At 48.6% G+C, this 956,467-nt stretch overlaps 9 protein-coding genes, 2 long non-coding RNA genes and 1 other non-coding gene across 34 annotated transcripts; 7 read left to right on the forward strand and 5 right to left on the reverse strand.

Annotated features, from left to right (window-relative positions):
* Positions 1-79,700: 79,700 nt before the first annotated feature.
* On the forward strand, positions 79,701-146,090 carry NTF3 (neurotrophin 3). Of its 3 annotated transcripts, none has more exons than XM_036864733.1 (2): positions 79,701-79,923; positions 143,939-146,090. In XM_036864733.1, exons 1-2 carry the CDS (start codon positions 79,906-79,908, stop codon positions 144,716-144,718), a joined length of 798 nt encoding a protein of 265 aa, XP_036720628.1. In that variant the 5' UTR covers positions 79,701-79,905; the 3' UTR covers positions 144,719-146,090. The 3 variants fall into 3 exon arrangements, with proteins under 3 accessions (XP_036720628.1, XP_036720629.1, XP_036720627.1); XM_036864734.1 differs by lacking the exon at positions 79,701-79,923 and adding an exon at positions 84,307-84,361 and having other exon boundaries at positions 143,939-145,034; XM_036864732.1 differs by lacking the exon at positions 79,701-79,923 and adding an exon at positions 108,710-108,758 and having other exon boundaries at positions 143,939-145,034.
* Positions 146,091-198,687: 52,597 nt separating this feature from the next.
* On the reverse strand, positions 198,688-543,036 carry ANO2 (anoctamin 2). 3 transcript variants are annotated; one of them, XM_036865658.1, is made up of 25 exons: positions 542,610-543,026; positions 524,863-525,059; positions 523,334-523,660; positions 468,902-469,000; positions 449,517-449,668; positions 446,178-446,232; positions 443,800-443,851; positions 433,703-433,758; positions 432,539-432,580; positions 426,431-426,495; positions 383,193-383,327; positions 376,719-376,879; positions 371,765-371,847; positions 365,625-365,729; positions 288,195-288,269; positions 278,961-279,156; positions 259,954-260,065; positions 257,313-257,370; positions 256,693-256,793; positions 235,138-235,283; positions 213,756-213,908; positions 213,324-213,376; positions 211,177-211,358; positions 201,668-201,773; positions 198,689-199,807 (listed from the first exon to the last, which is right to left on the reverse strand). In XM_036865658.1, exons 1-25 carry the CDS (start codon positions 542,629-542,631, stop codon positions 199,535-199,537), a joined length of 3,006 nt encoding a protein of 1,001 aa, XP_036721553.1. In that variant the 5' UTR covers positions 542,632-543,026; the 3' UTR covers positions 198,689-199,534. The 3 variants fall into 3 exon arrangements, with proteins under 3 accessions (XP_036721555.1, XP_036721553.1, XP_036721554.1); XM_036865659.1 differs by lacking the exon at positions 542,610-543,026 and adding an exon at positions 537,664-537,722 and having other exon boundaries at positions 199,535-199,807; XM_036865660.1 differs by lacking the exon at positions 468,902-469,000 and having other exon boundaries at positions 198,688-199,807; positions 542,610-543,036.
* Positions 446,700-446,772, forward strand: TRNAG-GCC. Its single transcript has one exon. It is a non-coding gene; the product is annotated as a tRNA-Gly (tRNA).
* A 3,104-nt stretch (positions 543,037-546,140) lies between the features above and the next one.
* Positions 546,141-702,222, reverse strand: VWF (von Willebrand factor). Of its 4 annotated transcripts, none has more exons than XM_036865019.1 (53): positions 702,147-702,222; positions 682,685-682,836; positions 681,463-681,583; positions 679,829-679,993; positions 671,692-671,794; positions 671,202-671,410; positions 663,610-663,731; positions 645,056-645,272; positions 643,587-643,709; positions 642,754-642,865; positions 641,851-641,897; positions 633,484-633,620; positions 632,926-633,064; positions 631,850-631,950; positions 627,059-627,254; positions 626,151-626,366; positions 622,257-622,497; positions 616,694-616,788; positions 614,425-614,585; positions 607,232-607,335; positions 606,078-606,216; positions 603,414-603,548; positions 600,369-600,515; positions 598,045-598,185; positions 597,790-597,903; positions 595,802-595,958; positions 595,045-595,203; positions 594,250-594,385; positions 591,523-592,901; positions 589,994-590,110; positions 589,773-589,913; positions 589,337-589,480; positions 586,420-586,584; positions 585,321-585,364; positions 584,836-585,013; positions 582,967-583,187; positions 581,633-581,825; positions 581,101-581,442; positions 579,130-579,329; positions 573,395-573,497; positions 572,957-573,031; positions 570,129-570,233; positions 568,760-568,965; positions 567,746-567,895; positions 562,322-562,432; positions 559,945-560,125; positions 558,968-559,008; positions 558,349-558,465; positions 554,368-554,466; positions 553,557-553,685; positions 552,990-553,029; positions 546,956-547,053; positions 546,141-546,447 (listed from the first exon to the last, which is right to left on the reverse strand). In XM_036865019.1, the coding sequence occupies exons 3-53, from the start codon at positions 681,515-681,517 to the stop codon at positions 546,259-546,261; spliced, it is 8,439 nt and encodes a 2,812-aa protein (XP_036720914.1). In that variant the 5' UTR covers positions 681,518-681,583; positions 682,685-682,836; positions 702,147-702,222; the 3' UTR covers positions 546,141-546,258. The 4 variants fall into 4 exon arrangements, with proteins under 4 accessions (XP_036720914.1, XP_036720913.1, XP_036720915.1 ...); XM_036865018.1 differs by lacking the exon at positions 702,147-702,222 and adding an exon at positions 691,682-691,756; XM_036865020.1 differs by lacking the exon at positions 702,147-702,222 and having other exon boundaries at positions 681,463-681,517; positions 682,685-683,171.
* Positions 702,223-708,055: 5,833 nt separating this feature from the next.
* Positions 708,056-746,150, reverse strand: LOC118902383. The gene is made up of 3 exons (XR_005021556.1): positions 746,039-746,150; positions 725,233-725,406; positions 708,056-708,097 (listed from the first exon to the last, which is right to left on the reverse strand). It is a non-coding gene; the product is annotated as an uncharacterized LOC118902383 (long non-coding RNA).
* A 160-nt stretch (positions 746,151-746,310) lies between these two features.
* CD9 (CD9 molecule) lies at positions 746,311-781,886 on the forward strand. The gene is made up of 8 exons (XM_036866076.1): positions 746,311-746,510; positions 770,394-770,496; positions 777,067-777,164; positions 777,746-777,820; positions 779,231-779,329; positions 779,452-779,541; positions 780,159-780,242; positions 781,378-781,886. Exons 1-8 carry the CDS (start codon positions 746,445-746,447, stop codon positions 781,441-781,443), a joined length of 681 nt encoding a protein of 226 aa, XP_036721971.1. The 5' UTR covers positions 746,311-746,444; the 3' UTR covers positions 781,444-781,886.
* Positions 781,887-820,047: 38,161 nt separating this feature from the next.
* Positions 820,048-830,050, forward strand: LOC118901994 (basic salivary proline-rich protein 2-like). The gene is made up of 5 exons (XM_036865844.1): positions 820,048-820,052; positions 820,483-820,886; positions 821,784-821,840; positions 828,672-828,788; positions 829,476-830,050. Exons 1-5 carry the CDS (start codon positions 820,048-820,050, stop codon positions 829,649-829,651), a joined length of 759 nt encoding a protein of 252 aa, XP_036721739.1. The 3' UTR covers positions 829,652-830,050.
* A 12,171-nt stretch (positions 830,051-842,221) lies between these two features.
* Positions 842,222-858,368, forward strand: PLEKHG6 (pleckstrin homology and RhoGEF domain containing G6). 10 transcript variants are annotated; one of them, XM_036865419.1, is made up of 18 exons: positions 842,222-842,368; positions 842,640-842,853; positions 843,536-843,741; positions 843,827-843,947; positions 844,961-845,116; positions 845,667-845,827; positions 846,211-846,306; positions 846,597-846,647; positions 846,876-847,025; positions 847,906-848,016; positions 848,140-848,289; positions 848,472-848,609; positions 848,852-848,971; positions 849,597-849,729; positions 849,847-849,962; positions 856,471-856,616; positions 857,299-857,994; positions 858,188-858,368. In XM_036865419.1, the coding sequence occupies exons 3-18, from the start codon at positions 843,604-843,606 to the stop codon at positions 858,195-858,197; spliced, it is 2,493 nt and encodes an 830-aa protein (XP_036721314.1). In that variant the 5' UTR covers positions 842,222-842,368; positions 842,640-842,853; positions 843,536-843,603; the 3' UTR covers positions 858,198-858,368. The 10 variants fall into 10 exon arrangements, with proteins under 10 accessions (XP_036721314.1, XP_036721316.1, XP_036721319.1 ...); XM_036865417.1 differs by having other exon boundaries at positions 842,224-842,368; positions 857,290-857,994; XM_036865421.1 differs by lacking the exon at positions 848,852-848,971 and having other exon boundaries at positions 842,223-842,368; positions 857,290-857,994.
* Positions 858,369-858,575: 207 nt separating this feature from the next.
* TNFRSF1A (TNF receptor superfamily member 1A) lies at positions 858,576-870,627 on the reverse strand. Of its 3 annotated transcripts, XM_036865428.1 has the most exons (10): positions 870,323-870,627; positions 863,253-863,406; positions 862,904-863,032; positions 862,529-862,678; positions 862,303-862,381; positions 860,637-860,707; positions 860,400-860,513; positions 860,041-860,069; positions 859,606-859,837; positions 858,576-859,475 (listed from the first exon to the last, which is right to left on the reverse strand). In XM_036865428.1, the coding sequence occupies exons 1-10, from the start codon at positions 870,359-870,361 to the stop codon at positions 859,168-859,170; spliced, it is 1,305 nt and encodes a 434-aa protein (XP_036721323.1). In that variant the 5' UTR covers positions 870,362-870,627; the 3' UTR covers positions 858,576-859,167. The 3 variants fall into 3 exon arrangements, with proteins under 3 accessions (XP_036721323.1, XP_036721325.1, XP_036721324.1); XM_036865430.1 differs by lacking the exon at positions 863,253-863,406 and having other exon boundaries at positions 870,323-870,626; XM_036865429.1 differs by lacking the exon at positions 863,253-863,406 and having other exon boundaries at positions 862,904-863,184; positions 870,323-870,626.
* A 139-nt stretch (positions 870,628-870,766) lies between these two features.
* On the forward strand, positions 870,767-875,142 carry LOC118902268. The gene is made up of 3 exons (XR_005021537.1): positions 870,767-871,050; positions 871,149-871,477; positions 872,264-875,142. It is a non-coding gene; the product is annotated as an uncharacterized LOC118902268 (long non-coding RNA).
* On the reverse strand, positions 875,125-899,966 carry SCNN1A (sodium channel epithelial 1 subunit alpha). Of its 5 annotated transcripts, XM_036866408.1 has the most exons (14): positions 899,719-899,966; positions 899,178-899,436; positions 896,761-897,121; positions 888,551-888,818; positions 887,566-887,756; positions 881,513-881,616; positions 880,958-881,121; positions 880,422-880,520; positions 880,084-880,201; positions 877,509-877,587; positions 877,314-877,371; positions 877,104-877,159; positions 876,867-876,942; positions 875,125-876,437 (listed from the first exon to the last, which is right to left on the reverse strand). In XM_036866408.1, exons 3-14 carry the CDS (start codon positions 897,114-897,116, stop codon positions 876,057-876,059), a joined length of 1,950 nt encoding a protein of 649 aa, XP_036722303.1. In that variant the 5' UTR covers positions 897,117-897,121; positions 899,178-899,436; positions 899,719-899,966; the 3' UTR covers positions 875,125-876,056. The 5 variants fall into 5 exon arrangements, with proteins under 5 accessions (XP_036722303.1, XP_036722302.1, XP_036722301.1 ...); XM_036866407.1 differs by having other exon boundaries at positions 899,178-899,966; XM_036866406.1 differs by lacking the exons at positions 899,178-899,436; positions 899,719-899,966 and adding an exon at positions 897,239-897,715.
* Positions 899,967-907,760: 7,794 nt separating this feature from the next.
* Positions 907,761-914,025, forward strand: LTBR (lymphotoxin beta receptor). Its single transcript, XM_036867059.1, has 10 exons — positions 907,761-908,079; positions 908,218-908,314; positions 908,567-908,692; positions 908,776-908,928; positions 909,275-909,371; positions 909,506-909,597; positions 911,526-911,633; positions 911,945-911,970; positions 912,566-912,794; positions 913,128-914,025. Exons 1-10 carry the CDS (start codon positions 907,984-907,986, stop codon positions 913,367-913,369), a joined length of 1,266 nt encoding a protein of 421 aa, XP_036722954.1. The 5' UTR covers positions 907,761-907,983; the 3' UTR covers positions 913,370-914,025.
* Positions 914,026-956,467: the final 42,442 nt, after the last annotated feature.

The following is a 956,467-nucleotide window of genomic DNA, read 5'->3' on the forward strand; positions in this document are numbered from 1 at the left end:
GGCCTAATCGGTTCTAACCAGTTACGTCGTATCTGCAAAGGCTATGTTACTCTTTTAAAGATTGTGCCCTGCACCATTCCCTCCTGTTTCAATTCCATTCCAAGTTCTAACTTGAAGAATTCCAAGGCTAAAATGTGTTCTAAAATATGGGCCAGTGGTTCTCAACTTCAGATCAGTTGCAATGTGAATCAACTGGAGAGTTTGTTAAAAACCTAGATTTTTGGACTCTGATACATCGATCTATGGTGGAGCTTTAGAATTTGCCTTCCTACAAGTTCTTGGATGATACTGATGCTGCTGGTTTAGGCACCATACTTTGAGAACCTCTGTCCAGACCAGCTGAACTCCCAGCATATTAATGGTCATGCCTGGGAAACTGTTACCTACAGGACTGACTTAAGGACTAGGTAGCAAGAGATGACTTCGGGAGCTGCACCAGAGTTAGATGTGTTCTATGTGAGAGTCGGGGATTGGGAAGAGGAGTAGTCAGGGGTCTGAAAATGCACCTTGAAAGATGTCATCAGAATTTAAGAAAATGCCACAGATAATAGGAGCAGTTGAGACTGTGTATAACCCGGTCCTGGCCTTACAGATCCATTGTGCTCAAGAAAACCTAGTCAGAGAGAGTGCATTAGCCAGAAGAAACCCAGTCCTACTGCTGAGAAAACACCTTTCAGCACATGCCCTGTTGAAAGTAGATCAGTATAACATATACACACTACTATATATAAGATAGATAACCAACAAGGACCTACTGTAGAGCACAGGGAACTCTACTCAATATTCTGTGATAACCTATATGAGAAAAGAATCTAAAAAAATATATATATATATGTATGTGTATAACGGAATCACTTTGCTGTACACCTGAAACTAACTGGGCCACAAAAAGTGTTAATAACTTGATTAAGGATCATAGGGATCTTACATTCTTGAGTTGGGATTCGCCAACAGAATTACATTAGAACAAAAACGCAGAAGCCTTCAGAGGACTCATGCTTTGAGACCCCTCTGTTTCCTGGTTAAATAGTACTTCAATACTGTTAAGTTCAGGTTACCACACTCTAGGAGGAAAAACAAGTGAAAACTCAAAATAGGGGAAGAAGTTCTGGTTTGTTGAGAAAGATCTTAAGGTCATTTAAAAAGTATCTACTGGGCAACCATGATTTGCCAGGTGCTGGGGACACACTGATGAACAAGACAGGCAATGACCCTGATGCCCTGATGGGGCTTACAGTTTAAGGAAGGAGACATAATTTAAACAAGTAAGCCCACAAACCTTTAATTACAGTTGTTGTAAGTGTCATGGTAGAGAACAAGGAATCATAGTAAAGTGCAATACTACCTACAGTGTTCAAAGCTAACCTGATTCTGGGATATAGAAATATAAGTCAAGGCTTTGACCATTATCATGCATAATCCATCACATGAAACCTTGCCCCAGTGCAGAATCCTGTGAGAGGCAGCATAGTGTGACTGAGTGTGACAGGGCTTGTGTTCCCTTTAAAAAATGACATGTAAAAGCTTTAGGGCAATTCTTCCTTTACCTCCTGCCCTAGACAGATCTTTGCCAGAGCCCGGACTCCTTGATCATTCAAGGAGAGTTTGAAGTAAGATATGGAAGGGCCTTGGAGAGGTTGAAAGGATTGGAGAAAGGGTTAAGGAAACTTAAGATGGCTCAAGAATTGGAGCGTTAACTGACTTGCTGTCTCAAAGCGCATGCCCTTCATTAAAGGCTGATGGCTCTTCTCTCCATGAACACCCAAATATGACTGGAGCAGCCCAGGGATCTCAGGGATTAAAACATCAACCCACACCCACTTCTTAAGTCCAGTTCTGTTTCTTGGGGAGCTTAATTCAACTGGAAGGAAATACTGAATCTTGAAGAATTAGGTTAAGATTCTGGCACAATCTTTATGCTTTGAATATGGAGGGATCCACTTATTTGAAAACATGCCATAAGACTGAGCTCGTAGGTGGGAAGGACTCACCTCCCTGACTGCCCGGCTCCAGGCCAGGCCACTGGCATCATTCCAGGCAGGGAGAGGACATCGCCCTGCCACCTAATGCATTGGGACCATTTTCAAGCGAGCAGTGGTTCTAGGAAGGTCCCTACCCCAAACAAGCTATTCAGAATGTCATGCAGAGAACAACAGGGTTATTCCCTTGGTTAGGGATTTGCCTGAAGTTAAAGTGTAGGTGTCACCAGAGGGGTGGAGGTTATTACTGTCTATTAATACAATAGCAGGGAGTACTTTCTTAGATCCTTTCCAATCAGAGCCAGTAAGGAGCAAAAGAGAAAGGCCACATATCTGGGAAAATGGAACGTGGGAGAGAAAAGGAAGAAAAGGCCTTGGTAGGCTGCATGGAGGAGCAGGATTCCCGAATGAAGGAGAGGGTAGCCGTGTGCTGTTTTGAAGCATCTGTTGATTTCCACGATGTCAAGACACCCGCCCCCCGCCCCCACACCATGGCTAATTTCAAGCTGCCAGTGTGATGTCAACTAGCTCACAAAATTCCTGGAAATGAACAATTGGCAGGCGCTTGCTGCTGGGTGAGCGTGGGCCTCCTGGGGGTCCCCACGAGTGGACGGAGAGGCATTGAATGGGGAGATGGGAAGACCCCAAATGTAGACCCGGCCCACGGCGTTGGTCTGAAGCGCTCCCAGACTGTGTTGAGGTTCTCCTCTGCTGAGGGCAGGAGGTGTCGTGGGACCTGGGTGGCCCAGGCAAACATGGGTGGGACTGAAACCGCCAGCAAGTGAAAAAACCGATGGGCCTCTAATTAGACCGAATCTCCCAGACTGCCTTTCGTAACCATCACGTAAAGAGACAATCCCAGCAACAGCAGCGTTAGAGAAATTATCAAATGATTGCTGCTAATATCCCGGAAACATGCTTCTCAGTCTGGGGACACCCGTTCGAAGACAATGTCCTAGAATCACAGAGGGAAAGTGACAATGAAAAGAGGGGAGGGTGAGGCCAGCTGTTCCCCTTTGTGAGGGAGGCAGGGACAGGCAGGGTTATTAAAAGCTCCGTGACATACTTTGGCTTTGGCGGTGAGGTTATGTCTCAGCCCGCGGATCCCTCCCTTCAGAGCGGATCAGGAAGATATCAGGGCCAGGCTGGTGGAGTTATTCATGTCCACGGGCCCTAATCCTGCTACATGTGTTCACTCTTTGATAAGGGTCTGCCTTATGTCTCCAAACTTGAATTCTCCATTCCAGGCGGGGCAGAAAGAATGATTCCTCAGAATCTCGGCAGAACTGGGAAGCTTCCCGACATCCCTTCCCATAGATTTCTCCAGGCAACCTGAAGCAGCCTCTTCCTGTCGCCCAGAGCTCCACACTCTGGAGTGAAGTCATTCGCTACGTCTCACCTGTTTGCCCTTCCACTCAATGCTTCTATTTTATTTCTTGTAGCCTCGTAATATTTTCTTTGTATGATGAGTGAAATCCCTGTGAACGATTGTACATCAAGAAGTTAATGACTGCTTTTGATGTCAGGAAGCATCCTCTTTCCCAGAGGTATTTGTAGCTTTACAAACCTATCACTCCAAAGAAGGATTCTACTAGGGCAGAACTTCTGCCTCTGTGGTAGGTAAATGACATGACGGTTTGGGCCAGGCTTGTGGTTTCTCACAGATCATACCCAATGGGTGAACGTATCAACCCCTACATTAGTCCTGCCCTGATCCACCTAACAAGGAATGGCATCCGATCATTTACCAGGAGGTCCAAGTAGGTGTATCAAGCATAGGCTATGCTCAGCTCTTTTAATGGGGATAAAGCGAGGTCCCTAAAATGACCCCAGCTCTTCCATTTTGTCCAAAGACCAAGAAGAGACCGAGAGAAAGAGAGATGCAGGAAATTTAAGGGTGTGTGACTGCTAAATCCTTTCCTGTGAGAACAGTCCGGCAGGGAGAATGGGAAGCAGGGTTTGCCCAGGACCTGAGCATCCCTTAAGGCTCAGACTTGACTCATCTGTGTCAGAGATGCTCCAACCTGGTTTGGGACTGAGACACACCCATGATACTGCAGTGTTCTCAGGACACACCTACCCCTTTTGACCAACACACACAGCCGGCCACACTCTCAGACCCATCACCTCCCCTCTGCTCTACCCAATCCTGAGCAGGACTGAGTGGCGGAGGACGCTCCAGAATGCACCGAGTGATAATAACTATAATAGCTGTCACTTATCAAGTCCTTACTTTGCCCAGCTGCTGTGCACAAGGCTTCATGTATATGTGACCTCATCTCATCCTTGCAACCACCTATTCAGTGCTGCATTGTTATTATTCTCATTTTAAAGATGAGGAAACTGAGGCTCAGGCTAAATAAGTTGCCCAATGGCACACAGCTAACAAATGGCTGTGAGGGTGGAACCCAATACACTAGGAATCCAAAGAAGCTTAGCTTTCCCTTAAACTCCACTCCCTGGGAGCTAGTTCTTCTTCTCCATCTCAGCTGAGCTGGACCACAACCAGTGTGCCCAGGTGTGGGGTCTACATGGCCACAGGCATGTGCAACCAGATTCACAGTAGGGCCAAAGAGGTCTCAAATCCAGAAGAGAAATGAAGACCAGCAGATATTTTCGGTCGGCTTTAATCCTAGGATTCCGGATGTTTTCCTTTCTAGAGGTAAATGCATTTGATTTCTGGCTGTCTTCTCACCGAAAAATTTGATTTGCAAAGGATAGGAGAAGACCATCAGGATAGATGTGATGGGGCAATCTCAATACTTCCTACATGGCTCCAAAGGGGAGGTCCTTTTGGATGCTAATATTCTGTAAACAGTTGCCCTTTCCATCCCAGACTTGGCATCTTCATGAAGCTATGTCAACAGACAGTGGGAGAAATGGGGGCCCTTCCTTCCAATTTTAATGTAAATCTTTACTTGCTTCCTGACTTTTTGTTGAGTGCACCTAACTTATACTCAAGGTCTGGATGCCAGAACTGGGATTAGTTACTACCAAGAGCAGAGCTGAGATGGTTGTCGCCACCATAATAAGAGAAATACAGTCCAGAGGGGCTATGTCTCCAGCTCCTCTTTCACACACCTACCACCTGACTTCACTCAGCAAAGCCTTGTGATGAAGAATTAAGAATTAAAGAGGCAGCAGCTCCCAGAGGGCTAGAGCCAGAAATGATACCCAGATTCTACCTGATCCATTTATTTATTCTAAGAACTTAAAATTCATCTTGTTGCATTGAGTTTCGGGTGAATGCCAAAACATACTGGGCATAATCCTCATCCTCAGGGGGTTACTATCCTGTTGCAAAGATAAAAATGTTAAATAAAATGATACAGACATTGGTAAGACCAGGTTATTAAAACATACAAGAGTGGTGAGAGTATGGCAGGAGTTCAGAGCGTTCTAGTGTTAGGAGGGATTTCGTGGAAGAGAAGAGCAGAGCAGGACCAAAGAAGAGGGAGATGGGAAAGGCGGTCTTTAACCAAGCTCGCTTCCTCAGGCCAAGTGTGCTAATTCCATTGTTTTTGGCTTACACTGCAGCGTCTCCTAATGCACTTTCTCCCTCCTTCCCATCTTCCCTCTCTTCTGTCTCTTCTTATCTTCCTATCATGTGAGTTATTCAAATCTTTTTCATACTTCCATACTTCAGCTCAAGTCCAAACTTGTTCTTGAAGCCTTTCCCAGCAATTCCAGACGGTGCTGAATTTTCCTTTACTTATTTCTTGTAATGGGTAAATCTGTACCATGCCTTGGGAAAATTAATTATCTGCTGCCTTATATTGTTTGCTTCTTATGGGCAGGGCTGTGTATGGCATTTCTTGTGTACCCAGCACTTTGCTAGATACATTACAGGTGCTCAGGAATGGTGGTTGACTGACTCACCATCCAGGGTCATTGGTTTCTAGTCTCATTTGAAGTTCCACAGGGGGAGAAGCTGCAGACTGTTCAGATACTTGATGACCCAGGGAGTGATTTTCATGTCCTTCCAGAATTCCTTCTGTTTTAGTTAAAGCAACTGCTCCATATGTGTTTCATAAAACCGTTCATGTCCTTGTAAATACCACTAGCTCTCATATCTCTTTGCTTAACAAATTTGGATTCTCTTGCCGATTCTTTATGGCCCTGGGGCAGCTTAAAACCTCATCGTTTCTTCAGTGACTGTTGTATAGTTTCAAATAATTAATTGAACCCACGTTGGCCTCAGTTTCCATTTTGTTCAGATCATTAGCATCATTTTGGCTCTGGACAGGGCAGAAGCCTGGGCTTGGGTGAGTAGAGTGTCTCTCTGTGTGCATACTTCTAGCGGCTCTGGGGTTACATCTGCAGGCACTGATTTCTCGACAGAGAACCTTGAAGGGCAGAGCTGGCATCTCTGTGCTTCCCTGATCTCTCCATTGTCATCACTGTGTCATCAAACCATTGACCAAATACTCATCTGTAGTGCAGGAAATGGGCTGAAACCACTGGACCTGATGGGGGAAACATCAGATCTGACACTTTAGTCCCAAAATAAAGGGCACGAGCAAAAGGACTGAAGACGACTCTGCTAAAGAATCGCATGTGAAAAAGAGCTTGTGGGTTTCACAGATTGTAATATGTGAGTTACCTGTGACTATGGTTGCCACAAAAACAGATGCAAATGTATATTAATATTAATACATTTATACTAATATAATAAGAAGGTACTATCCAGAAGGAAGGTGAAGCCCCTCTCTACTCTGCGGACTTTTCAGTACTAGTGTTAGTATTTAGAGAAGCTGGCAGTGTGAAATGTGTTCAGAGCATAACCAGGGTGGCAGAGAATTTGAAACCACGCCACACGAGGAGCTTTTGATGAAGTGGAGTGAGCTAGTCTGGAGAAGGGAAGCTGTAGGTAATGCTAGGTGTTGGTCTTCAAGCTTCTGTCATGTGGAAGGTATAGTGTGGGTGCCCAAGGGTTTCAGTGAAGACTTGCAAACTTACAGACTTCAGCTTAATACATTGTAGACTTTTTAGGACTAGTCAACTTGTATGGAGACTGGCCAGCCACTTGTCAAAACTACAAGGGGGTGGACGGGAATGAGGATAGGATCCAGGAGGGGGTAGGATTTGAAATAGGCAGTGCTAGATGATTTCTAACAACTCCTGTGATGATGGCATTCAAGCAGGAGGGAAATTATTATTCCCATTTTTATAGCTGAGGAAACCAAGTCCCAGAGCGATTAAGTGGCTGGTCCAAGGTCATGCAGATTGTCAAGATACTGGCCTCTTGATGTCAAGTAGAGTGCTCTGTACACCACGCTTCTAGCTGCTATTGTCAACCTTCCCCATGATAAATACCCTCCTCGTTGGATTCTAGAATAGTCTCTGAATCCCTAAAGCACTCAGCAGAATAGAATCAGGGTGACTCCCATTGGGGAGTCAGAGATCTGGCTACCTTTCCCTACAGCATCCCATCCCTGGAAGAAAGAATCAAAGACAACCAACCTCACCTCCAACCCTTAGCTAGGAGAATATCCAACATGAACCCATGTCTCTGGCTCACTCCTCCTGACTGTGGGAGAAGAACTCAGTGTAAACTTCCTGTCAGGGGTGCAGACAAAAGGGGGGAGGTGAAAAGAGAAAACTCAATAGAGGCCCTAAGATAGGGCTGGCTAGGTTGCCCCTGTCAGAAAGGCGGCAGAAGCCCACATTAGCAATGGCTCCTGGAGCAGCCTCAGTTTGAGAAAATCACATATTTTTAACAAGCAACATTAAAAAATACATAAATTTTATTGGGAATATGTTAATTCACTCACCAAAAAAATAAAATATTTGTTTTATGATATATTCATTGCCTGGTTCCTTTCAATAGTCTGCCTTCTTCCTCTTGTGCTTTCTTTCTGCCTGTGATGGCTTTTTAAAAAAATAACAGCTTTATTGAGACATAACTCACACACCACAAAATTCACCTGAAAGTGTACCATTCAGTGACTTTTAGTACACCCACAGTCATGCAGTCATCACCACTACTCATTCCAGAATATCTTTATCACCTCAAAAAGAAACCCCTTGTCCATGAGCAGTTTTCCCCATTCCTCCCAGCCCTAGGCAACTGCTAACCTACTTTCTGTCTCTGGATTTGCCTATTCTGGACATTTCATATAAAGAGAATTATTTATACAAGACATGGTCTTTTGTGACAGGCTTTCTTCTCTTAGATGAATGCTTTCAAGATTCATCTATGTTGTAGCATATGTTAGTACTGCATTCCTTTTTATGACCAAATAGTATTCCATTGTATGGATATATGAGACTATGTTTTGTTTATCCATTCATCAATTGATGGACATTTGAGTTGTGTCCACTTTTTGGTTATAATGCATGCCAAATAGCATGCACCATTTAAAATACTTTCAGCCATGTGTGAAAGTAAACATCCTCACCATGCTTGTTATTTTCTATCTTTTTGACTATAGCCATCCTAGTGGACGTGAAGTGGTATATCTTTGTGGTTTTGATTTCCATTTCCCTACTGGCTAAGGATGTTGAGCATCTTCTCATGTGCTATTGGTCATTTGTACGTCTTCATTGGAGAGATGTTTAATCAAATCCTTTGTCCATTTCTTAACTGGGTTGTCTTTTTATTCCCTTCAGTGTTTTTGAAATCAAACTTCATTGACAAAACCCTTTACAGGAATGGGTCCACTGTGACAACATTAGTCTCAGATCCAAGCATGTCTGGCTCGTGAAGAGGATGATTGTTGGGTACACTGTAGCCTTCCCTGGAGATGGCAGAATAGACTGTAGGTGACATCTTTTTTTTTTCTTGTTTTTTTTTTTGGCTGTGTTGGGTCTTCATGGCTGCACACGGGCTTTCTCTAGTTGTGGCGAGCGGGGACTACTCTTCGTTGCGGTGCGCGGTCATCTCACTGCCGTGGCTTCTCTTGTTGCGGAGCACGGGCTCTAGGCACGCGGGCTCAGTAGTTGTGGCTCGCGGGCTCTAGAGCGCAGGCTCAGTAGTTGTGGCACATGGGCTTAGTTGCTCCGTGGCATGTGGGATCTTCCCAGACCAGGGCTCAAACCTGTGTCCCCTGCATTGGCAGGTGGATTCTTAACCACACCACTGTGTGCTCCCGGTCCAGACACAGAGGAGCTGTGTGGCCTTCCCCTTCTGTTTCCTGATCTTTTCAAGAAATAAGTAGAATTGAATGATTTCAAAGATCCCCTCCAGCAGTGCCATTCTAGGATGACTTTATGAAATTTTTATTTCCTTTTCCCCTCACTGCTGGGAACAGAGGAAGGAAAGCATAAATGCCCATGGGAAAGATTAACGTTAAGCCAAAGGAAGAACTTTCCAACCTCTGGGGTCACACATGACAGAGGCAGGGCTTGGAGGAGAGCTGTAGGATTTATTTCTCTGATATTTGAAAGAATAGAATCTACTCACCTAAGGTGGGATGCATTTGAAGATGCTGGAGGCTGAGAGTACTGTGTGCAAAGATGGCATTCAGCTGTCAATCAAACTCTTTCCTCTCTGGTTCAGCTCTGGACGTGGCCTTTCTGCCTTCAGTTATCTCCTCCCTTTCCCTTCAAACCAACCTGTATGAACTGCTTAGTGCCTTCCTTCCATCATGTCATTTTTCAAAAATCTGACTATATTTTCACAACAATTTGTCCCTTACAGTATTGTGTCTGATTCCTCTTCCTGACTTCCATTTCTCCATAATGTGCTTCTGCCACTTATAAAAATACTTTTCACTAGAACCTAGTCTATCCTATAAATACAGCTGGAGTCCAGGTCCTAGACCATTCCCATTGTCATGGTTTTGTTTATTTTTCTTCATATTCTGAATGTACTTAATCTCTCCAAGCTCCATGGAATTACTGCCTTGTCCCTGAAATGTTCTCTGACCCATCTAGCCCTCCCTGAACTCTCTGACCCTCTTTCCCACATACACCTCATCATGGTTGATCCTTGGAGATTTTTCTCTCATGTCTAAAGCTGTATTGAAACCTAGGGTTAGGTACTAGGAAGCCCTCAATAAAGACTTGATGGATTTGAATACACTTGGACCTTCTCTTTTCTGTGATGAGCCTGGAATGGGTCGTCAGAGCAGTCTCCCATAAGGCTGGCTTCTCTGTATATATCTGCCTACATAATGCCTGGGTTGTTAATGATACTTTTGGGTGTCTGCACCAAGAATGGCTCATTTACTGGTCTTCTGATTGCTTGACAGGAAGATCCTGGCAGAATGGATCTTTCTTGTATGCTGGGTCAGATATTTCTTACGAGTAGATTTATCCTAGGAAAACAACCTGAGTATGGCTTTGTTCAGATGGTCAGAGTGGTCTGAAAGCTACCCTGGGCCATTAAAATTAGCTGCAACTGCCTGTCTCAAAAAGAAGATTCTGATCCAAAGTACAGGTCTATCTTATGCCATAGAGGTATTAAATCTTCCATTACTCAAGAGGGAGTGTCAACAGTGGAGAATGAAAGATTATCGAGCTGAGCATCATGGGTTCTGGCTAGCTCTGCCACTGGTCCGTGAACGTGTTAGGGTGAGCTGGGAAGAACCACAGTGCTCTCAGAGCCTCAGTTTCTGTACATATAAATAAGAGGTTTGCATGAGGTGGTCACTAATGTCCCACAAGCTCTGACGTAAAATGGATCTGTGAAGTTGTTAGAATGCTGCTCTCCGTTCTTCAACAAGAGATGTAGGGAAGAGAGCAGTATCACGCTAGAGAAGTGAAGATAAAGTTAGCCTCAGGTCTCACCCATCTATCTATCCATGCTTCCACCCAACAAATATTTATTGAATACCTACTATGTGCCAAGCTCTGTTCTAGGCACTAAGGATTCAACGAACAACAACCAAGTCTTTATCATGGAGCTTACATTTTAGTGATGAGAGACAGACATGAACAAATAAACCAGTATATACATAAGATGTCCTCTAAAAACAGACCACTGCGAAGGGCCACACAGGCTATGCACGGCACACTCCCAGGTGGCGCCTTCACCTAGATTATAACCATTCTGGGTGACGATGGGTGCTATGAAGAAAGGAAAGTGGGTTGGCAGATAGAGAGTGATGGAAGGTGTTATTGAAGATAGAGCTTTGAAAGAAGGACTCTCTACTGAGATTTTATTTAAACAGAGTCTTGAATGAAGTAAGAGAGCAAACCACACACATAATGTAGAGGAAGGGTCCCACAAGGGCCGTGAGAACAACGTTGTCTGAAGGTCCTGGGGTGGTAGTGGGCATAGCCTGTCTGAGGCTCTAAGATGTTGTGATCCTATAACTGTCTCCCAGACAGCGATGGGACCAACAGTCCATTAGCAAAAGAAGGAATCAGACCTTGTAACAACAGGTGCCAATGCCACTCCCCCTGGCCACCCTCTCACAGGGCTGCCCAGCTCTTGTTTTTTTTTCATTTTTTCATTCCTTTAACAAATATTTAGTAAGCACTAACATAGTGCCAGGCACTGAGAAGGTTTCCTTGCTAACTTTTCTCTCTCCTAGGGTTAAATACCAATTCCATTCTTTTCTTAAGGTCAGAGTATGGAGAGTGTGCTAGAAAAATACAACAAAAAGCAGAGTGGAGCAGGGCCCATCATACTTGCCTTAAGAAGATCATTTGTCATTTGTCCCCAGCTTTCAACTTGGAGAACATCTTGGGAGGAGATGCTGCATCAGTTTCTAGCTTTGATTTCACCACAGATAACTTTTGCTAGAACCTGGCTTTCCATTTTATAAAAGGTGACTTTCACTGTCTACTTCACAGAGTCCAAGAATGAGGATGCTGAAGCAGTTTAAAATGAAGAATAAAGGGACTTCCCTGGCCGTCCAGTGATTAAGACTCCGTGTTTCCACTGCAGGGGGCACGGGTTCGATCCCTGGTCGGAGAACTAGGATCCCGCATGCCACACAGTACGGCCAAAAAAAAAAAAAAAAAAAGAGGAATAAGGTTCAACCAGCAATAAATTAATCAATGCATGGATTCTGAGGGAGGACAGGGTCATCTCCTTAGGTAGGAAGACAAACACAGAGATATTGTCAGTGAATTAAAACATGGTGAATGCTGGAGGACCGGGGCTGCGAAAACATGCAGAATGAAGTGAGAGGAAGGAAATCACTGTGATCTGAGTTGATTAGAAAAATATTCATAAAACCTGGGCTTGAGGATGGGCAGGATTTTTTCAAATAGCGTCGAGAAGATGAAAGGATGGGGATAAGACGTGCAGATGAGAAAGCCCATGGCAAGTTCAGGGCACTAGAGAAGGAAATAAAGAGTCGCAAAGCAAGAGAGGATCCGGGAAGAGCACTGGGGCCAGAAATTCCAATTTTAGACGTTCAGTTTGTTTTCATTATGCCCTGGAAAATTCTAGACACCATAGCTGAGGTTTCCTTTAGGCAAAGCTGGGCTACCACCTTCTCCTTCATTGTCAACCCCATTAGGCTCCACTCAAGGGCTCTTCTGCCAGCATCTCCTATGGTAACAATAGCAACAGTAATTCATTGTCTTCGTATACTTCGTATAACTTCGTACACTTCGTATAACTTGTCTCTGCAAGTTACAAAATGCAGTATTTGAAATTTCACAAAGGCAGGGGCCTTATCTGTCTCCCTTTATCTCCTTGAACCTGACACAGAGCTCACCACCTGGGACACACCCAGTAAACTCTTAGTCAATTGATGAAAAAATAGGAGAAGCAACTACATCATCTAATTTGAGCCTCCTAATAACCCTCTGGGGCAGGGAAGCCAAATGTTCTTATCCTGATTTCACAGATGAGAGAAGTGAAGCCCAGAGTAGGTATATGGTTTGCCCTTAAATACTGTGTTACAGACTTTGTATTAAAAATTGCACTGGGCTTCCCTGGTGGCGCAGTGGTTGAGAGTCTGCCTGCCAATGCAGGGGACACGGGTTCGAGCCTTGGTCTGGGAAGATCCCACATGCCGCGGAGCAACTAGGCCCGTGAGCCACAATTGCTGAGCCTGCGCGTCTGGAGCCTGTGCTCCGCAACAAGAGAGGCCGTGATAGTGAGAGGCCCTCGCACTGCGATGAAGAGTGGCCCCCGCTCGCTGCAACTAGAGAAAGCCCTCGCACAGAAACGAAGACCCAACACAGCCAAAAATAAATAAATTAATTAAATAAAATTAAAAAAAAAAAATTGCACTGAGCTGGGAGCCAGAGGACCAGGAACTAGTGAACTAGGAGCCTAGCTTTGTCATTTACCTTCTCTGGACCTTAGTTTTTCTGGCCTGTTAAATAGGCTTGGAACTAAATTTCATTGATTCCAAGATACACAGACTCACACATTTATTTAATCACATTTTAATGTCTCTGAAGTTGGAATATATCTTGTCATTAATTATGTGCCCTATTTTAATTCGCAGCATTTTTCTTGCTTGGTTTCTAGGAAATATGGTAACCTCTGACCTGTCTGTCTGCTGAAATGTGAATGTAAAAGGGTGTTGTAAACTGGGAAGCTCTGTACAAAGAAGCAATGGCCGCTGGCCTCCCTGTATCCCTGGTCCCATGCTTCCGAACCACTCTGGAGAAGCCAGCCCCCAAGTGGGTTCTACCTGGAGTCCCTGAGCAGGCTCTGCAAGAGAGGGGATTAAGTGGCATTAATGCAACAAACAAATGCTGGCATCTCTGAGACGCCTGGTACAAACCTTCACTATTGATTAAAGGAATTAGTGGTCTGAGAATCTATGAATAGACAAAAGGAAAGGAAATGCAATCCTTTACCACAAGCCCAAACACAGACCAGACATTCATTGATTTCTTTGTTCTCTGTTTGTGCATACCTGTGGTTCCATAGGGCTGAATTCCCAGAAGGACCCCCTTTGACACAGGGACCCTGCTCTAACAGAAGACCTCCTCCCCAACAGAATCTCCTCCCCCTGCCACTCCACACCTTCCTTTGTCTGCAGCAGCCCCTGGCCGGGTGGGCAATGCACAAGGGACCATTCGTTAGAGGGCTGGTGATGTCTGCTGTGAGTCTGCAGCAGGCACGTGGCATTGAGAGCCACTGAACTGCTTCAGTTGTTTGCATTCGGCCTCCGTCACCCACACTTGTGAAAAACAAAGAAAATTAAAAATGCTGGCATTTAAGGAGGGGCTGGGGGAGGATGAAATGAGCAGCAGAGCTGAGACCAGGGTGAGCTAAGTGAGATGCTTTGGGAGCAAAATTCAAGGGGGAATACACTCTCACTGTCAAGCTTGTGAGTAGCCCAATAAAGGCATATTTTTTTGTTTGTTTGTAACATTTTTTTTCTCTTCTCTGATTTAAAAGACAACTGTGAAAACACTAATTATTAATCTGAGTTGATGGACACCCACTGTATAGAGATGTCATGGTGACATCAACACATAAGGAGAGGATAGAACTATAAAGAAGCTAAGTCTTTGTATACTATTAAAATTAGGTTGGTATTAATATATTCCAGATTTTTATAAACTAGGATGTTAATTAAAATCCACAGAGCAACCACTAATAACTCAAAAATATATACTAAGAGAAACAACAAGAGAATTAAATGGAACATTAGATAATATCTGTTTAACAAAAGAGAAGGCAGAAATGGAGGAATAAAGAAATAAAACACATAAGACATATATAATACAATAGCAAAATGACAAATATAAACCCTACCTTAGCAGTAGTTACATTGAATGTCAATGGATTAAACATTACAATCAAAAGAAAGAAACTGGTAAATGGACTTTTTTTTTTTTTTAATGTATTCCGGGGCCAGCAGCACCCAGAAACCTGTCAGAAATGCACGTTCTCCGGCCTTACCCCAGACCTCTGGAGCTCTGGGGGTGGGCCCTGACAATCTGTTTTTTTATTTTATTTTATTTTATTTTATTTTATTTATTTATTTATGGCTGAGTTGGGTCTTCGTTTCTGTGCAAGGGCTTTCTCTAGTTGTGGCAAGCGGGGGCCACTCTTCATCGCGGTGCGCGGGCCTCTCACTATCGCGGCCTCTCTTGTTGCGGAGCACAGGCTCCAGACGCGCAGGCTCAGTAGTTGTGGCTCACGGGCTTAGTTGCTCCGCGGCATGTGGGATCTTCCCAGACCAGGGCTCGAACCCGTGTCCCCTGCATTAGCAGGCAGATTCTCAACCACTGCGCCACCTGGGAAGCCCCTGGACTTTTTTAATGATCTAACTGTATGCCGTCTACAAGGGACATTCTTTAGATTCAAAGACACAAATAGGTTGAAACTTGAAAGTATAGAAAAAGAAATACCATACAATAAGTAAGCAAAAGAGGACTGGAATGGCTTTATTTATATCACAAAAGTAGATTTTAAGAAAAAAATTCTTACTAGAGACAAAGAAAAATATTTTATAATGATGAGAGGGTCAATTAATGAGAAAGAAATGATAATTATAAACACATGTACACCTAACAACAGAGCCTCAAAATACATGAAGTAAAATGTGTCAGAATTCAAGGGAGAAATAGACAACTCAACAATAATAGTAGGGAGTTCAATAAACCACTTTCAATAATGGATAGAAAAGCTAGAAGAAGAAAAACAAGAAAATATAACACTTGAACAATACTATAAATAAATTAGATCTATGAAACTTCTATAAAACACTCCACCTAACAACAGCATAATACACATTTCTTCTCAAGTGCATATAGAATATTCTCCAGAATAAACCATACATTAGACCATAAAACAAACCTCAAGAAATTTAAAAGGATAAGAATCTTTCAAAGTACATTCTCCAATCACATGAAATAAAATTAGAAATCAAAAAAAGAAGAAAATTTCAGAAAGTTACAAATATGTGGAAATTAAACAACACATTCCTAAATAACCAATGATCTGTATGGACTGAACTGTGTCCCTTCAAAATTTATATGTTGAAGAACTAATCCCTAACTAATCCTTAATTTCCTAATTGGATATAGGGTCCTTAAGGAGACTATTACAGTTAAATGAGGTCATAAAGGTGGGAAAATAATTTGATAAGACTGGTATCCTTATAAGAAGAGGAAGAAACCCCAGAGATCCCTCTCTCTTCATACAAGTACAGAGAAAAGAACATGTCTTCTGGCCAGGAAGAGAGAGCTCATTAATCATTTAAAGACAAATTAACATCGACGTATGTCATATTTATAGATTAAAAGACAAAAACCACAGGATCATCTCAAAAGATACATAAAAAGCATTTGATGAAATCCATCACTCTTTTATGATAAAACACTCAACAAATTAGGAATAGAAGGGAACTTCCCCAACCTGATAAAGAGCATCTATGAAAATCCCACAGCTAACATCATGCTTAATAGTAAAAGATGAAATATTCTCCCTGAGATCAAGAAGAAGACAAGGATTCTCATTCTCACCACTTCCATTCAACAATATACTGTATGTTCTAGTCAGAGAAGTTAGACAAGCAAAATAAATAAAAGGCATTCAGATTGGAAGAAGTAAAACTAGCTGTATCTGTACATCATATGATCATCTTGTATGTAGAAAAATCCTGAAAAAGCCAGAAGAAACTGAAAACTATTAAATCAGTTCAGCAAGGTTTCAGGATACAAGATCAATATACAAAAACCAATTGGATTTTTATTCATTATCAGTGAACAATTTCTTTTTTTCATCAAAAAATGAAATTAAAGAAACAACTTCATTTATAATAGCATCAAAAAACTAAATAGCAAGGAATTAATATATTAAAAAACATGTGCAAGACTTGTTGACTGAAAAATATAAAACATTGTTGAAAGAAATTAAAGAAAACTGAAATAAATAAGAAGACCTCCTATGTTCATGGATCAGAAAACTAAATATTGCTAAGATGGCACTATTTCTCCAAGGTGAGCTACAGATTCAACACAATCCCAATCAAAATACCACTGCCTTTTTTCAGAAATTAACAAGCAGATCCTAAAATTCCTATGAAATTCAAGGCACCTTGAATAGCCAAAACAGTCTTAAAACCGAACAAAGTTGAAAGACTCACACTGCTCAATTTCAATACTTACTTCAAAGCAACAGTACTAGTACTAGCATAAGGATAGACATATAGATCAATGGAATAGAATTGAAATTCCCAAAATAAATCTATGTATCTATGGTCAACTGATACTCTTTTTTTTTTCTGGCTGTGCCGAGTGGCATGTGGGATCTTAGTTCCCTGACCAGGGATCGAACGCATGACCCCTGCAGTGGAAGCGTGGAGTCCTAACCACTAGACAGTCAGGGAATTCCTGTATGATCAACTGATATTCAACGAAAGTGCAAGGATGATTCAACTGGGAAATAATAGTCTGTTCAACAATTGGTGCTGGGATATCTAGCACATACAAAATAATGTATTTGGATTCCTTCCTTGCACCATATACAAAAATTAAGTTGATCATAGATATAAAGGTAAGAGCTAAAACATTAAAACTCCAGGAAGAAAACAATGGAATATATCTTTATGACCTTGAATTAGTCCTTGAAAGACTTCTTAGATGTGACACCAAAAGAACAAACAACAAAAGGAAAAATAGATAAATTGGTCTTTTTCAAAATGAAAAATTTTGTCCTTTAAAGGACACTAACAAAAATGAAAAGAAAACCCACAGATGCAGAGAAAATATTTGTAAGCCATACATATGATATGGGACTTTTATCCTGGAGATGGATCGATAGATAGATGATCGAGAGATAGATAGATAGATAGATAGATAGATAGATAGATAGATAGATAGATAGATCAATCTTGCAAATCAACAATAAAAGGACATATAAGGACATAAAAGGACAAATAACCCATTTTTTAAATGGGTAAAGGATTTGAATAGATATTTCTCCAAAAAAGAAATAAACTGGCCAAAAAAGTCCATTTGATCAACATCTTTAACCATTACAAAAATGCAAATCACAACCACAATGAGAGAGCATTTCACACCCTCTAGAATGGCTATAATAAAAAAGATATACAATAACAAGTGTTGGTGAGGATGTAAAACTGGAAACCTCATACATTTCGGGGAGGATGGGAATATGGTGCAGCCAGCTTTGAAAATTGTTTGTCAATTCCTCAAAAATAAACACAAATTTACCATATGATCAAAAAATTCCACTCCTGGAGAAATGAAAATGTATGCCCACATGAAAACTTGTATACAAATGTCCATAGCAGTATTATTCATAATCACCAAAAAGTGGAAATGGAGACAACCAAATGTCCATCAATGGAAGAATGGGTAAACAAAATGTGATATATCCATACAGTGGAATATTTTTCAACAATGAACAGGAATGCAGTACTGATACATGATACATAGAGGAACTTTGAAAGCATTATGCTGAGTGAAAGAACCAGACACAAAATACCACATATTGTATGATTACATTTGTATGAAGTGTCTAGGCAGCTTCTTAGAGACAGAAAGTGGATCGTTGGTCACCAGGGTCTGGGAGGAGAGGAGAGTGAGGAATAAGTGATAAAGCGTGAATATGAAACTAAATACAAACAATCGTCTTATAAATTCTTATTTTAAGATTTTCCAGATAGAGCAACTAAGATTAAATTTCCTTTGGGTGATTTTATTTTCTGACAATCCCGTTCCCAAATGTGTATAGCATAGATCATAAGAGTATAGACTTTTAGAGTTGGAAGAAGAATCCTACACATTAAGGTTCCAAAATAATTATTTCTCTAAAAAACTCTCCTTTTTGGAAAAAAAAAAATCTGAGGTAGAGTAGTTCCAAGGGACAAAAAAAATCTCAGGATGAGGTCTGGATGAACAAGGCTGAAGCAGAGTGGAGATTTAAGTCATGAGAGCTCTGAAGATCCAGGCATTTTTAAGATCAGGAGGCAGCATAGCATAGGTTTGGTTTTGTTTTTCATATAATACATTTAAGGGCACAAACTAAAAGCCAGACTTCCAGGGTGAGAATCCTTGATAGGCCACTTAGTAGGTGTGTGATTTTGGGTTTATACTTCTTTTTCCTCTTTTGTAAAATGAGAATAATCATGGCACCAACCTCCCAAGTTTGCTTCAAAGACTAACTGAGTGAATATTTGTCAAGTCTTATTACAGTGCTTGGCATTTGATAAGCCCTAGATTACATTTTTACAAAAATATTGGGTAGGTGATTCTGTATCTTCTGAAGAAAGTTTAATGTGAAGATTTTATGCATGATTTTAACTCACTCATTTTTGTTGTTGGTTTTTGCACACCAAAATCTCAGAGAAGCAAGTCTGCCTCAGAACAGAAAAAAGAATGCAGGGACTTAGCTCCCAAGCCAGCATCAAAACCCAGAACCCAACGATCAAACAAACAAAAAAAACTAACGACCTCCATCACCCCTCTTCTCCCCACCCTGGGTGCCCAGCCACCCTTACCCCCAGAGGGTCACCATTTCTCAGAACACCTAGCACCTTTAGAAGTCACTGGAGGACCAAAGAAGCGTGATGTGCCTGCAAAGCAGGATTCTGGTGGCCCCAGATCAGAAGCTCTGGGGTCCTGCTGGGGGCAGGGCAGCCCAAAGATGTAGGTTGTTCTGGCAGAGACGAGGGAGACTGTGTCCCAGAACCCTCTCTCTCTGGGACCCTCACCTATAGCTCATCCCTGCTCTGCAGTCAAACATGTGGATTCCATCAGAGGAAACCCTCCTGTCTAATCACTAGGCAACAAAGCCATGTTATCTCAACCCATCACTGTTGAAGGGAAACCATGTTTGGTTCCTGAATATGCTGCCCAGAACCATCTCAAGGGCTTCTGTGGTTACATGTCAGCAAGTGATAGAGCTGGGATTTCAACTCAGATCCCTTTGACTCAATGAGATGACTTTCAAGCAGCCGAAAAAATATGTAACAAGGAAGCATATGAAATAGATAACTAAGGATCCTTCCTGGGATGTGTTCAAGAGCTGGGAAGAGGCTTGAAAGAAAGGACAAACCCTGCTTTCAGGAGAACCTCGGAGTTTGAGGCTTGTTTCGACAGTCTAAGTGGCCAAATCATCACCCCATTCTAAGCACTTTTCTTAGGTAACCCAGTGGGGGAGGGGGCACAATTTCCAAGATTATCAAAATGATTTCAGTGAAAGAGACAGAAAAGTAACTGGCTAACCGTGAGAAGTTTTACTGATAATCAAGAAAATCAGGAAGACCCAGAACCTGGATGGCTCTTCCCACCTAAGAGGTGCTCCCTGCCCCTTCTCCTCCCTGCCCATCTGCACACAAAGGCACCTGCAAGAGATTACCTAGAGGGCCAGGCTTCGAGCCCACGGAGATCCAGTCAGAATTGTTGCAATGACTTGCAAACCTGTTCCCTAAAGCAGGATAATTTTCATGAGGCAGAATAAATCCTTCCCGTGACAAAGAGTAATTTTTATGGTCTTTCTGCAGCCATCTAACTAATTGCAAGTCTTACATTTTACAATTTTCCCTCCCCCATCCATACAAGAGTAGGAGTTAGCATGATCTTGGGCTCTCCTCCCTCAGAACCTATTCAAAATTGTTAGAAGGGGAAAATACATATCTCTGGAGGCTACAGAGACATTTCTCCTGCTGTTTCCTCAGTCCTTTGTGGTTAAATCAGCCAGGGGTGGTTGAGCGGATGTGCATTCTCTGAAATGATTGGGCTCTACTGGAGGGACAGTTAGCCCTCCCGACCCCCATTCCTGCCATTGCCCTTTTAAAAATTTATTTCAGCAAACTTTTATAAGTGGGCTAGGTTTGAAAGATACAGGAATTCACAGACATGGGAGTGGAAGGGGAAGACAGACCCATAAACAAAATAAATGCCTATTAGTGAGATGAGGAAAACTCAGCTAGACCATGGGGCTCAATGGGGACTTAAAGGAGAACATCCTTACTCTCCCAGTGGGCAAGGGGGGTGATTTTGAGTTGAGTCATGAAACTGAGTTGAAATTCTCCAGGGAGAAAATCCAGTGGAGCAGCATATGCAATGGTTTACAACAGCTTTGCGAGTTTAGGGGACCGCAAATACTACAAATGATATAGCTAGCTGTCAGGGAGTTGGTGTGGGTAAGACCTTGCAGGCCATCCAGGGAAGTTGGGACTTTCACCTGAAGTCAATGGGGGAACTTCAAAGGTTTTTGTTTTTTTAACAATGGAGCAACTTTGTATTTTGGAAGATAACTGCCTGCAATGTGGAGCAGGGGCAAACCAGAGGAAGGTTGTTCCGTGAATAGAGGCTGAAAGGAGAGAGAAGAGGAACAAATCTCAGAGAAATGCAAGTGTGAGAGTCAACAGAACTTAGCAGTTAATTCATTTGGGTGGTGAAGGAGAGAGGAGGACATGGCTTGAGTCCCCGGATGGATGGTGGGACCATTCATCAAGATAAGGAGATTTGAAGAGGGAGATAGTAAAAACAGTTTTAGATGTATGAAGTCAGAAGTGTTGATAAGACAACCTACTTAATAAAAAATAAATTAACTAAAGGAGCTCTCATTCATTCATTGCTGGTGGGAATGTAGGATGGTAGAACAACTTGGAAGACACTTTGGCAGTTTCTTACACAATTTATACTCTTAACGTGTGTTTCAGCATCACGTTCTTCAGTGTTTACCAGAATGAGGTGACACCTTAGGCCCACACAAAAAACCTATACATGAACGTTTGTAATAGCTTTATTCGTAATTGCCAAAACTTGGAAACAACCATGATGTCCTTCTGCAGTAAATGGGTAAACAAACTGAGCTACATCCAGACAATGGAATATTATTCAGCGATAAAAAGAAATGAGCTGTCAAGCCATGAAAAGACATGGAGGAACCTTAAATGCAGGTATTGCTAAATGAAGGAAGCCAGGATGAAAAGGCTACTTACGGTATGATTCCAACTATATGACATTCTGGAGAAGGCACAACTATAGAGACAGGAAAAAGATGAGCAGTTGACCAAGCAGGACCCTGTGGGGCTTCTGGGCACAAAAGCCTTTCTGTGTCCCCCATTTCTTGATTACAGGAAATAAGCTTCATTCAGCCCTCATGACCTTTCCTGAGTTCCTAAGGGCAGATTCAAACAGTTGTTAATTAGGGAAGGAAGGGGAAGTGAGACAAGGGAGGAATAGTCAAGAGAAACAATAGTGCAGCCTTGGGGCAGGGTCCTGGTTCCCCCTCAAGGGATACACACAACACTATCTTTGAGCTGTTTTGCAGATACTGAAACCCCACCAGGTGGGAGAAGTTAACTGCATGCTACCCACAAGCACGTAGACCCCAGACCGGTTGGAACCAGAAGGTTGATGATGCTGTCTCCCACTTACCTCACCGCCAACCAATCAGAAGAATGTCCACGAGCTGATCACACCCTCTTTGAACCATTACTATAAAACTCCTCATTACCCCCTCCAGATCGAGACACACGGTTTTGAGGGCATTAGCCCGCTGTGGCACCCTTGGCCTGACAAAGCAATAAAGTTATTCTTGTCTACTTCACCCAAAACTCTGTCTCCAAGATTTAATTCTGTGTCAGGGTACAGAGGCCAGATTCAGCATCATGGTTTCCAGAGGAAAAAGAGGAGGAGGGAGGATGAATGGGTGGGCAAAGGGGATTCTTAGGGCAGTGATACTATCCTGTATGACACTATAACGAGGGATGTACACCGTTATACATTTGTCAAAATCAGTAGAATATATGGTGAATTCTAATGGAAACTATTGACTTTAGTTAATAACAATATGACAACAATGGCTCATCACCATAACAACTGCACCCCAGTAGTGCAAGATATTAATAACAAGGGAACCTGCAGGGGTGTGGGGGGATGTGAGAACTCTGTACTTTCTGCTCAATTTTTCTATAAACCCAAAATTGCTAAAAATAAGTAAATAAAATCTATGTATTAAAAAAAGCCTCAAAAGGAAGTTTTTTTAAAAATTTCTGGCCACTTTTACATATGCTTTTTTCTACTTTTGTCTGAGTGATGAAGGCAAAGGGCATATATGGTGAGGATTTCACCTTCTCATCAGTTGTAGTTGTCAGCATGTAAGAAGCCTTTCTTCAGAAGATTAATACATGATTTTTTTTTATATAAATTTATTTATTTATTTATTTTTATTTTTGGCTGGGTTGGATCTTCATTGCTGCGCGCGGGCTTTCTCTAGCTGCAGCAAGCGGGAGCTATTCTTTGTTGCAGTGTGTGGGCTTCTCATTGCGGTGGCTTCTCTTGTTGCGGAGCATGAGCTCTAGGTGCGTGGACTTCAGTAGTTGTGGCACGTGGGCTCAGTAGTTGTGGCTCACGGGCTCTAGAGCTCAGGCTCAGTAGTTGTGGTGCACGGGCTTAGTTGCTCCGCGGCATGTGGGATCTTCCCGGACCAGGGATTGAACCCATGTAGCCTGCATTGGCAGGCGGATTCTTCACCACTGCGCCACCAGGGAAGTCCAATACATGATTTCTGACCCTATAAAGTTATGTTATACTGAAAGAGAGAAGAGTCATTACAGAGAGAAGTGTAGAATATGACAGTTGGAAGGGACTTTATACCAACGATCTATCTTAAAAATAGAGAAATTGAGTCCCAGAGAGAAAAATGACTTGCTTAGTGTCACCTAACTCATTTATCCAACACTTATTAAATCCTTTAATGGGTAAGTTTGTGTTTGGGGTTGGAAATAAATGGATGAGAGGCAGTGACTAATGTCAGGGTGCTTATGGTCCAGTGGAGCAAGAGATCAGTAATCAGAAAGTTACAAAGCAATGCAATAATTATGATGACGGAGGTATGCATGGGATGCAAGGTTGGCAGATCCAGGGTCTGGCGTGGTCTCAACCATCAGGGTCCAAACTGTGAGTGGATTTGACAACAATATCTCTTCCCAAGGTAGGGTCAGAGCTGGATCCAGGCCACTCAATTTTCCCTTTACTTCTCCTCTTATGCAGGAAGAGATTGCTAGGCATAATCCTGGGTGGTTGGTTGGGAAACCAAGCTGGACCATTTGAGGTTGTGAAGATAAATGGGAAGGACTCCCTGAGGTGGGTTTTCTACTTGTCAAAGTGATGCTGAGGGGATATCTCCATACAGCAAATAAAAACATTTCTTACCACCTGTTCCATGCAGGTAATCCTGATACGTGTAGTTGTGTAGCTGGTGGTTTTTCTCAAGTGTTTCCACAGCTCTCTTCTTTCTGGATTCCTTCTACAGTTCACCATGGAGACAAGACTCCTCTCCCCTAGGAGACTGTCCTTCATAAGCCTCCACATACACCTCTGTCCCATCTCAGGAGAGAAAGCCATGTTACCTATTCTTCCCCTGGGTTTAAAAAAATCTTGAAAATGAGTTATTCGCTATCAAGTGGCAGGCAACAGTTAGAAATTTGAAACCCAAAAAAAGTCCTTCTTTTCTTGAAAAATCTCTTCTGTATGTTTGGAAACCAAGCTCTCACATTAATTGAATGTACAGAACACACACAAAGCAAAACAATTTTCAAGACCTTCCTTTTCCAGTTCTGGGTTTTAAAGTTTTAGTTTCCAAAATGTTTCTGACAAGACTTCGACTGTTTTTCAGAGATTTTTTGTGTTGCCTGCTCAAGCTGGCCAACAAACCCAATTATCTGATTCATGTAACATCCTTTTCCATTTCAAATGTTTTCCATGTCACCATGTCACAGAAAAGTACACAGTTATCTAGGAGGGTGAATGGCATGTGGCTAAGATTTGAAATTAAGGTAGAATCATGGGTTTAATAGGCAGATTCTTGGACAGAAAGTCAGAATAGCTAGATCTTTCACCCAGCTCTGCTACTGGGCTATGATTTTATGACTGTGAAAGATATAAAATATCTGATTTTCAAGATTCTTTTAAACTTTTGCCACTCTGGACCTTCTCTGTCAGTCTGCCTGAATAGTGGGGAGCAAAAATCTTTGTCCTATTGTCTGGAATAAAAGAGATCAAAGGAGCTGGAGCATTCAAGAAGAAAAAAATGTTCCACCAAAGTCCCACATGCCAATAATCCAAAAAATTTCTAGGAGGTGTGGATACACTTCTTCCTTGGGCTCTCTCCACAGCCAGGCGTGCAGGTAAATGAATGAGTCAATATTACATGGGTGGAAATTAAGATTTGTCTTCATAAGAATAAAATATTTTGGAAATATATACTCAGGAAAAACTAAGGACCAATTAAACACAGAAATGCATGGTCATGATTATGAGCGCTTCGTAATCATCTTCCAGCCCTCTCAAATATTCTCATCTCCAGCCATTCCCCACCACAAATCCCATCTCCAGCCACGCCAAATTACCTGACATTGCAGGAACATGAGTCTTTGTTCATGTGCTTCCCTTCACTTGGCATGTCCAGCCCCATCCGCTCCACCTGGCACCTTCCCCATCATCCTACTGGATTCCATTTAAAATCATATCTGTGTAGCCTTTGTGATTACAGCCATGGATTGACAGCCTCCTCTTCCTGGGCTTCCAGAATCCTCATTCTCTACCCATGCCTCCATCACAGTGCAAATCTGTTGTCATGATCTGTTAACATATCTGTGGTCCGCATTGGATCGTGAGATCCTCGAGGGCAAGGACGGAGTCATCCATCTCTTTATCCCAGTGCCTCACATGGTGCCTGGCACTTCATAGCATCCTAAATATTGGAATGGGGCGGTGTTGTGATTCAGTCAACTTGTACTGACAACTTGAGCTGGCTTTCGAGACCTGATTGTTAAATTTTCAGGAATTTTGTCAGCCAACATTAAAAATGACAGTCTATAAACTTACAATTAAATGTATTCAAAGGAAAAGTTATAAATATTCAAAGTTCATCACTGCCTAATCATGTTACATTTTTCTATCTTTATGCACTTGAGGTTATTTATGCCTATTGTGCGTGTATGACACAAATTCTGGGTAACATTGTGCTGTTGCATGCCTCCAACCCCACACTCAGCAGTGTCACATTGGGCTTGACATTGGTCATGGCAGCACTATTTACACCATAGGAATTGGCAAATGCTACTAATCAGACCTTGGTTTATTGTTTTGCTGACTGTCTAGACTTAACAAAGTGAGGAGAAAATGTTATGCAAATTAAATTAGGAGTGTGTGTAATTGTTACCTTGTGAATCACACACACACACACACAAACCCTGAGTATTTGAAAATTATTTTCCAACTCAACAATGAAGCCTCTCAAGTCATTGAGCAAGTGAGATTGTGACATGCCTTTGTTGTTTCACTTTCATTTTTTCATTAAAATGTCAACCAGCATTCACGTCAGAACAACATGTTTGTCAATTGCAATCATAGGTTGGCTACAGATACAAGACTTTGGCGAACATCAGTGAAAGTGTTTTGTGAACATCAGCTATGTAGAATTTATAATAAAGAGTATTATGTATTTTAGTATTACTTGTAAATTGTGCACTACCCATTCTTTATATCAGTAAAATTTATAATAAACTCATGTGTGTATATGAATGTACTTAGTTCCCCCTCTGGAGAGCTTGTTCTTAAATGTCTACCAGCATATCACTGGATTCAGAGAAGGGAGGCTTCAGAAAGGACTGAAGTAGTCAAGAAGAGCACATTTATGGAGGAAGTGGGGCTTCGGGGGTGGGAGGAAGGAAGCAGCACAATATTCGCATCTACAGTCAAATGCTCTGCCCCTGAGCTACACTCCCGACAATATTCCAGTCTGGAAGAACAGCAGGAGCAAAAGCACAGAGGTAGGGAAGGCTGGGTCTGTGCAGGAAGCAGTAAGGAGCCTGCTAGAAGGAGAGGGCCATGGGGAGATCATGCGGGAAGGGCTGGGAAGGGCTGAGTCCTGGGAGCCAATGCAAGTGAGGCAGAGAAGCCGCCTTTGATTTAGCAGGCAACAGAGAGCCCCCTCCGACTCCTTACAAGGGGAGTGATGAGAAGTGAGCAGGGATTTAGGAGGACGGATGGGGCCATGGTGCTCAGGATAGATTAGAAGATGGACAGCCTGGCCCCGTCCCTCTGGAAAGCAGAACAGAGACTGCAAAGGAATTCAGGACCAAAGGGATGAGGTAATGCTGCCCTCAGCCTCCTTCTCCACCCATTTTCTCACCGCCTCCTTTCTCTCTGCCAAGCTCAGCCACGACCCCTCCCCCAAGCTTCCCCTCCAGCTGCCCGTTTTCTCTGGGGTCTATGATTAATTCTCTCTTAAAAGTATCTGGTGATAGATCCAAGGGGACATTTCATAAATTCTGCCTCATTATGTGAAGCCTAGTTTAAAAACTTCCTTTTGTCTGGATCAATTATGAAATAATAAAATCTGACCTGAACCTAAGCCTTCATCTTTTCTTTCTCTGAGAAAAGGATTCAACGATGATCAAAAAATACAAAGAAGGAGAGAATTTGATCCTGTAGTCATGGGAGCCCAAGAAGTAAGTAGCTAAATCAGCATTATGGAATGTTCTTCAAGATCAATTGTATAGATTTCTTCTCTATTCACTCTCTGTATTGGTGTGTCTGGTCCTCACACACATACACACGATGACACATGCACACACACTCCCACTATTTAGCAATATGTCAGTTGGCTGTCTAGAGCGTTGCCATTCCTATAAGCTTGGGCTACTTAGAACAAGAATGCTCAAAAAGGGTGATAAAACAAAAAAATCAAATATCTGCCATTTACAATCTTCTCAAGGATGCTGGTTGGTTTTAAGACCATGGTGTGGCATCTAAAGCATGATCTTGTTCAGGAATTATATTTGCTCTACTTGTTTAGATGGCCCAATACTACCCATCATGCCCTCTGAGGTGAGAACAATGTCTGGCTAGGAATTTCATGGTGCCATATTGGGCCAAGCTTTGATTTTATGGTCTTTGGGTCTTGAGGTTGGAGTGGTGGCACTGGTGTCAGTGAGGTATCCATGGCTCCTTTGACTTGATGGTGTCTTATCTCAGCTTTGACCTGCCTGTTGTCCAAGGACATGGTTGGGCAGGTACAGAAAAAATGCTCCCACTACTGAAAAAGAAAAAAATACCCAAAGTGAGTAGTATTCTCATATCTTTTTCCTTTAGAAATATGACCTATTGCAAAAAATTAGGTGTCCCAGTATTTTATTTTCTTTCCACATTTTCTTGTCTAGAAGTCATCAGCATAGGCCCTTAAACACATTCTTGCTGGTGCCCACACGTACAGACAATATTTCTATCCTTCCTTCAAAATACCATTCCTGCAAAGATGTCTACCCAAATTCCTCAGACACTTACAGCTGCTGTTTTCATGCCCCATTCCTCCTAGTTCCCTGTTGACAGCCCAATGGGCCTGACTCCCTAATATTTCTCCCTACCTAGGACAAAAATAAGAAGTCATAAATGCCAGACATTTCTAGGGGCTAAGTCAGCTCCTTCTCATGGGTGATTTTTATGCTGGGCCCTGGCTGGCATCTGATACTCAGTTGCATGGTAGATCTAAGGCCTACTGGTGCCCACACCTAGGGAATGAAAATCTGGCAATCCATGGCAATCAGTAAGCCCTTGTTTTTTGCACTGAGCTAAGCACATGGAGAGATTCAAAGAGTATAAGGTGTGTTTCCTGCTTTCAAAGGGAAGGGAACTAACGTGCAGAAGCATTCAAGAATAATCCAGTGCTAAATTGGGTGGCCCTGGCTGGAGGAGATAGTGCAGTATTGTCAACAAGTGTTAGATTCAAGGGCTCTTTCTGCCAACTTCCTTCCCCTCAACACACAGACCCCTCAGACCCTCTCTCTTTCACAACTCCAATCCAGTTCACTCCTTAGCCCATACTAGATTTTCCTGAACTGGGAATTCATTAAGATTCAACATAAGTGTGGGAACAAAGGAACTAGGGTTGTATTTAACAAGTAACAGAATACAAGCTATTCTGGGTTCCATTTTCGCAGCTCCATCCATTAGGGTTGTGCCTCTACTCTGACCAGATGAATAAACTGAGGACCCAGGGCCCTGACTGCCAACAGGACCTAACACTGAAGCACAGGATTTTGACTGGGTTGTCTTACTTTGGGTTGAGTGGTTGGCTTGTTTTAATTTACTTTCAGAAAGTCCTATGCCTCTTTCAATTTGCGACACAAATAACTTTTGAAGACACCCAATTCTCAGTAGTTCTTCAATTTCAAAGATTCTCATCAATAAGTCTTCAAAGTCCAAGGACGATATGAGGTTAGAAAGCTAATTTATTTCTTCCCCCGCTTCTGAATTCATCCTTTTTTTTTTTTTCCAGAAAAAAGAGCCTTACAGCCTCTCTCAGTGCTTTCCTAGTCTGTCATTGGTTGGGAAGTCATTGCTTGTGGTTCATCTGTATTTCACTTCTAAGAAATTAAGCTCATTTTCTTTTTTCAAATATATTTTTTTAATTTTATTGAAGTATAGTTGATTTACAATGTTGTGTTAATTTCTGCTGTACAGCAAAGTGACTCGGTTATAGCGATACATATATATTTATTCTTTTTCATACGCTTTTCCATTATGGTTTATTACAGGATATTGAATACAGTTTCCTGTGCTATCTATACAGTAGGATCTTGTTGTTTTCATTTTCTTTTAAGTTCTTTTTTTTTTCTTTTTTTTTTGGTCGAGCCGTGCGTCATGTGGGATCTTAGTTCCCCGACCAGGGATCAAACCCACACCCCCTGCAGTGGAAGCGTGGAGTCCTAACCACTGGACCACCAGGGAGGTCCCTTAAGATATTTTTAAGAAGAGATTTGTTCATTCATTTACATTCATTCAACAAATATGTACTGATGGCCAACGCTAGGTGAGCCCTGTTCCACACATGTCTGCGGGTACCCTACTGTCTATAACCCAACAAAATAGATTAAGTCCCTCCAGGTGCCCAGTCCCTGGAGACAAAATGAAGAGGTTCAGTCCCCAGTTTTCCCTACATGAGGACCATGGTCACAACTTGGAGGATGATGACACAGTCCCTTAGTCGCGTGTGCACATGTGTGTGTACCAGCATCCCATGAGCTGTGACTATTAAGTAGTAAACGAGCACAACTGTAAGAAAATAACGTTAACAGATTTCATTTAGTGAGTCCTGACTTTTTTTTCCAGACAATACGCCAGGCACCCTACAAACATGGATCCTAACAACAGAACCACGTGGAGGTACTATTATCCTCCCCACCTCACAGACAAGGAAATCAACGCTTAAAGAGCCCACAGGGACAGATGTGCATCCTCGTAGACCCACTGTGCTCTTGCATTCTGTTCTGCTGCCTTCGTGCTTTTAGCCTGTGTTTTTCTGAAGTGACTGTGGCAGGCCTGCTGCATGGATTTTGAAAGATGTGCTTTTTCATATCTAATATTTAATGAGGCCATGCATGCTCCTCACATTGGCCTTTGATCTTCACACCACGCAGAGGCCACTGACAGGGCCGGAGGGTCCCCATGCTCCTGCCGTCCTGCAAACATTCTTCATTGGTTGAGAGCCTTCAGGGCCAACGTAAGCCTTCAGACGCCTCAGGAAACTCCAAGCACTGGCCCCACCCATGGCCAGGCCTGGGTTAAGCATTAGGGATAGCTCATTACCTGGAAAATCTCACTGTCTACCACAAAATATGGTGGAAAGAAACATAGGCAGAAAAACCAGTGGGTTTCTTACGTTCAGGAGGCATCATCCTAGCTCTACCAGGAATGGTAAGATCCTGTCCCTCTGTCTTAGATCACAGTTCTGCCTATGGCCTTGTGTGACCTTCATAATAAGGTCTGTAGAAAAAAATGAAAGGAAATGTGGTAAACCAAGACAACTCCTTAATAATGCCATCTAGTTCTCAGGCAGACACTTAGAGAGAACAATAAATCAGAAGCCCACACTGGTGTGAAGGCAAAGATGGCATCCTGTCCCCAAATTGTTATCAACGCCACATTTATAAATATATCATTTATATTTATAAAACAAGCAGTTTTATAAATAGCACTGGACAGTGCGCATGGTAACCCACGGCCCCAGAATGATCACCCGTCACACTCTGCACTGCTTCACTGAGGGCTGTCCATGCCCTGTGGTCCAGCACCCATCCTACCCAATGAGTCACCATTTGGAGCACACATCACGTGCCAAGCATCTTGCATACAGCATCCCTAATCCACACCACAGTTCTGCAGGACTCGGGAGGGAAGAGGGAGAAAATCAGTTCTGACTGTCCAGAGCTTCACAGTTTACTGGAATGTTATCACACCTTCAGTCACAAATGATGGTAAACCCAAACTGGCCTAAGATTATAAATTGATTGGCTCACACTACTAAAACCCTGGGGGAGTTGGCTTCAGATTCAGTTGGCTCCAGGAGCTCAAACAGTATCTTTCTCTATCTTTAGGCTCTGATTTCTTCTGTGTAGCCTCCATTCTCAGACAAATTGCCCCCTCATTGTGGAGGCAAGAAGGTTGGCTGCTGGTAGTACAGGCCTACACCTACACAGTTCTAAGTCCAGAAGAAAGATAAAGCCTTTATTCCCAGCGATTCCATCAAAAGTCCTAAAACTATGTCTCTGAATCTGTTTCTGTTTTGTAAATAATTTCATTTGTATCATATTTTAGATTCCACATATAAGTGATATGATATTTGTCCTTCTCTGTCTGACTTACTTCACTTAGTATGACAATCTTTAGGTCCATCTGTTTTGCTGCAAATGGCATTATTTCATTCTTTTTTTTTTTTCGTGTTCCAAAATAAATGGTCTTTATTAAAGGTTTTGGATTTGGGGGGGGATGGTTCTTAAAAAAAAATTTCTGTTTTTTTTTTTTTTTTAAATGTCTGAAACATTTATATTAACATATTTCCATACATTCATTCTTTTTTTTTAAGGCTGAGTAATATTCCATTGTGTATATATACCACATCTTCTTTATCCATTCATCTGTCAATGGACACTTCTGTTGCTTCCATGTCTCGGCTATTGTAAATAGCGCCTTTTTGAGCTTTGGGGTGCATGTATCTTTTCAAAGGTACACCTGAAACTAACACAACATTGTAAATCAACTATACTTCAATTTCTTTTTTTGTTTGTTTTGTTTTTGTTATTTTCTTTTAACTATACTTCAATTTAAAAAAGTTCTAGAACTGAGTCTCTTTAGATCTGATCCAATCACGCGCCCATCATTGAACAAAGCCCAGTGGCCAGGAGGGTTTAATGCTCTAATATCCAGGGTTGAACCACAGTCCACAAGCAGGTAGGGTCAGCTCTACTCATGGTATAGAATGTGAGAGTGGCTAAGGGGTTTTACCTAAAGAAAATGGAGGTGTTAAAAGAAGGAGGGGAAACAGATGTTGGAAAAGCAAAAATAATACAGGTCCACCAGGCAATTCCCTAGTGGTCCAGTGGTTAGGACTCCGTGCTTTCACTGCTGAGGGTGCAGGTTCAATCCCTGGTCAGGGAACTAAGATCCCCGCAAGCCATGCAGCCTGGCCAAATTAAAAAAAAATACAGGTCCACTACACTGAAGTCTAGGATGCACACAGCACACTCATGGATACATACTTCCTCATGCACTTAAAGCAGTAACATATAATGAAGTGAACATTAACGTGATACAAACCAGTGACCCAAGACTTCAGAGAAAGTGTGAAAAGGACCATCATTCAGATGGAAAGGGTCATACCACCTCGTTTCCATATGCTCACCATGACCACTGTCATTATCACCATTAATAGAACAAGTCAAGCCTCTTTTGCCACAAGAGCATTGCAATGGGCACCATGCTGATAGAATGAACTAGGAAAAGTTTCTTCCTTTTAACAGCTCACCTTATAAAATAGTCAGAGCGTGAAAGATCTGTATAAACAAATCGAGAGCAGATTTAAAGACATGGAGCTGTCGACTGAAAAAAATTGCACAACCTAAAACCTGAGAATTATGTTTTATTCAGCGGACTTCAAGCCCAGGAGACAGCCTCTCAGGTAGCTCTGATAGGAGTTTTTGCAACAAAGACCAGGGAGCTGGAACATCGAAAGATTACTGTTAGTTAAAGAAAACCAGATATCTCACGTAAATGAATATAGCACTTTTCTGTGTATGGGAAGATGCAAGAGCCTGGGCTCCTTGAAATCCTTCCTTTGATATGCACATTACCTCTCTATGACCAGTATCCTGTTCGTTCCCACTGTGAGTCTTCTCAGGGTGCACCGTCGGGGGTGGAGGGCTGCAGGGGCTGATGGCTTGATGGTGGGCATCCTGTTTCCATCCTGAGTTCCGTCAGGGCTCACCGTCGGGGCAGCTGTAATGTGATGGCTTGGTGGCTGCAACATCCTTTGTTGACTGACATGGCGGCAACATTTCTCATTCACTGAGCTCATATAAGAATGGACATTCATAGAATAGTGGAACATTGGTTCATTCTCTCTAGGCACTCACGTCGCACCGACTAAGTGCCAGGTGGCACTCCATACCCTGGGGACACAGTCCCTCCCCCTAGGGAGACAGAGGTCAACTTTTCCAAAACTGCATCTTACAAAGGAGGAAACTGAAGGCCAGAGAGGATAAGTAACATAACCAAGGTCATGAAACTAATTAGGGGCAGAGTTGGAACCAGAATGACTATCACCCGATCATGTACACTCTGGGGCTGTGAATAGAACGTGAACTTAGGGTTCAGTAGATCTGGGTTGCAATCTTGGCCCTGTTGGCAGCTGTCTCTAAGAAGCCCACCCACCTCCACCTTCTCCGGATCCCGTGCTTTGTGGCCACCTGCAGGAGTGAACCAGGTGAGCTGTGCTGCCTCTGTGGACATCTGCTTTGCGAACTCGGGAATATTTCACAGAGATGTTTCCCCTGACAGGTTTATGGCTGATCTTGGCTCAGTGCCTTGAAAACACTCATCATGTGATGAAACAAGAATGCCATTCTGCCTACTATCAATAAACCACGTGGACATTCTCACCTCCACCTCAACGCCACCCTACCCACGCTCTTCACCTCCCCACCAGCCCACTCTCTCCCCACATCCCAACGATGCCCAAATCATCTCATTAGGAAGTGACACCCAGCAGGATTCATTGCTCCAGATCAGAAGCATGGCCAGAGCTTGTCTTTCAGACACTTAGGTTTTGTGTTAAAAGCTGTAATTTGAAAATGGCAAGATACATCTAAAGGGAAACCAAGGAGCATGTTTGAGTTCAGGCTAGAAAACCCACAAGGTGACCATCAGAGGATCATAACAGACCCTAGAACAACAAGATCTTATTTCTTGCCTGAAAAGGCATATAGTAGACTTGAAAGAGACCTGTTCTCTGGATTCCAACCCAGGGGATTCAACCCGGGGCTTTCCCTACATGGTGGAAGAGTGGGTTTCCCTGAAGAAACTGCATGTGGGCCTGAGTTTCTGGGATGCAGGGTGAGATGGCTGCCCCCTGGGCTGAATCCTCACCACAACCCTGAGAGATACTGGGCGGAAAATAAAGGTTCAATGAAGGCGTCCAGGAGTATATCAGAGTGCTTTCCTAGCCACCCCATAAATATCATGTCCACCCCTTCCCACCATCTTGCCCATTCCCCTTGTCCAGGACACAGCCCCTTCCAGAGGTGGAGAGAAATATGATCCCTGAAGAAGCAGGAAAAGGTATTAAAAGGATAAAACACAGAATGGGAGAAGGGAGTCAAAAGAAACAAATCTCCAGTTTAACTTAACATAAGCTCTGGGGATATATGTACAGCGTGGCACCTGTATTAATAACACTGTGTTACGTATTTGTACATTGCTAAGAGAGTAGATCTTAAAAGTCCCCAACACAAGAAAAAAAAAATGTTTTTGGAACTACATATGGTGACAGATGTTAACTAGACCTATTGCGGTGATCATTTTGTAATATTTGCAAATATCAAATATCATTATGTTGTATATCTGAATCTAATACAATGTTGCATGTCAATCATACCTCAATAAAAAATGAAACAAAAATTTTAAAAATTAAAAAATTATAAGCATGGAGAGCTCTCAGAAAATCATCATACATAAATATTGCTGTTAAACCACATGCCATTAAATGTGATAATCACTAGTGCTTTCTATCTTCTTATTATTGGGTAGTCATAATAAGAAAGAATACTATTGTATACCTATACCTATCTATCTACATGTCTGCGTTAGAGTTATTAAGTAAAATAATCAAATGTATTCCCACTTTCCCCTTTCTATTAGTAGAGATAACTCTATGATCATAAAAGCAATAAAATTATATTTTTTCCAAAAAAGAGGATATATAGCACAGGGAACTATATTCAATATCTTGTAATAGCCTATAATGGAAAAGAATCTTAAAAAGTATATATATATATATATGTAAAACTGGATCACTTCATTATACACCTGAAACATTGTAAATAAACTATACTTCAATTTAAAAAAAAAAAAGAGGATAAAGCACATCCATATGCAGGAAGGGAAAAAATACAACAACATCTTGGGGGGAGCAATGAAATGTTGTGAGGGTGACAGAGGCTGAAAGAATGGTAAAGCCAGGGACTCTGAGATTATTAAATTACCAATGCTGTTCTGAACTAAGACTCTTAAACCACACTCTCTCTTATCCAAGCAAATGAACATCCCACCCTAAAAAAAGCTGACGTAACAGCAGAGTGGTATGAAAAAGACTCTACTTTGGGAATTGAAGGAGGAGGTCTGGACTCCCAGTTCCCCCCAGTTGCTTCCTCTGGGACGTTGGGCAACTTATTTCACTTCTCAGTGTGTTGATCTGTCACTTGCGGATAATAATACAACTCCCCATGATGAATGTTTGAAGCAAATAAAATGATAGATTGGAGAGGATTCTTTATTCACTGTAAAACACCATCCAAGTTGCAGTCACTGTTATTTCCTGTCCATTTCCCATCTATTTGATCCCTTTGATATAACTGCGTGGTTATGGTCTATCTCCCATTTAGATTCCATGTCCTTTGAGGGAGGGACTTGCATTTACCTTTGTCTAACAGGTGCTCACTGAGAGTTTCTGAATGAGTGTGTATAGAAGGAATGATGGGCAGTCACGGATTCCTGCCCTCTGCCTGCCATTGCCAGGACCTGGGAGCACAGGCCTGAGTCTGTGTCAGCTCAGATCTGGCTGACCAATCGGATGGGGTCATGCCGGGCTAGAGTCCAGCAGAAGGTCTTTGCTCTGACTGCCCATCTGTTCCGCCACTGAAGCCAGCACTAAACTTAGCCCAAGTGACTCGTGAACACAGAGCCGTCCCAAGCCCCACAAGTCATCTCAAAAAGCCTCGTGGCTGCAGCCAGTAGCTCTCTCCATCCCCTCATTTCTTCACCAAGCTCACTGGGCCGGTCTCCAGGGATGCACGGCTGGGAGACAGCACTCACAGGGGCAACCGCCCTATGGGGATGCTCTTCTCTCCCAATTCACGGTGCCCCAAGCAGAGGTTATTTCACAACTCATTGAGCAAATGTTCAGCGGCTCCCTCGGAGAACCGTTCCCTAGGTGTGTGGCATCCTTAGGGAGATGGCAGTGCTGTTTCAGCCACAGTGAGATGGGGGGGGGGGGTAGGGGGCAGGGGAGGCATCATCTGGAGTACGATGGAAACTGCTTAGCAAGTATTGTCCATTTGTCCATTCAGTGTTTCAGTCCTGCGTTCAGTACATCTTCTCAGTGCTCCTCAGTGTCTGCAGGGTTTCAGGGTAAAATCTCAGATAAATGGAGGCCATGACTGCTTAAGTGGGCAACCAGAGACGTCCGGTCACATGCATTCTGGTTTGATTCATTGTGCAGTGAATCGGAGCTTCACCACCTCGTACGTTTGCATGAAGCGCACAGAAAGGGCTGCGGGGAGTGGTCTGCCCTGGGTGGGGGCAGTAAGGGGACGTACCCGTGGGCACAGGATTTAAACACAATCATAAAATGGATAAAAAGTTGATCTGCTTTTTATTATTGCCATGAGCTAAACAATCTAAAAAGGTCAGCGATGCAGACTGCTATATTTAGAATGGATAACCAACAAGGACCTACTGTACAGTACAGGGAACTCTGCCGATATTATGTAACAACCTAAATGGGAAAAGAATTTGAAAAGGAATAGATACATGTATATGCATAAGTGAGTCACTTCGCTGTACACCTGAAACTAACACAGCATTGTTAATCAACTATACCCCAAGGTAAAATTAAACGTTTAAATTAAAAACAAAAAGGTCAGTGATAAAACAATCCTTCCTGCTGGGGTGGGTGGCTTCCTCCACTTCCCACCTCACCTCCATACGCCCCTGAACCACACTCTTCATGAATTCATTCTTTCATTAGTGCATTCAGCCAGTCAGTAATCAACACAACTCACATTTTTGTAGCATCTCTCAGGAGAAAAACATTGTGCTTGATGCGGGGGGACACAGAAATGGCTAGGACACAGCCCCGGTTCTCTGAGTGGGCTCATGGGATGGGGGAGAAAATCAAGGCTACCAACAGCTACAACAGAAAACGTCCACTTCCCTGGACTTGTCAACCTTGGAGGGGAGAGTCACTCTTCAATTCAGTATTAAACTACCATATTTCATCAATTCTGAGCGACACATTTATTCACATTTAGATGTCTGAAATCAGAATCCATCGTACAAGTGATGTCTCACAACTGTAACCGGCAGCATTTTCCTTTCTTAGTGGTGCACAGAGCTGCGGTCATCTTACAATCATTCGGGATTTTAGAGTCTGTGTAGGATGGTAACATAGCAAAGTCCCAGGCTGTGTGTCTACGGGAAGCCAGGCTTTGTCAGGTTCTCTTCCTGAGGGTCTCTGGAACACCCCAGGAATCACACGACCAGCATCTCTGTCCTGCTTGTCACCTCTGTCTGGGTTCTCTCTGCCCATTCCATTTATCGGGGCTCAGTATCGCTTCTCAGGCTATTTCCCCTTCCTCTCACTGCTTTGCCCTTAATTCCCCAAGTGAGAACTAACTCTGGGCTGTAACAAACGTATCTGGAGGGCAGAGCAGAAACGGATAGCTTGATGTAGGTAGCAGTGACCACACCCGCTCAAGCACGTCCACCTTCCCCTTCAAGTCCTGGGCTGTGACTTTCCACCCGGTGACACCTTCTCTAGCCTCACTCCCCAGCCCGGGACCCAAACCCCCAGAGAAGCAACACTTTCACAATATGATCATGTCTGCTTCTCTGGAAAATCCATGCTAAACAGTTCAGCTCAATGACACCACTTTTCCATTCCAGAATAGGATCTGACCTATAACCAAAGATGTGTTAAGGAGTTTTTCTTAATAGAATCACGGTCTTCTAGGACTTTCCTGGACCTCTGCTCCAGGAGTTCTGCCATGGCCCAGAGAGTAGGGGTTCCTGAAACTTACTTGTGCCATAGACCCCCTTGGCAGTCTGATGAATCTATGAACTCAGAAAAAATTTTTTAAGTGCATGCAATATGTGGGATTTAAAAGGACACCAGTTTTATTGAGAATCAGTTGTCAAAATAATTTTTAAAAACCAAATGTGTGATACAATAATAGATGAGCTTTTTTTTTTTTTTAATAACACATTAAATAACACGATCTACAGCCAGGTCTAAAAATTACTGCAATTTTGAAGTAGTGAAGAATATAAAGCATCTTTCCAGATATCTGCAAAATCTGTAATATACATAAAAATATCTTATGGATGGCAATGTCACAGTTACTGCTAATTCTACCTTGGCTTTTTGCCTATTTCATAATTGAAGGAAGTGCTAAATTTCAGTTAGCGTTTAGTGAAAGCAAGGAATGTCATTTTTACCAACTCAAGCTCACTGATCCCCTGAATTATACGAGAAGATTATGAACTTCTACCCTAGAGCAGCAGGCACTAAATACTGGCAGCTTGAGGATTCCATTTTTCAGTGGAAACTGCTACACGTATTCATGCAATGGTGGAGGTAAGCATGAGACGCCTGGTGTGATGGGGAGCCTCTCTTTGCCCCCCCAGATCCACTTTCTGCCCTTCTCTGTAGCATCACCCAGACTCGCTTGCCACCCAGCTTCCTACTGGTACCCGGGATTGAGGGTCCTTGTCTGGAGACTGGAGCACAGGAGAGAGGTTGGAGTGTTCCTTCCCCAATAGCTGAGTCTCTCCAGGGTTGGCTGGATTCACTGGGCTCTGGTTCCAGAATCAACCAATGGATTTGGAGTCAGAAGACTCAGGGGAGTCCAGCTCTGAAACTCAGTAGCTCTGTGAACCGGGTAGGTCACCCTGAAACCAAATCTCAGTTTCCTCTTAAGTTAAATGGATCCAGCAACCTCTGTCCTATCTACTTGCAGAGCTGCGGGGAGGGTCAGCTCAGACAGTATAAATTCAACACAAACGCAAATGTTATTATAAAGAAGTTTGGTGAATACGGATGGCAAAGGCAGGGGAGGGTGCTGGGCCTTGTGCCATAGAGGAGCCAAGAGGCCCAGAGGGGTAGGGCTGTCCCCCCTCATCTCCTTATCTCTTGAAGCTACACGTGCAATTGAGAAACTCAGTTCAGTGACAAACTACAGTCCATCCTTCATGCTGATGGCGGTAGCCTGCTTCTGCCCAATGCTCTGATTGGCTATTGGAGAACCAGAGCAGGAGATAGAAGACCCCACTACCCCCGAGACCCCATCCTGCAGCTGTCCAGAAGGAGGAGTTACGCTGAACTCTTTGGGGGACCAAGGAAAGAACCCACCAATCAGTCAGCCTTACCTTTGACTTGGAATTCTGAGCAGTGGAGGGAGGGAACAGAGTGATGGGAACAGAGAGACAATGTCTTTTGCTTCAGACCCAAGGGTCAGGAGCCAGGTACCAAGCAGAAAGCCTGGCCTCCTGAGATAACTTCTTCTGCGTTTCCCTGCATCCCACACTTCCTCAATGCCATCCATTCTACAGTTCAGATGAATCTTCCCTAAAAACCCTTCCAACGCACCATCGAATGGCTTTAAGTGCCCCCCTCTTGATCATCTGTAAGAGGAGGCTTCTAATCCAACCCCATTCCTTTTACAGAAGAGGAAACTGAGGTCCAGAGAAGGGACATGATTGGTCCAAGGTCATGTGGCTGGTTAGGACAAAGGAAATCCAGACCCTTTAGCCTAAGATACAAGATCCTGGAACTATTTCTGCCTTTCCACCCACCGCTCACTCCATATTCCGGTAGACTAGACTCTTTACTGTCCCATGCACAACACCACGTTGTCATCCTGCAGGTCTTCTATTTTTCATTCCCTTCTAGGTTGGTTAACTGGATTAAAGTACAACACCCTGGGTAGACATTTCTACAATGAGAATAGAAGAAGCATTGGAGATTCCCACTCCTGGGAATGGTCTGCCCAGCCCCTCAATGTCATGGGACTGTCTCGCCATGTTTTGTGTATGAACAGTGTCTTGGAGGAGTTCAGGATGACCTTAGGGAAGAAAATGTCAAAATAGGGGGGAAAATGCATCTGACCAAAGACCATAGGAAGTCACTTGGTAACAGCCAACAGCAGGTATAGGAACAAATATTTCCTTTCTGAGTCAAAGAAAACTTTTATGTGGTAGCTGGCTTTAGAAACAATGATGTGCAGAAACTAACACACCATTGTAAACAATTATACTCCAATAAAGATGTTAAAAAAAATGATGTGTTTCAGCCTGATGGGGTTGGGTTTTTAGACTTTTTTTAATGATCTCCAGATGTTACACACACACACACACACACACACACACACACACACACACTTGACCAAAACAATAGTTATGGTTCAGGGTTAACCCTTGGGTATGAGTCTGCAAATCTACAGCAAGCACGCAACGGAGGACGTTCAAGACATTGCTATCTGTGCATTCATTGGCTGCAGCAGGATGATCACCAATTGAGGTTTACAGGGCTTATTGACTGGAAATAGAAGAGAGGAAGATTTTCTGTCATACAGAGATGAATTCATGCCTACCCTTGAAAAACTCCAAATCCAGAACAGAAGCCAATTAAAAGAGTGAAATCTTGGATCCCATCTCTCCAGGAAAAATTGGCCTTTATGCCCCATGGAAGCTTGCATCCATGTCACCACTGCAACTCTCAATGGTGTGTATTTCTTGGACCCATCTCCCCTCTTTACAGAGCACAAGTGCACTCCTGAAGAGCAGACACTGGTCTGCTTGGCTTTGATCCCATGCTCCATGCCATGCTTGATGTAGTAGGAACTTTGAAAACATTGCTTAAATAAATGAATAAATGAAAATAAACTTCAGTAACTTTTCTGGCTTATTATTTGGTAAGAAGATTATCTGGAACTGTGGTCTTTCCTACCTCAATTTTCTAACCATCTTTGACATCATTTGCTTATTTATTTGTCTCTGTGTAAGGGAAATATGAACTGAGAAAAACTGTAATCAGTCTACTTCTATCTGTTCACAGCTCTTATTGAAGCTATAAGGGGAAGTAAGAGCCCATGGTTACATCATCTTACTGCTATGAGATTATTGGTGAGTTTTAGTTTTACAATGTGCATCTTCTCTTCCTCAATTTAGTAATAGATAATTGTGTGTTTTCTATTGGGAACCATATCACATACCTGTATACCTGACCAGTTATTCAAGTAGGTTCATTTTGGTCAAAACTAACTAAAAATTCAGATAAACACAATGGTCACAACCAGATTTTTGCTTAGTCCTTTGAAATAAGAAGCAATATTCAGAAGAATGTCATTGGGTTATAATAAGGCCTTTTTAACTCATCAAAGAAACTTTTAACCATTTTAGTGTAATTTTAAGTATTATTATTTGCTCTCATGGTCCCTTAACTAAGCCACCTGTTAAATGATATGATATAGGTAGAGGGACTCAACACTGTGCCTGACACATGACAATTGCTCAAACAATGATTATTGAAGCAAACAATTTGGGATAAATGGCAGCATTTAAACCTGTTGATTAATGGTTCTCAAATTAAGGATTATCAGAATCACCTGATGGGTTATTAAGACACCAATTTCTTGTTTATTATTGTTAACACCACCCTCAGAGTTTCTGATTCAATAGGTCAAAGACGGAGCCCGAGATCCTGCATTTCTAACAAGTTCACAGGTGATGCTAAAGCTACTGGTTTGGTGACCACACTTTTAAATCCACTGCTATTGACTCCTCTGGACTATGAAACACCTTTGGCTTCTATGGTAGACACTCCTGCTGATTGCTTATCCAGTATTCATTTCCTCTTTTACTTACAAATAGACTCTGAGTTTATTCCAGGCAGCAACGTAAATAATACCTCTCCCAGCCTCACTGCTGCTAACTGCAGCCAATAATACGGAAGCAGACGTTGTCTGACAGGACTTATAGGAGAATATCCAAAAGTAGTACAAAAAGATGACACAAGCATTTTTGCCCTTTCCTCCTTTCATTTATTGTAATGTGGACATAACGGTTGGAGCTCCAGCAGCCATCTTGGACCACGAGGCAAACTTTAACAGGGGAGCCATATACAAAAGTTTATGCAACAGAAGCACGGAATGAGCCAGAGTCCTTGATGACAGCATGGAGCAGTCATGCCAGCCTATTAATTGTTTATCTCAGATTTCTTCTCTGTGAAAGAAAAACAGATCTCTAAAATTTTAAACCACTCTTATTTTGGTTTTCCATTTTATACAGCAAACCTAATCATATCATATCTGATTCAGCTTCCAATGTACTATAGCTCTCTTTTTGTCCTCCTTCTTCTCAAATTACTCCTTTTGGAACCTCCTCCTCCTCCTTCTTATCTTCTCCAATTTCTTTTCTCTTTAACTTTTCTCTTTTTCTTTTTTTTTCTTTTTTTGCCTTTTGAACCATAGCTTATCTAAAGATCTGACCTCACCTCTCCTTTCTTTTCTACTCCATTCTTCTCCTCTTCTTTCTCTGGACTTGTTTTTGACAATCTCAGCCAGCTTGATTGCTCTGATTATAATCTCTATTCTGAAGACTCCCGATTTTGAAACTACAACCTTGCAATTGCAGAAAAAGAGCTGCTATACATCTCTACCTCAGTAGCCCAGTGGACTGACACATTCGGTGTTTCCAAAACTGAATATCTGATCTTCCCTCCAAAATCAGCTAGTTTTCTTTTGTTTCGCATTTTTCATAATAGATTCCTCTGATTTCTCCTTCACCATCTGGAAACCTTGAAGTCATCTTGAACTTCACTTCCTCCCTCGGCTTGACAAATGATCAGTGATAAATCCTATCAATCCGGTATCTGCAATTTATCATCCAGCCAAACTCTCTTCTCCATTCCAACTCTTATTGATGTCATTCAGGTCTTCATCATTATTTCTGGGCCACTGAAAAAGTGTAATAAATGTTCTTCTTTATAACTGTTCCACTCACCTGTGTCTGTGAGTATGGGTGAAGGACCACACTTATCATATTCTACTCCTCTGCAGCCATCATAATCCACCAAATATGGTCCACCATCTGATACCAACATATCTTCCCAAAGACAATTTCCACTACTTCCCATCCTATACTTTACCTAAACTTCAACCTATATAATTTACCATCCTCAATATTTAACCTAGAATTCCTTGTCACTATTTATCAGGTTCATTTGCCAGTAATTCCTACTACTGTCCATGCTCTCATGCCTGAATCCTCTTTAAGCCCAACCAAAATGTCATCTTGAGACCTCACAAAGCCTTCCATGAACTCTTAAGCTGAACGTTCTCTCCTCAAAATCCTATATTATTCTATTTGTACATTTTGGGGCAATGATTTTCCTCTTGGTATAGTAGTAATCAGGATACATGCTGTATCTTGTTAACTAGTCCTGCCTTATTCATCTTGCTTGTCCTTCACGTGCCAGCATGCCAGGTGCTCAGTAAGTATGTTTACTTGTTGAGTGCATGAGTGAATATACGTGTTAAATGTTTGACTACTACTTATAGTCTATCATTTCATTGCCATGGACACTGCCTCCTCCACGTCCACCTCTCAGGCTTCACGACTTTGGATAAAACCAACAAAGAAAGTAAGGAAAAGAAGGCAAGGGAAGTAAGGTGAGCCAATATGTTCACTTCTTGAAAAATAAATACAACAGCAAGAAAGAGGTTAAGTTTTGATTGAGGTTTGATGGATAAGAAGAGGATTACGAATATTTTTTTGCTGCAGGAAAGACATTTTTGCTCCTTTAAGACTATGCAGACTCCCTCTGAATGCAGTCCGGGGCTCGCGTCCCACTGCATGTCAGACGCTAGGGGCGCCCTATTTGCAGCCCATGTCACACACTTCACTCTGATCCACTGCAACCCAACTGTCCTTCAGGGAGGCACGCGCCTGCTGACATGATCAATGCCTTTCAAAGACTTCCAGATGCTTTTTGGAGAGCAAAACCCCTCTCAGTTTCACTACAACACGGAGGGGAGAAGTTAAGAGCGATGAATCACATGCTGGGATGTATGAACTGTACGTGGTACACGGAGTGGGACGTCACGTTCTCCCCCTTGGCTGTGTGGACCACTGTGTCCCTTGCTTGGCACCCACCGCCGTCCCCCAGAGACCATACAGGCGGGTGCCCTCTCTTCTCCCAGGGGCACAGAGATAGTCAGATATGGGGAGGAGCACATGCTTGGTGTCCTGGACCCAGATTGCTATTTTACCATGAAGCTATTTATAGACCTTTTTGTTCTCAGTTTTCTTATCTCAATAGAACCTGCATAGTAGACCCTTGTTTACTGTCCCACAGAGAGTGATGCTAATTAAGGAGCATTTTATTTACCTTTTTTCCAGCTGGTTCACAGTCTGAGGGCAAGTACTTCTTGCCGCCCAATAAGCCATGAAGAGGGTGTGGCTTACACCTGTTAGATGACCAGAGGGTTGGAGTGGAGGTGGAGACTTCCTTCTCTTTCTTCTCTTGCCTTCCTCCAATCCAACAGACTCTGGGACCCAGTGAAGCAGCTTCCTACTGAAAGGATCTGGTCACACTCATGCAGCCTTAGGGGAAAGGGTGGGACATGGGATTCAGGCATTAACCCCTGGCCACACTCCCTGGTCCCTTCCCACCTCACAAAGAGGGGAGGCACCCCTCCTGCAGAGGTGACCCTTCCTGACCCCTCCTGCACAGGCACCCCTTCCTGCAGCTCTTTTCCTTCAAGACCTTTTCCTTTGCTATCTCTTCCCCCTCCCCTTGCCCAGGATGTGTCATCCTCCTGATAGAGTAATGAAATCCCCATCTCTACAGCCTCCTAATGCCTGAAATACCCTCTTAATCCCAGTGACTTTTTTTTAATATTATCTCTATTACTTTGGTAAAAAGAAGGCACACGCTCTGGTTTCCAAAGGGTAGGAAGCGGTGGGGTGGGGAGGAAGTTCCAGACGATGCTTAAGGGCAGAGGAAGAGAAATGAGGGCAAAAGGCTTTTCTCTGGCTGGTGACCATTTCTCCTCATAAAGGATCTGAGACTAGCACGTTATCCCATGCTGAGGATTAATGTCATTCTCAAGACTCTTGTCTGGTCTTTATGAGAAATTTGTATTAATTTTACGTGGCTTGCAAGATAGTAATCCTCACCTTACTATGCTAAAGGAGTACGTGCCCCTTCCCTGCCCTGTGCTTTATTACACGATTTCATCACATTCACTGACAAGGAAGAGTGTCTTGCCCAGATCACTTCTCTTGAACATCCCAGCTCCTTCTGCTATTGTGGTGGTAGCGGGGCCGTCTTCATCCATCCACATATAAACACAGCTCTGGGCTTTAGGTAGATGATGGATTGTACACCTGTGAAGTAGCCACCTGCATTATTAATGAGCTCCCAGATGACACGGAAGGGGCCCTCCTCTGGACCACGCTCCGAAAGCACAGATGGAATGGGTTCCTCCACCATCCAATGGGGAGCAGCCCCCAAGTCTCAGGAGATGAAGGAGAGGCTGGAGGTTCTGCCTGGGCCATTTCAAGTTTCAATGAGCATGTATTTTCCTACAGTCACTGTTTCAGACCAGACTGTATTCATACCCAGGATAGTTCACAGAAAGCTATTAAACTGATCATCATTCAGACATTTTCCAAGCATCTATTAAGGGCCTACCATGTGCCAGAACATTTAAAGTGCTTTCATGATCAGTGCAGGCAATGAGGGGCATTCATGATGAGATGGGTGGTATGGACTGAAGTGTTTAGGGAAGTCTTCCTAACACAGTGGGAATCAACATTCCATTTAGAAGAGGGGTAAACTTCATTTTCCCCAAGTCATCAAGAGCCTCAGCACCAAAGGTCCAGGTATATTTATCTTTTGTTGGTTCTCGGTCCTGAAACACCTCGTTGGATGTTTTCCTGGTTGTAGACTATGGAGGAGAGGTCGCTGGGCTGGCATGATGACACTGCTGGACTGCAGTCTGTCCTAGTTGTGGGCCTGGCTCTGCCACTGGCCAGCACGTGACTGTCGGGCAGTTGCTTACACTCTTCCAACACATGTCAAGAGTCAAACCCAAGGACCTATTGATTCCATCCCAAGATTTTATCCGAAGGCATGTTTTCTCAGTCTTATCACTGTTGACACTTTGGACTGGATAGTATTTGCTGTGGAAAGATGTCCTGTAAGTAGGATGCTTAACGGCATCCCCAGCCTCTGCCCACTAGATGACAGTAGCAACCTTGACAACAACTTGTAATAATCACAGTCTTCAGACACCGCCAAATGTCTCACCCCCGGTTGAGAACCACTGTCATAGGACATCAAATGAAAAATAGCTGCTTGAGGAGGGAGGCCTGAGGCAGCATGACCTATAATAGTAAAAAAAATTTCAAACCATTTGCATCAACAGTAAGAGAAGTTAAGAAATTGTGGTACTTTCATTTGATGGCATATTATGTAGTCATTAGAGACAAATACATGAAATTATATACATACACAGTCATATAAAATCACATTGAATATAAAAGCAGAACATTAAATTATAAATACATAATGCAGTTGAGTAAAAATTCTCTGAGTTATAAAATCTGAGGATTAGAAAGAACCTTGAAAGTCACACAGTCAAATGACCTGCTTTTCTGATTCTCAGATTCCTTTGGAGATATCCTTACCAAGCAGGCATAATCCCCTGCTTGATCCCTCTGTATTAGTTTCCTATAGCTGCTGCAAGAAATCACCACAATCTTGGAAACTGAAAACAACAGAAATGCATATGCTCACAGTTTGGAGCCAGAAGTCTGAAATCAAGGTGTCGGCAGGCAGGTTCTCTCTCCCTCTGAAGGCTCTAGAGAGAACCCATCCTCGGCAATTCCAGCTTCTGGTGGCTCCTGGCATTCCTTGGCTTGCGGCTGCATCACTCCAGTCTCTGCTTTCTCCCCCATGTCTGTGTCCCATATCTCCCACTCCTTTCTCTTATCAGGACACCAGTCATTGGATTTAGGGCCTCCCTAAAGCCAGGATGATCTCAGCTTGAGATCTTTAACTTAATTACATCTGCAAAGACCCTATATGCAAATAAGGCACATTCACAGGTACTGAGGCTTAGGATGTGGATATATCTTTTGGTGGTGATGGCGGGGTGCATTTGAAACCACAGTACCTTCTACTGACAAGTACTCCCTTCCTCCTGAAGAGGGTCTTCCATTCTTTTTTTTTTTTTTTAATAAATGTATTTATTTTATTTATTTATTTTTGGCTGCATTGGGTCTTCATCGCTGCGCGCGGGCTTTCTCTACTTGCGGTGAGCTGGGGCTACTCTTCATTGCGGCAGGCAGGCTTTTCATTGCAGTGGCTTCTCTTGTTGCACAGCACGGGCTCTAGGAGCATGGGCTGCAGTAGTTGTGGCACGTGGGCTCAGTAGTTGTGGCTCGCGGGTTCTAGAGCGTAGGCTCAGTAGTTGTGGTGCACGGGCTTAGTTGCTCTGCGGCATGTGGGATCTTCCCGGACCAGGGCTCGAACCCATGTCCCCTGCATTGGCAGGCGGATTCTTAACCTCTGTGCCACCAGGGAAGTCCGGGTCTTCCATTCTTGGACAGCTTTGAAGGAGAACATCCTTCCTTGTGTTGTATAAACATCCTCACGTATGCACAGTCATTAGACACGCTGGAGAAATGTAAACAGCTGGAGGAGGTGGATGCTGGGACTGAAGGATTCATTTCTCTTTAGCCACACATTTTTCTAATTAAAAAATAAAAACCTGCTTTATCTTTCCTCATAGAATCCAGTCTTGTAGCATGCGTGAAATAGCTTTGTACAAACGAACTACCAAATGAACACAAGGACGCTCACCAATGACGTCCCCCTCATTCTTCAGATGCTCACCTGTTCAGTGTGCTCTACCTGATAAGCCCGTACTGGGAGCGCTAGCGAAGGAGGGTCATCGAAATGTACTTTTTGGAAGAAGGTAATATTTGCTATTGTAAAACCTCATGAAATCCTGTTTGCTATTTTAAAAAAGTCATCATGAAAAAAAAAACCCAGAACTTGGGTGAATTTACTTTTTATTATTATCTTCATTGTTGGAATGACATGGCTGGGAACATCCTACATTTCTTGGTGCTTAAGGTTTCAAAGAGCATCCTTCCAGGGGGATGCGATGGTCAAAGGCCGCCCATGCTTGAGAGCAAATCAGTCAAGGGTCACACCGTTTCCCATCACACAAGAACCAACCACTTTTTTCTCTCCTTTCACTCTTCTCTCCCTTCCTTTTATTTACCTTTCTCTGCCTTTCTCTGGTTGACCCTTACTCCCCCACCAATTTCTCTTTCATCCTCTCCCTCTTCCTCCTCCCCCCCTCCCCCTCCTCTTCCCTTCTCAGCTCCACTTTCCCTCCCCCCCACCCTTTCCGCACAAACACGTGTCAGACATCTGCGTCCTAGCACAGAGAGGCAGCTCCTCCAAGCTGTGAGGGGCTGGCTGGACACCTCACTTGGATACTGCAGAGCCTCTGAGATCTTTCCCGAACCCCTCTCCTGACACGTGAAACACACTTATGCTAAAGCAGGCCTCCTTGTCCACTCACCCAGGCGCACTCAGTGACCACTGCCCACGGTTTTCAGGACACCTCCCACCGTGTGGTCACATGGAAGGCAGCACTGGGGCCCGGGACTCAGGGCCTGCTTAGGCCAATCACAAATGTAAGACATCACTACCCGCAGGGATGGGCGGTGAGCCCTGAAGGTGGCCAGCAAGGAGGGGCTCCAGCCACCAACAGCCATTGCACCAGCCAGCCAGGAACACTTGAACCCTTAGCTCTCTGAAAGCCAGGAACCAAAGTTTTCTTTTGGCCAAGGTTATTAAAACTTTTCGTTTACTTACAGACATGTGACCATGGCCATCTGCTAAGGGTCTTTTAGCTAAGGGTTTCTGAGCACAGGGTACTGGGTCAAACTGCAGTGACAGCAACTGGTCTTGATAATCAGGAGAGGAGATGCCACTACTATTTCAGTTAGTCTGGAACCAGAAACTGTTTCAGTTGGTAAAGAAATAGGCCCCTCACTCACTCACTCATCCCCCAGCCGGCCAAAAGTCTAGTTCCAGAGGGTGGAACCACGGGGTAAGTTTTCAGGGTTCAGGTCTTGTTCCCTCATCCCTATAAAGGACAAGAACCACCCTTTCCTTCTCGACCCCTTGCCAGACTGTTGTGAAAAGCAAATAAGATGGTGGATGGTAAAGCACTAGGAGATGCCGTAGCCACACAGCTATTGACTGGGGTGAAAGGGGAGGAGATGTATCTCAGAGCTTCTGGGCTCTGCTCTCCTTCCTCAAGCTCCCTGGAGTAGGTTGAGTAGTGACCTCCAAAGATCTGTCCACCCAGAAACTGTGAATGTGACCTTATTTGGAAAAAGGGTCTCTACAGATGCAAAAGGTTGAAGATCTGAGGGCAAGGTCTTCCTGGGTTAGGATGGGCCCTAATTCCAATGACAAATGTCCTTATAAGAGATGAGAAGGGGTGGAGACACAGAGGTATGGCCATGTGAAGACGGAGGCAGAGATCCCTGTGATGCTGCCATGAGCCATGGAATTCCTGGAGCCACTGGAAGCTGGAAGGCGCAAGGAAGGATTCTCCCCTAGGACCTTCAGAGAGAACCTTGATTTCAGACTTCTAGCTTCCAGAACCAGAAGAGAATCCATTTCTGCTCTTTTAAGCCACTGAATCTGTGGTCATGCATATGGCGGCCCTAGGAAACTAATACGCTCACTAACAAAACCTGGCAATGTTGGTGGAGAATTTCAGTCTCACTAAAACCCGCCAACATGCCTACATGTTGTCATGGCACAGATGTGGGTTTCAGATAGACCTGGATTTGAATCTCAGCTTTCCTGCTTTGCAGCTGAATGTCTCGGGCAGGTATATAACCTCTCAGGTCACAAGGTCCTCAGCTGCAGAAATCAGAGGGTAAGACCTCCCTTCCTGGGGTGTTAGGAAGACCAAATGAAATGAGGTCCAGAGGGCTAGTTTTCTGCACCCTCCCCTTCAACCACCTCTCTTCTTCTCCCTGCTCAGAAAGTGCTGGTGGTTCTTTCTGGTGATCTGTAAAATTAAGCCCAAACTCCATCGTGTATGATAAAGATCCTTCACATTTTGCCTGCTACTCACCCACCTGCCACTCAAACCTCTTTTTTTTCTATCAAATTCTCCCTAAAAACCTCCACTCTTGGTAATAACTTTTCCCTGAAGCAGTCTTCTGCCTAGCTCCCCAAATCTTTATGCATGCTCTCTGCCCATGCCTCCCCCATGCCAGCTCCACCCACCCTCCCTCAAACATCTTTCCTGCATCTCTTCCTGTTTTTCTGGTGCAGGGCACTGAACCCTCCAAATTCAGCCATAGAGCACTAAGCTTGGGGTGATAGGCAAGACAATAATGATCTGCTTCTGGGGTCCTCAACCCCATTCACTCCTCCTCATCCTCCTCTCATATCCCCTAACTTGCTTTTTCCAGGTATTAATTTGCTCTTAACAACTCCCCTCCACCCACCACACCACCACACAGCTCATTCACACCATGGCGTAAAACAATGATCACAGCTTAAATTATTGCTTCCCACAAGGGACTCAAAATCCTCAGCCTAAGTAATTAATTTCATGTGTCATCAAACGTGGAGATGCCAGGTCCAAGGGGGAGACCGGAAGGGCTTTCTTAAGTGACACCAGCGCCTCTGCCCTGGGCTGGACCTGCTGTTGGGATGTGTGTGCTACAGGGACTCCCCCCCACCCCACCTCCATCTCTGTTGCCTGGTGTATCTGCCTTATTCTGAGATCCAACACCATCGGGGGTTTTCTCTCCCTGACTCCTTTTCTCTGTCCCCACCCAGCCTTTTCCTTCCTCTTTCTTCCTGCAACCTCAAGTTCTAATTGCTCCCTGAGGGGGACCATCCATCTTGTTCTCTAGGTATTCAATTAGAGCAGACCTCAGCCGCCCGTCTAGCCCCGTCCCTCCCTCCCTCCCTTCCTCCCGCCCTGCCCACCCCCAGTGTCACCCTGCAGGAAGCAATATATAATACTCTCCATCCACTACTGGCTACCTGCCATCCCAGCCTCAGTCCCCATTAACTCCGCCAAAGCAAATGAATAAATAAATCTCTGAGGGGGGAAAGGGAGAGGCGGAAGAGCTGGTTCAGAGTTAATGAAGGTCATTCTCAGGCAGGCCTCCCACTCCCACTTCTATGCAAGGAGCCCAGGACTGGGGACAGAGCTTCCTCCTCAGGCAAGAAGCCATGTGTGTCTGTCCGTGGTGTGTGTCCCGGCTCAGTTCCAGGAGCATGGGGTATCGTCAGAGCTTTGCTGCCCCTGATCACCTTACTTTGATCTTCACACACCACGAGGTCTTGGGGCAGAAAGCCACAGTGCCTCTTGTCCAGCTCAGATAAAGAGTAGAATGACCTGTGTGTATGTGACACGGTGAAGTCGGCCACTGCAGGTGGGCAGATGGACAGTATTATCATTGTTCGAGGGATGGGAACCATCTCACCCAGGACTGGAGATGATGGGGAAGGCATACCTACATGTTCCTACTCTGATTTTTATTCATTGACACTCATATTTCTCAGAAAGGGAGACACATACCTCGGAAAGTGCCTGGCTTTATGCCAGGAGGTAAATGAAACCAAGGTATAAATGAGATACTTTTTCCTGGATGGTCAATTTCACTTGATTATAAGTAATTGGAGACATAATTTAATATTAATAATATTAATCTCATTACAATAGACATTATATACACATACATGTATATTACACATAAATACAGGTATATATTATGGAATAGAAAAAATTTTCACATTAGCTTTTATGAGAAAACAAAAGACAGAGTAATTTCAAGCCTGTTTTCCCTATCGTATTTGTCCCCTGGGGAACCCTATCACTCTCCCCGGACTTAGGGTCATTCCTTGATGAGTATAATTTGAGCAGCTCTGCCCACAGTATCCCTGAATTCATCTGGTGAACAGACTTTCACCCCCAAAGAGCCCCTCACTGAGAAATTCTCAATGTGCATGTGTAACCTGCATGTAGAACGGTCACCCAGAGCCCCAGAGTGGGTCTGACCTAATTTTCTTGCCCCTTGGCCACTATACTTGTTTCAAAATCTTTGCCCACTCTGCTGATCACCTTAGTTCATCACCTTCAACTAGTCCTTCTCTTCGTCTCTCCCATGTCAGTTGCAGGTACCACCATCCACCAAGTCTCTCAACCAGAAACCTGGGAGAGTCATTTCTTTCTTAACTTGGCTCAGGACCCCATCCCCTCCACCATCTCCAATCCAATCCATCACTCAACCCCAAATGGATCACAAATCCACACCCTCCACCCCCACTCCCCACTCCCTCGTCCAAGCCACCATCATTTCTCACCTGAATCATTGCAATAGCTTCTCAACCTTCCTTCCTTTTTCTCTCTTGATTCTCCCCCTCTCCATTTTCCAGACATCCACAACAGGGGTCTTAGTAAAATACAAATAGTTCATTTCACTCCTGCCATTGTCCCCATGGAGCAAGATAAAGATCCAACCTCCTTAACACAGTCTCCAAGGCTCTCCCTGGTCTGACCTGGGGCTTCCAGAGCACCCTTATCTCCCATGGGATTTCCCCACCTGCCAAGCTCCAGCTAAGCTGGTCCCCTGCCCATGCCTTGAACATGCCAAGTTCCTGCTTGCTTCAAGTCTTTGCCAGGCTGGTCCCTCTCCCTGGAGACTTCAGCCCCCACTCTTGTCATGCCTCCTGTTCACATTTCTTCACATTTCATAGCACAGCTGAGATGATGCTTCTTCTGAGAAGTCTTCCCAGGTCACTCAGTCTGAAGTAAGTGCTTCCTCCCATTGTTTTCTCTTATGGCATTTTCTTTATAGTATATATTTACTACCAGTTTTAGTTGTGGAATTAGAGGTTGTCGTTACAGAGTTAATGACCATCTCCTTCTCTAGTTGATAAGTTCCTTAAAAATCAGAGACTATGTCCAATTCTCTCAGCATTGAATAAGCAAATGATTAACCTCAAACCTGCTCCCTAGAAGGTGTCCAATCTTTTTTTCCTTCATGAATGAATGACTGAATAATCTATCCGTGAATGCCGCCTTGGATTGCTTGTACATTAAGTATAATTAACAGAACAGTGGGGAGTGGATATATTCCTTGTTTGACTGAGTGTTTTAGGTTGCCTGGGCCATCCTGTCAAATAGGAGTTCCCAGTTTGGAATTCAAATGGTAGGGAAGAAGAAAATATAGCATAAAAATTAAGATCACGAACTTTAAGTGTCAGCTAGATTTGAGTGCCAGTCTTGGCTCTTCCTTACTAGCTATGTAATCCCAGCCTGTTTCCTTATGCAGAATGCAGGAATAATAATAGCACATATGTTGTAGGGTTATTATGAGCATTAAATAGGACAATAGGCATCAACTTCTTAGCCCAGACTTTGGCCTTCAGTATGTAGTCAATAAAGGTGCACTATTCCGATTTCTCTTCTTCTTTGTAAGGCTCAGAGAGGAACCTGGTTTTTTAGCCCCTGTGCCCAAGACTGCTAACTGTCCCTGGCATTTATTTTCCCTTCTTTCTTTTAATAATAGAACCACTCCTCAACTCACAAACAAAATTAACTACACGCACACCCACTCATTTACAAACTATATTTCTCAGGATTTCACAGATCGAGGGAGCCTTATGACTTAAATTCTTGCCAGTAAGAAAAAGTGACAGGTTGCGAATTTCATGTCACTTGCTTAAAGGCGATTGCCTGCTTCTCACACCCTAGGGAATAGATCCACAGCATGAAGGGAATCTAGGTCCCTGTACAACCTCTAAGAGCAAGGCTTCCTGTCTGTCTGAGCTGCTCACCTCAGACTGTTAGGAAAGAGAGAACAAACTTCTATCTCATTTAAGAGACTGTATTTTCAGGTTGCCTTGTGATAGCAAATGTCCTAACTTATATGGCTTGTTATTGGGAGTCTTAGGAAGAGAACTAAGAACATCAGTGTTGAGACTCACAATTCTCTCAACCTAATTCTCACCCTCAAGTTGTGGTGACCAGGAATATGATGTGGAAGGCAGGGGATGTTCCTGTTGAGGTCGGCCTAAAGAATATCCATCCACTTTAATATCCTCTCATGGATCCATCACCAGGTACCGGAGTCCTCACTCCATCATAGCCACGGCAAGAGCTTGGCCAAGTCGTCCAATTTCTGAGCCTCTGTCTGCACATCTTTAAGAATGTGTGGTATATTCTTAGATAACAAGAGATTTATGAGCATCATATGAGAACAGTAAACGGAGATGTACCAAGTGTGAGGCATGATGTGATGCTTCTCACCCAGTCCTTGGCCCCAGTCCTCAGAGAACCTGGTGGAGCCCCATGTTTATAAACCAGTCTCAGCTGAGCTGGGTGGTCCTTCAGGATAGAGGAAAGGCAATGCTTATCTGTCACTGTAGGGGATAAGCCATGCTTTGTACACTTACTGTTATGCCAACTTTCTCAATGAGGATGTCGTCCTGGAGCGCATCGTATGGTGAGCATGTAAAGCAGCTCCTGGAACACATCTTCTAGGTTAAGAGCCAAGGTCTGAGATGTTCCTGGGGAGGACAAGCGAATAGAAGGAACAGAGGGGCAGGGGAAGCTTAGCTCCTGCACCAGGAATCACAGAAGCTGGGATTCAGTCCCAGCCCCGACACGGGGTCACTCTGTGACCCTTCCTTAGGCACATAATCCGTTCTGGAAAGGGACTGGGTTGGATCTGATTATCCAGCCTTTCTTTCTGAAAAGTCCTTTCTCAAAATCTGTGATTCTAGGCACTGTGGACAAAAGGACAAGGACACCAGGGAGTGAGGGTGAAGAGAGAGGAACTCCAACAGGTAAGAATCAATTGGTTCCTTTGCTCATTTATTCTTTCTTTCAGCAAGATGTCACCGAACCCCTGCTCCAGGAGGGGGCACTATGAAGACCAGAAAGACGGAACTGCCTGCTTTCCTAAGTCTTGAGCGGGGAGGAACGCTATCTGTCTGGCACCCAGTGAAGCCAACTATTGTGCACCGTGTAGTTAATTTAGGGCGGTGCTGGCAGCAGCCAGAGGGCTGAGAGCTGCATTCGCTGACTCATTCATTCACTTCTCCCTGCTTTTCAATGTGACCTTTAAGCAATGGTAGCTGAAATAAGGGTCATGAGGAGAATCACCAAAGTTTGAAAATAAACGATGAAGACAAACCTCACCCTATGGAATTCCAAAGACCACAGAATTGTTGTGCCAGAACCAAATCAGGCAGCAACACAAACTAGAAATGGGAGTTGTTGCCTGAGATCTGTCACCAGCTGCAGTATCCGTGTCACTCTGAGCAAAGAACCTTCCCTCTCTGAAACTTAGTTTCCCCTTCTTTAAAGACTGGGGTTGAACTGGATTGTCACCAGTGACTCTCCTCGGTCCGATGTTGCCCTAGTCTGTCCCTGACTTTATTCCATAAGGCAGTATTTATTCCCTTCTCATGACACAGCACATTGAAGACCCCCCCAGAGCCCAATGCAACACCTCTGTTCCCCCTGCCTGGCTGATTAAATTAGTGAGGCCAGGCAGCCCTCACTGGAGGGAAACTGATGGATACTTGGGGGAGATTTCCAATGTGAGTGCATCATCACCCTTGGCTGGATTCTGTAGCCCTCCAGAATGTTCTCTGAGTTGTGATTAAGCATGAAGTAAAGAAGTCCAGCTATGTAGAGAACAGGCCTGAAGCTTCCCTTGACAGAAAATGCTTCTCAACTAAGGGCTCTTTTACCATTTGATGCAAGGAAGTGCACTGACTTTTTTACTCATTTTTTTCCAACTCCATCATCATGTTTGAATTACATAAAGCTACAGAAGCAAATCTGAGCAATGTCTCAAGGTTCGGTGAACACCGGTCAGTAGTTCAGAGTGTACATGCTAGAGGCTGCATAGGAACCCTTGGCAATGGCCTTTGAGAACCCAAAGAGGCAGGCATGATGTAAAGAAGGAGAGGTCAGTGTGGCTTAAGTCAATTCTCAGGACTGAAACTTGGAAGATACAGGAACTGATAGTTACTGAAAACCTATTATGTTCTTTGATAAGCACTTCATAGGTATTTTCTCTTTTTTTTACAAAACACACATATGCACACACCAACTCTTTGAAGTAGGTGTAATTATCTCCATTTCAGAGACGGTGGGAAACGGGCCTTAGAGAGGTGAGGTAGTGTACTCAGACTAGAACACTGAAATCCAAGTCTTACTAATTCGGAAGCTTGAGTTGTTCACAAAACCAGCGGTTTCCAAATTGCCTGAGTTGGGGAGAGGCCCTTTAAAATATTGCCCTTTTTCTTTGCACTTCTATAGGATGCTAGGTTTTTAAAAATCAGTCCTACCACGAATGCTTGAGACCCATGAATTTGGAGGAACTGCAGGACCCTTGTATTAGCTGTGCAAAAAAAAAAAAAACCCAATAAAACAAACAAAAAAAACCCCAGGGCTTCCTGAGCCCAGGTAAGAAAGGGGCAAGAAGTACAGAAGCGGAGTATAATACCTACATGACATAGGGCATGCTTTGACCCAGGAGACTTCAAATTGGAGCCTAAATTTGATTCTTTCTTCTCTAGCCCTTTATGTCTGAGAATAACAGATTTGGACTTTTCTATACTTCCAAGAAGATGTCAGAAGCTCCCTGAGAATCTCAAAACCAAGCTGCTTTGTGAATAAATATATGCTGAACGAATGAATGACCATAAACCATTCATTCTAGGCTTACTAATTAATGTCGCCTCGTCCATCAGCTGCGTTGTCCAATAGAGGACCCGCTGTCTTCAGCTCTGGATGGCTTACATGGGTTTGAGGTTGTTAGTCTCCACGCCGCGAAAGACAAGCAGAGACACAGTGTTGCTTTCTTGCAGAGTTGTACACTGAGATGCTGGGAATCAGAATCTAAATGAGTTATCGACGGGATACAAATTGGCCAGATTGATCCATATGTAAATTATAGCATTGCATAGAGCTCTAAGAGAACAGGTTTTCCAAGGTAGATAAGATGTCCCCTCACTATACTAAAGACTTAAATCTAATAAGGTTTCTTGCCAAACCCTTATCAGAGTAGAAACTCTGCAGCAAGCTGTCTATAGCCCAACGTGCCAAGCAGAGTCAGCTTAAAATACAAGAAACACCTGTGGTGTCATCTAAGGAATCCCCTTCCCCTTAAAATAATCTCCTCCCCATTGGCCTTCTGGCAAGACTTGGCATGCCACCATTCATTTCTTTGGGCTAATACATTTCTTTTTCTGGAATCGGTGCCATTGACATGACAAGAGCTGAGATTGGGCAGTTCTGGTAGGATCGATAAAGAATTAGCAGCCCAGAGCATGAGACCCTGTTTACTTATTTATTTATTTATTTGTTTGTTTGTTTATTTGCAGCACCGTGCGGCATGCGGGATCTTAGTTCCCCCACCAGAGATCGAACCTGTGCCCCCTGCAGTGGAAGCATGGAGTCTTAACCACTGGACCGCCGGAGAAGTCCTGAGACCCTGTTTAAAGGCAAGCTTGGGAGAAGACACCCTGCCAGGCAGGTGCAAGCTTGACAACAGCTATCAAGAAAAGGGAGTAGAATAGAGAATTATTTGTGTGTGTGTGTACGTGTGTGTGTGTGTTTGAGTGTGTGTGTGTATGCTCGTGCATGCAGAGAAGGGGGCTAAGAGAAATTCCCCAGCCAGGCTGCCCAGCAGAGCTTGTAGGAGGGCCAGTGACTGCTGCCATCTTCCCTCTAATCCATTCCACCTCCATATTCTCTCTTCTCCCCACTGTAGGTAGAATTTCTTGAAAACATACTGGCTAACTTTCAGACTCACTGGGCAAGCTGGTGAACTAGTCTCCTGCAAACAGACAGCCACAGATGATGGCTGGGTCCAGAACAGAGCTGAAAGTCACAAGGCCTTGCTTCCATTCTGGCTCTGCCAGTATGAGGTGAATGGCCTCAGCATCTCCGTGGCTCTAACATTCAGGTTTTAAATGATTCTCTAAGTTCTCTGTTGACCCCTGTGTCTTGGAGTTACGCATTCAACACTGATTCTCTAAGTTCTCTGTTGACCCCTGTGTCTTGGAGTTACACGTTCAACCAGGTCAGTGTTTTTCAGCTGCAGGCAACAGCCAATCAACAAATACAATCTCTGTGTGTGTGTGTGTGTGTGTGTGTGTGTGTGTGTGTGTGTGTTTAGGCATAAGGTGGAGGTAGGGAAAACAAGGTCATAGCATTCATTCCTCCATACAGACATTTATAGAGCATCTACGGGCATTAGACACTAAGCCAGGCAGTCATACCTTGAAGCAAAAGTTTTGTGAACTTGGTAAAATATATATATACTAACAAATATAAATTGGAGGTACTCACAAGACTATGCAAGTATATGTGTTATGAGGACATGGATAAAGGAACTTTACCATAGATCGGTTGAAACGGGAACATTAATCCCAGAAAACAGTCTGGAAATGTCATCATTTGAGGAGGAAGAGAGGGAAAAGGTCAGGCTGGGTATAACTTGGCTCCAACATCAATTTTTCCTCAAGTAGAAAAGAAGTTGGCTCCGTACAAAGTCCTCACTCTTCCCCTATAAATGGGCTGAGATCTTTCGCCAAAGCTCAATTATGCATCGGACATTCTCTTACTATATTTATATGGGAAAGAAAGAAAAGCAATTCACAGCCTCCCCGCTTCTTTCTCTTGCTGCTCTCCATTTGTCTTTGTTGCTGGCATGTTATTTCACTAAACAGGAATGTCCTATTTTTAAGAGGTGGAAGGCAGTACGTGGGGTGGAGGTTATACTAATACATGCTGATGTGGAAAAAAAAGAAGACCTTCTCTTGTTTCCTTATGATAAAAGAAAACCAAGCCAAGAATCTGGAAACTCACTGTCATCCCAAAGGGATAGGAAGGTCTTCAGGAGGGAAGAGATGTCTTCAGAGGGTCCCTGAGCATGTGCCCGGCTGGTGATATGCAATGGACAGTAGTGCCTTGAACCCCTATCGTTGTTATTACTGCCCTAGACTCCTGGGAGCATCCCAGATCTCTCTGCAAGGGGATATGACCTTTCCCCCAGACTGTGGTGCTTACATCCCAGCCCTGTACGGTGATGCCAATCCCAGATTCTTTCTGCCATTTGATATACCTTTATTGATTATCTGCTATGTTCCAAGAAGCTCTAAGCACTAAGAATTTAAAGAATTCAAAGATGAATAAGAACATTTTGCTTGTTACAAGTGTATTAGTTTGCTAGGGCTCACATAACAAAATACCACAGACTGGGGGGTTTAAACAACAGAAATTTATTTTCTCACAGTTCTGGAGGTTAGAAGTACTAGATCAAGGTGTCCGCAGGGCTGGTTTCTCCTGAGGTCTCTCTCCTTGTCTTGCAGACGGCCACCTTCTTGCTGTGTCCTCACATGGCCTTTCCTCTGTGTGTGTGCAACTCTGGTATCTGTGTGTGGGTCCAAATTTCCTCCTCTTATAAGGACACCAGTTGGATTGGATTAGGGTCCACCCTAGCAGCCTCTTTTTAACTAAATCACCCCTTTAAATGTCCTATCTTTAAATATAGTCACATTCTGAAGTATTGGGACTTGAGACTTCAACATATGAATCTGAGAGAGACACAATTCAGCTCATAATAGCAAAGCAGCTCCCTGTACTCATAGTAAAACAGATATCATAAGCCAATTCACATGAAAAAATAAAACTTCAATTTTTGTAAAGGATCAACAGATTGAATGCATCTTCTGGCCAGAATAGGACCTTCATACAAGTTTGCTGAAATGAGCTCCTCTGAGTATCTGGGGAAATCCTCACAACTGCAGGCTCTGTTTCTTATTTCAGGAGAGATCTAATATGTAACGTAATTCCAGGCAGAAGGAACAGAGGATGCAAATGCACGATCATGGCAAGGTCCTAGTGAAACAGTTGGGTGTGCACACAGTGTCTTACGGGGAAGGGTTAGGAGATAGAACAGAAAAGGTAGGTTGAGCCCAGAGGGTAGAGAGAGGGTGGGGCACATGTGCTATGCATCCTGATTTCATCCTGTAGGCTCAACAGCAGGATTGGTGCTTGGAGAAGGGAGGCTATTCTGACTTGATGATCTTTGTTGTTTTAAGCATGTTCCTGAAACAGCAGTGGGGACAAAGGACCAGCGTGGGGAGAGGTGCAGACGGAGAGCCCACTTAGGAAGTGACCGCAGCGATTCAGGCCATTTTAGGAAATTAGGAAGGCACTGGGGTGGGAGCCCAGGTTGCCCTCATTGCAAAGATATGGGATCCGTTCAACACTTTCTTAATCTCTCAGAACAGACAAATGCCAGTGAGGTTAGATTTGGGAGAAGGTCACTGGCTTACAGGCACAATGCCATTGATTTCCCTTGTACTTGAGCCAAAGCCATGCTGAGGGCAGAAGGGAATGAGATCAGAGGTCCCCAAAAGTTATGGGGAGTCTCCATGGACATGTCAGCTATTGGATAATTAAATTCCTTATTGGAAAAGTGAGATCTAGTTCCTCTCTCCCATCATAGTATTCTTGCAAGAGACGCCTGCACTTTCTGCTGGATGCCTGGCGTGTCCAGCTGCAAATGTCAAGGCCTAGCCCTGTAAGGTGCTGGAGACCTTCCACCTGAGAAGTGACTCAGGTGGGTCCACCTGCTGGACCAGAGGAGGCCTCTTCACTGCTGGGATCAAAACCTTGCCTTCTGCGAGAGGAAGAGTGGAACATTTTCCGGTTTTAAGAGGGCCATGTGACTGGATGTTTTTTCTTATATCTTTTCATTCCTTCACTCAGCATTTGTCAAGCACCTTGTGTATGCTGGGCTAATGACAGACACTGGTGGTACAGAGATGACTATGACCCGGTCCAGAGAAGTCTTGTGCTATCTGATAGGGACCAGGCAGATCCAAGTGGATGACTTGAAACATCATATAACATACACCTTACCTTAACTATGAGCTAAGGGGACCACAGTGGAAGAGCCACAACCAAGTGATTACTCTCCTCAGGCAGAGCACCCCATGTTGTACGTGGTGTGATGATTTACCAGGACGCTGGAGTCAAATGTATGGTTCACTGGCTTATAGGGGTACCAGGAATTCCTACATTCATTAATTAACTCTTTGGATGAAGGCCTATTTAAATCCAAGAATGTTTTTATTTTAATCATATCCTACTATTTCAGCTCAATCACTTAGAATAACCATTCACCCAAATGATATGGAAAGACATATAACTGACAGACCATTAGTCACGCAGACATTTATCAGCCATCTCTTACCTAAAATGTACTGGATTTGGGTACCGCAGGAGGATGGAAAGGCACGTAAAGGGGCGAGAGGGAAGCAAGTGAGGGAGTTAGCCTCCGGTGACTGCCAGGCATTATACTGGAAATTTGGCGTATAGTACGTTATTTATTTTTGAAACAAAGATATTATTATCTCTATGGTATGGGTCAAGATACAGGTGACATGAGTTGCTCAAGTTCACAAAGACAGCAAGGGGCATTGTCATTGTCATTCCAAAGCCCGTGTCCAGTTGACCACTCCCTGGGACTCTGACAACTGTGCACAAGGTACGTTTCATAAGGAAAGGAAGGGGAGAGAGAAAAGCCCTGACGTGAAATGAAGCAGTAGTCCTGGTATCCGAGTGGGAGGGGACACTCATGGCAAAGCCCACCACGGCTTGATGCTTCCAGCGGGGCAGGAGCAGAGCACATTCTCCGCTGCCTCAAAGCACACAGGGAAATATGACCCTACACTGCTGCACCTGTGGTCCTCCTGGGTCAGCATTACGGGCTGCTGCAGACACGTGTGTTTTGCACATCTATGTGCTACTATTTTTCAGGGGCATGGGCATGTTAGGATTGTCAAAAGAAACATCCCTTTGAAAGAACTGTTGACTTTATATCCTTCTGTCATCATGAATATTCTCAGTTAATGGATACTAGACAGGCAGTCACTATTCTGTGTAGGGTATGATGATATTTTTGTTTCTTGGCATGAAACCAGGGTCCTCATTTTAGAATTGGTTATGTGTCAAAGAACTAGAGAAATTGTACGGTTCCCTCTGATGAACATCTATCAGGGTTAGAGCTCATACAAGCTGCCAGACACTATGATAAGAACTCTGTACATCATCTCACTTGAGCTTCACAGCAGCTCTGTAGGTGGGTAATATTATCATCCCAGTTTAACATATGAGAATATCAAAGCTCAGAAACGTCAAGTGACTTGCCCAAGGTCGCCCAGCTGTTAAGTTCTTGAGCTGAGATTTGGCCCTATTCCTGGACTTGACTGGCAGATTCCAGCCCTTAACCACTGGTCTCTCTCCCTTATTTCATAAGCTGTGATTCTGCCTTCCTTCTCGAAGTTGTCTCAGACTCCAGACTAGGACTGCCTGCCAGAATCCAGCTTCATCTCATGGGTGTGAAACAGACCCTTGAGCACATTCTCTGAGTGATAAAGCACTTTGCCTCTAAAAGCTCTTTTGAGCTGCTGCTAGAATGTTTTTAAAAGGAACTATTCAATAAAAGGGGAAATTTCAGTGGAGTTTATTTGGCATGCTAATGGGCTGGTGCTCTGGACATAATCATGTACAAGATAAACTATCCAGTGGAGAGAAAAGGAAATTCCTTGCACTCAGAGCCAGAAGGCACCAAGATGAAACACTGCACTGGGACTCACAGGGATTCTTATACTATCCTTTGTGAGGGACTTTGGACCCTGAGCACGTCTGCCAACCAATTCGATCTCCTCTCTACCTCCAGTATGTCTGACCTGTTTCCCTGGGATTAGCTCCCTTGAAATGGAGTTAAAGTTCATTTGATGCAGCCCATGGGTGCATCACCATCTTGGTTCTGTCTGTGTTCTACTGACCTTCCCACTCTGGTCCGCAGGAACTACTCAAGGTCATGCCCAATCGCTGAACTCTTATCCTGGCAGAATTGCCTCTGCATCGAAATGCAGGACTTGAAATTTTTGTCCTCTTCCTTCATTTTTAATTGGATATTGCTAGTTTTCACATAGCATTACAGGTCTCCAGATTCTTTTGACTATTGTTTCTGCCATTGAAAATATCAACAGATGTTTCCAAGACTGGAGTAATACGCAAATTTGGAAAGCTTGAACGTTTATCTTCTTCCAAGTCGCTGATGGAAAATATGGAATACAGACACAGTCCTCTGTTTACGTCTCTTGGGACTTGACTGCAGTTTGACCTCAACCCACGGAGACAGCCTAATTCCTTGATGACCAGCCCAGCTTCTGTAGCACATTTTCAGTGAATCCTTCCTAGATCCTAGAGACTGTCACCTTCCAGCCTAAGCACTCAAAGCCATCGATTTAATAATCTCTAGAATGTTCAGTTTCATCTATAGTGTCCTGAGTCATCCTTCTCACCTATTCTGAAAATAAACACACTTGCCCACTTCCAGTATCTAGTCCCTTTTTCCATGAATCTCAAATGTTATAAACAATCGTCTGAGATCATAAATGCTAATTCACTTCATATGTTAATATGTAGTTTAGTGAAGCCAGAAGATTTGAATTTAAAGTGACCGAGTGTCCTCTTTGTGTCTTTGCCTCTTCCCCCACAGAGGCTGCAAATAGATTTGGAATCTATTTATTTCTCCCATATATACACACATGAAAACCTCTCCCGCTATCTGTTTATCAAGGAGAACAGAAAACTCTCGTTATTCACGCAAGACCCAGGATGAGGAATGGGAAAAATGTTCCATGAGGTCAGCTGGCCACACCGTCTGATCATGACATGTTTGAAACCCATCCATCACCTCAGAGCCTGAAACTGATTGGCAAATTAAAAAGGGTCATAAAATTTTAGAACTGGGAGGGAATCTGGGGATTCTCTAACACAGCCCCTCATCTTGCAGATAAAAAGTGAAACTCACAGTGGGGGGTAGGGAGTGGCCTAATGAGTACTACATGGTGTGTTCATGATGGAGACAAGCTTAAAACCTGTCTTCTGACTCCTAATCTCATGCTCTTTCCATTTCCAGGATCACTTTTCTAAATTCTAAGTGGCTTTTCAGAGGAAACAGTTATCAACGGCGCAACTTGTTTTGGCAAAACAGTAAGGGAACTTTAAGCAAGTTTATGAAAGGGCATTGTAAGTAAGGAACCGGAAGTAGAAGCAAACACGACTCTTGTAGAAATTCCTTAGAATGGTCCTTGTACCCTACTCCTCATCATCCTCTCCACCCACCCAGCATCTCCCTTTTATGAAACTGAGGCAGGGAAAAAGTTCAGGCATTTTCCTAAACCTGCAGAACTGCTAAGGGATTTGAATCCAAACAGAGTGGTTCCAGAATTTGTGTTCTTAGCCATTGGACAAAACTATCTCTCCTGCTCACTTATGGCTTCTAGGGGTACACCAACCACACTGCCCCCCTAAATGGGTAACTGCTTCTTTCCAGCAGACTGTACCTTCCTTACCTGACCCAGCTGATCTGATACACTAAGTGCCAATGAGCCCAAATGAGCACAAATTGCCCCTTTCAATTTATACTTTTGGACAGGGGCCTTCTGGAGATGATGTCTTTCCATGAACTTACTTCGACAAACCCTTTTGGAGTATGGACCCCATGAGGGATCTATTAAAGATTTTCTCAGGAGAGTTTAATCTTGCCCTTCCCCTCATCAGCCTGGTGTGTGATGAATAATAACACCCTGTGCCCGAGACACACAAAACCTCGAGATCACTTCTTCCCTCTTAATCCCTTACTGAAGCATCGGATGCTGAGGAAACGTGGAACCCATAACTTTGTGGTACCTACATCCTAAGCACTGTGCCAAGGGCCTCACATATGTTATCCTGCTTAATAGTCATTACAGATGAGGAAACATTGGCTCAGAGAAGCAATTACATGTTAATCATCTTGCCAAAGTTCTCCAGCTAGAAAGTGGCTAAGAAAGTTGGGATTCAAAACAAGTTGGGTTCTAAAGCTCTTGCTTTCTTTTTCCTTTTCTTTCTTCTTTTCTTTTTTTCCCCTTCCTTCCTTCCTCCCTCCCTTCCTTCCTTCCTTCCTCTCTTTCTTCCCTTCTTCCTCTCTTCTTTTATTTCTCTCTTGAATTATCCTAAGCTCTCTCACATATATTAGCCCATTTTAGGATGGAGGTCATCCAGGATGGATGGCTGAAGGGATATCACAGAAGGAGGACGGAGGTATATGTCAAATTCACCAAGCGTTATTGAAATTTGAGTAGAATGAAGGCTAGACTAGCAACTGGAGATGTTATATAATTTAAAACTTCCCCTGTTTCTTAATACATTTGCTCTCAAAATTAGAGGAATCAAACAAGACGATCTCTAAAGTGTAATGTGGCCATGCAGGCAGCAGAAGAGTGAGGGGTTGGAAATACCTAGAGTCAGGACAGACTGTCTTTTGTCCTCAACCTAATCAGACACCAAAAAGATAACAAAAAGAAAGATGAGAAATGCAGAACATAAGTTGCCACAAGTTCAATATTTCCCAAAAGTCTGTCTTTTGCAAACCACATAATGATTTTCCCATATACGCATATCACTAAAACTATTATAAACTTAATTTTTCTTTAAATTGATTAATTTGTTTTATTTAATTAAATGGATGTTTTCTTTTTTACAAAATAATATTGAACTATAATATTCATGCAGAGAAGTGCCCCGATGATAAATACATGACAATAAACTTTTGAAAAGTAAACACTGATGTAATTATCATCCAAACCAAGAAATGATCACTAATACTCCAGAAGCTCTCATTCTGCCTCTTTCTAAGCACTACATTTTTTTGTCCTCAGAGGTAATCACTATCTTAACTTCAAAAACCACAAATTAGTCTGGCTTCTTTTAGAAACTTATTGAAGATGAAATTAGATATTATGCAATCTTTCGTATCTTTTTTTTGTTGTTGTTCATTTGTTTGTTCAAAATTTTGGTAGCCAGATTTTTCTGTTTTTGCATGCAGCATTAATTCATCAGTTTCACTTGTTATAGAGTATTTCATTGTATAAATACACTACAGTTGATTTATTTCTACATTTGAGGGGCATTTAGGTTGTTTCTAAAATATTGCTACTGCATTTTTGCACATGTTTTTGGGGCCAAAGTGCAACATGCTTCTGTTGAGCATATACTTTAAAGTGCAATTGCTGGGCCAAAGATAATTATATGTTCAACTTCAATAAATACTTACATAATAGTTTTCTAAAATGATTGTACCTATTTATGTTGCATAGATTTACTAGAATTATTCTTGGATACAAATATTTTTATTCTATTGGAAAGGTATTTTTTAGATTTCATTTTCTAATCATTTACTGCTAATAAATAGATTTTTTGTGTGTGACGACCTTATAACTACTGATCTTACTAAATTCACTTTTGAATTTAAATAGATTATCAGGATTTTCTTTTGAAATTTATACATACACAATAATGTTATCCATGAATAATGACAAGTTTATTTCTTCCTTTTCAACCCTTATTTTTATTTATTTGTTTATTTATTTGTTTATCATCCTGAGTATGACTTCCAACTAAGCAGATAGCCTTGTCTTGTTAATGTTCTCAAGGCAAAATCTTTCAATTTTTCACCATTAAATATGTTGTTTGCTGTAGGTTTGTAGGTAGGGGTGTGTGTGCGTGTGTGTGTGTAGATGCCTTTTATCAGATTCAAGAGATTTCCTTCTATTCCTAGTTTGCTACATTTGCTGGTTTCATCATGAATGAGATTTGAATTTTATCAAACAATTTTTCTGCATCTATTAAGATGATCATCTTTTTTCTTTTTTGTTCTCTTCACGTGGTAAATTGCATTGATTGGTTGTCAATATTAAGGCAATTTTGCATTCCTGGAATAAACAAAAATTGGAAATGATTTTATACTTTTAAAATATCCTGGATTTTACTTTCTAGTATTTCAAAGTTTTTGCATCTATATTGGTAAGAGAGACTGACTTATACTTTTTTTTCTTCTTGTAGTGTCCTTTTCAGGTTTTAGCCTCATGAAACAATTTAGGAAGTATTCCTTCATTTTAGTCACTGATAGATTGTGTGTAAAAATGATGTTATTTCTTTGTTAAATACTTACAAGTGTTCATTAGTGAAGCCATCTAAGCCAAGAGAGTTCTTTCAAGAAGGTTTTAAATTTCAGATTCAAATTCTTTAAGAGATATAGGAATAGTCACATTTTCTATTTATTCTTATATCATTTTGGGGAATGAGTGCTTTTTCTAGGAATTTGTAAACTTTATAGAAATTTCCAAATGCATCAATATAATTTTGTTCACAATGTTCTTTCCTTAAATATTTTTATTTAAATTCTTAGAATCTGTGATTCTTTTCATTCTTGATATCAGTATTTTGTGCCTTCTATAATTTTATTGATTAGCTGTACTAGGATTAATTATAATCTAATATTAATTAGATTAGTCATTTATAAAGACATTTGAAAGGAACAACTTTAAAATTTATTCCATCAATAGTAATTTTATTTTCTCTTTCATTCATTTCAGGTCTTATGAGTATTGTTTTCTTCTATGTTACTTGCATATAATTAGCTCTTCATTTTCTAACTTCTTGAGATGATATTTAGTTAAATGATTTCTACCTTTAATTCTTTTCTAATATATACATTCAATGCTACATATATTTTCCTTTAATCATGGCTTTAGCTGTATCTTACAAGTTTGGTCATATCATATTTCATTGTCATTCAGTTCAAAATATTTTATAGACCTTGCAATTATTTAATTTATGAGTTATATAAAAGTATGTTCCTTAATATCCAAATATTTAGGTGTTTTCTCACTGTTACTGATTTCTTAGCTTTACTGGGCTGTAGTTAGGGAAAATATTCTGTATGATTTTAAACCTCACAAACTTTTTGAGACTTACTTTACGAATCGGCATGTTGTTAATTCTGTTAATTACTACATGTCCACCTGGGAAAAATTTCTGGGTGCAGAGTTTTAAATATTTGTTGTCAGTAAGTTCAAGTTTGTTTACCATGTTGCACAAATCTTTTATAACCTTAATAATTTTTTTTGTCTATTTGATCTACCACTTACAGAGAAAGATGTATTAAAATCTCTCACTATGATTGTGGATATGTCTATTTCTCCCTTGTGTGTGTGCATGTGTGTGTGTGCTATATTATATATGTATAATATATACATGTTACTAGGTGCATGGAAGTTTAGATTTTAGTGTACGGAAACTTAATATTTTTAAATGTCCCTCTTTATTTCCAGTAATGAGTCTTGCCTTATTCTCTATTTTACCTGATATTAATAGAGTTACACTACTTTCATTTTGAAAATATTTTCATGGTATATGTTTTATAATCATCTTGCTTTTAAAGTTTCTTGGTATAATCGCCATGTAATGTTTTTTTTTAATCCACTTTGTTTTCTTTAATTGAGGTAGTTAGATTACTTTATTTCAATATATTCATTCATAAATATATAAATAGACATATTTGGGTCTAATTCCCTACTACCTTACTATTAGTTCTCTCTCACCTGTGCCATGTTCCTTTCTTTTCTCTTTTCTGGCCTTTTTTGGAATTAATATTTTTCCCAAACCCCACATTAGCATCTTCATTTGCTATATTCATTTTGTGGTTATCATGGAAACTACAACAGGTCACTCTGACTTATTAAAGTTTAATATACATTAGTACTTATATGGCTTTCCAAAGAACACAAGAACCTTGGAACTTTTATCTAGTTACAATGTCCTGCCTTTTGTGCTGTTTCTGCCATAACTTTAATTCTACAAGATATTTTGTGGTTCCATAGTGTTAGTATTCATTCACATTTGCCACACATTTAACTTTTCCTATATTTCCACACTTTCATATGCAGTCTTTTTCCTCATTCAGGAATAAGTCTCTTTAATATTTCCTTTAGTGCAGCTCTTCCAGTAATGAATTATCTCAAATTTTCATTATATGAAAATAATTTCACGTATTTTTCAAGGATACTTTTACTAGCTAAGGAATTCAAGATTGACAGTTCTTTTCTTCTGTACTTTGATATTCTCTTGTCTTCTGAGTCCCACAGTTTCTGTTAAAAAGTCATTGATAAGTCTCATTACAATCGAAGGTAATGTGTCTTTTCTCCCTCTGGTACTTTTACTTTTTTCTGTTTGTCTTCAATTTCCACAGATTTATTGCGGTGTGCCAGGTGTGGTTTCCTTTCTATTTATCTTGTTCAGGTATGCTGAACTTCTTGAATATGTGGGTTGGTGTCTTTCATCAATTTTCAAAAATTCTGGACCCTTAAATCTTCAGATATTGCTACTGCACCATTTTCTATTTCCTCTCTTTATGGGACACTAATCATATGTGTATTAGATCTTTTCTCTGTGTATCGTATGTTCTTACATCCTCCACAACATTGTTTCAAGGTAGTCTTATGCCTGAATTTGTCCAGTGACTTATAGCTATGGAGGCAGTTGATTCTAATTCTGGAAATTCTGTGTGTCAGAACTATAACTTTGTCTTGACTTAAAATTTGCACCCCTGCAAATTCCATTCATCCATCCTAGTTCTATCCTTTGGGGTCTTCCACAATAGCCACATTTTTAAAATTTACATCATGACCTTCTAGATATTGGGGTCTTTGCAACTCCTGTTTATTGGATGGCCCTAAGCTCCTGAGGTCCGTAATGCCAATAACAGATATTGGTGTCAGCTCTTTTACAAAGAAGCAATTAGGATGTAAATAGGAGAGCAAAGAACTTGACCCTACGTTTTACTGATAGCTTTACTGCAAGAAAAAAATAAAATTAAAAATTCTACCAAAGAAACATTCCCTTAGCAAAGATAGATACTTTTGCTGTCGTTAATACAAAGGAAAGAAGATTTTTTCAAAAGATTCATTCAGGTGAGAATCTTAAAAGGTTATTTATAATGTTATTGAAAAATAGAGTTCATCTAATTAATCCTCTCTTCAGAAAGGGCTGACTTTATGTCATCAAAAATAGGAAAGTGTCCATTCCACTTCTGAAGCTGTCTTTTAACCTCTATGTGATTAAAACTCTTTTCCATTTCCTATTGTAACCTTGCCTGCTGTATGTTAAGTTAATTTTCTCTTGTCTTGCCAGTAGTGCACAATGGGAACAAAATAAAGACAATGAAATTTTAGAATAAGTGGAAGTAAATAATGAAATAGAGGGAAGAAGTAAAGGTAAGGAATTAGAGGGAAAAGGGGCATTTCCAGAAGGAAAGCAGGAGTTGTGTCTATTTCCTGGGGGTTGTATAGACAGAGCAGATGAAGAACAGCATTCTAGGAGTCATGAGTTTGGGTTCCACACTCTCACTGACAAGTCTCGTTTTTTGCGTGCTCTCTGGCTGGTCCCTTCATTATCCTGAGTCTTGATAATGTTCTCTGTAAAATGAGCAATTGCACTAGGGGAATCCCAGGCACCTCGCAACTCTGAAAGAACTTAAGTCATTCATGCATTGATGCTACATTGCAGCCAGTCTGTTTTCCAGTTTGAGATACAGAGTGTGGACCAGTGATTCATACTGTAAATCTCCTGCCAGTTATGAGTCCATTCCCATCTTAACCATGGATTCCCTGCTAACCCTGGGAAAAATACATGGTTTGAGGTTTATTAATATCCATGTATAGAAGGAAGACTACTTCCAACTTCGTCATATATCTCTTTTGTTAACTTTATTTTTTAAATGTCCATAAAGTCAGTGGGGGGAGATCGATACAGGTGGAAAGATAATCACTGTCATCATTTGCAAAGTTATTCTTTCTCTTTGAGCCACAGGAACTAATTTCTAACTTTTGGACTCATCGTTGAAAACTTTTGGCAAAGGACCTTTGAAGCAGTGGGAGAAGGACCAATGGAATTCTCTTATCCTTGTTTGGAGGCAGAGAGGCTGGGCATGGTGGAGCAGTAAAATATAAATCTGATGCCTCATGATTACTTGGTTGGCAGCAGCTCCAGACTTTAAAGCTCATTCACAGGCAGGTTTTGACTGCTGGCTTGCCTGCTGTGTCTGAGCTCTAAGTGGCATTCAAGTCTGGGTCTAAACTAAAGGAGGAGACGTTTGCATGAGTGTACTTGTGACTGGATGGGATTCAAAGGAAACATATGTAACAATACATCAGTTGTCCATAATGTTCTAATCCAGCATTCTATGGTTTTGGAGTGGAAATTTACAGACTTAGTACTTATTAGAGACTCAAGGCTCAACTCTTTTCCTGTATGTCTTGATGCTGTCAGCACTAATAGTTTGGATTAGAGGCCTTTTAATCTTTGGAGCAAAGCCAATGGCCTGCCCCCTTGGAAGAATTTCATAGTAACCCAGCACTGCATGGGTTTGTCCTGCTTACTTGGGGGATTTCTCTTACCCAAGGCTGGCATGTTGTTATCTAAGCTGTGTCCTGGCAAAGAGACCTGCTGAGGAGCTGGGAGGGTGCTGAAATCAGTCTTTCTTCCAGGTACCAAGTCACTGATCTGGAATGAGTTCCCTCCATCTACAGAGGCTCATGAGGGGCCAGGCCATGGATGGACTTGACCCTGCTGTATCCTATCATCCATCTCTTTCCTTCTCTCACTGCCCTAGGATGACCTGGAGCCCAGGAGAATTAACCCTACAGATATTGCCACCCTGATACTGCTGGTCTAGGCCCTGGACCAGAGGCAGGAGACCTAACTCACATCTGAGCTCCTCTGGGTGATCCTAGGGAAGTTGCTCGTCTTCTTCTAGGCCTGCTTCCTCATCTGTAAACACACCACCCTCTCATGGTCGGATGGTGTAGAGGTGACAAGCGGTTAGGGTTCAAACTTCTGTTTTGCAACTCTTTCACTACCTAGGTATCCTTGGGCAAGTTATTCTTTACACCTGAATATTTTAAATCAATAAAATGGAGACAATAATCGTACCTACTTATATATTATTTAATCCTTAGAAAAAACCCTACAGGTTGGCACGATTATTATCTCCCCTTAACAGATTTTTTTTAAAATGAGGACTACGAAGGGATAAGCAACTTGCCTAAGATCACACAGGAGCTCAGACATGAACCAGGTTTTCTGTCTCCTTGTCCAGTTCTAGGACACGTGATATACATATATCTATAACATATGAATATATGCTGGTACAGGTACACGCATGTATATGTACATATATATATACACATATATGTGTGTATATGTATATATACACACACATACACACCCACGGTGCTTAAAAAAGTACCTGGTATATAATGCTAATATTATTAACAGTACCTGGTACCCATTAAGCACTCAATAAATGATACCTATTGTTAATAATAATAATAATAATAGTAAGATGATGATGACGATGACAATCTGTAAAGAAGGTTCCCACCTGCTACAGTTCTCCCTGCGCTGGGAGTTTATGGTTCTATGGGACCCCAGCTTGGGTATTCTTTGTGGCTGGAGCGTTGCTTGCATTCTGAATGGGGGCCTGAGGACACCCTGCTCTCAGGGTGGGAACAGGGGCAGACCTTACCGTGAATGGACTGGTAAATATAGCAAAGCATCGGATGCGTGCCTGCAGGGATGTGTCTGTATATATTTGTGTGTGTGGAGGAGAGAAGTGGTTTGTAAGCTTATTTTAACTTGAACTCGGCTTTCCTTGGCCCCCAAGAACTGCTAACATCCCTTCTGAGTGTTTCATGGGAAGTCTGGGCACAAGGTCTTTAAAAGAAAGGGCTCAGTGATTAGTTCCCCATCCTTGGTTTTGTAGACTGCTGGAGAGAAGAATGTTTTCAAGGAGACGTGGACAACAGGATGAACCTTCCTTGCCCCCCACCCCATCCTGCACATTTTGAGCCTGTCCTTTCGGTGGTGAATGAGGATTGGTCTTGGGGGCGGCAGAATGGATGAGGTGACATTTGCTGGGTCACCCAGCCCGGAATTCTGAGGAGAGATGTACAGGAAGAGAGTACTCATAGGACATTTTATTGTATGTCGCTGTCATACTCATGGCTGGACCGGACGGGGCTCCTAATTAGGAGTAAGGAGACCTGGGTTCCTGCCCTACTTAAGCCTTAAATGCTTGGGAAAGCTGTACCTTTGGATTGTTATAGATTTGCCTCCTAGACTTTCCCCGCCCCTGACTACCCAGGAAGCATAGTAAATGAAGGGTGTGGCCAGAAGACTTGTCTATTTCCTAATTCCATCCCAGTCCCCAACCAGAGGTAAATCCCCAAATGACTTCAACACCCAGTGGAAGGGATTGTGTGATGGAAAGGGCTCTGGTTTTCTAGTCGCCCTTCTAGACAAGAACCTGTATTTTGTGCCCTTTTGCCAGCAAGCCACGGAAAGTGCAAAAGGCAAGCTTCACTCTACGCCGTAGTAATGGGTAGGAACACTCCAGCCACAGGAATCAGCAACTGGCCAAGCTTTGCACAGAGAAGTCACCTGGTTGTGGCTTGGAACCAGCTGGAGTCTCACTGTCACTCGAATTACTGAAGGTGGAGGAGAGCAGATAATATAAAACTTCCAACTGTGCCCCAGTCAGTGTGTTTTTTATATTTTCTTATTTATATTCCCCGTTATACGAGAAAGTGAGGCCAAGTCCCTTGTATACATGGTAAAACCAAGGAGCTGAAAAGTTCAGTGAATTCCCTGCGCTCACAAAGTCAGTGACAGTGTTGCTTTCTCTCTGCTGTTCCTGGATTCCCTGGATTGTATGTCTTTCAGGATGAACCAACATTCTTTCAGCATAAATGGAAACCTAAGCTCCTCCTACAACCTTCCATGTCCTCCCAAGCATTCACGGGTTCTTTAGTATCTAGACCCTTCCCCAGATGAAGCAGCAGTGAAAAGACCACCAGACTGGAGGTTTGGAAATCGGACATGGACCCTGTCCATTCAACCCGTGGACCCCAGCCTTCCCCTGAGGCTCACAGCCCTGCTCCAAGGGGCTCAGAGTCTATACTGTCACATATGCATCTCCATCTCTTGAAACATCCAAATTGACCCTGTTTTTCACTTCCAGCATTTGGTGATGTCTAAATACCCCTTGGAGGGCTCAGGAAACAGCTGGCTGGTGAGTGGGCATAGCTCAGCAGATGAATAGTTACTCTCAGCATCTGTAACTCTGCACCTGGACCAGGAGATGCTGGCTCACGTGATGAGGGGGATAGTCTAGCAAGTATTTTATTGTCTGAAGATGGAATTAATGGCAGTGCCATAGCTATGTCAAACCCAGCTAATAAAACCTTATGAGTTCTTACCCATGAAATATTTTGTTTATGTCACATGGGTGTAATCGAAGGTTTTTTTTTTCTCTTTCTTCATTTCCCTGCCCCCACCGCCTTCCCTGCCCCCTTTGTCTCCTGAGGCCTATGCCCTCTGGAAGTGCATTAGTTACCTAGGAAACCTTCATGTCATTTTTTTTTATGCGTGGAGTTTGGTGCAACGTAAAGCTAATTTATAGGGTGGTGAGGACTTCATGTCATGACTGGTGAAATAGGAGACTGTATTATGATTTCTATATCCACCTGTGTGGTAGGAATCCATACCTTCCCTCTATTATTCTGGGTAATTTTTTGAAGCATAATTATGAATCTTCATGCTATCTCACAAAATGAGTTGATCAATTATTGTTCAGTGTAACTCATTATATTGTTCAGTGTAAGCTCTAGAACATAATTAGCAAGAACAACAAACCGAGAACATACGAGGCAAGCTGTTTAGAATTAAAGGACACTGGAATTTCCTTTAAAATGGGGAGGTGGTTCTGTTTTAGAGGCAGAGAATGAATAAAATGAGATTTTGAAATCCTTCAGCTATGTCTTCCATGCTCATTGAGGTCCATATTAAGAAGCTCTTAGAATTCTAAATACGTCCACTACTTCATTCTGCTGATTTCTTTCTGTCTTTGTCCAAAGGGGAGAATATATACCCATGGAGTTACATTAATGAAATGTTTAAAGACAGCTTACAAAAAACAGCACAGTCTTTCTAAAGGCTGATCCGCCCCCAGTGGGGTGGCAGGGTTTCAGTGCAAGCACCGTTAGATTGGGAGTTGGGGCTTACGTGGTACCAGGCACTGTGCTGGGTGTTTTAAATACACAAGTTCATTTGATCCTCATAACACTCCTATGAGGCTGGCACTGAGAAGCTCAGCACCTGCCCAAAGACACACAGCTGTCAAGTGAAGAAGGCCGCATGAAACCTGGGTTTGGATGAGTCCAAAATCCCCTCTTTCAATGAGTCGTAGCTCCTGATCTGTTACCAGGCTTTTTCTATTTCCCTGGGGAAAGTCACGGTCAGGCTGGAGCCTCAGTTTCCTCAACTATTCAATGCGAGGTGAAGACACAGAGGCTCAGAGAACGTGACCTCCGGGATCCCTGCTCTGCCAGACACCAGTGCTGATAACAGCAAAGCCGCACTTTCTCGAGATAGAAATTTTAGGGAAGACCTGGGCACACAGCTTCTGTGGACAGCGGCACCTACTTTGCATAAAAGAGTAATGCCTCACGCAGGACTCTTCAGGACCTTTGGGCAGGGTCGCTAATGGGCCTGATGTTCACGAGGGTGTGATGTTAATAACGCTGTGGTTAGGACCTGTGCAGTAATGGGTGGGCAGCGGGGAATCTTTTGAGTGCCAGGAGCCAAGGGAGTGCACGGTCTTCCCTGACCCTTAAATTCCCAGTCCCTGTGCAAACACCTTTTGCATTCACTTAATTGTTTCACAAACAGAGACTTTCAGGCTCCCCTGGCAAAGCAGCAGTCTGAGTGAGTCGGGGTGGGGGTGGGGGGGACAGGGTAGGGCCCAAGAAAGGAGTCATGGGCATCCTGCCAAATTCTCCGAAGTGCCCTCCAGCCACAGAAGATGCAACCTGCGAATATTTGAGGGTCATATGTGGTGTGGAGGAGCAATCTCCAAGGCAGGAGGAAAAACAAACAAACAAAACAAAACAAAAAACAATGAGAGAAGACAAATGTTCAAGGCTAGCTAGCTGATCATGGGGAAAATCACCGCACTTGTCTTTGCCACGAATGGTCACAGAGGAAAGGGTCCTTGGAGGCCATTCGGCCCAATTCTCTTATTTCCTGGGTCAACATGTCACAGTGAATTAACCACAGGCAGCTAGAGCACAGGACCACACGCTGGGCATCCCACCCCGCCAACACACAGTCTACTTAAGTCAAACATCGAGGCCATAAGTGCTGCTTTTTACAAGGGAAAGGCACGCTTCAGGCCAACGTTTTCATCCTATTTCGATTCAGTGTTTCAACCACAAAGTGGTGCTGTTGCAGAAGAGAAGGGTGGGCAGGAGGCGAGCTCTAGAAATTTGCTTTAGGAGAGAGTTTTACAACGGACCTCCAAACACCAGATCCAGTCCCCGCTCTCACAAACCACTTTCAGGAGGAGGGCCTGACACCCAGATGCAGCCAGGAGAAAAAGAAAGTTCAGCAACCTAAAAATACAGCCGACAGATGGACGGCCAAGGCCCAGGCTGCGACCACCACGGGCTCAACTTGGAGAAAGGGATCCCAAAACACCTAGTTCTGGATCGACTGCCCCGGACCCAGCAATGCCTTTGGGGCACGAACTCCCCAGCTTACTTCCTAGCTCTGTTCTTGCTTTAGCTGTCTGCAACACTCAGATCTGTCTCTATTTAGAAAAATGGATTTGCTTAGAAGTCACAATGCTCCGCAGTTCTAAAACGATTTCATATTATACACAATAATCTTTCCCTCTATCTTTTAAAAAAATACACCTTTCTACTCCTTTTTCTGGCCACCCTATTTCTCGATCACCTGGTCACTCTCTTGGAAGCCAGAGGGAGGACCTGGATATCAGTCTTTAGAGGGGGGAAGAGGACACTTAGCTCTGCACTAGAAAGGATAGCAGTAAGGAAAAGGCAGTTTGCCTGCTCCAGGAAGATTGTCTGAAAAGGGCCTTCCACAAAGGAAAGGGCCAGTGGCTCTCCATTTGGGAAAAAGTGAGCAAAGGGCATCTTTCGGCCTCTGCCTGTTCTCTCCTCTTCCTCTCTCCTCCCTCAGCCCCTCCCTCCCTTCCCTCCCCCCCCCCCCAAGGCACCAGGCATATTTGGCAAGATTAAAGTGTCACCTCTCATATTACAAGGCGTATTGATTGCACGCAAAGACAGACCCACCAGCTCAGGACAAAACCCCCTCGAGGTGGGAAAGGCACAAAGTTTTCCTGGGATCGCCTAGGTCCTGGCAAAACGAGATAGTCGGTCAGCGCCTGGCATCTGCAGAACAAATCGGTCTTAAACTCCACGCTGCCTCGTCTTCTTCTTTTTTTTTTCTTCTGACTTTTTTCACATTTAAGTTTGCCCCTCTCCCTTCCCCTCCTCCATCCATCCTGCTGGTGACCGAAGAGCGGCAGGCAGATCAGCCGGGACAGGTTTTTAACCCATTCCTCGCTGCAGCGGGAGCCAACCCCCTCTTTCCTTGCAATCTTTGGGTTACTGGAGGACCTGGAGCTCCAGAGAAGAGCCCCTAGAACCTGGCCAGCGGAGCTGAATCCGGGGCCTGAATCCCGCCTTTGACTGCGCGGCAGCGGGGGGTGGGGTGGGGGGATTGGGGCGCAAGTGCCGGCAGTGGGGGAGGGCAGGGGGGCGGGCCAGAGCAGAGCGAGAAAACCGGGACCCAGCAGAGCACGCCCAATCCAGACCTTCATGGTGCCGTGCTCCGGGTGGAGGGGACATCTCTGCAGCCTAATCTGGCCCGGAGGAGGACCTAAACATTTTGGCGCGAGGGCGGCACGGAAGGAGGACCCTACTCTCCCCAGGGACCCCGGGAGGTGCCGCCCCTTGGCCTCAGTAGGCGCTTCTGGCCCTTTTCCATGAGGCAATCTCCAGCAGCCAGGATAATGATGAGGCAGGTACAATCTACCTAGTACGCAGCCCCCCCGCCTCCCCATCCCTTCCCACCTCCCCTCGGACCGGCAGCCTCCTCTCTGCGTCGGCTTCGGCCTGATCTGGTAGGTGCGGCGCCCTTATGTCTTGGCGTTTGACTAAATTCTCAAACAAGTCAAAGGAATTTGGATTTTTTTGTACTTGGACGCCAGCTGAACTGCTTATTAGACGCCCGGAACGGCAGGGCCCCCGGGGAGAAGCGATACCTACTCACTCCCCTCCCCCAATGGCGCGCATGTCCAAAGGTCCTGGAAAGAGATGGGGTGAGGGGTGGCTGAGGTGGCAGGGAGGAAGAAGTGGGGGGGGAGGGGGATCGGAGATGAGATCCCCCCACGCCACGACCCGGGGAGCGGGTAGGAGGAGGACAGGGGGGCAAAACTCTGTCCCGAGGCTCTGGATTTCTCATTGACCCCTCAGTGACATCCCCCCCCCCCCACTTCTCTTGATGGCAAATGGCGAAAGCAAAACGCATTAACTAGGGTAAATTTAGAGAGACCGAGCTCACCGCAAGCGGGGTCTAATGGGCGGCTAAAGTTATCTCGAAATAAGAGATTTTGCACCCTGCACTCCCCCGTCCTTTCCTCGAATAATCTAAGGGTGGGGAAGTGGGCGTCACTCCTTTCGGAGCGCTTAGAGAGGTTGGTCTGTCGCTTGGCTTTCTGCTTCCCGCGCTGTCCCCGCGTGCAGACTGGTGGGTGCTGGGCAGGCGCTCGGCTGCAGGGCCCGACCCTCATTCGGAAGGAAGGGGCTTAGAAGAAGTTGAAGGCTTCGTGGAGCGGGAGGCTCCGATTCATCACCCTCTTCCTTCCACGCTCACGCTCGCACAAACACACAAGCGCGCGCCCCCCCCCCCCCCCCCCCCCCCCCCGCCCCGTCCCCCCCCCCCCGACCCCATACCTGTCTGGCTTGATCCGCCTGGACCGCCTGCAGCGCCTTGGGTGCTGGTCCCGGAGTGGCGGGCACGCCAGGGAACGGTGTCCCGGGGCGCGCTCCGGTGGTGGGGAGCGGAAAGGATGGACGGGTGCTCTTGGTAGGGGGTGGGGAGAGATCTGGAGCTTTAAGGGTCGAAGGTTCGGAGAAGTTCGCACATTCGACCCAAGCCTCCCGAGGCAAGGGGCAAGAAAGGCCCTTCTGCTTTGTAAAGAAAAACCTTAGATGAAAAGCAAAAAGAAGATCAAAAAGAGATTTTTCAAGAAAAAGAACAAATAAGACAGACTGAAGGCATGAATGTGTAAAGTGCAGTGTGAAAAGTTAAATATTTCGTTTTTTCTTGGATCTCTAAAACGGAGATGGAGGGGCAAACTGAAGCATACTACCAACTTGGAGGTTGGGGATATTTTTCTTTAAGAAAGGACAGGGGAAATAACCCGGTGCCCCCAGTGGCTCCCGACCCCAGCCGGAGGGGCGCTGGGGCGCAGGCTCGCGCGGCCGGCCGGGCGCGGGGGCGGCCGGCGCGGCGCCGAAGGGGTTAAGGCGCTGAGCGCGCAGCCATCTGGCCGGGTTGGCTGGTTATAACCGCGCAGATTATGTTCACGGGACTCAGAGTTGAAGGCTCTTCTCCCCATCGTAGCAGCTCCGCGCGAGGCCCCCGAGAGAGCCCGGCGCAACTACTTTCTTCCCTCTCCTTTCTCCTCTTTTTGTCCCCTGCTGGGGGCTGGCGGCGGCGGCGGGGTGGGAGAGACTTTGAATGACCGAGCTCGCGTCCACCTTTCTCTTCATGTCGACGTCCCTGGAAACGGTCACACGGATGCCATGGTCACTTCTGCCACGGTAAGGGGAGGCGGGCACGCTGGGCGGGCAGGTTCGGGGCCGGGGACCCGCGCGGGGCCCGGGCTCCGCACCCCGCCCTCACCCCATCGCGCCGCGCTCCCGCACTTTCCCCCGCTCGTGCCTTCCCGAAGTTTGCGCCCGGATCTGCCCAGGCCGAGGTGCGATCACAGCCCCCCGCCCGCCCCCGCGCACGGACACTCCTTCCCACCTCCTCCCTCCCGTGCCTCGACTGCTGGAGAAACCGCCCAATATCTGGGAAGTGATCGGGTTTAAGGGACCGGGATTGGAAATGGTGGGGGGCGCAGGCGAGGGGAAAGGGGGACGACGGAAGGGCAGGAAGGGGCTTCGGGAAAACCGCCGGCCGCTCACCAACGCACCCGTCTACTCCCGCAGGGAAGGCTCCTCGCGCATCGCGTAACAAAAGGGGGTGGCAGCCGTCTCCGGGGCGGCGGGGAGGCGAGGGTGCCGCCGTCGCTCCCCGCACGCGCCCCCCGCGCCCCGCTCGCCGCCTCGCCAAGCTCTCCGCTCTCCTCCCCCTCCCGGGCCGGGCGGGGGCTGGGGCGGGGGAGGGGACGCGGAGCTCCGGCCCCGGAGAGTCGCTTCCCAGTTTTGGGAGTTGAGACTCCGTGCGTGGCGTGGCTACCTGCTGGAGTCCCCCCTGCCTCCGCTCAGAGCTTTCTCGGAAGCAGCCCCGCACCCCGGGCTCGTCCTGGCCGGCGGCCACCCAACCCTGGGTCTCTACGCAGATGCTGGAGCCGTGCGCGCGGCCCGCGCGTCTGGGTCGCCGCCGGGAGCGGCGGGCACGGGGCCCGAGCGGTCCCTGGGGAGCTCCTCGCGGTTCCTCCGGGCCAGCTCTGGGAATCGGAGGTACCGGGAGGCTGGGAGGCCCGGGGCCCGGCGCAGCTAGGTCGGACTTCAGAGGACCCCCAAGCACCAAATTTCTCCGTGGCCCCTGAGCTAGAGCTCGGGGTGGTAGACTCACACTCCGAAGGACATTTGGAACGCTCGGGAGCTGAAGATTCGGGAAAGGCGGGCCTGGGGTGGGGGAGGGGACTCTGCTTGTGGCTTTCGGGCGCGAGTGGGTGCGCGGCGAGGAGACGCTGCTTCTCTGGGGGAGTTTGGCTGCTGCGTCCCCAGAGGCACAGCACTGAGACCCCCGAGCCGCACCGGGTGAGGGCTGCTGTCTAGTAAGGATCCCTCTCGCTGGATCCGAGGCCCGGGGCTTCCAGGTGGAGGAAACACCGAACTAGACAGCCTGCTCTCGACCTCTGGCGGCGGGCGGCACGTTCAGAGTCCAGTGCAGGCAGCTGCCTGGACGCAGCCCGAGCGCTGAGCTCGGAGCTGGAGAGCTGGCGACTGCGCGTCTTGGACTTGTTTATGTGCGCGAGGAGCAGGGGGCGGGAGCTGGGGGTGGGGAGGGCGGGCTGAAAGGGGGTGGGTGTCACCCCGGGGACTCCAGTCGGTTAAGCACTGTGCTGGGCAAGTGCTCTGTAATGAAGAGATGTCCTCTCCCGCTCTGCGGAACGGAGAGCCAGAGGCACATCTAAACCCTCTGCCCCAAATGTCAGGATGGAGAAAGTTGGAACGGGAAGGAACTTTGCAATCGGTTCTGTTTTCCCGGCACTGAGGAATTCTCCCAGGTCCTCAGCCTGCCCCCCTCCCGCCCCCGACAGAAAGAAGGTGGAGGGGTGGGATTCAGGGGATAAAATCCAACCGCCTCTGCCTTGGGCTCAAACGCTCAAGACCTGGGTTTGGCGTTGGGAGAGGAAGAGATGAAAAGAAACCTAGCTCTGAATGGTGCTGGGGGAGAGTAGGAAGTCTGCGGGGTTGCAGGAAGGAGCGTGTACGGTTCTGTGCTGGTGTGGACTGTTTTGTAGCTGGAAGTGGAGGCTGTGGCTCTGTGTGAACGGGTCTGCCGTCTGTGGAGGGCGATCAGGACCCCTGGGCGCTCTGTTTGGTCAGGGAAAGAGGTTTTTTGGAAAGTGTCTGCGTGAGGGTGTGTATGGGGGACGGCCAGAGTGCGGGAGCTCGCCCTGCTCTGTGTGCAGGTGGAGGTGTGTGTTTCTGAGGCTCTCCTGCACGGGCAGCAGGTGAGAGCATGTGGGAACAGAGGTGTAGCTAATGAGAAATCTGTGCCTGCGAAGGGTGTCGGAGCAGGAGGAGAGGTATGGTGTGTTGTAGCAGATGGCTCGTGCGTGCCTGCACAGACACACGGAGTGGGTGTGGCGGGGGAGGGCGCCCGCGTGGGGGACGTGTGTGGAAGGTTAGCCTAGGCGCCTGCGGATTACCGAAGGGATGGGGGGGGGGAGATTATCTGCAAAGAGCAGAGTGTGAACCTTATGAGTGAGTGCTGGGAAATTTGGCCAGGAGGGCATTGGGGTGTGTGGGGAACAGAAAAGTGTGGGCTCAGACACATTATGGAGAGATGGGGCATTTGCAGAGAAGGATGCTGGGGTGGTTTTTGCCTTCTCCCGCTCTCCACCTCCCCAGAGGGCAGGAAATTGGAGAAGGCTTAGGATGAGAGATGTACATTTAAGGGGAAAAGTCCTCTGTGTGTTGGTACCGGGTGGGGATGTGTGTGAGTGAGATCTGAGTGAGTGGAGAAATGTGTTTTGCATGCCGGGAAGGGATGTGCATAGTATTATATTGTATAATGGGTTTCTTATTTAAGAAATAAGAAATGGAATGCCCACTGGATGCTCAGCCAATTGCTGGGTACTGGGGCGTGGCATGGTGCCCTGGAACAATTTCTTCCCAGGGCTCAGCGGACTGCCACAGTTTTGCCAGGAGGAACGAGGAGAGCTCGGTGCTAGTCGAGGTTTTTTTCAAGCACTATAATTCAGTTTCTAGAGATGTTTATGGATCTCGGAGGCCACAGGGAAGCTGATTTGAAATGTACCTGTGCTTTTGTGAAAAGGGTGCAGAAAGATAGGGGTGATGGATAGTTTTGTGTGTTGGGGAGGGAGCTGAGGGCTGTTTCTGTTTCTTGTAGGGGGTGTGGGCTGGGAGTGGAGAGTGCAGCAAGCCAGGTCAGGATGCAGGTGCTGATACCCTGGAGGGCTGAGTTTCTGAGAGCATGGCAGGGACGAGGCTTCATACGTGGAGCTGGAGAAGGGGCGAGGCAGTGAGCAGGAAGATGCCAGGGAGATGCAGGTTGGGAGTGTTTGTTAATCTTTGATGACTTCTGGGCTGTGAGTGTAAAGCTAACGTGTGTGTGCGCGTGCGTATATGCGTGTATGCATGCGCACACGCCGTGGGTCTGGAGTGAAGTAACTGGGGAAAGGCTAGCTTGGAGGACAGGAGGGGCGTGTATGCTGGCTCTGGCGGAGGAAGTGGAATGTATGTTTTTGCAGGAATTCTTTGTGGCCGAGGAAGGATAAAAATCGTCTTGGATGCTCAGATGTGTATCAAAGTTTAAAAGGTACAGATAAAAGAAGGGTTGCAGGTTTATTAGGAAGCATTTGGGGAGGGAGGGGCATGTGATGTTGATTGGGTTCATACCAACAAGAGCTGGGGAGGTAACTGGGACAGAGCAGGGGGAGGGGTGTGCTTTGGCCGCACACACCTGCTGACCAGGAACCTCATTTATTAGGTCTATTCGTGGGAGGGCATATGTCTGGGGGGAATAAACCTCATCTGTTTGACCCACGACACTTTTGATTTCCTGAAATGATGGCTGTGTCATTTTGAGGTTCTGCCTTATTTGTAGGGGAAATTCATCTGTGTAAGAGTGTTGATACAGAATCTGACCCTTGGTCAGAGGATCTTGCGGCAGTATTTCGGAGGATGGCGTGGTGGAGATGGAAGGTTTCCCATTGGGAATGGCTTGTTTCTAGTCCAGTTCCGCCACTTTGGAGCAGGGTGACCTCGGGAAATTTTTCTAATCTCTCTGATCCTCCATTGTTTCTCTGTGTAAAATGGCGTTGTCTGCCATGACTCAATGAGGAGGAAAATTCACTCTGCTTCCCTCCCCTTCAAAGCTTGGTGTGTTTAGGGGTACTAAGCTTTACTCAGAGGTGACGCCGAGTTGAATACAGGCGCTAGCATGGATGTGAACCATTGTAAAAATGGGTCCTGGACCTCCTTCTCTACAGTGCAAGTTGGTAAAACAGTCTTAATGCTCGCTGAGTGTCTACTGCTCACCCATGGTGCAAACAGAACTTTCTATAACCGCCTCAGTTTACTCGCCCATAAAATGGAGGCAGCCAAGCCTAGATTACTGTTGATGGCAATCTGTTTTCATAACAGGTCTTTGAACTATTCAGAAGAAAGGTGGTCCACAAATCAATGTTATTAACTATCCGACGCGGACGTTTCCCTTTTCTGCAGGCCACAATGCCTAAAGAAATGTGATTTGAGGACAGAGAAAATAGTCATTGTTCTCGGCGTGTTAGAATAAAAGAAGAGCGAAGTCCAGCCAACCCGGGTTACTATGAAGGTCTGTTTTTCTCCCGGCTACGTGTCCTTGGCAGGCAAGAGCCTGCCCGTAAGAAGAGGGCATGGGCTTTGGATCTTTGCAGACACCCAACGCAGCGAGTCGGTGCAGCCACTTTCCCCAGAGACAAAAATGGAGACCAAAAAAAAAAGAGGGACCAGGAAACCCACTCAAGCCTCCGAGTCCTCCCAGAAGTCAGCACATGCTGTGAACTGCTGGCTCGGAATCAGGCTCCCATCCATCCTTGAGTTCAGTGGCCATAAATAGTCAGGCGCTAAGCTATTTCCATGAGGCACTAAACCAATTCTGCTGCTTTTCTTGGCGAGATGGGGCCAATTAAGTTGATTGGAAGAGGTCACTGTTGATGGCTCTCACATTCCCCAGGCGGGACAGGCCGGCAGAGTTTAATTACATAACATTTCCCATCTCCGCAGCTCCCCTCCCAGACAGATCAGATGTGCAGGCCTCCCCCCGCCGCCCCTCCATCCAGGACGGCGAATGCAGCAGGCGGTTCCCGCTCCAGGCTTCTCCAGACTGTTTCCTGAGCAGTTACAGCGCTCCCACCCCAACTGTGAGGAATGTAAATCCAGTGTTGGCGGGAATGAGAGCAGGGAGTCAGGCCAACACAGAAGATCCTTCAAACCCACCACCCTGCTTCCCAACCTCACCAGCTGCTGTTTTACTCTTTAATGAGGCAGGCAGTTTCTGGTGGTGGGGATGCTGAACTAATGACCGTTGCTAGGGTTTTCCATTTAGTTTTCTTTAAAATTGAGTTTGTTGGAGAAGGACCAGATCTACCGGAGACCAGCCTAAGACCCGTGTGCTGCTGCTGATAAGCTCCGTGGATGTACTTTGTGCGTGGATAGGTGTGTGCAGAGAGAGAGGAGAGCAGGGCTGTGTGTGTGCTGGGGGACACGAGAGCACAGGAGGGGCCCTGGGTGGGCAGGAGGCATTCCTAGAGCTTGTGTTATGGGTGGCAGGTATATGGGCACCTGGTTCAGATTGGACCATCACCGTATTGTGTCTTGCAGAAGAGCCAGCTTGTGGAAGAAATTGGGAGCAGCTTTTTTTCAGACCATTTGTATCTGGGGAATGGAGGATGTGTGAGTTTTAGGAAGTCTGAGGCCAGTGCAGATAGAACCTCATTCTTGCCTGAACAGATTTCTATTAAGATCAAGGCTGGACAAAGGAAGCCTTTCAGAGGACTCATTTTAGAACCTATGAAAGCACATGTAGAGGGACAGAGATCTTTAAAGTCTTTTCGTGTTGTTGATAGTTTTCCTTAAGTCAGCCTTTCCTTCTACCTAAAAATACCGAGGGGCTGAGTGTGCATGCACCTCTGGGTGGTGAGGATACGTTGGCTGTTTCATGTCCACATCTGTGCCATGGTCCTTCTCAAGCAGTCCTAACTGGGAACAACCAGAGGCTGTCTGTGGCTCTGGGCATCCTTACAGGACTAACCTCTGCCTGTCAGTGTGGTTTCGCTGGAGAAGGATTTTGATGTGAACTTTGGTGTGGTCTGTTGTGATTGCTCACTTTTCAGCAGCATCTCCAGGAAAGACTTTTGTTGAGCCCCCAGTCTTCTATGGATTTTGTTCAGTCAGAGATTTTTTGAAAGGGTTGAGGTTCTTGCTCATTCAAGACCAGAGTTGTAGGAGTAAATGGCAGCTTACTGATCTCAAAAGATCCCAGACCAAGGTCCTCTTAAACAGCCTGGGGCAGCAGGCTGCCTTAGAGGTGGGGGACCAAGCTTGCCACTGAGCTCCGTCACTAATAGGCTGCTGTTGTGTGACCCTGGATAGTCTCTCCAGGCCTTGACGTACCCATCTGTAAATGAAGAACTTGAACTAGAGGATCTCAAAGTTCCATTCCAACTGCACCATCTGAGGATTCTACAGTAGCCCCATCCTCCTACTCGCTCAGTGCTAATATGCTTTGCTTGGAGTGCATCTTGGCACACCCTCAATGAGCTCCTGTTTTTATCTTTGGGGAATGGCTGAGTCAAAGTCAGAAAGGCATGCGAAGAATTTGCCATAGAGTTTTGTTTTGGCCAAGAATGCTCTTGAAGTTGGCTTCGCCTGCACAGTGTGTACAGAGCTCTAAGGGGTGGGGTTTGGCTTTCTGGTAGACCCGATGCTAATCATCCAGCTTCCACATGAACGCTTATTAGTGTTTCTGACTAAGAGAAGTACCCACTTTGAAGATGATTGATGATGATGATAGTTAATATTTGAGTACTTACTGGGTGCCAGGCATTACTGTAAATATCACATGGTGTTATTTCAGTGCCCAAAATAATCTCTTTTGCAGGTGGGGAGACTGAGGTTATGTGAGGTTAAGGGGTATGTTTACGGGTACACAGCTAGATCTCGATGTGCTGACATTCTAGCCTGAAGCCTGTGACCATCCCAAGTCCATCACCTGCCAGTCAGGTTCTGTTTCTGCATTCTGTGAGGTCATCCAGATGGGAGATTGCTTGATAGCCCTCTGCAAAGTCTGTCATCCCACAGGGTAACTTGCTCCATGGGAAGGTTCATTTTCATGTGCAAGACAAATGCTGAGGCTTTCTGGCCACGTGCTGGAAAGCATGTGTCAGATCTGTCTTAGCTCCCATCGCCCTCCCCCTTTACTTCCCGTCCTGTTGACAAGGAAATCTGCCCTTCCAGAATGGGGGTGTTGATTTAAGTCACAATTGCCTCCTTGTAAACTCTATAAGATTGGGGCTGGACATCTGGTTTTGATCCACTTGCCCACGAGAGGTGGTGGGTCCCAGCGTTCTTGAGTCCTGTGATGAGGGTTGCACAGAATCAAAGTAAAAGAGAATGGAGGATGTGAGGGCTCTTCAGAATTTGGAAAATGGCTTTCCTTGAAAGGCTAGGGAACTCTCTCCATGTATACAGGGGCCATGTATTTCTTGCTGAGAGGTTGAAGGCAGGAGTTGCTGCCAAGGACTGGGGTCCCCAGGCTCTGTTTGATGCAGAGCAGAGCAGTTTTAGAGTCTTCCAGCCCTGGCACTTGCTTGCTGCATGCCCTTCTGGGCAATACCAGAAGTAGGGAAGCCAGAGGTGTTCTCGGGGTGCATGTTGCCACCATCTCTGAAGGGTGTGACTGAAGGCTCTTGTTGTTTCTCCCTCCACTGACTTTCCCATCACCACTACCACACATACATCTTCAAAGCAATGAATGAGAATGACTGGGTTCTATTGCTGAAAGGTATTTGCAATGTACTTATAAGTGGACAACGTTAACCTAATGCCTATGAAATTGTGGGTGCTCAAAAGATATGAGTTTGCTTTGTTTAAAACAACATTCCACGTGTAGGGTGATGCTTTCCTTCTTTGTAACAGGACACAGCCCTATTATTATCATTTTTTTTTTATGATAGAGCAGTCTTGCCCTGCCCCCCCTCTGTTTTTAGGTCTGAGCCCATGGCATTTAAAAATATCCTCCCCCTCTGGCTCCAAATCATCCCTCAGGGAATATAGTTCAAGATCTCAGTCTGGGATTATTTCCATTCTGTGTCTAGCAGATCTACTCCTGATGGATCATGGGGCACATCCATCCCCTGCTTCCACTGGGTCCAGGAGGGAAAGTGCAGCTCTGGAAATCACCTGTTTCCCAACACGTGCGTCCTGTAATTGGGAAGGAGCCCAGCTCTCCTGACACCCAGCTTTTGCTCCCCAAACTGCTCACCTCACCTCTCTTTGCAAAGGACTCAAACTAGCTGTGCGACCTTAAGCAAAGCATTCTCCCTCCACGGGCCTCTGTTTCCTCTTCCGGAAAAGGAGGGAATGGGATTCACTGGAAGGTCAAAAGGACCCTGCCAATCATGACAGGTCACATATTCCATGACTCTGCTGCTCCCTAAGCCCCTCTGTGGCCCATGCCTGGCATTTCTGGGTATCCCTGCTCCTCTGGAGGACTTATGTGCAGAGATGTGGAGGGGGTGGAGGAGGAAATGAAGTTATATGATGCCAGATAAGTTCTTGAACACATGGAGGAGTGCATGTTTATAAAGTGCTGAAGAAGTAAGCTTGCCAGATCAGTGGCAGATCTTGGATTGGGAGTTGAAAGCATAGGGAAAGGTTTATGTGGGATAAAATTCTCTTTGGGTAGCTGAACTTGGTGAGTGAAATCAGAAGGATACTGAGCTATGAGCAGAGATACCAGACTCCACCCCAAACTGTCCCAGAGCCTCACTGTGCAATTTGGGGAGTCTCTGCTCCATGGAGAGTGAAAGGCTCCTGGCTTAGATGATCCCCCAAATCTTTCCTGACTCATCAGTAATTATGGGAATCGAGGGCTAGTAGAAAAGCCTGGATGGATGGATTGATAAGGGGCTTGAATGTAGAGGGAAACGTCCTCTGATTGCAAGAGGGTAGGAGTAGCAGAAAAATACATCTGTTCTTGAATTTGAGATGGTCACGGAGGGCTTATTCTGTGTGTATATTGGGCTTAGAAAGCTCTCCCTTCTTCACCAGGGATATTGAAAGCATCCTTCACATCTTTGCTTCACCATTACCTTCTCCTGGAAGCCTCCCTGCATCCCCCAGGGATCCTGGGGCTCCCTCTCAGTCTCCCTGTGTTACACCACCCGGTATTCTGTCTTCTCGCTAGAAGGTGGGCTCTGCAGAGAAAGGGACCTTGTCTTGTCATCTCTGTGTCCCCAACACCTTGATATGTGTCGGGTGAGTGAAGGCATGACAGGTGGGTTATCAGGGAGTCCAGCGGTGAGAGGCTGGACTCAGAGAAGTGGTACTCCTTCCCAAGGGTCCAGAGCCATAGGTGTTCTCTGTGTCCCATTTCGGCCTGTCCCGAGGCTGATGTCGTGAAGCTCGCTGCCGGCCCACTAGGAAAGGCTGTTCTTGCTCTCTTTAGAGACCCCCCTTCTCCCCTGTGTCTTAGTCTGCCAAGTCCTTCTGCAAATGTGGGTTTTGGTCATGGGAAGATTGGGTGTCACTGCACATGAATTAGGGCCATCTATCTCTAGACACTCAGAAAACACATGCTTAAAGAGTGTTCATTAAGCATCCTGTTGGTGGCTGCCGAGTCTCAGGCCCTGTGCTCGATGCTGGAGAAGATGCAGAGATTAACGCTGAGCTCTGAGCTCCAGGGTCTAGGAGCTGGTGAGGGCAACGGGCCAGTTACATCACTGTGCTCTAGGGAGGGGCCGTGTGAGCATGGAAGTTCAAGCGCAGGGCTCCTGGATGGAATGTTGTGTGTTGGTGTGAATAATGATGGGGAATCCTCTGGACCAGAAGCAGGCTGGAGGGTCCATGAACTGCCTTCACTTTTTCTCGTCCCTGAGTCCCCAAGGCCTGACCAAGCTCAGAGCCCGTTGTGATGGGAGCCATTGGTTCTTCCCAGGGAGAGTTTGGGGAAGGGACGTGATGTACAGATGTTAGGTCTGGGTGGATGTGTAGGTGTGTGTGCTTTCCAGAAGTAGCCCCGCGCTCTTGGCTGTAGTCAACCCAGGCGGGGGAGGTGCGTCTGCCCGAGGCTTTTAAGCGCTGCTTCTCCGGGCTGCACTGTGTGTTGTCTCTGTGACCACTCCTGACACAGGGACAGACTGCCATCTACTGTCCACTCTTGTCCTCTATGAGTCCTTCCTGCTCAGTGAGCTCCTCAGCATTTTTTTCACGTCCTGTTTTTAATGGGTCCAGATACCAGCAGAAAGAGAATAGACATCAGGTCCTTGTTAAGTAACTTCGTTGGAATTTAGAAGGGGGCGTTTCAAAAACATAACACATCTGTTAGATGTTTTTCTTATCTGCTTAACAAAAGTGTTATTTGGAGGGGGCCTCGTGCCTCTCTTGACTCTTCTTAGTTACCATGCTGGGTACCTGGGTACCGTGTGGAGTGCCAGGACGAAGAAGGCTAAGTCGTGCCTTCAAGAGCCTTGCAGTCTAGTTGAAAGTCGGGACAGACCTGCAAAGAAATAGACCATAGGATGCGGCAAGATATGTTTGGTACGTGGCACGTGAGTGGCAGGGACCCCAGAGGCTTTGGGGGTTTGGGGGAAGGAGGAGTCCTTGTAGACAGAGTGATTGGGAAAGACAAGTGTGGGCAGCTTGACTGGGTCTGCTTTTAGCAACCCCAGGGTTTGGTGAGCGCCTCCTAAAATCGCTGTGTGTGGTATCGTGGAACAGGCTCTGAGCTGGGAGTTCGGGGACCTAGAAGGTCCCTGTGACCCAGGCGGGCTGGTTTCAATGTCCTAGGGCCCACCCATCCCTGACCTGGCATCGCATCCCACATTTGCATGCAGAGGGAGGTGGCTCCTCGTTTCCATCTTGTCAAGGACCAGTAGAGCCGGAGTCCCTCTTGCGTCCCCTGCAGGGAGGGCATCTCAAGGTGTGTCCCGTCCTGACAACCCCACACACAGTGGGAGGGAGAGAATGTCCCCAGAGCAACCTCAGGTGCTGTACAGCTATGAGGAGGTGAACGGCTTTCAGGACGTGTCTGCCTGCTGCTTCTCTCCGTATCTCCCCCTGGACCTTCCTTCCAAAATACATCTGCAGAGTGCTTGAGTCAAGGATAGTTTTTCCAAAAGAAACTGCATTAGTATCCTAGTGTAGATTATAGCTCAGGTCTAGGATTCCTTCATGTTAGAATTCATTCTACCATTGCTTTTGTGGAGCTTTTTTAAAAAGTATCTAAGACTTTTGATGACTGTGGATTAAAATGGGGGAAAAGTTGCTTTTCATAACTCACTCCCATTCTTTCTCTTTCTCAGCATTTAAATGATCATCAAGGAAACCTTCAGTGTATTTATTCCATGTACTTGTCTTCTGGTGCATGTGTATGTGTGTGTTTGTGTGTGTGTGAGAGAGAGAGAGAGAGAAAGAGAGAGAGAGGGAGGGGAAAAGAGAGAGAAAGGGAGGGAAAAAGAGAGAGAGAGAAAGAGAGAGAGCAAGAACAAGAGAGAAAGATACTGTAGACTGTGGTCTATTAGCGAGTCTAGGAAATCAAGTTGAATTGGAGTTGGGTTACTGGTAGAGAGACCTCAGATTGTCACTCTAAACCTCTGACATTTCGCTTTTACTCTTTGGCTCTTGTACGAATCAGGAATGTCTCTTCCCAGTCCCCCTTCAGTGTTTACATCTCCTTTTGGGGCTGCTGTATTAAGTTACCGTCTGTCTGCAGAAAGTCTCCTGAATTCTTGGGGGACCTCTCAACAGAGGCACAGTCAAGGATGGAGCCATTAGAGAAGGTCTGATTTTTTACTATGAGGGGGAACTAAACCCTTTTACTAAAAGGGTTAGGGGTTGTTTGTCATGTGTTTTCCTGTGGCACAGTAATGTCTGTGACTCTTGCCTAAAGAGAGAGAGCGAGCAGAGGCTGGGACAGAGATGGAAAGGGAAATTCTTCCAAGAGCAGCCAATGTGGAGGGAGAGACTCAGTTCCCAGCAGTTTCGTGGGAGGTTTTCTGATGACCTGTGACGTGATTTGTTATCGTGGGTGAAAGTAGGAGGAGATGGGGGGAGGAGAGTTCCAGGTGAAGGTGCAGATGGAAAGAGGGTCCCAGGTGAGGGAAACCGGGGGCTAAAAGAACCGAAAGCCACCCAGGTCGTGGTTCATGGGGAGCAGCATGGGGTGATGCGTCCAGGGAGATGGGAGGAAAGAGGGCCCACACTGAGCCCCCTCCCAACCCCAAGGGCAGCAGGGGCCAGTGGAGGTGGCACAGGGGAGGGTACATTCAGTCTTTTGTTTTAAAAAAAGATCACTCTGGTGCAATACGGGAGATGGCTTTTCCTAAATAGTTGTTCAAGGGGAAAAAGACTATTGGCTGGATTGATGGAAGAATGAATTAATGAGCGAATAAATGAGTGAAATGCAGGGGGGACTTGATCAAGCCGGACTTGATCACTGGTTACTCTGACCAGTGCTGGCTCTGGGGGAGATGAAGGACAGGACGGGCTGGGACGATAGGCGACAGGTCATGGATTCGCGTGGCTCTGGCTGTAGGGAAACAGGGACCAGCATAGTAACAATGCTGAGAGATCAGTTGGCCGTGGGAGGATCTCCCAACCTGTTTATATTTTCTATACATTTCCATCCAAACTTGATTTCATTCCGGATCAAAAATGAAAGTGGCTTTTGGAGTTGTACCCCAGAAAATTTGAAACTGTGATGGTGACTTTCTCCAGAGGGGGCTGCTTGCTCACAGACCTTTTCATAGGCTCCAAGTGGGATGTGGACAGATGGTGAGTTTTCTGGGGCATCTGGCGGGTCCCAGATTCTGGACATCAGATCCATCTATTGATGATTCCTATGGATTAATGTGTGTTTGTGTTTGTGTGTGTGTGTGTGTGTGTGTGTGTATTTCAAAGTCTCCTGAAAATTACCAAATTCCACAGAACCTCTTTTGTTTGTAGTGGATCCCTATAGAGAGTCACTTGCAAGGTCACGTAGGTTAGCACAGATAAGAAGAGTGTGTGTGACAGTGACCTAGACAGACACCTGGCATGCCCTCCAGCGACTTGGCCTGGTAGAATGCAGGAATCCCCCTTGGTGGAGGCAAGGGAACCAAAGAGAACGTTCTGTGTCATCTCGAAGGTCTCTGCTCAACAAAGACCTCACTGTGGAACCCCCCTCTGCACTGTCCCTGCCCCTCTGTGGCTTTGCCGTGGCATCCGTCCCATTCAGTGAGGTCCCCATAAACCCATCACAAGTTGAAAATATTGTTGGTCGAAAATGCATTGAATACACCTCATCTACCAAACATCACAGCTTAGCCCCGCCTACCTGAAATGTGCTCAGAACACTTCCATCAGCCTGCAGGTGAGCAAAATTATCTCACACAAAGCCTGTTTTATAATAAAGTGTTGAATATCTCATGTAATGTATTGAATACTGTACTGCAAGTGAAAAACAGAATGGCCATCTGGGCACAGAATGGCTGAAAGTGTATCGTGATTGCGGGGCGGCATCACGAGAGAGGATCTACGCATATAGCCAGGCCAGGGAAAAAGATCAAAATTCAAGATCCGCCAAGTACAGTTTCTACTGAACTCGTATCACTTTCACATTATCGTAAAGTCCAGAATGTCTAACTGTCGTAAGGCGGGGGCTGTCGGCCCTTGCTTTGACTGATGCTCAGCTCATTTGATCTGAATCTCCTGCTCCTACTCATCCGACATCTGCCTGGGAAAGTGGAGACCAGGAGGGCAGATCACAGTTGCTCAGCGGATTCCTAAGTGCAGCTCAACTCCATCTACTGAAGGCGGTGATGAGGGTGAGGGCAGGGAGCAGGGCAGAGAGAGAGGGACAGAGACCAGTATTCCTAGGGCCTGAATGCTGTGCAGGTGCCTTTTTATTTTTTATTTTTTTATTTTATTTTGGCCACACCGTGTGGCATGTGGGATCTTAGTTCCCCGACCAGGGATCGAACCCTCACCCCCTGCAGTGGAAGTGCGGAGTCCTAACCACTGGACTGCCAGGGAAGTCCCTGTGCAGGTACCTTTGTACAGGTCATCTCATCAATTCCCCCCAACTGCCCCCCAGAGACAGCTCCATCCCAGGCTGGAGGGCATGGCATCCGCAGTGCTTTCGGAGTTGTTTGTGGTCTATGCATGATCAGATCTCCTGCCCTGGTTCTCCCTGGGAATTTGCGTACCAGTGAGAGGCCCTACTCTTGGGGCAGTTAGGAAGCAGGGCTGCCATTGATGTCCAGCACCGATGGCTCAGTGGGAAAGTCAGCACCTTTCTTCCCTCTCGGGTCCGGGGAATCCACCCAAGCGCCAGGCTTAGGACGAACAGGACTCCCAAGAGGCCCACCCTGAGGACCAGCTTTAACCAATGGGCCTCCTTGGCAGAAGGCAGCTATTTTCTTGCTGTTTTCCTGTTAGGAAGCCAGGACTTGCAGGAGGGCAGAGGAGTGGAGTGTCAGAGAAGGAAGCTGAAAATCAAGGTCTGAAAAAACTAGTGAGGTCTGAAACAGTTGCCTTGCCAACCACATGTTCCCAAATCGTAAAGTGGACCATGTGGAATGATCGCAGTCCCTGGGTTTCTCGTTACGAGAAGTTATCCCTGTGGATGCTGGCAGTCGTGCTGGGGCTGGACGTCCAGTGCCCATGGCTAAGTGCGTGTGTCTCTAAGCCTTTGGATTTGGGATTCTCCGGACTGCTGAGTGGCCTGAGTGCAGTTGGAAGCTATGATGGAGCGAGCCGTGCCGACCGGATGTAGGGCCCGGGATGGTGGTTCCCCGGGGACGGGCAGGGGAGGCTGGATGGTGGTGTGGGCAGGTGGGGGGGGGTCTCGTTCTGCACGAGTCACTGCTGGGGGATTGCCCATCGGAGACAGAGACAAGCCCTGCAAAAAGCAGTGGAAGCAGAAACCCACAGGGCTCTCTGTTCATATCCTGCAGGTGGAACTGCAGTCATTCCTGGGAACAGGTAGGCCCCACCCCCCACCCCCCGACCCTGCATCACACAGCCGTCACCCTCGGCCATGGCTTTCTGCTTTTAACTCAAGGGACGGTAGTATTTCAAGGAGCGGGGCAAGAGATGAGCTGAAGCATTTATATCTGGGTTCTTTTTTAAAGTTTTTATTGAAATACAGTTGATTTACCGTGTTGTGTTAGTTTCAGGTGTACAGCAAAGTGATTCAGTTATACATATATAAATATGTGTATATATATATATATATATTCAATTTCAGATTCTTTTCCCTTATAGGTTATTACAAAATATTGAGTATAGTTCCCTGTGCTGTTCAGTAGGTCCTTGTTGTTTATCTATTTTATATATAATAGTGTGTATATTTTAATCCCAAACTCCTAATTTATCCCTCCTCCCCCTTCTCCTTTGGTAACCGTAAGTTTCTTTTCTGTGTTAGGGTTGAAACTGGTATATTCTGATGCTAATAGCACATTGTCCTTTTTGGTAGGCGGCTCTCCTCCAAGTCAGTCTGGGAAAATGTTCCTTAAAAGATGTGCTACAGCACTGAGAGTCAGGGAGAGAGCCTTCAGGGGGCACCGTGGGAAGAAATGTTACAGCTGTGGCTTGGAAGCATCAATGTATTCCTTTACCTGTTTCTGATGACGTCATCTGGGGTGTAAGCTCACGTGAGGGGCGGATGGGACCACATGTTGGGAGCGGACAGGCATGAGGCATTGAAGATGTGGTACAGGAAACTTGAGGTTATGTTGATGTGGGTTCCTCATCCCTTCTGCAAGGCCATCCCCCGAGTTTGCCTCCAGCTGCTTGCTCTCTCGTTATCCTCTGTCTGCACCATTATATCTGCATCTGCGAAACGGAACTTCCCTCCCAGCAGCATCGTGGACCTGGTTGCAGAGCTCATAGATGACCTCCCCTGCCTTATTGTTTACTATCTCATCATTATGCAAATACCCTTGAAACACCCCTATTCTTGTTGTGTGGATGCATCGCCTTACATCTTTGAGACTATGAAATATTCAAGGTCCTTTTCTCTTCACTCTTTTCACTGCCTCCTGGGGGTTGAGTTGTTCCAGTAGTAGAGTTTGCTGTTTCTTTCCATGGTGCTGGTTTTCCTCGGAGGGTGGTTGGTTATTCTTATTGCCGGGTTATCGTCTGTGGCAGATTCTTCTACATTCCTTGCACGTGGATTCAGTGCTTGGCTTCAGCGTCTTAAATTATCTGTGGCTTTTTGAACGTGTACCTTCTTTTAGGGATTCCTTACAGCTCCTAGCCAATGAAAGCCTCCCTTCCTGTTTTCCAGCCTAGGCAATGTATAACTAACTGCCTAGGCTGGAAAACAGGAAAGGAGTTTTACTGTGTTTTCTGTTGTATGTATGGACTTGATAGAGGAGGAGGAGGAGGAGGATTGAAGTGGGTACTCAGTCTGCCATCCTGAAATGGGAATCCCTTCAAAGTTCTTAAGAATCCAAGTGGAACATTTAAGCCTCGGTGGAGATAATGGTAATATAACTCAGACCACTTCGCACAGTGCCTGCCCCATAGCAAGGGCTTATTGTAGATAGAACTGTTCTGTTAGCTGCATATTATTGTAATTAAAATAGAGCCTCAGCCTGGTTTTAAATCCCATCTCCGCTTCATCTTAGCTGTGAGATCTTGACAGTATTGCTAAGATTCAGTCAGTTCCCTTAAGGGTAAAAAGATATTACATTGTTTGGAAAGACTAAATAGGTTACAGCATGTAGACTCAGAGAGTCTGGAACGTGGTCAAGGTTCAATACCTGTTAGCTGATACTATCATGATATTATTAATTAACCCAAAAGGGGAAATAACCAGATATTGTGCCATCTTAGGGAATCCAAGGGCAGGAACTGTAGCCACGCTTCATAAGAGACTAACCTAGGAGCCTGGAGGCACTTCTCTGTCTACAGGGCCACATGGCCCTGTTCTCTCTGCCTCTGGACCCTGCTTCCCCACTTCTCATTCTAGGCCTACCAACTGACTCTCCCAGGGCTCCCGTTTCAAATTCCTTAGGGTGAGATCTGATTGGCCCAACTGGAGTCAGAGGTTCATGCTAGTTCATTAGCTGGGGACCATTGAGTATGGTCATGTCACGCAGCACGTAACTTCAGAGTACTACCCTTTCAACAAGGCTGCAGCTCTTCTCAGAGCACAGGCCTGTGGCCTGAGCATTCACCCCCAAATTATCGAGCTTCTGTGAGTGTGTGTGTGGCGGGGTGGTAGAGAAGCAGTGATCAAAGGGCAGACTCATGAGTGACAAATAAGCAGGCCTCACGGAGCATCACCTTAGGAAGAAGAGGACAGGTTTACGTGTCCCCGCGAGACTCTGTGTCTTGCTGAGTTTAGGGCATGTTCGGGACCATCCCTGGTCTTTGTCTTTGGGTAACAATCCAGTGAGGGTCTTCACCAGAGTAGACGGGCATGAGATGAATTCTGTACGCAGTTTGGGGAAGCATGATGAGGTCTGGTTGGGGTACTCTCACCTTCCCCACATGCCCTGTGTAGCTCAGGGAGCCCGAAGCATGCCTGCCATGGAAAGGCCACCATCCCTGGCTCAGCTCCTTTTCCCAAGTGCAGATCTGAGGCTCTTCTCTAAGAAAGCACCCCCCAAGCTGTGCCTCTTACATTCAGAAAGTGAGATCCTCACGGTACACATGCAGGTCCTGGTTTGTGTGAGCTTTTTCCCTTTAATTCTCTGCCTTTTCCAAGCTGAACCCAAGTTTAAACAATGAAGGCCTTAGGAATATCTAAAATGGTGAAGATTCAGATCCTTAAATCCTAGGCAGATAGAGAACAAGTTTCTGATCCAAGAGGAGGGTTCTTACTGTGATGATTTTTAAAGATTTGTTCAGGATTTATTGGCTTGTTTGTTTGCATGTGGGGTCATGACACTGGGTATTATACTGTGCTTGGTGCTTTAGTGCACAATCCCATCCCCTTAGCCACTCGGCAAGATAGACGTAATTTCCCCCATTTCACAGATGAGGAAACTGAGGCTCAGAGAAGTTGAGCCGCTTGCCCAACAGAGCCTTGATCAGCAGCCAGAGCTCTCTGACTCCACAACTCACATGTTGCCCACAGACACCACCTTTCCTCATCTGCCCAGGTGCCATTTATCTTTCCTTTAAACCACACACCTTTCTGTCAGAAACACACAATCTCATTGGTGAAATTCTTCTCTTCTTGTCATCTTTCATCTAATTGTTAGACTCATTTTTGAGTTTAAGTTTTTAACCCCTTTTTCTGAAACACCCCTGGTTTTTAAAAATATTTTCTTTATTATCACACCAAGTAAAAGTTGGGAGTTCCAAAACAACACAAAAAACTGGTTTTCCTCTCACTCCTCTCTTTGTTTCCTACGTTATCTGGGATTTTTGTGGATGAGCAATTTTGTTGCCCATGGAAATAAAGAGTGAATGCATCCACACTACCTAACACATGTATGTTTGAATAAATAAGGTCCATGGGAGACTCTCCATCCCCCGTCAAGTACAGTCCGAGCTCCTGGGACATGATGCACTTGGCCCCATGACCCACTCTGCCTGCCTCACGTGATAGGCCTGAGTGTTCTGCCTCCATGGGAGTTTCTCACAGCCAGACTTCTGTTCCCATTACAGTAAGTCCCCTACATACGAACCTTCAAGTTGCGAACTTTCAAATATTCGAACATGCATTCCATCCATGTAAGGCGTGAGTGAAACTGCAGCTTGCCCTCCGTCTCCTATTGCTGATGATCCTTCAGCTCTACCATCTCCCACCTCCTCTCCCTCCTCCATCAGTAACTCTTCTTGCCTGTTCACTCAACGCCAGCCCCTGTATGCCAGCTCTTGTACTGTACTACTGTACTTTTCAAGGTACTGTACGGTAAGATTAAAAATGCTTTCTTTATTTTTTGTGTTTGTTTTTTATGTATCATTTGTGTGAAAAGTATTATAAACCTATTACAGTACAGTACTAAATAGCCGATTGTGTTAGTTGGGTACCTAGGCTAACCTTGTTGGACTTACGAACAAATTAGACTCATGAACAAACTCTCAGAATGGAAGTTATTCGTATGTAGGGAACTTACTGCATTCCCAAACCTCCTGACACTGTTTGTCTGGCTGACCATTACAAGTGCTCATGCAGAAAGCCGTCCCTGAGGCCAGAAACATATCTCTTGTATATCATTTACTACATTATAGATGCTCAGATGTCTGTCCATTTTTTGCAGGTAAGGGCCCTATTCTAACTGTATCCACCAGGAGCTAATACAGTGCGTAAGAAATGTTGGTTACACTGAACTGAACTCCAGCGGCATGAGGGGGTCCCAGAATTTGGCAAGACTTTTCCAGCACTGATGGATCTGTCTTGGTTGAGTGTATCTTTAAAAGCTGCCTTTTTTTTTTTCCATGGGAAATTTCAGCTGGGTAACTTGAAAAAGCAGCTGCTTCATTCCTGGCCAGAGCTATAAAGTATTGGCTCTGCTGGCACGTGATTCTTACATCAGTGTCCAAAAAGAGTGTTCTATCCAGAAATATTAGTTAGCTCCTGCTATGTGCTGGGACACTGTTGTTGGTGCAGGAGACTGAGCACGGAACGAGAAAGGTCAACCCTCTGCTATCAAGGAGCTTAGATTCCACTGGAAACAGTCTTCAATGCAGAAGCAAACAAGTGGATGGATGGATGGATAGATAGATAGATAGATAGATAGATAGATAGATAGATAGATAGGCAAATGAAATTTTCCTATGGGGATTAGTGCCAGGATGGTTAATAAAATCAAGTGATGTGATAGACAGTGGGAGAGGGTATTTTTTTTTTACACCTTTTTATTTTATATTGGAGCATAGCTGATCAACAATGTTGCATTCGTTTCAGGGTACAGCAAAATGACTCAGTCATACATGTACATGTATCTATTCTTTTTCAGATTCTTTTGGGAGAAGGTATTTTAGATCGTTATGTTCATGACACAGCAGAAGGCTTGTGTGGCTGGGACAGAGAGTGAGAGAGGCCGGCTAGAGCGTGTAAGGCCTTGTAGACCACTTATAGAATTCATTCCTGTGATGAGTTGAAAAGCATCACAAGTTATCTTCTTTGGTGTCAAGTGCAAACAAATCCCTGAGCCCCTCTGAGGGGCACAAAAAATAAACCACTGGTTTGTGAAGCCCCAGGATAATCCATCTGATTAAAGCCTTGCATCCCATTACTTAAAACATTCTTGCACGTGCATTGGCTGGCACGTGCACGTACAAATTCACACATCTATCTCTTCGTGCCCTTTTCTAGCCTCTGATGACTTCTTCCCTCTCCAGGAGGCTGGAGTCCAAGGCTTCTAAAGCATGACGTCTGGAAAGCTTTTCCTTCTGCCTAACCAAGATGTCATCTCTTTCCTTCTTCTCCTGGGGAATCATTGGCCATTGGATAGTGGTTAGGTCATGGATTAGAAGCACCCTTGATTTCTGGGGGTTCATCCCTAACGCCTGGGTGGGAGGCTGCATTGTGGTGTGTCATCTGGCTCCACCTGGCTTTTGGAGAACCCCACTTGAGTCTTTAATGATCTCATGACTCCCAAATGGCCCTGGGAATGTGTGGGCTTAGAGGAGCAACCAACCTCCTTTCGTCCTGGCCTCTGCAAGAACAGTTTGCTATGTAACATCCTTACGAGACACAGGAGCGGGTGAAACTCCCCGGATCTTGTGTCTTTCGTTAAACTCTATCCTGAAGTAGGAGAAACCAAAGAACAGATATTACCTTTATCAAAAGAAGGTCAGGGATTCCTCTGACTTCTTATGAGGTTGGGTACACCCGAAGGCGAGGAAAATTTTGCTCTTTGTTTTAGCCATTAGGAAACCCAATACCACAATGTTGTTGGTTTAAATTTCCATCATCACATGGGGTTGAATCCCCTTTGCTTCTGCAATTTCTGAATGGTTGCAATCATTTCTTATGATACTCTTGTGTCGTCACTCAGAGTAGAAGAGTAGATTTGACTCTTAATCTCAAAAGAATGGCGATCGTTAATATTTATTGAACTGGGAACCACGCTCAGTACTTTATACGTGATCTCAGGAAATCTCCCAACTACTTGAGGAAATAGCTGCTTTATTTCCATTCCATTTTGCAGACAAGGCAACTGAGGCTCGGACAGGTTTTTCTACATTGCTCCTAAGATCATCTGAGAAACTGTGTATTTCACTTGTTTTTCTAATGTATTTTCTTATTCTCCCTAGTATTAACAAATCCCATGGAGTGTAGGACTTTTTTGTATCCTTGCTGCACTGCTGTATCTCTAGCACCTGAGAGGCTCTGTGGGACATGACACTTGCTCTGTTAGTATCTGTGGAATGACCACATAAGTTGCCCAAGGTTAAATGGCTAGGAAGTGGTGGCCGAGCTTGGAATCACTCTTTTCTGATTCCGGAGTCTGTGTTCCTAACCACTACTTCACACTGCCTTCTTGTTTATTTATAAACAATTCCCCTTCTCCCACTCTACCCCTCTTTTCAGTGCTTTTCACCCTTCTTGCTGGAATTGAACAGCACAGTTTTCATTTACGAGATGCAGTAAGTGGCAGTCCCCCTCTGCCTGGTGTCCTCATCCCCCTCTGCCTCTAAACATGGTCCTTGCTTCATCCTCTCTTAAATCACCAGGCTTAGTTCACATATCTGGTCATTTTATCTAATCAGAAATGCAAACCATTCGCCTCCTTAATTCAAGAGTTTGGGCTTTTCCTAGGTTAAGATCAGGGCCAAAGAAGTACCACATTGCTGGTTGGGGTTACTCAAAGTCTGCTCTTTCCTGCGTCTGGTCAGTGGGAAACAGAAAAGATGACAACTGAAGCTTTGGGGGTCCTTTCAGAAGTAGTTATAACATACGACATTGTTGTGCAATTATGAAATAAATGGCTGTTCTAAAATATGTCCATTTTAGAGAATTAGGAAACTATTAGAATAGAGGAAGAGAGTTACCAGAAATCCCATCCACATTTTAGGGTATATCCCCTGAAGTTCTTTTCCTGTGTGTGTTTGAGTGTGTTTGAGTGTGTACATGTGTATGTGACTCTGTGTGTGTGTTTCTTTTTTTAAATAAGGGGGCTCATCATACTTGGTGAACAGTTTTTAACTGGAATTTTCCACTTAATGTTGCTTTGTATGTTTTCCTCCGTGTCTTTAAGTTCACCTGTATAAAATCATTTTCACTGCATAATATTCCATCATGTGCCACCCTTTAACCGTTTCATGACTGTGGCACGTTTGCCTTTTGGCCACTGTTTTTATACTACAGTTAGGCATCCTTTTACATAAATGTTTATGCACAGGTGTGGTTACTTTCTTAGAGGAGATTTCTAGAAGGTACGTTTCAGCGAAGTGCATGTGTCACGTGGTGCAGTGAGTGGGAAAGCGCTTGAGTGTGGGAACCAGGCCAGCTTGGCTTTGAATCCCAACTCCCTCACTTACTAGTGGGGTGACCTTGAGTAAGTCATCTATCATCCTCAGATTCCTGTGGAATGGGAATAAAAATCTAACTCATCAAATTGTACAGGATGAAATGATCATATCATGCAGAATGCTTTAAACAGTGCATGGCACGTGGGAAACCTTTAATAAAAGGCAGCTTTAAGGAAATAAATTTTAAGCTGGGTAAATCGACAACAGATTATTATGATTCCTATCTATATTCATATTGTTTTGCCGTCTAAAGTGTCGCAAGCTTGTCAGCACTCTGGCACGTGTGGACTTACTGGCCAGACGTTTCCTCCGGTCCCAGGACAGCTCTCTCCCTCCTTTCCTGTCCTTCTATCCTTCCCTCTCCCCTTCCCTGAGACACTGTTGTTTTACAGAGTGTGGCTTTTCTCAGGCTCCCCGATCTGCCCACGTGTGTTTGCTTTGCTCTCCCATCCCATTTGGGCTTTCCCTCCTTGTCAGTTTATTTATTCCATTTAGGAGGAATTGGAGCCCGGCCTCAGCTTTCCCATTGGCTTTACCTGTGTGCTGCATTGTCACACTGTTCTCTCCGTGACTTAGAAATCTCTTTGATCCTTGTTGAGCAGGTATTTGTTCTCCTAACAAATGTTTGGGGTGGTTGGAGGATTTTCTTCTCCTGTTGGCCTAGCCTCCTGCCCCTTCAAGCTGCCCTTGTTTGTTTGGGATCTTTACCCGGCTGACCACAGACCAGGGACATCTGTCCAGAAGGTCTCCCTTGCCCGGCAACACTGAGAGTGGCATGACAACTGAGACTTTCTGGGGAACCTACTTAGCAGGAGGAGGGGGGGCTGCTGGGGACCCTGCAGGGTCCAGTTTGAGTTCCTAGACACCGTCCGGGAGCACTTCCAATCCACAAGATACATGACTCATCTCATCCTCTGTGGCTTGTTAACAAAACTCAACCTTCCGTCACCTGCTGTGGACACAGAGAGAAGCTTCGGGTATGGCAGGCAGCCCAGGAAGACCACGAGGGTGGGGAAGCATGTGAGTTTCCTGGGGCTTCCATAACACCCTGGGTGGGTAAAAACACGGGGAATTTATTGTCTCACAGTTCAGGAGGCCAGAAGTCCAAGATCAAGGTGTTGGCAGGGCCATACTCCATCAGAAGGCTCTAGGAAAGAAGCTGTGTCATGCTTTTCTCCCAGCTTCTGGCAGCTTGAGGTTCTCCTTGGCTTGTAGACAAATCACTGGAACCCGCCACCTCACCCGCCTCCCTCCCTGAGTGTTTTCACATCGTCTTCTGAGTGCCTGTCTTGGCCCAGGTTTCCTCTTTTCATAAGGTCACCAGCCGTACTGGATTGGGACTCACCCTAATGACCTCATTTTAACTTGATTATCTCTGTAAAGACTCTATTTCCAAGTAAGGTCACATTCTGAGGTCCTTGGCAGGGCGGGGGTGGTTAGGACATCAACATGTCTTGTTTTGGGAGACACAGTGCAACCCAGGGCAGGAAGGCAAGACACTGGGGGTCTGTAACCCCTCCGTGCACCCACCCTGGGCAGTGCAGGCTGTGTGCAAATATGCAGTCAGCTCTTTTCAGGATTAAGATGAACGGGGCCAAGGCTTTGAGTGGGGTCTCTGTAGCAGCAGTGATGGCCAAGGAGGACGATGTCTTGCCTTCCTTGTCTCAACCCAGACGTTTGTATATCCCACGTGACCCCTGCCTCCGTCTCCCAACACACTGGGAATTTCTGGGGTCCCGGGATCCGGAGAGAAAGCAGCGCAGCCGGAGGCCAGCTGGTCAGGAGTGGAGGAAAGGGATGGCGTCTGGGAGGGCAGAGTGGAAGGGGTGGTGAGATCAGGAAGGGATGTGATGGAGCACCAGGGTGGTGGGGGAGGCTACAGGCGCTTCCTCCACAGCCGCGAGTCATGCCCCAGCTCTGCCCCTAGGCTGTGTGCCCGTGACCTGGGCATGTAGCTTCTCTGGACCTCAGCACCTCCACGGATGAGGCTGGGAGGCCGATGGCGGCTCTCTAGACCACTTTTCCCGCCAGAACAGAATTAGCTAGAGCCTGATGTGTGGAGCAGATGGGAGCTCCAGGGCCGGGCCCCTGCAGGGAGCGCAGCCCCCCTTCCTGTGGAAACATCTTCCGCGTGGGACTCCCGGCCCAGGGTCACCCGGCACACATCTGGCTCCTGCACCCCGCTCCACCCACCACCCACCCCCCCCGTCCGACTCCCGTCTCTTCCCACATGGAAGCCGGCTACTTCTTTTCATGATTCCCATTACTCTTGGGCTGCACACATCTGCCTTCCATCGTTGTCGGCCCTGGGAGGCTATTACAGACTTCTGGAACACGGCCCATGCCTACCTGGGCTGGATCCCGTGAGTGAGCCGGGAGCAGGGAGGAAGGTGCCTGCAGCTGGGGCAGGGGGCCGAAGGCCTGGGCCCTGACTCTACAAGTACTGTCCTAACAGATTAAATGAACCTTTGGGTCCTGATCGCCCGTGATCGCCTCAATACCGAACACACACACACCCTCCCCTGTATTCAGAGGAGCCCGAGCCCTGCTCATGCCCTCCGGTTTAGTCTGCCTGCACCCCGGGCAATGGAGGCCCAGGTCTGCATCCTGTTTAACTGGATGATGGGGAAGGGGAGTGTGGGTGTGGCTCGGAGAGGTGAAGTCTTGCCCAGAGCATGCAGCAGCTCAGCTGGGAACACGCTGCTGACTCAAAGATGCTGATGGGCAGGAGGTGGTCTCTGTCATCCTTCTACTGAAGTCCTTTCCGTGATTGACAGAGAGGGTGAAGGCTACCCCGGGAGGAGGTTCAGGCATAAAGGTCAATGGTAAGAATCACACGGTCCACAAAGTCTAAGCAAGCAGACCATCTGTGGCAAGCTGGGGGTCATAGTGGCCCACTGGATAAGGCTCAGTGCTGCAGGGTCCAGTGGAGAAAAAGAGGGTGGCACAGGGCAGGCAAGCTGTTTGCTTATCGATGACGTCGTCCTTCAAGTATCCTGGGAATTCTGCAGTCAGTGGGTAGTCTCAGGTGTTCAGGGAATGCTGTGTTTTTCTCAGCAGGGATACTGTGATCACTTGCAGAGGATGGTTCTCTCGGGGGTTCGGGATGCCCTGCAGGCATTAACTTCTAGTAGCCTCTTCCCCCATCAATCACCATGAAAACCAGGAAAGCCTCCCCCCATTTCCAAATGCCCTTTAGGAGGGGCAGTACCAGCCCTTTCTGAGAATCACATAGACCCACATTGATTAAACGAGTCGAGAAGGAACGAATGATATCCCCCTTTTGTGATTTTGCAGCAAACTCCAGCTTCCTCTGCCCCAGGTGGAGCCTCGCCAACATTATTGAATCTGTCTCCCTGCTGCTGGGGCCAACTGCACCCCACCGCCCCAGGCAGGGCTGTGCATGCTCTGCAGAGAGCTCGCTCTCTGGGCAGAGGTGGCCCTACTTCTGCCTCGGTCCAGCTGGGAACTCTGGGGACCCACCTCCACCTCCACCCCTCCCTCTTGGAACGGTGATTCAGGGTTGGAGCCCCAGCATTATTCTGCTAAGTGTCTGGCTATTGGAAGAGAGGTTTGTGTGAGATTCCCTCTCAGCAGCTCGGCACAGATGGATTGGTGAGGACCAGATTCGGTTTCTGATACTCACCAGGCTTTTTACCAGGCTTCCTGGAACAGACAGGGAAACAGAGTGAGTTCCTTTAGGTCAAGTGATTTGGACCCAAGTTCCCCAGAGTCCCCGAATGACCCTGTTAGTGGCCCAGTGTGCCGAGCACCCCGCAGCTGCTAGTCGGAGAGATGGGTGCTGCGAGAAGAGGGCACTGAGCTGCCGTCCAGCCCTGCCACCCACCCATGGGGCGCGGCACTGCCTCTGCCTGGGTTTGCTCACCTGCAGAATGGGGAAGATGGTCGTCTTGCTACTTTGGCTACACAGGCATGGAATGGGAGCAAAGAGGAAATATTTATGAAGCGTTTTGAACTCCAGAGAGAACAGGCAGTGCACACATCCATGGCATATTAGGATTTGACGCAGGCACGGTCAGAAGGTGGAAATGAACCTAATCCAGTCGTGAGTGTCATTGCCAGGAAGAGCCAGGGGTCTGCGCACCCGGTGCCCCTCTCGCCACCCTGGGAGGCCTCCCTGCCCGCTCCTGCCTTGACTCTCTGTCCTCTTCACGACCAAACTTCTCTCACAGAGGCGCCATCTCCGTGATGCTCAGACGCCCCGCGACCTCGGTCCCACCACCCACATGCCCCAGAGCCTCCTCGGCCCACGGCCTCGTCTCTAAAGCCGGAGAGGCTGGCCTCCTACTGCTGGGCCTCCGAGCACCTTTCCATGTGGTCATCTTCTTGAAATTCTCTCTTCCCTGGATCTCCCACACGGTCCTGCTTTCCACCCTGCCTCTGGCAGTCTCTTCCCACTTTTCTTAGCTGACTTTTTCTCCTCTGCCTTGGGCTCTGCTCTCTGCATGCTCTCCATAGGCATTGGTCTCTCTCAAGCATTCCAGTGGTCTCTCACATCTGCCTGGGGCTGACTCCCAAACATACAGGGGTTTTCTTGGAAGCTACAGACCCATATACCCTGCTGCCTGGTAGATACGCCACCCAGACGTCTTGCGGGTACCGAAAGCTCGGTGTGTCCCAAACTCCACATGGGGTCCCTCTGTGCTACAAACCGCTCTACCTCCAGGGAACGTTATCCGTTGTTTCCCAGCTTAGTCAGTGAAACCACCTGCTGCTGCGTTTGGTCGAGTCAGAGCCTGGGTACCCTCCTCAGCTCGTCTCACTGCTGATCCCCACGATCAGGTGGGCTCCACATCATCCGAATTCTAACCTCAGAGATGGCCCTTGAGTTCATCTAGGTCCCCTCATCTCCACTGCCACAACCCCGATCAAAACCGTCTTCATCTCTTGCCATTCCCCACACTTTGCAAAGCTAACTGGGTCATTTTTTCCTCTTGAAATCTTACCATGGCTCCCCTTGACATGACCTCCATCCTCTTTATACTTCCTTTTCTCCCTCTTCAGTCCTCTCCCCTCCTCCCTTCCCCTCTCTCCTTCAGCCTTACTGGGTTTTGTAGTGGTTTCTGAGGATACACCATGTGCCGTCTTGCCTCTGAGCCTCAGGACTTAGGTATTGGTTCCTACCGCCTGGAACAATCCCTCTGCCCACCATGCCTCTTGCCTACTCTTGTCACCCTTCCGGTGTCAGCTTCAGCACCACTTCCTCTGGGAGGGTGTCCCCAATCCCCTGTCTTTCACAAGGGCTCCCTGCCACATGCTCCCAAAGCACCCTCGACTTTTCCTAACACCCCATGTTTCCTATTCTAACAACTCTTGGTTCCACACCATTCTTCCTAGACTATAGACTCCTTGAGGGCAGGAACTCTTCATAACATCATTTCCATCCACATCCACATTGAACACAGGGCTTGGCTTCAAATAAACAGTCAGTACACAGTTGTCGAATGAAAGGGTGAACAAACAAAAGCGTTGCCCGGCAGAAACCTGGGATGGGATCAGAGATCAGGCCTGGGATTAAGAAACCAACTTCCTCAGGGTGGCATTAGGCATTCCCAGCACAGGTGACTAACCCCATTCACTTTGGCAACAGTCCCTCCATGCCACACAGCCAAGTAAAGTGTCGAATGAGGTTTAATCTCTGCCCACGAGGAGCTTATTCCTTTTTTTGAAAACCTCTGAAAACAAGCTCTGAAATGATTTTGGCGGTAGACGGACTGGTTCCTTCTTTCTCTGTGACCAGTGATGGAGGAAAAGGGAGTGTGCAGCACACACACACACACAGACACACACAGACAGCGTGCCCACACACGTGGACGTGCCCAAACCCTTCCTCTCCTTGATGAGACAGTACTCACTCTTCTGTCTGGGCTCTTGGCGTGCCAGGGAACATCCCATCAGCCCGAGAGCTGGGGAAGCAGCTGTGACCATGACAGTGAGGCTGTAGCTCAGGTTTGCTGGCTCCCTTTATGCCCCCCACTTCTCATTTGCTGAGCGCTGCTGTTACACTGTCCTTCCCCCCAAAGTTAGCACCTGATTTGGCTCCCCCCAAACTGGCTTTCTGTGCTTAGAATTCATCTTCGCTTCCTCTTCTGGATTCTCAGATGGGATGAAGTCAGAGGATGGAGACTGGCCACACCCTTCCTCCTTGACCCCCATAAAATTTCTTGGAGGCTCTCCAGAGGCAGCCAGTTCCTGCTGGTGAAGGAGCATCTGACAAGAGGCCTTGGGAAGCCCCCAGGCCCTGTTAAGGATGCGTCTGTCCTTCATTCTCAAAGACATTGCTGTTATCCCCCTGCTTGAGTGACACATGGGCACTGGCTCTTGCCTTTACACACTCCAGCAAGTGGCTATTTCCTGGACCTCTTAGAAGTGATTCCATCCTCTTTGGAGCTGTTTTCGTATTTCAGTTATCTTCAGGGAGGAGCATATGTCTGGGATCTTTGCCTGGCTGTGAAATTTCATTTCCATTTCTTTACACCTGCAGTTGCAGCATGAGAAGACAGAGCCCAGCTGATGTCCCAGACAAGGTGCTTTTTTTTTTTTTTTTTTTTAATCAAGGTTCTTTGGCTGTTGTTTCCCAGAAGGGGCTGTGGTCTGAGAGCTGATTTCATCAGCGGGGCTCTTGTGGGGCCACCTTTTTTCTCTTTGGGGTCTTGGCCTCTAATTCTTCTTCCTTCCCAGGCATGAGCTCTTGGTTTCCGTCTTTAAGGCTGATGTTGAAAAGATATTTGATTCGCTGTTCCAGATGCTCATTTCAAGTTGCAATTTGTCCTGAGGGGCCAGCTTATCCTCTGGCTTTTTCCCTCTTCCTAATCCCACCTGTCAATTCCCCTTTGGGACCCCCTGAAAACAGAACTGGTCTCCGTTTTGTTCTTTTGTCACCACAAGGCCAATGATCCAAGGGATTTCTCCATCTTTATGTGTTCCTTTCTACCTCCCGGTGGGCCAGTGCCTGACAGATAACAGATGCACATTTAGCGATCATTCCCTCCCACGATTCGGGCCACCTTCCCAGGGACGACAAAAGAGGGCAAGGTCGATTCCAGTGCCCCCGCCCCTGATTTAACCTCATTCCCTCTTTCTACAATAAACTGGATCAGAACCAACAGCCCTGTAGAAGTACATTTCTTTGCCTCAAAACCAGGCCCCAGAGAGCATTTGATTCCTTGGCAGAGAGGGGTAGGCTTAATTAATTTTTCTCTTTTTCCCTTTGAACCTCTTGGAATACACACACATACTCACATTCATGCACAATTGGGTGGGTGTAGAAGAATTTTAATGGCAGGTGGTGTTAGCAGTTCTTTTCCTCCTGATATGACCAGGGTTTTTCCATCTGGACTTTTTAGCAGGACCTAAGAATATTGACTTTCTAACCACTTGGATGTGGGTGGAGTGAGCAGAAGGGGAAGGGGGGTGGGGAAGTTTCAAGGGGGAAATATGCTTATATATAAATCACATGTGAAGGCCGTTTTGAAGTCATTATTGCTTCAGGATGTGTGAACCGTAATTATTTTTTAAGGTCTTGATTTGCCCAATGAGCTTTCCCAGGGTTGCTGCTCCAAGCATGACGTCTTTGCTGTCAGGGTGTCCGGCCTGGTCTGATAGGAGTTTAATCACTTTAAAGGGGGCCCAGGGTGGGATCTGGTTTCTCCCAGTTCTCGGCTGCGGTCAGTTCTGCCTGCAGCGTGATATCCACATGACTTTGACGATTAAGACAAAGGAGTTAAATTGAAGAAGAGGCGTTTTCCCCCTCTCTTTTCCTCCTGATTTTTTTTCAATGGTTGGCTGCACAAGACACTACATCCCTTCTAGGCTGTATGGGTGTTGGTTGTTAAACTTTCCCTCTGCCCTCATCAGCTCCCCGCTCAAAACAGGCCGTGCCGCTTTGCCTAAGCTCTGAAAGCCACTTCTCAGCTGCCCACATTCAGCCTTTTGACCCCCGAGGCTCGTCCTGCCTTCTCATCACCCCCCTCCCCTGTCGGCACACCCACTCTCCCAGCCTCCATTCCTCGTGTCCTGGCAGCTGCAGCCCTGCATCAGTAATGGTCATCCCAGGGAATAGTTGTCAAAGGTCATGTAAAACATCCCCCCCTCTGTGTTTTGAGAAAGTTTTCCATCCCCGAAGGGCCTTTCTGGATAATGAGGAAGGTCGAACTGGGGCAGCCTAAAGGAAGAAACCTGGAGAAGGGAAGTCTGTGTCCATAAGCCATGCTGATCCAAAACTTATTTTTTGGGCAAGTCACTTAAAGAGAAATGTGGAGAACTCAGAAGACCTGGGGGAAAAAAATTGAGAGAATGTTGAAAATGTTTGAGGCATATGTGCATGGGAACACTTTAAAGGCTGTGGTGGAGAATTAGATTTGTGGTAAAACTTTGTAACAGAGTAACCTGTTCTTTCACCGAAGTGTGCTTTAATGTGAGGGTGACAAATTCAGCACATGTACTACCATTCTACACTTTGTCCAGAGCAGACATCACTAATCAATCACAGCACTCCTTCCCACTGTCAGTTCTTTGCCCATAGCAGACATCACTAATCAATCATTACACTCATTCCCACTGAGCTTCGCAAGGCCTTTTAATCCTCAGCGCAGGTCTCCAGGGACCCATATATCAATCAGTTGGATTTGGAACTTAGACTGAAACCCATTTGGCACCTCTCATTTAATGGAAAGAACATTAGACTTAGAGTCAGAATACCTGAATTCTACTCTGCAACCTACTACTTGTTGGTAATTAATTATTAGTAATGATTATCTAATTTTAGTTTCTTCCTCTCTAGTAAGAAAACAATGGTTATCACAGAGGTCTGAGATAAGGGTTAATTAAGGTAACATGTAACTTACAAGATAATGTATGTGGTTGTGTCTAGGACAGAGCCTGGCACATTGTAACAGCTCAGCAAGAGATGACCAAATATGAGTTTGCAGTGGGACATGCCCCCTCTCCCATGTGGAGGACAATAGATAGTACTTCTCCCACCCTTGCTGCTACTTTGAATGACCTCGGTGAAGGCAGATGGGGAACAGCTGGGGCTCTGTCTGCCTCCTTTAACTTCACATCGTTAAGACTCTTATTAAATCTCTCTTTCGAGAACTAATGTAATGGTCCCTTGATACCCTGGGAGGACAGAGTTCACACCCGGTGTCAGGACCTGCCACGCTGCATGTGTAGCTGTGTGCCGACGCCAGGCCTGCTTTAGACCTTGGCTGTGCAGGGCATCCTCACTGTGACTAAGGAAAGCCCTGGGAGAGATCGTGGTTGAGATATTTGTACAACTTATCGTCCTAGTGTGGTGGCTGGTGGTGATGACGGAGAACCAGGGACCCATGGAGGTGGTAGGACAGGCTTTTTTGGAAGAGGTTTCACTGTACTTCAACAATTCCAAGGTCAGAAGACTGCAGAGCGGTGTGTAGGGCATCCCAGGACTGCCTTTTCCAACATGATGTCAGACTGGCACCGGATGCCGCCTTCAGACTGGGGAGGCGTTATTTTCAGAGCAGCAACCTCAGGGGACATTCTTTGAGCAAACGGAACCCTTAGGGTCATAAACTCACACATCCTGAAATGTCAGTGACTTCCAAATGCCTTTCTCATTATATATATTATACGTAGTGCATTTTACTTCCTGTCCTACTGATTTGCAATGAAAAAGGCGAGTGGAATAGATCTCTTCCATGTGGCTTCAGATTCTCTTTGGACTTTTCCTTGTTTATCTTTCCACTCAAATGTGAACAGTTCATACCAAGGATTAGTCAAGGCCATCAGGTCCTTTTTCTCTGGAATGAAAGGGGCAGGATCCAGATCCCTGCATCAAGGCAAGATTCCTTGTAATGAAACAAATAGATATTGATTACCTGCGTGTATGCCAGACAATATGGGAGGCATTGAAAAGTGTAAAACGTAGTCGCTGCCCTTATATAGCTTAAAAACTGTCATGAGGGATAAAGAAATACACAAAGGATATGGCAAAATAGAAGATCATCAGAATGTCCTGGGAGTTTGAAGGAGGCAGATCCCCAAAGGCTTCGTGGAGGAGGCGGCAATTGTAGCCCTTGAGATCAGTCTTGCAGCAGCTCTAGATGAATGGGCTGGGATGGGGCTGGGATGGGGCAGGGGTGGGGCAGTAGGACTGACAGGCAAGAGAAGGCACCAGCTTGAGGATGCGGCCATAAGAGCCCTGAAGGGTGCAGGTTGTAGTGAGGATGGGTTTACGTAAGGGGCGTGGCCTAAGAGGCAGGACTCTTTCTTTTGCTAAGGTCGGGTTTCAGAAGCAGAAGTCAGTACATATGCTTTCAGAAGCATACGTACTTATGGCTCTAGGACAAGTCCTGTGTGGGATCTTGGCAGGTCTGCGGATGCTTGGATAATTGCAGAGCTGGCTTAGTCCCTTTTCCATTATACCGCGCTCCCAGGGTACCAACTTGCTGTGAGGATTTGTCAAGCTACCGCCTTTCTCTGGGCTTCAGTTTCCACACCCGTAAAATCAGGAGATTGATTTAGCCGATTCTAGGTCTGACATCTATGATTTTGTGATGATAATGAAAAGGTGATGGGAGCATCTTTTCCTTCTTTCCTCCTCCCTTCCTTCCTTCCTTCTCTCCCTCCTTCCTTCCTTTCCTCCTTCCTTCCTTCCTTCTTTTCTCCCTTTCTTCCCTTCTTTCTTTGTCAATCATGCCTCTTTGAGATGGGAGTGGGAACAAAGTGACATCCGTTCCCACAAGAACGTCAGGGGTCCAGTTCTGGGCTTGGTCTGAGCTGGGCTTGGTTTTTTTCTGCCCTGACACAGGTAGTCAGCAGAGCTGCTTCTTCCCCATGGGAGGTCCCAGTGGGGTCTATGTGGCAGGCCCACCAACTTGGAATTTCTGCTCAGTTCAGCAGACACTTTCTGAGCAGTACCCACGCTAGGCGTTGTGTGGAGTTGCATCTCAAGGCAGACAGGTCAGCCTGGAGGGAGCAGTGGGTCCCAGACCTAATGCTTATCAGAGTCACCAAGGAGGAGTTTTCTTAAGCGTAGATTCTTGGGCCCATTCATTAATGATGTTGCCTCAGCAAGCCTGGGGTAGGGCCTGAGAATCTGTAATATTAACTGCTTCCAGGTGATTGTGATGCTGGGCCAGGTTTAGGGAGCTGCAGTCCAAGGAAGATGCTCAGCTGTCGCTACTCAGAATGACTGAGTAAGTTCTTAGTAGTAAGAACTTAGTAGTAAGAACTTAGTAGTAAGAACTACTTAGTAGTAAGAACTTAGTAGTAAGAACTACTTAGTAGTAAGAACTTAGTAGTAAGAACTTAGTAATAAGAACTTAGTAGTAAGAACTTAGTAGTAAGAACTACTTAGTAGTAAGAACTTAGTTGTAAGTTCTACCGTACTTACTTGTATTTATTTGAATTTATTGAGTATTTGTTGTTGTTTTCCCATGTACTTGATACGGACCTCTACATCCCGGAGGTGGGGGGTGTAGAAGGACACTCTAAGTTAGACTATTGTGAGACCTCCACTTCTGAACTCCTGTACAGCTGACGACCTCATTAGGAAGGCGAGTCATTCCCATGAAGTGATGTCATCATTCCCATCCTCACCGTTCTCTTTAGTATTCATTTAAAACTCATGAGATTTATCCGTTGAGATTGGAAAGAGCCCCCCCCCCTAAGGTGGACAGGTTAGGTGTTTTCTCTCTTTTTTTTTTTCAATATGGAGACCAAGGCTCTGAGAGGTGAATCGATATATCCAAACTCACAGAAGTAGCAAGTGTAAGACCCAGGATGCAAAGCTAAACTCCTCCCTCAGTTCATTGCCGCTCCCCACTCCCCACTGAGAACTATCCTCTCCCCCCAGAGCACTGGATCCTGGAGCTGGGAGAGGCCAGCGTGGGCTGGGATGGTTGGGGAAAGCTTCAGGGAGAGCTGAATTCAAGGTGGCGGAGGACTCTGGCTGGAGCCCGTCCCAGGAGCAGGGGGTGCTGACACAGCTTTGATCTGGGATGATCCTGGCTGCTGAGAGCGACAGCTCTTTACATCCGTCTTGCGAGGCAGTAACGCCATGACAACGTATGTTTATGTTATTTCATCTGCGCAGAATTCGTGTGAGGCAGAAAGAAGGCAGGGCTTATTACCCCGTACCAGTGGGAAAGTTTAGGTTGAAGACAGACATTTTTCTAAATGAATGGAAAGACTATTTATCAAACGCCTACCGCGTGCCAGGCAGTGTGCCCTCTGGGCGTATGGCATGCAATGCTTCCTTGATTCCCGTAACTGCTCTGTGGGATAGGCATTGTCAGTCTGATTTTACGGTTGGAAAAACTGAGGCTTACAGAAAGTGTGTGAATTACTCACAGTCAGACGGCAGGGAGATGGCAGAGCCAGGCTCTGGGTGAGGGTCTGTCTGACCTCCCAGACCACCCGCTTGCCCCAAAGTCCCCTCTGTACCACTCACCTAGTGGAACTGATCTGAGTCCTGGACCAGTGGCCCCACTAAACTTCTCCATCAAGGGAACCCTCGTGGTACGCCGGCCGTGTCGCTCAGGCCAGCGTCCCTACTTATCTATTAGGAACTGTGCACCAGGTGGGGCTGCTCAAGGAAGCGTTGTCACAGGAAACTTAGCTCCCTGTTGAGGTGACAGGAGTTGCTCGAGACCATCTGACTTGTAAGTGGCACGGCTGGGATTAAAAGGCAGGTCCCTGACTCAGCTGTTGGCCCACCATATGCAGCTCAGTCTGCCTAAAGGATGCTGAACATCCCAGGCTGTGTCCCAGCCGAGGTAGCCAGAAGCAGGGCCTGGCAGGGATCTGTGGGCATCATGGGGACCGTGCCCCAGTCTCCAGGCTGAGCTGCCTCTAGCCTACCCCAGGCAGGGGTTGATACTAGAGCTTTATACGTCTTGAAGTGAGTTCTTCTGAAAGGCCAGCCCAGCTCTGTCCTGGCCAGCGGTGAGATGCACGTGGTGAGGCCAGCTCTGGGTATTCTTTCCCGCTGCCCTCCCTGTGCTTCAAAACTCAGCCTGCAAGGATAATACCAGAAGAGTGTACTGCCAGCCCCAGGAGGGTCTTTTACAACAACTTCTGGTTCCCTCGTAATTCTTCTGACAAATGCTCCTTTTGATCCAGACTTTTTTAGCCATCAGTTCATTCCAGAAGTGACGTGTATGCACACATGCTTGAGGGAGATCCAGGAAAGGGGATAAGACGAGAAACAGGAACTCTAAATCTGCTCAGATGTGGTAGAAAAACCTATCCAGAGACTGCTGACTGCTGACCGGAATGTTATTTGCCTTTTTTTGTTTTCGGAGTAGTCTCTTGTTCAAACTTGAACATGGAATTCCTCCACTTCAAAATGAACAGGGGAGAAAGCCTGCAGGTTGGGATTTCCCAGGAGGGCTGGCAGCTGTCTGCCCTGGGACGGAACAGGGAACTTGAACTCTCTGTACTTGCTTGTTTTGTTCCTGGGAAGAATGGGGGAAGGGAGGGAGCAGCCGGAACGGACCACCCCTGCACTTTTCCTCTGTGCCCTTGAATGGGACGGGGGCCAGGCGTGGGGTGTTGTCCACCAGGCTCCCCTTTTGGAGCATTGGGAAGTGTTAGGAAGAGTTGGTCCTGGATTTGGGTTCTGTGATCTTCCTCAGATCATGTCACTTGTCCTTCCCTGGGATGGGAGTAAGAGCATTGTAGCCAAAGAGAAGAGCTTTGTTCTCCAAATGTCAGCATCCTAGTGCCTGGGAGGAAGAGGCCTTTCACATGCTGGTGGGTCCTCCTCCGTATTTAACGCCCCTATTCTTAGGCCGTATTCCCTTGAGTGTCTTCCATGGTTTCATCGATCTACTGAGGGTTACACAGTTGTCACAAGAGCAGCACAAAATTTGGGGAAAATACTAAAAAAAAACCGTAGAATCTTATAATTGGGGGCACAAACCCCAGTTCCGGCTCCACCATTAACTGGCTGTGTAGCCTTGGGCGGCTCATAATTCCTTGGCCTTGGTTTTCTCATCCGTGAAATGAAGGCTGAGGGCTTAGATGATTTCCAAGTTCCTCTGAATGCTAAAATCCTGCTCTGGAGGACTTTTTTTAAATGTCACCAGCATTTCAAAGCATGTATTTGGGGGGGTCCCCCAGGTGAGCATGGCCTTGTGTTGTATCTGAAGGGGTTTGGCATTCGGTCCGGCTGTGGTCACCTGCTGCTACGAGGGCCTTGGCTCATTCAGAAGGTGGAATTCTGAATTCTCCAAGGGATTGGCCAGATGCCAGACCCCTCCCTCTCTCAGCCCTCCTCCAAAAAAGATTCTTTTGATGTTCCTGCTAGACCTGCCCATTAATCTTGCTTCTTTCAAATCTCCATGTGATGAATGTCCATCCTTGAATTCTGACAGTTTGAAATGAGGTATGTCTCACTGTTCAATCACCAAATTGGAGTGAATTTATTTCCCAGCACGCGGCTGCAGAGGGCTAGACTGGCCGGTCCTTATTGGCTGCCTTTCCTCCCCTCCCCCTCCCTCCCTGCCCAGATTTCCTTTGTCCACCACCCTCTCTGCTGGCTCCATCATGCCGGGTACGCTGTACACCGTGAAAGTGGAGAGATGCGTCCTTTTCTTTCCACTTTCCCAAACTCTGCCATGAAGCCACTGCCCCCTCCTCCCACGCCTGCTCCCCACCCCCCAACCACGGTTTCCTCTGATGAGGTTTCCTCTCTGAGGGAATATTTTGGTCCTGTTCTCTGTTCCCAAACAAATTCCCCGGGTTCTTTAAATCTGGTTTCAATCAACATAATCACAGTCTGTTCGGTGATATCAACTCTGCCTTGATTTGTTCATGTAATTCACGCTCTGGCCTCCACCCCTTGGGCTGTTTTATATACACACACTCAAATGCATATATATATGTATATATTACATATAATGTATGGATATTGTGTATTGAAAGAGGGATACATTTTCCATCACGCCTGTAATTTCTTTTCATCCTTCTCCAAGTCGATATCTTAATGCACGTCACCTCAACTGGATTCATTGTGAGAACCCTAGGGGCTCTTTTTTATTTTTTAAGAACAGCTATGTAAATCTGGGTCACAAACGAGTTACAAACTGAGGGCAGACTTCTTTTATCTGCCAGTGTAAATCCCATCCACATAATGGAGTCGTGAAGAGTGAGGTGGGAGATTTGCTTGTCCCTTTGACACACGCTTCCCCGATACCACGGAGCATTTTCTCCTAAGTCTTCATTCATTTTTCTGTTATAAGTCCTTTCTTGTGTCTGGAGGAAAAGAGGTGAGGAAGCCCTGGGAAGGCGTGACGCACGGAGACCATAGGAAACAACACAGATAGGAGCTCAGAATTGGCAGCTCACTGGTAGAATCTCAATACCCCTCACATACTGAATTCTGCTAGCCTGCTAATTACACTGCCCTGTTTATTCCAGGAGGCAATGAAACAGGACACTAGTCTGGGTCATGGTGAAGCCCCCCTCCCCAAAACAAAACAAAACAAAACCTATTGGGTCATTAACCTCAGAAAGGAGGGTGGAGGACACCTAGAAAAGTGAAGTCTATTGAATCGCTGAATCGATGTTGTAAATCCATAACAGACAATAATGGCAAGCCATAGCTTTTCATCGCCAGAGCAGCCACTCAAGGGAGAAAAGTTTTTGTGAATACTGAAAATTTAACTTTACCCTCTTAGAGCCACAGTTCAGAGGATTCAGAGCAGAAGGACATCGGAGCCACTTTCCCAGACAACAGGCTGGGAGGGGAGGGTTTGGAGGGGAAGGGGCACGGCTTAGACGGGGCGGGGCTGGAGTCTGCAGAGTCCTGGGGGGGGGGGTTTCACCGTGGTGGAGTCAGGGATGCTTCCGGGTGCAGCGATCATCTCAGAGTGCACAGGACAAAGGGGAAGCTTGCACTTCTTCACTGGCTTAGGCATGAACATAGAATGGGATTCGACAATGAATCTAGAACTAACCCTGACCAACAAAGCAAAATGTAGAAACACTGGCCAAACTTACCCTGAAGGTCACAGAGCTTGCTGAATGTGTGTCTCTTTCACATTCCAAAATAATATAAAGATAATTTTTGAACCGTGCATTTAATTTCTTTTTCAATGTTGAGATAATTTTAGACCTGTGCCATCGATTATTTTTTTTAATTCTCCCTGTCTTTGATTTATTGAGACCCCCCGTATTTAAAAACCAGAATGAGGGCTTCCCTGGTGGTGCAGTGGTTGAGAGTCTGCCTGCCAATGCAGGGGACACGGGTTCGAGCCCTGGTCTGGGAAGACCCCACATGCCGCGGAGCAACTGGGCCCGTGAGCCACAATTACTGAGCCTGCGCGTCTGGAGCCTGTGCTCTGCAACAAGAGAGGCCGCGATAGTGAGAGGCCCGGGCACCGCGATGAAGAGTGGCCACCGCTCGCCGCAACTAGAGAAAGCCCTCGCACAGAAACGAAGACCCAACACGGCCATAAATAAATAAATAAATAAATAAATAAACCCAAAGTTTTAGGAAAAAAAAAAAACCAGAATGAGAGGAACCCCATTTCCCTTTGGTGTTGTTACTTGTTCACAAGTTCATTTTAAGGGGAGACTTGTGTCGTAGAGGTTTTCATGGGGAAGAATCATATGGCTGGGATTCTTCCTCTCCTCTGATACGGGGACAAGAGCTCTTTCTTATTTCTACTGTGAGCAGGAAGCTGGATTAACGGCCACAGGCTCCAAGAGTGAGCAGCTAGTACGTTCAAGTTTTGCAGCCGGAAAACACCCCCTCAGCCTGAAGTTTGATTGCTGAATCCTGTGTCACGGTCTGGATGCCCAGGTGGAAGTAGGTCATCCGTGTTCCTGGGGCATTCTGCTTGGAGCCTGAGTGGCCATTTGTGCAGTGGATAAGCCTCCATCACCACCCACCCTCCCTGAGCTGCAGGGCAGGGGCCGTGCCCTCCTCTCTACTCCCGTCCTGGAGAGCACGCCCTGCCTTCTCCAGGGTCCCTGGTGCGAAGGCTGGAGAAGGGGGAGCCGGGGGCCAGAGATTCCTCTCGACACCGTCCTTCCTTCCCCTGCCTCTGCCCGCCGCCACCGGGCCAGCCACGCCGTGAGACCAGAAGCCTCATCTTCCCCTCCCAGGCGAAGCCCCAGACATCCTGCGAGCACGCCACCCAGCCTGGAGGCCTCTCCCCCAGCAAGTCTGGCTGTAAGACGAGCATGTCGCCCAGATGACTTCTGATAAAGGCTGTTATTTTGAAGTGCAGAGTGCCCGTCTCTGGCTGCTGGTGTTCACAGGAGCTGGGCGTGTTGTCAACACCTGCTTGGAGCCGCTTCCGTCCCCACCCTTCCTTCTGGCAACAGGAGCTGCAGTTCATTTCCTCCATCCCCAGGCTCCTCTCCGCCCTGTGACTGTGTCCTGCAATCGGCAATTAAATAGTTATTCATCCACTGGTATAGTCTGTGTCGAGATCACCGACTTGAAGGCACTAAAACTTCCTCTGGTTTTTATAGACTGTTTCACGGGCTATTAATGTGGAGCAGACGGCCTTTGGAAACAGCAATTCACAAGGGTTCAGGACACCTGGATTCATCAACTGGGGAGGGACCTTGAATGGGTCACTTTCTCATTGGGCTTCCTCATCTCTCACCCAGAGGACCTATGTGAGTTTGGGAAACTCTCAGGAAATAGTGTATTGAAATTAGAAACTAATGCTGAAATACGGAAGCATGATCGTATGGGTATTCTTTTCCTACCAAGACCGTACCCAAAGAAAAGGGACTAAAATTTGCAGTAGGAAGATTTGGGATAGAGGGTGGGGGAAACCTCGGTGCACAGGGGTATGGACGGCTGATGGTAGCCGTGGCCCTTTCCAGAGGCCTTTCAGAAGACTCAGCTTCGGTATCGGCTGTTTATTACGTGTGTTTCCTTCTGTGGCCGGACTGCTCGGGAGCTCTTCTTGGAGATAAGGAAGAGCGTCTGGTGGAGGCTGGTGAAGGAGGGTAGGAAGTCTGCACGAAGAGGCATTGTAGAGAGGGGAATAGTGTCGCATGAGACTTGGATTTGCCCCCTGGGGATAGATCTCTGGATCTCTATAGAATTCCAGGGTGGATCTCCTGGTGGGAAAGTCTCTGCCTCCTAGTGGAAAGAAAAAAGTGAGCATTAGGCATCCTGCAGGGTATGTCTTGGTCGGAGGTAGGAGGGTCGGAGAGATGGGGAAACCCGCTCCCCAGTGCTGTGCATGAACCTGCAAGTCTGGTGCAAGAAAGCGTTATGTACAAGACAGAAAACCGAGCTGAGGGCCTGGACCTTTGTCTGCATATTGTCAATGTTCACCTGGTTTCCTTTTGATAAATGTGATCTCTGAGATCCTGTCCAGAAAGCATCACCTCGCAAGAGGTATGTGATTTAGCTAAGGGTCAGGTTGCCATCTATACGTAATCAGGCTCTAAAGAGGGAATAACTTGAAAGTATTTTTTAATACCATGTAATAGGTAAGAATCCCAGGACTGTGCTGATGGAAAGAGAGCTGGGGGTTGGTGTGGTCTGAAGGCAAAACACGATCAGGGGGCGTCCGTGGTGGCACAGTGGTTGAGAATCTGCCTGCCAATGCAGGGGACACGGGTTCGAGCCCTGGTCTGGGAAGATCCCACATGCCACGGAGCAACTAGGCCCGTGAGCCACAACTACTGAGCCTGCGCGTCTGGAGCCTGTGCTCCGCAACAAGAGAGGCCGCGACAGTGAGAGGCCCGCGCACCGCGATGAAGAGTGGCCCCCGCTCGCCGCAACTAGAGAAAGCCCTCACGCAGAAACGAAGACCCAACACAGCCAAAAATAAATAAATTAATTAATTTAAATAAAAAAGTCAACTGGTAAAAATGTATGAAAGATAGAGTACAAAATAAACAACCAGCGTGATTTGACAAAGTTTAAAAAAAAAAAGAAAACACGATTAGGCACAGAGTGTGTGTCAGTATTTAGGAAAAAGAATAACAGCCAGAGGATGTGGATGGAGGCCTAGCTCTGTCACTTAGTGGCTCTTTGCCATTGGACAAATCATTTCATCTTCCTAAGATTCAGTTTTCTTCAACGGAAAATAAAGAAAATATTGCTCCTTATATCTCATTGAGCTACTGTAATAATCAATTCGAAAATATACAGAACAGTGTATATGTTCGGAATTTTTATTGTGACATCTGGAGCCACCAATGCCAACGTCCTCACTTTTTCCCTTTAGTGGTTACTTATTCTCTGCCCCTCTTTCTGGTCAGTTCTTCTGTTACTATCATTTGAAGCTGCCTGGGGTGGGGGAGGGGAGGTGCCGCTCTCCCGTGATGCCTGGCGACTGGGCAGTTTTTCAAGGCCAGCGTGACCATCACGGCTGGCCTCTTTTCCCATTTGTACCTGTCTTTTCCCCGCTGGTCCCAGGGTTCCTGGGAGGCTGATGTTGAGGGAGAAAGCCACGGCAGTGGGAAGGGGCAGGATCAGAGACCAGGAGTTGGTCTCAGAAGTAGGCTTTTGCTTTCTGTTCTAGAGGATCAGTGACCTCAGATTTCTATGTTGATGCCTGTGTTAATTTACCCCCAGAGCTGTTATTCAGTGAACTTTAAAAAAAAACCTCTCCAGCCTAGTTTTTCTCTGGGTGGCGAGAGCACGCACCCTCTCTGAGGTCCACTTATCAGGTGTATGTATTCCTGGGAGGGTCCACCAGAGCTCCTGTTCTGCTTAGTTCAAAAGCGGTCTCCCCTCCCCTCAGAGCTCTTGCTAAAGACATGACCCTGAACCTTCTTTTTGTCACCGTGACGGAGTCAAGCCTGCTTCCTCTTCACCTTTTGCTTGGCCAGCTCTTCCCAGATCCTTATCTGTCTTTTGGGAGTAAGTCCTTTCTGATCCACACATGTCATCCTGTAGCCCACATTGTTCCAGGCACTGTGTTAGGGGCTGGAGCTGCAGAGCTGAATGAGATGGGCCCTGCCCTCTGGCACAATGCAAGCCAGTGGTCATGTAGAGCCCCACGGGGCCCCCTGACCTGGCCGGAGGGCCTCTCACTCAGAGCCTTGCCCCAGCCGGGACTTGGCCTCCGTGGCAGCAGCTTAGGAGCGTTTGGGCCCAGCCCTCGTCTCACCTTCATGAGATCTGTTGGGTGCTGGTTCCCATGTGCTATTATCTGCAGATTCTCCAGTCTCGTGCATTCTCTCCAAGCCCCAGGAATTCCCGATCTAATCCTGATCCTGGGCCAGATCTGTAGGTGGAGTGTGAGAGAGGAGACGCAGGTCCAGAGGGGCTTCGGACTTGTGTCCCTCCCCGTCTTGGTGCAGGAGTCCTTCTCTGTACCCCCGGGGGAGCTGCCTTCCTGCTCACCTCTCCTTCCTAAAGACAGACAGCAGTGCTGCTTCCGGGCAGTGGGCCGGGACTGCTGGAGATGAAACTTTGATTTTCCTCTTCGGCATCCGAATCCTTCCGTTGCAGTGGCTGGCACACAGGTTGTGTGAGAGATCACCCGTGTCATCATCAGCTCCCAGGACGCCCAGGAACTCCTTCTCCCTACCCTCACAGCGTCCTCAGCCGAGTGGTACCAGCCACTCTGTTGCTCTTGACTCAATAAGTGTCTTTAGAGGGTGCAATTAGTCCGTGCTAAGGGCCTTTGGAGACAAGTGAGCATGAAAGGGAGAACTAATAATAATTATATCAGGGCAAAATCATCAATGATCACGCTTCTTAAGAGGTCCATCCCTTTGGCCCATTGACTATGTTTCTCGGAACGTTTTACTGAACACCGACTGTGAACCTGGCACCATTATGGATACTCAGGACATCAGACTTCGAAGGAGAGCTTACAGTCCGGTGCGGGAGAAAGACAAGGAAAAGGAGGGTTATAAAAGAATGTGCTGAAAGGCAGTGTCTTTAGGGAGGTGGTGTAGGAGCAGGGTGGGAGGGACACATAGGAATCAACCAGGTAAGGGGGGGGGGGGGGGGGGGATACTGCCGGCAAAGGGGGTCCTCAGAGATCCTTGAAGAGGTGAGAGCACTTGGCGGGTTTGCAAAACTGCAGCCCTTCCTGGTGAGACCCGCACCCAAGACCAGACTGGGAAGGGCCTCATGCCAGGCTGAGGAATTTGGGCTTCACCTCGAAGGTTTTAGAAAAGAACAGAAATTTCTCCAGCTGGGGAGCGATGCAGTCAAGCTCCACTTTAGAAGGTCCTTCCGTTCCAGTTGTGGAGAGGAAATGAGAGGGAGTCTGGGAGAGGGTGAAAGTGGGGTCTCAGAAACCATCTAAGGGTCCCCGGGAGTAATCCCGGCAGGAGAGGTAGTATGGGCCGTAGGGAAAAGGGGCGTGCATTGTGAGAAGTAGGAGGCAGAATCAACTGGAATTTAATGGGACTTCCCTGGTGGTCCAGTGGTTAAGACACCATGCTTCCACTGCAGGGGGCACGGGTTCAATCCCTGGTCTGGGAACTAAGATCCCATTTAGAAACGGCTGGATGAAAACTGTGGGAGAGCCACAGAAGCTTAAGGAGACAGGTCAGGAGGCTAAAGAAGGAAGGGCCGCAAGGCATCTACCTGATTTTCAGATGAGGGACCCAGGGCTCTTCTGGGAGGGTTGCTTCCGGAGGGCCCGGTGCTGGTGGTGAGGATGGATGGAGGGAATTCTGCCCGTTTCGAGGGGGTGGAGGAAGTGGAAGTAAGCAGTGCAGGTGCTTTTATATGCAGTTGGACTGGGACCTGCTAGTTGTCCTTAGGGGAGAGCTATTTTCTTTTCCTTGTTTAGGGTTGGTAACCTGCGAACATTATGGGCACACCTCGTTTTATTGGGCTTCGCTTTATCGCACTTCTCAGACATTGCCTTTTTTACATTTGAAGGTTTGTGGCAACCCTGCCTTGAGCAAGTCCATCGGTGCCATTTTTCTATCCACATTTGTTCACTTCATGTCTCTGTGTCACATTTGGGTAATTCTGGCAGTATTTCAAACTTTCTCATTATTATTGGTGATGGTGATCTGTGATCAGTGATTTTTGATTTGACGATTGCAAAAAGATTACAACTCGCTGAAGACTCAGATGATGGTTAGCATTTTTTAGCAAGAAGGTATTTTCTTTTTTTTTTTTTTAATAAATTTATTTATTTATGGCTGTGTTGTGTCTTCGTTTCTGTGCGAGGGCTTTCTCTAGTTGCGGCAAGCGGGGGCCACTCTTCATCGCGGTGCGCGGGCCTCTCACTATCGCAGCCTCTCTTGTTGCGGAGCACAGGCTCCAGACACGCAGGCTCAGTAATTGTGGCTCACGGGCCCAGCTGCTCCGCGGCACATGGGATCTTCCCCGACCAGGGCTCGAACCCGTGTCCCTTGCATTGGCAGGCAGATTCTTAACCACTGCGCCACCAGGGAAGCCCCAAGAAGGTATTTTCTAATTAAAGCATGTACATTTTTTTTTAGACACAATGCTACTGCATATTTCATGGGCTACAGTATAGTGTAAACATAAATTTTATATGTACTGGAAAGGCAAAAGATTCATGTGACTTGCTTTATCATGGTATTTGCTTTATTGCAAGTGGTCTGGAACTGAACCTGCAGGGCAAGCAATGTCTGAGGTCTGCCTGTGTCTGCTGAGGAAAGGAAACCTGCAGAGAGGGGCAGGTTGAAGACAGGACTGGGATGGAGGCCCTGATGGAAGGAGGCTTCTGAGTGAATGGGAGGCGGTGGGACCAGCGTGTCGCTGTAGATGCTATTGGAGAGAGAATGTGACCAGGACACCCAGACACTCAGAGGAAATTATGGCTGGACTCAGTGTGAGTGTGGAGTCCTGGTTGATCCAGGGCAGGCCTGCCGTGTAACCATTACCCCAACCAAATGATTAATAGCACCCCCTTTCACTTTCAAAAGTTTACTGGTTAGGGTGATAAAGCATCTGGTCACTTCAGCTATGTGCATTCAAGGAGATGTGTGTACAGAGTGAGGAGTTCTTACCTGTGGGACCCTCTCTTTTTTTTTCTCTGAAGTAGGAGGCAAGCTTTCTGTGCTCTGAGACTTCAGGAGATAAATGTGGTTTTGAGAGAGCTGTTGTGAGGAACAGAAGAAAGACCTGACATAGGAAGAATAGCAAAAAATTGATCTACAGCAAGGGCTGAGCCAAACTTGAGAACATAAATTTGCTTGGCACCGAACAGTGTCCATGCCGCCCTTCCCCGTCTCCGCAGCCCGAGTATCAGCTGGAGAAATGGATGCTTGATTGACCTGAGGCTGGGCAGGTGCAGGGCAGATGTGACCAGGGTGGAGGGGTGGGGTAGAAGAAGGGCTGAAGCAAAGGACTGTGGAAATAACTCAGACCCACGGTCACCTCTGCACAGGAAGATGTTTATTGCAGCATTGTTTATGAGAATGGAGAATGGGAAATAATACATTTCCTACAAAGGGGGTGTAATCCAGTAAATTACGGCACTTTCCTGGGATGGAATATTAATTATGTAGCCATCAAAGCTTTGTTTATGTACAATTTTAATGTGATGGGAGAATGCTTAGATTATACGATTAAGTAAGTCAGTCGAAGAAGGATGTGTATTCAACAATCTCAACTTTGTAATGCCTAGAAAAACTTTGCACGTGTTTAGAAAAGGCTGGGTACTTGTGGGAGTTGATAGATTTCTTTTTGTATTTTTGTATTTTTAGAATGCTCTCCAATATGCTCTGATTACTTTTATAACATGGAAAAAGAATCTCTAGAGAAATTTATTTAAAATTCTTTAAACATAAAAAGGGTGTATGCAATCACGGGTTAATTTGGCCTCCGTATTCTCTTGATCTCTTAGATGGGAAACATCACCCAGATAGCATGGTGTTTGAGAAATGAGTTTTGGTGTCAGACACACCTGGGTTTGAATCCCAGCTCTAGTATGGCAGTGGTGTGATCTGAGGCGAGTTGTTTTCTCTGGGGCCCTATTTCTTTATTTACGAAGTAGAGAGAATAAAGCACTCCCACAGTCTCTTATTTACAATTCCAAAACCCACAAAGCTCTGAAAACCCAGAGTCCCTTCTTAAAGTTTCAGCAGATTTATTTGGCTGCAAAATATGACCTGAATTGACATAATCTTTATCTCTCTTAAGTGAGTATTTATAATTTTGCAATAGAAATATTACCTTGTTTAATCACGGGGGCTGCCCCAGACCCATGGAGAGTGTTAGGTAATGTACAGTAATACACAGGGTTTCAGATAAGTGACTGTCGACTGTGGGACCTGCCTCAGAGGGTTGTTGCAGAATTAAATCTTAGCGAAGTTCCAGGCAGGAGCAAATGCTATCATCATTATTGATATCATAATTATTCTTGAGCCTTTGCTACATACAGAATGCTTGATTTCTGCTTGCTTTCTCTTCCTTCTGTTCCTTTCCTTATTGGGACCTTGAGAAGAAGACAGACATGTCATTTTTTATGGGCACTTAGGTTGACATTGCTTAGGACACGGGAGTGGAAAAAATGGGAACTGCCAGCAGAAAATTCTCCCACCTCTTTCCTTCTTTCCAGTTTCTAGTTTCCTGAAGAATAAACCATAAGGAATAATGCATGTTAACAGGTCACCCAAATAGTTGAAGAGCTCATCAAAGGATTAAGTCTTATTCTCTTGGTGAAGAATTTAGTCTCAAAGCACATGCGTTCATTGTGGAATTGTGATATATTTACAGCATAGCTACTCTACATTTAAAGATGTACTTTGCTTTAAGCTAAAACTAGTCTGATATATATATTTTTTAATGGAAGAGTGGTTATTTACTGCTTTCCATAGGAATTCACAATAAGATTTTTTGTTGCAAACCCTCCTGGTATCTTTAAAACACAAATCAATTCACAGAAATGTGATTTGCACTCAACCTTTTCAGAGGCGTAAGTAGGGTATAAACTGAAGTTATTCCTTCCTGTTCTTGGATGAGTTTTGCTTCATAAATTCTGTCAGTGTGGCACTAGCCAACTGCGTTATTAACATCACCAAGGGGAATTAGAACATAAAATGTTATAGGATCAAAAGTTCCACATTCTGAATCAATGCCAGTATATTTCCAGACCCTTCAGTTTGACTACAGTCTGCAGCCATCCCCTCCTCTCCACCATGTGACTCACCCACTTCAGGGTGGAGGTCATTGACTGTTCCCACACGTCGCTATGGCCCCATCAACGTCCCCATGGTGGAGCGTTTTGCCTTTACATAGAATCACAGAGCCTCAGGTCTGGAAAGAACTGTTTTGCAATCCTCTCTATTAAATCCAGTGAATCTGGCCATTTCGACGGCATGCCTGGAAACTCACTAGAGCCTTCTTTCTAGTAAACCAAAATAGATCTCCCTGAAGTAGATGGTTCAAACTCTGCAAATTGGTCCAGAGGCAGAAGAGCTGGTCTGTTGGCTAGAAATGACTGCCTGTCCTAAGGTCTCCAACCCTTTTCCACTTCAGCTCATCAGGTCCTCGGTGGCCCTCCTACTGCGTGCCCAGCACAGTGTCAGGACACATTCCTGCACATTCTTGGGTTCCAACTTACCCTCTATGTTAATGCATTCATTAGCACCAAACTGCAGGGTTCCTTGCCAAAGCCCATCAAGCGTAATTGGAGCTTCTGAAGTGAGATCCCCCAGTAATATTAGTTCAGTTGTCTCATTAGTCTCATGCCCATCATCAAACACATTTTCCTTCACGATTGTTGTCATTTTCTTAAAACAGCTATTGTTGAGAAAGATTGTTTTTAACACAGGCTTTTGCTTAACCAGTTGTTTGATCTCCAGAATACAATAAATCTTCAGACGGAACAGAGCCAGGAATGGGGGAGGGGGGACTGGGGATGCTTAGAAAGAAGTAGGTTCAGAACTTGAGCCAAGGACCGGCCCCACCCATCTCCCTGCATAGGAAGAGGCTCCTGCAGCCAGAGGTGGCCCACCTTTGGAAATGTTCCACTTTGTATGAATTGGTGCATCAAAGAGGCAGTGGGCCTAGAGAAAAGTGCAGTCTGCATTTTGTAGCTGTAGGGACTCTCCCAAAATTCCCAGAGAGCTGGGGGATCTCTACTTCCTGGGCGGTCCCAGGCATATGGTCTGTCCTCTGGATTCTTCAGGGCTTTGAGAATAAAGAGGTTATCTTTTAGGAAGAGTGCTGGATCAGGAGTCAGGAAGAACGGTTCTGGTTCTGGCTGTGACAGCTTTGAGCCCACCACTCATCTACGCTATGCCCTAAATTTCTCAGCTTTAAAATTAGCAATACCCTCTCTTTATAATTTTCCTAACTTCATCTCCACCCAAAAAGCTAAAGACAGTAGGATGTAAGTATTAAGTTGCAGTCCTTGGCATATAGTAGGTGCTTAGTGTAGCATCCTTCCTTCCTTTAAGAGATCAGGGGGTTCTGCCATGTCCCCAGATGTTTTCTGCCCGCGACCTGTGTCTGTGAAAGCCTCGAGCCTCTTGATGGACGCTTTGCCCACTTCTTCTGGCTGTGTTTGTTAGATTAAAGGGTTGCCTCACTGCCTGTCTCAAGGTAGCCTCTGCTTGCTCTCTCGGGCACCCGTGGGGGCCTGGAGCCTTTAAGTACAATTGTGCTTTTGAGGAAGATGAGCTCCACACAGTTCTCAGGCTCCCTGGCGCTTATTTGAGGTCATCTTCAGCCTTTCCAACTCAGCCCCTCCAGAGGGGTGAAAACCCACCTTCTTCTGTCTTTTGGGAAATCCACCAGAACTAGTGTGAAGCCATGCATTGCATTTTTCAAGAGTCAAACTCAATCACCAAAAGATGCATCAGAGAGGGCAGGGGGTGTGGGGTAGAGGTCAGGGGAGGAGGTATGGAAGGTGTGCTCGCATCCCCCCCAAAAAAGCATTGGAAGTGGTGTTGGAAAAATCCTCAGCCTTTATTTACCACGGTGGGTAGCCACAGGAGGAGGGGGAGCTGGGTGGGAAAGGAAAACAATAGAGGGCTGGGTGCTTTGCTACAGAAGCACGCTCTCAGCAAGTAACATGGCAAGCTGGGTCAGCCCTGCTCAGTTGGCCCCAGAGCTTAAAGGAGGGTCTGGTGCAGCTGTCGGTGGTGGTGGGCAGGCTGGGGCCAAGGCAGGCACCCTCCAGGCACTCGGAGGCAAAGCTGCAGGAATCCCCAGGTTCAGCGGGCTCCAGCCTGATGGAAACCCTCGCTGCCTCTTGTTCTAGGGAGAGGCTTGTGGGGAGACCACAGAGGAGGTGACCAGGAAAGGGAGTGCTCACATCTCATGCAGAGAGTGACCGACATATGGAACATGTTATCCGGAAGGGTTACAGGCTGGAGGAGCTCCTAGACTTTTCCAGAGGTGGGATGGGGGAGGGGGCAGCCTTCAGAAACCCAAGGAGGTTTCTAAACAAAAGGAATTTGAGAAGGGTTGGAGGAATAATGAGAAATGCAAACTTGACCCAGAGTTTCTCTTTCTATCTCCCAGGCTTCTCCCCAGCCTGTCCTTACATGTTTCCAATTCCTGGGGACCCGAGAGGGCCACTGGGGCCATGTGCCTTCCTCCTTACATGGGCAGAGCTGGCGGGGGGTGGGAGCGGGGTCAGCAGGACCCCAGAGCCATCTCCCACGCACCCCACCCCACCCCCGTGTCCCTGGGGACCAGAGAGAGAGCAGGGAGCCCAGAGCCTTGTCTTTGCCCCTCTGTGGGTAGGCAGACTGCAGACACTGCGAAGATCTCAGGATGATTTACCTGGATTCCCTCACTTTGTAGAAGAGCAAACTGATGCCTGGGAGGTGGAAACAAGGCTTGTCCGAGGTCCCATGGGGACTGACTGGGAAAGCTGCAAGGCGCACCCCAGCCTTGTGTTCCTCCAACCCTAGGGATGTCTCCCCTCCTCAGCACCCCTCTCCCCGCCCACTGCACACACGCACACACAGATACACACAGATACACACAGACACACACACTAAGACGCAGGCACACACGCACACACAGATACACACAGATACACGCACAGACACACACACTAAGACGCAGACACACAGACACACACAGATACACACAGATACACGCACAGACACACACACTAAGACGCAGACACACACACACACACAGATACACACAGATACACGCACAGACACACACACTAAGACGCAGACACACAGACACACACAGATACACACAGATACACACACAGACACACACACTAAGATGCAGACACACACACACACACACACACTCAGACATACACACTCACATACAGACACACATGCACAGATAAACGTGGACACACGCACAGACGCACACTCAGACCCAGACATACAGACCCAGACATACACACAGACACACAGTCACACACAGACATACATACACACACAGACACAGATATATACTCATTCACACACAGACACACACGCACACACTCAGACATACACACTCACATACAGACACACACGCACAGATAAACGTGGGCACACGCACAGACGCACACTCAGACCCAGACATACAGACCCAGACATACACACAGACACACAGACACACACAGTCACACACAGATATACATGCACATATTGACACAGATATATATTCATTCACACACAGACATACATACACACACAGACACAGCTATATACACATTCACACACAGACATACACATTCACACACAGGCACACTCACAGATATTCACACACACACCATACACACAAATAAACACGTTATACACTCACACACACACACTCAGACACAGACGTACATGCACACATACACACATACTCACACAGACACACACACAGGCACACTCACAGATATCCTCACACACACACGCTCTGCTGGCCTGTTTCCCAGCAGCTCGCGTACAGGTTGGAATTCCTCCTCTTTCTGCTCTGCTCTGATGGCAGAGAGCTGTAGGCACTGCCCCGGCCACTCTGGGACAAGGTCCCAGTGGCCGCAGGAGTGTGGCCTATTCTGTGTCACCACCAGGAAGCCCTTTTTGACCCTGAGTGCTCATACCTTCGTGCTTGTGTTCGTGTCCCTGGCTGCTAGGAAGAAAATGTCACCTGGGGTGGGGTTAGCCAGCTGTGGGTGCTGGCGGGGTGGAGTGGTTCCTAACACGGATGGATCTAGATGCAGACACCCTCTGGGTGGCAGTCGTGGTGGTTTTGGGGGACAGTCTCTCCTCCCCCGTTTTTCCCTAGCCGGGGCAAAAGCCACCATGCAGGGGCCTTGGACTCAGCTGAAACCCTGTTCAAGAAAGCCTTGTCTCCCTTCCTCCCTCCGTCCTCTCTTTCTCTCTGTGTCTTCCTCCCTCCCTCCTTCTCCCCACCCCTCCACAATCACTTGCCCTGAGGTTCCCAGGAGCAGAGATGGCCCCCTGGCTCTGTGTCGCCCCTCTGCAGTCAGACCCTTGGCCGCAGGGCCTCAGGTGCCTGACGCCTCGCCTCTTCCGTGGGGACGGTCCTGTTCTTCGTGGCTCCAGTAATGATCCCCGAGGTCCATTTTAGACCATCCTCCAGGAATGTACTCAGACTCTTCTGAGCAAACTTAGTGAAATGGCATCACTGGCACTAAAAGGTGACACCTCTCATCCCCTGTACTTTTTCCAGCTCTGAGTGTTTGTCCATCCTTCACTGTGTAACAAACTCTCCCAAACTTGGTGGCATAAAAAAAAAAAAACACTGTTGTCTCATTTCTCATGATGTTGTGGCTCAGGGAATTGAGTCGAGCTGGGTTGGGAGATTCTTCTGTGTCAGGTGGCCTTGACAGAGGTCCTTGGTGGTTTTCAGTTGACTGATGGGCTGGCACGGGTCACCCAGGCCAGTTCACCCGCAAGACGAGCACCTTGGCAGCACTGGCTGGAAAACCACGGTGAGGGGGGTCTCCAACATGGTGGCCTTGAATGTCAGTGCCTCCCGTGGCAGCTCGGGGCCCCAAGAACAGGCAGAAGCCACACGGCCGCTCACAGCCTAGCCTTGGAAGTCACATAATGTTACATCCTCTATACTGTATTGATCAAAATGGACACAGGACACCCACCTACAAGAGAAGGGCACATGGACCCACCACTAGGTGGGAGGAGTGTCAGAAATCAGCATGTTTTAAACTAGCAACCTGCTTGTGCACAGTATTCGATCCCAGTGTATCTTCTGGCTACACTCTCTTCCAGAGCAATGAACTTATCCACTTTTGCCATCTGATATAAAAGAGAGCCTCTACTGGTGCTTAAGCCTCCTCTCTCAGGCTTCCGGGGTGTCCCCCTGGGCCACGTTCTGTGATTGTCCTGCACCCCTCCCTCCTCCAGCTTCTCCTCCTGAGACAGCGTGCAGCCACGCTCACAGTCATAACGCCAGTCGGCTGGAACACAGAGAAGCTCTTCAGAAACAGCAAGGTTTCCAAAGACAAGGGAGAGCATTGGTCTTGAGTACACTGAGGAACAGGGAAACCAAAGGGATGGAAAAGCCATCAGGTTGGAGGTGAAGTCATCCAGAGTGGTGGCAGGACCAGACATGGAAGAGAAAAGGAATGCCATTCCAAAGCTCTTGAGGAGTGCAGATGTCACTAGACAATGGTGCTGATGCCACAAAAATGTTTGTAAAAGGAAGGGAAGGGTTCTGCCTCATGGGCTACCTCTTGAGCTGAGTCAGGCTGCGAGGGCTCCAGCCCTCTCACAGTGTAGTGTTCCACATGCTGTGCTGGTCCTGATTCCGCTGCACCTCCCAGAGAAGCCCTTCTGCAACCTTGTGGGCAGGTTTCCCTCTGGGTGTCCTTATATTTATGGTTCTGTGTTGGTTCCAGATGGGCAGCACAGCTCTGGGCCTCTGGAGAGCTGGCTTCTGGTTCTGGCTTTTCCATTAATTGATTGTTGCATTTGGGGCAGGCCACTTTCCTGCTGTAACCTTCCCATTTTATGAGAATTCTAGTAGATTAGGATGCCAGTGCCTGGCTCTGTAGCTTCAAAAGGACACAGAAAAGTAGGAAGGACCAGAAAACGAGACCAGTATTGAGGATCATTTGTCTGGTGAAGAAATGGCTCAGGGTTAGCAGAGGGTCATAGAAGCACAGGATATTAAAGCTGGAAAGAAGCTGTGAAATACTGTTTAATTCAAGAGTTCTTCACCGAGGATCTATGGGTCTCTGGGTTAGGCTTTGGGGAGCTGGTGAACTGCCTCGAATTTTTTTGCAAACTTTTCCGCTATGTGCACATGCATTTTTTTAGGGAAAACTTTCTTTAGTTTTTATCACATTCTAAAAAGGGTCAAAAACGGCTGAGAACCACTTTAGTCCACCAGCATTATGTTATGTGATTCTTAACCAGGAGGGATAAGGCCTCCCCAGATGGTATTTGGAAAAGTGTGAGTGCCTTTTTTTGGTCGTCACCATGACTGGGGACATGATTGACATTTAGTAGGTTGGGGGCAGAGCTTCATGTGTGGGAGACAAAACTGAATAATGAAGAACTAACTCTCCTGCCCAAAATACCAGCATCAGCCCTAGGGAGAAAGCCCGTTAGGAATTGAGACCCCAGGATGAGCAGTGATTCTCCCGTAGCCACAAAGCTGATCAGTGGCAGAGATGCTTTTCATTCATAAATCAAAGTGGGAGACATGCCGAGAGTCCGCATTATTTTATTTCTCCTTGTCAATACGCTAAAAATCTATGAAAACCAAGTAATCAGAAATCTGTCTCGCCTTCAAAATTCCAGCAAATTTCAGAAAGAATCCCTGGGCTCTTGGTCTTCTTTACCATCCAATAAGGACAGAGGAAAGGAATGTGTGACATTTGGGGAAACTAAAGCACAGATAAGTGGGCCCGTCAGCCCCGTGTTGCATAGATATGCTTCTCAGCCACTGTGAATTGGCGATGCCCAGCCTTGGACGGTGAAATGTTCCCTTTGCACTTCAGAGCACCTGTCTTGGAGATCTCTTTCTCAGAACAAGGAAAGAAGCATTAATGTATCAATGCGGGGCTTGGTGCCGCACTCCCTGCGAGCAAGTGGCAGGTGCCTTCAACTCTCTGGAAAGAGTTGGGAGGTGGTCTGCGGTACTGGCTAAAAGTACAACCTGGGGGTCACACAGGGGTCTGCATCCTGGCTCCACCTCTCAACTGATGCGTGATCTTGGACAAAATGACTTAATCCCTCTGAGCCTCAGTTTTCTGAGCTGACAAGTGGGCATGATAATCGTATCCATGAAGATTAATTGAGATGATCATGTAAAGTCTGGAGAAGTCCTCAGCATATGGTGCGGCTCAGTAAATACTAGCTGCTATTACAAGCGGTTATGATGACTGTGTCTGTGATGAAGGACAGCTTTGGGTCCACAGTGTTGGTGCCAGAATTCAGAGGACAAACTCTGGCTTGGTTTCTAGTCTTGCCCAGCTGCCCAGAGTGAGAGTCGGTAGATGGTTTGGGATTGGATCATAGTGTTTATGAAGTGCCTTCCACACACTTGGGTTCGGGTGGAAGATGGATTTTCTTCCTGTGTGTCCATTCCAGCCTCCCTTTGCAAGGGGGCACAAAGAGGCTCAGGAAATCTCCCGTGCAGACGCCTCTCCTGCCTTGCTTTCCTGGTCTGGCAGGGGATTCAGGTGAAGGACGGTGGCTGGGTGAGCCGTGGAAGGAGGCTTTGGCCCTCCGAGTCCCCAGACAGCGTGGTTTCCTGGAGAGGGCGTCCAGACCAAAGGCAGCCGTGGACCATCTGCCAGTCCCTCATCCTCGTGGAAGGAGGCTGGCTGTGGGCTGGGGGAGGCGTGAACGGGAGACACAGGCCCCATCGCCGAGCCTGGAGGAGAAAGGCTGCCATCTGACCGCACTCACTGCGGCCAAGTCCTCGTGAGGCCAAACCAGGGTGGTTTGGGGTGACCCCGGCCTCACTGCCGCTGCCCTGGCGGGTGCAGTCACACATCTGGGCATTGCCAAGGCAGCTGTGGTCTTGGTTTGGAAGAGGCATCTGGAGAGTGAATGAGAGTCCTGATTTGGGATTTCCCTTCGCTCCCAGCTCTCAAGGTAAAGCCAGCTTCCTTATTCTGCCATTTTGAGACCCATCCTTGGCTGGGTAGACAAAGTAGGTAATTGATCATCCTCATCATTATTTATCATAATTATTAAAGATTGACGGTCAGCAGCCTTCTGTTACAATTAGCTTACAGCTGGGTAGCACTTTACAGGTAATACATATGCTTGACACATCAACCCAACTCAAACACGAGGAGTACCTCTAGGACAAGAAGTTTCATTTGCTTGGGGAGGTTATTCTCTGACGCTAAGAGTTGAACGCCAGCCGTACCCGCAACTGGCTGTGTAATGGAAGCAACCTTCCCTTGTGTGTTTCCACACTTGGAAAAATGGAGTTAACCCAGATGCAGAAAATGAAACCAAAATCAAGATGTCTCAGAATATTAAATGATACAGTAATTTGGAAATAACTCGACTGTAACCCATCCTCATTTTGGGAGGCTATAGTGTGTGTGTGTATGCACACATGCACACACAAGCCCACCACAAACCCATGCATGTGCATCTTCAAGCACAGTGGTGAATGGGCATTAGTGCCCAGAACAAAGAAAACGGAATTTCCTAGATAAACACAGTTACGGCCGGTAGCTGGATTGACTCAAATTTTCTCTGCAGATTGTTCCTTGCCCAGCCTCTGGCCATGAAATGAGAGTTGGTAGGATGTAAAGGATAAAGTAAACCTGGGTTTCCTGGGGCTTGTGTCGGCATACCAAGCTCCTTTCAGATCTCTCTGCCAAGATGGGGCCAAGCCAGAGGGTTCCCTGGCCTGGGGAATAACTGTACTACCTTCTTCTCGGAGCTGTGGTGCACATTGTTTTGACATGTGCCATACCTTCTGTCTCTCACTACCTTGGGGCCCGATGAGTGGATGCTTTGAACAATGTAAAATTCCTCTTCCAACAGCTGTGAAAAAGAAACTCCCAGCTTTTTACTGCCAGCTCAGGGTGTTTAGCTTGCTTTTGGGAGACCGGCTCCTTGTCCTTTCAGGGGTCTCTTGTCTTCATTTTCTGACCTCCAAGAGGAACCAGTTTCAGCAGTTCCTTTCTGAGGGAGGTGAGTCACCCTTCTGAGGTCTCTATTTCATTTCTTTTCACCCTAGAACACACCTTCCTTGTTGATAGGTTGTCTTGTTTCCACTGGGAAGCCAGCATCCCCCGAAAACCGAGGACCTTGTCCTATTTCTTGGGCCAAGCGTTGTCTGTGTCAGTCGGTTTCAGAACCCTGAGTTAAGTAAGTTTCACTAAGAGGAACTCTGCAGAATGAGGGGCTTTTAGAGAACAGGGAAGGAATCCGTCTCCCTGCCTCTGCTGTCACCTGTATGGACTCTATGTGATGCAGACCTGCCCAGGGATCAGGGATCTCAAATGAGGTCTCACCAAATACAGCGGAGAGGTGATCCTTTTTGGTTGGGGGGCGGGGTGGGATTTAGACCATGCTCACCAGCATCTTTGACGACAGTCGTTGACTAGTTCTCTGATCTCGGCTCGATTTCTTACCCTCTCTAAAGCTCAATGTATGTGTTCTTTTTCTCCCTAAGACGGGGAAGAGTGGCCACCCTCAGAGGTGCAATAAGAGTGAGCGAGGTGGGTTTGAGGGATGCACGCAGGGCCGTCGGGGGAGGAGCGCCATGAACCCCCACACAGTCCAGTTCTTGCGACTTCATTTCTAATCCGCACCTTCCAGCCACCCCAAGTCGCTCCTTCCCTCCATCCTTTCACAAGCGTTTCCCTCCCTTGTTGGTTTTGGGTCCACCTTTCCCCCAGTGAGTTAACCTACGTGTTTCCAGTCTAATCTCATCCTGCTTCTTCCAGGCCGCCTGCCCACACGGGGGCTGGGGAATAATTGGTTTGTCCTCATCAGTGTTTGTAGCGCCTTCCCTTCAAGCGTCATCCGTGCGTTCCAATTAACCTGCCACTTTTTCCTCTCTCCTGCTTCCGGATCATTATTAAAGAGATTAACCAAAGCCAGAGGAGTCCCCAGCGGAGGCTCCACCGGGACGTGTCTCTCCCGGCTCCCAGCCTTGTCAGGGGTCAGACCATCTTCATGTGGCCCCAACTGACTCATTTTGAGGTCTCAGGACCCGTGTTCAGAACAAAGCCAATTTGAATTAATTTTGCAATTAAGACAGGAGAACAAGCCTGGCCAGTCCTTTTATATGGCCTTAGTTTAATGTTTCCACCACATTCCTTTCCTTTTGGTCATTCTGCTTTAAATCTATCGCCTCCCCACCTCTCTCTCTTTCCACTCCCTGATCGAGATATTAGGGTTATCTGGCAGGATGTGGTCTTTGGACATCTTAGCATTCATCAGAGACCAGGTCATCGCTGCAGAAATTCTCCAGAGAATTAGGTCCTTATGGCTACAATTGGCCAGTGTCCTCAGTCACCCCCGCCAGAAAGTGCACTTGCCTCCGGCGGAGGTGGCTACCCTGGACATAATGAAATCTCTAGAATTTGCATATTCAACACTTGGCAAGTAAAAAAGAAGTGCTTCCACCTTTGTTCTCACACCTCCTCCCCTAGGAAAGCTAGAACAGAGCCTTTATGCCTTCTGTGCTATTCACCCCATTTTCCAGCGCTGGGGCCAAACCCAGGGTCTGAGGTGGCACATTCTGTGCTCTGTATGAAGCAACGCGTGGGACAGGCACCTGCAGGGGCCTGACCTTGGAGGGCATCAGGCCCAGGAAGGACGGGAGGAAACTGAATTGTGTTTCCTTTCATGGGGAATCTGAGAGGAGGAAACAGGAGTGGTGGCCTCAAGCCCCTGGAAACTGCCGAGAGCTGCCAAGGGGCTTCTCGGGGGGGTGCTCGGCCTGCCGGGTGGAGCTGTCCTGGCTCCAGGCTTGGAAGCTGAGTTTCCTCTGGACTGTGTGAGAGCCGGGACAGACAGACAGCACAGGGCATCTGCTCCAGAGGCAGACGGCCATCCCGTCTGGGCTCTGCTGCTTGTTAACTAGTTATTAAACCTCCCCATGCCTTGGTTTCCCCATCTGAAATGGGAAATGTAAGTATCTACCTCCGAGGGGTTGTTATCAAGATGAAAGGGCTTCCCTGGTGGCGCAGTGGTTGAGAATCTGCCTGCCAATGCAGGGGACACGGGTTCGAGCCCCGGTCTGGGAAGATCCCACGTGCCGCAGAGCAACTAGGCCCGTGAGCCACAATTACTGAGCCTGCGCGTCTGGAGCGTGTGCTCCGCAACAAGAGAGGCCGCGATAGTGAGAGGCCCGCGCACCGCGATGAAGAGTGGCCCCCGCTCACCGCAACTAGAGAAAGCCCTCGCACAGAAACGAAGACCCAACACAGCCATAAATAAATAAATAATTAATTTAAAAAAAAAAAAAAAAAAGATGAAAGATGCAATGTATGTCAGTTCCCGGCAAGAACATCTTTGTGCTTGGTGACCCCGCTCTGCCCAGGCTACAAAATTCACTCGGTACACGTGCAACAAGCAAGGGCTGGGGGTTCATGGCCAGGCGGTGGCTCGCACGTGCCAGGGAGCTAGTCCTAGAGAGGTGACTTGGAACTCAGCGGTGATGGCCCCCATCCCCCGCGTGTGGCAGGACAGACCCTGGTTGCTGTGGCCTCAGACCCTGTACCACCGTCCTCACCGGCTTCTCTCCCATTTCAGCTGCTCCTTCCAGACCCCAAACCCTCTGTGTGTATTGTACACTGAGCCAAAAAGGAGGAATCAGAAATTGCTCTCTTTTGAGTATTTTGAGGGATGGTGAAACCTTGTAGGAATGTTGCTCCAGGGACTGGGAAAACACCATATGTGGGAAAGCATTTCTAAGCGAGCAAAATAGCATCTGCAAGCTGGTCAGGATCTTGGAAAACTCTGAGCGGGGAAAACGGGCACTGGGGAGAGTGCAGGAAGGGGTCTAACGGAGGTCTTTAACAGGTCTTTTTCCAATTATAGCCGAGAGGAGCCTGGGGATCCTGGCCTGCTTCAGAGCCAGGCCTGTATTTTCTTTGGGAGAAGAAGGCAGAGTTGATTGGCTTCCAAACCAGGCTTGGCAGAAACCCAGACAGAATCCCAGGCCAGGAAGCTGTGTAGGTCTTGCTTGTAGTAGGTGCTCATTCAGTAAATGGACCTGGAGACTCGACAACAGTGCAGCCCTGTGCCGGACGTCAGAGGCGGGGGGATGAGAAAGATGTGGCCTAGTCATCCAGGGGGAGCCATTCAGACAGTGATAACTCAGTAGGATCATTGCTTAAACGGGGGTCTCTATAAACTGCAGTCACCACTAGCGAAGGAGCATAGAAGTCTCTCTAAATTGAAACATGCACTGATGCGCCTTCCTGGTACTGCCTTTCCTCTTCCACTCCCCACTCCAGGGAATTAGTCCTCTGCTACCCGGTGTGTGTGCATGGAGGGCAGGCGTGCAGTGTCTTCTGCTGCCGCAGATAACTGAGGTTCATGTTCATCTAACCTGTCCAGTGGATGACTACGTGCCAGGCACGGTGCTAAGTGCTTTCCTAATGATGTCACTTTTCACCCCTGACCATGACCTTGATTATGCACCGGCCATGCGATCTCTGTTACGCTTAATCACCAAGGGTCCCCTGTCCCTCTCTGTGTCATGTAGCAGTCCGACCTTACACAGCTCGCTTTACACTGCTCCGGGTCTCAGTGTCCCTAACGGTAAAAACGAGGTGGTTCTCTATGGCCCCTCCCAACTCCAACATCTGTGTTTGGGCGAATTTTATTAGCGACATTCTTGGGCTTGCTCTCTGCGAAAAACCTGAAAGCAGATTATCAAAGTGGAGTCCGCAGGAAGCCTGTTTTAACACAGCCTTGCAAATATCTAGAAACACTTACCAGCCTGCAGATGATTTACTCCCAGGACTTATTCCAAAGTATCATGACGAGTTTTTGGACTTGATGGTAAGCAACCATTCAGATCCAGAAATGGGTAGGACCCATGCTAAGGGGCATTTGGGAATTTTTATATAATTCATTTTGTTCATCTGTCCCACCCCACCACCAGCAGTGCTGGCCTGATGTCTCTGTGCTGAATTTGTGTGCTTGGGACCCAAGGGGATACTGGGGTTTGCCTTGGGTCTCCCACAGGTAGATGGGATGGTAGGAACAGTCCAGCCTCTACAATTCTCTGTAGAGAACTGAAAAACAATAATAAATCAACTACAAGTCAGTCTGCTTTGTACGATCTGATCACTATGCTTTGGCGATTCTTTGCAATATCAGTGATGAAGTCTTCCTCTCTGATGATCCTGACCTCTCCCCCAATCCCCCACCTCCCAGGGGAGCAAGGAAGGCGGTCTCAGGAGCCTTTCCCATTGTCCACAACCCCGGGCCCTCCCTGCCGGGTTGCACTAAAGTCACAGCTCCCGTCCATGGCCCTGCACGCTGCACCCTGCCTCGCAGCACCCTGTGGGCTTTGCACATCCCTTTTGACCAACGATAACTTTCCGCCCTTACTTTCAAACAATTTCACCAAGACGAACTGTCTTAGTTCCTGCAGCCGGGGCATCACACAGAGTGTGGCGCTCAGAGAGGGGACCTCAAACTCAAGGTGTAGCGCTCTGTGGTTACCATCTTGAAATTCGGAAGAATTGTATTTCTGACTGTGGGTTTTCTAAGTGAGGTCCCATGGGACCATGGAGCATGCACCTGGGGGCCCCGAGCATTGCCTCAAACGTGGTCACACCTCCTGCCGCCATCCTGCCTGTGAGAAATGCTTGCCTTAGGCCCTGCAGACTAGGTAGCCACTTCTGTGCGTGGAAGGCAGGCGTTCCGGCCACCCTCGGTCCATCTCTGACTCACTGCACCCACTTTGTATTCACTGTGGTGTGGACTCAGGGGAGAGGCAGACACAAACAGGGAGGAAGGGGCTCCTGGCCTTGGAGGAGAGCGTCTAGGGAGTAAACCACGTCATGCCATGAGGGCTGTGACACCTGCCACCATGCCACGTCATGCCATGAGGGCTGTGACACCTGCCACCAGGCCACGGAGAGGCAAAGGAGGCCGGGCTGCCGCTATCAGGGGAGCATCACAGAAAAGTTAGCTTCTGAACCAGGCACTGAAGAATGAGCAAAATTTCAGCAGGAGAGGAGGCTGTGAGAGTGTGCAAGGTGAAGGGTCACATGGGCCGTAAAGCTTATTCAAGCGGCTCGTGAACAGTGAGTAGGGCTGGGGGGTGGGGCGTGGGAGCCCGATCATGACGTGATGAAAAGGAATGCTGGGCCCAGAGTGCGGAGTCCCCCTCTCTGCCCTTGTGTGCCTCTCCTCTGCTTTAAACTGCAGTCTGGGTTTTCCTCATCTATAAAATGAAGGAGTTGGATTAAATACCCTTCTCTTTCTTACATCTTTTGGTTCCATAATACAGGCCACCTCCCATATAGCAGGCCAATCCATCAACGTTCTTCCTACCGACTCACCCTTGCAATGACCTTACTAATCTAGGCGTGACTCTTACTGGACCTGGGACCTCCCTCCCCTCACCACACTTGATTGATTTCCCTGTAAGCAGGTAGCCTGCTTATTCTTAGTTGATAGTGGCTGGGCTTTTGGGGGGTTTCATAAATTGTTTTTTGATAGCCTCTCCATCCCAAATTATTTTATTACAGCTGTATTCTATTTTGGAAGGGAGAAGGGGGTGTAATTCTAGTTGCATGTACACCACACTTTTTGTGTTCAAGCTTGATTTTGTTGGGCCTGCAAGATTGAAGGGGATGTCACTCTTATGCAGAGTTAGGGGGGAGATCAGTTATCCTGTGGGAACCATTTTCCCAGGATAATACAATTCCTGGAGGCAATCTCTAGAGGTGGGCAGCACAGCTAGAATCCTTCTCTCAGCCTTGACCTTGAAGGAGTCAGTTGTCCAGAGAGTAGTTCCCATGCAAGGAAGACGGTCCCCTTATCAGAGAGACAGGTTGGGCGCCAGGAGGAGGAAGTTGGAAGAAAGTGACAGCAACGCTGTTGGCCTTTGGGGACAAGAGCGCAGTTCTTCCAGCGAGATGGGGAAAGAGTATGCCTCTGAGTCCCGGGAGCAAGTTAGCTCGGGCAGGCTCAGACACGGGTACTTGGTAAGCAGGGCCGATTTTCTATGTCTTGTGCCACATTTGTTTATTTCCCTTCTCTTCTCCCCCTGGGTTTCTCGAAATACCAAAGGTGAACCAAGGGAAGGATTTTATTTTCCATGCTTAGAGCTTTAAAGAGGAAATGAGAAAGGCCTGGGGACAGTAAGGTGGCTTCGATGGTGATTACAGGATGAGCACCTCGAGGCAAGTGGTGTGAAGCACGGGGCACGGGAGGGGTCATTAGTGCAGCCAGCCCTCCCCACCGGAAAAAATCTCCTTCCCATGCCAACCCTCGGAAAATCAGGGCTGTGCTCTAGTGAGGGAGAGACCAGCAATGAAGGTATGTCAAGATCAGCCCTCTCATTCCACAAGGACTCAGCAGAAACCCCAAGTCGAGGTTCTACCATGGCAACAGAATGAGAGCGTTGATGGGTTCAGATGCCACTGAAACAAGGAGACAGCAGAATTAGAAACAGAACCATTAAAAGGAACATTTCATAGTGGAAACTTAAAAAGTCAAACATGAAACATTAACAGGGAATCTTGCACTTCAGGGCAAGTGTAGCCCATTAATTTGGGCTGTGTCTCCATCTTCCACAGGTGGTGCTTTGGGGGGGCTGCCGTCTTGTGAAGAGGGTCTCTGGGGATCAGGTGGGCACCTTGGCAAGCATGTCCATCGGAGAGGTCGGCAGAGCACCTGACACTCAGGCCCTCTCACAGCATAGGTCGCAGCCCACGTGGTCATTTACAAGGGCAGGAGAACAGCTCTGCCAGGCTGGCCAAGAACAAGCCATCTCTGATGCTACGGATGTAGAAGCAACTGGCCCAACCCAACCTTGGGCTTGGCCCAACCTTGGGGTATCTGTCCCTTTGAGAGCTCTCAGGGGCTGCAGTGAAGGGGGCAAGAGAACTATGATTCTTGAGACAATTGCAAAGCCACTGCCACTGATACTTTTTTAATGAAAAATGTACGTACGCATTTATAATTTTCAGGTTCCATTTCTTCGTATTTTGCCGAGGTGGAGCGGGATGTGATCTTTTCAGGCTCAAGGCACCTTTAAAGAAGTGGCAGGAGACGTCCCTGGCGGTCCAGTGGTTAAGACTCCACGCTTCCAGTGATTCCACTGCAGGGGGCATGGGTTCCATCTCTGGTTGGGGAACTAGGATTCCACAGGCTGCATGGCACAGCCAGGAAAAAATTTTTTTAATAAATAGAATAAAGAAGTGGCAGGACGTCATCCACACACAGCAGAAGGCTGCAGATGGTAGACGTCAGGTGCAAAGGTGACAGGTGCCATCTGTCCAGGAAGGAGATGGAGGTTGAAAGACTGGAGTCAAGCGCCTCTTTGTGACCCGGGTCTTCGGGAAAGACCTGACTCTTCTAGGCTGTAGTCCTTCCAGCGATGTTCTTGGTTTCCTTGTGAGAAAGACGATTTTGCCCTCTCTCTCTTACACACACAGACACACCTCTTTCCCTCTCACACAGCCACGATGCTGGAGGAAAGATTGTTGAGGTGAAGGCACTTGGACATCTAGGAGAGAAAGGAGGGCTGGTAAAAGGCAGTATTTCCCAGGGGAAGGGGAGAGAAATAGACAGCCTCTGTCTCTGGCCAGTACAGGGGCGTTTTGATGCTCCCCTAGGATGGTGGTACCCTGCTCTCTCTCTTGCCTCACAGGGATCCTCAGCCTCTGGTTCAGGATGGCACGGACCCAGCGGCCACCACCTTCTGTTAACACCTATGTTTCCTTTTCAGATCTTACAGGTGAACAAGGTGATGTCCATCTTGTTTTATGTGATATTTCTCGCTTATCTCCGTGGCATCCAAGGTAACAGCATGGATCAAAGGAGTTTGCCGGAAGACTCGCTCAATTCCCTGATTATTAAGCTGATCCAGGCAGACATTTTAAAAAACAAGCTCTCCAAGCACATGGTGGACGTTAAGGAAAACTACCAGAGCACCCTGCCCAAAGCAGAGGCCCCCCGGGAGCCCGCCAAGCCGGAATTCCAGCCCATGACCGCCATGGGCCCCGAACTGCTGCGGCATCAGAGACGCTACAACTCCCCCCGGGTCCTGCTGAGTGACAGCACCCCCATGGAGCCCCCTCCCCTGTACCTCATGGAGGATTACGTGGGCAACCCCGCGGCCACCAACAGAACGGCGCGGAGGAAGAGGTACGCGGAGCACAAGAGTCACCGAGGGGAGTACTCCGTGTGTGACAGCGAGAGCTTGTGGGTGACCGACAAGTCATCGGCCATTGACATTCGGGGACACCAGGTCACGGTGCTGGGGGAGATCAAAACCGGCAACTCTCCCGTCAAACAATATTTTTATGAGACGAGGTGTAAAGAGGCCAGGCCTGTCAAGAACGGTTGCAGAGGCATTGACGATAAACATTGGAACTCTCAATGCAAAACCTCCCAAACCTACGTCCGGGCACTGACGTCAGAAAACAACAAACTGGTCGGCTGGCGGTGGATACGGATAGACACATCCTGTGTGTGTGCCTTGTCGAGAAAAATCGGAAGAACATAAATTGGCATCTCTCCCCGTATATAAATTATTACTTTAAATTATACAATATGCATGTAGCATATAAATGTTTATATTGTTTTTATATATTATAAGTTGACCTTTATTTATTAAACTTCAGCAACCCTACAGTATATAAGCTTTTTTTCTCAATAAAATCCGTGTGCTTGCCTTCCCTCAGGCCTCTCCCATCTGTTAAACCTGATCCTTGTAACCCGGCTCTCGGGATCCACCGCCCTGTAAAATCTGTGTACACCAGTATTTTGCATTCAGTATTGTCAAGGCCATGACTGTCGTTTTAGTAAACTTGTTAAAATCGGCTGATGTCAGAGTTGTGTGTAGACACAGTTATATCCCCCCTTCCGGGGATGCCTCATCGTTGATTCATTAATTAAAAGAACTGTTACCACCTCCGTTGCAGCGATGTTTGGCAGTTCGGAGCTGCACCCTTAATTCTGGCCAACAAGCTGGCTGCCCACAACCTACTCGCCTTTCTCTGCTGTCAGTTTTGCCAATTAGAGTTATGATTTGCTCCAATGTTACAGTCCCGAAACAATAACAATGAAGCTGGCAATTTTCGTTTTGGAAGTTTCTTTTCAGCACATTTGTTGTTTGGGGGTTTGAGATTGTTAAGGGTTGAATTTTTTTTTTTTTTTTGGCTTCGGTTTTTGTTTGCTTTTTGGAAGTGGTTTTCTGAGGCACATAGGAAACGTTTTTTAACTATTTGTAACAGAAATAATTGTGTGGTTACCCAGAAGCAGAAACGGATCCTGAGTCATCTGCACACAGAAGAGAAATGTGCTCCTAAGAGATTCTCTTGGAGCCCCGCCTCCTTTTCCTCTGCTGGTCCCTCTTGGTGCTGCAGGGGGAACTGAAAAAGGCTGGTGCTTTGGAGTCAGACCTAGGTTCAAATTCCAGCTACCCGCTGTGACTGTGGGCAGGGTTTTGAAGGCTCCCTGAGCCCAGGTTTCCTGGAGTCAGAGATTCAGATGTGGGTAGGGGTCTTGCCTACCCCACAGGTTGCCATGATTCAGCTATATTACTGCAGTAGGCGTCCCAACAGAGGGTAGATATTCAAGAATGGAAGTTCCTTATCCCTTCCCTCCCTCTCCTTACTTAGGTATTGTGTTCCTCTGTATCATTTTTGGTTTTTGGTGTTATTTTTTTTTTTGTTCTCCCGCCACCCAGCTTTATTAAGATATAATTGACATATAACATTGCATAAGTTCAAGGTGTACAGCGTGATGATTTGACACACGTATATATTGCGAAATGTTTACCGCAATAAGGTTAGTTAGCACATCCCTCACCTCACACAAGTGCCATTGTTGTTATTGTGAGAACGTTTAGAAGCTGCCCTCATGGCAACTTTCAAGTGTACACTACAGTATTGTTGTCTATAGCCCCCATGCTGTACGTTAGCTCCCCCAAACCTATTCCTCTTAAAATTTGAAATTCGTACCCTTGACCAGCATCTCCTCTTCCCCCACCCCCAGCGCCTGGCAACCAGACTTCTACTCTTTTCTTCTGTGAGTTCAGCTTTTTTAGAGTCTACTGTACATGAGCTCTGTATCATTTTTGGTTGATTCATCCCCTTAGATGTAAAAACCCCAATTGGAGGGAAATTTCCAGGTGCCTACTGATCCCAGGAGGGGTCCACAACAGCCGAGGGGTCACTTGGTGATGGCCACACCTGTCCTGCCAAGGCAGACGCTAGTGATGCCCTCCAAGTGCTTTTCCCCCTGGGAAGCAGTTCACCCTCCAGGGTCTGGAGCCTAAGGACTCCCATCTCCCATCTGGTCGGAGACGCGAGGTACCCACCATACCACTATGGACCCTGCATTACTGCCCTGAAACCCTGTCTGTTCGCTTCTCTGGATTGCCCTGCCTGCATCCAAGGCCCGTGTGTGCCCTCAATAGCTGGAGCAGCCTGTGCCCCGAGATCTGGCCTCCCGTAAAGGACACACATGCCTAACAGCGTCTGTGTCCCTTATGGGACATGACCCTTTTGAAACAGGCTTTGGTGACAAGCATCGTCAGATCACGCTCGATTCTGGATGCCCAGAACACGAGGGCAGGAAATGAGGAATTTACCACGTACCCACCACGTGCTGGCCAATTTCAAATGCTGCCACCCACCGTAAGTTGTCACAAATCCTTTGAGGTAGCCATTGTCATCTTCGGTTTACAGGTGGCGAAACTGAGGGTTGAGGCTTTAACCTGCCCGCGGCCACTGAGCAGGTAAGTGGCAGAGGGAGGGTGCAAATCCCTGTCTGAGTGCTGACGCTGTCCTGTCTCCTCATCTCTAGTACCTTCCCATCCCCTTCCTGCAGCCTCGCGTTTCAGAATGAACCACACAGGCCTAGGGAGATGGAAAGCTTCGTTCTCTGTGTGGAAACCTTTGGAAGCTCCCGCTTCATGAGCCCATGTCAAGAACACAGTAAACCCACCAATAGGATACTGGGAGTCTTATGATTGACCCAAGCCCGGTTCTCAGGTTGGAGTTAAGGAGCCCTTATGTTCCTCTTCTGGAACTTCTACTCCAAATGGGTTTAAGGCCTCTCTGGAAGGTCTGGGGAGACAGGCTTGGGTGACGGAGACCCCGGAGTCCAGCCTGGGAAGGCATAGTTCCTAAACAGCAGGGCTGAGTCCTGGACCCCACCTGGAATGGAAGGAGTTTGCCTACATGTCGAGAGCGAGTCTGGAGCAGCTTGCTTCCGGGGTAAAAGTGCAGCTCAGGGGAGAGCTGAGCCCGGGGATGATGAAAACAGGCCTGAAAGGAGCTCCGGGCTTCATGCTGTGGGGCAGCTCCATTTCCGTCCGCGTGCTGGGGAGCACAGCTCCCTTTCAGCAGCTATACTGGCATAAGAGGGCACCCAAGGTCTGCCAAAGCCAATGTGTTGGACTCACGGGCCAGGGCAGAGCCTTCCGCAAGGTCCACAGGAGGCCTTTTGCATCTCATGCACACGTTTGCCATTGAGATGATTGGCAGTTCAACTCACCTCTGAGACAGGAGGGCCTTGGAGGGCAGGCGTCTGGCTCCTGGAGATGTACTTGCTCTCTGTCATCTTCCCTCGTTGCCTGGCTTCTTGCTGGAGCTTCGCTAAGCAGAGACGTGTGTTGCAGGATGAGGAGCCTGACTGGAGGGAAGGCAGGTTCTGGCCCGGCTTTGTTGCCAGTGGCGGCCTGACCTTGGCTAACTCACCTGTCCCAAAGTGGGCATTTCAGCCTCCCGAGCTCCTACCGCAGAAAGGAGCACTATCCAGGCTGCCATTCCTCTCTTCCTGGATGGATGCCACGGTCAGAAGCTCTGTTGGCCATTGGTGGGGGCTTCTCTCTGCCCTTTCATAAGGACGCCCCCCTCTACAGGCTGTGTGAACTTGACCAAGTTACTTAACCTCTCTGAGCCTTTGTTTCCTTGTCTATGAAATGAGGATAGTGCCTACTTCATAAGATCATTTTGCAATGTAATGAAAATATCCAGTTCCTGGCCCATCAGAAGCCCCTTTAGGGTTACCTCTGGTGGTTAGGTTTGGGGAAATTTTCAGGAGCCTTCACTCTGGAATTCCGGTAGGAATTTCCCAACTTCACAGCGGAGGATTGATCCTAATTAAAGAGTCTTAATCAGCTACCCCATGGGAGGCAGTCCCCAGTTCACCCACTTCCCTTCCACAGATCTCTTGAACCCTGCTCAGCAGACCTACCAGCAACACACATGATTTTCTGAAGAGTGTGTGGATGGGTGGCTACGGGGTTTGTTCCTTCTTGCAAATTTATGGGACAGCTTTGTTCTTGTATTATAGGTCTGTCTGTCTGTCTGTCTCCCGCGTCCAACAACGCTTTCTCCAGGTTGGTATTTAGGGTTTGGCATTTTTGAAGATCTTGGGTGTTTTTCCCTCCCCCATCCATGCATGAGCATGTCTGCGTGTGTATGTCTGCTTTTTAGTTCATTTAGTCAGCGTGGAAACCCTCCACCAGGGCTTGGAGAAACCATACGCATGTATGTTATCACCTCCGAACATGTGTGCAGGAATGAAATTCGTGTCGTCACCTCCCAGCTACCTGGAGATTTGTCTGACTTCACCAGGAAGACGCATCCCCCAGGCTTCGAACTCGGATGGCCCCGGCCGTGCAAGGCCATGCCGGCTGCCCCGTGAGGCCTGGCCTTGCTCTTTTTCCACAAACCCAGGAAGAGCCGCATCCCCCGAGGACTGATTCTCTGACCTGGAACCTTCTTCAGCCTAACCCTCGTCCTCCAGGTTCCCAGCCCCAGATCTAAGGAGACCTCCCAAACTCCTTGCACTCGCTTCTCAAGTTACAGCAGGCCGGAGGGCTGCTCACGCGGCACACGTGTTTCACCACAGGCTGAAAGGCAAGCGCCTCTGGGTTGACCGGGACCCCCGGGGCTTTTGTTTGGTTCCAGATGGAGGGTGGCCCGGCTCGGACGAGCAGAGCCACGGCGAGGATGCAAGCCCTCTGAAGGACCACGGGTTTGCTTCCTTCCACCCTGGACCTGTATTTGGTACGAAAGGCCGACAAGATGAGCACAGATGGGCTGAGGTGCGGGCCAGGGGTGGGGAAGGCCCACGAGGTGGAGAGGCAAAGGCCCGAACATATCGAGAGAATTTTCTAGAGGCGGGCTACCGCTGAGGAGTTTGGCTGAGTTGAATTGGTGCAGGGGTCAGTAATGACATTGCGTGTGCTGTGACAGAAACCTCTGTGGCAAGAAAACAGAAAAGTTTACTGGGAAATGGTGAAGCACAGCTTAATGAGTTAGATGGCTTTTCACATGGAGTTGTAGGGAGGCGGGTGGACGCCCATGAGCGTGCTTGCACGTAGTCGTGCATGTGTGTGTGTGTATGTGTGTAGCTGCTTTGATTTCCCAACCATTGATGTATTGCCTTTTTTTAAGGAAAGGTCATGCTTGAAAAGAATGTTCTAGAACATGAGTTTAACCTTTAGGAGACTGAGCTGGTAGCCAGCTGGGGAGCATATGGAACACGAACACTCTTGGGGCTGGAAAACAGGCTGGTCGGGGTTGAGGATTTACAAGCAGAAAAGGCATCAGGCGGATTCCAGCAGCCAAAACAGAAGGGGCTGAAGGTGTGGGCCTTCTGATTGGGTAGGAAAGTGCTGGAAACTGGTGCTGGGGTTAGGGGTGGAAAGGTAAGGTCAGACTGAAGAATAAATAATCATAGTAATGGTTATCATGTACTGGCTGCTTCTTCCCTGTAAGGCTCCGTGTACACCCCAGTAGTTTTAACTCTTTTGTGCCATTGAGGACACTGGTCAAGGAAAGTTAAGTAACTTACCCAAGGTGGTACAGCTGGTAAGGGGACGTGTCCAGATGGGAGCCCGGGAGGTCTGGGTGGTCGGGAAGCACATGCTCTGCACTCTTTGAGGAAGACAGCAATGGGGAGGGTGCTGAGTGCCTCGGGGGACCTTGACCTGAATTTCAGTGAGGTGGGGGAGTGAGGAGGGTGGCAGGCATGTGGCACAAGGAACAATTAAGGGGTCAGCACAGCAGGGACTCATAGCAATCGATCTACCCGGGGGAGGTGCCAGACTCACCAGCACGGAGGCTCCCTGCAGCAGGGACTTTCAGCAGGTGGGAAAGAGGAGCGGGTCTCCCACCCAAGCCCCCCAAACCATCCATCCCCCACCCAGTAACTTATCAACTGCTGTACTAGCTGGATTGGTGGTTGTCACTTTGCCCTGAAACATAAAGATCAGCATGGCTGTAATATCCTTTGGGGGCTTTTGCAAAAGGATAGGAGACAGGAATTTCAAATTTGGACGGAACTTCTCATCCTCCCTTACAATCAGAGATCCATCTTTTATCCATTCAGTACATTCTTTAATCCACTGAATGCCTATTAGGTGTCTGGCACCCAGCTCGACTGTATGGGCTCAGCACGAGAGATGCCATCCCTCCTGGAAGAACAGTGAGTAGAAAAGATGCGACCTTCAGGTATAGCCGCTGAGAGTACCCTTGATAACGTTCACGTCCTCTCCATAAGCACCTGCTCACAAGGAGTTGGTGCTATTTTATACCAGCTCTAATTATCTGATAGAAATCCACTCCCTATGGTGAAGCCAAATCTACAGATAAAACAGATGTAACTAGATTGTCAGCAAAAGGGTTCCAGGAACCCACAAAATGAGCAACTAAATGTTGCTGGGAACAGTCAGGGAAGGCTTCCCTGAGGAGGCAACTCTGAGCTGGCTCTTAGGGATGAGTAGGAGTTTGACAGGGAAGATCGAGGGGAAATATATTCCAGATGGAGGAACAGCCTTCAAAAGTGCAGGGTGGTGAAGGGGTCTAACACATGTAGAGAAAAGTAAAAGGTTTGGGGTAAGGAGAATTTTATGACTGTAGGAAGCTGGAGAGGGAAGCTGGGACCAAATAATTCAAGGCCACGTGTGAAAGGCTGTAAAGTTTAGATTTGATTGCTTGAGGACCCTCGACTTTAGCATCAGAATCACCTGAAGGGTCCATCACCTGAGCCTCTGACTGATTAGGTCTGGGTGGCGCCTGAGATTTTGCATTTCTAACAAGTCCCCAGGAGATGCTTTTGTGCACTTTGAGAATCACTAGTTTATTACATAATGAGGAATCAACAAGAGTTTTTTCCTTGATTTTTTAAGAAGATGATTTTGGTGGTAGAATAACTGACGGACGGGCTGGAGGCAGATTGATGGAGAGAGAGCTGGAAGATCAGCAATAAATTATACAAGGGAGGATCCAGACTAGGACAAGGCAGAGGGGGCAGGGGGAAACTTGGGATGAGAGGAGCACTTTTCAGATGGCATCAATTGGATTTGGTAACCAGTTGGATGTGGAAGATGAGAAGGGAAGACATAAGAAGGGTGCTCTGGAGGCATGATGATTCTAGATCAAAGTCAAGAAGACTGCAAGATGAGTGGGTTTGAAGACAGGAATGATAGGGAAGGAGTTTGAGGTACCCATGGGATATTAAGGTAGAGATATCCAATAGACAACTCACGGTCAAGACGGAAGCATGCTTGAAATTATCAAAGACCATCTCTTACGCATCTCGAAATAATCCAGCACAGGTGAGCCTCTCCATTTACAGATGGGTCGAGCCTAAGCTTAGTGGAAGCAAATCGGGTTGTGGAATCCGGACTCCTCTAGGGATCTGGGGTCAGACCTCCACTGGAGATGACACGGAAGATGGAAACAATATGCGTCGCCAGCATCACTCCATGGCGGTGTGGCTCAGTGGTCAGCTCTAGGATGCGGCTGTCGGAGACATGTCAGGTTACATCTTAAAGGAAAAATCAGATGTTGGGAAGCCAAACTCTGAAGATTCTTGGCCCAAAAGGACCCAGCGTGGTTCTATTTTCCAGGCTAGGACCTTTGCCCGTTGTTGGCTGGGCTCCTTGAAAGCTTATTGGTCAATCAGGAAAATAAAAGATCCTTCTCTCTTCGGAGAATCCTGGAAGGAGCCAAGCCCCATTCTGCTCCGGGGCTTCCAGACATGCCGTTCCCTCTGCCTGGGTGCTGGTCGTCTGTCCTCTGCTCCCTTTGTCTGACTGCCTCCTGCTCAGTTTACAAAGTCCTCAGTTTATAAATCCAGACCTCAGTTCATCCATCCCTTTTCCGTGGGGGGACCTTTCCTGACATCTCCTCTTGAGTTCATTAGAGTCTAGCCTTCCTCATCCATTTATGTTGTCCTGGCGCACAGCATTTATACCACATGACACAACTGAAATGACAGGTGTCTGGGTATTGGTGTAAGTCCTTGTTTGATATGTCACCCCATTTGGCTTTGATCTCCCTAGGGAGCTATCATGGTGGTTTTGTCAGAATCATATCCTGGATGCTGGGTGCTAAGCTCTCAGTAGGCAGTCAATATCTGTTATACAAACAGATGAATGAATCCCCTTAATAAACTGGAGCTACAACAGGAAGGGTTTGGGTCAGCCTAAGGGAGAGTGGATCAGGATGGAAGGCTGCATTGCTCTTTAGTTACGTAGATGGGTATGATGAGGTGGATGAGTATTTCTGGGAGACAAGAAGCTCAGCAATATAGAATCGTAATGTCCTTTTCAGTGCAAACATTCGAGGCACCATTATTACACTGATGAATTGTTGGGGGGAGGACTCGAATTGGAAGAAAACAGCTTTTACACACGAGCAAAGGGAAACAAAACACAAGGCCGGGAGTCAGGGCTGTGTTTACGCCTCTTAGTTACAGAACACCACGTACTGGTTGAGCATTTGTCCATCCATTCAAGCTCACGTTCATTCAACCAATGTCGATAGAGACCTACTAAGTGCCCACTCTCCACCTAGACGTGGATCAGTATAGTGACAAACCGGCAGGTGAGGCTCGCACCTTAACGGAGCTTCTTGTCTAGAGGGTGTAACAGAAAAAAATTAGAAAGAAATAAGCAAATCTGCATATAAAATAATTTCAGGGAACGCTAACCACTCAGAAGACATTGATGGAGAACAGGGAAAAGGATAGAGAAGGAACGTGGGGTAGACAGGCAGTGGGGGGGCAGGGCGATGGGGGAGGTGAGACACTATATATTTTCATGATTAAAACGCTTGCTGCTGTGAAATTCAAGATGTGAAATGTCAGTATGCCTAAGGGAAGTCAAACACATGTTCATATATACCCTGAGCAATGAACGGCCCTAATTAAAGCAAAGGATCTTTAACGAAAAAATCATAAGTCAAGCTTTGGCAATAGAAGCACAAACAGGGCCCGGTCCATGAACCATCCCTGCGTTTCTCAGGGTGAAGCTTTCTCTCGGGACCTCAGGCCCCCCTTCTCCCCTAAGAGGCCAGCATGTTGCAGTGCTGCTTCACCAGCCTCCCCACCCTCAGAGGGACTTTTCTCCCTGTCAGACCTGTTTCATTCCAGAGAAACAAGACTGGGTCCCTCCCTCCTGCTGCCCTGGTGCCCTGCAGATCTGAAAGGCCGGGGGAAGGGGGGCAGCATGGTCGGGGCCACTCCCCCTGAATTCCTGTGCCTCTGGCACCTACCAGGGTAGGTGGGGAGGTTTGCCCAACCCAAGGCTAGGTTTCTGGTTCTGGTACTCTAAGAGAACTTTCTTTTCATCTAAGACATGCTTCAAGAAAACTATCCCTGAGATCCCATCACAGTGATTTTTCTTGGGACTATAGTTGAGTCATTTGTACTCCACAACCCTCAGTTTTGCTTCCTGAAAAGTGGGTCTAAAAACATTCCTCATCAGTTACACAGTGTCGTGGGAGCAGACCCAGCCTACCTTACAGATGTGGAAGGGGGGCCAGCTTTGAGATAGTATGGAAGGAGAGGCAAGCGGAGTGGTCTCTGAGAAGCTCCAAAAAGGCCATTAGAACCGCTTCCCACCCCAACCTACTAAAGCCAACTAGATTCAGAGAGGTTAGGCAAGCCCGCCAACGACACACAGCTAATACGTAGGGCAGAATGGGGATGAGAAACAGATCTTCTGTCATCCAGTCCAGAGCATCCTCCTTTACTCCACCTTGCCTTCATAATCATGTGACCCGTCATCGTGTGGGCAAGTTTCCTGATTTCATTCAGTCTCCAGTTTCCTATAAAATGACGCTGATGATAGGAACTACCTGTCAGGGTGATAGTGAAAATGTCTGTAGCTGGAACAGGCAGCGTGGACCAGTGGAGAGCGGTCGGCTAGAGCAGGGTCGTGGGGGCATCCGCTGGGCCTTCTTTGAGAGTCTGAGAATAGAGAGTTCCTGCAGACCCCCAGGGAACGGAATGGGTAGTGGGAGATCCCTCGGGGGCTTGGGACCGCAGTTATTAGTAACTGGCACAGCAGTTGTTTGGTATTTTAATAACACCTTTGAGCCCAACACCTGCTCTGCCCACCTCACTGGGTGTCGTCAGGATGGAAGGCAAACACATACAAAAGGCACTTGGCGGCCCACGTGGCATCCCGGAAGCTCCCCTGACACTGGCTCCCCCGTCCCAACCCCCGGAGACATGGGACCCAGCCAGCTGTCCCCAACACACAGACGCACACGCCTGGCTGCTCATTACCACCCTCATTTGAGGGAAGAGTCTCTTTTTCTTGCCCAAATCCCTCACGCTGCAGTCTAAGTCAGTCTTCTAGCACTTTTGATTTTTAAGTGCAGACCAAATCTGGAAGCTTTCTAAAGCCCTTATAAAAATACCCTAGGCTCTGAAAGCACAGCCCAATGGGAGGGGTAAGGAGGTCGTGAAGTGGGGGAGTCCTGATGTCCCAGGGCTTCCTTTGCTGCATCCCCCCTTCCTCTGCCCGTGCTCCAGCAGACAGCGGCTCCACTGGGCTCTGACCTGCTCCAGCTGCTGGCGAGGCACTGCCCCAGCCTGGTGCTTTCCGTTTAGCAAGAGGCGAGACAGATGGAGAGCAGAAAAGCAGAGCCCAGCATGCCCGTCAGGAGCTGCGGGTATGAACCCTGGAGCCCTGGTCCCACTGCGCAGCCTCAGATGGACCATGTCCCTTCCCTTCTCCCCAGCACCAGCTCCATGTTGGACCCCCGCCTGGGGACAGAGATGCAGCGCAGCCCCCTGGAGAGATGGACACATACAGCCGTGATGCAATGTGATCAGGGTTCCAACAGCTTCCATGACAGCTTATCATTAGGGCACAGATAAAGGGCTCTTTTCCTCAAGCCAGCTAATAGGTTTGTGTTGTTGGGATATAAAGATTGAGGACATCAAGGGCCAAGCCATGGCAGCTTGGACCTAGTCCTACAGGAGAGGAGCACCTGTGTCCTATGGGAGTTAATCAGGAGAAGGGCCTTCCACAGATGTGCCTCGTCTGTCAGGAAGGACGCCAAGCTTCGTCTCTCCACCCCTTGGTGCCCTGCTCCCCTGGACCCCCTGCACTGGCTACCCCGTTGCGTCTGTGCAGGCCCAGGCCTGCCTGGGGCGGGAGCAGCCCTGCGGTGGTCCCACTGCAGATCCGAGGATGCTCTGTTGCGTCTTCTCTGGAGGAAGGACTTGCTTGGAGTCACAGTGAAGGGGAAGGCATGGGGTGAGGGCATCCTGGCAGGCTGAGAGCCAGGTTTGGAGAAGGTAGATGAGAGACTCGGGACACAGTGGGGCCACTCCATCCCTCATCTGGGCCTGACCCATCACTCCGCATCACTCTGCCCACGCCCTGGTCCCCTTGGCCGGGTGGGAGGGCCAGCTCTAGTCACTACCCTTCCTGGTTTCCTGCAGCTGGAAGTCCAGACGCTGGGTCTCAGTCCCGGGATAGTCGCGCTGTCCGCATTGCTCCCTCTCCTCCCCATCCTGTCATCCTTCCTCCTGAACTTTTTTTTTTTTTTTTTTAATTTTTAAATTTATTATTTATTTATTATTTTTATTTTTGGCTGTGTTGGGTCCTCGTTTCTGTGCGAGGGCTTTCTCCAGTTGCGGCGAGCGGGGGCCACTCTTCATCGCAGTGCGCGGGCCTCTCACTATCGCGGCCTCTCGTTGCGGAGCACAGGCTCCAGATGCGCAGGCTCAGTAGTTGTGGCTCACGGGCCTAGTTGCTCCGTGGCATGTGGGATCTTCCCAGACCAGGGCTCGAACCCGTGTCCCCTGCATTGGCAGGCAGATTCTCAACCACTGTGCCACCAGGGAAGCCCCCTCCTGAACTTTTGACATAACCCTGCTTCGTGTGCATCAGTGTGAGTGTCAGCACAGTGGAGTCAGCCCCCTTGGGGTGGGCTGTGCGACCTCGCTCAGCCTCTGGAACCCACAGGCCCTGTGCCGGGCTGGCAACCTCGGCTTCCCTTCTCACCCCAGGGCAGCCGGGCTGCGATTCCTCCGGAGGGCAGGGGGAAGAAGGCAGAGCTCAGCTCCCGTGGCCTTGGGACCATGAGGCTCCTGGCTGCCCCGTGGATTCCTCTGCATGGTGTGTCCTGGGCTGAGGGGCAGATGAGGCAGGGTCTCACCCCACCCTAAGGAGCCCTCAGCAGAGCTGGCTTTCCTCTCTGTGATCCAACCTTGAAAGGAGCTGTGTGGGATTTCTCCCAGACACGAATTTTCATCAGATGCCACTTTCGTCAGGTCCCACCCAGATGCTTCCAGGAGCCCCCGCTGTTCAGAGTCCCAAGCCCTCCGGCTGGGTACTTGGGGTCATTGACAGTGTCGCCCAGCCCCTTTTCTGGCCATGTCCCTCTCTCAGGAACACTGAGAACGGCCCCACTGATTGAATTCCTATTTCTCAGACCTGCTCACCTCCACGCCCTGGCGTGGCACTTCTGCTCCCCTGCCCTTCTGGATCCTTCCCTGACCACAGCCTTCACCCCACACAGGATCTCTCCCTGCTCTGACTCGAAAGTGATGCCAGAAAAGAAGAGGAGGCATGTGTGTGACGTCTGGACTCTTGGATTTGTGAAGATACTGAACCCTGGGGACAGTGAACGCAGGGGCTCAAACCAGGATGCTGTCCACACAGAGCTCGTTTCCTCCGACTCACCAGCAGGGAGAATTCTAGATTACACACGCAGCGCTCCCTGGCTCTTGCCCACGTCTCGGCCCATGCTGATTCTCCTTCCTAGGGTGCTACTTTTTTGCAAGGGAAAACCCTAACCAGACTTCCAGAGCTAACCTGGCTGTAACCAGAAGCTGCATAAATTTCCCGCCCCACGATTGGCTGCAGAATTTGCAGGGACCCATGCAAAAGGCAAATAATTAAGAATATCAAGATGGTGACAGCAAACATTGAACCCCAAGTGCACAGCCCTCCTGCATGCAGGGCCCGGTGTCACGGCCCAGGTCCCGCTCCTGTGAAGCCGACCCTGCTCCTGCTCTGGGCTCCAGAGCACCTGGCGCTTCCCCTCCCAGCACTCAGCACACCTGGGCGTTGGGGAAGCAGGGCGTGGCCATCCTTGCTGAGGTCACAGTGTGAGCAGTGTTCGGTACACAGTAGGTCCTCAACAATGTCTGTTGAATTGCAAAGACTTCTCGTATGCAAGACGTTATGAACTTCAGAAGAGGTGATTCTAAGAACAAAAGAGATACCCATGTGTCTGGATCCAGATTTTTCTGGTGCTTAAAACTTTATAGGGCTTCCCTGGTGGCGCAGTGGTTGAGAATCTGCCTGCCAATGCAGGGGACACGGGTTCGAGCCCTGGTCTGGGAAGATCCCACATGCCGCGGAGCAACTAGGCCCGTGAGCCACAACTACTGAGCCTGCGCGTCTGGAGCCTGTGCTCCGCAACAAGAGAGGCCGCGATAGTGAGAGGCCCGCGCACCGCGATGAAGAGTGGCCCCTGCTCGCCACAACCAGAGAAAGCCCTCGCACAGAAACGAAGACCCAACACAGCCATAAATAAATAAATAAATAAATAAATAAATAAATAAATAAAGCTTTATAAAAATATGTGGATTCCCCTGAATAAATAACACAAGATGGGATTACTGTTCTGGACTGAACTGTGCCCCCTCCTGTAATTCAAGTGTTGAAGTCCTAACCCCCTGTACTTCAGAATGAGACTGTATTTGGACATAGGGTCTTTAAAGAGGTGATTTAGTTAAAATGAGGTTATTAGGGTGGGCCCTAATCCAATCTGACTGGTACCCTTATAAGAAGAGGAAGTTAGGAGAGAGAGGGAGAGAGAGAGAGAGACAGGGAATGAACCACTTGAAGACACAGGGAAAAAGCAGCCATCTACAAGCCAAGGAGGAAGGCCTGCAATAGATGCTTCCCTCACGGCCCTTAGAAGAAACCAACCCAGCCGACACCTTGATCTTGGGCTTCTAGCCTCCAGGATTGTAAAACAATACATTCCCTAAATTAAGCCCCCAAGTCAAGCCCTTTGTTATGGCAGCCCTAGCAAATGAACACAGGTACTTAAAGAAGAAAAATAAATCACAGCAAATTATAAATGTTAAAATCTCACAGGTACAATTAAAAAATCAGAAAATATAGAAAACCGAATACTAAGAGTTTCATTAACTGCCTGGCAATACGTCTATAATACTTTATTTCCCCTATTTTTTGTCTGCATGTTCTTCATATCTGACAATAGTTTTATAATATTATTTTCTATAGAGAGAGAGAAAGAGAACTGAGCTTCTCCTGTAACGTGACTGATCAAAATTTGTTTTTTAATATTAATATTTCAGGAAAGTTCTTTTCAGGTTGTATCCTTGGTAATAACAGTACATTTTCAGAATTGTTACCAAATTTAGGAAAACCTCTCTTAAGGTTCTTCCACATAGCAGCTGAAAAATGTCAGGATGTCTCTATTTTTTTTTTTAACGTGGTGATTAATCTTAAATGCTCATTAACCAGTCTGCCATCATTGTTCCTACTGTAAGATTGTTATCTTTATCAGTGATAGCAGTTTATGTTGAATCAGCAAAAGAAGGAAAATCCTTTTTCCAATATGAACATATCATTAATTCCTTTCCTTTAATTGGATTATGTAACAATCTAAGGTCCTACTCATCACTTCTACAGGAAATGTATCATTTCTATTGGAAATTTATTTCTTCCTCTTAACGAATTAATACTTTAGTGTGATCTGAAATTTTTTGTTACTATTTGTTTCTTAATATCAGAATAATTTTAATCTTACTTTTACAAGGTTTTTGAAACCATGTAACACGTGAATAATTTGCTGAGGCCCCTCCCAGCCTTTGGAAGGGGCTGGAGCAAGTGAGGGGATTTAAAGCTTCTTAGCTTCCTGGTGGTAAATCAGCCCTGGCCAAGGTTGAAGGCTCCGTTAAAAGAAGAGCCCAGGGCAGGGGCAGGGAGGGTGAGAGGAATGTGGGTCACACCCGCTGCCCCTCTCAGAGCCAGTGGCGGCTTTCCTGTCCTCAAAGCCGGGAGCAGAGAGTCTCCCCGAGGCAGCTGTGTGCCTGGCGGAAGCGGTGGGTGCTCTAGTTGGGGTGCAGGACAAAAGCGGGTGCCCTGCTGGGTGGCTTCTTGTGCTTCTGGGCAAAGGTCCTCCTGTTCGCTGGATCCGCCTGTCATTTTCCTCCGCCAGCGTGCTCTGGGCTCGGACTTTCTGAGGCACCCATGCTGCCGTTCCCAGAGGCTTAAGAGCAGGCTGGGGGGCGTGTGGGCATCTGGTGAGCCTGGGAATTGGGGAGGGGGTGTCTGAGCAGGGAAGCTGGCCCAGCCCAGTCATAAATGCCATCCTCTTAAGGACCCGCAGGAGTATTTTATGGTTTCATTGAAAACTGAGACCCCAGGGCAGCTGGTCTGCCCAAGAATTCCAGGGGGCAGGGACGATGGGGCGGGGAGAGGGACCGCTCGTCAAGTAGCTGAGATCTTGTTACTGGGGTGGAGGGGAAATTAGATGCGGCCCCAGGTCCCAACCCTTTCTTGCCCCACACACCAGGGCGCTGGCTCCACTCACGGCCATCAGGACACCGGGGCCTTCTGTTTAATCCCCATCAGCCTAGCAAATGGTTTCGGAGCCAACTCTGACAGTCTGTTTTCATATAGGACAAAGTTAAAAAAAAAAAACCACCTCTTTGTTTGGAGAGCAAACCCTGCTCCGTGTTAGAGGTGACAGGTTAGGCCGAGATGCGGATGGAAACTTCCCCTCCTGGGTTTGTTAGGAGGCTCTTGCTGGCTGCTGTGTCCACCTGGAATCCCTCTCCTCGGATTTCCACAGGGCCATCTCCTTCTTGTCTTTCCGATTGCAACTTTCAAGGTCACCTCCCCCAGGGGGCTTCCCTGACCACCCAGTGTCACTGCCACCGTCCCGCTCTTCCCCCTTCCGATATCTTTCTGCCGGTGACAATGCAGGCACTTTGGGAACAGGGACTGTGTCTGCTCTTTTGGCTGCATTATTACCAGCACCTCGAAGACTATCCAGCGCACCGCAGGCATTCAATAAATACGTTTTATTATGCTGAACAAATGAATGGTGTTGAAGACCTGGGGTGTGCATTTTCTTTGATGAAGAGATGGAGAAAATGTAACATGGTGGAGTGGAATGGGGCCTTAAGGAAGGGACCCGAATCAGGAAAGAAAAATCATGCCATTTTTTTCCTTCAAGTATAACCTGCTGAAAAATAAGTACCTTGAGATCAGATGCCATTAGGGTTCCTGCCAGGCAGGCAGCTCGGAGACACTGGGATGGCCTCCCAGCATCCGTGACCTTAGTTTTCTCTCCCTTTGTAAATCACATCCATACCCTATGCAGTCCTGAAATCCGTGTCTCATTTCTAAAATGTTTTCCTACAACCTAGTAAGTGTGACTTCCTTCCTCACTTTGGAAGGGGGTGTCATTTCACATTTTAAAAGTCAAAAAGAAGAGACTTCCCATCCCTCCAGAGATCTCTAGATTCCCCTGCAGGGAACAGTAGCTGTGTGACCTTGATCAAGTCACTTCCCTTCTCTGGGCCTCAGTTTTCTGTAAAGCGAGGAGATGCTGCTGGCTGGTGTCCAGGGTCCATCCAGAGGGCTGTGAGTTTCTGATGCCCATGCCCAGGGAACATCCACAAAGGGAGGAGAAGCCCCAGGACACAGCATCCTCAGGAATTACAGGAAGCAGAGGGCCTTCTTCCTGGTGTCCAGGCCCCTGCTTGTTCCCTGGGACTAGTCCGTCCCCTGCTGCTACAACACACCATGAGGACCCTCTTTGACAAGTGAGGAAAAGCAGAGTTACCGCCCAAGGTAGATTGACTGCAAAAACAGCCCCAGTTCACCCAATCCTGTATCCAAGTCCTTTGCAGTGTACTGTAAATTCACACACCTATTTCAAGAGGTGGAGCCTAGCCTCCTACTCCTTAAATTTGGACTGGTTTGGTTGTGCCTTTGGTCAAAAGGATGCTCTCGAAGTATCACTGTGTGAATCTGGAGCCCGGGTTACAAAAGGCCTTGCACAATCCTTTCTCCTTCTTAGGTCCCTGTCACTGCCATGAAGGTAGCCCTAGGCTAGCCTGTTGGAGGATGGGACACATGGCACAGTGTGAGCGGGCCAGCCAAGGCCATTCTAGATCAGCCAACAGCCAGCCGAGCACCAGACACACGAGTGAACCAACAGCTCAGCCAAGATCAGTCAAGCCTGGATCAGACCAGCAGAACAGTGCATCGCCCCACAAACTTGTGAGGGATGCTAAGTGGTTGTTTCCGGGTTGCTTGTTATGCAGCAGTAGCTGACTGATGAAACTCCCTGCGTCTTCCCCCATGGCATCCCAGCCCTCCCTTATTTTGCACCCTGGAGCACCCTTGCCCATGACCTGCCCTTCCTAATTCTGCACTGCCTAATTATTTCTTAAAAATACAACCTCCCTCCTGGAAGTATGCATCAAGGCACACGTGCAAGTGCCTACATGATGTAATTTTATTTTTCAGGGTCTCTTAAAAACCAGCTAGCATTGGTCTCTTAAAAACCAGTATCTGACATTGTTGCCCAAAGAATCAGCCTTTTGTTGTTTATTTTTTAATTGAAGTATAGTTGATCTACAATGTTATGTTAATTTCTGCTGTACAGCAAAGTGACTCAGTTATACACATATATATATTCTTTTTCATATTTTTTTCCATTATGGTTTATTCCAGGATGTTGAATATAGTTCCTTGTGCTATACAGTAAGACCTTGTTTATCCATTCTTTATGTAATAGTTTGCATCTACTAACCCCAAACTCCCACTCCATCCCTCCCCAACCCCCCACCCCTTTGGCAACCAGAAATCTGTTCTCTATGCCTGTGTGTCTGTTTCTGTTTTGTAGATAGGTTCATTTGTGTCATATTTTAGATTCCACATGTAAGGGACATCATATGGTATTTGTCTTTCTCTGTCTGACTTACTTCACTTAGTGTGATAATCTCTAAGTCCATCCATGTTGCTGCAAATGGCATTATTTTGTTCTTTTCTGTGGCTGAGTAGTATTCCATTGTATACATGTGCCACATCTAAAGAATCAGTCTTTTGAATTGCAAAACAGATTACACACACCAGGTGGATGAACAGACATCCCATCTCAGTTTTAGCAGCAGGCATTAGTGGGCAAAGGGGAAATCGGAGGCAGGAATGATCTCTTTTATGCTTGGGAAGGGACCCTTCCAGGGGTGCAGATTTGCCAGGATGCTCTGGTAGAGGCCTCCATGAGGTCTCTGGAATTAAGCAGGCCAAGGCATGTCCAGCTGACCCTGTTTTCTTGTGCAATTACTCCATTTCCCTGGTCTGTTCAATCAACATTGGTCAGAAGTCTATTATAAACTATAAACTAGGTAGATCCCCTGCCCTCAAGAACTGACTAATTCATGATCCCAGAGGTACAGAAAACCCCTAGGAGCTTGTGCTCCTTCATCATTAGGTTCGGATTTAGTTATCCCTTCTAAAAGTTTGGAGATAGAGCCAAAATCAATGATCAACAATTAGAAATCTCAATGAGAAAGATATCTACATTACTTAGGAGTTTATAGTTTTCCACATGTTACTCAAATTGCACTTCTCTTTGCAAATACCGTTACTATTCAAAGGCAAACTTGATCTGCAGCCATGTCCCCAAACCGATCTCCCACATCTGTAAATGATTCCTCTGTTTACCTAATTGCTCAGGCCAAAAATACAGGCATATCATGTAAAAATAAAGTTATATATATTTATATATAAGCTCTATTATTCCTTTTTTATACTGTATCTATTATAAATGCTGTAACTCTACCCCCATGACATATACAGAATCCAACCAGTTCTCACTACCTCCATTACCTCCGTCCTCACACAAGCCATCCCATACCTCTCACCTGGATTTTTTGCAAAAATCTCATAACTGGTTTTCCTAATTCCATCCTTCTCCCCTACATACTTTTCTAACCGGTGGGCAGAAAGATCCTGATGAAACGTAAGTCCGATTATGTTAATCCTCAGCCCCAAACCCTCTAATGGCTTCCCAACCCACTTACAATAAAGTTTAGACTTCTCATCAGAGCCTCCCGGGCCCCAGATGACCTGGCCCTGACCACCTCTCTAACCACATCCCCCATCCCTTGGCCCCTTGGTACACTGCTCTGGTCACATGGGCAGTATTGCTTTTCCTTAATCTGCCAAACCTCCCTACCTCAGGGCCTTTGCACTTGCTGTTTGCTCTGCCTGTGACCCTCCTGACTCAGACCTTCTCACAGACCATTTTTCGTGATTTTTCAATCTACTCAAATCCTACCTATTCGAAAAGAACTTCCTTGATCACAAGAGCTAAAACCACCATCACCACCACCCCTTCTCTTCCACAGCATCCTTTGCTCTCTTACCACCTGCTTACCACCACCTTCTATTATATTAAGCATTTATTTCTTTGCTCATCTGTTGCTGAATATGAGCTGCCTGAGTGCAGAGGTCTCGGTTGTCCTGGGTGTCCCCAGATTGCTAGAACTTGGGACGGTACCTTATTCTTCCCAACTGTGAAATAGACATTTGTGGAACAAATGCCTATGTGTTCACAATAATTCCCCTAATAGTTCGAAGTGTTTCATTTTTAGATAACTAATAAGAACCTACTGTATAGCACGGGGAACTCTACTCAATACTCTGTAATGACCTATATGGGAATAGAATCTAAAAAAGAGTGGATACAAGTATATGTATAACTGATTCACTTTGCTGTACAGCAGAAACTAACACAACATTGTAAATCAACTATACTCCAATAAAAATTAATTTAAAAAAGAAAGAAAATGAAAAAAATGTTTCATTTTGTAAAATAATCATTAAGAGAATGGGCAAGTCTGTAGCAGAGCTCAAACATGAGTTGGAATTCAGAAGGCATGAATTCAGTCCCATTACTTCTGTATTAAAAAAACAAACAAGCACCTGTTTTTCCTTCTTCAAATCATGCCTTCCCCTGTCCCAACCAAAGAGGTACTATCGTTACTTCCATTTTACCAATGAGGAAACTGAGGTCTAGAAAAGTTAAGTCAGCCTTGGTCTTTGCCATCTCACCAAGAGGTCGACCTTGAGGAGGCAAATTCTGTCTGGGGATCGTGGCCAGAGAAAGTCGCTCTGGGGATCATGTCAGAGACAGAACCCTGCATTTATGCTATCAATTCCTGTAACACGAGAGGGTGGTACTCCTTCCCAGCCCCCTCCTCTGCCCAGCCTGTCCCCTCCCCTGGTGGGACAGCCTCTGTGCCCCCGGGTCGCTGGTTCCTAGGATCACGGCCAGCCCTCGGGAGCCCCAAGGCCGCACACTCAACGCCTTCTGGTCAGGCACAGACAGACAGCTGTTAATGCCTCCCTGGGCGTGCTTGATGTCACCACAACAAGGGTGTCTGTCCTTGGCACAGGCTGGGTGCAGACACCGAGGCCTCGGGGCTGACAGCTGCACGGGTCCTTCTCAATTAGAGGAGGACTTGGAAAAGAAAACAAAAACCCAGCATCGCAGTGTCTCCTGAAGTCTGCCTGCTCAAGGCCCAGGGACGCCCAGGTGGAGCTGGGTCCCCACTCTTGGGCTCTGGGGAGGACAGCCAGCAGGTGCCCACCCAGGGGCGTCCTGCCCCGGCTCAGGCTGCGCTTCCAGCTGGGAGAAGAAAGCACAGGGGCCTCAGCAGGCCAGCTGCCTCCTGAAGGGTCTTACTTTTTGCAAATCTTTGTTCTCGTCAGGGAAGCCCCACAGCACAGAGGAGCGGGCAGTCTTGGAGAAGTGGATTTGAACCTGGATTTTGCTACTTGCTGGCTGTGTGACCTTGGGCAAATTCTGTGGCCTTGTTGTATTAGTCAGGACTCCAGCAGGAAGCAGAGACAGTCAAATTGGGTGATTTGAGGCGAAGTGTATTAAGGGAATCTTTACAAAAGTGTGGGCACAGGTGGCAGTGCAGCCCTGGGGACCAGGGACAGGAGGGCCCCCTGACCCAGGGAAGGTGGCACTTCGATGCAAAATTTAAGGGGACGTCGGGCTTCCCTGGTGGCGCAGTGGTTAAGAATCCGCCTGCCAATGCAGGAGACACGGGTTCGAGCCCTGGTCCGGGAAGATCCCACATGCCGCGGAGCAACTAAGCCTGTGCGCTACAACTACTGAGCCTGCACTCTAGAGCCCATGCTCTGCAACAAAAGAAGCCACTGCAATGAGAAGCACCGCAACAAAGAGTAGCCCCCGCTCGCCGCAACTAGAGAAACCCTGTGCACATCAACGAAGACCCAACGTGGCCAAAAATAAATATATAAAATAAATAAATTTTTTAAAAAAATTTAAGGGGACGTCAAAAAATGCCACAATCAAGATTTTAAAAAAATACTTCAAAGCAATATTTTCAAATTAAAATTAACAAAAATCCATGGTGAACAAAATATCAAAATCTTAAATAAAAATAGGCTCCTGCAATGCCTATTTTTATTTAAGATTTTGGGGAAATCTTAAATAAAAGGGGAAAGGGTGTGTCCCTATATATACATGTTTCTGTGCAGTTTTAATGGTTAATTTTTTTCCAGAACATACAAGGAGTTTTTAAGATATTGAAAATTAAAAGTGTGTGTATAAAACTCACAGCATTATTTTAAGTTTAAATATTTTCTTTACATCAAAACCAGACTGTATTATAATTTTATTTTCCTGGTTTAAAATGGAAGCAAACTCATCAGTAATGTTTTTAGAAGCCACGTGTTGATTTATGTCAGTTTCAGTTGAGAGAATTGCCACATTTGACAATATCTCTTGACCAAGTGACTATCTTAAATAATTTTTTATTAACTTCAGCTCACCAAAACTTCTTTTGCAAGACAACACTACTGGTATTGTTTACAAAAAAATTCTGAAGGCTATGTCTAAATTTGGACAAGATTGCACTAAGCAAAATGTATGAATTAATTTTAGAAGACTCAAATCCAATACTGATTTTACATTGTAAATGATTGACATTGTGTGTTAGTTTTAACATTTCAGATGAAATCTCTACATCAATATATTTAAGAGCTAAGTCAGCGGCTTCTTTTTGTATATCAGATCTGTTCATGGAAAATAACTTTTTACAGTTAAAAATTCAAAATCCAAAGGTACTTTGTTTAATTTCTATATCTCCATTTCAAATATGAAATTAGGACGTCTAAAATCTTAATTTCTATTTGATATGTACTGGTCTCATCCTAATTAATACTCTTGTCTATGATTCATATGTTTCTAATTTCCTTTTTCTTTCATTTCCTTCTAAATTCAGAAAGTATACTCCTATCTCTTGATAAAGATTTACATAACTCAAACATATTTTCAAAGTTATTTCCCTCATTTGTTCTCACAATACTCAAGTGAAAATAAGATAAGCAAAGAAATAGATTTTGAAAGTACTAATGATAAATTTGCTTCCTTTAGAGCCAGAAATAAAATTATAATACCTTCAGCTGGAGTATAAATAAAATATTTAAATTTAAAATAATGTGAGTTTTTTTTATATATCCACTTCTCAATTTTTCAATATTTTTTTCAGCTAAAGTTCTAGAAAATGTAGCCAGTAAAAACAATATAAAAACAGGTATACAGGGGCACCCAGTTCTCCTGTTGCCTCGGACTCCAATATGGCTTTGCAGGTTACTGCCATGACCACTGCTTGGCCTGAAGGCTCGGGGCTGTTTACTGGAAGCTGCAGACAGAGAAGTGGAGAGGGCTGATTGACAGGGGCTGGGACTCCGCAGGGAGGGGCTGGGAGGGATCATCCTGACCTCACATCTCCTGCAGGAGTTCTGCATGGGCTGGACCCATCTGCATGGCAGTGGGCAAGGAAGCCCATTGGTGTCATCCATGTGGGTTCATGGGGCGCAGCCTTGCAGCCCAGAGCAGGGTGAAGAAGGGTGGAGAAAATATCTACAGGAACAAATGGAAAAGCTACGGAATGTCCTCTCGGTCTCAGTGGATTTACTCAAAAAAAGCAAAGTTTCTGTATGAGGAAAATAGGGCAATGTGTGTAAACTGAACAAGGTACAGTAGGCATTCCCCAAACTTGAGCCAATACTACAGCTGAAATGAAAGTAACCGCTGCTGGCAGCAGAGCAAGGGACTTACAGATCAGGGAGGGGGTGAGCAGGGTCCTGAGACCACATAGGACCAACGTGGCAGGTCTGACCCCAGGAGAGCCGGCTCTGCCTTCAGAGGAAAAGCGGTGGGAAGAAAGGACCTCTAGCCCCTTAAACCCAGCCTCAGTTTCCTTGTCTGCACAGAGTCTGATGGTGATTGGACACTGCCTATCTCGCAGGATTTTGAGGGCCGAGAGAGAGAGATAATGCATGTGAAAGTACTTTGTAAACTATGAAACTTGTTCATTTTTTACTTGGAGTGGGAGGGCTGGTGCTTGTTGCATCCTCCAAACAGAAAACTACATAAAAGCTATGGGGCCATATTGTCTTCTTTACTATGAAATCAGATGCAGAAAATATTTTCCTTACTTTAGGATGCCATGTGAATTGTCCTTGTTGGATGGAATATTACCGTCCAGAAGTAAGGAATTAAGGATTCGAATACCAACTTTCTCCTGTTTTGCCGAGATATTTTAAATCTGTGTCCCCCGTTGTCTCTTAATGTCCTTGCAGGCAAAGCAGGGGCTATGATACTCAATAAAGTGCTTTACACTTTGGAGAAGAGAAAAGGCACCTTGACGATTCAAGGTTTTATCAGCTTGAGTGACCTGTCCCAAGAGGGATGTGTATTCTATAGCAGAGTTCAGAAATATGGGAGAATGTAGACACCTCTAAAATGTTCTAAAAATTGGAATGGCACAGAGGACTATTTCCGATGACCAGTTCTCCTAGAGGCAAAATCAGTTGGGAAGATCCTGTAGTTGGATTCCCTGGGCAGAGCCCAGTACCGGGCCATCCGGGCAGAATCAGAGGAAAGTAGAAACTGCATTGCTGCTCCCAGTTTACAGATGAAACATACTTAGAGCTGCAACTTGACCTCAGGGCCCCAGCACTGGTGGCCACAGACACAACTGTGAGAAAGCACAGGGCAGGCTGGATGCAGGGCAACAGGGATGGGATCTTGGGACAGCCGGGGCCCCCTCTGGGGCTCTATCCCGTCCTGCTGTGCTTGGCTCTGACCCTGAGCCAGCCACCCTACCCCTCGGTTCCTCACCTGGCGATGAGGGCATTGGGCCAGACCAGCGGTTTCACCGTCTGGGTGTTCAGGAGAAAAACCTGGAAGCTTTGAAAAATCCAGTTTCCTGGGCTTTTGCCCCTAGAGGTTCTGAGTCCGTGGGCTTGGAGCACAACCCTGGAATCTGTATTTTTCCAGGCACCTGCAGTGATTTCTAGGAGAAGCCATGCTTAGGAGCCAGGAGTCTAAGTGGTCACCTGCATCCTCCCAGGCCGGCTCCAGCTCCCTCCTACCCTGTGGGGATAAGCTCTAGAGACTGTAGGTTTGGAGCAGAATTTCATAGAAGGGCAGAGAGGGAGAGAGTTTTTCCAGCTCAGGGATAGATGGCGTACGGACAGCTGTGGTAGTTGTAAAGACCTGGATTTTCTCTTTTAAGCCGGTTCTGAGTCCTGACTTGTTTTTACTGCTACCCCCATGGGAATGATTGCACTGTCTTGACTGTTTGCGTGCTTGAGATACCATAATTTCTCATCTAACCCTGTAAAAATCCAATCATAATGAATCGAAAAGTTGTCCTAATATCAACACCCGAAACACTGCATGCACCCTCTCCACCAGCTGAGAATTCCATGGTGGCCTGGAAAGAGCTTACAAGGCACCTGTGTGCAGCTGTAACGTCTTCCTCAGATTGCTGTCTTGTAGACAAGCAAGGGGTCCCCAGGGGCTGCATCTTTACACGAGGAGCGGCCGCCCGGCCGAGGGGAGACTGTAAGATCTGGGGTAGGAGGCGCCAATGGGAGATGGGGCAAAGGGATAAGCAGAGGCCCAGGGAGTGGACGTGGATGTTGGGGGCGTGGCGTGGAAGGCCACTGGCCCGAAGCCAGGATGGGACTGGAGCCTGCAGAGGCAGCAGGACGAGAAGCACGAGGCCCGAGGCACAGGGTAGTTGGGCTTCATCCCGGAGAGAGGGGGTTGGACAGGGTCCACAGCAGGCAGTACCAGGGGGGTCAGCAGTCCTGGGAGTTCTACTCAGAGCCTTGGGCAGCAGCTGGACCCAGGGACAAGGGCTGATATGCAGCAGGCTCTAGGTCTGGGGCAGGAGGGGAGGGGAGGCTGTAAGAGGAGGCAGCCTTAGCCAGTCCTACCTTATGAGCTGCGGTGCTAGGCTCCTTCACTCCTTACGATGCTCCAAAGCCACGTGATACCCACTTACAGGCGAGGAAATCGCGGCACAGAGAAGTTGTGGAACAGGGCTGCTGGCTGGCAGACCTGCTGTTTAAACCCCAGTCTGCGTGATCACCAAGCCTGTGCTCTTTGCCAAGAGAGGGCAGCTGGGCGGAAACCGGTCCACGGGGTGTGCCCCCAGACTGGCATCAGTGTGGGAGGCAAGGACCACACAGGTACTCCAGGGACCCCCCCAGCCTTCCAGACCCAGGGTGGTGCTGGTGACCGTGAGGCCTGGGAGGGTGGGGGAGGGCAGAGGTGGTCCCTGGCTCTCCATTCGCTGCCCAGCAGGCTCGGTGGGCAGGCCCGGAGGGGGTTGAAGGAGGTCAGGGCAGTGGTGAGGACGAGAGGACGACAGATTTGTCCGGCCCCTGCAGATCAGAAAGCCAAGGCCAAGACCTGGCCAGGACTCCACCGTTCACCCGTGTCGGCGGGGACTTGACAGTGACGACTGGTGCAGGTTGGAAAGAGCCCGGGTGTAAGGAGGCTGCTGGGAAAAAGCGGTCGTGAGATGCTGGTGAGAGGTGAGCAAGGCTTGAAAGGTGGAGAAGGACGTGTCTGGCAAAGAGGGTGAGGTAGGCATGTCAGGTTGGGGCAGGACCGCGTGTGGACCGGCTCAGAGGAGGAGGCGGGGGAGAGGCCAAGTGACTTTCAGATCCCAGGCTGCCACGTGGCAAGCTGGTGACCGCAGGCCAATCCATGACTTACCTGAGCCTCTATTCCTCACCTGTAAAAATGGCAGGAGTAACGCACACCTACTGGGTTTTGTTTGAGGAGTAAGTTGGAAGGAGTGTGCACTCCAGACACGGAGCTGGGATTAGATGATGGCGCCAAGGGTTCCGGGATCCAGGGTGGGAGGAGAAAAGAGGCCCAGGGATGCTGGCGGGAGTTGATGCACGGTCACCTCACGGCACAGGAGACCCTAAGCGACATCACAGGAGCAGAGAGGGAGTCCAGAGCGCGCAGCCAGCTTTAAAATCCCAGAGCACAGGCAGGGCTGACAGCGCTGCCCGGGGTGGCAGCTGCTCCCAGCTGAGGCCTTGGGGTACCACCTGCCTGGGCTCCTTGGACAGGCTCCAGAATGCCAGGCCGCCAGACGTGAGGTCATGCACTTACGACGGGGAGCCGTGCAGCTGGGGTGGCGGAGAGGGGCCGGCGGAGGGGGGGGGTTTCGGCCCCCTCTCAGTGCTCCTGGGGGCACCCAGGCTGCCTAGAGGGACTTGACTGAGGCCCCCAAGCAAAGCTGCCTTAGGAGCGGGGGTGAGGGGAAAGGGTCCTGCCCGTGTGCCCTCCCACCCCTGCCCTGTCTCCTTCTCACTTCCCTGGGCCGGGCGGCCGCCTTGAGCCAAGCTCCTGAGCTTGGTGGCAGGTGTCTTTGCGGGGCAGCTGACAGGTCTGACAGGAGCCAGGTGAGAGCACGGGCTGCTCAGGGCTTTCAGTCGCTGCCCAACACCTCGGGCCATTGAAACTCAGCCCTGCTGGGGAGGAGGAGGTGCCCTCACCCATAGACGCGGCCTCCGGGGCCACGGGGAGAGGCAGGGGGACCAGGGAAAGGCCACCCAGGGGACAGGCTTAAGGGGGGAGGTGAACGAAGAGCCCCAGAGGCCACGTGACCCAGGCCCTATGCTTCACAAATGGGGAAACTGAGGCCAGAGAGAGGAAGCAAACCTCTCAACCAACATGAGGAGTTAGTGGTTGTACAAGGCTGAAAATTCCCCTCCACACCCATAAAAGATGCCCACATCCTGGTATCTGGAACCTATGCATACTACCTTATACGGGGCCGGGGGGGCGGTCTTTGCAGATGTGATCAAATGAAGGATTTTGAGACAGGGAATTTCTTCTGGATTATCTGGAAGGGTCCTAAATGCAATCACATGTACCCTCATAAGAGGAAGGCAGAAGGAGACTTGTCGACACGCAGGGAAGGCCACGTGAAGATGAGCAGATGGGAAGATGCTGACCTTGAGGACGGGAGTGACGCAGCCGCAGATCACCAGACCCCGGAAGAGCCACGGACAGATCCTCCCCTGGAGCCTCCGGATTTTGGGCCCCGTGACACCGGCTTCAGACTTCCGGACCCCAGCACTGTGAGAGAATAAAAATTTCTGTTGTTTGAAGCTACCGAGGTTGTGGTGATTTGTTACAGAAGCCACAGGAAACTAATACAGCTGTTTACTAGGACCCGGCCCTGCCCCAGAGCTGGGCTTCCTACTGTCACTCATTGAACTGATAGGAGGGAGGGCTGATGGGGCCGAGAAGGCAGGCACCCCGATTTCCATCAAGAGCTCACCCGCCAGTCCTGCTATGTCCCAAAGGATAGAGAGGCACTAGTTGGGGGACATGAGATGGACCATCGAGGGAGAAGCCACAGGAGACGTGTTCATTCTGTCCTGTGTGTGCGAGGAGAGAGTCAGCGCGACCAGGAGGGAGTCAGGGCCCAGACCGGCTTCCTGCTGCTACCCAGCCTTTAGTGATGTCTAAACCTAGCCTGGGGTATTTACAGCTGAAGCTGCTTCCGTGTGGCCCTGAGCACTTGGGTGTCCGGGTCAGCATCTCCTGCAGCCCAAGGGGGAGTTCCTGTGGTTGATTAGGAGGAAGGCCATTTGGGGAAAGCCCTGTTGAAGCTGGTCACTTCCTCCCCCCTGGTGAGGTGGCCCGGAAAAAGTCCTGTTTCTGCCGGGCAGGACTGGCTGGAGGCCTGGGCCCAACTCCACTGGGATCCCACGCGTGAGAAAAAGGCAGCAGTCAGGTGGCCTCGGCTCATCTGGAAGAATCCTGAAGGTGGATGCAAGGAGATGAGACCTCCACCCTGCCTCAGCACCCACAGCTGTGTGTCTCTGGAGGCCTGGGCTTCCTGGAGGTTTAACAGTTAAAAGCGAAAGTGTCTTTATTCCCTTCACTTTGTTATAAAGCAGAAACTAACGCACCATTGTAAAGCAGTTATACGTCAATAAAGATGTTAAAAAAAAAAAAAAGCAAAAGTGTATGTGAAAGGGCTTTTGTAAGCGGTAAGGTCCCTTGCAGGGGTTGTTATTTCTACCCGCTTTGCTGTGTTGGTTTTCCTAATCAGGTCCTACTACATCCCTGTCAGGTGGGCTTGGTGTGACACCAAGGTAGGCCTGACTCAGAGCCAGTGCATCTGCTACAGAAAAAGAGCAGAACTAACATTATACCAAGGCCCACGTTACACCCTTCTGGGAAATTGTGCGGTGGGACAGCCTTGTCCCTCGAGAACCATCCTTCTAGCAGGGAATACTAAATGCATACATGGGAGATGACCCTATTAGAAAGAAACGCGAATGCTGAAAGCCCACACAACTGCAGCACAGGGGAAGGACACTGGGGTCTCCCTGGAAGTCTGACCCTGACACCATCAAGGCCCAAGGCACAGGGTGCCTTGGGTGCACAGGGGATGGGAGCAGGGTTGGGCTGTCTGGGAGAAGTGTCACCCAGGGCAAGGAGCAGGAAGGGGGTCTCCCTTCGTATTGGGGAGGCAAAGGGTAAAGGAGGTTCTGGGTCGGGATGCTGTGGTCCCCTGAGCCTGGCAGCAGTGGCAGGGCAGGCATTCTGGTAGGAGGCCCTGCTGAGCTCAGCACTGAGTGGGATGGAGTAAGGTGGGCCTTGGGAGGAGGACCCAGGCTCTCCTGAAGCATCACACTGGCTGGAACCGAGTTCCGTATCTGTACCGGCCTTTGAGCACCAGATGCCGGCCTCGGGGCATGAGACCTTGGAATTGGCCAAAACTCCATGTTCCAGGAAGTACACAGCAGAGGGAAGCCATGGTCTCACAGAGGCAAATCTGAGTTCTGGCCACAGTAACGAGGCAGAACCCATAAGACTGGCGCTTTGGGGGCCGGCAGCATCTGGAAACGAGGACTTGCCTGGGAGATGGGGGATGCAACGTAAATCATCCTCCTCGGACCGTGGCAAGCTATGCACATGCAAAACTCTCCTTGGCTTTGTTTTATTAATCTTTCTCCTTTTCATCCTTGAGCCCCAGTCCTCTGACTCACCCCTGCTGTGTTAGGTATAAATCCTTGAATAGGAACGTATACATTTTAAATACATTGTGTAAGTGTGTATGTATAATCTATATAAATGACAGTGTACTGTGGACTTTGTTTCTTCTTATTTTTTTTTTATAACTTAAAATTGTTTTTAAGATCTGCCTGGAATGCTGTATGTCCTTCCAAGTCTTGGTTCTGACTACCACGGCCTGGTGTTCCATGGTGCCCCACCCTTTTCACTGGTCCAGGCCCCTGGGGATGTAGACCTGGTCTCCATCCAACTCTGTTCACATCCTCCTGTGACCAGGGCTTGAGTCATTAGGTAAAAGCATACTTTGTGCTCACTATCCCCAGATTTCTGTCCAGAACCTCTGCCCCGGTCTACCCTCCTGCCAGCAGTGCATGAAGTGTCAAAGCTTTCTGTTCCCTGGTTCCCACCAGCATCCTTGACAATGTGATGAAAGCAAAGTTTTGGGTTTTGTGGTAGTTAAGATTGTGGGTTCAGATCTTCACTCCACCACTTACTAGCTATATGACCTTGGGTAAGACACTTCTCTGTGCCTGTTTTTGCATTTGAAATGGAGGTAATAATATAATTACCTCATGGGGTTATTATGAGGAGTAAATGAACTAATGAGGTGTGGTGCATATTTGTTTAGTAATTACTTCTACTACTATTACTACTAGTAATAGTATTACTTGCTGTTGTGGCTACTAGTACTACCACTTCTACTGAGGTTTAACATCTCTTTACATACTTGTTGGCCATTTGGGTTTTCCCTGTTGTGGATTGCTTATTCATATCTTTTTCCCATTATTCCACTGGACACCCATGTTTTTGTTGCTGATTTGTGTTTTTTGAACCTAGATACTAATCCCATGTTTATTTTCTTATAGTTTCAAATATCTTCTCCCAGTCTGTTACTGGTTTATTATCTTTGACAGTGATCCCTTTGATTAAACAAAAATTCTGACAAAGTCAAATTTGCCTTTTCTTATTTCCTTGTAGTTTGTGCTTTGGAAGTGTTATTTAATATATCCTTCCCCACCCCAAAACTACAAATATATTATCACAACATTGTAAAGCAAGTCTGCATCTATACGCCAATAAAATTAATTAAAAATTTAAAAAATAAAAGAATAAATATATTATCTATTTCTTTTATGGTGTTATAATTTTACTTTTCAAATATATATCATTAATCTTTCAAAAGTTCACATTTACTCTCGGTGAGATAGGCATACAATTTTATTTTTCTCCAATGTTATTGCTTTTTTAAAGATTTTGTGGTGATTCATACCTATATATTTAGGACAAGAATATACAATATGGATGTGATCAGGCTTTTTTAGAATTGAATTCTATTGTGTTGGTCTCTTTGCCTATCTCTGAACCAAAACTATATTTCTTTTATTATTACATTACTGTGGGTTTGTAGTATTTTCATATTTTCCTATTGAGTAAAATGACTCTCCTGAGTTATTTTTCTTACACAAAATTTAATTAGCTATTTGTGGGTCTATATTATTTGATACACATTTGGAATAAGCTTATGTTCCTCAAAAAATCCTTATGACATTTAAACTGGGATTGCAGTAAATTTATAGATTATTTTAGAGAGAATTGACATATTTACAAAGTTAGGTTGATCATTCATGAATAAAATACATTTCTTCATTTATTTCAATGCTTTCTTATTATTTGAGTTTTTAACTTATCTACATAAAGATCTTATGAATCTTTTCTTAAAGCTAATTCTAGTTTTTGCTGCAATTTTGATAAAGTCGTTTATTTTTACATACTTCTAATATGTAAAAATATATATAATATAAAATGTTTTTGCAGGAATAATGTAATGCTACTGATTTTTATAAATCAATCTTACATCTGTCAATGTTGGTGAATTCATGTTAGTTCTGATAGGTAGGCTGATAGTTCTACTGATTTCTCTATGTGGATAATTCTACCATCTGCCAATAATATAATTTATCTCTTCTTTTTCTATCACTATTTCTAATGTTTATTTTTCTTGTCTTATTGTATTGCCAGTATTCCAGTACTACATTAAAGAGAAGTGGTCATAAGGAGCATTTCTTATACTGAACCACAGCTTAAACAGAATAAGTCTTAAATTTCTTTCTTGGGAATAATGTTCACTGTGAGAATTTGGTATCTATTCTTAATCAAATAAAAAGACTTCTATTCCTGGTTTTGTGAGAATTATTACTATTTTTACTATTTTTCTAAAAAGGCATTGAGATTTATTTAATGCCCTTTCTGCGTTTATCTAGATAATCATATCATTTTATTCTCCTTTAGTTCTTTATTTCAGTGAATTACTTTGAAAGAATTTTTATATTGTTACTCCTTCTTGAAAATATTCACTTTGATCATGATGTATTATTTTAAATACACAGTTGGATCCAGTTAACAAACACTTCTTTTTCTTTGTTTGAATAGTCATATATATGTCCAGAAATGAATTGAGTCTCTTGAATGGTCATTTGCTGGCTTTGTAATCAAGGTTATAGCAGCCTCATAAAAAGTTGAACAGTTTTTTTTTTCTCTCTCTCTCTCTCTTTTCTGAAATAGTATGCATAACTGATTTTATATATAGCTTCAGAGCTTAATAGCACTCTCCTATAAAACTTTTTGAGTTTGGGGCTTTGTTGGCACATGTGTGAATTTGGTGGGGAACATTAGATATTTAAACATTTAAAAGAACAATCGATTCATTCAATTTTTCTGATTTTTTTCTTCTGTTGGTTTTGCTTTTTTCAGAATTTCATTCATTATACCTACGTTTTCAAATATTTTTCTGAAATCTTTCATGGTAGTTCTTTTATTGTTTTAAAATCTCAGTTGTGTCTAAAGTTATTTTTTCATTCGTTCTCTGTTTTAAAATTTGTATCTTGTCTCCTTTCTTTCTCTTTTCTTTTTTTTTTTTTTTGGCCGTGCCGTGTGCCTTGAGGAATCTTAGTTCCCCAACTAGGGATCGAACCCCGCCTGGCAGGAAAAGCACCAAGGGAATTGGCGTTGGACCGCCAGGGAATTCCCTTGTCTCCTTTCTTAAAATTTTGATGTCTTTTCAGAAACATAAGAAGTTTTTCACAAAACCAGCTTTTAGTTTGGTTAATTTTTCTACTTTTTTTAGTTCATTGTTTTGTTGATTTCTGCCCTCATTTTAATGTTCTATTTCCTTCTCAGTTCTTTGGGTTTACACAATTGCTCTTTTTCTAACTTCTTGAGTTGAAAGCTTAGTTCATTTGTTTTTGTTCTTTCTTGCTTTGTGATAAATGTATTTAAAGCTATAAATTTCTCTCAAAGAAATTGTGTCCCACATATTTTGACATATGGTACTTTCGTTTTGTTTGGTTTTAAGTACTTCATAATTTTCCCTGTGATTTCCTCTTTCACCAGAGTTATTGGTAGTGTGCTTTTTAGTTTCCAAGCATACAGGATTTTTAAAAACTATCCTTTTGTTATCGAGTCCTAATTTTACAGCATTCTAGTCAGACTGTAGTTTGTGCAATGTGGGTTCTTTGGAATTTATTGAGGCTTCCTTTGTCACTCAAGTTTAATATTGACTTTTGTGAATGTTCCAAGTGTTCTTGAAAAGATATGAATTCTGTATTTATTAGGTGTGAAATACATATGTATAAGCTCAGGTTTATTAATTGCATAGTTGTATAATTAAAATCTACCATATCTTTCTCTTTTTTAAATTTTTTTGTCAGTTTGATTGGTTAGTTACATGGAAGAATGTGTTAAAATTACCAACTACAGGGCTTCCCTGGTGGCACAGTGGTTGAGAATCTGCCTGCTCATGCAGGGGACACGGGTTCGAGCCCTGGTCTGGGAAGATCCCACATGCCGTGGAGCAACTAGGCCCGTAAGCCACAACTACTGAGCCTGCGCGTCTGGAGCCTGTGCTCCGCAACAAGAGAGGCCACGATAGTGAGAGGCCCGCGCACCGCGATGAAGAGTGGCCCCCACTTGCCGCAACTAGAGAAAGCCCTCGCACAGAGACGAAGACCCAACACAGCCAAAAATAAATATAATAAATAAATAAAAATAAATAATAATTAAAGGTGCAAAAAAAAAAATTACCAACTACAATAAATGACTTATCTATTCAATAGTTATGTCTCAGTTTCTTAACTTATATATTTCAATGCTTTATTATTAGGTGCATATATGTTAGTGATCATTGTATTATCTTTTTGTTTTCATTTTACTGATATAGAATATAATCTCTCTTTGTTCCTTTGGCTGAAGTTCACCTCAAAATCCATTTTGTCTGAAAAAAACTGACACCCTAGCTATGTTTTTGATATATATTTGCTTGAGATATATATTTCCATACCTTTATTTTCATATTTGGAGTATATACAAAGGATATTTCTAACACAAAGAAAATGGTGTCAAAAAAAATAAATACACTCATGAAGCCACTACTCAGCTCAAACAGTAGAACATTAGTCACCCTGATCCATTATGCTCCCTTAACCCCCAAAGGTAATCTAAAATGTTGTCTAATATTTCTTCACTTTTCCTTGTTTTCACATATCTATGTGTCCCTACACAGTAAATCATTCAATTCTTCATGCTTTCAAACTTGTATGAATGAAATAATAGTTTATGTACCTGACCGACAGAGCTGGCCCTGCTGCGACTTCTCACATGAGAAATAAATGCCTTCATTGCTTAAAATTTTTGAGTCAAGGTTGTAACGTGTAACCAAAACATCCTAATGGAATCAGGGTAGGAGGGGGTACTTCAAAATCACAGTCGTGTAGTGGAAGAGAACTAAGTGTCTAATGCAAGACTTTCCATGTAAGGAAACTGAGACCAGGGTCCATGCTAATTCCTGTCAGAGCAGTGGCTGGCATCCAGGTCTCCTGGTCTGGAATCACAGTCATTTTATCTGTGACTGACCAACCAGCATTTGTCACAGTGCCCTGGAGGAGACACCTGGGTTTTTTTTCCTGCCCCAAGTTCCTTCCTTATTGTGATTTGCTCCTCACCCCACTCCATGTGATTTTGATGGGCTGTCAATCTAGGGGGACCCTCAGAGGGGTAAACATACAACCCATGCTGACCAATAAGACTGCATTCTTACTCTGACCAGTTTGTTTGGGGATGAGCATGTGACCCACGTCTGGCCACTCAGAGTCCTTTGCAGGAATTGTTACGTGAGCTAGGAGGGAGAAGGTCAAACTCTTTCTCCCCAGCCCCCCAGAATTTGAGGAAAGACCTAAGGGTCTTCACATGACTAAGTCTTTCCTTTCATTTAGATCTGATATGAAATATCACCTTCTCTGACAGCTCAAGCCAAAGTAGCCCACCAAGCCCTGTATCTCATCAAACTGCTTTATTTTCTTCATGATTCTTACCATGATCTGATTCTTCTGCTTATTTGTTTATCGGTCTCTTTTTACATCATCTCACAACCCCCACCACCATGAAGAATTTAGTTAACTTCATGAAAGCAGGGGCCTTGTTTGTATTTTTCACTGCTGTATATCCAGCACCTAAAACTGTGTCTGGCACAAAATAGATGCTCGACACATGTTCACTGTGGTAGACAACAGTGTTCTCTAAAATATTGTTGCCCTTTGGGGCTGGCCCCTTTCTGACAGGTCCCTCCATGAAGCTCTGTCCTGTAGGAGGAGGATATGTCCCCCGACCACGGATACCAGGTTTGACCACGTGACTATTTTGACCATTGTGGTATTTGACCAACGCAAGCTCAGGTGATACATGCTGCTATTGAGCAGAAGCTTGAAGAAGACTTCCCTGGTTTCACTATTGCTTTGTTCCTCTTTCACAAGACCAAGAAAAAGACTGCTCTCTCAATCTGGTCCAGTAATAAAGTCTGGGTCCTTCTTACCCTACTGGAGGACATATAACATGGGTAAGAAACAAACCTTCGTAAATATAAGACGCTGAGATTTTGGATATTACTGCAACAAAATCTAGGGAAAGCTAACACACTAGTTAAGTTAATGAATAAGCCAAAAAATGACTTTTTCCTTGAACTAGTTTGAATTAGGTTTCTGTCATTTGCAACTTAAAAGGTTATCATTAATATACTCCTTTATGTTGTTCTCTTTTCATTCGTTACATTTCATCTTCCTCTCCAGAGTTTGAGGAGAGTCATCCTCTTATTCATCGTTGCATCCTCAGGGCCAAGGAAAGTATCTGCTCATTGCACGTCTGTATTTTTATTTCTTCGTCCTGCCTCTAGATTCAAGCCACTCAAGACAGAGAAGGGGAGGGAACTTCTCGGCCTTCAGTAGCTCCAAATTAGGGGTGTTCTTGGTCAATTCTGAACATCCCACTCTGTCATCTTTCTTTCCTATCTCCACTGACCTAACCTATCTCATTAAAATGAAGAAAGAGCAAAGGCGACTCCTCCGGTAGTTTCAGACCAAGGAGTCTTGCCATGTCACTGGAGAAGTAGGGGTGGAAACAGAGGACCGGGATGCTTACATCAGCAGTTTCCTGGGCTCTTCTGAAGCCCCCGCCTCTTTATATGGGGACCCGACAATTCACTAATTCTCAGCTAAGGGTACTGTGTTCTGTTTTTCTTAGTAGAATGAAGTTTTTGGACCTAAAAAGAAGTTTAAACCTTCTGTGAATAACAGATGGGGAAAGAGGAGACAGCTCAGGAAGATCATCAGTGCCAGTGGGGTCCTGGGTGGATGGATGATGGCAGGGAAATGGGGCTCAGGAATAAGGGGTCCATTGACCCAGCCAATCACCTGCAAGAGGAGATGGCTCCAGGTGACTTCATCGTGGTGAGGGGAAGACCAGGTAGCTCTTCTCCAGGCCTGCTGTCAGGGCAACCTGTTTTTGTGTCAGAAGGAAAGGATCAAAGTTCTGAAATTAGATTGAAGGTTGATTCTGAGTCAGGAACACAAACACATCTATGTGTGAATGTGGTACATGGACACCCGCACACACGACACAGCACAACATACATCTGTCTCTTTCAGATGGTTCAGAGAAGTGTTCTGAGCTATAGATCATTCTGGCAGTGTCCTGAAATCCATAGACACTTCTCAGAGTAAACCTTTTACAAAACAAAGAATATAGTGAAACACAAAGGATTACAAATGAAACCAAAGAGATTGAAACACAGTTACGAAGATATGATGAAAAAATATGATAAACAGGGTTTCCCTGGTGGTGCAGTGGTTGAGAATCCGCCTGCCAATGCAGGGGACACGGGTTCGAGCCCTGGTCTGGGAAGATCCCACATGCCGCAGAGCAACTAGGCCCGTGAGCCACAACTACTGAGCCTGTGCGTCTGGAGCCTGTGCTCCACAACAAGAGAGGCCACGACAGTGAGAGGCCCGCGCATCGCGATGAAGAGTGGCCCCCGCTCGCTGCAACTAGAGAAAGCCCTCGCACAGAAACGAAGACCCAACACAGCCAAAAATAAATAAATAAATAAATAAAAATATGATAAACAATGTCTTTAGTAATGCATTAAATAACAGTTCTAAAAGCTATCATTGTTTCAAAGTAATGATGAGTATGTTGATATTTTGTGACAGTTGCAACAACTAGAGTGTGACATGAAACTGTGAATTCTGTGGGTGACATAGTCACCGGTACCACTAACAGTACTGTGGATCGTTGCCTGGACTCAACATAGAGGGATGTGCTCCAATTCAGTCAGAGGTTAGCAAAAGAAAGAAGTATTTCTCCCATCCAAGTTCTTGGGTGAGTTCTATCCAAACATACCTTGGGAGTCATGGAATCTTGGATAAGAACCCTTTGTTTGGAGACAGTCCACCTGAATTCAAAGAAAAGATGTAGTGTTTGGGATCCCATCCCGCCCTATCAGTTCAGACCTAAACGACCCAGTTACTCAGTGTTTGACTCAAGGAGGCAAGCTGTTGCCTGCTGGATTGTTGTGCCAGGGAACCAGACTGGGCTTTGAATGTGCGTGATCTGGGTTCGTGCTTGTCACTTCTCCCAGATCATCACAGAAGGCTCTGTGTCCTCCAACTCAGCAGGCCTGGGAGCCATCCCAGCAGGGGCAACGATACCAACCCCTGCTCCCACCCCCGTCTCCAGCCCCTGCCTGACTCCACTTCCCCCACCTACCCTTGCATCCTTGAAGCTATATGTCCACCCGAGGACCACCACACCCCTGCAAGGATTGGAAAAGGAAGAGGAAAGGAACCAACTGTATACATCTAATACGTGTGTAACATTATAATATGGACTTAGCACACCCTGTCACCACAACCCTTTGACAGGGGTTATTACCCCATCTTGCAGATGTGGCCACAGAGGCCCTGAGAGTTTAAGCTGCATCACTTGAAGCCCAGATGGGTGGAGCCCGATTTCCCAACTTAATGCACAGATTCCCAAAACTGTAAGCACATCATCTCTTTGAAACTGCTCATGCCACCTGTGGGTAGCTCCAACTCTCAAGAAGTTCTTCCTTGTTCCGAGCTTTAGCCTACCTAGCAAGAGGGACAGTTGGTACTAATGATTAGTTTTATTTAATGACAGAGTGATCATTTATTCATTCTTCAACAATTTATTGAGTACCTCCTATGGAGCAGGCACTAGAGCTGCAGCAGAAAGACAAAGCTCCTTCCCTCCAGAAATCCACATTCCAGTGCAGAAGACAGAAAATAAAAAATAAGCAAGTAGATAGAGGGCAGATCAGGTTGTTGAGAAAACTCTGGAGAACGATACTGACCAGGGAGATGGAGGGGCTGGGACTTCTCTGAGAAGATGAAATTTGAGCAGAGGTCTGCAGGACTGAGGGGAGAGACACGTGGAGAAGAGCATCCCACACACAGATGTTTGGCACATGGCAGGAATGAGGCCAGCGGGGCAGGAGCAGAGCGAAGAGAAGAAAATGGGAGCAGCAAAGCTGATATTCAGCCAACGTGCACCTATATATAGGAGTCCTGATCATTCAAATATTGAAAACCTTCCAAACTGGTTGGTTAAATGGCCACTTTTCCAAACTCTTAAATACCACCCACCACGACCTTAGTTACAAAGCCTTCCCCCTTGGAATGCCCATATCCAGCCGCTATGGGGGTTGGCAGAGCAGGACACCTTCTGGTCCTTCTTCCAGCCCTGTGGTGGGCACCTGTTCAGGTTAGTCAGTGCCCACGTGGTATCTTTTGTGCTGTTTAACATTCTGAATATCACCCTGTGCAGCAGACAAAGTCAGAGAGGAAGCAGGTTCCAGATCGGGTGGTAAGGACTTTGTTCTTCACTTTGAACGAGAAGGGAGGTCCATTGGAAGTTCTGAGCAGAGGAAAGGCATGGACAGTTTCCAGGTTTAAATGCCTGATCCAGCTGCGAGGGGGAGAATGCACTAAAGCAGGGAGTCTGGGAGGCTGTTGTCATAATCCTGCAGAGGTGACAGCGGTTTAGAAGTGGCAGAGCTGGCAAGAAGCAAGCAGGTTCTGGCAAGTAGAGCTGACAGTATTTGCTGATGGTGCAAATGTGGATCATGAAAGAAAGAGAGGAGGTAAGGACGAGGCCAAAGTTTTTGATCTGAGCAACTGCGAAGATGGAATTTCCATCAGCAGAGATGAGAAAGGCTGTGGGTGGCCTTTCAGTCTTCGCCCGGCATTTGGATAAAAGACAGACTCTTTGGACTGAGAAAGGCACTCGAGGGTTGAGACAAGGAAAGGCTTTTCACCTAAGCAATTGTAGAGCAGGTTCACTATATACTGTGATGGGAATCCAGCAAGAGGAATTTGGTTTGGGAGATACTAAATTTGAGACAAAATTAGATATTCATATCACGCCCAGTGGGCAGTTAGAGATAAATGTTTGGAGTTTGTATTTAAAACCCTGACACTGGATGAGAAATAATGGAGTAAGGGGAGGGAGAGAAATGAAAAGATCCAAGGAATAAGCCTGGGGGGGTGTATGTAAACAATAAAACCAAACCGAAAAAAAAAAAAGTGGCGGAAAGGAGTTGAAGCAAGAGTCATCAGTGAAGAAGGGGGAAAATCAAGAGAAAGGGTTGCCCTGCACCCAGATAAAGAACATACATCAAGGAGGAGGAGGGGGAAACGACCGATGCTACTGGTTATCAACTAAGGTGAAGACTGAGGGCCATCATTGGATGGAGTGACCTTGACAAGTAGTGGGGATAAGGGCCAGATGCTGAGAGTTCAAGAGAGAAAGGAGAAAATTCTTCCCAGTGGAGATAATTAAGATTTACAAATCTTTGGAGGGATTTTGCTCTAAAGAGGAGCAGATAAATGGGACAATATTGGAGGGAGGACGTTTTATATTTTTATTGTAAGATAGGAGGTATTACACCTTGCCTTTGTGCTGATGGGAATGACCCAAGAGGGGAAAACCAGCAATGCAGGAGGGGCTGGCTGACCACTTGAGCAGAAGAGAGGGTGGGGTCTGGTATGAAAGGGTGTGACCAGCTGGGAGAGTGCTGGAGGCCCGGGGCTGGAGGATGTGGGGCAGGAGTGGGGTAGAGGTTGTCCTCCAATGGCTCCTACCTTCTCAGTGAAGGAGGGTGAGGATGAGGGAGTAGCCACTGAAGGTTTGAGGGGAGAAAAGAGAAAATAAAATAGTTACTCCGCAAAGTGGGAGAGTGAATGGACCAGGAGAAGACATCAGGCAAACAGCACAGCTACCCTGTCCAGGATGGGGTGGTCCAAGTCTTCACACATCTGGTTCCTTTGGAGATGTGGTGAGTTCTCACACAGAAGGAACGGAGGGTAAAGCACAGAACTTCTCACGTGGTGCCCAAAGCTCCTTGCAGACTAGGATGATGGAGCCCCCGGCTGCTCCGTGGGCCCAGAGCTCAATGTGCAGACCAGTGTCTTCTGCTCCACTGGTGACCCCCAGCCCTAAGACACCTCAGCCGCCCCCTGCCACAGTGACTGCAACCCTACTATCAAAGCTTTCTTTTATCTTAACATTGAAAAATTATAGTGCATACAATATACACACAGTAAGGTACATAAATCTGAAGCACATGAAACCACCCCCCAAGTCAGGGGCATAGAACATTCTGGGCCCCGAGAATACACCTTCATGCTCTCAGAAGCATCCTTCCTGCTCTTCCAATCACTGACCACCAAAAATAGCCAGTACTCTTGTTTTTCATAAAAATACTTTTTTTTTTGCCATCTTTGATCTTGTAAATGGAATTATACTGTAAATATCTAGAATGTCTGGCTTGTTTTGCTCAGTGTCACATCCAAGAGATTCATTCCTGTTGTTGCATGTATCAGAGTTTGTATTTTTCTTTGCTGTATAGTATTCCATTTGTGAATTTACCACAGTTTATTTATCCATGTACTGTTGATGGACACGAAGTTTGTTTCCAGTTCATTGTTATTATGAATCTTGCTGGTATGAGTGCTCTTTTAACTGTCTTTTGTTGCACAAATATATGCATATCCGTTGGGTATATTCTGAGGAGTGGACTCTTAGGAGTGACCCCTAGGGAATGTGTACTTTAGCTTTTGAACCAACAGCACACAATTTTCTAAAGTGGTTACACCATTTTATGTTGTGTTAAATTACACTGTTGAATTATACAGTAATTCCTTCTTTCGAGCCTTAATTATTTTTCAGAATTCACAAGGCCCTTTTATACACAACTTTTCTCATCTTGAGAAGAGAAATAATTTAAGCTTGGCACAGTTACCATCGTCAGCATGCTTACCTGGGACCAGGAATAGGATATTATGGGCTCCGGGGGGCAGTGGGGAGCAGCTGGACCAGGGATGGTCCAGAGGGATGCTTGGGATGGGGAAGGGAAAGGGTACCAGAGACACGCTGCCCCATTCCACCAAGGCTGGCCCCGCAGACCCTCCGCCTGTGGGGTAGGGAAGGTCCTCAAGCCTGAGCATACTCACGCTCTACTCACTCACTCACATCCCTTATTTCCCTTCTCCTTGTGGTCTACTTCCGGTTCATTAATTATGAATAATTAGTAATAATTAATCATCATCATTCATTCATTACGCCTTTTTTGGGAAATGGCGCAAAGCGTTTCGGAAAGCTGCACAGTGCAAGTAGTATCTTAAATTATGAAACTGTATTAAATGTATTCATGACCCGGTAGTAAATTTACACATAATCAAGGATCTTCTAATAGTCAACTGGCAGAAAATAAAAGATTAGAGACTCTCCTTCTGTAATCGACCAGACTCTCCCAATGAGCAGGTCTGTGGGAAACAGGAAGAGGAACACGTGATCTGTCTGGGTTATTCTGAGTGCTAAGGGGGAAGAGATGGGCAGGAGCATGTGTCCCACCCCCCCCACCGGGCACATGGGAGGGAGCAGGGAAGAGTCAGAACGCCCTGAGAGACAGATGCAGTCATTTCAACCTAAGCTCTGACTCTCCACATACTTGTCATGTAAGCCCATTTGTGTGTCCTCAGCCCTAGAACAGGGTCCCAGAAAATGCTGCTAAGGGATTATCTGATCTCCTTGCAGGGGATGCGTAATGAAAAGAGCTAAGAAAGTACTAGCTGCTCTAATAAATCAACCCTAAGACTTCAGTAGCTGGACACAACAGAAGCATATCTCTGAGTCTCGTAACAGACCAGCGAAGGCGCTCCTGGTGACAGCAGGACTCCAACTCAGGGATTCAGCCTCCTTCTACTTGTGGCTCTACATCCAAGTGGAGAAGGCACACCCTCCTTTTAAAACCTTGACCTGGAGTCACTCACATTAATCCACTAAGGAAAATTTGTTATTTAGCCACACCTGACTGCAAGTGGGGTGGTGGGGGGGGGAGCATGGCTTGGTCTACCACAGACATTTCTACACCAAGACTCACGGCTTCCCATTTGATTTATCCAGATTCACTTCATTATGCCAAATGTCCTCTCCAATTATTCTATTTTTCATATCAGGGCCCAGACCACATCTTACACATTTCTGAACCACCAGCAACTAGCACATGGTGGGAACTCTGTAAATGCCGGTTGATTGGTTGATTGATTCATAGCCCTTTCTCAGAGATTTCTAGAGTTTTACAAAGCACCAAGCCCTAATTCATATCTTATTCATTGTCTATCGACAGCTCCCTCTCTGCCTCCACAGTTACCGCCCGACCCGGCCCAGCTAGCTGGATGGGCAACTGGAAACTTCCCACCACTTTTCCATCTGTAGAAAATCCAGTCACCCTCCTTGGCTCAGTTCAAATGGCACCTCAACAGCTAACCTTTCCTTGCCCACCAAGATTTTTCCTGTTCACAAATTTAGCATTTGGCGTTGCTTCCTGATACTGTTGCCTTCTCAAATGCATCTGTCTAATTGACCATCTAAATTCCAGTACCTTCATGCCTCTGAACTCCCTTAACACTTTGTTCCAAACCACACACAGAGCAGATGCTCAGTGCAGACTTGTCAACTAATAGATTAGCAAGATGAGATTCTAACACTCATGAAAAAACATCCCCTGGACCAATGACCCCCTACATGCCTGCATCAGCAGGGAACTCAACAAAAGTGGAACTCTTCTGACACATTCAGGCAGCACAGACAACAAGATTAGAAGGTAATTTTACCTCCATCCCACTCCCTTTATCTCCCTCTTGTCATCACAAGTACAACCCAGGGAAGAACATCTGAGCAGAGAGAACATTGGGAAGAAGGGATTTATGATCCCCACGGCATGAGCTTGTGTGTGTGTGTGTGTGTGTATAAATGGGAGAGATCTGAGGAAAGAGCCCTCATGCTACACCCAATCTTAAGTGTCAGAGGAAACCAGTTGACCCCAGGATGGGTGGTCTCTGAGGTTGGGGAGAGGATCTTAGCTAGTCAGCAAGAGCCCTTTGCTGGATGCTGTAGCCACCTCGCTAAGAGCATGAGCCCACGTGCTGGAGAGGAGAAAACACTGGACGTGCTGGTCTAGGGGGCCAACTTCCCACCTACTAGAACGAAGTAAGTCTCTGCACCTCATCTATAAAATGCAGATGATGACTTTCTGCCACCATTGGATCCAGAGAAGTCTGGAGGGCAGCTTCCAGGATGCAGTGATCAGGCTTGCCAGCAAGGGGCTTTATACGAAGCATATTCCAAACTAATACCTGGGATTATTGTAATCTGCTCTCCCCAAGATTTCAGCATCCTGAATCCACAGATTGTGAATGTCAGAAGGCACCTGAAAAGTCAATCTGGAACCACCTCTTCATTTTCTAGATGAGACACATCTCATTTCTGAGCACGTGGGGTCATGGGCTGCGGTTGCAGAGGGCCGTGCTGCATCTCTGCCTGTGGAACTTGGGGCTGTCAGGAACGGCCACCAGGAACCAAGCTTACGTGAGGACCCTCAGGCCACCTGGAAGAAATGGCAAAGCTTGGGGAAAACATGCCAGCTTCCTGCGGGCCAGACTGAATCCCTCTGTGACCAGACTTGACTAATATAGAAAATCACGCCTGTGATGAGTGGCAGTGGCCCAGGGATAGGCTTGTCACCCAACCGGAGTTTTTCCCTGGTTTTCATGTACAAACGCCAGGAAAATGACTCCCGCTTCCTTCTGCAGTCACGAAATTGGGATGATGTCAACATAGAGCTATCCTCAGCCATACCCTCCCGACCTCACCCCATAGAAATGGAGGAGAGGGGAGAGGAAGGGAAGGAGAGAGGGAGGGTGGAAGACCTGGATGAGGGTCCATGGGTCACTCTCAGCTTCAAGCTAGACCTTCTCCTTCCTTATTCAAAGGCCCAGGAGGAGCATGTGGAAGGGCGGGGCAGACAGTACTAATCACCTGTGCAGAAATACTTTCCTCTTTTCCACGACCAGTGGAACCCTGACTCTGGTGGGAGGTGGGCAATGTGCCAGCAGAAGAAAACCCCATCTCCCAGGCTCCCCTTCCAATAGGGTGGCATGTGAGTAAGTCCCAGGCAGCGACGTGCACACTGCAGATACAGGGAGGCTATTTTGCTGGGTCTTTGTTACCTCCCCTCCCTCTTTTTTCCCTAGAACGAAGTGATGGCTGGAGCAGAGGCCATCTTGCAGCTCTGTGGCCTTGAGGAGAGAAGCAATGCCATCCTCTCCACCCGTCAGGAGGAGACTTGGGTCTGCTCCGTGGTCTCCCAGCCTCGCCCCTCCCCATTCAGTGAGGAGCACCCCCTTCTAGACCACCTTGCAGATGTTGGGACCCCAGAGTTTTCTGACCAAGTGGCCCAAGGCCATTCCCAGAGCTGGGTGTGTCCTTTCCTGGGTCTGTCCTCCCAACGGCAGACCACACCACATGGGTGTGCCCCCACCAAGTCCAGAGGCACCCCTGGAAGATGGTGAGGGAAGGCCACTCTAAGGAAGTAATATTTGAGCAGAGACTCAAAGAGAGGGAACTAATGATATGAGAACCTCAGGCAACGGAACCTCAAGCACAGAGGCCTCGGGTGAGAAAAGATTGAAGTTGTGGGGCTGCTCCCCACCCCCGGGAACCCACTCCTCAAAATTCCCACCAAAGCCACCCCAGGCCACTTGGGGCATCCTTCCCAGTGGCTGTGCAGTTCCACTCCCTAAAAGCAACTTTGAATTAGATAAATTCCGCATTTAATTCCTCCTTAACTAGTCCATTGCCTCCTCTTGCGTGTTCCGTACACCAATCAATGGTGACCTAGGCTGCAAAGATACTGGCCTGTGGCCGGCCACCTCTGGCCACGGGCAATATGGCATCGGAAGGCTGGTCTGCATGACTGCCCCAGTTGCCATTCTCTTTTTCCCGGAACATGGTTTCCTTTCATCTCCGACTGACTGATTCCAGGCCCCGGGCTCATTTGCCCATTTGGTCTTTGGCATACAGTCTTGGATGAGTTTGATATGGTTCCTGGCCTGGAGGCAGTGGGATGAGTGCGGTGACCTCCGGAGGGACCCGCAAGCCACAGGGATTATCAGTGTGTGTCTGAGTCATGTCACCACCATCGGGACCAGAGTTTGGTACACTTTTGCATCTTGGAGTCCTTTCTCAGCAGGAGGAAGAGAGGGGATGGACTTGAATTAAATGTAGGCAGGGAAAATAGTGAGCACTGTTTCCTCTCTCCTGGAAAAGACGTGTCGCATGGAGAAGATAGCAGGTGTTCATGAACATGGGCTTCTTGGTGCTTAAGCCCATCATAATGTTGTTGAGAAAACGTAAGCTACCTTAGTGGAGATGGGTCTTAGACCCCACACTCTGAGCCAACTGGAAAGGCCCCCAAAATGGCTCAGAGTATATTCACCAGAACATAGTAAAGGCAGAGGATCTCCAGGGCTTTGGGGATGTGGAAAAGGGTTGGCTGTGATTAATATATTCCCTCGGGATCAGATTAGAAATGATAATCACCTCTCCTTCAGGAAGAGACTAGGATTGGGGGAGGTGGGGAGAGGGAAGAGGGGGGTACCTAGGGAACTGGAGACATGCACATCTTTGCCTTTGCTACAGACTTGTCAGGAAATCTGGAAGGTCCAAAAGTTTTTGATGAGATTTCCACAGAGAAGCCAATGTGACAGACGCCAAAGCTTTTCCCATCTTGAATCTAGCTTATGCTCTGGAATCAAGGCAAGGGTAGGCAGCTACCCAGCTTGTTTCCTTTGGCGTGAACTCAGCCAATTGCTCTTGGGTTTGTTTACGTTGGCCGCCCGCTGTGGCTTAAGAGCCTTGAGACAAGAAAGGGCAACCTCCACTCAGAGGCTCTGAGCAAATCCAAGGATTCTAAGCTGCTGAAGGGGAATCTCTGGGTGGGTAGGATGGCAGGCAAGCAGGAACTGATGAGACTTCCAGGATTAGGCGTTCAGGAATTGGTGATTTTATGCAGACATATTTCAACGTTTTCCACGCGGTACAGCCTGCATGCCTACCGATTACAGGGTCCCCAGGTGCCCTGCTGTGACAAGCAAAACTCTTTTATTTACTTCCAGGATCACCGTGAAGACCAGGGGGCCTGCAGGAAGTACTGGGGTGGCCTGAAAGTACACTTGGGGAACTTAGGGGGAGCAGTGGTTATTTATAATCGAGTACAAAGTTATTTCAATATTACAGCACAGGGAACTACACTCAATATTTTGTAATAACCTATAAGGGAAAAGAATCTGAAAAAGAATATATATATATATGTATATATATGTATAACTGAATCACTTTGCTGTATATCTGAAATTAACAGAACATTGTAAATCAACTACACTTCAATTTTTTTTTTCCCAGGAACTGGGGGCAAAGAACAAGTATACATATATATATATTTTAAATAAAGCTGATTATATCACAGAAAAAAAAAGGTTTATACAACAGTTTTAGCCACACTGTAAAATATTTTGCCAATCTAAATGGTGTCAATGCCTCAAGTTTGTTACAAATACCAGCAAAAGTGAGCTTTGCTCCTTTATATGTTTTTAGTCTCTGTCTATCAGTTGTCTGTTTATATCTTTGGCCTTGATGTTTTTCTGGAAAATAGCAATGCTACTGTCAGTTATATTAGTTTCTGTTTTGTTAAAAAACAAACCAAAAAAAGTTATTTTAATACTTTCATCCCTGGCCTGGCCCTTGCTGGTGTGTCAGTGATATGTCAGCTCTGATTCTCTGCGCTAAAGCTGTGGAGAGTGAAGCAGTGGGGCCTGGAGAGGGGAGGGCCGTGGCTGGTCACTGTCGCTTTCTCATGAAAGCCTCCTTGCTGACCCACCTCCTCACTACCCCAGCGGGTACTCCAGCCCCATGTTTCTTCTTCCCTCCTTCCCTCCATCCCTGCCTTCCTTCCTCGCAGTGATCAACATTTACTGAGTGCAGACTGTGTGCAGGGACTAGGCTAGGATTTGGATCCTAAAGATTAGTAACGCGTGTCCCTTTCCCTTAAAGGAAGTCAAGCTCACGAGCGAGTGTGCGTACCTTTCCGTGGGGTGGGTGCTCGAACATTAAGCCTGCCAGTCTCAAGCAGAGCTGCAGGGGTTTGGTGATGGAAGAGTGGGGACCTGGGCGTGGGAGAGAGGACTGCATCCATGAAATACAGCAGGAAGAAAAGGCTGGCTAGTCAAGGTGTGTCGCCTTGAGTAGGAACCAGACGTCAAGGGTAAGATCATGGGTTTTCTGGTGGCAAACCAGAAACGAGCATCCAGATGTAGCAAAAGCCCAGGAAAGGAATGTGGGAATACAGAAGAGATGACAATGAATAAGTCTGGAGAAGTAGAGAATTTATATAACTTAATAACGGGGGGAAAGGCTGGGGGGAAGGTGGATGGCAGGCTGGCATAGAGGAAACAGTACAGCCTCTGGGACAGACCGAGGTTTCACCTTTGGCTCGTGAATGTATTTGCTAGGTGTCCTTGAGCAGCTTGGAGAATATCTTAAAGCACCAAGTTTTCATACATGAAATGGGCTCATTGTTACAGGTCATTGTAAGGATCACAAATAACGAAGATGATGTGTCTGGTCTGAAACAGGTCCCCACGAGCGGCCGTTACATGCCTACATGTCCATCCCTCACTCCCCACACCCCTTCCTAGCCCAGACTCACAATGTATATGTGGTTCCCCTTGCAGAACAAAAGAGGGAACTGGGAGGGAGCTGGTAGATCTCTAAGCCTGAGCCCAGGGGGCATGACCCCAGTGGACCAGGAGTCTCCCTCTCTGTCCTGAGAAGCATCACAGAAGGGCATGCCCAGGGACAAGGGGCCAGGTTGCTGGAAGCTTGTGGGAGGAGTCGTGGGCGTGAGAACTGAGAAGAGGGCACTGCGGAGTGGCAATGAAGGAGAAGGCGAGGAGAAGGGTCGGGCCGGGGCTGGGCAGCTGGGAGCCACGGCCAGCCTGCAGCAACACTCCTGTCCAAACAGTGGGGGTCACGTCCTCAAGGGGTCCAGTTAGATATTCAGGGAGACTATGCAGCCTCTGTTGTTTTAATACTTTAGTGACTTGATAATCCTTCTGTTGTGCATTGCCTGACACACTCTGCATAGAATTTCTGATCTCTCTCTCACTCTAGTTTAACCATCTTGAATATTATAATAGCAACTTCAAATCTCTTTTTTAAATTGTTTTATTGGAGTATAGTTGATTTACAATGTTGTGTTAGTTTCTGCTGTACAGCAAAGTGAATCGGTCATGCATATACATATATCCCCTCTCTTCTAGAATCCATTCCCATATAGGTCATTACAGAACACCGAACAGAGCTGAAAGACGGTGACATTTAAAGAAACAGAAATAGCTTCTGTTTTAAAAAAAAACTCTTTACCAGTGAGACATGCTTTTCTCTGACCCTTTGCTTTCCAAATGACATCCCACCAATAAGGGACAGAGAAATCCCACCAATAAGGGACAGAGAAATCCCACATAATGTCTTTTCAACATAAATTCTCAGCTGAGTTGGTGATTTCCAATACGCATCTGATTCATTTCCACTCTTACTGGAAACAGATATGAGACTGCAGACCTTCACGAATAGGTAGAAAGCACTTTTCAGAAAGCCTGTTCTTGGTTGCCAGCTCTCTAGACGTCCTCTGGCCTTTCCTAATTTAGTGATCCTGGAATATCATTGCCTGTACGCGGCATTCCTAACAGGCAGTGGTATGACCAGTGTCACCATCTTGGATTCTAGATGTGCTGTGATGCCATGAAGAAATCATCCAAAGATCAGCAGAAAAGCCAGTTTTCTTCTGAGGGGATTTCAGTCTTGATGGTGAAGCATTTGAATCCAGAAGTCTCCCCTGCTCCCACAATCAACTCTCTTCTCTTTGGTAGATTTTTAGAGGGAACCACTCAGGGAAACCACACAAACCATGAAAAATTAGTTGAGATTAATGCATTTTCTGAAAATCATGGTCTTGTGACTGAAACTTATAGTTGGGCATCACTTAACATGTTTCTAATGGAGTTGGTGCAATATTTTTAAAAAACCACTACACACTTATTCGACGTCAAAGCAAGACATTTGTTTTAAAAGCCAAGGCACGTTAACAGAAGTGGGGGGGAAAGACAATAATTCTTTAGTGAATCCTGGGCAGTGACATTGCCTCTGAGGTCTGCCTCAATTGCCTATTTATCTCCAACCCAGTCCTGAAATGGAGCTTAGAAACACGCTGAGGTCAAGGACGCTGACAGGTGGTGCCGGGTACCCTGCAGGGATGATCCCAGTAACATGCAAACACTGCACTTCCTGGCGTCTGTGCTTCCCCCTCTAGGAAGGGCCTCTCCTGGACTTTCAGTTCACTTCTGGCAATGAGAGTGTTTACTGATGAATCTTATACTGGGCTTGCACTTCTCTGAGCCATCGGTGATGAGTCTCGCATCTCAGAAATGGATCTGTTCATTACAATACCACCCCTGGACATTGGTCCTGTGCTCTGTGGCTTATCCAGGACAGCCCCGAGGAGGAGGCCGGGTCGCCATCATTTCCATGCTCCAGACAAGGAAAGCAACCCAGAGAAGCTTTGGGCTTGCCCCGCAGGACAGTGGGCACTGGAGCCCATGTCTGGCTCCCAAAAGGGGTGCATTTCCTATTAGAGTAGGTTTCCTCGGCATCACATGAAAGACTCTGTCCCCATGAGGCTGTACCCAAACAGACAGCTCAGGAATGTGCCTTTTCCTTTTCTCCAGTGAGAGGTGAAGGCACAGGCTCGGGGGCAAGGCAGGTGCCGCCTCCTCCTAGCTGAGCAGAGACAGAGCTTCTTGGAGCCCCATGTTCCTCTGTGTGTGTTGGCGCTGGCACCCCTTGCCCCACCGCTCTCGCCAGCTCTGCCCAGTGAGGTTAGAGGCGCTGGGCTCAGGGAAGGTTGACACAGAGCTTTTCTTCTGGGTAAATGAGGGATTGCCCAGAGCAGAGTAAGCATGGAAGCTTCTGCAGCTTGAGAGGCAAACGCTTAGATTCAGCTTGGTCTGGAGGGGAGTGGACTGATTCTTCTTGACACTCGGAGACCCCCAACTCATAACCCCAAATCAGTATCTATGAGAGTGGGTCAGTGTGATGGGAGAGACCACCAGGCCTCAGAAGGGAGGTCCCCACCTGGAAGGGGGGTCCTGGCTGGGGAAACTGGCTTGATACGAAGATCTGGGAGTTCCAAGGAGTGGCTGAATTTGGTACTTGTGTGGTGAGGCCGAGATCCCTGGGGGATAATCGTGGAGTCCAAGTGTGGGACACGCGACTTTGCTGGGGTCAGAAGTCAGGTCAGCGAGGGCGTCAATGTGCAGTGGCAGATGACCCCTCTAGCACACGTGTGACACTTGCCAAAGAGCACGGAATACCCCCCTGCTGTCTCCTCAGGGGGTCTCTGGAAGCCCCCTTGGGATGGGTAGACCCCGGAGAACTTGGGGGAACCCAAGGCAGGAGGCCTCAAGAAGGAGACACCAGTGGCTTCTTGGTCCAGCTTTATTAATCATCATGTGGGCGCTCCAGTCATTCACAGGAAAAGGAGGGCTTGCAATCCAAGCTGGTGGTAGGGCTCTTTAGTAAGACGGGGACTAAACACACTTCGCAGGAGGTTGTGCGGATTAAAGACTGTGAAGAGCGTTCAGTTCTTAGCAGAAGAACTAGCTCCTAGTAATTGCTCTGTGGGTGGTGATTGTCCTTATATCATTACTAGTACTGGCACTGTCACTGGCCTTACGCCGTGGGCCGCCGGGAGAGCACCCAGGGGCAGTGGGCCTCTGAGTGGGGGGTCACGATATCCAAGAAACAGAAGCCTGTACCCTGGTGCTGAAGTCCTTACAGCTGTGTGAACTCCAGGCTTCAGTTTCAGTGGCTATCAAAACAGGGCTAATGATGAGAGGCACATTGACATTAAAGCTAATGCAATTTTAGCTCCAAGGCCCCTTCCAAGGGTGCCCAGCACTAGAAGGATATACAGAGAATAGAGGTGGAACTGCTTTTAAAATGTCTGGAACATGTTTTCGATCTTAGAGCTTATCTATGAAAGGAACTTGATAGATGCTTTCCCAAATTTGACCGTAATCTTAAAATTCACATGAAATGACCAACAGTGAGTTGTAGAACTGAAAGAAAAATTTTAAGTTTCTATCCAAAATAGAAAGTAAATGTAGATCAAACTTGCTAGAGGAAAAGACTGGATTCCTTTCTCTTCTCCTTATTGGAAATATTGGTATGAAAAGGCAATTAAAGAGCCTGCAGCCAGTGGTGTGGAGGGAGCAGTATTATTATAAGGGTGAGCGAGTTGGCTAATTAATAAAAAATGAAGTTATTTGTTATGGCTTTTGTGGTGGTGTTTTTTTTTTTTAAGAATTTTTTTTTAAAGATTCTTTGATGTGGACCATTTTTTTAAAGTCTTTATTGAATTTGTTACAATATTGCTTCTGTTTTATATTTTGGTTTTTTGGCCACGAGGCATGTGGGATCTTAGATCCCGACCAGGGATCGAACCCGCACCCCCTGCATTGGAAGGCGAAGTCTTAGCCACTGGGCTCCCAGGGAAGTCCCTTTTGGGGTGTTTCTGGTGTTAGCCTAAAATGTATATTTTGTTGTGATTTCTCTCTTCATGCTAGATAAATATTCACCTTTGTACCTAATTTTATTTCATAATCTGGGGTACTTTTTTCTTAAAGAGGGTCCCTAAAATTGTATAAGCTTCTGACCCCAAAAAGCCAGGATCTGCCCATATTAATAACACCACCTGCTTTTGACATTACGATATGGAAAAGTACTCTACATATGTTGCCCAGCTATGTGGAGAGGAGCTTCCGAGGGGTTTCTGAAAAGAGATAGGGGCCACTGAGAAGACAGATAAAATGGAAAAACTCAGCCTCATGAAAAGACAGTGGGCAATAAATGGAAGCAAGAAGAAAAGAATCAAAAGAGGCAGGTGGGGCTTCCCTGGTGGCGCAGTGGTTGAGAATCTGCCTGCCAATGCAGGGGACATGGGTTCGAGCCCTGGTCTGGGAAGATCCCACGTGCCGCAGAGCAGCTGGGCCCGTGAGCCACAACTACTGAGCCTGCGCCTAGAGCCTGTGCTCCGCAACAAGAGAGGCCGCGGCAATGAGAGGCCCGTGAACCGCGATGAAGAGTGGCCCCCGCTCGCCACAACTGGAGAAAGCCCTTGCACAGAAACGAAGACCCAACACAGCCAGAAATAAATAAATAAATAAATAAATAAAAGAGGCAGGTGGAGTAAAGTCTGGGGTTGACAGCTGAGAAAACCAAGTTTGAAGTTGGTAAGGGAGACACCCAGCAAAGCTCCTGAGAGCGTAGCAGGAAGGTGGCCCGGGGAATAGGGTTGACGAGGCCTATTTCAGGGGCCTCACCTGTTTCCCAACAAGCAGCCTAGCTCAGACCAGGCAGATGTGGTTCCTGATAGAAGATGACACATACTCTCCGAGGAACTCGAGACAGGCCAGCCAGAGTCCACTGTGCTGGGGGAAAACGAGGAGCAGGTTATGATGTGGGATCCATGTCAAAAGTCTGCCTCTTTCCCTTACGGCCTGTGGCTTCATCCCCCTAACTGAGGAAGACATCCTGGCTGGGAAGCCTCGGGCCTCTGTTAGGAAGGGAGAGAAAGAAGCTTCATGAAACATGAAGGTTCCTGAACTCATATGCGGAGCTGTCTTTTGGAATTCCCATCTGGCTTTCGCCTTGCACTTCCTTTCTGCAGATAAAACTGCAGGAGCCCCGGGGAGGCCAGAAGGGTCGGTGGCATCCACTGTGTCTGGGTGAGAGTCCCGGGCAGAACGTCTTCTCGGCTGGTCCTGGAGGGAGGTGGCTTTGCGGGCACTGCCATCTGCTGCTGTGCAGGGGACAGGGCAGAGGAGGAAGGGGAGCAGGAGGGGAGCCAGATGTGCAACAGGGCTGCGTGTGTAAGAAACATCTGCTTTGTTTTCCAGAACGCGTGGCTCGGCCTTGAAGGGTGGGCTCTGCTCTCTGGCGCCCTCTGCTGTGGCTGAGCAGAGCGGATACCCCCGTGGGTCGGGGCAGGAGTGGAAATTTGGATGTCGCTTACCTGGGCTGAAGGGGGTTAGGAGATCCGAGACACGGTTGCCCAGGGCCTGGGGTTGTAAAAGCTGAGTAGAACGGATCCGTGGAAGGTAAGCTCAGTCATCCACACTGAGCCATACGCTTCATTTGTGCCGTGCCGTTGGGAGCTGCAGAACTGTACTTGTCAGGAGAGGAATGGACGAGGCCAACCTCATTCACTAGCAAGAAATGTTATCTCAGAAAACACACACTGCAGGAAAAGGTACAGCCTTCAGCGGCCCAGGAAATGCAAGAGAGTAAGGTTACAGGGGGCTGGGGGGAGCCTTCACCTCTCCTCCAGATTATCCGTGACGGATTCCTGTAAGAGTCTAGAAGCTGCTGGATTCATATACCGTAGATTATAAATGGATGGAGAGGTGGGGGGAGAGTAACGTATTATTCTGGGGAGAGCATACTCCTAAAGCATAAAGGATTTGGACAAGGAGGTAAAATGTTGAGAAAAGATGGTGGGCATGAACCTCAAAAACTAGAAAACCAACCTAAAACTTCAGCGTGTCCTTAAAGTAACCGACACCTCCTCTGGGGTGTGGCCCTCCCGGCAGCTTCCATTGTGACCAAGTTGTACGCTAGTCAGACTGACCTGCAGGGAACTGGGGCCAGGTCCCAAGGGAAGGGCCAGCGCACTGGTCCTGGTCAGCAGGTGGGTGGAGGTGTGTGAAAGGCGATGATAAATGACGTCTGGCCTTTGCTTCCAATTAGAAGATCTCCCCGCAGAGCTCGGGAGGCCGTTACCAATCAATGACGTTAGCTTTGCAAGAGGTGATCTCCGAACCATCCTGGGTTTGTCATGAATTCATGTATAAAATGGCAAGCCCCTCCTCCCATGCCCTCGCATTTCCTGCCTCCCTTATCCTATTTCATATTTCTTACGATCGTCTGAAATGCTGTGCATTCACCAGCTCACTGTCTGACATAACTGTCCCCAGAACCTAACTCCGCGAAGCGGGATTTTGTCTTTTGTCCTCCGCTGTATCTCTAGTCTGAGAACAATGCCTGGCACCCAGCAGGGGCTCCATAAATATCAGCAGGAAGCAAGGGAGAGAGAACCGAAGACAAGGAGATGCGTCTTTGTGAAGAATGTTTCAATTTATTATTTTAAACCTGAACCTGCATAAAATGATGGCTAGTTGCATTTAGCTCAAAGCGTCCCCACGACGTGAACTGGAGACAAGCCCAGGTCTGCACCTTTGCTCCTCACCATTGGGTCCACAGCAATCAGTCACGGAACTTAATTTGCATCCACTGAGGCTGTGACAGTGACGCAGAGGGTTTTCTCAGGGTGATGGTGGGAAGGGGGGTGGTGATCACTTATGATGGGGCTGAAACAGGGCCCGGACTGTGCTTCTCATGGCCTGTGGCCACCGAAATTCGGGGACGGTATCTGAGGGGGCACAGGGCAGGGCTCGAGGTGCCTGGGACTCTGGGCTGGAGAGACCCAGTTCTTTCACCAGTGGGTGCAAAAGCGGGTACCAATCCCCCAAAGGATACAGCTCAAAAGAGGACCTAAAAGAAACCCAAGCTTGAAGTTTCTGAAAAGCAGCATCATTCTCTTCCCTCCTGCGCCCATCCTCTGCCTCCTGTCGCTAATAATCTGTCCACACACACACACACACACACGCCCTTCTCAAGGGCCCCTGAGGCCGGATCCTGCGCAAGGACGGACACGACACCGTGCTGGTCCCGGCTGGTCACACGCTGGTGTGCTGGGACCCCGAGGACGCGCTGCTGCCCGGCTGGCTCCAGGCCGAGGGCACTAGGCTGGCTGCCGGGCTCCTCCCGCTGCGACGGCTGGGGCCCCGGCCCCTCCAGGCAGCCTCCTCCATCAGCCTGAGCTTCTCGTGCTCCTCTTTCAGGAAGGAGTCCACAAATAGGCTCTTCTCACTCTTGATCTGGTCACTGATGTCGGTGGGGATGTCAGGGATCATCCAATCCACAAGGACGCTCAGGAACATCACCAGGTTCTTTGAGGGCCAGAAGGGGGGTGGTGAGAGGACAGGCGGGGCGGGAGGGCTCCACCGCCCCGGGGCAGGCGGGGTGGGCAGGGGTGAGGGCACAGACCCCAGACCCGGGGAGGCAGGGGGCCTCTGGGTTCCTCTGGCTCCTCAGCCGACCAGCGGCTGATCTCAGCCAACGAGCATCACTGCCCCTTGGGGTCCCCGGGTGACAGTGGAGTAGGGACCGCGCCCATCTCCCAGAGCCCCCCTCCCGTGCACGGCCAGACAGTGTTAACTGGCTTCTTCCCCTCCGCCCCCTGCCCCCATGTGTCCTGTTCTTGCCTCCAGGATCCGGGCTCCAGAGCTTTCAAGAAAGCAGCCATAACGCCCAACGGCCCCTGCAGGGCTCTCCCTGAACCAACCGCCCCTCTCTTCTTCCCAACTGTCCCTCCGTCCCCATATCGGAGGTGGACCCTTGGTTTCTGCACTGACTTCCGACCTCAGCCAACCCCACGTTCTGGTCTCACCGCCTGCCTGGGCCCTGCCTCAAAGGGCCTGCATCGGTTCTGAGGTTTTGTGCACATCTGTAAGTGCCTTCCTTCCCCCCAGTAAGCCACCTCCCCTCCCTTCCTGGGAGCGTTTTCTATTTAAGTGGGTGAAGACGTGCTGCAGTGCCGGCACCGCCCGCTAAAGGGCGGCTCCCCGTATGCTCCTGCTCCCAGGCCTTCCACACGCTGCCCCTCACCCTCCAGCTGTAGTTTCCTCTGCCTGCCCATCTTATGCTCGCACGCCCCCTCTCCTTAGACCTGGAGGACAGTGACAGCCCAAGAGCTATCAGAGCCCTGCCATCTGTCTTCCACGCTCTGAACCCACCCCCAGCTCAACCTTGAACCCTGCGTGCTCCCAGGGCCCAGGGAAGACCTGGGAACCAAGGGCTGCTCCCAGAGGCTGCCGGGTGCCATAAGTGACCTGGAGCTGCTTGGTCAAGTCAGACGCTGGCCTTTTAAACCAAGCCCTCTCGGGGAGTGAAAGTGACATGTGACACGTGGTAAAGTAAGGAGGGCTTCTGCAGGCGGGGCAGCCAAGGGACAGGTGACGATCGGGCACACATATCGCCTCATCTCTCCAGAGGAAGAATGCCTGCTTCTCCAAGTGAAAGACTAGCCTCTGGGGTGGGGGGGGGGCTTCTTCACTTCCTGGGCTGGGGGCCGGGGGCAGGATACCTTAGAGCCCTCCAGGGACCTGCCTTCAGGGAATACAAAAGCCTGGGGGTAGGGGTGGCGATGGGAAAGGGATCTGGACTGGTGCCCCAGCCCTGCTCCAAGGCTAGCAGGACCCCAGTGGGAACGGTGGGCCTTGAGCCTGGAGAATCTCGGCGACGCAATTGTAGCTTCGGCTATTGTGGGAGATAGGAATCGTCAGCTCAGGTTTGCTATTCACCCGGGGCTGCCGGGGGGCTCTGGGGGCCTTTCCCACCAGGTGTCTCAGGGGCCGAAACAACACAATAAAGGAGGGGCGAGAGCTGGAAGAAAGGGTCAGAACTCAAGGCCTTTCTTGGGTGCGGAGACCAGGTGGGACAGTCTGTCTGCCTTCGAGGTGAGGCTCTGGTCTTCCATGCGGTTCCCCACTTTCTGGTCTTGGGTTTAACTGGGAATCAATCTCCACCCTGCACCTTACTCCACATTTGTCTTGTAACCTTACTCTACTTTATCCTCCTTCTGCAAATCCATCCATTAATGAAAGCCCTCACCCAGGGAAGGGTCTCAGGGCTGCCTGCCGCACGCGAAGGCCCCTGAGTCACAGAGAGCCCTGAAAACCCGGAGACGGGGCCATCTGTACCCCTGCAGCCCGGATCCTGACCCGCTGTGCCTTATCTGAACAACTCACCTGGAAGATTATGACAAAAGCCAGACGGGCAGACAGAACGGACCAGTACTGCTTGGAAAACTCATATGGGTTCGGGGCCCAGGGTGGCTCCCGGTAATCCTTAAACCTGTCCAAAGAAAAAGGCCATGTGACAACTGGGAAGAGATGGAGGGAAGGAGCTACTTCTCTGGTGCAACCTCAAAGGTCAAAGCAGCAGGCAAACCCCTGGCTCTCAGACTTGGGGGGGGTAGGAGGCAGAGGTGAGGAGTCCACGGCCCAGCCAACAACGTCCAAAAAAGGACCAAAGTCCGCAAAAGCCAACATCAGCCTAGAAGTGGCTTTCTTACTCTCTCCAACATCCCCAGAAGCTTCCTCTGGATTCTCCTTCCAGAGGAGCCCAGCAATCATGAGAGGAACCCAGGACTATGAAGCCATCCTGGCTCCACTAGCCTGTGGGCTCTGAGGGGCGGGAGACCCCCGGACACCAGGCACACTGCTCCGCAGCCCGGGGCTCAGTGAAGACACAGGTGCCGGCAGACGGTCAAGGGTGTCCTCCCCAGCTGAGTGAATTTTGGGAGGAGGGCAGCGGTAAGACTCACGGTTGGGTAGTATCCCCTTTCACTAACCATCTTTATCACCTGCCCATGTGGTTTAAGAAATAAAATGTCAGTGCCTGACGTGAGCTCAGACCATGGAGAGGTCTAGGGCTTGTCCGAGCTGTTGCCTTTTTCCCCCATCTTGGGATGACTCATGTTAAAAACAGCTTATTTTCTCAGACTCCCTTTTTTTTCTAAGCCTGGAAAAATAACAAGAGTTGGTACAGAAGAATTATGCCCCTTCACGGAACTGTTTTCTCCATGGAATTCAACAAATCTTCGATGCTCAGTAAAAGCAAAACAAGCCGGACTGAAGCAAGAGGTGGGGTGGCATCAGGCCACCAAGCGGGGTGCACGGCTGCTGAGGAAGGCAGGGAGGGAACTCTGTCTCAGGAGGGGCCCGGAAGGAAAACAAGCATAGACTGAACGTGCAGTGTGCGTCCATCCCGAAGCAAGGAGCTTTTCTGGAGGTTTCCTCATTTCACAACAAGATCCTCAGGAAGGCATGGATATCCCTGTATAACCCAGGAGGAAACTCAGGCTCAGAGAAGTTCTATGATTGGCCAGCAAGGGGTGGAGTCAAGGTGAGAATCCAAGTCTGCCGGAATCTGGGCTTTTCTCCTATTGTCGGAAAGCTCCTGACTACCAGCTGCTGTTCGGGGTAGGGGATTCCGCAGCGGGTTCTCTCTGAACCTTCCTCTGTGCTGAATGAACCCGCTGCTCTAAAGGATCCTCATAGAAGCACAGTGGCTTTCGATGGCCCAAGAAGAGATAAGGGGAGAAGAGAAAAAAACAGAGGAAGATGGAAAGAGATGCAGGGAAAAAGGCAGAAGAAGTCACAGTGGAAGAGTCAGCCGCAGAAAGAGGCAAGCGGAGAGGTGGGTACTAAGCGCTGGACTAGGGTTGGGCGAGAGGCCAGGAGCTGCCCCCTCCTCACCCGGCTCCTCTCTCCCAACAGCTGATCACAGCTGTTGCAGACCTGGTTTGACATCCGGATGCAATGCAAAGCTAACTGCAACCCAGCTAAACACCACGGGGTTCATCCTCGCCATCCTCGGCTGAGGACAGAAACACAGCCAGCTCCAGACCACGCCTGCTCATGGGAGAGAGGGAGGGTGTGGCCAAGGCAATAAGGACATTCGGGTGGGGAAAAAAACTCAGGCTCGCCCACCCTCCTGCTGTCCCCCCAAAACCCCATGGCAGAAGGGAATTTATCTTGCTTTTCTCAAGACCTCTGGAGGAGGGGTGATACACACCTCCCCTACTTTTCACCGCGAGGAAATCCCTCCCCAGGTCTAGCCCAATCCCTGCTGCTGCTGCAAAGTTCATTTCCCTTGTTTTCTAGCTCCATCGATGAGGGAACAGCTGCTCACTGACCTCAGTATGACAGCCATCGCTCACCCCTCTTTTTTATTTCCAGTCTGCAAAGAATCCATAAATAATCTAATTCTGGTCCCACTTCTGCTACTAACTCACTACAGCTTTTGGAAATGTCACTTTGCCCTCCCTGAGTGTCCAAAACATGTTCTGAATCTGGCAGGCACATCCATGTAATCAAGGATCTGGGGAAAGATTAACACACAGAAACGTCCAGAAAGCTCGACTTGCAATCCGTTTGTGCCAATGGACTAAGGGTGCTTTGTCAGTAACTACAGGGCAAGCTATGCCCAGAAAACAGCAACACGCAATTTAATGAATTATACATCTGTTCACGTTTCTCTTTTCAAAGCTCACTTTAAAAAAAAACTGACCTGGAGTAAGCAATGTATTTTACATTAGTGCACACGTACATATGTATCACAGAAATAAAAATCACACACACACACTCATGCTTGCTGTGTGCTATGCACTGATATTTTCCTGTTCTCTGCTATCCTCTCCTATCCTAGTCTTTCAAATGCTGGTCATGACCCACTAAAGTGATTTCCTAACTCACTGATGAATTCATAGTTTGAAAAACACTGATTCCAGTAAGCCTCTGCCACCAGGTAGATGATTGCTTATTTACATTCCAATATAAGCTCAGACTTCAGAATTTAAAAAAAAAATTCATCCTAAGAAGTCAAGTGTATCAAATGTTTCTGAGTAATCAGAAGACACTAATTAAACAAATAGATCATTAGTTTTAAGACTAGAAATGTCCAGAAAAGACAGGGTGGCTAGTGGACTTAACTGTGGCCAGCCTGGTGACAGCTGTCTGTCTATTTCGCTTCCAAGCCTAGAGCAGAGAACAGCATTGGCAAAAGCACAGGCTTTGGAGTCAGCAGGTGAAGGCCTGATCCCACCCCCACTATTTCAGTTCTCCGTCCTCTAGACAGTTACCTAAAGATCTGATGGCCGGGATCCTCGTCCATAAAATGTGGACTTTCCATCTCACAAAGCTGTAACGAAGACCACTCAGCACACTACCAGACATATCAGAGGACTCAATAAATGGGAGCTGTTCTTTCTCCTTTAACCGAAGGCGACTTAAGAAATACGCGTCTTCTGTTCAAAGACGATGGAGCGTACACATCCCTGCTCCCAGTTCCCCTGGCTTTCCAGGAGGATTTCTGAGCACTCAAGCTCGGATGCTCCGAATTTCCCATGATGCTGAGATGAATCAATAAGAGAAAGCCAATGCCCAACTGCAGGGGGCTTCTCTCAGGCTCTAGGTCCAGGTAAATGGCACAAAGCAGGCAAGCCTCAGGCTGATGGGAAGGAGAGCTTCTGCTCCATTCCCATCAGCTCAAATGCTTTCCAAAGCACACCCTTTCCCCTGGTGTTGAGAGCTCTGGCTCTCCTGGGTGGCCAAGCAGTGGGGGAACCCCACATCTGCTCACTTCCTGCATCTGCTGGCTGGGATTGAAGCTCGGGGATATAATTTTAGGAACGGTTCCCAGATCTCACCCTCATCCCTTCAGTCTTCCTTTATTTTCTTTGAGCCTTAACATTGAGTTTGAGAGTTCCCTGTAGTCTTGTAATAAGGAGAGTCCTCCAATAAAGAAACGACTAGAGTGTCTAAAAAGCATGTCTGCCCTGGAGTGGCTGGGCCACTTACTAACTGTAGGAACCCAAGCAAGTTATTCCACATCCCTGGACCTCAGTGTTCTAATTCACACGGAGCCAACAAAACGTGCATCACCGTGCCGAGTGTATACTAGGTGCCCACGCGAGAGCCCTCTCAGCCCACCATGAGCAAATGAGCGCACGCACATGTGTGTATGTGTGTGTGTGCACTGAATGTTAAAGGGAAACACAGTGAGCAGTAAAGAAGACAGCACACGTGAGTGTAATTTCTGGAGGCAGAAATGGACACAACGGTTTCTTCTGGGAGAGAATGACTGGGCTGGGGGCTGAGAAGAGGGGCTTTTCCTTTTATATGTATATGCACACATATATACACACACACATGCATATACACACATACATTATATAGAATTACTTTTATAATAAAAAGTTCATAATTTCAAAAGAGGGATGCGATTAATGGTAACATTCGGTTGACTCCAATATATCTTTATACTAAGCTTCCAGGAGCAAAGTTATAGTATTAAGTGAGGCAGACTCACATACGATAAGTAAAAGTGGTACAACAATCAACATTTTCTCAGCTTTAAAACTGCATTCATATTTTACCTAGATTGTTCTAACCCTATGAAATGATCACATTGAGTTGAATTTATACACTACCTAAAGAAACAAGGTTCCTATTAACTCAAAATATATTTCATTATTATAAAACGAGTCCGTGAAACATCTTAAAGGTTCTATAAATTCATTTTTATGTTAGTCCATGGAACAATGTCTGAGAAAGAGTCATATAAACGTGTCGCCGTGGCTACCGCTGGGAAGATGTCTAGGGCTGGGCAGGGCTGAGTGGAGGTGGGACAGAGTTGGAGAGGTTGCCTGTAATGTTCAGAACTTTTGCAGGAATAAAGTAATGTATTACATGTGCCATTCACTATTCTATTTTTACACTAAGTAGAAAGGAAGCTTTGGAGATTATTTATTCCAAGTCCCCACTTTTACAGATGGGGAAACTGAGGTGCACAGTGGGAAGAGAGACTCCTGGCTCAGACATCCCTTCCCATCCTACTTGCAGGGGTGACCAGTGACAGTGAAAATGGCCACAATTCGTCACAGTACAGAATCACTGCGGGCAGGAAGGGTGCCAACATAACAAACTGAGGGGTTGGTCACTGACATTCAGAAATGGCTTTTTTTTTTAAAATGATGTTTTAGTGACATTATAAATCAATTAGTAAATGCATTTCTCAACTCAAAACGGTGGTATGTAAAAAAAAAAAAATTTAATAGTCCCAGTGGAAAGTAATGTCATATTAGTGCTGAACACAACAGCACACGATATTTTCGTACCATCTGAGCCGCTTAAAAGTGTCTTCTGTAATTGACCTTGAACAAGGGAAAACAGCACAGGCCATTACGAACTAATCAGGCCTGGGTTGATCCAGTGGTTGATAAAGATCAGGAAAGGCACCACCACGGAAAGCTGGCTCTCCCTCCGGTCTCGGCCAGAAACAGATGAGAGGCAGACAAACCCTGGAAGGGAACTCCCAGGACCCTGGGATAGGGAAGAACTTGGGTCCTGCAGAAAAACCTGCAAGAGCCATCCAAGGATGCTGTTTCGGGATGCTCACCATCTCCCAACAGAGCCAGTGGGTTGCCCAAGCCCAGGTGGGCTCCTTGAGCTCTCAGACCCGGGTCCCTGGCCGGGCCCCGCCCTACTGACCTCTCTGCTCCACTCCGCTGAGCCAGGAGCCTGAGTCACCATCCAGCCTGTAGGATACAGTGGCCCCTTGACCCTGTCAAATGACCACTAATCATGCCTGCAGACTGACGTCACGGGGCTGTTTACAGAGCAGCCCGGCCGGGGGCAGTTAGATGGCTGAGGCAGACGTGGCTCCAAAAATGCTGGGAATGCATCTCAAATGGGCAGCCGGAGACTTGCCCTAAATTTTACTGCTATTTTTAAGATACCTCTATCCCTGGCGAGGCCGGACTGGAGCCGGAGACCTCAGTTTTATTTGACCACATTTATCTCCGGGGGTCACGGAGAGCTAAGAATAAGAAGGGTCATCGAGTTCCCAACACTATTTGCCAGAAAATCAGGACAAACTTTTCATTTCCCATCATGGGAGTGGTTCTAAACGTGGGCTTTGGGGCTAGTTCTAGCGTTGTCTGTGTTTCTCATAATCAATCTCTCTCTCTCTCTCTCTCTCCCCCCGGCCCCCTCCATCCCCCACCCCCTTCATTTCTATTTCTGACAGCTGCTGACAAATCCTGGCTTACAGAGACATCAGTAGTTTATGCCTCCATTTCATCAATCTCCGGAGACTATGGCGAGCCAGACAGGCCCACACGGCATGCGGTGAGTAGAACCTACCTGGGGTAGGTAGAGATTTTCATCAGCAATCCTCATCCACCTTGGATAGGTAGCCCCCAAAGTATACCCACTTGAGACAGCATATCTAGATGATCCGATGACCCCGTTCTCCAGACACCTGCTTACATTTCAGACTAGGGCAGCTCTTTATTTTCAATGTAACCCACTGGTCTCCACAGCGCAGTCAGAGATGATACCAGTGAGAAGTCCCTTCCATCCCCCCCTGCCCCGCTCCCAGTGGCTCCCAGCGCCCTAAAGTGAGTCCACACACCCCCCGTGACCGACGTGCTCTTCCTGGTCTGGCTTCTGTTTTTCTCCCCGCCTCATCTCTCTTAGCTCACCCCTCTCATTCCAGCCCTGACCACTGAGCACGATCTAGTCCCTCGACCTGGGACACCCTGTTCTCCCTGGACCTCTGTCACCACCTGACAGCTCCCTGCTGCCCATCACCGCTCCTCCCACCCAGGCCAGCTTGTTTCCTGGAAACAATGGAGAGAAGAGTTATCAGGGCTTTACAGCTGGCTGGAAAGTCCAGTGACTCTGACGGTAGATATAGCAATATAGCAAAGCTCGATGTGATCCATGTGTGCTAATAACACCTGGTCTCCTGGGCACCTGTTGTTTTGGCTGAGTTGCATCCGTTCATCTTGACTTCAGATCTCAGAGGAGGAGGGAACTACCTCCTAGTCTGAGATCACGTGCTTCAGATGGAGATCATTTTACCTCCTACCGCTAACCCCACAGCCCCAAAGACCATGGAAAGCATCACATTCTTCTGGCCACAGCGATCGGCTCTGGGTAGGAAGTGCGTACTAATCCCAGCCAACAAGCTGCAGCAAGACTTTTGTTGAGATTGTTGGGAAAGAAGTATAGGCTTTTTTTCCCACTGGACTCGGACACAGTATGATACTGGCCTGTAGCTGCTGGCACTCATACAGTGCTTGAAACTACAGTCATCACTGACTACAGTAGGGTTGGAGGATGGAGAAAGATTTGGTTTGGGCAGATTGAATCAAATCTACCCAACTAGAACTACCCTCGACTTTCAACAGAGAGGCAGTAAAGTCCCTTTGTGTTTAAGCCAGTGTAAGCCACTGATATATCTGGAAAGCACATTCATAGTGTCACTGGAAGATGTGATGGTCAAGGACAAGGTCAGAGTCCCTTGGTGCTCTGGATAGACTTGTGCTTCGAGACCAACTAAAGGAACAGCGTTAGCCTTGCTTCCCCACATGACAAGTCACACTCGTGCTGCTCCCCCCTGCACGTGGGCATTGAAGCTTGTGTTCCTGGAGAGACGTGAGTCTTGCTTGCTGTCTGATCTGTTGCTAGAAGCCTCTGTGATCTTGGAAAACTCTTCAACTTTCTAAGCTTTGGTTTCTTTTTATGTAGAATGAGAGTTTCAACAAGATGATTTCTGTACCTTCCAGTTACAAAAATGATTTTGTCCTTCTCACTTTTCAGTGCCCGTTCGTTTAATGTGAAGGTGTTGACTGACTTCACGTACCCTGCTGGAGCAAATCTAGATGCTACCGGAAAAGGCCACCAGCTGGTCCAGACCCCACTGTACAGCGGATCTGCAGACCAAAATCCAGCACCATGGACAGACAGTCTGGCATGCCAGCGGTGGCCCCTGGGCAATGCAGGGTGGCAGCAAATCTGCCTGCTCCTGGCTCGAGTCCAAGAGTGAGACTCTTTACAGTCCCAGATGCGAAAATGCTAGAAACATCTAGGCTGTATGAATCAGTATCTGTGAATAAATGGACTTATCTATTCTTAGATCCGGTCCCTGATTTTGAGCCTTTCTGGTTGGCTAGTGTTAAACCCTAAAGTTATTGCTCCTGGGACCAGAATACCCTTCTATCTAAATCACATATTGGGAAGGTTGTTTAACTCAGTCATCTGGGTTGGGAAGACCAATGCGTTTTCTCCCTTTTGTGGTTCAGACTGAGTCCAAACCTAAGCAGCCATCTTACAAACGTCTGACCGTGGGTACCAAGGCATCCCAGGTGGGAAAGCATGACAGACACGCCCAGGGTCATCACTGCTGCAAACACAACCAGGGCACTGCTACTGCTTCTTCAATGGAGCACTAACGGCTTTTACATCAGACACTACTGGGGATGGTCCAAGAAAGCCCTACTTGTGTCCTTTGATACCTTTTTCTAGGTTTGGGGTTTGCTGCAGTTATTGTTCTGTTTACATATATGGGGTGTGATCTTGGATCGAGTCCTTTATGGAGACTATCACTTAACCAAGGTACAAAAGGGTTAAAGAATTTATTCCCCTCTGCTCTTTTTCTCTTTCTTTGTCCTTCTCTGGTAAGTAGTGGATAGTTTTCTGTTTCTCAGCTTCAATGATCCCTGTGCTGACAAGTTACAATCATGACGCTAACTTGGTCCTCTCAGGAATTCCAGCTATTCCCTCTAGGTGTTAGATGGAAACTGCCCCTTAGATTTCCGACCATCATTTTAAATGCAACATGATTGGAATCAAATTCATCTAACTTATTACAAATTAGATTCTCTTGGCATCTTCCCCACCCCTGTCAATGGACCCACAATTTCCCAGTCCTCTGGCTTCAGCCCAAACTTTGGAGTTATCCTTGACTCACACTCTCTCTCGTGTCTCTGGTACCCAGCTTTGTACCGTATGACATTAAGTAGCTCATCTTCTCCCTCCCTCTGAATTACTTCCACCTCCCTGGTCCATGCCTACCACCGGTCATGTCTGAATGATGTAGCACCTCAGCTGCCCTCCTTGAGTTAGCCCAATTCTAGCACATCTTCCTCTCTGAGACCGGATTAGTTTTCCTAAGCCCACACTTTAGCCTATAATTCCCTGGCCCTAAAAAGTCCGTAACTTCCTATTGCATCACATTAAAATTCCTGTAAGATTTCAAGATTCCCCATTATCTACTTCATCTTACCTTCTCAAATTCAACAATGCTTTGGCTTACACTACCCTAGGAGTTGCTCTCTATATTGTATTTCCTATATTATTCCCTATTATTATCTCCCAAGCGCTCTCCTTGCCAACTCCAGCAACTAGCCCCTAAGTGTTTAACACCCCAGATTCGTCCCCACCCCCATGACCTGGCCCATGCTGACTCCATACCTAGGATACTCTCTCGTTTTGCCCTACAACTCCTCATGGCCCCTCCAAGAAGCCTACCCTTTCCATTCCAGCCTTCACTGTTCTCCTTCTCCTTCGAACACTCGTAAGGCTCATGGTCCATACTAGACATAATCACTGAATAACCTGCAGGGTCCTATCAGTTCTGTTTTCTTCCCAACCAGACCATAAACCAGACCTTCCCTTGATGGTAAGGACGAACCTATATACTTTTTTATCTGTTCCATGGTGTCTAGCAAAAGGCACTCAATAAATATTGGTCAATTCATTGCAATTGACTTGTAGGGATCTGGGGTTTGGGGGTAGGAGCCAGAAACAAAGGAGAATAATGATATAATTCTAAGTCACCCAGATAATTACTTGGACCTGCCGCTTCCAGCCCTGTGCTGCCCTCCTGCTCCCGATTACTTTACCTGCAGAACTGAACCTCCTGGTCAAACTGTGAGTTCTCGGGCTGTGTTCCCTCCTTCAGCTGGCTGACGTTGAAAAAGGAGAGGGTGTGGTTGACAAAGCCGTGCAGAGTCCCGTTGTGACTGTAGGAGTATTGATACACCAGGCGGGGGATGAAGTCAGAGGTGACCGCGATGACAAAAGCCTGGGGGTAGAACCACAAGCACCTGAGGAACTGGCAGGGTGGACACCATCCGGGTGACACAGGTCCATCTGCCTAAGAGACTGTCCCCTCCTGGGCTCTCCATCCAGAGGCGCTGCTCTGACGGATACCGAGTCCGTGTCCCTGAGCTCACAACACTGACTTACCTGGCTTTTCCATCTTTGATACATGTAAGGAAACCCACAAGTCAGTGGCTGTCAAGAGAGTGAATTACAACCACCGCAGCAAAGGATGCTAAGCCAGTTTGGACCATTTGGTGAGGGAGGGCATGAATCATCTCTGAGATATCTGAATTGATGCCGGCATCGGCCATGCCAAAGCAGAGTGGAAGATTTTCTGAGAAGATTACTGAGAGTGGTGAGAGGCCCACTAAAGTGTGACGGGCAAGGATACCAAATGGCCATATATTGAATACATCTGCCCCTGAGGGACACGAGAAAGCCAGGAACACCAAGGATATGGTTCCACGGTGAACCTCAGTTTGACCATCATCTCTCAGCGCTTTTTAGCCCATCATACAATGGAAGTCGCTCTTTCATCCATTTTGCTTAGAAAGCGTGAGACATGGAGAGGGAAGGAGTAGGTCCTGCTGGATGAAATGCACACACCCGACGTAGCGCCTGGCGTATCTAAGTTCTCTATAAATGTCTGTGAAGCAAACCAAATGACAAATGAACGACTGCCTGTTCGGATGAGGGGGGACTTTCTGCAAAGAAAATCTTAAATCTTTTTGGCAGGTGTTTATACTGTCCTTGGCACCAACAATTAAAGCCCTTTTAAAAAATGCGGTTTAGGTATTGTTTTCTAAATGTATATACGAGTGTGCATGGCCATAACCATGTTTGAGAGTGAGTAACGGACTTCTAGTAATCACAGCTGTAATTAACGGAGCACGGGCCATACGTCCTTTCATCATCCCATTTAATTTCCAGACTGATCCGATTTGGTGAGACTCTTATTCTCTCCCATTTCTTACAGACAAGAAGTCTTAGAACGGCCAGGGAAGTAAAACGTCCTGTCATTCTGTTGTAGATGAAAAGCGCTTGGTACTCAGGGGCTCTTTTCTAGAAGACACAACTCCAAAGTAGCTACTGATCAAACTGCACCTTATTTCTCAGCCTTGAGACGTGCACTTCCTACATCAAACATCCCACGTGTGATGGGCTGATCCCCTCTGCCTCTCTGCACACCTCGTGCCATCTCACGTGTTTTTAGTCGGTAGCCAGGTCACGGTCAGAATCAGTGTTTCTCTCCCAAGGGAAAGGGGGCTGTGGCTTTCTTGATGTGCGCTGAGCTGGCAGATATTGTCTCGGGAGATGCAAGAGGAGGCCCTGCCTGGCCACCATCCGTATGGAACGCAGACGCCAAAGGAGCTGCTGGCCTGGGCCCAGCAGGATTTCCTCTGAAATGTGGACACGTCTGGCAAGGCAGTTAAGGAGGTCAGAGCAGAGAGGACCCCTCTTCTTCCACGTCCTACCTTAACCAAGCAGCGCCAGGGATAATTAAGACTTTACACTGACAGCTCGGAGAAACGGTAATTAGGAACTGCAGCCTGGGCGATACTCCAGGTATCGTTCAGCTCCCGGGTAGAAAAAGAAAGGAAAGGGATGGCTAGATATGTGCAGTTCTCTCCTCGTGATTCTTGGCTCCGAGGAAAGATCTGATCTGGACTCTTCAGGCCAAGGTACGCACTCTGGTGGGTAACTGCCTTTCTTGCTCTCAGCGAAATGAACGACAGAGCTGCACACCTCTGGCAACAGCCTGATGACTTAGAAGGCGTGTACGCGATATTAACGGGGGGGCGGGGAGTGGGTGGGCGCTGTCTTAACCAGAGCTCCAAATGGAAGAAGCTGGGAGGTAACAGGACAGGTTTCCCGCCCTGAGGACCTCAGCTCCCCGGGAAAGCCCTTCCCACAGAGCGAGGGTGTCATGAAAGCAAGCACTTACGTTGATGATAACGGAGAACTTGCCGATGCCCGAGAGGATGTCAAACCAAATCCCTGTAAGACGGGGGAAAAAAAAGGGCGTCTGGCTCACTCCCGCCCTCAGCCCAGGGAAGACAAGGCTGCAGTCAGAGTGCCGCCTTGCAGGCAAGTTACCAGCGGAGCTCTGCCGGGCCCCCCAGGGATAGGCTTGTCTGGGAAGGCTTAGGTGCACCCCTGTCTGCAAAGCAGGGGGCCGGCGGGGGGAGGGGGGATACCGTGGCCTCCAGCACCTGAGGAGATGAGGGTGAGGGGCTCGAAGGGGTGGTAAGGGATGCTCCAGCCGTCCGGATGCCCGACATGGTGTGGGGGGGGGGGCGGCCAGGGAGACGGGGGAGGGTCGGAGGGAGGCGACGGGGACGGGCTGCATCGCCTCTGAGCGACGCAGGGGACAGACCGATGTCTTTGGTTCGCACGGCATCTGGCCGCCTCAGCTCCGCAACGAACTTCTTCGCATCAAGCCGCACTTCGATGACGTTGTTGAGGAGGGCGAACGCCGGCGCCAGGGGAAAGGAGGCCACAAAGAGGGTGACGAAACCAAACTGGATGACTAAGAGAGAGAAGGGCACAAGAGACAGAAAGATTTAGAGGTATGCTTCCCTTGCAGCTCTGGCCCCTGTCTCTTCTGACCGGGGTCTCTTGTCCACCTCGGGCTCAGGCTCCCTTTCCGTCCTGCCCCACAGGTGGGGCATTTCTTTCTCAGCACCCGCAGGCCCGGCAGTCAGTGCCGTCACTTAGGTGCAAAGCTCTGTTGAGTTGAGAAGATACGAGAAAAGGAAAAGTCTCCACCCCTTCCTTTCCATTACCTTTTATCTCCAGTCACTAATCCGGGTCATTGAACTCGGAGGTTAACAAACTTCTTCAGCAAAGGTCCGGAGAGCGAATATTTATTTTTAATTTGAACTTTAGTTAATTTACAATGTTGTGTTAGTTTCTGGTGTACAGCAAAGTGATTCAAACTGAATCATATATATATATATATGCATATATATATATCTTCTTATATAGATATGTATTTTTTTCAGATTCTTTTCCATTATAGGTTTTTTTTATGTTGTGTCCATTATAAGTTATTATAAGATATTGAATAGAGTTCCCTGTGCTATAGAGTAGGACTGCGTTGTCTATCTATGTTATATATAGTAGTTTGTATCTGCTGATCCCAAACTCCTAATTTATCCCTCCCCCCAACACTTTCCCCTTTGGTAACCGTAAGTTTGTTTTCTGTGTCTGTGAGTCTGTTTCTGTTTTATAAATAAGTTCATTTGTATTATTTGTTAGATTCCACACGTAAGTGACATCATATGATGTTTGTCTTTCTCTGTCTGACTCACTTCACTTAGTATGATCATCTCTAGGTCCATCCATGTTGCTGCCAGTGGCGATATTTCATCCTTTTTTATGGCTGAGCAGATAGTAACTATTTTTGTATGGTCCTGTCATAATGAGCTAACTCTGCCATTGCGCAGTGAGAGCAGCTGTAGACAAACGTAGACCAGCGGGCTTGGTTGGGTTCCAATAAAACTTTATTTACAAAAGCAGTAAATAAAGTGGGCTGGATTTGTTTGCCAAGCCCTGATGTAACTTCAAAACCATCTCCCAAAGTTGGCCTCTTCTTCCCCTATCTGCAGTCGCTGTCTTTATTTAGAAGGTGGATTCATTCATCACACATGTACCGAGAGCTCCCTGAATGTCAGGCACTGTGCAAAGTCTTTAAGGAGGCAAAGGTCTGGACCCACCTTCAAAGGTCTGGACCCACCTTCAAGAACCCGCCTTCAAGGAGCCTTCAAGAGAGAGGAATGTACAAAGATGTGCAAGGAGACTTCACATGTGCCAAGAGAGAAGGGAGGATGTACCAGACAAAGCGGAGGCCGCAAGGAGAGGGCTCAAGCCTGCTCCGCGTGGGGACTGAGGGGAGTCTCCAGAAGGACACCTAAGCTTAGACTTGAAGGATGGGCCTGTCACTGCAGGCAGAGCGCGTTACAGACTGCATCCAACCCCGGAAGCAGTGCGGGCAGAGGAGTGGACGCGGCCTGTGCCGATCAGACGGCGTAGGGAGTCCAGGCCCCCATCGTTTCTACCTGGACAATTGCATCCACCTCCTACCTGGTTTCCCTGTGACCGATCCGCCCACACTTCTACATCTGTTCAGCCCCAAGCGCCCAGTAATCCGATCCCATCACTTAACCTACTCACAAGCATTTCAGCTGGCTCCCCTCTGTTTACTGGATAGAATCCAGGTTCCTTATCTTGGGACACAGGGACTGGACCATCTGCACCCAAGCTACCTCTCTAGCCCCGCCTCCCAGAATCTCTCCACCACCATCATGCTTCTGCCTTCCCGGACTCTGAGCTTCTCACCCTCCGGATTTCTCCCCAGACATGTCAGCTCCTTCCCTTCGATGGCACACGAGGGAAGGAGCTAGCAAACTCCTATGCGCCCCCAAGAACAGTCAAATGCCATCTCCTTGGTGAAGCCTGTTATCCCCTCCACTCCTTCCCCACCCTCTGTTACAGCCGCCACTGTGCACCGCTGTGATCCATCTACCCACATGCCTTCATTTCCCGCTAGAAAGGCAGGGCCCCATCCCTTGTAGGGGCTCAGTATGGATTTGCTGATGCAAAGTCAGACCTGAGTCTCAGGAAAGTCTGTCTAATAGGACTTCCCTTCTTATTTAAGGCAAGTTATTTAACTTCTCCGCATCTTAGTCACTCCAGTTATAAACTGAGGATAATAACAGTACCCACCAAATAGGTTGACAAAACGGTAAATGATGTCGCATACACAGAGTGCTCAAAACGATGTCTGCCACTTAATAACTGTCCAATAATGTTACCTGTTATGTGTACTGTTACTCTTATTGGAGTGCAGATGGCTGCAATGTATCCTGCATATGGACCCCTTAGACACACGTTTAAGGTGCAAACCCCGAGGGAGAGTCAGGAGGCCTGACTTCGAGCCCTGGATGTGTTTCTCACCAGCCCTAGGTCCCTGGGCAATTCTCTCTGTTTCATTGGGCTTCAGCATCCTCATCTTTAAGTTGAAGACACCGGTTTAAATTCCCTTCAGGTCTGATTTGCTGTGATGCTGTAATTCTTATTCTCTTGGACAAATGTCAAGATTCTAGGATATCCAAGTAAAGAATGAAAGACCAGGATCCAAACTTAAATTAATGAAATGAAATGAAATGAAATGAAATAAAATAAAAAGTATTCACAGAGGGATAAGCCTAACCACAGCAGAAGGTTCAAGACACAGAGCACGTGTAGAACTTCACCCAGCACAACTGCTTTTGATTTGGCCCAAGGTTGAGGGCTAAGGCTCCTGCTGACCCAGCTCTATCACAGCCACGGTCCTGGACGCCCAGTGGATTCTCGGCAGGCCCTACGAGACCAGCAGCTGCCAGTTGGTGACAAAACGTACCAGAAGGCACAGATTTGGCAAGGCCGGGTCCTTGGAATGACCGCCTGGCTAGCTAGCTGGCCGAAGGGGAGAAGAAATCTTCCCAAACAAGCTCTGGGAGCCAGTTCAAAATGCAGGGTCTATCATGTCTCTTAAAGGAGGCTTTGCTGAGTCAGGGGTGGGGTGAGGGCAATCGGGGGTGGAGGTGGATGGAATTAACAAGGAAAGCAAAACAGATGTTAGACTAGTTTTGTGAAACCTGTAAAATGCATGTCTGTATTTAAGTATACAGATGAACATATCTTCATTTCTGGAGTTCTAAGTTGGTCTTCTTGATTCTAATGAGCTCAGGTCTACAGAGCAAATGTTCTTCTTATAAGTGACTTCCTCCGGCAGAACTGTTTAAACCCTCCAAAGCCCCCACGAGGACTTAGCAAGGCGACTGATGGGGCAGGGAAGGGGCAAGTTACCTCCGAGTGACTACAAATAGATACGGCATGCCCTCTCCACACTCATGCAAATGGCACTCAGAAATCCAATGTCCTTCCAGGAGCGTAGGAAAAAACAGGACTCTCCACTTCCTCAGCTTCCCTTCACATGAATTCCAAAGGCAGATCTGAACCCTCTCCTCTGAGGCTGCCCTGATGGTTTGCTTCTTCACCTTCACAAACTCTCCATCACAGGGTCCCTCTCTGTCCACACAATTTCCAGTGGTGACTCGACGCTAATAGTGCCCATAAGTGATCCCAACATCGTAACATGTCTCTTCTCTTTCCTCTTCCAGGCATGCCTGTGTGTTCAGCACCAGACAACCTCAAGAGCGTGGACTCAGCAAAGGCCAGTGATGGCCACAGTCCTGTGCCTCTTCTGATGTTACTACAGGGTATCCTGGGCCAAGGGAAACCACCCTCTGAAGATGTCCCATTGCTGCAGGTGTTGCCTGCTTGGACTGGGTACACTGCCTATTTCCAGGAGTCAACCCAAAGAGGCAGAAACAAAGAGGAAGCTTTGTTTCATCTTGGGGAGAAAAAACCCCACAAAACCATAAACCTCTGGCATACAAATGTCAACTCCAAGACTTGCTTTTTTTGGTCAGAGGTCTAAATGCTGTATCAGATGGGCGTCCTTCCGAGGTCACTTTAGAGGACACAATGATACCAGCCTTCACCAACACCAAGACTGGCTTCTAAAAATAGCCAGCCTCCAAGTGGTTAAGAGCAAGGCCGGAAATCCTCACTGGGCTGCATAATACAAGCCAGCTTGGCTCGACCAATAACAGATTAAACCTGGCCAAGCCAATTAGGGAGGAATTCATAAGTTGACTTTCAACTAAATCTTTACAAAGCCTGCTGTAAAGTGTCCCAGAAATACCAAGTTGAAAGCGTGAAGACTGGAAACCCTCATAGGCACAAACCCCACTGGGTTTTCTCTTCTCAATCCCCAGCCAGCCAGGCTCCTTTTAAAATACGCAACTATCAGCCCTGTGCTGCCTGATGCCAGAGGCAATTAAAATCCTGGCCTTGATTACCTGGGTTTAGGCTAAAATAACAAAGAGGAGTGGATTACACTCAACAAGATGGCATCCAGAAAGGACATTCCAGGACAATCTGCTTAAAGAAGAAAATAATATATCAGGTGGGATAGAGTGGACTGGCCAGGATTGGTGGAAAAGCTCTTGATGGAACACAATTTGTTATTCAGTTATTTAAATTCTTCAGTAAATATATCTACCTTCCTGTCACACACGCACACCCACACCCCGTCACACACGATAACGTCCAGATCCTTGGTGTGGCACTCAAGACCCTTTGTGATCTGACCCTAACTTATTTTTCAAGACGCTATGTGCTCCCCACCCACCCCCTGTGCTCAGGGCTGATACTGAGCTGGGGTGTTTGTAGATCAAGTCGGCCTGCTTTCCAACCACTTCAGAACCATTTGGACTTCCCCAAATTCACCAAGTTTCCCATACTCCTGAGCCTTTGTACGTACCGCGGCAATCTGTCAATTTCCTTCTCTTCTTGTCTGCTGGATGGATTACCATTTATGTTTCAGGTTCAACTCAAACTTAACCTTCTCCATGAAGGCTCTCCCCTACCCCGCTCCCCACCCCTACCCCAGGCAGAACTGGGAGCCACGGGCACCTCCCCTCCTCACTGGCATAATGCCTTGCATGTGTCCCTCTACTTGTTTATTTGACTTGCTCCCTGGACGGCAACCCCCTTGAAACCACGGACATTTTTGACTCTTTTCCGAGGTCCCACAATTTTGTGTGGCGCCCGAACCAGAGCAGATGTTTAGAGGTTATCTTGTTTCATAAACACAAACTCATTGTCACCAATGCTGTAAACACAAACACGAAAAGAGGCAGACGGCTAAAATGTGTGAATGGAAATCATTGTGCTTAGTGACGGGGAGCGAGAGGGGGCCAGTTAGGTTCTAACACATCCACATGGCACTTCTCAGCGCTGTCACGCCCACAGAAGGGTTCGAAGAAAGTTGGTTGTAAAACCAGTCAGTTAGGAAAGTCTAATTCTAATGAAAATAACTATAGCTTTTTTTTTTTGGAACTTTCTATAATTTAGTAAATTTAGAAATTTTATAATATAGTCTGCTTAAGGCAGCAGTCCCCAGCCTTTTCGGCACCAGGGACCGGTTTCTTGGAAGACAGTTTTTCCACGGATGGGGTGGGGGGATGGTTTCGGAATAATTCAAGTGCATTACCTTTACTGTGCACTTTATTTCTAGTATTATTACATTGTAACATATAATGAAATAATTATACAACTCACCATAATGCAGAATCAGTGGGAGCCCTAAGCTTGTTTTCACTTGCCACTCACTGATAGGGTTTTGATATGAGTCTGCAAGCAACTGATTTATTACGGTCTCTGTGCAGTCAAACCTCCCTGCTAATGATGATCTGCATTTGCAGCCACTCCCCAGCGCTAGCATCACCACTTCAGCTCCACCTCAGATCATCAGGCATTAGATTCTCACAAGGAGCGTGCCACCTAGATCCCTCGCATGCGCAGTTCACAGTAGGGTTCGCACTCCTATGAGAATCTAATGCTGCCGCTGATCTGACAGGAGGTGGAGCTCAGGCGGTAATGCGAGCGATGGGGAGCGGCTGCAAATACAGATGAAGCTTCCCTCACTTGCCCTCCGCCCACGTCCAGCTGTGCGGCCCGGTTCCTAACAGGCCACGGACTGATGCCGGTCCGTGGCCCAGGGGTTGGGGACCCCTGGCTTAAGGGGATTAAAAGCTGGGGGCTTAAGAACCCTCCCTGTCATGAACCGCTAATAAGCAACGCAAGGGAAGGACTCAGGAACAAGTTGGCGTGAGTTTCTCTTCACTCGGGAGGCGGTTACTGAAAAGATTCAGCTAGAAACAGCCCATTAATATAAACACGTAGGTAAAAACACCACGGGAAGGTCATCGCTGTTTATTTCATCAGCCTGTATCTCCAGCCTTTGCCCAGTGATCCCCTTCTCCTAAGGGCAAGGGAAGACACTGCACAGCAGTGAGTGTCTGGTGTAAAAAGAATTGCCCAAGTGTTGATGGACCACGTAAACAGGAAGAGATAACGAGAAGAAGGCCCGTGAGCTGGTTCCTTGGCATGGACCTCTATTGCCTAGGAAAATAGTAGCAGTCTTTACAGAAGTATAAGAAGGTTCTCAATGTCCATCATTCACCACTTATTCATTCATTCACTCATTCATCCAACAAGCATTTATTGAGCACATCCTAGACACTGAGCACCGTGCTCGTTGCTAGGAAACAAAGATGAATAATTACTGTGTCATCCTTCCAAGGGCTCATAGGTTGCAGTGGAGAAGATGGACATGTAAGCAAATCCTGGCTGTGTGTTGGAGTTAGACCTCTAAGGGCAGCATTAACAGACTGCAGTGAGTACCAGGGCAGGAGTAACTCACTCTCACCGGCGGGCCCGTGGAGGCTGCAGAGACTCACGACCGCTGGGCTTCACTTGAAGAACAAGTCAAAGAGGCATCTGAAGGTTTGCTGGATGTTTGGTCATTAACATCTTTCCTGCCAGTCACTCATCCAAATTCACAGACTACTTAGGAAATAAAGACAGTAAGTGGAATTCCCTTTCAATCTGCATAGGGTCACCTGGGGTTTATATAATGGATCAGATTCAATTCAGAAACCCTGGGAGTCATAACAGGAAAGACTAGCCTTGAAGCCACGGCTTGAGTATTAAGAGTTTACTGCCTACAAGTCATCACAGCACCAGGACAGATCAGCAAGGCACGTTTTCTCCATTTCTTTGTGATTAAGGGAGACTGGGTCCCCTCCTTTCCTCACTCCCACGTGAATTGTGAAATATTAACTCCTTCAGCTGAAGGAGGGAGGACCAATGACTTTCTGAGAGTCCCACTACTCAAGAACTCAGAGTCTAGTTGTAACAGCTGATTTTAGGTTGATAGTAGGATACAGACCAGTCCATAAGCAGCCCTCTTCGCTGCCTTGGGAACAGAGCTTAGGGTGGTGGGAGTCTTCAGACATGAACCCCGCTGATGGCTACAGAAAACGGCAGAACATGGTTCTCAGCCACACGGAGCTTAAAGGCCTGGAGACTACGGTCTTCTGGAAGAATGTGCCCATTGCTCCTCTTCTATCTCTTCTGAGAAAAACTCCACACCCTCAGAGGTCACGAAGCTTCAACCAACAATTCCTAAACACCTACCATGTGCAGGCAGAATGCTCTCTGGTTCATAAAGTAATCTTCAGTGTCAAGTATTATTATCTCCATTGTACAAGTGAGAAAACAGCCTCAGAGAGGTGAAGTAATCTTCTCAGGGCCACACACCCAGAAATCAATGAAGCTCGGAAACAAAGATAGCTTCTGACGCCAACCAAGTTCAAGGTCCTTTCACTGCACCAAAATGTACATATTCAACCCTAAGGCAACAGCACCCCTTCCCCCTGCCTAGTCACTCCCATGCATTTTAGGTTTCCTTTATTGGATCTTCTCTGATCTGCTCTCTTTCTGTCAGAGAATGAACTTTTATCGATACCAGCATCCCCACCAATCTGTACAGGTGTTTTCCCTCCCCAGAGTGTCTTCATTCTCGTACATGTGTCTTCTGCAGGGGGCACACTGCAGCTGAACCTGATGTTCTCTGTGCCATCGCTCCTGTCTGCCCTGCATTTGTGGCACCTCAAAAATCTTACATCAGTTTCTTAAAAGTAGAGAGAATTGAGTTTGTGAGCTCTACTGATTCGTTTCTGATTTTCAGAGAACCACCTGGTGAATTTCCAGCCAATGTTTATTGAGTGAACAAATGAATGGCCTGGCTTACTCATTCCTGTTTACTTTTTCCATCTGCAAAATGGGATGTGAGGGCCAGTTACCCACGCGTCCTTCCTCTCATCCATCCATCCATCCATCCATCCATCCATCCATCCATCCATCCTCCCATCTGGGCTGGGGTAATGCAGTCAGTGAGGTGGAAAAGCAATGAAAATAGTCAAGGCTGAAGAGAAGTTCCCAAGCAACAAATCCCTGAGAACCTTTGTTTGCCCTTACCTCTTCCCAAAGGGCTGGGGCAAAGTCAATGAAAGGAACACATAAGTAAGTTTACGGTGTTTTAGAAAGAAGGAAATAAAGAACAGAGAAAGGAAGGAGACACAAATATGCAAACTCTAAGGACCCACAACTGGGCTGTGGTTGAGCAACAAAGTTCACTCTGAGCTTCCTGGTTGACAGAGCAAGAAGAGAAATGGGAAAGAGAGGGTTCTCAGTATTTTAACCTAAAATACTGCCTTCATTCATTCACTCACTCACACAGGCATTTCTCGAGCACTGACTGGGCATCTCCTCTACATCAGGAGCCTTCCAGGCACGGTATCCAAGTACACTCTTGCCTTTTCTCTTAAGTCTTCATGGGGAAAGGGGCTCCTAGCACAGACAATGACAAGCAATGTGTGCTTCAAAAGAAAAGGAGAGACTTGACCTGCAACTCACCCTCCTCCCCAGAAATACCGGAACGAGACCCTAGATGCTGCCTGAATTACGTTTAAATGGCATTTGGAGAAGACGGCAGGTGCCTGATTATCCAGTGGGATGACTCAGTTTGTATAAACAGGATGGCTCAGGGAAAGGAATTTCCTGATTCTTTGAGCCATTGCCTTTGTAACACACACACCCGGAGTTGTGTGACAGAATACAGAGGCTTCAGCGCTGATGCTGTACAGATAATCTGGAAAATTTCTTCACTTACAGCTAAGGCAGCCTTGGGACTGGTTTTCCACATCAGTCTCTTTTGGAAACTTGGAAATTACCCAGTGTGGTCCCTACTGTCCATGACCAAAGAATATGAGAGCTGAAAGGAATCTTGGGTGTCACCTGTCATCATTCTCTCTGGAGCCTCAATCTCTTCTACTCTTTATTTAATAAGTGACCACGTTTACTTGACCATTTCCATGGTGGGCTACTCAGTGATGCCTGTAGCCAGCTCTTTCTGTTGTTCTTTATTCTCTGGCTCATTTGCAAGTCACTGAGACTTTGGGATATTTGTTATAAAGCATTATCATACTAGGAGTTGACTATTACATGGGGTATTTTGCCTGACCTACCCAGATAATTTTACAAGTCCATCCATTTGTATTGCTGAACGAGACCTGCCCTTAGTGGGCTAGCATCCCCTAATTAAAAGCACCTCAAAATAAGGAATCTTGGCCCCTGGGGGGAGGGGGAGGAGGAGGCAGACTGTCCCAGCTATATCAATACATCCAGGCTGTCTGGAGAGCTTTGAAAATGGTGATATCTGTAGTATCTAATTATCACTTTGTCTTCAAGGTCCTCACTACAGGATCACCTCTTTCATTCTTTATTCTTCTTCCTTCATCTTCAAACTTTTATTGAGCACCTACTGTATGCCAGGCCCTGTGGTCAGGTGTTGTGAATAAGACACAACAAGAAGCTCCCATCACAATTTAGTGAATAACAGGAAGCTAAGTTGTTGGCCTTCAATTGCATCACTTATTTATTTGATAAAATGGTGATAAAACTTAATCAAGAGAGTCTTTTGGAACTAGTCACCAAACTCCTCTTAGAGGAGTAAATTCTGGCCTACGTTTTTATGCCAAATTCCGCTCTGTAGAAGTCAAAGGCTGTGAGCGTCCGGAGGCCTTAGCTCACAGCTCTTAAAGCAACTAAAGAAATTCCTCTCGTCAGGCCTTGGGGAAAAGTCCACAGCTGGGCTGTGAGGGGTCTGTGGCGAAGGCGCTTGAAGCCCGCTCTGAGGCGGGGGCCGGTGATGATTAATGTCACGGCTGCTCCCGGGCCAGCATTCTTCCCTCCCCTCCGAGCCGGGGAAGGGGGATTACCCTTGAAGTCCTTAGTAAGCTCTTCAGGAAAAGGGTTTGATACTGGAGATTCCCTCGAAAGCTGACCGCTCCCCTCCCAGGTTTTGCAGTCTAATCCCTCCCTCTCCCTCTTGGGTTTCTCTTTGTCTGGAGCCAGCCCATTCCCCACCACCCAACCTGCCCAGACGGGGCTCCCCACCACCACCGCCCCCTCCTCGGGCCGACTCCCAGCCTCCCCTTCGCCTCGTGGCCCCTCCCCCCAGGCCTGCTGGGCCCCAGTTCCAGCTCAACTTAGAAAAATGTAAATATAATACATCTCTCCCTGCCGCCTCCCTCTTCTGATGACCTGCCTCACCATTACAACCAACAGGCCCCGAGTGGGCTCAGTGTACTTCCTGTCAGCATGGGTGGTCCTGGGGATCACAGGGAAGGAAGCTGACAGCTGAGAGCAGGGCCAGGGATCACCGTGTCAGGCACACCAGAGGGAGTGGGCAGCTTTGGTTTCACTGCTCTCATTTTTGTTCAAAGCCCAAGACAAGGGCCTTTCTGGGACTGGGGAGGTCTAGCCCATTGGGACAGAAAGAGGAAACCTCACTCTGCCCCATGCCTCCACTGAAGCCCAAGTTCCTATTGGTCCTGATGGGATTCTCCTGTGGAATGGTCTGGAAAAAGACTCTAGTCTCAGTTCCACTAATGGGTCTTCGGGGTGACCCGAAGCAACTTGTATCACACCCTGGGCCTCTTGGTTTTGAGATGCACTGTCGAGCTGGTACGTATGAACTAGGATGTCAGCACCAGAAGGGACCCTGGGGGTAATCTGGCCCAGGTAAGGGGCCCTGGGGGTCACCTAGTCCAGGAAAGGGACCCTGGAGGCGATCTGGCCCAGGTTAGGGACTCTGGGGGTGACCTGGCTTGAAAGTCTTAATTCTTATCAAGACACTCGATGAATGACGATTCTGCACCCCACTTGCTTCTGCTGGGGTAGTGAGGTTTTGTGCCTGCAGACACCTCCCTGCTCTCTCACTCAAAACTAATCTAGCAATGTGAGAAGGTGAGGGTGACACTGACCCTGTTTTACCTTATGCTTTTTGAAATATATTAGCAGTAGTAGCAGCACATTACTGGTGACACATTACACAACTGGTTAAGACCGCAAGCCAGTGGGTTGCACCTCTGCAAGGAAAAATTCATCATGTGGTCTAATTCCCTATGATGCTGAGGAGGAAATGAGGTCCAGAAAGATGTTGTGACGTGTCCAAAGTCACCCTGCTGGATACAGGCAGAGCCGGATTCACATCCAAGACCCCTGAAGCCCTGGGAAGGTGGGAAGGAGAGATACTGCTCCCTTTACCTTACAGGGATCATCTGAAGATCAAAGGGGCTTTGAAGACAGGGGTGCAGAGAAATAGGAAGTCATGGTACGATTGCCGTTGCCAAGCCTTAGGTACCCAGGGGGATGCAGAAACTACTGCCTCCAGCAAGGTTCTGACATCTGGACTTCTGTCTTCTCTCCCACCTTCTGTCTTCTTTCCCAGCGCACTACCTGTGAGCAGCATGGACGTGGACGGGCTCACGTTACTCCTTCTCCTGTTTCCCTGGCTTAGTCCCCGGAAAGGAGCTCATAATAGGCCTGGGGTGGGGGAGGGGAGAAGGCAGCCGCGAAGGGGAGGGGGAGAGGGGGCGTGGAAGGAGGAGGAGGCAGAGAAAGAGAAAGAAGGATAACCGCCACTCTTGATAATCCACTCACGGGATTATCAGCCTGTTTATATGAGAGTGGACGCCAGCACCACTACAAGTAAGATTGTTTCAGCCCGGATAGGGCAAAGCTAGATAAAGGGTACCCTCATTTATTCAGTCACCCCTTTGCAGACTTCTCCAGTGTTTTCAGGGCCCATGCAAGGCCCTGAAATTAGCTTCCAGTAGGGTATGGCTGTCTTGGGAGGCGGCTTGTCTGAAAACCTGGGAGGGAGGGGGGACTAAAATACTGTGGACGGGGGGAGGGGCAAGGGGAGGGAAGGGAAGGGACCCTTTGAGCAGGAGGTGACACAGAACCGGTTTTGTCCATGGGGGTGAGAAGACACAGGGAATGCCAGGGCAAGGGGCACAGACACGGTCAGGCAGAAACAGAGTGACGTGTGGGTTGTGGGTAAGGAGCGCTTGGTGGGTTCACTCTGGCGGCACTAAGAATGTGTAAAAGAATCTCAGGGTGAATAAATGGAAAAGCTGCCTCTCCAAGGCCTTGCTCAGGATGTGGGCACGCTAGAGGCTTCTGAACAATGGATGGTAAGACCAACACCACCGTAGGAAAAGAATCAGAAGGCTGTAGGGAGACGCTGGCGGCTGTGAGTGGTGGCACTGAGGGTGTGGCAGGGAAAGCACCAGGGGTAGGAGGCTATAAGAGGCTGAAGGGAACGGAAGGAGCAACTTCCAGAAACACTCCAGAGAAAGACCAGCCCTGCCAGAGGGGAGGCGTGCAGACAGCAGAGTGAACGAACAGTGATGTCCCGGCTTCTGAGCCAGGGGCCTGGAGGGTGGCGAGACCATAAATGTGGTAGAGAACCCGGAAGAGAGTCACGGAACCAAGTCTCTGAGCAGACGGGCTGAGAAGTGTGTTCCCCGAGATGCAGTCTCTTCCTGGCCTCATCTGAAGTCTCAAAACAAGCCTGAGGTGGCAGCTGGGAGACAAGAGTCTTGTTCCCAGTGCAGAGTCTGTCCTGCCCCTGTCGGCACTTTCTGGGGGACCCAAGGAAGCTTGGTGGGTGAGCAGTCACAGGCCGGGGGCAGAGGAGAACGGACAGCCCTCGGTCACGCACCTCTGCTAAGGCACAAGGCAGCCAGAGACCCCCAGCCTCTCAGACGCAAGCAGAGGGGGCTGCATTTTTTCTGTGACAAGGAGGCCCTTTCCTGTAACCACTGGCCCATCACTCTCTGCCTCTAGACCCTGAGGTCCTGGAGGGCCCGGACCCCTTTGTTGCCTCTGTGCCCCGAGTGCCTGCTCGGGGCCTGACACAGTATTGCCCCCGGCGTGGAGGGGAGGGGTGCTGCAGGGGCCAGGATGTGAAACTGGGCTGAGTTTCAGTGCAAGTCTGGGGGCAACACCGCCCTCTGCCCACTTCCACAGGGATCAGTGACTGCACCCCTGAAGGCCAAGGAGCAAATGAAAACCAGAAATGACTTTTCTTGGAGGGAAACTCCGATGATACACGTGTCTCGCTTGGGTCTTGGGAGATGAAAATTGCTGCATATAAAAAATAATAAAAAGGACTTCCCTGGCGGTCCAGTAGTTAAGACTCTGCGCTTCCACTGCAGGGGGCGCGGGTTCGACCCTGGTCGGGGAAGTAAGATCCCACATGCCGTGCAGCGTGGCCAAAAAAAAAAAAAATAATAATAATAATAATAATAAATATGACCACCATGAAATGGGAGGCTGGCCCAAATATCACGGGATAAAGAGCAAGGAGGCCTCAGTTTCTCTGCCATGGAAGGAAAGGGAGTGGGAGGGCCATTCCTTCAAGAAATAGTTTATTGAGCCCTTACTATGTTCCAGGAGCAGGGCTGAGTGCTGCAGGCAGACAGGAGTGAGACTCAGTGTCTGCCCCAGAGCGCTGCCATTTCCTCCTGGGCCAAAGAGGGTCCAGGAGAAGAGAGGAACTGAGGATGGGAGAACTGAGGATGGGAGAGCAAGAACCTGCAGCAGCAAATAGGCCAACACAGGCCGGGTTAGACCCCCCAGATGTGCACACCTGGGTGTCCTCAGATGCTGTGCCTAGGGGGTCTGAACTTCATCTGCAAGGACCTCAGTAACTAATGTTGAAGGATTCTACGTAGAAAAGATAATACGTTCTGGATTGCGTTTTAGAAAAGCTATTTTAAAAGCTGGGAAGGAAAAGGCAAAGAGGGAGTGGAAAAAGAAGCAGTTAGGATGTATCTGCAGTCATTCAAAGGAGGAACGGTGAGGACTTACATGGAAATCCAAAATTCTTAGTAGAGACTGTAGACCAAGAAAGCCACCCTGTCATATCAGTAAACAAAGGATGCTGGGGCCATCAGGCCATCAGCCACTGCAGTCCCCATACTGTGCACCCTGAGGGGATTCGGGATGGGAAAAAAACCAGGATACTGGCCCCAGAGAGCTGAGGTGCATATCAAAGGAACGATTTCAATGAGCCCAGACTCCTGCATCTTCCTGTACAGTACTGAGAAAAGTGCTAAATTCATTAACTTAAGATGTCTGCTTTTTCCTTAATTAACAGTAATCTTTTGATGCTCCAAATACCTGGTTTTTTTTTGTTTGTTTTCTTGTTTTTTTGCAAAAGTCTCCCAGGCTTAAAAGTCCTCCGCATGCCTGCCGAATAAAACATAATTCTCAACTCTTAGGCGGTGCGATTTTTTTTTCAGTCGACAAGGCAAAGCCAGTGAGGTAAGGAGCCATGGATAAAAAAGACTCTGGATCACCCTGAGCAGGGCTCTCCCCAGCTAGATGTGATGCCAAGTCAGAAAGGAGTCACGGAAAAGAAGTCAGGGTCTACACCAATTCATGGATGCGTCTCCTGAATGCTGAAGTTCAAATGTGCAACTTGGTGAGACAACTTGGATGCAGCTGCAAGGGTGTAGAGGCCCTGGTCTCTGGGGGGAACCTGTCCATGCGTTTCCATCAGCTAGGTCATTCTTACATGTCTTGGTGGGTATATCCAGAGAGCAGGGGAGACTGACAGCTCTTGCCCCTTCAAAATAACAATCTGACTTTTACTCCTTATAAATAAGGAAATGTGCAACCACCAGTGCACCTCTTTTTCTATTCAGAGTTTGACAGAACTGTAAGCTCAAGACTAAGAGAAATGAGATCCCCTGTCATGACAGGAAGAAATTCATCTCCTCACCCACATGAATGGCCTGAGGGCCTCAAAGCTTGGGCTGCATTTAAGAAACCAGAGGAGGCTCTAAGAGGGATAATTGAATTCCTGAGTCAGGAAGACTATAGTGATTATTTTTTGGATGACTAGAGGAACAAACATTTGTGGGTTTGAGATAAACAGATGACAAAAAGAGCCCATCTGAGATGCCAGACTTGACAAGCAGGGCCCTAAGGCCTTTGTGTTCTCTGGAAGGACAAGCATCTTGGAATGTTTATATCTCAGGCTTCTGAGTGTGATTCTTGGGACTGCCTTGGAATCTCGTACCCTCAGTCTTTAAACATTATTGTCTGATCCTACTGCCTGATGGGATGGGAGGAACCTCCAGGGCTCACTACATGCAGGGGCTTCAGACTGTTTTTAGTCAATTCCTAGATTAAAGAGAAAGAAACCAGACACTTGACACTAACAATGGCGGCTGATATTCACTGAGAGCGTATCCAGACCAAGTGTTTTAACTACTCCAGATTCATCTCCTAGTTTTCAGAAGCATCCTACAAGGTAGGTGCTATTTTCATCAAAAGATGCCACTTTTCAGATGAGGAAATCTGGCCTGGCTGACTTGAAGCCTCAAGCCATGTAGGACAGGAAGCCTGGCAGTTGACCCCAGAGCCCATCCCTAACCACACGTAGCCTACACTGCTAGAGGAAGTCATCGTTTGGTAAAGTTTATTCTGCAGCCTAGTGTTTGATCGTACATGGGATCAAATACTCCCTGAAAGGGTGAAGAGGATAATCCAGAGATACTAGGGATGAAAGACATCTAACTCAGAAACACTGTCCTGGGACTCGCCTGGCAGTCCAGTGGGTAAGACTCCGCGCTGCCAATGCAGGGGGCCCGGGTTCGATCCCTGGTCAGGGAACTAGATCCTGCATGCGTGCTGCAACTAAGAGTTTGCATGCCACAACTAAAGATCCCACATTCTGCAACTAAGACCCAGAGCAGCCTACATAAATAATTTTTTAAAAAAGAAACACTGTCCTTGTACTTATAGAAAATATAAAATAAAATAGTCATGTCTCTAAAATGATTGATAACTTAGCAAAATGGCCTAAAGGGTTCTGTGAGTTTCTGTGGAACCCAGCATGGAAAGCCCATGTGTGGTCCAGGCTTCCTCCCCCGAGACAAGGCTGAATCAATATCAACCTGAATTGCTGGAGAGACTGTCCTGGTCTCTAAACTTGTTCCTCCCTCTGGGTGCCTTATAAATGTTTCATGAGTGAAAGAATGAATGAACAAATGAATGTGTCCACCTGTGCTTCCTCATTCCCTCTCTATTCCCCTCCTGCACTAGCTGCCCATTTTCCTCAAGAGAAACAGAGTTCAAACATAGTCACAGCATTGACCAAGATTTTACACCTGCTCCCTATGACCTGATGCAAAATGCAAACTTGTCAGATCCCCCTTACAGTTCTCCAATAATCCCTGGTCTTTCTCTGTTCCCTCCCTACTCCAAAACCACCATTTGCTTTGTCAACAGCTACTCACGGCCATGAGACTCTTTGGACTTGCCCGTCTTCTGCCTTGGAATGCTCTCCCTTACTCAAATTATTAGTAAGTAGACGCTCAGAATCAGAAGGGACCTTGTGGATCAAGTCCAATCTCCTACCTGGAGTGGAAACCTCTTTAGAACATCCTTGACCCTCCATAAACCAAGCCCTGCTTTGAAAACGATCCTTCATTTTCCACTTAAAATTATTAAAAACTTACCTCTGTTAAGAAACTTTCCCTCATTAATAAATAAATGCATTCATTCCCTCACTCGTCTTTGTTTATCAGGCACGTTGAGTGCCTGTCACGTGCCAGGGAATGTGCTGGGCTCTAGGAGACATGAAAAGTCATGGTCCTCACTCACTGCTCTTTAGATGGGTCTGCAAAAGAACAGCTATATGAGTACTATTACCATAATTCTGTAAGATACACCATCAGTGTGTGCACCAAATGCAACACTGGGACAGAAAAGCAAACAGTTAATGCTTCCTCTCAGCAGGAATGGGGCTAGGAAGACTTCACAGAGGAAGCACCGTGAAAAGCTAAGTCTTAAAGGATGAGTCTGGGATATTCAGGTCAACAGGTAGAATGAGGTGGGCATGGGGGCTGGGAATCTCAAGCTGACTGCACACTGATCTTTCTTTCATTATCACTTGACTTCAGGGTAATAAATAATTTGTACCCATTGGAAGAGTATTTCGTACATGTTCTATGGCGAAGGGAATTGGTCTAGTCCTTTCAGAAAGCAATTTGGTAAAATAAATCAAGAACCATACAATGGCCATTCTTTAGATCTAGCCATCACATCTGGGGGAGTATATCTTGAGGAAGTAATTACAAATGTGGAAAAGATTACATGCACGAAAATAATATATACTGGATTTGTGAAAACAGGGGAAAAATTGGAAAATGAGCCTCCAAGGCACTTCCTTGGAAGAAAGGTAAATAAACTATGATCCATTTATTAGAGGGTTGATTTATTATGCAGCTGTTTGTTTTAAATATTATATGACAATTTGGAAATATTTATTCATATAAGGCTAACTGAAAAAGGAGAAACGTGTGCACATGATCACAACTTTATTTTTTAACTCACAAATATTTAAAATACTTAAAGGTTTAAAATATGTGTTACTCTTATAGGAAAACATAGGCAGAAAACTCTATGACATAAATCACAGCAAGATCCTTTTTGACCCACCTCCTAGAGAAATGGAAATAAAAACAAAAATAAACAAATGGGACCTAATGAAACTTAAGAACTTTTGCACAGCAAACGAAACCATAAACAAGAAGAAAAGACAACCCTCAGAATGGGAGAAAATATCTGCAAATGAAGCAACTGACAAAGGATTAATCTCCAAAATTTACAAGCAGCTCATGCAGCTCAATATCAGAAAAACAAACAACCCAATCCAAAAATGGGCAGAAGACCTAAACAGACATTTCTCCAAAGAAGATATACAGATTGCCAACAAGCACATGAAAGGATGCGCAACATCATTAATCACTAGAGAAATGCAAATAAAAACTACAATGAGATATCATCTCACACCAGTCAGAATGGTTATCATCAAAAAATCTACAAACAATACATTCTGGAGAGGGTGTGGAGAAAAGGGAACCCTCCTGCACTGTTGGTGGGAATGTAAATTGATACAGCCACTATGGAGAACAGTATGGAGGTTCCTTAAAAAACTAAAAATAGAACTACCATATGACCCACCAATCCCACTACTGGGCCTATACCCTGAGAAAACCATAATTCAAAAAGAGTCATGTACCACAATGTTCACCGCAGCTCTATTTACAATAGCCAGGACATGGAAGCAACCTAAGTCTCCATCGACAGATGAATGGATAAAGAAGATGTGGCACATATATACAATGGAATATTACTCAGCCATAAAAAGAAACGAAATTGAGTTATTTGTAGTGAGGTGGATGGACCTAGAGTCTGTCACACAGAGTGAAGTAAGTCAGAAAGAGAAAAACAAATACCGTATGCTAACACATATAAATGGAATCTTAAAAAAAAAAAAAAAAAAAGGTCATGAAGACCTAGGGGCAGGATGGAATAAAGATGCAGACCTACTAGAGAATGGACTTGAGGACACGGGGAGGGGGAAGGGTAAGCTGGGACAAAGTGAGAGAGTGGCATGGACATATATACACTACCAAATGTAAATAGATAGCTAGTGGAAGCAGCCGCATAGCACAGGGAGATCAGCTCGGTGCTCTGTGACCACCTAGAGGGGTGGGATAGGGAGGGTGGGAGGGAGGGAGATGCAAGAGGGAAGAGATATGGGGGTATATGTGTATGTATAGCTGATTCACTTTGTTATAAAGCAGAAATTAACACACCACTGTAAAGCAATTATACTTCAATAAAGATGTTAAAATAAATAAATAAATAGGAACATTTTTATTTAAAAAAATAAAATAAAATAAATGTGGTTATTTAAAAATAACAAAAGGGGCCTAAGATATGGCACCAAAATGCTACCAAAAGTTGGGCTTGAATGAGGAAAGTTTTGGGAGACATGTTTCCTTATGTTTTCAAACTTTTTGTTTTATGGTTGTTTTGTTCCCTTATAACCTGTAAGTAGTTTGCTTGTTTGTTTAATCTATGGAATGAATTTCACTCTCTACAATCTTGGGGTGAACTTCTTCCAAAAATCACCAAGTCTTCTAGTTCTTGTTTTTTCTGTCTTCTCATTACTTGGTAAGTGCCCGAGTCTGAACATGACATAGTGCGTGTCTGTTTGGTGACAGTAGCTGACAAAGTACAGCGTGTTTTCCTATACCCTGCCTTCCTGGGGCCTCAAGACCATTAGGAGAAACAACAACACTTGACACAGCTTTTGTTTGTGCTACACACTCTTCTACGCACTTCACAGACATTAATTCATTATATATTGATACAACAATCCCATGAAGTTAGGCTTAGGACTAGGGTTAGCGTTAGCCACTTACCCAAAGCTATCCAGCTAGTTGGTGATAGAGCCAGGATTTGAACCCAGGGAGTATGGCTCAAGGGTCTCTGCTCTTAATCACTCAAGACAGGGAGCTTTGAAATAGCCAGCTCTCTGTACAGACAGGCAGACAGGCATGTAACACCTACACAAATTACTGCGTGGTTGTGGGGAGGGACTGGAGATGGAGGGTGGGGTTTGAAAGACAGAGCTACGGGGGTTCTAGCGTAAGCCCCTTCCCGAATGGAAGCCTCAATCTGGCAGCGATCTCTTTCTGAGAGGATGGCAGACGCAGAATGACATCTGAAATCTGAGCGGTCATCTCTGCGTAAATATGGGGCTCAGTGTTGGAGAGGGATGAGAGGTAGTCCTTAGCAAGAGGCAAAAAGCATCAGAGAGCTATGTGTTTACACAAACTGTGTCTTGATATTTTCTTTGTCTATTGTTCCTGAGGCAGACATAATGATTGTTTCTTCTCTGGGGCGTTTATTCAGATGACAAAGCTCAGGCTTTGCCTGGAATTTTAGAGACCCCAGAGCTAGAACAGAACTCTGTCGGCCATCTCATCTAGACCTTGTCCATCCCTCTACCCTTAACACACACACACACACACACACACACACACACACACACACACACACACACTCTGTCTCTCTCTCTCTTATGAAGACAGAGGATAAATATCAATTAGAAATAACGAGTGAGGTACGTGGTACACAGAGGCATTAGTAGCCCCCGTTAAAAGGAATTAACCAAAGAAGGCAGGAGTCATTATGCAAACACAATGAGGGTCCCATGATATGAAGTCCTGAGTGATTCTTTCATTGGATCTGACTCATGTTTCTCCGTTCACTCTAGATTGAGTCAATGTTTAGATGATATGTCTGCCCTCTTGGTCCTATGTTTTTAATTCATTAGTTCCAAGTCTTGGAAACAGGCTTCTCAAATATTCACCCCAGTGAAACATCAGGATTATTAATAAGCAGCCAAGTGTTTGAAGGCAGCTGGTCCAAGCTGGGCCACTGCTCATGATGGAGAACACGTGGCTTCCAAACCATGTCTGAAATGACTGTGTTCTATTGGCCTGCGCTGCACGCGCTCCTACTCTTAGGCCTCATCCAAGAACAATCAGACTATAACTAGAAATCTTCCTCTCACCCCCTACCCAAAACATCCCCACCATTTTTAGAGGAAAGCTGACATTTTACCCAGCCCTGCCTGATCAGAGTGAGGGGCTCTCCTATATTCTCCTTGTTGAGATTTTATATATCCTTGTCCCAAGTGTCAGAGGACTACTTTACTCTTTCTGAATGGAAATTCCATTCTTAAATATCATCAGACTTCCCAATTTGCCTCTCATGGTAGAAACCACGGGAAGGAACCTGAGAGACGACACCTGTCATTTGACAGATGAGGACAGGTGGCCCAAAAAGAAGAAGGCACCTTTTGAGTATCAAGTTGGTGATGAGACGCTCCCGGTTCTCAGCCCAGGGCTCCTTCTACCCACACCCTCCTCAACTTCCACGTGGCACTGAAGGCGACACTGTGTCGCCATGAAGCCTGGGAAGGAGAAGAGGCTGCCTCAGTTGTTTTCCTAACCCTCTCCCTGAGCCCTTATCTGAACCCACCCCCAGTGGAAGGAAAGCCCATGGGATCTTACTCATTTCCATGTACTCTGGCGTCAGTCCAGTGTATGGTTCCAAGCTGTAGTCTAGATCCCACTGCTTTGGATGCTTTGAACAGGCAGAGTCAGCTGCTCCAGGCTCTGTCTCATCTTTCATCTTCCGAAATAGTTTCTTTAGCTTCCTGGAAAAGAAAGGGACCAGTCACCAAAAGCCTCTGGAGGAGAGGGTTAGTGCTGCAGACAGAAAGGAGAAAAACAACTAAGTTTTGATACTGGAGCCATCTCTCATCTAAGGACAGAGAGAGGAACACTAAGGAGACTACTTTTCTCTTAAAGACAATCCCAGGAGGTCCTTTGTCTGGATAATAAAAGGATCATCCCACAAAGGACCAAGTTTCTTCAAACCCAAAGAAACTTACATTCTTCCTGCTGTTTGATAAGCAACAGGAGTGTTGGCCCTTCCTGTCAAACATTGAGACAGTCCTATTTTCTAACAGGTGATCTGTCCACCCTCTTCATGGGGAAGGGAGGGTGTTGAGAAAGTAGTAGAAAGATGCCATCTTCTCATCTCAAACATTTTCATGTCTTAATAACATGAATAGTGTATGTCCATTAAAGCCAAGCTAAACGTTGTCCACCATTGCTATGGGGTGAATTGTATCCCCCAAAATTCAGATGTTGAAACTCAGAGCCCCATTGTGACCATATGTGAAGACAGGGCTTTTAGGAAGTACTTATGGTTAAATGGGGTTATAAAGGTGGGTCCTAACCCAAAGGATTGTTTGCCTTGTAAGAAAAGGAAGAGACAGAAATCTCTCTCCACCATGTGAGGTCACAGTCATATGAAAGCCAGGAAGAAGGCCCCCACTAGAAACCAAACCCTGCCAGTCCTTACCTTGGATTTTCCAGCCTCCAGAACTGTGAGAAAACACATTCTGTTTGTTTAAGCCCCCCCGTCTATGGTATTAGTTATGGCAGACTGAGTAGACTAAGTCAAACCACATTCAGGACATTTTTGGTCTAGAATGATAACAAGATAATAATAGCCCAGCCTCTTGGGATTGGTATGAGGATGAAGTGAAACAGTGTTTATACCATCCTTAGCACAATATCTGGACATAGTAAGCATTCAATAGATGCTAGCTATTATTATTTTAATATTAAATGCTAAGATTAATTAAATGCCTGAAGGTACGATCTTTTCGTACCTCCCACTGATACACAATACACAGAGAACGAAATGAGGATAAGGAGTGAGGTCCCAATTCTGCTGATTGGTCTAAGAGAAAGTTTCTAGGAGACCGTGGAAGGAGAACTAACAGCAGAACGGTCAGAAGCATAAACTTGAAATGTTTAAAGGGATTGTGCCTATAATTGAAGGTTATTATTACCATTTTACAGCTGAGAGGGCTGAGACTCAGAGTGGCTGGGGGTTGCCTGCAGTCTGAAGCCTGGTATAAGGACCCAGGTCTTCTGGCTCTGGCCCAGGTTTCTTTCCCTCCACAATTCATGGTCAAGGTCTCCATGAAAGAGACTTGGGATTGACACACGGAATTCATGAGAGCAAGAACCAAAAAGAGAAGGGGAACCAAGAGGATGGGAAGCAGAAGATCAACTTTACTTCCCATGTGAGTCTTCAGCCACCGCTCTGTTTAAACTTGCTGTGGCTATTGCTCATTCAGGGAAAATCTGATTGTCTTGGTCTTTAGCTTATAGTTCCTGATAATTATAAGTTGAAATCTCAGCTCTTCAGTCCCTAGTGTGTGACCCTGTGCAAGTCAAATAATCTCTTTAGCCTCAGTTTCCTCCTTAATAAATGAAGATGATGCTAAAAGATAGGTCCTAGAGTCAATTCAATGAGATAAGGTATATAAAGGCAATTTAATAGCAACCATGCTTGGAACAAGGTAACTGCTCAATAAATGTTAACTATCATTAATGTAAAAAAACAAAATAAAATAAAGGGATTGTAAAGTCCATGCTCCATCCGAACGCAGGAATCCTCCCCACACACACATCCTCACACAAGACCATCCAACCCCTGTGTAGCTATTTCCAGAGGAGCACTCACGAAATCATTAGGCATCTCATTCTATTGTTAGAAAGTGTTCGGGCAAGTAGTGGGAATCCCATGGTTCAAAATAATGTTTTGATTGGTGCCTTGTCTAATACCACTTGTCATCAAGAAACCTGTAGTATTGTGGTATGGGTAAAAGTCTGATCTTTGATGTCAGGGAATCGTTCTTTAAAACCTAGTTTTACAACTCAACAGCTATATTTTCTTGGGCAAGTTATGAAAACTCCAGAAGCTTTAGTTTTCTTATCTATAAGATGAGAAAATATTAAACTAGCCCATTGGGTCAGTTAAAGGAGATAATCTATGTAACATGCTTAATTTAGGGCTTGGTACATGTCAAGAGCTCCATAAATATATCTATCATTGTCCTTATCATTGTCATCCTCATCCTCATCATCACAGGAGGATCTAAAGAATGAGTTGAGATCCATATAAGCAACAGTAAAATAAAATATTTCATAATAAGGTAGCAAGCAATAATTCTGTGATCACAAGAAATTAAGAAAAGCCTAGATGGAACCTAAAGATTCTGAAGCCAAATAGTATGAAGTGGCTGAGACCCTGTTTGTGAGTCGGGACAGAAGGACAGGATGAAGAAAAAACATAAAGAAAAGAGAGACAAGAAAAGAAGGAAGGAAAAGAAGGGAGGGAGAGAGGGAAGGAGGAAGGGAAGGTCTAGAACCAGAACTCAAATTAACACTTTTCCGCCAAGTACCAGTAATCAGAAAACTCGGCCACATCTTTAGTAAAGAATAGTAAATGGTTTTAACTAAACATGGAAAATTGAACACATGCATATATCCCTGTCCACTTCTGAAATGCTACTAAAATGATAGTGAATGAATTTTAAAATGTATAAAACCACGAGGTTAAAGAAAATAGTCATGAATACAGTAGAGTATGAGAGATATTAATGACTATCTTGGAAGATGAACAGTGAATGAAGGAGTTAGCAAAGCTGTGATGGCTGAATACCAAGTACCTACAGTGGAAGACAGAAGGGAAAAGCAAGTCAACTCATGCTGAAAAATCTCAGAAAGGCTCAGGAATTGCAGGCACCAGGTATCACCAAAGGCAGGAGGTAGGGATTAGTCAATGCACTATTAAAGGAACAGTAGACCCTAATCTCTCTGTCCACCCATATTGCCCAAGTGACCACCACTTCCCAACAACAACAGGAGCAAAAAGTTTATTCAGAGAAGAAAATGAACCAGGGAAACTCTGGATGTGACATAAATCCAATAAAATGATAGGAAGTTAAAAATCAATAACCTCTTAGGGAAAAAAGAAAATAGAACTAAAGACAAATATATGGGCAAGAGGAAAGAAAAGAGAAGGAAATTAATCAATCTATGAACTTCAACATTTACGCAGAGAGAGAAGACAGAGAAAATGGTGGGGAAGAAACTACAAGAGAAATATAAGAAAATGTCCCAGAGGTGAAGGATATGCACTTTTTTTAAAAAAAATTTTTTGGCCACACCGCACGGCATGTGGGATCTTAGTTCCCCAACTAGGGATCGAACCCGCACCCCCTGCATTGGAAGTGCGTAGTCTTAACCACTGGACCGCCAGGGAAGTCCCAGGACATGCACTCTCTGATTGTAAGGACCTACTCACCAAAATGAAGAAAGAAAAGGACCTCCACCAAAACATATCACCTTGAGATTTCAGAACTCTAAGAAGAAGGAAAAGGATTCTAACAGCTTCCAGGTCCAGAAGGACAAAGATAGATTCTCTAAAAATTATAAGCAAAAGGATATTAGAATTCTCAACATCAGCCCTTTACAATAGAATACTCCAGGGAAATGTATTAACATTGAGAAGGCAAATGATTTTTAGCATAGAATTTTATACCGAGCCAAAGTATACAACGAGTGCAAAGGCAGAATAAAGACATTTTCAAACATGCAAGTTTTCAAAAAAGATATATTTCTATGCCTCCATTCTCATGAAGTTCCTGGAGGATGAATTTCACCAACCAAGGATATAAAGCAATAGAGAAAACAGTATGGAATCTGGCAAAGAATCCACCAGAAAAACAAGTGTTGGACCTAACAGGGATTGACAGCTGTATGGAAGGTTTAGTGAAAAAACACTTCTGGTCTGAACAGGATAATGGAGGGTTCCTAGAGGATGGTCTCCAGGAAAAAATACATGTGACCAATAAGACATCTGATGTGTTTAAAAAGAATGAAGTATTGCTACTGGCAGCAACATGGATGGACCTAGAGATTATCATACTAAGTGATATAAGTCAGAGAAAGACAAATATGATATCACTTATATGTGGAATCTAAAAAATAATACTAATGAATCTATACACAAAACAGAAACAGACTCACAGACATAGAAAACAAACTTACGATTACCAAAGGGAAAAGGGACGGGGGAGGGATAAATTAGGAGTTTGGGATTAACAGATACAAACTATTATACATAAAATAGATAAACAATAAGGATTTACTATATAACACAGGGAACTATATTCAATATCTTATAGTAACATATAGTGAAAAATAATCTGAAAAAGAATATATACATATATACGGCTGAATCACTTTGCTGTACACCTGAAACTAACACAATATTGTAAATAAACTGTATTTCAATTTTTAAAAATGATAAAGCAAAACCAAAATAAGAAATAAGAAATAAAAGACATCTGATGTGTTTAATGAGGTAATTAAGCTGGGAAAGTGGACACTTAAACAAGTGTCACCAATATGGTATAATGAGTATTATAAAGGGAGCGATTTAGGGAATCATGGGCAACCTAACCTGCAAGGTTTCCCTGGGGAAGAGCTGTGTAAACCAACCGAAGGATGAAAGATGATAGAAGCAGCGTGGGAAAGTGAGAGAGAGCTGTGAAAGGGGAAGGTGTGTGTTCTAGGCAGAGGGAATTATTTGTGCAACAGCCAAAGACAGTGCAAGAATGGTCACTGCAGGGACTAAAAGGAGTTCAAAATGTTCGGAGCATAGAGTAGGAGAGAAAGTGATGAAAGATGACTTGAGAGGTAGCACAAGTTCATGAAGATGGCCTTGTAAGCCATCTGGATGCAGGGGTTCAAGTGAGAGATCAGGGTAGCAGAGGCCAGGATGATTGCCAAGGACATGAAGGGAAGTAGACAGATAAAGACATGCTGAGGAGGTGGGGTTAAGAAGCTGGGGGGGAATTGCAGTTGGGAAGGGAAGATGAACCAAGGATGACCCCCCAAAGCCCTTGGCCGTTTGTGTGGATGGTGGCAGAGTTGGCTAAGCTGGGGGACACAAGAGGAGAAGGGGAGGAGAAGTTGTTGAGATGGAGGGTTCCACGAGACAATTAAGTAGGGATGTCTAGTAAACAGTTATATGTGGTCTAGAGCTCTGAAAACAGGTCTGGGTTGGAGCTAGAGACCCAAGAACCATCATGGAAAGAACAATGGAAACTCTAGCAACAAATACCTCCTGTGGGTGGAGTGGAGGGGAAGGAGTCTTCAGAGGGCAAGGAAAGAGCAGTCACAGGAAGAGATGCTCAACTGTGAGACCCTGTGGCAATGAAGGCCAGGGCAGAGGACAGCCTCAGGAAGGACACTGCAGTCGGGAATGCAATACGCTGTGGGTGGGTCCAAATATCCACAAATAATTCTTACGAACCTCTCCTTACCAGGAGTTTCCCTCCTGGAGATCTCAGTGCCCATTCAAAACATTAATAAAGGAAGTCCCTCGAGAGCAGGATTTAAGGGGAATCCTGCACATTGTATAACACACAGATGGGGCATTTGGAAAACTTCAGATTATGATTCCTACCGTATGATGCATTCGCTTGTCAAAATAACTCCTTTGATGTTACCCTCGTCTCCTTTTCATCTGCTCTTTCTCTGTCTCTTGTTAATGACAAGTCTGAGAAACTCCATCCAGAAGCCTCCGAGCCTTTCCCCTGCTTGTGCCCCACAGGTTCACCCTGAGATCACGGTGACTGTCGGTCACGCCTTGGCCTCCTGGCTGCAGGATCCAGGCCCCAGGAGTCCTCCACAGACCCTGGCTTCACAGACCTCGAGCCTCGTGAAAGAAGGCAGAAGCAAGCCTGCCATGGGCCGAAGAAGAGAAACACATCAACCTCAGAGCTGTGTATTCCTCTTCTTGACACGGGACAGGATTCAAATTTGTTCCTTAAACCTCTGATTCACAGCCATATTCCACTGTATTGAGGGGAACACACAGCTTCCCTTGCCTGTGATGGCTTTAAAGAGAGACTGTTTTATGTCTTGAAATACAATATTTATCACATTTATCAAAAAAAGAAGAAAGTTTATGAAATCTTTCTGGCTGTGTGCAGGGGTATATTGTGGCTATTTTGGGGTGTGATCTGGTGTTTCTAGCAAGAATAGGGACTGGGAAACATTTTGCCAGTGGAAGTATTAATTCATCAGCTCTGTCCATCTCAGACGTCGCTCAGGAAAGAATCTGGCACCTGAAAAAGAGCATTTACCCTTACACACACACACACACACACACAAAATTCATCTCTCTGAATGATTAAAGGCCATTTCCAATTTTGCTTCATGGAATACTGGAGCTGAGTTTGAGATAAAATTATAGCGAGGACTTGGGATGTGCTGTGGCGTGTTTGGGGGCACCATGGTGTTTGGATCCAAAGTCCATTTTGCACAAACACATATGGGAAAGGTGGTGTGTGTGTGTGTGTGTGTGGTGGGGGAGATGAGGAAAATCCCCATCAATGGACTCAGATAATAAATAGCACAAGATCAGATTCTGCCCTGCAAGCCAGCCATGTCTGAAGTTATCTCAGAAGGAGCTGCCAATCAGCATTATTCTGGGGCCTGTTGTGTTGAAAACCACCTGGCTCCCCTCTGGAAAGCATCTGTCACAACTGTGTCAGGCCCCAGGAGCCTGGGGTTGTGTGAGTGGGGAGAATTCAAGGCCAAACCACACAACTTCAGTTTTTTCTAGTATCATGTCCTCATTGCCCTTAAAGAGTTACTGCTCCCAGTTTTGCTGCTTCCTTTGAAAGCACTTCATTTTTCCATCTCCAGGGGCTCTGAAGCAGGCCTAGCAAAAGTGGGACATGCTTCTGTCTGGATGGTGCTGGCCTTCCATGGTGGCCCTGTCTGGGGCACCCGCCAGATTTAGGGGTGGCAAGGGAGAGGTCTGGAAGCTGAAGATGCTTATCCGGGTCCCAAAGGACAGGTGTACAGTATTCATGGACATGCCTGGTATCTGTGCCAGCCCCGTGGAGACCTGTGGGGTTAAAAGGCAAGAACATTGTGCTAAGCCAATGTCTCCCAAGCAAAGGACACGTTCCACTAGCAGCTCATGTGATGTTTTTGGAAGATCACTAGACTTGGCCTAACATCTCGTTAGAGCACCTGGAAGAATTATTCCCTTTGCTGCTCTCAGCTCGTCCCTCTGATCGCAGTCCAGGAGAAAACCCCAGTCTGCTGCTGGTATGCCTGTAACAACTCCCCGGGACTTGTGCGACTTCTTTTTCAATAAAGAGAATGCAGGTCTTAGGCTAACTTCATTGATTAATAATGGATCAGTTTTATTGTATTTCTTTCTACTATTTGCTATTCAGGGTAACTGATAGTGTTAGTTTTCCATTTTCAGAAATGTGATGGACTTAAAAAGTGAATTGGTTTAGAGGAAATTAATATGCAAATAGCTGTCTAGGTAGGTAATGGAAAACAATTTAAAAGTTGGCTGACAAATGACTAAAGATTGGGAAACAATCTAATGCAAGAAGCCTACTGGACTGGTCGACTCAAGAAGACACTAGAATTTGGAGTGGTGGTGCTTTTAGCAATACACACACATGCACGCACACGCACACGCGCACGCACATGCACACACAAAGAATCTAAGGAGAACGGTGCACCCTTAGGGAGTTAGATAAATTACAGCCTACAGCCGACTACCTGGCTTACCAGCAAAGTCAGTTCAATAGTCTTTAACATTTTTAAATTCTCTTTGGCAGAATCTCAGCAAATTGCTTTCAGAAGTAAATAACAAACATGAAAAATGATCAATCTATGTGTATAACCATATGTTTTTACCCCAAATATTCTTATTCAGTATGATTACCTACATAACTCCTCAGACTTGTTTCTGTTTTTAAAAATCAAGTCTGGTCTCGAAGATTAATATTTATCTCCCTGAGGGGAAAAATTGGATGCAGGCTCTGAAGGCACCGAAGAGCTACCATGAACCACAAGCCATGGGTCCCAGAACAGAAGAGAAAAACACTGTTCCTGAGAAGGTCTTTTCAGCTCACTCCCTGGACTGGAAACACTCAGAGAGCATCACTTGTAAGCATAAAAGCCAATGACACTCAGTAACACCTTGGCTACCTGTACTCCCAGGAATGGTTCTTCCTTTCTTAGATACCCATATTTTCTCTTTTCTAGAGACCTGAGCATATATGTAAGCTGTATTTTTACATAACCGTGTGTCTTTCTAGAATAACTTTCCCAAGGTCTCACAGGGACTATATTGCAATGCCTGGATTTAAACCCAGATCTGTTGAACAATCACTGCCTTACAGAGATGTGTTGCCTCCATGAAAGAGTTAAAGACCACTGGGTCTAGTTTTTATAATTTACACTATTCCTTCCTCACTGTCAGGCTCAACGATCATTTCTCTTTTGCCTATAAAAGACTCCCCTTTTTTCTTGGCTTATTTCATGTTTCTCTATCATACATAAGGATATTGCCAGGTGCATGAGCTCTGGATTGATGGATCTAATCTACTGAGAGTGGGCTCTGAGTGGGGCATGGAAGACCCAATAATCATAATCGTGGTGATTTCAGGTGAACAAACTCAATCACAACCTGTAGAATTACAGAGAACTTTGAAGATAAAATACCATAGGGCTTGGTGGAAGAACTTTTGCTCTACATTCCTGACTTCAACTATATGATTAGGTTGTATGTGTTCACTAACAGATTAGGAACTAAAATGAGGAAAAATATTTTGAAAGAAAAGTGACTTGTATTGGAATCGGCAGTGACCAGTTTCATTGAATAGAGGAGAGGTTGATAGAATGCTAGAGCTGAAATGACAATACCTTAGAGATTATTACATTATTATATACTAAATAGGTATTATATCCTGTTATATATTATGTATTATTATATGCTTTTCATCAAGACGTGAGGATAATGAGATGTAGGAAGTGACTTGCTCACAGCTTTATGAATTACATGCAAATGCCATCAATTAAAGTGCGGCAGAGTAAACACACATCAAGCATAAGGAAGGAAATTTAGCCTTCAAGGAAAACAGCCGTGTGTAGGTTTCATCTGTCATGGAGCTGATAAGAGTTGATGGGTGGGGAACATCCAACATACTGTCCAAATGACTGAGTTCTTGCCTCTCTTACACTCTAAAAAAGACTTCTGGGTCCAGAGTGGATGGGCCAAGTGGTAGAGGAGATGCCTGGGAATGAAAAAACGGCAAGCTGTCTCCAATTCCAACCAATGTACTGGAAAGACAGGTGTGTTCACCCAGATGTTTGGAGGGGATTGGAGACTTTCCTTTGTAGCAGTGGTGGAGGGGATGGGCTCACGGCTTCAAAGGGGCCAGATGTGGCTTTGGCACATCTTTTTTTTTTTGGTCTGTGTATTTTCTGGATGTTTGTCCATAACAAATGCGTTCTCTCTGAGATGGTAAGCTCCTACACCACAGTGACCATGTGTCTCACCAGCTTTGTTTGATGACTATCACGGAGTGACTTTCAATCAGAAAGCTGAGAACAGGGTGCTGTTTCAGAGGGTTGAGATGCCCAGACCATGTTCTCCTCCAACTCCTCCGAGAAAAATCACGTGCCCAAGTGCCTCCTGTGGTTGCCCCAGTGTGGGGACAGAAAAACAGCCTAACTGATGGCCGGTGATGGTGAGACCCATTCTGAGGACTGGGATGGCAAAGTGTTATGAGCGAATGCTCAGGATTCTCATTCCTTGAAGTAGGGCTCTCATGAAAACAGGTTTTCCTTCCAGATAAATTCGATTGTCTCCATCATAACTTGAGCTCTCTAATTGTGTTTCTGAGAAAGACCAAAGAATAGTTTTCTCTGGGGATCTGTCAGACAGTCACAGCCTGCCATGGGAGCAGTGACTGGTGTAGTTTTCCCTAGAGAAAGGAATGGATCATGTATATCTGCTAATGGTTCCAATCAGCCCAAGGAACCTAGGCTCAGCGACCCTTAAGCAGACTGAGAGAGATTTTGGGCTCTCGCCCTTGCCATGACCCTGGCATGCCCCAAGACTGGTCAGGGCACCACTACCTCATCTTCTCCTGAAGCAACACCTGAGTCACTAAGTGTTTTGATAAACCCGAGTCAGTCTGTTGTTTGTTTAGAAAATAAATCTGCATCCAAGGGAAACTGGGTTTTTTAAATTTATTTACTTTTGGCTGCATTGGATCTTCGTTGCTGCACACGGGTTTTCTCTAGTTGTGGCAAGCGGGGGCTACTCTTCATTGCAGTGCACAGACTTCTCACTGTGGTGGCTTCTCTTGTTGAGGAGCACGGCCTCTACGTGCGTGGGCTTCAGTAGTTGTGGTGTGCAGGCTCTACAGTGCAGGCTCAGTAGTTGTGGCACATGGGCTTAGTTGCTCCGCGGCATGTGGGATCTTCCCAGACCAGGGCTCGAACCTGTGCCCCCTGCATTGGCAGGCAGATTCTTAACCACTGAGCCACCAGGGAAGTCCGGGAAACTGTTTCTTTAAACAAAATAATGGCAGATCCACTTGTTACATGACAGCCTTCTTTCAAGGCATAGATGCAGCCCCCTGCTTTCAAAGCTTTCTTTGACTGCTCCAAAATGCCTGACCTTTACTTGTCTGAATTCTGACAGAGTTTGCACCAGAGAGAGAACACCCAGTCACATGCAGTCTATTTTGTCTCCCAAACTAAAAAAACTAATCTCTGAGGAGATAAGGACCATTTCATATATATTTTTCTGTATTTAGTTGCATACAAATCTTGTGTATAAGTTAAAGAAAAAGAAACAGAGAGCCTTGTGTTACGGACTGAATGTCTGTGTCCCCTCTAGAATCCATATGTCCTACCTACCAATGTGATGGTATTAGGAGGTGGGAACTTTGAGAGGTAATTATGTTTAGATGAGGCCATGAGGGTGGGGCTTCCACAATGGTATTGGTGCCCTTATAAGAAGAGGGCACCACCAATGTTCATAGGGCACCTAAATGTCCATCAACAGATGAATGGATAAAGAAGATATGGCACATATATACAATGGAATATTACTTAGTCATTAAAAAGAATGAAATAATGCCATTTGCAGCAACATGGATGGACCTAGAGATTATCACACTAAGTGAAATAAGTCAGGCAAAGAAAGATAAATATCATATGATATCATTTGTATGCATAATCTAAAAAAATGATACAAATGAACTAATTTACAAAACAGAAACAGACTCACAGACTTAGAAAACAAACTTATGGTTACCAAAGGGGAAAGGTGGAGGGGGGATAAATTAGGAGTTTGGGATTAACATATACACACTACTTTATATAAAACAGATAATCAACAAGGACCTGCTGTAGAGTACAGGGAACTCTACTCAATACTCTGTAATAACCTATGTGGGAAAAGAATCTGAAAAAGAATAGATACTATATATGTATATGTATAACTGAATCACTTTGCTGTATACCTGAGACTAACACAATATTGTAGATCAACTATAGTCCAGTATAAAATAAAAATAAAAAAAAAAAGGAGAGGGCACCAGAGCTCTCTCTCCACATATACACAGAGCCTGGGTCACATGAGCGTACAGGGAGATGGTGGTCTTCATCAGGACCAAACCGGCTGGCTCCATAATCTTCAACTTCATGGCCTCCAGAACTGTGAAAAATAAGCTACCCAGTTGATGCTATTGTGTTACAGCAACTCAAGCTGATGAAGACAGCTGGGAAGGCTCAGACTGCAGTTTTTGTGGGTATAGCTCTGTGGTATCCAATTCTCATTTTTTAATACCTGAGCCGTATGAGCCAAGAGATGAAGGCAGTGGTATTCCCTGCAAGCCCTCCTGCAGTCTGGACAGTGTTATTCCTGGTTATGTAGCTCAGGGCCTGGCTCTCTAGCCCTTATAGAATATTCTGTTGGTCACTTATTGTTCTCAAATTCCTTTGCTGCTTAAACTAGCCAGAGTGGACTCCAAGGTCTGCAATTAAGAACTCAGGCCAATGACATGGACAAATGCAGCTGGAAATAAAGGGATTAAACCAGTTTCTTTATTGCAGGATTTCTCAGAACCATTAAAATAATGTGCTTAGTAAATCTCCAAAAGGGAGATAGAGTGTGTGGCAGTATCTTCACCTAACCCTGTGGGGACTGTCTGACGACTGCATCCCAGGACGGATAATCTTGCAAGAAGTTTGCAAAGAACTCTGAGTCTGGTACAAACTGTCCATTCAGTCCTCCTAAACAGAACTGGCCCAGCCTATAAGAGTTACCCCTGATCCTCTCTGTCATTCCCTGGCTCTCTGATGCCAGGCTAGCTGAAAACACCCCCTGAAACAGATTTCTTTTTTTTACAACTAAAAAAGCAATAGAAACAAAAGACAGAGGGGGCCACATTTTCCTTTGACCTGAAGGTAGATTTTCACCTGTTTCATCCTCTTCTTTTGGGTCCAGTGCTCATGAGTCAGCATTTATTTTCATGACTATCTCAGTGCAAAACCTAATGAAAGGGAGGACCTTCAAGATGGCAGAGGAGTAAGACGTGGAGATCACCTTCCTCCTCACAAATACATCAAAAATACACCTACATGTGGAACAACTCCTACAGAACACCTACTGAACGCTGGCAGAAGACCTCAGACTTCCCAAAAGGCAAGAAACTCCCCATGTACCTGGGCAGGGCAAAAGAAAAAAGAAAAAACAGAGACAAAAGAATAGGGATGGGACCTGCACCAGTGGGAGGGAGCTGTAAAGGAGGAAAGATTTCCACACACTAGGAAGCCCCTTCGCGGGCGGAGACTGCGGGTGGCGGAGGGGGGGAGCTTCGGAGCCATGGAGGAGAGCGCAGCCACAGGGGTACGGAGGGCAAACCGGAGAGATGCCCGCACAGAGGCTCGGTGCCGACCAGCACTCACCAGCTGGAGAGGCTTGTCTGCTCACCCGCCCGGGTGGGCGGGGCTGGGAGCTGAGGCTCGGGCTTCGGAGGTCAGACCCCAGGGAGAGTACTGGGGTTGGCTGCGTGAACACAGCCTGAAGGGGGCTAGCGTGCCACAGCTAGCCAGGAGGGTGTCCGGGAAAAGTCTGGAGCTGACGAAGAGGCAAGAGACCATTGTTTCGGGCACGTGAGGAGAGGGGATTCAGAGCATCTCCTAAATGAGCTCCAGAGACCGGCGCGAGCCGAGGCTATCAGCACGGACACCAGAGACGGGCATGAGCCGCTAAGGCTGCAGGTGCAGCCACCAAGAAGCCTGTGTGCGAGCACAGGTCACTCTCCACACCGCCCCTCCTGGGAGCCGGTACAGCTCGCCACTGCCAGGCTCCTGTGATCCAGGGACAACTTCCCCAAGAGAACACACGGCGCACCTCAGGCTGGTGCAACGTCACGTTGGCCTCTGCTGCCGCAGGCTCGCCCCGCCTCCTCCGTACCCCTCCCTCCCCCCGGCCTGAGTGAGCCAGAGTCCCCTAATCAGCCGCTCCTTTAACCCCCTCCTGCCCGGGCAAAGAACAGATGCCAGAGGGCAACCAACATGCAGAGGCAGGTCCAAATCCAAAGCTGAACCCCAGGAGCTGTGTGAACGAAGAGAAAGGGAAATTTCTCCCAGCAGCCTCAGGAGCAGCGGATTAAATCTCCACAGTCAACTTGATGTACCATGCATCTGTGGAATACCTGAGTAGACAATGAATCATTCCAAAACTGAGGCGGTGGACTTCGGGAGCAACTGTAGACTGGGGTTTGCTGAATGCCGACTGACTAGTTCCTGATTATATGTATATCTTAGTTTAGTATTTAGAGCTTATTATCATTGGTAGATTTGTCTATTGATTTTGTTGCTCTCTTCCTTTTTATATATATATATATTTTTTCCCCTTTTTCGCTTTTTGTGAGTGTGCATGTGTATGCTTCTTTGTGTGATTTTGTCTGTATAGGTCTGCTTTTACCATTTGTCCTAGAGTTCTGTCTGTCCGTTTTTTTGTTTAGTATAGTTTTTAGCACTTGTTATCATTGGTGCATTTGTTTATTGGTTTGGTTGCTCTCTTTTTTTTAAAATTACTTTTATTTTTTAATTTTAATAATATTTTTTAAATTTTTTATTGTAATAACTATATTTTATTTTCTTTTCTTCTTCTTTTCTTTTGTTGTTTTTTTCTTTTCTCCCTTTTCTTCTGAGCTGTGTGGCTGACAGGGTCTTGGTGCTCTGGCTGGGTGTCAGGCCTGAGCCTCTGAGGTGAGAGAGCCAAGTTCAGGACATTGCTCCACCAGAGACCTCCCAGCCCCTTGTAATATCAATTGGCGAGAGCTCTCCCAGAGATCTCCATCTCAACGCTAAGACCTAGCTCCACTCAACGACCAGCAAGCTACAGTACTGGACACTCCATGCCAAACAACTAGCAAGACAGGAACACAGCCCCAACCACTAGCAGAGAGGTTGCCTAAAATCATAATAAGTTCATAGACACCCCAAAACACACCACTGGATGCGGTCCTGCCCACCAGAAAGACAAGATCCAGCTTCATCCACCAGAACACAGGCACCAGTCCCCTCCACCAGGAAGCCTACACAACTCACTGAACCAACCTTACTCACTGGGGGCAGACATCAAAAACAACAGGAACTAAAAACCTGCAGCCTGTGAAAAGGAGACCCCAAACACAGTAAGTTAAGCAAAATGAGAAGAGAGAAATACACAGCAGATGAAGGAGCAAGGCAAAAACCCACCAGACCAAACAAATGAAGAGGAAATAGGCAGTCTACCTGAAAAAGAATTCAGAGTAATGATAGTAAAGATGATCCAAAATCTTGGAAATAGAATGGAGAAAATACAAGAAACATTTAACAAGGACCTAGAAGAACTAAAGAGTAAACAAACAATGATGAATAGCACAATAAATGAAATTAAAAATTCTCTAGAAGGAATCAAGAGCAAAATAACTGAGGCAGACGAAAGGATAAGTGACTTGGAAGATAAAACAGGGGAAATAACTACCGCAGAGCAGAACAAAGATAAAAGAATGAAAAGAATTGAGGACAGTGTCCGAGACCTCTGGGATAATATTAAATGCACCAACATTCGAATTATAGGGGTCTCAGAAGAAGAAAAGAAAAAGAAAGGGACTGAGAAAATATTTGAAGAGATTATAGTTGAAAACTTCCCTAATATGGGAAAGGAAATAGTCAAGTCCAGGAAGCTCAGAGAGTCCCATACAGGATAAATCCAAGGAGAAACACGCCAAGACATATATTAATCAAACTATCAAAAATTAAATACAAAGAAAAAATATTAAAAGCAGCAAGGGAAAAACAACAAATAACATCCAAGGGAATCCCCATAAGGTTAACAGCTGATTTTTCAGCAGAAACTCTGCAATCCAGAAGGGTGTGGCAGGACATATTTAAAGTGATGAAAGGGAAAAACCTACAACAAAGATTACTCTACCCAGCAAGGATCTCATTCAGATTCCATGGAGAAATTAAAATCTTTACAGACAAGCAAAAGCTAAGAGAATTCAGCACCACCAAACCAGCTTTACAGCAAATGCTAAAGGAACTTCTCTAGGCAGGAAACACAAGAGAAGGAAAAGACCTACAATAACAAACCCAAAACAATTAAGAAAATGGTAATAGGAACATACATATCGATAATTGCCTTAAATGTAAATGGATTAAATGCTCCAACCAAAGGACACAGACTAGCTGAATGGGTACAAAAACAAGACCCGTACATATGCTGTCTACAAGAGACCCACTTCAGACCTAAGGACATGCACAGACTGAAAGTGAGGGGATGGAAAAAGATATTCCATGCAAATGGAAATCCAAACAAAGCTGGAGTAGCAATTCTCATATCAGACAGAATAGACTTTGAAATAAAGACTATTACAAGAGACAAAGAAGGACACTACATAATGATCAAGGGATCAATCCAAGAAGAAGATATAACAATTGTAAATATTTATGCACCCAACATGGTAGCACCTCAATACATAAGGCAAATGCTAACAGCCATAAAAGGGGAAATCGACAGTAACACAGTCATAGTAGGGGACTTCAACACCCCACTTTCACCAATGGACAGATCATCCAAAATGAAAATAAATAAGTAAATACAAGCTTTAAATGACACATTAAACAAGATGGACTTAATTGATATTTACAGGACATTCCATCTAAAAACATTCTTCTCAAGTGCTCATGGAACATTCTCCAGGATACATCATATCTTGGGTCACAAATCAAGCCTTGGTAAATTTAAGAAAATTGAAATCGTATCAAGTATCTTTTCCAACCTCAACGCTGTGAGACTAGATATCAATTACAGGAAAAAAACTGTAAAAAAATACAAACACTTGGAGGCTAAACAATATGATACTAAATAACCAAGAGATCACTGAAGAAATCAAAGAGGAAATCCAAAAATACCTAGAAACAAATGACAATGAAAACACGACGACCCAAAACCTATGGGATGCAGCAAAAGCAGTTCTAAGAGGGAAGTTTATAGCAATACAATCCTACCTCACGAAACAAGAAACATCTCAAATAAACAACCTAACCTTACACCTAAAGCAATTAGAGAAAGAAGAACAAAAAACCCCCAAAGTTAGCAGAAGGAAAGAAATCATAAAGATCAGATCAGAAATAAAGGAAAAAGAAATGAAGGAAACAATAGCAAAGATCAATAAAACTAAAAGCTGGTTCTTTGAGAAGATAAACAAAATGGATAAACCATTAGCCAGACTCATCAAGAAAAAAAAGGGAGAAGACTCAAATCAACAGAATTAGAAATGAAAAAGGAGAAGTAACACCTGACACTGCAGAAATACAAAGGATCATGAGAGAGTACTACAAGCAACTATACGCCAATAAAATGGACAACCTGGAAGAAATGGACAAATTCTTAGGAAAGCACAGCCTTCTGAGACTGAACCAGAAAAAAATAGAAAATATAAACAGACCAATCACAAGCACTGAAATTGAAACTGTGATTAAAAATCTTCCAACAAACAAAAGCCCAGGACCAGACGGATTCATAGGCGAATTCTATCAAACATTTAGAGAAGAGCTAACATCTATCCTTCTCAAACTCTTCCAAAATATAGCAGAGGGAGGAACACTCCCAAACTCATTCTACGAGGCCACCATCACCGTGATACCAAAACCAGACAAAGATGTCACAAAAAAAGAAAATTACAGGCCAATCTCTCTCATGAACACAGATGCAAAAATGCTCAACAAAATGCTAGCAGACAGAATCCAACAGCACATTAAAAGAATCATACACCATGTTCAAGTGAGGTTTATCTGAGGAATGCAAAGATTCTTCAATATACACAAATCAATCAATGTGATACACCATATTGACAAATTGAAGGATAAAATAGATGCAGAAAAAGCTTTTGACAAAATTCAACACCCATTTATGATAAAAACCCTCCAGAAAGTAGGCATAGAGGGAACTTACCTCAACATAATAAAGGCCATATATGACAAACCCACAGCCAACATCGTTCTCAATGGTGAAAAACTGAAACCATTTCCACTAAGATCAGGAACAAGACAAGGTGCCCACTCTCACCGCTGTTATTCAACATACTTTTGGAAGTTTTAGCCACAGCAATCAGAGAAGAAAAAGAAATAAAAGGAATCCAAATTGGAAAAGAAGAAGTAAAACTGTCACTGTTTGCAGATGACATGATACTATAACCAGAGAATCCTAAAGATGCTACCAGAAAACTACTAGAGGCTAATCAATGAATTTGGTAGACTAGCAGGATACAAAAATTAATGCACAGAAATCTCTTGTATTCCTATCACTATGATGAAAAATCTGAAAGAGAAATTAAGGAAACACTCCCATTTACCACTGCAACAAAAAGAATAAAATACCTAGGAATAAACCTACCTAAGGAGACAAAAGACCTGTATGCAGAAAACTATAAGGACACTGATGAAAGAAATTAAAGATGATACAAACAGATGGAGAGATATACCATGTTCTTGAATTGGAAGAATCAACATTGTGAAAATGACTGTAGTACCCAAAGCAATCTACAGATTCAATGCAATCCCTATCAAACTTCCAAAGAGGCATTTTTCACAGAACTAGAACAAAAAAATCTCACAATTTTGTATGGAAACACAAAAGACCCTGAATAGCCAAAGCAATATTGGGAAAGAAAAACAGAGCTGGAGGAATCAGGCTCCCTGATTCAGACTATACCAGAAAGCTACAGTAATCAAGATAGCATGGCACTGGCACAAAAACAAAATATAGATCAATGGGAACAGGATAGAAAGCCCAGAGATAAACCCACGCACATATGGCCACCTTATCTTGATAAAGGAGGCAAGAATATACAATGGAGAAAAGAAAGCCTCTTCAATAAATGGTGCTGGGAAAACTGGACAGCCTACATGTAAAGAATGAATGAAATTAGAATACTCCCTAACCACCATACACAAAAATAAACTCAAATGGATTAAAGACCTAAATGGAAGGCCAGACACTATAAAAACTCTTAGAGGAGAACACAGGCAGAACACTATGACATAAATCACAGCAAGATGCTTTTTGATCAACCTCCTAGAGAAGGAAATAAAAACAAAATAAACAAATGGGACCTAATGAAACTTAAAACCTTTTGCACAGCAAAGGAAACCATAAACAAGACGAAAAGACAACCCTCCGAATTGGAGAAAACTATTTGCAAATGAAGCAGCTGACAAAGAATTAATCTCCAAAATATACAAGCAAGCTCATGCAGCTCTATACACAGAAAAAAAACAACCCATCCAAAACGGGCAGAAGACCTAAATAGACATTTCTACAAAGAAAACATACAGATGGCCAACAAATACAGGAAAAGATGCTCAACATCACTAATCATTAGAGAAATGCAAATCAAAACTACAATGAGGTATCACCTCACACGGGTCAGAATGGCCATCATCAAAAAATCTACAAACAATAAATGCTGGAGAGGGTGTGGAGAAAAGGGAACCCTCTTGCACTGTTGGTGGGTATGTAAATTGATACAGCCACTATGGAGAACAGTATGGAGGTTCCTCAAAAAACTAAAAGTAGAACTACCATACGACCCAGCAACCCCACTACTGGGCATATACCCTGAGAAACCATAATTCAAAAGAGTCATGTACCCAACATGTTCATTGCAGCTCTATTCACAATAGTCAGGACATGGAAGCAACCTAAGTGTCCATCGACAGATGAATGGATAAAGAAGATGTGGCACATATATAGAATGGAATATTACTCAGCCATAAAAAGAAACGAAATTGAGTTATTTGTAGTGAGATGGATGGACCTAGAATCTGTCATATAGAGTGAAGTCAGAAAGAGAAAAACAAATACCATATGCTAACACATATATATGGAATCTAAAAAAAAATAGTTCTGAAGAATCTAGGGGTAGGACAGGAATAAAGATGCAGACGTAGAGAATGGACTTGAGGACATGGGGAGGGGGAAGGGTAAGCTGGGATGAAGTGAGAGAGTGGCATGGACATATACACACTACCAAATGTAAAATAGACGGCTAGTGGGAAGCAGCCGCATAGCACAGGGAGATCAGCTCGGTGCTTTGTGACCACCTAGAGGGGTGGGATTGGTAGGGCAGGAGCAAGATGCAAGAGGGAGGGGATATGGGGATATATGTATACGTATAGTTGATTCACTTTGTGATACAGCAGAAACTAACACTCCACTGTAAAGCAATTTATACTCCAATAAAGATGTTTAAAAAAAAAAAACAACCTAATGAAAGAAGTCCTTCTAAAAAAACCACGTGGGAGGGGAGGGGAGACAATCAACACGAAAATCCATTCTGTTTCACCAGCTATGCATCCTTCCCCTCCCAAGATCATATATTCCACAGTTCCTTAGAGATTTTTCTAAATGATTACATTGTGTTTCAATCTTTCCCATTCATCCTCCACGCCTCTTTTACTTGTTCACTGGGAGTGAAATGGAGCAGGACCCTATGTTCCCTGCCCCCATGTCCTCAGCCTGCTTTTGTCTGTGGAAAAACTTTAGCCAAAGAATAAGTTTAATCAGAGAAGTGAGAAAATGCAGAAACAAAGCGAAACAGTCAAAGGAGGACAAGTAATAACAATTTAGTCATTAAGCAAAGTCAAGGACCTTTAGTTCCTTCTTAAGGGCTACAGATAATATTCTGAGCCATATCCTGTGAGCTGTGTTATAGACACTGAAACCTCCACCAGATGGAAGGAGTTAAGTGCATGATGACCAGGCTGTAGGCATGACATAAGCTGCCACAATTCCGAGAACTGGCCTCAAGGAAATGGAGCAAACCAACCCTGGAACTGAAGATTAAGTGTACTAAAACAATCAAGATGACGCTGGTCAGACCACCAATGACCAATTTCAAGATGACTGCCAGAGCTGACTGTGCTGTTTCTGCATTAGCCCCCTCCCTCAACCTATAAAAGCTCTTGCCCACTGGTTGTAGGAGCGGGGTGTTTCGGCCTTTGGACAGGTGTCCGCCCTCCCCCCCAATCCCGGTTGCTGGTATCCAAAACAAATCAAACTCTCCTTTCCACCAACCTTGCCTCTTTATTGGCTTTCGAGCGGCGAGCAGCTGGACCCCACTTTCGGTTACAGGAGGACACAGCATTAAAAGTAGGATGGGGCTTCCCTGGTGGTGCAGTGGTTAAGAATCCACCTGCCGATGCAGGGGACACGGGTTCGAGCCCTGGTCCGGGAAGATCCCACATGCCGTGGAGCAACTGAGCCTGTGCACCACAACTACTGAGCCTGCGCTCTAGAGCCTACGAGCCACAACTACTGAGCCCACATGCCACAACTACTGAAGCCCGTGCGCCTAGAGCCCATGCTCCGCAACAAGAGAAGCCACCGTAATGAGAAGCCCGTGCACCGCAACGAAGAGTAGCCCCCGCTCGCCGCAACTAGAGAAAGCTCATGTGCAGCAACGAAGACCAAAAATAAAGTAAATAAATTTTTTTAAAAAGTATGATGCACTTTGAGGTCAGAGGTACCTGATTCCCAGCTCTGTCACTTTCTGTTACGGGCACTTAAGCAAGTGCTTAATCCTTCTGAGCCTCAAACATCCCGAACTGGATTGGCAGACAAGACTTGTGGGAGGTGCCCTACCTCAGGGGGAAGTTACTGGCGAGTGGACAGAGGAGTAGAGAGTCCATCTGCCTTAGAAGAGGAGAGACCACGAGATCCTGCTGGAAGTCTGGCACTGCCGGGCTCAGCCCTGGCGGCAAGGAGAGGGGTAAGCGGAGTTCATTACTCACGGGACTCCAATTTCGAAGATGTTGTTCTGGATCAGCTGCTTCCCCAACATGATGATGCTGAGCTGAATGCACAGCTCCATGAGGCAGCCCCCAGGGGCGCACTGCAGGGGGGAGAGGAAGGAAGGGGCGGTCAGACCCCGCGGAGCTCAGAGAGGCATGGGCGTGAGCTAAGCCAGCCTGCGGAGGCGGTAAGGATTGGGGCGGGGGGGCGGTAAGGATTGGGTGGGGCGGGGCGGGCGGGGCGGTAAGGATTGGGGTGGGGCGGGGCGGGGCGGGGCGGGGTGGGGCGGGGCGGGGCGGGGCGGTAAGGATTGGGGCGGGGCGGGGTAAGGATTGGGGTGGGGCGGGGGTGGGGTGGGCGGGGCGGGGCGGGGCGGGGGTAAGGATTGGGGCGGGGCGGGGTGGTAAGGATTGGGGGGGGGGGGGGTGGGGGGGGGGGGCGGTAAGGATTGGGGCGGGGCGGGGGGGTGGGGCGGGGCGGGGTGGGGTGGGGCGGGGCGGTAAGGATTGGGGCGGGGCGGTAAGGATTGGAGCGGGGCGGGGTGGGGCGGGGCCGGGCCAGAGGGGCACCTACAAACCACTAGCCTAGCCGGGCATGAAACACCAGTGGCTCTACTTGCCTCTTCCATGCGGTAACCGTCAAACACATAAACGTAGCTTCCAGGTCTGCCCACAAACCTGAAACGGAGAAGTGTGGGAAGAGTTAGGGGAAGAGAGAGGAAGTCAGGACTGCCTGAGGGCGTGTCTTCCGAGGGGACCAGCCACTGCCCAATGTTGTTCTTGAAAGGACTGGCCAGGGTGGGTGCTCATCACCCGGGAAGGAGTTCATACCTGTTATCAGCTAACAGTCACCCGTAACACACAGGGTTCACCTCTTGTTTTTTAGTTTTTATTGGACTATAGTTGATTTACAATGTTGCGTTAGTTTTTGCTGTACAACAAAGTGAATCAGTTATGCATATACGTATATCCACTCTTTTTTAGATTCTATTCCCATATAGGCCATTACAGAGTATTGAGTAGAGTTCCCTGTGCTATACAGTAGGTCCTTATTAGTTATCTATTTTATATATAGTATTGTGTATGTGTCAGTTCCAATCTTCAATGTATTCCTCCCTGCCCCTTACCCCCCGGTAACCATAAGTTTATTTTCTACATCTGTAACTCTATTTCTGTTCTGTAGATAAGTTCATTCGTAGCTCTTAACCTGGTCAAATTCCAAGGGTAGGCGATTGAGGCTGGGTCTGGAGTGGGGCTGGGGAACTCGTGTGTGTGTGTGTGTGTGTGTGTGTGTGTGTGATCATTTCAGAGCCTAAACACAACGAAGTCTGGATTGTCTCTAAGTGCACTGTCCTGCACCACCTTCCCTCAGCTCGTTTCAAGAATCGAGTTCTGACTGCAATTCCTCCACGAGCGCTTCTGATTTCCCAGGAAATGAAGGCCAAGATGGACTAAAGTTGCAAGTGGAGATTCCTGGGACCAGAAAAGAAAAATCCAGACTTCTTACTGAAAATACTTAGAGGAATGGAAGAAGCCTGCCTCATTCCTCTTCTAAGACCTAAGGGTCTATTTTATTGGGGGATAAGAAGATTGAGCAGATGGGGGAGGCAGAGAGGTACCAGCCAACCATGGAACCAGACAGGTCATCAGAAGAGTCCCACTTCCTTGAAATGTCATCCCCTCACCCATCTATTGAAATCCTACTCATCCATTTGAGGCTCAGCTTGACTTTCCTCCTTGGTGAGGTCTCCCTGTCTCTGTTCATAATTAAGTGTTCCTCTAACACTTTCTTTGCACCTTTTTTACGGTACTTACTGCAGATTACACTGTGCTGTTGCCAAGACTATCTCTCTCAATTCACCATAAGTTGATCTAAGGGTCAGAACCCTATTATTTGTTTCCTGGAATATCGTATGTATGCAAGTTTCTATTTATATTAAATCTAGACATAAATCACCAAAGAAGTATATAATCATTAACACGGAGAGCCTCTCTGCTACTATAATTTCATGAGCATGAAGGGCAGAGGTCCGGAGAAGGGGGTTGTGGTTTGGGTCACAAACACACTTATAGGAAACTATAAAATGTGGACGATGACAGCTCTGCTATCAGTGCCTGCTTGATGGGCTTTCAGTTCTAGGGAAGCTTTCCTGGCATAGTTGATGCCTACTGGGAAATCTTGGAGGGAACCAACTGATCTGACCACGAACAGTATTTATCAGAAGTGATTTTACACCCAGGACTGTTATATAATAAAGAATATGACTGGTCATTGACCCTGATCCCTGGGAGGAGCCTCTAAATCCTTGGAATTTCCTGATAGGAGTGTCTTTGTTATTCATGGTGGGCCCCTGGGACTAGACCTAAGTTTATGCTAATGAGATCACTCAGGATGGGGAGGGCAATGCCAGAAAGACCAACCACGTGATGAGAGAGTTGGGGCTTTGAGCCCAGTAAAAGCAGCCTGACCTCAGCTGGGGGAGAGGGACTGTGGATTGAGTTCAATCACAATGAGCAATGATTCATTCAATCATGCTTGTATAACAAGACCCCAGTAAAAACTGTGGACACCGAAGCTTGGACGAGCATCCCGGTTGGTGACGCACATTGACGTGCCAGGAAACTGACATGCTGAGGACACCTTGAAGACACGGAAGCTTCTTTTCAGGATGCTCCTAGACCTTACCCTATGTGCCTCTCCCGTTTTGTCGCTTTGTATTTGTATCTCTTTGTGATAATAACACCATAATTTTAAGAATAGCACATTCCAAGCTCTATAAGTTGTTCTAGTGAATTATCAAACCCAAGGGGTTAGTGGCTGTAGCCAGTTGGGCAGAACCATCAGTGGCCTGAGAGCCCCAGAGCTTGCAGTACTGTCTGAGGTAAGGGCAGTCTTGTGGGAGGCTGTGCTCCTAATCTGTGAAGTCCACACTAACTCTGAGTAGTTGCCATCAGACCTGTACTGCCAGATCTAAGAGCCACTGGCTAGACATGAAATTCCCTCCTGTCACAGCCTCAAAGTTGAGAGACACAAATTCCTCTAACACTAACCCTTAGGGCCCAGAGCCAAATCACTGCAGAGTTTCCCATGTTATCAGAATCTGAAGATGCTAATCCAAAATGATTTAGTGCAGCCAGGTGGCAAAGGGAGTGGGGAATGGGGCCGAGGGTGTAAATTGACAATGGAGACAGGCTGACTCCAGTGGAGGGCTCAGTCTTCATGACCAGTTGCCCTTCCATGTATGGTACCAAGATACTCACCTCCCCTTGAAAAAGGCCACATAGAAGATGGGTGAGTAGGCATTGACAAACTTTAGCAAGAAAGCCTTGAGTATCAGGCGCTCTTCAAATGTCTGCTCTGTTTTTGGAACCTCTGAAAGAGAAGAGCAAAGCTGATCAGACTGAGAGACAGATTTCTCACCTCTCCAGAGTTGTGACCCTGTGACATGAACCATTATCTGTCAGTTTACTCCTTCAGAGTAGAAACTAAGAGATCCATCTCTCTCGCACCTTAGAACTGACTTCATCTGGGAGGTCCCAAATGGTCTTCCAGGTAATATGGGGCTACAGAAGGCCAAGCGTACATACGATCATCACCTGTCTCTTTCCGCTGCCCTCCTCTTATCCACGCAAGCAATGATTTCACACTGGGTTCCTCAAAGAGGGGTCTGGGCAAGCGGAACACCCTCCCACCACCCTTGCTTCATCAAGAGGAATTCAGCTTTTACCTGCATACTTGCCACTTCTACAGAGATTTTACTTGAACAAACATCCCTGACAGAAAGGCTTGTTAACCAGTGAACAGAAGTCAAGAAGCAGTAAAAGCCTGTCTTGGGCACCAGGGTGTTGCTCCTCTTTCTCTCTTCCTTTGCCTTTAGCAGGAAAGCACTCCTCTGGACATCCTTGGGCTAGGCTGAGGCATCCTGGGTCCACTTACTCAAATGATGGCGGTTCATCAGATAAGTAAGTGAAACAAACACAGCCTGAGCCTAAGGTCTCAGCCTCAGGGGTGACAGCGCCAGTGTGCCCTATCAGGTCCAAGCAGGGGAGTCAGCCAGTGTTCCCGGGGGGATCCTGAGAAACACCGAGCAGAAACCTCATTGGTGCCTTCAGAAGACTTGAGACCCACGGGAGCTCCAGTGGACAGCTGGGCAGAGAGCTCAGTGGGATCTCCACAGACCGCGACAGAGAGCTTGGCAAAGATAAGAGGTTACCGGGCCACACTCTTCAGGGGCAGAAGGAAAGCACTAACCCTGCATCATGTGCCCTCTGACGAGAGCCCCAAAGTGTGCTGAGCCCAGGGCCAAACCACAAAGTGCACAGCAGCCAGGGAGTTCTGTGTCCAGATGAGGCCACGTGTGGACCCACCTGACCTGTCTGCCCACCTGACTTGCCAATAGCTTTCACAGGATTAGAAAAGTGGACATGGGCTTTTCTGGTGGTGCAGTGGTTGAGAATCTGCCTGCCAATGCAGGGGACACGGGTTCGAGCCCTGGTCTGGGAAGATCCCACGTGCCGCGGAGCAACTAGGCCCGTGAGCCACAACTACTGAGCCTGTGCATCTGGAGCCTGTGCTCCGCAACAAGAGAGGCCGCAACAGTGAGAGGCCCGCGCACCGCGATGAAGAGTGGCCCCCGCTCGCCGCAACTGGAGAAAGCCCTTGCACAGAAACGAAGACCCAACACAGCCAAAAATAAATAAATAAATAAAATTTAAAGAAGAAGAAAAAAAAAAAGCTCCCTCTTTCACAATGACATGATTTTAAAAAAAAAAGAAAAGTGGACATATGACCCTGTTCTCTCCCCTGGAATGCCCTTCCCATCTCCTCATGCACAAAGCCCTTGCATCGTTCGACATCCAGATCAAATGTCCCCACCACTTCCTTCCTGAAGCCTTCCCAGACGCCTTCAGCTGGCAGTAATCTCTCTCTGTTTTCTTCTACGGTACGTTACATTTCTCTGTATTAATTATCTACACGTCTGCCCTTTGAAAATCACTACAGTAGTAGCTTTCATTGACTGTGTCTTAGTTTGGGTTACCCTCTAAGTCAAGGATTTGGGAGTAAGTAGTCCATTTGGGAGGTGCTCCCAGGAAGCTTGGTAAGGGAGGGGGTGGTGAGACACAGAAGTGAGAGAAGACAATCTGGGTGTGTCCATGAACGGGTTAATGCCGCAGGCCACTGGGACTCAGTCCCACTGGGGATCTTCTAAGAGACTGTGTGAAGCAAGCCTCGGAATCATTGCGCTGAGGCCTGAGCAAGTAGGACTCCCTCACTGGTTGAAGGCCACTGCTGGGCTTGACTCCCTGGCACCTCTGGCGTATCCTGTGCACGGGCCGAGCACGCTCCCACAGCCAGGGAACACCTGCAGACAGGGAGCTGCAGTGACCTCAGCGGCAGCCAAGGGACGTGCATGCTGCTCGTGGCTGTCAGTTCCAAGCTGCTCTCCGTTTCATCTTACGTGCAGGAGGGATTACCTCTCACTTTTATGGATAAAGGGAACTGAGGCCCAGAGAGGTCAGAGCCTTGCTCAAGATCACACAGCCAGTAGGGGACAGAGTTACTTGTCTCCAAAGACAGTTTTTACTACATTACACCTTGAAATCAGGATCTTTGATTAATGTTTACACCACACTTCCTCTTTCACCTCCCCACCCTCCACTCCCAGCCTGACATCATGCACCTAAGAAATGTTTGTCACTATTCAGTGCACATTCACTGAGCACCGGCTGTGTCCCCTGCATCTTGCCAGGATGAATGAAGACGTCACCACTTCTTCCAGAAGCTTCATTGAGCCAGGTCTCTGTGAAAGGTTTTTGCAAACTGCCAAGTCTCTTCCAGAGTTCCCTTGTGAGCGGCAAGGTCTGACCTCCCCTCTCATCATGGCAGAGGGCATCCTAGGAAGAAGGACGCTGCATTTCCAGGATCTGCCTTCCCGCACAGCATAGTGAGCCCCTCGTTCATTGGTGATCCTACAACATAGTCTTGAGTATTGGCAGATGATACCCCGGAGCGTCAGCAGCGGTCTGAGCATAAGCAGAGGCTAAGGAGATTGCCCCAGGCAGACGTGAGCCCCTGGGCACCTGTGGCCCTGGGAGGGGACTTGAGAATGAGAAAGCTTAGTGACTGCCATCACTATTGTGATCCTGGCCTTGATTCTCCCCTAAGGCTGAAAGAAGGGAAAATGAAGAGTTACTCGTCCTGGTCCCCGTGAGAAATGTGGTGTCGGTCCTGGAGAGCCAGCAACACTGAAAACTTCTTCATTCTCCAATCTCCCCTCCATCCTAAAACCCACTTTAGTTCACTGATGTTGGCAAACAGTCCTAGAGGCCCTGGCAGGCCATGCTGAACCCACAGAGCTCCCATTCCCTCTCAGCTGTGTGTTGAGGGGAGGGATGATTTGTTTGTTTTGTTTTGCTAGAGATGGCTGTAGGAGCAGATTTTAGCATCAGACATATTTGAGTTCAAATGCTAGATGTAATTAGAGAAGTGAAGTTATATAAAAAGGATAATGATACCTCCTTCACAGGGTTGCCCCGAAGACACAATGGGAATGCTCATAGAGCACTCGGCCAGGTGCTTGGCACATAGTGGACCTCAATCAATGATGTTGTCCTAAACATCACAATATCACCATCACAATCATCACCACCACAATCATCATCATCGCCACCATCATCATCATCACCATCATGCAGGTCCAGCAGCCCTGCTTTCCACAGCACAGTTGGGAAGTCACAGGCTGGATGTTTGTGCACATGACTAGCCCCCTGAGGTTCCAGGCATCATTTCCATGCGATTACTGATCACTTTCTACCAATCGATGGAGAACATGGCTGGTAGGTGATCCTGCTGGCAAGAGGATTCTGCTGGCAGAGATCACCTGTAGGTGATCCTCTGTCCCCACCCCCACAGAACCACAGCCCAAGCTTTCTGAGGTCCTCCAGACAATTCTGGCAATAGCATTGCTGGCTAGGGAGTCTGGAGACATCGTCATTAATTCTACAGGAGATGAGGTTGGAAAAGTCTACCATGATATCCCTCAGCCAATAGATGGCTTTGTGGTTTTCTCCTTCCAGCCACACATGGACAGACACATGTGCAACCCCATGGATAAAAGTGCTGGGCAATCGCACTGCCTAGCCCAGTAAGCATTTGGATAATGCCTTGTACTCACCATTTATGGTTAACACTGCCACTTCTGCCAGCTCTTCTTTAGTTTACATATGTTAGCAAAGCCCCTTCGAACTTTAACCAAAAGGCCTTCCCCTCCCTGCTACAAAGAGGCCAGGGCCACCCTGTTGATTTATACTCGTCACGCCCTCCCCGAGCTCCAGATCCACATCCACTTCTTCAACCTGACTCTGTTCGCTCTGACTAGAGGAAACAATTCTGAGGCCCAGGTGGAAGTGCCTGCCGTCGATTTCTAAGGTCACTTTCGGTTTTAAGATCTCATAACTCTGAACCCCGAAGTGGCTGTTAACCTCACCACCTTCCCCACCCCCATCCCACCCGCCCCCACCATGTACGGTTTGGATGGCTTTTTCACAATGAGTGAGGTCAGAGAGATACATCTTCAGGGAGGACCACAGCTGGTGTCAGATGTAGAGTACTCTACTGTGCACGTTTATTGAGTTAATGAATGACATGACGTGACATGAAAAAAACATTATTTGGAAGAAGTAAATACTGAAGTATTTGTCATTTACTAAAAATTCCCTGTCACACTGCAAGGAGGGCAAAGCCTAAGGAGGGACCTGTCTGTTGAGCAGGATAACGGCATGAAGATATGACAGGAGCAGCCAGGGAGGGTTAAACTCCCTACTTAAGAGAAGAGATAGGGGTGCTGGAGGTAGATGCAGGACCCATAAAAGGCGAGAGCCGGGGCTCTGGGAGGGGGAAGGGCGGAGAGGGGGATGAGGGGAGCTGCTGCGTGACAGGTGGGGGGTGCCTGGTGGAAATTGCCATTAATTCCTGCTGTGTAATTTGCAGTGTGACCCTCTCATTTGCCTCTCCATAGACTCTCCAGTGAAGACGCATTACAACTGCGTTCCTTACCAGTGTCAAAGAATCCTGGATGGGTTCTTAGGGGAGGGATGTGTCAAAGGACTGAGTCCGACTTCAAGATGAGCACAGGGGCGTGAACAGAGGCTCCCCGCCATACCCTGTTGTAGCTGGGTTACAAAGGAGAGAGACTGGGGACAGAGAGGCAGAGAGAAAGGAGGAGGAGGAGGAGGAGGGGAAGGGGAAGAGGGAGGGAGGGAGGGAGGGCAGATGAAGAAAGTCACCGCTTATCAGTAAACAAAGCATGTAGCAGCCATCACTCATCAGCGTCCTGAACGGATTCAGGACGGAGAAAAGCAGGACACTGACCCTAGATAGTTAAGGTGCATATCAAAGAGATGATTTCAATGAGCCCAGACTCTTGCATCTTCTCCAACTTAGAAAAGCGCTAAGTGCATTAACTTGTCTGTTTTTCTTTAACTAACAGGAATCTTTCAATGGTCCAACTACCTGGTTTTTGTTGCAGAAACTCCTGTGTATCCTGGCTCCCCCGTCACCTCTTCCGAGCAGTCCCTCAGAGCTACCTGAGAGGCTGTCTCCCGGGCTTAAGTAATCAGAAAGTCCACTGAATAAAACATAATGCTCAACTTTTAGGTTGTGCATTTTTTCAGTGGAAGGAAGGAAGGAAGGAAGGAAGGAAGGAAGGCAGGCAGGCAGGACGGAAGGGAAGGAGGGTGGGAGGGATCACTTTCAATTGGAGTTTGAGCCTCTGCCCAACCAATTCAACAGTAACTTAATAACATCTTGTGTCTCAATTTTAAATATTTTGGGGGTAAGAAAATGAAAACTGAGGTCACCTGAAAAGTAATCAGGTCTGAGGATCTAAAAATTTGGAAAACTCACCTTGTAAATGTGGCTAGAAGGGGATTAAGGATGAGGTACAGAGAGGGACGTGTCTTTGATTTTCTTTTTTAATTGCCTTTGAACTCTTTGTACGCAGATCCCCCAATCCCTACAGGAATTCCCTCCAAGTTCTCTGGAAAGAGAATCCAGTCCCTTCAGAGCTCTTTGCTCTAACTGGAAATGAGTGACTCCCTTCCTCCATCCTGATGAATCATGGGTCTGTTTATTATTTCTTAGGTTTATTTCTAAAAACAGCCTGTGCCTATGCTTTTAAGGCCAAGAGCCACCATAAATAATGGGCATTTCCAATAAACAATCCAAATCCCCTTGATAGGCCACTAAATCAGTCGAGGGTCCCACAGCAGAGAAGCTCTGCGGCCATGCTGGGTGCTTTGCTGAGACTTCTGGGGAAGTTGGAGGGGGGTCCCAGGGAACATGGCCCCGGGGAGGGAGAGAACGGGGGCCCTGGAGCTCCATGCGAATTTGGGTCTCTTTTTTTTTTTTTTTTGATTGAAGTATAATTAGCTGATTTACAATGTTGTGCTCATCTTAGAATAGGTCTCTTCCAACAGCCAACATGAGGAGCCTCGCCCGCCTATAACAGTGAAGCGGAACAGGTTTTTCAGGGTCCTTTTGGGGTGGGATGATGTCTACAGCACAGGTAGGGCACTTCAGGACATGGCACCATCCCCTGATAGGACACAGAATCTGGAGTGGTCCCAAACTGAGCCCATGAGAAAATGGACCAGCCTTGTGTTTCATAAAACTCCAAATAGAGTGTCTTTAGATATCAGTTGCTACGGGATGGAGAGGAGAGTCAACATGGACAGAGTGTGAGAAGGGAGAATGCAACCCCTCTCCAGCATTCACAGGCTCCTGAAATCTCACCTCTCCCAGGAAGCCACCCCAGGTTGAGTGGAGGCCATCTGAGAGTTTCACCTGCTCACCACCAGCTGGAGCAGATTTCGGACAAAGGGCAGACTCTAGGACCAGGAGAGACCATCAGAGAATTCCTGTGTGGCGCCCTTACCCAACCCCCTTTCTTTTAAGTGTTAAACCTCTGATGCATTGTGTCATGAAAAAATATGAGTATGAATGACCCAGCTGTAAACTGCCTTGGAAAATAATTAGTATGAAAGCCCAAGTGAGTCTCAGGGGGCCAGCTCAGAATTCAAAGTCCCCAGAGCACCATCCCCGTCATATGGAAACAGCATGGCGAGCGAGAGGACGTCAGCTGCGGAATCGGAATTTTGGAAGAGCAGCTCATGCTAATGGGTGTCCCTGACAATCCAGCAGATATAGAATGATGGCGACAAGACAAAAAGGCGATGTCCAGGTGTGAATTTCAACCAGTTCCAGCCCTGGCACGGCTCTGGGAAGGACGGAGGCTGCGTCAGAAAGCAAAGGCGCCGCGGCGCTCCCGGCCTCTCCCCCAGGGCAGATCCAGCTTTTACAAACAGCACTGTTTCCTGACAGCCCAACCATCTGGGCTTCCCTCCGTTCGTGTGTGTGGGCAGGTGTGTGGGTTTGGGGGTGGAGGTGGTCCCAGCCTCCTGTGTGACGTTGTTGCCTTGTTTATGCCATGGGGAGGGAATCACCCTGCAGAAGCCAGCCAGCTGGATAACCAGGCAGCCAGTGCACTGCCCCAGGGCACTGAGCGCCCCTGAGCTGGAGATGATGGATGGGTCTTCCTGAGATACCCCTGGAGCCCTAGAGAGTTTCTAAGCACAGGGGCCCCACCCTTAGAGTCAGGAAGATGACGGCTTCCCCCAGACAAAGGGACGGGAGGCCTACTGTGCTCTAGCAGCCCAGCCCCAGGTGACAGTACATTAAGGAAAGGGGACACAAAAGGGAGCAAGCACCTGCAGAGAGAGAGGGAGACAGAGAGCAGTGCTCTGTTACAGGGCATCCCTGAGAACTCCACGGCGCTGTGCAACACTTGACACGGGGTCCCCATTCAACTGTTCCATCCGCGGTATGGGGATGCTCTCCTCACGGCAATGAGGGAGCAGGGAGAGAACAGGTCAGTGTGCCCGGGTCACAGCCGCAGACACAACACCAGTGGGGTCACCTCACAAACACACTCGCTGGTCTAGAAACCGAGCCCCGGGCTTCCCTGGTGGCGCATTGGTTGAGAATCTGCCTGCCAATGCAGGGGACACGGGTTCGAGTCCTAGTCTGGGAAGATCCCACATGCCGCGGAGCAGCTGGGCCCGTGAGCCACAACTACTGAGCCTGTGCGTCTGGAGCCTGTGCTCCGCAACAAGAGAGGCCGCGATAGTGAGAGGCCCACGCACCGCGATGAAGAGTGGCCCCCGCTTGCCACAACTAGAGAAAGCCCTCGCACAGAAACGAAGACCCAACACAGCCAAAAATAAATGATAAATAAATAATAAATAAATTAGAAACCGAGCCCCCGCGAGCAGAGGTGGAGTAATCCCATCTCAGTCCATCCCCTGGTGCCTTCCCAGGGGAAGACCACCCAAAGGGAATGTTTTTACCTTTTCCATCATTATCTTTTTTTATTCAACGAATGTCCACCAAGTGACCATCGTGTGCCAGGCACTGGGCGTTGGGAATACAGCCGTGCGCCGGATCAATGAGCCCCCTGCCATGTGGCGTGTACAGTCCAGAAGAGGGAGGGGGGCGTGTCGGAGGGCAGTGAGTACTGATGGAATCCACAGGGAGATGAGGAAAAGGTGACAGGAAGACTGTTTTAGTCGGAGTGGAGGTCTCTGAGGAGGCGACCTCTCAGCTGACACCCGAAGCAGGAGCTGCGGGCAGGGGTGGAACAGACAGTCCCAGGGACCGGAGCATTCAGAGTGACGAGAAAGTATGAGGAAGAAGAATGGAGAGGAAGGGGTTCTGTCGCCACTGGAAGGACCTGAGATTCACGCGACACACGGTGGGAAGTCACCTTACGGGCGAGGCAGAGTGATGCTGAGTGTCAGGACCCCAGGAAAGGAAGCGTGTGGGGGGGGCATGGAGTGGGGGACGGAAGCGGAAGCAGAGAGACAAACCAGGACTGTGTGGCTGTCCAGGCGGGACAGGACCAACGTCAGGAGGGAGCTCGTGAGAACTGACCAGAGCTGGGAAACGTCTGAAGGCGGGCTAGACAATACTTCCCAGACGGGAGCTTAGGGGTGAAAGAAAGAGCGATCCAGGAGGATGCTTGGGTCTGGTAAGAGCGTGTGAGTGCTGTTTCCTGAGATGGGAAGAATGGTGAAAGTGACAGGTTTGGAGGGAAAATGGAGAGTTCAAAGTTAGACCCACTGAGTCATTGGGCCTGTGTGCTTCTGTCCTCATGGCCCAAGGCGGGTGGGGCTTTGTGTGACTTGAGAACCATCCTCTGAAGCACCTGGCCAGCTCTGAGGCATCAGATCCTCAGGCAAGCCACAGCCTGCAGTGGGTGATTTCCCAGGTCCTCTCTGCTCTGGTCCTCTGTGTTCTACGGCACTATCGAGGAGCCTATGACAAGGGGAGAGCAGATCCTGGGCTGGGAGCAAGAAGACCTTTGTCCCACTTTCCTGCAAAGACGTACGTGATTTACCTTTCTGAACTTCACCATCCTAACTCCTAAAATGGCACCTTCCTGAAACATTTGTTGTGAAGTCCAAGCAAAAGTATGGAAAGCACGAAGCACCGTGTAAGGTCGCAAACACTTGCTGTTAGTAGGACGCTGTAGCAAGGCACTCTATTAGACTTTTCATTTGTACATTTGTTTCCACTTCTTTGGTGAGAGAAATGCCAGCAGGTTACCCGAGAATCTCTGACCTAGACCTCTTTGAAGGCTGGGGTGGGCTGGCCTCACTTGGGGTGATGAGGGGCCCCCTAGTCACTGAGGGTCACCTCCCTCAAAGAGAGGTGGGATGAGGTATCATCAGATCTACTGTGTTTTGAAAGTTTAAGAAGACAGGCTGTATGCAACTAGGGTGGATTTCCAGGGAGAAGGGAGTCTGGGTCTGTGTGATGAATGACATCTTGGAGATGCGGATGCAGGTATTATGTGCCCTGATAGCTGCAGACCCTCGATGGAGCTTCCTCTGAAGGAAAGGATGGTCCTTCCTTAAAGAGACCAGTGACCTGTCTGGGACCGGCGGTGTGGAGGGACCATTTCAGCAGTGGTCCAGCCTCTCCTGTCCGATGAGACAAGGTCAGCATCCGACAGCAATGTGGTGTAGCAATGACACACACAAGGAGTGAAGGACTGGTCATACTCCAGGTATTTCCCTGTTGAAGCATGGATGTTGGCCTGACCCTCCTCTATTAGTCAGCATTGCACCAGGAAACAGAGTTTACCTCAGATGCTTCAGAGGAAGGGATTTTAACGAAGGCACAGTTTTGCCAGAGGTGAGGGCAAATCACCTCACCTCTGGGAAGGGAAGGGAAGAAATGGCCCCAATTCCATCTCCTCTACCCCCTAAGCTCCTTCCATTGCTTCCCATTGGCTGAGCCCCGCCACCAGTCAGTGTGGGGATACCTGGTGATAGAATCTGCTGGGCCTCGGGGCACAGACCACGGTGGATGCGTGGGGAGAAGGGGCCTGGAGGGAAACCATGGCCAACAGAGCATGACCACCATGACTCCCTTGCTTCTCATGGATTCAGGCTCTGGGTTCTCAGAAAACTCAAAGAAAGGGAGAGGAATGTATGGGGCTTCTTGCTAAAAGGAGAGATGGGGGCTTCTTGCTAAAAGGAGAGATGAGTGCTTCCGTGATTAACTGGAAAAATGAGAGAGACATGTTCATAGTTACAGCTCAAGTTTGGAAGGAATTCTTGCCAGTTGTATTAAACTATTATAAAAGTAGCAGTGTTATTAATAATCGTCCCATATAACTGGAATGAATTGTTCCACAAACTCAGGCTATAACCTTGCTCGTGTCTTCTGCGTTACTAGCAGCAGCCTCCCACCATGTCCTCTGCTTCCCAGACAACATTTACAGTTACTTTAAGCCAACATCACGGAGGGGGGCCCTCAAACAATGGCAGAATCCACCCTGGCCACACCCTTCCCCTGGTCTCCCAGATGGGACGGGCAGGAGGCCACCCAGGCAGTCAGGAGCTGGTGGCAGACCAGGAAGACAACCCAGCAGACATGACTCTAAGCCAGATTTCAAACTGCCAGCACTGTGGTCTCCCCGCCCGGAAGGCATAGGTCTCAGACCAGCCCACACACATCCACACGCATCCACACGTATCCACACGTATCCACATGCATGCACATGCATCCAGACATATCCACACACATCCACATGCATGCACATGCATCCACACGCATCCACATGCATGCACACGCATCCACATGCATGCACATGCATCCACACGTATCCACATGCATGCACATGCATCCACACGTATCCACACGCATCCACATGCATGCACATGCATCCACACGCATCCACATGCATGCGCATGCATCCAGACGTATCCACATGCATGCACATGCATCCACACGTATCCACATGCATGCACATGCATCCACACGTATCCACATGCATGCACATGCATCCAGACGTATCCACACGCATCCACATGCATGCACATGCATCCACACGTATCCACATGCATGCACACGCATCCACATGGGTCCCTGCTCCCGAAGCACGCTCCTGTGCAGGCTTAGGCCACAGGGAAGCCCACTCCCCTTGCCCCAGTGCTCAGAGCCAAGAAGGCAGCCCTTCACCCTGCGCTCTGAAAACACACATCGTGCACATTTGATGGGAAATTAGATCCATCCCTGTATACCCAAAATGTTCCTCTTTAAAGAATCTGTGATGTCCCAGCGGCCTCTGGTTCTGAGTTTCCCCCTCCTTTTCGTTTCTTCCCTCTCTTCTCTCCTCAGTGGTCAGATGTAGCCTGTGCAGAGGATGGCTTAGGACTGGATGCACAATTCTGGACTCAGGACTTCCTGGTGGTACTTCAATTCTTCAAAAAAAGGGTTTTTTTTTTTAAATTTAATAAAGCACATGAGACCCCAAAGTCTGCGAACCTGCAGAGGTCTCCTCATGCCTGCGGGCCTGTGCGGGGGGCTGGCTCCCACTGTCTCCCCGCTTGTTCTCATGGGTGGGTGCGTCGCATTTTAAATCTTCTGGAGCCTCTGATGTGTTTTCTTCTGCTTTCCCAACACATTTAGAATTTCCCGAGGCCAAAGGACAGCTACGTATTACCAGGCAGTGGGGCGCTGTGGTCTCAGCAAGGACACCAAGGCCAGGGTCCTCACCACTCACAGCCAGAGGACCTTGGGCCTGTGGGAGGGTTGAGACCACCCTCACCCTTGGGGCTATTTTGAGGATTAAATATACTAACATACATAAAGTGCTTCGAACAGGACCTGGCACAGGCTGTGTGTACATACGTGTGTGTGCATGCATGTGTGCGTGCGCGTGTGTACACCACTATTAACTATGGGTCTTGGTCAAGTTTCTAAACCTCTTCAGACCCCTCATAAATAAAGTGAAAGAAACAACCAGTTCCGGGCGCTAATGTGAAAATTAGGTGAAACACTGTACATACAATGCCCGCCGGTGCCTGGTACACAACGGGTGTCAGTAAATCAGATCCTTTCCCCATCTCTCCTTTCGTCACTTCCCTGCCCCCGCTTTGGTAGCGACACTCAGGAGCAGCGTTATCAGCAATATTTAAACAACTCACAAACGCAGCCTTCTCCTAAGAACTGGAGGCTTTGATTTGGCACGATAATCGTGTCTCAGGTACACACAGTGAGCCCAACCCTGTAACTAGGAGAGACTCAGTGCAGAGTAAAGATGAATCATATAGCCCCACACACAAACCAGCACTTTGCAGAGTTTGAAAGGAGAGGAGGGGGAAGGAGAGGAGGGGGAGAAGGTGGGGTCAGAGAACGATGCTGACAAAGACAAGTTCATGGCAGCTGGATTATTCAGCTGAGAAGCCTGGTGTCAGCCCTGCCTTCCTCACTCTGCCTGGAGCTAGAGTGCACATGGGGCCCCTTCTAGGCCAAGCCGGACCCATGCCTATGTCAGTCATGACAAGACCCTACCGTTTCAGGAGCACTAGACATCATACTCCCCAAGCTTGGGCTCGGAAGCTCATTGCCTCACGGGCACAGTGTACCCTGTGCCCTGACCCAAGTAGGAAGCTGCAATGGTCTGAATGTTTGTGTTCCCCCAAATTCACATGTTGAAATCCCAACCCCCAAAGGTGATAGTATTGGGAGGTAGGGTCTTTAGGAGGTGCTTAGGTCATGAGGGTGGAGCCCTCATGAATGGGATTAGTGCCCTTATAAAAGAGACCCCCATAGAGCTCCCTCGCCCCTTCCACCACGTGAGGACACAGCAAGGAGATAGCCATCTGCAACCCAGAAGAGGGCTTTCACCAGGACCCGGCCATGCTGGCACCCTCATCCTGGACTTCCAGCCTCCAGAAGTCTGAGACATGAGTTTCTGTTGTTTGTCAGCTATCCAGTCCACAGTATTTTGTTATAGCAGCCTGAACAGACTGAGACAGACGCATACCTTGAGCTGGTCTGCCTGGTCACCCCTGTTGTCTTACCTCAGACCCTGGCCTCCCAAGTTGCCCGAGCCCCATCCTGTTTGCCTGGGTGACTGGTGTCCTAATGTCCTGCCCAGCTCTTGCTTGCTTCCTCTTCCAGGAACTGGATCCTTTCCCTATAACCCCCTGTGGCCCCTCCAGGAAAGAACAGATCACTAGGGACTAAGACAGTCCTTGTCCCACCCGTTCACTGAGATCCTCACAAACGTCAGCGACTGATAACTTGCTGAACCAGGCTACACACTTTGCACAGCGTGCCTTGGCCGACAAGGTCCCAAAGCATCTTTGTTTCCCCAGCCACCCCGACCCCAGCCCCAGACTTCAGCTCAGTCCCTGCGCCACCAGGACCGCGTCGCCTCCAGATGATAGCGTGTCTTGCACCCAAGCCCATGACTGTTGTTATCCTGGCCACCAGGTAGACAGTTACTGTCTTTATCTATCACTAATCACACTCAAGGCATTTAACAAATTCTGTCTTTTGTCACAAATATTTGTGGCAAGAACAGACCTCAGATAGGCCTGACACCCGGGCCTGTTGAGGGACCTCCTAGGGAATGGGTCTTCCGTCACCCAACTTTGCAGGAAACACTCAAGAACTCATTGGAGTTGTTTACACCAGCTGTTTGCACCTGGTGAGCAAAGCATGTGGTCACCGCCTCCTCATCCATCAGGAGATCTGGGGCAGGAAGCCAGACGGGTATTAAACCACCCAGCGTGAGAATGGCAAAGGAAGCCCCTAAGCTTGGCAGGACCCTCAGTCTATCAGGTGGCCTTATCCACAGCTTTATGTCCCCGTGGCGGCCTGGGGGCTCTGAAACCACACCTCTGCCTGCAGGTAGGCCTGTCACACCCTGCTGTGCAGGACCATCTCATTAGTGTGTGAACTCTGCCATTAAGGAAAATTCTAGGCTTTGGATCTCTCTGTTGCATCTTCCAATCACTGCCCCATCGTGGCAACTTTGCATTTCCCTGATTTCGTCTTAACAGTTCCTCAAATCCTTTGGTCAGCAGGCAGGGTTGAAACCATGAATACGTAAACGCTCACTTTAGCCTCTCCTGTGGCTGACAGGATGCCTCGCCTACGGGCATTCCTTGAAAAAGAATCTGAATGCATGAGTGAAGAGACAGATATATTTCACCGGTAACTGCACCAACAAGCGTGGGCTAAGATCTACCAGAGAGCAGGCTGGGGAGGAGAGAAAAGAAACATAAGGCGGAGTGGCTGTTCTCCAGGGCTTTGTAGCCTGGTTGGAGCAAGTGGCAGAGAACTTTCCTGCTCATGGAAGGTCCACGAGCTTCCACGCATTTCCAGCCTCTTCCTGATCAGGCTGCTTCTAGCTGGCACGCTACGGGCAGAGGTGATGAACGATGCCTCTGTGACAGCCTCGACGTGACCCTCCGGCGCTCTGTCCCTAACGCGGTGCCCACGCGGCCTCCACGGGTCCGGGTCCTCGGCAACTGCGTGAAGCAGAGACCCCGCCCTGTCACTCCAACCACGCAGCGAGAACCAATAAACACCTTCGTGGTACGGCACTGAGATTCTAAGATTAAGGCCTCGTCTGGCCTAAGAGTGGGAAATCCGGGAATGATATCAGTCGGTTATGTGACAAACCTCCAGGGAGTGAAGCAGATCCTTATCTGCTTGGGAAGCACCCCAAGCTTCTGGCCACCTTGCTGGTTTATAAGCCCTTGCTTTTGCCTTAGCTGTTCTGTGCCTTCGCCTCTGCCTCTGCTGTGCTGTAGCCTCTTTCTAGAGCCTTCCTTCTAGATCTCCTCCCGCCCCACTCAGGGTTCAGCCACAATGTTACCACCTGGACAGTCCTTTCCCCACCACCTCGTGCAAAGTACACAGCCCCAAGCCACCACCACATCGCCCTGTTTTGCTCTCTCGCCCTCTGTGAAATGTCCCCGTCTCCTGTGCATCCTTCCCCAACTGCAGTGTCAGAACAGCTGGAGCAGGGACCACGCCTTTCCTCTTTACCTGTGTTCCCAGAATGGGGCCTGGCACAAAGCAGGCGCTCAAACAACACCGGAGGGATGAACCAAGGAGTGAACGGTCTGCGCCCGTGGAGCCCAGAAGTGGGTGGAGGAAACCCCCTGAGGGCTGAGTGTCCAGAAAAAAATTCACAAGGGAGGCAACCTCGAGAGGTCCCTTAAGGGGAGGGTCACTGAGGGTTACTGCAGCCTGAGTGAGGCCCAGGGTGATGGGGGGTGACTGTAAGTTAAGTGGTCGGAGGGGATGGAAGCAGACACTGGGAAGAAGGTGGTTGAGAGCCTCTCAGATGCTAGTTTGGATCTGACTTAAGGGTGCAAGGAAGCTCTCTGTGGGGCCCGACTGGGAGGGATGCATCCCCAGGGCAGTCTTTGAGAAAGGCTGATTGGGTGGGGTTTCCAAGACTGAGGGCCCCAGGAAGAGGCTGAAGACAAGGGCATAGTCAGTCATTAGGCTCTGACAACAGTCTAGATGGGTGTGATGATCAGCAGACAGGAACGATGAAGGAAGCATCAATGAAACTTGGTCCAGCGAAGTTCCCTGTTCACCCGACACCACACAGGTGGTGGGGGAGGGAGGAGGAGCCGGGGCTGGAATTCACGGTTCTCCCCACTGGACTCCCCAGTTCCGTGGTCCTTCCACAATACACCACACCTTCTGAGCCCTCTGGAAACATCCAGTCTGAGATAGACAAGAGCAACAACCCAAGCAATGCCCACGTGGGGTCCAGGGTAGAGACCAATCCACCAATCCAGACAGTGAGAAACGCACATCAAAACTGCACAAAAGACACTGGCATTTTAGGGGCGGAATCTGAGTTTGAACCTTGGTCCAATGAGGATGGAATACTTCCCTTGCTGACCACACATAGTTTGTGAAGATGAAATGGAATAACCAAATTCGTTTTTAAGATAAAAATGCTTCATGAGTGAGTATCGCGACCACAAAGAACAAAATGCACTCGTTAGAATTTCACCTCCTTTCCGGCATGCAGACTTTCGTATGGACCACGGGACATCGGCTTAACCGCTTGGAGGAGTCTGAACTTTTGGGTGAGGAAGGGAGAGCTGTTAGAAACAGTGGATACAGCTTCATGGTGTGGAAAGGGTTTCATGGCCAAGACAAAGAGAAGCTGCCTAGCCTTGTACGTGGGAGGGACTCACTAAACACTTGTTAATGAGTTTTTGATTGTCGACACTCTATCTTGGATCTTTACCCCTGTCTGGAGCTGTGCAAGATAAGTGGATAATGTATCACAGACGGACAGCAAGAAGACGTTTCTGCATCATCACTGACTTCCGGTTCCTTTCTCCCTACTTCCTGCCCACACACTCAACAGGCTCCTTTACTCTAGACCCCCTGCCCCCCTCCACTCTGTGGCATCCTGCTGGAGTCATCTGGCAAACAGTTCCCCCCACCCCATCACGCTCTTCAAACCCCACAGCGTAGAGAACGAACTTGAGGGCATGGGGAGGGGGAGAGGAAGCTGGGACGAAGTGAGAGAGTGCCATGGACTTATATATACTATCAAATGTAAAATAGACAGCTAGTGGGAAGCAGCCGCATAGCACAGGGAGATCAGCTCGGTGCTCTGTGACCACCTAGAGGGGTGGGATAGGGAGGGTGGGAGGGAGATGCAAGAGGGAGGAGATATGGGGATATATGTATATGTATAGCTGATTCACTTTGTTATACAGCAGAAACTAACACACCATTGTAAAGCAATTATACTCCAATAAAGATGTTAAAAAAAAACAAACAAAAAACCCACAGCGGTGTCGGGTTGGGAGCTGTTCAGGGGATGGAGGGCATTTCTTTGCACTCCTGCCTTTTCCCCCATGCGAAGGGAGTGTGATTAGTTGTAATTCCCTGCTCTGTCTTCCCACCTCACTCCTTTCTCCTCCCGGGTGAGGGAAGGGGAAGAGCTTAGCCCATTGGTCGGTGTGGAAGGTAACACTGGCATCTGCTCTGTCCCTTAGGGGGAAGCAAACGGCCTGCAGGAGGGGCTCTTCTGAGTCCCGTGCCCCACCCCCTGCAATGTCCTAAGAACTGCAGGACTGCCCTGCCCGCTGCTGCCTGCCACGGGGAGGCCGGTCTGTCTGGATTCTGGATTAGGAAGCCTATCTGGCTCTCCTGCTAAGTTGCTTCCGCCAATGCAGCCTTTTTCAGCTTTAAAGGTGAAATCTCAGCTTTTGTCTCCATCTGCCTTTGCCTTACTTCTCAGCTGGTTCAGTAATCAGGCCAGGAAGATGGTACTCTTTACTGGATGCCCCTTTGAACTTCAGCAAATACTTTTCCACTGTCTGTGAAAATAAGCAGGGTCCTCAGCCTGACATTCAAGGTCCTCCACCAAAATATCTGGGCTCAGCCAACTCCCCGGGCCCAGTTCCCCCCCATGCTGTGCCCTGGTCATGCCAGGACCCTTGAGCACCGCCGCACGGGCTCTCCGGGCATCCTGGACAAGCTTCGTGTTCTCTTCCACCTGCTGAGCTCTGCTCCTTTGGCTCCCTGGCTTTTAGACCCCCCAGTTTTACCCATTGTACCAGCCCAGCCCACACTCCACTTCTCCCTGCGCCTTTCCTGACCCTGATGGGTCAGATCCCCCCCTTCAGTGACGGATTTCTCATTCTGTTTCCTCTGCCGGGAGCCCTCCTCCCCTCCTGCCCAGCCCCTCCTCCCCCCGTACATGCCTGACATCCACGTCCACTTATTTCCGAGCTCTCCCACTGGATGCCCTCACCCGGAGCCTCTCCTGAGCCCCCAGGAGTGTGGGATGCTCGTCCTAAGTGCTGTCATGGAACCCTGTATCCCAGCAAACACACTGAAGTGGAATTCTCTGCTCACTTTTCTTAAGAAACGTATGAAGGAACACAGATAACACTTCTATATAAACATGCACATGCCCAAAGACAGCGGAACGGCCAGATGGTAAATCGCCTACATCCACATAGAAACCAAAGTCAGTGCCCACCGTGAGTAGCAGCCACGCCAGGGAAGGCACTGAAAGAGTCACTGGCATTAGTGAAACCTTTCCTGATTCTCTGAGCCGCCAGGAAAGGCTCTTGAAGAGGGGTTACCCTGTCAAGTGTCCGCTTCCAACTGGTTAGTACTGTAAAGACATCCCATCATTAATTCAACTCCCCGGAGGTGAGTGAGAGGCTGAGACTGCTGGTCCCTGGATTCAGCAAGGGAAAGAGATGCCTCCAGGCCAGCCAGGATGAAGGCAGTGAGGAAAGGGTCTCGCCCTCCACCCCGACGTCTAAGAAGCACAAGTGCCAGAAAGCAGTGCTCAAGCAATGGCAGCCTGTGGCTCAAATGACACGTCTGAATATTGAGGCCACTGCATTTTTCTCACTGGCTGGAAGCTTGGGAAGCCTGATACACCTCTTTGAAGTCTGCTCAGGGCCTGGGGTATGCGTGGATTTGTTGGGACCTCTGACAATATGGGGATAGATAAGACGCTCTTGGACTCAAGTGTCAAGAGGCTTTCCCAACTTTATAAACACTGCTGGGGAAATGAGGAGAACTGAAACTCTGCCTTTTTTTAGCAGGAAGTGTTGAACACCTCTTGCTTCTAGGCTGAGCTAAAAAGAACAGACCCCATGATTAATCTTGGGGGATAACAAGGCCATCCACCTGGGCTATTGATCGAGAATGTTCCAGGAAGGATTCCTGCTGGGGCGGAGGCCCTACAAGGACACACCCTGCACCTCCTCATTTCTCCAAGTGCACTGGACTTGCTTTTTTTTATGTTGGGTCATTGGCACCAAAAACCCTGCACACACTGAACTGACCACCTCAAGGGGGCCCAGGGCAAACATGCAACGTGGTGATACGGTACCGATTTTGGTGAGCCACTTGGCCATGGCGCCGTAAATCTCATCCAGGATGAGGATGACCACGAGGTTGATGATGACCGCCGTGGCTGTCACGGTCACCCGGACGTTGGAGCGTGTGGCCTTGTTGAGAGACAGAGCAGCAGCGGTTGTGATGCGATAGACAATGACCCCAAAGACAATGGAGAACGTCAGGGCAATCTGTTCGGGAAAACAGGGAGAGTCACACGTCAGCGGACAGCAGTTACTGCCCACCCATCACTTGAGTCTGCTGCGTCGGGCACTATTAATCTGGAGTCCACCGGTGGGCAACGAGGCACTGCCAACCTCGGAACTCATGCAAATTCCCGGTACGGGGGCATTTTCCAGGGGAGAGTGTCTTTCATGTTTATCAGATTCCAAATGGCCTATAACACACACCCACAAACTAAGGTTACCCTTGGGGGTGGGGAATACAGAGGTAGGGGGAAAAAAGGGTTATTATGGGATTCTATGAAGTCACGTGCGTGAAACTTCTGAACATTGTAAAGCACCATAGAATTTAAAGAGTCTTTCATTCAATTACAAAAAACTGTAAAACCTGTTTAGAAGTCTTACAAATAAAAACTAATATCTAAAAAAGTCAAAAAAAAAAAAAAAAAAAAGAGAAACTACGACTGAAACGCTGGATATGGTAGTGTGTGCGACACAACGTGGTGTGATTTCTTTCATTAGGGAGCTTTCAATCCACTATGGGGATAAGTTCAACCAGAGTAAAGAGTAAATAATAAATAGTAAATAATGTAGTCGTGTCAAATGAAGAGTGTAGTGGTGAACAGGACTGAGAGTACAGAGGGGTTCGGGGAAGAGTTTGCGGAGCTAGTGGATTTCGGCTGGGCCTTCGATGAAAGGCAATAGGCAGCCCTTGAAAATGTTTGAGCTGGAAAGGGTTGGGGTCAGAGCTTGGTGGGGTGGGTGCAGGAAGGCTGCCCAAAGGAGAAAAAAGGGAAAGAAACCCCGAGCAAGACTTTTAGACTCTCAGTCCTCAGGGTGAATAAAGCACCGCTCTCAGATTTCTCTACCAGGCAATTTGCAGGGGAGCACTCAGATTTCTCACCAGCACAGCGATCTCTGGCACTATGCTTAGAAGGCAAGTTTACCAGCCCCTTGACCTCGAGGGCCAGCCCCATTTCCTTTTCCCAGAACCTAAGAATAATAAGGTGCTCTCCCAGAGACCAGCTCCCTTTCCCCTCCCACCACAGTGGAGGAAGGGCCATTTCCATGCACCGCAAGGATGTGAGGAGAAGACAGTGCCCGGGCAGAGGGCTGAGAGGGAAGAGCAAGGTGTGCGCCCTGCTCAGAGCAAAACGTTCTAACGCGTTTCTGTCCCGTGGAGTCTTCTTTCTTAGAATTCTTTCTGCAGGAAAGGAAAGATTCAGGTCACATTTCTTCTGGGGGTGGGGAAGGGGGGTGGGTGCTGGCTGTGGAGGACTAAACGGAAAACATGGGGAGAGAACGGGGCAGGTGAAAGGTCCCTCTGAAAAAACACACTGTCCTGGACGATGGGCGTCCCCTCCCTAGAAAAAAGGGAAGGGAAGTGTGGGAGGGGAGGGGAGGAGCGGGGAGGGGACTCTGGCTAGGCAGTGCTTTGCAGTGTGAATGACACTCCGGTGGGCTGTGATGGGGAATGGGTTGCAGATGTGTCCCTGTATGGAAGTCTTCGGACCTCTGGGGGTGCTGGTGGCAGCCTCAGCAGTGTGTCCCCATGTGCTTCACAAACATTAGTGCTTGCCTTGTGGCCACGGTGAGAAAAAGAAGCCCTCTGTAAGAAAGGCAGGATGACAGCAGCCTCCAGGTAGAGGGGGTGTGTGTGTGTGTGTGTGTGTGTGTGTGTGTGTGTGTGTGTGTGTGTGTGTGTGTGTGTGTGTGTGTGTGTGTGTCAGTCAGGGCGGAGGAGAGGTTAGATGGGAAAAACACTCCATGGGGAGGCCCCTCCTTTGATGGGGGTGCAGGTGGGTGCAGAACCCCAGCCTCCAGGACCGGGGAGGGATGACTACCATGGACGTGGGGAAACCTGGACATGACGTCACCGCCCTCCAACAATGTAGACATTGCATTTCCCTGTCCTCTGGGATTGTCACTGCCAGACAGTATGGGCCTGGAAAATGTGGTGTGAGATTCTTTTCCCCCAAAATCACTTTTGCAGTGAAGATCAGTGATGGAAGTATTGATGCGGGGCGTGCCAGGGCATCGAAGAGCGACTGTGTGTGTGTCTATTTGGGGTTGGGTGTGGGGGGATGACTGGGGAAAACAACGATGCCAGAAACATCCCTTGCCTTGGGGTTCAGGGGGTGGGGAGGAGATCAGCTTCTATCCTCCTTCTCTAAGAGGCCAAGCTGGGGTAAGAACACGCTTCCCTGCCACTCAGAGTGTGATTTGGACTTGCTGCCTCAGCTGGGAGCTAGAGAAACAGGCCGAATGGCAAGCACCAGTCTAGACCTACTGACTCAGAATATGCAATTTAACAAGATTCCTATTCCTCTAGAGGCACTGCTCCACTCACTCAGGGAAGCCCTTTCCCCATCCCCCCACCTCCTTGGCACCTCCATGCCCCTCCCCAGCTCTCGGATGCTGTGCTCTGCCATCCTAACTTCTCTGATCTTGATTTTCCATCCCACTATAGAAATCCACTTCTGAACCTCTCCTTTGGTGTTTCCCACAAGCACCTCAAGATTCACAGTTTTCAAGCCAGAAGAGCTTGGAGAGCACCGACCCAGACCCAGTCCCAGGACCATTTTGCAGATGTGGAAACAGGCGTGGAAAGTGAAGCAATTTGCTCAAGGTCACAAGGCATAGACTACAACCCTAGCCTCCTAGATCACTGTAGGAATTGAGTTTTAGCATTTAGGGATCATCCACGTCCAACCTTTTTTATATACAATTGTTAAAAGTTACTTTCCATTTACAGTTATTACAAAATATTGGCTATATTCCCTGGGTTGTACAATACATTCTTGTGGCTCTTGCTGTTTGAATCCCATAGCTTTACTTGGGGACACAGCCAAATAGCAGTGGAAGTCAGGCTACAGAGTCCAGAGCCCTAATTTCACACTAAGAGAGAGATGGGAAGGAGAGCTGGTCTGGTCCCTACCCTCCAGGACTTGCATTCTGAGTCGAAGCTGAGAAAACCATGGCACACAGACAGCAAGGATGAGCCTAGTAGCAGCTGGACAGAGTGATGGGCCTCCGTTCAGGAGCTTCTAGAATGTTCTGGGCAGAGAGCAGGGGGGTTAGTCAGAGAAAACGCCACAGAAGAAGCTGTGGGACCATTTCCTATGGGAAGGCTTGGAGGAAAGAATAAGCAGAAGCAAGTAAAATGCACAGGGCAGAGCAACCCCTGCTGAACCAGTGGGAGAGCGGCCCGGTTGAGGGCACAGCCCACAGTAGTAGCTCAATTTGAAAAAATACACACACCAACAACTCTGTCATTGACATACCAAGTTGTCTCTGGCACCTGCTTAATTAATTTATTTTCTCATGCAGTCATTCATGAAACATGTCTTGAGCCCCTACTGTGTGCCAGTTACTCTTCTGGGTATCAGGGATACAATAGCAAACAAAACAGACAGAAATTTCTGCCCTCGTGGCGTTGACCTTCTAGTGGGGAAAGACAGACAAACTCATAAGCAGGTAACAAAGATAGTATGTCAGGTGCGATCAATACTCTAGAAACAAATAAAGCAAAACGGGAGCATAGAGATAGGTTGCAACATAAAACAGGGCAGGGTCAGGAAAGGCATAGGTGAGAAGGTGACATTTCAGCAAGGACCTAAAGGAGGAAATCGGAGAGCTGGGGGTTCAGGCAGGGGGGGTGGCTGAAGCAGTGAGCGAAGGGGGAGAGTGGGAGTGGAAGATGGGTGTTGGAGGGGAGGAACTGTAATATAAGGATGTCGGCTTCTACACTTCACGAGATGGGAAGCCTTTAGAGAGTTTTGAGCAGAGGAGTAACGTGACTTATTTGAAAAAGATCAACAGGCTGATGATCTGTCGGGGGACAGCGTAACAGACAGGCAGACAAGTTAGGAGATCACGGTGATAATCCAGGTGATGGAGGAGGGTTTCTGATGGCTGGTTCCCGAGATACAAACAGAAGTCAATGATTGTCTTGGGCGTGGGAGTAAAGCTCAGGCACCCAGCTCTAGAGGCAGGACATTGCCTCTGGTGATCCCCTCCCACATAAAAAGGAAACAAAAAGAGGGTTAATTCAAAAAGGAAGGAAACTTTAGCTCAACACACTGGGTTGGAGAAGAAAGAGAAAATTCATCTTTGTCCATCCTGGCCTCTCCCACGGGTGAGGAAGATGGACACTGCGCTGGGCTTTTCTTTGCTCTCGTCACCCCATGAAAAATATCCCCAACTGAAGACAGATTGGCATCACTAAAACCCTCCTCATCGTCGTGGTCCTGGCGTCTTCTGCCAGGGTTTCATCACAGGGGGTGAAGGAGGAAATGATATCGGATACTCAAGTTCGTTGCCATAGATGCCTTTGACTAATTCCATAACAAAAAACACTCTTTTATAAACACCATCCTGACTCCTTTATCTCAGATTCCACACCTTGTTCTAGGGAAATGCCAAGCCCCTTTCTCGAGAAGACTGGGTTTTTTAAAAAATGGAAAAAAAAAATGGGAAAATGTTAGTGCAAAATAAGGATTTAAAAAAAATCAAATTGGTAGGGGACTACATCATTTATTGCCCAACCTGGAATACTTCTGAAAGTAGAAAGGAATGCTAGTCATGATGATCTCAGTCAACAAGCCTAGGCCAGGACTAGTCCAGAGCACCTGCCTGCACGAGGTGATCTTCCTACCACTCTACTCCCAGTTCCCAACACCTGCTGGCTATAGATAGCTGGGGGACCCCAGGCAGAGTGAGATGCCTCAATGAGTTCTTGATTCTGATACAGAATCTCCTGTTGGTATCAAGATTTGGAGTTCGGCGGGGTTCCGAAAGGGAAGATAAGAGATAATCATTTATTATTTCTGAACGACACAAAAAAATTTTCCCACCCTCGAGTCTAGCTTTAGAAGGTCTCCATGGAATTTTTTTAAAATATTGATTTATTTTTTTTGGTCACGTCATGCGGCATGGGGGATCTTAGTTCCCCTACAAGGACCGAACCCATGCCCCTTGTAGTGGAAGCACGGAGTCTTATACACTGGACTGCCAGGGAAGCCCCACCCACGGAATTTTTAAAAAATTAGAACATTGAGGAGATACCCCTCCATTGACCTGATTTTCAGTGTGTCTCAATAGTGATGTCTACTTGTTGTAGACAGTGATCATGATGATGTTACAAGGTCTTCTCTCAAGCAGTAGATAAGCTTCTATTTTCAATCCTCTCCCTCCCAGACCTATCAGTGGCATCTGACACAAGTGATGGCCCTCCCCTTACAATACCTTCTTGGCTTCGGGGACCCTCCCCTCTCCCCTGGCTCTTACTTTTCAACCTTCTCTTTTGGCTCTTCCTCGTACTCCCAAATTTTCACATTACAGCATCTTGGGACTCAGTCCTTGGACCTTTTCTCTCTCTCTCCTCACTCCCCTGGGGATCTCATACAATCTCATGGCTTTAAATACCATCTCTACCATCTGATTAGGGCTCCAGCCTGGGCATCTCCTCTGAACTCCAGATTTATATCCATCATGCAGGCAACTCCAGGATTCCTAGGGATAACTCTAGCCTTTGGAAGATAAAAACCTCAGAGTCATCCTTGACTTTTCTCTGTTTTACATCCCATGATGAAATTCTTTGGGGTCTACTTTTTCTGCACTTATATGCGTTGTCATTTGCGTAGATCTGACTCTTGATTTTCTGTTTTGTTCTATTGGTCTAATTCCCTATTTCCACCCCACCACCACATTGTCATACTTATTATTGTTTTATAATAAGTTTCTGTTTGGTGGAGCACCATATCCCTCCTGATTCTTCTTCAAGAGTGTCTTGACTCTTCCTAGCCTTTGCTCTTCCATATACATCATCAAGGAGACAAGGACCTTAGAACATTATTGTTCTATTTATTGCCCATCCAACTTACAGATTAGTGTTGTGTATATTTTAAATTCTACCTTATTTTTAATCCCATGAGCCGTCATCATTATTGTTTTCACAGTCGAGGTTCATACAGATTTTCCCACTTATTTATCACTTTGATTGTTCTTCATTTCTTTTTAAAACTATGGTTTTCCATATGGGGTCATATCTGAAACACGTAATTAGAATTCCTTTAGTAAAAGATTCAGTTGGTGGCAAACTCTCAGTTTTTGTCTATAAATATCTTTATTTTATCCTCATGATATTTCTAAATGATATTCTTCCTGGTTATAGAATTCTGGATTAGTAATTGTTTTCTTTTCAGCACATGAAGATAACATGTCATTTCTAATTGCTATGAGAAATCAATGGTCAATCTAACAGCTTTTTTATTGAAGGTCAATTGTCTTTTGTTTTCTGACTGCATTTGAGATTTTTCTTGTGTCTTATATAGTCTGTGATTTCACTATGATGAATCTAGATGTAGATTTATTTTATTTTTTCTGCTTGGGTTTCATAGGGACTCTTCAATCTGTGGGTTGGAATTCTGTAGCAGATTAGGAAACCATCAGTCATTGTATTTCATTCATTAACTTTTCTCTTTCCTCTTTGTCCAGTAGTGCAATGAAATGTATGTTAAATCTCATTCTATCAATATTTCCAAATCTCTTAATTTCTCTTCTCTATAGTTTATCTTTTGCCTCCCCATGCTGCATTATGGATAATTTCTTCTAACCTATACTTCAGTTCACAAATTATCTCTTCAGCTGTGTCTAGTTTGTTGTTTTATATATATGTATAATACATACAACATTCATATACATGTAGAATGTATTATATTCATATATATGTATTTCATATTCATGTATTTATTTATTTCTAGCAGATTTATTGGTTGGTTTTCAAATCTTCTAAGCCGTTTTTTTTCAATAGTTTCTTATTCTTTGCAGATTTTTCAAGCTTGATGTTTTAACTTGTAACTGGTATTTCCAGTATCTTTAGTCTTTGCTGTCCTCATTGTTCTTTCTCAAGGTGCTTTAGCTTCTTGTGTAATTGGTTGTATTCTCTTCGTTGCCCTTGAAAATTCTTTTGGGGGATTTCTTGAGGCCTAGCATGAATCTGCCTTCCTCCAGAGAGAACTTGTATTTGCTTCTGCTGGGCACCTGGGAGCACTGCTAGTTCCAGACCAAGTCCACAACCTGAGGTTCCCGATCCTCTCCTGTGATGAACCAAGCTGTAAATCCACCATGGGGACTGCCCATAGCCACTTCTTGGGGACAGGGCTTTTGTTTCCCTTTTTCTCCCTATTCTACTTAGAAAATAACAATTTTCTCTGAAGTCCCAGAGTTGGGGGCGGGGGGTGGCTAGTTATTCATCTTCATTCTGAGAGTGTAGTCCTTTGGTGTTCCAATTTAATTTGGTGAGGACTTCCTGCTAGAAGCTCTCTTTGAGCCAGTCATACCCCCTGATTTCCATCCTCCTTGCCCCATAAAAACCACCAAAGCCCAAGCCCTAGTTTGCCTAGATGGGAAAATGTCCTCAAGGTTAAAGCAGCATTAGTGCCCAGATATTTGTTTCCTTGGTCCCATTTTCCTTTAGAGTTCAGTCTAGTATTCCTGACTATCCTGTCAGGCCTTCAAGCTTTAAGAAGACTGAAAAATATATTTATCCACAATTTTTTGCTACTTTCAGCAAGATGGGATGCTACAAATATCCTAACCTACCACTGCTGGAGATGGAAGTCTATTTTACTTATCTGTTTTCTTATTTATGCACGTATTTGTTATCTGTCAACTCCTTAAGGGACAGATTATTTTATTTTAGTTTCTACTCTAGGCCCAATGCCTAAGAATAGTGTCAAGCACATAGTTGGCACCCATGAAATATTTTCTGAATGAATGAATAAACTCCTTGACAACATTATGCGTATTGTGGGAGGCTTGGAAGTGCTAAATTAAACTTTATACCATTCCAGCTTAACACACTGCAACTCACCACATATTCTTGAATAAATTCCACTCTTCTTAAGCAATGAGGAGATCGCAAGTGTAGACTTCTAAGCTCTGGCAAGGCACCCAGCACCTCTGTACTTCAGAAGTGTTGAAGCACATGGTGCCCATGCATCTTTCACTTTTTAAACTTCTGAGGTTAGGACACGGTTCCTGTCCTCAATAATCACAATGGCAATAATAATGGAAATAGTAACCTCAGGCCAGGGTCAGAGTTACCTCTGGCCAGTGGGTCTAGAAAATTATTATAATTTCAGTCCCAATTTCTGGAACAAGCAATCCCTCCCCAACCCCACAACTAACGTGTAGTCCTGCTTGGAAATGCTGTAAGGACAGAGGTTCCCATCTTGAATACTAGAAGGAGTCCCCCCCCACAGACAGGGGGCAGGTGTCTCTGTGCCCCGAGCTCAGTCCTCTGAGTTTCCCCTTCCTGAGGTCTCCTCGCTTCAGTTCCTGTTGTCTCACCCCTCGTGGCTCCCAGGAATGACTTACTACCACTTCACTGATCAAGTCAGATATGAATCACAGACCCATTCCTCACCTTCTCCGACACAGTGGAGACCATCTGGGTCTCTCCAAAGGGCTCTTCCAAACTCTCAGGGAGAAGACAGGGAAATAAAACACAGCAACTACAGGGAGGCTAAAGAATCAGGCTTACAGAGCCCGAGCCGGCTGTCTTCTGTGGCTTCCAGAAGCTGTTCTTTTCCACCAGCCACCAGGGAGAGCCTGCCTGCAGCTCCAACAGGCTGCCACCATTCTACAGCCGCCTTCCCTGCACAGGTTAAGACCTTCTTCCAAGGTCTCCATCTGCCGCGACGTGGGAGACACCTTCTCACAACCCACCCCTGGAAACTCCATCTGCAAACATCAGTGGTCAAGGCTGGGAAGACAGAGCCCCCCACTTCTATGGCCACTGAAGGCCACTGACCCTCCCAGGGCTGATGTTCTGTCTGAGGGAATCACCTTCCCCGCTTCGGGTAACCAAGAGCAGCAATGGCCTGGCTATCACGGGAGATGCTGTCCCTCTGGAAGGACTGTGGCTTCGTCTTCACTAGTCCCTCATTGTCCCCACAGCATAACAGACTAACACCCCCAGCGTTCACACAGCAGGATCCACATGCACACGTCACGAGCAGGTGTTTCCGCCAGGAAATTACCATGAACAAGATGGAGGCGAAGTTCATCAAGTAACCCGGGAGACGATCTTTCCAGGTCAGCTTATCTGCATCATCCTGGGGAGAAACAGGAGAACAGTGACTGTCAGACGCCACAAATAACAGATACAAAATGTCTCTCGATTTCCCATAAATGTGAATATTAGCAATCATTCATCACTCTATGTAGGTATTTTTCTAGTCCGTGATGCCTTACCCTCCACATCAACAACAGCCCTCCTAATTTTGTGATTTTTAGGTAGCCTGGAAAATCTGTGGTGAAAAGAGGACAATATTTGATTTCAGCCTCATACTGCGCTGAAGTTTTAGTTCAACCACTCATCAGCGGTGCGATCTTCGATGTGTCTCTTAACGTGTCTGACCTTCTATTTCTTCATCTGTAAAGTGGTCACAGTCGTGACCCCCATCCTGGCTTACGCACAGGATGGTTTTATATGTTTCCTTTTTATTTTAATGAGAAGCAGGTGAAAACAAGAGACAGGTGACAGATACAAACGACCACAGGGCAGCATCCTAAAACAGATCATCATTTAAATCAAACATCGACCATTGACCTTAGATCCTAAGTGTACAAATTACCCACAATTTTTGTTGTTCAACAACCTGTATGTGTTGTCGTCTGTTTCCTCCAAAACAACCATTCTCCCCTGGTCATAAATGCAGACAATTCAAGATGCAGGTTAAGCTGATGCCTTGCTGTCAGTCTGGCTGAGAACCAGACTGGATCCAGTCCACGGGCTGCTCTCCTTGGGACCACCATATCCCTGACCACATCTTCCTTCAGCACCCCCTAGGGACCCTCATCTAGTAGGGTGATGCCAACAAGGTATGAGTGGTAAAAACCTCTGCCGATTAATAGCCACATAATTTTAGCCCAGGCACCTGATTCATCTGAGCTGCAGTTCTTTAAAATTAGAATTGATACAGTGTCCTGCTGACACTGTATCAATTCAAGGTTGCCGTGGAGACCATCTGAAGCCATGCTGGGGAGGATGCCAGGAAAATGGCAAAGCCCTCCATGCTGGCAAGGTAGGGCCCCCTGCACTTCTGTAGCGTGTCTGAATCTAAGTCAGCAAGCGAGAGTTCCAGGGCCTGCTCGGTTTCTCTCTTCCCTCCTCGCCACGATTTCAGAACACACCTGATCTAGCTCTAGCAACGGTGCCATCTAGTCTTTGAAAGCCTGTGCTATGGGCGAAGGGCCTTCTTGGCCTCGAAGGCTTCTTCCTAAAGATCTTTGTGCGCCCACTGTGTGCAGACCGTAGGGCCAGGCACAGTGGGGAGACAGAGCACAGTGGACATGGTCACTGCCCCTGGGGGACTCCCAGTCTAATGAGATGGTGGCACCCACACACCAAAAAAGCTTGCCAGTTTGGGAATGCAGGTTATCCTGGGAGTGAGCCTGGGGGGGATTTGAGGAAAGGAATGTTGTGTCTTTCTCATGGCGTGTCTAGAGCTGAATACAGGGTTGAGCTGGCTTAAATGGGGGTGGAAATGAGCATTAAGGCTGCAGTCCTTCAGTAACGAGCGCTTTCATTTACTCGTGATGTCAACAAGGGATGCTCAGTTTCTCCTAGACCCTGATAGGACCAGGTCTCCAAACTCTGTGCCCAACAGACTTTCTATCACGCAATGAGAACAGGGTCACTGCAGGTCGTTACCATGCACAGACGGAACTATAAAAACCTATTTCTATTAGGACTGGAGCAAGTCTTCCCAATGAGGCCAAACGTCAAAAGGGACCAGCATGCCTTTCTCTTTTCTTCCAGTATTCATTCTTAGTTTCACTCACACTAGTGGTATTTTCCTTTAAGATTCTGATGAGGAAAACTGAAGATGGGCAGGTAGATGATAACCCCGTAGGGATTATGAAAAGAAGTACAGGGGTGTGTGGTGGAGCTCGTCCTGAGGCCTCTCTCACTACAATGAAGGTTTGGATGATTCTCTGACTCTTTTCCTGCTCTCTGGCCTGGGGATGAGAGGATCCGCCTTAAAGATCAGCAAACCAGGTGTGCTCAGAAATACCAGCGGTGGGGAGGGAAGGGGGAACTCCAGCTACCGGTTCTGTGTCACCAGTTCCTCCCCAGTGGGGCTCCCTGAGTGGAGAGCAGGGCAAGGAGAGGTAAAAAAACCTGTGCTTGGTCCGTGAAATGAGAGGAAAGGGCGAGAAAGCAGTCAGTAAGGATGAGACCAAGCTCAGAGTGGTCCTCAGGGATGAGACGGACAGTCCTGGAAGAGATGGGGGGAAGGGAAATACAAGCAGACAGCAGGAAACATGGCCCCAGATGAAACGGGCTCAGAAGTAAGTATAATCGTAGACGATGACTAAGCAACCCAAGGGAGGGGCCGGGCGGCTGAGATACTTTTGGCTAAGGTTCCTGCCAGGTGTCGTCCACCTTCTTCAGGCCAGGGACCAAGCAGGATGAGGTCCCAGCCTCTACCCCGCAGTGACAACTCTGTCCTGGAGAATGAGTTTTGGTTCTGTTCTACTCAACAAACGTGGTCTGAGTGCCTGGGATGGGCCAGGCTCTGGGCCGGATGCGGAGGACACAGAGGGGAGAAGTCTCTGTCCTGCCCAGAAGGAGCTCCATTGCCACCCACAAAACACGGAGAAGGATTTCAGAGCTAATCCTAGTAAGGAAGGTGGCGTTATTATTTTGCATAAAAATGAGGCATAACTAAAAAGCAACTGAATTCGACGTCCTCTCAAAGCAACTATCTTAAAGAACAATACTCACTTTGATATATATGTTCTGGTATTTGCTGAAAAATCACTCTCCACCCACGTTTACACCGATGAGCCCTTTTTTCTCGAAGTGATAGCTTCCAACATACACACAGTTCTCCTACATTCAGACACTTTCCAAACACAAGCACTGAGAGAACACAGAGATTACAGGCTGCCTTCCAAGCTCCCGAAGTTACTAGTAAAGATGACAGTGAGTCAAGTGGCCTTTATGTATAATAACTGGCTCTGGTAACAGAAGCTAATTAGAATCTCCAGTCACTGGCACATGAAAGACGTGCAGATTCATGGCAAAATACCATCCAGTTAACTACGCTCTGCGTGAAAGTCACATAACCAGCTTACGGGATGGTAGAAGAAAAGGAGAACTTGGAACCAGAACTTCTGAATTCAACTCTTGGTTCTAATACTTACTAGTCAAGTGACCTTGGGAAATTCCCAGAACCTCCATTTCCTCATCTGTAAAGTAATTATATTCCTTATCTGTAGAAGGTATAAATGGTGACATCTATTGCACCAAATTGCCATGCGTTTTATATTAATTAGCCAACCCTAATTGGGAGGGACCAAGCCAGTGCACCTGCAAACACAGGTAAGCGAGAACTCTCAGCCACTCCCTCTCCTTTTAACACAGAGATGATAACACTTGTCCCACCAACGTAGCAGAGGTCGTGTGTGGTCCCATGGCTGAACGCCTGGGAGAGAGCTTTGTCAACTCTAAGGCATCACACAAAAGTAAGGTCTAATCAGCTTCATGATTATATCAGAAGCGGGTGGCTAGGAAGCACTCAGCTAATTCACCATTGTTAAGCCATGAGCCTAGCTGTCGTCCATGCTCGTGTCCTTGTCCTTGGACTACGGCTCCCACTTCTGAGTCTCCAAACAGGAAGCAGCACGGCAACAACCACATAAAACCACACAAGTGTCCTTTTGACAAACTGAACAGCTGGAAATGCAATCACTGTAAACGCAGTAGATGAGACTACTATTCAAGCAAATCCCTTGGAGGGCAACCTTGAAAAGTGGCCAATCATCCCTGAGTTGGTATTTTTTTCAATTAAGGTATGAATTTACATATAGTAAAATTCACCTTTATTAGTGTGCAGTTCTGCGAGTTCTGACAAACACGTATGTATTGTCATGTAACCATGACCACAATCAAGAAACAGGACCATCACCCCCTCAATCCTGCCCACATGTCTCTTTGTGGTCCATCACCTCCCTCAATCTCCAGCTCCTGGCAAGACCTGTTCTCTGTCCCTTTAGTGTTGCCTTTTCCAAAATGTCATGGAAGTAAATTCACACAGTAGGGACCCTTCTGAGTCTGACTTAGTGCACTTAGTGCACTTTCCTCACTTAGTGCACTGCTTTTGGGATTCACCCCTGCTGCATTCTCAGAAATTTGTTCCTTCTTATGGCTGAGTACTATTTCACCGTATGGATGTGTCATGTTTCATTTAACCACCCCTGGCTGACAGATGTTTAGATTGCTTCCAGTTGTTGGCAATTATGAAGAAAGCTGTTGGAAGTATTTCTGTACTGGTTTTGGTGTGAGTATAGGTTTTAGGGAAACACCAAGTAGTGGAAATGCTGAATCATGGGTTGAGTGTATATTTGGTTTATAAGCAACCGCCAGACTGTTTTCCAAAATGGCCGTGCTATTTTTGCATTTTCACCAGGAACATATGAGAATTCCTTCCTCTACTTTCTTTGCTTTAAATAACTTTTCTATTTTAGAATAGTTTTAGATTTACAGAAAAGCTTCAAAGACGGTACAGAGTATGTGTGTGTGTGTGCATATATGTATGTGTGTGCATATATATATATACACACACACACACACACACTGCACCCAGTTTTCCTATTATGTTAGTATGAGTACATTTTTTCCAACCAATGAACCAATTTTGTACATTATTATGAATTAAAGTTCACACTTTATTTGGATTTTCTTAGTTTTCACTTAATATCCCCTTTCTGCTCCAGTCCCATCCAAGATTCCACATTATATTTAACCACCAAGTCTTCTTAGGCAACTCTAGACTATGACGGCTTCTCAGACTTTTCTTGTTGTTGATGACCTTGTCATTTTTGAGAAGTACTGGTCAAGGGTTTTGTAGAATGTTCCTCAGTATGGGCTTGTCTGAAGTTTTTCCCCTAATTAGACTGAAGTTATGGGTTTGGGAGAGGAAGACCACAGAGGTAAAGTATCATTTTCATCTCATCATATCAAAGGGACAGGCTATAATATGACCTGTCACTCATGATGTTAACCTAGATCGCTTGGTGGAGGTAAGTGTTCGTCAGGTTTCCCTGCTGTAAAGTTACTCTTTTCCCCCCTTGTCACACTTTACTCTTCAGAAGGAAGTCACTATGTACAGCCCACATTTAAGGGGTAGGGAGTTACAGTCTACCTCCTTGATGGGGTAGTATCTGCAGATTCCTCCAAGCTTTTAATCCAGATTTTTATAACATTTTAGATTTACTTAAAGCAGGGCTGTAGAAAAGAGATGCTCAGTTACACCAATGTGAAACCAATGCAGACTGCTCTGAACTCAGTAAAGGAGAATGAAGATGATAAATGCCTACTGCTCAGGAAGCATCATGCCTGGGACAGAACTGGATTTGGCCTTCAAAGGAAACCAGCTGTGGTCCTCTTTCTTTGGGGAACGCTACAAGGGGCAGGAAGCCAAACACCATCATTGTCACCTGCCTCACCCCCTCCAGCTAATAATCGGAGGGTTGTGAATAGATAGGCTCTGGTTTCCATTAGAACGTTCAGACATTGAGCCTCTGTTCCTGCAAATATTTGGGGGGCAGTGTCAAGGAGAGGGGAAAATGGTGCATTTGGAAATACAAGACCAGGGCTTCATCCCTGTCTCCACCTCTTTATTAGCTGAGAAACCTTGGGCATATTATCTAATTTCTCTGTGCCCTCATAGTCTCATCTTCAATCAGACAACTGGTAAACCTGCCCTACTGAGCACTCAATGAGTACACCACATGTGTGATACTACTGGGAAAATTGTAAGTTCTGTATAACTGTGACTTATTACTACTCCTGTTTCTATGCAGGAAGCATTCACTGAACATCAAAAGTGTACCCTGCATTGTTCTGGCACTAGGCACTGCAGATATGGAGAAGAATAGTTCACATTCTTTGCTCTTAAGGAATGCCCCAACCACTAAAAGAAACTGAGAAAGACAAACACAAATCATGAGATGATATGACACATGTCACGGGAACACAGAGGAGGGAGTTAACTACCTGCCTAGAGGGAGAAGGGAAGACTTCAAAGATGGAGAAACATTTTACTTGTGATTAAAGAATAAGAGTTTTCCAGAGTGGGGATTTCCCTGGTAGGGCAGTGGTTAAGAATCTGCCTGCCAATGCAGGGGACACAGGTTCAAGCCCTGGGCCGGGAAGATCCCACATGCCGCGGAGCAACTAAGCCCGTGCGCCACAACTACTGAGCCTGCGTTCTAGAGCCCGCAAGCCACAACTACTGAGCCCGCGCACCTAGAGCCTGTGCTCTGCAACAAGAGAAGCCACCGCGATGAGAAGCCCGCGCATCACAACGAAGAGTAGCCCCCGCTCGCCACAACTGGAGAAAGCCCGTGCGCAGCAATGAAGACCCAACGCAGCCAAAAAATAAATAAATAAAAGTTTTCCAGGATGAATAGAGAGATGAAGGTATTCCAGAGAAAGTGCCAGGTGCAAAAGCTCGGAGCTGTCATAATGTATCATTAACACATTAGTACTATCCAGTGGGTCAGGGTAACAAGGGGGCAGAGTGTAGACAGTAGCAGAGTTTAGGCAGGGGAGAAGGTTAACTCACTGACCTTCCTGTCTCACTTGGGGAGATGTCCCTCCTCTCCTGTGGACAGCCAGTCTCTCCACCTTTCCTTCGGATCTCATACTTTGCTCAAGGATTTCACTCCTTCTTACCTTAAACCAGTGTTCTCACCCTTTAGCGTGCATCTTGAGACATTAGAACAAATCTCCGGGCCCCACCCTCAGAGATTCTGATCCAGTAGATCTGGAGTGGGTCTGAGACTCTGCATTTCTAACAAGGTTCCAGGCAATGCTGGTGCTGGTGCTGGTGATACAGCTGATCAGGGGATCAGATTGTGGTAACCACACTCTTAAACCATCTCCTTCCCGCTGGGCATTGCCATTCAGCCTATAAGCACACAGAACAATAAGAGCTACCACTTTAAATTGCTTACGATGTGACTGACAATCAGCTAAGTGTCTGAGACATCTCTCATTTAATTCTTGCAACAGCCCCTGAAGTTATATTATCCCCATTCTATAGCCAGCGGACGTGAGCTCCGGAAGGTTAAGGAACTTGGTCACAAGCTAATAAGTTGCAGCTCTGGAGTCTAGCGTGTCTGAGTCCACGCTTGCATTCACCAGCCTCCTATGTGAGGCTGCCTCTTCAGGGCTCTGCCAGCTAAAACAATAAGTGGACCAAAGAGTAGCCACAACATAGGAAGGAAACTAGAAGAGTAGTGCCACCAAAGCCTGGGGAGGGAAGGTTCAAGAAGTGGACACATGTTTTCTTAACAGATCAAGAGAGTTAAGACCGTGACACATCCATTAGAATTTGCCATGAAGGTCATCTGTGACCTGTGAGAAGGTTTCAAAGGAATATCGGGGCAAAAACAACGATCGGAAAGTGGATGGAAGGGGAGGAGAGAGAGAGCTGCCATAGTCTACTTTCTTAAGAAGTTTTGGGAACAAAGGGTTGAGCTGAGTTCAGTACTAGCACAGCCCGTCGCCATACCCTCTTCCTGGCTACAATATTGGCTTTACTGTTCACCGTGTTGAGGATCACAGATCTTTATCTCCAGCTCAGAGCTCTCAGCAGAGCTCCCAACTCATCTGTCCAACTGCTTAGTGGACATCTTCAGTGGGATGTCCCAAGCTCAAAATGTCCCCAAAGAATGAATCAACTCACCCCTTAAACCTCCTTCTTCTCCTTTTATATTCCCTAACTCAGTGAACTGAACCTTTGAGCAGACAAAGCCAGAAACTGAGGCATTCACTCGGGCTACTCCCTCCCACACAGTCACCTCAACCAGCCTCAAGTCCTACAGAGTCTGTCCCCTTCAACAACCCGCCCCCCATCTGCCATGCCTCTCCTCTCTACCGCCAATGCCAATGCCATCGTTCCGGCCCTGCACATCTCCAGCCTCATCACCCTCTATAAATTTTTCTGTAACTGTTGATTTTCTTTCTTCCTCACGGACTGTCAGCTCCAGGAGAGCAGAGGACAGGTTTTATTCATCTCCATATACCTAGCATTTAAGCACGGTGGCAGGTACATAGTGTAAGCTCAATAAATGTGCAATGTGTCTCTTATCAGTTCATGAGCCTCAACTCTGAAAACAATCTTGGGGACAGTTAACCAGCCTCGCCTGGGTCCCTCTTTGTGCCAGGTGGCCAGCAGGGCATGGCCTGGACACTGTTAGAATTCCCGAGGCCAACGGTAGGTGGGAATCTGATAGTTCCTCATCCCTGTCTTCTGGGACACTTCGTCTGCCTTGATTTCCTAAGACAAGGGGTCCAACCATTACAGCAGATGGAGGTCTCCTATCGACCTGGAAGTAAGTGAAGCCAAACCCTGTTCTGCTCAAGGGGAAAAACCATGGAGAACTGGGGATGGGAAGGGTGGGCAGTGCCTGGATGGGGCTTCTGAGGGAAATCATAATGATGTGAGTAAACCAGGGCTGGTTAAATTGCATGACAGATGAGAGCAGGTACCACGGAAGAGTAGGACTGGGAGGCTGACATAAAATGGGGTCTGGGTGGAGAACTAAAGAAAAGTCTTGATCCGGGTTCAACTGTGTCTGAGTAAGGGTCAAATTGCAGTAGCGTGCTCCAGTGTCATTATCGAGAAGATAAGCTCTCAAGGTTGGTTAAGCACCACTCCCGAGTTTCTGTGCCGGATGCCTTCATGATGGGTCAACTTGGGCCTGGCTGGTTGGAGGAGACAAAATTACATGGAAGACGTGGAGGATGGCGGATTGAGAAGGGGTGAAACACTCGCAAGAACGAGATGATGAGAAGAACGGCAAGGTACTTTTCCACTGCAGGGTCCTTGGGACACTGTCAGAGACGGGAATCCAGGAAGACCCAGGGACTCCTGGGCTCTGGGAGCAGGTGAGGGGCCACAGCGTGGTCTGCTGTGTGGCTGCAGGTCTCAGGGTTAATGAGCTTTATGCATTTTCATTTCTCAGGCCCACGGAGAGCATCCCTTTGCGTGGGGGATCCCTCAGCCCAGTTTCAGATGGAGATTCATAATTGAGGCAGCCAATGTCATAAATTCAGCCACTCCCAGGATGGCATGTGTTAGAGGGCGGAGATGGGATTCAGGCCACTTTCACTAAATAAAAGCTATAAACTGGTAGGAGTTATGCTGTAAATTTCTGGAGCCCACCAGACATATGTTAAATAAAACAAAGAAGAAAAAGATAGTGAGGTTCAGGGCTGGGGCCAGCCATCTGTGAAATGGGACCATAAAATTGCATTTGTGAAAAAAGATTCTTTGCTCATTTATTGGCTTTCTCTCCTTCTCCTCATTCCCTTTTTCTTCCTCCTTGCTAGAGCTGGGCATCCAATCAACCTGGTTAGAAGAGCCAGTGGTGCCCCAGGAGCCTCTCAATGTCTAGACTGGAGGCAGCTGCCTGGGTTGGATTCCCAGCTTTTGAGCTTATTGACTCTGTGACCTCAGGTGTGGTGCCAACTTCTCTGCATCTCAATTTCCTCATCCCTAGAAAAGAGATCAAAAAGAGTACCCACCATACAAGATTGCTGCCGTGAAGATGAAATGAGGTGACACATGGCAATGTGCATAGAACTGTGCCTGGCACAGGCGCCTGGCAGCTACACACAAGTGTAGATAACCCAACACTTGTTCCCTAATGTCACCATCACCATCATTATTGTTTCATCCACCAGGGGCCCTGGCCCTAAGCAGGACACATTAAGTGAAGTTCCCTTGTCAAAGTGACGTGGAAATCCCAAGTTCAATTTGGGCAATGCTTCCTACGGCACAAATCCGGGGGCCACTCTTCCTGTTCTGACGCCACATAACTGTCCTATGTGACTTGGTCCCACTCTGCCCTCAGACACAGCTGTTCAGTGCTCCCTCTGCTGGGTGAGTCTTCAAGACCCCTCACAAACAGCACCTACTCTAGAAACAGAGATCCCACCAACTTCACCACCTTCTCTCTCTCTCTAGTTCTCTCTCCTAAAATAGCTCCTCCTCCAGGAAGTCTTCATGGACTGATCACAAAAGTGAGGCCAGCATTTGACCGCACATCCCTCCCCTTCACTGACCTTGGGCCCCCCTGCAGTCACCATGATATCAGTCCCCGGCACGGTGTTGGTCCTCACAGCCCAAGCACACACAGCCTCTTGGGCTGAGAACCTCCAGGTCCTACCCCTCAGCCCTGTGGGATTACCTGTAACTGACCCCCAGAGTCATCTAGAGATAGAGACGGACTTTTGGGAAGGGTCTCAATCTAGGAAGGCAATCCTGGCAAAGGGGTACAAGGCAGTCACGTGGCACGGCACCAAAGGCTACAGGCATGGATGAAGCCCAGGGCAGAGCGCAGTGTAATTTGTGGCTCAGATGGAAAACATTCTTTATCCCTCCCGCCGCTTGGTTATTTTAGCAGACACAGAAACACAGAGTCTGGTTCCCTCCCTCCCCTCCTGAGGTCCAGCCCGCTTACTCTGCTCCCCCTGCCCTCCCAGACAGCTTGCTGTTTCACTTCTTCTGTTTCCCAGCAGGCAGCCTTGGCCTTCCTAGCTTCCAGTACTAGGCTGAGCATCTCTCCCTCCCTTACCCCAATCCCAACTGCCCTATCGTGTGCCCAGCCTGGATTCGGACTGCAGACACCCCCTCGCCACTCACTCTCTGAAGGGGACCCCCTTGCATATTGTGGTCGTGGAAAAACGGGCCTCAGACAGGCCGCCCCTAACAACGTACGAGAGCCCAGGGCAGCCAAGTCAATGCCCCTCTCCAGACCTCCCTGCCTGCGAAAGGAGGAGGCTGGGCCAAAGCCATCATCACCCTCCGCGAGTACTATATGCCTGAAGCCTTAACCTATAACCTTATCTAGAACATCACACAAAGACCTAAGCCAAATGACCATGGACTCAGGGGTTGGAATACATCTAAACCCAATGCCGCGGCCTCCGAGGCTTGACATGACCTGGACTCTGGCCCCTCTCGAGCCTCATTTCCGACCATTCAATCCCTTCTTACTCCATTCCAGCCACACCGGCTTCCTTCTTGTTCCTGTTCATTGAACATGACAAGCTCAAGACCTTCATAAGATTTCTCCTCTTCCACTTCTTTACCCAGCTGGGTCCTCTGCTCTGTTCTCAAATTCTAGCATCGCCCCTCCAGTGAGGTCTTTCCCAAGGCCCCTGCCCATCCCCTGGCCCTTATTATTCTCTATCACCACTATCACTATCTGAAGTTATCTCATGTATTTATTTATCTTCTCTCCGCCTCCTTTAGGGAAACAGAAGCTCCATGAGGACAGAGAGCCTCTGTGTGTAGCTCCCCACTGGACCTCCAGCGCTGAGATCAGCCTGGCTCACGGAATGCATTTGCATGTGTGGCTCAGTGGGTGAGTATTGATTTGGAAACAGCAGCCTAGCTCATCTAGGTGCAGTGTTTAGTCTCTGGTGGGTCAAATCTAGTTTCACACAGGAAGAGCCCACAAAACAATTTTGTGCCCCTGCTTTGGGCTATGATGCACCAGTGCCAAAACCTAAGGAGAAAATGCAGGTAGTTCATGGTAGCCTTTCCACACTTTAAGAATAATAGTCAAGTACATGTCCTATTCACAATAGCCAAGACATGGAAACAACCTAAATGTCCATCAACAGATGAATGGATAAAGAAGATGTGGTACATATATACAATGGAATATTACTCAGCCATAAAAAAGAACAAAATAATGTCATTTGCAGCCATATGGATACAACTAGAGATTACCATACTAAGTAAAGTAAGTCAGAAAGAGAAAGATAAATACCACATGATATCACTTATATGTAGAATCTAAAATATGACACAAATGAACCTATCTATGAAGCAGAAACAGAATCAGGGACATAGAGAACAGAATGGTGGTTGCCAAGGGAGAGGGGTGGGGGGGGGGTGGAAAGGGATGGATTGGGAGTTTGGGATTAGCAGATGCAAACTAGTATATATAGGATGGATAAACAACAAGGTGCTACTGTATAGCACAAGGAACTATATCCAATCTCCTAGGATAAACCATAATGGAAAAGAATATTTTTTAAAAAGAATGCATATATATGTATACCTGAGTCACTTTGCTGTACAGCAGTAATTAACTGAGTCACTTTGCTGTACAGCAGTAATTAACACAACACTGTAATTCAACTAGACTTCCATAAAAAATAAACTTAAAAAGATAGTCAAGTACATGTACCACGGGCATGTGCCGATAAGGACAGCTTTTTGCATGGAAAACAATACAGGGAAGAGTATCAGTCTGAGTGGTACTCAGCTGTGTTCCGACCCACGCCCTGCCTCTAGGCAAGGAGGCCATTGCCATCTGGGCTCGCTATGAAGACCTGTGACAGAGACCCTTCAGTCACTTAGCTCCTTCCCGTGTGTTTTGTCCTTTTAGGTCACACACTACTTCTTAGTCTAACCGACAAGCCTCCAGCTTCAATTTGGGGCCTTCTCCTTACATTCTAGCCCACAGAATGGCAAACTGACCTGTAGAACATTTGTTTACAAACTTGAAGTTGTTCATGAAATCCCCCCTTTTTTCTTGCTCTCTTCAGGCTCAATACTTGTAATTCCAATTTCTTTCCTACTAAACAGATACGGAAGGAAATCTATGGCCCTGCATTCCCCTCTGCATCTATTCCCCCTGTACCACAATGATGCTCTAAGGGGGTAGCCACACCTTACTGTGCTGGGGGGCCTGGGGAAGAAGCAGGCCGTGAGCCCTGGAGGACAGAAAGAAGACAGCTGGTGGCCCAGCCCCCAGCAGAGGCTCAGACCACAAAGCAGACAGGCTGCCGCTGTGCAAGGGGGAGGTTTCGGAATGGGACGTCCCGGGCAATGTCACCGGTTCCCACACTGGCTGCTCACAGCATCACTTAGGGGACTTCTCAAAATCAAAACTTCTCTGATTCCTGGCCCGGCCCCAGATCTACTAAATCAGAATCTTGGGGGTGACAGAATCTGTTTTTGAAAATGCTCTATGGGTGATGCTACAGCTCAGCCCAATTAGGGAAATCCTGTTCTTCGAGACTCGCCCCCTCCCCTGCTGTGTTTGCTCCAGGGCCCGTATTCCTGTGGCTTGTCCCCCTGTGAACAGATTCTCCAAGAGGAGCTCACAGGGTAGAAACAAGCTTGGAGACAATCCCTCATGTGCCGCGTGGGCACAGAATTCGTCACATCATATGGGGGCATTGCCGGCCCCCATCCACGCCCCTCTCCCTCCCCCATCCGCAAGCTGGTTGTGGGGCTAGAGCTGCACTGATCACGCTCGAGTCCAGGGAAAACCTTCAGGTCTACTGTGCTGTCCCGGTAGCTCAAGGAGTCAGAAGGCAAGAAATGAGGGCAGGAGCGCCGCCTGGTCACCCAGCCAAGGCGCACTTCGATCATCAAACCAGTTGTCTGACCCGTCACACAAGCCTGGACAGCATCTCATTACCTCACTTGATCTATGCAGCTGCCTTGCATATCGTGCATTTACTGGGCTTTAAAATTCCCCACTATGCACAAAGCACCTTATAGGGTACCTGTTAAGAGATGCTCCCTGCCCTCCACTCAAAAGCAGACGTGGGAAAAAAATGACATCAGGAAATGTATTGGTAACTTCTATTTAAAGATTATTATGCCCTTGCAAGACTTCACCTGCAAATGAATAAATCACGAATCTCGCCAACATCCACGTGTTTTGGCCAGAAGAGCAAGGACGCTTTGTCCCTTGTTCTGTTACAACATCCATCAGTTCTGGCCTCCGCCATGGTCAGACCTGTCACTGTGATACCATGGGTAGGCGGTTAGATGATACACATCTGAAACAGGGTTTGTTTTTCACTAGGACTGCATAGGAAACACACTTTCAGCGACTTGCAGCAACAGTAAACTGGCAAGAAGACACTGTCATTAACTCTCCTCAGGGTGTCTGGTGATGCTGAACGCCGCCAGCAGGCACGTGTGGTTTTGGTTTGGCTTCAGATTTTGGTAACTAACAGAGAAGAGCAGTTCGTTGCTCTTCCTCTTCATTAAAAAGAAGGGCCGGGAAAAATGGAAAGGGACCCCAGCAAGGAAAACTGGGTAAGACGCGCAGAAGCGCTTCCTGGATCTTCCTCAAACCTGGGGTTCCCCGGTCAAGAGAGGAGGCCTCCACTCTCCTTCAGGAGAAGAGTCATCTCCAAAGCCAGCCCTGGCACTTCCTGGAGACACAGCCAGAGCCACCCCAACATACGCCGTTCACTAACCCGTTCTGAAATTAATAAGTGAAATAAGCCCTGAAAGGGGTCGTTCGTCCCACACACACTGGAGGCGAGGGGAGATCCTGCCCCAGCCACGCATGCCTTTTCTTTGGGTCCAGGGCTCTCCTTGGCCGGGAGTCAGCTCTGTCCTGCCAGGCTGAGGACACCCTGACCAGAGCCACAGGACAGTGACAGAGCCCGTCCTCGGCACGCTCAGCTTCAGCTGGGTTCACCAGCTCCAGGCACAGGGAGGAAAGTGCGGCCAAAGAGAGGAAGAAAAATCCAGAAAGGGGAGGATGTGGAGGAGGATGGATGCTCTGTGGTTGGACGTGCAGGTGGTCCCTGCTTGGTCTCCTCCTCGGTCACGATCGCCCCCCTGGGGCCCAGGACGAGGCTGTGCACAGAGAGGGCTACAGAGTGGGCTCAGGGCATGCGGGCCCCACCCCGCTGCGTGTGACTACCCACCCCGCCGCGTGGCGAGAAAGGGAAGGACAGCGGAACCCCCCCCACCCCGCCCTGATGCACCTCCCAGAACTCATCCTGTCCCCTCTCCACAGATTTTGTCATCATCCCCCTCTAGCTCTCTGTTCAGCACTGAGTTCTGAGGATTTATTTTTGACCCTCAAAAGGGGTTATGATATATTAATAGGCTGGTGAGGTCAAGCCTCTCAGATGTCACTGGTGCGGTGGCCCTACTTGCCCAGGCAACTGAGAAGGGGCCCTGACAAGCCCTGTTACAATAATTTTATAAACATCTACTGTGTTCCAGGGACTGTGCTACGGCCTTTGTGCTCCAGGACTGTCAGTGCTGTGACAGAGACAGATGGGTAGACAGTCACAGCGCAGCGGAGTAGTGGCTAGGACGTGGCCATGCCCAGGATGCTGTGGGAGCCTGGTGGAAAAGCTCCCAACTGCTGTGTCTTTGTAAAAGACTCCGGAAAATGCATGCGTGAGTGCTTATGTGTAAGTGTGTACGTGCATGTACACACACACACCATCATGCTTGGTGCTCTGGGTGTGCCCCAGAACAATGACTCTACCTAGCTGGGGCAGTGGTCCAAGACTGGTAGTTCTACCCATCTCCTCGTCCATCCATCTCCTCGTCCATCCATCCCCTCATCCATCCATCCCCTCATCCATCCACCCCCTCATCCATTCATCCCCTCATCCATCCACTCATCCATCCATCCATCCCCTCATCCATCCATCCCCTCATCCATCCACCCCCTCATCCATTCATCCCCTCATCCATCCACTCATCCATCCATCCATCCCCTCATCCATCCATCCCCTCATCCATCCACCCCCTCATCCATCCACCCCCTCATCCATTCATCCCCTCATCCATCCACTCATCCATCCATCCACCCCCTCATCCATTCATCCCCTCATCCATCCACTCATCCAACCATCCATCCATCCATCCATCCATCCTTTACTGTGTGCTTACTAAGTTACAGGTACTTTTCAGGATTCTTTATGTATCTGATCTCATTTATTCCTCCCAATAACTTCATGAGATAGGAATTATTAGTGCTATTTTATACCCAAAGAAACTAGGATCCAAGAAGGTTAGTTACTTGACGGGGGTTACACTAGTGCCCTAGTAAACAGCTGAGCTGGGATTTTAATCCAGATCTGAGTAATTCCAACCTAATGGGTTTTTTTTAGCTCTTCCGCATTCCCCATACTGTGTTCTTCAGAAAATTGTATTTTTCAGATATTTGCAGATGTTCCACACGGACAATCTTTCTTTTTTAGGACTGTAATTGCCAACACGTACCAGAGGCTCGGAGAAGTCCTATAGTACCTTTGTTTAATCCAGCATTCACAGATTCAACTGGTCATGGAACTTCTTTGGTAGCAAACTAGCCAGTTCCAGGGCAGTGTGAGAAAAGTTGCTTGACCCCCTTACCTGACCTAGGATCCTGACCCAGGACTCCTGCCCCCAGCAAGGTATTTTTTCCTTCTGCCAACAATGACCTGACCTTAAGCCAATCAACAACCCATCCCCTTGCATCTCTGTGATGCTCTCCTTCCACAGACCCTTCACCTCTGTTCTCTCCCCGCACATCTGTATGAGGGTAAAGGGCCCAGGAGACTTTGCAGAAGTGACAGGTTCGGTCTGCAAGTCAGCACTGCATGTACACTGCAACCTTCTCATCCCATCTCCCGGCTTGGAGACTTAAACGGTTACTGGCCCAGGGTGAGAACCCATCTTCCTGGTGATTCTCGCCTTATTCCCCACCGCAGACTCTCCTGCGGGGCTGTCCAGACAACAGCCTTGCTTTCTACACTCGGTCTCTCCATTCCCAGCTTCAGCTTCGGGAGAGTAGTTATCTGGACTTATCTCTCAAGTTTCTCTTTCCATCCTTCTCACAGTTCTCTCTCTCTGAAAAAAGAGACAAGACAGGCAGGACCAACGTAGGCATGAGCACCCCAGGCTCAGAAGGGATTCTACTTGCTGCCCCATAGAGACCGGGCCCTGCCTCTCCCCACCCAGAGCCAGGAACCAGGGCCCAAGGGTGACACAGTGGCGTGTCCGCCTGGGGGAACCCCCCTCCCCCATCCCGTGGCTGCCCCACGTTCCCACCCCCCGCCTCCCCCCGGGAGTCAGAGCACATCATCTCCTTGGGCTCCAGGCCCTGACCCACTGCAGTGCCTTCAAGTCACTGCCTGGGAATCTGCAGCCTCAGCTGCTCCAACCAGGCCCGCTGTTCTGCACCACAGGGGCCAGCACCTCCCTGTTGTCGGCTAGCGGACTGTCTTTTCCAATGAGCTCAAGTCATCCCGAATGTGTAACCCCAAGAGGGGCTGGAGTTAGCCTCCGGAAGGTGCACAGGGCACCCCTTTACCTAGTGAGCAACAGGCACAGCTGAACACAGGAGCGCACTCCCCCGGGTCTCACCAGTATCCATCCTTCTCCAGGCCCCAGGAAGAGGCAACCAGGGCTCCCTGGGACCCCACACAAGCCAGAACAGAATTGAAGGATGATGCATTACATGTTGATTGTTTCTGATACAGAACCAGAACAGTGAAGATTGAGGCTGAGACGGAGAAGGGAAATCTACCTCCCCGAAAACAGCAGGCAACCCAGAAGAAAGGTACTAGGATAACAAATGCCCGATGGAGACCAGGAGATCATCCTCTCTTCCTCTCTCCTCCTCTCCCTTTCCATCCTTATTTACCATGTAGTCAACAAATATGGATGGGAGAGAAGGAGGGAAGACAAAAGGGCAGGAAAGAAAGCCTCAAATTCTCCTGTCTGGGGGCGTCCCTGCTGGGCTCTTTTCTTGCTCCTTCTTGAGTCTGGGGAGAAAAATACCAGGCAGTTACCCCAGGGCTGCCTAGAGTTGCAGGCTCGCTGTCACCACTGGTTTGTGTTAAGGACACACTCTTGAAGTGAGGGTCTAGCCCCAGCTCTGCAACTGATTTGCTCTGTGACCATTCGTGAGCCAGAAGGAAAAAAAAATTAAGTTCCTCACCAAATTTCACCTTGAAAAGTAAAATGATTTTCAGAACTATGCTCATTAGTATATCATCTCCTTTTTACCCCCAAAGTTTCCGGTTCCCCCCAAAGCGGGCCACTGGTATGTTGTCTAATGAAAACTCTTTGGTGGTTGTGTGGTAAAGAATTAACCTCAACCAAAGAGAGGTCAGGCCTTCGCCCTCAGCTCCTGGGAGGTGCTCTCCAGGCTCTTAGAATGCCACACCTGATGGGAGTGTCTTTGTTTGCCTGGGGGATTTGGCCACCAGACAGTCCAACAATGTGATTTATGATGGGGTCTCTGGGCTGCATCGTATCAGTTCTACCCCCAGATGGGCCAGAGACTCAAGGACAGCCATGCAGATGGCATGTAATTAAGCCCCAGTAAAAACTCCAGACACCAGAGCTCAGGGGGGTTTCCCTGGCTGGCAATTCTTTGTATCGTCACACACTGCTGCTGGGAAAGTTACACCGTCCTGACGCCATGGGGAGGACAGTGGCGCTCTGTGCGTGGTACTTTCTTGAACTCCACCCATGAGCTTCTTCCTTGGCTGATGTCAACCTGTATCCCTCCCCTCTAATAAACCATAACTGCGAGTATAGTATTTTTCAACAAATACTTCCAGCGAGTTACCAAGTCCAAGGATAGTCTCGTGGACCCCCGAACTTGCAACTGCTGTCAGAAGTGAGAGCGGTCTCATGCAGATCAGGCCTCCTAACTTTACAATTGGCTAACTCTTCCCAGTTGGCCTTGACTTTCATGGCAGATAATATTAATAGATTAGTAGGTGGTGCCTCCACTGGTAGAGGTTTTCTGAAACTAGTGGTCTGTTAAACTGACTTCATGAAGACTCTTCATTCATGAAGAGATTGTACAGACATCCTTAAACCTAGTAATCAGCTTTTAGAATTGTGTAAATGCAAGCACAGATTGCCATGGTTCCAGGATTGCAAGTTTTGGGAGTACGGATAATCCGTATTAGAGGCAGCAACTAGGAGTTCGACAAACTTCTTCCACGCACCCTCGGCACTTAGTTTGTGCTGCTGATGTACACTCTTTGCTTTCTGTTCTTTTTGATTATCTGTGTGTCTTGGTGCATATGAGACGGGGAGCTCCCTGAGAGCAGTGATTGCATCTTACTTATCTTGTGCTTTCTGGAAGTCAAGGCACACAGTTAACGCACAAAACATTTGATGAATTGAACTGGGTTTGCTGATCTTTCCAAGACGGTAAGCAGTTGTGTCTGTGCGTAAGTGGTTATTATAGTCCCATAAACATGTTCTCTTCAAACTGTGAGGCTACATGAAATTTTACAAGCCTCCTACTCCTCCCTAAGAAGATATCCAAAAGGAAAAATCAACAGGGGCGGCAGAGCATAGAACCACAAACTCACGTGGGATTTCGGAGATCTGGGTTCCACTGACAGCCTCAAATTCCCTGGTGGTCACACGACCTTAGACAAGTCCCTTGACCTAAGGACTAGGTCTTCTCACCTGTGAGACACTGAGAAATACTGTGCCCTCTGGCCACCCACAGATGTCAGGGGGTAATGAGTATAAAGCTCATACTATTACAAATTCAGATTCCACAGACATTTTCTGAGCCTCTACCACCTGTCAGATACCCTAGAAGGTACCTGCACACCATTGTTTCGTCCCATGAAGTCCTCGCATTCTGGTATTGAAGGTAATAATGGGTGGGTGCAGAGGACACAAGACTGGCCAGGAGTTAGCTGATAATTATTGAAATTGGGTGAGGAAGGATGAAGGTGCATTCTATTATTGCCTCTATTTTTTGGGTGTGTTTGACGTGTTCTAATAAAACACATGTTTTAAACAATCCTCTTGGCGACAATGTGAAGCGGGTCTGACGAGTCACATGTTACCCGTGGGAAACAGAGGCTCAGAGCTGAGGAGACGTGTAGGTTCCACGGGATGCTGAAGGTGGATGTGGGTCTAGGAGCCAGGTTCCTACTTCCATGCAATTTCCCACCTCCCTGCCCACTGAGCTCTCCATCTCTGGGGAGACAACGGGCCTGCGTGGCTGGCACCTGCTCGCTCAGAACCACACTTGCCTCAGAAAGGGGCTCTTGGAAGGTCTAGGTTTGCTTCCAGGTGGATCATTGCAAAAAAGTCAAGAGAGGGCTTCCCTGGTGGCGCAGTGGTTGAGAATCCGCCTGCCAATGCAGGGGGCACAGGTTCGAGCCTCGGTCTGGTAAGATCCCACACGCCACGGAGCAACTAAGCCCGTGCGCCACAACTACTGAGCCTGTGCTCTAGAGCCCACAAGCCACAACTACTGAGCCCGCGTGCCACAGCTACTGAAGCCCGTGTGCCTAGAGCCTGTGCTCCACAACAAGAGAAGCCACCGCAATGAGAAGCCTGCGCACCATGACAAAGAGTAGCCCCCACTCGCCGCAACTAGAGAAAGCCCGCGCGCAGCAACGAAGACCCAATGCAGCCAAAAATAAATGAATAAATAAATTTATATTAAAAAAAAAGTCAAGAGATGAGAGAAACAGCTTTCCACCTTTCTTTCCTGCACCAAGGACCCCTTTCCACACTTCATTAGAGAAATTCAAGGAATGTGGGGACTCCTCAAAGTCACCACCATCATCCTGAGCATCTGCTGAGTCCCCAGGGCACTGGGCAGGCATTGCTGGAGATTCCACAGGTGTGTGACGCACAGGCCTGCCCCTCAGCAACTTCCTCAGATCTGCTCATGATATGTTTTAATTTATTAGCTAATCGTACAAAGAGACAAAAATATCACCACAGTAGTCTTCATCCTCAAAAGGATTTGCTCTAGAATGGAGAAAGAGGTTTGCCCATCGCTTCTGCAAAGGAAGAACAGTGTGTGTGCGTGTGTGTGTGTGTGTGTGTCTGTGTGTGTGTGTCAAGGCAGGGGGCAGATGGAGCTGAGCAAAAAGAAACACATTTCTCAAAGGCCACCCTCGGGACGTGCCCATCTGCCAGCTCTGGGGCTGTGCAGCTTGCATTTGTTTGGAAGTTCAACCCTGGGATGTATACAATTTTCCCCAAATAACCCCGTGAAGGGAAAAATAACAGAGTGTAAGTGACACCAATGGTATTCAAAAGCATGGAGACATAGTCAACTGTTTTCTTTACTCTGATCATAGTTTGCCAAAGCCCATGTGCTAGAAATCTCTCTGTTCAAGGAAAATCACCAATTGGGTTGTGTTTGCTCATCCCATGTTTTAACTTTTTCTCAAGCTCTTGCAGCCACACATTGGATGGCCCAAGCAGAACACACCAGCGAGCTTGGAAAACATTGCCCATCACCTCTCCAACCTCAGAAACTCCCACTGGTGCCTACCGTGTGATAAGCCATTTCACACATTACACCGGGGGTCTCATCCTGGCTGGGGGCTGGGAGGGACAGTCCCTAAAGGTTCCCTCCACTCTTCCACTCTAAGTTCTACCTTGCCTTCTAAGTCCATGAACTCTTCAAGCCATGCCTGGATTCACCATGTGCCAAGTTCTCCGTGGCCTCGCCAGGGTTGTCAAGAACCAAGGGAGAGCAAGAGCAAGAGCTAAACCCGTGACCAGGCCCACCCCCCTCTAATCCAAGGACATGTAAACATATATCAACTTTAAGACGCTGGCACAAAAGTCAAAGCTAAGCTCTATAACTATGGTCCTTTACAAGGCACAAGGTGCTGTCCGTGCCTTCTCGGGGGCGGGAGCTCTTCATGCCCCATGCACGGGGAAAGATCACGGAGGCCTGGTAGCATTCTGCACTCTGCCCTTCTGAACACTCTAGATTGAAAAGCAGAGGCCTTGCCAGTGTGGAGTCATGCATCTATAATCTAAGGTGCACCAAAGATTGCCAGCAGCCATCAGAGGCTAGGAGAGAAGCATGGGATGGTTTCTCCCTCCAGAAGGACCCAATTATGCCGACATCTTGATTTTGGACTCTGGCTTCCTGACCTGTGAAAGAATAAACTTCTGTTGTTCTACACCAAAAGAAAAAAGAAAGAAAGAAAAGGAAAGCAGAGGCCTTGGGTTAAAGAATTAATTCCTCTGAAACCATGCTTCCTTTCAGGTCAGGTTTGTGCCTAGTATGGAGGATCCCTGACGTCAGCTACCTGGTGTAAGGGAGTCCTCTTTTTTCTCAATTTTAATTTTTTTATTGAAGTATAGTTGACTTACAATGTTGTATCAATCTCTGCTGTACAGCAAAGTGACTCAGTTATACACATATATTCTTTTTTTTATATTCTTTTCCATTATGGTTTATCCCAGAAGACTGGACATAGTTCCCTGTGCTCTACAGTAGGACCTTGTAGTTTATCCATTCTAAATGTAACAGTGTGCATCTACCAACCCCAAACTCCCAGTCCACCCCTCCCCCACCCCCTTGGCAACCACAAGTCTGATCTCTATGTCTGTGATTCTGTTTCATAGATAGGTTCATTTGTGCCTTATTTTAGATTCTACATATAGGTGATATCATATGTTGTTTGTCTTTCTCCTCCTGACTTGCTTCACTTAGTATGATGATCTCTAGGTCTGTCCATGTTGCTGCAAATGGCATTATTTTGTTCCTTTTTTATGGCTGAGTAGTATTCCATTGTATATATGTACCACATCTTCTTTATCCATTCATTTGTCGATGGACATTTAGGCTGTTTCCATGTCTTGCTATTGTCAATTGTGCTGCTATGAACATAGGGGTGCATGTATCTTTTTTTTTTAACATCTTTATTGGAGTATAATTGCTTTAAAATGTTGTGTTAGTTTCTGCTGTATAACAAGGTGAATCAGCTATACATATACATATATCCCCATATCCCCTCCCTCTTGCGCCTCCCTCCCACCCTCCCTATCCCACCCCTCTAGGTGGTCGCAAAGCACTGAGCTGATCTCTCTGTGCTATGCAGCTGCTTCCCACTAGCTGTCTATTTTAAATTTGGTTATATATATATGTCAATGTTACTCTCTCACTTCGTCCCAGCTGACCCTTCCTCCTCCCCATGTCCTCAAGTCCATTCTCTACGTCTGTGTCTTTATTCCTGTCCTACCCCTAGGTTCATCAGAACCTTTTTTTTTTTTAGATTCCATATATATGTTAGCATACGGTATTTGTTTTTTTCTTTCTGACTTACTTTACTCTGTATGACAGACTTCTGTCCACCTCACTACAAATAACTCAATTTTGTTTCTTTTTATGGCTGAGTAATATTCCATTGTATATATGTGTCACATCTTCTTTATCCATTCATCTGTCGATGGACACTGAGGTTGTTTCCATGTCCTGGCTATTGTAAATAGAGCTGCAGTGAACATTTTGGTACATGACTCTTGTTGAATTATGGCTTTCTCAGGGTATATGCCAAGTAGGGGGATTGCTGGGTCATATGGTAGTTCTATTGTTACTTTTTTAAGGAACCTCCATACTGTTCTCCATAGTGGCTGTATCAATTTACATTCCCACCAACAGTGCAAGAGGGTTCCCTTTTCTCCACACCCTCTCCAGCATTTATTGTTTGTAAACTTTTTGATGATGGCCATTCTGACTGGTGTGAGATGATATCTCATTGTAGTTTTGATTTGCATTTCTCTAATGATCAGTGATGTTGAGCATCTTTTCATGTGTTTGTTGGCAATTTGTATATCTTCTTTGGAGGAATGTCTATTTAGGTCTTCTGCCCATTTTTGGATTGGGTTGTTTTTTTTGATATTGAGCTGCTTCTATATTTTGGAGATTAATTCTTTGTCAGTTGCTTCATTTGCAAATATTTTCTCCCATTCTGAGGGCTGTCTTTTCATCTTATGGTTTCCTTTGCTGTGCAAAAGCTTTGAACTTTCATTAGGTCCCATTTGTTTATTTTTGTTTTTATTTCCCTTTCTCTAGGAGGGGGGTCAAAAAGGATCTTGCTGTGATTTATGTTATAGAGTGTTCTGCCTATGTTTTCCTCTAAGAGTTTTATAGTGTCTGGCCTTCCATTTAGGTCTTTAATCCATTTTGAGTTTATTTTTGTGTATGGTGTTAGGGAGTGTTCTAATTTCATTCTTTTACATGTAACTGTCAGGTTTTCCCAGCATCACTTATTGTAGAGGCTGTCTTTTCTCCACTGTAAATTCTTGCCTCCTTTATCAAAGATAAGGTGACCATGTGTGCATGGGTTTATCTCTGGGCTTTCTATCCTGTTCCATTGATCTATATTTCTGGTTTTGTGTCAGTACCATACTGTCTTGATTACTGTAGCTTTGTAGTATAGTCTGAAGTCCGGAAGCCTGATTCCTCCAGCTCCGTTTTTCTTTCTCAAGATTGCTTTGGCTATTCAGTGCCTTTTGTGTTTCCATACAAATTGTGAGATTTTTTTTGTTCTAGTTCTGTGAAAAATGCCATTGGTAGTTTGATAGGGATTGCATTGAATCTGTAGATTGCTTTGGGTAGTAATGTCATTTTCACAAAGTTGATTCTTCCAATGCAAGAACATGGTATATCTCTCCATCTGTTTGTATCATCTTTTATTTCTTTCATCAGTGTCTTATAGTTTTCTGCATACAGATCTTTCGTCTCCTTAGGTAGGTTTATAACTAGGTATTTTATTCTTTTTGTTGCAACGGTAAATGGGAGTGTTTCCTTAATTTCTCTTTCAGATTTTTCATCATTAGTGTATAGGAATGCAAGAGATTTCTGTGCATTAATTTTGTATCCTGCTAGTCTACCAAATTCATTGATTAGCTCTAGTAGTTTTCTGGTAGCATCTTTAGGATTCTCTGTGTATAGTATCATGTCATCTGCAAACAGTGACAGTTTTACTTCTTCTTTTCCAATTTGGATTCCTTTTATTTCTTTTTCTTTTCTGATTGCTGTGGCTAAAACTTCCAAAACTATGTTGAATAATAGCGGTGAGAGTGGACATCTTGTCTTGTTCCTGATCTTAGTGGAAATGGTTTCAGTTTTTCACCATTGAGAACGATGTTGGCTGTGGGTTTATCATATATGGCCTTTATTATGTTGAGGTAAGTTCCCTCTATGCCTACTTTCTGGAGGGTTTTTATCATAAATGGGTGTTGAATTTTGTCAAAAGCTTTTTCTGCATCTATTGAGATGATCATATGGTTTTTATCCTTCAATTTGTCAATATGGTGTATCACATTGATTGATTTGCATATATTGAAGAATCCTTGCATTCCTCAGATAAACCTCACTTGAACATGGTTTCTGATCCTTTTAATGTGCTGTTGGATTCTGTCTGCTAGTATTTTGTTGAGCATTTTTGCATCTATGTTCATGAGAAATATTGCCCTGTAATTTTCTTTTTTTGTGACATCTTTGTCTGGTTTTGGTATCAGGGTTATGGTGGCCTCGTAGAATGAGTTTGGGAGTGTTCCTCCCTCTGCTATATTTTCGAAGAGTTTGAGAAGGATAGATGTTAGCTCTTCTCTAAATGTTTGACAGAATTCGCCTATGAATCCATCTGGTCCTGGGCTTTTGTTTGTTGGAAGATTTTTAATCACAGTTTCAATTTCAGTGCTTGTGATTGGTCTGTTTATATCTTCTATTTCTTTCTGGTTCAGTCTCAGAAGGTTATGCTTTTCTAAGAATTTGTCCATTTCTCCCAGGTTGTCCATTTTATTGGCGTATATTGCTTGTAGTAATCTCTCATGATCCTTTGTATTTCTGCAGTGTCAGGTGTTACTTCTCCTTTTTCATTTCTAATTCTGTTGATTTGAGTCGTCTGCCTTTTTTTCTTGATGAGTCTGGCTAATGGTTTATCAATTTTGTTTATCTTCTCAAAGAACCAGCTTTTAGTTTTATTGATCTTTGCTATTGTTTCCTTCATTTCTTTTTCCTTTATTTCTGATCTGATCTTTATGATTTCTTTCCTTCTGCTAACTTTAGGGGGTTTTTTGTTCTTTCTCTAATTGCTTTAGGTGTAAGGTAAGGTTGTTTATTTGAGATGTTTCTTCTTTCTTGAGGTAGGATTGTATTGCTATAAACTTCCCTCTTAGAACTGCTTTTGCTGCATCCCATAGGTTTTGGGTCGTCGTGTTTTCATTGTCATTTGTTTCTAGGTATTTTTGGATTTCCTCTTTGATTTCTTCAGTGATCTCTTGGTTATTTAGTATCATATTGTTTAGCCTCCACGTGTTTTATTTTTTACAGTTTTTTTTCCTGTAATTGATATCTAGTCTCATAGCGTTGAGGTTGGAAAAGATATTTGATATGATTTCAATTTCCTTAAATTTACCAGGCTTGATTTGTGACCCAAGATATGGTCTATCCTGGAGAATGTTCCATGAGCACTTGAGAAGAAAGTGTTTTTGGATGGAATGTCCTATAAATATCAATTAAGTCCATCTTGTTTAATGTGTCATTTAAACCTTGTGTTTCCTTATTTACTTTCATTTTGGATGATCTGTCCACTGGTGAAAGCGGGGTGTTAAAGCCCCCTACTATTATTGTGTTTCTGTCTATTTCCCCTTTTATGGCTGTTAGCATTTGCCTTATGTATTGAGGTGCTCCTATGTTGGATGCATAAATATTTACAATTGTTGTATCTTCTTCTTGGATTGATCCCTTGATCATTATGTAGTGTCCTTCTTTGTCTCTTGTAATCATCTTTATTTTAAAGTCTATTTTGTCTGATATGAGAATTGCTATACAGCTTTCTTTTGATTTCCATTTGCATGGAATATCTTTTTCCATCCCCTCACTTTCAGTATGTATCTGTCCCTAGGTCTGAAGTGGGTCTCTTGTAGACAGCATATATACGGGTTTTGTTTTTATATCCATTCAGCCAGTCTATGTCTTTTGGTTGGAGCATTTTATCCATTTACATTTAAGGTAAGTATCGATATGTATGTTCTTATTACCATTTTCTTAATTGTTTTGGGTTTATTATTGTAGGTCTTTTCCTTCTCTTGTGTTTCCTGCCTAGAGATGTTCCTTTAGCATTTGCTGTAAAGCTGGTTTGGTGGTGCTGAATTCTCTTAACGTTTGCTTATCTGTAAAGGTTTAATTTCTCCATCGCATCTGAATGAGATCCTTGCGGCATAATCTTCGTTGTACGTTTTTCCCTTTCATCACTTTAAATGTGTCCTGCCACTCCCTTCTGGCTTGCAGAATTTCTGCTGAAAAATCAGCTGTTAACCTTATGGGGATTCCCTTGGATGTTGTTTGTTGCTTTTCCCTTGTTGCATTTAATATTTTTTCTTTGTATTTAATTTTTGATTATTTGATTAATATGTGTCTCAGTGTGTTTCTCTTTGGGTTTATCCTGTATGGTACTCTGTGCTTCATGGACTTGATTGACTATTTCCTTTCCCATGTTAGGGAAGTTTTCAACTATAATCTCTTCAAATATTTTCTCACTCTTTCTTTTTCTCTTCTTCTTCTGAGACCCCTATAATTTGAATGTTGGTGCAGTTAATGTTGTCCCAGAGGTCTCTAAGAATGTCCTCAATTCTTTTCATTCTTTTCTCTTTATTCTGCTCCCTTGCAGTTATTTCCACCATTTCATCTTCCAGCTCACTTATCCGTTCTTCTGCCTCAGTTATTCTGCTATTGATTCCTTCTAGAGTATTTTTAATTTCAGTAATTGTGTTGTTCATCACTGTTTGTTTGCTCTTCAGTTCTTCTAGATCCTTGTTAAATGTCTCTTGTATTTTCTCCATTCTGTTTCCAAGATTTTGAATCATCTTTACTATCATTACTCTGAATTCTTTTTCAGGTAGGTTGCCTATTTCATCTTCATTTATTTGGTCTTGTAGGTTTTTACCTTGCTCCTTCATCTGTAACATATTTTTTGTCGTTTCTTTTTTTTTTTTTTTTTTTTTTTGTGATGGATGGTGCTGTTTTCCTGTCTTACTGGTTGTTTTGCCTGAGACATCCAGCACTGGAGTTTGCAGGCAGTTGGATAGAGCCGGGTCTTGGTGCTGAGATGAAGACCTCTGGGAGGCCTCACTCTGATTGATATTCCCTGGGGTCTGAGGGTCTCTGTTAGCCCAGCGGTTTGGACTCAGAGCTCCCACCACAGGAGCTTGGGCCTGACCTCCAGCCTGGGAACCAAGATCCTGCAAGCTTGGCTCCCGACACGTCCTGGAAACCCACTCTTGGCTGAACAAACACCGCTGCTGCTGGTTGGGCTCCTAGCCTCCGAAACCTATCTTTTTGAATTATAGTTTTGTCCAGGTATATGCCCAGGAATGGGATTGCTGGGTCATATGGTAATTCTATTTTTAGTATTTTGAGAAATCTCCATACTGTTTTCCATAGTGGCTGCACCAACTTACATTCCCACCAACAGTGTAGGAGGGTTCCCTTTTCAGGGAGTCAGCTTTTATATGTGTGTGTTACGGGGTTAGGGAGGGAACGGGGAAGTATGCGTGTGTGTGTGTGTGCACTTGCACGCACGGTTGCAGGGATAAGGAAGCAGAGAAAGCAGCAGAGAACCAGAACATCGAAAATCTCTGCCAAGTGACCTGACACTGAGGAATAACATCCGCCTCAGGCAGGAGTCTAGAAACGAACAAGTTAAAACATAGCGTGGGGGCAGTTAGAAAGAGAAATTACAATCAGAAAGTGCCAACATGAGTATCTTAGAAGAGGTCATGCCAAGATAACTCCCCTACAGTTTGGAAGTTCTACATATATCATCTTTGGATTTCAGAAAAGTTCCTATGAATTTAATTTTTAAATAGGTAATGTATCAAAATCCCAGTGCATCCATGTGAGGCAGCTTCCTCCCATCTACATCCCCATCTGCCTCTCCACTCCTCGGCTACAACCACTATTGTTCATTTCCCGACTAAGCTTACAGAATGTCTTATGAACAAAGAAGCAAGCACAAGTGTGTGTGCACGTGTATTCGTGTTTCCTCCCTTTCTTACACAACAGGAAGCGCACAGCACACTTTGTCCAGTCCCTTTGAGGAGGGCTGGGCTATCTTCATGGTCCAGCTGGAGAAACAGGGACTGGATGATCCCGTGCCATGGCAGGGACCTGGCGTAGAACCAGACAAAAAAATTGAGTTCTGTTGACTCTCTGGCCTGGGTCCCACCCACTGCATCGCTCTGTCTCTGGATCTGCTGTCTGCCCATACCAGGAAGCACTTCAGAAATCCCGGCAGGCTGCTCGGAAGCAGACTGTCCTCTTAAGTTGTTTGAAGTCTCTCCTGGCAACCTTGCACTCACCACTTATTTGCTCGGCAAAACATTTTCTCATACATCGTGCAAAGGTAAACCTTCAGGCCTCTGCTCTTCAAATGACTAAATGACCTAAGTATGTGAACGCCCCAGCTCAGGATTTGGTATATAGTAACCACTTCATAAAATAAATATTAGTTAAATGTGAATGACCACTAAATTCCAGTGAAATAGAACCTGGATTAGAGGATGAATCATAAAGAGGCAGGGAACTATCCTCCTTCCGAGCCAGGCCAGCACAAGCCTTTCCCACTCCAGGGGTCCCTTCCTACTCACCCGCCAGAGAAGCAGAAATCACAGTTTCCTCTGTATTCAATATTCATTTGCGGATCACATGATTCTCATGGTGACCTGCTGGCAATGATCAGGCCCATGGATGGAGCTGACTGGAAGAGTGGATCCAAGTGGGGGTCATGTGGCAGAGCCAGGCTTGGGGAAGGGATGGGGACCCTCTCCAAGGGCCACCATCAATGCCCCCTCCCAACTCTCCAGGGACAACCATGGCCCCAATGCACCCTCACCAACCAGAGCATCTCTGGTCTATGATCCAGCTGCTGTGGGAAATCACATTTCCTTAACACCAGCTTTAGTCAGATGCAAAAGAGGGGGACCCCCGGAGGAAAAAAAATACAGATGGAGATTCCAAAAGTGAAGGACTCCCTGGGAATTAGTTGTTGCTTTAGATGTAGGCCACTGCCACTGTCCACTCACCAGTGGAGATCCTTGTAAATCTGCCATAGCTAATGGGCAAAGGAAAGGAAAGGACAACTGCCCTGGGCTGGTAACTGTCTGAATTAATCTGCAAGGTACATATATGTCTTTTCCAGGCCCCAGAGAATCTCAGTTCACATCCCCAAAGAGTGACCTGGGCACTTATCCTCAGCTTTCCTCAGGGAACCAATCCAGTCATTCCCTCCACAAAACCATGTCAATCTCCCCACACACACACGACCCTGGAAAATCTCTCCCAGACACAGCAGTGACGGGACTGCACAGCTCTGGCAAGGGCACCGTCTTGAATACAGAAAAGAGCCACGAGCGGCCTGCAGCTCCCCCTTCTGCTGGGTGTGGTGGCTGCCTCCTCCTAGAAGGAACCCCCTCCCCTGTGAAAAGTGCAGAGCTCTGTTGGGACCCAGCTGTCAGCCGCATCCATCACATTCCAGCCGGGCCACCTTGAGTGCAGCAGTTCTGAGTGCTGGGTGTGAATCCCGGTTCTACCACTTGATTTGGGGTCACTATTTCAGCTCTCTAAGCCTTGGTTTCCTCATCTCTGCCTCCTGGGGGAATTAAAAAGAATAAGTGAAATTATCCTTGCAAAATGTTCAGCAGAGTATCTGGTAGGTTGCTAGTGCTGGATAAATGGTACTTACTTTACCATCATTATTATGGCTCTTAGGAACCCACAGCTTCTGTTCAGAAGAGAACACCACTGCCATCCCCACTGCTGATGGCATCAGGCTTGAACTCTGCTCACTGGCTTTTAATTCTCTCCCTCCAGGCTTCCTCCCATATTGTATTCCCATCCTTATTTCCTCCTGTTCCCCATCAGCCATCTTCCACTCTCAGATACTGGGAGAGTGTCTGCCCATTAGCTCTTGTTCTCTCATCATCACCATCATCATCATCATCACCATCACCAACATCACCATCATCATCACTATCATCATCACCATCACCATCATCACTATCATCATCACCATCAACACCATCATCACCATCATCATCACTATCACCATCATCATCATCACCATCATCACCATCATCATCATCAACACCACCATCATCACCATCAACACCATCATCATCATCACCATCACCATCATCATCATCATCGTCGTCACAATAACAGTAACAGTGACAGTCTGCTGGCGACAGGTACGACGTGTGCTGGGCACTGTGAAGGGTGTCATACCTGCCTTCTCACCCAGTCTTCACCATCCTCTTCTCACTCACTCATACCAACCCCGTGAGATGGGCATCACTGCTCCAGCTTTAAAGCTCAGGGACGGAAGGTAAAGTCGCCCAAGGTCACTCTGGACCTTCCGAGAGCATAAGCTCCATGACAGCAGGGGTGTCTGCTGTGTCTACTCTTGTATTCCCTAGACCACAACGGTTCATTGCCTTTAATAAATATTAGTTGAATAAGTGAATAAGTGAATAAGTGAATGGATGGATGGATGGATAAATGGATGGATGGATGGATGGGTGGAATTGAGAAGCTGGAATTTGAGCCTAGATCAGTGTGACTCCACTGTCAGACGTGACTCTTCTTGCTTCTACGTATACACAAACCCTACTCCTCCTTGTAAGACCAGCTTCTTCCAGAAGTTTTCTTCCAGCTGCAGCTCATTATTACCCATCTTTTTCTACTGTGCTTCCACACCATGCAAAGTCTCCAGCACACAATAGGGCACCTGATGAGACTCCTGAGGGCAGGGACCACGTCTTAGTGGCTGGGCTTCTTAGTCTCAGCCTCAGCTTAAATCAGGCACACTTCTGGTTGACCAGCTCCTTTTTAGGGGAACAGATGCCAGCATCACCTGCTCTAGGCCTCCATGTCCCCAAACCCTGGCCTTTCTTATAGGAAAGAGGGAGTGCACTGACCCTTCTCCTGGTGTTCTTCAAGGAGGAGCCACATTTGCCCTTGTCCACCTGACCCAATGCCTCTCCACTGGCCAGGTCAGTTCTCAGATATGCTCTCAGGCTGAGCTGCAGCAATAACTCTGTCCTGGGAGCCAGGAGTCCTGGTCCCAGTCTCAGATCTGCTATTATTGCTGTAAGAACTCCTCCATTCTGGGCCTCAGTTTCCTGTCTGTAAAATAAAGATTCTGTGACCTCTATGTTCTCCTCTGCCATGGCTGTCTACGCAGCTCATGTGTGCACCCCATCCTCAGGGCCACGGAGAACCTGATGCATCCACTGCCAGCTGAAGAGGCCTCCTAAGGTGGGAGGTCTGTCTCTGTCCCACCTCCCCCCTTCCTGGAGTTTGCACAGTGATTTCTCCCCAGACCTCTCTCGGACAGAGGGCTCCTGGACCTGGAGCTACATCACTTCTTCCAGGAGGCACTTCTGGGTATCATTCTGCTCCCCTTCCTCATCAGGGCCTCTCTCCTCGCCAGGGACCAGACACACTGCTCTTCCCTGTCATGGGGATGAGAGGGGCCAGTGGACAGCAGGCTTCTTAGCAAGAGCCACCAACGACCCCTCCTGAAGGGGAAGAAGCTCTCTGAGCACCTGGACCCCATGGTAAGGAAGGAACTTTGGAAGGGCATCAGCCACAGAAAGAAGCTCTCATGGATGTACAGGGAGAAATGGAAAGAATCCTCAGTCATGGCTCAGCCAAGAGACAAAGATTCTGGGCCATCGTCTGGTACAGCCAGGGGATGGACAACAAAAGGATGCCACTCGGTTTGGATTTAGGAACGTCACATCAAAAAGCAAGAAGTGTGGCTCCCTGTTCACAATAATTACTGGGTGAGAAAGGTCACAAAATACATCCCATCTGATTTACACAGCAGACACACAAATGCACAAAAAGACTGGAAGGCGATTCACCAAAAAGTTAACAGTGATCACGTGAGGGGTGATTCTCTTTTGCTTTAAAAAAAGAAACTGGGGGCTTCCCTGGTGGCGCAGTGGTTAGGAATCCGCCTGCCAATGCAGGGGACATGGGTTCAAACCCTGGTCTGGGAAGATCCCACATGCCGCGGAACGACTAAGCCCGTGAGCCACAACTACTGAGCCTGTGCTCTAGAGCCCATGAGCCACAACTACTGAGCCCGTGTGCCACAACTACTGAAGCCCACGCGCCTAGAGCCTGTGCTCCGCAACAAGAGAAGCCATTGCAATGAGAAGCACTCCGCAACAAGAGAAGCCACTGCAATGAGAAGCACTCCGCAACAAGAGAAGCCACTGCGATGAGAAGCCCGTGCACCACAATGAAGAGTAGCCCCCGCTTGATGCAACTAGAGAAAGCCCGCCTGCAGCAATGAAGACCCAATGCAGCCAAAAATAAATAAATAAATAAATTTAAAAAAAAAAAAGAAATTATCTGTAGTTTCAGATCCTCTGCAGTAAATAAGGATTGTTTCATAAAGAGGGAAAATATATAGGAAGTTATTTTTAAGTGTCCCTTGACCTAAGATTTGAAAAATAAAAATGCTAAAAATGAGGTTGGTCCCTGTTCTTTGTACGGCAAAGTTGACACCAAATTGAAAAGAAGGAAACATACGAGGTGCAGGCGCTGGAGAAGTAAAAGGACTTCTCAGGACTGAGGAGACCAAGGCACAGAAAAAGGAAGACACCAAGAGACAGGCGGGGAAAGTGGGTGGTGCTGGGAAGGTCCCTGGCACCCAGTGGAAAGGAGAACAGGGCACGGAGGGCAAATTCCTGCTCCTATAGAAGTCAGACCTACAGGAGACAATGGGAAATGGAACCAAAATGCCCCAGAAGGCAACAGGGTCAAGCCACTCACTGCTCAGAATATAAGCAAGGGGAGTATTATTCTACCCCTGAAGTCTGGAGATTCAAGACTTCTATTAATTATTATCTGTTACTCTGTTAGTATCCATGTGTACGTCGTGTCCCGCTCTGAGGAAGAAGACCGCTCACAGCATCCATCGTCCCTCTCCACATCCCTTTTTCCCCGCTTTGGCAACAGGTGACTTCGCAGAGAGGGGAAGGATAGATGTTCTGGTTCTGCACAGGCCCCTGGTCAGGTGCCCCAGGTACTTTGGGGAGCTTCTCTATGCTGTCCCTTCCTCTGAAGTGCAGAGGTCACGGGGGTGCCACCCAGCTGCATCCCTTGACACACCACCGTGCCATCAACATGACCCTCCCCGTGGTCCTCTGCTAGTGCCAGAAACAGGGGAAGGCTCGGCTACCCCCACCCAAAGGCAATGGCCACCAGTGAGGATTCACACCTTTCCAAAGGTCCTAGGAAAGAGAGAAGGAACGCCTGTCCCATCTTTTCTTCCATGGAAAATAGGGTCATCATGCCCGGAGCTCCCCTTTCCAGGGTGGCAGCAATATCCCTGGACAGTCTCTCCTCCCACCATCCACACCCTCTTGGACCATGGTGGAGGGTGTGAGCGGTGGAAATCAGACAGGCATTTCAGAAAGAACAGAAAGTTGTGAAAACAAATCAGCAGAGTTTGCATGAGATAAGCAGGAGCGCAGATCAGACAGAGGTGGGGGAGAGAACCCACCCCAGGGAAAGAGTGAGAAGATGGACACATTGCTTTCCTCCCCGAAACTAGCAAATCCCTGAGGCCCTGATGGGACCTGGATCCTTGCTGAGATGCCCCCCTTCCTAGTCTCAGTTCAGAGGTAGTGGCCCCTGGATCATGGAAGCTGGCAGAGTTTGACATGTGTTTCCTGGGGGTGGCCCGGAGAATGCTCTGATGCTGATTTAGAAAGACTCTCAGGTTGGAACGCTGGCTGCATAGTTTGATCCCTACCCTCTTCTCTCCACCAGATGTGACAGGATCATTTATGTTAGGAATTCTAAAGGGCTGGCCAACCAGAGCCCTGGACTGGTGCCTGGAAGTTGGCTCAAATCCTGCCCGTTCTTGAGCCAAAATCCTCAGGGCACCAACTGGGTGGTGAGGGTATCTCTGGCCTCTGGGTTAGGAAGCCAAATCACCAGCCCCCTCTCTGCCAAAGGAAAGACTGACACGTCTGGGACCACAGTCTCTGTGGAAGGAGACATAGCGAGGCAAACACTGGGGAGTGGGGTTAAAATTTTCCAAGGGATTTAATGGAACACATCATGGAGGTGGGCTGAACACCACCATCTATGTAGGGATCTTCCGTACTATATGGAATTAGATGGGCTTGTAATTGGTTGAGTAAAAACACCCAAGGAGTGCTGATTAATGAAATAGAGAAGGAAGGTCCTTGAGAGTGTGCTACGGTCCCTTTCCTTTTCCTGGTCAATATTTTTATCAATGATTTGGATAAAGACAGAGACAGCAAGCTTAAAATGTGAAAATATCACCAAGCTGGAAAGAGCAGATAATGCACTGGTTGGCAGGAGGCATACCCATGAAGCTCTCAGTCGCCTGGCAAGAGCAGCTGAAAATTAACACGTTGGGTTTGACTCCCACAAGTGTAAGGAACTACGTGTAGGTTCCGAAAAGCATGTGGGTGAGCACAGCCAAGCCAGTGACCGCTCACATGGCCAAGACTCGGGAGGTCTGTTGCATCTGGGCTCAGCATGAGCCAACAGTGTAACGTGACCTCTCAGACTTAGGTTATGTTGACAGATGTATAATATTTGAAACATATCAGGGTCCAACTGTACTCACTTTGGGAGTCTTTCTCAGGCACCCTCTTCTTAAAAGGGACACAGGCAAATACGAGACGGTGACCAGAACAGGAAAGGATCTGTAAACACTGTCATTCCTTAATGAATAACGTAAATGGAAATGCTATGCTGGGAATGGAAAACGCTCAAGTGAGGCAGGCCAGCTGCCTTCCAACTTCCGAGGGAATAGCTCGTGAGGACGGCTGTGCCTCCACTGCATGGACACAGAGAGCCAGGACCCACTGGTGGAAATCGTGGGATTCCCGATTGAAAGGGAGAAGTAGTTATCTTATTATAAAGCAGTAAATTCTCCCTTCCTAGAAGCATTCAAGCAGAGGCTACATGAGCACCTGTCGGAGATACGGTAGAAACACTGCTGGAACCCCCAAGTGGTCCCTTCAACTCCGGGCTCTGTCAGTTCGGGGCCCTGCAGTGATGACGTGGAGGATCCCAGGGGATGGTAAGCAGATGGGGGATACTGGTAACTAGCCCCCTACTGGAACTCTCCCCTGAGGACTAATGGCAGGTGACTCACAGGTGGTCTCAGGGTAAAGGAGGGACACAGGTTCATCTCCTATAAGTACCAGCACCTGGATGGCAGACATGCTCTGCAGGGAAAGTGGAAATGCTATTTTGCCCCAGGTTCAAGCTGAGACACACCCAGAATGGAGGAGGCATGCGTTACTTGTCCAAGACCCTGGTGCCATTGGCACCAGCCACAGAACCTGTGCAAAGGGCTTCACGCCAGGGCACTATCTTGTGCTCCACAGGGAAAGGTGATCCCCAAGCAGGGAAGAGACCTCAGATAAAGCCAGAACAACAGGCAGCACCCCTGTCAATAGACCTGGGATGCCAGGTAACTTCAAGGAAGTCACTTCCCCCATCTGCCCTCTTCTGTAAAGGGAGGGTGGAAGTGGGGGGCTGGTGATATATAAGGCTGGTCCCTTCCACCTCTCTCATTTGCTATACATTTTATGGGTTTGGTGACTTTGGTTCCAGTGACATCAAGGTCATGGCACAGGGGAGACTCAGTAGCGGAGAAGTCCTGACACCGTCTGCTTTCCCACTCACATCCCTGCGAATGATGCTAAAAGGGCAAGTTCCACCAAAGGTTAACGAACAAATTCCCTACTGCTCTTGGGGTCACTTCCACCCGGGCGGAAATTCACTCTCCTCCTCTAACCTTTTCCTTCCTTCTTCAGCCTCATAGCCTCTTCGTACTCCCTGAAGCCCGTTACTACTTAAAGGCCCCTATGGCTATTTTTTTGAGTCAACAGCCTATCTTTTCAGCTCTTACATCTCTTCCTTGACAGCCTTCTTTTCCCTCATTTCCCTGTGCAACGTACACTTCCTTTGACAGAACCCCAGGAAAGATGAGGGTCAGTCTTGGGAAGTTTCCTTCATGAATCCACAGGATAAGAATAGACTGTGCTGGAAAACATAGGGGTGGGAGGCATAATTAGAGAAAACTTTTGGAAGCAAAGACCCGTCGCTTTATTTAGGAAATTAAGTTTTAAACGGTATCCTTCTCTTAATGGAGTTTCCTTTTTTCCAAGGAAGTAGGGAGGAAACGGATACAAAGACATACGTTTAGATCAACTGTCCTTGAATTCTTTCTCCTAAGACCCATGCCTCTCTTTGTAGGCTTCCTATTCCACAGTTCTGAACTCTTAAATTTTCCAAGCTCCTAAACCAAAAAGTGGGCTGTGAATTCTGGTCTTTTGAGATTTTGAGAGATAACGGAATAAATCTACTAGAGAAATATTTATGCTCCTGATTGAGTTATGGGCTGTATTCCCTTCCTGCCCCACCCTCAGTGGAGCCAGGCAAAGGGGACGAACGTGGAAGGTTGGTGATAAGGATGAGATGCTGGTGGGTCTGGGGTGAAGAGAACCGAGCTCCCAGCAGCCGCAGACAGACACGGGCAGGAGGCAAGACACTAAGAGCCCCTGCGGCGCCTGCTGTTCAGTTCCAGTGTCCTGGGACTGTTGCGCCCCCGGCTCAGGTCACGTCCTGCAGGCCAGGAGAGACCGCTGGGCGCTGAAGGGCCCTGAGACTGTAAAGGCAGTGACGCAGGGGAGCAGGCAGCACAGAAGGGCCGGCCGTCTTGCCCCCCGTGGGTTAAGGGTTTACTGAATTCCGTGGTGTGTCTACTGCCGGGCCCGGTGTGGTGGGAAACGACACGATCAACTACAGTCCTCCACCTTCAAAGAGCAAACCATCTGCCTGGCCTCCTCTGTGAGCACCCAAGAAAGAGACTCCTCTCAGTGGAATGGGTGAAGCTTGATCTTATTTGGGGGCAGACGGAAGGACAAGGAAACACTGAGTTTTTCTTCGCCACACGGAGATGTCTAAACGCATCAGGAGACAGCAGAGGAACGGTGGCCCACAGGGCCCTGTGAACACCGGGGGCCCGGACGCCATCACCGGGGTCCCCTCGAGGTACCCTCTCTCGGCTGCGCTCTGGGACACGTCTACCCTGTGGATTCTAAAGCGAATCCCGCTACTGGATTGTAGGAGATGCTATCTCAGCTGTCTGACCTATTATCATCGTAAGTCTTCTCATGCCCTTCTCTCTACTGAACCCCACAGTTAAAGATGGAAAATACCGCTCAGGCAAGATCCTAAATTATCTTATTTGGGGAAAAAAAAAAATCAAGAAACAAAAGGAAAGATTCCAATGTCTCTCTCCCACGTTCAAAAGCAGAAGAACTGGCAGAGATCTGCAAGAGATTCCAAAATACCAAGGGAATGCCACTATACTCTCTCCCCTCGAGAGACCTGAATCTGGTTGAGGAGACAAGTGAGGACTTTAAAAACAAATCACAACAGATGCAAACAGGCAAATCAGACACTGGGGCAGGGGTTGAGGGTAGAGCCACAGAATCACCACTGTGCTGGTCACATAGAGGGGATTTTTCTGGACGACCTCAATTGTAACCACCAGTCTCATTGTTGGAGCCCATGTCCTGACTTTCCGTTCAGAAAACAGTCACCATAATTGTATGCCCCAGAGTCAAACAGATGACTGGGTAAGAGAACTTCAGAGGGAGGAGGGAGCAGGGAGAGCTCAGTGCCGGCAGGCAGGGGAAGGGCAGGGAGGGCTCCATGGCGGAGGCCAGGCCAGCGGATCACGCTCCGAGTGGGCACGCCGGCCAGTCTGGCTCTTCCGAGGCTCAGCCTCCCAGCTGTCTTGCCTCCATCCCTGGCTTCAGCTCTTTTGAACCCGTTCCACTCGGGTCCTCCTCCTGCCCCCACGTGGCACAATGTCCCAACATCTATAATTCACCGTGGCAGGTGCGAGGGTGGAGAGAGGAGAGTGTAAACATCCCTCCCCCCCTCCATCGCCCCATCACACTCAAAGCTCAGGCGGGCCTGGCCCTTGCCCAGGGCCGCCACGCCAGATGTCCCACCCACACGCCCGCCAGGCCCTGGTGCTCCTCGGCTCACGGCACCGGGGCCGTAGGCAGGCAGCCCCACCGGAAATGCCAGCTGCTCTCAAGTTTGGAGCATCTGGGTCACGGCCAACAGCGGCACCACCGTCCTTTTGAGGGAAGAGAGCACCAACTCACGCTTATATTCATAAGCTTGATATTCATCAAGCGCCTGCCACGGGCCAGACACACAATCTGATAACAAACCAGGAAAGGTCTCGGCCACTGAGGAGTTGACAATTCAGCAAGAACATGGCTGAGTCCCAAGAACTGGTGTACAGAGCCTGGGCGCCGTGCAGCGAGCTGCCCTCTCTGTTGGAAGGGGAGCCGGCCTCCCACCTGGGAAGATCACTCGTCCGTGGAGGGCACGTCTTCCAACAGCTCTCGTGGCCTTTGAGCCAACCTTCCACCTGGCTCGAAAAACCTCTCTTCTAGGAAACCTACCCCCACTAACCACAGTCCCTTCTAAACCTCTCTCGTCCCTCTGAGCGCGTGGGACAGGACACGTCACACCCGCCTGCAGATATTCTGGGTACCTCCTTCCCATGTGGTTAGAGGGGTTCCCATCCTAACCGAGACTCCCTTGAGAATAAGGCCCATGTTGTTTATTCATTTCTGCTTCCCTCTGGAGGTCCCGGAGAGGCTGGCACTGAACCCGTGGGTCAAAGCCCAGGCTTTGGAGTCGTGGGTCCTCGGGGCAAATTCTGGCTCCACTACTTCAGAGCCTAGGAGATTTGGCACATAACCTATCTTCCCATACAATGGGAAGATACCTTCCTCCCATACAATGTGTGTGATGCACCTACTCCAGGGATGACGTGAGGGGGATTAAATAAGATAATAGAGAGGAAAGGTCTAGTTCTGAGTCAGGCACATAGTAGGTCCTCAGGCGGTCAGGGTTCTTCTGATGCCAGATCGGTACACAGCGGAGACTCGGTGTGATCTGGACACCACCTATGCCCACCGTGGCGTGGTCCTGGGCAGTAGGCCCTCTCCTTGCAGGGGGGCAAATACAGGGCTGTCTCTGAACCTGGCCCCTTAGCAGAGGACTGGGAAAGAGCAGTAGGAAAGCTGGGGGCTTACAGGGCACCAAGGAGACCCTTGTGTGTCCCCAGGCATCTCTGTGAACGTGGAAAAGGATGGGAGGAGCCAGGTCTGGGGACGGCGCACCCCACCCAGCCAGATCAGGCTCTGTCACCACCGGCCCTCCCTCGCCATCCCACTTCCGCCAGCCAGGTCGGAGGAGAGAGCCCTCAGGGGCGAGCCGAGGGCTGCGCAGGACGACTGCTCAGCCTTCTCAGGCCAGCCTGGCTTCTAGAAATAGCTGCTCTGCCCACGGGGGAGCTGACTGTTTCCCCAGCCTTCAGCTGGAGCAGCACCCTGCCAAGTGGCGGAAGAGATCACACTATTGAGACTGGCTTCTTCCCATGTAGAAAAGGCACAGCTTGGGTACCAGAGAGACAGTCCAGCACCCAGACACGGTGGACTGACCTCTACGTAGCGTGCAAGTGGGCAGGATCAGGTCCCAGGGCAGCTCCCTTCCCACCCCCCAACCCGTGCAGAGCCCACCACCGCCTGCCCACTGCACCCCCAAGAAAGGAACAGCACACGTGTGTTCTCACGGGCCCCCAGCCTGCTCCATTGACCCTACGGAACTACTACGCACATCACCTGCGTAAAAAAGCTTCTTTATTAAAACACTAATCTCCTTATACCTCTAGCTAGGTACCACGGACAGGAATTTCCAAAGCTCTCCTTATGGATTTCAATCTAGAAAATTCCCACATTCCTTCCTTCCTTCCCAAGCATTTATTAAGCACTTACTGTATGCTGGATTAATGGAGAGACAAAGACAAACTAGATACCTGCCACCCCCTCGCCCCCAACAAGGAGCATATGGTCTGGAAGGGGAAACAAACTTATACCATTAAGCAGGAGCACAAACAGTCGATTGTTACAATAAAATAGCAGTATATTTAAGTTCTATGCAAGCACAAAGGAGGAGCAGTTCATTCTGTTTAAGGTCTGGGGGCACCTTAAGGGAGACTGGGAGCCTTTACAACTGGAGGACCACCCATCCCTTCCCAGGGCCCTCTGGGAAGCTAGCTTGTGGCACCAAAACCAGGCGGCAAGCAGGCCAGCCAAGGACGCCAGCTGTTCTGACTCCCAGGGGACTGGGTCACTGTCACCGGTGGGAACGCGGTCTTCCTGGGGGTTTATAACATCTACTCAAGAATATCCTTGAGTTCCTTCCTGTGCAGACCATGGAAATACAAATGATCCCACTCTGTTACCCTGACCTCATTTGCATCGACTAAGTCCCACCTAGTGTTTCTGAAAATCTGGGTGTTATGCAACGGCATTCTTGACAGCAAGGGCGAAAGATCCAAATTCGAGAAGAGGAGGCTCAAGGAGCGTGTTGGGAGGGCATGCAATCCACCCTGGGATGGACAGAGGGAGGGGTGATGGAGTCACCACTGTGGGCAGGAAGAGCGTGAAGGAAGAGAAGAGGGAGGCCACCTAAAAAGAGTCAAAAAACATTGTAACCAACTGAGCTCAGCACTTGGCAGGTCTTAGACTGAGAAGGGTTTGGAAACATTGTTGTAACCACCTGAGTCAGGCTGAGTTATAACGACTGGACGAGGTACCACCTCCACCTGTGAGAATTATGCACATTCATGTTACACGCTAATTATATGCCTTTTGCACCAGGCCCTCAGCTCAGAGGGTCTGTCCTGCTCACCACTGATCCTGTGCCTGGCGGAGAACAGATGCTAAATAAATATGAAAGAGTGACCTTCGGCTCTTTCGCCACATGGAACACGGAACAAAAGGAAGTGAGAGTTCGTGTAGCTCTACACTGGGAAGACCGCCCCCCCTCAAAGTGCGGATAAGCTTCCAACGAAGCATGTGCAGTTTCCTTGCTGAAGGAACTCCCTGGATGCAGTTGGCATCCATCAGCCTGGGCTGGGCTGGGCCGGTGGGGTCCTGCACGGAGGCTGGGGACACCGGTCCCCCTCGCGGGTGACGGATGCTGTGGCCCGTCGCCGAGTGAGAGCAGCATCAAGGTGTCCCCTGCACAAGGCCGTGCCGTCCAAGAACTCGGAGTGCTGCCCAAACACCCGACATCTGTGAATTTCCGCAGTGCCTTTCTCCAAGGAATTCCACGTGCTACAGACATGATCTCATTCATCCTCTCGTTCCCTCTGAGGCAGGGAGGGGATCGGCATGATGACCTCTGTTAAACACGTGGGGGAGCAGGCACAGAGAAGGAGAGGAACTTTCCCAAAGCTACACAGCAAATACCGGCCTGCTGAGAAGGATCCTAGGAGGTCCGGCCTGATGTCCCACAACTGCTCCCTTTCCTGCCTTTGCCTTGATTCCACTGAGAGTTAAAAGCTTTAAGAAAATGCACATACTATGAGGACTGCTGTATTACGGTCGTGGATGTCCAGGAAAATCTGACAAGACCACTACAAGATAGTATTCATCACCACACCAAGCTCGCTCTTTCCATGTTCCTACTTCAGTGATTAGGACCTTGTAGGGGAAGAGAAATGAAGAAGAACACGGAGGAACAACAACAGTGGTAGGAAAGATGTCAAAATTCGACCCCGGAATTGGGGCCTCTGCAATGGGCTGAGCCGTCAGTCCCCTCGGGGAGCAGGGAAGGCTCTGGAACATGCAATGCTCGGGAGTCAGCGAAGGGAAGGCAGCCTGGCCTGAAAGGGAGCCCAGGAGGCAACAGCCAGCCAAGTGTTCGAAGGGGCCTGGCAAGGACGGTCCCTCACGACGAGACCAGCCACCTCTCTCTGCTTAACTGGGCGCTCCCTTAATGAGCCCAAAGCCCTGGCTACCACCATCAACAAGGATTGCTTCCAGGCAATCCTTAAAGTCCCAACTCCAAACAAAAACTTGACTCCCGTCCTGGTTGAGGAAGGTGTAAAAGTAAAGTCTTAACTAATCCCATCTGCACCTACTCAAGTCCTTGGGAAACTGGATATAACGGGTTGAGACCCAAGAGGTGAAAATCTCAGCTGCTTTACCCAAACCTGGGGACAGAGGCGCCCCAATTTATCCAGATTTGCCTATTACTCTGCAAACAGGTCAAAGCATCATAGGGCCTGGGTGGCACCGGGTACATCCGCGGCTGGGGTTCTTCTATTCAGCCCTTCTGGTTCCTTCGCCTGTCACAAAACTGGGAGCGCCCTCCCCTCGTCATGCTTTTCAAGTGCCGGGGAGACCCCACATCTCCTGCCCGATGTATTTCAGATGATAAGCCACCAGCCTCCTCGTCCTGCTGTCCGACACACAAAAAGTGAAAGTCTCCAGGGACCGAGGCTCCAAATCGTGATGTAAAATGGAGATGCAGGGAGGAAAGAGGAAGGGGGCAGCAAAGGCCACAGGTGTATTGATGAGGAAGGTCACGTGACTAGTTTCAGAAGATTTGGGGAGGAAAGCAAACGGCAAGGTTATTTATTTTTTTTGGCCGTGCCGCGCAGCATGTGGGATCTTAGTTCCCTGACCAGGGATCAAACCCGTGCCCCCTGCATTGGAAGTGCGGAGTCTTAACCACTGGACCACCACGGAAGTCCACAATGGCAAGGTTATTAAAGGGCACATGGGCTGCAAGGAAGCCAAGGTGGGAATCTCAAGAAGAATGGCAGGAAGAAAAGGGGTGCTATTGGCATCCAGGGCAAGGCAGCTGGAGGGGCTCAATGTTTGAGGGAGAATGATGAGGAGAGCAGAATCTTTGGCCTGATTTTGGAGAGAGGATGGGAGATATTGAGGAGTTGACAGTTACAGATATGAAAGAGAAGGGGTCAATTCTGAGTAAAAAAGACAGGGAGGTGAGAATTGGCGTCATTTCACTCCCTTCTTGGTGGGCCCCGGAATCTGGTACTCTAAAGGACGTCCTGGCCTCCCGGCTCCTCACTCGGTGTGACCGCCAGAGCCAAGCTCCCCGGCTCGCCCACGGTGACTGAGGTTCTGCTCCTAAGCTCACTGGCTCTGGGTAACCCCCACGCCGGCCTCTTACATCCCCTCCAAACCCACCTGCTCCCCGCCAATGCCAGTGGAACACACAGCAGGTGAAGTTTGACCCCTGCAGGGTACCCACAGCCATGGGCAGGTTGAAGGCAAAACGCCATCCTGCCGTGGGCTTTGTCTTCCTTGTGGCCTAGCTTAGGATATGACCTTGTTGAGTCGTTACCCCAGTGTCTGGCACATAGTAAACGCTCAAGAAATTGTTGAACTTACGCCTATTTTGCATTCTTCTTCCCTTCTTTGAGTCCTCAACTGGGAAATGATGTTTCCCAAGCAAGGCAGCTAAAATGTTGCTTGCTGTAAGATGCTGACATAAGAGACTCCCCATGCGGGCAGTGTGTGAGTTCAGCTGTGACGAGTTTAAGTCTCAGGCCATTTACAGAAGCCAGCTCTCTGTGGACCCTGCACAACCAGACACAGCAGGGCAAAATCAAGTTTAAAATCACTCAAGCGGATTTTTGCTCTGAGAATCACTGGACCGGCTGGACCTCAGGATGAAGATGCTCCTTCACGGGCACCCTCAACAGCACTGCCTGATGGGGCGGATGGAGACGCTGAGGGCAAGCTGACAAGGGCCTCAAGCCTCTCTGGAACTGGACCCAAAGCCAGACCAAAACCCATGGCTTCGGAACTGCCCATTTCTGAACCTCACTGTCTTCCCACTCACACGGCCCTTGAAACGACCAACTCTTTTAAAAAGAAGCCAAATAAGAGTGAGTGCTTGAAATCAGGGAATCCACAGTTGCTACCGACTTTGGATCTCCAGGAGGAAAATGAGGCAGCCAAAGCTCTTGGCCAGATTCGTGTTAACACAATTTGGCCAGCTCTGTGGATTCCTGAAGGTCTGCATCCTCCACGGGGCGAAACTCTCCTTTGCTCTGTGCCTCTTCTAGCTGTAGCTGGGGCATCAGCCAAGTGACCCTGGGATGAGAGTTTCCAAAGAGAGGTTGCCGAGGTTTCCTCCTGTCCCAGGGAGACTTTGAGCATCCCAAAGATCACCTCGAGTCGTGGCACGGGTTGTGAGGACACACAGGCTGCGAGGGGAAAGGGCTGAACCCCGCGGCTCCTACGTTGGGAAGGAAGGTCCCCTGCCCTAGACTTCAACTGGCTCGAAGGTTCAGGCAGAATCACCACTTTTATTACATTGTCCTTGGAACAAGTTACCCAACCCTGGCCATAAAAATAAAGCTGGAAACCTAATGAAAATCAGAAATTTGACCTAAAATTATTAATTTTAGAAGTTGAGATTGCCGATCAGTCAGCAGGCATTTATTGAACACCTATTATGCCACGCGCCACTCCAGACATGGAGCACAGGGCAGTGCCAGGCCCGACAGACTCTCCATCTTCAGGGAGCTGACGTATAGAGGGAACAGGCAGCAAACAAGGAGGTAAGAAATCAGTAAACAAGGCCATTGCCAGTCCTGATGGATGCTGTGGGGAAAACCACATGGGCCAAGGCAGGAGGCCCACTACAGCCAGGGCTAGGAAAGATCTCTCTGGGAGGGTGATGAGCTGAGAGCAGAATGGGAAGGGCAGGCAGCCCAAGGGGACAGTGAGAAAGAACCTTCCAGAAGAAGGAACAGGACGTCAAAGCCCTGGGTTGGATATGAACTATTATATTTGAGGGATGGAAAAAAAAGAGTGAATGCAGCTCAAGAGTGATGAATAAGGTGAAAAGGGAGAGGGAGAGAAGGAGGTGGGGGCCAGGTCTTGCGGGTCTTACAGGCCTTGATAGGGAAGTCCCCGGTGGCTCTCACATGGGTGAGCAGAGCTCACCCAGGTAACACGCAGAGACCAGATGACAAGGGAACGAGACCCCAGACAGAGCAGGTGGGTGGGTCCCGCAGGTGATGCAGGCAACAAGTGATGGGGGGTTGGACCAGGTTTGCAGGGATGGGGAGGGTGATGGTGCTTACGTAAGGGATGTATTGCAGTGGCAGAGCCCAAGGTACTTACGCTATAGGGCACGAGGGAACAGAAAAGAGTCAAGGAGGACTCCTAGATTTTATCCTTTTTATTATATTTTTAATGTAAGGTACTCAAGGAACACACATGCTTAGTCTGGAGATGTGTAATCTAAGGCAGAACACTCATCTTCCTTAGCCATAAGTTGTTAGTTGGTTGACATCAGGTTGGTAATTACTGCTAATTCAAGGATATAGGTACAGACTCCTGAATTTATGGGGCCACTAGGGGTTCCCTTAAGCCCCTCCTCTGTGACATGGGCTCAAAGCTCCTAGGTTCAGGCCTGGGTTTAGGCCAAGATCAGGCTCAAATGACTGCATTAATCTAAGTCCAGGTCCTGGCAGCGGTTCACAGCACTGATGTGTAGGGCGCCATGTTCCTGCCCTGAGTCTTACCATGAACCGCCAGCATCCAGAGCTGGCCTGGTCCTGTAGGAAGATGGCAATGGCCTTGGTGGTCTGCAGGTGATGACAAGAGGCCATCATCCCCTGTGCCCCATCCCCAGACCAGAAGGTCCAGTCACCCTGGATCATCCTGTCTGCCAGCAACAGGGCTGCAGTCAATGACCGCTTCCCCCCGGAGCCGTTTTCCTCACCAGACCCTCTGGGACGCCAGTTTTCCTTGGTTCCCTTCCTATTTTACTCGCCACTTGTTGGTTTCTTTGGCTGGTCCTCCCCATCTCAGTCTCCAAACTTTAGACAAGCCCAGACTTCATTCTTGGGCATCTCTCTTCTCTAACTACACTCATCCACTGGGTGAGCTCAAAGAATCTCATGGCTGGAAAGTCACTGAAATGCTGATGGCCCCCCAGCCGGATGCTCCCGGCGCCTCTCTTCACCTCTGCATGGACAGGCGACAGCCGCCACCAGGCAACATGCTCACCGCTAAACACGTGATTTCCTCCTTGACCGATAGTCTTCCAACTGTTCGGGCCAAAATCTTGGCGTTATCCTTGATTTCTTTCTTTCTGTCACACCTCACACTCACGCTGTCAGCAAAGACTGAGAGATATGCCTTTGAAATACAGGCAGAAGATGAATACTTATCACCGTCTCCATGGCTACTCGCCTAGCTCAGGCCACCGCTTTGTCCCCTTGGACCGCGCAGCGGCCACTGGTTTCCCTGCTCTGCCCTCGACCCCCCAAAAGCTAGTTGCCACAAAGCAACCAGGGTGAACGTTCAAAAACGTTGGTCTGATCATGTCAGTCCTCACTCAGACTCTCAGGGAAACTCTTATCTCATTCAGAGTAAACCCACCTTCCTCAAAGGTCCGGAGGATCTGATCCCAGCTGCCTCCCCGCCTCCACCTCTGGCCACGTCCTCTCTCGGGAACTCTCTGCTCCGGCCACACTGGCCTCCTTGCTGTTCCCCAAGCACAGCAGGCTTGATCCACGTCAGGACCTTGGCGCTGGCTGCCCCTCTGCCTGGAACCCCACCGGCTGCCTCGTTCCACCACTTGCAATGTTCCTGCTCAATGATCGCTGTGCCCAAGAGGCCGCTGCTACCTGGTCCTCACTGTCTGCCCCTCACCCTGCTTTGTCCCTCCTCATGGTGCACGCTGCTCCCCAACACGTGATACACACATTTGCTTACTCACGTGTGGTCTGTCTCTCCCTACTTGACTGCAAACCCCTTGAGGGCAGGGATTCTGCCTCCTTTTTCCAAGGCTGCATCCCCAGAGCCTAGCTCTGTGCCTGGCGGAGAGCAGGGCCTCGATCACCACACTTTCCTGCTACTGATGTTGCCAAAACCAAGGCACTGTCCAAGCGTGCTTTCGTTTGGTGCTCTCGAGATACTCCAGGGTCGGTATTTTATTCCCTTCTTTATCGATGAGAAAGAGAGGATTATAAGTCACACAGTCCAATAAGACAAAGCCAGAGGGTGGCAGGTCTGGGACCTGCACCAGCTCCCTTTGATTCTAAAACCGTCTCCCCAGCGAAAGAATGTACCCCACAGCCCTACTGTCCCCCGAGGCTTCCAGAATCTCTGCTTCAATTCCTTAGTGGAAGGCTTTAGTCAAGAGGTAGAGGGATGGCCAGACAAACAGACAGAGACAATGATACAGGGACAGAGGAAGAAGGTCAGAGAGAGGGAGGAGGCTAGAAGGTCAAGATCCAGGGCCCATGGGGTCTCTCAGGAAAGGATGAGCTATCAGACCCACAAGCAGGTGGTGGACCAGGCTTCCCAAGGCAATGCCAGGACCGCCAACTCGCCAGCGTCCCCTTGCCCAGAGGTCACAGAGGGGCAAGTCTCAGGAAACGATTACTCCTTCGTATGCCATGAACTAGCGAAATCCCTTCCCCCTTCCAGCCTCAGTTTCCCTGTCTGTAAAGAGAAGGAAATGGCCTGACAGTGGCTCTAAAACGTAGCTACCGATGGGAGCCAACCCGGAGAGGTGTGAAGGGTGTGGCTTTTGGCACTTTGCCCCGGGAGGGATCTGGATCCTGGGCATCTGCAGTGGCGCCGGGGACAGGTATTCTGGAAGAGAGTCTAACGTAAGGCCTGTATGGGAGGCCGCATCCTGACCCCCGGGTCAGAGACTGTGGAATTCAATCCTGACTCCGCCCTGGCCGCGAGACCTTAAGACTTGCTCTGTCTGTGGCCCACTTTCCTCGCCCGAGGAATAGGGATAATACTAAACTCTACAAGGCCTGGTAGGAAGATTTAGTGCGTTGGTATCTGCATAGCACGGGGAACAGGGCCTGAGTGCTAGTTGGCTGCTATACACTTAAGTGCTACGTAAGTGTCTGAGGAACATACCCAGCAGCCAGACTGCTGCTATGGACACCCTCTAATGGGTTTCTCTGTCCCACTGCTCCCTGGAAGAAAAAGGGACCAGCCCTCATTATACTGCTGTCTTAGAGCAGAGAGAGCACACCAGGCACGGCTCCCAACTCACTGTTGAGTCAACCTCAACGGGAATTAGGCCCTTTTAACCACAGCTTCGATCAACATGTCAGATCAGGAGGGTTAGTGACCCTGACGTGGAACCACCAAATCGCCAAGTTGAAAAGAGTCTTAAGATCATCGGTCAGCATTCTTTTCAAGCACACATGGAACTTTCACCAAAAAAAAAAAAAAAAATTAAAAACACAATCCAGGTCATAAAGCAAATCTCAAAAGCACCTCCCCAAATCAATATCATACATGCCACATTCTCCAAACAAAATGCAAGTAAATTAGAAATGGCCAAGACACCAACTTCCCCACCTCTACATCAATGGAAATGTAAAACACACTCCTAAATAACTCATGGAATAAAGAATTCAAAATAGAATTTTAAAAATATGAGGGCAGGGCTTTGGGGTTGTTTTGTCCACTGATGAACCCACAGCACCTGGAACAGTGCCTGGCACAAAATATTTATTGAATTAAGGAAGGAATGAATAAATGGAAAGTTAAAGGATACGAAGTATACATGCTCTTGTTAGCAAAGAAATAAGACAGGGAATTAGTGAGTTAAACATCCAACAACAAAGAACAACAGTTAACCCAAAGAAAGAAGGAAGTAACAAATAATAGATGAGCAGGAAAAAATAAAACAGAAAACAAACAGTAGAATCACACTCCATTTAAAATAGAAAGGGTAAATAAAACCAAAATATTTTTTTAAGACTAATAAAATAGATAAACATCTGACATACTGATCAGATTTTTAAAAAGAAAGGTAACGCACACAATATTTGGAATCACAAAGGCAATATAATTGCAAATGCCACAAAGGTTAGTAACTTCAAAAGAAAATTCTACGAAGAATTTCATGCCAATAAATTTGAAAATACATACAAAATGGACATTTCCTAGGAAAATATAATTTAACAATGTGGAATCAAGAAGAAAATAAAAACCTGAATAGGACAAAACCAGTAAAAAATATCCGAAATTAAAAATCTACCCACAAAACCCCAGAAGTTGGCCCAGACACTGCTGAAGTGAGTTTTACCAGACTTTGGAGAAACAGATAATCCTGCCCTTCTATAATGTATTGCAGAGAATAAAAAAGAAGGAACACTCCAACCTCATGACATCCAACTTTTACAACCTTGGCACCAAAAGCAGACACACAGTCCAAGAAAGGAAAACTCTAGTCCAACCTCACTAATAGGTGCAAAAATCCTAAATAAAATACAAGCAAAACAAATATTGCAATATACTAAAATAAGTACATAATGAGTTAGTTTTTACCAGGAATGCATGTATAGTTTAACTTAAGAGCTCTGTTAATGAAGTTCAGTACATTTCAAAGGTTAAAGCACAAAAGCCACAGGATTATTTGAAATGATATAGAAAAAGCATTTGATAATTTAAATTACCTTAGCAAAATGGAAACAGATGGGAACTTCTTTTCATCTGCTAAATGGTATCAACAGAATACCACAGTGAATATCCTATTTATAGATAAACTATTAAAAGCATTCCATTGAAAATCAGGAATAAAATAAGGATACCCACTACTTAAACTTTTATTCAACACTGTACTAAACCCACTGACCATACAGTAGGATAAGAAAACAAATACAATGTAAGAATTGGAAAGGGAAAAAAACCCGAAATTGTCATTATTTGCAGAAGATGTGACTGTCTACACAGAAAATGTAAGGGGCACTCCATTTTGGGTAGCAGTACACTCACTGTGGGGAAGACCCCTTCCAAGAACAGAAAGCATACTAACGCTTGTTAAAATATATTAAACAATTTCTTTAAGCGTGCCTGAATGGGTGATGCAATAAGGAAAGAACCAATTCTAGGTAAATGTACCAATCTCCCCATTCTAACTAAATAGGCAACGAATAAGTCAAAAAGTGTTAGGACTACATGAGAAATTGACAAATTCAGTATTTGACTGTCATTAAATTCCAAATATTTTCTCATTTCTTTTTTGACCCACGAGTTTTTTTGGAAGAAATTTTTTCAGTTTCAAATATGTGGGGGTAATTTTGGTAATCTTTAAAAATGTATTTCTGAATTAACTGCATTGTGGTCAGGAAATATGATTTTTATAATATAAATTCTGTAAAACATGTTCTGGCCTGCTTCCTGGTTGGTATACGGTCAATTTTCATAAACGTTTCACTACAGGGGAGATTTCAACATAACACACTCTGTAATCGATAATGCGAGAAGACCAAACTCAGCAGATTACAGAGAATTTGAAAATCACAGTTAGCAAACTTGATCTAATAAATTGATTAAAAAAAAAAAAACTGTACCACTGCTACATGAATACATACCAGATTCAGGTTTTACAAGTAAACTCTATCAGACAATCAAAACAAGGACAATATTCATCATAGGATGCCATAATCATGGTAAAGAAAAGAAAACAAGCCACAGGCTGGGAGAAGATATTTGCAAAGTACACGACTAACAAGGCTAGTATGCATGATATATAAAGAATTCCTATAAATCAAGGGACAAAATATTCAATAGGAAAATGAGCAGCCTAAAAGAACAAATAATTCACATGACGAATAAACAAAGGAAAAGATGTCCATTCTCATTAGTAACCCAGAAAATGTAAAATAAAAACATAATGTAGAAAACCATGAAAATTGGTCCCATTTCGTACATGCTATACACAAAAATAAATTCCAGTTAGTTCAAAGATTCATGTGGAAAAGCAACATCTTAAAACTTTTAGGGAAAAAACATAGAATATCTTTATGACCTTGTGGGGTAGAGAAGGATTTCTTAAAACAGAAAGAGGCACACACATACGCAAAAAATACATTTGACTAAATTTAAATTTAAAACTATAATGAAACACCATTTCATAATTATCAACTGGCAAAAATTAAAATCTGCTATCAGCAAGATCTGGTAGGGATGTATAAATTAGCAGGAGTATAAATTAGTTCAGTCATTTTAGAGAACAATTTGACTTTATCCTGTAAAGATGTGTGTCCTCTAAGAGTAAGTAATTCCATTCCTACATAATTCTTATATGAATGCTCCCAAATGCATGTGTAAGAGGATTCATAACTGCACCGTTGGTAGCAAAAAATGAAGAATCAACCTCAATACCTTAAACAGGAAAACAGATAGGTGATGATGGGATGCTAATCTCAGGAATACGGTAACTCAGCTTAAGTGAACGCAGTAGAGCTACATATATGGAAGTGAATCTATCTAAAACCAATGCTGAGCAAAATAACAAGCAACAAAATAACATGCACAGTATGATACCATTCAGATAAAGTTTACAAACATGCAAAAAAATACTATAGAGTATTTGGGTGCAAGTATGCTTTTACTAAGCACAAAAATATCCATGAAAATGGTAAGTGCAGAGTTCAGAATATTAGTAACCTCTAGGAAGAGAAGGAGCAGGGGTGTAAAAAGAAGGACGACACACACATATGCTTCACTTGCATTTGTAATGACATTTTTTTAAAAAGATCTAAAGCAAATATGACAAAATGTCCTTTATCGCAAAACTGTGCCATGATGATACAGGTATTCATTCGTTTATTCTTTAGACTTCACTGTAACTTTAAAAGCAAATTATTAGTTTCCTCTAACCCCTCAAAGCAGACAGTCCTCATTTAATGTTTCTGGCAATAGCCTTCTATTTGATCACTTCCAGAAGTGGGGAGCTCACTACCATGGGAGACTACTTATTCAGAAAGCCCAGGATCTAACCTGACAAGGATGCATGCTATTTTTGGAATTTTTCAGTCTTAGATCCAAAAGAGCCAAAAGGTTGGAGAAAAAGAAAAAAAAAAAAAAAAGGAGGGATTCACGGCCTGTAATACATTTGCGGAATTGCAATTAAGTATTTCAAAGCATTAGCTACTTGCCGAAATACATAAATGTCTGAGACCCCTCGCGACTCCTGCATTACCAAGATTGCCATCGGCATCCATCACAATCTGTCTCCGCCCCCGGCCATGTGGCTTCTGCGACATCACGGACCAGTCACACCCAGCTCACAAAGTCACACTCACCACGTACCATGACAGCAGCTCTGTCTCTCCTTTTTATAATAGCATGGTTTTTAAATGGGCAGGCATAAAATAATGCTCTTTTTATAACAATCCTGTCATTGGAAGCTTCTGGTATTTACAAAGTTCTTGAAAAAAAACAGCCTTGTACTGAACTGTGTGATGCAGCCAATTCTGTCGGTGGGCAGATTTGACTGTTAAAAAAGTTCTTCTCCAAGGAATCTGAAATCTGTCTTCCCTGAAACTTTCACCGCTTGGACCTGATCCTGCCCTTGGAATCCCCCAAAGTTTCTCCAACAAGAGTAAGTACAGGAATAAGTGTGTGTGTGTGTGTGTGTGTGTGTGTGTGTGTGTGTGTGTGTGTGTGTTATCCATCCTATACATATTTCTTATACATATTTTCAATGGTACCCCATGTTTTCTGTGCTTTTAGAGGAAACCTTTCCACTTCTGAGTCTGCCAAGATTCAGATATGAGGGAACCACAGGCAAAGAAACCTTAGATTATAACAAGCATTATTTGAAAAATACAGACATGAAGGTGGTTATGTTTTTAAAACTTACCTACTTAAAGTAATTGAGATTGGAGTATCAATGGCCTGTCATTTCTGGGAACATCGTACCTTTGGTTAAGAAACGTAATTTCACTAACAGATTGTTCATCATTATGGCTTTTATATAGTTGGAATTCAACAAAGTTTCATTGAAAAAATTTACGACACTTTATTTTCTTAAAGGCTAGTGATTTACGAGGCCCACTTAGTAGGCACATACGGCATATTTTATTGGGAATGGAGATTATGAAGCGATATTTTCTTTTAGGGTGTGAACTCTGGGTGTGTGATATGTAGATGGTTATCTTACAAACAAGTGTAACTTTAATAGAGGGGAGAGCAAACGTTGGCTAATGTCCTCTGCTCATGGCAAGAGAGAAGAGAGGGGAAAAAAAGGATAGAAAAATAAAAAGGAGGGCAGAGAGAAAAGAGAGTAAACTCAACCCACCGTAAACAAACAGCAAAGATGCAAGGGTGCCAGAACTCCAACCCTCAGCTCCCCAGCCAAGAACCGCAGTGCGGGCTTCCCTCTTCACCCTCCAGGATCACACAAGGGGAGGGCCAGGCAGCGCCCTCGGCCAGATGTGATCATCTATCAGAGCTGGTCCTTGGAGGGGTGTGTAACTCAAGGTCACTTCTGCGAACCCCAATTCACGCACTAGTACATCTGCATAATCCATGCCTAAGACTGTATAAAAAACTAGGAATTCTTACAAATTCTGGCTCTATTGTTTCTGGCCACTCTGTGGCTTCCAAAATAGATATAAAAGGAATTCTCTAAAGCCTATCATAACTGTTGGTTTTTCCTCTTCAGTTCTGATGTTTTAGCTTCTCAAGTCCAGCCCTGAGCAGAAGTCTGCGTTTAATTTAAGACAGTCTCTGCTGTCCAGGCCCCAGCTGCCTTGGACAGCTCCAGCTCCCTTTTTTCTACCCATTTAAGACGGCAAACCCCATGTAGCTCCTTCCAAAGTCAAGTGCTGCCACATCCAGGAGGTTTGCAAAGCCCTTTGGCTTCAGGAGAAGAGTCTTTGACTTTGCCCAAGGGTTCAACCTGGTCCTAGATGCACATTGTGCCCCATGCTTTCTGAGACTGAGTCAGGATCATGGAAAGATGGGGTGCCCGGGGGTCAGGGATGCCATCCTGGCCCATCACAGGACCCTGGAAATAGTCTTGAACCTAACTTCCTGGTTCATAAAGCAATTTCATATGCATTACCTCATTTGCGCCTCACAAAAACTCTACCAATGGGACAAATATCATCACTTAGGTATCTGTTTAAAATCCTGCCCACCTCACTCAGAAGGAAATCTGAGTCCTTGCTGTGGCCGGGGAGGCCCTACATGATCCCATCTCTGGCCACTCCCCCACTCTCTCTTTTGCCCTTTCTGTTCCTGTCACACTGGCCTCTTGACCTCTCCTTAAACACATCAAGAAGATTCCTGCCCCAGGGCCTTTGCACTTACTGCTTTCTCTGCCTGTAGGCTCTTTCCCCAGATAGCCATGCTGTTTGCTATCTTACTTCATGATGGTATCTGCTCAGACATTACATTACCTGTCTACCTTCGTAAGAAATAATACCCTTCCCTCCACCTTCTTACTCTGTCCCCTTACTCTGCTTCATAGCACCCACTACCCTTGGATACATAATATATGTATTTGTTCATCTCTGTCATTGTCTGCCCTTCCACTTCCAGAATGGAAGCTCCTTGAGAACAGGCACTTTGCTTTGCTCAAGGCCGTGATCCCGTGGTCTAGAACAGTGCCCGGAACACAGTAAACAGTCAAAAAACTTTCATATTTGAGTTAATGGTGTTATTGCCTAAGTCACACGCGAGGAAAACAAGAGTCAGAGAGGTTCAATAAATTGCCTGAGGACTTGGAGCTGGGAAGCACAAAACGCTCGGTCACCTCTGAAAGTTGGAAGGCCAGAGCTGTGTTCCCAATGCCTGCTCTTGCCAGCCAGGGGACCTTGGGAAAGTGACTTGTCCTCTCTGGACCTTGAATTTTATTTAACAATCTATCTTTCCAAATTTACCTAGCTTTACGATTTACAAAATTCATCTGGGTCTGTATCTTGTTTGATCTTGACAGTCACACCACCCTGTGTGTTAGAGAGGGTGGGTGTCAATCCTAGTAGTTCAGAGAAGCCAAGTGCCTTCCCAAGGTGACCCAGTTAGGACATGGTGGAAGCAAGTCTCCTGGCCAGTTCGAGGCTCTGACGTCCTCTCCAGACCTATTGAGTTGTCAGATCTTTTTCTTCTCCCAGAAGATGCTCAATTAACTTTCTAGTGCATCAGTCTGATTATCAGAAATCCGTGAGTCTTCAGGGCTTATCTTTGAAACCTCTTCCAACTCTTCCAGCCTTCCCAGATTTCCACTGGTCTCTCCTCCCTCCGAACGATGGCGTATATGGAATTTACACTCTATTTGATTCTGGTAAACTGGCTTATGTTCATCACTTTCTAAATGATATATTCTAAATAATAAGATATTTATCGACAGACAGGACATCCTAATTTCGTCCTCTTGCATGTGTCCAATGCCATCTGAATGTCAAATTTATATCTCTGGTCCAGACTTCACCTCTGAGCTCTGGATCCAGCTGCCTGAATGACTTCTCCACCTGGATGTTTTAGAAATACCTTGATTCCCTATATCCAAAATTGAACTAGGATCTATCCCCCAACTGTTTCTCCTCCAGTGTCCCCCATCTTAGTGGGGGACCCCTAATCCCCACCTCCCAGCTGTTCAAACAAGACACCTGTGTATGGTTTTTATCCTTTTCCCCCCAAAAATCTGACTTACCCGACCTGTTAAGTATCTACACCTACTTCCTTGTCCTAGAAGATACTGTCAACACTGAATAAAATTACGATATAAAGAGTCGTTTCCTTATTGAAAGTTTGTCTTCCCCACAGACTATAAGCTTCATGAAGGCAGAGAGCACGTCTCTTACCCACTTTTGCACCCTCAGCTCCTAGCACTGTACCTGGCACATAGCAGGTGCTCAATAAGTAGCTACTGAATAAATGATTCCACAAAATGTCACTTGAGATCGTTTGCAAACCCCCTTTAGTTTGGCTTTTCCAAGAGTCTCCACTTGGGTATCAACTAACTGTATTGTCGCCCATGAAGGTTGCTGGTTGTTCCCCAAATCCATTCTCCTGTCTCACAATGTCAGAGCTCCTGGGTTTAGCTGGGTCCATGGATGTCCAGAATAAAAACCACACACCTCAGCCTCCCTTCCCATTCGGAGGGCCCCTTGCCTGAGTTCCAGCTCATGGGAGACGAATGGAATTCACACGCGCAACTTCTGGGTCGTGCCTTTAAGAGGGAGGAGGGTGCCCTTCCGGTCAGTGGTCCTCCTCCTCCTGAGTGTACTCTTTGTCAAAATATTTTACGTTTCAACTCTTTCTAAGTACTTAAACCTCCTCACTTTGACAACCAGAAAGAGATCAAGAACTGGACCAGACTCAGGTCCCGTTCAACCCAGGGTTTAGCAACGAACCAGAAGCCTCCAGGGAAGCTGTGAGGGGGCCTGAAACACCTCCCGGCATCCTTGCCCATGAGGCTCACCCCAGCTTTATTCACCTACGTGGCTCTGCATTCATACACAACCTGGCCAATCCCTTTGAGAATCTCTTTGCATTTGCTGCAAGCAACAACTTTTAGGGCAAATGAGTGAGTCCATTACCATCACCACTGTCCTCCTTCCCTGCCCGCTCTGTCCTATCAGTGTGATCTGACCACGAGGAATTCTGGGGGCACCCAGACCTCAATCGAGACGTGGGGATACAGCCCCAGTGCCTTTGGCCGGTACCCAGAACTCATGCCCCAGACCAACTGTTCTGTAAGGACGGGAGACATCTTGGGCCAGAGGGTATGTGGCTCATGGATGAAACTGCAGAGGAGAAGGGATGGGGTAGGCTGAGGGTTCAGGGGATCCAGAACAGTGGTGGGAATTGGGAGAAAACTGCAAAATGAGGGTGGGAATGGAGCTAGAGGGCAGGGCCTGGAACACCTCTTATGCTGAGTGTGCTGAGCTGTGAATCCGGGGTTGAGGATTCCATGGTAGAGGAAGAGTAACGGCCAGCAGATTGGTGCTGACGCAGTGAAAGAAGGAAGGTGTTGAGAAGGGGGCAGAAGTTGCAAGTGACATTCGTGTGATTATTAGTTTTCCTAGAGGTGGGAAGACCTCCTTGCAAGCCCGAGACAACAGGGACTTTGATTCCGGGCCTCCGGACCAGTGGGTAACGGGCGATTACGGTGGAGGGAGAGCCCAGGTCCTGTCGGCTGCAAGAGCTCCCCAGAGATGCTAATGGTGTCGTCCCTTCTGCAAAGAGAAGGCGGCCTGGTACTCAGGACTCTTCCCTGCCAGTGACAAAGGGCAGAGATGACCCATAACACCGAAGCCTTTCGTAGACAGTTTACCCAGCATTACGGATTGATCGATCCTCCCTTTTCCAAAAGGACAGTTTGATTTTATAGGTTCTTTCACATATACAGCCTCATTAATGTGGGTTGGGATAGGAGACCTCAGAGAGAGAAGACAGTGATGAAACAGGAGCTGGAAGTCTCTTGCCAAATTCTTTTCACATCCTCATGTAACCAAAGGCAAAACCTTCTGAACCACAGAAGCTTCAAGCTTCCGAAGGATATGAGATAGTCAAAAGATGGCTTTATCTATCCAGGCCTACGGAGAAGTTTACAGCACATAGTAGGGCCACTTTAATCATTTACAGACTGATTGGCAGGTGGGATTTTTGGACTCAAGGGGCAAATTCTAACCACAAACAGATAGAAAAAAAAACAGGAAGCTGGAAGTTATGTTCTTGTCAATTCTGTTTAAAGAAAAATAAAAACAAACAAAAAACTGAGGCCCAGAGTTTAAAAGCTGTAGATCTCATAAATGCAGGGCACTTTAATTTACTAAGTCCCTAAAACCAGCTCTTCCCACGAAAGCCAAGCTCTCATTTGAAAAACGGGGAATCCAGGCAAAGCCCAGACATGCTCAGAAATGTTCAACTGCTCCCTTTCAGCCATTTGGTAACTTAGAAAATGTGCACATAATCATCATACTCAAGACCATATACATTAGAATCTAGGTGAACGAGTTTGGGCTTCTCCCTGTGATTAGTAATATTCCAAGGCCTTCCTTTGGGTATTCCTTGAACTCAATTAGCCTAAAAATGTACCTCTAACCCAAACAAAACTTCGGAAACAGGTTCCTTGAGCTGGATGGGCTTCCCAGAGGTGATGTTGTCCAGGTTTCTGCCTATAAACCTGCCTGTATCAGCTCAAGCTAAAGAAAAGGACCAACCAACAGCCTGTAGGTTGCTATTTCTTACTCTAATGAGAGGGTCATGCTGAGGTGCAGCCAGCCTAGAAGCCAAAGACACAAGGTCAAACAGAAGAGAAATCTCTCTTTGAGATTTCACCTTGAGAGAGAGGAGTATCAATTAATGCTTATAAATATCTCTGGGAAACTCCCTTCTTAAAGAGAATGAAAAAAAAAAAGAAAAAAAGAAAAAAAAAGAGAATGTACCAGGTGTTACAGGGCTGTAGTAGATTGAATTGTGGCTCCCCAAACCATATATCCAAGTCCTGACCCCCAGAAACTGCGGATGTGACTTGACTTGGAAAAGGGTCTTTGCAGATGAAACTAAGTTGAGGATCCTGGGATGAGCTCATCCTAGATTTAGTGTGAGGGCCTAAATCTGATGACCAGTGTCCTTAGAGGGGACACACACAGGGAAGAAGGCCACGTGAAAACAGAGGCAGGGAGTGGAGTGATGTGGCCACAAGCCAAGGAATGCCTGGAGCCACCAGAACCTGGAAGAGGCGAGGAAGGATTCTCCCCCAGAGCCTTCAGAGGGAGTGTGGCCCTGCCAACACCTTAATTTGGACTTCTGGCCTCTTGAACCATGAGAGAATAAATGTCTGTTGTTTTAAGACCCCCAGGTTGCGGTAATTTGTTACAGCAGCCCTAGGATATGAATACAAGGGTCAACAGCTAAGTTCACCCGGGGGGCGGGTGAGAGATGGCTCCCGGTGGAGATGACTTTAATTCTGAGTTTTCTAGGACAAGAAGGAGTGAGCTGGATAAAAAGGGGGAAAGCGTATTCCAAGCAAAGAGACCTGCACGTACAAAGGCACCGGGGCATGACACAGCCAGACGCACCCAGAGAATTGTGAGTGGCTTGGCACCGCTTGGCATAGAAGGTCATGTGGGAAGGTGGGAGATGAAGTTGGAGACGTGGGTCATGTAGGGCCTTGTGGGTAAAGCCAAGAGGCTTGAAAATAATCCCAAACACTCTGCAGAGCATTAGAGGATTTTAAGCATGGGAGTGTCATAATCAGATTTGCATTCTGGACGGATCCCTCTGACACAGACGCAGAGAACGGGCTGGAAAGGAGGCTGATAAGAGGTGGGAGACCAGTTAGGGGGTCACTGACGTAGTCTAGGAAGATGGGATGAGAGGATGAAGAGGAAGGGACAAACACAAGAGATGTTCAGTGGGTGGCCCCTGACAGATGCGGGGCTCTCGGATGTGGGGGGGAGGGGAAGGGAGCAATTAAGGGTGACTCCAAGGCTTCTGGCTGAGATCGCTGAGTCTTTCAAAACTGGTGTCACTGACCAAGAGTAAAACACGTGCATTTATTCTTGTTTTACTCATTTTTTTTAACCCAAGGATATAGATATTAAATAAACTTTGGTATTTTAAGGTCTCTTGGGGTCTCAAAGCACTTTAAACATTTCCTTGCAGAAAGCAGACAGGCAAGGCACAGTTCCCATTTGGGGAAACTCTGGCAGGTGGTTAAGGGGATGTTCAATCCCCGGGCCCCGCGTGCCAACATTATAACCAGTGTGGTGACAATGCATGAATTGAACCGCCGAGGGGGTCAGCACAGAGAGGGAAGGTTTATGGAGCTTCCTGGAAGAAGTATGGAAGATGACCCACGGGGGCTCTGGGGGACTGGGATCCTGGCTTGTTTACGGAACTGTTGTTACCACGTTCCCTGTGGCGTGATTCACACTGGCAGCCCAACCACCTTCCAGATCTCAAGCTGCCAAACTCCTCTGCTGGATCTGAAACAAGGACGACTCAGGCTGAATCCTTCTTCCATCATCCAAGAAATAGGCTAAAAAAAGCCTGGGGGCTGGGGTCCCCCGGCAACCCTTCTTATCAGGACTCAGTGGGCCCAGAGACACTAATCTCATTTTCCTGGGGACCCACCTCAGGCCCTCCTTCTGTCTGCCAGCTCCCAGCTTCTGCCAGAGCCAGGAGACCGGGGGAAAGATGCTAAAGCCAGAAGAAACAAGATCCCATATCGGGATCTGGCCCAGAGGCTGCTGACTTTGAGGACCTCCCTGCTTCTCGTAGGCCCACCAAAGTTCTGGCCCATTCTCTTCACTCTCCCATGTAGCGGCTTATCTGCCACTCTACCGGATCACACCAGAGTGACCCTGGATGAGCAAAGGCTTAAAAAACAGAGTCATTTTAGCCAAATTCACACCAGTCCCCAGTCTCTGCTTACATGTCCAAGGCTCTGAGTCCAAAGGAAGGTCAAGAAGGAACCTCGGATAAGGGCTCGCTCCACTTCCTGCTGATCAAACATGGATTAGACAAGGATAGAGAAGTCAGGGAGGCTGGGTCCGGGACCTCCCGCCGGAGCTAAGGCCGTAGCAGGTTGGGCACCAGGCTCAAGAAACACCCGCCAACCCCTGAGGCTGACCGGCTTGGTGCTACTGCCAGCTTTGTTTTGTTACCTGGGCCTCCAGAGACCTAGAAATATCTCCCATACTCCATTTATGGAATAAAGGCTAAAAAACATGGAGATTATTTTATAATACGGGGTTAATAACATGGGGTTATTTTTTTTTTTTTCTTTTTGGCCACGCTGCACAGCTTGCAGGATCTTAGTTCCCTGACCGGGGATTAAACCTGGGCCCTCGGCAGTGGAAGCTGGGAGTCCTAACCACTGGACCGCCAGGGAGTTCCCGAGAATGGGGTTAAAATATGGTGCTTGCTGTCATCCATGAGTGGTACCTATAGTCCCTCCTCCTCCCCCTCCCTTCCCTTCCTCTTTTTCTGTTTTAATGAGATCTACTTATTTTAACTCTGAGTAAGAATTTACATTTTTTGAATTTCAAAGGCGCCCGGTTTAGGATCAGAGCATGAAGTAATAAGAAGCCACTATCCTGAACTACATATGATTGGAAAAGCAAAGATGGGGAAGACACCAAATGCACTCCACATCCAAAGAGCCCTCTTAGATCAGTTTAGGGGCTAATACTGCATTTCCGTGAGTCATCAAAAGGGCGTGAAGGTCCACCCTTGGTATTACAGGGAGATAAAGTGACTATCGGGGAGTTCCTAGTCAGATGAAAAATGGCACTAAAGTAAAGAACATCGTATTAAAGTATGTATCAAGTGCTCTTCTGTGGATTAATAATATTTTCCATAAGTCAACACTGTTTGTCTGTACATGCTGGAAAGCTGGAAGAAAAAAAAATCGTCATCTCAACAACAAGAAATCCTCTCCCTTTCTCGGAAGTCAGAGTGACCCTACTTGCCCTCTAAATTGCTTCCAGAAGTTTATCACAAGCAGTTTCATGCTTTTTTGGTTGATGATTTACCAACCAGGACACATTTCCTCTTGGAGCTAAAACCATAGCTCACGATTTGTCCCACTGATTTCCCTGCCAAAACTTGGCCTTAGTTCAACTGATGAAACGTCTTCATTGGAGAAGCCACTCACGACCCATCCATTGCCCCAGAATCATTTTTCCACATTAACGGTGGGGTCGGAAGATGCGAACAGTTCCAGGATTTGATACAAGTAACCCACCGATTCTCGGGATATGAGAAATGGCTCCCTGACCAGAACCGAACCCCAGAGCCTAAGAGAATGACCCACCTACGCGCCAGAACATCTGCTCTGCCCGCCACGCATGCAAGAAGAACAAAGGCCTCCCGCTCTCCCAGAGGGGTACCCGATCGATGGAAGAGTCCTAGGATATGAATTAAGTGGCCCGACCCAGCTTCACTTACAGTGAACGACTGAGCGGCAGCAAGACAGGCAATGACGATAAAGCTGCCTCTATGGTCACGTGCAAGGGCTGCGTCTACAGGGTTCCCTCACCGAGCCCAAAAACATGTGCAGTTAGGAACCCAGGAACTGAGTAAAGATCTTGAGCTTCCAGCAATGTCTCCTACTGATAGAACCCTCCTGAGATACCCGCAATCCTCCTCCGCCTGAAATAACAAGCACGAGTATGGTCATCATATGTTCAACCATAAGGTAAAGACTAAGAGAACTATGACCCATTCATACGATGTATTAATCCAAATAACCCAAGTTTCAGGAAAAAAACTGTGTGTTCATCCTATGTTAACTACAGGGTAAGGAAAGGTTAAGAAAACTATAATGCATCCATATGATGAAATATTATGCAATCATCGAAAGGATGCTTAAGAATGGTATTTAATAAGATTGGGACTTGTTCTCAGACTGACAAAAATCATAATATAAAATTAAATATACAGTTGATTTTTTTCAACCCTGCGACAATATACGTTAAAAAGAGGGTTACAATAGGTTTTCTGGGAGATGAAAAGTTGGATGAATTGTTTTTCTTCTTTATACTTCCCTTTTCAGAATTTCTACATTTAGCATATATTAGTTGTATATACTGAAAAAACAGAAGTTACTTCATTTGACCAAGCCATGGTTTGCGGGGGCTGGTGAGGAAGGCACTGAAGGAGGAGGTGGTGAGCTGGAAGGCAGCCAGGCATCCCCAGAGTTTCTGTGCTGACTGCTGACCCCCCATCCTGACACTCCAAGTACTGGGGGTGGAAGAGTCCAGAGCGGTCCCTGACTCCACCCAGGGCCCTGAAGTCCAAACTCTCTGGTTCCGAGCGAGATCTTTCATGACTCACTACAGGCCCCTGAGCTGGTCACTTCCCTTAAAATAATCCAGCTGGCAAAGAGCACACCGTGGTGTTGGGAGGACTCATTCATTCATGTTTATAGACAAGGTCTCTGAGATTCCTGCATGGGAGTTGCCCCACCCTAAGGAGTGAGAATATTTGGCTGAGTACATTTCCAGGGCAAACGTCCTGCTGCAAATTCTCTAAACTCAACGCAGATGCCCAAGCTCAGAATAGAAGTTATGGAAGTTGGCTGGCAGACCGTGCACCAGTATAATAAAAATGAATTGGATGTCAACTGCACGCCACCTCGTCTGGCCTTCCTGGGGGACCACGAGGCTGGGTCCAACGGTCCTAGAGTTGAGCAAACTCTGGGCCACTGATGAGCAGGACGGCTTGGCCCTGGGTGGGTATTAACCCTTCCAGGGCTCCGTAGCTCCACCACAGGGATGTAAATGGTCGAAACATGCCATGGAAATCCTCAGTACAGGCCCACCAGCCCTAGACCAAGCAGAAGTAAAATCCTGATGCAGAAAATCCTGGATGTGGTATTGCCGGGACAACGTGAGTATTTCTGAAGAAAAGCAACAGCAGCAGCTTCCAGACGAGGAATTGACTTTGGACAATCTGTGGATGAGGAATGGCTGGTGGGAAGAGCTGCCCCCTTGCAAAGGCCAGCACTTAGCTCAGGCTGTGCTGCAGCCAGCTTCCAACACGGGGAAAGGACGTGGCCGCCGTGAGGGCCAGTGGCGAGCTGCAGAGAGGCCCTGGGTATCCCTCAAGGCTCGGGATACCCTTCTACCTTGTCTCATCTCCTGCCAGTCAGAGGACAAGCCAGTGTTCATTTGTCAGAGGAAATGGAACGCCCGAGTAAGCCCAGAAGATATGGAATTGCATTTCAGAGGCTCTCCTCTGACCACACCTCAGGGATTTCGGCTGGAAGCCAAGATAACAGAAATGAGAAAAGGCCCAAAGGGAGTGGGTTTGGGGCTTCTCCCTTCAAAGAAGTTTGTTTTATAGAGATTACAGGTATGGAAGGCCCATTAAATCATGGATCACCTCCTTCCCTGTGTCACTCTGCTCCTAGGCCCCCAAATGTGAAGACAGTGTAAGACATGTAAGTAAGTTAGCAGTCTCTGCTCACCACTCCAATTAAAGGACCGACTTCTTTTTGCCTCTGGGTTGGCACCTCCACTGACCCCCATTCCAGTGTATATGTCACCTTGAACTCCAGATCTGGCCTGCTTGGGAGAGCGGGATGTCATTCTCATAGCAGGTAGTAGCCTATGAATATTAAATACACCTAGTGATCTGATCTTAGATGTTTAAAAAAATAGAAATAGGGGGGCTTCCCTGGTGGCGCAGTGGTTGAGAGTCTGCCTGCCAATGCAGGGGACGCGGGTTCGAGCCCTGGTCCGGGAGGATCCCACATGCCGCGGAGCAACTGGGCCCGTGAGCCACAGGGCCCGTGAGCCACAACCACTGAGCCTGCGCGTCTGGAGCCCGTGCTCCGCAACAAGAGAGGCCGCGATAGTGAGAGGCCCACGCACCGCGATGAAGAGTGGCCCCCGTTCGCCGCAACTAGAGAAAGCCCTCGCACAGAAACGAAGACCCAACACAGCCAAAAATAAATTAATTAATTAATTAATTTTAAAAAAAATCGAAATAGGGATCACTACGTTCTTGGGTGTGTTATGTATTAAGTCCAAGCTATCAAGTGAACCCAACTCCAGAGAGGTAACCAAAGAAGTGGGGATCGCCATCAGCTTTGCTGCGGACTTTGTGCATAATTAGTCCCGAAAATCTCATTTGGGCTGCCCCATCTGCAATAACGTGGACATGCCTCTTTCTAGGAGGTTGGGAGAGGGAATGAGGTAAGCACTGAAAGCATGGGGGATTCTCAGGGTGGGCAGAGGAGGAGAGAAAAGGTTAGCATCTATTCAGATGGCTCTTTCTAGTAATGCTGACATTTTGTCTTGTTGAACAGATAAAAGTCAACGTGTCCAAATGGCAATAACTTGGGAGAGGAAAAAAAAATGCAGCATGCTCCAGGTTCTGAAACATGTCCCTCAAAATGTAAGCAAACCTACCTCACTGACACAGAGCAAAAACCAAACCTTGGCAAGCCTAAGGGAGAATTAAACAGACAAAAGGGTGCATTCAAGATGTGGTGCTTCCCATGCAAATCAAAACCACAATGAGATACCACCTCACACCTGCTGGAACGGCCACCATCTAGAAGACAAGCAATAACAATTGTTGGCAAAGGTGCGGAGAAAAGGGAAGCCTTGTGCACTGTTGGTGGGAATGTAAATTGGTGCAGACACTGTAAAAAGCAATATAGAGGCTGCTCAAGAAATTTAAAATAGATCTACCATCTGATGCAGCAATTCCACTTCTGGGTATATACCCAAAGGAAATGAAAACAGGATCTCAAAGATATATATGCACCCCCATGTTCATTGAAGCATTATTCACAACAGCCAAGATATGAAAACCAAGTAAGTGCCCTTAAACAGATGAATGGATAAAGAATAGGTGAAATATACATAATATGTATATTATATACATCTCTATATAATGGAATATATATATAAATATATATAATGGAATATTATTCAGCCATGAAAAAGAAATACATCCTGCCATTTGCGACAACATGGATGGGCCTTGAGCTTATTATGCTAGGTGAGATAAGTCAGACGAAGTAAGGTAAGTGCTATATGGTATCACTTATATGTGAAATCTGAAAAAGCCAAATTCATAAAAACAAAGTGTAAAATGGTGGTTACCAGGGGATGGGGGGTAGAGGGATAGGACAGATACTGTTTAAGGGTACAAACTTGCAGCACATCGTTAATAAGCCCTAGAGATCTAATGCACAGTACAGTGAGTATACACAACAATAGTGTATCATAACCATCAAACTTGCTAAGAGACTGGAACTTGATGATTCCAGCCACTGAAAACAAAGGATAATTTTGTAACATGACAGAGGTGCTAATTATTGCTACAATGGCAATCATATTACGACATATGTGTATCAAATTAACATGCTGTACACCTGAAGTTTACACAGTGTTACATGTCAAATACATTACAGTATAACTAAAAAGATATGGTGCTTCCTCAATGACCCCCAGGATGGAGGCAAGGGATTGAAGGTCCTTCTGTGGCTGAATAGGAGAACAAAAGGCACAGGAACAGCCCTAGGAAACTTCAGAACAGGGGCAAACAAGGGTGTAGAGTGTGTCCCCCCCACTGATCACTGATCCCTTCCCAAAATGGAGTCCCTCCAAACTCCTTAGACATTCCCAGATTCTGCTTTGGGGGTGACAAACCCAACAGAGTCATGGAGCAGACAGAGGGGTGGAACTGGAAGAGGAAGGCATGGGGTTATGTCAGGGCTGTGACCAGTGCCAGTCTCTCCTGCTTCCTCTCAGATCTGCCCGTTCTTCCCTCTAACTCATAATGTAGGAGCGGTGGTCCCTGAAGACACCTGGCTTCCCAGACTCCCTGGCCAACTGGCTTCCGGCCAGATTCAGCCGATGGGAGGTACTCCATGGAGGGAGACTGGCAGGTGGATGGAAAGGAGGATCCAGAGTATTCCCCCTGTCTGTCCATCTGCTTCATGCCGCGGCTGCACCTCCTCCATCCTTCCGGTGCCCGCTGGCCTGCCCTTCCCTGGCTGGCATCTCCTACCACGCAGCTTCAACCAGGGCTCCATTCCCACCAGGTGGCCCTGGCCCTGGGCTCTGGGGACACCACCTCCTGCCCTGGCTTGCCAGCCCCAGCTGCTACTGACCTCTGTGTTGCTTCACCACCCCTGTTTAGCTTGTCGGCAATCCTGACACCTTTTGAATTAACTTTCCCTGTACGAAATGCCCTCTGCTGAAGTCCTGGGCCTCTGATTTTCTGGCTAGATCTTAACTGAAGCACTTTAGGACCTAGGATCCTGATACTGCCATACTGCCGGTGTCAGCCCCAGAGTTCCCTGAGCCTGACCACAGAGTGGAGAGTTCCACCTTCCAACTGCCAGCCTCTGGATCGCTTTGCCTGAAGACTTTTTTGGCGGCCGGAGCCTTTTCTGCTCACGTGCATGTTCAAAGCAGGCCAGAAGTGCAGGGGAATTCACACACACACACACACACACACACGGAGCCTCCCTCAGTGGTGACTGGTGGAACCAGCATGTACCCAGCTTCTCGCCTCTCAGGCAGCAGAACCGTGAAGTGCGTGTTCTCGGTCAGCTCCCAGAATTTCTCAGTGACGTGACGAGCCAGCTGCCCACAGCGGTAACATGACTGGCGACGCGCCCTTGGTCGGCAGCCTTCTCTCCTCTGCCACTGTCCCACTCCACTGCTGGGGCTTCCCCCTACCGAATGAATTTTGCAGGTGAATCACTGACTCAGGACCTGCGTCTGAAGCAGCCTAAAGAGAGGACCTTTTTTTCTTTTCTTCCCAGTTCCTTACTCTTCGTGAAAGTTAAGAGAGTAATGTCTGTAAGAACATTGCGTCCACTGGGCGATGGGGCAGGTGCTTGCTCACCGGCTGGAGCCCGGCTGCCAGGCCTCCGTGGTGTACGGAGACGGAGGCCCCGGCGACCTCGCTGCCTCAGGAGATCAGGGCTAAAAGGGCACAGTCTGGAAGCCTCTCCATCCACAAAAGAGCCATCCCACCTGTTTTCTTTAAAAGCCCCTTTCTGGACATCATGTCGAAGACTCACACAGAGTCAGAACACCTTTGACCCTGGAGGAATTTTTTAAACCAACACTTTGATTTTTCTGGCACATGCAGGGCAAGAGAGCAAAAGGACCCTGACAGGCTCGTGTGTGCTTCAGTGAATTCTAGGGACATGAAATAACGGCCTTGGCCCGGGCAGCAAAAGACAGATTTAATTTACGCGCTTCAGGCCGTATATGGAAAAATCATTTAGACGAAGAAAGAAAAGTCCAAACTGCGAGTCAATCGTGGCAAACATCACACATCCCAGTGGTATGTGCTGGCCTCTGTGAGCCACTTGGCTCTTCCAACACTCCCCATCCTTGCACATATTTGGGCCTTGTGTTTTCCATGAGGGTCTGGTCCGAAATACCATGGTGACTTTGCCCAGCCTTAGCTCGGAGGCAGACCCGCTGCTCCTCCCGGCCCCCCACCATCCCACTGCACTCTCATTTCCCAGGCTGCCTGTCTCCCTCCAGCTTCTCCACTGTAACCCAGGCCTTGGGACTCTCCTTATTTGTAACGTCTTAATATAGACGCAGGCCAGTAGAAATGTACACACTGAGCATAGGAGAAAGTCTTATTTTAGCCAGGACTTCTGCTGCTGAGAATGGGCTGTCACTTGAAGAGGGCCAGAGCCCCCGGGCCCCCGCCATCTGATGGCCTGGGCCACCTGCGAAGTCTCTCCTTGGGATGGATAATTCACAGGCTCCACAAAGGGAGATGTTTATGGGCACGTTCTACGTTCCTCTGGCATCCTTCTCTGTGAAGCCGGAGCCACCCGGAGATTGTAAGTCAAGCAAAGTCTTCTGGATAAGGAGTTGTCGGGTTTATTTTTAAATCTCATGGATTTTAAAGGATGTCCATAATCGGAACCGTCAGTCCCCTCCTAACACACATACACACACACACACGTATACACACACATGCAGAGAGAAAGAGAGAAATAGAGTTAGAGGGAGAAGATGCTGGGGCAGATCCCCTCCGAGGCCCACGAGAGGAGTGGGTGAGAGGCCCAGGAGCCAGTGTGGAAGGAGCTAGCCCGCCCGGCACTTCCTCTGCACACACTTTGCCACAGAGCGTTGCCCCCAAGTAAATTTCTGCGTCTTTGAAACTCTCTATGTATCTTTTTAAACTTCTCTGCCCTTGGCCGTCTCCTTCACTCTTAAGCCTCTATGGACAGAAAGCTTTTACCCAGCAGGAGTCCCCAAACTTTCTCAGTTCCCTGTACCCTTAACAGCTTGGTCATGTTTACACAATGCCCCTCGGTTGCAAAAAAAAAAAAAAAAAGACTTAAAAGTTCCATTTAGGGAGGAGTTAAGTCCAAATAACTTAAAAAGTATTTATGGCCAGATAGCCTAGTAGCCATTTAGGAAAAAATACACAGAAACTGAAAGAAACACTGACCTTGCATGTCATTCTTCACCCTAATTCCTCACTGAAAGGACGTGTCCACTTGCAGGACACTATCCGGCTCCCCCCTCCTGGGAATCCCTTTGGACCTGACATTCGCATCCTCTGTTTCACAAGAACTTTGTGCAGAAGCTGTGCTGCTGCCACAGGAAACTCGGCTTCTCTAAGAGACAGTGATGCTGGGGGGGCATGTCTTGCGTTTTAACGCTGACCCTGCTGGGGTAGCGGCTCCTGCAGTGTCTGACAGATGCCAGGTACTGCTGGACTGCCCTCAAAGCTGTTTAAAAACACCATGACTTTTGTGAGTTCCCTGTGGCACCCCGGGGTGCCCTGGGGGGGGGGACAAAGTTTGGGAAACAGTCTTCCTGACTTAAGAAACTTCCTTGACATAATGAGACCATTTGGTCATGGCTCTCTCCTGAATGTGAGTGTGTGTGTGCGTGTGTGTGTAAAGAAACCCATAACCAAAGCAAACACAGGTTCATACAAGAATAAAAGTGCGTATGGAAAGGTCTGGAAAGATACAAGCCAAGCTGCTAACTGTAGCTCTCTCTAGGGGGGCAGTTAACACTGGGAGAGACACAGTCCAGGGAGACTGTAATGTGGGGTTCCTCTTGAGAAGAATGATCTCATGTATAATTTAGATGGTGATACGTAAAAGCCCTGCAATGTTAACGCACCCACACACCAACTTAGCCTCCAACCCCACTTCCACCAGTGCTAAGTTCTGTGCAGAGAGGCTCCTTCTTAGGAAACTTCCATCCTTCCTCACTTCCTTCCACACTGATTCCCGGGGTGGCAGCCAGCGTCCCCGGGGGCTTTCCGGGGACTCTGCCTGCTCCACTCCCATCACGTTTGCTGCTGTGGCAGAGATGCCTCTGTCCCTTGGCCGGTCTGGAGCTGTTGCCCGGAGGCAACTGGCAAGGTCCACACATCCCCGCCTGCCTGGGGCCGGACCCCCCGGTGAGGGAGAGGGAGGCCGAACCCTGAAATTCCCAATTCAAGTCCTCGGTCCCTCCTAAGACGATGTTCCCATTCTGCAGTCAAACGGGTGACTCCCCAGCCCCCGGCCACGTCCGCTTCTCTGCTCCTTGGTTCACTGACCCATTTCCCTGGGTGAGGATGCCCCGGGGAGGGGTGGGGGGGAACCATGGGTGCAAAGGGGGGCCACTCCCTGAGAGACGGCAGAACGAGAGCCGGAGAGACAGACAGACAGAAATGGAGGAGCCAGAACTGGAAACAATGAATAAAAAATAACAATCAATCAATAAACAAATCAATAAAATTAAACTTAAATTAAATTAATAAAAAAGAAAGTACACAAAATTGCTGGGGGCGGCCGTCAATAGCAGTTCTACTTTGTAAGCTGCGCTCCACCCATGGAGCTACACTATACAGAGTGACCCGTTTCACTGTCCCTCTTACCAAACATGAGAAGTTCGGGGTCAGCAGCACAAATGGCAGGGTTTCAGAGCCGACCAGGCCTCGGTCAGTCCTTGCCCGCCCAGGGGCTGGTCTGCGAGCCATGGGCCCAGCTCCTCCGGCTGCCCTTTGGCCTCCTTCCCACCGGTTATTCCGTCAGCTCCCGAGGACTGTGGGTGAGGATGGAGACCCAGACCGGCCCCAAGGTGCAGAGCTCAGCCTTCACGCTGAGAGCCCACGGAACAGCAGAGACTAAACAGGAGGGGAGGCCGTGGGCACTGAGGCAAATCAACGTTTCCAGAAACGGGCCCAGGGTCCAGCTTTACCTCAGCTCCTTGCTATGTGGTGCTTCAACCAATTGAGTCCCTTTCTGTTCCCAGGGTTTCCCTTTGCCAACGAGGAACCTTCTTCATCCCTAAGAAGAGTCTGAGAGAGCTATGGAGAATCATTATTATTTTTTTTTTTTGACCCTCCAATGGTCATCAGGTTTCTAGTGCCTCCAAAACAGGGCCGGAGGGAACTCTGTTCCACAGGACATTCTGACAAACGGTCCTCGGTCCCCGAGACGGGAACCCTGAGCCCCGCGCCCCAGCTCTGACAGCCCCCAGCCTCCTCCCGCTGTTGCCCAGCCTCCCAGCAAAGGCCCTCAACGATGCGTAATTTATTCCACATGTCCATTTGGCATGTGTCGTAAATGTTTCAATACTTTAACTTTAGATGAGTTTTGTTTTGAAATAATTGTCCCCAGGGTGGTGCGCTGAGCAGTAAGTTAACACCGTCCATCCACGGGCCTCCTCTTGGCAACTGTTCCCCATAAAACGTTCATTAAATGCAGCACTGCAGGCAGCTCCAGGCCCACCCTGGATAAACGGCAAGGCCCGGGAGGTAAGCTCCTGGGACTAGTTCAGTGGGATTTTGTTTTAAAGTCCCTTTAGTGACAGGTTTTGTAGAAGACTCTCTCAGGACCTACCGGTGCCATTTCCCCAGCTTGTCACATGCTCCCTGCTCCTTGACACAAAAATACGGTTTCCCTCCTCACTGAAGCCTTCAGTTATCTGACCCCGCCTGTGTCACTCCGATGGCACCATCTCACACACACACACACACACACACACACACACACAGGCACCCTCCCACGTGCTCACACCAGAGCACACCCACCCCACTCACATGAACTTTCTCAACAGCCTGGGAAGGGTCAGAGTCCCTGACCATTCATGTATTCGTTCCTCATGTCAGTGGGCAGCATTCTTGTGCTTTCTGCCACATTTTTATCCTCCAACAGCCTCTCAACTCCCCAGTGGGAGGACCTGGCATAAGTGATGGATCAGTGGCTAGTAGGTTCCAAAGTGATGCTGACTTATGACTGGACCTCTGTGCCAGTCCTTTGCCATTGCCCCCTGGATCTACGCTCCGCTGTTCCTTTCCTCTGCCAGGTGCTGAACCCTAAAAATCATATTTCCCAGAATGATTTATCAACTGACTTGTGGTTAGATTTGGCCAACGGGGGGCACCGGCGTTCAACTCAAAGGCAGGAGGGGGAAATTCAGGGTGTTTCTCCTCCACCCCCTCTACCTGCTTCAGACGGCATCTCCAGAAAGAGCTGCACCTCCTGCAGGGCACTGGCATCCACCGGGTTCTGGTGATACCACCTCGCTCCTGGCCCTTCCAGCCCTAAGAGTGGGGGAGCCACCAAAGTTTACACAAAACCACTAAAGAAAATGTAGGGTCGCTGGTTGTCTCGTACCCTTCTTTCCAACAAATACAACGTTCCTTCCTGCCTTTAGAATAAGGAAGAGAACCAACCATGATTCTTCACAGGTGTCTGAGGATCTGTTGAGGGGCAAACACTCCAAAGGCAGAGGAGCATAGAGATCAAGAGCATTGCTCTTGAGTCAGACCGTCTGGCCAGACACAAGCACTGAGCAAGTTCCTTCTTTCTAGATAAATAAGCCTCAGTTTCCTCACACATAAAATTGGAAATAATACTGGTTTTGAGACTTAAATGAAATAAAACCCGTAAAGACCCACACAGAGTGAGCACTCCATAAATATTACTTCTAACCTCGCTGTTTTACTATCCTCACTGTGCCCACACCCTTGAAAATCGTAACAGTAGATATTAAAATGGCCAAATTACCACCACCTAAAATAAATAAGAGATTGCCTGTTCCCCAAAGTTATGGGCTAATGACCAACATGATTCTTTCACATCAGCAAAGAAAAGTACCGACTCTCAGAACTGCGGAGGCTACAATCCAATCCCCCCACGTGACAGCTGGGACGGGAGAGACCTGAGATGGGCTTGGCCACCTGGTGATATGACGTGAATTCTCCTTAGGGGAGCCTTACAGAGAAAGTTAAAGAGCAATAGGTCGCAGCTAGCTAACATCATACTTAGTGGTGAAAGGCTAAGATCAAGAACAAGACAAGGAAGTCAATTCTCATCATTTCTATTCAACATTGTACAAGAGATTCTAGTCAAGGCAATTAGGAAGAAAAGGGGGAAGGGGCGGAGGATGGAGAGAGAGAGAGAAAAATGCAACCAGGCTGGGAAACGAAGAAGTGAAACTGTCTCTCTTCAAGATGACATGATCTTATAAACAGAAAAAACCCTGAAGAATCCACTAAAGACTACCAAAATTAATAAATGAGTTCAGCAAAGTTGTGCAATATAAAATCAATACACAAATATCAACAATATTTCTATATACTAGCAATGAACAATCCAAAAGTGGAATTAAGAAAACAATTATATTTGCAATCACACGAAAAAGAATAAAACAATTATGAACAAATTTAACGAAAGATGTGCAAGACCTGTACTCTGAAACTATAAAACATTTTTGAAAGAAATTAAAGAAGATCTAAAGAAATGGAAAGATATAACATGTTCATAGATTAGAAGACTTACCATTGTTACGACGGTGCTACTACCTGAATTAATCTACAGATTCAGCTCAATCCCTATCAACAATTCCATCTTGCTTTTTTTGCAGAAATTGACAAGCTGGTCATAAAATGCATATGGAAATGTGAGACACCCAGAATTGTCAAAACAATTTTGGAAAAGAAGCACAAATTCAGTCACATTCCAATTTCAAAACTTACTACACAGGTGCAGTAATTAATCAAGACAATGTGGTATTGGCCAGACATATAGATTAATGGAATAGAATTGAGTGCCCAGAAATGAACTCTTACATTTATGGTGAATTGATTTTTGATGAGGCTGACAAGATAATTCAATGGAGAAAATAATCTTTTCAACAAATGGGGCTGGAAAAACTAAATATTCATGCAAAAGATGAATTTGGACACCTTACTTATATCATACACAAAAATTAACTCAAAATGGATCATAGACCTAAATGTAAGAGCTAACACTGTAAAATTCTTAGAAGCAAACCTGGCAGTATATCTCTGACAACGGATTAAGCAGTGGTTTCTTAGGTATGACACAAAAGCACAAATGACAACAGGAAAAATAGTTAAATCGAACTACATCAAAAAACTTTTGTGCAGCAAACTGTATCATCAATTAAATTTTAAAAATCCACAGAATGGGAGAAAATATTTGTAAATCATATTAAATCATATTATCTGATAAGAGACTGGTGTTCAGATTATGTAAGTAACTCTTCATACAATAATGAAAAGACAATTAACCCACCTTTAAAAATGAGCAAAGGATTTGAATAGACATTTTTCCAAAGAAGCCATAAAAACTGCCAATAAGTATGTGAAAGGATGTTCAACATCACTAGTCATTAGGGAAATGCTAATTCAAATCTCAATGAAATACCACTTCACACAACTAGAATGGATAAAATAAAAAAGACAGATAACAAGTGTTGGTGAGGATGTGGAGACATTAAGAGCCCTCATGCATTGCTGGTTGGCATGCAAAATGGTGAAGCCACTTTGAAAAATATTATAGCAGTCCTTCAAAATGTTAAACATAGAGTTTCCATATGACCCAGTAATTCTACTCTTATGTATATATCCAAAAGATGTGAAAACATACGTGCACACAAAACCTGGTACACAAATGTTCACAGCAGCATTGTTCATAATAGCCAAAAAGTGAAAGCCATCCAACTGTCCATCAACTGATGAATGTACAAATAAAATTGGGTATGTCCAAAATATGGAATATTATTTGGCAATAAAAAAGAACGAAGAACAGATATAGCTACGACATGGATGAATCATGAAAACATTTTGCTAAGTGAAAGAGGAGAAATACCACATTTTGCATGATTTCATTTACATGGAAGTCCAGAAGAGGCACACCTATTGAAACAGAAAGTATTAATAGATTACTTGCTTCCCAGGGTATAGAGTTTCTTTTTAAGGTGATAAAAATATTTTAAACTTAGATTGTGCGAATGACAGCACAAAACTGTGAATATACTAAAAACCATCGAATTGTATCATTTAAATGGGTGAATGTTATGGTCTGAGAATTAAATCACTTACAAAGAAGTTTTATAAAATGAACTTGATAGCTTTAAAAAAATTTTTTTGAGAAGCAATGGGCCTTGGGGATCACGTGGAGCTGAGTATGACTGCTAGCTCTCCCACAACCAGCTATGTGGTCTTTGGTAACTTCCTCTACCATCTGGGCCTCGATAAATGGTAGCTTTTATCATTCAAGAGGAAGGAATATAAGGAGAGATGGGACATGAAGCCTCAGGGTTACAAAGAAGGCAGAACCACAGCGAGCCTCTGGGATGAAAGAAGCCCATCCAAGACCATCATCTAGACTTTGATTCTTGGTCCTTGTCTGTTTCCCAGAAGAATGTGCCTCTCCTAAATATCCCACCCTAGAGCCCTGTTCTGCCACGGATGTCGACCTCAACTCTTCCCATAGGCAAGAGAAGCAGCCCTCCCATCAGACAGCAACATGTGCTCCTCCCTTCATCTCCCACCCTTGGCTAGATTTACAGCAAGAACAGAAGCATTTCCAATATTAAGAGGATGGAGGGAACACAAGAAGGACGCTGACAATCAAATTCCAGGCCATTTTTATCTTACACCGCTCATTTGGGAAGGTCATTTTCCCCCCAATGCCTATAAGGCATTAGATGCTTTGAGCTTTACATTCTCAACAGTGTAATGAAAATAGATGTTGAATGCTAACACATAAACATATGTATCATTCATAATGCATTCAGATGTTTTTCAATTATTCATGGTTCCTGAAAGTTATCTGACCTATCGTGCATATATATCCAAGCAGTGTTTATATCAGAACCACAGCCTCAGTGTACACAATTCCAGCTCCTCGGCATTCCCGTCTATGGAATTAAAATTAAATGAGGCAGCGGTCATTAAAAGTTACATGTGATTTCCATAAAATTATCCATTGTGTATGGCCCTGGGGTGGAGAAAGAAGGTTGCATAGGATTGCCAAACCTGACAGGACACAATATGTTTGCTTTCTGATGAGGGTGGTGGTGATGATTACTCTTTCCTAAGAATGAATTCATTTTTTTCCCCAAATAATTGGCGGTCTTGGACTTACTTTTTTCTAGGGAAATAATAACTTAGACAGCCACCCCCTTTCTCTTCTAAGTCCTGCTTTCTTAAAGGGAAAAAAAAAAAAGAAAGAAAGAAAGAAAGAAAGACAGCTAGTATTCTGGGCTTAAAAACACCACATTCTCCGTATTGGTGCTTGAATAAATTTGCATGTTAACATGAATGGTTCCAACTTAAAGAATGTAAAATTAAATGAAATTTTAATTCGAATCCAAGATGGAGAAAAGACACGTGTAAAAACAACAGATTGTCGATCTCGTTGAATTTTTTCAGGAACCAGATTAGGAAAGACATCAACACACACACACACACACTCTTGGTTTCAAAAAAGGGTGGCACTCAGAGGAGACCGGCGGTGCCAAAGAGGAGCCCCCCACCTCACAGGCACTGCGAGTATTTACAGATCGCAGCACAGATCCTGAAGCTCTGTTTCAATGTCTGAATGCCACCATGAAACTCAGAAATACGACTCACAATCACCTCCGTACTTTGGAGGCCCATCCAGAGACAATGAAATGTGAGGAAGAGTGTATGAGCAGCTCAGGCAAATACAGGCATGGATGTGCCTCTGCCAGCCCTAAGGGCCATTTCTCGATTTATCCCTGCATAGCGGTTAGATGCCCAGACTGTCAGAGACTCACCTGGGTTGGGATCCCAGATCCACCCACCATTCACTGTCTGGGTGACCTCCGGTCAACGACTTAAGCTGTGGACGTAACTTTCGTCATTAGTTTTCATTTACAGAAAAACTGCACCAGCCTCATAAATTTATTTCGAGAATAAGATGATACAATGCGCTGAGAACAGTGCCTGGCCCGCAGCAAGGACTGAATAAAGGTTAGCTGTCGTTGCGCTGGTTGGTCTGGCGGTGGTTGCTATTGCTATTCGATTGTAGGTGATGAGAGTCCAGAAACCCAGGCCTGAAACGGTTTCTTTCTTTTCCGACCTGCTCTCCCATTTCATCCAGACATCACCACCCGGGAAGGAGAGACAAATCAGGTCATGGCAGAAGACTGCTCCCCACAACCTCTGCCCACGGGACAACGAGAGATGCCATGCTCTCTTTCCATCCCGTCCCACCGCTGTCAGCCCTTCTCACAGCCCAGTCTCCATCCGCGAAGGCATTCCCAGTGAAATGACAATAGGATCTTAAGAAATAAAAAGGAAGGCAAGCACCAGGCGCCAGCGTCTTACCTCATCCGCAGTCCCACCGGTTCCCAATTTCTGGACCAGAGACTTGTCGCTCTCCCTCCGCATTTTCTCCCGGACTTTGGCTTCATACTCAGGCCGGGAGTGCTCCTAAAACCCAGAGTCACAGAGCGGTTAGTCAACAGGCGGAGGGCCACCTCGGCCCGCGGGGTGTGACCAGACACCACAAGGACAGTGAGCCAGATCGTGGGGTCAGATGCTGTGGGACAAGGGCTGCCACACTACGCACAACAACCACGAGGCGTCGAGACCGGGGACACAGTGTGGCGGGAGAGGGGGACACACAACACTTGTTACCACACTGAAGACCAAACCTGAGCACGTTCCTGGGGGCGGCGCCAGTGTTGAGAAAGGAGAGAGGAAGCGTTAAACTAGGAGCTGATACAAAGAGCTGCCCCGTGCTGCACACAGCAGTTGGACCAAAGGCCCGGGGCTGCCTCTGGTCATCCCACTATCTATCCTCAGGCCTCAACTTTAAGTTGCAATGAGCCAAATCCCAGCTGGAGAAACAGATGTGCCCCACAGCTGGGAGTTCGGGCAAGGACCAAACGTCTTCCCTGCGCCATTCTTCTGCAAGCTAAAAACGGCCGCCAGTAAACATCAAAGTTGAAGGTGCCCAGAGGGAATCTTAAAACTCCCTTGCCTGGACCTGTTTCCTATTCAGCCTTGGTGAGTAACTCATTGGCAAGTACACTGATGCTCAAGAGACAGCACAGGGACACTCAGCGATGTAAACCTGGATAGTGAGTCACCAGGCATGGGAAAGAGGGCCTGGCTCATCAGAAGGACCACGGTCCCATCAAGGCAGATGCTGCGGCAGGAAGATGCGTGACTCACTTCAAAGAGAACTTAACAGTGTACACCTGGCCACACTGGTGCGTCTTCCCTGCAGCTTCCAAGGACTAATATCTACCAGCGTGAGGACTTCACATTCCTGCATCATTTTCCGAGAACTCCCAGGCAGGGATTCCGGAGCCGGCTCCCAGCGGACACAGAGAACACACATTCCCTCATCACTGCTCACGCCTCGGAGATTCTGAAAGCCAACAAGCTAGGCTCCTGACCTGTCTCTGGCTTTCCCGAGACGTGCCATGATGCTGGAGGGGAGAACCTATGCACGTGACTAGTAAGAATAACCAGTACAACAGAGGAGGAGCCACTCCAGAGTTGTGAAGGCTGTCCACCATCACCCGGGCTCCACGATGCAGTCCCACCCTCGGAGATGGGACCTTCTCTGCCTGCTGAAAACACGGCTGGCGGCATCTCCCCCTCTCAAATATTCTAGAGTTTTATAGCTTACACAACACGTAGTTCTTGATTACGTAATCTTCTTTTATTATTTCCTAGTTGTTTTGCATGTGGGAATCTTTTGATCCTAAGATAAGAATCCACTACCTGGTCTCCATTATTTTGTTTCTCGCAGTAATTGGCACCACGGGGAGAACACAGAAATCTCTAAACGCTTGCGAAGTTCACTTCATTTTGTCTCTCCCCTTCATCCATCCTCCAACGCAGCATTTCCTAATGTGTGTGCCAGGAGGGTTTCAGCTAAAAAAGGATTCCAGGGTCTAACAGATTGGAAAATACCATACAACGTGTCACCTGAGAGTCACAGTGAGCCTAATAAAAGCTCTGAGAAGTTCTCCTGTAAAGACACCTGCTGAATCTTCTTCAACCCACCACGTCCCACAAAACTTCTTCCGCCTCCAACAATTAACCTCCTGCAGAAATACTTGGAGAAATGTGCTGTGACATTTTCCTCCATGGTCTCTGAAATTTGGTTGCTTTTCTTCTATATTATTCCTGTGGAAGATTTTAACTACAGAACTAAAGCCGTGTCTTTTTGTACCATCCTCTGGATTCTAAAGCCCTTCAAGCGAAAATTGCGTCTATCTTGTCATCCTCGGCAAAGGAGCTGAGGGGCCTTCCCTACTGACTGTAGGGTGCTCCCGACCTGCCCCTGACTTTCCAAAGACGTGACATCACGTAGAGGAGTGTCCTCACATCCCTCTGGTGGTGGCTGTGGCCCACTTCACCGCACTCTGGGCCCCAGTTCAGACCCTCCTCATCTGTTTAGAACAAGCTGAGAGCTCTTGGCACACGGACAGGAGTCCGAGGCTCTCAAAGCAGAGTGTCAGGCTGCTCTGCTTTCCAACTGAAGCAGGTCAGACAAGGATCTCGCTGCTCGCAGCCAAGAAGGTTGGGTGAGGTCACAGGATTCCTCAAAGGCAGGGACCTGGACAAATGAGCTCCTGGCCAGAGCAGAATCTGGACCCTGCGAGGGTTGCTCCAATATACCCAGCCTTAAACACGGCCTCCCTGGATGGGGTCTGATGCCGAATCATCACAAATACATAACCCCTCCCACCAAGACTCTGGGAAATATTTCGCAAAGCTACTTCCACCTGGATGCTCCCCTCAGGAGCTGGCCTGAAAGAAGGCCCCAGGCCAGCTCAGGACCAGCCTTCGCTGACCTCCAGAGGTAAACCCGGAGATCCAGTCAACAAACGTCTCCAGCAAAGAGTTATCAAGCATCTACTGCGTTCCGAGCTCTTGGGAGCTCTTTTTCAGGCTCTGAGGCTACGAACAAGGAGCTTATCTCCAAAGTGGAGGAAGGTGACGGTAAGCAAACAAACCCACAGATAAGAAACCAGCAGGTGGGGATAAGCACGACAGAAGGAATGTCAGGCCGGCTGCTTCAGGAGGGGGACTGAGGGAAGGCCAGCCGGAGGAGGGCAACGTTCTGGCTGGGATGGAAAAGCTAAGAAAGGTTAGGGCAGGTGGAGACTGGAGCCTTCCGGGCAGAGGGAAGAGCCAGGGCAAAGCCTGGAAGGAGCCCAGGAGAGAGCGCAGGCCCGCGAGGCGGGAAGGGCTGGGAGGAGGAACACACCACCATGTGCCAGGGAGAAGGCAAGGCATTTTGCGTCCTATGTGACAGGAAGCTGTTAAGGGCAGCTAAGCCTGACGTGGTAGACAGGGGCGGGAGAGGGAGGGATGGGAGGACGTCTGTGTCAAGACCACCCTCTCTGAGGGGTCCCAGGGACATGTGGGGCCTGAGTGCAGCAGGTAACCGGGCAAGAGAGGCCACGGAGCTGAAGGCCGTCCCATCTCAGAGCGAAGATTGCTGAGGTCTGGCAGGCCTCCTTCGACGGGCTTCAAAGGGGTCTCTCGGGCCATCCCAGCCGGTTCCACAGGGAGGCCCCTGGGCCAGGGGCTGCTGCCCCAGGAGGTGGGTTCTCCAGCCCCCTTCCCCTCCTCCCCGCTTTGAGCCCCGCCCCTGCTGCTTTCCTTGGCGTCCCGCGTGGTGCGCGCACCCCAGGCGGGAGGGACAGAGGGTGGGTGGCTCTGGTCCCCGTGTGAGTTAGCACCCTGCCCCCACTCCCGAGGGGCTGCTTCCTAGCGAAGACCACAGGCAAGAAGGCTGTCTGAGGGTTACAGGCAGCTGGCCGTGGCAGCATCCCTGAGACTTGGAGACAACATCTGGTTAAAACAGAAAAAAAAGTTCTCATCATGACCTTCAAGGACCCCTGCAACCTCCTCCCCGAAGCCCAGGTGGCGTCTGCCATCCTGTTGCTCCCCATTTGAATGTAGGCTGTATCTGTCCCCAACACTTCATTTAAGGCCTAGGGCAAGTCACAGATGCCTTCCAATCCTGCCCTCCGTGCCTTCCCGTGACCTAAGGAGATACAGACCAGCAATCGGGACCCTGCCTGGCCCAGCCACCAGCCTGCATTTGTTGCTCTGCCCCCGACTGCAGCCCAACCCCTGTTCCCTGCAGCCAGCTAGACCTTCCAGGTATCCCGCCGACTCTGAGCCACACCCTGAGCGTCCCTGGATCAAGGCTCCTGTCGGCTGTTTCCTCCTGTGGGCACCCATTCCTCCCTTTGCTGCCCATTAAAATTCAACCAGTCTTCAAAACCCTGATTAAAAAAAAAAAACAAAACGAAACATTTTTTAGACCGGAAGGAATTTCTCTCCAACTCACCGTTGTATTCTAATTATTCAGAGACCAGACAACCCCTTAGTTGAATGCAACCCTTTGGAGATGCTCAGAGACTACGCCTGAGGGAGTTCCACGTCCCAAACCAAAACCTGGTCCACAGGAGGCGCCTGATGTGCATGTTCAGATTTAACTCAATTTAAAGCGTGCTTAATATCCGAGTCCAAAATCTAAACACATGGAAGGAAAAACGCAGCTGCCCTCCCTCCTCTCAACCACACCTGGCCCTGGGCTTGCACACGGGGGGCACATCCTCGATGCTGCAGAACTGCCCCGCCCCCAGTAACCTCACACAGAGAGCCCGGCAGCTCTTTGCGCCGGGGGTGAACCCAGGCTTGGCCAGGCCTCTCTCTCAGCCTGCACAGTTGTTACTGAAATCACGCCCCTCCCAGGAAGTGACCATGGCTCACCGGGTTAAACAGGAAACAGGAAACCTGGCTGCAGAAACCAAAATGGCTTAGCATCCCACTCCTGCCAGGGACTGAGATTTCAAGGGCACTGAGTCATAACGGATGCCTTTCTCTGTGTGAGTGTGTTTACACTTCCTCTTTCACAGGCAGACCTGCTGGCCTCCTCAGCGCTACTCAGAAGACACACTTAGCTTGTTTCTGTCCCCACACAGGCTTGGATGCCAGGCTGCTTCTTCTTCTCTTCCCTGGAGACCTCCTAGGCCCTGCTGTAGGAGAGGAGGACCTGTACGCCCACCACCTCCCCACACCCAGCCACAGCTCTCTCCTCTCTCCTCTCTCTCTTTCTCCCCAGAATCAACTCGAACCAATAGGACAAAATCACCCACACGGTCCAACTTCGACAGCTCTTTCCATTGGAAGCGCTACTTTGGCCATCTTTCCCCAAGAAATGCAACTGCCTTTATTATTCTCCGTTGCTTATCTTCCCAACTAACGTGTATCGTCTCTGAAGTCAGAATTCATATGTACATTCTCTCATTTGCCACGGAATCCGTGATGCTGTGAGCCTCTGGGTATCCGCTTAACGCACAGGACTGGGATGGAGTGAATGTGTGAATTCAATCCATGGTCATGGAATGCCCACCTGCTCAAGGGCAAGCTGACGACTTGGAGCTTTAAGGAGAGGAGAGGATGTCACATCACAGACAAGGGAGCCACACAGCCTTGAGAACAGGACTAAACTGGGGATTTCACTAGCTTGGTCACAAAGCATCAGGGTCACAACGCCAGAGGTCCCGAGACCAAGGAGAGGCACATCAGTGAATGAGGGAGAATACAGAAGAGGTCTGCTCCCCGCGCAGCTGCCATATGCTCTCAGCCAGCCTATGCGCACGGTACTCAGGCAACTGGGGGCACCTCCTGGTCCTTCTGGACACTGTCCCCAGCATCTCATCGACATTGCCCACAGCATCGGGAGCCCCTATTCGATAGTCACGGTCGCTGTTCAGGCAACGGCAGCGTGTGGGAAAAGATAACTGAGCAGCTGGGCCCACACTGGCCATCGTCAACTCGCCGACATCAAAGGGAGCCCTAGTTCTCAAAGGAGCCCCGAGGGAAGGTCAATTTGTTTCATCCTTTAAAATCATCTGTCCATACAACTAGACTCTGGAAGAACCTACCCTTTCCCCTTAGCTCACGCTCCTGTTTCACACATGCTCTCCTGGCTGACAGGGCACTGGATCAGTGGTTCTTTCTTCCTCCATAAGCATCAGGGCAACTGAGACCCAGCACCCATGCCTCCCCCTGACCCTCAGCAGGCTCACAGAAGCATCCAGACACGTCCGTGCTCTGCGTCACATTCTCTGGCTTCACGCTCTCGAGCACCAACAAGACGGGAGGTGGAAGAATGTTGAGTTAAACCTCGAGGTCACCACGAGGCTTGCTTCTCATGCCATTTTTTCCCAGAGAGGGTCACAAGGACATCTGGCTACCCATCAAGTCCAAAGTCTTACAGCTCAAGAGAAGAGAAAGGATTTCAACTCTTGGCCTCAGTGCCTACCAACCCTGGCTTGGCCCGTGGAGCCAAGCTAGGAAAGGGGGCCACAGCGAGACTCGGCAGGTGACTGGTTGCCATGATGGCAAATGTAAGCGGTTATTTCACTCAAGACAATCTATTTCCAGGGGCAAAGCAAAGCAAAGACGCAAGGAGAACTCACTTCTTCCTCTTCTACGCCAGTCAGATCCCAGAAGTAGCCCAGTCGCATCTGTAATCTCTTCCAGTTTTCGAGAAACATGGTAGCTTAAAAAAGAAAGGAAAAAAATTCTATTGATTTTGAGCACCCTCAGGGTTCACCAAGGGAGGATAAACTTATAAATTTCAAATTTAGGGACTTTCTTTAAAGCATTGATTCCCTTCCCCAACCCCAGCTTCTAGCTGGGACAACTCAAAATACTCCACATCCAGGAGAACCCAAGAGATATATTTAAAGGGAGACACACACACACACACACACACACACACACCCTTTTCCTTATTTCTAGGTTATAAGAAAAGGGTAAACACTGATCTCAATAAATGAAGGAAGAACGGAAGGATAAAGGAAGTAAGAATGGAAGGGTTTGATGGTTTGTAGTCTTTTTTGACAAACCTCGTCTTCCCTATACGTTCCCTCTTCCTGCACCTTCCTGAGCACTCTCACTTTTTTCTCCATCTTTCTGTCCCCAGCACAACTTCCTTTCTCTGGGCCCAAATCACCTCATTCTGAGGTTATGTAACATCTCCGAGTAGTTCTACCTGAGTCCAGGGTCTCAGTGTCCCCGCCCCCCAGCCCACATGCGGCTGGAAGACTCATCTCCCCAAAGTGCCATTCATTCGTTCTTCCATTTGTTTGGCAAATACTCGTTGAATGCCTACCATCCCCACACATTGGTTAGCCTGCCTTCTCCAACCACAGCCCTTGAAGGGCAGCCCAACATGCTCCAGAAAGAACCAGCCCCCTCTGCTCTACAGCCATGGCTTCTTATGCCAGGATTGGACACCTGATCCAGAGCCCTATCATGGGCCAATCGGATTCTGTCTTTTGAAAACTGAAACTAAGAGACACAAAGAGAAGCAGAAATGGGACAAACCATGCAGCACGTGAAAGAAGGAGAGAGGTTTCTGATTGCTCCTCCTGCTCCAGTTGCCTAGGGGCCTGGCTATATTTAATTTCCTGCATCCAGGAGCTTGCTTCTTACTTTCTTATAATCTCTTATTATTTGAGCAAGCTTGAATGAATTCCCAACCAAAAAAAAACAAAAAACAAAAAAACTAGACCTAAGGTACCTGCAATATACAAAACAATGTTCTAGACATCGTGAGGAAGATTAGGTAAATCCGATGTGGATTTTGCTCTCAAGTTGTTTAGTCTATGAGAAGAGATTTTACATAACTACAGTACAAGGTGTAATGTGATCAGGGCCTTAAGAATGACGCAGATAAAAGGCTGTGGGCATGCAGAAGAGAGGGTGCCAGCTGCCAGAGCATCTGAGCTTTTTTTTTTTTTTTTAATTTATTTATTTATGGCTGTGTTGGGTCTTCGTTTCTGTGCGAGGGCTTTCTCCAGTTGTGGCAAGCGGGGGCCACTCTTCATCGCGGTGCGCGGGCCTCTCACTATCGCGGCCTCTCTTGTTGCGGAGCACAGGCTCCAGACGCGCAGCCTCAGTAGCTGTGGCTCACGGGCCCAGTTGCTCCGCGGCATGTGGGATCTTCCCAGACCAGGGCTCGAACCCGTGTCCCCTGCATTGGCAGGCGGATTCTCAACCACTGCGCCACCAGGGGAGCCCCCTGGGCTGAGTCTTGAAGGGCAATGGCATGTGGGCAGTGCAGAGGGGCAGGGAGAGGGAGGATCCCAACACAGACCCCCAAACTTGCAGTGGGTCCCTACTGTCTGGATTCTTCCCCCTGGATACAGGGACCTTGGGTATCTGGCCCCGCCCACCTGTCCACATCTACTCCCGCCGATTGTCAGCACACCCCTCACACCCGCGCTGATGAGGGCGCCGCCCCGCTGCCCTCTTCGTCCCCAGCCTGTGCAAGCTGTCCCCTCTCCCCCGCTACGCTCCAGTGCTGCCCTCCTCCATTCCTGACCAAGGCCCACACGATCAGCCTCCCAGGCGCCCGCTCCTCTGCACTCCTAACACCCTGAGACCTGGTGCCCTGGAAGAGGAGGGGGCGTGGCAGTCCCCGAGGCCACCCCTACCTGTCTACAGCACCCCTGGTAAGAGCCTGGGCGCCCTCCACTACCTGCCGCACTGGACTGTCGGCTGCCACTCAGGGCTGCAGCGTGCTAACAGGACCGCAAACTCTTCTTCGGCTCGTACCTGCCTCTGTTCACCTGGGAACAGCACCGGGCTGAGCAAAACAAACACCCACCTGCTGGCTGAACGTACGGTTCCTAAAAGCTATCATTTGTTTCACTTGGCGCTATGCTGGCTACTAGCTACATCGTGGTACACGGTTCTGTATCTTTTCTCCCTGGGATCTGAGACTTTGTCGGGTGGGTGCCCCACCTCCCGACCCTGGCCTTGGCCTGGGGATGGTCTCCGAACAAGGAGGGCGCCCCTCCTTTTCCTGCGCTGTCCTCAGTGCCGAGGAGGGCTCTGCACACAGACCGAGGTCTCCGTGAAGGAGAGAAGTCACACTGGGAACAGAGGACGGGGCAACAGAGTCACCGAGGGGGAGTCACGGGGACACGGAGGACCGTCGTGACGACGGAGAGCAGCTCACAGCTCCCAGTGGGAATCACGGCCAGGAACCACTCGGAGGGCTTTGCACACTCGCCCCACTGACGGTCACGAGAACACTGGGGTGCAGGTATTACTGCACCCGCTTGAGAGACGACGACCGGGAAGCTCCAAGGTTGAGCCCGTCCCAGGCTGCTCAGCACCTCGGCTACGAGGGCTGACGCCAGTGACACGGGGCCGGCCACGCTGGCTGGCCCAGGGCGGGACTGGGACCCACCGTTAGGACTGCCTGACCCTGAAGTCACTGCCCTTAACCTCGTCCCTTTACTTCTCCCTTCCCTACTTTTCAATAGGGCTTCACCCTCTTTCCAAAGTTCCCTGGAGTCTGAAGCCAGAAGTCCGGAGGAGCTGGGCCTGACTGCTCCACTGGTCCCGGGTCCTGCTGACCCGTCTCAGGGACCCCTGTTCCCGCCCCACCAGCAGCCCCATCGCTCTCTCTCCGTGGAGAATCACGCCTTCTTCCTGGCAGGCTTGGGCCCTGGCCCAGGCCCACCCAGCACAGTACCACTGATCATAATAATCATGTAATGAGAGGCATTACCATTATTTTTAATTGTAATTTGTAGGCAGCCATGCCTAGAGGCTGTTGGCTGCTGTAACCAAATACACAATCGCATAAAACACACAGCAAGGCTGTTAAAATAACAAAACCAAACCCTAAGCCAGGAAGCGCTGACACAATCCCACCGCATTTGCTTTCCCTGCACTGCTGCTATGTGAGAGGAAGAGAGGGGAGCTGGGGGGTGGTGAAACGGTCTCGGACCTCAGAAGGGGTGGAAGGTATCTATTCATCCATCGAGGAGAGAAAAGGGGCAGTTGCTGGGGTTTGAAAGGGGGAAGGTACAGCTGAAAACCAAGTTTCCCCACGACAAGGAATCACGCATCCCAGGAGAGGTCTTGAGGGATTGTGGACCAGAGTTAGTAAGCTTCAGCTGCTCAATCACAGTACTATCTGCCAGACAGATTCATGGGAATGAGGGGTGCAGCCTATCAAAGCATGAGTGTGTATTTTGCACTCCAATCAGTTCAAATGGATTTGGGGTGATTACAAGACGCCGCCTTTGGAGAAGCAGGCACAGAGCCTCCTGGCACCGCCTAGGCCACAAGCTGCAACTTCAGTTTGTTCTCCTGACCCTTCCTGTGAACAGTTCCAGAGCTACACGGCCACAAGTGCCATGTCCTCCGACTCCCTGCCCCTGTTTTGTGGGCTGACACTGCCCACACTCCTGGGCAGTGGTCATTCTCCCTGGGAGAACAGGGTCCCTGCTGGACACCTTCCTCGGTGGCCTGGTCTCACGGGAATCTTTCCAGCTCGGTTCCGTCTCCACCCACGCAGAGGTGCCCGCAGGGGACAGAGGCCACTGGGACGAGTTCTGGCAGCGGTGCTAGAACAGACCTCGCCTCTCTCCTGCTCACACTCCCGGGACGTGTGACTCACGGCCCCGTCCTGGTGTGTCCTCCAGGCCCCCTGGAATCAGGGATAAACCCGGCAGCTTCTGCAGCAGGACAGTGGCCCTGCCGGTCTGTCATCCGATGGGAGAGATGAGGGCCCGCACTGGATAGATGAGTGAAAGGCAGGCTGCTACTCCCAACGGGCTGCAACGTATCCCCTTGGTCCCTTCCTTAATGCCCGTGGGTGTGTCTTCTTAGAAATGTTCAGTGACCACGGGGTGGTTATTCCAGGTTATCCCAGTTTGTAAGAATAGAAGTGTGTGTGTGTACACGTGTGCATGCATGTGCTTATAGTCAGATAGCTGTGGCCCAGAGAAAGTTTATTACCCCAGGACTCTGGGGGGAAGGGAGGAGGAGGAAAATGAAGGAACTATTTGTTCCTTCCTTCACAGATCCCTTTGGTGGGAATATTGAAAACATCCCTCTGGCATTAAGTAAAATCTCTGCAGTCTACACTCGCCTTGTCCCGGGAATTGCACTGAGTGTGGAGGCAAGAGACCAGGTCTGGGCCCACCTTTACCCCCAGCTAACTCCGTGACTGTGGCAGTCACCCCACCACTCTGAGTGTGACACCAAATGACATCTAGGACTTTCCATGTCTTAGGAGATGTACCTGGAGGTGCCTCTGAGTGTGTTAGGGGTTTCCAAAGCACGCATGGGTTCAATCTCCGAATAAATCCTACATGAGATTAATACCAGATTCCCATTACTCTATCTCTTTAAAAAATATATATATAAAGCCACGGAGGATATTCTTAGTTCTATTCACATGTATGAGTAAAGGAGAAAAATCTATTGTCCCTAAAATGCTTCTTAAGATATAAGGACCAAATACTAAGGAAGTAAACCGAAGGATATGGGCTTTAGAGCTCGGTCACTGTACCCATTTAAAGGTACCCGCCTATAGAAGCAAGTCTCATGGTGACAACTTACCCCACAGAGCCATGAAGATGGAGAAGAAGACAGTGGCAGGGTTGTCAAACAGGTGGCTGGCCTGTGCCGTTCCACAGGCTGAGCTGAGGTTCCAGTAGTCACAGGACTTGTCACACAGGGGACACATGGTGAAGGCATTCTGTTGGTCACACATCTCTTTGCTGCAGAAGACAGAGACTGCTGGGTCAGGGGGGCTCCAGCAGGACCCTTCCCAAGCCCATCACCCCCAGAACAGCTCCCACTTCCGAATCCCTGGTTGAGCTTATCAACTCCAACAGCGAGGTGTGTTAGAGAGTTGGAATTGGATTCTTCCCTTCGGAAGTGTTATTTATTCTTATATCTTGTCTTAAAAAATGAATGGGCTACCTTTGGAGGTATGGAGCCCCCTGTCACTATAAGTGGCCCAACAGAAAGTTAGTGACCATCTATCAGAGATGCTGTTCATTGGACAATGCCACATAAAGTCCATTCAAGATGTGCTGAGTCTACGGGGCTGGTGGGGCGCATCAACAATTGTGAATAAATCACCCATCGGAGGTTAGATTCCATTGTCCTCATTCAAGCATGGGCTGTCTCATCAGTGAATAAGGCTGGTCACACAGAGGAACAAACACGAGTGTGCAGCTGAACCAACACAATTCCTTCCTCTGGAAGGAGAAGCCATGTGAAAAAGAATGGAGTCAGGTGGCTGGAAGCCCATTTCTAAGTGCATCAGCCATGTGACCGTTTGTAGAAAGGGGATTGGTAACCTCAACTTAATAAGAGTTATCACAGACCTAGAGAACAAATATATGGATACCAAGGGGGAAAGGGGGGGGGTGGGATGAATTGGGGGATTAGGATTGACATATATACACTATTGATACTATGTATAAAATAGACAACTAATGAGAACCTGTTGTATAGCACAGGGAACTCTACTCAGTGCTCTGTGGTGACCTAAATGGGAAGGAAATCCAAAAAAGAGGGGATATATGTATATATATAACTGATTCATTTTGCTGTACAGCAGAAACTAACACAACATTGTAAAGCAACTATACTCCAATAACAATTCTAAAAAATAAAAAAAAAATTTTTTTTAAAGCAAAAAGAAAAAAAAAAGAATTATCATAACCATGAAGTGGGATGAGGGAGGCCAGAAGAATAAGGTAAATTCTTCCAAAGTCTAGATTCCAAGATACTTGGAGAACGAAGAACTAGTCAAATAACCATCACCTATATTCTCACCTATTTTCAGTGTATTTCTATTACAGGACTCACGAATATATTTGAAATTCCATTCATTCGTTAGGTGATTAGCTGGACCCAATAAATTTAGGCTCATCAGAGTGCTTGCAAATAAGAACCGAAGTATTCTCGGCCCTAACTGGCTTCCCCAGTAACCCTCCACACTACATTCTGGTAGGAAAATGAATGAACTCATCACTCTGGTGTGTAATATTCCCCCTGGGGGATGGGTAAATGGCTAAGCTCATGGTTTTGGGGAAAAGGGTGGAGAACTGGCAATTTCATGAAAATGAAGCACTGGCTGTTCTCACAGAGCAGCTGGAGCCACAGTGATGGGGCCGCAGGGGATCCCAGGCTGAAACCACAGCTGGGTTTCCTCCGGAAACAGGCAGCAGAGGGCGCTACCGAGCACGGTACCGTCGGAGGCCGCTGCCGGAGGAGGGAGCTGGTACCTGGGCGCTGAAGCCCGGGATTAGATGAAACCCAGAAGTTGGCAGGACGCCTGCGTCTAGCTCCCCATCGCTAAGCAGTCGAAAGGTTTCACCGAGGGCTGTCACTGTCTGTCAAGTCCCAGCTTTCAGGCTTGTTTTTAATGAGCCACGGCAGGGAAGGCCTTCTGTGTGAGAGAATGGAAACTCTAGGTCTCCGAGGATAAATCCCAGTTCCTCCACTGACTTGCCGCTAAGCTCTCCATTGGCAAGTGTCAACAGCGGCGACTCGCTCACATCGACAATATTGGATAGTAATTTCTTAATAGTAAGTTCAGCCGTGCTAGCTTCACCTGGGCATGCGCTTGTTGGTAACCGGAGAGTAAGGTTTATTTTAAGTCTTCTGGGTCAGACACATGTTGGCTGCCTGGTGGAGGAGCTGCTGCTTTGGGAGAGGAGAGTACCTCTTAGAAAACAGACTCACGTGGAAAACAGTGGGCCTGCACAAAGTCTAGTAAAGAGCTTTGCTTCTAAGCCATTTCTGAGAAGACATGAGTTCTTCTCATATCTTTGCGGCAGAGGGTTTTTTTTTTTTTTACACATAGAAGAGGGGGCGGGAATCCTAGAACACCTAATCTCAGTCAAAACTAGTCACTGCTAAAAGGTCAGGAGTAAAACAGTATTAGCCACCAACTTGGCGCACTTTGAAACTTAAGGGCTGTGTACATTATTGGTTTTAAAATTAGAATGCAGTCAACTGCCAATCATTTGTACAAAATGGCAGCCAGGGTACATGGATACTCCTCACCTCTTTTAAGTTTGAAGTCAGAATGCTCTATGTGTATTGGGTTGGGGTTTTTTTTTCATCTTTTGGGGGTTTTGATGCAAGCAATTTGAACAGAATTCTGGGGAAATTCTGCCTTAGGATGACATTAAAAGGACTTTGTAGTCTCTGAAAGAGGCTGCCTCTAGACAAGCTGAAAGATGGGGGAAGCTCCCCTAGAATTGAAGTCAGGTCTGGGTCATTCACTAGCTGCATTAACCACAGATTCCTAGCTCGAAGTAGCAGTGGCTATAAATGCAATGGTGTATTTCTTCAATCTATCATTTTCTCTACGAAGCAGAAGAAGGTTGATTAATGGGCTGACCATCAGGTGAACCAAGAGCCCAGAGTGGGTGGTGTTCTCAATGAGTGACCCACTGCTCACAGGTCAGGTGACACAGGGTTGTACTAGCCACAAAGGGAGGCAAATATTCAGGAAGTTCAGACAGAACATCTGCTATTAAGGTCTCAGATCTAAACTAACCAATTTTTGAAAATATGGTTTAGATTAATCAGCTTTAAAAAAATGCTCCAGTCTTTCCTATGCGTGTAAGCAAACGGAGAACAAATGCAAACAACCCCTTGCTAAGTCAAGGAAGGTTCTATAGATGTATCGTGCACATATGGAATTATTATTTACAAGTGACGCTTGTGTCTCACATAACAAAGTTCTTGGCGATAAAAGCTACCATTTAAAGTTCCACATGATGTAAATTTTCTGGTTTTGATACTGTACTGTAGTTATATAAGACATAATCACTGGCGGAAACTGGATGAAGGGTACCCTGGGCCCTCTGCACTATCTTTACCACCTCCTGTGAATCTACATTGTTTTCAAAATAAAGCATTTTTTAAAGTGATACACAGATACTAAATTCCAGGCTTAATGCCAAAATGAGAAACCTTTAAAATAATCCCAGGAAGAGTGCAAGTTTTTAATCGTGCTTAGGAGTGGCTGATAGACACAGACCCCAGAAGAGTACGAATTCGTTTGGATTCAGTATTGGGACTTAGAGGCTATTCCTCTGTTGATGAGGATTGGTAGTTTGTGAGTTTTCGTCAGGTGTAGAGCTTGGACTTTTGACAGACACACAATTATGATTAAGGAGCAGTTCTCAAAAACTTCTTCATAGTATGCTTAAGTTTTTCTATTTACACCTTCCTGATTTGCCACACCCGACTCTGAAAAACTGGCAACCAAAATTTCAAATTTTGTAACAGCCAATTTCAAACTTTTTTGTTATAGAAAGTTAAAAAACAGTTTAAAAAAAATTTACCACAGATTCCAGTATGCGAGTATACACGTACCCACTCCCTACAAAAACACTTATATCACTAAATTAACAGTCATGAAACAATTCTGATACTTCCTTCTCGTGATGACTACTAATATTATATTTCATTCTACTCTGTCCTACCTTATTCTAGTTCATTTAAAAGGTAACGATTAAATTGATTCTATAATCCATTAATGGGCTGCTATCCACAGTACGTAAAACGTCACACACTCCAGGATGTCTGCAATGATAATGATCACATTTTACATGCATCTAAACCTGCACATATATGAGTGTCCATGCATGTGCACAGATAAATGACTTTGCAGCTTGTGTAGACCATGGTCATTTCCAGCCGCAGTGGTCACTGTCACATGCATTCCTGTGTGGAGAACCAGGGCACAAGTTCTAAGTCCTGATGTAAACCAGCACACAGATGCCCTACCCGCCGCGCTGAGTTGGTCCGAGGTGCGTGGTATGGAGTCCTCAGCTGGGATCAACCTGAGGCCCCGCTCCCCAGGGATCACAACTGGGCAGCTGAGCCATTTTTTTCTGAGACTGAACCAGGTGGGGCCAGTTGGAGCACCTGGGCTGCAGAGGAGGGTAAGAGCCCTCAGGAAGACTGCACCGTTTACTGGAAAAAGCAAAGACCTTGGAGCAGGTGGAACTCAAATCCCACCCTGACAATTATTCATTGCTGAAGTTGGACAAGTGACCTCCGGTAGCATCCATGTCTCCGTCTCTCTGAGGTGAGAATACCTACTGTTGACAACACTGATCTCTACAGGATCAAAGAAACAGCACACAGAAACCACCTAGCACCATGCCTGGTACAACTAAGACCAGGAACTTGCTAAGTATTCGTTCTTCCCTCGTGCTGCGGAAGGCAGAGCCCGGAAAACATAGCTCTTGTGACAAAGGTCCCAGAATGCCAGTCCCGAACCCTGAACGGATGACACCAGAGTTTTTATACACAAACATATCCAAACCCTTGTCTCTCATACCAAGGTATTGAGCTTTATTCTAACTACTGACACGGCCATCTCCAGTGTCCCTAATTTGCAAGAGCTTTTCTATAGAGTGACATAATGGAAGATCGCCTGGTTCCTGCCACTGGTGGATACGCTTTCCTCAAAGAGCACAGCTCTTGCCCGTTTCTTCAGGGTGGCCCCGACTTCCCCCATCCCTACCCCCAACTGTCGAGGACACCCGCAGGCTGCCCAGTGTCCCCATCCCCCGGGCTACTGAGGGAACATCCCTGCTGGCACAGTGTCATCCTGCCCCAAAGCCACGACTGGCTGACCCAGAGCCTCTACCTAAGCCAAAAGGAGTCAATAGGACTTTTTCACTTGGGACCAATCGAGTATAAAGCTCTAAGGTATGACACCCATGAGCTACAAGCAGTAGTGTTTACATCCAATGGAGAAACTCTGCAGTGAAACAAATAAATACTAGAAAGAATCAGAGACAGGCCGTAAACAGAAGGAGTCGCTATTTCCATAGTCCCTTGGGCTAGCCACGTGCCTGCCACTGGGTCCCCTGAGGGCCCCCCCGAAACCCTGAGGATAAATTCCCTTTTTTTGCGTACATTAGTTAGTACATTAGTACATTAGTACATATGCATTTCTATCACTTGCAACTGAAAGAGTATTAAAATACACAAATAAGGGAATTCCCTGGCAGTCCAGTGGTTAAGACTCCCCGCTTCCACTGCAGGTGGCCCGGGTTCAGTCCCTGATCGGGGAACTAAGATCCCGCATGGCTCGAGGCATGGCCAAAGAAAAAAAAAATGTAAAATGCATAAAGAATGCTTCAGTTTGCAAAGCCAGTTCTGGAGATGGCAAGAGATTTAAAATCTAAATATTGGCTAAGTGTCTCAAACTCTATTTCCACATACGTTGATTCATTCAACAATAATTTATTAATACTTTGCTGTGTGCCAGACGCTGTCTACTTGAGTCCTCACAACACCACCATGAAGTAGGTGTTATTATCACCATTTCACAGCCAAGGAAACCAAGAGTCAGGGAGTGAGGTACCCAGTCACATAGCTACTATGTAACACATTCAGTCCTAAAGGATGCTCTTTTTAAGTCCCTATTTTCTTTGTAGGATCTCTCTTCTCCATCAGGATCAGCCTTTGTTCCATGTCTTGGATCCCCAAGAGCCCCGCTACGGGGCCTGTCACCTCCTGCAGTCTCTGACATCCTGAGCCAGAGCTGAGGCTTCCTCAGCTCCAGAGCTGCCTGCTTCTGCAGACAGCCTCACAGCATTTTATCCCAGCAGCGTTTGACCACATAGATGCCATCTCTATCCAATACCACTCAACACTTCCTGCCTTGGGTCATCTGGGAAACCAAAGGGAAAAAGTCATGAAATTGAGGGGAAAAAAAAGCTTTTCTCAGGCATGATTTCTTTTTCATCAGTTATCAGACCCTGCCCAATCAGACCCTGGTCCTGGAGAAGAGCCTGACCAGGAAAGGAAGTGACCACACCCAGCGTGGCTCTGAGCTGTTCCCAGAATCTGTTGCTCCCAGACCTCTCAAGAGGGAAGTGACAAGTGACCTGCTGTGTGGTAAGGAAAGCGGGAAGGAGAAGGACAGAGGGTGAGGCTTTGGAAGGAGGCGTCTGAAATGTACAATGTACTTGCAACTGGGGTGAAACTCCAAACGACTGACACGTGGGAACTGAGCCTTTTCCGTTAAAACCAACTCACCTGGGAATATCTTCCTCGATCGTTGCACATCCATAAAGAAACACGACGACCCCGATGACGGATGACGGGATGAGGAAGGACGTATATAATCCCAGCCAGGCAAAGTACAGTCCAATTTTTTCTCCAAAATACTTTCTGGAAAAGGAAGAAAATAAAACATACTGAGACGATCATAGAGTTTCCTTCTTTCGGTTTGCTCTAAACCTGAGGATGGGTTGAAAAAAATGGAAAGGGACAAAAGTTACATGGGGAAGAGGGGACCTCAGCACAAGGAATCAACAACTGGTCTTTTCTGAAATGAATCACATTCCATTAGAATCACATATACGCACCTGTCCTGGCTGTTCGTGTAAAGTAGCTGCAAGAAGGAATCCAGCCCTAACAGTAAACTGAAAAAAATGCCATACATTGTGGCATCTTTACCAGACAAACATGAATAACATATCGGCATTTCATGAGTGCCATAGTACTCAACCCACAGAAAAACACACCTTTTTGAAACTAGCTTATTTAAACAAAACACACAAATTTGGGGGCATGTATACTGATATATACAAACCAACATAGATACACTCATAGAAAAATGACAGGGAGAAATTCGATAAAATATGAGTCATGGTTTCTTTGGCTGATGGGATTATGGGTGGTTTTTATTTCTTTATTTTTTTTTATCTTTCTGCATTTTTTTTTTAAAGACTGATTGATTGATTGATTGATTGATTGCTATGTTGGGTCTTCGTTTCTGTGCAAGGGCTTTCTCTAGTTGCAGCAAGCGGGGGCCACTCTTCATCGCGGTGCGCGGGCCTCTCACCATCGTGGCCTCTCTTGTTGCGGAGCACAGGCTCCAGACGCGCAGGCTCAGTAGTTGTGGCTCACGGGCCCAGTTGCTCCGCGGCATGTGGGATCTTCCCAGACCAGGGCTTGAACCCGTGTCCCCTGCATTGACAGGCAGATTCCCAACCACTGCGCCACCAGGGAAGCCCTTCTGCATTTTTTAACTCTCTATTTTGTTCATGAATTACTTTTATAATAAAACATGATTTCTTTTAAAAAGAAAAGGTACTAACCCATACCTTTTTGTTCCCCACTTCATAAAGTTAGTAAATGACCACATAAAGCCTCTAAAAAGGGGTTTTCCTTTTCCCTTAGATGAATATTGATTAGGGATGCCTGATGAGAAAAATACAACCCACAGAGGAGACGTATATTCTATTTCTCACGAGCCTCTGATACAAACCACAGGAGGGAAATGGGAACCCAGCCCACCCGTTGATGGAAGGACTAGAGAATAAGGGGAACAAATAAAATCTATGTATCCACCACCAGAACGCTGCTTCCATTTAGGATGAAGACACTGCCAGGAAATGTAGCTTCCACCCTGACAACAAAAATCTGTTAAATCAAAACTTTTCGTGAGCCCATCAGGGAGTGGACGTTGCAAGGTAACCAGGTGAGCTGAATTTTTTTAAAAATGACAAGCTCCTCCAAGGCAAGATGGGACACACGGCAGTTTCGTGTTTGGCAGAGCATGGGAAGGAAAGGCAGTCACCATAAAAGTGAGTGAGGAAGGGCTTCCCTGGTGGCGCAGTGGTTGAGAATCTGCCTGCCAATGCAGGGGACACGGGTTCGAGCCCTGGTCTGGGAAGATCCCACATGCCGCGGAGCGGCTAAGCCCGTGTGCCACAGCTACTGAGCCTGCGCGTCTGGAGCCTGTGCTCTGCAACAAGAGAGGCCGCGATAGTGAGAGGCCCGCACACTGCGATGAAGAGTGGCCCCCGCTTGCAGCAACTAGAGAAAGCCCTCGCACAGAAACGAAGACCCAACACAGCCAAAAATAAATAAATAAATTAAAAAAAAAAAAAAAGATGGTTTGTTCCTTAAAAAAAAAAAAAAAAAAAAAAGTGTTAGGATTAAGGCTGGATTCAGACGTGCAAAACGGTTCAAGGTGACTGGGTCTTTTCAGGTTTTTTAAAAGTCTCTGGCTTAAATATTCACTCAATTCAAGGTCCAAGCTCCCATGAGAACGGTCTCTTCCAGCACAATGAGTCTCCCCCACCAGCCCCTTTATAAGGCAGCATCTAGGCGAGGAGGACGTGTGTGCATCCTTACCACGGGGGCAGGGAGGCAGCTTCCGGGGAAGGCTGTCCCCCGGAAAGTCCTGGGCTCGACCTCGGAGCCCCGTGCTGGTCTCTGCTGCTCAGAGCTGAGCCGGGCTGGGTGGGCCCCCAGGTCAGCAGGGTCCTACGGGGGCATCCAGCAGACACCTACGGCTCGAGCTGCCTCTTCCTGGTCCCAGGCCCTGCGCCTCCTCAGGTCTGCCGGACCATGAGAACCTCTGGACCCTCCAGGCCCTATTTGCGGGCTGTGGGCTGTAGGGGGCGCTATTTCAGGCCCACGTACCTAGACGCCTCCCTCGGCTGTTCCCAGTCAGCTGCCCCGGGCAGCCCCAGGCTGCGCTGGCGTGAGGCTGGGCTCTGGGCTTCTCTATAGGACCTGTTTCCTAAGGCTACACCCTAAGATGAGGTGGAAACGCTGAGCGCTAGGATTCACCCCGAGTATCTAAGTGTCTCCATTCCTCTAGCCTCTACTCCCGCTCCTAATCCGGAGTGCTTGACCCCAACATAGGGAGGGGCCAGAATAATGACCTCTTGACTCCTCCCCTTCTGTGTGCTTGTTCTTCTCCCCTTATAACAACCTCCCCTCATTGGAAAAGCGTATTTTCCCTTCCTGGGTGATGGGACTTCCCCCGTGTCTTATCCCCTCCAGCCCCACTCCCACCCCATTCCTAGAGAGTACGTGCCTCCCCCTTACCTGCCCCGGGGCGGGGAGAGGGGGTGGCAGAAAGGCTGCTGGAAAAGAAACCCAAGAAGAGAATCTATATCAAAGGGATTCCACACTCTGGGGGGCAGATATATTTGCTAAAGAATGGTGTTGATCAGTTTCTTTCCCCAGGACCCACCATCCCAGGACCTGCAGCACATGGTCCTTCTGTGCAGTGAGTACAGACGTGCCCGTGAGAAAGGATCCCCACGCCGCAGTCACAGGATGGCAGGTTCCCCAGGACTCTCCCTCAACCTGCCTCCCAAAGTCTGCCTTCTCATCATCGGCCTGACAATCAGGGCCCGAACCCAGCCCTGTGTGTGGTTGGGAAGAACAGCGGATTGTCACCCCTCTGACAGAGCTGACAGCAGGAACCGGGCTGTGTCTGCGTCTGCGGGGCACAAGGCAGCAGACACAGCCGCTGGCTCCTCTGATCAACCATCGGAGGCCGGAGACTCTGAGTTCTTAGCCGTCCCAGGGAGGCCAAGAGAAGGCCCCCTTCTGGAAAGAAAAGTTTGCTAATATGGGGCAAATTCAGAAAGTACAGTGAAAAGGGGCTGGGCTCAGGCTGGCAGGGCTGTGAAAATCAGGCTTAGCTCGAGTCCTAACATTAGGAGACAACACAGACGCCAGCGAACGGGATGGGAGCTGCTCCGAAGTTCCAGAGGGAAAAAAGTACTCCTGGGAATCAGAGCACCCTAAGTCTTTAACACTCTCCTGTGAGACTTCTGTCAAGTGCCTCCCTCTCCCCTGCCAAGTCCCCTCGTTTAAAAGGCTTCCAAATAAAGAACAGGCTACGAAGCAAGAGGATCTGCGGGGCCAGGCTGATGGGATGCAGGACCAGGACCAGGAGCCAGAATCGGCAGGGCTGACATGGTCCATCCCAGGCCCTGCACGTAGCAGATGTGTTCAGAGGGGCGAACAGGACCAAAGACCCAAGAGGGCCAGGGGCCAGATGTGCGGGGCATCCGGTCCAGGGGCAACCAGAGAAGGGAGGTGCAAGTGGCGGGTGGAAAAGCCAGGCAGACGAGAAGTCAAAGCTGAGAAAGTAAGTTAAAAGCAAGAGAAACGAGGCAGGAAGAAATCAAGCTTCCAGAAACCAAAGCCTCGGCAGGATCGTCTTCAGAATCCAGGAGAAACACTGAAGGCATGTTCTGACCCGAGTCTTTCTACCGCTTCGTGTATTTCCTTCAGTGGGTGGCAGCCATGCCTCCCCATCCCAAAATAAAATGAAATAGCTTCGCCCCAGGGGCTCTGCCTAACGCTTTGCGTGCATTATCTCTAATGATCCTCACAAGAATCCTGTGAAAGGATACAGGGCTTGGCAAGCAAATGGAGTCCTTGGATGAATGAAAAGGTTCCTTCCTCCGGGAATGCACGGCCCTACATAGAGGTATGAGGCTTGGGGAGCAGAGCGTGGTCGGGATTTCAGGCTCCACAAGCCCCCTCAGCCAGGGACCCATGGGCAAGGCATGAAATTCACAAGCCTACATGGCAGTCCTAGAAACAGGCATTATAGCCCCATCTAATAAATGAGCAAATGCAAACGTAAAGATGGAATACCTTGGTGAAGCCATTAGGTTGCAGACAATCCAAAAACTCTCATCTGTTAAAGTCCAAAAGCCCCCGCTCTTAACTACCACACCACATCGCAAAGCAAAGAACATCTTATAAGATAAGAGTTAACAGCAATGGCTGTAGATTCCCAATGACCCTAAAACAGTTAAGAAAAGCTCATTTCCCAGTTATGAGATTTATCCCCAGTTCATGGGATGGAACCAGGGAAAAGCAAAGTATTTGTGTTTTTCCACGTTGCTGGTTTCCAATCTCACGATTCCACCAGCCTACTTGGCATTTCCCAATGGATGGCTAATAGGAGTCTCGAGGTCAACGATGCCAAGGTGGAACTCTGGGTTTCTCTGCCACCCCTGACACACTTAAATTGCCCTACCCCATCTTCCGAATTTAAGTCTGCAGAACCCCAATCCAGGTGCTCCGGACAAAGACACAGAAGTAATCGTTGTTGAATCTGTTTATCACAATCCACATCCAATCCTATAGACGCTACTTTCAAAAATGCACCAAATCCAACCACGCCTCCCCCTCTCCATCACTCACACCCTGGACCAACCGCTGTCATCCCTCACCCGGGTCACTTCCACCCGTGCCCCTGAAATCTCTTTGCTACACAGAAGCCAGAAGAATCCTTTCAGAAATCTGTCGGATTTGTGCATTCCTCTTCTTGAGATGGTTTTAGGACTTTATATCACATGTACAATGAAACCCAAAATTGTTTTCATGACCTACAAGGTCCTATTTGTTCTGGCACCAGACCTCTGACCGCCTTGAAACAAATCCTGCTTCGGTTTCTCCTGCTCTCCCCCTCTGTGGCTTGGTTCCAGCTCACGGATCCTTACCGTCGCTCAAACACACCCCAGCTGCTTGCACCTCAGGGCCTTTGCTGTGGCTGTGTCCTCTGCCTGGAACCCCGTCCTCACACTTTCACATTCATGTCCTCACTTCCTCAGTTTCTGCTCCAGCGTCGCCTCCTCAGAAAGGCCTCCTGGGTTCACCCCATCCCAAAGGGCGCCTAACCTCTCCTCTTGCTTCATTTTTATTCGTAACCCTTAACGTTAACATTTTTTCTAAATTTGTGTTTTTAATCTATCTCCACTGCTAGAATGTAAGCTTCATGAGGGCAGACCATTGTTCCCTTAGTCCCTAGAGTGTGCCTGGCACATAGCAGTAGCTTAATAAGCATTTGTTTAATGGATGCTAAGTCCTGACAATAAGCCTATTAGGTGGTTACTGGGCCTGTCCTTCTTCTTTGCGTAAGCTGAGCACAGCTCAGAGAAACTGAGAAACTTGTGTAAAGTCGCACAGCTAACGAGAGAAGAATCCAGACTCCAACTCAGCGCGGCCTGATTTCAAGCCTACACTTTACCCCTGATGTGTAACTCTTGGGTAACACAGTAGACGACAGTGCAGACTTGAGCCTCCCAGTTTACAAAGTATTATGATTTATTTTCTAGGATTTTAATAAAATACGGAAAGGGACCCTAAGGATCAACTAAAGTGGAATTCTCCTCTCACGGGTTTACAAAACCCTATGACCTCCAGAAGCTCATTCACATCAAAAAAAAAAGGCAGTGATGGCATCTGTTCCAATTGCCATTTGTAAAAAAGCAACACATAAAATAATTATTTAGACATTTTCTGTTTATTAACGAGCAGCGTGAGAGCTTCCAAGAACACATCACACGGTGATTAGAGGCACATGCTCACACCTAGTCCCCCAGCCGTTCATCACCTAGTGGTTTTAGCCATTTTACGTTGTTTTCATTTTCATTCTTAAATATTGTTTATTCTTCACCCACAACCAATCTTCAAATAAAGATGGAAACATAAGGAACACTGATGGTGAAATATAACGTGTTAATGCAGAGCCTAAAAATGGCAAGAAAGAATTCAGTACACATGCCTCTACGTGATATTCACACAGATTCATATATTTTATACAACTGATCAAAATTATTATATGATATATAAAGACATTCTCATTATCAAAATCAATGATAAAGGAGGGGGAGCTATTATATCCAATTATACCCAATTGGCTTTTCGTTTATTGAGAGATAGACTGTCAGAGGACATGGCCAAGATGACAGGGTAGGAAGACCCTGAGTTCACCTCCTCCCAGGAGCACACCAAAATTACAACAATTCACAGAGCAACTACTGATGAGAAAGACCAGAATCTAGCAGAAAAGATCATCAGCAACTAAAGATAAAAAGAAGGAACCACAATGACATAGGCAGGAGGGGCCGAGACCCCATATAGTCCAATCCACCACCCCCCCGCCCCAGGTAGGCAACCCACAAACAGGAGGAAAATGACAACTGCAGAGGCTCTCCACGAGGAGTGAGGGGTCCAAGCCCCACATCAGGCTCCCCAGCCTGGGGGTCCTGCCCTGGGAAGACAAGCCCCCAGAATGTTTGGCTTTGAAGGCCACCAAGGCTTACCTCCAGGAGAGCCAGAGGGCTGTGGGAAACACAGACTCCACTCTTAAAGGATGCACACAAAACCTCACGCACTCCAGGACCCAACGGCAGAAGCAGTAATTTGAAAGGAGCCTGGGCCAGACCCACCTGCTGATCTTGGAGAGCCTCCCAGAGAGGCAGCAGGTGACTGGAGCTCACCCTGGGAGCAGAGACACTGGCGGCAGCCAATCTTGGGAGCTCCTTCTATCACGAGAACACTAGAACTGGCGAGCGCCATTATGGAAGCCTCCCTCTAGCTTATTAGTGCCAGGACCTGGCCCTCCCCACCAACCTGCTGGCATCAGTACTGGGACGCCTCAGGCCAAGCGAAGCAACCAGCTGAACAGGGACACGGTCCCATCCACCAGCAGGCTGGCTGCCTTAAGACCTCCTGAGACTACACCTGCCCCAGGACCTAGCCCTACCCCACAAGGGTCCCAGGACCCAGCCCCACACACCAGTGCCATAGCACAAGCCCCAGGACACCCAGGGCTCTGCAGCCAGAGCCTCCAAGACCTGGTTCTGCCCACCAGTGAGCTGGCACTAGCCTTGGGACCCTCTGGGCTTCAGTCCTGCACACCAGCTAGCCCACACCAGCTCCAGCACTCCTGGGCTCTGCGGCCAGAGACCCCAGGACTTGGTACCACCCACCAGTGGGCCAGCACTAGCCCCAATCTGGCCTCACCCACCAGCCCCAGGACCACCGCAGTCCTAAAGCCCACCATATCGGGACCCAGCCCACTCACCAGCAGACTGGCACCTTGGGCCCCTCAAGCCAGCCACCCAGGGATCTGGCCAAACCCATCAGGGGACCAACACAAGTTCTGGGACACTCTGGACTCCACAGCCTGATGTGTCAGGAACCAGCCCTGCCCACAAGCCCTGCCCACCAATGGGCCAACATCAGCCCTGGGACCCCCATGGCCCTGTAGCTAGAGACCTCCGGACCTGGCTCTGACCACCAGAGGACCAGCTCTAGCTCTGGGACACCTTGATCCCTGGCCCCACCCACCAGCAGGCTGACATCAGCTCCAAGATACCCTGAACCCCTCAGCCAGCCAGCCCAGGATCCAGCCCCACTCACCAGCAGGCCAAAACCAGCTTTAAGACACCCCAGAACCTGAAGTTAGTTAGTTCTTCTGGGGTGTTAAGAGCCAGCCACAACCCACTGGCAGGTCAGCAGTAGATCCAGGACCTCCAACCCCACAACCGACCCACCCCGAACACATCCCCACCCACAAGCAGGCCAGCACTAGAGCCAGGACCCTCCCAGGCTCCGCTGCCAGCCACCTTGTGACTGAGCCCTGCCCGTCAGCAGCCAGCAGCTTCCATACAAGGCATGGCCTGGAAGCCAACTGGACTGGGGGGGTCACGCCTACCAGACCACCCACAGTAGTCAGCCCACCACAACAGAAGGACCCATACAGCCCACGTAAGGGGCACCCCTAGAGCATATATCTCTGGTGACCAGAGGGGAGGGCACTGCTGGGACGCACAGGACCTCCCCTACAAAAGGCCACTTCTCCAACTTACCAAATACATAGAAATAAAAACAGCAAATGAGGCAAAATGAGGCAACAGAGAAGTATACTCCAAATGAAAGAACAAGATAAAACACTAGATGAAGAACTAAGTGAAGAGGAGATAATCAATCTACCATATAAAAAGAACAAAGTAATGATTGTAAAGATGTTTAAAGAACTTGGGAGAAGACAGGATGAACAGAGTGAGAGAAGTTTAACAAAGAGTTAGACAATATACAGAAGAACCAAACAGACATAAAGAACACAATAAGTGAAATGAAAAATACATTAGAAGGAATCAACAGTAGACTAGAAGATACAGAGGAATGGGTCAGTGAACTGGAAAAAAGACTTATGAAAATCACTCTGGCTGAACAGAGAAAAGGAGATAAAGAAATGAGGACAGTTTAAGAGACCTCTGGGACAACATGAAGTGTTCTAACATTCATATTATAGGGGTTCCAGGAGGAGAAAAGAGAAAGGGGCAGAGAACATATTTAAGACACAATAGCTGAAAGCTCCCCTAATCTGGGAAAGGAAACAGACATCCAGGTCCAGGAAATATAGGGAGTCCCAAACAGGATCAACCCAAAGACCACAATAAGACATATTCTAATTAAAATGGCAAAAATCAAAGATAAAGAGAAAATATTAAAAGCAGCAAGGGAAAAGCTACAAGGAACTCCCATTAGGCTATCAGCTGATTTTTCAGCAGAAACTCTGTAGGCCAGAAGGGAGTGGCACAATATATTTAAAGTGATGAAGGGAAAAACCTAAAACCAAAACCACTTTGCTTAGCAGGCTTTCATTCAGATTTGATGGAGGTATCAAAAGTTTTACAGATAAGCAAAAGCTAAAAGAGTTCAGCACTGCCAAACTAGCTTTACAAGAAATGTTAAAGGGACTTCTCTAAGCAAAAAAGAAAAGGCCACAACTAGAAATACAAAAATTACAAAAGGAAAACTCTTATTGATAAAGGCAAATATACAATAAAAGTAGTAAATCAACCATGTATAAAGCTAGTAGAAAGTTTAAAAGACAAAGAAGCAAAATCATCTACATTCACAACAAGTAGTTATGGGATACACAAAACAAAGAGATGTAAAATATGATTGCAAAAACAGTAAATGTGGGGGATGGAGTAAAAATGCAGGGTTGTTAAAATGCCCTTGAACGTAAGAGATCAGCAACCTAAAATAATCGTATATATATGAGAGCAACAGAGATACAGAGAAAGACAGAGACAGGGAGACACACAGAGACACACACAGAGATTGTTATATATAAATTTCATGGTAACCACAAACCAAAAATCTATAATAGATACATACACATAAAAGAGAAAGGAATCCAAACATAACACTAAAGATAGTCATCAAATCCTAAGGAAAAAGAGAAAAAGAATAGGAACAAAAAAGAATTACAAAACAATGCAAAAACAATTAACAAAATGTCAATAAGTACGTACCTATCAATAATTACTATAAATGTAAAAGGACTAAATGCTCCAATCAAAACACAGAGAGTGGCTGAACAGATACAAAAACAATACACATATATATGCTGCCAACAAGAGACTCACTTCAAATCTAAAAACACACACAGACTAAAAGTGAGGGAATGAAAAAAGGTATTACATGCAAATGTAAATGAAAAGAAAGCCAGTGTAGCAATACAATCAGACAAAATACACTTTAAAACAAAGTCTATTTTAAATCAGACAAAATAGACTTTAAAACAAAGACTGAAATAAGAGACAAAGAAGGACATTACATAATGATCAAGGGATCAATCCAAGAAGAATATATAACAATTGTAAATATATATGCACCCAATGTAGTAGGACCTAATTGCATAAAGCAAATATTAACAGACATAAAGGGAGAAATTGACAGTAACACAATAATAGTAGGGGACTTTAACATCCCATTTACATCAGTGGACAGATCATCCAGACAGAAAATCAATAAGGAAACACTGGCATTAAATGACACATTAGACCATTAGAACATTCCATCCAAAAGCAACAAAATGCATATTCTCTCAAGTGCACATGGAACATTCTCCATACTGGATCACATGCTAGGTCACAAAAGTCTCAGGAAATTTTAAAATATTGAAATCATATCATGCACCTTTTCTGACTACAATGCTATGAGAGTAGAAATTAAGTACAGGGAAAAAAAACTGCAAAAAACACAAATACATGGAGGCTAAACAATATGCTACTAAACAACCAATGGGTCACTGAAGAAATCAAAGAAGAATTAAAAAGTACCTGGAGACAAATGAAAACAAAAACACAATGATCCAAAATCTATGGGACACAACAAAAGCAGTTTTAAGAGGGAGGGTTATAGTGATGCAAGCTTACCGCAGAAACAAGAAAAATCTTAAATAAACAACCTAATCTTCCACCAAAAGGGACTAGAAAAAGAAGAACAAACAAAATCCAAGGTTAGTGGAAGGAAATAAATCATAAAGATCAGAACAGAAATAAATGAGACTAAAAAAAAGATAGAAAAGATCAATGAAACTAAGAGCTGATTTTTGAAAAGATAAACAAAATTGATAAACCTTTAGCCATACTCATCAAGAAAAAAGAAAGAGGGCCCAAATCAATAAAATCAGAAATGAAAAAGAAGTTACAACCAACACCACAGAAATACAAAGGATCGTAAGAGATTACTATGAACAATTATACTCCAATAAAATAAACAATCTAGAAGAAACAAATTCCTAGAAATGTTCATTCTTCCAAGATTGAACAAGGAAGAAATAGAAAATAGGAACAGACCAAGTACCAGTACTGAGATCGAATCAGTAATAAAAAAACAAAATAAAAACAAAAAAACCTCCCAACAAACAAAAGTCCAGGACAAAATAGCTTCATAGGTGAATTCTACCAAACGTTTAGAGAAGAGTTAACACTTATCATTCTCAAATGATTCTAAAAAATTGCAGAGGAAGAAATGTTTCCAAAACTCATTCTACAAGGCCAGCATCACCCTGATATCAAAACCAGACAAAGATATCACACAAAAAAATAAAGTTACAGGCCAATATCACTGAAAAACATAGATATAAAAATCCTCAACAAAATATTAGCAATCAAATTTAACAATACATTAAAAAGATCATACACCATGATCAAGTGGGATTTATCCCAGGTGTGCAAGGATGGTTGAATATCCACAAATCAATCTATGTCATACACCACATTAACAAATTAAACAATAAAAATTAAGGATCATCTCAATAGATGCAAAAAAAGCTTTTGACAAAATTCAACACCGATTTATGATCAAAAACTCTCAACGAAGTGGGTATAGAAGGAGCATACCTCAACATAACAAAGGCCATATATGACAGGCCTACAGTTAACATCATACTCAATGGTGAAAGGCTGAAGCTATTTCCTCTAAGATCAGGAACAAGACAAGGAAGCCCACTCTTGCCACTTTTATTCAACATGGTATTGGAAGTCCTAGCCACAGCGATCAGACAAGAAAAAGGAAAAAAAAAAGGAATCCAAATTGGAAAGGAAGAAGTAAAACTGTCATTGTCTGCAGATGACATGATACTATACATAGAAATTCCTAAAGACGCCACCAAAAATTTACTAGAATTCACCCATGAATTTGGTAAATTTGCAGGATACAAAATTAATATACAGAAATCTGTTGCATTTCTATAGGTTAACAATGAATATCAGAAAGAGAAATAAAGAAAACAATCCTATTTACCACTGCATCAAAAAGAATAAAATCCTAGGAATAAATCTAACTAAGGAGGTTAAAGATCTGCACTTGGAAAACTATAAGAAACTGATGAAAGAAGTCGAAGACAACACAAACAGATGAAAAGATATACCACGTTCATAGACTGGAAGAATTAACACTGTAAAAATATTAATACTGTCCTATCCAAGGCAACCTACAGATTCAGTGCAATCCCTATCAAAATACCAATGTTATTTTCCACAGAACTAGAACAAATAATTTTAAAATTTGTATGGAAGTACAAAAGACCTCAAATAGCCAAAAGAATCTTTAGAAAGAGGAACAAAGCTGGAGATATCAGGCACCCTGATTTCATGCTATACTACAAAGCTACATTAATTCAAACAATATGGTACCAGCACAAAAACAGACCCATAGATCAATGGAACAGAATAGAGAGCCCAGAAATGAAGTCACACATGTATGGCAATTAACCTATGACAAAGGAGTCAAAAATATACAATGGGGAAAGATAGCCTCTTCAGTAAGTGGTGTTGGAAAAACTGGACAGGTATATACAAAAGAATCAAACTGGACTACTCTCTCACACCATGCACAAAAATAAATTCAAAATGGATAAAAGACTTTAATGTAAAACCCAAAACCTTAACATTTCTAAAAGAAAACATAGTAAGCTCTTTGACATTCGTCTTAGCAATATTTTTTGGATATGTCTCCTCAGGCAAAGAAAACAAAAGTAAAAATAAACAACTGTGACTACATCAAACAAAAAAGCTTTTGCACACTGAAAGAAACTATCAACAAAACAAAAGGCTACCTACTGAATAGAAGAGGATATTTGCAAACAATATATCCGATAAGGGGTTAATATCCAAAATATGCAAAGAGGGACTTCCCTGGTGGTCCAGTTGCTAGGACTCTGTGCTTCCACCACAGGGGGCACAGGTTTGATCCCTGGTCAGGGAACTAAGATCCCAGATGCCACGTGGCCAAAGAAAAAAAAAAGATGTTTGAAAAGTTGAAACAAAAAAAAATTTTTTTAATATAGAAAGAACTCATACAACTCAACATCAAAAAAAGCAAACAACCCAATTTAAAAATGGGCAGAGGATCCAAATAGGCATTTCTCCAAAGAAGACATACACATGGCCAACAGGACATGAAAAGATGCTCAACATCACTAATCATCAGGGAAATGCAAATCAAAACCACAATGAGATCTTACCTCACATCTGTCAGAATGGCTATTATCAAAAAGATAACAAACAACAAGTGTTGGTGAGGCTGTAGAAAAAAGGGAACCCTCGTGCACTGTTGGTGGGAATGTAAATTGCAGCTGCTATGGAAAACAGTATGGAGATTCCTCAAAAAATTAAAAATAGAACTACCACACAATCCAGCAATTCCACTCCTGGGTATTTATCTGAAGAAAACAAAAAGATATGTACCCCAATGTGCACTGCAGCATTACTCACAATAGCCAAGATATGGAAGCAACCCAAGTGCCCACCAACAGATGAATGGATAAAGAAGATGTAGTGTATACACACACACACACACACACACACACACACACACACACAATGGAATATTACTCAGCCATTAAAAAAGAATGAAACATTGCCATTTGTGACAACATGGATGGACCTAGAGAGTATTGTGCTAAGTGAAATAAGTCAGAGAAAGACAAATACTGTATGATTTCACTTATATGTGGAATCTAAAAAACAAAACAAATGAACAAACATAACAAAAAGAAACAGAGTCATAGATACAGAGAACAAACAGGTGGTTGCCAGAGGCAAGGGGGGTGGGGAGAGGAAAGAAACAGGTGAGGGAGATCAAGAGGGACAAACGTACAGCTGCAAAATAAATGAGTCACGGGTAAGAAATGTACAGTGTGGGGAATATAGTCAATAACTATATAATATCTTCATACAGTGACAGTAACTAGACTTACCATAGTGATCACTATGAAACGTACAGAAACACTGAATCACTATGTTGTGTAACAGGAACTAACATAGTCTTGTAGGTCAATTATATTTCAAAAACAAACTAACTCAGAAAAAGAGATCAGATTTGTGGTTACCAGAGGGAGTGTGGGGAGGGGAAATTGGATCGAGACAGTCAAAAGGTACAAACTTCCAGTTATAAGATAAATAAGTAATGGAGGAATGTAATGTACAACATGAAAATTTAATCTACACTATTGTATGCTATATATAACAACTGTTAAGAGAGTAAATCCTAAGAGTTCTCATCACAAGGAAATTTTTTTTCTATTTCTTTAATTTTGTATCTATATGAGATGATGGATGGTCACCAAACTTGGTCATCATTTCATGATGCATGTAAGTCAAATCATTATGCTGTACATCTTACACTTATACAGTGCTGGATGTCAATCATATATCAGTAAAAACTGGAAGAAATAAATAAAGATAAAGATTGTCCCCAACTATCAAGCATAGTCTACAGTCTTTGCAAAAGTAGCCTAAAACTTTATCTTTTTAGCTCATCATTTGGGAGTGAAGGATAAATATTAGACAATAAACCAGTTAAATTTTAAAGTGCAGACCTACCAAATTTCAGGTCATGAAAGTGGTGTTTTGTCTATTTCGAAGCTATAATATCACAATAAATTTCAGTCTGTTTTTATATACATCATTACCCAAACCAAAGATAACATACTCTGCTATTTTAAAATGTATTTGTTGGAACACGTTTTTTCCTTGCATATTTCAATGTGATAACATAAACAGTATGTGCCACCTTTGTTAAAAAAGAAAAGGGTAGGGCTTCCCTGGGGGCGCAGTGGTTGAGAATCTGCCTGCCAGTGCAGGGGACACGGGTTCGAGCCCTGGTCTGGGAAGATCCCACATGCCGCGGACCGACTGGGCCCGTGAGCCACGATTACTGAGCCTGCGCGTCTGGAGCCTGTGCTCCGCAACAAGAGAGGCCGCGATAGTGAGAGGCCTGCGCACCGCGATGAAGAGTGGCCCCCGCTTGCCACAACTAGAGAAAGCCCTCGCACAGAAACGAAGACCCAACACAGCCATAAATAAATTAATTAATTAATTAATTTAAAAAAAAAAAAAGAAAGAAAAGGGTAAACTTGTCTTCGTGTATAATGAATATTATGAAAGATCGTATGTAGTGAATTTTATAGTACAATACCCATTAATATTTATTTAAAATAAAACAGCCTCACTTAGAATGGTTTCTCCACCGTCCCGCACATAACACTGACTTGAAGACAATCCCTAAGGGGGCTCAGGAGCCTAGCACATGCTGCTGTGAAGGTGGTTTGTGGCGAGCTGCAGACCCCCCCTCTGCCACCTCACCGGGTCTGTGCCCCAAGAGGGTGACCAACCAGGCCCCCTGGCTCTCCGGCTTCCAGGTTGGCCAGTGGGAGGCACCCACAGGAAATCAAAGGGCGGGGGACTATGGACAGTGGGGCATTGATTTCCCCCAGCTGTCTGGCCGCAGAGCCCTGGGTTGGCAGTGGGTCCCCAGCTCCCGCCAGAGGCCTCACCTACACGGTAGCGTCAGCCGTGCTGTCTCTGGGCTCTGTAACCACAACCTCCTCTTGCCCCTTTGGGCCTGTTGCTGACCCCTGGGGTGCTTCCCCGCACCTTGTGGATTTCCCTTAGCCCTCAATGACCCACTTGAGTGTGTCACCTCTTTCCTAAAAAGTACAAGGTTCAAGAGTCAAATAAAGGGGGTGAGGGGAGTTAGGCGTTACTGACCTGTTACAATCCTTTCATTTTACAGATTAGGGAACTGAGGCCGAAGGGCATTACCAGACTTGTCACAAATCACTGCCAGTAACAGGGCAGAGCCACAATTAGAGACCACAACTTGACATGGGAATAACGGAGAACTTATATCGTTAGACTCTTAGAAGATCTGTGTGAGTTAATGTACAGGAAGTGTTTGCAACAGCGCTTGGCACATGGCAAATACCCAGAAATGTTAGCTAGCAGCACCATCACCACCACCACCATCATCCTGTGCTACTTCCCAATCCAGTTGAGAAAAGAAGGGGATATGGACTCAAAAAAATGCAATCCTTCTAGCATGAGGATGCTAAAATTCATCCTACTGGGTAGATGGAGAAACCAAAGCCCAAAAGGGTTCTGTCCGAGGCAGACCCACTGCCCCCTTCAGCGTGCATGAGAAAGAGGCACCGGGGCTCACGGCTTGGCAAGAGCGCTGGGTGGTTTCCAGCCCCTGTTCACCCCCTCGGCCAGGAGACCTGTTCAGTCAACAGCTGGCACAGCTGTCACAGAACGGCCCTACCTCAAGGCCCCCCAGCAAAGAGGTGTCACTGTTACATGAACATGACCTTCATCACACTGCGTGACTGCAGATATCCGTTGAGACAGCATTTGAAAAGTGCCATTAAAATTCGAAAGCAGAGGATGCCAGCACAAATTACTGTGGCCGCCGTACTCCACACTCTTCCAGGAAGCAAAGAGGCCGGAGACTGGGCTAAGAAGAGGCTGAAGAACTGTTCTGACTTTGCTCTTCCAGAATGTGTGCAGGTGGCAGAAAAAAATAAAACTTTTTTTCCCATGCAACTAAAAGAAGTGTTCTTCAATATTCCCAAGAGGAAAGAAAGATGAGCACGACGACATATGACAATCATGCTCAGGAACCAGTTACAGTTTATCTTGAGAGGCTGATGAAGAAACGCCTTGATACAAAGCCCGGCTTTTACTGAAAGCTCGTGGGAGATGTTGATGTGAATGTTCTGGAGAATACCTACGCCATGGTGGCAACTCCAGGAAAGCTGAAGCAGAGCCCAGCCCTCCCAATCTCTGTCTGCTCATCACCGACATGGGCCAGGCGCTTCCTAAGCTCCTGCAGCCCGTGTTCCCCCTCAGGGTTCATCCATGTGAAATCCCAAGTGCGCTCTGGTTGGTTCTCTTTCAAATTTAAGGTGCGTTTCTTGCCTTAAAAATAACCCTGTTCATTCTGTCGCTGGGCATTGCACCTCATCTTGGTGACTTCCCTTTTCCCAAATGAATTCCCGTCTCATTCATCGAGGAAGGGAAGGACAAGAACATTTACTGAGGACCCGCACTGCTTTTTACATACATAGATGGTTTAATTCCTACCCTATGGGTTGCGACTTGTTCCCCCAATTTGCAGATAAGGAAAACCTCAATGAAGTTAAACCCCATGCCCAAGGTCCAGTTAACTACGCATCTGATTTTCCAACCAAAGTCTGTCCATCTTGAGAGTTTCTGATCCTTTCCACTGTCCCAATGTTCTGCCAATTCCAAACCCTTTCTTTCCATTGGTAATTGTACCTCCCCCCTCCACCAAAAGAATATCATTAACGGATAAGGGAATAGTAATAGATGCATATCTCACAGAGAGAGAGAGAGAGAGAGAGAAATAAATCCTACAAAATAGGAAAAATCTCCATTGTTTCATCTTGACCCAGAGGATCACCATGTGCCCACAAGTCATGTTAAAAATGATGGGAGAATAAAAACGAAAAGCTTCCAACTTGTTTTTCCAACTATTAAGATACGTTATCCTGTGCCATAAATCTCTTCTTTAGGAGTTTGTCAGCATAGTATTCTCCCTCTAACCTCTCCCCGGTGGACCTCCTTTGCCCCTGAGAAGGTATATTCCCTTACTTCAGAAACCCTTCCCACCCAGTGCCCTGCCCAGCACCCCTGCAGCCTTTGGTGTGGAGAGCAACACATGATAGTAATGAACAGAGGAGCATGGGCCCAACATTCTGACATAAAAGCAGCTTTAAAAGGTGTCAAAACTCACACCGGCTGAACACCATCCTCACATATCCTGATTAGGGGTAAAGATGTTTAGGTATGCCCAGGCTACATGGGAGACCATCAGAAAAATCCTCCCCCAAGCCCACTCCATCCCTTCAACCCAATCATTCCTTCCTCAGACCCCACACCAGCAATGAGCACCATGGGCAGACATATGTCTTCATACCTCATCTGTTACATTCTAGAACTCAGTTCCTCTGCATTGTACTGCAACTTTATGATTACGATCAATACCAAAAGTCTGCACAGCACTTCATAGTTTATAAAGTACCTTCACACACCTTATCACAGGCAATCCACCCAACCACTCTTTGGAAAAGAGAGTGAAGGTCACAGATGTAAACAACTGCCCCAAAGCCAAATAACTATGACGGGGGATGCTGGGACGGATACCGTGTCCTCTGCCTCCGTTGCCTGAGCTTGATCAGCCCAACTGCTCTCCTGTTATTTACGGGGTTGTGTCTTGTCTCCCCAGCCTTACTGCATGCACCTCCAGCGCTTATTCATCTTTTCTTCTCCACCTGGGTACCGTACAAGGCCCTGCCCTTTCCCAGCACTTGATAAGTCCCTGCTGAACGCATGAATGATGAACATGTGACATGAGCACCTCTGTGTGTCAAGTAACGGCAAGTAGAAGAAAGCAAGCTGCAACATGGATGGACCTAGAGGCTGTCATACAGAGTGAAGTAAATCAGAAAGAGAAAGACAAATATCGTATAATATCGTTTATATGTGGAATCTAGAAAAATGGTACAGATGAACTTATCTGCAAAGCAGAAACAGAGTCCCAGATGTAGAAAACAAATTTATGGTTACCAAGGGGGTAAGGGAGGTGGGTTGAACTGGGAGACTGGGATTGACATATACACACTACTATGTATAAATTAGATAACTAATGAGAACCTACTATATAGCACAAGGAACCCTATTCAATGATCTGAGGTGACCTAAATGGGAAGGAAATCTAAAAAAGAGTAGATATATGTATACGTATAGCTGATTCATTTTGTTATACAGCAGAAACACAACATAGTAAAGCAACTATACTCCAATAAAAATTAATTAAAAAAAAAAAAAGAAAGAAAGAAAGCGTCAGGTGATTGACATGGAAGCCCTTTAGGAATCGAGGCACACAGGGGTAGCTCCAGGCTCTGTGACAGGCTCCTGATTCCCTGGAAGAAGCCACATGGGGGCAGACCTTGCCCCACCCCGACCCCTTAAGCATCTTTTAATTTAAGTACTAGAGGATGAGGAGCTCCTTTGAGCTTAGATGCAATCTTGGTCCCAGTGACTACTTCTCATTGCTATACAAATGCAGAACCCCAGCAGAACTTGAGGCCTGAGTCAAAGGTTACATGCTTTCCGATCCCTGGCATGGCTCCTGAGCTACCTGAGTGGAGAAAAATGCCTGGAGGACCACTCCAAAGTGGTCTAGGAGAGGACTCCGGAACACAACAGGTGCCAAAGAATTCAGCTTCCAGGGCTTAGGGAAAGACCATGACTCCCTCATCCAAACCTTCCTCCACGCTCTTTCAGAACCCCAGACATATGACAGCAAATGCATGAAGGACAAATAGCTCTTTAACATATATACAAAACGTATGGAGGTGAAAGAATGACAGTGAGCTTAAAAATAATCAGATGTGCAAAGTGACATGAGCTTGGAGAAAATAAAAAAGCCACTGGAGTTAGGGCGTTCACAGAGGCCAAGGAGCTGTAGCTCGAGGCACCAGCATGAACCAAGAATCCTCAGCGCTGCAGACGCTAAGAGGAATAGTCTCTAAACGAGGCAGTGAGGTCATGGGCAGCAATAATCAGCTACAGCCTCACACAGGCTCCAGAGAAGTGAAGACTCAATGATCTGTCCTCACCTCAACTGAGAACACAGAGAAGGAGACAAGGTCTTAGGAATGAAGACAGCAAGAAAGGGGAGAGGACAAGAGAGCAGAGTCCCCACGTGAACTTGATCCTCTCCAAACCTGGCAAGCGGTAGCATGAGCTGAGGAGATGAAGACACCAACGCGGGGCTTGTAAAAGTGGCCCCTAAGTCAGCCAGAGACTCTTTCCCAACAATGCTTTCTTTTTATTTCAGGGCAAATGTATCGCAAACATATGGATTTGATTGGATCTCCCCACCCCCATCTTTCTCTCCTCCTGCCAGAAAAACACATACAGATTTCAAAATGAAAAGGGGGAAAAAAAGAAAAACAAAATGCATAGCATGGCTTCAAGCAAGCTTGGAACACGCTAGGAAACTAGTTGGAGCTGGTCAACACATTCAAATGGCAGTGGCACCCGGCCCCGTCAGTAACACTGACGGCTGGGAACGTAACTGCAATCTGGTGGGAGCAGACACGCCGTTTGGCAGAGGGGACTGGGAGAAATGGCCCACAAATGTCCAACCCTCAGATGCGTAAGGTGCCACATCGTTTCCCTAGTTTCAAGATCAATGTGTAGGGCTCAGTTCACTTCTGTCCTCAAACTTTATCAAAGAGTAGATGTCCCACTGTTCTCCATCTCCACTGGCAATGAAACAGAATGGCTTCCATTAGAGCAGAGGGAAGGCCATTTAGACGTCAAAAGGAATGACGAGTTGCAACGCGCTCTTATAACCAAACATCTTAAGCACATGCCTACAAATCAATCTATTTACAAATACTCATTGGGTGCCTACTCTAATAAGAGTTGCATTATGTTTCAGACGCTAAGCTAGATGATTTTCAGATATTATTACCAGGCCTCCCACGAGCACTCCTAGATGGGTAGGATCAACCCCATTTCGCTGAGACACAGAGGAAGAGAAGGATGTTCCCAAGATCCTTCTATAAAGCTAGGAAGTGGTGACAAAAAGATCAAACTCAAGTTGATCCAATTCCAATTTTTTTTCTTTATCTTCTTGAATTTCAGCTAAGTGCTGAAGGGGATTCTTTGTACTTCCCCCAAAAAACTAGCACATCATTTTTGTTGAGTAAATGTTGAATGAATGAATGAACCAGTAGAAATTATGGATTCTACCACCAGTGTTCTTAAACCCTATTTCATCAATTTAAATGTTCACCTTTTTTATGTATTCCATGAAATAAATGTGCATCTTACAATCGGCAGACTCTTAGAATCAATGAGATATGATCACCTCGAAGCAAGACCAGTCCCAGATGAAAGTGTAATGAACAGTATGAGACAGTGAATGTTAAGTGTCAAACAAGGTAAGTGTCGTAGTCCAGACAGAGCAGTCCGAAAACAGTGGAATCAATTTTAGATTAAACGCTGAAAGGATTTTGATGAGGATGGGGAATGGGCATTTGAGGCATCTCTCTTCTAAGAGCATATAGGTTCCCTAAAGGTATGAAGCTCATCGGACTTTTTCTTTCTGCTCCCCAAGTTTGCAGTGCTGCATTATGCAAGAAAGAACACGGGTGTCTCCCCCTCTGGAAGTATCAAAAAGGAAAGAAAAGCCCAACTCATCTGACGTTTCCAGTGATTCCTTCCCAGAGGCAGAGATTTGAATTAGATGGTCTCTGGAGAACACTCCTAGATCCAGGATTCTATATCCAAGACGGGAAACCTGATGGGTTGCTCATCTGATTAATTACAGAAACTTACTGTGCATTGACAGGATCAGATCAAGAGCTCAGTCAACAAGGAGATTTTGTTTGCTTCCTTCTCTCTAATCTAGCTTCCTTCTCCAACTTCCACATTTTGGCTCACTGCCTCCCTTCCCAAATACACACACACACACACACACACACACACAATATGTCATTTAAAATTAAGTTAATCTCTCTTCTCTATTCTCAATTTAGATAATCCAAAAAGCCTACTTTTTTCGGAGCACACACCATGGGGACAGGGAATGATCACACACTAAGCAGAGCCTTTAATAAGAAGTTTGACCAATCCTTTTTCCTTCACAATGCTGCACAATAAGTACAATAATCCAAAAACAATTCCTGCATGCTAAAAGTAATGGGTGAAAATCTGACGAGGGACAGGATAGTCACAGCATCTCAAAGACTCTCCAGATAAATTTCTTAATAATTACAAAGGAAAACCAGTAACCTCACTGCCGAGGAACCTGGTAGACACGATCATAAGCCAGTGATCAAAGCCACCATCACTGTAAAAGGGACACAGCCCAGCCCTCCTGTTGCGACGTATCGAAAAGAACACACATCACTTATGTAGGATTCCTACTAAAAATGCACAATCTGGATCCAGTCATGAGGAAACATCAGACGAACCCAAATTGAGAGACCTCTGACAATACGATCTTTTATTCTTCGAAAGTGTCAATGCCATGAAGACAAAGAAGAGATTACAAATTAAAGGAGACTAACAAGATAGGCTAACTATACATTGTAGTATAGGACATTACTGGGACAACTGAAGTTTCAGGACGTATCACAGACTAGATAATGATATAACAGCAATGTTAAATTTCCTGGTTTTGAAAATTACACTGTGAGAAAAAAATTCTTCGTTTTTAGAAACCACACACTGATGTATTCAGGGATAAAGAGGCATGATGTCTGCCACATTCCCTTAAACGGTCTAATAATAATAATAATATATTCATATATAGAGAGAAAGAGGAAATGACAGAGCGAATGTGGCCAAATATGACCTGAGGAATCTGAGTAGGGAGTTCCTTGTATTATTTTGGAAATTTTTCTCTAAGTGTGAAATTGTTTCAAAATAAAAAGTAAGAAACAAATAAAACCAATTGCTCCCCATTTTACAGGAGTCATTTAGCCCATGCCCTGTCCTCTAAGTAGCAACGTCTCATTTCTTAGGCTTCAAAAGCCTTCAGAGGGTGTGGAGAAAAGGGAACCCTCTTGTACTGTTGGTGGGAATGTAAATTGATACAGCCTCTATGGAGAACAGTATGGAGGTTCCTTAAAAAACTAAAAATAGAATTACCACGTGACCCAGCAATCCCACTACTGGGCCTACATATACCCTGAGAAAACCATAATTCAAAAAGACACATGCACCCCAAGGTTCACTGAAGCACTATTTACAATAGCCAGGTCATGGAAGCAACCTAAATGTCCATCAACAGACAAATGGATAAAGATGTGGTACGTATATACAATGGACTATTACTCAGCCTTAAAAAGGAACAAAACTGGGTCATTTGTAAAGACGTGGATGGACCTAGAGACTGTCATACAGAGTGAAGTAAGTCAGAAAGAGAAAAACAAATATCGTATATTCACGCATATATGTGAAATCTAGAAAAATGGTATAAATGAACCGGTTTCCAAGGCAGAAGTAAAGACACAGATGTAGAGAACAAACATATGGACACCAAGGGGGGAATAGGGGCGTGGGATGAACTGGGAGATTGGGATAGACATATATACACTACCATGTATAAAACAGATAACTAATGAGAACCTACCGTAGAGCACAGGGAACTCCACTTGGCTGTCCAGTAGAAACTAACATAACGTTGTAAAACAACTCTATCCCAATTTAAAAATTAAATAAATTTTTAAAAAAGGCTTCAGAGAAGAAAACGGAGAAACGTCCATTAGTTCATCCCACCTCCCTACACATCCCATCCATCCTTTGACTTCAGTAGAGAAGACAAGTGAACAAAGGGATCGCTGGAAATAATTACCTGAGCATAAAGCAGTTAGTGTGACAACCACAGAGAGAAAGTTCATAGCCATTTACGTGGGGGCAGGATGATCCTTCGCTTGTAAACATAACCAGCGGGGAAACGCAGTCAAACCCACTCTCTGCCCTCAGGAATCGCAAGTCTTAAAGTTACAAGGCAGGGCAGGCAGCGGGGGCCATGCACATTTTGAAGGAGGCTCCGAAAACGGGAATAAAGATGTTCCTGGAAGCAGATTTTGCAAGGGGAAAAGGAAACCTTGATGACTTCAGGAAACATAGGAATAGGTCGCCAGGGGAGCCAGTGGGCGTCCTTTCCTCGACATCTTTAAAAGAAGGGGACATCGTCTAGGAAAATGTTACAATGTGTAGAATTTACTTTCAGACACCTCATCATATAAAGTGTGAGGGGATGTGTCTTATTGGACTGAAGCTAGGATGCAGGTGGCGGCCAAGACAGCCCAGGTGCCCAGCAGGTGCTCTGCTCAGAAAGCCCGCGCTCACAGGTGGCATTCCTGCTTCCCCTATCTCTATCCACCAGCACAGCTTGGTTAATTAGCATACAGAGAGTCAGAAATGAATTTTCATCGTTAAAAATAATGGCCTGTTGACTAGCATAACAAATGTTAGAAAAGGACTCTCGGGCGAAATTAGAGGTATTCAAATAATGTGGACTAAACAGACTATATTTCAGACATCCATCCATCCTTGCTTATAAATCTTCATGGAGGCCTGTCCCCCTGGTTCTGGAGATGATGCCTTAGGCCAAAGTCCTAAATGGCCCCAGGTCTAGCTGAGTCTCCAGATTTTGTTTCCCTGATATTAGTTATAAGGGTAACAAAATTCTGTCTCTAGAATTGAGGTTTCTGCCTGGAGTAAATGTTTCATGCGAGGAGATGATCAGAGAATATAAAAGAATGTTTTTTTATATTACTTATATAATATAAATGTTTTATATCAATAAATATAAATTAATAAAAAATGTAAATATTTTTTATATTACTTATATATAAATATATAAACAGTTGGGACATCCCGAACGGGTCGTATGAACTTTATCTTTTTTCCCACTTGTTAACGAATGTCACTTATTTCAAGATTTTTTCCAAGGCCCCCAGTGTCTATCAGAGAAGAATGGTGCATGACCGGCCTGACTTTGGTCAGCCTGCAGCAAGTGAAGGAGGTGTGGCCCTGCACGCGAGGAGGGGGCGGGGGCAGGGTGAGCTGCAGGGAGGCCTTTGTGTGAAGGGCTCTAACTTAATTCCACTCCCACCATGGCCTGAGCATATATACCATATGACCTCAAGTCTTAAAAACTGCTGGGGGTCTTCCCTGGTGGCGCAGTGGTTGAGAATCTGCCTGCCAATGCAGGGGACACGGGTTCGAGCTCTGGTCTGGGAAGATCCCACATGCCGCAGAGCAGCTGGGCCCGTGAGCCACAGTTGCTGAGCCTGCGTGTCTGGAGCCTGTGCTCCGCAACAAGAGAGGCCGCGATAGTGAGAGGCCCGCGCACCGCGATGAAGAGTGGCCCCCACTTGCCGCAACTAGAGAAAGCCCTCGCACAGAAACGAAGACCCAACACAGCCATAAATAAATAAATAAATAAATAAATAAATAAACCAACCAACCAACCAACCACTGGAGCTTGTCTTATGAACTAGCACGTGGTTTAGCTCAGTACATGGTCCATGCGCACTTGAAAATACTGTGTTTGCTGCAGTTTGGGTGCACTGCTCTATAAATATCCATAAAGAGAAGTGCCTTCATGACGTTTTCCAAGTCTGCATCCCTACTGATTGTCTACTTGTTCTCTTAATTACGAGAGTTTAAATCACCAAATATAATTGTGGATTTGTCCCTTTTCTTCTTTCTGTCTTGTCAATTTTCGTTCCACGTATTTTGAAGCTGTTATCAGGTACACACAATCCTAATAAAATTGCTGCATCTTCTTGAGTTGCCCTTTCATCAATATGAATATTATCCACATCTCTGATAATATTCCTTACCCTAAAGCCTGCTTTGTCTGGTATTAACACAGCCACTTCAGCTTTCTTTTGATTACTGTTAACATGGTATATCTCTTTTCATCCTTTTACTTTTAACCTACCTGTTCCCTTATAGTTAAAGTGTGTTTCCAGTAGGCAGCATATAGTTGGGTATTGCTTTTTTATCCAATCTAACAATTTCTACTTCTTACTTTTGATGTTGAGGCCATTTATACTAATGTAATTACCAATTTGGTTGGATTTAAGTCTACCATCTTGCTATTTTATTTTGTCCTTGTTCAGAGCAACTGTAGGACTAACCTCATTCTTTCAGGGATTACCTGCCTGCTGTCTAATAACTGAAAACAGTTTTTACATATCTACTTAACTAGCTTTCCACTTGACGGCAGAAAAGCTAGTCCTGTACCAGATACTCCACAATGGCCACATGTGGAAGTAGGGAATCTGTGTTTAGCAGGTTTCCCAGGTTTCCAGTGAGCTGCTAGAACTGGGAACCATCGCTTTAACTCAAGAGGCACAGGTTGAAAAGGGTAAGACACATCGTGGAAATGTGAGCTGCCGGACATAAGACAACAGGGGATGTTGGGAGCTGTGGGGAACGAGAGAACACAGGTTCCAACTGAAAATATTCACATTTAATGTTTTTTAAAAAAATCTTCTGGAACAAAAAAAAAATTTTTACGCATATATACATTCTTTTTTATACTCTTTTCCATGATGGTTTATCCCAAGATATTGAATATGGTTCCCTGTGCTATACAGTAGGACCTTATTGTTTATCCATTCTATAATATATATATTAATAGTTTGCATCTACTAACCCCAAGCTCCCAATCCATCCCTCCCGCACCCCCCTTTCCCACTGGCAACCACAAATACTACTCAGCCATAAAAAAGAACGAAATAATGCCATTTGCAGCAACATGGGTGGACCTAGAAACTGTCATACTAAGTGAAGTAAGTCAGACAGAGACAGACGGATACCGTATAATATCACTTAAGTGCGGAATCCAAGATATGGCACAGATGAACCTATCTACAAAACAGAAACAGACTCACAGACATAGTGGACCAAAAATTTTTAAATGTCTATTGGCTCAAACCTTCCCTGGGGCCACCTGTTTGCAACAGTCATGAATCCTCTCCAGTGTCAATGCACCTCTTTAAATGGGGCACCAGAATTGAGCACATCGTCCACGGTGGACTCAAGGGCGGTGACCCCATAATTACCAACAGCCCATACATACCCCATGAGTTCATTACTTCAGGGTCAGACAAGTTCATGTTTGGCAACACACTGAGAGCTCACGTTTAGCTATGGCCAACTTCCCACTGCCGCCTTCATCTCTCTCACACAATCACCCGCCAAATCAGACCCCCTCGGTCCTGTCCCGTATTTACAGGCTTTACGGCCACCACTGCAGAATTTCACCTGTTGGTTTGGACTCAAGGCTCCCTCTTGTCAAGAACACATTGAATTTTGATTCCGTTATCTTTTTTTTTTTGGCTGTGTGGCATGCAGGATCTTAGTTCCCTGACCAGGGGTTGAACCCGCACCCCCTGCAGTGGAAGCGTGGAGCCTTAACCACTGGACCACCAGGGAAGTCCCAGATTCTGTTGTCTTTCAAGGTAACTGTGTACCAATGGAAAATCTGACGTGTGCCTCCCATTCTCAAGGACCCGGAGCCTGTGATGAGACCCTGTGACACAGCCCCCTTGACAGATGCTAGCCAATCAGCACTGCCTTTCTTCTTCAGAATCTCCACCCCCAGGGGAACCGGGAACAGAAGGAGATGAAGCACAAGCAGGTAAACCCAGCTCTTAGAAAGCATCAGGGCAGAAGGCCAGGGTGACGGTGAACTTGCAATTCGTGTGTGGATTTTGCAGAAACGTCCCCAGGAACGCTCCTCCTGCTTATTCCCACAGGTAACAGGTGGTGCTGAAAATGGAGAAGACAGAGCCCCCCTAGGGCAGGGCTGCAGGGTCACTGCTCCGGCTCAGCTCTCACTCAGAGCTAACTGTCTGTGTGTCCTCGGGCTCCTGCCTTTCCTGAGCTTCAGTTTCCTCATCTGCGGTCTTGTCTCCCAGCTCTGTTCCTTCTCTCACCCTGACACCCTCACTCCACCGGAGACCCACTGACGCTACGCCCCATTTCCACGAGGCCTTGCTTCGCCCTAGCTGTGGCACTCTCCTGGGAAAAGTAGTTAGGGGAGCCTTCTCGATCCCTCAAATAACGTTCTTCGAGTCTGACCTCACCAGTTTCCCACTTCAAGTCCTTCCACATCACTTGAGCTTCAGAGGTTAAGGCCAATGATCGGACACCTGCCTGCCTTCCCTGCCTTCCCTGCCTTAGACCTCCCCCACACCAATCACAAATACTCTTCATTCCAGCCACGCTCAGCTCCTGGAAGCCCCTGAAGGATGGTGCCTTTTTCCCCACTTCCTGCCTCAATTCATGCTGGTCTCCCGGCCCGGGAGGCCCAGCCCCCTCTTCTACACCCATTTTACGTCGAGTCATTATTCAAACTTCAGCTCCGTCCTTGCATCTTCCAGGAGGTCTCCCCTGACTGATTAGGGAGCCCCTCTTTTGTCCCTCCCCGAGCCCCCTGCACACCTTCCGTCTGAGCGTTCATCATGCTTCTGGAGGCACCCGCTGACCTGTCTCTTCTCCAGGTTGACTATAAGCTTCTTGAGGGCCAGGGCTTTTCAGCACCACTGCCTGGACGGCTCCTGCCACAGCACAGGCGTTTGCTGAAGCACCGAGTCCTCTGAACGACCAGGGAACGGATGAACAAGCAGGTCACAGCACGTGGCTGCCTGCCCCCAGCCCCACGGGAGGGGCCGCCCTGCCGGCTGAGCTCGGGCTCCAACTCCTGGCCTCTGAGTCCCAACCAGGGTCCCAGCGTCAGACGTCCCAGGGCGCCGCCCCCGGCCACACCCTCAGCTCTCTCTCCACCCTCTTCCTGAGGCCTCTCCCCGAGCAGGACACGTTAAACGGAAGAAAGGCTAGAGCACCTGCTCTCCTCTGTCCCCACACGATCAAGGAGGAGCCGCACTCCCGGACCTGCTGCCTGAGACAGGTGCTCTGGAGCCTAGAATCCAAGAAGTCGGGGAGCCTGGAGAAGCACCTGTGAGAAAATCCGCCCAGGCCAGCCGGCACCTGGCCTCTCTCCTGCCCAGTGTGCTCGCTGCTTGAAGTCCTCAACCCACTAGCTGTTTACGTTCCCAACCGAGTCCAGGGGCGTCTGCGTTTTAGCTCAAGCCGTGGACAGACGGGGCTGCGCTCCGTTAGACCCGCAGGAGCATCTACAAGCTGCCTGGCTGAACTCGGCGGGGCAGGCCCCGGCACTCCCCACCCTGGGCCTGTGAACTCCCAGCCGGGGGTCCCTTGCCCCCAGATCTGGAAGACCTCACGAGGAGTGTGCAGAGCTGGAGGAGCTGGGTAAGGAAAGGAGATGGAAGGAAAAGGGATAAATAAAATGCCAGGGTTATCGGGGGAGAGAAGGAGAAAGTTCAAGGGGAGCACAGAGGTCGAGGGGGCTGCACATAGCCGTGAAGCCTGGAGATAAAAACCTCTGGGGGGTGTGGGGAGGGTGGAGGAGACAGCCTCGGGGGAGCCGGGGGTCAGGCTCCAAACAGAAGGTACACAGCGTTGGCTGGGCACACCCACTACCCCTCCACCCATAACAGGGAGAAAGAGAAGAAAAGGAGGGCAAGTGGGACCTCAGTCCTTGAGAATCACCTTCATAAAGTCTGTCTCCTTCCTCCACCACCACTCTTCCCGCCGAGAGCATCTTCACCCACGTAGAACCACGCCCACTCCCTCCTGCCCACGCCCGGGACTACGGGGATTAAAGGCCAACACCAAGGGAGCAGGTAACACACAGCAAAGCGAGGTCTGATCCTGGGGCCTGGGGCAGGCACGTTCCCAGCTCCTTCCCTCTGGGAAGCCCACTCTGCATCTCATCCACGCTCATGCTCACTGGTCCAGCCAGGCGGCTCACTGGAAATTATCGTCGCCTTTCACAAACAGCACCACGCTGCCTCTCAGCCCCACAGCACATCCATCACCCACTGCCGACCTGGAGAGGACACACACTTGGCTTATGTTCCTGGATGTGCAGATAAGAGTCCTGGTTACCACGGAGAGCAAAGCACTGAAGGCAGCATCCCATAGCAACAAGGCAGAGGGGCCCTTCCAGGCCTTTACACACACACACACACACACACACACACACACACACACACGCAGGCACCAACCCACTAGGACAGCTCAAAGCCATGTGGAACAGCAGGCCCCAGGCCGGGCCTCTGGGCCTTCCCGAGGGTCAGCTGGCCCTCACGCCAGGTCCCCTGACACACAGCTGCCATCCACCCTCCAGGCCAGCAGCCCTTGAGATGCCACGCAGACTTTTCCACCCATCCGGGCTTCTTAAGTGTCTCTGATAGACACCATGTGTCCCAACAGGAAAACACACACTCACCAACTCTACAAAATGCTCCAGATGTGACCAAAACCGGAAAGGCAAAAGAAACCAGAGATGGGTTGCGTGGAGGGGGGAGAGGTTAACGGAGAGAAGAGAGGAATCCAGGGATGTGGGTACGGGGGTGCCTGTAAGAGGGGGCGAGTCCAATGGACGGAGTCAGGACTGGGGTCCAGACTCCTGGGTTCCAACCCCAAATTCAACTTGCCCCCTGGGGAAACCTTGGGTCTTGCCCCGAGACCAGCTTCAGGCTTGAGACGGTATCCCGTACAGCCTAAAAAGTTAGCCCCGGAAGGGATGTTACAGATCACCTGGCCCAACCCCCCTGTTAGGCGAGGAAGGCAGCAGGTAATCCACCTGCCTGAAGCATCATCACCACCTCTAATGGCACACGTCCTTCCGCCTCCTAGCTCGCTACTGTCTCTATTAAATGTCAGCAGGTTACGTATTAAAGATTCCTTACTGGCAAGTGGCCTCAGACATGATACCTCTGTCCCTCCGCCTTGTTACTCCTGCTAGAGGATTTTGTTCTTTTTTTTTTTTTTTTTTTTTTAAATAAGAGAACGGTTTGCAAGGATCCCCAGATCTAAAATTCCTGAGTCTCCGATCTACGGTAACACCCTCTTTAAGGAACCAGATCTGTTTTATTCTAAAAGATCCTAGAAACCCTTTACCACCCCATCTGGGCACCTGACCACAGCCATCCACTACCCCCACCCTCTGCCTTGGGGCCCATTTGAGAAGCAGCCCATGTGTCCCACCAGCACGGTTTCCTCCCGCAAAGTGCAGCAAAGCGGTTACAGTAATGGACTCTGGAATGGTCCTGCCTGAGATCTGCAGCAAGTGACTTATCTTCTCTGTACTGCTGTGTCCTCACCTTGAAAACAGGGGACAGTGATTGTGCCAACTTCACAGGGTTGCCGTGAAGATGAGACCAGATCAGGTCCACACTGGGCGAGGGGACACCGGTACCCAGTGAGCGCGGGGCAAGTGCTGTGTCAGCCGTGGTCACCATCACACCCACAAAGACATCCCCGCTGGTGAATGGGGAGAGACGGTTCCCATGCACTGATTACCACCCAGTGAAACCTGCGGGTTAGTTGGGACGTGGAGGATGAGAAGACTGGACTCAGAGACCCACTCCCCAGAATGCCCACCAAGTCCTCTCGCAAGGACAGAGGGCGTCCGGGAGGAGAAGCTGTTCTTCTCCCCACACTCCCCACCCTCCCTCCATCCTGTTTGGCACAAAACATACAATCTCGGTCCTTTCTAGCGCCCACACAGAGGAGCCTCAGGTCCTTTCAAAGTAAAAGCAACCGGCCCACATCAGGGCCGTCCACACATCTACACCCACATAAGCCAAACCCTTCAAGGACAGGCTCTTTTCCTTAGGATAAAGCCCCAAATCTTCAAACGGCCCACGAATGAACGGAGCTCTGTCACCTTCAGCCACGTGGTACCAGGGAAAACACATCATTTCTGGAGTCAGACAGGCCTGGGTTTCAATCTCAGCTGGGCTGGCCTGTGGTTTCGGGAAGATCCTCCAGGGCCTGGTCCCTGCTTCGCCCCAGCCTGATCCCCATCAGTCCCCCCACTGCTGACCTAACACCAGGCACCCCAGGCCCGCTCTTTCTGTTGTGGGCAGCGTACCCTGTGGCAAACAGAACTGACTCTGGAGCCAGACTTCGGAGTTCAAACCTCACCACTTGCTCACACACCAGCTGTGTGACGGTGGGCGACTTAACATCCTCTTTGTGTCTGAACTGCTCCTCCGTAAACGGAGGGAAACAGTGTATCCCAAAGGGTCGCTGTGAGTTAGCAAGGGCACGGGGCTTAGACAGCGCCTGGCACACAGGAAGTACCACGGGCCGTGAGCTACTGTCATTATTCTGCTCACCTCTGCCTGGCTCACTCATGCACCAAATCTTCGTTTAAATGTCACTTCCTCGGCTGGCCTTCTCCAATGAGGTTAGATTGCCCATGACACCCCATACTCTCCTAGTGTAACCCATGTCATGCTCACAATTAACTATACATCATCGGCATAAATTAGGAGTTTGGAATTAACGTATACACACTACTATATATAAAATAAACAACAAGGACCTACTGTACAGCACAGGGAACTACACTCAATACCTTGTAATAATCTATAAGGGAAAAGATTCTGAAAGAGAACATATATATTGATATATTCAGTTTTATATATCACTTTGCTATACACCTGAAACTAACACATCATGGTAAATCAACTATAGTCCAATAAAAATTTTAAAACAATAAAAATAATAATAAAAAACTATACATAATCTGCCTTTCCTGCTAGCTCATAAGTTCCACGAGACCAGACAAGGGTGGACCACAGGTCCACATATTCCCGGAACGGTCCTGGTTTATACCTGTTCTCTCACTGGGGCAGGTTACATGGGCGTTCAGCAAACATTGACTCCTCTCCCCTTAAGAAAGAGTATACTTTCCAGAAACATGGATTTGTGCTCAGCCATATGACTGCTTTGGCCAGTGGAGCCCTAGCGGATGGGATGTGAACGATGCCTTAAGAGGCACTGTGTGTGTGTGTTTCCCTGCCTTTCCTTGTGCTCTTGTGACTCACCATGAGAGGACCATGCCCAGGTAGCTTCTGATCTATGGAGAGCGTGCAGACCTGTGGAGACCTGAACACAGTCTGAAGCCTGGAGCCAAGCCCAGCCGACCCTCGGCCTGAAGCAGACCTTTTCCACTCAACCTACAGACACTTGAGCAAGAAAAATAAACAGCCGTTGTTGTAAGCTGTAGATTTGGGGGTGGTTTGTTATGCAGTGTTATTGTGACAGAAGCTGACTAGTACACTCAGCATTAACTATTAATAATGCTCCCTTTCACTCTCAAGAGTGTCCTAGGTTAGATGGTAAATTATCTAATCACCCAAGGTGATTAGGTAAGCTATCTAATCAGTCCACATCTATCTTTTTCTTCACTTTAACTCTAGCACCTGAAACAATAAACACAAATAAAACAAACACAGCAAAGATGCCCAATAAATACACTGCATTAAACGGAACTGAATTATACATTCTCTTAAATCTCTCTCCCAACTGGACGGTGAGAGGTCTGAGTTTGGGGACGCTCCTCTGTCTTTCATGACGTCCCTGAGAGACGCTTCCAGCTGGCTGCTGGCTCATCAGAGAGCTTAACCTCACCCCCAGGGTTAAACCTTCAGAGAAGCGTTAGGATGCCCATGGTGGGGGGAGGGGGGCAGTGTGATTCCCCTAGGATTTGACAGGAAGGGGAAACAGACCAGGGGGTAAGCATGGACAATGAGCGGCTTGCCTGCCTGCCCAAAGGCTGAGGATTGGGCTGCATGTCAGCCTAAGGAAACACTGCCATTTTGTCAGAACCGATAACTGCTGGAAACGAAGCCATTGCCCTTACCCTCCTCCAGACTACAATTCCAAATAAAAAGTTCAAGGTCCCAGTCCTCCAATCTCATCTCTGTCTCTCCTGTGTTCAGTTAACACGGATTTTATGAGTGAAACCGACAGGGCTGAGGCAACAGCCCTGAGTCCTGAGCCCTCAAGGAGGGCTTCCTGAGGCCCTGGAATGGGCTGGGCGATGAGGGCTGAGGGTCACAACCTCTCCACATCGGAGTGAGCCACTCTGCCAGGGCAGACAGCCATCCCTGGCAGTTACCCAACTACCCACACCTTTGACTACCTTGAGAAAATCCCAAGAAGGTACTGGAGGACAGCAGTCTTCCAGGCAGCGATCTTGAAGCTTTTTGTTTTGTCTTTTTCTTGCTTATGTCTGTGACTTCCAAACCCACAAAATGCTGTGGTTTTCCGTTCCTGAAACAGAGGCACATGTCTGTGCGAAGTGCCTGGGCATGCCCAGCTAATTAAATGGAGAGATCCTGCGGTCGCTGTTGTAAGGTGTGTTGCAACGATGTTATTCAATGTGTCAAGACGTTTTCTGTTTATGTTGGTCACATACCCATGTGGCGTGGGTGGAGAACATCACTCAGGAGAATATCGTTAGCAGGAATGGGGAGCTCAGGGGTTCCAGAGACAGGCGGTGAAACAGTGGCTCAGGCGGATCAAAGAGTCGGGCGGTGTCCATGGTGACTCATCCCCCGGCCAGCCCCCTCCTCCCTTCTAGGGCAAGATCAGCCCCTCGGATCCACCTGAGGTCCTGCTTCCCACAGACAGATGGCACCTGCCATCACAGCCTAGAGGGTTTGTGGAGGAGATGCAAAGATTCCTCTCTTTCTCTCTCTCAGCAAGAGGATGTGCACCAGATCCAAAGGGCTGAAAGACTTGCCCAAAGTTTCCCAAGAGTGGGTGAGCGAGAAACTGGCTCCCGACGGCCCATTCTCACCTCACAGCTAGGAGCGCACGAGTCCTGAACCCCCGAAAGCTCCGTTTTGCCACCTAAATCCCGGAGAAACCACTTGACAGCATCTCCTTTGGCTCCCCATCATCACGGCCCCTTTGTCTAGGCTTTCCTCCCCCTGCACTGACCCAGACACCTCCTCCAACCACTTCCCGTAGCCCCAGGGCTCTCCTCTCAGCTGTCTGCAGCCTCAACCTGTCCTTGAGCCTTCCCTTCCCTCAGCATTTCCTGACCAAGAATACTTCACCCTGACTCTTGTAAATCTCCCAACCACATTTCCTTCTTCCTTCAAATCTCTACTTTCTGCTCAAAACTCGCCTGTCCTTTAAGTCTCATCTTTCCCTCATCAACCACACTAAAGCTAGTCACAAACCCCTTCAGAACCTTTGGCCCATCCCCTTGCCCAGCACCTTGCCCCCAGCCCGTCTATGCACAGCTCTGTGCCCAGGTTCCCTGTTGGGTACCACTTTACCTCTGCGGCTTCCTTCAGATCTACTGTGAGCACCTGGGGTCCCACTGTTACACTTCAAGCTTCCTGCTTTCCCCCCTCTTTTCGCTTTGACACCACACCCACGATAAAGCTTGGCATCCAGTAGACCCTTGATGTAGGGATCGACGCTTGTGTTAACAGACTCTGAGCTCTGGCCTGGATTTCTTGTGACCTCTCAAAACAAGCCAAGAGCAACAAAATGCAGCTCTTCACAGCAAAGGCACCTGCCTTATCACACTGACTCTGGTCCCATCTTGGAAACACCATTTCACTCTCACTGGGAAACACAAGGAAGACATTTCCATGACAAAGGTAGAGCCTCCACAAAACCCCACACCTGCCAGGAGGCAGACTCTGGGATAGGCTGTGGAAGAGGCTTACCTGGTGCACAATGCTACCTGCTCAGGGGTCAGGTTACTAAACCTGCAACGGAGACAGAGCAGCGAACTGAAGTCGGGAAGGAACCTACTCGGTTGACAAAAGCAAGAAGTGACAGCTGACAACCTGATAACATGGAAGAAGTCAGGGAAAAGAAAGACTATGAAAAGTAGAAATGAGAAACGAAAAGCATGGCATTCGGGGGGCCCCTAACAAACAGCTCCTGCGAGTGACACATCACTCCTGCTGAGACAGGGATGTTCACGAGGATGGCCTGTCACAGAGCAGGGGGTGACCTGGTCAGTGAGCCCCGCGCCCCCCTCCGCAGACCACACCAGCTGTCCCTCAGAGGTTGCTGATCAGAGGGATTAACGCGAGGCAGCTGGAAACCCAGCTTGCCCCACGTCTGGCTGGACGAAGCTCTGGGTCACCTTCAGCCATGTGGTACGAGGGCAAACACATAGTTTCTGGAGTCAGACAGGCCTGGGTTTAAATCCCAGATGGGCTGGCTTGTGGCTTCGGGACGCTCCTATCTCCCTGAGCTCAGTACCCCACCCCCTCACCCCTGTTAACATGGAGGTAAGAACATCCACTTGGCAGGGTCGCTAGGAGGCACAGAGCACACACACGCAACGTGAATACAATGCACTGATTTACAATTTAAAAAAAAACACAGTCTTGAAGTGAGAGAGTGGCATGGACATATATACACTACCAAATGTAAAACAGATAGCTAGTGGGAAGCAGCCGCATAGCACAGGGAGATCAGCTCAGTGCTTTGTGACCACCTAGAGGGGTGGGATAGGGAGGGTGGGAGGGAGACGCAAGAGGGAGGGGATATGGGGATATATGTATACGTACAGCTGATACACTTTGTTATACAGCAGAAACTAACACACCATTGTAAAGCAATTATACTCCAATAAAGATGTTAAAAAAAGTCTTATGATTATACAATATTTGTCAAGACAAACTAAACAACTATATAAAATTCTGCTAGTTTAGGGAACAGTATAACTTCCCGCAGGGAGCAGATAAATAACAACTCTACCTAACCAGACCTGTGTCCATCACCACGCTCTTTGCACAACTATACCGTAATCCTCGCAATAATACTGTGGGGCAGGTAGGACAGGTGTTATGATCCCCATTTCATAGATGAGGAAACGGAGGCTTGAGAGAGAACGGCTTGCCCCAGTATTACATCACTCGGAATCAAGGCTGGGGCCAAAACCGAGTTCTTCTCACCCTTACCCACTGCTCTCAGTCTAGAGGCCTGTCCCTGGGCAGGTGCCTCGGGGTTTGATAAACACGTGGACAGCCATTCTATCCATCTTCTAAGTTAACAAGTGCAGCCTCACTCCGTCTCCACTGCTTCCTAGAGTAGGAGCTCTTCTTTGTTTAAGTCTGTCTTCGTACGGCTGCCTCTCCACATCTTTGATCACGTTTCTTTTCCTTCCCTGAAACAGTTCTAGCCTGGCTGGTTTTTCTCTAGGCAGGATAACCTGACTTGGACACATGAGGTTTTGCCATGATTTGGTAAATCCCTAAGTCATGTGATCCTAAAATGTTTTCTGAGATTTTCAGGGGTCTGTGGGTGCTGCCATGCATCAACGGATGTTTCCAGAAACAGTCAGAGTCACCCCCAAAAATCTCTGCCCGAGGCACAGCTGATAGCCCTGAGCCCCCTCATCACAGATGACTGGTCTGGGGGTCAGCTTCCCCCCACCCCCATGATCTTTTCTATACCCTGTTTTTCTATAGCCTCACAGTTCCTCTTTGAAAATTTTCTCCATCAGTCTGTCCCTCCATTTCCCAGAAAAGCCGCGTGGTCATCTACATGCTTGGGGATTTGACTTTGAGCTTGAGCTCCTTGAGAATGGGGTCATGCTTCATTCATCTCTACCCCCCAGCACCAGTGTTTCACATGTGGTCAGTGCAAACAGGTGTCAGCTTAACTATACCAGGTGAGGTGTGCGTGCAGGAGGGCCCTGCTCTGACTTTGCCAGGCCAGTGGGTGCCAAAGAGGACCATCACGATGATGCAGCTGTTTGAAGAGCCCGCGTTACAGGAGGACACACAGCGAGGCCAGGCGTGTTATGCGTGCAGAACTGTTAGGGACACAAGAGCTATTTTCAACTAATTAAAGGCTGGCCTACACAATAGGATGCTCTTGTTCAGAACAGGACTGAAACAGAGGGAAATCAGCAGAGCTCTTGCTCTGGCTCCATGACCATTTCTAGTGGCTAAAAATGTCCAGCAGACAAACAAGCTGCCCCCGAGGCCAAGCGTCTCCCCCATTACAAGAAAAATCATGCAGAGGCTGGGCATTTGCTCGATCAATATGCAGGGAGAGGAAGTCTCCAATTCCCCATTCCATGGCCGGGCACTGAGGTCAGCCAGCCTCTAAGCTCCTCCCACCTCTGTGATGCCACGGTTTGGTCCCAGCGGTTCTGGATAACTGAGAGTTTACTGCACACAAGGTCCAAGGGGATAGGAAATTACAGCTTTGTCACATATTTTCAGGCTAATATCAGCTTCTCTCCCCCTCGGGAAATTGGACGTGACATAAGGGAGTCAAGGAGGCAGTGAGCTGGTAAACCAGACCCTCAGCCCGTCCCAGCTCTGGCCGTGCAACCCTGGGCGGCCATGGGGGTACGCGTGCAGCTTCCTGGTGCCATGGGAGCCACCAAGTACCATACGGCTGATACTCCAGGAAGGAAGATTCAGTTTGATCTGAACCAGGAGCCACCAGCTGTGGAAGGCAGGGAGGCCACCCTCAGGGGACCAGGACGGCCTTTGGGTGCAGCCTCGGACTAGAGCTGGGGGCACCGTATTCAATTCCTGGTCCACTGGCAGCCCCAGGCCGACTCCTCTCCTCTAGAGGGTGCAGACCTGGAGGGGAGTGGCACTCTGCAGGGAGCGGGGAGAGAAAGGAGAGTGGGACATCTCACATTTTATGAACAGCCTGACTTATTTCCCAGTCTGTAAAATGGGCCAGAATATAACAGCACGGAACATCATTATCCCTGTTTCTGCCTCGCCTCAACCAGCTACTGCCGATTTTTCTCTGTCTACTATGTTCCTACACCCTCAGAGGTAAAGGAAAAATCTTCTTCAGGCCCATGAGACATGACTTCTTTCCAGCCGGCATAATGTTTCCCTGCTAAATCCAAGGCTTCAAAGGTTGAGACCTGCAGATACCAAGGTGCTAGCCCCACACGTCACCTCTCCTTGGCTTCCTCTCTTGGGTCCAGCCTCATCTCCTCCCAACCCTGGATGCTCTGCTAACTTACAGGTCAGAGCCAGGGACACGGGCCAGGTTGGCACAGAGTCCATGCAGGTGAGCGAGATCTGCAAGTCAAGTTCTTGACTTGACCTCTCCCAACTGACAGTCAGGAGGGACCTGGCTTTGGGGCACTGTGATTTCTGGCCATCGATACCAGGCTCAACAACAAGTCCATATTCGGGGCAGCCCAGGCTGGTGACAAAGACACATTCAGGACCTTTAACCTCAGCCTTTCAGAAAGCAATGTTTCCAATTCCAGCACCACCTCTTCTAGGAAGTCTTCCCTTATTCTGCTAGTAGCAAGCACTCGCCATCTGTTGTCCCAACCTATCATGTTAGTGCTTCTATGACAGTCCTGAAAAGCCCTCAATCCATCCTGCCTCCCATGGGTCTGTCTCCCTACGTGACTGCTGGCTCCGTAAGGACACAAACTCCGCCCTACGTCTCGCTGTGTCTCCAGAGACTGGCTCACTGTGAGCATCAGTAAATGTTTATTGCACTGAGCTGAACGGCCTTCATAAATCCCACGGAAGGATCAAGGAGGAGGCAGCAGGGCTCAGGAAATAACTCACCACAGGTTGATCAACATTTTTTCCTCTCCGTTCCCTCCCCCAAACCAGCTGCAGCCGGTCCTTGCTGAGCCTGGCCTGCTGAGAAGCCTCCTAAGAAAGAACGTGGCTTCCTCCATCTCCCTCCTGGAGGGATGTGCATGCGTCACGTTTCAGGAGGCTAGAAGTGGGGCTCAGAGACACACAGGGATGGACCAAACCACGCAACCTTCTAGTGGCCTTTCTGGGGAATTCTGGCAAGAACAAGCACCTCTGCCCTTTATCAGGAGGAGGAAAAGCCAATTCCTGTGATGCCCAGGTCCCGGATGGGCTCTCCATCCAGGTGGGGCTGGAGAGGGCTGGAAGTCTAGGATGGTAGAGACGTGTAGCAAGAGGCACAGTGCCACTCTTGCTGTCCACAGATGATGCCCAAAGGCTCTTGAGATGGCACAGATACCACTGTCAGGTCATTGAGGAAGCAGGACATTTCTGAGAGGACTCCAGACCTGCCACAGGGATGGGTTTCACGCCCAGAGCCTAATCTTAGGAAGCCTCCCTCGTGAAATGGCATCCCTGAAAGGGGAGGGAACGAGGAAGAACCATTTACGCCTCTCTAAACCGCAACCCCGATTTGACACAGGGGATGTTGCCCGTGTACGACGCCCTTGGCCCGTTCCCCAAAGCCCACAGCTACACATCCCCTGAGCCCGGTGGACTTCTGGGCCCCTCTCCTCCACATGCTGTCATAGTTAGGCAGCGGCAGATGCTTTAAAATACAATTTTGTATCTCAACTTCAGCAAAGTATGGTTAGTAGCTAAATCTAACTCAGATGTTCAAAGCCTACGGTTTTATCTCATCCATATCAAAACCTCCCAGCTAAGAAAATCTGCCCGTGAGCAGATACTCATTTTAGTGAAAAGACAGGGCAGGGCGCTGACTAATATGGGATCACCCCTGTACAAATCCAAAAGGCCCAGCCTCCCGGGTTCCCCAGAAAATAAAGGCCATTTCCCTCCTGGGATGTCAGGGAGTTAACCCAGGGCAGTGCAGGCAGAAATCTACCCCTCCGCCTGCAGGGACACTCATGTGGCCCCAAGGGACTAGTAGGGCCATTTCCCTCCAGCTAAAACATCATTTCCCCCACTGGCTCCAACACAAACCTTGTTTCTTCCAGGGCACAAGTGCTTCGGGCTAGGAGTTCCCAGAAGATTCTTCTGTGAGGGGGGGGTCGCTACTGGATACCTCCCTGGGGGGCTTCCCAGGCAACTCACATTCACACACACACACACACACACACACACTCCACTCAGGCCTGCAGGCCCCGAGGTTTCTAGAACAAGGCTAGGACTCAGGGTGGAGCGCTCTGCTGGGCTGGGGGCCCCATCAGCAATCTCACAGTGCAGCCTGCTGGGCACGGATGCCCATGCAGCTGGGGGGGGAGGGGGCGCGGGGTGCAGGGAAGGGGCATCTTGCTCCCCCTCTGTCCACTTTACACACCTGGGAAAGGAGCCTCGAACCCTAAATCTCAAGCTTAGGCTTGAAGGGTTGCGGAAGGGGAAGGGTAGCTTTACATGCCAACGGATCTCCCACCCCGCTGGGCTCTCAGCTGCTCCGTGCTTTCAACTGTTCCAAACCACGGGCACCGGGAGAGGAACAGCGCCCGGTGCTGCCCATGAGGAGCTGGGGGCCCAAGGCGACGGGCGGGCAATACCTCTGCTGGGCCTTCGCAGGAGTTACCTTCAGCTCCGACAGGACGCCCCTGCCTCTGCGGATGCTTCAGCACTGACCACACGGGTGCAGTCCCTACGTGAGCACCAAGAGGGCGCCGTTCACAGGCATGAGCTGCGACGGAACCACAGGGTCAGGGCGGCCTCAGGCTGGGCCCTGTGGGCCACTAGGTCCCGAGAGGTGAAGGCAGGAAGGATGGAGAAGAAGGGGCAGCAGAGAGAAGTGGCGCTGAAGACACACCCACAGGAGCTGGTGTCAGAGCGGGGACTGGCCGATGGTGGAGAGGAAGGAGGTGACGTGGACACACGAGTTTAGGCGCAGCCGGCTGAGCGCGGGGAGCTCTCCCCACACCCTCCCCCCCAGCTTCCTCTCCAGCTGCCTGCTCCTGGCTGCCCTGCCTCTGCTACCCACCTATGCCCCCAACGCCTCTGTCCCTTCCCTCTCTCCCCACTACAGTCCCCTCGTCTCTCTCCAGCAGAGTAAGTTCCTTACCCCTCCGGGTAGGCCACAGTCCCCCACTACAGCCCCCATACTACCCGTGCCCCATCCCCTCCCCTCCAGCCAGTGTCTGAAAGATGCCCGAGGCTCCAGGCGCGTCCGAGCCCCACATCCAGGCCACTGGCATCGTGCAGCAGGTGTGGAAGCGCCCGAGCCCTCTGACCCAAGCGGCAGTGGACAGCCCCCAGCCCCACAGCACACCGCGCCCGTCTGGACAGCTTTGGGCTCTGTGTCCTCGGGGACCGCCAGACCCCAGAGCCACGATCTGCTCCGAAGGCACCTCTTCCCCCGCAGGTGAGGCTGAAACGGAGTGCACGCGGGAGCCGTCGCCCACTTAGCTGGCGGCCGGTCACCTGAAGTCTCCGGAGGAAAACATGGGGCTCTCCGGGAGGGAGAATTTTTATTTTCCGGCATCATATTTTTTCAAAAGGAGTGAGTAGTTGGAGAAAACAGGCGACAGCGTGGGTGGCCACCAGAGAGGCAGAGGGGACGATCAAAGCTCACCAGGCACGGAGGAAGCAGCCCTGGTGTGGCCCAGAGAACAGACTAGGTGGCCGCACCTCACAAAAGGCCGCCAGGGGACGGGAGGTGCAGGGTGAGGGGGCCTCGGTCACCGGCATTTGTGGCCCCGCTCCCCGACCCCAGCCCCTCGGCTAACGGTCTTCAGCTGGAGCAAACACCTGCTGTCCAACTGAGCTCCCAGTTCCCTGGGAGGGCCGTCCCATCTCTGCGTGGGAGGTGAGGCTGCCCAAACTGTGACTCCCAGGCTGCTGTCTTCTTCCAAGAAGAAGCTGGAACCCCTCCCTCTGGACTCGATCCTTCTGGCGGCCACCCCTCTCGCGGTCCCAGCCCAGGGCGAGCAGCCAGGAGCGCTCTCTGAGTCTGCTGGCTGATGAACTAGCTCACTAAAGTGACCCACGGGTGACTGAGTGGCAGCGAGTCCGCTACGTCAGGCACAGGGCCGAGGGTGCCCATAGTTTCCAAATAAGCGTGCTCTATCAAATTTGCCCCGTAGAGCCCTAGCTCAGGCTCCCAGTTTCGGAAAACCAGGATGCCGAAGACCAAGGAGGGGACGTGACTTGACCAGAGCAACAATCACCCCTAGTGGCCAAGCCTGGGCAAGACCCCAGTCTCCAGACCCCACTCAGCCCAGTGGTCCCCCACTGCACAGGGGTCCTTCCAACATGCCAGCTGGGAAAGAGGTGGGGTTTCAACAGCCCGCGGAGTTCCTAGAGCCCTCAACCCACTTGAGGCTAGTCAGACCTACTGCCTTCTAGAAAGCTCTTTCAAAAAGCTTTTCACCCATGTTCTGTAGAAACTGGGGAAATTCCCAAGGCAACAGGACATCATTTTAGGAGCAGCGCTGAAGGCAGAGGTTTAGGACGCAGTTCTCGTCTCCCTTCCAATTTTTTGGAGAAGCCATAAAAAGCCTGCATTTCCACGCAGACCAGCTGGCTTAGCCCTTATATGATGTGCCGGGTCTTCCCTTCTCTTGGTCAATATTGTGGCCACTTGGGAATGACCCAAGGATCTGCTTCACCCACGTTCTTCTCTAGGCAAATTTGAGGGACGATAATAAAAGAGAGAACTCTACTCACTCCTCTCCCCACAAGAGCAGGCAGGGAGAGACCACAGTGCTGAAGACCCCAAGATGCAAGTCACGGAACATCCGTCTACATTACCTGCTGCCCCACAGCTGGCACTGCCCTCCCCCACCCAGGAGCTGGCTCCCCACCTGTAGGACACAGAGCAGGGGCATCACAGCCTAGGACACCAAGCCCTCTGCTCGGCCAACACACTTCCAGGAGCCAAGGCAGCTGGCAGACACCTTTTGGGTCCTCCCAAGAGTCCCCTCCCACATCTTACCTGATGAGGTCAATAGGTTGAAACTTATAAAACACCCTATAGCGCGCCCATTCTTGATACAGCAGCTAAACAAAAAAAAACAGGGAACCAGATTAGAGGTGAAGCAGGCAACTATTCACCTTTTTTTATTCAGCTTAGCAAGTCAACATTTGACACACATCCCTCCCCACCAAACCCATCCTGGCAAGTCAAAATTGAATCCCCAAAGCCCAGCTTCCAGAATTCTCATGAGATATCCACAGGGAGACTCCAAAGGCAGGAGGCTGTAGAAGCTGACTTCTCCTCCCCAAATAATAAAGGTGATCTTCATCACACTCTGGGTGTGCTGCACCTACCAAGCAAAACCCCTCGCTCTTCACTCCCTCGCCTTGCTGAGTCCAGCCAGATGAGCCCTGGCGTTCATTTATTCACTCGTTTAATAAGTACTGACTGAATATCCACCTTGTGCCAGGCCCTGTCCAGACACTGGATAAAGCAGTAAACCAGACAAAGTCACTGCCATCATGGAGCTTACCCCTTGTGTGCAGAGACAAATATTAACTTATAAATGCCATGGAGAAACATAAAGCAAGGTAGGGAGTAAAATATGACGAGGGGGGTAGGGTGCTATTTTAGATAGGATGACAAGGGAACACCATTTACAATAGCCAAGACACGGAAACAACCTAAATATCCATCGGTGGAGGAATGGATAAAGAAGATGTGGTACATATATACAATGGAACATTACTCAGCCATAAAAAAGAACAAAATAATGCCATTTTGCAGGGACATGGATGGACCTAGACATTGTCACACTGAGTGAAGTAAGTCAGACAGAGAAAGACAAATATATGATATCACTTATATGTGGAATCTAAAAAAATGGTACAAATGAACTCATTTACAAAACAGAAATAGAGTCACAGATGCAGAAAGCAAACTTACGGTTACCAAGGGGGAAAGGGGGGAGGGATAAACTGGGAGGTTGGGATTGACATATACACACTACTATATATAAAATAGATAACTAATAAGAGCCCACTGTATAGCACAGGGAACTCTACTCAATACTCTGTAATGACCTATACAGGAAAAGAATCTAAAAAAGAGTGGATATGTGTATATGTATAACAGATTCACTTTGCTGTACACCTGAAACTAACACAACATTGTAACTCAACTATACTCCAATAAAATTTTTTTTAAAAAGGTAAAAAATAAAAAAACAAAATAAATTAATTTAAAAAATAAAGTAATTATTGATAGGTATGTAAAAAAAAAAAGGATGGCAAGGGAGGGCCTCTCTGAGGAGGTGACATTTGGGCTGAGACCTGAAGGAAGTGGGGGGGTTATGTTTCAGCTAGAAGAACACTCCTTCTGTGCCAAGGCCTAGAGGAAAGGGCATGTCCTAGGATGAAGAGGGAAGCCGGAAGGCTGGGGCTGAACAAGGGGAGAATTTTGGGACATAACCCCAGTTAGAAAGGACTGGGGTGGCCCTATCAGTCAGGGGCTTGTGGGCCATGCAAAGACCTTTGGACTTTGAAGGAAGCCATTAGGAGGTTGGCAGCAGCGGGGTCGGTAGTGGGGATATGATCTAGTACTGTTAAGAGTGTAGACGGCTCACTCTGGCTGCTGCAGGGGGAACAGAGTGAGAGCTGGTATAGGAGTAGGGGAGCTACTGTAATGGTCCAGGGGAGGGGTGACGGTGGCCTGTACCACAGAGGCAGTGGGACAAGCAGTGAGAAGGGGTTTATTCGGCTTGTATTTTAAAGGTAGAGTCAATAAGATTTACTGTTGGATTGGATGTGGGGTGAGAGAAAATGAGAACGAAGACTGAGCAATCAAGTAGATGGTGATTTTATTCACTGAAATGGGGAAGAACAGGCTAGGGAGGGGAACCAAGAGTTCCATTTGGGAGGTGTTTGTTGGAGATGCCATGTAGATGTCCACGTGGGGATACAGAGTGAGCAGCTGAATCTAAAAGTCTGGAGTTCAAAGGAGAGTCCAGAGTCAGAGAAGACATGATTTGTAAAATCATCAAGTTACGGATCCAACTGTCAAAGAGGGAGAGGTAGAGAAGAGGCGTGACGCCTGGGCCCTGGGTGCTCCGCCGTTCAGAGGTCAAGGGGATACTGAAGAACAGCAGAAGAGGCAGAGGAACAGTGGTGACATGGCACAGAACTAGAAGTGGGTGGTGTCCTGGAGGCCAAGGGACCATGGGATTCCAAGGGAAGAAGGTGAGCATCTGGGTCAAATACGGCTGATGGGTCAGGCTGGATGAGAACCAAGAAGTGACCCTGGACCCAGTGACCCATGGTTGATCTTGACAAGAGTGGTTCCAGACGGGCCAGATGGACACAGAAGAGGAGATCACCAAGGCAACCCCTGGAAGAGCTGGAGCTCCAGGGTGGCAAACCCGGGAGGTGATGCGACAATGCCTGCACACCACCCGTGTGGCTCTGCCGGGCCAGCTCGCACAGCCCTGCAGGGGAGGGAGGGTGCTGTAGACCCTTCCCCGTCTCTACAAATGTTTAATCACACAGTTCGAGACCAGGTGGATCGGGCTAAGCCCCAGGTTACAGGGTCCCGGGACAGACCAGCAGTCAGCAGGGATGAGGCTGTGTGCGCCAAGTGCAAGAGGACAACCAGAGTGACTTGCAACAGTCCCTTTAACCCTGCAGAGTCTAGAACCTTCTAATGAGCTCCTAGCAAATACACTCTCTCCCTCAGAGTTACGCCATGTCCTCTTCACCTACCGGCCAAGCCTGCAAACAGAGTCAGGAGGCTCTGCAGCTCCTTCTCATAGAGCCTTATTTCGGAGGCCTCGGACGTAATTCCAAGCATGTGGGTCTGACCCCAAACCTTTAGGGCAGGAAGCAACAAGGGGACCACACCACCTGATGGATCAGAGCATACAAGAGGCCAGGTCGGCTTCCTAGGGTCACATCTGACAGTGGGTCAGTTGGTTTAAGTATTTCATGAGACTATGAAGAACCCAACTGTTAAAACCATCTGCAATGCCAGAGAACGGCAAAATGCATGAGACTCGGGGCCCTCCCTGAGGCCACAAGCTCCTCAGAGAGCAGCTGGACCTGGGACAGACAGAAAGACGCCAGCTGTAGCCGGCTTAGAGGCATTGATGGGACACGGTGGACCAGGATGGGAGAGGACGGAATTCTATCCCCGGATCCTGCAATGACCTGTTGGATTTTTTGGCAGGTCACTTCCCCGTTAGTAAAATGGGAGTTGTGCAGGATGGGAAAACTAGTCCTCAAGTGAAACCAAGAAGAAAGGTACCTTTCCCGTCAGAAAGACAAGACTGACTTTTTAACTGCCCACTAGAGAAGATAATCATCTGCAAAAGCTGGAAAATTCAGGACCAAGGGTTTAGAAACCGCTAAAGTTTCTAAACTTTAAGATGAGTATCTTCCAGCCTGTGCTTTGGGTTCCCTGTAAGTGGGCAGGGAAGCCACGGGGAGCTGGTGGGACTCAGTCAGCCCTTGGAAGATGGTGACAGTCCCTCCCCTGGGATGCCTGAGAAAAGCAGGTAAGTCTGGCGGACGTGGAATGAGGTGGCTGCTGGCAGTGGGAGGGGCCCATCCACACCGTGGCAGCCCAGCTCTCTAGAAAGGCAAGAAACCCCTGCTCTCCAGAGGGAGGGAGCCTCTCGTGAATTACCCTCTGGGAGGGGGTTGAGTCTTCGAGACTGCAGGCTGCACTAGGCGAGCTGCAGGGAAGGAGATCGCTCTCCGCCTATGAGGCATATCCCCAGAACAGCCACAAATCGCAGGGAAGAAGGAGGCGAACCCCAGGTACGGGCAGGATGGGTGGATCACCCCTAAAGGCCCCCAGAGGGGTGATCTCCCATCAGTTCTCAACCCTTCTCCACCTCCTCCAGCACCAAATTCAAGGGTTCTCCCTTGCACCCCACCAAAATCCTTCCCGCAGCCCTCTGGAAGAACACTAGACTATTACAATGTAACACATACGAATAAACGTGCTGCACATATTCAGAGATTTCGGCTGGTTCTTCCAAGATACCTTTTAGGGCCCACCCATATGCCTCTGAAGCTCTAGGAAGGAAGCCAGCACGGCAGTGAGAGGTCCCCTTGCCATACATCAAAGACCGTGTCCACCTGGTGGTAGCACTGGCTAGAATTTGGACACCAGCGTTTTAGTCCTGACGGGACAGTCATATCATGGACATTGGAACCAGTCTCCTTGCCGTGCTGGGTATCCGTTTCCCAAGCCAAATGGACAGAAAAAAGCTTTCACTCTCACTCCTGGTTTCTCTTATCTCCCATCACAGCAAACTTTATTTCCCTAACCATGACCCTGGCAGAGGAAAATAAGGAGGCCAGGACTGACTGGCAAACCCGAGGAAAAGCCACAGGAAATGGGTTGCTTGTCTTCCCAAGACACTTGTCCACCTTCACCGAGCAACCACCGAGATGCAGCTCCGTCCTGGCTGGTCCCCCTCTGCCTGCCAGACTCTACCCAGCCCATCCCCTGGGGTGCGCACTGGGAGGGGGTAGTAGTGGCCTAAGCAAAACAATTCCTGGGAGGGAGACATTCTGTTAAAAGGCTTTATTGTTAACAATAATATAATATCACTCCAGGCAAAGGTACACGTATTTTGGATAGTCTACAATTTGCTTCTCTCTGCCTCTGTGCAGGTAAATGGGGTGGGGGGGGCTGGCTGATTTCTCCCAGGAGTACTGTGTGTTCCTGATCTCTCTGGAATGTTCCTGTAAAGTGTTCTACCTTGAGGGGCTGAGGGTTACCACCCAGCCAGCAGGAGGTCTCTTAGGTGGGCAGTAGGTGGTGATCACTCTTTAAAGGGGAGTAATGTGAAAAGAAAAAGTAGGAGGACAGAAAATGGCTGGGGCCAGGGAGGTGAGATGTGGGGAGAAAGGCTTCCTCCTTTTCCTTTAAATTTGATCCGGGACTTTTCAGGAAATTAAACACCACTGAGACTATTAGCATCAGATAGAAAACAGATGAGGTTAAAACATGGAAAAACTACAGCAGATTCCCTGGGCAGGCAGAGCAGGGGACATATGTAAGCAATCACAGCAGTATTTCTGGAAAAGACCTTTTTATGTTTTTAATACTTAACACTTCATAACAGGGACTAATAGGCTGGATAAAAAGAAGGCTGCTCAAAAGCAACTTGGGGGATGAATGACTTTCCAGACAGCAGAGCCGGGGCGGGGAGAGGGGGTACGCGGGCTTCTATTCCTCATCCCGCCCACCCTCCTCTGTTCACCAGAGTTGCTGAAGGCTGGGGAACCTGGGTGGGAGATGGCATGAGGGGGTGATGGCCAGACGGACAGCCCCCACTAGAGAGGCTGGGTGATGCTCAAAGCATCATGCCGTGGCGGGAAGGGTGGTACCCATGCTCCTAGAGTACCAGCAAACAGAAGAAACGGGATCTAGATGGAGGGCTGGGGACAAGAGCTGTCCAGGCAGGAGCTGTGACTGGCATAGGGGGGAATCCTCCAAAGGGACCCCTTTCCCTCCCTTAAATATAACCTATTTCTAGCTGCCCGGAATACGCAGCAGGTTTCCCATCTATCATTTGGGAATGGCTGTACCCCACCTGTCTGCCTCGACGGAGAGGATAAGAATCACTTAAGGGTGACCCTCCCCAAACAAGCCATAACGGCATGGATGCTGGTATCTTTTTAGCAGGAACACTAGATTTGAGGGTCAGAGGGGCACCAGCCCCTTCTCTGTTTATGGTAGCAGTGTTCTCATGGGCAAGGTGCACAATCGTTCTGTGCCTCAGTTTCCCCATCTATCAATGAAGGGATGTGGATGCTCAGTGTTTCTCAGCCGAAGCTCTCTTGTCATCAGGGGCAGGGATACTGCCTGTGTGTGTGACTGTGGGATGTATTTCAGGATGGCTGGCATCACCAGTCCACCAGGCACTAAATGCCAGTAGCACCCCCATACACAGTCACGTCAACGACCAGAAATGCCCTCATACTTCCAAATGCCTGGGGACAGGGAACTGTGGAAGAACGGCTGGAGATAGATAAGCAGTAAATAGAGCACCCAGGACACGTCTACGCAGCCCCCCACCCCTGCATGGTCCTCGAGCACAGCAGCAGGCTGGCTTACCTTTCTGTCATTCACATCATCCCCTGGACTATCACATTCACCCTGTAGGAGGAGAAGGCCAATGGAATGATCAAAAACAGAGAAAGGGTTTTCTTTTCAATTTTCTAACGTTATCCCTTTCTTTCATTCCCATTTAAGGAAGGTCAAGGGCATGACATGTAAGGAGACACCGGTCCGCTTCCTTGGTCACCAGCACCTGCTGTGTTTCCTGTGGGCAGCTTCTCACCCAGGGCGGCTCCCCTTACAGGCCTCAGAGACCCCCCTGCACCTCCTCACAGCAAATGCAACAGCAGAGCCCGACCTGGAAACGGACTAGCACATCAGGAAAACCCCCCTGCGCCCTGGCCATACCCGGCAGAACCTCAATTCCCGTGTGCCCACAGCAAGGTTGCTGGCGAGGAGAAAAGGTCACCTGGGAAACTCCTGTGGGCACTCAGGGGTCCCCACCCCAGGGGTCTCATTTGGTACCGCTGTGGGGTAGATGCTAAAGCGACCGATGGGGTGGACAGGGCAGCCTGGGGGCACCGAGTTCACGGGCCAGTTCAGTTCCTCACGAATCATCTTGAAGAATATCACTGCATTATGTTATAGGAAGTTTATAACATTACTCTCAGCCAAGAAAAGCTTTAATTACAGTCTCTCTGTTTTCTTAACCAAACAACAGTATAAGGGATTTTGAGAGACATCCTTAAAAAATGTCAAGATAGAAAAAAGATCTGACACTTAATACATCCTCGCATAGAATGAGGAATTTCACATCCACACAAAGCTATCACATATAAAATATCACTTTCAGTCATTTGAGGGCCTGACGGTCCAGCCTGCGTTATTATCCGGGTCTGGGACTTGCACTCCCCGCTATCCACCCACCTTCCCCATCTCCCTTTAACCCTCCACACGCCCTATCTGTCTTCTCACACTTTCCCCAAAATCAAGGCAGGGAGTGCGGGGAAGCCCAGACAAAAACCAGTTCGTTCTGCCATCGGGGAAATAACAGAAACAGTTTGAGACAACAGGCAAAAACCAACTGGGGATTATTTTCATTCACAAGTGGTCCGGAGCCAGCCCAGGTGGTTCGTCATTCCCTCCTGCCTCCCTGCCCGTATATCCACCACCATGTCGCCTGCAGTGTTCACCCTTTTGACTGATGGAGGTGGTACTCACGTCGTGCAGGGGGTAGGCAGCCTCGTAGATATTATTTGCTATCAGAGAATTAATACCTGCAGAAGAAGGAAGATGAAAACGGTAACTGTAGGGCAGGGGTTTCTCAACTTGACCTTGGTCTTCTGATAAATATTAATTCCCCCAGCCCCACCTCTCAGCTGAGAACCCCTACCCCTCCAGATCCTCCCAGTCGAGAAGTTCCTTTCGGGCTTGACTTCTTAGTATAAGAACAGTATTTTTTCATTTCCCAAATGCAAAGTTATGATTAAATAGCAGATACGCTCTCTCAAATGTCACGTCTGTCCTGTCCTCATACACTCAGATCCCTCTGGTCCCGGAACCCTCACCACCACCTCCTCCATGGCCACAGCTGTGCGCTGAGAATATCTGTGTTCAGTGACCGGCATAGGAATGACCACAGGGATTACTGTAATTATAATCAATAAACATGTCCGTCAGAGCATCCCACCGCCCTTCATCTCAACTCATTTCTGGCCCCTCCCTGTTCCTTCACAAGGCAGCGTGCATTATGGTCCACGACTGACCTGCCTGGACCCTTAGATCCCTAGGGCAGTGGTTCTCAAAGTGTGACCTGGGGAACCCCGGGTGTCCCCATGACCCTTTCAGGGGGCTCATAAGGTCAGACTATTTTTATAATAGTACTAAGACACTGTCTGCTTTTACACTCCTATTCTCTCACGAGCCTACAGCAGAGTTTTGTGACCTGTGATGACATCACCCCTGGACAGCTAATGGAATGTGGGCTTGTGTATCCTTGTGCTTTAAACTTTTCTCGATTTTAACTTCAAATATAATAAATATTGATCAATATAATCCACCTAGATGAAAGCCCTGTAGGCGCTCTCGATAATTTTTAAAAGTGTAAAGAGGTCCTGAGACCACAAAGTTGGAAAACCGCGTAACAGGGGATCCATTTTTTTTTAACCCCGACAGTATTGCACAGCACCGGGCACACACACAGCAGACCCTACTAAATAGATGTTATGTGAAGGAGCGGCTCCGTCCCTGTAACTCCAATACACTCACCACAGAGAAGCTCATGTTCAGCACGGAGCCACTATTATTCCCTCATTTCCTTCATGTTTGGATTCAGAGACTATAACGTGCCCTGTACGTTCTGTCACTCAGGACAGTCTGCCCTGGGTTGCTGGCTCCCAGATGGAAGGGATCATATCTCATCAGCTTCGAGGACCCTGCCATGCGGGGATGCGGGGATGCACATTCAGTGGGGGGCAGTGGGGCGGCAGGGGGCGGGGTCTCTGATACACAGTGATTTCCCTTGTCTCAAGCACGCTTTCTGCCCTGAACCATTCTTTCCGGAGACACTGTAGACCGTAGTGTGAAGAGGAGAAATTCGATTTTGGAGGGAAACACGCATGACGTCCAAATGCTAAGTAATCTGCATCTGCACACGACTCTGGAGAGACGGCCAGGCCGCGTGACAAAGCCAGACGACAGTGACTCGTCAAAATTCATGGTTTTCCACCTCCCGCACACAGTCGGGGCCCCACCGCGTGCTCGGAGCCTCAGAGGTTCTCAAACAATCCTCCTCCCTCCATCAGCCTCCTCTTCCTCAAATCATGCCCCTATTTGCCTGGGATGCCGAACGGCTGGCCAGGGGCCCACGTGGGAGCAGAGGCCCTCAGGAGGCTGCAGGGGCGCCTGGCAGAAGCGGCCACTCTTCCAGTGAGTTGAGAGCTGAGATTTCAGGGTTGCGGCATCACCCAAGGACCAGTCCTTTCCTGATTTTACGTCTCCTCCTCGGCATGCACAGAAAACATCAGAAATAACTGGGGCGGGGTGGGGGGGGGGGTTGATGGGGGATGGAGGGTGGGTATAGGGAGTACGGGTTGGGGAGAGGTGCCCCGGGGCTGAAGGAGCTGCAGATTTGTCTTCCTCCGAGGACTACAATTTCACTCTGAGCATCATTAATCAGTTCAAGAGCCATAACCACAGCAACGTGAAGCCACCCTACAATCATCAAGGAGAGGGATCCCAAGCCGGGAGGGGGCGGGGGGTGGTTCAAAGCTGTCAACATGGATACAGGCTGAAGCATCACAGGCGGGCAGGGCTCCAGCTAGACCCCACCCCACGCACTACCCAACCCAGTCCCTGCACCCATACCCACCCCCTGGTTGCCACGGCAGCAGCATATACCCTGAAGACAGTCGCCAAACCGCGTGGAGAAGTTCAGCAGGTGTGGAGCTCCCCTGCTAGTTCTCGGCTTTGCTTAGAGGGTAGCCCAGCATCTGAGAGCACTGGGCCGACATCCTGAACTCCTGGGTCCTGCCACCAGAGCTTCGAAACAGATCTCGAATCGTCGGAGGTCTAAAGCTATGCACCCTACGTCCCATCTGAAATAAAGTTCCTTGGCAGTGAATGCCAGTTTCACTTCTAGAATGTTGTTCACGCCTTGTTTGGTGCCCTCCAAAGGCCCGCAAGGTACCTGAGGCAGCGAGCACGCCCCTCTCACGGGAGTCTCCCATGGCTCCCGCCTCACTGCTGGGAACACGGGAGGGATAACGGTTGTTCCCCAAAAGAGTAAGCAGCCCTATGGCGAACGTGATCTCAGCATCTCTTCCCATGATTCACAGGCGTCCACCTACCCGCTACTCCAGTTTTCTTTGGCAACCCATGCTGATGAAGGAAACTTAAACTCTGGTTGACTAGTCTGCTTCCTAAAGAGAGGAACCAAGACGACTCAGGTCATCAAACCTGAATTGTCCTAAACCAGATAACCAGAGCTTCAAGATGCTGTCATTGACTGTGTCTCTGCCCCATGGCTGTGCACCTCCCCCTCTTCAGGTGGTATCTTAGGCGCCATTCCATCAGTGGCTGCTGGGCAGAGGGAGGGGATGGGACACGAAAGGAAGAGGAATGGGGAGGGGGAGAGGCAAGCTGAAAAGTAACTGTTCATCCACAACTTCACCCAAGAAAGGGAACTGCTTTGGCCTCTCAGCCACAGACTTCAGACACCAAGATTCTACCCCCAAACAAGCATGGAAATCAGTTTGAAAGAAGAAAATAATCAAACTCTAAGAAAGAAAAAAAAAAAAGAGTCCCTGCTTTGAAAATTGAAATTCTGAATTTTTCCTTTCTTTTCAGCAAAAAGGGCTAATTGGTTCCATCATGCACCCTCCATCTGGCCATAACGGCAACGCTTTCCTCTTCAGGATGACATCCAAAGTCCTTCCTCTCTGCTCTAGACCCAGGGAGAGAGAGAGAGAGAGACCCAATCTTTTGTCCTCCTACTCCCAGAAGGGGGGCCAGCCAGAAGGAGAAAGCACTGAGAACATTTTCCTTCCCCTCTCGCCCCAAAGAGAAGCAGTGCCTCGGCCCAAACAAAGCATGGCCCACCGAGGACTTCTTTACTGATCCCCAAAGTCCCTTCAGGTCACCGGGTACTTCATATCTGTTGCTTAGAACCACAATTCCCCGGGGAAAAGGCTCACATTTTTCTCTCTGCCCAGCAATGGCCACAGCTCTGCTGATTCAGCCAAGCCCAGCAACACTGGTCCTCTGCAAATACAGGGTCAGGGTCAAGGACCAGAGCAGGGTGGGCTCAGGCCCTGGGACTGGTACCTGAAAACACCCTCATAATATAAAACCTAAGGCTTCGCATTTAGCTTCCAAGACATCTCTGGTTTCCTGGACACAGAGCCTGACCCAAAGCACAGTTTCTGGTCCACCTCCCAAAGTGAGAATCTCCTAAAATCTGCAAGTGCTGCCGAGTGATACGGAACTGCAGCTGTGCCCCTCCAGGCCAAACACCAGGACAGGTACTTAGAGGCATGATGCTCACCCCCTGAAAACTCATTTGGTTTTGATTCCCCCCAGAACAGGGCCCAGTCTGCCCGGCGTTCTGCTTTCATCCCTGTATTCCAGCCGGACGTAAATCTAAACCAGAGCCCCCCAGACAGTGCATTGAACAGAGACTATATTTACCCATCACCAAATTGTCTTGACGTATGCTTAATTACTTAAATGCCTTTAATCCCAAGCCTTTTCTTCTAACAAAATATAAACCAGTTCAGCTGGATGAATGATAAATCAGATGTTTACATCACACAACGTGGTCTGGCTTCGGTCAAAATAATTAAGACATCGTCTCCTGAGTAGGGAGGGGAGATGCCCAAAGCATACGTTTGTTTAAATGCTCTGATGCCAAAATATCTATGAAAATGTAGCTCTATCAAGTTGTAATTTTCTGTCCATGAAAAGGCAACAACTTTCATATGAAGGAACAGGAAAGGTGTCAGTGAAGGAAGCTTGGGCTTCTTTCCACGATAAAGCACACTTGAAAGGCATTCCAGAATGGGGTGAACTGGCACAGTCCTGAACCCAACCACTGATCTGACATTATGTTGATTAGGAGGCACCATCGGGCTGGGCCAAGTTTGTGATGACTTACAGGCTACCACCACCCTGCGGATCCCAAACTCACAAGTACTTCCAGGCTCTGGACATGGTGTGTGTATCAGCCCACCATCCCTCACTTCCCAGGTAAATAAAAGAGAAAGGGTGAGTTGGCTCTTGGGGAGGTTACAGAAGAAACCCCCCCAAATTAAAAGTTAAGACAGTCACCAAATGCCGATCCTTTTTCGAGGGCAGCTCCCCTTTCTTTGCCGACTTCTGCTAATTTTTATCCTGCTGCCCCTCCTTTCACCAAAGAAGAAAGAAAGTAAAGAAAAGAAAAAAAGGCGACAGGAAGTCCAAGAGACCCTACTGCTGGCTAGGACATTGAAAGGGACCAAACGGTGAACGTCCATATAGCAAATGTTAGAAAAACCACAACAAAGATTAAGCCCTTCACAGAGAAGACTTGGTTTCGTTTGAGGACTTCGGAGAAGCAACAGTCAGATCCCCAGAAGGCCAGCACATGGACCACTCTTCCCACTCCCAGATGTAGGCAGGGCAAGAAGCCTGTGGCAGCCCATCCTGTACTCATATCGCTGTCTACCTTCAGAGTCCCTGAGAGTCACCTGGGGAGTGGGTTAAACATGCAGTTTGGGATCAGCAGATGCAAACTAGTCTATATAGGATGGATAAACAAGGTCCTACTGTAGAGCACAGGGAACCATGTACACAGATGGTAACAGCTCTCCCGCTAATTCCAGGTCACGATGCTACCCTGGCATCCCCAACTGCCAGGCCACACTTTTGTAAATGGTCTCTCTGTTGATATTCCTGCCCTGAATGGTGGTCATGTGAGTGTGTCATTTGCTCCTGTTGGGACCCTAACCTGATTCTCTGGAGTGGTTCCCTTCCTGTCTTTTGTATCATTTGCTTTCCTTGCATGCACCTCTCTCGCTAGACAGCCATGTGGCTTATTTGTTCTTCTCAAATGCCACTCAAATGTGAGCTCCGTAAAGGCAGGGATCTGTGTCGGAGTCTCTACTCTAGTTCCCAGTTCTAGAACATGAATGATACGTAGAATACGAATAAATATTTGTTGAATGAATGGATGTCACAGGGGGAAGACCTCAGCTTTCACCTTGGCTGGAAAAGCTTTCCCAATAACTTCATCCATTTATTAACTGATTAATTTACAAGAGCACTGAAGAAGAGCCAAGAAACTCGGGTTTCCATCAGCTCCAAATCTCTAACCTTGGGCTCGAAGTCAATCTCTCTGTTGGGAAAGTGGTTAATATCTAATATCTGTTGAACCTACTCTGCACGGGAGTTAAAGGATCAAAGGAGATAAAGAGTGTGAAAGTGCTTTGCAAAGCATACAATGACACACATGCAAGGGGTCCTTACTATCTTGGTTACAGGAAGACCTCATGTGTACAGAGATCTCTTATCTGGTTATCTCAGCTCTCACAACAGAGAACCCAGAAGAAAAAGTATCTCAATCTCAGGCAACCGATTCCCTAAGGTTATGTACCTAGCCACAGCAGAATCCTCCAGATCCTCCTGCAATGCCTTTTCGCTCTCTCTTTACCCCAGATTCTAATGAGTTTGTTTTTCTGTGTCCTAAATAGCAGGGCAAACCTTGAAATAGCGAAACTCAGGGAGGGAGGTCACCAGAGTCGAGAATTCAAAAACATCAGAGACTGTGGGGCAAACAGCCCTAATAATACTTAGGTAATCCTTGAGGAAACTTAAATAACCTTATATTCTCAAGGATAATCCTGAATCCTACAGAAAAGCTTACGTATGCCTTTATATAGAGACCATATGTTGATATATTCTATATAAGAAAGCAGGGAATTTTAGAGAGACTTTAGAAAAATTTCTATATAAAAAGATGTTGCTGAGGACATTAAGTGCTACACCGCTGACTGTATTCCCCTCTCACTTTGGTTCAAGGTCAAATTTGCAGCCCAACTGCAGAAGCTAGAGGGCCGTATGGTTTGCATATTTGTAGCCTATTTTTTCCTCCTAGTTTCAACATTCTATTTTAATTTGTGTTTTTCCTGTTTCTCATTTCTTTATTTATTATTTATATTATGCTGTTTTATTGTTTTTCTTGTAAGTCACCTCAGAAATTTTGTGGAACAAGACAGGACTATAAATAAATCAATACATACATCTTGTATGCAGCATAATGCTTTGCAAAAGTAGGCATTCAAAAAAATGTATTTTCTACAAAGAAGAAAGTGATAATACCAGACAAATGGGAGGGATTCTGAATTATTATTATCTTTAGTTTTATTTTTCCATCTTCTATTTCTAATCTTTATCATCTTTTCCATCTTTTAATTTCCACCGTAATTGAGGACAATGAGAAAGGGAATAAAGCTTTGTAGATTGGTCACAAAAGTAATGACCACATAAAAGGTAATTCCAAGGCTGAAGGATCAATGAAAATGCCTTGGAAAACAATTCTGCACACAATCCTGTTCTTCCTTTTTCTTTTATTTTTATGAGGCAACCCTCCTCCGGAGGAAATCTAAGCCAATTCTAAGCCCATGTGTGTTTCTCTATAAAACCAGAGAGAAGGGCAATAAAATCAAAATTTACCCATGGCTCAAAGGTCCGTTATTATCCTGAGGCCTCACAATGTTATCACATTCCTCATTCTTTCTGATCTTCTAAGTAAGATGGTAAGTTGGCCAAAAAGCTGAAAGGGTACTGTATTTTCCCAGGCGGAAGTCAAAGAACCTGAGAATCGGCCTTCAGCGTTCTCCTCTCCTGGGAAGCAGAGTTCAGTCCCTTGTTAGGAGCTAGTAAATCATCAGCAACTACTGTGGAACCAACAGCCCATAAAGACTCAGCCAAACGCCACGCTGAGTTCCCTGCATCCCAAAGGCAGAGGAAGTAGGATCGGAGGAGGGAACCCAGGTTCTAGACCCAGTTCTAACAGTGTCTCAGTATGTGGCTCTGGAAAAGCCACCCCTCCTGTCTGTGCCCGTGGTAACTGGAGATGATCATTCCTGACACACCTACCTTCCCGGCGAGTCATGAAGCTAACACTGGATAACTTATGATGATACTTAGATGCATCCATGGGAGCTGGCTGTTCTGAATCTGTGCTCCCTTTGCCCTCTGTACACTTCTAATATCATACCTACCCGATTATCTCATAATTATCTGTTTATGTGTCTGTCCATATGGCTAAACTAAGAGCCCCGCAAGAACAGAAAGTAGGTCAAATTCATCTTGCCATCTCTCAGTTTCTATAACATCATTTGACACATAGCAGGTGCTCAATAAATGTTTTCTGAATGTCAAAAAAGAAAGAAATTTTTGAAAACTACTCAACAACAAAATCCTTAAGATGTCTGACTTTGTGACATCGGGAAAAAAAAAAAAAAAATACAGATCCTCAAAGGAAAAAAAACTGCTGTCTTAAAGCAGAGGGTCTCTAATGACTTTTCAACAATCTGGAGGCTGTCCCTCAAAACAAACTTTAGTTTTTAAGGACTTCCCAGTTTACAAAACAAACTAACAGTTTCCCATTTAATCTTTACAAAAACTCTGCGAGACACGTACTTCTTACCTTAAAGGGAAAACTGGGTTGGAGAGAAGTTAAGTCATTTGTCCACAGATACACATCACAGGGAACTCACCAGCTACTGCTGTGACACAAGCCAGCTGAGCACGTTTAATTAATTCACTAAAGCAAATCGACTGAGTAGAACGTGCAGGGCAGCCAGCCAAGTGCACTGGGGGATAAAAGGTGATCCAGACACATCTCAAGGACTGTCTCGGGGGTCTAAGCCACGGACACAGATAATCACCAAGAAAGACATCAAACTTGATGGGAGTTCCAAGGAGAGGGCATAAAGGGAGAACCTGGGGGACAGAGGTATTCGGTCTGGGGGTGGGCCCGGGTGAGACGTGGGGAAGGACATGCCGGCAAAGGGAACAGCAGGAGCTAAACCAGAGAGGGCAGTGGTCACGTTAACAGGAAGAAAAGCCCGAGAGATGGACAGCGTGAGAGAGGAATGAGACGGAAATGGGCACAGCCAGACGCTGATTTCAAGGTTCTGGGAATATCTCAGTGGAGGTATCCAGCTGGCCGCTGGAAAGGCTGGTGTGCAATGGGGGACAGAAGTGGGAAATAGAAATTCATGGCTGCATGTCTTCTGCGCAGGACAAGAGTGAGGAGGCCAAGGGAACGTGGAGAAGACAACCTTGAAAATGGGGGAGGAGGAAGAGGAAGCAAAGTGTGGTCCAGGAAGGAGAAACAGGATCTTCCCTGGTATCCTCCCTGGATACCCACTATCAGAAGATGGAGGTTCAGTGAGAGGGTTTGGAAGGATATAGAAAGACAAAGACGGAGGAAAAGGCCATGAAACGCGGGCAGGACGGAGTCACCTGTGACACCCGAGGGAGCAGTTTTGGTCCATCCAAGGAGGGTGTGAGTGAATAAAAGGCAGATTACTGGAACCGAGGAGTGAACTGGACTAGAAGTGAGGGTAAATTCCAGAACTTTGATAGAGGCCATGAGAAAACACAAACTACACCCTCAGACCTCTTGACGCCTCTGGTGGTCCTCGGTTACAAGCGCTCAAAATGAGGGCTTCGGTCCATCCCATGGGACTGAGGGGCCAATGCCCCGCCTCACTCACTCAGAGTCTCGTCTCATCAGCACCGTGCTCCAGACAGACAACACCATGTAGAAGATTTGATTTTTTAACACTGGAGTGGTATTTAAAATTTTGTCGTGAGATGAGTACATCAGAGTCATATACAGTCGCCCCCTTGAGAGGTCCCGCACTGTTCTAATGATACTGTCACTACACAGCACCTGCTCTGATTCCCTCTTCACCCCCTTCCCTCAGTCCTGAGGCAGCAATATGGACCCCACATAAACTCTCCAACGTTAGCTATTATTACTGCCATCGTGGTTACTGTTCCTCAGCTTGACGGCCTACTTTATTCCCTAGACTTGCCTCTAAATGACTCTTTTCAACTAAAAGTTGCCTCAAAAGCCAAAGGTGTGTCACCCCAGGGTATGTTCTGAGTGATGAGTGACAGCAGCCCCTTTGGAAAGAGCGTTCCACCTGCAGGGGGATCGTGTGGACACCACGCGTGGACCTAAGCTCAGCGTGTCACCCCCGCCTGTGTCCCCTCCACCACCCGTCAGCATCCGGCCCACCTGCCTTATACTGCAAGCTCCCAAACACTGAGGGTCCTGCTTCAAACACAAACACCCCCAGGTTCAAAAACCAAACCACAAGGCAGACAGGTTTAGCCAGACAGGTTTAGTGGTGACAAGGACGCTGAACTCAGAAGAGGTACCGGCAGACTAATTCACCCTCTCTGGGAGTCAGTTTCTTTAGACATCAAGTGAGGGGCTTGGACTAAAAGGCCTCGAAGATGCCTTTCTTCTTAAAAACAAACGAATAAAAAGCTGTCATGATTTGGGTGGTTATTAAAACCTTTTGGAGACTGTGAAGAGAGAGGAGCTGAATTTTCGGGATCAAGTGAAAGGTGTCAGCAAGGATCCAGGGAAAGGAGAGGAAGGACAGAGACCTGGGGTGAAGGTCAGGGGGCAGCCCCAGCCCCATGAGGAATGGGGGCAGGCAGGGCGCCCCCTCCATGCGGGCGTCTGTTTGTCTTGTTCTCAGTCTCCCTGGCCCCCCAGCCCCTGTCAGCACGGCCCCCGGTGGGAGGGTCCTTACCCATCATGTTGTTGGCTCGAGACCAGGCGGTGCGCTTCAGGATCTCGCGTACCTAAAACAGATGACAGATCGGCCGTGAACGTCTGGGCCACATGGTGCGTCCCCAGCCCGAGGGCGGGGATGGGCAGGCATGTGCCCAGCTCACGGACATTCCAACAAAGCATCTAACCCCCTCAGGCACACACCCCCCGTTTGCCACCCCGCCCTGCAAAATAAAGAAAAGCCTATAAGTTGACTGCAGTTACAGGAGGGAAGGGGAGCCCAGACTCACATCCCTCTGGAGGGCCCAGGAGGAAGCCGGGAGGGAAGGCGAGGGGGGGGCGTGCCCTCCCCACCAGCCCCGACAGTGCCCTGCCGCTGAGGGGTCCTGAGCGAGCTCCCTGCAGGTCCTGAGGGCCCGTGGGCCCCCCTGCAATGGAACTGTCTCTCAGAGCTGCTTTGGGGACCCATGAAAGTGCTTTGGCAACTAGAAAAGGGCCACCTACATCTTGGTCCTTGGTGCTATCACTTCTCTGCTTTTCCCCCAAGTCCTTATCATGCCTCCCCAGTCAGAGCAGGTCCCACACATCCTCAAGACTCCACGCGTCATAGCGCATCCTGGGCACACGGCAGGCTGCTGCTCAGTGACCACTGCGCATCAACAGGTCAACAGCCCCGACTGTGGGGCCTGCAGGGACCCTGTCGCTCACTCAGGAGGGCGGGGTGCTGAGAGCGTCCCAGCCAAGGAAGCAGGGACCCAGGGCAGAGTAAACCTGCAGGCCAACTAGTGCCCTCCAAGGGGTCTCAAGCCTGCTCCCGGCTCCAGGAAGGAAGTCGGCGTTGGGACAGACAGCTGGGCTGCCCAGATGCCCAGAGGGAAGGGGGCACAGGGAGATGCAGGCGAGGTCCTCAGACCAAAGCCCAGGGCAGAGCAGACCCCAGGACAAAACTCAAGGCCCTTTTCTCCCCCCGTCACAGTGTGCGGTAGACTGGGAAAAGGGCAGGAGGGGAAGGAAGAAGCTTCCAGAACGAGAAAAGATGTGTTACTCCATCATCATTTACACTCCCACATTCCAGCCACAGACCTAGAGGGAGTGGTAAATAAATAACTTCCAGCAGAATGGGGCCCAAGAATGTTTAATTCACTTATAATATAGTGCAGTATTCAACTGCAGTGATAATTAGGAACAGCATTTATATGGCAGTCTATTATTTTACAAGCACTTCGCAATTATCGGGTAATTTCCACAATGCCCTATAATGTCCCCCCCAGTCGTGGGACCCAAGCTGTGGGGAGGCTTACAGCTTGTAACATCATCAACTAAAACAATGGGAAGTTTACACTTTTTTCTGTAGGAAGATAAAAGAAATCATATGCCCGTGTTAAATCTTGCTAGAACACTAGGCGAAGGGACCTGAGGTGTTTTCTTGCCCATCCTGCAAGCAAAGAGTCAGGGCCGTGTTTTCAGCATGACTTGGAAATGTTCTGCATCTTCTTCCAATCACCTGCCCCTTCTTACCCTTCTCATCACCCTGCTGGCTTGGAAGTCCTCTAGGTACCTAACTTTTATTCCTCATTCTGTTGAAACTTAAGTTCTTTCCTAGGGATCAATGGGAACATGCTGCCATGTTTCCACTGTGGCCTAAGTGACCAGCGTTCCTTGAGCCCCTTTTTCTCTCCCTTCTTCTGTCCATAAGCTGGATGCTCTCCAGGTGGGGAGGGGATAAATGGATCAGTGAACAGAGATGCCCTACAGCTCAGACTGGGGCCGCAGGGCCCAGGGGAATCAACCACCCTGCAAAATCCAAAACCTTGACTTCAAAAGGCAAAAAGACAGTAGAAGAATGGCTACAGTCACAAATGTTGGCTTCCTATTGAATGGGCTGGTAATTCTGTCCTTGGACAAACTGCCCAGCTCTAGCATTCCCTGTGACAGCAATGAGCAGGACTTCTTTGGGGATGAAGAAAGAAACTCAGCAGCCCAGCAATGAGCCCTCATTTGGACACAAACGATCTGCCTGAATTTTTTTTCAATTCATTGCATCTCAGAGCCTCAGTTTCCTCAACCATCAAGCAAGGGGGTCACCTGACTAGCTGAAAGTCCCCCCCCCAGCTCTGACATTCCCTGCTTCTGTGATTCCAAGAAGGGCCTGGGTGGAGGACCATAAAGAGGAGACCCGCCTCTCAAGCCAAGAGTGAGAAGAGTTGTTGGCTATTTCGATACTGGGATTGGGAAGCTCCTGGACGCTCCTTCCAGTTGCTAGGCAACTCCAAGCAAAGGATGATGGGAGGCAGCAGGGAGGGCGAGAGATGCCCTGCCAAAGGGGATTCAGGCTTCCTCTCCCCCTCCCGAGCCCACCACACCTGGTTAAGCACCTGGTTAACCGGTTTTACTTACAATGCGGCTACGGGTAGCATTATCAAAGAAGGTGTCCTTGTCCTGGATGTTGTACCTGGCGACACCAAGAAAGCAGGTCAATTCATTTCATTATCCTTGTTCTGGGACTACTGTCACCCCAGGCCCAGAGCAAACCTCTAGAAAGCAACATAGCAAGATGTGTAAGAGACACACACTCTCACAACATTTACACTCTTTCTGACCCAGTAATTCTGAAAACTTATCATAGAAATGTATCACTGGGAAAATAAATTCAGTGGAAAAAAAAGGTCCATAAATTAAAATGTTCATTACAAACTTACTTATAACAAAGACTATGGAGCTAAGACGCAATTCCAAAACCTAAAGGATGGATTATCATACAGCCGTTGAAAATTATAATTATGAAAACTTTAGAAATACTGTAGAAAAAGTTAGACTATGATAGAAAAACATTATACTATGATAAGTTTTAAAAATGGAAGTATATAAAAAGGGTTCCTGTGCGCGGACAAAGACAGTACAAACACAGCAACGGGGAACTCCCTGGCGGTCCAGTGGTTAGGACTCAGCACTGCCACTGCCGAGGGCCCAGGTTCAATCCCTGGTCAGGGAACTAAGATCCTGCAAGCCGCATGGCGCGGCTGGGGAAAAAAACAAAACAAAACACAATAACAGAAAAGAGTGCAGTTTCAGGATGTTGGGGTTATAACTGTTTTTCAAATTTTCATTTAATGTTGTCACTGTTGTCACATCAATTAGATACCAAACTCCCAATTATGCAAGACCTGTGTCTGTTGTAAACTTCAAATGTTGACCTTTCACTCAAAAAAACACCTGTGTGGAATAAAGACACAGACGCAGAGAATGGACTTGAGGACATGGGGAGGGGTAGGGGAAGCTGGGACGAAGTGAGAGAGTGGCATGAACATATATACACTACCAAATGTAAAATAGATAGCTAGTGGGAAGCAGCTACATGGCACAGGGAGATCAGCTCGGTGCTTTGTGACCACCTAGAGGGGTAGGATAGGGAGGGTGGGAGGGAGATGCAAGAGGGAGGAGATATGGGGATATATGTATATGTAGAGCTGATTCATTTTGTTATACAGCAGAAACTAACACACCATTGTAAAGCAATTATACTCCAATAAAGATGTTAAAAAAAAAATAACACCTGTGTGACTGTCCTTAGGGCATTGTGCTGGAGGGCACACAGACACCTGAACCATGCCCCCGGCCCCCTGGGAGCCCAGCCACTGGGGATTGGGGTAGGGGGTGTTTCCAAGCAATTGATGCAGAGGAGAACGTGACCACATGCAGACCATTGCTATGAAAACTCAGAGGATGGAGAGCATATTCTGGCTGGGGGTGAAGAAGTGGCCTGGAAGGAGCACAGAAGCTGAGTGAATGGAGCTGTGTGGGAGGTGGCAGGTCAGATGCCAGCGCCGGTGTGGAGAAAGGGCCCGAGGAAGGGGAGATGCGGAGGACGCACAGACTGCAAAAACAACAGCCGGCCAGGAGGTCAACACGTCAATCCCAGTGCAGCCACTTAAGCTTTCATGACCTTGGACAGATCCTGGACCTTGGTTTCCTCTCCATAACAGAGGGATAGTTATATCTGGACGGCCGCTTCACAATGGGAGTGCGACACTGTGATTTATAATAAATATATATTTTGGTCTTCATCCACTGTGCTCACAGCTTCCCAAGCCCTTGGAATTTTCTGAGCCATAAGAGCATCTTTTGTTATAGTATTTGGTCTCCTGTCCTCAATTCCTGAAATTGCTTCAGAGCCATAAAGGTGACAGGAGTGTCGTGATACTCATAACAAGCCCCTTTCAACCACCAGTGAGTTTATGTTAATGAGGTGACTTTTGGAAAGCCGCTAAAGATAGGGCTGGTTGCCAGGGAAACCACCAGGAGTAGAGGGTTGGACTTTCAGTCCTACCCGCTGACTTCCGGGAAGCACAGCGGGACTGGAGGTTGAATCAATCACCAACGGCCAATGATTTGATCAATCACGCCTATGGAATGAAACCTCCATAAAAATCCAAAAGGATGTACTTTGAAGAGCTTCTGGGTTGGTGAATCAAAACGCTTTCACGCTGAGCCCAAAACTCACGAGGACAGAAGCTCCTTTGTTTGGGACCTCGCCTTATGTATCTCTTCACCTGGCTGTTGATTTGTATCCTTTAACATCCTTTATAATAAACCGGTAATCTAGCGAGTAAACTGGTTTCCTGAGTTCTGTGAGCCACTCTAGCAAATTAGTCGAACGCAAGGAGGGGGTCGTGAGAACCTCTGACTTGTAGCCAGTCGGTCAGAAGCACAGGTCACAACCTGGACTTGCTTAGGCATCTGAAGTGCGGGGCAGTCTTGTGACACTGAGCCCTCAGCCTGAGGGATCTGATGCTATTTGCAGGTAAACAGTGTCAGAATTGAGTTGAATTGTAGGGCACCCAGCTGGTGTCGGAGAATTTCTTGGTGGTGCGGGAAAACCCACACACACGTTGGAACTGGTGACCAGAATTGGTACCAGAATCGTTGAGGGGTAAGAATTCAATGAGGGAGCATATGCATGTGTACAGAATTGTTATCTAACACGGCAAAGATGGGTAGAGATGGTACCCAGTGAATGGCAGAAACACAGCCCATCAATGCCATCTCCTCCAAAAGCAAAGATCCTGTACCTTTTCTTCCTTTCCAAGCCCATTCCTTTCCCTCTCTCACTCGAGTCTCTTATCACTCTTGATAGTTTCTTATTTTATCATTAGCTCCTAGAACAGAATTAGCGCTTGGCTTCTGCATCTCCCACTTCCCAACTACGACCCCCCCTTCCAAAGGCTTCTTCCCAAAAGGGCATCCCTGAGAAGAAAACTTATTCCCTCCCCTCCTCCGGGTCAGTGAGGGCACGAGCTGGCAGCTGAGAAGACAGACGTCCAGAAGCTTCATCCACCGTCTCTCTGGATTATCACAATATCTTGAAACCCTGTTAGACTGGGAACAGAGCAGAGTGGTCTCCCCGCGGAAGGTAACCAGGTATTGGACCACCTTGCTCACAGAGTCCCGAAGTTTCTGGTTGTCTGCTCCCTGATTCTCCATCCATCATGCGAAGTGACTGAAATGGCAGGTTTTCCCAGAAGCCACGGGATGAATATTCAGGAGCTATCTGCGATCATCTTGCTCAGGGACAGGGAGTGGGAAGGCAGACACAGGGAGTATTCCACCCTGAGAGCAGGCTTCCTCCCCCATCCCCCAGGCACCCGGGCACTCAGCTCCTGAGCCGAGGCACCAAGTGGTGCTTGAGGTCCCTTCCCATCCCCCACACAGCCCCTCCTCCAGAGTCCCAGTACTCACAGGTACATTTTCTCCCTGGAAAACGGATAGGACAGGTTTTTCATCCTGTTGTTACTGTGCTCGGGTACTCGGGGCTTCAGGGGTGCGCTCAGCTTCTGCAGGATCTTGTTGAACGTCTTCGCGATGCTGCCTTCTGACTTGATCACGTACGTCTACGAAGGCAAAGCCACAGGTGTGAGAAGGAGGCCGCGTCCAACACTCAGAGGAGAAGGACTCACAGCCAGAGCTGCAGGGGGCTCAGATTCCCCCCGTAGGGGACACTCTGGGGAGAGGATGAGACTGGGGAAGCCAGCAGGAGGGTGCTGCCCTTCCTCCCCTTCCTCCCCTGCTTTCACAAGGCGGTGAACCCCCTCAACTGTTTGTGCGAATGGAGGTGACCAGTGCAGGGAAGGAGGAGCGCAGTTTGAAAGGAGTCCAAACTTCCTATACATCTTTGTTATATCATCACAGAAGACCTACTGTGTGACCGTCACCATACTAAGGGCTTTACTCAAATGAGCTCCAATGCACACTGCACCCAGCCAGCTAGATAATATTACTCTCCTGTTATGAGGAGGAAATTAAGGCTCAAAAAGGTGAGATGAGTCAACAAAGGTCACACAGATAGTAACCGGGCGACTGCTTGGCTCTAACTCGTGTCAACCCGATCCCAAGTCTGTACTCTACAACCAGACCACGCCCCTACGTGACGATCCAGCATCACTTCTCTTGTGCTCTTCTTAGGAGATATCTGATAAATGAGTCTGCTTTCAAAGTACTAAGCACCTAGTGAGCACCTGCCTTGAGTAAAGCACTGCGTTATTACCAAGATAATCACTGGTATTTATAATACCTATGGTTTTTCCTAACGTACAGAGTGCGTCTGCATAGGTTATAGCTTCTGGTCTTTCTAATTTACGGATGTTGTCGTTGAGACACAGAGGTTGTACTTGTCATAGCAATGCTCTGGTGGATTAATGGCCACAAATTTTTTACACGACTTCTCCATTCAAGAGGTGGCATCTCTGTTTCCACCCCCTTAAGTCTGGGTGGGCTCTGGGGCTGCCTGACCAGTGCAGCAGAAGGGACACTATGCCAGTTCCACCCTTTAAGAAGATGGGCAGCTTCTGCCTTGGTCTTCCTTGGTCTCTTGAAGCTCTGAGCCGCCTGCAGCAAGTCTGAGGAGACATGCGGAGAGGACTCAGACAGGGAAAGGACGAGGTTGAGCCCCACCTTCCGCCTACCCTGCCAAGCATCAGGCGTGTGAGGGAGGCTTTCTTGGACCTTCCTGTCCAGCTCAACCCCAAGCCAAATACCACCAAGTGACCCCAGTCAACACCACGTGGAGAAGAATCACCCCGTCTAGCTCTGCTCAAGATACTGAGCAAAAATTCATAAGACAGAATAAAATGGCTGTGTCTTACTGACTAAGTTGGGGCTAATTTGTCCTGCTGCGGTAGATGACCAGAATAAGGGCCACATCCAGATCCTCCGACCTGAAAGCCGGTTGTGTTCTCTATCAAGATATCCTTAAGATGCTTAAATCTAGAGAGCCTGTAAAACATGTACAAAACACTTGTAATATCGATGGAGATAAATGCCACAAGACACTCAAAAAGCTTTGAGGGCTCAAAGAAAGGAGACAGCACATCCAGCTGAAGAATCGGAAAAGTGCTTCCTAAGGAGAGCAGCATTTCTGTTGGGACTTGAACAGAAAGGTAACCTTCTTTTGTTTTTTTGTCCTTTAATAAAGTCATGATAATCAGTGGGAAGGGGGAGAACCTCCCCAATCTAACAACTGAAACATAAGCCCAGTTTATTTATTTCTTCTGATACATTTTTCTATGCATTTTGACTTAATTTCAATCACAAAATTAACACAGTTCTAGTAAACAAAGAAACCAAAACCAGGGACTTCCCTGGCGGTCCAGTGGTTAAGTCTCCACGCTTCCACTGCAGGGGGCACAGGTTCAATCCCTGGCCAGGGAACTAAGATCCCACATGCCGTGCGGTGTGGCCAAAAAAAAAAAAAAAAAAAGACCAAAACCAAAAAGTATATTAACTAACGTTAACAGCTTCCTTTCACTTCCAATCCCATCCCATCCTCCACTCCAGAGGAAATCTCCATTCACAATTTGGAGTATGTTTTATACTGACTCTCCCCACACGTATTATATGTAACTGAATCCCTTTCCAAACACACCTGTGATCATGCTTCACAGGTACGATCGTATAATTCTACAATTTGCTTTTCTCGTTTAGCAATATATCCCGGGTACATGTCTTTCCAGGTCAGTCCATGTAGAACTACCTTCGTGAAGGCACCATATAACACAGTGGGCACGAGTTCTAATTTGTTAGTCACTTCCCTAGTGATGGGCATTTATTTTAGCCTCTACACGTGTTTTATCTTCTTTGATCATACTTCTATTAACCTCACCTTATACATACTTTTAATGATTAAGGCTCGAACAGGTATCAGCAAAGACGTTCCAAGCTAACAAAAAAAGTAAAAAAGTTCAAGCTGGATTTAAGAAGGGTTCACAGCCTGGTTCTTTGGTGCTCAGGTTCTGATGGGGGAATCGTGACGGTTCACGGCAGAAAGGCACGCGGAGACCAGTGCATGGAGATCCCGCTGCATGAGGCAACAGGAAGTCAGCGAAGGGTGTGAACAAGGACAACATCAGAGCTGTGAATCAAGAAATTCATCAGGCAGGGTTCTGCACAAAGAAAGAGCCAGCCTTCTGAAACGAGGGGACCGTTTAATTCTGGGAGCACAGACCATTTCTAAGCATCTCCTATGCACCTGGCTTGACGTACATCAGCACTAATCTTAAAGACGTGCCTCTAAAAACCGAGAGGGGTTAAGAATCTCAGTCAAGATCACACAGAGAGCGTCAACCAGATAATAAGTGCTGGAGCCTCGGAACCTTGTGGCAGAGCCTGCGACCTTGGCTGCTTCACTTTACTCTTCCTCTGCCACGACGTGAGTGATCATCGGGGAAAAACAGTGTGCAACTTGCTCTACTGCCCCTACTGTCTTAAAGCTCTTGACCCTCCTGCCATCGGTCACTTAGATGCAGAGAGCTCACCTCTGGGGCATCCTTGGGCCTGGAGGGACACGGGCAGAAAGATGACCCCTTCACCCTGTCCCAACACATCTCATAGGTCATTTAGGGCAGGTTCCAACCAGGCACGTGTCCTGCAGCGTATTCACCATACCCGTAACCATGCGTCTTTAAAGGGCATGTGCGTGGCAATTCAAGTTTCAGAGCAGGAGGGAAGTTGACTGGCTCTGCATCCTAGATGCCTTGGAACGACAGACTTGGACCGACCAAGGGTGTTTCTCCTTTGTCCACTTCTCCCCATGTCCACCTCTGGTTTCCTAGTCTAAGGAGGCTTCAACTACAGCAATAACTGGCTTCCCACCTCTCTTGCTTAGGGCTGCCAGATTTAACAAAAAAAAATGCAAGAAGTCCAGTTAAATGTGAATTTGAGGTAAACAATAAACTTTAACTTCTAATGAAACAATTTTTTCATTAAAAAAGACAACTGGAGGGCATAGTCACATAAAAAAATTATACGAGAGCCACAATAACTTTTTTGTATAAGTATGTCCGCTGCAGTATTTAGGACATACTTAGGTTGATACTAAACAAAGTATTCATTGTTTATTTGAACTTTGGATTTAACTAGGCATCCTGTATTTTATCTGGCAACCCTACTTTTGTCCACCTCTAATTTGGTCTCCAAGCTGGAGCCAGAGTGATGTTTCTGAAGCAAAAATCTGATCATGTCACCTCCCTGCGGAGAAGTCTTCAACCATTACCCATTGCTCTTATGATGAAAATCAAAATTCTCCACACAGCCTGGGGGCCCTGTAGAAGTCTCCACCTTTTCCTTGCCCCACAGTCCCCTGCTCAGGACACCCAGACACCAGCCTCGGGCAGTATTTTTAGTACTCTACACCCTTCGCCTTCTCCCTCCCCCTCACCAACCTCTGTTCACACTGGAGTTCTCACTCAATTGTCACTTCCTGGGGGAAGTCTTGCCTGGCTTCCAGACAAGGGCAAGTCCCATCTTCACAACATTCCGAGGGCCCAAATGCCTCTCCTTCGCAGCACTTATCACAGTTGTGATTTTACATTTATTTGAATGATTATTTGATTCATGTCCAGCCGCCCCACCAAACAATCTCCACGAAGGCAGGACACTGTCCAAACCATCCCGTATGGTTAAACAAACGAATGATAAATCTCTGGGGACCCAGCATTGATGACAGCAGTGGCTGCCACTGCAGGAGCCCAGGCTGGGGACAGAACAGTCGTCAGGTAACAGGCCCTGGTAGAAAGAAACCATGATGCAGAATAAAGCCACAGCCCGAAGCCACTGGCCGGCCGAAAGGTCTCCCAGCCTGTCCCCACCAGCTGCAAGGGCATGCGGGGTTGCCCAGTCCTGGCAGAGGCCAGGAGGGCCTGTATTCAATCCATGCGGATTAACAACCAGCACCTGCCCCAGGGCCTTGTCCTGGAAGAAGGTTAGCTGAGCACCTCCAAGCTGGTCTTGAACCTTTTCTTAGCAGTGGGTCTGGCAGAGCTCCCTACAGAATCGGTCTAAGGGGAATGGGGCCTGTGGCATGTCTTTGGAGGGACCAGGAATGGCACCAGGATAAATTGACTGTTCCTTGATGGGGGGAGGGGTGCTCAAAAGCCCTACAAGTAGCATCATTTACCTCCAGGAAAAACGTAAACGGTGCAAAAGGCCAGAGTCCCACCAGAACCGTCAAGGCGACCTCCACCCCACAGCCCTGATGGAGGCCCTACACACACACCCGGGCAGACACACGGCCCATGCCCACAGTCAAACATGGCCGGCGGCCCCGTGCACGCTACCATGGATGCTAAGCTTGGAGGACAAAGGACCTGCTTCCTGCCTCTGTGCCTTTGCACGTGTCGTACCTATTCCTGGAACTTCTCCCCTCCCTCTCCACCTGAATTACCCTCCTTCTCCTCCTCCACTGGGCTCAAGTACCAGCTTTCCCAGGAAACCCTCCTTAGCCACTCGCCTGCTGTCATGCTTCGTTAGCATCCTGTGAACGAATACCTGTGTCCTAACGTTTGCCACACTCTTCTCTAACTTGTGGTTCATGCGTCTGTCTCCCCAACAGACTGCAGGCATCCGGGGATCAGGGAGCACGCCCTGTGTGCCTGGCACACAGGAGGAGCACGTTAATGTCTACGGAGTGAATGACCTGGGTCCTGGTCCTTGCTGACGCTAACGAGCTGTGTGACTCTGGGCAGGTGGCTCTCCCTCTCAGATTCTTCATCTCTAAAGAGAGAATTGGGGAACTTCCACTTCCCACTAGGATGGAGTAACAGGGACCAGATTTACCCAACCTGAACCAACCAAAACACCCAGAGGAAAAAAAAACATGAAATAACGGTTGCTCTGGTCGGAATGTTTGTGTCCCTGCAAAATTCATATCCTGAATCCTGATGCCCAGCGTGATGGCTATTGGATGGTGGGGACTTTGGGAGGTGATTAGGTCATGAGGGTGGTGCCCTTGTGAATGCAATTGGTGCCCTTATAAAAGAGACTCCAGAGAGCTCCCAGCCCCTTTCGCCATGTGAGGACACAGCGAGAAAGTGCCAGCTACGAACCAGGAAGGGGGCTCTCGCCCAACCATGCTGGTATCCTGGTCTCAGACTTCCAGCCCCCAGAAGAACTGTGAGAAGTAAAGTTCTGTTGTGTACAAGCCTCCCTAGTCTGTGGTATTTTGTTAGAGCAGCCCAAACAGACTAAGAAAGCAGTTTTCAAGATACTGGACGTTGAGAAGTAACGAGTTCCTGAGAGACAGGAAATGAAAATGGTGACTCCTGGGATCGCTCCAGCTCACCGCCTAGAGAGAGGTCCAGGGCTGCGGGGCAGGAAGGGGAAACAGGTGGAGGCCCACACGCTCCCTGGGCTGAGGAGCCTTAGCTGTAGGTCTGGGGAGACCAGGGCAACCAGAGCTCCCAGGACAGCGCAGCCAAGGGGAGAGGGCTTCGTGAAGAAGCCTGCAGACAGTCCTCCTGGAGCACTGGGCAGCGGGGTGGGAGGAAGCTACCGGACGCTGGAGAAAACCCGTCTGCAAGGGTTGGGAACAGCCCCTCTCCCCACCAGCCAGGATGGAGAGCTCACCATTCGAGGGGCGTTCGGTAGGGTCCCGGGGTCCGCTCACCAGTGGGGATAATTAGCCCGAGGCTGAGCCCCGCTCCAGACCCACTTCACAAATCATAAAAGACAGAACTTGACTAAATGGCTTTGCAAGTACCATCCAAGTGTAACCTTCCTTGGCTTTAGACATTTAATGAAAAAGACACATTCGTTCTCGGCACAGACACGTCTGGGCGCCTCCTGGGTGCCAGGCGCTGAGCCTGGGGGTTGACTGGTTGGTTGTGCCAGAAGCTGAAGCAGCATGGCGATGGGGAGGACCCCTCCACGCACAGGATGCTCACCCTGGGATCCCACAGGCTCCACGTCACCAGGGTCCAGAAGACTCGACAAGCCCGGCCCACCCAGCAGCGTTAGCCTCGCTGCGTCACAGACAGGGAAGCTGAGACTCAGAGGGGCAGGGGATTGCCAGCGTCAGGGGTGAGACCAGGCCTCGGAACCCAGGTTTCCTGACTCCCCTCATCCAGGCTCTCTTCTTAAACCTCGGATCCTTGGAAGGGCTGCGTGGTCCCCGAGAAGGCAGAAGGCCGGAGCTCCCTCTCCGCCCCCAACCAAGCCCAACAGCCCGGCTCTTCCCCCGTGTTCCACAGGGTCCACGAAAGGCGCCCCGATGCTCTTTAGTACTGTTAATACAATCAGCAGCAGCAGCGTTATTACTGTTATTCTTGGACAGTGGAGAATGAGGAACATCCTCAGAAACGGCGAGACACATGTTCACCAGCTGTTCCCCATTACGCCCTCCCCGGGTACACGATACGCCTTTCATGTGCTTAAAATCATAAATAACTTTTAAAGTATGTTGTTCTTATTTTTTATTCCAGGGCTCAAATGTGGTTCTCATAAAAGTCCGCTTTGGCCTCATTGTCACAAGCTAAGAGGTTTACTGAAAGGCCTTCTTTTCTTCTTTCTTCCTCCGTCTCCCTCAGCCTCTCTCCTCCAGAGGGGCATGGCAGTGCGGTCTCAGGGCTAATTTGTTTCCTTCCCGCACTGGAATCACGTTCCTTCCCAGGATGCAAGGCACTGAGGCTGCAGTGATTGTCTATCATGGACAGATCCAGGCTGCTGTCCCCATTTTACAGGTAAAGAAACAGGCACAGAAAGTTTTACTAGCATACCCGATGTCACGCAAACACTAGGAGATCCAATGACCCCCCCAAAGATCAAGGGAAGGGAATAACCATATGAGATCTAAATAAAATAATCTTGATTATCCGTGAGTCCCTCATCTGCAGTGATCTAAGAGGGCCTCTTTCTGCAACTCGTAGGAAAAGTCAGCAGGAAAAGCAGCAACCGGGCGTAAAGGTGGAGAGCAAGCCCAGCTGTGAGCATGTGTGTCTGCTTACACCCAACGGCCCAACAGACACTAATCCAGACTGTCTTCCCCTTTCAACGCTTCTGTGCTTTCCTCTGCACCTCTGGTCACTGGGCAACTGAGGGTTGACTGAGCTGAAGATGATCACCTGCTCACCTTTCATTTCAAAAGGCTCAGACACACAGGGAAGCCAAACAGTGTGGAAGGTGCCTCTGCAAGCCGGACCGGAGTGGACGCCTCCGGACTAAAGAAGTTATGAGGAAGAGAAGCTAAAGATGCAGCAGAATAGGTCCGCTGTTCTCATGCCCCGCTGGCGCCTGACGGGACAGGCAGAGGGAGGGATGCACGCAGACATGCACGCACCGAGCCCGGATCTGAGGAGTTCCGTGCACAAGCCCAGTTACCCACGCGAGCGAGCGTTCAACCACCCACCAATCCAAATGCAAGCAGCACCAGGAGCCACTAAGCTCAGCTGCAAACTGGAGCCCAAAGGAGCCTCTGTGGGCGCACCAAGAACAGGAGCTCCTCAGTCCCTCCAACCCCACCAGCGCCTACGGGTCAATTTCCCATCCGCGGCCACGCCGAACGCAGCCAGTGACATATTCACAAAATGCACATCCTCTGAGGTCTAACTCTGGATTCACTTATGGTTTTTAATTCTGTTTCAGTATGTCCTCTACACATGGAATGAATGTTTGCTGACTTTTAAAATGTGGGAGAAACTCCAAACTACTTACATGGCTGACAAGCGCCTTCTGAGCCATGCCTCCTGCCTCCTTCCACAGGCCCAGCCCCCACCCCACCCCACCCCCTCGCCCGCAGTCTCCACGCGGCACGCACACTGGCCTCGCCTCCTCCCACTTCCCCGCACAGGCCGGGGTTTTCTTACCTTGGGGCTGGAGGACATGCCCTTCCCTCGCCCAGGAAGGTTCTCACCTGCCCACCCCACCCAGCTGGTAAACTCCTACCCAGCCCTCCGGTCTCAGTTCAGATGGTCCCTTCTTGCACCCTGGCCCCCATCAAAATTGGTCTCCTCTGGTTGGCTCTTTGTCTGTCCTGCTCTTTCTCTTCTGTTGGTGCCTCCAAGCTCATCAACAGCTACTTGACTTCTGAATCCTCCCCACGCCGAAGCCACGTGGGGCCAGGACCAGTTGTAGTCACCACTGCATCACCTGCCATCAGCAGAGTATCTCAGACACAGTGATACTCAGTAACTATTCACTGGGTGGATGGATGGACGGATGGGTGGGTGGATGAAAAATGTGACCTTTCAAAGGGCTAGGACCCCTTATACGCAGCCATTCTGAGTACAATTAGACTCTTCCTAAATGCTTTTGGTAACTGAAGGGGCTATTGAGGACCCAGATCAGGGACGGCCGCTATGGTACATGTACCATGGTGCCATCTCCCCCGACCTTACAGACAGCCCTGAGGGATCACAGCACTCCCTCCAATGCCCTTGGATGGAGCCCCAGAACCCGTCTCAGCATCTCTCTCCAGTAAGCCGCCACCAATGGATCAGGCCTGGTACGTGTGACCCATTTGTTCATTCATTAACAAACACTGATTTAGTGCTTGCTCTGTACCAGGCCCTGTTCTAGGTGCTGCCGACAGGGTGAAACCCCCCTGCCCTCCTGGAGCTTCCAGTGTAGTGCAGATGGGGATAATAAAACAAAGATACAAATATGCTACTCAGTATCCAGCAGCGCTGAGTGTTAGAAAGAAAAAAACAAGAGAAGGAGGATGCAGAGAGACAGAGGTCCGCTTCACATAGGGCGGTCGGGGATGTCTGTCCGGGCAGAGACCCTGTTGAGGTGGGAGAGCGCGTCCTGCGGTATCTGAGGTCCCCAGACAGAGGGAAGGGCAAGCAAAAGGCCCTGAGAGGGAAACAGGCTTGGTATTTTGGAGGATCGGTGTGCCTGGGGTGGAGTGTGAAAGTGGGCAGTGGTGGGAAGTTCCTTTCTGTGTCAGAGGTGACAGACACGGCATCCATTTAGAGGCCCTGAGGAGACACTGTCATTCCCGGCCCCTGTCCAACCAGTAGCCCTTTAACATCCACGGCCGGGATCACAGGACACGCTCGGGTTCCGGCCTGTCCCCACACGGGACAGTTCCGGTCCATGGTGGCACTCTGGCTGCGCACCCGTCCCCATTCCTGGGGCTCTGATCCACTGCAAGCTGGTAAACGCTCACCAACCACCTGGGTGTGGAGGGTCGAGCGGCTGATTTGCAACCTTCACTGATTTCTGTGGTGTAAATATGCCCAGCGTGGCCAATTTCAATCATCAATGGCGCAAAGACCAGCTTGCCAGGTTTCTGAAAACTGTGAGCTCCAGGCCCCAGAAGCTGCCCGCCTCCTCCTCCTTCTCTCCCTCTCCCCTCCCGCAGGCGCCCCCCATCCACCGCGGAGGCAGCCACGACCCAGCGAGGCCGCCCACTCCCACGTCTCCTACTGAGGAGCCCAGTTACCCAGCAGTCCTGGCTTACTGCTGTCGTCCTGGCGTGATTATTAGCAGCTCTCTCACCCTCAGAAGGGCCCGACACTGGATGACAAATTCTATCCACTGCCCTCCGCTCTCAGCGCCACCTGCACAGGGTCCAGGGTCCAGGCCCCAGCCAGCCCGTCTGGCAGGAGCTGCCCCAGTTCAGCTGGACATGACTTGAGGCTTTCAAAAAGAAAAGCACCACTTCTCTTTCAATTTTTTTCAATCAGGAGCCTAAAAACAAGTTAATTTTAAAAATTCAAGTTCATTTCCCATTACACGTTTTCCTGTTTTGGGCATCCCTGTCTGTGAGCCCTGAGACAGGCCTGTCAGCTAACAGCCCGTGGCCTGCGGTCTTGCCAGGCCTGGGTGCGTGTCCGGAAGTTGGCCAGGAGCCATCTCAGGTTCCGCAGGGAAACAACGGCATGGGGGTGGCACCGATTAATTTTTTTCTGAATTTTGAAGGTGAGAAGCATCACAGAAAACAAAAAACTGTAAGTCAAAGTGTTCTGCGCTCTTTCCAGCCTATTTAAATGGCAATCAAAGAGCAGACACCAAAAAGCCCATAAAGATATCAAGTATAAACCCGACCCTCTCGGCTGCATCGCCATTAAGAACAAATGCTTGGGGACAGGTAGTGACAGCAAGGGGAGGCCCCACCCACAACTGAGCAGTGTGAACAGCTACAGCTCTGGTTCACTCCAGCCTAGGATTATGGCAGAGTACATTCTACAGACCACTGGTTCCCCAGACATTAACAGGCATTCAGCAGGAAAAGAGCTAAACGAAGTTGAACCATTTCCTTTACTGCAGGGTTTTTAGAACTTTTAATTGGTCAAATAAATTTTAATATTTAGTGTTTCTACAGTTTGTCAGACCATGGAAATTTTTTTAAACAAAAAGCTATCGTTCTACAGTAGTACACTTTGAGACCATGCCACCTCCAGCCCAGGTAGAGATTCCTCACTAAAGTGAGAGGGTAGGAGCACGGCTTTGGAGTCAGACAAAATGAGTTTGAGTCCTCGATCTACCCTCCTTGAAGCTGTGTGACCTCAGATAAGTTTACTAAACCCTCTGAGCCTCAGTTTCCTCATCTATAAAATGGGGCTAAAGCTAGTACCTACTTCACACTGTTGTTGTGAGGATAAAAACAAATAATGCACGTAAGGTTCTTACCAAAGCACACAGCACATAGGAAGCATTAGCTATATTTAAAACTCAATTCATTTAATTATCTATTTATCAACTTATATCTATGGTTACAAGATTTTTCATTTTCAGATATTTTGTTCTGATTGATCACTGACTGATCGAGAGTGGTTTTATGAACCTTTCTCCTCAAAGTCAAAGGTAAAAATTATGAAATGTTTCAAGCTTTAAAACATGCTAACATCCTTATTTACAGATACCTCTTACCAAGGCAGAAGTTTTCACTTAAACCAACAGTCATCCTTAGAAACAGAACTATAAACGGAAAAACAGTTGTTGAACTGAATAAGCAGCTCTTCTTAGCCACAGTGAGTGTCCTTCCACAATCTGTGCTAAATTGAGCCTCGCCTAGACTCTCCAATCTCATCAAAGCCGGACAGAATGTGAGACATCCAAGGAGATGCAGAAGGACGTTTATACAAAGACTCCTCTAAACACCCCCAAAACCCAGCATCAAGAAGTGAGCAAGCCTATTTCAAGCAATCTTAGAAGATGCAAAGTGGATTTTTGGGATGCAGAGCAAGCCAACAGGCCTATCGGGGAACCAGGTCTAGGACTGTCTACTTATTGTTCTCCTGCCCAGAGGAACACCGTAATAGTTTCCTACGGCTGCCGTAACAAACTGCCACAAACTGGGTGGCTTGAAGCAACAGAAGTTTACTTTCTCACAGTCGTGAAAGCCACAAGTCTGAAATCAAGATTTCGGCAGGGCTATGTTCCCTCCAAAGGTTCTAAGGGAAAAGGGCTCCTTGCCTCTTCCCGCCTTTGATGGCTCCAGGCCTTCCTCGGCTCAGGGCCACATCGCCCCAGTCTGCCTCTGTCTTCACATGGCCTTCTCCCCCGTGTCTGTGTGTCTCAAATCTCTTTCTCTTATAACGACACCTGTCACTGGAATCGAGTCCCCCCCCACTAAGTCCAGGATGATCTCTTCTCGAGATCCTTAACTAATTATATCTGCGAAGACCCTTTTTCCAAATAAGATCAAATGCACAAATTCCAGGCTTAGGACTGTGACATGTCTTTTTTGGACACCACTACTCAACCCACTACAAAGAGGATTACAGGCCTTAAAAGTACAAGTTTTGGGCTTCCCTGGTGGCACAGTGGTTAAGAATCCACCTGCCAATGCAGGAGACATGGGTTCGAGCCCTGGTCCAAGATCCCACATGCCGCAGAGCAACTGAGCCCGTGCGCCACAACGACTGAGCCTGTGCTCCAGAGCCCGCGAGCCACAACTACTGAGCCCTTGTGCCACAACTACTGAAGCCCATGTGCCTAGAGCCCGTGCTCTGCAACAAGAGAAGCCACCGCAATGAGAAGCCCATGCACCGGAAAGAAGAGTAGCCCCCGCTCACTGCAACTAGAGAAAGCCCGCGTGCAGCAATGAAGACCCAACACAGCCAAAATAAAATAAAATAAAATAAAAAAGTACAAGCCTTGAGATGGCTAATTTCACGTGTCAGCTTGACTGGGCCACAGGGATGCCTAGACATTGGGTTGAACGTTCTTTTGGGTGTGTCTTTGAGGGTGTTTTCCGATGAGATTAACATCTGAATGGGTAGACTGAATGAAAAAGACGGCCCTCTGCAATGTGGGTGGGCCTCGTCCAATCGGCTGAAGACCTGAACAGAATAAAAAGCCTGACCTTCCTGCAAGTAAGAGGGGACTCCTTCTGCCTGCTGACCTGGACATCAGCCTTTCCCTGCCTTCAGATTCAAACTGAAACATCGGCTCTTCTTGGGCACGAGCCTACTGGCATTTGGACTGGAACGTACACCGTCAGCTCTCCTGGGGCTCCACCTTTGCCAGCAGCAGACCATGGGACCTCCCAGCATGCATACTCTCCTGGGCCAATTCCTCATAATAAGTATATATATATCTAAAATATATGTACATACACATATCCTGTTAGTTCTGTTTCTCTAGAGAAACCTTACTAATCCAAGCCTCACATCTGGATAACTGAGACGGCAGAGGTGCTCGGGTCCTGGCCTGGCTGAGTGGCCCCTGAAGCTGGGTGGGCACCAGAATCTGGGGGACGGTCTTCCCGTGCAACTTTTGCAAAAGTCATGGTTACCAGATCAGAATGTCTAGAAAGCCAGTAATAGGTAACTGAGAACAACTTCCAATAATTTACAAAGCTTAATGGAATTAATGTTTTCCTCCTAAGGGGCCACTCGAGCTAACTAAAATGTCACGTTTCTCTGCTTTTTAACTGGAATTATATTAGTCCAATGTGGTTAACACTGATTTTCTCACACTCATCAGAAAATGCTTAACAGCAGTTCTATATGTTTTCAGTTCACGGAAATGAGAAGATGAATTATTCCTTAATAAATGCAGTTTAGTAGATTAAAAAAATATTTCAAAACATGGATTCCACGGAGAGAATTAAAGCCTGAATGGCATTTCTGCTCTAAGCTTTATCCCTGAATTGAGTTAGCGCCGCAGAAATCTACCTACATAACCTGGTAGTACAACCTTTCCTGAACTACAGTTAAGCATGACATCCTCAGTTTTTACCCAGAATCAGTTTAAGAAATGGCCATAGGAAGAACATTCCAGCACCTTATATAAAACTCATATTTACTGAAAGTATGTCCCTTATATTGTTCATGTCCTTTACATAAAATTATGCTTTAGCAACAGGAAAAAGTTCGCCTCCTTTCACCAAACAGATGCTTATTTCTGCAGATTATGAAACCATAGTCCTTTCTGCCTTGGCTACCAGGAAGCTCAGAATGTATTTGTCTCACTTGCATCCATCACCCTTATCTTCTTATTTCTACGATCATTAATTCCCCTGCACTGCCCACTTCCCCCCAAATTAATGATTCTTTTTTATTTGTCCCCTTTCAAAATGATCCATTTGTATTTATGCTTTTGGTCGTAATCCATCTCAAGCCCCGTTTGGGGAAACAGGCTGAGATGTGAATCACATAACCCAGATTCGTGGAGGGAGAGCAAGGGGTGGAGCTCAAGGTCTCCACTTGTCCCACCGGCTGTCTACCCTTTGAAACGGGCGCCTTCGAGCTCTCGCCTCTGCGCCGTGGGGCCTGAGCAGTCCTCCTGCTGGCTTTCCCCGTGACCGCACTGCAGACCTCGCACATGGAGCTATTATGTTTACCGATGCCCCAGGGACCCGCGCTCTAAGAAACAGGAGTCCTCCAGCACGCCGTCCAGAAGCCGCCTGTTCCTGCCTCTCCAACGAGTCCCCGTCCGGGCTGCTGGCTGCCTGGGCAGATTTAAGGAACTGGACCCAACACTGCAGACGCTGCTGGGAAGGGAACTAGCAGGGAGGAGCTGCCCCGATCTGGTGCCAGCTGTGCGCCCTACACACATCACACGCGAATGACGATACCGAAAACAGTAATAATACAGGCTATGCCTCTGTGATAGGCCTCTGAATACGTGGTCACTGCTCCGTACGACAGCCCTCCACGGCACTCACTACTCCTGTTTGGGAGATGAAGGGAGCTCTGAGCCTGCGTTCCTACAAAGGTACCACTGGCTGGAGGTGAACAGCATCTACATGCATGTGAAGAACTCGTAAGCTATAAAGTCCTTACAGGCTCCTGGGAACAGCAAACGTGACCCCTGTAATATCAATCATTCTATCAACAAAGCTACGAAAACTTCGACGGACTGGACGAAAGTGATTTTCACCCATCCCAGGCATGTCCCTTCTTCCAAAATTAGTGGACTCTGGCTGCATGAACACGCTTTCGTTAATATGACCAGAACGGACTCTGTTACCTCGTCCTCATCAATTCTCCCGGAGGCGGGGTGCTCGTTCATATATATTAAAAAGCCAGTGATAAATAAACATAGATATTCACCACCTTGGTAAAGAACAGAGGTGAGAAAGCATCCATTTCAAACCGTCCCAGGCTGCTCAGGGCCAAAGGCCAGGCCTTCCTGCCCCCTTCCTGTGCACGGATGCCGAGTGTCCCTCACAAAATACTGGCTCTTCTGTTGTTGTTTCTGGAAAACAAAGGCTTCCTTCCAAGACTCCCCCCTCTCGGTTAATATCTGTGCTCAGGACTCCATGTCCCTGGACGCATTACTATGGATTCGTCCAGGTTGGAGATCTTGATGTTGTGATTTCCTCCCCATCTTCCCGGTCTCTCCGGACCCTGCTGAGTTATGAGCCAAACCTCCATCGGCCTCCACCAGCCTGGAGGATGCTGAGTGACCCCACCCCATGCCTCAGCCTTCCTCCCCGCCCGCCCCTGCCGCCAGGACGTGGCTGTCTGCAAATGTGGTTTACTCTCATTGCAGTCACTTCCCAAGCCCATTAAAAAGAGGGGAAAATGCCACTGGACTCAGCGCTAGCCCTGCAGACTGCCCCATCTCGTCCTCACCACCATGCTCCTTTCTCACTCCAGGAACTGGGTTTAACCCACCCTTGGAATCGGCATCCCACCCGGCATACCAAGTTATATCCTCCTCTCGCGGTTACAACACTCCCTGGGAGGTAACTACAAGCCGCTGCGTTCTGTGACTACAAAGGAGATCTGGGGCCCTGCGGCTGAACCCGCAGAGGATGCCGGAAGGGTCCACCTGTGTGGAGTCCGGGGCCTAGACACTGTGGGAAAAGTTCCTTCTGTTACATCTGATGCTCGTCAGGGCCACCACCTGGCTTTGCTCTCCCAGACTCCCTGGACCGGCACTTTCCCAGACAGAATCTGTGCTGTGCTAATGGGCTGCTACTTGACACAGTATTTAATCCACGCTGGGATGTCTGGGTGTGTGCCTTCTTCCCGTTGTGCCCTTGGCTGGAGACTCTGAGGGCTCTGATGGTTTCTGAGCCCTTCAGGGTCTCTCCACAGACCCCCCTTCCTCTGGGAGCTCCATCAGTGTTGGCTGCCCATTCTGTCACGAGGGAAGGTGACTGGGGAACTAGGAATTGAGAATACACATGGAAATGTTTGAGAACACAGACACGGTAATAAACTCCTGTGTTTCCACAGCACTAGTCAAGAACTGGATTCTTACAGCTACCTTCTAAGAAAAACAGGGCAGGTGTTATTATGCCCACATCACAGATGAGGAAACTGAGGCTCTGGAAGATGAGGTGACATCCCCAAATCACACAGCAAGTGAGTGCAGAACCAAGGCTAGAAGCCCGGTCTTCCAAGGACTCAACTGATGCAGTGTCTACCACCCTATGCCTCCAAAATAAAAAGGAAGGAGGGGAGGAAACAACCTGAGGGTCCATCAACAGGTGAATGCATAAAAAAGATCATATATATATACGTACACACACACACATACATATAATGGAATATCATTCAGTCATGAGAAAGAAGGAAACCCTGACATTTGCAGCACCACGGCTGGACCTGGAGCACATTATGCCAGGTGAGTAAGTCAGGGAAAGAAAAGTACTGTATGATGTCACTTACACGTGGAATCTAAAAAGCCAAACTTGTTAAAACAAGGAGAAAATGGTGGTTACCAGGGAATGGGGGTGGAGAGATAGGACAGATGCTATTTAAGGGTACAAACTTGCAACAGGTAGTAAATGAGCCCTAGAGATCTAATGCACAGCAGAGTGAATATACACAACAGTAGTATTTCATAACCATCAAACTTGCTAAGAGTCCGGAACTTAGTGATTCCAGCCACTGAAAAGAAAGGATAATTATGTAACATGACAGAGATGCTAGCTATCGCTACAGTGGCAATCATATTACAATCTATGGGTGTATCAAATTAACATGTTGTACACCTTAAATTTACACAAGGTTACACGTCAAATATATTTAAATTATAAAAAAAGAAATGCAAAAAAGAAAAAGAAGGAAGGCAACTCAAAGACGGCTGCGTCACAATACGTCCTTGTCCTAATCATCTCAACTGCAAATTCAAGTGCAGGTACTTCCTAAACGATGGATGGTAAGTTCCAATAGGTTTAGTGTATGGGGCAGATGTGTCACATAAGGAAAACTATGCTCCCATAGGCATGAGCTTGTGGAAGGACAAGCAGAGACCAGAAGGACCAGCACTACTTGGGGGCTGAGACCGTGAATAAGGAGAAGGAGGAGGTGACGGAGAGAGAGGTGTGGGCAGATGTTCAAAGAACAGAGAGGGAGGCTAGGAGACGGCATCAGGGCATCAGGAGAGAGGTGGAAGGGAGAGGGAAGAAGGGACGGAAGAGCATGAGGGCAAGGAAGGATGGAAGACCAGCGAAGGAGAAGAAGGGACAAAGAGGGGAGAGAAGAAGGAGGCACACTTCTTCTAAGTCTCTATATTTCCCGCAAAAAGGACTGTCCTGGGGAGAGAAGCAATAGCAGAGGCATTAAAGTTTGCTCACCTTCTTTCCAAGGATCAGCCAGCATAGATAAAAACACAGGAAGCAAGTTACAAACCGAAGAGATTAAGAGAACGTTAGATATGCAGATGAGCCAGAGAAAGGAGAAGAAATATATATATATATATTGAAGGCAGAAGGAAGACAGGAGAAAGAAAAGGGGAAGGCTGGGTAAGTGAGGACACCCCCAGAGGGAAGCAGACGTCTCCACCCGCAGCTGACTGGGGTCACGTGGCCGTCAAATGGGGAGACCACCGGCAGAGGAGGGGCGCAGGTCCAGAGCCAAGATGGTGCCTGCACCTGAGGACAGCGGTGTTGGGAGTGAGGGGTCAAAAACCAGGAGACAGAGAACTGAGCAGTGCAACTGAAGGGGAGACGGTCACAGCGTGGTCCTCGTGAAACCAAGACACTCAGGCGTGTGGCCCCAAAACATGTACCTTTTACTGGCAAGATGTTTGTAGCTAATATTCATGCTCATGCTTGTTCACTGTTCAATAGTCATTTGCCCTCCTGCCATGGATGTGTTATCCACCTTAACAGATGTATAAGGACAGAACCCACAGACTTCATCCTTTTTGAATAAGGGGGGCATGATACAGCATCACACATGATGATATCTGATGAGTGGTTTTTGATGGGAACAGTAGATCTGCTGTAGCGAAGATGGTGTACACACAGCCAATGATGCTAATCCAAATGTTTTGCTCTCTCTAACCATGCTACTGATAGTGGAGATGGTGATGAGAGAAGGCGGGTGGTAATAGTGCTTGTGTAGAAAGCAGCAAATATGTAGTTCTGTTAATGACGGGGATGGTGAACATTCATGGTAACGGCAGTGAGAATGATGAAGTTGTGATCTCTGCAAAGCTAGGTCACCACTTGTGAAGTAAAACCATTGATGGGTGTGTGGGTGTGTGGGTGTGTGTGTCAGAGACAGAGACAGATCACCTATAGATCATTTATGGTTAAACTAGAGTATCACCTGTCCCAGGGCCCTTTCTAGAGATGCCTCAAATAGTCAAAGTCAATAACCACCCCTTTCTCCTAAAATACCTAGTAAAAAAAGAAGAGTGAATCTGTGGACACATTGCTTTTATCTTTGGAGGTATTTGCTGGATTTTCTTATGCAAGGCAACTGTCACCCAGGAATTCCTTGGGGAATTTTTAAGTTATACATAGACTACAACGGCTGAAAAGGACCTCAAAAATCATCTGAACCGTGTGGCTCTCAACCCAGATGTGCATCAAAACCTCCTGGGGATTTTTTTTTTTTCACAATACTGATGCCAAAGCCTCATTCCATACCAGCCAACTAAATCAAAGCCCCAGGTGGGCTCCAGGCATGAACACTGTGAACACTTTCCCCAGGTGCCTTTGATCAACCCGAGTGAGAAAGAACCTTCTATTTTACAGAAACCCACCGTCACACCACACTTAGTGACAGAGTCACAACCAGAAGAGGGGTCTTCGTGGCAAGCCTGGCGCTGTTCTCCCCGCAGGCTGCCCGCCCAGGCGGTAAGGCTTGCTAGTCTGCTCTCATTGCTACGCCCGCTCTACAGAAATGCCTGGCCGTGCTGGGAGGGAGGGAGAAGGGGGCTATCACAGAGAAATCAAGAAGCTGGACCAGGGCAACGTTCAGCTTCTCACGGAGCACGTCCTGGCGGTGCTCTGAGGCGACACCATCTCCCAAGCCCGGCCCCTCCCCGCCCATCTCTTCCTCGCCTCCTCCACATCACAAACTCAGCGTCCCCAGGGAGACACGTGTGATTCCAACTCCGCAGGACCCACGTCCCACCTGGCCCCGTTCCCAACGCTATACACACACCCAGCCAGCCCTCGCGAGGCCCCAAACCCAGCAGAAACATGCTCGTACTTTCTTGGTGGGGACTTTGATCTTCAGGAATTCCGCCTCTCGGGCCAGCACTTGCCATGGGGCATGGATCCGGACAAAGACGGAGCCCTGGCTTTTACTCTGTAAGGGACGAGGAAGAAGAAAGAGAAACACTTAGGAGACATAGCTTAAATTCCTGATTCCCTAACTCTCCCAAACAAGAAGCCCAGACCTGTTACTTCTTCAGTTTCTGGGTTTTGTTCTCTTTATACCTCACCCAGGGCCAGCCCCCTCCCACCCATAACCCATTCACCACTTCTGGTCTAGAAATGCTCTCATCCAGAGTAGGGAAAGGTTCCCAAAGTGTGCTCCCTGGAGGTCTGGTCGCTTCAGAGGAAAAGGGGAGTTAAAACAATTGTGTTCAGAGATTTGCAATGTAAGCAATTATAATTTTCACAGAAATCCCATTAATGCTTTTTTTTTATTGAAGTATAGTTGATTTATAATATTGTGTTAGCTTCAGGTATACAGCATAGTGATTCGGTACTTATGTAGATTATATTCCATTATCAGTTATTACAAGATAATGGGTATAATCCCCTGTGCTGTACAGTATATTCTCATCACGTATTTTATATTTAGTAGTTACAGCAGTTAGTCGGTTTACCTCTGCTGGATTCAGTGAACAGTCTGGAACCTGTCTCCATACAGATATTTTCATTGTTAAGTTTGTATTTTTGTTCTACTATTTTGCTGTGTCATAGCCCAGATCACAAAAGTGGATCATCTAAGCCTAAAAGTAATGACATAACTAATCATGTAAATGGCACAACTCAGTATAATATCATAAACATAAATCTTGGGCAGGGCTCCGCGTGAATACCGCTATGAATCTAGGTCCCAGGACAAGTCATTCTGTGAGTGCACTGATTTCACCCAAAAATGGAAAGTAAGGAAAGGAAACACAGCGATGAATATCTGAAAACTAGGTTTTATTGACTCAGCAACTCATCTGGCCCGGGGAACAGTGTATGCTATAAAAACTGGTCAGATTACAACATCAAGCCATCAGTTTCTCCTCACCTTCAAAGAAAACCTCAATTTTTTTTCAGAACAAGCACACAAAGGAAAAAAAAAAAAAAACTTTAATTCATTTTGTCACTAAATGAAAAAAGACCAAAACAAGCAGGAAAAATGGGCAAAAGCCCCATTATTGGTGTGAAGCTTCTAAAACTACCTGCAAAATGAATTACAAACACTGTGTTCACAAAGGAAGCAGAACAAGCCAATAGCAAACTCCCTCATCCGATGACCGCTGGGAGTCACAGAAACCCATGTGATGCAGGCCTGAGTGCCACTGACAATTAGGATAAAGCTGAGGGCGGAGTGGGAACCAGGTCCTAGTGAGTGTGCCCTTCAGAGACACGTGCTCGCAGTTTCTTGTTGCATTCACCCCCCGCAGACCACACTACAGGGGAAAGGCGGGTTTGCTGGCTTCCTGGGCATCTCGTGAAGCAGGCTGTATGGAGGCCAGAACTGAGAAGGCACCAACCCTGCAAGCAGCAAAAGTGATCCTGTTCACAGAAAAGCAGTGACAGTCCTCTGCAAAGTCATCTGCAAAGACCAGCTGGTGTTCGTCGATACGCCCTCGGTCTCAGTTTAGCACTGAAGATGCCCGTGGAGGCATCTGAGCACATCCCCCCGTGTGCCAGGCAGAGAACCAGGTAGCGGGGAGAAGACTGCTTTCCCCACCAAAGTGCACTGTCTACAACGGGGCTCTCATGGGTTTTTGAGATGATGAATAAGATAAAAAGACATTTTACAATGCTTGTAATGCACGTGAAGACTGTCTCTCTGATTCTGAAGGCACTCTACCATCTCTTCAATAATTCAGACATCCAGAAGCTACCCCCACTTCAGGGATGAAAGCTCCTGACTTCTAGGGGAGAAGAATGAAGAAGAAACCAGGATTTCCCAGGAAGGTTGAACTGTGGTCTGAAAGTCTTGGATGGTCTAGAGTTGACAAATACCTGAAAATAATACCCATCACTGTGACGCATCTGCACTGAGTGTGAATCGTGTGCCCGGACAGAGCAGGGAGGTTGTGTGTTTTGGCTCGTACAATAGTCACAGGTACTATCACTCTCCACTTTATTGTTTAGGAAATCGAGGCAGGGAAAATTCAAATAATTTGTCCAAAGTTACACAGGTAGTATGATTTTGAAAAGTATTCGAATCCAGGCAGTCTATGCTCTACCTGGTGGTTTTCTCCTCTCATCCCAAAGACAGACAGGACATTTACTACGCATAGTTAAAAACCACATCCGAGGGCTGCAACAGAACTTAAAGACGTGCCTTTTAGACTAAAACTGAATCAAAGGATGGGAGGAATCTAAGAGGCAGTCCTAAGATGAAACACTGAGCCTTCAAGCTCCCAAGTGGACATAGTTCCGACAAAGCCCTGGAAGCGGCTTTCACTGAGAAATTGCCCCAATTTCTCTGTCCACCTATGGCCGCAATACCAGGACTACTAGACAGAGTCATCAATCACTTGCTGCTACTTCTAACGGTAATTTTAGCTTTTCTAATTTAGCGAAAAGAAAGAGGAAGAAAAGAAACCATCTGTGAAGCTGACCTGAAGTCCCAGCCTCTCCATCATGGCCCCAGAAATGATGTTTTCAGTGAAAGATGGCAGACAGTACCATCCCTCTCACGAAGATGAAATCGTGACTATTGCTGATTTTAAAACATTTGGTTTCATTTTTGTTTTTAAATTGTGATGAACCCCTTTTTTTAACTTTATCTGGACGTGGTGCCTCATGTGTATACCAAATGTCCATTAAGTGGATGCAGATGTTTGAGGGAGGGCCAGGGTCCACCCGTGGCCTTGGTGGCAGACTGCTGGCTGTCCCCTGAGAGCCATTCTCCTTTTATTTTTTAACTAAGCATATGGCCTTCCGGAATGAAGACTGCATCCCAACTGAAGTTAGGTGTAACCATAACACTCATTCCTGGCCTATGTGGTACAGGTGGAGGGGTGAAGCAGCTCCTGGTAGCCCCCCGCAAAGATGCAAGTGGATGACTTCTGCCCCTTCATCCTCTTCCCTACCCCTGGATCTACCGCCTGAAACACGAATACAAGTGTCTTAGACCTCGAGGTCAAAGTCAAGGCCAGAAAAGTATCAAGAGAGATGCTGGGTCCTGACTCTATGGAGTGTCTCAGCCACCCTGGGCTGACTCCGGGATTTTTATGTGAAAGGTAAAACTCCACCTTGTTTAGCCCCTATGATTTTAGAGGCTCTATCAATTGCAGCGCAACCGTGTATTAAACTGATGCAAAATTGTTCCCCAATGTCGGGGCATTCGTTCCCTCCAGCAAAGCATGCTGCTTCACCATTCTGCACAAATGGAACTTGTTTCAAAGGAAAATAAAAGCTGGAATGCAGTTGTGCTGGTGCTAACATCTAGTCATCATGTTTCTTTCATGCCGTGCGACATCGTTACCTTCTCATAAAAAGAACACCGAGATGTATGTCTCCCGGAAAAAACAAACAAAGAAACAAACAAATACTTGAAAATCCCTCAGCAGAACTATCACCAAACGCAGAAGCTCTTTTTACTAACCCAGAAATCGAAAAATTGTAAGTTAACATAAACTGAACTAAAAAAGAAAAAAAAAATTCCTATTCTCCAGGCCCAGCTAACTTCCATTCTACCTTGGATTTGGATTCCTTTAGGCGTAGGACGGGAACAGAAAGAGCTTGGGATTTGGATTCAAATAGATTAGGATCTGGATCCTGGATTTTACAGCTGTAGGACATTGGGCAAGTCACTTAACCAAGGGAGCCTCGGTTTCTTCATCAATAGATGTCAACCATTGCAATGATGGGGATTCGCTCTACTCAACTAAAATGACAGCTTCTCGACTACAGGGACAGTACCTGACACTTCGTTTGTGTCCCTCAAGCACCTGGCACAGGCTGGACACAGAGTAGGTCTACACAGAACTCCTGCAACTGATAGAAAAGACTTAGCGAAAACCGTTCCTGTTAGATTAAAATCTTGGTTTGTTTACTGCCTTGAAGTTTTTATCTGTAGGATTTTCAAAATGTCCCATGGACCTAAAGGAAACCATGGGTTCCAAGTATTATTCATCTCTAGAATTTGACGACACGGTCAGAAAGCATTGTTTTCTGAAACCAACACAAAATTTAACATGAAGTATAAGAGATTAGGCATGAGAGCATATAATCCATTCCTAAAAGAGGTTTCATAACTAAGTAATCAGGGTGAGCGGAGGGGCTCCTAAATTTCATCAGGCAACTAAAATTTACGTTCATGTAAAATGAGCTGAAACGTATAATTTGGTTCTGGTCGTCAGAGAAAGGAGAACCAGTGCACAAAGTTTTCTCTAAGAAAGCACAAACCCATCCATCTTGGGGATGCACTATCCCAGGGGTAACAAACGTGAAATGCACGATGGGGCAGGAACATCTCTCCAGCTCAACTGAAACATCTCACAAAACTACGTAACTCTTTTCCACATGATTCCATTTTCGTAAAACCCTACAAATTCTGTTTCTCCAGTTCCTGGGTATCAGGAGGAAGCACCCCAGAAGAGGCAGCAAGACTGCTCTTACAGAAAAGGCTTCTCCTTCCCAAGCAAAGATTGGGGACAACCCAGCCAGGTCCTAAGGCGATGGAAACTAATCACTCTTGTCATAATTTTGTCAAAGGAAAACAGCTGTCACCAAAAGTTCCTGGAAGTGGGGGATGGCCTTCTGTGCTACCAACATGGACAGGCGCCCAGAAGACATGACCTCTGGACCTGGTGGCACAGTGTTTAATCTGTGCATCGCACATCACTGTATTCCCCACAGCTGACACCCAGGAAACCTCTTCTCAAGCCCAGGTGAAGAACTGGGGAGGAGGGAATCCAGCAAAAATTAAGGAGTCAGACCCTCTTATACACCAAGGGCTGAGAGAGCCAGCTCCCCACCTAATCCCTGACCTGCAGGGGCCCCCAGGGCAGCCCAGCACTCTGGAAGGACGGGGACCTCATGCGGAGTCAGCAACGGAGTGGGATTAAGTGTTCCCTGGGCTTCTTTCCACTTCAAAAACCCACAGAAGAAAACGGGGGAAATCTTCACCATTGTCATGGGACAGGTTGGTCATGGGAAGGCCATGGGTATTAGGGTTTGAAGACTGACTGGGTCTTGGGCCCCAGCTCTGTCACTTCCCAGCCATACCATTTTTGGCGAGTCACCAAAGCTCTTGAAACTCATAGGCAATGTTAAAATAATTGAAATGATTAATAATAATACCACCTGGAGGAGTGAAGGATGGACTTTATGAGGGACCCGTGGAATCTTTCAGGGGCGGTAGATATATTCTTTGTCTTGATTATGATGATGGCTTCATGGGTTTGTACGTATGCCCAAGCTCAACAGATCAGATCATTTTAAATAGGTACAGTTTATTATACATCAATTAGGCTAGGGAAAAAAGATTTGCAAAAATGTAAAATAGTGCCACATTTCTCACCACTTTTTTGTTTTGAAAAATATTGTTTTCATAAAAATGTGTTATTTATAACATATAAAATGTCATTTATAACATAAAATATGTTATTTATGTTAAATAAACATGTTATTTATTTAAAATATATTGTATACTGTTAGTTTTTAATTAATAAATAGGTATTCAAAAGCTAATACTGATTCTGCGGTATCTCAGGATCAAATGAGATTATACACAGGAAAGCGTTTTGCAAATTCTAAACTGTGTATAAAAGGATTTTTTTAGGAGCAAGGTCAGGGGCAGCCACTGCCAAATCTCTGCCCTGGGACTCAAAGTGCAGGGCGTCCTGCTGCCCCCTGGGCCACAGAGCACATGCCCTTGACCTCCACAGGGAGGCTACCATGCTTCTTGGATCCCACTTGAGAGACATCATAGCTGAGCCCACCGTGGCAATAGTTCCTGGCTTCCCTGAACACCCCCAAGTGAAGCTGAAGGAGAATGTTTCCCCTGGGAATTTAGAATGTGGGAAGTAACAGGCGGAACAGAATCCAGGAGCCAGAGACCCAACTTCTACCATAGAAGAGGATAAAAATCCATAAGCCCTGAAGATGTTGGCAGAAAGAACAGGGCCTCTCCCAAGACCAGGCCCCAGGCACAGAGGCCCAGCCCCACACCGAGGGGAGAAGGTCACAGATAAACTGGAGGAAAGACCAGAGGAAAATGCCGCCCTTTCCTATTCGTCACAGGAGAACTATTTTGGACAGTCGACATCCCCCAAGTGGAATCAGATGCTGCAGATACCAGCTCTCAGCAACCTCTCACCCCACCAGGACACTGCGAGCATGTCAAGGCCCAGGGAAGTGAAAGGCAGCTGCAGAGCAGGGGCAGAGGGTCACCTAGCTGGGCGGCTGACAGAGACCTAGACCAAAGACGACGGGTAGGTCCTGGCTGTGCTGGGACAGTCCCAGGTTATGTCTCCTGCCTCATCGTTCTATCCAGCACAGCATTTTAGTATTACCAAAAATGTCCCAGATTGGACAATAAATCATAGAGTCTCCCTACGCATCACCAATGAGCACCACTAAATTCAACAGCCGTCAAACCTTTGGGCAGGAACGCCCAGTATCTCCTTCAGGACTTGCATTCCTTTGACCCGTGTAATAAATGTCCCACTCAGAGAAAAGCATTTCCAGGAGTTTAAAAGCCCATCACATTACCTTTAGAAGTACCCACCTCTCTCGTATTCCTCCTAACTCAAAACTTGTGTGATTTTTTGATTTAGATACTTGTCTTCCCTCCTCAAGGCACTTCTATAAAACCTTCATGCTATCAGTCATTAACTCCCCTCGCCTTCCCTCCAAAAGATGTGCCCTTGCCTTGTCTGAGCAGTGACTCACCTCTCCCCTAAGGAATATCTCCACTGTTTCCTACTATTCAATCACCCCATCATATTTCAAATCAACAAGTATTTATTGGGCAACAACTGTGTGACCAGCAATATGCTAAGAGTTAAGGGCACGCAGAAGAAATACAAGCCATCCTACGGCTCCCAGTCTCCTTAAACACCAGATAAATGATATCTAGCACACAAGACAGATGAATACCATCATGACTGGGGTGATTAATGTCCAAGTGGACAGGACGACTAGTCGATGCCCAGTGGTTGGCTGTTTCCCTTTTCACTCATCAATAATTGCCAGATTTTGCGCCCAGAGAAACACTCTTCCCGGATCTCAGCCGTATGTTTTCGGTAGAACTGACCCCACCATCAACTCCAGGGATCAGACCAATTAGCTTGAGCCCGTCGGCATACCCATCCCCCTGGCCGCAACAACTGGTTCTGGAATATGTTCGTAATGCAACCGGAATCAATAAGATGTGAGGAAATGTTGGCTAGGGTTTCGGGGCAAAGCAGCTTTCTCCGTCTGCCAGAACTCTGGGGAGAAGAGTGGCAGTCGAGGGAAGCCCTGGGTCAGCCAAGGGACCACTGAGTAGGTAGAGGATGGAGTGGACCCTGCAAAAGGTTGAGCAGAAAGATGGAGAAATAGGGGGTCCTTGGGAACCTCATTTGAGCTGCTGGATTACTCCTCACCAGACCTACTTATGGTCTTTCTGATGATATGAGCTTATAAATTTCCTTTGTTGCTTAAACCAGTTGAGTTGGGTTTTCTGTCGATGCAACCAAGAGTTCTCAATGATAGAAGAAACCAGTGGAAGAGCTGACTCCAGGCTGGAGGAGCCAGAAAGGATTTCCTGGAGGAGAGGGAACCTGAGTGGTACTTCGAACACCGTGATGGGATTTCCATGTGCAAAAGGCTGTGGGTGGCACGAAGAGGAGTGAGATGAGGCTGCAGAAGGGGAGTGGAGCTCGGGAGCCGAGGGCTGAGATGCGGCCCGTGCTGGACGCTCCACCCACAATCCTGCTGCTGCCCGTGAAGCTCACAATAGTGACCCTGATGGGTCAGCCCTGTGCACTCCCCTGGATGCATTGTACCTGTGACAGGATAAAGAACAATGGAAGTCCCCCCCCATCAGGGACCCCTGAGAGAATGCCCTCCTCCTTCTCCTTCTCAGTGGAGTCGGGAACCGCTTCCCACTTTCTAGCAAGACCAAGAAGGGCAGCAGACAGGCAGCGACCGTCCAGCTGCTCTGGGGCTGGTCTAGGTCATGGTCAACAGAATAAAGGAGAAGCCTCTCGGTGCTGCCGTGACCTCCTCCAGGTCAGAGGAAGCAGGCTTCTTGAAGGCGCGGCTCTGACGACTCCTTCTCGGGGTCATTAACCCTTCGTAACTGAGGTCTTACACAGGGAGGCGGACTTTGAACACGCACAAAGAAGCTGTAGAATCTTCTGCAACCTAGTTACAAGCTTTCTTCGGCCAAAGAACCCTTTCTTCCAACCCAATATCGCATGGGGCTACCCGCGCTGACCTCTGGAGGCCAGAGCTCCACCTGCTCGCCCCCACTTGGCCCTGAGATGTTCTCCGTGTCTCTGTCATGCAAACCACAGGAGCTGTGCCATCCCCTTAGGAAGTGGGTGGGAGCTTTTTTGTCACAATGACTGGGGAGCACCCCTACCACTTAGTGGATGGAGGGAAGGATGCCAGACATGCTCCAAGGTGCTGGGAAGTCCCAGCCAAGGAAGAGTTATCCTCCCTGAGGATAATGCACCATCGAGAATCACCGCCCTACGCAGAAGTTGAGACACAGACGTAGAGAACAAACGTATGGACACCAAGGGGGGAAAGCCGCGGGGGGGTGGGGATGGTGGTGTGCTGAATCGGGCGACTGGGATTGACATGTATACACTGATGTGTATAAAATTGATGACTGATTAAAAAAAAAAAAAAGATGCTAATGTTGCACAAAAAAAAAAGACACATGCACCCCAATGTTCATTGCAGCACTATTTACAATAGCCAGGTCATGGAAGCAACTTAAATGCCCGTCAACAGACGAATGGATAAAGAAGATGTGGTACGTATATACAATGGAATATTACTCAGCCATAAAAAGGAACGAAATTGAGTCATTTGTTGAGACGTGGATGGATCTAGAGACTGCCATACAGAGTGAAGTAAGTCAGAAAGAGAAAAACAAATATCGTCTATTAACGCATGTATGTGGAACCTAGAAAAATGGTACAGATGAACCGGTTTGCAGGGCAGAAGTTGAGACACAGACATAGAGAACAAACGTATGGACACCAAGGGGGGAAAACCGCGGTGGGGTGGGGATGGTGGTGTGCTGCATTGGGCGACTGGGATTGACATGTATACAGTGATGTGTATAAAATTGATGACTGATTAAAAAAAAAAAAAGATGCTAATGTTGCACAAAAAAAAAGACACATGCACCCCAATGTTCACTGCAGCACTATTTACAATAGCCAGGTCATGGAAGCAACTTAAATGCCCGTCAACAGACGAATGGATAAAGAAGATGTGGTACGTATATACAATGGAATATTACTCAGCCATAAAAAGGAACGAAATTGAGTCATTTGTTGAGACGTGGATGGATCTAGAGACTGCCATACAGAGTGAAGTAAGTCAGAAAGAGAAAAACAAATATCGTCTATTAACGCATGTATGTGGAACCTAGAAAAATGGTACAGATGAACCGGTTTGCAGGGCAGAAGTTGAGACACAGACGTAGAGAACAAACGTATGGACACCAAGGGGGGAAAACCGCGGTGGGGTGGGGATGGTGGTGTGCTGCATTGGGCGACTGGGATTGACATGTATACAGTGATGTGTATAAAATTGATGACTGATTAAAAAAAAAAAAAGATGCTAATGTTGCACAAAAAAAAAAGACACATGCACCCCAATGTTCATTGCAGCACTATTTACAATAGCCAGGTCATGGAAGCAACTTAAATGCCCGTCAACAGACGAATGGATAAAGAAGATGTGGTACGTATATACAATGGAATATTACTCAGCCATAAAAAGGAACGAAATTGAGTCATTTGTTGAGACGTGGATGGATCTAGAGACTGCCATACAGAGTGAAGTAAGTCAGAAAGAGAAAAACAAATATCGTCTATTAACGCATGTATGTGGAACCTAGAAAAATGGTACAGATGAACCGGTTTGCAGGGCAGAAGTTGAGACACAGATGTAGAGAACAAACGTATGGACACCAAGGGGGGAAAACCGCGGTGGGGTGGGGATGGTGGTGTGCTGAATTGGGCGACTGGGATTGACATGTATACACTGATGTGTATAAAACTGATGACTGATTTAAAAAAAAAAAAGATCTTGTGGTGATTTATGTCAAAAAAAAAAAAAAAAGAATCTCTGCCCTACAGCTCAGAGAGAGGACACTGAAACCACTGTGCTGCCTACAGAACATCAGACCTGACCTAAAAGCCGGAGTCAGCGACTATCACACCTGTCCCCCTCCCCCTTCCCCACCAGACTCAGCCTTGAAAGATATTAAGGTAGAGCTTAGAGAAGTCGGCTTATGAGTAAAGGCTATTCGATTAACTAAAACCTAGATCTTGGCCCGATACAGATGCACTGACCAGGGACACTCAGGAAAAGACCCATCGATGGTGATGAGAAAAAAAGGAGAAGCTGATTGTTTTGTGGGCTTCCAAAAATATCCAGAATTTAGCCTCTCTGCCAAGGGTACCATGAAAATAGTCCATCAGCCTCGAGTGGTTTGGCGGCCAGGGGATAAAGCAGATGGGGTCCCTGAGAAGCAGAGGGCATTAAAGGAAGAGCTCAGAGAGGCTTGGCTTCAACTCCCCGCTCTGCCATTTACTCCCTGTGCGATCATGGGTATGTGAAGCGGCCTCTCTTGAGACTCAGTTTCCCTTTTGGTAAAAGAGAAAAATAATAACCCAGAAGCAACAGGGGGCCCACAGCGTGCTTGTGAAGATGAGCAAGAAGATGAGAAAGGCACCTCGCCCGGTGCCTGGCTCAGGATAAGCAGGTGCTCGAGCCGATAATAACTGGATTCTGCAAGCGGAGTCCTCTGGCCAGAGGAATTTGAATCGAGGGGGTTTGTGCAATCCAGTTTCCAGGATCCTCCCTTCTTTCCCAGAAAAACCTGGCTCCCGGGGCACTTTTTTCCCTCTCTGAGGCAAGAGCCCAGTTTGGAACACGTCCCCTCTACGTGGCCAAAACAGGCTTTTCGACCGCGAGTCTCTGCACACACACCTCGCGGAGCTGGCCCTGCTGGAGGCCGCCCGCCCCTCCCCACAGCCCCAAGTCTGGAAGAAAAGGGTCATCAACCACGCTAATTAAATCTGCAGATGATAACAAACTGGGCGGTGCTGCGAACAGCACCAGAGAGGATGGGGAAATAAACGAGAAGGGACCTGGGGAGTTTAGAAAATACAGGACAGGAAATAACAAAATGAGAGTCGATGCAGAAGAATGCAAGTAAGTCTAACTGGGGGGAATAATCAGAAACGTAGACCCTGGCTGGGGGGAGGAGAGGGAAGCTGGGAAAAGGCTGAGGAGCTGAGGGCTTGGGGTAGGTGAAAGGCAGGTGGCAAGGGGAGGGTGGGGAGCAAGAAGGGAGCAGCAGCAAGCCGAGCTCAAAGCCTGCAGGTGAGACCAGATGGGGCGTGTGCAGCAGTGGCTGACCCAGGCCCGGGGCCCAGGCAGCAGGGCCAAGCAGCACTCTCCAAGCTGGGCCTCCATTCACACCTCCTCCAAGAAGCCCTCCCGGCCTGCTCACCTGTCACTCATCTGTGACAAGTGGCCCCATGTTTGATTGGTGGGCATCTTTTTTCCACATCCGACTCCCCTGTCTCCACCAGACTCTCAGTCCCCCAGGGGAAAACGCCCCAGCTCTGCAACTCACCGGGTTCCTCCCGGCATCAGCGCTAAGCCCGGGGGAAGCTTTCAACAGAAAGTAGGGTCTGCATCATCTCCAGCAACACAGGAAAGAGAAGGATTTCTGTCTGCAAGCCCTCGTGGTTCAAGATCACATCTGAGGCGTCTCCGTCTTCATCTCTACGTCCCTGATGCTGGTGTGACGCTTAGCGCATGGTGCCCCCGAGTCAATGCATGTTGTCTGTTTAACCCTTTGCGGGCCAGAACACAAACCAGACACTGTTCAGGGTCCTGGAGCCAGAGGACAAAAGACGCGTCTGGGGAACACAATGAGGCATGTGCCCCACCGCCTCGTGTGACAGTGACTCTTCTGATGTCACCACAATGTGGGGAGTGGTTTCTCCAAGGCTCCAGTGGTCTCCCTGGGGTGCCTGCCTCCTTTCACATGAAGACTTCATAACCAATAACCATGATCAATAGCAATCGGGAGAAGAAGGTATAACGCTGGCCCTGCAGAGAAACCTCACTGCTGCTGGGACCCCTGCCAAGTCAAGCTCCCATGGAGAAGGGCAGGAGCCCCTCTAAACCCAAGAATTCTCATCAAACGTGTGTGCTTTAAGGGATGAAGGAAGCCAACACCGAACGCTTGCTTTGAAGCTCAGTCTCCTTTGGCATCAGGAACAACAGGAGGGGAAGTAAATGTCAAAAGTGCTGGAAAATCTCCCTGGGAGAGGCCAGGGACGAAGGTGTTTTTCGAGTGCCTTCTACGCAAAGCAGATTCCTTAGAACCCAAGCCCACAGGACACTCACAATTCTGAGAGGTCCCTGGAGAGAGAGCCCACGGCCTTTCCCGCTCCTCGGACCCACACTATCCGAGCACCACTCAGCCCCCAAGAGGGGGCGGGGACAGACAAGGGGAAAGTTGATGAGACACAGAGACCCAGGCCCTGTGCCAGCTCCCCACTTCCCATCTGTGCCTTCGGTGCCGCACCTGCGCCTCACTGGGCTCTGCTTATTCTTACCTATGAAGTGACAGGGCTGAGCTCAGAAAGTCCAGTCCCACTGAGAGGATCCTTTGACTTCACGAAGGGCAGGAATTCTCTTAGCATTTTAGATTCAAGAACTGGCCTTTCCGTCCATCTACTGCAAATGTAATTTGACAGGCTGTGAAGCTCCCAGCCTCCTGGGAAAACCCGGGAGTCACAGAGACTTACACCATCTAGACAGAACCGTGTTTCTTCTTGTCTCCTTTCCCCAAGCCTCCCATCCCTGTTCTCGTATTCTAAAACTTGAAAGGATCAAAGGCCCTACTCAGGGGGAGGCACCACTCTGCTGGATGAGAAATGCAGCAGGCACCAGCCAGCATGAAGGGTAACTATCCTAACCAAGTGCTTATCCTAACCAAGGCGGCCACATGCAGTTGTGCAGGTCACGCACTGCACAAAGATGCTACAGTAAGGGGGCACCAACCATAGAGAAGATATCTTAGAGTTGTATTATTTACTAGGTCAGCTTTCTGGTGACGGCAGTAAAGTTTTGATCAAATAAAATCATCATATTAAGACAATTTTCCAAAAATGGAAGGAAAGCATCTTGAGGAAGACAGACTCCTTTCTAACTGGCAGGAAGATACCATACGGGCTGGCTGTGGCCCCAGTCTTAACCCCAGATGCTGATCCACAGGAAAAGGGCCAGAGAGAAAGGGGGCAGCACCACTTAGTGTCCTTTCCACGGCCCCAAAGCAAAACTTGCTCTCAAGAGTATAATCTGAAAAAAGTCATCTACATGGGTTGTAAATGACTAGTAAGCCAAAGCAGAACCCCTCCAGGGATATCTGTATTTTTTAAAAGATCAAGTAGAAGGATGACGTCTTAAAGACTGGCCCCTGTCTTGTTCAAGCGTTAGCACCTGGAGTGGAGTAAGCAGCCTACACAGTCCACCGGGACCAATGGAACCAACGGAGGAATGGCAGAAACCTACCAGAGGGCGGTGGAAGAATCCAGGTCTCCTAAAGCCCCAGCACACAAGGAGCCCCTGGCTGGCTGGAAAGGCCACCATACCCCACTCAGAATCCTTCACAGGCCTCCCACACAGGATGTGCTCAGGGAGCCTCATGATTGTTTCTGAGGCCAGAGAAATCTGGAGATGTAGCATCTTCTAAGCTCCTTTTGTTCATTCTGCAACCAAGAGAATCAGAGAAGCAGTCCAGAAACTAGTCCCAGGATGTCAGCCAGCTCTAACCAGGTCCAGGTAAATAAGACAAAAGAAAATGTGTTTTCAATTCTCCTCCTCCTGGTAGCCAGCTGTTTCTCAGAGCTCTCCATAGGCGCCTCCACCTGCCTCTGGCCTTGCTCTGAAGGGTCTGTGCCCTGGGCATTCCTACGTGCTGACTTTCACACATCACTGAACCCACATCCTTTCCAACTAATGGAGATTCTGGGATGTCCTCAGGAAGTTCATAGTCTAAACTCAGGTGCCCACATGCAGGGACTTCCAAGTGACAAGTTTGGCCATCTACGACAAGGCCACCCTTCTGAGGCATAACAGGCCGATGAAGGTCTGATTCCACTAGCTGAACTGAGACGGCGACTTTGAAGGCTTTACCCCACCAGCGACTCACAGCAGACAGACCTCAGCGTACAAGGAGGCTGATGGGGGAGAGGGTGAAGGTCCAGGGGCCTTTCTAAAGAAGCTCAAATCATACCACCTGGGTGATGGCTGCACAACTTTGTGAGTACACTAAAACACTGGATTCTACACTTCACAAGGGTGGATCTTAGAGTACAAGAACTATATCTCAATTTTTTTAACAATCATGCTACCCAAACCCCCATTTCTGCCCACAAAGAGGGCCAGTCCTGCCAGGACTCTGGACAAGCTTCCTAAATAGCTTTTTTCTTAGGAAAAGAATGTGCCCCTGGTCCCGGGAGGAAGCTGGTATAATGAAAACAAACAAACAAAAAAACAGGATCCGGAACCAGACAGCCCTATGATTTTTTTATGACCTTGTATGACCTTGGCAGTTATTTCACCTCTCTGAGCCCTGGTCCATGGAATGGGGGGGAGGCCGCCCTTCACGGGGCCACCGTGAAGGGCCGATGTGAGGAGGTGTGGGGACACTGCCCATGATGCCCACGTGGCAGGTGCACGTCATGCGTTTTCTTCCGTGACAGGGTACTCTTTGCACTGGGGCCTTTTTTTCAGTGTTTGGTAACGTGGGCTCGGCAGCGAGGCTCCTATAAGTGACGCATTTCCACGCTACTGTAGATAAGTGAGGCCAGAAACGGGGCGAAAGGGAGGGGGTGAGGACTGAGTGGGAGGCCCTGCAGGGTCAGAACTGAGTAACTGGGCCCGGAAGTGCCTAAAGCAGCCCTCTTTCTTTCTCGCCCTCAGGACACCTGGTGTCCCCGGCTCTTGAACTCTGGCCTGTGTCATCCTCCAGCTCTCCTGCTGGACCAGCTAAGCCTCCGACGCCGGACAGCTTTGGGGTTGCCGTGCAGATGGCAAATAGTGTCCATCATTTGCCAGACTCTGTGGGCAAATACCGTCCACCTCGCTTTGCACTGCCTTCCCCTCCCCGTCCACGTCCCTGCCGTCCCCGGCTCGCTGGGGGATTTGGGCCGGGGCCGGCCCAGCACCCGGGGGAACCCAGGGAGCCCACTTGAAGCGTGAAGGAGGCGGGAGGAGCACATTCCGCGTATGAGGGGTGGGCTGAGCCAAAGCGTCCTCTCCGGCAGCTCTTCGGCCTTTCCGCCAACACGTCGGGACAAATGAGGCATTTCCGTGGATCACCGGAGACGCGTGGCATCCCGACTGGCGCCTCCCCGACCTGACGGGGCTGCGTGGGAGACGTTCAGCGTTTAAAGAAGCTCCTTGCTTAGGGGTGGTGAAGCGTCTTGGAAGAAAGCTCTGCAGGTGGCCAGAGCGTGTGTGACTAACCACACGGGGAGCTGCCAATCCGGCCAGGGCTCAGGGACAGCCTCGGAAACCTCGTGACATCGCCTTCCCCCCAGGGCAACCAGGGCGGAGGGCCAGGCCTCAGAGCTCAGCGCTCTCCCACATCCACGGGGTCCCCCGTATGAACAAGGAGGGACTCACAAAGGGGAACCAGACACAGACCCTGCCCTCGAGGAGCTTACAGACTGCGGAAACCTACAAGATGCTAGGAAAAGAGACCAGGAGTCTGGGGGCTACAGAACCTTTACGGGGGGGGGGGGCTGTCGAGGAGGAGCCACGCTTCTCAGCCCCTTCCCCTAAGAGCTAGGTCACGGGGTCAGGGCCCCAGGGCTCAGCTCACCATCGGGGAGGAAGGCAGGATGCCCACCTGAGCTGCCACCTCCAACTGGATGAGCTCGGAGACGTGGCCTCCCTCCCCTCCCCCCCCCCACCCCTCCCTTCCCTTACACAGTGAAGGTTGGGGTCACATGACCCGTAAGGACCCTTCAACTTGAGTTGCATCGTTGATGCTTGACATTGAACCCATGCCACCCCTGTTCTCACAGCCTCCCGGGCTGGCTCGGCCCCAGCCTTGGCCTCTCTCTCTCTTTCTGTCCGTAATTCTGTGCGCCTGTGAGAGTGTGCCCCGGGCACCCAGCCTCCTCCCAGCCCCACAGACCTCCTGCCCACCTGCAAGCTTTCTGACATCATTCCCAGGCCAACCTCACACACATCTCCACAGCTCCCCCCAAGCCACTCCTTCAGGTCATCTTTCTCCAAATCCCATGTGCCAGCTGCACACACACAAAACTCCAGAGAGCCCCTGAGGATGAGGTCCGTGTCTACTTCTCATTCGGAACTCTGCCTGCTAACCCATCATCTGGGACGGGGTCAGCAAGCTTATTCTATACAATGGCAGATGGTAACTACTGTAGGCTTTGCTGGCTATGTATCATAACCACTCAACTGTGGAAGTGGAAAAGCACAGACAATACATTTTAGGTACCAAATTTCCACCACAATTTTATTTACCTAACTAGGCGGTGGGCTGGGTTTGGCCTGCAGGCCCTTGATCTAGTTTGCCAACCCTTGATCTAGTTCAGGTCTTACTGACGGTCACACCTCCACCTGGCCCTTCTCTCACAGCCATGACTGTTCCATGTCTGTCTGCTATACTGGCGAGTGAGCTTCTTGAAGGCTGGTTCTATGTCTTTTCACTCTTGAACCCCAGTCTAATACTGTGCCTTGTATAGAGTAGACGTCCAATAAATGTGTCCTATTAATGCTCTGATCTGATGGCACATTTCACATCTCACGAGCTAGGGAGATCGTCAACTAGGACGAACCACAAGATAGCAAGAGGCAGACGAGCCCTAATGCGAGGATGGCCCTGGGCTGAGACCCAGACACACGAGTTTGCGCCGTACCTGCTGGAGAACGCAGGGGAGGCGAACGGGCCCGCTGGCCACGGCCCTGCTCCTGGAGGAACTCCGTTCTGCTACATCAAAGGGCGCATCTCCTGATCAAAAGTTTGGACCAGACACTCCACCTTCTGGACCCATTCCTCCAGCTCCTCCCACGCGAACTATCCCCGCCTGATAGCCCTCCCGGGACCGGGGTCAACCATGGAGGGCAGACGTCTGCGGGCGCCCAAACCCTTTCATCTGAACCTGCAGCAGACGCAGAGACGCAGTCTCGATCCCAGCACATCCACACGCTGCCAATGAGAGCGCATCAAGACACGTCGGGCCGCTCGACCCTCAGCTGCCCTGTGATTAAGTGAAATGATCCCCATCCTAAAGAGGATCAGACTGTGCACAGAGAGGCTCAAAATCACTGCGGTGAGGGGCAGAGCCAGGCCTGGGGCTCCAGCACGACGCGGCCACCACAAAAAGCCCACAGGGCCTTGGCCACAACTAGAAAGACAGAGAGGAAACTGTCTCTCTGTTCTCATGGATGCATTTCAAGTGGGCCGACATATCAGAGCCCATTCAGAGGAGAGAAACGAGAAAAGTAAAAGAACTCAAGGCCACATCAGATGGGAAATGGCTGAAGGCGTTTGACTAGCGGGAAATCCAGGGCCGGGGTGTGGGTAAGCCTCCATGGCATCCGGCTTGCGCAGGGCCAGGACCAGCCGAGGAAGAAGCAGGGTCCCACCGTCTGGCCATGGCCCAAGCCAGGCGGAATCGTGTTCTAATATATGTTCAGGTTCTTGGATAATAAATAATTAATAATAATAATAATTTTAATTACTTCCCTTGTTTTTTGGAATGACAGTAAATAAACACTCCTCCCATTTTAAAATAAAGAGCCAACGGTTATTATAATGGGCTGGATAGTGGCTTTCCGAAAATTCATGTCCACGTGGTAGCTCAGCATGTGACCTTATCTAGAAAGAGGGTCCCTGCAGATGTAACCAGTTACGATGAAGTCACATGGATGAAGGTGGGCCCTAAACCCAATGACTAGTGTCCTTATAAACAAGAGAAAAGGACGCACAGGAAAGAAGGCATGTGAAGACAGAGGCAGAGGTTGGAGTGGTGAGGCCACAAGCCGAGGGACAGCACAGACTGGCAATCGTCAGAGGCCAGGAGAGGACCTCCAGAAGTTACCAACCCTGCTGACACCTCGATTTTGGACTCTGGCCTCCAGAACTGTGAGAGAATAAATCTCTGTTGTTTTCGGCCAACAAGTCTGAGGTAATATTTTATGGCAGCCTTAGAAAACAAATACAATTATTCACTAGAAACATTATTAGACTGAGTAATATGGAGAAACAGAGTAATATGTTAAGAGCACATAATACAGAGCAAAACTGCCTGGGTTCAAATCCCCAGCCAACAATTCACCAAGTGTGTGACCTTGGAATAGTTATTTGACTTTCCTGTGCCTCAGTTTACCCTTCTACAAAATAGCAAAAGTATTCCCCTAAAAAGATTACTGTACAGATTCAGTGCCTTAATACATGTAAAGCGCTAAGAACAGAGTCTGTATCAGGGAATGTACACCCTAAACCTTAGATATTACCGTCAGCTAAAGCAGACTGGAGAGTTTGGATTTTGCAATTTGTCACAATCACTGCTGTAATAGTGGAGAGTAATCATGCCTCTCTATGAAGTATAAGGCACTGTAGCAAACAGATGATGTTTGAGGTATTCTAGCTCTAATTTTTACACTAAGGGAAGTAGGATAATCCTTTCTTAGATGAAGAAATTGAGGCTCAGAAAGGCTGAGTACCTCGTTCAGGATCACACAGTAAGGGGTGATGCAATCAAGGCTTACACTGGGGTCTGCGTGACCTGGGTATGCCTTTCTATAATACCACGCTGCCCGCTCTAGGGCAGGGACCAATTCTGCTCCCCGCTGTCTTACCAGCCCAAGCACAAGAGTGCTCCCAATATTTGATGAATTAATTAATTCACTAAGTAGAGTATAAATGCCCTGGATATCAACATGATTGACTTTCTCTTAAGCTCGGTCCACACAGCATAGAAACAAGTTCCCAAGACCAACAAAGCTAGACAGTGATCCCTAAACAAGACAACAGATTTATGGGAACATCACATTCCCACACTGATTTACACAGCGTCCCGTGTGGACACACACACCTGTGGAGGGCCTGCAAGAACACAGCAGTGTTTCTTCATCCTTCTCCATCGGAAGCATGACCCGATATTAAATCTGTTTGCCTCCCCTGCTCCCAGGGAAGGAGGATGCGGGTGGCGGAGGGGTGGAAGCAGCACCAGGGTCAGAGCTAAAGATCCAAGCGAAGCCGAGTCTATATTCATCATTTCTCCTCCGAATAATCAAAACATCAGGTGAAGCTGCAGGCAGATAAATAAGAGTTGACTGCACCCAAACACGAGAAACAAAGCTCATTTCAGAAGTCCTCGTGCTTTCTGGCGGATTTCTGATGCGACAGATAGAAGAGAAAGTCTAAACTGACAAGTGACGAAGCATCTGTAGCTCAGATACACAACAGAAGAGGAATAATTATCTGAGGGGCTGTATAGCCAGGAACAGCTCCTGAGCTCTCTCCAGGCCAAGCCTGTGTGAAGCACTGGGGTTACACGGATAGAGGACACCACCCTCACCCCTGCCAGGCGCTCGCTGTCTAGTGGGGACACAGACACGAAAGCAAAGTATCACGACAGGTGCCAGGTGCAATGGACGTGGGGAGGAGGATCCCAGGAGGTCAAGGAAGACTTCACAGGAGAGACGGTGCTTGAGCTACGAACAGCACATCGGGGGAGGGAAAAGCGTCCCCGGTGGAGGGAAGGGCACGGGCAAAGGCCCGGAGGCAGAAGCAGCATGGCAAGTGGTTTGGTATGGCTGGAGACTCAGGTGTGTGTCTGGGGCGAAGTCTGAGGGTGGAGATAAAGCAAAGAAGTGAGGTGAATCATAGAAACCTGCTACAACACGCTTAAGGAGTGTGAACTTATTCTTAGGTGCTTAGAAGCCACTGAAAGATTTTCAGTAGGAATTGACTTGATCAGATTTGCACCTGGTAAGATCAATCTGATACAGCATGCAGATGGCTGGAAGGGGCAAATCTAGGGACCAGTTAAGAGACACTGCAGTAATGCAAGAGGAGATCGTGAGTGCTGGAATCAGGATGGTGGCGATGGAGAAGGTGCAGTGGAAACAGATATGGGAAATGGGACGGATACGACTTAGTATCCATGGGTGTGAGGGGAAGGAGACGCCTAAGGAGGCTTCCAGATCCTGGCATGGTTGAGAAGGAGAATGATGAGGACATCCCCCAAGACAGGGAATCATGAAGGTACGGGTTTGACAGAGAAGATGCCGAGTTCATTTATGGGCATGCTGAGTTTGAGATGCTTCTGGACATCCAGGCATTCATGGTCAGGAGACAGATACAAGAGCCGGGAGCACACGGCAGAAATGCAGGCTAAATAAAGAGTATTTGAGGGTCATCATATGCAGGTAGATCATAACTTACACACGGTGTGACAGTTGAAATTGTCCAGAAAGAGTGTTGAAAGAGCAGAAGAAAGGAAAAAGAAAGCTAAAGACAGAACTCTGAGGACACTGATACTCCAACGGTAGGAAAGGGGGAAAGAACACATGAAAGAGAATAAGAAGGATGCCCACAGGAGCCGACGTGCAGGGACAGATCATGTCACAGACTCTGGAAACCTTAGGAAGAAGAATATCAAGTAGGAAGAAGTGGTCAACTGTGTCAAGTGCAAAAGAAAGATCAAGTTGAAAAAGGATTGGAATGGTCTTCTATTCTCACTGAATAGAAACACCAAAAGAAATTAAATAATAGGGAGCGTATTAGCATAGCTCCCAGATTTTAACAATTATTTGATTAATGACAGATGGATGGATGGATATTGACTCCCCCCAGATGAACCCACGTTCTGCATCATAGACTGTATTTGCGATGGTTCTATCCAGAGCCAGAGAGTTGGACACAGGTGACCTCAGGGCATCCCTTCCAGGCTAAGTTATATAGTATTCTACGTATATCTCCAGAAAAAAAAAAAAAAAAAAGAAAGAAAGACCTGTACAGTCCACAGAATAACAAGAAAAAAGAACGCACAGCTCTTTTACCAAGAAGGATCTTCCAGAGGTCATTCCATCTATCCCCCTGCCTCGGCAGTATGTCAAGAGCAATTTTTAAAGCATGCCATCAGTAACACAAAGAAACCCACATATGCATGTATCCAAATCAGACTTTCCAGAAGGAAGGGAGGAGTAAGTTTGCGTCTACCCTACCAGCTCTTGCATCTGGCGAGGGGAACGGAAAAACTCGTCATCGGCGTAGCTGCTGCCAAGCAACCGCGGAGCCAAGTCTCTGTGAGATGCATCAGATCAAACTCAATGATCAATAATAAAATCGACAGCCTTCTCAAAGCCGACGGGGTCGAAATTCAGAAGGGGCAATCCTGCCATCTCTCCTGGGACCATACAGCACACTCATTTCTGTGAGATTTACATCTTTAACCAGTTCTCCAATGGAAGACAATGTCACAGAGGTTAAACCTTTTGACTAGATAAGAGGTCAGGGTCAGGGGAGTAATGATACAGCAACGAGAGGGGCTCATGGACCCTGAGACCTCCCCACCCCCAGTCCCACCAGCTCGAACAAGAGAAATCCAAACCACTTGCAAGGGTTAACCGATCAAACCAGAAAATCCAACAGCCATACAGTTCAGCTGGAGGAATGTTCCTTTATTAAACAATGTGTCTGGAACACTTCTGGTCTCATTGTTCCATTCCAGGCTGGAGACTGAAGCTATAGAAATAAATTAGCGATTTCAATAATGCTCATACTAGGCTGATTCTACTGGCAAATAGAGACTTCCTGGCAGGGGCTGAGGACTGAGTTAACTCTTTCAGACTACGGTTGGGAAGAGTGAGGGTGGGATGGGGTGGGTGACTGGGGAAAGCAGAGAGAGAGATTTCCAAGTGGAAACTGCTATTGAAAGAGGAAGGCTGAACAGCACTGAGAACAAATGTGGAGACTCTTTCTTCACGGGTCTTGAAGAAAGGGAAGGAAAGTCACAGGCAAAAACATCTCATATTGGGGTTTCAGGACAGCCATCCTAGACAGCCCTGACCTGTATCAGGGGCTGTCACTGCAGCCCGTCACCTCTCTCATGGCCTGGAAGAAATAATGCTCCTCTCCAACCTGAGCTTCTGTCAGGGCCCCAGCACATCCGCTTGATGCAGTCTGTACTTTACAAATGGGAAACTCAAGTTTGGAGTGATTCCCTGGGACCACTTGGCTTCAGAATCTTCTCTGCTCCTCTGTCTTCTCCAGGAAGGGAATTTGGAAAGCTGTGGCCTTTAACGACACCTTCAAACAGAAAGGCAAGGCTCTGTAGGCCTCCCCACAGGCGGGGAGTAGGGACGGTGCCAGCTTCAGGTCCTGGCCCGCCGGCTGGACTGAGTATGTTCACAGCTTGGTCAGACATCAGAGGGACCAGTGGCCAAAGGACCAGTGCCATGTGACAGGTCTTCCTTCCAAGGTTCAGAGGAAACCGACATCAAAAGATGGGAGAGCCGTGAGCTGGGTGGTCTGAGAGAGCCACCTGGGAGGAGCAGAGGAACGGAGGAAAGGAGAGCGCCCAGTCGCCCACATGCCCACACAGACTGCCTTTGTTCTCCTGACTCAAAGCCCAGCAGCCGATGAAGCCCCAAGAGAAAAGGCCGGGGTCAAACCTCGCTCTCACCGGGGTCGGGGGCATTGCCGAGTGGTCTCTGGAGAGGGCTGTCTGCTGGCAAGGTGACGGGCAGGAGGGCAGAAGAGGAGGAGACGAAAGAGAAATTCTCAAGAAGAGGATGAGGTTAAAAGCTGGATGGCGGGCTTCCTTGGTGACGCAGTGGTTAAGAATCTGCCTGCCAATGCAGGGGACGCGGGTTCGAGCCCTGGTCCGGGAAGATCCCACATGCCACAGAGCAACTAAGCCCGTGCACCACAACTACTGAGCCTGCGCTCTAGAGCCCCCGAGCCACAACTACTGAGCCCGCGTGCCACAACTACTGAAGCCCGCGTGCCTAGAGCTTGTGCTCTGCAACAAGAGAAGCCACTGCAATGAGAAGCCCGTGCACCGCAACGGAGAGTAAGCCCCGCTCGCTGCAACTAGAGAAAGCCCGCGCCCAGCAACGAAGACCCAACATAGCCAAAAATAAATAAATAAAATAAATAAATTTATAAAAAAAAAAAAAAAGAGCTGGATGGGGACGCAGGAAAGCAGAGAGGGGCACTGGACAGAGACGGGCCCTGTGGCTTTCCCGCTAGGGTTCGCGTGAGCCCCATCACTAGGGACGGTAACTGCCCACCACACACCCTGCTGGAAGCCCCTGAGGCCACGGGCCCACACAGTTTTTCTAGCCTGAAGTCCCACAGAGGCTCAGTCAGCCCTTCCCCGGCTTCCTGCCGGTCCCCAGCTAGGGAGGGGGCTGGAAACTGAGGCCGATTAGACATCCGAGGCTCAGGTACAGAGCCTACGCTAAGCGCAGTAGAGCAGAGGGTCACCCAAGGAGAAAGATGCCCATGCCCCAGGGCCAGGTCCAGCCACTCTGTTGTTGCCCCAGACCTGAGATGCCGTCTGCCCCGGAGATGACTCACCAATTCACAACCACTCTGCACAAATGCTCACAGAAGTGTCACTTACCTGTTTGTTTAATATACATCCTGAGCAATTTCCCCTGCTCAGTCACTGATGCCACTGACCGGAAATACAGCACAGACCCTCAGGTGGGTTTGTGCCACACACGTGTGTGTGACGTCTGCTTAGCTGTCGGGTCGCTGGCTGTCCGGCAGGACTCTCTCCCAGCTCGAGGAGAGGCCCGGGGACGCACTGTGAGAGCTGGGCTGGGAATTCAGGGCTTCAAGCCCCTGCTCTCCCACTGCCTGGAGTCGGGGTCTTGGCAAGACGTGCCTTTCTAGGCCTTGGCTCCTCTGTGAAACCAGGAGTTTGGATGAGATGACTGGTGTCATAGGTCACTTCTAGCTCTGACATTTTCTGGGTTTATTTAACGTACTTTAAACGGTACGAGGCATTTATTTTATTTTATTTTTTAAATTGGTTGTACAGCATTTTAATTTTTATTTATTTATTTATTAATTTATGGCTGTGTTGGGTCTTCGTTTCTGTGCGAGGGCTTTCTCTAGTTGCGGCAAGCGGGGGCCACTCTTCATCGCGGTGCGCGGGCCTCTCACTATCGTGGCCTCTCTTGTTGCGGAGCACAGGCTCTAGAGCGCAGGCTCAGTAGGTGTGGCTCACGGGCCTAGCCGCTCCGCGGCATGTGGGATCTTCCCAGACCAGGGCTCGAACCCGTGTGCCCTGCATTGGCAGGCGGATTCTCAACCACTGCGCCACCAGGGAAGCCCGTACCAGGCATTTATAATGAATAATTTTAATGGCTAACGTTGACGGACCGTGGCTTTTCCCCTAGCCAAAAGGTCTGAGTTCTGTAACATCATGCCTGTACCTGGAGAGCCGGTTAGAGCTGCAAATCTCACAAAGATGAGCGTCCAGTTAACGCCCCAGGAGAAATTACAGGATGGTGCTTTCTGAATTTCAACCCCTGCGTGGCAGGCTCTTCTCTAATCCCTTCCCACACGTCATCTGACTTGATCCCAACAGCAGCCCTGGTAAGCATATACTATCATCCCCATTTTACAGAGAAGGAAACTGAGGCACAGGAAGTTTAAAATGTGGCCCAAGATCAGGCAGGTGGTAAAAAATGGAGATGGGAAATCCAGCCGCCCACCCCCAGACCCTGACCACTTAACTCTGACTTCATACAGCCCCGCCGGCAGTAAATCAAGGGAAGGGTGTTTCGAATCTGGGCCTGTCACCCGTCACGGTGCCGGGAAGCACCAGATCACAGCCAACGTGGGCAGTGATTCTAGCTGCTGCCACAGGACCTTGTAAAATTCATGAGAGAAGAGAATGAAATGACCGGCATCCGTTCAGAGCTGCAGCTTGGATTTCAGATGTGTCGTCCTCGCCCACCTGACCAGCCTCATATGCAGACTGACGCAATGCCAAGTGCAAACCATGTCCTTTCGCCCCCCCGCCGCCGTCCCCATCTTTCCTGCTGCTGGAGCCGCATCTCCCGATGAAGAGCACTCACTGCAGAGGGCAAGGTGGCCTGAGGTCCAGGTCAGAGCACCAGGGTCCAAAGCCCATCTCTGTCCTGGCCCAGGACAGCCGGCATTTTCTGCATCATCCAGAGGCGGGGAGAAGACAAAAGCAACTCCAACAGCAGGAAACTATTCTGGGGGCCCTGGTGAAGGTGTTCAGCCCCTGCTCCCGGAAGGTGCACTGGAAGGAAACGGCAATTATTTAGGACCTTCTCAACGACCTGTGGCCTAGGACAACACGCTGGGCCCACAGATTGCTCTCGATCATCTGGACAGAAAATGGACCAAACAAAAATGGAAGGAAGCCAGCAGGCAGGTCCACAAGCCCACTCTCTCTCCCCAGCCTGGTGAAGAAAAGGACCCACACAGCCCCAGGGCAGGGCTGCTAGCGAGACGCGGAGGGGACCCCAAGGCACGACCACCACCTCCCTATCCACCACCACCCGAGCCATGTTCAAAAATCTGGTTCTGATTTGCTGCAGCCATCGTTGCCCGGTTCCACCAAGAGAGCACTACATTCCTGCTCCACTATTTCATCTCCCTCTGCTCCAGCCTGCTCTGGCCTCGTGTCAGATTAATATTCCTACTCCGTGGAAGCCGGACGAAACTGCCTTTGGTGGGGCTGACCTCTCCAGTTGGCCTCGGCTGCCTGGGAGCTCACAAAGCCAGTGGCAGCCACCGCTCCTTCCCCGCTCCCGGGATCCAGAGCGTAAACACGCCGGGTGGCCCCTGACTCATATAGAAAGTTATCAGGAAGGAGTGAGGCTTTACAAGGTGTCAGAGCTTTCACCAAGCTTTCACGTTGGGTGAGCTGATCTCAGGGTTTTGCAGAAAGAGAGTAACTGAATGGAAAATGCACGAAAGACCCAGACCAGGCTCTGTCTGAGGTTCGTACTTACTGAGTCATGACCAAAGCTGGGTAAAGGGAGATGGCTGTTAAGAATAAAAGCAGAGATGATAATAACAGTAATTAATGTTTAATGCGCAGTTTAACCATATATCGGGCACTGTATTAAGGGATCTGAATCCATTATCTCGTTTAACCCTCTCAACAAACCCAGCAAGTAGACGTTATTCTTCTTCCCACTTTAATAGATGAAAAAAAAAGTGAGCCTGAGAAAGATCTGGTAATGTGCCCAGAGCATCAGTAAATGGCAGAGCCAAGACTTGGACCCAGGCAATCAAAATCCAGGGTCCAAGTCCTTAACCACTTAGCAACACCACCAGCACGGTCTGAGTTCTTTGGAATGTCCCTTAGAACCATGCAATCCTCAGGGAGTGACAACAAGGATGATTCTGAGGATTGTCACAGCTAGTGAAGACCGCTGACTAGTGCAGTCCTGCCTCCAACTGGTTTACAGCCCCTGACACGAATCAACACGTACTCAGGAAATGGAACACCCTCCATCAAAGCTAAGTGCATCCAAAGCCAAAGCGAGCTTCTCCTTGTCTCTTCCTAGCGATTTGTGCCACTGCCCTTCTCCACGACAGGGAAAACCAGAAGTAACTGCAGATCCTGTTACCGGTGGAGCTCAGGAGATGCCTGGAGTGGGCCAAGAGGACTGATCCAGGACTCGGGACGTGCATTTTAGGAGGAGGGGGCCCTAGACAGACGAGCCCTCCCAGCCGACAAATCGAAGCTGCTCTGACCCTCCCAAGCAAGTTTAAAAGCAGGGAGGAAAAGCAGGAACTCAAATATATATCAGTAGCCCCATGTTCATAGCCACATTATGCGCACTAGCTCAAAGTTGGAAGCAACCCAACTGTCCATTGACAGATGAATGGATAAATAAAATGTGACATATACACACAGTGAAATATTTAGACTTAAAAAAGGAAGGGAATTCTGACACATGCTACAACGTGGATGAACCCTGAAGACGTCATGCTAAGTGAAATAAAAGGACACAAAAGGACAGTCACAAAAGGACTGTATGATTCTACTTGTGTGAGGTGCCTAGAATGGTCAAATTCATAGAGACAGAAAGTAGAATGATGGTTGTCAGGGGGTAAAGTCTCAGTTGGGGAAGATGAAAAAGTCCTGGAGACGGATGGTGGTGATGGCTGCACAGCAATGTGACTGTACTTTATACCATCGAACTGTATACTTAAAAATGGTTAGAATGGTACACTTCATGTGATTTAAAATTACACATGTAATGTCACATGTGTATATGTTATTCAAAATACGCACATTTAACCACAATAGTAAAACTCATAGTAAATGCTGTGTTCTTCAATCTACTAATATTAAGAATTAGGTTTGACTCTTGAAAAAAAAAAAAGCAGAAAGGAATAAGAAATTAATAAAATTCACAGATGGAAAAGAGTTGAGCTCACGAGCCTCAAACTCCAACGAAACGTAATGATGGATTCACCGAAATATGGCAAAGTGACAGTTAAATCCTCCAATATTAAGTTATTTAAGTGAGCAACCCTACCTGACATAGCAACACCCTCAGTAAGAAGGTATGATTCAAAGCAGATCAGTCACGAAGGGGCCCTGAGAAACCACTGCTTCCGCAACATGGATTCTGCCCCCCCAGGAGCTGGTCCTGCTCCTCTGCAGACACTGCCCCCTGTGTCCAGGGGGATGAGGGGCAACTATCCGGGGTGCCAATGAGCTATATGACCGGGCCTCAGCTGGTTTTTAATTCAGTCACTTCCTTAGTCATTCAACTAACGTTCTATGTGCACCTTCTCTGAGCCAAGCACTGTGTGAAGCTCTGGCGGGAAGGAGGGGGAGAAAGAAGGGGCGGAGGAACTAACTCTTTTGAGCCCCTGCCGTCTGCCAAGCACGGGTGAAGCTCTTCATGAGCATCACCTTCTAGAACCTTCACAGAAGCTCCGTGGGATAGGTACTGCTGATGTGTCCACTTGTTTTACTTTTCATGAAAATGCTGAATGAGGGAGATAAAGAAAGCGTTTGGCAGTTACTGAATCCAGGGATGTGAATCCAGGTTTGTCTGGCCCCAAAGCACAAGTGCTAAGCCCCTATTCTACGCTGCTCATGCCTGGAGATGCAGAGATGGGCTCCCCGTGCGCCATCCCTGCCCTCGAAGACCTTACGCGTGGCTAGGGAACAGGAGGACAGACAAGCCATCGCACTCCCAGAAGAGACTTGCTAAGATCTGGGCCCAGGTACGAGTGCCCAGGAGCCCAGACAGGAGGACTCAGGACGGCTCCACAAGTCGGCACTCGTAAACTGTAAGATAAATATCTGGTGTTTTTATCTCCCCTGGTCCTGGGAGCCAGGACCACGTCCTCTCTTCTCTGCACAGCCCCGTGTCACGCTGAGAGGGCTAGAGTTGGCTAAGTGTGCTGGCCACCAGATGGACCAGCAACCCAGGAATGACAAAGTGGGGCTCCCGAGTAGAGGGAACTGAGAAGAAAATCCTTCTTTAACAAGGACACTGTCTCGTCAAGGCTTATAGTATTTCACTTGGCAAAGCGCCCCTCCAAGGCTCTTTACTGCCTCCTGCTGGCCTGGAGGACTCATGGCAACTGTGCAAATAATGCAAGCTCTCGGTATTAAGAGTTCAGAAATGAAAGACAGAGGCAATGTGTCTGTGGACAAGCAAAAGCAGGTACTTAGATGGAAAACAGGGCTCATCGGGTATGTGCCTCCTCTGGTCTGTGGCCCCTTGGGTTTAAAACTCCACTCTTTCTTTTCTTTTCTGCCCACACCTGCATCTTGGGAAAACCAGTTCTGCCTAGAGGTGATAATTCCCATCAGTACTGACTCCTTGGCTGCATGGAAAATTCCCCCCAGGAGTCTGGGAAAGGTGGCAAGGCCTCTTGTGGCTGGAGAGCTCAGTCCTCTAGTCTGGCAGCTGCTCTGGGATGCCGGCAGCCTCATGCCAGTCCACAGGCCAAAGGCGAATGTGCTCCAAGCTGGTCACATTGGAAGCACTGAGTGATGGAAGAAGAAGACCCTATTGGAAGCCTTTTGGGGCCCTATCAGAAGAGGACCTTCTACCCACAGCCCAAGGCCGAGGTACACACGTCAGAACAGTTCCACAGACTGCTCTGTCTTTATAAATACCCTAATCTGAAGTTAATTATTCTTGAGCAGCTCTGTCTTCTAGGATTTCACACATTAAAGTGTGAGATAGAAAGAAATCAACCCAGCCATCACTTACCAAATCCTGTGCTAGGGACTAGAGAGTTGGACTGAATTTCTTTTTTCTAAAATTCAGATTTCTGTGATACCCATTCAGACAATATCTACCCTTTCTCTGATTTCAAAAAGTATATGCCAAGTGTGGTATGTATATCTGCCCACGCCCCATGTTCTGTCCTTGCATCACTGCCAAGAGGGCAGGGGCAACTGGGGCGGTTCTTTTGCCAAGAGTTTTCTTTGCTATTCGTAATTGAGACAAAAAGCTACTTCCTCTTATTGTCTCTCCTACATGCAAAGACATATCCCACAAACAAAGGAATTCAAGAGTTACTGGTTCCATGACCTTTTACTTGAAAAAACTATATTCAAAGCAGGTGCCTTAATAATAGAAATTCCCTATCACAGCATTTCCACAAGTTTTAAGTTCTCTGTTAGGAAAGTGTCAACCATAGTCCCTATTCGGTCAAGTAACCCACAGTAAGCGCCACGATGCTTTATTTCTTCTAATCTCCTCACTGCTCGACCGAAGGATTTCCACTGTCCTTTCACCCTCAGCTTATTAAACAGGAAACCATCCGGCGCTTAATTTTATTAAAATGAAGGAACTTGACTTGAATTCTACTCTGGATAAAGAGTTTTCCCATCTTAAGTACAGACTACATCCATGTTTCTCAAAATGTGGTTCTGAGACAAGCAGCATCAACATCACCTGCTGATTTGTCGGGAATACAGATTCTCAGGCCCTGAGACTCACTGAATTAGCAACTCTCAGGGTGGGGACCAGAAAGCTGTGTTTTAAACAAGCCCGCCAGGAGTTTTAGTTCCGGGCAAAATGAAGTAAGCACACACCCTGTGTCTCTTCTTCTGAATGCAGCTACAAAACCTGAACAGACGGTACAGACCAGCTATTTGAGAATTCTGAAAAGTAAACAGCAGTAAGCATTTTGGGGAAGGAGAAGGGAATTTGAACTAATACCAAACTGGTGTTTTTTTACCTCCAGCACCTCCCCTGCTTAGTCTCCAGGCAGTCCAAACCCAGAAGTGAGTGTCATCAGCGTGGACAGCAGGAGCCCCAGGAGAAGCCCTCTAATTCCGGCTTGAGAAAAAAGACCAGTCTGTTCACACTCGGACAGAGCGGAAGCAAGCTCCCCTTGTTTGTTTTCTCCATTCTTCTGCACCCCAGCCCACAAGCCCCTAAAATTCTAAGGGAAAAGAACCTTCTCCTCTGAACAGAGAAGCTGTGCCCCAAGAGGGTGGCGCAAACCCATTTCTTTTTCTCTCTCTCTGTCCTCGCGCTACTCGCCCCCTCCTGCCCCCCGCCGACAGGAGCAGTTGTGGGAAGTGTGTGGCAGAGGAGAGTAAATGAATGCAAGGTTGGCTGGTGGGTGACAAAGGGGATCCCGGCAACCTGGAGTGTACTAGCAAGACCATGGAGAGAGAGGATCTTAGCAAGGTGACCCCACAAAGCTGTTCATGAATCCTTGGCTACCCCTGAGCCACACTGGCAAAGATCTGGCCCTCAGTAGTGTACTACATACTTTAAACCTGAACGATGTGGTGGACTACTGCCCATGTCCCAGACTGGCCACTTGGCAGCTTCTGCAGAACAGAGCCAAACAGCACAAGGCTTTGAAAACGAAACTGATACGAGAATGAAACCACAGCCCACAGAAGGCTGGTCAGAACTTGCAGTCTGAACCCAACCAGAACAACGGCCTGCTAAAACACAAATAGGATTTAAACAACACCCAGAATTGCATCATATTGAAAACATCCAGGATACAATCTAAAATTGCTGAGCAGACAAAGACCCAGGAAATGTCTTTATGGGAAAAGATGATCAAGAGATGCCAACTCCACGATGACAAACATACTTGAAATACCTGACAAACGCTTTGAAGTAGTTAGTATAAAAATGCCTCAAGAAGTAAGGGGCAGCACTCTTGAAATAAATAAAAGGATAGAAATTCTCAGCCAAGAAACAGAAGACATCAAACGAACCAAACAGAAATTTTAGAACTGAAAACTGAACACAACAACTGAAATTAAAAGCTCACTGATGGACTCAATAGCAAAATGGGGGTGACAGAGAAAGGAGTCAGCATACCTGAAGAAATCAATAGAAATTATCCAATTTGAACAACACAGAGAAAAAAAAAAAGGTGAAAACAACAAACCAAACCTCGGAGATCTGTGGGACAATACCAAAAAGATCTAACGTTAATGCCACTGAACCTCCAGAAAGACAGGAGAATTGGTGCAGTGCAGGAAAAAAAAATTGAAAATATAACTGAAAACTTCCTCTCGAATCTGGTGAAACATATAAACCTACAGATTCAAGAAACTCAGCAAATGCCAAACAAAATAAACCCAAAGAAATCCACACCCTCATACATCCTAATCGAACTGTTGAAAACTAAAGACAAAGAAAAACATCTTGAAAGCAGCCAAAGATAAACAGGAAATCGCGATTTGAATGATTACAGATTTCTCATCAGGAACCACAGAGGCCAGAAGGTAGTAGAACAACATTTTGAAAATGCTAAAAGAAAAGAATTGCCAACCCAGAATTCCACATCTTGTGAAAATACCATTCAGGAATGAAGGTAAAATAAAGGCTTCTCAGATGAAAGAAAACTAAGATAACTTATTGCCAACAGACTTGCTCTAAAAGAATCGCTAAAGGAAATTCTTCAGACAGAGGGAAGTGCTACCAAAAGGAAACTTAGAATATCAGGAATGAAGAAAGAGCCACAAAAATGGTAAACATCTGGATAAATAAAATATATTGTACTATTATTCTATGCTTGAGTCCTTTGACAGTTAAAAGTAAAAACCGTAACATTTCCGATGGGTTTTTCAATTATGTAACTGTAACATATAAGAAAACTATGAGATGAAGTAGGAAGGGTTAAAGGAACTTACATGGTGGTAAGATTTGTACACTCCACTTAAAGTGATAAAATACTGATTCTAAGTAGACTGTGTAAAAGGTAAGTATGTCTACTGTAATCCCTAGAGCAACCACCGATAAAACCATACAAAGAACTACATTCATAAATGAATTCTCGAGGTCATACTGAGAACCAGTGGGCTATAGAAAAGAACTTTACATTTAACTGAAATCCTGATTAGTATTCACTTATGACACTGAAACTCCAACTTTAAGAGAAACAGGGAATGATTTTGGCCTAGAAAAGATCTGAAGTGAGTATGATAAGTATCGGGGGCAGGTGGGGAGCATAGAGCCTAAGCAATGAGCAAATAAACAGAATTGCTCCTCAATCCCACGCTTGAGTGAAAGGGCAGCTCAGTCCCTCCCCTGGAATAGTAATCAAGGCTGGAGATTGGAACTTGAACCTCTAGGGTTTTGAGGGTCACCAACGTTCTTTGAGAAGGGACTCTGATGGGAAAAAACTGAGGGGCTTATTGATCACCAATTATGGTGGGAGAAATTCACCGGTGCCTTCATTTACTCCTTCTTTTAAGCCCCATCATTCTAGAAGGTCAGAATGAGATGAACATAGTAACACCAAAGATAAGAGGTGATTAACAGAAACCTAAGTGGGTTGACAACTAACATTTTATAGAGATATTACCTGTCTCTAAAGAGAAAAAAGAAATTTACAGAAACAATTCAGGTAATTCTCTCCACTTCCTTATGAAGGAGGGAAATAGCTGCCCCCCAAGTAGTGATTTTTTTGGCAACTGAATCTCAAAGAAATTAAATCCCTTGTCTGAAGCCCCAACTGATCTGGGTGCAGAGAGAAGAGGTAGTAGGGTAAAAAAAATCTGGATTAAAGAATAATTCAGGAAGAGATCCACTAAGGAAAAAATTCTGATTGAGATAATCCATGATTTCAAAATCCAAAGAAAATTCTAACTGGAGATATAAATTTGGGAGCTCTCTTACCATAAAGATGGCAACCAAAATGTTGGAAATAAAGCATCTTGATAATAACTGTAAAATGAGAAAAGAAGAACCTAGAAGAGAGAATTGAAGAAGCCCAACATTTAAAACTCAGATGGAGCAGAATACCCCAGCCAAGAAGACTTAAAGGTAGTGGTCAGAGAAGTAGGAGGGAAATCAGGGAAGTCTGGCATCAGGGAAGATGGTGTTTCAAAGAGGAAGCAATGGTCAGCTGTGCTGAATCTTGCTAAAAGGTTAAGGAAGCTGAGAACTGAAACATTTCTGTGAGGTTTAGCACCAACTAGAGGTCATCTAGACATGAGCATTTGGAGCAGAGCAATGGGAACAGAAGGCAGATTGAAAGAGTTTGACTAAGAGATTAAAACATGGAAGTAGAAAGTAAAAATAACTTTGTAAGTGTGAGATACTTATTATAAAATGCAGTGATTAAGATGGTGAGGTATTACATGCAGCCCTATGTTCACAGCAGCACTATTCACAATAGCCAGAACATGGAAACAACGTAAAAGTCCATCGACAGATGACTGGATAAAGAAGATGTGTTACATATATACAATGACAGGCATCAAAAAAGGACAAAATAATGCCATTTGCTGCAACATAGATGCAACTAGAGATTATCATACTAAGTGAAGTAAGTCAGAAAGAGAAAGACAAATACCATATGATATCACTTATATGTGGAATCTAAAATATGACACAAATGAACACATCTACAAAACAGAAACAGACTCACAGACATAGAGAACAGACTTGTGGTTGCCAAGGGGGTGAGGGGTGGGAGAGGGTTGGCTTGGGAGTTTGGGATTAGCAGATGTAAACTATTATATATAGGATGGATAAACAACAAGGTCCTACCATATAGCATAGGGAACTATATTCAATATCCTGTGATAAACCATAATGGAAAAGAATATTTTAAAAGAATGTCTGTATGTGTATAACTGAGTCACTCTGTTGTACAGCAGAGATTGGCACCACGTTGTAAATCAACTATATGTCAATTTAAAAAATTAAATTAAATTAAAAGATGACGAGGTATTAGCACAAGGACAAACAGACCATGGGAATAAAACAGAGTCCAGAAGCAGCCTCCCACACTTGATTTATGACACAGTTAACACTGCAGAGCAGTGGGGAAGGATGGCTCTCTCAACAAATGATGTTGGGTCAATTAGATATCCAAGTGGGAAAAAAATTAATCATCTTGACTCACACCTCATGCCACATACACACACACACACAAAAAATCAATTTTATGTGGATTGCAGATCTAAATGTGCAGGGTTAACCAATAAAGATAACACTGAAGAATATGTTTGTGACTTGGATAGGTGATGATTTCTTAAACAGAGCACAAAAAGCACTAATTACAAAGAAAAAGATCAATTAATGGGACTAAAATAAAATTAAGAACCCCTATCCACCAAAATACACAATTAAGGAGTGAAAAGGTAAACCACAGAGTGGAAAGAAGATATCTGCAAGACAGATATTCAACACGAGACTGGTACCAAGACTACACGAAGAACTCTTTCAAATCCACGAGGAAAAGGCAGAGAAACCATCTTTTAAAATGGTCAAAAGACTTGAACAAACACTTCACAAAAGAGGATATCCAAATGGCTGGGAAAAAAAAAAACATATGAAAAGGCTATCATCTCATTAGCCATCAGGGAATACAAATGAAAAGCACGCTGAGATATCACTACACAGGTACCAGAATGGCTAAAATTTAAATGACTTACTATACCAAGTGTCGACAAGTATGTGGAGAAACTGGAACTCTCATACACTAATGGGGAGTATAAATTAGTACAAACCCTTTGGAACCTCTTCAGTCGTGTCTACTAAAGCTAAACATATACACATTATATGACCAGCAATTCTGCTCCTAAGTATTTACCCATCAGAAATGTATTCACCGGGCTTCCCTGGTGGCGCAGTGGTTGAGAATCCGCCTGCTAATGCAGGGGACACGGGTTCGAGCCCTGGTCTGGGAAGATCCCACATGCCGCGGAGCAACTGGGCCCGTGAGCCACAACTACTGAGCCTGAGCATCTGGAGCCTGTGCTCCACAACAGGAGAGGCCGTGACAGTGAGAGGCCCGCGCACCGCGATGAAGAGTGGCCCCCGCTCACCACAACTAGAGAAAGCCCTCGCGCAGAAATGAAGACCCAACACAGCAAAAAAAAAGTAAAAAAATAAAAAAATATAAAAAAAAAAAAAAAAAAGGAGCTCTCTTCCTGAACTCCTTCTCTCACTCAGGTTTCAAAAAAAAAAAAAAAAAAAAAGAAATGCATTCACCATAAGACTTGTAAAAACGTCACAGCAACACTATTCATAATAACGTAAAACAGGAAACCACCCGGTATAAATGAAGTTATTTACAAAGCAGAAATAAAATTACAGATGTAGAAAACAAACTTATGGTTTCCAGGGGTAAGGGGGCAGGAGGGATAAATTGGGATACTGGGACGGACATATACACACTACTATATATAAAATAAATAACTAGTAAGGATCTACCGTATAGCACAGGAAACTCTACTCAATACTCTGTAATGACCTATATGGGAAAAGAATCTAAGGAAGAGTGGATATACGTATAACTGATTCACTGTGATGTACATTAGAAAGTAATACAACATTGCAAATCAACTATAAGCCAATAAAAATTAATTAAAAAAAAAACAGGAAACAACCCATCCACAATAGAATAGAAAAGTAAACTGTCTGTTCAAGAAAACGAAATAAACACCATATAGTAATAAATAAACCACCACTACAGACAACAATATAGACAAATTTCACACACTTAATGTTGAGTAAAAATAGCAAACACAAAATATATACTGTATAATTCCATTTATATAAAAGTTCAAAAAACAGGCCAAACGTGTGATGCTAAAGGTCAGAACAGTCATGACCTTTGGATGGGGGTCCGTGATCGGGCAGAGGCCCAAGGGGGGCTTCTGAAGGGCTGGAAAGGTTCAATGTCTTCATCTGGGTGGCAGTCACACAAGTGAATCCACTTAGTGATAATTCATCAAGTTGTACACTTAAAATTTGTGCTGAAGAGGAAGAGTGAGCAGGTCATAACTGGTAATAGGATTAAAAGAGGCATTTCTAAGACAGAATAAAGGTGAGCATGTAAAACCAAGCTGCAGCCCAAGAAGCTTGCTGTCTCTCACTAAGGTGGAAGAGAAGCCCCCTGCTGCCTGCCCGACAGTGGCCGTGTCTAGTAGGGACCAACAGACTCCTGATTAAAACCATCCCTCTGGACCCTGCTCCCAGCTTGGGAGGCCAGCAATTACCTCTTTACTAGTCATTTCTGATCTCATCTCAGGGGCCTACAGGCTTCATGTAATTACGAATTCTAACAACTCAACCAACTAGCCAAATTGCATGATTTCCATTTTCAGAGGAGGAAACAGATGCACTTGGTGAGTTAGCAGTTACCCCGCCAAAATCACAGGGCCCCTCAGAGACCATGGATGCTGAGACCCTCAGGCAGGTGAGTCCACAGACCCCGGGGGAGGAAGGTGGCAGCACTGCATCACAGAAAATGCCCCGTTCTGCTATGGAGTCCCAGCTTAATCTCCGAAAGCCTCAGCTGCTATAAAATGGGAATGATAATTTCACGGTAAGCGCCTCTTCACAGTAACTTTGTTAAGAGAATGCACATCTGGCATATAATCCGGTGACCACAAATGTTTGTTCCCTTCGTCCTCCTCTTCGAAGAGAGAAGCAGTTCTTGCAAAGAGCTCCACAAACCAGAGAGGCAAAGGTCCCTAGGATTCCAGACGCGTGTTCCTAAGACCCCGCAGACCCCGGCGGCACGATCTGTCTGCAGGACAGCGAATCCCTTCTCCTCTGCACGGTGCTCGTTCGGATCATTCACGTGGGTTCCTGTGTTTCCACGTGGTTTGGGTGTGTGTGTGCTTTCCCCAGATGGGGGGCAGAGGGACACAGCAGCACAAGTGTGTATGTTTCTGTCTCAAGCTGCAGCTGTTTATTTCCCCAGACGAATTTTAAAATCATTGCAAATTCACCAGCATCTTCCGAGGAAGCCTCCTAACCAGCAACACGCTCAGAAAACTCCACAGCGAGGTGGGGAGGAAGAGAGCTGGCCACGGGGACGGATGCAGGAATTCCATTTTTACAGGTTCCCTCTGCCACTCAAGTTCTAAAGAACTCTTGGGCGCAGCATCCAACTCACCCCCATCCACACACCTGTATTTCAACTGAATCACGGGAACCCAGAGCCCTGGGAAGCCGGAGAGGTACCAGGCTCCCAACTTCGCCTTCAAGCTCCGGGTAAAGAGATGCAGGCAAGCCAGGGCCGTTTGATACGCAACCATTTCTGAGCCCCCTCCTGGTCACGGGAGGTTTCGCTTCCCACACCTCACACTCAGCACCCCTCTACAGGGCCGAGGACGACTGGTAATGCTTTTGTGGACTTGAGAAAGTTCCCAAACGTCCATGGGCCTCCTTCTGTAAAATGAGACAAGCAGGAAAGATTCTCAAAGGTCCCTTCCAGCTCTGACTTTCTGAGTCATCAGGGCCGACAATAAAATCAGATAGAAAAAAACTAAAGTAAAATAAACTCTCCCTTTTCCAAAAGAATCGGGGGTGCATCCGCGCTTGCTCTACATTTAACTTGTGGCCCCTGCCATCCTGGCCCGGCCCCCTCCCCGGACAGGAAATGATCCCGACTCCTTCATCTGGGGCTCACTGCTTCCTCTGCTGAGTACTAGAACTGGTTATGGCTGTTTGGAAAGAGCCGGGGTCGAGAGGGCAGGAAGGCGTCTCCTTGTTCTCGGCCCAGGAGACAGGAGCAGGCCGGACAGCTGGGACGGGCTTGGTCTCCGTCGCCCCCCTGCTGGCAGGGCCCCATGGCTTTCTGTGCGCATCAACTCAGACGTTCCCCTGGGGAGTCCTTGACTTCACACCGGGTGGGGCCCCTGTCAGCAGGGGAACCAGCTGTCCCTGCCCCACTCCCTTCAGGGTCTGCTTTCCGAAGGCTGAAAACCCGAGTTTCCACGCCCAGCAAGCCAGCAGCAGCGGCTACAAAAGGGACCTGGAGATGTTAGCAAAGCCGGGCAGGAAGTAACAACGAGCAGATTCAACCTGGAAAAATGTGGCCGTTGCCTCTGGGGCTAAATAATCGGAAACACAAACACTCAGGTGGGAGGGAGATGCCTGGAACAGCAAGCGGCCAGCCAGCACTTGGACAGGAGCCTGCAACGTGATCTAGTGGCAGAGGAACTGCTGGGGGATTCACAGGCCGGGTGCATGGAGGTGCTACCCCAACAAGAACAAGGAAGGAACGGCGGCGGCGCCAGCAGCTGTTCTCTGCCTCCCTGGAGGCCAGGGCTAAGTGGACCACAGGGTGGAGATGGCAGCAAGGGAGGGTCAAGTCAGACTCTAGAAAGAACCTTGTCGCTACGAAGCGTGGGGAGAGATTATCCGAGGCGATGGAGAAATCCCCAGGAAGATATTTGAAGCACCGGGACACAGGAAGCCTGTCCCAGAGGCAGGGGCATGGCCTAGATGACCTTCAGACACCCCATGCAGCCCACCAAGGAACACCTGACTCTGCAGAAAACAGGGAGCTGACCTGCCCGTAGATGCCACAGGAGAACAGGAGATGGAGGAGCCCAAACCAACTGAAAATACTGAAATCTGAGGTCTGGGGAAAGTCACATGAGCTGTCTTGAGTCTGAGACCAAGCTGGGAAAAAAGCTCCGATCTGCAGACGGCCAGACTCCCCGCTCCTCGGGCTTGCAAGGAAGATATTTCCCAATCTTCCCGTTGGCTCCGTTGCCTAGGACGTGGGAGTCTCAAAACGAGGCTCCCGAGACAAATCCCCATGTACTTTAGACCCAGCGGGGCCAATCAAACGCGTGCCATCTGACCCGTTCCTTCACCAACTTATGGTTGCTCTGAGGCAGTTAGGTTAGACGTCAAGAAGAAATTCCCTCCTGAGTTTTGAGATACTGTGCAAGCAAGCAAAAGAGGCGGTTTCTCTTCTCTTTCCCTCTGGTAGGTTCACGGGCTAGATGGTGCTTAAAGAGTTGCATGGTGCATCGCATTTCTCACTGAAGCACAGTGAGAAAGGTACAAGTGTGTCTCACTTCCATCAAACTTGAGGTTTGGAAGTTTGGGTTTAGAGAGCAGATAAATTAGGCTGATTATTCACTTTAAAAAGGGACTCTCTGCAACAAGCTACATTAATATACTTAAATTTTAATGAGAATTTTATAAACAGGGGTTCAGTGTAGCAGGCGAGACTTCTAACTCAGACCAGGGCACACAGATGGATGACCTATCCGTGCAAAGGTCCCTATGATTCCAGGTGAGTCTTCCTGGGGACCAGTCAGCCTCCTGGTGAGGTATCTGATACCAGGTTTTAGCCCTTGGGCAAACTTTCCAGAGACTTCAGAAAGAAGAAAAGAAAAAAACTTGTTGAAGGAGGCTCTCCAGGGCATCTGGACAACTAGCAGGTGTTAGAGCCTGACGTGGGTCTGTGAAGCCAGGACAGGAGAGGAATGGGAATAATTAGGATGGGAGAGTCCAGCTCATTTACAGACAGGTCAGCCTGGAGACCAGAAAAAAACAGAAGTTGTTTAGGGATCTTTGGACCTGAGAGGAAGGAACTAGAACAGCAGCTATGCTGAGCTTCTGACATGTGCCAGGCACTGCTCTAGACACTCTGACGAACGTCCCCTCATTTAATCATTTGTTTCCTTCACAACTTTCAAGTACCCCCCATGGGCCACTTGTCTTCAAAACAACTCAAACAGATCAGATGAGAAAACCGAAGTGACAGGTGACATCATACAATCTGCCCAAGTTTAGGCATCGCTTAGTGGCTGAGCTGGGATTCCAACCTCACTTTACACCAGAACTTTCTCCTTCAGGAAACCTTCCAGCCCTGCCCCTCCTGGTGCCAGTCATTGTAACAAGCCAGCTACATATATGCGGGCAACAGGGTCTGTGCATATCACGTGCAAGTACCCAAACCAGTGGAAGCAGGGAGAGCCAATCAACCACAGCCCTTCTGTCCCGGAGAGGAGGACACTCTGTGTTTGGGGGAGGAAGATCCCAGCATCTCTGTCTTGTTCTGCTTGGCCAAGCGGAACAAGACAGAGAATTCTCTTCCATTTCCTGAGCATCCGAACAGCCGGAGGGAATGACCCAGAATGCAAGAGGCCGTGAGCAGATTAACCACTCGCCGCCACACGTGCCCACACGTGGAATAACCTGCACGTTTACAGGGGTCGCCCTGCACGACCCTGAGAAACCGTCTGCCTTCTGTGCCCTTCGCTAAACACTGACCCCCCCCCCCAAGTGTGCTGACATCTTCCTCCTCTTCACCCCACAGCAGCACGGGCCTCCGCACACAAGGGACTCTCCATCCCAAATGCTGCCTGGCCGTGCGGGCATTAAGCTCCGACATAAGCGGCTTGTGAAGGTGGGGGTAAAGGAAGGCGGGAGGCCTGCCTGGGGCCGTGGTCCCTGATAAAGGAAAGGGTCACCCTGGTGTGACTTCCGGAGCCTCGCTCCCTCTGCCGGTGCCCAGCCCACCACCGTCACCTACAGTTTTGATCCCTATTGAAGACGCAGCTGCTGCGAAGTCCGGCTGTCCTGAGGGGTCTGAATGAAAGACCTGAGAGTGGATGTAAAGCGGGGAGAGAGATGGGAGGACCAGGTGGGAGAAGCCACGGAAGAGAGAGGCTGGGCACCCAAGACACACGGGTCCCGCCATCAGCCCTCCTGATGCCCACGGGCAGGAAAGGGCAGCCCACACACGTCGGCATCCTCCCAGCCCTGCTCCCAGGGGGCTGACGTTCCACGCTGGCCCACTGTCCAAAGCAGCTCCGGACACCACGCTGCCCCGCGCTCTCCCCAGCTCCTGCAGCGTCAGTCCCCAGCCTCGCCCTCCTGGGAACCCCTGCCGCCTCTCACCCAGTTTGCTGGTCCAGATCTACCCAGCTGTCTCAGAGGCAGCCCCGGGCAGACTGATTCCTGCCGCAAACACAGTCCGTGGGTAATTGAAAGGTATCTGCAGGGATCCAGCTGTTCCCCCATCCCATGACCGCCCTCCTCGGCGGATAAGAGGGACCAGAGAGGTAAGGAGAGAACACTGCCAAGTTCAGAGGCTCCCGGCTCCTCTCCTGAACGTGCTCTGGTGGCCGACAACCCTGATGGTGAGGATGAGGACTCCCCCTCCCCTCACCAAGCTCAGAGGGCAGAAGCATTACCCCCAGGGAGGTGGGGCGCTGCAGTCATTGGGACTCAGGTGCAGGGTCTGAATCCCTCACTGGCACTAGCTCTCTGACCTTGACCAAGTAAACTCAGTTTTCTTATCTGAAAAATAAAGGCAGTCATAGTAAATCTTTTATAGGGTTTTTACAAAGATTCAATGCGTTGCTTTATGTACCAAGCACAGTAAAAGTATTTGTTGTCAGGACTAATATCTTCAAAAGCAGCATTAAGATGCTCAAGGAGGGAAGGGTCCAGATTCCTGCGGCCCCCCATGGCAGGAGGGAGAGAACAGGTATTCCTGGCAACACCAAGAAGATTTCTGGTGACTGGATGAAGGCAAGGTCCCAGGGCCAGACAGGCCTTGGGGACATAGCCCCGGTCACGCAGACAGTTCCTGACATGCGGTCCGTATGAAACTGTGTCTGTGTCTGTTTCTGAAGGATTTCATAACCACATGGAGACAAGCCTGGCCTAAACACAAACATCAACAAGTCCACAGCAACGGTAATCATTCTGGGCTGTGGGATTTGCCCCAAGGGCAGAGCTGGAAGGTGCTGAGAGAAAGAAGAAGGGAGAGAACTGGAGAGGGAGGGAAGAAAGCTAGGGGAAACTGCTAACAACCCCCAGGGCTCAACCTCTTCCCCAGGAGGGTCACCAATCCTCTCAACGCTGGACCCGAGGGCAGCCTGAAAGGACTCAGGTTTACCCCAGCGGTGGTGGTGGTGATGTGTGTGTGTGTGTGTGTGTGTGTGTGTGTGTGTGTGTGTGTGTGTGTGTGTGTGTGTGTGTGTGTGTGTGTGTGTGTGTGTGTGTGTGTGTGTGTGTCCCCGCCCCCCCCACCCTTCCTCCCACCCCTCTCCTCTCGTTTTTGTTCCCCTCAGGGCGGGGGTCTCAGAAGGCTATGGCATCTTCTTCCCTGGCTGGGGAAGCTGCTGCAGAAGAAGCCGGAGGGTGGAGAGGGGATGAGGGGGAAAGGAACTGCGGGCAGGGTTCCAGGCTGCCGAGAGTGGGAGCAGGGCTCAGGGAAAGGGAGCAGGGTCTCTCTTCTTGGGAAAGCCTTCCCTGCCAACTCCAGCTCTTGGGGACGGTCCCCTCCCCTGAAGAACTCCACCGTGTACTGTCTTTGCTACACATTATGCTTTGAGTCAATTCAACACACTTGAGTATCTACTATGTGTCAGACACTGTACAAACAAAAGAGGAATAAAACACAATCTCTGCTCTCAAAGTCTTCAATCTATCTGGGAATAAGTGAATCTCCAGAGGGCGCAAAACTAAGTGTTTTGGTAATTCTGCCCAAGAACAAGGAGCATTTGATTAAGGACAGACACAACAGAGCATGAAATAACATCTTTAAATGGTGAGAAAGACCCTTTTCAATTATCTGCAAAGATGAAGTCTCCATTTGATGTCAGTACATCTTTAAGCTCTCTGACACTACCTAAGCTTCCTTCTTTCTTTTAACCTTTTCTTCTACTTTTTTAATTGAGGTATAATTGACATATAACATTATGTTAGTTTCAAGTGTACAACGTAATAAGCCTCCTTCTCAACAGAGAGTAAGCCGGCCTCGGACCTTCTGCAGCCAACTGCGTCCAGCTGGAAATTAGTGATGTTATTGTGTTTCTGCTGTGGTTTATTTTTGTAGTTATTTTCTATTGATTGGTGTATTGGTTTTCCATTGATAATAATGATACAGTATTTCCTTTTAAAATAAATTTAAGTTTAAAAAGTGAACAACTTAGCAAAAACATTCAGCAAGTAAAAGTGTAAATAGTAAATGGCAATTTACTATTTATCATGAAACAGGTAAGCAGGGGTACTCAAGATCATGATCACGGTACTAAAATAACTGAAACTGTGAGATCCTTTGGTCAGAGGAACCCAGAAAAGAAGCAATCAGCATCTAAGCCTTTGTGACTACATCTCTTCTCCCAACTAGACATCAAACTCCCCGCACCTCCTCCCTTTGGGGAGACCTAATCCACACATTAGCACGTTCATTCACTCAGAATATGGAAAGGAAATTCAACCCAGCTCATAGGAAGGGTAAAAATCGTGGAAAATTAAAGCAAAATTGGCAGGTGGGAGAGCCAACTTGGGCCCGTGGCAAAGAGGAAAACCCAGTGCAAGAAGCAAGCCCACACCATTCCTACAAAGACCTGGGGAAGTGATGGCACTTCTTTCTAGGACATTCTGCAGCCTGTGAAGTATCTTCACCCGTGGAAGGGGCTGCTCCAGGGCTCAGATGAGAAGACTGGCCCAGCATGGCTAAGAAACCTGCACAAAGGCCACGCCCATGACCCCTGCTTGTCACCCTCTGCGCTCCAGATTTCTTCCCTCTACCTTCTGCCGCCACAGAAGTCCAGGTGACAGCAGGAGATAACTCCCACCCAGAGCCACTGGTCTTCTAAATGTTCTGCCGGCACAGCCCTGCTCCCAGGCCCTGGCCCGAGTCGGTCTGAATGCATCACCCCACCTGCACCCAGAGGGCAGGACATAGCAATGCACACAGCGCCATCTGCGGATGGGCAGCAAACCCCGCCCAGGCCGGGGCCCCGGGCTTCAGCTCCGAAGCCTTTGGTGGTTCCCCAGCCTGCACTTGACAAAGAAAACACAACCCGACAGCACACCCTCCAAATCCCACTCCTTCTGACTTCCCGATCCTGAAAAGGTGCTAAACCCCGCAGGCGCTCTCCCAGGCCTGGGACACCTCGACCCTCCAAGGGCCGGTGGATGAGTGAAGCCCCCGGGGCTGGAGGAGCTCAGAGAGGAGGGCAGCCATCCACAGGCAGCTATCTCCCACCTCTCGACGCCTGACGGCGAGCCATCCCCCAGCGGAAACACGACGAGACGGTTACAAGAACACCAGCGGTCACCTGGCCCAGGCCCACGGCCCGGCCCCACGACGGCGGAGCTGCTGGCCGTCACGGGTGGGAGGCAGCAGAGGGACTCCCAAACCAGTGACGCCCGAGGGACCATGATCGCATTCTAGAAGACGTGGGGACGGACCCAGAGTCCCCCCAGGAGCCCCACGCAGCACACGTCCATTTCCATGAACCTTTCGGGGCAGATTCACACACTCTGGCCTCAGCCAACCTCCTGGGCGAGGAGGAGGGACAAGGGCGAGGGCGGGCGGGGTTTCCACCGTCCACCGTCTGCTTCAGAAGACAGTGACATGCATGGCTGGCGAACGGCTGACAATCCTGCCAGCTCTCCTTCCCTTTGCTCCCGCTGTCCCCTCGGCCTGTCCTCCCTGAAGTCCCGATGCACAGAACAGGGGAGGCAGGGAGCACATCGGGGTCCCTGTCGCTTTTGTTTGTGGCCTGGATGTAAAGGGGCGCATTATCTCCCCCGGGCAAAGGCCACGGCCCTACTCAGACTCGCCACGCACCCACCCCTTGCTCATCCAGAAAAGTCGGGCTTCTCAGCAGTACACAGAGCGAGGAGCTGCCTGTCCCCGACGCCAGGGCAGGCAGGGCCGGGAGACCCTCAGGAGCGGGGACCACGCGCCCAGGTCACAGTGCTCCTTGCAGAACCCTTCACGGAAGTCCTTAAAACACCAACATGCTTAATTCCAACATTCAAACTAGGGACAATTTTAGTGGAAGAACTCATAGGATAGGCAACAGAAAATCACCACCAAAATCAAATGCAAAATTAAACGTGATGGGCCAATTCTAAGTTTTCCCATTAATATTCTTCTACTTCTCACCCACTTCCTCTGCCCTCAGCAAGTACACCCTGGCAGCCAGGTGCTAACAGCTCCCAAAGGCTGAAGGGAAAGACACGTAAGAACGATTTTAAATTGAGAAAATTGTCTTTCTCAGTGCAATTTCTGAGAACACTGAGAAAACAGTCTGCAGCGAAGAGAGGGGGACACGTAAGGCTGGTGGCCCAGAACCATCCTCAGCATCGATCAAGCACCGGATATAACCAACGGTGTCCCCAGACCTCAAAGGCTCCAAGAAAGACCTCACCACATACAACACCCAGGTCCGCTAAGCCTTCCAAACCTGCACCCTCCTCCCCGGTGTCCCAAGCTTGCAGAGGGCGAATCTTCCCTGGAGCGCTGATGAACGTAGCAGACACAGCACACTCAGGTCTGCTGGGCCCCAAGCATCTGGGGGCAGGGAGAGGGAAGGTGATTCAGTCTAGAGCTTCAGGGCAGGAGCGGAACTTCTCCCGGTCACCCAGGCCACGGGTCACTCTCCCAGCGCTCTCTTCCCACCTCTGTAACTGCACTTTTAGACCTGGCCGCGTGACTCCCTGTGGTCACGTCTGCTTCGCCTAGCAGACTAGAGGCCTCAGCCCCACCTCGGAGGTGAACGTCTGCTAAAGGGAGAGGCAGGAGGGGAGGCCAGAGACGGAGCCCGGCGGGTCTTCTCTGGCAGCTGCTTCCCTTTTGGGCACCGTTACAGCTGAAGTGACTAGCCAAGCAGTCCCTGGCTGACAAAGACCTTGAATTTATCAAACGACCAGTGGAGAAAGGCCTTCTTTCTCCACGCTTGTCTCGGAGACCGAAATATCTAGCGCTGCCACGAAGAGGGACGGTTAGCAGGATAGGGGCCGACTGTTCCCCGACCGTCTCTTCACCAGACACGGAGGCTGATGTAAGTGAGAGGAGCAGGAGTGACACACAAAATACTGAACCACCAGCAGAGCCCAGCGTTAAGTCAGAACAGGCACCAGCCACGGACCCCCGACAGTCATACGCGGAGGCCCAGACACCAGGCTGCCGCCAGGAAGATGACAGCTCAGCTGCAAGCAAGATGCACCCACCAGAAGGAGGTCATCTCCCGCATGACTTACTCGTCTGCACAGACTCTCTGCAATCAGGGTCTCATCTGCTGAAGATGTAACTAGCAGCGGGAGCTTGTACAAGTCACATCCTCTCGACTGCGGTTCCCACCCTCTTACGGAATTGAGAGAAACTCCAAGCCCTTCCAGCTCACGTATCACATGACCCCATTTCCGGGTACCTCACAGATTGCCCCTGGTAACAGAAAACCGGCAAAACACAAGCAGGCCAAGGGGTGCCCAGGCCGGAAGCCCTCAGCAGGTCAACCACTGATGCCTGCCCTCTGCTACCACAGGGGGGAATGGGATAATCAAAGCCCAGAACCTCCTTCCAGCCCCTTTTGAGGAATCCTAGGACTGCTAGAAGCTCACTGATCAATGAAAGACACCCGGACGTAAAGGACTTGAGGAACAGCCAGCCCCCAGCTCCTTCTACCTCTGTTTAAACCCTTGGCCCGCTTTTCACCGGAGCCATTTCTTTGATAACCTGGGCAGCGTTTGTCTGCATGGCAAGGGGACCATCTAGGCCAAACACCACCCTGCAGAGTCGCTGTAAGGGAGGGGGGACAGGAGGTAGGAGACCCGGTTTCCAGGCACAGCCCTGTTCCCCAGCAGCCTGGCAAGAGACCTCTGTTCCTACATCAAGGGGACGAGAGCTGGCCCAACCATCCCAGTGGGGACACCACGAGCATAAAATTAGAATATTGAATGTTAATTTTTTTTCTTTTTTATAATTGAAGATTAGTTGATTTACAATGCTGTATTAGTTTCAGGTGTACAGCACAGTGATTCAGTTATACATATAGATCTATTCTTTTTCAGATTCTTTTCCCTTATAGGTCATCACAAGATACTGAGTATAGTTCCCTGTGCTCTACAGTAGGTCCCTGTTGTTTACCCATTTTATATATAGTACTATGTATATGTTAATCCCGAACTCATTTATCTCCCCCTCCATACCCTTTGGTAACCATAAGTTTGTTTTCTATGTCTGTGAGTCTATTTCTGTTTTGTAAACAAGTTCACCTGTATCATTTTTTTAGATTGCACATATAAGTGATATCATATATTTGTCTTTCTCTGTCTTTCTTACTTTGCTTAATATGATAATCTCTAGGTCCACCCATGTTGCTGCAAATGGCATTATTTCATTCTTTTTTACGGTTGAGTAGTATTTCATTGTATACATGCACCAAACCTTCTTTATCCGTTCATTTGTCGATGGACATTTAGGTTGCTTCCATACCTTGGCTACTGTAAATAGTGCTGCTGTGAACAATGGGGTGCATGTATCTTTTCGAATTATAGTTTTCTCTGGATATATGCCCATGAGTGAGATTGCTGGATCATACGGTAGTTCTGGTTTTAGTTTTTTAAGGCACCTCCATACTGTTCATGAATGTTAATTTTTTAATCACAAACTCTGAAAAAGGAAATTGATATTCACCCAGGTTTGGGGGACTTGACTTGCCCTCCTTGCTCCTCTCTGAATCCCCACCCCCAGGCTGCCTGGAGGCCTCTCCTGGGAGATCGGGTCCACCCAGCTCTGCTCTGCTCTGCTCTGCTCTGCTCAGCTGTGCGGTCCCGAGGGCAGGGGCTGCTGGAGCTGTCTTTGTTGTGTTCTCTGAAGTTCCCTCGGGGCAGGAAAGAGGCAGGTGAGACGCCCTGGGCTCCAGCACACGGCTTCCGAGTGGGGCAAGTGGGACAGGAACACATCCAAAGGCAGGGGGAAAGCATCGTGTTTTCCCCAGTCATCAGTGCAAGTCAACAGCTGCGGGACCGCCAGGCACACCAGTGAGAGCGCGGCAGCATCGACAGGAAACAGGATGGACTGGCGCGTGATCAGATGCCGCATTCCCTGCACTCCCTATAGCCTTCCTTAAGAATGCAAACCCCTATCCCATTCCTGAGGAGGAAACAGACTAATCTTACAATGGCGTCAACAGGGGTGTGGGAACCCCCAGCCCGTAGAAATACACCACTCCCCTCACTCCAGCGCCCAACAGCCTGCTTGGGGCCTGAGGCAGAGCGAGGGACAGGAAGACCTCCAGGGGACGCTGTCACCCTAGAAAAGCAAGTAGCACGGTTTTCCTAAGGATTAGGGAATCTCCTACATCCTAGTTTTCCCAGCAAAGCAAGATTATACACGTAAGAGAGAAGACAGTGTGGGTCTGAGTGTCTATAATCTGCAGGGCTGCAAACTGATACCGTAAAAGGAGAAATGGTCACCCGGGCTGGCCTGGTCCTTCGGGGAGGCCACCGCAGCCTTCAGGAGAGAAAAAGGCCCAGACTGGTGGTGGTCACTGCTCTACGCCCACCCCGTGCCCCTGTAACGGAGGACAAAGCAAAGGCGCCCCTAAAGCAGTCCCCTTTTCTAGATCAATATCTCCAGGCCCCTGCAGAGAACCTCTGTGAATTCTGGGGAAGGAAAAATAGGAAACTGCTCTCAAGGGCTTGTCACTTCTCCCTGGGATGGCAAAGCCCCCAGAAGGTCTCCGCCGGGGTTGAAATCCCAGCTGGATCACTCGGCAGATGTCACCGTGGCAGAGTCGCTAGCCTCTCCCAGCCTGTCTCCTCCTCTCCTCGAAAAGATGGGACTCACACCCGCCTTGCGGGATATTCACGGAGACTCAAAGAGGATGCACAAGTGGAAGCAAGATCCCACGTTATGAGACGTACAGAAGGCACTCAGGAGAGACAGTTTCCTTCCTTAAAGCCACAGACCACATCACACAGAGCAATTTCCCAAAGCTGCCCTACCACTGTCCGAGGGCCTAGGAGGACGGAGGTGCCCATCAGCTGTTTAATCCGACGTATGAAAACTCTTCCCTGAAAAGGGGTGATGACAAAGGTCAAGAAACAGTGGGCTCTGGTCTGAAGAGAGTGAGGCAGCGTTTGATTTTCCCAGCCCGCCAGCTTCTCCCCTAAATGAGCCCCACTGGGAGGTCACAAGGTCCCACACCTCAGAGGTCCCCTAGACGACTCCTCTTGAGCCGGCACAGTAATCTGGGTTGACGTGTCAGGCGTCAGGGCTACAGGGTGAGGGGTCAGGTGTCAGAGTCATCCTTTGCCTTGGCGGAGGGGGTCTCCTCTCCGCAGAGAGAGAGGAGTTTGGTCATTCCTGGGGTCCCACCCGACACCAGGTCAGAGAGGAGAGTTCTGCCTCCTGAATGAAGCTGTGGGCTTCCAGGACCTCCCAGCTGGCACTGTGCCCCTTCTACGCCTGACTCTGCCAAAAGCAGCCCACGGAGCTGCCGGAGACGCAGGACCGTGTGCCGATTAAAGGCAGCTCCTGCTATGGGTCCTCTGGCGCCCTAATCCCAGGAGGCCAGCGCCGAGCAGGGGCCGCCTGGTCTCCCTGTCGATGCCCCCTCTCCACTCCCAGTTGGGAACGTTGGCTGCTCACAGAGATGAAGTTTGGGGCCACGCCTGCTGGAGTTTCTGGGCCTGCAGGCTGGGAGACGGTCTTTACCGCCAAGTCCACAAGCAGGCCCTCCAGGCCCACCAAGTGCATCACATGCTCCAGGCTCTGGGGCTCGCTCCTGGCTCTGGATTCCCCCTGGTGCCATCTGAGTCTCTGCCTCTGTCCCTCGGGCTCAGTCTCACTCAGGGTAGGAGGTCTGGGAGCGCTCGGGAGGAGGTGAGTCACAGGAGGCCTTGTTGAGCCCACCCGCTCTACAGCCTGTCTGGAGGCTCGAGGCTGGGTAAGTCCCTCAACTGCTTTCATTAGCCTCCCATTCAGCACTGATGCTCAACTCCCGACAGGGGGCCCTCATTTATCCGAAATGGCAGTGAGGATACAGGGGTCTCTGTCATCCACAGACACCTACGGTGAGGTCTCATTTTTAAAAATTATTTTTGGCCACGCCGCATGGCATATGAGATCTTACTTCCCCGACCAGGGATCAAACCCTCGCCCCCTGTAGTGGAAGCGCAGAGTCTTAACCACTGGAGCGCCAGGGAAGTCCCTCCAGTGAGGTCTTTAGATGAAATTCTAATCAAATGACCAAACGTAAGAAAACAGAGCCAACTGTGGTTTAGTCATCCAATAAATACTGAATAGTCTTTAAAATATGAACATGGACCTTGTCAATACATGGCAATACGTACACAAAATGAAAAGTGAAACACCAAACGGAAAGTACACATCAGTTCTCCTCCTGTCTAAAGCACGGCCAGATACCAACTAGGGTCGAAATGAACTCCACGATACTCAATCAAGTAGAGTTTGGTGACTGCAAAGTTCTTTCAGTCTGTAAGGTTAAGTGAATATTCTTCATGGGTGTCTGATAGAAACCCATTTCCTCTCCGTTTGTCTTCAAATCAAAGTGAAACTAGAGCCTAAGAGGCGGTCCAGCCCGGAAGAGTGGGGACAGCCGCGCAGGTGGGGCCGCTGCACCTGCTCTCCAAACGGCCGCCAGGTGAAGCCGAGCAACGTCCCCGCCCCCGTGAGGGGCCAGTTCCAAGCTGCTGCTCACGGCCAGAGGCTGAGCATCCTGACACACAGAAGAACGGTTCAGACCCCAACAGGCCCCGAGAAAGCTGTTCAGACCCTCACGGTCTCCAGCTCGAACCAGGGTTTAGCACCAACATGGCCTGTGGGCTGGGGCGGGGGGGGGCGAGAGATGGAGCAGATCATGGGACACTACCTTGAAGGAGGTGACAATTCATTCGCAACCTTGTTGGGTGGCAACTGGGTGCTCTTTATCATTCGGGGAGCGACTAGGTAAACAAGCGTTCATCGGTTAGAAAAAAGGGATTAGATGCACGTGCACTATGTGAATGGTCCGAAAAATATAGTGCTGGGGGGAAAAAGAAAGAAGCAGAATGCGTTGTAAAACAGAGCTCCTCTATGTAAATCAAAAACGCATACAGTTCCGAGAAACTATCACCACCAAGAGGAGCCTAAGCAGACATGACACTGAATATAATGTGGGATCTGGGCTGGGATCCTGGAGGAGAAAAAGAGAGAAGGTAAAAACTAAGGAAATCTGAACAGAGCAGGGATTTTCCTTAATGACAGTGTATCAATATCGGCTCATTAATTCTGACAAATGTACCATATTAATAACAGAGGAAACTGGGTGTGTGGGAGAGAGGAGCTCTCTGTCCAATTTTTCTGTAAATTTAAAACTGTTCTAAACAATAACATCTATTTTTTTAATGAAAAAAAAATTGCATAAAGCGAAAGTGACACTATGCATTTCCCAGAAACACGAGGCATTGGAATGATTGCCTGTGGAAGGAGCAGGCAGTGAAGAGTGAAGGGCAGGGGGTATTTAAAAAAGTCACAAGAAGGACCTTTGCAGACCAATGATAATAATGCACCATGACTGAGCACTGTAATTAACTCAACTCTGCATCAGAGGTGCCAAAGCAAATAAGAATAATTAATTTTTAGAAAAGAGAAAGAAAAAAAAAAAAAAACACTGTAAGATAGTAGGTCACGATGGCTACATGAGTGGTGGAAGGCCTGATGACAGAAGGGACTTGGGGAAGGCTGAGTAGCTTGGAAAGGCCCCAAGAAAGAACAGTTAAGTCAGCCTTGAAGCCCGGGGTAGGGGCCAGGAAGGAGGTGCTTTGGGTGGGTACACAACAGGAACAACAGTCCAGGACACACTCCACAGCCCCACCTAACACTAGTCAGTCCTAAGAGCTACCTCTGGGCCCTCCTAATTCCCAGCCAAAGCCAGGAAAATCCAATAGCAACCAAAATGAAACACGCTGGAGGGCTGCAAAGACGGTGGCGATACTAGGGAGTTAAAGGACAGTTACATTGGATTTCAGATTAGCAACAAACAATTTTTTAGTACAAGTATGCCCCCAATATTGCATGGGACACACTTAAGCTAAAAAAATTACTTGCTGTTAATCTGAATTCAAATTTAACTAGGCATCTTGACTTTTTATTTGCTAACTCTGGCAACTCTCAATAACAACAATGCAGTAACACTCATTGTTACTATTCTAGATACTTTACTTGGTTGTCTTATCTCATCTTCACAAACCAATGAAGAATGTATTGTTACTCCCTTTTTACAGACAAGGAAACTGTGATACAAAAGGATCGAGTCACTTGCCCAAGGTCGTGAGGCTGGCAGATGCCAGGCCTGGGATGTGAACATCTGGACTCAGACTCCAGAGTCCAGCTCTGGAGCAGGTTGCTGTCTCCCAACTCGGCAGCCACACGAGGCCCAGGCCTCCGCTCCCTGAGCCTCCTTGACTCCCTGACACCCAGAGAAGGTGCAGCCTCCCACGGTGGTGGTGTCAAGAGCTCCTTGTATGGCCCTCCAAACACACCGCTACCTAAAGAAACCTTCCCACCAGACCCCAATCAGAGGCACCAAGCAAGCTCTGGGTTTCCAAAAGTCAAAGTCAGCATTCCCCCAGCAAGGGAGCCCCGAGTAGCCCTAAAAGGGCACAATGTCCCTACAGTGGCGCAAAGAATAATGAGAGGAGGGGCTCCTGGTTTAAGAGTCTGAATGAGCAGCACAGGTCCGCACCAGGGGTCTGAGCCGGACCACATAAAAAATGGATGAATGACCTCTGGGGGTCCCTTCCAGTTTGGGGATGGCATTAATGGGAATCTCACAAAACAGGTTTCTGAGGAGAATGTCACCCCACCCCTCAGCATGACACCCTTTTCAATAATCATAATGAGTATTTATTGAGCACCTACTGCGTACCAGACATTGTGCTAGATGTTTTCATTGCCCCTTCTAATGAGGGGGCATATAAAACTACACTCCTGCAGGACGTCTATTATTTTGCAGATGAGGAACCTGAGACTCACGGACATCACTTATTTATTCATCTAGCACTGGTTAAGCTCCTACTATGCGCCAGACTCTGTCCTAGGTGCTAAGGATACAGCAGTGAACCAAACAAGACCCCTGCCTTCATGGAGCCAGTAGGGTCACAGATTAAAAAATAAACAAATCTACCAGGTTATTTCAGGTGCTAAGTATGACGAAGAAAAGTGAAGCAGAGTCAAGGAACAGGATGATAGGGCTGGGGGTACTTTACCTAAGACAGTCAAGGAAGAGGTCTGGAAGGAGGTAACATTCGAGCAGAAGTCTGTAGTGAGGGCCTGAGCATGCACAGGTCTGAAGAAGGGCGCCCAAGGCAGAGGGGACAACCAGCGCGAAGGCCCTGAAGTAACAGTGACCAACACACAACCCAAATAAGGCCCATGGGCTGGAGCCAGCACGGGAGGGTGGGAGGGGTAGGAGATGAGTTTGGATGCGATGGTGAGGCACATCATCTTTAAAGGATCGTATGGTGTGAAGAAATGCATGGAGAAGTGAGTGACAAAATGGATGCATGGACGGACGAATACGTAGACAAATGGATTTCCAAACGCTGGCTACTGATCAGAGGTCAGAATACATATAGCTCACAAGTAGGTAAAACATATCTGATGTTCAGTTCCCAAAATAACCAACTCCCTGAAGGCCCTAGGCAAGCACATTCCCTTTTTTTTTTTTTTTTTTTTTTTGGCTGCGCAGCTTGCAGGATCTTAGTTCCCTGACCAGGGATCAGACTCATGCCCTCAGCAGTGAAAAACGTGGAGTCCTAACCATTGGACCGCCAGGGAATTCCCACACATTCCTTAATAACGTAATTCTTCTATACAGGAATTTTAATCCAAAATTCAACAGGCAAACCGGGTCTTCATTCGAAGGAAACCATTACAAAGGCCAGAGGATGGCGAGCCAGCAAGAAATGTCTTGTCTTCTGTCTCTAACTAAGTCAACTTCCACAGAGCAGATGGGCACCCCACCACCAGCACCGGGGATCCCAAAACTCTTCCTCAAATCCTTGAGCAAGAAAATCTGGTCTGCCCACCAGAAAAAAAAAAAAAAAAAAAAAAACAATGCCAAACGCCAGAGCAAAGCCAAGGCTTCCTGCAGGAGCCCAGCCTGCTCAGCCATCCCACCCCGTACCCTCTGCACCTGCCCGACCTCACCTCCAAGTCCTTCTCCAGCTCCAGCCCGGCCTCCACCAGGTTGTGCTCAAACTCCTCCCGTTGCTCCTTCCTCTCCTCCTCCAGGGCGTCGAACGGCCCCAGCTCAATGTCACCGGCAGCCCCCGCGTCGGGGTCCTTGCCCGTCTCGCCATTGGAGACGATCGCTGGCGAGTGGCCAGGGGAGCCGTGGCCGGGGTGCGCCCCGCGTTTCCGGTAGTGGTAGACGAGCACGTAGTCGACCTTCCTCTGGTTGTCGTGGAAGTGCATGCGGCTCAGACGGGGCTCCCAGGACAGCGGCTCGCTGGCTTCCAGATAGTTGTTGATGACCTGGCCGGAGAGAACAGGACACGGCCGGCGGGGTCCAGTGAGGGAGGGGCGAGAGGCGCGGGAGGCTGACCTTGCGCTCTGGACCCCCGGGAGGGGGCTTGGAAGCCAGGCCCTCCCGGACCCAAGGAAAGGACAGAGGGGCCCCAGTTCATCGGCCACGACGGGCCCGCGGAGCCTCCACCCTCTACCCGGGCCCAGCCCGGGCCCCGGCCGCCCGCCGCTGCGGCGCCCACGCACACGTGCACGCTCCGGTACCCGGATGCGCAGGCGCCGCGAACGCCGCGCATCCCACCGCCCACCTCCGCGCCCCGAGCCCCACGCCCGCTCCCGCACGTGCGCACAATCCCGCACTCGGCCTTCCTGCGGCCGCGCCCGCACACACTGTGCACACGCGCGTCACCCGAGTGCGCTCTGACACGCGGGCCCCCCGCCCACACCACGACACCCCCTCCTCCTTGCAGATGTGCGGCCCTCCTGCAAACACGCAATACTCACCGGCAGGTTCTCTGGATCCATTGGAACAAAGGCCGATTTCTAGCCGCCTGGCCCACCCCTGCCCCCACCCCTCGGGGATTCACTGTACACTCCGCCCCTCACAGCCCCAACTCCTCCTCCTCCTCCCCCTCCTCCCTCTCCTCCTCCTCCCCCTCCTCCCTCTCCTCCTCCTCCTCCTCCTCTCCAGCCACTGGCGAGGGCCCTGCCAGAGACGGCGGCGGTCCACTCCTGTCTGCTCCCCGAGGTGGGAGGTTGAGAGAGGAGGAGGAGAAAGCACGAGGCAGAGTGGGGGGAGGGACCTGCCTCCCCCCCTTGGGTGTTTCCCTGTTTATTACCGCTTTGATACCCAGCTGCCTCTGCAGCCCCCTGAGAGGTCACCTGGGCAACCAGATGAAGCGCCAGGCACAGGAGAGAGCCTCGGAGCCGCCCCAGCAGAGGTCTGGTTCCTCCGACCTGAGGGAGGGGAGCCGGGGAGTCTGCAGACCAACAGGCGGGGCCCCCTGGCCTTTCACACGCCCGCCTTCCGGGTCCTCCTCTGACCAGAGGGCCCCGGCGCTGCTGGGACAGCGTGTCACCATGACTCGGAGAGACAGGAGAGGAAAAGGTCCTAACAGAAACCCCTCCCCCGACACCTGCCTCCCAGGTGGAGGAACCCCCAGTCCACAGGCTTCCTGGGGACCCCCGCACAGGCCGGCCCATCCGCCTACCCCAGTACTCGCAGAGCTGTTTGGGGAGCTCCCTCCACCGGACGCCTGGCTGGAACGTCGGGTGAGACCGCCCTGGAGACCCCGAACTCCGGGACCCGGCACCTGGAGGCATTGCTGTCCGTGTTTGGGGCCCTGGCCTCCTCTGACCACTGCCGGGGGGCACAGACGGCGTGGCGAGCCAGGGAGCAGGGGGATATCTGTGTGAGACAAGGACAAAGGGGGACAGCAGCTTCAGGGGATGGGAAACCCGGGAACCCGGAGAAACTGAGGCACTGAGGCGGGGACACCAGGGCGACCCTAAGACGGCGGCCACGTCTCCCCACAGCTGTCCCCTCACCCCGGTCATTCCTCACAGGCTTAGTTGGCCAGGTTCACGCTGGCCGCAGGGCTGGGGGTGTCCCCATCTCTCGCTCTCTCTCTCTCTCTCTCTCACACACACACACACACACACACACACACACACACACACAGACACGGAGCCACCAGCAGGAACTCCTCCCGATGACGGCTGTCATAATCTCTTATGATTCCCAGACGAGAGGAGAGGGGTGGCACCCAGGGGGCAGGGTGGGCGGGGCACTGCCTGGAGAGCCAGCCTGAATTAATGCCAAAGGCTTAGCCTTCAGGGTCCCTCCTGAGGCAGCAAGACCAGCGGGCACCCTGGCAGCCCTCACACCCCTCGAGGAGACAGCGAGGACAGACCAAGAGTGGGTGCAGGGCAGGGGCAACCTCTAACCAAAGGGCCACCACCTCCAGGGCCCTTGAAGGGTCCCCATGCCCCTGCTGCCCCCTGGCCCCCCCAGAGCAGCCCTTCAGGGCACCTGGGCTGACACCTCAGCTCTGTCACGTGCTGGCTCTGAGGCCTCTGAGCCTGTTTCTTCAACTGTAAAATAAGGAGAATCCCAAACTTGTAGGACGGAGTGAGAGTGAGAATGAGAGGTACACATGCAAAGCACCCGGACAGTCATTAGACTACAGGTATGCAATAAAAAAGTGGTTATTATCATTGTTCGTATGTTTTCATTTTAAACTCCGCGTGAGCAGAAATCACACCTTATACATCCAGCTCAGCCCTTAGCCCCTGCCGAATGAATGAATGAATGAATGAACGAACGAACGAATGTGGAAAAGGCAGCTCTTCCTGGTCTCTTGAAACAGAGCCTCTGGTCAGTTACCGGGTTGTGGAGCAGCCCGCTATGTGCCCAGCTCTCTGCCAGGCAGTTTCGGGATAACTGGGACATCGGGTCCCTGTGCTTAAGAAATGTATCATCTCTTTGTGAAGATACCGCTGATGTGCAGGAAACGCAATTATGACAAGCAAGTAAAGATTCCATAATTTGTTTCTAGAGTGTGGGCTCTGGTCTATACTGAGGGAGACCAGAAAGGTGGAAAGTCAAAGTGGCTTCAGGAGGAATTAAACCTGAAGCTGGGTCTTGAAGCATCTGGAAGGCAGGGGACAGAACACAGAGGGGCAGGAGTGGGCAATCGTGCTGGTGGTGTGATGGGGGGTGGGGGGCCTCCAGCTCAGGGTATCAGGGACAGGCTTCCTTCCTTGGTCCCCAGTCTTGCTAATCCCTCTCCCCTTGTGCCTTTCTGCCCAGGGCAGAACTGAGAACAGGCCTCTACACCCCAGGGAAGGCCTGGAAACCTCCGTGTGCATGTCTAAACAGCCGGAGACCATCCTGATGCCTACCTGGGCAGGTGATAACGGGGATGCTCAGTCAACGTCCACCTTTCCTCGACAGCAATTCACATTCACACGACTGTGAGTTGGGTAGCTCAGATTCAGAGTCAGCCTAAAGCTTTTGTCAAACCACTGACCGGGAGCCACCATCCCCTAAAGGTGCCACCTGGGGTTTGAGGCTGGCCTCCAGGGCTCTGCTGGCCATCCTGGCTGGCCCCTCCGCTTGCCCTCTGACACGTGGATCACGGCTGCCTGGGGCCATGTTCTCACGCCCACCTTCTCCCCACAACCAATGATTAGAGCACAGCATATGGTTCCACCATTCCAGCTCCAGAAAGACATTCCAGGCAATAATGACATTCCAGAGAGCTCTCTTAGCGATACCGACTCCTCTTTGATTTTCCTTTCACGTCATTCCCTTGGCTTTTAGCACAAGCTGCCTTGAGCAACAGATCCGTGGGTGTTTGTGGCTTAGCTACCCTCCTGGGCTCTGGGGGTGTGATATTGTGACCTATTATAAGAAACAGACAATTTGGTCTTCATTCTGTTGCTTGTACAGAGCTCCTAAAACCCTTAGAACTCCCTAAATGTGGAGAACATCAAGGTGTCTTTTGTTATGTTAATGAGGTGACTTTTGGAAAGCCCCTCTGTAACCTAAGGAAGGGGGCTGGTTGCCAGGGGAATCAACCTTGTGATGAGAGGGTGGAACTTTCAGTCCCCCCTCCCCCTTCCACCCCCTTACCTCCTGGGAGGGGAGGGGGCTGGAGATTGAGCTCAGTCACCACAAGTGACCAGAGATTTAATCAATTGTGCCTATGTCATGAAGCCCCCAAAAGGATGTAATCAATCATGCCCATGAAATGAAGCCCCAAAAGGAGGGGGTTCGTTGAGCTTCCAGGTTGGGGAACACATGGCAATGTGGGGAGAATAGCACACCCAGAGGGCATGGAACTCCAGGCCCCTTCCCACATACCTTGTCCTCTCCATCTCTTACCATGTGGAGCTTCCTGAGTTGTATCCTTTTGTAACAAACCAGTAGTCTAGTAAGTACCAACAAAATGTTTCTCTGACTTCTGTGAGCCACTCTAGCAAATTAACTGAACCCAAGGAGGGGGTCATAGGAACCTCCATCTACAGCCAGTGGATCTCAAGCACAGGTGACAACCTGGACTTGCAATTGGCATCTGAAGGAGGTCTGGGGTAGGGACGAGTCTTTTAGGACTGAGCCTTTAACCTGTGCAATCCGATGCTGTCTCCAGGTAGACAGTGTCGGAAATGAGTTGAATTGTAGGACACCCAGCTGGTGTTGCAGAACTGCTTGGTGTGGGGAAAAACCTCACACACTGGAACTGGAATCAGAAATGGTAGGGTGCCATGAGGGCGAGGCATAGCTTACCATCTCTGGATCAACTAGATGCATTTTCACAAGGCCTGGACCTGGGGCCTCCTCTCTACACTCTCTTCCTGGGAACTCGCATCCATGCCAATGACTTTAATTATCACCTCTATGACGATGACTCTCAAAATTTAACCTTTAACAATGACTCTTCTCTAGCCACCAGACCCATACACCCCACTGCCCACCTGGCATCTCTGCTTGGATGTTTCAGAGGCCCCTAAAAGTCAACACGTCCAAAACCAAACTTACGACCCTCTCCACAACGCGACACTTTTTCAGTATCCCCATCGCTATGAATGCCACCACCATCGCTCAGTCCACAAACCAGAAATCTGAAGGCAGCCCTGATAGCCTTCATCCCTCACACCCCAGATCCGATCTGTGATCGATCCTATGAATTTCACCCCTGAAATACCTCCTAAATCCATCTGTTTTCCACCACGTCCATGACCACCTTAGTCTAGTCCAACTTACCGTCCTTGCTCACCTCTCTTACTCCACACTCTCCCAACACCCCCCCACTTCCATCCTTGCTCCCCGCCACTGTTCCCCACAAGGGGGTCCTTTCAAAATGTCAATCAGGCCATGACGCCTATTGTGTGGAGACTTCTGGTGCTTCCCACGTTCTTGGGCTGTGAGACCCTGTGGAATTCGGCCTGTTCACGTCTCTGCCTCATCTCTCCCGTGTCCTGGTGGAGCTCTGAGTTCCAGCCGTACTGTTCTCCTCTCAGTCTCTCTGACACATCACAGTGCCTCCCTGCCAGGATCTTGCATCGATTCCTCCTGCTGGCTGGAACATGCTTCTTCCTCTAGCTCTAGGCCACCTGCAGTTTTGGTCCTTAGGAACCCAGAAAACCCAAACGCAGCACATTCTTGTTTCAGAAAGCTACTAATCAAGGTGAGACGGGAATATTCAGATACTACAAGCAGAGCTAATCTCCTTCCACCCCAGACATGACTGAGATGCTACAAGCTGAGCTGGTGCAGAGGGAGGTGTAGGCGGAGGTGTAGGACCACACAGACAAACGTCAAGTTGGCCAAGGAAGGCCTCTGAGCTTCAGGCAGTGGACCCCACTGGTCAGCAGGGAGCCGTAGAGGGTGGGACTCAAGCAGCAGCCTTGACTGTCTGGCGTCACTGAGGGAAGATAACCCTCTGGTGACGACCCATGACTGTCCAGTCTAAGGGACTCCTTCTATATCCCAAACCTTCGCTCAGCTCCCCAAATGACCACCCCAACTGATCACCCCATATGTGAGTAGCCCATCTTCCAACTGTCTGGACCTTCATAAGCCTCCAGGAGCATTAGGGTGGCGGGAGAGGACAGCCCTCCACACCTTGTCCAAGTGTGACCAGATGGAAATGACCAGAGGCCTCCGCTGAGCATGGACAGCGTGGCCCCACCTGGGCAGGAGCTCGTCCGCACATCCACATCTGCCCCCCAGTCCCTCCTCCTCCTCCACCCTGAGAGGGATCCCTCAAGATGAGACATCACTTTACTCCACCCTCCCTCTCAAAGCCCTTCAAAGGGTCCCATTGCCTGAGTATAAAATCTTTACCATGAACTGAAAGGTGGGACATGTATTCTCCAACCTTGCTCCTGCCCTGCTTCCTACCCCTCATCTCTTTGAAACTTGCGTTTTTCTGAATATTCTGATTTGCTCCATCTGTGGAGACGCTGAAGGCCAGTGGAGCCACAGGGGCGCTTGATTAGGGGGGCTGCCCTTTTGCGGGGCGGGAGGAAATGAAGGGAAGGAGGGCCATCCTGGTCTTGGCTTGCGGTTTGGAGGCACCTGCAGCCTGTCCGAGTGGTGGTCCAAGGCCACGGTGGACAGTCATTGTCAGACCGAGAATAAAAAATTAATAAATGCCAGACCGTGATTTGGGACTACACGGGGGTAGCCCAGACCACCTGAGAAGCACGAGGGTCGACCTAGCCACGTGCCCCCACCCCATGACCCCCCCAGGAGCGGCCACCAGCACCCTGCCCCACACCAAGCCAGGACGACCCTGGGTGCCTAGTCCTGGCATGGCCACAGTTCTGTAAAAATACTGTCTTTTCTCTGAGCTTAGTTTTTCCTCCCATCATTGGGGGGAGGGGGTCATTTTGTTTCTTTCCTCATAGGGGAGAGTGATGATAGAACAAGAGAAAAGATTAAAATTCCTTAGAAGCATGTGAGCTACAGAAAATGTGAGGATTGTTAACGAGTCCCACTTTGGGGCTGCAGTGTCTGCCCTTCCATCCATCTCTGCCCACCCACACTTCTCTGCTCCACTCCCCCCTGCCCCCGTCTGCTGGTTACTATGTGCTACCTGTTGGATTCCTGGATGAGACAGGAGAAGCCCCTGCTGTCCACCCCCATCACTACAGGGGAGCTGGTTTCCTTACTCATCTGGGACCACCACACACTTCTTTACCCTGGAGAGCCAGGTATTTCCAGGATGAACTCCACCCCTCCTAGTTGGATCTAAGCTCCATCACCCAGTTGGCCTGCAGGCACCTCAGGTTGTGCTACGGAGGCAGACGGAGGAGCAGGATTGGAGATTTTGAGAGAAAAGAACAGAGTCTTGGGGCAGGGAACAGCCCAAATCTAAATGGAAAAACAGAGAGAACTTGTTTTTCGGTCCTGCCCTTTTGTTGTCCCTTCCCTAGGCTGCCCAAGGCCCCTCCCCAGCCTGGGTCCCCATATTGTAAGCCTGTACCCACCCCAACCCCCATCCACTACCAGGGGCTTCCAACCCTCACTGCCATGGCAAAGAAGCTAACCAACCCCAAAGTACAAGTAGCCCGTGCTGACATCCTGAGATAATCTGAGTGAAAGCATTTTGAAAACTTTAAAGGCTCTGCAGACCTCACTAGACCCGCATGTTTACAGGGCAGAGCCTTCGCCTGAAGGAACACCATCTAATGGTGGGCACTGTGCGCCCAGTTAGGTGAGGGGGAGGTGCTGAAAGGCGGGAGTGGTTTCCAGACCCTTCAAATCATGCCACACCTCTCAGACAGTGTGTCAAGAATCTTCTGGGTCCCAGCAAAGGTTCAGAGCTTGGAGGGCAGAAGGGCAACAGGAGGATGTGACGAGCTAGTGAGAGTGAGAAAAGCTCAGGCAGTAGGTGATGGTGGGAAAACTGGAGCAAAGGGACCAGGAGACACAGTGAAGAGCAAGGCAGTGCCAGGCTGGGCAGAGAAAGAGCAGGCAGTGGGCTCCCCAGGCACAGAGGAGGGCGACATGAGTCATCAGGGCCTGAGAAACTGCCAGAGCCTCCGAGAGAGACAGCAGCAGGAAGAGGTTTCCTGTGGGAGCTGGACTTCCGGGCAGCAGGGCTTATCCTCGCAGTTTCCCTCATGGCATCATTGCTGTCTCATTGCTAACCACTGGCAGGTGAGTGTGAGATGCCCAGAAAAATAGGGCAGCCCCCGTCACCAGCCTTCTGAGGCCACTACTTCTGGCAAAATCAGACAGGCCAGGGCTGCCCTGAGGGGGACAGAGTATCCACGCCCCACCCCTTGCCCCATAGGTCCTGCTGAATGTCACCTTTCTCAGCCCCCAAATGCGGCCAAAGTGACAGAAGGACCACCCTCCGGTCCCCTCCCCACGAAAGGACCATCTGCAGACCTGTCTCCTCAGCTCTGCTCATCTCACGGCCTCGCTCAAAAACAGCCCTCTCTCCCCCGATGTTCAAACACCCCCTTCCTGATGATGATACAGCCACAGTCTGCATCCCTGCCTTGAACCTGGATAAGGAAGAGTTAACTGGCCTCCCTGCCACTGATCTCCCCTTTGATCCTCAGGTCACGGCTCAGGCTCACAATGCAGCTCTCCCGCAGCTCATGATGCAGCTGGTGTTACCATTTTGAAACAATGTGACCAAGTTACTCCCTTGCGGTGGTTTCCCACTCTTCTTAGAAAGGAGACCAAATTGTCTAGTTGGTGCACAGGATCTTTCATCATCTGAGCCCCACCTACCTGTCTGAGCTGCTTCATCTCCCAGCACCCACCCACGGCCCGCCCTCCCCCTCCCGGCCCCTCCTCCACTGCACACACTCTCACGTCATGCTCCAGGTACAACTGGCCATTGGGGTCGGGAGGGGGGGGTGCGGGGAGGCGGGGGGAGTGTACATATATCTAAACTTCCACATCTCTATTCATTCCAGAACCATTTAACTTCCCAGGCACTGAATAATACATTGGAAACTCAAGGTAAACAGAACATGCTCCTTGCCACCAACCCCTAGGTGCCCACAGGGAAGGCAGATTAGTAAGGGAGGAAAATAGACTAATGAGGAGATAATTCCAGGAATAAGAGAAGAGCTAAAGTTGGAATCTGAACAAAGACCTACAGAAGTGCTCTGCCTAAAGCTATCAGGAAAGGCTCCCCAGCATACACACCTTTTGAGATGCATCCAGAAAAGATGAGTAAGCATCTTCAAATGGGCAAGAGAGGAAAGGAGATTGCAGGGAGAAAGGCAGTCATTTGCATGGTCCCTTGCAATCAGCCGCTGGTCCTGGATGTTTCGGATCATCAACCGCCTGAGATCAAGGACTGCCTGCCTCCGCCTGCTCCTTCTCCACCCACATAGTCCCAAGAGGTGGCCAACTACGCGGTGGGATTTGAGGGGCAAAGAAAGGATCCTTCTAGTTTATGGAACACACTTTTTAACGTAGCCTACAAGGCTCTTGACTGTCGTTCCTGTCAGTCTTCCCAGTATCAATCATCTCCTGCAAGTCACTACACACACACCCCAGAAAGACTGAACCACCCGCAGCTTCTAGAAGGTGACCTGCTTTTTCTGATCTTTGGTCTTTGGAGTGGTTCTCCCTTCTGCCCCTATACGTCTCTCCTAAATGCTATACCCACCCCAAATCCCACTCTGTTAACACGCAGTGTTCACAAGTTATAATAACATTAAAGCAGGAGAGCAACATGGTTAGAATTACATCAGAAAGATCACTCTGGCTATGGTTAGGATAAATGCAATGTCAGGGGAAGGATGGATGGGCAGATGGATGGATGGATGGTGGATGGCTGGATGGAGAGATGATTGGATGGATGGAGAGATGATTGGATGGATGGATGGATGGATGGATGGATGGATGGATGGATGATTGGATGGATGGATCCCTAACTCCTTTTCCACTACATGTGACCCTTTATAACACTCTTATTTCACTGGTCACTCTGCTACTCAAAACCTTCATTGTCTTGGGACTTACAAACAACTTGGCATTCAAAGACTTCCATATCTGGCTGTTACATATCTCTGCTCCCTAATTCATCCATCAGATAAGAACATTCCTTTTTAGCCAGACCTATCTCCAAACTAACTTCCTCTCGTGCCTTTGCTCACAGTCACCCCTGCTTGGAATGTTCTCTCCACTTGTCTAAATTCCATCCAGCTAAAGTCCTATTCCTATACCAAGCCTTTTCTAACCACTTAGGGAAATCCTCAAGAAGGTCAGAAAATTTGCCTTTTATATCTTTGTATTCCTAGCACAGAACTCTGGATGCAATAGGGGCTCAGTAAACATCTGGAGGTAATAATGTGGGGAATGAAAGAATCGTTGCTTGTGAGTGAATTTTGAACAGAGTGGAGTCCCCTGTGAATTGAGCACAGACCTGCCCTAATCATTAGAACAACTACAGCACTAACAGCTGGCACCTGACATGTGCCAGGCACTGTTCTGAGCGCTTTCCGTGTAACGACTCATTTCGTCTTCATGATAACTCTGAGGTCGGTACTACTGTTGTCCTGTTTTTACTGATGAGAAAACAGGCATAGAGAGGTCAGGTAAGTTGCCCAAGGTCACCAGCTAGTAAGTGACGTACTCACAGTGCACACTTTTAACCAGCAGGCTCTACGGTACGAAAGGGAGAAGGACAGTCCAGAAGGACAAACTCTACTACTCCATAAGTCCCTTGCTGCCGGGACATTCTGAACGTCCCTCACCTCTTTAAAGAGGACTTTTAACAAACAGCATTTACATTCAATGCTCAGATCCAAGGTCCTAAAAATGAAGACCAGGGACAAAAAAAAAAAAGAACAAGAAATTCATTTCAGGAAGTACTTCCCTCCACAACAAAAACCACAGATCAGGACTTGGATAAGGTGCCCAGATGAAACCTACTCATTGGCAGCCCATCCTACACTGTGGTTTGGTGTGTGACTGATGAGACTGAGGTTATCAACGTCCCTCCCTCTGTGTCATGAGGACATGACGCATCTACAACATAACTGGTCAAAGCTGTTCTGTTAGCTAGTTAGTCATAACCTGTTTTGCAAGTACACCGACGGGAACAAGCATGACGATGCCACTGTGAGCAAAACGTACTCCTTCCCCCAGCCCTCTACACACGCACACGCCCCACTTTCATGAGACTGACTGACTCTTCTCTTGGGTATACAGCCCTCATCCTCCTCCACCCACAAACAGCTCCCATCTCTGACCCTTCTCTTCCTCCTGGGTGTCACCAAGACTGATGATCTCTTTCTTATCCCCTGCTCTCCAGAGAAGGTGGAACGGATTTCTGTTGCCCAAAATGAACTGGCTCTGAGGTTAATGCCCAAGACAGCTCTTCCAATCATAGCTCTCCACTGAAACTGCTGGAGCCTTCGGGTCTGGATGAAAGTTCTAGAGGGACTCAGCAGATGTGAGGGATATGGATGAACCTGAGATTTTTATAAATAGCCCAAATACATTTACAGTCTATAGGAAATTGCTCAGAAATTTTCTCTATGTTACAGCATTGTTAACAGATATGAGTAAATTCATATCATGTAGACAAACCTTCACCTGGTAGATTGTACTCTCCTTGAGGACAGGAATCGTGCCTGTCTTGTTCACCACTGAATCCTTAGCCCTAACAGGGGAACTGGCACGTAATCAGCTCTGGGAGTTGGGCAGGTGTTTCCCCATAGCTTTGGAAAAGAGAAGTCTCGACAGCCAGCATCCTTTGAGATGATAACACCGTGTAGAATCTTGAAGAACTGTTCATGAAAACACCTGAGACACCCCCTAGGGTCTCCCATAATTACTGGGTGGGACTTTAAGGGGGATTGGAGATCCTGTAATAACTAGTGGTGGAAACACTTGGGAGACACATTTTTTCATGTCTCATAACTTCACCTCTACTAGGCTGCTGTCCTAGCCAAATACAGATTGCTCTCACTTAAGACCAGATGTGTCCTCATTTGACTATCAGTGAAGTTACAATCACCACATTCCAAAGGACAGAACTAGGAGAAGAAGTTCTGGAAAAGGGATAAGTAGAAGCACCCAAGAGCTACTCTATGGGGAGGGTGGGGAGGAGCCTGCCATGGGAAGCCAGACTTAAAATACTAGGATCCAGCGATCGGTAAAAGCGAGGACAAATGGACATAGAGAGTGGTTCTCAGCCTTGGATGCACGTTGGAATCACTTATGAAAGTTAAAAGGTTGATGTCTGGTTCCACCTCGAGATCTGGACTTATTTGCCTGGGGCATTCTATTGCGCCACCAGGGTGGAGACCATTGGTCTATAGAATCACTAACAGAATCAAAAATGTGAGCACAGATCCAGTCACAGGTCCTAAAATGTTAGATGGAAGAAGCATCACCTAGAACGTGAACAAGGGAAGCTTAGGACAAATAAAATGAAGGGCCACATAGCACAGCGTAGGTAAATGTTTAGATCTAGACCTGCCTTGACCTGGGTGTTAAAAAAAAAAAAAGTTGGGTGCTACATGAACCTAGAAGCAAGGGAAGCCTGTCAATGGAGAAGGAAAAGCTCCGTGCTTGGCACCCATGAGCTTGGTCCGCTGCTACAGCAGAGGTGTGTGCTTCTACCTGGGGTAGGACCCATCTGTGCAGCTTCAGTTTGGCTCCCTGACTTTTAAAGCATACATTAGAGCCTTGATCATAAAACCAGCTTGAGAATCAAAAGGGGTAGGAATGGGTCTACACATACCAAGTAAAGGCAAATGCTAAATTTCATTAAATGTGGTTAACTTGTGCCTGAATGAGTTGGTATACTTTATAGAAGAACTGGAGACACATCTACCTGCCATAACAAACAGGAAGGCAAGCATCTTCCTCTAAATTGACGACACAGATATGTGATTTTCCAGGAGGAGCATGGAGATAAGTATATAACACCACCATGATACAGCACACATTGATAAAGCAGCTTTCTTAAAAGGTGGCCCTCAGGTAGAATTTTATCATTTCACCTAACTTCAGAGGATCATAGCCAAGTCCCATAACTAAATACCTTGGTTAAATCCTTCATAATAAAATTGTTATTGAAAAAAAATTTTTAATATGCAGCTGTATCTCTAGTTCATGTATTATTTTTGTAATTTCTCTTTTTCTCTTGCCTTTAACCCAACGTATTCATTTCATAAAGGTGTGTACTTAAATTCTGCAAAGGATTGAGTTTCCCAAGGAGAAATTAAATTCAAACTCTGAGTAGCAAAGAATCAAATTGCTTGAGTTTCAAGAACCAGTGAAGTATATATTTCACATTTAAAGGAAGATTCACAATACCTTCACCTGCTTTCTCTAACTCAAATAGCCAGATGTCACTTTTTAAATTTCTTAAATATTATTTTAAAAGAGCAACTGTGCAAATCAAAACTACAGTGAGGTACCACCTCACACTGGTCAGAAAGGCCATCATTAAAAAGTCTACAAATAACAAGTGCTGGAGAGGGTATGGAGAAAAGCGAACACTCCTACACGGTTTGTGGGAATGTAAATGGTGCAGCCACTGTGGAAAACAGTATGGAGGTTCCTTAAAAAACTAAAAATAAAGTTACCATATGATCCAGCAATCCCACTCCTGGGCATATATCCAGAGAAAACTATAATTTGAAAAGATACCTGCATCCCAATGTTCATTGCAGCACTATTTACAATAGCCAGGACATGGAAGCAACCTAAATGTCCATCAACAGGTGAATGGATAAAGATGTGGTAAATATATACACACACACACAATGGAATATTACTCAGCCATAAAAAAAGAACAAAATAATGCCATCTGCAGCAACATGGATGGACCTAGAGATTATCATACTAAGTGAAGTAAGTCAGACAGAGAAAGACAAATATGATATGATATCACTTATATGTAGAATCTTTTAAAATGATATAAATGAACTTATTTACAAAACAGAAACAGACTCACAGACATAGAAAACAAACTTATGGTTACCAAAGGAGAAAGCGGGTGGGGGAGGGAAAAATTAGGAGTTTTGGATTAGCAGATACAAACTTCTATGTATAAAATAGATAAACAACACGGTCCTACTGTATAGCACAGGGAACTATATTCAGTGTCCTGTGATAAACCATAATGGAAAAGGATACAAAAAAGAATATGCATATATATGTATACCTGAGTCACTTTGCTGTACACCTGAAGCTAACACAACACTGTAAATCAACTATACTTCAATTTTTAAAAAAGATAATAAGGAAGCAGCAGAATCTTTTGGTCAGCTACTGTCACACCAGCTCACCATTCATTCATTCATTCATTCATGCATTCACAAACCATTTAATAAGCATTCACCACATACCCTGTCCTGTCCTGGGTGCTGAAACTTGAAGATCTCAGAGCCTACTTGGGGAGACAAATGTCTAAATCTGTAACCTTAATACAGTAGAGTAAGTGTGACTATACCACACCAAACTTACCATTTTTGATAGGCCCCTATGACAGAGACTACAAGCTGCTTACCAAAATCCATGTCTTCCTCTTCTCCCTGAAAACACAGCTAGACCATATTTCCTAGCCTCCCTCCCTTGCAACTAGATGTGGCCACGGGACTGAATTCCGGCCAGAGGAATGTGAGAAGAGTGATACGTGCTATTTCTAGGCCTGGCCCATAGAAACCTTCCATGCGTGCTTCTGCGTGCTCCTGCGCGCTCTTTCCCCGGCTCAGATAACTGGAAGGGCAATTCTCAGGGCCACCTCGGAAGTCATAGTTGAAGCTGGAGGAGCTTCCATCACCCCGGGTCCCTGCAAAGCTTCCTGGGAAAGAGTCACCCCACCAACTTGTTTACCCACCCAGGCCTATCACTTTAACAAGAAGTAAACTCTTGTTGTGTTTTACTCCTCTTATTTTTCAGTCTATTCGTCAGAGCAGTTATCTGAGCATTACCTTAATAGAGTGCCCTTCATTATCAATGTGAATAATAATAAATAGAGCAGAGCATTACCCTAATACAGTACCCTTCATTAATGTGGACAATAATAAATATCTCCACTTACAAGTGCAGTAATTCAGCCCAGGGAGATACCATCCACGTCAAATACCTGTACTTCACAGCCTTGCTCAAACTTCCCCCAACTTGACAGACTGGACAACCCCCTCACACTTGTACACCCCAGGCAGGGAGAGATTCTCAAAGGTAGGGACTGGATATCACCTTTGATCCTTACTGCAGCCTGGCACATAGTAGGTGCTCGAGGAAAGGGTGGATAAAAAATTGAGATGCTGAAAAGATGAGCAGAGAGGGATTTCTGGCCAATCACCTCTTCCGTGCTTTGTGGTATGGAATTCTGGAGTTTTGGGTGGGTAAAGAAGTTGAGAGGATTTGTCACCAGCAGAAATGCACTTTAAGAAATGAAAAAGGATGGATATATGTATATGTATAACTGATCACTTTGCTGTACACCTGAAACTAATACATTATACTCAATTATATTCCAATATAAAATAAAATTTGGGGTAAATCAATTATACTCCAATATAAAATAAAACTTTAAAAAAATGCTAAAGCATGTTCTTCACAATGAAGGGAAATGATAACAGATAGAAACTTGGATAAGAATTACTCCTGGGACTTCCTGGTGGTCCACTGGGTAAGACTCCAAGCTCCCAATGCAGGGAGCCCGGGTTCGACCCCTGGCCGGCAAACTAGACCCTGCGTTCCGCAACTAAGAAGTCCACGTGCCACAACTAAGATCCAGTGCAGCCAAAATAAATATACATAAATAAATTTAAAGTACTGCACCTGTTGGAAGAGTGCATCACTTTCTTATACAGGCGAGGAAAAGAGATTGTGAGCCATTGGTCAAAACGGACTATTAGCCTCTAAGTTTTCTATCTGCTGTAAGCCACAACTTTTCAAATTAGAGGTTTAACCCAATAGCTGGTTATCTAATGGTTTGAAAACAGCATTTTTTTCAATATAATGGAAGAGAATGGACCAGAAAAGAGTAAAACAGAAACACCTCTTTTAAAAAAAGAATCAGAAACAATATAATAAATGCCCACATGAAAAATAATACTCTTTCTGAAAAGCTATTAATGAAACTACAGCCCATTATGCTAGGGAATGTCTTATATGTCACACAAATACCACTGTGCCGTTCTTCTTAAACTTTAATGTTGATGAACTAGTCTCCTTTTCTTAGGCAATGAGACCCACGTAACTTACTATCTCTTTTCTGTTCTGCCTGTCAGGAGGCTCATAGGTAAGTTTTCACTCAATTACAGGAACTATTCTTCTCTAGGTTTTGGTGCTATAATAATATGTTCCTAATCTTTCATTATTTGGCATTTGCTAATTTATCCTTGATTTAAGTTTTATTGCATCTAGACTTTCCTTTTTTGTAATTTGTTTGAAGATTAATAAATAAGAAATAGAAATAGTTACTGATATAGGCAAGAATAAAAATGGATTAAAAAGGAGTTAGGGTGAAGAATAATTACCAAAATATTAAAAACAGGTATTTTATTTATTTGCATTTAATTTTTTTTCACAATGGGCTTGTATCATTACTTTTTAATTTTTAAGCGATTTTAATTAGTTAATGATGAACAACAGGCTAGAAAGTGGGAATTATCCCTTGGTCAGTGAACCAGTCAGAAGATGCAAGGGTGCTTTATACCTGTGTTTGCTACACAGAGAGAGGATCTGACCCTGGCTCCTTGTGAGAATTGCCATCCTTTCGTAGTTTCAGCACAAGTTAATCTAGATGGAGAGCTGTCAGCCAGACAGACTCATAAATTATTTCCGTAGAGTTTCTGGAGGAAGGGCAGGGTTGTCAGTAGGAGCCTAAGAAAGACCTCTAGTACATCTTGAAATACCTGAAGTATAGACAGGGCTAATTTCCTTGGTTTGGTCTAAACAAGCCCAGGTTTGATCCTGGCTCCTCCTTCTCATGTCCAAGAACAGTGGATGTGGTGGTTGCTAAACTACTAGGATCAACTTAGGGCACCAAGAATCCTGACAGGCCACTGTGTGCCCTCGCTGATCCTTGTAGCTCCAGCACTGAGTGTAGCATCTGGCTCGGCAGGTGTGCTCTGAAGTGATGTGACCTGCAAGCACAGGTGCGTGGTGTGCAGATCCATTGAAATGATCGTGAGCCAGGTTTGCTAGAGCACATCAGACACTGGGCAAGTCCTCTGCCCCCAGTGGGTCAGTCTCTCCCACGTGCCTGTGAACCACAGATGTGGGACTCAGATAACCCGTGCTCATTAAGTCATGTCCCCGGTGGAGATCACAGTGGCACATTGCCTTAGGAGTCTGGTGGTGACAACCTGCCTTCCTGGGCTTGACCCCACTAAGTAAACTAACCATGATGATTCCAGATTGGAAGTCGTGTCAAGGCAAGCCTTGCCTCCACTATGACCACAGCACCACCTACCAGCCTTGCAAAGTTAGTATCTCCCTAAAAGCCCCAGTTCCACCCACATTTCTCACCCACCCCTCCTTGTTGGTATCTACACTCCCTTGTAATGGCTTCTTAAGAACAGAACAAAAGCAACAAGGTGAGGGGGCGGGGAAATGAATTTGAATTCCAACTTTATCCTTCTCTGATGATTCGGTAGTTAACACAATGTAACAGACATATTTCGTAACCTCTCTGAACCTCAGGTTCCTCTTCAATGAAATGGACTTAACACTGACCCCCAGGTTTTGGGGGAAGCAAAGCACGGTGTCTGGTATACAGGCGATGCTTGATAAATGTTACTCTTCCCTTTCTCTTTGAAAAGTCAAAAACATATGGCCTGAGTCCCAAGACTCCGCGTGATCTGGTTCACTCTCACCCTCTCCCTCTCCCTCTCCCTCCAGGCACTGGGCTTCCCCCCTATTTTTTGGACAGCCCAAGCACGTTGCTGCCATGGGGTCTTTCGCCACTACTGCCTTTGCTAGATCATTCTCCAGGTGTCCACATGGCTGGTTCTTTCCTTGAATGCAATCTCTGTTTAAACTCCTCCTCCCCAACCACCTGCATACAAATAGAGACCGATTCTACTTTGTAGTTAGAGGCAAGATTCTCATCTCTAGTGGTCAAGTTTCTGTTCTCCGTGTGCTCTAGGAATCAGGTCCTCATTAAAGAAAATGAAAGACAAGCTCCACTTTAGTCCCCAGTGCCTCCGGCCGCCTAGCTGTGCCCTGTAGCGGAAGAGGGCAGGGAAGGGGCAGAGAGAAACTGGACAGAACCTGAGGCTGGTGTTTGGAACCCATCCCCACTCCTCACACAGCTTCCTCCATCAGCCAGCAAAGAGGCCCAGGACCCACGTAGAGGCAACTCAGAGAGCGATGCAGGTGCCCCGAAAGGACCTTCTCAGGTTCTTGGCTCCCAAAATGACGGTGCATGACAGGACACCGTGAGGGGGAGATTGGGCCCTGGACACCCAGCAGCTGAGGCAGGGCTCTAATGTCCGGTCCCAAGCACAAAGCCCAGGCAAGTGCAGGGACCCGGAGTCTCGTCATCCTCCAGAAGCGCCCTACCTTGTCTAAGATCTTCCCTCACCTGTCACCTGCCTTTGGGCTGAGACCTAACCTTGCTCAGTGGGCACTTCTATCCTGGACCCGCATCCACGTGGTCCCGGGGTGTCTCTCCACACCTGCTCATAAAGTCTCAGGACTGTGGCTGATGCCTACGTTCCAGTCCCTTCTGCCCACCGTTCATCCCAATGAAGTGGGCACCCTGCCCCCGCCACTCCACGCCTCTCCCACGAACCACCAGAAACAAGACACCCAACAAAATCCCTTTCCAAGCAAGGTCAACCCTGCCAAACACGTCTTTCTACTCAGTATCATTTGGAGGTGCAGCAGGATCACATCCTGCTCCCCTAAACGCTGCCTCAATTTGCTTTTCCTCTAAAAAAAAGTCCCCAGGAAAGTCACGCCTGTGTTTCCCTGCACCCCGAGGTGTAAATGCCCTTCCTGGGGGGAGGGGGGGGGGTTTGGATAAGGGCTGGAGGAGACTTCCTGAAACTGTGAAGCTGCTCCAGGAACGCCGAAGTCAAATTGCAGGGGGTGAATCTGAACCTCTGTCCTCAGCAGATTGTTTCTGACTTAAACCCTGGGTGTTTGCTTGCCATTCAGACGCACTAAACTGAACACCCCCCGACTTAACATGAAGATAAAGAGATAGGAATTGGTAATTCATCACCAAAAAGCCACTGCACCAATCTTCTGCCTCTTGTCCTACCTCTTCTCTCCTTGATTAGAAATGAGTGTCCAGGAAAGTGCTCAGGCATCCCTCGCCTTCCCTATCCTGGGAGAGAAGGATCAGCTCTGGAACCACCCCCTCCAGGTTCACTCGGGGTCACAAATCCCAACGGGTAGGAGTTAAGATGCCATCTCCTTCACTCCCAGCCCCTCTGCCTTCTACAACTTGTCAGATGCCCAGGACCAGGGTCCCCGGCAGGGGGTACTCACCGCTCAGCCCGCGGGTGGCCATGGTGCAAGCGCGCAGGCCAGGAAACCGGGACTGCCCCTCTGCTGGGGCTGCTCTGCCGTCTGCACTGGCTTATTCAGTCGCGGGACTAATTCCATCGCGGCTCAGCTCCGTTTGGACGTGCCCGCCCCAGCCTGCTGCCGCTGCCCCCTCCCCCACCCCTCGCCAGCGGCTACCAGGCCTCCCCGGAGCTGCACCCTAGGCGCACCTGCGCTGGTCGCGCCACGTGGAGAAAGGAGCGCGTTCCCGTGGGCGGGTGGAGTCCGGGACACGCTCCGGTTAATGAAGCTGAGGGGCGAGACAGTAAGACCGCTGCTCTCCCCACCCGCGGAGCTGCCTGCTAACCTCGTTCCGGTGTGAGCATTCAGCCGGATTATCTCGTGAACAGTCTGCCTGATTAGCTTCCAATCCCGCCCGGGAAGCCTGCTTCCCGCCGCCCTGGCCCTGATCGCCTGCGTAGGGGTGGGAGGCTCCCCGGCACACCTGCCTGCACTCCACCCGCCACCAGCTGTCCCCACCTTTCTCTAGACTAAAAGGAGCAGGAGTGGAGGAATCGTGCCCCGGGGACAGGAAGAGGGGCTGCAGGAGGCAAGGGGAGGGGCAGGTTTTAGCAAAGCTTCCCAGGGAGACGCTGGGACCACTTGAGGAGGTAGATGGTGAAAGCTCCATCCCAGGAAAAAGAGGAGTTCCATCTCTCCGGAATGGCTTTGGTACCTAGCCATGGGCAGGGGGATGGAAGAGAAGACCTCCAAAGGGCCATTCTGGATGATGGAATCTACAGTTCCAAGACGCCCCCAAGCTAAACAAGTGCATTAATACCAGGGACCCTGAAAATGAAAAGGTATTATGTTAACAATATATGTCAAGTAGGCTCTGAATGACCACGGACTTTCCTATCTCCTATGCTGATAAGGTGGGCTGGTGGGGATTGCTCCCCACTTTACAGATGAGGAAACTGAGGCAGTAAAGGGGAGTCAGGGGCTGAGCAGAAGGAAATCCAAAAGCAGTGTGTGCCAACCTGGGCCGTATCCTGGGCACCAGGAGTAACCACGGCTGCTGTGGACGTGGACCTCCTCCCCCTCAGCATCCTTCTCAGAGCCTTCCCCAGAGGAATTATCTAATTCTAGTAACAAATCTAGGAGGTAATTACTGCCTGTGTGCCCATTTCACAGATTAGGAGACTGCAGTGTAAACGGCCAGGCACCGTGCCTCTGAGGACTGTGCCTGCTCCAGAGTCTGTGCTCTAACACTTGGTTCCTGGCTGCTTGAGACAACGCCCTTCTCCATTCACTTCTGGGAACCCTTCTCTACGTGTTTTCAATGCCAAGAGGATTGGAAACCTTTCCACCATGGTGGTTCCTTATCCATTCCCTCTCTTCTCTCCCTCCAGCACTTTTTTAGTCCCCTGGTCCCTGCATACTCCTACCTTGAGACTCCCCCTAAGACTCTCCCTTTGGGGACTGTCCCATCTGGTCTAAGGGTGACAAAAAGGAGAGTGCCTGAGACCAGAGGCAGACCCGCCCTGGAACACATGTAGAATGCGGACGGCTCCTGGCTCATACCCCCACTACCAGTTTCTCCTTTTTACCCTACTCCCTGCATTTTTTTTTTTTAATCACAATATGCAATTTTTCTGACTCAGCTTTCTTCTTGGTAGCGAACTGTCCTATCAGTAAATATGAGGAGAACTCAGTCTATGGAGGCAGTTGGGAAATTGACACCTTCTGCTGAAGAGGTAGTCTCCCTGCTGAGTTTCTCTGTGGCCGATGCCTCCAATGGCACCTCGTCCCCAGGTGGAGCATTAGGCGATCAGTCAGAAGAGAGACAGGTAATTCTCTGGCCCTGGATCTGGTTTCCTACAGAGACCATAGAGGCACTCAAACTGGAGGCGGGGTGATGGATGATGACAGCCTTTGAATTATTGAGCAGTTACATAAAACTTCTATCCATTCTTCCTTCCCTCTACCCGGCTAAACTCCCCACCAAAACGACTCAACACAACCCATGCCATTTGCCTTTAATGTATCTTCCCCGGAGGTTCTTCCCCAGCAGTGACAGAAGCAGAAAGACCTAGAAATGCAGCCGTCACTGGTTCCTGTGAGAACAGGGCCGGATCTGTCAGCACCAGGGACGTGCGGCTCTGATGGACCGGCTCAGGAGTTCTTGCCCAGGTGTCCAGGTACTTGGGTTCTGAACCTGACCCTGCCACCCAGCAGCTGTGTGACCTTTGGCAAGTCACTCAAGTTCTCTGAGCTGCTTTCATCCTCTGCAAAGGGGCAGGAGAGGGCAGTGGATGAGATAATGTCTAAATCCTTTCCAGCTCCATCGTCCAGTACGTTCAATGAGTTGAGTCTCTCCTGGGTTAGAAGGATCTGGCGTGAAAGTCCATCCTCCATCAAATTCCTGTCTCATAGCCAGGACAGTTGCTTTATTCTCATGGGTGTGCTCTCCCCACCTAGAGTCTCTGCCATCTTGCCAGCATATACATGTAAGCTTTTTTTCATAAAAGTCTAAGAAAGGATGATCTCTCCTTGAGAGTGACAGCAGTGGTTAGTGATTTGGGGACCCGGTGAGGTCTGGCGTTACCTACACCTCTTCTGTCCACTAAAGGATCCTGGAGTGGGCAGGGCCTCCGCCTCCAGCATCCAGCCCAAAAGGAACTCAGCCCCCTCACCCCTCAGAACAAAGGAAACCCTCAGTGCTCTGCCACTGACGGTAGGGACACTTAGGGTTCCCCTTTGAACCTTGATTTCCCCATTTTTCTTCTGGTCACTTTTTCCGTTATTATAGAGCAATTCATAGTTACTCCCGGACTTTCTGGCTTATTTGACCCTCCCAACCGAGTGAGTGAGACTGACGTTCCTGGTTCCAGTTGAGGAAACTAAGTCTGAAAACCGCTAAGGGGCTTGCTGAGGCCACACAGTCCAGCGAAGGCCATGGGTGGAACCTGGGCCGCCCCTGAGTCTGGGGGTCCCCGGCCACCGCCACGCCTGTGCCACGAGGGACCACGTTCCCGCATATGCCCAGCACCGTGTTTCCAGCCCCCCAGCCCCCAGCCTCTCACCCTCCCACGGGGGCCACTGAGGGACACAGGCACTGGCTCAGCCGAGGGCTCAGAGAACCCCTTGCACACCCACTGGGGCTCCTTCCCCATCAAGTCAGCCACACTGGCCACAGCCTGGCAGGAGCCTGGTTCCAGGGCCCCCCTCTGCTCTGCCCAGAAGTCCCTGGATTCAGAGACTGGAGACCCCAGTGTTCCAGAGCAAATCCCTTCTCCTTCAGCCACTGGGCTGTTTCCGAGGAGGCCTGGCGCTCACTTTCCCCTTCCCTCCCCGTGGACGCTGAGATGCCACTTTCTCCCCGAGGTGGGCGGTGCCTCCCGCAGACCCCGGGGCTCAAGTGTTTCCAGATGGAGCCTGTGCTCCCCTACCCCCCGCCCCCTTCAGCACCAGCCTCAGAGCTCCAGCCCAGCCTACAATAGCCATCTCAGCCTAGATGAACCATGAGCCTTTGGCAAGATGACAGATTGGCCTTTATTGTGGGCCCGGGGGAGCCCGGGAGCAGAGTGCGCATGCGCCGAGCAGGGGTCGCCAAGCGGGTGGTGACGGGTGTCCGCGGCAGGGCCGCGCCTCACTGGCGGCATTTCCTGGGGGAGCACTTGCACTGCATGGCGTTGAGGACCACGTGGTGGATGACGGAGCCGTTGGCGCAGCGCAGGGGCACCTGCATGGGCTCCGTGCGTGTGGGCGTGCAGCAGGCGCACTGCTCCTGCACGTCCTCCGTGTCGATGGAGTACAGGGCTTTGCTGGTGCACCTTCCCTACGGCGGGGCAGAGAGAGGCGGCCGTTGCGGGCGGTGGAGAGTCCCAGGGTGGGGAGGGCTCTGGGGCAGGCCACTTCCTCCACCTGCCCTCCTCCAATCAAGAAGGTCTGGCCTTGCCCGGGGAAACACAGGACAGCCAAACAATGTGTAAAAGTAGCTCTTGGGAGGTCTGAAAGGCCTGTCCTAATGGAACTGTCACACCCAAGCCCTCTAGCTGCAATTTCTATGCCTGTGTGATTGATCTTCAGGAAGCATAGCTCCCATCTTCCATTAAGTAACTCTCCATTCTCTTCAAAGGGTGTGTTGAATCACTGCTCAGTTTTTTTCTTCTAGGGTCAAAAGTTCCCATTTACTTCAGTAAAACACTGGCTTTTTAAAAAAATTTTAAAAGCTCCCAGTTCCTTTCACTTCTCCCCCCCTGTGAATTTCCCAGATCCTTCCACTCTGTAACTAAAGAGACGTGTCCAAACAAAGAACTTGCCCCTCCCAACCGAGGACCCCTTACCTGGCAGTAGTGAATGTCCACTTGCTCTTCAGACAGACAGTCTCCCACTTTGACGTACTGCAGCTTGGCAGTGATGTCCTTGCACTCGGGCTCCTCACCTACAGGACAGGTGAGAGATGCAACCTGTTCTTCCATACAACACTCTCCAGCCCAGTTCCCTCATTTACTGGAAATAGGTCAATTTCACAGTAACTGGATCACCAAAGCCAGCCATGGGGAGGGCAAGTCAGTGGTCCTGGTTCCCCTCAGCTTCTCCTGGCCCTTCATATTCAGAGATATAGTTATCACTGGGTTTAACTCACTTAATGGCACAATTTTAATTGCAGGAGCAGCCTAGATTCACTGTGGTTTGGTGATGTCAATGGATGGGACTTACTGTTATGTAACTGTAGACTCTAAAAGCCATAATGAATAAATAAGGAAACACAAGCTTCAAATGACACATTAAACAAGATGGACTTAATTGATATTTATAGGACATTCCATCCAAAAACAACAGAATACACTTTCTTCTCAAGTGCTCATGGAACATTCTCCATGATACATCATATCTTGAGTCACAAATCAAGCCTTGGTAAATTTAAGAAAATTGAAATCTTATCAAGTATCTTTTCCGACCACAACGCTATGAGATTAGATATCAATTACAGGGAAAAAAACTGTAAAAAATACAAACACACGGAGGCTAAATAATACGTTACTAAATAACCAAGAGATCACTGAAGAAATCAAAGAGGAAATCAAAAAATACCTAGAAACAAATGACGATGAAAACACGATGACCCAAAACCTATGGGATGCAGCAAAAGCAGTTCTAAGAGGGAAGTTTATAGCAATACAATCCTACCTCAAGAAACAAGAAACACCTCAAATAAACAACCTAACCGTACACATAAAGCAACTAGAGAAAGAAGAACAAAAAAAACCCCCAAAGTTAGCAGAAGGAAAGATCATAAACATCAGATCAGAGGGCTTCCCTGATGGCACAGTGGTTAAGAATCCGCCTGCCAACGCAGAGGACACAGGTTCAAGCCCTGGTCTGGGAAGATCCCACATGCCGCGAAGCAACTAAGCCCATGTGCCACAACTACTGAAGCCCGTGCACCTAGAGCCCGTGCTCCATAACAAGAGAAGCCACTGCAATGAGAAGCGTGCGCACTGCAATGAAGAGTAGCCCCCGCTCATCACAACTAGAGAAAGCCCACACACAGCAACGAAGACCCAACGCAGCCAAAAATTAAAAAACAGAAAATCAGATCAGAAATAAATGAAAAAGAAATGAAGGAAACAATAGCAAAGATCAATAAAACTAAAAGCTGGTTCTTTGAGAAGATAAACAAAATTGATAAATTATTAGCTAGACTCATCAAGAAAAAAAGGGAGAAGACTCAAATCAACAGAATTGGAAATGAGAAAGGAGAAGTAACAACTGACACTGCAGAAATACAAAGGATCATAAGAGATTACTACAAGCAACTATACGCCAATAAAATGGACACCCTGGAAGAAATGGACAAATTCTTAGAAAAGCACAACCTTCTGAGACTGAACCAGGAAGAAACAGAAAATATAAACAGACCAATCATAAGCACTGAAATTGAAACTGTGATTAAAAATCTTCCAGCAAACAAAAGCCCAGGACCAGATGGCTTCACAGGCGAATTCTATCAAACATTTAGAGAAGAGCTAACACCTATCCTTTTCAAACTCTTCCAAAATATAGCAGAGAGAGGAACACTCCCAAACTCATTCTACAAGGCCACCATCACCCTGATACCAAAACCAGACAAAGATATCACAAAAAAAGGAAACTACAGGCCAATATCACTGATGAACATAAATGCAAAAATCCTCAACAAAATACTAACAAACAGAATCCAACAGCATATTAAAAGGATCATACACCATGATCAAGTGGGGTTTATCCCAGGAATGCAAGGATTCTTCAATATACTCAAATCAATCAATGTGATGCACCATATTAACAAATCGAAGGATAAAAACCATAGGATAATCTCAATAGATGCAGAAAAAGCTTTCGACAAAATTCAACACCCAATTATGATAAAAACTCTCCAGAAAGTAGGCAAAGAGAGAACCTACCTCAACATAATAAAGGCCATGTATGACAAACCCTACACACTAGGGTTTGCATTCCTATACACTAATGATGAAAAATCTGAAAGAGAAATTAAGGTAACAGTCCAATTTACCATTGCAACAAAAAGAATAAAATACCTAGGAATAAACCTACCTAAGGAGACAAAAGACCTGTATGCAGAAATCTGTAAGACACTGATGAAAGAAATTAAAGACGATACAAACAGATGGAGAGATATACCATGTTCTTGGATTGGAAGAATCAACATTGTGAAAATGACTATACTACCCAAAGCAATCTACAGATTCAGTGCAATCCCTATCAAACTACCAATGGCCTTTTTCACAGAACTAGAACAAAAAATTTCACAATTTGTATGGAAACACAAAAGAGCCTGAATAGCCAAAGCAATCTTGAGAAAGAAAAACGGAGCTGGAGGAATCAGGCTCCCAGACTTCAGAATATACTACAAAGCTACAGTAATCAAGACAGTATGGTACTGGCACGAAAACAGAAATATAGATCAACGGAACAGGATAGAAAGCCCAGAGATAAACCCACGCACACATGGTCACCTCATCTTTGATAAAGGAGGAAAGAATATACAATGGAGAAAAGACAGCCTCTTCAATAAGTGGTGCTGGGAAAACTGGACAGCTACATGTAGAAGAATGAAATTAGAACACTTCCTAACACCATACACAAAAATAAACTCAAAATGGATTAAACACCTAAATGTAAGGCCAGACACTATAAAACTCTTAGAGGAAAGCATAGGCAGAACACTCTATGACATAAATCACAGCAAGGTCCTTTTTGATCCACCTCCTAGAGAAATGGAAATAAAAGCAAAAATAAACAAATGGGACTTAATGAAACGTAAAAGCTTTTGCACAACAAAGGAAACCATAAACAAGACAAAAAGACAACCCTCAGAATGGGAGAAAATATTTGCAAACGAAGCAACTGACAAAGGATTAATCTCCAAAATTTACAAGCAGCTCATGCAGCTCAATATCAAAAAAAAAAAACAACCCAATCCAAAAATGGGCAGAAGACCAAAATAGACATTTCACCAAAGAAGATATACAGATGGTCAAGAAGCACATGAAAAGCTGCTCAACATCACTAATTATTAGAGAAATGCAAATCAAAACTACAATGAGGTACCACCTCACACTTGTTAGAATGGGCATCATCAGAAAATCTACAAACAACAAATGCTGGAGAGGGTGTGGAGAAAAGGGAACCCTCTTGCACTATTGGTGGGAATGTAAATTGATACAGCCACTATGGAGGTTCCTTAAAAAACTAAAAATAGAACTACCATATGACCCAGCAATCCCACTACTGGGCCTATACCCTGAGAAAACCGTAATTCAAAAAGAGTCATGTACCACAATGTTCATTGCAGCACTATTTACAATAGCCAGGACATGGAAGCAACCTAAGTGTCCATCGACAGATGAATGGATAAAGAAGATGTGGCACATATATACAATGGAATATTACTCAGCCATAAAAAGAAATGAAATTGAGTTATTTGTAGTGAGGTGGATGGACCTAGAGTCTGTCATACAGAGTGAAGTAAGTCAGAAAGAGAAAAACAAATACTGTATGCTAACACATATATACATAGAATCTAAAAAAAGAAAAAAGGTTCTGATGAACATAGGGGCAGGACAGGAATAAAGATGCAGACGTAGAGAATGGACTTGAGGACACGGGGAGGGGGAAGGGGAAGCTGGGACGAAGTGAGAGAGTGGCATGGACATATATACACTACCAAATGTAAAATAGACAGCTAGTGGGAAGCAGCCGCATAGCACAGGGAGATCAGCTCCGTGCTTTGTGACCACCTAGAGGGGTGGGATAGGGAGGGTGGGAGGGAGATGCAAGAGGGAGGGGATATGGGGATATATGTATACGTATAGCTGATTCACTTTGTTATACAGCAGCAACTAACACAACATTGTAAAGCAACTATATTCCGATAAAGATGTTAAAAATAAAATAAAACCCATAATGATCAGAGCAATCCTCCTGCGCTTATAACAATATCCAGAAGCTAACGGGCAATGAGGTAGCTAATAAATGCAATTAATATGTATCCATCCCTGCAAATGTCATTGTCTCTGTGGGAGCTGATCCTAGGAGCCCTTATGGAATCTTCCTTTTGGGTATAGCTATCTCCAGGTCGCTAGCATGGGTCTCCTTATATACAGGGGTTAAAAGGATTCAGATCTGAACCTCTACTAGGCCCACTGATAATTCTAAGATTTAATGCCAGCTCATTATTGCCCATCCAAACACTGGGAGTTTTCCATTCCTGGATGGCCAAATCTAAATCAACTTTAACTACCTAAGAGTTGGGCTCCCAACTCCCAAATAATGTCATTTTAAAGTGAAAGCCTGCCAACCACATTAAGAGGGTGAATAAGGAAAACATATTGAGGCCAACACACTCTATTCTTTTGCTGTAGATTTAAATCCCTGAGCCTGGCTTCTTTTCCTTATGGAAGGTCCCCACCTCTTGAAAGCACAGACCAACACAGGCCCCTTTTTGCCTCGCTGCTAGTTTTGAAGATAACAGCCTCGGCCCAATTCCATGTGCAGCACGCCTAGAGAGAATGCATCTCCTCTGATGGTCTCCTGACCACGTTCTTCAACCACGCAGACAAGAACCATAGAAAAAGATGCTTTCAGAGTGTGTTTCCGCCATCTGCAATTTGGTTACAGCAACTACAGAGGCTGTCAGGGTGAGCCATCAGGAAAAGAATGAATGACCGAACGCTGAAGACGTTCGTGTTTTCACTCTTCCCTTCTCTGCCCGAAAATAAACGTGGGAACATGGGCCCGTGAGCCCAGAAACTAACTAAGCTAAAAGACAAAGAATATTAGTCCAGGCAAGTAATTCTACATTCAGAGAACACAGCACTAACACTGGGATTCTGAAAGGTACTTGCGCTCATGGAAACAAGAACGCCAAGAACGTGTGGTGAGATGCTGTCTGATGGGCAGACTTGAGCTCCGTCTCCAAAGCTGCTGCCGTAACTATTGGGACCAACCAGTACCACACAACTGCAAGGTCAAGAGGAGCTGAGAGTGAAGAAGACGAGGTTAATAAAACTGAGACCAGCCTCATAAATCCTCGAGAAGGCTGTGTTCTCTGCAGCCCCACAGCCAGCTGCTGGCTTCCCTTTCTCTCTGGGAGAGCTGCACGACATCCAAAGATTAGAGGCATATTGAGTGTCTGCTCTGTCGAGATCATGAATCAAGGTGCCTGTCTTCAGGAGCTCTGGTGGCAGAGAGAAGACATTCTCTCATGATAGGACTATGACCAACCCAAGACTCTGCAAGGGGAAAGGCAGGTCAGAGGCTAGTGATTGTCAGGAATTTGGAAGGAAGGAGGAAGAGTCTGCTTTACAGGCATCTTGAAAGGGGGCTTGAGCAGGGGGCAGTCCAAGGACATGCAGGGTGGGGTGGAAGTTCCCTGCAGAATTGAACACAGTGACTGCAATATCTTTCTAGAAGAAAGTTCATTCCAAAGAACAGTCCCTGGGCTTCCCTGGTGGCGCAGTTGTTGGGAATCTGCCTGCTAATGCAGGGGACACGGGTTCGAGCCCTGGTCTGGGAAGATCCCACATGCCGCGGAGCAACTAGGCCCGTAAGCCACAACTACTGAGCCTGCGCGTCTGGAGCCTGTGCTCTGCAACAAGAGAGGCCGCGATAGTGAGAGGCCCACGCACCGCAATGAAGAGTGGCCCCCGCTTGCCACAACTAGAGAAAGCCCTCGCACAGAAACGAAGACCCAACACAGCCAAATAAATAAATAAAGGTGCTAATAATTAAGAAAAAAAAAAAAAAAAAAAGAACAGTCCCTGGACTTGGCCTGATGGATTTCAAGGGACAAGCTATTGGTAAGGTACTTACATGTGTCACAGCATGTGCCTGGAATTTTCATGATTTTCCCCTAAGAAAACAGCAAAGTCCCAGATTAGGCACAAATAGTACATAGTGGACACTTTCAGTCACTCCAGGCCAAGTCCTGCTCTGGACTCACAGTCCTGAGCTTAAGTCCCCGGATATGAATGGGCTTTCCCATCACAAATGTGAGCAGACTGACCACCCCACCTGGCCAGGCTGAAATGATTCTGATTATTCTGAATTCTCTTCCAGTTGAATCACCAGGATCATCATTCCCAGGGGAGGCTGAAAATCAGTTTGATCTCTCACCTTCCCATTCAAGGATCACAGATCCATTCTCCCTTAAGGGAAGGTATTTTCTTAAAGCATGGTATAGTTGAGAGAGTTTTGTCCCTCCATCGGGCTTTGATTTTGTAATTTCGTTGATTTTTAAACTAGGTCAGGGTTCTCCTTGGACACTGGGAATCACGTGTCCAACAGCAGAGCTGGACCACTGTTCGGAAGAACCCTCTTCTTAGAGTCAAAGATGGAGACAGTCAAGAGGAAAGCAGGGCCTGAGCTCCAGCTACTCACCCCCTCGGCCAAACATTTGTGTCCATCGAAGGGCGGGCAGCCCGTGACCCTCCTCTCCCAGATGAACTCGCCTCTCTTGTTGACCCTGCAGAAGTGACTGTCACAGCCGTCCTGGAGAGTCTCGTCGCGCTGAAAGGAAAAAGGGGAGGTGGGCAAAGCAAATCTGAAGACGGTGTTTGGGGTGAAAAGCCACTTCAAGCCATGACCTTGACTCGCTGGAGTTGTTGAGACAATGTAGGGGACCTTGGAACGAGACTGAGGCAGTGTGTGCAAAGTCTCCACACCCAGAACCCAGAACGGAGGTGGAGTCCAGTTTTACAACTTATTAACTGGGAATAGGGCTGCATAAATGTAGGGCATCCCTAAACTCTACTGACCACTCAACAACTTAAAGAATTAAGACACAGCAAAGGGAAACCGGCCAATCGATTGCTGAACGAGAGGTGAGCCAGGTGCCCCCTGCCGGCCCCGCCGGCCCACTCTGGCTTTCGTAGATCCGAGTCTGTGTCACCCTGATTGCCTGGCCAGTCTCACAGACAATCAAGGCTGGAGAAAATCTTAAAGATCAACTCACTCCCAATCATGGGGCCCTGCACCAACTTTTGTCACAGAGAGTGACAAAATAACCAAATCAAAGAGAAAATTCTGTACCTCCTAAAGGTTATCCATCTTTCCCTTATAAAATCAGAAATAGGTACAAAAGGAAGTCAATATTGACCCAAACTTAGTCCCTCTTCCTTGAAGAAAATATCCCCAAATAGGAAACCAGACGGTGATCGTAGGGAGACTCCTGAGTCCAAGTTGCCCCCACCTTCAGCATCATGATCTGTCCCCCTCGTAGCTGAATGGTGCAAGCCACAGGCAGGCATCTCCCGCAGCACTGGCCCTGCATCTTCTCTTCCTTGTAACCCTGTAACCAGGAGAAAAAGCAGCCTTAGTTTAAACCTCCCCCGAAGATCCCAATCGTAAGTAGGCCAAATGGTAAATGGTTTCATTAAGCAGTTGCTCCAACTAGAAATCTGGGGGTCACCCTTGTCTTCTCCCCTTTTTACATCCCCCCTGCCCCACTCATCACCAGATCTTGCCAAAAAATGCATCGTGAACTCATCCACAGCTTGTCATTCCAGGGTCCTCTGTCATCACCTAATCCAAGCAACCATCATCCACCGCTGGACTCTGTCACAGTCGTAACTGTCTTCCTACCTCTATTCCTGCCAATACAGCAGCTTCCCGGAAGAAGGATTTCACTGTTTCACAAAAACGCACCCCCAATCTGGGAGACGACATAGGGTAACCAACTTTTTATCTTGCAAAGTATTTTAAGCCATACTAACAAAACCAAAAAGTGACCATCAGCTGTCTCATCACTGCATTAAAATTAAAGCCCTTTTAACTCTCCCCACCATGCCCGAAAAAAAAAAAAAAAAAAGAACTAAATCTAGTAAAGTTTTTTTTTTGGTTTTGTTTGTTTGTTTGTTTGTTTCAGGCAAGGCTTTATTAGGGTCCCTGCTGCAGCAAGGGGCAGTGAGAACAAGTAACAGGTGCCCATGCTTGCTCGCTCCCAGAACAGGGACAAGCAGGTTCCTTATATGGGGTGAAGGTAGGGGTGTTTAAAAGAATACATTTAGTTATGTGAAAACCAGCTACGGTGTCATTGTTTTTTTCATTTTGCTACATTTAGTAATGACCACTTAGCGATTCATTCCTTGGAGTCCTGAGGTTTTTCTACTATGAATCTCTAGCACGTCAATTTGGAGCCCCGGACAGAAGACCTGGTCCTCTCACGTTGCTCCCTTGCTTACTGCACTCCGACTGACAGCTCGTAACCAGCAGGGGAGGTTAGGAGTCTATGAGCGTCCACTGAACTCATCAGGGAAGCCACAGAGAAAGCCCAGGCCACACACACACTCAGAAGGACACTGCTGACATTTGAGGCCATCAGGTAGTGTTTCACTGGTGAGCTTTAACTGTGTTTTCAAAAACGCACAGTTCCTGGCAGGTGTGGACCGAGGTGGATGGGAGAGGAAGAAAGAGGTGGGGAAAACAGCATGAACGTATGTGAGTCGTTACAGTCAGAAAGAGGAAATAAAATGAGGCTTAAATCAGGCACGATTTCATGGGAGCGTGGATTGGGCCATTTTTTAGTGAGTGTTAGAAGAAGAGACTAGGAAATGCCCTACACTCAGCAGGCGCAAGGAGAAGAACGTGCCCAAAATCTTTACAGGAGAAGGGAGGGGTGGGGGACAAATGGAGGAGGGGTCTGCGAAGTGAAGGGATGGGGCGGTGGACGCACAATCCACACCCCAGAGGGGCAGAGGGCACGGTGAAGCCAAGAAGAGGGAAAGATGGTAGGCGCTGTGGGAGAAGAAGGGATGGGAGGAGATGGAGGAGGGGGTGGAAGGTGAGAGGAGGGGCAATGATTTCAGAGGTGCAGTGGGACTGGGGAAAGAGGGACGGGGGGAGAGGGAACACGGCAGAAACCACTGGAAGGACTAAACAGAGAGAACAGACCCCACAAGGCAAGAACACAGCTGCACTGGTGACGGGCTTGTCTGAGCCCTGCTGGGCTCCCAGCCACTGCTGCCGGGGTACGCACCGCACAGCTGCCAGACGGGCACGGAGGGCAGTGCTGACCAGGCTTTTGCCGGAGCGTCCAATCCGGAGCAGCCAGGTGCCCGGCCAGCCACAGGCTCACTCGCTCAGGTCTGAGCAGCCAACCAGCCCTGCTCCCCCCGTCCAGGGATGCCCCCCAAGCTCTCCTCACAGGTGTCTCCCAGCCCTTTTCATAAACTGCATCGGCTGCTCAAGGACCCCAGTCTTATCTCCCCGCTGCCCTTTTCTAACTCTCGCTTAAATGCCAGTCTGTCCCTGTGCCCCCTCCTGGGGGGGGGCTGGTCATTGCTCAAGGTCAGCCCATGGTCATGCTCCTCTGGGAGGCCTTCTCAATGTTCCTGGTCAGTGTCACCTCTCTTCCTCAAGCCTTCCTTTGTCTCTACCACCCAGCAGCACGAACCGGCTTCTGGGCTCCTTTTAGGTATAAGTATCGTCTCCCCGAAGGAGACAGAGGACCCACGTCTCCGACGATGATAACGGTTCCATCTGACATCGGCAGTTCAAACAGACACAGACCGACCTAAACTTGACCCACCACAGCTCCCACCTGCAGGAGGCCACACGGAGGCCCTTCATGGCAGAGGAACGTGACAAGACCAGGTAAGCTGAGCTAGAATGGGGGCATCTGAGGCAGAGCTCAGCAAAGGCTGAGAGATACACAGCAGGGCTAATCTCAGGGATCTCAAGAGGGAGGAGATCCCTGGGGAGACAGCGGAATTTTGGAGGCGAGGAGGAGGAGTACACAGACCAAAAGGGGCCGTGAATTTAAAAATATTTAGAAACCTATGTCTAGACTGGATTCTAAAGCTGGATTTCTATGGACGCAGAGGAAGTGGCCGTGCCACACTCTGACCACCAGAGGGCGCAGGTAGAGAGTCAGTGGGCTCGTCCCCCCTTCCCCGGAACACTCTCCTTCAGGACAGCTTAGTGTGAACCTCTTCCTGCATCCACTGTAGTTCCATGGACATCCAGGTAAAGGGATGCCAAAGACTCCAGACAGCATCATTCCATCCTATATTCAAGCCCAGATGTATCTAGGGGAGTTATCACACACACACACACACACACACACACACACCTGCATCCGAAACCCTAAAACAACTGGGATTTTAAATTAAAAAAAGCAAAAAGGCATACTTCGCTGGCTTCTTTCTAATTGAGGCGGGAATGTTCTCCTTGAGCCATTCTAACAGAAGTAGCTGTGTCTCCTACAGACCCCTTCACTCCCCTTGTAAATATGTTATTAAGCCCCTACTTGGAGCATCACACGGTGCCAAGTGCCATGAAGGGCACAGGTGCAGAACACTCCCCGTCCTCAAGAGCGCTGACCGCACCAGCAGCTTGTCCTAACCTTGTCCCTAACCCCCGCATCGCCCCTCCCCTCTGGCCGCTGTGCCGCTCCTCGGATGAAGGATTCCTCCCCGACCCCGCCCAGAACCCGCCCGCTGCCCCGCCATCTGAAAGAGCAATGACTATATCCTGTGCATCTAGCTCACAAGAAACTCGTCTGACCAACCATATGTTCTAAGACAGCAGGAGCCCCAAATGCAGAAGGCAGTCTGCGGAGGAAACCAAGGCGTCCTGAGCGTTGGGTCCAGCGCTGTGAGGTGGGGCTGAGAGTCATGATCAGAAGGGTGCAGTGCACGCTTTCCTCTACCCAACTAGAAATGATGATGCCACGTCCCAGAACCCACGCTCAGGAGATGTTCTGAGCAAACACAGTCATTGTGACCCGGCAGGGCGAACTACGAAAACGCAACGTCCAATAATCAAAGTATGTGTTGAGGCAGAGCCCCTTCGAAGAATGTTGCATAGAACTCTGCACATAGCAAGTGTCTGATAAATAATTGTCGGCTAACTAGTAACTGATAAATATTTGTTGACTAATTTTTAATGTTTTCAAAGAACAGCAGTATGTTGCTTAAAAGGAATACAGATCTGTAAATATGGTATCATAAGCCTTGCAAATACAGGAAGAAAATGTTTAAATTTCCAAAACTAAATTATATCTGAGAAATGCAATTTGGGTAGGCGACTTTTATTCTCTTCCTTACCGTTGTCAAATATGTCCATAATCAGAAAATCACGAAAGCTTTTATTTAAAGAGCCCGGTGAGGTCCCATTGCTTGGGTCCCACAAGTACCCAGTCCAGCCCCAGGCCCCCATGAGCCTCTCTCACCAGCGGGCAGTCCTCGCAGGTGGTCTGCCTGCACTCCAGCTTGAATCCGGAGATGACCCCCGCCTGGACGGTGCAGAGGCAGGTGGTACACAGGTCAACCATCAGACTCCTCCCGGGCTGGAACCAAAGGGACCAGGGTCAGGCCTCCTGGCACCCCGACCCCCCCAGCCCTCCACTGCCCTCAGTCCCGTGAGCCGTCTGCCTTAGGCATGGGGGCCCAGCTGTCCAAAGCTGCCAGGATCCATCACCCTGATTCTCCTCCTGTCCTGAGGGGTCTGCTCCCTCCCTTACCCCCCACCCCACCTCAAGGATGGCATGGTAAGAGTGAAGGCTTTCCCGGCAGAGAGGGAGCTGGGGCAGAGGGAGAGGGCCAGATCAAAGCGTGCACAGAAGAAATGCTCGAGTGCCTGGGGCCGGGATGTGAGCGCTAGAAGGCGGGGCCCAGGCCCTGGAGAGGTAGGGGTTCCACTCCAGGATGCCTGGGAAGCTCTGGAGGAAAGGAAAGTGTGGGTGGGGCAGGCCTCCCTGGTTCCTTTCACTTGCACTTTAGAATGACACCCTTCCCACAGCACCCCATCCCTGCCCCCCAGGCGCCCTGGAGGAGAAGGCAGCAGCTCACCCCAATGATGGTGCCGTTGAGCACACAGGCCTGCACAGGCTCTGGGGAGAGACAGGCACAGGGCGCGAGTTTGCAGAGCACAGCTGGTGAAGACCCACGACCCGGCTGCTCCTCCCAGGCTGGGCCTCCCTACTCCACCTGCCGGTCCTTCTCCCCAGCCAACGCCAGGCTCTGTGGGTCCTCCTGCCAGAGCCCATGTGGCCACAGTGACCCCAGGCCCGCTGAGGAAGGGCAGCTCCCTGCTGCCCACCATCCAGCCCACAGGGAGAGGTCCCTGGAGTCCTCGAGGGGAGGGCACTTGTTTAAGTGATTCACACCCAAGAGGTGAGTGGGAGAATGTTTGGGCTTGCCAAAGAAAGAAATTCTACTCTGGGAACTTTGAGTCCCAAGATAAAATCACACAAAGAATTCAGGACAGGTGGTGGTGAGAGTTGTTCGCTGTTGCTGCTGCTGTTGGTTGTTTGGCTGGTTGGTTGGTTGGTTGGTTGGTTGGTTGATTATGCGGTTGGTTGGTTGATTGTGTGGTTTGTTGGTTAGTTGGTTGACTGGTAGGTTGGTTGATTGGTTTGTTTGTTTATTTGGTTGGTTGGTTGGTTGGTGGGGTTAGGGGATGGGCAGTTGGAATACCTTTTCCAGCCGAATGATTGAGAAGGAGTCTCTAGAATTAGAGAAGCCTGGGTCCAATCCCAGTTCTACCACTCACTAACTCACAAGAGCAAAGGGGGGTATAACGGTACCCACCTCATGGGATTGTCATAAGGATGACATGAGACAAGGTACAAAACCAGCACTGACACAGTGACGACCTTCAGGAAATTGTCCCATTTCCCTCATCTTATTTGCTTTCTCCCCAAAGCGCTAGGAAAATGGATGGAAAGATTTGATCCTCCCCATTTCCCTGAGCTGCTCAAAAGGCAAGGATTCAGGGGCCTTAGAGGAAAGATAGGCTTGAAGGCGGGGCTGGTGGCACATCTTACCGCAGTGACAGGTGGGGCAACAGCCCGAGGTCTGACAGCTCAGCTGGAAGCCCGAGGGGCAGGTGGGGACGCTCATTTGGGGGCAGGAGACATTCCTCTGTTGCACGAAGACCTCCTCCTGGACTCGGACACACTCGTAGATGAGGCAGGGGTTCTCGGGAGAGGCCCAGTGAGAGCCAACCTGTGGTCGGAGCACCCAAGTTGATCAGGGGGCCCAGGTCCCGCCGGGAGTGGGCGGCCCCCTCAGGAGCTGGTGTGGGTCCTGGAGGTGAGCCCGGCTCAACGGCTAAGCCCTGCCCACAGGGTGAGGCCCACAGAGGGAGGGACAGCGCATCCGGGTCCTTCAGTGAGTCTGGGTCAGAGTCACCCTGACCAAGATCCTAGCTCAGAGCCCCGTGTGCTCCCAAGACAGAGTCTTGAGCCACCGGAGGAAGCACCTGGGGACACCTGAGGATGCTCCCTCCACCCTTGGCTCGGCTGGGAGCTGAGTGCCCAGGAACGGCTGCATGCGGAGACAGCGGAGGGGGGATGTGGAGGGAAACTCAGCCCAGCACCCAGCCTCGTGCTGCTTCCCTCTGGTACAGGGAGCCGGTGAGAGCCAGGGATGCTGGCCTCCGACCCTCGGCCCTGCAATCTGCCCTGAGCTTCCAGGCTGCACACGGGTGGCCTGTCCCCAAGGGCACCACGGTCAAGGAGCACTGAGTGTCCAGAACATGGTTCAGACAGTCCCTGCGGAGGTTCTGCCTGGACAACGCGTGACCGTGAGCACGGTCTGTGTGAGCCAGCTCCCAGACACACAAGCGGGGGCAGCCGGCCGGCCCACTCCAGGCCCAGCAACGTCTCTTGGCCCCTGTTCCCTTTCTTCTCTTTCCAGAAGAGAAGCAGAAAGTGCCACACACTGCAGCCTCTCTCCTGACCGCCCTTCTGACTCACCCTGACCAAACCTTCCCGCTGCGGGCCACACCCCACTCCAATCAACTTACCCGCCGAGCTTTGGGCGCATCAAGAGGGCCTGTCCCTACCCACCCCTGCTGGTACCCCAGAGCCACTGCCAACCTGCAGGTCTTGTAGGTAAGATGGAGACTTGAATTGGGAAGGGAAACTCTTTTGTGAACACTGATGGGGGTCAGGGCTGAGGGAGCCCTGGAGGCAGATGAGAGACAAGGGGCGGGGGGGGGGGGGGGGGCGGGAGGACGACGCTGAGCCTCACAGGGACCAGCTGGCAGCCCCAGCCGGGATGGAGCAGCCTCTGGCCCTGGGGAGGGGGTGCAAGGCCAGCCTGATTCCAGGATGGGGTGGGGGGCAAAACGGCTACAAGCGTGGAGAGGAGGGACACAGCGGGGAAATCCACAGGTGACCAGAATTAGAAGAGGGAGGCGGGAAGCCCTGTGGGAAACTCAGTGTGTCACCACCGAGGAGGAGGAGACTGGTGGGCCGGGGCACGTTCAGAGCAGGACAGGTAACCCTTTGCCCTCCTTCTAAACAGAGTGTGTTTTGGTCTCACTGGAGGACTCAGAAGGGGAAGGTCCCTAGGCGCCCCTCACCCCCTCCCAGCATCCACGTCCTGAGGACTCCAGGGCTTAGCACCCCTCCACTTCATCCTTACCAATCAGAGTAAAAGGACTGTTAGCATCCTAGCATCTGGGCTAAGACCGACTCCCGGGGAGGGATCCTCTGTGCTTCAGAAAATGGCTTTATGAGCATCCAGAGTCAGAGTGAGAGCCTCTGGGCCACGAAGGAGAAGCTACCCTGCTCTGCTTCAGGGGAGGGGATCTGGGGGTGGGGGGCTGGGCAGGAGAAGACAAGGGTGGGGAGATGGGGGCTGCCAACACGCTCAGGGGCTACAGCCAGAGCTGCAGAAGGGGGCTCGGGGGCCCTGGGAACAGAAATGTAGTTTGCTTCTCTGGGTTACATATTTCTCCAACAGAAACCAGTGAAACGGTCAGAGGACGCCGCCTGGGCCGGTGTGGCATGAGCAGTATTTGCCGCCTGTGCGGCGTGGCAGGGTGCCAGGCCCAGAACACAGCCCTGCACCACCCATCAGGGGAAGCAGGTCCTCAGCTTCACAGGTTAAACAGGAGAACATGACCCCCACCCTCAGGCGTTCACAGAACTCAGAGGGAGGGAACTGGGCTTCTCCCAAAATCCACACCATGGGAGGTCTGGGGCAACTTTAACTAGTTCCCTGGGAGCAAGGTAATCCCAGCCGACATCTGGATAAACCAACAGCCGCATTAAACTCTCTGTGGGGCAAGCAAAAGGCAGGGAATGAGCTTCTACTCTACGGACGAAACCAAGGGCAGCACTGGACCCCAGATGGACGAGCGGGCTGGTGAGGCCCCCGCCCTCCTTCCCACCCACCCTGGCCCAGACCTACACTCTTCCAGTAGGACTGGGAGTCTCCCCGAGGGGAGCCGGTCACCACCTCGCAGGCCGACGGCAGGCACGTTCCACAGCACTCGCCTTCGTGCAGAACGTAAGTGAAGCCCTGAAAACACACAAAGGGCGGGGCGTCAGCACAGGCCGGCAGCAAAGACACGGGCGTTCTGGTCCACTCGGCAGGTGTACGGAGCCCTGGGGCTTGCAGGCGGACAGCTGGACCGGATGTTTTCATCTCTGCCCTCGACCAGCCCCTCGGTCATGCTACGTGGTCAGGAAGCATCACCCACTGAGTCACTATGGGTCTTACACCAGCCGAAGAGACACAACCCTGCCCTCTGCAAACTTCTGCTTAAGAAGAGCCGGTCCATGGGAGTATTAAAGATGCTCAGAGTTCACTCAGAAGCAGCCAGCTGCCCTGATGTTTATCACGGCCCAAATCTAGGGCCCCCCACTGACTGGGGGAGAACATTCCAGAAGCCTGGAGTCCCGGCTCTGCCCTAACAGGGCTAATTACCTGCACAACATGAGTGCCCTGACCCCAGGACCTCTCAGCAATGTGCAGAGCTGTGGGCTTCCCCAGGTAGTCACTTGACATTTACCTAGCAGTTTATGGGGCACAGAGAGACGAGACCCACTTTCCCCAGAAAGCCTGCCAGGGAGGCCAGCATCCTGCAAGTCTGAAGTCCGCCAGCCCACCCCTCCTCTTGGAGGTCCTCCAATCTGGCCAAAGCATCGGGAACTTGGGTTGAAACCCTCCAATGAAAACTCTGAAGCGATGTACAAAGAACAGACAAAACAATGACGCGTGAGGCTGTCCCAGGGGCCGAGGGGCAAGAACCCGGGCCTGCGCAACATCTCGGAGAGAAGGACGAGCTGCAGCCGCAGCCGTGCGTGCGGGATGGGGGTGGGTACCACACCCGCTCGGCTCCCCAAGAGCACTCACAAGCAGGGCCCAGTCAGAGCACGCACTCAACGCTCGGTATCACCCCAGGTGGTGCCTCTCCCGGGGGACCGCGAGGACCCCAGAGCCCTGGCTCAACTTGCAGCATCTCCATGGGACCTACTTACACCCCGACCTGCGTCACAGCGGCGCCCAGTGAACTGTCCTCAGTCCCTGATCAGCGGAGATCTAGTTAGTTATTGTGCACCTGTGATGTACTAGGTGCTCTGGAGGCGCCAACAAATTAGGATGATACACTCGACACGCCCTCCGCTACAAGGCAGGATACACAAAATGGCACAAAAGAAACAGACACGAGGGAGCCTAGAACAGAGACGTCGATGCCTTCAGGGATCTAGAGTCACTCTTGGGCACCCTCCTCAGGGTGCTGAGTGGTCTGGATTTGTGCGTACTCTATGTTTTCTGCTGCCTCCACCCGCCACGGGCAAATACACTGCGGGTTATGGATGACCCAGGCTGGATGCCTGGTTCCCACAGCCCTACCTGCTTCTCATGCTCAGGTGCTCCCGGCCACGCCCCCAGGTTCTGGGGCTGCCGACTGTGCAAGATTCCCCTCCACAGTTTCCTCCTGCACAACCAGGGCTCATCCTGTATTTTCTTCTCTGTTTCTTTTCCCGTACTCCTCCAAACCCTCTAGCTTATATCTGTCCAAAATAGACATCTCAGACCTTTCTCCCTACCCTCTTCTCTATCCTGTTTTCACTGGTTTCCCAATTAAGAGTGGAACTGAGTAGGTCTGATATCCACCCAAGCTGGAAACAGACGCCACTGGAAAATAACTTCCTCACTGATTTAACAGCATAATTGCCACAGCTGAGGTGGAGGTGGAGGCCTGGAGCGCTGGCCCCTGTCTCTTGGCCGGGTCGTTCTGGCCCTCACACCGCCCGTGTTGCCAGCTGTACCAGCCTAAGAGCAGGGGCCCCGGCCTAGGAGTCCGGACACGCACGTGTCTGCTGGCTTCAGATGAGCCTCAGTGCAGTGGCCAACTTCATTCCCTGTGCTGTTCCTCTGCTTTCTAACAAGTGGGAAGAACAGCCCTGCCTCCTCTTCCTTCTGGAGGGGTATCACGAGGATGAATAAAACATAATGGACTGCATGTAGTCGCTCAGAACACAGTTCCTGAAGCTACAATTTAGTCTGACTCTGGGGGTCTAAGGGTCATAAGCCTTCAAAGAAAAACTCCTCTGAGGTTTATACAAAGGAGCAGGAATTCCTCTTGCTGTCAACGTGGAAGCAAGGCCATAGCACACCTATGAAATTCTTTGGGACACCAGCAATGCCCTTTGCTTATCTTACATCACGTTTCTGATGTGACGCGTAGAGGATTAATTATGGAGATGGTAGGGGAAAGCGTATTTCTGCAGACAGTGGCTTAAAAAGGAAGAATCAGAGGGTGATGGCGGTAGTGTTCTTTTTTTTTTTTTTTTTTTTTGTCACAGCCTAGACAGCAAATGAATTCAGGTAAGTGAGTCTAAATGCCTCTGGAGTCTGACCAGAGCTGATACTCCCCTATTCCGAAGAATGAAGCCTGAGGCCATTCACTGAAGCTCCCACTTCAACACACAATACAGACCAAAGCCCAGCCTCCCCTCAGCTGTAAGTAAACCTCAATGCTTCCTTCTCCTCCCAGAAGGTGTGAACATTCTGTCTCTAAGACAGGCCACTCGCCACCCTAGAGCCATCATCCGGTCGAGAGTTCTGGACGTGGTGCCCCCTGCACTCATTCCTGCCCTCGGGACCCACCACCTTCCTGAACCACCTCCAGCGCCTTGGCCTCTAGACAGCCAGGTTCACACCCCGTGCCCTGCGCTCTCCCCAGCAGCTGACGGACCAGAGTGGGGACTGGACAGAGGACCCAGTCCATGGGCCGAGCTGAGCCCATCCATTTTCTTCTTGAGAAATTCATCTCTGGAGCACACAGATTGAACAGGTCTGACTGGACAGGGTGAACCCTGGACCTGAAAAGCCACCCTGAGTTGAAGCCAGGTTCCATAAAGCCACGTGCAAATGAAGCTTCTGAGAAAGCGGAACGTCCTCCCAGGCCCGCAGTGAGGAACCGGACGGATGGGCAGAGAGAAGTGGAGACAGGGGCTCAGGGGACAAACGGAGAGAAAAGTGGTACAACCACGGAGCCCACCTGCATGCCCTGCACTTTGTTTCTGAGTGATCCCTGGCTTTCCTGTAAATCCCCTTTTTATTTTTTATTTATTTTTTAAATTTATTTATTTATTTTATTTTTGGCTGCTTTGGGTCTTCGTTGCGGCGTGCGGGCTTCTCTTGTTGCGGAGCACGGGCGCTAGGTGCACGGGCTTCAGTAGTTGTGGCGCACAGGCTCAGTAGTTGTGGCTCGTGGGCTCTGGAGTGCAGGCTCAGTAGTTGTGGTGCATGGCTTAGTTGCTCCGTGGCATGTGGGATCTTCCCAGACCAGGGCTCGAACCCGTGTCCCCTGCGTTGGCAGATGGATTCTTTTTTTTTAATTAACTAATTAATTAATTAATTAATTAATTATTTATGGCTGTGTTGGGTCTTCGTTTCTGTGCGAGGGCTTTCTCTAGTTGCGGCAAGCGGGGGCCACTCTTCATCGCGGTGCGCGGGCCTCTCACTGTCACGGCCTCTCTTGTTGCGGAGCACAGGCTCCAGACGCGCAGGCTCAGTAATTGTGGCTCACGGGCCTAGTTGCTCCGCAGCATGTGGGATCTTCCCAGACCAGGGCTCGAACCCGTGTCCCCTGCACTGGCAGGCAGACTCCCAACCACTGCGCCACCAGGGAAGCCCACAGGTGGATTCTTAACCACTGCGCCACCGGGGAAGTCCTCCCCCCTCTTTTTATTTTAGCTAGCTTGAGTGGATTCCATTCTTTGCAATCAAAACCCCCTACCAAAACACAAAACATATTGGGTGCCAATTTTATGAAAACAACCTCTACACAGCACTCTCTTTAGTTGACAGCAAGTCGTTTCCACTGCCTCCCATGGCCTGTGGGAGGAGATGGACACCGATGGGTTTCCAGAGCTTAGTGTTCCCCAGAGGCGCACCTGGATACCACGGCATCACCCTCTCCCAAGGGGGCCCGGCAGCCCCGCCCCCCCTCCGCATGAGCAAAGCAGGTAGAGCGCAGGTGAGCTGAACAGACCCCCCCATTTCCGGATTCACTCTCAGGCCCCCCCTCCGTCACCAAACCACACACACTTCCGGAAACAAGCACCAGGAGCCTGCTCTTCCCCGCTGCTACAAAAGCACCACTAGGCACGTGCACTTGCCTGCCCTGGCTCCTCTTCTTTTATCATTACTTTCTACTGATAACAGTGCAGTGATAATAGTCATGTAACTGGGCAGGACCCTATGGGGTCTTCCCGGGACAGGCCTCCCCCGTACCCTCTGCTTTAGTTCCTCTCTGAAGGACCTACGTAACAGTATTTGATGCACATTTCCTGAGTTGTTTTGCAGATGTGAAAACCCCCACCAAAGGGAAGATGTTGACTACCGGATGACCATGAGCGCGTAGCCCCAGGCCTCCTGGAGCCCAAAGACTGATCATGTGAACCCCTGTGACACCGCCCTGTTACCTCACCATCAGCCAGTCAGAGAACTGTGCACGGGCTGATCACAGACACTGCGACCCCCGCTCCCTCACCTGGCTTTTAAAAAGGCTTTGCTGAAAACCTTCAGAGAGCTCGGGGCTTCTTGGGGCATGAGCCACCCGTCCCCTTGCACGGCCCTGCAATAAACCTTTCTCTGCGTCAAACTCCGACATTTGGGTTTGGCCTCACAGTGCATCGGGCACGTGAACTTGCGCTAACAATAACAGCATTAAACCAGCTAACGGAATTGACCCCACCATTCCCCCGTGGACTGTGGTTCCCTTTTTCTAGAGTCTGATCAGTCTTCAATGTGCAAGAATAAAGCTCCCCAAGCACACAGGAGCCTTAGGGGCAGGCCTCCACAAGAAGAATTAAAAACTGGACTGGGGGTTTCAAACCCCCAAATTATACCTCAAATTATAAACATGGCTCAACTTCTGTACCTGAAATGATAAACCTAGTCTGAAAAATCACCAACCTGTGTAGAAACACTACAGTACACTGACACGGGGACCATCTCAGAAAATTCAGGACATATGTCTGTACTAGGTGTAGGCTAAGGAGATGTCTGAAAAGGGAAGAGATAGATAGGGAAACAAATCAAGCCCTGTTTTCTAGGCAATTAATCCACATCTCTGCTTAGACCAACTTCCCAGCCCTGTGGACTCAAGACCGCACAGCTGACATGACTATCAGCCAAGAACTGATCACAGAAGGATGACACAGCAATCCTTTCCTCATGCTTCTTTCCTTTACCCAGCCCCACTCCCCTCCTTGCCCCTCCCCTCTGGCATTGAACCAGAGGTTCCTAAAGCGGCTTTCTGGCCTATTCCTGGGACCCCCTCCCCTACTTCCCTCCCCTATTCCTCCCCCTTACCGGTCGGCAGCTGTCTCCACAGGGCTTCTGAGAGCACTGGGCCACACGCAGGCCCATCACGGCATCCTCCAGGTCGGTGCAGGTGCACACGTCACAGCCCTCCTCCCAGAACTGGCCCACGGGGTAGATGGTGCCTTGGTGGACACACACCTGTAGACACAAGGTTTCCGAGAGTGAATTGACTCAGTTCATCTAAACAAGAAGTGAGTAAGCATCTACGCCGTGTTGGAAGCTACTCACTCTAGGTGCTGAGACTACAGCAATAAATGAAAGCAACATAGTCTCTGCCCACACGAAGGGATGCTTACATAGTACAGTTTGCCCTCTTCCCTCCCCTGCCCACCTGCCTTAGGAAGGTCCACCCTGGGAGTGGCTCCTTTTGAGTCCTTCGAGGCCCTCAAGTGGGGATATAACACACTGGCCGCCTTGACCCACTATCAGTGCTGCCTTAACTGCATTTAACTCCTTCCTGTGTCACACGGAAAGCTGCACCCTAATTCTCAGACTGTGAAAAGGAATAAAGCAGATCTCCATATACTGACAGAGGATAATTCTACTATAAATTGTTAGATGAAAAAATACACATTCAAAACAGAATTTATAATATGCTACCCTTTCGGTGAGAAATAGGAAGCAATATAAATTTATAAAATTTGCTTATATTTTCAAAAAGAAAAATAGATGGATACACCAATGAAAATGATAAATTATGAAGGGAGAGAAGGAACAAGGTAGGGAAAGTGAGGGTAGAGGTAAGATTTCTGGGAGTGCATCTTGTTTTATAATTTAGGTTTTAGAATCATTCATGTGTTTAGAATCATCTATGGCACCCAGCCATGCTCAGGACATGGCAGCGTCTCTGTAAGTACCTCCCGAGCTAATTAGATTTAGGCTGAGATGGAAGGCTGATGCCCCTTCACTGGGCCACACAGCACTCGTGTGGGCAGGAAGGCAAGTCTTCCACAAGGAGCATGTGTCTGGCCACTGTCCCAGCTGGAGCCGAGCAGCCCCTACCTTATCAGGGAGGCAGGTGGTGGTGGTGCAGCCGCAGTCATTGGTGACGGTGGAGGCCAGGTACCCCAGTGGGCAGGTCACCGCCGAGCTGGTACAGTTGCAAACACACTTATACTCATCACAGCACTGGGTCTTCTGAAGGACTGGCATCCGGTGTGGGGGGCAGGAGGGCGGGGACCCCCTTGGGCATTCCTCCTTCCTGCAGGCTGAGGGGCAGCACGAGGTGATGCCCCGGTCCTGCCACACTGAGCGCTGCACTCAGCCTGGGTTCCTAAGCATTCAGCTACTATATAAGGTCCCAGGGAACTCTAGCCCCAGAACATTAAGTCAGAAACACACGTGAGCCCAGCTCAGGAGCTGAGGGATAGTCAACCATACCAAAAAGTGGTTAGTCTGCAGAAAAATAAGAACACTAACCCAAAGGAGAAATATGAAGCTATTTTAATGGAGAAGCTAAGGCTGCTGGGTGTCTACTCCACCACCTTCCCAGGCACATCTGGAAGGGGCGGGGTCCCTCCAGCTGCAGATACTCAGAGATGACTGGTGTAGAATCTCTAAGACCCAGAGAGCCCTGGGCACATAGGTACTGGTTAGCATTTTTATAAGCTGGTAGCTTATGAGATCCTATCCCCAACCTCAGTACCTGGAATAATAAATGACCTACAGTTTTAGGTCCTCCAACAATGACGAATGAAAAATGACAGCAATCTTGTCAAATCCACAATGCTCTTTAATCACTGCCAACTCCCATCCCATGCCTTTGCCCGTTCCCAGCTTCCTGCAGATACAATGTGTTCTCCCACACTCGAGGGCTTTCATCTCAGAACTCTAGTGAGATTCTCAGTCAACAGGACGAGAAGTGGGTATTGACTTAAAGTGGGTATTCTCAGTAACTAAATACAGAATTCAGCTTCTTGACATGTCCAGAAACTGTCTTTAGTCCAACCCTATGCTAAAATGGTAGCACTTAGAAATTAAATACATAAACATACAGAGGAAGAAAAATCTACAAATGTATTTGGGAATAAGATCCAGTGATTTGAACAAACCAAGGGTGCGCTCCTTCGCCCCCACGGCTTACGGGAGGGCGGGAGAGAATCAAGCTTAGGTCTGCAGGCGTCCTCATCTCAGGTCCAAATGCCACCTAATAAGCCCAAAAGGGGGTGCCTGCAGCTGTGTCCCACCCCGTTCCCCATCGTAGCCTGTGGCTGGGAGGAGTCTTAGGGGAGTCAGTCCACGTGTGACCTTGACCCCTCTGTTCTAGACACACCCCAAGCCCAGACTCAGCTCACTAGAACACAGGACGCCTTCCCAGACCAGGGGACAGTGACCGCACCGCCCTGTCCTCACCCACGGAGGGAGAACTTACAGCAAGTGAAGTTGGGTCTGCACTCGCCGGGGTTGGTCAGTGTAGGCTGGAGACCACCTTCGCAGTGAGGCACCGGGGGCAGGTCACAGCTCACCAGGTCACACACTGAGGGCCCAGAGAGAGACGTGCACTCAGAATTCAGCGAGGCTACTCTTGTGCTAGTGAATGGCTCCCTACACTACATTCCTACTCACGCAGACCTTTACTGTTTCACACACGCGATGATGGTGAGATGAAGGCAGAGCTAGAGATGGGGACAGAGGAAAAGATACAGGAAGATGAAAAGATAGGGGAAGAGATGGAGATAGAGATGGAGACAGAGGAAAAGATACAGGAAGATGAAAAGATAGGGGAAGAGATGGAGATAGAGATGGAGACAGAGGAAAAGATACAGGAAGATGAAAAGATAGGGGAAGAGATGGAGATAGAGATGGAGATAGAGGAAAAGATACAGGAAGATGAAAGATAGGGGAAGAGATGGAGATAGAGATGGAGATAGAGGAAAAGATACAGGAAGATGAAAAGATAGGGGAAGAGATGGAGATAGAGATGGAGATAGAGGAAAAGATACAGGAAGATGAAAAGATAGGGGAAGAGATGGAGATAGAGATGGAGATAGAGGAAAAGATACAGGAAGATGAAAAGATAGGGGAAGAGATGGAGATAGAGATGGAGACAGAGGAAAAGATACAGGAAGATGAAAAGATAGGGGAAGAGATGGAGATAGAGATGGAGACAGAGGAAAAGATACAGGAAGATGAAAAGATAGGGGAAGAGATGGAGATAGAGATGGAGATAGAAGAAAAGATACAGGAAGATGAAAAGATAGGGGAAGAGATGGAGATAGAGATGGAGACAGAGGAAAAGATACAGGAAGATGAAAAGATAGGGGAAGAGATGGAGATAGAGATGGAGATACACAGACAGGGAGGGGGCGGGGGGAGGTGATGATAGATACACAGACAGATAGATGATAAATAGATAGATAGATGATAGATACACAGATAGATACATAGATAGATAGGTAGAGAGATAGGAAGATAGATAGATAGATAATAGATGATAGATACACAGGGAGATGATAGATCAATCGATAGATGATAGATAGGTAGGTAATAGACAGATGATAGATACATAGATAGATGATAGATAAATAGCTAGACAGTAGATAGATAATAAAAAGATGATAGGTAGATAGATAGATAGATAGAAAGGTAGATAGCTAGATAGATAGATCCAAGCCATATGACAAACTCATGTTGATTACTCTTGTCATCTGCAGGGACTCCAGCTCTCGGCCAATCACTTGAACCCTCTAGACCGCAGGATCATCTTCTGTAAGGTGGGCACTCTACCTCACAGGGTCGGTCTACTGATGTCTTGAAATAATGAAGGCAAAGTGCCTGGCACGTTGGAGAAGCTTCAAAATGTCCATAAAATGAGGTCTTTGAATTAAATGACCCCCAGTTCCCTCCACTGTTAACATCCTAAGACCTATTTTTACTAAATTGTCCTCTAGTCAGATTCGCCCCTCACCCCCACCCCGCCACATAAGGCTTCTCTTTATCCCCGATAAATCGCATCAGCCTAAAGCAATGTCTCAGATGATTTCTTTTTTAGATCCTCGGACTGTCTTGATTTATCTGCTCTCCCTCAAAGGTTTCATCGCCTCAAACTTCACAAGCCTGTGCTTTATGTCTTCATCTGTATAATTAATAAACGCCTGGGACAGGACGGGGACAAGGCACTAGAGACTTCCTGCCGTGTTACTCAGAATTCCATCAGCTCTGGATTCATTTAATTATACCGTTATTCAGCCCATTATTCACAATGCAGGTTGCAAACCTATAATGAAACCCTTTGACAAATAAGGTGTTGAAGTCAAGGTGCCCATGTGTGGCCTTTTCTACAGTTACTCTGGCATAACTGGCTCTGCAGTAAATCCCTTGCACCTCCCCCACCAGTGATTACCCCATTCTTTTACTGTGTACAGCACAGCGATTCACAATTTTTAAAGGCTATACTCTGTTTATAGTTGTTATAAAATATTGGCTATATTCCCTGTGCTGTACAATATACCCTTGCAGCTTATTTTATACACAGTAGTTTGTACCTCTTACTCCCTTGGCCCTATATTGCTCCTCCCCCCTTCCCTCTCCCCACTGGTAACCACTAGTTTGTTCTCTATATCTGTGAGTCTGTTTCTTTTTTGTTATATTCACCAGTTTGTTGTACTTTTAGATTCCACATATAAGTGATATCATACAGCATTTGCCTTTCTCTGACTTATTTCACTAAGCATAATACCCTCCAAGTCCATCCATGTCGCTGCAAGCGGCAAAATCTTATTCCTTTTTATGCCTGAGTAGTATTCCATTGCATGTATGTACCACATCTTCTTTATCCATTCCTCTGTTTTGTGGGGGGTTTTTTCTATTTTTTGGCCACGCCACGCGGCACTCGGGATCTTAGTTCCCCAACAAGGGATCGAACCCATGCCCCCCACAATGGAAGCACGGAGTCTTAACCACTGGACCACCAGGGAATTCCCTATCCATTCATCTGTTGATGGTCACTTAGGTTGCTTCCATATCTTGGCTATTGTAAATAATGTTGCTGTGAACATTGCACCCCATTCTTTTTTAATGCTTTCAAAACTTACATTTAATAAGTCACGGCAGAATCTTTCTAGGAAAGAAATCCTACTTTCCAGAGGCTACTCTTTCCAGGTTTTGGAAAATCCACACCCTGCTCCTGACCACCTCGGCCCCCTCTCCCCGGGGCGGGGCTGGGGTTGGACCCCGAGAAATGCCACGGGTGACACATACCACACTCGTACTCGGGGCAGCACTGCTGCGAGCTCTGCCGGAGACGGGCCACCTCGCACGGGCCGCACGCAGGCGCTGGGGGAGAAGAGGCGGCAGAGGTCAGAGAAAGAGACAGCGGTACCCACTGCAGACTCTCGGCCGCGGGAACCAGCCAGGCCCACTGACGAATGAGTCTCCCGGTGTGTCCTGCTGTCCCCTCAGATGCGCCCTCGGGAGACCGAGGCTGAGGGCCAAGGAGGGGACAGCAGGGCAGGCGCGCGCACACACACACACACACCCTCCCCCGAGAGCTCCACCCCCGTGCAGAAAGGCGAGCCCAGCCTGGTGAGGCAAGGAGGGTGGGGCCGGCATGGGGAATCCACGTGTGGATCTGGTCCACCAGGTCTGAAGACAGGGTGGCCTTGGGGTCTGGAGGGAGCCCTTAGGGAGGGGCCTCACCTCTGGCTGTGGGGCAGGGCTGTGTCGTGCAGTTGACCTTCCGCCCGCTGAGGCACGTGCAGATCTGGCAGGGCTGGTGGTCTGGGACCCACGTTTCCAGAAGCTGAGGGAGAACGAGGTTCAGGGAGGGCCCAGGAGTTCATGGAAGTTGGGTCTCCCCACCCCTGGCTCGGTCTCCCTGGGGGACGCCCAGTGCCCAAGCCCCGCCTGGGTCAGAGTTGCGCAGATGAACCGAGACAAGCTGACAGATGCTGAGGATCCTGAGGAGGAGGGAGCTGGAGGAGCCCTGGGGTGCCTGGGGGCGCCCGTACTGCTTTGTACACTCGGGGGAAGGACAAACCACAGGTTTCAGAAAACATGGAGCTTTCATCACAGCCCTTCTGATGGTGACGCTAAAACAAAGCAAGGCGAGAAAATGAGGACTCCTGTGTCACCCCACCGGCCACTTCCCAAGCCGAAGGAGAAGCTGGGCTGCAGCTTGAGAAAGATGCCATTCATTTCTGGAATGGACTTAAGACTATGTGGCAGGAAGAGCTGAAGGGGCGACGGCAGAACTCTCAGAACCCTCACATTGTTGGGACTGGTGGTGACGCTCCAGACCAGGGTGCCGTTGCCAGATGAGGGTCACCAGGGCAGCAGGCATCCCCACTGCACAAGGGCTTCAGTCAGGAAGCCCCCCAACTCCTACGTCGGCTTCACCCTCCGTGCCACTGCCCGGTTTCCTCCCAGGCGAGGGGAGGGCCCCCCAGCCTGCCTCCCAGGACTGTGCAAGAAGCAGGAGGCTGTGAACAGCACAGATGGGACTGCAGAGCCAGGACTGGGTCCCTGTGGGCTCGGCCATCAAGGGAAATCCCAGTGAAGTCACCCCTGAATAAACGCATCCTTATCCAGCAGCTCAAAGGCCGCTAAAAAGTTCCCAGGTCAAGAAGGTCGTACTTATTCCGTCTGCTTCCATGGTCCGCAATCAGCATGTGCCGCGGAGAGGGAGAGAGATGGGACATCTCCGGGTAAACCCCTCCCCGGGCTGCCCGTCCTCCCGCGGGATTAAACCTCGGATGCTTCCCTTGACACCTTCTGCTGCATCCACGTAACAGCCCACATCTGAGGGGCAAGTGTCACGTGGCACGGTTTAAGGGCTTTACGTAAACTACTCATTTAATCCTCACCGTAGCCCCATGACCGGGACATTCTTACTGTTATCCCCACTTGTCCAAGGAGAAAGCGGAGGCACTTGCTCGGGGTCACACCGTCGCAGGGCAGAGATGGGATCTGGACCCAGAATCCACTTTGTATCACTGTGTTCTGCTGCCTCCCGGCAATAAGTAGCATTAAACATGTGCAAGATATTTCCCCAAAGGCTTTACACTGACTCATTGTATGTTCCTTCTAATGACCCTATCGGGTGAGTACGACCATTACTTACACTGACCAGTGATGACACTGAGGCACAGACCAGGAGCTTGACCAGGTGGCACAGCCGGGGTTTGGACCCGGCATCCTGGCCCTGCACACCACATGCTCTCTCTCCAAACCACAGCCGCCAGGCTCGGCCAGCCCGCTGAGGGGCTGTGGGAGTGCCAGGCACTGGGTACACTGTCCCAGCCCTCGAATGGCTGACGGTCAAGCCGAGGAAACAGGACTTGCCCGTGAAAAGGTGAATGAGATCACTCAATTTTGATGCATCCACACCACGGAATACTACTCAGCCATAAAAACAAACTACGGAACGTACAGTGTGGATGGATCTCGGGAGTATCACGTTGAGCGAAAGAAGCCAAGCAAAAAAGGAGTAAATACTGCATGAGTCCATTTACATAAAATTCCAGAAAATGTAAACGGATCTATAGTGACAGAAAGCAGACCAGTTGTTGCCCGGGGATGGAGGTGGGGACTGGGGGTGTATTAAACAGGGGCGTCAGGGAACTTTCGCAGGTGAAGGAAATTTCATTATCTTGATCGTGATGATGGTTTTTACAGGTGCATGCACTTGTCAAAATCCATCAGATTGTACATTTATATTTGGTGCTGTTTACTGTCTGTGAACTCTCCATAAAGGTGATTTTTAAAAGAAGAGCGCCAGGAGTGCAAAAGAAGAGTTCACTAGGGCTGTGGGCTCCAGAGAGGCCTCACATCCTTGGGGACGTGGCCACTGCAGGAGGCTGTGCTTAACCTGGCGGGCAGGGTGCAGCCCCGAGGCTCTGTAAGCAGGACCCGCCTTAGAGGGAAGAAAGTTCAACAAGGACAAGTCTTGAGCGGGTGCCAGGGAGCGGGTGGAGAGGGAGGGACGAGGGCCAGGAAACAGAACAGAGGCTGCAGCGGCTACTATTCCAGCTTCTCCAAGGGGCTGGGGAGACCCAGGGAGGGGCACAGGGACAGGCGAGGCTGGGCAGGGTGGAGGAAGGCAGGGGAACTCACACATCTCCCCAGGTCTCTCTCTGCTCTGCCTCTTTCCTGCTCTTTTACACTGATGGTGATGCCAAAAAAACCATAAATCAAGGGATTTATATTTAGACGTTTAAATGGCAAAGTGATGAGATAAGAACGGAGATATATATTTATATATTAGGGTTTTTTTTTCTCTTTTTAAAAATGAACTCCAGACATCTAAAATTCAAGAACGAATTATACAGCTTTCCAACTCTCCTTGGCAACATCACAATAGATGACCAAAAGCAGGTGTTAAACATCCTCTTCCAGGGATTTCCATTTTCCCAGGAAGCTTTATTTAATGAGGCAGGCCACAGAATCTATGGCCCCTGAAAAAGAGCCCTGTTTGGCAAAGGCTAAGCTTCTAAAAGCGCCGGCGGCCAGCTCTTACAGCAGTACACCTGGCGCGTTATGCAGCCAATCGGCCAGCAGAGGGCACTCCTGCATCAGGACAGGCCAACTCCAGGCAGCCCTGTCTCAGCCCCCAGGTTCCAGGGCCTGGTGCAGGACTGTTACCTGGACAGAACAGGTAAGCGAGCTGGCTGGAGTTAAAGATTAAATAAAGAGGACAGGAGAACGACCTGCAGAGAATGCAGCAAGGGAAAACTGAAGTCTTCAGAGCCCAAGGTCAGAGCAGGCACTCAGCAAGTCACCAGGCACCGCCCACCCCGGCCAGGATTTGAGGGAAGATGTAAATTAAATGTCAGCGCTGAGCCGCTACAGAACACGGCTACAGAGAGGAGATGAGGCTCAGCAGACCGTCTGGGTGATGCAGGCAATTCCCAGTGGAGTTGAAGCAGCGCTTGCCCAGCACAGCGGGGTGTGTGTGGGCAAGGCGGGACGGCCCATGCATGGCCCCGGATCCCTTTAGAGCCGGCTACAAAGGCAGAGTGCATTTTGTAAAATAAACAAGAGCTATGGAAACGTAAATAGTTTGCCCTTCCAAAATTACCACAAGAGATTTCTACCCTGGATTATTTCCCCGAAGAAAAGTTTTCTGGCCTTTATTTTTCAGTTTCAAGAAAATTCACTTAATGGAAATGTTCTTCATATTAGAGTGTTATTCCCTCTCTACTTTGAAAGTCAAAGCTGGACTGGCTAGATATTTATCTTCATCCGTTTAAACTATATTTTCTGAAATAACTAAAACCGGCTGTGTTTCCTTCATAGTTTTTTATTAACTAATTTTATGTTGCTTGATTTTAAAATGTATTTATCAGACTATATCTATGTCAAAATACTGCACTATTTGGATGCCCTCTTCATACAACTCTGATGCATATCCCAGTGTGTGGGACTGAAGGGGTAGGGAGCAGGGAAAAGGGTCAGGGAGGAGGAGTGGGGAAGCGGGCAGAGACCCTAGGATAAAATTCACAAGCCTCCCGCCTTCGGGTCCCTGCAGACACCTGACTCACAGAGAGCTAGAAATGCGAACTTGAGTTTCCTTCTGATCTCGAGGATGCCAAGGAAGGGGGTAGAGACCATTTCTGACTGCCTCTGAGAGCACCTTGCCACCAACGGCAAAACCAGCCTGAAATGACCACTGGGTGTCAGCACCCCAGGGCATTGGTACACGTCATCTGCGCCCAGCGGGAGCCCAGGAGCCGTGCAAGTCAGGGAGAGCGATGTAAGGTTTTGTCAACTCTTTGGGGGAACATTATGGTACAGGCAGTTACTTAATTTGGCCAGCTGAAATATGGCAGTAGAGTGCAACTGGGCTTCTTTCCTGGTTTACCTGTTACACTGTGAGAACAAATGGGATCCACTAGGATAAAGCCCAGCGACAAAACAGAGCCAGTGGGACCATCCAAGTAATCGCCTTATTGGTGCCATGCTTACCTGGACACCCAGTCAGCTCAGCGTTTAGCTCACAATTTCCATGAGACCAGTGGCAGGGCTTGGACACTATAGGGTGACCTGGTGTAGTGAACAGGGTCTTTTTAAATCACCTCTTGTCATCTGAGCCTTAGTTTCCCATTCAGAGGGACATGTAATAATTACCCTATGGAGCTTTGGGGAGAATCAAATGAAACGGTCCATTTCCTAGCTTCTGATGGCAGGGACAGAATAGTGTAATCCTGGAATGATTGTTTGCATCATTCTCCGGTTGGTTAGCTAGCTTCACCATGTGTTCTCCTACTTCTGATTAAACACAGTGTTAAGTCACCTGACCTGGTCCACTTAGTGACGAAGGTCTTCCTTGGTGATGATGGAGATGTTAGGTCTTGAGTGCAGCCCATGGTCATAGAACACATCCTCCTTTGCTAGAAGCCAAATGTGCTCCCCCTCTACCAGGCTCTGTGGTATCACTGCCAGTTTGAAAGGCAGGACCACGGCCCACACTCACAGGTCCACAGACACACACGGCCCCAGGTACTACGATACACACATTGGCAAATTTGAAGAGATATGACTGCCATCTGAGTCCAAGAAGAGGGAGTCTGGTAAATAAATAGTCTTTCAAAATAATGATTCCTAAAAGGCTAAGAGAATTGATGACTTGATGACTCAATGACTTCCAAGAAAATCAGCGCAAAGGGGACCTAGCAAAAGGGAAATTTCATGTATCGAAAACAGCAAGCTCTTTGGAATCAGACAGAACTTCAAATACTAACTCCAACTCCCAACCTCATCTCCTACAAACTGCATCCATGGGCAAGGTACCAAGCTCTCTAAGCCTTCATTTTCTCATAGGTGTTTTGTGAGTATTTATGAGAAGGGATACTACACACACACACACACACACACAATTCTATAGTCTAATACGTCTGAGAAGCAACAACTTGCAATGTACATTAGCATATCAAAAGCTCTAAAGAATCCTGCAATAAAGAAACCTGTCTAACTTGCTTAGCTGGTGTTCTTTAAAACCTCTTGACCACAGGTAAAACTGTCAATACCTTGCCTGCTAAACACACCTTTGAAAAAAATGTTGAAATAATGAATATATAGTGCTTAGTACAATGTAAGGTACCTAATATATCTTAATAATGGTAGACATCACCATATAAAATATTCTTTTCCCATCCCCTCCTGGGTTCCTAGCATTCTACTAACATGGATATAATGATAAATATAGTAATGGTAGTAATGTGTTGTTGGTGTTTGATCACACAGCTAACCCATGACAGATCCGGGATTTGAACCAAGATGTGTCTGACTCCAAAGCCGTTATGCCATACTGTCTTCCCGTCCCTCAGGAACCCCCCTGGAGAGCAGAGCCATGCAGCCAAGGTTAGAAGGGGCCAATCACGGGTGAACACTTCCCCCTACTGGCCCCACGGGGGGCGAGAGGCCAGGGCTCCTACCTGGTGCCGGATCCCATCGTCACCGACGCACTGGGTGCAGGCCTCCTCGGGGACACAGCTGCCTTCCAGCAGCACTTGGTGCAGTGGGCAGAAGCAGCCTTCTGAGGGATGGTCCCCACAGGAGCTCGAGTTGCCCTCACATTGGCGGGGGCAGCCGCGCTCACAGTGGTTGTAGACCAGGGATGGCGGGCATGGCACAGCTGCAGACAGAGAAGGGGGTCACCCTCAAGGGTCTGCACCCACCAGAGGGAAGTGGTTCAGCTTCAAGGCAGTTGATCATCTGACAAACTTGCTGGGGCAGAAACTGCTAGTTGCCACCAATTTTCATTCTCTCCATCTTCCATAGAAATAGACCTTCAAGCCGGGCACATGACCACCCAGAATAAAGACTACATTTCCCAACCTCCCTTGCAACGAAGTGCAGTCATGTGATTACATTCTGACCAATGAACTGTAAGAGCAAGTGTAGACTCTTAACAGCAGTTTCTAAGAATCATTTTTTGAAAGACATCTGCGTCTCTGGTCCTTTTCCTTCCTTCCCCTCATCCCGCCACTTGGAACCTGGATGTGATGGCCAGAGCTCCGCCTTAAACCGTGAGGAAAAAGCACACCCAAGTGAGGACGGAGCAAAGAACTAGAATCCACTTTGAGACCCAGAAAGAGCTGGGACTGCCTCCCTCTCATCAGCTGTGTGACACAGAATTTTACTTCTCTCTTACTTGTAGCCAAATTTAATCCCAGCTGACGATGTGAACCTGTGTATCCTTAGGAAGTTCTACGGTTCTTTTCTTTGAATACACATATATTTAATGCTTTGAAAATTCTCTTCAACTTAAATAAGGAATCCACAGCTATGGAGGGCTGCCCTGGGAGAAAAGCTACAAAGTGATCCACTTCTACCACTCTGGTCCTGCTCAACCCCTTCCTCACATTTTCACGGTGCCAAGGCAGGTGGTAGAGAAGGTTTCCAAGGATTTAGAGCACCAAAGACTTTCCTATAAATGCATGACAAATTGCCTGGAAGTCGACAATTAATAAGCAGAGAAGCTGTGATCAGTAACTCAGAAACTAACATTTTCCCCTTAATCTGCAGGCAGGTTGAAAGGAGACTGTGTCATCCACGGGGACTCGGAAAACCAGAGCCCCAAAGACACCTAGGGGTTATCTAGTCCAACTATCTCATTCCAAGATGCAGAAACTGAGGTCCAGAAAGACTAAGGAAATAGCTGATGACCAGCTGAGCTGGGGCTAGGATGCCCAAGTCCTCTAGCCCCAGTTAAAGCTGTGACAGCATTATAATAATAAACTCGGAGACTCTGAGATGCTTGTACACATTGATTTTCCTCAAAAAAAAAAAAAAAAAGGTCAGGGATTACATTAGAAACTGAGGATGTTGAAGTTCAGTGTTCTTATCACTCCAGCACGCCCTGAGAGCAGGAGCCATGTCTGATTCATTTTGGTGTCCCTGACATGTTAAATATTAAATACATGCCAAGTCCAAGTAAGGAAGCTGACCTTGGGAGGTGTCTACACTAGCAATCTTGTGGTGTTTGTAATGAAGAAGCCTTCTTGGTATTCAAATGGCAAAATTCCACTCACACTTCAAAATCCTGTTCAGGCATGGGCTGCTCTGTGAGCCTTTGCTAAAGCTTGGTGCAATTCCAAATTCAAGGTGACTGCTTAGTCTGAACTTCGCTGTGGCCTGGGTGTGTCTGACACATTAAAATCACATTTGTATGAACTGCGGAACTACCGCTAGGAAGGACCATGCTTTCATTTACACAGAAATTCTATGTTCAAATTACTTATACGTCTACCATCTTATTTGATCCTGAATGGAATCCTAGGAAACAGGAAATGCAGAGATTTTGGTCTTCGTTGCCCAGATAAAGACCGTGAGGCCCAGAGAGGCTGAGCAGGTCCCCCATTCGTTGGTCTTCACAGCGTCTGGGGGTGCCTAAGGAGACTCACCACAGAAATCGGGGGTCCTCCAGTCGACACACACCCCCTTGGTCCGACAGAGGTGGGCATAAGAGGCAATGGCCTCACACACTTGCTCCTGGTGGCAGCTATCCTGCTGGCAGATGGCGTGAAATGTGGCCGGGGCAAGGACCGCGTGGCACTCGGCAAACAGCGCCGAGAGGAGGACCTGGCAGTGGGAGCCCCTGGAGACGGGACATGGCTCCTCGGGACCCAGCAGGCACGTCTGCCCCGGTTGTTGCACCGTCCACTCCTGGACCAGCGTCTTCCAGTCTGCGGTGACTGTGCCATCCCTCAGCATGAAGTCATTGGCCCCATTCTCATCACAGATGCCTAGAGAAGCAAGGAAAGACATGGTTAGGAGCCCAGGGTGCCAAGCCCTTGATGCCAGAGACCTGGCCATTCTCCATCACCGCCAGCGTCTGAACCTTACTACTGGACCCAGAAATAGCAGTGGCCAAGGGCCCTGAGGATAGAGCAAGGAGGGTTTATGTCAGGGAGGAGAGTCAGAAGATATTCTTACCACAGAGACCGTACATCTTTGAGGCAAAGGTCTTGGGGCTCAGCTGCAGCTGGAACTCGTTGTTTTGTGGGGTGAAGGTGAGGATGTGGCCGAGATGGTTGAATCTGACCTCATACATAATGGTACCATAAACACTGACCTCCATGTCCCCACCCAGGTAAGGGACAGAGACCAATCTCCCATTCACCACCACCTGCCCAAAGAAGAAAACCACCCATCAGTAGTCATGGCAACACGGAATCCTAGGATTTCACTCTTAGCCACTTTCCAAAGTTCCCCACAGTTCCTACACATTCACCCCGCTCAACTCCACTGTTATCCACAAACCCGGACATTTGCCAGCAGCTCTTCAAAGACAAAGGGGCTTTGCAGAGCTTGGCAAAAGAGTGGACTCATAACACTGAACAGACAGCCATGCATCTGGAACCCGAAAGCCCAGGGATTAAGAGGAACCATGAGTCACCCGACAGGGAAGATGACTCCTCAAGAAAAGCTGGGGAAGTTGCTTATTTGCCAACTGGTCAGTGCGCTATCTCCAGGAGCATCTAGTAGGACTACTTTAAGCATCTGATTTGATTTGATTGACTAGCTCTTTGGAGGCCCCACGATACATCTTATCAAACCTATTAAAGTATACTCACATCCCACGATGAATATAATTTTTGCTGTAAAAATTTTAGAAGGCTTTTTATCCTTTTGATTTTTATATTTTTGTCTATGAGCTACTCATTTATTATATGACAAGCTGTGATTTTTCAGCAATCACTGTGCACGTTCAAGAATTCTTGCAAGAGGAGGACATCTAACCCATAAGCTGCTTTCACGTAATGAAATATTTACGATTTCTAAATGAACGTGTAAAGAAGTTGGCAGAAAGCAACCTCTTGTAAACATTTAATCAAACATTTAATTTTTTATCAGTTTTGCAGTTTTCTTTTTGAATCTTGGGTCCACACATTTTGTTTGGGCCCAGAATATTTTCATAGGCCCTAAATATTTTCCTTTGGAAGGTTTGCAGGCCCTGGGTGCAGGGCACATAATGCCTGCTGGGCAAACAGCCTGGTGTCACCCTCATTCTTCTACCAGTACCAGAAACTGGCACTACATTCACAATGTAATGCTATCGAAAATGGACCCTTTCTTCCAAATCTGGACCCAAAACAACAATGAAATTACACCACGAGGGAGACAGCACTGAGCCCCTCCTGCTCATGGGGCAGGAGGCCGAGTCCCCAACAGGAGCACCAGTTAAAACCGACTGCCACCGGGTCCACGTGGCTTCCCCAAGGGTCTGCCGCTGCCACGTTACGGGACTCACAGGAAGCCCCTCTTACCTCCATGTCGCTGCGGAGCTCAACCGAGAGGCCGTTATGTTTCACCTCAATGGACTTCATGCAGGCCTGCCTTGCCCCAGCCCTGCAGGCACCGTTATGCAGCAGTACATCCAGGTCCTGCTCCTTGTTGTGAAATAGGACATATGAGCAGTTGCCAGTCAGCTTGAAGTTCTGTCCATCAAAGGTCACGATGTGCCGAGTGGAGCTGCCAGTACAGACACCTGGACGGAGAGAGCAAAGGATGGCTATGACCCGTCCAGACTTCCTCTCCTATCTCCTCTGCTCTCTTTGGACTGATAGGGAGACTTGCGGGTACATCTTTCCATAGACTTCTGACATTGAAAAACCACGTTAATGCTTCACATACAGAAAACAAACAAAGAGAATCAGCTAGGATGGCAGTAAGGAAAATTCAAAATGGAATACAAACAGATACAATTAAAAGAATAATGTTAAGTAACGAATAACGTAAGTACAAAGAAGGGAGGGGGGAAACCAGCCTAAATAACTTTGGGGAAAAACTTACTATATACCCAAAGGCTAAAGACAAAAAGAACTGTGCACAAATGTGTACTCTAGTTGGTAGATTTGTCTTTCATAAAGGTATTGGTTAGCAGTTCTGAAACTACTTTACGTGTATTCTGTGTAGGGTCTACAGAGGAATGATGGCCCAGGGTTGTTCTAAAAGTGATCCTAAGAGAACTTCTGCTACACAGTAAGGAGGACGTCAAAAGAGAGAGAGAAAGAGAGCCTATGAGGGGTTGGATGCAAAAACAAACAAATAAATAAACAAAAGTAACGAAACAAAACCAAAAACCCAGCAGGATGGCAGGGTGAAGCAGCAGATAGCAAAAGAATATAGAATATTCAACTGATATCAAAGGACCAACTCCTGAGAGCTGGCAGAAGAAGCAGCTGCCTTCAACACCTGCCCGACCAGTGAGCGCAGGGCCTCTCACAAAAGCACCAGTCACGGAAGAACTTTGAGAAGCCACTTCCAGCTCCTCCCTCTCCAGGCTCCAAGCTGGAGGGAGACTGACTACACCCCTTTCCCAGAGGCCAGGAGCCCACACAGGGACTAGGGAGGTGTTTCAACTCTAACTCAAGTTCGAAGTCTTGATTATTACCCGAGAGTGGACATCTAATGACCAAATTGAGACTGTGTTTTACGACTTAAAGCAACCACAGAACTCTTTATAAATAAACAGAAACGATATGAGGTCTGGTAGAGCTCTCATCCAGGCAAAAAGGAAATTTATCCCACTCAATAAATTCTAAAAGGAGAGTGAGATACAAGATACCGTTTTGATTTCAGCCCACAAGTTGTGTCTGTTCATCGTAATCATCTTGATCCATCCACTGCTGAGCAGGGATTACCATAAGCAAACGTTTCTCCCAACCATGAGACAGAGGGCTAGCCCACCCCACGGATGAATGCTCCCCACAGGTCTGCATGTGATGGAGTTGACTACGTCCTCCTCTTAAACCAGGCCACCGTGATGGTACACCCTGCATCCAACGCTCAAACACCTACAGGTATGATGCGGGAGCTTCCTGGGGGCTTCTCTCTCACTGCTGTACCTGCACTGCCTAGACCCCCTAAGGGTGACTCGTCAACAGCCAAGCTGAGCTCTGACCTCAGAAAATCAATTCTTCCTTCTGGTTATGCATTATCTGGGGAAGTGCCCTCCAAAAGGCACAGGAAGGGAACAGGGAGCCCTGGGACTGAATGGAAACACGTCCCAAGGTCACAAGAGGGAGGGAACATGGGTGGAGGGGGAAACGGGCTTCTGGTCTACCTCTCTGCGCAGCCAAGCGAAAAGCACTGCCCCTTGAACACCGTCCAAGCTGGAGAAGCAGAGGACTCACAGGGGCAGGTCCAGCGGCAGCCACAGGCCTCTTCCACCCTGATCGGGGATTGGCTGTTGGGGCAGGAAGGCCGCAGCTGCTGGTCACAGTTGACCCGGTGACTATTCAGCAAGGTCTGGCCATCTGGCAGGCAGGTCACCGTGTGGCACCGATCCGGCAAGGTCCAGATGTCCCCGGGCTGCAGAGAAAGAACCAGGTTCAGGCAGGGAATGGAATGAGGCACTTCAACATCCACCAGGCAACTGACCCCCTTGGAAAACATAGAGACTAGGCCTTGGGGCTAAACGGCAAGGAGACAGGATATAGAACATAGGATTTACAGGTGGATCCACCCCAACCACAACCAAAATTTTAAAAAAAACAAGGCTATAATGGTAAGAGGGAGAATTGGACCCAGACCAAAGGAGGAAGAGTTCACCAGGGGAACGAGGGCCCCAAATATACATTCCTGATCTTTCCTTCAAAGTCAACGGAACTGAACGTACCCTCCTCTCATTCCCGTCCTCATCCATGCAAACACTGATGAACCCTGAAACAGACACAAGCAAGATCTCTGTTCCAACCCACCAACCAGAAATTCCGAGCCATTCACTCGGCTACCTGGCTGGTCCTTGAAGCTGGATTAACTCTGAAAAGAACGTGAGTGGGTTTAGCAGTGAGGATGCAGGTACAGGAGATTAGGAGGATGTCATCCCGTGGTTCTTTGTGGTTAGTAGTCATTACAGTGACACAACAGTGATAATATGGCAACAACCACAATCAATATCTCCTTGTCCTCTTTTGTATACAGATCAGTGCCTAGTGAGAGGAGGAAAAATGCAGCAAGAGACTGAAAACTTAAAAGAGATCAAGATTCCTACCCGGAGAGCTATCATCTAGCAAGAAAGGGCAATAACTCTGTAGTAGGTTTAGACTCACAGCTAATTACATTAGGAAAATATATAAAACCAGGTTTTAAAAAAAGCATGTATGGTAAAAATAAAAAGTTTCTAACCTTAAGTCAACTTCAACTATGGTAGTTTGATGTTATATTCTATGTTATTGTTATTTCTTTTTTTTTAATCTTTTCAGTTTCGTATTTTATTGAAGTATAGTTGATTTACAATATTGTTAGTTTCAGGTGTACAGCAAAGGGACTGTTATATTTTTTTCAGATTATATTCCATTATGGATTATTACAAGATATGGGATGTAATTCCTCGTGCTATACGGTAAATCCCTGTTGCTTTTCTAAAGCCCTTTATACCCATGCTGACGGTGAGTGCAGGGCATGGGGAAGAGGTGCATGATCTAAGGATGCTGGAGTTCCCTGCCTCCGTCTTCCATTTCTTTGTCCAAGAGCCCTGTGCTCAAGTTAGCATGAACAGTAAGGATGGACGGAGGTCTACACACAGCGAGCTTTCTGGTAACCCCTTGGAGGTTTGTCTTACGACCTTCCACGAGTAGAAACTTACAGGCCCTGGCCTATAAAACAAACTTACTTCAAGGCCAAATCTTGTATATGAGAACCTCTGAGTCTCTAGATGGGTTTGGTTGCTTTTGTTTCTGTTTTGAGGGGAATAAGAAAAACATCCCAAGACTCACCAGAGCACAGCTTGTGGAGGAAGGAATTGCCCAGGGCGACCATGGTGGGGAGGTCTTCGATCCGCTGGAGCTGCACCATGTTGGAGCTGGCCCCTGGGCCCGCCAAGATCCTCAGCTGGGCCAAGTCATACCCATCTCCAATTCCAATGGGGAACACCGCCACTCCTAGGGTTACAGAGGAGCAAGAGAGGGTCTGTGTCAACCTTTGGTCAGGTGGGCTCAAAATGCGCTGGCCTGAAGCTACACCCAGCGTGTGCACAGAGCCTCATGTTTTCCAAACTGGCCACTCACACTGACCCTGTGAGGAGGGCATTCAGTCAATCAACAAACGTTAGTGAGCTCCTGCTCTGTGTCAGGTACTATTCTAAGCAGTGAGGATACTGTAAACCAAGCAGATCAAGTCCTGACCTCATGGAGCTTACACTGGGGAGAGACAGACAACACACACACAAGTAAGTAAATATCTAGTATTTCAGACCTGGATAAGTGCTTAGGAAAAAACAAAATGGGGTGAGGAGGATAAGAGTTACAAGGGTAGGGGTGAGGGTTATTGTTTCATACAGGATGGTTGGAGATGTGTGCAGTGAGAAGATGACGGACGGAAGGAGCCAAGAGGACATCCCGAGCACAGAGACAGTGAGTGCAAAGGCCCTGGGGCAGAAAATTGACTGCATAGTCCAGGGAGGCCAGAGCAGAGAAAGCAGGAGAGGGACACAGATCACGCAGAGCTTCAGAGGCCACGGGAAGGACTTAACAAGTTCTCTGAATGAAATGGGAGCCAGCCGAGACTTGAGAGCAGAGGAGTGACATGGGTGAGCTGACTTCAATGTTTAAAGGGTCACTACAGCTGCTCTGCTGATTATGAACTTCAGGGGCCAAGGATGGAAGCTGGTAGAAAGCTGTTCCAGGTAGAAAGCTATTACAAGAATCCAGGTGAGAGATGATGGGGGCTTGAACTAGGAGACAGTGGTGGAGGTGATATGCAGGTGACATGGCGTGGTGGGATTCTCAGTGTATTTTGAAGACGGAACTATAGTTTGTTCATGGATTGGATGGAAGTATGAGAGAAAAAGAGGAATTAAGGACCCTGAGGCTTTTTTGATCTGAGCAACTGGAAGGATGGAACTGCCATTTTTCTAAGATGGGATAGACTGTAAGAAGAGGAGATTTGGACGTGAAAGTCAGTAATTCAGTTTATGCTGAGTTGCCTGTTAGAACATCTAGGTGGAGATGTTCTAATTCCTAATCCAGACTGGAGATAGGAATTCTTAAGTCAATCGTGCATAAATGTATCTAGACGAATGACACAGAATGAGACCACCCAGGAGGTGAGTGTAAGAAGAGAAGAGAAAATGTCAGTCACAGGGCTTAGCCCGGGGTACGTGCATCTACAGGTGAGAAACAGGCTTTGAATGGTTCACTGATGTGCCCTGGATCACGTCTGTTTCCTCCAGACCACAGCTGCTTCCTTTCTCGATGAAAGTCTTTCTTTGGATTCTTGATACTAAAGGAGAAAAGTCTCCATCATAAAATCACCCCAATTAGTTCTCCAGAAAGTTCTAGGTATTTGCAGTTTGCTTAAGATTAGAGCTGATTTTCTGCTAGCAGCTTTTCAGCTTTTCTAAGCTGGTTGTATCACCCCAACATACATCCTTTCCCTTTCAGGGTCCTTTTCCCTAAAATAATAGGTTTCATCAAAAGGTCACATTCATTCATGTAACAAACGTTAAATGGCCACCTATTTTGTGCATCATGCATAGACGATACAGAAATAAGCAAGATTTTGCCCATGCCTTCACAGAATCCCTAGTTTGTGCAAGAAACAGATACATAACATAAAAACAATGTGGTTTGTACATTTTGAGTAGTTCCAATGGTACAGAAAAGGGAGTGAACAACTCTCGGGAAGACATCAGAGGACAGACAGAGCGGGGTTTTGAAAGATGAGCCACTCTCCAGGTGGCACGGGAAGGCGTCACGTCATCCCACTCGCCCAGCCCCCCGCCAGCGCGACACTGCCTGCCCCGGCTCACGTGCTGTTGCTGTTCACAGCACAAGCTCTCTCATAAGGCACCGAGGCTCGGGCACACCTGCATCCGTCCCCTTCCTAAAGCAGCAGCCTTGGTCTCCTGTCCGTCCTGCACCCCCAAGCCCCTTAGGCTGGTACTGGACAGGGGCTCAGAATACAGGAAGGTCTTCGATGGCTCTCAAAGCCCCAAAATGAATCACTCTAGCCTCAGAGTGGAGAGAGGCTAAGGACACCACAGGCGCGGGGGTATGACCCAGCCCTGAACGCAGAGGGAATATTTGGAGAAGTTAAAAGTTACAGTCAAGGGCTTCTCTGGTGGTGCAGTGGTTAAGAATCCGCCTGCCAATGCAGGGGACACTGGTTCGATCCCTGGTCCGGGAAGATCCCACATGCCACGGAGCAACTAAGCCCGTGCGCCACAACTACTGAGCCTGTGCTCTAGAGCCCTCGAGCCACAACTACTGAGCCTGCGTGTCACAACTACTGAAGCCCGCGCGCCTAGAGCCCATGCTCTGCAACAAGAGAAGCCACCGCAGTGAGAAGCCCGAGCACCGCAACAAAGAGTAGCCCCCGCTCGCCACAACTAGAGAAAGCCCGTGCACAGCAACAAAGACACAACGCAGCCATACATAAATAAGTAAATAAATAAAATACATTTATAAAAAAAAAAGTTACAGTTGAAAGCATGCAGACAAATGAAGGATAAACACACGTTTATTACTGCTTGGTTTCCAAATAACACAGGGATTGGGCAATTTCCCGCTGTTTGAAACCAGGCCACATGTGGGTATCAAGTATTCAAAATCAGCCAGGACGTCGGAAAGTAACCGCCGCCCACTCTGAACCCGCTAGCAGTTTGCGGGCGCAGGGCTGCACCCCGACACTTACGGTTGGATCTGGCGGCAGCGGCGGCCGCGTCCACTGAGTCCGTGGAAGTGCCCATGACCAGGATGACCACCGCCTTCGAGGCTTCGGGCCTGGCACCGTGGACTTGGGATGTGACATAGCGCACCGCAAAGCCCAACGCGTCCCCTGGAATAGAAGACGGGCCACACAGTCAGTCCTGATGCGGGGAAGGTGGGTCTGAGGCCGGCTGTGCTGCATCCTGTCTCCAGGGGGAGCCTTAGGTCATCGAAACAGAGTAACTCAAGAGACTCAGAGAGTCTCACACACAAGTGAGATCGGGAAGAGCATCTTGGCCTTTGGTTTACAGGAAAGAAAACTAAGGCCAAGGAGCAAAGTGGCCGGCCGGGGTTACTCGGTCACTTATGCGAAGAACTGGGACCAGACGCGGCCCCTGCACCCCAGCCCGCGAGCGCGTTACCGATTTGGCTGGGGCCTCCCTCCTGCTGCATGAGGTCCACGAGGCTCAGTAAGTGGGTCTTCTCCAGGGGCACGGTCCACGGCACGTCGATGGTGGTGATGCTTCCGTACTGGAGCACCGACACCTGGGTGAGCTGCGGGCCTGACGGGAGGGCAAGCACGGAAGTCACGCTCTGGGTCAGGAGGAGCCCCTGAAAGGGCCCCTCCGGGCGCCTCACTCACCTATATTGGCTTTTGAGATGAAAGCCTTGGCAAAATTCTTCATTTCGTCAAAGTAAGAAGCTGGAAAGCTGGAGGAGCCGTCCAGGAGGAGGACCACATCCAGGGGCTGGCTGCAGTCTGCAAAGAGAGCAGAGGGGAGCAACCAGGGGTATGGGGGACCGGCACCAGGCCCCTGCAGCAGACACACACTCAACGGGTGTGCAGGGCGCTGCCGACCAGGCGGCGCCACAAAGGGGAGGCGTGTCCCCCAGTTCTGCACCTCGGCAGCTGGCGCCAGGCAGCAGGGAAGGGGGCCGTGAGTCCCCGGGGTCTGGAGGCATTGGGGAGACTCCAACTCCCCCCAAAGGCAGCTTAAATGCTACAGATGGAAGCAAGAGGCATCCTCTCCCTCCATTTCGGGGGCCGCAACTCCTCTAGAACTGAGTGAAATACTGGAGCAGAAAACAGGCAGATGACAAAAGGAAACAGGGCAGCGCATCCCTGGAAGGTGGGCTTGTGTGTCCTCAGGTCTCACGGGGCACGCAAGGAGCTAGGAGGTGATCCGATTACAAATGCCTAAAGCTCATGTTAATGTTTGGGAACAGGGTCACGATCGCAGTGAGGAAACAAGCTCTGGCCCAAACACTGTGCTGAGATTTGATGATGCTACTACTGAAACAGCACGAGAATTTAGATAAATCTGTGGCTCTGATTAAAACAAAAACAAAGAAACAAAGGCACAGATTACAAGTGTGGGCATCAAGAGACGGTAAAAGAAGGCTAGTGATTCTGGGGTGGTCCCAACCACACCAAATAAAGATGTTGAAGAGCTAGGAATTGACGTCTCGTTAGTATCAGTTAAGAAGGTAATAATAACAGCAGTGGAGTTAAGTCATTTTTGAGCACTTGCTGAGTACTGGGTACTGCTGTAAACATTTTACAAGTACTGTTATTACCACCATTTTACAGATGAGGAGACTGATGGACACAGAGGTACTTGCCCAAAACTACCCCCAAATTATTACCAAAATAATTGCCAAAAATTACCCAGCTAGTAGGTGCCAGAGGTGAGATTCAAACTAAGGCAGCCCGGCTCCAGAATCTACTGGACTTCCTGGCCTTGCCCCGAAGAATGTCAGGTGCTGAGAAAAAATTTATCCACCCAGTGTGGTAAAAAAGCTGATAGTCACCAAATTTAACAGGTTACCTCCAAGGCAGGGAGAGGAATTGGGGTGGGGATGAGGCTATATGGTAAAGTAGGACTTGTATTTTTTTTTACTCCATATCCTGGTTTTGCTTAAATTTTAATAATAAGCTTGCATTACCTTTGAATTTTCAAACTCAGACAATAAGAAAAGATCCTTCCCCCCCACAAAGATCACAGGTGCTGTTCCCTGCCCGGGAGGTGAGGAAACGCAGACACTCAGAAGGCAGGGGTCTGACCGAAGGCACAGAGCAGGCAAGCCAGATCTGAACCTGAGAATCGCGTCTCCACCAAGGCTGCCCCCAGCGCCCCCAAGTCCTCGCCCCCATGCGAGGCACCCGCCTACCTGGGATGGGGGCGAGGGTGGGGAGAGGCGGCCCCTCTCTGGAGCAGCACCTCTGCAGCACCAGATCAGGAGCCTCTCGGGGGAGCGTCTCGAAGTCCTTGATGAAGATGGGGGTCTGGGGCCAGCCGATCTTCTCCAGCTCCTGCACGTCCACGCGAGGTCCCACTCCGATGGGCACCACCTGGATGTCTCCGGGCATCCGCCTGATCTCATCTGAGGCCGGGCTCCCCGTGACCATGTAGACCAGGTTGGGCGCCTGCTCCCGGTCCCCCTGGCTGGCCGAGAAGCTGTGCTCCGACAGGTACTGCAGGGCCAGCCCGGTGTTGGTCCGGTTGCCACCCCGGTAGCGGATCTCCCGCAGCCGCTGCAGGACGTCCTCCTTGGACTGCCCCTCCCTGAAGGAGTGCTCCACGGTCACCACGTATGAGTACTGCAGCACCGTGACGTGGACACCGTCCCGGGCCACGTCCATCTGCCGGATCACCTCCTCCAAGAACTCTGTGCTCCTGTTGAAGTTGGCCTCGCCCACGTTGTCCGACCCTTCCAGGAGGAATGCCACATCCAGGACCACGGAGGTCCTCCTGGGCGCCAGCGTCGACGTCCCCGGGAGCTCCGGCGCCACGGTGACCTGGGCCGTGAGCGGGCGCTGCGTGAGGGCCGGCGCTTCGGGGGCGAGGTCGCAGAGGTAGCTGATGATCTCGTCCCTCCGCTGCTCCAGCTCCTCCACACTGCTGAGCACAAAGGCTTTGTTCTCGGGGGCCTGCTTCTCGATGAGGCGGATCTGCCTGAGGCTGGCGTGGGGCCCGATGCCCACGGGGACCACGACGACCTTCTTCTTCTTCAGGCCCTGGACGTAGCGGACCAAGTTCCGGGCCAGCCTGGGGGGCTCCTGGCTGGCCGTGAGCAGCAGGGCCACGCGGGAGGCCTCAGGCCGGTCAACCTTGCTGAAAACCTGGAAGAGCGCGTACTTCAAGACCTCGCTGACAGAGGCCACCTCACTGCCCGCGTACTTCACCTGCCCGGCGACGCGCCGCAGCTCCGACGGCCGCTTCCGGTCCTGCAGTGCGATGTAGGCGTGGGAGCCGTCGTGGTACTCCACCACGGCCACGCGGATGCGCGTCTGGGAGATATGCAGACGCTCCATCACGCCCACCACGAACGCCTTCAGCGTCTCGAAGTCGGCCTCAGACAGCTTGGAGGAGCCGTCCAGCAGGAAGACTAGGTCCAGAAGTTTGCTGCAGAAGAAGTCGTGCAGGGGCGGCTCCGGCGTGTCCTCCGCGTACGGGGTGGTGAAGCCGACCGGGCCTTCTGTGGGGGGCACCGCCAGGCCTCCCGGTTCCCTGCAGGCTTCACAGGTGAGGCTGACACCATCACAGTGACTGCAAGAGGGGAGAGACCGAAATGGTTCAGGAAGAACCTCTGGGCACTTCCCAGCCCACTGAACCCGAGCCCCCAAGGAACACTCCCCACTCGAGAGAGACACCATGTTTAACATAGCCCCCAAGCAGCCCCCCTACACACACACACACACACACACACACACACACACACACACACACACACACACACACACACACACACACACACACACACACACACACACACACTTCCCTTGAGTTTTGATCCCCTTCAAAGCCAAAGCTTTCACCCACCCTAGGACCTGAAAAAGAATCTTTCTTCTTTCTTAGCAATCCACACAGCCATTCAAAGTTGGTTTATTTTCAACCTATGTCTCTAGCAACATAAATATTTAATTATAGTCCAAGCCTTCTCCCAAATATCTCCAAAGACAAATACTGCTCTAAAATGTTGATGCTGACCAGGCCTCATAAATGTTCTATCAAAGATAAATGCTTTTCAGTATTTATTACAACAGAATTTAAGCTGCATGAATTCTGTACTATGTTAACATGTTGGGCCTTAAGGAATTGAGGAAAACTGGAGTAAAATCATTTCAGAGAGATGAATAAAGATTCAAAATCCCAGCTTTATCTGGCAGAATAAAGTATTGGGAGTGGTATACGGGGGTCTCCAAGATGTTAGACGGAGAAAGACAGTGACTCACTCATTCTTTCTTGCCATGGACCCACCGTTTACACCCATCATGTGCCAGGGTCTAGCTATGCTCCACGCCCAGCCCCAAGGCCCCCACACGAATTCTCACCCCACCAGGCCAAATTCCCAATCCCCTGGTCACTTCTCTCTTTCACCAGTGTCCTGGAAAGTGGCAGGCTCTGCCAGACCACAGGAGAAATCAAGCTGCCTGTGGCGGAGACCCACACAGGCTAGAACCTTCTCCTTCAAGCCCGGTGGGAGCCCGGGGGCAGTGACCCGTGACTCCCAGTTACAAGAGCCGCATCCTGGGACCTTGGCCATGGCCCGAGGTGTCTGTGCCCCACTGCAGAGTCAGGCGCTCCACCTCGCTTCCTCCTCTGCATCCCCACCTCCAGTAAAAAAGAAATCTGACTTCCATAGATGCCTGTCCCCGGACTAGATGCCACCTCCAAGGATAAGAAGAGACCACGTCATTCCTTCAGCAAGAAGAGGTAAAAAAAACCTAAATCTCTTGAGAGATATTTCCTGGAAAAGAAATATAGCCTGTCCTCAAAGACACAGAAGCAAAGTAAGTAAGAACAGGACATTCTTCCCCAAACCGACACTTCTGAGCAGGCCCCCAGGTTAGACAGTAAGACCCATCACTTCGGACAACCAGGGGGACTCTTTTACCAAATCTGGCAGTGCTCAGGGTCCCCGGGGTTCAAGGTGATTTTCTTCCCGGGGGCTAAGCGCCGGCCGGCCACCTCGCACACAGGGCAGTCTTCAGGGTTGACGCAGGTCTGCAAAAGCTCATCCAAGATTTTCCCTGCATGAGAAGCCTCTCGTTAGGAGCCAAAGTTCCCACCTTTCCCACAAGGAAGGCTCTCCTTGCGCTAAAAGGCCTGTCCCAGCTCTGCCTGCCTCCCCCAAGGGTCCCCTCACCGCTTAGGGAGCATCTTTCTTTCTGAAAAATTAGGAGGGGGTTGTTCCTTCCCCCACCTCGCCTCCTCCAAACCCCACGACAAAGCAAATCTTATCTCCAAGGGTCTTTTTGCTCCTCCACGGAAGAAGATATCTGATAACTCTAGATCTGTGCTATCCAGTACTGTAGCCAGTAACCACGTGTGGCTGGTTACACTTAAATCTAAATTAAGTAACGTTCAATAAAACTGAACATTCAATTCCTCAGACACACGAGCCACATTTGAATAGAACTTTCCCAGCACTGCAGAAAGTTCTGCCAGAAAGTGCTGCTCTAGATGATACGCCCATAAACAGACCCCAGAAGCATTGCATGGGAGCTCAGCTTGACAAAAACCACAGCTGGCCTGGCTTTGGTGGAAGGACGTGGAAACAGGACCTAGGGTAGTGGGGCCGGGGACAGGGCGCCACCAGGCGAGGCCGAGAAGAAGCAGGGCAGGGGGTCAGCTTTTCTGAGACCCATCCCAGCCCTCCACCCCTTCCCCGCGGGGGCCAGGGCCTCACCCGGAGGGCAGTGTGCGTGGCAGCCCTCCACACACTGCACGGGGCAGGCCAGCGGCTCAGGGTGCTGGCACGTGACGGGACACGCAGGCGCACAGCTGTTGTAGCGCCACTCACACTGGTACCCGTTCTCCCGCAGGTTCCGCTCCTCGCAGTTCTGGGCTGTGCAGACCCCCAAACAGGCAGGACCGTTATTAAAGCACCGGGCAACCCTGGGCAACCCCGGACAGACGGCGGGAGACCCAGACAGACGGCCCCGAGGAGGGGATGATGGTACTGGGGAACTACGGCGTGACCCACGCGAGAGGCGTCTAGGCTTTGAGAGCCCCTGAGCCAGGACCCTAGTGGTTCTGACTCCATTTTCCTTATAAACACGATCAACCACTTACGTGCAGGAAGGAAGACGCAGCCTAAGTGTCTGAGCTGCCTGACCACGACGGCAAATGTGATCGTGTCTAATCACAGACACTCTGACCGCCTTCTTCTCTTCGTCACTGCTCCCTCTTCTCCATTTCCCTGAATTTCTCCCCATTACTGTCTTCAGTCTCTCTCCATTACTCTCTCCCCATTACTGTCTTCAATCCCATGCCTCCTCATGCCCATGCACGTCCTAACCCCCTTCAGCCTCGGCCATCACCCCCGCATGGGTCTCTGTCTTCTCCCCCGCCAAGGTGTCCTTCCTCACCCCCCAAGGTCCCAAGGTCTAGATGCGTGAGGGGGGAGGGGCGTGTCTGGGACCACGAGGGGCAGCAGGACTCACGGCACGACGCGGCCGTCCTCCAGGCCACCACCTCGCCGTGCCGGGCACACACGTGGGCGTAGGCGGCGACGATGTCGCAGAAGCAGGCACAGTCCCCGATGGATTCGCAGGAGCAGGTGTCGTAGATGCAAGCATCCAGGTACGGCTCGGGGTCCACCTGCAAGGGAGACGCAGGTGGCCTGGGCTGCACTTGGGGACTCTGGCTCTTGGTCTGGGCGTGAATGTTCCAGTGGTCAGAGGAGGGGCAGGGGCTCCGGGCAGAAGGAAAGATGTGAGGCAATGGTCCCAAGGAGGGAATGGGTAAAAAGGCAGAAATCCTACGTTCTTATGTGGAGTCCAGCAAGAAAAGGGGAAAAAAGCAACCCTGCCAGTCTCTCTAGAAGAGATGTGCCTGAGAATTTTTCAAAAGAACATTCCTTTCTGTCCATCTGTCCACGTACCTGCTCAGCCATCCATCCATCGCCATAAGCCACTCCCACCCTCTTGGGTGTCTGCGTGTTTTACATAAACACCACACACACACACACACACACACACACACACACACACACTCTTTCCTGGCCTCCACTCAGCAGAGAGACTGAGGAAACACATCAGGACCACTCACACTGTCTTGCTGAAATGCTACAGGCTAGCGTGCTGGACCGTGGCCGGCCCGGTGCTCCTGAACTCCGACCCTCAATCTCCCCGGAGGGGAAGCCCACCCTCGGTTCATGTTCAATCTCAGGAACCACCTCTCACCTTCGGCTGCCCCAGACGTGCCCCCCACACCCTTGTTCAGGGCAGTTGTGGTGAGAATGAATTCGGACGTTAAGCCGGTCACTGTGCCCAACAGCCCTGGTTTCCCTGACCCTCTCACTGTCTCCGCCCTTCCAGCCCAGGTGCCTCGGGTCTCCACCAAACCAGGGGATCCTAAGTATCCTTCGGGTCCTGAGGGATTAAAAATCACTGGATGGACAGAAAGAGCTGAGATACAGGTGTTCAACCAGTGACTCCCACGAGGGAGGTGCCACGGAGCAGCATGCGTGTGTACCTGGCTGTGTGTGTGCGTGTGTGTATGTACATATATACACACACATACCCACACATACACAGGTGTGCGTATATACGTTCATACAGAGATAGAGAGAAAATTGCACTGAAACTTGTTTAGGGAATTCCTCATCACCATGTGAGATAAAGACACAAAAAGAACCTGCTGTAGAGCACAGGGAACTGTACTCAATAGTCTGTAATGGCCTATATGGGAATAGAATCTAAAAAAAAAGAGTGGATATATGTATAGGTATAACTGATGCACTTTGCTGTACAGCAGAAACTAACACAGCATTGTAAATCAACTATACTGCAATAAAATTTTTTTTTAAATAAAATAAAATAGATAACCAACAAGGACCTACTGTATAGCACAGGGAACTCTGCTCAATACTCTGTAATAACCTTAATGGGAAAAGAATTTGAAAAAGAACAGACACATGTATATGTATAACTGAATCCCTTTGCTGTACATCTGAAACACAGCATTGTTAATCAACTATATTCCAATATAAAATAAAAATTAAACAACAACAACAAAAGACACAAAAAGAAGCCACAAAATGCGGGCTCAAAATCTGGCTTTAAGACCAGAAAAGAGTTTCCGCGAGACAAGACCTGGGAACGGGGGCAGCGGCGGGGTGCCCGGGGCCAGAGACACGGTGGGGATGGGAGAAGGAAACTCCCGCTCTAATGCTGGAGACAAGATAATCTGTGGGCGACAAACCCTAAGACTGAGGCTGGAAGAGCAGCAGCATCGGAAGCCCAGAGAGCCAGGTACTGCACAGAAGAAAAATGATCTGCCGGGCATTGCTCTCCTCACACACCCTCAGTTATTCTTTCTGTGCCCCAGCCTCAAGCCAAGAGAGGGGAGCAGCTGCAGACGATTTCTGAGGCGCCTGGAAGCATCCACAGCTGGAAGCGCCTGCCCCCAGGGGCCCCGCCGCCCTCACCAGCCTGTTGCACTCCTGGAAAATGTCGCTGGTCAGGACACTGCAGGAGGAATCCACCATCGTCTGCTTCATGACGTTGTTGTGGCAGGTGGCAGGGGATGGGTCCAGTGGCACCTGGGGAACCAGGCAGGAGTACACAGATGGACCCGGAAGAGTCAACCCGGAAGGGCTCCAAGAGGCCCTCTCCCCGAGCTCTGCCCCCGTCACAGGCCATAGCACCCACCGCCCACGGTCCGCACCGCGACCCCGACCTACTTTCTGGGTGTCGGCGCACCGCGGGCTCACTTTCCAGGAATTCCCAAAGTCCACGGGGTCTTCCTCCACTTGGAGGCTACTGCTGGTGAGGTCGTTGTTCTGGATGCCGTCAAAATTCCCACACAGGCCACACACCCGTTCCTGGGGGACCAGTTGGGAGCATAAGCTTTGCAAACCTCAGAGCAAACTCGCTGAGTCAGGAAAGCGAGGGTTCCAGGCAGCATGGGAGGCAGGCTCGCCTGAGGAAGAGGAGGATGGGAGGGGACAGGGAGGGAGACGCAGAAGGAGACCAGGGTGATCAGCAAAGTCTTGACCTTGCCAAGGCCTTTTCCTGGCTTCCACATTGACCTCATGTTAAGGTTAAGGAAACCAAGGTCATTCACAAAGAGAGGCGGCCCGTCCATGTCCCTTGGATGGCCAACTCGGCTGCCCGGGCCCTGGTGTCTGCAGTATAAACCATCAGCTGCCCCAGTAAGGGTCTGAGCAGAAGAGGAGCTGGTCCAGCATTACACCAATGAGAGTGTAAGAAGTCTGAGGAGGGAACGTTCTCGTCCTACTTGACCGTGGACAGGTGAGTCGCTTACCTAAACAACTGCAGCCTGTTCAGAGCAGGCTGGCCAGCACTAAATGCCACCAGGGCTGACATAATATCTTACTCAATTCCATGTTCACCTATCATGGGCTGCAGGACACAAGTCCTGACCAACTAATGAATGAATGGGTGGAAACCATCACATAAGAACCATGGACAAAACCGGAGCTATTTGGCCTGGAAAAGAAAGGATGCCATGCTCTTAGAACAAATTTGGAGCCCTGCCTCGGGACAAAGAGATGTGACTTATTCTATTTTGCTGGGAAACATGGACAAAAGGACAAAGATCTTTACATGGCCCAACAGCCCCCATGGCATGGCCCCTGCCCCGTCCCTGCCCTTGTTAACTACCAGTCACCCCAAGCCCCTCCTCTCCAGCCGCCCTGGCCTCCGTGTCCAAACACAAACGCCGTCCACCTCAGGGCCTTGGCACCTGCTACTCCATCTGCCTGAATTCTCGAGTCAGGATATTTACGTGGCACCCTCCCTCCCTTCCACAAAGACTCCACTCACACCCTTTGAGACAGGTCTCATCAGACCAACCAATCTAAAACACACAATATCCCCACTAGAATATGATCTCCACCAAGGTTGTTGTAGACAAAACCATGGTGCCCGCAAAGATATCCACGTTCTCATCCCCAGAAGCAGGAATATGTTACCACACACGGCAAAAGGAACTTTGCAGGTGTGATTGCATTAAGGATCCTGAGATGGGAAGATTGTCCTGGATCATCTAGGTGGGCTCAGTGTAATCACAGGGTCTTATGAGGGGCACAGAAGTCAGAGTGAGAAATGTGATGTGACAGAGAGAAGCAGAGAGAGTGCAAGACGCTATGCTGTTGGCTTTGACGATGGAGGATGGGACCACAGCCAAGGGACGCGGGCAGCCCCAGAAGCTAGGAAAGGCAAGAAGACAGATTTTCCCCTAAAGCCACCAGAAGGAATGCAGCCCTGCCGACCAACTTTATACTTTGGGCCTCCAGAACCAGAAGATAATCTATTTGTGTTGCTTTTTTAAGCCACTAAGTTTGTTGTAATTTGTTATAGCAGCAATAGGAAACTGATACAAAGTTAAGATACATATATATGTAACTATATGTATATATGTATATATAGTTATATATAGTTCTTTCCCTGCTGTGTCCACAGTGCCTAGAACAGTTGCTGGGAAGGTCGGTCCTGCCACCAGGGCAGCCAGAGCACTTGTCACATTCATGCCAGTTAGAGAAAGTGAAGTCCCAGCAAACCCTCGGAACCTGGGCAGATACTGCAAGCAGCTTTCCCCAGAGCAGGTGACATGCAGCTTCACCGCAAGCATCGGCCGGTGCTGGCCTGTGGCCCCGTGGGAGGGCGCACCCGGAACGCTCTGCAGAGTTATAATAACATCATGCATGACCGTTTGCCTCTTGAGGTTAAGAAACCTTAAGAATAGCTCTTGCCCAATCTTTTCTTTCCTTCCTTTGTGGATATAAACCGCTTGCTTAGCAAGGCCAGTCAAGGGACTGTTTGCAGGGTCCGGGAGCCCTCCATCCTTCTCAGAGGCAGCCTGTCTCGGGAAACAGCCAAGGCGAACTCTAACACTTGAGTCTTATTTGCATCAGGAGGGAGGCCGGACTAGGTGACCACCTCCCCCTCCCCCAAGACGGCGGGCGGGGGCCTCGGGCTGCTGCTCAGGAAGCTGAAGATGCAAACAGACAGGACGAGGAGGAAGCGGAGAAGGGCCACCCACCTGGTAAGTCTGCTTCAGGAACACGGAGATACCCAGGTGGCGGTCCCAGACCACGGAGAGGGTCTTGCCCAGCAGCACGGTGATGTACAGGCCGGACTCCACCACCTCAAAGTAAGTCTCATCCTTCATGGACCTCTTCACGCTCACCTGAGGGAGGACGCAGTGTGAGACCAGGACAGTGATGGTCAGGTGTAAGGCCCGGCTCCCCCCCCGCCCCGCGGCCCTCCAGAGCCGCTGGTCATTTGCCCCGTTCGGCCAGAGCTGCGTCCATCTTGCCTACCTCTCTCCAAGAATCCTAGGATAAAGAGGTGGCAGCAAAATCGTAATTACGAAATTAAAAATACAATGAAACCTACTGGCAGAAGATCACCTACCACGTCATGAAAAGAATTTTTTGGACACTTGATCATTAAATACACATGGTCCCCTGAAGAGGTTTTTAATGTGGTGATGATTTTAAGCACCTCTAGGCAACTGATTTAAAATGGACCTAGAGACTGTCATACAGAGTGAAGTAAGTCAGAAAGAGAAAAACAAATACCGTATGCTAACGCATATATATGGAATCTAGAAAAATGGTACTGATGAAACTAGGGGCAGGGCAGGAATAAAGACGCAGACGTAGAGAATGGACTTGAGGACGTGGGGAGGGGGAAGGGTAAGCTGGGACGAAGTGAGAGAGTGGCAGGGACATATATACACTACCAAATGTAAAACAGATAGCTAGTGGGAAGCAGCTGCATAGCACAGGGAGATCAGCTTGGTGCTCTGTGACCACCTAGAGGGGTGGGATAGGGAGGGTGGAAGGGAGATGCAAGAGGGAGGAGATATGGGAACATATGTATATGTATAGCTGATTCACTTTGTTATAAAGCAGAAACTAACGCACCATTGTAAAGCAATTATACTCCAATAAAGATGTTAAAAAAAAATAAATGAATTAAATAAAATAAAATCCCTTATTGGCTTATTAAAAAAAAAATCCACCCCTTTATTAAAACGAGCACTAGATTCTCCCCTTTCCTCCCGTCTCCCACTCGAGTTGCCGTCAGCAGGAGTCAGAGCTGAACAGGGAGACGGGGAAGCTCGGCCCTGGAAGCAGGAATCCCAGACTTCAGCCCCCAAAGGACCTGAGCCCTTGACTCCGCTGACTCGCTGCCGGTGCCGAGCCCTCCCCGCCCGTTTCACGGTACTTGGCTGACCATCTAACCCATAAGACTGAGGCTGACGCTAAGAACTTGTCACCCCTTCGCCAAGGTCCTCTCCCTGGGGACACACCACAGGCAGAGCCTCCCACTCTATGTCACCACTGTCATCTGTCCTAAGTCGAACTGTCCCTGAAATGGACACGGCTGACCCAAGTCAACAGGTCCTGCTTGCTCCACAGCTACCTTCTCTAAGGGAGGAGAATTCACCTCCCATCCCCTGGTATCAGCGGTGGGTATTTGCCAGTAGGCAGCATGTGGGCTGAGGCCACGGAACAAAATGAAGATACGGGGAAGGGGTGAGCCCAGACCCAGGACTCCCAGCTACCGATGTGGCCAGCCCAGCACAGCTGTGCTCCAGGGACCCCCGCCGCTTCAGACGCAGGTTCCTGGGTCCCACCCAGACCTGAGCCAGGACCTCAGGGTGGACCCGAAGGTTGGTGTCTTAAACAAGGTCTCCTGGGTGGTTCTCGGGTAGACTTCTGAGAGCCACTCCATGAGCTCTTAGCACACAGGGCCTGAGTCTGTGCACTTTGAGCTCTTTAGAAAAGATTTTATCTGAAAAGAACCGAAAAACGTAAAAGAAGGTAAAAATCCCCCCAAACACCATCACCTCCCAAAATACATATTTATATATGCATGTGTATATATATTTGTATGTATAAGTGTGTATATACTTGTATATATATTATATGTGTATATATATGTATATGTATATGTGTGTATATATTTCTGCGAATAATATATGTATACAAGTGGGTATATGTGTGTATCCATTTGTATATAATATATATGTGGGTATATAATATATACTATATATGTGTGTATATGCGTGTATATATTTGTATATATATGTAAATGTGGGATATATCTGTATATTATGTACACGTGTATATTTGTATGTATAGTATATGTGCATATATGTGTGTATACATTTGTATATATAATACGTATAACTGTGGGTATATAATATATATGTATATGTGTGTATATTTGTATGTATAATATTTGTGTACATGTGTGTACATTCATATATATAATACATAAAACTGTGGGTATATAATACATATGTATTTGTGTGTATACTTGTATGCATAATATATGTGTATATGTGTGTATACATTTGTATATATAACACATATGTGGGATTTAATATATATGTATATGTGTGTATTGTGTATAACATATTTGCATTTATAATGTATGTGTACATATGTGTGCATACATTTGTATACATTATATTTATATATATATGTGGGTATATAATATATATGTATATATGTGTGTATACGTTTGTATATATAATATATATATGTGGGCTATAATATATATGTATATGTGTGTATGATATATTTGTATGTATAATATATGTGTGTGTACATTTGTATATATAATATATATAACTGTGGGTATATAATATATGTGTGTATGTATAATATACTCGTGTGTGTGTATATTTGTATATATAGTGCGTATATAATATATATGTATATATGTGTGTGTATATACGTATTCCTATATGAAAGTCCTCCCGCCCTCCCATCTCCCCGCGCCTCCAGAGGTCAGCCCTGGCTCTCCCGACACTGGTGCAGATACGGTTACACACCCTTCTCCACATGTGTGTCTGCACTTCCTTCCACTAAAATGGATCGTGTCATCTGTCACCATGTGCCACCTGCCCCCCTCACAGGACGAGGCGAGGTCAGAGGATACAGCGCTACCGCATCTCTCCACTGGCTGCACGACGTCCCACCCACACACGTTCTGGACGAACACTCGGCATGTGCTCTTCATCAGCCGACGGAGGGACGTGAGGGTGGAGGGACGAGCTCACACTCACCTCCCCATCGAACAGCTCAATCTCGCCTCCGTCCACCAGGATGGTGACGCGCTTCCTGCATTTCAGGGAGGGGTAGCTGCACCCCTCGTTCCCCACCAGGATCCGGAAGGTCCCAGGGTTACTGTCACAGTAATCCTGGGGAAAGACAGGTGTCAGGATAGAAACACTATCCCTGCTACTCCTCCCCAGATCACAGACTGGCGTCCCATCACCTCAGGCCTTTGAAGGATGTGTTCCAGGAGGTTGCCGTGTCCACGTGTGTGTGTGAGAGAGAAACAGACAGAGACGGAGGACACTCACAGGTGTGTCATCCTCAGCCATTGCCTATGAACCAGGTGCCTACAGTCAGGTGGGGGGGGTGAGGGGTGGGAGGGAGAGAAGGAGGGACACAGGGAGAGGGAGCGTGGACCCGTCAGCCTACAGCTCCCCCGAGCCTGTTAGTCCAGCCTCAGCCGGGGAACCAGCACAGCCCAGCCACGCGGCACGTGGCAGCCCTAAGTTCCGGTGGAGTCCCTCTGGACTGCTGGCCCAGAACAGTAACCAGAGACTGCCGGACCTGAGCTTCATCCCAGCAGGGAACAGAGCGTGCGGGACCGCTGGTCCTCGCTGGGGAATCGCATAGGAAGGAAGCAAAAGCGGACACGTTTCTGGCAAACATCTCCCATGGTGGCTATTGCTGTGATGGGATGGGAAAAAATACACCCAACACAGAAAAGCTAGGGGTGGGCCTTGTTTCTGCCACTTACTGGATAATACTGAGTAAGTCACTTACTTACCTCTCTGACCCTCATACACACACACACACACACACACACACACAGAGGCACACGTACAGAGACACACGTTCATATACACACAAAGACACATACACACACATACATGCATACCACACACACACATATATAACAGACATGCATGCACACACACAGACACACACACATACACTCACACATACATACATTCCCCACACATGATGTGCCCCTCTGTAAGATGGGATCCGCCAACTTGATGGGATTGGTGGGTTAAACGGGTTTGTCTTGGGTTAATGGGGCTGTTAGGTTAATGAGTTTGTGTTGGGTTAATAGGAATGTTAGGTTAAACGGGTTTGTGTTGGGTTAATGGGATTGTGAAAGTTAAAAGAGGGAACGAAGGTACAAGTGCTTTGTCACCAGCTGAGATTTTTCTGAGAGGAGGAAGGGAGGAAAGGGACGGGGACCCCGGACAAAGTATCAGAGGGGACAACGGCACTGGCGGTGGGGCAGGAAAAGCAGCCCCACGAGGGGCACGACTCGGAGGGGCTCCGACTGGCCCACCTGGCCAGCTTCTCCTAGGCAGGAAGAGCTGGGGCGGTAGGTCTGACCGGCCCCTCTCGTTGCATTGAAATGTCGTGTTTTCTGGGTGCTCAGATCTGAACCTGGCCGGGGAGTGGAGCCCCAGAGCTGGTGTCACCCCATCTTTTGCTACCAAGGCTGGGAGGCAGACAGATAACAGAAAGACGGGCTTCCATAGACGATGTGTGGGAAAGCCCTAGAGGGTTCCTGGGTGTGGGTAAAAGCATTTCGTGGGGTGCAGGCCCGTCTCCCCAGCACGCCGCCCACCTCTCTGGGGCCAGCCTGGGGCGCAGGCCAGAGGCAGGGGGCTCGCTCCCCGCGCGCTGGGCAGGCGTCATGCTTGGTGCCCCACCCTCGTTGCCTGACTCCCGGGCCCTGCAGCTCTGTCTCTGGGGCTGAGGCTCCCTCGGGTCTGTGGTCCTCCCTGCAGCCCACACTGAGCCCCCTCCCCGGCCGCTCCTGAGAGTGGAGACGGAGAGACCACGCTTGTTTAAGCTGCGCAGAGTCCAGCCGCCTCGAGGGCAAAGCGCTCAGCCCTCCTTGCTCACCCGCGTCGGTGTCACCCAGCAAGAGGAACTTGCAGGAATCCGTGGGCGGGAAAGGGGGCCAAGCAGCCCTCCCTCAGCAGCTAGGATTCCCCCAGGCTGCTCCTCGGCCTGCCGGGCAGCGGGACCTTCTGTACCCGCACCCCCTCGCCCCCTCCCCGTTCTGAGCTGCAGAGGTTAGAAAGGAAAACGGTGGAGAATGCGATGGAATGGAATGGGGACTTCCCCGGCGGTCCAGCGGTTAGGACCCTGCGCTCTCACTGCCGAGGGCCCGGGTTCAATCCCTGGTTGGGGAACTAAGATCCCACAAGCCTCGAGGTGCGGCAAAAAAAAAAAAAAAAAAGAATAGAATAGAACAGAGTAACATAGAATAGAATCACAAGGCGGGAACCAAACTCCAGGGGTCATTTCAACCTTCCCTGAGCGGGCTGTTCACTGCCCAAGGGTGCTGGCAGGAAGGGTGCTGGGGCGCCACTCCCCACTGGTCCCCTGACTGAGGCCGTGTCTGCCAGAAGGAACGGGAGCCTTCCTCTCATTCCACCGTGCTGGGACTGGGGCGGATGGGAGCCTGCCCCGCACCAAGGCCAGTCAACGAATGAGCTTCCGTCCCGTCCTGGGAGGCGTGCAGGCGAGCTGGAGGAACCCAGCAGTCACTCGAGTCTCGAGGTCCTGCCTCTCCAGGGGCTGGAAAATCACCCCCGTAGAAACCAGCCCCCAGAGCTGTTTCCACCGACACAATGGTGGTGTCCGGCCTGGGAGCACACCCGGCCCCCGACCCCTGCTCTCACCTGTGCCAGGACGTACTGGCACTCCCCGGGGAACAGGTACTTGAGCCCGTCAAAGGTGAGGTAGTGAGCCAGGCCCAGGGCGGAGCACGTGGCATCGCACACGTGGTCCGTGCAGTTCCACTTCCGGTCCCGACAGACACTGGGAACAGGATGAGGGGGGTGAGGGCGGGGCCCTCGGGCGTCGGGACCGCGAGGACGCCACCCACCCTCCAGGAGGCCTCAGGAAGCGTTGGGAGGGTGGTCTGCAGCCTGTGGATCGGACCTCACAGGGCCCCACCATCATGAACCCACACATTTTTAGAGCACGGGGCCCAGGAGGAGAGGGAAGCCACACTGACCCCCCGTCACGAGGCAAAGAAGGGCCCTGGTTGGCCGAGGTGACCCGGGGACACTCTGTCACCACCTGCTCCGGACGTGCCAAAGCCCAGCCTCCCAGGACATCACCTGGGAGGGGCCACAGGGTCTCTACGGAAAAGACACTGAGGCCGATAGCCCCTCTGAGGCTAAGGGGACACACGTCCAGAATGGCAGGAAAATTCTGAGCTGGGGAAACGGTGACCAGCTGTGAGCTTCTGCCAGGAGAGGGTGGGCAGCAATGTGTGTAAACCCACAGCGACTTGCCGGCTGCCCTATGGCCCCATCCCTCCGCCCAGTAACAGAGCCGACGTCAGGAAGCCCGACAGGGGCGGCAGCGGTGGAAAGCTCAGACCTCAGGCCCCAGACGCTAAGCCCCTTCCTGCCTGTCCCCGTGGCCCTTCACTAAAGTTGTGCACTGCCCCAAAGAAAGGCACGGTGAGTGAGCAGAGCCCGGGGCTGTGTGAAGGACGGTCTCCTTCCCGGCAAGCACACTTGCAATATGGCTGGGGGACAGGACAAGGCCAGAGAAGGACCCCTGATCCCATGCCCTGGGAACAGCTTGGTCACACATGCAGTGACGGATATGGCCCTTATCTTCCCCAGGAAACACTGCTGTCCAGAAAGTGTCCCCGTGGGGCGAGTACACGGGACGATAAAGTCTCCCATTTGACAGGTGGAGAAACAGAGGCACAGAGAAAAGGAAAGGAGCAGCCACGTTAGCACGGGTGGGAGGCGAGCAAGTGCCAGAGCACCCCGTCCCCCGTCCCCAGCGCCCCTGGAACCCTTCCCGGCCTCACCAAGTGTTGCAGTCCACCTTCACCGTCTCGCCGGGGCTGTACTCTCTGCCCTGGTGGAAGCAGGGACACCTTTCCAGGGCCACACACCTGTTCTCCTGCCGGACCTAAGGGAAAGCGATCCAAGAGTCTTGGGGCCGTAACGAGTGATCCAACAGCCGCGGCCAGAGGCGGCCCAGGGAGCCCACGCCCAGGCTGGGGCTGAAATCCCTGCTCTTGTCTACACCGGTCCCCCCCGGCTCAGCTGAAGACACTCTGACTGCCTCCGCCCTCATACACCGCAGGGGCAGGAGCCCTGGGACCTGGTGGAGACTCCAATAACACATGTCAGAAGCCCTTGAGACGTGCATCTCCTTAGACCCAGTAATTCCTCCAGAGGACTTCTCCAAAGGTAATAGCGTTACAGGCAAAAATTAATGTACAATTATTTATCATTCCAAAAAAAAAAAATGGAAGCAACCAAGTGTTCAACAATAGGAAAATGATTAAACCCATTAAGGAATCTCCAGGTGATGGTGTCCTGTGGAGCGCATTAAACTCTGAAAAGTTTTGAGAACTACTTATGCTGTTAATTTCTAAAACAAGGGAGAAAAAAACCGTATACACGTATGGTCCCAATGATGAATATATATATGCATATATTTAAAAAAAAAAAAAAAAAAGTCTTGAAGGAAATATATAAGTTGCCTCCAAAGGGCTTGGGAAGTGTAGAAGTTGCCTCTGATGAGCTAGAATAAGGGAATCTTATTTTCTTTTTTGGCTTTTAAATTTTTTTTCTGAATGTTCTTCATTGAGCATCTATGTTTTGTAGTTGAAGAAAATGCATAATGTATGGAGGGACCAGAACCAGAGGCTGGGGGTTTTCAAGCCCCACGTGCACCCTTGTCACCCAGTCCCCTGACGGTCCAACACACCCTCACGGGGCCTGCGCTCCTTCCCCACCCCCCCACCAGCAAAGCAGTAACTATGGGACAGGTTATACTCCTCAGGGGTGTCGGGGCCAGAGGAAAAGAATGAAGACCCGCTGGCCCCAGTGACCTTAGGGAGAGCTGGCCAAACCCACTCTGATCCCACACGTAGACCTGCTTCTGTCCCCACCCTAGGAGGCAGCCCTGGACGCCGGCTCTGCGTGACCCTGGGTGCAGGGACCACGGCACTCTGGTTCCAGAGCCACCTGAGGGGTGAGAAGCTGCTGGTCTGGGTGCCTTAGCACCTGTGCGATCCCATCACTCCGCAAACAAGCCTGGGTTCCCTGGGCCTAGAGCCAGACAAAGCCCTGGGACAGAGCGGTCTTGGGCTGAACAAAGGGCTTTCATGTCAAGGATCACAGACTAAAATCATGTGTGTGCATATGTATACGTGTGCGTGCAAGTGTGTGTGTGCGTGTGTATTTGCATGCATGTGTTTGTGGGTGTGAGCTTGCGTGTGTGTGCATGCATGTGTATGTGTGGGTGCATGCGCGTGTGTGTGTGTGTGTGTGTGTGTGTGTGTGTGTCGGAAGGGGTGGGAAGAAGAATCTCCACGACTCAGCCACCAGCTTCACGCAGCCTCTGGAGTGTTCCCGAGTCCCCGGGGCCTAGGGGAAGGGGCAGGATGGGAGCTAGAGTGAGGAAGATGCAGGGGGACCACGCTCTAGGTGGCTCTTACCTCCAGGGGCCGCAATGTCCTTGGCAGACATCCAGCTTAGGCACCCAGTAGGGAGGATGGCAGCCTGGTGGGAACAGGGAGGATGGGGAACGTCCCTCCACCCCCGTCTTCAAAGGCCTTGCCATCAGGCTTCGCCCCCGCATCCCCCAAGCTTGTCATCTTTGATGTGAGTCCCAGACCCGCCACCTCGTGGCTACTCTGGGAATGACCGTGGCCTCCCTGGGGATCCCTGACCTGCTCGCCAGCCCCGGCCCCTGCAGTTGAGACCAACCAGACAACGAGCCTCGTTACGGGAAACATCGTGTGAGGCGAAGCGACGCAGGATGGATCCCAGAAAGCGGCCCTGCTCACCTCCCCTGAGCGGAAGCAGGCTTAGGGGAGGGATCCCAGGCCTCTCGGTCTGCGTGCTGGATGTTTTTACCTCTCTCCAGGGTGGACAACCCACTGACAAAAAGTCCTGCACTCCCAGGGCCCAGGCAACCCCTCGCCTGGACCAGGGGTGAGTCCCAGGGAGCCCGGCCCTCCTCCAAGGGACAGAAAACTCAAATCCCAGCTTGGCCATGAGATAATACTGTCACCTCCTTCCGAGCTCTCACTGACAAACCACATGGCTCCTCTCTGCCCTGCTTATTTTAGTGAAAGGAGATGACTAATTGATGGATTATGATATTAAAGTAGGACCTTGGTATCAAATGAGGACAGGGGCATAGGTTTAGACCTAGGTCAGAGCTGGAGGAAGCAAAGTGGAGCCTTAAAGGGAGAGGAGAGGTTTCTCAGCAGGAGGCTCCCGACTTGGGACAGAAGCTCAAATATCACCAGCCTAGCCAAAAGCACCCAGAGTCCTAAAGCGCTAAAGTATCCACAGAGATAGAAAGATAAAGACACATGCAGGAGATGGACGGGATGGGGATGAGAACGGGTCCACGTGTAGGGTGGGCCAGTACAGCAGCCCCGAAGTGAATTTCGTGCAAGTCACTTACTTAAACTTCATGTTTGAAAAGAAGAGAACCATTCCTGCTTAGTGTTTTTCCCTTTAGGACACCAGAAGGATAAGAAGATAAAGTTGACGAAAGCTGACGAATGTCCTTCAAGGACTTCAGAAGAAAACAGGCAGAAATAGCTGTCGCCATTGTTCATCAGCTCATGACACCTTGAGTAAGAAAGGCTCGTGCTGAGAACACAGTCCTGGGTCTTGATCAGCCCAAAGAAAAATTATGAAGTAGAAAAAAATTGGCATTGTTGCTCTTCTCTGAAAAGGCCCCATCTTCACCCCGCCATACTGACCCATTCTCCAGAATCTTTTTTTGCCTTTCAGCTGTCCTCTGTTCTCCCCACCAATACTTCCAGCTCAATGCAGCTGCCTTCAACTAGATGTTTGCTAGAGGAAAGAATCTGATCAAATAATTCATGCTAAAGTGTGAATGACTTCCTATGAGGATTTATAAGGTAAGCTTTTTTAAAGTTGTTTTTTATTAACCAAACTAAATTCATACCTATTATACTTCAGTAAACCTGATTAGGTGACAAATCATAGGAAGTGTAGGAGATATCTTTGAGACAGGAGGGCTTTCCTGGGCCTTTTAGAATTACATCTCGTAGGATTTACAGTGCACACGTGAGAGGCCCTCTCTGGATGGTCCCCTCGGCCCAAGCTCTAGCTTTCAAAAAGCAGCGCCAACCAAAGGGGAAAGGGGGGGAGGGATAAATTGGGAAACTGAGATTGACATATACACGCTACTATATATAAAATAAATAACTAATAAGAACCTGCTGTATAGCACAGGGAACTCTATTCAATACTCTGTAATGACCTATATGGGAATAGAACCTAAAAAAGAGGGGATATATGTATATGTATAACTGATTCGCTTTGCTGTACACCTGAAACTAACACAACACTGTAAATCAACTAGACTCCAATAAAAATTAATTTTAAAAAAACAAAAAACACAAACAAAAAACAAACCCAAATAGCAGCGCCGAAGTCTTTTCAGGCTTCATAGTGGGCCAGTGAGAAAACTGGGCCTCAAAGGACCAGGGAAATGAACACATGTCTCAGCTGCTGAGAGCTTTTCCAGTACCAGCAGAACTGGGTACCAGTTTGGAAAATGTGACCACTGGACTTCAGAGCATAAGTGAGCATCTCCCAGACAGGGGTACTACACTGGGAGTCAGGAGGCCAGGATTTCCACTACACAGTTATGTAGCCTTGAATGGTTCTGTGCCCTTTCTCTCCTCGGTCTCCTTCTGTGTGCTCAGGGAGGGGGGGGGCGGGGGCGGGTGGCGGGGGTGGGGGTGATGTTGAAAGCGTGAGTCTTTAGGGCTCCTCGCTCTGCCTGGAGACAATTACAGCCTCGACTGAGACAGAGTGAGCCGGGCGGTGGGTTGTGCTTTGCTGCCACCTCGTGGTGGAGGCAGGTAATAGTCTAATTTAAAGGCAGGAGGTGCATTCAAGGATTTTTTAACCACAGAAAAAGACTTGGGAAATTTTCTAGGGCAACCCCTTTATTTTATTGATCTAGTGGGTCTTACATGTGGATCCTGAGGTCCAAAAACTTGCTCCCCAGTGTGCACTAGTTTCCTATAGCATCTCTGTCCACAATGTAGTTCATGCTTTTCCTCCATGAACTTCTTGTAACCGCGGTCATTAAACCACCACTTAACGAAGCGACTTCCATGTACCCACCACTGTCACCTCCAATCCTCTCAAGAACCCTTCTGACCCAATTTTACAGGTGAGAAAAATAAAGACACAAAGATGTTAAGTGGCTTGCCACTCTGTTGAAGTAAACGTCAGGAGCCCAGATTCCAGCCTGGAAGCTCGGGGCAGCTTCTGCACCAACCATCCCTCAGGGTGGTCAGAAAGCATCCCCACCCCTTGTCCCATGCAAGGAGACCTTGGCACCAGGGTCAGGAGCAGATGGAGTGAAGCAGAAAGCCTCTGATCTGAGCGGGTACCAGGCCCGGAACAAACTGCAAAGAGGGGGGTGGTCCTCAGGACCAGTGCAGGTCTGTGAGGACGTGAGTGCAGCCTGGAGGATAGTAGGTGTTTAGAAAATCATGTGTAATATATCCTGTCTGTTACTCGCGTTTGTATGTCATTGCCTTTTGCTTCATTTTTCTGATAATTCACTTCTGTTATATTTACAAAAGCTTTGGTCCACAACAGATTAGAAATTTATGAAAATGGGCCCTTCCTGGGTCTCTCCCATGGACCAGAGGAGGGGGCCGGCCCAGCCTCTGAGACAGCCTCGGTTACGGACGAAAACAACAACTAAAGCTATTCCCATGATCCCATAGCACTTTCTGGTTTTAAAAGCGCTTTCACATACGACTCCTTCAGGCCCACGTGTGATGAAGGCAGAGCAGGAATTCTGTGCCCATGTTACAAATGAGGCAACTGAGGCTCAGAGAAAGTGAATGTGCAAAAGCGAGGAGCCAGGAAGCGGTGAGGCCAGGCTGGGAGCTGGGCCCTCGGGCCCCTGTTCCTACTCTCCCTGCTCCCTGTGGATCTGCCCCCCAGGAAGGAGCTGCTCCCTCCCCCTCTCGAGTCCTCAGAACCCCTGACCTCTTCCCCCAAACCCTCAGTGACATACCGCAGCCTCCCACCTTCCACAGGGGATGGCCGAACGAGAAGCACCCCCTCGGAGGACGTCTGCACCCATGGGCCCAAACAGTGTTTTCGGCTCCTTTTCCTTTGCGTGGAGGCCAAGAACACGGGTCACGGGCGGCAGCAAGCACACGGCGCTCTTCATAAATCACCCAGACTTTCCTGCTCGCAGATCTGGCCTCGACGACTTGCATGTTAGCTGGCATCATAATGAAGCAGTTGTGAAAACAGCCCAGTCTTATCCCACAAGCCTCAAGTTCACAACCCCTGCGGTGGGGGTGAGAGACACCTTGTTAACATGACAGATGTCCAGAGACTGTCCTCGGGAGGCCAGAGGCTGCAGGAATGCCCACAAGTCTCTAACGACACGTCCTCATCCTGCATTCAACGCCTCGCTCTCCACTGGGGATTTGGGGCAATAACGCAATTATCGTGGTTACTAATATTTAAGACTCTCCGTACTATTTCCTTCGTGGGGAAAAAAAAAGTTCATTTGAAAGAGCCCCTCATGCTTCCAGTCTCCTGAGTGGCATCCCTCTTTTTGCCAGAGCTTTCTCTGATGTCGGGAGAATTTCTTCTCCAAGTATGGAGAAGGAACAGTCAAAATAAGAGGCCCTTGGGGTAAAAAAGAACAATATGGAAGTTTCCTCTCCACGCTCCTATTTCTTGTCTGAGTTTCCCCCTCCTTTATACCTCCTTCTGCTAAGGCACCAACAAGTTCTTCCAGTTTGGGGATGTTCCCTGGCCAATCTCTAGCTCCCCCATTAGAAAAGACAGTTCTAGAATCCTCAGAGGCTAAGACAGAGGGGAGCACCCAGGGAGAATGGATAACAGCTACTCTGTCCGTCTCGGAGGAGAGAGGGTTGGAGGGAAAGAGAGAGACCGTGTGCCCTGCACACACCCCAGTCCGCAGCCTTCCTGAGGGCCGCTGGTGATGCATCCGAGTTTCCAGCTCCCACAGCCCAGGATACTTGCCCCCAAGCCGAGGCCTGGGCATCATGAATGACCTTTACAGCCATAAGAGGGCCATCTTGCCTCCCCCCACCAATTTTGGCCTCTAGGACTCCCACCCCAGCCCTCACTGCTCATGTTGGGTATGGGGAATTACAGAAAGCAAGAAGACAGGATGCATTTGAAAGAGAAGAATCCAGAAGTTGCATCCTTCAGGGTGACAAGAATAGTCTACGTATATTTAATACACAGATGTCCTAAGACTAGACTTGGGACGGAGCTAAGGGGGCCTGGGTGTGCTCAGGCCATTGCCACCACCAGGATGCACTAGGAGCCAGGCGGCCGCAGACCAGCAGCTGGGGGACCACAAGGAAGGGCTGGCCGAGGGTGACGGTTTGCAGCCTCCGCCCCAGAGACACGGAATGTTAGGAGCTGACCAAGACCTCATGGCTCACCCTGCAGATGAGGAAAACAAGGCTCAGTGTGGGGAAGGGATTGGTGGGCCCGCGGCTTGCTGACGGCAGTGTCTCCTCTTGAGATACAGAGTTATACACATAAATGCAAATCATATGCAGAAATGTGTGCATGTGTGTGTGTGTGTGCATGCATGTGTCTCCTCATCTTCGTACAATGGCATGGAGCCCTTGGGAAAATTCTAGTGGAAATGCCCGTTAGCACTTTTAAGTATTTTCTGGAAATCCTTGCCTTGCTTCCTAGGGCACCGCTGTGCTAAGTTCTTGTATTTTTGTCAGCTCTCACCAAGATCAAGGTCAACCCCAGCTCTCCCATCAGCTCTCCCCCCGCCTCCGGCGGCTGACCCAGCCACAGAGGACTCACCCCTGCCCCCGCCTGCACCCCGTCTGCAGCCCCAGTGCCGTCCTTGTGTAGCTCTTGTTTCTTTCTCTCTCTGCCTCCGCAGCCCACCTCACTGTCCCCTGCCCGCGGGAACCCGGCAGGTCGACATCCCCCTGCGGCTTGGGTGGCTTACCATGCCCGGGGGGCAGAGGCAGCCGGACACGCAGCCCATGCTCACGCACTCCAGGTCGTAGTTCTGGCAGGTTTTGGCGCACTCCAGCCCTTCAGCCCTCGGGTTGTCAGCAGGACACACCAGCTTGACCATGGGGGGCCGACAGGACAGGCTTCTTTTGCCTTGGAGTCAGGAAAACCAAAGAGACGATCATCGAAGGGGTGAACGGATCTGCCCTCTACTCTGTCCTTTGCCCCCTGCGTGCAGTCACTCAACCCCAGAGGCTCAGGCTGCCCACGCCCCGGGACAAGGCACTGCTGGACCTCCAGCTGGGTCCTGAATGGCAGCCTCATCTACTCATCTGAGCTCTGACCTCTGCCTACACTGAAGATGCCCCTGCCGAGCTCAGCATCCCACTAATGGCCCGCGGTCCTCAGCCCCCTTGACCCTGCTGTTGCCTGCTGCACTGAATCAGGACGCACTGCAAAAACATCCAGAGCCAGGCTTTAAAGGACCTGGGTTTGGGTGCTTAAAAGGAACCTTTGCTCCAACACATTTAATTTTAAATTCCTAAAATTAGTTAATTTAATCACAACAACGTTAAAGGGGGCTTTGCTCACATGGCATCCTCTGCCCAGCCCCTGGCCATCCCAGCCGCTCTATTTAAACCTGTAACACTCCATCCCTGGACACTCCTACACTCCCTGCTTTGTCATTCTCCACGCGATCACCGTCTGACATCACCATTTGATATACCATTTATTTTCCTTCTTTGTTGATTGCTCACCCCCACCCCACCCACACACTAGAACACAGGCTCCAGGAAGGCAGGGGGTTTTGTCTGCTTTGTTCACTGTTCTATTTCCTGGCAATTAGTAGGAGTCACTTTTGTCTGCTTTGTTCACTGTTCTATTTCCTGGCAATTAGTAGGTATCACTTTTGTCTGCTTTGTTCACTGTTCTATTTCCTGGCAATTAGTAGGTATCACTGTGGTGACTGAGTAAATGATGACAGCAGATAACTGACACAGCACCTGTGTTTCAAAAACCCTGATGCACTGAATAGCATTTGTATCTTACATACATATGTAGCATTTAGTATCTCTTATGGACAAGAAAGTCAGAATTTCCAGCCTTGTTTTTATAGGGAAACTTTTGTTAGGAAACTGAAACCCTAAGAGGTTAAATGGCTTTTCCAAATGGCACAGAATTCTAGGAGTTTCCTGACTTTGAAAAAAAAAAAAAAACCTTCCTGTCACTAGGCTAGAAGACTCTGGGCAAGAGAAGCATCAGACCTAAGAGGCAGAATGCAACAGAGAGGGGTGGAGTGTCGGAAAAAAACGTTACAATGAGAGAGAGCAGGAAGAAGAAAGAGGCAGAGGGATGAGTGACCTTGAGGTCTGCTATGGACTGGATGTTTGTATCCCCCCAAAATTCACATGTGGAAATCCTAACCCCCAAAGGTGATGCTTTTAAGAGATGAGGTTTGGGGCAGGTGATTGGGTCATGAAGGTGGAGCCCTCAAGAATGGGATTAGCGTCCTTAGAGGACACCCCACGGAGTTCCCTTTCCCCTTCCACCAGGTGAGCACACAGCGAGGACCCGGAGGTGGGCCCTCACCCGGCCATGCGGGCATCCTGTTCTTGGACTCCCCACCAGGACCAGCCGGAAAACAAACGCAGGCACAGAGCTGTGTCACTGGGAGAGAGGGGGCCTTAGGAGAGTGAGAGGTAGGGCGAAGAGGTCAAGCTGGAGGTTGAAAATAGCCCATTTATCTGCCTAAAGGCATCTCGCTCCCTCCTACTAGGAGGGTCCTTTCTAAGCGAGGACGTCGGATCCTTCTGATCCATGAACGTGGAATATGGTCCCACCACGTCTCCCCCCTGTGCCTTGTCCTTCAACAGCACAGCACCTATTAGGACCTTCAAACTGAGGGCACCGAGTCCAAACCCCTGTCTCAAATCCATCAGAGAAGCTTTCTAAAGAGGTGTTCCGGTCACCGTGTCCCTCGGTAAAATGAGGCCATGAAGGACCAATGTACCCACAGCTGCTCCCTGGGTTAAGGTCGCCGTGGGCAGAAGAGAGATCTCCCTGGTCCATCCTGCAGGCAATTCAGTCTTTCCCCATCACAAAATAAAACTCCTCCTGCCTCAACAATTGGGATGTGTACATGCAAAGGCACATCCAGGCCTGGAGGTCACACACACAAACGCGTGCCTGAACGCAGCCAGCTCCCTCACCCACCCCACCTGAGCAGAGGGAGAGGAGAGCCCGTTGGGGGCGGTACTCACTGCGGTGGGACGTGGGGCTGCTGAGGACCGAGTTGGGCAGCAGGCGCCCCGGGGCTGCACTCGTGGAGCAGTGCATGAAGCCATCCTCACAGTAGCTGCGGAGAGGAGGTCACAGCCTGACTGAGAGGGATTCCCCACCTCCCACAGCGTGCTCTGCCCCCTCCGGCCGGGCTCCCATCCCATAACCCGGCTGAAACGCAGCTGCTAAGGCCACCAGTGACCTCCACGCCACTGGACCCGGTGCAACTGTTTTCACTTCTTTTCTTACTTGATCTCCTTCCACATTAGTCATGCCTGTTGCCTGCTCCATCCTTCTACGAAAAGAAAACAAAACATCCCTCCTGGTTTTCCTCCCACCTTGCTGGTTGCTCCTCTCAGGCTCACTGTAGCTCCGCCCCCCTGCGGACTCATCCCAGCCCCCCTCTCCTCCTCCTACTGTGTGTGCCATTTGCAAGTCCGGCCTCAACTACAGAGAGGACTCAGATTCATGTCAGCAGCTCCGATCCGTTGAACTTAAGATCCACGTATTCAAATGCTTATGTGATAACCACCTGTGTGGCTCAGTGTGTCCAAAACTGAACTCACTATCCCCCCTCCAAAGCCAATTCTCCCCCCGGGGTTGGATTCTTCGAATGAAACCACCATTCATCTAGTTTCACAAACCGGAAACCCAGGGCTCAGCCCTGACACTGCCTTCTCCCCACCCGCTACACCCTATCCATCCCCAAGCCCTGGGCTTGGTGGCTTGAATATCGCTGGAAGCCACACCCACCTCCATCTCCACTGCTGAGCCCCACCCCCGTCACCTGGATGGTGCAAAAGCCTTCCCACTGATGTCCTGCATCTCTCCTCACCTCCCTCCAAAACACATACCTCGTGGCAGCCCAAGTATCTTTGCAAAACCCAAATCTGATTATGTCACATTCCTGCTTGGAATCCTTCAATAGCTTCCCTTCAACAGGCCTTAGGATGAAGGTCAAACCCCTCCCATAGCCTCCCAGGCTCCACACGGTCTGAGCCCTGCTACCCGTCCCCTATCCATCCCCCTGGCCTTCTTTTCATCTTGAAGGTACATTGCCCCACTCAAATGCAAATGCTCCTGCACACACTGTTTCCTCTGGCCCGACATCACTTACACACACACACACACACACACACACACAAAACCGCCTTTGTCCCCCCCTCATTTCAAGCTTTCATAGACCACATACTTTGCTTCCTACCACACTTGTAATTTTACATGCATTTGAGTTATTACTTGGTTAACATCTCTCTCTGCCACTGGACTATAAGATCCAAGAGGGTAGGGACTTCCCTGGCGGTCCAGGGGTTAAGACACCGAGTTTCCACTGCAGGGGGAGCAGGTTCGATCTCTGGTCAGGGAACTAAGATCCCGCATGCCTAGGGGCGTGGCCAAAAAATAGAAAGAAAAAAAAGATCCAAGAGGGTAGAAGCCATGGAAGATTGTCCCTCACTCCTCGCCACCGTAAACAAGGCTGTGATTGACATCTTCATACATGTACCCTACATGAAGAACTCTAATATATATGCCCAGGTGGGACTGCCAGGTGTGGATGTCCAATTCGCATAGACTGTGCCCCTGGCTCTCTCAGGTACAACTGGACTTGGGTTTGAAGGCAGCAAAGCACCTTCAGGATTCAAAGGAGGCCAGGGCATTGGAGAGGGGACAGGTAGCAGGGGTCAGATCCCATGGGGCCTGGGAGGCCGTGGGAGGGATTTGACCTTCACCCTAAGGCCTGTTGAGGGGAAGGTTTGGAAGGATTCCAAGCAGGAATGTGACATAATCAGATTGAGATTTTGAAACAATACTGGGAGTATCTGAACAAGTCTGTGTCCACCAGGAGCAGGTCAGGGGCCCCATGATCCCATGGCCCTGCCAACACTTGGCATTATCCAGATTTCAAATTTTCCCGGTCTAACAGATATGCAGTAACGTTTATTGCTTCATTTTGTGTTTCGCTGATTATAATGATTTTGAACATTTTTAACGTGACTGCTGTTCAATCAACATTTGTTGAATGAACAAGGGAATCAGCCCTTCCCTCCCTGGGCACATGCAGATTCTGTGCTTCTGGTTGTTAACTAACACCTGGCTTAAAAAGATCCTCCCCCAAATGCCATGTTCTATCTATCATTTGGACATGACCAAAAAGCTTAATTTTACTTCAAAAAAAAAAAAATAGAAAACCTTGCAGGTAGGTTAAAAGTCAACTCCTGGCTCACAGCTGGCCTACCTGGAGTGAGCACACACTGTGATGGCTGTTTGGATACCACACGAATGGTCTGGAGAAACCTCCAGGCCACGTGTGCTTGCACCTTCCTACCACCTCTCCACGGGCGTCACTAGCACCTGCCCCAGCTGTGCTGATTCTGCAGTGTGTTGTCAGAAGAATAAAAATAAAAATAGAACCCTGGTGATCCAGTGGTTTAGAATCCGCCTTCCAATGCAGGGGACGCAGGTTCAATCCCTGGTCGGGGAACTAGGATCCCACATGCTGCGGGGCAACTAAGCCCGCTTGCCGCAACTACTGAGCCCACGCGCACTGGAGACCACGTGCCACAACTAGAAAGAAGCCCATGTGCCACAACCAAGACTTAACACAGCCAAATAAATTAATTAATTAAAAAGAATAAAAATAAATAGCCACAGACAAGCCCTGAGTTCCCTCTGGCTCACATTCTCCCTGAAATCCAATTTTCTAAATGAAGTGAAAAAACAGATGATCTACAGCTTTCAGCCCTGGTGCCTGAAGGGGAGACTGGGAAGAGGAGGTGGTCACGGAGAGGCCACTGATGCCCAAACCCTGAGAAGAGCCTGAAGCCAGGGCTACCCCCTGGCCCCCTGCCCACCCAGGAGCTGCTGTCCCCCCCAACCTTCCTTGTGCTTCCGATATGGTAAAATTGGTTATTTTTACCAATACCAGCCACATTGCTGTCCTCCGAGTCACCCCAGCCCCCTACCCTCTGGCTTCTTTCCTCACCACACTATGAAACAAGGGGGCCACTGTGACCTTCTGATCGCCAAATTCAACAGCCTCTTCTCCATGTAACATGAAGAGTTCAAGGGTCCCTGGGTTCCAGCCACTTGCTGGGTGATTTGGGAAAGTGATAATCTCTCTAAGCCTCCAATTCCTTACTAAAAAAGCAAGTCTTGCTTGCCTAACACTGTTGTTTCAAGGTCCCAGAGAGAAACACCTTGAATATTATAGCTCGACAACTATGGTAAAACAACCACTGGGCTAAGGCCAAATGCCCAAGCCAACAGAAGATGGTACTACTCCCCTGTTCCCTTCATGTCCGTGATATGGGCCTCTCCTGGTTCTGCCCTTTCCGCTGGCCTTTTTTCTTCGGCCTCTCTCATGGGATCCCCTTTCTCCTCCCCTGGTTCTCTGAACGTTCTCACATCTTTGGTCCTCCCCTCTTAGAAGCCTAGCTACTCTCACAGCTGTAACAGGTACCTCCAGCCCCAATCTCTTACTCAAGCTCCAAACCCATAATTCCAGCCATCGGTTCCATTCATTCACCAAGATGCCCTCTTGGTCACTCAAAGTCATCGAGGCCAAAACCGAACTCATTATCTTCCCTCCACCTACAAAGAGTCCTCTTGCAGTTCTTGGTCTCACTGTTCTCCCAAGCATTCAAGTTCAGAACCCTGGGACCACCTTCAATACACCTCTCCCTCCTCCCAAACATCCCACTGGTCTGTTCACCTTCCCAGCATCTCTAGCTCCTGACTCCCTCCATCTTTGCTGCTATTACTTGGCCCAGGGCCTTACCTTCCGACTAGACTATGTCAACATCTTCCCACAACTGACCTCATAACTCATGCAGCTTCCAGAACCTACTCCCTAAAACTACACTTTGACCCTATTTGCTCTCTGCTCAAACCCTCTGAGGTCCCATGGCCTACTGCTCAAGCATCAGTCCTCACCTTATCTTCCAAAGACCGACCCCTGATGCTGGTCCCAACTTCCCCCCGGTCTTATCTTTCCCTCATGCACACATATGTTCCCCCAGAGGACTTACCTTGGTGATTGATGAGTATGCCTTGTGCATTTTAGTCCCTGGACCTCAGCTCCACCCCCAAAACCCTCCACCCCACTTCTGCCAGTAGAATCCTCCTCAAACTCAAAAGTTACCTCCTGCATTGAGTCTTCCCCAATTCCTCCCAAACGGAAGAGATCCTTCCCTTTTCTGAATGAGCAGGGGTTTTTATGGCTCTGATATGGCGAGTCTACCAAATATAGTTATTTCATCTCAGTAAACATGAATGGTACCTACTTTGTATCAGAACGGTTAGCTACTAGGGATCAGGGCCTAAGATACAGTCTCTACTCTTCAGGAGGTCACAGTCTAGAGGGGAGATTTCACACATTTTTGCAGAAATCCAGGCCCAATGACCATAACCGTTTTAATACAAGTGTAAACAACCCACTTTGGATATAGGAGATTGGGAAGGATGGCAAATTAATCTCACTGGAGTGATGAGAAAAAGCTTGATACCACATGCAACGTGCAGACCCTGATTGGATCTTGACTTCGACAAACCAGTTGTAAAAAGACATTTTGAGACAATCAGGAAAAAGTGAACATGGATTGAATATTAGATGTTATTAAGGAATGATTGTTAATGTTTAGGTTAATAATGGTATTATGGTTAGATTTATTTTTTTTTAAGTGTTTCTCTGTTGGAAATACATACTGAAGTATTTTCAGATGAAATGAAATAATATCTGAGGTTTTCTTTAAATTATTCCAGCCAAAAAGGGGAGGAAGGGATAGATCAAATCAGAATGGCAAAGTGGTGATAATTATGGAGGCTGGGGCTGGATGCATTAGGGCTCCTTATACTATTCTCTCCAGTTTGATGTCTGAAATTTTCCATAATCAGGACATTTCAACTGGTTTCCCTCGTAGATTGTCAGCTTCTCTGGGGTCCACCCTGTGTCTGGTTCATCTTTAGGTTACAGTCTCTAGCCCAGCACTGGGACAGAACTGGTGCCAATGAGGTGTTTATAAATGTTCTGTTACAAATTTCTTCTGCGACCGTGACAGCCCTGCTGAAACTGACCAGGAAGCGTGCATGACCTGAAGCTGTTTTTCGGGAAAAGCATGAAGCAAGTCGAGACAGCGATACACCCTTGAGGCAATGTTGCTGTGGTATGTCTTCTCCTGGCTCAAGTGCTTCAGCCTGAGAACACTGACAGGAGGCTGAAGGGGAGGGGGGCAAGGAGAACTGCCATCTTTTGTTCTAGAAAAGGGAAGCTGAGACCTAGTGCAGAGAAATGGGGCTCCACACGTGACAGCTGGCTTACTGTTCATGACTTACTTCTGCCACCAGCCTGGAGCTCCAGTGCCCTGCACAGCAAGGCAGTCAGAAGACCTGGGTGAAATCTCAGCTTTGCTCCCGACTTGCTGTGCAACGCTGGACAGGCACTGCCTGTCCTGGGCGTCAGTTTACCCATCCATGAAATGAAGGACACGGAGGAACGTTTCCCAGCCCTGCCATTCCCGAGGTCCCCAGCCCCACTGCTCGACTTACCACATGGTGTGATGGTCCGAGAAGATGTCTTCCGGCTGGAAGATCTCACCGTCGTAGTAACAGGGGCACTGGGCCTTGGGCACACAGGCCCCGGTCTCATCCAGGTAGAGCCCCACGGGGCAGAAGCAACCCTCAAGGCAGACGTCGGTGCATCCCTCGTCCGGGTAAGAGAGGGATCGGCAGGTGAGGTTGCAGGGGGTCCCACACTGCAGGTACACCTGGCCTCGTGGGCAGCTCAGCGCTGGGGGGAGAGGGCGGGGCAAGGACAGCCTCAGTGGAAGCATTAAGGTGACCAGGACTGTGGTTCTAGGACCGGGGGCGCCACCCCTTGCCGCTGGGACCCCCAGTCGTATCTGTACGGTCACCGCCTTCTCTTCCCACTGTGAGCCAAAGTGTGTTTTTATTTTCACGAACGTCTGTTCTAATTACGGATGTACACGTTTTCTCCTCTGCTTAACCAGGGGGACCTTGCTTTGGTCATCTCTGAATTCTCAAAGCCTGGGACATAGTAGAGATCCTGGTGGATTTTAGGGCTGTAAACATTAAAAAGGACTGGCGGGGATGGGCAAGGGCATTTCTTCCCTGATGATAATAATAACAGCTCCCTTAGCTGAGCACCTACTGAACGCCCTGCTCTTCACCGTGGGCTTTACGCCTTGGCTGCCTCTCAATGCCTTAGATCTCACAGCCCCGCTCCCCCCCCCAGAGGTAAGCAACCTGAAACTTAACTTAGTGACTCATCAGGGTCACGCCTCCCAGGGAGAGGCCGAGGCAGGATTTGAACCCAGCTCTCTGCGACCCCAAAGCTCATGCTCCTAACCGTTATGCTCTAGAAAGGAAACGGTCCCCTAGGAACCAGGCTTTGGGGACGTGCCAGTCACAAAGAGCAGGGACACCCTTGGACCTGCCCCAGCAAAGCAGGCGGCGTCCACCTACCCACAGCCCTCACCCCACCCCCCGGCCCCCCACACAGAAACGGCACAACAGACACAGGCTGACAGGAAGCACGGCAACGCGGCAGAGCAGCTAAGGGAGGGAGTGAGCGCCAGATCCCAAACTCCTGGCTTCAAGTCGCAGCGCCCCCTCGAGTTAGCAGCGTCCTCTCTGGAACATAAAACTAACGTCCACCTGGGTCGCTATGAAGGTTAAGTGAGTTGAGAGCCGTGCCTGGCAGGTGGTGAATGTTTGCCGCTTTATTGCCCTTGTGATAACAGGGGAAACGCAGCCCCAGCTCCACAGGCTTCAGACAAAGGTCCTCTCCTAAGAGGACCCAGCACTGGCGGGTCCTGGCCAGCACTCAGCCCACTCTGCACTCACGGAGCTCTCGCCTGATGATGGAATTCTTTACTGGGGGGTGGTGGCGGGGGAGGCCCTTGGATCTTTCAAAACGCTTTCTCGTTGCTGATCAGCTGTCGTCCAAGAAATGAGAATCTCACTCTGGGGACACTCCTCCCGGGACCATTAGAACCCTTCCCTTCCCTGTTAAAAGCCATTTCTACGGCAGAAACCCGCTGGCTGTGTCCCACAGAAGCTGTAAAGGGAAAGCCTGGCCATGAACCTCAGAAATGCCCAAGCCCTGCAACTTCCCTGCCTACAACTGCTCTGGGGGTGGTGTTTGAGGGGAGGGGCTTTAACCATATTAGACACAGGCTTTTCTCTGAACCAGCAGAGAGGCTGGGTCATTGGATGAATATTTAGAGCAAAGGCAGATTAAGATGGGACGCGCTGGGCCATAAAGATGGGAATCCCGTTCAATCCACTGCGCCTACGACTAAGAGGGCAATTTCACCCATCCAGGAGGAGCAGGAGCCCAGAGGGCTTTTCTCTCTGGGGAGCTGGCTCGGAGCTGTGTTCAATTTCTCCTTCTTCCCCAGAGGTGATGTGCATCAGTTTAACAGATGTTGGCTGTGTGTCCACGGCGTGGCAGGGGCTCTGCTAGGCTGGGGGATGCAGAGACGGTAAGACTTGGTCCCTGCCTGCCAGGGGCAGTGGTCTTGTCTTTCCAAAGGAAACATAACCAGTTTACAAGGAAAAACATGTGTTCTGCTTCTCCGGAGTCTCCTCACAGCACCCTGCAAAGCAGCTACGCAATCAGGCCTTGCTCAGGGCGTGTCCCCCAGTGGGTGTGGCCTCTTCTTGGGGATGGAGTTAGTGGTTTAGGGAGCCTGTTCATTTCTCAGGAAGGGAAAATGAGGTGCAGGATGAAGGCAGGAACCCAGGCATCCTGCCTACCTTCCTCGGGCCTCAGAGGGACAACCCGTGACCACCTGGCTGGTTTTCACTGGTTCAACTATAGAGACAGACTCCTCTTGTCCTTAAAAGTCTCCAGGGACAGGTCCTTCCCACCACCCACACTTCCTGCCTCAGGAGCCAGGAAACTCTAAACAAAGCTCAGCGCCCGCTGCTGCGGGGTCAGCTCACCCCCTCTTGTTCTGTTCTGGGTGGAGGTTAAGAACCGCTGCTCCTAAAGTTTAAAGAATATTTCGGTAAGCCCTCAGCATGCTGGGAGACTGTCCTAAATTAGGAAATCCCTCGGATGCTGTAGCACAGGGATAATGCATAATTGCTAACATTGGGGGACAACCAAAGCATAGTCACAGACAGACGCCACTTACTCCAAATTACGCCCCCAGTTTCTGAACAGCAAATGCTAATAAGGGTTTTTGGAGGGTGAAGTAAAGTGCTCGAAGCAAGTTACCCAGAGAGGTCCCAGCCTCAGTTCTCCCAGCTGCTGGCCCGTGACCCCGTGACACCCCAGGGCTAGAGGCACAGGGGCACAACCTCACATATCTAAACACTTGTTCCGTTTCGTCCTTACTTTGTCTCTGCTTCTTGTTTTTATAAGGTGGCTTAGACTCGAATCATAAGTTGGCTCATTTGACCCCAAAGAGTGACACTTCTGGAGCCCCTAAACCTAAACTTCTCTTCAAATACATGATATTAAGTCCTTTTACCGTTTCTTGTAGTTCCTATTTTCCTGCTCTGTCAGAACCACTGACATTTTAGTCTCCAAATGTATCTACTTCACCCTATAAATCAGAGCATCCACTAGACCTTATCCTGCTTGAATGCCTTCACTTCTACGCATCCCAACTATTATTCCACCAACAGAAACACCATTTTTGTCAAGAAAGTGCTTTTTAAAAGCCTGGTCAAGTGCACCGCCTCCAGAAAGCCTTCCTTGGTTGCCCCTGCCTTAATCTACTAATTCTCTTGCTCAGTGTGACAGGCACCTAGTAGGGAGGCAGCTTCCACCTCTGCCTCAAAAAGGAAGGTCGAGGCCCTGAAGCACTGCTACAGCCTCGCCACGCAGGGCACTCGGCAAATGTTCCCAGAGCGACAGTAACAACCAACCAGGGACCAGAGTGCGGGGCAGATACCAACTCGGGTGCCAGGCATCTAACAGTGCAGGTTGGGACTCTCACGTCGTCTGGGGACAAGGATGTTATTCTACTTTATACGACTTCACACAGTGCTGGAGATGTGGGCGGGGACTGCCCTGATGGTTTGCCTGAAGTTATAAGCAGAGGATTGGTACCTGCATCTCCCATCACTTCATCAGATCCTCCAGGAATGCAGAGACCCACTGACTCCTCAAGCTGGCCCTACATGCATCCCACACTAGGTGGCAGCGACCACAGGAAATCTCTGCCAGGCAGGGACGTCAAGGTTCTAGGCCCCCAGGTAGGGGGTCAACTTGCCCTCCAGGCACAGGTCCGTCCCCACCGCGCTGTCCTTCGGGGAGATGAGAATCGAGAGGAGATGGGAGGGGATGCCCTGGGCCCCGTTCAGACAGCGCTCTGAACGGGACCAGCGCGGAGGCCGCAGGGCATCCGAGTGGATCCCGCTAGGTGGCGTGGCAGTGGAGGGGCGGCGGGCGGGGAGGGCACCCACCGCAGAAGCTGGGCTCCCGCCACCCGATGCGCACGCCTCTCCGGGCACAGGCCGCTGCGTAGTTGGCCACCGCGTCGCACAGGCAGTCTCTGCCGTTGGAGCAGGAGCACACGTCATAGCGGCAGTTCTGCAGGTAGGGCAGCGGGCCCACGGCGCCGTGGCAGGCCTTGAACTTGGGCGACGTCAGGATGGCGCAGGACTCGTCCGCGAATCTGGCTGTGGGGAGAGGAGCGGCGTGGCCCGGGGCCCCGCACGGTCTGAGGCGACCGCAGGCCATGCGCGCGCGGACCCAAGGGTCACCGGCTCCGGCTCGAAATCCCCGTCCCCGCCCCTCCCTCGCTGCGGCAGCGGTAAAAGCAAATTCTCTCAGGTCTGGGAATCATGGCGATTTTTCTTCCGCAGCCAGTATACTTTCCTGATGGCTTAAATATATAAGCAACCACATTTCCTAGGGAGAAACGGTTCCCTGATGAGTAAGAGGGTAAGAGGGGGCAGTCGATGTAGGCCTGAGGACGCTACCGCAGACAAATCTGCCCATGGCCAGCCCCGTGCATCTATCTTACGATAATTTAATTAATTGCTGCTCCGAGAGACCGAGAACGTCCAGAGGAAGAACTACGCGCTACTCTTTTCTTTTCCAGGGTGTGGCCCACGGAGGGTGCTCAATAAAGAGACTTTGAAGAATAAATGACCCAGATGAAGATCATCAAATGCTGATGGTGAAAACAAAAACCCACCTCCCCCAACGGTGGGTGCACCATCCACGGAATGCACTGGAACCCGGGGGAATCTCAGGGTTCTGGGGGCGCGCCTGCCCCTCCCCCCGCGGTGGGCGCACCGTCCATGGAATGCTCTGGAACCCGAGGGAGCTCGGGGCTCCCGGGGCCCCCAGTCCAGGGCTCACATACTCAGGCGCGGGTTGAGGCTGCAGGGGTCGCTGGGCTGCTTCCGCAGGTCCTCGCAGTCCGCACGCAGCTTCCAGGCGTTTCCGAAGTGCTCCACCAGGGGCTCCACCAGGCCCGCGGGCGTCAGGAAGTCGTCCCCCTGGTTGCCGTTGTAATTCCCGCACAGGCCGCACGTCCTCCCCGAGTAGACCGGGGACAGCTGCGGGGGACACACCACCGTGGAGCAGCCGCCAAAGCAGCCGCAGCTTCCTTGCTCTCATGAGCTGGTTTTCATCAAAAGCGATCCCCAGATGAAAAATAGATATGAATTTAATAAACCACAGCTAAGCCCTAGGCTGCAAAAGAAAATAAAACAGGAACTGCAGTATCTTCACCAGCAGCTCCGTGCCCCCTCTTAAATCCTTAGAGTCAGAGACCTGTCCTGCAGGAAAGGGTTTAGAGACTATCCTGTCACTTAAAGACGGGGACACAGAGAGGGACAGCGACTTGCCTGAGGTCACAGAGCTATGACCAGTGGATGGGCAGAGCTCCATCACCCTGCCTGTCAGAGGAGATGCCCAGGGACATGGAGTGCAAAGCCAGCGCCCCTTTCTTGCACACTTATCTCTGCCACACACATGGGCGAAGCAGGCTGAACTGTTATGGTGCAAGTCTTCTTAGAACATTGGGTGACCAAGAAAAACACCTTCCTAACTTCTTTTTGTTTTTTTAAATAAATTTATTTATTTTACTTATTTATTTTTTGGCTGCATGGGGTCTTCGTTGCTGCGCACGGGCTTTCTCTAGTTGTGGAGAGCAGGGGCTACTCTTCATTGCGGTGCACGGGCTTCTCATTACGGTGGCTTCTCTTGTTGCAGAGCACGGGCTCTAGGCTCGTGGGCTTCAGTAGTTGTGGCATGAGGGCTCAGTTGTTGTGGCTCACGGGCTCTAGAGCACAGGCTCAGTAGTTGTGGCGCACGGGCTTAATCGCTCCACGGCATGTGGGATCTTCCCAGACCAGGGCTCGAACCCGTGTCCCCTGCATTGGCAGGCAGATTCTTAAACACTGAGCCACCGTCCCCCTTCCTAACTTCTTGATTTTGACTTGGCCACTGAGCATCACTGAGGAAAAAGGGCCCTGAGCCAAGAGGACCCCGGGGGTTGTGATCATGATCGGAGGAGGTGGGGGTCAGCGAGGACCCCAGGGCAGCCTGCGAGGGTGATCAGGAGGGGATGCAGGCCACCGGCACATGGCTTGTTCTCCATGCTTCTGAGTCTGGGATGCACATTCAGGAACATTTTGGGGAGTCGAGCCTGTCTCTCACACGGTACAGCCGGGGGCATCTGCTGGTCTCTATTGAGGAGGGTCCTGGTTCAAACTGGAGCAAAGGCTGGGACCCCAGGGCCCTGACCCTTGCTCTGCAATTTACCAGAGTTAAACTGTGGCTGCGGAACCTCCCTGTGTTCTGACACCTGCTCGGGCCGGGCTCCGTAAGGTCATCTCCTGGAGCCCCTTCCAGCTCGGACTTGACAAGATGCAGGACGGACAATCTAGTGAGGGTTCCGAACCCATATAAAATGTACCCAAGTAAATATCATTAATAAGAAAGAGGATGGAGTAACGTTTCCTCGTTTGCTTGACAAATAGCAAGTGTTGGCACGTCAGGCACCAGCCCCTCCCTGACCTCGCAATGAAAACGTCAATCCTCCCACCTAGCACTTCCTGCCCTTCCTCTGCTTTCTCTCTCTCGCCAGGATTTATCACCTTCTAACACGTGACACAGTTTCCTTGTTGGTTCTGCTTACTGTCGGCCTCCCCCCATTAGAATTTAAACTAAACGAAGCCAGGATTCTGCTCTGCTTTGTTTCACTGTTGTATCTCGGCCACCAGTTCGGTGAGTGGATGGTTGAACGGTGTCCGGACAGATTCGTGAGTGAGCGAGGCTCTCCTCTGGACGCCGACACCCAAGGCCAGCCCCGGCGAAGCAGTGACGCTGGGGATGCGTCTGTCCCCTCACCCCCGTCTCAGTGTCCGCTCTCTTCCCTCCTAGTTCTCAGGCCCTGAGTGCCTCATGCTTCCCAAGTCACCTCTGGCACACCCGCCAGGTCTGCCGTCTCCACCCTCCTCCACTCTCTAAGGCTGTCTCCTTCCGTCCCTGGGGCTTGTCTCAGAGGCTGGCTCAGCAAGGGTTAGGAGAGTGCGCGTGCGCGTGGAAGCCAGGCCAGGCTGCCCTCCTCCCCGCCCCCAGTGCCTCAACTGTCTAAGATCAGGGACTTGGAGAACGCACTTGCTATTTGCTATCTGAAATAGCAGTGTCACTTCTGACAGAATGAAAAGTGTCAGAGAGCCCTTTCTACTCCGCTTGGCCTAATGCCGAGCTGGGCCTGCATCACGGCCGGCAGGGCCCCGCTGCCTGGACCTCGGGATCCGTACCTCACCCGGGGAGCCCCCGGCAGCTCCTCATCCCACCTCATCTGGCTGCTGCCTCGGGGGGTGCCCGCCCTGCCGCTCCCTGCTGTCCCACCTCCAGCAGGTGTCTTCACCTCGGTGGTCCCCACCAACCCCGGGGTCAGCCTGGGGACACGTTCCCTCCACCCCATCCACAACCGCCCCCTTTCCTCCTCCAGCCGAAACACATAGGACATTCCCCAGGCCCCGGGGTCGTCTGCCCCGTCCTGCGTCTTGACCAGGGAAGGCCTCTTCTCTTTAGCCAAACTGACCAAACGCAGCCCCAGTGATAACCCTGCATCTCATTCCCACAGAAACAACTCCCCCCCTCTCTCCTCAGAGGAGACAAATAAACCTGAGGCAGGGAAGTCAGCCACCCAAGACAAGACCAAGATATCATGTGCCTGCTGAAGGTGGGGAGGGGCGCCGTACAGATCAAGAGCGCCCTCTCGGTGTGGTGGGAGATGCCTGAGAAAGTGGGACGGCTAACAGGGGCACCTCCCTTGAAGACCAGGGTGCAGGAGACCCAAGTTCTGCTCTCACTCCGTAACCAAATGACTGTAAGTCACTTTCCTGCTCCAGAAAAGATAGGATCTTTAGGGCTTCCCTGGTGGCGCAGTGGTTGAGAATCTGCCTGCTAATGCAGGGGACACGGGTTCGAGCCCTGGTCTGGGAGGATCCCACATGCCGCGGAGCAACTAGGCCCGTGAGCCACAACTGCTGAGCCTGCGCATCTGGAGCCTGTGCTCCGCAACAAGAGAGGCCACAATAGTGAGAGGCCCGCGCACCGCGATGAAGAGTGGCCTCCGCTCTCCGCAACTGGAGAAAGCCCTTGCACAGAAACGAAGACCCAACACAGCCATAAATAAATAAATAAAAAAAAAAAATAAAAAAAAAAAAAAAAAATAGGATCTTTATTTCCGACTGTACTCGAGGGGTTGATAAGATCTCCAAAAACCTTCATGTTCTATAGTGTGTGGTCACAGTTTTATTTTTTATAAAAGGAAAAAAAGGCGTTCATTTGGAACTTTCTCAGGGTCTTCAAAGACAAGAGAAAGAACATGACATCACGAGGATGGAGGACACCAGGATGTCATCGAGGACACCCCAGGCGCCCATCACGGGATCATACCGAGGGCCTATGGAACACGGGACCCCCGGAAGCAGGAGGGGACTCTCCAGGGATCCTAATGTGCTCAGGGCGGGGGTTCTCAAAGTGTGGACGTGGGACCCACGGCAGGGGGTGATCCCCGAGACCCTTTCAAAGGGTCCACGAGGCCAAAACTATTTTCATAATCATACAAAAACGTTATTTGGCTTTTTCCCTCTCGTTCTGTACAAGTACGCAGTGGAGTTTTCCAGAGTCTGCATGACACGTAATATTGCAGAAGACTGAACCCAGAAGCAGATGAGACTCCAGCTGTCTTCCATTAAGCCAGCCATTAAAGAAATTTGCAGAAACATAAAACAATGGTATTCTCACTACCTAATTTTGTTTTGGAAAACAGATTTTTTAATGTTTATGTCAATGTGTAGTCGCTTTACTCTTGTTATTTTTTAATGAACTAATAAATGTCTCTGATTTAATTTCTAATCTGGTAAATATCAATAGCTATAACCTCCATAAAAGATCTCGGGGTTCTCCATAATTCTGAAGAGTGCAAAGGCATCTGAAGACCTAAAAGTGAGAAGCGCTGGTCTACTGGGGGCGACACTGCCCGGGGAGCTGATCGGGTGCGCGGTCCTGGGCGCGTCTCCCGGCCCCCATGAGCCTTGCTTGCTTCGTTTATTAAATGGCAGTGACAATGCCTTCTAGGGGGATTTCCAGAGGGAAAAAATGTATCTGGAAGCCCTGTGAAATATATGGCTCCCTCTCCAAGCATGACTCTAGGGCCACAGAAAGCAGAGGAAGTGGCCCCTAGGCTGCAGAGGCCCCGGGACCAGGGGAGGGATTTGGTAGTTCCCAGGACAACCTTTCACAGGCAGTGGGTACACGACACAGGGTCTTGGCTGTGAGTCCCACAGTGGGCCCCCTGCTCCGCGGAACACCCCCTGATTCCAGGCCTTGTTGCAGCCAGGAGCCTGGGCAGCAAATCATCTGCTTCCCCAGCCCCGCATGAGCCCACCCAGTCTGGAGGCCCCTTGGGTTACCAGAGCCCAGCACCCGGGAACTCCCAGGGTGAACAAGGGGCATCCAGACAGCAAACGCCAGCCTCTCATACACAGAGAGGCCTGTTCCTCACTCTGGGAGCGCAGGGCCGGGGGAGAAAGGAATTCCCCTCCCACCCTTGAGCTCTTCCCCAGGAGCACAACGGGGACTTTGTAAGGTCCAGCTGCAGGGTGGCCGTGCTCAGGGGGGCACCTACCTTCACCAGCAGCCTCCCGCGGCCGTCCCAGTCTATCTGCAGGTCCTCCCCGTAGCTGAGGTGCACGGAGGCCATCACGGTGTGCTGGATGCGGAGGTCACCTGGAACCCAGCAAGGACGGGATTTAGGCTAAGATGGGGAGAGGGCAGGAGAGCGGCAGGCAGACGGATCGTAGGGAAAGAGGGGGTATCTCACAAAAGACTGTAGCAATGAAAGCAGTGAGTTAGGGGGCAGCTGGGGATGTCCATGAGGATTAAGGTGGGGGGGGTCTCAGAGGTAAGGTGATCAGGGTGGGTGTAGTGCAAATCGGGCTCCCCGAGGAAGGCGCCTCCATATCTATCCCTGCTGTAGCCTGCCATTCCCTGTACTGCCACAAGGGGGCAGCAGAGGCTCCTGCATCCTTAGCTGAGGCAGGTGCCCTGAGCCTGGTTCCGTTTCCCATTGAACCCCTAACCCCTGAGCATTTCCTGGGCCCCTCTGCCATTGCACATGCTTCCAGGCTAATTTACTCAGTCCTCACGGCTGAGTGGTGCTGTGTGCACAGCTGAAACGGCAGTTTTCTCTGGGGAAGAGGTAGGAGGCATACCTCTTTCCCAGAGAGACACACATAGCATTAACACACATAGGCACCTTCAAGTTCACTATGTGCAAAGCCGGGATAATGGGCCATGGGCTGGCCAGTGGTCTTGAAGAAGAAGAAGAAGAGGGGAGGGGTCTGGGAGCCCCTTTGAGGGTGAAGGTTGGAAACAGGCTGTGCAAAATGGCACGTAACAACCTGGCAAAGTCACTGAACAGGTAGGTTTTCCCACAGGTCACGGGGTCATCTGGCTTTGCCCCATGACATCTTGGGGTCTGACCCATCACCAGCCACCCCGCCCCCAGCCAGCTTCCTCTGCTCCTCCTCCTCCTCCAGGAAGCCTTCCTTTCTTGCAGGAGGCAGGCCGGGACACCGAGCCTGCCCTCCAAAGTTAGCTCTCCTGCACATTTGCGCAGAAGAGGTGGCAGCGAGCACTGCTGAGGGGCGGGGGCGCTGAGGGTGAGCTGGGCCGGGGCCTGTGGGGGAGGAGGGCACCCACCTTGCAGGAGGGGGATCTGGACGTCCTGACCATCCATGGCAACGCCTCCCCCGTGCTTCAGCTTCACGATGTTGCTGTGCTGGCTGGGCAGGCGGACGGTGACCGAGCGGGTGCAGACCGCGTCGGGGTCGTCGGCACACTGCCGGGAGGGGCACGCCGAGGGACGTCACCAAACCCCCGCCAGCACCGCAGCCCAGCCCCCGACCCATCCACTCGGGGAAAGACCTCCACCCACGCAGCCCTTCTCACACGGAACCACTCCCTGGTCCCAGAACCGTCTCTGGGAAGGGCCCTGGGGTTATGCCACAGAGAGGCCCAAAGCCCAGGCCTCCCCCCGCCCAGCGCCATCCTGCTCTGGCCCTTTATCAGGATTCTAGGCCTTGCTTGTCCTTGTTCCTTGGGCCTGTTGTTCCAGAGGGGCTCTGGGTCCTCAGGGGAGCCCCGTGCGCCCTGTCTGTCCTCCCCTTTGCTCAGTTGCCCAGAGGAAGGACGTGCGCACGGGGCCATCTTGCCCCCCTCACCCCCGCGGTTGCCCTGGGGCTACCTGGCGAGGCTCACCTGGACAGTCTCTATGATGATGGAGAAGGAGTGGTCCTGGCAGTCCCGGGCCAGCAGGTACTGGCAGACCCCACTGAAGGTGAAGTGCCTGTTGTCAAAGCTCTTGAAGTGGGATTGTCCTGTGATGAGACATTCCCCTGGGGGGACACAGGGAAGGGGAGAGTGTGTGTCCCAGAAGGTCCCCTGGGGGGACATAGGGAAGGGGAGAGTGTGTGTCCCAGCGCATCCCCTGGGGGGACACAGGGGAGGGGAAAGTGTGTCCCAGCGGGTCCCCTGGGGGACACAGGGGAGGGGAGAGTGTGTGTGTGTGTGTGTGTGTGTCCCAGCGGGTCCCCTGGGAGGACACAGGGGAGGGGAGAGTGGGTGTCCCAGTGGGTCCCCTGGGGGACACAGGGGAGGGGAGAGTGGGTGTCCCAGCGGGTCCCCTGGGGGACACAGGGGAGGGGAGAGTGGGTGTCCCAGCGGGTCCCCTGGGCGGACACAGGGGAGGGGAGAGTGTGTGTCCCAGCGGGTCCCCTGGGGGACACAGGGGAGGGGAGAGTGTGTGTGTGTGTGTGTGTGTGTGTCCCAGCGGGTCCCCTGGGAGGACACAGGGGAGGGGAGAGTGTGTGTCCCAGCGGGTCCCCTGGGGGACACAGGGGAGGGGAGAGTGGGTGCCCCAGCAGGGCACCTCCCGGGGATGCCCCTCACCACAGTCTGTAAAGCATCTCCACGGGAGGACTCTATTCAGGCCCCACTCCTCTGGCCCTGAGAGGTCACGGCCGGGTGGGTCAGTTCCACGCCTCAGGGGAGTGACAGCCACACCCAAGGAGTGGCAGAGCCAGACCAGAATCCGTGGCTCCGGCTCTGCGCTCTGGGTTCACCGTGGCCCCCAGCCCTTCCCCACGGCCGCTGCAGGTTCTGGCTCTGCTGGGGCCACGGGCCTCGGGCCTGCAGAGGCCTTTCTCTGCGCTGCCATTGTGGGCACTCCCCACTCCACGAGAGTCCCTGAAGGCAAGAGGGCAGAAAGGCCGCCCAGAGCAGTGATGGAGAAGGGGAGCCCAGCAGCGCAGGGGCCAGGACCCAATCCTCACCCCTCGCCAGCCGAGGGGGCAGCCCTCAGGCCTCCTCCTGGGCAAATCCACGCTGTGACTTCAGCTGGGGCCACTGGGGGCCCAGGACCCCATCTGCCCACGGCCCGAGCCAGCTCCCCAGCCAGGCTGACGCGTCTGGGGGTGGGTACGAGGACGCCCCGGCATCACCCTGCCGCTCGAGCCCTCGACGCGCGCCCACCCAACAGCGACTCCGTCCTCCCAGGCCCCAGTGCCGGCCCGTGGTGCTGGCCCAGTGCACCTCGGACCACAGGTCGTCCGTGCTGGGGGAGGGGGGTTTTGCTAATGCCGCCAGTGACTCCCCACTGGCCCGACCCCAGCTCAGCCCACAGCGGACCCACTGAAGCCGAGGCCGGCATCTGGAACCCTCCCCAGCCTCCCTTTACCTGTTTCCTCTCCTCCTTGCCTTCTACTCTATAGAGAAAGAAAAGCAGACACACACCACAGGCCGTTCCATAAAGCTGGGGCCCTCCTTCCCCTCCCAGTCGCCCCGGCCTCCAAACAGCAGAGAATCAACCTCCACAGCACCACTCTGCTCTGCACCCCAAGTTCCCCCTAGGAGGGTCCTACAGCCGGTCCCACCTGGACCCATCTCCAGGGGCTGACGCTGAGCCCAGTCACACAGCCGGGGGTCCCCAAAGGCCTGAGAGGGGTTCCAGCGGTCCACCTGTCACAGACAAGCCCCATCGGCACCCTGCCTGCCACCTCATGCCCAGATTTGCACTGAAAGACGCAGCAGGCATGGGGGCGGGGGCGGCCAGGGGGAGGGGCAGGACCAGCTTTGGGTCCAGGTGTGGCCCTGCCCTTGGTATGTGCTGGAAGGCAGGGGGAGGGCGAGTAGCCCCAGGTTACAGTGAGTGTCCCTCTGCCTGGTCCCCAGAGCAGCTAACCCCTTCTAAGATGGCGTGGGCCAGGAGGGCACACTCAGCCCGGAGAAATTAGGAGAAAATAGGGAGGCCCCAGATCATCTTCACCAGCATCATCTTCTGTGATGAGAAGAAATATACATGTCTTTGTCCCTGATTCCTGACACAGAGCTTCTAGAGCCCTAGGAATGTCCTGGCTGAGAGGAGCATCTTTTGTTCTAATGAAGCCACTCTTAGCGGGTCCCTCGAGAGCTTCAGGATGGGGACTGGTTACAGAAAGACCTAAGAATGAGTAGAGGGTTGGGACTTTCAGTCCCATCCCCCAAACTCCAGGGAAGGGAGAGGGGCTGGAGATTGAGTTAATAATCAACCAGGCTTTTAGGGACTTCCCTGGCGGTCCAGTGGTTGGGACTTCGCCTTCTAATGTGAGGGTGTGGGTTCGACCCTCGGTCAGGAAGCTAAGATCCCACATGCCTGGTGGCCATAAAAACAAAACATAAAACAGAAGCAACATTGTAACAAATTCAATAAAGACTTTAAAAATGGTCCTCATCAAAAAAAATCTTAAAAAAAATAATAATCATCAGTCGTGCTTACATAGTAAAAGCTCCATAAAAACTCTTATTAAACAACAGAGTTGGGAGGGCTTCCAGGTTGGTGAACATATTTACATGTAGGACACCCCAACTCCACAGGGACAGAAGCTCCTGTGCTCAGCACCCTTCCAGAGCTCACCCTGTGTACATCTTCATCTGGCTGGTCATTTGTCTCCTCTATAATATTTTTTGTAATAAACCAGTAATAGTCAGTAAAGTGTTTGCCTGAGTTCTGTGAGCCATTCTAGCAATTATCATAGCTGGCAACAGAAGCAGGAGCACTTGGAGGGAGCCCTTCACCTGCGGCGTCTGTGCTAATTCTGGGTAGTCAGGGTCAGAACTGAACTGAATTGTAGGACACCCAGGTGGTGTCCAGAAAGTCGGAGGATTGGTTGTTGTCAGGGGGAAACACACACACATGTGGTGTCAGAAGTGTGAGTAGAAGCAGATCGTGCCTCCCCATTGCATTGCCCCACAAGAAGGGCACGAGTGAGGGGTCACTGTTTGTGGAAGTCCGAGCAGAACAGGCAATGAGTTAGGGGCCAGGGTCATCCCGACTGATTGTAGCCGCGCTGGAATTCCAAATCCACGGGTGTCACAAGAAAGTCTTTTTAAAATGGCTATTTTTCAGAAGCCACCATCATTCAACAAACAGAATGACACGGCCCTTTGTATCACATGTCTTGACCCCATTGCAGTGCGATGGGTGGGAATTCCTCCCCCAACCTCTCTTTGTTTTCTCAACAGCACTCTTATCTGAGTAAGAAATTAAACTTGCATTATCTCTGACAATGCTCAGGAAAAGAGGGGTCAACGAGAAAATATGCAAACATTTGAAAGCAAAACTTCTGGGTCAGAATCTAATCCTCTGATCTGATTTCCTGCTCTGACCTCCCCCGACTGGCGTTCGGAGTTTCTCGGGAATCAGAAATCTAAATACTGTATTATATTTAGCTTATCTCCTTGGTACAATTGAGGGATGGGGCTGACGACACGGGAAACCCAGGAACACAGCTGAGTGAGGGGCTAGGGAGCCGTGGGCCCGGGGGCTGGAACAGGAGCCAGAAGAATGGGCCACACGGTGACACTCGCCCAAGCTCTGCCCAGAGGTCCCCAAGATGCCCAAGTTCTGCCAAGAGGATGCCCAAGACATTCCCAGCCAGCTGGTCAACAAAAGGCAGCCTGACAAGCTGCTGGTCACCACCGGACACAGCAGGTGGGCAATAAAAGTTCGGTGAATGCATGCAAAGCAGGTGATTCTTAAAATAGCAAATAGCATAAAACCAAGAACAGCCAGAAGTTAAAGCAAGTCCACTACATGAATAAGAATCCTCCCTCATGGAAAAAGAGAAGAGAAAAAAAGTCTCTCATTTGATGGAGACATGTTACCTCTTCTAAATAAGCCCTTTTGTTCACAGGAAAGGAGCCTCCATGGGGCTGTTCTGCTCAGCTCATTGGCTTCTACCCTTTCCCATGCGGCTACAGAAAGGCCAGCCCACAGGCCTTCTGCAAAGCAACTCAGGCTTCCTCCCAGCATAAATGTTCACCAAAGCCTGCCTCTAAATCACATTAACATAATCTCAACCAAACATGCAAGACGCATTTCTAAGTGCTCTATGGGCACTACCTCATTTACTGCTCTGGTGAGGCTGGCAATATTATACCCAGTTTACAGAAGAGAAAACCGAGGCACAGAGAAAATCTCGCCCAAGGCCCCAGAGTGGCCCAAGAGGAATTTGAACGTGGGCGTTCTGTCAGACTCCAGAGTTCACAGTACTTGACACCGGCCAGTACTGCCGCATGGGTTGGCTGCAGTTTCCAATAAGCTTCATTTCATGGGGATACTGCGCACACGTGGCAAGTGCCGAGGAGCACGGGTACATCCAGGTCTGGACGTGGAGAAAGCAGAGGAAAAGGCGATGCATGGCCTGGCCTGAAGGAGGTCTGGTGAGACTCCAGGAACCCCAACGTGGGCCGAGGCAGCCACAGGAGACTTGCCATGAACTCGGGGGGTCAGATCCCCCAGGTGAGCCCAGGTACCTAGAAAAGCATGCTCTTACTGGAGGGGCACCATCCTGGTTTACTCATCACTTTCCCTCTTAGCCAGGGAGGAAGTTTATCTTCCTTCCCAGAGGTTTCAGAACAGCCAGCTTGAATCCCAAGGCTGAATGACAGGGATGGCTTAGAAGGCATCAGAAATTATCCCGAATCAAATGAGCAATGCGTTGCACCAAGATCCTCCCTCCTGCTGCAGACCAGGCAGGCGCATGGGCCTCCATGCCACCAAGCCCAGGGAAGGCTCAGGCTCTGTCTTGCCTCCTGCCTCATCTGTCCAAGCCACACCCTGCTTTGCACCGCCCCTCCCCACCCCGGGCTCCTTCGTGTCTCCATCCTTCTCTGACCCTGCTTAATGAAACAGCTGTGGCTGTGATGATGAAAACAGCTAATGTTTACTGAGTACTTGCTGTGTGTCAAGGAACCACAGCTCTCATGGGATGAAGCTGCTGTTATCATCCTATTTGACAGATGAGGAAACTGAGGCTGCAAGTGGTTAAGCAGTTTGCCAAAAGTCACCCAGCTAGTAAGCGGTGGAAATGGAACTCCTACCAGGCTGAGTCCACAGCCCACGCTCCCAGCCCCAGGACCATGCTACCTTTCCACGTTCATAGGACTTGGGCCACAAATAAACTTCCCAGCTCCAGAAGAGTATCTTCCACACTCTTCCGTCAGGAGTTTGAAATTCTGTCACCAGAGCTTTATTTGTTTGAGGAATAGTCCCTATTCACAGGCATGCTCCTTCCTCATTGATCCCAACCAAACATTTTGACTCAGTGGAAACTAAATTAGCAGAGCCCCAGGCACCTGGGGCTGCCCTAATCCTAACCAGAACAGAGGTGCACCAAGAACAGGGAAGGCCTAAGGAGCATGTAACAGAAGCTCCAGCCCCTCTCCATGCAGACTGATGCTCTCCTCAGTGATTTTTTTCTCCCTCCCACTCCCAAACACGAGGTTCTCTGTGCTAGGTAGACTTTAAGGTCCCCGCCTCCATGGTCCCCACCTCCTGTATTCACATCTTGTGTGATGCCCTCACCTTGAATGCAGGCTGGACATGTGGTCTTGTTTCTAGCAAATATAACACAGCAGAAGTGAAAGATGTCACTTTGGAGAGCAGGTTTTTAAAAGACTGTGGCTTCTGTCTTGGCTGCTCTGCCTCACTCTCTCTGAGGTCACTCACCCTAGAGGAAGCCAGCTGTTATGTCATGAGGCAGCCCCAAGGGGAGATCCACAAGGTGAGGGACCAAGGCCTGGCCACCATCACATGAGTGAGCTTCAGAGTGATTCCCTTCACTACAGAGGAACCTTCAGATGAGACCACAGCCCCAGTCAACAACTTGACTGCAATTTCATGAGAAATCTTGAACCAGAGGGACCCAGCTAAGCCACACGCAGATTCCAGACGTACAGAAACTCTGAGATAATAAATGTTTGTTGCTTGCTAAGTTTGGGGGCCATTTGTTATACAGTAATAGACAACTAGTACACTCTCTTCTTACTCCAGGGAATCAAAACCCAGACCTCTATTTCTAAGAATCACAATGTCAGCTCCTCCAGGGACTGCAGAGAAGCCCCAGCTTGCTCTTTGCTTTACTAGCAGAGCCAGACATATTCCCTTCCAGAACCTTCCCATCAGAAGCTCTGCCAGCAATCTTCACCCTGGGAGATAAGACAGCCCCCCTGCCAGCTGACTCTTGGCACGTGTAGAAATATGCTGTGTGCTACAGGTAGAAATGGACAGGGAGGCAAGGACCAACTAAGCTCCAGATCTAGAAAAAGAGGGTCAGGGCTTTGAACGTGCAGAGCAAGAGGTTATTGGTTGTGTTGGCACAATATCAAAACACTCAGTAGACCTCAGAGTTGGAACTAGCTCTCTTCCCATCAAGGCATCAGGAAAATTTCATGCATCCTCAGCAAAGTTACCATCCAAATTTTGAATTGAAGACCAGGGGATTACATTGTCTACTCCAGACCAAGCTTTCCATCATGTACACAGTGGGTTTTTAAATAATTGTTGGATGGATAGATGGATGGATGGATGGATGGATGGATGGATGGATGGATGGATGGATGGATGGATGGGTAGGTGGATGGATGGATGGATGGTTAGATGGTTGGACAGGTGATTGGATAGATGGATGGATGAATGGTTGGATGGATGGATGGAAGGAAGACCCTCCCTATAGAAAGTTGTTATTAAGAATTCCTAATCTAGTAGTCAATCTGACAAAACACAATAAGCTAAATTCCTAATTCTACCCACTGTACGTCATAGATCTTATACAATAAATGCTTATTATTTAGATATTAAAATTTTTTTCACAGGTCCATTACATCGACCTCATGGCTTTCAAATGAATCTTTAGGCCTTTCACAGGGTATGATTATGTTAAATTGGAGCACTGATACCACTTGCAAGAGCATCTTTTGTTCTTTGTGCTTCCTTCAAGAATTGCACAGAAGATAAACGGCTGGTTGGCCATCCCTGGGCCAGACTAATTGACTTAGTCCTGGGGCCCACTTTCCATCTAGTTTCCATCTAGTTCCAGAATTTTCCCAGTATAGTGGGCACTGGATAAGTCCTAAGTGACTCTAAAGCCACAGACCCCAAATATGATCCCAGCTATGTAAGCTCAACCCCCCGCCAGCCCACCAAAGCCAATGTAGTCTCTTGGGGCCAACGGGAGGGGAGCCTATCATTTGGCTATTTGCCTTCAGTCTTTTATTGCATTCTACAAACATGGGGACCCCCAAAGTAGTATCCAGCATTTGAATGAGGTTGAGATGGTCTTTAACTAAGCATGGGGCCTCTCCAGAACTCATGAACGATGGCAAAGATCCTCCTGCAAAGGGATGGATCAAGCACTAGGAAGGAGAGTAAAGGGAAAGGCAAAATAGAAGTCAGGTGGTTGTGAGTTTGAATCTTGTCTGTGTCTCACAGCAGCTGTGTGACTTTGGGTGAGTTACTTAACCTCTCTGGATCTGTTTCCTCTTTTGTAAAATGAGAATAAATTGCACCTTCTTCATAGGTTGTGGTGATGATGTAATACATGTAAAGTACTGAACACCATGCCTAACACATAGCAAACATCACATGACTGACCAAAAGGGGAGAAGCATCAGGAGAAGAGCCAGGGTCATCGGGAAGGTGAGGCAGAGGGAGCTTTGAACGGGCAAAATTTGCAGTAGATAGAATAGAGTTGGGGCTAAACAGAGGAGAAAGTAAAGGGCAGAAATTATAAGGAAACTTTTCCTAAATAGATTTTCCAGGGAGGGGACAGGGTAGGAGGGATCACTGAGTGACCTGGTTTTCCTAGCTCTTGGATCCTGCCAAGATCTTTGGATCAGGCATTCCAGAAAATTCCAGAAATTTCTCACTTTTAGCTTAAAGAATTACCAGGCCCTTCTTCCTCTTAATTTTCCAAGGAATTTGCTTCATCTTTGTTTAGTCACCTGTGACCTTGCAGTTTTCACAGCACATTCAGTCGTAATCCTTTGAGCAAACAGGTGAAGGGAAAAGGACAATGAAAGAGTTCCCAGGTGCAGTCTCCCCTTTCGGCTGCTGGGGGACCTCTCTCTGCTGGCCCGGGAGGAGAGGGTTAGCACAGCTGGTTCTGCACTGGAGCTGTGGTCGGGGGTTGCATCCAACCTGTGCAGAGACCACCTTTCCCTGCCTGGCCAGGGGGTCCTCCCAGCCTAGGAAGGGAGGCTGTACCTCTCCACTGGGAGGAGGGCAGAGGGGAGGGGAAGCTCGCCTACCTGGACACTCCTCGTTGCTGCAGACCCACTGGCTGTTTCGGCAAATGCTGTTGGGGAGAGAAGCATGGGTTACGGGTGGGTCTGCAAACGCAGGCCTCCCTGAATGGATTTAGAGAGTGCACTGCCCATCCCACAGCCCCAGGGGAGAGGTCTGAGAGAAGAAAGGCGCTCACGCCTGAGGGGGCTTCATGAGGCTGAAGGTATACAGGAAGGGGCTTTGGCCACAGAGGAATCATGGAGACAATGCCAAGGGGAAGAAACCCCAACAGACAGATAGAAGAAGAGGGAAACCTAGGGGGTCTACCCAGGCACTAAGCAGTCAAATTCCAAACACACACACACACACACACGCGCGCGCACGTGCACGCGCGCACACGCACACATGCATACACGCACACAGCTGGTAGAAGACCAGAGGAAGGGCGGAGGAAGGACAGGTAACACCCTGGCCCATGCTGGGCAGCCCTTGAGACTCCTGGAAGACTGCCCAGTAGGGAAAGGTACCCAGCGAAGAGGTCTGGAGGTGTTCTCCTCTCCCCGTTTGCAGGGGACAGACAAACCCAGCCCAGGGAACACCAGAGGGACTTCTGGAGGAAATGGCTCAAGCAAAGCAGGGGCAACAGGGAGAGAGAGTCACTTATTAAAGCATGGCTGGGGGGAAAGCTAGAGATGTTGCCTGCATGCGAAGGGGCCTTCACCGCCCCCCAGCCCCACTCCTCCAGGCCGATCTGTATATAATCCTTTCTCCCCATCATCAACCTCCACGCCCTTCCCCAAACCACCCCCAGCCCAGGCCAGGTCCTGTTCTACCTGCTGGGGTGCCCTTACTGCCCCTGCTGGCCCAGCTGCCCCTCCCACAGACCCGGGCAGCTCCCCCAGACCACACTGCTCGGCCCCAATTACCAGGTGTTGCAGTCTCTCGAGAGCGAGGCGCCCGGAGGGTACCGCTTCCCAGAATGCACGCAGGAACACTCGGCACTTTCCACACAGCGGCCTTCGTCAAGGAGCTGTCCCTCTGGGTCAAGGGCAACAAGGCAAAAAGATTCAACCTTGTCGTCATCACTACTCATCTCACAACCACAGAAGCCCCAGGGGTGATCATCAGCTCAGGGCTTCTTCCAGGAAGCTCAAAGAACTTGTGCTATGTTTATCTCTCACAGCAATGCACTGGGAGAGAGGGGGAAGATCATTAATCTCCATCCTATTCGCTGAAGAAATGGAGGCAAGGGTTTTGTTCAAGTTCCTCCAGTAGAGAAGTCGTGAGTCAAAACACACAAGACTCACTCTCAGTACTTAACCAGAACTTTTCACCAAAGCTCACAAGGTCTCTCCTGAGAAAGACTTCCTGATGCAAAGTTCTTTTTCAGCTGGGCTCACATGACAAACCTAGGAAACAGTTTAGACAATTCCCTGACAATTCCCTGACATTTAACTGAGAAAACACTGCAGCTCAGATAGGGCCACGTGCTCCCCGAACAAAGTCACTCTTGGAGCCCAGACCATCCTTCTATTCCCCAGACACACGTGCTTTCATGGATACAGTACAACAGGAAAACATAAATTAGAAATAAATACCAGCTCGATCTTGATCACTCCGTACAAAGACTTTTAAAAAATAAATAACAGGCCTCTGATGTTGGCCATGGGGAACAAGCACAAGTGGCCTTCGTCTGGCTTCCCCAAGCCAAGGGCACTGGCGAGGCCTCAGATTTGTAAATAAGGTGGGAAGTCATTACCAGGGCAGCTGCAGCCATCCACGCACTGCTGCTGACACACGTCACTGATGTGCAGGCTCTGGCAGTTTCTGGGGCAGGGGGACACGCATGCCTTGTACTCCATGCCCGCGGGGCAGTCCGGTCCTGAAACGGAAAACTCAGGAGTCTGCCCGGAGCTGTGCCCGTCCAGGGCAGCATCTCACAAGCCACGTGGTGCTCAGAGCCCCCTGTGCCCCCTGTGTCTGCCCCCCCTCTGTCTTCAGGGACCCAGGGGCCATCTCCACCTCAGCGGCACCCCAGGGGCCAACGTCCCCGGCTGAAAATGCAAGGCCCCCAAGGCCAAGCAAGTGGTAAATGGTGTCCTCCATCCCATCCCTCCTCTGAGGGTTCCTCTTCCTCAAGAAATAGGGCCCAATCAGATGCCCCACCCGGCACTGGGCACACAGCCGCACGGCCACGCCCCGCACAAGGGATGCTCGTTTCTATCTACGTCCACTGAGGCAGGACAGCCCTGGGAGCCGCATCACCTAAGCCTCCGTCCTCCCGCTGGACCCAGCCCCTCACGGACGAGGACAGGTCTCCTTTCTCTCTTCTCTTCACCTGCTGCCGACTGACGCTCAGGCTGAAGGACCAGAAGGGCCAGAGCATCCCAGCATCCCAAACCACTTCTCCCCCAGGATACCTCAGGCATCTCTCCATCCTTCCTTCAAAGACCTAAAAAAACCGCCACTCCCCCTTCCAGAGGAGAAGGCTGCTGCTAATAACCGCCCTTCCCACACCCCACAGCAAAGATGAAAAGCTCTCATTTATAAGCTGAAAAACACAAACTGAAAGGCGTGTGCGCAGTGTAAGTATCTGGGCTGCTCCCCTCCAGTCTGTGCCCCCTGTGATCTGCGGGAAGCCTCGGCGGGGAGAGGAGGCTGCCTGCAAGGTGACTGGAGAAGCTCGTACTTAATCAGGATAATTTGGGGGTGGCGACAGTGACAATGACTAGGGACGCATGACATTAGAGGGAGAGGGGGAGGGAAGGTGAGCACCGGCCGGAAGAGAGAAGGGATTAAATGAAAGGGAGGAACTCGATAAAAGCCTGCCAGGATCCCAAGATCACCCGGGGACACTTCGGCCACCGCCCTGCTCCCGGTCAGCTCAGACTTGAACTGCTGAGATTCCCCTCGGAGCCAGGAACGGTTTTTGAGTCCGGGGGATGGATTTGCGCACGGGCAAGCGAGGAAGACGGGGCGTGAGAACAGAGGCAGGAGAAGTGACATGGGGGTTTTTAGGGGGGGGCCTTTCAAGCCTCCTCGAAGCCGTTAGGGAGGGGACTCGCTCTGTGACCAGGGGACAGAGCAGGAGCCGGGCGGGAGCCGGTCCCCGGGATGTGGGTCTTGGCAGGCGCTGGCTGGTGGGGGTGTGACAGCCGGAGAGCTTGTGGAGTGGCACGGAGACGGACACCGCTCACCCCCGCCGGTGGGGGTCCCATGCTGACTCACGGCAGGAGGTGTGGTCCGTCCAGCCATACAGCAGGATCCCCTGCTGGGCGCAGGCCCGGGCGTACTCCAGGAGCACAGGGCAGGGGCACAGCAGCCCCTGGGCACACGTGCACAGCGTCCTCTCACACAGGGCCACGAAAGGCTCGGGGTCCACCAGCGGGTGGCAGCGGGCGAACACCGAGGCGCTCTTCAGAAGCTGGCACCGCTCCCACAGGCCCTGCAGGAGGGAGAGGCCACCTCAGCGAGGGCACCACCCACGCACCTGACCTTGGTGCTTGGAGACCCACCCTGCCCGGAAGCCCAAGCGTGCTGGCTCACACCTAGTAGGTGCTTGTCAACATCTGTCAAACCAAACAGTCCAGTCAGTGGAACACTGTCGGACCCCTGCTCCGTGGGGCAGCCCGAGACCAGGGTGACCTCCTAGACTGAACCCTGGAAATGCAGAGGCCACGGCCCTGACCTCCACTGGCAGGCAGTGTCCTCTGAAGGGAAAGAGCTGAGGGACACTCATGAAAGGAGCTGAACCTGAAGTTCTCTCGGAGGCCACGTGGCTCAGAGTCTAGGAAGGCCAGTCAGCACCTGCTCCGCACGCCCCGGTCACCTCCCCTCCCCGACCTTGGTTCCTCCACCGGAGATGAGGAGGTGCCACAAGGAGTTTTACAAAGTAGAGCTTCCCGGGCCTCATCCACAGAGATTTAAACTCGGTGTGTCAGGGATGGAGTTGAGCAAACCTTCCCCAGGGGGTTCCTGGGACCAGACTGGACCAGTTCCCATCAGCAAAAACATGCCAGGACTCTATGATGTGTGCCAGGGCGCTGCCAGGCAAGGACCCTTCCTGGGTTTTATCACTTTGTTGCCAGCCTCGACCCCATTACACAGGCAGGTTTGGAATGGTTCTCGCTGACGACTCCTGGGCACGTTAGCACAAACCCCTCCCTACACACCGCATTTGTGAGCGTCTCTGCATTCTGTGTTTTGGTCATTCATTTATTTATTTATTTTTGGCTGCGTTGGGTCTTCGTAACTGTGCACAGGCTTTCTCTAGTTGCAGCGAGCGGGGGCTACTCTTCGTTGCGGTGCGCGGGTTTCTCATTGCGGTGGCTTCTCTTGTTGCGGAGCATGGGCTCTAGGCGCGTGGGCTTCAGTAGTTGCGGCACACGGGCTCAGTAGTTGTGGCACGTGGGCTCAGTAGTTGTGGCACGTGGGCTTCAGTAGTTGTGGCACATGGGCTCAGTAGTTGTGGCTCGTGGGCTCAGTAGTTGTGGCTCGAGGGCTCTAGAGCGCAGGCTCAGGAGTTGTGGCACACGAGCTTAGCTGCTCCACGGCATGTGGGATCTTCCCGGACCAGGGCTCGAACCCATGTCCCCTGCATTGGCAGGCGGATTCTCAACCACTGCACCACCAGGGAAGCCCTGTGCTTTTAGTAATTTAAATGCACATCTTTTTCATGATGTAGTATCTCTGAAATTGGGTGCATCTTACAATCGATATCACACTTTGTCTTAGATTTAACACAACACAGTATTGTTGCTATTAGTGATCCCCACTGGGCGCATAATTCCTTTCATGCACAGACATGCTCTCCAAATGAATGGAAACCAGCTGTTTGTGAAAGGACTTCAGCTAAAATGAAAGGAGTACAAGAGCATCTGAAGGAAGGGCTGAGCCCTGGAGGGTAAATCCGAGCAAATCGGCGTTCGTAAAGGGGACAGTAAAAAAAGGAAAGAAGTGACCAGTTTTGAGAAGAGGGAAATCCAATCTGCTCAAACTGTACAAGGCATGGTCAGAGCAAAGCTGTGTAAATCAAGAGCCAGGAGTCAGGCCCGTGGCCTCTGGAGGAATAGAAATCTGACCCAGTGCTGCTCAACACCCAGGAGACCCACCTGGGGAAGCACCAGGGCCATGCTGTGGTCCTAGGGAAACCTGTGTCCTACCCCTGCCCAGCCTACACAGTCTGCCATCAGAACCAGGCCCCTGATCGCTGCAGGCCCTGGGGTGGACCCGGGGAGCTCCAGGGCCAGCTGGCCCAACCAGTTGGGCATAGCTGTTTCCCTCTGCACCTCAGAAAAGCAGCAGCCGCGTGGACTGCTGAATTGCAAAGCTGCCGCAGCAGGCAGGTTCGTGGGCAGGACCATTAGCAGCTCTGCATGTTGGGAGCCGTGGCTGAGAGCAGCTCTCCCTCCCTCCACGACCCCACCCTTCTGAGCTACCTCCCTGCATGGCCGAGAAAGAGCAGAGGCTAAAGCCCAGCTCTGCCACTGCCTAGCAGCAGGGATGGAGGCAAGCCTCGTCCCTCATTGGAGAAGGGCGTCCTGGAGTAAGACAGGAATACCAACTACAGACACTGCCTCACAGGTGGACACACGGAGCCTGGCGCCCAGCAAGCAGCTGATGAACAAAGACGGCTGCCGTGGGTCCCGTGTCACAGAGGCCTTGGGTGATGACAAGCATCCTTCCATTTGCCACCTGAGCGCTTCACATGGGGGAAACTGAGGCTTCTGAATACAATGCCAGGGAGGGTCCTGCCCTGGACCTGTTGGGACTTCACAGCCCCGGGCCCAGCTTCTGCCTCTTCCACGTGCTGGCTGTGTGACCCTGGCTGTTTACTCAACCCCTCCTCCTCTGTGGATGGGACAATAATAACAGTGCCTATCTGAAAAGACTGAAATGAAGACCGAATGGAATAATGCGTGTAAAAGGTTAGCCTAAGAAATGGTGACCCCGTATCATCATCGCCATCGTCATCGATATCCTGGCCACCAGAGAGAGTCCTTCCACTGTCCTTCCTGCCATTAGGTTTAGCTTCAGAATGGTGAGCAGGTCACCAGCAGGACAGGACATCTTTGTCCCTTTCCCCATCTCCATCTGCCTGGGTTGTACGGGGATGAATGGTTGCCACGGCAACACTATCAATTCACTAGTATTTGGGGGCTCCCTGGTGAACAGAGGGCTGCTCTTGTTGATCTTTTATCTGGGAGGGTCACACTCCTCCAGAACGAAGTGGGGGCTGAGGGAAGAACCCACTCTTCTTTCTAATGGGCAGGTCTAAGAATCTCCATCCTCACTGGCAAGTGAAACTCAGGGAAGGAGGCTGAGGCCTGTGTCTGGTTCCTTCCATTCTGTCACACTGCCTGGCCCATCAGAAATGCCACTCAGAAAGTGAGGTCACTGGACTCTTACAGGGCAGTGGAGGGCACCCCCAGGAGGGCCAGGGTCTTGGCTCTTGCCCACCTCTTGCCCCCCATACAATTTGGAACCAGAAAAAGAGCTCCCAAAGGCAACGCCATGGGTTTTTCTAGTGATTGCTGCCACCGCCTGGGCTGTAGGACAGTGGCTTAGAGCCGTCCCTGCACCACAGGACCAGCTCTCGCAGGCACAGGGACCAGGCACCTCGGTGGACACAGAACCAGGAGTCCAGGCACCCCCTCCCCCTTTGAGAGCCGGGGGGTGCAGAGTCCAGCGTGGCCCGTCTCTAGCTGGCCCACCTTTGTCTTTTCCCTGCTCAAAGGAAAAGTGGGAACAGTACTCCAGCACATTTCCCGGGGTCCCTGGAGGTATTAAATGGTTTACAGAAAGCCTTAGCAAGAAGGCTGTTTTCTAGGAAAAGTCTGTCTTTCCATCCTTCCTCTGGTCAGCCCCGGCCTGAGCCTGGTCACTAGGGTGATCACAGTGTGAAGGTCAGGGAGGACTTCCAGATGTCTACCAGCCCCTGCAGCCCATCCGGCCTCACCCCGCAGTGGCAGAGGGTGACACACCTAGCCTGCCCTCTCTGCCTCCCAGAGATCTCTTCCCTGATCCACCACAGGCAGCCCTGCCAGGCCAGGTCCCGAGACAGGACATCTCCGTGGACCCAAGTCCAAGATGGAGCTATGATGTCCTTTCAGAGCCAGTGAAGAGACACGGACCAGTAGGAGGTGAACAAACCTCTGCTCAGCAAGCACTGGCCGTGTGGTCAATAGAAAAGGTAAGTCTGACTAAGTCCCACCCCATCTTGGAGGGCAAAGTTCCGGCACGTGAGGGAGGCAGGGAGGCCTGGCCTTCCATGGTCTGAGCCCAGCCTCCCGCCCTGGCTCACCCCTCCCCCTCCCCATGTCCCACATTACTGATGGTTTCCTGAACGCACCCCAATGTCTCGTTCAATTTCTTGCACACCTACGACGTCCAGGCATTGTGCCAGGCAAGGCCCACAACAGAAAGCAAGCTGACTTGGTCCCGGAGTCAGATGCTCCCACAGGCCTCTGGGTGCATCTACTCTTGCCTGATTTCTGGGGCCGTCTTACCCATTTCCCTGCAGGCTTTTCAAAGACAGGAGCTGTATCCCCGAGACGCACATACCAGGCAGTAAGAAAGTGCTGGATCAACAGTCATGAACACAACAATGAGAAAGTCGCACCCTCCTGTTCTCAGGGAGCTTTTGATCTACCTGCACCAGGTGTTTCCATAGGGAAGGTTTACATAACAGCCAGAAGACGTGGTCTCAATTTAAAGCTGTCTTCCCAGTGGTGCAGCCAATCGCAGCAGGAAGGAACCTGCAGCCGGGGTACCAGGGAAGGATGCACAGTCTGAACCAGGCTCTGGACGCTACACAGGATTTGGTTTCAGGGCAGAAGGGAGGCCACATCAGGCAAGGCTGATAGCCAGGTTCAGGCAGGAGGAGAAACAGAGTAATTACGGTTGAGCCAAACCCGGTGTTGCCAACAGACCCCCCCAGGAAAGAAAGGCACGGCTGCCCCTGGGACACTGTTCTAAGAGGTCAGTGGCCTCAGCTTCTCTTAGCGGCTAGTTCTGGCCCCTGTCATATCCCCAACCTTACGGACTCTCCTTGAATCAGTTTCTATTTTCTCCTAAGCTCGTGCCTCCAGACCCTCTGTTTGTTATTCCCCGAGTAAAGCACTCGGAGGTGCCTTTCTCTGATGCATCCCAGGCCACTCCATCCACTGCAGGGTCTGGTGAGCAGGCCTGGGTTCCCATGCCTGGATCCCAAGCCATCCATGATGTAGGCGTGTCTCCTGCGCCCCGTCGTCTGTGGGAGTAGGGCACAGTCATGCACGGCAGCGTTGGGTGGGCCGGAGGGGCACAGGCTGCTGGGTAGCTGGGCGGCTTTCTCTGGCTTCTCACCACCCACCCAGGGCCACTGACCTATAGAACCCCCGGCTGGACGGTCCTCCACAGTCTCCACCCATCTCCCGGCTTTAAGGACAGGCAGACCGAACCCCTCCTCCCCTCCATGGTGGTCTGCACTCTCCATAACCCAACAAGTAAAACTGTTTCAGAGACCACCGCGCCATCCACTCCCACTCACGGGCCCTTCAGAGGCCTGAAGACCCCTTCAAAGAACACAAGCCTCAGAGAAAGGCTGCATACAGCCTTCCAGATTTGGAAACTGAGGCAAGGAGAGAGTAAAGAATTCAGTAGGTCCTCAGTTCGCTAAGTGTGGTCCAGGGACCGCCTACAGACTCCCAAGATTCTTTCAGGAATCCACAAGGTCAAAACTATTTTCATAATCACACTAAGATGTTATCTGACCTTTATGCTCTCATTCTTTCTCAAATGCACAGTGGAATTTTCCAGAGGCTACATGATGTGTGGTATCACAACAGGCCGACTGCAGACACGGATGAGAGAATCCAGCTGATTTCTCTCAAGCCAGACAGTAATGAGATTTGCAAAACTGTGAAACAATGCCATTCTTCTCCCCAAACTTTTTTTTTGGTTTGGAATTTATAGCTATTTTTATTCAAATGATGGTATTCATGTTAAATATAATGTTTCTTATTTTTAAATGAATTAATATGTTTTAAATTTTCCGTTTTAATATCTAACGTGGCAAATATCAACAGATATAAGCCAGACAAACAGACTCATTGAGGTCCTCAATCATTTTTAAGAGTGTAAAGGGCTCTCAGCCGATTTAGTTTGCCAGTGGATGTACTGGTGAAAGAGTCACCGAGGGGACTCAAACCCTGATTCCATCCAGGTCAGGCTCCTGCAGGAGACAGATGGGCCCCAGGCTGAGCCTCTGGAGTTTGTACCCTGTGGGCAGATCTCCGAGACAGCAGGAGGGAGGAGAAGCTAAGCCCTGCGCAGATAAGAGACCACATATTTCTCATTCTCGAGGTCAAGGAGACCTTCCAGACTACGCATGTGCAGAAAGGCTCCTGGGGGGGGGGGTGTCAAAAAGGGAGGAGGTGCCACCCTGTAGTAAGTGACGTCAACCTACCCATAAGCCTCTTCGCTAGAATCCATCCTGGCTAAGAGATGCGTGCGCACACAGGGGAGGACCCTGAGATAAACCAAATACGTACTTGGAAAACCAGGCAAAGCGAGATGATTGGCCAAAGGAAACCCTGAAGAAATGTCCCATAAAAGTGATTCGGGTCTTCTCTGGTGGCGCAGTAGTTAAAAATCCGCCTGCCAATGCAGGGGACACAGGTTCGATCCCTGGTCCGGGAAGATCCGACATGACGCGGAGCAACTAAGCCCGTGGGCCACAACTACTAGAGCCCACGCAACTAGAGCCCATGCTCCGCAACAAGAGAAGCCACCGCAATGAGAAGCCCGCGCACCACAACGAAGAGTAGCCCCCGCTCGCTGCAACTAGGGAAAGACCGCAAGCAGCAATGAAGACCCAATGCAGCCAAAAATAAATAAATAAATAATTAAAAAAAAAAAAGTGATTCAAACTGCCACAAAGGCGGGGCTTCTCTAGTGGCGCAGTGGTTGAGAATCCGCCTGCCAATGCAGGGGACACGGGTTTGAGCCCTGGTCTGGGAAGATCCCACATACCGCGGAGCAACTAGGCCCGTGAGCCACAACTACTGAGCCTGCGCATCTGGAGCCTGTGCTCCGCAACAAGAGAGGCCGTGACAGTGAGAGGCCCGCGCACCGCGATGAAGAGTGGCCCCCACTTGCCACAACTAGAGAAAACCCTCGCACAGAAACGAAGACCCAACACAGCCATAAATAAATAAATAAATAAATAAATAAATAAATTTAAAACTGCCACAAAGGCAAGATTCTCTCTCTGAGCCCGCCCGTGTGTCTATCCACACGTACCCTTTTTCCTCCTAATAAACAGTTTACTTGTTTCACTACTTTCCATCTCTATGTGGAAGTTCATTTCTACACAGCTGACAGGCTAGGGTCTTGCCACTGGCCACTGGTCCCTGGTGGTCTAGTGTCTAGGTTTCGGCGCTCTCACTGCCACGGCCTGACTTCAGTCTCAGGCCAGGAACTGAAACCCTGCCTCAAGCCACTGCAGGCCAAGGCCACCTGAGATCACCTCCACCCAACCACAATTTACCTGGTTTTCCATGTTCCCGATGCCCCCACCCTCCCCACCTTGTTTCCTACCAATCAGATTAGAAGACAGTGTAGTCCAGTGGATAGAGTGCAGGTTTTTAGAAGCACCAACCCCATCACTTACAAAACGTGTGACTTCAGGAAAATTATCTCCCCTCTCTGCACCTTTATTTCCTCACCCTTAAAAGAGTGAGATTATGCACCAGGCTCCAATCAAAATTCATAGAACACTCCATGAACAGGAGCAGAAGACAGGTTCTTTTCAGGTGCTGACAAAACTTATAACAAGGTACACTATAGCCTGGGCCATAAAATAAACTCAAATATCTACAAGAACTGAAATCATACAAAGTGTGTTCTCTACCCACAGTGGAAATAAATTAGTAATCAGTAACAGAAAGACAGCAAGGAAATCTCAAAACACTAAACAACAGATCTGATTCATTCATGTATCAAAGAGATAGTCTTTAGGGAAGTGTGAAATACTTTGAAATGAATAACAGTGAAAATATATCAATTGTCAGAGACAAGGCTAAAGCAGCCTTGAGAGGGCTGTTATAGCACAAAGTGCATACATTAAAAAGAATAGCCTGCCATGCATACAGAGCCTTTTTATTGTTGAAAAGTGAGCTTCCAGGCCCCTGCCTCCAGCCCCCGCTCCAGATGAGCAACCTATGTCCCCATCACGGAGGAGAAGATTCTGGCAGCAAAGTGCAAAAACCCGTGCTCATTAGGCTCCCAGATCCCTGCTGGCTGCAGCAGCGAGACCTCTCCATCCTTGACAAGCAGAGCGATGAGGTGTAAGAACCAGGTCTGGAAACTGAGAGCAGCTCCGAACAGTCGTCTGAGCAGCGTTACAGACATCTTTGGCAGAGAGGAGACGGCCATCCATGAGAGGTTCAGCGAGGAAAAGATCCAGAAGCCAGGTGACCACTCAGGCAGCACAGCCCGGACCCAGCCACCTACCCAGGCCATTATCACCCCAGGAGCTGACTGAGCTCTTCACAAGGCCACGGGCCTATTGCTGGAAGATGGTACCAAAGAGAAGACTGGCTCCAGCAAGCCTCTTGAGATCCCCAGCAGTCACCACCTGCATATTCAGCAATCGACATCCCCAGCTCTGCCCCACCCGTGACCTCGGTGCCCCGGTCGCCCATGATGCCACCTCCTCGTGAATATTTTGGATACTACCCCTTTATCAAATGGGTATCTTGCAAATATTTTTGCCTAGGCTCTGCTGTATCTTTTCTTTCTCTTAATAGAGTCTTTCAAACATTCAACATCATTATTTTCCCATGGATTATGCCATGCTTTTGATTTTGTTATCTGAACTCTCATTACAAAACCCCCAAATTAAAAAAAAAAAAAAAAAAAAAAAGAGTGAGATTATGGAAGAGATTGAAAGTTGCCCAAGATCTATTCCTCCTTTCTCTCTTAGTCAGAAAACCCTCGGTTGTCAATCTTCCCCTGGGCACATAGCCCCTGGGAATAAAGATCCCATTTCTCAGCCTCCCTTACATCTGGGAGTGGCCATAAGACTAAGCTTTGCGCCCCGCCCCCCCCCCCCCCCCCCCCCGGGACATAAGCAGGAGGGTCATGTGCAACTCCCTGGAAGCAGCCTCCAAAGGAGGGGGTGCTTCTTTCTATGCTTCTCTTCCTACTGCTGGAATGTCGTCATGATGCCTGATGCATAAGCTGCCATTTTGGGCCATGAGGCTGAGGACAACAGAGAAATAAGACAGAAGGACCCTTCATCCCAACCCCATGGCATCCGTACTGGACATCCCACCCTGAACTCCTTGACAATGAGAGAGAAATACACTTCTATACTGTGTAAGCTGTTTCTACTTTAGGTGCCCTGGCACAGGAGAATCTAGTCCTAACTAACACAGATAGCAATGCCTGCCTTAGACTTTGCTGCAAAATAAAACTAAATGACATTACAGAGGGAGGGCAATCGAGTGCCTGTAACTATTATCATTGGCCTATTGTCAATACTAGCTGAACAGCTCGAAAATGGCTTCTCCTCAGCTCCCTGCTAAACCATTCTGGCAGGGAGAACAAAGAGGATCAGCTAATTCACTTCCAGCATCTCCCTGGCTCTGATGCCCAGCATCAGCTACTTCTCTCTTCCTGCACCTCTCGTCTGTGGTGCCAGGGGCTGGCGAGAGAGCGCCAGCCCAGCTCCATCAGGCCATGACCTCACCCTGCCTGGGGGGCTGTGCAGACCCAATTGGAGCCCAACTTAATCACATTTTCAGTTCATTAGAGAAGACCAGGCCTCCTCCCTGGAGATGCCAAGCCGATCCGAGGGAGAGGGAGAGAAAAGCAGCACATCTCCCCAGGGGCAGATGGGAGGGGAATGGGGGCTCGAGGAGAGGAAAGGGCAGCAAGAGATCTGGAGCTTAGCTATTGTGTTGGCTCCCAAACAGCTGACGAAGGAGAAGGGAGGGGGGCATTCCTAGGTCTGAAGGGAACAAAGAAAGGGGAGGCTCATATATAAAGTGCAAGATTGTTCAGCCAGGCCCTGGGGTGGGTGTCCCACGGCTGCCCCTGGAGGAGGTCCAGAGGCGCCTGGGCCTGAACTGGTCCAAAGCAGTGGGTTCAGGAATTCACCCCTGTGGCAGGGCACAGTTTCTCATTGGTCAGCCTGCAAGGATGGATGGGGGAGGGTGGCTGATTCTAATTATAACTTCTGCCTGGCCTGGGATTCCCACCCACACTCCAAGATCTGGCTCGAAAAGACCCCACGATTTCCACTAACTGGAGGGTTTTGTGGAGCTGAACATACCTCTCTCTGAGATACCTGGTGTTCAGCCCTCTTGAGAAGTAGGGTAACTGGATATGTCACTGAAGTCCCCAGTGCCAAGGGAGATGGCCACAGAGTCCTCCAAAGGACCCTTCTCCCCCTCCACCCTGTTCTCCTGGGCAGCATCTGAGCAGGGATCGGGGCAGGACCAGCTGGCTGGGAGGACAAGGGCCGAGTTCCAGCCCCCGGTTCCCACTTTGGGGTTTGTCCAAGCTCTGGGGGTGGAACAGCCCCGCCCATCCTGCTCCCGGTCAGGAAGGATAACCAGCTGTGTGATAAGAGCTGCTGCACCACTTCACCCTTTACTAACCCAAAATGGCATTTGTGTTGTTCTCTGTCATGTGTTGTTTGTGTCAATATCTCCTATGTGTCTTGTCTCTGAGTGAGATTGCAAATCTGACTTGCACAGAGTTAAGATACAAAACATCTCAATAAATATGTGCTGATGGGCACCTTCAGATTCCTGGCCTCGCCGGGGAGAAGAAGAAGGGAAAGAAAGCCACTGAGGAAATGTTTCATGGAAGGATTTTGAGGCTGCTGGGTTAGGGATGCATTTGCATCTGCTTAATCTGAGGGAAATGTTGAAACCCTGTGGCAGCCCCCGATCTCTGCCGTGAGGCTAGACCCCCAAAGGCAGAGTGGCCAAGGTCACTGTCCCACCACAAGCCCAGGGGCTCACTGCCCCTTCTGCCGCCCTGCACTCAGGTGGGTGAGGGAATTTGCTGGAAAGGAAAAGGGTGCTTATTCCATCAGTGTCGGGCAGAGCTCTACTTGTCTTCAGAGGGGACACTGAGCTGCAGAGCAGGGACGCAGCTACGTGAGGACACAGCAAAGCAAGCCAAACCAGGGCCCGCGCCCCGGACGCTTGGATTTCGGCAAAGTACCCAAAATAAATCCTCATTCTTTAGCCTACGGATGACTTAAGAGAGCAGTTCTCACTCTGAAAAAGGGGGATGTGTGTGTGTGTGCATGTGTGTGTGTGCCTATGTGTGTGCATATGTGTATGTGTGTATATGTGTATGTGTATGCGTGTGTATGTGTGTGTATGTGTATGCCTGTGTATGTGTATGTGTATATGTGTATGGGTGTATGTGTATGTGTGTGTGTGTACTTGTGTTCAAACCCCAACTCAGATGTAAGCATCATTAGGACACAGTGGGTGGACACCATCTGCAGAACCAGCTCAGGTTACCTGACAACTAACTCCTCTGGGGGTCCTGGGTTACAAGGATCTCTTCTTGAGATTTACTGACCTTCCCTGGACCAGACTCTCACGCAATTGGTCTCTCTATGAATCACAACTATTCTACCAAGCAAACGAACGTACCAAAATTCTTCCCAGTCTCCAAGAAAAGTCTATTCCAGGCCAATTAAGTGAAAGCAGGAGGCCAGGAGAGGAAGCAGGAATGCCAGGAGTGGATGCGGTCAGTAAGCCCCCAGCTCTGTCAGGGCACTTAGCCCCTCTCCCACCAAATCACCTCCCTCCAGGCCTGTGAGCCTCCTTCCAGGGCAACTGTGGGCAGAAACAGGAGAAAGAGCTGGGTACGAATTCTGCAAATAAAAGGCGTGGGCAATATTTCACGAGGATGTGAAGAGTGAATTGCGTTGTCCCCAACAGAATGGGTATTTCGTGTGCCTCTCTGTGCCGTGGAGGGGACATGTTACCGTCATTCAAAGTAAACATGAGTATTTACAAATGTTAGCTCCAGCAGGGACAGGTGACTTCCTGGCGGGAAGAGGAATTACAGGTGAACAGCAGGCTTTCAGAGGAGGAGGAGAGGGGGAGAAAATGTGCAGACATGAACAGCAACAGAACAAAAGGAATAAGGATTGTGTTCCCCATAAACATCAAATTCAGAGCCAGTGGAAAACAGCCAACCTGGGACTGTTAGGTGACTGATGGGAGCACCATTGGAAGCCAAGTCCTGAAGAGGACCTAGAAAAACCAGACTGCAAGGTCTGGCTTCTCCAGTATTCAAGGGCACCGAGGGAGGTCTTCATCTTCAACTGGGGGTAAAAGAAAGGGGTGACTTCTCCTCAGGGAGCCAAGAAGGGCTGCATAGGGTTGAGCTCTGTACAACAGCTGGAAAGAGCCCAGCAAGGATGTCTCAGAGACTTGAGTGTTAAAGTCCAGGTTACAGTACCACCTGCCTACCTGAATATACATGGGCAGGGGACTGGACTAGATAGCTTCTGGAATCTCATCTCACTCTGAGTTATTATGAGCCTGAGATTCCTAACATTGATGAAAAGAAAGACTAGTCGTCTTGAGAACCAATTCTGAGTAGGGATATGGAGAGGACTCAGTGGGCCAGGCGCAGGAAAGTATAAGCAGCTTTTTGCAGGAAGAGGTCCCTGCAGGAGGTCCCTTTTGTACTGTCCCGTTAGCAAAGCTACATTTTAACTAACCTCCAACCCAAACACACCTTTCAAATCTTTTGATCACACAATTCTTTGCTTAATCTGTTTGTTCTTTCCTTAGATCAAAGAAATAGACATGAAGAATAAGTGATTAACAGGGGACCAGATCTTTTCCCCAGCTTCCCCTTCAGTAATCTCACAAACTGTGTGAACAATATAACATCTCCAAGAAAGATCACAGGGAGTCGACAAGCCTGCACGCAGTGGATGGCGATGAATCTGACCCTCTATCTCAATGATCCACTGCAATTACTTGCCCTTTTTCCCTTTAAAAACTTTCACGGCCAAGCAAAACCTTTGGTGTCGATTCTGGGACACGGGTCCGCCTTCTCCCCAGATTGCCGGCTTTCGGATTAGAGCAACGTTTCTCTTTCTACCAGCACTTGCCTCTTGAGTACTGACTTTCAAGCGGCGAGCAGTCAGACCTGAGTTCGGTAACAGAAGCGGCCTCATGTTCAGATGTCGGCAGCAGAAGCAGGAGACGGCCCTCCACTCTGGAGGAGGTGACCCTGAGGAGGCGCACGGCTGCAGCGACTACACCTCCCAGTGGAAGCGAGGCCAAGTTCATGGCCATCCAGTATAGTTCTGCAAGTCACACAGTGCAGGGGCAACACACCCAAGGCTACCGTCCCCATGATAGACAGCATACGTGTGTCCTACGTTCTAGGTACGTTTATAATGTTTGCTATGGCAATTTCCCAGCAGGTGATGGTAAAGTGTCTTGAGAAAGGGGGACCTTTTTTCTGATTAGAAGGAGCATTGCATGGACCAGCTGCAGCTCACATCCAGCCTCCTGGAGCCGTGGGCTTCACGTTGCAGACAGGGCTACAGGACACAAACGAGATCCCTGTGTGAGGGTCAGCCCTTGCTGACATTCCTCAGACTGACAGAATTTAAATTTTTTTTTAAAGGTGACCTAAGGGGGCTTCCCTGGTGGCGCAGGGGTTGAGAATCTGCCTGCCGGTGCAGGGGACACGGGTTCGAGCCCTGGTCTGGGGAGATCCCACATGCCGCGGAGCAGCTGGGCCCGTGAGCCACAGCTACTGAGCCTGCGCGTCTGGAGCTTGTGCTCCGCAACAAGAGAGGCCGCGACAGTGAGAGGCCCGCGCACCGCGATGAAGAGTGGCCCCCGCTTGCCACAACTAGAGAAGGCCCTCGCACAGAAACGAAGACCCAACACAGCCATAAATAAATAAATAAATAAATAAATACATTTATAAAAAGTGACCTAAGGATCTTTCTCAAACATTCATTGTGTAGTAGAGTTACCTGCAAATTAACGCCAATTATTTGAGCATCTATAGCTGGGCGCTTTTTGTTACTAGGTCTGCACCCTGAGCCCCAGACTCCAGCAGTCCTGCCCTCTGAAAAGCTGGAAAAAAAAAACCCGCAAATCTGTGTGCCATCAAACAAGCCATTATTCGTCCCAGCAGAGAGGCTCCGGGTTTTGTTGGCATAACAAGGAAACATTCATCCCCCGGGTATAAGTAATATGACCTGGCTCTCAGAATGAGCTGACTCCTTGCTGCCCCCTTAGAAAGACAGAAAGTTCCAGAGAAGTGGGCGAATAGATTCTGGCGGCTCAAGGAAAGCTTTTCAGCCAGTGCCGTCTCCCCTATGGAACACTTTGCCACTGAATACGGCTCTTGGAGCCACAATGGCAAACCCTTGTAAATGATGCCCATTTACCAGCCCTGACTTCTGAACCCAGGGACCCAGTGGGACTAAGCAGGCTGTGGATGGTTCCAGAGACCGCATCAATAACCTCCCAGGAGAAGTCTCTGTGCTTCCCAGCCGAGGGGGGCGCCCCGTTCGTGGGCAAACACAGCCTGATTGGCTGAGACAAAGCCCGGCCCCTCTTCTCAGGTAAACAACCTGAAACAGGAGTTCAGACCTAGAAGGAGCTTGTGCCTTGGGAGGTCTGAGTGTCTGGGGGCCTCAGCCCAGCACTGAAAACTTGGTAACCAATTTCCTAAGCTGCTCCCAGGACACTGGTTAGTAAGAACTTTGAGGCACCCAGGAGACAAAGTGAGTAGCAAGTGTGCAGCTGGAGCCCCCAAAGGCACCCGGGAGACAAATGAGGCCTCTCTGGATTCTCTCCCCGCACCTCCCCAACGCCCCACCCCCCAGGCCCTCCCCCTCTGTCTCCGGGAGACAAAGTGCCCAGCTCCCTCCTCTACTCCGCCTCTGTATCAGGTTCCCCGTTTGAAAATCCTGTCTTCACCTCCCACTTCTTAGGGGTAAATGAGAGTGTTCCTTTGTACCCCGAGGGTGGGAACACTTGTCTTGCACTTACTCTGCGCTGCCTGTGTTTGCAAAATAAAGTGAGACAAGCCCATGCCCTCGGTATCAGAGGTACCTACCTGCCCCGCCCCCCCCTCCCCCGCCAGCTCACCAACTAACCTCCCATCCCCCTCCCCTCCACCAACCCCGCAATCCTACCCCTGCCTGCCAGTGTTCAGAGAACACTGAAAGGGGCGGGAGACAGCGAACCACAGCCATCTATGGAAGTGTACGTTTGGAAATAGAAGAAAGAGAGGATAAAATCCCTCCTCCTCCCCTCCCTGCTGCACACGGCTCCTGGAGTGCCCTCAATCCGGAATGCCCCTGGGTTATAAGAAGCCCCAGAAGAAAAGTTGACTCCTGCACTTCCCCACCCCTCTGTCTCCATGTGTGTAGGCAACTTGCTCTCCTTCTAACCCCAAGCTGCGCTCAGATCGATCCCCCGCCTCCAAAAGAATGGGGTTATAGCTGGGAGGAGGGGAGGAGAGAAAGAATGAGTTTTGAGCTTACACTTAAAGTACTGTGTGTGGGGCTTCCCTGGTGGCGCAGTGGTTGAGAGTCTGCCTGCTAATGCAGGGGACACGGGTTCGCGCCCTGGTCTGGGAAGATCCCACATGCCGCGGAGCAACTAGACCCGGGAGCCACAACTACTGAGCCTGCGCGTCTGGAGCCTGTGCTCTGCAACAAGAGAGGCCGCGATGGTGAGAGGCCCGCGCACCGCGATGAAGAGTGGCCCCCGCTTGCCGCAACTAGAGAAAGCCCACGCACAGAAACGAAGACCCAACATAGCAATCAATCAATAAAAATAAATCTTTAAAAAAATAATAAATAAATAAATAAATAAAAGCTTAATTAACCTGATGGTTAAAAAAAAAAAAAAAAAAAGTACTGTGTGTGTTTGGCCTGCCTCTCCCACTCCCACTCTCGAAGTGTGGCCACTCCAGGGGCAAACAGACACAAAAGTAATAATATTAACAATAGCAGCTCCTACAATTGAGCCCGCTGGGCGAAGCACTCCACACGCGTTCCCTTATCCTTACGATGGCCTCGTGCAGCAGGCACTGGTCCTGTGCCTATTTTACATATGTGGAAACTGAGGCTTGGAGAAGGCAAGTGTCTTGCCCAGAGTTACAAAGCCGGTAAGTGGCCCAGGGATGGAAACACTTAAGGAGCTACAAGGACAAGCGGCTGCTACTTCAAAGTTTTCCTGGAAAGAAGAGGAAGCTACCCCCCTTCCCCAGGACAACACCCTCCCCCCAGGTTTAGAACTTGGTCTGCCTCTGTCAGTTGCCAGTACTGGGCTATGCTCCAGGTGACAGAGATGTTTCCGGACCAGCTGGGAAACCTAGCACCACTGAAACACTGGAAACCCAAGAAAAAGAGGCGGCAGGAATGTACTTGTTGATAAACTGGAAATTGTGTTTACGGTCCAGGCAGCTGGATCGAGCACAACCCAGAGCATTTTCCTGGTGCTGACGTACTCCTTGGTTCAGAAGATCAAATTGTTCCATGAAAATAGAAAGACTGGGCAACTAATAGTGAAGCTCTCTCACGCTAAGGTAGGTGTGTGCGTGTGCAGGTGGCCGTGTGGTTTATTTAGCTACTGGAGTAGGAGAGGGCTGGAGTTTCTCTACTTACACGCAGATTTGGTCTTACAAATGAAGGATTCGGGGTTATGATCGTGGGGGTGTCCCAATCCCTAGATAAATTACACCACCTAATTTGCATCCATCCATCCATTGAATATTTAGTGAGACTTATTATCAACCGTCTGTTTAGTCCAATCCACAGAAACACACAAAGAATTTTAGAGCTGAAAGGAACCTCAGGATTCAGGGAGCCCAGCTCCTGAAGGAAAACACACAGAACAGCAGAGGGGGGATGGGGGCGGGCGGGCAGCGTGTGAATCCTGACTCCGCGATGCTAGCTGGTGGCTCAGGGCAGCTCCTTAACCCCCAGCGCCAGCGCCAGCTCTGGTTTCCTCCTCGCCCTGCGGAACCGCACAGGGCCAGGCGAGGGGCTTAGGTGGCCTGTCAAGTCCCGTCATGGCGACAGTCTTGGGCATAAGCAGGGGCCACCCTCCCCCTGCACGGCTGTGGGTTGGAGCAGCGTGTTTGCTCAGGGGGGTGGAAGGTAGGGAGGCGATACTGTCAAGTAGCTGGCCCTGCGGGGGATGTCGGGTGCCGTATACGTCCCCCATGTAGACCGGGGGTTGGGACTCACCCACCGGAAGCTGAGGGTGTTGGCTGGGGGGACTCACAGCCGAGTCACCCTGCAGGCACTGCCGTCAGCCCAAGGGAGCCGCCCCGTCTCCTTGCCCAGAGGCAGCCTGCATCCAATGACCGACTGGTCGGTGTGGGTCCCCCTGCCCCATGGGGCCAGCGCAGCTTTCAGAGCCCCTTGAAGGACCAGCTGAGGCCTCGGTTGTAACTACGTGGTATTCAGCTTCTCCCCCTGCCCAGCCCCGCCTCTCTCACTCCCTGAGAGCCTCCCTGGTCACTCGCTGCCCACAAACCTCCGCTGCCAGGGAACCTGCCTCACCTCACCTCCAAGGAACCCGTTCCCCAGACGGTGAGTCTCTGAGCGCATCCTGGACAGGGCATCCACGTGCTGACGAGAGGCCCAGCCGCATCTGGGGCCGTGCCGCTCTCTCCTCCCTCAGCCCAGGCAGCCTGACCCCAAAGGCGGAGAGGGAGGTCGTCCGCAGAGGGAGGTCTTTCCCCACCTAAAGCGTCATTCTCCCAACTCCCCACACAGAAGCACAAAGGCCATCTCCACCCGCAAAAGGAGGAGACGGCGTGCAGTCCTGCCCACTCCCTCCCGGCCAGACCCCCTCCTCTCCAAGCGGGATCATAAAGGGTAACCCTGAAGCGGAAAGAGCTGCTAAGTACAGGGAGAAGTAGGGCCGTGTGGCGAGGGGTGGGAGGAGCCCCCACCTGCTCTGTCTCCGGACAGACGCACACAGACAGGAGGCATGAGGCCACAGAGGCAGCGAGTGGCGGCGGCAGCCACAGGCCAAGGAACCCCACAGCCCCCGGAGCTGGAAGAAGCAGGGGGGACTCTCCCCTAGAGCCTCTGGAGGGAGCCCACCCTGCAGACACCTTGAAACCAAATTCAGACTTCTGGCCTCCAGACCCGTGAGAATGCATTCCTGTTGCTGTAAACCGCTGGGTTTGAGATAATTTGCTACTCCAGCCTCAGGAAACTATTACAACGTCCAAGCTGGGGACATCAGGACTTGCCCCTCCTCTCCCCCCACCTTCCTCCCTCCCCCCAGCCTTCTTCCCTCCCCCACCAGGAGGTAACCCCCTTCCTGCTGATGTGCTGGTGAGACCTTGGGGCCTTGCCCCATACTTGTGCTTTATAACAACCACTTATTGGGCCCTTAAAAAGGAATGGTTTTCTACCACAGAATTTCAGACAGGTGGCAGGTGATGATGGTGATACTTGGGGCTGAGAGGGCGTTGGATCATAAAACAGAAAAGTATAGTCACTCGTGGTACCAACTCATTCGACCAGGCCCATCTTTAGAGCTCCAGGCCCAGGAGAGTATTAGGATTAGCGTCCACGCGACTCTAGCCCCAGCTGGTTTTCAGAAAGAAAGGGGCCCGTGGGACATGGAGCACCCAGAGGGACCCATTCCTCCCCTGGATGGAGGACCTGGGACTGCGTATCGTTCTGCCTCTTGACTCCAGAAACCCCGCACCACCCAGCCCACATCAAGCCTGGGTGGACCCACCTTCTGCAGCTCGGAGGAGACATTGCACAAGCTGCTGGGAGGGGACGCCCGCTGGCACCGCTGTTCCCCACCGCTCAGGGCCCAGGAGTTGGCAAAGTCGTAGGGGTCCGAGGTCAAGGTCCCTGTGGAGAAAGTTTCAGGAGGGTGAAGCCACGGTCGTGAGACCCGGGACTTCTGAGTGAGAGCTCTAGGTCTGTTGTCACCTGAGTCAACTTTCTTTAGATTCGAACGTAGGCGTCTGTGGCAGGAGTACCCCAGCATTAACACCACAGGGCACGGGCACCCGGGTTCAGCCAGTGTCTGGCGGGGGGTCGGCTGGACGGATGGGCACAGTGAGGAAGACGCCAGGAAAGGCGAGGAGGAACAGTCCACCCACTCTCGCTTCTCAGGACTTTGCTCCCTTTCCTCCTCCTGTGCAGAATGTTCTCCACCCCCTTATTACCCTGACTCTCTCAATGTATTCTTTGAGATGCAGCCCCGGAACCACTTCCTCCAGGAAGCCCTTCTGAATTACCTCGACTCCCTGTCTCCCTCCCCAGTCTGGCTGGGTGCCCCTTCTCTCTGCTCCCTCAGCACCCTGGCCATCCCTCTATCAAAGCTCTCATCATCCTTTGTGTTAGTATCCTTTTTGCTTATATTCACCCCCCATTCAACTGTGAGCTCCTTAATTCAGGGCACAGGGCACAGGGCACAGATAAAACGCTTATCTGCTGGATGGTGGATACTCAAAATATTTTTGCAGAATGAAGGTAAGGATGTGGCATGAACCTAAGCATCCCCATCACTGCACCCCTGGTGCTCGCAGAGCATCTGTGCCTTGGTACTCAGAGCAAACACGCTCCTATCAGCTACCCACAAGAGACTGTGAGGGCCTTCGGGCCTGCATGGCCTGGTGCCAAGTCAGTGCCAAATAGAACTGCTGCACCTTCATTGCAAAGGGGCTTAGTGGAGCAGGAAGGCAAGGAGTCCCTCTGCATAGCCAGATCTGGAAGAGTGAAGCACGCTCCAAGGTCAGATCATGCACTTGGAAATAGAAAATAAACTATCCCCGCAAAAAGAAAAGCAGGACCTTGGAAGTATAGTGAGTTGGCCTCTGGGTGTGGTGAGCAGAAAAAAATGGCCCCCAAAGATATGTCCACTTCCTAGTTCGCAGAACCTGTGAATATTTTACGGCAAAAGATGTGATTGAATAAAGGATTGTGAGAGGAAGAGCTTATCCCGGGTTCACTGAGTGAGCCTTAAACGCAATCACATATGTCCTTAGAAGAGAGGGGTAAGGACTTCCCTGGTGGTCCAGAGGTTAAGACTTTGCCTTCCAATGCAGGGGGGTGCGGGTTCGATCCCTGGTCAGGGAGCTAAGATCCCACATGCCTCGTGCCCCAAAAAAGCAAGCAGACAAAAACATAAAACAGAAGCAATATTGTAACAAATTCAATAAAGACTTTAAAAATGGTCCACATCAAAAAAAAAAAATCTTAAAAAAAAAAGAGGGGCAGAGGGAGATCAGACAGAGACACACACAGAGCAGGCAATGTGCAGACCGAGGCAGAGACTGAAACGATGCAGCCACAGGTCAAGGATGGCTGGCAGTGGCTGGAAGAGGCAAGGCACAGATCCTCCCCAGAGCCCCTGGAGGAAGTGTAGTCCTGTCATCACCTTGGTTTTGGACTTCTGGCCTTCTAGAATTGTGAGAGAATAAATTTCTGTTGTCTTAAGCCATCAAGCTTGCAGTAATTTGTTGGCAGCTGCAGGAAACTAATACATGGAGAAGCCAAAGGGAAGGGCACTTAAATCTGTGAAGTTTCTACTATGTGCCAGCCATTATGATAGGCATTCTCTGGGTTCTTAGTCACCACGCCACACAAGCTTGCCCACCTTCTAATATACCATCTCAAGGAAGAGGAGGAGAAGAGGCTTTGTGCTATGTGGGGAAAGCCCAAGAGAGAATCAAGACCCCTGGTCTGGTCTCAGTTCTCCTTCGATTGCCCTGTGTGTTCTTGGGCTGATCCCATAATCTCCTGAGCCTGATTCCTCATATGTAAAATGATGGGTTAGACTAGAGGACCTCTAGATTCCTTCCTGACCTTTTAGGAAGTGAAACCCTATGGGCTAAATCTGAAATGAGACATAAGGATGTCTGATAGATGGAATTACAAATCATCTCGCTTATAGAAAAATCTCTGAGAGCCAGAGTTAAAACCAGCTGGGCAGGCTCCCATGATGTCAGGAAGCAGGGTTAACTGTCGAGTCTTTGCCAACCAAAAAAAAAAAAAACCTGCAGTCCTCTGAGAGTGATTTCCAAAATATCACCAGAGCCCTGACTTTTTGCCAACATGCACCACCTTCTCCCTAGTAACATAGGTCCCATTTTTAGTTAGTATTTTTTAATTGAAGTATAGTTGATTTGCAGTGTTTCAGGTGTACAGCAAAGTGATTCAGTTATACATATGCATCTATATTCTTTTTCAGATTCTTTTCCATTATAGGTTATTACAAAATATTGAATATAACCTGTGCTATACTGTAGGTCCTTGTTGTTTATTTTCTATACAGTAGCATGTATCTGTTAATCCCAAACCATTTTTAGTTTTTTAGATCTTAAAGCCTGGAGAAAAAGACATCTTAGGGCTGGGACTTCCATTTCTGGCAATACAGCACATTAGAAAAATCTGAAAACTCTGCCACTGCAAAGGACAAATATCCTGTTGAATCTGTGTTTAATCCCATTTTAAAAAGTAGAGGGAATGACAAGGGACAAAAAAGAAGGAGAAGAAGGAAAGGAGGAAGGGAAGGGAAGAAAGTTTAAAAACAAGGAAAGAAAGTTTAAGAATAGAACTGGCAAATATGACTTAATGTTCTGACTACAGGGTATTACAGTGGGGGTGGCAATATTGCCAACTAACGTGCTTGGGTTTTAACAGCTCCTTGGAGATTGATGGAAATGAGTCTTGGGTCTGCATGATGTAGGGAGATGGGCTTAGACCCCTTTGTGAACCTGGGAGTCTTGAAGGACTACCCCCTCCGTGAGAAAGCTAACAAGAAAAAAATTCACTCTGAGAAGTAGGAAAATAATAAGGAAGTTTATTTCCTTGGTCTGGACTCTGAATAGGAGGGGAAAAGTCTCCTCTGAGAATTTACAGTGATAGGAAAGCCCTCATTTAGCATTGAGATTCCAATTTATACTTCTTGTGAGATTCAGTAACTCCATATTAAAAAATTAGCATAAAACCCTTCTACAGATGAGCTTACAATCCAAAATTTTGCAACATAGACAACAATCTACTTCAAGCAAGACCCAGCAGACATAAAGATAACATGATTCAAGCTCTAAAAACTTCAGATAATAAAGTTTTTGTACAGAGGTTATAAAAGAAATATATTTTAAATTGCTGTTATAAAGAAGAAATCAAAACCTGATAAAAGAACAAGACAATAAGAAAAATAATAGAGTTGAAAAAGTGCCAGATTTACCTTCTAAAATTACAAATATAGTCAATGAAATAGAAAAGAAAAGTCAATTGATGGATTAGACATCATCTGTCAATTAGTGTTGAGAGAGAATTAGTGAACTAGAAGATAGATCTAAATAGTGATGTGCTGATAAGCCAGCTCTCTGGGGGGAAAGCAAAGCCCTGATTTGCTTGTTTCCATGGTGTAAATACTCCCACCATGGCCAGTTTCAAGCTACCAACATGACATTACTGAAAATGGAGCTGGAAAAGATGCACACGATCGGTTCTCACCAGCCAGCATGACCATACCACTCAAGCAACAAAGAGGGATAAAGAGATAGAAAAGTGGAAGTATGGTAAAGAGGGAAAATAGGGTGGAATAAAAATATCCAACATATGTCTAACAGAAGAGAGAAAATGACTGAAATTTTCCTATATCTGATGAAAGGTAGGAATCATCAGATTCATGAGTCACAAAAAGTCTCAAGCAAGATAATAAAAATAAAACCCACACATAGAAATAGCAGAGTGAAATTTCAGAATACCAAAAGCAATGAGATGACTTATACACAAGCTAAAAGACACATTATCTGTGAAGAAATGACAATTAGACTGACAACATACTTCTCGACAGCAACAATGGAACAGCATCCTCAAAGCACTGTGAGAAATAACCAATGTCCTAGAATTCTATACCTAGCTAACATATCATATAAGAATGAAGGAGTGTTTGTTTCAGTTATCACTACCAGATGCTGAGTGAGGAACTACTAAGGGATGTTTTTTAAAAAAATAGAAATTGAACCGACAAAAAAAAGTAACATAAAAGGAGAAATTATGAGCAAAGAACCTGTTAAACATGAAGGCATAGCCAAAGAAGCACCAATTATGTAAAAGTATGATAATAATGCCAAATTTAGTAGTTATTCAAACAAGGTGGGGGGACAGTGAGGGCATTATTCATATAGTAATGGGTAGATGAAGCAGACAAAAGGTAGTAAAAAAAAATAGTAGACTTGAATAACACAATTAACAAAGGTAGTTCAACAAAAAGATACAGAATCTGGCACCAATCAGGAAACATTCTGACAAGCCTCTTAGATAGCCTCATCCACCAGAAGGCAGACAGCAGAAGCAAGAAGAACCACAATCCTGCAGCCTGTGGAATGAAAACCACATTCACAGAAAGATAGACAAAATGAAAAGGCACAGGGCTATGTACCAGATGAAGGAACAAGATAAAACCCCAGAAAAACAATTGAATGAAGTGGATATAGGAGACCTTCCAGAAAAAGAATTCAGAATGGTGATAGTGAAGATGATCCAGGACCTCGGAAAAAGAATGGAGGCAAAGATTGAGAAGATGCAAGAAATGTTTAACAAAGATCTAGAAGAACTAAAGAACAAACACCTAGAAGAATTAAAGAACAAACAGAGATGAACAATATCATAACTGAAATGAAAAATACACTAGAAGGAATCAATAGCAGAATAACTGAGGCAGAAGAATGGATAAGTGACCTGGAAGACAGAATGGTGGCATTCACTGCTGTGGAACAGAATAAAGAAAAAAGAATGAAAAGACATGAAAACAGCCTAAGAGACCTCTGGGACAACATTAAACACACCAACATTCACATTACAGGGGTCCCAGAAGGAGAAGAGAGAGAGAAAGGACCTGAGAAATATTTGGAGAGATTATAGTCAAAAACTTCCCTAACATGGAAAAGGAAATAGCCACCCAAGTCCAGGAAGCACAGAGTCCCAGGCAGGATAAACCCAAGGAGAAACACACTAAGACACATAGTAATCAAATTGACAAAAATTAAAGACAAAGAAAAATTATTAGAAGCAGCAAGGGAAAAACAACAAATAACATACAAGGGAACTCCCATAACGTTAACAGCTCATTTCTCAGCAGAAACTCTGCAAGCCAGAAGGAAGTGGCAAGATATATTTCAAGTGATGAAAGGGAAGAACCTACAACCAAGATTACTCTAGCCGGCAAGGATTTCATTCAGATTCGACAGAGAAATCAAAAGCTTTACAGACAAGCAAAAGCTAAGAGAATTCAGCACCACCAAACCGGCTCTACAACAAATGCTAAAGGAACTTCTCTAAGTGGGAAACATAAGAGAAGAAAAGGACCTACAAAAACAAACCCAAAACAATTAAGATAATGGTAATAGGAACATACATATTGATAATTACCTTAAACGTGAATGGATTAAATGCTCCAACCAAAAGACACAGGCTCACTGAATGGATACAAAAACAAGGCCCATATATATGCTGCCTACAAGAGACCCACTTCAGACCTAGGGACACATACAGACTGAAAGTGAGGGCATGGAAAAAGATATTCCATGCAAATGGAAATCAAAAGAAAGCTGGAGTAGCAATCCTCATATCAGATAAAATAGACTTTAAAATAAAGAAGCAATTTGCATTCTGAGATAATTTTTTTCTTGTCTTATATTTCAATTTATTTTCTTCTTTTTCTTCAGATGTAAAATATATCCAACACTTAATTCCAAAGGCGAATGTATCTATGACATTGTTGTCCAGCCCAGGTGTTTACACCCATATGACCAATGTGATAGGACCATAATTCATTATCTTTTTACCACCGAAAATTGTTTTATATTTGTAATGACAGAGAAATGGCTTTATCATGCTGATGCTGGTGGCAAAGAACTAATAGTTGGCTACTTCAATTACCAGTAATCTTCGCTGGATGAGGCCCTGCTTCACACATTTGGCCCAAAATCTTGCAACCCACCTGAGGTAGAAACAGAGATGCGCTACCCAGATCCCTTTCACGGAAGACTTGGTTTGCTCTTCAGGGTCTGTCTCAGCTACAGAGAACTACCTCCTGATGTCATACCCTTCTAGAGGCAGTCGATACGCAGTGAGCGAATGGGGCCCAGACTTCTTAGCCTGGTATGGAACATTCTGAGGGGCAGTCCTTGCTCTAGAGCTCTCCCTCTGCTCAGCTCTCCTTCCTCCCCTTCCTTTCGATATTGATCTCTAATAAACACCTTGTACCGTAGATTCCACTGAGATTAAATAAATAAATAAATAAGAAAACATTCTGTTGGAGCATACGTAGAACAATTACAAAAGATCATGTACTAGGCCACAAATAAATCTCCCCAGATTTCTAATTTAAATCAGAAATCAATTTAGTTGCAAAAGATGGCTTTTAAAATTCTAAACAGTTAAAAATTTTAAGCACATTTAATAGGTTGAGAAAAAACTCAAAATGGCAGTAGAAAATTCATAGAACTCAATGAAAATGAAAATATTTACCTATCAAAGTTGGTGTGATACAGCTAAGGCAGTATTTAAGGAAAGTTGATAGACTCAAATGTACATATTGAACAATAAAAAGTTTAAGAAATCAGGGCTGGAGAAGACAGAAACAAATCATCTTACTATTTTCCAGTCCAATGAAAGGAATAATCAACTGTTTCTCTACACACTTACCCCTTAACCGTAAAAAAGAAGGAGAACTTATACACAAATGTTCAGCTTTTGCAAAAGAACATCCCTAAATGTTTATGTAATTGAAATTATCAGAAGAAGAATAAAGATTAGCAGTGGTTTTCGCATTGTCCATATTACTTCCTATTGCTTGTGAACACACACATGCACGCACACCCACATAAACTAGCCTTTTTGGACAGTGTAGAGGACCACCCTTTGTTTTTGGCCACACTGCGTGGCTTGCAGGATCTTAGTTCCCCAACCAGGGATCGAACCCAGGCCCCCAGCAGTGGAAACACGGAGTCCTAACCACTGGACCACCAGGGAAGTCCCAGGACCACCCTTTATGGATTTCATCCTCAAAGTTCCATCACAGTGGCTCAGGAGGATCTGTTCAAACCATCCAGCATTTATCAACCATCTGCCACGTGGGTAATTCAAGGTTGAACAACGTCAGGTCTGAGGAGCCCCAAGATCTGATTTGCCAGGGGGTCTAGGCAGCGAAGTAGAACACTAAGAGATAAGGTTGGCGGGATAAATTGAGCTGAGGACTCAGGGAGGCTGGAACGCCAGGGGAAGAGTCATAGTGAAGACTGGTGAGCAAGACAGCACAGCCATGCGTTCGGGAAACGGTGTGCCAGAAAAGCCTACCTTCTTGAGTCCGGAAGTCATCTTCGGCAAAGATGTTAAAGTTGCCGCACAGCCCACAGGTCTTGTTGAAGTGTCTGTCTGACAGCAGGACTTGAAAGTTGCCGCTGCCATCAATCCTGGCCACAAAGCCGTAGGCCTCGCTGGACAGCTTGTAGTACCCAGCCTCAGTTTCTAGGTACAGCCCTTTGGAGGCATAGGGCATGGAGACCCTGGACGGACAGGAGGAACTCAGGAAGTGGCCTTCTCGTCCATTTTCTGGATGTCCCTCCACCCTTCAACCCGACCATGCTGCAGGGTTCAGACCGAGGAGCAGAGGCTGCGGGCCTAGTCCAAGCGTTGGGACATCCCACTCTCGCCCACCCTGCTCACTTCCTCTGGGCACATCTACTTCCTCTCTCTGGGCCCTGTTGCTTCATCTGAAAGACGATGGGGGAGTACAGGGGAATTATCAGGGTCCCTTCTAATTTGAACTTTCTGGGCTCCGACTTACCTCTGGTCCCCCTGCAGCACAGTACCATTGACAAACACGTGGATATCGAAAAATTCCCCAAGATACACGGAGAGGCTCACTCTCTTGCCATCTTGGAAGTCCCCTGAAAGAGAAAAGAATTATTTAAACTGGGTAGCAATTATTACTCCCAAAAAGTGAATACATTTATTTATAATCATCATCTCTATAATCTTATCTCAGTGGAAAACTCCCCTCAAAGATTTAACAAATGGGCAACAAAAATTTCCCTAAAAATCTCATTGGCTCACTCATCTTTCCATTCATCTAAAAATATTTACTGAGTGCCTTCTGGATACATAGCCCTCTAGTAGTCTCTTATATTTCTCAAAAGAGAAATGTAAAATTCTGACCCCTTCCTTCTGGGAGTTTACAATCGAAGTATAAAGATAAAATAAGCATGAGTCGAATGCATTCTAAGGCAGTGAATCAACGCCACAATGTGAGTTATTGGTGACAGGAACTCTGGGATGTGTTATTTAAAATGTTCTCTTAGAAAGGGAACCCTCCTACACTGTTGGTGGGAATGCAAAGTGGTTCAGCCACTGTGGAAAACAGTACGAGGTTCCTCAAAAACCTAAAAATAGAGTTGCCATATGATCCAGTGATCCCACTCCTGAGCATATACCCAGACGAAACTATAATTCGAAAAGATACATGCACCCCTATGTTCATTATGGCACTATTCACAATAGCCAAGATATGGAAGCAACCTAAATGTCCATCAACAGATGAACGGATAAAGAAGATGTGTTGTGTATATATATATATATATATATATATATACACACACACAATGAAATACAACTCAGCTATAAAAAAGAGCAAAATCATGCCATTTGCAGAAACATGGATGGACCTAGAGATTATCCTACTAAGCGAAGTAAGAAAGAGAAAAGACAAATACCATATGATATCACTTACACGTGGAATCTAAAATATGACACAAATGAACCTACCTACGAAACAGAAACAGACTCACAGACATAGAGAACAGACTTGTGGTTGCCGGGGGAGGGAGGGAAGGAAGGATTAGAAGTTTGGGATTAGCAAATGCAAACTGGTATGTATAGAATGGATAAACAGCAAGGTCCTACTATAGAGCACAGGGAACTATATTCAATATCCTATGATAAACCATAACGGAAAAGAATATGAAAAGGAATACACATACATGTATAACTGAGTCAATTGGCTATACAGCAGAAGTTAACACAACATTGTAAATCAACTATACTTTGGTAAAAATTCAAAAAAAATAAATAAAATGGAGATTCGTGAGTCTCTCCTCACTGTACTGAATTCGCTTCTCTGGGAGAGGTTTACAGATACCACAGGTAAAATGCCTCACTCCATGCGGGGAACTTAATAAGGACACAGATGTTGCCATTAGAGATGTTTGAATAGCCAAACACATGATCAAATGGTCTCTGACGTTCCCATTGTGAGGGGCAAACGCAGAGGCAAGGGTGATGGCAGTTGACATGAAAGCGGGAAAACAGGAAGAGACACTTTTGCAGCTTAATGAAGACCTAACAACCCCACTGCTTGTCCGGAGAACAGGCGCCTGTGCTGGGCTATTGGTTTTCAAAGATAACTGAGTGGCCACAGGAGATGAAGGATCCAGAAGGAACAGTGTGGTCTGCGTCTCAAGCCTTTGAGACTGAGAAGTTGATGGAAATAGGGAAGATGAGGGCAGCCAGTGAAGACAGAGAGGGAAGATGCTGGAGAAACAGGGGTCAAAGTTGGGGGCACCACGCCTTCATGCTCCCGAAGAAACGGGGCAGGGACGCAGGTGGAAAGGTTAAGCTTGGAAATGAGGACATGTGCCTGCTCCTAGAAGGGTCAGGGGACTGTAGCTCCAGCTCCTCAGCAAAAGAGAAGGCAAGGGGCTTCCCTGGTGGCACACTGGTTAAGAATCCACCTGCCAAGGCAGGGGACATGGGTTCGAGCCCTGGTCCGGGAGGATCCCACATGCCGTGGAGCAACTAAGCCCGTGTGCCACAACTACTGAGCCTGCGCTCTAGAGCCCGCGAGCCACAGCTACTGAGCCCGCGTGCCACAACTACTGAGGCCCGCGCACCTAGAGCCCATGCTCCACAACAAGAGAAGCCACCGCAATGAGAAGCCCGCGCACCGCAACGAAGAGTAGCCCCCGCTCACCGCAACTAGAGAAAGCCCGTGCGCAGCAGCAAAGACCCAACGCAGCCAAAAATAAATAAATAAAATAAATTTAAAAAAAGAGAAGGCAAGAATGTCTATGGAACCAAGTGCAGGAGGCTCGGAAGGTCTGTCGACGTGACGTGCAGCTGCCACGGCTGGGGCCACTGATAAAGCGAGCTAAGAAGGGTGGTCTCAGGACAGCCCAGCAGAGGTCTGGAAGGAGGCATCCTCCAACCAGGGCTTGAGCTGGACCCAGGCTGCTGGAGGACAGCAACACCTGGTACACACACACACACACACACACCCAGAACCAACCAGAATGAGCCAGAAAATAGACTTGTTTCTGGTAAGATTTCAGTGAGGGCCATGGCATGTAACTAAGAAGCCCATTCTAAGAATAGAGTCTTGAATGATATACTGTTAGTAGCTCAGGGGCCACCAGGAAAGGCCCAGAGACTACCCACAGCCCACAAGCCACAATCTGCCAAGCCCCAGACCAACGCTGGCAGGGGTTAAAGGAGATGCCAACTGCGGGGAAGGGTTTTGTCCTGTCCCATTGAGGAGTCTTGTCCGAACTGCATTTTCACTTCCAACAGTTTTTGTAGCAAGCAAATTTTTCAAAAGTTGAACAGACTTTCTGACAGCAAGAAATTAGCCGAAGAAAAACAAAAATAAGTGATGGGACAAATAAACTCACATGTTAATGGTAGAGTCTGAGTGGTGGGTATAGGGGTGTTCATTGTCCTATTCTTTCAACTTTTCCATATGTTTGAAATTTTCCATAATAAAATGCTGGGAAACGCAAACAAATGGGAGAGCCCGGCAACAGCCTTCAGTTTGCAGTTTGCCTTCCCGGCCCCTCGACATTCACAGTGGGCCAAAGACTGAACCCCTCCCCGGCCTCTGCTGGGGCTGACCCTGACCACCACACCCCAGCCTGGAGGGAGCTCCATTCACCACGTGCCTGCTGGCAGAGGTGCAATGAGCCCAAGAGGTTGGGGTCTCCTCCCGGCCACAGAACCCACCTCCTCCTCACCAGTACAATTCCTATCCATCCCCAGTCTCAAGAGGGCTGGAGGGTTCTGCCCCTGCTTCACTAGGCAACTCAGCCCGTACATCACCTTGAGCTAGGGGCATCTCCCTCCTGGAAACAGGAGAGGAACCCTGGGCACCTCTCCTCAAAGGTGCTCCCTCCCCATCACGGGGATTCAGAAAGGGTGCCTGAGAGAGCTAGGCAGCCAGCCAGGGGTGGGGCAGGAGGCGGGGTGGTGGTGTTTGCTGGAGAGTGGGTGGGGAACACTGCCCGCAATTAGCCAGCTTGGGGTGAACCACCATCCTGCAGTTGCCTTCAAGGCTTTCAAGGATGTAAGATCACCTCAACAGTCCCTTGTTCCGTGGGAAGCAGGGCTGAACAGGTGCCGTGGGGAAGCCGAGAGGTCACTACCACTAGGAAAGAGGGGCCTGAAGCCTGGGCCAGCCAAGACTCCAGCAGGAAGTCAATCAAAAGGGAACCAGGAGAATGTGACAGAGCCCCGAGCCTCCCACTGTTGGGGTGCATGGGAGCTCCCATCTTTTCCAGGTAAAAGGTGATACAGCCTGACTCCACAGCCCGTGGGACCTGGGTCCACCAGGTAGCTGACACTCGGTGTCACTTGCCCATCGTCACACAGCTGGTGAGTGATGACGGGATTGGGACTCAGACCGGGCGCTGGTTTAAGCATATGAAGGGTGGGCTCTGCATGGCCCCAGGAGCGATGGCATCTGGAAGCTGAGGAGCCTGCCAGGGGCACCCAGAGCCCAGCACTGCGTTAGGCAGCAGCCCGTTGGTGGAGGTGGGGGTAGAGATGCCGGGATCAGGACACTCGGTGAGGACAGAACTGCAGGACCCTGTGGAATTCCACACCCAAGGCAGGGGCAGCAAGGGGAGGTTTGGAAGGAGGAGACTTCAGAAAAGCATACCACGGCAGCATGAAGGAGCTTGGAGACCATCTAAACAAGTGGCTTTAAAACGTTTTTGCTCACATATATCCAGACAAAACTATAATTCAAAAAGATACATGCACCCCTATATTCATACCAGCACTACTCACAATAGCCAAGACATGGAAGCAACCTAAATGTCCATCGACAGATGAATGGATAAAGAAGATGTGGCACATATATACAATGGAATATTACTCAGCCATCAAAAAAGAATAAAATAATGCCATTTACAGCAACATGGATGGACCTAGAGATTCTCCTACTAAGCGAAGTAAGTCAGAAAGAGAAAGACAAATACCATATGATATCGCTTATACGTGGAATCTAAAATACGACACAAATGAAACTACCTAAGAAACAGAAACAGACTCCCAGAAATAGAGAACAGACGTGTGGTGGCCGAGGTAGGGGGAGGGAAAGATTGGGAGTTTGGGGTTAGTAGATGCAAACTATTAAATAGAGAGTGGCTAAACGACAAGGTCCTATACTGTAGAGCACAGGGAACTATATGCAATACACTGTGATAAACTATAATGGAAAAGAATATGAAAAAGAATATATATGTATAACTGAGTCACTTTGCTGTACAGCAGTAATTAACACAACACTGTAATTTAACTATACTTCAATAAAAAATAAAATTTTAAGAAAGAACATTTTTGCTCAGAAAGTGGAGTAAAAATGCCAGTAACTTCATGACCCAGTGCATGCACCATACACATTTCACATAACATCCCTACCCTAACCCTGTGCCAGGCGCTCTGGTACTTTCTGATGTCTTCTATTCTGTTCCCCGTAATTTTTTTTCATGCTGGTTACAACCATTCCATTCATTTTATGACCCATATGTTGTGACTCAGTTTGCAAAACACTGATCTATACTGACTCCGTTCTACAGTTGGAGAAACTGAGGCCCAAGTTTACAACAGGCTTTCTCCACCTCGGCGCTATTAACACTGCGGGCCAGATACTTCTTTGTTGTGGTGGCCACTCTGTGCACGTAGGATAATTAGCCGTATCCCTGGCTTCTATCTATCAGATGACACTAGCCTCCACCCCCCAAGCTGTGACAATCTAAAATGTCTCTAGACACAACCAAATGTCCTCTGGGGGAAAAAAATCACCCTGGTTGAGAACTATTGGTTTACACCGCTAACACGCGCAGAGCCCACATCAGGGTTTTCTAACTCCAAGTCCAAACCTCCCTTTGTAACACAAAGCCACCTAACGGGGCGTCTGAGTGCTCAGGATTCAGTTAACCACTAGTGCAGGAGAGAACTCTCCATCAGCCTTATGTTTTATTTGCTTCCTTCCCTCCCTGCAGAATTCAGGAGGGCATCTGATGATGTGCAGCCGTCAGGAAGATGAGCCACTAGAAACTGCCAGCGACGGACTTCCCTGGCGGTCCAGTGGTTAGGACTCCGCGCTCTCACTGCCGAGGGCCTGGGTTCAATCCCTGGTCAGGGAACTAAAAATCCCACAAGCCACGAGGTGCCGCCAAAAAAAAAGAAAAGAAAACTGCCAGTGAGCCCCGGGGCGGGAGGACACTCCCACGGTCCGCAGACCTGCCGGCCCGCACTTCCTGTATCTGCCAGAAGATGGGCGAGGTGTCCATCCCAGAGGCAAGCCAGGGAAGCTCTTCCCACGGCCCCATCTCCAGTCTGGCCTCTTGAATTCAGGAACTGAGGTTCTAAGTAAGGGAACAAGGCCTCCCCCAGGTGAGCGAGGAGCATTCGGGTAAGCAGGTGGCAGCTGGAAACAGAGTCAGACCCGAGTGCTTCCTCTGAGTCTAGAGTGTGGGAATCACTACTCTGTGTTTCTAACAAACACTCCATCCTCCACTCCTGTGATTCTGACGCAGGTGATCATCGTCCAGAAGCTGCACAACAGCGATCTGGTGTGACCTGACCACACACTGATGGGGAGGCAGAGGCTCAGGCTGGGGAGCTCACTCAGAACCTGGCTGGTTGTCCGTGGCTCTCTCGGGGCTGCTTTGGGAGCCACTTCCCGCAGGGTGGCTCAGGGGCCACCAGAACTCCCGAGGTCTCTCCCGGGTCCCGTGCTGGCCGGCTAGGAGCCTTGACCTGGGACCCTGGATGGAGCCTGCCGGACCGGGAGCCAACACCAGGGCAGGGGGCCTCGCCTTGGCACCAGGTGGCCCTTCATGCTCGGACACAAACACTTTACCCAGGATGTGAACAAGGTTCACAGGAGAGGAACGGGAACTTGCAATTTAGAAGCGAGGAAACAGGATGTCATTGGAGAACAATAGAGCAGAGACGTGTGGGAGGGCACAGCCGTGCCTGCAGGATGGAACGGCAGCGTCCAGGGGTGCTGCGCCCCTTGGCACCTCCGGCCCCCAGAGCAGCAGCGCCAGCCCACCCTGCCGGGCCCAGCTCCTCAGATTATCCCTCTCCTGCCAACACCCCACTCTCACCCCCCAAAACAGAAGAAGTAGCCGCCCGTGCTCTCTGATGTTAGCAGCACGATTTTGGGTGGGAATTAAACCAATCTACATTGAAATGGGATTGACCTATAGCCTGACTTAAGCCAACTACCTGCCAGAAAATTGACACTTGACAAGAGCAAATTGTTGTAAGAAAAGGAGGAGGACGCAGAGGGGGTATCCCACGGAGATGCTCTGAACTAGAGAGCCCTTCCATTCCTCCTTGGCCCCTGAAACCCAGAGAAGGATGGCCAGAGAGGCCAGACTTCTGACACCAACCCGCGTGGATGTGAGGAAGAGGAGTCAGTGTTACCCTGACTTTGATAGACATGCCCCCAAGTGCCCACGGTACATTTGTGACAACGTGGATGGACCTTGGAGGCACTGTGCTAAGTGAAATAAGACAAGGAGAGACAAATACTGTACGATCTCACATGTGGACTCTTAAAAAGCAAGCAAAACAAATGCACTGTGACTTTTAAGGTGGAGAAATCCACTGAAATAAACATTGGGATCACCTGAGGAGGAAGGACCTGGGGACTTCAGCTTCCCAGGGAAGGTGAGGGGGTGCTTTTTCTCTCCATTGCTGCCTCTGAAGCAAGACGGGTCCCCAGAGTTCAGAGTTCAGGATGACTTCCTCAACTTATCATGCCCTAGGGGTGTCTCTGGTCCTTTTCATCACCCGCCTGGTTACCATGGCCAAGGCCACCCTGCATCCCGCTTCTCTCCCTTTCAGAAGCATCTTGGCAAAGAACCTGTTTCTGCTGAGGCTCTACACTAGCCCCTCGTCGCCTGCTGAATCAAGAAACAAACTCCCCCATCAGACAGCAAGACTTAGCCCCATCAGCCTCCCCCCATGACCCAGTCTTGCACTCCACTATTCCCCAGGCCTGTGCTTCTCAAACTTGGGGCCCCAAACCAGCAGCAGCAGCTGGGAACTTGTTAAGAATGAACATTTCAGGCCCCACTCCAGATCCACTGACTTAGAAACCTTGGGCCGGGTGGGAGGGATGGGGGACCCCAGCACTCTGTTTTAACCAGCCTCCAGGTGAGCCTGATGTGCCGCAGGGGGGCAGAGATAACACGGGCATGATACCAGCACTTTGCCAGGAACACAGGAGGTGCTCAACATCAGCTGATACTCTGAATTCCAGCAAGAACATGCAACCTTCCTTCCCTTTTCTACAGGCTTCTGTTATTAAAAACCACCTTCTGGGTCATCAATTCTCTCGACGCTTCGGGGCTTCCGGAGCATTGCCTGCACCCAGAGCAACAGACTCAACCACTGGAGAAGCACGAAGACTCTCTCCATCCACCAGGTTCCCACGGGTAGAGGCCCGGGGAGAAGCCGAGGGAATCCCCACGTCGTGGAGAGGCCGTTCCCCACCACGCTCTCCGCTCAGGCCCTGTCCTAAGAGTAGGAAATCCCAACCCGCAATCCCCAAGGCCCTCACCTGCCAGGGCTGAGCTGTGCTGTCCCCACTCCCCACCCGCCTCTGAGTTCCCCCCCTCAGGGCCCGGGCTCACCTATGAGCGAGAAGGCGTGTGTCTGGCAGTCCCCCGCCAGGAGGTAACTGCAGCTTCCCTCGAAGCTGTACATGCTCTCGTCAAAGGTGTTGACGGAGTCGCCCCCGAAGAGGCTGCAGCGGGCCATCGACGACCTGCCAAGAGTGCCTTCTCCACAAAGGGCCCCTGGAGGGAAAGGCCACACGTGAGCACAGCTGGCACCACCAGCCCAAACCACTGCAGCCTGGTAGAAACGAGGCTGCGTCTGTTAGAAATCAGGCTCCGGGGAAGAACTTTCCATCCTCAGTGACAGTAAAGCTGTTGCTTTCAGCCCCAAAGTATGACCCAGGACTCAGCAATAATGGAGGAACTGTTTTTCAGGAAACCTATTCATTTTAATGGCATATATTCACTGATTTTAAACGTACTGCGTGCTCATTAGAGAGGATTTGGAGACTATGGAAGAATAATAAAAAGAAATTAAAACCATCTGTAACCAACATTCAGCAATAACTAGAGTTAACGTTTTAGCGTTTATCTTTTATTTCTATTTTACTGTGTATATACAGTTACAGATTTTTTGCAAATTTGTCAGCGTGCTGAGCAAACTGTTTATAACCTGTTTATTTCTCAATATATTGTAAAGAATTTATCATGCCATACTTACAAAACATTTTTGGTGGCTGCATTATATTTTGCATCTAAATGTATTTGGTATAGGTTCTAGCATTTTCCAGTTTTCTGATATGTACATAGATTGTAATGAGCATCCTTCTACATTAATCTACTGGTATATCTTGAATATATTGAATTGTAAACAGATCAACCTGTGTGCCTGACACATAGAATCTGTGAAGTATTGACTCCTGCAGGGTCATATGCTATCTCCTGCCACTCTCACACTGTGTGTGTGTGTGTGTGTGTGTGTGTGTGTGTGTGTGTGTTGGCAGGTGGAAACCACAGCTGTCAATCTCTACGTTTTCTGGATCCCCTGGCACAGAACACACCTAGTAGGAAGATGCAGAGGGTATGACGAATGTATATTTTGCCCCAGACCAACCTGTGAGCTGCAGGCTGGACGCTGCTGGCCTAGTCATCTAAATGGAGACTAGGGTCAGAAAAGGGTCCCCCTTGCCTTTCACAGACTCAGCATCTCAGTGAGGGAAGGAGGGTAGTGTTGTACAGTGAGGGAGAGCTGGCCTCTGATTTTGGTTCTGTGTGACTTTGGAGCAGTCATTTTTCCTCTCTGACCCTCAGTCTCTTCATCGGTACTATCGGATGTACACCTGTACAACTAGATGAGCTCCACAATCTATTCTAAAGCTAATAATCTGCCCAAGTCTTGGATTCCTTCTTCCCCATCCTCCATCCCCAGCATACAGGACTGTTCTGTGTGGCCCTGGTGCTTCTTAGTTCCCCAACTGGAGAAGACATTTACAGGCACCTGGTCCTTGAGAAACACAAGTCCAGGGCAGTGGGCTCTGCAGAAACTTCATAAGAGGAACTAACCAGGGAACCAGTGACTCCGGCAGCCCCAGCATGAGCCGAACGTGGGGCTGGGCACACAGGTGGGCTCCAGACACACCTCCCTGGCAGGGGGTGGTTCCCAGTGGCCCTGAGGCAGGAGTGAAGAGTGGCAGCACCTTTGGACCTACCTGGCAAGGTGAGGGCCAGAGCGAGCAGCAACCTTGCGAGCCTGGCAGGGATCATCTGCGGAGAAGCAGGAGAGTTGAGCTCGCGATCACTGGTCACACAGGTGGCTGGTGCTATGTGCTCCTGGCCATGCATGAAGTGGGGAGAGTTTTTTTCAAGCAAGAGAAGAGAATCACTCTCATCTGCCCCTTAAACATGGACTGGTGGTCCCCAAAAAAGCCTGTGGCCAGGCCCAAAGAGTAACAATCACTGTGATCCAGGACCCCGGGCACCCTTCCCCAAACAGTGGTCCCTGCTGCACACCGAGGGGAAAGCCCTGCCTTGGCCTCCACACGCCCCCAGGTGTCATCGCCTGAGCTCCCGTGGCCGCTCAGAGCCGGGGGCACCTCATTCCCTCCTCCTCTTCATCCTTTCACGCTCGGCAGCAAACTGGGGAGTAGGAACTGTCTCGCTTCTGCTCCTACCACGGGCGCCAGGCTTTGAGAACACTCAGGAACCAGGCTTTCTGGTCCATCACCCACAATGTACACCAACTCCTCTCTCATCCCCAACCCAGCACCTAGCACAGTGCCCAGCACCCAGGAGGTGTTCAGGCAACATTTGCTGAGTTGATCTGATAAATAGACAGGAGTCCAGCAGCCCTGGGTGGTGGGCAAGGTTCCCTGTGGTGTGGCCGCCCCAGAAAAGGACAACTGACCCTGGCTGGCACAGCATACCCCGAGTCCCTTAGGGCCCCGGGCACAGCTCCCTCCTCTGGAAAAGCTGCAAAATTAAGTGCAGAGTCTGTCACCTGAGATTCCCTGGGGGTGGGGAGCTCCTTTACCACCCACTGCCCCATCCAGCCAAACAAGGGAGAGGTAAACCCCATCCATGATGTATCTGTGGAAGGAACACTCTAATGTCTGATATGGCCAAGGCTTGGTCTTAAAGCAGGTGCCCAACACACAGGTACATCAGGCTGCTTCCAGAAGGTACCCAGAGGTGAGGGCAGAGCTCACTCCTGTCCCATCTGGTCAAGTATTACAAGCAGTAAAGCCCAGGCAAGAGTGGAAGCAGCCACAGGACCTCCAGAGGCAAGTGGAGGAGGTGGCGTTGGGAGGGTCCCTGGCTGTGAATCAGCCCCCAAGCTAGTCCAGGGATGGAGAACCCCAGCTCCCCAGGGGTGGGGATCAGTCCTGCATCTTCCTCCCACTGTGAGCCAGCCCTCTTCCCCAAAGACCATACCTTCCCCTGCAAATGGGGGCTGCGGGTGACTCCAAGGTCCCTCGGGAAACTCAGCCTCCACAGTGGTGCCGCCAGACCTAGGCCATGCTCTCCAGGACCTTCTGTGGCTTGGGACTGTCTTGCTGGTGAGTGACCCCCGGGCTGTGGACACCCTGGGCCGAGGGGAGATAAAGCCCAAGCTGTGACGTCCGTCAGCCCCCCCTTTCCCACCACAATAGCTGTGAGCTGCCACCACAGGGGATAGGCCTCCTCCTAATGACCGAGAGGAAACAATGAACGGAAATGGTATTAGAAACACCTCCAAGGCGATAAGGCTTTGAACGCTTTGGTGGGAGACTTCCTAGCAGCTGCCCTAAGGAGCTGCCTGGCCCTCCTGGCGCCCCTACACAGGCGCGGGTCCCCCCTCAGACAGTGCCCCACAGACGGCAGGACCAGGAAGGCTGGCTGTCCGGGGCAGGCCGGGGCAGGCCAGGGAAGAATCCAGACTGGAGCAACTGAGCTTTTGGATCCGGTTTCCAGGGCCAGACTCCAGTTCCAGGGAAGTTTGGAAAAACACCTCAACCTGAGCCAATTTAACGGCCATGTCTAGAGGAAGGAGAGAGCTGATGCTTCCTGTCCGGCTAGGTGTGAGTGATCCGGTTCCAGCCCCAACGGGAACCGTCAGTGTGGGTCCTGGCCAGAGAACGGACAAGTTAAAGATGAGGGGCCTGGTCTCTAGTCCAGGCCTTCCTGAAATGATGGCTGGACCGTCAGATGCTAGGACTCTTCCCGAAGACACTTCCAACCACCTCTGCTGCCCTGACTCCTCCCTGACCTTACACACACACACACACACACCCCACACACCATATACACAACACACACACATACACCACCACAAACACCACACACACACCATACACACACACCACACACACACCACACCCCATGCACACAACACACACTATATACACAACACACACACACAACACACACTATATACACAACACACACAACACACACACAACACACACTATATACACAACACACACAACACACACTATATACACAACACACACATACACACAACACACACACAACACTATATACACAACACACATACACACAACACACACAACACACACTATATACACAACACACACATACACCACCACACACACAACAAACACTATATACACAACACACACACAACACACACTATATACACAACACACACACAACACACACTATATACACAACATATACACAACACACACATACACCACCACACACACACCACATGCACACCACACACCATATACACAACACACACATACAGCACCACACACACACCAAATACACACCACACACCATACACCATATACACAACACACACATACACCACCACACACACACCACATACACACCACACACCATATACACAACACACAGACATACACCACCACAAACACCACACACACCATACACACACCACACATCACATATGCATGCACCCCATACACACCACACACCATATATACAACACACAGACACACACCGCCACAAACACCACACACACACCATACACACACCACACATCACATACACACAAACATACGCACACACCACATACACACCACACACCATATATACAACACACACACATACACCACCACAAACACACACCACAAACATACACATCACACACACCAATCTTTCTTCCCAACCTCTAATTCCCTGGAGCCTAATTCTCAATCATCTGCTAAACTAATTCTTGCTAAAAGAGGTAGCCAACAAAACAGAGGAGGATGGGGACTCTCATGCTGGGACCCCAGGCTCTGTGACAGGCAGCCTAAGACACAGCTCGGTGAGGAAGCCCACCCCGCTGCTTCCCACGTCACGGCACCTGCCCTAAGAGTCTGGGAAACCCTCTGTCCCCAACCTCCCCCTCCCCACGCACACCCCTCACACCCCACCACTCCCTTTACTGCCCCAGGAGAGGAAGATGTTCCCAAGAAAGAAGTGGCCAAAGAGGCAGAATTAGCATGATGTAGCAGAAAAGCCACTTAAGGATTTCCATTTCCAACTTTTCTTTTTAATAGATAACCTGAAAATCCACCCACTACAAAACATCTCCAAATGCTGTGTTAAATATAACAAATGTTCTTTTTCTTTTTTTAATATTTATTTATTTGGCTGCGCCGGGTCTTAGTTGCGGCACCCAGGATCTTTAGTTGCAGCACATGGGCTCTTTTAGTTGCAGCCTGTGCCTCTTAGTTGCAGCATGCGGGATCTAGTTCCCTGACCAGGGATCAAACCCGGGCCCCCTGCACTGGGAGCACGGAGTCTTAGACACAGGACCACCAGGGAAGTCCCAACAAATGTTCTTTAAAAGCACAGCTAGGGCTCCCCTGGTGGCATAGTGGTTAAGAATCTGCCTGCCAATGCAGGAGACACGGGTTCAAGCCCTGGTCTGGGAAGATCCCACATGCCACGGAGCAACTAAGCCCGTGCACCACAACTACTGAGCCTACGCTCTAGAGCCCGTGAGCCACAACTACTGAAGCCCGCATGCCTACAGCCCACGCTCCGCAACAAGAGAAGCCACTGCAGTGAGAAGCTTGCGCACTGCAATGAAGAGTAGCCCCCGCTCACCGCAACTAGAGAAAGCCCACACACAGCAATGGAGAACCAATGCAGCCAAAAATAAATGAATAAAATAAATAAATTTAAAAGAAAAAGACAAATGACCCAAATAGAATGGGCAAAAGACTTGAATAGACATTTCTCCAAAGAAGATATATACAAGGGCCAAAAAATACATGAAAAGATGCTCAGCATCATTAGTTATCAGGGACATGTGAATCAAAACCACGAGATACCACTTCACACTTCATCAGGATGGATATAGTAAGAAGCGAAAAGTGTTGGAGAGATTGTGGAAAAATTGAATCCCTCACCTCGTACATTGTTGGTGAGAATGTGAAATGGTGCAGTTCTTGTGGAAAATAGTCTGGTGGTTCTTCAATAAGTTAAACATATAATACCATATTACCCAGCAATTCCATTCCTAGGTATATACTCAGGAAAATTAAAAACAGGTGCTTAGGGACTTCCCTGGTGGCACAGTGGTTAAGAAACCGCCTGCCAATGCAGGGGGCATGGGTTCAAGCCCTAGTCCAGGAAGATCCCACAGGCCAAGGAGGAACTCAGCCCGTGTGCCACAACTACTGAGCCTGCGCTCTAGAGCCCGTGCTCCACAACAAAAGAAGCCACAGCAATGAGAAGCCCGCGCACCGCAACAAAGAGTAGCCCCCACTCGTCGCAACTAGAGAAAGCCCGCGTGCAGCAACGAAGACCCAACACAGCCAAAAAGAAAGAAAGAGAGAGAGAGAGAGAGAGAGAGAGAGAGAGAGAAAGAAAGAAAGAAAGAAAGAAAGAAAGAAAGAAAGAGAAAAAAAATCATCATAGACTAAACAGCAGGAATTGAAAACAAAAGAATAAGACGTCTCTAGAAAAGAAGAGGAAGACTTGAAAAAGAACCTTTAGACAACTATAATCCAATAAAATTTTTTTAAAAAAAGAACTTACAGAAGTGAAAATATATAGTAAATTAATTTTTAAAATTCCGATACAAACACCAGATATCTTGGAAGAAAAATTTGCTGGAAGGTAGAGTTTAGGAAATTATAAGGAGATGAAAAACAATAGAAGGAGAAGATCCAAAAAGAACTGCTGAGACTATGTCCTTCAGTGTAGATTCCCATCCACGCTACCTTAGCTTGAATGCCACTCCCTCCCCCAACCCCAAAGCAGGCCCTGAGAATTTTAGTGCAGATAATTTATTTGGGAAAGCAGGAAACACTGGCAGACAAGTGGAGACATGATACGGGGACGGGAGAACAGCCAATAAAAGGTGTTTATTAAGCCAGCTACCACGTGGTCAGCTGAGCTTCATCCATGAGGAAAGTCTAGGAGAAAGGTTAAGGCACATGCCACAGAATTATCCCACTCCTGGGTCAAGAAAGCAGAGGTATTTCTAAAATACCCTACACTGGTCCTTAACTGTCAAGGGCTGCTCCTGGGCTCATTAACTCCTCAATACTCTGGGCCTTGAGCACAGAGGTTCAGACCCTGGCAGTCTAGAAGAAGCACATGAAGGTTAAGGTCAGGGGGATGTGTGAGGGGGTTAACTAGGTAGTTAAATTATCATTCAGAGATTGGGGAAAGTAGAAACATTTTTTTCAGAAAACAGGCAGTGTGTTTATTATTAACAGTCCTTTCTGAAAGAACTACTAAAGAAGATACTTCAGGAAGAAGAAAATTAAACCCACAAAGAAAATGCCAGAGGAAAAGATAAAGAAAGAAATTGGTAAATACGGGGGTAAAGAGGAGCAGGCAGTGATTGCATAAAACAATAACAATAATAAGGATAAACTGCAGAGTTAAAAAATAAGATGGAACCAAAATACCAGACAGCAATAGCACCTAGGATGGGGAGGGGGTGATGAGAGTGGAAGTGTAGTAAGGTCCTTGTATTGCTCAGAAGAAAGAAAGAGGTGATAACTGTAGACTTTGTGGTGGCTAGAATGCACAGTCAAATTTTAAGAGAGGATGCTAAAAAAATAGAATTGAATATATGTTTTCCAAACCATTGAGGGGTGGAGGGTGGGGAGCTGGAAACAAAGAAATCTAGACTGACCCAGGAGAAAACACAGAAACAGCACGACAAATAGTATAAAATAAGATAGAAAAAATCCAAACAATGACAGTCAGCAGTAAAAAGAAACAGATTATCAGGTTGGATGACACACATCTAGCAATGTTCAAGAGCTAGGCCTAAAACATAAAGACACAATACTTCAAGGAAAAAAAGAAGAAAAGCCAAATGATAACCAAGAGAAAGCTGATTATACTACTATCAGACAAAACAGACCTGAAGAAAAAAAGTCATTATTACAGACAAAGAGGATACAAAGAAGATAAAAAGAGAAATGTACCAGGAAGCTATAATTATGTGCACTTCATAATATCAGCTCAAAATGTATAAAGAAAAAAATTATTGAATTATAAGGCAAGGCGGAAAAAGCTTTGGGTAAAAATCAACAACATCCACTTATGGAAAACAAGCACACAAAAACATCTTTGAAACCCACAAAAAGAAGGGAGTGTCCTTGACCTGAGTAATAGAGCAAACCTCACAATTATGGTAAAAATATAAGCCACTTTCCCTTTAAAAATCAGAACAAGACAAAAATGCCCAATATCATCACTGCTAGTCAACATTGGATCAGATGCCCAGGCCAGTACAGAAAAAAAAAAAAAGAAAAGAAAAGAAAAAAAAGAAAAGGAAATATAAGGTATATGGCTTCAAAAAGAAAAAGCAAGAGGGACTTCCCTGACAGTCCAGTGGTTAAGACTCTGTGTTTCCAACGCAAAGGGCACAGGTTTGATCCCTGGTCAGGGAACTAAGGTCCTGCATTCCGTGTGGTACAGCAAAAAAAAAAAAAAAAAAAAAAAAAGCAAGAGAGTTATTATTTAAAGATATGACTGTCTACGTAGAAAAATTCCAGAGAATTCTACATAAGAGAATTTTATTAGAGTTCAGCAGTTTGCTAAAATAAGACTAATCTTTAAAATCTATTATGTTCCTATATAATTACAAAATGTAATATTTAAAATGACACTATTAGTAAAACAACAAAGTGACCCTATTAGTAAAACAACAAAAACTAAATACAATAAAAATAAATTATTCTTAAGAATAAATAAATAATTCTTAAGAATAAATACAATAAAATCTGCACACAACCATTATGCAGAAAATCATAACTTTTATTGCAAGACATAACAGAAGACCCAACAGGGAGATACACTGTGTTCATACTTACTGAAATCACAGGATTGTAAAGATACCAATTATCTCCAAATTAGTGTATAAATTAAATGCAATTCCAATCAAAATCTAACAGGGTTTTTCATGAAATTAGACAAGCTGATACAAAATCCTTGTGGAAAGCAAAAGATTAAGAATAGTTCAGACAATTTCAAATCGTCAATAAAAATGGACAATGGCTATTATCAAAAAGATAACTTTTTATTATCAAAAAGGTAAAAAATAATAAATGTTGGTGAGGATGTGGAGAAATGAGAACACTTGTGCACTGTTGGTGGGAATATAAACTGGGAGAGCCACTATGGAAAACAATACGGAGATTCTCAAAAAAATTTAAATAGAACTACCATATGATCTAGTAATCCCACTTCCCTGTATTTATCTGAAAGAAATTAAATCACTATTTCAAAGAAATGTGTGCACCCTCATGTACCTTAGAGCAGCATTCACAGTAGCTAAGATAGGGAAACAACTGATATATCCATTGATAGAGGAATGGATACAGAAAATGTGGTATATATACAATGGAATATTATTATTCAGCCATAAAGAGATGGAAATCTTGCCATTTGCAACAACGTGGATGAAACTTGAGGGCATTATGCTAAGTGAAATAAGCCAGAGAAATACAAATACGTGATCTCACTTATAGGTGAAATCTAAAACAAAAACTCACTTATATGTGAATGATGTCACTTATACATGAATGATCTCACCTATACGTGAATGATCTCACTTATACGTGAATGATCTCACTTATACGTGAATGATGTCACTTATACGTGAACGATCTGTGAAATCTAAAACAAAAACAAAAACGAACAACAACAGCAACAACACCAAAACAAGAAACCAAGGTCATAGAAAGAGAGAACAGATTGGTGGTTGTCAGAGGCAGGGGGTAAGGGGTGGGCAAAATGGGTGAAGGGGGTCAAAAATACAAACTTCCAGTTATAAAATAGGTAAGTCATGGGATGTATTGTGCAGCATGGCGACTACAGTTAATAATACGGTATTCAGTATTGGAAAGTTGCTGAGAGAGTGGATCTTAAAAGTTCTCATCACAAGAAAAAAAGTTGTTACTGTAACTATGTGTGGTGATAGATGTTAACATGTTACTTAGACTAATTGAGGTGATCATTTCACAATATTTACAAATATCAAATCATTACATTGTATACCTGACACCAATATAATGTTAAGTGTCAGTTATACCTTTTTTTTTTTTTTGGGGGGGTGCTGTGCCATGCAGCTTGTGGGATCTTAGTTTGTCCACCAGGGATTGAACCCAGGCCACGGCAGTAAGAGTGCTGAGTCCTAACCACTGGACTGCCAGGGAATTTCCTTTCTTTTTATTTTTTTAAATTATATCTTAGGGGCTTCCCTGGTGGCGCAGTGGTTGAGAATCTGCCTTCCAATGCAGGAGACACGGGTTAGAGCCCTGGTCTGGGAAGATCCCACATGCCGCGGAGCAACTAGGCCCGTGCGCCACAACTACTGAGCCTGCGCTCTAGAGCCCGTGCTCTGCAACAAGAGAGGCCACGATAGTGAAAGGACCGCGCACCACCATGAAGAGTGGCCCCCGCTCGCCGCAACTAGAGAAAGCCCTCGCACGAAACGAAGACCCAACACAGCCAAAAATAAATAAATAAATAAATAAATAAATAATCCTTCCCTCTACTTTAAAAATTTAAGGTATGGACAAACTACCCAGTAGCAATAGATATTGATATAGAAAGGCAATTCACAGAAAAGAAAAAAACCCATTTGGCCAGTAAACATATGAAAAATCATTCAACCCCACTGGCCACTAGGGAAATCCAAAATAAAACCACATAGCTATCTTCCCATCACATTGGCCAGGATGTGGGGCTATTGGAGCTATTTGCTGTTGTTAGGACAAGTGGTATATCACTTTGGAGGAAAATCTGGAAATAGCTAAGAGATTTAAAGATGCTCTTCCCATGGCCCAGTACATGCACTCCTGGGCATATCACTTGGCGAAACTTTCACCTACGTGCACAAAGCAACTTGCACAGAATGTTCACTGCAGCAGTGAATGCAGTTCACAAGCATGTAAACAACTAAATATACTTCAACAGTATGAATAAATAAATGGTGATACATTCATCCTATGAAATACCAAACAGCAGTCAAAAATAATCAAGGCTACATCTACCAACATGGATAAATCCCCAAAATAATGTTGAGCAGAAAATAAAAGCAAGTGTCAGAGACTCTCTACAGCATGATAGTATTTATGTAAGGCTAAATAAAGACCATGTAAAATAAAACAGTATATTACTGCTTATAAATATGTTTAATTGCAGGAGAAGTCAACATGTACGGTGGATAACCACTAAATTCAGGGTAGTGGTCACCTTTAGGGAGGGAGAAGACAGGATCCAGGGAGTGGTACATGAGGGGCTATATCTCTCTGTATATGTTTTATTTACTTAATAATTTCAAAAATATGAGACAAATATGGAAACACATTAAGAAGGCTGGAACATGCCAAAACATGGAAACAACCTAAATGTCCATCAACAGATGAATGAATAAAGATGTGGTACATATATACAATGGAATACTACTCAGCCATAAGAAAAGAATGAAATAATGCCATTTGTAGCAACATGGGTGCAACTAGAGATTATCATACTAAGTGAAATAAGTCAGAAAGACAAATACCGTATGATATCACTTGTATGTGGAATCTAAAATATGACACAAATGAACCTATCTATGAAATTGAAACAGAATCAGGGACATAGAGAAAAGACTGGTGGTTGCCAAGGGGGAGGGGGGTGGGAGAGGGTTGCACTGGGAGTTTGGGATTAGCAGACGCAAACTGGTATATAGGATGGATAAACAACAAGGTCCTACTGTATAGCACAGGGAACTATATTCAATATCCTGTGATAAACCATAATGGAAAAGAATATGAAAAAGAATATATATATGTATAACTGAGTCACTTTGCTGTACAGCAGTAATTAACACAACATTGTAATTCAACTATACTTCAATCAAAAAATAAATTTTTATAAAAAGATGGCTGGAACATGGATATCTTTATATTATCCTCTCTAGTTTTCTGGACAGTTGAAATTTTCACTTACAAGATAAAGCCCTGATGCCAGTGACCTTGGCGTGTTGGCTTTGCCCTCACAAATAGCAGAGGGTCCAGCATCCTTGCACACCCATCTTCACATACAAGGCCTACTGCCTTAAAGCAAACTCCTAGATGTGAAAAAAATCACTGGGTTAAAAGTCACAAAAATTGTTAAGACTTATATACATCCTGCCAAGAACTATATCAATTTACCCTTCCATGGCATTTTATTAGTTATAGACTGAATGTTTATGTCCCCCAAAATTCATATTTTGAAGTCCTAACCCCCAATGTGATGGCATAAGGAGATGAGGCCTTTCAGAGGTATTTAGGGTTAGATGAGGTTGTAAGTGTGGGGCCCCATGGTGGGATTAGTGCCCTTATAAGAACAGGAAGAGACACCAGCGTTTTCTCTCTCTACCGTATGAGGACACAGGGAGAAGACAGCCATATGCAAGCCAGGAAGCGGGCCCTCAACAAGAACCAAATCTACAAGCACCTTGATCTTGGACTTCCAGCCTCCAGAACTGTGAGAAATAAGTGTCTGTTGTTTAAGCCATCCAGTCTATGGTATTTTGTTACAGCAGCCTGAGCTGACTAAGACAGTTATTTTTTTATTATTTAGTAATTTAACTGGCAAAAACTGGTATGAGATTATTTTTTAATATTCATCCCTTTAAATATTGGGGGGATGTTTTCTAATACTGTCCATTTGTATTTCTTCTTTTGTGAATTTCTGGCTAGTTTATTTATTTATTTATTATTTTTGGCTGCGTTGGGTCTTCGTTGCTGCGTGGGGTCTTTCTCTAGTTACCACGAGCAGGGGCTACTCTTTGTTGCAGCACACAGGCTTCTCATTGAGGTGGCTTCTCTTGTTGCGGAGCACAGGCTCTAGGCGCGCAGGCTTCAGTAGTTGTGGCACACAGGCTCAGTAGTTGTGGCTCGAGGGCTCTAGAGCACAGGCTTAGTTGCTCTGTGGCATGTGGGATCTTCCCGGACCAGGGCTTGAACCCGTGTCCCCTGCATTGTCAGGTGGATTCTTAACCACTGCACCACCAGGGAAGTCCCCTGGCTAGTGTCTTTAGCTCATTTTCAATGGAGATGTTTATCTTTTCCTATTGATTTGTAAAAGCTCTTTAGAGATTAGGAATAATATTTTTGTTTCCTCACATTAATATGTGAATGTTCTTCTCAGTTCTTCATTTACCTTTAATTTTTACTTATGGTGGGTTTTTTTTATGTTACAGGGGTTTGGGGGATTGTTTGATGTTCTGGGGGCAAGGGGTGTTAGGTATCATGGATACAAAGGAAAAGTACAAACACAAAATGTTTGAAAGGAAACAGTGAAAAATCAAATCTCCCCTTCTCCCTAGTGGGTGACCAACTGTCCCAGTTTGCCCTGAACTGAGGGACTTTTGGGGACATGGGATTTTCATTACTAAAACTGGGACAGTTCTCAGCAAACTGGGACAGTTGGTCACCCTACCAGCCTCCTAGTTCCCTTCTCAGAGGCAATACTGTCTCCAGTTTCTTGGGTAGCCTTCCAAAAACACTACAAAAGTTTTAAACATTCATCTTCAAATCTGTCGTGGAGAATGTGAATCTTAGCCCACAAACTTGCATTTGCAAGATATGTCACATCCTTTTAATTTCTTTAAATCAAATTAAACATAACCTTCTTTACAGTCAGGGTGACACAAGAATCCAGGGGGGGTTATGGAGGGCTCAGAAAACACTGAACTCAAATCTTTAGTCCACCCCTCTCGCCGCTTCCCGCTTCCCGCGCCCACATGACTTCTTTTATTTATTTAATTTTTTTTTAGGATTTTTTTGATGTGGACCGTTTTTAAAGTCTTTATTGAATTTGCTTGAGCAATTTGAAATATTCCTTCTGCTTTTATATTTTGGTTTTTTGGCCACAAGGCACGTGGGATCTTAGCTCCCTGACCAGGGATCAAACCCTCACCCCCTGCATTGGAAGGCGAAGTCTTAACCACTGGACCGCCAGGGAAGTCCTCCCACAGGACTTCTTTAAAGACCAGCAGCCCAGCAACTTCCAGGGCCTGTTGGCATGACCTCTGGGTCTGGCCGCCAATGGCCTCCGGAGACCCCACCACCTCTCTTTCTGTGGACCTTCCTCCTTCTCGGGCCTCATGACCAGTCTTAACTTCCTCCTGGGCCCCCATGAGCACCGGCACCCGACCCCACCATGCACCCCACTCATCGCCCACTGGCTTCGCTCCCCAGACACCCCCTGTGCTCACTCACACAGAGTCACCGTCCAAAAGGCACTCCCTCTCCCCCCATTCCTTCTCTCTGCTAATTATCCTTCCCTTGGCCTTTGGTGCCAGGCCCTCTGCTACATGCTTCACGTGCATTCTTTTTTTTTTTTTTTTTTTTTATTTATTATTTTTTTATATTTATTTTTGGCTGCGTTGGGTCTTCGTTGCTGCACGCGGGCTTTCTCTAGTTGCGGTGAGTGGGGGCGACTCTTCGTTGTGGTGCGCGGGCTTCTCATTGCGGTGGCTTCTCTTGTTGCGGAGCACGGGCTCTAGGCACGCGGGCTTCAGTAGTTGTGGCGTACAGGCTCAGTAGTTGTGGCTCGCGGGCTCCAGAGCACAGGCTCAGTAGTTTGGCACACAGGCTTAGTTGCTCTGCAGCATGTGGGATCTTCCCGGACCAGGGCTCGAACCCGTGTCTCCTGCATTGGCAAGCGGATTCTTAACCACTGCGCCACCAGGGAAGTCCTTCACATGCATTCTTACACTCAGTCCTCCTGTATAGTTTCCTGGGGCTGCAGTAACAAACTATCACAAACTGGGTGGCTTCATACATCAGAAATGTATTCTCTCAAAGTTCTGTAGCAGTCCGAAAACAAGATGGCAACAGGGCCAAGCTACTCCAATGGCTCTAAGAGAGAGAGAGAGCTTCCTGCCTCTTCCAGCTTCTGGGGGCTCCAGACTTCCTTGGCTGTGGCTGCATCGCTCCAATCTCTGCCTCCATATTCACACTGTCTCCCCTCCTCCCTCTGTGTCTCCCCTCTGTATTTCTTAAAAAGACACTTGTCATGAGAGCCCATCTATGTAATCTAAGGTGCTCTCATCTTGATATCCTTAAGTATATCTGCAAAGACCCTTTTTCCAAATAAGATCACATTCACAGGTCCCGGGGGTGAGAATGTGGACGTATCTTTTGGGGAGGGGCACCATTCAACCCACTACACCTCCTAACAACCATTCACCCCAGAGATAAGGATGCTGAGGCTCAGACAGGCTAAGTAACTTGCAGAAGATCACCCCGTTACGAAAAGACAGCCGGCTCTGAACCCACGTCTATCTGATGCAAAGTTCATGTTTTTTCTACTACACGTGTACTATTCCAGGAGGCTCTTCTCCTTTCCTGCTCCCCTCTTCCCCACTTACCTGTCTAGAAACCACTTTCCTATCTTTGAACCACCCTGGATGTCTCTAGGGAAACCCATCTTGCCTTGTATTTTCCTCTTTAAATCTCATCTCCTCTACTCTTTGCTCTCCTAGAAGACGGACCACGCCTTATCCATCCCTGTAATTTCCCAAGTACGTGGCTCTGAGCATGGCACATAATAAGTGTTCCAGAAATGCTCGATGAACTCCCTGTGTTGTTTCATTAGCATAAAATATTAAAAAGTAGATCCAGGGCTGATGTCGCAAGGAAAGAATTGCTCAAAATCTGAGGAAGTTGTCAGCTGCTCTCCAATTTGTCAACACAGAAGTTTAAAAAAAGCACTCAAGCACTCACCAGAGGGTCAGGGGGAAACTGCAAAGGGAAAGTCATGGGTTTGCTCTGCTAGGGGACAGTGACATCAGACAGTGACATCAGACCAGGGTCGTGCACCCACTTGTCATTCTGCAGCCGTAACTGGTATGACTCTCCAGGACTATTTCTAAATGACACTGGAATTTCTATTTTGTCAGAGTATAACACTCTTGACTGGAATATTAAGACTATTTTCCCTAAATACAGGGGAACATAGATAAATACAGTTGGGATTCCCGATTGGCTAAGAAGGGAGCTGTGTAAACCACCAGCTGCAGCGGAGGGTGCGCTGGTGCTGTGCGCAGAGGGCACAGGGCTGCGGGCACAGGGCTGCAGGGTGATCCACTCTTCAATCCCGGACTCTACTTAGCACACCTAGACTCCTGCTGTCACCACAAGAGCCACTTCCTTCAGGAAATTCCCAAGTCAGAGGCCAAGCCATCAAGTTTGACATTTGACAGCTTAAGCCCAGTGGTTTCAATAGATATTTTATATATTAAATGCAAGTGATCAGTAAACACATTTGAAAACTGCCCAGGGTACCTTTTCTGAGTTACTCTTTCCACTGAGGTCGTTGGTTTTCCTGGAATTCTGTAAGGTTCTTTGTATATAAAAGCATGCTATTTGAGGGACTTCCCTGGCAGTCCAGGGGTTAAGACTCTGCGCTTCCACTGCAGGGGGCATGGGTTCTATCCTTGGTTGGGGAACAAAGATCCTGCATGCCACACGCAATCTAGAAAAAAAAAATTTTTTTTTTAAATAAAAGCGTGCTATTTGAAATGAAAGCTATAGACTGTGGCCCACAGCAGCCTTGAGCTACCCGAGTGTTTGGGTTACATTTACATAAGTCTGGGGCAAAATTGCATTGACCTGATGGATGCGTCACCAGCCCAGAGCACGCCTCCTCTGCCCTGACCTGTGGCTACCTCTCCCTCCTCTGCCCTCTTGCTACTCACTTGGCAAGGACCCACATGGTATCTGTCGGCAATGTTCGTATTTTCCTATAACATGTGAGGTGCTGTTGCCTTATCTCCCTAATCAGACCACCAGTTCCATGAGAACAGGAATGGAATTTTGAAAACAGCCTGCCTTCCCAGACGACACCTCGCCTCCAGACACAGGACCCTTAGCAAAAGTGACCCTTCAAATCCCTGTGCCCCAGCCCCAGCCCCAGCTCGGGATGTCTGGGCGCACCCCTCTCTAGCTGGGGCACCGCTCCAGGGCAGAGCAGCCCTGCAGCCTCACACCACGGAGATGAAGCCCCACACCCAGACACTGCTCTGTAGCAACTTCTTAAATACAAATAAAAGGGGGCGGGCTAAGAGCTTCAAACAGTGCGAGAGGGTCAAGGGACAGAGCCTTCACATTCATCCAGCATGATGGCTGCGGAAGGCTTCAGGGAGGGACAGGGTTGACTTGGCCTGGGTAGCGTGGGTAGAATGATCGTTTTAATAGTTTTAATAGCCTTTTTATTATTATAAAAGTAACATGTGGTCATGGTAGGGGAGAAAAAGTATGGACAAATAAAAATAAGAAAATAAAAATCACCCATAATCCCACTACCCAGAAACAACCACCAACAGTTTAGAATGCTGCTGTCCTGTCTTTTTTAATGTATATGTAATATAATTTTTAAATAAAATCTTCCTATACAGGGGGTTTTGTAATCTGCTTTTGAATATATCGTAAGTGTTTTTCAATGCATTAATACTTTAGGGTGTTTGGCTTTTGTTCACTGCATATTTCACTTCTTGTTATTCCACAATTTAACCAGCTCCGTATCGTTGGATGTTTATTTAGGTTGGTTCTACTTTTTTCTTTTTGTTAACAATGCTGCATTCAATATCTTGTAATAATCAATAATGGAAAAGAATCTGAAAAAGAATATATACATATATATATATATATATATATATATATATATATATATATATATATATATATATATATATATATATGAGAATCACTTTGCAGTACACCTGAAACTAACACAACATTGTAAATCAACTATATTTCAATAAAAAAAATTTTTTTAAAACAATGCAAAAAAAATAAAGTAAAATAAAAAACAATGCTTCAGTGAATATCTTTGGAACTGTATCTATGCACAACCCTCAGGATTATTTCCATAGTCTGAAACTCCTATACATGGAAATGGAATTTCTGGGTCAACGGTCATCCACATTTTAAGGCCTTTGATGATGAGGCCAAATAGGATTGTGACAGGTGAAAATGAGGGCAAAGGGCATTTCAGATGCAAAGAAAGAAGTAAAAGCATAGAAGCAGGAAAGCTCTGGGCATGTTAGAATAAATAAATGCCGTAATAGGCTGGTAGTTAATGCATGTAAAGGAAACTAGTGAGAGATAAGACAAGAAAGAGTGGTAAGACAGCTCGTCAAGGACCCTGAGTCAGGGTTAAGGGTCTGTGTTTATCCAGTAGACTCTGGGCCAAACACTCTGGCTGCAGTGGAAAGGGATTGTAGAGGGGCCGGATGGACATGGGAGACCAGTCAGGGGGCTAATGGACTCTTCCAGAAGAAGAACAGTGAGGGCCTGAAGAGGGCCATGGGCTTGAGAAGAGAAGAACGGGTACAGTCAACCAGGTGATTGCCCTAAGACATCTTCCCCTTAGCCCCCCAAACCTGTGAATGTCACCTTACAGGGCAAAAGGGACTTTGCAGATGTGGTTCAGTTAAAGATATTGAGATGGGGGATTATCCTAGATTGTCCCGGGAAGCCCAGTCTAATCACGAGGGTCCTTACACGAGAGGCAGGAGGGTCAGGGTCAGGGAAGGCGGTCGCAGAAGCAGAGGTTGGAGGTGTGAGGGGCCATGAGCCAAGGAGTGAGGGCAGCCTGGAGAAGCCAGGAAAGGCAAGGGACACGTTCTCCCCTGGGACCTGCGGAAGGGACACAGCTCTGCCCATACCTTGACTTTGACCCATTTCAGACTCTGACCAAGACTGTAAGATAACAAACTTCCGTTGTCTTAAACCATTAAGTTGGTGGCAACTTATTAGAGCAGCGATAGGAAACTCACACCGGCAGAGTGCCCTGCTCTCTTGGGGGGTGATTCCAGGCAGCTTTGCTAAAATGGTGTTGAGAGAACAGTAAGTGCTCTGAGCTCAAGGAAAAGGGATCCCTGAGGGCCAGGGTGTAAGAGCCTGAAGAACTGGGCTGGGAAGATGAACAGATGCAACCAGAGAAGAAGCTCACATGTGAAGGTGTGACTGTCAGAGGCACTTGGGGCAGGGCTACCCAGAGGCAGGGGGATGGATGATTTGACCTCTGCCTGCCTGGGGAGTAAGTTCTCCAGGGTGGAGCTGGCACAAATGCAAAAGAACTCCAAGGGGGGAGAGATTTCCTAGCAGGGCTCATCTTTGCCTTCTCATATTTTTGTAGCATCTCTTCTCCTATGTCAACTCCACAGGAAAGAGAACTTTCTTGTCAGTTTATGCCAAATAAACAAACACATCAGATTTCTCAAGCCAGGCTACCAGCTCCCGGCATATACGGCCAGCACCTCAGCTAAAGGGAAGCCGTCCTCCTCCACTTCCTCTCCTCCAGGGACATCTGTGGGCGAAATAGTATGCTCACTTCCTGCCTTCAGGATGACCGTCAAAGTAACGAAATGCCTACTATCAAAAGGACGCACAACTGCAGACTAATCTTCTCATGTTCTCCGTAACTATGACACCACATTATTATTGCCACAGAGTTAAAGAGGGCTCAAACCACTACATCTTGTGGAGTTTCTGGTCCTAGTAGCCCAGTAGGATTCCTGAACCACTATCGCAGGAGCTGGGGTTCTAATTTTACAGATAGAAAGTTACAGATTCTGAATTTGTCTGCATCTTATAAAATAGCTTCAAAATACATAAATCGATAAATCAACTTTAAAGTCTTTCTCAATTATCCATAAATCAAGCAGATAAACTTGGTAAAATAAAGATTTTTTTAAACAATTGTTAAACCCAGTAATTGTACCCTTGGGCATTTATGCCAGAGAAATAGAAACTTAGATTCACACAAACTCTTATACATGAATGTTCATAGCAGCTTTGTTCATAATACTGTAGTTAAAAACTGGAAACAACCCAGATGTCCTTCACTGGGTTAATAGCTAAAAAAACTGGTCAATCCATACATGAAATACCACTCAGCAATAAGAAAGAATAAACTGGGACTTCCCTAGTGGTCCAGTGGTTAAGAATCCGCCTTCCAATGCAGGGGATGTGGGTTCGATCCCCGGTCGGGGAACTAAGATCCCACATGCCGCAGGGCAACTAAGCCCGCGTGCTCTAGAGCCCACATGCCACAACTACAAAGAAGCCCACATGCAGCATCGAAGAGCCCGCGTGCCGCAACTAAGTCCCAACACAGCCAAATAAATAAATAACTAAAGTAAAAAAAAAGAAAGAATAAACTATTGATATATACACGACAACATGTGCGGTTCTCCAGAGAATTACCTGAGTGAAAGAAGCCAACTCCAGAAGGTTAAGTACTGTACGATTCCATTTATATAACACTCTTGAAATGACAAACTTTTAGAAATGGAGAACAGATTAGAGGTTGACAAGGGTTAGGGGTAGGAGAGAAGGGCGAGGGGGAGGAGGAACAAGAGAGATACTTGTGGTGATAAAAGGGCAAAAGGAGGGACCTTTGTTGTGATGGCCATATCTTGACATGGTGGTGGATATACAAACCTACACATGTGATAAAATTGTACAGAACTAAATACACACACACACACACACACACACACACACACACAAATGAGTACAAGTAAAGCTGGTGAAGCCTGAATAAAAATGGGTGGATTGTATCAACATCGATTTCTGGTGGTGATATTATATGATAGTTTTACAAGATGTTACCATTAAGGGAAACTGTAAAGGATACAATGAATTTCTCTGTGCTATTCCTTACCATTGCATGCGAATCTACAATTTTCAAAATAAAAATTTTAACTAAAAATTGTTTTAAAAAAAATAAATAAACTTGACCTAATGTATCTGTTTAGAGCTCTGCACCCAATAATGAGAGAATCCATATTATTCTCAGGTATACATCAGGAACCAAACCAGCTCAGTTTGCTCAGGACTTTCCTAATTTTAGCACTGAAAGTCTTTTATCCCAGAAAACCCCTCAGCCCCCGCAAAGAATTTAGATGTTTAATCACCCTAACATTTACAAAAATTAATTATGCACAATTCTCAGCACATTTCAAAGAACAGGTAAAATACACACCATATTCTCTGACTATAATACAACTAAATTAAAAGTTATCTTAAAAGATTTTTTAAATCCTTATACACTTGGACATTTTAAAACATACTTCCAGAAAACAGTATGGAGCTTTCTCAAAAAACTAAAAATAGGCTTACCATATGACCCAGCATTTCCACTCCTGGGTATATATCCCCAAAATACAAACACACTAGTAGGAAAAGATACATGCACCCCAATGTTCCTAGCAGCATTATTTACAATTGCCAAGACACAGAAGCAACCTAAGTACCCCTCAACAGATGAATGGATAAAGAGGATGTGGTATATATACAATGGAATATTACTCAGCCATAAAACAGGACAAAATTTTGCCATTTGCAGCAACATGGATGGACTTGGAGGGCATTATGCTAAGTGAACTAAGACAGACAGAGAAAGACAAACACTGTGTGATATCACTTATATGTGGAATCTAAAAAATATAACAAACTAGTGAATATAACAAAAAAGAAGCAGATTCACAGATATAGAGAACAAACTAGTGTTTACCAGCGGGGAGGGGAGAGGGGCAATATAGGCATGGGAGAGTGGGAGACACAAACTATTGGGTGTAAGATAGGCTACAAGGATACATTGTACAACACGGGGAATATAATCAATATTTTGTAATAACTGTAAATGGCGTGTAACCTTTAAAAATTGTATTAAAATTTTTTAAATTTTTTAAATAAATAAAACATATTCCAGATAACTCACAGGTCAAAAAAATAAATCAGAAGAGAAATTCTAAAATACTTAAAATCACACAATATGAAGATACACCATATTAAACAATATTCAAAATGTGTGATGATGTAGTGAAATGTGTTCTTTCCTGCTCTCAATTCTTAAAGCTGGTGGGAGTATTTAAATAGCACCTCTTTAAAGGGTTTATATTCTTGATCCAGTAAATTCCATCTCTAGGAACTAGCTTAAGGAAATTACCTACAATGAGGAGAGCGATCTGCCTCCAAGATAATCACTGCAGCATTGTTTCTGATTGTCAAAATGAAAGTGCAAGCATCCTAAACGTCCCAGTTTAGATTAGGCAAATAATTTTGGCATACACATGGGATGGATTATCACGTAGCCAGGAGAAACAATTTTGAGGCACAGTTACAAATGACATGGGGAAATACTTGCGGTATAGTCTTAAGTGAAAAGAGATGATCTCAATTATGCGAAATAGATGTAGAAGAAAACACGGGAGAATCGTGCTAACATATTTACACTGTTATCTCTAGATGGCAGGAGGTTGTCACTTTCTTATCTAAACTTCTCTGGAGTTTCCACTTTTTTTGGCAATGTGCTTACAATGTCTTTAAGGGGGTGTTTACTTTTTTAATGTTAGGAAAAGGAGGAGAGGGGAGAATAAACACAGAAGGTTACTGAGAATTTAGCTTACAGGTGAAGTTGCAGATCTGAGGAGGAAGAACGAACTGTGAATTCTTAGGAAAAGGATAGGCTCTTTCTTGACCCAATTAGATTCTTGCTTCCCTGGGGGGGAAAAATGGAAAGAAAAATGTTAAAAGAGCACAGTTTAAAAAAAAAAAAAAAAGTTGGATTTACTTTTTAATACCTCTTTACAATGAACCAAACTTAGCAATGCTTTTTATCTGTAATAGCCCCAAGCCGGAAACTACCCAAATGTCCATCCACAGTCGAATGGATAAATACACTGTGGTCTGTTCACACAATGGGTTATCACATAGCAATGAGAATGATCTACAACCACACATAACAGAATGGATGAATTTCACAAATACAGTGTTAAGTGAAAGAAGCTCGATTCAGGAAAGTACTTACTGGACATTCCGTTTGCATAGAATACCAAAAAATGGCAGATCTATGCTGTTAGAAGTCAGAAGAGTGTTCCCTTGGCGGGGGGGGCCGGGGGGGGGGTGTACCTAGAAGGGAGCGTGAGAGGAACTTCCAGGTTTCTAGTGCTGTTCTAATTCTTAACCTGGCTGCTGGTGATGAGGGGGGTGTTTCGTCTGTGAATAAGTATTGAACTGGGTGCTTATAATCTGTATACTTTCTCTATGAATATTATATCAATATAAAGTATTCAAAATGAAAAAAAAACAATAATAGTGCTTGGAAGCATGCTTGGAATTTATCTTCCCTTAATTGCATAAAGTTTCCTAAAAAGCTACTGGGCTTCCTAGAATTTTTATTAATAATTCAAATCTCCCAAGCAGTGTTCCAGACAGGGTAGAATCTACTAATTTTGTGCCCCTTGTTCTGAAGCTCACTTCCTGTTCCAACTAGCTGTTCTCCGGACCAGAGCTGTTTGCCTCTCCTGATGCACACAGAGGCACCTCCACCTACCACTAATAATTAGTTGCCATAATTTGATGTATGCAACATATATGGACGTCAAGGTGACACCACACGATGGGGCACAGTGTGGCTTGAAGGGAGGGGAAGAAAAGGTGCGAACACAGAGCTTGTTCAGAGAAGACACTCTGTGATCCTCATTCTGAGGATCCTACCAGGCACCTAAATCCAGACTCCCCGCTGCCTACACTCCTGAAACCACTCTGCAATCCTAACATTTATCTGGTATCTGGGCTGGGTCTGGGGATACTAAGATGAGCAAAACCGCATCATCCTCTGCCCTCATGGAGCATACGGTCTAGTGACAAGAATGACATAAATCTAAACAAATCATAACTACAAGATAACCTAAGACCTATAAGATAGTGATGCTGTGGATGTACACCTGTAATAGAGGATTCCAACCTAAACTGATGGGGCTGGGGGGGGGGGGGGCCAATGAGCTGAGTTCTAGGACGAATAGGACTAAAATCAAACCAAAGATGGGAGGAGCACTTCAGGTCATGGAACCAGCATGTGCAAAGGCCCAGGGGCAGGAGGAAGCTACCTATGAAGAACCCAAAAGATGGTTTGCCTGGCTGGAACAGAGAACACAGGGGAAGCGTGATAGGTGATAAGGCTGGAGAGGTAAGAAGGTGCCAGCTGTGATGTGAATGTTTTCTGTTTTCAGGGCACTTTCACAGACATGCCCTCCTCAGGGCACCGCCATGCGTTAGCAAGAGCCAGCGGGACCGTTCCTAATCTGCAGATGAAGAAGTGAATGCTCAGGAAAGTGACTTGCCAGAGGCCACAGAGAGGAAGTGGGAAAGCCCAAATTCACCCCTTGCTCTCTGCCCTGCACCACCATTGCACCCCCTGTATTGCAGTCCAAGCTGAGCCTGCTTAGGGCCCCACCCTCAAATCCCAAAGCGGAGACTCTGGGTCTCACAGCTGGAGTGGCACCTTCTGGAGGACTCTCCCAGTGGGCATCCTGAAAGGGCTGAAGGGTCCCAGAATCTCTGACTGAGCTCTCCCTGGTTTACTGTGGAACACGGGCTGGAATCCTTTGACCTCAGACTTCATTGGTGGGAAAAGGCTTTGGGATGATACGGTTTGGTTGGATCAAGCAACCCTGCTTTGAATTCAGTTAGTCCACATTTCCAGACGTCTGCTTTGAAACACAGAAAATGCCTCTTGTGAGCCAGCCACATCCTCTCATAGGAAGCTTTTACCCACTCATTCGGGTACCACAGGAACTTTCCCCTTATCTTTATGCCTTCCTGAAACACAACCCTTCTCTGTGTGAAATGGCCTCTCCCATACTATAGAACGTTTGTTGATTTAGGAAGAAGCACGTATCTCTTTCTTCTTCCACAAATGTTCAAGGACAAATCCTTATGTCCTCCTAAACGTCCAACCTCTCTCTTTCTGTGAGACTGAGTTTACCTGCTATAATTCGCATGAAAAACTTAATATATTCTAAACCGTGGGCCCTGAGCAAGCCGCCACCACCCCTCCCTCAAGTCATTTTCTGAGGATGGAGCCTCTTGCAGGAAGAGAAAGCCTCGGACATTTAGGATCCTGCCCTTGCAACAAGCAAACAGTAGGATATAATCATGCCCTTGATTGGAATTAATAGCTGCATATACTTAATCACAGAATCTCAGAAATGGAAGAAGTCTCAGAGTCCTGGAGGGCAGAGTCTCCGCTTACTTCATCTTCCACTTCGAGAAAGTTACAAACTTCCTCTGGCCCTTGCTTTCCCCGCAAAGAGTCAGATGTGTGTGTGTGTGGCGGGGGGGGGGGAGGTTTAACTACTGTCTCCGTTTTTAAATTGTGAGCCAATATTAAAAGCTCAGGATCTTTTACATTAAAATGTGGGTTTCCGGTTCACTTAGAAGACTGGCAGGAAGACTGGATCACATTCTCATGAGGGAACAATCAGCAGGAGATGAGGGTCTTCCCTCTTTGGAAGGGTTCTCTAAAATTTGCAAGTCCCTTCCACCTGCTCTTCTGTCTCCAACAACGAGGTCCATCATCAGTTGCCATTTATCATTCCACTTGCCTTATCATTTTTTTTTTAAGAGCACAGAAACATTTCTTTGTAGCCACTTCTCTATCAAACGTGGAAAAAAATCAGACACTCCGAGAGAGCTGAGTTTCAAGAAAAACAAGAGGCCATATTTCTTTGTAGAAAGTGAAAAATATTCCTCTGCATTTGGTTAGCTTCTCTCTCTGTGGTTCTGGCTACAATGCATGTAAAATTTGGAATATTTTCAGTTTAATATGAAAGTTGCGCTTGTTCACATGTTTAGGAGAAAGCTTTCTTACTGAACTGAAGAAAAATTCTTTAAAGATCTTTTTAAAAGCTGAAAATGGTTTATAACTGACATTCTTTCATGCAAATAGTGGCCAGTTTAATGACTTCAATAATTGATATTCTTTCCACTTAAGTTATCTAGAGAAGCTGCAAGTATAGATCAAGAAGCAATGAAAATATTTCTCTAATCCTACCCAAATGTATAAATATAAATATATATGAAGTCTACATACTAGATCATATTTTTAGTTTTAATGAAACTAGTCACGATTAGAAATAAATGCCTCAGGGACCTATTTCTCAAAGTAGGAATAATAAATCTCAGGATTTGGGTCTATAAAGAGTTCACTTACTATGGTGCTGATGAGGGGATACTGGCCAAAATTTAATCACATGAAGGACTATGAGAGAGGCTGGGAAAAATAATCTTTAGCTATGTGTCCAGCTAAAAATTGGAGTTCTGTTGCTAAAGAAAGAGGGTCAGAATAACTATTAGAGAATCAGCAACAGATTCTGCCACAAAGAAAATTATCCCTGATTGAGACTATAAATCTAATGTAACCTTGATGCCAAAACCAGACATGAACAATATGAGAAAAAAAAATCCCTGGCCAGACTTACTCATGAAGATAGAGTAACAAGTAAAAGTAAAAAGTCCTAAACAAAATGTTAGCAACCGAATACAACAGTATATTAAAAAGAAAATATATTCTGACCAAGTTTTATTTATTCCAGAAATTTGAGTGATCTATCAATAAATTTCAAATAAATTTGAAAATCTATCATTATCAAATACCACCCTAATGGATTAAAGGATAAAAATTTGAGCATCTCAATTGATGCAGAAAAACCATTTGACAAATTTTCTCATTCATAAAAACTCTGGGAATAGAAGAAAATACTTTAACTTACTAAGATTTTTTTTTAATCTACTTTCTTTTTTTCTTTCTTCCTTTCTTTCTTTTGGCTGAGTTGGGTCTTCCTTGCTGCGCGTGGGCTTTCTCCAGTTGCGGATAGCGGGGGCTACTCTTCGTTGCGGTGCGCAGGCTTCTCATTGCGGTAGCTTCTCTTGTTGCGGAGCACAGGCTCTAGGCATGCGGGCTTCAGTAGTTGTGGCTCGCGGGCTCAGCAGTTGTGGCTCGCAGGCTCTAGAGTGCAGGCTCAGTAGTTGTGGTGCACAGGCTTAGTTACTCCGCGGCATGTGGGATCTTCCCGGACCAGGGCTCGAGCCCGTGTCCCCTGCATTGGCAGGCGGATTCTTAACCACTGCACCACCAAGAAAGCCCTAACCTACTAAGATTAACTGACAAAAATGTATGGGATACCATTTGCAACAACATGGATAGACCTGGAGTGCATTATGCTTAGTGAAGTCAGAGAAAGACAAATACTGTACGTTTTCACTTGGAATCTAAAAAATAAAACAAATGAATGAATACAACAAAACAGAAAGAGACTCACAGACACAAAGAACAAACTAGAGATTACCAGTGGGGAGAAGGGTGGGGGAAAGGGCAAGATAGAGGGAGATTAAGAGGTACAAACTACTAGGTATAAAATAAACAAGATAGAATGATTTAATATACAGCACAGGAAATATAATCAATATTCTATGATAACTTTAAGTGGATTATAATCTATAAAAATACCAAATCACTATATTGTACACCTGAAACTAATATAACATTGTAAATCAACTGTATTTCAATTTTTTTAAAAACCTATTCTAATGAGGAAACATAAGAATGTAACATCAGTCCCCTTCAAATAAAAAACAAGATAAGGATGCCCAATCTTACCACTTCTGTTTAAATCACATTGGGAATCCTGGCAAATGCAACAAGACAAGAAAAATAAATTAGAGTCATAAAGATCAGAAATAAAAAAAGAATCATTAATAACATACGATATAATTGTCCCAAAAGTATCTACAGACAAAATATTAAAAATTAATAGAAACATTGGCAAGGTAACCAAATATAAGATCAATATTTGAAAATCTAGGGACTTCCCTGGCCGACCAGTGGTTAAGACTCCGCACTGTTGAAACCCATAGAATGTACAACACCAAATGGACCCTAATGTAAATTGTGGACTCTGGGTGATACTGATGTGTCAATGTAGATTCATTAATTGTAACACAAGTACCCTCTGCTGAGGATGCTGATATTGGGGGAGGCCGTGCATGTGTGGGGTCAGGGGGTATATGGGAAACCTCCGTACCTTCTGCTCCATTTTGCTGTGGACCTAAAACTGCTCTTAAAAATAAAATCTATTTTAAATTGTTCAAAGAAAAAGCCAGAAAAAAATCATTTCAAAATATATGCATCTGTGTTGTGAAAAAGGTCTAAAAGATATAAACAAAATCAGAAACAGTGGTTACCTCTAGGGCCACATTTCTCAAACTCTAACATGTATACAAATTACCTGAGGACATTGTTAAAAGTGTTAATACTCGTAGTCTGATTTAGTAGGTCTGGGGTGGGGCCCAAGATTTTGCATCTCTCACAAGCTCCCACGCAGTGATAACTGGAACCAGCTCATTCTGGCTTGCAAGAGCTGATTGTTGTATTTTTAAGAATTTTGTAAATCAGTTATTAAGTAGTCATTATTAAAAATTTAAGGGACTTGCCTGGCAGTCCAGTGGTTAAGACTTCGCCTTCCAATGCAGTGGGTGCAGGTTCGATTTCTGGCTGGGGAGCTAAGATCCCACATGCCTTGCGGCCAAAAAACCAAAACATAAAACAGAAGCAATATTGTAACAAATTCAATAAAGACTTTAAAAATAGTCCACATCAAAAAAAAAATCTTAAAATATAAAATAAAATAAATTTTAAAAAATAAAAATTTAATTATATAAACTTATAATTAAATAAATTATATTTAAAAGAGATAACAAATACTGGAAACTCATCATTTCCTAATTATTACACATTTTACCATTATCTATACTCTTGAGATTATACATACATATATATCAGTACAGTGGGAATTCTATCCAATGGTGTGGTACTACACAACTCTTTCCAATTTTGCATTCAGTGACATTGAAACCACACCCCATAGGTTAATAGAAGCTGGTGACTAACAGAAATTCCTGAGCTTGTCTTACAGAACAGCAGGTAAGGGAACAGCTTGTTAAAACCCCTCTGCTTGAAACCTGCCTTTACTGATTAAGCTCTCTTTAGTTATGTTTTTTACTTTCTTTAACTGCCTACCCTCCATGCTTCATATACCTTAGTAATATATTGCAAGACTCCTTAACCACCCCTGCAGACAGTAGTACCTCTGACGTATGGGTTGCCATAGTAATGGAGGCTTAAGCTGTTTTTCAGAAACTTGGAGTCAGCTCATGTCCAGTTCGGGACGGCTAAGACTGGTTGGGACCACTGATCCTAAAACTGGGCCTGCACAAATGTCCAATGAACAACCTTTTGACATCAGAGGGCCCAAAACTCCACCCTCAGATCATGCTAAGTGCCTCCATTTTTTGAATATGCGTCCCATGAAGAAGCATAACCCAGATATGCCTGCGCAGAACACCAATTACCTCACCTTTTCTCTACCTCCCATCACCTTTTTCCACGTGTAAGAATACCCTGCTTCTTTATCCCATAAATATCCCAAGCTCCTTGCCTTCGAGGAGGCGGATCTGAGACTTTTTCTCCGGTCTCCTCACTTGGCTGCCTTGAGAATAAACTCTTTCTCTGCTGCAAACCTTGGTGTCTCAGCGCTTGGCTTGCTGAGAGTTGGGTAAACAAACCTGGTTCAGTTACATCACATCAGTAACATGAAAATGTAGCCATAGTGGAGGCTGCAGAAAGCCGGCTATTAATCAATTATCAAGCACACCACTGCTCTGGGATATAGAGCGCTCGTCTAGGGCATGGGATCAGAAGGGGGGAAAGTTTTAAGAGTGAGAGAAGGAAGAACTGCCAAACACGAATGCTATGAACAATGAATAGAAATTTTGCCCCACTAAGGTTTTCTGAATTTCTAACTTGTTAGTGGCAGGTAGTGCTTAATAAATGTTTACCAGCTCTACGGACGAATGAATGCTGTAAAGAAGAACCAAGAAGTTTCCACTGGAAAACACAGGATGACCCGCTTCACTTCCCACGTGAGCTGGGGTAAAAGAATCGGGTGTGTGCTCCTGGGGGCCCTGGCAGGGGAAGCCCAGGGCTGGTCCTCTCCCTCCCTCCCACCTCAACATTTCCTGTAGGATTTTGGTTCCCGTATCTGGGAGCCAGTATTTATTTAACTCCTCCCCTGGAGTTCAGCAAGAACTATTCAGCAAGAAAAGCCCAAGGCTGCCCAAACTACTGGCCAAGTAAACAAGCGGACAGCCGGCACCCAGAAGACACCAGGACCCAGCGCCAGCCACAGTCTGGGAAAGGCTCCACCCACACCCACACCCTCTCCAGCTCTGTTCTGCACTCTCTTAGAGCCATCCATCAGCTCTAACTCCCTACTCCCCATCCAGGGAGCATCAGCTGAGCCTTACCTGGGTGCTGGCATCATTGTAGGTGATGGAGACCCAGAGTGCGGGACAATCTACTCCAAGAGCTTATACTTGGTGAGGGAGGAAGTTGATGAACAAGTGTTTGTATCACCCTAACATTCATATGGTGAAACCCTAATTACCCCCAAGTGATGGTGTTTGGAGGTGGGGCCTTTGAGACATAATTAGGGCTAGAATAGGTCAAGGGTGGGGCCTTCACGATGGGATTGGTGCCCTTATAAGAAGAGGAGGAGACCCAAGATCTCTCTGCCTGCCTGCACCCAGGAAGGCCATGTGAGGGTCCAAGGAGAAGGCAGACCATGAAGAGAGCCCTCCCCAAGAGCTGAATCTGCTGGCACCTTGATCTTGGACTTCCAGTCTCCAGAACCGTGAGAAATAAATGTCTGTTGTTTAAGCCACGCAGTCCATGGTCATTTGTTATGGCAGCTCGAGCTGACTAAGATACGAGGAAGCCAATATAAGTCAGATGGTGACAGCGCTAGGGAGAGGATGTAGGGTAATGGGAGCAAGTGATGGGGGCGAGTGGTATTTATGGAGGGTAGTCAGGAGGGCCTCTCTGAGGAGGTGACACGGGAGCAGAGGCCTGTATGAGGGCTGAGTCTTAGAATATCTAGGGAAGAATATTCAAGGCAAAGAGAGCTGCACAGAAATAGCTGAGTGGGTGCACACCCGCTGGGCTCAAGGCAGCCCCAAATGAAGGGAACAGAGAAGCATGATTGGAGCCGAGGCCAGTATGGCCAAAGGACCCATCATGAAGGGTTTTATGGGCTGGTGAAAGGAAATTAGCATTTATTCTGGGAGAGATGAGGAGTCACTGGAAAGTTTCGAGCAAGGAAGGGACATGATCTGATTTATGTTCTAAGAGGAATATTCTGCAGGCTCTGTTGAGAACAGACAATGGGCGAGGTGGTGTGGGAAGAAGCACGGAAACCAGGTAGGGAGCTAACGCAAAAGTTCAGGCAAGGGCTTCCCTGGTGGCACAGTAGTTAAGAATCCTCCTGCCAATGCAGGGGACACGGGTTTGAGCCCTGGTCCGGGAAGATCTCACATGCCACAGAGCAACTAAGCCCATGTGCCACAACTACTGAGTCTGTGCTCTAGAGCCCACGAGCCACAACTACTGAAGCCTGCGTGCCACAACTACTGAAGCCTGTGCACCTGGAGCCCGTGCTCCACAACAAGAGAAGCCACCACAATGAGAAGTCCGCGCACTGCAACAAAGAGTAGCCCCCGCTCACCGCAACTAGAGAAAGCCCGTGCAGCAACGAAGACCCAACGCAGCCAAAAATAGATAAATTAAATAAATAAATTAAAAAAATAAAAGGTCAGGCAAGTGGTGGTGGCGGCTCAGACCAGGATAGTGGCAGTGGAATCAGGGTCCTGGTTCTATTTATTTATTTTTTTATTTTATTTTTTTTGGCCACACTGCATGGCTTGCAGGATCTTAGTTCCCCAACCAGGGATCGATTGAACCCATGCCCCCTGCAGTGGAAGCACAGAGTCCTAACCACTGGACCACCAGGGAATTCCCCCAGTTCTATTTTGAAGGCAGATCTGACCAGACGTGCTGATGAAGTCTTTATGGGGCATGAGAGAAAGAAAGGGTCAAGGATGACCTGAGGTTTGTGATCTCAGTGGCTTGAGTCTGTATGACATCATGCCATGAAGACAGGACCCTGTCTTATTCTTCCTGACTGTATTCCTCGGGGGAGACAGGGGGCACAGTGCCCGGCCAATGATCAGAGACAGAGGAAGGAATCCAGGAAGAGAGGGGAGGCCTGGGGGGATGGGCGGGTGAAGGCAAGGGTACTCACACCATTGATATCCACAAAGTCCTGCCTCCCCAGAAAGTCTTCCTAGAATGACCCAAAGAGCACTGGCGGCTGGCCCGGCCCTTCCCAGGGGTTATTCTCACACCCGTCTGCCGTCCCAACCCCAGCTCTCATCCTTGCACCAAAGCAGTGTGCTAGCCTGTTTGAGAACTGGTTTTACCACTTTTACTTCACCACTGGGTTGATCCTCACAGGGTTAGGCTACAGCTTTGACCACTGTAACAGACAACCGAAATGACAGAAAGCCTTTCTCCCTCGGCTACTACTCAGTAGGTAAGTCATCCAGGCTACAGAGACCTGGCACCATCTATTTCGGCTCTGCCATCCCCCCCGCCCCGGGGACCTGGCCGTATCTCATGGTCTCAGACAGCTTCTCACCACATCCGTGCCCTGGACAGCCAGGAGGGGGAAGGAAGGAGTGGGCAGGGTTGTGGCAGAGACAGCCCTGCCCTTTAAGGACACGCTTTTATCCCACTGGCCAGAACTGGACTGTATGGCCCAAGGAGGCTGGGAAACAGAGACTGGATTCTGGGACCCCATGTCCCCATCTGGATCCACTGGCTGTGGAGGAAGGGAAGGAGAATGTGGGCAGGTGGCAGCTCTGCCTGTGGGTCCCCAAAGCAGTTGAAGGTCAATGCCTTGAAGCTCAATTCCTACTCCTTGTGTGAGCCGCTAAGGATAGGGTCCAGCTCAATCCCTTTCATTTTTCGTACAGAATTTTTCACCATACGAGGCATGTTCACCTATGAAATTGTACTTGATTTCACCACACCTTGTTAGGGAGGTAGTTTTATCAGACTTTACCCACAAGAGAATCAGGGCTTAGAGAGGTGGGAGGGTTTGCACAGGGTCGCAGGCTGGTGGACCTCTGGGGTTTGAACTCTGACCTTCTCTCCAGATTCCTTGCCCTCACTCCTCACTAACAGGGCATTTAATGGATTATTATTGTGATGTGGGGCACAGGTGACCGCCACCACCAACACCACCACTAGAATCTTTCAGGAAAGATAGCTGCTAAGAGACAGATGCAACTTGCTAGAACCCAGGCAATGCCATCAAGCTTGTGGAAGAGGCTCTACCCCCCTTGCACATCAGTGTGTGTGACATGGACGCAGAGGACGCAGAATCAAGCCATCAGTACCCATCAGCTGACAAGCCCAGGGCAGACGGCCTCCTCGCCTACAGCAGCCTCTGGGATTATGGGTTGGCGTCTGTGCCAGCCAGTTGTGAAATAGGTTTATTATCACCAGTCATGAGTCCCAGAGTGTCCTGTCATGCTGGAGAGGCTCTCAAGTTGCACTTCAACTAAAGAAAACAAGCCAATCATACCCCTCCCAGCAGCTCCCAGCTGGTGAAGAGAGAGCCCTGAAGACACCAAGAGGGACTTCCCTGGCAGTCCAGTGGTTAGGACTCCGTGCTTCCACTGCAGGGGGCGTGGGCTCGATTCCTGGTCAGAGAACTATGATCCCACATGCTGTGTGGAGCAGCAAGAAAGGAAGGAAGGGGAGGAGGGAGGGAGGAAGGAAGGAAGGAAGAACATTCACAGAAAGATAGACAAAATGAAAAGGCAGAGGACTTTGTACCAGATGAAGGAACAAGATAAAACCCCAGGAAAACAACTAAATGAAGTGGAGATGGGCAACCTTCCAGAAAAAGAATTCAGAATAATGATAGTGAAGATGATCCAGGACCTCGGAAAAAGAATGGAGGCAAAGATTGAGAAGATGCAAGAAATGTTTAACAAAGATCTAGAAGAATTAAAGAACAAACACCTAGAAGAATTAAACAACAAACAAACAGAGATGAACAATACCATAACTGAAATGAAAAATACACTAGAAGGAATCAATAGCAGAATAACTGAGGCAGAAGAACGGATAAGTGACCTGGAAGACAGAATGGTGGAATTCACTGCCATGGAACAGAATAAAGAAAAAAGAATGAAAAGAAACGAAGACAGCATAAGAGATCTCTGGGACAACATTAAATACACCAACATTCGCCTTATAGGGGTCCCAGAAGGAGAAGAGAGAGAGAAAGGACCTAAGAAAATATTTCTAGAGATTATAGTTGAAAACTTCCCTAACATGAAAAAGGAAATAGCCACCCAAGTCCAGCAGGCGCAGAGAGTCCCAGGCAGGATAAACCCAAGGAGAAACATGTTGAGACACATAGTAATCAAACTGACAAAAATTAAAGACAAAGAAAAATTACTGAAAGCAACAAGGGAAAAACAACAAATAACATACCAGGGAATTCCCATAAGGTTAACAGCTGATTTCTCAGCAGAAACTCTACAAGCCAGAAGGGAGTGACATGATATATTTAAACTGATGAAAGGGAAGAACCTACAACCAAGATTACTCTACTCGGCAAGGATCTCATTGAGATTCAACGGAGAAATCAAAAGCTTTACAGGGCTTCCCTGGTGGCGCAGTGGTTGAGAGTCTGCCTGCCAATGCAGGGAACACGGGTTCGAGCCCTGGTCTGGGAGGATCTCACATGCCGCGGAGCAACTAGGCCCGTGAGCCACGGCTGCTGAGCCTGCGCGTCTGGAGCTTGTGCCCGGCAGCAAGAGAGGCCGCGGCAGTGAAAGGCCCGCGCACCGCGATGAAGAGTGGCCCCCGCTTGCCGCAACTAGAGAAAGCCCTCACACGGAAACGAAGACCCAACACAGCCAAAAATAAATAAATAAATAAATAAATAAATAAATTTATTAAAAAAAAGCTTTTCAGACAAGCAAAAGCTAAGAGAATTCAGCACCAACAAACCAGCTCTACAGCAAATGCCAAAGGAACTTCTCTAAGTGGGAAACACAAGAGAAGAAAAGGACCTACAAAAACAAACCCATAACAATTAAGAAAATGGTAATAGGAACATACATATCGATAATTACCTTAAACGTGAATGGATTAAATGCTCCAACCAAAAGACAACTTTTGTATCACTGAATGGATACAAAAACAAGACCCATATATATATGCTGCCTACAAGAGACCCACTTCAGACCTAGGGACACATACAGACTGAAAGTGAGGGGATGGAAAAAAATATTCCATGCAAATTGAAGTCAAAAGAAAGCTGGAGTAGTAATACTCATATCAGATAACATAGACTTTAAAATAAAGAATGTTACAAGAAACAAGGAAGGACACTACATAATGATCAAGGGATCAATCCGAGAAGAAGATATAACAATTATAAAGATATATACACTCAACATAGGAGCACCTCAATATGTAAGGCAACTGTTAACATCTATAAAAGAGGAAACCGACAGTAACACAATAATAGTGGGGGGCTTTAACAACTCACTTACACCATTGGACATATCATCCAGACAGAAAATTAACAAGAAAACAAAAGCTTTAAATGACACACAATAGACCAGATAGATTTAATTGATATTTATAGGACATTCCATCCAAAAACAACAGATTACACTTTCTTCTCAAGTGCACATAGAACATTCTGCAGAACAGATCACATCTTGGGTCCCAAATCAAGCCTTGGTAAATTTAAGAAAACTGAAATCATATCAAGTTTCTTTTCCGACCACAATGCTATGAGATTAGAAATCAATTACAGGGAAAAAAACGTAAAAAACACAAACACATGGAGGCTAAACAATACGTTACTAAATAACCAAGAGATCAAAGAGGAAATCAAAAAATACCTAGAGACAAATGACAATGAAAACACAACCATCCAAAATCTATGGGATGCAGCAAAAGCAGTTCTAAGAGGGAAGTTTATAGCAATACAAGCCTACCTAAAGAAACAAGAAAATCTCAAATAAACAACCTAACCTTAACCTAAAGGAACTATAGAAAGAAGAACAAACAAAACCTAAAATTAGTAGAAGGAAAGAAATCATAAAGATCAGAGCAGAGATAAATGAAATAGAAACAAAGAGAACAGTAGCAAAGCTCAATAAAACTAAGCTGGTTCTTTGAGAAGATAAACAAAATTGATAAACCTTTAGCCAGACTCATCAAGAAAAAGAGGGAGAGGACTCATATCAATAAAATTAGAAATGAAAAAGGAGAAGTTACAAGGGACACTGCAGAAATACAAAGCACCCTAAGAGACTACTAGAAGCAACTCTATGCCAATAAAATGGACAACCTGAAAGAAATGGATAAATTCTTAGAAAGGTATAACCTTCCAAGACTGAACCAGGAAGAAATAGAAAATAATAACAGACCAATCACAAGTAATGAAATTGAAACTGTGATTAAAAATCTTCCAACAAACAAAAGTCCAGGACCAGATGGCTTCACAGGTAAATTCTATCAAACATTTACAGAAGAGCTAACACCCATCCTTCTCAAACTCTTCCAAAAAATTGCAGAGGAAGAAACACTCCCAAACTCATTCTATGAGGCCACCATCACCCTGATACCAAAACCAGACAAAGATACTACAAAAAAAGAAAATTACAGACCAATATCACTGATGAATATAGATGCAAAAATACTAGCAAACAGAATCCAACAACACATTAAAAGGATCATACACAATGATCAAGTGGGATTTATCCCAGGAATGCAAGGATTCTTCAACATACGCAAATCAAACAATGTGATACACCATATTAAAAAACTGAAGAATAAAAACCATATGATCATCTCAATAGATGCAGAAAAAGCTTTTGACAAAATTCAACACCCATTTATGATAAAAACTCTCCAGAAAGTGGGCATAGAGGGAACCTACCTCAACATAATAAAGGCCATATACGACAAACCCACAGCAAACATCATTCTCAATGGTGAAAAACTGAAAGCTTTTCCTCTAACATCAGGAACAAGGAAAGGATGCCCACTCTCACCACTATTATTCAACATAGTTTTGGAAGTCCTAGCCATGGCAACCAGAAAAGAAAAAGAAATAAAAGGAATCCAAATTGGAAAAGAAGAAGTAAAACTGTCACTGTTTGCAGATGACATGATACTATACATAGAGAATACTAAAGATGCCACCAGAAAACTACTAGAGCTAATCAATGAATTTGGTAAAGTTGCAGGATACAAAATTAATGCACAGAAATCTCTTGCATTCCTAAACACCAATGATGAAAAATCAGAAAGAGAAATTAAGGAAACAATCCCATTTACCATTGCAACAAAAAGAATAAAATACCTAGGATTAAACCTACATAGGGAAACAAAAGACCTGTATGCCAAAAACTATAAGACACTGATGAAAGAAATTAAAGATGATACAAACAGATGGAGAGATATACCATGTTCTTGGATTGGAAGAATCAATATTGTGAAAATGACTATCCTACCCAAAGCAATCTACAGATTCAGTGCAATCCCTATCAAATTACCAGTGGCATTTTTTACAGAACTAGAACAAAAAAATCTTAAAATTTGTATGGAAACACAAAAGACCCCGAATAGCTAAAGCAGTCTTGAGGGAAAAAAACGGAGCTGGAGAAATCAGACTCCCTGACTTCAGACTATACTACAAAGCTACAGTAATCAAGACAATATGGTACTGGCACTAAAACAGAAATATAGATCAATGGAACAGGATAGAAAGCCCAGAGATAAACCCACGCACCTATGGTCAACTAATCTATGACAAAGGAGGCAAGGATATACAATGGAGAAAAGACAGTCTCTTCAATAAGTGGTGCTGGGAAAACTGGACAGCTACATGTAAAAGAATGAAATTAGAATACTCCCTAACACCATACACAAAAATAAACTCAAAATGGATTAGAGACCTAAATGTAACACCAGACACTATAAAACTCTTAGAGGTAAACATAGGAAGAACACTCTTTGACATAAATGACAGCAAGATCTTTTTTGAACCACCTCCTAGAGTAATGGAAATAAAAACAAAAATAAACAAATGGGACCCAATGACTTAAAAGCTTTTGCAAAGCAAAGGAAACTACAAACAAGACGAAAAGACAACCCTCAGAATGGGAGAAAATATTTGCAAACAAATCAACGGACAAAGGATTAATCTCCAAAATATATAAACAGCTCATGCAGCTCAATATTTAAAAATCAAACAACCCAATCCAAAAATGGGCAGAAGACCTAAATAGACATTTTTCCAAAGAAGACATACAGATGGCCAAGAAGCACATGAAAAGCTGCTCAACGTCACTAATTATTAGAGAAATGCAAATCAAAACTACAATGAGGTATCACCTCACACCAGTTAGAATGGGCATCATCAGAAAATCTACAAACAACAAATGCTGGAGAGGGTGTGGAGAAAAGGGAACCCTCTTGCACTGTTGGTGGGAATGTAATTGATACAGCCACTATGGAGAACAGTATGGAGGTTCCTTTAAAAACTAAAAATAGAATTACCATATGACCCAGCAGTCCCACCTACTAGGCATATACCCTGAGAAAACCATAATTCAAAAAGAGTCATGTACCACAATGTTCATTGCAGCTCTATTTACAATAGCCAGGACATGGAAGCAACGAAAGTGTCCCTTGACAGATGAATGGATGAAGAAGATGTGGCACATATATACAATGAAATATTACTCAGCCATAAACAAGAACGAAATTGGGTCATTCGCAGAGACGTGGATGGATCTAGAGACTGTCATACGGAGTGAATTAAGTCAGAAAGAGAAAATCAAATATCATATATTAACGCATGTATGTGGAACCTAGAAAAATGGTACAGAGGAACCGGTTTGCAGGGCAGAAATAGAGACACAGATGTAGAGAACAAATGTATGGACACCAAGGGGGGAAAGTGGCAGGGGGGTGGGGGTGGTGGGATGAACTGAGAGACTGGGATTGACATGTATACACTAATATGTATAAAATAGATAACTAATAAGAACCTGCTGTTTAAATAAATAAATAAAATAAAATTCAAAAACATAAAAGAAGGAAGGAAGGAAGGAGAAGAGGGAGGGAGGGAGGAAGGAAGGAAGGAAGGGAGGGAGGGAGGAAGGAAGGAAGGAAGGAAGGATGGGAGGGAAGAAGGGAGGGAGGAGGGAGGGAGGAGGGGGGGGAGGGAGGAAGGAAGGGTGGGAGGGAGGAAGGGAGGGAGGGAGGGGGGAAGGAAGGAAGGGAGGGAGGGAGGAAGGAAGGGAGGGAGGAAGGAAAGGAGGAGAGGAGGGAAGGAGGGAGGGAGGAAGGCACCAAGAGAGGGGACAGCAGGTTTCCCCCAGGCTCCTCAGGGACACCACCTGAGCCCTCGAAATTTGCCCCCCAGCATCCTTCCTCCCATACCCGCAGCCTGTCCGTCCCAATTTCCACTCCTGAAGCTACAACCCCCCACCCTGCAGACCTAGTCCACTCCTACAGTGCTGGGCAGGCTTGGAAGGACTCGCAGAAATCACAAAGCCTTAGAATATCAGAGCAGAATGGGCATTAGAGACCTCCAACACCACGGCCGGAGTGGTACCACATGGCAGAGGCCTGATGAGCACACATTATGTGCGGGGCACTGCCTGAGGGTCTCTGCATCTTGCTTTACCTAATTCAGAAGGGACTACCTGGCTTTGATCCCAACTCTGCCACCTAGACCTGTGTGACCTCAGACAAGTTAGGCGAGCTCTCTGTGCCGCCATGCCCTCATCAGCAAAATATAGAGGATAATGAGACTCTGCCCCAAAGAGTTGTTGTGATGATGAAACGAGTTAGTACAGTTGATTCTTCTCGTTCTAGGTGGTGATGTCCTATGAAGTCACTATGGACACAATTAGAGAATATTGAACCAGTGTTCCCGGGGGGGAAATCAGGGAGGGCAAGGTTCCCGCAAGCGGTCACATTTTCATCATCCAGTCAATACGTTAGCTTGTTTTATGTGTGTTTCTGTTTAAAGACACTTTTTGTTTTTTGGCCTCGCCACACGGCTTGCAAGATCCTAGTTCCCCGACCAGGGATCGAACCCGTGCCCCCTGCAGTGGAAGCTCAGAGTCCCAACCGCTGGACCACCAGGGAAGTCCCTAAAGACACTTTATTTAATATAAATTGTTGCTTCGTTAACACTGACCTCACGGCCAACAGCACTACAGCTCAGGCCTGAACAAAGTTGGTGTAACACAGGTACTTTCTCCACAAGGCATGTCCCAGCCTTCTTGTGCGTGGGAACCTTAGCACTTCAGTGCTGTGCTTGGGGGGCGTTTTAAACAGCAAAATCACCAACAGAAAGCACAAACGTGAGAAAAACGTGGCACCAAATAGACTGTGAACAGGAGAGACGGAGCTGAAGCAAGATGGCTGAGCTACTCCCCGTTCAGCTGGGAACATGAGTATCCAGCAACTGACAGTTGTCACTGCTCTGCACACACTCTCGAAAGACTGCAAAGTACTTTGAGTATTGATTCGGGGGACTGAAAATAAATTTTAGCAAGTAGGCGAGTTCGCAAATACGGAATCCACAAATAGTGAAGATCAACTGTATAGAGGAAGTCCTTGGAACAGGGCCTGGCCTGTAGGAAGCACTGGATGAATACTGGTGTTAATACTTTGTAAGCTTTAGGATACCTACTGAGATGGATATTGCTATTCCCACTTAATAGATGAGGAAAGGGAGCGTCTGAGAGGTTGAGGATCCGGACCAGGTCACAAAGCGGGTCAATGGTGGTGTCAGGACTTGAGCCCACATGTGGGCCTGGCTGAACCCTTTTCTACGCTGCCCAGAACAGGGACCCCAGCTCTTCCCATGCTGCCTCTGCACAGGCTCACACAGGCTGGTTCCCCCCCACCTGCAGACAAACATCATCGCCTGTGTTTACACCAGAGCTTCCTTTCCCAAACCTCTTGACTCTGAGACGCCTTAGGAACAAAGAGGTTTCCCGGTTTCCTGCCCGGGCTGGGGCATTCCTCCCTCTGGCTGCAGCACCCCACCCCGAGGCCTTCTCTCCCCGCTCTGCCTCAGCACCTCCCACCCCACACCAGCCACCAAGGCAGTCTGGCAAAAAGGCTTGGGGACAAGTGGATCCTCTCGGCTGGCCTTACCCAACCGAGAGCAGAAGTCCCAGGAGAAAGGAAGGCGAGATGGGTGCTGAGGAGGAAGAGGGGCCCAGCCCCAGTGAGCAGGGAGCAGAGGGGAGGCTGGGCAGATGGAGGGACAGGTGTGAGGGGCAGAGAGACCCTGGTGCCCACATCCCACTAGATCTTCAGAGAAGCCGGCATCCACCTGGACCAGACAGGTAACCTGCCACCCTCCCAGGCCCGGAGTCTCTGAGTGGGTTTGACATCCCCTCTGAAAGCTGGAAAGAGGTGCCATTCTGCAGCAATTTGCATCTCTGTTTACCTGTTAACAGGGTCAGTAAACTATGGCCTGAAGGCCAAATCCAGCCAGCGGCCTGTTTGTGTACAGCTCACTAGCTGAAAATGGTTTGTATGTTTTTAAACGGTTGAAGAAAGAGAGAGGGAGGAGGAGGAGGACAGAAGACTCTATGGCACCCACAAAGCCTAAAATAGTTACTTTTTGTAGAAAAAGCGTGCCCACCCCTGACCAGGATTGACCCAGCTGTGGCAGCCCTTCACCCACGCATCCCTGGCACGTGACATTGGGTGTGTTATTCAATTTCTGGAAGGCTCGGTTTCCCCATCTGTAAAGCCAAGGCGGGAACAGCACCCGTGCCCCAGGGTTGTGAGCGTGAAGCCAGGTGTGATGGATGCCCAGCTCTCAGCCCAGAGCGCCCTGTGCTCCTGCACGCGGTGCATTCTGCTAGCCGATGGCGGCAGCGGTGGTGGCACTAAGTGTGTGATGGGAAGATGAGGAGAAGAGTCCCCTCCTGACCAGCTGACCTTCCCCATGTCACAGAGAAGTGGGGAAACTGAATCACGGGGGTGACTCATCTGAGGTCACTCGGCTATAAATAGGATGTGAAGGCCCTTGGCGCCTCCCTTCCGCCCCCCCGCCGCGTCTCCCCCACCCCTGCTCTCGCACCCCTGCCCTCCGCACTTCTCCACACTTCTGTCCTGGGTCCCACTCTCACAGGACCTTGCTCTTCTCAAGAAGCTGATTGCCCTCCACTGCTGTGTTGGTTGCCAACAACTGAAGTCATTTCCCATCCTAGGGGTATTTGCATTTAACATGCACTTCCTAGACCCCCAAACATCCACAGGTATTTCTCTCTAACCGTGTAATGCCAGGCACAGTGACAGGTGCTCAGAGCTGTGCTGAAAACCACAGACGCCGCTTCAATCCAAAGCATCTCGGGAATTCCCCGGCGGTCCAACTGTTAGGGCTCCGCGGTGTCGCTACCATGGCGCAGCTTCAATCCCTGGTCGCCGAACTAAGATCCTACAAGCCGTGTGGCGCGGCCAAAAAAAAAAAAATTGTGACCACAGTCTCTCAGATCCACTATCCAAATTCTGTCTCACCCGTTTAGCTCACACTCTGGAGCAGACAGACAAATGTAAACACAGGATCTGACCACTGAGTCCAGCTCTGCCGTGGTCCAGCTGGCCCCCCAGTCCCCTCCCTCACCAGCCTCCTGAAGTTGAAGGATGCAGGGTCTCTCTGAGGTCACGTAAGAAGGCCCAGGCCACTTCCATCTTTTGAGATTACCGGTACATATATTTTATAAAATGAAGAAATGCCCCAAGCATGGTTATGAAACTTGTGGTCTATTTTAAACATTTACTTGCAAAGTTTACACTTTCGACCCCAAAGGATAATGCAATCTAATGGTGCTGATCCTCAGAATAATTTCAGGATTTATAACAAATATTCACGTATCCTGAACTCTCAGGCAAAGTGGTCTAGTGGGGAGATAGAGGGGAGTTTACAGAGGAACAGCAGCGACTTCTTTCAGTTCTGTGGGCATGTCTCTGTGATGATTGCAGCTCACTTTGTTGGGAGATGAAGTCCATGAAAATGAGACAGGAGTCCAGGGGTGAAGCTCCTCTCGCCCGGCTCTCCAGGGAATTCCTAGACGCCCTCCTACAGCTGAGCCTGGCTGCTCTCGCCCGAATCCTGGACCTAATCTCTCTTCTCTTGCATCAAGCCTGCCTGGAAGGCCATCCGCTTCTCCTCCTGGCTAGGTGCAAATTCCCTTTCCGTTCCACGAGACCTGCCATCACCCTGCTCTGCCCTCTCTCCCTCTCCCTAGTCCCAGGAGAGTCACCAGCTGCTTCTCCTCCTAGTGCCCAAAGCATAACTCAAGTACTGTAAGTACTGGAAAGGAAGAGGAACTTTACAGCTACAACCACTGCCTCGGCCACGTGATCAAGGTCAACATCAACATCATAGGTCACAGTGATAGAACATACCCTTGACATGTAATGAAAATGGGACTTGACCTCTGTCATCTTCCTCCCCAAAACCCATAACCCCAGCCCAATCATGAGAAAAACATCAGACAAATCCCAATTAAGGAACATTCTGCAAAATTCCTCCCAATTGTCAAGGCCATCAAAAACAAGGAAAGTCTGAAAAACTGTCACAGCCAAGAGAAGCCTAAGGAGACAGGATGACTAAAGGTAATGTGGGATCCAGGATAGGATCCTGTAATGGAAAAGGAACATTAGGTGAAAAATAAAGAACTCTGAATAAACTGTGGACTTCACTTAATAATAAGGTATCGATATTGGTTCATTAATAGTGACATGTGTACCACATTAATGTTAGATGTCAATAATAGGGGAAACTGGGCGTTGGGTATACAGGAATTCTCTGTACTACCTCTGTGCAGTAATTCTGTGAATCTAAAATTGTTCTAAAATTAAAAGTCTATTATTAAAAAAAATGACTTATGGGGGCTTCCCTGGTGGCGCAGTGGTTGAGAATCTGCCTGCCAATGCAGGGGACACGGGTTCGAGCCCTGGTCTGGGAAGATCCCACATGCCGCGGAGCAACTGGGCCCGTGAGCCACAATTACTGAGCCTGCGCGTCTGGAGCCTGTGCCCCGCAACAAGAGGGGCCGCGACAGTGAAAGGCTCGCGCACCGCGATGAAGAGTGGCCCCCGCTTGCCGCAACTAGAGAAAGCCCTCGCATAGAAACGAAGACCCAACAGAGCCAAAAATAAACAAATAAATAAAATAAAAATTTTTTTTTAAATGACTTATGAATGAGTGGCTCTGTTTCATCCTTACCCAACTCCAAAGCACAAAGTACTAGGCTTAACTAGAGGGCAGAGTGGCGGGCAGATACGAACACAGGCTCCAGCCTCAGACACGTGAGGTCTGAGACCTGGCTCTGCCACTCACTGCTGCTATGTCCTGGGGGGGGTTACTGGACCCCTCTAAGCCTCAGGTTCCTTCATTTTAACGGGAAGGAGTGGTAACTACAGCAACAATCTCGTGGAACTGTTGACAAGATTAGTGTGTAAAGCCCTTAAGTCAGAAAATTTTCGCTGTGCTGTTGATCTGTTGTGTGGCCGGGACCTAAGGACACCTGGGCGCACGGCTGCCCGTCATGGGGAGAGCTGAGTGGCCAGAGGCCTCCACCACGAAGAGGGTCACGTCCTCTTGAGGAGGATGGAGTCCAGGGGAAGGGGAGGAAGGCAAGTCTGGGAGACCTCCCGTAAGTGACCACACTCAGGGGCCTCCTTGGAATGCGGGAAGTACAGGGTGTTGCGTCCACTACAAAGGCTACAGAAGCATCCTGCTCTCTGTTCATGACCCAGAGCACAATGGCCGGAAGAGCCACTCGGGGCCCAGGCCCAGCAAAACAGACAGCGTCTGCGCCTCCCCTCGGAGTCCCCACCTCTCGCAGGACCGCCGGCTGCACCACCCGGCAAGGAAACCGCAGGGAACCTGGGCCTCCAGCGCCCTCACCAGCCAGGCCGCAGCAAGGCCACCTCAGAGTGGCCAGGCCAGCAGGGCCCTGAGCCCACCCCTCGGAACGTATGGAGCACAGCTGTTCATGGGCAGCCCTGGGGGGCACCTGCTGTCCAGACAGGTGGGCAGAGGCCTGTGCTGGGCCAGCTGGGGCGCGAGTCCTGCCGCTGCCGCACGGCCTTGAGCAATCTCTAACCCCTCAGTGCCTCAGCTTCCTGCCCCGTCCTGGGGAGAACAGGCCTGTCTGCAAAACCTCACACCCTGGGACTTCCCTGGCGGTCCAGTGGTTACCACTTCGTCTTCCAATGCAGAGGGTGTGGGTTTGATCCCTGGTCGGGGAGCTAATATCCCACATGCCTCACGGCCAAAAAAACCAAAACATAAAACAGAAGCAATATTGTAACAAATTCAATAAAGACTTTAAAAACGGTAAAAAAAAAAAAAAAACCCCTCACACCCCAGGAATCAAAGAACCCAGGTGGATAGAGGGGCAGAGGGCCCTCCAGCCCCCCAGCTTTCTCACTCCCCAGGCCGCCCTGCGGCTCCGCAGCTCCACACAGCAAGCAGCAAGGGCGCTGGGGGGCCCCGTGTGCTCTTCAACATAGAACCCGCTGATCCCCGCAGGTGAGGGTTGGCCCCATTTGAATGATGTGGAAACTGAGGCCCGGGGGCTGAAGTGACCTCAAGTCACCCATCAGGTCAGTGACAGAGCTGGTCCTGGGGCCAGAATCCTCCTCTGGTGCCTCTTCCTCACCTCAGAGTAAAGAGGCTTCACTGCTGTCCTCAGCTGAGTCGGCACACCGGATTCCTGAGTCTTCGCCTGGCCTGGGCTTGACGCTTCATCTCTGTGACCTCCTGGTCTTCATCTACCGTATGGGGAGTATAAGCACGAAGAACATCCAATTTCTTTGAGGGATTCTGGCAGTCTCTGTGGGACAGACAAAACAAACAAAAAAACCACCTCAGTTTCTGCCCTCGAGGAGCGTAAAATATAACAACAATAACTAAAGTTTGAAAATCGCCCTACAGTCTGCCTTTCCTTTTCTCACTTTTCCTTCAGAGCAGGCAGGTGTAGTTAGTGCTGTTTTACAAACGCGGGCTCGAGATGGAAGGGGTAGCCTAAGTGGAGAACTGAGATGTTCTGACTGAATCCCATTGTACTTTCTACCTGAGGCACCATCGCCAAAAGAACTAGAATGTAAGACAAAATTTGATGATGACCGTTGTTTCATGTAGGACTCTCTCAGCTGCAAGTGACCAAAAAAAAAAAAGGGAGGGGGGGAGGAACAAAAACAGAATAGTGAATAGGAGCTCACTTAACTGAAAGGTCCAGGGGTCAGGCTGGGCTGCCTTTCAGTGCAGCCTGCCCGGGACCTCGAAGACCTGATTTCTCTCCATTTCTCAGCAGCTGTCTTCCTCAGACCACGTGTGGTAACAAATGGAGACTGTGGTTCCAGGGTTCGTGCATCCAGGTTCAAGCTCATCAGCGAGGAACCCCTACCTCTCCCCCAGAAACCACAGCGGAAGTCTCACTGGCTCTGGGTGGAGCCCAGATCCCTCCCCAAACTCATCACTGTGGCTTTGGTGATCCACCGTGGCTTTGCCCAGTGAGGCTGAATTATAGAGCTGGATCAACCACACCCAAAGCAAAGGGGCAGAGAGAGGGTGGGGAGGGAGAGAGTCTTAAAGGAAATTTGAGATACCGGAGGATAAATACCCCAACTTCGGTCTCCTCCTGCCCTCCAAACAGATGGTCCAGGAGGCCGGGTGAAGCAGTGTACAAGGTCAGAGCAGGTTAGAGAGGGTTGGCAGAGGGAGGCAAACAGAAAATAACCAGCACACCAGGATGAGGCCTAGATTCACCCCCGCCCGCCACTCTCAGGAGCAAGCCTGAATTCTCAGCCTGGAGTAGCAGGTGCTCCGGCCACACTTTCTCCCTCCGACCTCGGTCCCCTCTCTCACCACCCCGACGCCCAAGCCCCTTACCCCAGACCGACATAGCCCTTCCCCAACTTCCCGCCTTGCCAGCTGCTACTCCCTCTGCTTGTAATATACTCTCTCCCTTCCCCACCCCCTCCCTTTCTTTACATGTCGAACTCCTATTCATTCTTCAAGGCCTTTTTCTGATGGCACCTCCTCCATGCAGACTGCACCAAGTCCCACACTCAGAGTATCTCCTCTGTCCCCACAGCATCCCTACATAGAGCCCATCAGAGCAGCTGTGGCCTTGTCCTGGGACCGTTTACCTGTCTGTCTCCCTGTCCAGCTGTGAGCTCCCTGGGGCTGGGGATTGAGTCTACTCAGCTCTCCGTCCTTGGCTCAATTGCACAGTCAGGCACATAGTTGGCCCATAAATATTCACTGAATATATGAATAAAAGAGGAGAAGACTTCTGTGTCCTTCTCATCCCCCCCTGCCTTTTTCTGGTCCCACAACAGAGAAGCAGCGCGGGCAGGAGTAAAGAGCAAGAGGAACACGTGCCCCAGTAGCCCCTCGCACTTTCCTCTCCCAATCCAGTTTCAGGCTCTGCCTTACATAACACGGGAAGCCTTTCTCCTTGGCCTTTCTATTGCTGGGAAGTGCTATAGGTGTGAGTTGTGTGGACCTGAGGAAAAGGTGTTATCCACCAGGCCCTCTACCCTGTCCCCAGAGCCCCAGGGCTACCCGGGCTGCCTCAGCAGGACTTTCTCCAGAGCACAGCCCCTCACGGGAGAGGTCCGCACCAGCTGGCGCGATCACGAGGGGTACCCTGCTGCCCCTGCTTATGAAGCACCTACATTTGTCAAAGCCTCTCTGACCAGCCCAAGGGGACAAAATTCCTTCCTGCCTCCTTCATTCACACAGCCATTCATCTACAAACAGGGTGTCACACACTGAGGACACTGAGGACACAGCAGCGAATGAACACAAAGGACCTACAGTCTAGAGGGGGCGACAGATACTGAACCGGAAACAATCTGTGTGATGAGACCCGAAAGAAGGGGAGAAGGGGAGGGGGAAACAGGACAACAGCTGAAGAAAGCCAGAAGAAGAAGGGTCCGAACAGGCAACTCCTCCTCCCCTTCCAGCCTGAACTCCAGAAATCAAGGGACCAGGAGACAAGCATCAGTGGGCAGGAGAGGCTCTGCATTCGTTTCCCCGGGGGCATCACAGAGGACCACAGGCTGGGGGCTGAAACACCGGGGATGCGTCCCCTCACTTTCTGGGGGCCAGCAGTCTGAGATGGAGATGCGAGCGGGTCGGCGCCTTCTGATGGGCAGAGTGGGAGGGCGGTTGAGCAGGTCCTTGTTTTGTTGACCCTTAGCCCTGCTGTACTCCTGAGAGGGCCACTTCCCTAGCACATTTCCGGGCCTGGCTGACTCACTGGACAGGAAGGGAAGGGCTGCAAGGGCTGGCGGCCGACCAGGGACCCCTCATCTCTGGCCACACCCAGCACAGCCTCCTGGGGAGCCCACACACACCAGCCCTCCCCTCTCTGCGTGTCCTGCCTTTGCTAGCAGGTGGCCACTCAGCCCTCTTGGGTAGGGGGATGCCACATGGGCCCAGCTCTCCCTCCCTGGATGGTCCCTTATCCAGGGGCCCAGCTGCCCTGAGAGGCTTCCGCTACAAGTCACTCATCCATCCACACATACTGAGCCCTCGCTTCCCTTTCAACAAATAAGTATCAGCACCCACCGTGGACACCATCTAGGCCCTGGAGATACAGCAGTAAACGTAAGGACTAGCCACGGCCCCCGTGAAGTTCACATTCAAGTGGATGGAGACAAAGACCAGAAAAATCAACATATACCATGTCAGCTGGTGATCAAGTCAACAGAGGGAGCAAAGCAGGGGAGACGACAGGGATGCATGGAGTGGGCAGGGCTGTGCCATACATCCAGCCAAGAAGCCATCTCCGATAAGGGTCCTATGGAGCAAGGCCCAAAGAAGGAAGGATCCTGCGGGAGAGGGATCCAGCTGAAGGAACAGCAGGAGCCCAGGTCAGAGGTGCAGTGTGCCTATCAGTTTCAAGAAACATCCTAGGGACTTCCCTGGTGGCACGGTGGTTAAGAATCTGCCTGTCGGGGCTTCCCTGGTGGCGCAGTGGTTGAGAATCTGCCTGCCAATGCAGGGGACACGGGTTCGAGCCCTGGTCTGGGAAGATCCCACGTGCTGCGGAGCAACTAGGCCCGTGAGCCACAATTACTGAGCCTGCGCGTCTGGAGCCTGTGCTCCGCAACAAGAGAGGCCGCGATAGTGAGAGGCCCGCGCACCGCGATGAAGAGTGGCCCCCGCTTGCCGCAACTAGAGAAAGCCCTCGCACAGAAACGAAGACCCAACACAGCCATAAATAAATAAATAAATAATAAAAAATTAAAAAAAAAAAAAAAGAATCTGCCTGTCACTCTTTTAAAGTGTGCATGGGGCTTCCCTGGTGGCGCAGCGGTTGAGAATCTGCCTGCCAATGCAGGGGACACAGGTTCAAGCCCTGGTCTGGGAAGATCCCACATGCCACGGAGCAACTAGGCCCGTGAGCCACAACTACCGAGCCTGCGCGTCTGGAGCCTGTGCTCCGCAACAAGAGAGGCCGCGATAGTGAGAGGCCCGCGCACCGCGACGAAGAGTGGCCCCCGCTTGCCGCAACTAGAGAAAGCCCTCGCACAGAAACAAAGACCCAACACAGCCAAAAAAATAAATAATAAATAAATAATAAATAAATTTAAAAAACAAAAGTGTGCATGGATATGTATTACAGGGGGGAAAGGTGGGGAAATGTATAGTCATACACAGGGGGAAGAAGAACGGAACCTGCATGTCCCCTTGTTGGCTATATACTGTAGGAATACATGCCACTCAGTCTTTGTTGGTTCTGAAGCTTCCTGAAGTGTGCTGACATTTGGGCTGCACAGAGACCCTCACCTTCACTTTCACCTCCTCTTCTAGAATTGCTTTGCTCTATTTTTGTATATATAAATATGTTATGATGATTATTAATAATGTTAATGATATTGCTGCAAATGGTACCATATACAAGGTTTGGCTTCTTGGAACATTTATAAACCCAAACCAATACCTGTCACCTCTTATGTTGCTTTCAAGTCCTTCCATTTTAAGTAACTTCTTTTTATCTTACAAGTCTGCCTGATTGACCTTTGAACTTATCCACCCCTAAAAGCTGTGCCCGGTTCTCTGGGTCAAGCTGGATGGTGATGAGTAGCAACACACACTTCTCTTCGCTCCCTCCTGAAATTTGCTTAAAGCTGAGATAAGTAAGGATTCTGACACTAGTGCATTGTTCCTGGAGCTAAAGTCATTCCATGGATGTTTGCTTATTAGTTTCAGGACCCAAAACAACACAAGTCCCTCCTCCTTGATAGCTCCTTCATATCTCAATCCTGCAGTCCTTACTCAGGCAAACTGTGCACTGCCAGAGGGGCCCTGGGCTCTGCCACACACCCAAAGGAGCTCTTCTCAGTGTATTTCTAAATGGCCTTACACCTGGTAGAAGAAACTGAAGGATTCCTCCAATGCAGTTGCAGTCTGCAATCTGCTGAGTCAGGGTTCTCATTTGTGTCCAAGTTGGCCTGATATGGACTGCATCTGGTTTACATATAGATGGGTCCTGCTGGGGTATGTGCACGGACATGTGAGTGTGCATATGTATGCCCTCTGTGAGAGAGAGAGATATATATATTTACATATATATATATAAATATATATTCACACATCTCTATATATTTTAATGTATTGCACATCTATGTTTAAAATATATATGAAAGAACTCTAAAAAAAAAAAAAGAACCCATCTGCCAATGCAGGCCACATGGGTTCGAGCCCTGGTCCAGGAAGATCCCACATGCCGCGGAGCAACTGAGCCCGTGCGCCACAGCTACTGAGTCTGCGCTCTAGAGCCCACAAGCCACAACTAATGAAGCCCGCGTGCTGCAACTACTGAAGCCCGCGCGCCACAACTACTGAAGCCCGCGCGCCTAGAGCCTGTGCTCCGCAACAAGAGAAGCCACCGCAATGAGAAGCCCGTGCACTGCAACGAAGAGTAGCCCCCGCTCGCCGCAACCAGAGAAAGCCCGCGCACAGCAACGAAGACCCAATGCAGCCAAAAATAAATAAATAAATTTGTTTTTTTTTTAAAAAGAAACATCCTAGAGTCCAGGGTGTGTGTGTTGGGGAGGGTGAGTGGGGACCAGATGCACCGTTAAGGTGTGGGCATCATATCACAAGCCCTGAGGAACTGGGGTTTAACCCTGAGGAACTGGAGATTTTAAAAGTTGAGAACAAAATGTCCCATGTCCTCGAGGAGCTTCCCGTCTAGAATCAGAAGTGGAACAATCCCCAGCAGGGGCTATGTTGACAGTGGGATTCCTGCTAAAGGTTCTTGGAACGCTGCCTCAAGACAGAAGAGTGTTCTCTGCCAGCCCCGGGGAGACACCGCCTGTCTCCGTTTAGAAGCCTGCTGTGCTGCGTCAGGGTCGGCTTTTGACTCTTTGTCCCCAAAGCGGGTGCTTGCTTGTCTGTTCATCATAAATTTAAATTGAGGGGGAAAGTATCGTAATCTCTCGGTTAACCACCTTGCCTCAGAGAACTGAGCTGATGCAACCACGGCCAGCCCCGGGCCGTGGAAAGCAGAACACAGTGCATGCACGCGTGTGTGGGGCGGGGCGTGCACCAACACACTGCTGCCTTCCTTTGTCCCCTCCAGCTTTGGGGTTTTCCTGGGACTGTTCCTCTCTTCTGGAGGGAGGGGCAGGGGGCGGGTACAGGAGATGCGGAAGGAGTTGGGAGGCACACTGGAGAGGGTTTGTGGCAGAAACAGATTGTGTACAAGCAAACGAGGCCACTAGAGAGAGAACTATGAGCAGAGCCCATGTAAATGGAGTGACCGAGGGCATTCCTGTGGTTCTAAGGATTTGGGAAAACAACTTGCAGATCTGGACAAGTTCACGCAGGGAGGGGTACAGTATGATGGACCAGGGCCAGAACTAAAAATAAGGCGGTGTTTCTATGCCCAGCAGAGGCATTAGCATCTGTGGGACTGTGGCAGAGGAGAGGGGAGTTTCAGCGCCCCCAGGCACAGTGAGGCCAGAGAAGGGGGTGGGGGGATTGGCCAGGCCTCCGTCTCAGCAGTGAGAGAGGATGACGCTTCCCGCAAAGAGGAGACCTCTCTCCTCTTCCCAGCTGGGAAGCCGAAGCCCAGAGAAGGCAGAAGTCGGGCAGGGAAGGACTGAGGCAAAGGCTGTCCGGCAGCAGAAGAAAGACTCCAGGCAGTTACCGCTGACCCGCCCTGGAGGCTGGCCCATTCCTGCCAGAGTAGCAGAGAGGGGTGGGGCCGCCTCCAAACCTCCTCCCCAGGGAGCAGTTAAGGAGCCCAGGAGTGGCCTGGAGTGGAGGGAAGGGACACAGCACTTACTGGGTGTTCACTAGATGGGGGTGTTTTCCATAGGGTCCCACAATGATCCTGAAAGGTGGGCATTTTGTTCCTTTTTTACGGATTATGAAAACAGGATTCTGGACTTCCCTGGTGGTCCAGTGGTTAAGACTCCGTGCTGCCACTGCAGGGAGGGAGGGAGGGAGAAAGAAAGGAAGGAAGGAAGGAAGAAAAAAAAAGAAAGAAAGAAAGAAAGGAAGGAAGGAAGAAAGAAAGAAAGGAAGGAAGGAAAAAAGGAAGAAGGGAAGGAAGGAAGAAAAATAGAAAGAAAGGAAGGAAGAAAGGAAGGAAGGAAAGGAAGGAAGGAAGGAAGGAAGAAAACAGGGTTCAAAAAAGACTCACAGACTCATGTAATCCCAAGGCCACCCAACATGTCAGCGGCAGAGCTGAGACTGGACCCCACGGCTCTGCCCCCCAAGCCTGCACTCCTTCTGCCACCTGTCACTCATCTAAAAGGCAGAAAGGGAAGCAGACCCTTTCCAGGTGGCCCCAGAGGGCAGAACAGGGACAGGGGTCACAGGTGGGGAGGAAACCTTTGTAATAACCAGAACTACCCGACAGTAAGTGGCTGGCCTCAGGAAGCGGCAAGCTCACGCAAAACCTGGCTGCTGGGGACTGTGAGAGGGATCCAGGAGGTTCCCATCACTCTCAGGGTCTGTGCCATGTGGAAGCAGCAAGGCAGCCTGCCCTGCCTGGGTCTGACATTGCCCTTGACCTGCCCTTGGTGTGGGAAGGAGGGAACCTTGAGTTTGGGAAGAAGAGAACCGTCTCTGGAAGCTGCCTGCTAATGGATCAATCATTCAAGCAGTCTGTGACCCTAATATCCAGCACCAAGCCGTCGGAACAGAGCCCGGCCCTCCGGCTGCTGAGCACCTTCTAGGGAAATAGGGCTCCCACACAAAGGGAAACAAGCACGCCAGACACAGGCAAGAGAGGGTGTTTGTTGCAGAAACAAGGACTAATTTATGTGCCGCCTCCCAGGTTTACAAGGAGTCAAAAGACAGGACAATGGGACCTGGAGAACCCACGGAAAGCGCCTTGTACTAATAATTATAGTGTTAATAGTGTTATTCACAGCTGTCTTTTTTTTTTTTTTTTTGAGCATTTACTATGTGCCAGACACTGTGCTGAATGTTTTGGATGCATTGCAGGATTTAACGCTCAGAGCTCCCCTGTGAGACAGGTGCTTTTATCACCTTTTTACAGACAAGGAGACAGGCCCAGAGAGGGGACGTAACTCGCCCAAAATTGCACAGCGAACGTGGCAGAGCTGGGACTCAAGCCCAGATCTGTCAGACTCCAAACGCCGAGTACAAGTGAGGAGCTGGTGCTTCTGCCATCTCTGCCCTGATACAGAAATAGCTCCAAGATAGAGCGTAATCGTTTCCTATGGCTGCTTAACAAATTACCACAAACCTAAACACACATGCTTATATAACATCCGTGTAGGTCAGAAGTGCGAGCTAAAATCAAGGTGCCAGCAGGACTGTCTTCCCTTCTGGAGGCTCCAGGGAGAATTCATTTCTTTGCCTTTTCCAGCTTCAGGAGGCCATACTCAACCCTCAGTACGTGGCCCCTTCCTTCGGCTTCAAAGCCAGCTTTGCCATGTCTCTCTGACCTTTACTCACATCTTCCCCTGACCACAGCCAGCGAAGACTCTGATTTTAAAGATCCACATGACTAGACTGGGTCCACCTGGATAATTCAGGATCAACCCCCCATCTCAAAGTCCCTTTTACCATGTAAAGTAACACATTCACAGGCTCCACGGATTAGGGTGTGGACATTTTAGGGGTCATTATTCTGCCTAGTGCTTATAATAAAGTGGGGGAAAAGCAAATGCACCAGTAGCAAGGTACTTAAAAAGGGAGGGAGGGAGGAGTGAGTAATTATATGTATTAGTATTTGCATAAAGGATACATAAAACCAGCATTGGTTATTGGAGGAGAACCAGGCTGATGGGGGACAAGGCTGGATGGTGATATTTTGTGTTATTACAGAAGTGTTCAGGGCTTCCCGGGTGGCACAGTGGTTGAGAATCTGCCTGCCAATGCAGGGGACACGGGTTCAAGCCCTGGTCTGGGAAGATCCCACATGCTGCGCAGCAACTAGGCCCGTGAGCCACAATTACTGAGCCTGCGCGTCTGGAGCCTGTGCTCCACAACGAGAGAGGCCGCGATAGTGAGAGGCCCACGAACTGCAATGAAGAGTGGCCCCCACTTGCCGCAATTGGAGAAAGCCCTCGCACAGAAACGAAGACCCAACACAGCCAAGAATAAATATAAAAATAAATAAATAAATAAAAGATTACTAAAAAAAAAAAAACTATTAAAAAAAGAAGTGTTCAAACACACACAGAACTAGAGAGAATAGTCTAGTGAATCCTTCTACCCGTCACCCAGCATCAACAGTTACCACCGTTTTGCCTTCTAGTTTCATTTATCTCCCCACCTTTTGGGAAAGGACTGAACATGTATAGCAAATTCCACACATCGTACCACTCTAGCTTTAAAAACTTCAGTATGTAGCTCTAAGAGACAGGGGGTTTTCAGAAGTATACCACAACTCCATCATCACACCTAATAAACTTTAAAAATAGTTTCTTGGGCTTCCCTGGTGGCGCAGTGGTTGAGAGTCTGCCTGCCAGTGCAGGGGACACGGGTTCGAGCCCTGGTCTGGGAGGATCCCACGTGCCGCGGAGCGACTGGGCCCGTGAGCCACGACTACTGAGCTGGCGCGTCTGGAGCCTGTGCTCCACAACGAGAGAGGCCACGATAGTGAGAGGCCTGCGCACCGCGATGAGGAGTGGCCCCCGCTTGCCGCAGCTAGAGAAGGCCCTCGCACAGAAGCGGGGACCCAACACAGCCAAAAGTTAATATAAAAATAAATAAATTAATAAGAAATTGACATTAAAAAAAAAATAGTTTCTTACTATCATCTAATACTTAGTTAATATTTAAATTTCCCTAATTGCCTACAAACTTTTTTTTTTTTTTAATAATTGGTTCGTTTGAATCAGGACCCAGACAAGGCCCTCATGCTGTACTGGGCTGAGGTGAGTTCTAAATTTCTCTCAATCTATAACAATTTCCAGGAGATACACTCTTCCCTCTCTACACTTTTATATCTTTATTTCTCAATCATGTAAATGAATGATCTACACAGAAGTTAAATTCGGGAGACAATACAAATCTAATGCTGCGTGGAGAGTTAAAGGATGGGGGTGAAGAAGAGCATCCCAAGTAGGGGACTCAGGAGTAGAGAGGACGGGGGGGAGGGGGGAGGGGGGCCCTGCCGAAGCCCCCAGAGGTGGGTGGAGTGAGGGAGCCCAGGGGTCCAACATTCTGGGGGGTTTCCTGGTCTGCTTGGCAGAGGTAGGTGGAAGGGTTGCAGGGACACCAACGACAGCCTAGGCTGCAGCATCCTAAGGAAAGTCCCCAAAGGGGACTTTATAAATAAATAAATAAAAGGATGATGCAACCTTATCTAAATGTGCAGCCTGCCGAGAAACCACAGGAAACCCACTACCCACCAAACCGAGCCTAGTGTTACACCAAAGCACCCCCAGACCGGACAGCGGAAGAACATAGAGGCGGATAATCACGAAGGACAGAGGAGCCGCTGAAACTCCCAGAGGTGAGAGACCTGAGCTCTGTGCCAGCTCTGCCTTCAGCCGTCTGCAGGGTCCTGTGAAGGTCACCTGCAGATGCAGCACCTTGAGTAACCATGGCTGGGAGAGCGGGGAGTGAGCAATAGTATGCACCAGCATGTGCCTGGATTTGCATAAAGAAGGTTACATAAAAACCAAATGAGAGTGGGACTTCCCTGGTGGCGCAGTGGCTAAGAATCCGCCTGCCAATGCAGGGGACACAGGTTCGAGCCCTGGTCCGGGAAGATCCCACATGCCGCAGAGCAACTAAGCCCGTGTGTCACAACTACTGAGCCTGTGCTCTAGAGCCCACGAGCCACAACTACTGAGCCCACGCACCACAACTATGGAAGCCCGCGTGCCTAGAGCCTGCGCTCCGCGACAAGAGAAGCCACCGCAATGAGAAGCCCATGCACTGCAACGAAGAGTAGCCCCACTCGCGGCAACTAGAGAAAGCCTGCACGCAGCAACGAAGGCCCAACACAGCCAAAAATAAATAAATAAATTTATCAAAAAAAAAACAAAAAAACAAATGAGAGTCAAAGAGATCCTGAGTACGGAAGGAGCAGTGGAAATTCTCCCCACCTAATATTGCAAACAGCCAGATCCCAAAGCCCCACTCCTACCACCACTCCCCATATTATCCCTGACTGAAAGAGGGGTTGCTGCAGGATGAATAGGAGTTTGCTGGGAATAGGAAATTTACTGTAGGCGAAGAGAATGACAGAGTCAAAGGAAGAGAGGCGGGAATGAGCCCAGGGCATTCAGAGAATTAAAACGAATTCAAAGTGCTAAATCAATGTGGGATCTTGGATTGGACTCTGGGACAGGAAGAAGACATTAGTGGAAAAACAGGTGAAATCTGAATAACATCTGCAGTTTAGTTAATAGTACTGTACTTAGTTTTGACAAATAAACCACGTTTTTTTCAGATGTTGACATTGGGGGGAAGCTGTACTATCTTTGCAACTTTTCTGTAAACCTAAAATTATTCCAAAATAGAAGAGTTAGTAAGAAAGAGAGAGAAGGAAAAAAGACAAAAAGAAGAGCAGTGTAAAATGGCTAAAGCATATAAGATGCCAGAAGGGGGGAACGCGTGATAGGAATCGGCAGAGGCCGGCTTACTGGGGCCTCCTGTGCCCCACCACGGGGTCCAGACTCCATCTCTCTGCAGGCAGCACTCCACAGCGATGTCCCTTCCTTCTGAACCCTTCCCACAGGCCCCAGGGGGACACCAGCCACAGTTTCTTACCTTCATGTTCATCTTAACTATATTTCACCTGCCCATATGTGCCTGAACACACACACACAAAGATCCCAGGTCTGCTACACACACACACACACACACACACACACACAGAGAGCTCATCTAGGAGGGGCCCTGTGTCCAGCCTCTAATCCCCCTTAGGAATCTAGAACCATCACCCAGAACAGAGGTCAGCAGCCATCCCTATTCCCCGTGGCGGAGGAAAAGCAGTCATCCTCCCGGCTCCGCAGCTGTGAAAAGGGAGGCTCAGAAGGACAGCCTCCAGCAAAGGCAGGACCAAGACGGAAACTCTCCACCTGTCTTCGGCCCCTAAGACTCAGACGCTCAGCTTGCTGGGGGCACCTTCAAGATGGCACAACCCCTCGGGGGTCACCTGCAGTCCCTTCACCCACCTCCACAACCAAAGGACAAGAAAGACAGAGAGAGCACCAATGTTAACACAGCCGCTTACGCCGTGCAGAGGTAGTTCAGCACCCGGGTCCTGGAGCCAGATCACCTGGGCTCAAATCCCGGCTCCGCTGCTTCCTAGCAAGGGAATTCATGCGGCCTCCATTTCCCCATGTGTGAAATGGACATAGTAAGACTCTCAACCTCAGAGGGCGGTTTGAGGATTAAACGGGTTTACGCATAGCAGTTGTGCCCATCCAAGTGTTCGTTCTTTGGGCTTATTTTTTCATCTAGTGTCTGCAGAGTACCTACTGTGGGTACTACAGGAGCTGATCATCTATTGGGGGACATTTCTTTAAAAAGATGCATGAAACATGAAATTACTGGGAATTCCCTGGCAGTCCAGTGGTTAGGACTCCGTGCTTCCACTGCAGGGGGCACGGATTCGATCCCTGGTTGGGGAACTAAGATCCGCATGCCTCGCGGCTCAGCCAAAAAAAAAAAAACACACACATGAAATTACCATCCAGGACAACGTCTGATCAGAGTCTAGTGGGTGATTCAGAAAGAAATTGCTACAGGAGCACTGAGAGGGAGGGCCAGTGCAGACTGGGATGATCGAAGATTCCGGAAAGGCAGGGGCCGAGCTGGCCTCAAAGATGGGGGCTGCTTATGGGGGAGAAGAGAAAAGGATGGGCCAGGGACTGGGGCAGAGGGAAGAGGAGCTGGGAACCCAGCCATAGGTGTGGGTGTGCATGTAATGTCCCAAGAGAGGGAACAGAATTGTAAATACTATAGGTTATGACGAGAGAGCAGAGGGTCTTTATGATGAGCTTAGAATTAGGACATGAGCCTTTCATACATTCAGAAAATATTTACTGTGCACCTGCTGTGTGTCGGGTACTGCTCAAGGCCCCTGGGATACTTCTGAGAACAAGACGGTCACAGTCTCTGCTCTAGAGGAGCTTACATTCCCGCGGAAGGAGGCAGATTATAAACAACACACATACTAAGAAAATTCTTTCCTCTGTTAGAAGGTGATAAGTGTGACGGCAAACAATTCAGCAGTAAGTGGAGCCCGAGAGGTTTTCGAGCAGGAAAAATGAGCGAAGCAAAGCTTTGGGAGTTACGGCACAAAGATGATATTAAATACGAGTTACTTACAACTCTTCCTCGCCCCCCACCCACTCTTCTACAGTGGACAGATCCTGAGAAATATGATTTGTTTTGCTGCGCTGGGGTAGTGGGAAGCGGAGGATCAGACTGGAAATGCCGAGTGAGAGCTATGCGGCTCCGCATGAAGCGGAGGGCGAGGGCCAGAGGCTGGCAGGGGCTGGGCAGGGGTGCGGGAGACCAGGCAGGCGTGGCTGCACAGAATGGAAGTTTGAAGAAAGATCCAAAAAGCATTTTGAGAATGGTGTTCTCTGGCATGCAAGCTGTCACCCCTCATCCAGTTCTCCGTGAGATCTTCATAAACTCCATACTCTGCGTGGGTGGTCTCCACATGGACGATGCGTGTGATCAACGCGCTGAAAAGAGGTTATGGCGGGAGTAGGGCGGCCCAAGGCAGCCCACGCCCAGTGACATGGCAAGGCAGTCGGCCCAGTGATGTGTGCAGACTGGATGAGCGAATGACAGGGACGCGGGTAGGAGGATGGGACAGGTGTTTGGACTGAGGAAGGGCTTCGAGGACATGGCCCCATCTTGGGTGGAGCGGGAGGAAAGAAAGCTGAGCAATCAGCACGGAGCTGGACTCAGAAGCCCTGAGGTCTGCTCTTTCCTCTAAATCCCTCTCTCTTGGGTGGGGAGGGATAAATTAGGAGGTTGGGATTAACATATACACACTACTGGGCTTCCCTGGTGGCGCAGTGGTTAAGAATCCACCTGCCAATGCAGGGGAAATGGGTTCGAACCCTGGTCCGGGAAGATCCCACATGCCACGGAGCAACTAAGCCCGTGGGCCACAACTGCTGAGCCTGAGCTCTGGAGCCCGCAAGCCACAACTACTGAGCCCACGCGCCACAACTACTGAAGCCTGCATGCCCTAGTGCCCGTGCTCCGCAACAAGAGAAGCCACCACAATGAGAAGCCCGCGCACCGCAACGAAGAGTAGCCCCCGCTCGCCAAAAGCCCACGTGCAGCAACCAAGACCCAATGTAGCCGAAAATAAATAAAATAAAATAAAATAATTTTTTAAAAAAGCCCACGTGCAGCAACCAAGACCCAATGCAGCCAAAAATAAATAAAATAAAATAAAATAATTTTAAAAAACAAACAAAAAAAACATATACATACTACTATATATAAAACAGATAACCAACAAGGATCTACTGTAGAGCACAGGGAACTCTACTCAATATTTTGTAATAACCTATATGGGAAACTAACACAACATTGTAAATCAACTATATTTCAATGAAGAAATAAATAAAAGTAACTTCCTTGAAAAAGATAAAAAATTTTAAAAAGACACCAACAATCCAATAAAACCCTGTCATTTGAACAGAGAAAAAAATAAGAAACAAAATAAATCACTCTCTCCTGCCTTGGGCTTGCTTCTTCGTTTTTAAATTGGACGGCCTCGGTGGCACCTCCTACCAGTGACGGGAACAGTACAAGGAGGCAGGAACCACATTCAGTGAGCAGGGGTGGGACCGCAGGAGCAGAGGAATCACAGGGGAGAGGAGGGTTCGGGGCTGACTGCGGGGTGTGCGCAAGGAGAAGGCAAGTCGGCTTCTCGTGTAGGGAGGCCCTTGGAGATTAGGAAGTCTGATCCTGATGTTTATATTGAGATATCTATTAGTATCCTATTGATTCTGTGACAAATTACCACAAATTTAGTGGCTTAAAATAAGCACACATTGGGCTTCCCTGGTGGCGCAGTGGTTGAGAGTCTGCCTGCCAATGCAGGGGACACGGGTTCGAGCCCTGGTCTGGGAAGATCCCACATGCCGCGGAGCGGCTGGGCCCGTGAGCCACAACTACTGAGCCTGCGCGTCTGGAGCCTGTGCTCCGCAACGAGAGAGGCCGCGATAGTGAGAGGCCCGCGCATCGCAATGAGGACTGGCCCCCGCTTGCCGCAACTAGAGAAGGCCCTCGCACAGAAACGAAGACCCAACACAGCCACAAATAAATAATAAGTAAATAATAAAAATTAAAAAAAAAAAGAAAAAGCACACATGACTTTACAATTCTGCAGGTCAGAAGCCCAAAATGAGTCGGCAGGATGACATTTGCTCCCTCTGGCAGCTCTAGGGGAGAATCTGCTTCCTTGCCGTTTCCAGCCTCTGGAGCTGCCTGCATTCCTTGGCTTGCGGCCCTGCGTCCCTCCCATCTCAGCCTCTACCTCCACGTCTCCCTCTCTTGGCTCTGACGCTCCTGCCTCTTCTTCTAAGGACACGTGGGATTACACTGGGCCCATGAGTACATGCCACGATAGCCTCCCCATCTCAAGAGCGTAACGTAATCACACGTGCAAAATCCCTTTTGCCATGGAAGGTAGTACCTTCACGGATTTGGGGGGTTAGGATGTGGGCATATCTGCGGGGACATTAGGGTTAGGGAAATGCTCTACAGGCCCTCAGATATCATGATGAATTTAAGCTCAAAAGAAAAATGGTGGGAGGAACAAGGGGGGATGCACGACCAGGGAAAGAGGGGAGCAGGGGACAGAGGAGCCATGCCTGAGGGAGACCCACTCCCTTGCAGTTTTTTCACAAGTTTGCAGAGGGCTCCTATGGGCCAGCAAGGGACTGGATGCTTGGAGAACACAGAAACGAACCAAATGCACGCGTATTTAGAGGAGCTCGCCTCCAAAACGTGTACACAGGAGAGATTACGATGAAGGCCAATGAGTCACGCAGCAAAGATCCAATCAAGGTAATCCATGGAGGAAAAGACCGAGTGTTCAAGGCTTCACGGAGTGGTGATATTTGAGCTTAGTAAGAGGAGCAGCAAAGACGTTTCTAGAAGGGAAGGGAGTGAACCAAGATGGTGCAACCCCAGGGACAGCGAGGGAGAGGTGTCTAGAAAGAAGGGCTGGTCAGCAGGGTCATGGCAAGGAGGAATGGCCACCAGTGTGGCAGCTGGGAGGCCTTAGTGGCCCATGAGAGTGGGTTCTCCAGCCGCCCCCCATAGCGGGAAGCAAGAACGGTCCCAGGCAGACGGGCGTGGCCAGTCCTCAGCTCCCCAGCCCTGTGTTCAAATCTTACCACCAGGTGGGGCACAAGAGCCAAAGTGAACCCTCAGCCAGAGCAGGGGTTTTTCCAGAAACAGGATGTCCTGAGGGAAGGGAGGAAAAGTTTTCCCACTCCATCACCACAGAGGCTGGAAGGCCTCACTGCCTTCATGTGATCTCTGACTCAGGGGCTTACCCAGATTTTCCCCTTCCAGTTAAAGCAAACCATATTTTTTCCGTTGCTCCCTTTCTTGGTTGCCTGTAGGACTAAACGCCTCTAACAAACACACTTTGGGGCGGAGGCTCAGGGCACCACAGAATGGAGGGGACCTGACATCTCCTAATTCAAAATGTCATTGTACAGGCCCAGACAGAGGAGGTGGCTTGTCCAAAATAAACCAAAGGGTGGGATCAAGAACAGAATTCAGATCTCCTCACTCACATTCTCAGGACTCCTTGATTGTACGTCATTTGATGTTTCACCATAGCCCTGCCCCTCCAATGGTTTCTTGAGGGTAAACAGTAACAGTAATAGTAACAGTGGCCAACATTCCCTGGGCACTCCAGTGGCAGGTGGATGACCTCAGTCAGTGCTCACAATTACCCTTAGAAGGAGTTTCTATCATAAGCTTAAATGTTTGCTCAACTCCTCCCATCTGGGCTTGTGAATGAGGAGGTGGGGCGGGGAGAGGAGAGGAGAATATAAAAAAGATAAAATCTTTTCTCTCCTTAGACCTGTTCTCCCAAGGCAGGCGGACTCTGGCTGAGAAGAGCACCGTGAGACCTTGTCTGGTTTCCGGCCTCAGCACCCCACACCCTGCTGGACCCCAACCATCCTTGGGCACGGTGGGTCAGGGGCAGTGACCCGAGAAAGGGTACGAAAACTCCTCTGCCCGTGGCCGCTTTTGGCGACATGTAGGGAACTTTGTTTCCGCCGCTGCTCCTTCCTTCCCTGTCTCACCCACTATGGTGGTTTCCCCAGCAGCTGCCTGTGGTTCTGTGCCTGTGCCTTTCCACATGCTTCCCTCTGCCTGGAGTTCCCTCCCCAGCCTCGTCTGCTGGCCCGCCTTCCAAAGTCAGCGGCGGTGTCCCCCCTCGCTGGAAGCTTCTCCCGGCTCAGGCAGACCTGGGTACACACCCCAGCCCCTGCTACTTCCTAGGCCACATCTCCCCCCTGTTAGCACGAGTTCATTTGCCTGACGCACAGTGAGGCCAAACATACCAAAACGTCGGAGTTTGGAGCAGAGAAAGGTTTATCAGGGCAGGGCCATACAAGGAGACGGGTGGCTCATGCCCTAAAAAACCCCCAAGCTCCCGGAAGGATTTCGAAGGGTTTCAGCAAAGCTTTTTTAAAAGCCAGGCAAGGGACAAGGGTCGCGGGGTACGTGATCCGCTTGTGCACAATTCTCTGACTGGCTGATGGCGGTGTCACAGGGGTTCACATGATCAGTCCTTAGGCTCCAGGAGGCCTGGGGCTATGTATTCAGGTCATCAAGTAGTCTTCCCTTTGGTGGGGGGTTTAGCATATGTAAAACAACTCAGGAAATGTTCATCAAATACCATTAGTAGGTACTTAAGAGACGAGCTAAAGCAGAGGATATGGGGGAAGCCTGTCCCAGGAAGGCCCCACAGGGTCCTGCTCGGTTACACCACAAGCAAAGACCCCAGGGGCTTATACTGGTCTGGCCTGCACTGAGATTCTTCCAGGTGAGATAGAGGGCATGTCGTCTTAGCATCGGGTATGTATAGGACACAGAGCAGGCCCTCCAGAAACTCTGGAAGAAGAAATGAATGAAATCCTCCTCGGCTCCAGCTGGCCTGACTCTGATCTTGCCCTCGCTACCCCCTCTCCTGGTTTGCCCCCCTCTCTCCAGCCTCCACCCTGTTGCCCCACCCCTTGGTCTCTCACCTGAACTACTCGACAGCCTCCTACCGTACCTCCACGAGTCCCCAGCTCACCTTCGTCTCCTGCTGCCCCCCTCCCCAACTGCAGGTACCCTGATACACCTCACCTTTCAGTCTAACCCCCCAAAGCTCTGAGCCAAGGCCTGGAGATAGAGACAATGGTCCTTGTCCTCAAGGAGCCTCCTGCCTGCTCCTCCCCTCAGCTCCCAAAAGCACCCCGCCACCAGCCACCCAGCTACCTAAAGCGCAGGTTCCCTGCTTATAAACACTTCAGTGACCCCTCACCCCCGAGTGCAGAGTCCAAGACCATGAGGCACCTCTAGTTACATCCCCACCTTCACCTCCCCACACGCCTCCCCCAACTGTGAGCTCCAGCCCAGACCCCAGACAGCCCCAGCCCCAGCTTTGCCTGATTCTCCCATGACTGCAACCACTTCTCCTGGGGTTCTGCAGCATGCTTCCCAATTTGGGTCAAAGGCCCCTCCTTTAAGCCCCCCTGGCCTTTAAGCCTCTCTCCTTGACCTCCTGTAATACGGTCATCCCCCTCCTGCCCTAAGGATATACCCTCGTAACAGGATACTGAAAGGTGTTTTCGAATGAATGAATCAATGAGACAGATCTAACAACGATCATAAACAGAGCAAAATATGTACTTCAAAGTGGTAACGCTGGCTGTTTCTGGTGAGTGTTATTTTGAGTTACGTTTTTTTTTTTTTTTTTTTGCTTATTGGTATTTTCTGATGTTTCGGTAATTGAGGTTTCGTTTTTGTAATTAAAAAAAACACCACCAAAGGAAACTTCATTTTGAAAAAAATACGAAACGGTTTTGGGATTTCAAAAGTAGGGCGAATCTCCTCATCCTCTGGTGAGAAACAGGAAAGGAACGTTTAAGGGGCCATAGAATTTCTACAAGTGAAGATGGGAAGGCAGGCCAGCCAGAGGGCACACACCACATGCCACGTGCAGGCCTGGGGTGCTGGGGAGGGCAGAGTGTCCCCTACAGATGCAAGATGAGGAATTTTAACTTCCTGAATGTGGGGAGCTGCAGAAAGTATTTTTTTCTTCCAGCTGTACTGAGATATAATTGACCTACAGCACTGTGTAAATTTAAGGTGTACGACATAGTGATTTGACTCACATACATCATGAAATGATTACCACAGTGGGTTTAGTGAATATCCACATCTCATACGCATACATTAAAGAAACAGAAAAATATTTATATTTTCTCCTTGTGATGACAGCTCAGGATTTATTCTCTTAACAATTTTCCTTTATAACTTGCAGCAGTGTTAATTATACGTATTATATTGTACATTACATCCCTAGTATTTATTTACCTTATAACGGGAAGTTTGTCCCTTTTGACTACCTTCATCCAGTTCCCCTTCCCCTCCCCTCCCCACCTCTGGTAACCACAAATCTGATCTCTTTTTCTGAGTTTGTTTGCTTCTTTTTGAAGTATAATTGACTACAACACTGTGTTAGTTCATGATACATAACACAGTGATTCGATATTTCTGTACATTTCAAAATGATCACCACAAGTCTAGTTACCATCTGTCACCATATGAACATATTACATAATTATGGACTATATTCCCCACTCTGTACATTTGATTCCCATGACTCATTTATTCTGTAAGTGAAAGTTTGTACCTCTTAATCTCCCTCACCTAATTCTCTCCTACCCCTACCCGCCTTCCCTGTGGCAACCACCTGTTTGTTCTCTGTGTCTATGACTGTTTCTGTTTAGTTATATTTGTTTTTTAGATTCCACATGTAAGTGAAATCATACAGTATCTGGTTTTCTCTCTCTGATTTATTTCACTCCACATAATACCCTCTAGGTCCATCCATGTTGCTGCAAGTGGCAAGATTTCATTCTTTTTTACGGCTGAGTAATATTCCATTGTGTATATATACATCTTCTTTATCCCTTCATCTATTGATGGACACTTATGCTGTTTCCATATCTTGGCTACTGTAAATAATGTTGCAATGAACACAGGGGTGCAAATATATTTTCAAGTAGTGCTTTCATTTTCTTTGGATAAATACCCAGGAGTAGAATTGCTGGGTAGTTCTTTTTAATTTTTTTAAGGAATCTCCATACTGCTTTCCATAGTGGCTGCACCAATTTACATTCCCCCCAACAGTGTAGGAGGGTTCCCTGTTCTCCACATCCTCGCCAACATTTATCATTTGCGGGACATTTTTGAGCGGAGGAGAAACTAAGAACTCTGGCACTGGAGCATCAAAGAGGTAGCAGTGGGCAGAGTCAAAGGGCAAGAGGGCGGGTGATGGGGGGTAGAGGCAAGAACAGAAGCCAAGCTACAGCCTTTGTCTTCTCCTCTGGGCCATCTGAACCTCAAGTTCAGGAAGCACTCCCGGACTGCCCGGCCCTCAGACATATTACTATTCAGTGATGGTAACTGAGAATTACTCCCATAAGCCTCCGACCGACCTTCCCACCTGGACGGCGAGCCTCTAATTCCTCCTGCTCCGCATGATGTGCCAAGTAACAGTGTGCTTCACGAGTGAAGGTTTGCAAGGAGCCGCCCCAGGGAGACATAAGGCCAGGCAGCTTCCCTTTAAATCGAGGCCAAAGCAAGAAGAGCCCTCATTCTGCGGGCAGCCGGCCTTGGGTTAAGGGACCTCGGCCCCGACCACCGGGGAAGGTCTCCCAAAGTAGAGGGCTCGGGAAGGGCGGAAACCAGGCGACAACCGGAAGGGCGAGGCCTCCACTTACTCTGGGACGAAAGCAGCCGAAGATGACGGACTGGAAAGACCCCAGGACTGTTGGGAGGAAACGGGGAGCATGGCGGGAAGTCAAGGCCGACCGACTCGGTGGGAAGGGCTGAGCCAGAAGCGGGAGGGGCCGCGGCCACCGGGCCGGACCGGGGCGGGGCGGGGCGGGGCGGGGCAGGTGGGGCGGGGGCGGGGGCGGGGGCGGGCGGGGGCCGGCGGGGCGGGGGCGGGGCCCGGCACATGCGCACCGCGGCAGCGCGCGCCCGAGGAGTGGCACTTTTTAAAAGTGCAGCCCTGAGGCCAACCCGCAGCCGCCAGCACCTCGGTCCGAAGCCTCGTCCCGCCCGTCCCGGCCTCAAGCGCCCCCGTCCCACACCAGTCCGGCCCAGGCCAGTCTAGCGCGCACCATGCCGGTCAAAGGAGGCACCAAGTGCATCAAATATCTGCTGTTCGGATTTAACTTCATCTTCTGGGTGAGTGAGCGCAACTGCCGCGCGCTCCTATCCGGGGCCACCTGTCCGCCCCGGGCACCCGGTCCACGGTTGCGGTTGCCGGTCACCGGCATCGCCTGCGCAGGGGAAGACTCCTGGCCGGAGGAGAGGGCACTGCGGCCGCCAGCTGGCTCCTCGGCGGGGGCCGAGACTGGCTGGGAGGGCGCGTTGGTCCGGGGCTGGTCCGAAGCGGGGCGGGCAGGGGGCTCGGGGCCCTAGTGAGCCGGGGGTGGGGGGTGTGTGTTTGCTCCCACCCCGATCCCCTCCGAGTGCAGGAGGGAGAAACGGAGCACCCCCTCTGCTGGGGACTCAAGGCCCTGCCCGAGGGGGACTGTGGCGGGCAGTGCAGCTCGTGACCCGGGTGGGGTCCCCCCGAGTGGCCGAGGCCGCGGGGAGGGGAGGATGCGGACCCTCCAAGGGACTAAGGTGGGCGCCGGAGGAGCTCAGTGAAGGTCTGTTGGCACCTTTACGCCGGAGAGCAAGGGGCGCGCCGGTCGCGGGGGTCAGCGTCCCGGGCCCAGTCCCTGAATGAGCGTCGGGATCCCTCCTCCACCCCCGAGGAGGAACCTTCAGGCCCCCATGCTCTCAGACTGATTCTAAGCCGGCGTGAGAAAGTCCGAGCTCCCTCGAAACTACCTGAAAGACTAGCTTGTCTTGATTTTTTTTCCCCGAAGAGCGATAAGTATCTGAGCTGGCGAGAACTCCGGGAGAGTTGGGGAGGGGTGGGGCAGATGCCTATCGGCGCCCTCAGTAGGATGGGTCCTGTGTTTCTCCATTTCCGGGAGAGATCAGGTGCCGGCCTCACCCCCTTCCCCGCCAGCCCACCCAGCAGCCGGGCGGGGCCACAGGGAGTGGACTGTCACCTGGGGAGGACGCAGGCCAGGGAGCTCCAGGACTCCCGCTGCCGGCCACTCTCAGCCTGTCTGCAAATGGGAAGGCGAAGGCCGGCAGCAGGGAAGGGGAGAGGCCCCTCGGCACCTCTCCTTGTGGGATTAGGGGCCACCCAAAGAAAGGAGCAAGGAATAGGGGACCTTGGTGTCCGGGTTCCCGGGCCACATCCCCTGCTCACAGGTGGACAGTATTTGCCCCTTTGCAGTCAGGAAAGCATTTGGAAAGGCAGGCCCTGTGCCACTCTCGATAGAGATGGCTGTAGAAGCAGGGGCGACCCACCAGAGGCTTGTAACAAAAATGTGCTTATTTCCTTGGAGCTGCTTCCCCATGAACCCCAGGGAAAATCTCCTGAGATTTAATCCTCTCTCTGGAGCTGACGGGGTATGAGATTGACCTGCCCTTGCAAGACTCATCACACCCAACACCTGCTCTAGTGAGGACAGTGCATAGGTGTGCCCTGCCCAGCCCATGGTCTGCTCTAGAGAGACCCTCCTGTGGTGGGCACCCCCTCCTCCCGGGTGTCCCTGCCAGCCAGCTAGCTGCCAGCCTTGGCTCTCCCCTCTCCCCAACTCCGGCTCTAGGAAAGAGCATCGAAGGCTCCCTAGCCCCGCCCCACCCCGCCCTTGTCCTTTAAGGAGTTTTCCTCTCCCTCCTCCCTAGCGCTGTCTCTCCCCTGCCAGTCTCTTGGTTACTCCTCAGCTATCTGCCTAGGCTGTGTGAGGGTTTGGGGCGTGGGGACCCACGGACTCCCAGGGTGCCTCCATACCCCCCGCCCCATGGCACCTGCAGAAGCCTGGCGGGAGGCTCTCAGGCCACTCAGGTATCTGCTCAGCCTCTCAACTGACTCCAGCCTGCCACCTCACTGTATCCAGACCTGCCCCTGCCTGGGCTAGGTGCTGCTGATGGGCTGTGTCATCTGAAACAGAAATGACTCATTCTGGGAACGGCTGGGTATAGAATTAGAAATGACTTTTGAGGTCATTCAGTCCAGCCTCTTCTTCACAGCGAGGCAGCGGGAACCAGAGAGGGGCTGACCTGCCCAGCGTCACGGGAACCCAGCCAATACCCCAACCCCTAGGTCCCTTAAGTCCTGTCCTCTTCCGTCTCCATCACAAAACCAACAAGGGGACCTGGTAACGGGTGGTGTATGGGGGTCAGCAGTAGCTTCATGTCTCTGAATCATTTATTGTTCAGTCATCCTGTACTCAGGTCCCTGTAGAGATGAAGCCCTCATCTCCCTCCTAGGAGGTGCTGGAGTAAAGGAACGCCATGATCCCCTTGTGCAGCGTGTTACTGCAAAGTCCTTTTCCAAAGCTCATTGTACAGCCAGAGCAGGTAGCATTATCCCCATTTTACTGATGACCAGGAAACTAGTCCCCAGAGAGGTTCCACGACTCAGCCAGGGTCATGTGGCAGGATAGCATCAGAGGTAAGTTTGAAGGCAGGTCTGGTTGGCTCCAAGTTCAGCACGCTTTCCGTCACCACCTACTGCTGTACCCAGCTGAGTGGGAATGAAAGGAGGGTGGCAACAAGCTCTCAAAACATAACTTTTAAGAGAAGCTATGACCTGAGGGAACTGCTTGCTTGGATTGTTATGACGTCATCACTTCCCTTTCTCCCTTGAGACCAGGAATGTATAAACTTGGTGTTTGGGACCTGATGTGGGCCTTGAAGAGCAGGAGTTGGGAGGCTAGGGGCCACCAGGACCTCATGGACAGAGGATGCTGAGGGGTGGTCCAGCAGGGATCCAGAGAGGAGAAGCCCACCTCAGCAGCAGTGGGATGATTGGGGCGGGGGAGGGGAGCAGGGTACCTCTTCCCTGGCCCCCACCCTCATCCCTGTGGGACCCTCAGTGACAGCAGAGCCTGCACTGCCTGCCCTCCCCAAGTAGGGCCTCTGGTGCCCGCAGCTAAGCCAGCAGTCAGGCTGTTCTTCCAGTGCCCCCAGGATCCTAACTTCCCAGCTCTCTTTCAGTTGTTTCTGGGTTTCCTTCAGACCTCTTTGCCTACCCACCCTCCAAAAAATTTCCATGGGGAAACATTGTACGATGCCAAAGGGGCAGCCTCAGCTGTACAGTGGGGAACCGGGGCTGGTCCAGGCCAGGAGCAAGGCCTTCACATTCTACCCCACCCCTCACCCCTTTGTTCCCTGCCTCTCACCCATCTCCTCCCTCACTGATGGGAATAGCAGGGAATTTCTCTCTCCTGAGAAATGGTGTCTCGCAGGCCCAAGGCAGGCTTCACGGAAACAGGCACAGAGGCCTGGACCAGAGTTCAGGCACCTGGGTGTTAGTCCAGCTCTGCCCCCAGTTCACTTTGAGCAGGTCACTTTTGAATTCCAGACCTCAGTGTCCTCATCTGTAAAACCAGTGGGTTGGAGCAAATGGTCCAAAAAGGTCCCTTCAGTAGCTCAGTCTACGAAACCAGCCCCACCCCCAGGGCCTACAGCAAAGGACATTCCCACACAACCCAAAATAGGAGTCAGGAAATGGCAGTGTGCAGTGGGTACCCAGGCTTGACTCAGAGCGTGGCTTCATTTCATTCAGAGGCCTCTTGACGTCTGGGGCCTGAGTCGTGCCTCTCTTTCCCGTTAACCCCAAGTTCCCTCCACTCCCCGTGCGTGGGGTCTCTCTGTCTGGGGCGGGGGGTTCTCTGTTTTGGTCGCCCTCAGCCTTTTGTGGCAGTGCTGCCCAGTGGTCAGAGTGGCTCTGGGTTGGATTTGCGCGTCACCGGGTGGAGCTGGTGCCTACCCCCTGGGGTTGCTGTGGGTTACATGAGCGCATGCGCGTGATGCACTTAGCCCAGGAGCCTAGTCCTGGATGAGGAGTAAACTTCCAGCCGTAGCTTTTGTCATCCGGGTGTGGAAAGGGGGTTGAGGAGGTGGGGAGGGTGGGAGCAATGGCCTGAGGAAGTGTGGAAGTTGAAACCAGAGAGAAGTAGCCAGGTGCACACCCCACGTCCACACACGTCCCCCCTTCTTCTCGTCCTGCATCACTGCCAGCCTCGTTCCTCCACACACCTCTGCGATTCCCACATCAGGACCCTGACTCCATTTCATGTGTGGCCGCCCGTCTGTGGGGCAGCCCCACTTCTGAAACTAAAACTGCGTGCGGAGAAATCCGGGATGCGGGGTCCGGGCGGGGTATGGGCGAGCGGGGTGGCACTGGCAGAAGCCCCTCCCACCCAACCTGCTGCTTCACCCAGAAGCTGTTTGCCTTCAGTGCTGGACTGAGCAAGCAGCTGGGGCTCTTGCGTGAAATGGCTTCCACCTTTGGCACCCAGACAGCCCGAGCCCTGCGAGAGCCGGCTGTGTTTGCGCAGAGGCTGGCAGGTTTGGGGAGGCCAGGTGTCTGCATCTGCTCAGGAAAATAAGACTTCTCCCTGCCCGGACTCCTGAGGCTTTCCCCCCACTTTGCCCCGCGATGGTTGTCAACAACAGATTGGACTCGTGATTTGGGGGATGGGGAGAATTCCTCTACACGCGCGCGCGCACACACGCGCGCACGCACACGCACACTCACCTGGCACCATTCCAGACCTTACCCTCTTGTGCTCAAAGGAAGCAGCTGCCGGTTCAGACCTGAGTTTGGAACTGCTTTGATAAGAAGCCCTTTCGAGGGCCGTCCTCACCCGAGCACTTACTCTGCTAAACGAGTCTTCTGCGGCTTCAGACCTCACACATCACCGGTCTCACATCTTCCTTTTGTGTCAGATGCAAATCTTCACTCTTAACACACAGAGCTGTGTGTACGTGTTCGATTTGTCTGTTTTCCTATTCGATTCCATTTTACAAGGAGGCACGGTTCTGGGGATTGGTTGCACAGTTTGGGACTGAATAATACGCCTGGGACTTAACAAAAGCACCTTTTCTGCCAAAGAGCACCAGCCTTGACCGTCTTTCTTGGGTGTGTCTGGCTGTGAGGGTGAGGGACCCGACGTCACGGGTTACCGTGGCTTCTGTGGTCCTGTTGCCTCCTTGGTGGCTGCATGTTCTGGAGAGTCTGGGGAGAGGAGCGTGAAGAAAAAGTTTCAGGAAGCTGCATGTTTTTGTGCCGTGTTCCTGCCTCCCCCCGGGGGCGGGGTCAGGGGAACTTTATTTGGAGCCGCCTCAGGTCTTTTCAACCAAAGACTTGCAGAAACCGTCTTTCCCTCTTACTTACAGAAGAGCAATGACTTCATGGTTTGGGGCTTTGAAAATCTGGGGAAGAGCCTGTCGAACCCAGGTTCACGCAGAGGTAATCATTTGCAACTGAGGGAATTAAGGAGACCAAAAGCGCTAATCTAAACAATATATATTTTTTTAATTTATGTTTTTAAAGTCTGACTGCAGATCACTTGCCTGTTTCATTCCGTGGAAAAAGTAATGCTGGTCCAGGGACATTTGCATTTTCCGTCAAGTGATGGCAGGCAGCTGTGGAAAGCAGCATCCTGTCTCCAGATGAGATAATTTTATTTTAATTACATCCATCCAGTAATTCCTCCCCTCCACCAAAGAAATACTTAGTTCTGGATAGTTTTTTGTTTGGTTTTTTTTAAATAAATTTATTTATTTTTTATTTACTTATTTTGGGCTGCGTTGGGTCTTCGTTGCTGCGCGGGCTTTCTCTAGTTGCAGCGAGCCAGGGCTACTCTTCATTGAGGTGCATGGGCTTCTCATTGTAGTGGCTTCTCCTGTTGCGGAGCACGGGCTCTAGGCACACGGGCTTAAGTAGTTGTGGCACATGGGCTCAGTAGTTGTGGCTCGCAGGCTCTAGAGCACAGGCTCAGTAGTTGTGGCACACGGGCTTGGTTGCCCCACGGCATGTGGGATCCTCCCGGACCAGAGTTCGAACCCATGTCCCCTGCATTGGCAGGAGGATTCCCAGCCACTGCGCCACCAGGGACGTCCCTGGATAGCTTTTAAGTACTGCTTGCTGTCATCCTCGACTGGCAGGTCCGAACATTTTGGGGGAATCCCATGAAATCAATGGGACCTGCCTCCAGAAACACACAGTCCCCGTTTTTTTGCTTTTTTCTCCAGAGACCCATGAACCTCCCCATATCAAACACCGCATATTGGTCCCCAGGCAACCCCTGCTCTGTCCGGAATCCCACGTTTCTGCCATGAGGTGTGGGTTGCCTCACTGCTCTCCAGGACTGCGCAGGGGAGCTGGGGGGACTTTGAGGAGGGCATTAGAGAGCCCCTAAGTTCTCCGAGGATCAAGGGCAGCCCTGACTGGAGCTCTGGCCTCCCCACCCATCCTTGCTCTGACTGTCAGCTTAATCCTCGCCCAAGGAGCGGCTTGGACTCGAGATTAATTTAAGGAGTGTTCTGTATTCCTAGTCCTGGAGCTTGGGCGATTTGTCGTCTTTGCTGGGAAAGAGCAGGGTCCTGTCTTTCCCACAAATGGAAACTAGAAGGCTCGGCTGGCCTTCTCTGGCCTTGCCCCTGAGGACTCTGGAAAGGGAGATGCGTCTCCCTGGCGTCGCTGGAGACGCAGGCCTCTGAGTTGTGATGTACGGCCTGGCTAAGCCCGCTGACTTGGAGGAGAGGGGCCAGATCTGTCTGATCCCAGGGAAGATCCCTGCGTAGAGAGGTGTGTGGGCTGTTGACGTGGAGAAGGTCAGTCAGTCCTTTTGCTCAGTCCTCTTGCCAGGCATCGTGCAAGGGAGCAGAAACGGTGTCCCTGGCTGTGTCAGGGAAGTCACCCTCCGCAGCCTACCCGCTACACTCTCAAGGTCCCAGTATTCACCTCTCTCAGACCCAGGCAGATGGGGGCCATGACTTCTACCGAGCCCCTGCCTCCAAACTGCTGAGAGGAGGCCCCTTTTCCTCCCAGTCTGAGCTGCATGTCAGTGTCCAAGGGCAGAAACAACACCACACGTGGGTCATAGGAGAAAATCCTTGACTGGGGGTTAAAAATATAATAAAGTAAATTAGACCGTTTTAGTGAATTCAAAACACGTTTCTATAGCATTTTAGTTTTAATTTATCTTTAAACTTACACTGATTGAATCAGTAGCAAATGATAAGGTTGATTTATTAAAGCTTTAAATGAAAGATCAGCAAAATCATACATAGTTGCGAATTCATTGCTTTTCAATTGAATAGAAGTTTGGGGGGTGTGTGTGTGTTTTAATTTTATTGAAGTATAGTTGATTTACAATGCTGTGTTTAATTTCTGCTCTACAGCATGTGTGTGTTTTAATTGAAGTATGATTGACATACAACATTCCTTTAGTTTCCAGTGTACAACGTAGTGATTTGACATTCATACACGTTGCAAAATGATTGCCAGAGTAAGTCTACTTACCATCTGTCACCATACAAAGTTACAGAATTTTTTTTTCTTGAGATGAGAGCAGCTTTCAAATTTGCAAAACAATATAACTGACTATAGTTACCTTGCTGTACATCATATCCCCATGACTTATTTATTTTATAACTGAAAATTTGTACCTCTGAATCCCCTTCGCCCATTTCACCCACCTCCCCAGCCTTCCTTCCCTCAGGCAACCACCAATCTGTTCTCTGTGTCTATGGGTTTGGTTTGGTTTGATTTGTTCATTTGTTTTGTTTTCCAGATTTCATTGAGCATAATACCCTCCAGGTCCATCCATGTTGTCACAAATGGTGTGATTTCTTTCTTTTTTATGGCTGAATAATATTCTATTGTATATATATACCACGTCTTCTTTATACATTTATCTATGGATGGACATTTAGGTTGTTTCCATGTCTTGGCTATTGTAAATAGTGCTGCAGTGAACATTGGAGTGCATGTGTCTTTTCGAATTAGTGTTTTCATGTTCTTTGGATATGTAACCGGAAGTGAAATTGCTGGATCATGTGGTAGTTCTATTTTTAATCTTTTGAGAAACCACCACACTCTTTTCCATACTGGGTGCACCAATTTACATTTCCACCAAGACTGCACAAGGTTCCCTTTCTCCACATCATCATCAACACTTGTTATTTGTTGTCCTTTGGATAATAGCCATTGTGACAGGTATAACATGATATCTGATTGTGGTTTTGATTTGCATTTCCCTGATGTTTAGTGATGTTGAGCATCTTTTCATATGCCTGTTGGCCATCTGTATGTCTTCTTTGGGAAGTTTAGTTTAAAAGATAGTTTGCTATAGACTGTTTGCGCCTCTCCAAATTCATATGTTAAATCCTAAAGTCCAATGCAGTTTTATTTGGAGGCAGGGCTGTTGGGGGTGATTAGGTCATGAGGATGGGGCCCTCATGAATGGAATTAGTGCCCTTATAAGAAGAGGCAGGACTTCTCTGGTGACGGCAGTGGTTAAGAATCCGCCTCCCAATGCAGGGGACATGGGTTCGAGCCCTAGTCCGGGAGGATCCCACATGCCGCGGAGCAACTAAGCCCATGCGCCACAACTACTGAGCCTGAGCTCTAGAGCCCACGAGCCACAACTACTGAGCCCACGTGCTGCAAGTACTGAAGCCCGCGTGTCGCAACTACTGAAGCCCGCGTGCCTAGAGTCCGTGTTCTGCAACAAAGGGAAACCACTGCAATGAGAAGCCCGTGCACCGCAACGAAGAGTAGCCCCCGCTCGCCGCAACCAGAGGAAGCCTGCGCACAGCAACAAAGACCCAACACAGCCAAAAATAAATAAATAAAATAAATAAATTTATTTTTTAAAAAAAGGAAGAAGAGGCCCCAGAGTTCCCTTCTCCCTTCAACCATGTGAGATTCTAGTGAGAAGACAGCCCTCTATGAACCAGGAAGCGAGTCCAAACCAGATGCCAAATCTGCTGGTGCCTTGATCTTGGACTTCTACCCTGTCCACAGTGCTTTGTTACAGCAGCCTTAATGGACTAAGACAAAGTTATTTACAAATCCGAATCAAAAACACCTCTTCCCATCTAGATGAACAATTGCAGTGTACCAGTTTGCATGCACCCCTCACATCCATGCCCCCCTCTGTTGTGTGGGAAGCCACCCTCAGCAGAATGTGTCCTGCAGGGACAGGAAACTCATCCCCCTTAAAGACTCTTCCTCCTACTCACCCTGATGCACTATAAGCGCCTTCTTGTGATGTAGGGCCATGGATTTCAACCTGTTCCTATTATGCTCAAACTTTTTTTTGTTTTTTTAGCCACACTGGGCAGCTTGCGGGATCTTAGTTCCCCGACCAGTGACCAAACCCGGGCCCCCTGCAGTGGAAACATGAAGTCCTAACCACTGGACCACCAGGGAATTTTCCCTATGCTCAAAAAAAAAATTTTTTTAAATAAATGTATTTATTTATTTTTGGCTGCATGGGGTCTTCGTTGCTGCGTGGGGGCTACTCTTCGTTGCGGTGCGCGGGCTTCTCATTGCAGTGGTTTCTCTTGTTGCGGAGCACGGGCTCTAGGCGCGTGGGCTTCAGTAGTTGTGGCACTCAGGCTCAGTAGTTGTGGCTCACAGGCTCTAGAGCTCAGACTCAGTAGTTGTGGCGCATGGGCTTAGTTGCTCCGCGGCATGTGGGATCTTCCTGGACAAGGGCTCGAACCTGTGTCCCCTGCACTGGCAGGCAGATTCATAACCACTGCGCCACTGGGGAAGCCCTCCCTATGCTCAAACTTTTTAAAGCCTCCTTTCTACAAGCCTGGGGAAGTCATCCCACACTCTACTTTCCCCACTTCAATCAAATTATAGCCCTGGCTCCCCAAGACAGATAACCCTTAAGAGACCAGAAAACTCATTTCAACTAGAAATTACATTCTCTTCCAGAGCTGGGGAGGGACCCTTAGAATGGGGAGCTGGTGTGATCCTCATGCCTCTCAGGGCCCCATGCCCAGGGCTGTAAGACAGGCCTGCAGTGATGCCCTCTCATTCCCTTTGTCCTCTGCTGGCAGGATGGTGCTGTAAGGGGCGGGCAAAGGCTCTGGGTCCCACCTTCAGGCCATTCCTATAGGGATCCAAGGACAGTGGCCAATGGGCAGCTGCAGTGGTGTCTGCACTTGCCAGGCTTGCAGCGGTGGCGAAGCTGGGACGAGAAGGGAAAGTACCAGCTTACTCTGGAGAGTCTGTTTCCCAGAGCAGGGCTGTGGCCACACTCAATTCTGGCCGGCCAGCAAGAACGTGCCCAGAGCTCTCCAGCCTGAGGCCAGCAAGAGGAGTCCCAGGCTCGCTCTCTAGACTCCGTCCATCAGGCTCCCCCAGAGAGACGCCAGACTCCAATGGCACCTGCAGGCCAGGTGGCCATGGCAGGTACCTTCCTGTCGTGAGAAGACAGGCCCTCTGCTCTTACATGTGGGCTCTCTTGGGGCCTTTACGGATCGAAGACGCCACTTTTGAAATAGAATCAGCTGTGACCAGGAAGGAGAAAGGATAAAAGTGAAAAATTCTGGCCCTGAAATTAACAAAATGGATCAAAAAGACCTTTGAGCTCAGCAAAATGATTGAGAATTTGGGCTTTGCAGTCAGACTGTTCTGGGTCCAGGTTGTAACTCAGGCACCTCTTTGCCATGTGATCTCAAGACAAGCTCCTGAACTTCTGTGCCTGAAACTTCTCATCTCGAAAACAGAAGTTAATATTACCTACCTGGTGGGTCTGTTGAGAAAATTAAATGATTCAAGTGAAGTGCTTCGGGTGAGGCGGGGGACACAGCAGACAGTGGAGGGCTTGCTGTTTAATCATTGAGACTAAAATGAAGAGGGGATCGTGGCAGAGGAATAGGGCAAGGGGCATCTCCCACCACTCGGGGCCACGCGAGCAAGTGGTAACAGGTTCCACAGATGGAATGAGAGCTAGCTGGTCCGTGTGGCTAAAGTGTATCAGCAAGAGTGTGTGTGTGTGTGTGATCACCAGGCATCTTAGTTAGGCATACACAATGGAAAACACAATGGTATTCTGGAATTTAAAGCAAAACAGCCCCGAAACAATCCCCCACATCAGATGATTTTGGTTAAGATCAGAATGCCTACTTTCAGCAGAAAATGGATTTATGGGCTGGCTGACGTCTGCTACACGTCTGGCCAGCAGGCAGTGGAAACTTGAAACGTCTTGTTTAGAAGGAGGTTACCTTGGGCAGAGGCCTCCCTCCCAATCCCTCAGCCCCAAACGACTTAACACTGGCACCTTGTATTAGCTAAAACTTTTCTCCTCTTAGGCAGAATAAGGGCTCCGGTTTTCTTTTTTTTCTTTTTTGGCCACGCCGCGAGACATGCAGGATCTTAGTTCCGCGACCAGGGATGGAAGCCGAGCCCCCTGCATTGGAAGCGCAGAGTCCTAACCACTGGACCACCAGGGAAGTCCCACCCAGGGCTCTGGTTTTTAAATGATGCTGGCTCAGTCCTCAGGAGGGAGGATTTCTCAAGTCTTGAACTTGTTCAGACCAGGTCACTGCCTAATTTCCATAAAGGTGTGCTGAGAAGACGCTTACAAGGTCTTTCATCCTCTGCCACACCCCAGAGAGGGGACCAAGCTACCTCCCTTCCACCAGGGATGAGACAGGCAGTCAAGTAACTGACCTGCCTGGCACATGCTGTGCATGTGACAGAGGGAGAGAACTGTCAGCTGAGTCGCTGCATACCTGCTGTGTGACCGTGGGCAAGTTACTTTACCTCTCTGAGCCTGTTTTGTCATCTCAAGCTGGGATGATCGGAACTACCTCGAAGAGTATAAGGCAGTCCCACCAGCATCCTCAGATTCAGAAGGGGCAGCAGGGCCTAACAGGAGGACTCTAGTCTCCCAATATTCCTCTTCTCCCTGGGAAATCTCTCACTATATGCTTCCAGGAAATGTTCCCCTGTTAGCAAGCTGAACACAGTTGCCCAAAAGAGGCTAGCAGAGCAAGATGGTGACACCCACAGGCTGTAGCTATTGAGCCACCACCCCGCGTCCTCCCAGGAGGCCCCCAGGAGCATTACGCATCACCGGAAAGGGAGGCCAAGAGGTCCACAGACAGGCTGAGCCTGTGCTCAGGAACCTGGGGAAAGTTAATTCTTTAGACTTATTCTACAATTGCTATTATTATTATTTTTTAATGTTGAATTATCTAGGCGGTGGGGTAGGTACCACAATCTTCTCAGTGTTCAGGGCACTAAATAGCAGAAGTCTGCCTCTCTGAGGTCCTGGCTTGGGAGAAGGGGGGGGGAATGGTTGGATTTTGTTTTTGTTGCTGTTGAGACCTCCCCCGCTCAAGGTGCTGCATTGTGTAAAAGAGCAACACAGAGCAGCAGGGGGCGTTATGACCCAGGGGGATTATTGGGGGAAGGAGGGGTTGAATTGTTGGAAATGTAGATTCCTGGGGGCAGGCGGCCAGTTGGTGACTCTCCTGAGGCCTCACTTTCCTAATGAGGGTAATCATGCAACCTGCGTACAATAATACAAGGTCTTTGGGAGCAAGAACGGGATATTTAACGTCAAGTTATTATCATGGTACCTGGCTCATAGCAAGAGCTCAGCTGTCAGCTTCTGCAACTGTTGTTTAGTTACTATTACGTAAGGAGCTACCTCTCCTTAGAATTTTTCAGAGGTTGAAGTTGTCCTAAGCACTCACATTCGTCCCCATCTTATTGCTTCAGCTCTGCGAAGCCGCATCACTGAGGGCATTGCTCAAAGCGGAAATTTTACCACTAGGCTTCCTCTCTTTCAGAAGGTGAAACAGATGACTTATCTTTTCGTCTACAAAACGCCCATTTCAGAGATTCCCCTGGTTTGGGAAAGGTGAGGGAGGGAGGGACCAGTCTGGGGCTTTGGTTGGAGTGGCCCATAAGGGTGCCCAGTTGGCAGGGACCCCTCTTGTGGAATCTGCCCAAGAGGGGCGGCCTCGGCACCTCTCCTTCAGCGCTCGCCTCCTGCTTCCCAAAAGGGCTGGATCCCTCTTACGGAGAACTTTTTGACACCTTGAAGCCAGGTCCCAGAGGGGACAGAGCCAAAGTCACCATTGCTTCTGTATGGACACCTTGGGAAGCAAAGAAAGGAAGATAGAACTGGCGCTGAAAGGTTCATTTCCCCTGGGACCCGCTGAGGGTGGGCTTGAGGCCACCACCTGTCCCGTGCTCACCAGAGGGAGAGGGGAAGGGGAGAGAGAGAACGGACCCAAAGGAGGAGTCCGTGGTCATTCCCTCCCTTGGCCTTGGCCGGCATTGATGCCCTAAATTGGACTCGTCTAGCCAGCAGGCAGGGTAAGGTTTAGGTCAGAGCATCCTGCCAAATTCAAGGTGTCCAGACCAGACTCTTGTCCCCCCACCAGAAAATTTCTTGGGGGTTCCCATTCTTGCCGTTCACCAGCTGGCAGGGAGGGAGCACAGTGTTGGGAAGGGTGCGGCTCTGAGCTGCCGGCCACATGGATCTGGTTCAGAGTCAGCTCTGCCTCTTGCTGGCTGTGTCTTTTTGAGCCAGTTGCTTAACCTCTCTGTTTCACCGATAAAATAAGTGTGACGAGCAGATTAAATGAGATCATATACTTAAATCACCTCCTGTGATGCAGGACACGAGTGAGTGCTCATAAAGAGTGACTGCTACTATTATTATATTATTTATTTTCCTTTCCCTAGCCTCTGGAGGAGTTACTAATGGACAGAAAAGCCTGCCACAGTCAAATCAACAGTAACTCTAGATAAACCTACAAGGTCATTGACCGTCAGCCTCTGCATGTGTTCTTTTTTTTTTTTTTTAATGTTGTTTTCCTAGAATTTGGGGTAATTTGAGGAAGAGTTCCACTTCCGTACACAACGGCAGCCTGTCTTGGGGAGAACGTAGGCTGCAGAAATTGGGGAAGCTTTTGCCAAGAGCGCCCTGCTGCAGGGGCTGCCCGAGTCATTTTGGCGTCTGGGGGAGGAGGTTTCACCAGGTGAGTCTGTGGCTAGAGGCATGTGGAGAAGCCAAATGCAGGTTCTGACTTGAGCATTTACTGTGACTTCCCCACTCAGTGGGTTCAAGAGGGCGTTGTCTAGCCAGTATCTGTCTTTCTTACCTCTTGCTTCCTTCCTGCTTACCTGTCCTGTATCCTCCCCCTTAACTGTCACCATTCAGCAACCAAGGTGGTCCTCAGCCCCCGTTCCCCTCCCTGGCTTTCCAGTGCCAGCAGGAGCCCTGCGCCCAGGGGAGGCTCACACCCCCACTCCGTAGCTTCGTGCCCTTTGGCACTGGCGTTTCAAAAGCTGGTCTCTGGGTTCAGAACCCCCAGAAAGAGCTTTTCCATTCCTCCAATTGTTCAGTGTTTAAATGAAAGCCTTAGAGCGGTGGTTCTGAAACCTGAGTGGGCAGCAGAATCATCTGGGGGTGCTTGTTAAAACATAGATTGCTGGGACTTCCCTGGCTGTCCAGTGGTTAGGACTCCATGCTTCCACTGCAGTGGGCTCGGGTTTGATCCCTGGTCGGGGAACTAGGATTCCACATGCCACGCAGCGCGGCCAAAAAAAAAAACACAGATCACTGGGCCTCACCTCACTTGGGTTTCTAATCAAATAAGTCCAGGACGGGGACAGCAAGTTTGCACGTCTGACAAGTTCCCAGGTGACGCTGCTGCCACTACAGCTGGTCTGGGGACCACATGTTGAGAACCGCTGGCCTGGAAAAAAGTCTCCCAGTGGCCTTTGAGGATACAGGCTTCTGTAGATGTGCAGCTCAGAAGAAGCCCCAAGGCGACGAGATGGCCCCCAGAAAGATCATACTCACGAGGAAGGTGGGGGACAGTTGTTCTTCAGGACTGTGATCTCTGGGGCTTTTCTGTTCATCTCTAATAAAACTAACGTTAGTAATATGCCCTGGTTGGCATCTTTCAGTTCTGCCATGAACGAACCGTTTACTTTTTTTTTTTAATATTTATTTTATTTTATTTATTTATTTGGTTGCAGCAGGCGGGCTCCTTAGTTGTGACTCGCAGGGTCCTTAGTTGCGGTTTGCCAGCTCCTTAGTTGCGGCATGTGGGCTCCTTAGTTGTGGCAGGCAGCTCCTTAGTTGCTGCAGGTGGGCTCCTTAGTTGTGGCATGCATGGGAGATCTAGTTCGCTGACCAGGGATCGAACCCCGCCCCCGCCCCCCGGCCCCAGCCCCGGCCCCCTGCATTGGGAGCGCGGAGTCTTAACCACTGCGCCACCAGGGAAGTCCCTAACAGTTTACTTGTGATCCTTAAGGAAAGCAAGTCATGGCAGTTTTTTTCTGATCAGCATGGAGTTTGGTTTTAGCTGTTGTTATCCTGTGCGGCGGGCCTGGAGAGGGCAGGACTCCAAGACCTCTGCTCCTGCCCAAGTGCTTCACCCTTCCAGAGACACCAGCTCAGGGGAGGAGGGTGCCGGGAGAGGGTGAGAGAGGCGTTGGGGAGCCGGCTCCTGTTTGCTCTTGCCAGCAGTGCCCGGCCCAGGCTCCTGACGGTGAATCAGCCCGTCAGGCTTGGCACACTGTGCTGAGCCAGGGTTGCCATGGAGATGGGTGAGGCTGGAGCCCGCAGGTCTAGGTGGCCTGACTTGTTGCTGCTAAAGGCCGTGTGAACACAGAGGCCCTTATCTGCCCTCCCGAGGCTCCATCAGGCGTGAGTGGTGAGGCAGCTTGCATCCTCAGGGTTCAGCCTCTGTGACTTTCTGGGTGGCCAGGGGCAGCTAGGCTGAGGTCTCCCAAGCCCAGTATGTTAACAGAAAAATCCAGGGCTGATACGGATCTTACCGAAGAAAGGAAGTAAAGAGGTCAAATCCCCTCCCTCTCTGTGATCTGCTCCTTCAGTAAGTGCTTCCTGCAGTGTGAATTCGCTCACGGAAGCAGCCTGGGATCCCAGGAAGGACAGAGGCCTGCACTCTCGGCCAGCCGTGTCCCTTACCCTCCCCGCCCCACTTCTCTCCCCCCATCCCGGCTGGTCCTAGTGGAGCTCTGGAGGCATCTCCCCCAGCACACCGCGCTCACACAGACCCACAGAAGACAGACCCCCACTGTCCTCAATCGCCTGTGCCCACCCAGCCGCCTTCTCAGATCAGAGGAGGACACACAGCTGAGGCCGCCAGGAGCCGTGGCTCTCCCCGCTTCTGTCTTGGTGTCGTTCGCAAGGTTTATTATTATTGCTGTCATCACTGTATTCCCCGCAGAATCTTCCCCGCGGAATCTGGCTGGCTCTAGTACTCACGGTTGTCAGAGTGTTTTACACGTGTCACTTCATTTAATCTTCCCCTTCAACCTCCTGGGTCAAAGGCAGCAAAGTGTCAAACTCTTTTTTTACAAATGGGAACTCTGAGGTTCAGAGAAGCTACGGAGAGTGCTTAGTGTCACACAGCTCGTAGGTGGCAGCGCCGGAATTAGCCCCAGAGGCCACGCTCCTGTCCACGCGTGCAGCTCTTCTCAGCAGAGATGCGCGTTCTCCTGGGAGCGCTCGGATGCCCCGGGATGGAGCGGCGGCGGATACGTGTTTACAACTCTGCCAGGTGATTCTCACATCGCCCCGTTGGCTGGCACCGGTGTGCAAGTGACAGGGGGCAGAGCTAGGGCCCCCCGCTTCTTGCCCACGGTTCTTTCTGTCATGCCACCTGTCCCTTACTAAAAAGTCTGCTGCATCCCTTTGACCAAAGTCACCAAATAGCCAGGGCTTCACAGAAGGACAATGGGACATAGGAAAGAAAGCACTGCCTTCTCCCCCGACCCCCTCCTGTCACCACCGCCCACCTCTAGCCGCTTCCAAAGTGGCAGATGGGACCACTGCAGTCTGAGGTCAGCCTCAAAGGAAACTGCTTGTGGAGAATGATCTGCCCTGCACTTCCTGGGCCAAGACAGCTGGATGGAGAAAGCGTCCATGAGTATTTTGTCCTTTTAAAAAATGTGTGACCCATCAGGTCATATTACAGAAGACAGAGGGAACCGAGAGGAAAGAGGGCCAAGCCAAGACCACCCAATGTGTTTGCCTTGGGAGGATTTTTCTTTGAAGTGGGGTTTGCCCCACGGGGAGACACGGTTCCTTCCACCTGAGGGATGGGATGCAAGGCGACACGTACGTGCACACAGACACACACACACACACACACACACACACACACACACACACACTCTCTCTCTGAAACCTCTGCAGTCAGCCGGTTGCCCTTTTCCTCCATGTCACCTCCCACCTTTCTGCACACTTGCTTCTGGCGTTTCAGGCGGTAGGGTTCACAAGCACCTCCTTGGGCTCCATCTGGAATCGGCTTTGCAAACTCGGCAGGGGGTCCAGAGAAGCCAGGTGCCCCTAAGCAACACTGCGCTTAGGATTTGTTGCTTAGGATTTGTTTTCAATTCGCCCGTTGGAATTGGAGGCGTTTCCTTTAACCCCGGATGTGTGTTTTAGTGTAAGATTTCTGGGCCTGTCCCTATGGGTCTGGTGTGACTCACTGAAATTCCCATCTCTGCGTGGGTGCCTTGGGCTTGTTGTGCTTTCAGCCAGGGGAGAGAAGAGGACAGGACAGGAAGCCGGGCCGGCCTGGGGCGGGGCTGGACTTTCACGCCTCCTGCAGCTGGCATCTGCTCCAGGTGACTGGATTACCTGTGTGCTCGGCAAGGATTGGAGGGTCTATCCAAGTACTCACAATGTGGAATCCATACACTCCAGGTTTTATGAATGGTTTCAGAGTGTGTGAACTCTAGAGGTTGTATGGAAAATTATAGCGATGCTTTTCAGACTTTTTCTGAGACTTTCACCCAATTCTCAAACATCTGTCATCCAGAAAAACTTCAGAATCATAAATTCACAGATATTCTAGAGTGATGAATTCAACACCTATCACCAGACATCTAAAATGTCATATATATATATATTCTTCTTAATATTTATTTATTTGGCTTCGTCGGGTCTTAGTTGCGGCACGTGGGATCTTCGTTGCGGCATGGGGATCTTTACTTGCGGCATGCGGGACCTAGTGCCCTACCAGGGATCGAACCCAGGCCCCCGGGCGTTGGAAGCACGGAGTGTTAGCCACTGGACCACCAGGGGAGTCCAGTCACATATATTTTAGAGTGAAAGAATTAAACACCCATCACCACTTGAATATTGCTATTAAAAGTATAAAAATATCCAAAGCTATGTATGTTAAAGGTTTACTTTATTTAATTATATCTAGTCATCTTTAATAAAGTATTATTAAATAAAAAATGAATGCATTTTTTAAAAAAAGGATTGGAGTGTCTAACTGGACTTCGGTGGGCGGTGAGCACAGCAGGGCATGGACTTTTTATAAATATAAACCCTCATTTTCCAAAAGACTTGATGTGGACGTGCCCCTAAATCTCACTGTGACGTTCATCACATACCCTCATGGCTCTTTCTCAGTATTTATTCTGGGCAAGTAGCTGTTCTTTGTAGTTTCTGAGCCTTGTTGGGAGATGTTGGAAGATGGGTCTGGATGACAAGCCGGTGGGAAAGGAGGCTTGTCCAAGGTGAGAGGACCCAGGAGAGGAGATTCTGATGGGCTTCAGAGCTTCTCTTTCATTGAAGTCATCCTTCACTTATTGAATAATGATTTACTAATGGCTGTTTGGTCCCAAGTATGGATGGGGTGCAGGGGAGCTACTGAAATGACCCAGAAGTCATCCTGCCCTCCAGGAGAGTGTAAACAGGAAGGGAGGGAGCGAGGATTCTGGGGAGGACCAGTGCGGAGTGGGGCTCGCGTTTCCTGGGGAGGAAGCTGAGGACGTCTTGGTGGGGAAGCAGCTGGCCTAGGTGGCCGGGACAGCCTTCCAGGAGGAGGGGCTCCCTCCAGCTGAGGCGGGATTTACGAGACTTATTTGGGAAACTTTGAGGGATTCCATCTAAGGAGCAGAGGAGAAGGAGGCAGGGTTCAATATTGTTACTGCTCAGAGATCCAAAAGTGCGAGGATGGAGTAGAAACCTTAACACTTGGTGACAGCCCAAGCCGTCTGAGCCTTTCAGAGGAACGGCCACTGTCCTACATGAAGGGCAGGGGGCCCCACGGGGACTCCTTACTGAGTGAGGACATGGAGGTGGTTTAGCTACAAGCTCGGGGTTTAAAGCGCAGAGCAGTTGGAACAGGAGACGGTTTGTTTTCTGGTTTTTTTTAGGATAGACAGACCTGCCCATGTGTGTTGGCAGAAGTAAGAAAGAGAAAAACAAATATCGTACATTAACGCATATACGTGGAGCCTAGAAAAATGGTACAGATGAACCGGTTTGCAGGGCAGAAATAGAGACATAGATGTAGAGAACAAACGTATGGACACCAAGGGGGGAAAGTGGCAGGGTGGTGGGATGAATTGGGAGATTGGGATTGACATATATATACTAATATGTATAAAATAGATAACTAATAAGAACCTGCTGTATAAAAAATAAATAAAATTAAATTAAAAACAAAAAAAGTGAAACAGTAGCCAAGACAGACAACAGAGGCAGGAAAGAGGTGGATTAATGGGGCAGGTTCTTGAAGGAGACGGGAAGCTTTGAAGGAGAGACCCCACCATACACACACACACTACACACATACACGCACACACACACAGAGTTTTAGAACAGCTTTAGAGGTACAGAAAATTTGCAGAGATACTACAGAGGGTCCCCCTGTACTCCTCCCCGTCTCCCCTCTTGTTCACAGCTTATATTCCCAGGGCACATTTGTCACAGCTCAGAAACCAGCATTGGTACGTTACTCTTAACTAAGCTAGACTTATGCGGATTTCACCTGGTTTACCAGCCCGGTCCCCTTTCTGTTCCAGGATCCCACCCACAATACCACATGACGGGTGTCCTGTCTCCTCCGTCTCCTCCGGCCTGTGACAATTTCTGTCTGTCCTCATTTTTCATGACCCTGACAGTTTTGAGACATTCTGGTCAAGTATTTTGTAGAATGTCCGCAGGTTAGGTTTTGTCTCGTGTTTTCCTCCTGGCCCATCTTCTAAGAAGAAACTGAGCGTGCCTGAGGAAATAAAGAAATCTCCAATAAAACGACGGGGAAAGCTGTCCTTCTTCCCTGCGATATCAAATGGGTGGGACCTTTTCTGGCCTGAAGGCAGAATGCGTCCCTTTGGCTTTTGTTGGCAAGCGGTAACCAGCCGACTGGGCAGAGCCCGGGGCTGGGAGTGGAGGGGCTGTACCTTCTACTTCTGTCCCCACCAGACCGGTTGGTGATGGTGGGCAGGTCGCTGCCCTCTTTCAGGGACCCCTTGAGCAGGGAATCGTTTGAGCGTCCTTGGCCCACGCACTCTATTCCTGCCGTGATGGGTGAGAGGCGTGCTGCAGCCGTGGCCTCTGCGTGGCTGACATTCCTGCCACGCGCGGTTCGTTAACCCTGGAGGAAACCGTCAGCTTCTTGGGCCCCCAGACCCCTATTTCCTTATTTTATGGAGTCCCTCAATAACTTGCGGGCACCCTTTTTTTTTTAATTGAAGTATAGTTGATTTACAATGTTGTGTTAGTTTCTGGTGTACAGCGAAGTGATTCAGTTATGCATATATAGATATTCTTCTTCATATTCTTTTCCATCATGGTTTATTACAGGATATTGAATATAGTTCCCTGTTCTATACAGTAGGACCTTGTGGTTTATCTATTTTATATATAGTAGTCTGTATCTCCTAGTCCCAAACTCCTAATTTATCCCTCCCCCATCCCCTTTCCCCTGTGGTAACCATTTGTTCTCTATGTCTGTGTGTCTGTTTCTGTTTCGTAAATAAGTTCATTTGTGTCATATTTTAGATTCTGCATATAAGCGATATCATATGGTATTTGTCTTTCTCTTTCTGACTTACTTCACTTAGTATGAGCATCTCTAGGTTCATCCATGTTGGTGCAAATGGCATTATTTCATTCTTTTTTATGGCTGAGTAATATACCATTGTATATATGTACCGCATCTTCTTTATCCATTCATCTGTCGATGGACACTTAGGTTGCTTCCATGTCTTAGCTATTGTGAATAGTGCTGCTTTGAACATTGGGGTGGCACCCTTTTTTAAAGGTTAAAGCTCTTTTTGGTGCTTGCTGGTCATTCCTGTTTGGTTTCTCCTAGGACTCAAGTAGCTGGGGACGAGAGCCAGGTGGGGGGCTGGGGGACCCCTTTGTGCACACCGAAAAGTGTGCCCTCCTGGGAAGTGCTCTGAGCTCCCCGATAGCACTGCCTGCACACCGGGAAGGCCACTGTTAAGTGGTGTCATGGCCCTGTGACCTCCAGCCAACTGAAGCAGTTTCTCCAATAGCGTTCCAGAAAACGGGGCAGCTGTTGACAGCATCCCTTCAGGCCAGTTAACTCAGTAATTCAAACAAAACGGGCAGCAGTGCTCATTTCTCTGTGATTTTGGTGAACCGAATCTCCAGTCCCACCCCTGTCCTCCCTTCCTCCTGGGTTTCTTGAACCTTCCTCCTCGCTCATGGTGAGTTTTTAGGCATAAGAAACTGAGATCTATTACTGCTTTTTCCACTTCTTTTTTTTTTTTTTTTTTTTGGTCGCACCATGTGGCATGCGGGTTCCCCAACCAGGGATCGAACCTGCACCTCCTGCAGTGGTAGCACGGAGTCTTAACCACTGGACCGCCAGGGAAGTCCCATGCTTTTTCCACTTCTGCAGAGCCAGCCACTTTTCCTTCCTCCTGATGTTAGGTCTGGGGTGGTGTCCAGATGTGGCAGGACCCTGGACTCCTCTCCTGTATCTGGCCTTGTCCTTGGCCGGGGTGGGACCTTCTGGGACACTGTTCTCCACACAGTGTTCTTCTTGCCACCTGTGCGTGTGGACCAGGTAAAAGGTAAACGACTGGCTCAGGATCCTCAAAACTAAAAATGGAAGTTTCGTTCGGGTGCTGTTACCCGTGCATGGGATCACTCCCAAAGAGACCCAGCTCCTGGACTGACAAGCTTCTGGGCAGAGTGGGGCTGTCATCATCTTTTTTGTTTTGTTTTGAGCAGAACCACTATCTTTACGTCATCATCTTTTGTAGCTTTGTTCTTTTGGATGGGATTGTTTTTGTTCTTCTTGTGGTGACTCGTTCAAGAATTTTTCCAGCAGAGTAAGGGGTGGATGAGTAACTTTATCCACAGGGAGAATGACTGGAGGATAATTCTTGGATAAGTGCAGGCAGCCTAGAGCAGAAAGGACGTGAAAGGACACGGCTCTCTCAGGCCCAGGTGCTCTCAGCGACAGCCCCGCCAAGATAAGGGCGAGAGGGGAGACTGAGGCCAGGGCTTGTGGCTCAGTGCTAACCACAATCTAGGACTACCTGCAAGTGCGTGTGAAGCTCCAGCCTCCAGGCTTTTCAGGTTAATGCTTTCATATCCCCAAAGAAGCCAATGGCCTCCGTCTTCCATTTTCCAGGAATCTGATTGCGCCTACTTGTGTTGGGGGTGGAGAAAGGGGAACTACTACCTTATTTCTTATAACTCTCCAAGACCTCAGGGGAGCTAGACCAGGGTCTTGGGTCTTAGTCCGCAGTGCACCGAGATTTCCCAGCTGGGCCCCTGTTCTAAGACGTCCTGAGAGTCAGGAGAACCCAGACTGAACCAGAGCATCCAAGCTCACCATGCCTGTTTGCCAGATGGGAGAACTGAAGCCATAGAACTCTAAGGAATTCCAGACCCTCACTGTGGACACCACTACGGGTATAGACAAAGGTGTTTTTTTTTTTTGGCCATGCCACGCAGTATGCAGGATCTTAGCTCCCCAACCAGGATTGAACCTGGGCCCTCCCTGCAGTGGAAGCACAGAGTCCTAACCACTGGACCGCCAGGGAATTCCCTGTAGACAAGGTTTTAACTCTACTGCAGTGTGAAGTCTTGGGTTGCTCCTCCCACTGTTGCTGTCTCCACTCTCCACACAGCACGTCCTAACCCGCTGCAAAGTCATGGGAAAAGGAGAGAAGCAGAGAGAGAGTAGACTGCAGGCTGTCCTGGCCCTTGGGGCAAAGAACCCAGCTCCCTGAGGAGGAGGGTTCTGACACAGGGTGCCTCTAATGAGGAGGGTGGGCCAGTGAAACCTGGGGCTGGGCATTGGCCCTGAGCCCACACACCCTCATCCAGCCGGCCACCACCCACAGCCTGTGAGTCACCCCAGCAAGCCCTGGTACAGGCCAGCAGCAGTGGGGAGGGGAGCTCAGCTGGCCTGGCGGGGCTTGGCAGGGGGCCTCCTCCCCGGCATCAAGTTCAGCAGTGCCTGACGGGCCAGGATTGATGCCTCAGTCTTTCCTTACTGGGAGAGTCTGCCCTTTAGGGTCCAGTATCTCAACTTGCCCACCTATGAAATGGGATTTTCACTAAATTATAGGATCAGACAATCCTCTGGAGATTTCTTGTCTGATGTTTACAAGGATCACCCATAAGTAAATGTCCACCTAAGCCTGGAGTCGGGTGGGTCAGCTTGTTAGGCTTCCCTGTGTGAAGAGAGAGGGGCCAGATGTGGGTAGGTTTCACTGAGCAGCATGGTTTAGTCCAGAATCACAGCTGCCCTCACAGCCCAGGGAGGTACCTACGCGTTGGGCGATTTTTTTTCTTTTTTTTTTTTTATTGTCTGGTACATATACAGAGGAGTGCAGAAAACACAAACAGTGTGAAGGATAATTGTGAAGTGAATATCCGGGCCACTACCACCCAAGTCAAAGCTAGAATATCGCCAGTGCCCTAGACCCGCCTCCCTCCTCTTTGCCCCAGTGCTGTTCCCTCATCAGAAACCCCGCCCTCCCTACAGGCCACCACGCACTCGACTTTATGATCATCACTTCCTTCTTTTTCTGTTATGATATACATGCACTCCTAAACAAGAGTTTTTAACTGTATGGAATTGTATGTGTTCGGTGCTTTTTGCTTCCTCTGTTTAACATCGTGAGACGCACTCGTAGTATTGCACAAACTGTGGCTGGTTCATTTTCACTGCTGTATAATATTCTGTTGTCCACGAGGTATAGATAATTGTTTATTCCCAACTAGCTGGTATTTTTAGCAAATAGCTCGATCCCCTGCTCCCACCCCCACCTGGCTGCTGCTACTTCCAGGTGCCCGGTGAGGGGCAGAGGCCAAGGGCAGCTCACCTGGGATAAGGTACCGCGCTGTTCCTGACAGCCAGGCTCACGCCGACGTCCTGTGTGTCTTGCAGCTTGCCGGGATCGCGGTCCTCGCCGTCGGACTATGGCTCCGATTCGACTCGCAGACCAAGAGCATCTTCGAGCAAGAGAATAATAATTCCAGCTTCTACACAGGTGAGTGGGGGACCTTGCTGTTCCCTCCAGCTGTGGAGAGTCCGTGTTGATCCGAGGACTTGGGCTGGGGAGGACTTTTGCTCCAGCTGCATTGCCAGTCGGGTCCTTTTCCAGCTGTGCTTTTGTGTAGTTGTGCCCACGCATTTGCATTTGACTGATGCAGTTTCTTTTTCCAAGCTGACCGAGCCTGGCATTGGGACCATTCTCTGATGTGAAGTCAGCTCTGCCAAAGCTGCTGCCACCCTGGAGGGTTTCAGAACCTCTGTTCTTGTCTCTGAACTTCTCTCTGAATTTCATGTCTAAGAAGGCTTGTTCATTTCTTTAATTTAAAAAACTTTGTCCTGGGGACCCACAGAGCCAGGGGAACGAGAGGGAGCATCTCCCCCACGGTTCAGACAGGGGCTCAGAGACCCAGAGGACCTGCCTCCTGGGTAACATTCAGATTAATACGAGAGACTAGAAGAGACACCAGCCCCTCAGACCCCTGCACTGGGGCACAGGCCATGCATGTTAAGTCTTATCTGTTTCCTAAAGTGATTTTGCTTTAGGGCAAAGGCTTCCAGTTTGAAGATAAATAGATTTAGCAGGTTTCTTTCTGCACACAGGTCCTTTGGCATCTTTTTCTAGCATCGTTCTGTCACTTTCACCAGCATATTGCCGTGTAAGCACCTCTAACAGGAGTGGGAGGGCCAGGGCCTGTCTGAGGCAGTTCCCTGGTTTCTGAGTCAGCTCACAGACCCCTTGGCTCTCCCCTCGCCTGGTTGGGGGATAGGAAACACTTCATTTGCGAGAAACAAAAGCAGCCCCCTATTTTTAGGAGGATGCTGTCATGTCATCAGGCTCAAAGTGTAAGTTTGGTCGCTTCCTTTCCACCCACCAAAGAAGTTATTTTTAAAAAAAGACGGAGCAAACAGTCTGAAGAGCGTTATCACCCAGACCTTCAGGAAGAACGCGGTGGCCAGTGGTGCATGACCCCCTCCCGCCTCCCAGGGCCAGCCTCCAGCTGGTGGCCCCGCAGGCGCCTGGGTCTGGGGATGGTTTCCCCGCCTTCATCTCTTTTTGGTGGTGGTGTTAGGTGGGGTTTTTTAGGGCGTGTCTCCCTATTGTCAGAAAGAAAGTAAGGGAAAGAAAAGCACAGCATACTTTTTTTTTAAAACTACACACACACACGCACTTCCCTGGTGACGCAGTGGTTAAGAATCCACCTGCCAATGCAGGGGACACGGGTTCGACCCCTGGTCCGGGAAGATCCCACATGCCGCAGAGCAACTAAGCCCATGTGCCACAACTGCTGAGCCTGTGCTCTAGAGCCCATGAGCCACAACTACTGAGCCCACGTGCCACAACTACTGAAGCCCACGCGCCTAGAGCCTGTGCTCCGCAACAAGAGAAGCCACTGCAATGAGAAGCCCATGCACCGCAACGAAGAGTAGCCCCCGCTCGCCACAACTAAAGAAAGCCCGCGCACAGCAACAAAGACCCAACGCAGCCAAAAATAAATAAATTTAATAAATTAAAAAAAAAAGAAAAAGTACATTGAAAACTCCACACGCAGAGTTTTTAGGGAGCAGGTTTCCATAGGGCCCTGACTTGTTTTAGCTACAGCATTCTTTTGTGAGGTTTTTGGCGGCCTCGGCGGGCCTGGAATGCCACCCTTGAGCTGGGGCAGTGGGAGTGCAGGGTGGAGGCGGGGGCTGAGGGCAGGCCTTGAGCTCTCCATGTCACGTCACAACAGGGAGCTGAGGACCCTCTGCGGGGAGAGCAGATCTGGGCGCAGGCGTGTGCAAGCAGGTGGCATTGTCCTAGAGCGAGTCCCCGGCCTCCCCATGCTCTGCAAGTGCCCGGTTCCACACCTCTGGTCGCTTCCGACGACCGGTTTCTCTCTTGTTATCTAGGACTCCGGCTCATTCTGCGTATTTTTTTTTTTTAATTGGAGTCTAGTTGATTTACAATGTTGTGTTAGTTTCCGGTGTACAGCAAAGTGAGTCAGTTATACACATATCTACTCTTTTTTATTTTTATTTTTTTTGGCCTCGTGGCTTATGGGATCTTAGTTCCCCGACCAGGGATTGAACCTGGGCCCTCGGCAGTGAAAGCGCCGAGTCCTAACCACTGGACTGCCAGGGAAGTCCCTCCCTAGGCCTTTTGACTTCACCCCAATTGTGGTCGGGGGAGACAGGCCCCCAGCACCAGCAGCCCAGCAGGTGTCAGGAAAGTCAGGCAGGTGGCAGGAGAGTGACAAGCACACAGCCAGAGGGGCCAGGCCTGCCTCCAGGAATCTCCCAGGACTCAGGTCCCCTGGTCACTGCGGCGTCCTTCTGATGGCCCGTGGTCCTACCTGAGGTGACCAGGAGCTGGTCTGAAGGCACATCCCAAAGAGACACAGCAGCCCCTACTCAGGGACCAGTGGCCACTGCCCCCTGAGCTCTCATAGACAGATACAAACCCTCTGCACTGGACCCCCTTCCTGGGAAAGGGCTCAGCTTTGAAGAGTTCATTCTGCTGGCAGAAGCCCAGGGCTTGGAGGGTGATGCAAGTGACATCACATAGAACACAGTCAGCGACTGACCACTTGGGCCTGGCTGGGCCCCGCGCTTCGCTGAGTGCTTTGGGCAACTGAATAATTGTCATCCCCAGGCAAAGGGCCAAGGAGGCTTCGTTCTCTGTGTCCCCTTCCCCCTCGGGCTGTGACATCAGCCTTTGCATTGACCCACAGCCCCTCTTCCAGCAGAGAGTGCCAGCTCCATCCTGGCTGCTCTTCCTGACATCATGGGGTGACCGTCCCTTGCACTTGGGCACAGACCATCTGCAGGGCAACCCACAGGCCAGGCTGGCCATGCAGCTGACCCTTCAGGAAACCTGAAGGACCCAGGGGTGTCTTTTCTCCAGCGGGCCACAGCTTTCAAAGCAGAGAACAAATGCATAATCAGGCAGAGAAGCGAGGGAAGAAAGAAACTTTGCAACGTTCAGAACAGTCTCTAGTGGATCCAGAACCACTGACAGCCTTATATGGGCCTTCTCTCCAGTTCGGGCCCTGGAGATTCAGGCCGTCAACAGTATCCATAATCCCAGGCTGCAAACAAATTGGGGAACTTCTTCTTCTTGGTCCCAGGCCAGCAGCCCTTCTTAAGTCCTTGGTGACCTTCCAGAACCAGAGCCACTGAATGAGGGCATCTGGGGAGTTCCAACCAGAGGCCCAGCATGTCCACCGCCCAGGACCTTTCCCAAGATGGCGCTGATGTGGCTTCCCTGCTCTAGCTCGTGTCCGGGGACAGTTTGTTTTGTTGCTCTGTGCCCGGTTTTCCCCATCCTGACACCGGCAGGGCCTGTACACCCACCTCTCCAGGCAGACACCTACATGCTTGACAGACAGAGTTCACTGTGGCCTTATTAATGAGAACAGCCATCAGTGGGATGGACAGAGGGACTGGGAGAGAGCCATCGGGGAGCAGACTTAGGGTTCCTGGGAACCCCTGCTTGACTTATTTGGAGACGGTAAACTGTTCTCAGCAAGTGGAGGCCAGAGGCTCTGCCAGATTTTATTCTGCACAACGAACGGGTGTGGGGAGCACTGTTTTTGCAAGATGGGCTGGGGGTGATGACGGGAGGCTGATGTGTCCCCTGCCTTCCCGAGGCCGAGAGCTCCAATAAACAGGTGAAAAAGAAGGCTTTTGTGTAAAGGACGCGGCAGATGCTACTGCTTCACTAGAAGCTTTTTTTTTTTTTTTTTGGACTAGGCCTATAATGTCAGCCTGAAAAAGGCAGAATAAACAGCCCTTCAGCAAATGAATACAGTAATCCCAGAGAAGGCTCCGTGACAAATAACTTTTTCCATGAGTCAGACCGAAGGCTAACATCCACTTGTTTCATAAAGGGGAATGCTTTGTCATTTATCATCATCAGCCTCTGCTCACAAGCTCGGGGTGTAGACCAGGCGGAGCCTGGCCAAGGGGAAGCCCTGGATGGCCCTTTGAAGCGGCATCCCTCACCCTGCAGTGGATCGAAGGCTTCTGGGCTCGCTGCTCATAGCTGGGCCGCCCTGTGGCTTGACGGCTGCTGTCAAAAATCCCCATAAACAGCCGCCAGGGAATTGCTCATCTTCATCCCCCACTGGATGGAGAGAGTGAAGCCAAGACACCCCAGACCTCGCCGCTGTCCGAGCAAGATTTAGAAGCAAGACCCTTGGTCCTAAAATCTTCATCTGCTGAGCCCAAGATTGAATATTTAATATTAACCCACAGGCCCATTAGGAGGATGTTCTCTCTGTGTGGGAAATGCTTTTTCCTTTAGTGGCTCTCTGTGGCCGCCAACCTGACTCCCCTGCCTTGTGCCGGGGTCGCCTGGCCGGGCTGGGATCTGGACGGAGAGAAAACGCGTCTGTGTTATCAGCCCCACTCAACGCTATTTTATGTGCTTGTAAATCCTTCTGATCTCTTGATACCCCCTGTTTATTCAGCCCCTGCGATGGAGCTCAAAGGAGGGACCTCATCCTTTGTTGTCTTGCCCCAGTGGGGAGAGATGAGGAGACGGGGAGAAACGGGGTCTGTGTTACTGCGCCCGCTCACCGGGGTCCCCAAGTCAGAGCCCAGACCCGAAAGCGCTGCCACTTCTGTGGTGCCTGTGTGTGGGCGGGGCGGACCTGCCTCCCCAGGTCCAGCCTGTGGCCCCATGGAGTGGACGACCTAGGAGGATGGGACTTGACTCCAGGACAAGCTGCATTTGTCCCCTTGCCCAGTCTGGGCCGGGCGTGCACGGGAACAATACCCATATTCATCGGGGTTTGCCAGCAAGGCCACGTGACTTGACATCACGACAGATGCGGGGAGGGGACAGGCAGAGGACAAACACTGCCTTGTGTGCGCCCCTCGCTGTGCTGCCGGGGAGTCTCAGCCACGGGCCCCCTGCAAGCTTTGCTGCCTACACAGCTCCGGCCCGGGAGGAGGGTACGGATGTGGGACGGTGAAATCACTGTGACACCTGCCGGGGTTCTCATCTCAGTGTCCTGTTGTGTATTGTGGGGAAGCATCCCTACTTTAGGGAGGTCTCCCTGCTCCCAGTGAGAGGACAGCAGGGAGGGAGCAACACGTCTGTGAAACTCGGCGTCACAATCGTTGATTATTCACAATTGTCGTCCATCCTTCGTATTGTGAAGATTGACAGTAGCTGATTGTACGTCAACTGTACCTTAATAAAAAGATTAAAAAAAATTTAAATTAAAGTTAGAAAGATTAGCAGTAGCTAGCACTTGTTGTGGACATTTGGAGCCTATGGCCTAATCGTCACAGCAATCCTTGCGGTGGGCATTTTTCCTGTCCCCAGTTTGCAGATGGAAGACAGTTACACAGAGAGATAAGTGGCCTTCCCAGGGTCACAGAGCCAGCTTTCAAACCCAGGCATTTGGGGCTCTTGGCGTGTGACAGGAGGCCCCTCCCAGCAGTGGGCAGAACATGCCTGCATGCCAGGGATACCTAGGACTTCTTTGCCAGTTTCCCGTGGCCCGTGGCCCGTGGCCCGTGGGGTGTGGAGGAGGAAGCCGGGGAAGGCGGTGCTCGCTGCAGGTCAGCTGTGCTTCTCAAGAATATAACTGCACGATGGGCCCCTCTGGGCATTCCCTGGGGGAGTGTGGAATGACTAGGGCCAGGGCTGTGTCCCACTGTGTTCCCCTGTCCCAGGCTAGAGTTGCGGAACTCACAGCCCTTCACCACCCCTTCTCCACTGGACACCCCAGCTGAGTGCTTAGAAACCTTGTCACTCACCTTCCCTCTAGCGAGGAGGATCCTTTCCACTCTTCACCTGGTGTAACTGAATTGCAGCTGTAAGATCTCACTGGTGTGCTGTAAGGGATCTTCTGAAATTTTCTAGCAACCAACTTTTCATTTTACTAATAAGGAAATAAGGAAATTGTGATCTTACCCAAGATCACGCAGCAGTTAGTAGCAGAGTTGGGACCAGAACAAGGGTCTTCTGACACCCAGGCTGTTCTTTGCACTAGAGCAGGGCTCTCGTGCCCTCGGATGTCACTAACGGTGCAGGCCTGGCTGCCAGCAGCCAGCAGGGCGGGGAGGCGTCCCCTCTGGGAATGTGGCAGAGCTGGCCCGCCCAGAGCGTGGGCGTCTGCGTGTGCACAGCCCGTTCCTGCTGAAGCCTTGCCCTCCTGGCCTCTTGTGTCAGGGAGAGGCCAGCAGGAGGTTTGTCACAGCCTCAGGAAGTTAGCCCGAGTTTGGAGAGTCTAATTTAACTGGCGGGGGTGGGTGCATCCAGCTGGAGACAGCTGACAGACTGCACCGGTCTGTCCTGAGTAGAGTCTGGGGCTCCCGTGGATGTTCTCTGTTCTAGGGCGGGGGTAATGGGCACCTTCCAGGAGGGCTGAGGGTAAGGTGGGAATGGGGGCTTGACGGCTGGGTCCCAGAGGAGAGACAGGCGGGAGGGGGCTGTTTGGGGGATGGGACTCTTGTTCCCTGAGACGGGGGTGGGGGGGGCAGTAAGGATGCAGAGGGGGAACGGGATCAGGAAGCACCTACACCTCCCCGCTCACAGCTCCTTATCCTGTCCTCTGCCCTGTCCCCTCAGGAGTTTACATTCTGATTGGAGCCGGCGCCCTCATGATGCTGGTGGGCTTCCTGGGCTGCTGTGGGGCTGTGCAGGAGTCCCAGTGCATGCTGGGATTGGTGAGTGTCCCCTCTGTGCCCACAGACCCTGGTCTCCCAGGTCCCCCACCCAAGATCCCCTAGACCAGGGGGCGGGACGGGGCGGAGCGGGTGCCCAGGACCCTGAGCCACCTCATTGCCCCGTGATGACACGCTGCTCCTCCTCCTTTCTGGAACCTCTGTCTTATCACTTCCCTTAGGCAACTAAATGCCAGGACTTTGTTTTTCCCCTTTTCGAGGACCACGTTTGCTTTTTTTCCCTGAATCCACAGGTACCTTCGCGTCCCCTTCTTGTTTCAAAATTTGTTACCATTTTCCTCAAACTCCGGATTGTATTCACCTCCTTCTTTCCTCAAATCTCTGTGGTTTTTGTGAGCAGGTGAGGGTATTTTATCACTAACTCTTCGTTGACACCTTAGAAATATCAGTTCTGGGGTCTGTGCCACTGTCTCCTCCTGCGGCTTTCCCCTGCTGGCCTTGGCTGAGCGCTGGCAGTTCTGTGGACCTCTTCCCGCCCCTTCCAGGCATCCCTTCCCGCCCCCAGATGCTTGTTCCGGCCGGCCGGCCGGGACTGTGCCTCACCCCAGCCCTTTCCCTTCCAGTTCTTTGGCTTCCTCTTGGTGATATTTGCCATTGAAATAGCTGCGGCCATCTGGGGATACTCCCACAAGGATGAGGTAGGTTTTTCCCGTAAGGTCTCTTGGGAGTTGGGGGATGGGATGATGGCGGTGGAAGGGTGTCCCAGCTGGTCCCTTGCGTCGGCCTTTGGCCTTCAGCCATCAGACGTGCCCCTGACGGGAGCTCCCCAGGGAAGGGGATGCAAGTGTTCACACTACCCTGTGCGGGTGAGTGCCGGCCACCGCTTCCCATGCCCTGGGCGGCGCTGGCACGGAGTGGGTGTTCGGGCAGTATTGTTGGGTCAGTGTGTCTGCCCCTCCCACCTCAGCAGCCCTCCCCTCAACTGCTCTGGAACACGACTTAGGGAAAAATGACTTTGGCCAGGGGAAAATGGCTTTGTGTGGCCTGGACCCACCCCACCCCCCCCCCGCTCCCTCCCCTCATCTCTAAATACGTGCCACCACCAGCCAAGAGCTGTACCCCGCTCGCTGGGGGGTCCAGAGATGCGTGGGCAGTGGTCCCCACTTCAGGGAGCTTTGACACCTAATGTGGGAGAAAGACATGCATTTGACTAGTGTCATAGAAGTCATTTATAATCAGAAGCCCCGTGGGATTTGAAAGCCGGCGTGGGGAAGGGGACTCTCTTCTGGCTTCTTGGAGAGAGAGGGGTGTTGACCTAAACCCAGAAGGAGAGAGAGGATTTCAGGAGGAAAGCTGGTGGAGGCTGGGCCTTCCCGGCAAAGAAAGGGTCTGAGCACAGCTGAGGGTGGGCTCAGTCAGGGGCCAGGGTGGGCTGCATCAGAACAGTGTTTCAGGAAGGGCTTGTCTTGTCGTGTTTAGCAGGAGGGGCAAAAGAAGAGAGACATTGGATACAGGCATTCTTAAACCCGGGTGCACCCAGGTGCAGAAGCATAACGATACTTCCTCCGTATTATAACATAATAGCTAGTCCTTATCCCCTGTTTGCACCAGACACTGTGCTACAGGCTTAATGCAATATCACCTTTAAATCCTCGCCATAACCTCTGAGGTGGGGACTATTATAATCTCCATTCTACGTACGCAGAAACTCATGTACAGAGAGGTTTGGTAATTTGCCAAAAGTCACCCAGTCTCTGAGTGAAGAGAAAAAGATGGAAGCCTGAAAAACTAGCCAAATCAGGAGTAGCATTTTTGTTTTTAGTTCCTTAGATTGAGGCAATTTAATTTTGTTTCTAGGTAGAAGGGAAAGAGCCAAGTGGGGCTGAAGGGACCAACCAAAGGTGCAAAAAGAAGGGGAAATGGCTGGAGCGGTTCCTAGAGGATGTGGGAGGAGATGAGGGGGGACCCCGGAGGCCCCGAGGTGGGGAGGTCCTAGACCAGTGGCTTGTCCGCTCCAGGAATTTGTGGCTGCACGTGAATAAGACGGAACAGGTGACGTTTTCTCATAAAGAAGCCATCTCTGCTCCTCTCTTGTCTGTGCTTCCCAGGTGATCAAGGAAGTCCAGAAATTTTACAGAGACACCTACAACAAGCTGAAAAACAAGGACGAGCCCCAGCGGGAGACGCTGAAAGCCATCCACTACGCGGTACACCGGCTTCGCTAAGACGCTGCCCTTCTCCTTGCCTTTCTTCAGAACGCGTGTGCATCTCTGTTTCAGTCCTCTTTATTTATCTCTCCCACCCCCATCCCTGTCTTTCCCCTCTGCAGCTGGACTGTTGTGGTTTGGCTGGGGGAGTGGAGCAATTTATCTCAGACATCTGCCCCAAAAAGGACACACTCGAGAACCTCACGATGAAGGTAAGCTTACGCGCAAGACCCTTGTGCCCGGCCCAGCTGCTCTGGGCAAATCCTGCCAAAGTGGACTTGCATTCAGCCCCCTTGTTCTGGGAGGACAGCATCCCAGTGCTTTCTAAACACCCCTTCCCCCTGGGAAGGACCCAAGGTGGCCATCTCCTTTCTCCCCTGCCCTGGGCCTCTGTTTCCTCAAGGGCAGCAAAACAAAGGCCAAGGAAATAACAAAGTGTTCTAGCTCCCTGCAACGACTGGGCCCTCCAGCCATTGTGCATGGGCAATGCTCCCAGGCCTGGACTCCTGCTTTATAGACTTGTGAGCAGCTCATGATTGTGAGCTAGAGCAAATGTCCAAACTTCAGAATAATAGGAGGTACCCCTATGGCCAGATAAGACATGGGCCCCAAAGCAAGGGCTCATCCCTCTTCCTTCCCTGATTTCTTGCCCAAATTTTGGGGACCCACCTCCCATCTCTCTCCTGGTTCTCCTTTCCATCCACCAGCCAGTCCCCAGCCCTTGCTCTGGGACCACCAGCGTTCCGGGTATGAGATGGGTGCCGTGGGGGGGAGGGGGGAGCCTGAAGCAGGACCGTGTGTGACCTGGGTCTTGGTTTGCCCCCCCAAGTCCTGCCCTGAGGCCATCGAAGAGGTCTTCCAAAACAAATTCCACATCATCGGCGCCGTGGGCATCGGGATTGCCGTGGTGATGGTGAGTGCCGGGGGCATCGGGAGGGAATCTTAGTAATTACGATTGATTAAGCCCTTGCTGTGGCCAGGCACTGTTTTAACTAGTCAACTGATTTATCGACTAATTTAAGCCTCGCCATATCCACGAAGTGGGAACTATTCGTATTGCCATTTTACAGACTCGGGCCCGGAGAGACAGAGAGGTTGAGTACATTGATCAAAGTCTCTGAGGTCAGGAGTGAAGCATCTGGGATTTGAACTCACTGTGTCTCCAGAATCCATTCCCATAACCATTAAGGTGCAGGGATAAATGTAAGGTGATTCCACTGTGTCTGGTCCACGGACCACACTTGGAACAGCAAGGATGTAGGTCACCCAGACCTGTTAGTGACCCCGGGATAATCTTAAGAACATGTTTTCACCGTGCACCTGCTTTTCTTTGCCCCACGAAAGTAGTTAAGTAAAAGCAACGTGGGTGAACTGTCTCACCTCCCACTATAGTCAGAAAGACACCCAAAGGTGGACAACCAGAAGGAGACTGAAAGCTTCCAACAATCTACTGTCATGTCAGGAGCCCCCAGAAGCCACCGGGGGCCAACCAGGTTCCCTGGGGTCACCGGTCTTCCCCCACGAGGGAGTGATGAGACTCTGTAGGGGACACGGCCTTCCTCTGCCCCTTGCAAAGACTCCCCCAGAGAGAGAATCGCTTCCTGTCTTAGTGGTAATTGACACCCCTCCTCTGCGTCTAGGAAAGGCTTGAAGCAGCTTTCAGTAAAAGGCATGACAATACCTTTAAAACTAGAATAGAAAACACAGACATACACAAAGAGGGAAGTGAAAGTACTGGCCTTCTAGACACTATGGGAATAGCTGGCGTTGGAGCATTCAGTTTACGAATGCTCACCTTGAGAGTTCCCAGGGAGCTAGCTTGTGCGGCCTGCAGTGGCCAATGGCTGCAGACTCAGAATCCCCCTGGTCAGCAGCCCCTCCACTGTCTTACTTACATTTCTCCTGCTTCACACCCTTTACCTCATTTGGCCTCGTGGGCACCTTCTCCTTGTCATTTGTAGCGGCCAGCATGTCTCCTGTCTTCCCCTCTCCCTCCGCCTTCCCGCAGCAAAGCCACGTAATTCCTCACACCCCTTCCTGTCTTCCAGATATTTGGCATGATCTTCAGCATGATCCTGTGCTGTGCCATCCGCAGGAACCGAGAGATGGTCTAGAGTCAGCGCTGCAACCGTGAGCAGGAAAGTTCACCCCTGAAGACTGTTGGTTATTTTCTCGGGGTTCTGTGTTTTGTTTGTTTGTTTTTTTTTTTGGTTTTCTTTGCCACTAACTTTAGTATTCATTCTGCATTTCTAAACAAAAAAGTTATTCTACGTTTGTGTTTTTAATGCTTTATTCAATATTGATATTTGTAGTTATTTGGGGATTTGGGTTTGCTCCGGTTTATTTTTTTTTGGTCATTTGTTTTTGCTTATTATGTTAAGCAGAAATCCTGCAATGAAAGGTACTATATTTGCTAGACTCTAGGCAAAAGATATTGTATATAAAAGAGATTTTTGTGTGTGTCTTTAAATAGATAAAAAATGTCTATCAAGTTTAATCAGGTTGTAACTTATGTTAAAGACAATTTGATACATAATAAAAGATGATGACAACATCCCAAACTGGTTCTGGGGTTTTGCTTCCCTAAATTTCTTTTAGAGCTACTTATTTTTTTCAAATGTTTTTCACCTGCTCTTTGCTCTGTACGTACATGAGAAGTAGGTTGGTCTCCCTACTTTACTAGTGAAGAAATCAGGGCATGGAGGGATGAAGGGATTTTGATCCAAGATCTCACCGTTGTTCACACATCAACACTGGAGCCTAGCCCGGGACTCTTTCTTGCAGCAATGTGATGTGTCTTGAGGATACAGTAGTAAACATGAGCTCCCCGATGGCCCAGACTTTGTTTTATTCCCTGCTATACCCTCAGCACCTAGCACCTATTGCCTAGTGCATGGTAGGTACTCAGGATTTGTTGGTGGAATAAATGAGGGTGTGCTCATCAGGGTTTAAACAGAAGCAGAATATTAAATACTTTTTTTACAGGGGTTTGACCTTACACAATCGCTGGAGCTGGTTAAGCAGTCTCTATAAGACTATGATCTTTGCTTCCGACGTTGGAACTTGACGCCCACGGGCAGAGAGTCAGGGAGGACAGATGGATGTAACGTGGGCGAGATCGAGAACGTGGAGCCCACGAGGACAGACAGATCCGCGTCTGTTCTTGTTCTTGATGATGGTGGTGTGGGTCCTGCAGAGGCCAGGACCCGATGCGGTGGACCCGAACACACACCGGCTGGGATGTGGAGAACCTGAGTAAGCCAGCAAAGCAGCAGCAATTCGTGCGAGCCGCGGAATGCCTGCTGCTCTGTTTCCACCTACGGCTGTGCTCCACGCTAACCAGAAAGGAGCAGGAAGAGGCATGCTGGGGGCTGTCAATCACCCTCACCAAGCCACCGTGCGGGAGACAGTCTTCACTCAGAAAGTCTACAATCTAGTGAGCGGTTCAGAGCGTCGAGCCAGCAATTACGACAGAGTGAGAGAAACACCACAAGAGGGGAAGTACAGAAGCGTAGGAAACCTGTTTCTTTTTCCACTCCTTGATTCAGTTTGGGCTCTTTCTCAACATTAAAAAAAGAGAACCAAAATGGCCCTGAACGCCATTACATTAAAAAATCAGAACACCAATGTTCACAGCAGCGTTATTCACGAGAGGCAAAAGGTGACAACAACCGAAAAATGTCCATCAGCAGATGAAGGGATAAACAAAATGTGGTAGATCCATACAACAGAATACAGTAAGTCCCCTACATACGAACCTTCAAGTTGCAAACTTTCAAAGATGCGAACTTGCCATCGCATGTCCAGTCACCTAAGTTAGTTCGCCTGTCTGGCGTACATTGTCACGTGCGTGCATCCTCTACAAGTGGCTGTTCTTTTGTGTACTTTGTACAGTACTGTATAGAGTATAGTAGTACAGTATTTTTATTTCAAGCCCAGGATGTCCGGAAGCAAGTGTAAAAGCAGCGGTATGTAGCCGATTGTGTTAGTTGGGTACCTAGGCTAACTTTGTTGGACATACGAACAAATTGGACTTACAAATGTCATCTCGGAGTGGACGTGTATTATTTCGCCTCAAAAAGAAATGAAATTCCAACACATGCTATAACACGGATGAGCCTTGAAGACATTATGCCAAGCAAAATAAGCCAGACACAAAAGAACAAATACTGGACGATCCCAATTATATGAGGTACCTAGAATAGGTAAATTCATAGACAGTAAGTAGATTGGAGGTAACCAGGGGCTGGGGAAAGGAGAATGGGGAGTTATTGTATAATGAGTGCAGAGTTTCCATTTGAGATAAAGAAAAAGGCGTGGAAGTAGATAGTGATGATGGCTGCACAACACTGTGAAATGTACTCAGTGCCAGCGAACTGTACACCTAAAGATGGTTAAAATGGTAAGTTGTATGCTAGGTTTATTCTACCACAATTAAAAAAAAAATCCAAGCTGCGTTAGCATCCTTGGGTCTCTCTGCTGTTCTGTGGCCTCAGTCCCTTACTAATTTGAGCACTTGAAGGCTAACTACTATTTCAGTTGTGGAAATAACAGGTCAATCGTTTGTTTTCTCTCTCAGTAAATGAGACTGTCTTAATTCACGGCATCACAATCCCTGATGAGTGGTAATATCCACCCTGGGGACTTCCCTGGCCGTCCAGTGGTTTGGACTCCGTGCTTCCACTGCAGGGGCCACGGGCTCAATACCTGGTCAGGGAACCAAGATCCCGCATGCCAAAAAAAAAAAAGGTAATACCCACCCTGCTCATGACTGCCAGCTCCCTCTAGGAAAAGCAGGTCCCATGTACACACTTCCCAGTCCTGGCTTCTTTGCTGGAGAGAGTGGAGTCAGCAAAACAGATTGCTTCTACGTAAACTGAGGAATACCTCAGAGTTATGCCCTGTCTTTCCGTTGGTCATAAATGATGGACCACCTGGCTAGCTTCAGCGAAAGCGAACAGTTTATTAAGAACACAGGTAGTAGGGGCTTCCCTGGTGGCGCAGTGGTTGAGAGTCTGCCTGCCAATGCAGGGGACACGGGTTCGAGCCCTGGTCTGGGAAGATCCCACATGCCGCGGAGCAACTAAGCCCGTATGCCACAACTACTGAGCCTGCACGTCTGGAGCTTGTGCTCCGCAACAAGAGAGGCCGCGATAGTGAGAGGCCCGCGCACCGCGATGAAGAGTGGCCCCCGCTTGCTGCAACTAGAGAAAGCCCTCGCACAGAAACAAAGACCCAACACAGCCAAAAATAAATAAATAAATAAATAAATATAATTTTAAAAAAAAGAACACAGGTAGTATCTCATGGAACCCAAACATGGAAACACAGTTAAGCTGTAGAAGATCCTGGAACCACGGACTGGACACTCCTGCAGCTCTCTTCTTCTGGGTGCTGTGTTTTGCTCTCCAAAGACACCAATTGTGTCTGCTACTCAGTCTACGAGGGGTGGAAAGAGAGCAGGTGTTCAGCTCCCAGGCTTACACAGAGACGACCTCCACCAGCCCCACTCGAAGTTTTTAGGAGAGAAAGTCTGACCCAGTTGCAGTGGAATATCTACCCCTGACCAGTCAGCTGTCAGGTGGGGGCATCAGCACATGTCATAAGGACTCGGCCACCCTCGGGCCTGCAGGCCGGGCCCAGGACCGGGAGGGGAGGGATCGTGAGAGCTGGGAGGCACCCGGGAAGCAGCTAGCTGGTCCGCGCTCGCCGCCCTCCGTCCAGCCGGGACGAGCTTGCCCTGAGTGCTGGCCACCAGGACCTGGGGAAGCTCTGCAGCAGAGGGGAAACCAAGATGGCCCAGAGCTCTCAGGACCTGGGGGGCTTTGGGAGCAAAGGCCTTCAGGAAGTTTTAGGTTACAAAAGGGCAATAGACAGCCAATAGCAACAATAGCTGTGGGTCCAGAAAGAATCTCCTTGAGCAAAAGAGGATATAGCTGGTATGTTGGCCTCTTGGTTCAACTGTGAAATGCAGCCCAAGGGCAACAAATATGAATAGAGACAGCTGGATAGTAAAAGGTTATTACTTCACCTGGTGCCCTTCGAGGACAGAAAGTGCTTTAGAATCCCCACACTCCTGGCACTCTCCTCACAAGGGCCCACCTCTCCACATCCCTCATCCTCCAGAGTAGCGTCAAGTGGTGCAAGGGTGGGGCCAAGACCCCCCCCCCTGTATCCCAGCACTCGTTCCAGGCCTCTGTTGTTTCCCTACCCCCGGGAAGGAGGTTTTAACTAGTGCATTAGGACGCTCCAGGGGTACAGTGAATCTTTATTTCACTGACAGGCTAGAGCATCTTATGAGCTTCTTGGGCACAAGATGGAAAAGTATGAGTGCACTTAAACAGCACAAGTAGGCAGATCCATAGCCGGGTGAATCCCGCCCCCATACAGGGGCAGAGGGCCCCACTGGGGAGCTACAGGGCCCCGCTTTGCCCTACCTTGGTCAATGTTGTTAATGATGACTTGGAATATTATTCAACACTGTAGGTTTCACAAAGCTCTGAGAACTATCCAGTAACTTGGGTAACAAATTATAGTTCAAAGAGATCTCAGGGTCTAGAATAATGGATTATAACACCCAAAGGATATATCTTAACAGGAATAAATAATCAGTAAATGAGATCAAGCAACCAGTATAATACGTTCAGCAGAGTTCCTGATCCTTACACTTCAAGGAGCTGAGTAAGTTAAGCACACGTTTGGCTGGTTGGATAATAGTGTTTATCCCCCATATGTTAAGTCCAGAGGCCACCACAGGTGTTGATTTAGTAGCAAGGCACTGTCAACAGTGGCATCGCTGTGATTCTCTTGGCTTGTCCCCCATGGTCACAAGGTAGCTGCCACAACTCCAAACATCTCTACATTCACAGCAGGAAGTAGGGGAGGAGAGCAAATGCTCCATACAACTACCCTTTCTATCTAAAATGCAAAAGCTTCTCCCAACAGACTGGAAGCCAACTTCCATTTGTGAATCATTAGCCAAAATCTGACACATGGGTACTCAGAGCTATAAAGGAAGCTGAGAACATGAGTATCTGGTTCTTCCAATCAATAGTGAAAGCGGAAAAGGGGCAAATGAGATGTGAGTGTCTCACTGGTGTTGGCTTTGGTTTGGTTTTTTGTGACCGCGCCACACGGCTTGCGGGATCTTAGTTCCCCAACCAGGGATTGAACCTGGGCCCTGGCAGTGAGAGCGCCAAGTCCTAACCACTGGACCTCCTGGGGACTCCCAGATGTGTTTTATTCCATCTTACAGCTGGAGAACTTGAGGTTCAGAGAAGTTACATATTTGTCCCAAGATGATCCAGTTAATATACTAGATACAGATTGGAATCCAGGTCTGTACTTTTTTGGTCTTATTGCACCTTTTACACAGTGGTACCTCCCAGGATTAATATGGCAGGAGGAAATTTAACAGAAACATACTGGAACACCTTTGGATTGGAAGACCTCAATTCCATAAATACAAGATAGAAAACAATATCATTTGGAAAAAGACATGAAAACGTAGCTTATCACAAACCTAACAGAAGCCAAATCTGTGAGGTAAGGCTGTCCTGGGCTCCATCCGGAGAGGTAGGTGTCCAGATGGAGGGAGACCATAAAGCCACGGATGCAGCAGTCAGGCCCCAGAGCAGTACGATGCCCCGGTCTGGGGCCTCCTCCAAAAGGCAGGTGGCCAACTCCAGAGACCTGGAGGGGGCAGACCTAGAACCCTGTCTTCCAAGAAGAGCGTGAGGGACCAGGGGATTCGAACCTGGGCAAGGATGGGGAGCCAACAACACAGCAAACTTTGTTTGCAAGTATCTAGAGAACTATAAGGTGGACCAGGGGTATATGTCGTCCCAGGGCCCACAGCGAGAGTTCGTGGGTGGAACTCACAGGCAACAGATTTTGGCATAATGCCAAGAAAACTCCCTGAAACCAGGGCTGTCTTAATAGAGCAGTGGGCCCTGGGCTATGGGGAGCGGCGGGGGAGCCGGAGAGCCTGGAGATGGGGACTTGAGGAACTCCTACATCCCTTGCATCTTAGAGATCTCATAAAGACGTAGGTCTCCCAGCGAATACTCACGAAACCAGTGCTCTCTCTATTTTTTTTTCACTTGGGGTGCAGGGGTGGGAGCAAGGGTGAGGGGAGGACCTCTGGTAAAGATTAAAGTAACAGGAATGGTGAATATTTCCATGGACAACCCCAAAAAATTTCAAAATAATGCTTTATCTCTGAGATCGTTGTGTGTTTTTTCCATATTCAGTGCCATGGTTGGGCTGTTCAAGATGTGAGCAGATAGGGTAGGGGGTCCCCAGAGGAAGAGAACCGGGCATGGTTTTCTTGACATCAGAGAAGCCGTCTTTGGCCTAAGCCATTTTGTGATCTAAGCCTGGCCACAGTGCTTGCCCTCGAACAGGTCTCAGTAATCAACGATCTTAAGGGAACAAAAAACACAGGAAAAGCAGTCAAGAAACAACAGTTCAGCCATAAAACAGGGTCCTAGTTCCTCCCCAAGGAGCATAACAGTCTGATACATACCTCTGAACTAAGACCCCAACACAGGTGGAGATCGGAATGATGATCTTGACCTTTTTTTTTACTTTTTGGCCGCACCGTGCGTCTTGCGGGATCTCAGTTCCCCAGCCAGGTATTGAACCCGGGACACGGCAGTGAAAGCCCAGAATCCTAACCACTAGGCCACCAGGGAACTCCCAGATGTTGACCTTTTCTGACCCTAGGATTTCAATCAACTAAAGCTGGGACTCCGTCCACCTTTGCCCCAATTCTAGGCTGAATTCTCCTCAACTCAAGCCCCTTCCTGAATACGCATGGACCCTTAGCTTAAATCTTCCCCAATTTTGCTGTTTGGGAAAGGACCCTGCTTTGGGAAAGACCCCCGGTGTTCTCCTTACTTGCTGCAAGTAATAAATCCTTCCTTTTCCCGCTCTTTGGCTTGGTTGAGTCTTTTGGCTTGACACCCACCAAGAAGAGAACCCATTTTTCGGGTAACAAAGATGCAAAGAGCATCCCAACCCTTAAATAATGGGAGTTTGGGGGAGGATATTCAGCATCTCAGCAGTCACACCATGACTTCTGTGTTTCTGTGCTTCTAGTCTGGATTGTACAACAGACCTGACAGAAGCCCGAGACAGTGGCTCATCCCAGCTCTGCATACGGCATCTCTGCTTCTCTCTGATCTCACAATGAAGCTCCCTTAGCAGAAAGGACCTAGGGACTTCCCTGGTGGTCCAGTGGTAAAGAATCCACCTTCCAATACAGGGGACACGGGTTCGATCCCTGGTCGGGGAACTAAGATCCCGCATGCCGTGGGGCAACTAAGCCCGTGCGCCATAACTACAGAGCCCACGCGCCCTGGAGCCACAACTAGAGAGAGGCCCACGCGCCACAACAAAGATCATTGCCCACGCTGCAACGAAAGATCCCGCACTCCTCAGCGAAGACCCCGCGTGCCGCAACTAAGACCCGACGCAGCCCAAAAAAACGGATCTAAATGGTAGTTGGCACAATAAGAAGCATCCCTACTGGCACCTCTTGTCAGGACACTGATCCCTGGTCCCAGGGGTTATGGTGAAGGGAGCAGTGTCCACGTTCAGGATGCCCCATCGTCTCCCAAGCACAGGAAATCAGGCAAAAAGAACTTCCTTGGACACCTTTCCCGGTTAGAGCTGACTGGCTCAAGGACCACCTGGGACAGCCTCCCTAGATGATCCCGCCCCATAGCACTTACACCCCAAGGGGATCTTCAATGGAATACTCGGAGTAAATAGGCCTGTTGAGGGATGTTGTCGTTACATAAGTGTGACCACACTCCGGGAGGGCTGGGGTTATGCGTGTGGGCCTTGGGGAAAGGGAAGTTACAGGGAGGGTCTAAGAACCGTGGAAAGTCAATGGCAGAGTCAGCTGCAGGTTCCGGGGTCCCAAGCCAGGGATCATCGGAGTCTTAGGACTTTATTCCACCAAGCTAAGTTCTCTGCTCTCCGGCTCAGCCCACCCCACCCACAATTTTAATGCTGGCTTGGAGAGGCCTGAGCAGCTAATGTAATCGTTTTCACTCAGGCATTGGCTGGCAGACCCCTGGAGAGCTAATTCAATTTCTTTCCTTTCAAATTGGATTTCCCCAAACCATCTGCTTCCCCTGTGGCGATGCAGACAGGATCAGATCTTATTCCAGGAAAGAATCCCCTCTACTTTGCAATGCCCCACGGAGGCAGAGCTGACCTTTTGGCCAAGTCAGGTAGCGAGGGACCCAGTGCGGGCTGTTCTAACACCCCCTGCAAGGACCCACAGATCTCAGCAGAATTTGGGTTGTCCAGCTGACCCTCAGTACTGCCCTGGGAGTCAGGGATGCCAGCTAAAAATTATCGCTCACCATCTGGTTCTACAAGGATGAAGTTGCGAGCCACTGCAGCCACTGACCTTCAACACATCCTGAAAGGCGTCCAGGGTGGAGATCAGGAATGAGGGTCTCTGTGCTCTGGGAAAAACTGGCAGAATAGGCCTTCAGATAGTTAGATATGTTCAGGAGAAGATCTTATGAGCCCAATTTCTTGCATCTTTTCATATCTAGAAAAGCACTAAAATCATTAACAGAGATATCTGTCCCTTGTGACTAGCAGCAACCTTCTGCCAAAATGTGGGCTTCACTGCATGGATCTCCCTTCACTAAAATCATACATGTACTGACCTGCCCCCTACCTCTTTGGAGCATTTCCTCAGAGCTACCTGAGAGGCTGTCTCCCAGGCTATAGTCCTCATTTTTCCCTGTGGATGAAAAATGTTGCCTGCTACATCAGTAAACAAAGGATGTTGTGGCCGCCAAGCCATCAGCCACTGCAGCGGCCCCGACTGTGTAACCAGAGGGGATTCAGGATGGAGAAAAGCAGGCCCTAGATATATACTGGCCCTAGATAGTTAAGGTGCATATCAAAGGGATGGATTTCACTGAACCCAGACTCTTGCATCTTCCCATACATAGAAAAGCACTAAATTCATTAACTTGAGATGTCTGGTGGTTTTTCTTTAATTAACAGTAAGTTGTTTTTTTTTTGGCTGCACCACGTGGCATGCGGGATCTTAATTCCCCGATCAGGGATGGAACCCGTGCCCCCTGCAGTGGAAGCACAGAGTTCTAACCACTGGACCTCCAGGGAAGTCCAACAGTAATTTTTGATGTTCCAGCTACCTGGGTTTTTTTGCAGAAACTCCTGTGTATCCTGGCTCCCCCCTTACTTCTTCAGAGCAGTCCCTCAGAGCTACCTGAGAGGCTGTCTTCTGAGCTTAAGTCCTCAGAAAATCCACCAAATAAAACATAATTATCAACTTTTAGGTTGTGCATTTTTCCTTTCAATCGACAGGGAGACACGTGGATTAGTCTACATTCTCAACACATGGGGAAATCAAGAGGCAAAGAGGCATGGGACTTCTCTCGTGGCGCAGTGGTTAAGAATCTGCCTGCCAATGCAGGGGACACGGTTTGAGCCCTGGTCCAGGAAGATCCCACATGCCGCGGAGCAACTAAGCCCGTGTGCCGCAACTACTGAGCCTGCGCTCTAGAGCCTGTGAGCCACAACTGCTGAGCCCGCATGTCACAGCTACTGAAGCCTGCGCGCCTAGAGCCTGTGCTCCGCAACAAGAGAAGCCACCGCAATGAGAAGCCCATGCACCACAATGAAGAGTAGCCCCCGCTCACCTCAACTAAAGAAAGCCGGCGCAGGGCAACAAAGACCCAAAGCAGCCAAAAATAAACAAATAAATAAGTAAAATTTTTAAAAAAACAAGGCATGGACTTGCCCAGGACCACAAAGCCCAAGCCGGACTAGAGAAGACCCACAGCCATGGGCGAGGGGCTGTCGGGGAGGAAGACATTTTCCTCTACCCTCCAGGCTCCTCTGGCTGATTTAAGAATTAAATTGATATGAGACAGATTAACAGGAGAAAATCAAACAAAAGTGTCTAACCCGTCTACATGGGAGATGGAAACCTGAGTAAGCCTCACCTTAAATACCACCCTCAGCAGAAGACAAAAAAGGATGCGGAGGGCGGGGAGAGCCAGTTAGGGGAGGTGACCAGGAAAAGCCCAGCAAACAAGGGTAAGGTTGTGATGCGGTTTATTTATTTATTTAAGTTTCTTTTTGGCTGCGTTGGGTCTTCGCTGCTGCGCGCGGGCTTTCTCTAGTTGCGGCGAGCAGGGGCTACTCTTCGTTGCGGTGCGTGGGCTTCTCATTGCGGTGGCTTCTTTTGTTGTGGAGCACAGGCTCTAGAGCACGGGGGCTTCAGTAGTTGTGGCTCGCAGGCTAAGTAGTTGTGGCGCACGGGCTTAGTTGCTCCGCAGCATGTGGGCTCTTCCCAGACCAGGGCTCGAACCCGTGTCCCCTGCATTGGCAGGCGGATTCTTAACCATTCCGCCACCAGGGAAGCCCCTGTGATTCAGTTTAAAGTCATTGCTTCTCCAATGATGTTTCTAGAGTTTCTAGAGATCTGGTCATTCTCTTCCTGGTACAACAAGAAAGACATCTTAGAAATGGAGATTTCCCTTATAAATGTCAGTGTTTCTTACACAAGGGTGACTCCTCCTTGGTTTGCAGAGTTTCTTTCAGGTCTCCTGTTTCTTAGAAAATAACCCGCTTTAAAAAATTAACATGCCAAAGAGACACATTTGGAGGTGACAAATTCTGGTCCCCCACAGGGCAGAGACACTGAAACAGATGTACATTCAAAAGACCTGTCCCTGGCATTCAGCAAACATGGTCCTTGGCCTTGGTTTCTTCATGTGTAAGTTGGAGCTGATAAAACATATCTCTGGGGTAGTTTTGGAAATTAAAAGTATTAAAAAGAAATGAGCTATCAAGCTGCAGAAGGACCTGGAGGAAACTTAAATGCGTATTACCAAGTGAAAGAAGCCAATCCGAAAAGGCTACCAACTGTGTGATTCCAACTACATGACATTTTGGAAAAGGAAACTGTATCCCACAGGGTTAACAGAAACTGGTGACTAACAGAAATTCTTGAGCTTGTCTTACAGAGCAGCAGGTAAGGGAACAAACTGTTAAAAAAAAAAAAAACAAAAACCCTCTGCTTGTAACCTGCCTTCAATTATCTTCTGACTCCTTAACTATCCCTACAGATAACATCTCTGACCTGTGGGTCGCTATAGTAACGGGGTGGGGGCGTGGCTTAAGCCGTTTTGAAACTTGGCGTCAGCTCTTGTCCAGTTCATAGTTTGGTCCATGAATGACATTCTGGGCAACTTTTGGTGTAAAGCAAAGGCAGAGAAGAAAGGTCATAGCAATTCAGTTAAGTACAAATCTCTCTCCCCTGGAGAGTAGTATTTTATCAAACCCTGGCTGACATAAGCAAATATTTCATCATTTCCTTCATAAATAACTGGTTGTTATATTCAGTGTAATTTACATCTGCTTTCAATTGTGGTGGGTTGGAAATTGTTAAATAACCAGTATATAATCACGGTCTGGTCAAGAAGACAGAATCCAAAATAGGTAATTCATCAGAGAGAATTTAATATGGGGAATTGGTTAAACAAGTTTTGGAGGACTGAAAAATCAAAAAGAGAATGGAGGGAATGCAGAAATAATAACCACGGGTACATGTGTCTTTTTGAATTATGGTTTTCTCAGGGTATATGCCCAGTAGGGGGATTGCTGGGTCATATGGTAATTCCATTTTTAGTTTTTTTTTAAATTTTATTTATTTATTTATTTATTTTTGGCTGTGTTGGGTCTTCGTTTCTGTGCGAGGGCTTTCTCTAGTTGCAGCAAGCGGGGGCCACTCTTCATCGCGGTGTGCGGGCCTCTCACTATCGCGGCCTATTTCTTGTTGCGGAGCACAGGCTCCAGACACGCAGGCTCAGTAGTTGTGGTGCACGGGCTTAGTTGCTCCGCGGCATGTGGGATCTTCCCGGACCAGGGCTCGAACCCGTGTCCCCTGCATTGACAGGCAGATTCTCAACCACTGCGCCACCAGGGAAGCCCTATTTTTAGTTTTTTAAGGAACCTCCATACTGTTCTCCATAGTGGCTGTATCAATTTACATTCCCACCAACAGTACGAGGGTTCCCTTTTCTCCACACCCTCTCCAGCATTTATTGTTTGTAGATTTTTTGATGACGGCCATTCTGACCAGTGTGAGGTGATATCTCATTGTAGTTTTGTTCATTGCAGCAGTATTTACAATAAGCAGGACATGGAAACAACCCAAATGTCCATCGACAGATGAACGGATAAAGAAGATGTGGTACATATATACAATGGAATATTACTCAGCCGTAAAAAGTAACGAAATTGGGTTATTTGTAGAAACATGAATGGACCTAGAGACTGTCAGAGTGAAGTAAGTCAGAAAGAGAAAAACAAATACCATATATTAACGCATATATGTGGAATCTAGAAATGGTACAGATGAACCTGTTTGCACGGTAGAAACAGAGACACAGACGTAGAGAACAAATGTATGGAAACCAAGGGGGAAAGGGGAGGGGTGGGATGAACTGGGAGATTGGGATTGACATATATTCACTATTAATACTATGTATAAAATAGATAACTGATGGGAACATACTGTAGAGCACACAGAACTCTATTTAATGCTCTGTGGTGACCTAAATGGGAAGGAAATCCAAAAAAGGGGATAAAGGTATAAGTACAGCTGATTCACTAACCCAACATTGTAAAGCAACTATACCCCAATAAAACAATAATAATAACCACGGGAAACAGCTACCAACCCTAGGGCTAGGGGAACAGAGAGCAGACGTGGAGTTCCCGGGGCCCTAGAAGCTCAGAAGAGGGGCCCTGAGAGCTGGGACAGACTCTGAGGAGGGGCCACGTCCCCGCTGCTGCTGGTACCTCTGCCGGCTGCCAAGAAGCTGATTTTGGGAGTACCACATCCTACACCTCTGATCCTTGGCGTAGGATTCCTGAACCTTCACCGACTGGGAACTCAGAAAAAGCACTTAGGAGAGCAGGGGTGAGCCACGCCCCTCCACCAGGGGCAGGTCCCTCGAGGCCCAAAGAAAACGGTCATAACTTTGACTATAATTGGAAGCTGTGGCTATTATCTGAGACTGAACCTTGTCATTCTGGAATGAAGGCTGTTTTGCAACTCGAAGCCGCTGTAGACCTTATCCTAAAAGTCATCAGGGAAGTGTTGGGACTGCACATCACTGCTGGGCCAGGGAGAACTGCCCCACGGAGCACAAGTTAGGAACAAGGCAGAGTCGCTGTGACACTGCAGCCCACGGGCCCTGCTAACCTACTAGGTGCAAGTATAAGGTGCCCGCCACATAGCAGACACGCACTGATGGAATTGTTATTTTGAATCCCAGGGCTCTGACTCCTCCCACGAGGCTACACCGAAGGTAAGGTAACATGAGAATGTTGGAACTTCACCTCCTCGAAGATTACAAAATCCTCAGGCCCAGCTCTGCCAGGAGCAGGGCTGTCTGAAAGCGGCTCTGGGATTCCCTGCTCTGAGCCGGAGGGGCTGCCCCACGCTCAGCTTCCCACAGCTTACAGGGAACAGCCGCGTCCTAGGCCGAGGTCTCCAAGTGCTGGGCTGTTCCCAGTGCCCGTCAAGCACCGAAACCCAGGCTGGCTGACCCCAAGCAGCTTGCGGCTCTGTAACCGAGCAGGACCCTATGGGATCTTTCTGGGACAGGCCTCCCCTGTACCCTCTGCTTTAGCTCCTCTCTGAAGTACCTAGATAACAGTATTTGATGCACATTTCCTGAGTTGTTTTGCAGATGTGAAACCCCCCACCAAAGGGAAGATGTTGACTACTGGATGACGTGAGCATGTAGCCCCAGGCCTCCTGGAGCCTAAGGACTGATCGTGTGAACCCCTGTGACACCGCCCTGTTACCTCACCATCAGCCAATCAGAGAACTGTGCACGAGCCGATCACAGACCCTGTGACGCCCCCTCCCTCACCTGGCTTTTAAAAAGGCTTTGCCGAAAACCTTCGGAGAGCTCGGGGCTTCTTAGGGCATGAGGCACCCGTCCCCTTGCATGGCCCTGCAATAAACCTTTCTCTGCTCCAAACTCAGACGTTTTGGTATGTTTGGCCTCACGGTGCGTCGGGCACACGAACTTGCGCTAACATGGTCTTCACTAACAAGGTTGCTTTAGAATTTGCCCTACAAAAAGGGCCAGGGGCTCTTCCCCGAAACATGCCAACTTGGTCTCGCTGACCCTGGGCTTGTCAATATTTCCTGTCCCCCCCCCACCCCTCAATAAATAAATAAAGCTCGTTCCTTTATTCATGCCATGGGATACTGTGGGATTCATCCCAGAACCCAGTGATTAGTTAGCAGTGAGGTCCCAAATATGTTACTGAGTCCAAGCTCACTCTGCTCCCCACATGACAGGCCAGTGAATTGGCAGCCTAAAGTCTCAAAATAACCATCTTATCAGGGTCTGGATGGCAGTTTCTTTTATAGCACAGAGAGAGGGAGGAGATGAGGAAGTAAAGTAAAAAGGTCATAAGTTTTGCAAATATCCCCTGGAATGGCCAGCCTCAGGGAGGGGGTGTGTTAATTTCTTCTTTCTTGCAGCCATCCACAGGGGGACAGGGTCGGGATGTTTCCCTGAACAAAGGCACTTTGGTTTAACATTCAGGCAGGGGGGCGGGGTTCCCCGAGGCAGGCCATTATGTAGAGACAGTATCCTTTTAGTGAACAAAAGCAGCGGAAAGCAAAGGTTAAAGTAAAAGAAACAGATCCAACGTGTAGTCTGATTTGGCTCTTCCCTGTTACAGGTAGAGCCCATCTGCATAAGAGTTCCAAACACAAAACAAAGCAGACTGACACATTCAAGGCACTATAATCTGGTCTCTTTCTTTCTACCCAAATGCACATACCTCTCCACCCCAAATGCAGGCCCTACCCCAATCGGGTCTCCTTCCAATCAGCTCTTTACTGGGCCCAGCACTACCCACTGAAAGACCCTCCCTCTCTTCCTCACTAGGTCCCTCCTTCCTTCTAGGCCGGCTCAGATCCTCTTCACCGGCCACAGTAGCTGTGGCAGAGGACACCCGCTGATGGTCAGAGGTCCTGCTCCCTTCCCGGAGGAAGCAGTTGTTGCTTGAATGGCTGCCCAACTAGTCTCCTGGTAGCCGTGTGTTTAAGAAGCAGGTGTGTTTTCCTCACCAGCTAAATGGGTAGAACCCCAAGGACACAGAGGAAGGAACTAAGGATCTCGGGTGTCTGAAGGAGCACGGGAAAGGCCACCTTGTCAGGACTGACTGTGCAGTGACAGTGACACAGTGAGAAATATTTTGTACAAAAACTGAGACTTCCGGGCTTGTCTATTACAGCAACTAGCATCACAGATCCAGCTGCCACCGGTTGCTGCTCTGCTTGACCTTGTACAGTCCTTACCGGCAGGGCCATCCGATGCCGTGCTTCACCTTAACTGGTTATGTAAGCAGAGAAAGTAGGACAGAAAGAGAAGCCATTTTGGGCCCAAGTCATTTGGGGAGCTAAGCCTGGCCACCATGAGTGTCCTTGAACAGGTCTCAGTAATTAACAATCTAAGGTAACAAAAGAATGCAGGGATGCAGCGCTGTTATCAGGCAAGAGAAGTAACAATAGCAAAGATAATACATCAGTTGCAAAGACTCCCCGTTCTGTTTCAATGGTCAAGATTAGCCTGAAGCGCTCCACCACGAGATCAACTGGAACCTAAGTGAGGATGACGTTGACCTTTTCTGACCCTTGTGACTTCAATCAAGTGAAGCTTGGCCTCTGTCAGCCACCCAAGCCCCTCCATGAACATGCACATACCCTCAGCTTAAAACTTCACCTGTTTTACTGTTGGGGAGACACGTGCTTTGGGGAAAATCCCCGGTGTTCTTCTTACTTGCTGCAAATAATAAGTCCTTCCTTCTCACGCTCTTTGCCTTGCTTGTGTCTTGGCATGACATCCACTGAGAAGTGAACCCAGTGTTTCGGGTCACACTACCATCACAGATCCAGCTGCCACTGACTCTCACACTGCTTGACCTTCCACAGTCCTTACAGGCAGGGCCACCCGATGCTGGTTAGGAAGCTGTGGGCTACAGATATCAGGAGCAGTAAGGAACTTGCCTCACAGACAGGAAGTTCAGAGGTAGAGCTGTTCCATAGCGTTTGCACTTGGGTTTGTCCCTTCAAGGTCACATGGTGCCAGAAGCAACTCAGGGCTTCATCTCCTACGAAGTCTCTGTCTAAAATATGGAAGAAATAATGTTTCCTCATTGTGTCTCTTTTTCAAGAATATGAAAACTATTCCCAGAATTTTCTTAGAAGAGATTCCCTCACATCTCATTGGCCAGAATTGATCATATACGCATTCTAAAATCAAAGCACATGGAGCTGAATTACCATAATGGGTCAGACCAGACTCATTCCCCAGGCCCAGGCCCAGGGCTGGGAAGGATCCCAGCCTCACCTGGGGCACATGGCCTCTGGACACCTGCACCTGGGGTAGGACGTGGTATTGGACAGGCCCTAATGATGCCGAAAACTCAGCCTCTGTGCACCAGTGCCGAATCAAATCTCAGAGACAGAGTTTTGGGTGAGGTAGAAGAGAATAGCTTTATTGCTTTGCCAGGCAAAGGGGGACACAGTGGGCTCGTGCCTCAAAACCTGTGTCCCAACCCAGGGGGATTTGGTGAGGAGTTTTACAGCAATGGTTCAAGGGTGAAGTTGCTGGTAAGGAACAGGGTGTGTGCAGGGCCTGCATTCCTTAATCTGGTCTCAGGTGGTCTCTTGGTGAACTTCTCTGGTTCCTTTGATATGGCCTCAGGGGGTCTCCTGATGAGCTTCTTGAGGTTATCAAACTGTGATCTTCTCTGCAATGAAGAATGCTGGGAATTCCCTGCCATTCCAGTGGTTAGGACTTGGCTCTTTCACTGCTGTGGGCCTGGGTTCGATCCCCAATCCCTGGCTGGGGAACTAAAATCCCACAAGCCAAGCGGCAGGGCCAAAAAAAAAAAAAAAAAAGAGTGCTAACATCTTGTTACGTGTATCCCTTGAAGCGGAACCAGGACCCTGCCCCAAGGCTGCACTGTTGTTTCTTGCTGCCCCTCCATGGTCTCTGCATCCCCTCCCTTCCCTGACTAGCAACAGTTCGACTCTGCCTTTTGGAACTCAGGGAAGGTCATGGAGGCTGGAGTCTATTCCTTACAAACAAGAAACAGGGGACACAGAAAGGCTTCTGTGCTCAGGAGCCCCACAGGGTCCTGCTCGGTTTCACTAACACCATAATCAGATTCATATGTGTCCTATGTTTTCCTTTTATCATCTCAACCTGTGAAAGGTATAAGCTACTGGGCAGGAGACCTGGATTCTGAAGAGCCACCAAGATGTTATAGGGACAGAGTTGGAGGGAAAGGTATATTACAGGGCACCAAAACCTCAAGAAATGACAAGGAGGGACCAGGAGTCTGTAAACAATTACAACGACCATTACTCCCTGCTCCGAGGCTTCTAACTCTTTCCTGCCTTGTGACACAGGCCTCAGTTTTGTCACTTGTTAAGTGTGGAAGCTCCCTAAGGCCTCAAGTCCCCTGATGGTAACCTTCTGCAGCGCCAGGACCAGGTCTTCCCTCTTTCTCTGCATCCCCATCATCACAGCTCTGGGTGCAGGGCTGGCATTCCGTGGGGACAGTAGCCATTCAAGAATTTTAATGTTTACACTTCAGCTCTGTGGGAGAACCTGTGATATTGTGATTTATAACAAGAAATGTATTTGGTCTTCATCCTGTTTCTGGCACAGAGCTCCTAAAACACTTGGAATTTCCTTAGTGATAAGAACAATAAAGGTGTACTGTCTTAACCAACTCCTTTCAACCACATTTGAGGTTGTTAATGAGGTGACTTTTGGAATGCACCTAAAGATGGGGCTGGTTGTCAGGGGAACCAACTAGGTGAGTGGAGGGTTGGACATTTCAGTCCCACCCCTTGACCTCTGCTAAGGGGAGACGAGCTAGAGGTTGAATCTACCAATGGCCAATGATTGAATCAATCATGTTTACATAATGAAGCCTCCATAAAAACCCCAAAGGATGGGGTGTGAAGAGCTTCCAAGTTGGTGAACCAGAACACATCCACGTGTGCCGTGCTGGGCCTCAGGCTCCCCGGGGACAGAAGCTTCTGCCTTGGACACCTCACCCCATGTATCTCTTCATCTGGCTGTTGATTCATATGCTTTAATATCCTTTGTAATAAACCCATAGTCTAGTGAGTAACCTGGTTCCCTGAGTCCTCGTAGCCGTTCTAGCAAATTAATGGAACCCACGGACGGGGTAGTGGGAACCTCTGAGGTATAGCCAGTCAGTCAGAGCACGGTTAACGACTTGGATGTGCACTGACATCTGAAGTGGGTGGAGGGGGGACGGTGAGCAGTCTTGTGGGACTGAGCCCCAACCTGTGGAATCCGATGCTCTCTCCGGGTAGATGGTGTCAGAACGATGTTGACCTGTAGGATACCCAGCTACTGTTGGAGAAATGGTGTCAGAGTTATAGAATCCAACATCTATGAAATAGGTGCTTTGTAGTTGTATTGAAGCATGAAATCTGAATCTTATGCTGTGAGGATGGTCTGTAAGAGGAGATCAGTCAGCTGGTGGGGGAGGTTGGGAGGTGCTTTGCAAAGGCTACACTGAGGAGTGAGATGGACCTGAGTTCAAATCCTGCCTCTGATGCTGAGTGACCTTGCACAAGGCACTCAACCTCTGAACTCCTGACTCCCCTATAAAATGAGAAGTAATTTGTGCCTTGCAGGGTTGCTTGTAGGCACATAGAGGGGCTCCAAAGATGGTGACTGACCTTGACATTGTTTTGCTGTCCAAGTAAACACACTTGGAAAGAGTGAGAGGTCTGAGTGAGGAAACCCACCCCGGGGCTGTGACCCAGCATTGGAGGCAGGTTGCTAGGTTACTGAGGCAGGTTGGAATCGCTGGTGGGCAAGGAGCCAGCAGCTGCTCAGGGTTGGGGGACCACTGGAAAGAGTTAGACCCAGAAATCTTGGGGCAAGGAGGAAGGACCACCTTCAGACTCCTGGGCATTTCTTGAAGAGTTTTGACCCTGTTAAAGTATCCTCTCCAGCACTACCCCTATGAAGCATTGGTGATTTCAAGATTCACAATAAAATTCTTCCAATCACCTGGCCTCTGAGTTCTTCCACCTCCTTACCTACTCTCAGTGCCAATGGCTTTCAAATTTGTTTGTCTATGACCCAATCATATGTGTGACTCAGGACACACATGCACCATGTGTACAGACCTCAATAAAATAAAGCTTTATCATACGAAACTTACCCTTCCTACACACAATGATCTCTGCTACTTCCTGTTCTGTTCTATTTCATTTTTATAGATGCACTAACTTAATTTTACAATCCACTGATGGGCTGTGTCTCTCATTTTGAAAAACACTGGCCTAGATTTTTTTCATGACTTCGCTCCAGTCTTACAGACCAAAACGTTGAGGAGGAACCAGCAAAGGTGGACTGAGACGAAGTAGCCAATGAGGCAGGAGAACAAAAAGCCCCTTCATCACTTAATCCAGGTATGCACCATCTCATCTCCTCCTGTCTCTCAAACTCCTTCCTCTAGAACTTTAAACCCAACCATTTTCCCACCTTACCCAGAGCCTCCCATCCCTTGACCTTGCCACCTGCCCCTGCCTCTCTCCCCTCCTGATGTCTGGTTTAGATTATACAGCTCATAATAATCATCCACTCAATGATTCATTCAATCAACAGCAACCCAGGACCCACACTGTACCAAGCACTGTTCTAGGTGCTGGAGATACAACAGTGAAAAAACAAAGGCCCTGCCTGTGAAGCGCTTTTTATTGAGGGAAACAGACAATAAACAAATAAAGCAGAACATTGAAGCTGTTTCAGTATAACAGCCAGTGCAAAAACCTAAGGCAGCAGGGTGCCGGCGCGTCCCAGGGACAGTGCAGAGGCCAGTGAGATCAAGAGAGTCACAGAGAGGGGGTCAGACAGGAAACAGGAGACAGATGGTCTCACAGGCTATTCCAAGGACTTTGGGTTTTAGTCTGAATGAGGTGGGCTGCCATTGCAGGGTCTGGGGAGAGGAAGGGTCCTGATCTGACTCTGACTCAGGTCTTCAAACGCTCCCTCTGTTTGGAGAATAGATTCTAGGGAAACCAAGGAAGAGGATGCAGGTTAAGATACTATTGGATTAATCCAGGTGAGAGATGATGGTGGTCTAGACCAGGGTAGTAGGGGAGGAGGATCTAATTAGGAAGGTCAGTCTAATAGGATTTGCTGATAGGAGTCAGGAGGACACCAAGGTGTTTGACCTGAGCAGTGGAAAGTGTGGAGCTGCCGTTTTACTGATAAGGGCAAACTTTAGGAAGAGATTTGCTGGTGCCTCACCAGCATCGAAGTTTACCTACATCAGTCAGCAATCCAAACAGAGGAATACACAGTCAGAAGTTCAATATATGAAGTTCAGGAGGGGAGTCTGGGAAGGAGCTCGAAACGGGGAGATAAATACAGCAAACAGCTCTCTTGGGTATGGCCAGCAGAAGTGTAAATAGCTACAACCACTTTGGAAAACAAGTTGGCATCTTTTTTATGACATCATAAGATGGTATTATCCATCAGAGATTCCTCTCCTAGGTACCTACCCAACAGGAATGCTTACACGGGCGCGCTAGGAGACGCGTAAACCCTTGTTCTTAACAGGGCTGTTTATTATTGCAAAGAGCAGCCAGAGGGTTCCTGGCGGGAGAGTGGACAAGTAAATTGTTTTTGTCACATGATGAAATACTGTGTAGCAGTGAACACAAATGGGTCTGAGTCATGCTCTTAAAACTATACGTCAGATCGTGTACTCCTCTGCTCAAACCCCGCAAGGGTTTTGCATCTTTCTTGGAGTGAAAGCCAGTCTTTACAAGGGCTTGCAAGCTCTCTGCCGGATCTGGTCCCCACTACCTCTCTGTCCTCATCGTTTCCTCTCTGGCTCAGGCCAAGCAGGCTGTCACCTTCCTGTTCTTCTGCCTGAAAAACTCTCCCCCAGATACACACCGGCATATTTCCCACTGCTCTTCAAGGGCCATCCTATCAGTGGGGACTCCCCAGCGGGCCTCCTCATTGTAATCTCTCCCCCTTAACCTGCTTTCTTTCTTTTCACAGCCCAGTCACCCCAGTTTGTCTTCCCCAAGGAGAAAATAGGCTCCTGGAGGGCAGGACATTGTCTGGATTGTCCTGCCACTAGGGCCACCTCCAGGATGGCTGAGCCCCTGCCCAGATATTCTTCTTCTGGGCTCCTGTCTAGATAGACAATCGGAGTCACACAAAATCAGCATGTCACCACCATTCCGGCAGCTCAGTCTCCCATGATCCCACACCGGCCAGCGGCACAAGCTGACCCCTGGAACTGAGGCCTGGCCGCGGGGCCCAGAGCTCCTGGGGTCAAGTCCATGCAGGGGGTAGAGGGTGGAAGAGCACACTGGGTGGGGAGTGGGGAAATGGGGACCCCACCCCAGTCTAGAGGTAGCACTGCCTTGCCCACAGAAGGTATCACTAAAAATTATTGCAAGAATACACTGAGCTTGATTTTTTTCTTTCTAACCTCCTCTCCTGTCCAAACTCTGGCTAAGAGACCACAAGCATTCACCTAAACAAAGGCTGCCCACCTTGGAGTGCAGTTTGCCAGCTCACACAGCGAGGAAGGCTCTGAACACAGAAGAGGGTATCCCTGCCACGCCCAAGGCTGAGTTACCTGGGGGGATTATTCAGGGAAGTGGAGCATCTTGACTTGCATGAATGAGCTTCCTGGACCCCCAGGGCTCAGGTTGGCCACATAGAACTGCTTCCAAGGGGATACAGCTCCCGCTGCCTTCATTAATGAGCTTGGCTGGAACCACAGATCAGATCTCCCAATGGCCTCTCGTGGGGCTTTTCTCTGAGGCTATAGAGGGCAGAGTCCAGGCTCTCTGCTCCCTGGACCTGGACCTGAACAGGTAGGTCTTGGGCCAAGATACTGCTGTATCTCACCAATTTGGATCCTCTCAGCAGCACTCATGACAGAGATGCTCTAACGCCCATTTTTACGAATGAAGAAACTACAGCTCAGAGAGGTTAAGTAATTTGCCCAAAACCACACAGTAAGTGATGGAGTCAGAATTTAAGCCACGTCTGTTTGCCTCGAAAGCCCACAGTACCAGCCTCCTCTGCCAGGCACACACCTCTCAGGAACGCAAAGGCCTCCGGAGTCTGGGAATCTGAACTCCCTGGCGCTTGATGTCCAGCCTTCAGTGCCCATAACAGGAAACAGGGTACACAGGTGCCTAAGAGACAGAGGAGGGGCCCCGAATACAAGAGCCTGAAGTATTCCCAGTGGAGGGGGATACTGTGGACGCTGTGCTGGGTGCCCACCTGAGCACAGAGTTGGCCGGACACCAGAATGTCAAGTGCACTTTCCAGAACAGACCCTCCTGCCCTCAAGCCAGGGTGCCCACTCACTGTGGACAAGTCACAGGGGAGGAGGAATCCCAAAGTCATGTGGGGTCACAGCCGGGGGCCTCCAGCTGAGGCAGATGGGGATCTGTCCTCACAATGGAGAGTCACCTGCCCAGGCTAGACAGACGGCCCTCTCACCTGGCCGGTGCTGGGAAGAGCAGCGCCAGCTCCTGTGGGGGAAGGAGCCGGACCCAGGAGGGAGGAGGCCAGCCTCTCTCAGAAAGAATTCTCAGAAAGCCTCTGCCCACTCCCGGAACAGCAGGGGCGAGGCCTGGAGCCAAGATGAGCGCTCTGGGCGAGAGAAGGTGGAATTTCCCCACAAAAGAAAATGGGAGGAATTTAATTTTTGTTTCTGAGAGGAAGAGGATAGTGATGAGAGGGCAAAGGAAGGAAGAGGAGTGAAGGTGGGGAAAGAGGGAGGGATTCTAAATAACAGGGAGCCAGAGCTGGGCTGCAGAAATGCCAGAAATGCCGCAAGAGGCTCGTTTCATAAGAACACGTGGGCTAGTATCCATCCAGTCTGCAGCCGTCACTGCTGCTCTGTACATTCCCTCCATCTCCCTGGGCACCTGGAAGGCCTGCCGCAGACACGGATGCCTCGCGGTGGGGCGGGAGAAGGTGGATTTTGAAACAAAGGGAAAAGGTTGCTAGGTTGACAAACAGGATGGCTGTCCGGGAAGAAGCAGGAAGTCAGGGTCACTTGACCAAGAGAAGGCACCCCGACCTCCACCCCAGGCCACCTTAGAAACGGTGGGGAAGACGTTGGACTTTCCACAATGGAGGATGAAGAAATCAGCCAGTCTTAACTAGATGTCGACAGTTGTGCTGACCCAGCTGCCCAGAGCCTCCCTTCTGTTTGTTTGTTTTCTTTAGTTACTAACATAATTGTCACTTCTTTAGTACCCACAATCCAATGAAGCCTGGGAAAACTTGTCACATAAATAAAAAGGATTCATCCTTATCTCCACTAGGAATATTTCCAGCACCGTAAGTGGTCTTGATGTGCTTAGCTTACTGATATGCAGACTCCTTCTAATGAACTACAACACAGAGAGCAGAGAGGTATTTTCCCCTCTTCACTACGGATGCTCAGCTTTAAAGCACTCTGAAGCTATAACACTATAAAGCACCAAATCAAAGTAAGATGATATTATTATTATTATAAATAGGTTGTTTAGTTGATACATGATCCCCAAGCCCAGACCCTTGTCAGTCTTAGAAGGAACAGAGCCATGAATAAAAATTGAAAGGGCTATCCCTTTCCATCAGGTTCTAATCATGACCTCATGGGTCCCTGCTTTGGGCACCTTGGGTGCCGGTTTTCGAGTAACACCCAGAGACCTTTCTCAGTGCAGTCATGGGCGATGCCCCTGGGTGATGGCGTGCACCGCAGCCCTGAGCTAACCTCATCACTGCTCTGAGCCCCCGCTTCCTCACCTTCCATGGAGACCCCAATACCTACCTCCCAGGTTGTAGGGATTAAACAGGAAAGCCCCTGCGATGGTTAATTTGATGTGTCACCGTGGCTAGACCACAGTGCTCAGACATGCAGACAAACATTATTCTGGGTGTTTCTGTGGGGCTGTTTTTGGATGGGATTTACACTTAAATCTGTGGACTTGAGTAAAGCAGACTGCCCTCCATAATGTGGGTGGGTCTCATCCAATGAGTCGAAGGCCTGAGTAGAAAAAAAGACCAACCTCCTCTGAGCAAGAAGACATTCTGCAGCAGGCAGCCTTCAATCGTGAACCAAAACACCAGCTCTTCCTGAGGCTCCAGGCTGACAGCCCACCCTGCAGTCAAGGTCACTGCCCCCAGGGCTGTTGTGAAGCTGAAAGAGATAAGCTTTGCACAAAAACTGTGGGCTTCTATCAGCTGTGGGTCTTATCAGATCTTCCAGCCTAGGTACCCAAAGTCAGTGTGATTCCCAAGCAGCTCCAAGGGTCCGGGTGGATGACACACTCTGTGGTGAGGGCTGTTGCATCTGCATAAACAGCTTCTGTCATTGCTCCTCGGGGTGGGCAGGGGCGTGCTGTCTTGTGGGTGTACGATGGCCGGGTGAAACATCACTACCTTCTTCCTCCGGGAGAGATGTTCCCTGCTGGGTTGAACTTTCAGAGGCAAAAATCTAAGTATACATGGAGGTAAAGGGGCTTAAACACGGAAGTGCCCTTGGAAAGGGTCTGGCCACGGCTCTCATCTTGCAGTTGGGGAACAGAGAGGGGGCCCATTTGCACAAGGACAGTTGGGGACAGAGCAGGAGCAGAGCCCTGGCCCATTGTCCTGTGGTTTCAGGTGACCTATGTCATTGAGAAACAAACCGGTGAAGGAACTTTCTCTAGATCACACTGCAGCAGGTGGTGGAGTGGGATAGGAACCCAGATCCTCCCCATTTGAACCCAGGCTCTTCTCACGGTCCCTGAAGGGGAAGCTGAGAGACGCTGGACACAGATTTGTATTATATACAATGTTGTGTGTATATATATTTCGTGTGTATATATATGTGTATACATATACACACAACATTGTATATAATTCTTTTCCCTTATAGGTTATTACAAAATATTGAGTATAGTTCCCTGTGCTATACATAGGTCCTTGTTGTTTATCCATTTTATATACAGCAGAGATAAAATAAACAGATTCTTTTCCCTTATAGGTTATTACAAAATACTGATTGTAGCTCCCTGTGCTATACAGTAGGTCCTTGTTTATCTATTTTATGTAAAGTGGTGTGTGTATGTTTATCCCAAGCTCCTACTTTATCCCTCCCCCACTTTGATTTCTCTTGACCTAAATCACCACCTTGCAACTCCTTTTCCTCCCACATTTCGATCTGCGTCATCACAGTGCCACTCAGCACACATTTACGGAGTGCTCTCTGCATGCAAGGCATGGTGCCATCAGATCTAAAGGGAAACATGGGGGGGGGGGCACAAACCCACCAAACATGGGGGGCGGGGCCACAAACCAGGAAATGGACAATTACAGTCCAGAGTAAGAAGCAATCTGACAGTGCCAGACGAGGACTTGGAGAGCACACAGGGAGACGACGGGCTTAGGAAAAACCTCCTGAGAAACTGACCTGTAAACTGAAACCCCTAGTGCTACAGAGGAGTTAACTGACACGGTGAACAATGCAGGGCTGGAGTCTTTCTAAAGCCCTAATCTGATCAAACGCCACCCGCCCCCGGCCCCTCCCCATCTCTGACTAGCAGCCCTCCTCGGCTTCCCACACCTGAATGAGAAAATACAAACTTCTGAGCATGGCCTGCATCCAGTTGGGTGCTGTTTAGAATATCTCTGCCACATCCAAAGTAGGATGGCAAGTAGAGTGGCAATGGCAGCAAGAGACTTGGGTCAGAAGGCAGATCTGGGGGCTGGGGTGGGGACATAAGAAGGAGGTCCGGTGAGCCCACAGTGATCCCTGGAATGGGTGCGCTCACCCAAGGGAAGGGAGCAGAATGGGAAGAGAAAGAGGAACACCAAGATTTAAGAAACCAAAGCGTCCCAAGCCAAGGCAGGATGGGAGAGGCAAAACTCACCGACAGGTGCCGTTGTTTGGACGAGGAGCTGGTTGCTGGCCTGGCACACATCCGCTTCCTGGACGCATGCGCACGGGAGGTGGACGGCCTGGTTTTGAAGCCACTCGCTCCCTGGGTGTGGGCTGTACTCAGTGTGAGCACACTTAACCTCTCCCCTTCGGTTTCCTCATCTGTCAAATGGCTTAGTAATAGTACCTACCTCTTTGGGTTGCTGTTCTGAGGATTCAGTGGGTCACTACACGCAAGCACCTAGAACAGCACCTGATACACAGAGCTCGATAAACGTTCGATTAAAAAACATGACGGGCCGAGGAGTGAAGGAGCTGGAGGGCGTGATGCTCTGAGCCTAAGCTCATCTTTCAAGGAGTTTGACTCCGAAGTGGGGGAGAAAAACAGCAGCTGACGGTGACGTGGGGGTCAGGGGAGGGTTTACTTTTTAAAACAGGAAAAATCTGAGCATGTTGGAATGCTGAGTGGAAGGAGCGCCGAAAGAGGGAAAGATGGAAGACCTGGGGAGAAGGGGGCAGAGGCGGAGACCTGGGGAGGAGGGGGCAGGTGGATGACCTGGGGAGGAGGGGGCAGAGGCGGAGGGTTTCAGGTGCCCAAGGGAGGGCGGGAGGGAGGCGAGGTGGGGCAGCTGCCAGTCAGTGGGTAGGTGGGTGGGTGGGAGTGGGAGGCTGGGGCACCACCTTCCCTTTACTCCCCCGGAGGAGATGATGTCACCGTCCGGATAATGAGGAGGTGGGCAGGAGGCCAGCCGAGAAGGGCAGACCCGCCCTAGAGGGGAAAGGGAGAACCTCTTCCAATCTGTCCAGCCGAGAATAACCCCTCCCCTCACGGGCACGACGAGTCACAAGACGGTTTCCCAGCACATCCTTATGCCACCCTTGCGACAGCCCCAGGGATATTTTTGTCACCCTCACTTGTGGGAAGGAAACCAAGTCCGAGGAGGGTTAAGACAACAAACCTAGAACCAAAGTGCAGTGTGGGGCTGCTGCACTAGGGCTCTCCCGAGGTCTTCCTGGAGGCGCGCGTGCACACTCACACTCACACACTCACTCACACACACTCACATACACACACACTCACATACGTACTCACATACACACTCACATACACACATTCACATACATACATACACACACACATACATACTCACATACACACACTCTCAGACACACACTCACATACACACACACATTCACATACATACATACACACACATACATACTCACACGCACTCACACACTCACACACTCACATACACACTCTCACTCACATATACACACACTCACATACACAGACGTTCACATACACACTCACATACACACACGTTCACATACACACACATACCTGCACACACACACACAGTCACACACACACATACATAACACACTCTCACACACTCACATACACAAACTTATACACACTCATTTTCACACACACTCGCACACACACCCTCCCTAAGGGCCTGGCCAGAAGGGGCTGCCGCCCACCATGCCGGGCAGAAAGTTGCTTGGGAAACCGCCCCTGCTACAGGAATGACCTCGAATTTACCCTCACCCAGGGGGAAAGTTAGTCAGTTATTCACAATGAAGAAAACCAGGCGCAGGGCAATGGGAATCGCGTGCTAACATTTGTGTAATAAGAGGGGGATGTGAGTGTGCTTGCGTCTACGCGCATGAGACCTTTCTGGAAGGGTGCTGACAACTCTCCAATGGCTGCCTGGGGGAGGGGAGCTGGCGGACGGGGAGGAGGGAGACTCTCAGCGGGTTCCCTTCTGTGCCTTCTGAATTCTGAAATGCTTAAATGAGTACATATACGCTTTAAAATACAAACTAGTGCTTTGACTCTGGTGAGTAACACTCTACTGAAAACACACCCCACGGCCAAGTTCCGTGGTGACGTCATGACTGGAGGCCACCCTTCCACCCCTGGTCCCTCCGGCCCTTCCTTTCCCTCTCCCTGGGCTTCTACTCCACATCTTACCCTTCTTCAGGCTCCAGCCCTGAGGCATCCCTGTGAATCTGAACCACAGGAGCCAGGGACCCAAGTGTGGGCAGCCCCAGCGCCCCAGCTGCGGCCCTCAAGGATGTGGCGGGCAGACCACATCAGGTTCTGTGATCTGGGACTGTCCTCATTCACCTCGTCTGGTCACCACGGTCACTCACTCAACTAGGTCTAAAAATGTACTTGTAAGGAATTCACAGTAAGAAGGGTCTGAAGGATTCCAGGGACCCCCAGTAACAGCCATACTGGGGGCCCCGTAACTCAGGAAGGGGACATTGCCCAGGACCCAGGGCACTCCAGAGCCTGACCACCTCTCGGGTGGGCTGCCTCTTTTTCTGCTCTTTCTGGGCATCTTCCTGCTTCTCCCCCCTCTACCACAAGGCCCAGCCCAGCCCCAGCACACCGATGTGGGCACAGCCCTGACACCAAAGCCCCATCAAGGACCCCTGGCCAGCCTGTGGTGGGGCTGCCCTCAGGTGGGTGCTCATGCTGGACCACCCATCCATGGCCAAAGGAGACAGGGCCACATGATCCAGGACAGTATCTCTCAGAAGGGGCTGTGGGCCGGAGGTCCTATGGTATATCCCAAATCCCTAGGATACCTAGCCGTCCAGGAGCCTTAGTTCACCCCCAAGGCTGGCCTGGCCTCACCTGACCCCTGGGGAACTGCCTCTCCTGGAAGTATCCCTATGAACAGAGGGGAAGGTACCCTTCCCGAGTCTGAGAGCCAGAAGAAATACCTCTGATATTTGTTACAAGGGAGAAGGTCCAGGTTTATAAATACCTGACTACAAAGGGCCCACACAGGCACAACCCAGCTTCCTGCCGCCTCTGCCGCCACAGCCCCTGGCATCCACCCCACTTGGTGATGTTGCCAGGACTCCAGCAGTGGTGAAAGTATTTGGTGCAATCCATGCACACAAAAATAGAGAAAAGTAAACCCCAGAAACAGCGTGGGATTTTAAATCAGAAACTTCTAGATTTTATCTCTACATCTGCTACTTACTAGCTATACTAGCTATACGATCTTAGGCAAGTCATTTAACCTCACTGAGCCTCAGTTTCTTCATCTGTGAAGTGGGAGTGACAATACCTAATTCACAAGGTTGATGTGAGAATTAAAGAAAGAATGCAGATGACAGAGCACATTGCAGATGCTCCTCAAAAGACTGCCCCCCTTTCCCGTTCCCTCTCCCCGCACTTTCCTCCTGTCTTTCCTGCAATAAATTCCCTCCACTTAAGTTAACCAGAGTCAGTTTCTGTTGGCTAAAACCAAGCACACAGACTGACAGAGCCTGGTAGAAGCCAGAAAACTTGCTTTCCCAGCCTCCTTTGTAGCTAGGTAGCAGGCATGTGACCTAAGCTCCACCCACCAGAGGAAACCACCTGAGGTTTAAAATTGGGGAGGTGAAGAAAGAGTGTGAGGAAGCAGGTACCAGTGGGGCTGCATCTCCTGGTGGTGAAGGAGATAGAGGCATGGGGGTCTGGGACTTGCTGGAGAGGAGGTTCCAGTGTCTGGGGGACCAGTGTTGGCCATACTAGATGCACTGCCCATGACCAGAGATGGACACAAGCCTTCGCTGATCTAGTTAGAGATAGGGTCTGTGTAGCCTGCAAGCTGGGTTCTCTGGTCCTCCTGGAAGTTCCGGGGGAATCAAATATCCTAAAATAAATTCCTTTTCTTACCAAAACATGAATAAGTTTTATATTTTGCAACTAAGAACACTGACACACACACACACACATAAACTACCTGATTTATTTTATTTCAGTCTTAATGAGGTATAATCGACATATAAAATTGCAAGATATTTAAGGAGTACATCGTGGTTATTTGATATACATATACATTATGAAAGGATTCCCCCTATCTAGTTAATTAACACATCCATCACCTCACATATTTATCTTTTGGTATTTTTTGTTTTTTTGTTTTTTTGTTTTTCTGTAAGAACACTTAAGTTCTACTGTCTTAACAATTTCAATTATACAGTATATTGTTATCACCTAAAGTCACCTTGTTTTACATTAGATCCTCAGACCCTATTCATCTTATAGCTGAAAGTTTGTACCCTTTTACCAACCTCTCCCTATTACCCCACCCCCCACCCAGGCCCTGGCAACCACTTTTCTACATTCTGTTTCTATGGGTTTGACTTTCTTTTTCTTTTTAAAATTCTACCTATAAGTAATAACATGGAGTATTTGTCTTTCTCTGTCTGGCTTACTTCACTTAGCATAAAGCCCTCAAGTTCCATCCATGTTTTCACAAACAGTAGGATTTCCATCTTTCTCGTGGCTGAATAATATTCCATTGTATATACATCTTCTTTATCCATTCATCCATCAGTGGACACTTAGGTTGTTTCCACATCTTGGCTATTGTGAATAATGCTGCAATGAACATGGGAGTGCAGATATCTCTTTGATATCCTGTTTTCCTTTCCTTTGGATAGATACCTAGAAATGGGATTGCTGGATTATATGGTAGTTCTATTTTTAATTTTTTGAAGAACCTTCATACCATTTTCCATAGTGGCATAGTGGTTTTAATATCAGCATAATGCTGGCCTTATAAAATGAGTTTGGAAGTGTTTCTCCTCTTCTATTTTTCAGAAGAATTTGAGAAGTATTTTTATTAATGCTTCTTTAAGTGTTTTGTAGAATTCACCAGTGAAGCCATTTGGTCTTGGACTTTTCCATCTTGGGAGGATTTGATTACTGATTTAATCTCCTTACTAGTACTAATTGGTCTGTTCAGATTGTCTGTTTCTTCATCATTCAGTCTTGATAGGTTGTATGTTTTTAGGAATTTATCCATTTCTTCTAGGTTGTCCGATTTGTTGGCATATAATTGTTCATAGCAGTCTCATGATCCTTTGTATTTGTGTGGTCATTTGTATCAGTTGTAATGTCTCCTCTTTCGTTTGTAATTTTGAGGCCTCTCTCTTTTTTTCTTGATGAGACTAACTAAAGTTTTGTCTATTTTGTTTATCTTTCCCAAAAAACAGCTCTTAGTTTCATTGCTCTTTTTAATTGTCTATTTAGTCTTTATGTCATTTATTTCTGCTCTGATCATTGTAACTTCCTTTCTTCTAATAACTTTGGGCTTAGCTTGTTCTTAGTTCCTTGGGGTATAAAGTTAGGTTGTTTATAGGAGATCTTTCTTTTTTCTTAATGTAGGCATTTATCACTATAAACTTCCCACTTAGAACTGCTTTTGCTGCATCTCATGAGTTTTGGTATGTTGTATTTCCATTTTCATTTTTCTCAAGATTTGTTTTCTCTTTCAATTTCTTCTTCAACCCATTGGTTGTTCTGCAGCATGTTTGATATCTACATATTTGTGAATTTTCCAGTTTTCTTCTTATAATTGATTTCTAGTTTCATACCATTGTGGTTGGAAACAATGCTTGATATGATTTCAATCTTCTTAAATTTATTGACTTGTTTTGTGGCCTAACATAAGATCTATCCTGGAGACTCTTCCATGTGCATTTGAGAAGAATGTGCATTCTGATACTGTTAAATGGAATGTTTTGTAAATGTCTCTTAAGTCCATCTGGTCTAATGTGTAGCTCAAGTATAATGTTTCCTTATGGATTTTCCTTCTGGATGATTTATCCACTGTTGAAAGTGAGGTAGTGAAGTTCCCTACTATTATTATATTGCTGCCTATTTCTCCCTTCAGGTCTATTGATATTTGCTTTATTTATTTAGGTGCTCCCATGCTGGGTACATAAATAGTTACAAATGTTATATCTGCTTGTTGGATTGACCCCTTTGTCTCTTATAACAGTCTTTGGCTTAAAGTCTATATTGTCTGATATAGGTATAACTATCTCTGCTTTCTTTTGGTTTCCATTTGCCTGGAATATCTTTTTCCATACCTTCACTTTCAGTCTATATTAGTCCTTAAGGCTGAAGTCAGTCTCTTGTAGGCAGCATATAGTTGGTCTTGTTTTTTATGGCATTCAGCCACTCTATATCTTTTGACTGGAGAATTTAGTCCATGTACATTTAAAGTAATCATTGATAGGTATGGACTTATTATTGTCATTTTGTTAATTGTTTCCTGGCTATTTTGTAATTCCTTTGTTTCTTTCTTCTTCTCTCACTCTTTTCTTTGGTGATTTGACGATATTCTATAGTAGTATCTTTGGAGTCATTTCTTTTTATCTTTTGTGTATTTACTATAGGTTTTTGCTTTGTGATTACCATGAGGCTTACATAAAACAGCTTATAGTTATAACACCCTATTTTAAGCTGATAACAACTTAACTTTGGACACATACTAAAGCTCTACATTCTTACTTTCCCCACACATACATTTTATGTTTTTGATGTCACCATTTATATCTTTTTGCCTTGTGTACCCATTAACAAATTAACGTAGTTATAGTTATTTATAATACTTTTGTCTTTTAACCTTTATACTACATTTATAAGTGATTTACCCACCACCATTACATTCGAGTATTTTGAATTTAACTATATATTTACCTACACCAGTGACATTTATACTTTCATATGTTTTTCTGTTACTAATTAGTGTCCTTTCATTTCAGGTTGAAGAACACCCTATAACATTTCTTTTAAGGACAGTCTAATGGTGATGAACAGCCTCAGCTTTTGCTTGTCTGGAAAACTCTTTCTCTCCTTCAGTTCTGAAAGACAAGTTTGCTGGGTAGTAGTCTTGGTTGGCAGGTTTTTTTTTTTTCCTCTTTCAGCACTTTGCATATATCAATATCATGCCATTCCCTTCTGGCCTGAAAAGTTTCTGCTGAAAAATCTGCAGGTAGTCTTACGGGGATTCCCTTGTATGTAGCAAGTATTTTTTTTTTTCCTCTTGCTGATTTTACACTTGATCTTAGCCAAAAGGACGAGAAGCGATCCTCTTTCTGATTTTAAAATTCTCTCCTTGTCTTTAACTTTTGACAATTTAATTATATTCTGTCTCAGTGTGGGTCTCTTTGGATTCATCTTGTTTGGAACTTTCTAGGCTCACTAGATCTGAATATCTGTTTCTTTCCCCAGGTGAGGGAAGTTTTCAGCCATTATTTCTTTGAATAAACTTTCTGCCCCTTCCTCTCTCACTTCTCCTCATGGAACTCTTATAATGCAAATATTAGTCCACTTGATGGTGTACCATAAGTCCCTTAAGCTATCTTTACTCTTTTTTATCCTTTTTTCTTTTTGCTCCTCTAATTGGATGGAATCCACTGTCATGTCTTCAAGTTCTCTGATCCTTTCTTCCACTTGATCTAGTCTGCTGTTGATCCTCTGTATTGAATTTCTCAGTTCAATAACTGAATTCTTCAGCTCTGTGATTTCTGCTTGGTACTTCCTTATATTTTCCTATCTCTTTGTTGAAATTCTCACTTTGGCCATGCGTTGTTCTCCTGACCTCATTGAGCATCTTTATGACCATTATTTTGAACACTTTATCAAGTAAATTGATTATGTCCACTTCTTTATCTTGTTCTCTTGTTTGAAACATATTCTTCTGTTTCTTCATTTTCCTTGACTTTCCATGTTGTTTTCTGTGCAACAGACAGAACAGCCATCTCTCCCAATCTTGACAGGCTGGTCTCAAGTAGCAGATGAACTTTATCATTCAGCTCAGCCTGAGTTCTTGGTTGTCTTTCAAGACTTTGTGATTGTCCAAGTTGATTTCTTTGTTCTCCATGGCTCCCAGTAGTTGAGGGTGTGCTAAGAACTGTCAGTGTCCCAAAGTGGAAAATCTCAGTCTGCAGATCTAGACGCAGATTGATGGGAAGCCAGACGCTGAGGCAACAGTTTTTTAAGATATGCAAATAGGAGTCTTCAGGCAAAGACAGGGAGATGGGCATTTCTGTCTGCTCCCTCTGCACTAAGCCTTGGGGGTGGGGGGGGTGTAACTCATTAAGAACTACTGCTTTGTTTGCTATAGCCTTGTGGGCCCCATGGATGCAAGTCCCGTTGACTTTCAGAGCTAGGTGTTTTGGGGGGTCCATCCCCCAAAGGTGGAAATCTTAAAAAGTTGGGGTGCAAGATATTACATCCAAAGCCTTGGCTCCTCAGGGAGACACTGGGGGTTGAACTCCCTCCTGACTGCACGGCATTGTGTAGGTTGGGGTTTATGGCCAGTGTGTCTCAGCCCTTCCTACCCATTTTGATTTGAATATTTTCTCATTCATCCAATGTGTAGAAGTCACTCAGCTGATTTCTGGATATTTTGGTGGAATTTCTCCACATGTCACTATAGATTTGCTGTATTTGTGGGAGAAGGTGAGTTCAGGAGTCTCCTATATCTCCACCTTGGATTGGTTTTTTGGGTTTTGTTTTGTTTTGGTTTGGTTTTTTTGTTTTTTTGGCCACTTGGCATGCAGGATCTTAGTTCCCCGACCAGGGGTTGAACCTGCACCCGCTGCAGTGGAAGTGCAGAGTCTTAACGACTGGACCACCAGGGAAGTCCCAGTACCTGAGTGTTTTAAATACAGTCAGTCATACTGCATTAAATTTCACCAATGTGGGGTTTATTATAAAATATCCACTTTAAAAACTCCTAGGATCCACAATTGTCTCATTTGTTAGGAGCCTCTGTTTTCCTTGTCAACTGTCTCTGAAATCAGATATACCAAGGAAACACAAAGAGATTGGTCTGCTTAGAGCAGTGGGGATAGAGGAAGTCTGGGTGGGGTTGTGGGGTTCAGTGGGGTTCTTCAGAGAGGGTGGCAGGTTTTGGACACATGCACACATACATATATGTATATGTATGTATATAAAATGTACTGTCTGTCTCTCTGTTTGAGGGGGATCTTTATTGGTTTTGTTCATTAATGTATCCCAAGAACCTAGAACACCTGGAACACAGTAGGTGCTCAAGAAACATGTATTGAATGGGGAATGAATTTATTCAGCAGATATTATTTTAAGCCTACTCTTCACCAGGCCCCATGCCACCCATGTCTACACAAGGAAGACAGCAACAGTCCTTGCATTTTGAAGCTTACAGTCAAGCTTCTTACCTGCTAAAACCAAGACATGTTGAGAAATGAATGAAGGTAATGTGCTCACCTTCCCAGGGAATGTGGGATCTTTACAGAGAAACTTTTTAACCCAAAGAGTGACCCTTGAACTTCAGGATTTCAGCCTGGCTATTTCTGGGCAAGGCAGCCTTCTGGGTACATCTCAGATTACACCTACAAGGCTACCCCACCCACATAGCCACCCTGCCAGAGCCTGACGGCAGAGAAAGGAGTCCTTAAGCAACTGCCCTCCTTCCTTCCTCCTTGTTAAGATGACTTCTCCAGTAGTCAGGCCCCCAGTAGCAAACAGAGAGAAAGGGGTGATCAGGGAGAGTTTGGTGGAGGGGTTAATCACAGAGGGGCAGGTGGGGTTGAGAGAAACCAGCCAGGATGGTGAAGCCCCCTGGGGTGCTGACCCGAAGCCAGAAGACAAGGGAGCCCAGGAGAAGGGGTCCACAAAGGTCAGCCTTCTAAGGTGCAGAGCAGGTGGGGAAGGTTGGAAGGTCTGCAGGGGCAAATGGAATACCCAGCACATTCTCTTTAACTTCCTTTGGTCAGGCTGGGAAACTGAGGCACGAGAGTTAAACCTGGGGGTCTGTACCCCATCCCAGATGTGGGCCTGAGGGTATCAGAGCAGGCAGGAAAAGGCACAACAAGTACTCTTCAGTTCGGAGGACAGGGAAACAGCAGTGTGCTTGTCTGACTGTCACCACGGCAACCACACTGAGCTGCCTTCCAGGCCCAAGTCCAGGGAATGGCTGGCAGTCACTTTTTCCATCACCCGCCCATTCCATTCCCGTCCCTCTTTCCTTCCTCCTTGGCCCCAGACAGAGTGATTTCCCATGATGCATCCATTCCCAAGGAGAACAATGGATGGCAGCTCTGGGCGGAGGGTGGAGCACTTGGGCAGGGGCAGGGATTGGGGTGGGAGAAGCAGAGAGATGCCAGAGAACTCAGAGTGAAGGGGAGAGGACTGGGGGGGGGGGGGCTGTGATATGACCTGGGGCACACAGTCCAGAACTCAGGTTCCCAGACTCCAAGCCTATCACCCAACATGTGCACCAAGTATCCAGAAGAACACATAGTAGCCAAAGACACAGAAAAGGCTATCAAGCTGGGAGATGGCAGATGTAACTACTTCAGGGTAGAAGGCAACACTGAAAAAGAGGGATAACAACACGTCCCAGAGAGGGGGGGAAGCAGTCACTCCACCCAGCTCACTTGTCACGATAACACAGTCTACTAACACCTGGAGAAAGAGGATGGAAGTGAGGGTTCCCTAAGGTCCTTGGGCTGCCAACACAGTTGGTTGGTGTTCAAGGGTTCAAGGGTCCCAAGCTCCAGGTGACCACCAGCTCAGAGGAGCTGACCACCCTGCCCAGAACCTTTGAGAAATGAACATGACTGGGTGGGCAAGAATGCTGGTGCCTGGTAAGGAGCGAAATCCTGTAAACTGAGACAGGGGCCAGGAGAGGCTGAGCAGGGACCCTGCTCCCTTTCTTGCATGGGAGAACTGATGCAAAGTTTCCGAGACAAGCTGCGAAGCAGTTCCCACACGTGACGCAGATGGTCCCATTAGAAGAGTCTGGGACACTCTTCAAAGCCAATCAGAAGAAAGTGAGTTCCACATCAGAGGTTTGCAAACACGGCAGCACCCAAAAATCACACAAGCAGGTTCTTAAAAATAGAGATTCCTAGGGCCACCTCAACCTTACGGACCCAACCATCGGAGCAGCGGTGCTCAATCTCAGCTGCATACGAGGATCATCCCGACACCCGGGGGGACCCCCAGATCTATTCAATCAGAATCTCTGGGGTGGGGGAAGACCTAGGCGTCAAGTCCACTGAGTATCAATGTATGATCAAGGCTGAGAATCACAGCTCTGCAATGGGCTGGGATCTGTGTGTTTAACATGCTCCCCAGCTTGGGATTCTAAAGAACCCCAAGCAGGCCTCACTCTGTTGGCAGGTATTTGGGAAGCTCTGCTAAAGGCAACGTTCCCCAAAGCAGTGAGTGTGGTCCACCAAACTGAGCAGGGGGAATGGTGGGGGCCGGAGACCAGGTCCTGGGGCCATAGTGAAACGGAGTAGGTCCCTATGTTCCCTGCCCCCCATGTCCTCAGCCTGCGTTTTGTCTGTGGAAAAACTTTAGCCAAAGAATAAATTTAATCAGAGAAATGAGAAAATGCAGAAACAAAGGAAAACAGTCAAAGGACACCAAATAATAATAATTTAGTCATTAAGCAAAGTCAAGGACCTTTAGCTCCTCCTCAAGGGCTATAGATAATATTCTGAGCCATATCCTGTGAGCTGTCTTATAGACACGGAAACCTCCACCAGGTGGAAGAAGTGAACTACATGATGACCAGGCTGTAGCCATGACATAAGCTGCCACAGTTCTGAGAACTGGCCTCAAGGAAATGGGAACAAACCAACCTTGGAACTGAAGACTGACTGTACTTAAAACAATCAAGATGACGCTGGTCACACCGCCTCATGATTAATTTCAAGATGAGTGCCAGAGCTGATTGTGCTGTTTCTGCAGGTAGCCCCCTCCCTCTGTCTACAAAAGCTCTTGCCCTCTGATTGATGGGGCGGGGCGGGGGGGAATTCGGTCTTTGGACAGGTGTCCACCCTCCCCCCCCCACCCCCCCAGGGTTGCCAGCATTCAAAATAAAGCAAACTCTCCTCTCCACCAGCCTGGCCTCTTTATTGGCTTTTGAGCGGCGAGCAGCCGGACCCCACTTTCGGTTACAATAGGGATAGCCAACGACTGGGCAAGAGTGATGCCCAGCGCTTCTCTTCTGCACTGTGGCACGTGCGAAACTGCGGAACTGGGGCCCCAGCAGGAGGGGCAGGGCTTCCCCCACCCCAGCACGGAGCTAGCTCTCGGTTTAACGCTATGCTCTTCAGACACCCTGAGAAGCAAACCATCTGCAGCATACTCCGGTGATGAAATAAAATTCAAATTTTATGGTAAGACAAGAAAAATTTTCTTTGCCCATCTGGGATTCCTCCCTCCTCGTGTGTGTGTGTGTGTGTGTGTGTGTGTGTGTGTGTGTGTGTTGCATCTGCATTAACCCGATCTCCTTTGGAGATCACATTCTTTCTTAATCTCATAAAGGGTCACAACTGCTTAAGAGATAACCTTCCTTCTTAATCTTGTAAGAGGCCACGATGACCCATGACCACGCTTTGTATGAGTGGATCTGGATTGTGTAAACTGTCAATAATACGTCATTTAATATACAGCCCTCTCTCAAAACTTAACGTAACTGTGCTTTGACCTCTAACAGGCCAAACAGTTCTCAGAGCTTTCTGAGAGGCTGTTCCCAGGTTATAACCGTCAGTTTGGCATGAATAAAATTTCCCATTTCTTTCTTAGATCGACTGGTTAATTTCTGTGTCAACACCTGGACCTCAACAATATTTGAAGTCAGCCTCATGCATACGGCCTCTGAAGTCAGGGGGTCTGGGTTTAACTCCCACACTATACTTCCTAGCTGTGTGATGTTGGGCAGGTTACCTAACTTCTCTGAGCATGTTTCCTCAGCTGCCATATGGCGATAAGAATAGTATCCATGTCTTAGTGCAGTGGTGAGAATCAAACAGTTAATCCATGAAGAACACTTGCAACAATACCGGGCATGCAGTAAGCGCCCCATAAAGATGAGCTATGAGACACATATATATACATATATTATTTATTATACATTACGTCTGACTATGCGCCAGGCACTATTTTAAGCACTTTCCATGGCCTGGTGAGCAGGAGGTCCAGACCCAGGAGCTCGGCCTCCTCTCTGAGGCCTTTGGACAAATCACCTCCCTGCCTGGGCCGGATCTCCCAAGCGAAGCCAGGGCCCAGGCTCCGCAAGGCCTCGGGCATCTGTGACCCCCGAGGTGCTGAGCCAGACCCTCTCTGGACACCGGGCACCTGTCAACCTGCAGCCGGGACCAGGGTTCCTCTTCCTTCTGACTTAGTCTGGGAAGAGGTGAAAACAGACGGCACGCCAAGGTACAGAGCCGGCTTTCTGCGTGTGGCTTTGGCGTGAGGGCGAGTTTCTCCGCGCCGCCCGCAGCCCACCCGGCACCCGGAGCATCGCAGAGGGCCCGGCCGCCTCGTTGGGAGCGGTTCCCCAGGGAACCACGCCCCTCCACCCCCGCCCGCAGGAAGGGCCACCGCCCAGCCCGAGCCCCCGGGCAGCGCCTCCGCCGGCTCCCGAGCTGGCACCCGCCGCCCTTGGATCAGCCTGGGCGCGCCTGGGCCCAGACAAGCACGAAGTCTCCTCCCGCAGCCCCGGCCCTGAAGGAGGAAACGCCGAGCGCTGGGCCCAACGCGCCCCCGCTTTGGGGAAGCCCGGGCCCGGCCGGCGGCAGGGCGGCGCCCTTGGGGGCCCTCCCGAGGGTCAGCTGCGGGCGGCGGCCGGGGCGCGGCGGGCGCGGGAAACCAGAGGACGGCTGACTCATCTTCCTTCCCGCCGCCGTGAGTCACCCGCCTCCCCCGGGACCCGCTCCCTCTACCCCCCACCGCCCCCGCCGCCCCGTGGCGCCCCCTGGCGGCCGCCCTGACTCCCCGCTGCCCCTCCCAGCGCTCTGCGCCCGCCCCCTGCCAGCCCCCCGCCCCGTGGCCCCGCCCTCCTCACCCCTACGCGTCTCCACCTTCTGAGCTGAGGAGCTGCGGAAGCCTTTTGTGCTTAGTTTATACATTTAATTCATACTCACAGCCACCCTGGGGGATGCAGTTGCCATTATGCACCCATACTCAGAGAAGGAAATGAAGGCTTAAGTCATGGTGTAATGACAATTTTTTAAAAAAATATGTATTTATTTATTTTTGGCTGCGTTGGGTCTTCGTTGCTGCGCGCGGGCTTTCTCTAGTTGCTGCGAGCGGGGGCTACTCTTCGTTGCGGTGCGTGGGCTTCTCATTGTCATGGCTTCTCTTGTTGCGGAGCATGGGCTCTAGGCGCGCGGGCTTCAGTAGTCGTGGCACGTGGGCTCAGTAGTTGTGGCTCGCAGGCTCTAGAGTGCAGGCTCGGTAGTTGTGGTTCAAGGGCTTAGTTGCTCCGCGGCATGTGGGATCTTCCCGGACCAGGGCTCGAACCAGTGTTCCCTGCATTGGCAGGCGGATTCTTAACCACTGCGCCAACAGGGAAGTCCCTGTAATGACAATTTGTACACCACTTAATTGTTTAGGCAGCACTTTAATTCCACAGCAATTGGGGAATGAGGGATTATCCTGCCCCTTTACAGATCAGCTAACAGGTAAAGTCCCAGGAAAAGTAAATGACTAGTTCAAGGTTGCTGGGACCCAGGCCTCAGCCCCCAAGCCCTGGGGCTCTTTCCATTTTCTCAATGTCATCCCCCCTCTCCCTTCCTGCAGGCAACCCATGTGACTCACGGTCGAACTCAGCCCACATCCAGATTCCAGCACCGGTGAGTAAGTTACCCTGCTGGATGCTTTTGCATGAGAACCCACCTAAACAAATCCCCCTGCTGGGAAGCCAGCTCTGTGGGGCCGCGATTTCTTTTCCTCTGTTTTATTCACCGCTGTCTCTCCAGTGCCTAGAAGAGTGAGTGTCTACATTTCATGGGGCTCCATAGATGAATGAAACCTCTCCACCAAAGAGGCCAGGCAGCCCCAACAGGCCTCAAGGAGATGGAGAGAGGGACTTCCCTGGCGGCCCAGTGATTCAGACTCCGCCAAAAAAAAATGGGGAGACAGGAAATGAAGGGTGGTGGAGGGGTCAGTTCTGCTCCCAAACCTCTCCTGGAAGAAAAGATGCCTCCTAGGGCTCCTTTAGCTGCCGGTCTTCATGCTTCATACCCTATCCAGGTCAGAAAATTCTTCCCCAAACCTAGCCTTGATTTTATTCTCACATTCCCTACATACCTGACAGGCAGTAGGTGAGGTTTGCATCCCCCTGGCTCCTCATGGCTGCTTCTAGAAGTGTCGTCCCACCACCACCCCTGCCACCCCTGTATAAACATCCTTGAGGAATCTGGGCGATCAGCTTTAGCTCCTGCTCCCCTTCTTCCTGGTGCCCCTTCTTGCTGTTGTCCTCTGGCCTCTTGGCCACTTCCCCTCCTTCCCTGAAGACTCGGCTCCTGGCTCTATGCTTGCTCTCCCCGTGACTCTGCTCTCACTCTGCCAGGCCGCATCCACGTGGGAGGACCATCCATCACCATGCCCTCTGATCCTGCTCCTCTTCCTCCCCGATGAAGGAAATTCTGATTCATGCTACAACATAGATGAACCTTGAGGACATTATGTTAAGTGAAATAAGTCAGTCACACACATATAGTGTATGATTCCACTTACATGAGGTCCCTACTGTGGTCAAATCCACAGAGACAGAAAGAATTGGAACCGTGGTTGCCAGGGAATGCGGGGCCGGGGGGACGGACATGGGAAGTTGTTGTCTGATGGGTACAGAATTTTAGTTTTACAAAATGAAGAGTTCTGGAAATTGATTGCACAACAATGTGAATGTACTGAACACTACTGAACTGTAAACCTAAAAAAATGGTTAAGATGGTAAATTTGGCATTGTGTTGGGGTTTTTTTACAATTAAAAATAAGAAAAACATAAATTAGCTGGCATTTCTCTCCTGCTTTAAACCCTAGAATGGCTTCCTATTATGAGAATAGAATCTGAATTCCTTACTTGGTCTAGAAAGCCCCGATGACTTCTACTCCTCTGTCACCCTTACCTCTGCTCTGGGTCCACTGTTCAGCCGCGCCAGCTGCCTCTGCGTACCCAGACCAGGCTCGTCCCTCCCGGAAGGCTCTGTCTCCACCTTTTCCCATGGCAATCCCCACCATTTACTCTGAGCTAACACGCTCAGGTTTTTCCTGGCCAAACTATCTGTAGATTTCCCCATTTTTCTCTGTCTCTGTCCCCTTTATTTCCTTCAGAGCACTTTTCTCAGTTTGCAATTACAGGCTTATTTGTTTACTGCCTGTTTCCTGCTGACGTGACCACCATCGCTGCCATCACCTCCAGGCACTAAGCCCCAAGAAGTCAGGAAGCAGAGCTGTCCGATCCCCCTCTACCCCAGCACCCAGTACAGGGTGCTGGACACACACTTAGTCCCTCCCACATCTTTGCTGATGAATGAGTGAATCTCTGGCTTTTTTTCTCGGTGTAGCAACAGCACAGTGAGAAGCAGGCATTCCTGGAGTTAAATCCCAGCCTCACCACTTATTAGCTGTGTGTCATGGGGCAAAGTACTTTCATCTCTCTGAACTTCAGGGGTTTTGGGGTTTTGTTTTCTGTAAAATGGGGATATCTTGCAAGGTAATTTTGAGGATTATTGTGTTAAATTATATATAACAAGTGCTCGCCACCGATAGATGTCAGCATATTAGTACCTAACATCATTGCATTCTACTCTCTCAAGGGGATACTATTACTTTGAGTCTGATCAAAACTATAAAACCTCCCTCTAGATAGAAAAATGAAGCTAAACATATTTTACACATAAATTCTAGGTGTTCACTGACCATCAGAAGCCTGACCAGAGTCACCAGGTTAAGAACCTGAATATAAGGGAGAAAAACAAAGCGAAGTGTTAGCGGTCAAGAATGCCTGGGGAATAACTAAAGCAACCCCGCCATCCCTAGTTCTACAGCGCCCCCTGGCGGTGGGATAGAATTGTTGCCTAGGATTCCCAGGCCGGGGGAGAAATGCAGGATTCCGAGTCCCTGCTCTGAGCCTACCCTCAGCACCTCGGATGGCCTCTGTCCACCCTTCTTCTGTCCTTCCCCGCAGCCCATCTCTTAGGAATTTAAAGTCTCTTGGAGCACTGAGGGACTTCCCTGGCAGTCCAGTGGTTAAGACTCCGTGCTTCCACTGCAGGGAGCGCGTGCTCGATCCCTGGTCCAGGAACTAAGATCCTGCATGTGGTGTGGCGCAGCCAAAAAAAAACCAAACAAAAACAAACGAACAAAAACTCTTGGAGGACTTCCCTGGTGGCGCAGTGGTTAAGAAACGCCTACCAGTGCAGGGGATACGGGTTTGAGCCCTGGTCCGGGAAGATCCCACATGTTGCGGAGCAACTAAGCCCGTGCGCCACGACTACTGAGCCTGCGCTCTGGAGCCCGCGAGGCACAACTACTGAGCCCGCACGCCACAACTAGAGCCCACGTGCCTAGAGCCCGTGCTCCGCAACAAGAGAAGGTACCTCAATAAGCCCGCACACCGCGAAGAATAGCCCCTGCTCGCTGCAGCTAGAGAAAGCCCACGCGCAGCAACAAAGACCCAACGCAGCCAAAAATAAATAAATAAATTTATTTTCTTAAAGAAACAACTCTTGGAGGCTTGAAATGTTTCCAAGGAAAGTTGTATCACTGGGCTCTCAGGTAGACTGGTAGTTTCAGGGAAAAAGTAATAAGCACCTTAGTTCCCCACTTTTCACAAATTCGAAATGTGGCATTGATTACAGCTGTCACAGCGTCTCATTATATTAATAATTATTACAATCCTAAAGATTTCAGATTCTTAAAGATTTAATTAATGGGGACAGGGGACTCTGGTGAATCATTTTCCTGTCGTATGCATGTTTTTGTTTACCTTTTAAAATGTGCTTTATGTGTTCATACTGTTGTGCTATGTTATACCCCCAAATTAGAAAAACTCATGAATGGATCAAAAGTGCTTCCTTGACTTGTAAATGTAGCAATTAAGGTAGTAATAGGGATCTCACAACTCAGAACAATGCCATTCATAAACTGTGAACTGGGTTTCAGTGGGGATATAATATGTCTAAAGGTGCTGGGATGAAGGAAAATGTGAGTGATTATTTTGCACAGTAAGAAAAAAGAAACTGCAAATAGGAACTACCACAAACATTATCTGGAAACTGGGTTTTATTGACTATTCACCCCTGTCCCCAGTGCATTATCAGCTCTAAAATGTCAAATCGAGGTTCAAAGTCATTAAAGCTTGTGTATCGGTCATAGTGAGAGCCTACTGATTTTTTCCAGAATAAGTGCACTATAGCATTTCCCAGAATAAAAAATTAAGTTTGTGATAGAGAGAAAGGCCCCAGGAATACAGCACATCACTCCAAGTTGCCCTCACTCTTCAGAGCAAACACGAATATAAGACACACAACAGAGAAGACAGACAAACCAGTTGTGAAGTTAGTGACATAGGTACTTAGAAAGCAGTTTTATCGCCACTGTTGGATGTCAGAGAACAATGGCAAACCAGGTTCAAGAGCAATCACCATCAGGTACAGATGCCAGCATTCAGTTCTCTTTGTGGCTGATGAAAATCCTCACATCCAGACGGTGCAATAGCTTTCAGAAGGGGGAAAACATATATGATGGCAAAGTAGTCAATGAGCTTCTGTTCCGCTTATCTCTAAAATTCTCTACTGCAAGAGAAAAATACTTTGTCTTATTAGGGATTATTTGGTAAATGAAAAAGACACACTGGAATCAGGACAGATGAAACACTGGCTTTGGGAGCAAGAAGGCAGGAGGTCTAAATTCTAATAAAGGAGGTTGTCTAACTCTGAGCTTCAGTTTTTCCCTCTGAAAATTGGGAATGATGTTGATAACAGTAATAACAATGCCTGTTTCATACAGTTGTGGTAAAGATTAGTGAAGAACTACATATGAAGCATTTAGGGCAATGTCTGGCATATATTGAATAGAAAGCACTCAGTGAAGGTAAGTTATTATTATTATCATCATATGAATTCCAGTTCCAACACTGTTTAATTCACGGAGAACCACTGACTGCCCTCAATACGTGTCCTGAAGCCAATTCAGTGTTGAAGGAAATAGAAAATATTTTCACCATGAGTCAAACTGCAGTCACTAAGGACACATTCTTTTCAACGTGGTCACAGAAATAGGCAGCAAGTACAAGAACCTGCTTCCTACCCGCAACCCCTAGGAAGTACACGGATGCTGGAGGGCAAAGGAGTTCACATGAGTCTTGTTTTGTTTTAGCATTTTTTTGAGATATAATTCATATAACATAAAATTCACCATTTTAGGGCTTCCCTGGTGGCCCAGTGGTTAAGAATCCGCCCGCCAATGCAGGGGACATGGGTTCGAGCCCTGGCCCGGGAAGATCCCACATGCCACGGAGCAACTAAGCCCGTGTGCCACAACTACTGAGCCTGCGCTCTAGAGCCCGCGAGGCACAACTACTGAGCCTGCGTGCCGCAACTACTGAAGCCCGCAAGACTAGAGCCCGTGCTCCACAACAAGAGAAGCCACTGCAGTGAGAAGGCTGTGCGCCTCAACGAAGAGTAGCCCCCGCTCACCGCAACTAGAGAAAGCCCGCGTGCAGCATCGATGACCCAATGCAGCTCAAAATAAATAAATAAATTTATTAAAAAAATAATAATTCACCATTTAAAAGTGTACACTTCAGTGATTTTTAGTATATTCACTATGTCGTGCAACCAGCACCACTATCTACTTCCAGAACATTCTTATCACCCCAGAAAGAAACCCCATACCTATTAGCCGTTAATCCAGATTCCCATCCTCCCCCAACCACTGGCAACTGCTAATCTACTTTCTGTCTCTGTGGCTTTACCTGTTCTAGACATTTCATATAAATGGCATCATACACTATGTGGCCTTCTGTGACTGGCTTGTTTCACTTAGCACCATGCTTTCGAGATTCATCCGTGTCATAGCACGTAACAGTACTTCACTCCTCTTCACGGCTGAGTAATATTCCACTGTATGGATAGACCCCGCTTTGTTTACCTATTCGTCAGTTGATGGACATTGGGTTGTTTCTGGTTTTTGGCTATTTTGAATAATGCTTCTATGAACATTCATGTACGAGCTTGCGTGTGAACGTATGTTTTCAGTTCTCCCAGGAATGAAATTGCTGAGTCCTATGGTAATTTTATGTTTTACCTTTTACGAAACTGCCAAACTGCTTTCCGCAGCAGCGGAAACGTTTTACATTCCCAGCAGCAATGTACGAGGATTCCACTTTCTCTACATGCCCGCCCACACTTGTCGTTGTCGATGTTGTTGTTATAACTGTCCCAGGGGATGTGAAGTAGCATCTCATTGTGGTTCTGATTTACATTCCCCTAGCAACTAAAGATGTTAAAAACATCTTTTCATGTGATTTTTGGCCATTTGTATACCTTCTTTGGAGAAATATCTATTCAAACCATTTGCCCGTTTTTTAACTGGATTCTTAACCACTTCGCCACCAGGGAAGTCCCTGATTTATTACTTTTTAAAATAAATGTTTCATTATGCTATTTTAAAATTTGTGATAATTTTTTAAATGTATCAAAAATTTTAGTACTTTGTGTGTACCAGACATCCACTAAAACGGTCTGTAGATGCCAAAGTTTGAAAAACATTGGTTTAGTGGAAAGGGCACTTGACTGTGAGCCAGGAGGTCTAGATTCTCGTCTTGGTTTTGACCTTGACTGTGTTAGTCAACTTCGATAAACCTTAGTCTCCCTGTTCTAGGATAGATTGTATTCCCTGCTCTGGCTTTTCCTCACATGGCTTCTGTGAAAAGCAAATGAGAAAGTGGACGCACAGGTGCTTTGTAACCTGTAAGACTTTGTGCAAACGTATGGGATGAGATGGTGTTTTTTTTTTTTTTTTTTTTTTGGAGTCTAGTTGATTTACAATGTTGTGTTAGTTTCAGGTGTACAGCAAAGTGAATCAGTTGTACATATGAGATGGTCTTTTATTTTTTATTTTTTTTAACATCTTTATTGGAGTATAATTGCTTTACAATGGTGTGTTAGTTTCTGCTTTATAACAAAGTGAATCAGCTATACATATACACATATACCCAAATCTCCTCCCTCTTGCATCTCCCTGAGATGGTCTTTTAAAAAGACTGTCTGTCCCTTTGGCTTCCTTTCTTCTGGTTCCTTTGTGTACGTCCCCACGCCCCACCCTCCAACCCCAGCTTTGCATTTCTGAATCTGGCCTATCATCCCACCACCACCCTGGGGACCAAACCCCGTTTGTCTCTGGTGAAGAAAGTGCCTGGTTCCCCTGAATCTTGCTGTAACTTTTCTGTACCCGAAGGCTCTCTCTCTCTCTCTCTCTCTCTCTCTCTCCCTCTCTCTCCATCTCTTGGGCTCTCCCCATAATTATCTAGAGAGTGGGAGCTTCTGATCAGCTTGGGGGCTGCACTCAGTGTTCTCCCAGGCCCGACTGCAGAGATCTGTCCCTCTACCCCACTCAGCTCCTTCCCCTCCCAAGGAAACCCACACCTGAGATTCAGTAGACAAACTCTCTCTCCCCCAGTCCCCTCTGCTATAGTCTGGGAAACTCTGCCAGGTTCTGAGCCAGAAAAGGAAGAGGACCCCACCCTCCAGGAATGGATTTATGCTTCATTGTTCGTGGCAACTATAGAAACCACAAGTGAGTATGAGTCACAAGGTAGTAAACAGGATTCTTTACTAACAGAGGTTGCCCAGGGCAACCCCGGGAGGGCAGGGCCCTGGATTTCTGGATTGGCCTCTGAGAACCTCCTAGAACACAGAGCTCCCAGACCATGGCACTGGGCCAGGCCAACAAACCCAGATGAATCATTAGCCATTCTTCTGGAGTTCCTGCTCACGACCCCCAAGGTCCTCTCGAACCTGAGCTTATTTCCATTCCTCAAACTCACCACGCTGGCTCTTGGCTCTTTTTTATCTTATTTTATTTTTGGCTGCGTTGGGCCTTCGTTGCTGTGCGTGGGCTTTCTCTAGCTGCAGTGAGCGGGGGCTACTCTTCATTGCGGTGCGTGGGCTTCTCATTGCGGTGGCTTCTCTCATTGCGGAGCATGGGCTCTAGGGCACATGGGCTTCAGTAGTTGTGGCATGCAGGCTTCAGTAGTTGTGGCTCGAGGGCTCTAGAGCGCAGGCTCAGTAGTTGTGGCACACGGGCTTAGTTGCTCCGCAGCATGTGGGATCTTCCCGGAGCGGGGCACGAACCCGTATCCCCTGCATTGGCAGGCGGATTCCTAACCCCTGCGCCACCAGGGAAGCCCTGGCTCTTGGCTCTTGACTTTCCTATCTGAGCTTCCAGCTCCATGAAATTTTCTTCCCTCTTCTTTTTACTCAGAAAACACCTATTCGTCCTTTAGATCTCAGGCCTCTGAAATCTCGGGACCTTCCCTGACCCCTGGAAGTGTCAGAAACCCCATGAAAAGTGGAATCTTATTTCTCACATCAGTAAAATCAGGGCGCTCTCCATGGAGTCCTCCAGAGCCCAGGCTCCTTCCCCCTCTGCCAGCCTGAGGGCAAGTCCCTCTGCCTCGGCCCAAGGAGTACTCAACACACCATTGGAAGAGAATCGATTGCCACCAACTCAAATTCTCTATCACCTTCTTCCTGCCTGCGCTCAAGGTATCCGCTGGTTCTCTGTCCCACCTGCCTGTTGACTGTTCTGCCACCTTATAAAGGAAAGGTGGGCCTCTTATCAACCGTGTGCAAGAGGAGGGTAGTGGGACTCCCCCCGACCCTGCAACCACCACCGTGGGCAGGCAATAGGCTGCATCGTCCATAGAGAATTTTAAAACATTAACCGCCCCCAAATGGGCTGCTCTATATTATCACCTCGGGGCGATTCTAAACAACCTCAGTAGGGACTTCCCTGGTGCCGCAGTGGTTAAGGCTCCGTGCTCTCCGTGCAGGGGGGCCCGGGTTCAATCCCTGGTCAGGGAACTACATCGCACATGCATGCCACAACTAAGGAGCCTGTGAGCCACAACTAAGGAGCCTGCGAGCCACAACTAAGGAGCCAGCCTGCCACAACTAAGACCTGGCACAACCAGATAAAAATAAATAAATAAATAAATATTGGGGGAAGATGTTTAAAAAAAATAAAATAAACATCCTCATTGATAACATATGCCTCCCTGAAAAAATATTTTGTTGGTCTAAGTTCTGAATCTACACAAATGTTGTGGTTACCACTGGCTTTCGATAATAGATATATAAACTTCAAATTGGTGTATTTGTGTAATTTAACCTTTAAAAAACATTATATTCAACATAGAATTTAATCCTGAAAACTCCAGTTATACAGTGGGCCCCTGACACCCACCAACTCAGTCCCATGTACCCCTTTCCAGAGTGAGTTTATGAGGATTCCCTCCTTCGGAATCATCTGAGCTCCCTTCACGCTAGGTCAGCACCTCCATCTCTGCAACACGTATCTGTGTTCAAACAGTAGATTCAAAGGAAACCATGATGGCACCTCGATTATAAAGACAAAAGAAATGAATTATTTACCTCTGTCTACTTGGACTTTTTATATGCGTTTAAAAATTTTAAACAGTGAAAAGGAGGGCAAATTACAGGTTAGACTTTTTTTTGTTGAGTCAGGACAAACATGAAATGTCATCGTTTCTTTTTATGATTATTGCTGAAAATAATTTTGTCTAATGGAGAGGGAAGGTGTTTAATCCATGCCACGTGAGACACTTCAGGTGTGCCTCAGCCTCTCACCCCTCCTGGATTTTGTTGTGAATTATTGTTAATTATTATCAATGCTTGGAATGCAAAAGCTTTGTGGCCCCAAACAAAAGGACACCAAAATATCAGTTTTGATGAATCCTCTTTTAATCGGATCACCACAAGCCTATGACACATCTTCATGTCTTCTCTGTCATGTATGTATTTTTGTTATGGGCACAATGTGAAATTAATAAAAAGAAGATATTTTGTGGATGGACCTGGAGATTGTCATACGGAGTGAAGCAAGTCAGACAGAGAAAGACCACTATCATATGATATCTCTTATATGAGGAATCTGTAAAAAGGGTAAAAATGAACTTATTTACAAAACAGAAATAGAGTCACAGATGTAGAAAACAAACTTACGGTTACCAGGGGGAAGGGAGGGGAAGGATAAATTGGGAGATTGGGACTGACATATACACACTACTATATATAAAATAGATAACTAATAAGGACCTACTGTATAGCACAGGGAACTCAATACTCTGTAATGGCCTATGTGGGAAAAGAATCTAAAAAAGAGTGGATATATGTATATGTATATGTATAACTGATTCACTTTGCTGTACACCTGAAACTAATACAACATTGTAAATCAACTATACTTCAATAAAAAAAACCTTTTTTTAAGGATTTAATAGAAAATGAGTACATAAAGCAGTGCTAAAAAATAAAAATAAAAAACTAAAATAAAAAGATACTTTGGCCCATGTTGGGGTGTTCTGGATTCAGATATGTCACAGAGGGGCTGCGCCTCAAGGCATGTGGAACTTCCTCGACCAGGGTTGGAACCCGCTCCCCCTAGAGCGGAAGCGTGGAGTCTTAACCACTGGACCACCAGGGAAGCCCAATGATGGTACTCATTTCCATACACCCCCAATTGTCTAAGAATGCCTGATTTCTGAGGGCAAATCCCTTGAGCACAAAGCAGGTGAAGTTCTGAAGGTGATCATACTTTATATCACGCAGGTGACAAACACATGACCAAGCGCCGTGCCTTATCTGTCTGTCTTAAAAATATTCATGATTCTTAAAGAGCGTCTGGGCATTCGATGCCGATCTGCTGCGAGGCGCACCCGCGCCCTGGCTATTCTCAGCCGTGCAAGAGCTTGGCTGGCACCCTCAGCCGTCCTGTCTGGGTCTGTTCTCCTTTGCATATTTGCATGACTTCCAGGAGGAGGAAGTGAAAAGTTTCACATTTACTTTCAACAGCTGAACACAACGTCTTTAAATAAAAGGAACATATATCAGAGGCACTTTAGTGTTCTATATTTTTGCAAACATTTAATGACTTGTAGAAAAAATGTTTCATTAACTTTTGCCCCCAAATCATTGGATAATGGAAAATCATTCTTTTTTTTTAAAATTTGGATACGTCTCCTGCCTGCTGTCAGTCATCAGTCATTTCTCTGCTCATTTGTTTATTCCTACCATATTCTTATTAGATTAACTTTAACAGCAATGTTATGTGATTCTCCTGTAAATAATGCATTTAACAACAATCATTAAGTACATATTTTGTAAGCCTGCAACTTACTAGTATTATACTGTCTTCTCTTGTTGTTAATATGCTCTGAAGCCTAATTATTCTAACAATAAATAATTATTTGTTTATTGGTGCATTTTATTTGTACCATAAACATAAATGGAACATACAATATGTCAGGTAACATTGTAAGTGCTTTATAATATTAACTCACTTGGGTCCTCACACAACCATATGAGATAGATTTTGGGATACAGAGAGATTAAATAACTTGCCCAGGCCACAGAGCTAATAAGTGTCAGAACTAGGGTTCAAATCGAGGCTGCCTGACTCCAAACTCGAGCTAAACAACTGTACTATTGCTGCCTCTCTGAAAACATTTAGGGAAGTCAAGAGCAGCTCTGGCCACCTCCCTGGGGAAGTACAATCGCCCCAAAATATTTCTTTTTAAGTTTAATACGTTAATAATTAATGAATCTAGGAAAAGGCATACAAGAAGTCATTATATTATTTTGCAAGTTTTTTACAAACTTTATTTTTTTATATAAAATTTAAAATAAAAGTGAATAGTTTTACTTTTAAATGTTAATATTGATTAAAAATTTTTTCAATTTACGTTTAAAACTCTAAAGAAAAATTTTAGGTCTAAAAGATACGCAAGGATGTATACAGTTTTCCAAAATTCTTTTCGTAGTGGTAACAAGCACAGAGTTTGAAGACAACGGTATTTTTAAAAATTTATTTTATTGACGTATAGTTGGTTTACAATGTTGTGTTATTTTCTACTGCACAGCAAAGTGATTCAGTTATACATATATACACATTCTTGTTCATAGTCTTTTCCGTTATGGTTTATCACAGGCTATTGAATATAGCTCCCTGTGCTCTACAGCAGGACATTGTTGTTTAGCCATCCTATGTACAATCGTTTGCATCTGCTAACCAGTAACTCCCACTCCCTCTCCTACCCCCACCTCCCTGGGCAGCCACCAGTTGGTTCTCTAGAAGGCAACAGTCTCAAGGAACATTTCCGGAAACTGTCATGTGATTCTTTTGCTTTCACCTCATTGGCCAGAACTTGGCATGTGGTCCCTTGCTCTCACACGTGAGTTCCAGGAAATCAGACTCTTAAGATGGAGATATGAATGGAAGAGGTTTATTGGAAGCACTCTTGGATTCAACCCGTGTGGAGGAGAAACAGAGCTGGACTGGGCAGAGGGAGGAGTAGGAAGACAGTACAGTCACGACAGAGGCTTGGCCGATCCCACAGGCAGCTCTGGAGTCAGGATGGCCTTGCAGACTCATCCCAAACAAGGGGGCCAGACCTTTATACACACACCAGCCGGCCACCAGATGCAGGCTGCCCTGGGGAAGGTGGCAGAACCTTGGGAGAGGCAGCTCTTCGGCTGAAGTAATCGCCAGACAAGAGACTCAATTGCAAGCTATCAAAAACGGCCACCACATCCCCACTCTACAGACAAGGAAGTTGAGGTACGTTGAGATTAAACAGCTTGCCCAAGGTCACCGAGCTGGTAAATGGCTGTATCAGTTATCCATTGCCACGTTAATACTGCATTTTCCCAGAAAAATCATCCACCAAAAGTCTAATAACAATAATAATAATTATTAATAATAATTATAACAATTATTAATAATAATTAATAATAATAATTAATAATAATTATTGGGTGAGTCTATAGGTTAATAATAATTATTGGGTGAGTTAATAATAATTATTGGGTGAGTCTATAGGTCAGCTTGGTGGTTCTCTGACTTGGGCCAGGCTCGGCTGATTTCAGCTGGGCTTCCTCATGCCTTTGTGTCCATGGGGCGGCTTTACTTGGCCTGGCCTAGGAGGGCTCCCCTCCACATGGTCCTCCACAAGCTATCCTCAGGATGGTGCGAAGGTTCCAAGAGAGAAGGAAAGTGCACAAAGCCTTTTGAGGGCCAAGATCAGAACTGGTCCATCACTTCTTCCACTCTTTTGACCAAAGCAAATCACCAGGCCACGCCCAGAGTCAGCCTGGAGGATGACCACGGGAGGTCATCCCACGGAGGATGCCCCACGGAGGCATGGGACCCGGGGATGACCCACCACAGTGATGGAGTCAGGATGCAAACTCCAGAGACCTCACTCTTAACCCTCATCCCACAGCCACCTGCCTGTCCAATCTTTAGTTAGTATCTATTTCAAGTTCCGTCAGCTGGTGCAGCCAGCGCCTTCATGGGCTCGGTGGAAGGGACAAGGTCCTACCTTCGAGGAGCACACAGCCTAGTTAAGGAGACGCGACACCCACCACGGAAAGTTTGGTAACAACAAAGGCAGGACGAGTGGCAGGGGTGACGAAAGCAACAGGAGCCAAAGGTAGGAAAGGGCGCGGGGACTGGAGAGGCCCGAGGGTTGGGCGGGCATTGATCTGGGTGGTGCAGAACGTGCAGAAATGGGTCCTATGGTGAGTCAGGAGGGACAAATAGCTCCCTTTCTTCCTCCCTTCGCGAGGTACTGATGGAGGGGAAGGAAAATGGAGATGGGACAGGGGAGGGAGACCATGAGGAAGGTAGTTCTCTAAATCACCTCTCAGTTGGCCCCTCAGCCATTAGGATTTTCTATTGGCCTTGGACATGCACTGAGTCCAGATGCCAAGCACAAGCATGTTCCATTCTCACGTGAGTTTACTACCCAGTTTTTTTTTTAATCTATTTATTTATTTTTGGCTGCGTTAGGTCTTTGTTGCTGCGTGCGGGCTTTCTCTAGTTGCGGTGAACAGGGGCTACTCTTCGTTACGGTGCACGGGCTTCTCATTGCAGTGGCTTCTCTTGTTGTGGAGCACAGGCTCTAGGCGTGTGGGCTTCAGTAGCTGTGGCACGCGGGCTCAGTAGTTGTGGCGCACGGGCTTAGTTGCTCCGTGGCATGTGGGATCTTCGCGGACCAGGGCTTGAACCCCTGTCCCCTGCATTGGCAGGCGCATTCTTAACCACTGCACCACCAGGGAAGCCCTACTACCCAATTTTAAGCACGGTGGCTTCCCAGAAAAATCTGCCGAAGAGAAGACCAGGGCAGGTGACTTTATAAAGGCAAGGGGATGGGGCTTTGGGACGGGCAATCAGGAAGAGGGCTTGGGAGGAGACAGAAGAGCGGAGAAGCTGAACAGATGCTGTGAGGAGTGATATTTTGGGGACAGGGGTGATGTGTGAAGATGCTTTTTCGCCGCACCGCGCAGCATGAGGGATCTTAGTTCCCCAACCAGGGATCGAACCCGTGCCCCCTGCAGTGGAAGCGAGGAGAGGGAAAGCTCGGAGTCTTAACCACTGGACTGCCAGGGATGTCCCGTGAAGATGCTTTTTTAAGGAAATCTTGCTGGTGGTGAGCCGCAGGTCCTTGTGTTCCAGGACGCAGCCCTGACCAAAGGCCAACATCACTGCTCAAGGCAGTTTCTTTGAATGCTAAGCTGACCTGTAGGATGGAAACAAGGCAGCTGGTTTCTTCTGGTTTTCTTCCCCCACGGCAGGCTTACCCACAGTAACCCATTTATTTTCTACAGGAGAGCGGTGAGAAGTGCAGGCTTTGGGGTCAGACAAATGTGAGTTCAAATCCTGGCTTTTCCTCTTGCTAACTTTGTCCTCTTGAGCGTGTTATGTAACCTCTCCGAGTCTGTTTCCTCATCTGTTATAATGAGGATAATATCTAACTCGTAGGGCTTTTGTGCGGATTAAATGAAATTACACATGTCAAGTGCTAAATTATTCCTGCACCTAGTAATTGCTTTATTAAAAAGTTAGCTGTTATTATTATAATGATCCTAAAATGTAGTATTATTATCCTCATTTTACATACAAGGGTGGAGACTTGGAGAAGTCAAGTTCACCTGCCCCAGAAGCCCTTCTGAAGGGCCCTGCCTTTGAACAAAGACAGGAAGGAACACATGAGGCCATGACTGAAGATCACCTAGGCAGATGAAAAGGATCAATGCAAAATCAGAGTGGAGACAAGCATAAAATGGGGGTGAGGTCAGAGGATGATACATGTGCCCCAAATGCTCACAGAGGTCTTCTGGTGGAGGCTCATGGTTGGACCAAATGCCCGCTCTGAAGCCTTGTTGGATGTAGGGATTGGATCCCAGCTGTTCCACATGCTGGCTTTGTGTCCTTAGCCAAGTTACTTTACCCCAGAGACTCATTCTTGCCTCTAGCAAGCGGGATAATACCAGCAGCCCTGCTTCACTGGGTTGTGCTGAGGAGGTTGACTAGTCTACACTGAGCACAGCGCCGGGCACGTAGGATGGCTCCTGAGACCTAGGGGCTGCCCACATGACCCCAAACGGAGAACCTGGGTCTCTGAAGGATGGGGAGAGGATCCAAGGCTTCTGGATGCTGCTAAAATGACCCGAATTGTGGTTCAGTTATGCAAAGAGGGGCCTGTGATACAGAGAAGGGTATTCCCCAGAGCATGAGGAAATTACTTTAAGCTTGAGCAGGCGATATTTGGGTCAGTGATGAGAAAGAACTTCCTGAAATTCAGGGTTGTCAAATTAAATTAGAAAAAACAATTTGAGACTGTTGTGCCAGCGTCTGCTCTAGGAGTAAATTATCTGCCCATCTTCCTGGGCTGGGCAAGAAGTGTCATAACGAGATACGCCCACACAGTCTCTGTGGGCAAATGAGCCTCAAAATACACATGTCACAGCAAGGGCCGGCTGTGAGCCTGGACTCAGTGACAAGGGCCAGAGAGCTCATAGAAGCTGACCATGGTTTGGGGGCAGGGGGCAGGGCGAGCTGATCTAGCTTTGAAAACATGTGCAAGGACTGACCCAAAGCCTTAAAATTCTTCATTCCGTGTGCTTTTGAGTCACTCTGGGGCTGAGCAGCTGGACACCCAGTGTCAGCACAGACCTGAGGGAGGAAACCAAATGACTGTTTGGAGGAAGGGGCTGTCACTGATCAGAGCCACTTGAACAAAGGCACAGACTGGGCAGCAGCCTTGCTGGCGGTTGTCAGGCAGCAGTGAGGACCATCTGCCAAGGACATTAGGCAGCCTTTCTGCACAGGGAGGAGTGTCAGGTTGTGAGACCACATGGCTGCCATCCAGCTGGGAAAGGCCACTCCTGGCCCCCAGACCAAGTCAAACCTACCTGCACTTCCAGGAATTGCCACTAGGGGAGAACACGGCTCCCGAGGACAAGAAGGCAAGTCAAGGCCACGAACTAGAACGCCTCCAGAGATTATTCACTTTTGGTACCTTCTCATCATTCTTGAAGGCCTGAGCTCCCTGGGAGGAGAAAGGAGTGGGGAGCATTCCCACAGGTGGGGACTCGGTGCCATCGCCTTGGCCTCACCTGCTGAGGAAGTGCCGGGGATCCTGAGCCACGGAGGCCCTCCTGGTCTTGCTACGACCCGTTGTGTCACGAGCAGGAGGGGGCCTGGTCAGAGCACAGACCCGGACAGTCACACACCTGACTCCGAGGTCTGCCTCAGGAGATCCCAAGAAGGGCCTTTGGGGCCCCCAGCTCCGCTCCTATACACTTTCCTCATCACCTTCCACCAGCGGCCAAGGCCACACTCCCCCAGTGCCCCAGTCTTGGCTTAATGTGAGAAAAGCATCTGATAAACTCCCTGAGGCGGAGGGAGCCCTTTGTCCCCACCAAGGCAGGCACTGCTAAGCCAGGGCGTTCTCTCTCCAGAGCCCTCATCATCCACAGAATCCTTCTGGACATAATATTCTAGGACACCCACTACTCATCCATCAGAATTGGCGCACAAGGTAAAACTTATGTGGTGTGGTTGTCTTAAGGGGCCAGAAGCCTTTAGAAGGAGTGCCACCGAAGAAATGCTGAAGGGGCAGTAATGAACCAGGAATGCACAACTGAAGTTAGGGAAGAATTCCAGGTATTTAAGAAACAAAGACCGTCCCTTTGGGCAGGGGCAGAGAGATGACAGCGTAGGCACGTCTACGTGCAAGTCCGTTCTATCTGGGTCCTTTAGCAAGTCAAGGCCGTTCAACTCCACAGACACCAATGCCAGGCCTGCACAGGCTCCTGTGCTAGGGGCTCCCTGCCCTCAAGGAGTCCAGTGAAGAGAGTGTGCACATAAGCCAACAGCAGCAGAATTAGGCAGAATGTGAGTGGTGCCTTTCAAAGAAACACAGTGGCCAAGGCATTGAAAGTGGGGAGGAAAGTGATCACTCTGGTTGGAGGATTATCAGGAAAATGTCTTGAAGGAATCAGGGCCTTGAAGGAGGCAGAAGTGGAGATGGGGGGACAAAGGGTCAGGAACGTTAGTTATGCCAGCTGGTGGGAGTGCTTGAGCAAAGGCATGGAGGGAGGGAAGCCCAGGCAGATTCAGAGAACGGGGACACGTCCAGGGACGGAGCAGGGAAGCAGAAAGTGAAAGCAGGAAGTATGACTGGGGCCATGCCTTGGAGGTCCTTGCATGCCAGGAAGAGGTTTGTCCTCCGAAGCCACCACCCAGGAATCAGCAACTGCGGTGTGATGTCCCCAGGACAGGGGAGGCTCTCAGGAGGCCTTCGGGAAGCCTGCCCTTTCCCTCTTTCTTTCTAAACACTTCTCTGTGTCTTTACTTATGCTGTTCCCTTCTCCAGAAATGCCCTTCCCTCCTACTCTGGTCAACAAACTCCTACTCAACCTTAGAGTCCCAGCACAAAGTTCACCTCCTCTATGAAGCCTTCCCTGGCTCCCTTATGTAGTTATTAGTCCCCCAAAGTACTCCCCCAGCTCTTGGCTCATTCCTTATATGTAACTTATAGATCAGTGTTCTGTTCCCCATTAGTCTATCTGTCTCCCCATTAGTTTGTAATCTCCTGGAAGTCAGGGGCTATCTCTATACTAGGAATTATACTATTCTTGTACTAGTCCTCATACTAGGAATGCATATTCTATATACTCCTAGCACCTTGCACAGAGAACACTGCCGGTAAGTGGGGGAGGGATGGAGGGCATCAGTTCTGGTCTGAGGTGCTGTCAGCTGTGCACCGTGGCCTGGCCTCCTGGTTTTACCTGCCTCACATGACCTGGTGCCTCCCAGCTGGAGCCCTCAGCTTCCCCCGCCCCCAGCTCTGGAGGGAGGAAGACACACCTCCCATCAGCTGCCTCGCTGCCAGGCGCCTGCTAGCACCTCATTAACCCAGCTGGCCCCTGCCCTGCCCTGAGAGGTGTGGGCTGGGCAGAGTTCAGGGATCAAGGGAGTCTCCCTGACCTTTCTGCCTGTGGGGAAGGGGAGAAGGGACTAAGGGCCCACTACACCAGCCCCAGAAGTCACCCTCCTGCTGTGCTGGACAGAGGCTCTTGGTCCTCAGAGCTCTGTTCTTGGACAGACAGACACCTCACCAGCTGTGGGGTCCAGCTGGGGACTTGATGAGGACCGTCTGCACTGGGGCAGAAACAGAGGCACGGAGGAGGGATAGGACTCAGGCTAGGGGGAACTCCCTGGCGGTCCTGTGGTTAGGACTCCTTGCTTTCACTGCGGAGGGCGTGGGTTCAATTCCTGGTCGGGGAAGTGAGATCCCACAAGCTGCGTGGCATGGCCAAAAAAAAGTGGGCCGGGGGGAATGTGAGGGAAGGCGGGGTGGGAGGAAAGACACGTACCCAGGTGCCCCCCAGTAGAGGCCAACCCGCCAACCTGCCAACTCTTCCGGCTTCCTTCAGCTCCCTGAGCTGTGTTCCCCTCTGAGCCTGTCGCAGGCAGGGGTCTTCTCTCCACAGCGCAGAAGGGACGAGGCAGGCTGTGAGACGAACCATCTGACGAGGCCGGAATGGAACAGATAGAGCACAGGAGTCCGGTTTCCCACCCCACACGTTCCTGCGGCCACTCCTCCAGCTTCTAGACTCCAGCATTCCTTGAGAACCTCTCCTCCCAGAGAGGCTGGAGACTGGCCCTGGGGCAGTGGCGGGTGGAGGTTGGATCTCAGCCTCGAGACAAGTGAAAGGGTTAACGCTCCTGTGTCCACTGGCCCAGTCTAGCCAGCTCTCTCAGCGCCTGTAAGTCCGGGCTTGCCTCTGGTGTTCTCTCAGTTTCCATTCCCCTCTTACTCCTTCCACTTGGGAGGACACCCTTGGCACCAGCAGTGTCTGGGGTGTCATTTAATACTGCCAGTAATCAGCACCTCCTGTTTACTGGCTCTCTTTCCCTTATGGCTACTCTTGTCATCCCTGGATCCCTCTCTGCCTCTCTCTCACAGACACACGCACACACACACACACACACACACACACACACACACGAGGAATGGGATAAAGGGCTTCTGTCCACCGCAATTCCTGCCCCACACAACTTCTCTCCCTAAAACGGATCCGGATCAACTGGGAGGCAGGAAACAGGAGGTAGGATGCGGAGAGCTGGAGGTGCCAACAGCTCTTCTGAACTAACAGAGCAATCGCATAACAGCAAGCTCAGAACAGGAGAATAGTGGAGGGCAAATAGGAGGAGGGCAGACGAAATTAGAAAGTATCAAAGGATAAAGATTCTTCTTCCAAATCAAACAGAGTCATTAGAGTCGAGGATTGGAACACTTCAGATCATTTGTGGGTTTAATATGCCAGCAAAGAGAGGAGAGAGATTGGACACCCTTTCCCCAGTGATACGAGAGGATGTCTGTACACTTCACTGCATAGCCATTTTTTAAAATAAATTTACTTATTTATTTATTTTAAATTTACTTTTGGCTGCATTGGGTCTTCGTTGCTGTGCGCAGGCTTTCTCTAGTTGCGGCGAGTGGGGGCTACTCTTTGTTGCGGAGCACGGGCTCTAGGTGCGCGGGCCTCAGTAGTTGTGGCACGTGGGCTCAGTAGTTGTGGCGCACGGGCTTACTTGCTCCGTGGCATGTGGGATCTTCCCGGACCAGCGCTCGAACCCGTGTCCCCTGCATTGTCAGGCAGATAGATGCTTAACCACTGCGCCACCAGGGAAGTCCCCGCGCACCCATTTTACAGGAGGAAGACCCAGGACAGGGTGGAGGGCTGGAGGCATTCAGACCTGCTCCCCTCACCCCTCACCCCCCAGTGGGTCTTCAGCTTCATGATTGTGAGAAGACAAGGACCACACATCCATGGACACTTCTGATTCCATGTCCGGCGTTCCTGTCAGATGATGTGTCCTGATCTGGGAATGTGAAAATGTGCCCTTTATTTTGCTGCCGGCTGTAGGTGCTGGGACGCCCTCCTGAAGCCTTCAATGTGGCTGTTTGCCAGTGAAGAGCGAGGGTGCCCCCATCTGATACCCCTGTCCTCCCACCCCCAGACTTGGTTAATGGGAGAAGTGTTGGGTCAGCCTCAGCCTGGCACCAGACGCCATCCCTAGAGCAAAGGTGAAGTCCAACCTTCCACCAGATGGCTGGAGCCGGCAAGCAGAGATAAGGGTCACACTTTGGACTCCACAGCCAGAGTGGGGAGCAGTGCCCCCGGGGTCCGTGAACCCTGACACCCCTTCTGCTGTGGGTCCTGCTCCCCTGCCTGGTTAAAGGAGGAAGACGGGGCCGAGACCAGGGCAGTGGGGGGCTAGTCAGTCACTCACGGCACGCGCAAAGCGAGATGGGCACCTGCTGCGGGTCACTCTGTCATCACCGCCGCCGGGCCGTGGGGAGGGGGGCGCGGGGGGTTGCAGCGCACGAGGGCGGCGGGCAAGCCAGGGGGGGTGGCGACTTCAGGGGCGAGGGGAAGCGGGGAGGGGCCCCTGCGGAGCGAGCCCTCCTCGGCGGGGGAAGGTGGTGGCCGCAGCCCGGGCAGAGCCGCTCGGTCCCCAGGGCCCCATGGGCGCCTGCTGCGCCGCGGGTCCGGTGCCCGCGGGAGAGGGAGGGAGGAGCCAGCCCGCGGCCCCGCCCCTCCGCCCCCTCCCTCCCGGCCCGGCCCCGCGCTGTCCCGGCCCCGCGCTGTCCTGGTCCCGCGGGCCGCTCGGTCCCAGACCCGGCCGGGCCGCGAGGCGGGCATCGCCGGGGGAGCAATCGGCGACCGGGGGGCTGGCAGCGCGGGCAGCGGGCGCCGGGACACCTGCGGACACAGGTGAGTGGCGGGAGGGCGGGGGCGGGGCGCCGGGGCTGGGGGCGCGGGGCCGAGAGAAGGGGAAGCCGGGGCAAAGCTCGGAAAGGACCCTGGGGAGGAAGAGGGACTCAGAGCCCTAGGAGGGAGGATTATTGGGAGGGGGCCCGGGAGACGAGGAACGTTGTTGTCCCCTGCTCATAACTCAGAGGAAACGTAAGGGGCGGGCTGCGCGGGATTCTGGGGCGCACCTGGAGGGAGACCAGCACCTGCTTAGGAGGTCTCTCCTCTCCAGGCGCTGCCGCCCCAGACAGCGGGTCCTCTATCCAGGTTTAGGCGGAGGGGATGGAGCCCCGCGCGCGCGGCTCCCAGCCCCACAGAGGAGCTCCCATTGGCTGGGGAAGACCAAATAGAGCCTGCTCCCACTCGGCTCGTCTGTAAGGCCAGCGGCCGATAGCTGTCTGTGGCCTGGAGGGTCCAGGGCAAGCTTTTCAGTAAAAGACCAGATAGTAAGTATTTCAGACTCTGAAGCCGCTGTGGTCTCTGTCACAGCTAGCAGGAACGTAGTCACAGACAACTGTCCAAGGAGGCGGTGTGGCTGTGTTCCCATAACACTTTATTTATGGACATGGAAATTTGAATTTCAAATAATCTTCGTATGTTGTGAAATATTATTCTTCTTTTGACTTTTTCCAACTATTTAAACATGTAAAAAACATTCTTAGCTTGTGGGCTGTGCAAAAACAGGTGGCAGGCGGGGCTGTGTCCAACAGGCCCCCTGCGGCTCCGCACCCTGGACACTCACCCCGCACTCCCGTGTATGGAGGAGGGGAGGGTGTAGCTAGGTGCAAGGGGCATCCCCCCACCTGGGGGCATCCAGGAACCGAGGGACCCTTGCTCCCAGCTACTCTTAGGACTTCAGCATCCTTTGAGGCCTGGGTAGGAGCTGGTACCCCAAATGCGCAAATGTGAGGGAGGAGGCATAGTTCCAAGGGGCTTCCGACCCAGCATGTCGGCGTGTGCCCGACCCCCACCAAGTCATAGATGAGGCAGCTGTGCTCTCCCAACAAGTAGTCTTGGCCCTCCCTCTCCCCTTCCCTCTCTTCCCCTCCCCCTCCCCCCCTCTGTCTCCAGCCTGGTGCCACCCACTGATCAAGGCTGGCCCTTCCATTCTTTATTTTCTCTCTGCAGCCTCAGCGGGTCCCTTTCTCCTGAACATTGGAGTTATGACCCTTGGGAGGTGACCCAGGAGAGAAGGGATGCACGCCTTTGGTCCTCCCAATGGGGGTAGCCTCCAAGGACTGGTGGCCTCCCGCATTGAGACCTATGGGGGCCGGCTTCGGGCCTCCACCCTGAGTACTCCTGGCAGTCTCTATCCCCGAGGAGGCCCCGTGCTGGTGAGTCCAGGCTGTGTCCCAAAGGTGACCGGGGTGGGGCAGGGGGGAGGACACCCAGGCTTTCAAGTCTCTGTCCCCTTGCCAGGCCTTGGACTGCTCTATTCTTAGCCCACACCCCTGCCTTCTTTCGTGGGTTGTGAGGGAGAGGACGGCCGTGCTGGGCCAGGCTCCCGGGACTCCACACCCATCCCAGACAGACGGGGCAGGTGAGGCAGAGAGCCGGGAGGGGCCAGGCCCCCAGTGCTGTTAGACTGGTCACAGGCACGGAGCTGGTGGGGAAGGTCACCAAACCCAGGGTTTGGCACCTCCCAGGCTCCCACCTCTACTTGGGAGGAGCCGGTGGGCTCCCTGAAACCTGCCTCCCTCTGAGTCAGGCCTGGAAGAAGAGCAAAGGTTCAAGGTGTTCCTACTCTATAGATGGGGAGGGGTGTGAGGGCCTGCCCAGCTCCACCCTCCTGGCGGCCTCCAGTGCTGACCAAGGAAACGGGTGTGGGGGCACAGCAGTCTTTCCCTCAGCCTCCAGGCTCTCCCTCCACCTTGAGGTCAGTTCTGCTTCCAGCCGGGGGTATCCCCTGCCTGGCTGGAGGAGGGTTTGGCCCTGGGAGGCAGCTGAGGGTGGGAAGGGAGACTAGGATGTCTGTGGGGTAAATCAGGCCATGGGCAGATCAAGGAATGTGACCAGGCCTGCCCAGGAGGAGACTTCTGGCCCAGGCCTCAACTTCTCACACGGAAGGGCTGCCACTCCCAGCTGGATGGGACATGCCCCGGGGAGGAGGCCGCGTATGTGAGTGCCCCCATCCCCACGTGCGCGGGAGGCTGTGAGGGCCCCAGAACGCGTGTGCACCGGGCGCTGTGCACGCACGGCCATGGTGCAGGGAGCACACACGGCAGTGGGGTTGGAGGGGGACGCTGGGACACACGCAGAGCCTGGGCATGTGCGTGCCTGTGCTCCTGCGCTGCATGAGGCCCCGCTTCTACCCCCTGGAACCCCTGGGGACCCGGGCCTGGTGGGCCCCTGCCTGGCCCAGCGGCCTCCCTGGCAGTGGCTGCTGTGACTCAGGGCCAGAGCGGCTCTCACCAAACTGGTTTGAGGGGAGAGGTGAGCCGGCCCAACTTGCCGGCATAGGGGATGCTGTCCGGAGCCAAGCCAGGCCCCACTGCTTGTCTGGGACTTCTGTAGGGAGAGGACACCCCCAGAACTCCCCCACTCCCCCTCCAGGATCCCAGTCGCCGACGCCTCCAAGGCTATGTCCCCTTTACCAAGGGTTCTGGCCCGGCCCGAGGCCTGTCTCCCCTGAGGCTGCGAGAACCAGATCCCGAGAAGAGGCATGGAGGCCCCTTTGGGGCTGGGACACCTCACTTCCCCAAACTCAAGGTAAGGGGTCCCTCTCCTCCCATCCCCAAGCTCACAGCCTGAGCTGCGATGTCCTCCAGAGACCATCAGAGCTGAGAACACGGGAGCCCCTCCAAGAAGCAGGGTGCGGCTCTGTCTAGAGACCCTCTCAAGGGAGCATCTCTAAGCCAGGCTGCCTCGTAAAGATGCCCGCTTGATGGGCAAGTGTCAAAATGTTCCTGAGACCACTGGTTCCCTAAGTCCCGTTCTGGTCTCCACCTGAAGGTCCCTCTGAAGGGTTCAGTCTCAGGAGAGCCCTGGAAGCTATCTTTCTGGTCAGGGAGCCCGGGTCAGACCCCTTTGTCCAGGGACCTTTCTGCAGACAAGGTGCCTCTCCATCCGTGTTCCGGCAACACCCTGTACCCTGTAATCCCAGCCAGGATCGATCCTCGTCCCTCGGGCCTGCGTGTCCTCACTCAAACTCAGGGCAGCTTGCCACCTCACACACACACACACACACACACACACACACGCAGCCCTTCCCGGGCCAGGAAGTGGCCAGGACTAATCCTCTCTCGGCACCCCCAGGAAGTCACCAGAGCCCACGAGCTGGAGGTGAGGCTGCACACGTTCAGCATGTTCGGGATGCCCCGCCTGCCCCCAGAGGACCGGCGGCACTGGGAGATCGGAGAGGACAGTGACAGCAGCCTGGCCATTGAGAAGTCCTGGAAGGAGCTGGTGCCTGGGCACAAGGTGGGCCTGGGACACAGTGTCTGTCCCCGTGGGGTCCTAGACACACACACACACACACACACACACACACACACACACACACACCTCACCTCTGCCCCGGAGGAGGGAAAGGCCTTGGGCAGTGGGGTCTGCAGGGACAGCACTTGGAGGCATCTTGCTGTAGCTTCAGATCCCGGCCCCGCCACATACTAGTGAGACCTCGGTCAAGACAGCAAACCTCTCTGTGCCTCGGTCGCCTCCTCTGTGACCTGGGGACAACACCCCCTACACACTGGAGGATGCGCGGAGGGTTAAAGGCTTTCTGTGCAGTAGATCTGGTAGCATTCAGCAGATGGCAGCTGCTGGTCTTGTTCCCCAGCTGAACCAGCCCTGTCCCCACCCAGGAGATGAGCCGGGAGCTCTGCCACCAGCAGGAAGCGCTGTGGGAGCTCCTGACCACGGAGCTCATCTACGTGCGGAAGCTCAAGATCATGACAGATGTGAGCCGCCCTCCCCGCCCCATCCCCGGCAGCCCCGGCCCCCTGCCCCATCCTCGGCCGTTTACAGTGTCCCTCGAATCACCCCCCCCCCCCCGTTCTCCAGACCGGAAAGGACATGGCTGTTGGGGAGAAGGGGCAGGACACCAAGATCCCCCTGACCTGAGCCCTGCCCGGGGTCTTGGGAGAGAGGCTTGCGGTACTGAAGATGGGGGTGGGGATGCTGTGAAGGGCTGGCTAGGCTGGGGTCTGAGAGGAGGAGGTCAGGTGCTGAAAGCCCTCCCTGCATCCAGCTCCTAGCCGCCGGTTTGCTGAACTTGCAACGAGTGGGTCTGCTGACGGAAGTGAGTGGGCACTCGGGGTGTGGGACCCAGGGAGTGGGGGGCGGGGTCACAGAGCGGAATTGCCACCCCCATTTACCCTGCCCTCCCCACTCCCCTCCTTGCTCTAGACCCCAAGCAGGCTGCAGGTCCCACCCAGCCCCTGCCACTTGGGCTTAGCCGTCCCTGCCTGCCCACGGCCCGTGCTGCCCGCAGGTCACCTGCAGAGGCATGTTCCGCTCCTTCCTCCAGGTGTCAGCTGAGACCCTGTTTGGAAATGTCCCCAGCCTGATCCGAGCCCACCGGAGCTTTTGGGAAGAGGTGCTGGGGCCCACCCTGGAGGAGACGCGAGCCTCGGGCCAGCCTCTGGACCCTGTCAGCCTGCAAAACGGCTTCCTGTCGGTGAGGCGGGGAGAAGGGCCCCATATGGATGGGGCAGGACTGGGAGAGCCCCAAGGGGTCCTGTCCGCTGGAATGCTCATACCACTGGCATCCTGCCATGACTCGAGGGGGTCCAAGGGCACGACCCCTACCCCTAAATACCACCTCACCTCTTACCTTCATTCTACCAGTGTGACCTCTGTCCCAAAGGCTCTTCGGGCTTCTGGAGCCCCCAGAGGGCAGCTATCTCAGGGAAGGGCTACACCTAAGTTCTCATCGACCATGAAATCTTATGTCCGGGACAGAGGCCCATTGACAAGCAGCAGGGGCCTAAGCGACTTGTCCCTCAGGGGCCTGGGGGGAGGGGATGTGAAAGGCCACAGGGTACCCAGAGCATGAAGGGTGATAAGAGAAAGCAAGAGGCCCAGGATCCGACTTTCTACCAGTTCACTGGCCAGGGAAATGTGGCTTTGCAGAGTTGGATTGGGGTGGAGAGGCAGGGGGACAGTCTCCTGGGGGCCGTTGGTGGCCCTCTTCCCCAGGAGAAGGGCTCTGGGCAAGCCTCAGGTCACCACCCCATGGCCGGGCTGAAATGGGATCCGCAGTGCCCTGAAAACGGCCCAGCTAAATTATTGATGACGGGTGAGGTCCAGAGCAGCGGGGCATGCGGGGGGGCCGAGGATGGAGCTCAGAGGGCGGCAGCGGGTTGGCCCCTCGGGACCTCAACTCCTCCTTGGAATCCACAGAGCGGGGCTGGAAGTGGCGGGAGCTGGGCTTGGCGGGAGCTGGACTGAATCTAGGCCAGGCTCCGTCCCCAGCCCGCTCCCCACGTTCTGCAGCCGAGCCCGCCCCTCATCCCTCCTTCCCCTGCCCGCTCCCCGCCCCACAACTGTCCCTCCAGTTCAGCCAGCGCTTCCAGCCCTACATCCTGTACTGCCTGCGAGTGAAGCAGACCATGGCCTACGCCTGGGAGCAGCAGGACAGCAGCCCTCTCTTCCACACCTTCGTGCAGGTGGGCGAGGGGCTGCTGGGGAAGGGGGATGCGGCGGACCTTGATCCGAGGCGGAGGGCATCCCTGGGGCGGGGCAGGAGGGTGGCTTGCAGTCCCCTGACCCCTGCCCACCTGCCCTGGCAGTGGTGTGAGAAGCACAAGCGCTCAGGGAGGCAGACGCTGGGGGACCTCCTCATCAAGCCCCACCAGCGCATCACCAAGTACCCACTGCTGCTCCAGGCTGTGCGCAAGAGGAGCCCCGAGGCCCGCGCCCGGGAGGCCCTGACCGCCATGGTAGGGCCACCAGGGCTGTACCCTCGGGAGTCGGGGGCTGGTGAGTGGGAACGGATCTCCAGGAACTCTTGAGGCCTCTTTCCTTACGTGTATGTGCCAGCGTGGCACTGAGGTCGCTGGCTGGGTGGGACGTACCGGCGAGGAGCTGAGCTGTCCTCCCTCCACACCCCACCCTCACCTAGATCGCAGCGGTGGAGTCGTTCCTCCGACACATCAACAAGCGGGTGCGCCAGGGCGAAGAGCAGGAGAGCTTGGTGGCTGCCGCCCGGCGCATCGGGCCCTACGAGGTCCTGGAGCCGCCCAGCGAGGAGGTGGAGAAGGTGAGAGAGGCGGAGGGAAGCGGGGTCCAAAGAAGCAGGGCCCCAGGAAAAGGGATGAAGCCGAGGCCTGCAGCGGGGAGAGGCGGAGGTGCCGTGGGCTGTGTGTGCCCATCCTTCCTTCCTGAGGGTGAGGGTCCCAGGGGCCAGGTACAAAGGGGTAAAACGAAGGCACTGGGATGCTTCCTGTCCTCCAAGGGGCGGGATACCCAGTGCCCTCCTCCTGTGCTCTCTGCGCCCCTCAGAACCTGCGTCCGTTCTCCACGCTGGACCTGATGGCCCCCATGCTGGGGGTTGCTTCTGAGCACACCAGGCAGCTGCTGCTTGAGGGGCCTGTGCGCATGAAGGAGGGACGAGAAGGGAAGGTGAGGGGGCTGTGGGAGGAGCGAAGAAGATGGGAGAGAACTGAAGAGAAAGAAGGGAGAGACGATGGGACACAGGATGCGTCAGAAGGCTGGAAATGGGAGAAGAGGGGTGTGTGTGTGTCTGTGTGTGTGTGAGTCTGTGTGTCTGTGTGTGTCTGTGTGTGTGTGTGTGTGTCTGTGTGTGTCTCTGTGTGTATGTGTGTGTCTGCATGTGTCTCTGTGTGTATCTGTGTGTCTCTGTGTGTATCTGTGTGTCTGTGGGTGTCTGTACGTCTATGTGTGTGTCTGTGTGTGTCTGTGTGTGTGTCTATGTGTGTCTGTGTGTGTCTCTGTGTGTATCTGTGTGTGTGTGTGTCTGTGTGTGTGTCTGTGTCTGTGCGTGTCTATGTGTGTCTGTGTGTGTCTGGAAGAGGGCGTGGTTCTGGCTTTGCTCTGCTTGCTGGCATGGCCCTGAGTCAGCCACTTTCCTGCCTATAAAGTGAGAGATGGGCCCAAACTGACACGGCTCTCAGCTCTCCTATTCCACAGCTCTGCACCTGCCCACACACCCATGCGTGAGCCCCGACCCCTGTCCCGCCTGCCCCCGCTCCAGCTGACCCTCGTCTCTCTCTTCGCTTGCCCTCAGCTGGATGTGTACCTGTTCCTCTTCTCTGATGTGCTCTTGGTGACCAAGACCCTTCGCAGGGCAGACAAAGCCAAGGTTATCCGCCCGCCCCTCATGCTGGAGAAGCTTGTGTGCCGACCGCTCCGAGATCCAAGTATGTCTCTCCTGGGGGGAACTTTTCCTTCTCCCTTCCCATCGGCTGGAGAAGGAGAGGTTGGGAAGGGGATCAGATAAAGTCCAGCCCTGGAAGCAGACCTTCTCCTCCACCCAGGCAGCTTCCTGCTTATCCACCTCACCGAATTCCAGTGCGTCTCCAGCGCCCTCACTGTGCACTGTCCCAGAGCTACAGACCGTGCCCTATGGCTGGAGAAGACCCAGCAGGCCCAGGTATGTGAAGCCAGGTGTGGGAGCAGGGGGATGGCGGGGCCCCGGAGCTCAGAGCCGGTGCACAAGAGTGGAGGATGGGGAGAGAGAGGGTGGGGTGCACACAGCTTCAGACCGGACCTCCTGCCCCTCTGGTGCTCCCTCGAGAGGGAGACACAGCCTTGACCAACCTTAAGAGCATGGAAGAGGGACTTCCCTGAAGGTCCAGTGGTTAGGACTCCACGCTTTCACTGCCGAGGGTGCAGGTTCAATCCCTGGTCAGGGAACTAAGATCCTGCAAGCTGCATGGTGTGGCAAAAAAAAAAAAAAGTATAAAAAAAAAAGAGCACAGAAGAAAGCCTTTGGCCAGCTAGGGTACCAGTCCCTGGGAGAGCCAAGACAGCCTCCCCTGAAGGTTTCGAGGCTGTGAAACAAAACTGCTGAACTTGAGCTTCCGTTCAGCAAACGTGAACGGGGCACCTGCTGGGTGCGCACAGGCTGGGTGCTGGGGCATCAGAAAAAAATATATAACTCCATTTCTGCCCTCACAGAATACATGCTGCAGCCTAGCTAGACAAACAAGTATACAAATAACAGAAACGTGTGGACGGAATGGAGCTAGGGCAGGGAAGGACGGAATGGAGCTAGGGCAGGGACGGAATGGAGCTAGGATGGTTCACTCTGTCTGGTGGGTTGGTTGGGAGAGGGACTGTGCAGAGGACAGGATGCTTCAGAGGACAGAGAAGGCTTCACAGAGGAGCTACTTTCTGAGCACCGCGGGCGGATGTCTCGGAGCACGTCAGGGCAACAAGGTGGGCAGGAAAGGCGTTCCAGATGGAGAGCAGAGTGTGCAAAGGTCGGGAATCGGAAGCAGTTGTGTGTGTTGAGAGCACCGTCAGCTGAGTGGTTGGCGTTACCAGGGCATCAAGCACAAGGGCAGCACAACGGCAGAGGGGCCATGGGGGAGGTGCCACCAGATCATGCCCATCCCTGGATGCCGTGCTGGGGAACTTGAACTTTGTCCTGTAAGTGACACAGAGGCAGTAAAAATGTTAACTAGTGGAGTGGAATGACGGGGCGGGGGCAGATTTATGCAACAAAAGCTGAAGGAGTTCAAAAGAAGGGAGACCCGAATGGAGCCATATTGGTTACTGCTTGGTGCCTTAAAGCAACAGAAATGTATTCTCTCACAGTTCTGGAGGCCGGAAGTTGAAAATCAACATGTCAGCCAGGCAACGCTTCCTTTCCATAGCTCTAGGGGAGCCTCCATCCCGGCTCTCTGCCTCTATCTTCACGTGGTCTTCCTCTCCATGTGTCTCTGTGTCCCAGTCTCCCTTTCCTGTCTCTTAGAAAGACACCGGTCATTAACCCAAAATCCAGGATGACCTCATCTTGAGATCCTGCACTGAGGATCTATGCACATCTGCAAAGACCCTTTTTCCAAACAAGGCCACTCACATTCACAGAATCTGGGGGTCAGGACCCAGACCCATCTTTCTGGGGCCACTATTCAACCCACTACAGGAGCAGAATTGCCAAAGAAGAGGGAAGATTTGAGTTGGACTTTAAGGATGGGGAAGACCCTGAGCAGAAGACTTAAGGGAGAAATTGGGCTGGGTTGGTTTGGGGGACAACCAGCATGTCTGTCTGAGTCTGGAGGGAAGGGTTTTGTGTGGAGCCAGTGATGAGACGCCAAGTTCTAGGGGACCCCAGGGCTTGTAGAAGAGTGCGGACTGGACGAGACTGAATTGAATTGGGTTGGCAAGTTGACACCAGAGCCACCATAGATTCTTTTTATTTATTTATTTATTTACAGCTGTGTTGGGTCTTCGTTTCTGTGCGAGGGCTTTCTCTAGTTGTGGCAAGCGGGGGCCACTCTTCATTGCGGTGCGCGGGCCTTTCACTATTGCGGCCTCTCTTGTTGTGGAGCACAGGCTCCAGACGCGCAGGCTCAGTAGTTGTGGCTCACGGGCTTAGTTGCTCCACAGCATGTGGGATTGTCCCAGACCAGGGCTCGAACCCGTGTCCCCTGCATTGGCAGGCAGATTCTCAACCACTGCGCCACCAGGGAAGCCCCACCATAGATCCTTGAGCAAGGGAAGGCCATGGTGAAATCCGTGTGTTTTGTCTTGAATTGTCAGGCGGCATGTGACAGGTGGGCCGGGGGAGGGAGAGATTGGTGGCAGGAGATTTCCCGTACCAGTTTGGGTATGAAACATAGAGGTTGAGTGCCACAGCCTTAGGGACATGGTGCAAAAAAAGAAGAAAAGAAGAAAAAAGGAGCTGAAGAAGAAAGAAGGACAGGTGAGCCTTAGGGAGACCGATAGAAGCCTCTACCGAACCCATGGTTCAGACCCCAGCTCTGCCTCTTACTAGCTGGGTGACCTTGGGTGAGTTATGTGGCCTCCCTAGTTTTCCGTTTCTTCACCTGCAAAATGGATATAAATAATAACAGTCCTTGTCTCATAGGGAAGATTCAAAGAAATCATTCAGATTAAGCAGGCAACATGGTGCCTTGGTAACTCAGGTCCACAAGGCCAAGGATGACTTGCTCCTGAGGTTCCTGTGTGAAAGGCTGCTTTGGCAATGACAACTGAAATCATTAGAAAGGGAAACCTGTTTGTCTAGTCGTTGCTTCCTGGGTGGCGTGGGGCATGGGTAGCAAGGTTTAGTTTTAAACAGAAGCACTTTGGAAATGAGGTAATGGGAGACAGCCAAGTGGAGACCTCTTAGGGGTTTGTGGAAATATGGAAACACAGACTAGAGTTCAGGCGAGAAATGAGGGTGAACTATGAAAATTGCTAAGAGAGCAGATCCTAAAAGTTCTTTTTGCAGGAAAAAAATGTTTGTAACAACGTCCGGTGACGGATGTTCACTAGACGTTGTGTGGATCATTTCATATATACACAAATGTTGAATCATTATGTTGTACACGTGAAACTAATATGTCAATTATACCTCAATTTTTTATAAAAAGAAGAGGCATTTTGAACAAGTTAAGAAATCATAGTGTAGACGATTTCTAAAGAATGCAACTGCGCTATTTTTAAAGAGTTTAAATCAAAGTAGCGCTTCTCATAGGACTTGCTTTAATGAGTAGATTATAATGATTTGTCGTTTGCACGTTAGGTAATTAGGGCTTTGAAACTTTGGAGGATGCGTAAAAAGAGTCTTGTTCTTTAAACAATTTTAAGCATTCTTCCCACAGTCTTACCTATGGCATCGTATCAAGATGTGGAGAGCTTATTCGAGAAAAGGAAAACCAGAGCTTAGTCTCTGTTTAAACACTGTATTTAAAGATTCGAAATTATGAGAGTAAAAAATAAACAGGAGGTTTTTGCCATTAAAAAAAAAAGAAAGAAAAAATGATGAAAGGCAGAACCTCAAGGTCTTGTGTCCTCCAGCCCTTGGGGCTGTCATTTCCTTGGATACCTAAACAAGATGGTGACGGCGCCCAGGAAGCCAGAGGTAGGGGACAGGGTGTGGGTCATCCGCCCTGACCCCTGCTCCAGGCCGGCTCAGAGTCTCCTCTCTCGGTGCAGTGGGGCCTTCTCTCTACACCACCGCCCCCCAGCCCAAGAAGAGACCCGCCACCTTCTCCTTAGAACCCCCAGGGGAACCACTAAAGATTGCTGGCATTTTATTACATAAACTAATTTAGCCCCCAGGAGTTTTACTCCACGCTAACTGAGGTGGAGAAGTCATTTCCGATACCTAACCAAGCAGCGCACAAGCTCCCCGCGTCCCCTTGCAAAACCAAGAACCCTGAAACTTTGAAATGAGTTTGTCCTGCCACTGCCTCACACCAAAGTCTTAGGGAATCCTTTTCGCAGTTACCACCAGTCCTTGTAAACCGAAGAGGGCAGTAGAATACCTACTGATCCCAGGGGTCAGAGTGTTTTTTTCTCCGCCTTACAGAATCGTACATATGTAGATTTATTCCTAGCGGGTCTGGCTGTGTGGCTTCAGCTTTTAGAGAAAATGAGCTTCTCAAGAGGAGAGAGACTGAATCATGGGAAATGTCCATGTTTAGGGGCTGGGAAGAGGAAAAGGAACCAGTGCCGGGAACAAGGAGCTATCAGAGACGAGGCCAAGAGGTGAATGGAGGAAAGAGGCGGGCTCGGAGGGCCCCCAGCCCAGCTCTCACTCATTATCTGCGTCACTTCTCTCAGCTCCGGCCCCACCTGGGAACTGCAGGGATAATGGGAACCACCTTGCAGGACAGACGGGAGAGTTATGTTTGTAAGCTGCTTGACACGTGCCCGGCACTTAATGGGGGTTCCATACATGTTTACTGTTGTCATCTTTAGAAGATGCCAACATCTTCTAAAGGCCAGGGGTGCCCGGCTAAGGGCACCTTCAAGAGATGGTTTTCGTCCGTGATGGGAGACTTGGGGAGGACAGCGGGTGAATTTGGGAGCCGCTCCAGGGCAGCAGGGAGAGGAGGCATTTCCTCCCAAGGCTTCAGTTCCCCACCAGGGCAAAGGAAGAAGAACCATGGCGTGGGGGGAGCCCTCCCTTTTCCCGGCTTTGTGGGGATGTCACATTCTGGCCCAGGTACCAGTTTCCTCTTCCTTTCCCACCCTGCCCCCAACATGTCTCTCCTCTTACCCAAGCTGAGATAATCCTCCCAGGGTTGCTAGAGAGCCTTTGGGGGTGGCCAGGGGCCCTTCAAACAGCCCCGTCCCTGGTACCTGATCCCTGGTACCTGAGGTGTCGGGTCCTCCATCCCCACCCCACCCCCTTGCCTCCCTGCTTCTTCCCAGGTGGGCCCACGGGAGAGTTCAGTGGAGATGCTTGTATGGGACAGACGTTCCTTCCAGACCACCCCCCAGCCACCTTCCTCCAGTTCTTTCCCTCCACACACCATCTCTATCCTGGACATCCCAAAGATAAACTTGAACTTGGGTCATATGGGGCCAAAGGGCATCTCAGCAGGCTGCCCCAGCCCCGCCCTGACCCCAAGAGCGGCTCCTCCCACCCTCGTTATTCCTCCCCACACTCTGCACAGCTGGGAGATGCGGAAAAGGTCACAGGACCTGGCCTGGTGTGCTGGTCTCCTGCCCCCAGACCCCATCATCCCTGGCTCTGGCCAACAGAGCAAGTCTTACGAGACTGCTAAGAATCCTTGCATGAGCTAGTGACTGGGAAGCCAGGGCAGGAAAATTGGAAATACAAGCCTGAGGTCATTTTCCTGTCCCTGTTCATCCTTTTCTCCAACATGTCTCTTGTACAGACCCAGCTACCCCCTACCCCGTTGTGTTTCTGGAGAGGCTTTGGGAAGGTCCAGAGTTGCCTAAGAGTTGCTGGTTCATATACCTGAAGGGGGTGGGGGAGGGGGATATTCAAATTACTTAGTAACCAGAATGGCATGGGCATCAACCAATCAGAGTAGAGCTTGGGGAGCGGGGGTAGGGGTGGGGGCGGGGTCCTAGAGGCCCCCTGCTGTGCCAGATGTTATCCCTCTGCTGCTGGATCTTGGGGGGCAGGGTAATCCTGGCGAAGGAAGGTGGGAGGCTTGGGCAGTAGCCCTTTGCTCACCAGCATGAAAGTACTTCAATATGTGCACAATGATAAGGCCATTCCAGCCAGTGCTGGTATCAGTGCCGCCCCCAGTAGCCTCCACCACCTCTTTTTGCCAAGCCTCCGCCTTCGGCCTCTCCAAGGGTTCCCTTGCCATCCCTCCCCTCCCTCAAGAGAAAGTTGTCCTTTGGTAATTCCTGACCCTTTCTAAGGCTGCCCTTGAAAAATAGTGCAGTTACTGAACTAGGACTCACAGAGAAAGACCCAGTCCCAATTCTGCTTCTCTCTACCTGTGCGCCCTGGAGCAGGTCCACTCATCTTTCTAAGTCTCGTTTTCTCATCTGTAAAATTGGCTAATATACTGCAGGGTGATGGTGTGTGTCAAATGACTGCCTGCATGTAGAGGTGCTTTATAAACCACTTCTCAGATGTCACTATTTTATTCTGGTGGTGCCTGTATGAAAATGCTAAGGAAGACAAAATATAATGTATCCTCTCTCCATTCCTCTTGGGATGGTCTTGTTGTCAACTCTGAAGGACAACAGAGTCCTCAGCCCAGGACAAAGCCTGCCCCTGCCTGCCCTGGTGGTAGGAGAAAGAGTAACCTGAGGGCCCAGCATCGTTCAGAGCAATTATGCCACCATCACCACCAATCAGGGAGGGCTTCCTGAAGGAAGAAACAGACCAGACCTTGGCTTGCCAAGGGGATGTGAGAGGCAGGAAGAACGTACAGGTAGGAAAAGGGGCCTTATGTTTACCCCACACATCCTAGGACCAGCTCAAGATTTCAAATACTGGCTCCGTCCTACTTTCCCGCGGCATGACCTTGGCAGTTACTTAACCTCAGAGTCTCTGTTTCTCAGGAGTAAAGTAGGAGCAAAAAAATCTGCCTCATAGGGCGGTGGTGAAGGTGAAGCAAGATAATGTATGTAAAGCACTTAGCATGGTGCCTGGCATACAGCAGGTGCTCACTAAATGAGAGCTCTTAATGAAAGTATCCCCACCCCAGGTCGCCCTGCAAAAGCTGAAGGCAGAGGAGTGCATCCAACAGAAGAGGGAGCTCCTGGCCCTCTATCAGGACCGGGACAGGGAGTCCCCAGGCCCCAGGCCCTCCACGCCTTCCACGGAAGGCTCTGAGAGCAGCACAGAGGGAAGGTAAGACCTACAGGGCGTACAAGGCCTCCCAGAGGAGGGGGGCTGCAGGCAGGGAGGGAGGGCAGAGGAGCCCACAAGGTTGGGAAATGGCATTACAGCTTTTGGGGACACTGGGACCAGACTGAGGAACCCAGGCTACAGGTTGGCACCAGCCATGCGAAAGGCCACATGAGACAGCCTATGGGGTTAGCCAGCCTAGGGCTGGCACAGCATGAAGGAAACAGGCACGAGAGGCACAAATTCCCTGAGAGAATCAGGTTCCCCAGGCCAGGGATGGAGAGTGAAGGCCAGTATGGGTTTGCGGAATGTCAGAGCTGCAGGGACCCGGCTAGTTCAAATCCCCAAAGAGCGTGAGAGTTTCACCCAAAATAACACAGCTGTTGAGCAGCATGGTTATAGAGAAAAAAAGACTCCATCACTGGGGGATAACCTCAGGGGAGCTCAGGAAGCACTCAGCAAATACTTGATAACAAGTTTCTGGACTGAGTGCAGGGGCTAAAATGCCTTAAAGGAGCTTACAGTCTAGCCAGTGAGATGAGAAAAACAATCAGTGCAGTGTAAAAGTGATACCAAAATAAGTTTGGAGGAGGGCCCATTTCTGGATGGAGGGATCAATGGAGACTCCCTGGACTTGAACTTGATCCCTCAGTATCTGACTCTGACCATTTGCTAGTAACTGTAGGACTCCTGAGTCCTCGACCGTCATCCCCCAGCTGGTGGTGACAGAAGACACAGATGAAGATGCTCCCTCGGTACCAGATGATACCTCGGACTCTGGCTATGGCACTCTGGTCCCAGGCTCCCCCAAGGCGTCCCACTTCCCGCCAAACCGTCTACGCTCCAGGGCCTTTCGGCGGGACCCTCGCCTCACCTTCTCCACCCTGGACCTCCGAGATGTTCCTTTGCATCCCCTGCCTCCTGACCCCCAAGCTCCCCAACGCCGAAGCACCCCTGAACTGCCAGAGGAAAGTGTCCAGAAAGGAGGCAGCCTTCCCAGGGGAGACCCACCGACCTCGTCTGAGGAAGAAGACGGGACCTCGGTTGGAGAGAATGTGGTAGTGGAAAACTTACATAGGGCCCGACTTCGGGGGCAGCTCTCCCCCTCCCCGACCCACACTGACTCTGCTGGGGAAAGCCCCTGGGACTCCTCAGGGGACGAGGAAGAAGAGGAGCCCTTCCTGGGACCCGGCTACAGCCCCTCCCCTCACCCGCTCCGGGCCGAGGACATGCTCCGAGAGATCCGGGAGGAACTGGCCAGCCAAAGAATTGAGAGCGTCCCTGAGCCTGGGGACAGCAGACCTCGGAAGCTGACTCGGGTCCAACTGCAGAGGATGCGGGGGCTTCACGTCGTACACCTGGACACGCCCCTGTCCACATCGTAAGTGCAGAAGGGAAGCTGGCGTGGGATGGAGCGGAGGGGAAGGCCAGTATGGAGCCAGAGGGGATGCGGGGGGGGGGGGGCGGTCAACACAGGAGGGCAGGACCGGAGGGGGGTCATGGCGGGGAGGGGCCTTTAGCTTCACTCTTCACCCCATGTCTGCCTACCTGACACCTGCCTCTTGCCTTTGCAGAGAGGTGTGAGGGAATACCTCCCTAAGAGTGCTGGTCACCACCTCCACCCCTGGATTCTACCTCAAGGACACTTCCCCAGGCACCCTGCCCTTCCTTCTCTGAGGACTTTGGGGATTAAGAGCTGTACATTGATGTGTCACAGACACACCAGAGTCCCACATAAAGTTGTGCATAACTATGGCCGTCCAGCCAGCACTAGATAAGGGCGGAGCAAAGAGAACCTGGGGGGTGAGGAGTCACAGACTGAGCACAGGTGACTCCTCTGTCAGTGGGCTGCACGAGGCTGAGGCATTCCCCGCCCCCCCGCCCCGCCCCCTCCCCGCCCCGGCCAGGATCATGGCTCTGGTCCCGCCTCCCACACGCACCACGCAGAAAGGCCACTCCCTCCAGGAGCAGAGCTTTAATTCCGTGCTTTTAGTGTATTTACAGAAGTCCACAGCTCCAGCGGGAGGGCCCTTTGTTCTGTGCCTCCCCTGCCTTGGGACACTTCGGCTTACTCTGTGCTTGTCCAGGCAGGGGGACAAAGGTTCTATTAGTGTACATAATGGATACAAAGATTGCTTATCTACTGTGAAACAGACTCAGGGACCAACCAGGGGCCCCCAAGCAGCCTTGCTGGGTTCTCCAAGTCCAAAATGGGCAATGAGGCATGGAGCCCCTCATCCTCGCAGCCACCGCCTGGGCTCCTGGCACACTCCGCCTCTCTCACGAGTACACACACTCCACATCACACAGACACACACACTCTGACACACACACTACACACAGCTCACCCGCTGGCAGTGCTCAGGCAGCTGAGAAAGGCTATATACACTGAGGGAGTAGCACCAGGTGAGTGGCTGCCAGATCATGCCTGCTCCGCCAAGACCCTTCCCCTCCAGAAAAACGGGGGTCCAGAGGGCATCTCGCAGGTCCTTCCAGGCTGCCTGGGACAGGAAGCATCCATCTCAGGGCTGCCCGCAGGGGGCAGGGCGTGGCCTCATCGGGGGAGGCGGGGCTCGGGCGCGAGAGGGGCGGGGCCGCCCAGCGCTTCCTCGATGTCCTCCAGGCAGCCGAGCAGGTCCATGTCGCGGAGCACGCGGCCCAGCAGCTCCAGCGTGGCCTCGCGCCGCGGGGTGCGCCGCCGCCAGGCCGCCAGCATGCTGTACTGCGCCTCGCGCAGGCAGCGCAAGTTCTGCAGCTCCAGCCGCTCGATTTCGTGATCACTCAGCCCCAGCCGCCGCACGAACTCCCTCCAGCGCAACGGGGGCACGCCGTCCACCACGGCGTACAGGGTCGCGGGGTCGGCTGCAGGGAGGCGGCGCGGTGAGCCCGGAGCGGCGACCCTCCCCGCCCGGCCCCCGCCCACTCGCCCCGGGCGCCCCGCCCACCCGCCTCCCCGGCCGGGGTTCCCTGCGAGGATGAATGAGGAACTCACCATCTGCGAGCGGAGCGGGGGCGCCGTGGGCGCTGGCCTCCCACTTCTGCACAGGGGTGGGGACGGGGGTGGAGGCTGGAGGCGCAGGGAGGATTGGGCCAGCCCCTTGGTGGGGCGGGGCCATCTCTCTGGGGAGTGATGTGACTCTGAAGTTGGACCGGTCACAGGGGGTGAAGGTGGGACTGGAGGCAGGACTGAAGCTCGGGGCCGAGGCCAGGGGCTCTGGCTCCCCCTGGGAGAGAGAGAAGGCACAGCATTAGCGGGGAAGAGGAAAAACAGCCCCAGCCCTCCTTCTTCTGGATTCCGGATGGGAGTTGGGGCTAGAGGGAATCAGGGGAGCCCCAGGACGAAGGGTGATTCCGGGTGATTTGGGTGTTACAAGATGACAATGGACAGTTAGGGAAGACTGCGGGTAGTTCCCCGGTTTCATCTTACCTCCTTTACAGGAGCCGACTGCCCACAAACTGAGAAAAAAGAAACAAAGCGTCAAAGATTTCACTTCCTCTCTCAGCCCTGGCGCCCATCATGGGGCTGGCGGTGGGTACTTGTGGTGACATGCTTCAGGGCCTATGTGGCCCCAGGGACGAGAGAGCTACTGATGCAGTATGAGCTCTCACCAGCTGAGCTCTCACCAGCCGTCCAAGACCACCTCGTGTCAGTGGGGTCCTCGCCAGCAAACTAAGGGGACACTCCTCATCTCCCTCCATGCCTGTGCATCCCTCCCTCCCGCCTCCTCTGAAGCCTCCTCCCGCATTCCTACCAGCACCCTTTCCCTTCCCAAAGGCCCCACTCACTGATGGAGTAGAGCTTGGGCTTCCAACGCTGGTAGCGGCATGCTAAAACAATGAGGAGGAAGGATGCCAGGCAAAGACCAAAGATGATCACCAGGGGCAACAGTACTGTGGTGCCTGGAAACAGAGCAGATTGTGGTCAGAGGAGAGGGGCTCTGGAGGTAGCAGGGCGGGATGGATGGGGAGGGGCATGACTAGGAAAGGGTCCATGGGCATGGGCACCAGGATAGTTCTCCTCACCTGGGTCCTGAGAGTCGTTACTAGTTACAGGTAGAGCTGGACATAATTTCTCGCACTCCGTGTTCTTACAGCTAAAAGAAGAGAGAGTGCTGGTGAGTAGGGGCCCACCGTAAGAGGAATACAGGAAAAAAAGAAAAAGAAAAAAACCACACAGCTTGTTGGAAATTCTTGGCTTTACAAATATTTTAGCTATCTCTTGATATAATGGAAATTAATCCTATCTTGGGAATTGATGCGGAGGAAAGAAACATTAGTTAATCCCAAAATCATTTCATTTTAGAGCTGGATTTGATCTTGAAGAAGCTATGTAGGAAAAGAGTTAAAAGCAGTCAGAGTCAGGTATAAATTCCAGCCCCATTCATTGGCTAGCAGTGTGACTCCAGGCAAATCACTTCACCTGTAAGCCTCAGTTTCCTCATCAGTAAAACAGGGATCCTACCCACTGTCAAGATTGAGGATTAAGTGAGATAATTATGCCTGACATATAGTAAGCCCTCGATAAATGCTGACTGTCATTGAATTGTTATTTTATCACTGTTTTACTGATGAGAATCCAGTGAAAAAAAGGTTAAAGAGCTTTTTCTCTAGATGACACTGCTGGTGACAACACCTAACTTTGAGAGAGGAGTCTAGCATGCATGTGAACAATTAAAAAACACATCTTGCTGGGGGCAGCCAGAGAACACTCTAGAACAAGCACATCTTCCCGTTTTGGAGCTGGCACTGGACAGCATGGACTAATGAGAACTACATCAGGGGTCCTAGAAGGAACTGGAGGAGGTGAGTTCTCAGCAGGAATCTGAAAGCAGGGAGAGGTCATTTTGCCCACCTCACAAGCTCATGGTGAGAACCACATGGAAGGGGTGTAGAAGTGCTTTTAAGGGGAAGAGACTAGTGGGAAAAAGAACAGAGTTTCTTGTCAGACACTTTGTGGCTATTTTTTGTGGTTCTTACAACTTTGCCAACCTGATGTCATTATCCTTACTTTAAAGGTAAAAACATATTCTCATAAAGACTTAAAAAAAGAAAAAAAAAAAGGTAAAAACAACTAAGGCTCAGAGATGTTAAGTCACTTGCCCAAGCTCACACAGCCAATACGTGGCTAGCCTGAGATGTAAACCGAGGGCAATTCAACTTTAGAACCCTCAGTTTCCTCTTTGCAAGCAAGTGTGCAAGAACAGCCTCTGCAGAGCCAGAAGGAGTGAGGAGGTGTGGTCAAAAGGACTGGGGAGGAAAGCGCATACTGCATTAAACCTAAGATCAATAATCAGAGACATTACGATTTACATCCCACACACACACACACACACACACATGCACATGCCAAATGAACCATGATACACCGTCAACTGTTGTAAGATGCAGTATGATTTCAGAGATGTAAAAGTGTATTCCTAGAATCCATAGTAGGGCCTGTTGCCCAAGAATCTGAACGTCTTCCAAAAAACATCTGAACGTTTAAAAAGAACTTCAAGTCCTTGCAGGTATGTGCCTCTATCCACAGAGACTTCATGAGATTTTAGGAACAAGTTGGGGGCAGGGAGGACTGTCTGGTATCTTGACATGAAGTGTCTCCCATCCAAACAGTGGGAAGGAGCCAGAGCACCTGCCACAGTCTCCCCCTCCCCTCCCGGTCCAGGGCCCAGCAGCCGGCAGAAGTACTCACTGAGCACAGGAGACGCACTCAGCATCTCTTAGAAAGAACCCCACGTGGCAGTGGCAGATGGTGTCCTGTCTCTCCTTGCCTGTAGGGAGAGATGCGGCACAGCTGAAGGAGGATGGCCCAGCACCCCGAGGGCCGGAGGGAGAACCAGGAGGGGCAGGAGTACAGCAAGCTGGAGACCGCCCTCCAGAGACAGGGTGACCAGCGGGGTCGGGAGGGCCATGCTCACAGGAGTGGTGCACCGTGCCGTTGGGGCAGAGGCTGCAGTTCAGACACTGGAACAGAGTCTCACTCCAGTATTTCCGATACTGGTTCTTCCTGCAGCCACACATGGTATCCCGGTCCACTGCGCAAGAAGCAGTCTCCACCTGGAACATTTCTGGTGAGGGGAGTAGATAGGGTATGAGCTCCCACTGTCCCCCCTGGGTGTGTCTCTCTGGGTAACACACGCTCACACCCATGCATTCGTTCACTTGTGCACACGCATCCCTGCCCACCAGCAGCAGCACAGCTTCGCACCTTCCCCTGGAGACAGACGCGCACACCCCTCTGAACACCCACCTGACCCAGTCGGTGTAGAGCCCCGCCCCCTGCTGAGACTCACCTTTCCGGCACTTGGAGCAGCTCAGGCATTGTCTGAGGTGGTTCTCCGAAGCAGTGAAGGTGCCGCGGGCACACACCCTGCAGTCTGTGTCCAGCCCCGGGCCCGGACAATCATTGTACAGGTAGGTGCCTGTGATTGGGGGGTCGGGGTTAGGCTGCAGCCCGGAGCCCCAGCCCCAGGACGGCCCGGGCACCTCCCCGAAGTCCCTGGGAGAGGAAAGGAGGGAGAGACTCCCAGCCCTGGAGAGACAGCCAAGTCAGGGACCCCGCGTTCTGGAACATCTGGAAAAAGCAAAGGAAGAAGCAGGGCCCCCTAACTGAGGAGTTCCACGGTTATCCCTTTCTCCTACCTTTGTGGCACTTTGTGCAGCAAATGGAATTATTTTGAGGGTGGCTATATTTCCCTTGGGGACACGAACTCTCTCTCTTCTCCCGGTCCCCGGGGTGAGGGACCAGCCCATGAATCCCCGCGGGGTACACATCCACCAACAGAGCCCGGAGCACCTGGGGAAGAGTCAGATGGAGGAGGCCCGTCAGGGGAGGGAGGGGCGGGGTCTCAGAGGGAGCGAGTCTAAAGCCTTCCCAGCTCAAGTCTTTTCTCCACGGAACATTCTCCCCAGGCCACTCCCGCTCTCACGCCACGTTCTCCTCTAAGCCTAGGCTGTCGGCACTGTGGCATCTTAATTGTCCTCTGGTGGTCCTGTGTATTCATTTCTGTCCTTCCAACTCAAGGCTGGTAAACTCCAGGCACGGGCCATATTTTATCCTTATTTCCCCAAAGCAGCTATTAGTGCTGGACACAGGGCAGATGTTCAAGGAGTTTTCTGGGTTGGGAACAGGCCCTTCCTTCCGACGAGTAGCCCTAAAGATTGGGGTGGCGTTTCTCCATCTGGGTGCTGCGTTCACAGTGTATTCACTTCGTGCACATTCACGGAGGAGAACATTTCGGATCTGTGCGCTTTCCTGTATTATGTTATGCCATTAAAAAGGTTTTTTGTAACATCAGATTGGAGTGGAGGTGAGTGACGTCCCTGTGGGGACCATTCCTGGACAGCGGGCAGAAGCCAAAGGAAGAGTTTCTTTGTAAATCTGTACCAAAACCTCACTCAGGATCCAGCCCTCAGACTCCGGGCTGCATCCCCTTCCACCAGTAAACCTGCACAAATACCCCAGGTTGGCCAGGGCAAATGGGGAGCGGAGAAAAAGGGAACGTTCGGGGTCAGGGATGGGGGTAGAAAGGTGATGAGGTTTAGGTGGGGCGGGAGTGGGCAAAGGCATGGAGGTTACATGCAATTGGAGCCGGCTGGAGGCTGAGGACCCGGCTCAAAGGCCACCGAGCCGGGAGCTGAGGGCGTGCCAGGGAGTCCCTCTGCCCTCTGCACATCGGGGTGTCCCGGGAGCCTGCTTTCCGGCCCCAGGCCAAGCCCACCGCCTCGGAATCACTCGCCCAGCCCTGGCTTCAGAGCTGGGACGGCACAGCCAGGAGGCTGTGTTGAGCTCCAACCCAGACTTTGCTGTTTCACCTCCTACCAGCCTTTTCCTGGCTTTCCCTGGGCCTTGATTTTGTTTGCTCTGCTATAAAGGCCGCCTTATGTAAAGATAAGAGGATGTCCTCCAAGGATGTTAAACTTTGGGAGCAACAGGCTAATCAGATCCCAGAAACCCCAGCCCAAGACAGGAGGGCCTGGTAGCCCAAGGCTGTAGGCCGGTCACGCCCCAGTCCCCCGCTAGGTGTCGCTGCAGCGGCCCGGAAGCCCAAGCCCCCGCCCCAGCCCCAGACAAGGGAAGCCACACTCAGAAACCCAGCTGCCACCCCCCAGGGGCGTAGGGCGCCCTCCCCACCCAGAGGCAGCACCCTTCCCTGGCCACTCCAGCACTGTGCCACCTCCCCTGAGAACAGGGCTGAGGCTTCCAGAGCAACAGGAAAAGTCTGGAGTGTTTATGGGAAGGACTTCCCAGTCCTGAAAGTGTGGTTCCTTTCCCCGAAGAAGGGCTCACAGCACCTAAGGTCACTGGCACTTGGAATTCCATCCAGGCGGCTGGGAGCAGGGCCAACCGGCAGAGACAGCATCAGGAAAAAGAACGGCGGCGGCGGCGGGTTGGGCTGGGGGTGGGGGTCCTTCCCAGGAAGGAGGGAGAGGCGCCTTCTCAGGCCACGTGCCTCCCACCGCGATCTCCAGCACTTTGGGGGTTAAGTCAGATCCGGGAAAGGGAAATCTTTTCCCAGCAGCTCTGCCCGGTGACTCAGGCCAGAGGGAGGGAGGGAATCTAGGGGAGGGAGAGGGAACCAGCAGCTTCCCCAGCTCCTCAAGGGTCATGAGTCAGCAGAAAGGCTGAAGGGACCAGCCCGCAACTGGGACCCGATCCGATCCCTTCCTCGTGTGGGCCGGTCTCTCCCTCCAATCCCCACTCAGAGCCCCCTTTCCTCCCCTCCTCCTCCCAGGAGCCAGGCAATGGGCCTCAGTCCCTCTTGGCCCACTTTTTCGGGAAATGGCTCCCTATCCCATTCCATCCCAAAGGGAAGTCTCGGCCGACCCCGTGCTTCCTCCCATCGGGTCACTACCCGCCCCTCCCTGAGGGCCACTCAGCTCCTTCCCACCCCTCAGCATCCTTCCTTTAGACCCAGCCCCGCCCAGGCTCCTCCTCCTGGTTCAACCAGTCTCTCTACGGGTTTGTCCTTTCCCTGGGTTCTCACGTGAGCCCCCCTGACACTTCCCAGTTCCAGAAGGGAGCAAACCAAGGCTGCCCTCCCACCCGGGTTCACTGCCTTCCCACAGCCTTACTGGTTCTGGCCAGCTGGGTTGGGCTTGGGGACCTCCCTGGGGTCCTGAGACAATCCTTAGGAAAGGCGGCCAGTTCTGAGGCTTCACATCCCCCTCCCACAAGCCCGCTGGCAGCACAGGCAAAACTCCAGAGCCCTGAGCACCCAGTTCCGGGAGGGAGCGAGCAAGACGGGGTGTAAGACAAGCAGCACCGTTTCCCCAGGTCCCCCCCAGTCCCCAGCAGCCCCCCGAGCCAGCCCACTCTGACCCCAGGAGCCAGCAGGCACCATTCCTTGGCACTGGCTGTCTCCAGTGCTTAGCCGCTGCATCTTGCAGCAAAACAGCGGAAATAGGAGGTGAACTCGGAGCGCCCAGACCCCAGGCAGCCTGAGTGCCTGTGGCCTGGAGCAGGGGAAGGGCAGGAAGCTGGGGTGCCTGTGGAGAGACAGTTGAAGGGGTGGCCCAGCACCCCTCCAACTCCCCCATAACTTCCGCCTAGGGAGGCTTTTAAGTGTGACTTCCTGTGCTGGGGCCGCAGCTTGGGGGCGGAGGAGCTGACAGCAGAGCGACCCTGTGGTCTAGCTCCGACCCAGCCGCCTCACTGTGCCGTCCTGCGTTAATTTGTTCATTAACTTAAAATGTCTTGTGTTCATTTGATGTCAGAATCTTTGGGGAGCTCACGACAGCTTCTCCTCCAAGGCCCAGTTGAGACCCGGCCTCCCTCCCCGGAAGCCCCCCATTAATGAGGCTTCCCCCCACTCCAGCTCATGAGATACACACCCACCCTGTGAACTTTAAAAATATGAATTAACAGGGCTTTCCTGGTGGCGCAGTGGTTGAGAATCTGCCTGCCAATGCAGGGGACACGGGTTCGACCCCTGGTCTGGGAAGATCCCACATGCCACGGAGCAACTAGGCCCGTGAGCCACAACTACTGAGCCTGTGCGTCTGGAGCCTGTGCTCCGCAACAAGAGAGGCCGCGACAGTGAGAGGCCCGCACACCGCGATGAAGAGCGGCCCCCGCTCGCCACAACTGAAGAAAGCCCTCGCACAGAAACGAAGACCCAACACAGCCAAAAATAAAATATATAAATAAATAAATAAATAAAAGATTACTAAAAAAAAAAAAAAGTCTTCATTACGAAAACACTGATTTATACCTATATTCTTTCATTCATACTCATCTATCCATCTAATAAATTTAAAAAATATATATGAATTAACTATACCTATTTTGGGCTCTTACCATAACTACCTCAGGTGAGTACATATGATCTCCCCAAACAGACCATAAACTATGCGATGAGAGATGAGAAAGAGTGTTTTGGTCAGAGATAATGTCTAATCCTCCGCACCCAGAACTGGAAGAGGGAAATAAATGTGGTTTGATTGGGTGATTTCATGACTATCTGTCTTCCACTCCAGTCAAGGCCAGTGAAAACCAAAGTGGGAAGATGGGAGTCAGTGCCTCCCTGTAGGAATAGATTTATCTCCAGGGGAGAGTTCCCCTCTCCTTCCCCCACACACGCACAATCGCAAACACCCTCCCAGGAGATGCTGACAAGCTTTCCTCTCCTTTTCAGCATCCCTGGTGAGTGAAGGTTTTATGTCACTTACAAACGACACAAAGGCAGATATGAGTCTGAGAACCTCTGCTCTAGCCTGTTAGATGCTCACTTCACTTGGCTGTTCTCCAGACCCTCAACACGCCCCAAAGGAAATCCATCGACCTCCTGACCTGGACAAATGTCACACCATCAACTTCTCTTTGCCACCCTTCTCTCCTCAAGGCCCCCATCCCTCCTGTGCCGCCATCCAGTCTGTAGTCCATCTTGCCAGACCTCCCCCGTCATCTCTCAATCCTTTCCAAGTCCAGGGGTTGCCTCACACCCGATCACTGCAACCGTCTTCCCACCTTTTTCCTGCTCCAATCCATCCTACACGCTTTCTTATCTGCATTCAAGCTTCAACCTGCACCCACAGGTGTGGGAATCATCCTTTCCGGGGCCGGACCTCAAACATCATTTCCATGGGTCACTCTTTCCCTGAATGAGAACTTGCAGAGGTACCTCACTGCTATTCTGGACACATGCCCAGGCGCAGCAGCCCTGAGAGAACCATTTATGAATGAATGAATGAATGAATTCCTCTACCTGGGACCACAGTCAGGATTCTCTCTCCATCGCTTCCCCCACTTCCTCCAATTTTCTCTTTCTCGCTTCTTCTTGTTCCTCAACAGGGTCCTTCGCCTGCAGCCGAGGTGGTCAGCTTCCTGCCACCACCAGCCCCCAACACAAAATCCCATCTCTCCGTTCCTCCGCTCTACCTCAAACCAGCGCCCCTTCTTTCCAGCCTGCTGCCAGTCAGTGGCTTTAAATCTCAGCTCCAAAACCACTCTTCTATGAGGCATTCCGTCCCTCATTCCATCCTTTATTCATTCAACAAACAGTTAAGGAGCACGGTAGAGGCGCAGGTCCCGCAGGGATGCCGAGATGAATACATGGCTTGTGCTCTCAGTTGGGTCAGAGACGGGCGACTGTGGACTCTGCGTCTCTGCAGGGCGCACGGGCGCTGGAGCTGAGATCTGCTGAGCAGAAGAGGCCGTAGGACGGCACTCACACCCCTCCCGGTTCTGCCTCCCATGGGTGTTCCAGGGCACCACGTCGCAATGCTTTTGTGGGCATTTCCCCCCAGAGTGTTCTAAAATCATTTTTTGCTGTAAGCTGTCTTGGCTCCAAGACTGTCAGCTGTTTGAGAGCAGCAAGATCTTAGGTGCTCTGTTACAGTCTCTCCTGCATTCTTCCCCCACCTCCACGCCCGCCCCCGCCACACACACACAGTCCCCTGCATTGCCCATTGAGTGGCGGGCAGTTGGAAAGCCCGTGGACAGCCTCACCCAGCACTGCACACCTCCTGTTCCCACTCCAGCTCCAGGCTGAGCCTGGTCCCTTAGCGGTCACACCCCAACCCCGGCTGGATCAGCTGCAGCCCCAGGCGCATTCCTTCATCTATTCAGTCTCCCCGTACCTCTAGTTTCCCAAACGCAGAAGCCACTAATTACAACCACTACTGATACTATTAACAATATGAAAGCTAACGTTTATTGAGTGCTTTCTGTTTGCTATACCCTGTTCCTCTACTAGAATAGAGACTCCACGAAGGCAGAGATTTTTGTTCACTGCTGTAAGTCCAGCACCTAAAAGAGTATCTAGCGCTGAGCAAGCACAAATGAATGGAATACTTAATATATATCTATTTCATCTTCAAAACGACATTATGAGGTAGTGACGATTCTGTCCATCTTAGAGATAAAGAAGCAACAAGGCATGAAGGGTTATGTAACCTGCTCAAGCCCAGGCAGCTAGTCCCTGAGGGAGTCAGGACCGGACCGGGTGATTTACTGCCAGGAGACAAGAGAAGGCAGGGCAGCTGGATGAGGAGCAGGAGGAGCCTGTGGGAAGGACAGCCTGCAGGGGAGGGAAAGGTGGGCCTGGGGCCACAGGAGGGGGCGGGGTGCTGCGCAGGGAACTAGGGTCTAGAAACGTGGACTAGAGCAGAGGGAGCGGGAGGAACTGGAGAGAAAGGTTCAGAGAGGAGACTCGGAGGAGATGTGACAGAAGAGAAAGGAATGATCTGGGGACACAGTACAAGACCCTGGGGGAAGAAGAGGTGGGGGAAGGAGGAGTGGGGGAAGGAGAGGTGGGGGGAGGAGGGGTAGGGGAGGAGAGGTGGGGGGAGGAGAGGTGAGGGGAGGAGAGGTGGGGAGTGGCGGCTGGGCCAGGGAAGAGCAGGAACCCTGAAGAAAGTGGCCAACGCAGTGCCCCCAGCTAGGTGGAGGCGAGGGGCCGGGTTTCTGCGCAGGACGACTGCAGGACGTGGAGGGGTCAGGGATACATTGAAACAAGGCTGGAGCAAGAGAAAGGGACATTTTCCAGTGACGAAAACAACTGTCTACCAACTTCCCCAAACTGAGCTGTGGAAGAAGAAAGCAAGTGCTCTGTTGTCTGGGTCCGTGGGAAGGGCTTGGGGGGCAGGTCCAGGGCTCTGAGGCGGGGGAGGAGGGTCAGGCCCACAGACAGTGGCCACAGATCCAGGGTGAAGAGTGCCCCCCGGGTGGGAGGCCTGGGCCTGGGGAGGCCACGGGGTTGCCGGGTCCCTATCCGGCTACCGATCCCCCTCCCAAATGCCTCCAACACACAGCATCCCAAGCCTACCCGCCCCAAGCCAGGGCCTCTCCCGGACTCAGTTTCCCCACTTCGCTGGCGTCCAGTCCCTGCCCTCCAGCAGGGTGTGCTCAGCCGGGCTCACCGGCAGCCTCGCCTCTCCACGGCCCAAGACCGCTGAACTGCCGGACAGAATTCAGAACCATCTGGACTCTGAGAGGACAGACCTTCTTTCTCCCACTCCTTTCGGTTTCCGAACAAACTCCCCCGCCCCCGCCGCGGGCACCTGCCCCGACATTCCTGGCAGCCCGGGAGCCCCTTTCCCTCCCTGCCTTTCAAACTTCTCCCTTGCTCCCGACTCAGGGCAGCGAATGAATGGGGCAGTGTCTGAGGTCAGGCCGCGCAGGCCTGAGGCTGGGGCCCGGCCCTCGGCTCTCTCCCGCCCCAGGCGCCGCTCGCCCGCCAGCCCACTCCGCCCTCCGTCCCCCGTCTCACCACTAGCAGCAGCAGGCCAGGCACGGTGGGGAGGCCCATGTCCGGCCAGCTGTGGCCTCTCACTCCCCCATCAGGGCTCAGGCAGTGGTGGACAGAGGCGACAGTGGCAGCGACACAGTCCCAGGATGAGCAGGGTCCGGAGTGGAGCCCGGGCGTCGGGCAGGGGAGTGGAGGGTTGAGACTGGGGCGGGGATCACAGCCGGGTCCCGGGGACCTCAAACCCGGAAGGCCGGCACTGCAGCCTGAGTTCGGAGAACTCCGAGAAAAGTCAAGCAGAGAGGAGGTGGGAGGGGAAGGGAGAGTGGGGTGTTGCAACTTCAGGGCAGGAAGAGCCGGGGTGGAGGCGGGAGGAGGCGGGAGGAGGCGGGAGGAGGCGGGAGGAGGCGGGAGGAGGGGGGGGGGGTGCCAAGGTGCCTTAACCTTTTGTACCCAGTCCGAGGCACGGGCGCCCGGATCCTGCTGCCCTGCCACGTGCGCGGGTCTGACCACTCCCACCCAGACACCCAGGGGCGCCGGCCCCCTGCACCCTTCCCCATCGCCCGACCTTTCCCAAATGAACAACAGTAGAAAGACTCGGGGCTTTGGAGTCAGATTCGCTGGGCTCCAGCTCAGGATTCTCTGCTTTTTAGGTGGGTGGTCTTGGACAAACTCGGATGCTGTGTTCCAGTTTGCAAAATGGAGAGCCGCTGTCTCGTGGGGTTGCCGGCAGGATTTATTGACACCGGCAGGTAAGCGTCTGATGCCGGACAAGTCCTCAGTGTTCCTTAGAACCCCTTCCCCTTTCCCCAGAGTTCTCCACTGACACCGTAATCTCTCACTTTCCTAGGAATTTACGCCTCCAACCGAAACCTCAGAGTAAAGCCTAACCCTGACTTGGGGCCCTGCCGCCCCGCACCTCCCTTCCCCCCCCCACCCACCCGGCCATTCCCCCCCCCCCCGCCCCCTGGCCCCAGTTCTCATCCAGTCTTTGCTGGGCGATGCTCCCAACAGCGGATCCTGGCTCTGCCTCCAAACGATGGTGGGACCTCTCAAAAGACCTCGGTTTTGAAATGAGAGCGACAGTGCCTGGCCTACCTTCGTGGGGAAGATGACGTCATGAGGCCTAATGAGATCACATCCGTGACAATGCTGTGGAATTACAGCTCTCTCCATCAGGTATTACGAGTACATTCCCAGTGCCCCTTTCCCAAATATTCTGATACATCAATCCGAATTGCCCTCGGAGATAATCTACTGCAGCCCCCTTGTTTTATAATCGAGAAAACTGAGGCCCAGAGACACGCAGGTCATGTGCCCTGCAGAGCCAGCCCAGCCCCCAGACTCCTGACTTCAGACTAAGGGCCCATTTTGCTACGACACATAATTACCGCTTTCCATCAGTCCTTCTGAGTCAGACCCCACCCCCTGATTCTTTGGGTATTTTTAAAAATTATTTATTTATTTATTTATTTATGGCTGCGTCGGGTCTTAGTTGCGGCACGCGGGATCTTTCGTTGGAGCGCATGGGCTTCTCTCTAGTTGTGGCGCACAGGCTCCAGAGCATGTGGGCTCTGTAGTTGCAGCATGCGGGCTCTCTAGTTGAGACGTGCGGGTTCAGTAGTTGCGGCATGTGGGCTTAGTTCCCCAACCAGAGATGGAACCCGCGTCCCCTGCATTGGAAGGCGGATTCTTAACCACTGGACCATCAGGGAAGTCCCTCTTTGGGTATTTTATGCCATGCTTATCTGTGCAGGACATCTCCCAAATGCATCCCACAACAAGGGTACAACATTCACCCAAATATTCTCTGGCCGCAATGACCTTCCCTAGACCCAGTCCAGGCCCCGGGTCCTCCAGCCGCTGACGTTGCTGGAAATGCAGGGAGACCAGACAGGAGTGAGGTCCTAGGGCTTTGTGACTTGGCATCAGAGCTCCTCACCCCTTTGCCTCTTGATCCACCAGCTGACTCCCCACGCTGGTATCCACCCTCCCTGGCCCTTTCCTGGCGCCCCTCTGTGATCCCAGGAACGGAGCTGTGGATGTGAACGGAGCTTGGACGCCCCCACTTCTGGCTGACTTCACTCCACCCCATCCTCCAGCTTCTGAGGAACAAGAGGGTTGAAGCTGGACACACAGAGGAAGGTCACCTCCACCAACACACAGGGAGGCTCCAAGTACAGTACGAATGGACCCAAAGCAGAGCTCTTATAGAAGCAGAGTCACTGAAATAAAGTGCAAGAGTCAAATTGCCCAGTTTCCAGTGTAAAGAAGCCGGAAGAGCCACAGGCTGCTCATGTAAGAAATGGGAGGCACGCATTGATGAGCAAACGCATGTAAAGTGTTTAGCAGGGGTTTGCCGTATACTAAGCATTCAATCAGTGGTAGCAATGTTAATAGTTTGTATTAACAATAATAACTTCAGTGTCCTATTTTTTTTAATTTTTATTGAAATATAGTTGATTTACAGTGTTGTGTTAGTTTCAGGTGTCAATGTCCTATTTTTAATGTTACCAGGAATTTTTAGTAGTCTGTGCCAACTGTCAATGCCATTACACATAGCCCGGCACAAAAGGAGAATTTCTTTCATTGTTTAGGATAAATGCCTATTTACTCAGCAAGTTTAAAGTCTTGAGACACGTTGTATTCAACGGTTCAATAAAATTCTGTTTAAAAAAAGATGGTGAGAGGTGCATGGATCTAGGGATATGAACAGCTAACCAGTCTCTTGGAGGAGGTGAGAGTATGAACATAATCCCTCCAGGGGAAGAAGAAATCATGGCAAGGGAGACAATGGGAGAGATGGAGAAATAGGACAGGGGCAAACTAGGATTGGCTGTTAGGGCTCATGAAGCAAAGGATAAAGCGTATAAAGAGCTTTAGATAACAGAGCCCCGTCTCTCCATCACGTGTCACACACACACACACTCACACACACACACACACTCACACACACGGGCCCCACAGTAGCAGAGTCATCAAAAGGGCACTGAACTCTCAGTCGGAGTGACATGGGTTCCAGCCCGACATCCCAGCCCTATGTGTCACAGGAAAACAGGCTGAGTCACAGAAGACCTGGCTTCCAAGCTGGTTCTGTAAGAATCATGAACTTGGGCAAGTCACTTCACCTGATAAGCTCAATAAGGAAAATGAGGCAACTTGAACTCTCTTCTCTACCAGTCTGATCAACCTGGGACAGAGAAACTAGGAGCACCTCTCCTGGATGTGCTAATTTTGGATAACTACTCATACGATGCAAGTGTGCAGATTACTGCTGATTTCAATAAACACTCTAGAAAAACGCATGCCCTGTATTACTGGTACCTGCCCTAGTCCCCTCCCGGCCCCCATCACTGGCACCCATTTGCTTTTAAAATCCACTTTATCTTGAATCATGTAAGACAAATACATTAATACAAGTTTTTATGGAATTTGTGATGCCTTGAATAATGGTCAGAAGGTGCATGTCTTTGTGTGTTGGTGAAGAAGGAAATAAACTATTTTTAAAGCTAAACAAACAAACAACCCACCCTAGTGTCCAGGAGTAACACATAGATGAGGGATGGAGAGAAGGAAACAGCTCAAGGTGGGCATGCTTTTGGCAGGAGAAGCTCCAGCGCAGGCTGGGGGAGAAGGAGAAGGAGGGGGGGTGTAGCTGATCGCTGTCATCCACAGTAGCTCCAGCTGTGCCCGGCAGGTCCCGCCCACACAGCCAGGGGAGACGGAGCCAGGGAGGACTGGGACGGGACTGACTGATAGGCTGTGGCCAGAGAGCACAAGCGCAGGCCGAACCTGAGGGCTCTGAGAGGAAACCATTGTGACACCAGCATTTTCCCCTCATCATCTTGAGTCTAGGAAAGGGAAGTCAGGAGTCATCACATCACTTCCTCGTCACGACCTTTCCTACCTTCCCGCTCCCTCCGCCATCCCCCCCTCTTTCCCAAGATTGACGTGGCTCCTCAGGACGGGGAGATCACAATTGAGGGGAGTAAGACCAAGGCAGCAGGGGAAGTGGTCCTGAAGAGGGTCAGGAAGGGTGACTTCTGAGTTCCAGGTCTGATGCTGGAATGGGGGAAGGAACTGGGGGTCTGGAAACCAGGGTTCTGTTCAGACATCCCTCAATTTCTCCTTTGTGAAAATAAAAGCTGGGAAGATTCCCAATGCTGCTCTCTCTGTGATGACATGAGAGTGAGAATATACAGTCTTTGAGGTTCCTAGGAACCTGGCCTGGTTCTCATACTCCTCCACCACTACCGGGCGGTTGATGGGGAGGCAGGCAGGTGAGGATGCTGCAGACGAGGCAGATGGGGACGAAGATGTTGCAACTGGGTGGTGAGTGGTACTCAGCGAATGGAGAGGAGGATTACAGATGGTGGTAACCAAGGTTGGGAAGGAAAGGAGGTTCAGGCCGTGGACAGGGGCACATCATCCCAAGCACTGCACAGCAGGTCTCCTGACGGAAGGGCACCTGTCTTCACCTCCCACCTGAACATGGTGATGGGCACATAGCAGATGCTCAGCAATGCCCAGGGAGGAACTAGCAAGACAGTTTGTCTCTCCTAAGGCCCCTGAAGAATGGTCATTTCCGTAGTGCAGCCAGGGGTATGGGAGACTGTCTCTTCCCCCAAGCCGGGACCTCCCAGGTGCTTGGACGGTGACCCAGGACTTGCATCCACTCCCTGACCCCTTCATGGTGCCCCCATCCAGCTCTCCAGACATTCTTTATGCAACAACATTTATTAAGTACCTGCCTACTTGCTCCAAGCAGGATACTGGGCTAGACCCTGAGGATCCAGAAATGAACAAGACTCAATCCTGACCACAACGAGCTCAGTCTAGCTGGGGACGCAGACACAAGTGAACAGGAAAGTAAAATGCAGCATCTGCACTTCTGTGGATGTTATGGTGTGCTATGGGAGTCCACAGGATAGGGAAGTGGTCACGTCTGGGCAAGACAAGATGGGGCAGAAGCCTGCACAGAAGTAATGGTATCTGAGCAGGAGTCTAAAGGATGCATAGGAGTTCTCCAGCAGATGGTGGGAGAAGCTTCCAGGCTGAGGAAATAGCTTGAGCAAATCCACAGAGTTCCAAAGGACAGGGATGCAGGGCAGAGGCGCTGGGGTGTAGCTCCGTGGGGGCATGGGGTCGTGAGGCTGGAAGAGTCCTGGGACTCCCGACTGGGAATGGCCAAGTCTTTACTACACTGGGCTGTTCCAGCCCCTGCCCTGGGAGTCAGGGAAAGGGAATTGCCTAGCAACTAACCAAGGGGGCTTTTGGGTGGGGTTCCCCACCCAAGTTCAAGAAGAGGAGCAAATGTCTGTGTCCCTGGAAAGCAGCGTGGAGGGCCATTCTAGGGCTGAATCCAGTCATCTTTGAGGAGGAAACCATGCATGCCTTTGTGTGCCCTTGTTTGTGTTTTGTTCTGGTTGTCAGTTGTTTCCTAGGAAAGTTCTTTGTCAAAGATCCAAGTTTGGCTTGGCTGATCCAAGGGAAAAGAGGACTTGTCTGCACTCGGGTGGGGAAACCAGAGTGTTCTTGAGGCAGGACCAGCGGGTAGAGGGCAGGAACCAAGGTCATGCTGGCCGTGGTTCTCCAGACAATTTCCTCAGCCCCCTATCCAGCCTGCTTCCCTGCCCCACAGCACAGGCAGCTGGGCAGCTCTGAGAGGCAGCCCCAAACATTCTCTAATCCTGCCAAGGTTGGTCCCCTCCCACCAAGGGAAGTGCCTGCCTTGGGGAGGGGACACCGTCCTTCCCTCTCAGGGCTCCCCCGGAGTGTGGGCAGAGGAGCTGGCCTCCGTGGAGCCTGATGGAGCCAGGCGGGGGCCCAGGGTGGCATAGGCAGGCGGAGGGGCTGACAAGGCCAGGGAGGTGGCAGGGCCCGGCGGGGATGAGGATGGGGAGGCGGGGTGGGGGCAGAAACGGGAGGGGAGGGAGGAGGCTGGAGTGGAGGCCACCTCCTGGGCACCCCTGCGCCCTCGGCCTGGGGACCAGTATTGACTCTGGAACCTCCGGAGCAGCATGAGGAATGTGATGGCCAGGAGGTCAAAGATGAGCTCGGCCACCTCCACCACAGACAGCACGGAGGAGCCGAACCACAGGCTCCACTGGCTGCCCAGGTTCGACAGGAGGGTGACTGTCTGTACGGGAGAGAGGCACACCGACCACTCAGCAGAGGAACCCTGCCCTCCCGCCCGTAGGCCCTCGGCCACCCGGCTCAGCCTCTCCCGCTCCCTGGGCCCCTGGCCTCTGCTCGCCTCCCCTGGGAGCACATGACCACTGGTTGGTTTCTTCCAGGGAAAGCTGAGAACCAGGCCACCACGGGGACGGCTGAAACCCAGACCTGTCTCAGGGGCCTTCTCCCCATCATCCGGCACCCCCTGCCCCAGAGACTTCACCCCCAGCGAGCATCCCCCTTCCAACCTTCTAATCCTCACCCTTGCCCTATCCCCTTTCCACCTTCGAGGCCCAAGCCCTCTGGCCCACAGAGGCCATCCCTTGTGTTTATACAGACAGCCACCCCGCTAAGATCCCCAAGAGAATCCCAGCCTCACTGAGGCAGGACGCACCGTGACAGAGGGAGACTCAGAGTTGGTTTTGTAGTTCAGCTCCTTGAAGAAGATGTTGAGTTTGGCAACCCCATCTCTTTGGAGTGGGGGAGAGGGTGGGAAGAAACGGCAGAGGGTTAACTTCTCTGCCGCTCGAAAACACCCCCTCCAATCAACCGTATCAATGATCCCTCTTCCCAGGTCTGTTTTCCCTCCAAAAAATTCCTTTCCCAGGGCCGGAACCAGGGTAGGACTGACCTCTTGTTCTTGATGGTGTAATTGTTCTGTCGGGACAGCATCTTGAAGACCCAGTCCTGGGAAAGGATTGAGCTGTCAATGGGGTCACCCCAGAGTCTTCAGGCTTACAGGGATGGGGTGGGGTCATACACACCCATAAACATATGCCCAGAAGACCACAATGTTACACACACAGACACACACACACACACACACACACACACACTTTACCTGGGATGTCACCGAGGGCCATCGTGAGTAACCGGCAGAGAGCTTGTAGGTGGTCACACTGGGGATGGAGAAGGCGCTCAGTGATGGGGGTGAGGCTCTCCCACTCAAAGCTGGGCTGAGGACCCTGTATTCTACCCAGCCAAGCAGCCAGCTGCCCACCCTGCACTCCAGGGGGGGTGGAGTGGGGAAGCTCACCTGCATGGCTTCCGGCACTTGGTGAAACAGCCCAGGCGGTCTGAGGAGAAGGCGTCCTGGAGCTTATAGTAGCAGTAGCCTGTAGGTGCAGAGACGTGCTCATTTCCCTAGGCCCCCTCAACCTTCTCCACCCCACACCCGAGAGGTCTCCCAAGATCCCTGGCGCCCACTTCACAAGAGTGTTACATAGCGTTACAGTGATGCCTCCTGAGTGGCAGCACCAGAAAATGTTTAAGAAATTAAGCTAAGTCCAATAAAAAATAAAAACAACGAGGGTACACCTCTGTAAAGGTGCACAGGATATGGACAAACATTTAAAAGTCAAAGAAGGAAATGGGAACAATTTTTGTGTAAGAATAATGAGACACAACGAGATACCCCTTCACACTGGCTAGGATGGCTATAATGGAAAAAGACAATAACAAGTGTTGGTGAGGATGTGGAGAAACTGGAACTCATCACTGCTGGGAATGTAAAATGGTACCACCGTCGTGGAAAACAGTCTGGCGGTTCCTCAAAAGGTTAAACATAGAACTTCTCTATGCACCAGCAATTCCACACCCAAGAGAATTGAAAACTCAACACAAAACTTGTACACAAATGTTCACAGCAGCATTATTCACAATAGCCAAAAAATGGAAACCACCCAAAGGTCCATCAACTGATGAATGGATAAACAAGATGTGGTCCATCCATACAATGAATATTATTCAGCCATAAAAAGGAATGAAGTTCTGGTACATGCTACAAAGTGGATGAACCTTGAAAACATTAGGCTAATGAAAAGAAGCCAGTCACAAAGGATCACATATTGTGATATAAGAAATGTCCAACACAGGCAAATCTTATGGTAGATAGTAAGTAGATTAGTGGTTAGGAGGGGCGTGGGACAGTGGAGGCAGTGAGAGAGCCTGTGGTCGCAGGGAAAGGGGAGATGGAGAGGGCTAATGGGTACATAGTTTCTTTTTGGAGTGATGAAAAGGTTCTAAATTGATGGTGATGATTGATACACAGCTCTATGACTGTGCTAAAAACTGAAAGTATACTAAAGTTCCACTGTACACTTTCACTGGGTGAGTTATCCGGGAAATGAATTACCTCAATAAAGCTGTTACCAAGAAAAAAAATAATGGGACCATGAATTCGCACTTCACCCCTATTTCCCAAGTTCTAAGTAAGGTTATTTTGTCATTCTTGCTACTTTTAGTCACCGGTCCAGAAGTCCTTCTTCATTTCTGACCCAAATCTCTCTGTCTACCAGGGTTTATATTATTAATTACATAATTAATCTTTAATTAGGAAGAGTGGGAAGCAGCTAGGCCCTTTTCTCTGGGAGTAAGCCATCCTCAGGAAACTCAGCAGAGTGTGTTTTCAGCCAAGTTCCTCTCCCTCATCCTCACAGCTTCTCAGCGAACAGCAATGTTATTTTTCTCTCGCAGATCTTTTTCAAATTCACAACCACTTAGCAATCACTGTTTGGGGGTCGGGGGAGCAGTGGGCAGAGTCCCTGTTCTGCGTGTCCTGGGACATCGCGTCTTCCCTCAGGAACCTCAGCTTGTTCATCTGAGAAAGAAGCCCGTCAGGCCAGACGCCCTCTGAGCTTCCCTCCAGCTCTGATGCGCTGTCATGCTCTAAGGCCAGAGGGCCAGGAATCGGAAGGCCGGAAGGCCGACTGCAGAGCACAGGCAGGGGGAAAGCTGAGCGCAGCAGAGCCAGGAAAGAAAGTAGGCACAAAGATGAACACAGCAGAGCCAAGACAGAAGCAGCACGCAACTCTAGGGTCTGCTGTGCCCCTGCCATGTCCCCTCGGAGGGGTCAGCTGTGCCAGGTAAGGGCATGTGCACAGGGACGCCCGCCGTCTATTTTCTAGTCTCTTGGGGATTTTCTTTCTCTCTAAGCACAGCTTCCCTGTTGAATAACTCAGCTGTAGAAAAAAGGAAAAGGGATTGGTCGGCTCCTAGACCAGGGTCAGGAGGAGAATCTAGTGCCCTCCAGATTCTTTTGATTGTGCCCTCCTGTAGGTAAAACATTCCTCCATAAGCCATTCCAATCTATGTATTGGGTTTCTAAATGACATACCCACTCCTACTGAACTGATACATTACGTACATTATAAAACATACATAAAATGGAAGATGTTAGGGAATGAGGCAGGTGCACATAACTTCTAGTATTTTCTTCCTGCCCCCAGTGCTGCCTCACCAGTGCCCAGCACCGCCCGGCTGGTGCCCTGGGGAGTGAGCCGGGAAGCTACAGTCAGAGCGCAGAACCCGGGGGAGATCTTCTTCATGTGCTCTTTCTTCCTTTTTGCTGCGAGTTATTTTTAAATGGGGCCATCCCATTATAAACACACGGAAGCCAAAACGGAGAGAGAGAGAAACTGTGAGGGAGGAACAGAGATAGAGGAGAGAGACAGAGAGTGAGAGGAAAACGGAGAGGGGGAGCATCTAAGGGCCGGAACACAAGAGTCGGCAGGTTCTCCTGCCGGAGACCGTGGGAGCCAGAAGCCACAGCCAGGGCACTGAGGGTGCAGGGGCTCAAGTGGGGTGTGGGGCCGGGCCTCCCGCAGTCTCACCCCAGGAATTATGCTTCCTGTAGTCACAGAACTCCACACCCCTGGGCGGCGGGTAGAAGATGTAGGCACAGCCACACTCCCTGATCATGTTCACCTGGAAGCAGGAATGGATACACACCTGCAGGAGGGGAGAATGAAGGGGGGAGGGGGTCAGGACTGCCCTCCCCGACGCAGCTCCAAACGGCAGGGGAGGGGAGCACAAACCAGTCCCTGCAATGCGCCTCCATCCCTCTCTCCACCCGTCCCCATCACCCATCACACACACCCTGTGGCTTTGGCTGACCTGCACGGCCGGCCGGCCTGGGAGATGGTCGCCATAGAAACAGGCTGAGCCTCACCTGCTGCGTGTACTTGGTACCGTAAAGGTTCTCCACTGGGACATCGCTGCCATTCTTGGTGCAGTCGCCATAGTCACCCCCAAGTCTTGCCACGGCTTCCTGCGAACGCAGAGACATGGAGAAGTCAGAGGTCAGAGGTCAGACCTCTGGTGGTCAAGGCCTCCTCCTGGCCTCTGTCTTCCCTCAGTCCCAGGCTGTATGTCCTACCTTACCTCCTCTCCTATCTGCCTCGCCATTTCAAAACACACGCCCGGGACTACTTCCAAGGACACTGGGCCTGGAGCATCCCCTGGAACCCCAAGCATGCCCCGCACCCCTTCTCGGTGCTCTCGCCCGAGGTTCACCCCCCCAGATCCCTACTTCCTGACGCCCACTCGGCCGGGCCCCTCACCCCTGATTTCTGCTCCTGAAGACCTCCACGCACTCGAGGCTCACCCTGCACGACCTCTTCCAGTCCTCTGGCTGTCACCCCCCAGGCCCTCTCCCCGCCCCTCATCTGAGGCTCTCTTCCCAGGCCTCCCAGTCAGCCTCCTTGCCTTACTCATGCTGATGGAGGTCTCCATACCAGGCCGCAGGTTAAACCCTCCATCATCCATAAAGGCGGGCTCATCCTGCCCGTGTACCATCACCCTGGCCCCGGTCACCGTGGACAGCAGCGGGATGAAGTCATTCTGCTCCGTACGCAGCGTCAGGGACAGACCTGGGGGGTGCGGAGGGAACAGAGTGAGGGGGGTCTGGGAGAAGCATCAGGGGGTGGAAACCCACTCTCCCACCCACCCACCCTGCCTAGTCTCTAAGCCTCCAAGGGCAGCAAGTTCAGGAAGACCTGCAAATGGATTTGGCAACCCCTGAGCTGGATTCGGGGTTGGGGTGAGGGGCAGCGGAAGGCAGGACTGGGACAGGATTCCTACCACACCTGGAATGCACCACGTGATGCCCACGGGGGAGAAAAAACAAAGAGGACTTTTCCAGGATACAGATGGGCATGCTGCAGTGAGGCCCCGAGCATCACTAGGACGCGGGCTCAAGGTGGGTAAATGTGGGTGAACAGGGCGGGGGAGGGGCTGGGGCCGAGGGCAGGGATGGCGCACCGTTGTTGACCCCAGAAATGGAGGACATCCAGAGGTTGGAGCTGTTCTTGTCATTGAAAGTGTAGCAGTTCCCGTACATCGGGTGGTGGAAGTGGGAGTAATTCCTATGCAGGAGAGAGAGAGAGGGGTCAGAGGGGAAAGTGCAGAGGGTCAGGGAGAGCAAGACTTTCAGAGCCCTTTGTTTCCTGATCACCTACTATGTGCCAACACAGTGCTGGGAGCCTTGCCCACAAGCCCTCAGTCACTCCACTGGGCATCATCCTCCTTCACAGAAGAGGACGCACGAAGAGGACGCACGGGCTCGGAGAGATCAAGCAGCTGCCCAAGGTCACACAAGCAGCAAGGATGAGACGGGACACAAACCCAGATCAGCTATCTTCCAGCCCAGGCTCCTTCCACCAGGCCAGCTGACCCCACTGGCCTTGTGACCCTCCCGTCACTGTGCTGCATTATGAACTCCTGCAGCGTCCCTAGCTTCTCACATGTCTAACTCTTAGTTCCCCATTTGGATTATAATCTCCTTGAGGACAGGAGCCACATCTCATTCGTGTCCGAATCATCTCTGGGGTAATGGTGTGGTTCTCAGCACACTGGAGATATCGGAGATGGTTAACAACTAGCTGACAAATGAACGGAAGGGAAGGGGGGTCCGGGGGGAGGAGCGTGAGACCAGTGGGCACAAAGCTTCAAGGAGGAAGGTCAGATCTGAAGGCGGGAACGGGGCCTCTCACATCAGCATGCCTCCCACTGGTAGATCCAAAGCTGGGCTGGGACAGGTTTGGGAACAGAGAGAAAGGAATCACAGATTTGTGTTGCAACAGGAACACGATTTGACAGCAAATCACAGGTCCCCCAACAGGGAGGCTATGCGGGGCTGCAGCCAGAGCCCACATGGGAACAGAGGGGATCTGTGTTCTAACGACCCTGCCCTCTGGGAGCCAGTGAGGGGAGCAGGGAGAAGAGGCGGACGAGGCTTTGGGCCGAGAGAGGCAGAGGAGGAAGGAAGAGAAGTAGGAGAGGGAAGAAGGCTGGACGGAGATCAGGAGCGGGGCGCTGGCTGGACGGCCTTGAGCAGCCATTTTTCCCTAAGCTCACTCTCCTCATCTGTAAAACGAGGAGATGGAACTAGATGATCTGGAATGCTCCATCGGCCTTGAAGAGCAAAGGCTCAGGGGTGCGAAGTACTGGTGCACATTCTGGGAAGGGCTAGGAAGTCAGCATTTCCAGAACAAAGGCTTCCCTCAGGGAGGGAGGAAGGAAGAAGCGGCCAGTCCTGCAAGGCCTGTGAGCCCTGCTCAGAGGAGAGGGACAGGGACAGAGTGGCAGATGCACACCACGGGCTGTTTGCAGCAGTGGAATCAACAGAGTAGACAGAGCACCATGGATCGTTCTTAAACTCATAGAACTTAGTTTAAAAAAAAAAAGTGACATGAGATACATAACACAATGCCATTTATGTCCACATTACATACACACTTGGTAAAAACACATACAAAGAGAAACACAGTAAGCACATTATGAGAATATATATATGAGAAGCAGTATAACGTGATGGTGAAGAGCACAGACTCCAGAACAAAACAACTTGTACTTGAATCCGAGCTCTAACAAGTGTTAGCTGGAGGACCAGCCCAGGTACTTGATCTCTTTGTGCTGCAGTTTCCTCATCTGTAAAATGGGGATAATCATACTACTTACTTCACAGTGATACTGGGAGGATTAAATTACACTCAGAACGGTGCTTAGCACTCAGTAAGAGCTATATAAATTTGCTATTAAGAGTAGAGGGATTCAGGGACTTCCCTGGTGGCACAGTGGTGAAGAATCCACTTGCCAATGCAGGGGACACGGGTTCGAGCCCTGGTCCGGGAAGATCCCACATGCCGCGGAGCAACTAAGCCCATGTGCCACAACTACTGAGCCTGCGCTCTAGAGCCCACGAGCCACAACTACTGAGCCTGCGTGCCACAACTACTGAAGCCCGCGCGCCTAGAGCCCGTGCTCCGCAACAAGAGAAGCCACCGCAACGATGAGTAGCCCCCGCTCGCCGCAACTAGAGAAAGCCTGCGCGCAGCAATGAAGACCCAACGCAGCCAAAAATAAATAAATAAATACATACATACATTAAAAAAAAAAAAAGAGTATAGGGATTCAGGGACTTCCCTGGTGGTCCAGTGGGTAAGACTCCATGCTCCCCACGCAGGGGCCCGTTGTTTGATCATTGGTAGGGGAGCTAAGATCCCACATGCCTCGTGGCCAAAAAACCAAAACATAAAACAGAAGCAATATTGTAACAAATTCAATAAAGACTTTTAAAATGGTCCACATCAAAAAAAACCCATAATAAATAAATGAATAGATAAATGAATAAATAAATGAATAAATAAATAAATAAAAGAATATAGGGGCTTCCCTGGTGGCGCAGTGGTTGAGAATCTGCCTGCCAATGCAGGAGACACGGGTTCGAGCCCTGGTCTGGGAAGATCCCACATGCCGCGGAGCGACTAAGCCCGTGAGCCACAATTGCTGAGCCTGCGCATCTGGAGCCTGTGCTCCGCAACGGGAGAGGCCACGATAGTGAGAGGCCTGCGCACCGCGATGAAGAGTGGCCCCCCACTTGCCGCAACTAGAGAAAGCCCTCGCACAGAAACGAAGACCCAACACAGCCATAAATAAATAAATAAATAAAATTTAAAAAAAAAAAAAAAAAAAAAAGAATATAGGGATTCAGGGGAATTCCCTGGTGGTCCAGTAGTTAGGACTCCACGCTTCCACTGCCGAGGGCGCCGGTTCAATCCCTGGTTGGGGAACTAAGATCCCACAAGCCACGTGGCATAGCCAAAAAAAAAAAAAAGAGTATAGGGGGGCTTCCCTGGCGGCAAAGTGGTCAAGAATCCACCTGCCAATGCAGGGGACATGGGTTCAATCCCTGGTCTTGGAAGATCCCACATGCCGCGGAGCAGCTAAGCCCGTACGCCACAACTACTGAGCCTGCGCTCTAGAGCCCACGAGCCACAACTACTGAGTCCTTGTGCCACAACTACTGAAGCCACGCACCTAGAGCCCGTGCTCCACAACAAGAGAAGCCACCACAATGAGAAGCCCGTGCACCGCAACAAACAGTAGTCCCCGCTCGCCACAACTAGAGAAAGCCCGCGTGCAGCCACAAAGACCCAACACAGCCAAAAGTAAAATAAATAAAATAAATTAATTTAAAAAAAAAGAGTACAGGGATTCGTTAAGACATCTAAAGTCAAAAGGACAGATATAACAAGGGGAGGCTGGGGAGAATTTGCAACACTCACACACCGCTGGTGGGAATGCAAAACAGCGCAGCTACTTGGAAAACGGTCTGGCAATTCCTCTAAATGTTAAATATAGAATTACTATGTGACCCAGTAATTCCACTGCTAGGTATCTACCTAAGAGAAATGAAAATATACATCCCTACAAAAACGTGTACAAGAATGCTCATAGCAGCATTATTCATAATAGCCAAACGTCCATCCACTGAAGAAGAGATAAACAAAATGTGGCTTATGCATACAATGGAAAACTATTTAGTCAGAAAAAAGGCAGGAACTGGGGGGATTCCCTGGCAGTCCAGTGGTTAGGGCTACGTGCTTCCACTGCAGGGGGCACCAGTTTGATTCCTGGTTGGTGAACTAAGATCCCACATGCCTCTCGACATGGCCAAAAAAAAAAAGGCATGAATTACTGATAACACTGCAACATGGATGAACCTTGAAAACACGATGCTAAGTGAAAGAAGCCGGTCACAGAAGACCACATATTGTGTGATTCCAGTTATATGAAATGTCCCCAGTAGGCAATCCACAGAGACAGAAAGTAGATTAGTGGTTGCCAAGGCTTGGAGGAGGGGAAGGAACAGGGAGTGAGGAAAATATTCTATAATTAGATAGTGGTAATAGTTGCACAATTCTGTGAATATACTAAAAACAAATGAATTGGAGCCATTAAAAGGATGAATTTTGTGGTATGTGAATTATATCTCAATAAAGCTGGTTTTCTTTTTATACTTATTTTTTAATTTTTTTATTTAGGCTGCGCTGGGTCTTAGCTGTGGCTCGCAGGATCTTTTAGTTGCGGCACGCGTGTGGGATCTAGTTCCCCAGCCAGGGATCGAAACAGGGCCCCCTGCATTGGGCGCGCGGAGTCTTACCCACTGGGCCACCAGAGAAGTCCCTCAGTAAAGCTGTTATTAAAGAAAAGATTATAGAGAGAGGGGAGAGGGTGTTGGATACGGGGGAGGGGAGGACTGAGAAAGCTATGATAGGGAGCTTGAACTCAATTCCGAAGGCCAGAGAGACGCTGAAGGATTTTAAGCAGGCCTGGCTGGAATAGTTAAGCACAGTGAAGTGCAGGCAGACCCCGGAAGTATTAAAGCCTCCTGTAGTCGCAGAATAAAGGGAGGATTGAGAGGCAGAGAGACAAATTAGGAGGGTTATAATAACCCCGGTGAGAAATGATGAGGCTCTGAACTGAGGAAGTGAGCGAAGCGTCAAGCCTGGGATGAACGATGGACTTTCCATTGATGGGGAGGCTAGCAGCCTGGGGCAGGCAAAGTGAGAGGGTGACAGAGCGAGTCGGTGGCAGGTGTGGGCTGACCCAGGCTCAGGTGCTGGTCTCACTTCCCCAGTGGCAGCTTCTGTCCTCAAACGAACACAGAAACAAGAGACAGGAACAAAGGTGTGCGCTGGGCAGGCTGTGTGCTCCAGGTGAGGGGTGGCGGCAGAAGCAGGTGACACGTGGCCCTAGTGACAAAAAAGGGCAGGGGTCCCTGTGGAGTGGAGATGCTGCCTGAACACCCTTCCTCAGCCAGGCAGAGGCAGGGAGATGGTGCCTGAACACTGAGGAATAGGGAGGGGAAGGCGGGGGTAGGAGGGGCCAGAGGCTACAGAAGGGGACCTCCTTTTACCCCTAGCCTCTCCCAGCCCTCAGAGAGCTGGCAGCTGCCATGACCTCTTTGCAAGGACATTATGACAGGAGATGTGACTGAAAGAATGCCTGGCGAGCAATGCAGTAGAGTGGGGAGGACCCTTGGCTCAAGCTGGCCTGGTGGCCTAGGGCAAGTCACTTCGTCTGTGTGAGTGTCACTTCACAGGAGTAATGAGACCCACCACTCACTGCAGTGTGTAAAGTGCCCTCAACTCGTCATCTCTTGCACTTGGAGATAGATGTTATCATCATCTTCATCACTTAAGAAAAAGTGCCAAGGGACTTCCTTGGAGGTCTAGCGGTTAAGACTCTGAACTTCCACTGCAGGGGGAGTGGATTCAATCCTTGGTCAGTGAACTAAGATCCAGCATGCCACACGGTGTGGCCAAAAAAAAAGAAAGAAAGAAAAAAAAAAAAAAGAAGAAAAAGAAAGAAAAAGTGCCAAAAGGGCAAGGAGTTTTCTTCTTCTTCTTTGACGTATCCCAAGTGCCTACAACAGTGACTGGCACATAGCCCAGACAGCCAAAAATATTTGTTCAATGAACATTGAATGAATCTCATTTCCCCCACTTTACAAAGAAATAGGCTCCGAAGAGTGATGTGAAATGCTCAGAGTCACCTGGCCTGGAAGAAACAGAGCCAGAGCAGGAACTGAGGGTTAGTCCCTGACTCAGTCCATGCTGTGTCCACTACACCACTACTGCCGCGTCATCTGAGCAAGTGGGGCAGGGGACCAGATGACCTTCCAGGCACTCTGGAGTTTGATGCTAGTGAGAAAGAGGCCTTAGAAAAATGGGGAACCATGCTTCCAGCCCTTGGTTTCTCAAAGCCGGACCTCAACCCCAGCCTTCCCAGGGCATCCATTTGAGGCTGCTTCACTCAGACCCAGCCCTGCAGGGAGCAGCAGAAATCCTGCAGGACAATTCCTGGGGCAGAGGTTTGGACCTGAAGTCAATGCTTCTCCCTCCTCTCCACCTGCAGGCATTTATTTAGTCAACCAGCATTCCGGGGTGCTGGCCATGCTGGGCCTCAGGCTGGCGCAGGGAAGGAGACCCCGTGGGGAGCACGAAGCCAGGCCGCAGGGACAGACTCACGCCTCATTGCAGGAGGCCTGGTTGAAGCGGCAGGCGAAGATGAATTTGCCCAGCGCGTCCTCCTCCAGCGATGGAGAGGTGTCCTGCCGTCTGGACAGAATGTTGATGTAGTGGAAGCGGTACCACTCCCTCACTGCATCCACCCCTGATGAGTACGTCTGGTAGAAGCAGTCCGATTTGTTCTGGTTGCACTAGACACAGGAGACCAGAGAGTCAGAGGACCAGCAGCAAGGGTAAGCAGGACGGGGCCAAGGTCAAGGAATGGATAGTCTGGGGTCCTGACGACCGATAGACAGGGGTGGGGAGCCAGGAGTGGGAAGAAACAGAAGCCCCGAGAAGAGCGGACCCGGAGAGCAGGGGATTAATGGAGGAGACCACACCTCGGGGTGCTACACACACCTCAGGGTCATTTATGCAGCCTCCGAGGAGGGTTGAGCAAGGATTCTTCTCCCCATTTCACAGATGGGAAGACTGAGGAATCAAGTGGTTCGTCCCAGCAGCAGAGCAGGGACTGGAACCCCCGTCTCCGGGTACCATGCTCCGCTCTCACTAAAGGGGCCTCTCTTTCTTCTCTCTCTGCTTCTCTCCCATTTATTTTTAAAGTTTCCTTGTTACTGTCTCCCTAGTCTCTGTCTTAGGCCGGCGGAGCCCCAGTGCCCCATCACACTGGAGGGTCCCAACTGAGTCCCACTGGGGGGGATTGGAATTCAGAAAGTGCATTTTCCACAGTAGATCTGACTTCCCACCCCATAAACGCTCCCACAGAGGCCCCCAGCGAGGAGCCTCCACAAGCTGGCGCCCAGAGAGATGCCATTTAATTTTATTTTTCAAACCATATTTAAGTATTTACCTTATTCATTTTACCAGCAAGCGGACTGGGCCCGCCTTGTATCACTGGCAGCAGAGGCGCGTAGGAAAAGGGGGCGGAGCGGAGTCCCGGGCTCTGGATGAACCAGAGGGGCGGGGCGAGTGGGCGGGGCCTTACCAGTTGGAAGCCGATCTTCCAGTCCTTCCTGTTCACCTGCGGGTTATTATCCCTCAGGCTGGAGCCGGATCGGCGGACTCTGCTGGCGGCGTGGGGCGGAGCCGGGACCGGCAGGCGCTGCAGGGGGTGCGGCAGGGACTCCCGCAGGTCGCGGCGGCCGCGGGCGTGGGCCACGAGGGTGTTGGAGGAGTTGTACTTGTACAGGTCGAAGAGCGTCTGCTCTGTGATGCGGTCCAGCTCCTCCAGCTCCTCTTTAATTTCCGTGTACCTGGGAGGGGCCATGGCAGAGGGTCGGACTAGGAGGCGGCGGCCTCGCGACAATCCCCGGCCCCCCTGGGCCTCAGTTTCCCTGTCTGTAACCCGAGAGGTCGGTTCCTCCCGGAGAAGCCTGCGGGGAATAGCTCTGGGGTCTCCCAGGCTATCTCGGGGGCGAGGGGGCGTGCAGACAGGTGTGTCCGCGGAATAATAGGAGGCGACAGTGAGCTCCGGCGGTGACGGCATTTATTGCCGCATGTTTATCGTGAGGGAGAGGCGGGCGGCGCTCTCCTCCCACCTAGCCCTGGCCTGGAAGGGAACCCGGAACCTGTCTGCCCCTTCCCAGGGCAGGAGGCGGGTGGGCGGCCTGGGCCCAGACACTCCAGGGACCCGCGGTGCGCGCGCCATCCCGCCCCATTCCCCCGCCCCTTCCCGCCCCGGCGAGGGTAGCTTTTGGGTCCGTCTACCACCTGACCCTTTCTAAATCTGGGGTTCTCAACTGCACTTCTAGAATCTTCCAAGGAACTTAAAAAATGCCAATGCCAATGCTGCATACGCCGCGCCCCCTCCTGCCCACCGTACACCAGAGGAGACTCAGTTTTAATGAGTTTCGGGTGGGGCCCAAACACTGTAAGTTAAACACTGTCCAGTATAAATCCTCACATTCCTTCTTCTCAATACAAGGCCTATATTCTGCATCACGAAAGTCCAGAGTAGCAGGGCCTTAGGGATAGAATCTACCAAAACAAAACAAACACTTAGAACACCTAGAAATTAAACGAGGTTGCAAGATACAAAGCCAATGTACAAAAATTAATTGTATTTCTAAAAACTAGCAACAAATATTTGGAAAATGAAATCAAATACAACTCCATATTAAACAGCATAAACAACATCAAACACTGGGAATAAATCTAATGAAAGAAGTGCAAGACCTGTACACTGAAAATCCTGCTGAAACAAACCACCAAGACCAAAATTAAAGGAGTTGCAGATGTTCATGGATCAGAAACTCATGAGGGGGACTTCCCTGGTGGCTCAGTGGTTAAGAATCCACCTGCCAATGCAGGGGACACGGGTTCGAGGCCTGGTCTGAGAAGATCCCACATGCCACGGAGCAACTAAGCCCATGCACCACAACTACTGAGCCCACGCTCTAGAGCCTGCAAGCCACAACTACTGAGCCCACGTGCCACAACTACTGAAGCCTGTGCGCCTAGACCCCGTGCTCCCTAACAAGAGAAGCCACCGCAATGAGAGACCCACACACCCCAACGAAGAGTAGCCGCCACACGCCACAACTAGAGAAAGCCCGCGTGCAGCAACAAAGACCCAACACAGCCAAAAATAAATAAATAAATATTAAAAAAAAAAAGAAAAAGAAACTCATGAGGTCTCCCAGATTGCTCTCTAGATTCAACTCAAGTGTCTATCAAAATTTCAGCAGACATTTTGGAAGAAATTCACAGGCTGATTCTAAGATTGATATGGAAATGCAAAGACCCTAGAATGGCCAAAACAATTTTGGAAAAGAAGAGCCAGGTTAGAGGACTTATTCTACCTGAGTTTAAGACTATAAAGCCACAGTAATCAAAACAGTGTAGTGCTAATGTAAGGTTAAACGAAAGATCAATGGCACAGAATAGAGTCCAGAAATATAATCACACATATATGGTCAACTGATTTTTGACCAAAGCACCAGTTCAACTCAATGGCGAAAATAATTTTTTTAAAACAGATGGTGCTGGAACAACTGGATACTGTATGAAAAAAAGAAAGAAAGAAAAAAAAAAGAACCTCAACCTCTACCTTAGTCCGTATACAAAAATTAAGTCAAGCTGGATCATAGACCTAAACAAAAAATCCAGAACCATAAAGACTATAGAAGAAAATATAGAAGATATCTTCATGACCTTGGGGTGGGCAAAATTCCTTGGAATAAAGAATATCTAGGGACTTGCCTGGTGGCACAGTGGATAGGACTTCTCGCTCCCAATGTATCAGGCCTGGGTTCCGTCCCTGGTCAGGGAACTAGATCCCACATGTATGCCACAACTAAGGAGCCCACATACCACAACTAAGACCCGGTGCAACCAAATAAATATTTTTTAAAATATATCTAAAGAAGAAATCCTGAAATATAAAAACTTCTTATGAATCAACAAGAAAAAGACAAATTGTTTTAAAAATGAACCCCCAAAATATACAAATGGTCACTAGACACATGAAAAGGTGCTCAAGATAATTAGTCCTCAAGTAAATGCAAATGAAATCCATAATGAGGTACCATTTAACATCCATTAGGCTAAAAGTAAGAGACTGACAACATTAAATGTTGGTGAGAATGTGGAGCATCTGGAATTGCTGCTGCTGGGAGTTTAAAATGGTACCACCAGTTTGGAGGACAGTTTGGTAGTTTCTTATAAAGTTAAATCTACATCTACCTTATAACCCTCTGGATATTTCACCCAATTCCACTTCTAGCTATTTGCCCAAGAGCAATGAAAACCTAAAGACTTGTATGTGAATGTTCATAGCAGCTTTATTCATAATAGTCAAAAACTTGAAAGAACCCACATGTCCATCAACACTGCTCAGCAGTAAAAAGGGACTGATACAGAAAAAAACCCCAAACAAAAACAAACAAACAACAAAAAACCACATGAAAGAATTTCAGAAACATGAAGTTGAGCCAAATAAGCTAGACACACATACAAGAAAATTCATAGTGTGTGATTCCATTTATATGAAGTCTAAGAACAGAAAAAACTAATTGATGGTGATAGAAGTCAGAAGATGATAGTGGGAGAGGAATTGACTACAAAGGGTCACCAGCTAATGGAAATGTTCAATATCAATATCTTGATTGCCAAGCCTCAAAGAGCACCTAAGATCTGTGCATTTTACTGTATGTAACTTTGCCTCAATTAAAGAAAAAGTGAACCATCAGTGCAGGGCTTCAATCACCAGAGTCAGATTTGGTGGGATCGGGTGGGGCCCAAACAAGGTAGTTTTTGCAAGAGTCCCAGGAGGCCCTCGTGTGCAGCCACAACAATCACTGCCTAGTCCACGTCCTCACAGTATTCCTCCACTATCTCCCTCATAAAAGTCCAGCCGGCTGTCCCGCATCCTCTCATAGGAGAAAATGTAGCTCAGGTGTAAGGTGTGTGTTTGACATTCTGAGATTTGTTTGTTACTGGTCATTAAAAGAACAGCAGTAGGGCTTCCCTGGTGGCGCAGTGGTTGAGAATCTGCCTGTTAATGCAGGGGACACGGGTTCGAGCCCTGGTCTGGGAGGATCCCACGTGCCACGGAGCGACTAGGCCCGCGAGCCACAACTACTGAGCCTGCGCGTCTGGAGCCTGTGCTCCGCAACAAGAGAGGCCACGATAGTGAGAGGCCCGCGCACCGCGATGAAGACTGGCCCCCGCTTGCCGCAACTAGAGAAAGCCCTCGCACAGAAACGAGGACCCAACACAGCCAAAAATAAATAAATAAATAAATAAATAATAAAAAGAATAGGCGCTTCCCTGGTGGCGCAGGGGGTGAGAATCTGCCTGCCAATGCAGGGGACACGGGTTCAAGCCCTGGTCTGGGAAGATCCCACATGCCGCGGAGCAGCTAGGCCTGTGAGACACAATTACTGAGCCTGCGCGTCTGGAGCCTGTGCTCCGCAACAAGAGAGGCCGCGATAGCGAAGAGGCCCGCGCACCGCGATGAAGAGTGGCCCCCGCTTGCCGCAACTAGAGAAAGCCCTCGCACAGAAACGAAGACCCAACACAGCCAAAAATAAATATATAAATAAATAAATAAATAAAAGATTACTATTAAAAAAAAAAAAAGAACAGCAGTTAAAGGGAACATTACAGGAACTGAGATCTAATCAGCTTTCCATGCTCATTTCCTAGCCTCACCACTTTCTAGATGGTTAGCCTTGGAGAAGTTACTTTGGAGAAGTTACTTTATCTTCTCTGTGCTTCTGTTTCATCATCTGTAAAATGGGAGTACCTGCTGCATAGTGTGGTTATAAGGATTAAATGAGTTAATGAAAAGTACTGAGGAAAATACCTGGCAGAGTGGGTACTGTATAACTGCAGCTGTTGTTTTTATAATCATGACTGTTCTTTAATGCGAACGATAATAGTAACCTATTGTTGAAGCAGAGAAAGCTAAGGAGACAGAGGAGCACTGCCTGCCACTCACCTGCCCTGTGACTTTGTGATCTTAACAAAAGTGGAGCCTAAGACCAGATTCCAATTCTGACTCGTCCACCTAGCAGCTGGGTGACCTTTGCAAAGCCTTCAGGGTCTCAGAGCCTCCGTCTTGTCCTCTGACTCTGGGCTGACAGTTCCCTCCTTATCCAGCAAGCTTGTGATGAAGATCAGATCGCGATAGTGGACTTGGCAAACTGCAGCACGGTCAGGTGCACCTGAACTGATGGCCATCGGGCAAAGAAGAAGATGTCTTTAGAGTTTCTCCAAAGAGACAGAACCAGGACCGGAGGGTAGAAGTGACGATGAGGTAAGCTGCAGCTTTACCTAAGGAAGAACTTTCCAGCAACAGCTGCTACAGAGGTAGTAAGGTTCCTGATGTGAAGGAGTCCATCCCTGGGAGGGGGTTGGGAGAGTGTCAGGTGTAAGAGTCTGGGCTTTCTGTCCCTGCCAATGCAGAGCCTGCTTTCCAGATCCTGTGTGAGTGCAGGGTCTACCCCCGACCAGGGTCAGGGACGGATGGCCTGGCTCAAAGCCTTCCCCTACCTCAATGCAGCTCTTTGGGGCACTGCCCTTCTCCTCACTGCCATGCCCCCTGCTCTGCCATCTCTGGGAAGGAAGATTCCATGACCTTCTTTGCTGTCTAAGAATGTCAAGCTCTTCCTTAGAATCAGCCTCAATCCCTCCGAGGACTGGATGAAAAATATGTTCTTGGGCTTTGTTTGCCATGGATGTGGATATGTCTGGCCCTGTCTCTGGGGTGAAGAAAACCCTTTGTTAACCAGAAAGGAGGGGATTGCTGTAGCTGACCTTTCACATTGGATTCTCAGCACCTCCTTGCTTAGCATGAAGATCTTCAGCCTTGTCCCCTTTTCTGGCAGTTATAGAACGGCCCAGAACCACCCTCCCCCTTCTTCCTCCGCCTCTGCTGGCCACGCTCAGCTGCCTGCAGGTGGGCATCTGGTCACGATTTCCACCTCCTCCCTGCTTCCCCTGTCCAAGTCACCCATCTTGCCTCTGCCTCTAGTACCCATGCCAGCCAGCAGCGTGGGTCACACTCAGATTACCACCCACCCCCAACTGGGTGCATCAACCTATCCACCCTTCCCTGCCTCTCTCCTGGAACACGAACCAATAGCCTGGATCCTTCCCTCCTCCCTCCTCCCTCCTCCCTCTGGACTCCTGCTGCTCTTCCCCACAGACTCCCACCAGCCCCCCAACCCTGGATGCCTTTGCCTGGCCCCTCCTTAAAGTGCAATGGGAGAAAGAGCTTTGAGATCAAACACACTTGGTTTGTGACCAAGCTGCTGACCTAGGATGCACTGGCTCCTAGGTGGGGCGAGGGAGGGGGCGGGGGGGGATTTTTGAACCTCAGTTTCACCACCGGTTCCCTGTGTGAACTTGGGCAAGTTACTTAACCTCTCTGGGCCTCAGTTTCCTCAGCTATAAAATGGGAGTAATACTGGTATCTACAGTAGAGGTCTGTTGTGAAGATTAAATCATTTAATTAATAGAAAATTTTCATTTGTTTGTACTATTAAGTACTATATTAAGTACTGTATGTGTTAGCCATTATCGTTGTTATTTTTTTTATTATTTGCTGTTTGACCCTGCTCAGTTACTTCACCTCCACTTCCCCATCTGCAAAACTGGAAATAATAATGCCCATCTCCATGGACTTGTCAAGATTAAATGAGGTAGTGCTTCTAAAACACCCAGTGCAGGATCAAGCACATAGTAGACGTTCAATACCCTTGTCCGGCTTTGAGGAGCCTTCCCTGACTCCCCTCCCTTCCAGGGTGCTGTGTTCTCTCCCCACTAAGTCGTGCAGGAGGGATTTTGTTCCTGTGTGGACACCTGCCTCCCAGCCTGCAGGCCCCAGAGGCTGGGGCTCTGGTTTTCACAGCCCCCTGGGGGCTTTTTCCACTACTGTTCAGGGCCCTGCTCCCTGCAGAACCTTGGAAAATATGCAGGCCTCAACAGATTCACCCCAGCCCTGTCCATCTCTCACCCACATCTTTCAACCACAAGTATTTTATTGAGAGCTTAGGCCTCACGCCTGCCTGCCCTCCCCTCCGCCACTGCCCCAGGGGATGAGGGTGGGGGAAGAGGGGGGAAAGATTAGGGCAGAGGAGCAGCGAGGTTGGGAAGAAGAGAAGCAAAGTCACAGGGACCAGGGGAAGAGAAAGAAGGCTGAGAAGGGGAATAAAACAAGCTCAGAAAAGAGATGTAACATCTGAGCGGAGATTCCATTTATTCCACATGCACATCTTGGGTGTTAAGAAGAAGCAGGATTCGCGATCAGGCAAACAGGGTGAGTCACAGCGGAGTCACTGTCTCTGTGACCTTGTGCCTTATCTCTCTTTGCCTCAGTTTCCTCAAGTGTAAAACAGGGATGATAATAGTACCTGCCTCGTAGGATGGTTGGGAGAATTAAAGGAGGTGCCTGTGGGGTACTTAGCTGTGTCTGGTGCGTGAGGCAGCTTCTTAGTAACTGGCCTCTTACCCTGGACCTTATAAGGGGGTTAATCAGTGAAATGGCCCAGCAACGTTTCTCTATAGGACAGGAGGTCCCAACCCTTATTAGTTCATGACACACCTTCAGACACAACAGAATATACCACCTCCAGTGTGTGACCAATCCCAGTCACCCACAATCGCACGCACACCCCGTTTGTTTGCTCACACACAGACTCCTGAGATCACACACACGTGCACTCGTAAATCTTACACTCCTTGAAGACAGAGACTATATACCTCACGATTTTTATTGTACCTATCACAGTGAGCTGAAGTTATTTGTTTATATGCCTGTCTCTTCCATCTTATCTTTCAAATACCTAGCAGAGTACCTGGCCCTCGGCAACAACTGCAGGAATTATTGGTGAACCCATTTGCCGGGTGCCTAGCCCCATGTCTGGCCTGCCTCGGGTGTCCCAAGGTGTGGCAGAACTGAGTGAATACACAGAAAATGTGGGTGTGTGTAAACACCCAGCCCTGCCCTCCTGTCTTCTCTATGGTCACCTCCACCCGCTCTGGCTTCCAGACCGAAAATTGGCAAAGAACAGTGATGAAACCCAAAACTTCAGGACACACCCAAGTACGTAAAAGTCAGTCACCTGGGCAGGTGGACTGTACAGCCCAGTAGGGTCACCTGAGCCTCTGGGGAAACAGCCTGACCAGTGCTGTCCTGTTCTCCTGGCTCTGTGACTCTCCAAGCCCCCGCCTCCGGGCTCACGGAATGCTTTGCCACCACCCGCCACTGTGCTTTCTCCAAAACAAACGCCCCTTCTCAACCAAGACCACCATACCAGGGCCCAGCCCCTGCCAGCTGCCACCGCCCACCCCACCGCACCTGCAATGGCCCTACTGCAGAACCTCCATCAGCTTCATCGCCTGACGCGGAGGAGGGGCTGACCCCTACCCTGCCCTTCTGGACTTCTCAGCATCTTGACCTCATCAGCACTCCCTCCCACTTGCGGGAGGATGAAGGGCCGGAGGAGGAAGTTGTCGGTGCCCCAAGCCTGCTCTGGAGAAGCCTCGGGCACTAGGAAGGCGTCACTGGGCAGAGCGAAGGCCAGCCCATCAGGTTGGGGACTCCCTGTCCTGCCCAAAGGGAGGTCCACCTCGGGACAGGAGTGTCGTCTCCTACCTCTGGGTCTGAGCATCTGCCTGCCCAGTGGGCACCCCTGTACCCTCTGAACCCCCCTCCCAGGCTCGGAGAAGCAGTGGAAGGAGACCGACCTGTAGGGATTGAGGGTGCAGACGGTGACGGCGGGGAAGACGAGCTTCTCCGAGTTGAGGTTGATGTTGAGGCTGACGGGGTAGCTGAAGTACTCTCCGAAGAGCAGGCCGAACTGCCAGTACATCATGCCGAAGGTGCAGAGCCAGAGCACGGCCCAGAAGGCCGTCTTCATGCGGTTGTGCTGCGAGCACACCAGGCGGATGGCGCCGTGGATGGTCGTGTTGTTGCAGAAGAACTGGAAGAGCTCCCGGTAGGAGTGGTGGAACTCCAGCAGGGCCTCCTCCTCCTCCGTGGGCGGCGGGGGGGCCGCAGGTTCGGGGCCCGGCTCAGGCTCCTCACGCTTGTCTCCCTTCATGAGCCCTTGGGTGGGTCGGGGAGGACGAGGGGCAGGACTGAGTCCTGGGCTCTGGGTGCCTCCATCATCATCTCGGGGCCATGCCCTCAGCCCACCCTCAGCCCACCTTCTCCCTCTCTTACCCGCCCCCCTCCCCAGGAGCCAGCTGACCTGCAGGAGTCGGGGCCAGAAGAGCTGGAGCCTCCCTGGAGTGACCTCTCTGCTTCCCCGATGAGACCACCTTTTTGCTTTCGGTCCTAGAATCTCCCCTTCTGTCTCCACTGCAGTCTCTGCCCCGCTGAGTCAATCCCTTTCTTTGGTCTTCTTCCTCCGGCGTCTGTGTCTTAGCCTCTCTCCGTCCCTGTCTCTGCCTTGTGCTTCTCTTTGGGTGTCTCTCGGCTCCCTTCCTTGCCTGTCTCCTCTCCGGGCGCCAGCCTCTCTGGTCCTGTCCCCCTTCCTTTTCCTCCCCTCCCTCCGGTCTCTGGCCCTGACCTCGGGCCGTGGCCTGACTGCTTCTCGGCCCCGAGGACTGCAGGGCTCCGAGAGGCCTGGGCTGCCTCCTGCTCCCCGCTCCCAGGCTGTGGCTGGACTGGGACTGCTTCCTTTCCAGCTGGATCTGGCGGCCCGGCCTCTCCTCCCCCTCACCTGACAGGTGCAGCAGCCCGGCCCGGGAGCCCGCCCGCCCGCCAGGGATGGAAGCGACAGAAGCCTCATTAGCATCTCAATTAAAGGTGAGCTGGGCAGGGGGAGGGGCAGAGGAGGAGCCGGAGCTGAGAGCTCTCCAGCGGGAGGAGGGCGCCTGAGGGCAGGTGACCGGGAGGGAGCACGGGGACAGGGAAGGCGAGAGGTGGCGGGAGAAGAGTCGGGGCCTCGGAGTGGCGGGGAGCTGGCAGGCAGGGAGACCAGGAGACAGAATGGCAGGGGAGGGTCAGAGGTCTCGAACCAGGAGAAGGATCCTGAACACAAAGCCGGGAGGGCAAAGCATGGGAAAGAGGGCAAGTTAGGACGAGTGAGACTAAGGCGGGGAGACCAGGAGAACAGGGAAGGCAGGAGCAGGGAGGTGGATGGACCAGGAGAGGGTGAGGGACTGGGAGGGAGGGACAGAGGAGAGGCAGAGAAGGGGGGTGAGGAGGAGGGAGCCAGCCCCCAAAGGAGCCCCTCCCCTGAAGGAGAGCAGGAGGGCCCCCCTGCGTGGGCTTCCAGGAGCCAGGGCCCCTCCCTGGGGAGTCCCTCCAGAGGCACCCCTGGGTCAGCCTCACCCCCGGGCCTTGGAGAGGAAGGAGAAGGGATGTCTGCAACCTCCCTCCCTGCTCACTAAGGTGGGAGCACCTCCGGCCCCACCTGGCACCAGGCACAGAGCTCCTTTCTCCCTGTCCGAGCTGGTCCAGCCTCTTCCCTCATAACTCCTCACCAGCAACCCTACATTGTCCAGTCCAGGGAGGGGCCCAGGTGGAGCTGGGGGCTGGGCGGGGCCCTGGGACATTCTGTTCTTTTTTACATCACTGGCTGCCAGGCCAGGAATGTGTAATGTCCCCAGTTGTGGTCACGGGGTTGCAGGAATGTGTGCTCGGAGAAGGGGCCAGGCAGGGCACTTGGGCAGAACCCCGGAGCCCAGGGAGCTCAGGGACAGGGGGCACCGAGCAGACAGGGAGGGATGTGGGCCGTGCAGGGAGATGCGGAGGAAGAGGCTGGGCCTGGCCCAAGGCTGCACCAGCCCTGGAAGGAAGGAAAAGCTCAATGTGGGGCTGTGTTTTTCCCCCAAAGTCTCTGCCCCAAGCAACCGAGCAAGAGAATAGTGAAGCGCCAAGTGAAGAGGGAAGGCATCAGAGAATGAGGCCCAAAAAAGAGGGCCCAGGAGGCACAAGAGACCAAACCACACAGCCAGGTGAGAGGTCTGCCGCTGTGTCCCTGCAGGAGGCGTCCACTGGCTTCTCCCGCCTGCCCCGGGGCCCAGCCTGAGCACTGATGTAGCTGGGTGGGAGAGGACAGGCCCCGACGGCATAAGACAAGGATCCTAGTGACAGCTGCGGAGGCCAAGTGCTGAGCTAGCCTGGCGGCGGGGAGGGAGGGAGAGGCACTCACCCAGGGGGCTCGGGAAGGCTTCCCGGAGAAGATGGCATCTCTGCTGGGTCTTGCAGAACAAGCGGGCTCAGGGTACAGCCCTGTCTGCGCCCGTCTCCTGTGGCCTCTTAAAGTGAGAGCTGCTGTCGACCAGGATTCCAAACGCGCCCCATTGCTCCCCTGACACGTATAGGGGACAACTCCCCTCGGAAGGGAAAGGCTGGCTTTTTCTTTATTTTCCAGATGAAGAAACTGCCCTCCGCAAAGATAAGCCCATTTTCTGTGGACACAAAACCAAACAGCAGTAGAGTGAAGAACAAGAGCCGAATTCTCCTTCGGCAGGGGGGTGTCTGCTTAGGGCTTTTGCCACACACCCCAAGAGAGACCAGCCACAGACTCTTGGGGAACTGGGGCTCCCCTGCACCTGGTTTTGAACACCAGGAAGGTTCACACACTCCCACAGAGAGTCCGTGGATTGACCAGCCATCAGGGTCCTGGATTCTCTCCCAGGCTCCGTGAGAAGCTCTCTCTACCGTCCCCGCCTTCCCAAGGGACATCCTACCTACAGGTGGGGTACGCAGCACCCTGCTCGTCCCATCTCAGAGGTTCAGAGAGGCACATCCCTGCCTTTTCTATTTGCCGGCTGGTGCCTGAAATCCAACCACTGGCCCAAGGCCTCACGGCAAATAGTTTTCGTTTTCCTCTCAAGGGCTGGGTGAGCAGGATGGAGAGGCCTAGCCTGGGCTGAGCCGTAGAGCAAGCGCGGTGTCCCTGTAGCACCTGCCAGGGTGCAGGAGCTTAGAGACAGCAGCATTCCAGATCTGGATCGGGCCAGAGCAAGCTTGCTGTTGTGAAAAAAACAGAAATCTGAGACCTGCACTTGTGTCATGGCTCTGTTTTAAATATTATCTTTTAAGGTGCAGAAAAAAATACCTGAACATGTTTTTTTTTTCACAACACAATTTTCCAACAACACGGAGGTTTACAGGACAATAAAAGCCTCCCTCTGTCCCATTCCTTTCCCACCCCTTGGCCCAGGAGAGCCACTGTCATTTGTGTCCATCTGTATCTTTTTTGGGTGCTTTTATAGACTTACATGTATTTTTTAAAAACAAGATATATAGTTTTTTTTCCATAAATGGGACCACGGTCTAGGCATTATTCTATGACTTCCATGTTGGCTTTTAAACTATGTGCCTTAGAAAATGACAGTTTCTCCTGGGAAAAACCACAGTGGAAAAGAACATTAAAAAAAAAAAAAAAGAATGTAAAAAAAACACAAAATGACACTTTACCACTCTGGGCCACCGGGCTCTCAATGAAAGGGAGGGGGTGGGGTTGTAAGGCAGCCCAGATGGTCACCAAAGCCCTTTCCAGCTGGCTCTGCATCTAGCCCCTTGCTTAATGCATCAGGGAACTGAGGCCCCAGAAGCAAAGTGACTTGCCCACATCACCCTGGGAGTTGGGGGTGGGGCCAGATGGAGAGCTGAGCTTCCCCTTTCCAAGCTCAGTGATGCTCCCTGACTTCCAGAGACGTGGAGGCCTGTTCTGCGGGGCATCAGGGCCTTGTAGGGCTTGTCTTGAAGCTCCCCCAGCCTCTCCCAGAGCCCCAGCCCTTCCTTCCCCCTCCCAGGACCGGCCATCCTCTAACCCTGTGGTTTGGCCATAAACTGTGCAAAGGCTGCAGTGAGAGAGGGGAGACGAGGGTCTGCAGTGGAATGAGGGTTGTGAGTTCGGGGGGTCTTCCTGCCTCTTGTTCCCTGGGGACAGGAGATGGTGGAAGTGATCGCTTTCTCCCCCACGCTCCAACACGCACTGCTGTACACTCTTATCTCGGTGTGTGCGTGTGTGCATGCGTGGATGTGTGTGTTTCCGTATGCACGGACCATATTATGAGTTCTCTGAAGACAGGCACTAGGTTTATTGCCAGTGGCCCCAGGGTCTAGTGGCCCGTCTTTGTTGACTCCCCCCCCTCTGCAGAAGACAGCAGAATTAGCATCTTGGGTAAGACTCAAGGTATATCTTTGACAGAGAGTGATGTGCTATGAGAAAGTATCCTCAAATCTAAAATTTGACACAAACGAACTTATCTACAAAAGAGACTCACAGACATAGAGAACAGACTTGTGGTTTCCAAGGGGTGGTGGTGGGGGAGGGATGGATTGGAAGTTTGGGATTAGCAGATGCAAACTAGTATACATAGGATGGATAAACAACAAAGTCCTACTGTAGAGCACAGGGAACTATATTCAATATCCTGTGATAAACCATAATGGAAAAGAATGTATATATGTGTATAACTGAGTCACTTTGCTGTACAGCAGAAACTAACACAACATTGTAAATCAACTATACTTGAGTACATTTTTTTTTCCATTAACAATTTTAATCAGTTTATTGTCTGAAGCACTATACTAGGTATAACATAGATACAAATTAAATTCTAAAGATTGCTCTTACCCATTTTGAAGTTTACCTCCAAATGCATAGGATAAAGCAATTAAGCTAGTAAAAAAGGAGTAAATTTGGAGTCACTTGGGCAGGACAAAAAGATTTGTTTCATTATCTAGAAATAGGAGTCGTAAGTCACCATTATAAGTAGAGAAATACAGAACTGATTTTTGGCTGCGTTGGGTCTTCATTGCTGCGCGCAGGCTTTCTCTAGTTGTGGCGAGCAGGGGCTACTCTTCCTTGCGGTGTGTGGACTTCTCATAGCGGTGGCTTCTCTTGTCGTGGAGCACAGGCTCTAGGCCCACGGGCTTCAGTAGTTGTGGCTCGCGGGCTCCAGAGCACAGGCTCAGTAGTTGTGGCGCACGGGCTTAGTTGGTCCGCGGCATGTGGGATCTTCCCAGACCAGGGATCGAATCCATGTCCCCTGCATTGGCAGGCGGATTCTGAACCACTGCACCACCAGGGAAGTCCCATGAATTTTTTAAAAATTAAAAAAATAAATGAAGATATCCTCAAAACATCCAACATCCTAATTTCCTCTGAGTACCCATTAATTTGTGGTTTGTTAATTTATCTAAATTTCCTTCACCTTTTCATTTCAGTCTCTATCCTTTCTAGGGTAAAAAGGAGTCACTCAAGTAATTGTAACTTTTTATTCTTACTGCTTAGAGCTAATTAGCCTCTCCACACTGGGCTGCCCACTGTGGAAAACAGTGTCCTTTTACCTGCGTTTATGTAGTATGAATTTGTCTTTAACTTAAAATAATGTTCCAGAAAATCCCTCCCTGCCACTCTTAGTCCAGTCACCTGGCACGATGCCTAGAAGCTCACCATTTGAAGTTTATTCCTTTGGATTAAGGCTGAAATTCTCAACGTTGGCACTATTGACACTTGGATAATTCTTCGTTGTGGCCATGTCCTGTGTACTGTACGATGTTTAACAGCATCCCTGGCCTCTACCGACTAGATGCCAATAGTACCCCCTGAATTGTGACAATCAAAAACTCCTCCAGATATTGCCAAATGTCTTCAAGGGGGCAAAATCACCCCAGTTGAGGACGACTGGGCTGAGGGATTGTCCCCAGTGAAAATATTCTGGAGAAGGACAACCCTCATCAATTACACATTTCTCAGTGTGTACCAGACCCTGTTCAAGGACAGCAGTTGGCTGAGAGCAGTACGGGGAAGAGGGGAGAAAGAAGAGTATTTAGAAGAATCCACAGGGGGAAAGGAGGGGGAGAGATAAATTGGGAGATTGGGACTGACATACACACACTACTATATATAAAATAGCTACCTAATAAGGACCTACTGGATAGCACAGGGAACTCTACTCAGTACTCTGTAATGACCTATATGGGAAAAGAATCTAAAAAAGAGTGGATATATGTATATGTATAACTGATTCACTTTGCTGTACAGCAGAAACTAACACAAGATTGTGTATCAACTATACTCTAATAAAAACCAAAAAAAAAAAGAATCCAATCCCATGGATTTTGGATCCCTCATGGGCCTCTGGGAAGAAGGATCTCCCAGCAACCCCCTCTGGAGAGGGCCTGGAGAAGAGCCTCACTCCCACACACTCTGGGGGTCTATGGGGCACTCAGTCGGGGTCTGGTGTTGCCCCATGGAAATCAGCAAAACCTCAAGGAAGCCGATGAAGAACACGAAAGGGAAGAAGCAGAGACAATGTCTGCCCATGAGGAGTTCATGGACTTGTGAGGCTCCCCTCATCCTCCCGGAGAAGGCTGGGCAGGCATGATAAAAATTTATGGATGAAATTTGTCCATCAGGGTCCAGAAAGAGGAAACACTCTAAGTCTTCCAAATGGAAGAAGTTTAACACGGAGAGTTGGTACATGGTTGATGGAAATGCTGAGAAGCCAGTGGGGGACAGCAAGGCAACCCAGAAAATAGCAAAGCAGGAAGCAGCTACATCTCTAGGGCTGGAAAGGCAAACTTATAATGCAGCCTTACAGACCCAGAAGCCTCCAGAGCTATTTGGCAGAAACTAAATAGTGGGGGCTGCCTGGTAGGGGCTGGGATAGTGGAAGGATGGAAGGAAGCAACACAACCAGCTGCACGCCGTGTCAGAAAGCAGAGAAGCATAGAAACCGCCTGGCTTCTTCCCTCTTCCCACCAAATTGTCCTCCACCCACCTGTCTTCCTATTGGCTGAGCCTACAGGGAAGCACTCTGGGAAATGTAGTTCCCAATAGTGAACAGAACAGAGCAGGGGAAGGGTGGAGAACAGATCAGATCTGCAAGCAAAGCAGCAGTTGACTTGGCACAAAAAAAGAGGCCCAAAGAGGTGAAGTGATGGGGCCAAGATTAAAGTCCAGATCTTAGGACTCTTTCCATAGGACCCAGAGAGTCCTTGAATGCTGAAGTGACAGCTCATGCTGGCAGCAGAAAGAATATACTTCAGCCTGCTGGAGCTAAAAGGATCTGAGATGGTGCTTACCTGTGAAGCAGGGAGCTTTGCCTGGAAAGGGCATGCAGGAACATTTTGGGGTGCTGGAAGTATTCTGGGAGATACACAGGAATACACAAAAGTGAAAATTCATTGATCTGTACACATAGGATTAGTGTACTTTATGCATTTCGTTATTTATAGGTTATACTTCAATTAAAAGAAAAAGAGTCCCTGTCTTTGAGTAAAATCTTAAAATATTTTCAAATGAAATGATATATGTCTGGGATTTGCTTCAAAATAATTAAGAGAAGATTAGAAGAGTAGGAGAGGGTTCTATGGGAGAAATAAGACCCGCCTGAGTTGAGGCTGGGAGTTCACAGTACTATTGTCTCCTCTTTTGCATATGTATAAATTATGCATGATTTCCATAATAATAATTTAAAAAGAGACCTAAATAGACTTTTTTCCAAAGAAGACATACAGTTGGCCAACAGGCCCATGAAAAGATGCTCAACATCGCTAGTTATTAGAGAAAGGCAAATCAAAACCACTATAAGGTACCACCTCACACCAGTCGTCCATCATCAAAAAGTCTACAAATAATGGGACTTCCCTGGTGGCTCAGTGGTTAAGAATCCGCCTGCCAGTGCAGGGGACACGGGCTCGATCCCTGGTTCGGGAAGATCCCACATGCCGCGGAGCAACTAAGCCAGTGAGCCACAACTACTGAGCCTGCGTGCCACAACTACTGAAGCCCGAGCGCCTAGAGCCCATGCTCCACAACAAAGAGAAGCCACTGCAATGAGAAGCCCGCGCACTGCAACGAAGAGTAGCCCCCGCTCGCCTCAACTAGAGAAAGCCCGCGCGCAGCAACAAAGACCCAACACAGCCAAAAAATTAATTAATTAATTAATTAATTATTTAAAAGTCTACAAATAATAAACGCTGGAGAGGATGTGGAGAAAAGGGAACCCTCTTACACTGTTGGTGGGAATGTAAATTGGTGCAGCCACTATGGAAAACAGTATGGAGTTTCCTTAAAAAAACTAAAACTAGAGCTACCATATGATCTGGCAATCTCTCTCCTGGGTATAGATCCAGAAAAGACGAAAACTCTAATTCAAAAAAATACGTGCAACTCTAATGCTCATAGCAGCACTATTTACAACAGCCAAGACATAGAAACAACCCAAATGTCAGCCACAGACAATTGGTTTAAGAAGAATGTGATATATATATATATAATAGAATATTACTCAGCCATTAAAAAGAATGAAATATTGCCATTTGCAGCAACATGGATGGACCAAGAGAATGTCATACTAAGTGAAGTAAGTCAGAGGAAGACAAATATTATACGATATCACTTGTATGTGGAAATCTAAAAAATAATACAAATGAATCTATATACGAAACAGAAACAGACTCACAGACATAGAAAACAAACTTATGGTTACCAAAGGGGAAAGAGATGGGGGAAGGATAAATTAGGAGTATGAGATTAACAGATACACACTACTATATATAAAATAGATAGGCAACAAGGATTTACTGTCTAACACAGGGAATAGTACTCAATATCTTATAATAAACTAGAATGGAATAGAATCTGAAAATATGTATGTTTCATATTTCATATAACTGAATATATGTTCAGTTATATATATAACTGAATAACCTTGCTGTACACCTGAAACCTATACAACATTGTAAATCAACTAAATTTCAATTTTAAAAATTTTGTTAAAAAATAGAAAAAGGGGGCTTCCCTGGTGGTGCAGTGGTTGAGAGTCCGCCTGCCAATGCAGGGGACACGGGTTCGAGCCCTGGTCTGGGAGGATCCCACATGCCGCGGAGCGGCTGGGCCCGTGAGCCACAATTACTGAGCCTGCGCGTCTGGAGCCTGTGCTCCGCAACGAGAGGCCGCGATAGTGGGAGGTCCGCGCACCGCGATGAAGAGTGGCCCCCGCTCGCCGCAACTAGAGGGGGCCCTGGCGCAGAAACGAAGACCCAACGCAGCCAAAAATAAATAAATTAATTAATTAATTTTTAAAAAAAAATAGAAAAAGGGATCTAAGGTGCACACACAGATCTTTCTGCATTTAAGAGCTCAGTGGTGTGTCCAGTCCCAGACCCCACTTCCTTGACCTGAGCAGTGCGTGCCATTCTGACACTTCCTCCCTCCCCAGGCAGCCTCGGATGTTCACCGGCAGAGTGCGGGTCCTAGGCCCGCACCAGGAGAGGAGAGAGATGTCTACAGCTCAGGCAGGCTGATTCGCCCTTTTGTGATCCGCCCCCCACCAGGGGCACGCCCCTGACCTGGACTTTCCACTCTTCCCCCAGGAGCCTGTCCAGCCAGTCAGACCAACCAGGGTTAGGATGTGTGAACAGAACCCTCCAAGGAGTGGGCAGGGATGGTGCCCAGGTGATCTCTCTCCAGACGGCCAGTCATGCTGAGGGAGGCACCCCTGAGTCACGAGGAGGGAGCCTGGTTGCTGGAATGAGCTGGGACACAGACATCTCGAGCCCCGGCCTCTAGGCTGGCTCTGCCACGGACTGGCTGTGTGACGTGGGCGAGGCATCATCGGTTTAGTCCATAAATATGTACTGGACACGCGGTTCATGCCAGACCCTGTGTGAAGCTCCGGGAGCCCAGAGTTACAGATCCGGGGCAGGCCGTTGCCGAGCTCAAGGCCCAGTGGCCAGCGGATGACAAGCAGCGGGTCACAGGGAGTGGTCTGCAGGGGTGCTGGGCAGCCCGGGGTGGAGGTGCTTCCCAGAGCCCAGGTGACCCTCAAGGACAAGTGGGAGTGAGCCAGGAGCACAGGAACTTGGAGACCAGACACCCTGGCATGGGTGCGGGAGGGCGGGGATACTGTTAATGGGTTGCAGTGAAATGGTGGGAAGAAAAGGGACAAGGACCAGACCGAGTCCCCCTGGAATCCTGGTCTCCTCTACATGGCACCTTGGCCTCCGTGTCCTCATCCTTAAGGTGACGGGCCCAGTCTGGTGGGCTGTCAGCTCCCTCCAGCTCAAAGGGATTCAAAGGCTCCTGGGTGAGAGGCTGGGACTGAGGGTGGTGGCCACCCAGCCCCAGCCCGGCTGCCCTGCTCATGGGAACTTGGTCTATGCTGCACCACCGCCTTCTCTGAGGACAGGGGAGCAGGGGCCGCTGCATCCTCTGGAGAATCTCGTAGGTGACCTGTGTCCACTGAGGTGGGTGTGGGCTGGGTTGACTCAGGGAAGGGGATGCTGGCTGGCTTGTGACTCCTTTGCAGTTTATCTTAAAAAGTCACACAACGGGGTGGGAAGCCAGGAGTCCAGACAGTCTGCCAACCAGGACTTCTGGTTCCCAGATGCTGGTCTGGCTGGCCGAGGCTCTCCGTGGGTCTCTGCACCCTCCAAGTTTGACGGTCCAGGCCCATCCATTTTTCGGATCTGGTGTCCTGCTGGCTGGACACAGCTGTGTCTGGAACTCCATCTGTTCCCAGCTGGGTTTCCGGGGGCCCAGCCCAGGAGTGTCCACTGGCTCTGCTACCCCTTTCCCAGCGGCTGGGCCTGGCCTGTCCCTGCATCCTCCTCTCCAGTCAGGCCTCCAAAGGAGGGAGGAGGCCCGGTTCCGGCCCCGCTGCCCTCACGTGCTTTCCCCGCCACCCCCTCCCGTCCTGCCTCGGGCAGCCAAGCCTGTTCCTCTTCCCGATTGCGACAGACAGCTGCCTTGGCTCCCAGCGCTCCCTGTCTCCGCCCCGCGCCGGCGGCTCCACTCCCACTTCCTGAGCCCGGCTGGAGCCCTGGAGGCCAGGCCAGGCCCGGCCGCTCTGGCCCCCGGGGGCAAGTCGGCCGAGTCCTGTCCCAGCCTCTGGGCTGGGGAGGCTGCTGCCACCACTGCCCGGGACGTCCAGGCCTCCCACCTTCCTCCCAGGCCTCCACCCATCTGCTCGGCTGGCTGACTGGCCGCCATGCGCCTGCCGTGGACCGCCTCCCCCTGCGGCCTGGCCTGGGGGCCGCTCATATTGGGCCTCTGGGGTCTCCTGGCAGCATCCCAGCCCCAGCTGGTGAGGGAGGGACCCAGGCCAGCGGGTGGGGGTGGGCTTAGCTAGGGAAGAGGGGTCTGGGCCGCCCTCTCTGTAGTCCCTCTGCCCTTCCCAGCTGACTCTTGAATAATTCTCCCCCCACTCCATCTCCCCTTGAAGGTGCCCCCATACCGCACGGAGAACCAAACCTGCCGGGACCAGGAAAAGGAGTACTACGAGCCCAAGCATCACGTCTGCTGCTCCCGCTGCCCCCCAGGTGAGAGACGGGGGCCAGAGGAAGCCTGGGACGGGGAGGTGGGTTACAGGCGGCTCCAGCCCACATCGCTGCCTCAGACGGAAGGTGGACGCCAGCTTCCAGGAACACCAACTGGCAGAAGCAGAGAGTGAGAAACACCGGCCGTCCCTCCCGCGTAGGCACCGGGGCAGGCCCAGGGTCACACAACAAGCAGCAGAGGGGATGGTGGAACCCGAGTCCCCTGACACTCTTACTGCCCCGCTCACATCCTAGGCACACACGTCTCAGCTGAATGTGGCCCCGACCAGGACACCACTTGTGCCACGTGCCCCGAAAATTCCTACAACGAGCACTGGAACCATCTCTCCATCTGCCAGCTGTGCCGCCCCTGTGACCAGAGTGAGCGGGGTGTTCTGGCGGGGATGGGGGCTGGGGTCTCCTGGAGTGCAGCCCCTCTGCTGAGCCCTCCGTCTCCTCACCAGTGCTGGGCTTCGTGGAGATCACGCCTTGCACTAGCAAACACAAAACCCAGTGCCGCTGCCAGCCAGGTCTGTTCTGCGTCTTTTGGGGCTCTGAGTGTGTACACTGCGAGTCACTCTCCCACTGCCCGCCTGGCACTGAAGCCGAGCTCAAAGGTCAGAGGTCACTGGGGGCAAAGGGGCAGGGGGAGGAGGCGGGTGATCTTGAAGGGGGCAGGGTGCATGGGGTTGTATCCATGGTGAGGCCCCAGGCCTCTTCTCCCTGCCTGAGCAAGGCTCACAGGTGGGACCTGCAGAGAAATGAAGCTGGGATGGTGCAGGGTTCGTGGGTCCTCCCAGCCCTGGGAGGAAGCTTGGGCAATTCGGAGATCAGGAAAGATGCTGCAAACTATGGATTGCAGTGGGTGGTCAGGGAGGGGGCCGTCCAGTGGGCGTAAAGGAAGCCCACAACTGGGCCCCCTTTGCCCACTCACCCTGGCTGGCCATGCGTTTCTCTTGCCAGATGAAGACAGGAAGGCTAACAGCAACTGTGTCCCCTGTAAGGCAGGGCACTTCCAGAACACGTCCTCCCCCAGCGCCCGCTGCCAGCCCCACACCAGGTGAGGGTGCCAGGTCCGTGTTCCTCCCACCCTCCCAGCCCCAGCTGCTGACAGCCCCGTCCACTGCTCACCTCCACGGACCGCCTCCCACTTCCCGCCAGGAGCCCACCTGAGCCGGGTGCTTTCCTCTACAGGTGTGAGGACCAGGGCCTCGTAGAGGCAGCGCCAGGCACCTCCCGGTCTGACACCAGCTGCAGAAATCCGCCAGAGCCCTCCGAGATGCCAGGTGAGGGGCCAGGGGCAGGGGCAGGGAGCATCTGGGAGGATGCCTTAATTCTAGCCATCTAAAAAAATGGGAAAATGATGAATCCTTTCCAGTCAGAATTGAGGCAAGAAGAAACGTTCCTCAAAGGGAAATTGGAGTATCCCTGGGCCAGGTTAATTACACACAAACACACACACACACACACTTTTTAAGTTATATGTCCTACACACAACTTATAAGTTATATGTAATAGTACGCCCACACGGAGATGTAATTGTAACTGACATCACCATCATTGTTTTGGACATGCCACCATCACATAATCCATTCACTAGACTGGAAGTCTCTGTAGTAGGTTACACCCTCCGTTATTCGAGAGAAGATTCTACACTTGATGCTTTCTTGGTCTTTTCTGTGGAGTCATTGGTTTCCTCGCCTAATAGAGGATTGAAGGATGTTTCTAATGACTGTAGTTGTTATTAATCAGGGGAAAGTTTATTTCCTTAACTTTAAAAAATTACCAAGTATTTATAGTCATAGCTTCCATTTATTGAGAGCTAGTGCGTCAGGCACTCTGTGAACACTTGACTTTCAATAACTCATTTAACCCTCATAATGATCCTATGAAATAGTCTTATTACTATCCTCACTGGCTAGATGAGGAAACCGAGGCCCAGAGAGGTTAGGTGACTTGCCCAAGATCATCCACGTGGTAACTGGTGTTATGAAGACCTATTCTAAGTCTCTCTTACTCCAAAATCCATGCCATAATACATGCAGACTGCAGAAAATTAGAAAATTCAGATAAACAAAACTAAACATCACCCACAGAACCATCACCTAGCATATCCACTCAACACTTTTGAATATATCTTCCCAGACATTTTTCTGTGCAATAGAAAAAAATAATTTTTTTTCTAAAAGTGCAGTCATTTGAATGTTTGTAACTTGATTTTTCATTCAACTATATCATAAATATTTTCCACATTCTCGTATTAATTTTTAACTGTGTATCAAAAACGATTGGCATTTTAGAGCTGGAATTTTAGAGAGTATGTAAGCTAATCTCATTTTGTATATGAAAAATACACAACTGGGCAGGAACCCAGGTGTCCAAGACTCTGGGTCTAATTTTTCCCCACACCTCCCATTCTGGACTCCCTTAGGCCATGGAATTAGATGGATCACAAAGGGCAAACTCCCAGTGTGCAAATGTCCAAGTGCTCCCGATCTTCCTCAGGCACAGGTGACACAGGCGATGGGCATGGTAGACTCCATGCTGTTGATGGCAGCATGAGGCCCACAGGAAGGCAGCAGTTACCATGGCTATATGTGGGCACCTGAGAAACCCCGCCTCCGCTTCCCTCCCTCCCGGGACCTGCCCTGAGCCGCGGGTGGAGACCGGGCAGCCCTCCTGTGCCAGGCAGCCACAGGCAGAGTTCAGAAGCCAGGATCCCGGCTCCGTCACCCCTGTAAACACCTCCACAGCTGCAGAAGGACAACCTCAGCTCCCGCAGCTGTGGGTCTCTCTGTAAGATGGTCAAGTCCGCAGAAACGTGACTTTACCCTGTGGCCTGAGTCTGCTTACAGACTCCCCACCCTCCCTTATTGCTTCCCACTCCCACTTTCAGCCCCTGCAAGTGCCTGTCCTCACCCACAAGGCTGCCCCCGTGCCGGTGGCCACCCGCACCCACCCCGAACATCTCCATCCGCGGCAGAGTTTCTGCTGGCTGTCAGGAGGTCCCCCCGTAGTCAGGCTTAGTGCCCCTTCTCTGTAACCCGAGGGAAGTTTCTCCAACTCCTCCTTTAGGAACTGTTGTGGGACTGGAAGGGGAAAGCTGCTCCCCCTTTTCTGTCTGGGTGGCCGGAGAACTGGAGAGCTCTTCCTTAGCTGCCCAACCCCCAGCCTGCTCGGGTCCTCACGCCCCGTCCTGTCTGCTGTCCTGCAGGAACGATGCTGGTGCTGGCCGTCTTGTTGCCGCTGGTCTCCTTTCTGCTCCTCACCACTGTCCTCGCCTGCACCTGGAAGAGCCACCCCTCTCTCTGCAGAAAGCTGGGTAGGAAGGAGCAGGGGGCAGGCAGGGATGCAGGCCTGGGTCTGTGCCTACCTAGATGGGGGAGGGGGGCTGGAGGGAATATTCGGCTCCCCCAGGGATGACCCTTCTGCACCTTCACACCCTCAAGACGCCCAACACCTGCCCCCCACATAGACGTCACCTCCATCCAGCCCCCCATTCTGAGGCTGGAGATAAGGGTAATGATAACCTGATCTTTCTGGGGAGCCCAGGGTGGGCAGTGCCATATCATGGCATGTGTGAAGGGGGAAAGCCTGGGGGACTGAGGCCTGCCGTTTCATTTTCTATTGCAGGATCCCTGCTCAAGAGGCATCCAGAGGTAATGGGGAAGGCTGAGGAGGCAGCAAGGAGGGGCAGCGGGACAGGTGAACCAGGTGGGGGGGCAGGCGGGAAAAGAGTCTGCAGCTTCAACAACCATTCATTCATTCAACTAATAATTTTATCGAGCACACAGTGTGCCAGGCACTGTTCAAGGCACAGTGGAAACAGCAGTGAGCAAAGCAAACTGTCTGTCCTCCCAGAGTTACAAACCAGTGGAGCCAGAATAAATTTAGACAGCTGTACCTCAGGTAGTGATAATTGCTAAATAAAGCACGGTAGGGCGACAGTGACAGTGGCAATAGATGGGGGTATATTATCTTAGAGTGGACAGAGAGGGCCTCTGTGATCAGCTGATATTTGAGCAGAGAGCTGAAGAAAACAGGGAGCCAGCTGTCGGGATGTATCGGGGAAAGTGCTCCAGGAGCTCCAGGAAGAGGAAACATCAAGTGCAAAGGCCCTGAGGCAGGGAGCCTGATGAGGAGCAGAAGAGGGCGCTGAGCCGCCTAAGCATGGGGTGGGGAGGGGGGAGGAATTAAAGAAAGATGGGGTCTGAGGCCCACGTCATTGCTTGGTTCTCGGCCTCTGTCCTGCAGGGAGAGGAATCAAATACTGCTGAAGGAAGCTGGGAGCCCCCGAGGGTCAACCCACAGTACCCTGACCTGGTAGAGCCACTTCTGCCCACCTCTGGAGACTTGACCCCAGCCTCGGCCGGGGTCCCGGCGACCCCAGGTTTGGAGGAAGAGGCGCTACAACAGCAGAGTCCTCTGAGCCAGGCCAGGGAGCTGGAGGCTGAGCTCCCAGAGCAAGGCCAGGTGGCCCACGGTGAGCCTGGGGCAGGCGCAGGGAGCAGAGTGGGTGGGGAGGGAGGGTGGGCAGGGGGAGAGAGTGTGAGCCAGGCAGAAATGAGGAGACTAAACCAGGTGCAAGAGGAGGCTCCAGCAGCCAGAGTGTCCCGACGACAGAGAAGGGAAGAGACTGAGAACCAAGAAACCGGGGAATGAACACAGAGCTCAAGAACGCCGATGGAGGGGGACAGAGCGGAAGGGGAGATGGCGGATAGGGGCCCTGGGGAGGCTGGGGTCTGATGCTGGGGGTACACAGGCCTTCCCCTCAAACTTGCCCCTCACCCCTCTCACTCCGCCTTCCTTCCCACAGGCACCAATGGCATTCACGTCACCGGCGGGTCAGTGACTGTCACCGGCAACATCTACATCTACAACGGGCCGGTATTGGGGGGAGCACGGGGCCCCGGAGACCCCCCCGCTCCCCCAGAGCCTCCGTACCCCATCCCTGAAGAGGGTGCCCCTAGCCCTCCCGGGCTCTCCACACCCTACCAGGAGGATGGCAAAGCTTGGCACCTGGCTGAGACAGAGACACTGGGGTGCCACACCCTCTAACGGGACCAAGGACCCAATTCGTCACCCACGCCTGATGTTGTCTGGAGAAGCCAGGAGAAGGGAGGCCTGAGAGCGCCTCCTCCTCGAGGCCGCCCTCCCCGCGCAGGACTGACCAAGGGCCTGGGTAGGGCCCCGAGAGCTGGACCCCGAGGGGCCGGGCCTCAGACGCGTCTCTGAGAGCAGGGCCAGCACTGGCTGGGAATGGTGTCCCTGCAGGACTCTCACCACCGCCTGAGCAGGCCCGGGACTCCACTGCAGACCCCCTGCCCACTGGGGCAGCACCAGCTCGGCCTCAGGCACGGACAGGACATGTGACGCTAACTGCTGCCCCCCTGGCATCTGTACCCCAAGCATGGCACAGAAGGGAACCAGCCACGTGGTCGCTCAAGGGCACGGCCGGGACCTCTGGCGGATTCGTGGTGCTCATTATCCCCAAGCTTCAGAGGCCCTTCGAGGGCCCACACTTCACATGGACTGAGGGAGACCCTACATGAAGATGGAGTGACAAGGAGGACCACCCTCCCCTTCTAGACAGGAAAGGGAATCCTTATAACCAGGGGCTTGGGTGGGGTTCTATGTATAAGGGAGAGTTTTGGAGGGGGAGGAAAACGGTGAGTGTATTTATGAGTTGTAACCACATGCAAATAAAGAGGAGACTGAGACCTAGATCATTGATTTCCTTGGGATTTTTTTTTTTTTTTTTTTTTTTTTGGCCGTGCCACACGGCATGTGGGATTCTAGTTCCCTGACCAGGGATCGAACCTGTGCATTTGTAAGTGTGGAGTCTTGGGCTTCCCTGGTGGCGCAGTGGTTAAGAATCCGCCTGCCAATGCAGGGGACAGGGGTTTGAGCCCTGGTCTGGGAAGATCCCACATGCCGCGGAGCAACAAAGCCCGTGTACCACAACTACTGAGCCTGAGCTCTAGAGCTTGCGAGCCACAACTACTGAGCCCATGTGCCACGACTACTGAAGCCCGTGCGCCTAGAGCCCATGTTCCGCAACAAGAGAAGCCATGACAATGAGAAGCCCGCGCACCGCAACGAAGAGTAGCCCACGCTTGCCGCAACTGAAAGAAAGCCCGTGCGCAGCAATGAAGACCCAACACAGCCAAAAATAAATAAATAAATAAATTTATAAAAATAAAAAAAAAAAAGGAAAGTGCAGAGTCTTAACCCCTGGACCGCTAGGGAAGTCCCTTGGGATTTACAGAGGAACACTATTCCACTGGGGCCATGTCAAAGGCACAGGTCAAAACTGTAAAATATAATCCCACAAGGTATTTGTGTGAGAGGCCAGGATATGGAATTCAGGTGATGACAGTATTGGCCAGCAATCGCTGACAACGTGGCAGGCAGCGTTCTCAATGCTGTGCAACGTGACCTTATGCAACCTGCACAACCCCCCCAGGAGGTAGGTACGATGACTCTTCCCATTTAACAAATGAGGAAACTGAGGCCCAGAGAGGGTAAGTCACTTGCCCAGTTCAGCTGCACATGGCTGTGATGCGCCTCCACCCCCCATTAGGCTGGCTCTAGAGGCCTGTTGGGTAAAAAGAGAGTTTCTCTGAACGGGTAAAATGGGCTGGTTTTCTGAAGTCATCAGACCTCCTGCATGTCCCACCGGCATCAAGTCTCAGCCAACTCTCAAACCCCCAGGCTCAAGGCAAAGTGCAAAAGTATTTGGCAAGGTTGGATGAAGGGAAAGATACACACTTTAGACATAAACTGACATAAATTTAGAGGCCAAGTTCACACTCTGTTGGTGAAGAGGCCGGCCTCCTTCAACCCAGAAGGAGCACTCGTGACTTTTACTTTATTTCTTCTTATCTTGCAGGCGTACCTCGCTGTATTGTGTGGGGTTTTCTGTTTGTTTTTTTACGAATTGTGGCAACCCTGCATTATTGATGATGGTTAGCATTTTTCAGCAATAAAGTATTTTTAAATGAAGCCATGTACATTGGTTTTTAGACATAATGCTATTATTGCACACTTAATAGACTACATATATGTATAATTTTTAGATGCAGTGGGAAACTCAAAAATTCGTGTGATTCGCTTTATTGTAGTGGTCTGGGCCGGAACTTGCAACATCTCCGAATATGCCTGTATTTTCTTTTTTCCCCAAAAAGAACTTTAAATCTTTCAAGCTCTCTTATTGTTTGTAAATGTTTGGGCCCCCAGAATTTATCTACCATGCTGCTCGGTCTTAGGTTGAAGGATTGTGAGGGGAGCTGCTGCCAGCTGACTGCTCCTTCCATAAAAGGCCACCAGCTGGGTCTGATGTTATGACTCTGTTGCTGGGACCCTTCAAGGTGGGGAGGGTTATTCAAGGTTGGATACGGATGGGTTATTTAAGGTTGACCTTGAAAGTACTAAATCCAACTTCCTTTTTTGAGAAGTAAATAATGTGAGCTGTATTTTTAGAGAGTTAAATCCTCCTGCTCTTGCCATATCCTAGCACTAGACAACGTGATTCCTTAATCATTGTTCCAAGGTGTTTAGATTAAAAAAAAAAAAAAAAAATTTATACTTTTCTTTTTCAACAAAATAAAAGGAGGGAAATTTTTTTAAGGAAATGATGCTAATGAAACTACCGGATAAAATGGTAGTTAATAATGGGGTAATTAAGTCTGAATCCAGCTAGTCTTTTCTTTTTTTTTGGATGGTTTATAAACTTTATTGTCTACCCTGTTTGGAATTGCATGGAATGTTCTAGAAGTTTCACAGAGTCTGGACCCCATCCCCCACCCCAAACCGTCTGGGATTTTCTATCTACCTCCATGTCCTGGGGCCCAAGGAATGTTCTTGGCTGTGACCTTCACTGAGAGAAAACAAACTTGAGAGGTCTGTGTCAAAGAGCCCATGAGAAACGTCCAGATATCACAGACCACTAGTGCTTTTACAAATAAACCCCCAAAGAACCCCAACCCCATTTGATGGAAACTTTGATAGAATCTTGCCCCAGGGACACTCTGTTATGCCGCAACTCCTTGGTTGAGAATCACTACTCTCTGTACGTTTTACTAAGCTTCACTTCCTGTAGTTTGTGTTTTGAAAAGAACAGACTTTCCCTCTTGTTTTCCAAATACGAAACACAATAGCATTAAATGTTCCTTTTTAAAGTACATATGCCCTTCCACCCAAACTAAGGCTCGCTGAGCCCAGCATGTCTGAACCAGAGTGGGCTTAAATCTTTACTACTGAATCATATGGTCACTGTAAAGCCATGACTAAGAGCTTGCCCCCAACCTCCAAGGCTAGAGAAAACAGAATGGTTCCCAAGAGACCAAGTTGAACTAGCTATGGGTTTATCCCCAATTATACAAGGATTTCACACAAAAGACTGAGTGCAGAAATTGGTATTAATAGTAGCAAAGCACCTCTGGCTTTGTTTAGAACCTAGACTTAGGCCCTCACCCTTATAGTAGATGTCCTGCAGAGGTTTTCTATCCCCCCATCCCACCCCAGCTTTACACTCAACAGTGCATACACACTAGAGTCCCTACCATCTCACAGCTAGTTCACGCCCCACGTGCAGTGATTCAGGGTTAAGAGAGCTGATTATCACACCTCTAGCCAAGTGATGACCCACTGATAAGCACCAATTAGGCATAGAGGTTAAAAAAAAAAATCCTCAACTAGCTCTGAATAAGGAAGTGAGTTTCCACCATGTGTCCTTCAGCAGTCCTGTCTACTCAAACTCCCCCAGTTCCCACAGTCTCAAGTCACCATGTTTCAAGGACTTGGCTTGCAGGGTCTGCCCACATTCAGGCAACTCAAACTCCCGGTTTGTTGTTCTATTTCTGGGAAGGGATGGGCTGCACAGTTAGTGATGGGTCCGGCTGGTCAAGGGATGACCAGGTGCCAGGCACACTGTCCCAAGGATAAACCTGACTCTACTGGCATCATATTTTAATCACTGAGCCCGTTAGAACATGGATAATAAGTGTGGCAGACCTCAAGAGAGCAAACGACTTGTTCCTCTGCCATCATGCCCACAGAGGAACTTCTCCAAGGTCATACACTAGATAAGCGTGGGCACAGGAAGCCTTATTCCTTATGCTCATGACCTTGCTTTCTTTCCCACTCCCACACGCCACCAACAGAAGGGGGAGTGGGGTCTGGGGCTGACCACCGAAGAATGGCCAGGTCCCCACAGATCACATCCTTACCCTACAATAGGTCTCATCCGCGGCTTGCGGAACTCACAGAAAGAAGAGTTTCATACCACTCCAGAATTTTTCTTTTGGCAGCCACAACTGGTCACGTTGCACGTTTCAGGGTTAGAGGACCCCACGCTACACACGTGGGGCAGGAGCAGACGAGTCTTGCTCAGGGCTTTACAAGGAAGCCAGAGCAAGTGTTCCAGAAAGTGACCACATCTGGAAGCAGGCACCCCAGAGCCTCCAGGAAACCCCTCACTCTCGGGCTTTGGGGATGCTTCACGGGGGGCCTCTTTCTCAGGCATGGAAAAGCCTCCTTTCCTGGACCAGAGGGGTCAATGGCTAAGCTGGCCAGCTGGGGAACAGGAAGGGGAGAGCAGTTCCTTCGGACCCCAGCAGAGGTAGCCAATGGAAGACAACGGGTTCAAGATGACAGGCAAGGCCATTTTCTTGGGGGTAGGAGATGCTGGCTGGGGGCTGCTCGCCTTCCCTCTGCTCTGCGATTAAGAAAAAAAGTCCATGATGATGAAGATTGTGAGCAGAACAAAGACGAAAGCGTATCTCGGGTCTTGTCCCAGGAGAAGCCCTTCTTGGCCCCATCTGTTCTCTGTCGCTGTCATGCCTGGTAGAAGGCGTCGAAGTCAGACACGGTTCGGTTGGTGCCCGGCTAGGCCTGACCACGGCCTCGGCCCAAGAGGTGGGCGGGCCGGCTGGGGGCGAGTCAGGTGGGCGCCTCAGAGGGCCGGACACTGGGCCGTGCACGTCCTGGTCACCGAGCAGGCCACGGTCATGCATGCGACGCAGGGTGGCCCGAAAGCCAACACTGAGTCCAGCCAATGTCAACATGGGTGCAGGAGGCCAGTGCGAGGCTAAGGCCGCAGTCCACAAGGGAGATGGACGAAATCGAGTATAGGGCAGTGCAATGGGAGATATGGCGGTATGTGGTCTTGGGGTAATTAAGAATTTCTCTTTTCAAAAGATGGAGTGGTTCACATTGACAGCTGAGTGGACTCTGTCTACTACCCACCCAACAGACTTCTGCCCCTTTCCTAGGAACAGAACACTATTTCTGTACTAGGACAAAGATTCCTTGATATCAGGAGGGGAGGCCTTTTCCCCAATTTCAAGGGCCAGTAAACCCATTACCCTTTGCTAGGAATTGGTTTGGGATAAGCATGGGATCCATTCTGGCCAATGACATGGACAGGGAAGTCTTCCTTCTCAGGACAAAAAGTATCATCAGGAGAAAGTTTTTGGCTTTCCTTGTCTCTTCTTTCTTGTCTGGGGGATGTTTGTGTGAGGACATGATGCCTGCACTGTGGCAGCCATCTTGCTATCATGAAGAAAAGCCATGGAGATAAAAAGCCAATTCTCTGAGGATGGAAGTCCTGGAAGAAAAGAAAGAGCTTGGCTTGTGAGGCATCATTGAGCAGCTGAACCAACAGTCAGTGAACACCTACTTCTGGGCTTCCGTTTGTGAGAGAAAAAGCAAACCTCCATATGTGTAAATCACAATAAGTCAAGTTTTCCTTTTCTTTTTTAGTTTTAACTTTATTTCCTCTTTTGGGGTAGGTAATTTATTCACATGGCTCAAAATTCAAAAAGTATCAAAGAGTAAACAGTGAAATGTTTCTCTTTCACTACTGCCCCTCAACCAGCAAGGTGTCCCCTCCCTGGAAGCAACCAATGTTATTGTTATTGTTATTGATTTATGCATATTCAAGCAAATATATACACATATATAACTTCCTCCTTTTTTTCCACAAATGGTAGCAAATTCTTTGCATATTTTTCCTTTTGCCTTTTTCATTTATCAAAATAACTTGGCCATAATTCCGTACCAGTATCAAAACGTCCTCCTTAATTTTTATATCTTCATAGTATCTCATTGTATGGGATCCCAATATCTGCACCATTTAACTAGATCCCTTGGATGATTTTTAATTAATTTCCAATCTTGACTATTAAAAACAATTCTACAATAACCTATGTTGTTTTGCACATGTGGAAGTATTGCTGTTAAAAATTTGCTAGAAATAAAATTGGGGGTCAAAAGATATATATACTTTATTTTGATAAATATTGCCAAACTGCCCTCCATAGAGATTGAACATCAGCAGTTTATAAGTGCCATTTTCATACACAAATACCAACCTTGGTGTGCTAGCAAACATTTTAATCTTTGCCAATCTGAAAGGTGAAAAATAGTATCTCAATGTCATTTTTATTTGCATTTTTTTATTGTGAGTAAAGTTTTTCATTTCATTGTGACTCTTTAACTTTCATATGTTAAAGAGTCATTTGTAATTTATTTTCCACTAACTGTTCATTTCTCTTACCATTTTTCTTCTGGATAATTATGAAATATTATCTTGTTATCCCCCAAATCATCTATTGAACAATGATTTTTTTTAAATTAATTAATTAATTTATTTATTTATTTATGGCTGTGTTGGGTCTTCGTTTCTGTGTGAGGGCTTTCGTTAGTTGTGGCAAGTGGGGGCCACTCTTCATCGCGGTGCGCGGGCCTCTCACTGTCGCGGCCTCTCTTGCTGTGGAGCACAGGCTCCAGACGCGCAGGCTCAGTAACTGTGGCTCACGGGCTTAGTTGCTCCGCGGCATGTGGGATCTTCCCAGACCAGGGCTCGAACCCGTGTCCCCTGCATTGGCAGGCGGATTCCCAATCACTGCGCCACCAGGGAAGCCCGAACAATGATTTTTTCTTCACTAATTTAAAACACTACCATTATCATAAACTAAATTTGTGTGTGAATTTGAATTTAATTCTGGATTTTCAATTCTCTTTCTTAGATCTGGCTTTTTAATTTGCTAGCACTACAGTCTTCCAATTATATATTTTAGCTTTATATCTTAATATCTATGGGGCTCCTTTTAACCTCCTTTTTCAAAATTCTCCCAGCCATATTTTCTTATTTGTTTTTCCACATAAACATCAGTTTATCTAGTAGAAAAGAAAAGAAAAAAAAAACTCCCTCATGTCTTTCTGGTGCTAGTCTTTCGAGAACATGATATGCCTTTCTATTTGTTGATTCCTTTTATGTCTCTCAGTAGTATTTCAGTGTTTAATGTTTTTAAAATATAGATCTTGAGTATCTCTTAAATTCATTCCTAGATGTTTCATCTTTGTAAGTGCCTTAGAAATGGAATTTATTTCTGTCTTTTCACCCAGCCACCTACTGAATTCTCTTATCAACTAAAATAGGTTTTCAGTTGATTCTCTTAGATTATCAACTATAAAAAATGTGAAATTAACCTCTGCTGTCTAATTTTATGCTTCTAATATATTTTAATCTTGTCTAAATGCATCGCCTACTACCTCCAGAAGAATGTTGAGTAGTAATGGCATTAATGGACATCACTGTCTTGATCCTGATTTTAATGGAAATATTTTCAGTATGTCCCTATTAAGCAGGAGTTGAAATAGATTTATTTATTTATTTATTTTTAAATTAATTAATTAATTTATTTATTTATTTATTTACAGCTGTGTTGGGTCTTCATTTCTGTGCGAGGGCTTTCTCTAGTTGCGGCAAGCGGGGGCCACTCTTCATCGCGGTGCGCGGGCCTCTCACTATCGCGGCCTCTCTTGTTGTGGAGCACAGGCTTCAGACGCGCAGGCTCAGTAGTTGTGGCTCACGGGCCTAGTTGCTCCGCGGCATGTGGGATCTTCCCAGACCAGGGCTCGAACCCGTGTCCCCTGCATTGGCAGGCAGACTCCCAACCACTGCGCCACCAGGGAAGCCCTGATATATTTATTTTATTATGCTAAGGAAATATCCATCTCTTACCATTTCACTGAGTTTTTAAATTAACAATGGATATTGAGTTTTTATGAGAAGAAAACAAATGTCTTTTGGGCATCTACAAAGACAATTACACTACTTTTCCCCTTAATTCTATTAATCTGATGAATTACATAAATCAGTTTCCTAATACTAAACTATCTTTACTTTCTGGAATAAACCACACTTGATCTTGAAGTATTCTTCTTTTAATGTAGCTCTGGGATTCTGTTTGCTAAATTTTATTTCATATTTTAATACGTGAGCTTGGTCTACATTATTGGTCTCGTAGCTGAAGGCATTTCTTTTTTTTTTTCTGGTTTTATTCATTTATTTATTTATTTTATTTATTTATTTATATTGGGGTATAGTTGCTTTACAATGTTGTATTAGTTTCTGCTGTACAGCGAAGTGAATTAGCTATATGTATACATATATCCCCTCTTTTTTGGATTTCCTTCCCATTTAGGTCACCACAGAGCACTGAGTAGAGTTCCCTGCGCTATACTGCAGGTTCTCATTAGTTATCTGTTTTATACATAGTAGTGTATATACGTCAATCCCAATCTCCCAATTCATCCCACCCCTCCCTTTCCCCCCTTGGTGTCCACATGTTTGTTCTCTACGTCTGTATCTCTATTTCTGCTTTGCAGATAGGCTCATCTGTACCATTTTTCTAGATTCCACATATATGCATTAATATACGATATTTGTTTTTCTCTTTCTGACCTACTTCACCCTGTGTGACAGTCTCCAGGTCCATCCTGAAGGCATTTCTGATGTAACAATCCATCCTAAAGGAATTATACTTTAGAGTTAATTTAGTTTAATATCTAGGACTGCCGCCCACTCACCCACCCCAACCCATTCTTAAGTCATCCCCCATCACACTTCTTAGCACAAAGTCATATGGTTCTATGTTAAGAGATCTTCTTCCAGGCAACTGTTCACTTTTATGTACTTACCATGAAAAGAGTTACTCGTTCCAAGTAGCATACCTCTGAGGTCCTCACATCATGAAGTGACCCTCAAAACACCTGTTCGATAAAATGGCTTATTAGTCAAATAGGATGGTTTATACAGAAGCCGTTTCAGAGCAACAAGACCCCAAAAGGCAATCCTGCTTGAGGCCGAAACCTTCCCTTTGGGGTTAGTCCTATTCATAGAGGTCTATCAGCATTGTCCAATAGAACTTTCTGTTATGATAAAAAGTATTATCTGCGTTGTCCAATACGGTAGCCTCTGGACACACATGGCTGACAAACACTTGAAATGTGATTACTGTGGAGGAACGGAAATTTTACTTCAGTTTAATTTCGTATTTAAATAGCTATGTGTGGCTAGCGGCTACTGTTCTGAACAGACCGACTCTAAGTGGTCTGTGGAGAAACCTGATTCAAGGAGCCTGTGGTTGCCAACAGCTGGGAAGGCAACTGTCATGGTAGAAAGAGCTTGGGCATGGAGGTATTCATTCATTCATTAAATCTCAAATATTTACCCACTGAGCACCTACTGTGTGCTAAGCACTGTTCTAGGTATCGAAGATACAGAGCTAAAATGACAAAGTTCCGGGGGATAGTGTGTCCTCTAGAGCAGGAGCTCACACCTCTCCACTCTTCGATCAAAGAATAAACCTTTCCTTCTGAACTGAAAAAAAAGAGTTCTTCTCTCATGAGATGAGGCAGATAATGAAAATAAATAAATAAGGAACAATAAGTATCATACTGTAAACTGAAATAGGGAAAGTGACAGTCACCCTATAGCTACTTGAGATTGAGTGATCATGGAAGTCCTTCTTGAGGAGGTGACGTCTGAGCTGAAGAGCAAGAGGAAGGATGTTGCAGACAGAGGGAACAGCTAGTGCAAAGGCCCTTGGCCCTTGGGACATGAGAGGAATTAGGCACCTGTAAGTCTAGGCTAAAATCTGGTGGCTGGAGAGGAAAGTGGTTCCAGATGGAGTCAGAAAGTCAGGCCAGGGCTTCCCTGGTGGCGCAGTGGATAATACGCCTGCCAAGGCAGGGGACACGGGTTCAAGCCCTGGTCCAGGAAGATCCCACATGACATGGAGCAACTAAGCCCACGCACCACAACTACTGAGCCTGCGCTCTAGAACCCGGGAGCCACAACAACTGAGCCCACGAGCCTAGAGCTCGTGCTCCACAACAAGAGAAACCACCGCAATGAGAAGCCTGTGCTCCACAACGAAGAGTAGCCCCCGCTCGCCACAACTAGAGAAAGCCCGCGCACAGCAACGAAGACCCAAAGCAGCCAAAAATTAATGAATTAATTAATTTAAAAAGAAGTAAAGTTGTTTTGATGTAAGAATGAAGTACGTTGTGTCAGGATGTCAATCTCTCATCTATTGTCTTTGATAACGACTCAGCTCAGCTGCTGAGGGGCCCCGCTGGGGGCTTATCAGTAAGAACACGTGGAGAAGCAACTATGGCAAGAGGACGTCTAGACTGTAAATACTGAGAGTTTGTGAGGAATATCCAGAGTTTGGTCTGGGAAAAAGCTACCCTTTCCTGATCCAGCTCTGTGACAATTCTGAGACACTTGCACCTGCCGTGGCCAGGCTGCTCTTGGTGGGCAGTGGTATTAAACCCGCAGCAGCAGTCTCAGGAAGAGAGGGGACACCTCTTCCTGCATTGATGAGGCACTCCTCGTAGACAGTGTCGCAAGCAGAGCCACGGTCCCTGGAGTGATAACCCTCCGCCTCTGGAGTGATAACCCTCAGAGCAGCCCAACCTGCCCCCGACACCGGTGCCTTTGTTCCCTAGCAACATGCTTTAGCAGTAGGGACTTTCGTTTTTTGCGCTGGCAGCTGCAAATCAGCTCTTGGTTGGTCAAGTGTCTCTCCGGAGTACCAACCTGTATAAAAATAAACCTTGAAACTAAATTTGGACTTTATTCCTTTCATCTCCCCCTGCCCTGGAAAAAATAGTGTAATCAATCTATCATCTGTTTGGAGTATGTAAGTTTATTGGCTTATTGAGAGACATTATCCTGTACGCTATTGCCTTGTGAAATTGATTCCTGCAGTGAAACTGTGTTAAACTGTTGACAAAGACAATCTCTGTCTCCGAGCATAATTTGCCATCCCCCAGACAAAGCAAATCACTCCCATTATTCGTAAAGGGGAGGGTGACACAGGTACAGAACTAGTGGGCTGTTCCCACCACTAGGCAACATAGCAGCATTCACTGTTACCTATCAGGCCCTTAGGAATTCTGGCATAAAAGTTTAAAGGTATAGTTACAGTTTCTTGCTTAGGGGTAATCCCCATTTCCAGCACCCACCGTTGTATCCTTGGCCCTGGGACCACTGGAGCAGACAGGATAAAAGCAAGTAGGGGTGATATGGAGAAGAGCTGTATAGTGTCACCAGCATTCTCCCCCACCCCCTTTCCCAGATCCCCCAGGAAATTGGAGGAATCTATCCAAGGGGACTCCCCCTTAGCCCTCCTCATGTTGAGTGTGAGCGCACACTCAGGGAGGCATGTAAGCCAGCCCTTCATGCCGTTATCTCCCGCGTTCTAGATGGCAAATGTTTCATCTACCTGTTCCAATTCTCTATTAGACTGTTACTCTGAGGATGAAACGCAACATGGTTTGTCCATTTGATGTGATATCTCTTTACCCACTGTTGGACCTGATGGACTGTAAAGTACATCCCTTGGTCTGAAGAAATGGAACTCAGCAGCCCAGATGAGTACATTATCTTCTGTACCAATTCTTTCATAGTATTTTGAACGTTTATGTCTACCACTGAGTGTGCAAAGCCTAGTCCAGAGTGTCTATTCTTTTTAAGGCCCGTTTATAGCCCCCCAGGGCTACCTGCATTAGTCCAACGCAATCCACTTGCCAGCTCTGCGTGGGGCCTTCCCTGGGGAATCCTCCCCAGAGCCGTCTCTGGGTTCTGCAGTCTGTCTCTCTTATTGACAGAGAGGACAGTTCCTGTTGGCATTCTGTGCCTCAGAATGTGAAGAGGACTCTGTCTAGATTCAGCCCATCCTGCATTGCTGCGCCACCCACATGTCCGCTCATTTCATAGACCCAGCTGGCCCCCTCAAGGGAGTGCATCAGAAGGTCTGCTTGCCCGTTCCAATCACCTTCTGAATCTGGAAGGGGGTTCTTCTGATGGGTATTCCCAGAGCGATTTCCACCTGGCCGGGCCCATACAGGCACCCCCGTATTGGTCCAGTCTTCCGTTGCCCATTTACCTTGACCACATGGCCAAGCCATTGGCTACTGCCTATGAGTCTGTAAAAAGCCAGACATAGGGCTTTTTACCACTGTTCAATTCTTTCATCACTGCTAGAAAACAGCATGAAATTCAGCCCAATGAGAGATGACCCTCTACTATCAGTCTTTCTGTCCAACAGTCTTAATGTGGCTTTCCAAGCAGGATACTCCCTTTGTTTTGGAACTACCATCAACATCAATTTTCATCCAAACTTTCACCTTAATTCCATCAACCATGGCATCTGCATATCCTCCTAATCTAATCTTAGCCCTGTTATGACTTCACCAACAGGTTTTGAAATCACAGTGCATAGGGCTCTCCTGTGAAGGCCAGAAAAGCCTCCTCCCCCTACCCCAGCCATTTTATCCACTCACATGCCTATGGCCTTGAGTCCCCAGTTGGGGGGTGGAACCAAGAAGACCCTGGCCTCTCCACCAATCTTTACCTTGATTAAGCTAAGCACTGCCCCACACATTTCTCATCATAATCTTTGCCTTCCGATTTTCAAAACTCCTACAAAATGGGGTAAATGGAACAAACTAATTTAGGGCCTTTTAATATTAGGGGACCAGCAGGGGATCCCATTGGTCCACCCAACCTTCAGTAGAATTTATCAACAGCTTTGTTTCAACACCGTTGAAAGTCCACCATCATTCACCTCATTTCTCAGTAACCATCTCAAGACTTCCACCCCAATGGGACTGCCCTGGATGGTCCCCTCTGTCTCACCCCATTTTCTTGTTAATTACTTTAATGGTCTTGATATCAGTAAGAATCACACAAGGAAGTAGAGACAGCGAGTCTGATAGGGCTTCTGGGATTGTCGTCCAATTTTGCAGCAGGAAGGTTATATGAGGTGTACCTACTAAAGGGGTCCCTTTAATCACAGCATTTCCTATGACCTGGGTAACAAGTATCATCAGAAGGTAAATATCCTGGGCATCACAAAGCCAGTCCTGCAGGGCTTGTACATGAAGCATATAAGCTGCTTCATCTGGAGTGTTCCACCTGGCATTTATAGGGGGAACTGGGTAGTCCCTCCTCTCAGGGTAGACACACTTTACAGTGGCTTTCATCCAGCCATCTGTGATTGTTCAACAGTGGTCCGGTGTCAACCCAAACACGATCTTCCACTCTGCAGCATCAAGACCAAAGACACAGCCCCCAAATTAAATACTCTCACAATCCGTCTCAGGAAAGGTTCTTTAGGAAGTTGATGATACCGGTCTACAAAATGAGACAATTCCTTCTCACTATACTCCCTGGTTTCAGTAGCTTGTTCGTTTTGTCCTCCCCCCATGTTGACTACCTTCTCCATAAGCAGAGGCGTTATGGTGCTTTCTGTTGTCCTGGTATAACTTTTCCCTTGGGAGCAGCTTTGAGGCCGGTGGCCAAAGCTCAGACTGACCTCAATCTGAGTTTGGTCCAACATCAAGTCTGTAGCGCTCTCTTTTACTTTCACTTTCACTATGTCAGCTAACAATAACTAAGGGACTGCGTATTTAGCATGCTTCTGATTGTTTTTCATTTCCTTATGTATCCAATAAGCCAACTCCTTGGGAATTGAGTCTACCACCATTTCTAAATCCCACTGGTAACTGATCACAGCACAGCGACAGTTTCAGACTATGCGTGACTAGGTAGCCATCCGGGATCAAAGCTTCCTCATCCTGCACCCTTTCATACTTCTCTTTCCCAAACCACAAGTTTCCATGAGCCAAGGCTGTTTTAGCAAATCCCACTTCTCTGACAGAGATTAATAAGATCTGCTTCTATTCACAACACTTCTGACACCAAATGTGCGGGTTTTCCACAGCAAGATACCCTTCAGTTCTCACACCTACTGGGTGTGCTACAATTTAGTTCAGTTTTGACACTAAGCACCCAGAGTCAGCAGGTTACCCACACTTCTGTCCAACGTGGCAACAAATCAGGGGTCCCCAAGACCCCCTCGTCAGGTTCCATAATTTGCTATAACAACTTACAGAACTCAGGGAAACACTTTGTTTACTATTATAGGTTTATTATAAAGGATATTATAAAAGATAAAAATGAGCAACCAGATAAAGAGGTACATAGAACAAAGTCTGGAAGTGTCCAGAATACAGGTGGTACTGTCCCCACAGAGCTTGGGGAGTGCCACCCTCCCAGCTCATGGATGTGTTCACCAACATGGAACTCTCTGAACCCCATGGTTTAGGGATTTTTATGGAGTTCTCATCATGTAAGCATAATCAATTACTAACTCAATCCCCAGCCCCTCTCCCCTTCCTGGGGGATGGGTGGGTAGGGCTGAAAGTTCCAAGCTGCTAATCATGGCTTAGTCTTTCTGGTGAACAGCTCCCATCCTGAAGTCACCCAGGAGCCCACCCAGAGTCACCTCGTTAGAACAAATGACACTCCTATTACCTAGGAAATCCCAAGGGTTTTAGGAGTCCTGCCAGGAACCAGAGTCAAAGACCAAATTTAGAACAAAAGATGCTCCTAGCAGCCCCGTCACTAAGGAAATTACAAAGGGTTTTAGGAGCTCTGCGTCAGGATCTGGGGGCAGAGACCAAACACATATGTCTTATTATGTCACTGGAGTGAGAGAGGATATCCTGTCTTGTTCCTGATCTTTATTCATTCTGTCACCATTAGGTTTGATGTTACCTGTGGGTTGTTCATAGATATTCTTTATTAGGTTAAGGAAGTTCCCCTCTAGTCCTAGTTTGCTGGAAGATTTTTATCATGAATGAATTTAAAATTTTGCCAAATACTTTTTCAGCATCTACCGAGATGATTATATGTTTTTTCCTATTTGGTTCATTGATGTGATGTATTACATTGATTGATTTCTGAATGTTTAACCAAATATACTATCCTTTTTACATATTACTTGATTTGATTGTTGATATTTTGTTGAAGAATTCTGCACCAATGTTTATGAGGAATACTGGTGTCTGTAATTTTTTTTCTTGTAATTTCTTTGTCTGCTTCTGATACTATAGTAAAGCTAATTTTGTAAAATTGGTGAGGAAGTATTCCCTCTTCTGTTCTCTGGAAGAGACTGTGTAGAATTGGTATTATTTCTTTCTTAAGTGTTGGTATAATTTAATCCGTGAAATAATCTCAGCCTGGAGTTCTATTTACTGGAAGGTTTTTAACTATCAACTCGATTTCTTTCAGGTTATCTGTTTCCCCTTGAGTGAGTTTTGGTCTTTGTCTTTCAAAGAATCAGTCCATTTCATCTAAGTTATCAAATTTATGACCATAAAGCTGTACCTGGTATTCCTTTGGGTAATTTCTATAGACTTCTATTCAAGTTCACTAGTCCTTTTCTTGGCTGTACAGAGTCTACTGATGAGCTTGTCAAAGGCATTCTTCATTTCTGTTACTATGTTTTTATTTTAAGCATCTCCATTTGATTCTTATGGTTTCCTCTGCTGAAATCATCCATCTGATCTTGGCACGTTGTCTACTTTTTCCATTAAAGCCTTTAACATATTAATCATAGTTATTTTAAATTCCACATCTGATATCATATCTGAGTCCTGTTCTGATGATTCTTTGTCTCTTCAGATTGTGTCTTATCTTTCCTTCCTGTGTGCCTTGTGATTTTTTGTTGAAATCTGGACATGCTGCATAACACCATAGATACTGATGTACATATTTTTTATGCTTGAAGATGAGCATTTCTTTTCCTTCTGCCAGCCCTTTAAGTGTCGGGGTTTCTGAAACAGGAGAGAAGGGGGCAGGACAACCCTAAAAGAATGACATAGTCGTTGAGAATACGACATAAACTGGTTAGAACCAACTAGGTCCAAGATGGTGGAAGATTCAACTTCCAGAGGACCTTGAGCCTCATTATATGCTCACTGTAATACATTAGCACGTGCTAAATGACACACCCACAGGCCCCGAGGCCAACCATAAAAGGCCAAAAAGTGGGCGGTGGCCCAGTTCCTGGAAATCCCCACCCCTTCCCCCAGATAGTTGAAATAATCCTCCCACTTGTTGGCCTATGAAATTACCCAGCCTGTTAAAACTAACCACCCCATATTTCAGGGCCTCTCTCCCCTGAGTTTCATTAAGTCCTGAGACCAGCTGTGTGATTTTAATTAAAAGACAGTGGGTTCAAGTCCCAATCTGGGTTTTGGCTGGGTTTGAGTGCCAGCCCACGCGTTCAAGTCCCAATCCAAGTTGTGCGGTTTCATTTCCATTCACCTAGTCAGGAGTTGGACTGGGCTTGAAGTTTGCTTTGCTACGGTTACCTGCAGTGCACTGGGGTCTTCAAGTTCCTTTCATGGTACCTTGTTTGTGTCTCTCCACTTGGCTTTGCATCTTCCTGTTGTGCTGTTTCCCAGAGAGAGTCTGTCTCTTGCAAGCTCTCCCAGGTGTATTTCTGTTAATTTGACTGGATGCTTGTTCATGCGGTGGTGGGAAGTAGAGGAGGATTCGTGTTCTCTGGTGTTATCACCAGAGTCTTAGGCAGGCAGTCTTAGGCAGGCACTATGAACCTGGGTCTTGGGGGCAGTGACCTTCACGAGTGTTCCTCCCTCTTCTCCAGACACACTGCTGGTCCCAGCATGTGTTCCTGTTCTCCCTGAAAGGAAGAGCTTCTTTTTTTTCCCTGATCCCCTTCCTCGATTTCCATCAGTGCTCTCAGCCTACAGGTTTTGATGACCTTTCTCGTGCAGATGAAGTCTTGTCTGAGAGGAGTGGAATTTTAACAGTGATAGCCAGCAGCGGGGAGGAGGGGAGGTGCTCAGAACCCTCCGCCATTTCCACTGTCTTCCTGTGGGTGACCGGTGGGGCTCCTGAAGGAAAAGCCTGAAAGGGAATGTAAACCCCTCTGTGTCTATAGCTCCCAGGGGATCCACACTCTCTCAATAGTCAATCTTAGGCCTTTATTAATTTGTTTAAAAAAATTCTAGGGACTTACCTGGTGGCGCAGTGGTTAAGAATCTGCCTGCCAATGCAGGGGACATGGGTTCAAGCCCTGGTCCGGGAAGATCCCACATGCCGCGAAGCAACTAAGCCCGTGTGCCACAACTACTGAGCCTGCGCTCTAGAGCCCGCGAGCCACAACTACTGAGCCCGCGTGCCACAACTACTGAAGCCACCACAATGAGAAGCCTGCGCACTGCAAGGAAGAGTAACGCCCGCTCACCACAACTAGAGAAAGCCCGTGTGCAGCAACGAAGACCCAACACAGCCTAATTAATTAATTAAATTTTTTAAAAGTCTAGTTTAATCCTCTTTCTCAAAAGAGCAAATCACAGGTCCTATTTCTCCATGTAGGTGCCTGTCACCCTCTAGATTCCAGGTTAATTGTTGTCCTATGACCTCAGTTCTCTGATGAGATCAAGAAAAGTCATGTGCAGTTTTTCTAGCTATTTTCTTGTGCAGATAGGAACAATACTCTTGCCAGCATTTCAGTTTGGATCAGATGTCCACTAAAGGGTGTTAAGCAGAAGAATAAAATGGTCAGCTATGTAACTTTATTTATTTCCCTTCCAGTTTTATTGAGATATCACTGACATACAGCACTGTATAAGTTTAAGGTGTGCAGCATAGTGATGTGACTTACATGCATCATGAAATTATGACCACAATAAGCTTAGTGAATATCCATCATCTCAGATACAAAATAAAAGAAATAGAAAAAAAATTTTTTTTCCTTGTGATAAGAACTTTTAGGATTTACTTTCTTAACAATTTTCATATATAACACAAGCAGTGTTAATTACATTTATCATGTTGTACATTACATCCTTAGTGTTTATCTTATAACTGAAAGTTTGTACCTTTTGGCTACCTTCATCCAATTCCCCCTCCTCTGGTAACCACAAATCTGATCTCTTCTTCTATGAGTTTGTTTGTTTGTTTCTGAAGTACAGTTGACCTACAACACTATGTTAGTTCCTGGTGCACAACATAGTGATTCGATATTTCTATACATTTCAAAATGATCACCACCAGATATGCAACTTTAAATACTACTCTGACTACCGTGGGGAGAATGGATTTGTTGGCAGCAAGAGAGGAAGGGTGTGGAGATGTTAGGAGGAGCCCATTGCTGTCGTATGTGAAGGAGGTGATGGTCACCTGGATAAGGCTCGTAGCAGTGGGGATAAAAAGAAGATGGACTCTAGAGATACTTGGGGAGTAGAGTAAATAGAACTTGCTAACTGATTGGATGTGGGAAGTAAGGGAGAAGCAGGGAGCCAAGGATGACTCCCAGATTTGTGGCCTGAGCACTGAATGGGTGATGTTGTCATTTACTGAACTAGAACATTGTGAGGGGTTAATGCATTTGATTATATCGAAATGTAAAACTTCTGTCCTTTGAAAGACACTATAAAGGACAGACTAGCAGAAGATATTTACAACTCATATAATTGACAAAGAATTAGTATCCAGAATGCTTTAAAAAAATCAGTAAGAAAAAGACAGGGCTTCCCTGGTGGCGCAGTGGTTAAGAATCTGCCTGTCAATGCAGGGGACACGGGTTTGAGCCCTGATCCGGGAAGATTCCACATGCCGCAGAGCAACTAAGCCCGTGAGCCACAACTACTGAGCCTGCATGCCACAACTACTGAAGCCTATTCGCCTAGAGCCCATGCTCTGCAACAAGAGAAGCCACCGCTTGCCAAAACTAGAGAAAGCCTGCACACAGCAACGATGACCCAAGGCAGCCAAAAATAAATTAATTAATTTAAAAAAATACAATAGTAAAATGTAGTAATATAGTAAATAGTAAAAAAAGTTGATACATGTAACTTTAGTTCTTTCATTTTTACTATTATATTTATATATATATACAGATAAATACATATAACATATATACATCTGTGTTTGAAATTTACCCATGTTGATAAGTAGCAGAGACAAAAAAAAAAAAAAGGCCAGGTGGTAAAAAGATACACATAGTTTAATACCATTTATACGAAGTTAAGAAACATGCAAAATATATATAGATTATAGAGATATTTGTAGAAAATTATTAAAATATGCATGGAAATGATGAAACCAAATTCAGGCTATTATCCTGGGGAGAAAGAGAGGGGAAAGGGATATACAAATGGGCCTCAATTTTACAAGCAATGTTTCATTTTTTAAGCTGAGTCATGGCCACATGTGTGATTAGTTATATTATTATCTACACTTTTTTATATGCCAGAAATATTTCATTAAAAGTACTTTTTAAAAGAAAACAGAAGTCCAGTTTTTAGTAATAACAGACTAAGTCTTCCAGTACAAACCTCTGGCTGAAAGAAACTAAAAATAATGGACATTTTTTTTTAATCATGGAAAAAGTACCAGAGAAATGACAAGATAGCAGGGAATTACCCAGAAAAAAAATCTAAGAGACAGTGAGAATCCAGACATATAAATGGCAAAAGCTTAAACCCTTGCCTCACCAAAAAAGAAATCTAAATGGCTAGTAAACACTTAAAAATATGCTCAGCCTCGTTAGACATCAGAGAAGTACAAATAAAACCACATCCACCAGATTGGCAAAAATTCAAAACTCTGACAGTGCGTGGTACTAAATGTTGATAAGTGTGTGGAGCAACTGCGACTCCCACATAAAGTCCAGGAAGTGTTGATTGGTTCAATCGCTTTGGAAATCAGTTTAGCATTGTCTAGTAAAGCTGACAACACCTTCTGACCCAGCAAGTTCACTCCTGGGTATATACCCAGGGAGACCCACGCATACGGTTACCAGTATACACATACACGAGGGTCAATAGAATCAGGAAGTGAACCCCATGTTCACCATCATAAATAATGGTGTAGACACACAATGGAATGCTATATAGTGCTGAAAATGCATGAACTATAGTGAAACATGGCAGTATGCATGAATCTCATGAACATTTTGTTGAGAAAAAAGAAGCAAGACAAAAGAGAAAACATACAGTGTGATTCCATTCATACAGTTTAAAAAACTAAACGACCTTGTTTAGGCATACATACATAAGTGGTGAAACTAATATAACAAGAAGCAAGAAATGATCATCACCAAAGACTAGTCATCGTTCTAGGAAGGAAGAAGTTGATTATGATCGAAGAGGATGGATGACTTCTGAGCTTCCAGTAATGCTCCATCTCTGGATTTAGTTGGTAATTACATAGTCATTTCACATTATAGTTATTCATAAACTATACATACAGGCTTATGCAATTTTCTGCTAGGATGTATATTTCACACAGTACAATGAAAGGGAACAGGTTTGGGTTAAGCATGGCGAAGGATTCAGTTTTGACCATTTTAGTATAAAGTGCCTGTGAGACAATCAAAGGTTGGTGCTGAATAGATTGGAGATGTACATGTGGGAGTCCTGGATATACAGATGATAACTGAAGCATAAGAGAAGATCACCTACAGCATGTAGGAAGGTGACAAGAAAAGGGGGCTTAGGGCAAGACCCTGTGGAGCTCCCACATTTAATGGTCAGGTAGAAGAGGAAGAGCCAGCAAAGGAAGCTGAAGAGGAATAGTGAAAGAAGTAGGAAGAAACCAAGGAAATATGCTGTCTGGGAAAAAAAAAAAATGTTTTAAACAGAAAGGAGTGGTCAGCTATGTCAGATGCTCCTGAGAGGTCAAATAAGATGAAGATTGGAAAGTGTCCATTGGATTTATGTAGTCACTGACCTCGGCAAGAGTAGGTCCAGTGAAGATATGGGGATGGAGTGAGATGAAGGCTGGGTGGGAGGTAAGCAGGGCCACCACATGGCACAGCTGCAGAAGTCACCTTTCAGATTATACCCCAGGAGCCACCATTTACACAGACTACAGTTTAATGGTGTCCACAGGGCCATGCTATGCCGAGACTCTGGAGAGAAATGGAGCCCCTGAGCAGAGTGATTGAAGAGCACGACCTCTAAGGTCCAGCAGCCTGTCCTCAAATACTGGTTCCACCACTTCCTAACGATGTGAAGTTGGCCAAGTAACTCAAACTTCTTGCACTTCAAGATCCAAGTCTATAAAAATAGTACCAATGCAATAGGATTGTTGTGAGAAGTAAAGACAACAGTCTACATAAAGTGTTTAGCACATGGTAAGAATTCAACAAATGTAAATTATTATTTTCTGTATTAACTTAGACAAATTCTTTCAAGAAGTTTGGCTATGATGGGAGAAGAGAAATAACAATAGCTGGAAGGGGGCATGGAATTAAAGAAAGGTGGCTTTTGTTTTGTTTTGTTAGAATTAGTAGACTTTATTTCTTAAAGTTTAGGTTTACAGAAAGATTGCACAGAAAGTACAGAGAGTTTCCAGATACGCTTTCTCCCCCTCCACACACAAAGTTTCCCCTACTATTAACACCTTGCATTAGTGGTACATTTGTTACAATTAATGAACCAATATTGGTACATTATTACTAACTAAAGTCCATAGTTTACATTAGAGTTCACTCTTTGTGTTGTACAGTTCTATGGGTTTTGACAAATGTATAATGTCACGTATCCATCATTACAGTATCACACAGAGTACCTTCATTGCCCTTAAAATCCCCTGTGATTCACCTATTCATCCCTCCCTCTCTCCAAGCCCCTGGCAGCCCCTGATCTTTTTACTGTCACTATAGTTTTGCTTTTTCTAGAATATCATATAGTTGGAATCATACAGTATGTAGCCTTATCAAACTGGCTTCTTTTACTTAGCAACATGGCTTCAAGTTTCCTCCATGTTTTTTTGTGGCTCGATAGCTCATTTCTATTGCAGAATAATTTTTCATTGTGTGGATGTACCACAGTTTATTTATCCATTCACTTATAGACGATATCTTGGTTACTTCCAAGTTTTGGCAATTATGAATAAAGCTGCTAAAACATACATGTGCAGGTTTTTGTGTGGACATAAGTTTTCACCTCCTTTGAGTAAATGCCAAGGATTGCAGTTGCTGGATCATATGGTAAGACTATGTTTAGCTTTGTAAGAAATTGCCGAACTGTCTTCCAAAGTAGCTATACCATTTTGCACTCCCACAAGCAATGAATGAGGGTTCCTGTTGCTCCATATATTCACCAGTGATTGGTATTGTCAATGTTTTGGATTTTAGCCATTCTAATAGTTATGTAGTACAATAGTATCTTGTTATTTTCATTTGCATTTCCCTCATGACATATAATGTGGAGCATCTTTTCATATGCTTATTTGCCATCTCTATATCTTCTTCGGTGAGGTGTCTGCTAAGATCTTTTTGCCCATTTTTTTTTTTTTGGCTTTTTTTTGGCCACACCACGTGGCTTGTGGAATTTTAGTTCCCCAACCAGGGATTGAACCCAGGCCCTCGGCAGTGAGAGCACAGAGTCCTAACCACTGGACAGCCAGGGAATTCCCTTTTTGGCTCATTTTTTAATTGGCTTGTTTGTTTACTTATTGTTGAGTTTTAAGAATTCTTTGTATATTTTTAATACAAGTCCTTTACTAGATTTGTGTTTTGCCAATATTTTCTCACAGTCTGTGTCTTGTTTTTTCATTCTCTTACCAGTGTCTTTCACAGAGCAGCTTTTCATTTGAATGGAGTCTCATCTATCAAAATTTTTTTCATGGATAGTACTTTTGCTGCTGCATTTAAAAAGTCATTGCCAAGGGAATTCCCTGGCCATCCAGTGGTTAGGACTTGGGGATCTCACTGCCGGGAGCCCGGGTTCAATTCCTGGTCATGGAACTAAGATCCCACAAGCCTTGCGGAGTGGCCAAAAAAAAAAAAGTCATTGCCAAACCCAAGATCACCTAGATTTCCTCCTATATTATCTTCTAGCAGTTTTGTAGTTTTGAATTTTACACTTAGGTCTATGATCCATTTTGAGTTAATTTTTGTGAAAAGTGTAAGGTCTGTTCTAAACTTAGTTTTTTGCACATGGATATCCAGTTGTTCCAGTGCCATTTGTTGAAAAGACTATCCTTTCTCCATTGAATTGCCTTTGCTCCTTTGCCAAAGATCAGTTGACTGTATTTGTGTGGGTCTATTTCTGGCCTCTCTATTCTGTTCCACTGATCTATTTGTTAATTCTTTTGCTCATCCCATAGTATCTTGATTACTATAGCTTTATAGTAAGTCTTGAAGTGTCAGTACTGTGACTTTGTTCCTTGATATTGAGTTGGCTATTCTGGGTCATTTTGCCTCTCATATAAACTTTAAAGTCAGTTTATCAATATACACAAAATAATTTGCTGGGATTTTGATTGCAATTGCGTTGAATCTACAGATCAAGTTAGGAAGAACTGAAATCTTAACAATATTGCGTGGAAGATTTTTTTTTAAGATGAGGAGAAGCTTGAGCATATTTTAAAGTTTGGGGGAAGGAGCCAGTAGAGAAGAAATGGTTGGGGCCTCAGAAGGGAGGGAATAATCAATAGCAGAAGGTTTCTAAGCAGACTGCAAGAAATGGGGTTCAGAGTGCATGTGGAGGAACTGGCCTTAGACCGGAGGAGGGACCTTTGTCTGTTGTAAGGGGAGAGGAGGGTGAGGATGGGTGCAAATGCAGGTGTATTTGTTAATTTGGTAGTGTTTGGATTTTTGGCAAAGATGGATGCCAAGTTATCTGTTGAGAGTCAAAAAATGAGATAGTGCTAGGAAGTTTGAATAGAGGAAGCGTGAATGGTCATTGCAGGGAGGGAAAGAGCAGGTTGACCAGAAGGACGTAGCAGGGTCACCAGGCAGATTTGGGGACTCAGTTGGTGATAAACTGAAGTACTGATCTATGCTGACATGTGGACTGCCCCATGGTGCTCAGAAACCCAGTTGCTCACATGGAGATGGAAATAGTTCCATTTATCCAGGATTGGGGTGTTTCTACAAAGGTTTGATTAAAGGTCAGAGAGGCAAGGGAGAGACTTCGCTGGCAGTCCAGTGGTTAAGACTCCACGATTCCAATGCAGGGGGCACGAGTTCAGTCCCTGGTCGGGGAACTAAGATCCCACATGCCATGTGGCCAAAAAAAAAAAAAAAAAAAAAGAGGCAAGGGTTTTATAGTGTTGACAAGAGAGAGACAGAAATAGTGTAGGATCTAAGATGGACAGAAAGGGAAGTGAAAATGGAGGGAGTTGATGTCTGGAAACCAAGCAGAGGAGGCCGCAGACTGGCAGCCCTGAGTGAAGAACAGGCACAGAGGGAGCAGTTGAGCAAGAAATCGGGGGTTGTGGTCAGAGTTTCCACATCTGTAAAGTGGGGGAAACAACAGAAGTGAACAATGAAAATTAAATGTGACAGAGCATGTGCTTCATAAACTGCTAGACACCATACCAGTGTTGGTTTGTTGGTTGGTTTTTCACTAGACTGTCAGGTTCTTGAAGGTGGGAATTGTGCCTCAGACATCCCTGCTTCCAGCAAAATTGCCTGATGCCAAAAAGCGCTTAGTGAATCTAAGTGTGTCAGAAGGATGGATGCATGAGCTGGTTTCCCTTTACGATTTAGACTCTGCCAGGATTTTCTGAATTTTCTAGTCCAGAAAACAGCCAACTAGTTCTTCAATATTCTTGTACACAGATTAGCTGAAGTTTGACAACATTGTTAAAAGATCAAACCATGTTCTGATAATGGCAGAATAGCTTGTTTTGGATAGATAGATAGATAGACAGATAGATAGATAGATAGATAATAGATGATAGATATTTATATTTATCTATAGGTAGATAGATTGATAGATATTTATATTTATCTATAGGTAGATAGATAATAGATGATAGATAAATATTTATATTTATCTATAGGTAGATGGATAGATAGATAATAGATGATAGATAGATATTTATATTTATAGATAGATAGATAGATAATAGATAGATATTTTTAAATATTAAAAATAGTTGCTTGAATACATTGGAGAGTGCCCCAAAGGGCAAAAAGTGGAAGAGATTTAGTGCTGAAAAGAAGGGAAAACACGGGTGAGATCCACATTTAACTGGCTTTTAAAAACAGGTTTTCATGAAGTGAGTGGCCGGTGTGGGGTGGTGGATAGAGCCTGAGAAGAAACAGGCAAAACTAATCTATGGTGATTAAAACTAGAATGATGGTTGTATCATCTAATTTTAGATGAGGGGGGTGAGGGAGGTAGATTAGAAACCAGCACCAGGGAACATCATTGCATGATGGAACTATTCCATAACTTGATTGGAAGAGTCGCCTCACTCACCTGCCCAGACCCCTGTCCAGACTTACCTGGCTAGACTCCTCATCTCTCCGTCTTCTTTTATACTAGCAATTCTGAGCTATGGTTCTGAGAACTAATAGTTCTCAGAGCATACCTTGCTCTTGTACATTTCTGTGCTTCTGCCCACATCTCAGGACTGATAGTCTATACTGTTCCTTTGTGAAAATTAGGAAAAGGGACCGCCTCTTCCCAGCGGAGTGCAGGCTGGGTTTCAGGCCCCTCTCATCCCTTGGCCTGGCACCATATTGCACGGACCAACCTGCACACCATTTCCAAAGCCTGGAACAAACACAGTTAGCTCACCTGACAACCCCCTACTCATCCACCAAGTCTCAGCTCAACCTCTACCTCCGCTGGGAAGTGATCTTCCTCTAGCAGATGTAGTAGGGGTTTTGGCTAAGCTTCCTCTGCTTTTGGAATAGCCTCCACTGAAGCAATTATCTTTACTGAATTATGGTTGTTTGTCTACATACCTCCCTACCCCCATTAGATTATTCTCAATGCTTTTTCCTCTCTTATTCTTCATACAAATTCCAGTTCCTAACACATAGGAAGTGATCTGTAAACTTGAATGAATGAATAAATGAGTGACATTTTACCTCTCTGGTCCTCATGATGCTTTTTTGAGAATAAAAGAATCAGAATAAGAGATGCCTGAAGTTCTTACCAACTCTAGAATTCTCTTTTCCAATATGCATTAAGTAAATGGCTGGTGAACAGATGAATAGAATCCAACCAAAAGAAAATCCCTTTAAAGGTGCAGCTTAAAGGAACATGGATCAATTTGTTTAAGTTCTATTCTAGAAGCAGGCTACTGTGAGTTTTTTGAATCTCTTAAATATTTCGTCTTGCCTCTGAGACCTTTCAGAGACATTTCAGACCATCTGAAATAGAGTTTAAGAGGAACTACTTTAGGAAACCCTTCCAGAGAGTAGATTGCCTTCCATCTCATTATGTACATTAACTATTTCTGTTATGTATCTTTCTCAGATATTTTCACAAAAGGAACAACTGTTTCTCTACACTAGGCAGCTCTTTAGCCTCTTTGAAGCTAATGTTACTTCTCTCATGAGAGGAAATTTTACCCTGAGTTCTTCCTCCCTGATCAGAGATATTTTCCTTAAGCGGACATTGTCAGTTTCCCCAGAAAGGCAGCAAATCTATTCGAGGACATCAAGCTTCTGAGAAGCTAACAGAAGCAGAGGTCTAGAGTAAGGGCTTTTACAGACTATCTCCTGGATCCCTAAAGAGTCCACTAATTCCCTGAAACTCTATTCACAATATTGTGTGCATGTGCATTTTCCAAAGAGAGATCAATATTTTTCTTCAGACTCTCAAAGGAGCCCCTTGACCCAGAAAAGCTGAGTAAGAACCACTGGTCTAGAGTCTGGGATAAAGTAGGCTGGGGAGTACAAGGGCTTTTAAGATCAGATAATACTCTTTTGGGGCATACCAAAGACAGATTCCTCAACAGCCATAGACTGGAGTCCTTGGAACTGAGTCCATCTGGCCATTCCAGGGGCCCTCCTTCAGGCGCTTCCCCAAATCCCTGGGACTTGCTGAAACCAGCCTGCTCTGCAGACACAGGGAAGTTTTGGGGGGATGTCAGCTGTCTGGCCTCCCTGCCCTTATGTTTTAACAACGATGGCCTTGGAGCCAGAAGATTGGGCTCCTGAGAATCATGGGACCCTCTGAAAACAGAATCATTATTCCGCCACAAGGGGGCACCCAATGCCCAGACAGATGGGACAACGAGCCTCTTGCCTGGGCTCAGAGAAGCTTCTCCTGCTCTGAGCCAAAGCCTGAAGCTCCTGGTTATACAATTGGCCTACAAAGCCCTTCTACCCACACCCAGTGTCCCCCAGGAAGCCTCATTGCTCCTTTTGGTGCAAACTTTGCGTATGTTCTTGCTAGCCTCAGCCCTTTCCCTAGAGGTGACCCTGGACCCCACATACCTCCCTGGGGTCAGCCTGGAACATGTAATTTGAATTGTGAAGATCCTGATCTGAGGTGATCGTAGCACAAACTTCTGCTTTCCACTCCCCAGGTTACTCCTGGGCCTGCAGGGTCCTCACCCAAGGCTCAGTGTTTAGCGTGATTTCAGGGTTGTGAACAGAGCCCTGCAGAGGTGTGCAGATGCCCATGGACATCATTAAAACACCTCTAGAGAACTGTGACCTGTTCAGACAGGATAAGGAAAACATCCAGTATTCACTGAGCCCTAAGGGAAGAGTTACCAAAAATTAGTTACAGCTTGTGTCAGGATCCCAGGCCGCCATGTACTCTAGTGAGGGTGCAGAAGGCAGGATGAAAATCTAAACCCATCAGAAGGGTATGGACTTAGACAAAATCAAAAATATTTTTTTTGAACTTCATTTATTAAGAATAATTTAAGTAGAGCACAATAACACTAAAGAAATATTCAGAAATTTGCTAATTATAGCATGACAAATAATTCTTTGAAGAATATACTTATTTTATTTTCATATCCTATAATAGATTATATCAACTTTTTATAGTATGTTAATAAGTATTCAGAGATTGGATTATATTTATTCAATCTATAAGTGTATCTGGAGGTTAAATCATAACTAAGGCTTTGAAGGAAAATCGGAATGAGATTGAAGAGGTGAAGGAATAATTCTAGATTTTCCATCAGCCTCTATGCCTCTATGTGATTTTATTTTATTTATTGTATTTTATTTTTTTAATGCAATATTTATATCTTTAAAAATCAAAAATATTAAATTTATAAATGGAGGTTAAAACATTTCCGGGAACTTAGTGTACCCAATCGAGAGAAGACTCACCTAGATGTACGTTGGCCCCAGGTCTAGCACCCCAGCCTCAAATCTCTGGCATATAGAGAACTTAAGCCTTCTTGAGATGGCAGTCATACATCAGGGTCATACATTGTCCACTTGAGATAGTAAAGCTACTCCCTTAGTGCACAGGTGTCCTTTTAACTCCAGGAAGGTTTGGAATTGACGTGGTGGCATTGCACTTAGCTAAGATGAAACCACATTTCTTGGAATTCCCTCCCTGTGTGGTTCCAGGTTAAGGCTGGCTAGGAGAGAAATGCGGGTGAAGCTTGAAAGGTGGAAAGGCAGAAGTGAAGAAGCAGCCGCCGCTCTGAAGGTCAGCGTGGGTGCTAGGCCGCCCCAGCCCCTACCCATCACAGCTGCTCTGCTGGTTCACTTTTTTCAGCCCAGGTAGCAGCCAATCCTGCAGGGCCTCCAGCTCCTGTCAGGTCTCCTCCTTCAGCTGCACCGACTCCTGGGCCGGGCATGCGTGCCTCCCCATGGCAGAGGGTACCAGGTCCTTCTGCAGACAACCCAAATCATCCAGGCTGGAGGTGGTGAGGGACAGATGCAGGTTCCACTTGGTCCCTCCAAGCTCCCCACCGCTTCACGGCCAGCACGTCTTGCCAGCTGACCTGTGGTGATCTCAGGCCTGCCACAGACAGAAACAGAGGAAACAGACATCCATAGACCCCTTCACCAGTTCCTTATTCCATGTCACTCACAGCGGCTTTGCTTCTCTGGTCAAACCTTAACTGATATCAGCCAAAAGTGATGAAGCAAACCAAACTCATGCTAAGCTCCATATACATTTTAATCATTGGGACAATCTGTGTATATTTACTGCTTAAAGTTTTTGTAACGCTTAAAAGAGTTTAGCATGGGAGAGCTATAAAATTAGCCTCATTATTCTACTAAAATGTATAATTGATTTTCTTTTTTTTAATTTAAAAAAATTTTTCTTAATTTTTATTTATTTTTGGCTGGGTTGGGTCTTCGTTGCTGCGCGCGGGCTTTCTCTAGTTGTGGAGAGCAGGGGCTACTCTTCGTTGCAGTGCGCGGGCTTCTCATTGCGGTGGCTTCTCTTGTGGAGCACGGGCTCTAGGTGTGTGGGCTTCAATAGCTGTGGCACGCGGGCTCAGTAGTTGCGGCTCACGGGCCTAGTTTCTCCTCGGCATGTGGGATCTTCCCAGACCAGGGCTCCAACCCGTGTCCCCTGCATTGGCAGGCAGGTTCTTAACCACTGTGCCACCAGGGAAGCCCTGTATAATTTATTTTCAATGAATGATTCTAAGTTGAAGGGGGTAAAAAGTGTTGACACAATTATAAAGTTTGAGGGAACTTATGATTCTCTATAGCTAAACATTCATTAGACTTACAAAAAGTATTTAAGTATTTAGAAAGTATTTTCTTTTTAGGGTCATAAGCTCATCCAGTCATACATCTAAATACTTAAAAAGAAATCATATATGTGAAATTTAGATACTCAATTTAAACTGTTTAAAGGAATTTGGTGGACTATAGTTGTAAATGGAGTAGATAATGGAATTTAGATTTTTCAACTTCAGTTAATCAAATGTTAATTTTAAAAAGCGAGGGGGTGCTTTCCTGGTGGCACAGTGGTTAAGAATCCACCTGCCAATGCAGGGGACACGGGTTCAAGCCCTGGTCCGGGAAGATCCCACATGTCACGGAGCAACTAAGCCCTTGCACCACAACTACTGAGCCTGCACTCTAGAGCCCGTGAGCCACAACTACTGAGTCCGTGTGTCACAACTACTGAAGCCCACATGCCTAGAGCCCGTGCTCTGCAACAAGAGAAGCCACCACAGTGAGAAGCCCATGCACTGCAAGGAAGAGCAGCCCCCACTCAGCGCAACTAGAGAAACCCCGTGCGCAGCAACGAAGACCCAATGTAGCCAAAAATAAATAAATAAATAAATTTTAAAATAAATAAAATAAAGTATACAATTCATTCATTAAAAAAAATAAAATAAAAGGTTCAATACAGCAAGAAGATACAATAGTTATAAAGATACACTCACCCAATGACAGACCTTTAAAATTTATAATACAAAACCTGACAGAATTGAAGGGAGAAATAAACAGTTCTACAGTAATAGCTGGAGATGTCAATACCCCACTCACGATAATGATAGAACAACCAGAAAAAAGATGAGTAAGGAAATAGTGGGGGGGGTTTTTTTAATTGAAGTATAGTTGATTTACAATGTTGTGTTAATTTCTGCTGTACAGCAAAGTGATTCAGTTATACATATATATACCTTATTTTTCATATTCTTTGCCATTACGGTTTGTCATAGGATATTGAATATAGTTCCCTGTGCTATACAGTGGGTCCTTGTTGCTTATCCATTCTCTATATAATAGTTTGCATTTGCTAACCCCAAACTCCCAATTCTTTTTTGTTTTTAACATCTTTATTGGAGAATAATTGCTTTACAATGGTGTGTTAGTTTCTGCTTTATAACAAAGTGAATCAGCTATACATATACATATATCTCCATATCTCCTCCCTCTTGAGTCTCCCTCCCACCTTCCCTATCCCACCCCTCTAGGTGGTCACAAAGCACCAAGCTGATCTCCCTGTGCTATGCAGCTGCTTCCCACTAGCTATCTATTTTACATTTGGTAGTATATATAAGTCCATGTCACTCTCTCACTTCGTCCCAGCTTACCCTTCCCCCTCCCCGTGTCCTCAAGTCCATTCTCTACGTCTGAGTTTTTATTCCTGTCCTGACCCTAGGTTCTTCATAACCATTCTTTTTTTTTTTTTTTTAGATTCCATATATATGTGTTAGCATACGGTATCTGTTTTTCTCTTTCTGACTTACTTCACTCTGTATGACAGACTCTAGGTCCATCCACCTCACTACAAATAACTCAATTTCGTTTCTTTTTATGGCTGAGTAATATTCCATTGTATATATGTGCCATATCTTCTTTATCCATTCATCTGTCGATGGACACTTAGGCTGCTTCCATGTCCTGGCTATTGTAAATAGAGCTGCAATGAACATTGTGGTATATGACTCTTTTTGAATTATGGTTTTCTCAGGGTATATGCCCAGTAGTGGGATTGCTGGGTCGTATGGTAGTTCTATTTTTAGTTTTTTAAGGAACCTCCGTACTGTTCTCCATAGTGGCTGTATCAATTTACATTCCCACCAACAGTGCAAGAGGGTTCCCTTTTCTCCACACCCTCTCCAGCATTTATTGTTTGTAGATTTTTTGATGATGGCCATTCTGACTGGTGTGAGGTGATACCTCACTGTAGTTTTGATTTGCATTTCTCTAATGATTAGTGATGTTGAGCATTCTTTCATGTGTTTGTTGGCAATCTGTATATCTTCTTTGGAGAAATGTCTATTTAGGTCTTCTGCCCATTTTTGGATTGGGTTGTTTGTTTTTTTGATTTTGAGCTGCATGAGCTGCTTGTAAATTTTGAAGATTAATCCTTTGTCAGTTGCTTCATCTGCAAATATTTTCTCCCATTCTGAGGGTTGTCTTTTCATCTTGTTTATGGTTTCCTTTGCTGTGCAAAAGCTTTTAAGTTTCATTAGGTCCCATTTGTTTATTTTTGTTTTTATTTCCATTTCTCTAGGAGCTGGGTCAAAAAGGATCTTGCTGTGATTTACGTCATAGAGTGTTCTGCCTATGTTTTCCTCTAAGAGTTTTATAGTGTCTGGCCTTACATTTAGGTCTTTAATTAATTTTGAGTTTATTTTTGTGTATGGTGTTAGGGAGTGTTCTAATTTCATTCTTTTACATGTAGCTGTCCAGTTTTCCCAGCACCATTTATTGAAGAGGCTGTCTTTTCTCCATTGTATATTCTTGCCTCCTTTATCAAAAATAAGGTGACCGTATGTGCGTGGGTTTATCTCTGGGCTTTCTATCCTGTTCCACTGAAGGAAATAGTGGTCTTAAACAACAAAATAAACCAGCTAGATCTAACAGACATATATGGAGCACCACCCAACAACAACAGCATACACATTCTTCTCAACGACACATATATCATTTTCCAGGGTAGGCTATATGTTAGGCAAAAATTAAATCTCAATAGATAATTTTTTTTTGGCCGCGCCACATGGCATGCGAGATCTTAGTTTCTCGACCAGGGATTGAACCCACACCCCTGCAGTGGAAGCACAGAGTCTTAACCACTGGACCACCAGGGAAGTCCCTCAATAGATTTTAAAAGATATATTTCATATAAAGTATCTTCTCTGATCAGTGGAATGAAGTTAGAAATTAATAACAAAAGGAAAACTGTAAAATTCAGAATATTGTGGAAATTAAACAACACATTTTTAAACAACCAATGGATCAAAGAAGAAATCACAAGGGAAATTATAAAATACTTAGAGACAAATGCAAACGAAAACCCAACATACCAAAACTTTAGGGATGCAGTGAATGTAGTACTAAGGGGTAAATTTATAGCGAATTGTTTATACATTAAAAAAACAAGATTTTAAATCAACAACCTAACTTTACAACTTAAGGAACTAGAAAAAGAAGAAGCAACTAAACCCAAAGCTAGCAGAAGGAAGTAAAAAAGTTAGGGCAAAGATAAAATAGAGAACAGGAAAACTATAGAGAAAATCATTGAAACCAAAAGTTGGTTCTTTGAAAAGATCAACAAAATTGGCAAACCTTTAGTTAGATGAACTAAGAAAAAAAGAGAGAAGACTCAAATTACTAAAATCAGAAATGAGGGAATTCCTTGGTGGTCCAATGGTTAGGACTTTGTGCTTCCACTACAGGGGGCACGGGTTTGATCCTTGTTTGGGGAACTAAGGTCCTGCAAGCCGCAAGGGGCGGCCAACAAAAATAATAATAAAATAAAATCAGAAATGAAATGGGGACATTACTACCTATTCTACAGAAATGAAAAGGATTATAAGAGAGTACTATGAACAATTGTACACCAAAAAACTTGATAACCTAGATGAAATGAATAAATTCCTGGAAACACTAAACTTACCAAGACTAAATCACAAAGAAATAGAAAATTTGAATAGACCTGTAACTAGCAAGGAGATTAAATCAGTAATACAAAATCTCTCAGCAAGTAGCACTGTTTACAATAGCCAAGACATGGAAACAACCTAAGTGCCCATCAACAGACAATTGGCTTAAGAAGATGTGTTGTATATATATGATGGAATATTACTTAGCCATAAAAAAGAATGAAATATTGCCATTTGCAGCAAAATGGATGGACCTAGAGAATATTATACTTAGTGATATAAGTCAGACAAAGACAAATATTATATGATATCACTTATATGTGGAAATCTAAAAAATAATACAAATGAATCTATATACAAAACAGAAACAGACTCATAGACATAGAAAACAAACTTATAGTTACCAAAGGAGAAAAGGAGGGGAGGGGTAAATTAGGAGTGTGGGATTAACAGATACAAACTACTATACATAAAATAGATAAACAACAAGGACCTACTGTATAGCACAGGGAACTATATTCAGTATCTTGTAATAACCTATAATGGAAAATAATCTGATTATATATATATATATATATATATATATATATATATATATATACACACACACACATAGGACTTCATGGAAATTTTCAAATTTTGTGTATCAAAGAACACTATCAACAGAGTAAAAGGGCAACCCACAGAATAGGAGAATGTATTTGCAAACCCTGTATCTGATAAGGGATTAATATCCAGATTATAGAGAGAACTCTGATAACTCAGTAACAAAATAAAACACCACCACCAAAAAAACCCTCAAAAATGTGCAAAGAACTTGAATAGACATTTCTCTAAAGAAGACAGACAAATGGTCAATAAGCATATGAAAATATGCTCAACATCACTAATCATTAGAGAAATACAAATCAAAACTACAATGAGGTATCACCTCACACCAGTCAGAATGGCCATCATTAAAAAATCTACAAACAATAAATGCTGGAGAGGGTGTAGAGAAAAGGGAACCTTCTTGCACTATTGGTGGGAATGTAAATTGATACAGCCACTATGGAAAAGAGTATGGAGGTTCCTTAAAAAACTAAAAATAGAACTACCATACGACCCAGCAATCCCACTACTGGGCATATACCCTGAGAAAACCATAATTCACAAAGAGTCATATACCACAATGTTCATTGCAGCTCTATTTACAATAGCCAGGACATGGAAGCAACCTAAGTGTCCATCGACAAATGAATGGATAAAGAAGATGTGGCACATGTATACAATGGAATATTACTCAGTCATAAAAAGAAACGAAATTGAGTTATTTGTAGTGAGGTGGAGTGACCTAGAGTCTGTTATACAGAGTGAGGTAAGTCGGAAAGAGAAAAACAGATACTGTATGCTAACACATATATAAGGAATTTAAAAAAAATAAAAGTGGTTATGAAGAACCTAGGGTCAGGACAGGAATAAAAACTCAGACGTAGAGAATGGACTTGAGGACACGGGGAGGGGGAAGGGTAAGTTGGGACGAAGTGAGAGAGTGGCATGGACTTATATATACTACCAAATGTAAAATAGACAGCTAGTGGGAAGCAGCTGCATAGCACAGGGAGATCAGCTTGGTGCTTTGTGACCACCTAGAGGGGTGGGATAGGGAAGGTGGGAGGGAGACGCAAGAGGGAGGAGACATGGGGTTATATGTATATGTATAACTGATTCACTTTGTTATAAAGCAGAAACTAACACACCACTGTAAAGCAATTATATTCCAATAAAGATGTTTAAAAAAAAAATATGGCAGAAATGGTGTTCTGAAAGACACACACACACACACACACACACACACACACACAAAGTGAATATCATTGTCTTACTCTATTATAAATAGTCAAACAAAATCTATAGGTCGAAATTAAAGAAAAATAATAAGAATTTAAAATTTTTATTATATTCATAATAGAATAACAAAATTTATAAGTTGAACTTAAAGAGCATAAGGGAAACTAGATTTTGAAATTGGTTACTTTAATAAACTAATTTATTTTTAAATTCCAATAACTATGCATAGACTTTTTTTTTTCAAGGTTTCTTTTTATTTTATTGGAATATAGTTGCTTGACAATATTGTGTTAGTTTATACTATACAACAAAATGAATCAGCTATACGTATACACATGTCCCCTCTTTTTTGGATTTCCTTCTCATTTAGGTCACCACAGAGCACTGAGTAGAGTTCCCTGTGCTATACAGTAGGTTCTCATTAGTTATCTATCTTATACATAATATCAATAGTGTATATATGTCAATCCCAATCTCCCAATTCATCCCACTCCCCTCCCCCCTTGGTATCCATAGTTTGTTCTCTACGTCTGTGTCTCTATTTCTGCTTTGTAAATAAGATCATCTATACCAATTTTTTCAGATTCCACACATATGTGTTAGTATACAATATTTGTTTTTCTCTTTCTGACTTACTTCACTCTGTGTGACAGACTCTAGGTCCATCCACGTCTCTGCAAATGACCCAGTTTTGTTCCTTTTTATATGCATAGACTTTTATTCTGTGCCCTCAAATATCAAAAGACACAAATTTGCAATATCCTGCTTCTTGCAGTTGTACCAGGCCAGCCTATCCCATTCCATTACTGTGAAAATGTGATGGGGTTTCCTCAGCCGCAGAAGCCTCCCCATTGCCCATCCTAAAGCTCCCATTGCTAATTTCGAGCTCTAGTAAAGGTGAGATTTGTCCCATATACCTCCTCCTGCTGGATTTCTCCCTTCCATTATGAGCTCTGTACCACTTCAGGAATCCCAAGCTCTCACACTGCCCCAACCCCAAGAAGGAAAAGAGCTTGATAACCAACTCATACTCCAAGGAACATTTACTGGGACCTTCTGCATCAAGCCCTGTGTAGGGTGTGCCCCCATGTTATCACACTGAACAGCTCACATCCACCCTATGAGGTAAGCGTCAGCATCCCATGTTACAGTGGAAACAGACTCACAGCTTGAGCAACTGACCCGCCAGCAAGTGACCAAGCAGAGCGATGGCCTTGGACGTGGTCCAAGCAGCAGATTTACCTTGAATGGTCCTCCACATCTCAAATTTTCACCGTCTGGTTGATCGTTATACTCCCTCCCCAGACTCCTCTGACCCCACCAGCCTCCAGGACCTTGCCTGTCACCCTCAACATTCCTCTATGGGCAAGATGCCCATCAACGGAGGAAGGATTGTGGACTAACTCACATGTAAGGGGGAAGGCTGCCACAGCCCTCGACCTTCAGGAACGCCATCAGAGGCACCCAAGGTCAGGGGAAGCAGCTGTGAGAGATGGGGAGGCCCCTGCCACCAAACCACTCTCTTCCCCTCCCAGTAGAGGGAGACATTAGAAGAAAAGGAAGTGTGGGGAAGATGAGTCAGATAAGTTTCCCTTTGCGTCACAGAATCAAATTCTCCATCTGTGACTTCAGATAAGTCACAGGTAACCCCAAGCAATGGCCCACAGGATGTAACAGTAACACACCTACCCCCCAAAGCATCACGTTCCAACTCTGTGGGGAAAACAGTTGCCTCCTTCGAAAGTCAAATTTTTACACGAACAATGAACAATTCGAAATGAAACTAAGAAAACAATTCCATTTACAATAGTATCAAAAAGAATAAAATACTTAGGGATAAATTTAATGAAGAAAGTGCAAGACTTGTACACTGAAAACTACAAAACAATGATGAAAGACATCAAGGAAGATCTAAATAAATGGAAAAATAACCAATGTTCTTAGAGATTGGAGGACTTCGTTTGGGGGGGGGGGTTGTTTGTTTGTTTGTTTTTGCCACACCACACGGCGTGCGGGATCTTAGTTCTCCGACCAGGGATAGAACCTGTGCCCCCTGCAGTGGAAGTGTGGAGTCTTAACCACTGGACCACCAAGGAGTCCCAGGACTTCATATTTCTAAGATGACAATACTCCCCAAATTCACCTACAAATCCAATGCAACCCCTGTCATTCTAACTGCCTTGTTTTGCAGAAATAGATGAACTAATCCTAAAATTCATATGGAAATGAAAGAGATACAGAATAACCAAAGTTATCCTGAAAAAGAAGAACAAAGTTGGAGGATTCACATTTCCCAATTTCAAAACTTACTACAAAGCTTCAGTAATCAAAACAGTGTGGTACTGGCATAAAGACAGGCATACAGATCAATGGAGTAAACTCAAGAGTCCAGAAATCAACCCATACATCTATGGCCAGTTGATTTTGACAAGGGTGCCAAGACCACTCAATGTGAAAAGAATAGTCTTTTTAACAACTGGTGCTGGGACAATGCATAGCCACAGGCAAAAGAATGAAGTTGAACCCTTACCTCAAATCATATACAAAAATTAACTCAAAATAGATCAAAGAAATAAAACTATAAAACTGTTAGAAACAGTTGTAAATCTGTGTGACCTTGGATTAGGCAATGATTTCTTAAATATGACACCAAAATCACAAGCAACAAAAGAAAAAATAGATAAACTGGACTTTATCAAAATTAAACATGTTAGAGTATCAAAGGACACTACCAAGAAAGTGAAAAACAACCCATAGAATGGAGAAAATATTTGCAAGTCACGTATTTGATGAGTCTAGTATCCAGAATATATAAAGAACTCTTATAACTCAATAAAAAAGACAAATAATCCAATTTAAACATGGGCAAAGGGTTTGAATAGACATTTCTCAAAGAAGATATACAAATGTCCAATAAGCACATGAGAAGAGGCTCAGCATCGTTAGTCTTAGGGAAATGCGAATCGAAACCACAGTGAGGTACTACTTCATACCAACTAGGGCGGCTATAATTCTTTTAATGGAAATTGACATGTGTGGGTAAACAAGTAGAGAAACTACATGTACCACTGGTGGGAATGTCAAATGGTTCAGTTACTGTGGAAAAGTTTGTCAGTTCCTTAAGAAGCTAAACACAGAATTAACATATGACCCAGCCATTCCAATCATAGGAATATGAGAATTCAAAACATATGTTCAAACAAAACTTGTACATGAATGTTGATAGCAGCATCCTTCATAACAGCCAAAAAGTGGAAACAACCCAAACGTTCATCAACTGATAAATGGATAAACAAAACGTGGGATATCCATACAATGGAATATTATTCAGCCATAAAAGAGAATGAAGTAGCTGAATCATGCCACAACATGGATAAACCTTGAAGATATTATGCTAAAGTGAAAGAAGCCAGACAGATGACCATGTATGACTCCATTTATATGAAATGTTGAGAATAGGCAAATCCATAGAGATCAAAAATAGATTAATAGAGACTTCCCTGGTGGTGCAGTGGTAAAGAATCCACCTGCCAATGAAGGGGACACGGGCTCAAGCCCTGGTCCGGGAAGATCCCACATGCCATGGAGCAACTAAGCCCGTGAGCCACAACTACTGAGCCCGCATGCCACAACTACTGAAGCCCGCATGCCTAGAGCCCGTGCTCTGCAACAAGAGAAGCCACCACAATGAGAAGCCCGCACACCGCAAGGAAGAGTAGCCCCCGCTCGCCACAACTAGAGAAAGCCCATGCACAGCAACAAAGACCCAATGCAGCCAAATAAATAATAAAATAAATATATTTAAAAATAGATTAATGATTGCCCGGAGATGGGGGAGGGGGAAAGTGGGACTGACTGCTAGTGGGTCTGAGGTTTCTTTTAGGGGAGATGGGAATGTTCTGGAATTAGTGGGGTTATTTGCACGACGTTGGGAAAAATCCTAAAATCCACTGAATTGTACATTATAAAATGGTTAAAATGTTGAATTTTATCTCAATTTTAAAAGAGTCAACATGCACCAAGTTGCCCTTCAGTCTGGGCCAGAAGAAAGTGTAGTCTTAGGAAGGTGTCTAGTGCTGAAGCAGAAGGGTCTGGGGGTTCCCTGAGTCCCACTGGCATCTTGCAAATGAGGTAAGGGATATCACCTGCCTGCAGATATGAAATCTCTGGAGGTTTGTAGGGGGGACAGGAGTGATCTCGCCCGCCACAAGGAGGCTTGTCTCAGCCCCTAGAGCGATGGCAAACATCCAAAGGGATCCATGGAACTGGCAGAGGCCCTGCAGTTTGGGTCCCAAAACAGAGGATTTCTGTAGGCAAGAGCCGAGAGTGGACTTGAGGACACTGGTGGTGACCCAGGGAGAAAAGACATCAGTCACAAAGAGGAAATACAAACGGCCAATGATCATGGAAAGATGCTGGGGCTCGCTGGTAATCAGAAGGATGTACACTGAACAACAGTGAGGCGGCATTTTCCCCCAAGTCGATTGTCTAATATGGTTTGCTAATATGAAAGGCTGGCAGGATGTGAGCAGACGTGCTCTCGTCTCACGGCTGCTGGGTGTGTGAATTGGTAGAATCACTTTGGAGGGCAACTCGCCAGTACCTATTAAAGTGAAAAATGTGCATACCCTATGACTCAGCGATTCCAGTGCCCAGAATTTATTCTAAAGAGACATTCTCACAAGCACAGAGAAGTAGCAGATGCTATGCAACAATATTTGTAATACTGAAATGTTGGGAAAAAAGCTAAATATTCATAAACAGGAGAATGGCTAAAAAGCCTACATACATCCATTCTCTATCAAAATTAGTAGTTCTACATGTATAACATGAAATGATCTCCAAGACATATTACTGGATTTAAAAAGCAAATTTTAGAAGGATGTGTACTATGTATCATTTATGAAAAAACAAAGCACAACCCAAAACGCAAGTGTGCTGGGCCCTTGGAGAATTCTGCCTGGTAGGCTGGGGTACCAGGCCAATTAACAATCCTTTCTTTATCTGGAAAAAGATGGACTTTTAAAAGCAACACAGGAAGAACATGGAACTGCCAGGCTTGGGCTGTTTCATTTCCAAGAGATCATTTTTAGCGAGTACAGAGAACCAATGCATGACTCATTCCATAGGCTTTCTTTCTGGCTCTGTGTTAGGAGAATTACTGCAGGCTTGTATAGTATTTCCTTTAGAGAACAGAGGTACCTTCCCATTCCCAAATAAGAAAGAGAAAGTGAAAATTAGGTGTCCTTGCCAACAGCCATCTCAGGTATAAAAGGCGGGGGTAAGCTCCTCACCAGGGAGAAGTAGAATATTTAGAGATAATATTATTTTTACTTATTTACAACATAAAATATCTTTTTGGCTCTCACTCAAACATTAATATATGACAAAATCTTATACAATGTAACAACATTTAGTAATAATATATTTAGTAAGAACACTGTGATTTAATGTGTTTCATTACTTTTTAAAAATCTTGCTCCAATACTTTATATATAGTGACTAGGAGCTCTGGGTCTAAGTTCAAATATTTGGTTTTAATGCCTGACCTGGATGAAAAAAAGGTGCTCTAGGTCAGACTGTTACAGGTGCATTTTCTTTTTTTTTTTTTTTTTATAAATTTATTTATTTATTATTTTTGGCTGTGTTGGGTCTTCGTTTCTGTGCGAGGGCTTTCTCTAGTTGTGGCAAGTGGGGGCCACTCTTCATCGCGGTGCGCGGGCCTCTCACTATCGCCGCCTCTCTTGTTGCGGAGCACAGGCTCCAGACGCGCAGGCTCAGTAATTGTGGCTCACGGGCCTAGTTGCTCCGTGGCATGTGGGATCTTCCCAGACCAGGGCTCGAACCTGTGTCCCCTGCATTGGCAGGCAGATTCTCAACCACTGCGCCACCAGGGAAGCCCTACAGGTGCATTTTCTGATTTCAAATTGCAAGTCCAGGTCAAGGGCATGTCCTTTCAAAGTGGTTTTGCAGTTGATTCTATCAGGTGTTTTATTTGTATATGTGTATGAATATATAAATATATTTATACATTTTTTTAATTTGTATTGTGAACTATACCAAACATACAAAATAGTAGAAAATGGACTTGAGGACACGGGGAGGGGGAAGGGTAAGCTGGGACGAAGTGAGAGAGTGGCACGGACATATACACACTACCAAATGTAAAATAGATAGCTAGTGGGAAGCAGCCGCATAGCACAGGGAGATCAGCTCGGTGCTTTGTGATCACCTAGAGGGGTGGGATAGGGAGGGTGGGAGGGAGACGCAAGAGGGAGGGGATATGGGGATATATGTATACATATAGCTGATTCACTTTGTTATACAGCAGAAACTAACACACCATTGTAAAGCAATTATACTCCAATAAAGATGTTTTTAAAAAAAAGAAAAGATAGTATATAGAAATAATAATATGAAAACCGATGCTAAGACCAGTACATCAGCAGAAACTTAGAAGCTTCCTGATCATATCTTTCTTCCACCAGCAGGGGAGGCAGCTCCGGGTTGTGTCTCTCACGCCCTTACTTTCCTTTCTAGTTCTACCCATTGTGTGTATCCCTGAACAACAAAACTGTTTAGTTTTGCCTGGTTTTATACTTCATATATATAGAATCTTACTTATATCCTTTTCTGTGGCTTGCTTCCCTCACTCAATATCACTCAACATTATGGTTTTATTTATTTGTTTACTTGTTTTTTTGCAGTGAAATATGCATAACATAAAATTGACCATTTTAACCATTTTTAAGCATACGATTCACTGGCATTAAGGAATACATTCACATTGTTGTACAATATTATGTTTTTAAGATTCATCCATACTATCGTATGTGGCTACACGGAGGTCACTCATTTTCATTCCTCGAAAGTATTCCATTGGGTGAATATTCTGTTAGGGGAATCTAATATCATTTATTATTCAATCTACCATTTATGGACGTATGGGTTCTTTTGTTTCTTTTTCTTTTGCTATCACACATATTAGTGCTTGAACATTCTTACATGTATCTCCCGGGGCACATGTGCAAGAATCCCTAGTGCATATAATTTCTGGTGGAATTGATGGATTTTACTGGTTTAATTTTCTATAAAGAGAGGCTATGAATATATCAATATTACTTGTATAACTGAATTTCAATTTAGAAAAAGACAAGTAAAGAAAGAAATTGGGATGTTTTCAGAGAGTGAATGGTGAGATGGGAAACAGAAAGGAACAGGAAGAGTGCCTGAGGCGTGTCTGCAGGCTGCGGGTATCGGCAAGCATGAATTCAGTCCAGCAGCGTGTACAGAGCACCAGTACACGCCAGCTCTGTAAGTGCTATGGTCGGCAGTGCGCCGGGGTTCAGGAGACATGTGTGTTCTCCTGACTTCGCCACAAAGAACAAGTCATCCTGCCTCCTTGGCCTATGGTTCTGACATCTGCAAAATGAGAAGATGGACCCACAGGATCAGAAACCTCCCTTCCAGCTCTGCTAGTTTGGGATCCTAAGCAGATCAGAGTAGTGAGACAGGGACTCACCACCAGCAGTTCTATCTAGAAGCCAGAAGGAGAGGGCCTGGGGCCCGGATAGGAAAGAACTCTGCTTCCCCAGGATCCAAAAGAGGACTAAACACAAGGGTGGGGCCCAGCCCTAGCGAGCCAGTGGAAGCCATGTGGTGGTAAATGGTTAACAGCTGCTCTCTTGATTTGTAGCATTTTCTGACTTACTTGACTGTAAATACTCCCACCACAGCCAATTTCAGGCTACCAGTGTGTAACGAGCTCAGAAGATTCTTGACAATGTAACAATCAGGCTTTGGCTGGACGGTGCTGGCTGACTCAGCGCGCTACTGGGAGATGAACTAGCCCTGAGAGGTAAGGGCTCAGATGACACCCCACAGACCAGCGGGGGAAATGAAGGCAAGTGGCTCACAGGACTCACGGTGCTTCAGACTTGGTGCAAGTCTGGGGAAATCACGGTGTTGCCTCCGAGCAGGGAAGATCACTAGGCTGGTGTGTGTACAGTCGTCGCTCATCTGGGTGGGCAAGAGGAACCAGGAAATGCCAGGGCGCAGGAGCCCACAGGGCGGGGTAGCGGTCCCACCCCCTTGTAACATCACTTTTC

The sequence above is a fragment of the Balaenoptera musculus genome, chromosome 10 (genome assembly GCF_009873245.2).
Source record: "Balaenoptera musculus isolate JJ_BM4_2016_0621 chromosome 10, mBalMus1.pri.v3, whole genome shotgun sequence".
In the NCBI taxonomy this organism is placed as follows: domain Eukaryota; kingdom Metazoa; phylum Chordata; class Mammalia; order Artiodactyla; family Balaenopteridae; genus Balaenoptera; species Balaenoptera musculus.

Excerpts from the sequence above, each read along its gene's own strand:
- VWF (XM_036865019.1), bottom strand. The coding sequence starts at position 681,517 with ATGATCCCTGCCAGGCTCGCAAGGTTGCTGCTCGCTCTGGCCCTCACC. Across the intron at positions 633,621-641,850 it reads CAGCAACGAGGAGTGTCCAG|GGGAATGTCTCATCACAGGA; the intron begins GTAGGCGAGCTT and ends GTGTCCCCCCAG. Across the intron at positions 546,448-546,955 it reads TGGACATTCACTACTGCCAG|GGAAGGTGCACCAGCAAAGC; the intron begins GTAAGGGGTCCT and ends GCCCCGCCGTAG.
- LOC118901994 (XM_036865844.1), top strand. Across the intron at positions 820,887-821,783 it reads TCATCTTCCTTCCCGCCGCC|GCAACCCATGTGACTCACGG; the intron begins GTGAGTCACCCG and ends CCCTTCCTGCAG. Across the intron at positions 828,789-829,475 it reads GGCAACTATAGAAACCACAA|AAAACACCTATTCGTCCTTT; the intron begins GTGAGTATGAGT and ends CTTTTTACTCAG.
- ANO2 (XM_036865658.1), bottom strand. The coding sequence starts at position 542,631 with ATGGCCACCCGCGGGCTGAGCG. Across the intron at positions 523,661-524,862 it reads ACAGCTCTGCGAGTACTGGG|GTCATCAACAACTATCTGGA; the intron begins GTAGGCGGATGG and ends CTCTCCGGCCAG. Across the intron at positions 432,581-433,702 it reads CTGCCTACCCCCTGCACGAC|GGTGAATGTGATAGTCCAGG; the intron begins GTGAGTACCACC and ends CTCCTCCTACAG.
- TNFRSF1A (XM_036865428.1), bottom strand. The coding sequence starts at position 870,361 with ATGGGCCTCCCCACCGTGCCTGGCCTGCTGCTGCTAGTG. Across the intron at positions 863,033-863,252 it reads CTGCACAAAGTGCCACAAAG|GCACCTACCTGTACAATGAT; the intron begins GTAGGAGAAAGG and ends CCCCAATCACAG. Across the intron at positions 862,679-862,903 it reads CTGCTCCAAGTGCCGGAAAG|AAATGTTCCAGGTGGAGACT; the intron begins GTGAGTCTCAGC and ends TCCCCTCACCAG.
- PLEKHG6 (XM_036865417.1), top strand. The coding sequence starts at position 843,604 with ATGCACGCCTTTGGTCCTCCCAATGGGGGTAGCCTCCAAGGACTGGTG. Across the intron at positions 848,610-848,851 it reads CCAGCGAGGAGGTGGAGAAG|AACCTGCGTCCGTTCTCCAC; the intron begins GTGAGAGAGGCG and ends TGCGCCCCTCAG. Across the intron at positions 848,972-849,596 it reads AGGAGGGACGAGAAGGGAAG|CTGGATGTGTACCTGTTCCT; the intron begins GTGAGGGGGCTG and ends GCTTGCCCTCAG.
- SCNN1A (XM_036866408.1), bottom strand. The coding sequence starts at position 897,116 with ATGAAGGGAGACAAGCGTGAGGAGCCTGAGCCGGGCCCCGAACCTGCG. Across the intron at positions 880,202-880,421 it reads GTACCAAGTACACGCAGCAG|GTGTGTATCCATTCCTGCTT; the intron begins GTGAGGCTCAGC and ends CCCCTCCTGCAG. Across the intron at positions 877,160-877,313 it reads GGCCCTCGGTGACATCCCAG|GACTGGGTCTTCAAGATGCT; the intron begins GTAAAGTGTGTG and ends ATCCTTTCCCAG.
- LTBR (XM_036867059.1), top strand. The coding sequence starts at position 907,984 with ATGCGCCTGCCGTGGACCGCCTCCCCCTGCGGCCTGGCCTGGGGGCCG. Across the intron at positions 908,080-908,217 it reads CAGCATCCCAGCCCCAGCTG|GTGCCCCCATACCGCACGGA; the intron begins GTGAGGGAGGGA and ends CTCCCCTTGAAG. Across the intron at positions 911,634-911,944 it reads CTCTCTCTGCAGAAAGCTGG|GATCCCTGCTCAAGAGGCAT; the intron begins GTAGGAAGGAGC and ends TTTCTATTGCAG.
- CD9 (XM_036866076.1), top strand. The coding sequence starts at position 746,445 with ATGCCGGTCAAAGGAGGCACCAAGTGCATCAAATATCTGCTGTTCGGA. Across the intron at positions 777,165-777,745 it reads CCCAGTGCATGCTGGGATTG|TTCTTTGGCTTCCTCTTGGT; the intron begins GTGAGTGTCCCC and ends TTTCCCTTCCAG. Across the intron at positions 779,330-779,451 it reads TGAAAGCCATCCACTACGCG|CTGGACTGTTGTGGTTTGGC; the intron begins GTACACCGGCTT and ends TCCCCTCTGCAG.
- NTF3 (XM_036864732.1), top strand. The coding sequence starts at position 108,723 with ATGAGAAGACAGAGCCCAGCTGATGTCCCAGACAAG. Across the intron at positions 108,759-143,938 it reads CAGCTGATGTCCCAGACAAG|ATCTTACAGGTGAACAAGGT; the intron begins GTGCTTTTTTTT and ends TTTCCTTTTCAG.